Here is a 1,153,433-nt window from a genome sequence, read left to right as displayed (position 1 = left end):
CTGTTTCTTCAGTTTCTACAGTAACCTATTTTCCTAATGATGTCCCTGAGGCCCTGCAACACCCTGGAACGCCTTCTGAATCATTGAGGAGTATGCGGTTGTGTTCAGTCTAGTTTCAATGTGAAGGGATTCTTACTGTGTTTTTCCAAAGCACGAAATAAATGGCAACTTATTGGAACTACTCAAATGCTCTAGAGAAACAAAAGACACCTGTCTATGGAATGACAGTATGGACCAGTCATTTCAGCCACTCTGGATGTCCTGACATCCATGCTAATCCACATGTACCTGCATTTGGTGAATCCATGTGTATCTACCTCAGCTCTGGTTCTATCTATGATGTTTTGTGTTTGTTATCTGGGGTTTGAGGACATGCATTTTTTGCTTATCCTGCTTTGCTTTTTGACTGCAAGCTCCTCAAGAGTATGAAACATCCCTCATTGGTTCTCTGTCTTCCAAACATGCTTCACTGCTGATGGTGGTCACCCAGGTACTAAGTGCATGGAGCTGCTAAGCTCACTACAGGGCCATCTGTAGCCAGAAAACTGCCAGTTCCCTCTAGACAAGTGTCATCTGCAGAAAAATAAACCTATCTCCCAAAAGTGATCAATCCTTGGGTCTGAATTTCCCAAGTACTTTGGCTCTTTTTCCTGGAAGTCAATCTGCCAGCAGATCTCCAAGGAGAGCTATCCACGCCCACAGTTTCTGCCTGCTGTCTTCACATACTGCCTTAATTACATTATTGCCTCCAGGGACAGGAGGTGGTGAACTGAATGGGGGAAACAGCAGGCAGGGCAGAGGCAATAAGGAAACCTTGGCAATGATATGATAGGGGGCACAGATGTGGCCTTGCATTCTTTCTATGAAGTGACCTCTATAACTCAAGAGGACAAGAACCTTATGTGTCCAGTTCCCCTTTATATTCTTAGCACTAACGTGAGTGCTCAGTTTATGTTCAATAAATATTTGCTGAAGGAATGACACTTGGGCTTCCAAGCCAGTTCAGCCCTTCATGAACTCTCCGGGTCTTTTGCTTTTCCTCATCTCTAAACTGAGAGGGCTGCTACTGTAGTTCATTTATACTGCTGTATTATATTCTACTGCATAGATCTCAGACATATCATGTTGAGTGGGAAAGAAAAGTAAATATTAGATAATGACATGCAATATTAATTACCATCTTTCAAAGCTAAAAAAAAAAAGCAAAAGTAAACAATATGCTGTTCAGGGATACATAGTATATCAGTCAGTTATTGCCACAATAATGCTGCCTAACAAATGACTCCAAAACTCAGTGGCTGACAACATTCATGTATTCTTACCCAGGTGTTTGTGGATTGGCTGGGAGTTGGTTAATCTAGGCTGGGCTCAGTTGGGCTTAGTTCTAACTTCAGATTGGGTCCAGGTCTTCTCCATAGGTCTCTCATGCTCCTTGGAGTAGCAGGTGACCTGAAGCATGTTTTTCTCATGGCAGAGGCAGAAATACAAGAGGGGAACGTGGAAACAGGTGATTCCTCTTAAGGCCTGGGCTCAGAATTTTCACCCTGTCACAGCCTGCAACATTCTACTGACCAAAGCAAATCTAACATCTTGGGCAGAGAAATGTATTTCACTTCCAATGGGAGGAATTGCCAAATTATATGTCAAAGGAAGGATATTTAAAGAACTCAGAGCAATAATGCAATCTACCATGCTAACATATTTGACAAAACTATAAAAATCATTGGGGGGGGCTATAAACATAAAATCCAGGATAGTGGTTATTTCTGTTGGGGAATTAGGAGGGACATCAATTGTAATGGTCTGGTTCTAAGGTTGAGTGGTGGGTTCACAGGTTTTATTATTATGCTTTATAATTTGCATACATATTATCCTGCACATATCAAATGTTACATAATTAAAACAGTACACTTAAATAAATAGGTAAAGGGTGTGATCCAACTATATGAGAGGTTATTTTCAGTGGAAACATTATATGTTCTACAGTTCTAAGGTAAGCAGGAACTAGGAGCTCACCTCTGGAGATGGAAAGCTCCTGAACGTTCAGCAGGAATCCTGGCCACCCAGCACCCAGGCTCAGACAGAGGCCTTTCTTAGTGGGGAAGGCAAGAAGATGTATACCTTGCCTAGAGAGCTATGAGAAGTCTCTAGGAAACAATTCAATTCAGATGTGAGATAGCACAGAGAGCCCTTGTTTCAACTGCTGGCTGACTTGGCTGCATATCACAACGGATACTCTGGCCTTGGGAGAGTTAGGTTAGCCTCCCACTCTGTTTCCCCGTTCATAGGAGAGGTCGCTATGCCATATCTTGGAGGATGGCTATCAATCTTAGAATGAGGGAGTTTCTATTTGATTTCTGATGTTGAGCAGACAGGCTGTGAGGCATAGTGTGTTGCAAAGTTGAATACCTGTGTCTGAATCTGACTGTGCTGCTGGTGAGATGGGGATGGGTCCTCAGGCAGTAAGTTAACTTTTCCAGTTCTCCTTTGCCTTCTGTAATGTAATGGCATATGTTCTGTGGTTGAAATGAATACTATGTGTTATGTACCTGACACACAGAGGGGAGGGCTCCATAAATGTTAATCCCTTTCCCCTCCCACTTCCATCCTGTACACAGCTTCTTTCCATCGATGGCACAAAGATGGTGGGGGAAAGCGGTCAAGTTCATGACCAGGTGTCTTCAGGAGGAGAGACGGTGTGGATGTTGAATCCAGGCTCCTTGGTTGAAAGGGTAAGTGTCTCAGGTGTGGGTACTGGGAGGGGGGTTGGGCCTAGGGAAGGATTATGTTTTCCATTATTCAAACATCTCCAATTTCAGTCTCCAATTTGGGGAAGCAAAATAATTTTGGCCCCCCAAGCAGTATCTGTCTCTGGAACTCATTATCTGCTTTGTTAAGTTCAGAGGCATTCTGATAAGGGTAATTGAATTAGGCTTCTCAGGACTCCTACAAGCAGGCTGGCTGCCACAGTAGGGGGTCTTGCTGTCCAGGCTTCTTGACACGCAGGCTCTCCCTCCACTGCTATGCTTTGGAGTGGGCCCTCCTGGGGGTCGCAGTGCCTTGGGCTTGGCCTTTGAAGATCTTTGCATTGCAGGGAAGCCTCTCTACACTCCAGAGGCTCATCATGCTTCCCAGTGTCCTGCTTTAAATCTCTTCCCAGCCCACTTTGGAGGCCTCTGGAAATGAGGGAGGCAAGAAGTCTTCCCTTGAGGTGGAGGAATTTCTGGAGGTCAAGGAAATGTCCACCCGGGGACAAAGAGCAAGAGGTCAAGGTTCAAATGATGTTGACCTAAATTTTTCCCAATTCCAGAGGGTTTTTTGTTTTTTTTTTCCCCCTCAGGGAAACTTGCTTCCACCCTTCTGACAGATTTGGCAGGACTCTGACACCTGAAATGACAGAGGCCTGGTCATTTGGAGATATTATTATGACAGCAGCCACTCAAGTTTTCAAACATCTGCAATAAGAGTTACATGACCCCTGTCAGAATGTGTGCAGACCAGGCCCCTATTTCTCACACCTTGGCCATGGTCTCCATACTCCCACCCATTCTTCCTCTTCTTGTGACCTGGCACTAAAAAAATTCATCAGGCCTGTTTGCCGCACACCTCTTAGGAGTTGTTTTTATTTCCTCCCATCGAACCAGGGTCTTATGGAAACTCAGCATAAAGGGAATAGTAACTATGCAGTGTGCCCTTCAAGGTCAGAGCAAGGCCTTTCAGTTCCATGAATCTGTTAGTCCTGCCTCATTTCTCCAACCTCTGCCCACCAGGCAGCCCTACGTTTCCATCCCCTGATGAGCCCACTGAGCTCCCATCAGTATTATAAGCAAAAGTAATGTATTTCAGAGACCACTAGAACAGATCTGGATTCAAACCCCAACTCTAGAATTTACTACCAGTGGGATGTTTGGTAACCTGAGAGGATTAGCATTACACAAAGGCTTCCAAACTTTCTCAGTTCATAGTGTCTTTAGCATCTCAGTAATTTTTCACAGAATCTCTAGGCCTTAAGAAAAATGTGTTTCATTTATCAGGAAGTTAGAACCAAACTACATAATAGGAATTTATGTCCTGACAAAGTAATTACATATAAATTGAAAGAAAAAAGTAATAGTTTGATTTTATTCTTTTTTTTTTTTTTTTTTTTGAGAAGGAGTCTCACACTGTCACCCAGGCTGGAGTGCAGTGGTGCGATCTTGGCTCACTGCAACCTCTGCCTTCTGGGTTCAAGTGATTCTCCTGCCTCAACGTCCTGAGTAGCTGGGATTATAGGCATGCACCACCACACCCGGCTAATTTTTGTATTTTTAGTAGAGATGGGGTTTCACCATGTTGGCCAGGCTGGTCTTGAACCCCTGACCTCAAGTGATCTGCCCACCTTGGCCTCCCAAATTGCTACAATTACAGGCGTGAGCCGCTGCACCTGGCTGATTTTATTCTTAAGTAGCAATGATTGCTTATTAATGGTATGCAGACACCTATTGGGCACTGTACAACTTCTCAGACCTTGGAATCTGACTGAACATTGCTTCCCTCATCTCCTGTTACATATTGACTTTCATAGCTCCACAAAGATGTGACATCATCAAAAGGAATGCAGTATGATCTAACGTTGAAACTGTGAACTACCTTGAGCTAGTAGTTTGCACAGTGTCTAACAGACATTAAGCATCATGATATTACCCTCAAAAATTTAAAATAACCCACGGTCTCCCTACAAATTTGCTTTGGCATCCAGAGTGGGAACTGTAGCAGTAGTGTTTGAAAAGTACCTAACATACTGTAGACATTTAAAAAATGGCAGCTATTATGACTTCTCTTTGAACTTTTAAAGTCACATTTGGTTGCCCTATGACTGAATTGCCATGCCACCAGGCTAGACTTACAGTATCCCTGAAGGTTGACTTATCTAGGTATCCCCTATGAATGGAACAGAGTGTGTGTTGGGTAAATGTTTCTTTAATGGTGGATGGATAGATGGCTTTTGGACCACTCATCTCTTGGTTCATCTGTATTTACAAGCATGTGTGCATCTATCCATTATTGCATCTATGCATCCTATAAGCAGCGGAAACTTGACTTCTTTGTCAGCTGGAGCTGCCTCTCAACCCCTGTCCCATTCTAATGGATGGTGTTGGCTCCTCTTCCCCTTTCTGTCTACCTCATGTTGCCTTGAAGAATCATCATCCTTTGGGCATCAGCTCTAGGATTATCTTTCATGCCTGTAGCTTGTTTTCTCAAAGTCTCTTCAAATTCCTGTAGGATAGAAGCAGGCCTAACTCGCCCATGAATTCCTGCGTTTTCTGGTGTGGAATGTTGCTTACAGGGCTGACTGTAGACTAGGTGCTCAGTAAATACTTGCTAAATGAATGACTTGATTTATGTTGTGGTTTTATGCAGAAACCAATGTCAACATTTTGATAAACTTGTCTAGTGACTCATTAATTACAAAATATGCAGCAAGTGAGAAGCCAGTACAGCCTCATGGCTCAGTGAAGGAAAGAAGAGTCAGGACAACTTCAGCAGTCAGCGAGGGCTTCACTGAGGAGGGGGCCGCAACTGGATGTTGAATGGTGGGCAGGATTCAGAGGAGCCAAAGGAAGGAGGCAGGCATTCAGGACTGGGATGATAGGGCACAGCAAGAAAAATGGCTTGGAGGAAGAAATGGGCTGGGTGTGTGAGGGCCCTGAGAAGCAAAGGGCTTACTTGTATATAGAGAGACTGAGATGGAATTCCAAGGAGTAATGTTGGCTAAGAAAATCCTAAGATCTTGAAAGCTAGGAAGAAGCAGTTTAAAATGTGAACATTAGCAGTTAACTGGAAGGTATACCACAGAGTTGGCTGCATAAAGGTGGTTCCACCATACTGAATCACTTTACCTAGGGAAAGGGGACAAGGGGTGGAGGGAAAATTAAAATAATATGCCCAGTTACAGGAGAAGTCCAAATGAAAACATTTTGCTTGGGTTTAACTGGCCATAGGTCTGATGGTTTTCTATCCACCACACAAGTAAATAGCTCAAAGGCAGGCTGCCCGCCAGCATAAGCCTTTGTGTGGAAAATACTGCCAGTGTGGCCATGGAAAATGCCCTCTTGCTGACCATAATTATACAGAATGTGTGCAAATAAAAGCTGAAAGAAAACCCTTTTGCAGAAGCACGGTTTTTTCTGTTCTTATTTTGACAGAGTTGAAGATAAATTCACAGACCATTTTCTCATTCTCCCCGTTGGGGCAGAATGAGCTCATGCTGCATGGCTGGGCTGGGGGTTGGGTTTCAGTGAGAGGCCTAAAAACTGGTTTCTCCACAGAGGCCTACATTTATGGGTCTTTCAGTCCTGAGATGGCTTGGTGTGGGGATGACGGTCATTGAGGAGAAGGCCGCAGAGGCCGTTTCTTTGTTTAGCTCTGATTAATCAGAAAGGTTTGATCTTCTTCAGCCAAAGGGAGATGGGAGAAGTTGCGGGTGTTTAAAGCATGAAATCTACTTTTTAAGGTGAACTTCAGCGGAAGGTAATTCTTCTGTGTCCCCAACTCTTTCGTGTGGTTCCCATCAGGGACAATTTCTGACTCTGAAGAAGCCCAGAGCATAACAAATGCCTCCTAGAGAGAGTCCTCTTTAAGCAACAGGATAACAGATTTTGTTCCTTCAAGTTTTACATCTGCCCTTCCAGAAAACTGCCCTTCCTCTTCTTCTCTTGGATATTTTTAGGAACACTTGAGTGAAAAACACTTAGATGAAGAGTTGGTATTTGCCAGCCTGGCAGTGATGCATGCCTGGATTACCTGGTCCCATCAAGACTGGGCTCCAAAGTGCAAAGAGGCAAAGGATCGACAGCTGCTTTGGTCCAGCTCTGAGCTGCAAGGAGAAGAGAGATACACTCAGGGTCCCTGCAATTGTAGAAGATTTGTTGCAGGGCACACATGCAGTGGAGCTGGAAATGGTCTAGGAACTAGAAAAGTAGAAGAATCCAAGGTAGCCCTGGAGACCAGTCCTCTTCCCAACATCTCTTGGTCTGTCTGCCTGTCTGGCTTATTCTCTCTGCTTACTCATGGATTCTTTACTTCACCTTGCCTAGGGCCCATCACGACTGCCAGCTTCCTTCACTTCAGCAACTCTCTGTACAACTTTTGGCCTCTATCCCCAATGTTATCTGGCTGTTTCTCAGTTTCTTTCTTTCTTTCTTTCTTTTTTTTTAAAGACAGAGTCTTGTTCCGTCACCCAGGCTGGAGTGCAGTGGAACAACCTCAGCTCACTGGAACCTCTGCCTCCCAGGTTCAAGCGATTCTCCTGCCTCAGCCTCCCAAGCAGCTGTGACTACAGGCACTTGCCCAGCCTCAGTTTCTTAAGAGAAATATAAAGGGCTCAACTAGCCTTGATCATTTGGAGGGGGCAGGGTCTAATGGTCTGGTCAGCTCATGGTTTGGTTGCCCTTGTGTTGAGCACCCACCCAGAGCGCAGTTCATGGAGGGGTGGACAACATAAGGAGCAGAGATTACGAGTTGGGGTGTGGACAAAGCAAGGACCACTTGCCATATCTATTACAATAATCATTCTGAACAGCACTGATAGGGAAGGCTGTGGTGAGACTACACACATCGTTTTGATCAGTTTAGCTAACATTTATTTCAAATGTAAAAAAAATATTTTTTTGGCCAGGTGCAGTAGCTCACACCTGTAATCCCAGCACTCTGGGAGGCTGAGGCGGGTGGATCACTTGATGTCAGGAGTTCGAGACCCGCCTGGCCAACATGGTGAAACCCTGTCTCTACAAAAAAATACAAAAATTAGCCAGGTGTGGTGGCATATGCCTGTAGTCCCAGCTACTCAGGAGGCTGAGGCAGGAGAATCGCTGGAACCCAGGAGGTGGAGGTTGCAGCGAGCCAAGATCATGCCACTGCACTCCAGCCTGGGTGACAAAGTGAGACCCTGTCTCAAAGGAAAAAAATTATTTTTATGAGAAGAAAGAACCTGATAATGAATACCAAGGGACTGCGACATAGTCTAAGACACACAGGTATATTTGTACCCAATAATACCCAAAGCCTGGTAAATAATCTACACTTCTCACTTCAACTCTTTAGTGTCATGTTGGAGAAAAAACCTCATATTCCATCAAAAACAAAGCAAACCTTATTCAACTGGCTGTTTGCATTTTTAAAATATGTTTTGTGTTTTAAACATATCATCCATTCAAAGGAGATGAGAGGAATTATAATGTTTAGGTTACAACCCCCATTTCTTTTTAAACTTAACTTCTTGGGAAGACAACCCTACTTTGTCATAACCAATGCCTCAGGATATGTAAATGCAACCGTGACCTGCCAACATGTATTTAGCATATTCTGGACTCTGTGACAGGTCCCCTTAGTTACAGTAGATGTTGTACTCAGGCATGGCAGAGGGACATGGGAAAGTTTGGGTATAGAATTTAGGATTACATTTTGCTACTAGTAACACATATCCAAATAGTACTAGATTAGACAAAGAAGTTCATTTTTCTCCCGAGTCAAAGTTTACAACAACCCATGGCTTTGCTGTGTTCATTCCAGCCTTGGGAACTCCAATTCTCAGGGGTGGTCCTCCTTCTCCTGTGGTTCAAGACAGAGCTCCACCTGTTGAAACAGCTCTCTGTTTCAAGCAGCAGGAAGGAGGAAGAGGGAAAGAAGTAGCACAGGGCATGTGCTAGCTTTGTCTTAAGGAAGGTCCTGGCCAAGCAGAACTTCGGGAGGCCGAGGAGAGAGGATAGCTTGGGGCCAGGAGTTTGAGGCCAGCCTGGGCAACATCATGAGACCCTGTGGCTACAAAAAATAAAAAATTAGCTGGGCATGGTGGTGCATGCCTGTAGTCCCAGATACTCGGGAGGCTAAGGCGAGAAGATCACTTGAGCCTAGGAGTTTGAGGATGCAGTGAGACATGTTTGTGCCACTGCACTGCAGCCTGGGTGACAGAGCAAGACCCTGTCTTAAACAAACAAACAAACAAACAAAACTACAAAAAAGGTCCTTAGACTGTGCCACATGGACTTCTGCTTACACTCCATTGGTCAAAGCTTAGTCATATGCCACACCTAACTATAAGAGACAGAAATGTAGTCTTTATTCCAGAAAGCCACTTGCCAGCTAAAATGACTATGCGTATGAATCAGGGTTCTCTAGAGAAACAGAATCAATAGTTTGTGCAAGTCTATGGAAAGAGACTTATTATATGGAACTGATTTACATGATTATGGAGGCAAGCAAGTCTAAAATCCACAGGTGGGCTGGCAGGCTGGAGAATTCTCTCTTGCTCAGGGGAGGCAGGTCTTTTGGTTCTGTTTAGGCCTTCAACAGATAGGATGAGGCCCACCCACATTATGGAGGGCAATCTGTTTTATTCAGATTCCACTGATTTAAATGTTCTTCCTCTCATCCAAAAATACCCTCACAGAAACAGCCAGAATGACATTTGACCAAATATCAGAGCACCCCAAGGCCCAACCAAGTTGACACATAAGATTAACCATCACACATACAAGAAAGGAATTAACCTTTACATTATAGAAGAAGTGGAGTCGGATATTGGGGACAATAGCAGTCTCTATCACACTGGGAACCAGCAACCTCTTTTTTTTTTTTTTTTTTTTTTTTGAGACAGAGTCTCCCTCTGTCACTCAGGCTGGAGTGCAGTGGCGCGATCTCGGCTCACTGCAACCTCCGCCTCCAGGTTCAAGTGATTCTCCTGCCTCAGCCTCCTAAGTAGCTAGAATTACAGATGCCTGCCACCATGCCTGGCTAATTTTTGTATTTTTAGTAGAGACGGGGTTTCACCACATTGGTCAGGCTGGTCTCGAACTCCTGACCTCGTGATACACCGGCCTCAGCCTCCCAAAGTGCTGGGATTACAGGCATGTGCCACCACGCCCAGCAAGCAACCTCTTTTATAAGCAAGAATGTAAAATATATGAGGGCAATGATTGTTGCCATCATAATCGCAATTTTCATGATACTTTGCACAATAATGGTAACCAACAAATATTTGTTGTGTTAATAAAGAACATATTCAGTGTGCAGAGATGATTAAAATGAGCTGGAACCACAGATGAGAACAAACTCAGCAAACTTTTTCTAACAAGGCTCAGAAGCACATATTTTCAACTTTGTGGGCCATGTGGTCTCTGGCCCAGCTCTCCAACTCTGCACTTGTAGATGAAAGCAGCCACAAGATAATATATAAATGAATGGATGTGGCCAGATGTGACCCAAGGGCAGCAGTGTGCCAAACCCTGGACAAGACTATCAAACTGGGAAGGATCTAGCCTCTCATTTTATAGGAAACTGGAGCAAATTGTCTTGCTCAAGGTTACACCTTGGTCAGTGGCAGCAGAACCAGGACTAGATCATAGGTCTCCTAACTCCTTGTTCAGTACTTAAGACTTATCACTCATAAATTAATTTTTGAGGGTTAACAATGTGTAATGGACAGCTCTTTTTCCTCACTCAATTTCACAGACCTTGGAATAATAGATGTGATGTGATATGTGTGTGTGTGTGTGCTTGTGTATGTGCGTTAACAGCCATGGGGAAGGATCATTGTCCTGCCATGGGCCTGAGAGGGCACTGATGTTTCATGACAACATCACATCTACCTCCATGGATTCCTTGTCAGAGGAGACAGAGCATAGTATGCCAATCCCACACCCACCACCTCCTGAAGTCATTCGTGCCTTAATGGGGGGCATAGACTGAGACCTGGTCCTATCTGTCAGCTGTCAAACTGGACAGGATACCATATGAAAAGAGGATGCCAGGACAGGTGCATGCTGGGAAAAAGAAAGCCGGGCCCACTTTGCAGAGCCTGAGATGCTATCCATATAAAGCAACTTCTGCCACTGTGGCGGCCATCACTACGCTATGGCTGTGCTGTCCAATGTGGTAGTGTGTGTAGCTATTGGGTACTTGAAATGTGGCTAGTGTGACTGAAGAAGTGAATTTCAAATGTATTTCATGTTAGTTCATTTAAATTTAAATGTAAAAACCTAATACTTGATGAAGTCATTTGAAAACTTTTAAGTCTGTGTGGAACAACTTGCATATGTGAATCTACTTTTTCAATGGGATATTTTACGAAATCTACATATGGATCAAGTTTTTCTGATGCAAATTTAGCATATGAGTAGAGATTTTAAATACACAACAGGATCTCACAGTGTTAATGAAAAATAAACAAATTTAAAATATCTCAATAGTTTTGTATTTTAGTTACATGTTGAAATGATAGTTTGTGCCTCAGAAGAAGGAGAAAAAAAAAAAAAAAAGGCTGGGTGCAGTGGCTCATGCCTGTACTCCCAGCACTTTGGGAGGCCAAGGCAGGAGGATTACTTGAGCCCAGGAATTCAAGATCAGCCTGGGCAATATGGCAAGACTCTGTGTCTTTTTAAAAACAAAATTTTTAAAAAGGAAATGATACTTTGGATATTTTGTGTTAAATTATATTATTAAAATTAATTTCAACTTTTTAAAAAACTTTTTTGTGGTGTGGCTACTAGAAAATGTAAAATGACTTAAGTAAATCATGTTATATTACTAAGGGACAGTGCTCTTGTGGGGACACTAGCCTCTCATCCTTAGGAATGACCTGGTTTGCTCCCTGGCCCGCAATTTCCCTCTTAACACCTATAGCAAATTTTGTCTAAACCAGGATTCCACAATATCTCTGCCTGGTCTCTAATTGTTTCATAAAATCATCTTTCTCTCCTTCCTTGTTGAAAGTGGAAGGAGAGAAGAGACTTGTCATCCTCAACAGAGTAGGGTCACACTAAGGATGTAATTGGAATGACTCTTGAGCTGGGGATCTGAAAACTAGGACTTTGCACCAATTTCATGGCAATCATGAGACATGCCAGTTAGTACACATGACAGTTAACACATGAGAAAGCTGCTTTACCTCTCTGGATTTCAGATTCTCCATCTACCAAGTGAAAGTAAGATTTCTTGCCCTCTTCTTAGGGCTATTTTAAACATAAGAATTAATATCTGTGGAGAGCTTGAAAAAATGAAAGTGCTATTCTAATGTGAAATAATTTGCATTCACAAAGTGGAGGGATTCTGCACCCTCCTTCTCTCCTTCTATCCATTTAGCAAATGCTAAACTTCCTGTGGGCCAGGGCTGCACTTGGCTTCCCTGTGCATCACAGAGCATCTTCCTTACCTGGCCCCATCCTATCCTCTTCCTGCCAGGAGAATCCTGGTTGTCTAAATGGCTCACTCCTCACCTTCTGTAATCACCTCCCATTTGCGAACACAGCCTTGGGGCCAACAGTGGTTTATCCAATTTCATCTTCATCATGAACCCTCCACGAATCTCTGAGGAAGAAATCAGCTCACACACTGTGTTTCAGGCCCACCATTACTCTCTGCATGATGAAATGTACACAGAGACTCTCAAAATTGGTGTTAAAAGCACATAAAACTCTCGGGTTGTTGAGATTCTTGCCCAAGTAGGGAGAATGTGTAATATCACTAAAAGCAGGTATGATGGATAAAAATGAATGATGGCCCCTTCTAAACGTAAACGGAGCTGCTCATCCTTCAGGGCTGTTTATAAATAGAGGAGAGTCCATTTGTTTGGGATCCCGAGGACAGGCCGGCACTCCATTTAGATAACGACCACATTTCGTGCCCAGCCGCCACTCTCTGGCTTGTAAGGTGGCGATTAATCAAACAGTGTTTTGGTTTCTCCCGATACACATCTAGTCCTTCCGGTTGAGAGTGAGCTGAAGATGGCTTCCACAGTTTACAGAACAGCTGGGGCCTGTACATTAGAAAGCAGCCAGGACAAGGGCCTATCAGGCTGGACATTCCAGTTGGAATTTTTGGTTGGGAGCAGCTGCATAGATGGGAATTCCAGAAGTTTAATCTAGTGTCAGCCTGGCCTTCTGGGACATCATTGACTTGTGCTCAGTCCGAGTGAGGGAATAACCCTTCTCATTAAGATAGAGACCTTGAGGTGAAGGAACACCAGAACTGGAATAATTGGAAGACATACCGTTTTTCTGATAAGGTCATTTGTCAGACATAGACCAAGGATAACAGAGTCTCTCCCCTGGCCTCCCTGCCTCCATCAGCAGGAGTAAAGAGGGGGCCCCAGTGTTCTGGGTGCTCATGCAAGACACCTCCACCCCAACATGCCCAGGCTTATGACCACAGTCTGCCTTGCAGGCCATCAAAGCTTATTTCATCAAGCCCCTTATTCTGCTTATGTCCATCATGCCAAGAAGCCCAGGGCTCCCAGAACATCCTTTACCCCCAAACTCTCACCTCCAGACAACTCCATGAGGACCCTAGTCTTCATCTCATGATCCATGGTCCATCTCATGGTCCATCAGAGGTAGAATGCTTCCATCCACCGCCTCCTCTGAATGCTCCCTCTGCCTTCTTGCTGTAACTGGATGCTGGCTTTCCAGCAAGGACACTGCTTCCTCTATAGCCCTTTCAAGTCTGAGGCTGGGGTAGGGTCTTCTCTGATACCTCAGTGCTGCTTGGGGACCATTGCCCATCCACCCTCTGCAAAAAGCCTGCTTTGAAGCACGTGCCATAAGTCTACAATCCTGCAATAGCCTCCCTTACAGTTATCTACTGAACCCTGGCTCACTGCACTGCTTTCCATGCCCTTCTGTTATATTTCTTGGTGGCTTCAGTATTCATGATGACAATGCTTCCAACATTTGTATTCTGTTTCTTGATCCATCTCTCCTCCAGTGACCTTGTCCTCCCAGCTATCACAGACACTCACACCTTACAACCATCCATGATCAATGACTGCAACACTCTCACAATGTTAATTTCATCTTCCCACTCTAAAATCACCCCTGCTGTCTTAGAGCTCAACCCTCTAGTACCTGGCCTAAAGAGTTCTTTGACCCAGGTTGTCATGAACAGTTGTGCATTTTGTGTATTGCACAAAAGTCATTGGCCAAGGGACAAGTGGGCCCTGAAACCCAACTCAAGTTCTAGGAATGACACTGCGTTCTCTGCCTGGCTCATGGCTTCATCCACCTAAAGGAAGAGGCAGCTTTTTCTTTGCACAACTGCAGGACTGCGTCACCTAGAGGGGAAGCATTTATCTATTTCACTCAAGACACTCTGTGGACTAGTGCCAGCTCTGACTTGGCCCCACTGGGACCTATGATTCATTGCTTTCATTACCATTCCAATCTCCTCATCCCCCTCATCCCCTTTTCTCCTTTTCCAGCTGACATTTAGTGTTCCATGATTAGAATCTCTCCTTTGCATACAGTTTCAAACTCCCTGGCTCCTTCCTCCCTTCTTTGGCAAAATTGTTGTTCCTTTTAAAATGTAACATTCTCTCTACTTCATGCCTGCACCCATGCAGTGGAATACAGCTGGAGTAAAACAGACACGTTTTACATTCCCATTCATGGCAGCTAACTTTAAGTGGACCCTTACTTCTGCCTGGTAAGCCTTGTCTAGCTACTCTTTTGCTCTCTCAGAGCAAAAGAGTTGGGTATCCCACCAATCTGTTGGGACACCCAGTGAGAGCCCACTTCTTATTTATCTGAGAGAATATAAGCAGTCAGAAGAGAACTTCCACATTCTCCCAGCACCATCGTCACCCATGTATCTGCACCTGTACCTCACATGCTGCCTTCCCCCCATTACTGTAGATGAACTGTCCCTGCTCTTATCCAAAACCAACCCCTCCACTTACATATTAGATATCATCCCTTTTTCCTATGCAAGGCCTTTGCTGCACTAATAATCTCTCCTCTCTCTTGCATCATCATCACTTTTTCCTCTCTCTACTGGATCGTTTAGATCAACATATCAACAAGTTGTAATATCTCTTCTATTTTGAAAAATTCTTTCTTGACTCTATGACCCCTCCAGCTACTACACCATTTATCTGCTCCATTTTATAGCAAATCTCCTCTCAAGAATGGGTTATCCCTGCTGCCTGTTCTCCCATCCCCTCCTGAACTCACTCCAGCCAGGCTATTGTCCTCATCACTCCACCAAAACTTTTCTTGTCAAGGTTATCAATGAATCTCATGTTGCTAAATCCATTGGTCAATTTTCAGTCCTCATCTTACTTGACCCAGCAGCTTTTGACACAGCTGATCACTCCATCCTTCTTTACTTGGCTTCTAGGACTCCACTTGGTTTCCTTTTACTATGTTGGTCACGCTCTCGCAGACCCTGTGCTGATTTTTCTATGTCTCCTCAAACTCTGAGCTGTGACACAGCCCTGGAAAGTTCTTGGACCTCTTCTCTATCCACACTCATCCCCTCTCATGGCTTTATCATCTGTATAATGATGACTCCCAGAACTCTAGACTCACATATCCAACTGCAAACACAGTGTCTCCATTTGGATATGAATGGGACTCAAACCTAGTGTGTCCAAAGAAGAGCTCCTGATTCCACCATCCTTGCCAAGCTATGCATCCTCCATCCTTCCCTAACTTAGTCAATGGCAACTCCATCCTTCCAGCATCTAGGCCAAAAACCCTGGAGTCATCCTTTATCTCTCAATCTCTCTCTGTCTCTTTCTTCACTTATGAATTATCAGCAAAGTCTGTCAGTTCTGCCTTTAAAATTGATCCAGAATCCAATCACTTTATACCATCTCCGTTACTATCACCAACATCCAAGTCACCACTATCTCTCATCTTTGTTTCCTGTAGTAGCCTTGACTGGGGACCTCAGCTGGGGCTGTGATCAGAACACCAACATGTAGCCTCTTCACAGTGGCCTGAGCTTTCTCACAACATTATGGCTGGTCTATGGGCAAGTTTTTTTGTTTTTGTTTTTTCTCTCCAAGGCTGGAGTGGAGTGGCATGATCATAGCTCACTGCAACCTCAAACTCCTGCCCTCAAGTGACCCTCCTGGCTCAGCTTCATGAGTAGCTGGGGACTACAGGTGCCTTTTCTGACCTAGAACTACTAAGTGACAGATACTACATTAAGCACTGAGGACATAAAGATGAGTAAGAAATAGTTCTTGGGTTCAAGGAGTTTACAGACTTGAAGGGGAGATGGACAAGGGAACTCCATGTGTCAGAACTTAACATTCTAAATGCTGTTACAGAATTAAGCAGAGAGTGCCTTGGGAAATGAGGTGAAGGCAGATAAATCGGCGGGGATTTGAATTGGAATTACACTCTGGAGGAGGAGGAAGGGGCTTCTGCATGATGAGAGCTTCACTTGTGCTAGGCAAAAAGGTTAAAGAGGCAGCTATGAGGTTAACAATGGACAGATCATGGGATGAATCAGAACAAATTCAAATCCTCCCTCTTATACTTCCTATTTAAACATGGGGAAATTATGTAATCTCTCTGATCCTGTTTTCTCATTTATAGATTGAGAATTACTCTTCAGACTTGAGAAAATTATCACAGTATTTAACACTTCATAGGCATCCAATAAATGATGATTTTATAAAAATTAGTTGATTCAAATTGTCTGATGTAGGTTTTTTTTGCAGTTTTTTTTTTCTTTCATGAGCCCTATTCCAATAGGTCCAAACAATCCCCAGAGTTTTCATTTAAGAAATGAAAGAAGACATTTTGGGGGCAGAGAAGCAGAAAGATTACTTTTCTCCAGCTTTATAACTTTTCTTCATCTTCATCATCAAAGCTGCACAGCCTGATTTGCAATATCTTCTTGCCCTTATTTCCAGTGCAAAAACTCTTTGCAGCAGGCCTTGTATTTGATTCTGGGGGCTAATCTGGGAATGTTTTCCCAGGATATGGACTGGCAGATGCGGCAATTTCCAGGTCATGTTACCTTCTGTGTTAGCTGGGGCAGATAGGCAGAGGAGAGGAAAAAAAGTGGAAATAAAAGGTTTCTTTTAAATTCAATTTTGAAAGTCTATGCTGTCGAGAATAAAGCACATAACATCTGGTCCCTGCCTTAAGATTCTTATATTAAAGCGGGAGACTGAAACCTAATAATCTTGTGTCCGGAGTTGGTTCCTTCTGGTGGGTTCGTGGTCTGGCTGACTTCAGGAATGCAGCCACGGACCTTTGCAGTGACTGTTACAGCTCTTAAAGATGGCACAGACCCAAAGAGTGAGCAGCAGCAAGATTTATTGTGAAGAGCGAAAGAACACAGCTTCCACAACCTGGCAGGGGACCTGAGCGGGTTGCCCGGGCGGACTGGGGCGGCCTAGCTTTTATTCCCTTATTTGTCCCAGCCCATGTCCTGCTGATTGGTCCATTTTACAGAGTGCTGATTCGTCCATTTTACAGAGCACTGACTGCTCTGTTTCACAGAGTGCCGATTGGTCCAGTTTATAATCCTCTAGCTAGCTACAGAGCGCTATTTGGTGCATTTTACAAACCTCTAGCTAGCTACAGAGTGCAGATTGGTGCATTTCTACAGAGCACTGATTGATGCATTTTACAATCCTCTTGTAAGACAGAAAAGTTCTCCAAGTCCCCACTCGACCCAGGAAGTCCAGCTGGCTTCACTTCTCAATCTTAGTTAGAATCATAGGATATAATCAAGTGCTTCAAATGTCAGAATGGAAGATAGAGACACAGAGGCAGGGTGAAGGTGGGAGGCCCCTATCCCCGCTGCAGTGGCAGAGGAGCCCCTAGCCCGTTTTACCAAGTCTGGCACTGCCGAGGCAGATGTGCCTCTGTACAATCACCTACTTTTTTCTCAGCTGTTCATTCCAAGACTGCAACTTTCTAGAAAGGAAGACTCAGCTGGACCCTAAAGCCATTAGGCCAGATCCACCAGAAGGCCTGCCCCACAGGCTTTGAGGATTAGCATTGGTCTTATTTAACGATCTAATTAATGTTTTGATAATTTAACAATTTTGTGTGCTTTTTGGAGGGCTTTCGAGAGGAGCGACCTTGGCAGACAAAGCCACATTTTCTTTCGTTCTTAGACAGATGCCTTTTCTAATCCTATTAATGAGAAACACCCTTCCTGTCTGTGCTTGGCCAAGTAAGAAGAGGCTTTCCTGCAGTTGGGAGGGGGTGGAGGATCCCCAGCAGCTGAGCCAGTGAGGGGTGGGGAGGTGGGACCACAGGAGAGCAGCAGCCGTGTCCTTAGCCCCATCACACCAGGGCCATGCAGGTTTCCAGCTGTAGCTCCACCAGGCAGTATGGTGCTGAAAAAGGTGCTTCAGGCACTGCATGCCGACACCAATTTCCTGAGTTGCCTTGGACTAGACTCTTCCTTTCCCTGACACTCAATTTCTTCCTATTTCACATGGTCATGGCAGTCCTTATCTTACCTGCCTTCATGACTGATGAGTTAACCCATTCATCGGCAGCATACAAGGGATTCCTAAATCATTGGGGAAAGGGAAGGAAGTTAAAATTAGACCTAATTTGAAGATTTCATGTAACCTAAGGACAAGTAATGTAAGAAGCTGCAAAAGCCCCTTTGCATGATGAGGTGTGCTTTCCAGGGAAAGACACAACTACCTTTCTCCTTCCAAATCCAGACCCAGTGGAGTGGCGGTCAGAAGTGCAGGCTCCTAGATTGGGTAAATGGAGTTTGAAGTTTTGCTCCATCACTGCCTGGCTGTGTGCCCCTGGGTGCCAGTTAATTGGCCTCCCTAAGCCTCTTGATCTATAAATGGGTACAATAATAGCAATATCTTCATTCTTTGTAAAGTTACCAAGAGAATTAAATGAGATAAAAAAGCAGGCAGTCCCCCTTGGCATAGTTCAAATAAGTGTGCATTTCAGTTATCACGGTTTAGTTCAATAACCCTGGTCCTCAACAACATACTTCAAATTTCAGTAACCATGTGCATTACCTGTGAGTAAACACATAAGAATACAAACTTCTCTGCTAGCTCTCCAATCCACAAATCTCTGTGTAGACAACACTGGCATATCATTATCAGTGACCAATTATATCACTTACTGTGCATCTGCTATTCAGTAAATGCACAGACAGCAAAGCATATAGCTGTGTTGCCTCATGTGTCCCAATAATGAACTCACATGATATTTTACAGAAAAGGATACTCAAAAGAGAGAATTGGCCAAGAAAGATGAAAGTGCAGCAAAGAAAAAAAAATGATAATAATGGAAGTAAAATTTTAATCCAACATTGAAGGAGTTTATAGAATAAATGACCATGGGAATATTGACTTTGCCATTATTTGAAAGACTCTGTATGCAGCTGAAGAAATTCAGTGAAGGTGAATTTAGTGACATAAATGAGAGTGGTTGTGATGAAAAGGATGATGATGTCTGTCTTAGTCCATTTTGTGTTGCTATAATGGAATATCTGAAGCTGGGTAATTTATAAAGAGGTTTGTTTGGCTCATCGTTCTGCAGGCTCTACAAGAAACTTGGCACCAGCATCTGCTTCTGGTAAGGGCCTCTGGCTGCTTCCATTCATGGTGGAAGATGAAGGGAGCCAGATGTGTATGAAGATCAGTTGGCAAGAGAGAGGAAGCAAGAGAGAGACAGAGAGGGGAAGTGCCAGGCTCTTTTTAACAACCAGCTCTCCTGGGAACTAATGGAGGAAGAACTCACTCATTACCTTGAGGACAGCAGCAAGCCATTCATGAGGGACCCACCCCCATGACCAAAACACTTCCCATTTGGCCCCACCTCCCACAATGGGGATCAAATTTCAACATGAGATGTGGTGGGGTCAAACAAACCAAACTATATCCATGTCCCAGAGGAAGTGAGACCAGCAAAAATCTTCCCATGAAAGGAAATCTCAGAGATTCTTTACAATATTGAAAGCACAAATAAGAAAATGTTGGAAGCTGATCCAAACTTAGAGAATATATGACAGTTTGCAAGGCATATAAAAGGGGCTTACTCTGTATCATAAGTTCTACAATGAGAAGCCAGCAAGCACTGTTTACACTTACTAGGTTTTTTTTAAACAAGGAAACAAAACATTTTAATTTTCACGCTTTTAATGTTTTAAATTATAGTGTATTGAGTAAATATTGGTTTTACTATAGTTTTCAGTTCACTGTACTTTTATAACTGAGGGTAAGAGTGTTTTTAATGTTTGACAAAATTTTTAAAGGTCACAGAACAATTATAATTCTCCCCTATGATTGTTAAGTTTGCCTTGCAGGGTTTCAGCTTATACTTCATTTTTACAGTCCCCTACTTCCGTGCTGTCTGCATCTAAAGTTAGATACTGCTAAACGGTTGCTGCCTTCATGATTATATTGGCTCAGGAAGTCCAGAGAGAGAGCAAGAGAGAGGAAGTGACTGAGAGCGGGGAGGTGCGAGGCTCTTCTTAACAACCAGCTCTGACGGGAACTAATTGAGCGAGAAGCACCAAGCCATTCATTAGGGATCTGTTGACTCTCCCATTGCTCTTTCTCCTCAACCATCAGATGAGAACCTGGCTGAAGAAAGTCTGAGACAATAAGAAGTTGTAAACATTGAGAGAAGGGAACGTCCTGAGCTGGCTGGCCTTACCCAAAGAACATTCTAAACATTCTACCTGGAGCAAATAAATCTGCAAACCACAGGCAACATGGCTGGTGGAAATTTGCAAATGCTTTCCTAGCATCTTCAAATGCTTGGCATTTGGTGGAATCTTTCAAATCCCACATTGAACTTGACTGACAATAGAAGAGACAGAAAGTTTCTGGGCAGGTTCAAGATCCTAAAACAAACCCCACCCTCATCTTACTCTCAAAAGAAGATGTCTGCAGAGGGTGGTCAAAGGCTTAAAGTACAGACTGGTTCTGAATTTCCAACTGTCTCTCATTTCTCAGGTGAACCAGTCAATCTAAAGCATTTATTTTATGCACAACCTGGGCAAAATGGAGGTGTGTGAGTTAGGGGGAAGCTTCCTAGCTGAATGGTTTATTGTGTTCTGGTTTATTATGTATTATGTTTATTATGTAGCGTTGCAGTATAATTTGAAGTCAGATGATGTGACAGCGGGGCTGCAAATAGCTTAGCAGGCAAGCTCTGTGTCAAACTGCTACCTTGAATCTGAGTGACCCTGGTTACTATCCAGAGTTACTGTCCTCCTTATACCTCAGTTGTCTCATTTGTAAAATAAAGATAATAATATCTACTTACACAGTTGTGAGGGCCCACAAGTCATAAGCTATATAAAACCCTTTGCAAGTCTCTGGCATATAGTGACTGCTCTATAAATGTTTGTTATTAGAAAACAATTAGTGGGGGGAGGAGGGGAAGTATTCACATTCATGCAGAAAGTTCCAGAGAATCAGATTTTCGCCGCTCTCTAAATAAATGAATTCAATCATAAATTGTGCAGTCCAGAGAATTTGTGTTGGTTGCCAGCACAAAGAATTGAACATCAAAGCCATTATTGGTCAGCAGACCTCTATGCCCAGTGGACACTTTAGAGGACCACCTATCTGTGGGCTCCCACTTCCTCCTCACCAAAATTAATTGTTCTCATCTTAATGAGACACCAATGAGTTAATTATTTGTAATAACAAGGAGCTTCCCTTCATCTCTCTTCGCCAACAGGGGGTACATTGGTGGCTATTTTATTTATAGGGATGGAGGCATTCAGATCCTCTCCCAACCCTCCTCACCCTTCCTTTTTTTTTTTTTTTTTTTTTTTTTATCAGGAAAGTCCTTTTGTAAGAGGGCTGGCTAGGGTTAAGGGATGATCTGTGGGGGGAGATGGAGAGCACGGCCTTGTCTGTGAAGTTCTGATTGCTCCAGCCCACACTGAGCTCTTCCTTGCCTGGTTTCTTGACCACCTACCACTAGCCCTTGTTGGCACTCAGTATGTAACATGACTTTGCCTGCCAACCCTTGTCCACATAGGCAGATGTTCCCTTCCATGAGGGTACAGCACCATACTTTCCTGTCTTACTGCTCACTCAGTGGGCTCCCCATAGCTGTAAGCAGAAAGAACCTGCTGGATGATTGAGAGGAGGGACCTCTTAGGGAGGTGGGATTGAAGCTCTTGGGCTGGGAATAGCCCAGAGGTGAGGGTGCAGCTTGCATACACAGAGCCTACACCTAACTCATCTTTATCCCTGTAACTGGCAGTCTGGACAGAATTTGCCACTTCCCATAGGGTCTGCCTGGAGATGTGTCTTGGGTGACTTCAAGGTTCTGTGAAAATGAGAGTTGGAAATTGGGGGGGAGGGGTTGTGTGCTTTTTTGAGACAGTGGGAGGAAAGAGCCTAACCTCTTTTTTTTAAAGTTTTGTTTTATGTTCAGGAGTACATGTGCAGGATGTACAGTTTGTGACATAGGCAAACATGTGTCATGGGGGTTTGTTATACAGATTATTTCATCACCCAGGTATTAAGCCTAGTACCCATTCACTATTTTTTCCTGAACCTCTCCCTTCTCCCACATTCTACCCTCTGAGAGGCCCCAGTGAGTGTTGTTTCCCTCTACATGTCCGTGTGTTCTCATCATTTAGCTCCCACTTATAAGTGAGAACATGTGGTGTTTGGTTTTCTGTTCCTGGATTCGTTTGCTGAGAATAATGGCCTCCAGCTCCATCCATGTCCTTGCAAAGCACATAATCTCATTCCTTTCTATGGCTGCATAGTATTCCATGGTGTATATGTACCACATTTTCTTTGTCCAGTCTATGATTGATGGACATTTAGGTTGATTCCATGTCTTGGTATTGTGAATAGTCCTGTAATGAACATACACATGCATGTGTCTTTATAATAAAACTATTTATATTCCCTTGGGTATATACCCAATAATGGGATTGCTGGGTCGAATGGTATTTCTGTCTTTAGGTCTTTGAGGAATCGCCACACTGTCTTCCACAATAGTTGGACTAATTTACACTCCCACCAACAATGTATAAGCATTCCTTTTTCTCCACAACCTTGCCAGTATCCGTTAGTTATTGACTTTTTAAATAGTAGCCATTGTAAGTGGTATGATATGATATCTCATAGTGGTTTTGATTTCCATTTCTCTAATGACCAGTGATGTTGAGCTTTCTTTCATATGATTGTTGGTCACATGTATGTCTGTGTTTTTTGCCCACTTTTGAATGGGGTTGTTTGTTTTTTCTTTCTTGTAAATTTGTTTAAGTTCCTTATAGATGCTGGATATTAGACCTTTGTCAGATGCATCGTTTGCAAAAATTTTCTCCCATTCTGTAGATTGTTTACTCTGATGATAGTTTCTTTTGCTGTGCAGATGCTCTTTAGTTTAATTAGATCCCATTTGTCAGTTTTTGCTTTTGTTGCAATTGCTTTAGGTGTCTTCGTCATGAAATCTTTGCCCATGCCTATGTCCTAAATGGTATTGCTTAGGTTGTCTTCTGGGGTTTTAATAATTTTGCATTTTACATTTAAGTCTTTAATCCATCTTGTGTTAATTGGCATAAGGAAGGGATCCAATTTCAATTTTCTGCATATGAGCCCTACCTCTTTAAGGACCAACCACACAGCAAATCAGGCCAGCTGCATAATCTGTGGCACCTGGTGCAAAATGAAACTGTGAGGCTCTTTGACCAAAAATTGTTCAGAAATTTAAGATGGTGACTGTAGAGCATTAAGCCAAGTGCAGGCCCATCTGAGGGTGGGGCCTTGTACTGCCCAGGCTTCATGTCCATGAAGCGGGCCCTGCAAGAAATCCAGGAGCTCCTCCTAACTTGGACATGACACATCAACTCACCACTCATACATCTGAACTCCTCAGTGCACCTGGGACTCAGGGACAGGAGAGGAAGGGAGTCATCAGGCTAACAGCAGCGTGGGAAGAAGGCTTGCTGGCAGGACCTGTGTATGTGCCGTCAGGGGAAGCCCACCACCCCCGGATGGAAATGTTCAACACAGTCTGTGTTTATCCCACCCCATCGTCACGGAGCGTGACTAAGACCTGCCTGCAACTCTACACTGGGTGTGCGCAGGAGGAATCAGCCTCGCCATGACAATATTTACTTCACTGTTGCCCCAGGGAGCTCTACATTCTGAGAATGGCAGGGATTTTCTTTTCTCAATCTTTACCCTCAGGGGCAGCTTCTTTTGCCCGCTGAGAGTGTTCTGGTTTGAAACAAGAATGGGGTGCACCCCGATGGGAGAATACCCTGGAAGACCCAAGACCTTCAAACTTTTACTGTGTCCAAGAACGGGGAGGGGAAGAGGATACTTATGCTCAGTTCCATTTGCCCAAGAGCATTGAGCTTGTGAGTGTTTTGTGTGTCTCCTCCGAGCTCTCTGAGATGAGAGCAGGGTCCACACCTTGTCTTTCATCTCTGCCCCTCAGCCTCTGGGCCATATGAAGGTGCTCAGTTTACAGAACAGAAGAGGAAGGGAGGAAGGGAGGCCAGGAGGTCACTCTCTTATGCTAAGTACTTTGGGCCTTACAAGTTGGACTGGAGGGTGGTGAGTGACCAGGGCCTGGGAAAATCTGCTCTTCCTGAGACCCATTCATCCTTAGCTCCTCGAGGCAGACCCTGCTGGCTGGAACTCAGGTGTTGACTTTTGCCAAATACTTTAAGAGGAATAAACACTTAACAGCTTTGTGAAGTTCCCCACAGAGGCACCAAAGTTTTCCTAAGGATTTAGTCTGTCCTGAGTGCATAACACCTAAGAAAACTCTGCTTTTGAGGGTGATGTCCCAGAAAAGCCAGATAAGACAGGGAGATGAGCCTCCTGTTTGCAGGAGCCTAGAAACATAATGTCCTTTTGCTGTATGTAGATACTTCTGTTCCCTTCTCATTCTATTCCCTTCTATTCCGTTTGTGGCAATACATATTTCCTGATGTGATTTCTGTATGTCAAACCCATCAACCTACATTATTGGAATTATTGTACAGGTATTACTTTGATAACATAAACTGATATATCTAACTTACATAAAGGAGGCATAACAAAGAAAGTAATTTGTTATAAATTGAAATACTATTTTATTCTATGTAATACATATGTGATATATTGTTATACATGTCATGTGTTAAATGTCAATGTTGTATATCTTATATATTAATAATATATTTCACGTATATACCACATATATTTCACATGTGTACCATATATGTGAAATATATTAATAGATATGATAGTATTTCATTGATTTAAGTTACTTAGAGATAATTAGATTTCCTTTTTCCAGAGTTTCAAATACCTTCTGTCCTGATCAGTGCCTTGATGTCACAGGCACCCACTGAAGAAGAGAGGTTTAGTTTTTCTGCTGGTGGCTTCATCAGATCACTAGCCGTACTATCCCATTTTAATGTGACACAATTACATAACAGCATATGTCAACAAATTATCATTTGCTCTTTATCTTTGCAAATAGCTTACCAGTACTCATTTCATCTGTAAGGAAGATTAGCTGCAAAGTACTTCATGTCTTTACGGACGGGGCAGGTAATGGAATACATATGCACAGCAGCCAGTGTCTCAGGGGTGACCACGACAATCGCAGCCGTCTCCACGGTTTTAGCCAATTTACGGAACTGAGTAGTGAACAGAACTTGCTACAAGACCAACTTGATACTTTACTACTTTCTTTCTTTCTTTTTTTTTTTTCTCAGACAGGGTCTAACTCTGTCACCCAGGCTGGAGTGCAGTGGCACAATCTTGGTTCACTGCAACCTCCACCTCCCAGGCTCAAGTAATCCTCCCACCTCAGCCTCCTGAGTAGCTGGGACTACAGACCCGCACCATCATGCCCGGCTAATTTTTGTATTTTTAGTAGAGATAGGGTTTTGCCACGTTGGCCAGGCTGTTCTCGAACTCCTGACCTCAAGTGATTCTCCCATCTCGGCCTCCCAGAATGCTGGGATTACAGGCGTGAGCCACCATGCACCACGCCCAGCCAGTACTCTACTACTTTCTGTCATGAGTTTACTTACAAGTTTTCAGGCTTGGAGGAGTTGGGGGATTTTCTTCAGACAAGGCACTCAGTATCCATAATTCCCAACCTATACCCCACCTCCACCCACCCCACTACTTCTGAACTTTGTTTTCTCCACTGTTAACACTCATCTCAAATTAGAGATATTCTCCACATACAGAAAAAGGAGCAGACTCTCGGTGGCCTCTCCAGTATCACCCCCTCCATTGCTTCTTGGTGAATAGTGCCCACCTCCCATCATGAAGGTTCCATGCAGCAGTCTGGGCTTGGACATGTGACCCAGTCCTGGTCAATGGGACCTGGGGGGAAGTAGCCTTGGGGCTTCTGGGAAAGATTTCCCTCTTCAAAAGAACAGCAAGGGGAAACGACAATTCCTGCACTTGGATGTGGAGCATGGTGACTAAGAAAATGCACACACTGAGGATGATACAGCAGGGAAATGGCAAGAGCCTGGGTCTTTAATGTTGTACCAAGTCTCTGCAGTGCCCACTCCTGCTCTTGCCCTGCCCCTCTGTTTCTTGCCACGTGAGCTCCTAAATGCCCATGTCGTTCAAGATGCCTTTGGCTTTGCATTTTGTTTTTTTTGTTTGTTTGGCTTTGTTTGAGATGGAGTCTCACTCTGTCGCGCAGGTTGGAGTGCAGTGGCATAATCTTGGCTCACTGCAACCTCCGCCTCCCAGGTTCAAGTGATTCTTGTGCCTTAGCCTCCTGAGTAGCTGGGATTACAGGCACGTGCCACCATGCCCGGCTAATTTTTGTATTTTTAGTAGAGATGGGGTTTCGCCATGTTGCCCAAGCTGGTCTCAAACTCCTGACCTCAGGTGATCCACCCACCTTGGCCTCACAGAGTGCTGGGATTACAGGCGTAGCCACCGCACCTGGCCTTGCATTTTGTTTTGAGAGCATCCCTCCCAACGAAGAGCATCCACTAATTAACAACATACAGAGTAGATGAAGGACCTTGTATCAGGTACTAACAGGGGGATTAAAAGGAAACAGAAAACATTTATCTCTTTCAATGAGATCATAATCTATTGAGATAAATAAAATGTACCTACAAGTGCAACATGAGAATGACTGCCCAGTGTCACATGTTCATGTGTGAAGTGCCACAGTGTAGGCTAAATAGCAATGGCAAAAATATTTGCAGTATTGACTTAGGTTATCCGTTTTCATCAGAATGTTTTCACACTATCAACACTATTAAGAGAGCACCAAAGAAAAATTAAATATAAAATGCACTACCTGTTCTTGCGTGAATCTGCTTGAAAGTTGACATTGCTATCTTTTAAATCACCTACTCTGATATTGTTTCAGGAAGTGCTGGGACATAAAATAGTTCTCAGAAATAGAAATTCACCCATAAAGCCTGCTGAACACATACACTGTTGCTGATATCAGATTTGCAAGCACTTTCTCTATTTAAGAATTTATTGCCATCAGATTCATTATCTCCACCTGACATGTAGGGAGCACATCATAGGCACCTTCATGGTTTTTTAAACTTGATCTGTGGCTGAGTGGTTAGTCAATGTTAGCATAAATGCAAATTTGATGGTCAAAACTAATAATTTCATAGATTTCTGTTTTCCTGGAGGCCACTTCTATTAGGTGTGCTGTGGAAATGGTAACAGAGTATAGTTTCAGGTTGGTGTTACACAGCAGCAATTATGGTGACAGCTTTGGCTCAAACTTTCAAAGTTTGGCAAAATAAGTCTCATTTGACCTTACCATCTTCCCAGAAATACCATGAAATAGTACTGTGACCTAAATTCCCCTAGAGGAGTTGCAAGGAGACTGGCTGCTGGAGGGCAGCTCTACACCAAAGAGCATCAGGACTTGACCGGACCCCTGTCTGGTGGAGGAGGAAGTGAGAATGACAGGAGGTGTTTTATAGATGCTGGTATTTACACTGTGGGCACACAGCCTAGGAGGGGACTCAACTGTAGAACACAAGACCTACATGAACTCCAGAACCTTCCACCGATCCCTTCTTCTGCCTCAATTTCAAGCCCCTCACCCCAGCTTTCTGTCTGCCCCACCTTTAATCCCATTTATCTCTCTCACTCATCCTCTGGAGGGGGGCATGTTCATTCCTGCTTACCTGCCTGTGCTCATGGGATGCCCCCTGTCTGGAATGTCCTCCCTCATCCCATTTTCCTTCTTTTATTTATTTATTTATGTATGTATTTATTTATTTATTTTGAGACAGGATCTCACTATGTCACCCAGGCTGGAGTGTAGTGATGCAAATACAGCTCACTGTAGCCTCAATCTCCTAGGCTCAAGCAATCCTCCCCTCTCAGCCTTCTGAGTAGTCATGACTACAGGCATGCACCACCACACCCAGGTAATCTGTTGATTTTTTGTAGAGATGAGGTCTCACTGTGTTGCCCAGGCTGGCCTTGAACTCCTGACCTCAAGCAATCCTCCTGCCTCCCAAAGTGTTGGGATTTCAGGGGTGAGCCACCATACCTGGCCCCATTTTCCTTCCGCATCTCTACTCTTTGCCTTTTCTTCACTGCCTAGTTGAAGCCCTGTCACTTACAGAACTATCCTGGCTCTCATTGAACTCTCACTTCTCATAATAATAGTAATTACCATGTATTGAGCATGAAGGATATGCCTGGCAATTTACACACACAATTGATTGATCATCCTTGCAGTGCCCTTTGCAGGTAAGTAATCTGAAGAAGTTGAGGTCATGAGAAGTTTTACGTGACTTGCAAGAAACCATGCAGGTCAAAAGTGGCTAAGCCCAGATTCCCAGCAGGTCTCTCTGGCTCTAGCTGTTCCCATTCCTCTATCCTGCCTCACTGCACAAGCTTCAGGGCTAATATGCAAACAGCTTTGCCTGCATGGAGAGAGAAGAAATAGAAGTTTAGCCTCACAGAGTGCTAGATGCTCCTAAGTCATCGGCATACATTGTGCTGTAGTAGACAGCACGAGTGTGGGGGTGGGTTCTGGAAATGAAAGTCCATTGTGATGGGGTTTTTCTACTCTCCATACGCTGCTTCCATTCCTCCTTGGAACCTGGTACACACTGTGGAAAGGGCCCTTGGTAATGCAACTCAAGGAAGAGGACAATTAGAGCTCTTTAGCGAAATGATGCTCAGGTTGTCTTGCAGGTGTCCCACCTCTAGGAGCTAAAGGCCCCAACCCACTCAGAAAAGAATGAGATGGAAGTGAAAGGCTGACAACATTTATCAGAGCTGGGGAGAGGCTGTTGGACGCAAGGATTAGGAGACAAAGGATTAAAGTGAAGAGACTCCATAGATAGTAATGACTTGGTTCCTCAGGATAGACAGAGGGATAGCCCATGGGGCTACCCAAAGAGCCATGATCAAAGAAAGAATCTGCTGATCTTCCACGCATTCTCAACAGAGGCTGAATAGGCAGGGGAGCTACTCCTGAATTCTCACTCTAGTCCAGGCTGTGGGTGAAAGCTCTACTTGAAAAAGAAGAGTTGTTTGTTTGAACTGTTGTATATTTAGTTTAAGTGTCAGGAAAAATTGTCCTAGACTTGAAAATGGGCAAAAGAGATGACTGGGTGTCCTTCGAGTGGGCACTGCATGTAACTGAGTGGACCATCTAGGGATTCTCTGACCCAATAGGGGAATGCTCCTTTGATTGTCTGTTGACTCAAATTAACAGTTCTGTAGAGGCAGAAGTTAAGTGGTAGAAAATTTTTAGATGCCAATGATTTGAATCTATAGAAGTCAAATAAAATTTTTCCAATAACAATTATTCCCTCCTCGATTGATAAAATGATCTCCAACATAATTACACTTTGTTGTGTTACAGGATAATAACCAGTTTTGCAAATATTTAGCAAATTTGGCTCAGATGGCTGTGTATAACAATACATACACAGGACGCGCGCCTGAGGGGTTGGTGCAGCTGCTGGACCCGTGCAGAAAAGAGAAACGCCAAAAGAGGCAAACTGAGATGAAGACAAACGATCATCTGTATGCTGATCATTTTGATAAGACCAAAACCTGTCAAAAAATACTACCCTGAAAACTTCATAAATACTATGGTGTGAAGAACCCTCTGTTTATCTTCAGTTTATCATCAGACATCTTAGGGAGGTTTGACAAAGAACAGCAGGAGACCAAAGCGATCGTCATGGCAGACGGGAGGCAGGACTAGATTGCAGCTCTAACTCAGAGGCACAGAGCAGCATGCAGCGGCTTGCATCATGAATTTTAGCTCCAGAACTACCGCAGGAATAGACCAGGAAACCCAAGAGGACCCACAGACCCTCTGAAGGAAGCAGACTGCTCCTGCAGGACCCAGGAGACACCCCAAAGATTGTGAGTGCCCAAACTGCGAAAGTGGGAAAGGGAGATCCTCTGCCCCTGAACACACACCCCGACTAGGGAAACTGAAGGTCTAGTTTGCAGAAGATTCTGACCTTACCTCGAGCTGAGTCAATTTAGAGAGCCGAGTGAAATGCAGGGGCAGAGGAAGCAGCTGGAAAGGCCCTGGGAGCTTGCTGGGTACCCAAACAGACCATTCCTGCCCAGCATCACAGGATCCTTTGGGAGGGCAGCCAGAGGCACAGGGAAGACACCACAGGGAGAAGGAAATCTCCAGCTGAACTTTGTAACAATTTGAACCGAGGTGGAGAAGCCTCCTGGCCAGAACTTGGGAGAGGGCATGAATCTGGCTTACAGACTCTACAGGTGGGAGAAGAACTAAAGCCCTTCTCTTTTGCAGCTGGGAGGCAGGTAGCCTGGGGCAAGTTCTCAGCACTGCTCGCCTACTGCCTGGAAACAGACTCGGTGCTGTTAGGGGTGGCACAGTGGGAGTGAGACCGACCCTCCGGATTGTGTGGGAGCTGGGTGAGACCTATGACTGCCTGTTTTCTCCCACTTCCCTGACAACCTGCATGACTAAGCAAAGGCAACCATAATCCTCCTAGCCACAGCTCCACTGACCTGGGAACCTTACCCCCATCCCCCACAGTAGCCACAGCAAGACCCACCCAAGGAGAGTCTGAGCTCAGACATACCCAGCCCTGCCCCCACCTGATGGTCCTTCCCTACCCACCCTGGTAGCTGAAGGCAAAGGGCATATACTCTTGGGAGGTCTAGGGCCCCGCCCACCACCAGTTCCTCTCCATATTACTACAGTTGATGCTCTCTGGAAAGCGCCACCTCCCAGCAGGAGGCCAACTGGCACAGAAATAGAGCATTAAACCACCAAGGCTAAGAACCCTCACAGAGTCCATTTCACCCCCCACCGCCTACACCAGAACAGGTGCTGGTATCCTTGGCTGAGAGACCCATAGACAGTTCACATCACAGGACTCTGTGTGCAGACAATCCCCAGTACCAGCCCAGAGCCTGGTAGACTTGCTGGGTGGCTAGACCCAGAACAGAGATAACAGTCACTACAGCTCACATAGAATATACACATTCTATTCAACAGCACATGGAACTTTCTTCAAGATAGACGACATAATAGGCCACAAAAGGAGCCTCAATAAATTTAAGAAAATTGAAATTATATCAAGCACTCTCTCTGACCACAGTGGAATAAAACTGGAAATCAACTCCAAAAGGAACCTTCAAAACCATGCAAATACATAGAAATTAAATAACCTGCGTCTAGATGATCATTGGGTCAAAACTGAAATCAAGATGGAAATTAAAAAATTTTTCATACTGAATGACAGTAGTGACAAAACCTATCAAAACCTCTGGGATACGACACAGGCAGTGCTAAGAGGAAAGTTCATAGCCCTAAACGCCTACATCAAAAAGACTGAAAAAGCACAAACTGACATTCTAAGGTCACATCTCAAGGAACAAGAGAAACAAGAACAAACCAAAACCAAACCCAGCAGAAGAAAGGAAATAACCAAGATCAGAGCAGAACTAAATGAAATTGAAACAATTTGATAAGTTGAAAAATTTGTCAAATGAAAAAAAATACAAAAGATAAATGAAAGAAAAAGCTGGTTCTTTGAAAAGATAAATAAAACTTACAGACCATAAGCAAGATTACAAACAAGAAAAGAAAAAAAGAAAAGAAGAGAGAAAAGTCCAAATAACATCAATAAGAAATGAAATGGGAGATGTTACAACTGACACCACAGAGCTACAAAATATCATTCAAGACTACTATGAACACCTTTACATACATAAACTAGAAAACCTAGAAGAGATGGATAAATTCCTGGGAAAATACAACCCTCCTAGCTTAAATCAGGAAGAATTAGATATCCTGAACAGACCAATAACAAGCAGCGAGATTGAAATGGTAATTTAAAAATTACTAACAAAAGAAGTCCAGGACTAGACGTATTCACGGCAGAATTCTACCAGACATTCAAAGAAGAATTGGTACCAATCCTTTTGACACTATTCTACAAGATAGAGAAAGAGGGAACCCTCCCTAATTCATTCTATGAGCCAGCATCACCCTAATACCAAAACCAGGAAAGGACACAACCAAAAAAGAAAACCACAGACTGATATTCCTGATGAACATAAATGCTAAAATCATTAACAAAATACTAGCTAACTGAATCCGACAACATATCAAAACGATAATCCACCATGATCAAGCAGGTTTCATACCAGGGATGCAGGGATGGCTTAACATATGCAAGTCAATAAATGTGATACACCACATAAACAGAATTAAAAACAAAAATCACATGATCATCTCAATAGATGCAGAAAAAGCATTTGAGAAAATCCAGCATTGCTTTATGATTAAAACTCTCAGCAAAATTGGCATACAAGTGACATAAGGCAATGTAATAAAAGCCATCTATAACAAACCCACAGCTAACATAATACTTAATGGGGAAAAGTTAAAAGCATTCCCTCTGAGAAGTGGAACAAGACAAGAATGCCCACTCTCACCACTGCTTTTCAACATAGTACTGGAAGTCCTAGCCAGAGCAATCAGACAAGAGAAAGAGAGAAAGGGCATCCAAATCGGTAAAGAGAAAGTCAAACTGTCACTGTTTGCTGATAATATGATCGTTTACCTTGAAAACCCTAAAGCCTTCTCCAGAAAGCTCCTAAAACTGATAAAAGAATTCAGCAAAGTTTCCAGATACAACATTAATGTACACACACCAGTAGCTCTTCTATACACCAACAGCAACCAAGCAGAGAATCAAATCAAGAACTCAACCCCTTTTACAATAGCTGCCAAAAAAAAATAATAAAATACTTAGGAATATACCTATCGAAGTATTCGAAAGACCTCTACAAGGAAAACTACAAAACACTGCTGAAAGAAATCATAGATGACACAAACAAATGGAAACACATCCCATGTTCATAGATGGGTAGAATCAATATTGTGAAAATGACCATACTGCCAAAAGCAATCTACAAATTCAATCCAATTCCCATCAAAATACCACCATCATTCTTCACAGAATTAGAAAAAACAATTCTAAAATTCATGTGGAACAAAATAAGAGCCCACATAGCCAAAACAAGACTAAGCAAAACAAATCTGGAGGCATCACACTACCTGATTTCAAACTATACTATAAGGCCATAGTCACCAAAACAGCATGGCACTGCTATAAAAATAGGCACATAGACCAATGGAGCAGAATATAGAACCCAGAAATAAACCTGAATACTTACAGCCAACTGATCTTTGACAAAGCAAACAAAAACATAAAATGTGGAAAGGACACCCTTTTCAACAAATGGTGCTGGTATAATTGGCTAGCCACATGTAGGAGAATGAAACTGGATCCTCATCTCTCACCTTATACAAAAATCAACTCAAGATGGATTGAGAACTTAAATCTAAGACTAGAAACTATAAAAATTCTAGAAAATAACATTGGAAAAACCCTTCTAGACATTGGCTTAGGTAAAGATTTTATGACCAATAACTCAAAAGCAAATGCAGCAAGAACAAAGATAAATAGCTGGGACTTAATTAAACTAAAGAGCTTTTGCATGGCAAAAGGAACAGTCACCAGAATAAACAGACAACCCACAGAGTGAGAGAAAAATCTTCACAATCTATACATCTGACAAAGGACTAATATCCAGAATCTACAACAAACTCAAACAAATCAGCAAGAAAAAAACAAACAATCCTATCAAAAAGTGGGCTAAGGACATGAATAGACAATTCTCAAAAGAAGATATACAGATGGTCAACAAACATATGAAAAAATGCTCAACATCACTAATGAGCAGGGAAAGGGAAATGGAAATCAAAACCACAATGAGATACCACCTTACTCCTGCAAGAATGGCCATAATCAAAAAATCAAGAAAACAGTAGATGTTGGCATGGATGCGGTGATCAGGTATACTTCTGCACTGCTGGTAGGAATGTAAACTAGTATAGCCACTATGGAAAACAGTGTGGAGATTCCTTAAAGAACTAAAAGTAGAACTATCGTTTCATCCAGCGATCCCACTACTTGGTATCTATCTACCCAGAGGAAAAGAAGTCATTATACGAAAAAGGTACTTGCACACGCATATTTATAGCATCATAATTCACAATTGCAAAATCATGGAAGCAATCCACACATCCATCAATCAATGAATGGATAAAGAAACTGTGGTATATACATATGATGGACTGCTACTCAGCCATTAAAAGGAATGCATTACTGGCATTTGCAGTGACCTGGATGAGATTGGAGACTATTATTCTAAGTGAAGTAACTCAGGAATGCAAAACCAAACATTGTATGTTCTCACTCATGTGTGGGAGCTAAGCTATGAGGACACAAAGACATAAGAATGATACAGTGGACTTTGGGGACTTGGGGGGAATTGTGGGAGGGGGCAATGGACAAAAGACTACAAATAGGGTTCAGTGTGTACTGCTTGGGTGATGGGTGCACCAAAATCTCACAAATCACCACTAAAGAACTTACTCATGTAACCAAACATCACCTGTACCCCAATAACCTATAGAAAAATAAAAAATACTTTTAAAAATATACACACACACCTGTTCTTTACATCCTCCTTTGAATCTGTTTTCACATCTTACTAGCTCTTTAATTTAATGTGTTAAACAAAATATTTAACACATGCTCATTTTGTTTCTGTATGAGGCTCAGTGTGTTTGGCTAGCTGAGTTCATCTAGTGATGACTTCTGCTTCACTTTCTGCCCATGGTGATGGGATAATCCTGAGCTCACAAATGGCAGTGGATGCAGGGCTTCTTATTTTTCTCTTTCAGCTGTCATACCTCAATATCTATGGAAAACATCAAGAAATCTTTATATTTGGAGTACCTTCCCAATGCATTTTTAGCCCTTTTCTCCCTCTCAAACTATCTGTGATAAAGAACCAGAATTTTTATCCCCAATCCACTGCAGAATAACATTTTTGTCAAATACAATAAAAGTGAATTACTAGAAAAATAACCATGTGCTGAGATGTTACAACAATGTCAAATTGTTATAGAAGTTGTTAAATGCTAGCCCTGAATTTGTATACTTATCTCATGGTTACAGACAGTTTTAGTGCTGACACCAGTCTGCAGTCCACATTTTGAGGAGTACTGCTTTATTAAAAGTGCAGAAAAGGCTTTAATTCCCTGGACCAACTTGTCCTATAAAATCCCACCAGACCAAAAAGGCCCAGGTCTATGCAGTTCTTTCCTGAGGTCGGGCAGCTTTCATTGAGTAGTACAGAGTATGGGAGAGGCAAGGGCTGAATCTCCGAATGTCTCAATCTCTTCCTTGTTGTGAATCAATGGCCCTTCCAGGCTTAGACTTTTGCAAGGAGGGTCCCCCATGAACATTCTCACTCTTCCAACTTTTCTCCTCCAAATCCAGTTTCTTGTCTTTTATTCCTCTTATTCTCCATATTAAGTAGAAAACAGGTCTAGCTCCAGTAATAAAGACCAAAATAAGAATGGCTTAAATAAGATAGGAGTGTTTCTCTCTTTAACAGTCTGAGCATGAACAGTTTGTGTCTATCAGACATCTTGGCAGTGTGTGAACCCTGACTCCTGTCTTGCAGCTCTGCAGTCCTCAGCACACAGCTCCCTTTTTGTGATCTAGGAGCCATTCCAGCTTCCCTGTCATCATGTCTACAGTCCAGTAGGGGGAAGGAGGATGAAGGGAGAAGAGGAGACTGTGCTCCTCTTTCTAGGGACATGACCCAGAAGTTGCACATATTAGTCACTGACAGACAAGGCAGCTGGAAAATGTCGCCTTTCATCTGGGCACCCACGTGCCCAGCTGAAACTCCGGGATCTGTTACTAAAGCAAAAAAGAGATGGATATTGGGAGGCAACTAGCGATCTCTGCCACCATCTTCTTAAATTTCCAGATGTTCTCCCTTCAGTAGCACCCTCTCCCAACAAAAAGAGGAGAAGCTGCCCCTTAGCACCTTGTTCCTTGCAGAACTTGGATCAGATGCTCATGAGGCTTTCTTTTGCTTTGTCACACACACTCCAAAGGGGTGGATTGTGCTCTGCTCTTATCAGGGTGAATGTGGAGTCTCCAATTCCAGTTCAATTTCTTTCCTAAAAAGAAAGACTGGCTATTTTACTTACCAGAAGAACTGAAGACATCACACCAAGGCAACTCTTTAAAATGGAAAGGCAGCCCAGCATACTCTCACGTGGTGGGAGGACTATTTCTCACTTAGCACGCTTTGGCTCTGGAACAATAGACCTTGTTATTCCTGTTAAGGAGAACTGGATTCTTCCTTGTTCTGCCTGAGCCTGCTCATATTACTCTCCTTTTGCCATCCAGGAAGGAGGACACCAATTCCTCTGAAATGGTTTGGGTCTGTGTCAGCACCCAAATCTCATGCTCAATTATAATCCCCAGTGTTGGAGCTGGGGCATGGCAGGAGGTGATTGGATCATGGGGGCGGCTTCCTCACGATGGTTTAGCACCATCCTGTTGGTACTGTTCTCACGATGGTGAGTGAGTTCTCATGAGATCTGGTTATTTAAAAGTGTGCAGCACCTCCCTGCTCACTCTCTTTTGCTCCTGCTCCCACCTGTGGAAGCTTCACTCTCCCTTCACCTTTTACCATGATTAGAAGCTTCCTGAGGCCTCCTCAGAGGTAGAAGCTGCTGTACTTCCTATACAGCCTGCAGAACCATGAGCCAATTAAACCTCTTTTCTTTATAAATTAACCCAGTCTCAGGTATTTCTTTATAGCAGCGCGAGAACAACAAATACAACCCCATTCCATTATTTTTTAATTTCAAGAACAAGTTGATCGTCATGATGATAATAGACAACGATAATAATAACTAAACTTGATTGAGATTTACCAAGCACCAGGTGCTCCTTTCAGCGCTTTGCTTGCTTTACTTTATTTAATCCTACAAGAACCCTTTGATGTTAGCAGGATTACTGTTGTTTTTCCACTTATGAAAACAAACAAAAGTTAAAAAGGGTTAAGTAAGCTGCCCAAGACCATACAGAACTAAACTCCCTGGTTTAGATTTTTTTAAAAATTTGTATTTTGTTTTATTTTTAAATGAATAGTTACTGGGAATTTTTCTAATGATCAATTTTCACTGCACAAAACAGTATGAAAAAAAATCACCCACGCTATCATTTTCACAAAGCTAGCCACTCTTAAACATATTGCTGCCACTGTGTTCCAATTTGGGTACATTTTGTGACTGTTCCAATTTCGGTACATTTTGCTAGACTTCTGGGGCACGAAAAATATTCCCAGGAGGCCAAAGAAAACAAGATGAAGCACTTTCAAGGTCTCTTTTCTCTGTGAAAAAAATCTATCATGCATTATTTAATGCTCATTCTTCTCTCTGAGCTCTTTTTAACATTTATTGACTGTTAGCAAAAGATGCCTTCTTGTGTCAGTCATCTTCTGAGTGCATTGGTGGCCTGTCCTCAGCACTCAGTGGTGCATTCATGGTGGCCTTGCTTTTTGTCCTCAGCATCACCCTCATAACCAAGCAAGGTATTCCAAGCACAGGGGCTGCTCAAAAGATTATTTTATTTATTTCTGTACGCAATTGTAGAGGAAGAATTCCTGCATCTAGATATTGCAAAGAACTCTCTAGACTGACTTCTGGGTGCCCTCTATTCCCCATTTAATTCATTCAATCCTCACAATTCACTGTGAGGGTCCATTTGCCCCTTTAAGAAGGAGGAAGCTGAAACTCAGATAAAGTGATTTGCCCAAGGTCCCTCAGAGACCAAATGGCAAAACCAGGGCTGGCAGCGAGGTTTTCTGACCCCAAGCCTGGCCTTCATGTCCTGATATGACAGCTGTTCACTCTCTGCCACAATTACCGGGCTGTGGGAAAACCCTGGCATTGTGGGGAGGGGGCAGAAGGAGCACATCAACGGCTTGAGTCTGCATTGCTTGGTCCACTAGCTCACCGTGCGAGGCCCGGATGGGGCTCCATGGCGCACTCTTGGCAGCCTCCGGCTCCTCGTTTTTCTAGGGAGATTCTTTCATTCCTTTCTCCCTGCCCCCTCACCTCCCTACTGAATATAGAAACGACCCCAGGAATAAAATGCAAGGGCTCCAGCAACATAAAGCAAAGGTTAGAAATTGAACGCCACCCCTCCCAAAGCCAGGAAATTCCAGAGACGTGGTTCTCATGGCAAGGGGACTTCAAGTTACATATTTTGCAGTCTGGCTAACGGGTTGTACTTTTCAGCGTGAGGCTTAAGACAGGGTCTGCTTGTGCCACAAGGGTGCCTCTTGGCTCTCAGACCCATATTAGATTGCACGCAGGCTGTACTGTGGATTAGCTGTGAGATTTGCAAATGTATAGTTTACAATGTGGTAAGAACCTGGCGGCCAGGGAGCGTGAGTGAACTCTGAGAGCGTTTACTGTGGTTGTTCATGTTTGGGGAGACATGTTCAACCCTCGAGGCTGCATTAGCATAGTTGGGGCCTATACAAATCAGTCTAAAGTTAATTTACAGTGAGTTTCAGGAGTTCTCCCTCCTCCCCAAGGAACTGGCTGTGCTTCCCTGGGTAAAACTGTGAATGCCTCAGAAGTCTAGATAACCTGGGATGCCCAAGACTTTAACAGACTGTTTTATGCCTGTTGTTTGACATACATTGTGCTCTTGATCCTCTCAACAGCTCAATTGTTGTCTCTTTTTACAGAAGAAGAAAATGAGTGGTCTTTATTAGAAGTGGTTTCTTAATCAGCTGTGAGCTAAATCTGGGGGTTCTGTGGCTCACCTCATCCTGGTCTCTAGGTTCCCAGTGAGTGGGCAAAGCGCCGGTTCCCAATGTGTAAGGCTGACCGCCAACCACCTGCCCACTGCTCCTCTCCCACCAAAGCAATACCTGGAGAGTTCTCCAACCCATTGCAAGGAGCAAGACAGACCCTCACCCCAGCCCGGAGAATGGAGAACCCCAAGAGTTTCTCTACAAGTCACCCTAGAGTGGAAGCCTGAGGTTCCCGTGACTTCCTTTCTCTGCTCCCTGAGTTGTTTCACAGGGCAGGCCCCAGGCCTCTGCTTATCACTTCTGGATCTTCAATGGTCTGTGTTTCAGCAACGGAAGCCAAGCCCAAGGGTGTCATGTGACTCCCCAGATCAGCACTTTGATTTGGGGATCTTTCTCACTTCTTTTCTACATCCCCTTTTCCCCTCTATTCCTCCTCTATTTCCCTGTGGCTTCCTGTGCCTTCTATATCCCAGCAGCCCTTGCAGGCCAGCCTGCCTTGGACCACACTCTCATGGGGGAGGCCTCACCTTCCTTTCCTCCATCCCTCCTCCCCAGGCCTCCTGCCAGACTTCCTCCCAACCAGCTGTCACTCAAAGAATGATCTGATAAAATCAATTAATAATGACGGCCACTATAACCAAACTGCTCTATAACAGAAAAAATGTATTTAACAAACATTCTCTCTGAACTCTCACATCAGCCTGCAATATTATTCTCCTCGTTTCACCAGTAATGAAGGAAATAAATATCCATCTCTCCAAGAGGTTAAGTGACCTGTCCCAGATCATGCAACTAAGAAGTGTTAAGATTTGAATCCAAGTTGTCTTATTCCAAATACCTGGCTCGCTCTTTTTCTTTCTTTCTTTCTTTCTCTTTCTTTCTTTCTTTTTTTTCTTTCTTTCTTTCTTTCTTTTTTCTTTCTACTTTCTTTCTCTTTTTTCTTTCTTCTTTCTTGTCTTTCTTTTCTTTCTCTCTCTCTTCCTCTCTCTTTTTCTTCTCTTTCTCTCACTCTCTCTTCCTTTCTCTCTCTTCCTTTCTCTCCCTTCCTTTCTCTCTTCCTTTCTCTCCCTTTCTTTCTTTCTTTCTTTCTTTCTTTCTTTCTTTCTTTTTCTTTCTTTCCTTTTCTTTCTCTCGCTCTCTCTTCCTTTCTCTCTCTGTTCCTTTCTCTCCCTTTCTTTCTTTCTTTTCTTTTCTTTTCTTTCTTTCTTTCTTTCTTTTTCTTTCTTTCTTTCTTTCCTTCTCTTTCTTTTCTCTTTCTTCTTTCCTTCTCTCTTTTTCTTTTTACCAGCTGCTGCTTCCTCACCACTGCCCTGCTGAGGGTCAATGCCTGCATAGGACCTAGTCTGGTTCTTTTCCCAGCGGAGTTTGATCCAGTGCTTGGACCAGGAGAGTAAGCCAGCATTAGAGAGAGGCTGAGGGGCGAGCCTGGAAGGGTCTTTCCAACTCCCTTCCAAGCAGCCTCAGAGCAGAGGGCTCCCGCTTGACCTGCTCAAGAGAGAAGTGGTCATGCTCATGCAGAGCTTCTGAGGGCTCTTTTCTGCCAAATTCTAGAAGGCAAAGCAAGGGAAGGAAGACTTTGCTTGCTGTACCATTCCGAATGGCAAGCTGTCATTATGGAGCCTATAGGCTCTTCTTCTCTTCCTCTTCTCTTGATTTCTGGAAGTTAATTCTTCACTGTGAGGCAGAGAGACCTCTCTCAGAGACTCTGGCTGTGGTTGCAAAGCAGGTCCTGCTGCCCAGGAGGCTCAATCTGAAGTGTGAATAAAGCTAGTAATACCTGCCCCCTACCCACATTCTGCCAGAAAGCCCCCCCCACCCCTTATTAAGTATTTGTTGCATGAATAAATGAATGCTGCTCTACCTCTCTGTTCATGGAGCTAAGTCACCCAGTCAACTCATTCTTACAGATGGGGCCTTAAGAGCTTAAGAGGTCACTTTTTGCTGGAGCAATGCTCAATTTAAAAAAAAAAGATTACTAATGTGAAATTTAAAGGCCCCATATCTCTTGGCTGTAGAAGCTAATTTTATCAGAAGTCATTTTAGTTTACAAGCAAATCTCATATGCAGATGAACATTGATGCAGACTGCCCTTAACATAATTGAACTAGATGGTTGGCCATTTGGTGTAACTGGAGAAGGGCTGGAATATCTCCTCTACCCTGAATGTCACTCACACTGTTCTGTCTCATTGCCTGGGATCCTGCCATTGGAGGTGCACTACCTTGTCATCTTAAGAGCCTTTGAGATAAACGTTGTCAACAATTCAACATGTGGTTGGCATGACACTAAATATTCAGATACATGCATCTCCATTACTGGGGTTGTGTAAAGATAGTATCACTATCCTAACCAAATTAAAGAAAACCTACCCAAGATGAGATTCACATGCTTCTTATTTTCTGAAACTGAAGGTACCTCATGTCTCCAGAAGTGCCATGAATTCCAGGCCCCAAGCCTAGAAAAGGAAGGAAGAGTGTAGAAAGAAAAAATGGCTTTGAAATTAGAGTGGGAAACAAGAAACAAGCAAGGAGTAGGAAAGAAGGAGGAAAAGGAGATGCTGGCAGTGAAGACAGCAAAGAGAACTATGGTGCCCATTTCTACAGGGAAGCAATCATTTGTTCTTATGAGCCATGAATCCTTTCTCCCTGGACTCACCTTATTCCAGTTTGTCTCAAGGCTTGGAATCCCAGCTTTAGGGATGAGCTCCTTTGCAGACTTAACAGCCTTTTAGCAAACAGTCACTGTTTAGCCTGGGGCTGGTTCCGTGCAATTGCCAGTCTGCAGGCATCTTCTGCTTCTCTGACTGAAAGTCACATCAGGTGAGGCTGGGCTGTGTACACCTAGTCACTTGTGTAGATGTTTCGTTCACATCTTCACAGCTGCGACAAAAAAGTTTTAGGAAAAACTAAATGTGTGGCTTAGATCTAATCAAGTTGCTCAGTGAGATTATTTACCCCAAATGCAGGGAGCTGGAGTTAAAGACAGGGGGTTCATTCAGCAATGATAAAGCAATGCATTTCCTCATTTGTAGCATCTGGCTTCCAAGCCTCTGTTTTCCCAGTTTTCATTCAGAGCCAAGGATTAACTGCTCCAGAGAATCAGGACGATAAGCAGATGTTGCTTTGCCTGTGTTCTTTTCTGAATCAAATCTGTTTGTAGATATTGGGTATATGAAGATCAGCCCTGACCCAACACTCTCAGATGTCAGGGCCATGCACTTGTCCACCAGAGCAGTGTTTTCTAAAGCATTGGCTCTCCAGCACAAAAGAGAGCTTCAGTCTCCTTAGCAAATGGCTATTGCCATAATCTGCAATGGGCACAGCATGTCTCACCCTTAAGCTTCTGCCAGGGCTTCTGGACTGCAGGGGTAGGAGAGAACAGAACATGCAGCTTGACTCTAACTTTCAAAGCATTCTTCATGGTTCCAGGATGCTCTCTCCTCTTAACCCTGAAGAATCTCATTTCACCTCCTTTAGATCTCTGAAAATGCTCCCCAAAACTCAGGAAGAAGACTTTCATCTTTAGCGTCCAAATTTTTTTTCTCTCAGTTGCGACACACTAGAGCAGCAATTTTCAAACTCTTTGGTTTCAGGACTCCTTCTCATGCTCTAACAATTACTGAGGATTCCAATAAGCGTTTGCTTATATGAATTATATCTATCAATAATTTCCATATTAGCAATTAAGACTGAGAAAAACTGAACATTTATTACCTCATTAAAATTTGAACATTTATTACTTCATTAAAAATAACAATAATAAACCCATTATGTATTAACACAACTAACACTTTTATGAAAAATAACTACATATTCAGAAATAGCAGCAAAACCTAGTGAGAAGCCTGGCATGGACTTCAGTTTTTGAAAATCTTTTAAATGTCTGATTTATTAGAAGCCAGCTTGATTCTCACGTATGCTTCTGCATCCAGGGTGTTGTGATATAACACATCATATGAGCTGTGGAAAATGCCAGTGTACACTCATGAGAGAACGAGAATGAAAAAGGCAAATCATGCCTTAGTATTGTTATGAAGATAGTTTTGACTCATGGACCACTTTGGGAACCACTGCTTTATAGTGTTAGAGTTGTTAGGCTTCCCAATGACAACCACTTCACCCATGTGCGTGAACACACACACATGTGCACACTTTCATGTGCTTGCCTACTATTTTTGTTTTGGCAATATCATCATGTTCTTGGGATAACTGAAAACTGCACTGAGAATCGGCATTCTGCTCTGCTAACTAGTATCAGAAGAGAAGTTATGGACCTCATTTTAGAGCCTCATAGTCCTGGATTTGGATCCTGTCTCTGTCACTACTAAACTCTGTGGCCTGGGGGAAAATTACATAATCTCTTTAAAGCCTCATTTTCTTCTTCTGTAAAATAGAGACAACAATAGAGCTGTTGGGAGGATCAAGAGCACAATGTATGTCAAACAACAGGCATAATATCTGGTAGAGAAAGAATAGGTGCTTAATACATAGTAGATATGATTATCATCATTGTTATTATTATTACTCAGTAACAGTGTAAGCTCCATGAGTGTGGGGGTTTTGTTTGTTCACTGCTATAACTAAACTCTACACCTTTAGTTAGTGCTCAAGAAATATGAATGCACGGACTTTTATACAAATTCAGCTTCCTTCAGAACCTACTATCCTGACTCGGGGTAAATTTAGTCATATAAGAGAAGAACAGGTGGCCCCTGCCCTGTGAGCTTTTGGACTAATTAGGGGGAGGAAAGACTGATACTTAAGAAACAGAGCAGTAACAAAGGTGTAGGGTGAAGAGTTGAAATGAGCAGAATCAGCAGCATTTATTGCCATTGCTCACAGATGGGAAATTCCAACACCTGGCATGGGGATTGGTGTTGGCTTTGAGGTCTATTTGCCCGCTGTTGTTTGAATTATTCTAGCAACTTGCATGAACAACCATGCAGTGGGAGGAGACAGAGTAGACAGTCCTCAAAGATGGTTACCATCAGGATCACTTGAGGCCAGGAGTCTGAGACCAGCCTGGCCAACATGGTGAAACACTGTCTCTACAAGAAAATACAAAAATTAGCTGGGCATGGTGGCACATACCTGTAATCCCAGCTACTTGGGAGGCTGAGGCAGGAGAATTGCTTGAACCCAGGAGGCGGAGGTTGCAGTGAGCCGAGATTGCACCACTGCACTCCAGCCTGGGCGACAGAGCAAGACTGTCACACACACACACACACACACACACACACACACACACACACACACACACACACACAACTATATATATATAGTTACCATCAATTCTTCCTGGCATGCTTGTCCTCCCATCAAGATCTCTATTTGATCTGGGCTGGCCTTGTGACTTGATTTAACAATAGAATGCCGTGGAAATGACATTCTGGAACTCCCAAACACAGTTTCTTTCTTTTTTATTTTTATTTTTCTTTTTTCTTCTTTATCTTCTTTTTTTTTTTTTTTTTTTTTGACAAAGTCTTCCTTTATTGCCCAGGCTGGAGTGCAATAGCATGATCTCAGCTCACTGCAACCTCTGCCTTCTGGATTCAAGAGATTCTCCCTCCTCAGCCTCCCGAGCAGCTGGGATTGTAAGTGCACACAACCATACCCAGCTAATTTTTGTATTTTTAGTAGAGACAGGGGTTTCACCATATTGGCCAGGCTGGTCTCGAACTCCTGACCTCAGGTGATCCACCCACCTCAGCCTCCCAAAGTGCTGGGATTACAAGCGTGAGCCGCCGCACTCAGCCACCGTTGTTTCTTAAGACAGCTTTTGCTTCCTCTCTCTTGGACGTCAGCAGCCGAGTAAGAAGTCTGACCACCCTAATAGAGCCACATGTGGGGAGAAAGCCCAGCAGAAGGAAGGGCCACATGGAGAAGCACCAAGGCACCACACATTGCAAGAAGCCTGCCTCGGCCTTCCAGCCCGGCCCATCTAGCAGCTGACTGTAGTCAAGGAGTGACCCCACTTATATTTAATACTAAGTGGAGGAGAACTGCCTGACTGAACCCTGACACACTACTGCAGAATCATGAGAGATAACGAATTGTTGCCTTAAGCCCTTGTGTGTTGGGGGGCATTGCTTATGCCACTACAGAAAACTGCAACAGGAGGACAGGGGCTGGGTATGAAGAGGGAAAGGTAGCAGAGCTGTGGCACTCATAAACCTCAGGGTCTGGTAGATAGCAGCCTTCCCCTCCAACTTCTGGCACAGAGAACATAGACTCAACACCCTTTTACGAAGGTATGTCTGGATTTAAAATTATATCTTTAAAGAAAATCTTATAAGCAATTGTCAAATTGGAAGAATGTTAGGTGACAGATAACAGAGCTGCCAGGATAGACATGTCCAAGTTCAACATCACTAAATGAGCATACCCGTCCTGGTGTAATTGTACCCACTATGGTTCCTCTCGAATATTTTTGCTTTGCAGGCCACTTTCATGGGGCCAACTAATTCCTGCTGCCAGGCCTTTGCTCATGTTTCCCCCACCCTCTAGACCATCCTTTCTTTTTTTCTCTTTCAATCTAATTCTACCCTGCTTCAAGATTCTGCTTGGCCCATGGTCTCCATCGCAGGGTTTTTCTAACTCCAGCTCACACTGGTTACACCCTCCCCTGAAGGTCCACATCCTCAGCCTGTGTGGTATGTGGCATACAATTTGCCACTGAGCATTCAAGCATCAGTATCACAGATGGTTAGATGTGACCAGACTTCAGAGATGGTGTCTAAGACAGGAAACTGGAGCTCAGGGAAAGTGACTTGTCTAGGCAAGTCACTAACTACTTGACAACTACTTGTCTTGTAGTTAGTTAGTGGAATACAGAACATCAACAGTGCAACTCTATAGTTTTGGTAATCCAAATTTACCAAGTACCTGAATTAAAAATAGAATCAGGACAGGGCCCATTGGGAACTAGCAATTGCAAAATGGGCTTATACCTGCTGTAAAACAAAGAGAAGACACTCAGAGGGGGAAGTTACAAAGTTGACTTCTATCAGACTATATGTTTGGCAAGGGAAGATACTCAGAACAAGCAAATCTGGGGGAAAAGATTAAGATCATAACCATAAAAACATATCTGTTGGCCAGGTGCGGTAGCTCACACCTGTAATCCCAGGACTTTGGGAGGCCAAGGAGGGAGGATCACAGGAGTTCGAGACCGGCCTGGCCAACACAGTGAAAACCCATCTCTACTAAAAATACAAAAATTAGCCAGGCATGGTGGAGCATGCTCGTAATCCCAGCTACTTGGGAGGCTGAGGCAGGAAAATTGCTTGAACTCAGGAGGTGGAGGTTGCAGTGAGCCAAGATCGTGCCACTGAACTCCTACCTGGGCAACAGAGCAAGATTGCATTTCAAAATAAATAAATAAATAAATGTGTTTGGCCAGAGCCTATGTTTTGAATAGTTCTGCTGTAATGAACAAAGTCTCTGTGTCACAAGGTGCCCAGCCTGTGTGACACTGCCCTTGAGCCACAGCATTTTGGAGAGCATACTCCAGTCCCTTGTCCCCATCCTGAATTAAGACCATCCACCTGTATTTGCAACATTAGCTCAGCTGAAAAGGTAGTTACAGCTCATCAGGATAGTTGAGTAGAAATCATACCCAACTCGACAAAAAAAGACCTGAATAAAAACAAAGAAAAAGAAGAATCACATTTAAGTGTGTGGTGTTAGCCCTTTTGTAACAGACTGTGTAAGTAAACTGATGAGTTTTGCAATCATCAAATTATTGTCGATTTATTTGTTAAGGCATTTAAAACAATTAGGGGAATTTGATATATTAGAATTGTGAAGACTTGAATTGCTTATGTGTGCACAAAATGTTTACTTGTTAGGGACAATCTAGTTCAGTTGATGTTTTTGGTAATTAATTACTCAGTAGTGTGCAAATATTTTCAAAATCTTAATTGCTTAAAGATTAGTAAATTGCACATTAAAGTAGGTAGGAGTTGTTGTGAACACTTCTTTCCATCTCCCAAAGTTGCTGGGACATAACAAGCTTTGGCTTCTCCCAGGGGAGTTCCCCACTTCAGGGCTGGTCATCCTAACACCTCCTTTGATCACATTCATTTTCCACTGTGGGAGCAGAGATTCAGCATCCTCTCTTTTTTATCCTTCACTGCTAAGAGCAACCCCAAATTATCTTTACATTTTAAATTAATTGCATTTAACATAATTGAAGGAGACTTTTAATCCAATGATAGCAAGAGGCCAGGTTGTATAAAGAACTGAATTAGGCGCAGCTCTTGTCAAGAAACATCCCTGAGGACGTGACACAAAAGGGAAGGTATTTCCATTGCCATAGAAGGAAGAGTCTCAACACACTCACCTGGAAAGTACTGTGCTTTTGGATGGTGCCGGTGGGTAGGTGTCCCAGGAGAGATTCCGAGGGAGGTGGTTACCGCAGGCTCCAGAACTGTTTTAATAGATCATTATAAGGAGGAAGTCAGGACAAACCAAGGGACGCCAGGAGTCATGGCTCCAGCCTGTCCTTCCTCACTCCCTGAAGCCCCCCACCCCTTCACTCAGGACCAGACAAGTATACCTTTCCTCAGGTATGAAGAAAGCCTGAGAAGGGAGACAGAGCAAGGCCAAGGGTACAGTGAGCTTGGTTTGAGGAGAAAGCCTGAGGGAGAAACTTGGGAAAGTCTGGTTTTGAAAGAAGAGCTCCCAGGATGGCCAAGGCTTACAACCCTAAAGGTGACAACTAGGATTTTGTTTGGAAGCCAGTTGGTTACAGAGGCTGGTGATGCAGGAAGGTGCATATCGCCAAGAGAGAAGGAAAGAGGAGTAGCTTGGACCATGGGGAGAAAGCTGCTGAGTCAGGGGAGGGGAATGCACATTATCTTGAAGAGCAAAAGGCAGCCCCAGAAGACGTGGGAAAGAAAAGAGCCCCAGGAGAAGGCCGCATCCAAGGGGTAAGAAGGGAGAATCCTGGAGAAAAGTCACAGGGGTCCTTTGGCCATTAGGCAGTTCAGAAGCAGGGATGACTAAGAGACTGTGGGACTAGATTGAGGTGAAAATCTGATGTGAGAAAAAGCATTTGAGTTGTGTGAATAAGGCCAGTGAAAACTGCAAGAAATCAAGTTTTCCAGAATAGTGACATTTGGGACCAAATGTCAGCCTTGGTGCCAAGAAGGGTTTCTACATCCATTGCAAAACCTTTGAAAGTTAATCCTATTGTGGTGGGGAAAGCTGTCCCTTTATTTGTACAGTCTGTTATTTTGCACTTTGGGGAAAACACAGTGATGTGAATTACCCTGTGACTTCCATCTCTGGTGAAGAAGGTTGTGTTTGGGAGAGCTGGTAGACATGAAAGCCATGAACATTCAAAAAACAGCTTATGAAAGTATTTCAGAACAAATTCATTTTCATCCAAATAGAATCAGTAGATATTGACCACAGCAGGACTGGCTGATGTGGGATGGATGGGCAACGGCAGAAATATGAACACTGATCATCACTGACTGCACCGAGCACCATGTACACGCTCAGTGTTGCTTTAAGCACTCTGCATACACCGTGTCACTTAATCCTCCTGATAGTCTGTTTTTGAGACAGTTCTATCACTCATGAGTGAGGGACCTAGGGTGCAGAGTAGTGTGATAACTTGCCCTATAGCCCAGCACTGCTGGGGGTGTAATGCAGGTTGGTCTGAACCCCAATACACAGCTGAGGATGGGGTGATGGGGAAGCAATAGTGACAGGCAGCACTGAGATCTGAGAGGGGACCACATACAGAGACGGCTTAAACCAAGAGCCAGTGTTGGCTTAAACCAAAAACAAGTTTTGATGTGTTTCACATGGGGAAGGATGGACAATCTGCATGTTTGTAGCTGTACCACTTATTGGCTGCCTGAGACTTCTTGCTTTTCCGTATGTGTATTTTCAGGTATTCATGTTTTGTTCCCTCAACTAGACCAACAGCTCCTGAAGACCGGGTCTGTGCTGTGGGTCTCTTGCCTCCTGCTCGGTACCTATGACTAAGCTCAAAAACCCTTCAGTGGAAATGGAGCTGATTAACTTTTTCAGTCTCTTGTTCTACCCTCTTTGTAAATGAAGGACGGTCAAACCCTAAACATTAAAAAAATGTGGTAAGCAAATTTTGTAAACAACACGATTGGAGATTTTCTAAATGCTCTACCAATAGAATGAATTTAATGATGCCCCAAATTTTAATGAAACTTTTTTCATGCTGTCATAGGGCTGATGTTTAATTTAAAAGGTTATACTAGACTTTTGGTCAATTCCTCTTTTGTATTTGTCATTCTACTGAAGTGTTTAAAAATTTATATTCTGCCTATAAAAACACAATCTTGGGGCTATCTGACTATCCTAAGAGTTATTTTTTGCTTTAAGACAAAGAGGTTCTAGAGTTATCCTTTAGAATTTCTGTTGGAATAACATGTTGAATAAATGCTGAATAAAATGCTGAAAATATGGTCAAAAAAGAGAGAGAGAGAGAGAAAAGAACACACATACAGGATAATGCTAATCCCTCCCTGATGTGCACCTGGGAGCAGAGAACTGACCCTACCAGGTCTGGAATGGTTGAAACGCTGACAACATGTTGACAACTTTCTGATCAGATTCCATTTGGTACTCTTTCCCAGTCCCGAAATGGATCAAGGACAGCAAGTTGTCCTAGCTTTAGCAATAACCAGACAGAATATCTTTCCAGTTAATGGGAAATTCTTTCCCCAGTGTGATGCCAGCTTGGGAGACGCAGAGCTGCAAATGCCCCTCCGCTCATTAGAGCAGGAGTTAGTCTCGGCATTGTATAGTCTCTGAGGGGGATTAAAAAAAAAAAGGGTTTCCTGAGGGAGGCCTGGGCAGTAGTGGTGAATCAACTATTGTCGTAGCTGACTTCAGGGAAGTCCAGTATTAAGAAGGCCTCCGTTTTGTGCAAACTGATCAAATGCAGATGTTTTCAGGGAGTTGACCTTATTGACCGAGACTTCACTGGAGATTGAATGGCGGACAGCCGGTCAAGAGTAGGGTGAAGGCATGTTTTGGCGGGAGAGTGTAAATGTATACATACAGTACACAGGATGTGGATGATGCTGGGCAAACATCTGTTTTATTGATAAATACATGCTTTACTTCCAAAAGTTTGATACCAGAGAGATGTAGTGAAAAATAAATTTAGTTTCAGGCTTTGTTAGGTGTCTCATGTGCACGTCAAATGCTGAAAGAGATGAAGGGCAAACAAATATTAAAAATGGGTTCAACCTTCCATCTTCCTGAAATATCAGATTTCATATAAAACTCATCAGCTGAACTAAGTATTAGGCTTGATCAATGGCAGGAAACTAGGGGATCAAATGCTAATAAATCAGAAACAGATATCCCGTCTCGAGAAGAAAATATATCACAAAACTGAAAATGAGAAAATCATCTGATGATTTTTTAATGCACGTGCATGGAGAAAGTAAGCTTTTTTTGTTTTTGATTTTTAGGATCAGGGAGTGCTGCATCTTAAACACAGACAAAGAATAAGATTCTTAAACACCTTAATCAGACTTTGACTTTAACACATGCAAAAGTAACAAGAAAGATCCCTATATTTGGTGAAGAATGAATACTGAGTAGTATTCTGTTTGTGGGTGGGTAGATATTAAAATGGCAAAGTGAACACATTCAAACCTTGCTAATAATATTTTGCCAGATATTTTCATGTGTTTTTTTCTCTTTGGGAATTATATCCTCAGCCCTCAGCTCCAACCTCTCTGCCTTTTAAAAATATATTGGCTCACAATTCCATGCATTTACTTCTTAGTATTTTTTCCCTTATTAATTTTCATTTTGTAAAGTATGCGTTTTATTCAAATAAAACATATATACAGAAAAAATGCATGTCTTAAGTTCACAAATGTGTAAGCTCAATGAGTTTTCATAAGGCAAACACACCTTGTATGTAACAGAACATTATCAGTGCCCCAGAAACTTGTCACTGACTACTCCTCTGAGGGTAACCACTACCCTCACTATAGTGGGGCTAGCGTAACACTAGGGATTAGTGCCTGTTTTTGAGCTTTCTATAAATGGAAGCATAAAGTACGTATTCTTGCATCTGGCTTCTTTTGCTCGGTATTATGTGTATGCGATTCATCCATGGTGGTTAGTTCTGTATTTATTGATATTTAAATGGTATTGTTTTTAATAATACAGATATATACATTTCTTTAATGCAGTCTTGTAGGTACAGAAACATGTCGATTTATTTCAGCATATTTACCAGTCTCGGCACTCAGAAAAGAGTTCAACAAAGTAAGCAACCACCAGCGGAAATCACAAAGAATCCACTGAGCTGTGACAGAATTCTCAAACTGACATGTCTAATCAAAGGCGTGTTATCATGAACACTTTTGAAACCTTCATATTTGGTTTCCGTGTCTTTTTCTTAAAAACGCACATGCAAATAACTTTTTTTTTCTTTGACCCGCCTTAAACAAGAACCCAGAGAGTGTGGTCCTGCTCTCTGAATGGAGACTGTTTGCTTCTGTGAAAACAGAGAGCTAAATTAAATTAGAAAATCCTGGTATTCAGGAGGACCGAATTTCCCTTCCTTCCTACTTTCCCATTCCACAATCTATCACCTAGAGTAATTAAGAACAGGGAGGTATCATCTTCACTGGATTAACCTTAACTAAATTGTGCTCATTCAACATGTGCCCTTTTGATTAGTCCGAGCAGGGCCTGCTGTCTCGGATACACCCACCTTGTAATTCTACACACTTAATTAATTTCAGATGAATAGAGAGGGGGGATAAGCTAAATTCTCCAATTAATAAACTATAAGTCCTTATAAGTGTCAGAGTAGCTCAAGATTTTCATTCTTCCTTTATTTCTTTACTCTGCAAAGGCTAAATGGAGATTGAAATGGAAAAAAAAAAAAAAGCACACAACACATACACACAGCTGCAATTGTTCGAGGCTGGTGAGGGGGTGCCTGGGCAGTTTCATCATTGTAAAGGGCAGACCTTAAGAACTGTTGGTAAAATAGATTATTTTTCTGCCAAGCATAATTTTTAATGTCCTTCTCCACAGGGACCTCGATATTTAGTTTTTATTTGCACATATTTCCTGTTCTATGCACAGATTCTTGGTTATGAAAATTCAATATTAATGCCACTAATTTTATGTTTTTAAATGCATTTCTCAGAAGTAAAATATTATTAATAGTCTGAGAACTCTTCTGAGAAGTGGTTTGGAGTTATTCGTTTAATCATCAAATTTAACAGCTCTCAATAATATAATAAAAATTTGCCCTCATGGGCATCCGTGACAGCAAAGAAAATAATTTCCTTATAATAAAACTGATCCCAAGGATGTTTATATGCTATAATTTATCCCATACTAAAAGATGGCTAGAAAATTATGTAAGATAGATTTACAGTCACTCCTTCAACTCAGAAAATTTATGTCTAGTTATTAGTGACTTAAAAACTTCTACTTATCTGCATAATTATATATAAAGAGATTCCCCAGTAGCTTTTATGTCCTATGATTCAACATAATGAGATCAATTATATTCAGGGAATTTAAATTACTGATACTTAGGGAATAAAGCCAACATCACTTTTAGTTTCTTATGATGGTATACAAGAAATTCTACTTACCTAAGACAAAATAACCATCTTAATGCAGCCCATTTTATGTGTTTTAGCAGAGATTTTAAAAGGCCACTAAGAGTTTTTGTCATTTAAGGAACCATATACTCAGTTCCCTAGATGTCTTCAGATGTTAAGTCTGTTCTGATATTGTTTCCTAAAGTTAGTCTTTTGTACCAAAATGATTTTAAAAAAAAATCCTTGAGTAATTTTGTTAGTATTTTCCACTAGTCTAGAAAAATTAACTGAAATTCTTGCACTCCATTTTTAACCACACCAATTCCCTATTAAATACACCTACAAATTAAATAAGGATACTGCTGCTCAATAATTTACCATTAAATGAGTGTAGAATATTTGACTGATTATTTTACTAATTTCTTATGTGTGAAAATTCTTAAAATGGTGGAGTCATTTGACTAATTGAATGCAAATAGTAAATAATTTTTTTATTGATGACATGCATGCTGATAGGCACATCATTTGATGCATCAGCTAATGCCTTGTCAGGTTTTTATTCTCTTTTTTATCTAAGGCTGGGCACATGGGCATTTTAACTCAGGAAGTCTTACTTTCTCTGCCTTCCCTAAAATCAGTGCCTACATTTGACCCTGTGGAAAAACACAAAAGCGAGTAATTTAAATCAGCCCACACCTGCACCATCAACCAGGCTATCCTTACAGAAACGCTTCAAACATCTCATTCCGGAGCACCTCAGGCGGCTGAAAAGAACAATTTCTTCCCCGCTAAAGAACAAGATACTGACATTGAGTTTGTCTTCTTTGGGGTCGGAGGAAAGTTGAGATACTATTCATGAAAAGGCAGCTATGTTTGGCCCTGTGGTGATTTAGATTTTCTATACAAACCAACAACTATTTTTGAATGATGGAATTAAGTATTTACACAAGGAGACTTAGCTTTTTAGCTTGGTTATGTCCTGCTGTTTATATTACACGATCAGAAACCTTGTGAGTGCTGTTTTAGGTGATACATCACCAAGAATTCTTACATTAGGAAAGTAACCATATTATCTGAGATCGTTTGCTGTAGGGAAACCTGCAGCAAATTTTGCAGTAGCTAAATTTGTTTAGCTAAATTTTGCACTTTACAAAATAATAGAAAAATTCATTCGACTGTCCCCTCAATGTATAGCATGGTCGTCTCATCACCTTGCAGTTTGTCTCATATGCGTGTGTTGGGCTCTTTTAACAGGACCTCCACCAATAAATTCAAGTTTTTATTCTTGTTTATAACCGGCACTTCCAGGTCCGGCCAGGTCCGGCCAGGTCCAAAAAAAAAAAAAAAAAAAAGGAATTGAGGGTTTGCATCGTTTTCCAGTATAACTGGAAGCTGTTTTATCACTTTGTATTTTGAGAACCGCTCCCTTTCCCGCACACGCATTGCTGCCGCCTCTCGGGCTTGGTAAATGAGTCTGTGCGCCAAGCCAGGTCGCTCCGGGCAGTTCGCGCTTCCGCGCCTCGGCACTCGGATGACCGTGTCCTCTTCGTCTCTTTCGTGAATGTCGCTGAAAAAAATAAAAGTTTGTTCTAAGCCCGTGGCATTTCCGCGCGCAGATGGAAAGGCAAGTGGGAGAGGAGGGTGCAGGTGCGGGGCGGGCGCGGCGGCCCCTTCCGGCGCCGGGGGCTGGGCTGCCCCGGGCCGGGAGCCGCTCCGCTCCGCGCACGTGGCTGTGGGCGCTGCGGACGGAGGACGGCAGGCGGGGAGTGGGGAGCGGGGAATGGAGGGTGCAGCGCCCGCAGGTGCCGACGGCTTCCGCCCAGAGCCCTTCGCGCCGCGTCCTGCCTGGCTGGTGGCGCGGGGAAACGATGGCAGCACTGCGGCTCCGGCGGGCGGGCTGGCTCTGCGCGGGGCCTCACCGAGCTTCCCGGGAGCCTCTCCCGCAGCCGATGGGCGTCTAGGGGCGCAGAACTAAGAGTGGGCGCCGAAACGGGTGTCGGCGCTGGAGGCCGACGGGGAGGCCTGGGGCGGTCGGGCTTCTCGGTAGAGAGGGCCGTGCACCTCGCGGCCTGCAGGCTAAGGCGGGGAGCCGCTCCTGCGGCGGCCGAGAACGCGGACTGGAGGGAGGGAAGTGCCACGGACCGGGGAACCGGGGGGACGGGGAGACGGGGGTGCTGGTGGGGTGGGGTCGGCGGGCAGCAGCCAAGTGGTCTGCAGCTCCGAACCCCGCCACCCTCTGGGCGAACTGAATGGCACCAGCGGAGACAGGCGGGGACGGGCGAAAGCGGGTTTGCTCGGACCCGAAGCCGAGCCCGGGTTGGAGGGCAAGACCGTAGGCGAGGATGGCCGAGCGGGCTGGGAGACCCGGGCCAGGATGGGGTGAGTGGAGTCGCCCGAGGTAGGGTAGTTGGGGTGGTGGTTGTGAAGACAGTCGGAGTCTGGCTCCGGGGAGACGAAACACCGGGGCGCGCCAGGGTCCGTTTCCTCCTCTCTGCTTTCCCACCAGCCCTGTAGATACGGAGCTAGCAGTCGGGCTAGAGCGGAGGCTGAAGGTCGCGGTTCCAAGGGCGGTCTCTCGCCCCGGGTCAGGCCCCACCCCGCGGTGGCGGTCGCGTGGCGCTGTCCTGGAGTTGAGCTGTCCCCGCGCCGCGGCCCGCATGCCCAGGACCGCACACCGCCGCCCGCAGGCAGAGACGCCTGCAACCTCGCCCTCTCTCCCGGCGCCCAGCTCGGGGCTGGGAACCGGAAAGGTGCATTTCCGTGTGGGGTGGGGGCGATTCCCGGCTGTCGGCGGTGGGGCTAGGCCTTGCGGCGGAAGAGCCAGGCCTTCCCGGCTTTCCAGCCAGCCGGGTTCGGGATTTCCCCACGGTCGGACGGGTGGAGGCGAGGATGGGCGGCTATCCCCCAGCCTCTTCAGGAAGAAGCCGTAGGGCCAAGGAAGGGATAGGTGACAGCGCTCACACCATTCCAGCGCTGCCCTCGAACTCGCGGGCCTCCCTTCCCTTTGCAGTCACTTGGTGTGCGCCCCAGTCCCGGGCGACATTACTGCCCGCGGGCGCCCTGTGTGCATGGCTGCTGCCCGCGGCGCACCGGCCTGAGACTGGAGGGAGGTGCGGGGCGGGAGAGGCGGCCCTCCCTGGGTCTCCCCTGCCTGTCACATCTGCACTTATTTAAAGCTCGGCTGGTGGTCCGCGCTCTCTGGAATGCCAGTTGCGGGCCTGGCCTCCTACGGCATTTGCACTGATTAGCTAGCGGGTCATGGGGGAGATGAGGGGCTTAGGGGGGGAAGACTGGAGGTTCACAATATTCCGCCTGCCTCTGTCCTGCGAGCTAATCGGAGCCCAGTGATTCCCGCTGCACCAATGGCTGAGTGTGTCAGGGAGCAGAGAACCGAACTTCAAGGATGTTCGATGCGTCTGGGAACCGGCCATTGCCACTTAGTAGTATGTTGTGGGCCGGCGCGCACACACGACCCTAAATCTCTGCAGGCTCTAGCGCTGAAGCGGGCGCAGAAGGGGAACAAGTGCTGTGACCCCAAGTCCTAAAAGTTTGTACGCAGTGTCTGGGATATGCAGTATCCTTGATGGGAAACTCTTAAATGTTTGCTGGTGCAAGTCCATACAAAACGAGGTTGGCCTGCCTCGCTTAAAATACTGTACACAAAGCGTAAAAAAGGCACGGGCAATCCGCATCGAGGACGCCACCTCAAGCGGAAGAGGCCCGGTGCAAATTCATCGCCGAAAAACAAGCTGGGTTCTAATTTACTGTGACTCCCACGGGCGCAGGGGTTGGGAGGAGAAGCAAAGGGGGACCTTTTTTATTTTTGAAGCCTCAAAAAGTTCGGTCTGATTTTGCATTTGCCTTTGGACTTGGTATAATTAAGGGTGAAAATAAGGCCCCTCTGTATTTCTATTCCCCTTTGCTTTTCCGCGAAGCTTTTACCTCAGAGGAAAGTTGTTTTAGTAATCTGGGAAAGAGAAACCATGTGCTGAGTCAGCAAAAACGCGGCACCAGGCCAGTTCAGCTCAATTATACTGCTGTGTGTAATGTACACACTCTATATGCCTTTGTGGAATAATGAAAAATATATTAGAATTCTCATGGCATAGCAATGCCCACGAAGCCTGTTGGCAGTTGAGAGCCAGATTTCTGTGTCTTCTAATACAAGGAAACAGGTTCTGAACATGTCTTCTAACAAGCCTTAGATCCAAGGCCACTTAATGTGAGAGGGCAAGAAAAAAGCAGTTCTCAAAACAACACAAAATATTTTACTTTTTTTCAAATGGTCGTGTTACAGAATGCTTAAATACTCCTTTCTGCCTGTGTTCTTGTGACAAGTGTTCAAGGTGGCTCCAATAGGTGGAATCTTAGATTTTTATTTTGCATCATTAAATGCATTTCTCAAAACTGATTCTTGAAAAGTCTCCTTGCAAGTCCCGTTAGAACCTTGATCATGTATTCTCATTTCTGTGGAAGGAATAAATGTTTTCAGAGTCACTTGGAATGAAACTCTCTTAAACTACTAAGCAATTATTTTTCAGAATAATTGCTTTTAACTGTCCAAGTGTTACCTGAATTTGCAGTATGTGAACATTTCAGCTGTTAAACAACAGTCTAAATTGTGCTTTTAATGACAGACATTCAGTATTTCTGGGGATATTTCTTCATAGTTACTTTAATTCTAAGAGTTTAGTTGCAGAAAGTGACTTTTGAAAAACAAAAATAGCATATTACATAAAGAACTAACCAGAAGTTTGCCTCAGTTTCATTTATCTTTTCTACCTCAAAATGTGAAATTAGTACATCTTTTATGCTTTTACTGTTTAAATTCTTAAAAATATATAGTTGTGTTTCAGTATAATGCAGAAATATCTGGATGTGAAAAATTCAGTCTGTCACCCAACTTCCAGATGTTTGGTACTACGCAGACAAAACATCAGAATGAATGACCAAATTTTTTTCTCTACAATCCAGATGGCTTAGTGCCTCTTGCTTCTATAAGGAAGCATATTTTCCTTTCTCTAAACATCACATCCTACTGTAGCCCACATAAGGCATGATTTACACTCCTTCAGCTACAAAATGTTAGGCCATTTGGAGTGCAGCAAAGCAATCAGTTAATGAAACTATATGTTTTGGTGAATGTAGTCCAAGTCCAAGTGTTAGTGTGTACTTAGGAGGGAGTGGTGGTAGTAGAGTCAGAAATGGGAAGGTAAGAGAGTGAGCGCCTTGTTCAATGGGAGAATGACTTGGTTAAAAGGACACAGCCTTCCAAAAATCCATCTATGGCATCCATAATCTTAATAGGTAAAGTGGAATATTTAGCAGCAGCTTCAACAGGGCTGCCTTTTGCCTGAGATGCAGCTGGACTGAAATGTCCATCGTGTACTCTGAAGCTTTCTTTCCCTACTGTTCCTTCTTGGAGCCTTATAAAATGGAACAGATAATGTAATGTAACATTAAAACATTAGGACTCATGAACATTATACAGGTGGAAAAATTCTGTGTTTTAAAAGTGAAAAGGCAAGTAAGTGATTTAAATATTCATATTGTTATATGGTGAATAAGTCACTCAAAAATGTAGTGATGATGAATGGATTTCTCTTCCTATGACATGTCACCGCATTTTACAGTTGTTAAACTTGGGGCTGAAGACAGCAACATTTTTTCCTTCCCCAAAGTCAAAGAGATTTAAGGTCATGAACAGAGAGCCAGAGATTCTCTGCTTAAACATGTTGAGAAAGAAGGAACAGATATAAAGAGCCTTCCACTAGAATCAGCAGATGAAATCAAACCCAGAATGAATTCCATTCTACTTATTAACCTCACACTCCCTGGATTATAGAACAGTGTTTAGATAATGAATGGCAATGAATGTTAAAACATCATAAAACCTGACCACTTAACAATCGCTGCAAGAAAAACATACCATTTTAAATAGACCTTCTTACAACTCAGAATCTGGGCCTTGGATAATAAGACAGGATTTTATACTGGCCCAAGGTCAGTTTTAAAGAATAGTTTATGGGAATCTAGTAGAACTTTGGGGTACATATACTGAGTAAAGAGACTCAAAAGTTAAGTGGGAATCTTTAACACCATATAAAACAGAATCACAGTTATTTTTCTTGATTGGATGTTTTCACGACTTTTTGGTAATTCATTTATTAGAATAATAAAATGACAGAGCTGGAATGGACTTAGAGCTCATCCGGGTCTCTGTCTTTATAGATGAGGAAATGGAACCAAAATGAAAGGACCTATCCAAGGCCACACAGTCATTACAAGAAGGGTCAGAACTAGAATCACGGAGTTCTAATTGTGAGTCACAGAGTCCAGCCCTGTCTCCAGGACAGCTTGCCTTTGAATCATTATGACGCGGCTCAGCGTTACAGATTTCCTAGTGGTGTCCAAGAAACTGACACCCATCACTGCAGGCTGGAAATGGCTCAACATCATTCATTTGCATTACACATCTAAGAGCTATAAAACAAACCCAGTGTGAAGGCAAAGTTTCCCCATTTGTCTCCAGAATAAGACAGACTATTGCAAAAACAGAGCTAATAAAACTCTGTCAACTTCAACAACTTGGTTAGAGGTCCTGATAACAAGTGACAGCCTTAGCTTTTTACAGAGAACTTATAGTGCCTTGGAAGCATGTCATGTGCAGAATCCGCTACAGTTTCTTTGAAAATAACACAGTCAAACATTCAAAATTTAAGTGACGTTAATGGGGAAGAGAGGAGGAGGTGGTGGTTATAGCCATGTCTACACTACTCTTTACAGAAGACATAGATGTCAGTGGTCCTTCACTCATCTCAGAAAACAACTCACGATTCCAGCAGCTTTCATGATGAAATGGAAGGTTAGGATGCAAGGGGAAGGTGAAGGGTGGAAGATGGGGTTGGTGGGTCATATTAGATAGCAATATGAAGCATACTTTTCCCCAGTTTTGAGGAACTGGGGATCTCTCTAGTTCTTCATGATATGAGCCAAGGAAATAGATTCTTATGTGATGTTATCAAAGCTTTTCTGTTTAATGTTTTATTCAACATCAAATGAGAACATAGAAGCATTGCTTCTAGGAAGGGAAGACAACCCCTGACTCCTTCATGAGTATTCTGCTCCAGGAATTGCCAGGAAGTTTAAGGATTAGGAGAGATGGGGGTAGAAGGAATGGGTGAAGTCAGGACTCAGTATGGTTGGCCTCTATATCTGTGGGTTCCGCATCTGTGGATTCAACCAACCTTGGATGGAAACTATTCAGAAAAAAAAAAAAAAAGGATGATTTCATCTGTACTGAACGCATCATAGGCTTTTCTTTCTTGTCATTATTCCCTAAGCAATACAGTATAACAACTATTTACAGAGCATTTACATTGTATTAGGTATTATAAGTAATCTAGAGATGACTTAAAGTACAGTACATAAGAGGATATGCATAGGTTATATGCAAATACCATATCATTTTATATAAGGGACTTGAACATCTGTGGATTTTGGTATTCTTGTGAGGTTCTGGAACCCATCCCCAGTGGATACCAAGGGACTGTATTTGGAGTTGTGAGAAAAGAATGGTCATGTTTTGATTATCTTGTAGAGAAAGGAGATCCTGGTAAGGCCTTCCCTCCAAGCTAATTCAAAGTTAGTGCTCCCTGAGAAGGAGGATCTGGCCAGAATTTGGGAGAGGGGGATGCTGGGAGAAGAGGTCTATATTTTTGAAAAATGCTTAGGGGAGCAACTAAACCAGCAAAAGTTAAACCAAATAAAACCAGCATGCCCACTTACCTCTTTAATTTACTCTCCCAAACAGATCATCATTTGAGCTATTCCACTGAAGTCAAGCATGAAATCTGTTTAGCTGGATAGCTACCCATTTCCTGTGACCTGCAAAAGAGATGTCCTATTCTTTCAGGATCCTTGGAATGCCACATGCCCAGGCCCACTGGAAAACTGGGAAGGAAAACTGGAGCCACATGCCTGGGCCCACTGAGATTCACCACCCTTCCCCCACAACCCTGTGTCAAGGAAACACAAAGATAGAGTGGATTTCAGCACCACCCAACCCAGACGCATGGCTGCTAGTTTATCAGCATAGGTCAATGAATGGTTTTAAGTTGCTATGGGTTTAAGAGGATCTCTTAGTTGATGGGAATTTTTAAATCTTTTTTTAGCGTGGGACCCTTTGGCAGTTTTGTAAAATGTAGACTATTTCTCAGAATGTTTCTAAACGTGTAAGTTGTATTAAAATTGGCCAGGCACGGTGGTTCATGCCTGTAATCCCAGCACTTTGGGAGGCCGAGGTGGGCGGATCACTTGAGGTCAGGAGTTTGAGACCAACCTGGCCAACATGGTGAAACCCCATCTCTACTAAAAAAATACAAAAGTTAGCCAGGCATGGTGGTGTGTGCCTGTAATCTCAGCTACTTGGGAGGCTGAGGCAAGGAGAATTGCGTAAACCTGGGATGCGGAGGTTGCAGTGAGCCAAGATTGTGCCATTGCACTCCAGCCTGGGGGACAGAGCGAGACTCTGTCTCAGAAAAAAAACAAAAACAAAAATATATATATATAGAAATAAAATTATCAAGATATTTTTAAGAAACAAGTTTGTGATATATTTGTTTCTTTGTTAGCACATCAAATGCAAGATCTAGTGGTGAGTCTAATAACTTCTGTGATATTGAAACAATGATAAGCGTTAATGAAAAATTCAAAATACCCTCAACAACTATAATGTGATATGAAGGTATCTGTGATTTCTATTGGTGAGAAAGTCACAGGTGTTGCTAATGCATCTGTAGCTTGTTGTCTACATTCATAATGAAAAGAAATGCTAATTTTTAAATAATGATTGGTAGAAATGAAAATGTAAGTTTTTCATCTAAGTTTATGGACTTCTGCTTTTCCTTGATTGCATTTGCAAATCTCCTTACTTCCTCTTGAAGAACCCCTTAGAAGGAGGGAGAGGGGGCAGTTCTAATAGTACCTTAGAGATATGAAATGAGATGGTCACAGCCATATGAGTAGATTTTGATTGGATTACACCAGGCCCAAGTTTGGAGTGTCAACATTAAACCTGTGATATAAGATCTTGTTCCTAAGATGAAAAGTAACTTTATATTGTAATCCTGTAGAGTTGAGATCTTGAGAAGCATTCCCTTGATAAGAGGACACTGGAGGAAGTGTCAAAATCACCTGTCAAAATAGAAGAGTGGTAACCAGAGCCAGGAAGGACTTGATAAGGATGAGTGAATCACCTCTGCTTGGTGAATGAGCCCGGGGTGGAGCTCAGCCTCCATCCAGGGAGCTTCAGTCTCCATCCAGGGAGTCTTCGTCAAGCGAACAGAGCAATTCCCCAGAGAGGAGGGGATCTGCAGTAAGGGTGGGAGAGGCACATGCAGATCAGGGCAGAACAGCCTGTAGCCTGGCAGTAGAGAGCAGAGAGAGAGCCCAAGCAGGAGTGTCTTCCTGAAGAGTAGACAAAATAATGATTGATCATTTAAACTTAATTCAAATAAGAACTTTCACTTATCAATAGACATTATTGAAGAAAATGGAAAGGCAAACCACATACTGGGAGGAAAATATTCAAGGCATATATCTGATAGAAGATTCATATCCACCATATCCACAATATATAAAGAGCTCTTATGAGTCAAAAACAAATACAACCCAAAGATCACAAATGTACAAAAGACTCAACAGACACTTCACAAAGAGAATATCCAAATGGCCAGTAAGCATTTGAAAAGGTGCTCAATGTCATTAGTCATCAGGAAATGCAAAGTAAGCCTTCACTCAAATACACACATTGCAGAAGCACTGAAAAAGTAGAAATTCATGATGTCAAGTGCTGGAGAGGATATGGAGCAACTGAAACTCACACACTGTGGGTGGGAATGTACACTAGTATAACCACTTTGGAAAGCTTTTAGTATCTACTAAAACAAAGCACAAATTCATGCCCAAGACCCAGTAACTCCATTCTTAGTTATAGGCCCAAGATTGGATTTGTCTACCAAAAGACAGGTACAAGAATGTAGCTTTATGTATTTTATATATTTATAAATATAAATATTCATTTATATAAATATTTATCAACTTTATTCACTATAGCATCAACCTGGAAAGAACCCAAATTGCAGTATATTTACACATAGGAATATCATATAGCAATGAAAAAGAACAATCACTATACACAAAGTGGGTGAATCGTATAGTCATCATGTAGAGCAAAAGGAGCCAGATGTAAAAGAGTATACACTGTATGATTCCATTTATGTGAAAGATGAGAACAGGCAAAACAAATCTATGGTGATAAAGGTCAGGATAGAATTTACTTTTGCAGGATGGGGAATTGATTGGGAGAGGACACAAGGGCACCTTCTGTGGTGCTGAATTATAAATATTATTGACTTTCTGAAAAGTGATTTGGAAATGCAGTCAAGTAAAAGCAGACTGCCATACTGTAGATTCACTCCTTCTGACTCTGGTTTTATATTACAAACGGATTTCACTTGGGCCATATGAGCACGAAGAGAGTGCAAGGGCAAGCTACAAACTGGCAAAAGATTCTTGCAATAGATGTATCTGATGAAGGGCTTGCATCCAGTTAAAAAATGTGCAAAAGACTCAAACTTTATAAAAGAAGATAACCAAATGGCTAATAAGTGTAGGGAAAGTTGCTCAATATCTTTATTCGTCAGGGAAATGCAAATTAAAACCACAATCCCACAAAATAATACACGCCCACGAAATGACTGAAATACCAAAGGTGGGCAAGCATTGAGCAATGGAACTCTCCCACACTGCTGATGGGAATGAAAAATGGCATAGTCATAGTGGAAACCAGCTGTATCTACGAACGCTAAGCATGTGCCTATAAGGCAAGAGCCCTTCATTACTGGTCCAGGAGCCCAGTTAAATAAGAACAGGGAGAAGGACCAGAAATCTTGTCTAATGAAGTCTGCCAGGCTTAGGAAACTCTATTTCAAATGTTTGGGGTTTTTTTCCTTAGATTTCTAGCAAAGTTCTTTTTTTTTTTTTTTTTTTTTTTTTGCAAAATCCCAGCATTATCTTGGTTATCTTGGTTTAATTAAAGGAGAAGGGGAATTGTCTGCTTCGTTTAGAATAGTAAGGGAAATGAGAAGTCCAGTCTGCTGGTGGAAATTACTGAGTCAGCAAGAATACCCGGGAACACTGTGGAGCCCTGGAGTGAGTTGGCAAGTCAGGATGGTTCAAGGTTTCTCTCGTGGGGCCCCAGGGGAAAACACTGAGAAAGCTACTCACCTCCTTCTACCACTGTCCAGGAAATGGCCTATCCCTTCTTAGAGCTCTGGCTGCCCATGGGTGGCACAAACAACATGTGTGCCTTGCACAGAGGTTTCTGCAGCCCTCATTTCTGTACTGGTAAGCCAGTGCTGCAGGAACTGGCATGGGAGCTTGGCAACAGAGTTGAGAATCCAGCTCGGGAGGGGAGGATGAAGGTGATGGGGGTGAGGACTTGGGGTAAGGGGAGCAAAGTGGCCAAAGAATTAAGACGACCAGAGCCAATAGAAGGCCCCCCTTCCAGCTCTCCTCTTGTGAGCCCATCCATCAGCATGGCCTTCTGGCCCCACATTGATGCTTCCCATGAAAATTGGTGCCGGGATGGACAAGCTCCAGGGTGACTCATAACAGACAGCAAACAGCACAAGGATGGCTGGGGATTTGACATCTGTTCCATGTCCCATAATGAAAACTTATTTCTCCTAAACACTGAGGATGGCAGCTATAAATACCAACCTTTGTGGCTCACTGTCAGCATATTTTTTCCTGGTTTGAGAATTTTCTCAGGAGATGCAACCAATGATGCACCCCAGACTCCCCAAGTCACATGTCAAAGTTCCAAGTTATGGCAACTCAGTCCTTGAACAAAATGCGAAGTACAAGATACTAGCCCTCTTGTGATAGAAAGGGGTTTTTTTGTTCGTTTGGTTTTTTTTTTTAGGTTTCTATTAAACTTAGACCCCATTCACATGTCTTGTTCTGTTCATTTGACTTTGAGATTTGGAAGACTGAATTTTCAACCTCATATTCATTGTTGTCATCATCCACTGACATGTATTAGGCACTTACTGTGTGTAGAATGCTGTGTTTATCACAGAAGCGTTGTATATAAACTCATACAAGGTATCCATAGGATGACCAAGGTCTTGTTATTAAATCCCAAGATACCATTCATTCATTCATTCACTCAGAGAATTATTTTGTGAGCCTCTACCATGTGCCCAGCACCATGTGGCTGTTGGTGACACAACAGAAAGCAGCAGAACAGAAAGAGTCTCTGCCCCAACAGTGCTCATGGTCCAGTAAGGGAGGAAGATTTTAACTTTTATTTTTAAATTTTATTTATTATTTTTTTGAGATGGAGTGTCGCTCTATTGCCCAGGCTGGAGTGCCGTGGTGCGATCTCGGCTCACTGCAACCTCCACCTTCCAGGTTCAAGCAATTCTCATGCCTCAGCCTCCCAGGTAGCTGGGACTACAGGCATACACCACCATGCCCAGCTAATTTTTGTATATTTAGTAGAGACGGGGTTTCGCCATGTTGGACAGGCTGGTCTTGAACTCCTGACCTCAAGTGATCCACCCGCCTCGGCCTCCCGAAGTGCTGGGATTACAGGTGTGAGTCACCACGCCCGGCCAGGATTTCGACTTTTAGAAATCACTCCTGTCTGCACATTTCACATTCCCCAATCCTAAACTACCAAAAGAAGGTAGTTGTTAAGTTTAGAATCATCAGGGGTACACAGTGGGATAGAAACTCACTGCACTTTGAGAGGGTGAGATTTATACAGATTGGCAGGGAGAAATAACCAAACAGGCTGAGGAGGCTGTGACTGGTAGTTGCATCATACATTGCAGGGGGTTTGGGGCTATTTGAAGGAAGGCAGCTGTGGCATCCTGCAAACTAAGAGACGTGGCCGTGGAGGAAGAACTGCAGGGCTGTTCTCATTTGGTTGTGTGAGGTCTGTTACCCACCATGTGGTTGAGAATCCCTAAAGCTGATTTCAGAGAGTAGGTGGAATCTGGGGTGAGGGGGTGGGAGGTGGGGTTCAGGGCAGGTGGAGACCCAGACTGAAGGGAAGGAGAATGTTGTTGTAGGCATCCCTCTGACTGGGTCTCCACAGACAAAGAAGAATGAAGGAAGAGAATTCAACAATATTACTACCCACTCATAGGAAGCGAGAGGATGAGGTATTTGCAGCTGCTGTTCACTTTACAAACACCTTCACACATATGGTCGCACTTGTTTCTCTAAATAGCTTTTGAAGTAGGCAAGGTGGGCCATTTCACAGAGGAGAGAACCGAGGCGTCTTTCTAATTGAGGTTAAGGGATTTGCTCAATACCACACCACTTATTAAGTGGCAGAGGGGGGACTTGAACCTGCTTCCTCTGTTAGTCCTGTCTTCTTTCCATAGGCATAAATATTATTATATAAATTTGCAGAGACCCCCATCCAGGAGCCCAGAACCTCCCAAGGTGAAGGTTTGCTCCTGAAATTGGCAAATAACATTGACAATTCTTCCAGGAAGGAATCTTGCATTTGTCAGAACACTTCCCAGAAGGGCTGCCTCTGTGTGCTGAAGAGAAAACAGATGTCAGGGACTAGTTCTCAGCCTGCAACATTCAGTCCACTATATTTTCTTCCAGAGGCAGAATGAGACAGAGGGATTCCTCCCTGCCTGACAGGGCCAGTTTTATGCACATGGAATATAAATAACTGTCTCTACCACATGATTCTAGGACTGGTGTCAGTAAACTTTCTATAAAGGTCCAGATAGTAAATGTTTTAGGTTTTTTAGGCCACATGCAATTTCTGTTACAACTACTTAACTCTGCCATTGAGGCGTGAAAGCCACCATAGACCATGTATACATGGTGGGGATGGCTGTGTTCCAGTAAAACTTTATGGACACTGAAATGTGCATTTCATATAATTTTCACATGTCACAAAATGGTATTCTTCTATTGACTTTTTTTCAACTATTTAAAAGTATAAACACCATTCTTAGCTTGTGGATTATACAAAACAGGTGTTGGGCAAGGTTCGGCCCACAGGTTTAGAAGACCAAAGAGCTCTCTCTGTCCCAAATATTGTCCCCATAGAGACCTGGATTTCCAACTTCCACCATCAGCTTCACCATCAGTACTCCATTCCTCTTTCTTTGTCTCTTTTTTCTTTCTTTCTCTTTCTTTCTTTTCCTTTCTTCTTTCTTTCTTCTTTTTTTTTTTTTGAGACAGGTCTTGCCCTGTTGCCCTCTGTTGCCCTCTGTTGCCCTGGCTGGAGTGCAGTGGCACAATCATAGCTCACCATAGCCTTGAACACCTTGACTCAAGTGATTCTCCTGCCTCAGCCTCCTGAGTAGCTGGGACTACAGGCACACTCCACCACACCTGAGTGGTACTCATTCCTTTTCGGTTTCACTGTACTTCTTCAGACTCTTCTTTTTAAGAAGCAGGCATCCAGGGAGGAGGATGATTAGAAAGAAGCCTCAGTTCTTGGCTGGGCGCAGTGGCTCACGCCTGTAATCCCAGCACTTTGGGAGGCCGAGGTGGGTGGATCACAAGGTCAGGAGTTCCAGACCAGCCTGGCCAACATGGTGAAACCCCATCTCTACTAAGAAAAATACCAAAAACAATTAGCCAGGCATGGTGGCGTGCACTTGTAATCCCAGCTACTCGGGAGGCTGAGGGGGAGCATTGCTTGAACCCAGGAGGCGGAGGTTGCAGTGAGCCGAGATTGCGCCACTGCACTCCAGCCTGGGTGACAGAGCAAGACTTCATCTCAAAAAAAAAAAGAAAGAAAGAAAAAAGAAGCCTCAGTTCTCTCCTCCATGAAATGCCTTGCCTACTTCAAAGGCTATTAAGAGAAACAAGTGCAATCATACGTGTGAAGGTGAAAAGTGAACAGTAGCTGCAAATACATCACCCCAACTTCATTTTAGAATTTTATTAGATGTGTTAGAATGTAAGTGCCGTGAGGGCAGGGCCTTTGTCTGTTTGGTTCACTGTTAAGTTCACTATTAAGTGCCTAAGACAAGGAACTGAGTTGCATAAATACTCTGTATAAATACTAGTTGAGTGGATGAATGACTTTCCCCTCTAATTTGAAAGATCGGAGCCACCATAAGAGATGGTTGGGGCACTGAAGGCAAGGGGTGTTGGGTGAGTGGGCAGAGGTGACAAAGATAAAGCAATCGCTTAACTGATGTTCCTGCAAGCCCTGGCCTGGGAGGTGCTGAAGTCTGCTGATGCTCTCGGAAATCAGTGGGCTTGGAAGAGGCAGGGCACAGGGTATGCCAGTGCCCATGGAGCCTGGGAAGGGAGTCAGGAAAGACCCAGCAGTTGCACATGGCACCCGGAGAAGCAGCACCGGGGCCTGATGGACTCACCCAATCCATTTCCGTGGAGTGTTGCAGTCTCTGCCAAGAAAAACTTTAGGACTTGACAAGATTTGGCAAGTCCCTGAAACATGAATTTGTGCAGTGTAAAGTTACAAGGGCCTTTTGGCAGATGGGGCAAATCCAAGAGACAGTGAAAAAATGTGCATGGGATGTCAAAACTCACTCTTTCTGCAGGAAAGTGCCAAGGAAAGGGAAGGCTAAAAGAGGGCAGAGAATGAGGACACACCGTTCCCATCCCCCTAAACTGGCCACACATTTTTCTGGGTCAGACACATCATAAAATGCTATAGGACTGAATGAATGCAATGAATGTGGCATATGTTATTAAAAATAACCAGGGTTCCTCACTGCAACCACAGTGAAAAATACCAACCAGGATGCTTACTGAATGGAAAAGTTCTTGCAGATAAACTGTCCCAGTAAAGGACTCCAGCCTTAATTTCTCACCCTGAGTTTTCCTTATGTCCTTATGCAGAACAAGAATCAAAACCAGCCATCCCCCTGGCTGCCCACAAATCTGATCCTCATCTCTGCATTTATTTATTTATTTTTGAGATAAAGTCTGCCCAGGCTAGGGTGCAGTGGCATGATATCAGCTTACTGCAAACTCCACCTCCTGGACTAAAGCAATCCTCCCACCTCGGCCTCCCAACATGTTGGGATTATAGGCATGAGCTACCACACCTGGCCGCTTATTGATTGAAATCTGACTTGGTAATTTCCCAAATTTATACAAGGATAGACCAGACCAGCCACTCTTTTTCTGGTAGATAAGTCAAGCGGGGGCCCAGCAAGACCTTCCAGATGTTGCTAGGGGGCTGAGGTCCAGGATCCTGATCCAGGATCCCCTGCATGGGGAGGAACCACTAGGGCAAACTGAGCTCTCCATATGACCTAGAGTCTGGACCTGCAACAGAAGAGGTCAACATTTGGGGCCAACATAAAAATAACAAAACTTTAGGGAATGCCTGTGATGCATTGTGGAGACATAAGCTTCAGGTCTCTTCCTTGATATACCCACAGCAGCATGGCAGAGAAGCTAAGAGTCCATTAGACTCAGGATCATATCCTGGACCTTGATCTTACTAGCTGTTGAACTTGGGGACATTACATTGCCTCACCGTGGCTTGATTTCATCAGCTGTAGAGTGGGAGTGATATTTACCTCATTGACTTATGAGAGTTGATTGAAATAAAATGTGTAATGCAACTAGTACAGTACCTGGCATAAGGAGGTATGTGATAAATAGTATTTGCTGTTATTTTTAACTGCAATTTAATAAAACAATTTCCTTTTGCTCTCAATTAGCAAGGCTTCAACTCCCCATTGCCCAGCCTCTAGGAAGAGCAAGAGGCCCTCCTATGCCTCCTGACATCACATTCCCTACTCCCCAAACTCATCTGCTAAAGTTCTCTCATGGAGAGGATAGCAAGCAGGTGCCCAGTTGAGTATGGCTCAAAGTGGCCCTCCAGTCTCATGAAATTGTTTTGAAGTCTCAGCTTTAATTTAAATATGCTTGTCAACTTTGCATTTTACTCCATAAAATCTTTTGATATATTCAATCTTATCAGTTTGTTCTCCCAGAATTTTTGAGTAACTTCAAGATTCTGTGAAGACAAATGTTCCCCTTAAACACATATCCCTGTTGGAGAATCTCACACTAACATCACCTCTGCCAGTGGAAGGTCAGCAGGTTCGAGGAGGGAGGCTTCAAGTTACACCAGCAAGGATGACTTCATGGAAATGGTGAGGCCTGGGCTGGCCTAGTAGGATATGGACTCATGGGAAGAAGGAATAAATGTCTTGAGCAGAGGTCTGGAGGTGGAGAACACAAATGAAACTCCCAAAGAACCATGAAGAAACTCGGTTCTGGAAACCAAGAACTAGGATTCCTTCTCAGCTGAAAGTCACTAATCTTTGTGTCTCATTCCAGTAAAACCCAATCCCACAGGAGTCAGAGTTGCATTCCAAGGCCATCAGTCACCTTCAGCAGCCACACAGTCCCATCTCTCTCCTTACTCACTCCGTACATGTTTTTCACCTGGACAGGGGCCCCTGCACAAGTGTGGCTGGCGCCAGGCATTGCTCTCCAGCCTCCCTCAGGACTTATGGTCATTAAGACATTTCTCATAATGAACACATAAGCTCCAACACACCCAGCCCTCCCTGCCCATCTCAGCAGCCAGCCTTCAAGTTTTTCCCTCTGCCATCCCAGGCCAGGCACCCTCTCACTGTGGGAATTGTCCTTGCTTTCCTCCCTCTCCCCTTCCTTCCTCTGTGAAGCTTCCTTCCTGGAAGTTTTAAGGAGAGGCCAGAGCCACGGGGAGGCTGGATTCTGATGCTCCATAAATTGAAGCTGAGTTCTCCTACATAAGACTGCCTCAGCATGCTCAGCAAACTTGCTTCTCTTCACCAGACCACTTCCGTTTTGCTCTTCCCATTTTAGCTGTCTTCCTCCAGGATCCAGTGGAGCCATCCAGGAAGCACAGCAAGGGGCAGTCAGTTGGAAGACCTAACAGTGCCTTCTGCCCCTGGCACATTCACCAAAGAAGAAGACTACTCTGGGACTCACCAGTATGGGATGGTGCTATGGCAACAGTCTCCTTGGAGCTCACTGGATCCTTAGAATTATTTTGTGATGCTTGTTCTGCATCTTGAAATGACAACCTGTGCCTCTGGGACTCGGCTGCAAGGAAGACAAGTGGGAGGCAAGTGGACATGTTTTTCTGTGTATCCCAAAACAGGTAGCAGTGTCCTTGCAGGTGAGAGCCCTCTTTCCACTTGCTCCCTACAGTGCTGAGCATTTATAGGTCTTAATAATACTTGATGAAAGATGTAGTGGTTTCCAGCCAACATGTTTAGATGTCTATCCCTCTTCTCCACATACATCGACATGGAGTATCGATTCTTTAATTTGGAAAGACAGAAGTTGCAATAGGGCAACATATAATGGTATTACAGGCTAGGCAATCAGATGAAACATGGAGAACAAACTTAGGTAGTCCAGATATTATAGCGTAACTCTCCATCTGTAAAATGGAGATGAAACTACCTAAATAATAGGCACGTGGTGAAACAATTTAGCAAAAGTGAACATTTAGCAAGGGGTTTAGAACATCATAGATTCCTAGTAGTAGTCATTTACTTCTTTCTCACTTTGGTTTGTCATCAAATTCAAGTTGGTAAAAGTAAAATGGCTCCGTTGGAAGCTAGGAGAGAAAGATATATCCACTTAAGATAGTAGGAAGTCAATTTATGAAATTAACTCTTCCTAGATGTGGCCCTGATGGAAAAATATGAAGAGCTCACAGGAGTATTTGGCCATACCGTGATAGCGGTTTCTCTGAATGTTCAGTCCATGCTCTGCCTTCTGGGGTTGTGGAGATGGCTCCTCATAGTCCCATCCCCAAGCCACACCTGAGTGTCTCAGCAGTCGTGAATTCTAGGCTGGACAGACCCCGGGGCTGCTGACGCCAGGGAGGCCTTTCTTGGGCTCTGGCCTTCTTTGCCCCACTCTGGCTGGCTAACAGCCAGCACCCAAGCCTTAAGTTAATAGGAGACAAAGAGTGGCTTCAAAAGTCTCCTTAGGCCTTTGGGGAGGAACTTGGAGATGCTTGAAAGGGGTACAGGAAGAACAGATCCCATGCATCACTGCCTTTTGTCAGTAAGGTGGGTCACAGTGGATGGCACCCATGGTACAGTCCTTTCTCCACTCTGGCAGAGGCTAAGATGCTGCCTCTTGATCAGAGAATAAGCACTTAAGGCAATCATAACCAGTGCCAGCATTCTCCATCCACATGGAGTGTGCAGACCTGACCACGGCTGACAGCATTTAATTTCCCAAACTAAACTGGGTAGAATTTGTTTAATATCTGTTTAGCTTCAACAACTCCATTGAACATCAAGAACAAGTCAAAAGACCAGTGAGGTTTCGACTAAACTGGATTTGTTTGTTTTTGTTTTGTTTTACTGCTGTAAGGAGAGGGCAAACACTACAGAATTCAGTAGAATGAAACCACTTTCTTAGTGAAATTGCCTTAATTTAAGCAGCAATTTCTTTCCAGAAAGTTAGTAAATCAGCAGAATGTGGCCCAGAGGCAGGCAGATAGGAGGAATAGGTAAAAAGTTTAAGTCATCTGCTTGGATCACAAAGCACAAGAAAGCCAAAGGAAAGAAGAAAAACAACTTCTTCTACAACAGGAATTTGTTCTCATTCCTCGTTCACAATTCTTTCTGGGAGTGTGTATATATATATATACACACATACATATAAAATATATATACACACATATATATAAAATATATATACACACATATATAAAATATATATACACACATATATATAAAATATATATACACACATATATATAAAATATATATACATATAAAAAATATATGTATATATATATATTTTTTGAGACGGAGTCTCGCTTTGTTGCCCAGGCTGGAGTGCAGTGGCGCAATCTTGGCTCACTGCAAGCTCTGCCTCCCGAGTTCACACCATTCTCCTGCCTCAGCCTCCTGAGTAGCTGGGACTACAGGCGCCTGCCACCACACCTAGCTAATTTTTTGTATTTTTAGTAGAGACAGGGTTTCACTGTATTAGTCAGGATGGTCTTGATCTCCTGACCTCGTGATCCTCCTGCCTCGGCCTCCCAAAGTGCTGGGATTACAGGTGTGAGCCACCATGCCTGGCCAGTATATATTTTTTATGTAAAACTTTTTCACATTTGGTCTCCAAATTTAACCCAAGACAAGGCTGTACCGGTCTTGGAGGTGAAGGTCACCCATATCAACAAAAAGGCTTCCTGCTGTAAAATTCTCTCTGATCATCCTCTAAGGTCCTGTGTCTCTGGCTGTCCACTGCAGCTGCAGTGCTGTCCATAGCTGGAGCATTCCCGCCACTAGGTTCTTTGCTTCTGCTTCTGCTTCCAGACTGCCCAGAAAGGGTGGAGCAAATGTCATGACCGTGCAGACGAGGATGTTGCAGAGCCGGGCTTCCATCTTCAGCTTCTCAATGCCCTATTATTCATTCCTGCCTGACTTTCTATTCCGTGTCCTCCCTGCCTCAAATTTCCAAGCCACTTCTCTCTTCCCATCACCTTCATCCCTACCCCTCACTCTCAGTATAGGATCTCATTGTTTCCTTCCCTGGGAGGCTGCCTGCACCCTTGCTCCCCCTTGTCTTTACTTTAACTGTTCTCTGGTCTATCGCACCTTCTTCCTGCTGCTTTGCAAGCCCACCTGCTCCACCCCTTCCTGCCCCTCCCATGATCCTGCTCCATCAGAGTCCCCTGTTGGGTGCCTTTCAGTCTCTCCCTCCTTATTATTTATGCTTGAATATTGCTCAAGGGCCTATCAGCCAAAGAAAACTTTCCATGCAGTCATCACAGTGAAACTTCTTTAAAGCCAGGTGCAAAATCTTTCTGCCTCTACTTCCCACACCCTGCTCAACTTCTTTATTGCCCAACCCAACTGCCTCACCATCTCCCTTTCTTGGGTCTCCTTGAAGCATCAGAAATACCTTCCAGCCTTTCTTCTTGGAACTTCCCTTCCTTATGGCCCGTCTCCTACTAACCCTGCCGTTCCGTGTTGTCTGTTGCACTGGCTCCCTTAGATGTGGGCATTCCTCAGAGTTCTGCCTTCCTCCTGTTTTGTTCCATTTATCTGTTTACTCTTCCCTGGATAGTCCTTCATGACAGTAACCACCAACAACTCCAACTCCATGTATCCAGTTGTAACTAGTGTTTTCTTTTCTCTTTCCCCAAATCCACTTCTCTCTCAGAGTTCCCAGTCTCTGTCCTGCCCATGGTCACCTTCTCAGGCACCCTGAAGAGAGCACTTCCCTTCCTCCCACCACACCTGACTGGCTGCCCCTGACCTCTGCAGGGTCCCCAGCATCTATCCCCTCACTCCAGGAACACTGCCTCTGCCTTGCCAGTCCTCCTCCTCTCTGACCTGGGCTACTGAAATAGCCTCTGGTCCTCCTGCCTCTAATATCATCCCTTCTCAGCTTGTCCTTTTTATGGTTTACAGGGTCAATTATGAATATATAGGTTGGGTTGCATCACCACTCACTCCATCCACAAGTCTCCAACACCTTTAAGGGTTATCTGCGGTTTGCAAAACAAAGCATCTCAAAACTCCTAATTCCACTTTCCGCCCCCACCAACACACTCACACAAACACATACACACCCCACACACACCCCACAGGTGCTTAACTTTCTCGTCCATTCATTTGGGACCACTCATCATTCCCCAGATACAATTTTTACTTTTATTCCTCGGTGTTTTGCTGGTTCCTTGCCTCGGAACATTATCCTCCCCTTTTGAAATCCTACTTGGCTTGTAAGGCTCACCTCTTCCATGAAGCTTTCTCCTGTTTCCCCTGGCACAGCACACTTCTTCCTCCTGTGAAGTCAGGTAGAATTTTTCTTGTCTCTCCATCACAGGACTTATTTCATCCTTGTCTTTGTTACGCCTGTATCCTGAAAGAGCCCAGCAACATGGCTGTTATTATTATTTGATAGTGGCAACTTATTATTTGCTGACTGACTGAATGAATGAATGTGAGAAATGAAATTATTTGCTGAATGAATGAATGAATGTGAGAAGTGAGATTATTATTTGCTGAATGAATGAATGAAGTACTCCACTGTTTCATGGGTGTAGTAACTATGATAACTTTCGTGGTATGCTGAGTGGCAGATCACTGCACTTTCACATATTAATAGCTCAGTTTTATCAGGAGCACAGTCAAGACCCTGCCAAGGCCCACAGAGCAGCCCCCAGCTTCCCTTCCCCACTGCTGTCCATGCTTTCTCCTGGGGCATAGACCTCTCTGCCCCTTTACTCTGGATAAGATTAAGTCTCGATTTTCATTAATCTGCATTCGTTTAAAAGAGGAACTTTGCACCCTTCACAGGGCTGCTGTGAAGTCGTCTGTTAGCCCTAACACTTGCTCCCCCACTTTTTTGCCCTATGCCCTGGCCAAGATTTCCCCTCCTATCGTTCAGATACTAGCTGAAATGGTTTGGATCTGTGTCCCCACCAAATCTCATGTTGAATTGTAGTCCCTAGTGTTGGAGGTGGGGCCTGGCGGGAGGTGATGGATCATGGGGGTGGCTTCCTCACGATGGTTTAGCACCGTCCTCTTGATGCTGTTCTCATGACAGTGAGTGAGTTCTCACAAGAGCTGGCTGTTTAAAAGTGTGCAGCACTTCCCTGCTCACTTTCTCTTGCTCCTGCTTTCACTATGTAGAAGCCTCACTCCCCTTTCACCTTTTGCCATGATTGGAAGCTTCCTGAGGCCTCCCCAGAGGCAGAAGCTGCTCTGCTTCCTGTACAGCCTGTGGAACCATGAGTCAATTAAACCTCTTTTCTCTATAAATTACCCAGTCTCAGGTTTTTCTTTATAGCAGTGCAAGAACAGCTAACCCAAGTTCTTTTTCTTTCTCCCTCTCATGATGGGCTTTGCCTTGCCCTTTACGTACACCTAAGTGGAGACCTCAGTCCCTATGTCTGCTTCCCAAGGACTTCTGCATCCAAGCTTCTTTTCGAATGATAAAATGAAAGGCATCGTCCCCTAGGAAAGGCAATTCAGGACTTAGGAAATGGGCAGGGGAGTTCTGAGGGGCTGAGATCCTTCCTCCTGCTCCTTGAATGCCATAAGCAACTGTCTCTCTCCTCTATCTTGCCCTGCAATAAATTCAGGGAGGCCGGGACCACACAGAAGCCCTTCCCCCAAATACCGCCCTAAAAGCAGCAAGAGGGAGCCATGCGGAGAGGAGGACAGCCTGTGATTCTGGCCCGTCCCACGGGTGAGTCAGCACTCATGTGGTCAGCCCTCTGGCTCTTCTCCCCCAGCCTAGGAGAAAATGCTGAGTCGCACACCTTGTGGGCAGCCATGGAACCAGGGGCTCCCCTGTTGCTCTCCATCTCTCCATGCCCCAGTCAGCTCCAGGCCTCGTATCCCCCTCTTGGCCTTTGATGAAGGGGCCTCGCAGGCTCCAGACAGCCGCCACCCTGGGAAGCCATCCCTCTAGCGGTCAGATGAAACGCAGGCTTCCAGGGAAGGGGCAGAGAAAGAGCCAAGAGTCTTGTGTCCCTGGTCTGTACCTGTGCAGGCCTGAGCAGGAGACACAGGGCCCCCTTCCTGGGCTGCGGGCAGAAGTGGAGCGGCCAAGACCACAACCCATCCATCCAGGTTTCCATTCATGAACCTTCTACAGGCTCAAGGCTGGAAGGCCGCCTCCTTTGCTGTGGCTTGAAGTGGTTTGCGCAGACCGGGTCCAGATATGTAATAGCTGTTCACTATTTTCTATGAGAAGATTTATTCAAAAATAAATTTAGCTAAGGGGGGAGGAAAGTTAAAAAAAAAAAAGGGAAAACAGAAGGACAGATTTTCTTATCGACTCGCTCTCAGGGATTGAAACATGGAGGCAGGCCTTCCTTTTGGGGAAGAGAGACAGCTGCAACATTTCACGGTGTAAAGTCAGCGAATTTCCACAGGCCTGCCAGCCAGGGACCACAAAATGGTTTCAAACAACGGCTCGCTTCATGCTATTTGTGTGTGTGCGCGCATGTGTGCGTGAGTGTGTGTGTTTAGAAAAAGGCAAGGGTGGGGGGTGGGCAAAGGGGAAGCTAAAAAGTGTCCTCGCCCGGCCAGAGTGGGCAGGGGCGGAGTGAGCAGATTAATGAAAACGTTTCGCTGGCGTGAGGGGTTTGATTGCCCCACTGCAAAATTGCTTGCAGATTCGAAAACAGCATGTTTCATTTCAAACTCATTCTCTTGCCATACATTAGCACTTGTCAATGTAACCATTAAGCACAGGCAGTGCAGAAATTTAATTACAAAACCATTTATTTTATTGAAAGAAAAATAAACCCAAGCTACCTCAAATGCATTAGGTAGGTTCAAAACATGTTCAGCTGATAACACCCAAGGGTAGGGAGGCTGCTGCAGGAATAAATGCGTCTTTCATGTGCGGTGGGGACTCGATATTAGAAACAGCTGCCTCTAGGTCCTCTTTATTTAAGTTCAATTAGGAATTAAAAAACAACCGAATTAATGAAGGGACTTTTTATATCTGCAGTCACTCGGCTGTATTCATTCTTCTCTTCCCAATTCGCCTCCCCTTTTAAGTATTTGGATTAAAAATGCTAATTACTCAAAGTGAACTTTTTATGGAATGGATCCCCCTCTCCACCCACTCTCCATCCCATCTCAGGCTTGTCTTTTGTTCTCCTAATAGGAGATTATGCAAGACCTATCGTATTAAAGGAAATCACAAAAATGTGCTAAACGCATCAAAAAGTCTCCAGTCTGTATCTTATTTATGCCTTCTTCCCTCTCCCCCACGTACGTCTTCCACACAGTTGGAAAGCCAGCAGCGTTAGGCTCTCTGGTGAAATACTAGATTTGGGTCGAGCCGCGGGCTGATGTCATGCTGGAGACCGCCTCTCCTGAGCACTAATGGGCTGCCAATAACAAGTCTGTTTTACTGTTTTTCTGGAAAGGAAAAAAAAAAGAAGAGTTATAACCTTCGTGGTTTGGACTGATTTGTCAATTTAAAGTGCACTTTTTTTTTCTGTCTGAGATATCTACCCACAATTTCTTACAGACATCTCCTCATGCAGTCCACTCAGAGGAGGAATCTGGAAAGGGAAGATTGGTTATTTTTTCTAATTTTCCTAGCAAGAATACAAACCTCTAAAATTTCAGAGAGGCGTCTGTATTAGTTCGTTCTCATGCTGCTGATAAAGACTACCCAAGACTGGGCAATTTAAGAGGTTTAATGAACTTACAGTTTCATGTGGCTGGGGCGGGTCTCACAATCATGGCGGAAGGTGAAAGTCATGCCTCACATGGTGGCAGACAAGAGAAGAGAGCTTGTGTAGGGAAACTTCCTTTTTAAAACCATCAGATCTTGTGAGACTTATTCACTAACATGAGAACAGCACAGGAAAGACCTGCCCCCATGATTCATTTATCTCCCATCGGGTCCCTCCCACAACACATGGGAATTATGGGAGCGACAAGATGGGATTTGAGAGGGGACACAGAACCAAACTGAATCAGCATCATTGGATTATTTGCCTGGTGGGAGGTGGGGAGTGGGAGGCAGATAGGCAGGGAGGGGGCTCTTCTCCTGCAAGTTCATTTTTAGGTCTTGTAACTACACTGATGTGCAGCAGCAGACCTTTGTGACATTGACTCAGTGATGGTTCTGCCTCTGTCACTACTGTCCAGTGTGAGACCTAAGGAGGACTTCCTGGCCTGTTTCAGATGGGCCTCCAGAGCTCTGTTGCCCCTTGCAAAACCACGGCCAATGTTTTCTGGGGCTACCCACATTGTCTAAACTGCTCTGAGACCCACCAGGCACAAAGCCAGGCAGCTTGGAAATTGGCTGGATGGGCACGGCTCCCTCTGACCCAGCTGCCTTGATCTGCCCTTGACACGTACTCTTCATGCCAAAGATCCAGGGAACCCGAGGCAGGGAGAACACATTCAGAAAGAGAAATTCACCATCCCAGGGAGTAACCCTTTACCAATAGATTGTAGATAAGCACTTGCTTGGAGAAGAGAAAGGAAGGCAGAAGGAAGCAGGAGGGAGGAGTGGGTCATATTTTAATATTCTAAGAGACTTGGCATCTAACTTGAGCCCTGCAAACCAAGGAGGCAGCAGGGTAGAGTGGGCCTCCGTGGTGTTACCGTAAGTGCATCCAGCAGAGAAAATAACAAAATACTGCAAACATTCTCTGAGGGGTTCAAAAAGGTGATACCCTACCCTGACCCAGCCCTGGAGAGATGCTCTTCTAAAACCATGTATATGAAAGAGGAAAGGGTCCGGGGGCCGGGGGTGGGAGGGAGGCGGTAGGGTGCGGGTGTGTGGGAAGAGAGGGCTGGATTGTTTAATGCACTGTTACTAAAGGAATTTCCAATTGGGTACGTATGTGCTGTAGACTTTCTGAACATCACATATCACTCAATAAAAGTGCACGCCAACACCACGTGCTCTGTTTATGTCTCTCCCTATCCAGTGCACTGGATGGATGGATGAAGGCACTCTCCCAGGCTTCCAGGCTTCCAACCCTTGGTAAGTGTGCATTTTCTAATTACATTTCTCAGCCTAGGCTTCAGACGGGAGAGCTCAAAAAATGTATTCCAGTTTTACAAATAGCAATGGTTTTTTAAAGAAAGCAACTCAGTGATTCAAGAATGACTTCTTTTCTCTTATTCTTGTCTTCAAGAGTAAGAAGTAAACTCCCAGGAAACAGAATTGGTTTCTTCTCCTAGGAGTTGGGTTGTAGATGGAGCATGCAAGTTCTTCAAAATGATCCCATGGCTTAGAAGCAAGAAGAGGGGAAGGTAGAATGAGCTTGCATCCAAGGGGCCTTCTAGAGAGTGTGGAATCCTGAATTGTGCATAACAGAATGTGCCTGGGAAACAGGAGAGCTGGATGTCATACCCAAATCATCATTTTCACAGGCAAAGCTGCTCCTTCTCCCTAAGGAGCTACAAAACCCACAGCAAGATCATGTGGCAACTAGGGCCACCTGCCTCAAATAGGGTTTTCTCTCCCTGTTTTGATCCTTTACCCCCACTCATTTCCCTGCTCTGTGACACACAGAGTAGATAACACCACCTTAGCATTGAGTTTTAACCATTTATGCACATATGTTTGTTGAGTACTATATTCTGGGCATTATACTAGGCATTGGGGATTTAATGAAGAACAAGACAGACAAAGTTCTTGCCATTGTCATTTAAATCCCAGTAAGGGAGGTAGACATGAATCGGGTAAACAAGTAAATGAAAGGGCCACAAATTGTTAATGCTTTGAATGGAATAAATTGAGCATTAGAGTGGGCTTTAATGGGAATGTTTGTCTGAGGAGGAGAGTTATGCTAGATCTAAAGGCAGAGAAGGAGCCAGCCCCATGGAGAGCTGGGAGGAAAGTGCCAACAGTGACAGATGCAACAGGCAACACAAAGCTGTAACACCCATGAGAGTGTGGCCTGACTGGGATCAGCCAGAAGGCTGTTGTGACTAAGTGTGATGGGTGAGGTTGGGCAGTAGCATGGACACAGAACATTCTACATGTAGTGAGAAGCCACTGAATGGATTTTTAACAATGGATGAGCATATTCTGATTTATATCTTAAGAAGGTGATTTTCTGCAAATATGGAAATGAACTGGAGGTGGGCAAAGGTAATAACAGGGAGATCCTTCGGAGGGTATTGCAGCTGAAGTGAGAGATGGTGGCCAGAATTGAAATGGTGGTGAGTGTTCTGCCTCTTTTTGTTTCACGTAGGTTGATTTGTTTTTTTAGACAGTTTGAGAGTTCTTTGAGAGCAAAGAGCTTATTTTATTCTTCACAGGATAAAGGAGGAGCCCCACTCCTCACCACCAGTAAGTTCATATGATGCAACAAGAACATACTTCTTCTCTGCTTGGTCTTCAGTGCAGGGCAGCCTGACACACGCTATTCTTCTGACCTCCTATGCCATTACTGCCCTTTTGGGGGGACATGATGCTCATGTCCCCTAAATACTTCCCTTTTTCCCCTCTTCCCAAACTATGACAGGACTTTCCCAGAGCGCTTCTACTTAGAATGTTCTTCTTTCTTTTTGGCAAAGCCTGGCTTTTCTTGCTATCTAAATTGTCTAATAAAATACCAACTCTCTGAAGTCTTTTCCTGATTCCTGGGGTAGTGGCAGCAATGTGCACCTCTGTGCTCCCATGGTGCCTTGTTCACGTCTGGAGTTTTGCACCTGCTCACACCATGTTGTACACTCTCTGCTTGAGTGTCTGTCTCCTAACCAGATCCCTAGCTCCTAGTTACAAACTCATTGCCATATCTCAGCATTTCCTTTAAAGAGAAGTCAAGGTGAGGATAGATTTTGAATCATGTTATATTTGAAATCATGGTATTACATGGTTAATAATAATAAATCTTATCATTATAAACTTCCATTGTACTTTACACTTCTATTAAACTCTTAAATAGTTTTAAAAGTTTAACTTCTATTAAACTCTTAACTTGAAACTTTTAACTTCTATTAAACTCTTGAATCTTATCATGATAAACTTCTATTGTTTTTTAACACCTAAGCTGTGGCCTCAAATTTAAACAGAAAACAGGCCTGGTAGAATGTAAATCCACTCTCCTAATGAATGGCTGAATGTGTGAGCTAGAAGATTGATCAATAGAAATTATCTAATCTAAAGACAAGAGGAAGAAAAAGGTTGAAAAAATGAACAAGCTTCAGGGACATGTGGGACAATATCCAAATGTTCCATATGCAGTTAATTACAGTCCCAGGTGCAGATAACAAAGATAATGGGGCAGAAAATATATCTGAGAACATACTGGCTGAAAAACTTCGGAATTTGTTGAAAGACATAAATTGTAGATCCAAAAGCACGGTGAACTCCAAACAGGATAATTTTGAATAAAATCCTATCTAGGCACATCATAATTAAATTCCTGAAAACCAAAGATAAGGAGAAAATCTTGCAAGTACCCAGACAAAAATGACCCATCACTTACAGGGCCATGACTCAAATGACTATGGACTATCAGTGGTGGTGAGGGAGTGGAATATGGACTTACACTGTTTCAAGGTTTCTACGTTTTATGTAAAGAAATGCAATATTAACTAAATATACTGTGAAAATAGAAGGATGTTTGTGTGATAATCAGATCAGCCATTTAAAAATGAATCCAATGTGATGTATCTAAAAATCTAACAAATAAAAAAGTTAAAACAAAATTATAAAATGTATTCAATTTAAAAAGGTAGGAAGGGAGAACAGAGGAACTAAAAACAAAGTGGACAACAAAAAAGAAATACAGTCTTAATACAATCATATTAATAACTACGTTAAATGGTAGTGGACAAAATATTCCAATTAAAGGGCAGAGATTACCAGAATAGACTGTTCCTTAAAAAGCAAGATCCAACTATATGCTGACCAGAGGAGATGAGCTTTAAAAACAAAGAGTCAACTAATAAGGAAGACATAATCATAAATGTATATGTGCCTAAGAATAGATCCTCAATTTACATAAAGCAAAACTTGACAGAATAAAAGAAGAAATAGAACATTTTACAATTATTGTGGGATATTTGAATACTCTCTCTGCAATTGGTAGAATTCAGGACAAAAATTCAGTAAAGTCGTAGAGAATCTGAGCCGCCATATCAACACCCTAGCCTAATTGATGTTTATAGAACACTATACCCAGCAACTGGAGAATACACATTTTTTCCAGCTGTACATATTCACCAACAAGGACCATATCCCAGGCTATAAGACAAATCCTAAAATAAATTATAGGATTGAAATAATAGTAGGATAGATCCTCTGATCACAATGTAATTAAATTAGGAATCAATTAAAATAAGTTATCTAGAACAAATCCAAATAATCAATTAAAACAAGTTATCTAGGACAAATCCAAATAAATATATTGCACTTCTAAATAATCCATAGATGAAAGAAGAAACCACAGAGAAATGATAAAATATTTAAAACTTAATGATAGGGAAACTACAACATAAACTAAAACAGTGATTAGAGGGAGTTTTATGGCTTTGAATTCTTACATTAGAAAAGAAGAAAGGTTTAAATTCAGTGATTTAAAATTCCACCTCAAATCCAAAGTAAACCAAAGTAAGTAAAACAAAGAAAATAATAAAGAGCAGAAGTCAATGTAATAAGAAACAGATAAGCAATTTAAAAAATGAGTAAACCCTAAAGTTAGTTCTTTGTAAAGAATACAAAAACTGATAAATTTTGTCAGACTTTGTAAGAAAAATGGAGAACAAAAATTACTAATATCAGGAATGAAAGAGGACTTATCACCACAGAAATCACAGACATTAAAATGTTAAAAAGAGAATATAAGAACAGTATAAGGAACTTTATACCAATAATTTCTGCAAAATAGTTGAAATGGACAAATTTATATAAATATAAATCATCAAAATTTACACAAGATGAAATAGAGAATCTGAATGATAGGCCCGGGTAATTTCACTGTAAATTTTATCAAACATTTAAAGAAGAGATAACATCAAACTTACACAAACTCTTAAAAATTAGAGGAGGACAGGGTACACCTCCCAATTTGGTTTATGGTATCAGCAAAACTCTAATACCAAAGCATGACAAAGACATTGCAAAAGGGAACACTACAGGCCAACATCCCTCATGAACATAGATGCTAAAATTTATAACAAAATATCAGCAGATTAAATCCAACAATATATAAAAAGGAATAAAACATCATGAGCAAGGGAGATTTATCCTGGGAATACAAGGTTGGTTTAATATTCAAAAAATTAATCAATATAATATACCACATTAAGAGACTAAGTAGAAAAACCATAGAATAATTTCAATGGATGCAGAAAAAGTATTTGACAACATTTCATATATGTTCATAATAAAAACTCTCAGCAATCTAGCACAGAAAAGAACTTCTTCAACCTGATAAAGGGCATCTTTAATGATGAAATATGGAACAGTTTCCCAGCAAGTTTGGAAATAAGGCAAGGATGCCCACACTTATGACTTCTATGCAACATTGTACCATCAGTCCTAACCATACACTAAGGCAAGAAAAAGAAATAAAGCTTTTAAAGATCAGAAAGACAGAAGTAAAATTGTGTCTATTTGCAGGTGATTTTTTTTTGTATAAACAGTTCTAAAGAATCTACACAACTACAATTAGAACTAACAAATGAATTTAGCAAGGTCACATGTTACACGGTGAATATATAAAAATTGATTTTATATTTTATTAATTTGCAGCAAAAAATTAGAAAATGAAATTGAAAACCATTAATTTACAGAATGACAAAAATATTTAGGAATAAATTTAACAAAAGATGTGCAAGACCTATACACTGAAAATGACAAAATATTGCTGAAATAAATCGAAGAAGACATAAATATATGGAGAAATATACTGTGTTCATGGATTACAAGACTCCATGTTGTCAAGATGTCAGTTCTCCCCAAATTTGTCTATAGATTCAATGTGAAATTTTAGTTGGCTCTCTTTGTACCAATTAATAAGTCCATTATAAAATGTACATGAAAGTTCAAATGACCTAGGATTACCAATATATTTTTTATAAAGGAAGACAAAGTTGATAGTCTTCTTGACCAAAGAACAGATGTGTAGATCAGTAGAACAGAATAGAGGGTCCTAAAATAGATCCATAAATATACTATTGATTGGCTTTCAACAAAGGTGCAGGGACAATTCAATGAAGAAAGAATGTTCTTTTCAATAAATGGTACTGGAACAATTACATGTTCATATACTCAAAAAAAGAAAGAAAGAAAGATGAAAGGAAGAAAAAAGACAAAAAGAGAGAGAAGGAACCTCTTTCTACCCTCCTTACCTTGTAGCATATTCAAAACTAAAAATAGATCATAGACCTAAATATAAACCTTAGACTATACAATGTCTAGAAGGAAATGTAGGATAAATTGTTTGTGACCTTGTGTTATGGTTTTAATGTGTATTCTCTTCAAAACTCAGATTGAAATTTTATTGCCAATGTAATGGTATTGGGATGTAGGCCTTTAAGAGGTGATTGGGCCATCAGGGCTCCACCTTCACAGATGGGTTTAATGTCTCTGGAAAAGGGCCTTTGCGGGTAGGTTCTCTCCCTTTGCTTTTCCACTCTTCTGCCATGTGAGGAAAAATGTTCCTTTCTCTGGAGGATGCAGTGTTCAAGGCACCATCTTGGAAGTGGAAACCAGGCCTTCACCAGACACCAAACCTGTTGTTGCCTTGATCTTGGACTTAAGAACTATAAGAAGTAAATTTCTCTTCTTTATAAATTACTCAATCTCATGTATTCTGTTACAGCAACACAAATTGGACTAAGACATCTTGGGCCATATTTCTTGGATACAAAACCAAAAACACAATTTACAAAAGAAAATAAGATAAATTGGACTTCTTCCAATTTAAGCAGGAAGCAAAGTATTACTTTATTAATAGCTTAAAAACAGGCTTGCCCAGATCCCATAGCCAGCAAATGGCAGAGTCTAGAAATGAACTCAGGGCAGTCTGACTCCAGCAGCTACAATTTTATGCACAGTATTCTCATACAACTCTACTTGTAAGTTACAGTGTAGGGAGCATAGACTTCAACAGCACAGCTGTGCCTCTGAGCTAATTGGCCAAGAACTGCCTGCCTGATCCCCACCCTAATCCTCCGCTTGGACCTGAGGGATGCCTGAGTGCTTTAGCGTTAGCAACACTGAGCTTTCAACAAACCCAGCGATGCTTCATCACCAAAGAAAAATGTTATGACAGAAGTTAGGACCAGGCTGTCTTCCCTGAAGATTTGCTAGCTCAATCTTGATAACTCATTCTTGCTGAAAACAAGGGCTGTCCATGTGACTGGTATCACTCTGGGGGCTATGCTACAGTGAATGCAGTTAGGCAAGACCTTACACCTCAGTGAGAGCTTGCACAGGGAGGGATGAGCAGGGTGTAGGGCTGAAATCCACAGTGTGGGCCCTTTCCTGCCATTCCTGCCTCTGCTTTTTTCCTTCCTACAGTGCTTCCCTTGGGACTAGGCACATAGTGGGTTTCAATAAAGACTCATTGCAGGCCTCAAGGCCAGTATATGGAGCTGCCTGGAATCCATGCAGTGTGGCATTGCTCCAGAGAGGGAGCTTCTGTTGGGTGAATTCATATACCCCTAAGACCAAACAGCTGCAGCACAACACCATTTTGAGAGCCCAGCCCCCATCAGACTGCATCCTGTCCTGGGGTCCAACAGCTCCTGTGTCTTCACATCCCTAGAGCCTCACTGACATCCTCCTTCATCCACCCAGAGGACTGCAGTGGCATGATGCCAGCTGGACCCAGCAATATGACAGGGGCACCAACACTCTAGCACACCCAGTGTCCTGCACTTTGCAGCACACTGGGGAGGCTACCCCAGGACAAAGGGAGCTGAATGTCATACTCTCCAGCACCTGACAGTCACCTGCCTGGGGGCACTGCCTCTGATAGCAACCCCAACCCCCAGCAGCAGGGCTGCAGCACACTTACACATACCCTGAGGACAGGCTCCCTCTACTCACTGCCACCATTGCTGCCACCATCCAGGCACTTTGCCTAGGGTGTGATGGGCATTTGCAGGCTGTGATGGGCATTTCTCCACCCTGCGCATCACAGCTGCACCCATGCAGGCCTGGGGACAGGCCCATCCCACTTGGCACCACCCGTCTCAGTGCCCAAGCATGCTTCCTGGGGATCTGGGAATCACCTCGCCCCATCCACCACTGCAGGGATCTGTGCATTCCTCCTAGGGCCTGAGGATGGGCCCATCCAGCCTGCCACCACGGCTGGCACCAACTCACACATGCTACCTGGGGCCCTAGAGACTGGCCGACCCAGCCCATCACTGCCACTACTAACACCAGCACCTTCCACCTGGGAATGTCAGGATTGTTCCACCACCATTATTGCCATCGCATGCTGCCCAGGGGACGGAGGACCTTCCCATCTGTCTGGCTCACCACTGCCACTAATGGCAACTGAATATGCTGTCTGAAAGCCCAAGAATCAGCCCACTTGGGCCCACTAACAGTAGTGTCCATGTATACCACCTGGGAGCTCAAGGACAGGCACATTTGGCCCACTACTGTCACTACTGGGGCCTGAGAGCTGGCCTACCTGGCACCTCAGTCTCCAGCAAAGCCTCACCATGGCCTCTGCTAACAACCACAGCTGAAGCCACTGAGGAAATCACAGACATCACTGACACTGCTTACAGCCAAAGAAATCATACAGAGAATACACACCTGCATGCACCCAGAACCAAAGCTAATGTACTCTATCCAACCAACACCAGAGATACATCTATAAGAAAGAGTCTTCCCCATGAGAGCCAATTCAAAAAACTGGAAGAAATTATTATTACGCCAGATGCACGGATATCAATGTAATGGCACAGGAAACAGAAACAGCAAGGAAATATGACACTTCCAAAGGAACACAATAATTCTCCAGCAACAGATTCCAGTGAAAAAGAAATGTATAAAATGCCTAGAAAAGAATTCAAAATAATGACATTAGAGAAGCTCAGTGAGATACAAGAAAACAGATAAATAGTACAAAGAAAGCAGAAAAACAACTCAAGATATGAATAAGAAATTCACCAAAGAGATAGGTATAGAAAAGAACCAAATAGAAATCCTAGAATTCAATGAATGAAATAAAAAATACAATCAAGAGCTTCAAAAATAGACTAGATCAAGCCGAAGAAAGAATTTCTGATCTTGAAGAGAGGTCTTTTGAAATAATCCAATCAGACCCCTCCCCTGCCAAATAAAAAAGTAGGGGGAGAATAAAAGAGAATGAAGAAAGAGTATTGATATATGAAGCAACACTATAAAGTGATCAAATATTCATGTGTGGGGATTTTCTCAGGGAGAAGAGATGGACAAAGGCTCAGAAAACCTATTTAACAAAACAATACCTGAAAACTTTCTAAGTCTATCAAGAAATTTAGACATCCAGATACAGGAAGCTCATGGAATCCCAAATAGATACAACCCCAAAAGGTCTTCTCCAAAGCACATATAGTCAATTGTCAAAAGTCAAAGACAAAGGAAGAATTCTAAAAACAGCAAAAGAAGAGCATCTAGTCATATATAAGAATGCAATGCTCAGTAAAAGCCTAGGAGAGAATGGGATGATATATTCAAAGTGCTGAAGGAAAACCATTAGTAGCTAAGAACACTATACTCAGCAAAGTTTCTCTTCAAAAATAAAGGAGAAATAACATGTTTTCCAGACAAGCAAAACTGAGGGAAATCATAGACCAGCCCTACAAGAAATATTCAAGGGAGCCCATCACCTGGAAGCAGAAGAACAATATCTACCATCATGAAAGCACACAGTGTATGAAACTCACTGGTAGAGCAAACATACAAATGAGGAAGAGAAAGAATTCAAATGTTACCACTACAAAAAATACACCAAACCATATTGATAAACAATGAGGGAAAGGAACAATGTTTATACAAAACAGCCAGAAAACAACAAAATGACAGAAATAAGTCCTCAAATGTCAACAATAACCTTGAATGTAAAAGCATAAAACATTCTACCAAAAAGATATAGACTGGCTGAATGGATTAAAATTTTAAAAGGCATGAGCCAACTATATGTTACAAGAAACTTACTTCACCTGTAAAGACACATATAGTCTGAAAGTGAAAGGAGAGAAAATGATATTTCATGCAAATAGAAACCAAAACCAGGCAGGTATAGCTATACTTACATCAGATAAAACAGACTTTAAGTCAGAAATAGTAAAAAGAAATAAAGAAGGTCATTTATATAATGATAAATAGATTAATTCAGCAAGAGGATTTAATAATCCTAAATATATATGCACCCAATACCAGAGCACCCAGATATAGAAAGCAAATCTTATCAGATCTAAAGGGGGAGATAGATTCTAATACAATAACAGTTGGGGACTTCAACACCCCACTCTCAGCATTAGACAGATGATCTCGACAGAAAATCAACCAAGAAACACTAGATTTAAACTACTTTAAACCAAATGGACCTAACAGACATCTACAGAACAATTTATTCAACAGTTGCAGAATACACATTCTTCTCATCAGCACATGGAACAGTCTCCAGGATAGACCATATGTTATGCCAGAAAATTAGTCTAAAAAATTCTCCTAAACATCAAAGTCATATCTAGTGTTTTTTCAGACGACAGTAGAACAAAACTAGAAATCAATAACAAAGTGGAACCTTGGAACCTGTACAAATACATGGAAATTAAACAACATGCTCCTGAATAACCAATGGGTCAAGGAAGAAATTATAAAGAAAATAAAAAAATTCTTTAAATAAATGAAAATGGAAACATAACATATCAAAACCTGTGAGATACAGCAAGCAGGGCTAAGAGGGAAGTTTATAGAAATAAATGCCTACATAAAAAAATAGAAAGATGTCAAACAAATAACCCAATGATGCATGTCAAAGAACTAGAAGAGCAAGAACAAACCAAACCCTAAATTTGTGTGAAGAAAGAAATAATAAAGATTAGAGCAGAACTAAATGAAACAGAGACTAAAAAAAGGACCAACAAAACAAAAGTTGTTTTTTGAAAAGATGAACAAAATTAATAAACTGAACTATACTAACCAAGAAAAAAGAAGACTCAAAAAAATAAAATAAAATAAACCAGAAATGAATAAGGTGACATTACAACTGATACTGCAGAATGCAAAAAACCCTCAAAGACTATTATGAACAACTACAAGATAACAAACTGGAAAATCTAGAGCAAATGGAAAAATTCCTGGACACATGCAACTTACCAAGATGGACTCTGGAAGTAACAGAAAACCTGAACAAACCAATAAGGAGTAATGAAAAAGTCTCCCAACAAAGAAAAGTCCAGGACTGGATAGCTTCATTGCTTTATTCTACCAAACTTATAAAGAGGAACTAACACCAATTCTCCTCAAACTATTCCAAAAAAATTGAAGAGGAATGAATTCTCCCTAACTCATTCTACAAGGCTAGCATTATCCTCATACCAAAACCAGACACAGACACAACAACAAAAAAAGAAAACTGCAGGCCAATATCCTGATGAAGATAGATGCACAAGTTCTCAACAAAACACTTGGAAACCAAATCCAACAGCACATCAAAAAATAATACGTAATGATTAAGTGGAATTTATCCCAGGGATGCTAGGCTCATTCAACATATACAAGTCAATAAATGTGATACATCACATCCACAGAATTAAGGACAAAAACCACCATCTCAGTGGATGCAGAAAAATGACTTCATAAAATTCAACATCCCTTCATGATAAAAACTAATAACGAATTAGGCATAGAAGGAAAATACCTCAACATAATAAAGACCATGTGTGACAAACACATAGCTAACATCATACTGAATGGGGAAAAGCCTTTCCTCTAAGAACTAGAACAAGACAATGATGCCCACTTTCACTGCTCCTATTCCACATAACCATACACCAAATATGCTCATGCATTGATGTTGAACTTCCCGGCCTCCAGAACTGTGAGAAATAAATTTCTTCTGTTTATAAACTACCCAGTTTATGGTATTTTGTTATAGCAGCTAAAACAGACTAAAGACAATGCTCTTCAAACAAATCTGGGCACATGCATTTAAAGGTCATGCTGAGCTTTGCCTGGTGAAGGGAAAGAGTAGCCAAGTCTTCATTCTGTCTTCTTGACCAGTTTGGCTCTGGGCGAAACTTGCCAACCCCTCAGGAAAAGACGTGTTGCAACTATCTATAGGGAGTCCTTGAGCATCTCTTGCAGCCACACTTTGCTTCTCATGAGATAGATCAGAGTTTACTGCTTCCCCTTCACAGTCTCTGGGAAGAATCCAGTAAATATGTTTTCCATCGTGTGTGTGTGTGTGTGTGTGTGTGTGTATGTGTGTGTGTGTATTAGATCAACATCCTGGGGAAAGGCCTTGGCTGACCCATCTTTTAATTGGTATAATTATATTTTATGCACCTACACTATATACTAGCCCAATGCTGACAAAACATGCTCTTTGCCTTCAGCAAGCTTTCCATCTTCATAGGGAAAGGAGTCTCACTGGTAAGCATCAAGAACGTTCAGCCAAGTCCTGGGTCATACTGTACATGGTCTGTCTCTTGTAGGAGCAGAGACAAGCCACTGTGGCCTGGAAGAGCTTGTGGAAGCCTTCACAGAAAGGGCTGGGAAGGGCTTGAGGGACAAGAACATAATGTGAAACCAGAAAGCATGAACTAAAGCCAGGGAGGAAAAATTGCTGTCTGGACAGATGCACACATGACCAAGCCCGCTGGTGGTCAGTAGCCAGTTCCTCTGGGTTTTTGGGGCTTCTCTAGCCACATGCTCCTCTTGGCAGGGCCAGGCCAAAATTTCCACAAACATTTCTCTCCTGAATTCAGCCAGGTTGGGATATTTCATTCTACCAAAAAGAGGAGCCAGAAGCTTTGACCTGAATGCATAAAACTAAGGTAGAAAAACAATGTTTGAAATTTTTCTTCAGAAAAAGAAAGCCCCACCAATAATCTGGAAATTCTTTGTAGAGCAGCAATTCAAACCAGCAGCTTAAACTCCTTGACAGAGGGGAAAAACTCTGTGAAGCGCCTTCCCGAATTTCGATCATGATCCTGTTGTTCCTGGGAGAAAGAGAGCCTGAGACATGGCCTTGCTGCCTTGGGTCTTTAAGAATTTGGGTCTGCCTCCAGTATCTGATGCTACAGCCAAGCCCTGGCCCTTCTCTTCCAACGCACCCGCAGTAACACTGATCCCAGTGCATTCCTCCCATTCTTCTGCCTCACAGCAAGCTTCAGGTCAGAGCAGTTGCAAGATCAGATTTGTTTGTGGAATAAAATGCTTTAACAGTTCAGCAGAGGGTGGAGGGAAAGATGAAACCAAGATGGCTGAAGCACTTATACCTGATGGAATGCTGTTTGCAAGATCACGGGAGAATGGTTGGGCAGTAGGATAGAGGGAGGCCTAGGGCCCCTTACGGTCAGCCCTCAACTCTAGGCAGCTGCCCAAAACCTATAGTTGGTAAGGTCCCCTTGGAAGGGCAACTGAGCAATAAGGAAGTCCCTGAGTTTACAGTAACTGCAATGTCAGAGCCACAGTATAGGCGAGCTGCCTGTCGGGTGGAAAAGGATCCCAGACCCCTTCTGCTTGGAGCTCTGCTCCAGAGATCTTTGAGCACCTTGGCTTCCTGGGTGTTCAGATTAGCAGAAGGAGAGACAATGGCAAGGACAACATTGTAGTACCCTCCCATAGATTCCCGTGGCTTATGGGACATATTACAAGCCCATAATAACCAGGAAATCAAGGCCTTTAAATTTGGCCCTAATCCATCTGCCCAACCTAGGTGCACCCTTGTACGTTCCCTGTGCTTCAGCGAGGCCAATGTTCTCAGTTCCTCCCTGTTCCTCCCTCTGGGCATAACCTTTCCTCATTTCTCCCCTTTCTTAATCCCACTGTCTTCGAGGTCCACGAAGCATTCTGACTTGATGGGTCCACAGTAAGCTCTTCTTTCTTCAGGGCTGGATTACACTAACTGAAGATCACCCTAGAGTTTGCACCAGCAAAGCATGAGCAACTACAAGTATTGTTTGGCAAGAATTTGTTCTCAGAAATTTTCTTTTAAAAGTACTGAAATAATCATAATGGGAAAGACACGAACTTTCTTGGACTTCTTTACTATAATTTTGTTGCTTATAGTATCACTTATTTTTAATAATGGGGAAGGGCACCCTATAATTTTTTTCAGAGTTTCTAAGTCCCCTAGATCTGAACCCAGACTGTCCCTCTCTGACCACTTTGCCAAGTGGCAGCCTGTCTTGCACATAGGGGCCCTTAATCACACGTGCCTTCCATATGGTTATGTAACTGTTTCCGGTGTCACTTCCCAATTAGATAAGAATCTCCTTCAAGGCCAGCAAGAAGTGTTCCGCATAGTAAAGAGGTGTGCTGCGTGGATGGCTGCTAGGACAGTCCCTGGCACAGTCAAACCTCAATACATTAGATATTTCTGTTATTATTATTTTACTTCTTTGTATCACCCCAGAGATTTTTATTTTCTTCAAAGATTGAACATGGCAACTGACAGGAGCTTAATGGATACTCGTTACATTTTATTGCAGTGATATAGTACCTACTAAATTAAATGGTGGACCAGAGAGCCAGTGTGGCATGATGAAAAGCAGAGTCTCCGGAGATGTGTTACTTGGGTCCAAATGCTGGCACCATCACTTGAGGCAGATGACCTGGTCTCGGGGGTCTCTGTTTCCTTGTCTGTAATGCCTACTTTGTAGTTTTGTTATGAGAATGAAGTGGATTAATACTTCCGTGGTGCTTCACACTGTGCCTGGAACATAGTAAGCCTGACGTAGGTGTCTTAAATAGAGATATTACCAAATAGAGTTGGGGAGAAGTTTACCTAGGGAAAAAGTTTTCAAAGTCGTACCAAGAAGACTGGTGCTATTTTACTGATTTGAGAGACCAAGTCCCCCTTTTTGGTAATACCATTTGCATATAAGCATCTAGTATGCTAATTCCATCGACCCTCACCTCTTTTTCGAAACAGATGCAGCAGGATCTCTGGCAGGATTTGACTAATGACTGACCTTAAAGTACATACCTTTAAGTAAAATACAAATATTTTTAATTCAAACCCTCCTCTCCTTTAGGGCTGTGGATGCTGTGATATATCACCCTGACCTCTCTTTAGGACTTTTGGGAGTCCTGCCACCTGTCAGCGCTCTCCAGAAATCTGCCCTCAGCTGGAGAGAGCTCTTGGGGCAACCAAATCCAGTGACTGGTTGACATGGAGAATGGAGGCCCGTCTGCCTCACCCCAACTTGGGGCAGCTCTGCAGGTCATCCGGGCCCAGAGTTCCCCATGGGGTCAGCTAAGGCCTTTGATGAGACTGCAGGACATTCCAGCATCTCCTTTTGCCCAATTCTGTTTTTTCTCCGTTCTGTTCCACAGATGTTGATCCTGGGTGCACTCTCTAGTTAGTAACCTGCACACTCATCTCTATCTCAGAGTCCACTCCAGGGAGCTCTGCCTGCACCGCCAGTTGCAGCAACACCAGCAAATTCACTCATTTTTACTAATTCTGATTTGACCTCTAATTTACAATTACCTGGATTGCATCCATAACTAAGATGACCATACAGACTGGTTTGCCTGGGACAATCCATTTGTGACTTTCATTACCAAGAGATTTAATTATTATTGATAGCAATGCTTTTTACTTTTAAAATATCCATAGTTTGAACAATAAATTATATAGCCACCCTACCTATATAAACAGCCCTAATGTTCCCAGGCCTCACTGCCAGCATGAAAAAATAGTACATTGACGTAGTGTAAATTTCCTGAGCTTAGAGCTCCCACTAAATATAACTTCAGAACCTCAGCCCCCTTGCAAGGGCTCTCCACACTGACCCTACCCTGCTTCCTCCCCAGAATACCTGAGTGACCATCAGGAGCCCACACATTCTCAACAGATCACACTGCTGCTTGTCCACTGCTCTCCACCCTCTTCTGAGGCTGCTGCTTATACCACAGTGTTGATGGCCTCCTCTCTGCTCCCCAGAGCAGATGCTCCCACCAGCACTGCTGCTCTTGGGCATCAGATAGGCTCTGCGAGCTTCACCATTGTCAGAAGGCCCAGATGGCTCTGGGAGGTCCCATGGATGCTCAGCCCAAACCAGGTTTTGAGTCTTTATTTCGGTTGTAGCTTGATATATCTATATGCCCCACCTCCATACAGTAAATGAAAAAAATCATCCCTTTGCATAGACATTCTTCTCTCTGGATCCCACAGCAGAGTGGTGGGCTCTATATGAGTGCAGTTGGTCTCATTTTATCTACAAAGCTCTTTTCCACTCAGGGCCACACATAGGCCATCAAGGTGGCTGGATCAGGTTAGGGTTTAATAGCCTCCAAACTGTACCTGGAATCCCTATTCCTGCCTAACCCTATGGTTCAGATTCTTTTTTCCAGGAGTTTTCTCACACTCCATGCAAGTGAGTTGGCGCACATAGACATGGGGAAATTGGAATCTAACTCCACATAAACCAGTTATGTATACAGGAAGTCCTTATTTTGCATAGTAATGCAAGACCATAAAAATGACTGTGTAAGCTGAAACCCCGCAAAGCAATCTTAATCGATGGGAAGAATTACAGTTGTTCTGTGACCTTTAAACATTTTTGTCAAAACATTAAACATTCTCTTACTGTTGTTTATAAATGCATAGGGAAATGAAAAATTAACAAAACTAATATTTATTTATTACATTGTAATTTAAAACATTAGAAACATTGAGAATTAAGGTGTTTTATGTCTTTGTAAAAAACATATCAAAAGTAGTTTGCACAGTTCTTGCCTTTCTCCCCTTACTGTATAGCTCATGATACAGCTGGAGCAACTTTTCTATGCCTTGGTGAATTGTCGTACTTTGTTGTAAGCGTAGTCTAGTTCTAAGTCAGCTCCTGATGTTTTATCCTTTGCTCTTGCAATGTCACAAAATATCTATAAGAATTCCTTGAAGGTGAAGTTTTTTGCCAGTGCCACTTCCACTGGGACATCTTCATTTTCTTGGAATCTGGATGCAGATTTCCCAGCTGCATCCTTACCTGTGCTAGCAGCTTCATCACTAGCTTGACATCAATCAATTCTTGCTAAATTCCGGAATGAGGAAACAAGCCTTTACTGGCAGTAAAAGATTATTCTTCAGTATCCTTGTAATTACCATTTTCTTTCAATGTGGCAACTAAGATCAATGCTTTGGCCAGGAGGCAAGCCAAACTACTTCGGATTTTGAAATATTAGAGTCTTCAATCCAAAGTAGAAAACTCTCCAAGCATAAGCAGCTTTCTGTTCCTATTGCAATTTAAACTAAGAGACGAAGCAACATTACCTTGTTTTTAATACACATTGGATTTTTCCAGTGCAGTTTGTTCCATAGCTCCATGCAGGCCATGGTGCATCCGATCTTTGCTCTGCTCTTGCCAATTTCAAATCTTCAGTCTAATCACATCCAGTTTACTGCCAGCATTTTCACTTTTTGTTTCTTTGTTGCATTTTTATTTTTGTTAGCTTACCCTCTATCAGTGATCCATTTTTTGTAAAATTTTCATCACATGGATTTATCACTGGAAGACAAGGAGGCAACACAACTTCACATTTTGCTGTCTGGGCGTGAATTGAGTAACAGATATGCAATGACTAATCATGGACAGGCTTTGAAAGAAGTGATGTGATTGGTTCATCATGATGTGCATCTGTTGTTTATATCATGATTTGTGGACTGGCAAGCAGGCAGTGAAGTTTGTACTTTATGCAATTATAGTTAATACATACTGTGGTGACTGAAATTTGAACTAGTTGTTGGGAACTGGTATTATTTCATTAAACTGAAACTTGTGCACATCAGTGCTATAAAAAGCAAGGACTGCTTTATTAATGTATACCAACCAAATACTTTTGAGCACATTTACAGCACAGCACTTCCTCCTCCTTGTGGTTGGACGGTTCCACTTGACCAGTCTAGCCAATGGATTGTGAGCAGAAGTTACATGTGTCAGTTCCATGCTGAACCATTTGATGGACAGTCAGTCCTGTCCTAGCCCCTGAGGATATCGGAGGAGGTGGCTGCTCTGTTAGCCTAAGTCTCTGAGCAATAAAGGTGAGCAGAGGCCCCCTGCTGAGATATGATGGACATGTAGCATAAGCAAGAAGTAAACCTTTGTTTTAAGCCACTGAGATCTTGGGGTTATTTGTTTCTGTAGCATAACAACTCGTTATGATTGATATAAAATATAATCAGGAGGTAATCTAGGAAAAGGAGGATAGGGAGCTGGGCAGAATTTAGAACTCAGAAATTGGCAGCTGATAGTCAAAAGGGCTCCAAATTTGTAGGGGTAGGAGTAGGGGAAGAATCAGGGGCATGTACTTAAACAAAAAATCTTTATATGATAAAAAAAATTATCACAGACACAGAAAATAAATATATAGCTTAATAAATTATTAAAAAGTGAAGGTTATCAATTTATGGATTAATAGATTAATGGACTATCATGGGAGTGGGACTGGTGGTTTATAAGAGGAAGAGAGACCTGAGCTAGCACTCAGCCCCCTTGCCATGCGATGCTCTGTACCAGTTTAGGACTCTGCAGAAAGTGCCTACCATCAAGAATGTCTCTCGCCAGACATGGTGCCTTGACCTTGAACTTCTCAGCCTCCATAACTGTAGGAAATAAATTCCTTTTCTTTATAAATTACCCAGTTTCAGGTATTCTGTTATAAGCAATAGAAAATGAGACTGTTTCCTCATCCCTCCCTTTTTGCCCTCAAGAGGTGACCACTTACTTGCCTTTTATGGAAACACCCTACTTCCTTTCCTCATGCCATTATCAGTCCACATGTGCATCCTTCAACATTGTGGTTTAGTTTTACTTTTTAAATATTTTAAAGTCTCTTTTAATGTACAGACTTCCCCTTTACCACACTCCTTTCCCCTTGTGAATGTATGTGTTACAAGAACTAGATCATTGGTAGAGTTTCTCACAGCATAGATTTTGCCACTTGTGCCCCCACGGTGTCGTTGATGTGTTCCTCTGGCCCCTATATTTCCTGTAAATTGCTAGTTGGATCTATAGGCTTGATCCAATGTGGGTTTGATTATTTTTGGTAAGACAACATCATAGGTGGTAGTGCCTTTGTTCTCCAGAAAGTGTAATCATCTTTAAAATAATTATTATTTTAATAATAACCATAGATGTTCATTTATTTGGGGTTACAGAATGGCAAAATTCCAATTTGAAATGTCTCCTGTTCTACTCTGGTTACCAATGATGCAGTTCAAATGGGACCATCAGGGTAAATGCTTGATTTTTTTGTTTGTTTGTTTCTTCAGAATTCAAAGCTTTATCACATCCAGGTACCAGTCGCTAAGATCTGAATGTGACAAAACTGTTGTAAAGGTCAACCTGGCCTCCATTGGCCCAGCCTTCTCTCCCCAGGTCCTTTGACCCCCTGAGAGATCACCCCAGGCCCTATGAATCTCAGTTTTTCTTCCCATCTCCCCACCCCATCAGAGCCTACCTTCAAGGAGGGAAGGTCCTCATGCTCGCTCACCTGAAGAGGTAAATTGTGGGCATTGTCCACTCTAGGGAATGTGGATTTTAAGGCCTCTCTCTCAAATATTGTCTCACTTAGTCCTTGTGGAGTTCAAAACAGGTAGCTTCAAGCCCAAATTCACCTTGCAGTTGTTTTGTTTTGGCCTTCACAGAGTGTTTTCACTTGTTGGTTTGTTTTGCTTTTAAGTGGAGCAAGACTGCATTTAGGCAGGGGCATATTCTCTGCAGTTAGATCAGAGCCCACCACCTCCCCTTGCATTGTACCCGCCCTGTGTTCTCAGTCCCTTTGTGTTGCAGAACCTTGTAGGTAGGTGTTATTAGCCCATTTTTCAGGTGAATGGACAAGAACTGGAGAATTGATGTGGGGAACCTAGGTGAGGCACAAATGGAAATGGAACAGCCACTGAGTGCTCTGGGAAGGAGACCACAAGCCAAAGGAGAGAGTCCACAATGGGAAAACCCAGCTACAGGGCCCTCTCCATCCAGCCTGGTGCAAACTAAAACCCACATTCTTTTTTTCTTCCTTTTACAGAAACAGCTCAAGGAAGCATGATAAAATGAGGCCTAAGATAATATTTGAGGGGAAAGTTTATTTTTTTATGGTCTGTTTGCATTACACCATCGGGTGAAGAGAGGAGGAGAAAGACTTGTCCCAAATGGCAGAGCTGGAGAAGCACACACAAATCCAATGTCAATAGTTGGAAATACAAGTGTTTGGTTTCATTAGACTTCTTTTTTTAAAAAAACTTTATTCTTCCTTTTCCTGAGGCAGTCCAAGGGAAGGGGACACAGAGGTGGAAAGCGACAGGGAGAGAAGAGGGAGGGAGCGAGCCAGGGCCAGCGAAGAGGGCTTGTCTTAAGGAACCTGCTCCCCCTGTGAGTGTCCTCAGCCAGCCCAGGAGGCTGGCAGGCCTGATCAGAAGCAGCCAGCTAGAGCCTTTCCCTGATTCCAATGACGGCTGCTAAGCAGGGGCAGGCAAGTCAGAGTTTCGGCATTTGTCCAACAGCTTTTTTTGAAAGGATTTTTTTTTTGTTGTTTTTGAAAACCTGAGTGAAAATGAACAGATAATCAAATCCAGGTCACCCTGAGGAAAATGATTTGACTTCTGTGTTCTCCTGTGGCCCCATTTGGCCATAGCTGGCCCCTTCTCCTTCCCCCTACTATCACGCAGGCCCTTGGCTGCCCCAGGGCAGAGACCGTGTCTACAGGGGCAGGAGAGGTAGGTTAAGAATGCAGGCTCTAGTCAGACAGCCTGGGGGTTCAAGTTAAAATATTAGCTCTGGCACTTATTAAATAGGCCACCTTGGACATCTTCTTTGTGCCTCAGTTTCCCCATTTTAAAATGGAGATGTGATAATACCTCATGGTCTGTTGAAAGAATTCAATGGAAAAAATGCTTACTACAGTGTCTAGCATGTAGTGTTCAGCAAATATTTGCTGTTATTCTATTATTTTTAGAGACTTTTCTGTCTCCCTTCCTTTGTCTTTCCATTACATGCCACTCCTTAGCAGTCCCACTGGATTTGTCCAAATGGATAAACTCACTCAAAGAAATAAAAATAGGTGTTATCTTGCAAGGTATTTTGCACACTGTCCACTCAGACCTTCTCTCTCAAGCAGTTTCTGCACAGCTCTGTGGATACCACATCCTTCCCTCATCAACATGCCCTAGTTCTTGTGGCACAATCTGCATGGATTGCCCTCTCTATTCATTTCCATCCACCCAAATCTAGTTCAAGGCCCACTTTGCAACAGAATGTTGGGTCAATCTGGGAATGGCTTGATTCAGGGTCTTGCCTAAAGTCACTAGGATCTGGTTTTATCTCTTGGTTTTGCTTTCTCCATGTTGGCTCCACTCATAGACTCTACACACCTGGTGGCAAGAGGTTTGCAGGCAAAATGGGCTGCAGATTCAAGCCCAGTGAGAAAGATAACTTGCCTCTTTGCTAATAGGCCCAGCAGATATACCAGGTGTTCCTTGGCTATGATTGGGTTACAGATCCATCCCTGGACCAATCTTATGGTTGGGGGATAGGGAAGGAGTGTCGTGCTTCCACCTGCAGTTCATGGGCTGATGAGGAGGAAGGAGTGCTTCCTAGAAAGAAATCAGGATAGTTTCCAAAATAAGGAAGAATGGGGAGCCAAATGGAAACAAATGTTCACCACACACACAGCCTTTCCTATATCGATCTCCAACGATTCCAGCCTGTTCTCTTCTCTGGATTCCTGACCTGATACATCATGATGTCATTCATCTTGGCAATGTCTTTTCTACCCATTTGTTGAGAGTAAGTCTCACTATATCCCCTACTTTGCGAAGTGCTTTTATCTAAAGATTGTTCCTGTGTCCTTCACTTGGCAATGAAGCATGCCTTGCCTTCTTGAATGGCACTGTCGTCTCTCTTACTGATATGGTATTTCCCATATATACATGTCTTACCTTTCTTACGTATTGTAAATTCCTCCTGGGCAAGAAACAAGAATACTTCTTGCCTAGTACCTTGTATATAAGTGCTTGGTTATATGTTGTTGATTTACTAAGAATTTAATATTTCTTTTCTTATACCTTCCCTTGGTTAAATGCCTAGTAGGTACTAAATAATATTTTTGGAACTATAAAATCTAGAAGGAGCACTGAATTTGGACAGGCTCTTATAATCTAATGCAGCTCCCTCTTTTATCGGGGTTAAAACAGCCTAGAGTAATGAAGTGAGTATATAAGCAAGTTAGAAATACTAAAAACCAAGGTCCTTTGGATCATAGTTAGCACTTTGTATTTGTTGATTGCCTAATTGTTAATTCAGTGCCTTTTCCACTGAACCTCTTTGTAAGATCAGGAACAAGGCAGGGATGCCTACTGCTGCCACTTCAATTCAACATAGTACTGGAAATCCTAGCCAGAGCATTAGACAAGAAAAAGAAATAAAAAGCATCCAAATTGTAAAGAAGTAAAATTATCTTTGTTCACAGGTGTCATGGTCTTACATGTGGAAAACCCTAAAGATTCTGCACAAAAAAAACGTGTTAAGATTAATAAACAAATTCAGCAAAGTTGCAGGACATAAAATGAGTATACAAAAATTAGTTGCATTTTAATGCACTAACAACAAACAATCCAAAAGTAAATTAAGAAAACAATCTCATCTACAATTGCCTCAAAAAGAATAAAATACTTAGGGATAAGCTTAAAGATTTGTACAGTGAAAAGTATAAAATATTCCTGAAAGAAATTAAAGAGACACAAATAAATGCAAAGACATCTTTCATAGGTTAAAAGAGTGGTCCCCAACCTTTTTGGCACAAGGGACCGGTTTTGTGGAGGACAGTTTTTCCAAGGACTGAGGTGGGGGTGTGGAGATGGTCTCAGGATGAAATGGTTCCACCTCAGATCATCAGGCATTAGATTCTTGTAAGGAGCATGCAACCTAGATCTCTTCCATGTACAGTTCACAATAGGGTTCACGCTTCTATAAGAATCTAATGTCACCGCTGATCTGACAGGAGGCGGAGCTCAGGCAGTAATATTTGCTCGCCTGCCACTCACCTCCTACAGATCTCTAGATCTCACTCACTCTCTAGACCCACTCACCTCCTACAGATCTCTAGATCTGTGTGGACAGGTTCCAAACAGACCAAGAACCAGTACTGGTCCACAGCCCAGGGATTGGGAACCCTTGAGTTAAAAGACTTAATATTGTTAAAATGTGCATATAATCCAAAATGATCTACAGATTTGATGTAATCCTTATTAAAATCCAAATGCCATTTTTTGCAGATATAGCAAAAACAATCCTAAAATTTATGGAACTAAAAAGGACCCTGAATAGCTAAAACAATCTTGAGGAAGAAGAACAAACCTGGAAGCCTCACACTTCTTGACTTCAAAACATATTCCAAGCTACAGTAATTAAAACAGTATGGTGGTGGCATAAGGCCAGACATGTATAGACCAATGGAACAGAATAGAGAGCCTCAAAGTATACCTATGCATAGACAGTCAAATGATCTTTACCTAAAGTACCAAGACTACGCATTGGAGAAAGGATAGTCTTCTCAATAAATGGTGCTGGGAAAACTGGATAACCACATGCAAAAGAATGAAATTGGACCTTTATCTTACACCATACACAAAATTAACTCAAAATAGATTAAAGATCTAAACATAAGTTATGTGAAACTATAAAACTCCTAGAAGAAAACATAAGGGAAAACCTTCATGGCATTAGATTTGGCAATGATTTCTTGGCTATGACACCAAAAACAGACAACAAAAGCAAAAATAGACAAGTGGACCAACATCAAATGAAAAAGTTTCTGCACAGCAAAGGTAACAATCAATAGAGTGAAAAGGCAACCTATGGAATGAGAGAAAATATTTTCAAACCATATAACTGATAACGGCTTAATAAGCAAAATATATTTTTTAAAAACTCCTACAACTCAATAAGCACACAATAAAAGTAAAAATAACCTGATTAAAAAGGAGGCAAAGGACTTCAATAGAGTTTTCTCCAAAGAAGATATACAAATGGCCAATAAGTATATGAAAAGATGTCAACATCACTAATCACTGGGGAAATGCAAATCAAAACCACAATGAGTATTGTACCTGTTAGGATGGCCATTGTCAAAAAACAACAACAAAAAATAACAAGTGCTGGTGAGAATATGGAGAAATTAGAACCCTTGTGCACTGTTAGTGGGGATGTAAAATGGTGCAGTGGCTGTGGAAAATAGTATGAAGGTTCCTCAAAAAATTAAAAATAGAATTATCACATGATGCAACTGATATAGTTTGGATCTGTGTCTTCACCCAAATCCCATGCTGAACTATGATCTTCAGTGTTGGTGGAGGGGTCTGGTGGGAGGTGAATGGATCGTGGGGTTGGTATCTAATGCTTTAGCAGCATCCCCCTAGTGCTGTCTTGTGATAGACTTCTCATGAGACCTGGTTGTTTAAAGGTGTGTAGTGCTTCTCTCCCTTCACTGTCTTCCTCCTGTTGCCATGTGAAGTTGTGCTTGCTTCTCCTTTGTCTTCTGCCATGATTGTAAGTTTCCTGAGGCATCCCCAGCCATGCCTCCTGTACAGCCTGCAGAACTGCGAGTCAATTAAACCTCTTTTCTTTTCTTTTCTTTTTTTTTTTTGAGACAGAGTCTCGCTCTGCTGCCCAGGCTGGAATGCAGTGGCGTGATCTCGGCTCACTGTAACCTCCACCTCCAGGGTTCAAGCAATTCTCCTGCTTCAGGCTCCTGAGTAGCTGGGATTACAGGTGCATGCTAATTTTTTGTATTTTTAGTAGAGATGGAGTTTCACCATGTTGGTCAGGCTGGTCTCGATCTCCTGACCTCATGATCTGCCCACCTCAGCCTCCCAAAGTGCTGGGATTATAGGCATGAGCCACCATGCCTGGCCTAAACCTCTTTTCTTTATTAACTACCCAGTCTCAGGTAGTTCTTTAGAGTAGTGTGAGAATGAACTAATACAGCAGCAATCCTCGTTCTGGGTATTTATCCAAAAGAACTGAAATCATAATCTCAAAGAGATATTTGTACTCCCATGTTCATTGCAGCATTATTCCCAGTAGCCAAAGATTCCTGCTCCCATGAGAACCTAATGCTGCTGCTGGTCTGACAGGAGGCAGAGCTCAAGCAGTAATGCTTGCTCACCTGCTGCTCACCTCCTACTGCGCAACCTGGTTCCTAACAGGCCACAGACAGTACTGGTTCGCAGCCCAGGGACAACCTAAATGTCCATTAACAGATGAATGGATAAAGAAAATGTGGTCATACAAGCAATGGAATAGTATTCTGTCTTAAAAAAGGAAGGAAATCCTGTCATATGCTACAACATGAATGAAGCTTGAGGACATTATGCTAAGTGAAATCAGCTAGTTGCCAAATGGCAAATACTTCATGATTCCACTTGTATGAGGAATCTGAAGGACTCAAACTCTTGGAAACAGAAAGTAGCTGTCAGGGGTTGGAGAGGGGAAAAGCGGGGAGTTGCTGTTCAGTGGCTACAAAGTTTAAGTCATGCAGGATGAAAAAGTTCTAGAGATCTGTATTGCTGTATAACGTGTGCATTTCGTTAACAATACTGCACTTAAAAATTTAAGAAGGTAGATTTCATGTTATATATTTTTGTACCACAATAAACAAGTTACTAATGGCCTAAAAAAAGTTGATTGAAGAAGGGACCTTACATCTACTGGTGTCATTTAGGGTCCTCAGGCATGTGGAGTCAGGAATATTTTGGGTCAAGGAATTGATCCCAAGCTCTCCTAATCACACATGGACTAAAGAGTGGGCTTCATATTCTAACAGCTGAAATGATTTTGCATCTGGGTCCAAACATCACTAGAACTCCAGTCTGCCAGCCGGGGGCCTGTGGGCTGGGGGCCTAGAGTGCAGACCAGCTGAGCCCAGCACAGGAGACAAGTACAGCCCTTAAACAAACAAAACAAACAAAGGAAACCCCTATCCAGACATTCATTCTTCAGGTAACAGAGATTAAGGCAGGGCAGGTTCTTAACAGGTGAATGAAATAAACCCACAAAATAAGAGGCATACCAAGAAGGTGTTAAACCAGTTAGGACACTTCATCCAGAGCCTTTGCCACTACCTGCGATGACAGCCCAGCAGGGCTCCTTTATCCACAGGTAGCTCCATACCAGGCCAAAGACTCCTCTTTGGGACCTGGCCAGGTGCTTGGTCCCAGTCTAATCCACACTGAGCTCGGAGAGAGCTCCAAGGTGAGACCTGCCTAAACTGGTTCCCAGGCTGGCCAGAGGGCCCTCAGGGCACTGCTCAGCCCTCACCCCAGGGAGAGGGGGACCTATACGTCTCTCCAGTTCTCCTCAGTCCTCTTTACAGTGAACCAGATGGAGGTAAAGACCAGATGGAGGGGAAACCGAGGAGCCAGAGCCAGGGCAGGGGCTGGCGATCAGTCAACACGGCCCCTCTCTCCCAGGAAATCTCCAACAGACACCTGCCACTCACCACCCCTGCCTTCCACTGTGGGGCCTTTGGCTTATGGGGGCCAGCAGGGACAAAAAAAATATATGGAACAGTTGACAGGATACTGTCAGGAGACCTTGGATCTGATCCTCGCTTTGCCATTTTCTAGCTGCATGACCCCAGGCAACCTCTGCAGGCCCAGCTGCCCTAACCTTAGGAGGGTGTCAGGTTGGACAAGATTCCCCTCCTGTTCCAAGTGAGTTGATGGTTGACTCTGATGCCATGCTATCACCTGTGCCAACTAAACATCCACAGATTACATCTCTAGGACATTCGGGTTCCTTGGCGCATGATGCAGGCCAAATCTCCTCCCTGGCTTGTGCTATGGAGACACAGGGCAGTGCCTCCCAACACTCTGAAGGGCACCGCTCTGGAGCCAAACTGCTATATTCTTATCCCAGCGCTGCCCCCTTTCCATGCCTCAGTCTCCCCATCTGAAAAATGGAGATAAACCCCATCTCATAGGGCTGTTATGAGGATTCAATGAGATGAGTTAGACAAAAACTCTCCACAGTGCTGGCACTTGGGAAGTGCACTGTAAGGGTGGGCTGTTACTACCGTTAGTGTAGTGGCTCCTGAGGATTTCACCTCCAGGAAAGTTGAGCCTCGCAGGGACCTGGGGCTGGGAAAAGGTGGCCTTGGAAGTTCTCCCTCACTCTGGCAGGACAGAATTGGCCTCGTGGCCTGGAGATTGGATCTCCCTCCCACCTCTGGCTCCAGGGGGTGGTTGGGAGCATGCTGTTGACACTGACCGGCCACACCCCACGTCTGCATGGTGCAGTCTGGCAGGCCGAATGTAGCCTCCTTTCCTAGAGGGCTCGAGCCGGACGCGGCTCGATTACCGTGGAGTGCATTTCAGGCATTGTCGCTATTATCAACTTCTCACTTTCAGCTGCTGGATCAGGGGCAGGAGCCTTCCCTTCCTCCCTCTGCCCCATTGCTGGGTGTTTGTTTTCACCGCAGGTGCAGACATGAGCGTCTCCCGTCCTGGAGGAGAGCCTGCTCAGACCCACCCCAGACATTGCCCCACATCTTCTAAATTGGAATCCAACTCTCACCTCCCAGTTCCAATCCAGAATGAATTTGTCCTGAGTGAGAGCTGAGAGGTGAGGAAGGGGCTTGGTCACAACTGTCCAGTCCTTGCTACCAGCAGATTGAGGTCTCTGAAGAAAAGAGTCTTTGCTGTGCTGATGACTAACACACCAGGAAAGATAAAAGAGAGGGAGAGGAAAATGACAGAGAAGGAAAAAACAAAGATTTCTGCTAAAGCTATAAACATTAGCTTTCCCAAATTTGCCATTGTTGTCCTACTCCTTTACTCATGCAGCACCCCCCCGCCTTTCCCCATCCTCCCCAAAGCACCCTCCCCTGATGGACTGTAAATTCTCTCCCTACCACACCCAGGTTAGTAAAACTTCCTTATGTCAGATTAATTCCTTAGAGGATGTGGGGGTGCATGGGTGCATAGAATTTTGGCTTTGAACAAACAAACAAACAAACAAACAATTCTTTCATCAAAGTTCTCCAAGGAGAAGTTCTTCCAGGGAAAGGGGACAGTTTGACAGATGGTCCTGTATCTTCCCCAGGTTTCTGTCTCCATTGGCACTGCCCTGTTGTTCTCACTGCCACCAAGTCACCTTGTCTGCCTTGTTCTCTTGCCCAGGTGTGGGCTGTGCCCACCAGCCCCCTTTGTGGAGCTCAGACAGGCTGGAATTCTCCAAGAATAACCTCACAGGAAATCAACAAAATGAACAAAGAGAATACAAACAGCTGAACAACAGATGTGCTTACTGAATGCAGGTAACTAATCCTAAAACAACCAAAGTCTCGCCACCATGGCTGGCCAGGTCTGGGTTCCTCCCTGCCTGCTCCCAGACCCCGCCAGAAAAGACCCTCCCAAGTAAAGCTTTTTGATATCCCCCACCCACTGCAGCCCCCAGCCTAGAAGAAGTTGGTAAAAGAAAGGATAGGTGGTGTGCAGAGCGCAACAAACAGCTGGCGTTGGGTCTGAGCCAAGGTCCAAGGGTGGGTGGGGAGCGGAACCCTGCTCCTGGGAATCCTCCCCCTGCCAAAACTTGGGAGTTTTACTAACCTGGGTATGGTAGTGGGGAAGCTGCCCCCACCCCCCCAACTTGGTGTGATTTTTGGAGAAGGGAACCTAGCGAGGGGATGGGGGTGGTGAAGCCAGGCTTGGACCTGAAGCTGAGGTCTAAAGGTTGGGGGCAGGTGCCTGCCTCCAGTTCTGCCTCTGTCACTCTGGCCCCCCTTCTCTGGGCCTCAGTTTCCCCATTGGTAAAAGGAGGAAGTTTGAGTAGTGATCTTTGAAGTCTTTTTCACCTCTAGCATTTTCCAGTTTTTCAATTCTGTCTCTTTGACCACCAGTTCCTACAAGTTAGAAAACTCCAGTCCACCCAGATAGGTCTCAGTAAAGATGTCAACTCCCAACACAAGAGTGACAGCTAACCTTCCTGCATGTTGACCAGATGCCAGAAACCACTATAGCTACTTTACCTGTGTTGGCTCATTGCCTCCTCACAGGAGCCCTAAGCCTCGGATCCCCATTTCACAGATGAGAAACTGTAGCAGAAAGAGGTTAAGACATGTACCAACATCCCAGGTGGTAAGAGAAGGGATGGGGCCTCAGGCAGTGTGCTCCAGAGGCTGTGCTCTGACCCCCCAACCCAGACTAAACTTCTTCTTCATAGATGAGTGACTATAACACCTCTGATAGACACAACAAGCCGAAGGTGCAAACAACCCAGATGTCCATCAACAGACAAATGGCTAAACAAAACATTCAGTGGAATATTATTCAGCCTTAAAAAGGAATGAAATTCTGATCCATGCTACAACATGGGTGAACCTTGAAAACATTATAACTTTATACGCTTTTAACATTATAAGCTTTAAAATATTATAAGGCTAAGTTAAACATGGCCAGCCATAAAGGACCAACACTGTATGATTCTACTTATATGAAATATCTAAAATAGACCAATTTACACAGACAGAGAATAGATTACAGGTTATCAGGTGCAGGGGAGAAGGAGGGATGGGGGAGTAACTGGGAAGAGAGTTGCTGTTTGGGATGATGAAAAAGGTCTAGAAATGGATGGTGGTGATGGCAGTACAACAGTACGAATGTACTTAATGCCACTGAATTGTATACTTAAAAATGGTTGAAATGGTAAATGCTGTGTTACGTTAAAAACAAATTTTGGCCGGGCACAGTGGCTCAAAAGTTGTAATCCCAACACTTTGGGAGGCCAAAGTGGGTGGATCATCTGAGGTTGGGAGTTCGAGACCAGCATGACCAACATGGTGAAACCCTGTCTCTACTAAAAAAATACAAAATTAGCCTGGCGTGGTGGCACATGCCTGTAATCCCAGCTACTTGGGAGGCTGAGACAGGAGAATCGCTTGAACCTGGGAGGTGGAGGTTGCGGTGAGCTATTAAAGGAGTTTATAGCTGGAAAAAATAATAATTCCATATTGGAAAACTGATGATTTGTAAAATTCACCCGAGTCTAGCATTCAATGTAAAAATGGGTAGAATAGTGAGTGAAGCAGGAGTTCAAAGGGTCAGAGGACTGAGTGGCTAGGGCAGACTTTACAGAGAAGGTGGAACTTGACCCTGCTCTGTGTCTCTGACAGGAAGGCCTGTCTTCCTTCCCGTCTGCCCCCAGGCATGGAAGGACCAAGCCAGGGTCAAGGAGTGGAAGAAGCAGCTTATCCTCCAGAAGCCTAGAGGTGAGGCTCTAAGTGGGAACTTTCTCCTGGCCAATCTTTTTCAGTGCTGTTTGTTTGGCAAGGGAACAGATTTTCCTGTTACAACAGCCAAAAAAACAGAAAATAAATCAAGGAAAGAGTGGCAAGGACCAGCCTGGAAATGAAGTTAAAATATCTAGGCTTGCTGAAGACACCACAAAATGGTTTTCTCCTCAAAGTGGCTGCACAGCTTAGAGGGACGGCAGATCAGACTGCTCTAATGGATCTAGGGACATATTCCTCTCCCTGACAACTCCACCCACACCTCTTCCCACCCTATTTCCTCCAAAAGCCTTTTGCAGATGGTGCCTCTCAGTTCCCAGAACCAGTCTGGAGCAGTGATTAAAGGACCAAAATTCCAGGAACCATTTTTTTTCTTGTTGTACAGTTTGGCAAATGCTTCAGCTATGCTAAGACACAGTGAATCACTTAAGAGTGACAATCAAGATGCTGGAGGGAAATTAAGGATTCCACTGAGCATGGGGCCAGTCTTCAAAAAAGTGGTTGTTAGTGAAAAGATAGGATTGTGTGAACACTCTATTTGGGCACCCTTCATCCCCATAGGCACTCAGGCCACACTTTTGCCTCCTTGGATCCCTCCTTCCTTTCCCTATTCCTATGGATAAGAATCATTTCCATTACTACCAGGTCTCTACATATTCCAGATTTATGATATAACCATGAAAAAATAAATAATGAAAGTCTCAGGACCTTGTCGGATCAGATAACCACATATAGTTCTCTATACCAGGGGTTCCCAACCCCTGGGCTGCAGACCAGTACCAGTCCGTGTCCTGCTAGGAATCAGGCTGCACAGCAGGAGGTGAGCCGCTGGCCAGGGAGCCTTACCACCTGAGCTCCGCCTCCTGTTAGATCAGCAGCAGGATTAGATTCTCACAGGAGCACAAACCCTATTGTGAACTGTGCAAGCGAGTGATCTAGGTTGCACACTCCTTAGGATAATCTAATGCCCAGTGATCTGAGGTGGAACAATTTCATCCCAAAACCACTCCTCCCTCACCTTCTGTGGAAAAATTGTCTTCCATGAAACTGGTCCCTGGTACCTAAAAGTTGGGGACTGCTGCTCTATACAACACCCAACATTCCGTTGAAAAGACACCAGGTCATCTTTTGCCCATCTCAGTCTTTCACAACGTTTCCTGACATTGGAGAAGCTCTCTCAGAATGCAGAGATAAAGAACAAACATATCAAAACAATTAGAGAGAATATAAAGATAAAAGACAGAAAATAGAAATCATACTTGTGAATTCTAGGTGATTTAAAGAAGAAATGAGGACAATAAAATACTGACCTAAAAAGGTTTCTAAATTGAAGAGACTCCTTCATCCAGACCGAATTAGTCAGCTAGGGCTGCTGTAACAAACTGGGTGTGTTAAAACAACCGAAATTTATTCTGTCATGGTTCTGGAGGCTGGAAGCCCAAAAGCAACATGTCAGCAGGGCCATGCTTTCTCCAAAGGCTCTAGGGAGGAATACTTCCTTGCCTCTTCCAGCTTCTGGAAGCTTCCTTGCCTCTTCCAGCTTCTTGGCTTGTGGCAGAATCACTCCAATCTCTGCCTCCATCCTCACTTGGACTCCCCTGTGTGTCTCTTGATGCATTCTCTCTTTAGAAGGACACAGTCATTGGATTTAGGGACCGTCATGAAACCAGTATGATTTCTTCTTGAGATCTTCTAACAACTTCCATCTGCAAAAAACTTATTTTCAAATAAGGTCGTATTCTGAGGTTCTGGTGGACATGAATTTTGAGGGACATTACTCAATCTGCTATACAGAACAAATCAGTTAAGATACCGGTAGGTAGACATATCCTGGCAAGATTCTGGAAATAGAGGGATTAAAAAAATTACACAAGCAGTAAAAGGTAGTTTTAGCTACGCGGAGTCAGCTTGCCTTTAAACATCTCTACATTATGGCAAAAATCAATTACACAACATCTCCAAGGTCTTAAGGGAAAGACATTTTTAACTTGGCCAGATGATGATTTTACCATTCACATATGAATGTTTCAAAAAAAAATTATTAGATATTCTCAGGTGTAGCTTTTCTGAGAAAATTGCTCTAAGATCCACTCCAGCCAATGGAGAGGTAAAGTAAAATGAGCTACAGAGTGAGCAAGTCACAATGTAAAGGAGTGTTGGCAGGTGGTGAAGTTATTTAATCATAGCAATAAGTTTAAATAAATATTGTAAATATAGTTTCAAGCCAGTGTAAATAGCAATTAATTTCTGAGAGAGAATATGAGTCATGTAAAATGTTTGTAATTTAATAGTAATGAATTGTGTCCTCACATCTCAATCACACTACACACACACATCCAGAATAAATAGATGGGAAGAGGTAGAAGGAAGTACAGTCAGCCCTCCATATCTGTGGATTCTGCATCCTTGAATTCAATCAATTGGGGATCAAAAATTGTTGGAAGAAATAAAAATTAAAAATAATACAACAATAAAATGATGCAAATTTTAAAATATAGCATAACAACTATTTACATAGCATCTACATTGTATTAGGTATTGTGAATAAATAGTCTAGAGGTGATTTAAAGTAGATGAGAAGATGTACCTAGGTTATACGCAAATACTGCACTATTTTATATAAAGAACTTTGGACTTCAGTATTTGGTAGGGGGAGGGATGTCCTAGAACCAATCCTCCACAGTTACTGGGGAAGGACTATAAAAGAACATTAATTTCTTCTTCTTACATGTGGCTTTTCAGGATTTTTTTAAACTCTCAGCACTGGTATTTAGAAGAAATATGGATTCACATATGTCTACTTTTTGTTTTTATAAATGACAAAATGAACTGTGTAACAGAATGAACTGTATGTGTGTGTGAGAGAGACAGAGAGAGACAGGGAGTGGGCACACAAAAGAGAGAGTAGCTAGCTCCCTTCCCCTTTACTTGACAGAGGGTCATTTCTAAAGAACCTGTCCTGGCCGCATTGTTAGCTCTAGTCTTTTTCATGTTTTCATCTTCCCCGAGCCCATTGGGCTCCAATTGTGGTTTTGCTTGCCTTTGTGTCCAGCCTATGCACATTCTTGTTGGCAAAGGGAAGTGGAGAGAGGTGGAGGAGGACAGGAGTGTCAATAGATGCACAGCTTTTCTCCATACATTTTTTCCTCTCGTGTCTCAGGGTCTACAATGATGCAGCTGAGCAGGGATTGATGAGGATAGGTGTGTCAGGGGAGGTACAGGCTACCTGGATACTTCCCAGACTTTTAGGGCAATGTATGCTATTTCTAATTTTTTATTATCAACAACATAGTAGTGAACGCTTTTACACATATTTTCTTTGAAACATTTATAATTTCTGTCACTGTGTATAGAGTGAGACTTTTCCTCTTAACTCATAGAGCAACCAGGACACAAAACTGAGAACAAAGAAACTTCAAGTATTTTTAAGATGGCTCCCAATGATCTCTGCCTCTCGGTATTCATGCCCTTATGTAATCTCCTCCTCTTAAGTGTGAGCAGGACCTAGTGACTTGCTTCCAACAAATAGACCCTTATAGGGGTGTGTTTTAGTCTGTTTAGGCTGCTATAACAAGATGCCATAAGCTGGGTAACTCATAAACAACAGAAATGTATTTCTCACAGTTCTGGAGGATGGGAAGTCCAAGATCAAGGCATGGGTAGATTGCTGCATCTGGGGAGGGCAACTTCTCACTGTGTCCTCACATTGCGGTAGAGTAAGGCATCTGTCTGAGGCCTTTTTCAAAATGGCACTATTCTCATTCATGAGGGGTCTGCCCCCATGATCTAGCCACCTTCCAAAGACCCCACCTCCTAATATCATCACATTTATGCTTAGGTTTTCAACATCTGAATGTTGAGGGAACACAAACATTTAGACCATAGCAGGGAGGGAAGACCTTCTTCACTCTCCAAGGTTCAATAACTGGGTCTGTAAAATAAACTGATGACAGGCAGGTCAAAAGAACAAAGGTATACAAATTCATTAATTTGTAACACTACATGCAGGGGGTCATCACAGGTGAAAAAAGTGAATACCCAAAAAATGATGACATTTGAGAGTTTGTATACCATCAATAGGGGAAGGAGAGGGAGGACATAGGCCACTCTGGAGAGAGTAAATGATTTTTAAGAGATGCATGGGCCCTTAGAATAATGGATGGTAGATATGTTAGGTTAGGGCAGTTCATCTGGGTGTGGTGTTGACTTCTAGTCTCTGCTCCTGTGATAAGGGTAAATCTTCCTCAGTTAATGAAACCCATGCAGAGGGATTTAGGATACTTGAGTTCTTTTTGGGGCATCTGTCTTCAGGCAGATTAAGGGAGTTCAGAGAAAGCATCTCCCTGTGTGTACAGCTTTTCAAGAGCCTTCAGCTCAAGATAAGCAATGGACATATTTTGAGCATATTACTGAACTCCTTCAACTCCTTGTAGGAAGTGTGATAGAGCATACTTTTCCCCAAAGGATCCAGCCTGTGCCTGGCTCTCAATCAATGTTTGGTGAATGGCATTATATGCGGAAAGTGAGAGGCAATGTGGTCTTCTTACAGATCTGGCCATACTGTCACTCTTGGGGTTAGGCTAATGGTCTTCAAACCAAGGCATGATGCCTGGCCAGGGGTAACCCAAGACTTCCCAAAAGATATATAAAGACAGGTCATTTTAAGGGAATCTAATTCTAGATATTCGACTTCTATGACTATTTTTCCTAAGAATGTCTCATGGTCAGGGCTTCTATGGGTTTTCCTTTCCCACTTCCCTTTTGCAGTTCTACTTTACAAAAGAAAGAGATCCTCCTAAACTGTCCTGAGCCTTAATTAGTATAGTGCATTGTTCCCAGGAGACTAAAACCTCCAGAGTATCAAATGAAGGAACACATTAAGATATGCAAGAGGGCTTCAAAAAATTTGTGGAAAAAATAAAATTAAAGGCTAAAAATAAAAAATATAAGCTTTATTTCTCAAGACAAGCTCCGTCAAGTTCAAGATACTTTTGTAAGCAATGATACCAGCCATTGAGTCCATCCCTAAAGAATTGAGATCCTGGGAGTTTAACCATGCCAATGCAGTCTCTTACATTTGTAACTGAAGAAAAATGAATGCCCTTTAAATATTTGTTAAGATTAGGAAACAAAAAGAAGTCAGAGGAAGCCAAATCAGGAATGTAAGGTGGTTGCGTAATGATTTCCCATCAAAACTCTCAAAAAATTGCCTTTGTTTGCTGAGAAGAATGAGCAGGAGCATTGTTATGGTGGAGAAGGAGTCTCTGGTGAATATTTCCCAGGCAGTTTTTTGCTAAAGCTTTGGCTAACTTTCTCAAAACATGCTTATAATAAGCAGATATTGTCATTTTTTCACCATCCAGAAAGTCAACAAGCAAAATGCCTTGAGCATCCCAAAAAACTGTTGCCATGACCTTTGCTCTTGACCAGTCTGTTTTGCTTTGATTAGGCCACTTCATCTTTTGGTAGTCATTGCTTTCATTGTGCCATGTCTTCAGGATGGTACTGTTAAAGCCATATTGCTCTGATAGGGGCTACAATTATTTGAAGAAATTCTTCAGGATCTGGATTGCATTTATTTAAATTTCCACTGAAGCTCTGCTCTTTTCTGCAGTTGATCTGGGTGCAATGGTTTTGGCACTCATCAAATGGAAAATTTGCTCAGCTTTAATTTTTCAATCAGAATTGTGGAAGCTGAACCAATTGAGATATCTGTGGTGTTGGCTATCGTTTCTGTTAATTGTTGGTCCTGTTCGATTAGGGCACAAACAAGATTAATTTTTTCCTTGAAAATTGATGTGGATGGTCTGCCACGGTGGGCTTCATCTTCAACATCATCTCATCTCTTCTTAAAATGAGTTAGTCATTCGTAAATAGCTAAATTCTTTGGGGCATTGTCCCTCTAAACATTTCATAAAGCATCAGTGATTTCACCATTCTTCCACCTAAGCTTTAGCATAAATTTGATGGTTTCTTTTGCTTCAGTTTTATCAGAATTCATGTTTCTCTGATAGGGGCTCTTTTCAAACTGATGTTTTATCCCTCTTAGCGCCTCAAACTAGATCCTGTGTAGTTATATATAACCCATTATAACAAGTTAGCATGGGTTTATTTTGGTGCAAAAAAAAATCAGAAATCCATGCGTAGTTACCTTATATTACACATTTCCATGAACTTTTTGAAGACTCCTCATATTTCATTTAACAATTGAAGAGTCCATTCCCTTACTAGTATTGTCAAAGAACGGTTCTTTCTGTGGGAGAGCAAAGCACACCAAAGAGAGAGTTGGAAGAAACACTAAAGGTGGCAGCACCTACTTCCTGCAGGTGACAAACTCATGGCAAGTCTCCATACCTTATCTTTCACTCCACCAGAAAGAAAATTCATAAGTGATGAATGTTGATTCCAGGATGCCTGTTGACATGTTTGATTGAATTTTAAAATGCAGCAAAATCAGGCTTTTTCTTACTGAGAGTCAGTTTGATTGATGGTGAGTTTGGCTTTACTAATTAAGTTAAATGGTGGACAAAATTTATAAGAGAATGAGCTAAATCTGCAGCTCCAGGTGTGTGTGTGTGTGTGTGTATAAACTTATTTTTTAAAAATTATACTAGTAAGATATTTCAAAATTAATAATATCTTGATTATTCTAACCCTTTCAGAGTATATCAGATTAAATGAGGCACTTCTTGTGGAAAAGTGACACAATATAATTGCCATGGAAGAGATTTTTAAATATACTTTCTAGAAATTAAGAATATGAATGAGTGCAATGACCAAAAATAAATGTTCACAATTAGTTGATTCTCCATTCTTCAAAGAAGTTCAAATTGATGGAACACCTAATTGAATTGTCAGCTGATAGATCATTAAAAATAATTTTTGATGATAGATGACCATATAATTTGGGTATATAACTGGGAAGGAGTTAAAAGAATTGATTATCTTTGATATAACAAAACTTTTTCTATTTCAATCATATTTTGTGAACATGTTTTCTCAGCATGTACATATATAAGAAAGAAAAAATAGAAGTAGAATTGAAGCTAAGCACTGCCTCATTTTAACAATAAGTAATATTCATCCATATATAGAGAAGAAGGCTGAAAAAAGAAAGCCATCCCATGTCATTAAGAGATGCATTTCCAATAACATTGCATTTTTGTTATTTATTAAAATTCATATTATATTGACTGGGCACGGTGGCTCACGCCTATAATCCCAGCACTTTCGGAGGCTGAAGCAGGCCAATCACGAGGTCAACAGATCGAGACCAACCTGGCCAACGTGGTGAAATCCCGTCTCTACCAAAAATACACACATTAGCTGGGCCTGGTGGTGTGCGCCTGCAGTCCCAGCTACTTGGGAGGCTGAGGCAGGAGAATCGCTTGAACCTGGGAGGCAGAGGTTGTAGTGAGCCAAGATCGTGCCACTGCACTCCAGCCTGGCAACACAGCAAGACTCTGTCTCGAAAAAAAATTCATATTATGATATTTTGATCAATAAAATTGTTTTAATGAATAATATAGAAATTGTTTTTTAACACTTAGAGCTAATGATCACAGGAGGTTTTCAGTTAATTTCAATACTTACACAGTTTTATTACAGTGACTATAATAAGCATGAAGACATATTAGAATAAAATTCCATGGAGGAAGTGGGATGGAAATGCAGATTTGAGGAGAAATAAGAACCATATAAAAGTTCTGATGGCCAAAGACCTGGTTGGCATAATTTTTAAACAAATGATGGTGGCTAACACATTGTTATAGTACATATGTTTCATTGGACACATTAAGGAGTATTATTACAATTTTATAGCTGTCAAATTTTCAGTATGCCAGAAATTGTACTTTTTGTGATTACTATTTAAATTCGTGATTTAAAAAAATGTAGTCAATGTGCTCATGCTGCCTCAGCCTCGGCTTAGCCCTCCCCTCGCTGGAATACTCTTCCCCTCCTGGCCAGGGCAGTGTGTGCATGGAGGCCCTGGAACTGGTGTGGCCCAGCCGTGTACAGAACCCAGGAGGGGGCAAGTGGTAGGGGTAGGGGCACCCAGGACTTAATGTCTGCATCACAGCTTTGCCGGAGTTGTCCTGACCACACCATTCTCCAACAGCTGAGCAGAGGGAAGTTTCATACCTTCCCTCAGGGATTATGTCCTCCATGTAAGCTGAGGACAGCAACAGGTGGCATTCCTGTTGGGACAAAGAGTCTCCAGGACTTTCAGCCTACAGACCCTTGCAATGTCCTCTACCTTAACCAGTGATGCTTGGATTCCTACAAGAAAGTGTACTAAGAGGCCTGGGCTCACACACATACATGCATACACACACACACACACACACACGTGTATACACACCCACATACCATCTACCCCATCCACTGCACAGACTACCCTTCCCCCTAGCAAGCCCTGGATATGCACTCCAGGGAGAAAGGGAGGGAAGACTTAAGCATACAGGCTAATGGAGAAGACAATCCCCACACAAAGGCTGAGAGAGGGCATCAGAATGCCTACCCCCTCTATCCCCAGTCTAAATGAGGGACAGAATTTGTTTTCTTAAAAAAAATGATGGTTTAAAGGGTCCAGAGCCTGAAATATTTACAATGCTTCTTTAGGACCAGCTGCAACAGAAGAGAACCACTTATATAAATAGAAAGGCCATCATAAAGAAAGCAAAGTCTTAGGGAAGGGCAATCCATGAAGGACGCCTGGAGGAAAAGAGATATTTAAATTAGTTTTTGAAGGAGGTTTGAATCTCACAGAGGCTACTAAGCAACAATTCCGATTTTTATTGTCCCCTAGAATGTTCCCTCTGTGGTGAAGACATAACATTGAAAATACTAGAGATCGGCTGGAGACAGATAAGCTGAAATTTGGGGAAGGGAAGTGAGAGGGGTGCAGTGGGATGAGAGAAGAAAAGTCCTGTCTCAAGTCTAGTAACACTGCCCTACTTCATTTCACTACCAGAGATGAACGGGCCTTATAAATGATGACATTATAAACCTAAACATGAGCCCCTGGGAAAAGCATCTCAGCTGCCTCAGTAATTATAGATCTGCTTCCTGCCTGCCTTCAAGAGTGATCTATGTGAGCACTGGGAACTGACGGGCAGGAGAACTTTCCTCCGAGACCAGTGAGGTTTTAGCTGTAAAGAGCATAACCTGGCACAGTGCTGAGCCTTGTTGGGTTGTCCTGGCTTTGGGCCTTGGTCAGTGAACCCACAGGATGTGGGGCCAGCGGGTCCCTGGACCCAGTGGCACAGCCACGGGGGACCACCAGGCCCGTTGCTCAGTCCTCTTCTCCTTGGGTGGAGTGAGCACACAGCAGTGGGTGGTCACCCACTTTGCAGCCCAGTTTGGTCCCTCTCTTCTAGGCACTCTTGGTTCTAGCCCAGCCAGGGGGCTTGCTCTAGCCCAGAACCTCCCTGCCCCTGTGTTGTCATGCTAAAGCCACTTCCCTCCCAGAAATGCCCTTTGTCTGCACACCCCCATGTCTACCTTCTACCATTCCGTCAAGCCTTATCTCTAAAGTTCCCCACCTATGCCCCCATAAAGACTTCTCCGAGTCCCCATCCACCCACCCAGCCCTTGAGCTGAAGTCAGCTATCCTCTGAGCTGCAGCCCCTGAGTTCCTGACCTGTAATTCTCTCATGGTTATTTATGTGGTCTGATTTCCCCTCCTAGCCTGGGGCAGGGATTATCAGCTCCTCTTTACTTCAACTCTATGAACATGAGCTGAGCACCTTCAGGGCACCAGGAACTGTGCAGGGTACATTAGTGAGGGCGGGAGATGTGGCCTTACAGCCAGGACCTAATATCTCCTTAGGAGAACTGAGGCTTAAACAGCCTGGCCAAGGTTGCCAAACAGCCCAGCGCACCACCCTCCATGGCCAAGCTCCACGCTCTCCCTACAGCTGTAGCCCAGAATGTGGTTTAGTACCAGATGACTGATTTTTCTTTCGCTGTATGCAGACCAACTGTTGACGAGGTGATGGTCCGGGAAGCTGTGGTTGGAAGGAGGTACAGCAAATATTGCTCAGTGCTTAGTCACTGGGCATGGGCCTCCCAGGAATGACAGCTGCACCCTCTGTCATAAGATTTTATCTATCTGGAGGCCCAGGAGGGACTCTGGGAGCCAAGATTCCTATTGGCCCCAGCAGAGTACATGGAGAACATTCAGTTCACAACCAGCAGGTGGTTCCTAACTTTCTGAGAAGGTAATGAAAGTTCTGGATGTTCTCCCCAGAAATGCGCAAAAACATATGCACATATTGTTTTCGCACACAGCTTCAGGGAATCACCCAGCCTCAGAAGCCTATCCATGGAGCCCTGCACTAGTACCTTGACCTAAACTATGGGTCCTTTAGTGTGGGTGCTGAGAAACAATGGGCAAAACATATATATTCTGGGGAATGGGTGCTCAGAAAATGTTAATGAATGACCTTGACTTTGACCAGGCCAAGATCCCTAATTGTGGTCACTGATGGGTATTTCTTATACTCTCTGCTAGAGCCTGTGTGAGCCCTCAGCTGGAGCTCTCCCAGGGTTCAGGTAGAATAAGCAGCCCACTGCATGGGGGAATCTATGGGGTTCAGGGAAGGCCCTGCTTCTCAAAAGCCCCTTCCTCAAACAATCTGCCTTTGGACTCACCATCCCCGGAACTCCGCCATTAGCATAACATCCTTTTGAAGGATCCTTTTGAGTTTACGGAGCCCCTTTGCCCTTCCCAGAAAGAGCTCAGGGGTGAAGGACAGATGTGTACAGAAGAGAAAGGATCTCAGCGAATGAAGGTAGAGAGCAAAGAGACTTCCCAATCTGGATTCAGCCTTCCCTGAGGATGATATTCAGACCAGGAGCCTGCAGTCTTTAGAAAGTTTGGATTTATCCAAGCTGGAAAGGTTTTCCCAAAAGGGGTGTAGAGGGATGAGGATGCAGATTTATTGGGTTTCTATTATGTGCCAGATGATTTCCACATTTTATCTCATTTAATCCTCACAGTGTCAGGAAGAGCAAGTATCATTTCCCGCATTTACAAGTGAGGAAACTGAGGCAAATGTGCCCAAAGTTACACAGCTAGTATGTTGCAGAACCCATAAGCTTTCCTGCCATACAATAAATTGAGGGAGTTTTGCTTTGTTTTGTTTTAGGACAGAACACAGATTGAGCCTGTGGTCACTTCAGCTGAGAATCAGGGATAATCTGGGGAGACTAAAGTTGCCTTGAATTACCTCAACTTTAGAAATTGGCAAATAAGCAAAAACCCTATTTCCCATGGAACCAGCACTAGTTTGCATAGTGATCTTGAGAACTAATCATTTTTATTTTTCAGTAGACATACCCTGCAGCTCTTAGGATGCTTATAAAAATCTGGCTGGGCTCAATGGCTCATGCCTGTAATCCCAGCACTTTGCGGGGCCAAGGCGGGTGGATCACTTGAGGTCAGGAGTTCAAGACCAGCCTGGCCAACATGGTGAAACCCCATCTCTACTAAAAATACAAAAACTAGCTGGGCATGGTGGCGGATGCCTGTAATCCTAGCTACTCGGGAGGCTGAGGCAGGAGAATCGCTTGAATCTGGGAGAAGGAGATTGCACTGAGCCAAGATTACGCCACTGCACTCCAGCCTGGGCAACAGAGTGACACTCCATCACAAAAAAAAAAAAAAAGAAAAAAAAATATATATGTATATGAAAGTGGAAAGATTTTCCCTAAAGACCTAGGGCCACGTCTTCCAGAAGCTGGGGATGATGCTGTCACACACACCTCTGCAAGGATGCCGTGTTTGGGAGCCCAGGGGAACCCAGAAGCCAGGCCCCTGCGAATGTGACCAGGGACTCAACTGTCCATACACTTTATAGTACAAGAAAATCACCAGCCTTGGAAAATATTCACTTCCAACACATTCGTTATTTCAGTATTTTTTTTTGGAAAGTATTCTTATTTACTTTGCCTCTTTGGCTTCTCCTGTTATTTTCAAAAACAAGCATACTCCCATAAATGTGATAGTCATCATGGACATAGCAGCTAACATCCAGGAATCTACTGCAGACTAAAAAGCACTTTCCTTTAAAAGAAAAATTATGATTACGGAACATCATCAAGGCTTTATAAGACAGTCAGTGTTCACATGGACACAGGGAGGGGAACATCACACACCGGGGCCTGTTGGGGGGTAGGGGGCAAGGGGAGGGAGAGCATTAGGACAAATACCTAATGCATGAGGGGCTTAAAACCTAGATGATGGGTTGATGGGTGTGGCAAACCACCATGGCACATGTATACCTATGTAACAAACCTGCACATTCTGCACATGTATACCAGAACTTAAAGTAAAAAAAAAAAAAGTCAGTGTTGAAATAAAGATTTTTTTTTTTTGTAATAAGCAACTTTTAGTATGTATATTTCCTCCTGTTTCTCTTATGGATAAATTTATTTTTAACTAGATGTTTTAAAATAAATCACTCTCCTAGTGACCTCATTAGACAGGAAAATAGGGAACAACCAGGGCATCTACATGCAAATAAATATTTTTGCACACTAATATTTGCAAACTAATGACTTTTGAGGTCAGTTAGAGAGGTTTCTCAGGCAAGAGCATCTGGATAATCTTTCCAAAAAACAAAACCTTTTCCTACTTAATAGAAGGTTCTGCAGAAGACATTCTTGGCACCTCAAGTTGTCTTGTTGCTAATCAGCTATTATTATAGGGGTTCACTGCAGAACAATGTCCTAAAAGCTCTTTATCTCAGTTACATAAGCAGAATGGCATTTCAAAATCTCATTTTTAAAAGGCATTAGTCACCAGTATAACAAAACACATGCTCTGTACCAATAAAATTTAATGTTCAATAAAAAATGCTTGTTTACATGCATTTTTATATGCCTCTATATAAAAGAAACCATGTTTTCATGAGATGAAGTATTTTCCTTAGGTCAGTGGACACTCCCTCCCATTTCTCTGTCAAAACCCATCCCATCTCATTGTCATCTTCCCTGGAAAGAAAGCAGAAATTCAAGAGAGGAGGAGGAGCAGATTCGGGAGTTATGACTTTGTGATTTGAAGCTAAACGGTAGCTCTGCCTCCCTGCTCACCTGACCCAGTCTGATATGAGTAACTACTGCAGACAGATAGTTAGAACAAGCTTTATCACATCTCTGCACTCAAACCCACCAGGTTGTGAACCTGCAAGAGTGTCCCCTTCCTCTATGCCAGCAGTAAAGAGAGAACCAGAGCATGCATGAGGACAAGAACAATGATAAAGGGTGGCTTATTTTATTTTTTTTTACATTCCCTTTGTTATTCTTAAGTCCAGAGGAATCCATCAAAACAACTGCTTGTTAAATTAAACATTTGCTCCATCCAAAATACTTGACTTGTATGAGGTAGGATAATAGTTCACTTTAAGCCACTATAGTTCTATTTGATATCTTTAGGCTAAAATTTCTCCTTCAGTCTAATTTAAACTTCCTAATTGAAGTTTACGGACTAGCAGTATCTAATTTTTGCCTGTGTTACTAGGTTTGATGTATTTCTTACACGCATTCAGAATTCACGTAGCACAGCATTGTAAAGATAATACTAGGTCATTCACGGACTTGTCTTATGTGCTTAGCAACCACGGGAAAGGGTAGTCAGACTTAAGGGTAGGATTTCTTATAGGTAACATTTTTCTTTTTGGTACTACAAACAAAAATGTGTTGTATTAAGTAATATTTAATTCTAAGAGCTTAAAATTTTATTCAATAGCAGGTTAAATGATTCATTCGTCTTGTTCATTAGATACCAAAACCCTAACAAATAAAAACATTTTAAAATTAAGCTTCATAGTAACAGAGTGGAATCATGAGGACAGAGAAATATGTCCTGGAAACTATTTTTTGTGTGGGCAAACAAGTCCAGCTACCACTAACTCTTCCTTTTCCTTACCTGAAAGCCTTTTCAAATTCTAGACAAACTACTTCTCTGTCAGAGTTCAGAAAGAGAATGGAAAAACAAAACTAAGCTGGCACCATTTTTTGCCCATGATGTCATTTTCTGTCTTCCAAAGCCTGTGGGTCTGATTTTGATGTCAGGGTGCATAACTCCACAGTGACAGCCCCAAATGTATTTGGAGAGGGAAATAGCCTTTCAGCTCCGCGGCATTTTCCCCACCAAGACAAATATAGCCCAGGCTGAAATCACTTAGTGTCAATCAAGGTAACCAGATCAGCTCAGCATTAATAATGAATTTGGTCACGTGCCCCCACAGAGAGCAGAGTGTGAGATAGCTGAGCACTTGTTCCATGTGACACCCACTGGCTTCTATGTCAGGCCACAGTTCTCCCAGCCCAGCTAGGAAGCAACAGGGTAATTTAATCTGCCACCCACTCTAATTACCAAACTCAGAGAATTATCAGGGCTGCCAGGAAAGGGCTTTCAGAGGACTGGGTCTAGGCTTGGTGGCTGGTATGCAAGTCATGCCTGGGGTTGTCATTAGGGTTGCAGGTTTTGTGGGGTCCAAGGTTTATATAACTTGAGGTCTCTTTTTAAGGAAAAGAATACAAAACTACAAATACAAAATTAGGAGCACGGCCTGGGAAGGGGACAGTGGAAGTGAGAGGCCAAGAAGCTTGTTTCATTAGCATCATGGTAAAGCCACCTCTGGTTGTCATGGAAACCTAAAGATCATTAGCCTTTTGTCTGTGTCCTGGATTCTGGATTGACTCCATGTTGGTCCATCCTCTCTACTTTTCTGTAATCTTTTGTAGTTTTCCATGTTTCTTCACATGAAGATGAACTATACAGTACTATCATGGATCAGCCCTCTTCAAATAAATATAGGATTAAGTGTCTGACAGGCACCAATCACCAGTTGGTATGCTTTGGTTGTTCTCTATGATGTCACCTTTTAAAAGTCAAGGATATAAGGGGCTGGGCACGGTGGCTCACTCCTGTAATCCCAGCACTTCAAGAGGCCAAGGTGGGTGGATCACCTGAGGTCAGGGGTTTGAGAGCAGCCTGGCCAACATGGTGAAACCCCGCCTCTACTAAAAATACAAAAATTAGCTGTGCGTGGTGGCAGGCGCCTGTAATCCCAGCTACTTGGGAGGCTGAGGCAGGAGAATCACTTGAACCCGGGAAGTGAAGGCTGCAGTGAGCCGAGATCGTGCCATTGCACTCCAGCCTGGGTGACAAGAGCAAAACTCCGTCTCAAAAAAAAAAAAAGGGTTAAGGATATAAGAGAACAGGAGAGGCTGTTCAGTGGGTACAAAGTTACAGTTGGAAAGAATAAGTTCTGGTGTTCTGTTACACAGTAGGGTGACTGCAGCAAATAACAATGTAGTGGATATTTCAAGATAGCTATAAGAGATTTGGAATGTTATCATTACAAAGAAATGATAAGTGTTTAATGTGATGGATATGGTAATGACTCTGATTTGATCATTATGCAATCTATACATGCATTGAAACATGGCACTGGACCCCATAAATACATACTTTTATTACCATTATTGTGTCAATTATAAATTAAAAAATCAATTTTTTAAAAGTTAGGGATATGTTCCAAATATCTTTAGTTTCACCTAAGTAATCTGCAATAAAATCCTTGGATGAGAATGACCACAGACTCAATTACCAGAAGCAAAAATAATAGAACAACAGAGTCAGGGAGGCCCTTAAAGAGTCAGTTTTCAAGACAACAAAAGATTGCCTGTCCTATTTAAGTACCTATAAACAAATTAAAAGCATTATTACCACAAATGGGAAAAATCAAATAGAGTTTATTCTCTAAAATGCGATGTTGGCTCCACGTTTCAAAATGTGTTAAATTAATAGACTAAAAGAGAAAAAGTATATGATCATTTGAAAAAAGGCAGAGCAATTATCTCACGAACCATAACACCCATTTCCAATAACTCTTACCAAATGGAAATAGAAGGAAATTTTCTTTTCTTGATAAAGAATGTTGGCTAGAAACTTGAGCAAGTGTCATATATAAGAAGGAAATAAGAAAATTCTTCCTATTGATGTTACGAATAAAATGAAGATCCTGTCATTATTATTCCACATTGACCTGAAAGTCTTAGATTTTTAAATGATAAGAAAAAGAAATAAGATATACAAATTTAAAAGGAAGAAACAACTGTCAGTATTGACAGACAACATCACTGTATACCTAGAAAATCTAAGAGAACTCTCTGAAGTAAATGATCAGAATTTACAGATTTCATTAAGTTAGGAGGCCAAGCACAATATTAACATATAAAAACTATGGCTTGCCTCCATTCTATAGTAACTATTACAAAATGTTATGAAAAATATCCTATTTGCAAAAGCCACACAACTACAAAATACCTAAGAATAAACTAAAAATGTGTAAGAGCTAAAGAAAGAAAAATGACAAAACTTTACTAAAGGACATACAAGAAAACCCAAGTAGAGATAATGTTAATGTTATCTGGTTGAAAAATCCTGGCACTGTGAAGATGCTTATTCTCCCCCAGATTATTCTATAATTTCAGTGGAATCACAGTTAAGTTCCCAGTGAGATTTTTCAAATACGTTACACACTGATGATACAATCCTTCTAGAGGAGAAAATGTGAAAGAAAAATCCAAGAAAATTTTGAAAAACAAGTTCTAAAAGAGAGAACATGCTGTTCTAAGTTTCTGAAGTAGCCCAGAAGAGCCTGGCTTGCAGATGAGTAAGAAGGAACTCTCAGACACATAGAGTATACAAATCGCATGTCATTGCCATGACCTTCAAGGATATGAGGTTGTAACAAGCAGGAGAGCTTGATGAGCACAGCTTCTTGGGTTTTCTCTAATTCCACTATGACAGACAGGCCTGAGTGCTGGCCATAGCCAGCCTGCCAGGAGAAACTGCCAGGTGGTAAGTTCTAAACACTGCTTTTTTTTTTTGGAGCTCAGAGATTCTCACCCATAACATCTGAAAACTCCAGAAGGGTTTTACAAAACCACTCTTGGCAAGCCACATTTTCTAGATCTATTATCAGGTTCAGTTTCTTGCCATATTGCTATAATGTCATATTGCTGCCTTAAACACAAATTAAATTATAATAACTAGGCATCACACACGTCTAGTTACACTAAGACAATACAACAGGCCATCTGTGATGCCCGGTTATCATCACTATTCCTCCTCAAACCGTCCTCTGATAGACTACATCAGAGTGTAGGAGAGCATATTTTCTCTTTTAGAACTCTCTTTTCAAAATTTTAGGCAGGTATGTCATTCATCTACTGGAAGGAGCTGACCAAGATAGGCCTGGCCATTGCCTTTTATGATATCAAAACATAATATAAATCTATGAGAAATAAAACATTGTGCTATTGGTATAAGGTTTAAAAAATAGCTCAATAGAACAGAAAAGGGAATCTAGAAGTAGAGTCATGGATATATGGGGAATGTATTATATAACAAATGTGGCACTTCAAATAAATGGGGAAAAGATAGACTGTCCAGTCGGGAAAAATTAATTTACATCACTACTTTTAACTATTGAAAAATATAAGTTTCAGAAGGTTTAAAGACCAAAACAAAATGCAACACTATAAAATATTAAAGAAAATATTAGGGATGCCACATAGGGTAAGCGTATGCAAAAACTATAGAAGAAAAAGGGGTTAAATTTCACTTTGTCAATAAAATTCTATCAATGAAAGTGGCCATAAATATACTACAAGAAAAGTAACAAATTAGGAAAAGATATTTGCTGATATACAACAAAGGGTTGATATTCAAAACATATAAGGAACTCATTGAAGAAAAAGATAAATAGCTCAATAGAAAAATGGGTGAAAGATATGAATTGGTAATTCATATAAGACAAAGTACATATCCAGAATCTACAAGGAACTTAAACAAATTTACAAGAAAAAAATCCCCATAAAAAAGTGGGCAAAAGATATGAACAGACACTTCTCAAAAAAAAAACACAAAAGACATTTACGTGGCCAACAAACATATGAAAAAAAGCTCCTTATCACTGGTCATTAGACAAAGGCAAATCAAAACCCAGTGAGATACCATCATACACCAGTTAGAATGGCGATTATTAAAAAGTCAGTAAACAACAGATGCTGGCAAGGCTATGGAAAAACAGGAACGCTTTTACACTATTGGTGGGTATGTAAATTAGTTCACCCATTGTGAAAAACAGTATGGCAATTCCTCAAGGATCTAGAACCAGAAATACCATTTGACCCAGCAATCCCATTACTGGGTATATAGCCAAAGGATTATAAATCATTCTACTCTAAAGACGCATGCACATGTATGTTTATTGCAGCACTATTCACAATAGCAAACACTTGGAACCAACCCAAATGCCCATCAATGATAGACTGAATAAAGAAAATGCAGCACATATACACCATGGAATACTATGCTGCCATAAAAAAGAATGAGTTCATGTCCTTTGCAGGGACACAGATGAAGCTGGAAGCCATCTTTCTCAGCAAACTAACACAGGAACAAAAAATGAAACACTGCATGTCCTCACTCATAAGTGGGAGTTGAATAATGAGAACACATGGACACAGGGAGGGGAACATCACACACCAGGGCCTGTCGGCGGGTGGGGAGCAACGGGAGGGGTAGCATTAGGAGAAATACCCAATGCATAGGGGTCTTAAAACCTAGATGATGGGTTGATAGGTGCAGTAAACCACCATGGCACATGTATACCTATGTAAGAAATGTTCTGCACATGTATCCAGAACTTAAAGTAAAATTTAAAAAAAAAGACAAAGTTAATATTACACATTAAAAAAAATACCCTCACTGCTCACTAGTAATAGATTAAATAATAGTGAGATTTTTTTTTCTTTTTTTACTGTGGTCAACAAGTCTATTGTTTGTCTGAGCAAGCCTTTAATTTTTCCTTATTTCTGAAAAATATTTTCATGGGGTATAAAATTCTGGTTTGACAGTCTATTCTTTCCCCCTCCCCTCCCCCCAGCACTTTAAAGATGTCACTCCATCATCTTCTGGATTACAGAGTTTCTGGCAAGAAGTCTGCTATAATCTTTGTTCCTCTATATAATGTCATTTTTTTCCCCCACTGCCTTCAGGCTTTTCTCTTTATCTTTGGTTTTCAACAGTTTGAATATGATAACCCTAGATTATTTTGTTTTGTTTTATTTCTGTATTTATTCTAATTGGTGTTCTCTAAGCTTCTTAGATCCATGGTAGAGTGTTTGCAATTAACTTTAGAAAATTCTCAAGCACTGTTTCCTTAACTATTCTGTCTTGTTCCTCTCATCTCCTTCTACGGTTGTAATTTACATGTATGTCAGACTATTTGATATTGTCTCATAGATTTTGCACTCTCTGTTCTGTTTTTCTTTCTTTTCACCACTCTTTTTTCTTTTTGTGCTTCTGTCTGGGTAATTTCTACTGATCAATCTTCATTTTCACTGATCCTTTCCTTGGCTGTACAAGTCTACTAATGAGCCTGCTGAAATCATTCTTCATCTCTGTTTCTGTGTCTTTCGTCTCTAGCATTTCTATTTGATTCTTCCTTATTATTTCATCTTTCTACTATAATAATCCACCAGCTACTACACATTGTCCATCTTTTCCATTAGCACCTTTAACACATAAACCATAGTTATTTTAAATTCTCGGGCTGATCATTCCATGTGTCATATCGGAGTCTTACTATGTCGATTGCCCTGTCTCTTGACAGTATATTTTTTTCCTTGTTTTTTGTATGTTTCATAATTTTTTGTTGAAAGCCAGAGACATATATAATAGAAATTAAGGAAAATAGTTTTTATGACTGGAAATGAACATACCTTTCCCTCTTCTAGGCCTTTGGGATGGGGGTTTGAGTCAATCTATTTAGGACATGAGTTGTGGCAGACACTGTTGGTTGTCTCCTCAGCAATCATCTCTCCTCTCTTCCTTGCTAAAAACTCCAATTGTTCCAGTATTGGGTGATGATGCTTTTCAGAAAGATAGGGGCTTCTTCCAGTTTCAGAAGATGAATCATGTTTGGTTCAAGCTAATCATGGAAATCTGATTCCCCTTTTCAGTGTTTAGTTTAAAAGTCGACATGTGACTTATTCACACTAATGATATGTAGAATGAAGACTGCAGGAATGAGTCTGCAAAAGGTTCTCCCACATGAAAAAAAAAAAAGAGGTATATAAAAGAGACCTTCACCTGCTTCCACCCTCTCTACCTTCCTGCCATGTGAGGATATGATGTTTGAAGCTGTGGAAGCCAAACTGTGAACATGAAGGAAAAACCAAAGGAACTTTGGAGAAGTTGACCCAAAGCCTTGACATGACTGAATTGTTGATTAAATCAACCCTGGAATCACCTATCTCTGGAGTTCATACATGAATCATCTATCTGGTATGAAATCCGGAGGTAGGTGGTTCCAGGGTTATTGGTCCTGTTTCTTAGAGGGGAAGCTATCCTAAAGAATATAATGCTTAAAAAGCATCCACTGACAAAATGAACACAAGGCTCAGGGCTGGGCCTCTATTCACTTCCAACAGTGTTCTCATTGCTTCACCCCACCCACTCTGTGCCCAGGCATCCTGACCTTTGACTTCTTCTAGTGCTCCATGACTTACCCATGTGTAAGTCCTCTCCAACACCTTTGCCTAGCTAATTCCCATCCATTCTTCATGGGGCATTTTTTTTTGGAGGCCTCTCTGGCCACGAGCACAGTTAAGTGGTCCTCCTATGTTCTCCCATAGCACTCAGGACTGTCCCCTAAATAGTACTTGTCACATGGAATGGTTACTGTCCTTTGCTAGATTGTAAGCTCTATAGGGCAGGGACCACGTCTGTCACACTCACTACAGTGTTCCTGCATAGGGCTTAGGCCTTCATATGTACTTGGTCCACAATAAATATTTGCTGCTGAATAAATGAATGAAATCTCACCATCTAGAAAGAAAAAAAAAGGTACACACGAAAGGTAGAAATAAACCTAAAAGTCAGTATATAGGCTAAGTATCAAATAATTCCCACTAAAGTTCAAGGGAGTTGGATGGAGTAACTGAGGAAAGTGTTCCAGAGGAGGTAGGAGTGAGCTGGACCTTTTGGGAGTTGTACCAGAGGGAGGAGGACATTTCTGGCAGGATGAACATCAGTGTGCCAGAAATGGGAACAGGCAGGAATACAACATGAAGGCTGGATCCAAGGTTTCACATTAGGTGAGTGTGAGAGATAAAGTTGAACCAGTTTGCAGAGTCTTGAAGACCAGGGAAGGGGTTTGAGCTTCATTTGGTTAGAAAAGGAGAATCTCTGAATGACTCTGAGTGGGGCAGTGGCATATGCAGATCCCCGCTATGACAATTAAATCTGAGACCACACGGGATGAATGGGAGCAGGTGGGATGGAGCCATGGTGACCAATGAGGCAGCCACTGTGACACTCTAATGTGTGTGCGAGGAGATGGGAGCATTTGCTTGAGTAATGATCTCTCTACCATTGTAAGCCCATGATTGTGGAATAAAAACTGTGATTAGGCCTAGGTGTGGTGGTTCACGCCTGTATTCCCAGCACTTTGGGAGGCCTAGGCAGGTGGATCACCTGAGGTCAGGAGTTCAAGATCAGCCTGGCCAATATTGTGAAACTCCGTCTCTATCAAAAAATACAAAAAAAAAAAAAAAATTAGCTGGGCATGGTGGCACACGCCTCTAGTCCCAGCTACTTGGGAGGCCAAGGCAGGAGAATTGCTTGAACCAGTGAGGCAGAGGTTGCAGTGGGCTGAGATCGCACCACCTCACTCCAGCCTGGGTGACAAGAGTGAAACTCTGTCTCAAAAAAAAAAAACCTGTGATTAGTATAAAAAGCAAATACAAAAGATAATTTTCTCAAGACCAGTGAAAGTCTAGAAAAATTAAAAAGTTTTGAAGATAATTTTTAAAAGACCAATAGAGAGAACAAGTCAGGCAAAGAGGACTTCCCACCATGACCTACAGACATGATATCCAGACCAGGAAAAGGAGAGAAGGTCCCCAGACAACTCCTTTGGCGACAAGACTGAGTTCTCTATAGAAGTCATCTGTTTCTGCTGAGGCTGTGAGGAGAAACTTGGTTCATTTTTGCAAATTCCAATGTCACTCACAGTTTCTAGTGTTTTTAACTGCAAAACAATTTTCCTGCTGTCACTAAAAGTGAAACTTTTCTTAAAACTACAAAGTTAAGGTCAAAACAATACCAAAATGGATGAGTGTTTGTTTTCTCCAGAAATGCCTTTTAAAAGGGGGTGGGAGGAGAGATATTCAAGTAAGATTTTTTTTTCATCCCACAGTCCTTTAATTATGGTAACAGTTTCAACATTCCTCACACCTTTCATGTGAGGTGATCAAAAGCAATTTTAATCGCACTCATGGTTTTATTTATATGCAGAAAATCTCTTTGGATTTCAGTACAGAGGTGAGATTTATTATATATTTGCATCAAAGCTACCAACTCATATACCTGACAGCAAGTTCTATTTTACCAAAAATTGAAGCCTTAAAATTTTACCGTCCTGAGGTTTCCAGTCCCCTCATTGTGTTTTAGCATTCCTGCCAAACTTACCCAGAGAGAAGGCACCTTGAACTCTCCTGACCCTGCTGTGTCAAACACGTCTCTCCTGCACGCCATACTCTGTCTCAGTGCTTCTTGACAGTCAGGTCTGAGGTTTAAGAAATTCTCCACAGGAAAAAAACCTCAAACCACAGAGCATACCTTCCCCTCACATCTGGAGCCATATATCAAAAACTGCCCTCACAGATCAGCTGCCGGCTTTTCCTGACAGAAAGGAAAGGATGTCCATCTCCAGACTTAGGAGCTGGCTCTGCTGTGTGCCTGTCCTTATCTTCTTTCCCCCAGTCGGAATTCTCATTTTCCCTTTGGGAACACCCCTTTTCCTTCTGGTGTTCAGAGTCTTTGGATGGTCTGCCCGTGATATTCTAAGAACCCTCAAAATAATTCCTCAACCAAACTGGTCTCTGTAGCAAGGTTCAGCCACTTGTGATCTGTGCCTTCAGGCCCCAACCTGTGAAGTCACATGTCTTCACTACTAAAGAATGTATGTATTTTAAAATACTGAGGCCCAATTGAGTCTGAATCTCTGGGGGTGAGGCCCAGGCATCATTTCCATTTTTAAAGCAGCCCAGGTAATTTTAATCTGCAGCCAGGATTCAGGCCATTGGGTGAGATGATCTCTGAAGTTCCATCATCTTTTACATTCCACGATTCTAGGGCCTGCTAATGTATAACTAGGGTATACCAACCTCCTTCTTCTTTCATTGACAGACACTGGGAACATGATGGTTAATCCTAGAATGGCAAGGACCTCTGTCAGTGGCTTAGTAGTGGTTGTCTAGAGATCTGTGGTGAGGTTTAAGGCAGTATCAGGCTGAATGGGAAACAGAGCTGTGATCAACTAGCAGTGACTGCCGTGAACAATGGGGAGAGACAGGCACTCAAGAATGTCCCCAGCCCATCCTGATCCAAAGAGGAGACCACACAGGAAGAGCTCTCAGACACTAGTGTAGATCAGTACTATCCCTTTTTCAGGTATGCCTTGCCATATGACAAAATGTTCCAGATCGTACTGGCTCAAAACAACAACCAGTTACTCATGATGGTGAAATGTGAAAAGGGTATGTGAGAGACAGGTCATCTCTTTCCAAGTGTTGTTAAGGAGAGATCATGATTGGGACTGGAGGATCCAAGACAGCTTCATACTCCCATGTCTGGTGCCTTGGCTAGGAAGGCTGGAATGGCAGGGGGTTGACCAGGCCCCCTCTCCAGCAAGGTGGTCCGACTTCCTCACTTGGTGTCTCAAGGCTCTAAGAGAGTGAAAGTGGGAGCTGTCATGCTTCTTTAAGGGTCTCTTACAAGCAGAATTCTCCTGGCCTAAGCAAATCACGAAGCCAGCCAGTTTCAAGGAGAGGAGAGATATACTCCGCTTCTTAAGAGAAGGCCCAACATGCACATCTGGAAAGGGGAGGAATTGTTGGCAACCATCTTTGCAGACAGTTTACCATACCATTTACTAGCCCATCAGATGGCTCCTATCATGTCTATTGGCCTGAAAATCATGTTATAAAATAGGCGAAGGGAGTGTGTTGACATGCTTGATTATCCATCCCTAATTTAAATTGTTTAAATATAAATATCACCTTATGCATATACAATATAATATGCATATACATATTATATTCATAAATACATATCTTTACATCATTGCCTTAGCCAATATCTAGATATTGTCAAATGTGATTATTTGTTAGATTATTATCTTCACCAGTGACTATTGGTAAGAGAATGTGGTTGAAATTAGCTCTACAATCCCTTGGCGAAATTGTCTTTTCTTGTATTTCAGAAAATAATTGGAGACAGAAAATTAAGAATATAATAGGAAAAGAAAGAATATAATTATATATAAGAATATAATTCTTAATAGGAAAATTAAGAAAATAATAGTTGTTTACCCCATAGTACTCTCACCCTAAACCCAAATTGGCAGATGGACAGTGTGCTAGGTGTCAGTTTCAGGATATTGTGCCCAGCAATTAGGTTAAGAGCAGAAGTGGAACCAGCGGCTTAAAACCCACTTCTTCTAGGAAATCATAACCCCAACTCCACTGTGACCTCACCCTCACGCTGCATCTGCTTAGCTTGTCTGTCCCCTTCTGGGGGCCGTGTCCACTTGTCTAAGCCCTTTGTTGTACTGAATCACACCATATGATCCCAGCAACTTGGCGGGATCTTCTTTTTTAAAAATTACTCTTCAAACAGAACCCAGCCCTGACTCTATTCTTGAAACCATGTCAAGAACAGTGTAACTGGGACCACTACTCCAAGTGGTAATTTATTGCCAAATGAGTTTCACTTGTTTTCACATTATAGTTCTACTGTTTAAAATTCCAGGACAACTTTCTTTTGTTATTTATTTAAACAAAATGCCTCGAGTGTTTTTTAAATCACACAATGATTCATATGAAGCCACAGAGGTAATAGACTGTTTGTCCCACGAAATTTACTGGGAAAAAGTTGACATGAATGATGTCATACACGTGACCATGTACACTGTACCCAATTATTTATCCAACAAACATTTATTGAGCACCTAATATGTTCCTGACATGATGTTAAGCACTAAGAAAACAGAAAAATAAGACTCCCGTCTGGCTCTATTAGTCTAAGTAGGGAAGGCAGATATGTGATTATATTATATTGCATAAGATATATTAAGTACTCTAATAATAATAACAGAAAATACTTAAATAGCACATGTCATGAATCAGGCATTGTTCTAAATGCTTTAACTTATACTATTCACTCTTCAGAATAACCTTATGATATAGATTCTTTTATTATCCCCATTTTATCAGTGAGGAAGCTGAGGGACAGAGAGACTAAATGACCTGCCCAAGGCAAACCCCTAGTAAGTGGCAGAGTTGGGACTTCAACCCACATGGTCTAGCTCTAGAGTTCATTCTCTCCACCACCACACAGAGGAGATGGCAACTAATTTGTCCTGGGAAGTGGGAAATAGTTCTAGTGAAGCAGGAATGCTAACATATTAAAGGAAAGGAGGAGTTCCCCCAAGAAAAGAAGACAAATTTCCAGGTGTAAGGATGAACTTGAAGGCGGGGAGTACCTGAGGACTGCTGAGAAAGCTGGCGAGGCTGTCAAGCTGGGGGTGTGATAGAAAGTGGGGAGTGAGCGGGAGAAGAAGCCCTGTGTAGATGACCATGAAGGCCAGGGTCCCATGTCGGGCCCATTTGAGGACAGCTGGCTTTCTCACATCTCCTGGTCCAAGACCTCACCCCTAATTAAGAGCCATGCCCTCACAAATACCACGTTGGAATCTGGGAAAGAGAGATGGAAAATAACGGTCATAAAATCTGCATGTGTAGTTTCAGTTTTCAGAGTTCCTTAGCACACATTCTCTTAACTATACTTGATGTTTTACAGTTGAAAAAATAGACGAAAAAATAAATGTTACCCAGGAAATAAGTGCAGAGCCAGGCCTCGGACCCAGGTCTTCAGATTCCTTAGCTAATGTCCCTTCCACTGTGACCAACAGAGTCCATCTCCATCACTGCACCCCAAAAATCTCCAAGTGTCCATTCTGCTAGTTCTGGGCCCAGGAGACCATAGTCACATAGATAGGAAAGGACACTTAGAACACTGAGACTCCAGAGGAGGCAAATGTACCCATGGTGAAAATGACTTTGGAGTGGGAACCAGGAAACTTAAACTTCAGTCTCATCATTATCACAAAATCACAATGTGACCCACAGGACTTGGTGTCCTCACCTGTAAAAAAAGAATGGTCAAGATTATTTCCAAAGGGCCTGTCTCGGCCTATCTTTCCGCCTCTGTCACTGTCTACATGCAACTTAATTAGTTTAGTCAAGTGCTGTTTTTAGCCATCACTGAGTGTTCAGTTCCACTCAAAACAGAGCTGAGTTGACAGAATGTGCCATCAGAGCTGGAAGCTCAACGTCCGGGACACAGCATCAGAGATGTCTGTATTCTAACCAAGTTCCTCTCTTCAGTTTAAGCTAACCTCGAAGGGCCTAGCATTTCCATGCCCCACTGCGGGGTCTGCTTTGTAGCCTGAAATGAGATACGTGTCTCCCTATTAATATCCTCACACTGTCTGAATGCATTTTAAAAGCTCACCCAGTTCGGCAACCTGTGGGCCTGTCTTTGTTATTGTTGGTTGGAGTCTTGCATACTTGACTTAAAAGTTAGCACCAAATGCAGCTTTATCTGATCAGGAAGGCATGAAATAGAAGGAATGGGTAAATTTCCTTTGCAAAGCAGACACCCCTGGATGTGTTTTTCATGCTAGAGATATGAATAAATGGCAGACTCTGGTTCTCACCAGGCAAAGTGAGTGCCAATGAGGTCACAGGGAAAGCAGTGAGCATGCGAAGATGACAACACAGACTCCATCTACCTGACCCAAGGGAGGGGACAGAGGAGACCTAGGAGGTAACCAGGGCATAAGTAATTATCTCCAGTGACAGAAAGCCGGGGTTTGGTGAATGGTCAAGGTAAAATGCAAAGGCAGGCCTTGAATTCAGGTCTCCTAACCCCTGGTCCTGTACCCCTTTCCTCTGCACATGCTGCTGCGAACACTTAGATCCAAACTTGAACTTCATAAGGGCAGAGAATAGTCTGCTTATTAATGTGTGTGCTCAGGGCTTGGCATACAAATTCAAGAAATACTTGTTGAATTTCTTGAACTCTAGCTTGACTAAGGGGAGAGGCTGATCTTTATTAATTTGCTGAAGTAGGAACAGAAAAAAGTTAAAATCCTTCTAGTGCCTGCAATGCCATATGTGAATCTGGCCCCTGTGATATCTCTGACCTCACCTCCTTGTACTTCCCTCATTACTCACTTCCCTCTAGCCACTCCAGCTGTCTTGTTCCTTAAACATGCCAGACATACTCCTGCCTTGGGGCCTTTGCACTGGCTGTTCCCTCTACCTGGAATACCCTTTCCTGGATACCCTCATGGCTAATTTCCTCTTCTCCCTCAGGTTTATGTTCAAACCTTACCTTCTGTATAAGGCCTACTCCAAACACCCTCCTTGAACATGTAACCCACCCCCGACTTCAGTATTTTCAGTCACTCTTACCCTGCTCTGTTTTTTCGATGGCATTTTTTTGCTTTCTGTATACAGTTTTTATTTTTTATGATTGCTATTTATTATCTGTTCATAGCTATTGGAATGTAAGCTCTATGAGGGCAGGGATTTTTAATTCATTGATGTATCCTACAGCCCTAGAATAGTGTCTGATGTGTAGTAGACTCTCAATAAACATTACTGAATGAATGGTCTGCAAAGTTACAACATAATTTTATTTCATATAGAAGTTCTCTTTCTGGTCTATCCAAGTGCGAATAAGTTAAACTGTGATAGAACCGAGACTCTCTTTGGTGCTATGGGGTTGTCAGGGAGCAGGGACTCTGTTGCCTTTGTCCAGGGCAGAAGGAACAGCTGTGGCCTGAGTCACTGATCTAGTATCTTTTCCCCCTGGGCCTGGGCCCTTTAACTGTAGATAAGGCTCTTGCAAAATAGAGAGGCAGATGGAAAAAAAAAAAAAAAGAAAAAGAATCATCCAACATGGTTAGATGTTCAGGGCGGCTCTCACATCTCAGGAGCAGTAAGGAATAGCACTGAGCATTCTATACACAGCAATTCCAGATACTAAGGAAGGGACATGATGTAGCACCAGGTCTACAAATGCAGCCAGGACGGGGCCTCAGGAGCAGTCTGATGCAACAGATACTCAGTTCACTGGTCATGGCTTCTTCTAGACCTAGGCCAAGTGGACTCTGCGCAGTGGGATAGGGATGGGGGGTGGTGGTGGGGGAAGAGAGGGTTGCCCAGAAGTTGTGGAATCTCAGCAAGGATGCCAAGCCAGAGGCTGGCTTCAAGCAGCCAGACGTCTGAATGGAGCAAGCTGGAGTCTTGGCCATTGTGGGGCTGAGGCCCTAGGCTGGCCAGTGGGGGCAGGACCCAGCGGGAACAGGAGATGCAGCTCAGGAACCGGGATAGCACTGTGCTCAGTTACCTGATGAGTGGGACAGGCAGCTCAGGAGACCAAGTCTGGAGACCCTCAGCATCCCCAACTGCAGCTCAGGCCTAGGCTGGGAAATGGGGACAAGCAAAGCCACAGCAGGAGAGGAGCCTGGAGCAGCTCCCGCTGTGGAAGCGGGAGGAACATGGAGCAGGACAGCTGGGCTGGGCCAGGCCAACCCAGGTGCTGAAAGGCTTCTTCCCCAGAGGAATGTCTGGGTCCAGTCCCTCTCTCCGTTTACCAAGGCACTGTGGGGAGAGGCGGCACGGGCTTTCAGAGTCAGGATCGAACTCCAGCCTCACCACAGAGCTGGGCAAGTTCTTACTATGCCAGGGCTTCCTCACTCTTTCCTCGCAGGAGTGCTGAAATAACTGAAGGAGAGCAGCTCCCAAAGCCTCCCCGGTGTCCTGGGGCTCCTTCCCCAGTGCTCTCTGGATGACCAGGTCTCTGACCTCCTCCTGCCTGACCCAACCACAGCCCAGCCTAGGCAGCCTGGAGGACAGGGGACCACAGCAGGCCTGGACCTGACAGCTGAGCTCCCTCCCCTCCCCCTTGCCTAGCCAGAGCTGGTTTATTTGAACTAAGAATTTAAATGTAAATATGCAACATCCCTTCCCCTCTCCCTCCGCTCAGCAGGAGGGAGCGTGTGTCCACCTCTGTCAGCTGCAGCAAGAGTGCCCTGTGCGCCCAGATCCTATCTACTTTGAAAAGAGCAGAAATATTAGACACAGCTAAATAAGAAAACACAGATTATTGCTGGAGACCCCTAAGGCCTACTTTGTCTGTGCAATAGTTTGTTTTACTTTTCACAGAATTTATTTTGGCTGCAGCCAGACTGATGGTGATTATATCTGAAATCCCTCCCACATATCTGTCACATAAACACTTCGTTTAATTCAGGTTTGTAAAACTCTATGGGACAACGGGGAGCCAGTTTTTGGATTAATTAGCAGATGCTAATGCTGGGCATCTTGTCACATGGTCCAGCGGCTCAAAGGCTGAGGGCACAAGAGGGGCCAAGCAGGCGGCCCTGGCCCATGTCTCAGGAGTTTGATCCTTTAGGCTGGTAAAGGAAAACCAAGGAAGACGTGGAAGAGGAAGAAGGCCGCTCACTGTCTGGCCAGGCTGGGGAAACGGATTCTGGCCTGCAGAGTGGGCCAAAGTCTCCCATCCGGATCCAGCCAGAGGGGAGATATTCATATGCGTTTTGAAGTCTATACAAAATAAACCCCCAGCTTCCTCGGAGTTTCTGTTGATAGCATCACTGGATCCGACACCTCCTGGGAAGGGGAAGGGCCTTAGGGGCTAGAGCTGGGGAGGGAAGCCCTGCTCAAGTCGCCGGGAATGAATGCAGGGTCCAAAGCCTTGGCAGCGGTGGCTCTGATTCCCGAGACCCCTGGACCGCCCACTCCCCAGTGGTTGCCCGGGCCCTGCCAGCGCTGGGCAGGATTTCCTTCTGTGTGATGGGAGCATGCCCCTAACAGGCTGCATATGCCCACCAGCTGTTGCTCTCTTTTGCCACTGCAGGCCAAGACAAGAAAAGCATTATTTCCTTCCTCCTTCTAATCTCCAGGCCTCACTAACTTCACAGGCCTGCTTTGGGCACTGTTCACTGGGAGTTTCTCTGGGGCGAGTTCCCCTTTGCACAGAAAAGGCCCTTTTATTCCCCCCATTCCATTTACCTTTCCCTTTGATATGGAGTTCTTCCACTAAGGGACAGTATGGAGAGCGTATAGGACTTCAATGGGGATGCTGGATTTGGCTTTCAGAGGTTAATTACATCCTTACTGCTCCAGAAGCTGCTGTTCCATCTGCAGGAATGGTCCCAAGCCTGAGAGAACTCCTGTTAGCCAGAGAATGAACATTTTGCTGAATGCCTAAGCCTCCAGTCTTTAGATGAACTGTCTCATTTAATTAAAAAAAAAAAAAATACCTAGCCTAAGAGGTATTTTTGAACCCATTTTCACACATGAAGATTCTGAATGGAGAGGTACATTCTGAATGGATTTGCAGGGGGTAAGCCAGCCAAGAAGTGGCTGAAACAGCACTGAGTCTGTGGCTACCTGAGTCCATGTTCTAATACAACCCACGAGGACTGGAAGTGAGGCTTCCTCACGCTTGTCTTTACTATGCCACTAACCAGGATGGCCCAGATCAATTCCCCGGCCTTCACCAGACCTCTGTTTCCTTCTGTGTAAAGAGGGTGCGGGCAGCACCTCCCCAGGCCCTGGCTTCCAGGGCCTCCTGCTTGATTCTACGTCCAAATAACCACAAGAACTGGACCATCCCCAGCTCCTCAACCTGCAGAGGGACCGGAGGCCAAAACCCAGCTCCAGCCAGATCCAGTTACTAACCAAACACTTGTCTGTCGCTTAGGGCTCTTGACCAAGAATGCTCGTTTTTAACCCTTTCACTGCAGCTATGTTTTCTGCAGTGCATAAAACACAAGGCACCAATTTGTCAGACATGACTCAGCTCAGACCTCACCTGGGGATACCCTTTGAAAAGAGAGACCTGCAGGAGCCCAAGAGGGGCACAAAATTTTTGGCTTAGCTTGTCCTAATTTTTCACTCCTGTTCCCTTTTGTAAATGGCACTTTGGAAGTGTCATTATTTCACCCTCCTTTTTAAAATAAGGGTGCCATTGTTTAGAGGACAGGAAAGGAGAGGCTAGTTTGGAGAGGAGAAGCGGTCTGGGACAGGAATCAGGATCGGGGGTCATGTCTTGGTACAGGCATGTATGTTCCCCAAGGGGAAGGTGGGCTCCCTGACAAGACCGGGGTAAGAATTTTGTTCTTCTGTACTAATTTTTATAGGCTTCCAAGATTTTTAAAACTCCACCCCAGCACCAAAAACAAACAAACAAAAAAGCAGCCTCTGGGGACAGTACTGTGGAAACAATGAGAATCCAAATTCCCAAACTCTTGAGTTCACCCCAGAATTAAGGACGTGATAGTCAAAGCCAGGAAGCAGTGGAGCCTGAGCGCTGGCCGCTGGGCTCAGAGGCCTAATTGTCAGACTGTGTTTCCAGATGCAAGCTTTCTGCCTTTGGCACGGACTTTTTCTATAACAAACTCACTTTGGGGTCATTCGTCAGTGCATAAATGCACACCTGGGAGGTGGGGGGACAAGCTCCCATTTTTCTGGCTTTATAAATACGGAACTCACATTTCTCCAATTGACATTTGCAGAGGCATGATAGATTAGAGCGCCTTCCACCGCAGAGCAATTTCAAATAAACGCAAGTCTGCTGGTGCAGGCTGCAGCCATACATACCCTGCAGAGGAAATAAGCCTTCCCTTCCAGCCTCTTCCTTTCAGGTGAGCAAAAGCAAAGAAACAAGCATGCGGAGGAGTTCCAGTTTCAAGCTTCCCACCCAACAAGGTCGGGGGAGGAAGGTGCAAACTCTCAGTTCCATTTGCTACTCAGCAAATGCGGTAAACTGAAGTCCAAAACACGGAACACTAAGGTCCCCAAGACCACCTGGATACCAAAACAGTAGAGTCCCCAGTGTCATTAGCAGTAGGAACCAAGGGCAACCTATATATGTTGGCCAAGTCGGTGGTTGTGCAAATGGAGGTTTAAAGCACTAGCGATGCTGCCTGACCCCAAATATTGTCTGCACCTGATACCTGGAATGACACCTTTGGAGATGTATTTCTTTGTGTTAGCCATTCTCTTACTTAGGTTTCTCTTAGATTTCTCTTCCTTGAGCAAATGTGCCAAGTGGGAAAATACATTTGGTGCCCTAACTTCTCAGAGTGAATAAGTTCATCAAATCCCTTTCAAAAGAGGACCAGAAGGAGCCCTGACATTCCTTCCTTCATTAAACAAAAATTGAGCATCTACTTTGCACCAGCACTTTGCTAAATGCGCTAGGAAAACAAGGGTAAACAAAAGCAGACACAAGGGCCCAGTGCTGTGGTATGCACCTGTAGTCCCAACTACTTGGGTGGTCAAGGCAAGAGGATTGCTTGAGCCCAGGAGTTTGAGGTTACAATAAGCCATGATCACACAACTGCACTCTAGCCTGGGCAACAGAGTGAGACTGTATCTTTAAAAAAAAAAAAGAAAATAAAAGCGGACATGGCTTTTGCCTCTATGAGCCTACAGTCTACTTCGGAAGACAGTCACACAATCATCTAAAGAATAGGAAACTATGACCGTGACAGGACGAAGAAGACACCCTGAGAGCCCATGATGGGGGTCAGGAAAGCTGTCCTGCCCTGGCAGGGTGATGGATGAACTTCTGAAGGATAACTCCTGGCTCCTCAAGCTGACTCCTGAAGGGTGAACAAGGAGAGGGAAGGCACTCCTAGCAGAGAACAGCACAGGCGAAGGCCCATGAGCATCCCAAGAACATTGAAAGGGATTGGGGTGGGGATGGGGCAGTGTTGACAGACACCTGCCTGGGTGGGAAGGAGCACCAAAAACAGAGGGGAGAGACAGAGGCAAGCATTGCCTATTTCATCTCCCTCCTCTGGCTGCAAAAGCCCCTCCTAGCTGCACCACATTCAAGGGGCAAATGTGATGGTGACCTGCAGGCAACGCTCCTGCAAAGGGGCTGAGACAGTGAAACAATGTAAGTGCTAACCACTATTAGTGACCAGGAGGCTGAGCTTGGATGGAGCAGAGGCCAAGGCCAGCTGCTCTGTTCAGCTGAAGCTTCAGGGGCTGGCCTGTGCTGGTGGGTAGCTGGCAACCTCACCTGCTGAAGGCTCCCGGCTTGGAGCCTTTGCTTACTTCATTTATGATTCTCAGGAACTGACAGAGAAGCGCATACCTGGAATTTCTGTGCTGATGGCAGGCCTGATGCTCCCATCCCTACTCCCCCACCCCCCACCTTGGGTGAGCCAGAAGCACACTTAGAATTTGACAGGTTGTCGTGGCCTCCCACTTAATTATATTGTCACACAAGCTTTCAGGGATTCCAAGGAGAGAACCCTCTTCAGGGAACTTGATTCTCCTTCTGAAGCATGCGCTGGCTCTGTATAGCCCTCCCCTTACCACGCTGGGCTTTCCCTCTGAAAGCTCCAGAGACAGTTCAGCAAGTGCTCAGCAAGTGCCAGATTGGTATTGGAAGGGTGTCACAGGAAGTGGGTGGTGAGGGGGAGGCTCCTTCAGCTGTGTTCCCTCACACTCTTCTCTCCCAGTCATTCAAAGCTCAAGTCTTCATTTTCTGGGGCCTGTCAATGATGGAGGTGGAGAAGCCACCATTACTGAAGTTCTAGAGAGAGCCCAAGAAGTGCTGGAGGTTCAGAGAGGTGAAGAGCCCCCTGCAGCTGGCCAGCGAGGCTTAGGTCTGTCCTATCCACTGACTGCAGCATCCTGCTGTTAATAATAATGAGGACCTAAAACTCTTCCATCCATATGGCTCCCTGCTGTTTGGAAGGTATTTTCACATATGGCATATTATGGAAACTGCTCAAGAAGGCTACAGGTCTCCCAAAAAGTCTTCTTAGTTAGCAATAGGGTTCGTTTTCTCACCTTTTCTTAAATCTCAAATTGTGAAAAAAGAAGGCTCCACATAACTGTCTCCGTTTCATGACTTGCACATCTCCTTCTACATTGAGTGGAGCTGCTTTCAGTACAATGACCAGTGATGTTGCGGTTCTAATCCTGGGACCCTTCCTGAGTCCTCACTGGCTCTACTGTATTTGTTCCTGTCACCCACCAGCTTCCAATTCACCTCCACCTACTCCTAGGCCATCTTTTCCTAGTCCACCTCCTCCCAGTTTACCCCCTCCCAATCCACCATCTCCTCCTCCCAGTCCACCTCCACCTCCTCTCAGTCCACCTCTGCCTCCTCCCAGCTCATCTTTTCCTCCTCCCAGCTCACCTTCTCCTCCTCCCAATCCATCTCCTCCTCCTCCCAGTCCACCCTCACCTCTTCCGAGTCCACATTTTCCTCCTCCTACTCTACCTCCTCCCAATTCACCTCCTCTCAATCCACCTTCTCCTCCCAATCCACCTCAACCTCCTCCCCGTCCATCTTCTCCTCCCAGTCTACCTCCCACTCTGCCTCATCTTCCTGATCCACCACACCATACAGCTGTTTCAACCTAACTCAGGGCTCCAACCTGAACCCACCTTCGATTTGAAAACATTGCTGAATAACTGCAGGGGCCCCTTAAACAAATGTCATTATCCACAGACAACAGACAACAGCATACCTATGTAGAGATAAACATATGTGTGTTCTGTCTCCAAATCATTTTCAATAAATGTTGCCACAACACAGCTCAGCTATGTAGATGGTTTTTCAATCAATATTGCCTCAGGCTAGCAAATAAAGAAGGAAATCACTGGGAAATGCATTATTCATGAGCTCACCAGAGCGCTGATGACTGGCAGTGATAAAGGTCCCCGTGTGAGCAAGCAGCAGTCTGATAGCTCTGTATCAAGTCAATCTATCCAGCCTGCTTCCTGTTTTCAGGAGCAGGAGTGGGGAGATCAGTTCTCAACACTTTTCTCTTCCCTTTCATTTAGGAGGGTGGGCCCGTGCACCTGTGGGAACTGAACTTGTCTTTTGCTGAGGTCATGACACGTGGGGAACAAGATGGAGCAGAGCAAGGAGAGGACTGAATTCCCTCGGGGGACACCCTGATGAGAATTAATTAGAGGTCTGTCCTTGGTAGCTCTTCACCTCATACCTTCTAGTGAGCAAGAAGGAATCTCTCTCCACTTTTGAGAATTCTAATTGGCAAAGGGAAGTAATCACTGGACATTCATCCATATAGAGCCTTTTCCTGGTGGAAATCCTGAGCATAGAGCAAGTTAGGGATGCCCTGCACCCCTTATCAATTAGTTTTCCTAGCAGAGACATGAATGAGGAAGGGGAGAGGGAGGGCCTCTGGGGCAGGGAATCCTGGGCTTACCCATGGATCCTCCACCGGCTCATTAAGTTACCTCGGACAAGGTGCTCCCCTGTACCTGGATTTCTGAGTGCTCCCCTCCCCTTTTAAGTGAAAAGTCAGGAGCCCACAGCATCCAGAAAAGAGACCCAAATTTCTTTTGAAGTGTTGCATGAGCTAGAGCAGGAGAGAAAGGGAAAACTGAGGGGTAAGAAAAAATTGTCATGTTCAAATTAAATTTCAAATCATTAACAATACACGCTCATGCATAACTCATATGCACCTGAGAAATGCATTGTATAAATGAACTCAAAGTTCCAAAGAACACCAGTTCACACACTACCACATATGCAGGGGTTGTGAAACCCAGGGCTGTACCCATAGAAGACATGAAGATTACAGAAAGAATGGTACCATGGGGTCACTTCCAGCCCTGCTAAAACAGCTATGGCCATAAGTTGTTGAGCTTCCAGAGGAAGGTAAGAGCCAGTTGTCTGATGTTATTTGTTGCAAGCCCCCACTCCACTGTCTGCTGGACTCCAGGCGGGTTGTGTGGCTGATATATCTGGATAGCAGGGCCCAAGTCAGAGATCAAGGGATGCAGTTCCAAAGGAAGGCGGTTGGGCAGAACAACATCCAAGAGTCCAGTCCCCCACTTCCCAGGTGGAAGGGAGCCAAGGTAATATCACCTCTCAGTCCTGGCCAGACAGGGGTCTGTGAAAAGGAAAATAAAATCTCGGGACCCTAAACTCACTATGCCAAAGGGAAGAGTTAAACTTGGGAACTGGGTCATGCAAAAACTGCCTTCCTTGTGTTCCCAAACAGATAGCTGTAATCTCACATGCTACCTTATCGCATGTAAAATGTAGATGCACTGAGCCAGAGAGGAATGCATAATCGACTTCCCCCACTCCCTTCTTTTCATGTGTAAAATGTAGATTCACTGAGTGCTGATCAGCACCTCACAGGAATGTGACCACTTGCCTCATTGCCTACTCACTCTCCTTTTTTGTTGTCTTTTTTCTTCCCCTTCCGCTTGCTCTGTCCCCTTTATATATTGAGGTTCACAAAACCCTCTTTGGAAGAAGCACAGGACACAGATACTACTGTGACTTGTGTTTCTTTTTCTTAGGCATGTCCCTAACCTTGGTAAAATAAACCTCTAAATCCACTGAGATCTGCCTCAGTCACTTTGTGGTTGACAGGTCACAGATGAGTGTGCAGGGTGAGTCAGAAGGTTCATGAGACAGAGCATGGGACAGCAATGCTTGGTTGTCATTCGGCCAAGAGATAGTGAATCTGCACAACCAACAAAGCCCCTCTTCCTTAAGTCGCACCACTTCTGTGAAAAGTCTGAGTTACAGATGTCTTTCTTTTTCATATTGCTTTGATATTTTTATATACACACAGGGCTTTGAATGAGGTTAACAAAGATTGACAAGTAGAAATCTTGTGGTTCCACTTCCCAAACAGAAAAGATCATTGCTTATCATTGGCATAGTGGATACATTCAAGCACGTGTTTCTCAAGTGTGTGACAATTGTTCTTTTAATTGAGCTACCTTTCCTACTGCAATCTTATTCACATGATGGCAGTTGCCTGAAGGAAAGGCTTGCAGCAATCTCAAGCACACAGAACTACGTTAATACCCACTGGGCAGTGACAAGAACAGCTGGGGATGAATACAACTGGCCTGCTGTATCTGGGATTCCACAACCATGGATTCAACCAACCTCGGATAGAAAATGTTTGAAAGACAAAAAGGATGCTTGTGTCTGTACTAAACATGGACAGGCTTTTTCTCTTACAATTATTCTCTAAACACCACAGTATAACAACTAGTCACATGGCATTCACATTGTATTAGGTATTGTAAGTAACCTAGAGATGATTTAAAGTTTACAGGAAGATGCGTGCAGGTTACATGTAAATATTACCCCATATTATATCAGGAACTTCAGTATCTGTGGATTTTGGTATCTGAAGGGGGTCTTGGAAGCAATCACCCATGGATACTAAGGGACAACTGTAACTTTTTTTTTTTTTTTTTTGAGACAGAATCTCACTCTGTCACCCAGGCTGGAGTGCAGTGGTGTGATCTTGGCTCACTGCAACCTCCATCTCCCAGGTTCAAGAGATTCTCCTGCCTCTGCTCCAAAGTAGCTGGGATTACAGGTGCCCACCATCACTTCCTGCTGATTTTTGTGTTTTTAGTGGAGACGGGGTTTCACCATGTTGGCCGGGCCGGTCTCTAACTCCTCACCTCAAGTGATCCGCCGGCCTCGGCCTCCCAAAGTGTTGGGATTACAGGCGTGAGCCACTGCAGGCAACTGTAACGTTTACAAAGCTTGTACACTGTACTCTTTGGAAGCCCTTTAGCTTCCTGCACAGATGCCACATCTAAAAGCCAGAGCCAGGCAGCGAGAAGGACTGGCAGCAGTAATACATTGCCAGCTGGCCAAGAAAGTGCTATGGAAGCAGTTCTGCTATCTGTTTTCTTTCTGGGTCATGAATTTGGGTCCATTTAGCATGGGGTGGAAAACAACAATAACACAACAACAATAAAAACCCTCTCCTTCCCTGAATCGTCCCAGGGTGTGTCCTATGTCACAAGAGTACCTTAAAAATCATCTGGTCTAGTGCTTCCCAAACTGGGGTTTCCCAGAACACTTTTTCTAAGACAGGTTAATAGGTAGGCTGTTCTCATGGTTAAACTAGTTTGGGAAACATGCAGTCTACCTCCCATATATTCATAATGCTTATTGTAATATTGAACATACTGAGAGGTATTGCAGTCGATTAACCTTAACTTTGATTTATTCAGCATCTAACAAATTTATCCATTTTCTCCTTTTAGCACAGTCAATAAAATACTGTAGAATGAAGTTATTTTGGTTAAATCCATATCTGCTCCTTCCCATCCTCCCTCTTCCCCTAACTGTGTTGTTCCCACCCACACATAACTTTACCAAGATTTTTTTTTTTTGAGACAGAGTCTCGCTCTGTCACCCAGTCTGGAGTGCAGTGGTGCAATCTCAGTTCACTGCAACCTCTGCCTCCCGGGTTCAAGCGATTCTTGTGGCTCAAAGGTGTGTGCGGTCATGCCCGGCTATTTTTTGTATTTTTAGTTGAGACGGGTTTTCTCCATGTTGGCCAGGCTGGTCTGGAACTCCTGGCCTCAAGTGATCCACCTGCCTCGGCCTCCCAAAGTGCTGGGATTACAGGCATGAGCTACCACGCCTGGCCACTTTACCAAGATCTTAAAAAGTTTAGGCGAATGTCCAGATGAAGCTCTCAGAACACCTGCTTGAAGAAGGCAGCTTGCTGGATGTGGCTGATGGCTTTACTGGCCCTAATCCTTCTCTCTTCCCCATGTCCACGCCCTTTACTGTATAATTTTGCAGTTCCTTTTCCCACACCTTTGACACTGAGTTTGGTCATGTGACTTGGTTTGACCAATAGAAATGATAGTGCACCAGTTCCCAGTAAGGGTCTTAAGGGGCCTCTGTGATTCCTCCTGCTCTCCTCCGCCTGTGCTATTGTTGTGAGAACATGCCCAGTTAGCCTGCTGAAGGATGAGAGACACGTGGAGCAGATCCGAGCCATGCCCATCACCCCAGACAAGGCCAGCCCAGATCAGCCATGGCCAGCCAACCACCAGACACGTGAGTGAGTCCAGCCAAGCCAAAGTGCCTGGCCAACTCCCCACTGACCCCAGAGGCATGAGCAGTAAACCTTGATTGTTGCATGCCCTTCAGGTTTTGTGTTTGCTTTTCATGCATCATGCGGCATTATTGAGGCAGTAGATCATTGGTAAGAGAAAGAACATGGGCTTTGCAGTTGGTTATGTTAGATTCAAATCCTAGCTCCACTCTCTGTCAGCTGTGTGTACCTGAGCAAGTGATGCAACTTCTCTTAGCTTTAGCTTCCTCATCTTGAACAAAGATAACCTTAGAGCATGATTATCGGGATTAACAGAGATCATGTAGGAAAGCTCCTAAAATAGTGCCTGGCACGTGGCAGGTAATCAGTGAATGTTACTTCTTTTGTGTGGAATCCTTTAACTGAGTGCACAGAATTTTTAACTAAGGCTAAGTACTTTGGCATCTTCATTCATAGATTTGAATGGTCTGGAGTCAGAGCGCACCAGGATGTCCCAGGCATAGGGGCCATCCTGATGTACACACTATTTAGCAGCCTGCTTATATCACTTAGTGATACTGCACAAACTTCTTTCCACAGTTCCAATTTCTGTATCAACAGTCTCCTACCTCATTTCCAAAGGCCACAGAGTAGCCCTTGGAGGAAACGCGCTATCATTTATTTTACCATTTGGGATGTTTCCATCAATTTTTTTCCCAGCCAGATAAGGAGTAAATATATATGAAACACCAAGATAGATAAAACGATATAATTGTAAAATAGCATGTAATGAACAAAAGAAGAGCAGAGAAAGACATTCAAAAGAATGTGTAATCAGTGAACATTTGTCTCTGCAACAATTCTTTCAAAGAGGCACAAGTAATTTATTTTTTTCAAACTGTCTCTTCTGAATGAATAAAATAAAAGCTTTGTTGTCTAAAGGAAAAAGCATCAGTGTTCTGAGAAATTTTACTTCTGAGGTGCATCAAAGCCAAATAATTCAAATTTGCCTGCAAGCTCTTAAAAAAGAGAGGACAAAGATAAAGCCCAAAATTTCCAGACATCAAGGGTTCGAATTCGTGAGATTGATGGTCATAATCCCCAACCCTCTGAACCTAGTTCTATTTCTGGTCCTCTCGATGTATAAGACAAACAACTGGGAACTTTCCATGCTGGACTCCAAAGGAAAGTATCTGCCTTTCTCCAAAGCCCTATGTGAGCTCACAGTCCCCTCAAAATGCCATTATCCCCATTTCAGGTCCTTCCAGTGGAAAAAGTGGGTAAGTCTGACACAGCCACTGCCAGCTAGTCCTCGGGGCAGCCATACACCATTAGCAGATCCCTCGCTCCTGGAGGAAGTCATGCCGGCCTACAGCGGAACTCCATTTCCAGTTATTACTGCTAGACAAATGGCTTTTAAATTACATCCTAAAAGGCTCACAGGCCATTTGTCTTTGTAAGTAATGGCACAGAAATGCTGCATTACTGCCATCCTCACCCTGCAAAGGGGGTCTGCCTTACTAGGGGGATTGTAGGAAGGTGGATAAGAAAGAGACCCAGGAGGCAGAAATATCCAAGGTAGGGGCAGAAACACCCAAGATCTGATGCAGAAAATTGCCAACTTTTCTGGAGCTGATGGGAGCATGCACACTGGTGAGACCTCTGATAAGACAATAGAGGTGGCTTTTCTTGGAAGCTGCCTACATCAACAGAGAGAACTGGGGTGGAACTTCCTGGGTGGGAAAGGGGAGCAGGTATAGAGCAGCACCAGAGTGTTATCCAGAGATAAAGCTGGATGGTGGCCATGACCCAGCCTTGACCACTAGGCTAGAGAGTCTGGATTTCACCCTCGAAGATGGAACCTTGTGAGCAATTGGACTTCCCAAGGAAGTGGCCAGATGCCTGGCCCATGGCCAGAGACTGACTCTGACTCTGAGCTCAGCCCCTGGAGCTCCAGGACTCTCTCCTCACCTTCCTTGGGAGATCTTAAAAGCCAGGAGCTGCTACTTCTATGGGGCTAGGCGTTAGCTCTGTGACATGTTATGAATAGAAAGACATTAAAGAAAAAATTCCAGCATTCCTCCTCCATGCTCTAAAGCCTTTGTTTACCTTATTAGTAGAGGCCTGTCAGTTCTCCCGAGAGCTGACAGGTCTGGAGGGTGAAGGAAGCTGTCACCGCATGGTTTCCACGCTGACAGTCTGTCTGGACTCCGTTTCAGCACACAGCCAGCCTCGAGGCACCAAGTCACGCTACATCTTTCAGATCTGTGGCCTCCCTAAGGCATGGTGGGACCAGAGCCCCCAGTCTGGAGCCCAGAGAGTCATAGAGAGGGGCCTCTAAGTCTGCCGAAAACAAAAAGCTGCCAACATTCAGGGATGAAGTTATCATCATCTTGCATTGCTGGCCGTGTCTCCTTCCCAGAAGGAGGTGCTGCTTATGTGTAACCTTCCCCTCCTGCTTCCTATAAGAGATCTGAAGTCCTGTCCTTCATGGAAACAGTCCTCAGCCTGGCTATTTAAGATACTCCATATACTAACTTCACATCCCTCAAACTGGAGTTGCTCACAGACATACACACCATGCAGTGCACAGGCATCGTTTACATCCAGGAGAGTTGATTTTATAAAGATAAAGGGCTTAAAGGGAAACCACTATTTTGATATTAGAACAAACACAGATCTATTAAAAAATAGAATGCAAAAACGTCTTGCATTTTTTAAGATAACACAAATGCCCAAGGTGTCTGTCACGATGTGGAACTAAGCCCCTAGATTCCTTGGGTTTATGTTTCTGCTCTTCTCTGATATTAGAAATACTCTGGTGAAAAGTTTAAGAATCACTTTACTAACATGACAAGTTACAAAATAGTTCCCAGTATCCAGTTTCCAGCAAACCTACAGAATAGGGTTGGTGTTTCAAGTTCTTCATTTATAGCAATAATAAAAAGATATTTATTCACCAGGTGCATCCTAAGCACTTTATATGCATCATCTTCTTTAAACATGGCTTCTGTCCAGTGAAACAAGGATTTTTATTATCACTGTGCAAAGAGTATAAGTGACAAGCCCAAGGTCACACAGCTACAAAGCAGTGGCACCAACATTTAAACCCAGTAAATATGGCGCCAGACCCTTCTTTCTTACCCGTTCATCTACACTGACTGTAAAATGAAAGGGGCTGGATCGAATGACTTCAAAACTCTTGAGCCATGTACTCCCTGGGCAAAGGCACATGGAATGTGATCAGATAAGCAGAATTCCTTTCTTATAAAGACAAATCAGAGATGGTCAGGTCATCCTTAGTTCATTCTCCTCCAGTTTTTGGTAGATAAGAATTTTGAGCTGGGTTTCTGATTAGTGTCAAGTTGAGCAAAATTGAATCCAGGAAGGATTCCTAGAGAAAAACCCTTGGAGTGGGCTCAGAGAACATGGATCCCAGGGGATTTCCAAAGCTTCCAGAGTGCTGTGGTAGGATGGGAGTGGCTTCTTAATAGCCACAACCACCTGGAAAGTGAATAGAGAAGATGACAATCAGGAGACAAACATGTGATTTGAAAAGAGGCAGCACAGCTAAGTAGTGGACCCACTTAGCTGTCCACTACTTAGCCTGTCTCCCTGTCGGCTGCTTAGGGGCTCTTGGCAAAGTGGCTCCAAAGGACAGGGGCATCTGATACCTGGAATAGGACCTGGCTAGTGAGGTTGTTGGTTGTGCCAAAATTCTTGCCTGAACATATTGGATTATAAAATATGTGGATATGACAAGCATATCTGTTTCCGCTTCCAAAAGCTACTTCTTGGTCTAGGATACTGGCCCCAAGACCCAGCCCTCTGGGCCTATTTTTATTCAAAGCACAATCAAGGCAGGTTTGAGCCACAGAATCAAGGCAGGGAGCAGACAACCATGCAGGGAATCCAGGGGAAGAGAGCAAAGGGGAGGGGGTGTGACACAAGATCACGTGGTCTCGGTAAAGAGACATGTGCACAGGAGGAGAGACCCCACAGATCCCATGGTCCCTCAGCTGCCGTTGCTGGTGGCAGGAGGGGAACAGAGCCACAGGCTGAGAACATGGGGCCTTTAAAAAAAATCATTGACTTGAAGCCTTTCTCCAGTCACTTCTACCAGAAGTCAGCAAGCTTTAGCCACCTCCTCTCTGCAGCAGCACAGGATTCCCCAAAATGCACGACTCAAGATAATGCCCCCAAAGTACATGGCACCACTTGGCCAAGGATGTGATGCTGGGAAGATCTTTAAAATATTTAACAATTGGTATGACTTGGGCACCAACCCATAAGAACAGCTTTCTCACCAAAGGCATCTTCATGTTGGGTCCCTTCTGCCTTTTCATTTTAACCTTCAGTAATGTCCTCCCATGCAGGGCAGGCAGTCACTCTTACGCCTATCTGCTGAGAATTTTCTCTGTTGGCAGCATCAGCCTCTCTGTGCCAAATCCCTCCTTGTGTAACACACTTTCCCCAATGCCTAAGCTTTCTCCTTCAAAGGCCACCAAAGCATGTGACACAGGCATCCCTCATTCCAACCTCCAGTTGTCACTTGAGCTTTTTCCTTGAAGTGCCTGCTCCTCTCCTTTGCTGGCCACATCTCCCCATCCTGAGCTCTGCCTTTGACTTCCTGACTCCAATAATACTTCCCATGTTGTTGGCATCTCTTCCAGGACACTGTAGTCTGGATTTGGCACTTGATGTTATGAAACTCAGCCCCTGACTAGACAGTGCCCTGTGGTGTTATTTTGACTGCTTCATCTATCAGTTCTGCCACCCCGCCGAGGCTGTGCACACCTGAGGGCAGGGAGCAAGCTTCAGGTTCTTCTTGTAATCCCCATTGTGTCCCAGGCAGGACTGGGCACTCTGCAGGGGTTCAATGACCATGAAGCAACCAAGTTGACTCATGCCTGGATACGATTCCTGGTGTAGACACTGATACTCACCTCCATCTTGGGGCTTCAGTGTCCTCATCTGTAAAATTAAAGGTAGTACTGTGGTCCTCAACCCTAGCATCACATTAGAATCACCTGGAAACTTAGAAGCATTCTCACTAGCCAGCGCCTATTCCAGGGATTCTGTTTGACTAGTGTTGGGTAGGACTGGACATCAGTTTTTGTCCTTTTTTTAAGTACTGCAGGTGATTCCAATGCACAGCCAAGACTGAGCACACCTGGATTAGATCATCAAACAGTCCCATGCAACTCTGTGATTCCATGAGCTGAACTGAATGGGATGGTGTTCCAAGTGAGCTCATTTGTAACAGAGGGTTTGGTTTAAAGGTCATCCTGATGCACAGGCTGCGGAGAGGCCACAGGTGGGGGCTGTGGCAATAGCCACTGTCCGAGCTCAAGCCTTGTCATCATCTGTGCCTGTGGCAGGTCCTCCCCTGGGCACTGCTCTTAGGCGATGCATATTTCCAAAGGACTCCCAGACACTGAATGAAAGGGTTAAGGCCTCCCCAAAACCCACCTCCCCCCAGCATATTACGTGCTCTTTAAAATGTCAGGAAAAGTTCAGAATTGCTGTTGGCAGGTCGTGCCAAAATTCTTGCCTGAACATATTGGATTATAAAATATGTGGATATGACAAGCCTATCTGACAGATCAGTTTACCTTATACTAAGATGATGTTTAAAAGAAAGACATGGTTTTTTTCCCTGTTGTGGTTTAGGGTTTTGTGGTTGTTTTGTGTGTTTCCTCAGTGTTTTCTTTCTTTTCTCCTTCTTAAAATATGGTCCTGACTTTGAGTTTTGACATCAATTAAAAACTCAGCTAATGAGAAAGCTAAACCCTTGGGAACACATTAAAGACCACTTAGGAAAGTTGATTCCGGCTCCTTTTTCAAAGCCAAATCTTAGACACCAAACTAAGTTCAATTACAGACGTTCATTATTCCTTGGGTATAAAAGTCCTTTTGTAACCCTCCCTCATTGTAGGGCTGCATAAATGGAGCATATTCATATTTTCCCTCTCTCTCTTTCTCTTTCTTCCCTTTCCTTCTCTCTCTCCCTCCCTCCCTCCCTCTCTCACTTGTTGAAACAAGCACAGTAATTGCATTACCAGATTTCTAGGATTAACTTTTGGTTCAAGGAAAAGTGCTGAGTTTGAGAGTGTATCTGTAATTAGAGGTGGTAGGGAATTAGCTGCACACAGCTAGACGGTCTACAAGGGGCCTAGAAGACAGGTCTATTTGTTCTGTTTCATCACACGATTTAATCAAACAGTGAGTGCCTTGCTCACAGGCCTCACAGAACAAATATTTGCTGATTGATTGGTTCATCAAACAACTGGTCAATTCAGTTAAACCAGCTCTTTGCTGTCCAGTAAGCCAGGGAAAGAAAAATAATTGACCTAAGTCTTTCACTTTCCAAATGGCTGCTTTGCTGCCTTACAGAAACAACTGCAGAACAGCGCATGGTGGAGGTGTTGAAATCCACTCCTTTCTTTCCTTTTAATGGCTTTCCAAAATAAATAGCATTAAAAATCAATCGGCTACAAAATGAAGCTCAAAATGAAAATCTACAAAAGATATTCATCACTTTGTCTACATGAAGGCCTGCTCTCAAGCAGCCTGTCTCCTTGGGTTCAAGGTATGTCCCATCACTGAGAGATGTTTAAGTCAGTGTATCCCAGGAGCAGAGCTATGTTAACGTAGGGAGGCACCCTCTCCACCACCAGCTCTCCGGAAGCAAATGCGAAGATGCAGTCAAATCTCTGGGTATTTTGATGTGGACATGATCACATCTAGATGCAAAGGAGACATGAAGGCCAGATGCTGGTGTCCTGCCAGCTTCCCAGAGAAACCTTTGCTTTCTATGCTACCTGTTCATTAGCAGGCTGCAAAAAACTGGCTGGAAGCCCCACTCTGCTCATTGGTAGAAATCCCCAGTGGGGAGTGCCTATGAGCAAGGCATTCACTTTATTTTCCATTCTGGAGCTGCTGATCAGAGGATATTTGTCTCTGTTGGGCCCAGAAGAAAGAAGTTCGCCCCATAGTAAGGCAGGGTTCCAGCTGTGCACAGAAATGCCTGCCCGGAGGCTCTCTGCTGAGGCTGAAGAATGGCAGGGAGGCAGCTTTCCATGAAAAGCAATTTAAAGTGACATGATGTTAAAGGCCAGCAGTCCAAAAAAAAAAGGCAAACATCCCATCACCTGTGAGTGATCCCCTGAGCCCGGGGAACATTTTTTAAAAATCCGTCTCACAATCACCTAGTGTTTAACTTGAAGTCCATTTGTTAATTTAGTAAACACAGACATGATATTGACAATATGCCTCTAATCCAGGCAGGAAGGAAGTATCCGGTGTCAGGCAACTCCAGGCCCTCTCTAGTGCCCCTCACCTGAAGGGCTGCATGATGCGGGACAGCTCAGACAGCAGGTGGAAGGGCAGTGGGGTCAGGGGTTCCTTAACCCTCTGAGGGCCAGGACACTCTCCCTTGGGAGTGGGGGAGGAATCTGTAAAGATCCTCTCTTCCCACCACCCTTAGCAGTACAAAGTGGTTTACAATTTACAAAACACCCTTCATATTTTCTGACTAAATCTTTCAGGCCTGTCCTGTGAGACAAGTTGTGATAGTTAATTTCTTATGTCAATTTGGCTGTGCTATAGTGCCCAGATATTTGGTCAAACATCATTCTATATATTTCTGTGAAAGTATTTTTTAGATGAGATTAACATTTAAATCAAGTTAAATGGGCTTTGAGGAAAGCAGATTACACTCCATAATGTGGGTGGGCTTCATCTAAACAGCTGAAGGCCTTAACAGAACAAAGAGTTGCCTCCCAGAGCAAGAAGCAATGCTGCCGGCAACCTGCCTTTGGACTCAGCCCATGACTTGCCCCTGAGTCTTCAGCCTCATGGTCTACCCTGCAGATTTTGGACTTGAACCTCTACAATCATGTGAGCCAATTATTTAAATCTTTTTCTCTGTCTTCCCTCTCTTGCTCTCTGTCTACTATCTCTCTCTCTCTCACACACACACACACACACAAACACACCCCTTGTTGGTTCTGTTTCTCTGGAGAACTCTGAATAATACACTGAAAGTGTTTTCAGTCCTGTTTTATGATGAGGAAATGGGCTTAGTGAGACTAGGAACTAACATTGGGCTACTGTGGTATAAACTGGTCACTCAGAATCAGTGCACTGGGGCAGGTTCACACACGATGACTTCATCATTCAGAAATGTAAAAGTCCAGGGCTGGTAAAGAACCCAACAGGACAGGGCTGTGGCCCCTGATGTCAGACAAATATATGTCTTGATCATGTCACTTCTGTTCTTGAAGATTTCTGGAGCTTGTGCCCCCGCCTCCTACCCCCTTCACCCATTGCTTCTTTCCCTGCTGCTGATTAAATCTACCTTCTTTCTTAATTTAAGCCCATTTTTTTTGGTGGTGTCATCCACACAAGGAAACATGCCTGATTGTAAAGTTTCTAGCAGGAGCCTTCTCCTTTAAATGACAATTTTAAATAGCATATACACAATGCTCAGAGCATAGCAGATACACAGCATGAGCAGTCATGTTAGTGGCATCCTACGAATGTAACCTGGGCTTTGTAAACCATAAGGCATTCAACAAAGGTAAGGAGTCATCATCATTATTGTTCTAGGTTGCAGGACTGAGTGAGGTTGAGAGAACACACAATTCTTAGGTATAAGAAGCAGCTCATAAAAGCTTCAAGTCCAAGGTTGAGACTACTCCATGCTGAAATTTTGTTTAAGTGAGATGGTATGAGACAAAAGACCCTGAACTTAAGTAAGTAAATTCTGAACCCCTGATTCAATCACCTTTCTTTTCCAAACCCTCTCACTTCTTTATGGTAAAATAAATAGGGTCCTCTTCTTTATTAAGGAGAATTGCTTTGATTGCAAGAAACAGAAACCAACTCAAGCCAACTTCAACATGCAAGTGCAGTTCTCACAGAACCCAAGGGCCAGAACAGCTGAGCCTAAGGCAGGCTCTGGAATCAGAAAATGGAAGGCCATGGGGGAACCCAGGAGACTCTTTTTCTTCCTCCTCCAATGACTTCTTTCTTGTCCCTCTGTTAACTCAGTCCACATAGTGGAAAGAAACCTACTCACTGGTCCTAAATTTGTATTTTTCCTTTGTTCAAAAGTTTAGTCAAGAATGGAATCTTGGCTGGACACAGTGGCTCATGCCTCTAATCCTAGCACTCTGGGAGGTTAAGGTGGGAGGATCACTTGAGTCCAGAAGTTTGAGACCAGCCTGGGCAACATCACACCAGACTAATTTTTAAATTTATTGTAGAGATGGGGGTCTCTACAAAAAAATTAAAAATTAGCCTGGTGTGATGGCACATTTCTGTTATCCCAGCTACTAGGGAGGCTGAGGTGGGAGAATCACTCAAGCCTGGGAGGTAGAGGTGTTATCAGTCCTGTTTTATGGATGAGGACACTTTTTTAAAAAGAGAAAAAAGAAGAGGAGGAAGAGGAGGAGGAGAACATGAAATATAATGTCTTGTTCCTTATTCCAGATTTTAGGCTAAGAAATTCTGACGGCCAGCGTTTAAGCTAGATGTCCGCTCCTCGTCCAGGTAGCTAGTGGGGGATGGTATCAGTTCCACCACCATGGCTGGCAGAGGCCTATTCTCATGACTCATGGCTGTAGAATGTGGACCATGGCCCCCAAATTGGCAACCATACCAGCATTTCTCAGACCTGTCTCTGCATCAGAATCATCTGGAAAACTTGGGGAAAAAATACAGATTCCCTAAGCCTATCTGGCACAGAGACCTTGGACTAGTGGCTGCAAGCAGTCTTGTCTACTTTTCCTAGAACATTCTAGGAATAGAACAGAATAATCAGTACATTTAGCAGTACTGATTAGTACAGTCCTCCCTGCTCTTCCATCCCTACTTCCTCTTACCCCATCCTAATGATTCTATGCAACTATTTGAAGACCTGTTCTGGGGAAACCACTGTAAAATATCATCAGACAATGCAGAATAAGAGATGCAGAATAATAAGCTAATGACCTTGTACACACTTTTCACTGTGTATCAGGAGCTTTCCCACTTACCAAGTTCTTCATGCCCAGCTGGGCATTGTGCTAGGCTGTTTAATATGTATCATCTCATTGCATCCTCACAACCCCATAAGGTACATGCTTTTCATTTTCATTTGACAGACAAAGAAAACAAAGCTCAGAGACGTTAAGTGACTTGCGCAAGCCTTCTTAGTAAGCGACAAAACCACTTACTTATATATCTGTCTCCTTTGGTTGACCCTTTAGTGCCACAAGGTCACTGGTCAGAGCCTGCTTTTGCCCATCCCAGGATCCCCAACACTAAGCGTGATGCCTGACATAGGAGAGGTGCTCAATAATGTCTGTGGGTGAATGTCAAGTAAATGAATGGCAGCCTGATGGTCTTTAGGCTGAGCCACTCCACGTATCCCAGGGAGAGCTTACCAACCAGCTGGCTGTGGCACCTTCCCAAGTCCTGTGGGCTTCTAGGTGGACTGAGCTCCATATCCTTTCAGCGGCTGGGGCAGCCAGAGCCCTCAGACATGGAACGTCCTCTGGCTGTTAGCACCTCATCTACTTTCCCTAGAATGTCAAACTATTATGTTCTGCATGTGTTATGATTTGGGAAAGTGGGAAGTATAGCACAATCTCATTTAAAGAGTAAAGATTCGTCCTGCTCATCAAAGATTTGTAAGGTGGGCTGTACCCCCAACACAGCTCTTTCTGGTTATCCAAAAGCCATTCTGAGATCTTCAGAAAATTGTTCTGTATTCCCCATCATGGGAGAGTAACTGAATGACAGTCCTCCTGAGCCAGCAGCCACCTCCCTTCCAGCTAGAGCACCCCAAGGCTTCCTTCACCTGGTCCCAGACTTAAACTCAGACCCTAGTGACAGGGTGTGGACAGGGACAGAGATGTTGACCGAGGCCAAGGCTGACAGCATCTGGCATTCCTCATATGAAACCCAGAATCTCTAAGGCCGATGCCAGGACTCCAAAATGCCTTTCCTGCCAGGGGATTATGTTCATTTGCACAGGATCTGAGATAGAAATTCCAAAGAGATGATACTGGAAACCAAAGGCCTATATCATATTAATAATACAGACAGAAAGGCTCCCTCAGCAGCTGGTAGCAAACATATATTAAATAAAGAAAGGGACCTGGCCCCAGCCCAAACCCCAGCAATCCAGCCAGGTCATTTCAGATTACAAATAGAAACAATTAAACCATATTATAGACCTTGTCTCTTGTTGGCTATTAGGTTTCTGCACTTACATGCTAATTTCTGAGTCAAGGAATCAGAGATCTCCCCAGATTAGGTATCTACCACCGCTCAGCAGGCTACAAATTCAAGCTGTATTTGCACTTCACTTGGATCCTCTGTGTCCACGATGGCTGCAGAGAGAGCTGGAAGCCAAAGTCAGCTGAGAGCTGCATTACAAGGCATCAGCTCTGCCTTCAGAGGGCTTGGGCCAGAGGCCTGGCTTGGCCACTCACCAGCTGAGTGACTGTGGGAGAGGCAGAACCCATATTTGAACACTTCTAACTTCAGTCTGCCCAAGCACCCGAGCCCTTACCTTCTCAAAACCCCAATTCTAGTTCCCACCACTTCTTCAGCCGGAGAGCAGCTAGCTGGCTAAGCTGATGTCAAGAGTGGACAATGACATCTTTAAATAGTATGGGTTCAAATGTAGATGAATAAAACTTCAGCCTTCTTATCTATAAAATGAAAATAATAATAACCCCTGCCTGGATTCTGGACCATCTGGGTTCATATTCTTGCTCAGGTCACAAGTTGTATAACTTTAATTACTTAAATTCTTGGGGTCTCAATTTCCTCATCCATAAAATGGGAACTGGCTTCTAGAAAAAGGTAATGAGATTGTTGTATTTCTTCTTCTGCAAACTGCTAATTCTTGTCATTTGTCCATTTTTCTTTTGGGACATACCTTTTATTGATTTTTAAAGCTCTTTCTATGTGATAAACTTTAACCTTCATAGATGCCATATTTTTTTCTTAGTTTGTCATTTGTTTACGGTATATAAAATGCTTAGCATGGTGACTAACACATTGGCAGCAATTTTGTTATTGAGAAGTGGTTTGTAAGTGGGAAAGTTCCATACAAAAAATGAGCTATCATTATTTTAATATTACCAACAAGAACACAGCTGGACCCAAAGAAGAGGAGCTCCACCTTCCTGGAAAACTGAAAGAAATGAGAACTGTCTGGAAGGAGACAGTGGTGTGAAGACAGACATGGCTGGCTGTGGCTTTTCCAGAGGCCAGGAGTCCTCAGGTGAGAAAGACAAATGCTGAGAGGAACTAAGGCCTTGAAAATGAAGGACTCTCCTTGAACAAGAATATATCCCACCCCATCTATGTCGCCGTCCCTCCCTCCCTTCCTCTCTTACACACACACACACACACACACACACACGCTTGAGAGAGCAATAGAAAGGCTCACATTCAAGACTATTCTATATCACACTGTTGGAGAAAACCTAACAGAACAGCTTCCCTAAAGAGTCGGCACCGACTAGCATAGAAACCAGTCCACGAAAGGGCAGATACATTTGTGTGAACAAAGGTCATGACTGGTTATTAAAAGGAGGCCTCTGAAAACAAGAGGAATATGTTAACATGAGCGCCTATACTTTTACATCCACTCTCTCATTTGATCCTCAAAGCAGACCCTCAGAGGTGTCCAGGACAGATTTCCCAGGCCATTTCACAGAAGCTGAAACTGAGGCTCAGGAGTTCCACGTTTAGTTGGTAAATGACAGAACCAGGACTAGGATCTGAGTCTCTTGATTCCTATTCAAAGTTATTCATTCAACAAATATTTATTGAGAACCTACCTTGCTCCTGGCTCTGCATTGTGGGTTTGTTCTAACTCCTGGTTACAGATGTTTCCAGGATTGCTCAAGCCACTCTATGCTGGCCGCGTGCACTCTGGGATTCCCACAATCAGAGTCTCAGGCTGGACGGACTCTTCGAAAGGACCCTGGCCAGATAGCACGTCTCAAGGTTTTGCGAATGTTCCTCCATCATAGGCCTAAGAAAACAGAACTTGTTCTGTGGGCAACTCTTTGCCGAACAGCTGGACGATGGCACCTGTAATAACGATGGAGCTTGTGCACCAAGAAGAATCTTCCAATTTATTTGATAGCATAAGAGGTTTACGAGCCTAGGAAATACCTTTGGTTTCACTGCCCCAGTTGAAATCCCTTTTACGTTTTAGTTCCTGCTAAATCAGCAAGATGAACATGGCTTGGGTTAGGGCTGGTGGGGAAGAAGATACCTCTGGTTCCTAAACCCAGTTCACTGCCAAGCCCAAACAGCCCCCAATGGGCTCCATCTCATTTCACTCCTACAGTACACAACCTGCCCCTGCCTCCCCCGACAACCACCACCACCGCCAGGAGGGATCTGCATAGTAGTGAAGCCGCGGAGACCCAAAGCACGCCCAGAACCCAGCTGCCACACGGGGCTCACAGCTCTCTCGCCCCGCTCCCTCCTTCCCGGCATCCTCTCCCTCGAGAACCTCTCTCCTTTCAGGAAAGGCGAATCAGCCAGCGACCAGAGCCGTGGTAACGGAGCTCAGACACGGGATCGGGTGTCCGGAGGGCCCCGCTATAAACTGCGGGTCACATCCTTCAACTTGATTCCTCGCTCCATCTTACACTTTGTGTGTTTCTGGGGGACGTGGCGGCTGATGGTGAGAGAGACAAGTCCCTGGCATGGGGCTGTGGCATGAGGGATTGTTCTAAAATGGAAAAATTACTTCAGGTCCAAAGTGGAGCGACTGATTTAAGACCGTGGAGGAGAGGTGAGGGAGTGCCACTCTGGGGGGCTCTATCACAAGTCTCCATTTCCCCCTGTGAGCCCCAGGAAGAGGACCCAGCCCTTCTCTCTGCTCGTGCTCCAGGAAGCCTCCTCAGAACTGTGTCTGGAGGTTCTGGGCTCCCTGTTTTCTCAAGTATAACATGGAAATCTCTGAGAAAATGAGATAACATAACAGTGCACGTCAGTCTTGGGAGGAAGAATCCTTGAAATGCGCAGGAAGGTTATTTTCCATTCTGGTGACCATGTAACTGCAGAGAAAACGCTGCCTTTCATTCCCTAGCAGTGACGATGTTGAACGGGAATGATGGTGGCACCTGAGGACTTTTCACCAACGACGCATATGGTGGGTATCTAAGGAGACAAAGTCCCCCACAGAGCTGCCATAAACCTCACTCCTGTTTTCATGGGAGGAGTTGGAGGGGTCTCTCGCCCTAACCCAGGGCCCCCAGCCCCTAGACACCAGGAACAAAGGGGCAAGCCTGCCCAGGCCCACCCATCTCCATCTGCTCACACCCTCAGGAATCAGAGAGGAGGCCCATTCTCCTAGCAGAGGCCTCCCCTCTAGGGCTGCTCTGTGCCCCAGCGCACCAATTGTGGGTCACACTTGAGTCTGGGCTTTTCGGTTGAACAAATCTCTCTCCCCCACAACAGTCCTGGCCTGACAGGCTGATGGTGGGACTGCTGCACGACAATATTTAGACACACTGCTAACTATTTCCAGCTGCCTGGAGGACCCCGGTACTAGATGAGGTGAGACTCTTCAAGGTTTCATTGCAGAGGCGAGGACAGCCCGAGGGCATTCCCTAAACTTTTTTCTACTGTCCTCCATTTGATGAAAGACTTGTGGTTAAACCTTTATCTTCCATAAACATTTAAAATGTGGTTACCTTGATTTCCATGTCTCATTTTTGTTTTATTAAAAAAATGGGTTCCTTGCAGTAAAACATCTGATACTGTGGATGTTCTGCAGAAAACAGATGTTTCTCCATGTAATAGACGTCGGCAGGCCTCTGTGCGCCTACCAGGCCTCACTTGCACTCACACACACGCACGCACACGTGTGTCTCATGAAAGGCCAGGGCAGCGCTGGCCCTGTGAGGAACGCTGAGGCTGAACAGCCACTAGGACACAGGGCTTGAGTCCCTGTGGACTCAAGCCACGAGACCTTTGGGCCAAGAGGCCAGAGGACACGCAAATGCACCACCGAGAGAGGTAACAAGGCCTAGAACCGTAATTGGGGGGTTTCATCACTTCTGAGGTCTCACTGTAAACACTTCCCTCCATAGTTCCCTGTTTTCACTCTCTAGGGCCTCCTCACACTCTGCCCACAGCGGGGATAAGGGCAGAGTTAAAACCCAGCAGGTACAATCTTTCTCGAGGGTGCACAGAAACACCTGAGGACCCTGCCAGGTCAGCCTCTGGCAAAGCTATAGGTAGTCCTTTTTTCCATCTTCCTTCTCCTCTTTCCACATCCCAGTCCTAGGCTGAAGGGAGGCCCATAGGGGCCCAGGGCCTTAGGAAAAGCCACTGTTTTTGCCTCCTCCACCCAGGACACACACGCAACTTTGCCAGCCTTATGCCTCAACCATTGGGACAGCCTGGCTCACTCATTTTCCCAGGAAGTTTGCTTCCCATCCCTCCTGGGGATTCCGCTGGAGCTACCTGAGACACTTGAGGCCTGCTCCCTGCCCAGAGACATTTGGATTTTTGTGGAGACCCTGAAAAATGAAGAGTTATCAAGACCCAAACGAATTAATCCCTGGCTGTTGAATGCCTCCAGTGCTAAGGGAGCTGTTTCTGGGCAGGAGGGGATTCTGCCGTGCTGAAGATGGCCCCTGGCCACTCACACTGCCCAGCCCAGAGGGCAGCATTACAAAACACATCCTGCCTCAGGATAGCCGGATGCCCTCTTAGCCTGCCTCCCTCTGTTCCGGGAACCCAGGAGCACCATTTCCCCTGTCGATACTTCAGGATCACTTGAGGAGGGCTGGCTTTTGCTCAAAGTCCTGTAGTTCCTACAAGCTGAAACTTAGAGGCAGCAATTTTGTGAAATTATTTCCCTAGAATTATCTTTATTCATGTCCATTTCACCTCATTCCAAAAAGGATTTGTGAAGCTTTTAGAAACACAAATAATGTTTTTTGTAAAAGGTGGTATTATAGCAAATGACTGAAAAACGAGGGGAGAAACATAAGATGAATTTCAGTGGCTACAGAACATGTTTGCTAAGAAGAACTGCGAATTTGGCTCTGGGCTTCCCAGATGCTACAGCAGAGAGGATATATGATCAGTTACAAGAATCACAGTGTCACTAAGGTGAAAGCAAACCATCACTCACAAGAATCACAGATACTCCTGTGAGTGAGACTTAAAGCAGTTTCTTACATGGGCTCACAAAGGGAATGTTCAGGTATGTAGTAAACCATTTGTTTTCATCTTGAAAAACAAACTTTAAAAACTGGATAAATCTTTTTCAAATTGAATTTCATAAAAAATGTAAAGAAATTTCAATACACAGAAGAATTGCTCTGGCTGCAGGGGACAAGGGCTCCATGTTGTGTTCAGGATGCCAAAGTATCCCATAACTTCACTCCCAAAACAGCTCAGTCAGACTGACTTGGCACTGCATGAGTCACTGTTTCCAAACCTGCCAGAGGATATAAGTCCCCTGGAGGGCTTGTTAAGCACAGGGAGCCCAAGGCCCCACAGCAAACTGACTGCATCAGAATCTTGGGGAGGGGGAATGGGCATGGTCTGTAGCCCCAGGTGATCTTATACCCAAGGCCAGCTTTGGGAAACCTGCCACAGACAAATATCTCAATCATCTGGCTGAACTAGATGGTAAAAATTCATTGAAATTACCAAACCCCGTGCTGGGTATGTGGCATTCATCATAAGGTAGGGCTCCTGAGGAGATCTCTGCCAAGAGAAACACTCTGGGAAAGATGGCACTGAGTAAGCTCTGAGGGCCATGGGCGGGCTGCAGTGATTCAGGAGAGGGGTAGAGAATTTTCCTGCCCCCTCCCTGGCAGCATCTCCCCCGCCTCCACACCAGCTACCCCTTCCCATCCTGCCTTCCCTGTTCCCACGGCGAAGCAGCTCTTGCTGTCCTTTCCTCTGAAACATGCAAATACCACCAGGCATGGTGAGTAACAGGTCTCCCCCTCCATGTGGCAGAGGTGGGAGAAAGACAACACCTTGGGTGAACTGACTGCTCTGGGCGTTGCTCTGTCTCCTTAGTCTAGCTCACCCCTCACACACAAGCCAGGGCAGGCTTCTGCAAACCCTGTGGTCATCAGGTTACTTCCAGTTTGAAAAGTCCTTCAATGACTTCCCACTGGCCATGACTTTTGTCTAATCATATTATGGTTAAGAGCTTGGGTTCTGGAGCCATATGTGGGTTCAGACCCTGGTGTTCCCACTTAGGCTCTGTGTGTCCTTGGCAAGATTTTAACCTATTCAGAGCCCTAATTTCCTCATCTATAAAATAATGATTCTGCCTATTCACTAGGCAGAATATGCTAGGTTTTGCTTCGATAACAAACAACCCTGAAATCTCAGTGGATTACAACAACAAAGGTGTATTTCTTATTCAAGCAAAGTTGGCTGGAGGTTGAGGGACCTCCCCAAGGTTATTGTCCTCTACATGGAAGCTCAGAGATCCAGGTTGTTTCAACTATGTGTCACCCCTGTCTACCATGTGCTTCCAGGATACTGGAGGGCCTCATGGAGACTATTAAGTGCTTTAGCCTAAAAAAGATATCCATCACTCCCATTCACCAGTCACTGGTCAAGCTTCCCAAATGGTCTTGCCTCCAACAAGGATGTGGGAAAGATAAATTATCCTGTGTCTAGAAGAGTCCCAGATATAAGGGAGCACTGAACACAGGTGATAATGTTTAATGTTTAATGGGGTGCTGGTGGTAATGAAAGGAAATAATCCATGTAAGCCTTCAGCACGGTTTCTGCCATATAGGAAAGGTTTAAAAAATTTTCATCTTTTGCCTTCTCTGCCATTCTGGTTCTGACCAGTTTTCTGAAAAGCAGTTGCCCATTTCCTAGCTTGTGATTTTACCCTCCAGGCTCGGGTCTTTGTAGCCTCTCATTTCCCTTAAGCCCAGTGTTCATCATGAGATTTGCATCAGCCATTGTGAGAACCCTTGATGCTGCAGTGGCAAGAGGCCATGGTTGATTTCTCATTTAATATTCAATCACGCACACTACACACTTACATGTGTTAAAGAGTGCATATTCCAGAGGTCATGAATTAATGTTTCATCAGCGCTGTCGTCATCAGCGAATAAGCTGATCCAAGGTCCAGGAACAGGAGGGGCCACTAAACAGAGGAGAGAGCATTCCTGGGAAAGGAGTGAAGACTCGCCAGAGTCCACATCTGTAAAATGGAGCTGATGCTCCTGCCAAGCTCACTGAGTTGTTGATAAGACTTGACAAGAGCAGGAAGCCTGGTCCCCTATGACAAGCCATCAAATGCAGAGCAGTATTCTCCGACAGGTGCCAAATATTATGGAATTTTTCCCGGAGAAAATGCGTCAGTAGAATCCTTTGAAGATCTCCAGTGCTTCTCTTCTGTCCCTAGGGGTTTCTCTCCTCAGAGGTCTCTGCTCCCACCCCCACAATCTAATTCTTCTCCCCTGATAACTGACTCACCATACAATTGCATAGCCCAGTATCTCCTCTCTGCAGCCTCACTGGGAGGGGGCGGTCAGATTGCACTGGAGAGAGTGTGCAGCTTTTCCAGAGCTTTGCCCAGTAGAGCCCCAAGCTCTGGGGAAGAGCTTACTGCTACCCTAATCATAACAAGGCTCACACCACCATTACACAACTTTAATACCAGCTTTTATGCGGGCATCTGGGGATGTGTGAGCTTATGAGCAATTTGTAATGAGAAAAAGACCGACCTGCAGCAGGCTGGGAGGGGAGGGACCCAGAGCACCAGGAAAGACAGGCTCCATCACAGGGGCCGCCCCAGGCTCTGGGGACAGGGCTGCTGCCCTGAGATGTTTAAGGCACTATTTGATCTCTTGTTAAGTCCCACATGGCTTCAATTTCCATGTGCTCTGAAAGAGAATGGAATTAGAGTCAACAGATCCATCATGCCTTTCATAAAGATGTGCTCTTACTCAAGAAGAAGAAAAAGAAGAAATGAAAACTCACATTCACGGAAGACCTACTATGTGACAGGACCATGCCAAGAGCTTTATTTTCATGCATTATTTTATATGAGCCTCACAATAACCCAATGGGGTAGATTTGTACTGTTTTTTGTGGTAGACTGAAAAAAAATAGCTACAATATTTTGCACCTCATCCCATCGAGAAGTAGAGTCCGTTCCCCCATCCTCTCAATTCTGTGTTGACCATCCTGCTTTGGCCAGTGGGCCATTAACAAACACAACGTAAGGGGCTTGAAAAGTGCTTTTGCGCCAAGGCTTTCCCTCTCTCAGCTTTGAACCCTTTTGCCACCCTGTGAACAAGCACAGGCTAGCTTCCTGGATGATGAGATACCATGTGGAGCAAGGCACCCACCTCTCCAGCCATCCCAGCTGAGGCCACAGGCATAGGAGTGAGGCTATTCTTGACCATCCAGCCCCAGCCGAGGCTACCCACACCTGAAGAACTGCCCAGCCAACTTACATAATCGTGAGAAATATTCAGTGCTTGTTACCTTAAGCCACTATGTTTTCAGAAATTTGTTATTCAGCAAAAGCTACCTGATACATCCCTTTTTTATAGAGGAAGAGCCCAAGGTTCCGAAAGCTCAAGTCATTTTGCCAAGAATCCTCAACTGAAAATTGGCAGAACAAGGATTTGAACCCCAGGCTTATATTTAGTGCCCTGAATTACCTGCTTTCCCCTGCAACATGCTAGCATGTAGAGAGAGATACCTGAGAGAAAATTTCCTTAAGAAATGCTAACTCCCCCATAGAGCCGTCATCACCCATTCCATTTTGAGGAAAGCTGAAAACTCTCCAGTCCTCTAGAGAATTTCTGCTTGGATAGGCACTGCACAGACCTGAAAGTGTTTCTCTAGATGGCATTTTCGTAAGTGGAAGCTCACTTTTCCATTGCCTCTTGTTTATGAACTGCTGCATCCTTACCTCTGAAGATTCTTCTAAGGGCACAGGCAACTGTTGCTGGGGTCTTGGTCCCTCTGGCTAAGAGACCCTCAGCACTGGTCGGGTGATCAATGTACCTTCAAGTACAACTGGAAATCTCCTTGGTCAGCAGTTGTACTAAGAAGAATCACTTTGGATGTGTGAATTTAAACTACCTTTTTTTTTTTTTTCCACCCGGGCTGGAGTGCAGTGGCATGATGATGGCTTACTGTAACCTTGAGTTCCTGGGCTCAGGCGATCCTCCCCTCCCTCCTCAGTCTCCCAAGTAGCTGGGAATACAGGCACGTGCCACCACACCAGGTTAATTTTAAATATTTTGTAGAGATGGAGTCTCACTATGTTGCCCAGGCAGCAACCCTCCTGCCTCAGCCTCCCAAAGTGCTGGAATTACAGGCATGAGCTACCAAACCCGGCTGAAACTACCTTCTTATCCTGACATTATATTTCAAGAAAGGCCTGCCTGAATATGGTCATACCAGGCTCAGGGAGGCCTAGTGAGAGTTTCATGTCCCAGCAATCAGTTCATGAGAACAAATCTCCCTGGCAAAGCCCTGTGGTGCTTGCTGGTATACTCTCAGGCCAGTCTATTCCCATGACATAGGCAAAAGGGAGCTTATGAGTTCTGGGTCCTGGACACAGCGTGCCCTCTGTCTTGATGCAGGATTCGCTTTAAGCAGACTTTTGAAATAATCACTGTTATATTCTAGCACTTCCGCACTCTTTTTCAGGCCCCTGGCTTCTCTGCTTCTCCATTTTGGAATGAACCCTAACCCTCCACTCACCTCCCCTGCCACCAAAGCACTCCATGCTTTAGAATTATTTCTCCTCTCCCTTCTATCTCCCTTGACTCTTCTGCTCTCCTTACCACCTAGATGGGCTGGACCTACATAGTGGCTTTCCTTTCGCTGTCCTCAGTTTGTTTCTTTTTTTTCTTTTTCTTTTCTTTTTGTTGTTGTTTTTGTTTTTGTTTTAGACAGAGTCTTGCTCTATCACCCAGGCTAGAATGCAGTGGCATGATCTCAGCTCACTGCAACCTCCGCTTCATGGGTTCAAGCAAGTCTCATGTTTCAGCCTCCCAGGTAGCTGGGATTACAGGTGTGCACGACCACACCTGGCTAATTTTTTTATTTTTAGTGGAGACAAGGTTTCACCATGTTGGCCAGGCTGGTCTTGAACTCCTGGCTTCAAGTGATCTGCCCGCCTCATTCTCCCAAAGTGCTGGGATTACAGGCATGAGCCACTGCACTTGGCCAGTTTGTTTCATTGTAACTACTTTTCATCCTCCATTTAGAATCGATGCATTACTTAGAAGCACCAAATATTTTTCACCTCTCTGTCACCTGGAAATGACAGCAGTGAGTCTGCTGGTAGCAGCCCTGACTCATCCATCAAAAATATTAAATTGGATTTTAATCACATCTGGAACTTCGGATATAAACTTTCACACATATGGTGAGGAGGGAGTTTGTACTTCAGTATCCTTCCATTCTTAAAGGTAAAAATCTGAGTCTGTTTAAGAATAAAATGCCTAAGAAGAAAGAAATCTTCTGATATGATTTATGGGATACCATATGGAACCTGGAATTTATTCTTGAAAGCAATTGTGTGCAAAGAAATTAGCAGATACTAATTGCTTTTGGGAGAAAATTGCCTCTCATTACAAACTATTGGATTTTTAAAAATGAGCTCCTTCCCAGCAGTATGAACATCTGGATTCCCAGGGGCCATAGGCAATGCCAGAGCCCCCTTTCAAGCCCAAGACAGAAGACAGGTATTGCAGACTGCTGAAGAGCTTTGCATGAGGAAGGTGGCAGGATGTGGACATATCAAATGCTGCTTTTTGGCTCACAAGGTCAATCAGTATGGGGCCATCAGAAGCACTCGACTGTTTAAAATCTCAGCTTCAAGGTTGAACTCAGCTTGGCATTCAAGGCTCTCTAAAATCTGGGCCTTGCCAGCTCCTTTTCCCTCTACCTTTTCTCTCCTCTATCCCCCAAAACCTATGCCCAGTCCACAAAGACCTCCTCCACCCTGGAACAATGGTCTCCCCTCTGTTCATGAATCCAAACCCCTAGTCTTCAAGGCCCATTGCAAAGCAACTTCCTCCCCACTCCCTGGAGCAGGCCAGGCCTCTCCCCAGTACCACAGTGGAAGAGCTCCGCTCCAGCCTGCCTCCTGCCGACTCAATTTCTAATAGAGGGGAGAAGGAGAGGCTGGAAGTCTCCTACCCACAAGGTCCTTCTCAGGGCTCATGCTCCAGATCCTTACTGTTTAGACCCCTTTCCTCCCACACAGTGCCATGTTTTTGGGGTGAACAGTCAGGAAACTTTGTGCCCCAATCTATAATGATCAATAAACTGAGCAGTACTGTATCAAGATGAGAAAACTGCATTCCCAGAACTGCCCCCAGGGCTCTTTGGCTGGAAGGAATACTTTGATAGTAGAAGGGAGTGAGGCAGGAGCCTCCAGGGATCATTCTCAAGTAACTGTAGAGGGTCTCTAAACTGCACTTAAGGGCCCAGTTAACTCTATGGCTTGGGGCTCACTGAGAGGGGAACATAAGTTGGAGCCAGAGCAGAATTAATTGCTCAAGACCAGAGGAGAAGCTGCAGCTACAATGGAAGGTCCTCCTTCTGTGTGCCCTCCCCACACAGCACTCCACCTTCCCTCAAAATAAAAAGGGAACATACAGTTAAAAAGAACCCATTGGAAAGGCCCAAGGGAGCTTGTTCAGGCCTTCCACCATGGGAGGAAAAAATGGGAAGGCATCATCTATGAACCAGAAAGCTGGTCTTTGGGAGACACCAGACCTACTGGCATTTTGATCTTGGACTTCCCAGTCTCCAGAACTGTGAGAAATACATTTCTGATATTTATAAGCTACCCAGTTTGTGATATTTTGTTATAGCACTTGTAGTGGAGTAAGACAGGTATATATGTGTACAAATAATGAAATTCAGCTTTAAAAAGGAAAGAAATCCCGACACATACCACAACATGTGTGAACCTTGAGCACATTATGTCAAGTCAAAAAAGCCAGTCACAAAAGGACAAATGTGTGATTTCACTTGAGATACCTAGAGGAGTAGATCCCTAGAGTAGGAAAGAGATACCTAGAGTAGCAAAATTCACAGAAATAGAAAGTGGAATGGTCGTTTCCAGGGGCTGCCCACAGGGGGAATGGGGAGTTGCTGTTTAATGGGTACAGTGTTTCAGTTTTTCAAGATGAAAGAGTTCTGGAGATTGGATGCACAATAATGTGAATATACTTAACACTACTGAACTGTGTATTTCAAAATGGGGCCAGGCATGGTGGCTTATGCCTGTAATCCCAGCACTTTGGGAGGCCAAGGTGGGCAGATCACTTGAGGGCAGGAGTTTCAGACCAGCCTGGCCAACATGGTGAAACCGCATCTCTACAAAAAATACAAATTAGCCAGGCATGGTGGCACGCATCTGTAATTCCAGCTACATGGGAGGCTGAGGCACGAGAATTGCTTAAACCCAGGAGGTGGAGGTTGCAGTGAGCCAAGATTGTGCCACTGCACTGCAGCCTGGGTGACGGAGTGAGACTCTGTCTCAAAAATAATAATAATAAAGGCCGGGCACTATGGCTCACGCCTGTAATCCTAACACTTTGGGAGGCCGAGGCAGGTGGATCACGTGGTCAGGAGTTTGAGACCAGCCTGGCCAACCCCTGTCTCTATTAAAAATACAAAAGTTAGCTTGGCATGGTGATGGGTGCCTGTAATCCCAGCTACTCAGGAGACTGAGGCAGGAGAACCGTTTGAACCCAGAAGGCAGAGGTTGCAGTGAGCCAAGATCGTACCATTGCACTCCAGCCTGGGCAACAGGGCAAGACTCCTTATCAAATAATAATAATAATAATAATAATAATAATAATAATAATTTAAAAATGGCTAAGATGGTAAAATGTATGTTACGTATATTTTATCACATACACACACCAAAAAAAAAAAAAAAACTCTTTGGATTTGAGCATTCACAGAGCAGCTTCCTGACTCTCAGCACTGCAGAGAAGAAAGATGCTTGTCCAAGGCTGCACAACCTGTGTTACCACTGCCAGGAATGAAAATGTAAGATTGGCCCATTAAGTCATCACCAGGCACTGTGATGTGCCCACAGGCCCCAAGATGTGCTCACAGCACACCAGCAACTAGTTATCAAGGCACTGTACCTGTGAACATCTCAGCACAGCACCAAAGTGTTTTCTAGCAACTAGTAAAATAGCCAAAGCATGATCACGACCCATCTGAGACTTAGTACCTTAGGATCCCAGGCTCCACTTCAACCTGGAAATTCCCAGTTTATGGGTGATTTGACACACACTTTTGTTTTTAGTTGGCTGTTTCACTGAAGATGGAAGACCACTTACTGTGGATATTGTGGGGAGCAATGGTTTTCCCAAACTGTTTTAGCCATGGAACTCTTTCTTCAAATTGAAATCTCATGTGGAAGCCAAATACTTAAAACCTCAGGCCCATAGAATAGGCCCCTTCCTTTTTGATCCCTTAGGGTTTTGTCTTTAGCTCCATCTTGGAATGAAAGTGATGAGCTCTGTCTTACTGTTTCTGCAAACAGATACTCCACATGACCTGCCAGATGAGAGAGAGAGGGTCCTCCATGCACATGCCATGGAAAAATGAGCTGCCGCCAACCCACGCCGGAACCCCCTCACCTCCTTTCCCCTGGCTGACTCCACAGTGACTCTTTTGAAAATTTAAAGCTGTTCTTTTTCCTGATGAAATCGGGTAATTGTTCCAAAGTTCTAAAACGATAGGCAATGCAGCAGGTGTTGGGGTGGCAATTCGTACAATTTTGAGCACCATGTTTTGTACTTGGCTTCTCTGCGTTGCACAAGGGACTACACCTCGCTGACTAGGCCTCCAGAAAAAGAGTGATAAGAATGCTTTCTTGGCCAAGCATGGTCACTCACACCTGTAATCCTAGCACTTTGGGAGGCCAAGGCAGGTAGATCACTTGAGCCAGGAGCTCAAGACCAGTCTGGGCAACATAGCAAAACCCCATCTCTATAAAAATAAATAAATAAATAAATAAATAAATAAAGTTAAAAAATGCATTATCATTCCCTAACTCTCCCCTTCTCCCCTCGCTTCCCTTTAACCCTTTCATCCCTGGTGGGGTGGGGACCCTAACCATCTCCACACTTTCTCCTGGAGGCTCTCCCTCTCTTCACTGAAGTATCAATTCCTAACTCCTGAGGTCCCTCCCCATCCCCTGCAAATGGGATAGACTCCAGCAGCCTCCTGTGAATGTCCTGGGGCCTCTTTCGAGCCTGGGATAGACTCCAGCAGCCTCCTATGAATGTCCTGGGGCCTCTTTCGAGCCTGGCATCTGCTGCTTTAGGAAGCGAGGGAGGGTGCACCCTGGTCTCAAGGTCTTTGGACAACTTGAGGGCAGGGATAGAGAGAAGAAGTGTCCCTTTCTGAATACAGTTGTCTTTTTCTCAACCTTAACTCACCATCATGAGAATCCATCCCTTAAAACAACATTAACAGAATTCCTTGGCTGGTCATCAGAAGAGATTTATATTCCTCCCTTAACGTGGCTTTGACCTATCTGATACTGGGGGAAATGAGTAACCCTCGTTCATGAATGGTACTATGTCCAAATCTCTTCTCTATAATACCGTCTAGGATTCTTCCTCGGTCAGTGATACAGTTTGGCTGTATCCCCACCCAAATCTCAACTTGAATTGTATCTCCCAGAATTCCCACATGTTGTGGGAGGCACCCAGGGTAGGTAATTGAATCATGGGGGCCAGTCTTTCCTGTGCTAGTCTCATTATAGTGAATAAATTTCACAAAATCTGATGGGTTTATCAAGCGTTTCCGGTTTTGCTTCTCCCTAATTTTTCTCTTGTCGCTGCCAAGTAAGAAGTGCCTTTCGCCTCCTGCCATAATTCTGAGGCCTCCCCAGCCATGTGGAGCTGTGAGTCCAATTAAATCTCTTTTTCTTCCCAGTTTCAGGTATGTCTTTATCAGCAGCATGAAAATGGACTAACACAGTAAATTGGTACCAGTAGAGTGGGGCATTGCTGAAAAGATACCCAAAAATGTGGAAGCAACTTTGGAACTGGGTAACGGGCAGAGATTGGAATAGTTTGGAGGGCTCAGAAGAAGACAGACCTACCCTTAATCTGGTGGGCACAATCTAATCAGCTTCCAGTTAATATAAAGCAGGCAAAAAAATGTGAAAAGGTGAGATGGGCCTAGGCTCCCAGCCTACATCTTTCTCCTGTGATAGTTGCCTCCTGCCCTCAAACATCGGACTCCAAGTTCTTCAGTTTTGAGACTCCAGCTGGCTCTCCTTGCTCCTCAAGCTTGCAGACAGCCTATTGTGGGACCTTGAGTTCATGTAAGTTAATACTTAATAAACTCCCATATATATATATGTTCATATATATGTGTATATGTTCATATGTATGTGCATATATATACACATATATATGTTCTATTAGTTCTGTCCCTCTAGGAAACCCTGACTGATACAATCAGAGACCATGAAAGGGAAGGGATTTGTTTTGTTTGTTAGTTTTGTCTTAACTACCACTGTGAGATAAAAGTAGAGCTGGTCTCATTAAAATGGTGGGTGGGTAGTGGAATTCCCTGCCCTCTGAGCCCTCCACTCTGCTCCTGGCAAACCCCCTGAATAGGGTTGCTACATTTTGCAAATAAAAACACAGGACATCCAGTTAAATTGGAATTTAGGTAAACAATGAATAATATTTTAGTATACAGTAATTATGTCCCAAATATTGCATGAGACACCCCTACCCCTGAGACACCCCTGGGAACACCAGGACTCCACAAAGCACTAATTGAACCCACTGTTGCAGGCAATGTTGGTATCAATGAAGTAGGGGCTCAGGGTAGCTGACATCTAAGGTTCCTTCATCTCAAGGATTCTGTGATGCCTTATGTACCAATGCACTGAGGGAGGACACAGAACATGGGTCAAGTCATCGTCCCTCCTGGAAAGGGGCCCCCTCCTTCTCAAACCTCAGCTCCTGACTAAGCCCCTGACTGTGGCTGTGGGTGTGGTATTCTCTACTTTGGCTCAGGAGCCTCAAACCCTGACCCTTGCTCCTTCCTCATTCCCAACATGGCCTCCTGGCAGCACTTCCAGATGACCACCAATACTTGATAGTGGGCTCTGCCTCCAGCATCTCCATTACCTGCCCTCCAGTCTGGGACCCCTCCCTAGTTTTCAAGAGCCACCACCTGGCACCTCTAGTGAGTAGTGTGTAGCTAGGGCTTTGTGAGGACATCAGGTGCCCCCAGAGCAACACAGACCAACCCTGCCTTGCAACAGGAAGCCTCTGGCTCCCAGAATGAAAGTCCATGTCAGGAAAGTAAATGAAGGTTTCCCTTCCTAAAAGCAATCAGCCAAGATCACCACATGAGAGAGAGAACAGTTTAGTTTGGGCAAAGTCAGGTCTAACAGAGAGTGTATGTGATAAGCATCTCCTGGCTCAGTGAGGGATACAGGCCAAGGAGGAGGGAGGAGCCGGGCAGGGAACCCATGTAACCAGAAGACAACGAATGAGAGGAAATACAGCCTGAAACACAGGAATGTTTTCTAGCCTTGGTTCACCGGATGTGTTGAAGCAGGCTTGCAGTTAAAAAGATAAAGATGCTGACAAGAATGCTAGAGTCATCCTCCAACCTCATCTTTCTCTCAAACCTAAACACACAAAAAACAAGAAAAGAAATAGAAACATCAAAATTAACCTCTCCATTTCTGCCTCCTCTTAAAATACAAAAGGATCACATCTGGTTAATATCAGCACCAGGCACAGAGCATGGACGTAGATTAAGTAACTAGCAAATCACAGAGTAAATGGACAAATAAATGAAGGTAGCTCACCTGTTAGAACTCCTTCTACACTTAGAACCAGAATATCTGAGTTCAAATCCCAGCTCAGCTTCTATTGATGCTATGCCCTCGAGCAAGCGTTTGATCTCCCCAAAGCCTCAGGTTCCTTATCTATAAAATGGTGTTCACAACTGTGTCAACTTCACCAGACAGCAGTAAGGACAGAATGACATGATATAGCAGAAAGGGCATTTAAACTCTAAAGCTCTTTCTAAGTATTAAATATCACAAAATTCAACCCCTACCTTTAAGCAGCTTTCAATCTGGATCTGTGCTGTCCACTATGGGAGCCACCAGCCACATGTGCCTATTGAGCACTTGAAATATGGCTGATGCAAATTGACACACACTGTAAGTATAAAATGCACACTAGGGAGTATGTGTATTTTAACATTTAAAAATGTAAAACTATATTGTTAATATGTTTTATATGGAACACATGGTGAAATGATAATATTTTGATATATTGGGTCAAATAAAATACACTATTAAAGTATCTCCTGTTTCTTTTTACTTTTTTAGTGTGGCTACTAGAAAATTTAAAATTGCATTTGTGGCTCATATTATATTTCTATTGGACAGTGTGGGTCTAGATGGACCACAAGACATGGGCACACATGAAGTCAATGATAATACAGCAACCAAACAATAAGATGTCGAGAAGCACAGGTCAAGAGAGGTTCTCAACACTATCAGTGCTCAATGATTGGCTGACGATGGCAGTAATTTATTGATACACAAATACTGGCCAATCAGTGTGCCTTGAAATGCAAACTGATTATGTGTGTGTGTCTTTCAGTCTCCACAGGTCGGAAGAGCAAATATAAACATTTTGAACTTAAGCAGGCTTCAGGATCATCCAATCTAACATCTCATTTTTTTAAATGAGTAACCTCAGGTCCAGAGAAGACTGGGACTTAACCAAGATCACACAGCCCACAAATGACCCAGAGTATTTTCCATTAGACCACAGTGGGGTTTTTAGAGTTTTTCAAAGCTTTTTTATGAAGATTGTCAAAATAATATCTCATGATAATTCTGAGACATAACAACCATGTCCATGTTTGGCAGGTGAGGAAACTGAGGCTCTCAATGAGTAACCACATACAATCAGTTGCCTCTTTGAAGCCAGAGCCTTAACCCTTCACCCCATGCTCTGCCTCCCACCCCAGGCTTCCTCTCCAGATCCAGAGGATGGTCCGATAACACATAGCATCCCCCTTCCCTGATACCCCCACCGCCTCTTGCTCAGTACACGCCTCTGAGCATTCTTTAGCCTAATTAAATAATGGAACCACACTGATCCTTCCCTCCAAGTTCTGGGGGCACTGTTTCCTCTCCACTCCAGTTCTGCTTGGGAATGTTGACTTTGGAAAACGGCACTAAAAAAACTCCGGCTGCAATTTCCAAATCAGAAACAGCCTCTAAATCCTTATTCAGCAAAGGGTCAGAGACATTGGCAGGGTTGAGCCCATTTAGGCCATAGGAGCCTAGAACCTCTTCTCCCTATGAAGCCTCCAGAGACAAAAGAGTTATCAAAAGTCAGCTCAAATCTGGAAATAGGAATCCACTGGGTGTCCCAGGATTTGGAAACGAATCAAATAAAAGTCTCACCTTCTAGTCATTCCTGGTCCAATAGAGGAGATTTCCACAAGCAGTTGATGGGAATATGAAACAGAAGGACATAGGTATCACACTACGGGGGCCCAGAATAAGGAGCCTCAAATCCAGATGGGCTTCCTGGAGGAGTGGGGTCTGTCCAAGGTCTTAGAGGATGGGAAGGACATCGTAGGCAAAGAAAGGAGGGATAGACCCTCCAGGCACAGAGAACAGAGATCCAAGGAAACCTCAGTCTTTGTGGACATGTGACAATGGCTTAGCTGCTCCTTTCTGGTGCTCTCCAAAGTCTTGCTGGGCCAAGTTTTTCAGCAGCAACACTAATTACTATTACTTTTTTTTTTTTTTTTTTTTTTTTTTTTTTTAGACAGAGTCTCGCTCCATCACCCAGACTGGAGTGCAGTGGCTCACTGCAACCTCTGCTTCCCAGGTTCAAGCAATTCTCCTGTCTCAGCCTCCCAAGTAGCTGGGACTACAAGAGCCTGCCACCATGCCCAGCTGATTTTTGTATTTTTAGTAGAGACAGGGTTTTACCTTGTTGGTCAGGCTGGTCTCAAACGCCTGACCTCAGGTGATCTACCCACCTCGGCCTCCCAAAGTCCTGGGATTACAGGGGTGAGCCACCACGCCCAGCCTACTATTACTATTAATTACTCCTTACCTCTCGGTAAGACTTCATTCCCATGCCCAATCTCATTGGATCCTCACAGGCACCCTGGGAGATAGGCTGGGCAAATGTCATTCTCTGGATCAGGAAAAAGAAACTGAGGCAAGCTAGTGCCGTGACTGGTATCACACAGCCATATTAAGGAGCACAGCCCAGGCATCACCAAGGGTTTCTTGCCCTTCCACCTCTGCCCTTTCCTTTCCATACAGTTCAGCAGCTGGGAATTCCAAGGCTCCATGGCTTTCCCTCTCCTCTCTTGTCTTAATGGAAACTCAGTCACTGCCAAGTACTGCCTATGGGGCATTTGCACATGGGGCTTTTCCCTATGGCTGTTTTCTCAAAGTCTCTATCTTATCTCTTAAGGTGCTTCTTTTATCTCTCACAACACCTAGAACAGTGCTGGGCACACAATAGGTATGAGTGGGCTTGTGGGTTCATTGATAGGTACACCCAGTGCAGAAGCAGTGTCACTAGGGAAAGGATAGGCTAGAAAAGGATTTTGGGTATGATCGTCACCACCTCAATTCATAGATACTTGCTTTGGAGGTCTTTAAGGAACAGGACTAGCTCCTGTCATCTCCTCACTTATGCCCTTAACCTGCCTACAGACATCTTCCTACTGTCTATCCATGTCTTTTATTATACTCGACCCACTTGCCTCCCAGATACTTTTCTTTTTCTTTCTTTTTTCTTTGAGATGGAGTCTTACTCTGTCGCCCAGGCTGGAGTGCAGTGGCATGATCTTGGCTCACTGCAACCTCCAACTCTTTGGTTCAAGCGATTCTCCTGCCTCAGCCTCCTGAGTAGCTGGGGATACAACTGCCGGCCACCACGCCGGCTATTTTTTGTATTTTAAGTAGAGACAGGGTTTCACCACGTTGGCCAGGCTGGTCTCAAACTCCTGACCTCAAGTGATCTGCCCGCCTCGGCCTCCCAAAGTGCTGGGATTACAGGCGTGAGCCACCATGCTGCCCCCAGATATTTTGACTTTTGGGCTAGTGCAAAAACACCAGTCCATTTATCATCTATATGTTGGGCACTGGGGCACAGGAGATGTGTGTGCATGGAAGCTGTGGGTGTGTTGTGACAGGGACATGCACTGTCCACTAAGGCACAGGTGGCTACTGAGCTCTTGGATCATGGTAGTCTGAACTGGGATGTGAGGTAAGGGTAAAATACACACTGGATTTCAAAGACTTAGTTCAGAGAAAACAAAAAGAATGTAAAATAGCTGGTTAAAATTGAAGGCATGTTGAAATGATAATGTTTTAGACATACTGTGTAAAATAAAACATATTATTAAAATTAATTGCACGTGTTTCTTTTTACTTTTGTTAATGTGGCTACTAGAAAACATGAATACACACATGTGGCTCACATTATATTTCTATTAGACAGTGCTGACCCATAGAGGGGTCTAACCTGGAAAGCAGACAGACTCAGGGACAACTCATTCAAGTGGACCTGGAGTGGCAGGGGTGGTATCCCCCTCTAAGCCTTAGTCTCATGTGTCTTTCTCCATTGTCTCTACATTTGGTCCCTTAATCTGTCCAATCCAATAATGAACTATTTCTATCTCTCCTCTGCCAACCAATACAAATCCACTCATTTCAGAATGCAACTCAAGGGCACCCTTCCCCACACCTTCCTGTCCATGCATGCCCCTGAGTCTCTCTTCTGCTCACTGCTTATTTTGCTCAATTTCTGCCTTATTAGCCACAGCACAAAGCACCTGCCATAGGTCCCTCAACAATGACATGAGTAAATTGGTTGCAAAAAAGTGGGCAAATGAATGAGTAAAAAGTGTATGATGCAGATACAACCCCCCACCCCAGAGAGAGAGAGAGAGAGGGAGAGTCCTGTTTGCCTATTTTGTGTTTCTTTTTCATAGATACATGTCTTGTGTGTTTAACCAGTTATAAGACTTCTGCCTTACTACTTTAGTTAAGCCCTGGCCACACGGTTTTTATGTCAAATGCACAATACATTCTTGCAAGCTGATTAATTCCCTCTTTTTTCAAGGTCAAACCAGAGTCTCACCTTCTTCATAAAGTTTTTGTTGTCTCATTCCACACAGCTCTTCCTCCTAACTCCCATGGCTGGCAAGTCCTATGCTGTGTGACAAGTATGTCTTGGGTTTTGTTTTTAGTTGTTTCATGGGTGCGAATCCTGCGCTTCCTTTGACCCTGCTCCCACCCACATCCCTCGTGGACTGTAAACTTCTTTGAGGCCTGAAACTATCTTCACTTCAAGCTCTAGCACAGAGCCTAGCACACAGTCATTGTTCATTAAAGACCTGCTGGTTGGTTGTTTGGAGGACTGAGGGATCTACCCATAAGTGTCTTCAAAAGAGACGTTTTGGGGAAATTTGCTGCCTGGATTTCTGGCCCCTTCTTTCCAACTTCAACATTCAACTACGTCTCGTTAAACATAAAAATCAGCCAAATAAAAATAACTTCAAAGGGTGGCCCACCGGGGCTCCATGCACTGCCTGGCAATGGATTTCTCCCCAAGAATGAATCAATTGGTCTGCACAGTGAGGCCCTTCAGTCTGGGGCTTCAGAAAGGAGACTCTGGCCAGGAATTTCAGCAGAAGCAGGCACTGATTTAGACCTCCCTAATCTATATCAGCTCTTACACTAATAAGAATGGCTGTGAGAGGGCCCAGCAAGGGCTGGGGAGCCAGGCGGGTCTCAGGTGGTGCACTCCCAAACTCAAGCAAAACAAGACAAAGAGGTTAGGAAACTTCAGAACAATCACAGCACCTCTCTCTCTACCTACACAGAGCTCCACTAGGAAGAGCCCATAAATGCCAAAGGTTTGGTCCTTCTTGTCCACCAAGCCATCAGGCCAAAGCATAACCTCAGAGGACTCTACCTCCTGGGCCCTGCCCTCTGGCTTCCCAGAGGAGCCTCCTAGAGCTAGAGAGCCTCGGTGGCAGTCAACACCAAGAACACTGGGTGTGGGCTGCTTGGAAGGGGAGGAGAGATTTTTTTCTTTTGCAGTTGTGTCTGGTTTATTCACCCTCCTTACCACAAGACCATCCTGTTGAACATTCTTGAGGCAGAAACAAGAGACCACCTTGATATTTTGACTCTCTTAAATTTCCATAGGGCTATGGGTACCTTGCCCACAGCATCACAGCCCCAGGCATTGACAAAAATGTATATTTCATATAGGCAAATCCTAGGTGAGAGACCTAGAATTTGACCCACAGGTGCTCCCTGGACCTTCAGTGACCATTGTTGGAAACTGTTCAGTGAAGCTGGCCACAGCCCTGAAATCAAGCCTAATATCCTCTGACCTTCCCTGAGGGAGCATTAGGTCCCCTGCCCCTGGTCACAGATCCTACAAGGCCTGGCCTGGACCCCAAGGACCCTACAGAGTAGTTCTTATTCCAAGCTAAGCACCCCTTGTCTCTAGGACACCTCTCTCTTCGCCCAAGTAATCTCTTCCAGCCAGAACCTAAATAACCAGTTTGTTTCGCCAAATGTCACTGGGATAAGCCTTAGCAGCTGTCTCTAAGAGTTCTCTGTAGCGCAGCCTCTGAAGCGATTTTTGAGGGCTCATCCCTGACTCATTTTTCATTTTACCCAGGCCCTTAGAAGACTGCACAGCGTAAGTACCCACCTCCTCACCAGTTTGGAAACTCAAAGGCCGTGGCAGCCTCCAGACTTTGCCAGCATGTGGAGGTGGTGCTGTGGCTGTCCTAGCAGCCACCATAGCAGCCAGGTACCTGCAACTGACACATTCTGCCTGACAGTCCGCTCACCATTCTCACTCCCCTCCCCTCCGTGCCATCAGGGATCTGAGTCCTTGAGATTCCCCAGGAAGGCCAAGGTCCCAAAGCTGCTGGGACATTGGGATCCTTAGCCTTTCGTAGGGGTCATCGCTCTTCACTGTTGCCAGGGTCTTAGAAAGCCCTGGCGTGTGAGAGAAGGCCCTGCACTCAGAGAAAGGAACCTGGGGCTTTCATGTTGAGCTGAGCCCCATTCCTAGGAGCTAAGCAGAGGAAAGCGAGAGAACGAGCATCTCCCATGCTCCAGGAACCCTGCTTGGTGACTACACCTGTTATACTCTTGGCAGCACACAAGAGCTATCTGTCCTCTCTGTAAAGCCCTTGCTTTCAGATACCCCACTGGCTTTCTGGCAACATCTGTGGGTGTGCTGTGTACACAGTGTGTAAGCTGTAGTGGAAGAGGCAGGTTTGAGCTTACAGCCTCCATTCAAAGGGCTGCCAGCCTTCCCAGTTTGGCAAGACTCCAAATGGACTTCTGAACGGTTTCTGAGGCAACTAAGGTTAAGGAATTATTCATGCACCCTGAAAACTTGATTGACCTGGAAAGTTTCTGACTTCACTTGACCTTGCTCAGGCCTTTGCTCAGTGTCTAGGCACTATGGAGCTTCAGAGTTTCTTACCAAGAGCTCTGTGCTTTAGTTCCTCTTGGAGCTAAAGCGAGGCTTAGATCCCAGGAATGGCACATGACTGGTGGGTACATGCATCTGCTATGAACATCATCTGCCACATGCAAAAGCTGAGCATCATTAGGCTTGACTGCACATCATGCTTTAGAGCAGGAGTGTGTCTGCAAGTCTTGTATCCACCATCCTTTATACAGCCAGGGATACTGTAAGTGCTTACAAAGGACCTGCTGATTGATAACATATCAGCCTCTAAATGAATTTAGAGGTACAAGGGCACCCAATACAGCCCCTGTTGGCCATGAGATGTGCTGCACTGGGGCCCCCAGATGCTCATGGGGGCCAAGCCAATAGGCAGCGTGGGCAACAAGGCTTCCCATGTAGGTGTCAGGAGAGCAAGAATGAGGGCTGTCAGGAGGTCCAGATGCAGGCATCCAGCATGACCTGGAAGGCTGCTGAGCCCCGGAGCAGATCCAGGCAGCTATGGATCCAGCATCAGAAAGGCCTGTCTGACAAAACAGGCATGTAAACTCACCCAAGAGTGCTGCACTGATCCCAGGGACCACTACATAGCGAGTCCGAGGCTCCAGATGAATCAGGTTCTCCATGAGGGGAGCAGGGCAGAGACTGAAGCTCAGCAGATCATCCAGGCTCAAGTACTGAGCAGAATCTTGGAAGAGATGGCCTGATGCTGAAGGGCTTGTCCAGAGCCTCTAAGCTGCAGCAGCTGAGTCCAAGCATCTAGGTAGAGCTGAGCTCAAGGCATCGTTCACGGCCACAACAGGAAAGTGACAGGAACACGGTGTCAGGGCCTCAGCTTATCACCGCAACAGCCAAGTAGAAGCCACAGAACAATGTCTAACTGTAAGGGAGGCAAGAAACTAAATGCATCACCCATGATGTGCCTTCATTGATAACCCCGAGAAAGACAAGCCCAGGCCAGCCATCCCACTAACAGCCTTACTTTCTAATGCATGCAAAAGCCCTGCGTGCCTACAGCCTGAACCTCCTCAAGCCCAATTTCTTGAATGCGCAGACCACTTCAGCCCATGCCATTTGCCTGTGTGTGCTCACCTACTTCAAGCATCAGGAGGTGTGTGTTTACATTCCCTATTGTCCTCATAGGCATTTCTATTGAAGTTATATTTTTCTAAAATTTTATTGCCGGTGAAAGAAAGGCATAAATGTGCAGAGTGGAATTACTGACACATTCAGGATATACGAGGGACATTAAAGGCACTATTAGGATTTGATGACAGCTGCCAAGAATCTTTTCTATAATCATAAATGCGATAAGCACGAAGCAATGAAGACAACATGAAAAAACCTGGCACCAGCCAGGGGCAGGTGTTTCCCCTGCTGCAGTTAATGACCCTGTGGGAGCCTGCTGCAGACTGGAAACACGTGCAGGCGCCCCCGAGGCCCAGGGTTCAGGGGGCTGGGGAACCGAGGGGTAGCTCACTCATTCTCCACGTCCATTCTTACCTACACACATTTTCCTGGCTGACCCCCCGGGCATGGAGAGCATCCCCTCCTGTGCTTTCATCTCCCGGAATCCCTGCCAGCCTTCCCAGCATCAGCTGGAGCCCTCTTGCTCCCAAGCGACTGACTTAACTTCTCCACTCCAAGTCTGCACTTGGCTCACCTTGCCTCCGGCTGCACTCACAGTCTCGGTGGGTCTTGAGTGCTTGGATAGCTGGGGCATTCCCTGGCCCTGAGGTGGGGCGTACTCTGCTCATTCAGGAAAATATTTTACTAGGCTCTTATGAGCTGCACATGGGAGATCACTCGGTGAGCAAGACAGGCCACACTACCTCTACTGTGGTCTATCTTCCAGCTACCTGTCCTTTCCTTCCAAAAGTATTCCATTTCAAAACCTTCAAGCAAATTCTCATTAATGACACACCCTGCTCTGTTATTCTCTCAGTGGAGACACTCAAGGGAGCAGCCTGGGGCTAAGACATCTCCATCTTCCTCTCCAGACAGCTTGCAGCTCTGCAGAGGGGACTCTAGCTTCATGGCACTCATGAACATGCGGATCAATCCAAGAGTCAGGAGAAATGACACCCCAAGTTTTAAGCCTCTTGTTTTACTGTGGATTCTTGAGCTGGAGTTTTCCCCCAAGCTCGGAAATAAACATGGTGGAGATCCACAGGCACCAATATTTGGGAGGGAGGGGCTTAATGTGGAAGTCCTTGGGCAACCTAATACCCAGGGGCATTCTGGGAAATCAGTGGGAGGCAGGAAAACCTCCTTGGGGTTTTCCGTCAGCTGATGTTACCTGCACTCACCCCAGGACTGCTCTCCTGCTGCCATCATACCAGGCTCAACCCTTCCCACCTGCCCGGATGATTCCTGGTTAACCTCAACCCAACACAATCTTATCTACGGCACTCATTTGCTGCCTCGTCTCTAAAAGCTGTAGCCTCTCTATGCCTCCATTTCCTCAACTCTGAAATGGAGATAACAGCAGTGCTTGCTTTTGGACGGTTGTGAGGATTAAATGATCTGAGCTAGTCCATGTGAAGCTTCTGGATCAGTGACTGACACAGAGCAAGTGCCCATTGGACGTCAGCTGTTGCAGTTGGTATTATTATCAGCATCGTTATGCTCCTGCCTGAGAGAGTTCAGGATTTTCTGTGGTCAGTTACCTTTTATGTGCAATCTAGGGTCCTTGCGGGCCCATGGGGAGGGAGAGGGAGCTGGGACCACACAGAGCCCTATGTATTGGTACCACTGCTGCTGGCTCCCTTACAGGAGCACACACTGTGTGCCAGGGATGTCATCTATACAGGATTTCTCAAACTTTAGTGCATCTAAGAACCTGCCGGAGATCTGGCAAAAGCGCAGAACACTGGGCCACACCCTCAGACTTTCTGATTCAGTTTGCAATTCTCCCAGGTTCCCAGGCAATGCTGCTGCTGATGGTCCAGAGACCACACTTTGCAAACCACTGCTATAGGATGATGCAGGCATGAACTTTTCCACTTTGTCACAGCTGTATCCTCAGCACCCAGCACAGTGCCTGCACAAAGTAGGTCTCCAATAACCACTTGATGATGATTTGTGTGTGCCTCGCTTATTCTGTGATCGTCCGGCATGCTGCCTCCTGGCTCCAGGTAGTCACACCCTAGCTTGACAGGCATGCCATCTGACCTACCCCAGCCTCTGGGGGAAACCACCCCACCCCTGAACCACCTTAACATGCATCCAGCAGAGCTAGAGGGCAGTCCACACCTGGCCTGAGTGATGCTTCCAACTTTGCCATGCCCAGCCCAGGCTCTGCACAGCTGCCTGTCATGATTAACCCCTGACATTTCCAACACTGTTATTGGCCCCAAGACTGGAAGAAGCCAGAGGTGAAAAACAAGTGGAGAGGTTGGGCATGATGGAGCAGTCTGACCACAGAGATAGCCGCTTTTTGCCTTTCAACAACCCACAGACTCTTTCAGCTTCTTGTTTATTCCTCTTTACCCTTCCTTCCTTCCTTCTTTCCTTCCTTCCTTTCTCTTTTTCTTTCCTTCTTTCCTTTCTTTACTTCCTTTCTCTCTCTCCCTCTTTTTCTTTCTTTCTTTCTTTACTTCCTTTCTTTCTCTCCTTCTTTTCTTTTTTCTTTCTTTCTTTTTTTCTTTCTTTCCTTCTTCCTCTTTTCTTCTATCCTTTTGCTTGGCTTCCAGGCATTTTCTTTGTTTTTATCTTCTAAAATGTCTTTAACCATGACGAAGCACTCTCCCAAAACCAGTGATAAGCTTCAGAAGTTCCTGAGTGAAGGATATGTAGAACTCTCTTCACTATCATATTATTCTAACGTAAAGTTTAAAAAATATTTGGTAGAACTTCCTTGGGGCTGGCTGCCTAATCTGCCTAAATCACTCTTCTTTTCTCTCCCCACTTTCTTTCCCAAGAAAAGAAGATGTGACATAATTCTTTGCTGCTGAAGCAGCATTTCTCCAGGGGACTTGCTCCAACAAAAAGGGTGGTGTAGATCCCGCCCCACCCCCACCCAAAGAGAGAGCACCTCACGAAAATGTGATGAGTCTGTGGGGGGTGCTGTGTGTGGAAGTCCACAGGGGCCTAATTTGGGGTGCAGGATGGAGCCACGTTTCAAAGGGAGATTGGGAATCTTCTTCCCAGGGCAGGTGCAATGGAGGCTGCAGGCTGGTTCCACACTCCTTTGGAGCTACATCCTCCTAGGGTGTGCTGGGCCTTTAATTCAAGCAGAGAGGAACCCATGTAGCTGGGTATGTTTGTCAAAACTAAGAAATTAACACTAGTACATTACAATGAATTAAACTTTGTGTTTTATTTGGATTGCGCCAGTTTTTCCACGAAGGTCATTTTTTCTGTTTCAGGATCAGCTTGGCAAAATGGATGGTTTCAGTAATTCAGCAAGTTTGTTTGGAGAACTTGAGGTGCTTAAAATCATCATTAAGGAATCATGTCTTTAAAAAGCAAATGCTTTTTGATCTTAAGAAGTCTCAAACATACCACACTTCTGGGATGGGTGATGCCATGAATGTACCATCAAGCAAGAGGATTCCATTTTCTGTCATTTATGGAAATTTGAAGATCACAAGCAGCTATATTGGTGACACAGCATGACAAGAGTCTGTGACCTGCAAGGGAGGCTGGCAGACAGCTGGCACAGTGGGTGGAGGCGTAGCCCAGACAGACTCTTGTGTTCCCAGGCACACACGGCATTGCTGTACACTGGAGCACCTGAGGACCTGTGTCCTCATCCTGGCAGTGTCCCTCTCCAGGTAAGGGACTTAGAACTTCAGTGCCCCCTCTCTGCTCCTCAGTATCTTTGCCTGCACGATAAGGGGGTGGGCTGGGTGGTCTCCAGGCTCCCACCTGCTGCCTACTGCTTGCCATGCAGAATGGCCCAGAATCTGACAGACAAGGAGCAAGAACAGACATAGCCTAGGCGATCCCCGGGATGCCAGAAGGTGACTTCTTCAAACCTCATCTCCTGGGCCCCTACCAAGAGGTCTAGTATCAGAAGTCAAGTTCAGAGACAGGAAGCATGAGGACAATTCCACAATTAGGAGTTTTAAAGACACCTAGCTCCCTGTAGCCAGTATGACTTCCCTGCCTCCCTTTCCCCAAGCCCTTCCTCAGGTTATACCCAAGGCCACCAACAGCCACCACAGGTTGGCTTTTCTGTGGGCATGGGGAGGAAAAGTGGTTGGGGTAGGGGCATGTCTCAACACACAAGGCTGCCTGCTCTCTGCCTGTTAGGAGGATGTACCTCATGTGCCCATCTCCCTCATACCTCTAGACCTGGCAGAGGATGAAGCAGCAGCTTCCCCTGAGGGCTGGAGAGTTGCAAGGCAGAGCCCGGGGTGTGGCTGGAGCGGAACTATTGTGGGAGGCACCTCCAATGAACTTCTGCAGTGTTCCGTGGGTGTGAGTATGAGGCCCAAGGGGCAGGAACTACATAAAGGGTGCATGGCCCAAAATTCTACCACCAGAATGAACCAAGAGGACAGGCCTGCACTGGGCTAAGAGCCCATTCACGATGGGATGTGTTAGTCCCTTCTCTCTTAATTCTGGGGCTGGGCTCCTGGGCCTCCACAGGGAAAAGGCTCTTCTAGAGAAGTACATGGAGCATCCTGGGAATGAGCAGAAGGTCATCCAAGGGTAAGCTTTGAAGGACAACACCATGAGAATTTGTGAGTTCTAATGTTTTTTGTTGTTGTTATTTTTCTTTTCTTAAACATAGTACATACAGCCCAACTGCCTGCTGCATTTCTCTGATTTTTGTTACCATAATTTAAAAGGCTTGGGGCTTCCTGGGTATATAGGAAAAGCAAACAGTTTTTCTCTATATTCTCAATATTTCTGACACCAAATATGTAAGTGATTTCCCACACCAAACACTTCTCCAATTCTCTGCAGACAACAAATGGGTGTCCCACAGTTCCATTCAGCTCTAACACTATCTACTTGGAGTTAGTGAGGGATCCACAAGTTAAGAACTCATAAGATGCCCCCACTTCAGATGCCAACTGCAAGCCCCAACTTGCCACCTGTACTTCTGACCCACGACTGGCTATAAACTGGGGTTCCCACAACCCCTTTTGCTTGATAATTTCTTACAACAGCTCACAGAACACAGGGGAACACATTTACCAGTTTATTCTATCCTAGAGGATAGATAAAAACACAGATGAGCTGCCAGAAGGGGAGATGCATAGGGCAAGGGCTGGAGGGTCCCCAGCATAGGAGCTTCTGTTCCAGTGGAGTTGGGGGGCACCACCCTCCTGGTTCATGGATGTGTTCACCTGCACAGAATCCCTCCACACCCTGTGCTTTAGGGATTTTTATGGAGGCTTCATCACAAAGGTATAATCAATTATTAATTTAATATCCAACTCCTCTCCCCTCCCTGGGGATGGGGGTGGGGCCGAATGTTCCGAGCCTCTGATCATGTGTGGTCTTTCTAGTGACCAACCCCCATCCAGGGGCCCACCAAGAGTCACCTCATTAGAACAAAAGATGCACCTATTATCCAGGAAATTCCAAGGGATTTAGGAGCTCTGTGTCAGGAACCAAGGTCAAAGACTAAATATTAGAACAAAAGATGCTCCTAGCACCACTATCACTTAGGAAATTACAAGGGTTTTAGGAGGTCGGTGCCAGGAACTAGGGGCAGAGACCAAAGGTTTATTCTTTATTATATCACACAGGGCCACACTGACTCCTGTGGTTAACAAGAACCACAGGTGTATATTTATCAGCTTGTGTGGAAATCTTCTGTGGGCTATTTCATTCTTCTTTTGCATCTCCCCACTATACTTCCCATCGTGTATTTGAATGAATGGTGCTCACCAATTTACTCCTGTGGGTTCCAATGACAGCAGTGGAGAATGAGAGGTTAAGTCCCAGAAAGAAGAGGCTGAAACTCAGAGCTGTTGGGCACCACCACAGCACCATAGGCATCTGTTCTATGGGTAAGATTTGTCAGGGTATGCTGAACTGAAAGCAGGACAATCAACTCAGTGACTTGACAGTGCTCTTTTAGATCAAGAAAAAGCATTCGCGTGTGTGTGTGTGTGTGTGTGCGCGCGCACACGTGTGCACCTGTGGCCTGTGCCTGTGTGTGTTTTCTAATCCTCCTTCAAGGAAAATGAGAAAGAGAAGAAAAAAAGGAAAAAACAAAAACAAAAAAACTCCAACGTTCTCTTAAGCTTGAGAGTGGCCAACTGCATTCCTCAACCGCAAGTGTATGAAATGTTTCTGTTTGGGTGGTTTCCTTGAGGAGAAAAGAAGAAACAGCTTCTCTCCATCTATTTATAGTGTCTCTGAGATTGTCCACAATCATGGGACCCTTGACATTAATCCACTCTTGTCCCTGGCTCCTAGCAGGAAGAGCCTCAGCCTGAAATCACTGCAGGTTTCAGACAATATGCTCCTGGAAGTCTGCACCCACACAGCATCAACTTTTGCATCAAACATCCCCAAAACGAGTAGGAAGAGTCCTGCAAGCTGGCAGTAGAGGCAGAGAAAACCTAGGGCTGAAACCAATTGGGATCCCGGGAGTCCTTGGCCAAGATGGAACATGATTCACTAGGGACAATTCTCAAAGGGTGCAAGCCCAGGCCCCACTACCATGGTTCCTTTTGATAGGACCCAAGGCATCTGCACTTTACAGAAATGTCTCAGTGATTCCAGTGTGTTACCAGCGTCACCATACACAACTGAACAGTACTAGGCAGCCTCATGGCCCTCTCTAGTTAGAACCACTGGTTTTGACCCAGCAAGGCAAGTAGCTTCTATGCAGAAACGTATTTGTATAGGATGGATAAGGGTATGATGACCATTTACCAGCAATGGGAATAGTCATTGTCATTTCTATCTAAGGTCATGGAGAGGGTGGTAAGGAGAGCTTGGGGGCGGGTATGTGCAGGCCACACCACCCAGGAACAGCTCAAAATATTAACCTGTGGCATATCAACCAGTCAGCAGGGTTCTGCCCAGGATTGACGGACCCAGAGAATCTGAGGCTCTTGAACTCTTTAGAGGAGTGTCAGATTTTCTTTTCTCTCTCTTTTTTCCCCTAAGTACAAGCCTCAAAATATAATCTACCGAAATTTAGGAGGAATGATCGAGAAGACATACTGCTTATTATCAATAACCAGCTAAACTCTTCAGCCAACTAGACAAATTGGTGATTAAGAGTGTGGATGCTGGGCCAGGCGCAGTGGCTCATGCCTGTAATCCCAGCACTTTGGGAGGCCGAGGCGGATGGATCACGAGGTCAGGAGATCGAGACCATCCTGGCTAACATGTTGAAACCCCATCTCTACTAAAAATACAAAAAAAAAAAATTAGCCAGGCGTGGTGGCAGGTGCCTGTAGTCCCAGCTACTCGGGAGGCTGAGGCAGGAGAATGGCGTGAGCCCTGGAGGCAGAGCTTGCAGTGAGCCAAGATCGCACCACTGCACTCCAGCCTAGGTGACAAAGCGAGACTCCATCTCAAAAAAAAAAGAAAGAAAGAAAGAAAGAAAGAGTGTGGATGCTGGTACCAGACTGCCTGGTTCAAATCCCAGCACAACAACTTACTGTCATCTTGCACAAGTTAATCTCTCTGAGCCTCAGTTTCCCTATTTATAAAAAAGAGATAAAAGTAGTACCTACCTCAGAAGGTTGTTGTTGTGAAGAGTCACTTAGATAATGTATGCACAAAGTGCTTAGAACAGTGCCTGGCCCAGAGTGCTGAAAACAATGTTAATTATTGTTATTACTGGGGGCACAGTTCTCAAAATTTCTGTCAGTCATTCTCAGGCATCAAGCCCTGAAAAATCAGGATCCAAGGGGACTCTCCCAGGACCCCTGATGGCGGTAGCAAAGTAAAGATGCTCCCTCTTCCAGCCCTTTGGAGGGCCTTAGAAAGAGATTGGGTTAAGAAGCTTCTGGATGGGGCTGGTTGAGAAAATTATGATACATTAAAATGATGCAATGTGATGTGGTTATGAAAAATAATGGTGAGCATATATGAATATACATGGAAGCTGTCACTCTCCAGTGACTCCAGGCTGTTTATCAGATGGGTGCTCAGGTGTTCATGGGCGGTCACCTGGGGACAGTCATTCTCCTCAAGTCTCCTTTCCCCTCTTCAGGTGAAGACCTTTCCCCTCTGCCAGGACAGGTCGAGGTTACCTGCAACTAGGGGCTCACCAGCCACCATTCCTGGCCAGGGCTGGGGCAGGGTCTTGTCCCCTCTCCCAGCTGTCAAAGACAGGTACATCTGACATAATGTGCAACTTTGGGAACCAGGATTTTCCTGAGAGACACCTCTTTCTTCTTCCTCTAACAAAGCTCTTCCAGGTGACCCACGCTTAAAATCCAGGTACGGAACTTGCACCAGCTAATAGCATGGGAAAAGGCTTGGCTGCATGTACACATGTGTGCAGGGGGTGACTCCAACTGAGTGTCTGCTCAAATGTGGTTATCTCTGATAGAGGAGTGGAGAGACTATTCATGAGTCTCCTCAGTTCATCCTTCCCAGAGCGTCCTCAGTGCATCCTCCCCCGAGTATCCTCAATCCATCCTCTCCGAGTCCCCTCAGTCCATCCTTCCGTGAGTCCTCTCAGTCCATCCTCTCCGAGTATCCTCAGTCCATCCTCCCCCGAGTCTTCTCAGTCCGTCCTCCGCAAGTCCCCTCAGTCCATCCTTCCCCGAGTCTTCTCAGTCCATCCTCCGCGAGTATCCTCAGTCCATCCTTCCCTGAGTCTTCTCAGTCCATCCTCCGCGAGTATCCTCAGTCCATCCTCCCCCGAGTCCCCTCAGTCCATCCTCCCCCGAGTCCGCTCAGTCCATCCTCTCCCGAGTATCCTCAGTCCATCCTCCGTGAGTATCCTCAGTCCATCCTCCGTGAATATCCTCAGTCCATTTTCCCCAGAGTCCCCTCAGTCCATCCTCCCCCGAGTCCCCTCAGTCCATCCTCTCCGAGTATCCTCAGTCCATCCTCCCCCGAGTATCCTCAGTCCATCCTCCCCCGAGTCCGCTCAGTCCATCCCCCCACGAGTCCCCTCAGTCCATCCTTCCCCGAGTCCCCTCAGTCCATCCTCCCCCGAGTCCCCTCAGTCCATCCTCCCCCGAGTCCGCTCAGTCCATCCTCCCCCGAGTATCCTCAGTCCATCCTCCGCGAGTATCCTCAGTCCATCCTCCGCGAATATCCTCAGTCCATTTTCCCCAGAGTCCCCTCAGTCCATCCTCCCCCGAGTCCCTTCAGTCTATCTTCTCCGAGTATCCTGAGTCCATCCTCCCCCGAGTCCCCTCAGTGCATCCTCCCCCGAGTTTCCTCAGTCCATCCTCCCCCAAGTCCGTTCAGCCCATTCTCCCTCAAGCTCCCTCAGTCCATTCTTCACCTGAACCGCCTCAGTCCTTTCTTCTTGGATGCCCCTCAGCTGACCCCTCTCTTTGTCCCCTCTGTACCTCCTGCCCTGAGATGCAGCAGTACCTCCAGAAGTGTTTTTATGTGTCACCACCTCCTCCGCCTCACAATCCTTCATTGGGCGACAAAACAAAGAGGATAAGCAAGAGGATCTGAGCCTTGCTCAATCTGCCCTGCCCTGGGCAGGAGACATGGTTTACTTGTTTTGGTGAGCTGGCCAGCTGTGAGCTGTTTGTTTGTGGGCTGTGGGATTAGGACTGGACTGTTTTCCTTACTGAGTTGGTGGAGTGGGTTGAGCGGAAGGATTCCAGGCTTAGGATGCCCAGGGCCTCGCCTTTGCTGTCACCTCTCACTGCTGCTTGGGGTCTTAGCTCCAATGAGAAATGTTGGGGATGCTGTTTTTCAGGGCAGGGCAGCTCTCTGGACACAGGTAACTAGGTATCCCCCCTGCCCAAGGGCCTAAAACACTCGTAGTCTCTGGGGCTTTTCCCAGGAGTGGGAGTCTTGGAAAACTCAGAGGAAACAGGAAGGAGAACAGCTCCTGTCTCAGCCTTGGGCTCCCAGTTTAGGCTGCTCCTCCCCAAGGCCTGTCAAAAGCCATTTTCCTTCACCTCCCAGCAGATTCTCAGCATCCCCAGGACATGCAGTAAGTGGGGTCCTCAAAGGCTCTTTGATCTCCAATCCACGGGAGTGCCAGGCCATAAATATTATGTTACTACCCCCATCACTAGCCCTCCAGTGAGACAGTGTCTATGCTTTTAATTCGGACTTAGATTAACAATGGTTACATTCTTTTTAATGATTCCTCTGTCTGGGCTTTTCCTCTTAACTTGATTGAAAGTTCTTTTAGGATAGACACCATTTTCCCACAGGCAAAAACATAGGTTGAAAATTAACCATGTGTCCAAACACACTTGTTGAATGACTAGGCTGGCTGGATGGACGGACAAATAGACAGATGAATGAATGAACAGATGGCTGGCTGGATGGCAGACATCCTTCGCTGAGGTCTTCCCATAGCAGAAATAGTTTTTCTGTGCAATAATCTAACACATATTTACTTATTATTGCCAGCCACTGTTATGCATCCTTGAGATTCATCACAGTGAACAAAAACAAAACAAAACAAAATCCCTCCTTTTTGGAACTAATATTCCATTAAGAGAAAACTGTAAACAATAAATGTTTAAAATAAGTACACTGTAGGCCAGGTGCGGTGGCTCATGCCTGTAATCCCAGCACTTTGGGAGGCCAAGGCAGGCAGATCATTTGAGGTCAGCAGTTCGAGACCAGCCTGGCCAACATGGTGAAACCCCTGTCTCTACTAAAAAAAAATATATATATATATAATATATATTATATATACACACACACACACACACACACACACAAATTAGCCAGGTGTGGTGGCAGACACCTGTAATCCCAGCTACTCGGGAGGCTGAGGCAGGAGAATTTCTTGAACCCAGGAGGTGGAGGTTGCAGTGAGCTGAGATCGTGCCATCGTACTCCAGCCTGGGGGACAAGAGCGAGACTTCGTCTCAAAAATAAATAAATAAATAAGTACATTATGTAGACTGTCAGCAAGGGATAACTACCAAGGAAACAACAATAAATAGTAGAACAGGATAAGAAGGGTTAGGATTTGGGAGGAGGCAGTTTGTAGCTTATAGAGGAGTCAGAGTGGATCTCACTGAGATGGTAACATCTGAGCAGATTGGAGGGAAGGGAGATGGGGGATCATATGGCTGTTTGGGGAAGGAGTGCTCCAGGGAGTGAACAGGCAGTGAAAAGTTTTTAAAGTAGAGCTTGCCTGGTGTGTTTGAGGAACTGACTGCAGTGAGGTTAGTAGGCAGGAGCAGAGTAAACAAGGAGGGGAGAGTAGAAGGGGATGAGTTCTGAGAGGTAGGGCTGGGATGGGCTGGCAGATCCCACAAGGCCTTAGGGAAATAGAAAGCCACGGAAAGGTTTTGAGAAGAGGAGTAATACGATCTGATTTAAATTTTAAAAGCCTCCCTCTAGCTGCTTTGCAGAGGGACAAAGACGGAAGCAGTTAGGAGGGTACTGCATTAATCCAGGTGAGAAAGGATGGAAGTTCCAACCAGGATGGGAGCCAGGGAGGTGGAGAACTCAAGCTATTGAAAGGAGTTGCCAGCAAGTGAGATGGAGATGGCTATGAATGAAGGAGCTTCACTAGGTGGCAGTGGGCGTGGGGCAGATCAAGAGCTTAAGGTACCATCCAAGTAGGCATCCAAGTTGAGATCGAAGCCCAGATACATCAATTTAAATTGGTTGTCCGTGGTGTTTAATACACAAGGCCACGGGATTGAGTGAGATCACCAAAAGAATCAATATAAATAAAGAAGAGAAGAGGACTAAGGACTGAGCCCTAGGGAATATCAACCCTAAATGATCAAGGAGATGAGGAGGAACCAGCAAAGGAGACCAAGAAGGAGCAGCTTGTGAGACAGGAGGGAAACAAAGAGAGCCATGCTGTTCTGGAAGTCAAGTGAAGAATACACATCCTGGAGGAAAAAGGATCAACTGTGTCAAACAAAGCTGTTAGATCAACTAAGTTGAAGACTGAGACCTGACCCCCAGACCCAGCAATGTAAGGGTTGACAAGAGCAGGCTGTGGAGTATAGGCGCAAAAGGCTGGTTAGAGTAGGTCTAAGAGGCCAGGCACAGTGGCTCACGCTATAATTCCAGAACTTAGAAGCCAAGATTATGCCGTTGCACTCCAGCCTGGGCAACAAGAGCAAAACTCTGTTTCAAAACTAAATAAATGAATAAACAAACAGTGGGTCTAGGAGAAAATAGGAGGAAACAAACTGCAAGAATGAGCCCAGACAACTTTCTGGAGAAGTTTTGCAGCAAGTAAAAATCAAACAAAAAGTTGAAGGAGAAAATTTTGAAGGAAAGGTTCTTTTAAAATGGGAGAAGTAATCACATGCTTGTATGCTGGTGGGAATGATTCAGGAGAGAATGAACAATGAAGACGTGGGAGAGAAGCAGGCAATACTGTTGGAGCAATATCCTTGAGTAGGTGAGAAGGGATGAAATCCAGTGTGCAGGTGGAGAGGTTTGCTCTAGAGAGGGGCATGGAAAGTTCATCCCTGTTAGAGTCAAGGAAACAGAAGATACAAGGTCAGATGCTGGCCGGCGGGGAGTTGCGGTCTGAAGAGGGAAGGAGGTCATCTGCCAGGAGTGATATGGGGGGAAGGTGTTAGGGGTGTGAAGAGAGAAGGGATGGTGAGAAGTTGTCATCTAGGAGAATGGATGGACTCCGGGACAGAGTGTACGATGACCTGGCAGCAACTACAGGCCTCCTTGAAAATTGTGGGCCTGAATTTAAAGTGAGATCAGTCACAGGGTTGTATTTTTTTTCCACCAACAAGCATGGAGTAAATGGAGAGTTGGCTCTAACCATAGTTATGGTTTTGCCAAAACAGTACAACGAAATGAGAGGGAAAAGGGCGTCAAAGGGATACACAAGGGAGTGATTATGATAATTGACCATGGAATTTAAGTTGCATTCTAGTAAGAAGGGTTTCCATTTTAGTAAGTGGGAAAATGTGAGGTGTTTTACTTTGCCAAGAATGAACTGTAGATGGAAAAAGTCTGAGACTCACTGCCTGGAGCCATCATTAACTCGGTGACTCCCTGATGATTTAACGGAGGTGACCTGCCTCCCAAACTTGCTCTCATAATTGGCTGGCGAAGAGATATGATGTAGTAGATAAGTCAGCGGTGGAACAGGGAGATTACGAGCTGTCCTGTTTTACCAAACTTGCTGTTACGCTGCCCATGGAGCACGCCATTCGCCCAAAGACACAGTCCTCCCTGCCTCATCAGCAAGCCTGGCCTCACCGGGAGTAGCTCTAGCAATGTGTCTCAGCCAGGCCTTCAAACTCCTCCAACCTGGGCTGAAGGAGCTCTGCCAGGCAGCTGCCTGTCCCTATCCTCTGGCCTCCCTTCATATGGTTGGCCTTTCCCCACCCAGTCTGTTAGTCCTGTGATGGCAGCATCCACTCAGTTCACAGCCTTTGATTCCCAGAGATTTCTGATTCTCTTCTTCTGGCTTATAGGACCAAGTCCTTGGCTGCTCTGCCCTGCTACTCTTCCCCATTACTATCCCCCATGTAACATCCAAGCGGGGCCTCACCAGCCAGCCTCATTCCTACATATTCAGCCCTGGGATTGCCGACTCAGCCTTCCCCTACCACTGGCAGAGAGTCACCTCTAGGCCTGTGTCCAGAATCATGATGATAATAATAATAACAGTAGTAACTACCACAATGTAACCACTGAGATGAACCAGATCTACTTTGCTTCCTGCTACGCTCATGTTTCCAGAATGCAGCACAGAACCTTACACATTGTAGGTATTCAGTAAATGTCTGAGGAATAAAGGAATAGATAAGTACCATCTATCAAGTGTTTACTAAGCCCCAGAAAGGGCACCTAAGTCTTGTTCTCACATTACCTAATTTAATCCTCTAAACAAACTTTAGCAAGGGATAATACTGTCCTAATATTATGGGTGAGGAAATTGAGATGCTAAGGAACCATATAGCCAATAAATAACAGAAACAGATGTAAAACCCAGTTTTAGATGTCTTTCAAACCTACTACCATATACAAATCTAGCCTGTGAGTCCCCAAGGTCAGTCTGGCCCCACTAAGAACAGAACAAGAGATTACAAATCAGAGCCCCCTGGGCCAAAGCCCTAACCAGTCAAGCTACATCTCATGATGTGTTACATAGAAATGGCAAGCCGCTGGCTCCCAGAAATGTTTTGGTTCCCCCTCAGCTCTGGGAAGCCAGGCTCCAATGCATGACTGCCCAGTCCCCTCAGATAGCTCTGGACAGGGGGTACAAGCTGACCATCCAGAGCTTTGGCCAAGAACTCTAGAAATTCCTCCCACTGGTGACCACCTTCAGCCCCTCCCTTCCACAGCTGGACCACTGTGCATTCCAGGCAGATGTCTCAGACATGAGGTGGGATTTCAGTGATTTGGCAGGCTGAGTATCTGAAACAGATGAAAAGACTACTAGTCGTCCCCAAACATTCATTCTCTCTTTAATAATAGAACTTCCAATTTTAGATGGGTAAGTTCTGGGAAATAGAATGACACCAGAAGTCATGTGTACTTTTTCTAGATCCATGGTCCTTAACTAGGGGTGATTTTGCCTCCCAGAAGATATTTTACAATGTCTAGATATATTTGTCATTGTCACCACTGGTATCTAGTGGATAGAGGCCAGAGATGCTGCTAAACACTGACAGTGCACACTAAAGAGAGTTATCTGGCACAAAATGCCAGCAGCGTCGAGGCTGAGAAATTCAATTCTAGATCATATCCTTAAAAGGAATGCACACGGCCTCCTCTGGTTTTCTCCTCCTCTCCTCCAGGCTACAAGTTGAGGAAAGCTGGAGCAATCTCCTTGGACTTAGAAAATGGAAACTAGGCCAGGCGTGGTGGCTCACGCCTGTAATCCCAGCACTTTGGGAGGCCAAGGCGGGTGGATCACGAGGTTAGGAGATTGAGACCAACCTGACCAACATAGTGAAACCCCATCTCTACTAAAATACAAAAAATGAGCTTGGCGTGGTGACACGCACTTGTAGTCCCAGCTACTCAGGAGGCTGAGGCAGGGGAATCCCTTGAACTCAGGAGGCAGAGGTTGCAGTGAGCCGAGATCGTGCCACCGTACTCCAGTCTGGGTGACAACAGCAAAACTCTGTTTAAAAAAAAAAAAAAAGAAAAGGAAAAAAGAAAATGGAAACTACCTGCTTGGGGATGTCAGAACCATAATAACAGCCTTGGATGACCTACCTCTACTATTACCATGAAAGATAAATAATCTGCCTTGTATTTTGGGGTCCTTTTGTTATAGTAGCTTAGCCCATACCCCGATACAAGGGATTTTATGAGGCTAAATAGGATTTCAATTTAGCATAATTTAGTGTAATTCCTTTTTTTCTATCCCCTTTCTCTCTTACCCTTGCTTTTGGTAACACCCTGTGATGGGCAGAATAATGGCCCCCTAAAATGCCTCTGTCTTAATCTCTGGAACCTGTGAATATGTTAGGTTACATGGCAAGGGAGAATTAAGGTTACAGATGCAATTAAGGTTGCTAATCAGCTGATCTTAAACTAAGGAGGGTATCCCGATTACCTGAATTGCCCACTGCAATCACAAACATCCTTATAAGTGAAAGGGGGAGGCAAGAGAGGCAGAATCAAAGTGACGCAGCATGAGAAGGACTCAACTGGCCATTGCTGGCTTTGAAGATGAAAGGGAGCCACAAGCCAAGGAATGTAGGGAGCTGGAAAAGGCAAGAAAACGGCTTCTCCCCTGGAGCCTCCAGAAGGAACCAGCCCTGCAGTCACCTTGACTTTAGCCCAAAGAGACCCCTTTAGGACTTCTAACCTTCAGAACTGAAGGATAATCAAGTTATGTCATTTTAAGCACCAAGCAGTGTGGTGATTTGTTACAGCAGCCAGAGAAAGAGAATATTCATCGCCTTCTTTCTTTCTCCTTCCTCTTTCCTCTATACCTCTTTTCAGTCTAGCTTCTGGGGATCTATTCATTTTCTATGAAAGTCTGAGCCACTGTGTAGGAGAGGCCAAAGCCGTAGTTTGCCTATGTCTGGAGTCTCCTGGAAAGCCCTCACCAGCAGGATAGCCTGTGCACCTGCACATGGAAACAGCAGCCATGCTAGTCTGGAGCATGAGTTCTGTCCAGCAACTCATGAATTTGACTCTAATTTCTTTCATGATATGTTTTCAGAAACACAGATTTCATCAACATCCAAGATCCTGCAGTAAGGAGCCCAGGCTGCTCTTTATGAAACCCAGGTCATCACCACGTGGTCCGCTTTCCCAAAGGTGCTCTGCCCAAAGCCAAAGGGACCAGTAGGCAACAGCCATGCTAACTGTAGGCGGAATTAGCCAGCCCTGTAATTCCAAAGTGTTTAGCTTTGGAGCACAAAAAGTTAAACACCTTCTTGCAACACATTGTAAACATGTCAGTGTGTTTAACATGTTAACCATGCTCTGTTCTCCTGCCCATGTGTTTAGAAAAGAAACAGGTTATGATGTTTAACTAGTGAATAGATGTACGCGCTCATAGCGGCTAACACTTTCTAAACACTTGTGGATGCTTAAAATTATGATGTGTTTAAGATTCGAACACATTTGCTTTTCTACACTCTTAATCCAATGAGTGCTGGCTGCATTTTTTTTTCTAATTGCAAGGTTTTGTCCACCTTGCAAAGGCCAGTCTGCCATGATGAGTTCTAAGAGCTGTCAATTGCCCTTTTTAAAAAATTAGCATTTTCTTTGATACACGAATCCCCTTCTTGAGGAAAGTAATAACTAGGAGAGTATAAATAATAGTCATTCTTTAGAGGATGTTGAGAGTCCTATTCTGTTAGAAAATTTAAAGGGTTTTACTGGCATCAGCTGTGAGGTTTTACCAATTTCACCATATGGTTCAGAAAATGAAAACCAAAGAGGCTCCAAATCCTGCAAAGGCCACACAGAAGTGTATGGAGGAACTGGGGATAATACCAGGCCTCCAGGTGCTGCCCAGGCCTCTGCTTACTTGTCCTCTCTACCCAGTCTCCTCAAACCAGCAGCTGGAAAAGGCATTAAACACTGCCTTCCCCTTCCAAGCGTGGGCTCACCATTTGCAGTCATCCAGAGGGTTGTTTGGGGGTGGCTGTCCATCCAATCCTCTCTGTCCTGCTGTAACCTTTCTACCCTACACCTCCATACTCTTTTGCCTGATGATGCCAGTAATATTCTCTCCAATCTCCTTTATCTACTCTGTGTCTGCCCACTTCTCCATGCCCCCTTCTGACCACAGCCCCTCCTGTAAGTGGCCTCGAAATGGCCTCTCTCTCTGCCATCAGACACCCTCTCTAACCAACCTTATTTCTTGCCAATGTCTCCTTTCCCCTGTAGGTTCCAGCCACCCTGACCTTCTTTTAAGCTATTTCCTGCCTCAGGGCATTTCAATACGCTGTGAGAAAACCAATCTTTCCTCGGTTCTTGTCAACTAGCTGTTTTAAACAGCAATGCCTCCGGAAAGCTTTGCCTGACTATCCCACAACCCCCTCCAGCCCAGGTCATATCCCCCTTTTCTATCCCGACACTTTTTGCTTCTCCCCTTAGAGCTCTTAATTACCATTTATTTAGGTTTGCCTTCCCCCACTAGGCTAAATTTCCAATGAGGGCAGGGTCTAAGGCAGTCTTGTTCACTGTTGTATCCTGGGCACCCAATGCCTGACACGTAGTTAGCACCTAATGAATGTTTGTTGAATGGCCAATGGGACTTCCGGCTATCCAGTCAATCTTGGGGTAGTGGAAAGAAAGATTGCATTATGAGTTGAGGGCTGTGAGTGTGGTTTCCCACCTGGTGCAAGCTGTTTAATTTCTCTGACTCTCGATCTGTCTGCATGCCAGATGGGGAACTGGCTCAACTCAGCAAATGTTTATCAAGCTGGCCCCATGTATAAGGATGCTGATAGGCTCTCTCAGTGCCTGCAGAGATGAAAAACACAGTCCTGGCCATCAAGGGGCTTGTCGTTTAGTGTGTAAGATTAAGGGGCCAGGCGTGGTGGCTCACACCTGTAATCCCAGCACTTCAAGAGGCCGAGGTGGGCGGATCACAAGGTCAGGAGATCGAGACCATCCTGGCTAACGCAGTGAAACCCTGTCTCTACTAAAAATACAAAAATTAGCCAGGCGTGGCAGCGGGTGCCTGTAATCCCACCTATTCGGGAGGCTGAGGCAGGAGAATGGCGTGAACCCAGGAGGCGGAGCTTGCAGTGAGCGGAGATTGCGCCACTGCACTCCAGCCTGAGTGACAGAGCAAGACTCTGACTCAAAAAAAAAAAAGAAAAAAGATTAAGACTTCAACAAAAGTAACCACAATACAAGGCAAATTTGTTTTTTGTTTTTAGTTTATGTCTTCATTTATTTCATTATGCCATTAATTATCTCCCTGCAATATTTTGTAGTTTTTAGTGTACAGATTTTTTACATCTTTTTCAGCTGTATTCCTAAGTATTTTATATTTTCTAATGATATTTTAAATTGCACTATTCATAATTCTAATGTCCAATGATTCATTGTAAATACATAAACATACAATTAATTTGTATATGTTGATCTTGCATCCTGCAACCTTGTTAAACTTAGTGATTAGTTGTAGAATTTCTTTCTTTTAACTTTTAGGTTCAAGGGTACACGTGCAGGTTTGTTACGTAGGTAAGCTTGTGTCACAGGGGTTTGTCATACAGATTATTTCATCACCCTGGTATTAAGCCCAGTACCCATGAGTTATTTTTCCTGATCCTCTCCCTCCTCCCCACCACAGGACAAATTTGATAATGCTCTAAGATAATTTGAAAGGACTAGGGAATCCATAGAAGAAAGAACCTACCTCCAAGTGACACACTGAGAAGGCATAGGGGGAGGGACACCTGGGCAAACTTAGAACAGGCAGGACTTCAGCAAGCCAAAATGAGAGGGAATCCTTTCACTAATGCAGTAACATTAAAGACACAGAGATGGAGAAGCCTGAGAGAGGCTTGAGGAGCACCTAGGATCCAATGTAGCTGCCATGTAGGTTACAGAGGAGGAGATGAAACTGGAAAGGTTGATTGGAGACACATCAGGAGGTTTTGAAATGCCACTCAGGAGTTTGGAATAAACTATGCTGTAGGTGCTACTGGAGGACTGCGGGCAGGAGAGTAACCAATGAGAGCTACGCTTTAGGGTGGTTAATCCAATTTCCAGTACAAGAGGGATGATGTGTTAAGAGGCACGTGCAGCTATTCCGGAGAGAAGGGAGAAGGCAGATGGCAGTGAGAAAAGCAGCAAGAAGGGGAAGCTGAGCTCAAGGAGCTATCAAAGACAGAAGCAGCAGGACTGAGGAGCTGGCCAGATGAGCAGGCCAAGGGGAAGAGTGAAGCCCAGCGAGGATGCCAAGGGTGCAAGCTTGGACCATCAGGAACAAGATGGGATAACAAACAAAAACACAGGCCACCAGAGTAAGAGAAGCGGGTGGGGAACACATAGCATATTTCAGACACACTTACTGCAAGGCCCTGGTGAAGCCGTCAGTTGAAAACACTTGTAGGCAATGGGAAATGCAGGTCTTAAAACCAGAATGTGGATTAACACTTCCCAGCCTGGCCACAGGGCTACTGGGAAAATCAAAGGAGATGGTGAAGCAGAAGGTACGTTGGGATTTACAAGTCACCATGTACAGGTAAGGCATGACAATTTGTATTTTTATTACTGCTCCAAAATACATCTTAAATATCTCAGAAGCTGGGGATTGGTCTCTCTCAAATCTCTAATCTTAGAGATTAGAAACCTGAAATTATTCCCCGAGTGTTAAAACCAACCCATAAAGGAGCAGAATGGACGTCCTTGTAAGACAGAATGGCTTCAGGGCCAGCAGATAGTGGCAAAGACGCTGAACCATCCCTGTGGACACGGGAAAGGGAGAAACGTGGGGCATGACTGATGCTCACCCGAGTACTGTCTAGGGGCACAGAGGCAGGGGCACTTCCCTCTCTGGAATACCTACCCCTGTCACCACACAGGTCCTCATACCTAGGTGCAGAGACACACGTACATACATATTCCCAGTGCCTGGATTCTACCCCCAGAGATGCAGGCTGGCCTTCTGGTTTACACAGCAGCCCGTGCCTGTGAGAGTTTGGTTAATGTGAGTTATGTCATTCATGGCAAGCAAGGCTGAGCACTAGACGTTACACCAATGATTTGCCAAGTGAATGCCACTTGGTGGGCCCTTAAGGCACTTTAAGGAGACAAATGATCCTGGGCTTTCAAAACAATATTTTTTAAATACTTAACACCTATTTAGAGAAATAAAGGAGAAACTTATTTTTCAACAGTAATGAACATTCAACATATTTTCTTTAACAAAAATAATTCTAATTAATATAAAATAGAATTCCAGACACTGTATGTGCCATTAGCACTTCAGTGCATTTGGAACTGTCATTTTCCAGTTTTGGCATCACTCATAAATGGATAGCATTAGTCCCCTGCACTCACTGAAGTCTGAGGTAACATCCATGGATAATGTTACAAGGTCATATTGAAAATATGATTTATGATTTTTGTTCCTGGCTTTCCATTTTTCTGTAATTCCTTTGGAATCAGGTGGGTGGACGATTGGTTTCCTGAAGGCAGCCTCCCAGAGAGGGAGTTGGCCTTCTGCTGAGTTCCATGGCTCCTCTGCAGTTTTCTGAACCAGGTATCTTCTTGGGAGGTATATTAAAACGTTTAAATTTTAGATTATGAAATAAATCACTCATTTCCTGAGAACAGCATTACTCCATGCGTAATCCACTTTCAGAATTTCAGCTGGCTATGCCTGCTAGCTCTGGGCAACAGTCAGCTGGCTAGTCTCAGGACAGGTGAGGACACCCACAATTCATACCGTGCAACTCACAAATGTGAGTTACCTAAGCACTTGACGGATACAGGGTCAGTATAGTAGAGACTGTTTCCCATGACTGTTGAGTGCACTGTCTGTGAGGTCACAGTAGGCTTTGTTGTCCTCCTGGCACAGGAAGCCTGTACTTCTCAAGCCCCTTGGAGCAGGGCAGAGCCATATGCTGGGCTCTGGCCACAGGCTGAGAGAGGAAGTGACTCCAAGGCTGAGGCACTGATGAGCCCATGCACGGCTTTTTCTCTCCTTTCCTGTGCCTCATTGATTAAGAAGGTCATGTATTTTAGAAATACAGCTCTCATGGGTCCCTGAGTTGTTAAATGGAGGACCTTTGCTTTGGAGAGTTGCCAGAACTGGTGTAAGAAGTAAACCTGTGTGTAAGAACTTGGTATTTGAAGATTGTATATGGAAATGTGACCCCATGCCAGATTTTTCACTTATTTGGTGACATTTCTGCTCTTAGAATTGATTGGTGACTATATTAATTCTCTATTGCTGCTGTAACAAATTACCACAAACTTTGTGGCTTAAAACAATACAAATTTATTATTTTACAGTTGTGGAAGTCAGAAGCCCAAAATCAATCTCAATGGACTAAAGTCAAGGTGTTGGCAGGGCTAGTTCCCTCTGGAGGCCCTACGGGAGAATCCACTTTCTTGCCTTTTCTAACTTCTAGAGGTTGTCCACATTCCTTGGCTTGTGGCCCCTCCTCCATCTTCAAAGTCGCTAATGTAGCATCGTCAAATCTCTCTGGCTTCTGTTTCTGTAATCACATCCCCCTCTGTAACTTGGACTCTGTTGCCTCTCTCTTCTAAGGACCATTGTGATTATATTGGGCCCAGCCAGATAACCCAGGAAATCTCACCTGAAAATCCTTAACTGAATCACATCTGCAAAATCCTATTTGCTATGTAGGGAACATATTTACAAGTTCAGGGGATTCCATTGTGGATATCTTTGAGGGGCTACTATTCAGCCTTCCACAGTGACCCATGCATTTGCTTATCCAATTGATCTTTAATTCCATTCTGGTGAGATTTAGCCAGTAGCCAGATGGCCTTTCCCAAGTAATATTCCTCCATATTGCCTATAGCCATATAGCTTTTCTTTTGAAACACATCATTTCCACATATGAGAGCTGATTATGGGGAAATAATCCAAATGAAGATAAGCTTTATGCACAAAGATGGTTATGAAGGATTATGGATTTTGTTATAAGAAAAAAATTGGAAACATCTAAATGTGCAATGGTATAAGGAAATGTGCAAAGAAATTCTAGAACACCCCATGTGCAAATATTATGCAGCCATTATATTTATAACAAATGTTTATAACTCTGAAATGTTCTTTATACTAATTTTTAAAGCAAGTTACACATTTATATGATCTCAACACTGACAAAAACATATGTAGAGGAGAAAATTCTGCACATGTATACACCAAAATATCAATAGTGAGGTTGTTTTTTTTCTGGAGGGTATATATAACTTTAGTTTTCTTTTTCATACATCCGTTTTCTTAAATATCCACAAAAAACAAGGATGACTTTTGTAATCAGAAATCTCTGTTGATGATAATAGCAGGTCACCAAGGTAGATAGGAGTGATCTGGAAGTGCTGGATAATTCTGTTTATTAGGAAAGGTGCTGTATCCTCCATCTGTAAGCACCTAAGGACTGGGTGCTGAATGATTCCCCTTCTATGTGTGCTGGGACCCTAGGGCATCCCTTCTTTCAGGGCATTTGCCCTGAAGGAGCATCTAGGATTTCTCCAGAAGATACAGGAACCCACCACCCATTGGGCCATACTGGACAATGAGGTACAAAGTTGGAAACATCACATGGATGGTTCTCCTCAGCCTTCTGTTCAGTTCAGCAAGAAGATAATCGAAGAAAGGTCTTCAGTGTGAATATGAAAAAGTATACCATCCTCCAGGGTGGCCAGAGCCAAGGTTAAAAAAAAAAGAAAAAGAAAAAGAAAATATTGGGCCATAGCTCTTCACTGCAGAGAAGCAGTGCTGGTCTCAGACCACATCATCCCCAAGGTGAAAATGAGTGGCAGCCGGTGTGGTAGGAGTGGGAAAATGGGGACATTCAAAGACTGCCAGGGGAGGTGCAAACTAGTAAAAACAAAACATCCCTGTGGAGGGTAGCAGGGTCTGAATCAAATCAAATCACAAAAATGTCAGTTCCTGTGGCCCTGTATTTCCACTTGAAGAAATGTATCCTAAAATAAGAAAACTAAAAATCTAAATTCTCAGCTTTATGAGAGCCACACAGTAGATTATGCAACCATTAAAAATCATGCCCGAGTAGAATATTTAATAAAAAGAGATATTTATAATATATTGCTAAGTTTAAAAAGCAGAATATAAAATAGCAAATATAGCATAATCAACTTTCATAGCAAATAAATATGTAAATAGATGTTCCTAGCAAAAAGCCTGCTTATACTAAAATCATCAAATGTGATAGAATAACAGGTAATTTGCAGGGTTTTAGGGGAGCTTGGTGTGGGGAGGTATAGATCTCAGTTCTCTAAGTTTTCGGCATGAAGTGTGTATACCCTTAACATAGGGCTTTTGCTTCCAAAATAATCAGCCTAAAGTTCCTTCCATTGTTGGAACTCCTGTTCTGCTCCCTGGCAGAAACACCTTCATGTCCATTGTCCTCCTGGGCCACATCTGAGTGGCCACTGGAGAATATGAACTTTGAAGAACTACCTGGCTTTTGCAGGCCCTGTCCTGCTGTTGCAGGACTGGGTACCCAGGAATGGTTTTAAGGATTGAACAAGCTTTTTTAGGCCAAGATTATGGTTCTTTTGATAACATCATTTCTTCAAATACATTTGAAATACTTTTGTTTCTGGTCATTCCATATGTAAAAAGCTACCACTAAAGCTCTTGCCTATTCACAATGTTTAAACCTATAAACCGTTCTTTCACATACCGCCTGCTGAGCTCTGCCAGTGCTCATAGTTTTATGGTAACTATGTTGAGACCATCTGAAAGCATAGGTCTGGGTGGAAAGCAGCCCCCCTTAAGCCCACCTAGACCAGCAGGCTCCCTATCGCTGTATGGCAGAACACTAATTTTATCCTCTGCTAAGTCTATGACTTCTCAAATACCACTTACTCTTTGCTTCAGTTTCAGGTAGAGAAACAATTGGCTTTTTCAACCCAGCAAGGCTCCAAATTACTGAACTCTCGGTCAATTTAGACTCCAGGCTGCAGGCAAGAGAGCAGCACAAAGTCCCGTTCCTGCCCATCTGCTCTTGCAAACTAGCTCATGCTACCCTAACTTCACCGCATTCTTACCAGACTTCGTAAAAGCAACAAGATGCAATCCAACACACACCAAGAATCTGAATCTCTGTCATCATTTCCCTATTGCCACAAACCTCAGGCAGCATATGATCTCTCTTCAATGTCGGGCACAGTTTGATCAAATGTTTTGCTACACACAACAAGGGTCACTAAGCAATATCTGAGTCCTTGCTGACTGGCACCTCAAATTCTTTTTGGAACAAGACAGAGTATGTAGCAAAATATGCACATCCCAATGCATGATGACCGCTTCGAGAGTATCAACCTTCATTTGGCTGTGTGCATTCTGTAAACTTCGTTTTTAAATTGCCAGCCTCGGTTTCATATTAGTCACACTTAATAATTTCCTGCTCAATGTCCTTGGAAGGAGATCTTCTCCACATTTAAAAGCCTTTCTCAACAATTAGCAAAAAGTGAACATGGGTTTAGCTTGATTCATCATGTCATGTATTAAGGTGTCTGCACATAGCATGTAGGTGCAGCAATTCCTCATCAGATTCCAGTGAGATGTCTAAGGCTGATTTGATGACAGATATGGAAGCTCAACACTCAGGATAAAGTAATGTCTCCCAATCCCCAATATAGTTTGGATATTTTTTCCCTCCAAGCCTCATGTTGACATGTGATCCCCAATGTTGGAGGGGGTGGCTGGTGGGAGATGTTGGATCATGGGGGCAGATCTCTCATGAATAGCTTGGCACAATCCTCTTGGTAATGAGTGAGTTCTCATTCTATTAGTTCATGAAAGAGCTGGTTGTTTAAAGGAGCCTGGCAGCTCTCTTGCTCTCTCTCTCTTGCCATGTGACATGTCCGCTCCCCCTGTACCATATGCCATGACTAAAAGTTTCCTGAGGGCTCACCAGAAGCTGAACAGGTGCTGGTCCCATTCTTGCACAGCTTGCAGAACCGTAAGCCCCCCCCCCCGCCCAAAAAAAAAGCCTCTATTCTTCATTACTCTGTCTCAGGTATTCCCTTAGGGCAACATAAAACAGACAAATACATCCCCATTTCCCCAGTGCCTGACCAGAATGATGGTGTTTTTCCCCGTGGTTCTAGACAGGACATGGTGAGTTGGGCCCACCAACCCTGGTGAGTGAGACAACAGCTCTCTTTATGTGTCTGACCTGAGTCTACCAGCCCTTCTTCAATCAGCCCTTTTCTTAGTGATATGGCTGCAGGGAAGAGTCTGCTTTTTCCAAGACAAACAATCATACTAGTGACAACAGCTTTGCAAGTTTGGAGGAGTCAACCTGATTTAGTACTGTCATCTCCCTGGTGAGAACAGTTCTTCATAAAAGACCAATGTGGGGGGTGAGGTGGGTGAGGAGGAGGGGAAAATGAGCAGGCTGCCTTTGGAGTGTGACCTGTGTGTGCAGGTACATCACCAAAGCTCACTGCTCACAAGTCTCTCGTACCCCCTGCAGACTCCATAGTCCCCCATCAAGGTTCCTGTTCCATCACTGGAAACTTTAACCAGGTTACTCTTATAAGTGTCTCTGCCCAAATGGGACAGCTGGTTATGATGCAGGTGAACCCCAACATTGGGGCTTAGCCCAAGACGGTTCTTGGCTTCGCTCAGGAAATAATTCAAGCATGAGCCAACAGTGAAAGGAAGCAAGTTGATTTGAGCAACAGCATACAGCAAAATGGCTACTCCATAGACAGGGCAGGGCTATCCCACAGGCAGAGTAGCATTGGTGGATTGCTGGCTAGGTATATTTACCCCTACTCCTAATTACATGCTAAATAAGAGGTGGGTAATTCATGAACTTTCTGGAAAAGGGACGAGCAGTTCCCAGAAGCATATGAAGTCATTTCTGGGCATTGCCATGGCATTTATAAACTGTCACTGTGCTGGTGGGAGTATCTTGTAACATGCAAATGTGTTATAATTCCTAGTCCTTGCTGGTTGTGGACAGTTTCCTTGCTACATCAGCAGGGTCAGGAAAACAAGCCCTGCTGATCTCCTGGCTCAGTTAGGTTAGGGTCTAGGGGAGTGCTGTAGTGAAGACCCCAGGCACTAACCCATCCCCAGAACCTCCTCCTCCAGGCTCATTCCCTACTCATTCATTTGCCCATCTCCTGTGTTTGTTTGGTATCTATTTCAGCTCCTCTTCCTGGTTACAACATCCAGATAATGGCTCTCCCCACTCAGCTCAATCCCTGGGGCTCCTGCTGTTCACCATCCTTGAAGGGAGCAAACCCACCCATCACCAAATGCCTCAGAAGAGCTGCATCAACAGCTGCTTCCCAAGAGGCAGGGAGCGAGTGCTCAGAGAAAATTCTGGGTAGGGGTGAGGATGATGCCAAAGGTTAGCTCTGTTCCCACTGTGCTCATGACTCTCTGGGCAGTCATGATGCTTTGCCAGGTTCTCTTGGCATCAAACCCCTTTCTTCAGGTCCTGATCCAAAGCCCAGCCTTGAGGATGCTGCCTGTCTCAGATCCTGAGCTCCTTAGAAGGAGAAATGGGGCCATGCCCAGCACTGGGGCAGATGTAAAGAGCAGTTTAAAGACTATGGGGAAAAGGAGGAAGTAGAGGACAAGGGAAAGGGAGAAAGAAGAGGGGGACGAGGGAGAACGACAGTGCCTCCTCTATTCCAGCCTCCATGCCTTTGCTCATACTGAAACCTAAAGGGCCACCATGTACGATCTCCTCCCCACAAGCATTCCCATCCTCATTGCTCTCCCCTGCTGCTGGTCTCACATCTGTCACACAGCCTTGCCTCGCCTGTGCCCTCCCAACCCAGCCTGGGCTCACAGCCTGCAGCACTGTAGCTGTTTGCTGCATGTGTTTCAGGCTTGGGTCCACACTGCAAGCTGCTCCTCTCGCTCCCCTGTGGTGACTCACGGGCCCTCGCTGAAGCCTTGATTGATTGGGTGACAGGGTAGCCAGGGTCTGAGGCACCCTAGTGGCTCTTTGCAGAAGAAAAAGGAGTCCAGGGCACATTCCAAGCCCTGTCAACACTGGCTTAGCCTCTTAGTGGTGTAAAATCTCACGCCTGGGGTCCTGTAAGCTCCTGGTGCCAGCTGCAATTTTATTGGTGGTCTGACTTCAAAGGCCTCTCCTCCTGCATGGCTGAGCCAGGCAGGCTGCAGAGCAGAAGGCCTGTGCCCAGGGCACCAGGGAATTCCCCCAGGACCTGGACCCAGCCTCCTCTCCAACCTACACTGCCTCTTTCTTTTATAGTCACAAAAATCACTTTCCCAGCTCCCTTGGCAGCCAGAGCAGATGGAACTGCAGGCGAGGAACTGGCTTTCCTGGCTCAGTTTCTTAGGATACCGCTTTTCTTGATCTGTTTGTCCCAGATTTGCAGGTGAGACACTTCTAACCAAACATCTCTTCAATGTCCCAACTGGATAAGATACTTTTTTTTCCTCTAGAAAGCCCCAGCAGTGGAAAGACAGGAGGCTGGGGTGTGGTCTGGGTCATCCTGAGTACCCACTTGACATCTGTCTGCCTCATCTATCAAGGAGGGTGACACTGAGGCCTGGCCACTGCCTCACAGCTCTTTGGAGGTTAGAAGAGGTCAAGTCTTGGAAAACAGGCAGTGAAGCTCTCAAAGAGAAGGCACTGCTCAGTCCACACTGCTGGTGCCCCTCGCTGGCCGTCTTGACCCTCAATGAAGTGTTTAAGACACAGTGTCTGAATCTCAACTCTGACATTTCCCAGCTGCATGCCTTTGGGAGAATTACCCAACTCCTCTGGGCCTCCATGCACTCATGGGGATTAACTCATATTGGTGAAACACTTGAACAGACCCTGACACCTGGTAGGTGCTATAGAAATGTTTGCTATTGGTTTTTTTTGTTTGGTTTGGTTTTGAGACAGAGTCTCACTCTGTCGCCCAGGCTGGAGTGCAGCGGCATGATCTCGGCTCACTGCAACCTCCACCTCCAGGGTTCAAGCGATTCTCATGCCTCACCTCCCGAGTAGCTTAGGTTACAGGCGTGTAACATCCAGCTAATATTTTTTTGTATTTTTAGTAGAAACGGGCTTTTACCATGTCAGCCAGGCTGGTCTCAAACCCCTGACCTCAAGTGATCTGCCAGCCTCAGCCTCCCCAAGTGTTGGGATTACAGCTGTGAGCCACTGCACCCAGCCAGAAATGTTTGCTTTTGTTATTATTGCCACACATATGCCTCATCTTGCTCATTTATTCCACATGAATAGGATTTGTGTGCCAATGAGATGACAAGCTTCCTGTATCCTTTCCTCCCCAACACACACAGACACCCAGTCCAGCCTGGTGTGCTCAAGCAAGAGCAGCTCAGACCCTGCTCAGCCTTTTGCTTGTGAAGTAAGCTTGGGCAAATTATTAAACCCTTGCAATCCTGCATGCTCATTTATAAAAGGGAGCTAAGAATAACCTGCTTCACAGAGTGGCATAGAATTTACATGAAATTTAGATAAAGCTACTAGTAAATACCAGCAAAGCTCAGTGCCTGGCCTACTACAGGCACTTAATGAACGTATTAATGAATATTTGTAGTAGGCATTGAATGAATGTTTGTTCTCCCCGGTACTGGGCAAACAACAGCTCAGTAAACACTTGGCGGCTTCAGGTCAGTTCTGAAGAGCATGCGTTAAAGGTGGTGGTGGCATCAAGTGACCAGCCCCACCCTCCACTGCTGGCCACACCTTCCATAGTGACCACACTGAGAAAACACTTAGATGGACCGATGGGTGTGAATCCCTTGAGAACAAGGCTGCATCTTCTCTCTTGCACTTGCCAGCATCTGGCACAGCTGCGTATTAACCACACAAGACACAACTCCGGCAGTGGTGGCCCTGGATGTCTGAAATCCTGTCCAGAACATTGAGAGAAAGCCAAAGAAGGAAAGCTGCCCTCAAACATGCCCAGGATCTTGCTGGAGATGGAAACTAACAAGGATGGAAACATGACAGCAGAAAAATACAGACCAGTTTGAAGTCTGCCCACCTGGGAGTCAAGCCACATTGAAAATCAATAAGGCATCAAGGCCAGGAGCTCGGAGAGCCGACTGGATACCTGCGTGGGCCTCCTTTAAAGAGGGGAAAGCTTTGAAGTTGCAGATGACCAATAAAAATACAGCTGGCATTTACAGCTTCAACTCCTCCTGCTTTTGCTTTTCACCGTGTTGCTAAAGCTGCCTACAAAGCTGCTCCAGGCTGGAATCTTGGCCCAGGTCGACAGAGCCCATTCCCGTTCCATGGACAAGAACAGGGGCTCTTGGTGTCCTCTGGACAGGAATTGGTGATCAACTTTAGGCATGCTGGCAATTTCCCAGGACAACCCCGTCTTAGGTTCTGAACATCAGAGGCAATGGCTAAGGTCCCCCAAAGCACTTTGGTAAGTTCAGTTAGAAGCAGGCTAAGTGGTGGCCAGGATAAGCCTCAGAGAAGCTCATGCTCTTCTGGGATACCTTCGCTCTATTTAGTGTGTTTTCAGGTCTCCTGCCCATTCAGTGTTCCCTTTTCAATGCCTGTAACACCAGGAGGAGGAAGGGCCTTCTGGAATGAGCCCTTCCCCTCAAAGATGGAGCAATCCAGGTACAACAGGTTAGTCTAAAAGGGAAATGATAGTTACAGTGAGAGGGAGCTGGACCCTGATTCCCAGCCCAATGCCTAGGATTTAAGATGCTGAAGCTGGAGGCTCTTCTTTCTTCTCTCACTTCTCTATTTAGCACTCACAGGAAGCTCCAGGACCTTCCTCTTTCTTCAGTAAGCATAGAAAGGGTTCTCAGAACTAGGGGCTCCTGGCCCAGTCAGGGAGACAAGACTTAAAGCATAAAACATCCAGGCAAAAAGCTAAAAAGCAGACTCAGAATGAATGGAAGGTGTTATGCTATGCAACATATATGGGCAATGTCAGGCTTAATGACCAAGCTGAGCTAATGTCAATAAACAGAGAACTATTAGGAAATTCATTAATCAAGGTCTTGTTTATACTCCTATTTGTCAACCAAATTATTTGTTTGACTTGTGGCCTCCTTGGTTTATTATGGCCATTTCTGTCATCAGCAGAGCTGGGCTGCTGGAATTTCACACATAGGTAGTCCTGCCTCTGTCTTCAGCATGCTCCTGGTCAGCCTTCTCCCAGAATCACACCTCTCAGCAGGGGCCAAGGTCTGTCTTCAGTTAACAAATAACCATTCTTTATTATCCAGTGGTTTACCGGGCCTTAATTAATTGATTTGCTAATCGCTGTTTCCTGTTTCCAGGAATGAGCCCAGGAAGTTGACCTTTGAAGCACTCTCCTGCTCTTGGGGGCATGTCATCAGGAAGAAACTCCAGGCTGAAAACACAACTGCAAGGCCAACAGGCAGGGGAGCAGCTTTCTCAGGACACCTGAGGTCCTGCCCCACCTAGTCTTTACACACCATCTCTCACTGTCCTCCAGCCCCAACTGCACTTTGCCTTCCTCCTTCCTGAGCTCATGCTTGCCCCTCCTTCAGCATCTCCCTAGCCCCAGCCTGAAGGCCAACCTCCTCCAGAAAGCCTCTCCCTCACCACGAGGCCAGAAAGAGTCTGTCCTGTCTCTAGCTTCTGAGTTTCTTAGTCCCAATGACTGTCCCTGCTCCACTGACACCTTCCATACACAGCTTTGTGAGCTGTGCGTGTCTGTGGGTACCAGAGGGTAAGTTCAAGGGCCAGCTGACATCTACTGTCTCTACTGTCTCACAGATCTGCATCGGGTTTCCTTGGCCCCACTCCCCCACAGACACACATACAGGTACACACTCACACTTACACACACAACAATGGACCAATAGAGAGAACTTTATCAGTAAAATGTAACTATTTCATGACACCAGAAGCTATCTGTGTTTAAAGCCCTACCCCCAAAGCAAGTAGAGAATGACAATTATCTTGGTAAGGAACAAGGGACTTCCCACTTCCATCCCCCAAATTACACTAATTTCTGGAGTTTCCACCTTCTCTGAGCCAGTGCTTCCATTTGGGAAATAAATATGAAATGATTTCTCCATTCGAAGTGACACATCACAGGTTTCTAGGTAGCAGGCAGGGGAACCTGTCTCACAAAGGTAGACATCCTTTATGACTTTGAAGGGAAAAGGGCGAAGGGCCTTGTGGGGAGGTGGGAGTGAGGATCAGATTTCTCCAGAATCACTCGGAGTAATATCTATCCTCAGCAGCTGCCCTGTGGATTCTGACACATCTCAAAAAAGCAGGGGTCTGGAAAAAGCAGTCAGCATCTCTTACCTTCTGCAAAAAGCTACTGTGCAGACTGTTCCTTTGTAGTTTGGGCTTAAAGAAAAAAAATCAAACCATCTTGGAAAAATCAGAAAGCAGATGCGCCCATAATTGAACTTGGCAAGAGCAATAGAAACCTCGTTATGGGTGTTACAGGCACTCACACCTCAATTAACCTAGGGGGCGTGGGGCTGTTGGTTTCTCTGCACAGATGTCAGGGTGAGAGACCCTCATGGGCAGAAGACTTAGATACCCTGAGACTCCTTCTGAAACCAAGGACCTGGGATCCCCACCCAACCCTGGCCTAGGATCCTTCTCAGAGCTTCGGAGCCTCATGTCCAGGGTAGTCCGTGGACACGGGGCCACCTCTGGTGCACCCTGGGCTGCCTAGGCCAAGCCCACCCTGGAGTGGCAGGAGCCCAGCCTGTGACCAGCTCTGCACCCACAGCCACGACCTGGTGCCGAATTTTACTATCTGCCATTTACCATTCTGACGGGGAAAACAAATTTAAAACACCTGGAAATTTATGTCTCTGATGGGTCAGGTTGCACTGTTCCATTATATTAAATAATCCAGGCTGTGCGCTTCAAAGGCCGCCGGCCTCGGGAGGCCGCCAGGGCGCGGGGCCTTTGTTAGCGGTGGGGATGCGGGCAGCCCATGGCCCACCTGCGCCTGGGAGCGCCCCAGGGTGCTTGGGCCTGAAGGCCGGGGGTGGGGAAGAGGGTGGCCTTCAGAATCAGCCCCAGGCACTGGCATGTGCTCTTTCGGAGGCTTGCTTTCCCTTTCCCTGGACTGGGTATGACTCTCATCTGCACCGGCCTGGGTTCAGAAGGTGGAGGTTTCCTTTCTCACCTGGTCACTCACAGGCTCAGTGACGTGGGGCCCCAGTCTCCTCCTCTGTGTAACAGGACCTTAGTGGCAGGCAGCTCTGTTCGCGTGGCTGACGCCCCTCCCCAGCCCCATTCTGTGCCCTAGACTTACCAGGGGGGCTCAATTGACTCTGTTCAAACTGTCAGAAGCTCTGAAGGTCAAGGTGAGCACGAAGGGTTGAGAAGATTGGAATTTGGAGGAATGATCAAACTGCTTAGACTTGGGTGGCTAGTGGGGTCAGTAGCAGAAGCTGGGAGAACGCTCAGGAGGCTCTCGCTAAGCAAAGCTCTCAAGGCCAGGCTGGTCAAGAGCAACACTGATTTGGGGGAAGAAGGAGTTCCGCACCCTGGGACCATCCGGCGAGTGACCCTCACCCAGCACTGACACTGCAGGGGAGGTGGGAGGGCCAAGGGGCAGGGGTGAGGACTTGTGTCCCAGAAGCTGGGCAGGAAGGATAGGTGAGTTGTGCCTGGAGTCTGAAACCAACAGACTGGTTTAAGAACTCACATGAGGTCTTGGAAACTTCTAGAAAATGCTAGAAGATGGGATGGGAGCAGGCTCTGAGATGTTATCACCCTATGGTGAGGCCTGTGAAGCTTCTCAACATTTGTGCTACATCTATAAGATGGAGATGAAGCTTCCTGCTCCCTCTGCCTCACCGCACTGCTGCAAGGACCAGAGCGCACGTCTTCTGGAAGCACCTTGTAAACCTAAGATTCTGTAAATGAAGTCTTATTTTTGCAGTTGGGAAAAGGAAGTCTGGAGGAGGCTGGGAACATGGCAAACCCACAGCAGAAAGAGAAGACAGAGCTGGGTGTTCTCACTCCCAGCTCTGTGCTGCCCAGCTCCCGGTCCTGCCAGTCATCAAGGCTCCTGCCCCCTCCCCATGTCTCCTCTAATCCTCTAAGTGTATCATGGATCCTTCCCCAGGTCACTGGTGACACCCTGCTCAGCCACAGCACCAGAGAGGAGAGAAAACACCACAACAGTCTTCATAGAACTAAAAGACTTCCTAGAGCGCGCTTGCCCTTTGTTTTTATAGCTGCTGCTATGCGGATAAGAGTCACTAGTTCAGCTCATACTCAGGACCAACAGAACACTTCCAAAGGTGGCCCACCTCAGAGACTGGGACTCCAGAGGTCCGAGTGCCTCCGTCTAGCTGTGCTTTCTAGTGAACACGTTACTTCACCTCCCCTGGGCTCAGTCTTGTCACTTTGGCAATGAGGGCATTTGGCGGCATTCTCTGAAGCCACCCTACCCCCTTCAATGGTCTGGAACCTAAGCAGCACGTTTGAATCATCTGAGGAGCTTTTTAAAAATACCATGGCCTGGGCTCTGCCCCCAGAGGTTCTGATCTCATTGGTCTGGGATAGAACCTCAGGTGGTTCTCATGTGCGGGCAAGCTCGAGGACCCCTACACTAGTTGCTATGAGGATTTTATTCAGCAAACATCAAACCCCACACGGAGTGGTCCAGGGACCAGAACCTAGACATTCAGCAGGGAGCTCCTGTGAGTTTAACTTCCTCTCCTGGAATAAAAATTTTAAGAACTCAAAAAGCACAAAAGTTGATTTTTTTGGGGGGTCTCTTTTCAAATTATGACACTAAAGTTAGGCCACCATCAGTCATATATAGGTCAGAAGGGGGCCCAGTCCTGGCCTGGATGTTAGATAAGTTTATTGGCCACAGAGAGACTAAATCTTAAAGGACCCCCTTAGCAGAAGGAATCAGCAGCCAGCGTGGCCACTCGACTGCCTGACCCAGCCCCCCAAGGTGAAGAGGCCCTTTGAGCCTCCATGCAGCAGCCCTGCCAGGAGGCATCACAGACAGTGGTCTGTGATGTATCACCGTGGTCAACCATCCCTCCAAGCCTCAGGGCAGCCTTTGAACTGGGTTGCCCTGCCCACAGTGTGAAGCCAGTTCTCTGAACAGGCATGTCGGAGAATACTGCCAGAAAGTCACTCCTCGGGACCAAGTAGGGAAGGGCCTTAACGAGCAGCAAAAAGTTATCCATCAATGTGTTTAAAAGAAATCCTATGTTAACCCTTTTAAGGATACTAAATGGCAGATGTTGGTGCTTGAAGAGGCCTGGCCCAAACCGTCCCCACAGGCAGAATAGGTTCTCTTATCCCTATGTTACCTCTACAGTCAAAACCCAGAGGAAGAGCTGATCATGCGCTGCCCACCTAGTCTACTCCAGTGAAACAGGATCATTTCTAATTAGCCAGACTCTAAACAAATGGGTGCAATTGACATGCTGCGAATATTTTCCTTTCTTAAGTGATAATGATAATATTTTCCCTTTATTACGTGCTTGACTCCGATATGTTGCACAGGATGGCATTTCATAACCCCTTGAGAAAGTGAGGCAGGTATTCATGTCACTATTTTACAGATTAGGCGCCCAGCATAAGTTAATGCCAGGGCAAGAGCGTTTGTAAGCCAGGTCTCCTGGCTTATCCCCTCCTCACTTTACTATTAATTCTCTCCCCAGCTGCAATGAAGCTTACATAATCTGTGTGCTCAGCAATTTTGTTTTTAATTTAAAGGCATATGTTGTGTTCCCAATTATAATTAAAAAATGTAAAAGTATATTACGTTTAAAGTATGAACCCAAGTCTGAAAAAGTGTAAGTTATACTCATATAGAATAAAATTACCAAAATAAAATACATCAAAATATTAACCATGGTTATCTATGGATGTTGAGAATGTGGTTGACTTTCACTGTCTTTATTCTACCTTTCTATATATTTTGAGAGCTTTAAAATGAGCATGTGTTAACTTGGAATTTCAAAACAAGATGTTTCAAAAATTGAGTTTTGGTTCAGCAGACTGTGCAAGAATAAGCTTCTGTTGGCCCCATCTGCGTCATCATGAGTTTCAAAATGGCACTGATCCAGTTGGGAATGGCAATTACCAAGGGAGAGCCTGTAGTTTAGCACCCCAAGCAAAGCCCAAAATTAATGGCTGTTAGCCATCACAATGGCCAATTTATCAGGGATCACTCCAATTAGGATCGTCTCCATGACTTACAACACTAGCCCTCTGACTTCAGACAAGGCGCATCTGCAGCACAGCTGGAGCAGCTGGGTTGGAAAATCAATCACTGCCCAACAACTGTGCAACTGATGGCCCATCAATCAGAAACATAAGGCATTCACTCCATTTGTAAAACACATACATTTGCTTGCAAATCTGCAAATGCAATAAGCAGCCCAAGCAGCTCCAGCCCTGGAAAAATGGCAGCACCAGTCAATTTTGCCTGTAGAGAGTCACAGACTGTCAACCCCAATGAAGCACTCCCATTGCAAGAGTCCACAAAGACCCCTGGCCCCACACTCACTGGCCCTTAAAGCCCCTACAACCCACAGGACAGAGTTCTCCAGACATATTCAAGACCTGACAACAGTCATGCTTTAACTCCATGAGAATCCATCAGTGCTTGAATAATTTCTTTGAGATCTTCTAATTGTTCCTTCCTTCCTTCCTTCCTTCCTTCCTTCCTCCTCCTCATCCCTTTCTCCCTTTCTCCCTTCCTTCCTCTCTTCCTTTCTTTCTTCTAAAATTCAAACATCAAAGGAGAAATGTCTTTTCCCTAGGTCATGGTCAGAGGAAGACCTAGTTTGTAGAACTTAAATGCACACCTGCACACAAACCAATTTCTGGGGCAAATTTACTTTCTCGGTATCTAAAAACTTTGTTGCAAGGTCCACAGACAACATCACTCCATGCAGCATTTTAGATGCCCTCAGTAAATGTATTCAGAATAAATATATGAACAGAACATTTTATAGCCATAGCCGCCTCTGTTCCCTCCAGGACATCCTAACACTGCCTCACGATGTCTCCCTCATTTGCCTGTGGAGTAAGATGAACAGTCCTTGGCCTTTGGCCTGGCACCAGGGTGGAAAGATAGCCCAGCCAATATTCCTGATCCCTACCAAGACCGCTTAATATGTTCCTCTCCGAATAATACTAATGGTAAGTATAAGCATCATATATCACTTTGTGATTTATAGATAATCTCACTTGATCCTGAAAATCCTGCCAAATAAGCGTTATCATCGCCAAGACAGATGAGAAAACTGAAAGGGAACTAAGGGAGAAGAATATTTAATAAGGATCTATCAGTGATGTGTAGCACTGTGCTAAGTAGTTTTCCAATGTGAGATCATCCATTCTTTAGGAAACCCCTGAAGAAGGTAGCATGTAGATATTATTAGACCCAATTTATAGATGAGGAATTAAGACTCAAAAAGGAAGAAGAATCAGAGAGGTTGTAAGACATACCAAGGTCACATGGTAAGTGATGGAATGAACTTGGATTTAAACCTGAGACTTCTGACTCCAAATTCTCAAAACTTTCTGACTATAGTTTTGTGAATCCAAGTATGTTAGTGGCATAGTTCTTAAAGTCACATGAGCTTTCCTGGTTGGCTGATAACCTGAAGCTCAGGATTCCTTTTCTGGAGCAGAAGACTGGACCAGGAAAACCCCCAAACAGCCCAACCTGAAGTCCAAACTCAATCTTGGGGATAGCCCTCCATGACCCACCCTAGCCCAACTCAGCCCTGAGGCTAGAGCTCAGGGTTCTGGAGGCACCACTACATGAATCGCAAGTCCAGTGTCAGGCCAACTCCCCCATCCCTGTCCTCTCAGCCCGGAACTGCAGGCTCTGTTTGCTCCTGAGGGAATGCTTCCTGAAGCTCCAGGATCCTCCACCTGCACTGGTTTGGGAAAAGAAAGACCGAGCTGCCTCTGCCTATGTCTTTCAGAGCCTTTCCCTCTGTGAGCAGGGAGTGCATGCCATTGTGGGGGCAGGAGGGAGTGCTGCAATGGGCTCCACTCCTGTTCTGAGAAACTTGATAGTGGTGTTACTAATGCATCAGAAAACTCCAGGCAGCAGAACTAGACTGCCAAACCATATCGTGCTTGGGGGTGAGCTGCAAAATGAAGAGGCAAGCGGTACACAGGGAGCTTGGGTTCATGGGGCTCAGAAATCATACTCGTAGACAGCAGTTATTGAGCATTATTTACTTGTGCCAGGTGGAAGAGCAATCGAGCTTTTCCATATGGTTCCAAGGAAGGACCACAGGGAAGAAGCTAAAGGGAGACCCACCTCAGGTTGTAAAGGGAAGAACAAGGCTATGTAGAGATACAAAGGCTGTCTTGGTGGGTAGTGCATTTCTTGTCACTGGAGGTATTCAGACATGGTGTGGAAAAGCCCTTGCTGTGAGGCTATAGATAGAATCATGGATTAGGGCAGATGGTAAGATCTGAAGATCTTCAATATGCCTTTCAACAATGAGGTTTCTGTGATTCTACTTTGGTGCCGCAGCCTGGTAGCTCCTCTCTTCCATCCTTCAAACCAGGCATTTGCTGAACAAGGAGCAAGGTTGGCCCCCCCATACCAGGAAGGAGAGGAGCTGCGGAGCTGCTCGGCTGCTCAAGGCTGCTGTGCCACCCTTGGAGTCCAGGCACAGTGCACAGGGAAGTGGCTAGGGTGGGTTATGCAGAGCTAGCTATCCCCAAGACTGAGTTTGGACTTTAAGGAAAGCTACATCTATCAGGCCCTTCCTGCATTCCCTAATCTCACAAGCTGTTTGTAAAAACTCTCAGAGCCATGGTAGCTCTTTTTGGCATTTGCAATGAACACAGAATCCAAAACTACTTTCTGTTACTGAAATAAACCCTGATTCCCAAAGAAACAGGTCTTTTGGAAGGCATCGGATTCCTTCCCTTGCTATTGCCAATTGCTGTTTTTCTTTACTTTGTAACTTTCAGATTTCCCACAGTTTGCCACTGGAAAAAATGTGGAAACAGGGCTGTCACATGTTTGAGATGGAGAGCAAACTCCTGCTGGAAAAAATGAAATCTCCAACCTGGAGCCCCAAGCCTGAGTCAAACTTTCCACTGAATCAAGATCTCTACTTACAATTTGAGAGGCAAAATTAAGTTGTAATATTCCAGCAAATAGCTGCAGCCATTCAGAATGCTACTCCTGGCTTCTTGGCTGGATCACAAACCAATGCAGAGGCAAATTTAATTACCTGTCAGGAACTAAATAAAAGGTTTGCTTCATCTAATATTCCCAGTGTGCGGGACAGCTATGAAAACAGTCTGACGCTCAATCGATTTGTTGTTTACAGAGGCCCAAAGAGGCTCTGAGACACACAAGTGGGCTACTTGAAGCTTGCGCTAGTTTAAATATTCTTTAGTGTATTTGCCAACTGCTCCCTATTCCTGAGCTACACTCAAAGCCACTGCCTATCCCCAAGGGCTCTTCCATCTGTTCCTTAAAAATATTCCATGCTCTTTCCTTTCAGATGTCAAAAATGGCTGGTAAGGCAAGTCCCACTCCATTAGATTACCCACAGCAGAATGCTCATCTCCCGCAGAGAGAATCTGGCTTTCTGAGGTCCACTGCCTACTCAGCAAGAGTCCAGGCTGCCTTTTACCTCTAGCAGCATCGGCCATCAGGGAGTCAGGGCAGAAAGGACATTTTTGCACCAGGAAACTTTGATTAACAAGGCTAAGTTCGTATCCATTGCTCTAAACCTCAGTTTCCCCAACTGCAACCTGGGGAAACCTGCCCTGCCCACTCACAGGGTTGTAGTGAGCCTAAGTGTGATGATGAGCCCGAAAGACCTGGGCTGATGTAAGGAGGTGTTACTGCTGATTGATACGTGCAATGGCATTTCCTTGTCTGGAGTTGGAGATCCCAAGGCTGGGGAAGGAGCAATTTCTATCTTCATGGAAGTTGGAAATGGCAGCTGTGAGCAGCACACGGAGAACACAGAGGAAGGGCAGGGCCTGACTGTGATGGGAGATGGGCAGGACACAGCCAGCTCCCAACAAAGCTTCTCCTCCAAGGTTTTGCAGAAAGCAAAGTCAGCCCACAGAGCTGCTTGAGAGAGCCCACCCAACTTGTTTAAGGTAAGACCCTGAAGATGCTACAAAAGAAGCAGTTTGTTGGAAATGAAGGGCAAAATCAAGACTGGAGGCAGGAGCTTTAATGTTTTAGAATTATTTCTTCCCTGTGCCTAAAGTCAGAAGTATGGGTTTTTAGAGCAAGGACTCCATGTTGCTGTATCACTTGGACACGTTACTTAACGTTACTTAACTTCTCTGAGCCTCAGTTTCCTTACCTATAAAATGGATTTTGAAAAAAGTAAATAATCGTATAAGTGAAAATCATTATGTAAACAATTCTTGTACCGTGCTGGCTTCTGCCAGTTTTCACCTAGACGCCTGGAGGACCTTGGTAAATAAACGGACTCATCTGTCCTCACTCTATCCTCAAGAAGGTTGTTCCAAAAAGGGCAGTGTATTAGTCTGTTCTCACACTGCTATAAAGAGCTGCCCAAGACTGGGTAATGTTTAAAGAAAAGAGGTGTAATTGACTGGCAGTTCCGCATGGCTGGGGAGGCCTCAGGAAACTTACAATCATGGCGGAAGGAGAACAGGCACATATTATATGGCAGCAGGTGAGAGTGAGTGTGTTAAGCCCAGGGGGGATCTGCCGTTTATAAAACTATCAGATCTCGTGAGAACTCCCTCACTATCACAAGAGCAGCATGGGGGAAACTGCCCCGTGATCCAGTCACCTTCCATGAGGTCCCTCCCTCAACATGTGGAGATTATGGGGATTACAATTTGAGATGAGATTTGGGTGGTGACACAGAGCCAAACCATATCAGTCAGCTTGGTGCCACCCAGGAGACACTGCAGACCTAGGTCAGTCTCCTCAACTCTGGGTCACTGGGCCAAGGAGACTTTTTCAACATAAAGGCCCTAAGCTCTTGGCATGTATGTCCTGGAATTATGAAGCATGGATTAAAGCATGGGATCTCCCCATCCAGCCCCAAACCCTGACATCCAGGCACTATCACCACACCCAGCAGGGCTCCCAGGACCAGAAAGGCCTCCTGCCCCTTTCTTCACACCCCTTAAAGACAGGTGCTGGAAGGTGCCTGACACAGCTGGGCTGGGACCAAAGTCTGTGGCTTAGTCGCCTCTGCTGGCCCTTCTGTCATTGTAAGAGTCACAAGGGGCTCTATCCATATCCCCACCTCCTTGTCTCCCACAGATCAGCTTAAAGTGTACTTTCTCTGGCCACACTCCCTAAGCCCTAGAGGGGACTGAGCACAATTTCACTCATCACCTGGCCAAACTCAGGGAGGGTCAAGTCACCCCAGCACTCCAGCAATAGCTAAGGATGAGCCAGATGAAAGCTTTTGGAGAGCCTCTGGCTTCTTTTTCTAAGAGTAGGGTAAAGAAAGATGCTCCCTGCAGCATCTTCAATGATCTAATTATCAGGAAGACACCACATTTTAAATTTCTCTCCATGGTGGCTTTTTTCCAAGGCAGTGCTAATAAAATCTCTAACCCACGTGGAGCCCCCCCACTGCTCATCAACTATTAGCTGCCCTCAGGCTGTACCAGTCTGTTTATATTATAAATAAAGGCTGAAATATGCAGCTTGCTCGGTGCAGGCTCCTTGGGGGCCGTGGGGAGTGGAGCCAGCCCCCTCCACTGCCTGCCCACCCCAGGTTGGGGAGGGATAGCCCAGCAGAGGTTTTGCCTGAAGCCAGCTCCTTTGGACATTAACAAACCACTACAAGGACCTGCGATCCGTCCCTGGAATCCTGCTTTAATTATTTAGGAGGAAGAGTGTTTTCGCTTCCCCCAAGCTCTGCAGCCCCCCAGAGCCCCCAGAATCATTGTTCAATGCTTATTACTGCCGCAGGCCCGGGCACAGTGTTGCAGAGACCTCATTTCAATATTTACCACTTAGATCACTTAAGGGCTGTCAGCTTTAATAACATTTTATCAATTGGATACTTATATTATTCACGGCTTCATAAAAATACAAGACCTGCCTTAGCATTTCAATCATACCCGGACTAATTTCAGTGACTGCTCAGGGATTTCGTTTTTATTAACATTTAGATCCGCTGCGACTGATTCTCTTCCTGGACGCATAGCACATGAGGTGGCCACCGGCAGGCTGTGGGGGCGCGTGCGGAGCAATCTGCCCTGGGCATGTGGTCAGGGAAGGCACGGAGTTGACACGCCAAGAGGCCAGGCTGAGATCCCGCCCCATTTGTGTGAGCGTTCATGGTGGGTGGCCTGGCTCAGGGCTCTGCTAGGGGAAAACTCTCCCCCTCTAGCCTTTGACAATCTGTTCCCAGCCTGGCCTCCTTCCTCCCAGTCCTGGGGCTTGCAGCCACAGTGACTATCTCCTGGGCTCTGAAAAGCAGCGCTGTACTCCACAAGGCTCCGCCTGGAAGGCCTCCTACCTGTCTTCCACCTGCAGATCCCTACTAAGCCTTCCGGGCCCACCTCCAAGGTCACAGCCATGAAGCCCTCTCCTGCTGCCCAGGAGCCAGCAGCATGGTCGGGGCTCAGGGTATGTCTGTGGAGGGAATGGCAACCTCCTGGTCCTTCTGGTCACTTCCTGCCCAGATTCTGATGTCCCTTTCTCCCCCAGGCACCAGAGTTCTGGCCTTTCCTGAAGCCACCATCACACGCCACTCTCCCTTCCCCATCCCTCAGGGGCATGGCTTCGGAGCCTACTAGTAACTGCGAGGCAACTCCAGGCCTTTTGTCCACTGTCCATCTTGGCAACACGCCTTGGAGATGCTGTCCTTCTAGAGGAAACACCGCCTCGCCCAGCAGCTGCCACATCTTCAGGAGTGGCTCGCTCTCTCCTTTGCTGCTCCCGGGCCCCAGGGTCTTCTTCAGCGCCCTGTGGCCCTAGGCATGCTGCTGCGGCAGCTTCCTGCCTCCCTGGCCTTACCTGCTCCTTTGCTCTCCAGTCATTCTCCTCACAAAGGCCAAGTTTCTTTTACGTCACTCTCCTCTGGGAAGCTTTCAAGCTTCTTCAATAAATTTTTATTGCTCTCAGAACCAAATCAAAAGTCCCCCTCTCCCAACCCCTTGCCCTGTGTGCCCGCACCCTCTGGCCTCACCATGAAGCCTTTCCCCCACTCACAGTTGGCTGGCCATCCTGGTCTTTCAGGTTCTCAGTCCACCAAGTCTGTTTCCCCCAGCACCTTTGCAATGACAGCCCTCCCAGGAAGCCCTTCCCACGGCTCCCCACATGGCTCACGCTAGCCCCTGCTTCCATGTCACCTAAGAGAGACATTCCCCGATGCCCTAATGTGGGTTTTCCCTCCAGCCCTGTCATTCTCTGTCTTGGTCCCATTTGCTACCTCCATGGGACTGATCACCACTTGCAATTTTTAAACTTCTTTGTTGATTTGTTCTGCTCCATGAACTCAGAGACTGTAACTGGTGCATAGTAGTTGCTCAATAAAAATGAATTGACTGAATGAATGAATTTATCCACTTCCTTAATCCTTTTCCCTTATGAGAATTCTCCCCATCAGCATCTTTCCTTCTCACATCATCTTGACTGTCTGTGCTGATAAAGGGAGTTTGACTCCTATAGGCCACTCATGTCACTGGTAAATGTTCAGACTAGTGTTCATGGTCCACAGACAGGAGCACAGTAGTTGAGGACAACCTCCCTTGTCAGCTGTGCCTCAGTCTGTTCATCTGTAACTTGGGATTAGTATTATAATATCTACTTCATAGGGTCATTATGAGGATTAAATGAGTTAATATATGTAAAGTGCTTAGAACAGTGCCTGGCACATAGTAAGTGCACGATAAATGCCAACTATTATTATAGTAAGTTTAGAATGGCCATCCCCATTTCCTACAGAGAAAATTGTCCCCCAACACACACACATACACACGCACTCTATTTATCACACTCTGTGGGTCGCAGGGAGGTGATTTAATGAAGCTGTGACTCCCTCACTTCCCTGCAGTTGCTGTGAATGGCCTTGGGGTGGGGATGGGGTGGAGGTTGGGTGAATGCTTCCTGCCAGCTCTCCAGGCAGATCTTCACATTGAGGGGGACAGGCTTTCTTGCAAGAAGGTACTTCTCATTCCTGCCTACCATCCCAAGGTAGACTCCCTGAATCTCCATAGAAAAAGCCTATTCTTTGCAATAGAGACTTAAGGAAAGTCAATGTCCAATAACTGCTCCCAGGAGAGGATTGCCACAGCTGCATGCCCCAGGGGAGCAACCAGTGCTGCTGCAGGAAAGTAGATGGGGAAGCCTGGGGCTGGCCAGATTCCAATGTCCTTTTCTCTCCAGGCACCACTGCTGTCCTGGCTGGAGTCCTCTAAACAGAGGCAGATATTCCAGAGCTGCCAGGCTCCATTTGTGCCCCATAATCGGTACGGATTCTGTCAGTAAATTTGTCTATTGCTTGAAGCTTCTATTTCTGTTAAAGAGATGTTAAATGCCTCCCAGGTGACTGGGCTGCAAGGTTTCCAGTCTCCCAGGGGCTGTGTGGGGTGTGTGTGTGTCTGTGTGTCTGTGTGTCTGTGGTGGGGGAGCTATGTGAAGTAAGACCTATCCATTTTGACACCCTGAGTTGCCTGGGTTCTGTCCTCCCAAGTGTTCTAAATTGCAGGAGAAATTGCCCTGACAGAACCTCCTGCTGACAGACAGTGTCTTTTGTTACAGACGGAGGTGTTGATCCTTCTCTAATCAACAGCTTAATTAGGTCTGCCAAGATGAAAGAGCCATTTTTACTTTGGGAACTAATATTTATAGACAACCTTCTCCCCAACCCCTGCACTGGAGGTGTTAACAACTTGAGGGCTAAATCAAATAAAAATTATAAAACTCATTTCTTCACTCTACAAAAACCACTGGCAAACTCAGAACTCTGCAGACTGTAAGCTGCCCCATCGAGCAGCTTCATTCACTACCATAGAGCCCAGCACAGATTTTGGCACACGGTGGGCACTCAGGAAGAATTTGTTGAATCTTGAAAGAGTGGAGAGTCAGTTTGGTGGCTTCCTTCTCTAGCAGAAAACACTATGGTGTTGTGGTTAAGAGCTTGGCTTGAGAATTAGACAGTCCTGGAATTAAATCCTAGCAGTCTCACCACTCAGCTGTATGACCTTGGGCTAGTTGTTTAACATCTCTAAGCCTCAGTTTCCGTGGCTGCAAAATGGGACAATAATAATACCTATATTTAGGGCTGTTGCCCTTAAAGCCTGTATGTAGCACAGTCTTTGGCACAGAGAAGTTCCTTTAGTATTGGCTACTTGGAGCAGAGGTGGTAGCAGTAGGGGTAGAAGTGACAAGTAAACCTCAGAGCCTCTATTGTTATAGGAAGGTCTCTGGGTGGCTTTTAAGTTATCTTGTTTTATAGACTGCTCAGTCCTGTTGAGAATGTATTAGGCTTCCTTATTTTGGAAATGAAAATTAAAACCACAGTGAGATACTACTTCATACCCACCAGGCCAGCTATAATAAAGAAAACTGGAAAATAACAATGTTGGAGAGGATGTTGAAAAATTGGAACTCTCATACATTGATGGTGGGTACAATCAATGATGCAGCCAGTGTGGAAAATGATTGGGTGATTCCTTAAAAAATTCAGCATATAATTACCATATATCCAGCAATTCCACTCCTAAGTATATGTCTTATTTTGTTCAGGATGCTATAACAAAAATACCTTAGAATGGGTAATTTATAAACAGTAGACATTTATTGCTCACAGTTCTAGAGGCTGGGAAGTCCAAGATTAAAGTGCCAGCAGATTCCGTATCTGACAAGGGCCTATTTCTCATAGATGGATCCTTCTATGTGTCCTCACATGGCAGAAGGAGCAAGGGAGCTCCCTCAAGCCTCTTTTATAAGGGCGACGATCCCATTCATGACTGTGGACCCCTCATAACCTAATCACTCCCTAAAAGCTCTACCTGTTAATACCACCACAGTGGAGATCAGGTTTCAATACGATTTTTGAGGGACATAAACATTCCGACCACAGCAGTGTATGCTCCAAAGAATCAAAAATAGAGGCTCAAACAGATTCTTGTTCACCCATGTTCATAGCAGCGTTATTCACAATAATCAAAAAGTAAAAACAACCCAAATGTCTGTCAGTTGGTGAATAGAAAACAAAATGAAGTATATTTACACAATGGAATATTATTCAGTCATGAAGAGGAATGCAATTCTAACACATGCTATAACATGGATGAACCTTAAAAACATTCTACTAAGTAAAAGAGGCCAGACACAAAAGACTATTTGCTGTATGATTCCATTTACATGAAATATCTGGAACAAGTCCACAGAGACAGAAAGTAGATTAGTGGTTGCTATGGCTGCCCATTCCTCCTTAAGCTGGGGAGATATAGGAGAATGGCCTTGGGACGGGGATACGGTGGAGGTCAGGTGAATGCTTGCTCCTGGCTTGCTTGATAATGGGTATGGGGTTTCTTTTGGGGGTGATGGAAATGGAATTAGATAGTGGTGATGGTTGCACAACATAGTTAATATACTAAAACCTACCAAATTTTACACCTTAAATTTTACATTATGTGAATTATACCTCAATTTTAAAAAAAGAAAAAAGAATGTGTTGGGCTCCCAGTGGTTGACACTCAGCTCTCATTCCCATGGCACCCATGTACCCACTCCTGCAGGCGGCCTTCTTCATCAACTTGCTCTCTGGGACATGAACCAACAACTGTAGTCACAGCCCATACAGTATAAAACTTTCTCTAACACTTCACAATTTGCAAATCATCTTCCTATTTGATCCTTACAATAGCCATGAAGGCAGGTATTATTATCACTATTCTACAGATGTGGAAACTAAAATCCACAAATATGAAGCAAGTGGGTGAAGATCACCCAGCTAACAAGTGAAAGAGTTGGAACTGGAACGCAAGACTTCAAACCCCAACACTCTCTATTTTCCCTACTGATGATACACAATTTGTTCAACGGTGCTTTCAAATCATCACAACAGTGAGCTACTTCTGAACACAGGCCTGAGTTATCTCTGATTTTAGCCCTCAGCCTCATCTACAAAGGCAGCATTCTCGACCCTGTGAGTTGAGGGCCTCCAGAGCTCATGTCCCACAAGAAAGAGAAAAAGCTTCACATTCTGCACCTACAAAACAAGTCACTCAATTCCTGTTTCACCCAGGCAAGGAGTTGGCCTGCAGTACAAGTCAGTATTCAGCTGCCAGGTACCCCTCTGTAAGTCCTGCTGATTTTGACAGTGACTAAACACCTCAAGCAAGGAGCAGTAAAGAAGTCCCAGTTTTCACTCATTTCTGTCACCTTCCATAGTCTGCTGCATTTGGAAGAAGGCTTCTCATGAAGTTCAGAGTCTTTTACTATCAAGATGAATCAGGTGTTGGGGTCATCTAACCATCTGTGTCAAGAAGAAAAGGCCAGGCCGGGCACAGTGGCTCACGCCTGTAATCCCAGCACTTTGGGAGGCCAAAGCGGGCAGATCACCTGAGGTCGGGAGTTCGAGACCAGCCTGACCAACATGAAGAAACCCCGTCTCTACCAAAAATACAAAATTAGCCGGGTGTGGTGGCACATGCCTGTAATCCCAGCTACTCAGGAGGCTGAGGCATGAGAGTCACTTGAACCTGGGAGGCAGAGGTTGCGATGAGCTGAGATCGTGCCACTGCACTCCAGCCTGGGCAACAAGAGCGAAACTCTGTCTCAAAAAAAAAAAAAAAAAAAAAAAGGAAAAGTCCAGTTGCAAAGAAGCTGAGAAGAGTGAGGAGGGCTTTCCATTCCAGATGTTAGAGGAGTGAGAGAAAGGGAGGCAGAGGAGAACCAAGGAATAGAGTGGAGAATATGCAGTGTGTGAAGGGGACCATAAGGAGCCCAGCCTTCCCGGAGCAAGAAAGGCAAAGATGAGGCTGAGAGAGCAGGTGGGAGCCAGATTTCAAAGGCCATGGACAGCAGGCTAAAAGGGAGGCCCTCTCTAGCAGGCAGTGGGAAGCCACTGGAACTTCTTGAGTAGGAAACTGATATGAGAGTTCATATTAGCCTCCAAGATATAAGTTATCGATGTGGAAAAGCCATTAAAAAGAAAAAAACACCTGCTTATTTATGGGCCTTAGATGTAGTTTCTGCGGGTGCCCAAGAAAGACTTTAATGAGCAACCAAGTTGGTGTTTGGTTGCCTCATGAGGAATGGAACTAGGGAGGTGTATATGGAAATATGTACCCAATTTTTTAACTATGAGATGTTGGGGAAAGGTCCTAAAATCCCAATGCTCTCTTCTTCATTTGACTCCCCGGTACTTTGTTGAAATAGAAGCTGACCCCTTCAGAACTGGTCAGATTCAACGGATGCAAAAATAATGGCCTTCTTAAGGCTGAAAATGACCTTGAAGTCATTGATGCCTCCATGTGAAGCCCACGTTCTGAAGTAACATCCTTGCCAAACTGTTGTCCAGCTTTTGCCTGAACGCCTGGCAGTGACAGGGTTGTCACTGTCTACGGGGGTAACCTTCTCTCTCTTTAGAAATGTCTGGCTTTTAGAAACTATTTCTTTAGATAAAGTCAAAACCTGACTTCCTGTGACCTCCATTCATCGGCCTCATTCCACCTCTTGGGGCTGCTCAGAAACACATTTGCTCATTCTTGCACATGGCAGCTCTTCCATATTTTAAGCCTGCTGTTCATCCTCCATGCCTACTCAGTGAGTCTTCTCTTTGTATTTCTAATATGACACTGATTTGAAGCTCTAAACTATCCTAGTCATTTTGGTCCTTTCTCTTTTCTAACGATTCACTTTTCAGAGAAGGAAAAGTTCATATTCTGCATTTCCTCTGAGATACGCTGAACTTCTCCTCCATGAGTTAGCACAGCATAGGAAAATTCAGTAAAGAGATGGTTTTTCTCCTCCTCATCTCCCAAATGTTCCGTCTGTCTGGATGACAGCAGGGATGGGGACCTGGAACTAGACGCATCAGCTGGGATGTAGCTGCTTCTGAGGGGATGTCAAGTGTAACAGCAGAATGTGACATGAGTTAGTTAATGGGCACGAATTAGCAGGTGTGACATGGGTTAATAGGCGTGAGCTAGCCTGACAATGAAGGTCTCAAGGAGGGTCTCCCCATAGATCCAAAGATCGGACATCCAGGAACAAGCAATACCCCAAGAATCAAGCAGACAGTGGCACCAGGAAAGCTGCACAGCAAGTGGCCACACCTCAGGCCCAGGGCCCTCATCTTAAGGAAACTGGTATTCTGTGAAGGCCAACAGTTACAAGGATGCAGGCACAGAAAATTGAGCCCCAGATCTGGGTCTGGATGAGGGACTTTTCTTGGCCAGGTTGCATACCGGTTCTGATTAGTTGGCAGTGAGTCCTGGGGCCTGAGGCTAAACAAGATTCTGGTTCTACCTGCTCTTGCAACCTCATCTCTGCCCTTTTTGCTCCAGGAAGACTGGGCTCCTCATGGTTTCCACCACACACTTTGTATATTCTCCACTCTATTCCTTGGCTCTCCTCTGCCTTCTTTTCTCCCACGCCTCATCTCAACATCTGGAATGGAAAGTCCTCCTCACTCTTCTCAGCTTCTTTACGTCTGGCCTTTTCTTCTTGACTCAGCTGGTTGGATGCCCCTAACACTTGATTCACCTAAGACTCTAGGAATCTAAGACAAGATTCTAAGACTGATTCCAGAAAAAGACTTTAATGATTGATTACAAATGTCATCCCAGGCATAGGAGGGAAGAGTAATGGCTTGAATGGTTGAATATTTCCAAACCAGCAACAAGGTTTGCCTGTAGAACTGGGGCCAGGGTCAGAATGGGAAGAGAATCAAATGGTACCTGAAGTTATTGAGTCCTGATGCGGGACCGGAGTTGCATCAATTCCTCCTGCCGGAGGACAGGACTCATCTGCATAGAAGTGTATACCAGAATTTTAAACTACGAGATGTTGGGGAAAGTGCCTAAAATCCCAATGCTCTCTTCTTCATTTGACTCACCGGTACTTCATTGAAATAGAAGCTGACCTCCTTCAGAACTCATCAGATTCAATGGATGCAAAGATAATGGGCTTGTCCTTTTTTTCTTGGGATATACTTCTATATGGGGCAGACGGCAACATACTGAACCTGTAGGGGGTATGGGGGGAGAGACTGCCAAGGCTGGAAGATCAGGCAGGGCTCAACAACCACAGTCTTCAGGCCAAAATGAGCTTCTGGTCATTTATAAGTCCTCCAAATTGGAGTGATGCTTGACTTTCCTCAGTTTAAGTGGCAAAGTTATGCAATTGGGAAGCATTCTGCAGAAGCAATTGTTGCAGTGAACAAAAAGAGAATTCCAATTGTTTCAGGTCAACAAAACAAAACAAACAAACAAAAAAACTTACAAAAACCAGGGGGCAGGGAAGGGAGATGAAAGGAGGATGGAAATGGTAATAAAGAGAGTCATTTCCATGATAAGTAACTGGCAAAATACTTGAAATTTATTTATGTATATTTAAAAGCTTCATATCACTACTTGGAAGGTTAGCCTGCAATGGGAAACCTGTGATAGAAACTGATCGCGTTTTCTCTGAATGACTTTATTGTAAAAAGAAAATGTACATTCTTAATGAGGCAAAGGAAGGTGGGAGGACGGAACACAGCAAGAAGGAGGGCAGAGCATCCTGAGGTGTTTGGAGCCTGTAAAGACATTTGAGTAGTATTTTATGCAAATCTAATCAGTTCACAAATCAAATCACAATTATTTAACCCATTATCACTGGCCTAGAGTAATGCCAGGCATATTATTCTTATCAACCCCTCACCCTGTCAAGACCAGGAAAAAATACGAGTGTTTACTTTTATTATTATGCATCCTGTTATGAGCGCCACAGTTGCTAAGTGCATGCAGCACCTTTAACTAAAGAAACTAATTGCAAGCCACTTTCAATATCTCTTGTTTTTTAATTTAATGTCCTCAGAGAGATATAATTGGGCTGGAGGGAAGAATTTTCACTGAAGTCATGAATTTACTATATAAATACAAACAAGAAAGAAAGCTAATACAGTAAGGGAATATGGGATTAATTTTGAAATTGTCTGATTAGTGGATTGCTGCCCATCAATAATTGCCTTATATTTTCCCAAGGCCTTCTCTTTATTGGAGTCTGGCACCGCATCTGCCCACAGTCTGTCAATCAGCCTGTGCAGCTGGGAGGGTCTGGGGAGACCACAATTGGAAGCCTGCTGGGGCACCTTGTTAGACAAAGCAATATATCCCAGACGTGAAAACACTCCCATCTCAACTCAGCTGCTAACATCTTTACACTCAATCCTTCTGCCTTGGAGCAGGACCTCAATGTGACTAAGTCTGATTTTTAAAAAGGAAAAGAAAAAGTCACAACTGCCTGTTTACATGTATTTTACAGGCCTGGGCTCTACTGGAATTGGAGGTCAGAAATACCTTCCCCCTCTCAGTCGCTAAGTTGCCTAGTAACATCCTTGAGAAGAGCTCTGCAACAGCTGGAATTTTTAAAGCAACATTGGCATCACGGGGGACACCTAAACACGCTTCAGACATTTAAAAATTAAGAAATATGATCAGAAGGGCTATGAGCAAGTGCGCAGATGGTGGGTTTCTAACTTAATCAATGCCTAAGATCTGGAATGTTCCTTAAGCTCCAAGAACATTTCCCATCTATCCTCTCCAGGCCTGGTGCTCCCAGGTCCTTAAAGACTTGATCACAGAGAAGAGAGGAGGGTCCGTTGACCGAACTCACCATAAACATCTTTTCAAACCACATGCACACGTGCACGCACATGCACACACACACACACACACAAAGTTGCCGCCCTGCTAATGATATGTTTATGCCATGCCCATTTCCAGAAATATTTACGTCTCTCTACCTTGCCAGCAATCAGTCAAAATACACAAAAATGGATTTGCATGTAAAGATGCTTCATTTAGAAGACCAAAAATATGATAATAGAACAAAGATGGCCCAGAGCATGCTTTTTGTTTTGTTTTGTTTTGTTTTCTTATCTTCTACTGTTTTCCTTTTCTGTTTGGTAAGCTGAGCATTTGTTTTAAATTGGGATTTTGTCCTTGTGAGGTAGGAAATAAAATGATCTGGAGCCAAGGTCCCTAAACATGAGTTTATTAGTGTCAACCAAAAAGTGACTGAGGCAGATGTCAATTGATTTAGAGGCTGATTTGGCCAAGGTTGAGGACGCACCCAGGAAAGAGATACACGGGTCCCAGTAGGATCTGTGTCCTGCGCTTTTTCCAAAAAGGGTTTTGAGTACTTCGATAGTTAAAGAGGAGAGAGAGAAGGAAGTGGAGGAGGAAAGGAAAAAAAGGGGAGAGGGCAGGCAATGAAGCAAGTGGTCACATTCTTGTGAGGCTCTGATCGGCACTCAGTGAAGCTACATTTTACATGTGAGAAGAACGGAGTGGTGGGGAAGTCAAGCATGCATTCCTATCTTGCTCAGGAGATCTACATTCTACATGAGATAAAGTGAACATGTAAAGCTACAGCTGTTTGGGAGCAGAAGGAAGGTAGCTTTTTGCATGACTTAGTTCCCAAGCTTAACTTTCCCTTTGACATAGTGAGTTTGGGATCCTGAGATTTTATTTTCCTTTCACATTAGTCATTGAAAGGCAATTTCCTTTCCTCGTCACGGGGGCAGAGGTCTGAAGGACAGAGATAGCTGCTATCCAGGCCTGCGTGGTAAGAAAGCCAGCTCCTGGTACACCGAACGGCTCACATCCATGTTCACCACAGAAACCTTAGGAATCATCCATTCCTTCCTTCTACTTTCCATTTGGTTTCCAGCCTTGAAGTTGGTCACACCTTCCTCCAGTGTGTCTTCCTCCTGTGTGACTAACAAGAGCAGGTGCTGGTGCTTGGAGCACTAAAATCACCCCTGGTGGGCCAGGCGCGGTGGCTAATGCCTGTAATCCCGGCACTTTGGGAGGCCGAGGCAGGTGGATCACGAGGTCAGGAGATCGGGACCATCCTGGCTAACACGGTAAAACCCCATCTCTACTAAAAATACAAAAAATTAACCCAGTGTGGTGGTGGGCGCCTGTAGTCCCAGCTACTTGGGAGGCTGAGGCAGGAGAATCACTTGAACCCAGGAGGCGAAGGTTGCAGTGAACCAAGATTGCGCCACTGCACTCCAGCCTGGACGATAGAGCGAGAGTCCATCTCAAAAATAAATAAATAAAATCACCTCAGGTGGACAGCTCAGTGCGCTGGGGTACACACTTACTGTGGCCTTGCCAATTAGCAGGCCTGGGGCCAGTCTGACATTGTACATCTCCTGTTGGGAGAGAACACGAATACTTAAATCACAGAGTTGTTGTGAAGCTTAAGAGATAGAAGGCAGGTGGAAACACATTTTCAGCTCTAGTCTAGAGCGTTCTGTCAAAGTAAGGTGATTTTTTTTATTACTAATTCTTTTCATGACTGGTCATGAGTGGTATCAAGGCAGCTGCCTTGGCTGTTTGCTTTGCTTTGGGTGAGTGGGCAGCCACCAGCTTAGGTCACAGGTCCATGGGACTTGTACTCACAATAGTGACCTTCCCAGGTGCTGGGCTTGTGGCCCCAGGATGGAGGAGTCTTCCCTGCCTCTGTTTCTCTTTTCAAATATGCTGCCCCTCTAAGGCCTGTCAGACATTGGGCCACTTCTCACTCTGGCTTAAAGGAAATCACAATTTCTTTTCCTTACGAATTCAAACCTCCAGAAGGGCAAAGCGGTGGCAGGCAAAGTCCTTCTCTCCAGGTACCAAGTTGGCTTTTGGGACCTCTGTAGTGTGTACCTGCTATCCCTGCAAGATGTCCTCATCTTTTTCACAAGCTGATCCCATCACCCTGAGGGGGGCTGAATCTTCTACTTTTTCACATTCTTTCCTCACTTGCAATGCTTCTCTTTTTCCTCTGGGGCCCAAGCCTGCCCTTCTTTAAAGCCACCCCTGACCTCATGGCTTCCAACTGCATCTCTCTCCACTTTCTCCAACCACACTAGCCCTTACTCATCTCCTCCTCCCTGAATCCTGCAGCATTCATGGTTGGTAAAGGTCACTGGACAATGATGAAGCTCTATGGGCTTGCTCCTTTCACATTTGTTGAAAATTCTCTATGTGCTAAGCACTGTGCCAGGGCAGATCCACGCAAGAATATATAAAGTTATGCTGTTCCTCATTTTAGGCTAGCAATTTTCAATTGTCTGGCCTTATTCTAAGCTCCTAGAGGGCAGGAACCACGTCTTACACTATATTTTGCAAGGTTCATAGTATCTGTCAATAAATATACAGTGAATGACTCAGCGACAACCAGTGTTTGGAGAGATCCAAGGAGTGAGCTTAAACCATAGAGAAAACGATCTTGAAAATCAAAATGTTGGTTCCCCAGTCAGGACAGCAATGTCCCTTGCCTCCTAGGTGGCCTGCCCCATATTACCAAACACATGGCATTGGGGAAAATCAAAGTGTCACAAAATAGTCATGTCTCCTGTCACAAAATAATCAACTCTGTGGTTCAGGTATAACATGGAAACAGTACTAGGACGGGAGTCATCAGTGTGTTCATTCTAGGTCCAGACACGGGCTCCCTGCTTGTGAAGAGAACCCAGGGCTTCTGACTAGAGCACAAGAAGGCCACCAGGACCTGGGCCAGGGACTAGATCCGTGAGATCTCCAAAGTCCCCATGGGCAGAAGCCTTAAGCCACCAAGATATAAGACTTGCTCCTGAATGGGGGGCCAGGAAACCAAGTGAAGATTCCCACAAAACCATGAGACCAGGAAGGGTGAGCTCAGGGGAGGCCTTCACTTCCAGGTTTGTAAGTGTTGGAGAGCCCTATGGCTGTCCTTGGACCTATCCTTTTCTCCACCTCCCTGAGTAACTCTGTCCAGTCCCAGGCCCTCATCTGATCAATGATGATGCCTATATTTACAGCTCCAGACCCAGACTCTTCCTGAGCTCCAGATACTTGGATGTCTGATAAGTATCCCAAAGTCAACACGTCCAAAACACATCTCATGATTCCTATCCCAAATCAGCTCCCTCTCCACATTTCCCTTTCTCAGGAAATAGCATTGCTGTTCAGCCATTCTGGCCAAAATCCTAGGAGTCATTTTTGAGTACTCACTTTTCTCTCCCACCCCACATGCAATCCTTCAGCAAGCTCTGTTGACTCCATCTTCAAAAGATACGCTGAATTTGATGGCTTCTCATGACCTCGACCACTATGGCAGTGTGTGAAGCCAGCCAACTCCACCTGCCTGGGCTACTGCTGCCGGTTTGTGGGTCTTCTTGCTTCCTTCTTTCTCCTCACTAGTCTGTTCTCCACACAGCAGTCATAGTGATGTTTGAAAACCATAAATCAAACCATGTCAGTCCACTACTCAAAATCCTCTCGTGGCTTTACTGTATGCCTAGAATAAGATCCCAAACCCCTCCTGTGGTCTACAACGCCCCACCCAGTGTGGCCTCATTTCCTGCCATGCCTTCCTTGCATACTGGGCTCTGGTCACTTTGACCTTCTTGCTCTTCCTTGAACCCTGTTTCTTGCCTCTGGACCTTTCTACCTCCTCAGTGTTCTTCTCCTGGGTCTTTGTATAGTTCCAACCTCATTTCACTCTCACATCCACCCAAATACCTTCCGAAGAGGATCTAGCCCATCTACTCTCCCTTCCCCACGTCCTCATCACTCTTCACCCCCTTTCCTTGTTTATTTTTCTTCATCGTCACTAACTGAAACTATCTATTTTGCTGTCGTTGTTGACATCTTCCCCATATCAGACCCATGAGGGTAGAAATTTTGTCTTTTTTGTTATTTGTTATATCCTTAGGGCTTGAATCGTGTTTGGCACATAAGAGGCACTCAAGGAATATTTGCTGAGTAAATTAGTGAATGGATAAATAACCTCTAAACTTAATGCTGTATTACTATACTTATGATCATGTACATAGTAACTCTCATGGAGTAATTTTTAAAACTAAAAGCCCTAGATTTGTAGGAAGGCCTTTCTTCCTGGGGGAAAAATGGTCCCCAAAAGAAAGGAAAACACTAGAGTTGCTGACAGGAAAGTGCAGACGATAGAGAGAATGACTAGTTGCCTTCATAAAGCAAAACTCAGATTTTGCAAGGTTGAGAAAGTGTGGCTGGGCCTTTCCTCCTCCCCCTCATTCTTGTCTCAAAGTTCCCCTGCCCCTGTCCCAAGACCTCTGAACTATTAACACTTGCACCCTAGTTCCAATTTCTTGCAGCAGAACTGAGACCACACTGGATCATTTCACCAAGACTTCACCAACTCATGGAAACCGAAAGAAATGCTTGGTATACAGTGAGCCGGGGGCTGTGAGAGGGCATACGGGAGGAGGAGGAGGAAAGAGCTCTGGCAATGTTCTTCCCTGAGGGCCGGGCTCACTGGCATTGCAGCACGGCCATTTTGGAGAAGACAATGTAAGGTTTGGGAGGTAGAAGGAGGACTTCGAAATGGAAATGGGAAGGTGCTTATACTTCCAATTGTTTATGTCCATCTTCCTCACCACTCATGAGAGATGAAAACTTGAATCCCAGTTTTTACAAGAAAACACCGTGCTTGGAGGCAGGAGTGGCAACAGGTCTGAGTGCCGCAAAGCTGGTGCTTTTTAATCGCCTTGGATCCCCGTCCCACGAGGACCCATGGAACCAAGGGCCACTTCTCCAGCTGGGGCTTGAGGAACACCGGAAGTGTCCACTTACAGTCTACGGCTTTAAAAAGTCTACAAACATGTGTGCTGGCTTGTTTTAAAATAAATGGTGTCACCCCTGGTTCCCCATGATTCTCACACCAAAGTGGGAGTGGGGGAGCCCGCAGGGGAAGGAAAGCTCTGAAGCAAAGCTGCTCCCTAACCATAAGGCCAGAACCAGGCTAGAAACATGACTGATGATGTGATAAGCGGGTGCCTGAACCACACGGAATGCAAAACAGGAATTCCAAGGTAACTGGCTGCATCTTAGGAACACAGTTTCCATTTACCCACTTGGAACAGAACAATCTGTAGCATAAAAGGAAAGTAAAATTTGGCAGGGCTCATTGTAAGCTGGTGAGGAGGCATGAGTGGAGAGAATTCCTAAAAGAGATCCTAACATAATCAATCACTTGAAGCAGGAGGCAAAAAGCTGCTTTCAGAAATAGATCAAAAGGGTTGGATTGGCCCAGGCATGCACACACCGTATCAATCTCTGGCCCAACCGTGCGAGGCTCCAGGCATCACCTCACAAGCGTGCACAGAGCAGCCTGGTTTTATTTGTAAATGCACAGGAACCACCTGAAACCCAACCCCAGGGTAAGGCTGATGGGGCAGGGGCCATGTGGAGTAGGAGTTAGGACCAAATGGAAATTCCCTTGGATTTATTTTCCTCCTGATTTCATGCCGGTGGAACACACACTAAATTCATCCCCAAACTGACAAATTAGTGGGGCCCCATCTAAGAGCTGGAAAAGGGCCTGAGGCAAGAAAGAAAGGCCAGGGCTGGCTGGTGCCAAGGACAGAAGACCTGCCTCCCTGGCCTCTACCTGCATAAACTCAACTCCCAGGAACTGAGGCCACTCCTGTCTCTCATCTCTGTGCTCAAGGCTTTGAGCCCAGTATCCAGCCTTAGTTCACCTAAACCTCTGCCCATGTAAGCGACTATATTAGTACCTTCTTTATTTACACAGAAGACATTAATTATATACTTTGTGGTCCATCTTGCTTTTCTCACTTTTATCTTTTCTCACTTTACAGTATCACTTGGAAATATTTCCATATTAACTTTGGTCCTATGAAAGAATTAAGCCCAAGCACTTTAAATCAGCAATGAATATCTGGAATTACGTTTTCTCCTATGCATTCAGAATGGCACTAGTCATGTACAATGCTTGGGAGAATTAAGAAAACAGTCACTCAAAACACTTTCTGTTTTCTGGGGTTTGGATGAGGACGTGGGTTAAGAAAGGCTGATGGAGTATGGTGAACTACAATTTAACCAGTCCTGTATTGATGGACATTTAAGTTGTCCCCTCACCCCTCTTATTTTCCTATTACAAACAATGGTGCAATGAATATCCTTGTAACCATAACTTGGAGAAGTTTGGTGGATATCTCTGTAGAGTCAATTCTTAGTGCAAAAATGCTCCACAGCTAGATTTTAAGCTCCTTCAGGATAGGAAAATGTTTTAATCATCTTTCTTGCTCCCTCACTTAGCACAGTCAATATATAGTAGGGACTCAATAAATACTCGTTGACATGGATTAGTGAAAAAGATACAATCCATACCCTGAAATAACAGAGCCATAAGCACAAAACAAACAACAAAAAATGGTTTATTATAAAGTGGTAAGAAAAGTGGTATGGACCTGGTAAAAAGTGCTGCAGGAACTCCAAATTGAAGGTGTTAGGTCTTTGATTTTTACACTTCTTCCTACATCTGAATTTTATATAACGTTGCTAATTAACATCTCGTTCCAAGAGACCAACAATGGATAGATCACTCCTGCCTTCTTACTCCTGGAAATAACAAGCAGGTGGAAGAAAAAGAACCTGGTCAGAGCTTATTCCTTTCATTGTAATTTTTGGGAGACATCTAGAACATCACAGACAGGCCTGATTTCAAAACACAATCTTCTACTAAATTGACTGGCTCAAGATGTTAGTAAAAATAAATATATATATGGGAAAATGCTAGAATTTGGAATTTCATATTTTCCTATCTAAAATAATTTGGATCAGGGCTACTTATGAACATATCCCACTGCAAACGAGCAGTTTCTAAATTCATACTGTACCACAGATAGGAGGATTCCAGGCTAGCTATGGGATTTGGGACAACTGTTGTTCACTTTGATACTAGCTGATATTTCATTAAGATGATGTCATCATTATCTTATTAGTAGCACAGCACAACACTGTGAGATTGTATCACCATTTTGCAAATTGGGAAACTGAGGCACAGAGAAATTGAGTACTTGACATCCCATAATTCCTAAATAGCAGAGCTGGCTTTGAATGTTATAAATGTTAAATATTAAAACCAGCTTTATAATACAATATTTTACAATATTCTTTCTTGATTTATTAATATTAGACATTACCTATTAATTTCTTATTTCAGTAGATAAAGCTCTCTTCAACCTACCCCCTTCCTTTCTTTCATCTTCTTTTTATAGTTATATTATAATTTTTTGGTTAAATCAATAGTCAGAGTTTACATTTTATATGATAGGGATACTACTTTTAAAAAAATTTAATTAATACTTTTATTTTTACCCTCAAATAGTTATTCCCCACAGAAAAGCATGCATATGTGTGTTCACCAGGAAGACAAATACAAGAATGTCCACAGCAGAATTAGTTATAATAACCTCCTACTAAAGCCAACCCAAATGCCCATCGACAGTCAAGTGTATAAATAAATTGTGCTATACTCATATAACTGAGTACTCTACATACATAATAATCAACGAGCTATTTTTATATGCAACAAAATGAAAGAATCTCAAAAACATAATATGGAGCAAAAGAAACCAGACACAACACAGTACATTAATCTAATTATATAACATACAAAAACAGACAAAACTAATACTTCAGTTAGACATAAGTACAGTGGATGCCCTTGAGGGAGGCATAATGACTGTAAAGAGGTGAGAGGGAGGCTCCTGTGTTCTGGTGATGTTCTAGTTCTCCATCTGGGTCCTTTATATATGAGTATATTCGTATGTTCACTTTGTGAAAATGTAACAATATGTATACTTAGAATTTCTGTATTTTTCTATATGTGTTTTACTTCCATAAAAAAGTTTTTTTAATCATTATAAAAAGATATTCACATCTTTATTATCTTTTGACCTCCCAGATTTTAAAGTTTTGTTGTACTTGTAACATCTGTGTTTTTACCTTCTCCTCCCAACTTTTATTACTTTAATGCTTTTTCACAATATCTTGGTTTATCTATGCTTATATTTATATTCTCTTCTGTTATCAAAAACCCTACATTTGTTTTAGTTTTAGTTCTTCAGTTAAATAGACTCAGGGCTCACCAACAGATTATTTTCCTGTAGTTTTCCAGTCTTCTCCTAGGTAATTAAAATGCATGCTCTTATTCATCAAAAAAGCTCAATGAAATAATATTCCCTCCACTATGTTCTCATATATTCAAAACGGTTTGTTGGTTACTTTAGTACAGTATTAGAATGGTAGTTCAAGAAAGTATGTTCTATTGTCTTTTAGTCACTCTGAGGCTTGTCTGTTAAAGCCCTATATTACCTCCTATAAGAAATCAATTTCTTTCCTTCTTTCTTTCTCTCTCTCTCCCTCTTTCTTTTCTTCTGTTCTTTTCTCTTTCTTTTTCTTTCTTTCTCTTCCTTCCTTCCTTTCTTTCTCCTCTCTTCTCAAAGGATTCTTTGATATGAAGTTCAGTAATTTTTTGAGGATATATCTCTAAGTTGACCATATGGGCTCATTTTTTTTTTCTGGCTGTGTCCTTTCCATATAAAGATTCATACCTCTCTTTCATTTCAGGAAAGTTTTTTTATCTTTAAATATTTGTTTAGTCCATTATTTCTGCCACCTTCTTTGAAGACCCTACATTGAACCCCTTGGCTTGTCTTCCATAACTATCATTTCTCTTCTAAGCCTTTCTACTCATTCACTTGCTTTCATTTCATTTCATTATTTTTCTCATTTCTATTCTGTACGCTAATAGTCTTAAATGAAGAATGCATACCCCTGGGCAAAGACTTTCCTAAGGGTATGTAAGCATAGATAGTTTTAAGAGCATCAATTTCCATGTTCTCAATTTCTTTACATATTCTTTCCAAAAATCAATCTGCCAGGAAATATATCTTAAGTCGAGATGTTTTATGAGTTATTTTTTTCCCAGCTCCTCTTCCCAAATCACTCACCATCACTGGTGTTGGTGAAGGCTCTTTTAATCAAGGCACCATAAACTCTCAGTAGGGCTTCATATCTTTCCTTCTCTCATATATATTTATAATAAGTTTGAAGGAAGACATTAAAAACTGAGAATTTTGCCTGTGTTGGCATGTTCTGAATTCATTGTAACATGGGGACACAAAAGAGATGACAAATTTTGTTTATTAATCTCACCTCTGCCAATCCTTAACTATTGTCAAAAAGAGCACTGCTGTTCAGGGAGAGACTTGTGAGGGCCCGCGGGGGACAAACTGATGACAAGCCCTGGCTCTTATCTATCTTATCTGCATATCCATTAATCTAAAATTTTGAGTATTAATATTTATTTTTAAATGATATCTCTACCACAACTTGTTCTTTCTGAATGTCCACCATTCTTGGTGATAGAGCTTAGAGAATTCTCTCATTCACCCATGCCCTGGTCCCTTCAGGGGTATATCCACATGACTTTGAGGAGGAGGAAGTGAACAGTTCCACACTCATTTCCAATGCTCTAGCAGGTTAGCGTCACATCTGGAAATGGAACAGATACCTAAGTTAGGGGTTTGTATTTCCTTGAACATTTATTCAGACTGGTGTGAGAAACCTTTTCATTAACTTTTGCCAATAGAGTATGCTATAAACTCCTGTTGATTTTTTATTTGAGCATACATCTCCTTCTCACTGCTACTAGTTAACCACTTGCTCCTCAATCACTCTGTTTTGCCATGCAGTTATTAGATTTATATTATATCAGGGATATGCTATAGATACCACTGTAAATAATGCCCACAGTAACATTTATTAATAAAGTTTTTATAAGTCCTCCACTTAACCAATGGCCCAATAATTTCCTTTTGCTGTTACTTTCCATAAAGTAGTTTAAATTGCATTCTTAAAAGTAGAACATCTACCTCTACCCATGTAGGATAAAATATTCCCCAAACGTATTACAGAACATGATATCCTGAACTTTACCAGTGCGACTTTATTTAATTAGAGATAATTCCTCCCCTTCAGATGTTGATTGTGCTTCTCTAGTCATATCAAACACATCACTATAAACATGCTCCTTTTCAACCATTAAGTAAATGACTAACTTATCTCTACATAACAACTGTCAAGGATACAACTCTCTTCATCTGTCTTGCCTTTTTAAGACATTTTAAGTTGTCCTAGAAAAGTCGAATTCACCATGATTATACTTTGTTCACAAAACATGGACAATTTCTAATTTTTTAAAGTGAAACTGTGAACTGAATTTCCAATTTTATGCTGTTCTTTTTTAAAATCTGTTTAATTTAAGCTACAAAAATGAGGATTCTCTAAAAATAACAAGAATAATAGCAATTTGATAAATCATGAAAAGACTTTTTCTGGGAAAATTGAGAAATCGAGAAATTGAATGGCTCTAAAGACTAGAAAACAAAATCTTTTGCAAGTTAAGTGGGTTCTAATTCCTGGGTTCCAACAAAATTGAGGGAAGATCTAATCAAGTTAGATCATTAAAAAGAATTTTTGATGATCACGGTATAATTTTGGCACATAACATGAAAGAATTTCCAAGTCTTTAGTTAAATTACAAAAAATTAGACTACTTTGACCTCCATCTACTTATTTATGTGATCAGCTCTATCTACAAAAACTGAAAAGAAGAACAGAATTGATGCTAAGCCTGTCAAATCCTGGAAATAAGTCATATTTATATATGTACCTATGGATATGTAAATTGAAAAATGCCTCATCCAATACCATTAAGTGGTAATTTTCTAATAAACTTTTATTTTATACATTTAATCATTATTTATCAAAATTTAGAACATTTATTTTGCTTAATTGTATACTACTAAAAATTATATGGTTTTGGTTGCAAAGAAAAATGATAAGGTAATCAATGAACATCTTTTAAATATAAAGATATTGTACTGGCATAAAATTATATGGAAGAAGTGGAAAGGAAATAGGAGTTAAAGGAAAAAAGAAATGATGTACAATATTGGACTACTAAAAAGCTCATGCATTTCGGTACATATCAAAGCATTGTGATATTTAGGTCTGAACAGATAATTTAAAAGATTTATGCAAACAGTTAAAAGTGGCTGTTGGGTTGTAGTTTGCTAACCTCTGGTCTAGACCTAAGAAAGTGATGGAAAAAAAATGTTAATAATGTAGATGAAACTTAAAAGTGTGTCATGTCTGTAGCCATTACATTGTGAATAGGAAAGAAAAGTATCTTTCCAAAATTCAAAAACTATTATCCAATTCAGCAAAGTCAGACACACCATTGACAACTGAACTAGTGAAATTCCAACATATGTCTTTATTGTTTCACTTGCATCTTACTTGTTAATGTAAACAAAAGCATCCATCAATGTGCATGTCAGAATCACACTTGGAGAGTCGGCTGCTAAGCATTTACCAGGAGCACACACCACTGGGCTTCCATGTGGGATTCCTCGTTTAGTTGAACTCCTTTTGCTTCTCAAAACCAATTTTCTTCTCAGGACGCTTATCCCACCAGCCTATGCATTTTCTTCTTGCCATCGTTCACAAAGGATTAGGTCTTATACTTTAGGATGTTTCCCTCAACTCTGAGAAAGATGTTTGCTAAGGCACTTCTGACATTTGCAGGATGAATCCTCTCTGCTGCTTTCTGCATGCTCTCCTGTTTGAGCTCCACAGCTTTTGTTTTTATCCAGGCTGTATTATCTCTGCCTTTTAATCAAAGTATTTGTACTTAAAGTAATTACTGATTTATTCAGATTTAAATCTTACTATTTATTTTTTATTTGTCCCATCTGTTCTGTGCTTTCACTCTTCTCTCTTGCATTTTAAATGAAAAATTAATCAAATTATTTTTTATCATTGCATTTCCCTTTTGATTAGCTTGTTAATTAAACATTATTGGCTGGGTGTGGTGGCTCATGCCTGTAATCCCAGCACTTTGGGAGGCCAAGGCGGTAGGATCGCTTGAGCCCAGGAGTTCAGAAACAGTCTGGGCAATATAGTGGGGCACCGTCTCTACAAAAAATAAAAATAAAAATATTAGCTGGTTGTAGCATGCACCTGTAGTCCCAGCCACTCGGGAGGCTGAGGTAGGAGGATTGCTTGAGCCCAGGAGGTTGAGGCTGCAGTGAGTGGTGACAGCACCGGTGCACTTCAGCCTGGGTGTGTATATATTTATACACACACACACACACACACAATTATTTTACTACCCTTTTTGTGGTTCCCCTAGAGATTATGACATGCATCTTAATTTGCTAGGATCAGATATAAATTTATATTTTTACCAATGCAGGGTCTATAGAATATTTTAGTTCCCTTTACTCTTTTCCTGTCTTTTGTGCTATTATTGTCATGAAGGTTTTTTTTTTTTACATATTTTAAACACCTCAAAATAATATAAGTGTTTTTATACAGTCAGTATTCATTATATATATATATCCACATACTTTTCTGGTTTTGGTATCAAGGTAATGCTGGTTTCATAGAATGAGTTGAGAAGTATTCCCTGCTTCAATATTCTAAAAGTGTTTGTGTAGAATTAGTATTTTTTTCTTAACTGTTTGGTAAAATTTCCCAGTGAAGCTATCTGGACCTGAAGTTTTCTTTGTAGTAAAGTTTTAAACTATAAATTCAACCTCTTTAATAGATACAGCACAATGCAAATTATCTATTTCTTTTTGATTGAGCTTTGGTAGTTTGCACTTTCATGAAATTTTTCCATTTTATCTAAGTGTTGAACTGATTGCCATAAAGTTGTTATTTTACTCTTTTTCTATCTTTTTTAATATGAATAGGCTTTGTGGTTATGTTAACTCTCTCATTCTTGACAATGAAAACTTGTGTTTTCTTTTTTTTTTTTTTTCTGATCAGCCTGGGTAGAAGTTTACCTCCTCCTTGAGCCCCCCAACCTCCCACCCACGGAAAGAATCAGTTTTTGGTTTCACTGATTTTTTTTCTATTTCATTGATTTTTACTCATGTATTATTTTCCTTCTTCTGCTTATTTTGGCTTCATTTGCTCTTTTTTTTTCTTTCTTTTTTTTTTTTTTTTGAGACGGAGTCTTGCTCTGTCGCCCAGTCTGGAGTGCAATGGCATGATCTCAGCTCACTGCAACTTCCACTTCCCAGGTTCAAGTGATTCTCCTGCCTCAGCCTCCCGAGTAGTTGGGATTACAGGCACCTGCCACCACACCTGGCTAATTTTTGTATTTTTAGTAGAGACGGGTTTCACCATGTTGGCCAGGCTGGTCTCGAATTCCTGACCTCAAGTGATCCTCCCGCCTCAGCCTCCCAAAGTGCTAGGATTACAGGTGTGAGCCACTGCACCCAGCCTGCTCTTCTTTTTCTAGCTTCTTAAGGTAGAAGTCAAGATCACTGACAGGACTTGAGGGCAAGAATCCCAAATAGAAGGGTAGTACATTTTGCGTAAGTTTTCCTTTCAGTGAATCTGCTGATCTTAAAAGCTTATGCATAAGAGTTGAAGAAACAAAGCAAAGAGAAGCAGCTTAGAACCTGGGAATCCAGGTGGGTCTTCCAGCAATCTCTCAGGCTAGGTGACAGAAATTAGAGATCAGTTCCTACCAATGAGAGGCCCTGGTGTACCTTCTAGCCTTCCTGTTAAGATGCTGGAAGAGTAACAGCACAGGTATAAGTTGGAAATAGAACAGCATGCACAAAGGACTGAAACTCAGCTTCAAATGAGCTCATTCCAGACTAGATTAAAGTGATCTATTCCTACTCTGCCTACCTGCCAAATAGTAGTAAATCTTCTCTAGAAAATGAAAACATTGGTCAGAGACTCAAATTACACTTAAAATTTTCAAATATGGTATCTGGCATTCAATCAAGGAATTACCAGACATGCCAAAAGATAGGACCAGTTGAACAAAACCAAGGAATAAAACAGACTTGAGAACAGACTCACAGATGATACAGATATTAGAGTTATCAGGCATAACTTTAAAATAACTGTGATTAATTTGTTCAAGACAATACTGGGCAAAATGGAGAATTTCACTAGAGAAGAATTATCAACAATAAAAAGAATAAAATGTAAATTCTCCACCTGAAAAACACAAATTGTTGAAATTAAAATTTTGCTAAAATTAAAAACTGAATAGACAATGAAGAAAAGAGGATTAACTAAAGGACAGGTCATTAGAAGATATCCAGAGTGAGCAGAGACTTAAAAAGGCTGGTTTCACCAGTATATGAAAATGTTAAAACTAATCAAACGGCACACTTTCAACATATGCAATTTATTGTATATCAGTTATTCCTCAGGCACGTATTGTTGCCACAATGGAACAAGAATCATGGTGGCATCATATTTCTTTTCTGTAAAATCATTTTCTAGAAGACAACAGAGCAATAATTTGAAAATTCTCAAAAACTACTACTTTCATTCTAGAATTCTATGCTTAACTAAATTAGCAATTATGTGAGGACTATTTTTAAACATGCAAGTCGCAAAGTATTTACATCCTGGGCACATTTTTTGAAAAAATCTTAATAACGTATCATAAATAGAAAACGGAGTACAAGAAAAAAGACTGAAGCTTCAAGAAACAGTGACACTTACCTAAGAGTGTGACAAAAAGAAATCCCAGAATGACAGATAAGCAGTAGTTCCAATTGGACCACGGAAAAGCTATCTTACAGAAGACAGTGAATTTTATCAAAAGGTTGTATGGTGAAGAAGATGAATGTTTTAATGTTATGGTGAATGTATGTATTGTATATATTAAAATTAATGTGTATAATGTATATATTGAAAATAAAGAAGAAAGGTAATTAAAGGCCTAGGTGGGCACTGTACAAGAAATGTGAAGCAACTAAAATAAAGTACAATTTTCTCAGTGTATAAGAAAGATAATTAATTTAATGTGATGCCTGGAACATTCTCCTTCAAGAGGTAGTGACATAGGATTCTGTTTCCTTCTCTGAGGTTCCAATAACACTGTTTGACTTCACAATTCACCATATTTTCACAGTCCACTGTATATGTTCAGTGTATAATAATTTAATCAAATGCTATTTTTTTCTAGTTATAATTACAGAGAAGAATATAAATGCCTTAAATCTCAATGTTGTAAAAATAATGAAATACTAGCAGATGTTGCAGCGTAAAATTAGAGAAAGAAGGAAGAAGGAACTGTAAATATGCTTATTTTCTTACTTTACAAAGTGATATACATATATACCTATATTTTATATATATACATATATATTCTAGATTGGCAAAAATAGAGGTTTAAATATATTAGGTAAAATTTGAAAATAACGAAGAGAAGAACTAGACTATTAATACAATTATCCGTCTCTCATTTTAAGATGGAGAAATATATCTCTGACCCCATCTGCATTCTAAAAACCAATCAGAAAAAAAAACAAGAATAAAAATGGAATAAAAAACTCTGGCTAAGAGGAAATCAAGAAACACCTATGACCTGAACTTTAATATTTATAAAGAAGTGCTGCCAAGTGCAGTGAAGGTCAGACCAGGGTGAGAAAGGAAGCCAAGAGGCCATGCTTATGGCTGCAGATCCCACACAGAGTCAACAGAGCACATTTTTCCAAGTTAGTGATGTATCTGGAGGAGCAAAAGAAACAGTTCCTTGTTTGAAAAAGCCTAAGGTTTAAAACCTGGCTACAGAATTCTCTATGACACCCTTTTGAAACAATATACACATGACATTCCTGCAAGAGAACATTTTGAGAGAGTTCAGAAAGTAAATAGGTGGCCTCGAAGCTAGCAAGTCTTGTAAATTAAAATTTTGTGAAGTCTGAATTCACAACTACAATACACTCCACTGAACCTTACATATGTAAGGCCTCGTTGTAAGTTAGGAGGACTTCTTAGTCTAGACGTTGTCCAAAACCTCTGAAATCGCTGGGTGTGGTGGTTCACGCCTATAATCCTAGCATTTTAGGAGGCCTAGGCAGGAGGATCGCTTCAGCCCAGGAGTTTGAGGCCAGCCTGGGCAACATGACAAAAACCTACCTCTACAAAAAATTTAAAAATTAGCAGGGTGTGCTGATAGGCACCTGTGGTGCCAGCTGCTTGGGAGGCTGAGGTGAGAGGATCATCTGAGCCTAGGAGGTTGAGGCTGTGGTGTGCTATGATCGTGCCACTGTACTCTAGCTTGGACAACACAGTGAAAACCTGCCTCAAGCAAGCAAACAAACAAACACCTCTGATATCTCTCTCACATTTTCTTTCCCCAAAGAAAGTCCTACACAGAAGGAGTTTGTGTCCAAAAATGAGAATACCCAAGAAAAGGAACCAGGGGGTGGTTTCACGACTCTGTAAATATGCTAAAAAAAATTGAATTGTACACTTTAAGTAAGAGAAATATATTGTATGTGAATTATATTTCAATAAATCTTTTTTAAAAAAGAAGCCAGGAGACAAATTCATTACAGAAAAAAAGGCAAAAGAGATAAAACAAATTTGGCATTTGCCAGGAAAAAAATTTATTGTAGGATAGTTGAAAATTATCCCACATATTATAATTTCATATGGATTCAACGAACTTGGTGAAAAAGTGGCCATCGTGAAGGAAGAGTTCAAAGTGCAGATAAAAGAAGTGACAAAAGTAATGATAAGACAACATAAGAAGGTAAAATGAAGCCCAGGAAAAACGTAGAAGAGAAAAGTAATGACATCACAGACATAGAAATCACAGAAAAAACAACAGATATTGTTGAAAAGCTAAAGAAATGGAGGACAGGTTTAAGAAAACTGAGCACAAGAAAAAGAATTTTAAAGAATTATAGAAAAAATCATACACATGGGAGACAGCTGAGGGAGAGTTCACGTTCAATTATGGATTCTTCAGATGACAACAAGACAATCAAGCACACACAATTTTCAAACTGTAATCCAGGAAAATTCTTCTGAAATAAAAGACTTGAATCTATAAACAGGCATACCATCTTTCAGGAAGAAGTAACCAAGATGAATCAGTGTAGAACATACTCTGTAAAAGTTACTGGACTTCAAGGATATGATCTTTCAGACAAAAATCAAATTGCTTCAAGGGACGAGATAGAAATCAGGTTGGCTTCATACTTCCTTAAAGCAACAGTCTACATTGCAGAAATTCACTATCTTCAAACACCTCATGGAAAGTATGACTCAATAATTTTATTTCTAGCCAAAGTATACTTCAAGCATAAAGGCAACATGCGGATGATTTCAAATATACAAATATTCAAAGAACACAGTTCCTAGGGCTCTTTCTTCAAAAAAGCTACTAACAATTAGCTCTGTCAGTTAAAGACAAATGAGAATGAAAATAATTAAATGTCCAATACAATAAGTTACAAAAAGAATAACAAAGTAATCTTGAGAGCAAAAGAAGGGAAATATTAGTAAAGATAAGATCAACAATTAAAGAACTAGAAAAGAGAAGAACTGTAGGACAAACACCTCCTAGAGAATGTTCTTAAGGAAAAATAAAGGGTAAACTTTTACCTAAGCTAATCAAACAACATAAATAAAAAGGGAAGACATGAATAAATAATAAAAATGAGCATGAAGAAATAAGCATAGATATTGAGGAAATTAAATTTTGAGAGAATACATTGCTCAGCTTTATGCAAATAAATGTAATAGATAATTAGCTCGAGAAAAACGAATTATCAAAACTGATCCCAGAAAAGACAAATCAATTTCTAAAAAATTTTACAAGTTAATTATATCAAATATTTAAGGAACATAAAACCTTAATATTATCTAAATGCTTCCAAAGTATAGAAAGGAAAATTTCCAAAATCTTACCAGCTCAACATTAACATAGTCTAATCCTTAAACATTATAAATAAGGATATTAGCTGGTAGATTCTAGTCTATTATTAAGCAAATATATATCATGATCAAGAAAGACTCATACAAAAAAATGCAAAGGTGGGCCGGGCGCGGTGGCTCGTGCCTGTAATCCCAGCACTTTGGGAGGCCAAGGCTGGTGGATCACTTGAGGTCAGGAGTTCGAGACCAGCCTGGCCAACATGGTGAAACCCTGTCTCTACTAAAATACAAAAATTAGCTGGGCATGCTGGCACATGCCTGTAATGCCAACTACTTGTGAGGCTGAGGCAGGAGAATTGCTTGAACCTGGGAGATTGAGGTTGCAGTGATCTGAGATCATGCCACTGCACTCCAGCCTGGGCAAAGAAGTGAGACTCTGTCTCCAAAAAAAAAAAAAAAAAAGCAAAGGTGGTTTATTATTAAGAAATCTATTATTATAACTTACACATAGATCAAAGGAGAAATACTGCAGAAACATTTCTGGAGATGCTGCAATTCATCTAACAACATTTCATATCTCTGCTGAATTACAAAAAAAGTGTATTAATGCAATACTAATAGATGAGTAGTTCCTTAACATGAAGAATATATTATTTTATTTCAAAGGCCAGAAACTATACAGTGAGTCTCATTAAAATCAGAAACAAAATAAGGGTGTACAACATTATCACTATTACTTAACTTTGGGCAATACTAGCCAATGTCATTAGGGAGGAGAAAGAAAAAAAATTAAGATCAGAAAGGAAAACAAAGAAAACATTATTATTTGCAGATGAGATGATACTACGCCAGAAAGCCCAGAAAAATCAACTAAAAAAAAATCCCTATTTCCAAAAGTAAGAAAATTTAGCAAGGTGGTTGAGAACAAAATTAAAACACAAAAATCAACAGTTCTCTCGATATAAACAATAATCATCTAGAAAATATAATAGAAGTAAGTATCCAATTTATGTTACAAGAAATATAATAGAATCCTTAGGAATAAACCTAAGAAACATGTATTATTTAAATGAAGCAAACTTGAAAACATTATTTAAGGCCATTAAAAAAGACTTGAATAAATAATAAGATGTATCATATTCTTAGATAGGGATGATGGTAATGACGGCATCCTCTCCAAATAAATCTATAAATTAAACTTTCTAAATAAAAACATTGACACCATTATTTTTGGAATAAAGCAAGAAAAAAGCAATAAGGGATAATCAGCCCTACCCGGTACAGAAAAGCATTATAAAAATTACAGTAATTAAAGTAGTTTGGTACCAGCAGATGAATGGGAATATTTATGGAAAGGAATAGATATCCCAGAAACAGATGTAACTATGTATCGGGATTTTGTTTCTGACAAAGTTGGCATTTCAAATCAGTAAAATTGTGTATTGAATAAATGGTATTAGGATAAGAGGGTAGTGATTTGGAAAATATAAAATTCTTTTCTTTCACCTCTTACACCAAAATAAATTTTAGATAGATTAATGATTTAGATTAACTATTTAGATAAGAAAAAAAGTAAAAGAAATTATATATTTGACTTTATAAAAATTTTAATTTTCTTCATGGCAAAAATCCCAATTATATTTTTTATTTCCAAGCATTAATTTAGCCTGTTTTATCAGACCTCTATGGTCTTTTAAAAATATTATTTTTTCTCTTCATATAAATGATTTGAATATTCAATCCCTTCTTTCATTTAAACAGATTAAATTTACCTATTTTATAAGTCTTGCCTAATAATTCAATATGTGAAGGCTTTGTAAGTCTCATTCAGCTGTTTCTTTTCCGCTGGCACTTAACTTTGAGTGGCTTATTGCTTGTTTTGGTTTATTTGTTTGTTTTTAGATTCTTGACTGTACTATCACATTCCTTGGAACTTTTCTAAAAGAATTCTTCTTCAGGGGAGATTTGCATTCACTTCAGCAGTGGCCAGGGAGCACGGTCATTTTAAATGATATTCTTGGCTTGAGGATTTGTGGATCGCTGAGACAGTACAAAATCAGTGGTATTAGGTAGCGTTTCTGTTCATTTTGATAGGTGGTATTTTCTTCTTTTTAAAAAAGTTCTAAGTATTTTCTAATTTTCACTTTGATTTTTTCTTCGATTGATGGATTATTTCAAAGCTTCCAGACTTTTGTTATTGTTTTTTTTTTTTTGGCTACCCTCAATTACTTTTATGAGCATTCTGCAAGTGAACCTTCATCACTACTGTTTTATTCAGGCCTTGGATATCTCTTGCTTGTACTAGAATAACCACTGCACACTGTCTATGGCACCAATGTTGTCTCTCCACTCATGTTCTTTGTTTTTTGTTGCTGTTGTTGTTTTAACTGTATGTAATGGCATGTCTAATTGAGATCTTACAGAATTATTCCAGAGAAAAATTCACAGACAAAACCTCCTAGAGAGGACATCAGAGAGGAATTGAATCACCTGGGTTCACCCGAAACAATAGAGCCCATTGAATCAGGGCAGTCAAACATGTTTCCTCTGAGGACACAGTATTAATTTGTTTAATTCCTGAAAGGTCATCTGCCCTGAGGAAGGAAAGGGGAATTGTTCATTCCCTTCCATGGTCTGTAACCTCATCCGTAACAGCTGCAAGGACATGTGTATGGAGAAGAATCTCTCCTTCTCCTCATTCCCCCTCCTCCATTGCTATACAGACATAACTGCTTGAATTTACGTTCATCACCATGTCCTGAGATGGGCTTTATTTGCCAGACTTCATGTTTTCCATAGAGGCTTGCCATGGGAAAGCCTCTCCTTCTAAGCCCCTCAAATCAACAAATAAGGCATTATTCTCCCCTTGGATTCATCCTTGGATTATCTTCAGTTCACTAACAATTCCTAATCAGTATACCTATCCATGCCTGATTCTAAGTCAGTGTCTATTCACACTGACTTACATATTACCAGCTCCAGAAGGCAAAACACAAGCCAACAGAGTCAAAATCAAGCCAAGTCCAGGCCCCCGTTAACTTGTACCAACTGCAGCAACTACCTCCTGACTGATCTCCCTGATTTCTATTCCTCCCACCACCCACTACACGTCTGCCAGAGAAATTGTCCTCAAATAGTACATATTTAAATGCCCGCCAAGTGAAATCCTTTCCCCCACCAACAATCTTCAGTGGATCCTCTTTGCTTAAAAAAATAAGGTACAAATGAAGAGAACCAGAAATGGTAAATAACAAGGTTAATATAACATACTATATAAATATATGTAGTTAACCCCCTGTATTTGTGATTTTCACATCCATGAATTCACCCAACTGCAATGAAAAATATTCCTCCACCCAAAAGTGAATGGCTGAATCTGTACTGAACATGTATGGACTTTTTTTCCTGTCATTATCCCTATGTAATGGGTATTTACATAGTGTTTACATTGTATTAGGTATTGTAAGATATCTAGAAATGATTTAAAGTATATGGGAGGATGTGCGTAGGATATATGCAAATACTACACCATTTTATATATCAAGGACTTGAGCATCTGTGAATTGTGGTAGCTTTGGGAGGCCTGGAACCAATCTCCCATGGATACTGAGGGAAAACTGTACTTGCTTTCTTTTCTCAGCATCTTTAATAGACATAAAGATACATAAAGTAATAATTATACCAACATATTGTTGGGTTTGTAACATATATATATATATGTAACAACAACATAATATATAACATAACAGTAATAGTATAAGAAGGGAAGAGAGGGACTAGAGTTATAGGAGTAATATTTCTTTATCTCACTAAGTTAGTATAAATCTGAAGTAGGTTATACTAGGTTAATGTGTATATGGCAAGCCTAGAGAAACACTAAAAATATAACTCCAAAGACATCACAAATAAAGAGAGTGTGTTAGTCTGTCCTTGCACTGCTATAAAGAAATACCTGAGACTGGGTAATTTATAAAGAAAAGAGGTTTAATTTTACAGGCTTTATAGGAAGCATGATGCTGGCATCTGCTCAGCTTCTGGGTGGGGGAGCCTCAGGAAGCTTACAATCAAGATGGAAGGTGAAGGGGGAGCAGGCATGTCACATGGTGAGAATGAAAGCAACAGTGTGAGAGAGTGGGGGGAGGGGAGGTGCCACATACTTTTAAATGACCAGATCTCATGTGAACTCAGAGTGAGAGCTCACTTATCACCAAGAGGATGGCCCAAGCCATTCATGAGGGATCTGTCCCTGTGGCCCAAACACCTCCCACCATGCTCTGTCTCCAACATTGGGGATTACACTTCAACATGAGATTTGGGTGAGGACAAATATCCAGACTACATCAGAGAAGTACAGACCAATACCTGTTATGCATGCAGATACAAAAACCCTCAGCAAAACACTAGCAAATCAAATCCAGTAATATATACAAAAGATTATACATTATATATAAGTTTTCCAGGGCTGCCATAATGAAGTTCCACAAACTTCATTGGTTTGTGGGTGGTTTAAACAACAAAACTTATTGTCTCACTGTTCTGGAAGCTGTAAGTCCAAGATCAATGTGTTGGGAGGGTTGGTTGGTTCCTTTTGAGGGCACTAGGGAACGATCTGTTCTAGGCCTCTCTTCTACCTTCTGGTAGTTTCTTGGTTTGTGGCAGCGTAACTCCAATCTTCACATGACATTTCCCCTGTGTATGTGTCTGTATCCAAATTTCCCCTTTTTATAAGGACAACAGTTATATTGGACTAGGGCCCACTTTAATCCTATATGATCTCATTTTAACTAATGACATCCACAATGAGCCTATTTGCAAATACAGTCATATTCTGAGGTACTGGGGATTAGGACGTCAACATATGAATTTTTGGAGGTCACAATTCAACTCATAACATACCCCTCGACCAAGCAGAATTTATCCCAGGAATGCAAGATTGGTTTAACATTTGAAAAAACATACCATATTAACAGAATAAAAGACAAACCCTGCAAGATCATCTCAATAGATGCAGAAAAAGAATTTGAAACAATTCCATACCCCTTTACGATAAAAATACTAAAAAAAAAAAAAAGGAATAGAAAGGACATTTTGCAACTTGATAAAGGGTACATACAAAACCCCCCACATAGCTAACATCATACTTCATGAGGAAAGACTGAATGCTTTCCCCTGAAGATCAGGAACAAGACAACAATGTCCACTCTCACTATTTCTATTCAACATTGTACTGGAGGTTCCAGTCAGATAAATTAGGCAGGAAAATTAAATGTAAGAAATTCAGATTAGAAAGACAGAGATAAAACTCCATTCACAAATGGTATGATCTTATAATACAGAAAATCCAGAAAAATCTGCTAAAAAATTATTAGAACTAATAAAATGAGTTCAGCAAGGTTGCAGGATACAAGATCAATATAAAAAATAAATTGTCTTTCTATACAGTTGCAGTGAACATTCAGAAAAGAAATATAAGAAATCAATCTCACTTATAACTGCATTAAAAATTAAAATACTTAGGAACAGATGTAACAAAAGAAGTGTAAAACTTATACGCTGCAAACAACAAAACATTGTTGAAAGAAATTAAGGACTGCCTAGATAAATGGAAAGACAGCCCATGTTCAAGGATTGGAAGACAATACAGGTGTGCCTGGATATCCATAGGGGATTGGTTCCAGAATCCCCCTTGAACACCAAAATCCACAGATGCTCAAGTCCCTTATATAAAATGGTATAGTATTTGCATACAACCTACACACATTGCCTCATACACTGTGCTTTAAGTCATCTCTAGATTACTTATAATACCTAATACAATGTAAATGCTATGTAAATAATTGTTATACTGTACGGTTTAGGGAAAAACGAAAAAAAAAAAACCTCTGTATACATTCAGTTACAGATGCAGCTATCCATTTTTTTTCCCAAATATTTTTGATCTGCAGTTGGTTGAATCCACAGATGCAAAACCCATGAATATGGAGGGCTGACTGTTCTATTAAGAGGCTATATCCCCCCAAACTGACCCACAGATTCAACACAATCCCTATTAAGATCTCAGCTGACTTCTTTGCAGAAATTGACAAGTTGGTCCTAAAATCTACACGAAAATGCAAGGAACCCAGAATAGCCAAAACAACCTTGAGAATGAAAAACCAGGTGCGGTGGCTTACACCTGTAATCCCAGCACTTTGAGAGGTCGAGGAGTGGATCACGAGGTCAGGAGTTCAAGACCAGCCTGCAAAAGATGGTGAAACCCCGCCTCTACTAAAAATACAAAAACTAGCTGGGTCTGGTGGTGGGCACCTGTAATCCCAGCTACTCGGGAGGCTGAGGCAGGAGAATCACTTGAACCTGGAAAGTGGAGGTTGTAGTGAGCTGAGATCGTGCCACTGCACTCCAGCCTGGGCGACAGAGCAAGACTCCATCTCAAAAAAAAAAAAAAAAAAAAAAAAATATATTGTCAGAGTCTGAGTAGACATTTCTTCAAAGATATGCAAATGACCAATAAGCATATGAAAAGATGCTCAATGTTATTATTCATGAGGGAAATGCAAATTAAAACCACAGTGTGAAACCACTTCACACCCACTAGGATGGCTATAATAAAAAATACAAACAATAACAAGTGTTGATGAGGATATAGAAAAATTGTAACCTTCATACATTGCTGGTGAGAATGTAAAGTGGTACAGCCACTTTGGCAAGCAATCTTTTGAAGAACTCCTCAAAAGATTAAACATAAAGTTACCATTTAAAGACTCAGTAATTTCACCACTAGATGTACACCCAAGAGAAATGAAAACATATGTTTACACAAAAACTTGTGTTTGAATGTTCATGGCAGAATAATTCATAATAGCCAAAACATGGAAACAACCCAATGTCTATCAACTCATGAATGGATAAGTAACATGTTGTATATTCATATAGGAGAATATTATTCAGCAATAAAAAGAAATAGACTATTACTATATGCCACAACAGGAATGAACCTTGAAAACATTACACTAAGTGAGAGAAGCCAGTTGCAAAAGACCATGTATTGTATGACTGCATTTATATGAAATGTCCAGAATAGGCAAATCCATAGAGACAAAGTAGTTGTCTGCTAATGGGGGTACAGGACCTCTTGATGGGGTGATGAAAATGATAATATGTATTGGAATGGTTGCAGAACTCTTTGAATATATTCAAAACCATTGATTGGTACCCTTTAAATATGTGAATTGTATGATATGTGAATTATATCTCAGTAAAACTGTTAGAAAGCAAAAGAGCAAGAGTGTGCAAGGGAAAGTTTCTAGACACAAAATTTTTGATTGCAGACTATTTTCTTTGGTTCTGGCCCTATTCACTCGGGCCAGCAAACTGTATTAGGGAAGAGTTGGCCAAAGCCCAAAGGAACTCTCTTGATCTGTGCTTTTCCCTGAGCAATTTATTTTTAAATAACCCTTTGTCAAATTAGACATACACAGTCTAGTTTTGCATATCCTCTCCTAGGGTTTTTGATGTTTTTATCTTAGGAGGACAGGGGCATGGAGGGTATGTTTTCTTGTTTGAAAGATGTGATGGGTTAAGGGCCAATTGTGTTTTAGTTTTCTTGGCCCCTGACTCATCCATTTGCAACTCCAACAGCTTCCAGTATCAATCACACAGGAGCCAAACTCTCCATGAGACAGAGAAATCTCCCCACTGCCCAGAATTTCTAATTTTCTTTCTTTAATGGATATGCAACCGCTGCTCAGTGCTCTTGGAGATCTAGGTGGGAGGGAAATGATCCAAGGGAACCTTGTAAACGATGAAGAAATAAGAGAAGTTTTGGCGCCTTGGTCACCTGGTGCTGCAACAAATTGTGAGGCCAGGGATAAGGTTCTGGGACTGGATTGCCTTGGAGCTGGTTGGGTTGCATGGGTTAGAGTTGAGTTCCACAAGTAGAGAACAGGAGCAAAAAACAATTGGGGTGGAAGGGTGGGGGGCAGTTCAGGTAAGCTAAGTTAGTTTGAAAGACTCAATTCTAATGCTCTGGAAGCTGTACTGGACTGGTTTATGAAGCTCACTCAAAGCCCCATAATCCACTCAGATTTACTCAGTCTTGCCTGTATCCCTCCCACCCCTGTCCTCAGCCAGTGGCTCCATGGGAAGCCTGTTTGCCACTGCAGTCATGGTGCATGCTGTCTCACCTTAGCTGGGGGTGGTAAGGACCAGACTTCAGTGTGGTCTCCTCACCTGCTGCTGTGGGATCCAAAGTAGCTCAAGCACAAGGTCTGACCCAACTGGTTCCACTTCTTTAGCAGCTGTCCACAGAAGCCAAGTAATAAAACCTTGAAGTATGGAGGAATCAATGCCTGGTAAGGTGAACATTAACCAGTAAGAAAGAAACAGGAGTCAGGAGGGAGACAGCCAATGAATTCTCTTCCCTACCTTCCTTCTACCCTTCCACTGTTCTGTGCCACCATCATACCACAGAGCTTCTTCCATGACAACCGGGTGACTAAGAAACTGGCAATGTTTTCTTATGAGTCTATGACTAGCTAAGTAACACAGCACTTTGTATTTGCTTTCTCTGCTTCCTGGCTCACTTCCTTTTTTCCCTTCTTCCTGCTCTGGGATTATAACCCCCAATAAAGTATGAGTACATATGCCTTTTTCATGCTCTGTTTTCTCAAAAAAATGAGCGAAGAGCTAAGACAGAGCCCAAGGCCAAACACTGTATCTAGTGGAATCAAAGTAAAAAGATGGAAGACTCAGGTCTGATGAAGATGGGGGCAAAATCAGAGAAGGAATGAATAAAGGGGGTGGTGAGTTTCCTGATTATCACAAATAGTGGCAGATATTAAAGGTTGCTGTCCTCAGAGAGTCCTCAGAGGAAGACATTAATTACATGCTGTTATCATGTACATAAATGTATATGTGCAGGAAGTGAAGGAAAATCATGTGGTATAAGGAGAGCCTGTAATAGTGAACTTGATTTAGTCTGGGAGAAAACGCCCTCTGAGGTAAGATCCAATACTGGGCACTGATAAACGGGTGGAAGTGAGAGGGACAGGAGGCCATTTCAGGCAAAAGGAATGACATCTACAAAGGCTCTGTAGTCTGAGGTACCATGCTGAACAGGGGAACAGCAAGAGTTCTTCCCATAGACAAAAGTGTTTCCCAGTTTTGACTGTCATTTTTTAAAACTTCAATCCACAATAGACTATATTTTACATTTTAACCCAGTAACAATACACATATATGTGCTCATACAATTGAAACAAAAAGTCATGAAAAAATATTTAACCTTACTGTATTGGTGGTGGTGGTAGGGGGTTCACAATAGCTATTGACCTTTAAATGTGCATATTCTTTGACAGAGCGGTACCACCAGGACAATGTACGATGGTGTTCACCGCAGCACTGTTTGCAATTGTTTATACACACACAATGAAACATATTAAAGTAGATATGTAGGTACTGACATGGGAACACGTACATGCCCAATTACAAAGAGAAAGGGAACAGTGTACATATGATGCCAGTTTGTTAAAAGTCTTTAGGAAGGAACACATGCATAGAAAAAGGGACAGGGATGTACGTAAACTATAGAAGGTGACTACTTAGCAGAGGAGATTTTTATTTTCCAACTTTCGTATTTCATTATTCCTGCCTTTTAGACTACACATATTACTTTTTCAATCAGGAAAAATCATAAAAATACGGTTATAACAAATGGTCCAAAATAACTTGATGTTTCTTGTGGGTGATAATACAGGTAAACTGACAGTGTGCTTCGCTGGAAATTCAATTATTTTGGTAATTGAAGTAGCAAATTACATCAAATTTGACTAAACTGGGCATTTTGAGTTTTAGCTTCATAAAATCACCTTAACCCTGTGAAACAAAGAATATGAGTATATCTTAGTTTTGACTTTCACTGGTGTTGCCTTCTCTTTCATTGCTAAGAGACTTAAACCTGGGAAGCAGGTGGGCAAATGTCAAATGATCAAAGAACCAATCGTTAGGACTGGAGAGAGACATCCAAAAGCATGCTCCCTTGGGGGAAATTCCCCTAGTTATCGTGGGCCTGGCTATAAGAAGGTGGAAAGTTTTGTAAGAAGTGAAAAGCTTTCAGTAGCACTCTTTCATTCGTCTTACTTGATTGCTTTTGCAAAATACTGCAATAAATCTAGAGAGTTATATTTGACCTAATTGCTTGGATAAAACTGAACTCTTAAAACTTCGTACCCCACCAACTTGAAGCTATTAAATTGGTCTCTCCCCTTTCCTCCCTCTGTTACCCCATGTCTCCCTTCACCATTGTATCTTTAACTTTAGATTTTTCTGGTACAATTGGGCTACATAACATTTCAAGCCGCCATATTAGATGGGCCATACAGTTAGGATAAACTCTCTGCTATCTCAGAAGTTTCCCTGAAGCATTTAGAGTAATAATTTACTTCCTTTCTTCAGGATGAGAGTTTCTTCTTTAAAATATTTAAGGGGGGGCTATATAATCCTTAGATTCTTGATATGAGGCAAGAGAACAACAAATCTTTCTGGGGGTGGTTTTTAAATTAATTTCTAAAAAGGTAATGTTTAGTGCTGAAAGGACCAGAGTCTGCTTATCCCACTCTCTCCCTAAATAAGAAACATAGCCTTCATGCACAGAATCATCCTCACCATATAAAATGAGTGAGTGAGAAGAAACCTAATCTTTCTTCCTGTGGAACAGACTGCTTTGGCAATGAGCCCAGTCATTCAGGAGTTCTCCATGATCTGTTATTTAAATCCAACTCATTATGACTGATTTGAGGCAGGAAGCCAAAATGAAAAGATGAACTAAATACATTTTTGGTTTTTCCATCCTGTCCCTTCTCGCCATCTCCAATTTTAACACAAGTGCTAACTCTGAGGTCAGGGTTAGATATATAGACACCCCAACATGAGCACTCCATTAATCCAAAGCTAAGCTTTCCAAAAGGTCCTGTGGTTTCAGATAAGATGGGATGCCACCATATTCTCAAGTAGACAGCAGCCAGCTGAATTCCAAAATTCTCATGATATTGAACTTAAAACACCCCTTACTGTAGCTTAAATTCCAACTCCTTCAGGCTGAAAACATCCTCACAAGATGTGCTATCTTTTTTATCCCTAGAACCTGGCACAGGGTCTCATGGGTATTCAGGAAATGTCTTCTGAATGAAACTCTTAGGTCTATAGGTCTGTGTTTCCCCTATTTCTCCTCACATTCCACAACTGTGGCTACTCAATCGCTTATCAAAGCCCTTCTAGTTTGCTCGTAACTAAAAACAATTTATGTATAATCCATCTGGAATGTATTTTTGTTTGTAGTGTGGCAATATAATTTTGCCCCAATCTGAAGTGCCATTTCTTTACATTATATTCCCATTGATTCTGAACTGTTTTTTTTCCCCCTCACTTCAATAAGCTGGTCTATGAATTGTTTTATTCCACTCTTCTTTTCCTGTGTTAGTGACATACTATTTAAATGATGGCAGCTTTAGAGTATACTTTAATAGCAGGGCAAAGTCTCCCAAACCATACATACAACTCAATTATTTATTTATTTATTTTTTTAATAGAGACAGGGTCTTGCTGTTGCCCAGGCTGGTCTCAAACTCCTGAGCTCAAGCAATCTGCCTGCCTCGGCCTCCCGAAATGCTGGAATTACAGGTATGAGCCACCACACCTGACCTCAATTATTCTTTTGAAGTATTGACTTGATTTTTCTCACATACTTTTCCAAATAAGTTTTAAGTTTAAATAAACATACAGACAAAAGCAAAGCCAATTGGAATGATGATTAAAATTGTGGAAGATATATATCATTTTTGGAGGACTGGTTTTTCTAGAATACTAATTATAGCCTTACAATTTAGGAAAATGGTATACCTTAATATTTTCTGCTTTTTAAATATTCATTAGTAATGCTTTATAATTTTTCTTCATATTCATCTTTTACATTGCTTGTCTAAATTTTTTTTTTTTTTTTTGAGAAGTCTCACTCTGTTGCCAGACTGGAGTGCAGTGGCGCAATCTCGGCTCACTGCAACCTCTGCCTCCTGGGTTCAAGTGATTCTCCTGCCTAGCCTCCCAAGAAGCTGGGACTACAGGTACACACCACCACGCCCAGTTAATTTTTGTATTTTTAGTAAAGAAGGGGTTTCACCATGTTGGCCAGGATGGTCTTGAGCTCTTGATCTCGTGATCTACCCGCCTTGGCCTCCCAAAGTGCTGGGATTTCAGGTGTAAGCCACCGTGCCCGACCGAGTCTAAATATTTTATAGTGTGTTGTAATGAATAGGGATCTTTACTCCATCATATTGTTTTAACATGATTTTTTAGATGTTTATTTTACATTGAACCATTTTATGGAATTCTTAGATGTTCATTTATTCACCCAATATTTATTGAGCAACTGTCACATGCTGGGCATTTTTCTAGATATAGGGGATAAAGTAGGGAACAACATAAACATGTATTAAGGAATACACTTAAGCCCCCACCCCACTCCCCTCAGCTTAAATGAATGAGGACTTTTGTTTTTTCTCACAAAATATGAAGTCCAGTGCAGGCAGTTTGGGGCTATTTTGGTTACTCCATAATGCCAAGATAAATTTGGAAATTTTCAGTCTTTCTGATGTAATGTCCAGCACCTTCAGCATTCTATCTGCATTCCAAGCAGGAAGGAGGGCAAGGGCAAAGGTTAAGAAAAGCATGATAGCTGAGCTGCCTGCGCTCCCCACCCTTTCTAACTTTCCTAGAATTCCATCCTATGACTTTTGTCTACACTTAATTGGTCATGTTCACATCCATTAGCCACGTCATTGCTCCTCTCCAGGCAGGATCTTCTTAGAAAGAAGGGGAGAAATCTGAACAAGCATCTAGCAGGCTGTGCCATGAGACAAAATTCTTGCTCTTATGAAGTTCAAAAATTTTATAGCTGAGGGTCTTGGATTTCAACAACCCAGCCCTTGGACCCCTTCTCTGCTTTATCTCCACTTATCCCACTGGTGGTCTCATTCAGCCTCACGGCTCTAAGCAGTTATGCTAGTAACTATCAAATTCACATTTCCAGTCCAGCCCACTCCCCTGAACTTCAAACTCACATAGTCAACTGCCTAACTTGACATCAGCACTTGGATGTCTAATGAGTATCTCAAATTTAACCTGTCTAAAATGAATTCCTTTACCAAAACTGTTCCCCTACTAGTCTTCTCATTTCAGTAGATAATTCTATACTCCTGATTGCTTAGGCCAAAAACCTTGGAGCCATCCTAGACTGTCTGTCTCACATCTTATGCCAGGAAATCCTGTTTGGCTCTACCTCCACCTAACTACATCCAGAATCCCACCACTTCTCACCATTTTTACCACTAACACTCTGATCCAAGCCACCGTTATTTTAGCCTGCATTACTGAGACAGCCTCCTAAAATCATTCTTCACATAGATAATCCTTCCTGAGCTCTCAGTTCTTTTTTTTGAGAGAGGGTCTCGCCCTGTCACCCAGGCTGGAGTGCAGTGGCACAATCACAGCTCACTGCAGTGTCAACCTTCTGCATAGCTGGGACACAGGTGTGTGGCACCATGCCTGGATAATCTAATTTTTATAGAGATGGGATCTCCCTATATTGCCTAGGCTGGTCTCGAACCCCTGGGCTCAAGAGATCCTCCTACCTTGGCCTCCCAAAGTCCTGGGATTATAGGCATGAGCCAGCACACCTGCTCAAATTCTGTTCTTGACAGACCAGAATTTCTTTTAATTGATCTTATCTTATCCTTTACTTCTGCTACTTATCCCACTATCATTCCCTATGCTGTCAGTACCAAAAACTGCAACTCCTCTGTAATCTCAAGGTTATGCACTCCCCTTTTGACAAGTATTCTTACCTAAACCCATTATTTCCTTTATTATTCCCACTCCAACATCCCTGCAACTTCATCAGGGTCTACAGTCCTTTAATCCCATACTTTCCCACTGCTCCTCACTGTCCCCTTATACTCTCATTTTTCTTCTTAACCTTAAATTCCATGGCCAATAGTTTCTTTGTTCACATGCCCTCAACTTCTTTGTCCTCTTCATCGTACTTGTTTGGCAAACCCCCAAACCTGATTAAATCACCTCTCCACCTAATCTGGGCCTGCATCCACACAGCTGATGGGCTGGAGAAAAAAATAAGCTGACTGATCCTAGATTCAATTAATGATCAATAACCTCAAGTGAAACATTTAACACTGCCTAGAAGTCATGCTGTTTCCCTAGGCTTTTCACTCTCATTCTCATCCGTTCCTCACACTTTCTCTTCAAACCTCCAATTCCCTTTCTCTTCAATGTTCAGTCTCATATGATGGTATTCCTTTCAATGAGAAAACTAGAAGAAATTCAGAGACTTTCCATGAGCTCCTACATTTGCCTACCTACATCTGTGCTCATATACTTAGTCCTTTCTCCCGCTGATATGAATAAACTCTTTGTATTCCTATCTTAGACCAACCCCTTGTGCACTAGATTCCATCTGATCTCATTCAGTCAAGGATATCTTTCCAGCAATTCTCCCCTCTGTTTCCTGTATCATGTTTTCCTGTTTTACTGGATCATTTCCATTTGTATACATTTCATCTTAAATTTTGACTCCATTTCCCCCTTCCAACCACTATGCTATTTCTCTTCTTCCTTTACAGCTAAACTCCCTGAAAGAACTGTCTAAATTTACTGTCTGCCATCTACCTCCTCCTACTCTCTTAAGCCCACTCCAATACAGCTCATTCTATTTATTGGGAAGAGTTATTATTAAAGGTGAGTAAAATTTGTCCTCGTTTTGGTCATCTTTCACATCTCAAATCCCACTGAATTACTCTGACTTTTCTAAGTCAACCCATTAATTAGACGCTGTCACCATTATATCACTTATCTGATTGTAATTTTACATTTTTATATGATTCTTTAATTATGCTTTCTTTCTCAATAGACTCTAAGCTCCATAAGGACAAGGATAATGACTATTTTTTTCTTTTTCTCTTCTTTTCATGCTCCCTACCCCTATCTATTTTTCTATCACAATTTCTGGTCAGTGACTAGCACAATGCCTGGCACACCAGGAGGCCACCAGTAAATGTATATGGGAATAAATGCTTTCTCATATGCCACTTTAAGTTTGGGAAAAGGAGGTCTGCAGAAGTAAAGATACCAGCTCAAAGGCACACTGTGGATTACTAATAGAATAGGGACTAGGAATAGAATATCATGGATCACCATGCACACTCTGCAGTTATAAATGAGATGTGGCCCCCCATTTTATAGCTTAGGCCTTCTACCAGCCTCCACCATGTTTGGGCTGGATGGGACAAACTACACAATCTAGTGCAATGTCAAGTCCTTGTTGTGTCCATGAAAGCTTAGCTGCCAGGTCAACAGAGCAGCTTTACACTGTCAACTTTTCTTGTTCCTATATCCGAAGTGACCAGGGAGACGGCCTCTTCCCCCAAAGCATTCGTGTCAACTTACATCTCGGGCTTCAGAGTAAGAGTCTTCAGGTACACATCATTCATTACTGATCTATAGATTATGAACCTGGAAGAATACTGGGAGGAGTGAGTAGGAAGATCAACTTAAAGTTATAACATTAAGATAGATCCATTGTCAGTTAAAGACCAGTAAGAAACAGAGGAAAAGTATTTCAGAAATGAAATTGCTAGGCAAATAGTTGTATATATCAAAAAAGTTGATATATGCAACTTTTAAGGAACCTACTGCATTAAAAAGATCTACGTACACTAGTTGGATATATATTTTGAAAACAGCAAACCACCGGGTAGAACTATCATGAAACATAGTCACAGTCACTACTTAGTGACTACTACTAGTTGACCATATGATTTATCATCCAAAATGGGGCACTCTGAGAATAAAGAGAGGCAATATTAAAAATTATACCAGGACAATGGGTGTTTCCTAGGCAAATGAACAAGACTGGTCGTCTTTAGTAACTATCCCCTACTTATCATGCATGGAGAAAACCAGACACTCATTCAGTCATACAAATATCTTCATCAGGCAAATCAACAGCAGCAGCAGTAGTCAGAATGAACAGGATACCAGTTCACTGTGGGCTTTATTTTGATCCTGAATGGTCATGCTAATCCTTGCCATCTCCACTAAATAAAAACAGAGTAAGAGTCACTTCCTTTATATACTTGTTTTTCTTGTCCCTTCACACCTGATCTATATTTGATCTTTAAAACTACCATTTCTATCCCCATTTGAAGTTTAATTCTGATTTAAGAGAGGACACACTCTTCTATGCTAAGTCAAACAAAACCATTCTTCAAATTTTCAAAGGCTTCCCTCTTCTCCAAAGGTTGCATGAACCATATATTCTTTCATCAAGACTGACTTCTAGGTCATTCACTGAATCAACATAGCAAAAAACAAGTCACTAGCCACAAACATTTATTGTTGGGGTCAATACATATATCTTTTTGAGAAATGTTTCGAGCCATTCATTTGATAACTACAAACACGTCAGAATCTGTTTTACTGTATATTTCTGGCTTGCATGACAAGGGAAAAGAGATTATTGCAAAATTATGAATGAAGTCCAAAAGGCCAGATTAAAAAAAAAAAAATCTATAAAATGGAAGGATTAAACACTGCCCAGCCCTACTGTGTCAACAAAGACTGTACAATTCAAATCAAGAAGACAATCCCATACAAGTCCAGCAAGGCAGATGTTGGCAAGTAGAAGTTAAGCAATCTGTTATACAAAAAGCAAAAGGAGTTATAGATAAATTACAAAAAATAAAAAACAAAATTTTAGTCAGAAAACTATTACTACATAAAGCCATGTAAGAATGTGTATTAGTTGTTTCCTTTAAGGGGAAAGGAAATCAAACTGTTGGTTTTCTATTTATTCAGAAGAAAAAATAAAGGAAAGTGTTTGGAAAATATTTCTGATATTAAGTGAATTATTTCTCATCTGCTACCTAGAGTTTACAAACAACTGACTTATCCTTGTCAATCTGTGGAAATGAGAAAATAAAATCAGTGTCTGGCCTTTGCGGGATACTCATAACACCCGAATAAGGTCCAGAGTAATCCTAGATCGGGGGATGTCAATGTTGAGTACTTGGACTTCCACTCTTTCTCCGGGGCCCAGTCCAAGGCTCCTTCTCTTCTTTGTTTTTGAAAGTTTTGCTTCAGTTACATTTCGTATGGGAATCAGCCCAGATTTCCCCACTCCTATATCCACGAAAATTCCAAAGAGAGTGGCATTCTCAACTTTGCCTGTAAGAACGGTCCCAACCTGCAGATCTTCCAGGCATACTATGCTTCTCTTAAAATCAGGTTTATCAAAATCTGTAAGAGAAAAAAAGTAAGTGTAAATAAGGCATTGTACTTCCTAGATACAACATAACTTTGTGAATAAGCACTTACTACATATTGATTATGTGCCCAGACCAATATTAAAGATTAAGGGGGGATTATAAAAGGAGCTGAAGACCAAGGCTTGCCTTCAGAGAACATGCATATCAGTTGGAGATAGCATTCATGCAGTAGAAACAATTCAAGAAAATTTACTTTCTTCTACAATGCTACACACTAGCATTATACATAAGGATTGAGAAGAAAGTCTTATTTTCCTCTTTGTGAAGAGGTGATGAGAATATATATTTGCTTAATAAATATACAAAGCTAAACCACAAACACAGAAAGTAAGACCTTTGGAAACAAGAGACTGGAGGCTTTTTTTGTTTTTCCCCCAGTGCCTGGATTAAATTGTTTAAAGATGGTAGAAAGTACATCAACTTTTTGTCAAATGTGGATGAAATTCAAATGTTCTTTCTTCCTCACTTCTTCCCACAAATTTGGAACTCAGAAAATCAATTCCCACCCATTTCAAATATATTTATCCAATCAACATTTATGGATTCTTGATTATCTATGGCTCAGAATCCCAGACCAGGTAGTACCTAATATTCTTTCTCTTCTTTCAATTAAATTCATCAAACATTTGTTAACTCTATTATCTCCTGGCCAGGCACTCTGCTGGGTGCTAGAGAAACAATGATGAAGATACAGATTTCTGTTTCCAAGTTCTTTATAGCCCTTTCTTCTTGCTCACCCCAGCATACATTTCTTTGTTCATTATTGTCCAAAAGGTAGGCATAAAGCATGCCAAGGAATCATTATGGTTCTAGTTAAAAACAAAGATTTTTATGAGGGAGACAGTTAGAACTAACAGTTTAAACGGGGCTGTGGATTATCTGTGGACTCCATTTATCCATGCTCCTCTTGAAGGCCCCCTTTCCTAGGATTAGTGAGTGTTGACTCTAATAACAAAGAACACATTCTATGCTTGGATCTCCTTTTACTAAGGCCTCATTTTCCCCTCCACCCATTCCAGTTCCTTTTCCTCCACAGCTGTTGGCTTTATCCTGATGACTTGTTAAAGCTATCCTTTACATTTGTATTAACAACTGGTCACCCCTTTCTTCCCTTCCCCCAGTCCAATCATACTGATACCAAGATGTTTTAAAAATTAAGCTTTTTCCTATAAAACAAAATAAAAACCTTCTTTAAACTCCAAATCTCACTATACCCATAAAAATGAGTACGCTAAAATTGGAATTGATTCTGTGGAATTTTACCTGATGCTAAAGCAGTTAATTCCAAAAGCAAGAAACCTACTGTAATGTAATATTACACTAGGCTAAGGCTGTGTCAAAGCAAAGTGGAACTAAGTCACTGATCAGGGGCAGAGGTAGGATGGTCTCCGAGACCCCACAGGCATTGTTTTTATGCTTGGAAATTCTTTCTCTATCTCTCTTTTCTTGCAGAGGTCCAGCTGCTGCAGATTCCCTAAGGGTTCCTGATCAGCTGTTTAGTTTAATCTTGCATGGAAAATCAGAGTCAGGAACTACTTAACATATTCCTGAAGACAGTCGGGGACACTGAGAAATCAGAAAATCCTCCGTGTACCATGCAAACTTTAACACTTTCATAACCAAGCGTTTTCAGCCTCTGTGTCTGGACTGCTTCTGATGAACCCAGTTAGGGAAATTAACTAGTCACCACAGTGTTAACACACATGAAATTAATTACACCATTGACAAAACAAAAGACATAATTATTATGAGTAAAGAATGAGGCATTAAGAAAGGAAATACTTTTGAGAAAATGGAGAAAAGAGATGTAACATAAAATATCATCACGTGGAAATGCCCAAAATGCTATCTGCCCCATCAAAAGTATAGTTTGTAAGCCTTCCTCACCTTGGGTGTGTGTTTAGTAGTAAGATGAAAGTTCTCGGACATTTTGAAAATTGTGACTTACATTAGAGCAAAGGTAGTTCCAAAGTTTGCTTAAAGAGACCTATTTAAAACTTCGCTTGCCACACTGATAGAACACTGCAGTAACTGGAAAGCTCAGTCCAGAGCCCAGATGCATCTGTCTTTTTGCTCAACAACTTGGTAGTTTAATTAGATCATATAATTTGAGTGTTGATCTTTGCTCTGAGTCTACAATGCAACTGGGATAATGGAACAATCGACACTATGACAGAAAAATGAAGATGGATGTGAAAAATCCAGTACAGGATACCTGCAGTTACAGCATTTTTTGCCAACCCTCTAATGCAAAGGATGTAGCCATATCACCTCCAAATCCAGTATTTTTGAGAACCAGTGCTCCACCTAGTACTCCTGCTAAAAAACAGCCAAGAAATTCCCATAAAAGGATACCGGGCCTCCAAATGCAGATGGATTTGTCTGCTGAAACATCCACACTGTGTGGAGGACTACTAGGAGGCTTCTACTCCCACATTTTTGGCATAGTTCTTACTGGGTGTCATTTTATTTTTCTTTAACTTAAAAAAAAAAAACCCTACAGAAGAAGGAATAGTACAATGAAACTGCTGGATGTATCTCAAAATTCCTTTAAACCTTTTCAAAGAAGTATGTCTAACCATCTCAATGCAGCCTAAACCATAATAAAAAGAGCCAAGCCCTAAACATGGTATCATCAAAACTGGTTATAAGACCAGTGAGCAGATTCATTTAAATCTCAGGGGTTCCTATTCAAACTTCCTTGGGAAGTAGGTCATTTGATACTGTAGTTCTTTTTCACTGGGTCACTGCTCTCAACAACTATGGTTGTTATACTTCCCTCACCATCTACCTGTGCTGAAAGCTGAGAGCACTTTTAATTAGAAGGAAAATCAACAAGAGATATTATCTGATTTGTTCAATGTGTTCATTGACAAAGAATCCAAGAACTTGGAAAGCTATAATTTAGGAAGAAGATTCACCTTTTAGCTTGTGAAGGGACTGCTTTACCTTGCACTTCTGGCTCCCAGGAGATAAAGACAGCTTACAAAAGGACCATAAAAAAATGTGTGCCTCCATGCATACAGCGGTACATGCATGATGCATTTCGTTTAGTAAATGGGAAATACACAGTGAACAAGGGGTCCAGGGAGACCACCTGGCTTCTAGCTTTGGCTCTGGATATTAATTATAATGACTTTGAAGGAAGATCACTATGCTTTAATTTTCTCATGTATAAAATGGGAGAATAATATCCATCTGCTTATGGCATAGGATTGCTGTGAGGATCAAAGGAGATAATGGGAGCTATGCAAATGCAAGGTGCTATAATTCAAGTTCAATTGTTTACCTGTTCGAAAGTCAAAGCTTTCAGGCTGGCTGAGACCATCTATGATGACCTGTAAGGTGTGTACTGTTGTTTGCAATCTTTCTGCAATTTTCTCCATTCCTTCCTTTTCAAGGAATGAATTTATTTTTTGTTGCATTTCAGGCTTTCCAATCTCATACAGTGTCCCTCCAATGGATGATAAAAACCTGCAGTGGAAAAAAATAAAAAGCCCAACACTTAACAATATTACTTCTTCTGCAATCTCCTCATACAGATCACCCTAAAATTCATTCATCTTAGACCCATAGGTCAATCAATCAGTCTTTATTGAGAATCTATTATGTGTCCTGTGCTGTAAACTGTCTTGAAAAAGAAAAGGCTGAGGGAGAGGGAAAAAGTGGATTAAAGATTTTTGTGCTATTTATCAAATGAAGCACCTGCTCAGAGTCAGCACCAAAAACATTTTTCTGTTGTTGTTGAGACAGTCTCGCACTGTCACCTAGGCTGCAGTGCAGTGACAAGATCTCAGCTCACTGCAAGCTCCGCCTCCCGGGTTCATGCCATTCTCCTGCCTCAGCCTCCCGAGTAGCTGGGACTACAGGCACCCTCCACCACGCCCAGCTAATTTTTTGTATTTTTAGTAGAGACAGGGTTTCACTGTGTTAGCCAGGATGGTCTCGATCTCCTGACCTCATGATCCGCCTGCCTTGGCCTCCCAAAGTGCTGGGATTACAGGCATAAGCCACCGTGTCCAGCCAAAAATATTTTACAGTATAATGTTCATTATAAGTTTAGTGTCACATATATTTCAAAAATGAGGCTATCTATATTTATCTGTTCCCTACAATTTCAATTAGGAAAACATTTTATTTAAATTAGCTAATAGGCAAATGATGAAATGATACCAAACTCTAACAAAATATGCATTAAATATTGCCAGCTTTTGAAAAATGAATTACTCTATTCATGTGTCCTATCACTGCTTTTTACTTCTGTATACCCTTGATGGCAGTATTACCTGTGTAGCATACCATCAGCTTAATAACTCTCAAATTCCATCAACAGTTGGGCCTCATATAAACTAAATTATATCAAGTATATTCAGTATTCAGAGTCAACAGAAAAAATATATGAGGGGATATCAAAAAGAAAAAGTAACTTTCTTCCAAAATGGAAGCAGGTAAAACTTCCATTATACTATCTAAAGATGAATATTATCTTTATATTCTTTATACATCATGTAACTGTAATATTTGCAAAATAAAAACATCTGCCTTTTATAATTTTCTTTTACTATGTTTACCATTACCTTTGATTGCAAAGCTACCTCTCAATTACTTTCCTTTATAATTCAGTAAGAAGAAAAAAAGAATTAAAGGGTTAAGATGCATTTCCCTTTAATTTCATGTGAATACTGGGCTGTAGCTTACTTTCTTGACATTCCTTGGCTGGGTATTTTTCTACACCATTAAGTTCCATTTCCTATGATTAATGGCACTTTAAAAATGTCAACACAGTAATCAGGCAGATAGTGATACTAATGCCCTCAAATCCTTTCCTCTAGGGATACCTCTGGAATACAAAAAGAGAAAAAGAGAATTGCTGGAGGTTTGTCTATAATCAGAAAGGGGATATATCCCATTTGGCAGGTTGCTGCACTATCAAAAAAAGAATGCTTGTGATTTTAAGTCTTTTTTGCATTGTTGTGTTCAACCAGAAAGGTCTCTTCACAGTGATACTCAAATCTGGCATCTAGTGGAGAAAGTTCTCCCATCTCTCACTTAAGTAGGGCATCCCTTTGGATTCAAATGTGCAACACTCCTACATTATTACAGCCACATATATGGCCAAAAATAGACACACTTTATGGCATCAGACTAATTCTCTTGAGAATGTATTTTGGTTAATGGTCTAATAAAATACCAAAATGTTGGTGTTTGGTCTCCCTCTTTGAAAATGAGCTTTCATCCAAACTGGTGGCCAGTGAGATAACACTGTAAGTCTGTGTGTCCGTGGCCTCCCCAGCATGGTGGAAAGGCAGCCAGTATCTCTTAGTGCTGATGGATGGACAGTAGCATACAAGGGTCCTGGTGACAGGGAACAGCTGCTGGAGCTCTGACTGATGGGGCAGACGACACATGACAACCTCTGCCCAAATCCAACTTCCTTATACAACTTTCTAAATAATGCGTGCCCTGCTGAGCAGGCTTCCCTGGTATTCACCTTCTTGGTTTTACTGGTCTGCAACTGGCTACTTAGCGGAGTATCTTTCAAATCCTCAAGATTCTGGCTTCTAACCATCTGTTAAAAATGACAAAATGTATACTCATGTGCTGTAAGTCTAGAACCTTGAATAGCATTTTATAATTAATAAAAGTAACTAAATGGCAGAAACTTCCCAAAGCACTGTATGAGTCTATCCTAAGGTTGCTTGCACATGTGTATGTGTGTGTGTGAGACAGAGAGAGAGGGAGAGAGGAACTAACTGCTACCAAAGTCACTTCCAAATAAAGAATTCTGCCTATAGTGGTTGCAGATGTAACAAGAACATTGGTCTGTTTAACCTGGGTGCATATTTCATATATAATTTTCATTCTTACACACATAAGCCTGAGGGCATTAGTAACTGAAATCAATAAAAAAGCACCAACTTGTACTCCTAGCTAATGCTTCATATTGATCAACTCTATTTTTAAATTACTACAAAGTCAAGTGCTTTTTTATTTTGAAAACTTTCTTAAAGTTAACAAGGTCACACACACACACACACACACACACACACAAAGAGCCAACAACAAAGAGAGGAACTGTAAAACGAACTTGGAATAGCATTTAGACTGACCTCTACCTTAATGAATTTTAAATATAGTCAACTGTACATGATAGGAAGCAATGTTTTACGCTTAGTAGCCATTCAATAAACATATGTTCCTTAAATATCCTAAGAAAAATTTATTCTACGTATTCTAAATTTCACTTCAGAATTAAGTGTGATAAGTAATATACAATACAAAGTTTCACTTTAGAATTGAGTGTGGTAATACTCAATACAAAGTACTTTCTAGCTCAAAAGTACCAAATAAAAACACACTGCTTTATGAAGCTTGGCATACAGAAGTGAATAGGTAGTGATAAATATCTGTCAGACATTGTTCTAAATAGATTTTTCTCGTTTCATCATGACAATGATCCTAAAAGACAGGTATCATGTCATACAGAAAAAAAAAAATGAGGGTCAGGGAGTTTAAATAACTTGCCCAAGGCCATGAAGTTATTCTAACTGGAGTTTTATGCCACACACAATATATATGTCTGTGTATAACAAGATACGTAAAATTTAAAGTCCTATATTTGGTTAAGATAGAAAATAATACTTTTAGTAATATTTTACAAATAATTTACTGGCAGATTACTTTTAACATTAAAAACACTGAGTAAACCTGCAAAGAAATTACATACATGCTTTTAAATAGACAATTCTTTCAAAAGTCAATGAATTATTAAAGTCATATTCTCATTTTCTCCACTGTTTTTGGAAGGCTTTTTCAGGTTGGTAAGGACTGCTGTTTTTATTTAATATGTAATTTCATCCATCTTACTTAAAGTAAGAAAGTAGCATAAATGCAACAAATAAGCACATCATGTTCTTTAAGCACACATCTGCACAAAGTTAAAATACAGACCTTGCAGCAGAGTTAATGCTTATTTTTCAAACAGAATGCTATATAACTTAAAATGGCTAATATTTTCAACAGAAACTTGTTATAAGTGCAGGGCTTTTCCCCTCAAAGAATAAGAAAAGTCTTGTAAGCCTTTTCCCAAAGAATAAGAAATTCTCAAGATTCATGACTTCAGACATGGCCATTCAGTTTTATGTAATCATTTCCAGCATGGAGATTTAGGAGCTGAGGACTTGGTTCATTACATTAAAGCAACATGATACCCCACAGAGCATAGAAGAACCATGGTGATGCAACACAATCACTTTAAAAACAACTTAATATTAGCATGTGCTTTGTGGGCAAAACACATATGATTTACAACTCCACCAAGAACCATGCTATAAGGGCAAAGTACATCTAGTAGTCTACCCACTCTCAACACTTTCAAGAGACTTTTCTACTTGTTTATTTTTACCCATTAGCTTTACTCAGTTTTAATACAGTAACGCAACAAGCACAAAATTAAATGCAAGAACACATCATTTTAGAAATGAATAGGTACAGGTAGATAGAGCAGGTCTTAATTTGTAATACAGGTTAAATATTCAATAATTTAAAAAGAAAGCTTATACTCTAAGAAAATCTGGCCTAAAAAACTATGTAAACTGTGGGACATAAATGCAAGTTCAGTAGTAATTTGTTACTCTAAAAATCTGTTACTGTTTCTATATTTTCTCTCTATATAACATATATATGTTACTCTATGTATACATTTCTTTAAAATTTATTACTCTCTATTTTCAAATTTACTGCTCTTAATATTAAAAATTGAATATAAATTCAAGTGTGGCAAATGAGGAAAACCTGCTGCTCCTTTAGGCTATCTACAGAGGAGCTGAATTTACACAGCTGAGAATATCACAGTACCTATTTAGCTTAGCTTACAAAAGGAGTGCTGGCTTCACCATAGGGGCTGTTCTAGCAGTCAAATCAAAGGGACAGCAATGCAAACTGCATTTTAATCATCATTGATGAATCTTTTCAAACTTTTTTTTAAGACAGGGTCTTGCTCTTTCACCCAGGGGCTGGCTGTAGCAGTGGTGCAATCACAGCTCACTGTAGCCTTGGTCTTCCAGGCTCAAGCGATCCTCCTCCCTTGGCCTCCCAAGTAGCCGGAACCATAAGCCCAGCTAATTTTTATTTTTTAAAAATGTTTTGTAGAGGTGAGGTCTCAATATGTTGCCCAGGCTGGTTTCAAACTTCTGGGCTCAAGAGATCCATCCACCTTGGCCTCTAAAGTGTTGGGATAACAGGCGTGAGCCACTGCACCTGGCATTTTCAAATGTCTTACCTCCTTGTTAAACCAAGATACTGAAATAGGCCAGAATCCTTAACAATCTATGCTGGTGCAAAATATACAAGTAATTATAAATTCAAGTATCATTCATTTATAGAGAGGCCCACAGAACTACCTATTGTACTACAGAAGCTAACAGATATCTAGTGAAAATAATATTTAAATGGCATTTCTTAGCATAATAATCAACCACAAAAAGGGCAAAGAATTATCCAGTAGAACTTACAGCTGAGACCGTTTTTTTACAGTAAATTAACATACTAAGATAAACATTTTAAAAATGTAACCCCTTCAGAAAGTCACGAAGTTGTTCTGAAAGCTCTTCCAGACTCTGATGAGAGAATATAGTTTTAAAATGCATGCAGCTATCTGGGCATGGGTGGGGGCATTTTAAATGTTATTTCTTGGTACCATTTGGAGCACCTCCTGCATATATGAGTAGGAGAAAAAAAAAAAGAAATGAAAAGAGAAAGATTTCCTGTCATACATGAAGGAATGTAGTTTGTCTTCCAAAGGACTCTGTATTATAAGCATCAGACTGTTACCTGCTTCTAACTTCTGAAGAACTTACTAAATGTTTCCTGCTTTTTCAAAGATCTGTTATACATGTACAGAAACTGGATACTCACTGCATGTTGCATTCATTGTATGTAGGAGAACATATCCTTAGAAAGCTGTTTTATTTTAAAATTTCTATTACTTAGCAATTTAGCATTACTGAATAAGAGTAAACATTTTTTAAAGTGCCATTTAAAAAGTCCTGAGACAGAAATCTTCTAAAAGATTTAGGATGATCATCTTTTCAGAAGTAGTTGAACAGTGCTCATATAGTTACCTCAAAGTATCTAAGATCAGTGAAATAATAACCAATGCCATACACAACCACAGTGATTATGTAGCTTTTCCTATTTCAGAACCACTTGCTTTATACTGTGTAATTATCATATAATTTAAACAAATGTACGTATACCTCTAAATGAGTATGAGTATATAAAAATAGGAAAGGTGTCGTGTACTGAAATGTTGCTATTATTGCTCCAAAGACATCTAAACTGTTGTAGGAACTGTCTTAGAAATAAATTTACAAGTGACATTGAAAAATCAGTCTTCTCACATTTTGAAAAATAACAAACCATTACCCTCCCAAAAGAGAACCAGAAAAAAAAAAAAAAATCAACAACCCAGTATTATGCAGCCTGATCACCCTCTTTCCTGTGAGTCTGGTTGTCTCACACACCCTGCCATTCCCCTGCCCAAATGATAAAGATTTGCTAAAATCAAGGCTCTTCAAAGGAACATGACAAAATGCTGAAACCAACAAAAAATAATTTAGAAAAGCATACTCAGCTTTATTCAATAAACGTTTATTTACTGTGGAGGAAGGCTCTATGAAAGACAATAGAGCCTTTGCCTTGAATGAGCTTACAATCTAATTTTAAGTAATGACAGTATAAAAAAAGTCTTCCGCTTATATCTGCTCTTTTAGAGGTAGGACTTTATGTGCAGACAAACAGATACTTTGAAAGTGCCCAGAACAGATTATTTCATTTAATTCTCTCAAATATTTATTGTGAATGTAGATTTGCTGATAGGAAAACAAAATCTCAGAGAGATTAAGAGACTTGCCCACACCTGACATCATAAGGCAGTAGTAGTGAAGGTAAAAGTTATAACAGATTACATCTTCATTAGCATGCCTACCCTTTTACTTTGGGAGATTTTCATGCAGACAAAAGATTTAGATCTCTGATAAACCTTGGCACCCAGGACCACTGCCTGGGAGCAATTTCTTACTATTTTTTAAACCAAATTCAAAAGGAAAAAGCTTTGGCTCTTTTTGAATTTCTGAATAAGAGTTGGACAAAATTAAGTTAGTGATTTCAAAGGCTACAGACTCTCTACAGCTCAAAAACACTGTGTTTAGAATTAATATAATTTAATTTACTGCCTGTAAAGCCATAATGTGGATTAGTGTCTGTGAATGTTTGAAAGAAGAGGGCAGATTAAAAAAGTAGTATTTAAAAACATACAGGCTCATGGTGGAAAAGCTGAAATTAAACAGACCTTGTACCACTAGGGAATAAAGCCTATGTATCAGAGGTAGAGGACTCTTCCTTGGGAAACAGCCTTTTTACTATAAATGCCATACTGTCAAGGAATCCTCCTACCAAAAAATTTGAAAATGCTTAACATCTGCCATTTCAATAAATCCCTAGTTGTCCTCTGAATGGGCAAAAACATTGTTATTCCATTTAAAGAGTATACAACTGAGGTCAAAGTAACTCGCTTATGGTGACACTGAGAATCAAAAGACAGGCTAAGATTAAAATCCATAGTTAGGCTGGGAGCAGGAAGGGCAGGAGGAAGATAATGGGAAACTAAATCAATAACCTACTGAGTTTCAGGCTCCAGACTGAGTGGTCTAAACTTGATGAAAAGAAAAAAAGGAGAAGGACAGGCAAATATTTTGAAGATGGAAGAGGCTGAAGCAAGCACAATTTTGACTGGCCGGCAACTCCCTCACACTCCTCCTTCATTGGGTACTAATAGGTTACTCAAGAAACACAGGAGAGAAACCAGCATTTTCTCCAGTCTCAAAACCCAATATTAATATTCATTAACAATGTTAAATGTCTCAAATTACATCCAGATCACAGGAAAAAACAACTTTTTTCCTTGGGGACCAACCATTGTAACTCTCCCCCACTCCCTCCAACTACCCCCATTTCTTTTATGGCTTAGCTTAGCCCCTCCTCAATCACAACAAAAATAACAGCAATAATAATCATATTAACACTAGCTTACTCTGTCCAGGTGCTAAGTATTCTACATATATTAATTAATATAACCCCATGAGATATGGTACTATTATTACGCACATTTAACAGACAAGAAAACCGAGGTATAGAGAGGTTAAATAACATTCCCAGTTCAAACAGCCATGATTTGAATCCAGGCAGTCTGACATTTCACTGCCTCCAGACTGAGCTAGGGGAAAGTTATATCAAGTCTCAGGTTCTTGATCTTCCTAGTTTCCTCTACCAGCTTTGCCAGAAACCTCATGTGGGCTGTGTTTTGGAACAGTGTGTAAGACATTGGATATGACAATCAATCCATAGCCTGATCATCTAATTCTCAAGTGGGTGAATTTTTTTCACTTTTCTCATTTGTAAGGGCACTTTTGAAAATACGAATGTTACCTCTTGGGAACTATAGTAAGATGTTTAGGTTTTAACTACTAACAACAACAACAACAACACACAAAACTGGGCCCAGTGGCACACACATGTAGTCCCAGCCACTAGGGAGGGTGAGGAGTAGGGTCATTAAGCCCGGGAGTTTGAGTACAGCCTGGGCAACATAGACTGCTGCATCTTTAAAAACAAAATTCACTTTTAGCAATCTGTCCACTTAACATTTTTATATTTAGGTTTGGCCTCTCTTTTATAATGCTATGTCTTTTTATAAGGCAATCTAATATTGTCTAGCCATAGCTCTATTAGAAATTAATGTAGGATAACTAATTGACACACATCTTACATTATCATTTAGCAAAAGCCAGGAACGAGTCTTTATGCCCTGCTGCCAATTCTTAAAAGGCAAGTCCAAGTTCAGAAAAATTTGGGCTTTTTCAAATTTGCAAATAATCTCTTAGGTCTGTTTACCTAATCATCATTTATTATACAGCATTTGCAGTTGGATTTCTTTTCAGGCAAGTTTCCCACAAAGGAACATGTTTTTATCATTGCAGGAGTTAGCTGGCATGCCAATGCAGAATGAAGCTGTGGTGAATTTTAGATGTGGGGAGGTGTGTTAGACATATTCAGTAGGCTAATGACTCACCTGTCAGAAAAATTGCAAATTACGAGTCATGGGTCTTCTGGTTGCTCATAGTGAAAACTCTGAATATCAAATCTGTGAAGAGTCAACGGTTGCTGTTTGTTTTTTAAATAAAACCAATGTAAACTCTTTGCATTACAGTCAGTTATTAGTTAGAAGACTTCTTTGCTGGGCAGTAAGCTCGGGTTGGAGGGAAGGCAATGAAGACTCTGAAGGCAATTCTCAAGGAGCAGTTCAGAGATGCTAAATCCTTGAACAGGAATGGGAAAGAGACAGAGACTGAGATATGCCCACTCATTAAGGGTCTTCAGTAGAGGCCATTCTTCACTATCTGGCTTGACTTATTTTAGCTCCACGGCAGGGAGCTAGGCAGAACCTTTAAGGGCCCTCCCCCAATCTCAACTACTTTTTAGCTCAGGGCACCAGTTAGGATCCTTTATATTCATTTATCTCATGACGGAATCCTTGTGTATCTGTTGGGTTAATCTACTTTTGGTTCTAAAAACCTGACACAAGTTTTTAGTAAATTAAAGAAAAACATTTTTTGGCTTTTGTACAGAAGTTTCTTCCCTCCCCAAATAAATATTCTGCTATGTGATTATTCCTGTCCCAGACCTGAATTTTACATTCACGGCTGTCTACTCTCTGATACTTTTCAACACTGTTTGTAAGGGTCACAAATAAGCACATCAGCAGAAACAAAGGAAATCCTATAGTACAAATATCTCAAACAGGTATTGATACAAATCATTCCTTGATATACATTTACCTGGTCCATTCCAATGCTACTGCATGTGATATTCCTGCTACACAGGCTGTTAACCACTTATAGAAACTAGTATTAGAATTCCTCCCTAATGGGAAAAAATTGAAATAACAAATACTAGCTAATGCTTTATCAAAATGAGTGCCAAGTAACAGTCTTGACATTAAATTTCCTGATATTTTTCAAGTTAAATCAAGAGCACAACCACTTTCAAGCTTAACTATCTGGAGTGAATCAAATTCTTAATGCAGCAGATTCTCTGGGAGAGTGCCAGGTCTCACTGTGGCACATACAAATCAGCATCATCTGCAGCACCAAGCACTACTCCTGGCACCTTATTCAAGAAAAAGAGGAAATCGGATACCTGCCTTAGCTCTCTGCATCAACCCAAATGGTAGGACAAAAACAGAGGGGGTAGTAGTGGGGAGAATAACCCCTAAATAGGCTGTTTCTGGGTCTCATTCTACTAATATAGCAGCAATTTTACTTATGGTTTATGGTACACAACACAACGAACTCACACACACAGACATGACAGTTTCTGGATGACGACAGAAAATGGTAAGAAATCCTCTTTCACGGTCTCTAGACTTTTAGTCTGCAAAATCTAGGAGGGCCTTGGCCCTGGATACAATGCTCTGTGAAGGCAAATGGGATTCAGTTGGGGAGGTCTTGAAATTTTTTCAATCCACAAGAGATTCTGGAAGAAGTACTTACACAATATGTAGGAAAGGCAACGTTAGGAAAGGATGATCTATGTGTTCTACCAACAATTTTGTTGATACAACCGCATTGACCACAGCCAGTTTAGATTATGTGAGAAAAAATACATGAATTAAAGTAAACCTAAACATTTCATTTTGTTCTCCTGAAGTTATCAGTTCCTGAGTAGTTCCCTTCCTCAGTGTTCTTTTATGTAGTCATCTTTCATTATTAATTTCTATCATTTATTTTTTCTTCAAACATTGCCATATCAGTATTTGTCAGGTGCTAGGGATAGAGAGGTAAAACAGGCTCTTATGATCCACGTCCTATTGGAGCTTACAGCCAATAATTATAAACTAACCTGAAATTTAATTGTCACTAGCTTAGCAAATCTGGTGCCAAACTTTCAGATGCATTATTTATTTTGCAGAGACAAGGACAACTGAAGAAGCTCATGGCTTTACTATGATATTCTACTATGTTATACTCCTTTTTGACCATCTGAGCCTATTATGAGTAAGTGGGGTATGGTGGAGTAACCAAGGGGTACATCAAAAGCAGCTTTTTAATGAAAAAAATTAACATTATTTTTCTTGCTTTTATGCAAGATGTGTCTTAAGATTCCTGATCTCTAAGATCAGTTCAGTGTTCCCCATATTCTTCATATTCTTATTTTAATATTTACTCTGAATTTTGTTGATGATTTTATGCATCATTTAGAACGTGCAGAGCACTGTGGCAGGGGCTGAAGAATATAAAAATGAATAGAGGTGGTTTATGCCCTCCAGGAGCCTCCCAAAGTAGGAAGGATATAACTTATACTCACAGACACCATAACAGAGGTAAGAAATTAGTAAATGCCCTTAGTGAAGCATAAATGTTGTTCAAGGAGAAAGATCTCATTTCCAGCTAAGGATATCTCGTCAGATCAAAGATGATTTCAAGGCTCTAACTGAGAAACTGAAAGGATGAACTGAAATAATCTGAGATGAAAAAGATTGTAGTTGAAGATTTTGGGGAGAGAGGGGTTCAGATTTAAGCATGTTAGGTTTGAGATCTTAAGTAGGCAGATACAGTTTGGAAGAGTGGTTTGGGCTAAGAATATAAATTTGGGAGTCATGTGCTTATAATAGTCCTTGGAGCCATAGGACCAGATGAGATCACTATGGGAGTGATCGCTGTTTAGTTCTTTAACTTTTCCCTTTTCCACTCCCCTCCAATACAGTGAGTTTCCACTTCATCCTCCACAGTGTCTCTAGTATTCATATTATTTTTGCCGTTTGTAACCAGTTACTAATTTTCATATCCTTCATCCAATCTTTCAGTAAATCCTATTGACTCTACTTTTAAAGTATATCCAGAATCTGAACACTTCTCACCATGTCTTCTGCTGTATCATCTGGGTCTCAGTCATCATCTTTCTCTTGGATTACAGCAATTAGTTTAACTGGTCTCCCTGCTTCTACCACTGCTCCTTACAGTGGACTTAAAACAGCAGACAAGGGGATCCTTTTAACATATAAATCAGATCATATCACTCTTTCAGAACTACAGTCAAGCCCCTATAGTAGCCTCCCAGTGCCCTTTTGACTCAATCTCCTATTTTTCTCTCCCTTGCTCACTCTGCTCTGGCCACATTGGCTGCCTTGTTATTCCTTGAACATGTCATGCCTGCTCCCACATTCGAACCTTCACACTCTCTGGCTCCTCTTCCTGGAACTGTTTCTCCAGATATCTGCACAGCTAACTCTTTCCTCCGTCAAGACTTTTCTTAAATGTCACCAAGTCAATGAGGCCTATGATGACTACCCTACTTAAATTTTCAAACCCTTACCCACAATCTTGGCAATCCCTATTCCATTACTCTGCTCTTTCCCTGTTTCCCACAACATTTTATCACACTGTATAATTTATTTATTATGCTGGTTGTATACTGTGTCTCTTTGAGAGCAGGGATCTTTGAATGTATTCCAAGATTGCATAACAGTACTTGGAATATGGCAATCATTCAAAAGACTTTTTTAAATGAAAGATTCTGTCAGTTCTAGCCTAAGTTAATGGAAAGAGATTCATGCCATTAACCATTCATTACTGAGCCTTTTTTGTTTGTCTTGTTTTTGTGTGGGGCTAGTAAGGACTGATGATAAGAGAAGATGGAGTTGTAAAAGGAGGGACAAAGGGGGGTGGTACAAGTTTCAATTTTAGATACATAGAGTTTCCATTGCTAAGATACTCATGAGAAAATCTCTCACAGACAAATGGAAAGGTTGGGCTAGAGCTTAGAAAGGCCTGAACTAGGGATGTTAAGACATAGGATTTGAATTATATAGTCAGGTAAGAGATACAGATGGTCACGTGTATGAGTAGAATCATCCAAGGGAGCAAGTAGAACAAGTAGAAAAGATGATGAAGGTCAAAAGCTTGAAGAATATATACATCTACAGGGCCAGAGGAGAAAGAGAAACCAGAGACAACATAAAAGTCATGGTAGAAGGTCAGTAAGCTGATAGTATCAAATGTGGCAGAACGGGTAAAAGAGTTAAGAATGGAAAGAGGTGACTGGTCATTAGTTGAGAGAATAATTTCAGAAGAGGGGTAAGGATAGAAGCCAATCGTAAGGGACTGGGAGAAAGCAGGCAGAAAGAATTAGAGGCAGATAGTTCTGAGAGGGTCAGCAATGAAAAGAAGGAGTGATGAGTTAGAAGGTCTAAGGGAAAGTAAGATAAAAGGTGGCCACAGCTTCTAGCTTTTCGGAAGTGAGGAATAGGGAGACCCCAGCAATAATACCTCTCTGACCAAAAATGATGAGAAGAAGTGAAGACATTAAAGATATGAGACGGTTATAAAGCTTTATAAAGCTATTATAAAAAATCTTATTCATTTGGCTGCCAGTCCCCCACCCCTCACATTTAGAGGTGAGGCAATTAAGACACAGAAATCAATACAATGGGCAAGGTCAGGAGTCCTCAGCAGCAACCTGGCAGAAGTCAGGGTGGGGAAGGAAAGAGAATCAAGACATGGAGGAGCAGTGTAGGGAAGGATGGGGCAGAAGGAGTAAAAATACAGAGACAATCTGAAGACAGGATTGTAAGGTAGTTTTGAGTTTTTTCAGTGAGGTAAGAAGCGTCACCAGGTGAATGTTAGAAGACAATGAAACAAGTAAAAGGAATTTAGAATAGAATGGCTTCAAAGAACTATTGAGGGAAAATCTATCTGTGGCAACAGTGTAGAGCAATACTCTAAATCCCATGTTCCCCTTATATCTTCTATAACATAGGTTCTCTTGCCATATTTAATTGACATTCTACCTCCATCCTCTTGCTGAAAACCCTGCTCTGGCTCTAGGATGAACATGCTACTCCTGCTCTGTACCATACTCCTCTCCTAAAATAAGACGGCAAACACATGCCTCATATAAAAAACATGATGGAAGCGAATTATTTTTAGTGGAATATTCTTCAGGAAATAGCATATCTGCAGCAGAACAGCATAAAATTCTACATACTCTAGAGAAGAATCCATTTCCTACATACCCCTTAATAAAATAAATCGGCAAAGTTTCATTTATTGGACGGGGTAATGTTTCCTTGAGAGAAAAGGCAGTGTCAAATTTCAGCCACGTGATGATAGAGTAACACTCAAAGACAGCGTATTCCAGATACTCTTTTTTTTTTTTTTTTTTTTTCTTAAGAAGCACATGTAACACAAGCCCTGTTACTTTTCTGTGCAGAATAATACATAGAGTCTTTAGGGTACAAATACCTTTAATTGGAAAGACCATTATGATTTCATTAAAATCTGGCCGCAAGCTAGCTTTTTCATTGTAGCCTAGTTAAGAGCTCAAGCTTTAAAGTGACATAGATCCAGTTCAAATCTTGGTTCTACTAGCTAAGTTAGCTTAGGCAATTTACTTACCTATCAAAGACTCTGTATACCTGAAGAAGTGGGAATAATAATAGTACCAACCTCACAGGGTTGCTGTGTGAGGTTTAAATATGATGATGCTTCTAACATGCTTGGTAATGAGGAAGTAGTCAATGAAGGTTGTTTATACTGGACCATTAACTATTCCAAAGCTAGCCTGAGCTATATATTTCTGTCTCCAATCTTCTAAATGCCTCTTTCTACAGAATGAAAGTTTTAAAAACCTAGCCTAAATGTAACCTTCTGCATAAAACTTTACAAGATTCCCCTATCTGGAAATGAGTTATTTTTCCTGGGAACAATCTTTGTGCTTCACAAAGGGTACTTTCTAATTGTTCAGCACTATTGTGATATCTGTGAATGTAAGTTTTATCCTCCCCAAGGAATTATTAGGCTCCTTGAGAGCATAATCACCTCTATTCATTTTTATATACTTCAGCCCCTACCACAGTGTTCTGTACATTCTAAGTGATGAATAAAGTCATCACCAACAAAATTCAGAGTAATTATTAAAGTAAAGAACACAAAGAATACGGGGAACACGGAATTCATCTTAGAGATGAGGGATCTTAAGACACAACTTGCATAAAAACCAAAAAAAGTTTTAGTTCATAACAATTAAACATTCATACTTCAAAAACATAACGTTATAAGCAGATATAAAAGGTAAACAAGTAGAAAAAAATGCCAGTCCATATAACAAAGGGCTTTAATATTCAAAGAACTCATACATAAATAAGGCCTTTAAAAAATTATATAAATAATAAATAAGAACAAAAAAGTTGACTTTCTTTAAACCACTAAATAACTCAGGCTATAAAATATAATCTCGATTTTCCTAAAAACAAATATGAGACAGACTATCATAAACACGAAAAGAAAGACATAATCATGTTACATTTTGATGTATTTATGTGGGTGATATTATGGAAGGGTGACATTAAAGCCATTTAATTTCCAATAGTTTTCTGATACAACTAAAACATGAAATGTACTGCAACAAAAATTCTTTTAATAGAACTGAAATCAAACCAATGATGACCTAATCACATCTTAAATGGGCCTTTTTCTTCCCTGGGAAGACACTTGTGTGAGAATATATAGAGTATGAACTACCTATGCTGAGTGATGTTTAAACTAAGCGTACTTGACAGACAGAAATTGCTATCACAGTTCCAAACTGGATAATGGGGATGGCAAGATAAATTGCTAATTTCATCTCTAGATTTTACACTTGATCTTAGCCAAAAGGCTGAAAAGCGATCATCTCTAGGTTTTAAAGGTCAGGAGTTGGACTGCAACAGAAGAAATTTCCCACTAAACAGTTCACAAATACCCTCCTCCTGAGAGACAAGCTTAGTCCCAAAGGAAACAGACAGAAAGGTGAAGTCACTAGCAGGGCATTTATATTTCACATGCAGAAACTGGACCACATCAAAGTTGAATAAAAAAGTCCTGTTTACAGGAGAAATTCAAGATTTTTCAGGTTTGAACATTGCTGATGGCATTATAAATCAGTGTGTTACTTGGGGATGTATTTCAAGAGCCACAAAGACTTTTAAGCCCTTTGGTAGAGTAATTCTACTTCTAGGAATCCATCATAACGAACCACTATTAGCACTACTATCACTAAAATAAGTTACAGTTCAATCAGTTGATGAAACATTATCTAGCTTTTAATGAGAGGGGTATGTAGAAACAAAAAAAAAAATGTGTTTACAATAGAAAGCAAATTAACAAAAATTGAAAAACTTCCAAACCATATTATAACTAGATTATGGAAACAAACAAAAACATACATTATAACAGATACTGGCCGGGTGCAGTGGCTCACGCCTGTAATCCCAGCACTTTGGGAGGCCGAGTAGGACTGCCTGAGTGCAGGAGTTCAAGACCAGCCTGGACAACATGGTGAAGCCCCGTTTCTACTAAAAATACAAAAATTAGCCGGGCATGGTGGCACAGCACATGCCTGTAGTCCCAGCTACTTGGGGCTGAGGTGGGAGGATTGCTTGAGCTCAGGAGGTTGAGGCTGCACTGAGCCAAGATCACACTACTGCACTCCTGCCTGGGTGACAAAGTGAGACCCTGTCCACATCCCCTCCGATTGATTCTCCCCCTCCCCCCAAAAAAAGATAGTGATTTGCACAGAACAAAATGATAATTTAGTCTCCATGTACACCTCAGAATTACTGCAAGAAGTCTATGAATCCCTGTGCACATATGCACCTTCTCTTCAAACACTAAAAATACAATTATGGAACCACAATATTTTTTTATATTAAAAAAAATCAGAACCATGGCTCAAAGTTGAGAACAAGACAAGGATATCTACTCTCACCATTCCTATTCAACACTGTACTGAAGGTCCCGGCCATTGCAATAGGCAAAAAAAAAAAAAAAAAAGAATAAAGAAAAGAAAAAAAAGAAGCATGAAGATTAAAATGGAGGAAGTAAAGTTTAATATAGTTACTGATGACATAACTACTTATATAGGAGAACTTAAGGAATGTACAAATACCTAGTAGAACTAGTAAGTTAATTTAACAAGTCTGCAGGATATAAGGTTATTATACAAAACTCGTATTTTTATATATTAGCAACAAACAAGTAGCAGCAAATTTTAAAAACTCCATTTACAATAGTGTTGAAAAACATATAACACATTTAATAAAACACATGTAAAACCTGTACACCGAAAACTACAAGACATTGCTTAGAGAAATAAAAGAAGACCTAAATAAATGCTGACATAATAAGTTCATGGACCAAAACACTTGATAAATATTATTAAGACAGCAATATGACATTTTTTTGTCTCTAAAAAAATAGAGGTAAACCACAAACTGGGAAAAATATTCATGAATCATATATTTGACAAATTACATTTTTATATATGCAGAATATATTAAAACCCCCAAAACTCAATAATAAAAGGGCAAATAATTCAATTAGAAAATGGCCAAATAATATGAACAAATATTTCACAAAGAAGATATAAAAATGGCTATTAAGCACATTAGAAAGTGTTCAGTGTTGCCAGGGAAATGCAAATTAAAACCAGATAGATCTTTCCACACACATTAGAATGGCTAAGAACAACCATCACCACCTAACGTCATATGACAAAAATGAAAGGTAACCAGAATTCTCACGGTGAAAGTGTAAAATGTGAAATGGTATGACCAGAGGAGTTCTAAGAAAACTGAACTTTCATCTACCTCATGACTTATTAATTCCTCTCCTACGTATTTTTCTAAGATAAATGAAAACAAAGGTCAAAGGCAACAAAAAAACTGTGCAAGAATATTCACAGCAGTTTTACTCAGAATGGCCAAAAACTGGAAATAAGCAAGGTTCATGTCATATTGGGAAATACATATCGGGCTTTCCTCCTGTTTCCCTGCAAAAAGCTCCTAAAACCTTTGGAATCTCCAGAGTGATAGATAAGAGTGTCTTTTGTATGACACGACTGGTAGCTGGGGTCCCCTAGATAGCTTCAGGATAGGGGATGGTCACCAGAAAAACCAAACAAGTGACTAGAGGAGTTGTCACTTTCAGCTCCAGACCCCCAACCTCCAGAAGGGGAGAAGGGCTGAAGGTTGAGTTGATCACTAATGGCCAATGATCCAATCATACCTATGTAATGAACCCTACTAAAAACCCAAAAGGCCTGGATTCCAATGAGCTTCTAGATAGCTCAACACCTGGAGGTTCCTAGAGGGTAGTATGCCCACGTAGAAGTTCCATATCCTTTCTCCCATATACCTTCCTCCTATACCTTTCCCTATACATCTTCTTCATCTGGGTGTTCATCTGTATCTTTTGTAATATCCTTTATAATAAGTGGATGAACATTAAGTAGATGTTTCCCTGAGTTCTGTAAACTGGCAAATTAATTGAACTCCAGGGTCATAGGAATCCTGAAGTTATAGGTCACAACCAGGCCTCTCAAGTTGGGAGCAATCTTGTAGTACTGAGCCCTCAACCTGTGGGATCGGACACTATCTCCAGGTAGATAGTGTCAGAAATTAACTAAATTAGAGGACACCCAGGTGATGTCTGCTGGATAATCTACTGCAGAACTGACTGGTTGGAGGGGAGAAATCCCTACATATTTTGGTGACCAGAGGCTACGAAAGTGTTCTATGTTGTACTGAGAGTAGACAGTATAAAAAAAGTTTGGTATTTCCTGTATCTCTTAGATTTCATTAACAGGAAAATAGATAAGCTGTGGCATATTCACAAAATGGAATATTACTGAGCAATAAAAAAGAAGCTACTGGTACTTGTTACAACATGGATAAATCTCTAAATATGATGCTGAAAGAAGCCTCACACAGATGAGTACAATTGTACGGTAGAGGGAGAAAACTAATCTTTGGCAGAAAAAAATCAAAACAAGTAGTTACCTCTGGGAGGTTGGGGCAGTAACTGATTGGAAGAGGTATAAGGGAACGTTTTCAGATAATAGAAATGTTCCTGATCTCAACAGTAGTTTGGTTACACAGAAGTAGGTATTTGTCAAAATTCAGCTAATATAAACTTAAAATTTAATTGTTATGTAAATGTGACCTCGAAAGAAAAAAATTGTAAAGAATTATCAAATTGTAGTTAATTACATGAATGCTCAAGTATTTAGTGCAAAGTGTACCAATGTCTGCAACCTTCTTTGGAATGCATCAAAAACATAAGATGGGCCAGGTGCAGTGGCTCACACCTGTAATCCCAGCTCTTTGGGAGGCCAAGGTGGGTGGATCACTTGAGTCCAGGAGTTTGAAACCAGCCTGGACAACATAGCGAAACTCCATCTCTACTAAAAATACAAAAAATTAGCCAAACCGTGGTGCCGCACACCTGTAACCCCAGCTACTTAGGAGGTTGATGCGCAAGAATCACTTGAACCCAGGAGGCAGAGGTTGCCGAGATCACACCACTGCACTCCAGTCCGGGTGACAGAGAGACCTTGTCTCAAAAACAAAACAAAACAAGACAAAAAAAAGTAAGATGGATGGATAAGTAGATGGATATGTGGAAAAACAGAATAAAATGTTAATGATAAAATCTAGGTGTGGCTATATAAGAATTCACTGTAAAAAATTTTTTTCCAATTTTTCTGTATGGCTAAATTTTTTCATCATAAAACTGTTGGGGGAAACCAGGAACTAGTTGGATGTTGACAGAATATTATTTTTTACTTCTTTTTTCTAAGTTTTCTATAATATACTATAGTCTTTTTAAATATTTTTAAAAGAAAGCAAATTAATGACATTTACTAAAATAATCAAATATAAGTGATTTTAAAACAAAAATCTCATTTTAGATTCAATAAAAGTTAAAATATTCTCTATATTTATTATACTGTCATATAATTCAGTAAGAATCTTTAAAAAATGTCATTATGTAGCAAGTCACTGTTTTTGAACTAATTAAAAAAATTTAAAGCTAATTAAAATGCTATTAAAAAGTTTTTTCTTTTCATGCCTTAAACTTCCCTTTTACTCAAAAACATCCCCCGTGTCATTCTGTTAATGTATACTCACTAAAAGTACATCATTTCTTAGATTTTAAGATTTTAATAACCAATAAAGATAATATTACTTAAGAAAGCTGAGTTGGCTGTTTACTTTCAAAAGGGTTTTATCTTTAGAAAAGCACAAGTTTTATGCCAGGTGCTAGTCAATTGTGTCTTGTTAATTTCCAAAACAAACAGAGGGGAGTGCCATGCAATTTCCATTACATACACTTCACCATTAGTATCAGGGTTTATTAGCTTGACAATGCTCCAGGAATAATGGTTTCATTCCTCACTGAAATAAAATAATGTGCCACATAACTCAGCAATGCAGAACTTCTGAAAAATGTTGTCACATTAAACACGGTCATATTTTTCAGTTTCCATTATGCCAAAACAAAGGCCATTTGCTGTAAAGAACTCACTCTGGATATGGAGAATTCCCACTTGGGCCTCAGACTTACCTCATTGCTATGTCATATGATTCTGGATGAATACAAGTTTTGTCCAAAGGATTTGGCTTCAGTAAAACATTCGCTACAGTTTTGCTCTTCTTTTTGCCCTGCTTCTCATTTGTGACCTCAACATCTGCTGAAGATGTCACAGCAACTCCTTGAATTTGGCCTGAAGTTTCAGTTTGCTGACTATATAAAACCAGAAAAAACCACATTTACAAAAAGGGGAAGGTTGGGCAGAAAAGTCTTCAAATTAAAATGTGCTTACTTCTCTGTCATACAAATATGCAAAAACAGCAACCAGATTTTGACCTTTCACTTCATAGAAACTACCACTTATCTGTTTAAATCACTGGGAAAAGGGCTTTCTGTTACTTAAAGCCAAAAACATTCTTAACTGGTTGTCTGTATAATTGCCATTCTAAGAGAGAAAAGAGGAAAATGTAGGGAAACAAAATAATAATATTTCTCAGAGCTAAGAAAAACAAGCTCTCAAAAGAATCTATTGAGTGTTAGAACAGGATGAATAGAAAAAGACTCATACTTGGCTTAGTGCAGTGGCTCACGCCTGTAATCCCAACACTTTGGGAGGCCGAGGCAGGCAGATCACCTGAGGTCAGGAGTTCCAGACCAGCCTGGCCAACATGATGAAACCCTGTCTCTACTAAAAATAAAAAAAAAATAGCTGGGTGTGGTGGTGCATGCCTGCCTGTAGTCCCAGCTACTTGGGAGGCTGAGGCAGGAGAATCGCTTAAACCTGGGAGGCGGCGGTTGCAGCGAGCTGAGATCCTGCCACTGCACTCCAGTTTGGGCAACAGAGGCAGAGACTGTCTCAAAAAAAAAAAAAAAAAAAAAAGGAAAGAAAAGAAAAGAAAAAAAAAAGACTCATACTTGACATATCATGGATAAACTTTACAATATAAATAATCTTTAAAATTCTAAAAGGCTTTCAAGAGAGAAAATTAAAACATTAAAAGGATCTGGAATCAGACTAGCATCAGATTTCTCACTGGCAAACATCACTTGTCAGAACATAGTGGAACAATATCTTAAAGGTTCTGAGAGAAAATGATTTTGAATTTAGAATTGCATACCTAGTCGAATTAGCATTCAAGTAGGAGGGCAAATTGAAATCATTTGCAGGTATGTAAGGACTTAAGTATAACCCATGCCAAGCTCTAAAAGAATTTCTTAAGGATTAATTCTAGCAAAAACCAATAAATCAAAGAAAAATGATAATATGAACTACAAGAAACAATGTGGAAAAAACTGATTAAATTAAATAAGTGCTCATGAATGATGTAAATATATATACATTATGTGTATATATACATATATATACATATACACTATATAGTATATATGTAGTATGTATAGTGTGTATATAGTATGTATATACACACACACACAGTGTGTATATGTATATATATACACATTTAAAAAACAAAAATATACATCTATAAAGATATATTTTATATATATGGAGTGTGTATATATAGTGTGTATGTGTATATGTATATACACACGTTTATACACACGCATATAGTGTGTATATGTATATATAGGTTAAAAAACAAAAATATACATAAAAATATTTTTATATATGTATAAAATATATAGAGAGAGTGAGAGAAGGGGAGGGGAGGGGAGGGGTGGGGAGGGGAGGGGAGGGGAGGGGAGGGGAGGAGTCTGAAACTAAAATCCCAGATCGTCTTATCATGGGAGGTAGAGAGAGTTGAAGAGAGAAATATTGGGAAGGATCCTGTTTCTAGTCTTCTCTAAGAGGCCAGAGACACCTATTAACTCCAGAGGTCAGTCCAAAACCAATTTAAGGATGATCATAAGAATAGAAGATGTACAACTTTGAAATCACTAAGGAGAGATAAAGATGAGATGGGAAAACAAGGAGAGAAACAGAAAACTTATTAACTGATAAATCTAATAGCGTAAAAGGAAAAGAAGAATCAGAAAGCATGATGGAGGCAAAATACATAGGAAGAATAAGCCCAAACATATAAATAAATACAACAAATATGAATGTATTAATAACAGATTGAGTAAAACCACAAAATCTAGCTATGTGTTTCTAAGAGCCGTATCAAAAATTAAATGTCACAGAAAGTATAAAAATTAAAAAAAAAAACAGGCATATACAGTAACATTGCTAGCAAATAAATTTCAAAGCAAAAAGCATTAAATGTGGTAGCAATATTCCATTCTGAATAAACCTATGAACTATTCAGGAGATGTAACAGTCACAAATCTTCAAGTACCTAATTATCAGCTGGAAAAGTACAAGGCTTTAAAACAAGCTGAATGTTCATCAATAAGACACTGATTAGACTAAATTATAGCCCATCCATACAATTAAATATTATGCAGACAATATAAAGAATAAAAAATTAGAAATCTATATGTAATAATTTGGAAAGAGATCCAGAAAACTGAAACAAATAAAGCAAGTTTCAAGTAGTTGCAGAGCCTGATCCCTTGTGCATACATTTTTAAAATAATAAACATATACATACAAGGTGACATAACTGTAAATTTACTTTCTGGAAGCAACATATAAGAAACTTTTTCAAGTGAGACTTGAGAGGCATCTTTTACTTTTTGTTCTTTTTTTATACTGTGAGTTTTTTGGTGTTTTTTTGGTTTGTTTGTTTTTGAGATAGATAGGATCTTGCTCTGTCGCCCAGGCTGGAGTGCAGCGGCATGATCTCGGCTCACTGCAACCTCCACCTCCTGGGTTCAAGCAATTCTCCTTTCTTAGCCTCCTGCGTAGCTGGGATTACAGGTGAGCACCATCATGCTCAGCTAATTTTTGTATTTTAAGTAGAGACGGGGTTTCACCACATTAGCCAGGCTGGTCACAAACTCCTGACCTCAGGTGAACGACCACTCCTGGCCTATGCTGTGAGTTTTCTAATCAAGTGTTCAAAGAACATATAAACTAACAAAAACAGAATCATTTTATCTTCAATTTTTTTCAATTGTGACTTCTAGGTTTCGTGATCTATTTAGAAAGAATTTCCATCACTCTAATGCTCTGCAAGATTTCCCCATGTTTTCTTCTGGTGCTTTTACAGTTTTACTTTTTTTGACATTTAAGTCTATGATAAATCTGTAATTTATCTGGGTATAGGAGTGAGAAATGGGACTATAGCTTCCTTCACACATATTGAATTACTGGCAGTTGTCATAATATCATTTGTTAGATAATTAATCAATTTTACCCTACCATTTGAAATGCCACCTTTACTACAAACTAAATTCTAACTATGTTTTGGTGGATTTCAGACCTTATTCTGTGCTATTCCTACATCAAAAGCGAACTGTTTAATTTCCACAGCTTTATAATATATTCTAGTGAGGCTTAATCAGTGTTTTCCAGAATAAAAGTTATCTTCCATATGACCTCTATTATAATTTTGTCAAAAGAAAAAAGTCCATATGAATTAACCAGGTAGTCCCAAAGTAGTAGATATGTAAATGTTCTTCTTTCATGATTATATCATGCTAAGAAGTTCATCTAACAAGCTTTTGTGCTTTCAGGATTAGAAAATAAAGAAATTTAGCTCTTGATCCACACAACTGATAATCAATGCTTTGGTCCATTTTCAGTGAGGAGGGAGTGGGGAAACACATCTATGCTTAGGGAACAGCTATGTCAATATAAATGGTCATTTTGAAGTCACCATTGTCACCTCATCTTGTACCAGTCCTTCCCATTTGCTGTGCCCTAATTGTGTGGGCCTTTGCCTCATTTCCTGAATACACCAAAGTTGGTCCTGCCTTAGGACTGTGCACACTTAGTGTTCACTTTGCCTGGAATGCTCTCTTTCTGATCCTTGGATGGCATTTCATTCAAAACTCTGCTCAAATAAGTTTTCAAAAAATAACGAATCTAAAGTAGTTGTATTACTCCCCTAGGACAGTGTCACATATCCCTGCTTTAATTTTTATAGCACTTCTTGCCATCTGAAACTACTAATTTTACTAGTTTGCTTATCGTCTGTATCACATGTTAAAATATAACTCCATGAGAATCCGGAATTTGCTGACTTGCTCACTGCTGTATTCCCAATGCCTACCAAAGGACAGTCACTCAACACTTACTGAATGAAGGCATGAACAACAGACACTTAGAATTTTACACTAATCAGTGGTAGGATAGTTAACAGTAACAAGAGAGGAGGTTGACAATAGAATCAAAGTGTATACTTATAATCACCTGCAAAATGTTTGGATATAATCCTGGTTGATTCTAATGAAGCCAGCACACTGTTGGAAGGATTTTGGGCCCAGCCCTTTCACTTTCTTCAGCTGTTCTCGGTTGATAAAGGGTCCATTTTTCTCTCGCCATTCAATAATATTTTTGGCCCTGTTGGCATTGAGTCCTGCAATATGCCTAGAAAAAAAAAAATAAGCAAACTGAAAAAAAGATCTCATCTGAAAAGACAATGACATAAAACATTTGGATCATAAAAACGACTGCAATGACATACCCTCATACGTCTAAATTAAGTTAATCCAAAAGGGAGTTAAAAAAAAAAAAAAAAACGGAGAAAAAAAGAGTTGTGCAAGAGGAAAGAAGGAAAACAGAATACAAAAATAATGACAAAACCAATAGCTGTCATAAAGATGCTGGTAAGAAGGCTAACACTGATGCAAGAAAAAAAATGTTCCTCAGTTTTTCTATACTATTCACATTCCTTATGTTTCTGGATAAAGTAATAATTTTGCCTATTTTTTTCAGCATACATACAAAGTGAGTTAGAAGTTATAATAGCTACGACTGTATTGTACTACCTTTTTTGTGTGTTAGCCTGTTCTCAGTAATATAGAGCTGAACTACAGAAAGGCCCTTATCTATAATTGTCATGGTTAGTATAAATTATATATAAAGGCTATATCATTAGGTAGTTTGCTTGGTGTTAAAAGATTATTTCAGAGAATCTCAACTCTATTATGAAATTCCATATATGAAATCATGAAATGTTTGTAGATGTGTTAGAAAATCAACAACTTAAAATGTAAGGGATAGTTTCTGCTATACCTGTTTCAGTGAAAAAGGTCCAGATCAGGGAATTTCATGCTGCATTAGCAGACTTGTGTAATAAATGCAAAACTGTGAACAAAAAAGCAGCTCTTCTAAAACCACAGGGGAAAAGAAGATTATATAGCATGTGATTATACTATGATAACAATTTTGACAGGTTTCTTGTGGAATCAGGGTAAAAATATGGTAACCATACCTTGAACGCTCAGAATTTATCTTTTGGTTACTGCCAGGTTTGACAGATGCATGCAAGAGGCTTAACTAGTGAAAAATCTCTACTCTCATGTGGTGGGAAACAGCTCTTTTCCATGTTAACCTTATTTAAATTCTATTAGCAACACTAATGCACTCAATGGTTACCATATGCTCTTCACTTTAGACCTGCAATATTAAAAATGATAATGTGAATTGTTATAATTCTTTTCTTAAATGATGTCTTCCCCTCTGATTACTTAAAGCAATGTATAAACCCATAGATGTTCTATACTTGACAACTTTATACATGTGTTCCCTTCTTCTAGCCGAGTTTGGACTGGATAGCCAGTTAAACTCAAGATTCTGTGATCTTCAGCCACATATTTATCTCACCTTAACAAAACTTCTGAACAGATGTTAATATCCACTCCCACAAAGCTGACACATTCTTCTACAACACTGTCCAGTGTTGCCTTGAGTAAAGTCTGGGATACGTCATGCTGAAAAGACAAAGATCAAATATCAAAAGTGAAGGAGATGTAGTTCTTGGACTATTCCATTACTCTGCCTATATTACTGGTAGTTAGCTAACACACACCATGGTAAATTTCTTCATTCCTCTTAAACACACTGTTAGCAGAATTAAGCTGAAGTCAAGGCATCTGCGGCTTCTTACTCTTTAAGCTATGCATATATACCTAATTTGAATATAACAGTACCAGTATTTTTCCCTTGCCTGAAATTGTGCCCAGAGCAGTGGTTCTCAAACTTAAGCTTGCATTAAAATCACCAGTATGGCTTGGTAACACACCCACATCCAGATTCCTGATTCAGTAGGTCTAGGATGGGGTCTAAGAATTTGCATTCTAACAAGTTCCCGGATAATACTGTGGCTGCTAGATCACAATGAGACATGGTCTCTATCATTCATGCACGGCTTTATAGTGTTATGGAGAAGAAAACATGTTATAATAGGAAGCAGTAAAATAATAGTAAGACAGTAAATCAAACTCTTTCATCAAATTGAAGACAGTACTGTTTATATGAAGCACCATTTTATATAACACTAAGGAAGAAAATAGTCAATTAAACCATGACACGTGCTTTCTTTTTGCTTAAATTATTTATTTATTTTTTAAATATTGAAAGAGCTCTTTAGGCTTATTTAGAAACTGTAAGAACCGTATATCATGTACAAATAAGAAAAATATAAGCAATCTAAACTGGCTAAGCTATTCCTAAAATTTCTTCACATTCAGTGTTCAACTCTTCTGATCACTTTTATATTCAAAATCATAGGTGTCAAGGTTTTCCATGCAGTATTGTTTTTTATACTATCATGATCCTTGATAACGTAGCATTTCTTAAAAGAGCAATCCTCTGTTGTCTCTGGGACTTTCTTTCAAGCTTCAGATGCTCATTCTTACAAGTTTTGAAGATAGTAGCACTATCTTAATCTTTTTATTTTATTTTCTTCTTCTTCTTATTCTCCTTTAAGTTCTAGGGTACATGTGCACAACGTGCAGGTTTGTTACATGTGTATACGTGTGCCATGTTGGTGGCAGCACTATCGGAATCTTAACAGAGGGTATTAACAGCGACAAAACTCCTATTCTTTTCTGAAAGGTCCTTAAATGGTTTATTATTCAATGGTTTGTTAACTAAAACAGTGAAAGGTGTGCAGTTCAGTCATGTCTCTAGGATTAGCAACCAAGTTCATGTGGAAACTACACCATGATTTACCACAGGGACAACAGCAACTGTAGGACACCATTAAATGTAAGCTGCATTCTGATTTCAGAGGTATTAAAATGTCAGAAAATGGCTGGGTGCGGTGGCTCACGCCTGTAATCCCAGCACTTTGGGAGGCCGAGGCGGGCGGATCACGAGGTCAGGAGATCGACACCATCCTGGCTAACACGGTGAAACCCCGTCTCTACTAAAAATACAAAAAATTAGCCGTGCACCGTGGCGGGCGCCTGTAGTCCCAGCTACTCCGGAGGCTGAGGCAGGAGAATGGCATGAACCCGGGAGGCAGAGCTTGCAGTGAGCGTAGATCGTGCCACTGCACTCCAGCCTGGGCGACAGTGCGAGACTCCGTCTCAAAAAAAAAAAAAAAGTCAGAAAATGAGCATCTTACAATTGGTGAAATGCAATATTTTAAAGTATTTGTTGACTAACTGAAGCTAGGTTACAACAATGAATACATTTGATGTTACTCATAATTCTAAAATTAATGATCTGTGGGACAGGAGACTTCTCTTTACCCAACCAACATCAAGGAAAACAAGGAATATAATCTAGTAGAGTCCTCAAGTATTGTCATTACATTATTACCATTTAATAACAGCAGAAGCTTTTGTTCTGGAAGACTGAAGGTACAGGAACACTTCTGTATTTCAGAGATAACTTACTGGTAACTAGCCAGGCTGCAGCTAAAAATTTTGGATGTCATTTAAAAAATCTAATAAGCAAATATCACCATGAAAAAGATCATAAAGTAAAACCTTAGATCTTACCGAGAACTTGGTTACTCTTGAGCCACAGCTTTTAAGAAGCTAGTCTTTTGTCTAAGCAGATGAAAAGCAGCAAAACGAAAAGGGAACTTTTTAAAATGGGAGGGTAGGAGATAGTATGACAATGTAAAGGCAAGCACAATGATAGCAACAAGAAAAAATATCTGAGGAACACAAAACTACAAACAAACCGGAAAAAGGAAGAATAACCATTGAGAGCCATTAGAATAAGGGAAACAAGTTGATACAGTACTTCCTAGCACATCAGATGCTCAGGACAGCTAAATAAGTAAGCTACAGTCTCTGCAGCAGATTATTTTGGTTGCCTATCCCAACCTCTGGTTGTCAACCCCTTCTCCTCCTTTCAAAGAGAAGCCTGACCGTGTGTCTAGCATTTATCCCATTTCTGCAAGGCCATATGCTTTGGAAAAGCTGGTCCCACCTCCCACAGACAATGGTGACTGGTTAAAACCCATGTTTTTCAAACTGAGGGTTATGATCAATTAGTGGATCATAAAATTAAATCAGTGACTTGCCACCGGCATAAAAAAATAAAGGAATAGAATAAACCACATAGAGCATATTGCCTATACCCTTAACATCGAATGAACAATAGAATGAACAATGCAGCCAATTGAGACTATCATGTGAGAGGAATACAACATAAATTGGTCAGGAATAGGTATTCGGTTCACTGATATCTCATTTGATCTTCTGACATGGATGGTCAATTTGACGATAATGAAAAGGTTAAAGAGTAACTGCAGAGTTACAAGCAAAGCATGTGAGACGTTTATCTATTGGCAAAGTGCTGATTCTTTCAACCAAGTTTAGTTACAAACTTTCAGTGTATTTTTCAGAAAGAATGTTATTGAGTATAAAATTTTTCAAATTCTCAGCAACTGTAATATTTTAACTGATTTAATATAAGCAGTCCTTAAAATGAATCACTCTATACTCAGAAGAAAAAAAGATAGTGAAGTAAAACCTACAGAGGCAAGCCCAACTACCAGATTTGGAAGTGTTGATAGTGACAAAATTGAGAGAAAATGTTGACTCCAATCAGTAATCTTTGACTTGACTTGAGCCACGTTTTATATAGAAAATAATAACCATAAGACTTTAAAATAAGCTTGATTTAAAACATGGTTTTATAAATGTGCAAAACAATAAAAATGACGGACCCCAGATGTATTGTTGGTAATGATATTCTTGTAGATGACAGTGTTAAAATAAAACTTCAAACTTAAAAAACAAAATCACTTGGAACACCCCTACCACAGGGCTAAAATGAAAACAATGGAAAATACCAAATATTGATGTGAATGTGAAGCAAATGGAATGCTCAAATGATAAGTGCATTTTAGGTTAGATATGCAAGGCAAGGCAGTTTAATGGAGGATTTATTTTATATGGTTTAAATGTAACTTCACATAAAATTAAATCAGATATGTTTACACAATGCAAAAATGCATTATTGTTCCATATACATTAAACCAGATACATGGTAAGAGAATAAAAAATGGACAAATTACTAAGAACACCAAAATTGCCAAAACTGACTCAAGAAGAAATATAAAATCTGAACAAACCTATAAGTACAGTCAATAAGTAATCAAAACTCTCCCAACAAAAAAAAGTTCAGAACCATATAGTTTCATTGGTGAATTCTACCAAACATTTCAAGAACACCAATCCTTCTCAAACTCTTTAAAAAAATAGAAGACGAGCCAATACTTCTTACCTATTCTATGAGGCCAGCATTACCCTGATACCAAAGCCAAAGATACCTCAAGAAGAAAGAAACCTACAAACTAATATTTCCTATGAATATCAGTTCAAAAATCCTCAACAAAATACTAATCCAACATTCCAACAGCCTATTAAAACATACACAACATACATATAATGTATTCAGTATGTATGAACTTAAGAACCAGACTCACATTGTTTTCATTTTAAAACAATCTCTCTTGACATTTTAAAATTTTAACTTTGAAATAATTTCAAATTTAGAAAAGGCATGCAAGAATAGTATGAAAACTTTATTACCCTTCACATAAATACTTCAGCGTATAGTTCCAAATAACAAAACATTGACTTACATACCCATAATACAATTATTAAAATTAGAAAACATACTGATGTAATAATATCACCTAACATTCAACCCATGCTCAAATCATCAATTTTCTCAATTTTTCTTTACAGCATTTTCTTCCCAATCCATAATTCAACCCAGGATGACATACTGCATTTAGTTGGCTCATACTTTGTGCTAGGCAGCTTCCAAGACGGTTCCCAATGATCCTCAAATCCTGGTATTGATACACTTGTGTAATCCCCTCCCACTAAGTACAGAACTCATTGATGAATCTCATCTGAATAAATTATTATTAAGATTGTTTTACTACTCACAATGACCTGTTTGTGTAAAAAGGTATTTTTAATCTTGACTCAAAATTTGAAAAAAACGGCTCAACCATGTACTATATATGCTCATAGCATTGTCCTCATGTATTCCAGACTGAAAAAAATTCATGAACAGCCCATATCTATACATAAAGTTAAATCTGTTCTAAATTTTTGTATTTAGGTATCAAAAACCTATTTAAACATAAGTAAAATAGCATTTAACTTACAATCAGTAGTAAAGGTAAGCATTATTTTGAGAAACTTATTTTGAATTACATTTAATTGTATAAGAGAGACATACATATACCCAAACAGAAGTGATGTGTGATAAGTGTCCTTGTCATGACGAAGTAAAACTTATTTCCTAGTGTGTCAAAATCAAAAGGTATGAAAAACAATGGTCTAAGCTATTCATGGTGGTCCCATTCTATTTATTCTATAATGGCAAATGAAATGTGAGGGTAAATCTGCTAGGTACTTCAGAAAAAGACTTCACTGCCCTTAAATAGAGTGAGAGAGAACTAGCCTTTTCTTCTTTTGATTCAAGTATGACTCTCAGTAAGCACCGTATCATGTGATGGGACTAGCTTGAAGAAAAGCTAACTTAGCGAGAATGGCAGGTAACATACATTGAAAGACTGGTTCTTCATTGATACTCTTGAGCTTCTGTATTAACTAGTTCTGTACTCAGTCCCCCTGAGCATCCTGTAATAAAATTTCTTTATCATTTAATCAAGAAGCAGAAATTTCCTTATTGTTCAGGCCACTTTGAGTAAGGGTCTCTGATGTTTTTCTAAATGAAGCAGTCACTTTATTTAGGGGCTCAAAGTCAAACCAGCAAGACTGACAATGAAAACAATCACCATACTATCAAAACCCCTTGAGATTTTACTGTCAGGCATTGTTGTAAAGCTTTATAATAGCACGTAACTGAATCCTCACAACAATTCTAAAAAATGTACATATGACTTTATGCAGTATCTTCATATATAAGATTTTTTCTAAGGAAATAGCAAGACACTTGAGCAAAGGGGTGTGTATATGTGTACAATCTAAATATCCACATAGAGGTGACTTGTACAAATAAATTATGGAACAGCCCCACAATGAACTATTCTGATGCCATTAAAAAACACACAGTAGGGGGTGGCTGGCAAGATGGCCGAATAGGAACAACTCCAGTCTGCAGCTTCCAGCGAGATCAATGCAGAAGACAGGTGATTCTGCATTTCCAACTGAGGTACCTGGCTCATCCCATTGGGACTGGTTAGACAGTGGGTACAGCCCACGGAGGGCAAGCAGAAGCAGGCTGGAAAGCGCAAGGAGTCAGGGGACTCACCCGGAAAGCACAAGGAGTCAGGGAACTCCCTCCCTCCCCTAGCCAAGGGAAGCTGTGAGGGACCGTGCTGTGAGGGACTGTGCCGTGAGGAATGGTACACTCTGGCCCAAGTACTACACTTTTCCCACAGTCTTCGCAACCCGCAGACCAGGAGATTCCCTTGGATGCCTACACCACCAGGGCCCTGGGTTTCAAGCACAAAACTGGGCAGCCATTTGGGCAACACTGAGCTAGCTGCAGAAGTTTTTTTTTTCATACCTCAGTGGTGTCTGGAATGCCAGCGAGACAGAACCATTCACTCTCCTGGAAAGGGGGCTGAAGCCAGGAAGCCAAGTGGTCTAGCTCAGCAGATCCCAACCCCATGGAGCTCAGCAAGCTAAGATCCACTGGATTGAAATTCTCACAGCCAGCACAGCAGTCTGAAGTCAACCTGGGATGCTAGAGCTTGGTGGGGGGCGGGGCACCCATCATTACTGAGGCTTGAGTAGGCGGTTTTCCCTTCACAGTGTAAACAAAGCTGCAGGGAAGTTTGAACTAGGTGGGGCCAAAGCAGCTCTGCAAAGCCACTGTAGCCAGACTGCCTCTCTAGATTCCTCCCCTCTGGGCAGGGCATCTCTGAAAGAAAGGCAGCTGGCCCAGTCAGGGGCTTATAGACAAAACTCCCATCTCCCTGGGACAGAGCACCTGGGGGAAGAAGGTGCAGCTGTGGGCGCAGCTTCAGCAGACTTAAACGTTTTTGCCTGCTGGCTCTGAAGAAAGCAGTGGATCTCCCAGCACAGCGCTCTCTACTAGGGAACAGACTGCCTCCTCAAGTGGGTTCCTGACCCCCATGCCTGCTGACTGGGAGACACCTCCCAGCAGGAGTCGACAGACACCTCATACAGGAGAGCTCCAGCTGGCATCTGGTGGGTGCCCCTCTGGGACAAAGCTTCCAGAGGAAGGAAAAGGCAGCAATCTTTGCTGTTCTGCAGCCTCAACTGGTGATACCCAGGCAAACAGGGTCTGGAGTGGACCCCCAGCAAACTCCAGAAGACCTGCAGCAGAGCGGCCTATTAGAAGGAAAACTAACAAACAGAAAGGAATAGCATCAACATCAACAAAAAGGACGTCCACACAAAATCTCCATCCGAAGGTCACCAACATCAAAGACCAAAGGTAGATAAATCCACAAAGATGAGGAAAAACCAGCACAAAAAGGCTGAAAATTCCAAAAACCAGAATGCCTCTTCTCCTCTAAAGGATCACAACTCCTCGCCAGCAAGGGAATAAAACTGCATGGAGAATTAATTTGATGAAATTGACAGAAGTAGGCTTCAGAAGGTGGGTAATAACAAACTACTCCGAGCTAAAAAGGCATGTTCTAACCCAATACAAGGAAACTAAGAACCCTGAAAAAAGGTTCGAGGAATTGCTAACTAAAGGAAAAATAAGCAGGGGTTGCAATCCTAGTCTCTAACCAGTTTAGAGAAGAACATAAATGTCCTGATGAAGCTGAAAAACATAGCACGAGAACTTCATGAAGTATACACAGTATCAATAGCCAAATCGATCAAGTGGAAGAAAGGATATTAACCTTAAATGTAAACGTGCTAAATGCCCCAATTAAAAGACACAGACTGGCAAATTGGATAGAGTCAAGACCCATCACTGTGCTGTATTCAGGATACCCATATCACATGCAAAGACACACACAGGCTCAAAATAAAGGGATGGAGGAATATTTATCAAGCAAATGGAAAGGAAAAATAAGCAGGGGTTGCAATCTTGGTCTCTAATAAAACAGACTTTAAGCCAACAAAGATAAAAAAAGACAAAGAAGGGAATTACATAATGGTAAAGGGATCACTGCAACAAGAAGAGCTAACTATCCTAAATAGAGGGACTCCTCCCTAACTCATTTAATGAGGCCAGCATCATCCTGATACCAAAACCTGGCAGAAACACAACAAAAAAAGAAAATTTCAGGCCAATATCCCTGATGAACATCAATGCGAAAACCCTGAATAAAATACTGGTAAACCGATTCCAGCAATACATCAAAAAGATTATCCACCGAGATCAAGTTGGCTTCATCTCTGGGATGCAAGCCTGGTTCAACATACACAATACCCAATACAGCTGCACCCAGATTCATAAAGCAAGTTCTTAGAGACCTACAAAGAAACTTAGACTCCCACACAATAATAGCGGAAGACTTTAAAATCCCACTGTCAATATCAGACAGATGAATGAGACAGAAAATTAACAAGGATATTCAGGACGTGAACTCAGCTCTGGACCAAGCAGACCTAATAGACATCTACAGAACTCTCCACCCCAAATCAACAGAATATACATTCTTCTCAGCACCACATCACACTTATTCTAAAGTTGACCACATAATTGGAAGTAAAACACTCCTCAGCAAATACTAAAGAACAGAAATCATAACAGTCTCTCAGACTACAGTGCAATAAAATTAGAACTCAGGATTAAGAAACTCACTCAAAACCACACAACTACATGGAAACTGAACAACCTGCTCCTGAATGACTACTGGATAAATAACGAAATTAAGGCAGAAATAAACTCACGCCTGTAATCCCAGCACTTTGGGAGGCCAAGGAGGGTGGATCACGAGGTCAGGAGATCGAGACCATCCTGGCTAACACAGTGAAACCCCATCTCTACTAAAAATACAAAAAAATTAGCCGGGCATGGTGGTGGCGGGCACCTGTAGTCCCAGCTACTCGGGAGGCTGAGGCAGGAGAATGGCGTGAACCTGGGAGGTGGAGCTTGCAGTGAGCCAAGATTGCACCACTGCACCTCCAGCCTGGGCGACAGAAAGAGACTCCGTCTCAAAAAAAAAAAGAAAGAAATAAGTTCTTTGAAACCAATGAGAACAAAGACACAATGTACCAGAATCTCTGGGACACAGCTAAAGCAGCGTTTAAAGGGAAATTTACAGCACTAAATGCCCACAGGAGAAAGTGGGAAAGATCTAAAATTGACACCCTAATATCACAATTAAAAGAACTAGAGAAGCAAGAGCAAACAAATTCAAAAGACAAGAAATAACTTAAGATCAGACCAGAACTGAAAGAGATACAGACACAAAAAACTCTAAAAAAAAGAATCCAGGAGCTGGTTTTCTGAAAAGATTAACAAAATAGACTGCTAATAAAGAAGAACAGAGAGAAGAATCAAACAGACAATAAAAAATGATAAAGGGGATATCACCAATGATCCCACAGAAATACAAACTATTATCAGAGAATACTATAAACACCTTTACGCAAATAAACTAGAAAATCCAGAAGAAATGGATAAATTCCTGGACACATATACCCACCAAAGACTACACCAGGAAAAAGTCGAATCCCTGAATAGACCAATAACAAGTTCTGAAATTGAGCTAGTAATTAATAGCCTACCAACCAAAAAAAGCCCAGGACCTGAAGAATTCACAGTTGAATTCTACCAGAGGTACAAAGAGGAGCCAGTACCATTTCTTCTGAAACCATTCCAAACAACAGAAAAAGAGGGACTCCTCCCTCACTCGTTTAATGAGGCCAGCATCATCCTGATACCAAAATCTGGCAGAAACAACAAAAAAAGAAAATTTCAGGCCAATATTCCTGATGATCATTGATGCAAAAATCCTGAATAAAATACTGGCAAACCGATTCCAGCAGTACATCAAAAAGCTTATCCACCGAGATCAAGTTGGCTTCATCTCTGGGATGCAAGGCTGATTCAACATACACAAATTACTAAACGTAATCCATCACATAAACAGAACCAATAACAAAAACTACATGATTATCTCAATAGATGCAGAAAAGGCCTTTGATAAAATTCAACACCCCTTCATGCTAAAAACTCTCAATAAACTAGGTATTGATGCAACATATCTCAAAATAATAAGAGGTATTTATGACACACAGCCAATATCATACTGAATGGGCAAAAGCTGGAAACATTCCCTTTGGAAACCAGCACAAGACAAGGATGCCCTCTCTCACCACTCCTATTCAACATAGTATTGGAAGTTCTGGCCAGGGCAATCAGGCAAGAGAAAGAAATAAAGGGTATTCAAATAGGAAGAGAGGAAGTCAAATTGTCTCTGTTTGCAGATGACATGATTGTATATTTAGAACACCCCATCGTCTCAGCCCAAAATCTCCTTAAGCTGATAAGCAACTTCAGCAAAGTCTCAGGATACAAAATCAATGTGCAAAAATCACAGGCACTCCTATACACCAATAATAGACAGAGAGCCAAATCATGAGTGAACTCCCATTCACAATTGCTACAAAGAGATTAAAATACCTAGGAATCCAACTTACAAGGGATGTGAAGGACCTCTTCAAGGAGAACTACAAACACTGCTCAAGGAAATAAGAGAGGACACAAACAAACAGAAAAAACATTCCATGCTCATGGATAGGCGGAATCAATATTGTGAAAATGGCCATACTGCCCAAAGTAATTTATAGATCCAATGCTATCCCCATCAAGCTACCACTGACTTTCTTCACAAAATTAGAAAAAAACTACTTTAAATTTCATATGGAACCAAAAAAGAGCCCGTATAGCCAAAACAATCCTAAGCAAAAAGAAAAAAGCTGGAGGCATCATGCTACCTGACTTCAAACTATACTACAAGACTATAGTAACCAAAACAGCATGGTACTGGTACCAAAACAAATATATAGACCAATGGAACAAAACAGAACCCTTAGCAATAAAGTCACACATCTACAACCATCTGATCTTTGACAAATCTGACAAAAACAATCAATGGGGAGAGGATTTCCTATTTAATAAATGGTGTTGGGAAAACTGGCTGGCCATATGCAGAAAACTGAAACTGGACCCCTTCCTTACATCTTATACAAAAATTAACTCAAGATGGATTAAAGACTTAAACATAAGACCTAAAACCATAAGAACCCTAGAAGAAAACCTAGGCAATACCATTCAGGACATAGGCATGGGCAAAGACTTCATGACTAAAACACCAAAAGCAATGGCAACAAAAGCAAAAACTGGCAAATGGGATCCAACTAAACTAAAGAGCTTCTGCACAGGAAGAGAAACTATCATTAGACTTAACAGGCAACCTATAGAATGGGAGAAAAATTTTGCAATCTATCCATCTGACAAAGGGCTAATATCCAGAATCTACAACGAACTTAAACAAATTTACAAGAAAAAAACCACCCCACCAAAAAGTGGGTGAAGGATATGAACAGACACTTCTCAAAAGAAGACATTTATGCAGCCAACAAACATGAAAAAAAGCTCATCATCACTGGTCATTAGAGAAACACAATCAAAACCACAATGAGATACAATCTCACGCTAGTTAGAATGGCAATCATTAAAAAGTCAGGAAACAACAGATGCTGGAGAGGATGTGGAGAAATTGGAACACTTTAACGCTGTTGGTGGGAGTGTAAATTAGTTCAACCATTGTGGAAGACAGTGTGCTGACTCCTCAAGGATCTAGAACCAGAAATACCATTTGACCCAGCAATCCCATTACTGGGTATATACTCAGAGACTACTATAAAGACACATGCACACGTATGTTTATTGCAGCACTATTCACAATAGCAAAGACTTGGAACCAACCCAAATGCCCATCAATGATAGACTGGATAAAGAAAATGTGGCACCATGGAATATTATGCTGCCATAAAAAAGAATGAGTTCATGTCCTTTGCAGGGATATGAAGCTGGAAGCCATCATTCTCAGCAAACTAACAAAGGAACAGAAAACCAAACACCACATGTTCTCACTCATAAATGGGAGTTGAACAATGAGAACACATGGACAAAGGGAGGGGAACATCACACACACTGGGGCCTGTCAGGGGGTGGAAGGCTAGGGGAGGGATAGCCTTAGGAGAAATACCTAATGTGGATGACGGGTTGATGGGTGCAGCAAACCACTATGGCACGTGTATACCTATGTATCAAACCTCCATGTGCCGTACATGTATCCCAGAACTTAAAGTATAATAGAAAAAAAAACCAAACAAACCAGTAGACCAGTTATTTCACCAAAACATCCTGCAAGAAAAAAGGTCCAAGTTAACACACTGAATTTAGAAGTTTTAAAAACTCCTCTAGCAGCTATTTATGTAATAGAAACTTCTGTAAACACTGCCATCAGGTCGGCTGTAAATATAAATTTTGCCTACATTCTTCCCCAATTCTTTGCTTAGGAAAGTACTAAAGAGTTAAAAGTATTTATTTATTTATTTAATTAATTAATTTATTTATTTATTGAGATGGTGTCTCACCCTGTTGCCCAGGCTGGAGTGCAATGGTGCGATCTTGGCTCACCACAACCTCTGCCTCCCAGGTTCAAGCGATTCTCCTGCCTCAGCCTCCTGAGTAGCTGGGATTACAGGTATGTGCCACCACGCCCAGCTAATGTTGTATTTTTAGCAGAGACGGGGTTTCAAGTATAGAAAAAATCATATGTATTCCATGTCTTTAAGAAACTCCATTTAGATTTGCTGAAAGCTGAGTTGTGACACATCACTCTACTGGCAGTAACTGGTACAAGAAGCAAGAGGGCCTGAGGACTAACAGTGCCAATAATCCCTAAGGACTTCATGCCAGGAAAAATGGACTGTTCCATTTTTATATAGAAGTTACCTAACTCTGAATTTTTGTGCAAGTTACTTGAATTGTATAAACAGTCTCTCTTTCGAATTCAAGGAAATCCTGGGACATTATATTTTTATTAAAATTTATGAGATTTTTACAAAGGAATATAAGTGATCATTTATGCTAGTCAGCTTTTGTTCTAAGGTCAGAATTCTCAAAAAATAAAACTTTATTATTCTACCACAAACTTCTGAAAAACCTGCTCAAACTGCTGTGTTTTATTTTGCCCTGAAGGACGAAAAGTATCTAACAACTATTATTTTTTTAAAGTCCTTCCAGATGAAACACTGTGGACTACAGTTTCTAGAGCAACAAAATTTCACTTTACATTCCCCATACTAAACTTGAAGTTTTTCCCAAAGTGGTTTCCTAGCGCAATATTCTTAAGTCTTTATTTTACTCAGCGATCATCATCCACTCATGTCTCTTCCTGCCCCTTAGTACTGCCAAAATACAAAATGTAGCTAGAAAACCAAAGATGCAAAAAAGCTTTACAGGTACAGGGTCACTAGGGTAAATGAGGATATACTGAATTCTTTAAAAATACAAAGAGAGTGGATGCTGAGTGCGCCCATTACAAAAATAACTGTGTGAGGTAATACATTTGTTAATTAGCAAGAGTTAACCATTTCACAATGTATATGCACCTCAAAACGTCATGCTGTATGTGACAAACATATACAATGTTATTTGTCAAACTTAAAAAAATAAATTTAAGCTTAAACCAGGGGAAAAAAAAGCTTTACAGGGACAGTCTATTCAATTTCAAATAAAGCAAGTTTACTTCTTCATTTTGCATCTCCTTTTCTTTGATTGACATGTGACAGTTTTTAAAAGAGTCATCCAAACGAGTGTGTGCTGAATGACCCATGATAGACAGAACTGACAGGAGGCTGGGAAACATTTGAGAAAACAGTGTGTGCTTAAGAAAGCTCCTCCTCCAATTAATCAAATCCGGTAAACAAGAGGTCTTTATATACTCCCTTTAAAGACAATGTTCAGCACCAAAGAAATGCTTTAGTTAACTGTTTAAAAACCTGTGTTCTAGCTCCTGATCACAGACAAGTACATAGAACAAATAATATTGGAAGAAGATCTTGAAAAAGATATTTTCATAAGCACATTCTTTTAAAAATACATACTTCAAACATCAGAAGATTTTTATTTTGTAAATGCATAAACTTGTACAATAAACAACTCATTGTGCCTATAAGGCTCTGGGATTAAGATGGCAAAGGGCATCAGCACTGGAAGGATTTTTTCCAGAGCTGGAAACATAGATTGAAGCATGGTCAGTGGTCATAAGAGGGAAAAAAATAAACAAGAAGACATTCTCTTTGCAAATCCTCCTCCTCTGATAAAGCATATGGAAGGTATGCTGAAGATTCCTTTACTGCTAACTCAGTATTTAAGCATCAGATTTGCATGAACCTATTATCAATTATTCAAGCCAACTTGACAGAAGGATCCTTGGGACAATGATTGTCTTATTTGTTCTGCACAAGACAAATGGAAACTAATTTTTAAAACCCAACATTCCAGGGCTTCAACAGCCTTACTCAAGACATGGACCTTCTCGGGTATCAAATGAGTGCCCATGTTGTTCAGTGAGGTCTCCCCACTCTGGATGGCCTCAATTCTTATGTTCCCAAGACACTGTGTAACCCCTGGAATCTCCACTCACCTCACAAATCTTTAGCAGCTTTTCTGTCCCAGCCCTCATTGGATCTTGGCTTACATATGTGCACCTTAATATTTGGCAAACAATTTTTTTTTCAGAGAAATAAAGTCAGTTTATTCTGTCAAGGATCTCCTACCTCTAAAAACATAATAATTTCATAAATTTTTAAAGGGTCAATGTTCTCAGATTTCCTATACAATCAATTATGTGTTAGAATCAATTTAATCAATCACCTCCTTTGTAGGGCTAACTCTCAGTTAGAATGTCAAGGGTCTCCAGTTGACTTAAACTTTTGGCCCAGAGGTGTTTATGTCAGCAAGATCTGAAATCTGATATGTTCCAGAATCAAGCCTTTCTTGCCTATTTGCATTTTTTCTTTCTCTTTTTTTTAAATTATACTTTAAGTTCTTGGGCACATGTGCACAATGTGCAGGTTTGTTACACATGTATACATGTGTCATGTTGGTTTGCTGCACCCATTCACTCGTCATTTACATTAGGTATTTCTCCTAATGCTATCCCTCCCCGCTCCCCCCACCCCACAACAGGCCCCGGTGTGTGATGTTCACTGCCCTGTGTCCACGTTCTCACTGTTCAATTCCCACCTATGAGTGAGAACATGTGCAGTGTTTGGTTTTCTGTCCTTGCGATAGGTTTGCTCAGAATGATGGTTTCCAGCTTCATCCATGTCCCTACAAAGGACATGAACTCATCCTTTTTTATGGCCGCATAGTATTCCATGGTGTATATGTGCCACATTTTCTTTATCCAGTCTATCACTGATGGACATCTGGGTTGGTTCCAAGTCTTTGCTATTGTGAATAGTGAATATATGGCAACCAATTTTAGACAGCTGCAGGACTATGATCCCAGGGAGAGGGAAACTACATAGAATGAGCCTCACAATTGCCCCAGCTTTCTGTCTGAGAACACTTTCCCAGGGAGAGGGAAACTACATAGAATGAGCCTCACAATTGCCCCAGCTTTCTGTCTGAGAACACTTTCTAGACTGTGGCACCAGGAGGTAACCCAAGCAGGACATAGTAATCTTACTGAGCTGGAGAAACAGACTGGAGGTCGAGATTCCTGAAGGTTTTAAGAGTATGATATCAGAAAGAATGAAGCTCTGAAGAGCAGTACTCCAGTTACTCATATAAGTGACATCTTAAGCATTTAGCTAAATACTAAGCTGCACATACCCAGGGCACCAAGACAAGACAATACAAGGGCAGGGGGGAAAAAAAAACCAGCTGCCTGTGAGTTGGCAGCTACCCAGAGATTCCTGAGATTACACAGAGCTGGGAGACATAGGACGTCCTACCAATCATAGTGAAGAGACCTCGCTGAACACCCCGGATACTCTGCTGATACCCAGAAAGGGGTAGAAGTGAGCTATTCTAGTCCCAGAGAAAGGATTACTCTACCCCTACCCTAACAAAATTTTAAAAAATAATCCTTACCCAGATGGATTCACTGATGAATTCTATCAAACATTTAAGGAAGAAATTATACCAATTCTCTATAATCTCTTCCAGAAAATAGAAGCAGAGGGAATACTTCCTAAATAATTCTATGAAACCAGCATAACCTTAATACCAAAACCAGACAAAGACATTACAAGAAAATGACAGACCAATTTCTCATGAACACAGATGCAAAAATTCTCAAAAAAACTAGGAAATCAAGTCTAACAATCTATATGACGAATTACACACCATAGCCAAATATAATATATCTCAGGTATGCAAGTCTGGTTCAACATGCAAAAAATCAATTAATGGAATCTATCACACCAACAAGCTAAAAAAGAAAAAAAAAATCACATAGTCCTAGCTGCAGAAAAAGCACTTGACAAAATCTAACTAACACTCATTCATGATAAAAATTCTCAATCAACTAAGGACAGACAGGAAACATCCTCAAGGTGATTAAAAACATCTACAAAAACCCTACAGCTAACATAATATTTAATGGTAAGAAACCAGAATATCTCCCACTAAGATCAGAAACAAGACAAGGATGTCCCTTCTTACCACCACTCAACATCATACTGGAAGTACCACCTAATGCAGTAAGAAAAGAAAAGTTGTATAAGATTGTGAGGTGTATTAGTCCATTTTCACACTGCTATCAAGAACTTCCCGTGACTGGGTAATTTATAAAGGAAAGAGGTTTAACTGACTCACAGTTCCACATGGCTGGGGAGGCCTCAGGAAACTTACAATCATGATAGAAGGGGAAGCAGGCATGACTTACATGGTGGCAGGTGAGAGAGAGTGTGTGTCTAAGTGCAGGAAAAACTACCATTTATAAAACCATCAGATCTTGTTAGAATTTACTCACTATCACGAGAACAGCCTAGCGGGAGCCACCCCCATGATCCAATCACCTCTCACCAGGTCTCTCCCTCAACATCTGATGATTACAATTCATGATGAGATTTGGGTGGGGACACAAGCCCTAACCTTATCATGAGGAAAGAAAGAAAACAGTCTTTGTTCACAGATAATATGATCATCTATGTAGAAAATTCAAAAGAACTGATTAAAAAACTCCTGGAACTAATACGTGATCACAGCAAGGTTGTAGGACACAAGGTTAATATACAAAAGTAAACTGTTTTCCTATATGCCAGCAATAAATAAGTGGTATTTAAAATTAAAAACACAGTACATTTACATTAGCACCCTCCAAAAGCTTAAAGTATAAATCTAATAAGATATGTATAAGATCTATAAGAAGAAAACTACAATACTCTATTGATAGAAATCAAAGAACTAAGAGGAGAGATATTTCATGTATGTGGACAGGATGACTCAATACTGTCAAGATGTCAGTTCTTCCCATCTATAGATTCAACACAATCCCAATCAAAATTCTAAAGTTTACATAGAGAGCTAATTAGACCCAGAACAGCCAAGACAGTATTAAAGGAGAATGAAGTCAAAGAACTGACACTATCTAACTTTTAAGACATACTACACTAAGCATAGTAATCAAGACAGTGCAGTATTGGTAAAGAAAAAAAAAAAAGGCAAATAGATCAATGGAATAGAAAGCACCAAAAGACCCATATACATATAGTCAACTGATCTTTGACAAAAGAGCAAAGGCAATACAATGGAGAAAAGGTATCTTTGCAACAGATGGTGCTGGAACAACTGAACATCAACATGCAAAATAATGAATGTAGACACAAATCTTACACCCTTCACAAAAGTAAATCAAAATGAACTGTAAGCCAGACATGGTGGTGCATGTCGATATTCCCAGCTACTCAGGAGGCTGAGATGGGAAGATCACCCGAGCCCAGGAGGCGGAGGTTGCAGTGAGCCAAGATTGTGCCATTGCACTACAATCTGGGCAATAGAGTAAGACCCTGTCTCAAAAACAAAGACAAAAAATGAAACAAAGTCACATCAAAATGAATCATAGACCTAAATGTAAAACATGAAACCATAAAACTAGGCAATAACATAGGAGAAAATCTAACTAAACTTGGATATGGCAATGACTTTTTTAGATACAACAATAAAGGCACAATTCATAATAGAAATAACTGATATGGACTTTGTTAAAATTAGTGTCTTTATGATACTATAAATAGTGAATATAGGTTATTATCTGTTTGTCCAAACCCATAATGTGTAACATTACACCATAATGTAAACTATGAACTTTGACTGATAATGATATGCATTCATCAATTGTAACAAATGTGCCATTCTGGTGCAGAATGTTGAGAGTGGAGGGGGCTGTGCATATGTGGCAGGAAGATTTATATGGTAACTCTCTGTAGTTTTTGCTCTGTTGCGAACCTAAAACTGCTTTAAAAATAAGTCTTGAAAAAAATCCCTATATGATTCATTCTGATCTGATAGTCTGATCTGAGAGTTAATTATCTGATTACCAGAAGAAAATTCAATACTCTTTAAAGGAAGACAAAAAAATTTGTATTTTCAACAACACAGAGCATCCACAATATCCACCATGTAATAAAACTAGCTAGACATACAAAAATGCAGGCACATGTGACCAATAACAGAATAATGGGTCAACTTATCCAGCAGAAACCAAACTAGGATGACCCAGATGTTGGAAATAGCAGACAAGAACTTTAAAGTAGCTCCAGGACTTAAAGGAAAATATGGTCCCAAATCAATGAATAGATGGTAAACAGCAGTAAAGGAATTAAAGCTTTAATAAACAAAGAATAAAGAAATACAGCATCTGAAATAAAATTATTGAATGGGCTTAACAGCTGATTGGAGTAGAAAAATAAATAAATCAGTGAACACGAAGAGAGATATGCAGAAATTATCCTATCTGAAGACCAGAAATAAAAAAAGAAGGAGAGATAAGGATGGGGGGGTATAAAAGAACCTTAATGAACTGTGGGAAAAGATCACAATGCACAAATATATGTAACTGGAGTCCCGAGAGGGAAAGAGAGAATAGGGCAGATAAATATTTGAAGTAGTAACAAAACTTTCCCCAATTTTTTCAAAAACATAACATAATGTAAAGATCCAAGAAGCTCAGTGAACCCTAAGAAGGATAAAAACAAAGAAAACTATACCTAGAAACTTTATGGTCAAACTGCTGGAAAACAAAGAAGAAGAGAAAACTGTCAAAGTAGCCAGAGAGAATGTACATGTTATATATGGAGGAACAACAATATGAGTAATGGTTAACTTTTTATCAGAAACAACAGAGGCCAGGAGACAATGAAACGGTATCTTTAAAGTGCTGCACACACACACACACACACACACACACACACACACACAACCACTTGTCAACCTCAAATTCTATATCTTTAAAGATAACGGAAAAGGGATTTTTAGATAAATGAGATCTCATTGCCAGCAGACCTACACTACAAAAAAATTTTAAAGGGAATTTTGCAGACTAAAGGAAATTGACACCAGCTGGAAAATATATGGGTAAATATAAAATTGTGTGTGTTTATTCTAATTTTACTTGAAAGACATATAACCAGAAAGCAAAAAGTAAAACATGGTATTCTAGGACATATATATATGTAACAATTGATGAATGCATATATATATATAGCACAAAGGAGGAGGTGAGGTGGTAAAATATTAACCACTGTTGACTGTGAGAAGATATGAATGTGTATTATAATCCCTAGAGTAACCACTTTAAAAAAAATGCAAAGAAATATAGCTGAAAAGTCAATAGAATTAAAATGAAAACCTAAAAATGATTTGATTTTCTGCCAAAATAAGGCAGAAAAGGAATAAGAAAGGATCAAAAAGCAGATGGGACAAACAGAAAGCAAACAGCAAAACTGTAGACCTTAATTCAATTATATTAATACTTATATTAAATGTTAGTAAAAACTCCAACTAAAAAGCAAAAATTGTCAATAAAGACTGTATCACTTAAAATCTTTGCATTTTTTCTGCAGGTAGATCATACCAAAAAAAAAAAAAAGACCCGTAGTAAAAAATACAACCTAAGTTTCTAAGTTTCTAACCAGGTAGGCCAGATAATCAGTTTAGAAGACAACAGCAGTGCCCTTAACATCTGTCCCTCGGGTTTCATAGCTAGTGGCTGGGGTGCAAAATATAGAACATTTCTGGTTTTTGTCCACTGGAATCTGATAGCAGATGTCCTCCCCAGATGTCTCACCTCTTGACTCTAAAAGGTAATCCTTTTCTATACAAAGTATTTTGTAAAGCCAGAATCATTCTCAGCATAGCTTCTGTAGACCACATGGGTACTCAGTTAATGACACAAGCTTGCTAGTTAGCTGCTTGTTTGGTTCTCATTCCATAAATAGACATTAAGATACTGATCCTGCCTTTAAAAGTTTCTGGTGATGATTAAAATTCAAAAAAAATGTATAACTTCTTTATGAATCATGAAACTAAAAAAATGAGTCTTTTTGTATGTTATCTAAGAGTCCTGTGTTTAAATTTTAATGTAGACAGACTTTCATTCTTTCCTCCAGTAGGTGCTCTTATGTCCCCTAGTGGATATAGGTCGATATGGTGGAGGAATGATAGAGCAATACTGGCTAAGTAAAGGTTCATAAATCCTAAATGTCTGCCTTGCCCACATATTTTTCCAAACCAGTACCTTGCACTATTCTAATTTACCATAAACAAAGAAAACATTAGTATATCTGAACTGGACCACACCCATCTGCCCCCATGTGTGGTCACTGGGCTAAAACATAGTTCTGGCTCAGGACATATGCATGAACAAATGCACACCAATTAGCTACACATTTTGACCTGACATAATACAAAGGAGTTGATATTTCCACTGTAAATCTCTATTTTTAGAGATTTATAGCTTAGTCATAAAAGTGGACTTTAGAAAAATCAAGAGTGCAAACTTTTAGCCATAAGAAATAATTTTTCCTTTCTAATAAATTAAAACAGTGTGTAGAAAATCTAATCTGAAACTATGGTTGTGTGTGAGAGAGACAGAAAGAGAGACAGAAATAGAGGGAAGGAGGGAGGGAAGGCAGGGAGGCATCCTCCTGGTGTTCAGAAATTTTGACAGCCATGTTTAAATTATTTGCCTGAGGAGACAGAGGTTGGAGAAAAAAAGAATATTAATGCATAATAATAAAAAAAAAGGCTTTTCTTCTCCAAATGTAGAAAAAAGGCTCTTTGCTAATGTTTCCAGTAGTAAGTTCTAAAGATACATTTTCTCTTCCCAAATACACATACATGTATGTGGCCACACATGTAGTCAGATATGAACTGGCTTCCAGCCCATTATTATTATAGACAGTAAACTTTCCAAATTAGACCTGAGGCTGACACTGCCAGGACAGGATCCACATTAATGTGGAGTCAGAGATTTAATATGGAAAGGAAAGGTTTCCTTTCGCTTCCATGTCCCATCTCTACATAACCATGGCAACAGAGCCCAGGCACTCCATGTGATCTGCAATGATCCTCCACACCTAGCCTCCTGCACTGGTGGCAGTGAAGACCAGGCTGCAAAACTCTGCCTCCTATACTGTTCCTATCCCCATTTCCTATTTTATCCATAGTATTTATTATCACCTGATGCACACAGGTGTGTATGTGTGTAAGTAAATAAATATGATTTGTTTGTTATTGTATCCTGGTACATAGTACGTACTCATTCTAACTGCTGCTTTAATTTGTATTTCCTTAAGTACTGGTTTAGTTGAAGATCTCTTTGTGCATTTGCTGGCCATTTAGACTTTTCTTTGTATTCCCACTTCTTAACACCATGCTTCTTAGTACATAGTAGCTACTCAATAAATTGGGTAAAGGAAGGAAAAACCAGGGACAAATTTCTAACAGTTCAGCTTTTGGATTCTTCTTGCTGAAGTTGGGAATTTGGTTTAAGAAAAAGAATTGCTCTAAAATAGGAGATACTGGTGACGTGGCATTGCTTGAGGGCATTACAGCAGCACAATCTCAATTCCTATTATAGAAACTCTTTCTTAGCAGGCATCAATCAACAGCAAACTCAGAAATTTTAAAGTGAAATTTCAGATGTCCTAACATGTTAAGACTGACCATAGCCACAGGCCCTCCCACTCCAAGCTGCCAAATTCTCATGCAAATAGTTTCTGGGTAGGTTTTTAGGTCAATAAAGAGTTCCTGTTAACTCACACCCTAGTCAGACTAATCTCTGATGCTTTAATTAGAAATGCTTAAGTCTTTCTTTTCCTGGGAACTCAAAACTTAAGCTTCTGTCGCTTCAAACATGAACTAAAGTACAGCACCTTGTCATACAATAAAAAGATAGCAAAGAAGCTGGGAGATTTAGAACCGGTATGCAAAGACACACTAGGAAATCCTGACATGCCAGCTCCCAGGTCAAGCCTTATGAAACTCATTTATGGGATGCCATTTACCACAGACAGATTCTCTATCTTATAACTGACATGGTCAGAAACCAATTAAGCACCTCTAACAGAAAGGTCCAACAGCATACGTTGGTACAGACACATACCTTGATGCAATTAATAGATTTGGGAAAAAATTTATATGAAAATGTTGCCTTTAGACAAAATCTTTTCTTTAATGTTCAATGTAGTAGGACTCATTTTCCTGCAACGTCTCAGGTTCTGGGAGAATTAGGTGAAACCACACCCATTTGACCCACAGACTAACCGTGCCATGGACAAGGGCTAGGTCACAGAGTTAAAGAAAATACAAATTGAAGAATTCTGGAATTTAGAAAAGAGATATGGATATTACTAACTCCTCTTTACCAGGGAGAGAATCCTAGGGTATAGGAACCAAATGTTGGTCCTTAAGGAAAGAAACAGCTATATGAGCAAGATCAGGACTCAGATAATTTCTTATTCATTCTCAACCCATCAAGGGAATATTCTATTGGAGTAAACCTCAGCTTAGAACTGACAGTTTATTTTAAATAAGTTTGGGTTTTAAAGTGAATCAGCAACTTATTTCCATTTCAGTTTGACAGTTTTCTGACACTGAGAAGAAATGGATATAAGGCAGTCTAGCTACCTTTACCTGCCACCCTTTTATAATATTCTAACAAAATTTCTTTCCTTCTCTTGAGGCAGTAGTGTCTGGTCCCTAAAAGTAAGTTTGTAATAAATATCTATTGTTTTGAATGGCCACACGTAGTAACAAGCTACAATGTTGAAACTGAGAGGAGGGCAACGTGGCTGAGACATAACCAAAAAAAGGGGAAAGTACTAAGAAATAAGGCTGGAGAGCAGACAAGCTCTTGTAAGTCTCCATGGCAAGGAGTTTGAATTTTATTCCAAAGACAACGGGAACAGAGATGGGATCTGACATACTTTTTAAAAATTATGCTGTAGAAAATGGATTTTAAAAAGACAAAAGTGAAAACAGGAAGTCCTGGTAAGAGACTTTCTCAGTATATCAAGAGGGAGATGATGGCTGCCTAGAGTCAGGTAAGCTGGAGGAAAAAGAGGGAAAGAAGCAGATGGAGTTAATAGTAGAGAATGATGAAGCAAAAGGAAGAATAAAGAATCTTAATAACAAGAAGTTTTTAATGACAACAGGTTTGCAGTTTTACTAATTGGGCAGATGATGATGCCATTAATAGATATGGGGAAGGATAAGACAGTATTGTGGTTTTAATTTTAAAATTTCGGTGGGGGGGATTAGTGGAGGGACGTCAACAGTTTTTTTCTAGACATGTTAAGTTTGAGAAGCCTATTAGACTTCCAAATTGAAAGGTCAAGATGGCAGGTGGATATATGGAGTTTGGAGTTCAGGGAAGAGATCAATGGTGAAGTATTTAAGGTAGAAACTGTCTAGCATGCAGATGGGAAGAACACTGTAAACATCTAAAACTTTGGCAGAGAGGCAGGGTGTGGTAGGGAGAAGAACCAGTAACATCAAAGAATAAAGGGGAAATGTGTATATTGTAAGCAGCTAAGTAAACAAAGAAAAACAAAACAACTCTTTTGCAGTGGTTATATGCAAATAATTTTGAAATTATTTTGGAAAAAAAAAAGAGGAGGTGATAACTACCCACTAGTTTTACAAAGAGTGTTGCTTCCAGAATTTTTCTTACGCATATCTAGTAATTTTCATCAGACCAGGGGCTTAATCTTTAATGACAGGTACTCCATAAATGTCTATTACAAGGCTGAATTTCCAGAGAAATATTCATAATCTGGTGCAGCTGTTTTTTATTTTAAGGGGCAAAATACAAAATGTTACAGAGAATCTACAGGAAGTTTTAAAGTTCTTCAATAGCTCTACATAAGAAAATCCATTTTACAGTACTAACACTGTAATACTAAAAGAACATATTAATACTTATACTGGCCAGGAGCAGTGGCTCACACCTATAATACCATAACTTTGGAAGGCCAAGGCATGAGGATCTCTTGAGGTCAGGAGCTTGAGACCAGCCTGGGCAACACAGTGAGACCCTAACTTTACAAAAAAATTAAAAATTACCTGGGTGTGGTGGTGCACCTGTAGTCCTAGCTACTCAGGAGGCTGAGGTGGGAGAGTCGCTTAAGCCTAGAAGTTAGAGATAACAACAAGCTTATCATTTCTTTACCAAAATATCCACATAACTTTAGTAAAGAAATAAGCTTGTTAATATCTAAAGTCATGGAAACCTCCTGTATACACTTGGGTGAAGGTGGGACAGTGGTAATATTTTTAAATCTTTTTTCCTTCTTTTCCCAAAGAACCACTTTTAACTTTTCAGGGAAAGTTTAAAATAGCTTTGCTTTGAATGAATCCTTTTTGTTCATTACTTAAAAATCAAAATATGCAAATAAATAGACAAAGGACCACACTATAGTGGTTCAAAGTTCTTTATCCTTCTTCTTTAGTTAAAAATAATCACATACATATGTTAGTTATACATATCATAATTGGGATAATTTCAATAATCTTTTTCTCTAAATTTCCTCTGAATGTACTTCTCAATTGCTCAAATACTAATGCTCTTCTGCACTGGCATCAGAAGCCACTCAAGTTGGGGAACTCCTTTGGTATCAGTAAGAGAAAAAGCCTCTGGCCCTGCGACCACTCAGTGTTCAGCAAAGGCAATCTTCTGGCATGAAAGTAAGGCTTCAGAAGTCAGTCAGAAAGAATGATGCAAAATTTCTTGAAAACTTTGCCAGATGATGAACATAAAAAGTAGAGGGCAAAATAAGATTGTCAAATTTGCTCTCCATTTTAGGAACTCAAGGCAAGACAAAAGTCATCCTGACCACAGTAGACAATGTTTCTATTGCTTTTAACTAATCCAGTAGAAAAAAGCATCTAAAGTTTCAGGCATTTAAGAGTGACAATTGTCTTTCAGACAGTTGGAAAGGATGTGAAAAAACACTTGTTGGAATAAACGGAATGTGCCTTGGCTTCTGTGGTCAAAATTTCTGGGACTCAGCTGAAACAAGGTTCTGGCTTAAGACTTACATGGTTTTCATCACCCCATAAATATTAACATTATTGATGCAGATCTGTCACTTGAAATATTTTACCCATATCCTCCACTGCAAGGAATTTTCTTTTTACCCATTCATCTCTAGTGACAAATTTGTGGCATTTACAAATTTAAAAGGCTGTCAAAATCTAATAATGAAATCTTGGGGGGAGTCACATGGGGCACAGATCAGAAGGAACCAAAATTAATTTTAGAGGATTTACTACATAGGTTAGGGGTCACAAGGAGGCAAGTTTCTCTCTACAGTGTGAAATGCACAGAAGCAATATCTTCCCAGAGGTAAAAAAAAAAAAAAAAGAAAAGTAGAAAAGGAATTAGTGTTAGTCAAGCCATGGAGCAAAGTTAGAAACATATTAAAGAAATCTATGTTTAGACAGCATAGAAAAACCACATGTTGTCAGTGACTTAAACCATGCCAGCGTCCATCATTGTTTTAATAATAGCTATTACTAAGAGTCATATATATTTTTCAACTACTGATAACTCACCTATGAAACGTTTTCATCTCAACAGAGATTAAATTTAAAGGCTCAAGTTCTACAATTTTTCCCCAGTAAAGTTCAACAAAAATGGAAACATGGTTTAAAAAGTAAAGGCCAGGGTGTTTTCCCTTGCCAAATCCTCTATGATGTACCTGCTACTAGAGAAAGTTCAATGGCTAGGAACAGACATTTGCCTCAAAACTTCAGTATTAGGTGTCTTGAGTAAGAAAAGTCAGAAGGAAGAAGTTGTAGGCTGACACATACATGATGGGGACACAGTTAAGTGGCTCCTGTCAGGCAGACCCTCTAGAGAGGTCTGACTTGGGATATGTCAGAGACCATATTGGACAGGATCTAGGGCATTAACTCAAAGTCAGAATATAAAACAGTTGCCTCCTAAGAACGAACTTATATGCCAAAGACTGATTCCCAGCAGGTTGGCTTCACACAGATGTTGGCCTTCTGCACCGTATGCCATGGGAACGATAGCATAAGCTAATCAATCCTGATAGAAAGCTGAGGTGCTGAATCAGGTCCCTGCTTCATAATGTCTTTAATGCTGGAACTGCAAGTCTTGAGACCCTAAGTCCCCATTATCATGCCTAGGGGAGAGCAGGGAGTCCCCTAACCATGTATACTGAGGTAGGAGAACAAAAGGCAAAAATTCTGCCATACCCTACCACAATTGAATCTCCTTAATCCTTAAGGATCCTCCCAAATCATTAATTCTCACATCTTAAGGATTGGAGATCCTTTTCCCAAGTCTGAGTTTTCAAGTGTGAAGTCTGGTCCTAACAGTCCAATATTGAATAAGAAATCAAATATATAGCAAAAGATAATTTCCCAGAAGTGAAGGACATCTTTAGATTACAAAAGGTACAAGAAGTGTCCAATCCAATTAATAAAAAGACATGAGCATCTAGGCATATAAAGATGGAAAAAAAACCCCACAGAACACCTACAAAAAACAAAAACACCCCAAACTTCCAGAAATTAAAAACATAGGTCGCCCTCAAAGGAATGAGCATCAGACTGCCATCAATACCACTGGGTGGTAGAAGGCAAAAGAATGGATGCAAAAAAATCACTAAGGAAAAAATATTTGCAACCTAAAATTCTACATCCACTGAAACTATTATTCAAGCAGGAGGGCAAAATACCTTTTTCGACATGCGTGAACTTAGAACATATACTTCCTATACACCCCCAAAGAGTCATCCATCAGTGGCAGGGTTTTACGTCCTTATTCTTTTCTAATTTTCTATGTACTACTAGTGTAATAAATGTTTTGTATCTGCATAATGAATACTTTCTCCTTAAAGAGTTTAAAGCAGAAATTACTTCTGTGACTTTCTTCCTTTTCCCATCACTTGTAAAAAATTACCTTTAAAATGGCATGTCGAGGCCGGACGCAGTGGCTCATGCCTGTAATCCCAGCACTTTGGGAGGCTGAGACAGGTGGATCACAAGGTCTACAGATCAAGATCATCCTGGCCAACATGGTGAAACCCCGTCTCTACTAAGAATACAAAAATTCTAGGCGTGGTGGCGGGCGCCTGTAGTCCCAGCTACTTGGGAGGCTGAGGCAGGAGAATTGCTTGAACCCAGGGAAGCGGAGGTTGCAGTGAGCCGAGATTGTGCCACTGCACTCCAGCCTGGCAACAGAGCGAGACTCCATCTCAAAAATGAAAAAAACAAAAGGCATGTCACATTTCCTAAATAGGTCAGATACAAAGAGTTAAGTGATTTAACCCTCATGAGAGTATTAAAAATTCTGGAACACATTATTTTCTGTTCCATATAGAAGCCAATTTTCTCCCTCTAATCAGAATCTCCCAAATTCGTTTCTTTTGCCAAAACAGAACCAAAAGGCAAACCAAAACATATATTTGAAGAATAGGCATTAGGCATATAAAACCATGAAAGTTGAGTATCAAATTATTTAACAGACAGCTTTCTTTTTATACACTTAGGTAGTTATTGTAGGGGTTATATTCCTGAATATGTTATGTAACAAAAGCTGAGTATATCAGAATTACACACTTTAAGCTAATATAATTTTATATAAGTGTACTATTCCTTGGGGCAGAGAATATTTATATCAAGTTTCCATAGTAAACAGTATTTGCTCTCCATATCTTAACATACAACATACAACTACCTTACATTTAAAATGACATGGTTTATTGTTTAATAAGAGTATTAAAGGATGCATTTTTAATAATTTGTTGTTTAATGATTTGTTGTTTAATTAAATAATACCACGTCGTTTATGATATACAGAAACAGGAAAAGCAATTGTTACTGAGTCCTCTCTTCAATAAGATAAGATTATTACTGGTTAAAGACTTCCAGAGATGCTAAAATATAATCATTCTGTATATAACTTAGTTATCAATATTAAGAGCACAGATTTTGAATCCAGGTAGACTTAGCTTCAAATCTTGCCTCTCCTATTAACAGATTCTTAATCTCTTTGTGCTTCAAGTTGTTTTATCTATGAAATGGGCAAAATAACAGCACCTAGCCATACAGAATTATTAGAACTAGACAGAATAATATATTTTATTACAAACTGGGTACTACAAAAGGGCTCAACAAAAAAATATTATGATCACCATGACCATTACCATATGCTGAGTAAGGAAAAAAACCCAAAATCCCAAACTTGGAGTGGACCATTCTACTATTACGACAAACGTGTTCAGTATTAGGCACAGAGCTGGAAAAATACAACATTTGCATCTCAGAGGCCTGGGAGGTTACACAAGTGTCAAAATCACACAGGTACAAGAGAAAGATGTCACGGCTTAGGGTAAACTGGAAAGGCTTGTGCCCTAATGACCTTCAAATTTACATTATTTAAAAATTTTAGTGCTAGACAAGCAAAAATACTCTGCTAGTGGAACAGACCTGCAGATAACTATTTTTCACCTCTTGAACTAGGGCCATTATTCAAGAACTGAAGCTACCCTGAAAGAAATTAGAAAACAGGATTCCTACATTCTAATGTGTCATTATTTTTTTTCTGGATTTCTCATTTAATAAATCCTTTTTTCTCCTTAGGGAAAAAAAAAAGTTACATGTTCTAATTACAGCAAATTAGAGCAGTGCACAAATGCATAAAGAGAAGAAGAAAATAATACACACAATCTTATCACCTGGGGAAACTCATCTTAATTTTTAGGGATTTTTCCTTCAGGTTTTCCTAGGCATATTTTTCTTCTGTAATACAAATGTGAACCCAGCTTTTAAGTATTTGAACATTTTATTTTCACATTTTATTAAAAATTGTTTGGAAGCTTAATTTTAAATGACTGCAGATTATTCAATTATATGAACAAATTTTAATGTCTTTTTTATTGAACATTTTGTTTGCTTTTCCAGTTTTCAATAATTATAGGTAACACTATAAAAACATGTCTATGCATAACAATTTACTTGCTTAAGACATAATGCTCAAAAGAGAACTGGTCAAAACAAAGCAGGACATTTTGAGGACCTTGATACACACTGTCAGTCTGCACACCGAAACAGTTATATCAGTTTACATTCCCTCAGAAGGACAGAGGAATGCCCTTTTGGCTACCTGTTTACCGACTGTGGGTCCATGGATATTCCTAATAAATGTCATATTAAGATTCTCAAATTGGGAGGAGCCAAGATGGCGGAATAGGAACAGCTCTGGTCTACAGCTCCCAGCGTGAGCGATGCAGAAGATGGGTGATTTCTGCATTTCCATCTGAGGTACCGTGTCCATCTCACTAGGGAGTGCCAGACAGTGGGCGCAGGTCAGTGGGTGAGCACACCGTGCCCCAGCTGAAGCAGGGGCGAGGCACTGCCTCACTCGGGAAGCACAAGGGGTCAGGAAGTTCCCTTTCCAGGGGTGACAGACAGCACCTGGAAAATCGGGCCACTCCCACCCGAATACTGTGCTTTTCCAACGGACTTAGGAAACGGTGCCCCAGGAGATTATAGCCCGCACCTGGCTCAGAGGGTTCTACGCCCACGGAGTCTCGCTGATTGCTAGCACAGCACTCTGAGATCAAACAGCAAGGCGGCAGGGAGGCTGTGGGAGGGGCGCCTGCCATTGCCCAGGCTTGCTTAGGTAAACAAAGCAGCCGGGAAGCCCGAAATGGGTGGAGCCCACCACAGTTCAAGGAGGCCTGCCTGCCTCTGTAGGCTCCACCTCTGGGGGCAGGGCACAGACAAACAAAAAGACAGCAGTAACCTCTGCAGACTTAAATGTCCCTGTCTGACAGCTTTGAGGAGAGCAGTGGTTCTCCCAGCACGCAGCTGGAGATCTGAGAACCGGCAGACTGCCTCAAGTGGATCCCTGACTCCTGACCCCCAAGCAGCCTAACTGGGAGGCACCCCCCAGCAGGGGCAGACTGACACCTCACACGGCCGGCTGGGTACTCCAACAGACCTGCAGCTAAGGGTCCTGTCTGTTAGAAGGAAAACTAACAAACAGAAAGGACATCCACACCAAAACCCATCTGTACATCACCATCATCAAAGACCAAAAGTAGATAAAACCACAAAGATGGGGAAAAAACAGAGCAGAAAAACTGGAAACTCTAAAAAGCAGAGTGCCTCTCCTCCTCCAAAGGAACGCAGTTCCTCACCAGCAACGGAACACAGCTGGACGGAGAATGACTTTGACGAGCTGAGAGAAGAAGGCTTCAGACGATCAAATTACTCCGAGCTACGGGAGGATATTCAAACCAAAGGCAAAGAAGTTGAAAACTTTGAAAAAAATTTAGAAGAATGTATAACTAGAATAACCAATACAGAGAAGTGCTTAAAGGAGCTGATGGAGCTGAAAACCAAGGCTCGAGAACTACGTGAAGAATGCAGAAGCCTCAGGAGCCGATGCGATCAAATGGAAGAAAGGGTATCAGCGATGGAAGATGAAATGAATGAAATGAAGCGAGAAGGGAAGTTTAGAGAAAAAAGAATAAAAAGAAACAAGCAAAGCCTCCAAGAAATGTGGGACTATGTGAAAAGACCAAATCTACGTCTGATTGGTGTACCTGAAAGTGATGGGGAGAATGGAACCAAGTTGGAAAACACTCTGCAGGATATTATCCAGGAGAACTTCCCCAATCTAGCAAGGCAGGCCAACATTCAGATTCAGGACATACAGAGAACACCACAAAGATACTCCTTGAGAAGAGCAACTCCAAGACACATAATTGTCAGATTCACCAAAGTTGAAATGAAGGAAAAAATGTTAAGGGCAGCCAGAGAGAAAGGTCGGGTTACCCTCAAAGGGAAGCCCATCAGACTAACAGCGGATCTCTCAGCAGAAACCCTACAAGCCAGAAGAGAGTGGGGGCCAATATTCAACATTCTTAAAGGAAAGAATTTTCAACCCAGAATTTCATATCCAGCCAAACTAAGCTTCATAAGTGAAGGAGAAATAAAATACTTTACAGACAAGCAAATGCTGAGAGATTTTGTCACCACCAGGCCTGCCCTAAAAGAGCTCCTGAAGGAAGCGCTAAACATGGAAAGGCACAACCGGTACCAGCCGCTGCAAAATCATGCCAAAATGTAAAGACCATCGAGACTAGGAAGAGACTGCATCAACTAACGAGCAAAATAACCAGCTAACATCACATAATGACGGGATCAAATTCACACATAACAATATTAACTTTAAATGTAAATGGACTAAATGCTCCAATTAAAAGACACAGACTGGCAAACTGGATAAAGACTCAAGACCCATCAGTGTGCTGTATTCAGGAAACCCATCTCACGTGCAGAGACACACATAGGCTCAAAACAAAAGGATGGAGGAAGATCTACCAAGCCAATGGAAAACAAAAAAAGGCAGGGGTTGCAATCCTAGTCTCTGATAAAACAGACTTTAAACCAACAAAGATCAAAAGAGACAAAGAAGGCCATTACATAATGGTAAAGGGATCAATTCAACAAGAAGAGCTAACTATCCTAAATATGTATGCACCCAATACAGGAGCACCCAGATTCATAAAGCAAGTCCTGAGTGACCTACAAAGAGACTTAGACTCCCACACATTAATAATGGGAGACTTTAACACCCCACTGTCAACATTAGACAGATCAATGAGACAGAAAGTCAACAAGGATACCCAGGAATTGAACTCAGCTCTGCACCAAGCAGACCTAATAGACACCTACAGAACTCTCCACCCCAAGTCAACAGAATGTACATTTTTTTCAGCACCACACCACACCTATTCCAAAATTGACCACATACTTGGAAGTAAAGCTCTCCTCAGTAAATGTAAAAGAACAGAAATTATAACAAACTATCTCTCAGATCACAGTGCAATCAAGCTAGAACTCAGGATTAAGAATCTCACTCAAAACCACTCAACTACATGGAAACTGAACAACCTGCTCCTGAGTGACTACTGGGTACATAACGAAATGAAGGCAGAAATAAAGATGTTCTTTGAAACCAACGAGAACCAAGACACAACATACCAGAATCTCTGGGATGCATTCAAAGCAGTGTGTAGAGGGAAATTTATAGCACTAAATGCCCATAAGAGAAAGCAGGAAAGATCCAAAATTGACACCCTAACATCACAATTAAAAGAACTAGAAAAGCAAGAGCAAACACATTCAAAAGCTAGCAGAAGGCAAGAAATAACTAAAATCAGAGCAGAACTGAAGGAAATAGAGACACAAAAAACCCTTCAAAAAATTAATGAATCCAGGAGCTGGTTTTTTGAAAGGATCAACAAAATTGATAGACCGCTAGCAAGATTAATAAAGAAAAAAAGAGAGAAGAATCAAATAGATGCAATAAAAAATGATAAAGGGGATATCACCACTGATCCCACAGAAATACAAACTACCATCAGAGAATACTACAAACACCTCTATGCAAATAAACTAGAAAATCTAGAAGAAATGGATAAGTTCCTCAACACATACACCCTCCCAAGACTAAACCAGGAAGAAGTTGAATCTCTGAATAGACCAATAACAGGAGCTGAAATTGTGGCAATAATCAATAGCTTACCAACCAAAAAAAGTCCAGGACCAGATGGATTCACAGCCGAATTCTACCAGAGGTACAAGGAGGAACTGGTACCATTCCTTCTGAAACTATTCCAATCAATAGAAAAAGAGGAAATCCTCCCTAACTCATTTTATGAGGCCAGGATCATCCTGATACCAAAGCCGGGCAGAGACACAACCAAAAAAGAGAATTTTAGACCAATGTCCTTGATGAACATTGATGCAAAAATCCTCAATAAAATACTGGCAAACAGAATCCAGCAGCACATCAAAAAGCTTATCCACCATGATCAAGTGGGCTTCATCCCTGGGATGCAAGGCTGGTTCAATATACGCAAATCAATAAATGTAATCCAGCATATAAACAAAACCAAAGACAAAAACCACGTGATTATCTCAATAGATGCAGAAAAGGCCTTTGACAAAATTCAACAACGCTTCATGCTAAGAACTCTCAATAAATTAGGTATTGATGGGACGTATCTCAAAACAATAAGAGCTATCTATGACAAACCCACAGCCAATATCATACTGAATGGGCAAAAACTGGAAGCATTCCCTTTGAAAACTGGCACAAGACAGGGAGGCCCTCTCTGACCGCTTCTATTCAACACAGTGTTGGAAGTTCTGGCCAGGGCAATTAGGCAGGAGAAGGAAATAAAGGGTATTCAATTAGGAAAACAGGAAGTCAAATTGTCCCTGTTTGCAGACGACATGATTGTATATCTAGAAAACCCCACTGTCTCAGCCCAAAATCTCCTTAAGCTGATAAGCAACTTCAGCAAAGTCTCAGGATACAAAATCAATGTACGAAAATCACAAGCATTCTTATACATCAATAACAGACAGAGAGCCAAATCATGAGTGAACTCCCATTCACAATTGCTTCAAAGAGAATAAAATACCTAGGAATCCAACTTACAAGGGATGTGAAGGACCTCTTCAAGGAGAACTACAAACCACTGCTCAAGGAAATAAAAGAGGATACAAACAAATGGAAGAACATTCCATGCTCCTGGGTAGGAAGAATCAATATCGTGAAAATGGCCATCCTTCCCAAGGTAATTTACAGATTCAATGCCATCCCCATCAAGCTACCAATGACTTTCTTCATAGAATTGGAAAAAACTACTTTAAAGTTCATATGGAACCAAAAAAGAGCCCGCATCGCCAAGTCAAGCCTAAGCCAAAAGAACAAAGCTGGAGGCATCACGCTACCTGACTTCAAACTATACTACAAGGCTACAGTAACCAAAACAGCATGGTACTGGTACCAAAACAGAGATATAGATCAATGGAACAGAACAGAGCCCTCGGAAATAACACCACGTATCTACAACTATCTGATCTTTGACAAACCTGACAAAAACAAGCAATGGGGAAAGGATTCCCTATTTAATAAATGGTGCTGGGAAAACTGGCTAGCCATATGGAGAAAGCTGAAACTGAATCTCTTCCTTACACCTTATACAAAAATCAATTCAAGATGGATTAAAGACTTAAACGTTAGACCTAAAACCATAAAAACCCTAGGAGAAAACCTAGGCATTACCATTCAGGACATAGGCATGGGCAAGGACTTCATGTCGAAAACACCAAATGCAATGGCAACAAAAGCCAAAATTGACAAATGGGATCTAATTAAACTAAAGAGCTTCTGCACAGCAAAAGAAACTACCATCAGAGTGAACAGGCAACCTACAAAATGGGAGAAAATTTTCGCAACCTACTCATCTGACAAAGGGCTAATATCCAGAATCTACAATGAACTCCAACAAATTTACAAGAAAAAAACAAACAACCCCATCAAAAAGTGGGCGAAGGACATGAACAGACACTTCTCAAAAGAAGACATTTATGCAGCCAAAAAACACATGAAAAAATGATCACCATCACTGGCCATCAGAGAAATGCAAATCAAAACCACAATGAGATACCATCTCATACCAGTTAGAATGGCAATCATTAAAAAGTCAGGAAACAACAGGTGCTGGAGAGGATGTGGAGAAATAGGAACACTTTTACACTGTTGGTGGGACTGTAAACTAGTTCAACCCTTGTGGAAGTCAGTGTGGCGATTCCTCAGGGATCTAGAACTAGAAATTCCATGTGACCCAGCCATCCCATTACTGGGTATATACCCAAAGGACTATAAATCATGCTGCTATAAAGACACATGCACACGTATGTTTATTGCGGCATTATTCACAATAGCAAAGATTGGAACCAACCCAAATGTCCAACAATGATAGACTGGATTAAGAAAATGTGGCACATATACACTATGGAATACTATGCAGCTATAAAAAATGATGAGTTCATGTCCTTTGTAGGGACATGGATGAAATTGGAAATCATCATTCTCAGTAAACTATCGCAAGAACAAAAAACCAAACACCGCATATTCTCACTCATAGGTGGGAAGTGAACAATGAGAACACATGGACACAGGAAGGGGAACATCACACTCTGGGGACTGTTGTGGGGTGGGGGGACGGGGGAGGGATAGCATTGGGAGATATACCTAATGCTAGATGACGAGTTAGTGGGTGCAGTGCACCAGCATGGCACATGTATACATATGTAACTAACCTGCACATTGCACACATGTACCATAAAACCTAAAGTATAATAATAATAATAATAATAAATTTATTTCTATCATTTGCTGCCAAAGCAGCTTTAATGAATTAAAAAAAATTCCAGGTTAAAAAAAAAAAAAAAAGATACTAAAATTGCTCCATAAAATAAAAAAGTGATTTTAAACTCTTATTTAAAAGTAATTTTGATTCTGAAATCGCCATGACTTCAAAGTTATATTACTTTTACTAACAGTGCATTGTAAAGTTTTACCGATCCTCTGAAATCCTGAATATGTATGGTTTTATTTCAAGTATCTAAGCTGTATGATAACAAGGGTGTGATATTAAAATCCAGGGATAATATTAGGACTATAATTTTGGCCAATATTTCAACCACTTCAACCCTGAAGTTTTTTCAGAGCTATACAAATTAAAACACTGTATTTTTACACCAACATTCTCAGAGGGCATACTATGTAGCAGTAGCTTGTGCTCTTATGGAGATGCTATGGAAATTAGCTACCTAAGAGTAAAGCCGCAGCAATAAGCGAGCCACAGTTAACACGAACTAGAGTCATCTTGAGTCAACTACTTCAATTCAACTTCAGGTGTGTGAGCTGAGAAGGCCAAGATCAGTGCTTCATAAGGGTGATCAGGGCTTCATAAGGGTGATCCGAGTCTATAGTCATTGTATGTCACAGCCCTTTCTCTTAAGACAGGTGAAACCAGGTATCACATACAGCTATTCAGGGTTAATGGCTCCATCTAACACCAATAATGCCCAAACACTTGGAAGTGAAACCAGGTTTTTAACCTTTCTTAATAGATGACATGAGACCACAAAAAGACTAAATTTTCCCATTCATCTCATGAGAGTGTTATATGGAAATCAAATACAAGAACAGTTGGCTATTTGAAAAATTGAAGATTATCACTAAATAATTTTATAAATTGGCACACTTGGAAGCATTAATTCTCTGTTAAGTATAACGAGAAGATATCGAATTCAAAGTTCCTTAAGGGCAGGGATCATGTACTTTGTGATTTGTGGGGTTTATAGCACATTTCCCTTGAAATTGTAGGTATAATTGAGTAAATGAATGAAAAATGTTAATAAACTATATATTTGTATAGTACCAAATGCAAACTATTTTTCACATAATGAATCTACAGCTTTAGTAGTAACATGTTTCCAAAAATTTTAGATCTTCTATACTGGAAGAGTTACAATATTCTTAAATTTTCTGTGCTCTGTAACATTAGTTATAAATTAAGAAGTTCTTCTCAATTAGCATTATATCTTAAAGCACTGTCCTAGTCCATTAGACGTTCAAGGGAGGGAACAAGAGAATGACTATATATGTCAATTAAAGCAATTACAGAACAGAAAGATGTTGGGATGAATACTCATCAAGTTAGTTTTAGAACATATAAGAAGCATCAGAGTTTTGAAGGGAAAAAAGGCAAAAGTGCCCTATCTTGGCTGAGTAGCACTATTAAATTCAGATGCAGGGTTCTATTTAGTTTGGACAGGTCCCAGCCACAGAACAAAGTCAGTCTGTCTTAGTACCATAACTGAATTCTACAAGTTAACAGCTTTTCATGAAAAGCTGCCATTTCAAAATGTCAATCAAATCTGAGCATAAGTGGGAACTCCTGCAGAAATAACCAGCTGCAGGTTTGAAAAACATTTTTTCACTGAAAGTGGAAACACAAAAGATGTTTGAACGGGATCTCTTTTCATTCCTGTAACAGGAGACGGCCATTTTCACAACATCAAGGACTGAAAACAAAGGACAAAATTGCAAATAATGCCTTGAAAGGGCTATTTGCAGGGTGATGACTGATTCAAGCTACAAATGACAGAATTATTGGCAAATGGGAACTCATTAATATGAAATTGTTTGTTTCTCATTAAGTGATCACAGTCTTGGACTATTTTTTTTAATTGCACTTGAATGGATTATGCCATACAGAATGAAATGGAGCCTCAAGTTTTGGCATTTATTCTCACCGTCTTTACAGACATTGATGATGGTATCCCCTAACTTTATGGGGGTGAAATTATTGAACATATGAAAAACATTATTTCGCTTTTCAGAATACCAAAGATAATAAAAATACTGTGCATTAATATTGCACCTTTCTTCCAAGAAAAAGTCCCTTATTGGCAATTATACAATAAAGTGATATTAAATGACAGAGTACTAGGTATGACATACTATCAGAGATTTTGTGGAAGAGAGATAGCCTTCATTGAGATACACATCACTTTTCTTTCAGAAAATACTCTGCAGAAGATCTGCCGGCATACAATATCTTCAGAGACACACAACAGCAAAAAGATAATCGGAAAATATAATTTTAAAATTGTTCCACAACTTAGAAAGTGGTAAAGCACAAATATCCTCCAAACTTTTTTTTTTTTTTTTTAACATTACATACTTCAACAAGTCTTTTCTTTTTCTTCCATTTGCTGGCAGCAACGAAGAGACTTTAAGTTCATATAAATGATGGCTCCTCTCAACACCAATGCAATTGTCTGTCTGGGCAGTAGAGATATCAATTTTGATTTTCTTTTATATAAATGAGAGGTAAAAATAAAAATTGATTTTCTTTTATATAAATGAGAGGTAAAAATAAAAATGAGATGTAAAAATAAAAATTGTGGTTAAAAAATGTTAATGTTTCATTAAAATTTTGGGGGATCCCACAGTTAACCAATTTTTATTTGCTTGAAGACTAAGTTTTGTTTACATATTTATTATACCCCATATTGTTACTTAAATATAAAAACAAAAAGGTATTTAGAAATTAGACTCCCACCCCCAAATAAATGATACAAACTGTTTAAACCAAAAACTGCTTTCATATGTTAAGGAGTAATTCAGGGACATTAGAATCTGTCTTTAAAATTTTTATTTTACAGTTCAATTTCTCATTTTCAGAAATTTGGGCTTTCACTGTTTTGATAAAAATTTGCCACATCTAACTTAACTGCAGATTTATTTAATTGCAGCAGGATAGTTTAATTAACCTCCTTATCTCTAAGCCAAATTGTGATTCCCTGGTTTCACACGCCTACCTTTATCTGAGAATTTCTCTCAGGCTTATAATCAGCAGCAGCAGTGCCCTCAAGTAAGCATCTAATAATATCCGTAATATTTGTATATAAAATTAATTATGCAGAGATATAATCAATCTCAGTACATGTCTTCAACCTTTCTCAAAGAGCTATAACTCATGTTTAGCTAAATACCAATCACATTCTCCATTACAAAGAAAAATACTCTTCATCCTAATTTGAATAAATGAATTTGGTTTTAATACATTTATATGTGTTTCCAAATATAAGATAGCTAAGTCTTGGCATACTGGTGTCTTTTGCTTTAAGAACTTTTCACCTAGTACTATAGCATTCATAGATCTTCCTATGAGAATATCCAATATTTGGTTCTGAATGTTTTTAATTCTTGTGTTCAAACAGCTGTATGGGGTTGTAGAGCTTGTTAAAAAAATTGGTTGTGGTGGTTGGGGCCTAAGTTGGTTACCAGTTGTCACCCAAAAATAACAGTTTCTTTTATTAGGGTATTACCAATGCAAATGGTTAATGTGGAATAAACTGTATACTAGGTTTTAGTTAGAATGTCTAAAGCTATCACACAAGGCATTCATCTGCATTCCCTGTTTATGGGGATGATATATGTAATCATTTGAAGTCCACAATATGTATACTGTGTTTGTAATAACTGCAGATTTTACAAGCACATTATTCTTTCCATTAGGATTAAAACCTCACCGAATAGCAATTTGTGAAAGAATTCTAGCAGGGCCCAGAGCCCAGAACTCTGACCTCTGATGAGATGCTTGGCAGCAACAAACTCTAGGTCTAGGCAAAACATCTGGTTTGAGTTAGACTTCCTGAAAAAATAGCCCCTGTACTGGGGAAACTGGTATTCACCGAGCTTTGTATATATACTTTGACTGACTTCAACACTGCTTTAAGGAAAAAAAAAAAAAAAAAAAAGAAAAAGGAAAGAAAGACTCCACTAGAATGCTTGTCAATCATGACAGACTGCTTGGTGGCCCCTCCAGAGTTAAGCACTTTTATTAGCTATAACAGTCTATTTCTCTCCATTCCTTAAGTACTTTTTTCCACATTATAGTATACAGAATATACAATAACATCAAAATAAATTTGTTTGTTATTAACAAACAAATTACATTACTTTCAATCACTCCAGGGAAGAAATCACTAAATTTAACTTCATTCTGTTTACATACATGGAGAGAAAAAAGGTAAAACATGTTGAGAGTTCCTATAAATTTGGTAAATATTAAAACTCAAAAAAATTAGCTTCTAACTAGTGTCCCTTTCTTCTAAAAATTACAAACTTAAATGTGGTAGTGATGTTTATTGCAAAGAGGTTCTTTCTGTTTTTGTTTTTAATCTTCATTGCAAATCTGATGAAAAACAAAACTCAGAAATTACTCCTCTAATATATATAGAGACTAGAGAAAAAAAAGTTCTGGGTTAACATGCAAATATAAAATAAACTGGAGACAAAACATTCTTTTTAAAGATTCTTCTGCTCATTTTCCTCTTCTGATAAGCAACTTTAGTAGGACAAATGTGGCAATTCGTCCACTGCAATTAACATAAATCTCCAGTTCATTTTAAACCTATCAAAATGTGAGTATTAAATTATTCCAATATTCTTATATACACAGTCTTTTGAAGCAGAGTTCTTATATGTCAGATTGAAGACAGCCTCAAACTATGAATGGTGCTACAAAAGGAAAAAGCATTATCTAGCAGGATCTATTAGCCAAAGACTAATGTACAGCCCTAACAGAAGCATAAAAGCAGGATATTACAATGTGGTATTCCCTATCTTGCCTATGATTTTATTTGAATTTCTAGTAAAAGCAAAAATATAATCCAATTTACCCCATTGTCAATGTGTAAGATTGTGGTACTGTGGGATAATGACTGGGAGCATGATTCACTTTGAAAGACCTGGGAGAGTTTTGTCAATCTCAGGTGGTGGTAAATTGCCATTTTATCTTTCTATATATCACCTTAATTTAATTATTCCCTTTGTGGGTAGAAGTGTAAACTTATTTAAATTTAGTGTTTTGAAAGAACAGTGTAGAATATAATACAAATTAATAGTTGTACATTTCTTTAGGTACAAATTTACTTTTCCACCCAACGGCATTGCGAAGGACTCCACTGAATAGTAACATGTTATAAAACATCAATCTAATTCTCCAACAAATATCAGCAGTCTGCAAACCCCACTTTTACCATACTTTAGGGAGCAATTTAGGAATATTTATGATTACTTACACTCTGCTTGCAAGTAAAAAAAAAAAAGTCTTATTGACCAAACTCAAGCGATAATCTGCTCAAAGTTCCTCAGAGTTCTTACAATGCACGAACATTTGTTTGTCTACTTCTCACAAACAGCACGGTTTTTCATGTGTCACAATCATTCAGCAAATTATGAACTTTGTTATATCTTAACATTATAAATTTTTAAAAAGCACATTCATATTTCTACCACAAAATCTTGTTTCTATTCTAATTTGAATCAACACAATAATCACGGAAAGTAAGAAGTAAAAAATTTTACTTCTCCAAGCTTTGTTTCTTGAATCCATAATTTTTATATATTTTAACAAAGTTTTCCTTTGCCAGTTTTGGGTAAATATTATGTAGCTCAAATTTAGCATCTCTTTTCTCCACACTCTTACAATCTCCCTGTGTACACCCACCACACACACAATTCCTCTATACTTCTTAGTTTGCTATAAAATGTTTTCCTAAGATACTCATTTTGACACAAAAGTTAATGAAGGACATGACAAACTCTTTTCATTTAAATTTAATTAAGAGAATATATTCTGAAATTAAATGCAGATTAATATTAGTAAATTTCTATAAGGGTGAATTTACTTTTCCACTTCAAAACCAGAATAAAGTAAACCAGTTCATTTCAGAAAGAAGGCAGAAGCATTTTTTAAAAACTCTGTAAGAATGTATGCAGTATTATCATACGTATTTATATGTAATCGTATTGCAGGTATATGATAGTAGATTTAGGAATAGAGTTTTTAGAATAATCATCGCCTGGGCTGCCTAAATTATTTTTGAAAGACTGCTTTCCCTTAAACCTGACTGTACAACAATCTATATTTAGGTCAGAGCAAAAACATAAATGTGCGTAACTTGACATGTGTAATCTTTTCATTTTGTCTGATGATGATAAAGAGGAAAGCCATTATCCTAACTCTGAAGGCCACTCAGAGGGAAACTGTCTGAAGCATAGGGAAAGGGACTACCCTGTCATACCCCTTCTGATAGGGATAACAAGCAAACATTTTCTCCCTGACACAACTTTGCAATGTATGTAGTTAGTTAAATCCTGCGAGTACATATTTTTTTAAAGTTGACTTTAACAATAAATAGTAACCAAAAAATAAAAAATAAAAAAAATAACAGTGGTGATTTTGTATTCTAGTAGTACTTTTACCCTGGAATTAAACAGCAAATTTTCTTTCCAAAAGAGCATGTCACTGCTAACCCTGTGCATTTTTGAAAGCTATTGCCACAAAGACACATTTATAAAATAAGCCCCACTTGTTAAAACTGTAACATTGCCACCATCACTAGAATTTCACCTTAGTGACTTAAATAAATATACATAAAGTAATAAACACTATATGTTTTATAGAGTTCTGTGAACCAGAAAAAAAAAATCACCTTACTAAATAACCTCCTGGCAAATGCAAAAGAAAAGCTAAATTTGGTTTGCTCATATTTTCTGAGTCCCCAGAATATAAAAAGCAGTGGGGGAAACCTTATTTAACTGAAAGACTTTTGCTTATTTCATTTTCCACACTGGCCTTTCTGGAAAGTAAGAGGAAAAAAAGTATTAAACAGGAAGGAATGAAAGAATTAGAAAACGGCAATCAATATATTCTATGTTTTAAGATGACCTTGACAGAAATTTTTCTACTGACCAAGGTGAGAGACTGAAAATAAGCTCTGTAAGAATCAGACAGGATGGCCTGCTATCCCAGGTGGTCAAATGTCCAGCAAGTAAGTTAACCCTTTTGTTTTCTTGACGGTTAAGTGATGGTAAAAAAAACTTTCCATGCTACTGCTGTTAGATGCCTGTCATGTCAAATGTTTATTCAGAATTGAGGGATAGAAAATATTAATGGCTACTGTCATATAACCAATGTTAAAAAATATATTGTTTCAGACTTGCTAATATATAATGGGCATTTTGTAAAGTTTGAGTATAATTTTCGAGTCATCACCTGGATGCTATCAATAACAACAACACTTATTTTAAATAGCCCCAAATTACATACAGTTGAGTAAATTTTAATTTGTTTTCATTTAAGGTCTTCCAAAGTTGAGGCCAGCATGCTGAAGAAAAATATTAAACTATCTATAACCCTGTGTCAACATATGATGCTACTGGGAATGGTAAGTGAATTAATTTTCCAAGGAAAATTAATTACTTATGACTTACAGTTGTAAAAGCAAACAACGTAACTCTGGATTAGGGCACGTTTAATTTCTGTTTGTAGTAGCGACTAAATTAATTTCATTTAATTCGTGGTATGTAATGGAAAGCAGAACAAAAATGAAATTCTAGACAATGGCTGACATAGAAAATGTATATATTTATGAAGCCGGGGAAAAGGTCATGGATATTAATCACTGGATAACAGACCTGTATTTTTAATGGCCCTATAATAATGGGTTTTTATAGCATCATTTTTGAAAAAGTATTATCAAATAGAAAAGTCTAACACAGAGAAACAAAATATAAAACTGCAACAATATCCTGTAACATTGCCTAATACTCTTCCCTGTCACCCCAAAGAAGGCCACTGGAATAAGGATTTGCACATCTTTTATTTATAACTGAATTTTTGTCCACACAGATTTGGGCAGCTAAAATTAAAAATACCATTTACATGATTTGCGGATGAAGTTCTTAAAATTACAACTTTTTTCCCTTGATACCCAACTACTAAGGTGCTTTGAAAATGGATCATCTGTGATTCATTTGACTGAATTATGCACCTGAGCACTACTAGGACAACAGATTTTGGCCAAAAGAGCCCTAAGAATACATGCACAGCTGTGCATATGAAAATATTCACCTTTTATATGACATCACTTCCTACCTGCTGCAATTAAGCTAGAAGTAATCTTTTTATTTCAAATCTCAACTTCATGGTATAGCTAATATTTTAAGATAAAGAAATAAATCTTGCCTTGATACTAACTGCAATTAAATAGTTTAAAGTAATATAAGAAATGTCATTCTCATGGTGTATGTTAAAAAAAAACCCAACAAACACTTCATGTTCTGGTAACAGCCTAAATATTAACTGTCACTAGCCACCTGGCGAAATCACTGACAGTCTAACTCAGCTAACATTTGGGAGCTTTTGACTTCAAGAGACCAAGAAATTTGACACATGCATTTAAACTAAAATATTTTCAATGACTTATGTTTTTAGAAAAAAATGTAGGTGTGAACTTCAGATGAAAAACAGTACAAACACAATGCAAATGAGAATAGAAACTATACTCATACAAAATATGCTTTTCAAAATTTGACTTTTTACAAATTTTAAACTAAATTATTCCCTTTCCTAGTCACAGCTCATATCTCAAAAAGCACTTACTATTCACATATTCTCTTTTAAAATAAAAATTAATTTATGTAATATCTTTGAGATCAAAGAGAAAATAACATATTCTAAAATCCATTATAATTTTAAACCTATCAAACCAAGGAGAACTTGCGATGTCACTTTGGAGTTTATGAAAATAAAAAATTTTGGCATTGTAGTTTTTAAGGGGATTTTTCTGAACTATCTCTGCAATGTCAAAAGATTAATTGAAGAGAGAAACTTTTCCATTCCGAGAGAAGCTGTGACCTGAGCGTGATTAGAAAACATTTGTTTTATTTTGAAGGGTAAAACTAAATGAAACAACAGAAGCCTCACCTTTCTGGCTTATTTTCCTAAAACACAGGATTACCTTTATTTCAAAATGGGCTTCACTCAGCATAAGCCAGACTGAAAGCAGTCTGTTTACAAAATGGCCTAAATTAAGTCTCTTTAGAGTAGGAGGTACATTCAGCTATTTTTCTGCTTCTAAAGCTACCCAGAAGACTGAAACATCATCTTGGACTGTCCGACAACTTTATTTCCTTTCACGCTTGGCTTCAATATTAGAACAGTGTTTTAAGAAAAAAGACAAAGACAGAAACAAGCAACTATATCCTTCTTCATCAGAACAAAATCTGTCCTGTTATCCACATCAGTGCTGCCTTACTACATTTTTGAAAACAGAATGCTTTTCAGATTGGCAGTGGAGTCTACAAGAGAGGGAAGAGTTACACCAATACTTCCTTTTTAGAACACACACAAAACACCCTCTACATTCTCTTAAGTCTGAAATGAACTTCAGAAGTCTCTTCAGGTATTTTATTACAACTCACATTCATATTTCAGTAGAATGACTACAGGGGAATCACTAATTTTTTATGTTAACTATGACGTTTTGGCAAATACTATATGACCAACTATAAATCCACAAGTCTCAAATACTAAAGAGTTGGTAATTACATGATGAGAAACAGCTTGATTAGGGGAGAGGAAAGGCAGGCTGTCAACAAACAAACAGCTGTTTCTTATTGCCAACTGATAACCAGATCGTGCATCCCAACAAACTAAATTAGAGTTTGTTTCTGTTGTTGCTGCTGTGTTTGTTTTTAAGCATTCTACCCTCTTCCACTCCCACCTCCAAAATACTGAGTCAATTTAGAAGTGAACCACAACAGAAGAATCAGATACACAAGGATAACAAGTAAAACACTATAGACTTACAAAAAATTCTGTAGGTAATAACTAACAGAAGTTTAAAGTGTACTTTCCAATTCAACTTCAAATGCCTATCTTTCCCTGTGCAACACGTCCTGTCATTACTATTTATAAGAGGCAGGCAATGGGCCTTCACTTCCTCATTCCTGGATTATGACCACAGCAATGCTGCCACTCTCTCTGATCCTTTGTTTTGGAAGCTTTCCCCATTGGCTGCTTCTGTCCTTCCTTTCAGCAGAAAGGAATGAACATGCTTATACCTGCCAGGTGTGAACTAAATGACCTTGAGGGTCCCTTGTAACCTGAAATTAAATGATTCAGCAAATATTTGATAAGGTTAGCATATGAATAAACAACAGGAATAAATAGGACCTTAACATCAAAGGTTTAAACAAAGAACTACTAAAGTGAATGAAATTTTTTTGATTTCACTTCATGAAATCACTTTCACATATGCACCTTCAGGCACTTCCATGTCTAATTTTTTTCTCTTTAACACTCCTTCAGAAAACATATGGGTATCCTTATCTTATTTTCCAAGAAGGTAAAATTACTTTCCCAAGGTGACATGACACATGAGTAGCTAAACCAAGGTCCATAGCTCACTTTGGTGTCCAGGGCTCTGTGTTCTTTCCACTAAACCACACTGAACAAGGATGGTGCCAGTGAAAATGTTTCTGAAATTTTAGTTTAAAGCAGGCTCCTGTCTACGTAAGATCTTTATCTCTCAGGGAAATTTTCACTAAACACACCCTGAATAACCCAACTGCAAGGATGGGCATAGGTCAATGAGCAAAGTTATGTGCCCAAAGTGTGACTAACCAAGTATTCTAATCTAGAGTCCAAATTTCCTTTTACAAACTTAATGATAAACACGGGATTTATCCACAAGAAAACACGTCCTGGCTCACTGCCAACTTCCATGGTCCATTTTATTCACAATCATGCCCTGACCATCTAGCTGACTGGGCTGGATGTCTTCTGCATTCTGCTGCCATCACTGGGTCAGTGTTCAGTTAATGCTAATTCTGGTAGCATGCCCGTAAATTTGTTATTTTGAAAAACTAAAAAAAGTTGCTTAAATTTGTCAACACATATCCGAGTAGGTTTCAAATCGTAAACGAGGTTTGGATCACTTTTTTAAAAGCCTGGTTGTATTTCACACCATATGAGGGGGGCTCTGAATGAGGAACTAGGGAACAAACCACCTCTTCAAAAGGCAGCTCACAGGAGGTTGGAAAGGAGTCGAGGAAACAGGCACATAGCAAGCAGGCACAGAAGGAAATGCCAAGGAAGGCAGGGAAGAGCAAGGATACACTTGAAATTATGGCTTCTCTATTATCTATGTTTTAAAAATAACTTATGTTCTGCATTGGTTTGTGGTGGGCATTTAGAAGGGAGAAAGGAAGAGTAACAGACTTTTCAAAACCAACACCCAAGAATAACTTCTTAAATCTCAACGTTATAAAAAGTAGCAAAACCATTATGAACACAAATCCTCTTTTAAAAATTTAAATGCTGGCTTACATAGTATCAAACATAACTCTCTTGAAATGTCCAGGACATAGTTTAATTCTACTAGTGAAGACACCTGAAAGTTTGAGAGGCCCAACCAATGCCATTAAAACGAAGTTTTGCCTACAATCCAATTTTAAAATGAAATTTCTACCTCAATGTGGGACTGTCCATGATCATTACTAATCACCACGATGGAAGCAGTTTTAAAGTAGATACAAAGTCACCAGGAATGACTGGTCATGATGACCGAATAACAACCTAACCAGGCATGCCAGCGCTCCCTCCCGGTCTACCCTGTTTACAGAAACCACAGGCGTGGACCTCTCTCCTCCATAGCCTGTCTTTAAACTACACAAATAATGTTTCTCCTGGACTTTGTCAACTCTCCTGGGGAAGTGTTATGAAGGAATGACATAATTTTTAGAGTAAATGTAGGGATCTGAAGAGAAATGTGGTGTGCCACTCCAAAGAAGCAGAGATAAAATATAAAACTGATTATTATCCTTCCTTTCATGGAGACTTGTAATGTTCCAGATATAAAATACCTTAATTGTTGGCAGTTAAATGGCTTACTGATTTCCAAGTTTTCCTGTCTGTTAATGGTTGGTACTTGGCACATGTGGAAAATGACGGAGTCTTTCAAAAATATTGCTGGGAAGATGACCTGTTTTCACTCTCTCTCTAGGCAGGTTCACATCACCAGATGATGCTGGATATGGCTCCACTCCAAGGAAAGCAACCTTTTCTTGGTCTTTCAATGGCTGTTTATGAGTATACAACAAGTGCTTTCTATACACTGCAAACTTGTTAGACAGACAAGTCCCTCCGTCAATCCCACTCTACAGTGCGTGTGCTTCTGTGTGGTACACATCCCCACCTTCTCCCATAACTGACGCCCCCCCTACTTTTAAACCTCAGAGATTTAACCGCCTCCCCCAACTTTTAAATCTCAGAGATTCTCTTACAAGATATTAATTTTCTTTCCCACTATGGATCTGCTTAAAAATGCATCCTACAAGAGGGAAGAACAGGTGCCTCATTTTCCTTGACTCTTATTTGACTTCAGATAGTTATTGTCATTCATTGAGAGCTTAGAATATTGACTTATTCTGTGGAGTCCTCTTCTGAGATAGATGTGGGAGATACTCGGAAGCTAAAAAGATGCTACTCACTTCCCTAATGCCCTAACGTGTCGTTCCTCCTCCCTTTTTTCTCTTCAGTTTGCTGACGAGAGCTGTTTAGTTCATTTACTAAGCTTTTATTTTCCCACAATAAAATGAAGAAAAGAAATAGAGATTAAAAATTGTACAAAAACATTACAGAAAAAAAAGGAATCATTTTGCAGATAAACTTCATGTTGTGGCATTGAAAGTTAAGGTCCACAAATCAAAATGCAGTCATTTCTACAGAGCTAGGCTTTTTCACTGCACTCCCAGTGAATCACGCTGTGGTTAGTTGAAAGTGCTGTTCACATAATAAATTAACCACCTCATTTCCTTCATCACCAAAATATACACAGCGCCCTCATACAGATTTGTTTTAATAAAAGTAATAAAGCAAGCCCAGAGGTTATGGCTGTTATGACATAATCACACCTCTGAGATTTAAAAACACTCACTTGCACATCATGCCTCAAAAAGTCTTTGCAAGTCCCCTTCCAACAAAACCGAACTGCATTCATACCCTCTGGCCCCATGTATTCCAAATAAATAATGAAACAAAAGCCTTGTATATGTCAGAAAATTCTCCCTTTCAATTATGCATTTGAAAAGAATATATACTTTTTAATAATACAGTACAATAAACAGCTTGGGTGCCCTGATCTAGATTATTAAAGACAACACATCAGCAGAGTTAAAAGTACAGTAAGAGGAGATCGAAACCATCCTGGCCAACACTGTGAAACCCCGTCTCTACTAAAAAAAAAATACAAAAAAAAAAAAATTAGCCGGGCGTGGTGTCGGGCACCTGTAGTCCCAGCTACTTGGGAGGCTGAGGCAGGAGAATGGCATGAACCCGGGAGGCGGAGCTTGCAGTAAGCTGAGATCATGCCACTGCACTCCAGCCTGGGCAACAGAGCGAGACTCAGTCTCAAAAAAAAAAAAAAAAAAAAAAAAAAAAGTACACTAAGAAGGCTGCCAACTTGCCTACTGTCCCACCCAAAAATAGATTTTTTAAGGTTAGTTGTTCAAAATGACAAAACATGCATTTCTGTGGACTGAAAAACAATTTTCATTCTACACGAATCCAGGATAAGTAACTTTTCTTACATGGTAATGATATTTAATTGTTGAGAATAACCTGGGGGCAGGGGGAAATATCTCTTGTCAATATAATTTTCCCTCACTACAGACTTTTATCATTAGAATTCCTTTCCATGATCACCAGAAAGAAAGACACTGTAACACAACTGTCTATAGCATAAGATAGACTGGGCGGAGAACTTTGCCATGAGTGAACCCATATCATAATTCAACGAAGCCACCCTTCCTGTCTCTGTACCACATTATAAAATCACTTTGCAGGCAGGGTTTATTTCCCACTTCAACTCTTATACCTTAGGCCTTCCTGCAGGATTATGCATTTAATGCATACTGTCCCTATAATAATGATGATGTCTTCCCCTTAAATTTAAAACGTAAGATAATCTTACAAGTAATTACATTTGCCTGTGCTATTCTTAAAGATCATGATCAACTCACACTCCAACACACATATATAAGGGAATGAGTTAATCAACATTCCTGAAAAATAGCAAGTATCAGATATTCAGGATACAGTTTTGAAATTCTCATAAGTGGCCCCCCATAGTACTAATACATTTTATTTCTCTTCTCAATTGCTATAATCACCTAGCACAATCTTATATTTGGGTTCTCAACATTTATTCTAATGTGAACATTATTATATTACATGGTTTTTTCCACGAGTAAAGTTAAACATTACATCCAAGATTCTTAGTGTGCCAAATGGTTATCCATATATAATTATATCCCAAAATTCAGCAAAGCAGTAATACCTTTATGAAGGATTAAACATTTTTGGAGTAATCTTATTCCACTATTTTTAGTCTACAAACTATGTATCCACACACAACCAATGCATCCACACATAACCAGTATACTAAAAACTCCCTTAGGAGTATCTGTATCAAACAAAGATAAAATTACTAAGAACTTTCATAACTTACATTTTGATGAATAAGTTCACTTTAAAGGAAAAATTCTATTCCAATGAATCCCACCGCAACAAAGATTTTTCTTGGATAAAGATATTACACTTTATATTGTAAGTCCTAATTACTGATTTAGTCATAATCAAAGAACATTCCTCTATAAGTGCTACCTCTGATCTGTCCTGGTAAGGATTATTTCCACCGAGAACAGAATATGCATTGCAGAGGGGGTAAAGAAATGGAGATGTATGCTAAATTAAAGAACTCTAGTTCTTTCATCCATAGCACTCCTTCTTCACTTTCCTTAGCCATTCTCACTTCAACTACATGGCTGTTCTAATGCTCTCTGGCCCTAAATTATCAAACACCTTTCAAGCAGGTGCTCACATACAGAACTCCCACAGAAAGATCCAAGTCAAAAGAGAACAGAAAGGAGATGAGGTATGCAAGATAGCTCTCTCCTATCCTATTAGGGTTCAAGAAACTTTTGCTTGCCAATTCACAGAAAAACGATGTTCTAGGGTACCTTTTGAAAAGACATTTCATGTCCTCAGATCATTGGTTAAATGGCAAATACAATAAAAAAAAAAACAGCCCTCGTAAAGGTCAATTAATAAAGAGCTGTTAAGTGTCACCTCCATACACTCAATTACACAAAACATTCTATCACAAAAAAAGGGAAAGAATGTGGCATTGGTTATTCTGGTCACTACCTCAGCTTTGAGAGAGATTACATTTTGAATATGTTAACAATGCCTTCACAAGTCCAGCAATTCACTATCAACTAAACCCAAGGGCTTGAAATTCACACACGGAAAAAACACTGAGACACAAAATTGGAGACTGGATCAGTGTTCCAGATCACAGAATGTGTAAATGAGACAGAATATTTTCAGGTAACTGAAGTCTGAACATTAAAGCTCTAAAAATGTATACAAAAGTATAAAAAGTAAGTTGTATGCCAAATACAACCTAATAAAATAAGAAAAAAAGGCTATTTATGAAATAATACAGTGGTTTTACCGACATCTTTAAACATTTGTCATAACTATTCTCAATTAATTGAGTACCAATACTCTGTTAAAAAGAAACTGTCATGGTCGAGATTGTACACACACACACACGAGATTGTACACACACACACACACACACACACACACACACACACTCATCCCCTGGTATGGGGGATTTTTTTCTAGGACTCCCTGCAGATACCCAAATCCATAGGTACTCAAGGCCCTGATATAAAACGGTGTAGTATTTGCATTTAACCTATGCTGCACAACCTCCTGTGTACTTTAAATCATCTCTAGATTACTTACAATACCTAATACAGTGTAAAGGCTATTTAAATAGTTGTTAAACTGTATGGTTTAGGCAACAATGACAAGGAAAAAAAGTCTGTACATGTTCAGTACAGATGCAGCTATCCTTTTTTTCCCCTCAATATTTTCAATCTATAATTAGTTGAATTTGGAAGCCCCGGATATGGAGGGCTGACTATATACACACGTATACATATATGTGTGTATATATATATACATGCACACACAGACACACGAATGTGACAGTCAAAATTCTGATGGGAAACGATCCAGACTGCAAGAATACACCACGGTCCCTGTCTGGACAAAAAACTGAAGAAATTCTTACCTTGAACATAAAGAACTTAACACTCTTAATGATCAAAGTATAAGACTGGAAGAAAACTAGAAAGGAAAACAATGATTTTCAACATATTTTCTTCAAAGCAGTTTCATTTAAAAAATATTATTTAACAGTTCAGGTTTAAAATTTTAAGTGAACGCCTACACTTTTTAATGTAAACTTGATTTTTACCAGATTTCCAGGTGTACTGAATGCACGTTACAGTGCATTACATTACAGTGCATTCAAAACACCTGGATCTAAGAAGCATTTGTGACCAGGCTACATTTTCTTGATTTTAAATGAACAAGAATTGTTTTAAAATTAAACACAAAAGACACATTTTCAGTTCTGATCCCACTTCAACAAAAATTTGGAGAGGCTACAAAATTTTATGGTGTGTTTATAATAAAGTTTAAAAAATACAATAAATGGTCAACTATACCAATAATCTACCATGTATTCATTCAGAAATACTTACTGAATATCTACCATGTGCCAGGTCCTGGGAGCTGAAGATACAAGAGGTGGAAACACCCTGCCCTCATGTAAGGGCTTTTATTGCATTAGAAGAGAAATACAGTAAGCAAATAAATACTGTGATTTCAGACACTTAACACTAGCTGTTCTTTTGTGTGTGTTGAGGGAGCAGTTAGCAGGGAGTAGGTTCCTGCTTCACAGAGAAGATAAGAAATGTAGGGGAACAACTCCTCACAGTCCTGCTATCTTCCATCTCTTCCAGGCACCTACTACCCCACAGGAGTCTCTCTGGAGCTCCTCTCCATTTTCTTCCTTAGGCTATTCCTGGAGGCATCCTGTGGATGCCATCTCCTCAGGCAACCAGCTGCCTCCCTCTTCAGCATATTCAACTTCTCACTCTCCACTTCTCCCTCCTCCCAGTGACATTCAACACGTTCAAATCCTGACCTCCTTAAATAACTCTCTTCCTTAAACATTTGTATACACTTGTCTCTCAAATGCTTACCCTTCATTCAGTCCTAGATTTAATTCTTTCAGACTTCTGCCTCCACCACTCCAGTGAAATTATTTTTATGGTCATCATCAACATTTTAAATGGGTAAGTTCACTTTAAAGGAAAATTTCTTTAAAGGAAACATTTAAAATTAAACACAAAAGACACATTTTCAGTTCTGTTCCTATTTCATCTTGGTAGTGTTTTACAATACTGATTTTTTGCTTCTTCAAACTCTCACCCTTAGAAACTGGCATGTCCTAATTTTCCTCCTACATTACATACACTGCAATGTGCACTCAAAACACCTAGAAATCTTGTTAAAATCAGATTCTGATTCAACAGGCCTGAGGTAGGGCCCAGGAGAATTTCAGCAGGGTCTCTTGTTAATCAAAACAGACCAGCAGCACAGTTATCACCTGAGTGCTTACTAGCAACACAGACTGTCATTGCTCACTCCAGGTTAACTGAATCAGAATTTGCATCTTTAACAAAGGGATTTTATATGCATAGTCAAGTTTGAGAAGCATTAGAGACCAGTGGTTCTCAAACCTAAGCCAATAAAACATTACAGGGTCCAATCCCCCAGAATTTCTGATCCTACAGGTCTGGGAAGCAAGTGAAAGAATGTGCATTTCTAGCATATTGTCAGATGATATTGATGCTGCTAGTCTAGTGACTATATTTTCAGAACTAGTGATTCTCTGCCCTGGTTGTACATTTGAACCACATGTGAATTTTAAGAAGCTTGTTGGCATGTGGGGCCCACCCCCAGACCAATTAAACTACAATCTCTGGAGATGTAGCCTAGGTATTTTTAAAAACTCCCCTGCATAAGCTTAAGGTTTCTCATTTAAATAATTTAAGAGTGAGGGAAGCAGGTAGTGGCAAAAAGAAAATAGTATATGATAAATGCTAGTTAAATGACAGTACCATTACTGTAACATATGATACCATAATTCCTTAAACATCTGCTCTACCCAGCTCTGCCCTGTATATAAGCACTAGAAATTTGGCAGTCTACAGGTTTGTCATAGGCCACAACTGTCTAAAATGACCATGGGGGAAAAATAGTTATTTAATTCTTAAAATTCACAGAAGAAAAACCTACATTTATGAGATAAGATATTTTTTATGATAGTGTCAAAACTGTCCCTTACAAAGCATTTGACTTCGTGCAACATTAGGGGCTTGACAACGATTTCTAAGAATATTATGAAGGGAAAGGTAACGTATAATATTAAATGTATATTTAAATTTTCACTAACAATGAAAATAGCTTACTTTTCTGATTATAAGTAAATTCTCATTGTAAAATACACATGTACACACACATACATCAATATATAAGGAAGACACTAAAACCAACTGAAAGCCAAAGTTCCCGAGTTACAGCATCTGTAGCATTTGACCAAGCTTTCCGGCATCTTTTAAAAAAATTATGAAATATTTAACAGAAGTTACAGAGTATAAGCGACACCAACCAGTTTAAGAAATAAGATATTATAAATATGATTGAAACTCCTGGCGTACCTCTCCCAGTTCCCATTTTTCTCTCGTTCCATGCCCCATCCAAACTACCATCTTAAATTCTGTGCTTATTTTTATAATCTTACTATATATAGGTATTCATAAATACTATATATTTCTTATTTTTAAATTTTATATCAGCCCCACAATACCGTACATATTCTGCAACTCACTCTCTCTTAACATTACATCTTATGAGGTTTCTCCATATTAATCTAGCAGCTCTGAGTCATTTTCACTGCTCTATCTGTTCTTTCACAGTCTTGACTTTACTAGTATATCTTTCCAGTTTCCACACGATGAGCACAGTATTTCCAAATTTTCACTACTAAAAATATTGCTTCAGTGAACTTTTTTTTTTTTTTTTTGTTTGACACAGGGTCTCACTCTGTTGCCCTGGCTGGAGTGCAGTGGCGTAATCTCAACTCACTGCAGACTTTATCTTCCGGGCCCAAGTGATCCTTTCACCTCAGCCTCCCCAATAGCTGGGACTACAGGTGTGCACCAGCACGCTCAGCTAATTGTTTTATTTTTTTTGTAGAGATGAGGTCTCACTATGTCACTCAGGCTGTCTCAAACTCCTGGGCTCAAGCAATCCTCCTACCTCGGCCTCCCAAAGTGTTGGGATTACAGGTGTGAGCCACCATGCCCAGTCTCAATGACTTTATTGTGCATGTCTTCTTAGGTTCATTTTAGAGAATTTTTCTAGGCTATATACATTCTGCAACAGAATTGTTGAGTTGAAGAGAATTCTCATCTCCAACTTTGTTAACTTCCAGTGCTCTCCAAAGTGGTGGTACCAATTTATACTGCTACAAATAATGTACAAGATTCCAAGTGTTCCACATGCTTGCTAACATCTGAATTATCAGACTAATTTTTGACAGCCTGAAGGGTTTATGGCTTTAGCATGCATTTCCTCCATTCATGGTAAGAGAGAGAGAATTTTTTTCATATCTTTATTATTCTTTTGTATCTCCTCTTCTGTGAATTGCCTGTTCATAGCCTTTGCCTGTTTTTCTCTGGAATTGTTATTTTCATGTCTTGATTTGCAAGAGACCTTTACATATTCTGTATCATTTATAGTTTATGTGTTGTAAATATAATACCTTCTCCCTGTCTATGGATGGTCTATATATTGTTTTCTGACTGAGAGATGTTTTAGATTCTAATGTAGTAGAATTTACTAATCTTTTCTTTTATGATAGTATTTTTAATGTCATATAATTTTTAAAATGATCATATAATTATTAAACACTGAAAGTACCTTAAAATTTTAGAAATTGTAACAGTGATTTCTGTGCTAACATGAAAACTAGAAGGTGAACTTGAAACTGAAATGGATCTAGTTTCACTGCCAAGGTCAATGACATACACAGAGTAAGCAAACAAAAGATAAAGGAAATTAGATATGTCATTTTAATAATTTAAGGCATTATTGGTAAAAGGTTCTCCAAATCATGCTATCATTTCACATTTCTTTTAAAGATAAGTAATGGTGTTACACTAGGTTATGTGTGTGTATATATGGCTTATTACATTGTTGGTGATTTCTAGGAACTTGAGAAAACTAAAGCTAGTATTTCAACATAGGAAGCATAATTCACCCTGAAGAGAAAAATACTCAGAAAAGAAATTTTAAAACTTGAAATTTAAGGAGTAAATAGCAAATTCTAACACATGAGTTGGGTTCATACACCTAGTCAAGGTCAATTACTTGTTTTCCTTCAGTTAGGTCTCTGCTTTGTCACAAGTGAATGAAATATCTGAATTGCAAGGCTAAGTCTGAATTTCACTCATAATACCCTGTAAAGCAAAGATTCAGTACAGCCCATATCCTGGGCCTTAGAGTCGAGGGACAACATTGCAAAACCATTTTGGCAGAGAATTCACCTGTGTAAATAATGCCTCAGTTTTAGAACAATTTCCTCTGTTTCACCTTTGTGTTTTCTCTATTTCAAAATACTGCTTTTGTGTATGGGGCAAAAATCCAGACAAAAGTCACCTAGGTGACCCGGCATAGGACAGACTCTTTTCTGTATCCCACTTTACAATGATAATTAAGGAATTAAAATGTTTTAAAAGATTTGAGCAAACACTGTAGAACAGGCAAGAAACCTTACTTTATTTAGACCTAAACTAAAACTCCATTTAATAATCTCTACATGTTGACTATAAAACAGTTTAAGTTGTTTTTTATTTTTTTGATTTGTTTTTACATGGAATTGATCCCACAGAGCAGGAGTGAAAGAAAATGCAAATTCCCACCTTTGAGGTTTTACCGTGAAAAATTTCCTTGGGAAGATGATTTTCCTTTTACAGTAACTATTCGTTATCCACAATAATGAAGAATAAAGATGGCCTGGATATAGAATCCAATAAGAGTTCCAAAAACTTATTTTGGCCAACCATTTCATTCTCTATCATCATCAAATGATCTAACAGAGAGGCACAAAAGGAGGAAAGAGCACTGTTCTGAGTCTTTCCTACTTTACTGTGTGTGTTCATTACCAAATGGAGGTGTTAATGAGCATGAAAGTATCGAAAACACAGTCCGAAAAAGAAAAAATTATCAAGTAAATCGAATGTATTTAAGCTGTGCTTTCAGGATATGACAAGGCCAAGCTAAACCACCATTCCCCACGTCCCAGAGAACTCAACAGAGCCAAACCTGCATCATCCTGCTCTCACTCTGGAGTGTTTTCTTGGGAGTGACACCAAGCCACTTTCCAGCAAAGTCTTTAGGGGTCAGTTAGGGATATGTTGTCATTTGACCACACTGGCTGCCTCTCTCTCCAGAAATAATGACAGGCATGTGTTTTTAAAATCACCTCTCCCCATTTTCTAAGACAAGGATTGGAACGCTGCCTTTAGCATTTTAGCTGTTATTAAACCAAAAGTATTTTAGTTTCTATTGAAATAATATTATAGCTTCTATTATTTCATCTATTTAACATTCTCTCTGAACAGCTTTCGTTTTTTAAATCAGCAATGTTTGTCCATCTACTCATATCTTAAATCAAAACGAAAATAAGTATTAAGTTTATACTGAAAGCACTTAGAAGTCCAGACTAAAAATAAATTCAGTCCCACTCTGATTGTAAGGGAAATCTATTAATGGCTATACATTTTACAACAAATTTTTCCTAATACATATTCACTATAGGAAGTTTGAAAATCAAAAAGTGAAAAAAAATCACATCAACCAAAGAAAAAATATCAGTCACCTGCTTAGTTTTTCTCTTCAATGTAAACACATGCCTACATTTTTAAAACACAAATTGTTTTTATTCTAGATCAACAACTGTTCAAATTTAAAAATACTACAAGAGCAATTTCTCACGTTATTAAACCTTCCTTGAAAGCCTGTTTAAATAGTTGTATATTTCAACTCATACTATAATTTTAAAAACTATTTTGCTATTGTAGTTGCTTCTAATATTTTGCTATTACAGCAAACTTGTGTATGAATCTTAACAGCAGTTCTTATTGTCTTAGAACTAGCTAAAGGGAGAACTAAAATAAATGCATTTTTACAAGTGCATTTTAATAGGTATTAACTATTTGCTAGAAATAGTAATTTAGACTTCTACCAGCAGTGTATATAAATGTTCACCTCACTGTATCCTTCTGACTTGCACAGATTTTTTCATCTTATTACAACTTTACTTAATTGTTAGGTTGAAATAATAACACCTTTTAAAATCTGGGTTTCTTTGATAGAGAGAAATTTGTATTTCTTCCAAAATAAATGGTATGTAGTGGCTCTTTACATATTTTATGTAAATGTTTTATATAAACCAACTATAAATGTATATAAATCAAGAATAAAACAAAACCTTAATAATATGTAGTTATCACATATACATATACATTTGTGGCAAATAATTTTCCTAATTCATGACATGGCTTTAAAATTATGTGTTAATAAATGACCCAACAAATCCATTCTGAGGTATACATCCAAGAAAAATGAAAACATACATAAAAGCTTGAACAAAAATGTTCACAGCAGCATTATTTATAATACTTGAAAGGTAGAAATAATCCAAAAGCCTACCAACTGATGAATGAACAAAATAGCTCACACACACACACCCACACATATACACACAATGGAATACTACTTAGCCATAAAAAAGAATGAAGTACTGATACATGCTGCAATGCAGACCACCTCTGAAAACATTATAAGTGAAAGAGGTCAATCATAAAAACCCACATATTGTATGATTCCATGTATATGAAGTATCTAGAGGAAAATAGATTAGTGTTGTCTAGGGCTGGTAAAGAAAGGACAATGGAGAATGACTGCTAATGAATGAGTTTCTTTTTGGGGTGATAAAAATGTTCTATTTTCACAACTCTATGACTATACTAAAAAAATCATTGACTTGTACATTTTAAATCAATGAATTGTATGATGTGCAATTATATATCAATAAAGCTGGGTTTATTTGTCTTTTTAAGAGATGGGGGGTCTCACTATGTCATCCAGGCTGGAGTGCAGTGGCTATGCACAGGCATGATCATTGCTCACTATAGCCTTAAACTCCTGGGCTCAAATGATCTCCTGCCTCAGTGTTCTGAGTAGCTGAGGCCAGGTGTGTGTCACCATGCCTAGCTTCAAGCTGTTTTTAAAATGTATATATTAATATGGTATGGTCTACTAAGACTCCTGCAAAAACAGTGAATTTGTCTCATCTAATTTTTAGAAAAGTTTGTAATATGCATAGTTCTTGAAGCTATGCTGTTAGGTAACAGATTGCTCAGGGCAATCATATTTTCTTGGAAGACTGTTATTAACATGAAATATCTTTCTTTTTCCTATTTAATGATTTTGCCTTAAGTTCTATTTTGTCTAAGGTCAACATTACTATGGCTGTCTTTTTCATTTATGTGGAATATTTTAATCCAAATCTTTAATATCAAGGTGGCTTTTTTTTTTCTTTAGGAGTGTCTCTTGCACATATATAAGTTAGAGCTGTACTTTATTTTTTAAAGTCTGAAGTTCTACTAATAGGGGAAGTTAGCCCATTCACTTTTAAATACCTATTACTTATTCCTATCTCCTTATATTTTGTTGTTTATTTCCTATACTTTCTTATTTTCTTTTCTCTACCTTTGGATGAAATTATACTTTTTACATTTTACTCTCATGATTTATATTAAATATCTTATTTGTGGTTGTTCTTCATATGTTTCAGGTTATATTTTTAATCAAATTCTAGAGTTAATTTATATCTGAAACTTTTTCCTGAAAAAGAATCTTAATACTTTTTATCATTTCTTTTTCTTCTACTCACCCATGTTGAACTGATCTGATCCAGACTTAAATATTTAAAGATTAACATTATAGATTTTAAAAACCATCAGGCTCAACTACACATTTTACTCTGTGTACATGTTTCCCATGTTATGTCTTTCCCTTCTTTGGACACTCCCCTGCTTTTTGGAAGGGAGTACTTCTATAAATTCTTTCAAAGAAGGTGTGAAACAATCAGAGAAGGTTCAAAATTGTTTTTATTTTCCACTCACACTGAATTGATGGTTTACCTGATTTAGAATTATGAGTTCAAAATGTTTTTCCCACAACTTTACAACTACTGCATTCTATCTTCTATCATTTATTTTTTATCAATAATAGGACTGATGTCAATCTCATTCTTTCCTTTGCAGATAAACTGTTTGCTCTCTGAATACTTTTAGTCAGTTCCTCTTTATCACGTATTCTGAAATTTCATAAGCAGGCATTTAGTGTAGGCCTTTTGTTATTCTTTACTTCTGCATTCATAAGGTGTTTTCAGAAGACTTGTCTGTCTTCAGTTCGGGAAAATTTCCTTCTATTACTTCTGTGATTATAACTCCATATTATTTCAATTTTACATCAGATGAACGCTGAAGGTTTAGAATGTCCTCTGTATCATGTGACTTTTTGTTCACGCTTTCCACCTTTTTCAGTTCAAAACTGCGTTCTGAAGGAACTCAACCTTCCAATTCATTAATTTGCTTTTAACTGTGTCCACTCTATTTAGTCCAATTACGCATTTTAATCCTGATAATTACATTCTTAAATTCTAAGATATTTGATTGGTTTGAATTCATTTTAATACATATTTCTTTATAAATGCAATAATCTCTCTTTTCTCTCTGTGAATCTTACTTTTACTTATTTCAAAGTCTCTGTTACCTATTCATTGTCCCACTGGGTATTACTTTTTGTTTATTAAGTTTGGTGCCTCATTTGTCTACCATAGGTTTTCCTTAAATGTTCAATCATTCTTGGTAGTGAGATCATTTCAGAGTCCCTAACTGTCTGTCTGTGTATGCTGTTTCTGTTTACTATTCCCCACCTCTGGTGATAATGTGGGATATGTGGAACATCATGCCAGGTGTCATGTACATGGCAGGAATTTATCTTCTCAGGATGAGGCTCCTTGAGCTTCCTGACATTCGAAGGTCTCTTGAGGTATCTCCCAGCTTCTCTGGCCTATGTTAAGGTTAGTGCTTTAGCTTGAATTCAGAGTATATTGGGGGAGGAGGTTAGTACAGGCCTAGCTTTGCTATATGTATCTCCTTATCTAATACTTCAGACCCTCTCCCTACTATTTGAATCTGACTAGTTTGGCTCTACCTGAACTGCACCTACCTCAAGAACACAATGATACACAATGATCTGTATATGTTTTGAACTGACTCCACCAGGTTTTATTTCTCCATGGGTGTGATTCCCCATGCTTAGTATCTGTCAGGAATTCCTGAGATTTCCATCCACTAATGGGAGGGACCCTTTCTTGTTTTCCCATGCTGTTATCAATTTATTCAAATAAATATGTATTTATATAGGTACACATGTACACCTTTTCTGTCAACTCATGGAATTAGGAGTTGTGACTATGCAGCTGATGATGGTAGTGTAATTAAAGAATATCATTAATTCAGCCTACCATCTTGATCACATTCTTAGTTTCATTATTTGCTGAACAGTGAGTAGTCCAATGTTAATATGGCTATTTTTTTAAATCTCAGACTCGTATATCCAACTCCTACTTGACACCTTTCCTTGGATTTCTTACAGGCATCTCAAGCTTAACATGTCTAAAACTGAATTACTGATCTTAACCCACCAAACCTGCTCTACTCAAGCATCATCCACATATCAGAACCCCTGGAGCAAACTCTTCATAATTCCTTTTCCCTCACTTATCACCACACAGACCCTACAAAATAGACTTGACTTCTTTCCATCTTTACTGCCATTAACTTTGTCCAAGCACTATTATTTCTCACCTGGGCTAGTACAAGAGCCTCCTAGTTGTTCTATTGCTTCTCTTCTTCCTAAGTCACTCCTCCCAGATCAGCCAGAGCCAATGCTTAAAAATATAAATCAGACTGTGTCACCCCCCCTTGCTTAAAACTCTTCTATTATTACTTCTCACTGTTGTTAAAATGAATTCCAAAGTCTTTCACATTAAATGTTATCTCTGAATCCTAATCTGGAGGTTAGGTCTCTACTATTTACTTAAAGATCTCTTTGAAGTCAATAGCTTATTAGCCTGCCCAGGTTTCATAAATTTGGAATCTTCTCTTTATTCCACTACGTTGCCAAGATGCTCCATAACTTTATCTTGAATGAATATAATTCCTCTTCACTATAACGCCTATATCACAAAACTGTTATAGTTGTACTTTTTCTTTCTCGAGATGGAGTCTCGCTCTGTTACCCAGGCTAGAGTGCAGTGGCACAATCTTGGCTCACTGCAATCTCTGCCTCCTGGGTTCAAGCGATTCTCCTGCCTCAGCCTTCCGCGTAGTTGGGACTACAGGTGCATACCACCATACCCGGCTAATTTTTGTATTTTTAGTAGAGACAGAGTTTTGTCATGTTGGCCAGGCTGGTCTCAAACTCTTGACCTCAAGTGATCCACCTGCCTTGGCCTCTCAAAGTGCTGGGATTACAGGCATGAGCCACTGCACCTAGCCAGTTGTACTCTTTAGATACCAGTCATTTCTATCTACTTGTAGCTAGATCAGTCCCTTTAGCAACTATCTTTCTGAAATGAGTAAGTCCAGTTAAAGGTCTGAATGCCTTAGTCCAACTTGCTATAAAATGGAAATATTCCCAGTTGAATCTCAATATGACAGGTTAATCCAAGCTTTGCTACCATGAGATCTTGGGTAAATGTCTTAAGTACTCCAGGACACAGCCTCTTTTTCTATCAAATGAGGGGGGTAGGGTTACACGAATTCTAAGGTGTCCATATCTAGCAGTCACAGATTCCATGACATAATATATTTCTTTAGAAAAAGTGTAGTATAGTACCTATCATTCAAATCCCATAAAAACTATACGGAAGGAAATACTCTATTTCACATTTAACAGCTTTCGACAAGGAGGAAAATAATTTGACCCAAGCCTTCTGGAGACAACTTCCCCACATACCATTTTGCTATCACCATAAATTCACTCTGCCAAGGTTTAGTGCTGTCTTGAATTGCCCAATGAACACATACAACCTCAAGAATTAAAAATACAGTAACAACAAAAACGAATACTACTATTACCTACCACTTCTCTAATCACACATAAGATCTACTTATCTACTGTGAACATCAAGTTCAATGCATGATATCACTATTGTAATTATTTTAGAATGCCATGAACTGCACCCATGTAAGGTAACAAACTTAATCAATTGAATGGTTTTAGACTATTTTGGGTAACGACCAAAAACGAACTGTAATAATCAAGTAGGAATGAGAAATACAGGAAAAAAACAAGACACGGAAGGTACAAAAAACATTTCCTTGAAAGGTCAATAAAGATCAATAGTTCATACTGGTTTACACAAAGAGCCAACATGTCCCCATAGCACCTCCATTTTAATAATAATATTAAAAGAAGAGGCTCTCTCTCCAAATTAGTTATTAGTTTCATCTAGTGTTTTCATAGTCATTAAATCTGACCACAGTCAATTCTAAGTCTTAATCAAAATCATTAACACCAGAACAACAATGACAAAAATAATTCCCTCCTTCCCTGATGACTTAAAATTCCTACTTCCCACAAACTGTATAACCTTGAAAATGGGAATCTACTCCCACAGACACTTAATTACTATCCCAGGTTTGAGTACAGCTCCTTGTATTGATGGATTTCATAAATTAAATGATCCACATTGCTTTACCTGATACATTCCAACTCCAATGTGCTTCGGCTCAATTTTCACTAGCTCAGCTAATGGATCTTGTACACGCCTTGCTATGGAAACTGAAAGAATCAGAAAACAAGTATGACTTAATGTGAAAAGCAGTACCTAATAATCACTCACATTAGTTCCTCATAATGTAAGTACTTAATCCTGTCCCTCCTCATCATTCCTCTAAAACAGGCCAACAATTTAAGTTTCAAAGTTCTCTTTTTTCCCCACACAAAAAGTAAATGCAAAATTTCATGATGAATTATGTCATCAGAACTCCTAGGCATTCTTGAACACAAGTAGTTTGATAGGATTATAGATTTGGAAAAACAAATAAAACGTTTATTCTCTATACTTACAAGATTACCTATTCATTCTTTATATAAAGCATAATAGGATACCTCATGCTTCACAGAGCAAGGAAAACCTTGTTTTAAATAATTCTGCATTATTACAAATATGATATATTTATATGTCAAATATGCTTATTAGAACTAGATCCCCCAACTAATGAACAAGTGACAGAATTACCTCCTTTTTTAAAGTTCCTTTTTTTTAGAGATAGGGTCTCACTCTGTTACCCTGGATAGAGTGCAGTGGTGCCATCTCAGTTCACTGCAGCTTTGAACTCCCGGGCTCAAGCAATCCTCTTGCCTCACCCCTCCAAAATGTTGGGATTAGAGGCATGAGCTACTGCGTGCAGAAGAATCATATCTTAATGCAACCAGAGATCAAGTTACTTGGCTAATGAATATACTCATGTGGCCTTGAATATGACTGCAAGATTGCCCTGGCAAGTGATCTCCTTCTGTCCCAACTGCTTGTCTCTTAACACACCATAGTTCTAATTACATCGCTTTCTTGACCATTACAATCCATGCTCAAGAAACTCTAGAGTTAATTTCAAACATTCCTTTAACTGTGTCACGATTTTACTTGATCGTCATTTATTGTCATTTTTTTTTACCAAATATCAATAAAAAATTCACATCTAATTTCATTTATAAGATAGATTTAGCTAGAAAAAAAAGATAACTATTATGACTCTTATGAATAGTTCTAAAGGCAGCCTCCCTCTCCAGTAGCATATTTACACTGAGTCTTTATATATGAACTGCTTCCATTTTCAAAACACATGGAAGCTAATCAGTGTCACCTTCTCATACAGGTTGGATGAAATATAAATTCATTAAGTGAAAATATTAAGACCATTAAAGAAAATCCTATGCCTGTTTCCATGTTAAGCTGTTCAAGGTCTGGAAACAAAAGCCATCTCTTGCAAGTGACTCTCAGATTCTCCAGTCACTGATTTGTACCACTTCTCTAATCAGACATAAGATCTACTTATCTACTGTGAACATCAAGTTCAACGCATGATCATTCAAGTCTTTTTCATATCCTTTATTACTACATCTAATATATAGTGACAATAGCTCCTTGCAAAGCAAGCTTAGAGAACATTGAGCTGGTGTTATACAATCTATTTTTCTCCCAGAAGAGATGGGGATTCCAAGGCCTTCACATACACCTTTATTATTTAAATAAATCAATCACAAAAGGTTAGTTAGTGCAAGCATTGCAGGTGATAGGAGAAATGCTTTCTTCTAATAACCACATTCATAATTACAGATTTAAAGTAGAGATATACTTGAATTTCTCTAAAGCAAATATTATTTCTTTAGCCTAACATTTAAATGTATAATGCAATAAGAATGATTTTCAACACATATACATTACCAAAATACTCTGAGTAAAAACAACAGAAGCCCCCACAACAGTAAACCAAGTCAAGAATTTAAGAATATAGGGATACCTCATTGTATTGCATTTTGTTTTATTGTGCTTCTCAGACACCACATTTCTTACAAATTGAAAATCTGTGGCAACCCTGAGTTGGGCAAGTCTATTGGTGCCATTTTTCCAACAGCACGGGCACACTTCTGGTCACTGTGTTACATTTTGGTAACTCTCAGAAATATTTCAAAATTTAATTATATTTGTTATGATAATCTGTGACCAATGATCTTTGATATCAGTATTGTAATTGCTTTAGAACACCATGAACCACACCTATAAGGTAACAAACTTAATCGATAAATGATGTCTGTGTCCTGACTGCTCCACCAACTGGCTATTCCCCTATCTCCCTCTCCTGGGGCCTCCCTATTCCCCGAGACACAACGGGATTGAAATCAGGCCAATAAATAACCCTACAATGGCCTCTAAGTGTTCAAGTAAAAGGAAGAATCACATGTCTCTTACTTTAAATCAAAAGCTAGAAATAATGAAGCTTATTGAAAAGACATGTTGAAAGCCAAGAAAGCCTGAAAGGTAGGCCTCTTGGGCCAGTTAGCCAAGTTGTGAATGCAAAGGAAGAGTTCTTGAAGGAAATTAAAAGTGTGACTCCAGTGAACACACAAATGATAAGAAAGCAAAACAGCTTTTTGCTGATACGGAGAAAGTCTGAGTGATTAAACCGGCCACAACATTCCCTTAAGCCAAAGTGTAATCCTAAGCAAGGTCCTAACTCTCTTTAATTCCATGAAAGCTGAGAGGTGAGGAAACTGAAGAAGAAAAGTTTGAAGATAGCAAAGGCTGGTTTGTGAGGGTTAAGGAAAGAAGCCATCTTCCTAACATAAAAATACAAGGAAAAACAGCAATTGCTGATGTAGAAGCTGTATCAAGTTGTCCAGAAGATCTAGTTAAGATCATAATGAAGGTGGCTACAAAACCCAGCAGATTGTCAATATAAACAAAATAGCCTTCTCTTGGAAGAAGATGCTATTTAGGACTTTCATAGCTAGAGAGGAGAAGTCAATGCCTGGCTTCAAAGATTCAAAGGACAGCCTGACTCATTTTATTAGAGGGGAATGCAGCTAGTGACTTTAAGTTGAAGTCAAGGCTCATTTGCCATTCTGAAAATCCTTGGGTTCTTAAGAATTATGCTATCTACTCTGCCTGTGCTCTATCAATGAAACAACAAAGCCTGCACGATGGCAAATATGTTTACAGCATGGTTTACTGAATATTTTAAGCTCACCGTGGAGACCTACTGCTCAGAAAAAAAGATTCCCTTCAAAATATTAGTGTTCATTGACAATGCACCCGTCATCCAAGAGCTCTGACGGAGATGTACAAGATTAATACTGTTTTCATGCCTACTAACACAACATCCACTCTGTATACCATGTGTCATGGAGTAATTTTGACTTTCAAGTCTTATTTTTTAAGAAATACATTTTATAAGGCTATAGCTGCCATAGATGATGATTTCTCTGAGGATCTGGGCAAAGTACGTTGAAAATCTTTGGAAAAGGATTTACCATTCTAGATGCTATTAATAACATCCATAATTCATGGGAGGAGGGCAAATGTCAACATTAGCCAGAGTTTGGAGGACAGTGATTTTAACTCTCATGGATGCCTTTGAGGGATTCAATATTTTGGTGGAGAAAGTCACTTCAGATGTGGTGGAAATAGCAAGAAAACTAGAATTAGAAGTGGAGCCTGAAGATGTGACTGAATTGCTGCAATCTCATGATCAAACTTGACATAATGAAGAGCTGCTTTCTTAGGGACAAGCAAAGAATGTGTCTTCTTGAGGTGGAATCTACTCCTGGTGAAGATGCTATGAACGCTGTGGAAATGACAAAAGATATCAAATATTACATAAACTTTGTTGATAAAGCAGCAGCAGCAGGAATGGATAATATGGACTTCAATTTTAAATAAAGTTCTACTGAATGTAAAAGGCTACCAAACAGCATCACATGCTACAGAGAAAACTTTTGTGAGAGGAGAGTTCATTGATGCAGCAGACTACTTCATTGTTGTCTTATTTTAAGAAACTGCCACCACATCTCAGCCTTTAGTAACCACCACTCTGGTCAGCAACCATCAACATCAAGGTGAGACCCTCCACCAGCAAAAACACTGTGAACTGCTGAAGGCTCAGATGATCATTAGCATTTTAAACAATATTTTCTAAGTAAGATGTGTACATATTTTTTGAGATATAATGCCATTAGATTCTTAACACACTATAGTATAAACGTAACTTTTGTATGCACTGAGAAAACAAAAATGTCATGCGACATTTTTATAACTCCTATGTCCAGGCTTTAGAGAGAGATGGTGCTACTTTCCTGCCAGCAAGATAATCAAGAATGCGTTATTTAGTAGACAGTAATAATGCAGAGCTCTAGGTTGAGAATGATCAGGCTGACAATAGATTCTTGAAAGTAAGAGGGAGGTAGCTCAGGAAAAGGGAGTCTAATGAATTGCTGATAAAGAGAATTAAGAGAGAGGAAAAGTTATGGCCCAAAACTTAGGGAATGTCTACATTTTGAGACAGAGAAGAAAAGGAGGAAGTAATGAAAGAGGCAGAGAATAAATGATGAGGACAGAAAAGTAATAGAAGTCAAAAAGATTTCTGGAAAATGTTAAACACCCCAATTTTTATTCTCAGGCATACACTCAAGAGAAATGGAAACATATGTCCATATAAAATCTTATTCATGAATTTTCATAGCAGCCTTATTCATAATAGCCAAAAATGTTAAAAAAAAAAATCCATCAACTGATGACTAAACAAAATGTTGTATACCCATACAATAGAATGTTATTTGGCAATAAAAAGACATGAAGTGCTGATACATGCTACAGCATGGTTGAATCTTGAAAACATTATGCTTAAGTGAAAGAAGCCAGTCACAAAGACCACATATTGTATGATTTCATGTATATGAACTGTCCAGAACAGGAAAATCCATACAGAGAGAAAGTAGATTCATGTTTGCCAGGAGTCTGGGTGGTAAGTGAAGACAGTAAAGGAAGCGATTGCTAATGGGTATGGGTTTCTTTTTGGGATGAAGTTATAAAACTAGATGATAGTTGTGCAACTCTGACTATACTAGAAAACACTGACTTGTACACTTTATAAAATAAAATAAAATAAAATAAAAGGGTAAATTTTATGTTATGTAAATTATATCTCAATGAAGCTATTATTTTTTAAAATGTAGTATGTCCAAATGTATGTCGAATACTATTTTGCCCACATATAATGACAACAGTTTGCTGTATCACTACTATTCACCATTGTTCAGAAAACTCTAGTTAATGCAACTTGACAAAAAGGGAAGATATAAATATTGAAATGACATTATTTACATATGATGATTGTCTACCTAGAAAACCTAAGCAAGTCAAATGAAAAAATATCAAAACTAATAAGATTCCAATTAGTTGGGTAGTTTCAAGACACACAAACAAAAATTGATGCTTCTACCATATGCTATCAAACCAATAACACAGGAGTTGGGGAGTAGAGAGAATGGGGAGATGCTGGTGAAAGGGTACATACTTGTAGTTATGTTAATAAATTACAGAGATCTTATGTACAGTATGGTGAAATTAAAACGTAATAAAAACAATAAAAACATCGAATCATGGAGGAAAACCTATTCACAGCATTAAACACACACACACACACACACACACACACACACACACACATAAAAACAACCCATGAATAATAAAAATAAAACATGCAGAACAGGGATGAAAGTGGAAATTTTACAGAATTTCACTCTATATACTATAGACTTTAAAAAAGTACAGTCATCCTGTATCCTTGGGTCATTGGTTCCAGGACCCCTGCAGACACCAAAATCTGTGGATGCTCAAGTCCTTTATATAAAATGGAGTACCATTTGCATAGAACCGATAAATACCCTGCCATTTACTTTAAATCACCTATAGGTTACATTTAATACCTAATACAATGTAAATGCTATGTAAATAATTGTTACATTATATTTTCAAATCTATATTATTTTTATTGTTGTATTTTTTTAAAAATATTTTCAATCCACTGTTGAATCTGTGGGCACGTGCACAGGGTCAACTGTATTTACTAAAAGGCTTTAAAGTTCATTTGCAAAAAAAAAAAAGAAATGCTATGAAAAATGCAATTTTAAAAAATTAAAGCAAGGCATATTATAAGCCAGAGAAATTGAGAGAGTTGCATTGTGGTAGGCTAGACAGACCAATGAAATGAGAACATAAAGTACATATAGGGATTTTAGGTTTTTTTTTATAAATGCTAATTTATTAAATGGTAACATAGCTCAATGTATAGAGAAAGACAATTAATATGGGATATTAATACAAAAAGTTAAGCATTAGAGAAAAAAATTACATTTGATACACCAAAAGTTGGGAAGGGATCCCAGACTGAGTAAAGACTACCATCCTAAAAGATATGCAACCAGAGCTACTTCCTATGGTAAAGTGGTTGAGTATACAACTTACATGCCCACATGCAGTAGCCTTGAAAGCAACATTTCTCCTCACTCATAATATGTCTTATATCCAAAGAATAAAAAGAATGTCATGGGTTTTGTCCTTTCAGTTCTATGAAATATCTAGAATTCTAAAGCTTCTGGAGCAAATCAGTTTATTTGCTTAAAAGACTATACTGAACTGTACTCTCTTTAAAATTTGTCTCATCCTGTTATCTAGCAATATTAGATATCTGTATTTTTAAAGTCCAATATTCATCTCATTTTATCCTTCCCCTTGACGTCAGACAGGAACAGAGGAAAATAAGTAAAATTCCCCCATGTTGTCTTTTTCAGTCAACAACTCCAAATTAGAATTTTTTCACTATAATGCTTATTAAAATGAAGTTTTAGTAGTCTTGATGCAAATCTACTGTAATCCTGACCCTCTAAGTAATAATCACATTTTTGAACAAGAAGCTGAGAAGTATGTTGAACTGAAAAAAATTTTCTGTATCCTGACTGTAATGGAGGTAGACTGAAGGTTACCTCCTTCAGTCAACTAGTATAAACTTTTCAAAATTCATACATGATGTACCTAAAAAGGGTGACTTTTACTTTATGTAAATATATCTCCAAATAAATAATTTTTTTTATTTCTCTGAGAATGTTAAACTTTTTCTTCTGTCTTCATCATCTCAATTTCCTCCAAGTAGCTTTTTTTCTTCCCTAGTGTATTCTGGCATCTGTTTTTAGTATTAATAGTAGAAGTTTTCATTACATGTTAGGTGACCTCTGACTGTCCACCAGGGGCAGGATGCTAAAACAATGACTTTAAGTGTTTTGACCAGTGGTAAGGCTTGTCAACTATGGCTTACTTTGGGTGCTCTGGCCATTTCTTTGTGGTACCTCTAATCTCAAGTTTCTTCAATGTTGTCTCTTGTATTGGCAGAATCCTCTTATCTGCACAGGTTTATTCCTCTCTAAGATCTCTACAACAGCACGTAAATATTTACTCAACTCCCCTTTACTTCAGTAGCATCCCCACTCTCATTTGTAAGCTGTGCCCTCTATTGTAGAAACCTTCTGTTTAACCCTTTCCAGAGAACAAATCCCCAGTCTTCTGCAAAGGTAGTAAAATGACAGTTCCTCAATTGTGTGGAAGGGGATGTTAATTGTTGTTGTTATTTTATTGAGGTGAAATCCTCGTAATATATAATTAACTATTTTAAAGTACAGAAGTCAGTGCTACTTAGCATACTTGCAATATTGTGCCCCACCATCTCTTATCAAGTTCCAAAACATTTTCATTACGCCAAAAGAAAACCCTGTACCCATTAAGCAGTCACTGTCCATTCCTGTCTCTCCCCAGTCCCTGACAACCTACAGTCAGTTTTCAATCTCTACAGATTCGTCTATTCTGCGCATTTCATATAACCATACAATATGTGGTCTTTTGGGATTGGCTTCTTTTACTTATGTTGGCATGACGTTTTTTGAGGTTCATATGGTGTTGTAGCATGTACCAGTACTTCATTCTTTTTATGGCTGAATGATAGTCTATTGTATGGCTGTACCACATTTTCTTTATTCTTTCATCACGTGAGTTGTTTCCAACTTTTAGCTATTATAAATAATGATGCTATAAGTACTTGTGTACAAGTATTTTGGTTGAGTACCTGTTTTCAATTTTTCTGGGGACACGCCTAGGAGTGAAATTGCTGGGCCTATGTTTAATTTGGTCTCGTTGCTTTTTAAACAGACTTTCAACCAATACTTTCATTTTCAACCTAGCCTCAACCCTCTCAGCATACTTCCAAAGTACTTGGCACCATTTCCTGAACCTATAGGGGTTGCGTGATCCATCCCAGGTTAGTTCTGTATTTTCTACAATGCTGCCTTAGAATTCAATGTTGTCAAGTTGACTAGATGACTTATTGCTCATCTATCTGCTTTAAACTTCAAACCTTGTTGTTGTTGTTGCTATCTCCTCTCCCATTCCTTTTATCTTAGTAGGTTTATGCTTTCATTCTATCATGTCATTTTAATCAATTTCAGAAGGAGAGAAGGAATAAAACATACACTCAATCTTCCACTTTAAATCCATAATAAATAGTTTAATATCATCCATCTACTATATCCATCCAATTTAAAGGCCATGTACAATGCACTGTGGGGAATATAAGCATATATATAGAAGACAACTTCTGTTTTCAATAAGCTGATAAACTGGCCAATGAGATGTAGTAATGAGGGTTATTTTCTTACACATGCTTAATACACATATGAATGTTGAAGTTCTGTTATATTCTTATACAGTAAACCTTTAGAGGACTTAAAGGTAAAAAAATCTACACTTGTAGGTAAAAAAATCTCACATAAAGTAAAAAGTCACCCCTGGCATCAATCACCAGGAAAAAGAAAAACTCCCAATGAGAAACAGGAATTGAAAAGAAAGTGGACTCTGGAAAATCAAGAGTAGAGACTCCAAGCTCTTTGAATATTTGACTCCAGGACCAGATTTTAAAGACTCAAAGTGTCTAGGTATATATTAAACATGGTCATTGCCACAGAGAATAGAGCTAAGACACAGAAGAAAGACACAGATACTTAAAATGAATCACACACTGATGACACAGCTAGACTTTGAAATTAGAGTAATTAGAACCATAGAATGATTCTCCATTTTATTATCTTATATTTTCATAGAGTCTTGTTGGAATGTTGTAATTCTGTCTCACCTATAATACTGTGACAATTATTTACACACATAGGCCAGTGGTTAAGAAGAAACAGCAGTCTCTTCAGCAGCGGGAGGCCTGAGGGATTGTTATCTCTCAGAAAATACGGTCTAAATATTTTTTCCAACACACTATTGGGAGATACCTTCTCAATGCCAACTTGAGAAATGCTGGATTTTATTTTTTTATAAATGAAAGTACCCTTTTATCATACAAATTAGGTACACAAATATTATGTGCACATTTACTGGCTTTGTGGCCTCTTTAAGCCACAGTTTCCTATTTTAAAAGTGGGGATAGGCTGGGTGCGGTGGCTCACACCTGTAATCCCAGCACTGTGGGAGGCCGAGGTGGATGGATCATGAGGTCAGGAGATCGAGACCATCCTGGCTAACACGGTGAAACCTCGTCTCTACTAAAAAATAAATTAGCCGGGCATGGTGGCAGGCGCCTGTAGTCCCAGCTACTTGGGAGGCTGAGGCAGGAGAACGGCATGAAACTGGGAGGCAGAGCTTGCAGTGAGCCGAGTTCGCGCCACTGTACCCCAGCCTGGGCAACAGAGCGAGACCCCATCTCAAAAAAAAAATAATAATAATAATAAATAAATAAAAATAAATTTTAAAAAGTGGGGATAATAATAAATATCTTGCCTTCTGCTAGCTTTTGAATGTGTTTGCTCTTGCTTTTCTAGTTCTTTTAATTGTGATGTTAGGGTGTCAATTTTGGATCCTTCCTGCTTTCTCTTGTGGGCATTTAGTGCTATAAATTTCCCTCTACACACTGCTTTGAATGCGTCCCAGAGATTCTGGTATGTTGTGTCTTGGTTCTCATTGGTTTCAAAGAACATCTTTATTTCTGCCTTCATTTCGATACGTACCCAGTAGTCATTCAGGAGCAGGTTGTTCAGTTTCCATGTAGTTGAGCGGTTTTGAGTGAGTTTCTCCTGAGTTCTAGTTTGATTGCACTGTGGTCTGAGAGACAGTTTGTTATAATTTCTGTTCTTTTACATTTGCTGAGGAGAGCTTTACTTCCAACTATGTGGTCAATTTTGGAATAGGTGTGGTGTGGTGCTGAAAAAAATGTATATTCTGTTGATTTGGGGTGGACAGTTCTGTAGATGTCTATTAGGTCCGCTTGGTGCAGAGCTGAGTTCAATTCCTGGGTATCCTTGTTAACTTTCTGTCTCGTTGATCTGTCTAATGTTGACAGTGGGGTGTTAAAGTCTCCCAATATTATTGTGTGGGAGTCTAAGTCTCTTTGTAGGTCACTCAGGACTTACTTTATGAATCTGGGTGCTCCTGTATTGGGTGCATATATATTTAGGATAGTTAGCTCTTCTTGTTGAATTGAAAAGCTAGCAGAAGGCAAGAAATGTAACTAAAATCAGAGCAGAACTGAAGGAAATAGAGACACAAAAAACCCTTCAAAAAATTAATGAATCCAGGAGCTGGTTTCTTGAAAGGATCAACAAAATTGATAGACCACTAGCAAGACTAATAAAGAAGAAAAGAGAGAAGAATCAAATAGACGCAATAAAAAATGATAAAGGGGATATCACCACCGATCCCACAGAAATACAAACTACCATCAGAGAATACTACAAACACCTCTACGCAAATAAACTAAAAAATCCAGAAGAAATGGATAAATTCCTCGACACATACACCCTCCCAAGACTAAACCAGGAAGAAGTTGAATCTCTGAATAGACCAATAACAGGCTCTGAAATTGTGGCAATAATCAATAGCTTACCAATCAAAAAGAGTCCAAGACCAGATGGATTCACAGCTGAATTCTACCAGAGGTACAAGGAGGAACTGGTACCATTCCTTCTGAAACTATTCCGATCAATAGAAAAAGAGGGAATCCTCCCTAACTCATTTTATGAGGCCAGCATCATCCTGATACCAAAGCTGGGCAGAGACACAACCAAAAAAGAGAATTTTAGACCAATATCCTTGATGAACATTGAAGCAAAAATCCTCAATAAAATACTGGCAATCTGAATCCAGCAGCACATCAAAAAGCTTATCCACCATGATCAAGTGGGCTTCATCCCTGGGATGCAAGGCTGGTTCAATATATGCAAATCAATAAATGTAATCCAGCATATAAACAGAACCAAAGACAAAAACCACATGATTATCTCAATAGATGCAGAAAAGGCCTTTGACAAAACTCAACAACGCTTCATGCTAAAAACTCTCAATAAATTAGGTATTGATGGGACATATCTCAAAATAATAAGAGCTATCTATGACAAACCCACAGTCAATATCATACCGAATGGGCAAAAGCTGGAAGCATTCCCTTTGAAAACTGGCACAAGACAGGGAGGCCCTCTCTCACCACTCCTATTCAACATAGTGTTGGAAGTTCTGGCCAGGGCAATTAGGCAGGAGAAGGAAATAAAGGGTATTCAATTAGGAAAAGAGGAAGTCAAACTGTCCCTGTTTGCAGATGACATGATTGTATATCTAGAAAACCCCACTGTCTCAGCCCAAAATCTCCTTAAGCTGATAAGCAACTTCAGCAAAGTCTCAGGATACAAAATCAATGTACAAAAATCACAAGCATTCTTATACACCAATAACAGACAAACAGAGAGCCAAATCATGAGTGAACTCCCATTCACAATTGCTTCAAAGAGAATAAAATACCTAGGAATCCAACTTACAAGGGAAGTGAAGGACCTCTTCAAGGAGAACTACAAACCACTGCTCAAGGAAATAAAAGAGGATACAAACAAATGGAAGAACATTCCATGCTCATGGGTAGGAAGAATCAATATCGTGAAAATGGCCATACTGCCCAAGGTAATTTATACATTCAATGCCATCCCCATCAAGCTACCAATGACTTTCTTCACAGAATTGGAAAAAACTACTTTAAAGTTCATATGGAACCAAAAAAGAGCCCGCATCGCCAAGTCAATCCTAAGCCAAAAGAACAAAGCTGGAGGCATCACGCTACCTGACTTCAAACTATACTAGAAGGCTGCAGTAACAAAAACAGCGTGGTACTGGTACCAAAACAGAGATATAGATCAATGGAACAGAACAGAGCCCTCAGAAATAACGCCGCATATCTACAACTATCTGATCTTTGACAAACCTGAGAAAAACAAGCAGTGGGGAAAGGATTCCCTATTTAATAAATGGTGCTGGGAAAACTGGCTAGCCATATGGAGAAAGCTGAAACTGGATCCCTTCCTTATACCTTATACAAAAATTAATTCAAGATGGATTAAAGACTTAAACGTTGGACCTAAAACCATAAAAACCCTAGAAGAAAACCTAGGCATTACCATTCAGGACATAGGCATGGGCAAGGACTTCATGTCAAAAACACCAAAAGCAATGGCAACAAAAGCCAAACTTGACAAATGGGATCTAATTAAACTAAAGAGCTTCTGCACAGCAAAAGAAACTACCATCAGAGTGAACAGGCAACCTACAAAATGGGAGAAAATTTTCGCAACCTACTCATCTGACAAAGGGCTAATATCCAGAATCTACAATGAACTCCAACAAATTTACAAGAAAAAAACAAACAACCCCATCAAAAAGTGGGCGAAGGACATGAACAGACACTTCTCAAAAGAAGACATTTATACAGCCAAAAAACACATGAAAAAATGATCACCAGCACTGGCCATCAGAGAAATGCAAATCAAAACCACAACGAGATACCATCTCACACCAGTTAGAATGGTAATCATTAAAAAGTCAGGAAACAACAGGTGCTGGAGAGAATGTGGAGAAATAGGAACACTTTTACACTGTTGGTGGGACTGTAAACTAGTTCAACCCTTGTGGAAGTCAGTGTGGCGATTCCTCAGGGATCTAGAACTAGAAACACCATTTGACCCAGCCATCCCACTACTGGGTATATACCCAAAGGACTATAAATCATGCTGCTATAAAGACACATGCACACGTATGTTTATTGCAGCACTATTCACAATAGCAAAGACTTGGAACCAACTCAAATGTCCAACAATGATAGACTGGATTAAGAAAATGTGGCACATATACACCATGGAATACTATGCAGCCATAAAAAACGATGAGTTCATGTCCTTTGTAGGGACATGGATGAAATTAGAAACCATCATTCTCAGTAAACTATCGCAAGGATAAAAAACCAAACACCGCATGTTCTCACTCATAGATGGGAATTGAACAATGAGAACACATGGACACAGGAAGGGGAACATCACACTCTGGGGACTGTTGTGGAGTGGGGGGAGGGGGAAGGGATAGCATTAGGAGAGATACCTAATGCTAAATGACGAGTTAATGGGTGCAGCACACCAGCATGGCACATGTATACATATGTAACTAACCTGCACATTGTGCACATGTACCCTAAAACTTAAAGTATAATAATAATAAAATAAAAAAAAGAAAAAAGAAAAGAAAGCTTATACTCAGTAAGAAAGAAACACACAACTCAATATAAAAATAAACAATATAAAAAGCAAAAAATAATAATAATAAATATCTCACAGGGCAATAGAAAGGATAAAATAATCTTGGTAACATACTTACCACAATGTTTCACATATACTAAGTGCTTAAAAAATTACTATTAGCAGCTCCCAGTATGACTACTGTTTCTATTCCTTCTGCCATTATTATTATAAGGCAACCACCAAAAGAGTACATGGTAAGGAGATAGAGATCACGCTGAGCTGCTGTGCTAAGAAGCAGCTTCCCAGGAGAAGCAAGATTTTTAGCTCAGATTTAAGAAGATGATCATTTTAGAGAGGGAATTATGTCATGAAACAACTAAAGGGAAACTACAAGCTCTTTTGGATGTAAGAACGCTTTTAGCTTTAGATTACTGTAAAAATTTCATATATATCTCTCCAGGTATAGATTTCAAGAACAGCCGATGAAATCTGATGAGAATATTTAAGGAAAAAATTAAATAAAAGATCCATTACTAACCAAGTAGTCTAAATATTCACCTATTATACAGAAAAATGCACTGACCTGATCTAACATATTGCTTATGATACCAACTGCTTTCATGAGATGCATCAAAGTATCTTAATTTCTTCACACACAAGATTTTGACTCTTCCACATTATAGAAATCAAAGCAATCAAATACAACTAAAATCAAAGCATGCTGTTTTAAGCAAAACATGATCAAATGACAACTCTATTCACAAGATGAGAGACTAGTCATTTGACAAATATTTGGCAATAAACTGAAAGTCTGTGTACATTCATAAATTTGTATTACAAATATTTTTATGTTACTGTATTACTTTTTGCCAACAAAAAGCTTTAATAATATTTTGTAACAATAATAAAAGATCTTAGGATCTTTTATTATTAATATTATTATTACTATTATTATTATTTGAGACAGAGTCTCGCTCTGTCGCCCAGGCTGGCATGCAGTGACACAATCTTGGCTCACTGCAACCTCTGCCTCCTGGGTTCAAGCAATTCCCTGTCTCAGCCTCCCAAGTAGCTGGGATTACAGGCACCTGCCACCATGCCCCCACTAATTTTTGTATTTTTAGTAGAGACGGAGTTTCACCATCCTGGCCAGGCTGGACTTGAACTCCTGACCTCGTGATCCACCCGTCTCGGCCTCCCAAAGTGCTGGGATCACAGGTTTGAGCCACCGCACCCAGCCTATTATTTGTATTACTGAACTCTCTAGCATTTAATTTTGCTAAAGACTTTGTGCGTCAGCTTTCCACTATAGAACAGTAGTGTTCTTTAAAAAAGTACAATAGTCTTCCTCTTCTTTTCCATAATTTCAATTATTCGTCCAATTAACCACTTTCTTTCTAATATGCCAATTCTTATGCATGTAGTACAACTTTTAAATTTTCTTTGATATTTAGAATATTTAGCATGCCACACATGCTGTCCAAAATATCAAAATCACATGTTTTTGTGATGGTCCATAGTTTCTTACCTGCACTTCTCAAATTAGGGTCCAGCCCTGGCATCTCTTTGTTAGCTTCAGGGCTGACACTGTAGATTGATGCTCCTGCTTCACTGACGATACTGAGAAGACAGAAAAAGGGGAATATCACTTTCCAAACTTCCTGCCTGGTCAAAGAAAATAAATGAATGAAACCAGGCATTACAAGAAAATAAAAATAACAGGGCAAACTGTTCTCTTCGTATCTCAATGATACTGACAGCATCTAATATTTCATTAATATAAAATGATTATTCAGTGTTTGTTTTTTTCACATATGAAATACACAGACTTAAATCCATAATGAATTCAATCAGAGAAATCAGTTGCTTTCTCTGTCACTGGTAACAACAGATGGTTTATAGATTAATACAATGAATACTCTCCCATGATGCCAACTTCAAAATATTCAGAATGCACTTAGCCTCTCCTGTGTTTATAATTCATTATTGACTGACATTTATGATTCTTATCTGAATGAATCATTCTAAGGCATCTTGGAAAGCATATGGACATATGTGTGGATATGCGCACATGCAGACATACAAAAAAGCCACCATCGTAAGCACTGTTATTGTTATTACCTGGTTATAATTAACAACCACAACATGAAAAAAAAAAGGGATCAGACAGGATGTCATCCGACTTCTTTTCAGGAGGGTCTGAAAATCATCCTTTCAGTGAACTTAAAGCCTTCCACTCAGGCAGGTGTTAATTCATTTCATCATTTATTTAATCAAATAGTCACACAAATCATTCTCTTTCATTCTCTTCCTTTCTTCTTTGGCTCCAAATACCATACAAACCGCAATGAGAATACTGTCTTACAGCTGACATTTGTATGGGGATTGCCATTTTGTACAGCTTATGAAAAATTTTTACATTAGAGTTCTCCTTTATGACATGACAGGCAAAGAAACATCATCTACTCTAAGTATACACAATACATGTGGCTCTATACCATGTGACCATGTAGGTGTCAATATTCAAAACCAGAAACATGTTAGGGCTCACTTTTTAATCCACTCTTAGCAACCTCTCCCTTTCTCTGCTCCTCAGTATTTACTTCAATTGTATGAGGCAAATTTAATGGATGACATGTAACATACTGCCCCACTGTAACAACTGAACATTGAGAAGTAAAATGTGGAAAAGTTAGTTTGCTATCCCCATCTTTGGAGAATTCTTGCATAAATTTTTATGACAAATGTAAGCCACCACAACTTGGGAAGATTATTCTGGGGAATGTGAGAACTTCTCTTTCTGCAACCAAGATCTACTATCTTAAATTTAAATAGAAAAAAATGAACACTACAACTGAAAAGCAAGGCTGCTCATCCTGTTTTTCATCATCACCATCATCATGATACAATAACAGCTAACTGAGTGCATATTATACACAAAGCAAAAAAACACCTTACAGATATTATCTCATTTAATGGAGTAGGTTCCATTTTCGGGATAAGTAGTATGCCCAAGATCATATAGCTGGAAAGGAACTGAGTTAGATTGGGACCCCAACCTGCTTGATTTCCAAGTCTGAACCCTTAACCAGCACAACCAGGTAACACTTAGTTTCTCAAACTCTCAATAAAATGAGAACTAATATTTTTGTGCCAAACAACAAACGCAACATATTTTTCTAAGGAAGAGCTACTTTCTTAAACAAAAGATCTAGAAGAACTCCTATCTCTCTTCCTTTGCTTTTATCTTTGATCAAAAGGTAAAGTGAATTGTTTACTTATCTAAAGCAGAACTTAAGGACATATAGGAGTCAAATACGTTCCATAACTTCAGAGACCAGCTTTACAATTAAAAGGTAATACTGCATTTTCTCCAAAATAAGATTTAGATTATGCTTATCTTCTAATAATATAATGATCAAGGAGAAAATGTAATGTTAAATAAAGCTTGTAGTGAAGAAAATGTAGTGTGACATAATAATGTGATGTTGAAACTAAATTAAGAAGTGATTTTTTTCAGTTCCATTATAGTGGCATTTCCTAACCAGGGGCCCTTGGACTACTGAGCAGGAAGAGGCAGGATTAATCAGAACTGCATGTGAAATGTTTGTGTTTATATAAATTTTCCCCCAAGGAAAATGGGTTCTAGTATTCATTGATTACTTAAATTCGTGACCCCCAAAAAGGTTAAGAAATGCTACTACAGGATAAGAATATTTAGCCACCACCTATGGAAAATTCAGTTTTAAATACAAATCAACATTGACTCTAACAAAGTCTTTTCTAAAAAGACAGAGTATCCATGAAGTACAGGCTAGACCTATTATTAAGAGAAAAGAATATTTTTTTAAATCTCACCACAGATTTATTTTCTATCATTTCCAGAAGCCTCTCAAGTTACAACTATTTAAATAAAAGGAACTTAAATGGTAAATAAAAATTCCAATTAACTGTGGTTTTTAGCAGCTGGCTACCTGAGAATTTGCTGGGCTCTTGGAGGTTATAATTTTCAATAGACTGAGGGAAACTATTGCAAAGAAAAACACTCAGATAATAAATATTCCTCCAAATACCATACTGCCATTTCTTTTAAACAGAGGAATACAAAACAGATGTGACACATTGCACCCAAAGATTTTGGATTAACATTAATATTAAATCAATACAAAATGTAGTAACTTTCATATGCTTTAGTTATTGAATAGTATGTGTCTAATACACAGTTCAGTGCTCAGCATAGATCAGAAATCTTAAATAACCTAAATGTACAGAAAAACCTCAACATTGATTACTTCAATATAAAACATGTAAGGACCAAAGAAGTATATATGACAAGAATTAATGAAACAAATCAAACTGGGAGTGATGACTTTTTTCCAGACGTTGCTAAGAACAAAAGTTATAATACCCTCCCTTTTTCATTCCTATTTAAGAGTTCAAGAATAGACACTTGCCTAAAGTATACTAGATTTACGAAAACACTTTCTGTTTGATGGGAAATTTTCCAATAAACTATTGGGAAATTATTCCAATTATCTCTAATATATTTTGAAGAAAGCAAAAATGAACTTTATATAAAATTCATATATCTAATGATTTAATATTACATTTCACAAAACAAATTTCTCAGCAGTACGAACAAATTAGCCTCAAAATCCTAGCAATTTGATTATTTTATGTATTTTGCCATGAAGCAGATAAGACTGAGCAGAATTTATTATATGGGGGGATTTTAACTGCCACAGTTGTAATTCAACTAATTATTTACAGATTATTACAGTACTCAGAAGGCCCTTCAAATTGCTATAGTTTAGACCTTCACCTAAACCAGTACATTAGTATTTCAAGATTTAGATTTAAGAAAGTACACTTCAGAAGCTACCATTGAATTTACATTTTACCAGATCTATAAGTTAATATGCCAATTCTCTATAATTAAATTGATAATTTAAAAGAGATTTTATTTAAGCACTATTTTTAGGATTTTTATTTTAAGGAAACAAACCACACACTTATAAACTAAAAAGCAAGTAAAGTACCTACAATATCAATGCATTCACTTTCAAATTTTTTGACAAAAACCCTATTGAGTTAAAAATGCTGTTTTATTTAATTAATTTATTTTTTTGAGACAGAGTCTCACTCTGTCGCCCAGGCTGGAATGCAATGGTGCGATCTCGGCTCACTACTACCTCCGCCTCCCAGGTTCAAGAGAGTCTCCTGCCTCAGCCTCCTGAGTAGCTAGGATTATAGGTGCCCACCACCATGCCCGGCTAAATTTTGTATTTTTAGTAGAGACAGGGTTTCGCTGTGTTGGTCAGGCTGATCAGAACTCCCAACCTCAGGTGATCCACCTGCCTCAGCCTCCCAAAGGGCTGGGATCATAGGCGTGAGCCACTGGGCCCAGCACAAAAATGCTAAGTTTTATCTTAGGTAAAATTCAATGGTGTTACTTACATAAAGCTAATCATTAATCAATATAATTTGTTTTCTTTATAAAAGATATATGTTTAAATAACAGGATTGATATCTCTACAGTTTACAAGTCTTTTCTACCATGACAGATTGCATGTTGATGAATCTTTTAAAACTAGGTTTCCAAAAACTTTTCTTACAGTGACTATTCATTCTGACAGTAAGGAATGTTATTATCATTATTATATTTTGCCAAATTGAGATGGGAAGGTGAGATTATTTTCATGAGAAAGAAAAACTAGGTTTTTGTTGTTGTTGTTGTTTTGAGACAGAGTCTCGTTCTGTCGCCCAGGCTGGAGCGCAGTGGCGCGATCTCGGATCACTGCAATGTGCGTGAATCACTGCAATGGCGGGTTCACGCCATTCTCCTGCCTCAGCCTCCCAAGTAGCTGAGACTACAGGCGCCCGCCACCATACCTGGCTAATTTTTCGTATTTTTTAGTAGAGACGGGGTTTCACCATGTTAGCCAGGATGGTCTCGATCTCCTGACCTCGTGATCCACCTGCCTCGGCCTCCCAAAGTGCTGGGATTACAGGCGTGAGCCACTGCGCCCGGACAAAACTATTTTTTTTTTAAGTTATTGGGCTAACAGTTTTCACATTCATTTACAAGATTTCATGAAGACTCTGCATGAATCTCTTTTCTTCCCATTTCTCAAATATGAAAATAACTTGGTTTTTCTGATTTTAAAATAAATTACATGCTTTTCTATGTTAACAGAAGAACTTCATTTAAAAGTAATTTGCTTAAATAAAAATGCAGTTATTTAGTAAGATACCAAAAATCAACTGGGGTATAATTGCTCAACACTGACCGATATGTTTTTAATTCTTTGCAAAAGTACATTAGAATTCTTCAAGCTCTACAAATATCTAGCATCTTCCTCTTTTCCTTCCTTCTGCCTATCAAAAACGAAGTATTAAAAAGCTACTATGCCAAATGCCTAGCTTATCTCAAAGTTTTAAAAATAATTTATCCAAAAAACATTCTTCCAACTTGTCAGACTGAGAAACATATCGTGAGAGGTTAAATGACTTGCACTAGGTTTCTCAACGAGTAACAGAAAGCACTAAAAACATGAACCAACATAAATCTTAATTATTTGCATATGAGATAACCTGTTCTGAAGTATCAAAAGAATAGCTGTTTGTATTTTAGGGATAGGAGACAAGGCCAAAAACTAAACTACCAAAAACAGTAATGGCTCTGAGATTTAATGATTAAAGGGTACAGCTTACTTCTAAGAAAATATCAAAGCAATTTTAAATCATTTTATGTAATGATGAATTATCATTTCAGGGATTCTCAAATAAGCAATATCTAGTCATCTTAAAAACTTAGGTAGGGCCGGGCACGGTAGCACACACCTGTAATCCCAGCACTTTGGGAGGCCCAGGTGGGTGGATCACCTGAGGTCAGGAGTTCAAGACCAGTCTGACTAACATGGTGAATCCCAGTCTCTACTAAATACGAAAAAAAATCAGCCAAGTGTGGTGGTACATGCCTGTAATCCCAGCTACTCAGGAGGCTGAGGCAGGAGAATCGTTTGAATCTGGGAGGTGAAGGTTGCAGTGAGCCAAGATCGCGCCATTGCACTCCATCCTGGGCAACAAGAATGAAACTCCATCTCAAAAAAAAAAAAAAAAACTTAGATAATCTAGTGATGAAGAGGACATAGGGAAACAAGCAGAATCATGTCTTGTCAAAGACTTTCAAGCTGTAGAACTCTTTTGATGGTAAATTGAAAATCAGATCAAAAATCACAAAAATGTACATTCTCTCTGAACTAGCTATTATATTTTTAGCAATATATGCGAACGAAATGTAAAAATTCAAAAAAATTAAACTGCACTATTTATGATAGCATAACTGACTGAAGCAAAGTGAAAAAAATGCCTATCATTACAGCGTTCACTTAATTAAGCTTTCATTAAAAATTATTATTGTAAAATATTTTTATCTCATGTAAAATATTTATGATAAATTATTAAAACTGGGTAAAAGAAAAAGCAGAAGGCTTATGTAATATAATGTTAATAGTATTTAAACATGTATTATTACTTTAATTGTATTCGTGTTTAAGTTTTTCTGCAATAACCGTGTAATACTCATATGTAATCAGAAAAGGTTTAAAAATGTAAGAACAATTATTAATTGGTCAGTGAATCGTATCAGATAATGGCCAACTTTTTTTTTTTTAATTTACCAAGCTTTCTTTTAAAGTTATTAAAGTTATTGTGAACTTAAATCTGGGTAAATACATCATTTGTTTGTAGAAGATCTCAAGCAATGACATTTTATGATATCATTATGATAACATAAAAGAAAGATAGCTAAGCAGAAAAGTCAAGAATAAGTTCTCAACTTTTATACACAGGCCATATAAGAAGCAAACGAATGATTAAAAAAATCTTATAAGAAAATACATATTACACATCTTTAAATTTCACTTGGTCCTTGCCCTCTTGAATTTTACTTGGCCTCCCAAGTTATCCTTCATGATCACTAAGGCATAACCAGCTCACTATCTACAATACAAAATATGTGAAGTGATGCAGCAGTATGCCGGGAAAGTAGCATGTATGAAAAAGTACTAAGGGCAAAATATGGTTAGGCAGAAAAAGAGAAAGAAAATACACAACTTCCTTATTTCAATACCAAAGGAGTTTACCTTTAGATACGTAATGCTAGCACCATCTGGTGGAAGACAAGTTAGAAGCAATTCCTCAATTACCAGCGTTTTGTTTTTGTTTTTTTAAGTTTGTTATGTTTCAAAAAAGATGACCATTTTCCACAGAGAACAACTCTAGCAGTGGTACAGTTATCACAAAAAGGAGCCATACCAAGCCTGGGAGAATATAAAAAGTCTACCAACCAGAGGATCTAAGTATACTCCCGGATGGACATCCTATCAAATCTTAGCTACAGAGCAGTCTTTCAAAAGAACAGAATTCTCTTGACTACTTCTCTTTCGATGCCCCATACCACAGTGGATGAGAAGAACACTTTCCAACCACAAAAGAAATCTAAAATGGACAGACCCGAATTACCAACTACAAAGCAGAGCTTTAATTTGGATTTTGGGGTTCCAAACTTCACAGAGATGACAAACTCAATGGTACCTTCAAATGTCATCATGGGGAAAAGCAAATCAACAAACTGAAGGACAAAAAAGATGGAAAGTTTGTCTCCTATTTGTAGATTAAGTCTCTCTACTGAGGCAGAAGAAATTTCAACAAAGAATGGCATGAACAGAAATTGTTGTTTCCCATTACCTTCCACAGTAAGCATCTCACTCTCTCTCTCTCTTCCCTCCCTCCCCGCATTCTGCTTTTCTCTTTCAAAATCCCTCTTTTATCTTTTTTCTCTACCTGTATCTGATACCAACATAAAGTTGTTATAAGTACTGCATGGTACCACTAAGGAAACCAAAGAAAAAAATTGCCACAGGACCAAACACAAGACCTGGTGCGTAAGTGGCATTAGACTAGGCAAGAGGCAAGGGCCTGGTTGATTCTGGGACAGGAAAAGCAGGCTCATAGAGAGGAAGGAACACTAACTGTGGAAGAAACCGTTGTTTGCAACAGTACTATAAACATTCCAGGTTCACTGCTAAGAAGATACAAAACCTAAGGGGGCAGGAATAAACACTGTTCTAATTTTATAATTAAAATGTTCTTTGGTCAACATTTTGAAATGTATTGGCTTAAAAAACATGGTATGTCAACCCACCTGCCATCCCCACAAAGCACCCAAAAGTTGCTTCTCCTGATTCTTGGCACTTAACTCCAAAATTATCTATTTCTTATGTACTCAAATTTGTATTTACTCATATAATACCAGATTATCTGTATTTGTTTATACTTTTCAAGTGCACCTTCATTCAGATACAAATCTGAGAGCTGCAGAGAATTGTGAAGTTAAAGGGAAAAGTTTGCTTCATTTACTCTTCTACTGCTCCTATGTTTTGTTCTGTTTTTATTTTTAGCTTAAATGCATCTGTGGGAGTTTGTCCAGTAATAAATATGAGAAGTTCAGATTGCCATGGCATAGATTTTTAGAATAAAACATATTGCAAATTATTCTACTCCATCATTATCTAATAACATGATAGAATTAGCCAACTTTGAGAATATTCTAATATTTTACTATATTTTCCCAATAATACTATTAAAAGCATTAAAAAAGAATGACAACAAAAAAGAAAACCCCAAATAAACAGAAAAAAAGCAAAAGGAAAGAACAGTAAAAAGTAAAATAATAATAATAATTAAAAAGAGAAAGAAGCGGAGATATACTTTGCCGGCAACAAACAGCCCAGTTCTTTTTTACCTATAGCTGAATAAAGTTTTGGAAATAACAATGGTTTCTGCTACATTCACTAATATGCTTCTATACTGTACTGTTAACAATCTCAGCGAACTCCACTAACAAATGACATACATTCATGATGCCATTCCTCACTCCTCCCTTTCTCCCTTCTCTTACATTTTTTTCTCTCTCTCCCCACAACCTCTGCTTTCCTCTGAACTTATACCTCAGCAGGAGTCACCACTATCCAGTCAAAGGAGACCCTATCTACAAACTTCATCTAACATACTCACCACCCAGTAGCCTCCAGTTTGGATCTTGAAGCTCTATTCTGGAGCAGCCTCAACCTTTAAAATTTCTGTTGGCCACCCAGCTAATGCTGAAAAAAAAATCCTGAAAACACATGCCACGTACAGATCAGCCTCTTTTCTAATCATGGTTTTTAAAGTACACTGAACAGATGGAGGGAAAGAATGAGTTGCTCAGTTCAGCCGGCTGCTCCATTTACTTCTTTATCTAGAGTCAGATCTTTACTTTTTTGGGATCACTGCACATTTCTGACTCTGCTATATTACACTGTGTAAATATTTAGGAGACATAATTCCTTTCAAGGATCTAAACTTCTACTGTCGTTATGGCAAATGAACCTGTTTATGCTATGTTCATTAACGGCAAGCCTAAAAGAACACAGGAATTTACTAACATGTGGTACACAAACATCACAATCATAAAGCTTCTCATGGGGACATATCAAGAACATGAAAGGCCAGTTTATTTTTACTCTCATTGCCCTATAATTTCCTTTAATTCTACTAGAACAGTCCTTAATTCAAACCTTTCCTGCAGTTACAGGAACAGGGTAGACTGAATGTACATAAACAGTACCAAAAACAACCCACATTTCCGTTTAACTTTCCTTGAATCTAGAGCAGTAATTCTCAAACTGGAGCCTACATCAGAATTAGCTGGAGGGTTTCATAAAACAGATTGCTGAGCCACACTCCCACAGTTTCTACTTCACTGTGGCTGAGAATTTGCATTTCTAAGAAGTTCACTGGTGAATCAGATACTTCTGGTCCCGGGCCCACACTTTTTAAGGTTTGTTGAGGTATGATTTACATTGCATAAAATTCACCCACGTTAAGTGTATACAATTCAATGACTTTTAGTAAATGTTGCACAACCATCACCAAAATTCAATTTCATATAATTTTTTTTTTTTTTTTTAAGAAACTGCCAGCCGGCGTGGTGGCTCACGCCTGTAATCTCAGCACTTTGGGAGGCTGAGGCGGGCAGATCACGAGGTCAGGAGTTCAAGACCAGCCTGACCAACATGGTGAAACCCTGTCTCTACTAAAAATACAAATATCAGCCAGGCATGGTGACATGCACCTGTAATCCCAGCTACTCAGGAGGCTGAGGCAGGAGAATCGCTTGAGATCGCACCACAGCACCCCAGCCTGGGCGACAGAGTGAGATTCCATTTCAAAAAAGAAAACTGCCTAGGTGCAATGAATGAAGGCTCCAGTTTGTTCACATCCTTGACAATACTTACTATTTGTCTATCTTTTTACTGTATCTATTTTAGTGGTTATGAAGTGGTATCTACTTAAAATTTTATTTATATTTCTTTTATCATTAATGATGCAAATCATTTACTCAATGTACTTATTGGCCTTTTCTAACCTTCTTTAGTGAAATATCTATTCTGCCCATTTTTAATTGGTTTGTCTCCTTAATACTGAGTCATAAGTGTTCTTTATGTATTCTAACTACAAGTCTTTTATCAGATACAATATTTGCAATTATTTTCTCCCAATTTTGGCTTATCTTGTCATTCTCTTAATGGTTTTCTGAAACACAAAGTTGTGTGTGCTCATTTTGATTTTTGAAAATTACTTGATATACAACTGTAATACATATTTTTGGGGTACAATGATAATTTGATATCTGTATATAATCTGTAAAGATCAAATCAGGGTATAAGTGGGATATCCATCACCTCAAACATCTATTTTTCTTCATGTTGAGAACATTACAATTCTCTTCTATTTAAAAGTATATAATAAATTACTGCTAATTATAATTTCCCCACTGTACTACTGAATACTAGAACTTATTCCTTCTATATAACTTCTTCATGCCCCCCAACTCTGGTAACTACCATTCTACTCTCTATCTCCATGAGGTCAACTTTTTTGTCTCCCACATATGAATGAGAACATGCAATATTTGTCTTTCCATACCTGGCTTATTTCAGTTAGCATAATGGCCTTCAGTTCCATCCATGTTGCCGCAAATGACAGGGTTTCATTCTTTTTTATGGTTAAATAATATCCCATTGTGTATACATACCACATTTTCCTTATCCATTCATCAGCTGACAGACACTTAGACTGACTCCATAGCTTGGCTAATGTGAACAGTGTTGCAATAAACATGGGAGTACGATACCTCTTCAATATACTGAGTTCCTTTCTTTTGGATATATACTCAGCAGTGGGATTGCTGACTTATATGGCAGTTCTATTTTTAGTTTTTTTAGGGAACCCACATAGAATTTTCCACAATGGCTATACTACCTTACCTTCCCACCAACAGTGTATGAGTGTTCACATTTCTCCACATCCGCACCAGCATTTGTTATTTTTTACCTTTTTGATAACAGTCATTCTAACTGTGGTGAAATGACATCTCATAGTGGTTTTAATTTGCATTTCTTTGATGATTAGTGATGCTTAGCATTTCTTTAATATATCTAGTGGTTATTTGTATGTCTTCTTTTGAGAAATGTTTGTACAGGTCTTTTGACTATTTCTTAATCACAGTATTTGTGGGTTTTCTTTTACTACTGAGCTGTTTAACTTCCTTATATGTTCTAGTTATTAATCCCTTTGTGATAGTTTGCAAATAATTTCTCCCATTCAGTAGGTTGCTTCTTCACTTTGTTGACTGTTTCCTTTGTTGTGCAGAAGCTTTTTAGCTTGATGTAATCCCATTTGTCTGTTTTTGCTTTGTCTGCGCTTTTGAGGTCTTACCCCAAAAATCTTTGCCCAGACCACTGATCTGCAGCATTTCCCCCAGTGTTTTCTTTTAGCAGTTTTATAGTTTCAGGTCTTATATTTAAGTCTTTAATCCATTTTTAGTTAATTTTTATATAGGGTAAAAAATGGGGATCTAGTTTCATTCCTCTGCAAATGGATATCCAGTTTTCCCAGCATCATTTATTAAAGAGGCTGTCCTTTCCCCAATGTGTGTTCTTGGCACCACTGTCAAAATGAGTTGGCTCCACGTGTACAGATCTATTTCTGGGTTCTCTCTTCTGTTCCATTGGTCTATGTGTTTGTTTTTATGTCAGTATCATGCTGTTTTGGTTATAACAGCTTTGTAGTATACTTTGAAATCAGGTAGTGTGATGCCTCCAGCTTTGTTCATTTCGCTAAGGATTGCATTAGCTATTTGGGGTCTTTTGTTGTTTCATTTGAATTTTTAGTATTTTTTTTCTACTTCTATGAAGAATGTCATTGGTATTTTGATAGGTATTGCACTGAATCTGTAGATCACTTTGGGTAGTAAAGACATTTTAACAATATTAATCCTCCCAATCTATGAGCATGGAATATTATTCCAACTTTCCGTCCTCTTTAATTTCTTTCACCAGTATTTTATAGTTTTCTTTGGAAAAATCTTTGACTTCTTTGATTAAATTTATTCTGTGTGTGTGTGTCTCTCTGTGTATGTGTGTGTGTGTGTGTGTCTGTGTGTGTGTGTTTGTGTGTGTGTTTGGTTAAATTTATTCTGTGCATGTCTCTGTGTGTGTGTGTGTTTGGTTAAATTTATTCTGTGTGTGTGGTGTGTGGTGTGTATATGTGTGTGTGTAGCTATTATAAATGAGACTGCTTTCTTGATTTCTTTTCCAGATTGCTGCTAGTATATATAAACAATATTGATTTTTTTTTAAGACAAGGTCTGGCTCTGTTGCCCAGGATGGAGTGCAGTGGCACAATCACAGCTCACTACAACCTCCACCTCCCACACTCAAGCCATCCTCCCACCTCAGCCTCCCAAGTAGCTGGGACTATAAGCACATGCCATCACGCCCAGCTAATTTTTTTTGTAGAGACAGGGTTTCACCATGTTGCCCAGGCTGGTCTTGAACTCATGAGCTCAAGCGATCTGCCTGTTTCGGCCTCCCAAAGTGCTGGGTTTACAGGTGTGAGCCACCACAGCCAGCCAACAATATTGATTTTCATATGCTGATTTTGTATTCTGCAACTTTACTGAATTCATTTATCACTTCTAAGAGATTTTTGGTGGAGTCTTTAGGTTTTTAAAATATAAGATCATGTTGTCTGCAAACAACGATAATATGACTTCTTCCTTTCTAATTTGGATGCTCTTTATATACTTCTCTTGCCTAACTGCTCCAGCTAGGTCTATGTTGAATAGAAGTGGGAAAGTGGGCATACTTGTCTTGTTCTGCATCTTAGTAGAAAGGCTTTCAGTTTTTCCCCATTCAGTATATTAGCTGTGGGTTTGTCATATATGGACTTCATAGTGTTGAGGTATGTTCCTTCTCCACCCAATTTGTTGAGAGTTTTCATCATGAAGAGAAATTGGATTTTACTGAATGCTTTTTCAGCATCTATTGAAATGATCATATGGTTTTTGTCCTTGATTCTGTTGATGTGATGTATCACATTTACTGATTTGCATACGTTGAACCATCCTTGCATACTTGGGATGAATCTCACTTGAAACACAAAACTTTTTAATTTTAAAAAAATTTTTTGATTTTTAATTTAAAATAATTTTTAGACAAGATATCACTCTGGAGGGGAGGCGGTTCCAAGATGGCCAAATAGGAACAGCTCCAGTCTACAGCTCCCTGCGTGAGCGACGCAGAACGCGGGTGATTTCTGCATTTCCAACTGAGGTACTGGGTTCATCTCACTGGGGCTTGTTGGACAGTGGGTGCAGCCCACCGAGCGTGAGCTGAAGCAGGGCAAGGCATCGCCTCATCCAGGAAGCGCAAGGGGTCAAGGAATTCCCTTTCCTAGCCAAGGGAAGCTGTGACAGATGGCACCTGGAAAATGAGGTCACTCCCACCCTAATACTGCGCTTTTCCAATGGTCTTAGCAAACGGCACACCAGGAGATTATATCCCACTCCTGGCTCGGAGGGTCCCACGCCCACAGAGCCTCGCTCATTGCTAGCACAGCAGTCTGAGATCGAACTGCAAGGCGGCAGCAAGGCTGGGGGAGGGGCGCCCACCATTGCTGAGGCTGGAGTAGGTAAACAAAGCAGCCTGGAAGCTCAAACTGGGTGGAGCCCACCGAAGCTCAAGGAGGCCTGCCTGCCTCTGTCAACTCCACCTCTGGGAGCAGGGCATAGCCGAACAAAAGACAGCAGAAACCTCTGCAGACTTAAATGTCCCGGTCTGACAGCTTTGAAGAGAGCAGTGGTTCTCCCAGCACGGAGTTGGAGATCTGAGAACGGACAGACTGCCTCCTCAAGTGGGTCCCTGACCTCCGAGTAGCCTAACTGGGAGGCAACCCCCAGTAGGGGCAGACTGACACCTCACATGGCCGGGTACCCCTCCGAGACGAAGCTTCCAGAGGAACAATCAGGCAGCAACATTTGCTGTTGAGCAATATTGGCTGTTCTGCAGACTCCACTGCTGATACCCAGGCAAACAGGGTCTGGAGTGGACCTCCAGCAAACTCCAACAGACCTGCAGCTAAGGGTCCTGACTGTTAAAAGGAAAACTAACAAAAAGTGTGGCGATTCCTCAAGGATCTAGAAGTAGAAATACCATTTGACCCAGCCATCCCATTACTGTGTAGATACCCAAAGGATTATAAATCATGCTGCTATAAAGACACATGCACACATATGTTTAATGCGGCACTATTCACAATAGCAAAGACTTGGAACCAACCCAAATGTCCATCAATGATAGACTGGATTAAGAAAATATGGCACATATACACCATGGAATACTATGCAGCCATAAAAAAGGATCAGTTCATGTCCTTTGTAGGGACATGGATGAAGCTGGAAACCATCATTCTCAGCAAACTATCACAGGGACAAAAAACCATACACCGCATGTTCTCACCCATAGGTGGGAATTGAACAATGAGAACACTTGGACACGGGAAGGAGAACATCACACACTGGGGCCTGTCGTGGGGTGGGGGGAAGGGGGAGGGATAGCATTAGGATATACCTAATGTAAATGACTAGTTAATGGGTGCAACACACCAACATGGCACATGTATGCATATGTAACAAACCTGCACATTGTTCACATGTACCCTAGAACTTAAAGTATAACAAATTAAAAAAAAAAAAAGATATCACTCTGTCACCCATGCTGGAGTACAGTGGCATGATCACAGCTCACTGCAGCCCCAAACTCCTGGGCTCGAGCAATATTCTTGCCTTGGCCTCCCAAAGTGCTGGGATTACAGGCACAAGCCACTGCGCCCAGCAAAAGTTTTTAATTTTGATGAAGTCTAGGACCACACTCTGAGAATCAAGAGAATCACTGTTCTAAAGCCTCAAAAACTCAAAAGAAATACCAAGTCCTTGAAAAATGTGAAAGCTTAAGAGTTTTCCATCTGCACAATACACAAATGTCTCTCATAGCATCTACTTTTCTGTTTTGTTTTAGCAAAGCCTATCATAACCAGCATCCTAAACATATTAATTAGCCCTTTCTATGAAGAAAAGAAAACTTGCAACTGACTTTAATATATTATGGAATAAATAAATTTATTTTCATTTATTTCAGCTTCAAATGGGCCTGAGCTATCACCTAGGAAGACTGGATGGAGTGTTCATACCAAAGAATATGGATTGCTGCACCAGTGTTTTCAGAATCATTGGTCAGTCCTATGGCTTTTGACATCCTACTTATGAAAAATATAAGAAATATGTCTACTTTACAAATTAATAAGAAAGATAAATGGTGCACCATGGTAAAGATTACAGAGAACAAGCATATTATCTTAAAAATACATTTGATTTATCTTGGCATTTTTGTCTAATTTTATTAGTCATTTTCACTTTAGAGCCATTTAAAATAATTCACATACCAATTCAGCCCTTTCTTTGTTGAAAATCTATTGTACTTCAAATTAAGAGGAACCAAAGATGGCAGCTAAAGTTCAAATCTTGTCTAATACCATAATTAGCAACTGTATGAAACACACTTCAACAAATGTAAAACATGTTTGATTCAGGTCAAAGTAATATCAAGGTTATTCATTTCCAAGGTGAAATCCAAAATAATGCATGGTTTTTCCTTAGTGATTACCCACTTCCAAAAAGCAAATCCAAAGAGGAGGAGGCTTATATGAATGCTATTTCTATAACCTAAGACATATATTCTGTGATTCTATGGGAAAACTGTTATAATAGGAAGACTCCAGTTAAAATATAGAGAAAGTTTAAATTTGCAACAAGAATCCTTCTTTATATAACTCAAGTCAGTCTAGCTAGCCCTAAGCAAGAAGCTTTCTTTACTGAAGAACTACCAAGCTTCTACTATAAAATATTTTTAAATATTTATGTTCCAATTCATGGATCTTATTGATAACATAAAAGCCATTAGTCCTCATTGCCTTCTAATTGCTCAAGATGGATTTTACATATCTACTAGTCTTCACAAATTATCTACTAGTCTTCACAAGTTACACTATAAGGAACAAGCCTGTTGGGCAATCTTCATTCTCCCTTTTCCATGTGCCACTTAAAGCCACTTGAGAAAAAGCTTTCCAAAGTGATGCCAGAGGATGTAGCTTCATATCTGACCCACAATCTTTCAACACAGTCTGGTTCCCAAAAAAATGACTTTTAGGGCATTTTTTTCATCCAAACTCTTCATGTTTTTTTGCAATTCAAAAAGATTAGAGTCATTGGAGCTTCTTTCCTAAATTACACCAAATTAGACTATCACTATCTCTGTGATGTAATCAGACCAGAGATTCAAAATAAAGATCAACATATGAGAAATAGAGGAAACAGTTTACTCAAAGCATACAGCCAATTATAATTTAACCATAATATTAAAAGGTAATAATATGCAAAATAATAATAGTTTTTTTAAGCCTTCCTTTTTTACCAGAGTTCAATTTCCTTCCTTAAACAGGCAGCTATCAATTACTAGAAGGAAAAAACTTATCACTTATCAAGTAAACACTTCTCCTGTCCTTCATTATTAATCAATCCTCTAGACTTAGGACATTTAAATGGCTCAAGGGGGAAAAAGGGAAGAGGAAGCAGCAAAGACCTTAAACAGGAGGTCTTACGCCTGGCCATTTTAGATTTGATGGTCACCAGTGTGTACATATGTATGACATATGATCGTAACAGAAGCCCATTCTCAAAAATCTGCAATTTCCTCGTGAAGTTTTTAATAAAAATGAGGAGTAAGGATGGGAACACCCCGCCAACCCTCATTATTATCTAGTGAAGTCCAGAAAATAATCACTAAAACCTTTACTTCTATTCTACAAAGATCAAATTAGTATCACACCAAATCGATGCAAAGGAGAATAAGGACACATAAACACAACCGAGTCTTCTACACAAAACCTGTGGTGCACTCTCAAAAATAAATGAACTGTACCACTTCAGCAATTCATCCATCTATGAACAAATGCCCTCAGCCTCTTCCTGAGAAAGGAAAAAATCAGTTATATCTGTCTTCATCTTGTCTGAAAATCTTGACATTTTTCAGCAAGTAAAGGTTCCAAATGGCAGGTGTCAGAATGTCTTAGCCTCACATGTGGAGCTAGAAGGCAGAAAAAGCAGCAGCAGCATGTGGTCATGTCAGAGCCACAAAGAAGCTGCCTAGAGAGTACATTCTGAAAAGAGCAAACCTCAGGCTCAGTTAAATCAATCTAGTGCCAGATGCCACTATCAGAACAAAGCTGTGGTGCCAAGGATTAGCTGCCCAGAGAAACATTCAACTCATGGCTCTCACATAAGGGAAAATAGCTGAGCACAATGGCACTTGTCCATATCCTGTGTGTATAATTTGGTCAAACTGGCTCCTTCTATGCAGAGAAGAAAATGGCCACCAAATTCTTTGTTAAGTCTACAAATGAGTATAATTTTCTCAAGGTCCTTTTCAGTTATTCCAAAGTAAATAAGATGAATCTCCTGCATTTGCACAATACTTAAGAGCTTCCTGAAAGTGTTTTAGGATCTGCTAACTCAAACCCATTTTAATATTTATAGCTTTATCAGGAAGTCAGGATCATAAGTAAGCTCCTCATATTTGGAGTAAGAGAGACCCAAAGAGTCAAATAATCAGACCAAAATAATCTAAAACCACAACTTAGGAAAAACCTGATCTCTGGACTGTTAGGTCAGACTTCTTTCTATTTAGATATCCTCTGCCTAATCCGCTCCTCCCAGTCATCTTTTCACTGGTTTTCCCAATAATAAGAAAGTTTTGGAGGCTTTTAAAAGTTGTTTGTGACTGTCAGTCAATTATCATTTTTGTCTCCAGAGATTAACATAATTGGCATGATAGTATACTCTGTTGCTCCTCAGACCTGAGACTAAGAAAGAGTAATAATGTTTAAGGAATACTCAAAGCAGGAGACGCTGGAGAAGCATACAAATCAGTGATTTGTTTAGGGAGGAGTATCTACTGTCAAGCCATCTGGTTAGACACATCAGAAATCAAACAAACTAGGATTCACTCAGATGAGCAGTATATGATTAATAATACAATTCATCCATGGAAAGAGCAAATTTGTTCTCATTTAGGTTTTTATTCTCTATCGGAATACACAAAGGGATCACTGGGACGAAGATTCATACTTCAAAACCACCTCAGTTCCTCTCTCATGGCACAAGATAAAGCACAAGCAGGAGCCAGGACTTTACTTGTATCTAACTTAGTGATACTTTAACATAAAACAGTGCCAACAGAAAGGCCTTTGGAAGCATCTAAAACAGGTATGATCTTCTAATTCTCTCACAGAGAAGCTGGGGTTTCCTCTATAATATTTTTTACTCCCTAATGACATTTTTTGTTCCCCACTGACATTTATTTATTTGCCATACACTTGTGCCTATTTCACACTAAAACAGCCCAGGGGAGCCTACATTATCTTGCCTTGTCATCAGCTAGCAAGTACTATTCTTAAACTCTATGCTCAAGTAATTTCTCATCTTCGTATTTTCATATCTTCTTCTAAGACCAATTAAAATATACAGCATGAAAAGGATAAAAACACCTATTAATAGAAACCCATAGTCATTTGAAGACCAAGTGTACTCTCACATATATGTTCTACAGTTTAAATATCAAATGTAAATTAAATAGTGCATATTAAATAGTGTTTTCTAAATTAATTTCTTATTCACCATTTAGTCTGCAGGTTTCCAGTTCTTTAAAACAAGTCATTTTGATATGATTTCCATGTCTGCTGTCTTTTTTCCCCACACACTTGGCTGACTTAATTGATTCCAGACTTCCTAGCATCTCATGTATCTGTGTTATAGACTGAAATAGAGGGTTTTGTTTTTCATTAATATGGATAAAAACCAATTTGTGCCCATGTTTGGCGTACAGTAAAGAATGAGTGTTGGTAAAAACGAGGTCTGATGCTGTTGTCAAGAAATGTTTATTGCTTAAGATCATGAAAATGGTAAACAGACACATGAAATGGAAAAGCTCTGCATTATCAGACTTGGTATGTATGTCAACTGAAATACAAGCAGGACTAACCAGACACACATAATTTCCAGTGTCACTGTACAATCATATTAACAGTGGTCAGTTTTTTCAATCCACAGAAAAGCAAGCAGACAAAACCAAGACACTTAAATGTCACTTGGCTAATGACACTCATTTCAACCTCTTTGATTAAGCCAAATCACAAAAGACTATGCTTATCAAAATCACAGAACATTCTCTGAAACTTAAAAATAATCCGTATTAGGCTGGGCGCGGTGGCTCACGCCTGTAATCCTTGCACTTTAGGAGGCTGAGGTGGGTGTGGATCACCTGAGGTCAGGAGTTGGAGACCAGCCTGGCCAACATGATGAAACCCCGTTTCTACTAAAAATACAAAAAATTAGCCCGGTGTGGTGGCGGGCACCTATAATCCCAGCTACTCAAGAGGCTGAGGCAGGAGAATTGCTTGAACTCGAGAGGTGGAGGTTACAGTGAGCTGAGATTGTGCCACTGTACTCCAACCTGGGCAACAAGAACAAAACTCCGTCTCAAAAAAAAAACAAAACCAAAAAAAAAAAAAACAAAATAATAATAATAATCCATATTCAGTCAATTCTCCCTTAAAGCCATGAAAATCGTCTAAAATCTCTTTTGATATCCCTGGCAATTTTCAAACTTAATTGTTGGGCCTAATTTTTGGCAAATACATTTTATCTTAACAATTCTCAATGCTCAGATGAAATCATAAGTGGTAGAAAAAAAGAACCAAAATAAATAAATAAATAAATGAACATAACCTGGTCTAATCTTACCTAAAAGGAATGACATTTTTCCTATCCCTTCTTACTGTTCCCTGCCCCAAGTTCTTAAAGCCTGACCAATAGATATTTACATAATTTTTAAAACACAATATGCTAAACAAATTTAGAAGGTTGTTCAGCTATTCAGTCACACTATAATTTAAATGTATATATTCTTGAAAATTGTTTTTAAATATAAAAAATAACACAAATTAGAAGAAAGCTAAAGCTGTGTTCTCGAAATTCCCAAAGGTAAAAGAGGAAAAGAAAAGTTATAGCTGTCACTTAATACACACTGAACACCACGTGTAAAGAAAATTGGCAATATAATCTCATCCTGAAGAATTTAAACTACCGACTTCCTGATTTTCCAGTGCTGGAAATTACCTCTAACAGAAACTATACACAATGGCTGAAGAAACTTTTAAAATTATTTTATTTCCCCTAAGTTTATTTTAAGTATAAAGCCTCCATTCCAAAATAAATTTTAAAGGACTTGATGTTGTCCTAAAAATACAGTCTTTTATATGACAGGACTCTAGTGAATTTTTCCTGTTAAGTTTTCTAACTCAAAATTAGGACAACTACAAGTGAAATCAGTATCTCTAATATTATTGTAGTATATCACACACATGGAGTCATATTCCAACATTATTTTCAGTTAAAAGTTAAAAAAAAAAAACAAAAGTATGTTAGAATATAAACTCAATGTGTGATATGCTATGTTGACTTAACTTTGACTTTTTTATTCTTAGAACTTTTTTTTCCTTAGAGGAAAATAGAACAGTGATATTTCTTCTTTATGAGCAATTTTACCCAGTGAATTGCTAAAGGTAATAAATGATTTTTACTAACATAAATGTAAAAATGATTTAAGTCATAAGTCTTCATGAAACGAATTATTTACAGTCACATGCGTTCTTAGACAATGGCATGAAAAATGCCATTTTCCCTATGTATAAATGCAAGAAAAGAAAAAAGGAAGAGAAAGAAAAGCAGACAGAAAAATGTTTGCAGGGCACGGTGAGTGGGGAGGTGGGGGCAGCGAGGTGCAGAGAGAGAGAACACATGCTAGTACACAAATTTACATGACCACCAAATCCATTAAAATTTTTTCTTTCACTACTTAGGATATAAACTAATAATGGCTTGTTCTGAAGCAACAGAATATAACTAATTGATACCAAGCAACCTACTTCTCCAAATCATCTACCCACCCTAATCTCCGAGGGATATATTGGTAATAAAATCAATGCATTTTTCTCATCTGGAATAAGTCACTATTATGAGCAAATTTGAGAGTATCAGTTTCTAACCTTATCTAGTAAAGAACAAAATTTTACGTATTAGAAACACACACACATGGCCGGGCACGGTGGCTCACGCCTGTAATCCCAGCACTTTGAGAGGCCGAGGCGGATGGATCATGAGGTCAGGAGATCAAGACCATCCTGCCTAACACAGTGAAACCCTATCTCTACTAAAAATACAAAAAATGAGCCGTGAGTGGTGGCGGGTGCCTGCAGTCCCAGCTATGCGGGAGGCTGAGGCAGGAGAATGGCGTGAACCCAGGAGGCGGAGCTGGCAGTGAGCCGAGATCACGCCACTGCACTCCAGCCTGGCGGACACAGCAAGACTCTGTCTCAAAACACACACACACACACACGCGCGCGCAAAGAAGAAATTAAAGGTCACATTTTCCCTTTCTTCCAATCTACTCCCCAGGCTTAGAAATCAGGTTTGTCTCCAGATATTTTTCTTTTTCCTTTTTCTTTTTTAAGAAAGGGTCTCACTCTGCTGCCCAGGCTGGAGTGCAGTGGCGCAATCTCAGCTCACTACAGCCTTGTATTCTTGGGCTCAAGTGATCCTCCCATCTCAGCCTCCTGAGTAGCTGGGATTACAGGCATGTGCCACCATGTCCATCTAATTTTAAAATATTCAGTAGACACAGGTCTCACTATGTTGCCCAGACTGGACTCAAATTCCCGAGCTCAAGTGATCCTCTCACCTTGGCCTCCCAAAATGTTGGGATTACAGATGTGAGCCACCATGCCCAGCTAGATATTTTTTCAAACACCTATTTCATTTCAGTTTGGCTATTTAAATATTCCCCCAAATACCTGGAGAAACAGATTTCTAAGATAATTTTTCAGAAACAAATCAGCATGCATGCTTATGTGTGTATATACTTGTTTAAAGCTTTAACTTCATTATTTAAAAATGTAAGTTTTCCATTATATAGAGATATACACACAAACACACAAAGAACCTGTAACTAAAATTAGTCTTATTCTACCATTTCCAAGTGTGGGAGGGGATATTTTTAAAACAAAGAGTACTTTTTGAGTTAGAAAGATGTAGACTGTAATACAATTAAAGGATAAAGGAGCATAAAATTCACACATTTTACACCTAAATTTATTGTCCTTCTGGAAAGCTATGTTTTTCTCACAAAGATTAGAATTTACTGCATTACCCTCTAAAATACAGAAAAATCTTTCCACTGTGTTAGACTATTTTAGGTGAGGCTCCTATGAAAAAAACAGCCAAGCAGCTTGAACTATCACATTAAATGGATCACAGGGTTTATAAAGTGCTGCTTCAAAGGCATTCCCCACACTAAGTATCACAAACAGCAAGAGAAGACTCCACTTCAGGCCCAAGATTAAATCATTTCCCTGAATTGTTTCTTGTCAAATTAAAATGTCAAAAATTATTCTATCAAATTCTGTCCCTAAGGATTCTAGCTCAATCCAAACAGTAGCTACCAATTAGTAAAGTCAGGCCTTTTAACAGTACAAGAAATTTTTTTTCTACTGATATGTGAAATTAGCAGGTTCCAAAAAGAAAAGTTTCATTTCACCAGTTAGGGTAAGTGCTACTGATAGCTATAATCACATGCAGGCTGCAATTCCTTTTTGAAAGGCTTTTCAAATGAACAAATACAAAGAAAAAAGAGAAACACAAGTGTTTTCATAGTGAATGACTGCCTAGGATTACAGTTATAAAAAGCCAAGGTTAGAGATCCAGATATCCGTAAGTATTGCAAACTAACAAACAAACCAAAGTCAAACGAAATCCTTGCTCCCTCTTTTGACAAGGTCAGCGCACCCATCCCTTAGCACAATAACCGATTGAACTGCAGGCTGTACAAGGTGCTCCAAGAAAATAAAATCTACCACCAATCATTTAACGTTTTTCTATTGCTTTGGATGAGCAAATAAAATCCTCTAAGAAAAACATTTCCTTTTCACTTTGTTGTCTCCCCAAAGCTGCATATCTTCAGAAACTGACTTGTTAGAAGTATCCATTCATTAGCAGCATAAATATGCAGATGTAATAAGATGTTCTTGGCAGCCAATCATACTGTATCTTTTTCACTTGCCACTCCAGATGAATTTTTATAGTACATTTATAATTTATCCACAGAAGTTGAGAGTCATGTTCATCTACCAGAAAGACCTATGAGTGTTCATGAACTTCCCCCAAAAAGTTCTAAAAACTTTATGTCAAGGAATAGAAATACAAGTAACAGGAAAAACATGCTCACGTATAAGACCGTTTACATGAGGCATGTACTTAAGTTGCCTAAGTTTACGGTTTGGCAAAAATCATTAAATGACCTGTGGCTACTAGAGTGATCAAAGTTTCGATTTTAACTGTGGCGAGAAACAATGTTATCGGCAAAAATTCAATGGTATATATTCCCATGCACATATTCCTTCTGCACTTTTCATAAGGAGCCTCTTAGACTTGAATTATCAAATACTTCCCAGTGTTGACGCTTTTTAAAGTCTCCATTCCCAGATACCAAGCTTTTTGGCATTGTGGCTAAGCAATGACAAACAGATCATTTCCTATTGATTCTACTTACCTCATCAAGACTGCTAGAATCCAGTTATGTAAAGAATTATTTTCAACAGCCACCTTCAATTACAAATGTTTGACATGATCACAGACTTCCAATGCTAATCTCCTTTCAAGTTGAAATACCCACACAAGAGCCCTTTGAGACACACAGCATGGCTATTTGATTTGCTTTGCTTTATGCTGCAAAGAGGCTGAAATACACTGGAATCTTCTCTTCTCCACAGTTAATGCAATACATCTTTTATGCAAAGTGGTATGCAGACCAACATGCTTTTGTCAAGATATGAGTCTTGCCAAAGGGATTTTCTTGGTTAAAACACTATTTCTCTAACGTGAGCTTCTAAATCTGAAGGCTGCTTAAAGAAAAGGAAAGAAAATCTTCATGTAATTGACTATCATTTCTCCAAGTGTTTTACCTATAGACCATACTTCCTTAGTTTACATACATTTGCATGACTTGAATACTACATCTGTAACTTCAGAGTCCTATTGCTAACCACAATTCTGGACTTAGAAACTTTCAGCCTAGTTTACTGAGAATACGCATCACTTACCCAATGAAAAGAAAAACTGAATCTATGAAGGATAATCCTATCAACATACTAAATTGTACTTATCTGTTGAAGAGATACTTTTAAATTCCAAAAAATAACAATTTTCTGGCACACTAAATTCAGGCATTTACACCAAGGGCAAATATCGAACTCTACTATTTCCATGTGACAACCAACTAGGGCTTTGAACAGAAAGACAATCATTATGCTTTACGTGTAGGAGGATTCATGAAAATCTGCTCTTAAACTGAATTTTTATAAGTCAAAATCCATTTTAAATGCAACAAACAGCTTTCTACAAAGTTAAATTTTTACATTGCCAAGGATTCACTGGTAAAGTGCTGATTATCCCTATTTTATGAACTTTTAACTTATGATTGTATGTTTGGAATTTGTGTAAGTGAATATTTTTCTTTATGCCTGTATTATTCCTAGGCTAGTCATGGAAATATGGACTTCCAAATTCTGTTAGAGAAAAGAAAGTTCTGTCCCCCTTAACCTACTAAGGGAAGTAGAAAGATACACAAATCTCACGCTGAGAAGGACCAAGCAAGCACACAATAAACACACAAATTACCCCCAGAACACATGCCCCTCTGGCAACAGAAAGCAAAATCAAAAAGCAAGAAATCAAGCTCTACTTTGCTGTCAAATGCTCTACCCCTGAGCTATATACCCCCATGGCCTCAAACTCAACTTTGAAACTCTTTCCTTCCTGGCCCTAACACTATTCTTCTATAACTTTTATCCCGTGGCTCCGACAAGAACATATCCATAGGATAGCATGCCAGAGAGCTGGACAGATCTTTCCCCACATTCTTCATCATACGAAACTGTGTTAGCCCAAATGTAATCCCTAACGATTTCTTGCCATCTGCTGAGATTTCAGGCTCAAAAAAAATGTCCAGGTATAATGAGAATATATGGTATGTAGTCTAGTTATGCAACAAGGGCTAGATTACAACCTGAAAGTTCCTTTTCTCCAGAATGCTCCCTTAAGGGGGGGAAAAAAAAAAAAAACCTGACCAGTTAATAAAATACTTCGTTTCAGCCTAGCACTGAGACAAATTCTGTTCATGCTGAATTCTAAAGTGTATAAAAGTTGAAGAAGATGAAAAATTCGAAAGGTGTTATATTTCACAACCTTAATAAAAACTATTTGGCAGAGTTTAGGACCTATAAAGAACAAACTCTGGCTGGTTTGATCATTGAGCCCTCAGGTCCCTTCAAGAAAATGAAGAGTTAGAGCAGATCTTTGAGGGTATTCTGACTCAAATACCGTATAATGTATAATTTACGGAAATTCCTTAATGCTGAAAAAAAGATGAAAATTCATTAATCTGAATATAAATTCGGTCTTGTTCAAAAGTGTTTTTTTTTGTTTGTTTTTTTTTTTTTTTTTTTTTGCTATTGTCTCCTCAACCAAAGATAAAAGGTAAAATTAAAGGGTGCTAAAGACAAGTTTATTCTCTCAATCCAAACTTTCTGGTAATAGCTACCATATTAAAACAATGGAGAGGTGGAAAGGCAGCATGGTGTGCTAGGACTTTGAGATTTAGAATCAGATGACTTGGACTTAAGTCCAAACTCTTTAATCCATATTAGTTTATCAGTTTTCAGTTCAGTTTCCTCACCTATCAACTGTGAACAACACTTACAACCAGGGGGTTAAAGTAAGAAATAAATAAGAATAGGTATAAAAATACTTGATAAATAGCAGTAAAGCCATGGGATATGATTACGAGAAGTCTGAATTAAAGAATTTACTAAAATCTAGTTTTATTCATCTCTAAAAAAAGTACATTTGAAATTCTTACTAATTAAAAGTATTATTTCCTATAACCTGATTTTTCACAAATTTTCAGTTCATGAAATCACATTCTATGAAGTGGTGAAATAGTAACAAAGCAAATAAGTAGGGACCATTTGTTGTGAAGAAGTAACATCTAGGATAACCACCAGTTCTAAATAATGCAAATATAGTTTCACAAGTATATGAGTATGAACCTAAAAAAAAAATGAAAAATAAAATTTGTGACAACTTACCTACGAAAAGGGAAAAAAAACGACTGCTTTACCACTACGTTTAACTCCTAAAGTGCTACTGAGCGCATTCCAACACAAGTCATTTAGCTAACATTTAAACTAAAATTTGGCAGAAAAATAATTTTCTTAAATGCCTACATAATACGTGGCTAGAATGAAAACAAACATGTGTCACATTTCTGGATCCTTCTCAGCCAGAATCATATGGGATGGCACGGGGGGAGGGTACTGAAACTGTCTGAGTTCTTCTGGCTCTATCATTACAGAACTCAATGAACAGGCTCAGTCAGGATTTCCAGAGGAAACACCTATTTTCATCCCAGTCTCTCTGGAATAAATACTTTCGAAAATGTTCCAATTTTCACTTAAATCACTTTTAAAATTACTAACAACTTCCTTATACCTTACAAATTTAATAGCACTAACAATTTTCAAAGCATTTTCAAACAAAAACTCCAAGTCTATCTTAGACTATGAACAGCTATAACAGACCATATTCTTGATCAAATATTCTTATTCAGTCTTTTAATCACTGGATGTCACTTTTTAATTTTAAAAGGAATTTCTGTATTTCATAAGAAAACATAACACTGAGCAATATGACTACGACACTTGGAAATTAATACTGTTTCAAGCTCAAGAACAGCAAATTCCATGAGAACATGGGAACAAGAGAGAGTAGAAGAAATTATATCCTACATACATGTGGAACCATTTCAGAATTAAAGGAGATTTATTATTAGCTACTGAGTGTTAACATTTGCAGTTTCTATGGTCAGACACTGTTATCCTACATGTGTACTAATTTCTTTAACTATCACAGCAAACCTATTATTATCCCATATAGTAGCTGAAGAAACTAAGGTAGAGAGGTTGGGTAATTTGTTAAAGGTTATACAACTAGTAGGTGGCAGAGCTGGGATCTAAGCACAGACAGTCTTACTCAAGAACCCATATTCTTAACCCATATTGTGAGCTACATACTATACTCAGTACAGTGTAGATATCTTATTTAATTCACATATTCCTGAGATGTGGGTATTTTAGAAAACTGAAGCTCAGAAAGATTCAAAAACTTGCCCAAAGTCAGCCAGCTAGCAAGAAGCAGAGCTGAGGTTCAAACCCAAGACCGTATAACTCTGGAGTCTACGCTCCTTGACTTGGCACTATATTACCTCCTAAGGAGGCAGTGACTCCACCACCACGACAACCCCTAACCGATCACTGTGCTGTTTCTCTTCCTCTATCTCACCTGATTATTGTCTTAATAGAGAAGGTATGAAAACAAAAATAGATTATATGAAGAAAGAAAATCAGCAGCCAAGAAAGACCTGAAAGATGATTTAAGTACAATGTTGTAACATTTCTAAGTTATCTCTATACAGAAAGACCACTGTCGACAATTTCTATCATCAGTAGGCAGGTCATAAATTCACCTTTTCATAATCACTGGGCATGGTGGCTGATTCACTCCATGACAAGTCCCACAGACACACTCTAAAGGGAATCCCTAGATATAACTACTTCAGCAGCCCCTGCCTTGCCCTCTGTGTTACCTATGTTTTTCTTTCACTCTCAAAACACTCCTAGTCAAGTATTCAGCCTTGACTTTAAACACAGAGAAAAGAAAAGGACAGATCTAACGAGCACATTTCAAAGTGCCAGGAACTGTGTTTAATTAAAAAACAAAATTTTATATATAATACTAAATATATGAATTGCATCAAGGGCTAAAATGAGAATCTTTTGCTCTTAAAAAGGAGACAAAATAGACACTCCAAACATGTAAACAAAAATATATGACAGTACACTATTACTTTTCAAAAATAAATATTAGGGATAAGCAGCAGTTGGAGCTGTTTTGAAAGGTGAGATCTGTGTGCTTAATAGTACCCCTGCCCCGACAAAAATCCATATTCTGAAAAAGTACCATAAAATATGCACATGCAATAAGATACTATTCAGCCATCCTTAAAAATGATGAGAGGCCTTTAAAATGGTACTTGTCTGTAACACATTAATGAGTGAAGGAAAAAACAGGTATCACTGTTAAATTATGTAACACACACACACATAACAGATATATCTGGAATAGTGTTCACCAATACAATAATGATTGTTACCCCTTGATGGAAGTAGAGATAATTCTTTACATTGCTCTTTGGATTATTCTGTACTGTTAAAAGTGCTTACAGGAGTAGATATTTCCACAAAAACAATAAAAATATTCTTAATTTGTAAGTGTAGAGGTATAAAAAGATACATTCTGATTTCATCAAAAAAGTATTGCTATTTAAAAAAAGCTAAGTACCCTCACCATATAGATGCTGTAAGGAATTTTAACGTGGTTCTGTAGGAAAGGCATTTTGTTAATATAAATAAAAGATATATTAGAATCCTAGGTTCTGCTTAACAGAGAATATATTAATTGAGTCACTCAATGTATGAGTACCATATGCTAGGCACACTCTTATGTCTGGGGATACATCAGTAAATAAATACCCAAACATGTCCTGCACCCATGGAGCTTACATGTTAGCCAATATTTACTAATCCTTAAATTTTAAAAAGTATGCAGCCCAATAGCTAAAAACATACATAGCAATGTTATAGCAAAAAGTTAAAATATACCAAAAAATTAGCTCTTCAGAAGGGTTGTACTAATTCATACACAGTAATGAGGGTATCTAAAGCACCATACAATCATCATAATTAAATATCATTTAAACAGTTTAAAATTCAGTTCAAATGTTATCAGGCCATGTTCTCTTCCTATTGTTTTCTATGTGTGTTTTATCTTTTAAATGGTTAGCTCTGCTTTGGCATTTTCTGTTGTTTTTATTGCTCTCTGTTCCTATTTTTACGACTATTACATTGCTTTGTAATATGTTTGATTTCAATTAGAACTCAACTTTTATATAAGTGAGTTTATTATAATATATTGTGGTAACAAAGAAGCCTAAAAAACAAGTAGGTTACAGCAGACCAACTAAAAGCAGAAAAAACTGTGAAATCCTTTGGATTAGGTGAAAGCAATTTCACGGCAATGAAAGGCTGATGTGACAAGTTTTGACCAAGTCTGTATACAGCTAAGTCATCAAGCATTAATCAGAAATTTCCTGTTGATCTTAAGTAAAAGTTAACTCTCAACTCAGTCTTGGAATATGAGTTTCAGAAATAACTTGGTCAATTTTATTCAGTTTATATATTTTTTTGTATGTACAAGAGTAACTTATGATAATAATTTATGTCTAGATAATTCAAGGCTGGGCGTGGTGGCTCACACCTATAATCCCAGCACTTTAGAAGGCCAAGACGGGGGGATAGTTTGAGCCCAGAGGTGTCAGACCAGCCTGGGCAACATAGCAAGATCTTGTCTGTACCAAAAACATTTTTTTTTTAAATTAGCTGGATCTGGCAGCACGTGCCTGTACTCCCAGCTACTCTGGGGGGTGAGGTTGGAGGATCCCTTGAGCCTGGGAGGTTGAGACTGCAATGAGCCACAACTGCAACACTGCACCGCAGCCTGGGTGACAGAGAGCCTATCTCAAAAAATAACGATGATGATGATAATTCAAAAGCTCTCTTTATTTGATGAGAAAGTGTAATATCATAATAGGCAGGCTTTTTTTTTCTTAAAGTTACTCTTAAAAAGGTGTGTCTTAAAATGGATAACATCCTAGATTAATTGAAATACAATAATATATTTAGCCTCCACAATAATCCTGTATTATCATCATCATTTTTACAGGTAGAAAAACTGAAAGTAAATAATTCACCCAAGAGCATAAAACTAGCAAAATATCCAAATTTATGTGGAAACCAGAAATCTGGCTCTGCTGTGCGATACTGCCCCTTCCAAAAGTCTACTGAATATTTAAGTAATTATCCACTATAACTACCTTCTAATTTACTTGAGCACTGCTATATGAGATTATTTTGAGCAGAATGAATGACAGAATAGTATTATAATTTCCAAACTAGGCTGGCAGCACTTGTCAATCCAGTTGTTTGCTGAGTGGAGTGGAAGAGAGAAAAAGAATTTAGAGGCTGGTAGAGGCCTCATGGCCCCATGTCATGCCTCTCATTACCTTAATCTACAGCACCTTGTTACATGGAAACCATGGCTAAGGACAAGTAGGTAATAATCTTCCAATTTACATTTATACAACATGTTTGGTGCCTTTGTAAGAATCAACCAAGGAAACATCTTTTTTAAGTTTTGGACAGACTATAAAGGGATGGTCTGAAAAAGCACAGATCATAAAACAACAACCTATAAATTTTCTATATAAAGGATACAGCTGTATTGCAGCAAATAAATCTCTTCAAACACAAATATCTAATTTGACTTGTTTTGTTTACATTAATGAGGCAACAATTTACAAACTGCCAAAACATGTACTGTTTTGGTTTGTACAAGTAAAAAAAATTATTTAAATCTCATTTTGCCCAGAGAGAAATGACAGATTTGAGCTTTCTCAGGGTGAGCTCCTAAGAATGAATAAGGCTAAAAAAAAAAAAAAAAAAAGATAGAAATCTCACCATTTTTCTCTAGCAGAATTTCTAGCAAAGTATATTGAGAAAGCCTAGAAAATTGGTAGGTAAGACAAAAAGCTGTAACAAAAACTTAAAGCTATTCTAGGAGTGACTATAAGCTATAATTTTTTAATCAAATAATATTTATAGCTCTAAAAAGGTTAAATAAGATAGCTCCTGAAGGAGGGCACTGAAAAAGAAAACAAAAGTTTAGTTTTTATAGGTAAGTAAAAATTTCAGTTATTCCCAGAAAAGACAAAGGGTACAACTTTATAACCCTCGTCGTACTCCTATACTCAGGGGTCCTAAACTATACAACATGGGGACCCCACTGGCCTCACTACCACCTCACTTCAGACCTACACATTTCAAACTAAACCTTAGCCGCCATTGGTCCAGGGAAAGGAAAGCCTTAACTAAAGTAAGGAAACAGAAAGTTCATCTGGCCTGTTAATGCTTACAAGGACCCAGGTGCTGGCCACTTAAGTAGTTTACAAGAGTATCTTTGATTAAGCATGATTTTCATTGTGTCTCCTGTGTCCTCCAAAGGTGATTAATCCATTCATACTCTTTCATTTCCTTAAATATATTCAACATTCTTACATTATATTCTTTACTCAGTAATTCCGACAACTGCAGCGTTTAGTGGTTCAAAAGAACATTTTGTCCCTTCTTCTGACTCAGGCACATACATTATGTGATTTTTAAAAAATTTTTATTTATTTTTCCTGGAATTTTAGTTTCAAGAAATCTTTGATGCTTGTTAAATGTGTTGACTTTCAAAGAAGGTGGCACGTGTCTCTGCTATACAGTAATGGAGCCTTCTTCTAAGTACTTGCATATGTTAACTCATTTAATCCTTGCAACAACCTTATAAGGTTACTATTTATTATTATTCCCATTTTACATATGAGGAAAACAAGGCACAGAAGGGTTAAGTAACCAAACCAAGACCAAAAAGCTAATAAGTATTGGAATTAGGATTCAAACTCAGGCAGATCAGAGAGAAAAGTGATGATCTTAACCACTCCCCTGTACAAGTTCTTTATGCTTAGAAAAAATACATTTAAAGCAAGAGATACCAACAGGACAAAAGTAAAAAAATAGAAAATTACATCCCAGGCGATTATAATACTACTTAAAAAGACAGATGTTCCAGATGTCAGCCAAATACAGTCCAACACAGCAGCAGGGTACCTGGCCTCAATGGTACTTTTGTGCTGTTACTGGGTCAAGTCAGGCCCATGTCTGCAGGAGCACATATGCTAAAGCTATCAATCTGGTTCTACTGAAGATGATCCAGAAGACACCCTCCTCCAAAGCCCCATGGCCAGTCCAGGCAGTAGTGTGAGAATATGGATTAGCACCTGTTGACACTGCCACAGGCTGTTTGCTTTAGGCATTTCTGGTGACAGTTACAAGATCCCTGAATTTGCTCCAGACAGGAGACAGGGAAATACTAGGGAGAAGAGGACAGTTCCCCGGCAAAGGCCCCACCCTCAAACCTGGATATCCATGGCCCTAGTGAGATACAGGCATTCTTGTTTTCGCACCCAAAAAGTTGCCTTTTGGCCCACCATGCCCTCCTATCCTGAACCCATAAAAACCCTGAACCCCAGGCTCCAGGAGCAGATGAAGAGACAAGCAAATGGCAGAATGGCGCAGCAGAGAAAGAGGAGAGAAGGAGCATCTGAACACCGAGATGAGTTTGGCTGGGGGTGGTCGGAGAGAAGAATCAGCCACCGTACAGCCAAACTCCAGGGGAAGATCATCTTCCCACTATATCCCCTGTCCAGCTCCCATCCATCTGGCTGAAAGCCACCTCCACCACTCAATAAAACCCCCACATTCACACTCTTCAAGTCCATGTGTAACCCAATTCTTCTAGGATGTTGGACAAGAGCTTGGGATACAGAAAGCTATTACAATGGCCCTCTGCCCTTGCAAAAAGGCAGAGGGTCCTCTAAGCTGGTTAACACTTAAGCCGTCCATGGACGTCAAGGCTAAAAGAACACACTGTAACATATGTCCACTTGGGCTCCCGCACCTGTCTGTCCGCATGCTCCCCCTCCCATAAGAGGTTTGAACAGTGGCAGCAACTAAACAGACAACCCACACCCCTGGCGCACGTCCTGCAAGGGGAGTCAGGGAAGTCTCCCGTTCCAAATCCACTGCCTAAATGCCACCCAATGACTGCAGGGAGCTAGAAACACAGAGGGGGAAAGTGCCGGTTCCACAATATATAAGAACTCCTACATCTCAACAACAAAAAGAAAAACACACACACACGAACCCAACTCGAAAATAGGCAGAGGAGTTGAATAGACATTTCTCCAATTAAGAGACACAAATAGCCAATAAGCACATAAAAAGATGTTCAACATCTTAGTCACTAGGGAAATGTAAGTCAAAACCAAAATGAGATATCACTGCACCCCTACTAGATGTCTATAATTTTAAAAAGAGAAAATAATAAGTGCTGACAAAGATGTGAAGAAATTGGACCCCTCACGCCTTGCTGGTAGGAATATAAAATGGTGCAGCCATTATGATAACTCAAGATTTGATAGTTCTCAAAAATCAGAATATACAATTTGATTGTATATTTACACTCCTACATATATATCACCAGCAATTACACTCCTAGGTATATATCCAAAAGGACTGAAAGCAGGAATTCAAATCCCAGCACTTTAGGCGGCCAAAGTGGGAGGATCACTTGAGCTCAGGAGTTCTACACCAGCCTGGGCAACATGGTGAAACCCTGTCTATACAAAACAATTTAAAAATTAGCCAGGCATGGTGGCACGTGCCTGTAGTCCCAGCTACTCAGAAGGCTCAGGTGGGAGGATCGCTTGAGCCTGGGAGACTGAGGCTGTAGTGAGCCATGATCATGCCACAGCACTCTAGACTGGATGACAGAGCAACATCCTATCTCCAAAAATAAGAAAGAAAGAAAGAAAAAAAAAAAAAGGAGGAGAAAGCAGAGATTCAAACAGATGATGTATACCAATGTTCATAGCAGCACTATACACAACAGCCAGAAGGTGAAAATCACCCAAGTGTACATCAACAGACAAATGGATAAACAAAATATAGTATAGATTGAGCATCCCAAATCCAAAAATCTAAAATAAAAAATGCTCCAAAATCTGCTACTTTTTTTTTTTTTTTTTTTTGACAGAGGGCCTCATTCTGTTGCCCAGGCTAGAGCAGTGGCATGCACTGCAACCTCGACCTCCCAGGGTCAAGTGATCCTCCCAGCTCAGCCTCCCAAGTAGCTGTAGCTGGGACTCTAGGTATGCACCACCACACCAGGCTAATTTTTTTATTTTTAGTAGAGATGGAGTTTACCATATTGCGAGAGCTAATCTAGAGCTCCTGGGCTCAAGCGATCCTCCTGTCTCAGCCTTCCAAAGTGCTGCGATTATGGGCACGAGCCATGCATGGTGCCTGGCCCAAAATCTGAGCATAAACATGATACTCAAAGGAATGCTCACTGGAGCATTTTGGATTAGGGATGCTCAACTGTTAAGTACATAATGCAAATACAGTTGACCCTTGAACAACATGGGTTTGAATCATGCTAAAATTTTCCTCCATTTCTGCCATCCCTGAGATACCAAGACCAAGTCCTCCTCTTCCTTTTTCTCTTCTGCCTACTCAAATAAAGATAAGGATGAAGACCTTTATGATGATCCACTTCCACTCAATCAATAATAAGTATATTTTCTCTTTCTTACAATTTTCTTAACATTTTGTTTTCTCTGGCTTACTTTATTGTGACAATATCGAATACAAGACATATAACATACAGAACATGTGTTAATCAACTGTTTATGTTATCAATAACGCTTCCAGTTAACAGTAAGCTATTACTAGTTTTAGGGAGTCAAAAGTTATACACAAATTTCTGACTACACAGAGGGGGTCAACATCCCAACCTCCACATTGTTCAAGAGTCAGATGTATTCTAAAATCTGAAATCTTAAAAAAACTTCTGGTCCCAAGCATGTGATATAAAGGATACTCAACATGTGTATAAAACAGAATAATTAATGAGTCAAAAAAGAAATGAAAAAGGACATTAGAAAATATACTTTGAGATAAATAAAAATGAAAACACAACATACCAAAACTTATGAAATAAAACTAAAGGATATAGCTAAAATTATAGTTATAAATGCCCATATTAAAAAAAGAAGAAACATCTTAAATCAATAACCCAACCTTCCACCCAAAACGCTGGAAAAAAAAAAAAAAAAGGAAACTAAACCTAAAGTAGGCAGAAGGAAGGAAGTAATAAAGATTACAGCAGAACTTAATAAAATAAAGAAGAGAAAAATCATAAAGAAATAAACTCCAAAGTTGAACTCAAAAGTTGGTTCTTAGAACATATTAACAAAATTGACAAACCATTAGCTAGATTGACCAAGAAAAAGAAAGCAAGACTTAAATTACTAAAACTAGAAATGAAAAGTGGACATTATTACTGATCTTAGAGAATTAAAAATTATTATAAGAACAACTATATGCCAATATATTAGATAACACAGATGAAATTGACAAATTCCTGGAAAGACACAAACTACCAAAAATGACTCAAAAAGAAATAGACAATCTGAATAGACCAATAACAAATAAGGATACTGAATTTGTAATTTAAAAAAAAAAAAAAAAAAACTACCCACAAAGAAAAGTCCTGATCCAGGTGGTTTTAAAACTGAATTCTACCAAACATTTAAAAGAAGAATTAATATCAATTCACAAACTCTTCCAAAAAAAAGGAGGGGAGAACACTTCCTAACTCATTCTAAAAAGCCAACATTACCCTAACATCAAAATCAAAAAAAGACACCACAGGAAAAATACCAAATAATATCTCTTATGAATATGAATGCAAAAATTCTTAACAAAATACTAGCAAACCAAATCCAACAACACCATCACCAAGTGGGATTTATCCCAAAAATGCAAGATTGATTCAACATCCAAAAATCAATTAATACAGTACATAAAATCATATCAACAAAATAAAAAACAAAATTCATATGATCACAGAAACAAAAGGAGTTTGACAGAAGGCAGTATCTTTTCATGATAGAAATACTCAACAAACTAGAATTAGAAGGCAAATTCCTCGATCAGGTAAAAAGCATGTAGGAAAAACCCACAGTCAACAACACAATTAATGATGAAAGACTGGATGTTTCCCCTAAAATAGGAACAAGATGAGAATGTCTGCTCTTGCCACTTCTATTCAACACTGCATTGAAGCTTCTAGCCATGGTAATTAGGCAAGAAAAAGAAATAAAATACAAATACCCATAGTAGAAAGGAAGAAGTAAGATGATCTCTATTCACAGATAACATTATTTGCATATGGAAAATCCTAAGAAATCCACTAAAAACTGTTAGCTCTAATAAACATGTTCAACAAGTTTGCAAGATGAAATATCAATTATAAAAACCGACTGTATTTCTACATCCTTGCAAGAAACAATTAAAAAAATGAAATAAGAAAATTCCATTTACAATAGCATCAAGAACAACAAAATATTTAGGAATAAAGTTAACAAAAGAAGTATCGAACTTATACTCTGAAAGCTACAGAACATTGTTGAAAGAAATTAAGGAAGATCTAAATAAGTGGAAAGACATCAAATGCTTATGGATTTAAAGACTTAAGACTGTAAAAAGGACAATAATCCCCAAACTGATCTACTCATTCATTGCAAAGGCCATCAGATTTCCAGTTGATTTCTTTGGAGAAATTGACAAGCTGATTCTAAAATTCAAGTGGAATTGAAGGGGATGCTGAATAACCAAAACAATCTGGGAAAAAACAAAGTAGAAGACTCATATTTTCCAATTTCAAAACTGACTATGAAACAATAAAAATCAAGACAGTGTGGTTATAGCACAAGGATAGACTTACAGATCAATGAAAGAGGACTGAGAGTTTACAAATAAACACACATGTCTACGGTCAACTGATTAGGACAGGATTCTAAGATAATTCAACGGGTAAAGAACAGTCTTTTCAACAAATGTTGGTAGGACTACTGGATAGCCACAGGCAAAAAAAATGAATTTGAACCCTTACTTTATACCATGTACAAAAATTAACTCAAAATTTGTCAATAACTAAATGGATGTAGGCACTAAAACTATTAAACTCTTAGAAGAAAACATAGGAGTTCATCTTCATGACCTTGGATTTGGCAAAGTGTTCTTATATATGGCACCAAAAATCTGAACAACAAAGGAAAAAATAGAAAAGCTGGACTTCAAAATTTAAAACTTTTGTGATTCAAATGTAATCAACAAAAATGTAAAACGACAACCTACAGAATGGGAGAAAATATTTGCAAATCATACACTTGGATAAGGGACTTGTATCCAGAACTGTAAAGAACTCTTACAACTCAATAATGAAAAGACAAATTATCTAAATAAAAAATAGTAACAGTTTTAGTTATAGGAAGAATAAGTTTAAGCGATCTACTGTACAACATGGTGACTATAGTTAATAACAATATATTGTATTCTTAAAAAATGCTGAGAGTGCATATAAAGTGTTCTTACTACAAAAATATGTGGGGTAATGCAGATAGATGTTAATTAGCTCCATTTAGTCACTACACAATGTATATGTACTTCAAAACATCATGTTGTACATGATACCTACGATTTTTACTATCAATTTAAAGAAAATATTAACATTTTTTAAAGAATTAAAACCACCAATTAAACATACTATCATGCGTTTTATTAGGTTCTAAAAATAAATGAGCAAAGAATCTGAATAGACATTGAACCAAGAAATACATACAAATTGCCAATAAGCATATGAAGAAGTGCTCAACATCATTAGTCATCAGGAAAATCCAAATAAAAAACCACAATGATATACTACTTCATACCCATTAAGATGGTTAAACCCAAAAAGTCAGGTAACCGTGGCAGGTTGTAGATAAATCAGAACCCTCATACACTGCTGGTGGGAATGCAGAAGAGTACCACCACTTTGGAAAACAGACTGCAGTTCCCTAAACAATCACAGAGTTACCATACTACTTCTACTTTTAGGTGTATACCTAAGAGAAATAAGCCCATATGTCCACACCAAAACTTGTACACGAATGTTTACAGCAGCATTATTCATAACAGCCAAAGAGTGGAAATAACTCAATGTCAATCAACTAACAAATGGATAAATAAAACGTTGTATATCCATACAATGGAATATTATTCGGCCATAAAAAGGAATGAAGTTCTGATACATGCTATGACATGAATGAACCTCGAAAACATTATGCTAACTGAAAGACGTGAATTACAAAACACCACATAATATGACTCCATTCATAAGAAACATTCAGGACAGGGAAATCTATCTATAGAGACAAAGTAGATTAGTGGTTGCTTAGGGCTGGAGTAGGGAAGGTGAGAACAGGGTGATGGGAGAGAAGTGAGTGAGAGCTAAAGTGTACAGGTTTTTTAGATGAAAAAGTTTTAAAATTAGTAGTGATAGCTGCACATCTGTGAATATACTAAAAATCGCTGAATTATATACTTCAAATAGGTAAATTATATGGTGTGTGAATAATATCTCAGTAAAACTGATAAACAAAATAAATGAATCGAGACTTCCAAAAACAATAAACAAAATCAGAAACAACCCAAATGTCAATCAACTCAAAAATAGAAAAATATTGTATAATTACATAATGCACCACTGAAAATGAATCACAGTTAAATATATCAAAATGAAAGAATATAAAATAATCTTCAGGAAGAAAAATCAAGTTACAGAAGAGTAGGATTCATATAAAGGAAACATGCAAAATAGCAATGGAATTATTAACACAAAACTCAAGAGCATGAATAGCTATGGAGGGGAAGACAAGAGATGTGAAAAAGAAGGGACAGCCGGGGACTTCAAACGTACTGATAATGTTGTATGTCTTAAGCTGAGTGCGATCTGGGAACACAGATCATTTAATCATTTTAAGTTGTTTCTATAGTTTTTAGAAACGTTTTTTAAAATGTAGCTTTAATCTGAAAAGCATACCTTTTATTTTTTATATCTTCCATAGTCCTTATGGGAGTGCCTTATTCACAGAAGGCTCTTACATATAAATATGAATATATATACATACTCTCCACATACATTATGTGCGGCGGGAGGGGAGCCAGCAAGTTTTAAATCAATTCAAATTTCTGAGTGCCAACATGGGCAAATCAGTGAACTATCTTCCAAAGGGATGAACAATGATGATTCTTCCTACCCCAGTCATAAATGAATTTCCAAAAAAAAGTTACATAAATCGGTACAGTACAAAGGTGGCTATATATTAAATGTTATGGAAGTACACAGAAAATTTTAGGAGAGCACAGACGAGGGTGAGATTAATTCTAACCTGAGATAAATTAGAGAATTTCATGGAGAATGTATCTGAGTCAGGCCCTGAAGGATAGGTAAGATTTTGATAGGCAGAGGACGAGGAAAGGGTATACCAAGGGAAGAAAACAGGATGAGCAAAAATAATAATGATTATTACACATTTTGAAGTTATAATAAAAATAACTGCTAATATTTACTGACTGTATACTATGTGCCAAGCCCTATTTTAAGTATTTTCTAATGTACTATTCAATTTAATCTTCAAGAAAACCCTACGAAGTAGATACTATTATTATCCTCACTTCAGAGACGAAGAGACACAGGGAGATTAAGTAACTTAAGCACAGTCACCATGGTAGTAAAGGATGAAGCTGTAATTTGAACCTGGTTCCATAGCCTACGCTCTTAACTACCAAAGGGTAGAAAACTTCCACCTAACACGTTCAAAGAACTAAATTCCAACTTACCTTGTATATCGGAATCATTGGTGTCTGAGAATACATGGTATGAAAGGAAATGGCACTTAAATGGAAGCCACTGAAAACAGGAGCCAAAATTTCATTGTAAATAATAGGAGCAGATCAGGAGAGATTTAGCTGAGGCAATTTTGAATAATAAAACAATGTTGAAAATGGATTTATTTTAGCTTATATATTTAATAAAATATAGGATGTAATTGTAACTCTGGCCTAATTCTTATAATGAATAAACTGTTGATTATATAATTCTTTAAACTGTATGATTCCTTAATGAATGGCATAATGTAAAAATAAATATGGAGACCCAGCTTATAAATGCTTGAATGATGAACACCATGTCTTGGGTTAAGAAGTGAGTATCAAGAGACTATATATGAAAAGTAGGTTGAGGCCAGCTCATGAAAGCCTTAACATCTCAAAAGAAGAATGGTAAACAAGAGGCACTGGAAGGAAGAAATAGGAGACACATTTCAGAGACAGAATCAACAGGACTTCATGGTAGTTTGAATGGGGTATATGACAGAATAAGAAATCAAAGAGTACAAACGTTGTGCCCAAGAGAATTAACATCAGTAAAGGAGGGACTTATAAAAGAATAAAAAAACACATAAAAATAGGTTTGGGAGCCAAAGCAATAAGCTAAATTTGGTTGAAACTGAGGTACTAGAGGGGTACTCTAGAGACTAGCATAAGCCATTGAATCTGAGTCCATGTCTCTGGTGAGAACTTGAAACAATGTAGACTTAGAACCCACAAGAGGCAAAAGGTGAAGCTCCAGAAGTGGATGAAGAGATTATCAAGGAAAAGAAGATATACAGAGAAGACAAAGCAGGTGAGGAAAATATCTGGAGTGTTGTCTAAGTTTAAGAGTGGGGAAGAGGTACAAGAATGCCTAGAAAAAACGATTAACAGGCTTAGAAGTACAATTACCAAAAGCAGGAGGGAAAAACAGCAGTGTACGAAACTGAAAAGGAATCTAGATAAGCTAGAGCTTAGAAGAGGCTGCTGGGTTAAACATAAAATGGTCAGTGGATATGCTTTTACAAAACTTTGACTCTACCATGCCAAGCACTGTACAGATAAAAGTGCTCAGAAAATGTGTTGAGTGAATGAGTAAATAAATTTTGATAGTCAAAGGGAAAGAATTATCCAATATAACCAAAACATTCCTAAATATGTTAGTGAAAATGTCAATAATTAATAGTACTATAGTAAGATCTCAGGCTTAACTGTAGAGAGGATTTTAAAAGAAGTATTTCCCTTCTATATAATGACAAAAAAGGATTCTGTGCATGCACTAGATTTTGGAGACAAATATCCCCCAAGATATTAAATTCAATAAGACAGATACATTTTACATTTTCCCAAGAAGCAGAAACCTGTCACTTCTCACTAAGGAAATGTAGTCAGAAGGAAGATGAGGAAAAAGCAGTAAAAAAATGAAGAGTAGAAACAAATCAAACCTGAAAGAACTAAGATATTTCAAAGGCCCAATATGTTACTGACATGTTCTTAGGTCTGCTTTCTTTATCCACTTCTTATACTTCCCTACCAAAAACCTTGAATGAGAAAAATGTCAAGTCCAAAATCCGAAAATTTGAACAGGGGTCCCTAACACCCTTCCAGTCTTTCTGCACCCAATAAAAATTTTATTAAAATAGAAAAAAAAGCTGATTTCATGGTAGAAATTTTAATTATTACTTTTCTCACCAAAGTCTAAACCATCTAAAAGCAGTATTTCCTATTTAGAACCAGATACAGAGTCTCCCAAATGGGTTGAGTTAGGGATTCTCCAAATAGGAGAGAAGATAAGAAAGAAAATAGGTATCTGGGTTCCTCTTGTATAATCAGTGAATTTTAACTCAAATTAAGCCTAGAACCTTGAAGACAAGGAAATCATTGAATGCTAGAAATTACAGCATACAACAATAGAAAGACTTCCTCAAAGCATTTCTCCTTATGAAAGACAGTACAGAGGCTTCTTTGCATCTATATCCCTCAAATTTTTGGTGATACTAAAATCTGAATTCTGAGCCAGAAATATTCCTAATATATTGCTGGACATAACTTAAAATAGGAAGTAGAATATGACAATGGCAATGATGGCAGCAGCATGGTTTAAACAATGGAACTATCTAAATTCAAACCAGGAATTAGAAGGGTGGCCTACCAAACTTCTTATGTAGTCCTAGATTGAGGAAAACCATTATGTTGAAAGGAAAAAGAAAAATGCTTCAAAAGGTAGTGAGAATTTTAGGTAAATGGACTAACTGAGTAAACACAAGAATCAGTCAAAAATATACCCATCAACTGCTAACCTGATGACTCATTTGCAAGCTCAAGTTGCTTATCACTAAGTAATATCTTACGATCCTTGACTAGGTGGACTCTTATTAATCAAGTTTTAGACTAGCCAGTAATTAATATATTTGAATGACAACACAACACTAGGGCCAATTCATGTGCTATAACAATGCTGATCCTAAATTAGGTAGGATACACAAAACCTCAGAATATTTAAAAAAGAAAAAAGCAGCAGCAGCAGCAGCAGCATGAATCAAAAGTCAATCAAAGGACTCCACAACTGTCCACCTCAGGAAAGTTAAAGTGCTTACAAAATAAGATCTTAACTTTCTAAGCAATATCATGCTTCACTGTCTCCTAACTGTCTATGACTATGATGGGTCATATCAAATTACTAAAGACACACATCCTATATATGAAAGAAGATGCTATTAACTGTGAAGAGGAGCAGGACAGAGGTTGAAGGGAAATGTGGTATGAATAGAAAGGTATAGCACTTCCAACCTTTTTTCTACTACCCAGTTCCTAGTATCAGTCTCTAAAGCCCAGAGGTCACTCTTCCAAACACAGGGGCTGAACCATATATGGTACATGGCAATGACAGCAAGATGTTCTACTTTGCCTATGTCAACAAAGGGGCAAGCTGGACATGGTGGAGCACATCTATAATCCCAGATACTCATGAAAGGCTGAGCCTAGGAGTTCGAGATCAGCCTGGGCAACACAGTGAGACTCTGTCTCAAAAACAAAAACAAAACAAAGAGAAATGGGCAAGATGTACCTCTCCACCCACTTTCTTCAACACAGAATCAATTGTCAAATAATTTGCATATACTGCTCCCTACACACACATACTAGGCTATCTCCCTTCATAAAACCCCAAGAAACCTCAGTAGCTCATTCTATACTGATGGTTACAGTCTGTCTCAAATATCTGCTTTCCTTGAAAAGAAAAGGTCACTACCAAACTCCTCTGTGTCAGTTGTTGTGTTGGTTTCTTATCCTTTACAGGCCAAAGTCTTTAATTCAACTAACTGCCAAGTCCAGGTCTGGATTGAAATTTATTTTCATGCTCACCGTATATAAATAAAAAGATAAGCAGCTAAGTGAAAACAATATTACAGAATGTCAAGAGAATATATGACTTTAAAGCATTTCAATACATAAAAACGCACGTTAAAAATACTATTTACAAAAAAGTTTTTATTACAATAGATTTTTAAAGATCTCCACAGGTCAAGGTTACATTAGTAAATTGAAAATAAAGTACATATTTGAAGGCAAGTAAATATTTTACAAAACATTCCATAATTTCTATTTTCCACTATTCAGATTAAGAAAGTTCTATAGTAAAGACGATAGGAATAGATCCAAAGACAATCATGGTGATAATCCAAAAAATAAAATGCTTTTAAATATTTTTTCTTAAGTAGGGAGAAACAGCCAACTAATATTTGTGAAACAAAGAAGTAACCAGGGTTTCAAAACTTAGCTGTAAGTTCTACCCCCATATATTCAGCCTAGAACAGACAACAGCCTCTAAAACATGTTTACAGGAAAATAAATATTCCATAATACACATGGCAAGCCTTCTCTGAGTCCTGTTTCCTTTGTTCTTTCTTCAGACTCAGTTTCTCACTTTACAGCTTCTTCTCATATGACTCAATAAAGAATAAACAGGCTGGAAGTTAAACTGGTTGAACAATCTCTGAATAAGATACTGACACTGCCTTTTATTCTTTCTTTCACAAAAGTTTGATGACTTTTCTTTGGCCACCCTCTTCAGTCTTCTGATAACCAAGATGAGTGCCTCCTCCTCTTAATCATAATCATAAGCACTGTATTAAAGACTCCCCAACCCAAAGAAAAACACAAAAACCATCTTGGGAGGGGCACAGCTGAAAAAGAACATGTTCTTAACTTCTCATTTACTCTCTTCTCTGGCTAACTTTTGCCATGCCGCTGCCATCACCACCATCAGCAGCATCAGCACCATCACGACCACCCTCCCCACCACAACCCCAAGACTTAAAACAACTGCTTTAAATTTCTTTTAGTGCAGCAAGCAATAGCTTGTAAAAGGATGCAAACCAGCTGAAACATTTGACAGACAGTGTTAAATACCAGGGAATTCCTATCAACCAATTTACTTTAAAAGGTGCTTTGATGTTGGCTATCTTTCACGTACCTCTTTCATGGCACATTAATAAAGAAAACGGAGCTGAAGTAAATCAAGACCCAAGGTCATGTCTAGAATTACAGCACTTTAGGTACCTGATGAAATAGGGATTAATGCTGCATGAGTAGAGAATAAATAAAAGCACCTCTACCCACCAATCAGGCAAGTTTTAAAAGTGCTTCTGAACTTTATTCTGCAACTAGACCTGAGATATCTTTAATCCCCCATGTCCTTGAAACCTAATTATCATAATGTGAACCCAAATGTTAGGGTTCCTTCAAAATGCAAGTGCTATGAAGCGGAAAAGTAATGGGAATTAAACTGGGCGTAACCTTAGAAATGTACGGATGTGGGGAACTTAAAAGAGGTATTTCATTAAGTTAGGAGAGCATAATACAAAGATTTAGCCACATAAAATACACTAGAATCGAAAGGTATACCGACCCCCCACCCCAGCCAAAAAATATATAAAACACAAATAAGGTGAACTCAAGAACTACTGTTTTCAACTATCAATTTCTGGCCCCCGAATCTCCAAGTTCTATACAACCAAAAGAAAAGGATCTCAACAAAGGATTTCAGTAATTTTGAATTCAACTAATGCAACTAAAATCAGAGAGAGAACCAAAATAATTCTTCACAACCCAGTTTAAGAAAAAACCTAGATATTCCCTCAATAAGAAACTGAATACATTTTTTAAAACGTGTTGGCCAAAGGTGAGGCAAAACAGTAAGCTGTTTAATCCCAAAGAAAAGAAGGAAATATGGGTAAGAATAGGCCAAAGAGTCAACAATCTTAAACTAAAAATGGTTCCAGTGGTAACCATTCATATATCCCTCACACATCTAATTTACCCTAGAAACTATGATGGAAAAAAAGAGCTAACACTGCTTAATAGAAATACATTCTTCTTGAATTCACTACATTACCTGTTGTTCACCAAAACACAGAATTCAGCAGAAGTTAAGACTGCACTGGACCCTATCTACAGAGATGGTTACTAAAAGTCCTAAAGGATGGACACTACAACCCTAATACGGTTCCTAACTTCACCAAGAACACCATTAATAAGAGGGTCTATGTATAATTATTTCATCTACCTATTTACAAGTATTAAAGTCTTAGAAACTATCCTTTTCTACTCAACTGAAGTCTCTAACAGAAAATACTGTTCATCTGATGTATGCTCTTTAAGAACAAAATTGTATACAGGAAATTGGTGAATTCCACTCTATTTTCAAAATGGCAGTAAAATGTCAGTTTGGAGGAGTATCTAGGAGTGTAAAACTGTACATATGCAAACTGAGATTAGACAGAGAAAAAAAAGTAAGGCATTGTTTCCTCCACTTCTAAAGGTTACCAAAAACACTGATACAATCCCAAAGTTCATCAATTGTTACATTAATGCTGAACATGTTTAATTTACATTTTAGGTTCTGTTAGAGCCTAAATATACTTGTCTAAACAGGACATCTGTTTTGGTTATAATACATTGTATCTTTGGCAAGAACTTATAATAAAACTAACAAAAACAATCAAGAATCTTTATTGCATCTGGCAACAAAAGCAGATTTGTAACCAAAAATCTTAAGACAAGAAATGACCATCACTGGGCTTTAGGCCAATTCTAATCTAAGGCAATAAACAAAGATCTGCAAGAGGGGCTACAGTGAGGGGGTGGGGTAACTCCTGCAGATATTTAAATTGGACTTACGAACACAAAAACACATGGGTTACAAAACTGGTAAAACATTTTATTTTGATCAAAAACAGTCAAACTGAATTCAAATCCAAATAGTATTTTAAAACCACACACACATGTACATACACACACACCCAAATTATTCATTCCTTATGTCTCCTTTCCCAACATACTTCACTGAAATGGTCTATTTAAAATATGTATTTTTAAAAACATTCTGCCTTTCAACAAAATGAACATAAATTGTACTGATTATAAAACATAGTTTTATTTTTTAATTTACCTTATATCACAAACATCCTAGAAAGGAAACCCTATAAACAAGAGCCTAGTGTTTATAATAGTCACAGAAATGGAGATGAATATCAATAGAGAAAAGGCAACAAAATTCTAGAATGTCACAGTACATCATCTCAAGCCATCACTGTAGAAAGAAATGAGAAATTTAAATAACACAGCACCTTAACTTGTCATTAGGCATGATAATCTGGATATTAGTTTTAATATCCAGAAAACAATTTAGGCTATCCCAAGTTCCAAGGATGATTTATGGTTTTTATCATTCCTAGAAAACTGCATATAGAGACAGGATATTTAAATACAAAAATCCTGATTTCAAATTCCACTTGTGAAACGGAAAATACCGCACTAGTGAGAAATTAACAACACCAACCACATCTTTTCCTCCATATAAAACAGTATCAACTTCATAACATTATGAACTTATATAGCTAGATAGATTTTAAGTTATATAGCTAAGCTTACTGATTTTTTGGAAAGTAAGTTTCTTTAAACCAAAGCAAAAGAAAAAGGTCCAGGTGGTTCAGGACAGGAGAGATCTGCTGCACATTATTCTGATAAAGTCACCCACAGAGTAAAAAGAAACCCTAGAAATCGTCCAAAAATCTCTACCAAAAATTCCCCCTACCATCACAAAATTAATGTATCCTTGTTAAAATTCATATTGTTAGATTAGGTCCAAAAACTCAAGTCTTTCAAAAACTTTTTTGGTCCTGATTCTAACACACCTCAATGTCCACAAATTTGAAAAGCATGTCTCCAACTCTTGACTGAATTATTGACTAAAATATTAACTAATAGGATGTTTGTGGCACAACACTAGAGACCTCAAATCAGACACCAACACATTAGCTAATCAACATCTTTTTGGGAGCCACATAACCAAATCTCCACTTTGTCCATAAGGGTATTAAGAGACTATCAATAGCTGTGCTGAGGTCCAGATGTTTCTACCAGTCTAATTTTCCTAATAGAAAATGAAATAGGTTAAGACCAAAATGTTTTAATTGTAAGAAACGCATGGTGATGTCCAGTGGTTATTTTTCTACTGTCCCTTCCTACCTAACTGCTCATCAACCATTCTTTTATAATTTAATAATAATCTTACCTGTTCAAGATTACACTCAGTCATCTATATAATCTATTTTATTTTCCCTCTGGAACATCAAAATAACTTCGGTTCATCTCCAAGCTTCCACAATTTCTCAACAATTACCAACACTGGTATCAAAATTTTATGTACAAGTCCACCCAGAACTCCAGAAAATGTTTCATCTGGGCCAGAAGATAAAATAAGAAACAGAAGATCTCTTAATATCTTCTTATTTTAATTATATTTTACTTTCTTTTATTGATACTTACTCATCTTTTCAGCCCCCCAAATCATCCTATCTCACAAATCAAAAGAGAAGTTGAACAAGTCTACTCTTTTATCCACTGATTAGGATTATGATATTATCTAGAAGCAATGAGATTTCTTTTCTAACTCTCTTTACCCAAAGATAATCATTAAAAGACTTTTATGCTATACATGGGGGGAAGCAGGAAAAGGAGGGATTCAGTTCTTAAGTTTTGGTCTTCCAGAACTATTTTTAACAGATCAGTAACTTACCTCTTACACACATTCTTGGTTACTTACACTTCTTTCAGCTTTGTATATGTCCTTGTAAAATCCACACCTGGCAGGGAGTATGCAGTCAATACATACAAATTAATTTATTTTTAGTTCCTAATCTTTTTCTGGTGGCAAAGCCCCTGGAAGTCAATGTGCTCTATTGAGAACACAGTAGAATATTTGCATATTACATAATATAATTAAACATATAAGAGCTAAATGAGATACTAGTTACTAGTAGACATCAACAAATTAAGAAAAATACATAAATGTAAAATAAATTGTTCCAAACTTGGTTTGGCAAAGAAACTTTCTTGTATGAATGACGTAATTCATACAAGAAAGGTTCCTTTCTTTTTTTTCTTCTAGGGGAAAAAAACATACTTGATAGAATACTTAAGCAATTTTCTGACATACTCTAATAGGTAGAAGACTTGTTCTAGCAAACCAATCACCCAAACATTTTTGTGTTTTTCTCTACTGGAATTATGTTCTCTTTTCCATAAAATTTTGTTACAAAGAGTGCATCCCTGAATTGGCCTATTAAAAGCCTTCTGCCTTGAAATAAGATTATAATAAAGTTTTACCATGTGTTAATAACTAAAGTATTTGTAAAGTTTTCTTTGACATGAGGAATTTTAATTGAGATTGGGAAAATTCTATCCATTAATTTAACTTTTTTCCAAGGAATATGGTAAGGATCATGGCTCATTATTTTACTGCAAGAGCACACTTGTCCAGCTTACATATCCCAATGTGTTCTGAGAACCATTCCTCCATTTACTTTCCTTCAGAGGATCTTTTGCAATTGTATAAGGTAGTCTGAATTGTATTTCTAAAAGCTTTCTAACTTCTCAGTAAAGACTCTCGCGGGCCAATCTTCTCTCTCAACTTTGCATTTTTAAAGGCTGAAAACTGTAATTTCATAGAGCAATGCTCCTCAAACTTTTATGATCAACCATAAGAAATACATCACAACCCAGTACACATACATACATGTAACCAAAACAAATATTCATGAGGCAATACTTAGCTTACTACATGAAATGCCCTCCATTTCCTATTCTTTTCTATTTAATTTTTAAAATGCTGGTTGAGACACACTAAATGGACTTCACATTTCACCAACGGGTTACAAGTTACAATCTGAAAAACATAGGCTCATACGACACAGAAAAATGAGGATAAAGAGAACATGAATCTGGATAGTATGGATAAAGGAGGACACAAATTCATCACACTTTACTTCAGCACTGGAGGCTTCTTAAAATGTGTCTCATATACCAAGAATATCGGTTATACCTATACTTATCTAAAAATTGTACTTCTTGTCACTATCACCTTACCTTGCTTTTAATTCTGATACAGAATTTTTCACCAACTGACATATATAAAAATACACACACACTTATTTTTTTGTCTGTCTTCTCCACTGGAATGCAAACTTCAAGAGGGGTAGGGACTTTGCCTGTACTGCTTTCGCTCCCAGCACACAATACTGTACCTGTCACATAGTCTTGGTTCTGAGGGATACTCTGCTGACTGGATGACTGAAACAGGAGTAATGGGATGTTTTTGTTCTAGCTAAAGCATCAAAGGCCTGTTTTGCCAACAATAGCAATCATCCATCTGTGTCCTATAAAATGGGTGTGTTTTGGGAGGAGGGACAAGAGTTAGAGTCGAGAGAAAAAATTTCTTTGGGAAGATGATTGGGATGCTATGCCATTTTTCCTGCTCTCTCAACATTTCACATAGAAGATTATCTTATCCATCACATGCCAAGTGGAAGGTGCTTTACTGGGAACACTTCATGAGCTTCACATATGCTCCCAGAGTATGGAGTGCTAAACATGCCTTAGAAAAATGAAAAGGAAGAGCTACCTCTGAGGGCACAGAAAAGTACAAGAGGAAGGCAAGGATGGGTAAGAAAGAGAATAGGTGCAAGCCTAAGGTATGAGAGAGAAAATTTAAAAGGGAGACAGCTGTGCTAAGGATAAGCTGTTGATACCCATTGGAGAGCAGGCAAGGAGGTATGAGCCAAATGGGCCTGCAGGAGGAAGTGTATGGTAGGCTTTCAACAGATTCTGTCCAAGAGGACTGAGCAGCGAAGTAACGCAGATGAGAATGGCTGGTCTGAAGCCCAGGGCTAGAGAAGGAAAGCCATAAACAGTCAACCAAAGAAGATATCAGCTACATCACAGCTTCCTTGCAGGGGAAATCTCAGAAAACAAAAATAGAAAAATTCTTCATAACACCCCATGAAAGGAAGCATCAGCAATTGTATTTGGGCCACCCAGAGGGCCTTACCCAGAATGCAACTGGTCCTACTTCCTAAGACCATGCTCTTTTTTCCCATGCTACTCCACTCTGAGGACTAAACTTAGAGGGATCAGAAAATTCAGCTAGTGAGTTAGGGAAAATAAGAATAACAAAGAGGAAAAGAGACAGGACACTAACTACAAATCCCGATAAACTAACCTGCAAATCCCGATAGTGAAATAGCATCTTCCGGAGTGAAAGAGGCCTGACATTTAATTGAACTTATCTCAAGTTTGGATCTCTGATTATTGCACTAGAGAAGATATTTCAACTGCTGAAATGAGACTATGCTAATAACTAAGAGGGACTGAAAAGGCTATGAGACCTGTCCATTATTTCAGCCAGGAATGAACATGAGTTCATTCAAACATGAGTTGAATAAAGAGAGGAGGTAGTAAAGAAAAAGTTGTTCTCTTCTTGTACCTTACTGAGTCTATCTCATTCAATCTGACATTTATAGGTGATAAATATTTGTTGAATAAATGAATGCATAATAACTACAAGAAAATATATAAAAACATTCATAGGATTCTCTGAGTAGTGACAGTACCAATAATTTTTATTTTCCTCTTGGTATTTTTCTGGACTTCTCAAGATCTCCCTCTTAAGCATCCTTTAAAAAAAAAAGAATATTAAATTGCCAGAGAATGAAGGCTATATTATATACACGTTTCCACAGGCATAGATATCCTGAGGAAAGAACTAAAAGAAACAAGTAATTCTTAACTCAAAAGTGTAAATTTAGATGATTAAAAAGATCATTATCTATTTTTTTTTTATGGTCTGTTTTTGGTGTCTGAAAATAGCAAATTTTACATTTAAAGAAAATTTAAAATACAAAACCAATGTGAGAAATTAGCTACCTGGATTCACCTTTTACTGAAAACAACTAAAATACTAGACCTATCTTCTTAAAGAGATCTGTGAGTTGGCAAGCAAGAAATTTTTTTGCTAAAAAAAAAAAATGAAGTATATGTGGGAACCTTGATTTCTGAAGCTGACCTTCAGCTGAGGGCATCTGCTGAACCAAGTGCGTTTTATTTTCAAGTTTCATGGCCTTACAGAGCTTCACAGAACCAGAAGAATAAAATACAAAACCCAGGATCCATCTAAGATATAGATGTTAACAAAAGATCCCCCAGCTACTCTCACATATGTAAAGCTAGGACTCCAGAGTTACGTTAAACCCTCAGTATAAGAATAAAACAGAAATACAACTCACTATACTCTACCCCCAGGAGATCACAATGAAAATGGACTATCTCAAACTCAGTCACAGGCTGATGTAGGGGGGAACTACTGATGAGAATACGGAACCATAAGCCATCTGTCTGGTCTGCAGCCTAAATTCACACTACCTGGGTGGTCAGAAAAAAACTCAGGCTGAGAATTTAATTTAAGTGATCCCAAACTGGTAGTATCTAAGGGAGTGTAGCAGAAGCAAATGCAAATCCTCTTTGAAGCAACTTACCATCAGTCCAGGCCTAAATGAATTCCCACAAAGTTCCACCAAAATAAAAAGCTTACCATAAAAACTGAACAAAAAAGGAAAGAAAGCATCACAAAGCAGAACCAGCAATTACAGCATATAGCAGAAATAAACTTGCAAGGATTCTAGAATTATCACACAGATTGTAAAATGCAAGATTTAACATGGTTTTAAAAAAGACAGGCTTGAAAATATAGCCAGGAAAAAAGTGTTAGAATCATCAAGCAGATTTGAAAAACACAGAACTTCTAGATGAAAAATAAAACTGAAATTAAAAATTGAATGGGCCAGGCGTGGTGGCTCACGCCTGTAATCCCAGCACTTTGGGAGGCCATGGCAGGCGGATCATGAGGTCAGGAGTTCAAGACCAGCCCGACCAACATAGTGGAAACCCTGTCTCTACTAAAAATACAAAAATTAACTGGGCATGGTGGCAGGCGCCTGTAATCCCAGCTACTCAGAAGGCTGAGACAGGAGAATCACTTGAACCCAGGAGGTAGAGGCTGCAGTGAGCTGAGATTGTGCTGCTGCACTCCAGCCTGGGCAACAGAGAGACAGTCTGTCTTAAAAAAAATAAATAAATAAAAATAAATGAATAGATGTCAATTCTCCAAAAATTAAATTACAGACTTAATGAGTTAAAACTATAAAACTTCTAGTACAAAACAGAAGAAAATCACAGTAACCTTGATTTTGCCAAAATTTCTTAAATAGAAAACAAAAAGCAAAAACTATACCAAAAAATTGATAAATTGGACTTTCTCAAAACTAAAATTTTTGCTATTCAAAAGATCCTGTTTAAAAAAAAGTGAAAAGCCACAGACTGGGAAAAAATGTTTACGAAACATATACCTGACAAAGGGCTTAATTCAGAATAAATGAAAATACTCTTATTCAATAATCACAAGGAAAACAACCCAGTTTTTTAAATGCAAAGATTTGAACAGATACCTCACCAAAGAAGATACATGGATGGCAAATAAGCAAATGAAGATGCTCATGATCATTAATCACTAGGAAAATGCAGATTAAAACCACAATGAGATATCACTACATATCCACTAGGGCAGCTAAATTTAAAAGGCTGACCATACCAAGCACTGACCATAACTTCATAATTCCATTGAGGATATGGAGAAACTAGTGTTATGGAATCCTTAGGGTGTCACTTTTCCAGCCAGACACCTCTGTGGCCAGTGGTGCCTTTGTTCGAGTTTTGCTCAGGCCCCCTGGGCTTGTTCCACTCACTCAAGCTGGCAGGCTGTGCTTGGCTGGTGCTATACTGGCCCAGATCTCACCCTGCCAAGGGTGAGCCAGGTGTAGTGCGGTGAGCGGTGTGTGAGTGAGCACAGGGTCCGCCCACTGTGCACAGCTAGGCGTGCCAGCTGTGGCAGGGCAGGTGGTGCCATGCAAGGCTGTGGCTGGACCAGATATATCACATGCAACTACCACTGCAGACACCCACATCTGGACGAGGGGAACGCAGTGGTGCCTGGAAGGTGGGAGATGCCAGGAACCACAGAGTCCCAAAGAGGGTGTCATAGCCCTGGCTTAGGGAGCACCTAGGTCTGGGCTCCCCAAAGGGCTGCAGCTCTTTTCTGCTTCTCAAGGTCTGCAGCATGGCAGGCAGGAGGGCATGTTTCAGCCCTGTTTGTGTTACAGCTCATTCAGATCCACCATTTCGTGGAACCAGAGTTCTTGTCCCACGTCCAAGAAAAATAAGGTATGTGGACAACTGGAGGGTAAGCAAGGCAGAGAGGAACTTCATTGAGTGACAGAACAGCTCTCAGAAGACCCGAAGTGGGCAGCTCCTTTTCGCAGGCAGGTTGTCCCAATGAGTGTCTAGCTCTCAGCAGAGAGGAGACCCACAATGGGTAGCCCCTTTCTGCAGGCAGGTTATCCCAATGAGTGTCCAGCTCTCAGTGGAGAGGAGACAGGCAGTGGGTAGCCCCATTCTGCAGACAGGTCTCCTGACAAGTGTCCAGCTCTCAGCAGAAAGCAGACCCAAAGTGGGTAGCTCCTTCCCATAGCTGGTAGTCCCAACATCTGTGTCAGTCTGGCTGAGTCCAGGGTTTTTATGGGCTCAGAAGGGAGGAAATGCATGCTGATTGGTCCATGGGCGGCCATGGGCAGGTCTGGAAAAAGTACCATAAGTTCTCACTCCCGGCCACAGACTCCACCCAGAACTGGCAACCTGGCCTCCAGACTTCACGTAGGCCCTGGCTTGGAGGTGGGGGTTTCACTGAGACCTGCCCCTTGCTGCCCAGGAATGTCTGCCTCCCACCATCAACATGCATCCATGGTGCGTGGGCTGTTTGTGCCAGGGGACACCGGTAGGCCTGTGCCAAGCTGCCCTTAGCCATCACCCCACCCCAGCCTCAGTCCTGTGTTTGTTGGTGCCCAAAATCCTGAACAGGCTGAGGCAGCAGGGGCTGGTGTCAGCACTGCCCCAAGTGCATGCACACCTGTCCAGGTCACAACAGTGCCTAGGCTCGGCCACAACTTTGCTCTGTTCTGGAGCGGGTGCTGGGAGCAGGAAGAGGACAGGGAGCTGGAGCAGGCACTTCCGAGCCTGCAGGGGAAGGGGCATCGCAGGCCCCTGAGAGCGCAGGGATGCCCAGGTCCAGAGCTGCAGCTGGGCAGCTGCAACTGTGCCCAGGAGCATGGGGCTCCTGCCCCACTAACCTGGTAGGAGGTGGGGCTCCTGTCACCTGTGGAGCATGCAACCCCAGCCACAACTCCCCTTCTGCAGCCGGTGTCTTCCCAGCAGCTGCTCCAGATGGGCTGCCACTGCCACCACTAGAATTCTGATACATTGCTGGTGGGAAAGTAAGATGGTACAACCATCTTGGGAAAAAGCTCGACAGTTTCTTAAGTTAAACATATACCATATACCATATACCATATACCACGCAACACAGACTTTCCACACCTAGTTATTTACCTAAGAGAAATGACAGCATATATCCATACAGACTTGTAAACAAATGCTCATGCTGCTTTATTGGTAGTAGCAAAAAACTAGCAACAACTCGAATATCCATCAAACAGGTGATTGAATAAACTAATCGTGATACAGCCAAACAATGAATACTGTTCAGTAATAAAAAGAACCACTGGTTTCTGCAACAAGGATGAAATCTCAAAATAATCATGCTCTATGAAAGAAGCCAATAAAAGATTATACACTGTATGATTTCATTATGTATAAATCTAAAAAACACAAACTAATGTACAACTACAAAAGCAAAATGAGTGCCTATCATATGTCAAAAGATTGAAAATTGCAAACCATTCTAGCATATACTTTAAACAAATGACCTATAAAACTGTAGAATTTTTCATGAACATTTTCAACTTTCATTTTTTCATGAACATTTCAACTTCAACTATCACAACTCAGTATGTGATAACTGAGACTTAGCATAGTTACATTCTGCAACTTAACTCCAGTTTAACTTTTTGCTCCTTTGGTAATTAGAATTTGCAGCTTTGGATGACTTGCCCCATAATATGTGTAAGTATCATGATTTGTAAGGTATTTTAAGGGTAGGGAGAGAAATGAATGAGAGAAAAGATAGATGAATGGGTCAGGTTTCATGGGGTTTATGAATCAGGATGGCGTTGGTTAACCTATGGCAGCATGTCAAGGCAAAGAGTGTTGGAAGGAACAGATAAGAGGAAATGTGCTGGTAGACATGGCTGGAAAAGGTTTTTCAGGATGAGTGGCTGACAAGATTATAGAAATACCTATCAGATTATCTGTTTGGAAGGTATTAAAAATGGCTGCCAGAGAAACCCTGGAGATTTCAATTTCAATGTAACTTCACAGTGTAAGATGAGAAAACATGGTTTTCTCAAATAGGCACTTTGAATTGGCAAAATGATAATAAAATGAAATTAAACAGCTGATTTTTCTAAAGCACTTGCTATAAATTCCAATTAGATATTTGCATCATTTAAAAACTTCAAAAGCACATAATATTAGCAAACAAATGCAAAAAGTACGTTAAAAGACTAATACACTGTAAGTAGAGTTAAATCAGAACTGCAAAAATGGTTCAACTGTAGAAAATAGCTACTATAATTAACCACACGGGTAGATTTTGAAACCGCACATAATTATAGCAGAAAGGAGAAAATAGACTATAGGAGAAAGACTACCATCCAAAGCAAGTCTTAAATTGCAACAAAATGGGGCTCTTCTGAAAGAAAATGCCTAATAGAGACTATATTCATAAAAGTACAAAGAAGGCACCGAAGATCCTGGCTAACACAGTGAAAACCCGTCTCTACTAAAAAATTAGCCAGGTGTGGTGGCGGGCACCTGTAGTCCCAGCTACTAGGGAGGTTGAGGCAGGAGAATGGCGTGAACCCAGGAGGTGGAGCTTGCAGCAAGCTGAGATCGTGCCACTGCACTCCCGCCTGGGTGACAAAGCGAGACTCCGTCTCAAAAAAAAAAAAAAAAAATTTTTTTTATATTAATGGGGTCTCCCTAAACTCAAAGATTAGCCCACACGTAACATATTTACTACAAATAGCCTTAAAAATAGGAGATACATAACACATTCCATTTTAAATCTTCACAGTGGTCAATGGTGCTAACAGGTAAGTAACATTTCCACAGATGAAGATGCTAAAGCTAAAAGAGGATTAAAAATAGATGGCTAATCAGAGGCAGTAGGTGGCAGGCCTGAACCTAGGTCGTCTCTATAGCCCACATACTTCACTTCATACCACAGCACCTATGGTGAGGCTCAACTAAAATGGCATCTAATTCATATCCATTAATAAGACTGAACATCTCATGATACCATGACACACAGATTTATTATTTACACAAGTACAATAGACATTATTACTATCCAAAGTGATAGATTTTACTATCATCCCTATTGCATCAAGGTGAAAATGAACTTCATGTAGGTTTATTAATTCGCATAAGAAAATACTGTCTCTAATTTCACAGCACTTTTAAAGACATATAATTTATATTTATAATAAAAGTACGCATATAAACAAATACAAACACACTCATAAAAAACACAGTTTATTAAAGCCTTACTGTTTTGTTGTAATTTATGTTATCTCACTTTTAATACTGTTAAAAAATCTGTAAGGTAGATATTCTTTTCCCCATTTTAAAAATGAAGGAAAGTGAAGCTAAGAAAGGCTAAGTAACTCTTCAAAACCTACATAACTAGTAAATGATTAAAACAAAAGATGAGGCTGGGCACAGTGGCTCACGCCTGTAATCCCAGCACTTTGGGAGGCTGAGGCAGGCGGATCACGAGGTTAGGAGATCAAGATCATCCCGGCTAACACAGTGAAACTCCATCTCTACTAAAAATACAAAAAATTAGCCGGGCACGGTGGCGGGTGCCTGCAGTTCCAGCTACTCGGGAGGCTGAGGCAGGAGAGTGGCATGAACCCGGGACGCAGAGCTTGCAGTGAGCCGAGATTGTGCCACTGCACTCCAGCCTGGGTGACAGAGCGAGACTCTGTCTCAATTTAAAAAAAAAAAAAAAAAAAAAAAAAGATGAACCCAGATTTGTGAGACCCCACAGTTCATCCTTTCCTTTCTAATAGTACATACTGCCTGAAGTTCAATAAAGGGATATTCTATAAGCAAATGCAGAAAAAACTGAAGACATCTTCACTACTTAATATTTTTTATGATTTGAAAGTTGTACTTGTAACCACTACAAATGTATGCAAGATATTTACATGAAATTAATGTGAACAAGTTAAAAAAAAAATCAGAGAAGGTACCTGAAATAAACTGAACCAGCTACATCAGCGCTTGTATTAGTTTCTCAAAAGGACTGGGTGCACATTTGCAGTTCTCAGAATAGGGAAGATCCATAGTATTTCCCAGACCAACTTAAATTACAACAACAGAAAGAGGGAAAAATTCTGCAGTGGATGTTTCAATCTGTTTCCTTCTTGAATCATGATCCCATGGCACCTATCAGTTTGTTCCCCACCGTCTCTTACTCCCCTTATTACCCTGAGTTTGTTTTTCTGACTGACTCTGACTACACTCTTCGCACTCTTGACTATACTAACTGCCTGGCCCTTACCTTTTGGCCTACCTACACAAATCCTAGAATTCTTCCTGTGTTAGGTTTTACTTTCTGTTACTTTGTTGATCCTGTCAGTCACCTACTCATCAGTCGACTATTCTTTTAGTTATTAGTTTTCTCACTAGCAGTGGGAGACAGCTCTTGATCACTTTCTGTTAAATATCAGTCATTATAACTACCCTCTCTCCTAGAATTAAATCCTTTAGGACTTAATATTCTACTATAGTTTGGAAAAGGTAGACATGACTATTGAGATCCAAAGAGGAAGTAGGGAAACAATGGTGAAAGAAAGCAGAACTACTACAGATGCACGGGCAAGACTAGAGAAATTGGGTCTTTCTAATCCAAAGCTATTCACAAGTTATCTTTATGCCTATATGAAATAAAAGTTTGTGACCAAGGGATAAATGAGGAAAGAATACTGGAAATACGTTTAAATTCATAATACTTACCTTGGCTCTCAGTTCTGAAGGGTAATGATTCATAGGCTTCAAAGCTTTGGGAGAAGAAGGCTAAGTTATTCACAGTCTACTAGCTGCTAGCCTGGTACATCATTCTACTTATTCAATAGTTAACTAGAACCCTCACACAATGTATAGCCTAGAAAATCCGATGAAACTGAGCCCTAACGTGCTGCTTCTGTAAGAGGTTTCTGGACTCTGTCCTGCTCTAATCACTCCTGTCTCAAATTTCTCCAAGAGTCAGACACTTTACATTATCCTGCAAAGTTCTCATGAACACCAAGAGGTGGTCTGGAGGGCAAAGAAGATGTACGTCTTAAAAAGAGAAAGGAGGATTCATCACAAAAGGAACTTTAAAGTTCCCATGCTTCTCCAAGAAAAGAGACATAAGTAACAGCCTTACCAGTAAACAACATCCAGTGGTGCAAAATAATTCTTCATTATCAGGTCAGCAAAGTAAGCTTCTGTTTCCCGGCAGGCAGTTCCATTTCCAATCACTACTGTGCTGCAGCTTCAAGGCAGAAACAGAATGACAAACTGAATTTCAAGGTATGCTTTTAAATCAACTGGAGAAAATGTACAGAATGCACAAATACTATTATATGATTCTCTTATTCTCTCATATATACAAGCAACCTGTCCACTGTTGCATAAGGAAAACACAGACTTATATAGAATAAAAGACACTGCCCTGCATTTGGTATAGGAGGCAGCAGAGAAGTATTTTACTGTCACACTCTCTCAAAAAAGTCAGCTTTCTTCCCATCGAGAAGGAACCAAAATCAGACATGAGTAAGTCAACTCTGGAGCATTCTAAGCCACAATAAAGATATTATGATTACATTATATCACATATTGTCAATTTCTGAAACTTCTAACTATAACCACATCTATTCCTCAGATGGAAAGAAGGGAGGGAGAGAGGGAGAAAATTGGAACAGAAGAATGAACTGCTCACATCTGCCCATATTATCTCCTTTATTTGTGAAGGTGGCAAAGGAAGGCAGCAGCATTTCTCAAGTCTCCACATGCAGAGTTCTCCAGCAATTTGCCCCAGAACTGTTTCATATGGTTTCTTCTCTCCTACAAAGGCACCTCCCTTAATCCCTCCCTCCAAATTAGGGGCTTCAAAGGTATCTCTGGTTGGTTGAGCCACTGAAATATTCAAAAGATTACTTATTTTCATACTTGAAATTCAGCAAAAGCATCTTTATTTTCTCCGCCTCTCGGAAGCCTTGTCCACAATGCAAGTAAACCACATCAGTATGAAGTATCTGACCTTTAAAAAATGAAAAGAATAAGCCATTTTGCAAGAAATTACAAAGTGAAATACATGAATGATTTTATTAAGCAAATTGTAACAGAAAAGGAGACTGGCTTGTTTTTTAAAATGAAGTCTGAACTATCCATATTCACTAAATCAGATTCTTCCTAAACTCTCTGAAGTATTGCTCCTTTCAATTTCACAGGATTCTGTTTCCTACACAAAACTACTATTAATTGGAGAATATGCTAGGATATCTAAAAGAAAAATGGTTTTCACTAACATCTAACATTAATAGTAGTAAAAGCAAACATTAACTGAACTGTTAGTATATGTCAGACACTGTTGTGAGACTACCCTATTTCTTTTTTTCTGGTTGTAGATACATGACTTTATTTACCTTGTGCATATTTAACACTTATGAGCTTTTCTATATTGCATTATACAGAAAAATATTTTATTTTTTATTGAAAATATTTTTTAACAATTAAATTTAAAATAATTAAAATTATTTTGATTAAAAGTATTTTTTAAAATTTGAAGATAACTACCTAAAGAATAAAACTGAGCTAAGAGACTAACTTAGAAGTTAGGAAAAGAACAGCAAAATAACCCAAAGAAACCAGAAGGTAGAAAATGTTGAAGTTAAAAGCAAAAATTAACAGAAAAAAATACAACAGAAAAGATCAAGAAAGTTTAGTTACAAATCACTTAAGAGAAAAACATACTTTTAGCAATACCAATCAAGTAAAAGAAAGGACAGAAGATACAAATACAGTAATTATATTAGGAATAAAAAGAAGATATAACTAGAGATTGAGCACAGGTTTAAAATATCTACCATTATAAACAACTTTATATTAAATTATGAAAACAGATAATTAGAAATATCTTACCAAAACAGCTTAAGAATATAGATGTGTTTGTGACATTTTTAAAACAATTATCCTATAAGCAATACAATAACTGAAAACTGATCTAACAACATACCCAAAAGAATCATAATCAAGTTCCATTAATCTAAGGAAAGTGTGACTTGACATTTTAAAAAAATCTAGTAATATAATTCATCACAGCAACATAGTAAAGGACAAAAGCCATATGATATTTTAACAGATGCAAAAAAAAAAAAAAACACTGATAAAATATATTTCCCACTGGCTGTAAAATGAACAGCATAAAAAGACAACTAGGATAACAAAAACAAAAAGTCATGACTATATCTAGAACACAGATAAAATATCCCCACAAACCCTCCCCCCCCGCAAAAAGCAGGTGGGAACAATGTACTGACAAGACAGCTATGCATCAGCATCTGCATGGAAGGAAGCAGAAAGAAACAATGGAATATATGATGGAACTGAGAACAGGAGAATCCCAAAAATGTCAAAGGCTACTTCCCTGGAAATCACAACAGGCAGTTTGAGAACAGGAGCTGAAACTGAGAGAGATTCAGCACAAAGGGGGCCCAGTACTTCTGAAAGGATTGGAAAACACTGATCCCTATGAACTCTTGAAACTAACTAGTAGAAGATACCTTTAAAGACAAAAATTCCACACTGAGGAGAAACAATTGGTAATCACATCCAAACTGAGCAAAGTAAAGACAGTAAGAGCAAAGGAAAAAGAAAGCCCAGATAAAATAAAGGAAAGCAACAGAGAAGCAGATTCCAGAAACTATAAACTATCTCTCAATCCACACAGTTTTTTTTTTAATGATTTGGAAAAAACAGAAGAGAAAGTTCTAGAGATATACAGTGAGAACAACTTGCCTGACCCAGCTTCTACTAAAAGTTCAGTCAAATTAAACTAAACAAAAGAAATGCATGATAGTCAAATTCTATATAGAATGATTTTTTTTTAAACAAAAAAATTTTTTAAAGACTAATATAATGTCCTTACAGAAAGATGTGCCTAATGTATGAGAACAAGCTTCTTAAAAAGAAACATTACAGAAAATAAGAGTAATGTTAAGTCTGGCTCATGCCGGTAATCTCAGCACTTTGGAAGGCCAAGGCAGGCACACAGCTTGAGCTCAGGATTTCAAGACCAGCCTGGGCAACATGACGAAACTCTGTCTCTACTAAAAATACAAAAAAAAAAAAAAAAAAAGCCAGGCATGGTGGTGCGTGCCTATGGTCCCAGCTACTCGGGAGGCTGAGGTGGGAGGATAGCTTGAGCACAGGAAGCAGAGGTTGCAGTGAGCTGAGATCGCACCACTGTGCTCCAGCCTGGGTAACAGAGCAAGACCCTGACTCAGTAAAAATTAAATAAATAAAAGAATAACATAAGTCAAAATTAGAAAATCTCAGGAATTAGATGAGATAAACTGGGAATGAATTAGAGATGAAAGAAAAAATTATTTCAGAAATGAAAATCTAAACTAAAAAAATAAAAATAGTAAATGCTAATAGAAAATAAAACAAGAAGTTAAAAGATCAAAAACATTAGAAATAAAGTTCATAGGGAGCTGTAACCCTATTTTTCAAAGTATCAAATAGAAATTCTAAAACTGAAAAACCAATCACTTGAACTCCGTAGATGGTTTTAGTAACAAATTAGACACATAGCAGGATAGAGGATTAATTAACTTAGATGATCAACAGAAAATAAGCAAAAAAGGAGAGAAGAAACTGAAAGGTATAATATGTATGTAATTGGAGTTCCAGAAAGAGATGCTAGAAGCTCCACAAACCCTAAGTGGAATTCATGCAAAAAAGAAAAGACAAGAAAACCCACACATACACACCCACTGAAGCACATCATAAGAAAACTGAAAAACACAAAGAGAAAATCTTAGCAGCCAGAGGAAAAGGACATATTACCTTCAAAGGAACAATAACAAATAACAACAGTTTGGCTGACTTCTCAACAAAAATTGTAGTAGCCAAAAAAAAAAAAAAGAATGACATCTTTAAAGTACTGAAAGTAACTGCCAATCTTGAATTCTACACCAAACAAAGAATATTCTTCAAAAATGAAGGCAAAACAGAGATGTTTTCAGACAAACTAAAACTAAGACAATGTGTCTCATTAAAAGTAACAGCATAGAATTCTTCAGGCAGAAAGAAAATGATCTCAAATGGAAGCACGGAAATGCAAAAGAAATGAAGAATATCAGTGTAAATGTAAGTAAATAGGAAAAAAATATTGGCTGAGCAAAACAATAAAAATGTCTTTTGGTATTTAAAATATAAGCAGAATTAAAGTGCAACATATATAAATGCATCACAATAATACAATCTGATAGGGAATTAATAGAGTTCAAGTCTGAGCCTAATTAATCCTCAATATCTCTACTGAGACACAGGAAGCATATAAATGATAGTTGTATATTGAGGAGTTTGATAACAAATGAGAGAAGAATGAAGTTTGATTATCTAGTTCCCAACACCCCGTATGTGAGAAAACCACTTTTTAAGCCTTAAAAATTAACATTATTTCCAAATCCTCATGAAATGTATGAAGTGAAACTTATAACCAACCAAACAACTTTTACATGGAAAATTGCAAGACAACTTACTAGTAGGAGAAATTATAGCTAATTTGCAACCATGTTTATAACCAGGATCCACTCCCATTAAGGTGCGCCCTGGAACAGGGCTTGTTAAAAGGAGCTGACGAAGGTTCCGTCCAAACATCATTACTGATTCCTTCTCTGCATCTGATGTTAGTTTGGCTCTTTAGAAATAGAAGAAAAGAAAAAGTTTTTCATTCACCCAAATTTTCTTTCCAGAAAAGGAGCAGAATTCATTTTGTACAATTATTTCTCAACGGATAATTTATTATAACAATATAACTTAAGAGAAAAATATACAAAAATTATATTGAGTCTATTTTCACTAATCACAGTAATATGATACCACAAGCAATTCTGAAGCAAGTCTTATAAGTTTATCATACCTACATTACCTCTCTATCTGCTCTCTACTGTATATAAAACCCATATTTATAAATATGTATATATGTGAGAAAGACAGAGAGTGTACAAACATTTGAATGTCACATGGGATGCAAACAAAAGTAGGCATAGTGGGCAGGGAGAAAATACCCCGGACAATGGAAACAGCATATGTAAAGGCTCATGGCTCATTATAAACAGCAAGTAATTTCGTATGCTAAAGTAAAAAGAAACAGCGAGACAGAAGTAGAGGCAAGAAAAAAACAGATCACAAAGGGTCATGCATGTTCTTCTCAAGAGCTTGGATTCTATCCTGGAGACAAACAAGATCAGCTGAAAGAAGTATACAAGCATGAAATTGTGAGATGAGAATTTTGAAAGGGCAATTTGTAATATGCACTGGAAAAGACAAGACAGAAGACCAAGATCATCTACGACGTTAGTTCAGTAATCCAGACAAAAAATGATGATGTCCTGAATTAAGACAGTCACCACGGAGATAAAGGGGAGGAAAAATTCAAGTTATAATAAAAGATGGCAAAATGGATAGCACTTTGTAACTGACAATGTAGAACTGATGACAGAGATAGATGTGAAAAATGACACATGGATGAATGATCACGACAGTCACGGGAATAAGATATGCAAAAGTAGGCTATGCATAGTATACAGTCAACCAAATTAAGTGACTGCAAAATAAAATAGTCTAAAAAACAAACCAAGTGGGAGTGTCCTCCTCTTTAATTGCTATTCAGGTAAGTATTCCTATCAGGAGGCGTATCTGTAGATAATATCTGCAAACTACCTTATAAACTGAAATAAGTTATATTATTTTAACCATGGGCATTTTAGAAAAAGAAAGAGAAAGTACTCTTGCTTATCTACTGCTAATGGAATTCAGAAAAGGTTTATACATTAAATGATCCCACATCAAACTGTTTACATTAAACCTTAATGAAATTATTCCACATGCAGTGAAGCTACTCAAATCAAAAATATATGCAAAAAATGTCAAAAGTGCCACTAGACATAAGCAACATGAGAAAACAATAAAAAGAAAAACATACAAAAAGAAATAGAAATTTTAAATAACATAATTTTTTCCTTCAGGAAGAACCAAATTCTTAATTTTTAAAGTGTATGCCCTAGCTCTCAAAAGCAAGCGATGTTAGACAGCTTGAAATGAAATACAATTCTAAAAGGAACAATATTTTTAGGCTACATCTAGGCTAAAATGGATATAATAAGAGATTAAATGACTTTGGTAAAAAGAAATTGGACAACAGGACTATGTGTCTTTTTTAATAGTACCTGCTCACTCCCTGCTCTGAACCCATCTTAATTCAATGGTCAAGTCCAGCAAAAGAGAAACAAGCCCTACATAGGCTGCTAAAAATTCTAGAGAGGTTGAAGAGATGGCTACAAAACTACAGTTTTCAAGTAGCCCTTGCTGAAACCTACAAATAAATGAGAATGAAGATAATCTATAATACTTTGGAAGGAATGTATTAGGGAATGTCTAGTTTCTAAAGATTGGGTGCAAAAACAAGGGCTACAGAGAAGCAAGAGAGAGGAGTTTTGCCTCCCTACATTTCTTTTCTTTCCATCTTCTGTCCTGAAAACAATTCTGCACCTCACCTCTTTTCAGTTTTCATCTATATTACTTAGTCCATTAGTCCGTTCACATTGCCATTTTAATAATCTCCTAATATTTATCATTGCTGATAATTTTTCATCCAAGTAACTCCCATTTGGAGTTAAAAACAGAGTAATTGATTCATCATGTACCCTACTGATTTCCTTATGCTGTCTTTGGCTCTCTTACCTCTAAAAACTGCCTCCAACTGCAAGACTAGTATTGCAGGATTTCAAGGGGTGCACATTAAGTAGTCAAGATTTGAAAAACATATCGTAATTAAGAACTATTTTTATGATCTATGCATGTGAATGCATCTACAGATTGAAATCAAGCCTTAACTTTAACACTTTGTGATGCTGACTAAATTGTTTCGATTGTTAATCAATCAACAAACATTTGCTACACACTGTAATGGTATTAGTACCATATAACAATAATCAGTACACAAAATTAAACGAGACAAGATATATACCTGAATTCTCTACAGAGAAGAGGATAAATAAGGCGTTTAAAGGAATCATTCAGTGAATTACGTAAGATCTTCATTAATTCTGGCCTTGCAAAGCTACGTGGTCTCCACCTGCAAAACAGAAAAGCCCACACTGAAACTGATGCAACAACAAATAAGGCCATAAAAAGGCTCCCAAAAGAAGGGAGGTGGAATACAGAAGGGGGGAAAACCTTTATTGAAGTCAAAGTAACATAATCTACGAGGAAAGGCTGTGGTATCTGAAAATTATTACTATGACATCTGGAGTTTTTATTTTAAAAATCCTAGTAACTATCTATGGTCAGATATAAAACAAGGAAAAAATTTCCTCTTCAGTAAAGGGTCTCCAAAGCATTATTAATAATGGCCAAAATCTTAAGATACAAGAAAGTCACCAAAATATTATTACACCACTGCTACAGACTGAATTGTGTCCCTCCCCAAATCCATACCTTGAAGATGGGGCCTTTGGGGAATAATCAGGTTTAGATGAAGTCATAAGGGTGGGGCTCTCATGATGGAATTAGTGCCCTGATAAGAAGAGATAACAGAGAGCTTGCTCTTTCTCTCTCTTTCTCAACCACGTGAGGACACAGGAAGAATGCAGCTGTCTACAAGCCAGGAGGGCAGCCCTCACCAGAAAATGAATCTGCTGGCATTTTGATCTTGGACTTCTCAGCCTCCAGAACGATGAGAAAATAAATTTCTCTTGTTGAAGCCGCATAGTCTGTGGTATTTTGTTATGTTAGTCCAAGTTAAGACAGCCACTGTATCCTTTTTTTCCCCCTTTCTTTATCTCTTTCTGAGAGTTAAAGTAGACTGAGCAAAGCAGAAACTCTGTTTCAACCCTTGCCTCTTGCCATTTCTGAGAACTTACCCTATTGCTCAGGCCACAATGCTCTACCAGGCAGCATCTGCATATGTAATGAGGAGTATAAATGCCACAGAACCAATTGTTAATGAACACTGGAGAAAGAATAGAAGAGAAAAGCACAAGCTAAAAGGACAAATGTAGCCTCACTGAAACTGTCCCTATAAACCTTATAAAATTAATCAGGAACGAAGGGAGGGCTAGAAATGAAAATAAACCAAGCTGGCAGCACATTCAGCATTAATCATGAGGTCAGCTCACTCTCTGACCTGCTTCCTCATAGTTGTTTGGTGCCTACTGTCCTAGAATCACGCAGACCCTGTTACTGGATTATAGCTCCCCTTAACTGCTCTATAGGTAACAACCTGAACATTATGAAATGTTAAGTTTTCCATTTGAATACTCTTTCAGGTCCTGTGTACCAACGAAACTACTGACATCAGCTAGTATGAAAAACCCCGACCAAGAAGCTGACTCACCAAAGAGTAGTTTCCATATCCTGATGATTTTATCCCCCTTACCCCAACCAATCAACAACCACAAATTTCCAGCTCCTTTCCCTCCATGATCCCCTTAAAAATCCTAGCCCAGGCTGGGCACAGTAACTCACATCTGTAATCCCAGAATATGGCCTTCCAGAGGCCAAAGTGGGAGGATCACTTGGAGTTCAAGACCAGTCTGAGCAACATAGCCAGACCCTGGCTCTACAAAAAATAAAAATTTAGCTGGATGTGGTGGTGTGTGTCTGTAGTCCCAGCTACTTAGAAGGCTGAAGCAGGAGGATCGCTTGAGCCTAGGAGGTTGAGGCTGTAGTAAGCCATGATTGCATCACTGCACTAAAGCTGAGCAAGAGACCCTTTCTTAAAAACGAAAACAAAACAAACAAAAAAAACCCTAGCCCAGAACTTTTTGGGGAAATGGATTTCAAGGCCTCCTCCTATCTCCTCACTCAGTGCCCTGCAATCATTAAACCCTTTTTTTTTTTTGAGATGGAGTCCTGCTCTGTCGCCCACGCTGGAGTGCAGTGGCGCGATCCCGGCTCACTGCAACCTCCACCTCCCGGGTTCACGCCATTCTCCTGCCTCAGCCTCCTGAGTAGCTGGGACTACAGGCGCCTGCCACCATACCTGGCTAATTTTTTGTTGTTGTATTTTTAGTAGAGATGGGGTTTCACCATATTAGCCAGGATGGTCTCGATCTCCTGACCTCGGGATCCGCCCATGTCAGCCTCCCAAAGTGCTGGGATTGCAGGCATGAGCTACCTCGCCAGGCCCATTAAACTCTTTTCTCTGCTACAAACCCTGCTGTCTTGGTGTATTAGTCTGTTACTGCACAGTGGGGATATAAACCTGCTGGTCCTATGATACTATCCATTCTGTGTTTTCATCCATCTACAGCATCTCTGCCCTTGCCCTCTTGAATGAAAACCATTAACAAAATATTAATTAATATTACCTTAAGGGTACTCTCATCCCCTTTACTTATCTTAGGCTAGGAAATGAACTACATTTCACTGAACAAACATTTAAGCACTTACAACGTTTTATTCCAAAGATTACATAATAGCAACTAACTGAATCTCTTCCATAGAAAGTGTCATATAGTTTTTAAATTTTAGTGGAAGTGCTTTTAGGCAGGATATACATCCTTCCTTCCACCTAAATCCCTGCTGCTCCCTACTGTAACATTTGCCTGAAGGAATTAGGGATACAGAGGAGTAGCATTTCTGTACTCCATTGAAAAAAGGCATGAATTCAACAAACACACCTTTTTTCAACAAATATCTAAACAAATGTATGGCACAATAAATGTAAAAATAGAAATAAATGTTAAAGATATGAAGAGCTGAAAAGCAGAAGTGACAGCAAACAGCAGTATAATATACTAGTTAAAAGTATGACCTGTTCTGCCCTATGCTCTATTACTTTTTTTTTTTTTTTTTTTGAGACAGTCTCATCTCATTCTGTCACCCAGGCTGGAGTGCAGAGGCACCATCTTGGCTCATTGCAACCTCCACCTCCCAGGTTCAAGCCATTCTCCTGCCTCAGCCTCCCGAGTAGCTGGGACTACAGCTAATTTTTGTATTTTTAGTAGAGACAGGGTTTCACCATTTTGTCCAGGCCAGTCTCGAGCTGCTGACCTCAAGTGATCTACCTGCTTTGGCCTCCCAAAGTGCTGGGATTATAGGCGTGACCCACCATGTCTGGCCATGCTCTACGTTCATGGTGGATTTACTTACGTATATCTGTGCTACTATTTCTTCATCAGTAAAATGGGAGTAATAATAGTCTACTTCATTGAATTGTTGTGAGTTAACATAAGCAAGGGACTTATAATGGTGCCTGATACATTCTATGTAAGTTTTTGCTGCTGCTGCTGTTATTATTATTAATTTGGGGAATCCAATGTCAAGAAAGACTTCCCAAAAGAAACATCTGAGATGGGTTTTTTTAATGAATTGTAGTTTACCAAGCAAGACAAAAGAATAAGGGCATTCTGGGAAGAAATCATAGCATATGTAAAAGCTCAGAGGCATGAAAAAGCACGGTAAACTGAAGTAACTATAAGGTTAGAGCTTCTCTAGGAAATAAAGTGGCAAGATCAACAGGAGGAAAGATGAAGGTAGAAAATGTGGCAGTGGCTGGATCATAAAGGGTCTTATACACAAAGCTATGGAACTTGACCAGGTAGGAGAGAGAACATAGTCCTGAATCATAGAACAATATGCTAGACAGATAGTCCTTAGAGGTAGGAAGACCCTAATGGAGTGATTTTTTGTTTTAATGTATGTATCTGATTTGTCTCCTAAGGTGATTCCCTTTAAGCCACTGCTTGCAGGAAAAAGCTAGAAATCTTAAATATCACCTACCCATACCCTCTCAAATCCCCAGTAGTCTTCTTCAAGTCTCAAGATCCTCCCTTGGCTTGGACTGCTCTCTTCCCCTTCCTGGAACAGAGAGCTATGGGTCTATTTAATACTTGAGGATGCCTCAATTATACCCATTCAGTTGAACTTTAGACCACCAGATCCAGCCCTGAAAGAGAACAGCTATATTCATTTCCTACATTATAGAAACTCCTTTTTGCTCCTTACACCAAAACAATTCCTGCTCTTCATCAGCTTCCTGGGATTTATTGAAGGAACTTAGCATACTAAGGGACCTGAAATAGTATAGTAAATTCACAAACCCTGTTACTTAAATCTTTAAACTTAAAGAAAATATGACGGGTTTGCCCTACAGGAAGTCGTCTCAAAACTTGATTCTTCCTCTAATTCAACAGTTAAATACATCTGAATAAAACTAAGGAGGACTCACTTAAACCAAATATACATTGCAAAACACACGCTATGTATGTTGCATACAATGAAGCACAAAACTGAGGTGAGGGACCACAAACTCCTCCAAAGAAATATTCTCCACTTTGGCAAAGAAATATGCTCTCCCAACTTCATATATGTAAGATAGAGACAGGCTCTCTCCACTGGGCTTTCTTTTTTCCACATTTAAAAGAGAGACAGTTTCCCTTAAATCTACTACATGAAAAACAGCAGCACAATTTTAGGGAGAATAAAAATTAACTTAACAAGTCAAAGACAAAAATCTGCAAACTCAAAAGACAAGTTCTGAAGCCAGGTGTGGTGGTGCATGCCTGCAGTCCCAGCTAATCTGAAGGCTGAGGCAGACAGATTGCTTAAACCCAGGAGTTTGAGACCAGCCTGAGCAACATAGTGAGATAAGGTCTCTAAAAAGAAGTTTTCTTAACTTTTTTAAAAAAATTTCCTTAGATATGTTTTTATTCAAAGAGCAAATGCAGGAACTTAAATTACTGAGGTTCTCACAAACACAGCAAGTATTTCAGCACCTAAAAAGCTTAGAAATCCTCTTCATACTTATCTTGTACTAGTAACATACAATTCCAAATGAGGAATTGTTCAGTTGCTGAATTTGGACCTAAATATTAGTTTTAATACTAATACATTAGCATTAAATTCTTCCTTGTTATGCTAATTAACTTATGTAATGACAAGATTGCCATTTAAATCATTATTTGCCCTATTACATAGTTCTTAATATATTTATAGTGTGATAGTAACTATATCATCTACCTTATTGTTCAAGCCATACAATTTTTTTTTTTTTTTTTTTTTTGAGATGGAGTTTCACTTTTGTCGCCCAGGCTGGAGTGCAATGGCGCAATCTCGGCTCACTGCAACCTCCACCTCCCTGGTTCAAGCAATTCTCTTGCCTCAGCCTCCCAAATAGCTGGGGTTACACGCATGTACCACCATGCCTGGTTAATTTTTGTATTTTGTGTAAAGACAGGGTTTCACACCATGTTGGTCAGGTTGGTCTCGAAGTCTTGAACTCCTGATCTCAGGTGATCCTCTCACCTCGGTCTCCCAAAGTGCTGGGATTACAGGCGTGAGCCACCATGCCCAGCTGCCACACAAATTTTATGCTTCACTTCACCTGTCCCTAACCAATCCACCCACCATTTAATCAGATACCTTGTCCTGCCCCTGTCTACCTCCTAAATATTGCCCAAATCTATCTACTTATTCCCTATTGCTACCACCCTAGTCTAAGCTACCATAATCTCTTGTCCCATATCTACTCTTGATTCCTTCCAAATAATTATCTACACTGTGGCCTGAGTGATCGTAAAATGCAATCTGATCATCACATTCCTGTATTTAAAATCTTTATTGGCTTCCCACCATCCTTAAAAGAAAAAAATCTTTAGCATACCTGAAAGCTATGTATGATCTAACCTGTGTCAACATCTCAATCTTCATTCCATGTCACTTCTCTTCTCCTTCTATCTCTCCAACCTACCTAGCTGTCAAGTCCACACTACTCAGGGCTCTGTTACAAGCACTTTTCTTCTTCTTCTTACTGCACTTTTCCTTCATAATCTCAACATACTCTTAATGATTTTCTCAGTGTTGTTCTCATTAAACTACATTGTCATCATGGACAAGCAGTATATCTGTCTAATTTACAGGTGAATCTCCAAAATCTAGCACATAACCTGAATGGATGAGTATGTACAGAAGAGGGTGGAAGAAATAGGGAAAAAGAGAGTAAAAAAAGCAACAAGAAGATTCATCAAGTAAGCATTTCTAGTCATTCACATGTGTTTAAAGGAAAAAAAAAAAGTTCTTTTGAGAATAATTCTTTAGGTCCTAGAAAAGTGTTTCAGCTCTTGGAATTATCTAAATGAAGAAAAAGTTTCAGGCCGGGCATGGTGGCTCATGCCTGTACTCCCAGTACTCTGAGAGGCAGAAGTTGGTGGATCACTTGAGCTCAGGAGTTTGAGACCAGCCTGGGAAATACGGCAAAACCCCTGTCTCTACAAAAAAGAAAAATTTAGCTGGGTGTGGTGGTGCGCACCTGTAGTACCAGCTACTCAGGAGGCTCAGTTGAGAGGACAGCTTGAAACTGGGAAGTCGAGGCTGCAGTGAGCCAAGATCATGCCACTGCACTCCAGCATGAGGGACAGAGTGACACCTTGTCTCAAAAAAGAAAAAAAAAAGAAAAAGAAAAACTTCCAAACCTGATTGAAAATTATATTACTATGCCATAATGATGTAACATGTTACATTGTAGGCTAAATAATATTAGAAATTTTTCAATTGGAGAACTAAATAAAATATAAATAAGCCATGGAAAAATAAATCACTGTAAAAAAATTCCTTGACATTTACTTAGTCTAAAGATAACAAATAGGTTAAAAGCATATTTTTTCTTTAACTATTGAGGACTGACTCTGATACTGAGTATTATGAATATTTACAGAAAAATAAGCCAGAAATTGTCTTCAACTTACTGTGATTTACTAAAACATTTCTAAAAAGAATTAGCACAATAATCCCACTACTTTGTAATAACAGATACCATCAAAGGCCTGTTCTTCACCAGACGTTGTGCTACAGTTACGTAGATTATCATTTAATTCTCTCAAATCTACAAGTAAAGTATTACCATTTTAAGGATAGACAAAACTGAGAAAGAAATTAAGTAACATGCCCATAGGTACAGAGGTAGAAAGTAATATAACTGGAATTCAAACTCAAATATATCTACTTCTTAGGAGTTTCCTCTATGAAACTATCTTAGAGTTTTGTCATATCTTAAAATTATCTAATTTCCTAATTTTTTAAATCCAGCATTTCTTTTAGGCATACATTTCCTCTTTCATTTCATTGGAATTTATTTGCTTATTTATAAAGGAAATAAGCATTCATAAAAAATGACAATTAGCCAGGCATGGTGGGTCATGCCTGTCACGCCAGCATTTTGGGAGGCTCAGATAGAAGGACCGCTTGAGCCTAGGAGTTCAAGACCAGCCTGGGCAACATGGCAAGACCTCATCTCTTAAAAAAAAAAAAAGTTTAGCCAGTGGTGCACACCTATGGTCCCAGCTACACAGGAGACTAAAGTGGAGAATCACTGGAGTCTGGGAGACTGAGGCTGTAGTGAGCTATGATAGCACCTGTGTGCTGCAGCCTAGGCAACAGAGTGAGACCCTGTCTCTCAAAAAAAGAAAAATAAAAAGAAAAAAGAAAAGACAACTATATAGAAAAATATATACAGTAATATAAAGACATGTATTTGCCACTAGTGAAATCATACTATAAATAAATGCTAATTGTAAATTGTCTTTTTAACTTAGTAAGACATGTTCATACTTCAACTTCAGCTCTATTTCCACTTTTTCAAAACGGCTGCACAGAATTCCACCATATGGATATAACATAATTGGCTTAAGCAATTTACCTATTGATTAACATTTAGACTGTTGTTTTACTTAATGGTTGCATAGTTAGTAGTATTTGGTTGTTAAGCAAGTTGATCCTTCATAGCTTTTAATGAATTAACAAAACAGTTATGTTGAATGAGATAACTGATTTCCAAAATCCACGATACTTATTTTCAAAAAACAAGTCATCTAACTTTTTAAGTATCATTTCTAGCAATCTCTTTATCCTAAAGTTACACAGAGCTAGCTGGTGATGAACTTTATCAAAATTTACATCTCCTAGCTGCTAGGAAGCCACTTTACTTACCTCTTTGTATCAGTTTTCTCACTGGCTAAATGGTGGCTACAAAATCTGCTCTACCAACTAAATAGATTTTTGTGAGGATCAATTACACTCTGAAAAATTAAAACTAAAAGTAAAAAGTATTATACAAACATGTTGCTATTTTAAAAGACTCCCTTAACAAATAAAATGGGTAATAAAAAATTACATAAGCTTAGACATTTCCTTAAAATATCTAATAAATTTAATGTTTCTTTCAATCATCCTTAACACGCAACATTTATCCCCACATACAGAATGCTTATTTACATTGTAATATCCAATAAGTTAATTTTTGTTTCCATCATCCTTAAAGAGCTAAACACTTCAGATACGATACATAGAGTATATTTTTGTTAGTTTATTTTTGCAAGGGAAAAGATAATCTTACAAAAGTTTCAAATAGTACAGAAAAGTAACGAAGTAAAAAAGTTCTTCTCCACAGAGATAATCACTATCAAAAATTCCTCACACACCCTCCTGGATATTCTCTATTTAAACATGCAGACACACATACTTATTTTATTATTATTTTTTAATGCAAAAGGGACACTATATACCTTGTCTGTCATTGGTGGGTTTTTTGTTTGTTTGTTTGTTTGTTTTCTTGAGATGGAGTCTTGCTCTGTCACCCAGGCTGGAGTGCAGTGGAGCGATCTCGGCTCACTGCAACCTCAGCCTCCTGGGTTCAAGCAATTCTCTGCCTCAGCCTCCTAAGTAGCTGGGATTACAGGCGTGCACCACCACGCCCAGCTAGTTTTTTGTTTTTGTATTTTTAGTAGAGACAGGGTTTCACCATCTTGGCCAGGCTGATATTGAACTCCTGACCTCGTGATCCACTCCCCTCAGCCTCCAAAAGTGCTGGGATTACAGGCGTGAGCCACCGCGCCCGGCCTGTCACTGGCTTTTTAAAAATGTTCACGTAATAGACATCTTTACATATCAGTACATATAGATATCAGTATCATATTTTAGAAAAGAAAGAAAGAAAATTCTGTAAATATCTGTAAACAGACCTGTTTTGGATGCACCACCTACAGAATTCATCCTTCACTCCATCAGAAATATTGACCTTAACCGTCAGTACCTTCAAATTTTCTCCACGGTTAATTGCCAGAATCTGAGTGCAAACATAAGGCAAAGACTAATAATCCACAAAATATATGAAACAAATCAGGCAACTATGTAGCTGACAGCTATATGAATTTTTTACTCGTTTCTTTACCAAGAATACATTTTAAGATGATGATTTACTTACACTTTTTTCAAGTAACATACCCCCCACATAAGGAAAACCCTAACATGCTCTTAGAAAATAAAATGCAGATACAAAGCCTATCTATCACATTTACAAGAAGAGACTTTGATGATCTAAAAATCTCATTTCAGATTCTACTAATTGAAAATTTTTGATCATCTGGAGTTGGAAGGGTATATTTTTTATAATTTGAAAAGATAACCGGTGTTAAGATAAATACAAACATGTAAAATCCTAGGTGCAATATTTAGTAGCTACAAATTAGTAGTTACCATCCATTGAGCACTACTAATTGTAGAGCCTATCTAAGCACCTTAAATATATTATCTCGAGTAATCCTTAGAGTCACCAGTAATGTGTGTATTATCTTCACTTTATATAATAATTTTTCTGAAACTAACTTGTTCCAAATCACAAAGCTAGCAAGTAGCAAAAAAAGAATTTAAACTCAGATCAATCTGTCCATGCTCTTAATTAAAATATTAAAAGAACGACTGTCTTAAAACACATTAAAAACACTCCTTAAAGTACAAACAAAACCAAAACAAGCAGAAGAAAATAATAAATAATAGCGTAAAAATAAAATAGAGAATAGAAAAGCAATAAATATCAACAAAACCGTCTTTGAAGATATCAACAAAATTAACAGACCTTTCGCTAGACTAATCAAGGAAAACAACAGGAAACACTCAAATACCAAAATTGGGAACAAAAGAGAGGCCACTACTAAGGACCTTATAGAAATAAAAAAGATTATAAGAGATACCATGAGCAACTGTATGACAAATTAGACAACTAAGATAAAATGGACAAATTCATAAAAGATACAAACTACCAAAAACAAACCAAAAAGAAACAGCAAATCTGAACAGACCTATAAAAAGTATGGACACTGAATTAGTAATGTGAAAATTTCCCACAAATAAATGTCCAGGCCCAGATGGCACCACCATTGAATTCTACCAAACATTTTAAAAAGAATCAATATCCATTCTTCACAAACTTTCCAAAAGATATTAGAGAAGGAAAAACTTCACAAATACTTCTATGGGGCCAGTATTACTCTGATACAAAAACCAGACAAGACTTCACAAGAAAACTACAAATCAATATCTCTTATGAATATAGATGTAAAAATCCTCAATAAAGTACTAGCAAATCACATCCAGAAGTACATAAGAAGGATTATACACCAAGATCAACTAGAATCTATTCCAGGAATGCCCGGCTGATTTAACATCTAAAAAATCAATTAACCTAACACATTATATCAATAGAATAAATAACAAAAATCCTATGATCATCTCAATAGATGCGGAAAAACATCTGACAAAATCAGGTAGCCCTTCATGATAAAAAACACTCAAAAAACTTGGAAATATAAGGAAAGTTCTTTAATATGAGAAAGGGCATGTGAACAGAAATCTCACAGCTAACATCATATTTACTGGTCAAAGACCAGGAACAAGACAAGTGTGTCCACTCTCACAACATTGTACTGAAGGTTCTAGCCAGGGAAAAGAAGGGAGGCCATCTATATTGGAAAGGAAGATGTAAAACTTTCTCTATTTGCAGCTAACATGATCTTACATATAGAAAATTCTAAGCAATCCACTACAAAACTATTAGAACTAATAAAGAGTTCAGCAAAGTTGCAGAACACAAGCTCAACATATAAAATTAATTTCTACATACTAGCAATAAACATTCTGAAAATAATTTTTTTAAAATTCCATTTATGATACCACCAAAAGGAATAAAATATTTAGGAATAAATTTAACAAAAAAAGTTCAAAAGTTACACGGTTGACCTTTGAACAATACAGGTTTGAACTGCATGTGTTGACTTACATGCGGATTTTTTTCAACCAAACAGGGATTGAAAATACAGTAATTGCAGGATCTGAAACTCACGTATAAGGAGAGCTGATTTTTCATATACATGGGTTCTGCAGGGCCAACTCTGGGACTTGCATATACATAGATTTGGGTATATGCAGGGATCCTGGAATCAATCTCCTGTATATACCAAGGAACAACTGTACTATGAAAACTACAAAACATTGTTGAAAGAAATTAAAGAAGATCTAAATAAATAGACATCCCATGTTCATGGATCAGAAAGCCTAATATTGCTAAGATGGCAACACTCTCCAAGTTGATTTACAAATTCAGTGAAATCCCTATCAAATCCCAATTGGCATCTTTTGCGGAAATTGGTGAACTAATTTTAAAACACATATAGTAATTCAAAGTACTGAGAATAGCCAAGTCAATTTTTAAAAATAAAAATAAACTTGGAAGATTCCCACTTCCCAATTTCAAAACTTACTACAAAGCCACAGTAATCAAGACAGTGGGGACTGGCATAAGGATAGACATACAATGGAATAGAATTGGAGTCCAGAAATAAACTTACACATATAGTGTCAACTGATTTTCAACAAGGGTACCAAGATAATTCAATGAAGAAAACCCAATCTTTTCAATAAATCTTGAATAACTAGAACTAACCACATGCAAAAGAACAAAAGTGGACGGACCCCTACTTCATGCTATACATAAAAATTAACTCAAAATTGATCTTAGACCTTAATACAAGAACTAAAACTATAAAATTTCCATTAAAAAAGGAGAAAATTTTTATGACCTCAAGTCATAAAGCCTTCTTAGATATAACACCAAAAGTGTAATCATAACAAAAAACTAGATTGAACTTCAACAAATTTTAGTTTTTGTGCCTCGAAAAATGGTATCAAGAAAGTGAAAAGAAAATGCACAGTATGGGATAAAAATTTTTGCAAATCATATGTCACATAAGGGTATCTAGAATATATTTAAAACTCTTAAAGCTCAACAATAAGAAGACAAAACCCAATTTATTTATTTATTTATTTTCTTAAGAGATGGGGTTTCACCATGTTGGCCAGGCTGGTCTCGAACTCCTGACCTCAGACGATCCGCCTGCCTCAACCTCCCAAAGTGCTAGGATTACAGGTGTGAGCCATCGCGCCTGGCCACAACCCAATTTAAAATGTACAAAAGATCTGAAGAGGTATTTGTTCAAAAATTATATACAAATGACTGTTAAGTACATGAATAGACACCCAACATCATTAGAGAAATGCAAATCAAAACACAAAAAGATGGACAATAAATGTTGGGGGGGATGTACAGAAATCGGAACCTTCACAAACTGCTGGTGAGAATGTAAAAATGGCATAGCCACTCTGGAAAATATGGCAGTTCCTCAAAAGGTTAAATGTAAAGCTACCATATAACCCAGCAATTATACTCCTAGGTATATATCCAAGAGAAATAAAAACATATGTCCACACAAAAACTTACACACGAATGTTCATAGCATTATTCATAATATCCAAAAAGTAGAAAAAACCAAAGTATTCACTGACTGACGAATGGATAAATAAAATGTGGAGAATCCATGTAATGTAATATTACATAGCAATAAAAAGGAAAGGCATACTAATACGTACCATAACAGACAAACTCTGAAACCACTATGCTAAGTGAAAGAAACCAGCGGCAAAAGTCTGCATATTGTATGATTTCTTTATATGAAATGACCAGAACAGACAAATCTATAGAGATAGAAAAGTGGTTGCCTAGAGCTTGATGCAAGGAAATATTTGGGAGAAAAATGTCCTAAAATTGCTTGTGGTAATGGTTACACAACTGAGTGAATTTACAAAAAACTATTGAACTTATAAAGTTCTAATGGTTGCATTAAATGCAATACGAATTTTGCTTCGATAAACCTATTAGAAACTTAAAACACGCTTTTCTTAAAGCACTCTTTAATACCAATTATTAAGATGATAAATCGTAACACAAATTAACCAAATAATTTAATCAAGTTAGCAGCCTCCCTTAAATATTTGCTAGTCTGTAACTATATATTTATGTATATTATATATTAAAAATTAAAGAAACAACATCACTTCAATATATATTCAGATTTTTCACTAATTCTTAATGGCTTTCTTCCAATTACTCTTAATGAATGGGGTTTTAATAAACTAAGTTCTCCCTTTACAGGACACAAACTGATATTTTAACAATTTTAGCACATTTCCATGAGGATCTCTAACAAAAACTTAGACTTCCTATCTGTGGTGAAACAAGCTTAGAAATATTCAACTTAATATTACCACAAAATAATTCTACTATGAAAATTTCTCAATTTGTGCTTCATGTTGAAAAGAATGTCAAGATAAAAAGCATATTTTTTTGTAACTTTAATTTAAATTTTAAAAATATTGAGTAAAATTTTAAATATCAAACAAATTGTCAGAGTTTTAAAAAAATTATATAGGGGACTTTTTTCTTATATACTTGAGAAATTTCTAAAGTAAACATCAGCAGAAATAAAACAATCACTTAGAAATAAATGCTTCGGCTGAGTATGGTGGCTCATGCTCATAATCCCAGCACTTTGAGAGGCCGAGGCAGGAGGACTGGTTGAGCTCAGGAGTTCAAGACGAGCCTGGGCAACACGGCGAAACCCCAACTCTACAAAAAATACAAAAATCAGCCAGGTGTGCTTGTGCACGCCCATAGTCCCAGCTCCTCAGGAGGCTGAAGTGGGAGAATGCCTTCAGCCCGCAAGGCGAAAGTTGCAGTGAGGTGGGATTCTGCCACTGCACTCCAGCCTGGGTGAAAGAGCAAGATACTGTCTAAGGAAAAAAAAAAAAAAGTAAGCTTACATAAAACAATATATTCAATAATACTGCATAGAACTATCTATACAGAAATAAATTGTGAATACAAAATAAACTTCAGTTTGAGCTCAGCAGAGACTTCCGTATTTGCTACAGGTTGTGCCAGCTTAGTAAACAGAAGTTCTTCATACAAGAAATTATCTCTAATAAATTAAGTAGAGTACAACAATATAGAGGAGAGTTATTTAATTCCGATTTACATAAGTATACCATAATATGACAATACATTATTGGAGGTTTTTTGCTCTTTTTCACCATACCTAGTAATGTAATACGTCAAACTTACAAAAAATCCTGACACACAGGAAGACCCATGGGTGGAGAAGGGAGTAAGGTAACAGAAATAATAAAGCTTGGGACAGAAACTGAAATTGAAAGTGAGTAGTGGGTTAAAGCAGCATTATTGCAAATGGTGACATTGAACAGGAAATAGGTAGTTAAGACACAGGAAATTGCGTGTCTGTAAAAAGACACACCAATAAAGATAAGGAACAGAAAGTCCCATGAGAGAATGTGAAGACTGAGTTACAAATTCATGTGGTAGAAAAGATCACACTAAGGACCAATTTGAAAAAGAAAGAAAAAAAAGATGCAGCTGGAAGAATTTACTAAGCAGCTATTAACGGCTATTCCCACAGTACTTGGAGAGAATTCCACAGTAATTTTCCTTCACCACACTGTCTTTCATCATTTGCATTCATTTCTGTATTCTGTGATACTGTGCTGGGGTTATCTACACAAAGGCTGAAAAGTAAGGTTCAGAGTTAGGACATGAGGTCTCAGCACTACAAGGAATTGGGAAGCTGTTTTTGTAACCTAGCATATCATCACTCCGGCCTGTAAATGATAAACTAAAAAGTTCGTAAAACGGCAGTGCTGTTTTTCAAAACTGACATTTCCAAAATGGTCTGCTTTCCCAGGCCTGAATACTGTCACACCCAGAAGCCTGTGTCAATCATAATCTTAAATTCAGTCACTAACTCAGAATGCCACATGTGCTAAACACACTAGTTAAAATGCAGAGCCCAATAAAATATTTTCAAGCAGAAATTAGAAGGCTAGGTTTTAACAGAATAAAAGCATTCATGTTTTTCCAAAGTTGCAATGAAATTAAATCAACATAAAAGGTGGACAAAATAGAAAAACTACTTCTGCAAAAGGAATGTTAGTATACTTAGTCACTGGTACTGTTAAAAATTATTTTTCATTATGTTATACCTGTGTCAGTAGACTATAATAACTAGGTATGTAAAATTTCACCGTACTTTCTCTCAAATTATTGAAAGTATGTACTTCACCTGATGTGGTAAATACAGTGTACACAAAAGTAAAACTGACAACTTTAGATATGATAGTGAAACATTTCAAATCTTTAAAAGGGCAAGGGCCATGTCACCTCTACACCACACCCTAAACAGCACCCAACATAAAATAACCTTTCAGGAAATACTTGTGGGATAATTCAACACTCTTCATGCCTTGTTACAACAAAACAAAAATTTTTCACATCTGTGTCATCTTAAATGAAAAACAATTACTTTTTTATTTTTTTAAGAGGCAGGGTCCCACTGTCACCCAGGCTGGAATGCAGTGGCTATTCACAGGAGCAATCCCACTACTGATCAGCACAGGAGTTTTGACCTGCTCCTTTTCTGACCTGGGGGGCCAGTTCACCGCTCCTTAGGCAACCTGGTGGTCTCCCGTTCCTGTGGGGTCACCATATTGATACTGAAATTAACGTGAACACCCAGTCGGCATAGTGCACTTCAGCCCAGAAATCCTAGACTCAAGCAATCCTCCTGCCTCAGGGTCCTGAGTAGCTGGGACTACAGGCATATGCCACCATGCAAAACAATTACATTCTTAATGATGAAAATTAATTATTACATGAAAGGTTAGGAAGACTAGTTTTTTTCTATTATTCTCTCTTTATAGCAGTAAAATGCAGATAGGAAGAAAAATAAATTTTAAAATTATTTATTGAGAAATTCCAGGTTTGAAAAACACTGGCAGATTCCTAATTTCAAATCTCCCCCTCCCTTTCTCAAAAAACTATAAAACCAATAAAGAAAATAAATAAAACACAACATAGGACCCACCTCTTTGCATTTCTAGGAGACAGAGAATTATACTGGCATCAGATTTCTCAAATATAACATACAAAGGAAGCCAACAGCAGAGCAACATATTCAAGAAACTTAAGGAAAGAAAATGCAAACAAAAGTGATTATACCATGGCAAGCTATCCTTCAAGTGTTAAGGCCATAGAAAACAATTTTGAATGTGTAAGAACTCAGAGAATATTGTACACATATAACCTTCTTCAGATATTCACTAGAACGGAAGTTAGCAAACTATGGTCCATGGGTCAAATCCAGCCTGCCATCTGTTTTTGTGAATAAAATTTTATTGAAACACAACCATGCTCATTCATTATGCATTGTCTATGACTGCTTTTGTGTTACACAGCAGTTGCATAGTTGCAACAAAAGCCACCTGGCTCACAAAACCTTAAATATTTGTTCACTGGACCTTTACAGAAAAAGTTTACCAACTGTATATTAGACTACAGAATAAGTTTCATTCACTCTAAAGACTTTGGAAAGCTCTGGCAAAAGGACCAAGAGCAAGCATTTAATATAATTGTAGGGCTGAGATTAAAACAAGAGTGGGGTCAATTTGCTTTAAGAAAGCACAGGTTGCAAGGCAATTCTAATACCAAAGCAGACTTCAGGATAAAAAGCATTAAACAAGGTAATAAAGAAAACTTTATATAATGTTAAAAGCCACACTCCAGCTCTGGAATATAACGAGGAGCGTACGATACTGTACTTTAAAGATGTTGTTAGGAGTGACATCACTGAAAATTGTGGAGTAGGGAACTCTAAATTCCATCCCTCCACAAAGGTAACTGGTAAGGTAGCAAAAACTGTCAGAATTAACTTTTTCACAACTATGGAATCTAATAAAAATTTTATAACAATGAAAGAAACACAGAAAGAAGTTGCAGAATTTCTATAAGAGAGAACTTTTAACGTACCCCAGTCTCCAGCTCAGCAGTGGCCTCTGAAGATGACAGCCCACATTCCTAGGGCAGGTTGCTCTTATCAGAAGGAGCAATATGGACCTTATTCTCAAATAACTATGGTTGTGTGTTTTGATGTCTGGTGGGTCCCTGAGGAACTGACTCAAGGGCTTGTCTTCATTTCACATGCCTTGGAGCTTACTCAGGACAGAAGAAGCCTCCCAGGTGGCCTTTGTCAAAAGTACTTAAAGGCAAATATATTAGCCCCAGCCATGAGGGGTAAAGGATAACACGGGAGGGGTAAGGGATAACTAACACAGAGACCAAAAAACCTGTGAAAAAATAAGCTTGGAAATGAGATATTTGAGGGAAAAGGGGCTTTTTAAAATTCCTGGGCATGCTGAGGGCTAGGTGCATGCTCTGAAAAGATCTGAGGGAACCTTAAGCTTTCACCTCTAAATGAACTTTGGGCTCCACACAAACAGGAAGAAAAGGCTACGGCAGAGCTGTTAATGGCCTCACTAAGTGTTGAAGGAGTGCCCCAACAAAGCACCAATCTGCAAAGTCTGGGAGAGTTTGGGTTTTTTTCTTTTAGGGGATTTTTTCTTTTAGGGTTTATTTTGTTTTTGTTTTTTGGCTCCAGGCATTTAGGGGAATCTCTGTTAAATAACTAGATGTTTACTAAGCTAACAAGGGAGACCTCAGTGGCCACACATAACAAAGAACAAAATTTACAAAAATAGTTTAGAGAAGTCACTAGAACAAACCACCCCCAAAACAAGCAGCAACAACAAACACTAGGGAGGGGAGAGAATCTGATTTCCACAGTTACCAAGTTATAATATACAACATATCCAGACTTTATCAAAAAAAAAAAAAAACAAAACAAAAAAACTGTCCATGAGGAAGCTTAGACATTGACCTTACAAAACAAAGATTTTAAATTAACTCTATTCAGTATGCTGAATTCAAGAAAATCATGAACAGAGACCTAAAGAAAGCCAGGAGAATGATCTTTCAACCATATAGAAAAGTAAGAGTTAGAAATCATAAAAAAGAACCAAATAGGAATTACGGAGCTGAAAAGTACAATGACTGAAATAAAAATGTGCTGGGGTTCAACAGCAAATCTGAACAAAAAGAATAAATCAACAAGCCTGAAGATAGGTCAAATGGGAATATACAGTCAGAGAAAAAAGAAAAAAATAAAGAAAAGAAAGCAACAGAGGCTGAGACCTGTGAGACACTATCAATCATACCCTCTACATATAATGGGAGACCCACGAGAGGAGAGAAAGGCGCAGAAAGGATATTTTTTAAAATTATTATGAAGAATTTCTTAAGTTTGATGAAAAACATTAATCTACACATCTAAGAATCACAATAAACTCCAAGTAGGATAAACTCAGAAAGACCCACGACAAGACACATTATAATCAAACTGTCAAAAGATAAAGACAGAGAATCCTGAATGCAGCAAGAGAGAAGAGACTTGTCATGAATAAGGCATCGTAAGATTAACAGCTGATTCCTCATAAAAAACCATGCAGGCCACACCATAAGAGTAGATAGTATATTTAGTATTAAAAGGGAAAAATTAAAAACCATCAACCAAGAATTCTATATTTTAAAAAACTCTCTGTAAAAAAATGAAGGAAATGTTTAACGGGCATAGAGTTTCAGTTTTGCATGATAAAAAATTTCTGGAGATTGGTGGCACAACAATATGACTATGCTTCCCATTACTGAACTGTATGCTTAAAAATGGTTATGATGGTACATTTTATGTTATGTGCATTTTACCACAATTAAACATAAATTTTTTAAAAAAGGAGAAATTAAGATTTTCCAGAAAAACAAAAACTAGGAAGTTTGTCACTAGTAGACCTGCCTTACATGAAATATTACAGGAAGTACTTCAGACTGGAATGAAAGGGCACTAGATAGTAACTTGAAGCCATACAAAGAAATAAAGAACACTGATAAACGTCATTACATATGTAAATATAAATGCCAGTATTACTGTATTTTTGATTTTTATCTCCTTTTTTCCCTATATAATTTAAAAGCCACATTCCACAATGTAGATATAGCCTATGACTACACTTAGGAAAAAAAATTAGTAAACTTAAAAATGAAATTAAAACACTGAGGTACAATGACTATGATTTATATAACTAAATGAGACCTCGCACACTTTATTCTAAATCAGATATCTCATATTTGTATTTCACATGGAAGAGATCCAGAATTGAGCTAAAATATAAGGATACTGGGAAGCAGAGTCTAACAAAAAGATCACCAGCCAAAAAGTCAAGATACCTAAAATGTTATATTGTCAGCTCTGCTAATAATTCTCAATGTCACTTATTAACTTCTCTGGGTCATTAGTTCCCAATTTGTGAAGCGGCAATGATATGACAATATTATAAGAATTTATATAAAGAAAAAAGAAAACAGTTGACATAAAATTATTTAAATTCTTAGTAAAATAGCAGGCAAATCCAAAATATTATCATTATTACTATATCAGCAAGCACATGCAGTTTCTTTATTTACCTGATGATGGTGAATGTTTCTTATGTTGCAGGAAAAATGCTGGTAGAGCAGAAACTTATCAACATCTTTCTCATTTACCTTTTTTGAGGACACTTTTGCCAGAGATGACTGGATACAAACGTGTCTGTTCTGGCACCTGTTCAGATACACAAGTGTTCAAAAAACAAGCAGTTATTAATTTGTGCTTTAGTAAAGAATACATAGAAATAAGGATAGCAAAAAAAGTTAAGCCATTACCAAGTGAGTTTTTTTAATGATGCCCAGCTATGAAATTGACATTACTGTCCCATCAAAAGGACTCTTTGCCTATTCATACTAGCATAGTCCTCCAGATCTATTTATGTATCTACTCAATCTCCCCATAAAATGCCTAAATGAATTCAGAAACCATCTGCAATTATGCAAAAGATCAAAACTATCTATAGAAATCAAACCAATAGCTCTGATCTAAATATCAGACTTTTCTAATCACTAAGTTAGACAGTCACAGGCAATTAAAAACTAAAAAAAGAGAAACAAAAGGATGTGTCAGGACAGCTTCCAATAACAATTTATAATACTGAACCAAATTTAAGCAGCATAATTACTTATAAAAACACATTTTAAAACCTGAGCAATTATTTTGCTTCAATTCATTCCTGCTGGAGCCACTGAGAAAATACAAAAGTTCTCTCTAGCAACAGTAGTCAACTAGGTCATCTCCTCCTTTCCTCTCCTCTGCACAGCTCAAACAGCTAGATATGTGGAGGGAGAGAGAGGAAGAACAAACCTCTAGCAGAAACCTGTCTTCTCTTCTGATACACAGCAGAAAAAGAACAAAATAATATAAAAATAGGGTTTTAAATTAATGTGTTTTTTTAATGATGCATAAAACCCATAAGCCCAAGAAGGCTCTAGGTCAAAGATCTTTAATGTCTTATAAATTGGGACTGTGATGCCATAGATAAGCTGCTCTCCTCAACAGCTAAAAATCATCTGGAGGTCAGTACTTTTATTCATATCTGATATTACACATTCTCAAGTTAAGCCAATCACTGGTAAACACCAGAAACGAGATACTATAAAATAAGCATACATCACAATCAACATGTTTAAAAAGCAATGCCACTCTAAAGGACATGAATCTCTCTTCATATATATTGTGTAAGGCAATGGTTTTTAAACTCATCAGGCCCCTCCACTGAGATGCCTTAGTGTAAGGAGGGTGAGTAGGCAGAGTTCCAGGCTCCCTGCCCAGAATTCAATTAAAACAACTTTACTTTTATCTGTTTTATATATTTGGGTTCTGTTGTTTGAACAAAGAGTTCTGTTACTTAAAAAAAAAGTCTGAAAGCAAAGTTTTTAATGAACATTGGTATTAACACTAACCGTGTGACCCTTAACAGCACGAGTCCATAAAGCAGAAAACTCCATAAAAGAGATACTCACAAGTTCCGAATGAAGTCAAGTGTGTCTTTGTCTTTAGCAATCATGTCTGCTAAAATATGCTGCACTCCTATTTCAATATCCTGAAGCGTTGAAAGCCCTTTAGGAGAAGCGTAAAAAGGAAAACAAAAACAAAAAGTATAAGATTGGTTTTAAATTCTATAACTAAATCACAGTAAATTAATTCCAGTCAAAATAAAACCTTAAGTTGACAGCCTTAAGACAGAAAGATATTGTAGCAGTATACTAGTTTCCCTTTGTAACAAAAACAAGTCTCCAAAAGCAATAATACAGACATAATACATAATATATTGCCCAGTGGTAAAAATGCATCTCTGGAGCCAGCTGCCTTGTCGAATCCTGGTTCTACCATTTGCCAGTTGTGAGACACTGGGCAACCTACTTGACTTCTCTGTACCTCAGTTTCCTATAAAAATGGAATCATAACAATACCTCCTTTATGAAGTGATTACAACTATTAAAGATGTTATGGGAAATATATATTAATAGAGTCAAAACCCAAGGGACACTACTCCAATTGTTTAAAAAATTATCCTTTAGAAGCAATTTCTATTTTGGATTATGGGGCATTTTTTCACATTTTCAACAACCCATTTGAATTTCACAAATCTCAAAAGCACAAAACAAGAGTTTTCATGCAGTTATTCCTCTTCACAGTTAAATTGTCTACAGATGAGCATTAAGTTCTCTTTAAGCATTTCTAATTTGCTAATTTATAGCAATGAATCTTGTAAATCAAGGTCTTTCTGATATCAACTTACACTGAGAGAGATCATTTGCACTGTTTTGTTTCTTTTGTCTTTATCATTCTATTTGCATGAAACGTTTTTTGCACTAAACTTGAATTACACAAGCATGCATATCATATGTATGTTTTCCTGTAAGTAAAGTTTTAATGACTAATAAGGTACAAAAGCCAAAGAGGACAGAAGGATATTTATTATGGCATAATTAATAAATAGAAAATATCTAGTTTGGTTGTGTTAGGATAGCTATGTTACCTACTGAAGTAATTATGTTTACAGCTGACCTTTAAACAACATGGTACAGGTCCACTTCTTTTTTTTTTTGAGATGGAGTCTCACTGTATTCCAGGTTGGAATGCAGTGGTGCGATCTTGGCTCAGTGCAACCTCTGCCTCCTGGGTTCAAGTGATTCTCCTGCCTCAGCCTCCCAAGTAACAGGGATTACAGGCGCACACCACCACACCCAGCTAATTTTTGTATTTTTAGTAGAGATGGGGTTTCACTGTGTTGGCCAGGCTGGTCTCAAACTCGTGACCTCAAGTGATCTGCCCACCTCAGCCTCCCAAAGTGTTGGGATTACAGGCGTGAGCCACTGCACCGGTCTGTACTTCTACATGGATTAATTACAATAAAAGTTGGAACAAGGGTGCCTGCCTCTCGTCACCCCTTCCACCTCCTCCACCTCTTCTGCTTTTGCTATTCCTGAGACAGAAAGAACTCCTCCTTCTCCTCCTTTTTCTCGTCAGCCTATTCAATGTGATGATGAGGATGAAGACCTTTATGATAATCCACTTCCATTTAATAAACAGTAAATACATTTTTTCTTCCTTACAATTTTCTTAATAACATTTTCTTTTTTCTAGCTTACCTTATTGTAAGAATATAGTATATAACACATATAACACACAAAATGTGTGTTAATCAGCTTTATGTCATCAGTAAGGCTTCAGGTCAACAGTGGGCTATTAATAATTAAGTTTTTATAAAGTCAAAAGTTATACCTAAATTTTCAATTTTGAAGAGGAAGTTGGGGGGGTGGGGGTTGTTCCCCTAATCTCTGTATTATGCAAGGGTCAACTACATTTTAAAGAAATTTAAAGAAAGAAATTTGGCTAATGAAACTAATAGGAATTCTATTTACATTTTAAGAAAACTTTCCTATGAGGGAATTTTCAGTAACAAATTACCTTTACAAGATGGAAGACTGTATATCTAATGGACTTAAAACAACTATAGCACATAGAGCACTCAATAAACATTTGCTCTTATGTTAGCTCTCTCAGTCTTCATCTAGGAAAACCATTCACAAGAACTAATTCCTGGAGTTCCAAGTATCCCAGAGCATCATCACATGAAGTTTAATGACAACACCAGGGTCATAAGTCAATAGTAAAGATGGAACCTACAGGGAGAACCATTAATGGAAGCAGAGAACAGAAGAAATTATAGACTTTGCAATAAGAAAGGGCCTTTGAAAATCCCCCATCATAAGAGGGGAATATAATTTGAAACCTTATGTAATTAATGAATCTAATTAAAATTGTGCTAGAGCTCTAGAGAAATGTTGTAAAGTGTAGTCTAAGGACCCAAAAAGAAAATCATACCAGGTACTTGTTAAAACTATGAATTGCTAGACTGTGGAACTGAAGTATTTCACAGAGTGTCCCAGATAATTCTGATACTCATTCAACTTTAAAAAACTGCCACTAGGGAAATGCCTTGAGCTACTTCTAGAGCAGTGGTTCTCAATGGGAGGTAGAAATTATCAGAATCATTTGGGACACTCTTTCAAATTACATTCCCCTTCTCAGTCCAACCAGGGAGAAAAATAATTTAAAAGGAAAGTCTTCTGTGTTTTGAAAAAGCTCCTTTCCCAATCAAAGAGAATAGATCTTGTGGGTTTAATACAGCCAAGATAACAGATGTTCCAAAAGTTTAGCACCTCAGTGAAATCAGGAGGAAATACGGTCCACAGAACCAGAAAATCATATCCTTTGCCTTACAATGAAATCTTTCCAGCTACAGAATCTTCAAACCTCCACACCTGTAAACAAAAACCGAAAGGCCAACATTTCTTTTCACTTTCTCTGCACTTAAGCTACCTCTTCTTACATATGACACAACTTCCTCTTGGACACGAAAGTAGTATTTTGGATCTCCCAGGACATAGTCCATTTGTGGCACAGTATAGCTTTATGATTCAGACCAAATGCTTACTGGTCTGTGGCAAGCAAGCAAGAAGTGTCTTCTACTGGAGGAAAAAAACTGAACTACCTGGTTTCTTAAATATTTCTTTCAGGAATGGTAGGAATTATGAAACTTCTTTCAAAAAACAAGTAAAATTAAGGATGATCATGATTGTGTGTAACATAAAGGAGGAGGAGACAAAGAGAAGGAGAAAACATTCCTATCAAACTTAAAAAAAAAAAGCAGTACCTAGCTTATATAGACTTACTAATAATAATTCTGCATTTTTGATCAGGGTAAAAGAGGGAGTAAAGCAAACAAAAGTCCTGGCACGTCTGCTAGTACAGTACTACTGTAACTGTGCTAGACCCTGAACTATCCACATTATAAGAAGTATCACCAAGTGTCCATTGTCATATATTCCAGCAGCATCACCATGTATGACAATCCAAAGAGATATGGTTATCAAAAACCTACCCAGTAGGAACTCAGTGTATGAGAGAACTCAAGAGATCTTGGTACCAAAGGTAGTGAGAAGTAGAAGGAAAGAAAATCAACCACAAGGAGAAAAATAAAAATAAAAACAGTCAATAATCCTTTGTGCATCTAACATTCTGAAAGTTTCAACATTCCATTTTAATAAAACATACAATGACTGGGCACAGACAGTTTCCCACTGTGGTTAACCTTAATGCTTAGCTATAGTCTTAGCTATTATTAAAATATTAAGTGTTGCAACCATTTGGAAATCTAACTATAAATACACATTAAAAATTAAACAAACTTGAATTTTACTCATTTCAACCCATCTCTAAATTCACATAATCCTATTTCACTTTTTCATTATTGCCCTTCTCCAAACATTAAGATAAGTGTGTTTGGGTATGAACAGATACCTGGATTTTACAGACACACCTACTCAGTTTTTTAAATCACAAATTCACATTTGCTGGGTTATTTAAAATAAAAACAGGCTATGGTATGCTATAATTTTCTACAGGTTAGAACATACTGTGGATTTTGTTATCAGAGACTGCCCTCTACAGACATTTACATGTCCCAGCCTATGGGATCCACAGAAGGACAAAAGAAACTGGAGGTCGGGGCGGGGTGGAAAGATGTAGGTCAAAGGGTACAAAGTTGTAGCTACATAGGCTGAAAAAGACTAGAGTTCTAACATACAGCACGGGGGCTGCAGTTAATAATATCATAATGTATACTGTAAATTTGCTAAGACAGATTTTAGGTGCTCTTAACACAAAAGAAGGTAACTATGTGAGATGATGAATATCTTAATTTGCTTATCATGTATAGAATAGTTTGACTATAGTACTCACTTCACTATGTATTAATATATGTATATCAAAACATCATGTTGCACATGTTAACTATATAATTTTTTAATGTTAAAAAATAATTTTTTGAGAGTAGAGACCACCAGAACATTAATTTCCCCACTCAATCCTAACAATGAATTTCTGAGAAAAAGCCACTCTTAACCAAAGTTTTTACTCCAAGACTCATTTTTACAATAAAACCAATGCACCTTGACATTTACCAACTGTCATTTCCCTTGAGTTTTTCTTAGAAATATGTCTCCCTTACTTCTTCCCTCTCTTATTCTCTGTTGTGCATGCACACACACAAAACAGGAAGATACACTTGGAGGGAAATTTCAGAAAAATACACTTTACTTCTACAGTAGAAGTGTGAGAGTGGAGCTTCACTTTACACTTCCTGGATGTCAAAACTGTTGACATTTTTAAAGAGTATTTATGACTTTTACAAGTAAACAAATTTTTAGAAATAAAAGCTTTAATAGACAATATAGGAGAATCTTTATAAACTTGGGATATGAAGGAATTTCTTTAAAAAGAAAATACAGCTATTATCTTAAAAGATGATTACAATAAAACTCAACTAATACCTATTTATCAAGAGATGCCATAAAGAAAGTGAAAAGACAAGTTACAAACTTGGGAAAAAAGATTTGCAACACATATAAATGACAAAAATTATTATTTTTTCATTAGTTTTCTATTGTATAGAAAAACGGGCAAAAGACTAGAACAGGCACTTCATCAAAAGAGAAAAGCTGAATGGCTACTCAATAGGTATGTCAGGATTTATTTCAATTATTCTACATACGATGTAATATTCTTTTGCATAATCATTACTTAACAGAACAGTTTTTTAACATACATTTTTAAACCTAAAAAAAAAAAAAAGAAACAAAGTTGATCTCTGTAAATAAAGCCAGTACCTTTAACATCAGGCCTAATGTATGATAGCAGACTGAGCTCCCCTGGTTTCTCAAGCAATGCCCTGGCTGCTCCTTCTAAGCCCAACTGTCTTGCTCTCTGGGCTTTAGTCCCTTTGCTCCCAGTTTTATATGGAGCAGACTAGAAAATAAAGGCAGAAAACATACGATTCAGTTTCAAAAAAACAAAAGTTAAAACTAGGATACAAAATTAGAGGACATGCTGAAAATGCTAAAGAAATCCTTTTCTCAATCTTTTCCTCTTCCTTCAGAGATGAATTAAAACTAATTTGAAAATGCTTACTGTATGAAGATGGTATGTGCTTTATCTTCTTTGTATTTTTCCACATGCTAAATTAGTTGCTTGGTTTCACTCATCTTAAAAACTCATTGCTTGGACTGCAAAGTCCTCAACTCAAGCAAGCGCCTTTAAAAGTGTTCTACACATAATTCTTCTACTTCTTTGTTTTTTCTTTCTTTTTTTTGAGATGGAGTCTCGCTCTGTCACCAGGCTGGAGTGCAGTGGCGCGATCTCTGCTCACTGCAATCTCTGCCTCCCAGGTTCAAGCGATTCTCTTGCCTCAGTCTCCCAAGTAGCTGGGACTACAGGCACGCACCACTACGTCCAGCTATGTTTTTTGTTTTGTTTTGTTTTTTGCATTTTTAGTAAAGACGGGGTTTCACCATGTTGGCCAGGATGATCTCGATCTCTTGGCCTCGTGATCTGCCTGCCTTGGCCTCCCAAAGTGCTGGGATTACAGGCGTGAGCCACCGCACCTGGCCGGTCAATTCTTCTACTTCTTTCTTTTTTTTTTTTTGAGATGGAGTCTTGTCCCGTAGCCCAGGCTGGAGTGCAGTGGCGTGATCTCAGCTCACCGCAACCTCCGACTCCCAGGTTCAAGCAATTCTCTGCCTCAGCCTCCTGAGTAGCTGGGATTACAGGCACCTGCCACCACGCCCAGCTAATTTTTGTATTTTTAGTAGAGACAGGGTTTCACCATCTTGGCCAGGCTGGTCTTGAACTCCTGACATCGTGATCAGCCCACCTCAGCCTCCCAAAGTGCTGGGATTACAGGCGTGAGCCACTGCGCCCAGCCAATTCTTCTACTTCTTAATCCACTCACTCTCCAACCCACCATCATCTGGCTTCTCTTCTCACATACCTTGCAGGAAATGATATCACAAAAATCCACGATGATCTCCTAATTACCAAATATATATATTTTTTTCCATCTTTATTCTGCCAAACTTCTCTGCTACACATAACCACTGATCATGACCTCCATCTAAAACTCTCTTCCCTGCTGTTCCAGGGCACCATCATCTCCTGATTCTCCTCATACTTCTCTATTTTTTTCCTACCTCCTTACGCTCTCCCATCCTCCATCACACTTCAAAAGGTGGTATCCTCCAGTGGTCAATCACGACCTGCTGACAAACCCTTCTTGAGTGAGTTCTTCCATTCTGATGGTTTCATGTACCAACTACAGGCTGAAGACATCCACATCTGGATCTCTAGTTCAGCCCTCTCTGATAAGCTTCACGTTTGTATCATCTACTGTCCTTCCCTACTTGACTGGAAATTCCTTGAGACAAAGACTATGTATTTATTCATCTCTGTAAACGCAAGTGCCTAGCACAAAAAAAACACTCTATAAATATTTATTGAACAAAGAATAAATATTTTGTTGCATTAAATAATGGTGGCTAATGACATTGGCTTTTTATTTCTTGGTGTTCTTTAATCATAAGAAGACCCAAATTGTAATATATTCAGGTATTACGCTAAAAGATAAAAAGGATTCCTTACCACGTGTTCTAGTTCCTCAAAAGTTTTACAATTCAGCATGGCTTTTAACAAGCACTCAGACATCTTCCCTTCCTTCTTAATTTTCTGGATTGTACTATGAACTTTCTTTGCAACAGCCCTGAAAATAGAAACTTTTGTAATATACAAAAACTGTATGTCAAAACTTTCTTTTCAAAGCTACCTCAAACTTACAGAAAACTTGCAGGTAAAGTAAAACGAACTTTATTGTCTCTGAACTGTTTGAGAATAAGTTAACATCCCTGCATTCCAACACTTTAGTGTGATTTCCTACAAATACAAATCTTCTACATAACCACAAAATAACCATCATTATCAGGTAATTAATATATTACTACCATCTAATGCAGACCTCATTCAGGTTTTACCAACCGTCCCAATAATATCCTTTATAGTGGATTCAGTTAAGAATTATGGGTTACATGTAGTTGGCATGCATCTACAGTCTCCTTCAAGCTAAAACAATATTTCAGTCTCTCCTTGATTTTCTTCTCCTTGATAAGGCCTTGATGTTTTTGAACGCTACTGGACAGTTATTTTGTAGAATGTCCTGCAGCTTGGGTTTCTCTGATGTTTCCTCACAATTAAATACAGATGGAGCATCTTTAGCAGAAATATCATAGAAGTCATACTGTGTTCTTACTACACGTTATTAGGTGGCAAATGATTTTGATTTGTCTCATTACTGATTAACTTTGATCATTTGATTAAGGTAGTATCTGTGGGTTTCTCCAAGATACAGGTATGCTTTATTCCTCTTGTAATTATAAGTATTTTGTGGAGAGGTACTTTGAGACTATATAATTATCCCATTCCTCATTAAACTTCGAATTTATTCACTGATTTATTTATATCACTATAGATTTAATGGTTTTTTATTTTACTTAGTGCTTACAATCCATTGCTATCATTTATCTTAACGTTCAAATTGTTCCAGATTTGGCCAGAAGTAACCCCTTCAAGCTAGCTTCTGTGTCCTTTTGATATGTCTCTGTCATTCTGCGAGCACTTCCTTATTCTCTGGCATATGATATTTCAGGCTTATCTTCTAGTTTCCCTGCCCCAGCTCTGGAATCAGAAGAATGATACCAAGGTATAGGTACTAGGAATGCTCATTGCTACTGGAGTATCACTGCTCAGGATGGGCACTCCTAGCACCCACAATTGGTTTCCAAATACCATTCCCCACTAAAAAGAACCAGGATTCCATGTAGAAAAGCTGATTCCAGGAATCAATTTACAGGGATCACTAAACAACTAGTGACAAAAGGAAGGGTGGGCACAGTAGTTCCTCCACTTTACAACAGGTTTTCACTGTGAATATACAATTCTGTTGTTACAGTTAATGCTTCTCATCCTATTGTATTACCTCCTATTTACAGAATCTGCCTAATAATGGTATTGCTAAAATGATGGGCAAAAGTTAGAGATGATAATATGATTTATTCAAAATGATCGATGGAAAAGAAAATTAAATCTACTTGTAAATTAAAAAAAAAAAACTAAAGGCAGAAGACTATAAATTAAAGAGAAGAATATAAACTAAAAAGAAGAATATGCAGTACTTAGATTACAACCTGTATGTCTTCTATAGTCATGGTAGCCCAAGACAGTTTTCAAGGGCTAAAGCCTACCAGGTCATTTTAACAAAAAGCCAATTCCTTTTGTCCTATTAGCCTGCATATAAGGAAGAAGAGAATTATCTTTAGAGAAAAATACAGAAAACTTTTCTTACTATCCAGAAGCATACTCTTTAATTCACTTTTCAACAGTGAATTTAAAAATGTTTTACCTTGCAACCCAGTATACATACACATACATGCTACATAATTGAAACATTTCATGAAACAATATTTGCCTTTACCACATAAATGTACTCTTGTATTTTCTATTCACTATTTCATTTTTTTAAGTGGTATGACTTATTAAATTGGTTTTACTTCTCATGTAGGGGTAGCAATTAACAAATTGAAAACCAATGCTCTAGTTATAGAAAATGCTGAGCTTAAGAAAAAATAAAGATCATATCTCATTACCAAAAAGAAATCTCTGTATTATAGAAAAAGATCTCTTAAGTTCCAGTCAATGCCCCCACTTACTTCAAGGAATATTCACTCCTCTACTAATATTCAATGTATTCCCCTATTCATAGAAACCCAGAGAATGGAATTCTTTTGCAGTAGAAGTGTTTTTTAAAGAAAAAGAAAATAATAATATCCTTGATATACAGCTCCTATTTGTCTCCCATACAACCAAATATTGTTAGACTACCCTTTAATTTTTTAAGCAAGCTTTTCTTGCTTGTTTGTGATGCTTTCTCCAATTTCAGATCCAAAACCCTCAGACTTTCTTAATTACCTTGCCTTCAACCAAACAGAAAGCTTACTTCAGAATTTGCAAACTGCTGGCCTTCTAGGTGTGGTCGAGAGTGGTTTTGTTTGGCCTAGAAATTTCTTATGTAAAAAACCCAAATTACCAGCTTCTTTTCAGAAACAGGAAGAACCAGCAAACTGGACAGACAACCCTGCATGATGGTAATATACTGGAGACGAGCAGGGGTTGCCCCTCTTAGACAGGGTTTGTAATCTCCAATTCTTATCCCCCATGCTTGATTATCCTAGCCTGGCTCTGGAAGATTTGCATCTGAGACTATTTGATTTAGTCATTTATATTTTTACATTGGCAAATTGATTCTGCCTCTCAATGAAGTATAACTTTCCACATGTTAGCATTTTAATTCTCCTGACACTTAAAGAACATCAACAAAAGAGGTAGAAAAGTTAGTGAGATGCAAGTTCCCCCAAAATAACAGAAAGCTTGTCAAGCTTGTTATAAAAATTACCCTTAATACTTTTAAAATGGCTTCATAGTAGAATGATAATCCAATTTTAATCAGATCTTTTTTGTACACTTGAAGAATGTACACCTTAACACAGTGCCCATAGGAGACATGCAATAAATGCATAAGCAGTGAAGCGTTTTAATAAACTCTATCGAATAATATGGTCAGTCTTGTAGTCTTTGTACACATATTTCTCAGTTATTAACAGTGAGTCCAGAGGCATAATTTTTTTAAAAAGGTACTTTCCATTCTGTAACTATACAAAACTTACAATCCACTATTGTTAAATTACCATAACCATTAAAAGTATGGGAAAAAGGCTGGGCATGGTGGCTCAAGCCTATAATCCCAGCACTTTGGGAGGCCAAGGCAGGTGGATGACTCAAGGCCAAGAGTTCAAAACCAGGCTGGCCAACATGGCAAAACCCCGCCTCTACTAAAAATACAAAATTAGTGGGGAGTGGTGGCGCATTCCTGTAATCTCAGCTACTTAGGAGGCTGAGGCAGGAGAGCCACCTGAGCCTGGGATACAGAGATTGTAGTGAGCTGAGATTGCACCACTGCACTTCAGCCCAGGCGACAGAGCAAGACTCTGTCTCCAAAAAAAAAAAAAAAAAAAAGATGGGAAAAGGAAATATACATATTTCCTACCAAACTCTATACTGCCAAAGAACTCTCCACTTAGAAACTTTATGAAATTAAAAGGACAGATTTATGTGAGTGGTTAAAAGAATTAGAATAAAATGTACTTTCTGAGTTTCCTGATGGCAGTCCTAATTTTGCCATTATGCCCAAACTTTTCTATGAAAGAAGATGACAAACTCTGAGGCACACACTTTTACTGCAAATGACCTTTTTGCTAATACATGCTCAAGCTATGCATAAACACACCAGCAGAGGGACTCCATATACCCCCTAAATAAGTAAAATAGAGCTGACTTCCTCTGTCAGAAGAGTACTATATCCAGATTACAATAATTCAAGGAGACAAAATGCTGAAATTGTCAAATATACCGTCATTCACTTTCTCACTGTTCCTCATTGGCCTTTTCCCCTTACACTAGGCTTATTCTTTTTTAGGTTTCTTACCGTAGCTCTTCTAGGGTCTGCTGAACTTCTCTCAAGGAATCAGCATCAAGGTTATTAATGAGCTCTTTTCGATAACGTATAATGAAGGGAATTGTGTTATCATCATTAAAGAGACGAATGGTGTTGGCACAAACCCAAGGTTCAATATTAGTTCTTTCAGATAAGACCTGCAAATTAAAGATACTTAGTGATTTAAAATGCTGAAAATTAAACATCTAGATCATGTATAATTTAAAACATAGTATCAAATAATGTTCTCCAGTGACTTAGAAACTACTTGCTATAGTTTTTTAAAAAAAGAAAGCCATATAAAATACATGTATCCATTGACAATCATAATGGTAAAATAGTCATTTCACAAATTCAATAAAATCTAATCTAAACCACTGTATCATTCAAATTCCAGTGTTCAATGAGGGCACTTTTTGATGATGCAATGATATACTTTTCATCTCTCATATTGGTAGCAAAGCAAGGAGTTGGTAACTCACTTTGTCAGCATGAGAGCAAAGGAAAGCCATTTTTAGTCATTGCTAGTGAGTAATTTGGCAATATCTATGAAAATTTACAATGCATAAATAAACTTTGGCCCAGCAGCAATTCTACTACTGGAAATTTATCATAACATATACATGCCTCTAGAAAATATTATTTATAATAATTTTTTTTGAAGAACTGTTCCTAGCAGAATAAAGGTGAGCAAAAACCTAAGTTTACAATGGAGGAACTGGAAAACATGTTATGCCCACACTAAATACCATGCAACCATTTAAGAATCTGAGGCAGCTCTATATGAACTAATATAAAATGATTCACAAGATCTGGAAATAAAAAGGTAATTGGTTGGGTGAGGGTTAGAGTTGGAAGACCCTTCTATATCTTTTGAATTTTGTATCACGCACAAATATAACATCTTCAAACTAATTAATTACTTTTTAATTTTTTTATTTTTTTGAGACAGTGTCTCGCTCTTTCACCCAGGCTGGAGTGCAGTGGCACGACTGTGATTCAACGCAACCTTGAACTCGCAGGCTCAAGTGATCCTCCAGCCTCAGCCTCCAAATAGCTGGGACTACAGGCCACGCCATCACACCTAGCTAATTTTTTTTTTTTATTAGTGGCAATTAGGTCTTAATATGTTGCCCAAGCTGATCTCAAATACCCGGGCTCAAGCAATCCTCCCGTCTCAGCCTCCGAAAGTTCTGGGATTACTGGCATGAACCACCACATCAGGCAATTAATAATTTTTAAAAATATTTGTTTAAAAATATTATTTAAAATCATTGGTATTTTAAATATTTAATTATTTTAAAATATTAAAATATGTAAAATTATTTTAAATACATATTAAAATTGATGTTAATTATAATATTAAAATACTAATATTATTTACAATAATATTAAAAGATGATTTATTAATTATTTAAATATTTAATTATTTTTAAGTCTATAGGTTTTAGCAAAATGTACAGTTAAACAGAAAAGTTTACAAAAGTCAGCCTGGAAAAGAGAAAGAATAAAATCCAATTTTAGTAGCTTCCCAAACCCTAAGCAGCTCTTTCAAAGTAAAGAACAAAAGGAGTACGTTTTATTATTATTTCAACCCTGAATGCCCAAAATCTGACAGAAACTGGGGTAAAAAACAGGGAAAATTTATTAAAGAATTATCGTAATCAACTGATCATCAAAATCAAGTCCAGATACATAACAGACTGAATTTCAAGACTATATATGAAATAAATGGCTAAACTCCAGAGACTATAGAGGATATCTCATTCTCGGGGCATATTAAATCCTGAAGTCTACATCTTATCACCCATTCTGATGGATTAATGCCAATTCTGATAAGAACGCCAATTTCACATTTCTATCCCTGACTCTCTTCCACATGAGCTCCGGATTCATTTAGCTAACTATTTTGACATATTCTCTTGGAAATCTAATGGGCATCTCAAACCTTGCATTTCCAAAGTTATCTTCTTCTCAAACTTATTTCTCCTCTACTTTTACCCATATTATGCTATTCAAATGGCAATTCAACCCAGAAAACTAAGAGTCTAACTCTTCCAACTCCTTCAACTCTTAAATCCAATCCATCTTAAGAACCAGTCAACTTGAACTGCAAAATATTTCCTTACTCTGTCACTGTTCTTCATTTCTTCTGCCCCACACCCCAGTCTAGTTCTAGCCTGAACTAATGAAATAGCTTTTACCTGTTCTCCCTGCATCCACTCTAAGTCTCATCTATTCCAGTATACACAAAGCAACAAGAATGTTATTTTCAAAATGTATACCGGATGTTGACCTGTCACTGATTTCCCATTGCATTTGGAATCCAAACTCCTTACCATGACCCAAAAGACAGCAGCCTCTCTCCAACCTCATCTTATCCAGTCTTTCCCTAGATCATTAGATGCCAGCCCAATAGCCTTCTCCCAGTTCCTAGAACAAGCCCAGTTACTTTGCTCTTAAGAGGCCTTCATGAGGCTCCTCCCTCTTTAGAAATACTCCTGTTGTTGTTATCTTCCCTGACCCTCACAAAATCAACTCATTTATATTTTCTCCCTCAAACCTGTACCTGTTCCTGTTTCCTGTTCCAGTCCACATCATGTCATCTACCACAGAAACCTTAAGGGATACTGTGGTTATCTCCCATAATATTGTGGCCACCTCTCTCCATTATATAGCAGCTATGTGGCTTGACAGCACTTGACCCTAACTCCAGCTCCACAGCATGTGGCTCAAGTAACCAGCTGTTTTCAGAATTAACAGCCTGAGCGCTGCATTGCCCTGGCCAGAGAGATTAGCCCAATCAGCATGAAGTTAAGATTTGGGCTGGAACTTCCTCTGAAGACATACAGTTTGTAGAGGTAGAAATTCAAAGTTGTAGCCATTTTATTGTTATGAGGATGGTGGTGCTAAGAGAATAGTAGATTGTTTCAGTGAACTGACCGAAATTTTCCTGTTACATAGGTCAATAAATCTCCTTTATTGCTTAAACTAGTTGTAGACAGTTTTCTTTTATTGTAATCAAAAGCATTCTAATCAATGGCCTAAGCATCACTGTATATTCTCTATCACATCCATCTACTCTGTCACCAAGGAGGCAAACAGAACTTCTAAAATGTCTGTTCCCTCCCCCCTCAAGCTCTGTTTCCACTAATAGCATCTTTTATCTGAACCCATAGTGGGTATTTATTGTTGTCTATGCCTCCCACCCATCCCATCTGCATTACTACAGATATTTCTAAAATACAAATAAAATCAAGCCCCTTATTTTCTTCTTTCGTTTGAACTTAAGCTCCAATGACTCTTAGCTACCTACAGGTAAAGGTCTAACCACTTCCCTCTTGAGAGGCCTTCATGAGGCTGCTCATGAAGAAGTTAGCAATCTAGAAGGGAAGATAAAATATTAATGCAAATAAGTAAAAATAAAACAGCATGTGCCAGGCAATAAGTGGTACCATGTTTTTAAAGAAAAGATCTCCCTGAGGTAACCAAGGGAGGCCTGCTGAAGGAAGAGCATTTTGGTTGACCCCTGAAAGATAGGCAAGATTCTGAAAGACAGAGATGACAGGTGGAAACGACAGGAATGCTCATCATTTTGGAACTGTGTGATTGTTAGAGCAACCCATGGGCTCCCACTACCCAATAGCTCAGCTATTGTTGAATAAAAGAAACCTAAGACAGCTAAGACTCCAGACCCTGGGTGGTAATAGGTCCTAACAAATCCATATGGCGTCATGTATGGTATGGGAGTGTACAGAGCTGCTTATGCAAATTTGATCCTTGAAATTAAGGCTAACAAAACCACATACAAGCAGTCATCATTTTGGGGACTCCAAATCACCAAATGTTTTCTATATTGATTCAGCTGAACATTTATTTTAGCTCATATTATATCCCAATAACCATACTAAGCCAATGATAATCAAGATGTAAAAAAAATCAAGTGCCTCTTCTCAAGGAGCTAACAAGCTAACAAAAGCAGACAGACATGTAAACAGTCAACATACAGTATGGTTCATACTCTGACAGAAGTGTATATACATTGTTTTAAGACCACAGGAAAGGTGGAAACATCGAATTCTGCAGCAATGGAAAAGCAACAAGAGAATGAAGGTATTTCCAGGCAGCTAAATGGGGAGGCAGGAATTCCAGGAACAGAGAATAACATCAAAAGCCTCTGATAAGAAACCACTGCACATTTTTTAAATTGCTAAAAGTTCAGTAATGCTGAAATGTATAAAACTGCCTTTGCAAAAATCATAACTGAGAAAATTATTACAGCGAAAGAGATCTGACCTAACCAATTCCATCTTGTTCCTAACCTCCAAGATGTCCTTGTCCATTCCTAGGTGTAGGCTGAACTAACTTTGGGAGGAACTTAGTTTACAGTTTAGCTTTGAAACAAAGACAATAACAGCATTTTTGCAAAACAAACCCCCTTCCTGCCTGGGGACTAGACTGCCTTTGTAGGACTAACAAATTGGCCACAAGAGTAAAAATTATGGTTCAGGAGTTGATATGGTTTGGTTCTGTGTCCCCACCCAAATCTCACCTTGAATTATAATCCCCATAATCCCCATGTGTCAAGGGCAGAACCTGGTGGAGGTAATTGAATCACGTGGGTGGTTTGCTGTTCTTGTGATAATGAGAGAGTCTTACAAGATATAATGGTTTTCTAAGTGTCTGGCATTTCCCCTACTTGCACTTCTTTTCCCTGCCACCATGTGAAGAAGGATGTGTTTGCTTCCCCCTCCGCCATGATTGTAAATCTCCTGAGGTCTCCCCAGCCATGCGGTACTGTAAGTCAATTAAACCTCTTCCCTGGCCAGGTGTAGTGGCTCACGCCTGTAATCCCAGCACTCTGGGAGGCCGAGGCGTGCGGATCACCTGAGGTCAGGAGTTCGAGACTGGCCTGACAAATATGATGAAACCCTGTCTCTACTAAAAATACAAAAATTAGCTGGGCATGGTGGTATGTGCCTGTAATCCCAGCTACTTGGGAGGCTAAGACAGGAGAATCACTTGAACCCGGGAGGCAGAGGTTGCAGTGAGCCGAGATTGCAACACTGCACTCCAGCCTGGGCAACAAGAGTGAAACTCTCAAAAAAAAAAACACAAAACCCTCTTTCCTTTATAAATTACCCAGTCTCAGGTATGTCTTCACAGCACTGTGAAAATGGACAAATACAGGAGTCATGCAGCTGGAGGCTTCAGGATTTTAAAAATCCCCAAATTGCTCCTGGGGATAACATTCCCATTGTAAAACCTAAGATCAGTGCTTGAGATATTTTACAGACCCTGCGCTACATGGATCAGCTGGCAACATCCAGATTGATAACCTAGTTCATCTGGTCTTATGGCCCCCACCCAGGAACTGACTCAGCAGAAGAGAACAGCTTTGACTCCCTATGATTTCATCTCTGACCTGACCAATCAGCACTCCTGACTCACTGGCCCCCCCTACCCACCAAATTATCTTAAAAACTCCAATTCCCGAGTTTTCAGGGAGACTGATTTGAGTAATACTAAAACTCCGGTTTTCCACACAGCTGGGTCTGTGGGAATTACTCTTCCTCAACTGCAATTCCCTTGTCTTGATAAATAGGCTCTGTGTAAGCAGTGGGCAAAGTGAACCCATTGGACAGTTACATGTACAAGGAGTGTGAAGATCAGGTGAGAAATGGAAAGGTGGATGAGGCTACATGGTGAATTATATAGAGTTTGAACTTGATATCCTATACTCAATATGAAGCTGTTACAGGTAGTTAGACAGGCATGAGCATGGCAGGAGAGCCCCCCTCCCCAACTAGGAATGTTGGGTGATGGTTCAGCAATTATCACATTGCCTCTCTAAAAGTGATAAATTGGCAGCCAGCCCCAGGAAGAGGCCATTTCCTGATGGTCCATACTTATTACACTGAAGTGTTAACTAAATGCAGACACCAGGGAGAAGCAACTTCCTGGACATGCACATTGAGAGACAAAATGGTGGAGTATGACCTTCCAGCGTGATATGGTTTGGCTGTGTCCCCACCCAAATCTCAACTTGAATTGTATCTCCCAGAATTCCCACGTGTTGTAGGAGGGACCCAGTGGGAGGTAACTGAATCATTGGGGCCAGTCTCTCCTGTGCTATTCTTGTGATAGTGAATAAGTCTCATCAGATCTGATGGGTTTATCAGGGGTTTCCACTTTTGCTTCTTCCTCATTTTTTCTTGCTGCTGCCATGAAAGAAGTGCCTTTTGCCTCCCACCATGATTCTGAGGCCTCCCCAGCCATATGGAACTGTAAGTCCAATTAAACCACTTTTTCTTCCCAGTCTTGGGTATGTCTTTGTCAGCAGCATGAAAACAAACTAATACACAGGGACACACCACCAGAGAAGCAAAGAAAGCCTCAGATGGGCTATGTACAACTTCCTAAACACACACCACGTACTCACCTCCCAAGCATAAGGAGGGCACTGCACACGCGGGCAGCCCACTCTAAGGGAAGAATCACAGGAAAGGGGCCGGCCTATAAAGTCCTAGGATCAAAGTTAAACACCACACTTGACCTCAGTGCCTGCTTGGATCTCTTCCGAGCACACTTTCCTTTCCTTTCTTTCCTGTTCTAAAGCCTTTTAAACAAACTTCCACTCCTACTCTGAAGTTTGCCTTGGTCTCTCTTGCCTTATGCCCCTCAGTCGAATTCTTCGGAGGAGGAGGCAAAAACTGAGGTTGCTGCAGACCCTTACAGATTTGACATCAGTAACTCGGATACCTTCCACTGGTAACAAAGCCATTCAACAACAGATCCACTCATTGTTTGGTCTCACCTGTTGAGTCAACCCCCTTTTCAAGAGTTGATGAGATCTATGAACTACAGCAGTGGTTTACAATGTGTGGTCCCCAAACCAGCAGCATAAGCATCATCTGAGAACTTGTTAAAAATGCAAATTCTTGGGTCCCACCCAAAAGCCACTCAATCAGAAACTCTGGGGTGGGAGTTTAACAATGTGCGTTTTAGAAAAATTAGGCAAACAACAAAGAAACAACTAAAAGAGCTAAAAACAGAGAACAAGTCTTAGAGTTGGGAAGGGGTAGGGCAAACAACTACTATAGTTTTCACTTATAAGCGATTCACATTTATTACTTTTATATTTTTAAAAAATTAACTGGCAGATAGGAATGAGAGTATGGGGGAAAAAAGGCACTCTCGAAAATTTTTTGTACCTCTAAGACAGAGGCACTTATTTTGACTGTTGTTTTAGGCTAATTCCTCTATAGAGTCTATTATGTTCCAAACACTTTTACACAGTCAATATAAACACATTTAAACTATATGAGAAAGGTACTTTATTGTCCCCACTTTACAAATGCAAAAACTGAGGGCCAAAAAAGTAAACTGCCCAAAATTCCACAAGCTATATAACCTCTTCAAAAATTCAATTTATATGCCAAGCAAGATAATTCCTCGGGCATAATCCTCACGTATCAAGGGCACAACCAAGTGGAAGCAATGAATTATGGGGGGCAGTTTCCCCTATGCTGATCTCAGGATAATGAGTCTCATGAGATCTCATGGCTTAAACTGCCCTCTCTCTAAAACCTCCAAGAAAATGCTTTTTCCCAAAGTGTCCTGAGATTTACTCCTCCAAAAGGAAATTCCTATTTCCTCAGTTAAAAAGAAAACATCTTGGCATCAAGCAAATAAACTATAGCCTTAATCATCCAGGCAGCATCTGCATTTTAAAAGAATATCTAAGTTAAATGACTCTCTAATGAGTGGAACTGAGAGAATTTTCTATTCTAAATCACTCCCAAACCAGCAACTAGCCACCTCCCCTCTGAAAAGCTGTTGATTTCTGCTGTTCTCCTTACCCTTACCTAGTTATTTCACTGTATCACTTATTCTACTACACACACAAGTTTCCTTACAGATTGCAAAAGGAAAAACCAATCTATGCTGTTAGAAATCAGAAGAGTGGTTGTATGAGAGAGAAGGAGGAATTGGAAAATAGTATAAAGGGGGATTTTGAGATGTTGGTAATGTTCTGGAAGCTTGTTGCTGGTTACACTTTTGAACATCTCTGAGCTGTACATTTATGTACAATATTCTGTATGTTATACTTCAAAAAAAAAGTTGTTTTTTAAAAAAGACCATAACAAATACTACCAACTAAATTATATTAACAAAAAGTAGCAATATAATTTCTCTTATTTAATTTCTCCTGGACAAATAGGTTAAACCTAATAAGTGGTTCCGCATTTATACACAGAATTGCACTGAGATACACAACTCAGAAATGTTGACTGCTTTTTGTCTCACTTCTTTCCCCAATTTTGTCACCCGTGGCTTTTTTCACCCACATAATCCCACACAATCTATCCCACACAATCTCTTGCAACAAAGGGAAAATAGCTAATAAAAAAGGTTTTGTTTGCCTTTTCTCCCTGTGTAGCAAACTTTACTAAGATATTACACATGGCTGCTCAACTCCCCTACACTCACCACTCCCAAAAGAAACTGAACAACCACCACCTTTGGAGCAGTTTAATTTTCCCAAAAATTGTCTGTAGCTGGTCACTTCTTCAAATTCTTATAGTTCATGGTATCCATAACATATTTGCAAAATAACTTTAACAAAAACTAGTTTCTGGTCACAATCATACATTTGCAGTTCGGGAGAAAGGGCTGAAAAGGAGTAGGTTGCTTCTGTCAAAAGACCTGGTGATCCCCAACACCGGATCAGGAAATAGAAACAAAATACATTCATGTATAATGTCTGTTAAAACATTATAGGAGGCCATTGTTTTGGACGAAGCTCCTGCAGTAGGCCCCGATAGACCCTATGTTCCATAGACTAAAAATCAAAATGGACTCACTCTGGCTAAAGTTTAAGTCATCAAACTAAAACAAAGTTGTTATCTGACCTTCCAAGAAATCTAAAGAATGATAACAGCCAATTTATCAAACACGCCAGTTTCAATCTTCAATAGGCATGATAATAAAGTTCCCTCTACGTTAATCCTTATACAAAAAGACTGAAGTAACTTCATTTTATCTGTTATTTTTCTATTTTTCTGTCTCCCTCTCTCCACCTTACAAGGAAAGTAATCCACTTTCTGTTGTTTCTGCTTTCATTAGTCCTATCTATGAAACCATCTCCCCTGTTCAATTCATTAGAACACTTATCCTATTTTATGAAATGAAGTGTTGCTTGATTCTAGAATCATAAACCCAATAGAGATCTTTAAACTAAACTTGTAATTTTGTCTTTTTGACAAGCCTAAAACTAAATCAAGTGTTGACTACATAGTTCTGCCTCTCCAAACAAGACAGTGATGTTCCTGAAAAAATCTGTAGTTTTCAGAGTTGAGAAATACACCTTGAACGGAAAAAAACAGAGGACAAAGTTATCACTGTGGCCAAGGCCATGGGGAACAGTACACAAAATGAAGGAAATATAAATGACATTTCCTCATATTCAACTAGTAATACTTAATAATTTCTATACAATTAAGTTTCATTAACCATTCCTTGCTAACTAGATAACTATTCAGGATTTCCCCAAAGAATTTGGACATACATTTTGTGGCAGATAATATGCATGTTACAGGTATTTCGTTGAGTCTGATCCTTATCCAAATGTTCAAGACTTTTCTGATTTTCTGGTTTGGTATTACTTGACTCTCATTCTTGTCAGTTCCCTCTTTTTCCAACATGTACCCCTGTTCTCAACCATGTTTACAAGCAGGAATACAGTTTTGAGACAAAATTACTTTCTCTCCCACAAAGTTTCTCCTGTTTATGGAGAAATTTTAAAAGTATAGGAAAGGAAATCCACATATACCACAAGAACTGTCTGTAAAATTCAAGTTAAAATTAAGGAAGGATAATTGCAACTGGTTAAATAAAAAAAACCCAAACATGTAAATTCACACGTAATAGTTTCCCAGGCAATTTCCCTGAACCCACCAGGAAAATGCTGAGCTTAATAATTGCCATCGGATTGCTCAGCAAAGGTGGCAGCGTCCCAAAAACGACTTCCCAACTCACAGGCAAGGAGTGCCCAGATTCTCAGAGAATAGGCTTTCAGCTGTCAAAATTCACTTCAAAAAAGGAAGAGGAAAAAAAAATTGCTTGGAATTAAAAGGAAAATCTAGTATGCCTATAATTTTCAAAATATTTTCTAAGAGGGCAAAAGGCCATAAAATAGTTCTTGTGCCTTTAAATGAGACAACTTGCTTCCAAGTCACTGTTCCCACAACACAACAAAGGACATTACTGCTACTAGCTTACAAATAAAACTTTTCTTTCTTTGCTTTTCATTTGTCACTCACCTTCTGGCAGCTGGGCACCTATCGTTCATCATACACTTGTCCCTCCTCATTCTACTCAGCAAGTAATCTTGCCCTTCTCTTGTAATGTATTTTCCAAAAGGCTTTGTTTAGCTGCTATTTTAGTGACATTACAGAACTCATTAGTGAACCCAGATATTCATCCCTAACAAAACATTAAAAGTCTAGGTTAACGAATTGCAGAACAAATTTTCTTCTCTCAAAGCTCTGAAATCAACTTTAGTTATACCTATTAGAGAAATGACGCAAACTAGAAACTAAATTCTACAAATACTTTGAGTCAATTCTCAGTAATTTCCCAGTAAGTTTTAACTTTAAGATGGTTTTTCTGAACAAACAAACCTGTTTTCTGTCTATTCTACTCCTATCCATAAAGGATTCTTTGATGGTTAACCCATTGTATCTACTAATCCATCATGATAATGTATTAAACAAATGTAAAGTGCCTAGTACAGAGCCGAGCTCCTAACAAGTCATCTATAAATAAATGGTAAGTATTATGATCTATAAACCAATACCTTAAGGTATTATGATAAAAGAAACCTAAGTAAATCTTTGTCAACAGTGGCTAATCATCACCTAGATTTATAAATTTACATTCTAAAGCTGAACTCTGAAGTAGACATCTTCTGGCCCAGAAATGCCCTCCTTTTCTCAGAGAACACCCCCCCACAACCCTAACACACACACACACACACACACACACACACACACACACACACACACACACACACACACACACACACACACACACACACACACACACACACACACACACACACACACACACACACACACACACACACACACACGTGGAGCCCTGGCAGCCATATTTCTAAAACACAGTGAGGCCTCAGCACCCCAGGCACTGGACCAGAGATGGATACCTGCACCCCCCCACAACCCTAACACACACACACACACACACACACACACACACACACACACACACACAGAGGTGGAGCCCTGAGATGGATACCTGCACCCCCCCACAACCCTAACACACACACACACACACACACACACAGAGGTGGAGCCCTGGCAGCCATATTTCTAAAATACAGTGAGGCCTCAGCACCCCAAGCACTGGGCCAGAGATGGATACCTGACCCAAATTCAGCCAATCAGACTTTCTTCTTAAAATTTGGAACTGGAGGCCGGGTGCGGTGGCTTACACCTGTAATCCCTGCACTTTGGAAGAACGAGGTGGGCAGATCACCAGGTCAGAAGACGGAGACCATTCTGGCTAACATGGTGAAACCCCGTCTCTACTAAAAATACAAAAAATTAGCCAGGCGTGGTGGCACATGCCTGTGGTTCCAGCTACTCAAGAGGCTGAGGCAGGGGAATCGCTTGAACCTGGGAGGCAGAGGTTGCAGTGAGCCAAGATCGCGCCACTGTACTTCAGCCTGGGTGACAGAGTGAGACTGTCTCACAAAAAAAAAAAAAAAAAAAAATTGGAACTGGAATACAGAAGTAACTAGTCAGTCTACGTAACTAATAAAACTAATGGCAAATAAACTAGGGAGCTGTCATTTTCTATCCTCTGTAAAGAAGCAAGAAAATCTCATCTGCTGAGAAAATAATAACTCAAACAGAGAAGCAGCAGAAATTGGTGATTATAAGACACCAGATAGAGAGAAAACTAACAGCATCTTCTCTGAGTCCTCACAGTTTCCAATTTCTGGTTCAAGTCCTTTGGGAGACTTGACCACATTCTGTCCCTTTTGTTCTTTGAAAGGTCCCTTATGTCCTTGGTGAAAAACTCTTTTCTACTTAAGCTCATTACAAAGAGCTTATATACTTGTAACCTAGAGACAAAAGGTTAAGGCAGGGCCATTTTCTACATCTCTTTCCCTGTAACACAGGGTGGGAAGCAGAGTCATAGAATAAGTAGCTCTTTACTATGAATAACTTATTACCAAATCTCAAAGACCAGAGACTTCACAGTCTAAAACTTCTTAACTTCCTCCTGCACACTGTCAACTACCAGAGGTGGATCTACATCAACAATGGAAATAAGCTTCAAAAGTGTTAGAAAAGGAAAAGAGAAGGGAAGTGGTACATGTCCACCTGCCTCTGTAGGACTGGTCTGGAACCAAGAACTTTAAGAACAGCTTCAGGGTGAATCTGATGCAGGTAGTCCATGGACCACACTTTAAAAACGCTGCCTTCTAGGTCTAAATTAACAAAGAAAAAGAAGGCATAGAAAGGAGCCTAATTATACTCTGTTTTTCCAAGATACCTTGGACTATTCATTCAGGAACAAGGGTAAGAGGAAAAGCTGTAAAGCAACATTCTATTCCTTAGTGCACCAGAGGGAAGAAAAATCATGATTAAAAATTACCAGTGACAGGCCACGCGTAGTGGCTCATGCCTGTAATCCCAGCACTTTGGGAGGCCGAGGCGGGCAGATCACAAGGCAGGCAGATCGAGACCATCCTGGCTAACACGGTGAAACCCCGTCTCTACTAAAAATACAAAAAATTAACCAGGCGTGGTGGCGGGTGCCTGTAGTCCCAGCTACTCAGGAGGCTGAGGCAGGAGAATGGCGTGAACCCGGGAGGCGGAGCTGACAGTGAGCACCACTGCATTCTAGCCTGGGCAACAGAGCAAGACTCCGTCTCAAAAAAAAAAAAAAAAAAATTACATTTTACTAATAGGTAATAGAAAAGGCAGCATGGGTACAAAGACATTTGTGACACACAGGCAGTCCTAGATTGAGAAGTGGAATCAGCATCCAGCAGAGGCCCTCAGCTCTACAGCCACAATCACAGCAAGGGAAAGAGTACACAACAGAATCACTGGGACAGATAACAGGGAGGGAAGTCACTCCCATCTACCCTGAGAGGCACTACCATAATTAAGTCTAAAATGGTCCCAGAATGTGCTGGGACAGACAAAAGCTCACTAGCTACTCTTCGGGTCTCCAACACTGTCCCCAAAGCCAGCCAAAAAAACTGGGAGAAATCTGATTTCCCCTGTAGTAAGACATATAATTCTGGCATCTCAAGTTGGAATTATTATAGAATTTCCTTTCAAAAATCGCTAGGCCTTGTTGTAGTACATTACGACATTATACTAAGGGTTAAACCGATGTATGAACAGCCAGTGACCTAATCACCTACACTGCTTTTATAGGAAAATACAGTCCAAGTTCAAAGCAAAAACTTAACAATGAACCTGTGGGAGCCCAACCAGTTGGTACAATCTGTCTACATAGTGTATGTTCACTAAAACACCATGGCAAAAGGCCAAGAGAGGCCATGCATCTTAGCAGAACTGATGATTAGCTACAACACAAAACAGTGTACCCAAGAAAGTAACAAGTAGGAAAGCCTCCAGAAACCACTGGCAAAACTGAAGAGGGAATTGAAAACCCCCAGCCCTTCCCTTAGACAGTACAACCCCTGTGCTAGTCAAAAAGAAAGCACTCAAAACAACTAAAGTGACAGAAAAAGGCCACACATACCTGTACTATGTCCCAATTCATTTCCACCTCCTCTTTAATATGATTGGCATTTGCCGGAAACTTGACAGGCTGCCCCTGAGGACACGTTTCAGTCTTGATTTTCTTTAAAGGGGACTGACCAAATGTAAACTCATCGTCATTCTTTTCCTTCTTGCATGTACCTCCCCACACAGTGCTTGTGGATGGTGTCTCTGAACTATTACTCTCACCCTCTAAGTAGCTGGCTTTGCTGGTTTCTTCATCAACTTTCAGCTTTTTAGTCCTTCGAACTGCATGTGGCTGCGCTGCACATTTCCGTTTTGTCTTGGCTGTTTTCAGAGTCTGTACAGTATTCAATTTATTTTTTCTGTCTTCCAAAGCAGTATCAGCAATAGCCACAGAGCTATTCTATCAAACCACAAAGAGAACATATGAGAATTAGAAGATAAAAAGCAATTTCCTGGGAATATTACTCACAAATAAAAGTGAACAAATTATTGACACACACAATAACTTGGAAGAATCTCAAGGAAATTACGTTGAGTGGGAAAAAAAGCCAATCTCAAACTTACATACTATATGAATACATTTATGTAACATTCCTGAACAGATTAGAGGTTGGCAAGGGTCAGAGATGATGGGGGGAGGTGGGTGTGGCTATAAAAGGGCAACACTAGGCATCTTTGTGGTGATGGAACTGTTCTGTCATGGTAGATACACAAACCTACATGTGTGATAAAATTGCACAGAACCAAGTACATACATATACATACACATGAATGAATACAAGTAAAACTGGAGAAATCTAAATAAGATCAGTGGATTTTATCAATGTCAGTATCTTGGTTGTGACATCTTACTATAGATTTGCAAGATGCTATACCATTTGGGAAAAAATGGATAAAGAGTACATGGAATTCCTCTATTATTTCTTGCCATTGCATGTCAACTATTTAGAAATAAGCAGTTTAATTTTTAAAAATGAGTAAAGGATAGGTCTACACATGCCAGAAAACCAAGATTAAAACTTGCTATCAAAGTCAACCACCTAGCAGACAGAAAAGTAACACATTGACTCATACAACTCAACAGGCTACACATGCCACCAATTTCTGCTGAAGAGTAGAGGATAGAACACAGAATGACAGCAGGCTAATGTCAGGAATTTTTCTTTAACAAGAGTCGGCACAGCAGCCCACACAGGTATCTAGGGACTACACTCTGCACTGCCACTGACCCCCAATCCAAGTGACAGCTCAAGTGTGAAGAAATGAGACTTGGCACCCATCTTGGCACTGGGGATAGTGTAAATAAGATAAAGACCCTACCCCTAAGCTGATCTGTTCTCCATTACCTAAATGATGCAGATGGCACAAACATGAACAATTCCCAAACTAAATTTTAGTCAAAATTCTATCTTCTCTTTTATCAAGTATTTTTTCCAGAACCACTATTAAAAATACTTAGAACTACAATAAAGAGCACCTCCACCCCAATGCCAACCTACCACCACCACCATCTGAACTTGAAAATAATGAACATTAGAGAGCCCTCTGAGTATTAAATTTTTTGCCCAAAACAGAACGGATCAGAGCAGAGATATAAAGATAAAATAACTCCCAGGCCTAAAAGAGTTGATAACCTAATCAAATGAATTGACATATCTAAAGAAAGTATCAATCATAAAGGGTGTTGTCAGCCACTGTCTTAGCTTCAAGCTATTAAAACATTCAATTGTCATTGTGACAAGCATAGTGCCTAGACCACAGTGGACATTCAATAAACTCAAATAAATGGATTTATCTTATCATCCTATTCTGAGTCCATGCTCATCAAGTAAATTTCTGATTACTACTTAATTCCCTATTCAGATTAGCCTCCAAGGAGAACAAAAGGCTGGCCATAAGAATTTCAAGTCCTTAAGATTATTATTTTAAATTATTAAATATTAAACCAGCACTCTGGTTGTATTTATCTCTCTTGTGAACACAACTGATGTAAAAACACCCAAGAGAGATATATCTGTTCCCAAAATGTTGACAAAATCATGTTCCTAACTTAGAAACCCAGTTCCATCACTTACTATCTGTACACCATGAGCAAGTCACTTAACATCTTTCTTCAGCTTTCTCATCTATAAAATCAGCATAAAAGCACTTGCCTCAATGGTTGTTATAAAGATTAAGTAAGATCATTTAAATGAAATGTTGAGCGCATTGCCTGGCTAATGGTAAGCACTCAACTATTTGCTAATGCTACCATCATTACCAGCACTACCACACCCAGACCAACTCCTAGGAGAAGGAAAAGGGACTAGACAAAGAAACACAGTACAGACCCAAAAATTAAGACCCATGGTAGGGGATGCCATTGCTGGCAGTTTTTGTCATTTACATGCCTTGTCCTACTCTGTAGAATAAGAAAGTAACATCACCAATCAGGAAGACACTACAGAGTTCCCTCTATCCAGCTATAGCACCTACCAGCTCCTCCTTAACAACAACGACTTCTGAGCCATCACTGATCTGTGGGGCATTCTTCTTCACCTGAGGCATCCTCTTTGGTTTGGATTCCTTGGGAGGGGGCTGTTTACGGCTTCTGGGAACTTTCTTTTGGGGCTCCCAGGCACTATCTTCCTTGTCATCTTCTTCAGAGGCAGATGATCTAGAAGTAAATCAACAGAATAATCTCCAGGAAAAATAAAAGCAAATGTCAAAGGTAAAAAAGAGATGCATGATTCTTGAAAAAATGATAAAGTAGGAGGTGTTTAATATAAAATGGAGTGATTGAGTACAGGCTGTGAACAGTTATTGCTGAGAATTGAACCAACAGAGTTGATGATGGGCCAGTATAAAAATACCCCAGTATGCTGTAAATCACAGCTCTGTCTCTCCATTCTCTTCTCACCTAACTGACAAACACATACACACATTCATTCAAGACACAGAAAATAATTTATTACCTTAAGTAATTTACTGGGTCATGTCAAACTATAGTCAATGTGAGCTTTTCAATTTTAACAGTGAAAAGCACTTAAATAAGTTCCCAACTACTAATCAAATTCATTTAAATTGTATTAAGTTATTCAAATCAACGAAAGGATTGAGAAATGGCTCTAGGAAACACCCTAAATTACATTAAAAGCCAGCACCAAGACCCTTCCAACTGCTTTAATTAACCCTTTTTTCCTTTCACAGAATGGATTTCTTTCCTGATTAGATTGGATCAGGTGCGACTACAGTACTTTTCCAACAACAAAGAATCAAACTCACAGCAAGAGCAGAGAAAAAGCAGCCATGGGAACTCTGTTAAAGGACCATCATGCTCCTGCCAACCCAGTTAATTCCATTTCTACTCTAATGTAAAAGGTCAATATTAGTGAGACTTCCTTTACTGAGATGAGTGAATAGGGAAGTCTGGGTTTTTTAATGTTAAGTTCTTCATGGGGGCAAAAACCTGACTGGATGACTTCTTAGCTAAATTATGCTCTAGAAGAGAATAATTATGATAGGTCAAACTACTGGTGTTCTCTTCAGAGATGCCATTAAGCCTGGTAAGCAAAAACAAACAATCAAACAAAAAACAGGAATAATCAGAATAACATAACAGCAGTGGAACTGAAAGAAACTATAATTAGAAAACCAATGAAATAGAAAACTAGGGTTCCACTCCTCATACTATCACCAAACTGAGCAGCATGACTTCTTCCCTCCTTAGTCTCATCACCTATCAACCAGGATTACTGACTAACCCTATTTCACAAAGGAATATCACCAAGACTAAAGGCCCTTTAGTTATTATGAACAAAACACAAGCACAGATACTGTTGTGTTATACATGAAATAGTTCTAAGGCAGCTAGTCAACTCTCTTTCCCAATCCCTTCAGCTCTCAGGAGCATCTGGCACTCACCCCTTAGAGCATATCCCTTATATACAGGAACCCCACCCCTTGGTTTTCATACTACTTCTTGGCAGCTTCTCTTTAGCCCCTTTGACTCCTCTTCTCCCTAACCTCTAAATGTTGGAATCCCTCAAGGCTTAGTCCTCAGTCCTCTCCTCCCTCTATGCTCTCTTGCCAGGTAATCTTATATTTTCTCAATAAAGGAATCTATATTTTATTTTTATATATTTATTTATTTAGAGACAGTCTCCCTCTGTCGCCCAGGCTGGAGTGCAGAGACATGATCTCGGTTCACTGCAACCTCCACCTCCTGGGCTCAAGTGATTCTCATGTCTCAGTCCCCCAAGTAGCTGGGATTATAGACACGTGCCACCATGCCTGGCTAATTTTTGTATTTTTAGTAGAGATGGGTTTCACTATGATGGCCAGGCTAGTCTCAAACTCCTGGCCTCAAATGATCAGCCCGACGTGGCCTCCCAAAGCACTGGGATTACAGGTGTGAGCCACCACACCCAGCTGGGAATCTCAATTTTATATAGTATCTCCAACTTGACCTTCCCCCCTTGAGCTCAAGACTTGTATATCCACTTTCACCTGAATGTCCAGCAATCACATCAAACTTACCAAGTACAAAACTGAATTCCTGATTCCACCACTCTCACACCTGTTCCTCTTCCAGTCTTTCTAAAATGTCTGTCATTCTTTCATACCCCAAATCCAATCCACCACCATGTCCTGTCCACTCTACCTTCAAAATATATCCCAAAGTAGACCATTTCTCATCACTTTCACATCTAGAATCCTATGCTTCTAAAATAATCTCCTTAACTCATTTCCCCTACTTCCAGTTTTGCCCCCTGTAGTCTATTCTCCACCAAGAAACCAGAATATTTTACAAATATAAACCAGGTCATGTAACATCCCAACCCAAAACCCTCCAGTGGCCTCCCAACCCACTTCAAATAAAATTCCAGGGAAGATCAAGTTGGAGATACTGTATAAAATTGAGATTTTTATATTGAGCCATAAGACAAGATCAGCTACCAACGGGGAGGGGAGAGGGGGGAGGGCTTAGAATTAAGCCTTGAGGGATTCCAACATTTAGAGGTTGGTGAGAAGAGAAGTCAAAGGGACTAAGGAGAAGGATCTAAGCCTATTAGATCCAGATCCTACTCATTACAATCTCATTTCTTACTACTCTCTGCCTCATGTCTCCAGACTGGCCACACTGGTCTTCTTGCTGTTCCCTGAACACACCAAACTTATTTCTGCCTCAGGGTCTTTGCACTTGCTGCTTTCTCTATTTGGAACACCCATCCCCAAGATCTTTGCAAGCTGCACCCCCAAATCTCATCTAGATCTCTTGCCACATCTTCCGAAACAACCTTCTGACTACTCTATCCAAAACGCCCCCCGACTGCAACCACTCACTATGCTCTCTATCCCCTGCCCTGTTTTTTCTTTATAGTACTTATTACCATAAATATTATCAGTCATTTACTTAACAAATATCTTCAGAGCACCTAATATGACTCTAAAGCAGAGATTCTCAACTGGGGATATCTAGCAATGTCTGGAGACATTTTTAATTGTTATAACTTAGCAGGAAGCTATTGGCATCCAGTGGGCAGAGGCCAAGGATGCTGCTAAAAATCCTACAAGAAAAAAGACAGCCCCCACAACAAAGAATTATCTTGCACACAATGTCAGTAGTGCAGAGGTTGAAAAATCCTGCTCTAAAGCAATATATAAAACGCTGTGCTCTCATGGAGCTTACATTCTAGTGTAAATATTATGTTATATATTTAGTTGGTTACTTTCTCTCTCCTTTCGATACTTTATTAGCAACACTAGACAGAACCTGGAACACAGCATGAGTTCAACAAATATTTGTTGCATGAATGAATAAAAAAAGTTTTTTCTACCCACATCACTCAAGGAGTTAGAAAGTGACAGAATGCATTACTCCTTACTAAAATATTCATCATTCCCCTACCCACATATTAAACCAGTATGCTTACAACTCAGAGAATGAAGAAAATTCATCTTTTAGTACCACGCCCTGGACCTGTACTTTCGCTCTTCTTGGCAATGATGACATCTAGAAGAAACAGAACATAAAATCAGCAACACTTGAATATTCCAATCACTTTATTTGGCTACAAGTAATGGGTCATTCAAAACTAACATTTCATAGGAAAAAAACAAAAACAATGATGTTTATTCACAAGCCCAAACACCAGTTTCCCCTGCTATGTAGCTGCCAGTTAAAAGAGTAGCTGGCTGGGCACCATGGCTCATGCCTGTAATCCCAGCACTTTGGGAGGCCATGGAGGGTGGATCACCTGAAGTCAGGAGTTCAAGACCAGCCTGGCCAACATGGTGAAACTCAGTCTCTACTAAAAATAGAAAAATGAGCCAGATGTGGTGGTGGGTGCCTGAAATCCCAGCTACTGGGGAGGCTGAGGCAGAAGAATCACTTGAACCCAGGAGGTGGAGGTTGCAGTGAGCAGAGATTGCATAACTGCACTCCAGCCTGGGCAACAGAGTGAGACTCGGTCTCAAAAAATAAAAGAGTAGCTAACAGCCTTCCAGTGGTTTAAAACTCTTAAGAGTATGGGCCATCATTTGAAAAATATAAACTCCTACAGGGTGACACCTGTAGGAAAATTGTGTGCTTCATTTTTTAAGAATTGTGTGCTTAAGTATTCTGTGTTATTTTACGGTAATAATATCAGGCAGCCACTTATAAAGTCCTTTAATAAACTGTATCTCAAAGACAGAAACATTTTTTTCCTATTCTTTGTTTTTTTTTTTTGAGACAGAGTTTCACTCTTGCTGCCCAAGCTGGAGTGCAATGGCACGATCTTGGCTCACCACAACCTCCGCCTCCTGGGTTCAAGCGATTCTCCTGCCTCAGCTGGGATTACAGGCATGCGCCACGACACCCGGCTAATTTTGTATTTTTTAGTAGAGACAGCATTTCTCCATGTTGGTTAGGCTGGTCTTGAACTCCTGACCTCAGGTGATCCGCCCACCTCAGCCTCCCAAAGTACTGGGATTACAGGCATGAGTCACTGTGCCCGGCCTATTCTATATATTCTTAATGAAAAAAGTAGAGGTCTCTCTACAAAGTTGGCAATAAAATAAATGATGCTGATTGACTGAGTAAGCAGCCAGGTTATTCTTAAAACAAGATAATCATTCCCTTATAATAAAAGCTCATTAAACTTAAATAAAATGATTAATCACTATGTGACTAAAAACTATTTACCAAATTTAAAGGCCAAGCTGTAAAAAAAAGTTAAGACAAATAACCAGAGACATCACACAATACAGGAAAGTAAATAAAATTACTTTAGCTGTTAAGATTAATTATCTGTTAAAATTAATTAATAAAGGACTTTATAAGTGGCTGCCTGATATTATTACCATAAAACCATCAAACCATAAGGACTGCACTAGACTCTGACATGTTTAGAACCCTTCAAACAAGTTTCTGACCCAGTCATTATGTTATAATGCCTCTGGTTCTAACATCCACTTAGAAGAGGAAATAATCGCTCATGGAAATACTAAAGGGGTTGTCACAAAAGTGAATATGTTCTCCCAGCAGCTATAGCTCAACTCAGTCCAGTAAGTGCACAATGATTGGGCAAAATAGTGCTCAGAGGGAACCAACAGAACAACAGGAAAGCAGTCTGCAGGAAGTAGACAGGATAATCTTCCATCTTTCCCTTCACTCTCTTTTTGGCATATTAAGTTATAAAGATTATCCTTTCTCAAATTAGTATTTTTTAGACATTGATCATGAAAGAACAGGTAATTGTGATTTGTATGTTATGTGTATCTTACCACAACAAAACAAGAATGGAGGAAGTTAGTGTATCACAAGGGTGGCATTTCAAATCAGGGCAGGGCAAAAATGGATTATTCAATAAATGGTATTGAGACAACTAGCTATTCCTCTAGAAGAAAAAAAGGAGTTTAATTCCTACCTCCACACCATTAACAAAAATTTATTCCCCAATAACTAATAGTTTAAAATGTACAAAATAAAACTACAAAAGAACTAAGAAATAAAGGTGATTCTTTTCATACTCTTGAGTGGAGATGGGGAAACGGAGGTTTTCCTAAACATGACTCCTCAAAATTCCAAAACCAAAAAGACTAACAGATTGCAACACATAAAAATTAAAATCCCAAGCCAGTAGTGGGAGCATTTGAGAACCAAACCAATTTACCCTGCAGTATTCTAAAAAAAAAAATTCACATGAAACAGTAGCTGATACCTTTGGAATTAAAGGTGAAAGGGGTTAGGGCTGTGTATAAACTGACAAAGGAATATCTCTAGGTGTCCTACTTCACTTCATGCTATTAGGCAACTGCCCCAGGAAAAAGTCTATAAGTTTATTCTCTGGAGAAGGTATTAATGAAACAGTCTAGACTGTGGGCATGGGAACCATACAGACTGAATGCTAAAGGCAGAGAACCCTAGTCTTCTGCCACTAAGTTCCCAAAATACTGCCCTCTAGGGAGGAGAATGGGAAGGCTTTTCTCTGGAGAATCCAAGAGTAAAAACTTGAAGGTGCTAAGCTTCCCATCAAACAACCCACCCAGATCACCTTACAATCACTCCTACCACCACATTCTACAATATGCCTGAATTCAGAACATTCCCACACAGACTACCATATACCAATTCTATCTCCACACTTCAGCCTTAACAGAAATGTGTTTAAAATAGGGACCGGCAAACCCTTGGCAGGCTTATGTTTTTGCTTAACCATTATCCTTAAAGAAGGCTCCCCTAAATCAAATATTTCCAACTGCCTCTTTATTAGGCACCCTGAAAGCAATATACCATGGAAAGATGAGTAAGTTGTAATATTTCTTTTCACAAATGTTAAAAATATGAATGTAAAAGTAAAGGTGGGAAAGCAGAATCTGCATGGACACACAAGCCAATTTCAAGCAGATCAGATCTAGAAAGAATATATACAAAAGCTGAAGACCTGGAAATTATGTCTTTAAAACTACCTACGACAGGTACACCCCCAGGAGTATGTATTCTCCAGTTTAAACACCAATATTCTTGAGGCCTGTTTCTCCATCTGCACTACTCCCATGTCCTCTTACTTTGTGTCATAAAACCTGTTAGATTAACCAAAACCTCATCCATCTCCACGGTTTTACATACCGATGTCACCTACTTATTAACAATCCTAATCCCTCCATCCCAAACCTTGCCTTTAACATTCAGATTTCCATAATAAACTGCCTGTCTCTGAAACTATTTAGATGTCTCACAGTTAACTTAACACATACACAATGGAACTCTTGATGACCATTTCTTGCTCTAAAACCTGTTCCTATTCCAGTCCTTCCCATCTCAATAAGTGGCACCCACCTATTTGCTAAGCCAGAACCTTGAAAAAAAAAATTTTTTTTTTTTTTTTTTGAGACAGTCTCACTCTGTCACCCAGCCTGGAGTGATCTCAGCTCACTGCAACCTCCACCTCCCAGGTTCAAGCAATTCTCCTGCCTTAGCCTCCTGAGTAACTGGGATTACAGGCGTGCACCACCACACCCAGCTAATTTTTGTATTTTTGGTAGAGACGGGGTTCGTCACGTTGGCTAGGCTGGTCTTGAACTCCTGACCTCAGGTGATCTGCCTGCCTCAGCCTCCCGAAGTGCTGGGATTACAAGTGTGAGCCACGGCGCCTGGCCAGAAAATTCTTTAACAGCTTCACTGACATATAATTGACATGCAATACACTGCACATGTTTAAAGTGTACAAATTTGATAAGTTTTGACATATGTATACACATCACTACAATCAAGAAAATGAGCATATTATCATCCTCCAAAGTTCCATTTGCTAACTCAAAATGTTGCAAATCTTTTTTTCTTTCATCTCCCATATCCAGACTATTAGTAAGTCACATAAGATCTTCCTCCAAAATGTCTTGGATCTCCGCAATCTTCAGTGAGCCTTTAGTCCTCAACCTCCCTCACTTGAACTACTACACTCACCTCTTAACTGCCCTCCCTACTTCCATTCTTGCCCCTGCAACTCATTCTCCACTTATCAACTCAAGATCATTTAGAATATACTTTGGAAACAATGAATTACTTCCCACCCCATCCTTCACTTAGAATCAAGCCACATTTTTATGAGGCCTTTGAAAAGGCCCTGTCGGACTGAGCTCTGCTCACCTTTCTAACCACCTTTACTACTTGCTGGAGCTCCTCAGCTCTTGTCACAACATTCTTTCCCACCTCAGGTTCTCTCTGCCTGGAGTATTCTTCCCCCTGCTTGTCAATTGACTGGCTCCTTGCATCCCTTAGATCTTAACATTTCAAGCCTAAAATAGGTTTCTCAATTATATTTTAAAAGAAGACTATTTACTTCCTGTATACAGTAGGTTATAACATAATCTGTAATTATTCATTTTACTTGTTTATTGCTTGCACTGCTGTCAAGAGAGTAAATACCATGAAAGAAGGAAATACATGTGCCTTATTCACTTCCGTATCATAGGGCCTAGCACTTAACAGATGCCCTACAACTATTAAATGAACACAATATGTACAAATATGGTCTCTAAAGAGGAATATACATTTATTTTCCACCACTCTTAGGCAATGCCACACATTGCACTCATCTCTTTCTGAAGAAGTGATGGCACATAAGAATATTCCTATACTTCAGTGACTTGGGATTTTTCCCTCCTTTCAAACTATCTTAATCACTGTGGGCACATGAGCATATTCCAAGTCAATAATTTGGAGGTTGCTATGATGTTACTAAGGGAAGAGCCACTAAACTAGGACGACTGAAAATCAGGAGAAAGGGGCAAAAGGACGTGCACACTAACAAATACTAAATTAAAATTGGAAAAAAAAATTTAAATTCAAGAAGGCGAACAAAGGAGGACAATTTCTTAAGAGGCACCTAAACAAGTTTCCATGAAGGACCAACAGAGTGCTTGAATACTAGCAGATTCCCAAGTCACAAAAACAAAATACTAGAGCTGAAAGAACCTGAGATCAGATAGTCCCGCTATATTCAGAAATCTGAGACCCAATAAGGTGAAACAGTTTACTCAAAGGGGAAAGATATGTGGCAAAGGACTATAGCCCAGTGCCTGGAACACCAAGACTAGTCTGGTTTCCCATTCCACACACAATATGTTAATGACATGTCACGTGAGGGGTTCGAAGAAAGTTGCCTAGAGAGTTCCCAATTCATTCCTTTCCTCCGGTGACTGAGCGCCTCCTAGATGCCAGGCGCACTACAGAAGGTGCAGTTGATTCAGACAGGGCCACCATGACCGTGAAAAGGGTGCTTCCTCTCCCACCTCCGATAATTTTAGGTATAAAAACAATCCAGGTAAATTAGCCGGGCGTGGTGGCAGGCGCCTGGAGCCCCAGCTACTCGAGAGGCTGAGGCAGGAGAATGGCGTGAATCCGGGAGGCGGAGCTTGCAGTGAGCCGAGATCGCTCCATGCACTCCAGCCTGGGCGACAGAGGGAGACTCCGTCTCAAAAGAAAAAAAAAAAAAAAAACAGGTTTGCCCAGGCTTTTCTATGTCTGTTATGCGCTAAGAGCTGCAGCAATTTGGCTGAAAAGAGGTGTCACGAGGTAGCTAGGAGGGGTTTTCGGGTGGTCGGTTGTGAGAGACCGCTGACAGTAAAATGTAATGAACTTCTCACTTTTAAAAAAGGGGTGTTATTGCCCAAATGAGCGCTCAGAACTTTTTTAATGGCCCCAAAGATCCCAGAGCCCGGGCGCTGGGCTCTTGAGAACCCGCAAGACGACCGCCAAGGCGCACGCACAGCTCACCTTCCCGCCCAGCACGTCAGAAGACCCGAGATTCTGTGTGTGCCACCGCACCTTCCGGTTCCCGCCGGAAGTTTTTCAAACGCCGGAAGGTCCGCCTCGCTTCTTCCGGACCAAGTTAGCCACGGACCTCCAAGGCGCGGCGCTACCAGGACGGGGCGGAGCCAGGTTGGACGGAGGCGGGTCTAGAGCGAGGATCCCGAGAGAGCGCCGGGGTGGGGCTGGTTCGTAGAAATGAAAAATGACTTTTTTTTTTTACGTGTTTTTTACCAAGCACACTAAACTCTTAAGCCCACAGATACAGCCAAATAAATTAGATTATAAAAGTAGGGAAATAAGGCTGCTGTTGTCTACATTCGAATTTAGCAGATCAAAACCCCATGGATTTGTTTTAGAAAATTCTAAAAAGCAGCTTTCCACTGCTAATGACTTATTTCCAGGGACTCTGAGTACTGAAGAGCCTAGCAAGTTATTGAAATGACCTGTGAACGTGTCTTGTTGCAGATCTACCCGAAGTGAGCATAGATTTTACTGGATAATTTTTGTGATTGGGAAAAAAAAAAACCAGGACTCTTTCTAAATTTAGTAAATCTAATCTTCTATATCTGAGATTGTTGGCCAGGAAAGATCAGTTTCTGAGATTGTTTAGGGATTTTTTTTCCTTTTAATTAGCACAGTAGTATGTTGCCTTTCGTGATGGTTCCAGAAGGCCTAGAATTGTCTACTACTATCACAGTCTCCTTCACAATTTATGGTCCTGAAAAAATACTAGAGAACACCTTACCGTTCAGGATTGTGGGAAGAGAAACCAGATCATAGAAATCAACAACAATAATGTACTGTTTACTATTCACCTACTTTTGATTTTGCATTTGCTACACAGGTTTATGGTAAGGGGTTGTCTTGGTCAATTTTCTGCTGCTATAACCAAATACCATGGACTGATAGATTTATAAAGAAAGAGATTTGTTTGGCTTGTAGTTCTGAAGGCTGGGAAGTCCAAGACAGAGGACATTATTGTTGTCTCAAAATATGATGGAGGGCATCACACTGGGGTAGGGGTGGGGGAGTCATGTGAGCCCAATTGACTCCCAAAATAACTAACCCTCCTGTGATAATGGAATTAACTCATTCATGACCTAATCATTTCCTAAAGTTCCCACCTCTTCATACTATTACAATGACAAGTTTCAACTTGAATTTTGAAGGGGACATTCAAATCATTGCAGAGGTAGTAAGGGTAAAGGTGAACTAATATACTGCAAAGTCTTTTGACATAATTCCTGCCCTGGAGGAATTTACGACCAAGAGTAGGAACCAGATACAGCCAGAAGAAACGGAGACCCAAGCAAAACAGTCTAGATTCAGGGGTTGGGTATGCAGGTAGTAGCCTCACTACAGTGAGGAGGAGAGTAAGAGTGGGCCAGCAAAGCATTGAACCTTGACTTTCCTCTCCCCACAAGGGATTTTTGCCTTACAGCTGGGGAAGAAAAAAAAATCACAAAAATAAATAGCCTGTTAAGATTTTAGGCATCAGACATCTGGGGAAAATAAAATCTGAAGCAGGTTCTCTAAAATTAAAGTATGTAGGTAGTGGCCTACTCTAAAGGCAAATAAGGACTGTCCAGAGAATATTTCCCTTGGAATTCCACAAGAGAGCCACTCCCACTACAGGCTGTCAAGGAAAATTTGTAATCACTTAAGTATAAAACAGGCCCTGCCACAAAAACTGCCTTTTCTGTCTAGGACATTGCCCAATCTATTGTTTACTTTTGGATCTCAACTGCTGAATTCCAAGAAGTTCATGGGTTTAGTCTGAGAGCCTGGAATAATCCGGACACCCACTTGAGACTATGCAATAGGGTTTGGGAGTAACGAAAACATGTTTTGGATTTGATGGAGGTTGTTTTATCACTCCAAAGTATGTAGTTCTTGCCATGATATTCACTGATATATTATCATTTGTATGTTATTATCTGTTTTCAAGTCCTGCCCCTATGGGTTCTAGCTCCCCAGGGCAAATGTAATAATAGCAGTAATAACTTACCTTTATTGATTACCTATCTGTGCCAGGCACTAAGCTAATGCTTTTAGATGTATTGATGTATATAATTCACATATTACCCCAATGCAATATTGCTATTAAACCATTTTTATAAATGAGAATACCAGGTATAGAGAAGTTAAATAATTCATCCAAGGTCACATCAGCTAATAAATTGTAGATCTGAGATTCAAATCCAATAATCTGCTTTACTCCAAAGCAAGTACTCTTAAAGGCATCCACATACAATTTGCTGTCTATCCACAGGGGATTGGTCTGAGGACCCCCCACAGATACCAAAATTTACAGATACTCAACCAATCAGTGATAGGAAAAGTTGGCCCACCGTATCTGCAGGTTCCATATCCACGAATGCAGATATAGATGGCCAGCTGTACCACAAACTCAAAGCAAAGACCTTTTCTCGTTCCACTATGGTGGCCAGTGATACTCCCAATGTTTAAGGTGCTCCAGAACTGTGGAATCTCTAAATACTCTGAATAAAGTACTATCTAACCACCTAAAACATAACAAAGCTATTCTCTCTATTGGCCTCAAACTAAGTTTCATAAGAACAAAAGTTCTTAATATATTAATAGATGCAACTGTTTCACCTACTAATAGATATTTGGATCTAGGAACTAAGTCTTGGTAATTTTTTATCTCCCCCTCTCCAACTTCTCCCTCCACCCACACAGTGCCTAATAATGCTTAACATATAATAGGTACTCAATAAGATAGTAGACTAACTCCTGGACCCAAAAACATGTCTAAAGTAAAAACAAATTTTCCTCCCCTCTCCACCTTCTCCCTCCACCCACACAGTGCCTAATAATGCTTGACATATAATAGGTACTCATTAAAAATAGTAGACTAACTCCTGGACCCAATAATATGTCTAGAGTATAAACAAATTTCTCTTATGAGAAAAGTAAGTTAAAGCTCTTGACACAGAAGGTGGGATGCCATTTTCAAAATCAAGTGTACTTATGAAAATTCAAACATTTTATCTCTGAGAGTCAATCAGTGTGATGGTTAATTTTGGGTGTCATCTTGACTGGATTAAGGGATGCCCAGACAGCTAATAAAGCATACTTCTGTGTGTGTCTGTGAGAGTATTTCCAGAAGAGACTGACATTTGGATCAGGAGACTGAGTAAGGAAGATCTGCCCTCACCCAATTTCGGTGGACACTGTCCAATTGGCTGAGGCCCAGATAGAACAAAGAGGAAAGGAATATTTTCTTTTTCTCTCTTTTGGAGCTGGGACACACTTTTTCTCCTGCCTTTAAGCATTAGAACTGCACGTTCCTTTGGACTCCAGGACTTAAATCAGTGTACCCTCTCAGCCCCATGTTCTCAGGCTTTTGGCCATGCAGTGAGAGTTACACCATTGGCTTCTCTGGTTCTGAGACCTTCAGACTTGGACTGAGCCCTACTGCCAGCTTCCCTGGCCCTCCAGCTTGCAGATGGCCAATCATTGGACTTCTCAGCCTCTATAATTTTGTGAGCTAATTCCCTAAAAACTATTCTCATATATCTTTATGCTGTATTTATTACACACACACACACACACACACACACACACACACACACACACCCCCTACTGGTTCTGTTTCTCTGGAGAACTCTAATACAACTAGCAAAGGCAAAAATGATAATAATAATGGCTGTTTCAGATTAAAGAATGCACAAACAAACTGAGCCCTGGTTCAAAAATTTACATATTTAATTAGCCAGGCATGGTAGTGGGAGCCTGTAGTCCCAGCTACTCTGGAGGCTGAGGCAGGAGAATCGCTTGAGCCCAGGAGGTGGATGTTGCAGTGAGCCAAGATTGCGCCACTACACTCTGTGCTCCAGCCTGGGTGACAGAGTGAGACTCTATCTCAAAAAAAAAATAAAAATAAAAATAAAAGTACTCATTAGCTCCTATCTCCCCTCTTTTCGCACTGTCAGACATTCTTATTCCTAAACACTAAAGCTCTTTGCTTCAATGAGCTTCTCTGACTAATTCAGCCAGAAATCTGGAGATTTACTGCAAAATCAAAGAGACTAGTAAACAGAGAGGGGCCTACTTCTGTTTCCCAAATGAAAAAGTAGTTTCTTATTAGTGAGGCTGACCAGGCTGGCAGGTGGGTTCTCAAACTTGGCCTGTCCTATTAACTCTTTCGATCTGGCTGGGAACAGCAGCATGATTCCAAAGTGCTAGACTAGTGCTGATGCCATTGTTCTAGCCAGAGTAACTTTGTCAGTCTTTCTTATGAAAGAGTAAAGATTCAAGAGATTAAAACCTGAGTCTTTATTAAATATTGAATGGATCTGGAGGAAGCATCAGTTAAGGCTGAGGAAATTAATTGTACAGATTTGTCAAGGAATTGGAATCAAAGGGATTATATACATCAAATTTATCTCACACAAAGTAAAATTATAGAAACTGCATATTGAAATACAATATAATTTGTATCTTTAGGTGAAAATTAAAATGTTCAGTGCTTTAGCCTGCTTATTTTTTACAAATTCCTAAGGTATTTTGTAATGAATGCAGTTATAAATAGGATTAAGACCCATAAAAAACATAAATAATAGATGAAATACCGTATCTATTGCATGGTCCACTCTTCCACTCATCACTTACCTTGCAAAGTCACTGGCTAAGAGGCATTCAGTTGGTTGCAATCATGAGTAAACATATTGAAATTTTTGCTCCTGGTGAGTTTCTCATCATCAGTAGTGCTCAAGGACCATCTCAAAGGCCTAAAATAGCTATTAAACAGTCTTGAGATCCAAGTATGGAAACCCCAGAGGGCTCATTAAGATCCTGATGATGCCATGGCTGGCTGGGTTTCAAGGAAGGGATAAATGGCAGCATAATGGGGCCAGATTTATGTTAGTCAAATCTGGACTAACCACAGGTAGCCATGTCTGGATACTGTAATTCAGTATCTTACACCTTAATAAATTGAAACTATCCTGCAAAGTGCTCGCTTGAAACATTCATCTAGGAATGCATATTGTCAGAATTTTAGTTCTAGAGCCTTCACACACTGGAATTCAAATTCAGAAAAGCATGGTGTGTCAGATCAGTCTATATCCAAATTTGTATGTACTATTTTTTTAGTCAGGTTTATTGAAGTATAATTTACGTAGAGTAAAAGTCAGCTTTTTTATTCTTGCAAACACATATAGTTGTGTAACCATCACCACAATCAAGATATAGAACACTTTAATCATTCAAAAAAAGCCCTTTTATAGTCAATCTTTTCCCCCTCCACCAGCCCCTGGCAAACCACTGATCTGTTTTCTGTTCCAATAATTTTACCTTTTCCAGAATGTCTTTATTAGTCCATTCTCACGCTGCTATGAAGAAATACTTGAGACTGGGTAATTTACAAAGGAAAGGCTTAATTGACTCACAGTTCCGCATTGCTGGGGAGGCCTCAGGAAGCTTATAATCATGGCAGAAGGCAAAGGAGAAGCAGGCACCTCCTTCACAGGGTGGCAGGACAGAGTAAGTGTCAGCAGGGGAAATGCCAGACACTTGTAAAACCATCAGATCTCATGAGACTCATTCACTGTCATGAGGACAGCAAGGAGGGAACCACCCCCATGATCCAATTACCTCCACCTGGTCCCACTCTTGAAACGTGGGGATTATGGAGATTTGGGGGATTACAATTCAAGATGAGATTTTGGGTGGGGACACAGCCAAACCATATCAATATTATATAAATGGAATCACATGGCATGTAACCATTTGAGTCTCGTTTCTTTCACTTATTATAATACATTTGAGATTAATCCACATCATTGCATGCATCAGTAGTTTGTTTATTTTTATTGCCAGTTAGCATTCCATTGTGTGGGTATACCACAGTTTGTTTATCCATTCATCAGTTGATAGACTTCAGTTGTTTCCACTTTTTGGCTGTTATGAATAATGCTGCTATGAACATCCATGTACAAGTTTTTGTATGGACATACATTTTCATTTCTTTTGGGTAAATAAACACCTAGGAACAGAATTGCTGAGTCATAAGTGTGTCTTTAGTTTTTCAAAGTAGCTGTATCATTCTGCATCCCCACCAGAAATGCGTGAGAGTCCCAGTTGTACCACATTTTTGCCAGAACTTGATGCTGTCAGGTTTTTAAATTTTTTGGCATCTTAATGTGTGTATTTCATTTCCCTTATGACTAACAATTTTTATTAGTAATGCATTTATTTGCCATCCACATATCTTCTTTGGTGAAGTGTCTGTTCAAATCTTTTATTTTTAATTTGACTTTTTGTTTATTGAATTACAACAGTTATTTATATATTGTGGATGCCAGTCCTTTGTCAAATATGACACCTGGCTTTAAGAGTTGTATGTTATTACAGGCAACTGCCGACATAGTAGCACAAAGAAAAATGATTCCTTCATTGACCACAAAGAAAACTTTACTGTGGCCAAACATCCTTCAAGAAGCTAGCTGACAGGTGAAATCAAAACCACCAACATTTTTACCATATGGGAACTTTCCTAACACCAACATCAATGCAGATAGAACACATTCTTTGCAGAAAAATGACCTAATTTCACATTGAAAGATGATAAAATTATGAGCTTAAAGTACATGAATTTATCATACTAAAAGAATGTTTTAAAATTGGGAAAGTGGCACTTACAAGCTTTAGCAGATAATGTGGAAAGTTAGCTAAGTCATAATGTTCATACAGTATAACTGGGTATTTTGTTTAGATTGGACCATAATCTGAACATAAGAAAATTCAGATTGTTTACCAAGAAACTCCTGTGGCATCCTGGAATATAGAGTTTAGCAGAAGTAGGTATTGCGTATACAAGGGCCTCTCATGACTTCCTACCGTAACTTTTTGTCAGTCAGAACATCCCAGGTCTATAATTCCTGTAACTTTCAGGCCTGTTACTAGTAATCATGTAGCTAGACGTGTCAAATTTTAATTCACCTAAGAATCACCAGGAGAGCTTTTTAAAATCCCAATGTCCAACTTTAATTTGGGATCTTGACCCCAAGATCCCAAATTAATGGGTCTAAGGTAGTATCTACATGTCTCTGATGACACCAGGTGATTCTGATGGGGTGTTCTATGCACTACAGAAAGACTGCCCTAATTCTTAGTGTGCACTTGACTTAGAAAGCTAGAGAACTGAGCTACAGCAGTAGGTTTTGAAATGCTGTATAACATTTTATGGGGCTTACCCTTAAACATGCCCTTCCAAAAGGCAGACCAGATATTCACAGTTCCTGCTAGCCACATTGACTACTATTGTGTAGTTTATTAATCAAAAATAATAAAAATAGCTAACCCTTATAGATTGCCTTAATATTTTCAAGATATTGTAATAAACACTGTATATACTTATTTTAGGGCTTTCACATTTTTGTTTCATTTTGTTTTTTAGTTTTTAAAATAGTCGTTTGAGGCAGATAAGTGATATACTTATCCCCATTTTAAGAGGATGAAATTGAAGTTTAGGGACTTTAAGTATTTTGCTCAAAGATACAGAGCATAATTTATCTATCAAAACCTCAAGAACTAAAAAATAATAATTATATGCAGTACCTACTTCAACTAAATCTGCATTTGTTAGTGATCTATTGCTGCAAATACATTACCCCAAAATGTTTTTTAATGTTGTAAGTATTTTCAATAATCCACTGGCTCTCCTGGCAAACAATCTGCATGAGTTGAAGTCCAGAGAGCCAGAGTCAGAATAAGGAAGAGTGCATATTCAAAGATATATTAAAATAATCAATATGCCAGATTATTTCAAAATATAAGAAACAGAATTTTGGTTTTTTTTTATTTGAAAGCAGTATACTTCATTTAGTAGACAAATAATGCTGTTAAAGTCTTTACTGGTAATATACAAGAAAATCATACTATATTGATGGTGTCAACTCAATTTTTTTCTGTTACCCAGGCTGGAGTGAAGTGATATGATCATGGCTCACTGCAGTCTCAACTTCCCAGGCTCAGGTGATCCTCCCACCTCAGGCTCCCAAGTAGCTGGGACTAAAAGCATGTGCCACCATGCCTGGCTAATTTTTTGTATTTTTAGTAGAGATGGGGTTTCATTATGTTGCCCAGACTGGCCTCAAACTCCTGGGCTCAAGCAATCTGCCTGCCTCGGCCTCCCAAAGTGCTGGAATTATAGGTATGAGCCACCCTGCCTGGTCAGTGTCAGCTCAATTGAAGGGCCAAAAGAATGCTATGCCTGAATAGTGCGCAGTTCAAATGAACACAAGAATAAGTCTGAATTAATAGAAGAAGAAGAGAAAGAGAAAAAAAGAAGAAGGAGGAGGAGGAAGAAGAGGAGGGGAGAAGAGGAGAAACCTCACTCAAATGTATTCCTCTTTGAATGTTTTAAGAAGTCACACAGAATTTGGACCTGAGCAAAGCCTACTTGTTCTCTGTGACCATATGTCATACTTATTTCCTACAGAAACAGAAATCCTCATGAAGTTCACATCAAAAGTCTATGGGTTTGGTGGGGGATGAAATGATTCTGGCCATAAGCTGTCATTCTAATTCTATCAAAACTTCCTTAGTCTACATGACCTTGGAGAATCATTTCAGAGAGTTTATTGGGTTGAGTCAGCAGGTGTCAATGCAGGTGGGGCCATGGCGTAAATGTCTGAAAAGCAGAAAAAGTTTTGACATAATTTAGGTCACCAAATAAATATCCTGTGACTTTTTAAGAGGATGTTTGAAATAGCAAGGTTGATGTTAATAGAAATACATATTTTAGGCTGGGCGCAATGGCTCACGCCTGTAATCCCAATGCTTTGGGAGGCCGAGGCGGGCAGATCATGAGGTCAGGAGTTCGAGACCAGCCTGACCAACATGGTAAAACTGGTCTCTACTGAAAATACAAAAATTAGCCGGTGTGATGGTGAGCACCTGTAATCCCAGCTACTCAGGAGGCTGAGGCAGGAGAATTGCTTGAACCCGGGAGGCAGAGGTTGCAGTAAGCCAAGATCATGCCATTGCATGCCAGCATAGGCGACAGAGCAAGACTCCACCTCAAAAAAAAAAAAAAAAAGAAAGAAAGGAAGGAAGAAATATGTATTTTTATTTCAGGGATATAACTATCCCTGAAGTGCTGAGAAACTGATTTACCCACATGCTCTTCATTTTGAACTTGGACTACTTCTGCCACCTACTCTGTTTCCCCTTCCAATTTTTGAGTCATAGGAAACTATTTCATTGCTTTTATTTTCACCAGGGATGGGCAGGGGAAGGAAACTGAAGCATATTAAATATGCTACTTGTTAGGTGCTTTGTGGGAAGACAATTGAGATTTTGTTTGCTTGGCTGTTTTTTAAGACTGAAGTGGGACTTCCAGCCTTGGTAGGGTGAAGAGGTCAGTAAATCCTCTCTCTCCTCCCCATCCAAGAAACTGGAAAACTGGAGAATATTGTCCAAAAGTACCACTTCAAGGCTCTTTGATATGTATTGCAAATATTTTTTCTCAGTTTATCATTTGTCTCTTAATTTTACTTATAATGATTTTTCCATCAGAAAATTTTCAAGTTTATATGGTTGACCTCTGAGATTTATGCCATACTTGTAAGGAAGTTTCTCACCCTGAGAAAGGTCTCATAGTCACTGGGAAACCAATTCACACTAGTCATTATCTTGCATTAATTTTCTTGGTTTTATTTTTGGTTTCTTGATGAGATTTGGAAAGCAATCTAGAGTCCTAGTGGGAGATTGAGATAATGCTCTAGTTTCCTGATAAGATTTGAAAAAGCCTTAGCTTCATTAGCAGCATATTTTTAAAACATCATCTGTTCTGTGACAAGTTCTCCCATTTTGCTGTGTCTAGATATCACCTAGAAAACTTGTTTAAAATACTGATATCCCAGTCTGACTTCCAGAGAGAGAGTTGGGTGAGGTCTGAGAAATCTGCCTTTTTAATCAAGTTCCAAATGACAGTGATGTGGATCATCTACCAGCTGCACTCTTTAATACCCTGGTTCAGGGGGCATTTTATTGCATTTGATCAAATTTAGGCTAGGTCTTCCATAGGGGAGTATATCAATCAGGATCCCAGTAGGAGACAAATGTTGCATTCCAATTAAGATATACTGTTTGCGAGGGTGTGGGCAAGGAAGAGGGGACCACAGGGGGAAATAAGAGAATGCTGCTGTAGGCCGGGCACAGTGGCTCACGCCTGTAATCCCAGCACTTTGGGAGGCCGAGGCAGGTGGATCACGAGGTCAGGTGATCGAGACCATCTTGGTTAACATGGTGAAACCCCGTCTCTACTAAAAATACAAAAATTAGCTGGGCGTGGTGGCAGGCGCCTGTAGTCCCAGCTACTCGGGAGGCTGAGACAGGAGAATGATATGAACCCAGGGAGGCGGAGCTTGCAGTGAGCTGAGTTCGTGCCACTGCACTCCAGCCTGGGCAACAGAGCAAGACTCCATCTCAAAAAAAAAAAAAAAAAAAAAAAAAAAAGAGAATGCTGCTATAACCCCTGGACCTGAAGGCATGATGAGAGGGAATGGTTACTACAGCTGGAGAGAGTCCTATATGGTTGGCCCCCTTGAGAGGAGCAGTAAATATGGTTGATCTCTTTGGTCGAGGGACACAGCCAAACTGAGTTGGCAAAAGTGGAGAATACATACCCTGACTTCATCTCCCGTGACCCTCCACCGCCAAACCCTATTTCCTGCTAGAGGTCCCCATAAGCCGTGGGTGTGAGCCCTTGAGGTTGCCCATAGAGGTCAGCCTCCTGAGGCAGAAAATAGGGTGGAGAAAGGTGGCAAATAGATCTGAGGAACAAGGAAAGGATATCTGGCACAGGACCTGTGGAAGAATTACATCACAGAGTACAAAATGTGTGACAGAGAAAGAAAAGCCACAGGGAAACAGGCAAGCCAGTGATTCTTAAAGGGAAATCATAGGAAAGAAGATTTGGGAGTAAAACTTATCATCTGGTATTTAAATAAGAAAACCGTATCTTCTGTACCATAGATTGGAACAAATAGTCTGTGCTTTGCTTTGAAAAGTTATTACAGGTAATGTTTTATGTTAGTTGCACATTGAATTATCAATCTTATTGAAAAGTAAATTTATATTAAATTATTAAATTAAGTCTGGCCTAATTCTAGAAAATGTCATTATTGTATCCATACCCCAAATAAACAAGCCACAAAAAAATTGTTCATTTTACTGCTGAGTTTTAAGTTGACTTCACCCTGTACCAACTTGCTGATAAGAGTGAACCACAAATGCCAACAAAAATTGATAGTAATCACCCTAGAGCCTGCCCTTTCCACACCCAACCAGCACTGGCTTGGATTCTGTCTATGTCAAACTTGAAAGCTCTGGCCCTGAAAACTGTATCTCTATTCTGCATTAACCTTTCTGACTTATTTTTGGAATAGACCTGGTATCATAGATCTTCACGGGTTATCAGTTATTCTTTGCCACGCAGGATTGCTAGGATTGATTTTGCTTACCTCAAATTTAGTGTGGCTTTTTTGTGCATATAATAGTCAGCATGGTCTGGGAAGTGGCTATTTGCATTTCTAAATATCCTCATCAACAGGAAGGAATCAACAGTGATCTTTTTAGTGACATGCACAACTGCCAGCATCTTACAGTCATTTCCAGAATCTCCTGGTTCATTTAGCAAATACCACATATGAGCCATCATAGTAACTCAATTGTCAAGCGCGTTGGTGCCAATTAAACTGTTTTTCTTTTCTTCTCAAGATGTTTCTCTCATTTCCCTACAGGCTGTTCTATGGTTCTGTTGGAAGTCAAAATCTAGTAAGAGCAGAGCATCTGATATATTTGTGTCGTTCCTTATAGAGCAATTTCATCAACAGGAAGGTAAAGAAAGCAATGAGGAAAACAGTTATGTTGAACTTAATTTTAACCAACAAAGATCTGGTTAATGATTTAAACATGACCAAAACCTTGGGAGAAAGGAATGATATCATTTAAAGTTAGTCCCTGACCAGGTGCCATGTTGGACCCTGCATTAAGAGGGAAGCATGCAGTGGTAAAGCCCTACCTTCACAGTGCTCATTGCTCATTGGCCATCTCTAGGAACAAACACAGAACTCCATGCAAATCTCTATGAAGTCATGGTGTTGCAAGGGCTCATGTCCAGTTGTACTTTTTAAATTGGAATCTATTGTCCTAATGTTTTATTTGTTGAAATGTGTGATGTGATTCAAAATGTGAAAGATACAAAAGGAAATGCAGTAGAAATTCTGTCACTCTGTTTCTTAGCTACCTAGTTCTCCTCCCTATGAGCAGTTCATTTTACCAGTTTCTTGAGATTCCTTTCAAACAAAATACTTTGCATATGTAAACAAATGCAAATAATATATTTTATCAAACCTAAGATGCCATGGTTTGCAAGATGTGCCATTGTTGCGTATACTACTACAAAAGAAAAATTTTCAAAGCCCTGCCAATTAAACTATGAATGGTATCTATTATACAATGCATTCTAATTTCAGAGACAACAAATGTGAAAATGTATGCATCTTAGAATGAATGAGACTAACTGTGGTGGCTCACTCCTGTAATCCCAGCACTTTGGAAGGCCAAGGGAGGATCACTTGAGCCCAGGACTTTGATACCAGCCTGGGCAACATAGCAAGACCCCCGTCTCTACAAAAAAAAAAAGTAGCTGGAAATGGTGGTGCATGCCTGTAGCCCCCGCTACTCAGGAGGCTGAGGCAGGAGGATCACTTGAGCCCAGGATTTTGATGGGCAACATAGTAAGACTCCAACTCTTTTTTAAAAATTGTTTTAAAAGAGGAACTTTTTTTCTTTTATGTCTGACATAAAAGAAAACACAAAGTATGATGAAATCTAGATCTTTTACAAAAGTTACAACCTCTGAGCCTGAACAAATACAAACCACAGCACTAAAACACACAGGTGTGACAATTAGTGTTGTGGACTTTTGTGAAATAATGAAGAAAAGAATAGGGGACTTTAGAAGAGGTAAAAGATTATTACTGGCCAGGCACGGTGGCTCATGCCTGTAATTCCAGCACTTTGGGAGGCTGAGGCAGGCAGATCACGAGGTCAGGAGTTCGAGACCAGCCTGGCCAATATGGTGAAACCCCGTCTCTACTAAAAAATACAAAAATTAGCCAAGCATGGTGGCGCACGCCTGTAGTCCCAGCTACTCAGGAGGCTGAGTCAGGAGAATCACTTGAACCCGGGAGGCTGAGGTTGCAGTGAGCCAAGATGGTGCCACTGCACTCCAGCCTGGGTGACAAAGTAAGGCTCCGTCTCAAAAAAAAAAAAAAAAAAAAAGATTATTACAAATGTGGAAACTGTAGATTAGAAAAAACACAGAGTAGTAACATTTTCCATCCACAACAAGGTTGAGAATACATTATTAAACAGATGGTTTGTTAGATTTAAAGAGTAAAAATGGCATACATTTTTAATTTTTAAAAAAGGAGATGATTAGAAAGAACCAGGAATATACACAGGAATATTATGCCACAGCTGGGTTGTGGCTGTGATATGGGGAAAGAACCAAGGAGACACTTGCTTTGGCGGGCCCTTAAATGAGTATACCCTATATAGAATTTCCTTTCTCTGATGCTGTGAGTGACACACTGCAGAGAGCAACAGGTATAACGGTGAAGAATGGAACTAGTTCAAGTTCTGTTTCAGACAATAACTAGTGAGCATGGGCAAGTCATTTCATTTTGTTTTTCCTTCTCTAAAATAAGGAGATTGCATCTATTAATTCCTAAATTCCTTTCCACTAATTCCATTGTACTGATAATCTGATAGGTCAGGAAAATCTGGAAGAGCTAGAGTTATTTGATGTAAGCAAAATGTCTGATGTTATCTGTGATATATTGGTGGAAGTGATGAAGAAATCTGGATTAGGTTCCCATCGAATTCCAATCAGTCTGACATCTGGAACCTCATGAGAGGCCTGGAGCAGAGCCACTCAGCTAAGCCACTTCTGGATTCCTGACTGAGTCGGTGTAAGACAATATATGCTTGTAGCTTTAAATCACTAGGTTTTAGGGTAATTTGTTTCACAGCAGTATAGGAGTAGGACTGATATGCACACTTGAAGAGACACTGACAAACCTAAGTATGTCCCAAGAAGGACAGCCAGGAGGGTACTAGGTTTGAAGTCCTGTCACATGTGGAATACACTTGAGGTGGTAAGTAGGGCGGGTCTAATGAGGACCTGATGGCTGTGTACAAGTATCTTCCAGCCTATGAAGGAGTGGGCAAACCTTCTCTATGTGATTCCAGGAGGCAAAATAATGGTGAAAGTAGCTTTGGGTTCTTATTTAGAAATCACTTTCTAACAGTTATAACGGACCCACGTGAGAAAGGGGCCCAGAAAGAGATTTAACAGAAGGGTCTCAGCTGAGGCTTGATGATGCTGTCAGAAATGTTGCTGCAGAGGTCCCTACATGGGAAGAAAAGATGTCTCCTTAGGGATCTCATGGTTTGGGATTCTGTTTTAGGATGGATACTCTGTCTGCAATTCAGAATGAATCACAGCTAAGCTCTTAGCTTAAATGGATATAAAGAGATGTTCCTTCTGCATGAAACTACAAGGTATTGGAGTTCAGGATCTCTTCCCAGTGCTGAAGACTGAACAAAAACGTGACAGCTTACCCACCCACCTTGTGGGGCGAGGGTTTTCACAATTATGTTATTTTACAGCTTCACCAACCTCTAACATTTTCTGTGTGTTTTCACATACCTTCTCTGGTTTGAGACCAACACTGTGAGTAGGTGGCAGGAATGACTTGCCTCTTTTGTACAGAATAGGACACTGAGACTCAGAGCCATTAAGTGATTCTCTTGGAATCATACAGCTGGTAACTAACTAGTTAGGCAGGGACTTGGTGCCTGGATCCCGTTCATGTTCTAGGAGAAATGTCACAGGAAAGCTGAACTTCAGGTGAATAGATCTTGCTTGGAAGATGACCAGAAGAGTCTTTGGGAATTTAAGCCTAATTAGAGCAAATGAACCAGTGAAGAAGAGACTTGTCTCAATCTGTATTTCCAGCATGCCTTTCCAGAGATAGTCTTCCACCTGCCTTTTCTGAACCAAACTTGCTAATTGAAGGAATAAGTGTGTGGTTGCTTGATTTGAAAATCAGACACTTAGACAGTTTCCTTTACTAGAAAAAAAAAACAAAAACAACCAGTTATCTTCTAAGGAAGATAAGGGGCAGTGAGAAGGAAGTGTGATTTTCTGAAACTGTGGGGATGCAAGAGAAAAATTGGTGATAATAACCAGGAAAGTGGGTATTTAAAGCTTTATATTCCCTTTGGTAAGCTGAACCTTTTTCTCTTAAAAGCTTAGCTTCTGCTCACTGTGTAATTTCTTATAAATATTTGGAGGGAAAGGGAGACTCTGGCTTTGTTCCTAGTTATGCCACCCCTGAAAGCTAATGGCCCAGTTCAAACAGGATGAGTATACCTTTTCCAGGATAATGTGTCCTACAGGCTGAGGGAGGGTAGACTGGGGGAACGGGGGAACTAGAATAGGAAAAGTAAATAGAGCAGCCTCCTTTTTCAAATAAACTTTTGGCTCACACCGGCACTGGTCACCAGGCCTGGGTAGAAACAAGCCCAAAAGCCCGAGATAGGCAAATACTCTTGCTATCTGTTCATCTCTGAGTGATCAGTGGTCCCAAGGTAACCTAGGAGCCCAGGTCTCCAGCGAGCCATGTGAAAGCTCTGTGTCATTTCATACACAGAGTGGTATTTCTTTCATAAACAATCAGTCCAGACTCATTTCATCAGCGTTAGTTCCTCCTTTCCAGGGACTCTGAAGATATTTTTCTGCTGTCTATGGGGAAAGAATGATGGGGAAGCTTGAACCCAAAGGTTCCCTCATTCATCCTTTGCCTTCAACCTTAAACCTTTTCTAATGAGGCAGAAATTTCTAGTGTGAAAAACATGGGATTTGGAACCCAATAGAGCACCTGGAATCCTATTTCCATCACTTAGAAGATGTGTGAATATGGGCGCATTATGTCCTTCTGGGGCCAGTTTTCACATATATAAAACAGAATACTACGACTACTTACTTCATGAGATTCTTGTAAGGATTGGATGAGATTGTATATGTAAAACATCTAACATGGGTCCAGGGTCATGACACTTGCACAACAAATATTATTTCCTTTGCTTCCACCTTCTACTCCTAGCTCTGCCAGAATCTCCAACTATGTCAGTTACCTGAGCAGATTCACCTAGAGGAGTGAATCTACCAAATGTCCCGTTCTTATGGAAGCCTAAAAGCTCATAGACATTCCTGAGTTTTACTCCCAGGAAGGAGAAATGTTTGTATTGAACAATCCACTGTACTGTTTATCTGGCTTTTGTGTTTCCAAGGGCATGCATTTGAAGACAATTGACCAAGATGAGGGGCACTATCTCTAGCTAGGATCAGGATAAAATATGTAGTGAGGAGAACTTATGAATTTGTCTTTAGCTATGGAGCAAGGCACAGGCTAACTGGCCCTCTTACAGTCAAAGTTGGGATGCTAAAGAAAGGCTCCAAGCAAACTTGCAGAGTCCACGAGCTCCTCTTTCTGACCCCCAGACTCCCCTTTTTGGATCTTTATTTCTTTTAAGCCCTCAGCAAGCCCATGCCCTCTGAATTAGCTTCCCATGGCTGCTGCAACAAATTAACACACAATGGGAGGTTTCAAGAAACAGAAATTTGTTCTCTCACAATTCTAGAGCCCAGAAGTCCAAAGTCAAGGTGTCAGCTGGGCCTTTCTCCTTCCAGAGGCTGCAGGGGAGAATCCTTCCTTGCCTCTTCCAGCTTCTGGCAGCTGTCTGCATTCTCTAGCTTCCGTGGCTTGTGACCTCATCACTCCATTCTCTGCCTCTGTCTTCACTTTCTCTTCTGTGTCTGCATCAATCTCTATTTTACTCTTATAAGGATACTTGCCACTCAATTTAGGGCCTACCTGGATAATCCAGGATGATTTCTTCATCTCAAGATCTTTAACTTAATTATATTTGTAAAGATTCTTTTTCCAAATAACAGTCACAGTTCCAAGGATTAGGTTCCAGAGATTAAGACATGGACATATCTTTTTGGAGGCACTATGCAAGCCACTATACCACCTAAACCTTTTTATCTTTTATTTATTTATTTATTTTTTGAGACAAGATCTTGCTTTGTTGCCCAGGCTGGAGTGCAGTGGTACAATCACAGCTCACTGCAGCCTCAACCTTCTGGGCTCAAACGATCCTCCCACCCCAGCCTCCCAAGTAGCTGGGACTACAGGTATGCACCACCATGCCTGACTAATTTTTTTATTTTTTGTAGAGGCAAGGTCTCACTGTGTTACCCAGGCTGGTCTCAAACTCCTGGCCTCAAGCGATCCTCCTGCTCAGCTTTCCAAAGTTCTGGGATTACAGGTGTCAGCCACCACACCTGGCCTAACCCCTGTTAGGGAGCTGACCAACTAATTCAGGCAATGTGAGTCCACGTGTTACTCTTCCCAGGGGTATTTGCACTACAAATATCACATTAACCTAAAAGAAAGGGCAATTATTCATTCAAAAGGAAAAATAATCACCAATAGTGCCATTTTAGGTACTAGCAAGGAACTGTTTCTTTTTATCATTTTCTTCTCATCAGTGATAAAACTTTTCCTGGAAAGCTGTCTCCGGAAAACTCTCCAACTCTCACTTCTCACTGTATAGTTTTGTATCATATGCTCATTCCTAAACTACTCTTAGGCAAGGGGGATGCATTATACCTCCTATGACTGGCTTAGAGCCTTAAACTGACCAGGAATTCACTCCAGCAGCTGAAGAAGTAGGGAGGACCCAACCTCCAAGAAACATATAACTTCCCATCAATAATAAAACAAAACAAGGGAGTAGAGATTGATGAGTGGTTTTTGGAAGGCAATCACCAGTGTCTGCACTCCATGTAAGTTATTTCCTTTCCCACTGGCCATTGGGTTGATCCTGCTATGTAGGTTGCTTCACCACGTGGAATATACCTTGTTGGGAGCACTTGGCTGAAAGGCATAAAAAAATTGGACATTTCTGATGTGCAATCCTGATTCCTCTGAAATGCAAGAGTCTGTGGGAGAAGGCATTTTTCAATATTCTTTCAAAAGACGCCTACCTAATCATCAGAGAAATAGCCAAGGATGTCCACTCATTATTTTTAAACTACTGAGGTTTTAGGCCAGGCACAGTGGCTCATGCCTGTAATCGAGCACTTTGGAAGGCCGAAGTGGAAGGATGGCTTGAGCTCAGGAGTTTGGGGCTATAGTGAGCTATGATTGTGTCACTGCACTCCAGTCTGGGCAACAGAGTGAGACCCCAGTCTCTAACAAACAAACATACAAAACCGAGGTTTCAAAGCACCAGGAAGAAAGTTCTTTTCAAAACTCAGAATGTCTCCTAGAAAAATGTTTGCCTATTCAAATATCGCCTGAAGATGGGTTCGCAAAAATTTAGAGGAAAAAGTGTCAAGATATCTGGATTTAAATCAGCCTGGAGACTATATAGGGAAATTAGCCATATCTAACTCAGCCTGATTCTGAACCTGTGAGCTGCAGGTAAAGGCTGAACCTTTTCCCTGCGGAGAAAATGTGAAAGCAGCAGTTTTCTTTGGGCAGCCCCTGCCTTTGAGTTAGCCGGGAACCCACCTCTCACTGGCATTACACTCATGGGGCTTACATGTGCATTTCATACTCTACCAGTTTTACCCTATGAGATACTGCCCCAGATTATTCTTTTCTTGTTATTACTCTTGTCTTTCAAGTCTACCTCAGATTTCTTCAAAGCACAAAGTAAGGCTCTGGACATCTTACCCACAGAGCAGCACTGATCAGAGTATAGGTTTGGGCATTGGAGCATTGGGAGAAAAACTATTGCTTCATTATGCAGTTGTACTGCCATAAGATGTATCTTATCTTACTCACGCCGTTATACCAGAGACCTGCAACTGGCTGGCAACCTACCAGCCATGTCTGGCCTGCAATAATTTTTAACTTTTAAATTAGTTGCATTCAATAGATACTGGGGACTATTAGAGCAGAGCAAGGGTTGAAAAACTAACTATTGGCTACTATGCTCACTACCTAGGTGATGGGATCAATCATACCCCAAACCTTAACATCATGCAATATACCCATGCAACAAACCTGCACATGTACTCCCTGAATCTAAAATAAAAGTTGAAATTATGTTTTTTAAAAATAAAAAAATTTGTTGCATATTAAACATTTAAAAATTTTAAAACAAAAAGAGGAAGGTTTGGATTTGAATATTTGTCCGATCCTTCCCATTCTCTCCTCTCCTTCCAGGACTCCAGTTACTTATTAGGATGCTTAAGTTGTTCCACAGCTCACTGATGACCTTTTTATTGAAATCTTTTTTTCTCTCTGTGTTTCATTTTGGATCATCTCTATTGCTGTATTCAAATTCATTGAATCTTTTATTCTGTAATGTCTATGCCATTAATCTCATCCAATGTGTTTTTCTTCTCAGATATTGTAGTGAATATCTCTAGATTTTTTACTTAGGTCTTTTAAATATATTTTGTCTCTATTTAGCCTTTTGAACATTTGTAATTCAGTTATAATAACTTTTAATGCCCTTGTCTGCTAATTCTAACATCTGTGCCAGTTCTAGGTCAGTTTCAGTTGATTGATCTTTCTCCTCATTATGGGACATATTTTCTTGCTTCTTTGCATAATGTTAATTTTTGGTTGGATGCTGACATTGTGAATTTTAACTTGCAACACAATGGACATTTTTGTATTCCCTTGAATATTCATGAGCCTTATTCTGGGTCATGGTTAAATTACTTGGAAATAGTTTGGTCCTTTTAGGTCTAGTTTTTTAAATTGTTAGGTAGAGCTAGATCAGTGCTCAGTCTAGAGCTGATTATTCCCCACCACGAATGCAAGACCTTTCTAAATATTCTAATCAATGCCTGTGAATCCTGAAGTTTCCTATTCTGGCTGGTGGAAAGAGATACTATTCTTGGCCCTGTGGGAGCAGCATACACTATTCTCTCTAGTCCTGTCCCGTAGTTCTTTCCCAGGCTTCAGGTAGTCCCCCCAACTCCAACCCCCCCATCCCATGCACTAATCCATACACAGATGAATACTTGAGGGAACCCTCTTCACTGATACAGAGGAGCCCCTCTATGTGCTTCTCACCTCTCTAGTGCTATGTCATGAAGGCTCTAGCATTGTGGTCTCCCCAGACTGTCAGCTCCAACTCCTCAACTCAGCAATCTCCCAGGCTCTGCCTGGAGTCCCCCTCACTGCATGATAGCCTAGAAACCCTCTCAGTGCATTAAGATGAGTCACAGGACTTACCTTGTTTTCCATCTCTTCACTGTTGCCTGATATTAGCATCTAGAAAAATCATTGTTTCACATATTTTGCCTTTTTTATGTTTGTTTCAGAGAGTAAACCCTGTCTCTGTTAGTCTATCTTATTTGGAAGTGAAAGTTTTTCTCATTCTTTTAAAATTTCATTTTAATTTTTATTTTGCATGTAAAATAAATAGTACAAGTACAATAGTACATGTAAAAAAAGTTACTAAAAATTAAATCTACATAGGCTGGGGGCATCCAGTTCTGGAATATGGAGTAAACAGCTAGGAACCTAAACAGAATGCTTAAAGAAGCCATCCAAAGGCTCTGAAAAGTAAATGATAACAGACATACAAGGGAAAGAAACCAAAATTTGAAGTACTAATGAGTTGGTGGCGATTTTTATTTTTTTCTCTTCCATGTCTCCCAGCCTGGACTCAAACAGAGACCAAGAACTGTGGGCCCTGAGAAAAGCTTTTCTTTCTGCTCTGAAGAGCAGGAAGAGGGCCCCTGTGGGATACAGAGATTTGGGGAGAATCTCCTCCCTCATTTTAACTTTCTCTCCCATCTCAGCCCCAGGTGAGCCCCAGATACAAAGTCACAATCATGTGATGGCAGTGGCTGCCAACAGACACATAAAACCCAGAGAGAGAGGCATGCTTCTCTCTAATCATTGGAACTGTGATCCTAAAAATATAGAGCGAATCCCAGGTGCTTTTTTTCTCTATTTATCTTCCTGCTGCTTTTCCCCAGAGGTAGACTCAGCTGTAGGAAACAAATTGGAGAGCAAAGAGACTAAAGCCCTAGATTTCCATCAGAAGACCAGGAAGGGAGATGTGTTTAATATATATTTAAGATAACTGAAATAATACCAGGTTTACCAAATAATACCAAATGGAATTAAAGTAGAGCTCAACAACAGAAAGACATCTGAAAAATCCCCCAAAACTTAGACATCTAAATAATGCTTATAAATAACCAATAGATCAAAGAGGAAATATCAAGGGAAATTATAAAGTAATTTGAACTAAATGAAAATGATGTAACTAAAGCAATGCTTAGAGGGAAAGTTTTAGCACTAAATGCTTCAATGAGAAAATAAGAATAGAAAGAAAACTATAGACTGATAGTCTGTCATGAGTATAGATGCAAAAATTCTTTTAAAAATGTAGCAAATCTGGCCAGGCGCAGTGGCTCATACCTGTAATCCCAGCACTTTGGGAGGCCAGCGTGGGTGGATCACTTGAGCTCAGGAGTTCGAGAGCAGCCTGGGGAACATGGTGAAACACCATCTCTACAAAAAATTATCTGGGCCTGGTGGTGCACACCTGTAGTCCTAGCTACCCAGAAGGCTGAGGTGGGAGGATCACCTAAGCCCAGGAGTTCAAGGCTGCAATGAGCCATGATCATGCCACTGCACTCTAGCCTAGATGAACAGAGTAAGACCCTGAAAAAAAAAAAAAAGAAAAGAAAGAAAGAAAAATTAGCAAGTCAAATACAGCAATATATAAAAACAATAATATGTCACAACCAAGTGGAATTTATTTTTGGAAGACAAGGCTTGTTCAACATTTTAAAATCAGTCACTGTAATCCACCATATTAATGTCTGAAGAAAAAAATGTTTGTACCAAAAGATACAGAGAAAGCATTTGACAAATTTCAACATACATTCATGACAATAGTTTTTTTGGTATAATTATGTCTCATGGAATGTTTTGGACATAATTATGCTAAAAATTATTCCTTGTTTATCTGAAATTCAAATTTAGCTGGATAGCATGTATATTGTCTGGGAACCATATAAGATCCAAAATGATTTTATAGACTTGATGAATAAGAGTCAAAATATTAGCAGGATTTTTTAAAACATAAGCAAGTTGATTCTAAAATATATATGAAAAGGCAAAGGACATAGAATAAACAAAACAATTTGAAAAAGACGAATGGAGTTAGCTCACCCTAACCAATTTTAAAACTTAATCTGAAGTGAAGTATAATAATTTTAAGACACTGTGGTATTGATGAAACTATACACACTGATCAACGGAACAAAATAGGCAATCCAGGAATAGATCCACAAAAATATGATCAATTGATTTTTAAAGATAGATTTTTTTATTGAGATAAAATTGACATAACATGAAATACATCATTTTAACCATTTTAAAGTACTAAATTGACAATTTTTGAAAAAGGTATTAAAGCAATTCAATGGATAAAGGATAATCTTTTCAACAAATGGAACAACTGAACATATGCAAAAAAATGAACCTTAAGCTATATATCAGAGTATAATCTGTAGAAAAATTAACCTCAAATGGATCATAGATCTAAATGCAAAACCAGAAACTAACATGTTTATTTTAAAACATATGTTTTTGATAATGTTTAGATATGACATCAAAATCCAATTCATAAAAGCAAAAAAAGATAAATTAGACTTAATCAAAATTAAATTTTTTTGGTCTAAAAACATTGTTAAATATTTAAGAATTAAAAGAACAAGCTGTAAACTGGGATCAAATATTAGCAAATTGCATATCCAACACAGGATTTGTATCCAGAATATGTAAATAACTTTCAAAATTCAATAGCAAGAAAACAACAATACAATTTTAAAAATAGGCAAAATATGTGAATGAACATTTCAACAAAGAAGTTACGCAGATGGCAGATAAAGACATGAAAAGTTGCTCAAAATCATTAGCCATTAGGGAAATGAAAATTCAGACCACAATAAGGTACTACTCCCCACCTATTAGAATGACTATAATTAAAACACCACCCTCACCACCAACACCAAACGAGAATACCAAGTACTAGTGAGGAAGCAGAGCAGCTGGAAGAAATTCTCCCACATTGCTGGTGGAAATGCAAAATGGCAGACACTCTGAAATCTGTGTGGCAGATTCTTATAAAGTTTAACATGTACTTACAATATAACCCTGCCATCCTACTCCTAGATGTTGGCCCTGGAGAAATGAAAACTTGATGCTTACAGAAAAACTGGTACATGAACGTCTATAGCAGCTTTATTAGCTTTATTCATAATCACCCAAAACTGGAAATGCATTAAATGCCCCTCAATGAGTGAATGGTGAAGTAAATTGTAATGCATTCATTCAATGAATCACACTCAGCAATAAAAAGGAACTAAATATTGATATGATCAATGACATGGATGAAGCTCAAAGACATTTTACTAAGTTTACAGTCTCAAAGGTTTCTGAAAGAAACAAGTCTCAAAGGTTACCTATGGTACAATTCCATTTATAAGATATTCTGGAAAAGGTAATACTACAGAGAAGATGAACTAATCAGTGGTTGCCCGAGGTTAGGTGCTGGAGACAGAGTTTCACTACAAACTGGTAACATGAGAGAATTTGGGGAGGAGGTAATGGAACTGTTCTGTATTGATTGGTGCTTGCACAGGTCTATATATATTAAAGCTCAGAGAACTGTACACACACAAAAATTAAGTTTACTCTTTGTAAATAAAAGAAAAAGATGATGCAAAAAATGTTTGGTCTTTGGATGCCTTTGGTAACAAAAAGAAAAAAGAGAAAAACAAAGTTTGGAACTGGGACAGGCTCCTTATTTTACAGTTGGAGAAACCTCATCCAAAGGATGAAAGTAACTTAATCAAGGTCAAAAGAACTAACAAGCAACTACAGGAGTAGATTTTCTTTCTGGAAATATTTCTCATCCCTGTCCCTGACCCAGGCCCATTCTGGCAAGTTTAACTTAGCATCTATTTTTCTTTAGGGAATATTCTAAGTTCAGAGTTTCTGTGGAAGACAGAACAGAATCATGTGCAAATTAAAACAAAAGAAATATAAATGCTATATATATATAAATATACTCATATGCATATAAAAGTGATATGGTTTGGCTGTGTCCCCATGGAATCTCATTTTGGATTCCCATGTGTTGTGGGAGGGACCCAGTGGGAGGTAATTGAATCATGGGGGCAGGTCTTTCCCATGCTGTTCTCATGATAGTGAATAAGTCTCACAAGATCTGATGGTTATAAAAAGGGGAGTTTCAGCCAGGCACGGTGGCTCATGCCTGTAATCCCAGCACTTTGGGAGGCCGAAGCGGGCAGATCACTTGATGTCGGGAGTTTGAGACCAGCCTGATCAACATAGAGAAACCCTGTCTCTACTAAAAAATACAAAATTAGCCAGGCATGGTGGCACATGCCTGTAATCCCAGCTACTTGAGAGGCTGGGGCAGGTGAATCGCTTGAACCCAGGAGGCAGAGGTTGCGGTGAGCCAAGATTGTGCCATTGCACTCTAGCCTGGGCAATAAGAGCAAAACTCTGTCTCAAAAAAAAAAAAAGAAGGGTGGGGGCAGTTTCATTGCACAAATGCTCCTCTCTTTGCCTGCTGCCCATCCATGTAAGATGTGACTTGCTCCTCCTTGCCTTTTGCCATGATGGTGAGGCTTCCCCAGCCACATGGAACTGTAAGTCCAATTAAACCTCTTTCTTTTGTAAATTTCCCAGTCTCGGGTATGTCTTTATCAGCAGTGTGAAAATGGACTAATACAAAAAGATATATGTGTATCTCCTGTTTTGCAGATTGTGAAGTTGGCATGAGCCCAGCTCCTGATGGATAGACCTATGGCTGACTATGAGAAAAGATATCTGAAGGATGGCCCAGACAGCAAAACAAATAAACCAGTAAGCAAACAAATGGGGGAGCCCTGGAGTTGGGCCAACTGTCTATAAATCCAGGCTCTGCTACCTACTCGATGTGGGATGATCCTGTGGATATTGCCTAGCTTTTTACCACCTTGCTGGCTTCATTTATAAAAGGTATCCTAATATAATGTACTACAAGAGAGTAAAACAAAAAACTCACCAGCAACTATAGTAGTATGCCAGTACTTTCTCATCATGGATTACATAAGATGCTAGTATGTGACAAAAATGTGCATCTTAGAATTGGAGAAATATGGTAATATATATTTCATTTGGCTATTCTGATGATTAAAGAGTTGTTAAGGCCAGGTGCAGTGGCTTGCACCTGTGATCCCGGCACCTCGGGAGGCCGAGGTGGGAAGATAGCTTGAGCCCAGGAGTTCAAGACCAGCCTGGGAAACATAGTGAGAGCCTGTCTCTATCAAAAAAAAAAATTATTATTTTTTAATTAACCAGGCGTGGTGGTGTTGGTTCCACCTACTCAGGAGGCTGAAGTGGGAGGATCACTTAAACATGGGAGGTCGAGGCTGCAGTGAGCTGTGATTGCACTACTGCCCTCCAGTCTGGGTGACAGAATGAGATTCTGTTTCCAAAAAAAAAAATTGTTAAGGCCGGGTGTGGTGGTTCATGCCTGTAATCCCAGCACTCTCGGAGACCAAGGCAGGTGGATCACCTGAGGTCAGGAGTTTGAGACCAGCCCGGCCAACATGGCAAAACCCCGTCTCTACTAAAAAAACAAAAATTAGCTGGGCGTGGCGGCTTACACCTGTAATCCCAGCACTTTGGGAGACCGAGGTGGGTGGATCAGCTGAGGTCAGGAGTTTGAGACTAGCCTGGCCAACATGGTGAAACCCCATCTCTACTAAAAATACAAAAATTCGCCAGGTGTGGTGGCATACACCTGTAATCCCAGCTACACGGGAGGTTAAGACAGGAGAATCACTTGAACCTGGGAGGCGGAGGTTGCAGTGAGCTGAGACCTCACCATTGCACTCCAGCCTGGGCAAAAAGAGTGAAACTTTGTCTCAAAAAAAAAAAAAAAGTTAAATATTGATTTCTGGCACATAGTTCTCAACCAATAGTTGTTAGCTTTTATCACTGTGGTTACTACTACTGCTATTTTAAGAAATGAATAGCAAAACTTGTAATAAGTTGTAAAATGCTCCTCACACTCTGCCCTCCTATTGCATATCTTACCCACTTTGCTGTTGAATTTTCAAGCCCTGGTTCCTGCAAACATGAATGTATGGATGTCACCAGAAAAAAAAAAAAAAAAAAGAGAACATTGACCACTTCTCAGTTCTTGTTAGAGGAAAACTGCAATGACACATTAAATGTTGTGGCAGCAGGGTCCGATCTGGCATGCACATGCTGTTTCTCACAGGATGAGTGAATCGGGGCAGGAACTGAGCGATGTTTGCATCAATCCTTCACTGAAGGACAGGGGACGAGGGCCACGTCCAGGGTGATAAGAATATGGACGTACGCTGCGGCTCTGGGTCTGCCACTTGCCAGCCCTGGCACTTCAGGCATGTGGCTCAAGGTCATTTCGGTCTCACTTTCTTCTCTGTGGAAACAGAGAAAAATAACTACTCCCTTACCGCACTGAGAGATACATACCTTAGGGTTCCAGTGGGTCAAATGGCTGGAAAACCATGGCTGAAAACGGAAAGGCACTTAACCACATTGTTTCCCTATATTTCATTTATATTATCATTCAAGTTCTTTGACTCTTTCCATGCAGTTCTACATCTCGCTGTCAGAAGGAACAGTGTATAGGGGGATACCAGATCTGGTCCTGGAGCCAAACTTAGTGGGACGCTGGGCACAGGGCAAATCCCTTTGCGTGCCCTGACTCTTCACACCAAAACCCCATTATCCAGGAACCACCTTGGGGGAAAGGGGAAGCTGTAGGTCCTAGAGCTAAAAGAATTAAGAATGAAATGTTCCATAGGGACAGTGTATATAACAGAAACTATTATTTCCTGAGAAGCAGTTGTGCCAGCTACTGTACTTACCAGTAATTAGTGGTTACAACCCCCTATTGCATTTGAATAAATGGAGGCCCATTGAGAGGCAGGTGATTTTCCTAAGATCCTAGAGCTTCCGAGATGGATGCCTCCTGCACACTACACTGTGCTGTAGGGACGGGCATCCCATGTCAGCCATCCGGATTGCACAGGTGACAGTGCTGGGGAGTCTTCATGAGAACCACTGGGCAGCCAAGCACTAGCTAAGAATTCTTTCTTCCTTTCTCTTTTATTTAACAAATGTTTACTGGAGCCTAGGAAGACCTCCACACCCTAAAAATACTCCATGGAATCTGAAGCACAGTCCTTGATTCAGGAAGTTTGCACAGTAGTGGGAAAGGCCATGAGTGAACCTGGGTTTCATGGGACCTGAAGCTTAAGCAATTTGGAGAGCGCTCTTTCGGAAAAAGAACACCAAATTAGAAAGTGGGGCTTGGGGGGAGCACAGCAAATGAAGGGCCCTAAAGCTTAAGCCTTATAAGCACCACTGTAATTCTGCTTTTTGGGAAACAAGCAAGTAGAACAGTGATGACAATAAAATGTAGTGTGGGCTGATGAGAGATCAGGAGAGTCACTTAGAAGAAATGCCTTCTAAAGTGAGGCCCATGGGCCAGGGAGTCCTGGGAGAGGGAATAATAGGGGCAGGATGCAGGCAAGGAAGAGGAGCTGGTGTGGTTTTCAGGGAGTGAGGACAGCATCGTTTTCTCCTTCCTTTCCTAGATCACGAAGCACCTGGGATGGTCCCAAAGTGCAGAGCCTTGAGCTGCCACACCCTAGAGGTTAATAGGACCCTTTCATCGGTAGGGCTGTCACCTTTTCTCCAAGCTCCCTGGGACACCTCAGGCCCTAGGAGAAGGCTTCCATACTTGGTTCTCACGCTCCAGGAAGAACACCAACCTGCTTTGAGGTCCATGGCCTTCTTTCCTGGTTAGCTTACATTTGCATTTGCTAGAACAAAATGAGCCAGAAAAGCTTCCTTTGTCAGAAGTTAACCCTGAGGTCTAACAGGCTCAGAGAAAGGGAATACAGGGGAGAGGCAGAGGGAGACAGATATTGGGAAAAGACTAACCATAAATAGGAAATCCTTCAGTGAGGCAAAAGCTTGAGCGACATCTACCCTAACACAAAGGTGGGGTAAAATTTGTGCCCCTCTGAAAGCATTCAGCAAGGTGTCCGAGGGGCTGTTAAGGCCCCTTAGGGGGCAATACGGGCTTTGTTTCCCCTTGTGCAGCACAGTGGCTTGCCTGTTGAATCCTGATGCCAATGCACTCACCTCTTCGCCTCCCCAGCCCCCAGGCCAGGTCAGCAGCTAAGAGTGGATGGAAGGTCCTGGTGTCTGAGCCTGGATCTCTGTGCAGCCCTTTACCTCCCCAGCCCCCAGGCCAGGTCAGCAGCTAAGACTGGATGGAAGGTCCTGATGTCTGAGCCTGGGCCTCTGTGCAGTGCACCAGCTGGAGCAGCAGCCTTTGCCTGGCGGGGTGTGGGGGCTTCCTTGGAGATTCAGATTCCAGGGAATTATAAAACACACTCACCAGCTCATTTCACACATAAAGTGGGCAAGGTTGGTCATAGGAGGGAAGCCTTGTCTAGGGATCTGGAGAACCAGGCTCTCCTCTTGGATCTGAGGCACTTAAGTCCTTTACTTTCTCTGAGTTCTAGTAGCCCCGTCTTTAAAATGGGAATAATACTTGCCCTGCACTGTGGTTGAGAAGAGGGGAAAAAGGAGGGATGGGTATAAAAGCTCCCTAAAAAGTCCAAAGTACAGATCATCATTACATCTGAAGCCTGTGCCAGGTGACTTGCTCATCAGCCTTCACTGCATTGCAGCAACTCTAAGGTCACCTGCACGGAGGACATTGATCACGTTTCATTTGTGGGTTGGGAATGGACCTCCTCCCACCCCCAGGAAAGAGTCGGGGATGGCTCCCACCATGCCACAACTCACACCAGAGATGAGGGCAACTTGGCATTTTAATGGGCAGAAGGAGATAAGCTGGAAGAGAATGTCCTCTCTAGACACACCTAGCCCAGTGCATGGCCTCCTTTTCATCACACCTCATCGTCCTTATCTTGGCCCACACCTGCACCTGTGTCTCTTTCACTTGCACCACAGAGTCCTCATAGCCTTTTTTATAAGGAATAAGATGGGGAAAGGGAGAGGAAAATGGAGAGGGGTTCAATTCTGCACTGAGGGTTAACCCAAACAGATCGTCCTTATCTCCAGCAAAGGATGAAAGGACCAATGGGAGATGTTGCTCACTGCTCACCAAAAAGCCAGGCTCTCCTTTTCTTCCTGGGCACACTACAGGGCTGTGCTTCCCTGCCTCCCTGGCAATTATATGTGACAATGTGACTAAGTCCTAGCCAATGGGATGCGAGTGACCTGGCCCATAACACCCTCCCAGACTTGCTCCCCAGTAATCTGTTCTCTTTCTGGATGGCTCCACTGGTGACAACCTTCAGGGTGACTGTGGAAGCCTGAGGACAGGGCCACCCCTTTGATTTGTTGACCTACCCAATACTGTTACATGAGCATGAAGTAAATGACTACTGTGTTTGAGCTTTTATGCATTTGGGGATCTATGTGTTAGAGCAGTCAGCCTACCCTAATTCCTACAGATCATGATAGCCCGTGGGTTTTGCCACTTCCAGGAAGCCCATGTGACCTCTGCCTTCTTTCTATCGTCTTTATCTCTACCAAATGCTACCTTATAGTGCTATTTAATCATTTCATGGGAATAGTAACTAAAATTTAAACAAGGGGCTCTCATCTTTCTTTTCCATTTTATGCCATGCCTAGCAAAGTGCTGGCCCCAAAGAGATGTTTAATAATCATCGGATTAAATCTTTAGGTTCACCCCCTCTGTGTATTTAGTAGGAAGTTCCTCCAGCAGGAATGTCCATTCTTTTTCTCTACCTCTGAACTTCTAGCACCTTGTCTATGCCCATTGTCCACCTCTCTTCTTCCACAGGGACTTTCCTTACCACTTTAGGCCTCAGTGATCTATCTTTCCTTCCTTCAAAGTCACAGCACCTTATGGTCACTCACCTGATGATTCATCAAGATAACTTTTACATTATTGTCTTAACAGTGTAACTATAACATAACTAATATATAACATATATGTAAATATAACATAACTTACATATAACATAATTTACATATTACGTAACACTAGCTGTGTTATATGTAAATATAACATAACTAATTCTGCAGTGTAACTATAACATAATGATGCATTTAAAAGATGGGCAGAGGAAGAGGAGAACAAAAGAAACTGGCAAGGAGACGTCAAGCAAGTAGGAAGAAAACTTGGAGAGTTCAGATGTCCTTGAAACTAGGAGAAGGGCTGGGCAGGTGACTCACGCTTGTAATCCCAGAACTTTGGGAGGCCGAGGTGGGCGGATCATGAGGTCAGGAGATCGAGACCATCTTGGCCAACATGGTGAAACCCCGTCTCTACTAAAAATACAAAAATTAGCCGGGCATGGTGGCACTCACCTGTAGTCCCAGCTACTCTGGAGGCTGAGGCAGGAGAATCGCTTGAACCCAGGAGATGGAGGTTGCAGTGAGCTGAGATGGTGCCACTGCACTCCAGCCTGGGCAACAGAGCAAGACTCTGTCTCAAAACAAAACAAAACAAAACAAAACAAAAAAAAAAGAAAGAAACTAGAAGAAGGGAGCATTTCAAGGCGAGGGGGAGACAGCATCATTTGCAGCAAAGAAAGTGGTCAAATAAGGTACAGATCACAAAAATGAGTTTTAGCAGCATGGAAATGAGAGACATTTCAATGAGCCCAATGATATGGGCTGAAGAGGGAGTGGGTAGTAAGAAAAGAAAATGGAGACTGAAAAGTAACACTTAACAAGGGACAGAGAGGAGAGGGTTAGGTGGTAGCTGGGCAGAAATGTGAGATGAGGAAGGGTTACAATTTTTTTTTTTTAAAAGGGCTGAGACTTACTGAAGGAAAATAACTGGTAGAGGGAATGAGGGTGGAGAAGAGAAGTGAGGGATGATCCACAGAGCAGAGCCCCTGGGAAGCAGGGCTGGGTGGTGCGGCCAGGAGACAGGTGGAGGCCTGAGCCCAGCCACCTGCTTCCATGATACCTGGTGGGATGGAGGAATGACATTCTTTCTTCCTTCCTAAGCTGTTGTCAGGTTTGGGGGCAAACCCAGCTGATGGCTTCTGTGTTTTTCAGAAAAGCAAGCCCAGCTATGTGCTGGGATGAAGAGAAGCAGCCTCTGAGCAGATCCTGACCTGCTCCCATGCCCAGCACCTCCCATCCTGGAGGCGATGCCTGCAGTGGGATTGTACGGCCACTTCCCACAACCCTCACTTCGGCTTCAGGAGCTGACCTGCAGCCTCGGGTTTGGGAAAATGCAGGGGTGGTCTCTGGTCTGTCTGAAGGCCCTTAGAATACCGTTACCTTCAAATTCTAGCTTCTTACAAACCTAGACCACAAATCCTTTACCTGTATTTTTCCTGACCCCACCTTGGATTTAACTGTCAAATAGATGGCCTGTGGCTCTAATGCAGCGATAAGAACAGAATTCTTCACTTTGAGAAGCCAAGTTGCTTAACAAAAAGTTGGGGGGCACAGTTTTGGCGTACAGCGAGTGACTGCATTTGTCCTCCACCTGCGTGGGGCACGTGGATAACGGCAGTGGTCCCATGCCGTGTGGTCTTCCTCTTGGGTTATCCCCCTAGCTCGCTGTTGTCCTAGTGGCCATGTACTATGTGCAGGACACTTTCATAGTCCGTTCATCCACAGAGCAGTCCTAGCCTCTTCTAATCTCCACTTAAGAGCCAATGAAGCTTCCAGAGCGCAGGTAACTTAAGTCACACAGCTTGAATTAGACTGGACGATGAGCCACCTTTCCACCGTGGCTGCACTGTGACCCTGGGTCAAACGGCCTCATGACCAGCCCCCTCCAGGCCTGTCCCCTTCTTCCCCGGGTCTGCCGCCTTTTCTGCTCCGGGGCCTTAGGATTTCTCCTGGGACTGTGGCTCCCCTCTTACTCCCCTCCCTCCCAGTTGCTTTCTGTTCTGCTGTTCTTGTGGGTCTCTGTTCTCCTGGCTCCGGTCCAGGCCGCCCCCTCCAACCTTGGCCTTGAGAAGTCTCTTGGGGCGGAGAAGAGAGGGGCTGCCGCCTGGCCCCCACCCTGCGACCCTTCGTCCCCCGCTAAGCCGGGATGGCAGGCGGACTCGCCAGACCCCTTTTTAGACCCAAGGCTCTCTTCGCCTCTCCATCCGGCGCCGGCCGGGGTGGGGCGACCTGAGGGACCCGGTAGCCGACGACAGAGAAGCAGGGTCGCTTCCCCCAGGTTGGTCCAGGGCTTGAGCCGGGCACCGCAGGGAGCGGGGACAGCGGAGGCGGTGAGAGCCTCGGGAGCCACTGGGGCGAGCGCGCCAGTGTCCACCAGAGGGCGCTGTCGGCTCGCGGAGCGGGGCGCGGGAGGCCGGAGCCCCGCGGTGCGGCCCAGAATCAGAGCGCGCAGCGACTTTGTCACTGCAAGCTTGCGGGGTGGGTTGCAGAAGAGAGAAGAGACCCACTCATCCTCAAGGCACTCATTTGGGCAAGGAGGGAAGAGACCCACAAGAAGACTATTTGACACTCTTCTCATTTCAAATATGTATGGAGCACAAAGTTGCATTTACCATGTCCAAGATACCGAGGAGTACCGAGATGAGTCATTCTGGGTCTCCAAATTTAAAGACCTTTAGGGAAGTGGCAGGATCAAAGACAGGTACCAAAGAACTATACTACAGTATAGTAGGGAGAGGCAGGAACTCCAACGAGACGTGAGGAAGAAGCGGTAGGAGGGTTGAGGGAGGAGTTACAGCTTCAGTTAGGGGATGAGGCCGGGGGCATGGACAGATTCGCAGCTTTCCAACACGTGTTGCAACAGAACCCGTGGATTTAAGCAGTTCTGGTTACACATTCTGTTACACATAAATGCTTATCAGTGACAAAAGGCAATATTCCTGGCCCTTTAGCCCCAGCTTGTTGATCCTGAAAGGTAAATTAGAAATAAAAATGGATTCACCAAATACCCAGAATGTGCTAGAGATGTATAACCTAGTCTGAACAATCAGATCAGTCATTCTGCTAATTGGTAAAATATCCACAGGGGAGCCTGGGAGACAGCTGTTAAACTTGGTTACAGGTAGCATCAAACCATCCGCCAAAAATACCTCAATACTTCTTTTGGTGTTGGGAGAGGAGACACAAAAATATAGAAGTTGAAGAACAACAAAGTCTTTCAGTCTTTTTGTTTTAAAGACTCTTATTACCAAACAACTTAAGGGAGAACTCTATCAACATCATAGTTCCCTTGAGAATTATATTATTATAGTATAGATTATTATTGAAAGAATTATTATATTGCACTGTGCTAAGGCTAGTTTAATTTGGAGCCAATAAATTAAAACAAATCTAGACCTTAGGTTTATAAAAATGTTGTTTCCGAGGAATTAAAATGTAATTGACATGATTATCATTAAATAGTGCTGCCTTGGTTCCAGCATGGCAATGTAGAAAGAACAGTCAATGTATAAGGTGTAAGATTTGGGTCTAGACCTCTAGGTAGTGTTTTGGGTTTTTTTTTTTCTGTTTTTTTTTTTTTTTTGGCAAGTCAGTTAACTTCTCTAGGTATCAGTTTCCCCATTTAATAGAGGAACTTAATAACAATAAAGAATATAGTCTGGGCGCAGTGTCTCATGCCTGTAATCCCAGCACTTTGGGAGGCCAAGGCAGGTGGATCACTTGAGGTCAGGAGTTTGAGACCAGACTGGCCAATATGGTGAAACCCTGTCTGTACTAAAAAAATACAAAAATTAGCTGGGCATGGTGGTGTGTGCCTATAATCTCAGTTACTTAGGAGGCTAAGGTAGGAGAATTGCTTGAATCTGGGAGGTTGAGTTTGCAGCAGTGAGACGAGATTGTGTGCCACTGCACTCCAGCCTGGGTGACAAAGCAAGACTCCATTTAAAAAATTAATTAATTAATTAATTAATTAATTAAACAAACCAAGTGATCCCTCAAATCCCACAGAGTATAACAAGTAAGTCTTCCCAGTTCTGTTGGGCCCAAATGCCTCCTTTGTGCTGCCGTGGTTCTAAAGTGGCTTTGAGGAACTGCACATCCCATGAGGTGTTAAGCATATAAGGGGGAGGGGAAAGGAGCTTGGATGGCTGCTGGTTCTGATATTAGGCAGCATTCTCCACGTCATCTGGAGTCTTCTGTATGCAGTGGCCCAGAGCAAAAGGGAAGGAGGATGGTCAAACAGTCTGACTCTTACTGTGATTATTGCTACTCTAAGTTCCTACAGTGCTTTCTGAGTGGGCTGATTATTTGTCATTTATTGTGTGCCACCTTGAATTACCTTTCTGCACCTGTCATTTGAGAATAGTGTCTATGGCAGTCTTCAGTACTATTCACCAAACATTCCATGCTCCTTGACGGTACAGATGGTAGAACTTCCCAGACCCTGTGGTTGGGGAAGACAGGATCCGAGACTGGTTCTAGCTAACAATTAGTGAGCAGAAATGATGTTTAGCACTTCCGGATGGATTTTTTTGGGTGGGGGGCAGGTGGGGGACAGGGTCTGGCTCTGTTGCCTAAGCTGAAGTGCAGTGGCACAATCTTGGCTCATTGCAGCCTCCTCAAGCAATTCTCCCACCTCAGCCTCCCAGGTAGCAGGGATTACAGGCACCCGTCACCACACTCAGCTATGTTTTTTTAATTTAATTTAATTTTATTTTATTTTGTAGAGATGAGGTTTTGCTACCCAGGGCCTCCCAAAATGCTGTGATTACAGGCATGAGCCACCAGGTGGACTATTTAATTGCCTGTGTTAGACCCTCCAGACATCCTTTTTCTCTCTGCCCATGACCAGCCATGTTCCAGATGGTAACTTTTTAGCCAGCCTGGATCCAGAAGTGAGAGTGACGCTAATGGGAAGCAGAGCTCCCAACCAAGCTGCCATGGACTTAGAGCATGCATGAGAAGAAAGCTTTGTTCTTTTAAGGTGTTGGGACCTGGGGAGTGCTTATTACAGCAGCATGACCTAGCCAATCCTGACTAATAAAGGGCCATTTTGTGTTGTCATTTTTTGTTTCCCCAGTGCTCCAAATTACATGACACTTACTACTGACTGTTAAATAAAGGACTGACTGAAATTGATCTACTCATCTCCCCAGGTAGAGTAGGGATTATCCATATAGCTATTTATCCTCCCTGGAGCACCTGCCCTAGTATCCTATATATAGCAAGTACTTAGTAAAGACCCTTGGATTGACATATGATCTTAAAAGTCCAAGACAGGGGCCGGGCGCGGTGGCTCACACTTGTAATCCCAGCACTTGGGGAGGCTGATGCAGGAGGATCACTAGAGTCCAGGAGTTCAAGACCAGCTTGAGCAACATAGTGAGACCCCATCTCTACAAAAACAATCAAAAAACTTTAGCTGGGCATGGTGGCACATGCCTGTAGTACCAGCCCCTCAGGAGGCTGAGGTGGGAGAATTGCTCAAGTCCGGGAGGTCAAGGCTGCAGTGAATTGTGATTGTGTCACTGTACTCCAGCCTGGGCAACAGAGTGAGACTCTGTCTCTTATAAAAAAAAAAGTCCCAAGACACAACCCAACATCTGACCCACAGAAGATGAAGAATGTTATGCTATTCTCCAAATGGCATCCTAATGAGTAGGGCTCATAGTCACAGGCCCTGAGGAAGAGGGGCACCAGGCCATCTCCTTCTGCATCCATCAGCAAGCTCGATAGGGCTGCCTCTGATCCCTCCACCTCTTTGCAGGTATTAAGTGAAGCTTGGCCTGAGTCACTGCAACAGAATATAGAGCAGAGATGGGGCCAGAATTTGGACCTGAGATGGGGCCAAAATAAGAAGACATGGCAGGGCAGACAAAAGCCCACCATAGGAGCATAGGTGTGGGGCAAAGTTTGAAGTGGGGCTCAGGGTCTGGTGGGGGCTAGGCTGGGGCAGGGCCAGCAGAGCTCTAGAAGGTTTCTGTGTCATTATACTGCTGTGCGTTCCATCCCATGGCCCAGGTGGTTGGATTCTGTTCAGCGGAGCATGTGTGGAATGTATGATAGACCCTGACCAGGCAGACCTTTGCAGAAGCCCATTAACATTCTATAAATGGCAACAACCAGCACAGCAACAGGGACATGAATATTAACGCGCTAGTCTACGGTTCTGGCTCCGCCTTCCCCGCTTCCTCCAGCTGATCTAAACAGTATCCACAGACAGTTTCAATTTTGATTATACGGAGTGTAAATCATCTTCAGACTTGGATCTTCTCTTTGTCTAATACCCGGTTTTGAGGTGAGCCTTCTGGAGGAAAATTACAGAAGAGAAAAATATTTATCCATCACAAAATCGCCTTTATAAAGTATTAACTCTAGTTATGCTGCTTGCCTGCTGGAATGTTTGGTGTCTCTCCAGGAAAAAGTTGAGACCCATCTGCAGGCCCTCTGAGGTCTTAACTATCAGGTTCCTACTTACTTCATCTCCTGTTACTACCTGCCACAAGTGGGGCACACCTGGCCGCTTACCTGAAGAGTCATGGCTTTCCTACCTGTACACATTATACTTTTTGCAGCCAGTACCCTTCCCTTTCCTCTTTGCTGCTGGAAGAACTCCTATTGGAAAACCTAGACTCGGCTCAAAGGATTCTGCTGGTTGATGCCTTCCCAGGCTCCCCAGGCAAAGGGGTGATCCTTCTTCTGTGCCACTCCCATCCATAGCCCTATTGCAATGCTGATCTCCCTGTCCTGGGCATATCTGTTGTTCTATTCTTTTCTCATAAGCCTTAATTCTGAAAGGAGAAAGACTCCATTTTGGTCATCTTTGTTAAATTATTGTATCATTTTCTTCCTTCTCAGAAAGATTATGAAATAACTAGGCCATAGTTGGAATCCAAAGGTCATTTTACTCAATGTATATGCTAACCACTGTCTTATCCTTTGGGATTGGAGACAGGGGCTGAGGGAAAGATGAAGCTGGCAATAATTTCCTATTGGAATTTTACCTTCTAAGCCCCCTCCTTGGGATTTTCTTTTCACATGAAACCTGGAGCAGGGGGTTATTTTGGACCTGCCTCTCCTTCAGGAAAACTTAGACAAGCTCACATCTGGCATCTCCATGATGTCCCTGGGGACTACATCTTTTCATTTGGCTAAGTTTGAGAGTAGGAAGGCGAGAGATTTATTTAGAAATAAGGAGGTAATAAGGGCAGGAAACTAGCAGTGTTTGCATGCAGCCTACCAGCATTGTCCCTTTTTATGTAAATATTAATCCAATACAAAACACGTATTTTGCTTGACAAAGTCTTTTATTACCCTTGCTCCAAAAGAGTTGCTGTAATGGAAAGGAGACAAGCATTGGTCGCCCTTGAGAATTGCAGTCTGGTGATTTACATGGAGTAACAGTCTGCTGAGCCAGGATGCTAGGAAATGGTGCTGGAAGTTTGTAGGTTGTTTTAAGATAGTCACTGAGATGGTAACAGACCCTATTTAATATATTTGGGGGCTGGGCATGGTGGCTCCTGCCTGTACAAGACTTACCCAAAGCAAGTAATGAGAACGTATGAAGCACCAATTAGTCAAGGATCCCTAACTCCATGAAATCCTTGACTTTCCAGACTTCCCAACAGGATCAGGACTAGGGTGAGATGAGTGACGCACTCGGCTCAGGTACAAAATTTAACAGATGCCAATAAACTCAGTAGTATAAATATTTTAGTGCAATATTTAAAATTATTTAAAATGTGGATATTGTGTCCATTCTGGATTCTCACATTTTTATTTTTAAAAAATTGTATTAAATCTTTATCTTGATTACGTTTATTGGTACCCTTTACATTTTGCCTCTGAAAAGTATCTCACTCATCTCACTTTGGTGCTGGCTCTGCTTCCCAAATGCATTTTCAGAAGATCAAGCCATATTTGCCACTGCCTTCCATCACATGCCCTGGAAAGGGGGAAAGAGGCTTCATGAGAATAGCAGAGTGGAAGGAAGAAGCAAAAGGGAAAAAAGTAATAATCAAAGAAATAAAAATTAAACAGCAGTGAGATACCCCTGCTTGTGCTTTGTCAAACGGACATATTTTAAGACATCGTATCTCCAGCTGGGGGAGTGACAGGGTAAGACAACCATTGAAATCCTGGCTCTTTACATCGGAGCTACCTAGATCATATGGAAGACTGAATCTTAGCACCATCTCTACCCAGCTGCCCCGTTCAACAGGGCAGGCTGCGAGAAATTACTGTATTAGGAAGCTCCAGAGCGGTTGCAGGCAAAGGCTTTGCCTGTTCTTAGGAGATGGCCCTGGGACTTTTCTGATCATTTTTGGGACCTGTTTGCTGCACTTGATATCCTGTTTTTCCAGGGGACTGCCTCCTTCCTCGCCTTTAAGCCTTTTTAGGCTTTTAAGCCGCAGGCAATGATAACCTTTACCCACTGAGGAAAAAGTGATGGGGAGGCGCGTTTTAAATTTTGGTTTACACTAACCAGACCCGCCAGATGAACACTCAGCTTACCACAATACCTACAAATTCCCAGACTTGACTTGGCAGACGGGCGAGGGCGGAGGTTTTCTTTCCCCACTTGCATAATCCCCAGGTCCCCGGCTGCGAAGCCGACCTCTTCGCCGCCGTCTTCGCGGGTGTCCCAGCTGGGCCGCGCCCCGGGGCCCCGCGCTCCGGCCCTGCCCTCCCAGGTTCCCAGTCTCGGGCGCGGGGCAGTCCCTCGCCGGCCGCCGGCCCCGTCCCGGCTCCCAGGCGAGGAAATTTTTCCCCAGCAGCCCAGGGCTCGCCTCACGTGACCAGCCGCGGCGGCGGCTTCCAGCGAGAGTTTAAAGGTTACGGAGGAAATTAGCATGGATACAGCCACTCGCCCCCCGGAGGGCGCGCCCCATTTTCCCGCAGCCCGGACGGCGGCTGTCAGCGCGCTGATCAGTGCCGAAGTCCCCCAGAGGGGCACCGATAAGGACCAGCGCAAATAGGAACAGTCACTTTGCAAAAAATAACCAGACCACAAACCAAGCCGGGGCTCTACCGAGCTTTCACTTGTCAACAAGTTCTCGCAGCCTGCGAAGTCCAGGACAGATCCCAAAGGGGAGAATATCCCCAAAGAAAGGCAAGACAGAAGAATAGAGTTTAAAACTTCCCCCGAGCCATGCTTGTTCCTCCCCCTTCCCCCTCCCCCACTGCTGTGGATCACAGCGTCCCGGGACAGAGTGACAGATGGGCCAGAACTCCGCAGGCTGCTCCTGCCCGCCGCGGCCCGAGTGGGGGTGGGCAGGGGGAGGGTCCCGAGGCCTCTGGGGCAACAGGGCCTCCTCCACTTCCCCCATCCCCGGCTTTAAAAGACAGTGTTGGCCGCAGGGTCCCCGAGAGATACGCTGCCCGGCGGGGCCCATCCATGGCCATCCATGGCCCACGGCACGCGCATCCAGCCCCGCGCCGCCCCTCCCCGGGGTCCCGCGCGGGGTCCCCGCCCCCCGGCTGCCCCGCCCGCCGCTGCGACCCCGGGCAGCCTCGACCGCTCTCTACCGTTCTCTGCTCGGCTCACTTTTTCCGTATTGCTCCCCCAACCGGCAAAACTTTCTATTTCCCCAAACACTGCCGTGCGCGCGCGCGCGTGCACACACACACACTCACACACACACACTCTCACACACACTGACGTCTTTTGCGCATTTCCTGCATTAGAGGGAGGGAGACTCGTTCGCACACCGACAGAGGGAGAGGAGACCGCGGGGGAGCGCGGGCTGGCGGGCGGCGAGCAAGCGGCAGCCGAGAGCGGGGACGCGGGGAGCGCGGCGGGCGGGCGCCGGCGCCCAGGAGGTGGGGCCGCGCTGAGTCGCAGTCCCTGCCCCGCCGCCGCGCTGCGCACCGCCCGGTGCTGGCCTGCGCCCCCGAGCTGGATCGGCGGCCGCCCGGACTCCGAGCCCGCGCGGATGTGAGATTCCGGGCTCCTGGCGTCTCCCGATCGCCGGCTCCGGCGCGGCGCTGCTTCGCCCAGGAGGCGGCGGCCCCGGCTGGCCGTGGGGCTTGTGGATTTTTAAAAATTTGGCTCCGAGGAGGACCATTTCCTCTCGACATGCATCCCTCCGGATAGACTGAACATCCCTCCGTCCACCCCCCCCGCCCCGCGCGGTCAGAGGCAGGCGCTGAGTGTGCGAAGAGGATCCGGGTTGAAATCTGCGCCCCCGGTTCTCGTCCCCGCCCCGTCCCACCGCCCCATCCCCCTCCGGGAGTCGAAATTTCCCGGGATTATGTTTCGGAAAGGTAGGTAAGCGCCGGGCGCGGCGCCCGCTTTCCCGCAGCCCGGAGCCGGAGAGCCAGCGAGGCGACGAGGCAGCCCCCGCGGCTTGCAGCGGAGCCGACAGCTCGTCTTCTCTTCTGGAGGTGCAGCTGGTGGTCGGGGGGAGAGACTTGCTCCAAACACGGACATCCCCCAGCTCTCCCCCCTCCCTGTTTTCCGTTAGGAACCCGGCGAGGAAATACATGCATTGGCTGAGAATCGCCCGCGCCAGGGCACAACGCCACAAGGTGTAGGGAGTGTGTGGGGTGGGGCGAAAAGGGACCCAAGAGTCCCTGTGGCTCGGAGTGCCGGGCCGTCGGTTCTTCATTCCTGCCCTCGGGGCAGACGGAGTGACCCCGGCCCCCACTCCCCGCCCCGACCATGGTAGTGTTCAATGGCCTTCTTAAGATCAAAATCTGCGAGGCCGTGAGCTTGAAGCCCACAGCCTGGTCGCTGCGCCATGCGGTGGGACCCCGGCCGCAGACTTTCCTTCTCGACCCCTACATTGCCCTCAATGTGGACGACTCGCGCATCGGCCAAACGGCCACCAAGCAGAAGACCAACAGCCCGGCCTGGCACGACGAGTTCGTCACCGATGTGTGCAACGGGCGCAAGATCGAGCTGGCTGTCTTTCACGATGCCCCCATAGGCTACGACGACTTCGTGGCCAACTGCACCATCCAGTTTGAGGAGCTGCTGCAGAACGGGAGCCGCCACTTCGAGGACTGGGTGAGTGCGGCTCCTCCCCGTCGTTCCGGGAACCCGGTTGTGGGGTCCCGGGGAAAGACTTGCTGGTCTTGATCGTAGGGCTCCGGGACTTATTGACGACTGGGATGTGTGTGTGTGCCTGTAAGTCTCAGTTTCCTTGGGGAGGTACACTTCACTTCATAGTTGGGGAGAAACAGGCATTGGCGAGGAAGATGAGACTTGGAAAGAGGATGTGGCCCTCTGCTCCCTCTGTGCCCTCCAGATGGTGGGTGCTGCGGGAGGTTTGCAAACTGGGAGAGCCTGGGCCGCTGGTGCTGAAGGTTGGCCGAGGACCCGGCTTTCTTCCGCAGGCGCGTGGTGGGCTGGCTGTGTGTGATTGTGTGTGGGTGGGTCCCTCCGTCCTTGGAAAGGCACGTGGAGCCTTTGACTGAAGGCTTCTTGCACGTCCTGGCTTTGTCCTGCTTAGCCGAGCGAGGAGTTGCTTTATTTTTCCCTCCGAGAGGAAGCTGGCTTGTTTCTATTCTCTTGCATGGTGGTTAGCTCATCTTCTGACTTACAAGTAGAAAAAATGTGTTCTCCTCCAGGATGTCTCCTCTACGGTCCCAGAAACATCAGTCGAGCTTGTTTTGTCCAATTCATTGCCCATCCATGCAGAATGAATGTTGCATTTTAAGAACGGTTCTGCTTGTGGGTAATTGGAAGTCATTGCTTTGAATCTTATTTAAAGTTATATTGTTTCTCTGTTTTGATTGTCAAGATACTGTGCAATAAAAGACGATTTCTAAGTATGAGATTGAGTTGTTAATTGATTCCATTATTAAACTATTAAGGATTTGGAAAGAGGTCTTGTCTCAATCTACTATAAACCAAATGCATCCAACCTTGGCACTTGGACAAGCGGAGAGAAGCAAACCTTCATTTTGCTTTTTGTATTTGTTTTTGGGTTTTTTTTTTTTTTTTTGGTCTTCTTGGAAGGAAGGTGTTAATTTAGGATGTGGATTTTTGTGTTTTCAGGTTTGTTACATGTTTCCACCAAGAGCAAGTGCAAGCGTTCCTCTGGAGGTATATATTTTCAGGGTTCTTTGGTCTACACAACAAGTGAGAGAGCTATCTAAGCCTCAAAAGTGGTGTAGAGCAATTGCTTTCTATTGAAAATCAGATAACTTTATGAATGTCCTAGAGGTCAGAGGTTGCACATGGATCACCTTGGCATATCACCTTACATATTTTTTTCAAGGACACGGAGTTTTAGGGAAAAATAGGAAAGAGCCTGTTGTTTTTATGCTCATGGCTGTGATGTAGTCTGCTTGAAACCATGGTTACGGTTTCACAGGGAAGCTCCAACAAGCCACATGCGTAGAACTCTAGATTTGTGGTTTGCACTTTGGAAAGCAGGCAAACCTTTATGGAATCCCAGAGAACTCCATGCTATTCTATTCTACTTCACAGATGTCCCTCATCTCTGCTTCCCTCAGCCCCCACAACAGAGCTCCCACTCATTCCCCATTTCTTTTCCATGCATGGCCTTTGGGCCCTTTCCTCATGGAGGCAGTGCATATGAGAGGGGGAGTGGAAGGGATAACTAATTTCAGAGGTAGACCTTGACACTGAAAACCTGTGATTTTGGAGTTGTTGTTTTTGGACAGGAAGGGGATGGAAAAAACTTGACGCTGGTAGTTAGGAGATGGGGACATTTTGCAGTGTATGCAGATGAGGGGCTTGGACAGTGGGGCAGAGAACAGAGATGAGGAGCAGCAGGTCTGCATTTATCCATAGAACAGATGTCGGTTGGAGGGAGAGTGCCTTTGTATCTCTGGTGATGCTTCGCTGGGGCACACCCCAAACTCTGGGAGCTTCAGGACACTGTCCCCACTTTCATCCCTCCTAGTGAACCATGCAGTGGGAACTTGTTTGGTTATCATCCGCTAAGGTTCTCAAACTCATGTTGGATTTGGCCCTAGGCCAGATCATCTAGTGCACAGGCAAGTTTTACAGATGAGGACATTGAGTTCCAGAGAAGCTAGTTGGGGACCAAGAGTCACATGACAAGCAAAGGTGGGTTGGAAGTAGGGCCCTCACCGCCTGTTGCCCATGGCTTGCCTAATGGGGAGCCGAGCCTGCCCATCTGGCCTCCCAGCCTATTCTCCCTGCAGATCCATGTGCTGTGTTCCTGACATTTTTATTGTACTTGATAACTTCATCTCTTCTGCCTTATAACAAGTGTGAATTAGGTATGGCAGGTATTGGACAAACTAAAAAACTTGAGATAGAGAAGCCCAAAGTCTCAAAGATGAGTCAAGTGGTGGAGCAGGTTCAGAATGCCCATCTGTTTTCACCAGAGGATGCTGTAGCCACTCTGGTTCCTCCAGGCTGAAGGTGGGGACTCATTGGCAGGGGTGACTGGCCCTTGGAAATGGAGACAAGTTGCAATTGGGCTAAGTTCACCTTTCCCAGTCTTAACATTCAGGGTAAACCCATGGTTTCATAGCTTTGGGTAGAATTCCCTGGGCTCAGGTCTCTGCACTCCTTACCTGGCAGGAATGAAGAGACACACCCTTCTCAGGTGTGGCTAAGAGGTCTGGCCTGAAGTAAGGGGACGTGGATAGCATAAAGCAGCCGCTTCTCTCATTGCTGCAGAACACCGAATTCTGCTGTACTTTGAATTCACTTGTATTCCTGGAGTTCCTGTTTTGTGCTCATGTCTAACCAGGGAAGTTTCACACTGTGGGCCATCCAGAGGAAAATGAGGCCCTGGGTTACTCTCAGGGGGCTTCCATTTCACTAAGGAATTGACACCAAGTACCCACATATACATCAAGCTTGTCTAACCCATGGCCCGTGGGCCACATGTGGCCCAGGATGGCTTTGAATGCATCCCAACACAAATTTGTACACTTTCTTAAAACCTTATAAGGTTTTTTGCATTTTTTTTTTTTTAGCTTATCAGCTGTCATTAGTGTTAGTGTATTTTATGTGTGGCCCAAGACAATTCTTCTTCCAGTGTGGCCCAGGGAAGCCAAAAGGTTGGACACCCCTGATTTAGACACTTAACTAGCAATTAGGTTCCACACAGGTGTTACCATTAGTATGTTAAGAGTTTAAAAAGGGAGTGTGGGCTAGGCACTGTGGCTCACGCCTGCAGTCAGTCCCAACTACTTGGGAGGCTGAGCTGGGAGGACTGTTTGAGCCCAGGAGTTCAAGATCAGCCTGGGCAACATAGTAAGACTCCATAACTACAAAAAACTTAAAAATTAGCCAAATCTGGACCTGCGGTGTGCTGTGTGCCTGTAGTCCCAGCTACTCAGGATGCCAAGGTGGGAGGATTACTTGAGTCCAGGAGTTCAAGGCTGCAGTGTGCTATGATCGGACCATCAGGCCACGGCATTCCAGCCTGGGTGACAGAGTGATACCCTGTCTCTTAAAAAAAAAAAAAAAAAAAAGGTAGGGAGAACTGGAAGAATCCAGGAGGGTTTTTGGAAGGAGGCATGAGCTGGGTGTGAAACAGTAGGTTATATTTAAAGAGGTATCTACAAGAAGGAGCAGTGTTCCTGGCATGGCCACCGCAGGAATAAAGGCAGACAATCCTGTGGTCAGGGTTGGAGAACAGATGAGCAGGACAGAAACTTAGTGTACCTGTCAGAAAGGAGTGGGCAGGACAAGGTTTCCCAAATTTAAGACTTTTTTCTGAGTACTGCCTGTGCTTTCATTTACTTAATATTTAAAAAATTGATTCTTTTATTTTCCACTTAGTCTTTTCTTAAGCCCCACTATTCATGAAATCACAGGTTTGGAGCATGTAGTTATAACTTTTCTTTGTTCACATTAAAATAAACAGGGCTCTACAATACGGAAACGAAGTTCATTCCAGGTGCCTCTGAACATCATTAGCGATGTGGGGCCCACACTTCTGAAACATTGGAGTAGGAGAAAGTTTAGAAAACTGAGGTGAATTCTAGAATGTGTAAAAGCCAAGCTGAGATAATTATTCTCCAGATAATGAGAGATGTTTCAGTTGTGATGACAAAGGAGGTTGCTTTAGAGAAAGCTCATTACAAAGAGAAGGAAAGATTTTGCTGATGCTTTGAAGTAAAATCTATTATAACACTATTGCTATAGCTGGGTTTTCCAAGAACCAGTTAATAACACTACTCAGACTTTCATGTACATAAGAATCAGTAAGGGAGGACATATAAAAATATAGATCTATACAGATTTATATAGATCCATACAGATAAAAATACAGATCCTCTGGCCCAACCTTGAGAGCTTTTGATGCTACAATTTGGAATAAGCTGGGAATCTACATTTTTAACCAGCTCTCCCAGAGATTCAGTCCAGACCCAGGCTTGCTTTGAGAAACATTGGGCTAGAATAGAAATTGCAGGCCAGAGAGGGCTCCAGATAATTAATGGATCAAGCATTTTTACATAGATATGTCCTGAAATGTGACTGTATAACTTTATAATTTTTAAAGAAAGATTTAGAATAATAATTGTGTGAACTAGAAGTATTGGGATTCATGTTAGAAGCAGAGGCTGAATGAATGCTGGATGGATTGGCATTGCATTTAGCACAGGGGTGGGAGGCAGGCGGAGCAAGGATTAGGGCTTGAAGGGCTGCGTGCAGGTGACAGCTGGCTGGCTCGTTCACATTTTGGATTTTTCTCTATCATTGCTTCAGTAGTCTACATACTGAGCTCAGTTTCCTCTTTGTTCTACTGCCCTGCCTCTGAAGACATCTTTGGTGAGTGTCACTCCCTTGCTGTATTCTGTAGAAGAGGCAGGCACTCAGAATTCAGAGGTACAGAAAGCCATCATTTGAGAGGTGATTCCCCGGAGCAGCGAAGTCTGGAGTCACACTGCTTGGACTTGAATCCCACTTCTACCATCTCCCACTTTCATGACCTTTACAACCTTCCGTATTTCCATTCCTTCCCCTGTACAAAGTGGGTGATAATAAATATACCTCCCTATAATGAAATGGGTTGATTGTGGGGATTAAAATGAGTTAATACATGTACAATGCATATACCAATGCCTGGTCCCTAGTAGCTGCTCAATGCATATCTACTATAATTATTATTATTATAGCCCCCAAAATGAGCATGGGGCTGGCCTAGAGAGAGTTTTTGACTGAATTGATTATTATATAGGCCACGAGAAAGCTAGGTTTTCATATTCTCCAAAGTAGCTCTCTTCAGTCTGGCCATCTCATTTGGCAAAGAATGGGACACTAGAAGTGTCATTTCTGGTTTGTATTTCCCAAGTAGCCCATCGGCAAAGCTTTTCAAAATGATGGCACCCCTGCTGACTCTGGGAGATAGGCTTATACCCTGTTTGGACTCTGGGAGATAGGCCTGTACACCATTTGGAGAGGTTAGGCTCTGAGGCCGTTCTCCCTTGGCCTACCAGAATCACTTGGGGGAGATTCATGCAACACAGATGCCAGAGCACAGCCTCTAGCAGTGCTGATTCTGATGCCCTGAATGGAGCCTGAGTTAAACAGGCCCCCTGCTGAATCTCCTACAATGGCAGCCTGACTGCACTTTGATATATATTACTCTAGAGCACATCTCTGTCTTCAGGACATTTGTAGGAAAAAAATTTTTAAAAGGATTTCTGAAACCTCCATTGTCAATTAAACACAGTGGGGTGGGAAGGGACTACTAAGGGGGTAAGGAGGTAGGGAAGGGCTGGCAATTGTCCATACCTCCTTCGTGTGCGCCTATACCCTGAATTATTTCCCCAGCAGCCAAGGGTCCCTGGATCTCCCTTTCCCCTACTCCTATAATACCATGTAATCCAATATTGCTCTCGTTGGTCCATAGCTGGTTGTTTAACAACTACCTGAAGGATTCATTCTTGGCCCAGTGCTATCACAGACAACCTCTTGGCATTGGGTCCCTAGAGTTAAGGACCTGAGTTAGCCTTCAACTTCATGGACAGTCAAGGGTTGTTTGTCCTGTTTCTTCTTCTTAGTGTCTTTGACCAGCAGCAGATTTAGTGAATATTTGAGACCCTGAACTCCCTGGCTCCTCAATGGATCCCTCTCCCTGGAATCAGTGAGTTCTAGCTGGAAGGCATCTCCACCACTCACTAGTTGTGTGACTTTGAGCATGTGACTTAGGTTTTTTAAGCCCGTTTCTTCATCCGTAAAATGGAAATGTCATAGGTCTTGACTTTCAGGGTTGCTATGAGAATTAAATAAGGAACTATAAAGCTTGTAGCAAGTGGTCTGGCTATAATACATTTCAGCAATTTTATTAATATTTGAAGAGTCATCTGTGTGTGTTCATAGTTTTAGAATCTTAAATCAGAACATATGGTCCAGTGAAAGATATTTTTCTCCTTGATTTGTGAATGTATTTATACGAAAAGTCTTACATACTCTAAAAATAAATTTGATTTAGTTATACTTAACAAATTGCCCTTTTGAAAATAATAGAATTACTTGAAATGAGATTGTTTTGGAAAGTCTAGAAGCTGCGGTCATTGTAGACAAAGGTTAATTATTTATTGAAGAGTATGGTTAATTGGAAATGAGGATATTTGGGAGCTGGTGTTTTGGTTTTACTGTGCCAATGTCATCTAGTTTCATGGATTTAAATACATTTTCAGTGCTGTTGACACTAAATTCCTAATTCCAGCTCATGCCTGACCCTGAACTCTAGACTTTATATATGGGATTGACTTCAGGTCATCAGCTTTCATTGTGTAAAGGGCATCTTAAACTCCGTATGCCTAATATTGTATACCTATTTTCCCCTCTCCCCAATCTAAGCCCTTCTTCCTCAGCTTAAGAAATGGCAACTCCATCCTTCCAATTACCCAGCCAAAAACCTTGAGGGGCCATCCTTGACGCCTCTCATTCTCAGGTGCCCCATATCTTATCCATCAACAACATCTGCTGTTTCTGCCTTCAAAATATATCCCAAATCACATCCTTTCCATACCTTTGCTGACCTCACTTGGGGCCAAGTCACTATTGTCTCACACCTGGATTATTTCAACAGCCTCTGAATTGGTTCCACCTATCCTGGCTTCTCAGCTCCTGTCTCTGCTCACAGATCTCTCTGGTAAGATTATCCCTTACCATAATTTACAAGACCAACAAAGTCAGGCCTTCTGCTGTGACCTCTCTGACCCTATCACCTGCTACTCTTCTCCCTGTTCATTCCTCTCTAGCTGTCCTGACCCACTTTACACCCCTTAAATGCACTTACCATGCTCTCGCCTCAGTCTTTACCCTTGCCATCCCATCTTTTTAGAATGCTCTTTTCCCAGATATCCACATGGCTCAAGTCTTCACTCAGATGTTATGTTCTCAGTAAGGCCTTTTCTGGCAATCCTATCTAAAAGTTCACCCTCTTATTTTTATACTTCATATGCTCCTTTCCTGCTTTTTTTTTTTACTCTTTTATCTCTATCTTATACACTATTTAGTTTTCTTATTTATCTTTGTTGTTTATCTCTAATACCAGATGCTCTCTAAATGTAGAGCTTTTTGTTCACCGCTTTATTTTGGCACCCAAAACAGTGCCTGGCACTTTGTTGAATGAATGAATAAATTGTTGAATGAATGAATGAATTTCTTGGCACATTGTTGAATGAATGAATGTACACAAAACAAGTGTGTATTTCTATAGTACCTACTATGGTCTAGCACTATTGGTAGATATGGGGTTTGGTAACACAAAAGTTGTGTATGTGTAGTTCCTGCCTCTGAGGAGCATGGCATCTCGATAGAAACCAGTTGAATGAATTTCTTAAACAACGCTTCTGTACAGTTGAAAGAAGTGAGGAGGAGGAGGAAGGAGAAAAGGTTATTTTATTTTATAAAAATCTGTGAGATCCCTGAAGATGTTCTTATGAGAGAATGCTATATTATTTCCAGGTAGCGATTTGCATCAAGCTGAAGAATCTCCGTCAAGTCTGAAGTTCCCAAAAGTAGGAATTTTCTACCCTCTGAGTGCCCAGGGCCCATTCCAGGTGCCATGGTGAGGGAAGAAGAAAAAGGCCCACTTGTCCTCCATTTGCAGAGTTTAAATGAAGTTCAGATTCTCATCAGGGCTTTAGATACAAAACCCTTTGTAGTTGGCAGCAACAAGAAAGGAAATTTCAAATTCCGGCGCCTGAACTCATAGAGCTATTGAAGCATGTTCAGACAAAGCTTCCAGGGGTTTCACTTAGGCTAAAAGAACTCCAGAGCAGGCCTGCAGTATTTTACATAAATAAAAGCTACACTTGGCAAAACATTATATTTCTCTCCAAGTTCCTCTGGGTATATATGGGCTTGTTAAGTAATTACAATCTATTATAATGCTAATCAGCAGGGTTGCACCTGTTTGAAATTTAGTTTTCTGTCAGAAACCATGTGAAGTGGCCAAAAGTCTGTATTGTGCTGGGAGAACCGGGAGGACAGGAACATACAGTTCATCATAACTCACTGACATCTAAACAAAATTGAAACTCCAGAGGAAATATAACTGAAATCTGTAATACTGTGCTGGGGAAGAGGAGGAAAAACAGAAGCCTATCATTAAACCCAGATGCTGAAATGAGGATCTCCTCTCTCCTCATCCCTGACCTCTACCCCACCTTGAAGTCTCAAAGAGGTAGTTTTACGCTAGTGAAAAGTCACCTGTATTTGCCAGCAAGGAGTAGACTCACTGAGCTCCTGACCCCAAGGGGTAGATAAGACTAAAAATGTAATCAAGCTCAAGAAGAGTTTTTTAAAATTTGAGTTGGAGTCTTGCTCTGTTGCCCAGGCTGGAGTACAGTGGCACGATCTCAGATCACTGCAACCTCTGCCTCCCGGGTTCAAGCGATTCTCCTGCCTCAGCCTCCCAAGCAGCTGGTATTACAAGCATTAGCCACCACACCCGACTAATTTCTGTATTTTTAGTAGAAACAGGGTTTCACCATGTTGGCCAGGGTGGTCTTAAACTCCTGACCTTAAGTGATCCACCTGCCTCAGCCTCCCAAGGTGCTGGGATTATATAAGAGAAGTGAGCCACTGCGCCTGGCTTCAAGAAGAGTTTTTTTTTGTTTGTTTCGTGTTTTTTGTTTTTTAGAAAGAGTCTCGCTCTGTCGCCCAGGCTGGAGTGCAATGGTGCCATCTCTACTCACTGCAAGCTCCGCCTTCCAGGTTCACACCATTCTCCTGCCTCAGCCTCCCGAGTAGCTGGGACTACAGGTGCCCGCCACCACGCCCAGCTAATTTTTTTTTTTTTTTTTGTATTTTTAGTAGGGAAGGGGTTTCACCATGTTAGCTAGGATGGTCTCAATCTCCTGACCTCATGATCCACCCGCCTTGGCCTCCCAAAGTGCTGGAATTACAGGCATAAGCCACCGTGCCCGGCCTAGAAGAGTTTTAAAAAATCATGATGAGTGAATCTAGAACTAATTATTGAGGAGAAAAATAGTCTTTGATTTTGCTTATATCCTTTTTGAATAGATTTATTTTTTCAGACTATGGCATCTTTTGTTGCCAGTCTTCTTTCCCCAGGCAGATATAAGCATCTCGTGAGCAGGAAGTGTCCCCGTCTACCCCCCTTTAGCTCTCTGGGATCTGTTTTATAGAAGCTCAAATACGCAGTATTCTTTAATCAGACTGACTGAGTTTGTGCTCTTAGAAGTTCATCATTTGGTGCAGTGCTGAAAAAGAAAGAATTCACAAAAGATTCAAAGCAGTGGACAGAGTAGTGTATTCATTCATTGTTCTGGCCATCCTTTCATTCACTGAGCAAATATTTATTGAATATGCCAGGTGCTGTGCCCACTATGTCAAGAGCTGGTCGTTGCTCTCAGAGAGCATACACTCTACTAGGAGACACGACATTAATCAAAGAATAACATAAATATATGATCTGTAAAATTACAACTGAGAAGCACAGCTTACCACAATCCTTTCAGCGCCTGGGGAAACCTAGACCTCACCTCTTCAAGACTGGATTGGCTAATATTTTTTTCTCTCTCTATGAAATGTATTGAATAGGGGAGTCAGGTGACTCCTATTAATTCCCCAGCTGTGAAATCAGGAGTTAGGATAGTCTAGATGCTCTGTAAAGGCACCTGTTAACAATTATCCTGACTCAGCTCTCTGGACCCTACATTCTGGGCCTTGGCTATGGTTAACCTTCGCACTTGATAATAGTTTGTCTTTATTATTCTCCATGAAGTTTAGCCTTGTCTCCCCTGCAAAAGGGCCAGCTCCTGCTTTTTTTTTCCCTCCTTGCCTTTCTTCTTTGTTGTGATCGAAATTACAAAGCTATTTTTGATAGCTTGCTTCTTTACCTACTTTTGTGCAAGGCCCACAAAAAATAAATTTAATTCTTAAATGGAGCCCTCTCTCTGTATCATTAAGGCACTCAAAGAGTACTCTGAAAACAAACAAACAAGGAAGCAAGCAAGCAGAATTCCTAGAATGTAAGGTGTATGAACCTATCTCCCTGCCTTCTGCACTGATGATTATCTCAACCAGTTTAGGTAGCTGAGAGAATCATCAATCAGCCATTAAAGATGGAGCATATAATTGACCAGCATTTGCCAGATTGATTTTCAAGGAGTGGGAGCCTTATGATATTTACAGGTCTCTGTGATCAAAGAGGTTGGGAAATGTTACAGAGTCAAATACACATTAGTGTACTAAAGACTCAAGATGGTCTATCGCAAAGCGAGTTGTACACCTCTGTTTAACCAGATATGTCCCCAAAATATTTCATTATAGAATGCTCTTATTTGGGAAACATTAAGAACTCATGTTTTGTGGACATATTTTGAAAAACATTATAATTAGAAAAAAGAAATGGATATTCTCAAGTGGGCCTTTCGGAAAATCAAGATTAACACCCTTTTATAAAACACTGAATTTGAAGAACTGGGAATTCAAAGGAGAGGGGAGTTAATGTGGGTTCTGCTAGTTGGCAGAGGCTTCTTGGTAATATTTTGAGCCAGGCCTTGAGGAAAATGGGATCTAAATAGACAGGGAAGGGAGCCCCTCTAAACTGGAAGAAGAACAGAGAAAATGTTGGACAGCTCACACCTGTAATCCCAGCACTTTGGGAGGCCGAGGTGGGTGGATCACGAGGTCAGGAGATCGAGACCATCCTGGCTAACACAGTGAAACCCCATCTCTACTAAAAATACAAAAAATTAGCCAGGCGTGGTGGTGGGCACCTGTAGTCTCAGCTACTCGGGAGGCTGAGGCAGGAGAATGGCATGAACCCGGGAGGCGGAGGTTGCAGTGAGCCGAGATTGCGCCACTGCGTGCTCAAGCCTGGGCGACAGAGCGAGACTCCGTCTCAAAAAAAAAAAAGGAAATGTTGGACAGGCAGTTTTTAGCATTTTGGGTTATGAGGGCAGTCAGGAGACCAGTTAAGATTAAAGTAGGAATGCAATCCAAAAAAATTGCTTGATTAAAAAAAAACCAACAAAATAAACTATCCAAAGAATGGGAACAGTAGCTAGAATGGATGTTCTTTCATTAATCTATCCATTCATCTAGCCAGCCAGCCATTCAACAAATATATATTGAGTACTTTCTATGTTCTAGGAACTTTGCTTGGAGCAAAGTGTTGAACAAAATCACTAGTGATATATTGAAGTTTTAATTATCCAGGAAATCTATGCTGACAATCTCACATGCTGCATTTCCAATTAATTTTCTTTTGTTTGTTTATTGATAGGTCTGATAGGGATGGAGAATAACTTTGTAGCATCCTTCATGTCATTGGATAGTGGTTTGTCCAAGTTCACCGATCTAAAACTAGTAGAATGGGCTTTGGAGTTAGTCCTGGGTTTGAATTCTAGTTTTATCAGTTTTGGCTGCATATTGGACAAATCATTTGGCCTATCTGTACCAGTCTTCTCATCCATAAAATGGGAATAATAGCTACCTTATAGCAAGTTTGCAGTCAATGGTAACTACTTATTATTGGTAATTATCTGTGATTAATGTTTATTATTAGATGCAGGTAAAATTGTGCTTCTGTTTGGGGATTTTATTAGTAATAACCAACTGAAAGGTTGCCAGTAAAACCTTTTCCAGTCCTTATGTCCCTCCCTCTTGGAAATGAATGAGCAACAGGAGATGGGTTTGCTGAATTCCAAGTGTGCAGAACTAGAATTTCACACTTAGTTCTTTTTAAACAGCTCCTAGGGTGGGAGGTGAGGGGAACATGGATTACCTTCCCTTGGACTGGCTTCGGTCTCAGTGAATGGGCGCATCTGTCTCATTGCTCCCTCTTGTGTATTTGAAAAGCTGAGACACTGTTGCATTTTGACCTGAACATCCTCTGCATTAGCTTGTGGGCCTAGTGTGGTAACTGAGGCTTGAAGCTTTTTTAACATCCCATTTTCTGCGGTCCAGGTGTATATCCCATTTCTCTGGGTCAAAGCATCTGACTTCATTTTCCCACCATGTGAGTCTTATTATATGCCCAACCTCTAATGCAATGCACACTGATTGTTCAGTTGTCTGGGCCAAATTTGGGCAGTGCACAAAGGTGCTGCCTTTAGAGAGCAAAGCTTTGCTTTTGACCACGATGTTGGAATTGCTAAGGAGTAACAAGAGTTGAAGCATAGCCAGCCTTCTGAAAAGATTACTGTACTCTCGGCGAGGAATTATGCATTTACTTGTAATTGTTTGTTAAGCGCCTTGATCTTTAAGCTCAGATTTCATTTTACATAATTTACATTTAAGTAACAAAAATATATGTAGCAAGTAGTTCACCTACTCTTCATTGAGGATCACTTCTCAGAAATTGCTTTTTCTTCTTTGCAACCATAGAAATCCTTTTCTTCCTTTAAAACATTCAGAATTCACCCAGGAGCAGGAGGTCTTGTTCTTCTGCTTTGTAGCTTTGTGACTTTGAGAAAATTCACTTAACCTCCTCAAACTTCTGTTTTCTAATTTTAAAAAAGGGTTAACAACAGTCATCTTTTGCAGCTTGTCGAGTTGCTGTGAGGATTCAATAAGATAGATGTAGGTGAAATGTTTGGGCATTTAAGCATCAACTCTCTGCCCCAGTTGATGAGCAACTGTGAGCTTCTGCAGAGTCACCATGTCTTGAAGTAGAAAAAAAAGTTTCTCTTTGGTACCCGTGCTCCTTTGTCTTCTTTGCTTCTTCATGACACCATCCTATTTCTCTTGCAGGTGCACTGAGCCCAGAGTTGCCAGAGGAAATACAGGATGCTCAGTTAAATTTGAATTGCAGGTAAACAATGAATACTTTTTTTTTCTATAGATATGTCCTAGGTATTGCATGGGACATTCTTATACTACAAAAGTATTTGTTGTTTATCTGCAATTCAAATTTAGCTTGGCCTTCGATTTTTCTTTGCAAAGCTGGCAACCTAGGCTTCTGCTTCCCACTACCCCAATAATGAAACATGCCCAGGAATGGATCTGCTTGTCCTCTTGTCCCTGTGAGGGCAGAGGAGGGAAATGTAGCCTCTTGTTAAAATAATTCCAGCCTTGGTGTAAGTAGGTAACATATTTTTGATGAGGGACCCCTTTCTAGGGCTTCTAGAGTCATGGAGAAGGCCTCCTACCTTAACGTTTGAAGTTCATTCCCTGCCATTAGCCTGCTACAGGACCACTTCCTTCTCCTCCCCTGATGGTGAATATCAGGGCTCTGTTCATAGAAGGTGCACAATTCCTGGCCATGACTACCTAGCTGGCTTTAAAAAATATTTCCTTCGTTTTAGAAAAGAATATCCCATTTAAGCTCCAGGCGCCTGAGTACTAATTCATGGAGACAGCTATAGGAGGGGTTTTTGTATCTTTATTAGTCTGGTTCCCTGGAATCCAGGGGATTTGTGTATGAGTTTTGTGGGGATCATGGCACTAAATACCCTTCCGGGTGCTCAGAACCCACCATTGTCTCCTGCCAGCCCCAGTTGCCTACATAGTGAAGTCTGCTCATCCCTCCAGACATCCAGGGCCCTGTGTGGTTTGCACCTCCCCCGCTTCCATTTTCTGCCAGGTGGATCTCTTATCCTCTGGGGTAGGAACCTTCTGCTTGAGGGCTTGTTTCTGACTTTCATACCCAAACTCTTTCTATCCCTTCTTTGTGCTCTGCTCTCCCATATCCCCATCCCTGGGATACTCTAACCAGCCATCCAAATCCCCTTCTCTTTGGGCAATCATTCCCAGAATTCTCCAGGCTACAGCTCTTTTGGCTCTTGGAATTGCGGTAACATTTACTGTTTGTGCCCTCCGTTTAAAATTATTGATGCCTAGTGTTGATGCTTTCTCTCTGTTCTTTAGCAGACACAGAAGAGGTCTGTTCCTGAGGGTAAAACTGCTGCCTTTTTGTGCTAATGCTTGGCATATTGCCCCACACATAACAGATGCTTGATTGGTTAAATTTAAAAACAAATTTATTTAAGTGGGGGTCTTCCTGTGTCACCCAGGCTAGAATGCAATGGTGTGATCATAGCTCACTGCAACCTTGAACTCATGGGGTCAAGGGATCCTCTTGCCTCAGCCTCGCAAGTAGCTGGGATTATAGGCACACACTACCATGCCTAGCTAATTTTTTAAAGTTTTTTGTAGAGGCTGGGTGCAGTGGCTCACGCCTGTAATCCCAGCACTTTGGGAGGCCGGGGTGGGCGAATCACCTGAGGTCAGGAGTTCAAGACCAGCCTGGCCAACATGGTGAAACCCCGTCTCTACTAAAAGTACAAAAATTAGCCGGATGTGGTGGCACACACCTGTAATCCCAGCTACGTGGGAGGCTGAGGCACAAGAATAGCTTGAACCCTGGAGGTGGAGGTTGTGGTGAGCCGAGATCACACCACTGCACTCCAGCCTGGGTAACAGGTCGAGACTCTGTCTCAAAAAAAATTTTTTTTTTTATCGAGATGGAGTCTCACTGTGTTGCCCAGGCTGATCTCAAACTCCTGGCATCAAGTGATCCTCTCACTTTGGCCTCCCAAAGTGCTGGGATTACAGGCATGAGTCACCATGCCCAGCCTGGTTAAGTAAAACTTTAACATGAATTTATAATATTGATCTAAATAATAGACTTCCTTTGGGTATTTGCACTAGGGTATTCTCCCTTCTTCCACGACTGAGGAGAGTGTAGTGTTGTAAAAAAAATTACATGCATGCACACACCTGTATGCACTTTAAAAAGGAAAAGGCCAACACATGAGGAGGATTTTTATCTTTTACTTCAGCATTATTGTTAAAAATTAGTTATGTTTAATTTTTAGAGCAGTTTTAGGTTTATAGAAAAATAGGGCAGAAAGTACTGAGTTCCCATATACCCCCCCCCACCTCCACACCTAGTTTTCCTTGTTATTATGTATGTTTTAACTTCAAAAAAAAAAAAGTAAAAAAGGATGCAGCACAACCACCAGATATGGAACCAGGTGGCACCATGGTTAAGTAGAAGGGCTTTATATGACAGTGAGATGGATTCTAATCCTGGTCCCACCACTGAACCAGTCGTGTGACCTTTTGACAAGTTGTGTAACCTCTCTGAGGTTTCTTCATCTGTAAAACAAAGTCAGTACTATCTATCTAATTGTGTTTGAAATAAATAATATAATGCATAGAAAGTGCATAGAAAAGTTCTTGTCACGGCTGGGCACAGTGGCTTATGCCTAGAATCCCAGCACTTTGAGAGGCCGAGGCAGGTGTATCGCTTGACGTCGGGAGTTCGAGACCAGCCCGGCCAACATGGAGAAACCCCGTCTGTACTGAAAATACAGAAATTAGCTGGGCATGGTGGTGAGCGCCTGTAATCTCAGCTACTCAGGAGGCTGAGGCAGGAGAATCGCTTGAACCTGGGAGGTGGAAGTTGCAGTGACTGAGATGGCACCAATGCACTCCAGCCTGGGTAAGAAAAGTCCTTGTCATGTGATAGAGCACACAAAAATGTTTGCTATTGTTATTATAATATTATTGTAAAATATAAATTGTGGATGTCGTGGTTTGGGACTGATGATATTGTCGAAGAATCCATTTGGTTTATAATTCTTTATATCTGAGAGTCACTTGGGGCCAGGGGTTGCTTTTCATGGCAGGAGTGTGTCCTAGACAGATGGTCTTTCTCCTTATAATGAGTTACATAGGAAATGGCTGTGGTTTGCCAAATGTGTATTTGCTGCCCACTGTCAAGCATTTATTGGCTAGCATATATTCATAAAGTACTACATTCACAGTTTGCCAGTTCACTTTTCACCATCTCGGTGCTAATGAGCTGTGTGACCTTGATGAAGCTGAAACCTCTCTGAGCTTCAGCTGCCTCAGCTGTAAAATGGGAATAGTCACATTAGTCCTGCTTATCTCACTGGGTTGTGAGACTCATTTAATATGCATCTGAAAAGAAAAACATGTCACACACATGTAAGTAATAGTGATGAACCACTTTGGGATTCAGGGAGGGGGACGGCCCTTTCGTATATAGTTTACAAATGGACAAACCGAGGATAAAGGGTGCCTCTTGGTAGGGACTAGAATGGGACTCAGACCTTATTTCCCCAAGTCCCTGATCACACTAAGCAACATTTGGGTTTCTTAGCCAAATAGTTTGCTTCACTCTTTCACATTGTTGGGGCTGAAGATTTAAAATTAATCTGTGGGTTTTGTTTCTAGGAAACTTGTGTCTTAGAAGCCCACCCCCTCACACAAGGGAACATGTCTCTTTCTCTTTGCTTCCTTATCCCTACTTGGCTCTTTAAAAATTTTTCTTTATCACTGCTTATCATATGACTGTGCACAGACAACCGTAAAGCCAACTATTTTAAGGGGAAAAGGGGAGGAAGACAGATAAGACAGTGATTCAGAAACAAGCAGGAAAATGGAGTCATGTGGTTGTCCCCTTGTGGGTGGGATTTACAGCAGTGTTTTAGACTGAGAAAGCCTCCTTTTCGCCTGGAGAATAAATTAGGCCCATCAGGAATGTGTTTTAGAACCCGGAGGGAGCACTCCTTCACAAGTCGCTCATGTGGCCAGCCTCAGTGCTGGGCTGCGTTCTCCTGCCGCACAGCGTGGCTGAAGCCTCTGCTCTGTGCCTGGGACTGGACTGAGCTTGATACAGTGGGGGCTCCAATAGAGAGGTCCTGGTGCTTGTCCCCAAGGTATAAAAAAGGGAGAAATGGCCACTTGAAAGACTGATCTGATCACATCAGTTTCAGGGAGAGCAGGAAGAAACTAGGCCTTGTCCTACTCTGTTGGTAGAAATATAAGTTAGCGGCACCTTTTTTGGAAAGCAAAAAGGTACTATCTGTGAAAATTAAAATGTATATCGGCTGGGCATGGTGGCTCATGCCTGTAATTCCAGAACTTGGGGAGGCCTAGGTGGGCGTATCACTTGATGTCAGGAGTTCGAGACCAGCCTGGCCAACATGGTGAAACCCCGTCTCTACTAAAAGTACAAAAATTAGCCAGGCATGGAGGCAGGTGCCAGTAATCCCAGCTATTTGGGGAGCTGAGGCACGAGAATCACTTGAACCAGGGAGGCAGAGGTTGCAGTGAGCCGAGATTGCACCACTGCACTCCAGCCTGGGCGACAGAGTGAGACTCAGTCTCAAAATAAAATAAAATAAAATACAATTTATATAATCAAGATGATCAAGTCTGTTATTAGTTATCAGTCATATATAGATGTGTGACACACTAATATTATTTAAATAGCTTGTCTCTGCTAGCTGAAGAGGTGGCTCTATGGACACCCTCACCCAGTAAGTCAGCCATGTGCCTTCTCTAATGGGATTTGAATTTTAGGAAAGTGAGGCATCATCTGACTCTTTCCAAATTTAAATCTGTTAAGAACCTTTAGGGTTTAATATGCTTTTTGTACAGGCTCCATTTTTCTTTTTGAAGGAGAAAGATGTGAGAAAAAGAGAATAAAGGCATATCCTGTCTAGGCTATTGGTTTTCAAACTCTGGGTCAGGACCCCTCAATAAAGATGATGAAATCAATTGTGTGGATCTCTACAACAATTTTAAATATGAAAATTGAACAATATACACATTATCAGAATGCTTTGCATGCAATATGAATAAATATTGCCTTATAAAACTCCTATTTCAGTTTTATTTATGTGAGTACGTATGATCTTAATGCTTACTGTGAGTCCCAGTTTAAAAAAACATTGAGAAATATTGCCCCAGAACACAGTTTCTCATTCAATCTAATTTTAATGAGTACCAGTAACATGGAGAAAAGAAAGTAAAGAGGATAGGGTTCCCTGCATGCAATAAACTTACATTTTACTGACCCAAACAATTCCATAAAAGCAAATACGTTATCATTCCCCAGGGAAAGACTGATGAGGGATTTGTAGAGGAGGTGGCTTTTGACCTAGGCCTTGAAGGATGGATCGGATAGACTGGTTCTGAGAAACCTGCCTGACTACTCCTTAGTAAACAAGTCTCTGACGACAAATAATGCTGCAGTGCCCTGATGAACGGAAATACCTTCTGTGGCCTGAAAGCCCCCATCTCTTGAAACCCCTGCAAGTGGCATTCAACATCAGATAGTGGTGCTTCAGGGTTCCTGGGTTGAATTGTTGGAAATTCAAGGTCAGAGAGCTTAGTTCATGCCCTATAATACACGGCCGGTTTCCTCAGCTGTAGCCATACTTCAACTGGCACTGGAGAGTTTTGTACCTTCTGATCAGGAATGCAGCATCTTTGGAAGATAAGGTGTTTGCGGCCTTACCCCTCAGGAGACTGCACAATGGGGATACATTTATTCAACAATTTTTACTGTTTTTTTTTTGATTCTCCCATGAAACTTGTACGGTAGTGAATATATTCAAAGCGGGAATTAAGATATTCCTCTTAATATGACATTTCAGCACAAGACCCAAGGAAGTTAAATGATGAATTGGTGGCCAAGGCAGATGAATGAGCGCCTGGGTGTCTTGCTTTTTAGGACAGAGGTTTTTTTACTGCACATGCACAGGTATATAGTCTCCCAAACACACTAGGTGCAGGAGGCCTAGGGCCTGGCCTAGAAGGTATTGATATCAGTACCATTACACATTTAATACCGTTATCCATTTATACATTTAAGCTCTATTTAAAAAGGCAATCAAATGAATCAAACTTTCTTCTTTTGTTCTTTCCTTCCTACCTTCTTCTTTCCCTTCCATTCCCCTCTGCCTCCCCTCACCAGCTTTCTCTCACTTTCTTTCTCTTAGAGAAGATTAGGTAGGGGAAAGTTTCGTAGACCATTTTACCTCCAATTGAAAAAATGTAAATCTGCTATCTAATAACAGATATTCATTAAATCTTCATTTCTACATAAAAATATAAGAGTTCAGAAGTTTAGTGATTTGATCAAAGTAAAAAAAAAAATCCAGTAGAGGACAGGTATGGTGGTTCACACCTGTAATCCAAGCACTTTGGGAGGCCGAGGCAGGGGGATTGCTTGAGGTCAAGACCAGCCTGGCCAACATGGCAAGACACTGTCTCTACAAAAACATTTTAAAAATTGTCTAGGCATGATGGCATGCACCTGTGGCCCCAGCTTTTTGGGAGGCTGAGGCAGGAGGATCACTTGAGCCTAAAAGGTCAAGGTACAATGAGCCATGATTATGCCACTGTACTCTAGCTTGGGTGGCAGAGTGAGACCCCCGTCTCAAAAAAAAGAGAAAAAGAAAAAATCCAATAGAGACAGAAAAAGTATGTGTGAACAGGTTTCCTGATTCCTAGTAAGGTACTTACATTGCTATATCATGCTGCATTCAGTCACCATTCATCCGTCATGCATCCATCATTCATCCATCTCCACATCCACCCATCTGTCTATGCATCCATCCATCCATCCATCCATCCATCCACCCACCCATCCATTCATCCATCTCTCCATTCATCCATTTATTCATCCATCTCTCCATCCATCCATCCGTCCATTCACCCATCCACCTCTCCATCCATCCATCCATCCATTCATCTATCTCTCCATCCATCCATCCATCCATCCCTGAATCCATCCATCCATCCATCCATCCATGCCTGAATCCACCCATCCATCCATCCATCCATGCCTGAATCCACCCATCCCTGAATCCATCCATCCATCCATCCGTCCAGCCAGCCAGCTGGACAGCCAGGCAGCCAGACAGCCTGTCAGTTTATTGGTCATATAGTTAATGCTAATGCCATGTGTCTAAAATTTTTAGTAAGGGAGTCTGATTTATTATTATCATTATTATTTTCAATTTGCTTTTCAGCTATTGACTGAGGTTGCGGCAATTGACCAGACTACCCTCTGGGCTGATAAAACCTGAAACTTGTCTATTTGGTTGAGATTATCATTTGTCTGTCCCTCGGTGGTTGGTCTTTCCATGTCAAGAAGATGGTAAAAACTGCCATAAGGGACTGAACACAGTGGCTCACGCCTGCAATCCCAGCACTGTGAGAGGCTGAGGTGGGAGGATAGCTTGAGCCAGGAATTTGAGACCAGCCTGGGCAACGTAGTAAGACCCAGTCTCTAAAAAAAATTTTAAAAATTAGCTGGGTATGGTGGCATGCATTTGTAGTCTCAGCTGCTCCAGGAGGCTGAGGCAGGAGGACTTCATGAGCCCAGGAGTTTGAGGCTGTGGTGAGCTATGATGGCACCACTCTACTCCAGCCTGGGCAGCAGAGCAACAGAGCAAGTCCCTGTCTCTAATAAAAACAAACAAACAAACCAAAAACCACAGTGAGAGATTTTTTTTTAAAGACTCCTCTGCTCCTTTTTTTGGGTTACATTGTTTTTGTTCCCCCTACTTTCTGAACTCTCTGGAGTGTCAGGATACTTTGACTTTTGTGATTCAATCAGCCTACTGCAATGGTAGATTCTTCCTTTTGAGTTGTAACTCTTTCCTTGGAGCAGGGTTTCCCAAAATGTGTTCCAAACAATATAAGAAGTGAATAGGTCATTCACGCTCAAAAACGAATGCCATAATCAAGTGAATTTGGAAAACCATAGAGTAAATGAAGCTAAACATTTATTGCAGGACTTTTTTTACAGCCTTCAATAGGCTATTTTCCATCAGTTTTCTGGATGGCAATTGAGCGAGCAGTGTTTCCAACTTGATTTGATTGTTCAACACACATTTAAGGACAGTACTTACATCTCTTGATGTCATTTGGGAAACACCGTCTTAGAATCTGGCCCCTACTATTTAAAGTTAATACTACATATTTAGGGCTGCTGGCCAAGAGAAACTAACATGGTGAGGAGGAAATAATCATTATCCCTTTATGTTAATATTTTTATCATAAAGACTAAAACTTTGTTTTTTAAACTAGGATCCGAAGTGTTGTTTATAGACACTTGACTAAAGAAGAGAGAAAAGCTTAGGTTGAACAAATGTTTGTAGAGTATATGAAAATAGAAGCGCAAACAAGGCCCCTATTAGGCAGATTTTCTGAATGATATTCTAGGAGTTCATCCTTGTTCTGTCTTTAGTGAGTGACATTTATAAAGCAGTAGCAAAGCCAATGTTATGGTTCTAGGGATCGTTCCTATGGAATTACATTGGCCGAGGACAGAGACCCACTCTTCCTCCTCTTTCCTGAATCAGGTCAGGGTAAATATTATCCAAGTGCAATTGAACTCTTGCTCCTTCTGTTCACAAATCAATTGTTGCTTGATTGGACCCAGAATGTTTGCTGGTCATCAACTCTGTTTTGAAGGTGTATCTCAATATTTCATTTCCTTGTGTTTATTGGAAAATATTTTTTAAAAGCTACTTCCAAAGATGTAAGCGTGATCATTGGGGTTGACTTGCGGCAAAAATGTGAAGGAGTCAAAGACTGATTTCAGGTTTTGTGCATGCTCCTTCCACTTCTGAGCCCCTCCAAGCCTGGGGCCCAGCCAGGATTCCTCAGTTCCTCTTGGCTGAGTATAAACTCATTTACACTGAGGTAGATGGCCATAATGAGATATATAAGACTGGTGCTTTAGAAGAGTGCTGTGGAGGAGGCCTTCCTTTATCTGGAGGGTGACATGGCAACATCTGGAATTTTCAGATACCAGTGACAGGAAAAGATGGACTTTTGGGTCAAGAGAACTCTTTCAAACCAGGTACTCACTGGAGACGAGGCTGTTTCTGAGATCATACTCTGTGTCAAGGTCTAGGGATCTTTACATGAGCCTTCAACTGTAAGTCAGGGCCTGACTCACTGTGGTCAGTGTGTATATTTCTAGATTACCTCACATTGGAAATGCTTGTCTCCCCACTCTCTGAGGGATTAGTGCTTTTCCACTTTAAAGGAAAAACAGGTCATAAATTACTGAGGAATTTTATGGCACAGTCCAAAGCACAGATTGGAGGCCAAGGAAAAATAAAACTCCAGCTTCTTTATGAAAGTCGAATGGAAAAGAGAAGTTGCTTCCTGAAAAGACGTGGGCGCTGCTTGAGGGAGAGGAGGGAAAGGACTCTGAGTGAGCCTACAGGAACTCCTTTTGGTGTCCTTGAGGAGTTTATGAGAATTCTCAGCCTCATCTTGATAAACTTGAAGGCAAAGTGAAGCAGGCAGTTGAACTGTTTGTCTGGGAAATGGATGAGAGACATGATTATTTTTGGTAGCAAGATTTTCTGTGTTTGGATTCTGCATGTTATAAATCCAGTATCTTAATTTCCATTTGTCTTAGGTGATCCATATGCCTGATTTTAATTCAATGCTGATTAAATGTCAGAGAAGGAAAGGAAGGGATGAGGTGAGAGTTTCCAAGCCTGGCTGACCAGGAAGAAAGCAGGCGGATTCTGGAGACTGGACCTCATCAATTATAAAGAGAAAAATCCCCTGTAAGTTACAAAACAAAATAGCACAAGAAAACACTTTGTAGATGTACATTAAGCAGTCTCCTTTCCAGAAAACGTTTCCCCAGACCAGGAAGACCCAGCGTGCCCCTTAGTACCTTAACCCAGGCCTTCAGCTCTTCTCAGCTCACCTTTTCCTACAGTGAATAAACACGATGCTGTTTTTAAATCTTTGCTTCCTTGTTTCTAGCCCATGTTTTACTCCAGAGCAGTGAGGGCACTTGTGACCAGCTTTGGGGAGACGAATACACTGTCATTTATACATAAATGCACTGTCATTTATCATTTCAGAATTGGAGTGAATTCTAAATGAATCATAACAGTTGCATTTAATGAATTATTCTCCTGGGTATTGGCTAATTTTAAACCGGTCTGACGAGTTTTAAGGTCCATATGGTTTGAGGAAATTCAGTGGTGCATTTCCCGGTTTGGTCCTCCTCATTTCCCTCCAGCCCTGCTCCTTTTCAACATGCCAGGCTGCTTGGCTGGGTTATCTTTAATCACTGTAGGTGGGAGGAGGGGAGGCGGGGAGGTACTGGGCCCAAGGTCATGCCAGAAGAGTTCAGGCCTCTGCTTGTCATCTGGCACTGCTCGAAATTCCCAGGGGTCTCTGGGGAGCCAGCCCTCAGCTCACAGATGGGCCTGACCTTGGTGAGAGGTGGCCTTCCACCAGGAAGCCTCCAGCTGGCAGGATGGGTGGGTGGGGAGGGGTGAACTTTGGCCGTGGAAGCGTCTCAGCATTTTACTCCCCTTTCTCAACAGTTGCTGCCTCCACTCCAGGCTTTTATTCAAGCAGCACCGGTACCTGGCAGTAGCTCCTATAATGTTTTCTACATTGGCTCTAAAATCATGGCCCAGTAGACACCAATGCTTGACTTGTTTTTTTGTTTGTTTGTTTTGAGAAGTTGTTTACCATTGGAGTGATGGGATTTTCTTGGCCTTGTGAAGTACAGGGAGCCTCAGGATAGCTTCACTGGGGGTGTCATTACATGGTCATTATCAGTGGTAAGTTTCCCAGTCTCAAGATGGAACCCTCTGTTGCTTCTCTGCCACATGTTTGGCTCTGTTGACCTTCCATTGCTCACCTGTGTTTGTTCCCCCAGCAGCCTGTTTCTTGTAACTATTTGCCTCATAATGCAAGTATTCTAGTGATTGAAGTGTTGCTGTACAAAAGAGATCTTTTAAACTGAAACCGGTGCAACAAAACAATTTAAAACATTTTAATAATTTCTTAAAGGATACAGAGCCTTTTCCTTTCTTAATACATGCAGGTCAGAATGACGTCAATAAGGATTATATTTTTGCATTAACAGGAAAACTAAGTTTATAAGACTAGAGTATGGATAGAGAGGAAGATGGTTCTATTGCGATATAAACTCTGGTCCATACACGGAAGTGGCCCAGTCTGTACAAACACCATTGCCTGTTTCATTCTTGACTGGACACACATATTGCCCCATTGTGATGAAAGGTTGTGATAACGAAGAGAGTAATAGAAGGTTCAGCTCAGGTTCTAAGGAGGGAGCAAGTAAAGGCCCTGTAGGCCCATCCTTCTGTGGTCAGTCACTGCTGGTTGGGGAAGGAAGGAGGTATCAAGTGTCTCCATCCTTTCCTCTTTTCTTCATAGTTTCTAGATCACTTATTCAATAAATCATTAGGGAGCCCCTGCCATCAAGCTAGGTCTTGGGATATAGCCAGGAACATGCCTAGACAGGGACCCTAATCTCAGAGGGCTTATGCTCCATTTGGGGGACAGATACTCAAACAGGCAATTATGACATAGTTCATAAAGCCCTGTGATATATGCCACCAGAGTACCCAAAAGGGCCCCAAACTAGACATGGGGAGTTGGGGAAGGCTTTTGGGAGAAGGCGACATTTCAGCAGAGACCTGAAAGGAGAAACTGGAAACAGTTTAATGTGACTGCTGCGAAGTGCTGTGGGGGGTGGGAGTAGGTTGGGGGCATGGGGAAAAGTAAGCTGTTTTTTGTCAGCTGCCGTCTATCTTCCTCCCTCTCCTCCTCCCTCCCTGCTTCTGCCTTCTTTCCGATTTAACCCTGGAATCACGAGAGGCCACTTTAGGTGAACAGTAACTCTTGAATTTGGGCTTTATTTTGAGGGAGATGGAGGAGCCAGTGAAGGTTTTTTAAGCAGAGAAATAACCTGATCAGATTCAAATTGTATCACCTGTGGGATGGAGTAGACATGGATTAGAACATTAGGAAACTGCTTTAGGTATTTAGCCTGGTAAAGATACTCTGGCTTGTGGTCAGGTGTTATTTGCTGGGTGGGCTCTGGCTTAAAAGGCAATTGCTTTAGATCGCTGTGGAAAATTCTGTTTCAGAGACACAACCATTTCAGATGGACAGTGACAAGGACAATAGAAAGGCCAGGACACCACGGAAGTTCTGAAGAGGTAGTGGGAACTGGAAGGAGCACATCAGTAGCTTTCCCTGCCCTTTTCTCTGCCACTGTGATGTAAATATCAACTTGATTTTACATGGAGCTGAGGAACATTTTAGAACCCAATCGAAGAAGTTGGTGGTTCTACACTGAGCCAGGGGGAAAACTTTGCAGTCACAAGAGAATTTATACTCACTTGGTTTCTCTGCCTTTCTCACCAATTTCTTTTTGGTTTTCTTGAGAGCTGGTTGTGTGCATATGTGAACACATATTGCATATTGAAATTTTGGGTTTTCTTTTTTAAACCTTTAATGTTCTGCCCATTTCAAATGCATTCGGGATGTATGATGCTGTTTTTATGTAATGTAAACTATTCTTAAAATGTCTTATTTAATTAAAATAATAAAAGAAACCAAAGTTAAGATTTTAAATTTTATTTTGACATTTGTTACTGGTTGTGATATATAATTTTGGTAACATTAGTGAGGGATCAGGTTTAAAAAATTTCTCCAATGTTGTTGTCTTCTGCAGATTGCAAATGTCTTGCAACTGCTATTGGCAACTAAAAATGCTTTTGCTAGTTAAGGTAACCAGTCATTTCCGAACTTTTTTTCAGTTGTAAAGGCATAGAATGAACATGCACGCATGATTCAGTGTATTAAAACTAATATAATATAAGGACATTTTATAGATAAGAGGTTAGAAGGCAAACGACTCTATTTTGAGAAAAATTTGGAGAGAACCTTTATTTCAAGATAAATAAATTATTTACTGTCCAGAAGTTTATCATGTAATTATCTGAATTTTTTTTTTTCATTTCTCCGAGCTTTAGCTCAGCCTCAATGGACTCTGACTTCATAAATACATTACATTTTTCAATTTTAGAAGTCATGGGAAGAGGCACACAACTTTGGGAATTTGTGAAACTTAAAGCAAGTACTTAAAGCAAGAGATACATATTCATTTTGTTTGTGTTCTGTTTCCATTCCATTATCTTCTACTATCACCCAGGTTCATCCTTGGCGAGGCCTAGATGAGTGGAAAGTTTCTCATTTTGAAGTTAGTTGTTTTTTAATTGGTCACGCAAAAGAAAGGCTTACATTGATTTTGAAAGACAAAACATGTCATTGTTTTTTTCACTAATGCCCAACTTCTACATGGCTGACTGGATATTGTTCAAATTTTCCAAAAGAATAAAAAAGAGAGAGAAACACGCTTCTTTTGGATCTGAAGCCAGTCATGGAAAATTTCATCCTGAAAGGATAATTTTTCATAAATATGCAAGCAGCAGAATGGCAGTGTGGCTGCAATAGAATCTGCCCCAGGACTTCCACGCATAGTACTTTGCTGTAAACACGAAACTACAGGCACACATATACTCAAAAGAATACACAGTATTGGAAGCCTAATTATTTCCACTAAGATTGAGATTTTTCCCTCTAAGAGCTATACTGGAGAAAGCAATGTGTCTTACTTCACTTTATTCCACATCAATTCACAAATTTTTATAGCATATACACTCTGTGAAAGGTGGTACTGGGCTAAGGAAAATAATTCTGCCCTCACTTTGCAATCTAACAGGGAAAATAAAGTCCACATATATTAAAATCTAAGTCTGTTTGTAATAAGTGCCAAGTAGACAATATGGACAGGAAGTACTGTGGATCTAAGGAGGTCAAGCTCATGGGTGTACAGGTTGTAATAGTCATGAAGCCTTTTCAGTAGCAGTAGAACTTGAATGATGGGGTGGATCGGGATAATGCACAGAGTGGTTGCATGTGGAACACTTACAAGAAGAGGGGATATGGGGAGCTGATGACCACCAAGAACAGGGAGCCTGTAGTCTGCGGGTGTATGTGGGGCCCTGCTGTGTGGGTATTGATTGACCTCTGTAGGCACTTTGCCTTCCTTCTTCTGTGTTCCCTCCAGCTAGGGTGGAGAGGACTGGTTCAGCTTGGCTCTTCCGGGCCTGTCCAAAGGACCATGCAACATGAAGGTGAAGTCCTTGTAGAGCAAAGGGCATGAGAAGTCTCTCTTCTAAACCTAGGCTCTGCCCTGTCTCCATACTTTTATTTCATGCTGTTAGATCTGGGAAGAGATTTAGCATGTTTCTGTATTAGTAGAGCATTTGAGGGAGGTGATAACTATTAAACAAGAGAGGTAAAGAGAAACATTCAGAGATGAACAGGTTTATTGGGATAAAGGGTGAGGGTACAGATTCGAGGCTACCATTCACAGACCAGGGCTGGCTATTCTAGAAACAATAGATGTCATTAGACAAATAATGAAATGATGGTTTGGTATTGGTGTTATAAACCTCCAGAGGTTAATAACTTTGTTGGATTTCAGTGGTGGACACCAGCAATCTTAGGAGGACTAGCAGCAAGACTGGTTCTTGCCAAGTTAGGAGATGTTAGTTTGTTAGTGCTGATTGGATGGAATAAGCATACTACTGCTCTGTGTGCCCCCTTCTTTCCCCTTTGCAGGGTGTGAGGATGGAAAAAGAGAATTACACTCCTGATAACCCAAATATTCGCTAACCTGTGGTGGGGATGCTTATTCTGGCCTTTTAGGCACAAAGTTGTTTCTTTAACTGTTAGTTTTATGGTGCCCAGGGTTAAACTTTAAAGTTGGGTTGTTTACATGCTTGGGACATGGTGAACCAAATGGGGAAAGTAAGATAAAAACAGGCTTGATAAAGCCCAGCCGACTTCTGCCAGTAGGCTAAAACTCACACACTCTCAGATATATACATACATATATGGCCAAGATGTCTTGCTGTTAAATGGTCTTTAAGAGAGCAGAAAAGCCTTTTTAACAAATGCACATATTATAGAGTCTTTCCAATAGCCTATACCTTTCAACTTGTGAAGATAAATAAGAACATATGGTTTGTCTCAACATGCTTTTAACAAAAACCAGATGAACACATATAAAACAATTAGAGAGTTGTCTTAGGTACCCTGAAGTTCTTATACAGGATGTTTGTTCTTCATTCAACATTTATTGACGACCTACTGTGTTCTAGGCCACTAGGCCCTGTGTTAGAGGTTAGAGATTTAAAACTCTACTAACTTATGTATTATAATCTACACATGTCATTTAAAGACAGCATTTTCAGGCCAAGTGCGGTGGCTCACGCCTGTAATCCCAGCACTTTGGGAGGCCGAGGTGGGTGGAACATGAGATAAGGAGTTTAAGACCAGCCTGGCCAAGATGCTGAAACCCCGTCTCTACTAAAAATACAAAAATTAGCTGGATGTGGTGGCATGCGCCTGTAATCCCAGTTACTCGGGAAGCTGAGGCAGGAGAATCGCTTGAACCCAGGAGGCAGAGGTTGCAGTGAGCCGAGATCACCCCACTGCACTCCAGCCTGGGCAACAGAACAAGACTGCATCTCAAAAAAAAAAAAACCAAAAAAACATAGCATTTTCTTAATATATTTAGCCTCCTGGTTGGAAGTAATTGTGATTGAGTGTCTAGGGCAACGTAGTTATCCTAAACTTTAACCAGATGATTTTAAAATCGCCATTTGGAAAATGATCCCATTATATCTATTTGTAAACTGAGTCATGAAAGAAGTTTTCAGAGTACCCAGGTAGGCATTTATGACGTACCTAAGTAGAAGCCAGCCAGAACTGTTTTGGTTTTGGTGCTTCCACCTGTGATTAATGTCTCACTTGACTCCTTGAGCCATTTCATCTGAAATTATATTCCTGAAATTCATCTGGCTCTGCTGATTATCCCTACCTGGGCCTGTGGATGAGATCAGAGAGACCAGAGCTGGGGCTATTTCTTGGTAATGCAACTGCCATTCCCCATGCATGGACACAAATAGACAATGCCTGTGGGAATCCAAACCCTAAGGACTGTGAGAGGCACGCATGCCCTGTATTAAAGCAGCAGCCTGGCTTGCTGCTCGCTAAGTGCATGGTCAGCAGTCACTACTCCTGTGACATGTATTGTCTGAGTCACTCATTTGGCACTTATTACATCCTGTCTTGGGTTATTAGTAACCTTTGCATGCATTCGTTTCTCCTCCCCAGGTGCACCGCCCCAGTGGTGCAGACTCAGGGTTCTCCTCGTCATTCAAATTCTTCACCGGTGCTCTTTATGGGCAGTAAACTTGATTTTTATTTTAATTATGAAATGGTAGTGTTTAAGCTTATTAAAATATAAGTATTGTTTATCCAAACAATCATAAATGGACTTATTAAATTTTTTACAAACAGCTTTACTGAGACATCTCTGACATACAAACTGCCCATATTTAAAGTGTAGAATTTGATAAGTTTGAACTTCATAACATGATTTCTTATTCTTTTTTTCAGATAACATGATTTCTAACTCATTTTTTACAGATAACATGATTTCTTACTCATTTTCTTTTTCAAAATGATGTTTGATGAGCACTGATTTTATAGAGGGTGCCTATCTGAGAGTACGAGGTAGGAACTTTTGAAATAACACACTGGTGGTAAGGGGGTAATTTGGTTCCCAGATAACTTTGAGATTCTAGTATTTTGTTTTGTTTTGTTTTGTTTTTTTGAGACAGAGTCTTGCTCTGTTGACCAGGCTGGAGTGCAGTGGCACGATCTTGGCTCACTCCAACCTCCGCCTCCTGGGTTCAAGTGACTCTTGTGCCTCAGCCTCCCAAGTAACTGGGATTACAGTCACACATCACCTTGCCTGGCTAATTTTCTTTTTGAGATGGAGTTTCACTCTTGTTGCCCAGGGTGGAGTGCAATGGCACGATCTCCACTCACTGCAACCTCCACCTCCTGGATTCAAGAATTTCTTCTGCCTTAGCCTCACAAGTAGCTGGGATTACAGGCATGTGCCACCATGCCTGGCTATTTTTGGTATTTTTAGTAGAAACGGGGTTTCATCATGTTTCAACTCCTGACCTTAGGTGATTCACCCACCTCAGCCTCCCATAGTGTTGAGATTACAGGTGTGAGCCGCCGCGCCCAGCCAAGATTCTAGTTTTCTGCTACGGTAAATTGAGGTCTTTCTGACATATAGTAGGCATGAAATAAAGCCCGTTTATTGAAGGCTATGTGTACGTAGTTGTAAAGTCACCTCAGTGCTCTTTACAAAAAAAGAATATTGTACATCTTTTATTTATTTTTAGTGGGGGAATAGTTTGTGATGGCCTTAGTAACTTTGAGCATTTTATCCTCTTGACAAATCCAGCAGAGATTTTACTTCCTGAATGAAAGGATACTGGCTAGCCAAGGGTTGGTTGAAAGGTTCAGTGGGGAAAGTAAGTTGATATTCCTATCGCTGCAGAATCTCTTTGTCTCTGGATTTCCCTTTGATTTTCACGAGGACTGAGCAAGTCCTGCAGGTAATTCAGTGCCAGGGCAGGCTAGCTGAGTTTTAATTGATGCTAATTAGCACCCCCATAGACTGTGACAATTTTTTCCCCTCAAGCAGTCAGCCAAGTGGCATTAGGAAATGTGAGACATCTTTCTTTGGAATCGTCATAGGAGCAGAACTATTTTCAGGCCCAGTCTCCTTGGCAGGTCTTGCACTTCTCAGAAATAGTGAGGAAATGAGATAAGAAAAGTAATACCCCAAGGAGTAAGGTGCCAGGTAGTTCTAGACCCAACTGTGGGCTTAGGACAGCAGGGAGAGGATGCTGAAGGATTTTTGCTCTCAAGTACCTTTGCTTCTAGTTGGAAAGAATGAGAGATGGGATGGAATGAAGTCTGACTGCTGCATGGGAGCTGGAGAAATGCTTTGCGGGAGCAGTATTTATGGCAAGTTCAGAAGACTTCTTCTTACCTTGAACAAGTCATTAGAGCTGGAACTGTATATTGATGCCAAAAGAATAAAATATAACAAGATAAATGGTCCCAGACAGTCTTGTGTGCTCCATCCTCCCAGCTATTCTCCACTGGAGTCCAGTGTCTGCCTTTGGTGGTAGATGTTCCTGTTTCTCCATCCCTTGGCTAGATATATATTTTCCATTGATAGGCAGCGGAGTTTGCAGCCAATTCTCAATCATTTCTTGTGGTGGGGGACAGAAATAATGTGGGAAGCTAAATTCACCATCAACCCAGGAACTTATTAGCTAGAAGTTTCAATCTTCCTTGCCACTGAACACCATAAACAACTTCAGACCACAGCTGGCTTGGTGTTTGCAGGTAGGAGGGAGTGAGAAATTATGCCAGAGGTGGGAAAACTTGTCAAGGGGGTCTCTTTATTCTTCCCCTCTCCATTCAGAGAGGTGATGGTGTCTCTCTACCTCATTGAAACCTGCTCCCAGGAGCTTCTGAAGTTGGCCATTTAGAGCCCAGTGTGAATATAAGGCAGTGGGTTCCCTTTTTCAGGAAATTTGTATTTTGAATCTAGACCTCTTTGATTAACCAGAAGGCCTTGGATCCTGGTGAAGAAACCATGAGGAGATGGGGGGATAGGCAAGCATGATTCTGAAATGATGCTGGGGAGGATCAGGCCTATTTCATCTGTGCTCACATGAACACCACAGTCAAGCCTAAGGCTGGGTTTTCAGATATCTGACCTAGACTCGCTATAGGAAATATATTCTGCCTTGTGGCATAGCATGCACCATAAGGAGCAGTGGAACAGCACTTACCCTCACTACATTGAGAGGCATTTGATCTATGTTAATAACCTATTATTTTACTTAAAAAAAATGTTGGTTGAACCTACAACATTGATTTTACAACCCCCTAGTGGCATGTGACCCACAGGGCTAAGCTGAATTGCTCTTTCTGGTTTCCTGCATCTGGGCGCCTAGTCAGGGGGCAAGTTGGGACTGCACCTCGATTTTCATTTCTTTTGCCAAATGGGCACCCAGACTTGGGGCTGGGTCTGCCAGAGGTGGCAGTGCTTTTTATGATGTGTGTAAGGGGCAGTGTGTGCATCCAAGGAGGGAATGCATGGGACGTGTGTGTCCCCAGTCAACCCCATTTGTAATTTGCAAATAGGATCTGTGTGGCTGGCAGGGGGCTGGCAGTGTGCACCAGACAGAGGAAACAGAAGGTAGACTCCCAGGTGAGGAAGAGCTAGATTCAGAGGGAGAAACGACACCCGCCCCGGTTTTGGCACTGGTTAGAGAGTCTGTTCCTGGCTTTTTCCTCATGGCCCTTCTTTCACTTTGTGGTCTGAAAATTGGCCAAAAGATCAGGAAGGTGCTGAACCAAGACAAGAAGAAAAGGGCACTTGAAACCTAAACACTGGCCAATGACTCCTGGATAACCAAGATTGGGCTGAAGGGAAGAGCTAACATTCTATCTTCATGGAAAAGTAAAGGAAGATCAGTTCTCTGATGAAAATGAGAAATATTATTATTAAGTTGATCAATAGTTTGTTGAAAACTTTCTCTGTACCTGATACTAAGATACTCTGTTGTTTAAATAGCTTCTTATAGTCACTGTGGATTACAGTAATTTCTTTTTACAAAATATAAGATTTGCCCATCTGCATGAATACCCATATTTTAATTCTATGATTTGTCTTTACTTCTAGCTACTCACTAAACATACATTTCCTGAAAGCAGAAGAGATTCAACTGCTGTTATTCACATAATTACTATTGTGCCAGGAGGGAGTGTCAGGGAAGTTAACAAAACAGGCCAGGTGTGGTGGCTCACAACTGTAATCCCAGCACTTTGGGAGGCTGAGGTGGGCTAATTGCTTGAGGTCAGCAGTTTGAGATAAGCCTGAGCGACGTGGTGAGACCCCGGCTCCAAAAAAATACAAAAATTTGCCAGGCATCGTGGTATGTGCCTGTAGTCTCTTGACTGCAGGCAACTAGCAGTCTTTCCCCAGGTACGGGGGGCAGTGGTATAGGACAGCTTTTAGCAGGTAGAATGTGACTCAGGCTTTCGTGGACTGCGTAGTATTTGGATGAGCCTGGTGACAGTCTGCACACTATAGACTACAGCACTCTGCTGTGACAGGTATGCCTGAATAGAACTTACGAAGATCCTGCTCTGGCAATTTAGTCACTGCCTATCCACGGATAGAACCCTGACTACTCAGTAGTCACAACAGACAAATGATAGCTTGGCAGGTTTTGGTTATTATTACTATTTTAAAATTTAAGTATACGAGATTTTGCATCAATCATATAGAGAATCACATATGGAAGTTCTTAGAATGGGATCTTAGTACCTTATCTTGTATGTGTCCTGTATAAAACACACAGCTGATCCTATGAAGCCTGGCAAGTTTTAAAGGGAAGGAGTATGCAAGCAGAAACCCAGAGGGCTTTAGCAGGGTAAATGTAGTTGGAGAGGCCTAGAGAAAAACTTTTCCTTCTTTATAATTTTCCTGCTTCTATTCTGTTTCACCTAAATCCCAGAGCTGAAATCAGCAATTTAATTGCCTTCCTTTCTCTTCTTCCGTAAGAGTTTGCAGAATACAGAGCCAACAGGATTACATGGGGCTTTAGGGGGTCATGCTGCCAACAAGATAAGGAGGTCTACTACTACTGCCTTTATTCACCATTTTTCCGTGGGCACTAGCTGATGCACTTGGACAAAAGAGAAAAAGGTATACGTGCAGAAAGAGAGAAATTGACTTATCGTGCATATGATATGCTTATATGCTATACAATATGCTATTTATTACAAACAATAAGGTAATACAGTGAGGTGGCTTGACATAGAATTAATATACAAAAATAACCTTAGAGAAAAACAACAAGGTAGAAAATAGAATGGAAGCAAATGCTTCATTCATAGTCAGGATAAGTGAGAATAATAAAGATGAACTAGCTCTGCCAGATACTGAATATTTTAAACCATATTATGGTTTAAACTATATTTAATGTACTAAATATAGTTTAATATATTTAAATATACTAGTATATTAGTAGATGTGTAGTATATTAATATACTGAATATAGTTTAATATATTTAAACTATATTTAAGTAGTGTAGAATTGATACCGTATAGACTGAGAAATCAGTAGTACAGAATAGAAATTGAAAATTGGCATCCAGAGCCAGACACCAACATAGACTGAAAATTTGTCTTTGGTGGCATTTTATATCAATGAAGAATGGTAGATTATTCAATAGTTTGGGACAATTGGGTGGCCTTCTGGAAAAACAAAAATTGGGTCTATACCTAGTTTCTTCTGCCAACATAAATGCCAGATGAATCAAATATTAAATATTAAAAGCAATGGAAGAAAAAGGAGAAATTTAAAAAATCTTGTGGTGGTACAGTCTTCCTAGGTATAACACAACCATGGAAATCAAAAAGAGAGAGATTGATATATTAAATTTCCAAAAACAAAACAAAACAAACAGGTTTCATGGAGCCCAAGTCCCTGAAAGCTTCATGGACCAACATAAACAAAGTCAAAAGACAAACAATAAATTGAAAATCACACATAAAAACCAAAGGACTAATATCTTTAATTTATAAAGTGCTCTAATAAATTAGTAAGAAAAGATCAATAACATAATAAAAAAATGGAATAAAGATATAAACAGACAACTGACAGAAAAAGAAATATAGATGACTCTTAAATATACAGAAAGATATCCAACTTACAATAGGTTACCATTTTTATTAACTGTTAGAATGATAAACATAAAAACATTTATTGTTGAAGGTGGAGGGAGCCAGACATCCATGCATAATGGGAACATAAATTGGAATAACTTCCACAGTGGGTGTTTTGATAATCTTTATCCAAAAATGCACATACCCATGAAGTCAGTAATTCCACTTCCAGAAATGTTATCCCACAGAAATATTTATGTGTGAAGATATATTTGAGAATATTTCTTGCAACATCTGAATGTCTTTCATTACTCTATGTTTCATTTTGCTCATCTGTAAGGTGGCAATAGGGATTTTAGCTTCCTGACACTTGAAATGGCTGGTATAGGAGCACCTCAGAAACAAGCTAGGCTGCTAGAAAGAAAAAAGGTATTCTCTAAATTTAGAACATTATTCTGATATTTCAGAAAAAGGGAGAGTCCTAATTATAAGGTAGTTGCACTGTGCTTTGTAATGCCAGGGCAGAAACAGCCCAGGTACTAGGTTCTCGCTTGCTTTTGTGCTCTGTGTGGAAGCATGTTGGAGACCAGTGTGATGGGAGTGGCTGGTGGCCTTTGTGGTATGGGGTCCTCAGAGTTGGAGCGTTAGCACCCAGAAGATGTGCTCATCCTCACTAGGAATCTAGCTCTGGCCCTCTGGCAGTGTCTCAAGGGAGAAGTTTCTCTAGGGCCATTTTCTTGACGCCCAGCAAATAAGAATCCCTTGTATTTGACAACATTACGTTCACACCAAGATTAATTTGACTCAGATAATGATGCCACCTGTTACACAGTCCATCAGCATAATTATAGGTGAGGAAATTGCTAAGAGAGGTCCCTGAGCAGTTGGAGGCCAGAAGGAAATATTTTCAATTAATTAATGGCTGGGCAGGTAAATTTTTTTAATATTAAAAAAATTAAGAATTCCCTAGTGTAAGACGTCATGGCTGCCAACTGTCTAGAAAGGGGTACATATCAGAAGAGGGTAAGCTGAGATTCATGGATGTTCAAACTTTGGTTGTAAGCTCTTTTCTTCTTTAAAATATTATTTTAAAGACACTGTGTTAGGTTTTCTTCTTTTTTTCCCCCTTAACCCCAAAACAAACTCTAATAAAATAACCATTCTGTGAGTTTATAAGTTGCAGAGGCTAGAATTTAGCAAAATGAAAATAATTTAACTTGGATGAATATATTATGCATAAGGAATTGAGCATCAGTCTGGGCTTTGTTAATGGCGAATGCCTAAACCACCAAATGATTCTGTTGTTTTTGTGGGTTTCTTGAAAGAGACCAAGTATTTAGACTCTCCCTGACTTATGTAACACTTCAGCTATTGCATTGGTAAGTCAAGAAAAATAAGGAACAGAGAACAGAATTTGAAATAAAGCTTCCTATCTGGGTTGCAAGGATACACTTTCTAATTATTTGTTATGATAATTTTATCAATTGCACCTACTGCAAGTGCTCCTTGTCCTTGGATCAATGTGCATTAGCCAGAGACTCTCTTATCAGTAAGCTTCTGAATTGCCTGTATGAGGCACAAATCATTGGTTGCTTATCCACAACATAAGAGACTTGATGTTGGCCTTTTGGGAGCTCATGTTTCAAATCAGATTAGAGATAATGTGGCCAGAACTAAGAACACAAGGAAAAATGAACAAAATGTTGTAGGTATGAATGTGCTATGGGGTGTGCTTTGTTTAAAGCAAACCTCATAAAAGAAGAGCAGGGTTAAAGAAGCCTATTAAGTTAGGGATCACTTATTTGCTTTACAAGAAGGGAGTGACTTAAGCACAGCTCTTGTGGCACATTCGGAATAGAATTTGACTTACAAAAAAATCTAGATCACAGATTCCGAGTTGAAAGCATGTCATACAAGTGAGATAAAGAACAGTGATGCCTCATTTAACTGGGGAACAGATTTCAGGTAACCTTGGGCAACCAGAATATGATCATGAATCAGAAAGTGCTGTGGAAGAATAGAAAGAATGGAACTGAACTGAATGGCCAGGGGTCTGGCCTCCCACGACTCCCAATCCCATTCTCTAGACCTTGTTTCCTATTGGTGAAAAGAAGGTATTAGACAGTTTCAAAGTCTCTCCCCTTGTTAAAAATTGATAATGTAATCTATCCTTTATTTGTTTTTATATATTTTATATATTTATATATTTGCAATATTTAAGAAAAGATTTAATTTAATAAATATACATAGCAAAGCATTCAAACAGTGAAAAGGCAAATACTTAAAAGTTTGTTTTCCAGCCAGGTGCGGTGGCTCACTTCTGTAATTCCAGTGTTTTGGGAGGCCGAGGGAGGTCAGGCATTTGAGACCAGCGTGGGCAACATGGTAAAACCCTGTCTCTACTTAAAATACAAAAATTAGCCAGGCATGTTGGTGTGTGACTGTAGTCCCAGTTACTTGGGAGGTGGAGGCAGGAGAATCACTTGAACCTGGGAGGTGGAGGTTGCAGTGAGCAGAAGTCACACCACTGCACTGGTGTGACAGGCTGGGTGACAGAGCAAGACTCCATCTCAAAAAAAAAAAAAAAAAGAAAAAAAAAGCTTGTCTTCCCCTTATCACAGACTCCCACTTCCCTCTCTAGAGACTAGTTCCTTGGATATCCTTCCAGAAATATTCTGTGCATTCTGTAAACTTATGCGTATGTCTTTTGGAAACAAACAGGAAAATCATCATGCACACTGTCCTGCTTCTTGCTTTTGTTACTTACCAATTTTGGAAATTGTTATGATAGGCTCATATTGATCTGCTGTCTTCTTCTGAAAGACTCTACAGTGTAGTAATCCATAGTTCAATACTTAGTTGAACTAGAATCTTGGTAAATATTTCATTTATTTCATAAATCTTCTCTTCAGTTCCCTGCAGCTCTAAATTTCTATGACTGTAACATCTAAGTTAAAAAGATGTCTGAGATGTCTGAGTAAGAAAAAAAATAGTTGTTGCAAATCACATGTGCTGCTTCTCTTGGGGGATAAAGGCCCATTTGTTCTTGGTCCCTGACCACTGACATGTATGGTGCAAAGCAAGGGCTGAAAACACTGGTCCATATGTCAGCAGGGGCAGGGGGCGAAGGAAGCACATTTATTCACAGTGGGGACAGGCCTCTTGCATTGTCAATTTTACCCGTGTGAGAACTGTTGTTCCTGTTGGTGACTGGGTCACTGATAGAAGGTTAAATCAGATTGGAGACAAAAACTGCACTGCCTTTTAAAGCAATATATACATGTAAGAGGTTTTTCATGTTTAAATGTTAAAAAGTCATTTGGGGTTACAGATGAACCTCTTAAAGAGAGGGCTGTGTATATCGTGTGGGAGCCGGAAGAAAGGGAGTTGTAGAATTTGGGAGGTAGAAGGTTTGAGTGAGTTTCCCTCTCCGTATAATGATCTGAAGTGAAGAGATCAATGTACTTTTTTAGGGCTGGACTGGGGCACAAGTGGAAAGGCAATCATAGACCATCCAGGTGCTCCCAGAGTTCCCAGAGTTTAGGGACAACTTGGCATGGGCCGTGCTGGCTCACTCTGAAGCAGATACAGCACATGCCTTAGGGTGCCAGCAAAGTTGGGGCACTGCAAATTTATTTTGGAAATAGTTTTATGTTTAGTATTTACCAAAAAGCTTCAAAATAGCCATCATGGGAAAAGCCTGAACTTCGCTGGATTTCTTTCTCTTATGGCTTAGGATTAGATTTATTTAAAATTACATACATGGGGAGCATTAAGTTTCAGGACTAAGGTTCTAAAAGCTGTACCCAGGCCAGAGTGGGGCCTTTGGAAACCAGTGAGCTGTGTCCGTCAGTGGGCTGGGCGGTTCTCCATTACAATCTGTGAAGGGAAGAATGAGCTGTTTGCATTTCCGTGGCAGGAATAGTCATTTTGCCACCCTCAGATTTGATTTCCTCAGAGGAACAGGCTGGGTGCACCTGTTGCTGGTCTGCAGTGTCTCCAGAGAGACTGTGGATTTTCACTGTGACTCATGAGAATTATTTATGGCCACCAAGCTGGTGGACACCAGCAGACTGAGTGACGCAGGCTCAGAGAGTGTTTCCCCTCTGTCCATCAAAGGTTTTTCTGGAATGCCTTCAATATATTGGTTTTTAGCATTTGTGCAAGAAAGAGAAAAGAGAATAACTAACTGTCTGGCACATTCAGTAGTGTTCTTCCCAGTCCATTCATTCCTAAAAGGCTTTCAGTTCAGGCATCCGCTTTGTTGAATTGAAAGTGCCTCAGTATCAGTATTGGCATCTTATCATTATACTCCACTTCGTGTTTGAAGAGAGACAGTTTTTATCAGCCTTCCCTCCCCACGCCCCCTTTAATGAATCTAATTTCTGCTGCTGGTATTTGGTATTTGAGGTCATTAGCTCAGTGGAACAAAGCCCTGTGCTAATGAGTACAAGGTCACAGCTTTGCATGGAGGCGGCACTCTTTCCTGTAGCGGACACCTGCAGGCCCAGCCAACTGCTTTGCCAGCATTTCCATGAGGCATGGGAAGCCCGGTGAAGAGGGTACAGGTGGCTTAGAACTCAGCCCATCTCTGTCCTTCTCTGGACACAACACACTGCCCTGAGGTTCTACTGACTATGTGTCCGTTGTTCTATCTTAGGAAAATGATAGTTTCAGTGTTAATAATAACAGTCAAGCCTCAGAGGTTGTTTTTTTAAAAAATCTTTACTCATGGAAAAAGTTTCTTGGTGTGGATGGTTCATTTTTGTTCATGAATTCACCAAGAAGTTAATGAGTTTTAAGGACTCTATGGACAGTGAGGAGTCTACAAAGGTAAATAAGATGCAGTTCCCACCTGTCTTAGTTTCTCAGGACTGCCATAACAAAGCACTACAAACTGGGTGGATTACAAGCACAGAAATTTATTACTCTTACTTCTGGAAACTAGAAGTCCTAAATCAAGGTGTTGGCAGGACCATGTGCCCTCTGAAACATGTCAGGGAGTTTTCTCTTGTCATTTCCACCTTCTGGTAGCCCCAGGCACTCCTGGGCTTGTGTTAGCACCGCTCTGCTCCCTGCTCTGCCTTTACAGGGCCCTTTTCCTCTCCCTGTCTTCTTCTCTTCTTATAAGGACACTCATTGAATTAGGGCCCACCCTAATGACCTCATCTGAACTTGATTACTCTGCAAAGGCCATATTTCCAAATCAGGTCACATTCATCAGTACTGAGGGCTAAGACTTCTACATACATTTTTAGGGGACACAATTCAACCCATAAAACCATTTGTCCTCAAGATGCTTCCAATTCAGTGAGGGAGACTGATGGAAAAGATGATGGAATCAGTGCTACAAGGGGCCCAAGCACTGTGCTGAAGAGTCCAAGGGAGGACACACACACACACACACCCACCCATGCACACACACCCCACACACACCCCACTCCACCCCACACTAAACACACATCTATCATATGATGTAGAATCGGTCCATTCTAAATGCTCTGTGGGTGAGTTTGCCCTGGCATGTGGGCTTGAGGGATGAGTGGAATTTTAGTTGTAGAGAAGTGAGTGGTGCAGGGTGTTTCAAGCTGAACATGAGCAATGTCATGAATGAACTTTTGGTCTGGCCTGGGAAAGAAGATGCTTCTGGTAACAATGTAAGGGAAGGATTGGACGCTGGAGACTTGAGGCTGACTGAGAGATTCTGCAGGGGGCCAAGGTGGCTCAGGAGGCCTGAACTTGGAAGTGGTGATGGGATGAGAAGTCAGGAACAGATCCTGAGGAGTGCAGGGTAGGGGAGTAAAGTAGGTGGGAGGTGGCAATGGATGGGTGGGTGGGAGAAGGTCGGAGGTGACTGTCAGATTTCCTGAAAGGGCCGATTGGGAGAATGGTGAAGACTTTAGGCAAGATAGGGGGTTCAGGCGGAGAGTAAACTTGAAAGGAAGATAAGTTTGCTCGTAAAGATGTTGAATCTGAGATCATTAAAGCTCCAGTGTAGGTGCCCAGCACCAAGTGAGAAACTCGAGATTAGCATTCTGGAGGAGAGGCCAGGGCTGGACGTGAGAATGCCAGTGTGATGGTTGGAACCATGGGGGTGGCTGAGGTGACCTGGAGAGAAAGTGGACAGAAGAGAAGCAGGGCAAGGCCCAGGTTTGGGGAATGCCCTGAGGCATGGGTAGGAGATGGTACAGGCCGGAAGGGCAGGGAGGAAAGTCGAGAGGAGACAGTCACCCAGCAGGGCTGGGTCCTGCCTTGAACTAGCTGAAAAGAATGGAAAATGAGGAGGCTGTCAGATCTGAGAGCTGATGTTCTGTCTGAGGGGCTGGTCTCAAGAAAACTCTCCACAAAGTGACTGGGGCAGAATCCAAATTGCAAGAGGTTAAGGAGAGGTGGAATAAGGCAGTCGAGGTGGACCGTCGCCCCTGAGAGGTTTGGCAAGGAGAAGTGAGAAGGCATGGACATCTGAAGAAGCCAGGTAAAGAGAAGGAATTTTTAGTTAGGGAGGAAGATAGAGAGGACAGTACATTGATAGGGCAAGTTCTGGAAAAGATGGCGGGTCCTAGGATCCATAGCAGGGAGAGAAGTTTGACTGAGACTTAAGGGAAGTTAGGGAACATATAGGGAGTCGCGGTGTGAAAGAAGTCCGACTCGTGTGGAAATGTTTAATCCATGAGGGTCACTCTTCCAGCCACCTGAATCCTGGGGGATGGAATTTTTGACCCATGGACACAGATTTTTTGGTTATTTATCTCTGCTATATCCTAATGATATGAGGATGAGAGGCTTACACCTCAGCTCCAAGAGCTTCCCATAGCTTCTTGTGACCATTTCCAGAACTAAGGGGGAGCTCTGGCATTCTAGATAGGCTTTCTCTAGCCCCAAGTATTAAAGCCAGGTAAAATGTCTCATCTAGGAAACAAAAGTAGGAGCCTGAGCTGGAAATAGCAATTATTTTCCCTTCATCACCATCCAGGTGAAGAACTATGCTTTCCCCTCTCCCCTGCCTCTCTCTAGATCTGAATTTTTGGATCTGGATATGGACAATGGACAGAAAAGTAAGGATGGGTTCAGGGAGCATGGAGTGTATGACTTCAACCCCATGCCACACTTATTGGGTGCCAAAGACTTCACTCCAGGCCTTCCCCATCTAAGTGCTAACAGACACAAGAGGAACGGGTTTCCTGTCTTCATGGGACTTATATGGGACTAACAGCCTGTCCTATGCCAGTGGGCAAGACAAGAATTCCCTGCGAAATGAATATGAATGAGTTGTGTGGTTGAGGAAGGAGAGGCAAAGTCAACGTTGCTTAGAGTGGCTGAGAAAGGTTCAGGGAGGACATAATTGAGACTTTGAATGGTGGGTGGATTGGATAGATGGATAAGACATGGAATAGCATCTTGGGTGGATGGCCAATATGCTGGAAGCAATGTGGTGTGTCCACGAGACAGTAAGACCGGCAGACTACAGGGGAGTGTATCTGGGGGTGAACGGTGATCAGGTAGGACAAACCTGAAATGTGGAGGGTTTTAAATATCAGGCTGAGTAGTGTGGGCTTTTTCCTGAGAATGGCTGAGAGCTACTAGAAGTTAAAGAGAAGGAATCACATGAGGAGATCAGTGTTTTGGAAAGAGACCTGCCTCTCCCTTCTCCTTCAGTTTGGCTATAAAGAGCGAACTGCCTCATGTAAGATGCACTGGCCCTGCCCCCTGCCCCTGTGAGACACATACAAGGTGGCAGTTCCTTCTCCCTGTTTTTCCTGAGTCAGGAAACTTTCTCCCAGCAGCTTGGATGTATCCCTTCAAACTGTACAGAACGAAGGTTATTGTAAAGTTTGAGGGGAAAAATCTGTTTTTCAGTGTTTCTCCTTTTCTCTCTTCTTCTTGACTTTGGTCTCTTCTCCTTAGCGTCTAAGGATCTTGGTAACATTCCTTTTTGGATTTTCCCTGTTCCCACGATGATTTTAATGAAACCATCACCACCCACAGAAAAGAACCCAGAGTCAGGCTGGAGGTAGAGAGGTCAACTGCATTACAGTCTTTCTTTCCTTTTCTGCAGGGAGATGGTGTATGCGTTAGATAAATGTACCACCACTTTACAAAATAACTACGCATCGCAGAGATCCTTGAAGAAATCCTAAAATAACAATAATAGAATATGTATAATAGGCTGGGCGCGGTCGCTCATGCCTATAATCCCAGCACTTTGGGAGGCTGAGGCGGGTGGATCATTTGAGGTCAGGAGTTCGAAACCAGCCTGGCCAACATGGTGAAACCTTATTGCAGCTAAAAATATAAAAATTAGCCGGGTGTGGTGGTATGTGCCTGTAATCCCAGCTACTCAGGAGGCTGAGGCAGGAGAATTCTTGAACCCAGAGGCGGAGGTTGCTGTGAGCTGAGATCACGCCACTGAACTCCAGCCTGGGCAATGGAGTGAGACTCTGTCTCAAAAACAAAACAAAACAAAACAAAAACCAATAGTAGAATATATACCATGCTTGTAGGATGCAAGATCTCATGGGGAAGAGGGTGGAGAGCAGAAAAAAGAAACAGATTTTAACGTCAGGCTGACAAGAGTTTATTGTACACATCAGTGGTTAGAATAATTACTTAAAATTTTTCTTTTTAGAATTTTTTTTTTTTGTAGAACAGGGGTCTCACTGTGTTGCCCAGGCTGGTCTTGAACTCCTGGCCTCAAGTGATCCATTCACCTAAGCCTCCCAAAGCAATGGGACTATAGGTGTGAGCCACCACACCTGGCCAAAATAACTACTTTTTTAAATTATAAAAAAAGGCTTTATTCCTATTGAATACATACTTACAGTCTTTACATATTTACATATTTAACAGGAATAAAGCCTTTTTTATAATTAAATAAATTATATTGCCAGGCCCCAAAAGAGCCACCTTGTTTTTCCAGGTCCCTGGGGCAGTTGGCAGGAGGCAGTGGAAGTGCACCCATCTCCTGGCCTGCTCACTTCGAGTTTCCCTTGAGGAGTTTTGTGTGTCTTTGCCCTGATCTCTCCATTTTACATTTTGGGTTTGGTGTTGGCCTCCCCACAGGGCTGTGTGGTGGGTGAAGCTGCTACTCAGCTTCATCTTTTCACTGGGTTCGAAACAGGCTTTTCTGAATAAGCAAAATGCATGACGGGTAGCTTTGGAGTCTGTGGGGGTAAGTGGAGGCCCAGAAACCTGATTCTCAGTTTTCCCACCCAGCTAGAATCTTCTCATGGGAAGTTGAGAATGCTGATTGTCACATTGTTCCACAGAGTGAAATCTGGCCACCATGTGGCCTCTCATCCTGATATCAAGTCTTTCATTAGACTTTCAGACTCACTGCAGAGCTCAGAGGCTTTGAAGCCCTGGTGAGGACCTAGAAGTGACTGCTGGGGACTCTGTTGATCATGGGACTGGTCTCATGACCAGGGGCCCCGGTCACAGACCTGCTTTCCTCCCAGGGCCCCACACCCCACTTCCTTTTTATTCCAGGTCTCCTTTCCCCCTTGGCTTTTGTACTTGCCACCAAGGCCCATGTTTGGTGCAGAGCTGAAAGCAAACCTTTTTGTGACTACATTAATGTCCATGGTAATATTAAAGATTATCCCCTGATTGGAAAAGGTGGATATTGTTCTAATACTTAGGAACATGCCTCCAAATAACATGAAATGCTCTGGTGTAGCTGCCAGTGACTGCATTGTCCTTTCAAAGAGTCCATGCTCTACCTGGGAGGGCCTGCGTAGGTGAAGAGGGGGTGCACCCCACTGGCTGGCCTGGCCCTCCTGGCTGCCCACATTCTGCTTGGCTCTGGTCCGGAGGTTTATGGGGGATCTGGAGAGCTCTGGTCTGGCTGACGCTGTTGCTCTCTCTGCCTCTTAATGGCGCTATGACCTTCTATTGTTCTTGGCCAAAATATGAGTGAAAATCCATTTCATTTATTTAGCCAGGACAGATAAGGACTAATAAACAAAACCAAACCAGAGTGGAAATGGCAACCTGAGCCTCCCCAGCAAAAGCAAATAATTAGAGGGACAGAGAACAGGCTCTGCTCTTCACTCAGGGTGGACTGGTTGGCATCTCTATGTGGGTGGCATCTCTAGCTCTTTCTTTTGTTCCCGTCCTGATTACCTCCCTCCCTAGGTGACATCCCTGCAGGTGCCATCTTCACCTGAAGGCCCTTGGCTCCCACCTGCCTCTGTTCTTAGGAGCTTTCTGGAAGTTACTTCCTGTTTCACAGCCCCTCTCTTACTTTGAGGTTCCCATTTCCAGACTGAAAGGACAGACTAGCTCTGCTGACCACCCCAATTTCCAGCAAGCTTTTTAAAACGGATTAGCACCTAGGGATTCTTGCGGGCAGGTGGAATTTATCCCCAGATTCTTTAATTGGATGTGTTTTTTTTTCACATTGGAAGAAATTGAGAATATTAAAACTCTTGCACACATCTTCCTAGACAGGGTGAATGGAAAGCAGCCCTTTGACAGAAGAAAGACAGAGACCAGTTTCCAGTGAGCTCCCGAGGGTATGTCAACTCCATGTAGATTTATTTTCAATTTCCAAGCAGCTAAGATTCTAGTGGACGTCAGTTTGTGCTGGCTTTATTTTCACAAATGCGCCATTGGGTGCCACATGCAAATGTGGCTGTTGGCCGCAGGTTAGGCGGCACAGACTCATTTTGTGGGCAAGTTCTGGAAAAGTGGTTAGAATAGGGTTTTGTAATGTAGTGATCTACTTTATAGATTTATATGTAAGTACCCAGATTGGTGGTAGGTGAATTTGGTGGAATCATTTTCTACCAGCATCCTAAAATCATATTTAGAATTGTATTTTAGCAAAATGAATGTAGTCTGGCTAGATATAAAACAAAAATCTCCAGTTGGGGGTGAAAGTGAAGGGAAGGGCTATTTAGAGGGAGTGTCCCCAGCCAGTGGGGACCTGGCTCCCTGGGGGTTGGGGATGGGGGTAAGAGGCTCGATTTTGCCCATCTCTGCTAATGATGCGGAGCTCCAGTAAACAGCAAGTTAATGGACTTCCCAGATATGTGAATTTCAACAGCTGTTACAAACAGCAGTGAGCACAGAAAAAATATATATAAAGGAAGAGAGAAAGGAAGAGGAAAGAGAGGAAGAGAGGGGGAGGGAGGTCAGCAATGGAAGTAGGAAACAACAAGGATGAGGTCCAGTTTTTAAAATCCAGATTCTTGTATCTGGGCCTGATTGCAAATGCCATGTATCCTAGGAAGCCATCTGGAAAAACAGCCAATCTGAGAATGCCCTGAGAGTGGCCAAGGACAGCCTTGTGGAGGGAGTTGTCTGGGTTTCCTAGGGCTTGGTGTGCCTGTAGAGGGGAGTAGAACAGACATTTGATATAGAAAGTATATGTGGTTACCCTCCCTTTTGAGAGAATTAACATCCATGGACTTAGAAATTCGCCATCAGTAGTAGGTTAAAATTTATGTATTGCCAAGGAGTGGTAAGAGATTACATCCTGTCATCTTGTTTTAAGACTCTTTATAAACTAGCCCCCAGTTTTTATCTTTTCTAGCTTTGTCTATTTCTATTTTTAATAGACGCCTTATACCTCAGGCAGCTGGGGTGGTTTGCTGTTCCCATAATATATTTTTTTCCTTCTGCTTGGAAGCTCTGCCTTGTGCCCCCAACTCCCTCCTGTCCTCCTCCCTGTCTGCTGTCCGTCCTTAGCAGGCAAAGGAGGGGCTTCCCCTAATCCCCAGAGGTGTCACCCCCTGCAGGGCCTAGCAGCCTTTTTCACAGACCTCTACTGGGACACTGACCCCACTGCCTTCTTGTTATGTGCTTCTTTGTCTGTAGCTTCTCAGAATTAAGATGCTGAAATATTGCAGTGAAATAGGCCTTTTCTTTCTCTGTCTCTCAAGTGACTCCAATTATTTCACTGACTTGATCAGAGCTCAGTAAAGGTTGGCTGAGTTGGAGTGAATGAGTTAACCATGAGTTACAAAGTGATGGAATAGCCAGATTGCTTCCTCTGTGACACCACACAGAGCCCCTCTGTGTGGTTGAGGGTCCACTGGTGAAGGATGAGGGGCACCAGCCCCCATGCTGGGTGGGTCACTGTAGACATGGCTTTGCTGTCATCTGTACACAGGCCAAACTTGTTTAAGCCTTAATAACTGTTTAAAGCTGACCCCAAGGAAACCAGTCTTGTTTTTCTTATGGTCCTGGAGGATTTCAGAAGCAGATCTGGAGATGTGTGTGCACAGGGTAAGGTGGTAAAGGTATACAGTTGGGTCCTTAGAGAGCAGTGGCTTAGAGGAGATTGTGCTGTTGCTGTGGGCTGATGCAGGAGGTGTGATTCTTTTGGAATCCTGGAAGGCACCACTGTGGATGCCGCCGCTTGTGTCTGATAAGTGGAGAAACGGACGCTCGTTTTGCACACTGATGAGATCGAGATCCCAGAAGGCGCCAGTGTGGATGCTGCACTTGTGTCTGATGAGTGGAGAAATGGACGCTCGTTTTGCACACTGATGAGATCGAGGAAGTGTGGGGAGCTGAGAGGTGCAGGGGGTAGCAGGTGGGGTGATTGCTCTCTGGTTTTCCTGTGATTTCTAGGTGTAAATTGGGCTGTTGAGGGGCGGCAGTGGCCAGGCCCAGCCCACCAGTGGAAGGCAGAAGGCATGAGACACAATATGAATGGGGGCAGTTAACTAACCAGGCCGCCTGGGGCTGAGGATGAAATGGATACCTGAGTTTTCCTTTTAAGTAGCAGAGGGCTAACATCTGAGGCCCTGCTGGGAGCCAGGGTCTCTGTGGAGCGGTGAGAACACACCTGGGAGCAATATAGAGAGGTCTTTTTTCTTTGCAGCACTCGAAGTCTGATGGCAAAGAGAGACATCTATGAAGTAACCCCCAAAGAAATGGAAGACTAAGGGTGGTGAGGAGGGCAATGAGGGAGACATAGATGGTAAGCAGAGGTCCTGGGTAGGGGTTTTTGAGCTGGTCTGGGAGGTCAGAGAAGGCTCCTTGGTCTGGGAGGTCAGAGAAGGCCTCCTTGCTTGAGCTGAGAGGCCAAGGAGGACAGGATTGGCTCGGTGAAGAAGGGAGAGAAGTCAGAAGCAGAAGGAACAGTAGAAGCAGCCGGCACTGTCATTCTTTGATGTAATAAATTTCCTCCAGATATTCAGGTCTGTGCTTCTGCCTGACTGAGGATCATCTAGGAAATGAAACTAAACTTGGCTTTGACCTAGACCTTGTGTGACCTTGAGGTCATCATCCTCTCACAGGTGGGTGCTATGAGTTGAAGTGTATCCCAGCAGAAAAAGACATTGAAATCTTAATCCCCCCGTACTTCAGAATGTGACCTTATTTGGAAGTAGGGTCTTTGCAGATGTAATCAAGTTAAGATGAGGTCACTGGGGTAGGCTCTAATCCAATATGACTGGTGTCCTTATAAGAAGGGGAAATACAGATGCAGAGGCAGATGCAGGGAAAAGGTGGCCCCGTGAGGACAGACACAGAGATAGGAGCTGTGCTGCCATAAACCAAGGAATGCCTGGGGCTCCCAGAAGCTGGGGGAAGCAAGGAAGGTCCTCCTTTAGATGCCTTGGAGGGAGTGTGGCCCTGCTAACACCTTGATTTTGGACTTCTGACCTTAACAACTTGGAAGGAAGGCATTTCTATTGTTTTAAGCCACCTGGTTAGTGGTTCCTTTTTGTGGCAGCCCTAGGAAACTAAGACAGTAGAGGAAGGAAGGACAAAGAAGGATTGTGTAGAAGATTAAGTAGAATATATTTATACCTAGAACAAGGCCAGGAACATAATAGGTGCTCAATGAACAGTATCTACTCTTGTCTCATTGGGTAGAAAATGGGCACATTTTATTTTTGTATGTGTGTGATGGGGTAGGGTTTGTTTTTTGTTTGTTTTTGGAAAAATTGGAAGTACTCAAAGGTTAAAGTGGGCTGCTACCTATCTATCTATCAATTGATCCACCTATCTGTCTATCAAATTTGCAGTCACCCTAGAGAATCCTTTACTTACCTATGCTGAAAAAAATGCTCCCATCAGTTACCCTATGATTAGGTCTCCAGCCCTTTCATCAGAAGACAGAGCTTTAAAATGCAGGTGGGTAACAGTGACCTGAAGACATACTAACAGGTAAATGATAGATCTCCAGATTCTTCTTTGAGGGCAGTTTTGATTTTGATACCAAGGTGGGAGAGCACAGAGCTTACCAAGGCAATAAAGGCCTGAAGTACAGAGGAGGGCACCCCAGATGAGATAATGCAGTGAAGAAAACTCGTTTTGCCCGCCTCCTATGTTCACCCAGGCACGGCCCCAGATGGAGACAGAATTTTTCCTGGTGCTCCAGGCTGCTTCCCATTCCCATGTAAATTCTAGGCTGATAAAGCCTCACCTTTTACACAGGTGTTTTAGAAAACATCTGGATTCTTAGAGACATCGACGAGTGTAGATTATTTTTTTCCTTCTTCTCTTAGTATCTGAAATTTAGGACTCACCGTCACAACACAAATACAAAGATGGGCCAGGCGCGGTGGCTCACACCTGTAATCTCAGAATTTTAGGAGGCTGAGGCGGATCACCTGAGGTCAGGAGTTTGAGACCAGCCTGACCAACATGGTGAAACCTCATCTCTACTCAAAATACAAAAATTAGCCGGGCTTGGTGGCACGCATCTGCAATCCTAGCTACTCAGGAGGCTGAGGCAGGAGAATCACTTGAACCTGGGAGGCAGAGGTTGCAGTGAGCTGAGATAGCACCACTGCACTCCAGCCTGAGTGACAGAGCGAGACTCTGTCTCAAAAAACAACAATGACAACAACAAAAAAACAAATACAAAGATGACTTATGTACTTAAAAACGGGAGTCCTCCGCTCAGATACAGATGTGGAAATCTACCTGGTTTTAGTGGCTGGTAAGGAGGCTTTGGTGTTGGGCAGCCTGGGATACTAGTCCCAGCTCTTGGGCCAGCTATTAGCCTTTCTGCACCTGTGAAATGGGGATGATAATGCCTACCCACTGCAATCAGTTTTCATAGTGATGATCAGCTGAGAGAGCATCTGTAAACTGTCTAGTCTAGTGTGTGTGTTATAGAAGGAGCTTGGTCAACATGGTCAGTTTTACTTGCATGTGTGTATCCTGAGCAGTGGATTTTATGCCCCCTGAAGGCTGATTGTTGGGATTACTTCAAGCACCCAGTTCTGTACCTGGTTCCATAAACATTTGTTGAATAACTATTGATTGAGATTTAGTCACTGTTTTACAATAGTGATATCTAAATCGCTATTATATAGTAGAACCCTTCTTTTTTTATTCCCCAAAATAAAGCTCTAGGGGTACCCCAGCATATAAAGTGACTCTAAGAAGAGCTTCTGCTATTGCAAGCAGGACACGAACCACCTCTCTTTTCCATTTCTTTCCTTCACTGTTCCTCGGACATACCCTACAAGGAGCCATTTGAACACCTTACTCTGGGAGTAGAAGGGCTAAAAAGCTCTACTAGAACTGAAGTTTGAAAAGAGTCGTTCCACGGAAAGACTTCTGGGCTTAGTGTTCCTGAGATCAGCTACTAAGGCCATAGCTAACAGCCTCGGCAGATAAGAGCCTCTCCTATTATCAAGTTTTCTTGAGAAAGCACTTTTTTTTTTTTTTTTTTTTTTTTTGCCCTCAGGAAGTCAGTCCTTATTCCTAACTGAAAATTGTAAAATTTAGCTATCCTTAGTAAAGGTGGAACACATGGTCCTCAGCTTCTGTTTTATTTTTTTTTTGTATTTCTGATGGCTATTGTTATGTCACTCCTACCTGAATTAGAGGCCACAGTGCTGTTTGCTTTCCTCCTATATTTTATTCTCTAGCCCTTAAAGGAATAATCAGAACTCCTTGGGCTGGGTGTGGTGGCTCACATCTGTATTCCTAGCACTTTGGGAGCCTGAGGCAGGAGGATCACTTGAGGCCAGGAGTTCAAGACCAGACTGGTCAACATAGTAAGACCCCGTCTCTAAAATTAATTTGAAAAATGTAGCCAGACATGGTGGCATGCACTTGTAGTCCCAGCTACTCGGGAGGCCAAAGTAGGAGGATTGTTTGAACCCCTAAGTTTGAGGCTGCAGTGAGCTGTGATCACAACACTGCACTCTAGCCTGGGTGACAGAGTGAGACCCTGTCTCTAAAAAAAAAGAATAAAGAAAAGAAAAGGAAAAAAAAAAAGAAGCTCATTGAAGGTAGAGGCACCTTTTTTTGGAGTCTCCAGAGAAGCTTCCACTTGAAGGACAAACATGGGCTTTCTGCATGGAACTGATTCTTCTTTGGATTTTCCTTTATTGTCCTAAATAGACATCATCATTTGTTCTTGTGAAAGTTCTTTCCTAGAACATTTCTTTTGTTTTGGTTTTTAAAAGACAATAATTGGGCTTCTGTCACATTCTTTGGAAAACTATCTTTAACTATGCAGCCTGTTGACTCATAACAAAAAAATTCCTATTCTCTCATCCATATGCTCACAGAAGATAAAGCTAAAATAGCTTGTTTTATATTACTGGTATTAAAATGACAAATATGTCTCCAAATAGCAAATGGGTAGAGTAATGCAGATTTAAATTTCACCTGGGTTAGGAGGCATTATTTCTGACAACATTGTTATTTCACCCGTTCATCTATCCATTAACCAAACATTCATTGAGCATTTACTTAGTGCCAGGCCCAGAGACACATGGGCGATGCATAGCTGAATAGAAAAGGGTCAAGGAAGGCATGGCAGGGAGCAGCGTACAGTGGAATTATCAGCATTTTACCTCCATTTACTACTTTCATTGTTTTTAGGATTAAACATAGGAAAAAGAATCTATATGTGCTTCTTCAAGGTAGTATATCTCAGGGAAACTATTGGCTTAGTATGTTGGGGTTGGTTTTTCTGGTTTGTAGATTGTTCATTTTTCACTCCTTCTCTCGTCCCTTGAATATTCTGTACCTTCTGTGTCCCTCTCTCTATGTCCCTGTCCAGGGACTGGGCAATCAGAGAGGGACAGAGAAAGGGGTGAACCCGTAGTTTGGCTTTTTGTTAGCTACTCCAGGTAAAGACTAGTTCAGAACTCAAATCCTAAAGTGACTTTCCTGTATGAAATGTGACTTGGGAGTGTTGGGGGTTTCCTTAGCCCAGTGTTAAAGTGTCGTGACATGGCCTTTGTTAGCAGAGTCACTGGATTCCTAATATTAACTCTGCCAGTTACTCTCTGGGTCCCTCCTCTACCTCATCTGAAAAGTGAGCATCGCCACGCCAGTCTTTTAGTATTGTGAGGATGAAATGCCTATATGCTGCTGGCATGTGTGGATGCCCAGCAAATGTCCATCTCTTCCTTCCCCCTCTAGTATTTCAAGGTAACAGGCAGCAGTTTTCACCTAAATGTTATGCCTAAGAAATGATAATAACACCGTTCACTGCCATATTTTAAGTTTAACTCCTGTACTTATTAAAGGGCTATCAAATTTGGTTGAGGAAGACCAGGGGTCATGAGAATAGTCTTGACCTTGCCAACTACTGTATAGTGTGACCTTAAGTAATTCTCAGCCCCTTTGTCCCTCCCATCTTACCATCTATCAGGAGGGGAGCCTGAATGGTCCCTTCTTCCTTGCAGGGGAGCTGTGGGGCACAGATGAGATAAAGCGGGTGGAGTACTTCAAGAAGTTTAAAACTTACAAATGCCAGAGACTTACTATCATCAGTGTTTGGACATGGAATAATTCACTTTCAATTCCTTATTCAGTATCATTTTTGTGGGCATGTCTTTTACCACCATATTTCATGCATACGTGTGCCCAGTTCTGTGGAGCTTGGCTCCGAGCAGTGCTAGGGGCCTGAACTATTGTTGCCCTCTTAGGACATAATTTTATGTGGGGAGAAGCAGCAGGCTTTATTTCACCTGCTTAAAACTCTAGTTGCTGAGAAATTTGGCTCAGACTTTCCAAAATAAACTCACCTTTGGGCTGAATCCAGGAGTGGAAAATTTTAGCTGAAAATGATGGCTTGTCAGAAAACACAGGAGTGACTGCCAGTTGGCGGTATATGTACTCCAGAGGAGGCTGGGTGTAAACCCAGCTGTACCATTCCCTGCACGGCATGCTCCAACCAGACCAACCCAGCCCTCTGTGAGTAGAGGTTACAGGCTTATTGGAAGGAGGGAGGCATGACATATCTTAAGGATTGTCTGTTTTTTTTCCACTGTCAGATAAACCTCCACACTTTGGCTTCTAGAGTGATGGGTGGGCTTGCTTTCCTTTTGTGGGCTTGATGGCATTTGACTGTATAATTATTCTTCTCAGCTGAATATCCCTGAGTGTCCTTTGACATGATGGTGGTATAGGTAGCTTTACCAGGCATAATTCCTATAATCCATAGAGTGTCAAGAAGGTACTTATTTTCCTATCAAATACTGCTGACCTGATTAAGTCTTCTGCCTGGCTTTGTAGCTGAAGATAATGAGTTTGTCCAGTGCAGTGGCTGTTGGGACCTGGGGGCTTTCTGAAGATGACTGTAACCTGGGTGTTGAGTAGGGCCTTTTGTCAGTTGCTTTAAGCTAAATATCTGCTTCGGAGCTCTGTGTCTGGCTCTGTTCCCCAGGTCATAGTAGCCAACAAAGGGACCTGGTCCCCTGCAGTTGGCCCTTGAATTTTTTCTATTGTTTGAGAACTAGAAACTATTTCTGCCAGAGATTTCACCTGAGCAGAATACATCCAGGTGAGTGCTTGAGGGTAGGGTAGGATGAGAAGCAGTAGAAGCCCTGGGGGAAAAGAATTCTGAGTTGATGCTGGGGTAGGAATGCCACAGGACTCGCCAGGAGAATAGTTTCACAACTGCTGTTGTAGTTGGCAAGAGAAAGAGGCTATGAAGTGAAATATTACACAGGATTGCCCTAGACACTCAATGGAAAACTTTTTTCCCCTTTCCACCAGAGGAAATGAATGCATGCTGATGGTAATGAGAAAATGAGGCTCTGAAAGTGCCTGCTTTTCCTTCATTTTCATCTTTCCCTTCTTTTCTCTGAATCCTCCCTGCCCTTGTGTCAAGCTTCATTCCTGGTTCTCCTAGGTTGGAGGAACTTGAAGCAGTGTCTGTCAACCAGTCTTGACTGAGAGGTGTCTGAGAAGACTGGGCTCTACCCTTGCAGGAGTCAGATTGGATTCCTGAATGATCTTTGCTCTTGTTTCTGCTTTGAATGAATGAATAGTTTGCACATGTCTCAATCTCTGGCATCACATCCCAGCAGTATCTTCTCTCCGTTCATCCTGAGGCAGGATTTTGTATTGGCCACCTGATAGTTTGGCCCCCCACAATGAATTAAATTTCAGGAGCAGGAAAATGGGAACCCCTGTCTTCTGTGTGTAAGAGAATCTAAGAATACTGCAGGTGACTCATGGTAAGAGATTTGATCATCAATAGCAAGAAATACCTTTCATTTGAACTGTGTCTTTTAGTTACCAGAGTCCTTTCTCATTCCTTATTCCTGTGAGAAGGAAACTGGGGCAGAGGGTGGTTAAGTGATTTGCTCAAGATCCCAAACTGAATAAGCGATGATAGACATGAACTGGTTTTGCTTTTCACAGGTCAGTGGAAATTGAGTCGATTTTTCACTTTCACTGGGGAACTAGCTCTTTCCCCAAGGATGGGGGTCTTGGCCAACTCTGGAATTCTGTGATTTTATGACTATTATATTCCTCAGTCTAACAAATATCACATCTGAGTCTGCAAGAGCTGGTGTTTGATGAGTGCAGTGGAAGTCCCTTGTGGATCGCAATTCATTACTTCACAGGCAGATATTCCTCAGTTGGAGCATGTGTCCCAGAACTTACCAGGTCTGCTTGCAGCCCAGGCCTGTGCATCAGTCCCCGTCTCTTAAATGTGGAGGCTGCTGCCTTTCTTCTACTCATCAAGAGTGAGTCCTAGCCAAGATTGTAATTGTTACCAAACATCTGAATTCATTGGAGAGGCAGGAAGGGTGAGTGGATAATAACACCTTATATTCCCATAGAAAGCTTTATACTTCCCAGAGCCATTTAAACATTGATTATCTCATTCTAACTTCAGAACAGCCTTTATTATCTTCATTTGACAGATGGGGAAGAAATGGAGGCACAGAGCATTTGTCACTTGGCCAAGGTCACAAAGCAGACTCATAGCTGGTCCTGTGACTTGCTCTTGCCCCTGTGCTGGTCCTTTTGGGAGAGGCTTTATCTGTTCATGGAAGTCAAGGGTGTTTCCTTCAAATATTTTCCCCTGAGCCCCTGCTTTTGAGGATCTGCACTGGGGGAGGGAGAACATTTCTTCTGTGGCTTCTCATGTCTGTGGGACACACAGTTCGTGACGAATATGAAATAAAATGGAAATAGCTCCTGCATCCTCCCACACAGACGAGCTGAGAGTCTGCCTCTGATGTGAGAGCCAGCATGGAAGGAACGGTGGCTCTGACTGTCCCCTTCTCCTTAGTTCCCAACTGCCAAGCCAGGAAGCAGACCTGGGAGTGCAGGCATGAAGCCCCGGTTAGGCAGGCCCCAGCCTTCCTGCAGCATGACTTATGTCTGGTACCCCTGCGGATTGCATTCCTGCTGCTTCTCATAAGGTAGACACAAATTGGAGGCCTCCTCGATGGCAGGCAGTGCATGAGGAATGCTGGGATGCTGCAGGGCGCTGCACATGTTATTGCCTTCAGTGAGCTCCTGATAAACTACCAAAGTCCGTCTCTGTCACTCTTCCCTGCACATCATAGGTTGGACTCGAGAGCCTGCAGATTTCCTTTAATATCTTCCTGGGCAGAGCAAGTTGCTGGTTTAAGCTGGGGCTCCAGTCCGGGATCATCAAGTGCCACAGAACAAAGCTGTGAGGTCAGTTGTAGCAGAGATGGCTTATGTGTCCACCAAAGCCTACATCGTGGGAAAACAGCTAGACTACACCTCTCATTCCCTTATGACCAGGTGATATGGCTTGGCTGTGTCCCTACACAAATCTCATCTTGAATTCCCACATGTTGTGGGAAGAACCTGGTGGGAGGTAATTGAATCATGGGGGCAGGTCTTTCCCATGCTGTTCTCATGATAGTGAATAAGTCTCATGAGATCTGATGGTTTTATAAGGGGGAGTTTCCCTGCACAAGCTCTCTCTCTTTGACTGCTGCCATCCATGTAAGATGTGACTTGCTCCTCCTTGCCTTCCACCATGATGGTGAGGCCTCCCCAGCCACGTGGAACTCTAAGTCCATTAAACCTCTTTCTTTTGTTAATTGCCCAGCCTCGGGTATATCTTTTTCAGTAGTGTGAAAACGGACTAATACACCAGGTGTGGCCAGGTGTGGTCATGTGGCTCAATTCTGGCCAGTGGAATGTGCGTGAAAGGAGTAAGTGCTTCTTCTAGGCCAGCCCACAAAAACCTCCTGGGTCAGTGTGCCAGGTGCGTTCTCCCTCTGTTGGCTTGGAGGAGCCAGTCATAGTGGTCTTGGGGGCCATGCGTTGAAGGTGGCAGAGTCAGAAGAGGGAAGGAGCCTGATTCTCCAAATCCCTGCTTGGAAGAGAGCCACTCCTGTGTGGATAGTAGCACACAGTTTCACCTTGAATGGCAGTGAGCCACTATTTGGTGATTTACCTGTTACTCTAATATACCAGTTTCAGGGACAAAGACAATGACTTGAGTCAGGATCATGGATTCAGTCTGGATGAGACAAGCGGGATTTGTGGAACTTACTGGCACTGCTGCCTCTGGAATAATGTCCTGGCCTGGAGCTGCCTCTGGGTGTGAAAGAGTAGGAGGTGAGGACCCCCATTTCCCTTCTGGAAGAGGTTAGTAGGGCCTGCCAGAGCTTGGTGGCAGGTGCTGGTCAGGAGCACCCTGGGCTGGGGCCAGCACACTGGGCAGACCCAGCCAGGCCAGGGTGGCAGCTGCTCCAACCAGGCCAAGACCCATGCACTGGGCTCTCAGCCTTCCTGGGTCAAGGCCAGAGGGCTGATGTGATGGAAGATGCCCCAGTTCTAACAGATCTTGGCTTTTGCTTCATGCCCTACATCAGCCAGCTATGTGACCTTGGACAAGGCCCTTCTCTGGCCCTCGGCATGATTCCTTTCCTTTGCAGCAGCTGGGTGTGGACTAGATGATCTTGGATGTCTATGAATGTGAATTTTGAAAGCTTTAGTACAGACTATGCTCTAGGAGTTTTTACAGTTCCTGGGCCACCCCACCCCCATTCTGGATTCTAAGGCTGTTGTTCTGCCTTAGTGTGATTGCTGCAGCATGTTGTCAAACAGCACTTTGACTTTCCCTGTGACCCTAAGTCAGGGACTTCCAGATCTAAACTCTTTCAAACTCTTTTGAATGAAATGGAAGGCATCTCATCTCCAGTCCCCATCTCTATTCACCTGGATATTGTGACATCTCCCACTGGGAGAGATGTCTCCTGTCTTCCTGTGACCATTTGTCTTTTTTTTTGTTTGAGACAGTCTCACTGTGTCACCCAGGCTGGAGTGCATTGGCGTGATCTCAGCTCACTGCAACCTCTACCTCCCAGGTTCAAGTGATTCTCATGCCTCAGCCTCTCGGGTAGCTGGGATTACAGGCACACGCCACCACGCCTGGCTAATTTTTGTATTATTTAGTAGAGATGGGGTTTCACCATGTTGGCCAGGCTGGTCTCGAACCCCTGACCTCAAGTGATCCGGAAAGTTCTGGGATTACAGGCTTAAACCACTGCGCCTGGCCCATTTATCTTATTTAATTAACACGTCCATAGCACTGGCTAGGTGCTGGGCACCGTTCTTGGAGTTTTCTGTATATTAACTCACTTAACCCCTGTAACAATCTGATGATGTAGGTACTATCATTATCCTCATATGACAGGTAAGAACACTGAGGCCCAGCCTGAGAGATTAAGGAACATGCCCCCAGTTTTTCAGCAGTTAAACAAGAGGCCAAGCTGGGATTTGAACCCAAATAGTCTGGCTTCAAAGTCCATACCCTTGCCCACTGAGGTACACAGCCTCTCGAAAGTACTCCTTGAAAGTCCATACGTCCTCCAGAATCTCTAACATGTCCTCCTGAGAGCTTTGCTCTCCTGCTTCCGAATCTCAATCCTAGATGGTCTGGTCTCAGTGGAACTCTGGTGTGTTTTTTAGCTCTATTTTCTTCTGTATATTTTCCTGCATGTTTTTCTCTTTATGAAGCCTGTCCATAGATTAATGATTCCATTGCCAGGCCCCAGGCCAGGATTCCAAGTCCCAGGAAGTGGCAGGAGAAGGCTCTGGACATTGCGGCTCCAGCATGGCCCAGAGTATGCCCAGGGCCTGGGGACTGGCTGTCACAGGGATTTACAGCTGTTACTAACTGACATCTTGTTTTTGCCAGGGCCAATCAGAGACGCCCAGGCCTGACTGAGATACCATTGTTTGCCATCCTGCTGTTCTTGGAGCTGAGGCCTGCAGACCCTCACCCCTAAAGGATCGGGTGTTTTACTGCCTGGCAGGCCAGATGACACAACCTGACTTGTCTAGAGGCTGAACCAGGGGTGCTGGGAGAGAGGGGGGACCTTGCCTTGTCTCGCTTAACATGGGGTGGGAAAAATCCAGCCAGGCAAAAACATATTCCATCTGATCTCTCACTATTCTAAGTGTTCAGTCTTTTTTCAGGTTGCTGCTCCCTCCCTGTCCCCTGTCCTCCTCCCTGTGGTTTTCGTGCTTTTAGATTGAAGGAAGTGTAGCTCAGAGCATGAACTTTGCAGTCCCAAAGATTAATGTGCAACTCAACCACTTACTTAGTCTATGTGCAACCATGGGCAAGGTACTTATCCCCTTTGTGCCTCAGTTTCCTTAGCTATAAAGCAGGGAGAAAAAAGAGTGCCTACCTCACAGAATTATTGTGAGGACCAGAGTAATAGACAAGAGCTGCAAGGTACTTTCCACAGTGCTGGGCATATAACAAACAAGAGACCATGGACATCATGACCAAGAGCGAGGACTCAGGCCAGACTGCCTGGCTGCAAATCACAGCTCTACTACTTATGACCTGGGTGACCTGGAGTAAGTTACTTGATGTCTCTGTGTCTCAATTGCCTCATCTGTAAAATGGGGATAATGAAAGTCCTTATTTCACAAGATCATTGCAATGATTAAATGAATTAGCATTTGTAAAGCACTTAGCATGCCTGGTGCCTAGCAAATATTCAGTATTTGTTAAATTAACTATATAAGTGTTCAAGACATGTTGACTATTACTTCTATTATGTTTCCATTATTGTTATTATTTATGTAATTTTTTGAGACAGAGTCTTGCTCTGTCACCAGGCTGGAGTGCAATGGCATGATCTTGGCTCACTGCAACCTCTGCCTCTCTGGTTCAAGCGATTCTCCTGCCTCAGCCTCCCAACTAGCTGGGATTACAGGCACGCACTACCATGCCCAGCTAATTTTTGTATTTTTAGTAGAGATGGGGTTTCATTATGTTGGCCAGGATGGTCTTGATCTCCTGACCTCATGGTCTGCCCGTCTTGGCCTCCCAAAGTGCTGGGATTACAGGCATGAGCCACTGCGCCCGGCCTCCATTATTATTAATAACTTTATATTATGTACTATAAAGGAGGCGGGAAAAATACTGTTATTTCCCTCTGCATATGAAAGGTTATGTGACAGGGGCAGATCCTCATTTTAGCCCCCACTGTTACTTGAGTAAAGAATTACATCTTCTCCACACTGTCTGTGTGCCCTCAGGTGTTCCTGTTGACTGTTGACCTCTTGCCACTCTACGGCCTGGTCCTTTTTTTTTTTGAGACAGAGTTTTGCTCTTGTTGCCCAGGCTGGAGCTCAGTGGTGCGATCTCGGCTTACTGCAACCTCCACCTCCTAGGTTCAACAGATTCTCCTGCCTCATCCTCCCGAGTAGCTGGGATTACAGGCACACGCCACCACGCCCAGCTACAGCTAATTTTTTTGTATTTTTAGTAGAGATGAGGTTTCACCATATTGGCCAGGCTGGTCTCGAACTTCTGACCTCAAGTGATTTACCCCCCTTGGCCTTCCAAAGTGCTGGGATTACAGGCATGAGCCACTGTGCCTGGCCTGTCCTGTTTTTTTGACACCCAAATCTGATCATGCTATTCCCCCTGCTTAAAGCCCCTGATGGGAAGCCTATACTGTTGGTGGCCTCCAGGAACGTCTCTCCTCCTGGGCAAGGCCCATGAAGCTCTGGGCCAATTGGCCCTGGCTGGTCCCACTGACAGTTGCATTCCCTCTATGATCTACTACACCTCAGGGGCCTGGACATGCCATTCCCTTTGCCTGGAAGGGCCTTTTGCCTCTTCTCCATCCAGTTCAAGTGTCAGCTCCTCCCTGTACCTACAGGCAGAGTCTGGCTCCCTCCTCTGGGCTTCCATCTGCTTGGCTCCAGTGTTCTATTGTGTGGTCCTCATTTGTTTAGGAGATGTTCAACTCCTCCAGCACACTTCCCTGTCCTTGGAGGGCAGGGACCATGTGTCATTTATCTTCGTATTCGCCCCATACTTCTACCTCTTTGAGGCTGAAAGTATACCTGGCATATGTTAAATGCTCAGAGATTGTGACTAGATGAATAATAATGATAATTACAACACTGTCGCCTTGCATCTGTAATGTGCATCATGTTTCAAAAGCTCTCACACCTTTGTGTTTTCATCTTGGTCCCAGTCTGGTGCTGACTTGCAGTGCTGTCCTCCATAAGCTAGCTTATCTCCCTGGGCCTCAGTTTCTCTCCCTGTAAATGATCTGTAGTCGCTGTCACCTCGAGGCTCTTATAAAGGTGAAGTGGATGCTTATTTAAGAATGTGTTTGGAATTAAGTTCTAGACATACAGAAGCTGTCATTGTTTTTGCTCATCTTGCCCTTGGACTCCGCAGCTGATCACCTTGCCAGATGGGAAGAGCCACAGGAGAGCGTAAGCCTGAGGGTGGCTAATAATGTGTATTTTTGTTTGCCGTACATATTTGTGTGACGCCTGATGGTAATGGATAGCCGTAAAGACTCATTATGTCCTGTGTAGCTGCAGGGGTATGCATCTTCCTTCTGTGTTACTGATTGGGAGGCTGAGCCCACAGAGAACCATCCAGGGCACACAGGCAAACCCTGCTGTAAGAAACTCAGTATATGAACATCCGGACCAACAAAACAGTGGATGGTATTAAAGCAATTTTAAAAAATCGTTCTTCATTTGAAGAAGGGATCCACTGGCATTTCTTTAAATAGGAACCCATGGCTGTTTTTAGGTTGAGGAGTTAAAACCTACCTAATAATGAATGTGATGGGCCAAGAAGGGGGAGGGCAGAAAAGCCTGAAGATGTGGTATTAGTTTCCACTGATGGTAAATGAGAAGTGAAGATAAAACACCCCTGAAAAAGTGCGTCTCTCTAGAAATAGATCTGGATTTGCAGGCATTCCATTTATGGGCACCTGTTTCAGAAGTAGGTCTGTGGTTATAACAGAGAGATCCCCATAACAATCTTCATTTACACAAAGGACTTTTATTCTATAAAGCATTGGTTTGCAAACTTTTGTATTTCTTGAGACAGTAAAATGTCTCTTCCTTCAACCCCCACACCTCCAAAAGGGAAGGGCATTGACACAAAGTTATGTTCTTTTAATTTTACCAAGTATGAATTTGAGCAATACATTTACTATCATAATCATTTCATGAACAGAGCATTTTACTTCAATAATTAAATAAGCATTTTTTTGAGATCCAGTAGCCCCAAACACTGTGCTAAGTAGAGGCTGTTTAATGGCAGACACAATAGGCATGGTCCCTGCTCTGATGGGACTTAGAGTTGGATGGAGGAGAGGCATGAAACAAGCCAATACATAAGGACACATAGAAAGGGGACTCTGAAGGGAGACACGGAGCTAAGATCAAGGTGAGGGGAGATGGCTTGCCTTTTGGTGGCATGGTCAGGGAAGGACTCTCCTACAAAGATGCAATAAACAGGGACAATGACATTGAGACGCAAAGGGAGAGAAGGAGCTGAATAAGGAAAGGGAAATAAGTGTTCCAGGAAGAGGAAACTGCACTTGCAGAGGCCATGAGGTGGGAAAAGAACTTGATGTGCTCAAGGTCAAAAAGCAGGACAGACACATCTCAGAATACAGAATGGCTCTTTAAATGAAACACATTCAGCTTTATGAAAACTTGTGACAGTGAGTGTCTTTCTGTCTTGATTTCTGCTTTCCTCCTTCCTTATTTGGCTGTGGCCTCATGAAAGGTCTTCTTGGCCCAGCACTACAATCCTGTTAAAGAGGTCATGTGTGGGGAGTATAGACCGTGTGCTGATTGGAATGGGGAGCTGGAGGTGTAACTCGCTGGGTGTCTTCCCTGACTCAGGGGATGATGAGCCTTGAGCCTGTCCAGCCTGTCCTGGCATCTCCTTAGCATTCTTGGAGTCTAATGTCTGCATCCCTCGGAACCAAGGTGGACCTGAGGCATTGGCCTGAGAGTATTCGTCACTTTCATGAATGTGGGTAAGCTGGTTGCAGCCTCATGGTTTGGGTTTTTGGACAAGCAGACAACCACAAGGTGTTTCACCTCTTGGCCTTCAGGTTTCCGGCATCTGCAGGTTCCTCCTTAGGATTTGTTGTTTTCCCTGAAACAGGCTGGAATTGTTCCCTGGCGGAAAATAAGACTGGGCTGCACAAAGCTTTTCCACAGGCAGGCAGGCAACTCGGAGCTGTGGGTTGAATGCATAACTCATTCACTCACTTACCAAATATTTCTTGAGTGCCAACTGTGTGCGACTGTGTGCATGACGCTGTGCAGGCACCGCAGGAAGCAGAGGAGTGCCCACCACCAGATGCTCCTGGTCCATACGACGACATCTTTTGCCTCGAACTCTCCCTATGTATATTGATCTTGTCACCTCTGCCAGGCTTAAGCTCCTCGTGGGAGGAAGCTTCTTGTCTCCTTCTGTTTTGACCCCTTGACCCCCCTGATAGGTGCTAGTGAATCTTGAATTATGTCTCTGACTTTTGCAGTCTCAGGGAACTCAGAGTCCTTAAAGATATGGTTGGGTTTTTTTCTTTGACCAATTTTGGCTTCTCCTGTTGGAGGAAATCCCTCCCTTTTTCCATCTATCCAGTGTCCTTCATTGTCACAGGGTTTCTAAGGAGCAAGAGACTCCTGCTCATCTCTCCCAAAGACTTGACTTCTTCTGGAATTTTCTACAAGAGTCAGTCTACAGGGTAGTCTATTCTAAGGTGTCAAGTCCCTTTTAAAAACAAAATCTGCATGGTAACATATAAAGAAGAGATGAGCAGGTAAAGGGGGGATTATCTGTGGGTGGATTCTGAGAGCCCTCTGTCTTCTTTGCACTACACGAACTGCCTTTCTTTGGTGACTCAATTATTTTTGGAGGTGAGGATGGGGTCTGATGGTTTGGGACAGGTTGAGCAGTGTTGGCTGAAGGCAAACCGAAGTCCACAAAACCGGTCTTGATTGCTCTTCTTCCCTTTTCTGCACTCCCCCCATGATGCCTCTCATCTCAAAGCACCCCTGAACTCTCCCTCCTGGATGGAGGCCTAAAAGTCTCTGCTCCCAGTGCTGGGCCCACATTCTCGGCTGAATCTTTCCTATTAAAATCCTGCTTCAGTTTTAGCTTCTAAGGTGCTTTTGAAACCTACAAGCCCCTCCTTTTCTCTCCCTTGTCTTTCTGTACTTGTGTCTTACTCACCTTCAATTGAATAGGGGTCCAGGCAGAAATGGAATCCCTGGGAGGGTTGTTTCTCCAGCTTTCAAATGTCAAGGCTGGTGCCATGATGTATTACTTCGTTCTCATGCTGCTATAAAGAACTGCCCTGGGGCCAGGCACAGTGGCCCATGCCTGTAATCCCAGCCCTTTGGGAGGCCAAGGTGGGCAGATCACTTGAGGTCAGGAGTTCAAGACTAGCCTGGCCAACATGGTGAAACCCTCTCTCTACCAAAAATACAAAAATTAGCCAGGCATGGTGTCGCATGCTTGTAGTCCTAGCTACTTGGGAGGCTGAGGCATGAGAATCACTTGAACTCAGGAAGCAGAAGTTTCAGTGAGACAACTTCTGGAGTTCCACTGCACTCCAGACTGGGGAACAGAGCAAGACTCTGAGAGAAAGAAAGAAGGAAAGAAAGAAAGAAAGAAGGAAGGAAGGGAAAAAAGAACTTCCCGAGACTGCATAATTTATAAAGAAAAGAGGTTTAATTGACTCACAGTTCAGCATGGCTGGGGAGACCTCAGGAAACTTACAATCATGGCAGAAGAGGAAGCAAACACATCCTTCTTCACGTGGCAGCAGAAAGGAGAAGAATGAGAGCAGAGCGAAGGGAGAAGCCCCTTATAAAATCATCAGATCTTGCGAGAACTCACTATCATGAGAATAGCATGGGAGAACTGCTCCCATGACTCAATTACCTCCTACTGGGTCCCTCCCACCACATGTGGGGATTATGGGTCCTACAAGATGAGATTTGGGTGGGGACACAGCCAAACCATGTCACATGGTGATGTCTCTGCTATCCTGAACCTGTCCAAGGTCCCTAAGTGAAAGGATGAGGATCCCATTGTTTGCCTCCCACAACAGGCTAGGCCGAGATGAGGATGATAGAATTACTATGAAGGAGGAGGAGCCCAGTTCTTCCATTTGCCACCCACAGTACAGCTTCTGTAGCATCCAGGTTTGTGTGTCTGTCAAGTCTGTTTGGACCTATGGGTTAAAGAGCAGCACTTAGATAACAACTGGTTTGTTCTGTCTGTCTGTCTTCTTACCCCCTCTCTCTCAATCAATCATCTATCTCCCTACCCATCACCTATATTTTTCCATCTATTTATCTATACATGGGCACATGCATGTAAACATAGACAAGTATGTATTTTGGAAAGTTTTACTTGCAAAGGAATCCTTCATTGGGCTCCCCCTAAAGCATATGGCATGCCTTGTGCATATCTGCATGTCCCCTGGAGCAAAATACGTTCCTTCTAAGTTCTGTAATCTGTCTTGACTGCAAGAAGAGGATCCTGAGGCTTTTTTCCTAATAGTTTTTGTATTTAATGGTGATGATGATATTTAATTTAGCCCGCCATAGTAGTCTGCAAGGGATGTCCAGACTTTTTCTTCTGCCCCTGTTTTGGGGACTCCTGGGGGTCCCTTACCCACTGGTCTCGCTACTTCCACAAACCGGTCATTAATTTTTGGGCAAATGAGAGTCAAACTGCATAATTGGCCTCATGTGGCTGTTAGCTATGGGTAGAGGACAGGGTAGAGGATGCTCCAGTATCACGGGTCTACTCTCTGGGTAACTGGCATTTGTGCCCCAGCCCCATATTGTACCTTTTGTGGACATTAAAGGAAAGACTCCTTTTATATGTGAGTAAAGATGGGCCCCCTCAAGAAACTGGTGGCTGGTTCTATAAGAATCCTTGTAGATACATTGTTTTGGTGAATTTACCAAGATTCTCAGCTTTGCAGATCAAGGCCATGGGTTTATAGCACTCAGCACTATTGACATTTGGGCCAGATAACTTTTCACTGGAGGAGGCTATCTTACGCATTTTAGGGTGTTTAGTTGCATCCCTGGCCTCTGCCCACTAAATGTCAATAGCACTTTCCTCTCAGTTGTGACAACCACAAATGTCTTTAGACATTACCAAATGTCCCCTGCAGGGCAAAATTGCCCCCAGTTGAGAATCACTAGGTTAGCACATGAGGGAGGCTCCAGCAATTTGGGGAGAGCTAATAATTACCAAATGCTTACAATTTTTTTTTGAGACAGAGTCTTGCTCTGTCGCCAGGCTGGAGTACAGTGGCGTGATCTCGGCTCACTGCAATCTCCACCTCCCAGGTTCAAGCGAATCTCCTGCCTCAGCCTCCCGAGTAGCTGGGATGACAGGCACACGCCACCACACCCAGCTAATTTTTGTATTTTTAGTAGAGATGGGTTCTCACCATGTTGGCCAAGATGGTCTTGATCTCCTTACCTAGTGATCTGCCCGCCTCAGCCTCCCAAAGTGCTGGGATTATAGGCGTGAGCCACTGCACCCAGCCAAGAACTTACAATTGTTATATAAAGTTGATATACTAGTTCAAGTCAGGAAAATTGTGTGTTATGTCACCTGGGATTCTAGGATAAATTTGCTAACCTGTTATAGCTCTGGAGGCAACTTCTGCAGAAAACCCAACTCTATGCAGGAACCAGAGTCACAAAAATAAATTTAGTAATTTCATGGTTTAATCTGGAGCTCCAAGGAACACTAGTTTTGGAGTTATTAATGGTAGTTCCATATAGAAAGAGTTCTTATGGTCAAATGAATTGGGGAAATATTTAATTAAAAACAAACAGATTTCTTTATTTCAGAATTTATCAGAGCCTTTAATATGCTAATATGGGCTAAAAGTCTCCTAAAGAATTGATATTCAGTGTTGGCCAAATTTATTAAAACTTGTGGAGTAATTCTTGAGACTATACTTCACAATGTAAAGTGTGGAAAAGTGGTTTATTAGCAGCAGGTTGAGAAGGCTCGAGGCATCTGTCCTTGCCATCTGTGGGTGGTGCTAGGATGGGCACTGTCATCCTATGCTTGGGGACTTCCCTCTTCCTTGGCACTCTTGGCTGGTCCTGGCTACTCCCCAGCCCTACCCCAGCCTCCAGCTTCTTGGAGATGATGTTAATGTGTTTCATCTGATTGACATCTAATCTAAAGTGATGGATTTTGCTTATCTCTGCACTGATTCATCATTGGATTAATCTTACAGTTTTATTCTGAGAGAGCAAACTATGTTTCTTAACTTTTTTTATTCCCCCAATGGGAATATCAGTGGAGGCCCATGTGCTGACATCCTTTGGTTTATATTCCCAGGGTGTCCTGTGGACCACGGGAAGGACTGTTTGGGGCTCCTTCCCTCACTAGGGAAAGCAATGGCGGGCAGTTGGCACTTGGGAAATAGGTACTGAGTGACTGGATGGATAGTGGGTCACATCTGAAAGACAGGACCAGGATTTTATCTAATATGTATTTCGAGGTATGGCACATCTGAAATCTATGCACATAACACATGCTATGTAGCCGTGAAACACACATGGCATTTGGATATGGCTTGGAAGAAGTTTTCTCTCCCCCTTTTACAATCTAGATCAAACAAAATCATAACCCTCCTCCCCACAAAAACAATTAAAATGCCCAGACTGGCCAGGTGCCGTGGCTTTTTCCTGTAATCCTAGCACTTTGGGAGGCCAAGGCAGGAGGATCACTTGAGCCCGGGAGTTCGAGGTTACAGTGAGCTATGATCTAGCCACTGCACCTAGTCTGGGTGAGAGAAAAAGACCCTGCCTCCTAAAAACAACAACAATGACAACAACAACAAAATAACAACAGCAACAAAACTCTCAGACTGTTACTAGGGAGTTCACAGATGGCTTGTTTGCTAGATTCCCTTCCCAGGGATCACGGTCCAAGCAGCAGAATCTAGATTCACACAGAAACAGCATTCCCTGGCTGCGTCCTTCTTCTCTGATGGAGTTATGGGCTGCTTGCCAGGGACAGAGAGGGAGGGAGACGGGCTGGAGGGGTAAGAGGAACTGTAGCAAGGTGTGGTAGGTGAGGGAAACAAGACTTCAAAGCTGGGAGCAGCCACTATCCCACCCTTCTGGGGAGTTACCATAAAGTGGAGGAGTTGAGATAAAGTGAAGTGAGTGCGCTATCATTTCCACCTATTGGTTGGTAAGAGAACTACCTGGGAGGTTGGCGGGGGTGGTGGGGGTGCCTGGCATTGCTCCTAGGGATTTGAGGGCTCCCCAGTACCTCTCAGGGGTAGCTTAGGAAGTTTTCTGTGAGCGAGTGAGAGGAACAACATGTGGCCTCACAATACTGAAATCATAAAGTTCATGTCTGAGATGGAAATCTGTGACATTTGGGTAGGGAGTCTTAGATATGTCCCTGCCCACCAATGCCAGTAATTCATGGTCACTAAAAGCCAGTATCCCTCTTTGCCCACATTCACTTCCAAATGTTCCCCTGGGAGAGCAGTACTGTCCTCTGGTGAGACCCAAACTTGATGTATTGATGCAGGCATCGTTCAGCCATTCACCTAATTATTCATGCAGGTGATAGTTAAGGTCATTTCTGCCTGTCATGGCTGTGAATTTGGAAAGAAGATTGGTCTGCTTCTAATATGCCAGCACTGTGCTTGGGGCTCAAGAGCATTACTACTTTTAGTTCTCAGAAAAATCCTGAGCTGGCCAGGCACAGTGGCTCACACCTGTAATCCCAGCATTTTGGGAGGCTGAGATGGGCAGATCACAAGGTCAGGAGTTCGAGACCAGCCTGGCCAATATGGTGAAACCCCGTCTCTACTAAAAGTGCAAAAATTAGCCGTGTGTGGTGGTTTGCACCTGTAGTTCCAGCTACTTGGGAGGCTGAGGCAAAAGAATCGCTTGAACCTGGGAGGCAGAGGTTGCAGTGAGCTGAGATTGTGCCACTGTACTCCAGCCTGGGCGACAGAGCGAGACTCCATCTCAAAAAACAAAACAAAACAAAAAATCCTGAGCTAGGTGCTGTTGGAAGAGCAGGTAATTGCCTGGGTTTCACAGGAAGTCTGCCTGGTCTGCATTTTATAAACAAGGAAACTGAGGCTCTGTAACCTGCCCAAGGTCAGCCTGCTAGTTAAGAGGCAGAGCTGGGATTCAGACCCATTTTCACAGTTCCACATTGCCTTGGGGAAGCAAGACACACCCATGGGGAGAGTTAAATAACAACACAAGTTACATAACCCAGGACAACAGTGCAGGGGATGTCACCAGGCAGTGTGTGATGAAATGCTAGGTGGCATAGAAAAACTAGTTGTCAGGGGAGTGCAGAAGGTAGAATTCTCAGACGGATGGGGCTAGGTCAAGATTTGGTGGAAGACATGGGGGTGGTACCAGATCCTGAATGATAGATAGGGTCTGAGGGACAGAAAAGCAACATAGTCCCAATTTAGTTTCTCAAAACACATAGATGGGAATTGGACATGGTGGCTCATGCCTGTAATCCCAGTGACTCTGGAGGCTGAGGCTGAGGCAGAAGGATCGCTTGAGACCAGTAGTTAGAGACCACCTGGGCAACAAGCTAAACCCCATCTCCACAAAAAAATTTAAAAATTAGCCAGGCATGGAGGTGTGCACCTGCAGTTCTAGCTACTTGGGAGGTTGAGGCAGGAGGCTTGTTTGAGCCTAGAAGTTCAAAGCTGCAGTGAGCTATGATCATGCCAGTGTGCTGCAGCTGGGGTGATGGAGAGAGACCCCGACTCTTAAAAAAAAAAAAAAAAGAAACAAATGGGATTTGAACATCTTTCTTTCTTATGAACTACTGTTTTTCAAACTTTTGGGTCTCAAGATCAAAATTTAAATTATTTAAATTTAAATATTTTAAAATTATTAAAGATTCCAGAGAGTTTCTGTTTATTTGGGCTACACCTATCCATATTTATCACATTAAAATTGAAACAGATACATTTTTAAATTACTTAATTAAAAAATAAGCCCATTGCATGTTAACACAAAGGGCATATTTTAATGAAATAAATGACACTTTCCAAAACAAAAGTCTTGGAGACATTGCACTGTTGTATATTTTTTGCGAATCTCTTTTTAATTTTTTAATTTAATTTTACTTTTATTATACTTTAAGTTCTAGGGTACATGTGCATCTCTGTGATGCCTGGCTTCATAGGAGTCAGCTGGATTCTTTTATTTGCTTCTGCATTCAGGCTATTGTCTTATCACATGTCATGTAGCCTCTGGACACTCCTGAGAGTAAGAGAGTGAAAGTGACAAAAAAAAGTGTTAGTATTATTGTAAGACTAATTATGACGTTGCATACCAACCGAAAAGGCCGCAAGAACCCCCAGAGGTTCCCAGACCACACTTTGAGAATCACTGCTTACATTTAAACCTACGCAGAAGAGGGTGCTGAACTTGGGCAGAAACTCAGGTCTTGGATCTCCCTTCAGAAACGGGAAGATGAGGAAAAGCAGATAGGTCTCCATCCTTTTACTTCCTGGAGCCATTGTGTGGCCCGTCTCTGCGTCTGAGTGTACTTAGCAGGTGTGATTCAGGAGTGGTGACAGATTTGGCCTGTTTCCACTTGGAGTCCTAATCTCACCTTGTGTATGTAACAAAAGCACCTCATGGCTTTCTTCATAGAAACTTAGGAATGCATTGTAGTCAGTTAAAAGATAAGTTAACAAGGCTGGGCGTGGTGGCTCACGCCTGTAATCCCAGCACTTTGGGAGGCTGAGGTGGGCAGATAACTTGAGGTCAGGAGTTTGAGACCAGCCTGGCCAACATAGTGAAATCCTGTCTCTACTAAAAATACAAAAATTAGCCGGGTGTGGTGGGGGGCACCTTAATCCCAGCTACTTGGGAGGCTGAGGAAGGAGGATCACTTGAACCCAGGAGGCAGACGTTGCAGTGAGCTGAGATCACACCATTGCACTCCAGCCTGGGTAGCAGAATGAGACTGTCTCAAAACAACAACAACAACAACAACAACAACAAAAAGATAAGTTAACAGTGTATTTGTTCTCTGTTTGCTAACTGTGGAAAATAGAATACGGGAGGCCACTTCTGCCCTCTCGGGACTTTCAGTCCACATGGTTTACACATGTGGTTATTCTTCCCCTAGAGATTCTTGTAGAAAATGCCGTGACTCCTCCCTGTTAAAATATGCAAGGGAGGAGGAGAGGCCCCTATGAGCCAGTATCCAGTTCACATGTGTTTCCAAGGTAGTCATTAGAGGGTGCCTGTAATGAGCCTCAGGAGGCTTCCAGGGCCTGAGGTTGAAGTGTTAATTTTCAACACAGATGTGCTTCTAGGCTTCTGGACATTAGGTTAAGAGTGTCCTGCTTGGAGCTGATCTGGGACGGTGTTGCCCTTTTTTCTAACCCGTTTGCCCTGTTAACAGTCACGATTTACCATTCCTTCTGCCCAGTGTGGATTCTCTGCTACTCAGGACAGCTCACTGGTTTAACATTCCAATACATGTTCTTTTGTTTTGTTTTGCTTTTTGAGATGGAGTTTCACTCTTTTACCCAGGCTGGAGTGCAGTGGCGTGATCTCGGCTCACTGCAACCTCCGCCTTCCGGTTTCGAGCGATTCTCCTGCCTCAGCCTCCTGAATAGCTGGGATTACAGGCGCCCGCCACCACACCTGGCTAAGTTGTGTATTTTTAGTAGAGATCGGGTTTCACCATGTTGTCCAGGCTGGTCTCAAACTCCTGACCTCATGATCTGCCTGCCTTGGCCTCCCAAAGTGCTGGGATTACAAAGGTGAGCCACCGCGCCCGGCCCAATACATGTTCTTTTAATTTGTTCATTCTGTGATGACATAGTCTGTTCTTACATTCTTTGAGGAGACCCTGCTTTCAGCTCTCATTTTGAGCAGCCAGCAGTCTAGAACCTCCACTTATCACTTCCTGGCTTCAGACTCTGGGCAGTGTGCTGGCGTCTTGCTATATGCAGGCACACCTTGTTTTATTGCACTTCGCAGATGTTGTGCTTTTTACAAATTGGAAGTTCGTGGCAAGCCTGTGTCAATCAAGCCTAGGGAACCATTTTTCTAATAGCATATGTTCACTTCATGTCTCTGTGTCACGTTTTGGTAATTTTTGCAATATTTCAAACTTTTTGGTACAATTACATTTGTTTGATGTTACTATTATAACTGTTTTGGAGTGGCATGAATTGCCCCCATATAAGATGGCGAACTTAATTGATAAATGTTGTGTGTGTCCTTACTTCTCCTCCAACTAGCCATTTCCCTGTCTCTCTCCCTCTCCTTCAGTCTCTCTAATTCTCTGAGACACAATGATATTGAAATCAGGCCAATTAATAACCCTACAATGGCCTCTAAGTGTTCCAGTGAAAGGAAGTCTCAGAGCTCTCACTTGAAATCAAAACTAGAAATGATGAAGCTTAGTGAGGAAGGCATGTTGAAAGCTGAGACAGCTGAAAGCTAGGCCTCTTACACCAGATGGCCAAGTTGTGAATGCAAAGGAAAAGTTCTTGAAGGAAATTAAAAGTATTTTCCAGTAAATACATGAATAAGAAATGAAACAGCCTTATTGCCGATACAGAGAAAGTCTGAGTGGTCTGGATAGAAGATCAAACCAGCCACAACATTCCCTTAAGCCAAAGCCTACTCCAGAGCAAAGCCCTAACTCTCTTTAATTCTATGAAGGTTGACAGGTAAGGAAGCTGCAGAAGAAAAATTGTAAGCTAGCAGAGGCTAGTTTATGATGTTTAAGGAAAGAAGCCATCTCCATAACATAAAAGTGCAAGGTGAAGCAGCAAGTGCTGATAGAGAAGCTGCAGCAGGTTACCCAGAAGAGCTAGCTAAGACCGCTGATGAAAGTGGCTACAATAAACAACAGATTTTCAATGTAGATTAGAAGTTGCTATCTAAGACTTTCATAGCTAAAGAGAAATCAATACCTGGCTTCAAAGCTTCAAAGGCCAGCCTGTCTCCCTTATTAGGGGCTAACACAGCTGGTGACTTTAAGTTGAAGCCAGTGCTCATTTACCATTCTTTACATTCTTAAGAATTATGCTGATTCTATTCTGCTCATGCTCTGTCAATGGAATAACAAAGCCTGGATGATAGCACATCTGTTTACAGCATGGTTTACTGAATATTTTAGCCCACCATTGAGACCTGCTCAGAAAAAGATTTCTTTCAAAATGTTACTGTTCATTGACAGTGCACCTAGTCAACCAGGAGCTCTGATGGAGATATACAAGGAGATTAATGTTGTTTTCATGCCTGCTAATACAACATCTATTCTACAGCCTATGGATCAAGGAGTAATTTTGACTTTCAAGTCTTATTGTTTAAGAAATACATTTCATAAGGCTTTAGCTGCCATAGATATTGATTTCTCTGATGGATTGGGTCAAAGTCAATTGAAAACCGTCTGGAAAGGATTCACCATTCTAGATGCCATTAAGAACACTCACATCTGTAATCCCAGCACTTTGGGAGGCCGAGGCGGGCAGATCACGAGGTCGAGAGATCGAGACCATCCTGGCCAACATGGTGAAATTCCATCTCCACTAAAAATATAAAAATTAGCTGGGTGTGGTGGCACGCAGCTGTAGTCCCAGCTACTTGGGAGGCTGAGGCAGGATGATCACTTGAACTTGGGAGGCGGAGGTTGCAGTGAACCCAGATCACATCACTGTACTCTAGCCTGGTGACAGAGCGAGACTGCATCTCAAAAAAAAAACAAAAAAACAAAAAAAAACCCGCCACCAACAACAAAAAAACCCACATTTATGATGCATGGGAGGAGGTGAAAATTTCAACATTATCAAAAATTTGGAAGAAGTTAATTCCAACTCCGTGGATGACTTTGCGGGATTCAGTACTTCAGCTGGGAAAGTCACTGCAGATGTGGTAGAAATAGCAAGAGAACTAGAATTAGAAATGGAGCCTGGCGATGTGACTGGATTGCTGCAGTCTCATGACCAGACTTGAACGGATGAGGAGCTGCTTCTTAGGGAAAAACAAAGAAAGTGGTTTCTTGAGATGATAGAATCTATTCCTGGTGAAGATTCTGTGAATAATGTTGAAATGACAACAAAGGATTTAGAATATTACATACACTGATAAAGCAGCAGCAAGGTTTGAGAGGACTGACTCCTATTTTGACAGAAAATGCCATCAAACAGTGTCACATGCTACAGAGAAATCTTTTGTGAAAGGAAGAGTCCATTATGTGGCAAACTTCATTGTTGTCTTATTTTAAGAAATTGGCATAGCAATTTCTTGCTGTGGGGTTGCCACAGCCACACTGACCTTCAGCAATCACTACCCTGATCAGTCAGCAGCCGTCAACATCGAGGCACAATTCCCCAGCAGCAAAAAGATTACAACGTGTGCTGAAGGCTCAGATGGTCATTAGCATTTTTCTTAGCAATAAAGCACTTTTCAATCAAAGTATGTACATTTTTAGACATAATTACATTGCACACACAATAGACTACATATAGTGTAAACATAAATTTTACATGCACTGGGAAACAAAATATTTTTATGACTTGCTTTATTATGGTTATCTGGAACTGAACCTTCAATATCTCTGATGTATACCTGTACTTTTGATTCTCGGGATACATTCTTCTAAAAAATATTGCTGATTTAAGGGGTCAGATATGTCCTGGGAGCCTGTGGCTACTGATCCTATTGCCTCGATCATCAGCCCTCCTGTTTTCCTAGGTGACATAGAGGGCTTCTAGGGTGGCTGTAGGGTGGTGGAAAAAGAGGCAGAACTGAATTCCAAGGCTGACTTTGCTGCTTGTTAGCTGGGTGACCTTGGGAAAACCACTTAACCTTTCTGGCCCTTACTTTCCTCATGGGAAATAAGATTAAAAATGTATGCGAAGGCTTAATATTGACAAGCTCTATTGAGTTTGAGATTTGACCTTAGAGTTTTTATTAATAGACCTGCCATTTGCTAAGCAAATTTTCTAGGTAAAGATGTATACCTGGATGCATGTCATAGTACAGTCCCTGTTTGCCCAAGGTGAAGTTAATTTTATGTGATGGGGAATAGTTAATCCTTGTTAGGCAAATGATGCAGTCTTCTCCGGAGTAGAAAACTGTGTAGACAAGAACAGCTTACCTACCTCTTAAGGCCATAGTTATTTATTTAGCATAAACCAAATACACGGTGATAAGGGAGATACAGCAAGATCTTTTGGAAGTCTTTTCATGGAAACTGATGTGTACTGAAGGTAGAAGACAAGCCATGGCGGAATGTTGTGTATGTCCAACCAGTGCACAAAAGTGGGAGTGGGTACCTCTAATGGGAGAGATCAGTGGGGGCTTCCCGGAGGACGGGGTTCAAACTCTGCCTAAAGGATAAGGATAAGAGGATTTGGACTAGGAGGGAGGGCATTCCAGGTAGCTTAGAGGATTTGACCAAGCTTTTGTACAACATCTGTCATTCCACCCAGATGTGCTGCTGGCCATCATTTGCTCCCTGATGCCTTTAGTTTCTTGCCATTGCATTGGTTGGACTCTGCTTCTTGACTTCACATTGGGGCATGTATTTTATTTTATTTTGTTTTTGAGATGGAGTCTCGCTCTGTCACCCAGGCTAGAGTGCAGTGGTGTGATCTCGGCTCACTGTAACCGCTGGCTCCTGGGTTCAAGCGATTCTCCTGCCTCAGCCTCCTGAGTAGCTGGGATTACAGGCACCTGCCACTACACCCAGCTAATTTTTGTATTTTTAGTAGAGACGGGGTTTCACCATGTTGGTCAGGCTGGTCTCAAACTCCTGACCTTGTGATCTGCCTGCCTCGGCCTCCCAAAGTGCTGGGATTACAGACGTGAGCCACCGTGCCCAGCCAGGGCATGTATTTTTACAGTAAACGCTGGGAAGCCAAGATGGAAAATAAAGCCCTTACTGGCTTAAACCAGGCTGAGGGAGATGGTCTCTTGAGTAAACACCATGCCTCGCTTTCTGTTTAAGTGTATCTTTTTTTTCAAGCCTGCTCCTTCTGTATAAGTGTATTTTTCAAAGTGTGACTCCACATCCTTTCAGAAAGTCCTTCGTATCCCATCAAGGGAGTAAGATGATGGGTGAGAAGCTACTCTAAATAAATTAAGGGTAGTATCTGTTTTGGCTTCGAAGGGCAAAGGGTCAAGGTTAGGGCAAGTAGAAATTTCTCCCTCTTGATTTTAAGTGAAATTTTTTATTTTTATTTTTATAAGATCCTAATTGCCTGCTTCATACCTAGAAGGCCAGAAACATTCCTGGAGGCTGGACTAGCAAGCCAGAGAACAATCTAAGCAATGCCATTTCACTGGCCCCTTCTTCACCAGACCGTGCCCCCAATACTCCCGTGCCCAAACACACGCACTCTTCACAGTATCCTCTTGTGCACGCTGCTTGCTTTGAGGGTGGTGCGTGTGCTATTGGGTGTCATTTTATATTACAGTTGTAATGCCCACATGCCACTGGAATCTTTGTATCTTAGTCACAGACTTCTAGAGTGTCTGAGCTGGAAGGAACCTTCATTCTCAGCCCCTTGTTTTACAAATGGGGAACTGAAAGCCCAGGTTGCCTGACTGTAAGTTGAGGTCTGTCTTCACCAGTTCATGGTTTGTTTTCAGTATCTGAGCAATAACAGCTGCTAATTATTGAGGCCCTGTGCTGAGTGCTTTTCATGCATCATGTCACTTATTTTTCATAACAACTGTATGAGGAAGGTATGACTATCATCTCTCCTTTAAGGTTAGAGAGGTTGAGTAATGTGTTTAGAGTTGGGTGTTGGAGTTGGGTGTTAGCAAAGATTTGAACTCAGTACATGGTGGCACTGGGGCACTGGCTCCTAACTGGTAGGCTGTGCTGCACTGTGTTTGCCAAGTGAGGCTGCCTCTGTTCCCACTTCTTCCCTCACTTCCCATCCTCTTTCTCTTTCACTGCCCCACCAGGGATCTTGCTCTCAACTTGCCAAGGTAGGATTCTGACCATGGCTACCATGATGACTTGAAAGCCTGGACTCCAAAGGAAGGAGCTCCAAAGCCTTGATCAATGGAACAGAGGCATTGTCCTTGGGACCTGAAGGAGCTGATACCACATCACGTATACAAGGATTCTTGCTGGTTAATTCAGATAGGGCAGTGGAGGACACAGTGCAGTCTCTGTTTGCACTGGCTTATGGGAGACTGAGCAAGATAGAGTAGAGAGAAAGTAGATGAAAGGTGCCATGAAAGCCATCCTCAGCTCAAGCCTGTGTCCTCTTAGCAGGGGTCATTGCATCCTCTTTATTATCAAAGGGTGTGATCCTAATACTCTTATGAGACAGCCAGTGTAGATGTGATATCAAGCCAGCTTGGCCCTCCCTGGAGCCTCCATCATACACATCTGTGTGTCCCCCTTCATTACTTTCCTGATTCCTTTTCCCCCTCCTACAGCAATAGCCTGAAGGATATTTTTCAGGCCCCCGTGAGGCTGTGATTGCTGACCCTTGGCTTATGAGAATTTTTACACCATTTTGAAGGGATGTGCATACTCAGGAATACAGCTATTTTTGAATCGGTACTAGAGATTCTAGGCTGTATCCTCCATGGGGGCTTATTTTTTAAGTTTGAGCAGAAAATATTCCAAGGGACATTGGTAGTGTAATGGATGATGAGCCTGTATGCTGATGCTGATTAGGCCAGAGTGGGGCCAGACTGCTCTGGCCATCCTTGACCAGAGGAAGAACTAGTACGTCCACCTTGCCTCAAGGGAGCAGATTTGTCAATGGCTCAAAGCCTGGAGTGCAGGTCCTACTAGCTCCACCTGGAGTCTTAAAAGAGGAACAGATCAGTATGGAGGAGATCTTCGGGTCCTGGGCATTTTGCATTTTTTAAGGGTATAGAGTCATAATTTTATAGTTCAACAACATTGACGAGAATGGATGTTTTGAGTCCCTTGGTTAACCTTGGATTCGAAAAGAGGAAGAAAAACAGAAACCACACATTAGCAGGGCGGCACTGAGGTTACAGTCATGTTACCAAAGACGCCAGGCTTGAAGAGCCGTTTGGGGATAACAGAGCACAACATTGGAAAAAAAAAATTTTTAGAGACAGGGTTCCGCTCTGTCACCCAGACTTGAGTGCAGTGGTGCTCACTGTAACCTTAAGTTTTTGGGCTCAAACAATCCTCCCATCTCAGCCTCCTGGGTAGCTAGGACTACAGGTGTGGGCCACCATACCCAGCTAATTTTTATTTTATTTTATTTTTGTAGAGATGGAGTCTTGCTGTGTTGCCCAGGCTGGTCTCAAACGCCTGGCCTCAAGTGATCCTCCTACCTTGGCCTTCCAAAGCTCTGGGATTACAGCTGTGAGCCACCATACCCAGCCAGTGCAATTTTTTTTTTTTTTTCCAAGACAGAGTCTCACTCTGTTGCCCAGGCTGGAGTGCAGTGACACAATCTCGGCTCACTGCGACTTCTGCCTCCTGGGTTCAGGCAATTCTTGTGCCTCAGCCACCTTAGTATGTGGGATTACAGGTGTGCACCACCACACCTGGCTAATTTTTGTATTTTTAGTAGAGATGAGGTTTCACCCCATTGGCCAGGCTGGTCTCAAACTCCTCAAGCTATCTACCCGCCTCAGCCTCCCAAATTGCTAGGATTACAGGTGTGAGTTACCATGCCTGGCAAGCACAACATTTTTAATTTTCAAGAGCTACCAGTTTCTTTTCTGTCTCTGAAGAGACACTTCTCCCAAGGAAATTTCCATTAAAAAATTAATTTTGTGTGTCTGCCCGACAGATCACGGGAGACAGAGTGCTGTTATTTGTAAAACATTTTTAAAAATACATTTTTACAAATACATTTTTACATTTATGGAACAATGATATTCCTGGATTTATCTAAAAGGAAAATCCGACTGGTGTGGAAGAACAAGTGGAAGCTGTTAATGAAAATTTTGAAGTGAAGGAAATAGGAATGTGGGAATAGTGGGACCCTGGGTGTTTTCTAACCAGGGAGAACTCTCAGGCAGAAGGTGGCTACTGTGGACAGTTTAGAGACTGGTGAGTTTTAGGGCCAGTTGATTTCTGTTATTAGTTAGCACTGGCCTTTGTGTTTAGAGAGGAAGATGGTTATTACAGCTAGTGTCAGGAGAGCAAGGGGTGTCTTAATGGAGTAATGCACAGTTTTTGCCTATGACAGCTCAGCCTCTTGGGCTCAGAGCATTCACTTAGAAAGAGCAGCTCCATTCCTTGTGGTTTTCTGGTCAGTATTTTAGGACCATCAGTTCTGTGACTCATGCAGGTGTGATGTATAAATGTCTGGCCTGGGAGAGATGCCAAAAAAGAAGTGGGGAGATGGAGTAAAAATCATTTGTCTGGAGGTTTTTCATTTACTGAGTCTCTTCAGGAAACTGGGAGAAGTTGAGTTTCCTTCCTTAATTCTCAAGTTCATTTTAGACATGAGAGAAAGAGACTCAGAGACATTAAGTGTCTTGGATTTTGTACTTACTAATGGGGAGACCTAAGCCTGAAAATCAAGAATTTTCTGAATTCCTGGAATTTTTTTTTTTTTTTTTTTTTTTTGAGGCAGGGTCTCACTCTGTTGCCCAGGAGGAAGTGCAGTGGCGTAAACATTGCTCCCTGCAGCCTTGACCTCCTAGGCTCAAGTGATCCTCCTACCTCAGCCTCCCAAGTAGCTGGGACTATGGGTGTGTGCCACCACACCTGGCTAGAATTTTTTGTACAGACAGGGTCTCACCATGTTACCCAGGCTGGTCTTGAACTCCTGGGCTCAAGGTATCCTCCCAAAGTGCTAGGTTTACAGGCATGAACCAGTGTACCTGGCCAATTCCTGGAGCTTTTTAACTGCTGCAGACTGCCATGTGATTCAAATTAGGCTTTCAGAATGACCTCCTACTCCACAGAACTCCATTTTCACTGTCAGCCACAGTCCTAGAAATTCCACCCTTAGAAAGTCTTTCCTGTAAGTTAAACCTTGTTATGAAGAGTTAAAATACAGATGTCCTAGAGAAGGGCCATACCATCTTATCAGTCATGTGAACCTCAGTATAAATGAAATTTATGAGAGATTTTTTTGGAACAGACTGTCATTGGAGAGGGAGGAAAGAATATGGGGGCCCTGGACATCCTAGGGCAGGCAAAGGGCTCCATGTCGGGAGGCTAAGGACAGACATGTCTCAGGGACTCAGGTTTTTCTATAGGTGGGCCCTGAGTGCCATTTTAAGTACATTCTACCCAGGTTGTTAGTGTTAAAATATTTGGATATGTTGAGGTTCTTCATATGTTAGTATCAACTCACAGGGCAGATTTATGTTTCAGAGTACCTATCATATAACCAGGAGATTACTAAATAATGAAATACAGTATTGTTGGTCATTATCTGTATTAAATAGGTTTATTCATCCATTGATATCCACCTTTTTGAAAAAAGGTTTGAAGTCAGTCTATAATATATTGTTGCATGTTTTACTTATAGCTTACTTTGGGCAGTAGTAGTAGTGGTAACAATAATCATTATAATATCTTAGATGCTGCTTCCTCCAGGAAGTCTTCCCGGATCCCCCAAATCCAGCTACACGTAGCTTTCTATGTGCATCCGTAGTGTGTTGCCTGCACCTTCCTCAGCCAGCACCTAACACACTATTTGGTATTTTCCTATTTGTTTTTCTGTCTCTTTCACTATCTTTCTCAAATAAGATTCCTCATCTGGACCACAGAACAACAACAACAACAAAAAACCGACACAAGTGAACTGTTTTCTCAGTTCTCCTAAAGATGGTACATGATTGGTAATTTTAGATAAACAGGAGAGAAGTTAAATTGTTATAATTAATGGATGTCCTAGATCAAGGGTCAACAACTTTCTTTAAAGGATCAGAGAGTAAATATTTTTAGCTTTGCGGGCCACACAGTCTCTGCGAAAACAACTTGGCTCTACCATTGTAGTGTGAAAGCAGCCATAGACAATACAAATAAATGAATTTATTTTTAAACAAAGGTAGTGACTGAGATTTGGCCCTGGGGCTGCGGTTTACTGGTGATCCCTGTGGCTTAGGGCTTGAGAGTTTACTCCTCTCTCAGAAGCTGGCTGAGGAGGTATCAGACTGACTGAATGTGAGCTTGATGCAGGCAGAGATTCTGACTTGCTTCCCACCTTTCCCCTGGTGGCTGGCCCTGTCCTGGTGCACAGTAACTGCTCAACAAATATTAGCTCTTATTCATTCATTCAGTCAACAAGAATTTGTTGAGTGCCTGTTGTGATCCAGGCATGATTAGAGGAGCTTGTGATATGTGAGCACAGAAAACAGATAAGGTCTCTGTCCTCATGGAGCTCACATTTTAGCAAGGGAAGACAAATAATACACAAGAAACAGTAAATCATAAATGATGGGGTATGTGATAAGATGATAAAGGCCACGGAAAAAGAGAAATTACTAAGCAAGGTAAGGGGTATTGGAATTCCCTGGGGAGGTGCGGGGTGGCCAGGTTGGGGTGTTATGTAGGCTGGTCAGCACTGGCCTCGTTGAGAGGGTGAGGTTTGAGCAAAGACTTGAAGGAGGTCACGGAGTCAGCCTAGTGGCTAGCTTGAAATACCCTCTCTCCTCTCTCTCACCACCTCCATTCTCAGCCTTCTTTCTATGCAGCTAAGAGTCTCTCTTCCCCCAAAGTCGTGTAGTAGGAAGCGCTCGGGGCTTCAAGGGACCTGGATTCCAGGCATGGCTCTGCTGGTGACCTCGGTGGGCTCTTTCTGCTCTGCAAGTCATAAGGCCACTTGGGGCCTCCTGGCCACTGCCTTCTCAGAACAATGATTTTGCTTCGAGCCTGTGCACATGGCATTCATTGTGTAGCAGCTTCATGGTGTGGTCTTAGCTTCAAGGAAAACCTCCTTGAAGGCAGGGGCCATCCCATACTTTTTATATCTGCCGTATAGCAGGTGGCACCATGTGGGTTGCGCAGTTGAGGTTGGGTAATTATGAAGTGCAATCCAGTGGAAAACATTAAACCCTGGGCTGGGTGCGGTGGCTCACGCCTGTAATCCCAGCACTTTAGGAGTCCGAGGCAGGTGGATCAGGAGGTCAATAGATTGAGACCATCCTGGCCAACATGGTGAAACCCCATCTCTACTAAAAATACAAAAATTAGCTGGGCGTTGTGGCATGCACCTGTAGTCCCAGCTACTTGGGAGGCTGAGGCAGGAGAATCGCTTGAACCCAGGAGGCAGAGGTTGCAGTGAACCGAGATGACGCTACTGCACTCCATCCTGGCAATAGAGCAAGACTCCATCTCAAAAAAAAAAAAAATAATTAAACTCTGAAATTCAGTTCCATGTCTATAGTTGAGCCTGATTTTACGTAATGCTTGCAGTCCTGAAAGACAGTATATTCATCCGTGTAAACGGGGTGGGGGCGGGGGGTTGTCTGCGTTAAGTGGTATGAGCATTGGAAATTAGCAAATGCCAGTGAGAGAAGAAGCAGCTTGATAGTATGACTGGGAATCCGACAAACACAAAAGGAGATGAGGTTACACAGGTCCGTGTGTTCTCCGCCTTCCTGGAGCAACAGGACTTTTGGCCTGGGCCTCTGTTGTGTGTTAAGAGAACCCTGAGCCTGAGTGTAGGGGTGGATTTTTTGATGCGCAGATCCCCCCTGCAGGCCTGAAGTACTCACTCCCCAACTGCTGGGAGTGTGGGCTGCTGACAGCTTGCAGCTGCGCCCTCCTCCCCAGAACTATTGCCTCAGCAGAAGAGAAGCCCCTTCCTGAGGGCAGCCCTCATGGAAAGACTGATTTATGGGAATGGTCTAGCCTCCTTTCCCCAAATTGAGACAGTTCTCCAAGCCCATCCTCGCTGTAGAGCTCCCCTTGGGATTGCCTGGGACTTTTGTTATAGCTGCATCACAGCCCACCTGTTCCCTCTGCCCAGTCCTGCTTCTATCACCCCTTCCACCTAGATTGTTTCTGAGAACAGTCTTCAATAAACCTCCTACATGCTAATCTCCTTCTCAGAGTCAGTGGGCCAGGCCAGCATCTGGTGGAAACAGTGGCCTGTGATGTGGGCAGGTCCCTTGGAGCCCTGGGCACATGATGTGATTGCAACACTGCATGTGGTCCATCACCCCTGCAGGCTGGTTTGGTTCCACGCATGGCAAGTCTGCCATATCTCCCACCACTAGAGGTTTCCATCTTGAGGTAGACATCGTCCTCCTGATGTAGGCTCTCCTTTGGCTCATAGAGTCCTCAGAGACTATCACTTCCATATGAACAAATATCTCAGAACTCTTTAGTTGCAAAAAAGAACAATTAAAGCAGCTGTAAGACAGCTTGTAGTACAGTTTGGGGTCAAGACCATAGACTTTGGGTTTGAATTTTGCCTCCTCCATGGATTAGCTTTGGTCACCACAGGCAAGTCATTTGACTTTTCTGTACCAGGCATCATCACCTGTAAAACGGTGGCAATGATAGCATTCACCTCATAGCATTGTTTTGCAGATTAAGTGAAGTAGTGCCTAGGTGCCTGGCACATGCCTGTGTGAGTGTTGGCTCTTGGCAGATTTGTAGGAAGGGAAAGGAGCTCAGGGAGATGGGAAGTGGCAGGAAAGCAAAGTGTTGGAGGAACCAAAGAGAAAATAACTCTTAGAACATGAACATTTTGTGCATTTGTCTGAAGGTGCACATGGGAATGAATGAGGAAGGCATGCCGGATCCTTATTTTGGGGAGCGTAGATGCCAGGCGGGAGGTAAGGATGAGAGGATAAAGGCCAAGGCTTTCATTCTTGAGTTGCAGAGGGTTGGGGAGAAAGGAAATTAATGCTAATTTGACAACTACTATGTGCTAGGCACTGTGCCAAGTCTTCTTATATATTGTCCCATGTATTTCTTACCATCTGACATACACGTTTTCTTTTTCTTTTTCTTTTTTTGAGACAGAGTCTCACCATCGCCCAGGCTGGAGTACAGTGGTGGGATCTTGGCTCACTGCAACCTCCGCCTCCTGGGTTTAAGCAATCCTCCCACCTCAGCCACCAGAGTACCTGGGATTACAGGTGTGTGCCACCACACTCAGCTGATTTTTGTATTTTTAGTAGAGACAGGTTTTCACCATGTTGGCTGGGCTGGTCTTGAACTCCTGGCTTCAAGTGATCTGCCCACCTCTGCCTCCCAAAGTTTTGGGATTACAGGTGTGAGCCACTGTGCCTGGCCGACATACACATTTTTATTCTTATTTCTGAGATGGCAGACTGAGGCTGTGAAAGATTAAGTCACTTGCCCAAGGTCACAGAGATATTACATAATAGGCGGGAGTTGGAAGGCTGCTCTGGGTGACAGCAGGGCCGGTGTTCCTGTGACTAGATCATACTGCCTAAAGCATTTTTCTTCACTACTGTTGTGTGCCAGGGCTTGAAGGGCAGTTGCTTACAGAAAAATCAGTTTATTAGGCTAATTAGACATGGAGAAGTCACCTCTTCCAGGAAGGCTTCCCTAAGTTCCCCTGCCCTGGAGTCTATTCCTCGCTCTGACTTCCTGACACTGCCTACCTCTCCATCAACTTTAAAACTCCTCTCACTTTCTACCATGTGTTGTGGTTCGCAGTGGGGCTGTCCTCATTCCTCTTACAGTCAAGTTTCTGGAGAACAGGAAGGGCTGAACCTCTTTCCTCTCATTGTCCTGCATGTGCGCCTTCCTCGAGCATCCTCCAGTAGGTGTGAAGGACGTTTTGTGGGAAGAATTTATGGATAGGAACACTAGGCAGTGATGGTAAGGGACTGTGGATTCCGCATCCTCAGAGGCCTCAGAAGTCTGATGGAGGTAAGGATCATTTTGGTTTAAGGTGATCAGGGGAGACTTCACTGAGTGGATAAAGCCCAAATCCCGGTCCCAGAAAATGGGAACGACTGGGGGGCTGGTTGAGCAGATGGAAGAGGGGCCTGGCCATGCTGAAAGGGAGCTGCCGCCTTCAGGAGATGGACGGTCGTTGGGCATAGTGCATCTCTTTGCCTGTGTGCTGTCAGGCCCCACACCTGGCCACCAGCATCTCTCCTGCAGCATGGGGTTGGGGGCTGGACGACTCTCTCCAAGGAAGTGTGGTTATGCTAGCCTTGCCAACTTGAGACCAAATGTTTCTCCCACGCAGCTGTCTTCAAAATGAAATCCTGAGAAGGAGGTGGGTGAGCGAGCGAGCAAGCATGAATTACCCTTGGCCCACGTCTTGGCTCGCTTACAGATTCCTCTCATCTTCTGGATAAATCAGGAACTCCCAAACACTCTTCAAGGAGTCATCGCTCACTCCCTACCCTGCCTGAAGCCAGGCGGAATCAGGCCTGCCAGTCCTGGAACACGGTGTGCTCTTCTTCAGAGCACTTAGACATCCACTACTTGTCCAGCCTTTGTGCGGGTGGGAACAGTGTCCCCATTCACGTAGCGGGAGACCCAGACTGGGGCTGATTTGCCCACGGCCCGGGGCTCCTCCTCGCAACTGCCCAGCGGAGGACCTCTCGGCTCCTTTTCTGCCTCTTTCCAGGTGTCTCCTCTCGCCTGTGATGTGTAGATGTTCCCCAAGCGTCTGCCCTGCCTGACCCCCTTCTCCCCTGGAGCCTTAAGACACAGAATGTCAGGGTGGAGTCAGGTCCAATCACGTGCTCTCTGCATCTCCCCCTGCCCTCAGGCGTGCTCTCCTTGCTCTGTCTGCAGAGCTTGTTTTGCCCGTGGCCCTCACTCACCTCCACCTGGGGCCTGAGACTCACCCCCTCTGCTGACTTGTGTACATTGCCAAGTGCTTCTTGGACATTTCAACCTGGACATCGCCCCAAGTTCAACAAAACCAGGAATAAATTTACATCCCTCCCCCAACCTTAGCGCCCCTTCCTGATTATACAGCACCTCCATTCTTCCGTCTCCCTGGCTTGAACCCTTTGTTTCATTCCTTTTCGCCATGTGCTCAACACCTCCTGGCAGGTCCTGTCAGCCTCCTATGCCAGCGTCCTCCTCTCCACAGTCCTGCTGCAGGCGACGCAAACCTTTTGTCTGGGCTCTTGGAATTTTCTCCTAACTGGCCTCCCTGCTGCCAATCTCTCCCACCTCTAGCTTCATCCTGCAACTATTACCAGATTTACAGTTTTAATTATGTTAATTAAAATCATTAATTAACATAGTTTTAATGATGTTATGTTTCAGGGTTTTCTCTTTGCTTTAGCATTAAGCAATGACTTCTTGCATAGCAACTAGAGCCTTTTATGGCATTTACCCATTCTTTCTGACATAATTTCTTTACACCTGTAGATAAAGTACACTTCAGCCAGAAGAGTTGATTTGCTGTTTTCTTCTTAAGCTGTGTATTTCCTTCCTCTCTGCCTTTGCTCATGCCTTGCCTTCCCCGAAATGCCCTTCCTTCTCTCCTCCACTGTTTGAAATCCCACTGTTTTCAGATAACCTGTCTTCAAGGGTCTTTTTCGATTTTTGCAACCAGACGTGTTTTCTCTTTCTTTTGGATTGCCTTTATGATGGAGATTATATCTTGTCATTCTTTATATAACCACAGATCTTAGCCTTGGACGTTGTTCTCAGTATTGGCTGAATTGTACTGAATTTGAGCATCTTGGGAAGGATCAGTGTGAGTTTCTATGAGGGCCTAAGGTGTGAATAACTCTGAGATGTTTGATTGTCATATGTGGCCTAAGTGTTTTGCTTTTAACCTTACAGTTATTGGGCATTAAGATATGATAGCTCTTAAAAGTACAGGATTGGAAATCATGTTTCTAGAGACTGAAATAGATGAATTTTAATATCCAACAGCTATGTAGTTTTTACATGGCTCGATCACAGCTGTTATTTCGTGATCTTCGCCACACTTCAAAGTAATAGGTAGTTCATGCATTATTTTTATTAAGCAAATTAAGGGGCAGTATTGGTTCATGTACCAGTCCAAGGATAGATGGAAGCAAAGTGGGATGACAGTGCTCATATGATACCATCATATTGCTGTCATTGTCCCTCCAGGCTGCTGTCTTCTTGCTGGCTGTATTCTCAGACAAGATCTTCCCAAGGGGTGGCACAAATGGCCACCAGCCTCTCCAGGATTAAACTCAACTATTAGTATTTTAGGAACCTACAGAATGATACGAGAGGGTATCTTTCCTGGTAGCTTCAGCAGAAGTCACTGGGAAGGCCCGTCTTTGGTCCACTGCTGTGGCCAGGGACACATGGTGCTCTGATTGGCTGGGTCTGGACATCACTGGACAGAGGAGAAAATTATGAGCCTTGGAAAAATTAAGTGGCTTTTTTAAGATCACACAGAAGACTGAAGTGCCTGTCTTGTGACCAAGAGTGTCTCTGTGTGAGCCCTTTTTTGAGTTTAGGGGCAGCTGTTGGCTCAGTCACAAAGGGAACAGATTGTATATTTGGGGTTTCAACTTTCCTTTTTCTGTACCCTTTTACAGCCTGCAGAGGACCCAGCTAATTCTGAAGACTCATCTAATGTCCAGTCTCTTAAATTCTGTTTCTTCCCATCCTTTTTAAAAATCTGACGTTTATATAAAAAAAATTATGTTAAGTGAAAGAAGCCAGACTGAAAAGGCTATATACTGCATTATCTCATGTATGTGGCTCTCTGGAAAAGACAAAACTCTAGGGTTAGGAAATAGATCAATGGCTGCCAGGAGTGGGGTGGGGGTACGAGATTGAGTACAAAGGGGCCCAGGGAATTTTTTGAGGCATGAACTGTTTTAGATCTTGATGGTAGTGGTGGTTACAAGACTGTATATATTTGTCAAAATCCACAGAACTCTACACTAAAAAGGGAAAATTTCACAGTATGTAAATTATACTTGAATAAAAACAACAAAAAACCTTAAATCCTCTTTAGGCCTGTTTGACAATGGGATTTGCATCTTAATGAGCATCAATACTGTAGCTGTGATGAACTAAGTAGCTTTGCGATACACCATAATCTAATATCAAGAACAAGAAACCACAAAGTATTAGATTCATTCAAGAATAATTGACTGTCAGCCAGGCATGGTGGCTTGTGCCTGTAGCCCCAGCTACTTGGGAGGCTGAGGCTGGGGGATCACTTGAGCCCAGGAGTTTAAGACCAGCCTGGGCAACATGAGACCCCTTCTCAAAAAAAAAAAAGAGGACTTATTCACTAGAAAGTGAACAAGTTGTCCCTGAACTGAGTAAACCAGTGGTCCTTATGCTGCTGCCACTATCTGACTGGAGCAGTGAAGCTGTGCCCCTAACTCTCCTTCCTTGGGCTCAGTCAGGAGTCCCTAGGGAATGTGGGAATCTGGGATGGAGGCAGAGGACTTAGGGCAATATTCAGGAGGCAGCATCATTATCTCCACTCCAATTCTGTAGCAAGAATGATCCTTCCTAGCCAGTTGATAGGCTGGAAGGGGAGAGGAGAAGTCTGGCATTCATGGTTCAGCATTATTTCTCCTTGACGCTCCTTCCCCCTCACTCCTCTCCCTCCCCAACCACCTGACACATTCTTTAGGCCCCACTTGGATGCACCCTTCCCCCTGCCCATTGCAAGCCCTCCTCAAACAGAGCATCCTCAGCTCCAGGAATCTCCCCCAGGGGCCTGACTTTTCAGTCTTTTCCATGCCAGTTTTTTTTTTTTATATATATTCCCCATTCTCTCAAACTCCTCCCTAGTCACTTCTAGCTCATCTCATTACAATCTGAGCATTTTCCTTTTTCATTCATGTCTGTTTATTCACTTCCAGCACTACACTCCCAAATGTTTCAGTCTCTCCCTGCCTCATTCTGATTCTACCTGGGTTCATCTCAGACCACAGTTGTTTGAAAGTGCAGTATTACAAGGAGATACTGTATAACATGCAAATTACATAGTGGTTTGTGAAGTTTTAGTAGCCTTCTGCTCAGCGAAAGTCTTTACTGACATGGAGGTAATAAATACTTTCCATTGTAGACATTACATTTTCTGATATAACACATCAGATTAAAAAATCTCTCTATATAAGATGCAAACACTTTTATTTTTTCTGAAATGATCTTTTTGTGAAAAAATAAAAAACGTTGCTCACCAGTTGCTAAAATTAAATGCGGAAAGTTCCGTAGTGGAATTGATACATTTGAATGCTGGTTTCAGGGATCCCAAATGTGATTGCTTCTATCGGTGCCTGTAAAGGAATCTTTAATTATGGAAGCAGTCTTAGGCTGTAGGTAAGATCTGGAGCCAGGGTGGACCTTTGTATGTTCAGCAATGAGGGGATATTTTTGATGAGCTGGAATATCCGATTGAACAGCTGCAACAAAGCTTCTGAGAAACTTTTCCTTACGGTTGTTTATAGTTTGCTTCCAGCACACCCAGATCTGATACTCTCTGGCCTTAAAGTTGCATAAAACACCCTGTCAGTTGTAGGGAGTAAGACAGGGTTTTGAGCCGACTAGGGACAAATATCAGAATCTTCCTGGGGCCAGTAGCACCAGAAGAATGGGGCCTGGCGGACAAAGAGCCAAGGTTCCTCTGGGAGAAACCAGCAATGCTCTGGTGGAACGAGGTCTGTTCTCCACCTCTGACACGGTCCCCAGCCAGTTTCTACCAATCAGATTGGAGTCTTTGCCGGCTCAGCCTGGCAGATGGGCATGTGCACATTTTGGGCCTGTGCCCAGGCTGTACGGTATTGCTGACAGGCTGCGGGCTGCGGTCTTGGAAGGGAAGGTTCAGGGGGTGGTGCAAGGCTAATACAGCCTGTGCTGGATTACCCAGGAAAGCTGCCAGCATGACCACTGGGTGACCAGAGAAGCTCAACAGGTCTTCTCTGTTCCAGCACAGTCCTCTCAGTGGGCATGTAGAGAGCTACCAGAAGGCCATGGGATGCCCAGGGTCTCACCTTTAAAGAGGGCAGAAGTCCCCTGTAATGCTTGTTACCTGGTCAGCCTGAGGGCACTTGACTGTGTGTCCTGTGCTGCAAGGGATGTAGAAAGGCAGGCTGTGGTTAGAGTGTGGGCTTTCTGTGTTCTTGCTTCCAGGTGTTCTCCATCTCCTTCTTGGGAATTTCTTGGATATCACGCGAAAAGCACAGGCAACAAAAGCAAAAATAACAAGTGGGACTATGTCAAACTAAAAAGCTTCTGCACGGCAAGGAAAACAATCAACAAAACGAAAAGGAAACCCACAGAATGGGAGAAAATATTTGCAAACCATATATCCAATAAGGGTAACTATCTAAAATATATAAGGAACTTACATAACTCAATAGAAAAAAAAAAACACCACAAAACTGGATTAAAACCTGTGCAAAAGGTGGCTTGCACCTATAATTCCAGCTACTTGGGAGGCTGAGGCAGGAGGATTGCTTGAGCCCAGGATTTCAAGGCTGCGATGAGCTATGATCATACCACTGTACTCCAGCCTGGGTGACAGAGACCCTATCTCTAAAAAGAAAAAAAAAAAAAACTAGGCAAAAGTCTTGAATGTACATTTTTCCAAAGAAGACATATAGCTTTCCAAAGAAGACATATACCAACAGGTATATGAAAGGGTGCTCCACATCACTAATCATCAGAGAAATGCAAATCAAAGCCACAGTGAGCTATCACCTCACACCTGTAAGAATCAGTATTATCAAAAAGTCAGAAGATAACATGTTGGTGAGGATGTGGAGAAAAAGGAATCCCTTTACGTTGTTGGTGATAATGTAAGTTGGTACAACCATTACGAAAGACAGTATGGAGGTTCCTTTAAAAATCAGAGAATGACCCTATGATCCAGCAATCCCACTTCTGGGTGTGTATCCAAAGGAAATAAAAGAGATTTCTTTTTTATTTCTCCAAAGAGAAATCTGCACTTCCATGTTCACTGCAGCATTATTTACAATAGCCAAGATACGGAAATAACCTAAGTGTCTGTGGACAGATGGAAGGATTTTAAAAATGGAATATTATTCAGCCTTAAAGCAGAAGCAAATCCTGCCATTTGCAACAACATGGCTGAACTCTGAGGATATTAGGCTAAATGAAATAAGCCAGTCATAGAAAAATAAATATTGCATGATCTCATTTATATGTGGAATCAAAACAAGTCAGACTTAGAAACAGAGTAGAATGGTGGTTGCCAGGGGCTGGGTGGGGAGTGAGGGTAATGGGGAGATGTTGGTCAAAGGGCACAAACTTTCAATTATAAGATGAATAAGTTCTGGAAACCTAATGTAATGGGGAGATGTTGGTCAAAGGCACAAACTTTCAATTATAAGATGAATAAGTTCTGGAAACCTAACGTACAGCATAATGACTGCAGTTAATAATAATGTATTGCATTCTTGAAATTTGCCAAGAGCGTGGATCTTAACTATACTCACCATACAAAAAAGTAGGTGAGGTGAATATGATAATTAGCTTGATTGTGGTAATTACTTCACAACGTGCACATATATCAAAACATCACGGTGTACACCTTGAATGTAAACAATTTTTATTTGTCAATTATACCTCAATAAAGTTGATAAAAAATATCCAGGAGCCACCTGATGGAAGTCTTTCTCTCCTGCTATTTCCTACCCCTCACCGACAGAGGCCCAGGAGCTTTCGAGGGTAGACTTGATGCTTTTTTGCCTTTGAAGTTGGTCCGGAGAAAGGAACCAGGGGGAGCTGATGTAGGAAGTTATCTCATCCCTTCCCACTGAGCCAACTCTGGTTTATCTTTCAGATCCCGCCCTGCCTGGCCACATCTGTGTACATTTACTTATTCCTCACATCCGTATTGTGGGCGTGGGTATCTTTTCTCCTGACTGCTTCTTTCAAAACCTTGCCCTAAGCGGGAGGTTTTTAAGACTGTGTTTAGTCCAAATACTTTGAGCCAACACATCCACATTAGCAGACTCCACAGAGAGCTTGATTCCGGCTCTGGTTCCTACAGATGTTCTGTTGGCTCTTGGGCCCTAGAAATAGGAAACTGGCCTGGTCGGAGATGGCCCAAGCGCCAGCATGACCTCATCCCCAGGCCTGGTGAAGGGCGAACAGACCTGAGTGTACAGGAAGGAGCTTGCCTCCTGGGAGCTAAGTAGATTGTAGATTTGGCCATTTTTTTTTTGTCCCAGATAATGCATCTAATAAAAATGATGTATGGAAGAAAGGCAGAGAGTCCTGGGTTCAAATCCTGGACCATCACCAGCTGAGTAACTTTGGCTTTCTTGCTTTATGTTTCTGAGCTTAGTGTCCTTGTCAAATGGGAATAATAACACCAACCCTGTTGTTTGTCATGAGACATAATAGATACAATATGCGTAATAGTTGTAGCTCAGGCACAGGAAGCCAGGAAGCTCTCAATCAATGGTAGTGGTTGTTATTAGGACTATCAAGTAGAGTGTGTGTAGGTATTGTTTTCCAAAAAATTTCCTAGAGAAGGCAATGTTTTTTTCCCAATTCTGGCCACACATCAGAATCACATAAAGTAACTTTAAAAACCCAGTTGACTGGTCTTTTTCTTTCTTTCTCTTTCTTTCTTTCTTTCTTTCTTTCTTTCTTTCTTTCTTTCTTTCTTTCTTTCTTTCTTTTTTTCTTCCTTCCTTCCTTCCTTCCTTTCTTTCTTTCCTCCTTCCTTCCTTCCTTTCTTTTTTTTTTTTCTTTTTGAGACAGAGTCTCGCTGTGTCACCCAGGCTGGAGTGCAGTGGCGCCATCTCCGACTCACTGCAACTTCTGCCTCCAGGGCTCAAGCGATTCTCCTTCCTCAGCCTCCCAGATAGCTGGGACCACAGGTGTGCACCACCATGCCCAGCTAATTTTTGTATTTTGAATAGAGAAAGGGTTTCACCATGTTGCCCAGGCTGGTCTCAAACTCCTGGCCTCAAGTGATCCACCTGCCTCGGCCTCCCAAAGTTCTGGGATTATAGGCGTGAGCCACGGCACCCAGCCATTTGCCTGGTTTTTCAATCCTGGCGATTCAGATTTGTGAGTCTCTTGTGGTGCTCTGAAATCTGTATTTTTCCAAGTGCTCCAGATGATTCTGAATGCCCTCTGCTTTAACCCAAAGGAATGAACATCCCTAAGTAGAATTTTAGGCAATTGCTTTGGGTGCTATGGGGAGGCAGGGAGCGAGGGGAGTTTCAAGGGACAGGGAAGGCTGTTTTCTGGGGACTCTGAGATCAATTCCATCTTACAATTGTCCCTGTCTGTCATGGGGGTCCTGCAAACCATTGAATTCTGTGTATTCCCCTCCTTCCTGCAGCGACTGAGACAGATGGTGGTGGAGACCAAGTGCCTGGTGGGGAGAGGAGGCCTGGGACACAGATGCCTTGGTCTCACTGCCCTGACAGGCCCACCCCACCTTTCCCTGCAGTGCCTCCGGAACTTTGCCTGGAACTTAGTCACCCTGCGGAGCCTTCTTTCCCTATCTGCTCTGTTGTGCTTCGCTTTCTCATCCCTGTTCTCAACAACATTTCGTCCCCTCTGCCCCACACACATCACTCGCTCTGCCCTTGGGAGACCTGATCTCTACGTGTATGTCATTCCAGGAAGCTTTCTTGTTGAAATGAAAGCATGTGGAGGTTTTGCTTCTCTGTGTTTATGGTCTGCATAGATAACCACCCCCAAATGGAGCTGGGTATGGTGTTAAAAAAATTATAATCTTACTTTTAATCCCAGTTAATTTGGCATCTGGCGGCTAATGAGATGCCTGGGAGGTGGAGAGTTGGGCCCTGACTAGCCTTCTAAGGGAGACCACTGATATGGATAACACATGTGGACCAGCCCCTGAGCGTGTCCTCAGTATCTGAACAGTGGTGAGGTGGGGAAAACAGACAATATCAGCATTCCAGTTTCTGTATTTCAGTTTGTTCAGCATCAAATTTCTTTTCCACCATAGTTGAATTCTTTCTAGCCCTGGGTCACTGCACTAATTTAAACGGATGCCCTAATAGGTCATTATAGATGTCGTCACAAGCCTCTGGACTTTTACCATGCTAAGATGTTTTTTCTTTTTTTGTAAATTAGCTTGTTAATTATCCCATGCCCACAAGTGATAGCCAAAAGAAATCAGACAGTGGAACTGAAGGAAGTTAGGCAGCAATCCTAAGTATCTATCTCTGCTTTCTGAGATGTTCCTTCCCCTTCTTTTCCCTGCCCCTTCCCTCCTTCTTTGTTTTGCTTTCTTTCAGTTTTCATTTGTATTTGTAGGGAAAGCTATCAGCTATATTCAGTCCCATAGCTTTAAATGATTCCTATATATTGATAATTATAGAATTTTCACTTCTGTCCAAATCACTCCTCTAAACCTCAGAGGTATATCCAACTCTCTGGGTATCTAATAGGCTTCTCACACCTCAGATGTCCAAAACCAAACTCGGTTTTCCTTCCCAAATCTGCTCCTCCTGCAGCCTTTCCGGTCCTCACTGTTGAGGAGGGCACCTGGCACATAGTGGGTGCTCAAAAAATATTTACAGAATGAATGAAGACTAAGAAATGGAAACGTTTATACCTTCATGCTTGGAGTTGGGAGTGGATACATTCCCTATTCTGTAGCTGATCAGCTGTGTGTCACCAGATGACTTGCTTTCTTTGTCTTCCTCAGTTTCTACCTCCCTGAAATGTGGATAGTGCTACTTATTCATTGATGGTTTGTGCCAGGACAAGGTATTATATCATTGCCCATAATATTCTCCGTATTTTCAGTGTCCCGCCTTTCCTACAGCATCCCATGGACATTATACAAGACTTTTGTGGCTGGCTTGTTTTACTTAGCATAGTTTTACCCAGCTTTCATTCAAGACTGCTTGACACATCTCTATCCTGCCTACCCAAATGACCTCCCAGTGTGCTTCTTCTCTCCAGGGACGCAGACTTCCTTATCATCTCAGGAACATGTCATTGCATTCCTGCCCTTCAGTCTCCTCTCCTTGTCCCAGGCCTGGATGCCCTCCTTTGTCCTCATACCTGCTTAGCCTCTTGCTACCTTTCAAGCCTCAGTCCCCGCCACCTCTGCAGTGTCCCACCACGGTGCAGCTGCACTGATGACATGCTTATCTGATTGCTCCACTACTGAGCCACATTGGATTTTACCCTGCCTCCTTTTGCGTGCGCTCATCTCATTTTCTCAGAGATTATAACCTCTTGAGGCCAAGGCATTTGTTTCTCATTCTCTTGCATCTCCACAGTATGTAATACGAAACAACTGGGTATTTTTTTTGCAAATTAAAAAAAATTGTGGTGAAATACACATGACACATGGCATAAAATTTATCATTGTAACCATTGCTAAGTGTATAGTTCAGTGGCATCAAGTGAGTTTGCATTTTTGTACGTGCACTCTCCAGAACTCTTTTATCTTGCAAATCTGAAACTCAGTAACTATTAAACACTAACTTCCCATTTTCCCCTGCCCACATCCCCTGGAAGCCACTCTTCTACTTTCTGTCTCTATGAAGTTTACTACTCTAGCTACCTCACATAAGTGGGATTATACAGTATTTGTCCTTTTGTGATTGGCTTGTTTTACTTAGCATAATGTCCTCAGGGTTCATCTATGTTGTAGCATATGTCAGAACTGCCCTCCTTTTTTAAGGCTGAGTAATATTCCATTGTATGGACATACCACATTTGGTTTTTCTAATCCATTGATGGATGCTTGGACTGTTTTCCCCTTTTGGCTATTGAATAATGATGTGATGAACATGGGTATACAGCTCTGTCTTTGAGACCCTGCTTCAGTTCTTTTGGGTATACACTAGAAGCAGAATTGCTAGGTGATATGGTAATTCTATTTTTAATTTTTTAAGAAACACTCTTACTGTTTTTCATAGCAGCTGCACCATTTTACATTCCCACTGACAATGCACAAGGGTTCTAATTTCTCCACATCCTCACCAACACTTAGTCTTCTTTTTTTTTTCCTTTTTGGATAGTAACCACCATTTTCATTTCTCTAATGAGCAATGTTGAGCATCTTTTCAGTGCTTACTGGCCACCTGTGTATCTTCTTTGGAGAAATGTCTGTTCAAGTCCTTTGCCCATACTTACATCGGGTTTTGCTGTTGTTATTAAGTTATAGGGCTTCTTTGTATATTCTAGATATTAACTCCTTATCACGTATATGATGTGCAACAATTAGGTGTTTTGGGAGGGAACACATTGACAACCATTGGTTATTATAGGAGTCCACATCTGAAGGCAGGCATGTGAAAGAATTTAAAAAAATCCATGGATATATGCCAGGCATCATCTCATGCAAAGCTCACAACCACCCTGTAAGATATGTGGCATCATTTTCATTTTGCAGGTGAGGAAATTGAGGCTCAGGGAAGTCCAATAATTTACTCAGCATTCCCCAGTCTAGTAAGAGTGGCAGAAGCAGGATATGACGTCAAGCCTGCCTGACTCCCCACGTTGCCTCCTGCACCTTCAGGCTGCGTGAGAGAGCGCAAGCAAGCTTCACACATGTGTTGCTCATCACTCTTCTTCTCTGGATTTCATTAAAGAAATGCCTGTGCCTGGCAAGCAGGCCGCTGCCAGCATCCCTGACTCTGCAAAATGTGATCCTTCTGCACGTTTGGATCTTGGTATGACTCAAATACCTAATGTCCCTTTACCCAGCCTTCAATGGGAGGGCAGATACTCTGGCTTTTTGGATCTCTTATCTCTACCCTCCAGTCTCTAGTTTGGGTCTTCTCAGAGTTGCTCACACACATCAGTCACTTCAACAGGAAGCTTTGGACAGGCAAGGCTTTGTGTTGGATTCAGGGGGAAAGGGATGATCCTCCTGCCCTGAAGGAGTAGCCTCTACAGGTGCTAGACTAGGTGACGAATGCACCTGAGAGCAATGAGAGATGTTGTGCCTTTGAAAACCAAGTAAACAGTACAGTGCAGGCTATCAGGACTTCAAAAACAGAGAGGGAACAGGATTTTTTTTTGTTTTTCTCAGACTGAGTCTTGCTGCGTAGCGCAGGCTGGAGTACGGTGGTGCAATCTTGGCTCACTGCAACCTCTGCCTCTTGGGTTCAAGCGATTCTCCTGCCTCAGCCTCCTAAGTAGCTGGGATTATAGGCGTGCGCCACCATGCCCAGCTAATTTTTGTATTTTTAGTAGAGACGGGGTTTCACCATATTGACCAGGCTGGTCTAGAACTCCCGGCTTCAAGTGATCTGCTTGCCTCAGCTTCTCAAAGTGCTGGGATTACAAGCGTGAGCCGAGTCCCTGACCTGGGAACAGGATTTTAATGGGTTCTTGAACCATCTTCCCTGATCCACCATGGGTATGTGCTCAGACAAGCCAATCTATTTAATATTAGGCTGAGCAAAACCTATTTAGGAAGAATAAATGCTATAAGCAAAATCTGTGGTGCAGCCCACAGCTGAGAGATGTGATCTTCAGCTCATACCTTATTCTAGCTCCTGGGCCTCAGTTTACTTGGGCATTGAAAGAGCATCATTGGCATGTGGTTTGCAGCTCATGGGTGCAGTTCTGCTACAGGACACAGCCCAGTCTCTTGGATGGATGAATGTCTGACATAAACTAAGAGAAGTTATTGTAAGAGGGCTTCGCTAGCCTCAAACGGAGAATTCATAGTACTAAATATGAAATGACAATCATACAATGTGGATTGCATGATTTTAATGTTATAGCACACATAATGAAAATTAGTGATAAGCATGTTATGAACAGTGTCTCATTTAATTTTTGAAAGAATACTATGAAGTGTAGGTACTATGGTTAGTGAGGCAAAGTGAATTCTCCAGAGTTTCACAGCTGGTAGATGATGGAACCAGATTTGAACATGAATCTGCTTGGTTTCTAAAGTCTTTGCTCTCAAATGCTGCACTAAACCCCCTGTTCCTTACAGCTGCTACAGGAAGACAGGACATAGGTTGATAAAAGAAAGTATAAATGCCACTTACCCTGGCTCACACATAGCATTCTTCCAGAGGTATTTAGAGGAGTCAAGAACTGCACAAAAGGATAAGGCCTTTTGTGGGGAGAACATATATTCTGTATTAAAGAAATCTTCACTTGTCTGCAGCCTGTGTTCTTTCTTCATGGTTGATTTTTCTAGGCTCTTAAGCACAAGTGGTGAATAATGTATCATCTTCATCTCCTTTGTTCTACACCCAAAGGGTTGGTGCATCCTGTTAGGGTTTTTAAAAAAAATTATGGTGAAGTACATGTAACATAAAATGTACCATTAGTGAAAATATCGCTAATGTACAGTCACAGTGTTGGGCAACCATCACTACTATCTATTGCCAGAATATTTTTATCACCCCAAAAGGAAACCCTGTACTCATTGAGCAGTCACTCTCTGTTCCTCCCTCCCCCAGCCCCTGAGAAAAATTATTCCGCTTTCTCTCTCTAAGGATTTTCTGGCTCTGGGTATTTTATATAGATGGAATAATACAAGATGTGGCCTTGTGTGTGTGTCCTGTTAATTTCACCACTTATAGTTCCTCCTTCCCATACCGAAATTTGCAGTCCCATTGCCTTGGTGTAGAGCTGTGCCCCTGCATAGGGAACTGAGTCCCAAGGTGGGTATCGGTTTGGGATCAGAGAGACTGCGCCAGGCTAGTGCTCAGACAAGTTATGTGACTTTTCTGAGTCTGTCAAGGTTGTTGGAAGGATTAAGTGAAATGATGTCAAGTTCCTTGTTTTTGAACTTGGGCAAATGATTTAATACTTCTATGCCTCAGTTTTCTTCCCACATGAAATGGGACTGTAATCATACCTATATCATGGGTCATTCTGAGAATTAAATGAGTAATACATGGAAGTATATAAAACAGTGTCTGAATGTGGGAGGTGCCTGATATGCATTAGTATTGCATGCTTGGTAAGTGTGTGGTGGCATGATTTTGACCAGGCCCCACACCATTCAGTGGAGCAATCATGGAGGCCCCTTCAGTGGTCTTTCTCCTTCCTGTCTACCCTTGCAGCCAGAATATTATCACCAGAGTGTCACTGATCATGCACTCTTCATCTCAAGACCCTTCTGTTAGCTTTGTGTTTAAGGCCTCTGCATCTCACTTGCTTTCTTTTCTGGTTTCTCTTCCCATCCTATTCCCCAGGAACCCATTCCCTGCTACCGCTCTGGACCACCTTTGGTTCCCCCAAGCCCCCTGGGCCTTTCAGCCTCTGTGCCTTTGCTTATACTCTTCCCTTTTTTGGGAATGACCTTCTACTCACCATCACTGGCAAAGCTCTGCTCATGTCTTTCACTCAGTTTTTCATCTGCCATAATGGTGTGTACATCATAGGGTTGTGCTGAGGATTGACTGACATGATACATGACCGAGATGATACACTGTACATAATAATATGAACTGAGATAATAAAGCCTGTATATGTGGGTACCATCTGGTAATTGTTCAATATGTTATCACATCATTATATAATTATATTAGGACTATTTATACACTCCTGCTTTCCTAACTAGGCTGCAAATTCCTTGAGAACAGGGCCATGTCTTGTTAATCTCTGATCCCTATTTATATCAAGCATAGTACCCTGCATAAAGTTTCTGTATTGTTTATTTGGTTTCTCAACAGTTCCTATGTATAACTCTTGTTTCTCTAATCCGGTCAAAAAAGTCAAGCCTCTGAAGGAGGGCCTGTGGTTTCTCCTTTTCTCAAATCCTCCGCAGCTTTTAGCACCAGGTTGTGCAGACAGAATATGATTAATATATACCCAATAGATGTCAGAATGTAATTGACTTTAAAAAATGACCCAAGCAACATTTTTCAAAACACATTTTTGAAAGTACAGAAAATAAAATGAAAATTCCCCATAACCCCACCCCCAGTGCTGTTCTAACTCCAGCCTCCAAAGCTAACCACTATTAGCAAGAAAACAAGTGAACATCACATGGAATAACTGATATGCGTTGAATACTTGTTATGTGCTAAATATTCATCTGATTCCACTCATATTTAATTTTATTCCTGCTATGAAGCAGATATTATCATTATCCCCATTTTACAGAACAGGAAACTGAGACACAAAGAAGTTAATTTATTCATAGCCACAAGACTTTTAAGTAGAGGAGTTGAGTTTTAAACCCCAGCAATCTGGCTTCAGGGTCTGTACCCTCAACCCTGTGCTGAACTGCTTGCCTTCCTCCCTCCTACATCTACTGAGATATCGCCCTCCCTCCCCTCCCCACTGTTTAATGGAACAAATTCAGCACTGAGACTCAGAGAAGCTGGGCTTTCTTTCTCCTGTGCATTCATTGGGTGTATGACGTTAGGGTGATCACTTCACCTCTCTGAGCCTGTTTCCTCATCTATAAATCTGAGAGCCGGTCTGGGTGATCTCCCTTGCTCAGCCAGAACATTCTGTGATTTCGTGAATTAGACACTGAAGCAGGGCCTTGGTTTTCCAGCGTATGCTGCCCTCCTCTCATCTGTGCCTGCAGGCGTATTATCTTTTGTACCATGCAGGCAGGCAGTCAGGTCACCCTGACCTAGGTACCTACCTCCACCTCACTGTGCCTGGAGAAGCTGCCAGCCAGCCACAGCCAGAGACAGAGTACTCCGTGGGGTTTGCTGAGTACTGGGACTTAGTGGGTTATATAAGTTTTTTACGACCCATTTTAATAGAGTTTGCATCCTTTGAACTACAGTGGGGCACCGGCTGTTAATGGGGCTTTCTGGAGCATAGACTTAGGAGGAGGGTCCTTGGGGTTTATGGAGCTTTCCTGCGGCACACACATTTCATGGAGACTGTATTGTTTTGTTTCTTCTCCCCATCAACTTTCCTGGTCAGGGCACAGGGTGTAGGGCAGAGTTTATCTGAGTAGGGTGTATGCATGTATATACCGCTGTCATGTGTTTAACAGGCTCAGGGTAATAGCTGAGTTACCTAGCACCCCAGGGCAGTAAGCCTCAGAACTACCTGAAGCCTAGTTAAAAATGCACTAATTCCACCCCACCCCACCCTCCTCCCCACATTTCTGATTGAGGAGGGCTTGGGCAGCACCTGGGCCTCACAATGTGCATTTCTAACAAGTTCCCAGGTGATGCTGCACCTGCTGGGCCAGGAGCCACACTTCGACAACCACTGTGTCAGAGAAGTTTTACGGAGAACTTTACATCTTTTTAAGTACTAGACTAAAACTAAACTAAAACATTTCTATCCATGTTTTTAGGTAAAAATTATTTACTTGTATTCCAATATACCAAAAAAGTAATATCGTATCTTCTTGATCTGTAGTCATAATATGACCATTCATTATTGTGGCCGGCTGTAATTCCAGGGTGTGCTGAGCCCTCCTTGAGACTGAACCAGGTTGTTTGAGTTGTTGGTTTGCATTCTGTATTTGCAGACTGGCTGCTGTGCCCATAGCATTCTTCCCTTCCTGGAGCTTTAAAAAAAACCTTTCTTATTAAAATGTTCACACCTATAAAAATAGAGAGAATAGTATGACCCACTCCCACGTCCCCATCATCTAGATTTTTAACATTTTTGCTTCATCTTTTTCTTGAGGAAGGATTCTAAAGCCAATCCCAGACATCCTAACATTCCCCTCCCAAATATTTCTGACTGCATCTCCAAAAAAATAAAGACATTTTCTTGCATAACCACAAAACCACGATCACAACAAGTCCAGCAATTATTCCTAAGTATCCTCTAATACTCAAACCGTATTCAGATTTCCCTAGTTGCTCAAAAAGGTCTTTGCAGTTGAATGAGGAGACAAACAAGGCCTATATTCACATTGTCTTTGATTGCTAGCTACCTTTCCCTTGGAATTTGCTTTTGTGGGCGTAGGGGGATCTGCAGTGAGCTGGGGCTAGCTAGTTGCAGCGAGTGACCCAGAGCTGTTGAAATGCATCTGAGGTGGGGAAAGCAGGTTTGAGGTAGGGTCTGTGAGTAGAGTGCAGTACTGATTCTGAGGCCTGGAGACAGCTCTGTGCTGCTGAGATGCTTTCACTTTATTCTATTTTCTTTGATCTGAAGAGGCAAGGAGGCCAGGCATGTGACTTCTAGATCAGTGAGTTGCTTTCATGTGTGAAGATGTAACTGTTAGAATATGTTTACAGAACAGATATGTTGCCTGGGGTAAGAAGAGGAGTTCTTGGCCGGGAAGAATCTTGGCTGTGGCTGTTCTAGAGTGTTCGGGGCATGCACTTTATTTGTTTTCCGTGGGGTTTCTTTCTCTTTCTGCTAATAATCCAGCCTTCACTGCAGCTCTATGGAGGGAAAATATTCCTTCGAACTCCAGGCTCTGAGAGCTCCTCCACACACCTAGTCCACTTGGGTGGCCTGGTTTCATGCCAGAAGTATGATAAATAATTATTGATATGCTGTGCCCGCCCCCTTGAGGGCCTGCCCCTGGGTTCATCCCTCATGTAGGTGTTTTGAACATGTTACAGGCTTCTAATTTAGCTTCCCCATCCAAATCAAAGGTCCCTCGCTGCAATTTAAATGCCATGGTGTACCCGTGACTGGGCTGACGTGCATTGGAAGGCAAAGCTGTCCTGCGTCACACAGCATCAGCTGGATCGCCATATGGACCACAGTGCGGTGCTAGGAGAGGCTGCCAGCGTCAAGCTGGCTAAGGATTGAGGTGCGAGGCTGCCAGGAGAGAAGGACTTTTCTGGACAGAGACCTGATTGTCAGGGGCTTCAGGGGGCTTTCTACCTCTGGTTCAAGGTTGGGGAGCAGCAAGACTACGCCGTAGATACTGCAAGTAATGTAGCCTGCAAGTAATGTGGCTGGGCCTTGGCAAGGAGGGCCTGGAGGCAAGGGGAGTGTGCATTGCCGAATTCCTCATTTCGGCACAGAGCAGTCCTCTCTGCTGCTTCCTGACCCAAGGGGGATGGTTCTGATGATAGTCACCCTTGCACCTCTTTTGTGGCCACTCCACATTGTATAAGGTCGCCAACCACGTTGTATAATAATGGGCTGGTGCGTAGTTCTTACTGTTCTCTGGACTGGAAGATCCTCAGGGGCAGTGGACTATTTTGCTATTTGGTATACAGTGGCGCTCAATAAATGTGCAGCAAATATGTTTTTGCAGCCCAGAAAAGGGAGGGAAGTGCTTAGGTTAAGTGCTTAGGTTAAGCCTATGATACAGAAATAAATCTGAGGTGGTCCTGAGTGTCGTAGCAAATCTAACCTGCCCGAGACACGGTCCTTCATTCTCCAGTGACCCTCATTGTACGGTGACTGCTAATGGCTGCTGTTTCGCTGAGAAACGCTTATTGACTTCCTGCGCCTCACATTTTCCTGCCTGGCAAATGCCAAACCTCCACTATATTTAGCTCAAATTTCTTATGGCAATTACCAGGTCATTTAGAAATATTTCAGTTGTAATCATGTCTTATTCTTGATCTGGATTTTGTGTTGCGTGAGGGCAGCGATTCCACTTGATTTCTCTTTCTATCCTCCTAGGGACCGGCTCTGTGGCTTGTGTATATTATTGTATATATTACCTGTGACTCAAAACTAGTTGCCCAGTGAAATGCAAGGCTGCTGGGCTTAGTGAGTCCTGAAGAACTGGCTCAGACAGGGGCTGTCAAGTTCAGAGGAAGGAAAGCTCCTTGGGGCTGGAGTCATCAGAAGAAACTTCCTTAAAGATAGCTGGAACTGGTTGGCACTCGGAGAATTGGAGAAGGTGGAAGGGAGGAGGATGGAGAGCGGATTTCATGTTGGGAAGATCAGAGGAGACTTTGCATCCCCACTGCTGGGTATACTAAGGAGGTGCAGCTAATTCGCTGGGAACCACTGGCTTCTGGGCGTTTACTAGACACACAATGAACTGCCAAGGACTATAGAGGCTGACCGCAGGGAAGGGTGGCTACAGAATTCTTAAAACGTGATGCTGACTCCAGTATTTGGTGAGACTGATGGGGATGAGTCAGGTTAAGACAGGGATAAACATTTGCTTATCAGATGAAGATCCATCCTATTTTCTAGGATCCTGGACTTCTTTGAAAAAGCATGTCTCCAAATACCAGATGATAGGGCAGAGAGGAAGAAGAGGATTAAGGGTATCCTGCTCCCAGGCTCTAGGGGTTGTGCTGGAAAGGAAATAGTGGGGTGGATTAGAGAGGATGGGAAAGTACAAAGCTTTAGATGTAGAAAAAGGCTGATCGTATAGTCTCTCTGGAAGACATTTTGCAAGTTTCTTAAAAAGTTAAACATAAACCTACCATGTGATCCAGTCATTTCACTATAGGCCTTAATTCAAGATAAATGAAAGCATTTTTCCATTCAAAATCTGTCATGAATGTTCATAGCAGCTTCACTTGTAATAGTCTTAAACTGGAAACAACCCAATCTTTCATCAAGAGAGAATGGATAAACAAATTGTGGTATATCTATACAATGGATACTATTAGTAATAAAAAGGAATGGATGGATTAATCTCAAAATAATTATGCTGAGTGAAAAAAAACAGACAATTTGGAATGCACATTATGTGATTCCATTCATATAACATTTTGGAAAATGCAAGCTAATCTTTAAGATAGGAAGTAAAACAGTGGTTGCCTCAGGATGGAGGTTGTGTGGGAGGGGCAGGAGCAAGAGATTATAAACTCTGTGAGGAAACTTTGTGGGCTGAAGGATATGCTCATAATCTTGATTATGTGATGGTTTCACAGGGGTATATGTGTGTCAAAACTTATCAAGGTTTACTCTTATTTAAAGAGTATTCAGCTGGGCGTGGTGGCTCATGCCTGTAATCCCAGCACTTTGGGAGGCCGAGGCGGGTGGATCATTTGAGGTCAGGAGTTCGAGATCAGTCTGGCCAACATGGTGAAACCCCATCTCTACTCCAAATACAAAAATTAGCCAGGCTAATTTAGAGACAGGTGAGACACCTGTATCAGGCTAATTTAGAAACACCTATAGAGACAGGTGGCGCATGCCTATAATCCCAGCGACTTGGGAGGCTGAGGCAGGAGAATCACTTGAACCCAGGAGGCAGAGTTGCAGTGTGTTGAGATTGCACCACTGCACTCCAGCTTGGGCAACAGAGTGAGACTGTCTCCAAAAAAAAAAAAAAAAGAGTGTTCAATTGATTGTGGGTAAACTATCCATTAATAAAGCTATTATAAAGAGCTGGGCATCATAGTTCATGCCTGTAATCCCAATGCTTTTGGAGGCCAAGGCAGGAGAATTGCATGAGGACAGGAGTTTAAAACCAGTCTGAGCAACATAGTGAGACCATGTCTCTACAAAAAATAATAAAATTAGCTGGATGTGGTGGCATGCACCTGTAGTCCCAGTTACTTGGAAGGCTGAGGCAGGAGGATCGTTTGAGCCCAGGAGTTAGAGGTTACAGTGGCCATGATCACAACACTGCACTCCAGCCTGGGTGACAGAGCAAAATCCTGTCTCTATTAAAAAATAAAAAATAATGAATAATAAATAAAAGTGATAATTTAGAGATTCAATGCAAGTCAGTTAAACAAGCCATTATTGCGAACTCCTTACATTCCCATTCCCCACATGGAATTCATTCATTTCATTGGAAATGAGAGGAGAAAAAGTAGCCTCAGGGTGCTTAGGATGGCAGGGGAGGAGGAACACTATCAAAACTGAATGTACATAAGGCAGGTCTTGACGGAGGTTGATGCTGGCAAAAAAAAAAGGAACTGCCTTTGAGGACTAGTCAAGGGAAGCTCTGGGGCAGATGTGGGATCCAAGTGACTTCAGTGACTGGGGACAATGTTAAAGGCAGTGAGGTACAAAATGAACACGGCCTAAAAGACAGAATCAACAGGCTGTGTTGAAGAACCAGGGGAGACCAGTACAGAGAAGGCTGAGGGTGCAAGGGGCTACTTTCAAGAATGAAAGCTAGGTGGGCTGAGACAGATTGCCTCGCTATGCATCCTGGCTGCACCACTTAAAAACTGGGCAACCTTTGGGTAAATGACCTAAGTTCTCTGTGCCTTGGTTTTTCCATCTGTAAAATGGGAATAGTAATACATACCTCATGAGGTTACACTGAACATTAAATGAATTAATGTATGAAAAGTATTTAGAACCATGCCTGGCATATACTAAGTGCTTAATAAATGTTATTGCTACTGTAATTAGCATACATTCTAATTATGTAGAATTCTCTCTTGGGGAGAATTAGCATACATTCTAATTATGTAGAATTCTCTCTTGGGGAGAATCTTGAATGCTAGGGTTATTACAAAACAAGCAATAGGTACAGCAGTGAGAACCCCTAAACAAAAGTTTGAGAAACTGCTTCTAGCTTGCCCCTACCTCAGAGTCTTTGCACTTGCTGAGACAACTATGCCTGGAACACTTTTCCTTGAGATGAACTTCTGCCTCACTCCCTCACATATTTTGATCTGTGCCCGAATGTTACCCCTTCAGAGAGGCCTTCGCCAGCCACTATACTGAAAATTGCAGGCCCTTCCTCCCCTACTGCCTAACATAGGTATGTATCTTTATTTGCTTATTTTTCCTTCCTCCCACTAGAATGGAAGTTCTGTAAGCTCTTTAAGAATACGGACTTTATTTTCTCTACAGTTATGTCCCCTGAGCCTAGGACACTGCTTGGAATGTAGTGGATGCTCAATAAGTTTTTGTTGACTAAAAGTTTTATTAGGCTGTGTCTTAGGGGTGAATCACCTAGCGTCTTCAGGCCTCAGCCTCCTCACCTGTAAATTGCAGAGGGTGCGTCCCTGATAGTTTCTTCCAGCCTGAAGGTGATGTGAATTTGTGGGGAGTCAGGCTTGATGTCTTGGACAAGGGAGTGATATGGTGAAGGGACTGTGGGAGAGTATCAGCACTCATGAGATAGCAGGAGAGTTTCCGGGTCATGCCTCCCACAGGGTGATTGAATTTACAAAGTGAATTTAGTTATTTATAGATGATTTTGAAGATGACTTTCCAAACTCTCCCCTCACTGTGCTGTCCCCTGCCCCTGCCCTCCATTGAGAACCCCTTTTCTAGACACATACAGGGACAGAATATCCCAGAACAAGGCAGTATTGATAAAATGACAAGTGACAAGTAAGTGGTATGTGAGCTCATGGTTTTACTATGTCATGAGCTGCTCTGTTTTGAAGGACAGCTGACTCCAGGTTCTGGGCATAAGGAGCACATTAGGCTGAGGCGGCCTGGAGGCTGGAGAGGAGCTGACACACGTGTGAGAGGGGGAGCCAGCCAGATGGCTCCGATTTATCCATGTCGGTGCAGGGCTGGAGAAAGAGCTCGGCCCAGCTGGCACGCTGCTGCTGTGAGGCTTCCTGTGCATCTCAGCCCTTGAGAGACCGAGCCTCTCTTCTCACACCTGAGCTCCTGCAGGAAGCAAGGGCTGCGGTGGCTGGGAGATGCCTGTTGTTCCTCACATTCAGCAATTAGCGCCATCTCCTTAAGGGCAGACCTCCACGTAGCTGTAATCTGAAATGTCAGTTATTACACTCTTTGATTTAAGTATAGAAGTGCCTCGGTTATGATCTCAGGAGTAAGACAGAAATAGCTAGTCAGTGTGGTGAGTAATCTGCTAAAAGCATTCACAGGGATCATCCTCGCCATGGCATTATGTGCTGTTTAAAATCTGAGTAAATGCTTAGGAGTCCGGCATTCAGAGATGCAGGGAGGGGCGGTGGAATCTCTTGGAGGAATCCTGGCTTAAGCCTCCTCACTGCTTCTGTTGCAGGTGATTGATCATGCCTATGCTATTCTTTGAGTTTCTAACGTGTAGTTAGATTTTACGGGGGATACTGAAGGGCATGGGAGGAGCCCTTGAGCCTTAGCTTAGGTCCCAGTTAGGAGGGACAGTACCTATGCACGCAAAAGCAGATGCATTTGAAAGTGCTGCAGGAAAGGGCTGTAACAGCTGCTGGAATTACAGGAGGGAGCAATCTCTGTGGAGTGAGGTGATCAGGGAAGGTTACTTGGAGGAGGCAGGCTGTGAAAAGGTGAAGAGATTAGGGGTAGAATGTATTGCCTTTACTTGGTTCCTGACCTGCCTCTTTCTTCTCAGGATGGAGGCATCTTCTTGCAAACCACCTTATCCAATAAAATTAACACACAAATAGAAAATCAAGGCCACAGAAAGAAAGAAAGTGGCCAGTATGTTGCTCCAGTTGAGCACTGGATTTGATTTGGCACTTCTTGGCAGCCAGGACATAATGAAAACCAGGTGAATTGCACAGCTTTATTCATCAGAAAGGGGAAGTCTACCAGCTCCTCAGGGGAGGCAAAATTCTTCCTGGCACATTTTTCTAAAATCATTTTCTCATGTGGGAGTTTACATAAAAGACACAGTGGCATAATAAACATAGGGCCATCAACAACCAAAGCCTTCATAAGTGTGGAGGATTGAACACCAAGGCGTGACACGATGAAGGTAATTTGGCCAGTGGCTAAGCTGGCAAGGTCCGGTTATGTGGCTTTTAGGGGCCCTGGCTTGATGTAAAATTAACTTAGAATCATTTTCTTGAAGAGGAGACTGAAGACAAATTCCCAAAGGAGACTTTGTAGTGGACATTCAGAGGGGAAAGCTCATTGGCCTTAGTGAGATTATACCCGGTGAAAGGATGTGGGTGCCCTCCTGCCCCTGGGTTCCCACTTTCCATCATATAATTACCCTGTCTGGGTATCGGATTTGGTGCTGAGTGTCCTGGTGTCCAGAGGCATAAAGGGAAACACACGTCTGATTCCAGAGTCCAGAGCTGACCTTGTCTCTTTACCAAAACCCTTGGTACACTACTTCCTGGTTTATCTTAACTGGGGCATTAGAGCACCTGCTCTTGACCTTGACATGTTCTCAAGGAGTTTGAAGTCTAGACAGGGTGATTTTACTGAAAAAAAATTTAAGGCTGGGCACGGTGGCTCACGCCTGTAATCCCAGAACTTTGGGAGGCCAAGGTGGGCGGATCATGAGGTCAGGAGACTGAGACCATCCTGGCTAACACGGTGAAACCCTGTCTCTACTAAAAATACAAAAAATTAGCCGAGTGTGGTGGTGGACGCCTGTGGTCCCAGCTACTCGGGAGGCTGAGGCAGGAGAATGGCGTGAACCCGGGAGGCAGAGCTTGCAGTAAGCCGAGATCATGCCACTGCACTCCAGCCTGGGCGACAGAGCAAGACTCCATCTCCAAAAAAAAAAAAAAAAAAAATCTAAGTACAGAAAGGAATACATGCCAGTAGGTTGGCTTTGCCTCAATTCCTCCTATCAATAGCTGCCATGTGTTGAGTATTTGCTCCGTCCCAAGCGCTTTACCTACAACATTATGTCATCTTCACAATGACGTCCAGAAGTATACGCTTTTATTGTCTCCATTTTATCAGAAAGAACAGGGCTTGCGGAGATTTTGATATTCTCTCAAGCCCCCAGCCCGAGGAAGATTCCAATTGGCCTCACTTTTGGGTCTAGTGGATCTGGACTTGGGCCCCAGTCTAATCTCTGGCCTGGGTCTCTCCTTCTCCGCTTTTGCACCCTCCTCTCTGGCCACAGTCTTCTGTTCTAAGCTTGCCCTGGCTTCCTGCAAGTTTCTGGCCTCTTGTATGAGATAAGCACTTCCCTATCTGATTTCAAGGTTTTCTACTGAGCCCATACTGCCATATTCTGACCGCTGAGCCACCCCCCTTTCTCACCCTTTCTGCTTGAGCCAGGGCTGTCTGCAACCCAACAGTCCCTTCCAAGAATCATAAAAGCAGAGTCCAGGTCTCCTTGTTTTTAAAGCCTCCTTGCCCTTCAGGACCACCCAGCAAGTTCCTGCTTCCCATCAGGGAGTTACTGCAGATCAGACATTGATGAGGGGTCCCTCCCAACCTGGGTTTCCATCCCACCCTCTCACATCGGTTCCCTTGGTTGGCGTGCGCCATTCAGCCACTCTCTAGGGGAGTAGCTGCTGTACACCACCACCATTTTATCGTATCAAAAATATGTTTAAAATACATTGAGACTTTCACTCTCATCAATGGAAGAGAAGGAGAAGCATGGCATTTTGTCAAGCTCTCTTACTTCTGAAGGATTTAGGACTCTTGCTGCCTTTGGCCACCAGGATCAGTAAGCATTCATTTCTATTGGAAGAGATTGTGTATCTGGGGATGTTGCCCAGTGGGTCTCACTATGCTGGGAAAACTGGTGACCAACTGAGTAATACTCAAATTTATGCCAAAATTCCTGCCTTTTTCCCTGATCAGTCTTCTCTTTTGCTCCCTGCTGAACTTTGTCACTTGGGAATGGGATGGGATGAGCTGGGTGGCCTCAAACTCACATCCTCTGAGGCTCAGAGGAAAGTCCCTTTTGGTACACCAAGGCTCTTTTTTATCCTTTGAAGCTTTTGAAGGATATTTTCAGTGGATCAACATGGTGTCTTGTGCCTGGCTCTATCTGGAAGAGCTTGCCTGGGAAGGCAAGGAAGATGTTGTCTAAAAGATACATGGAGAGTGACTCTCCCCAGACCAGCACATCTAGAGTTGCATGGATAGCTTCATTTCTCCATCAACATAATACCTATTATTTATTGAGTGCTTATTTTATGCTAGGTCCAGTGCTAATGCATTTGCTTATGTAATCTACCCAGCAACCTAACAGAAACCCGATAGCCCATTTTATAGATAAGAAAGTGTCAAGCCTAGGATAAAAAGCTTCTGTGCTGTTGGGGGCCCTCAGGCTGTAACACACAGAGTGGTCAAAGAGCAAGCTACAGGTAGGTGCTGGGAGAAAGCTGTGTCTCTTGAGGTGTTCTTTCTTTTCTTTTCTTCTTTTTTTCTTTTTGAGATGGAGTCCTGCTCTGTCACCCAGGCTGGAGTTCAGTGGCGTGATCTTGGCTCACTGCAAGCTCTGCCTCCTGGGTTCACACCATTCTCCTGCCTCAGCCTCCTGAGTAGCTGGGACTACAGGTGCCTGCCACCACACCTGGCTAATTTTTTGTATTTTTACTAGAGATGGGGTTTCACCATGTTAGCCAGGATGGTCTTTATCTCCTGACCTCATGATCCTCCCTCCTCGGCCTCCCAAAGTTCTGGGATTACAGGCGTGAGCCACCACTCCTGGCCTTGAGGTGTTCTTTCTTTGGCGAATCTACATCTTGGGTGTGCTTTGCTTTGGGCCTGTGAATGGAAGGGGCATTTCTTTATTAGACAAGGAAGCTTTCAGTAAAAAACAGCAGAGACCTGTCTAGTGGATGATTAAGTCTAAGCTTATGCTAAAGGGCAGGGGCTGAAATGATTTCATAACATTTTTCATCCTCACCATCTGAACTTAGACCTAATGCTGTGCAGCCTAGTACAGGAATTGTTAAGGCTTTGCTCACATCCCACCCCCTCCCTAGTCTCCAAAGGACCTCAGCCCTCATTGATTTTCCCTCTTCTAGGACAGTTTTCAGCATTTAAGTTCAGTAATACTCAGTGTAGGGCTTGATTCTGCAATCTCCCTTGGTATAACCCGCCATGCTGCTGCTAGTCTCAGGCTCCCTCCGCTGTCTTTTGCTGCCCTTCTGCCCAGACTCAGTGAGCCCTAAAGTCAGGAAGGGCCCAAGGGATCATGTAGTTTAACCCACTCATTTTATCAGTCTGGGAGAGAGAAGGCCAGCTCTAGCCTGTCTCTCACGGTGGAGGGAAAAGTTACACACACCTTGTTAAAAGAATCCCAAGCCGAATTGAACAGATTGGGAGCTTTGGTGTTTGTTTTGGTGGACTCTTTCTTGTATGCCTGCAGTTTCTCCACTTAGATCTGACATCCTTTTACCTAATTAAATTCCCTTCCCGGGTCCTCTGCCTTCTTGCTTATGTTTTAGGTTGGTTCTGATTTTTAGTATCAACCACAGAATCTCAAAACTAGAAGGATCCTTTGATGTCCTGAACTGCGATCCCTTGGGTTGAGGCCAGTGCTTCAATTACAATGCCCCAGGAGTTCTTGTTATCAGTGTGTCTTAAGAGGAACCAAAAAGAGTCCTCCCACAATAAGAAGAATTGTTTTTATCTGTTCTTAAAATGCCAATTTCCTTGAGTTTCTTAAAGCAAAGCCCACCTGTATGAATGTCCGTAGTTGAAAATATTGGCCCATTTAAGTTACACTTCTGCAACACAAGAGGGGTAAAATTCTAGCCCACCTGAGGAAATTCAAACGTGTTTTAAGAGCTTATAAATGAAGGCAGAAAGAAATGGTTCAAAGAAAGAAATGGTTATGGCTATAAAAGCCAAAATGGGATCTTAATTCAGGATTAATTGATTAAATACTTAACTAATTAATCTTCTAACTGGTTTCTGTTGCAATCAGGTTTCAGTTTTTAGACATGACCCCTGCATGTGAAAGTGAATATCTGCAGCTCGAATGTGTGCAGTGGGACAGGGATGGCCCCGAAACCAGACAGGGCAATTCAGATCTGAGGCTAAATGAAAGAGGTAGGTGACAGCAGGTTTCAGCTTCCCAAATTTCTTTTCATCCATTTCTTTTGTATGATAAATTTGAGAAAAAAAATTGATCTGTTCATTTAGTAAGCCCATTTAGAAATAAGCTCAAATTATTACTTCCATGCCAGAAACTTGAGGCTGGGGTTACTATTATTTTTGAGCTTGGAAATTGCCATTAATTCTGCTGGAAATGAATTAGACTATATATATATATTTTTTTTAAAAAACCATTAAAATCAACATATATTAAAAATATTCCTAACTCCTATCTTTATTCTTGCTCTTATGTCTCGCACAATGGTCCTACTTGAATGCCTTAGAGACAGTGGAGTCTCTGGCATCTCTCAGGTCTCTCCTTGACATCAAGAGCAGAGCAAACATGCTGAAGGACGTGGACCCCATGTGAACCATAGCCTTCCTCCCTGTGGCTTTGGCCTGGTTCAGTCCGAAATGCCAGCCCCTCAAAAACCCACCCACTCACACGGGCCTTGTTTTCAGCAAATCTTCAAGTCTGGATGGAGGAAACGCTTTACCCTTAATATGTTCTTAAGCCATGCATAACTCTAAGCCTGTTTTAACCATGTGCTTCTAATTAATTTTTACTTAATTCTTCAGTGTTTCCTTTATTTTTGTTTTTTATAAGAAGCAGCCACATGATGAGTAAGCCTGGAGATTAAGCTTTCTGAAGAGGTTTTCTTGACAATAAAAACAATATGTTTATTGAAAGGTGAAACTAATGGCCAAGGCCAATGGAGTCTCCGGGTTGGGTTGTAAGGTGTGAACTGTAGGTAGAGTGCTGAGGAGATGCTGCATTTGGGCTCCCTGGTGCCTTGAAGCTGTAGAGTAACCATCTCCGTTTGGCCTCATTCTCAAATTCTACTCCCTCCCTACAGGGCTGTTGTGCTGTGTGTAGCAATACCTTTTGTGGTTTGCTTCCAAAGTTCTTCATTCAATACCTCATCTTTCCCTCTGCAGTGGTGTCATTCTTTTTCACTTCTTTCTTGCTCTTCCCCTTTTTCCTTTTCATTTGGGGGAAAGCATTTATGAAAAGAGGTCAAGTAACTTGGCCAAAGTTCTGATGGTGCTGGAAATAGAACTCTGGACTGTTGACCCCCACATCCTAAGCCCAAAGATGAGACCACCCAGTGGGATCCTGGGCTGTTTCCAGAGCGGCTTCCCAGAACTGGGCTCTTGGCAGAGTTTGCCTTTTAGAATACAGAGAATTAATGCACAGAAGGGGATTTCCCTTTCTTCCTGCCACCCTCCCTCCTCCCACTTCCAACCAAGAGAAGAGCCTGTCCAAGTGTAAGAAAGGGAATTATATTGGGTAACTGTGGGTAGCAGAAAGAACTAAGAACCTTATTGCAATGAAGTTGCAAGTCCAGACGTTGGTTCCAACCTGATCCCCTCCCCCACCTCCAGGCAAAAGAAAAGTTAAAAGAAATACTGGAGATAGGGGAGATTATTTTAGGACTCTGGCAAGCACAGCAGTTCCCTTGCATTGCTGGCAGGTACCCAAATTTATCTGTGTTTATGGGGATCTGCAGTGTTGATCTGTGGTGCATGGAAGCATGCAGGTCTGCAGACTCCATAGTCAATTACGTTTCCTGCTCATCCAAAAATTTCAGGACAAGGTAATCAACTGGGAGAAGGAAAGGAGGGGGCTTTTGATTAATCTGAAGGACTTGAACGAATGTTCTATTACCTTTTTTTGGTCCTGGGTGCTGTGCAGACCTCTGTCAATTCTGAAGGAAGACTTCAGTGAGGCCTAGTACTTTCTCAATCCAGTAAGAGAAAAAGCCCTGTGGCCACTTGAGGGTTGGTTCTACTCTCTTCTTTTTCCCCAGTCTGCAGACCTTCTATTTCCCTTTGGGTTAGATCAGAGAGATTCCTAGAGAATTAATGGGGACATGGAGACAGAGAGAGATAGTTGAGGGAAGCATGATAAACAAATCACAGTAAGACAAAGGAAGAACCTGGGGTGTTTCTAACCAGTGAGAAATCTTCAAGGTGGAATTTCAGACCTTAGGATGGCCTAATAGACAGGGTACATGTTGGTTAGGGTGACTAGCGTATCTTGGGCCTCTTGAATCATGCTTCATAGGTGCCTCTTCCACTCACATTCAAATTCCTAATTGTGGGACAAAAGAAAAAGTCTGGGCGGGGCACGGAGGCTCATGCCTGTAATCCTAGCACTTTGGGAGGCCAAGGTGGGAGGATTGCCTAAGCTCAGGAGTTCAAGACCAGCCTGGGCAACACGGTGAAACCCCATCTCTACTAAAATACAAAAAGTTAGCCAGGCGTGGTGGCGTGCACCTGTAGTCCCAGCTACTCGGGAGGCTGAGGCAAGAGAATCACTTGAACCCGGGAGGTGGAGGTTGCAGTGAGCTGAGATCATGCCACTGTACTCCAGCCTGGGCAACAGAGTGAAACTCAGTCTAAAAAAAAAAAATAAGTAACTTCCTATGGGCAAATTTGGAAAAATGGCACGGTCATGTTCTACTTTGGTCTTTGCATTTGCTTCCCGTAGAAATGTACTTTTTCTAATTATCAAATAATTATCTCAAATATAGATGGAGGCAACAGTTTTCTCAAATACCTCTGCTTCTGGAAGGAGGGTAGAGAGGAATTAGCCCAACCTTCTAACTTAATACATTGATGTTCTCTGAAACTTTTTAAAAAAAGGAACAAGAAAGTAAAAAATCTGCACAGCAATGGCTCCTTTTAACCAACCTCTTAATGGGCAATTTTAAATACTTTCAGAATTTGGAAGAATGTTTATGTCAGAAATGTGTATCATCTCAGCATCTTGGTTATGCTTATCCAAAAGTCTTGGCCTTCCTGCCTCTTCCTCTTGTAAGGGAATTTATGTAGAAAGAGGGTATGTAATCAACCATGTTCACACTGCAGAGAGAGTTTATACAGGAAGGCACTGGTTTGGGCTTTGTAATACTGAAGGCTTTACACTCAGAAGAATTTTGTAATCTAGCACACTCAATCTCCAGGGGCATAAGTTTTCTCCAATTATTGCCTTGAAGTTTTATTAAGGATCAAAGGAACGGCCTTACAAAGAATGTGCCTTCGCTCTCAGCAGTGCTTCTGTGGACTTGCTGCTTTCTCTAGCATGCATGTCCATTGGAAAGACCCATGTGTTGGATTCCTTATTGGATGGTTTTACTGGAGGAAGATTTAGGGCTTTATTTTAGGAATTTGAAGACTTCCACCACCCTTCACAGTATCACAGGTTTTTGCCTCCTAGAGCATTGTAAACTAGAAACACCAAAGGATAGAAAACATTTGTGGGAATAATGGATCCATGCAAAAATACCTCAAAGAGCAAAATTTGGCTTGATACCAAGCAGAGGAGTGACAACTCCAAGTGCTGAGCTTCCAGAAGCTTCCTGGAGAGGAGCTATTCCTTGGCAGTGGTGCCAGTGCCTTGGTGAGAAGCAAAATTGTTGGCCAGGGCTTGTGAGTGGTTACCCAAACCTAGATGCCAGAGATCATGGAGAAGAAACTCTAAGATGGCCAAGCTTTTCCCACTCTTCTCCTCCAGATGTTTCCCAGTGGGTAGATGTGATCTCTTAGGAAATTTGACCATTTTCGTAGTGGAAAGAAATCAAAACAAATGAAAGAACCTCGAAAAGCTGTTACAGTGCTAAATGTACATTATGGGAATGCTTTTCTCCTCGGCCTAATCCTGGCCTGGCTCTAATTATCTACAGAGACATCTGATTAACTCCAAATGACATCGTCTATGTGTGAGTCTCATGGGGATGGCTTCTGGAAGGAACAGTTCAGGGACCATATCACATTTCATTAGTTGGGTTCCCCCTTTCATGATTTCTCATTTTGGTTGAGAAATGAAGGACATTTTAGCTTTCCCTTCCCTCGTTTCCTTCTGTAAAAACTTAAGTCTCTGACAGTTGGCCAGGGGGCTCGATGGGTAGGGGAGAGTTAGGAGGGGACAGTGAGGGCTGGGAGATGATGCTAGGTGCTCTTTTCCTTCTCATCTGAGCTCTACCTGAACAATGGGCCAGACAGAGAGTGGATATTGAGCAATTATGCTGTTTTCTTTCTCTGTTTATCCAAATGCTCTTTCACATGTGAGATGAAGGAAAACCCATTTCTACTACTGATTTTCTCTCCCTTATCTGAATATGTGTAGGAATTATAGTCTTTACCATGCAGCTCAACACACATTTTACATCTATCTGTTGGCTAATGCTTAATTATATCCAAATGTTGTGTCTCCACCTTGCAGTAGGCTACTGGAGGCCCAGAACTCATTGGACAACTTCATATCTCCACGTTGCCAGGACAGGGCTTAGCCACAGATATTTATGGATCACCTGATTGTTCTGCTACTGGCACGTTCACCTCATCAAAACCTGGTTCCAAAGCTTGGCAAATTCCGGGCCATTTTGGCAGCAGAACTGTGGGACAAGATTTAAATTGTCTGTTGCCATTTATTGGTGAACTGGACAATCAATCCAAATTTAAAATTCTCTAATCAGATTAGTTTATTTTTAATCATCTGGAGTCTGGCTGGGTTTGTTCTGTGTGGGAGCCAGTGAGACCCAACTGTTTCATTGATTTCCTTTGTATACTCTTGACAAAAGTCTTTTCATCCTCGCCCACCTTATGCCTTCAAAACTGTGAGTCAAGCTGCATTTCACAGAGCTTTTTTCTCCTTCCTCCCCATGGATACATCTTACTTGCCATTTTTTCTTACACCCCTTTTGTTAGGTGTTAGGGCTTCAGTCATGCTGCCTCCCTTTGGCAGGGCTGGGAGAGGTGTGTGTGTATGTACATATCTGCATCTGTGTGTGTGTGGCTTTTTGCACGCGTATCTGATGGTTGTGTGTACACTCATTCATGCACAATCGCTGGTGAGTAGTTTGAGTAACATGGCATCCGGCAAGGATCTTGGGCCCTGGAAACTGAAAAACTAACCATTTTTCATCCAGAGACTAGTTTATTTCTCACTGATATTAAGTTTAACCTGTGATACAGAATTGTGAACGGATTCTATTTCATGAGTTTGTAAGTTCTTTTCTTTTCTATGGGTTTTAGCCAGTTTGTCTTTAATATGAAATTTGTATTCTGTGCTCACATATTTTGATATGTTTTGCTTCCTGGGGTCATACTTAGGGTACAGAATCAACCCGATACAGATTAACCTGTGGATGTTTAGCCTTTGCTAAGTGCATCCTTGTCTCTAAATTCTTAAATTCCAGCACCCTGGTTAAAACAGTAGGAGGTGTGAGGAGGAACCCTTCTGAGAACAGATAGGCAGAAACATGTACACGGCACCAATCTCCCGTGGTTCCTTGCTCTTGCTAGGGTGCAGCAGGCACACGTGCACCCCATACTGTCACTCATAGACACATGCCTGAATGCCCAGGTGCACACTCACAGAGCCATCACACAGGATTTGCAGTTCTGCAAGAGGTGGGGCTGTGAAACGCTCTCCTTCTCTATGCGCATGTCTTTTATCCCCTCTCTTGGGTGGCTCCTGCAGTAGCGGGTGCTATTGGAGTAGTGTGTGCTCCAGCCCTCTCTCAGACTGCAGCCCTGGGGGACACTGTTCTGCTCCCCTCCTGTCCAGGGAGTTGCTGCTCTGCCCTAGGGTCAAATGCAGACCGGTCAGGGACAATCTGGAAATACTATAGGGATGCATGGGGAAGGTAAAAACCATGCTTCCTCTGTCTGGAAACAACACTGACTGTGGCTTTTTTATTTTAGGGACATGATGTTGCTCTTCTATTTCAAAAGTATGCATATTGCCTAAGGTTCTCACATTCACGTAGATTGTAATTTTTGAGATAGGCTGTGAGACACTAGATATATGGCGTCCCTTTGGCCACTTTTGTTTCTGGAGCTCGCAGAAGGATGGTTTACTGTTTCCACAGAAGTCTGAATGTTGGTTGAGCGTCCTACCTTCACAGGAGGACCAGGCAGGGCACAGCCATGGTACCGCCCCCCGCAACCACAAAAACACCCTATGATTTAGGCAAGAGGCAGTTATGGGCATCTTTACTTCATAGGTGGATGATGAAATTGAGACAGCGAGAAGCCCAGGGGCTGGGATGCCAGCTCTCTAACTGCACCCTCTCTCTCGACCAGGTCACCAGTACTGGCCCCATCCGCAGCGGATTATTTCTTCCTTCCTAAAAATCCAGGCTGCTTCTTGCCATGCAGAGACAATGAGCTCCTTAACCAAGGGTGAAAAAGACTCACCAAGTCAAAACAAACAAGGGCTTTTTTTTTTTTAACACTTTTCTTAGGAAGTCATTAAGGGATTATTGAGCTGATTAATGTGAGTGGAAAATATTTAAGTTTGGTCATTGTTTAGGCTGGCCAGTTTGATTGCATTAGCAATTGACTTACAAAGCCACTGTAGTGTTCCCTCCAAGCGTACTCTCATCCCCGGGGTGACTAATCAGTGGATCCCTGAGCTCAGTGATGACAAGGGTCCCACAGTGTTTAGAGAGGCAGCACTGGGGAGTAGAGAGTGCAGGGGTGGGAAGAGGTGGGTCAATGCAGACCACTCCTCCCAGGCTGAGATTCACTTTTGTCCTTTGTTGGCAAAGATGGTGATGCTAGGGAATTTGGAAGCTGAAGGGAAAACAAAGGATGGGGCTCAGGCAGAAGGCAAAGTAAAAAGGAGCGAGCAGCATCTGTTTATATAGGGCTCCAAGAGGCTCACGTTAGGCAGATCCTTTTTCTGGCAGTGCTGTGAGCAGCCTGCGGAGGAAGAGCTTCTCAGACAGCTAATGACAGGTTCCTTCTCCCTGGCGCGGCCACCTCCCCTCTCCAGCGGGTGGAGATGGAGAACCTGTCGGCCGGCCTCAGGGTGACCTCTCTCTCCACAGTCCCCTGCACCGGCCCCATCTCCGCTGACAGCAGGCACAACACAGCACACACTCTATGGCCCAGGGTTTTCCTCCCTCTGAGAGCCGCCCATTGTGACGTGGACTAAATCCTGGCCATCTTCCTCTTCCTCCCCCTTTGTCTTTTCTTAGAACTTCTGTTCCGGTTTTGTACTTGCCTAAGATACAGGGGACGTGGAGTGACTCTATAGAGTGGGGTGTGTGTGTGTGTGTGGGGGTGTGTGTGTGTGTGTGTGTGTGTTGGGGGCTGGCTAACACCAGTGGCAGGCAGGCTGTGCCCCTTCCTCCCCAGAGCCCTCTAGCCCATTTCTGCCCCTGCTATTTCCCTGGGGTCCCAAGTCTTCCAAAGGTTGCTTTGGGCAGGGATGGTGGAGCTGGATCTGCATGTGTCATTCCAGCTTCCCAGTTGGCATGCTCAGTCATTGCCACGAGGCCCAAACCACAGCCCCCAACTCTCTGAACACACACTGCCGACCATGGGAGGGAAGGGCAACCCCTTCTCATATCATTTCATACTCTCAGTGGATCTTGGAGATGTGATTGTCCCCATTTGACAGCAGGGGAAACCGAGGTCAGAGAGACTGAGTAGATTGTTCAACCTGGTTAAGTAGGTAGTTTGAGTAGCAGCCAGAATTAGCACCCCGACATGCTGGTGCCTAATTTTGTGTTTCTTCTTCATAAAGCTGGATAGCAGGGAGACTAAGGTAGAAGGATCCCTTGAGCCCAGGAGTTCAAGACCAGCCTGGGCAGCATAGCAAGACCCCATCTCAAAAAAAAAAAAAAAAAAAAAAAAAGCCAGACAGCAAGGAAAAGATAGGGAGTGACAGTAACCTAAGGAGAAAGAGAAACAGACAGCAATGGGAAAGAGAAAAGGGAGGTGGTAGAAGTAAGGAGGGATTTAGGAACCTGGGAGGGACACTCTCCTATCTCCAAGGGTCACAATCAGAAAGAAATGCAATAAATACTGTATATCTCCTAGGAAATGCAGATTTTGTCAGCTTGCCCTGATATTCATTAATCACTTTCACTATTCAGTTGATCATCTCCTGGGTACTCTGCCTGATCTTAGGCTCTTTGGGGACCCTTGAGACTGAGGAGAGATAGGCTCTTCCCACAGTGAGCTTGCTGCCTTCACTGGACATCCATGCTTGGAGAAGTTAAGTGACAGCTGCTTACTGAAGAAATGTGAGTTGAGCATCTGCCACATGCTCAGCATCATTTAGGGTGAAGTTGTAGGTTCTAAGGAGCAAGCTCTGCACGGAGAAGGTGGTCAGGGAGTGTATCTCAGGGAAGAAGAGCAGGCGCTGAAGAGGACAAAGTGTCCTCCTCCCATTCTTAGCATGGAAAGGCATGCTGCATGAACCCTGAGACTGTGTGCTGTACCCGTGACACCCTAGTGAGCCCCTGTTTGTCATTGTTTAGGTGTTTAGGCTGGCCTGAATGGAGTGGTGATAGCAGGTGGCTGGGCTGTGTATGACTGGGAAGGCTTTCTGGGAGAAGTGCACCGTCCTGCCCTGGAAGGCAAGAGCCCTACCTAATGACTTCCTTCTGGCTGCTCTGCCCCTTCCCCTTCAGGATTCCTTAGGCACTGGCTGCATAGCCCCTCTGAGGGGCTTTTGAGCAGGACCTCTCAGGGTGGGTCTTTGAAGGTCATAAACCCAAGAAGATCCATGTTGGCTCCTGGGACCCACAGTCTTCCAACTCTGCTCTCTGATGTCACTGTCCCCAGGAGAAGGGTCACCCAGGCTACAGGAGGGTGAGGGCTTTTGGGAGTGGTGGCTGAGGAGACCTGGATTCAGGCTTGTTTCTGGCCAGCTGTGTGACATTGGGTGGAGATGATGATGGCCGAGGTAGTGACAGACACTATTCATTGAGCCTGGCCCTGTGCTAAGCACTTGGCAGATATCAACTCATCTGCTATTCACAGCAGCTCTGTAAGGGAGGTGCTGTCATCCTTCTTGTGCAGAAGAAGAAACCAAAGCTTATGGAACTCCTGGGCACCAAGAGGTAAGGTTGGGATTCACACCTGCTCTTGCTGACTCCAAAGGCTTTGTGCTAATGATTAGGCCACACTGCCTCCCCAGTTATTACTCCTGGGCCTCCCTTCTCACTGTATGATTGAGACTTCAATTAACTGTTTGGGAGCATTCTAGAATTCCAGTGAGGGGTGTCCCCAAGTAGGCCTTGGCCTGGGGAAAGATGGTGCTTCAGAAATGGCAGGGAGGAACAGACTCAAGATACAGAGCCCCTGTTTGCCCCACAGCAGCCTGCAGGCTGCTTCTCACCTCCTTCCTCCCCTGGCCGTCTCCAGTGGCCTGCCCTGCTAGAAGCCCATGAGGTATACCCCAGGGCTTCTGTACCTGGAGCTGACAGGCCTCTGGTAAGGTGCTCTGGGCGGCTGCCCGAGGCTGCCCTCCTCGCAGAGTGGGCCTTCAGCACACATCCCTGTTGAGCGATGCTCTTGCTAGGTGCTGTCTGCTGCTGTCATCCCATGGCTGCTGCTGTCTGCCACATCAGGTTAGAAGTAGAAATTTCCTTCTGGGCCCCAGAGTCCTCCCCTCCCCCGCTGCTGCTGCTTATCTTGGGGGACCCACCTTTGTTGGTAGGACCTCCCTTGGAGAGATGGGGGCTGGAGGAAGCCAGGGACTTGTCATCCTGGGAGTTCCAGGGCTGGGCTTGGCTGGGACATGTTGGGCTGACCACCCCTGCGGTCAGGGTCTGCAACTGGTGAGGTTCTAAGGCCTCCCCTCTCTCAGCAGCTGCTTCACAGCCTCACGGGAGGTGATCGGACACCAGCCTGGCAGGGCAGCCTCATCTCACCTACTGTAGCTCCCAGCCTTCCACTGTGGAGGTGCTCCCTAAATAGGTGTTGAATGGAGTTGTGAACCCAGGACGAGGCAGAGTCCCGTCAGAGGCCTGTACAGGCAAACTCAGCATGGCTTTAGAGACCGAATGCCCACCTTTTCTCTCTTTTGGATAAATTCCCTTCCCTCCCTGTCTCTCCTGTGTCCTTTCCATCATGCCAAAGCACCCCATACCTTGGGGAAAGCTGAATGCCAGGAATCAGGTGGCTTTTGGTGTGACCATACAGAGCAGGCAGCCTATGGGGTAGGGTTGCACTGAGAGTGGTATTCTGAAGCCACAGGCCCAGGGAGACAGACAGGCTGTGGTCTCTGAGACCACCTGATTTCCCACCTTGCCTTCTGATAAATGAATCAAGCCGGGACGCCCAGTCACCCTGACTTTGACTCTTTCCTGGAGGGACCCACCCAAGCTGCACATTCCCAGGGCCAGTGCACCCTTTCCCATGTGCCTGGGAGTCTCAGTCCTGCTCCTCCCATTCCTGAGTTCGTCTCCAAGTCCAGGGTATCACTGTGACCTGAAGAACCCAGTGACACGGTCCCAGCAGGGTGTGGTGAGGGAAGTTGTTTTTCTTAATGGTAAACAGGATAGTAAAATGACAATAGCAGCGTAGACACTTCTCAGTTATTTACAAGTGGATTCCTCTGCCTTCTGGATGATCTCCTCCCCACGGTGGGATTGGTTCCCAAGGGGGGCCTTGAGGAAGGAACAAAGATTACTGAGACTGTATTACATGTCAGGTGTTGTGGCAGGCACTTTACGTAATTGCCCCTCAAGCCCCATTGTCCATGTTTATATCTCATTTGCTCATAAGGAACTAAGGCTCTTGGACTTTATTAAATAAGTTTCCTGTGGTCATTCGGTTAAAAAGTGCCCTCACCAGGCCATCTCACTCCGTGAGTTACTGTCTTCCTGCTCCGTGAGTGTGCCCTGTGTGCATGTACACACGTGTGTATGTGGAAAGGGCACGTGGGAAGGTGGACTCCACGCAGTCTGCCCGTTCTCATGCTTCATGCAGTGCTCACAGAATTTGAGGCTCATGAAATTCTCCCACCAGCAAGAGCTTATTCATACTGCCTTTGAATTTCTGGGGCCATTTTAAATCAAAGAGCCCCCAAACATTTCCATAGAGTTGTTTTCAACTTATTTTCATACCTCCCTGGAAGATGGAAAGTGGGGGCTGAAACTATTGCAAACTAGGAAACTTAGGGCCAAAGAAGAGAGTAAATCCAGAATCTGACCCCTTCTGTTCATTTCCACTACCCTGGTCTGAGCCTCTGCTGTCTCCTACCAGGGAACGTGCAGTCACCTCCTAATGGGTCTCTCGGCTTCCACCCTTGAGCTCCCTGCTGCCTCAGCCAGCGTGGTCCTCGGGTTATGTTATTCTTCTGCTCAGAATCCCACAGTGGGCTCTCATCATGGGTGAAAGTCCTTAAAACAACCTACAAGGCCACACATGGTCTGTACCCCACCCCTGCTTCTCCAGCCTCATTGTGCATTTTTCTCTCCCAACTCCTCCCACTGGCCTCCTTGCATCCCTGAGACTTACTAGGCATCCCCTTGTTGTCTTGGCCATTCCCTCTGCCTGGATCACTTTTGATCACTGAAACCTCCACTTCAAATCTTTGTTGTAATGTGCCCACAATAAGGTATACCCTGAATACTCTACTTAAAACCACAACGCCCTTCCCCCATCCTGATCTCCTTACCCCATGCTATTTATTCTGTAGTGCAGAGTATGTACATATCACATTCTGAAAGATCATATAATTTACTTATGGAGTTGAACAGATTTAGAATTCTGCCTTTCAGTAAAATTAGACAATGAATTCTGTGCATAACATGGGTTGAATAGCAAAGCTTCTGAGAAAAGGCGACCTGATGGACACCCTCCTTAAACTCTCCTCACTTTCTGAGCCATCCCTTTGGCATTTTCCTTGAGGTCAGGGATCAGACATCATTACTTGAATCCCCTACGAGTTTCGGCTTTTCTGCTGGTACACACTCAGTAGGCGTTGGTGGACTTGAGAGGAACTGAAATTGCCATTGCTCCTGAAGAGAACAAATAACCAGGAACTTGCAGATTAAAGGATGAAGGGAGACTTTTTTAGGGTGTCCTAATAAACGGACCAAGCCCAGAATCTCACCCATATGATCTTGCAGGCTTTTGCTCAAGGGACTTTGAGCTTAAGCTCAGTATTTTCCAGTAGGTGGTCTGCTTGCAAACTTATTTGCTTTTAATCAAGACCTGCCTGTGAGAACTATTAATTCAGATGATCTAATCAAAACCACACAGGAGGCTTTAATGATGCTACTCTGCCCCTGCTTCTCCTCCTCCCTCCACCATGACACTCTGATTCCATTTAAAGAAGCCCAAATGTGGTTTCAGGGCCTTGGAGAAAACTGCTGGAGGAAGGCCAGCCTCACGGCCTTTTGTCATGTATGCCTCTGGTTCTTTTCTGACTAGAACTCTCCAAGCAAACTTATTCGAAGAGTCCACAGACCATTCTTCCTTCTGATCTGTGTGTCTTGTCTCAAGGAATGACCCCAGCCTTAATATGAAAGTTATCATTTTTTTTTGATATAACTAAAAACCCCTTAGGAGCAGTGTGGCCTAGTGAGAGGAGTGCAGGGTCTCATGGCTTGCTGACTGACAGGCTGTGTGGGTCTTGGGAGAATAACATGAGCTCCCAGCACCTCAATTTGCTCATCTGCAAAATGGGGATTACAGTCCACAATTAATAATGCACTCGACATTTGGAATATGTATTATAAGGGAAAGCATAGGGTGTTATGAAAGCATGAAACAGTGGGATCTAACCTAGTTGAAACAGGCAGAATGGGACTGGGGGTTGTCAGGGACAACTTTCTTGAGAAGGTAAGTTTGAGATGGGTGTTGATAGAGGGCAAGTTTTAAGTAGGCCGAGTCAGCACCTGGGTTCCTCTTCCTTTATATTCATGTACCAGCTTGATCTCCTGGGGAAATGTGAGAAATGTTCTGGAGAAGCATGGAGGTTTAGAGCCACCGTGGACCTCAGAGCACATTACATAACCCACCCTGTCTGCCCTCACTCTTCTCAGTATTGCCAATGAAGGCAGTGGCGCCCAAGAGCTAATGTGACTTCCTCATACCCCTCAGCTGATGAGCAACAGAACTGGGACTATAAGACATAGCCACCTTTGTCCCTATTATGTGCCAGACATACGTCTAGCACCCTGCATACTTGATATTGAATCTGCACTAGCAACTCTATGCAGTACGTATTATTATTACTTCTTGTTTACAGATGAGGAAACAGAGGCCCCGGGAGGCTAGGCACCCCTGTAAAGGTCATACGGTTCAGGAAAGAGTCAGGATTTGGATTCAGTCTGACTGCACAGCCCCCACACTCCTAATCACTATGCTGTCCTTCCCCCTGCCAGAACCTTGGTTTGCAGTATTTCTACTGAAATGTGACATTTTACCTGCCCTCATGGAGTTATGATCTTTTTGGAGAGAAAAGATAGCAACAACAATTCAACACAGACACCACACCAAAGGTTCTTGAGATGGAACAGAATGCAGGCCCCAGGGACTCAAAGTCATTTTTCAGCATGGGAAGACTTGGCACCGAGTCTGTATCACAGGATGAGCAGTGCTGTGCAGAGAAAACCCAGAGGACCGGAGGGTGGGCTTTGGGAGCAGCAAGTCAGTTTATCTCTTGGGCTTCATTTTCCTCATCGGGAGCATTGAAGAAGAGTAAGGGTGGGAGGGGTGGGTTAGCAAATGTTTTCCCAAGTCCCTGGGGTTGGTGGGTGGAGTTTAAGCCAATTGCTGATGGCTTTGCCACCAGGTGGCAAAGTTTAGACTTTGTCTAGAAGAAGTGGGGAGCCATGAGGGGTTTTGAGCAGTGGGACATGAAAGTATTGCTTTGGGAAGTTGGAATCCAGGAGGCTTTTATCTTCCAGTCTTGCTTCTCTGGAGACTGATGTCCCAAGAGAACACGCCTGGCTGCTTGGCTCCGTGGAGTTTATGCTCTGGAAGACCCTGATGGGGAGATCCTCATTTCGCACTGCTCACATTAATACTACTTTTCAAGTGTGAAACGTTGAGTCAAGGTTTGGACTTCCTGCAGGTTCTCTCCTCTGGCTGGTGTTCCCCCTTTGAGATGGTCCCACTACTTTCACTCAGCGTCCCTACCCCACACACATCTTCCCCTCTACACAGACACTAAGGGCTCCTCATGGGGTTTCATCATTGGTTTTTACAGGATGTTCCTCTAAGTCGGTGCATTTCCTCAGGCCAACTTCTATTCCACTATCATGGGGAAATTAATATAGAAATTTCCTCCTTTGTATCATCAGTTTCAGATGATGTATGTTCCCGGCTGATGGCCCTCCCCTCTATTTGCATAACAGCAGGTAAACAATACTGCCACCTAGTGGGAGCCCAAGGTGTGACCTTCGGAGCTCCTCCTCCTGACCCCGGGACATTATTTCTATTAGTGTTAATATTTAAACTAATGGGCAGTTCTGAGCTCAGTGCTCTTCCCAGTGGGTGGATCCATGTGGATTTTCACATCTCCTTTCCATTCTCTTAAAACTTGCAGTTACAAGTGTCAGAGAAGCTGTTTTGTGTACGCAGAACGATTGAAACAGGTGCAGGGAGCTTTACCTACTTTACTTTGACTTTTGCTCACAGCAGTCCAGGTAGGTACCTGGATTCCCGTTTTATACGCGAGGAAACCCAGGCTCAGTAAGATTAAGTAACTTGGAACTTTATTGAGCACCTAACGTGCCCATCTACGTCCTGGACTACCTAGGTAGTATGGGGATTGTGGCCTGTTTTCCTCTAAGAATGCACTGTCCAAACACGGTGGCAAGGCGTAGTTAGCTCCTGGCCAACTTGCAGAGGAGAGGAGTGACCCTTGCACGCTGCAGTAGTGCAGCAAGACTGCTTGGATGGAAGAAGTGGGTCTGGAGCTGGGATTCGAAAGGTGGCATGGGAAGAGAATGTTTGGCGGATGAAGGCACAGAGGCGGTGCTAGTGCTAGGGATGTCCGGGGGCGAGGAAAGACTTGCTGGTCTTGGGCTGTGCCAGGTGTCGTGGGTTGAGGGGTCTGGAATACCGAGCCTGCGAGAGCTAGGTTGAGAGCTTCAGGGAGCCACTGCGACTACTTTCTTGCTCCATTTGTGAACTGAGAAGTAAGACTCGTTTGATGGACGAAATTTAAATAATGTAGAAATATATTAAAGTAAAAAAAAAAGAGAAAATCTCCTACCAGGCCTATTCTCCCCCAGAAAACATGATTAATAGTTAAATGTTTGGGGTACATGCTTTCAGATTTTCTTTGCCTGTAAAACTATATAGATATATATGTCTATTCAAGTATATAAAAATTAATACATGCATATGTAGTGTGATTTATTTTAATAGGATTATGTTTTAACTACTACTATTTTATAATTTCCTTGTCATCAAAAATTCAAAAATATATCACAGTCATCTTTTAACTTAAACCTTTTACTATGGAAAATTTTAAACATATGCAAACCTAGAACAGTATAATAAATCTCCCTCAACTTCAACATTTATCAATACATAATCAATTTTGTTTTCTCCCTACCTCTCTCCATAGGTTCTCCTGAACTTGATTATTTTAAATAAAGCTCCAGACATCATACATTGCATCTGTAAATATATCTGTATCGATCTCAAAAGAAAAGGACACTTTTAAAACATATAACCACAATGCCATTATCACATTAAAGAAGCATGTATTCTTTCATATCATCAAATAGCTAATTAGTGTTCAAATTTTTCCACTTGCCTCATAAACTTTGGACAGCTGATGTGCTTGAATGATGATTCAAATTGAGGTCTATACGTTGCATTTGATTGCTGTTTTTTATGTCTCATTCCATTCATAGATTTCTACTCCCTCCTTTTTCTTTTTTTGTTTTTGCCATTTCTTTTCTGTTGAAGAAACTAGTCATTGTCCTGTAAATTTCCCACATTTTGGATTTTGCTGATTGTATTCCCATGGTGTCTTTTAACCTGTTCCTCTGGCCCTATATTCCTTGTAAACTGGTAATGAGTTCTAGGTGCTTGAGCAGAATTAGATTTGATTTCTTGGCATAAAGACGGGATCTTCTTAGGCGGGAGAATGAGGCGACCAAGAGCCAGAGTGGTGGAACTGAAGAAAGAAGGAGACATCTCACTGGCCTCCCCAAGCAATCCCTTTCACTTGTCTTTCGAGGCACATGTGAGAGACAAAGGGGGCATCCCAAACCTCTGTAGGGTTGGTTTCGGGGATGCTCAGTTTCCAGGGGGTCACATCTCAGAGCCTTCCATGGGTGGCCCACCCAATCCCACCATCTGGTCAGCCAGGGCTGCTCAGTAACTTGTTCTCATGATGAGTGGAAGTCATAGCTTCCTCCTCTCATTGTGGTTTCACATTTGCTTTCTTCCCTTCTTATAACATGTTTCTATTTTCTAAAATATCACAAAAATACTGTCTTTCCAATTCTCAGCTAGCTCATCCAGTTGACACTGCTGAGCCACTGAGGGCAGCTTAACTGTCTCAGCTCAGAGCCAGGAAAAATTTGGACAGTGTTTGCAGAAATTGTCAGGGCTCGTGAAATGCTTTACATATTGTATCAGAAGCTCCTGAGGAAGAATCACTTAATTTAGAAATCAGATGACTAGGCCGGGCATAGTGGCTCAAGGCTGTAATCCCAGCACTTTGGGAGGCTGAGGCGGGAGGATCACTTGAGCCCAGGAGTTCAAGACCAGCCTGGGCAACATAGGGAGACCACACCTCTACAAAATTAAAAAAAAAAAAAGCCTGGTGTGGAGTATGTCTGTGATCCCAGCCACTTGGGAGGTTGAGGTGGGAGGATTGCTTGAGCCCATGAGGTTGAGGCTGCATGAGCCGTGATCGCACCATTGCGCTCCGGCATGGGTGACAGAGCAAGACCTTGTCTCAAAACCAAAAAGAAATCAAATTACTACCTCTGACTCCTGCTTACCACCCTATCGCAGGGAGTCCAACCTCAGCCCTGTTTTTCTTAAATGATCATATTCAGTTCTTCAGTATCTTTGATTAGTCTCCCCTCCCCCTACCTTAATGACAATTTGTTTGTTATTTTCTATTAATCAAAATTTGCAGTTGCAAGTGTCAGAGGGGCTGTTCTGCACACAGGCAGAACCTTTGAAACAGGTGCAGGGAGCTTTACTCGGAACAAGAGATGCTCATCACCAGCAGCTGATGCAGGGCCTCCACCCCCCCCCCCCACCCCCCCCACCCCGCCCCCGCCGACATGATATTGGAACAGCTACACCTGATAATCTAGTTCGCTGTGTGGTCTGATCTCTGTGAAATATTTGCTTTTCTTTAGGCTTTCAGAAATATTCAAAATAGCTTCTCATTATCACTTTCCTAAACTCTTGTGGTGTCTGGTACACCACAGTGCGGGGTTACTTCTGTTAGTTATTAGAATCATCAATTTCATTGCTAGAGGGGACCACAGAAGCCACCCTGGTCCAGGGTCCTGCCTCATCCATCCCTCTTCAGTCTACTCACTTGAAAAACAAATTACCTGAATCCTAGACAGGTTACCTCCTTTCTCAGGATCAATAGATAATAAATGGAGGTGAGGTTTGAGCCTCGTTTTTGGTTGTGAGTTTTATCAAAATTATTTTATTTTAAAATAATTCATCTACAGAGAGAAGAAAGCTCACATTAAGGGCCAGCCTTCATAGATGCAGTCTGTGAAAGTGTTTCTCCTTAAGTCTGCCTTGTAAACTCTTCGGAGCTGAGCTAAGAAAGGGATACTTTCTCAACTCTAAGCTATCGGTACTTTACCAAGCCTCCTCTTGTCCAGGCCCATCTTCCGACTTGACTCCAGCAAGTGCCCATTTCCTGGGAATGAATGTTGATTTTAGAGACTGTCCTTTGGTTCTTTCAGGGAGGCAGTGTGGTGTCACAACACAAACCCCAGACAGACTTGGGTTCTAATCCCAAGTCCCCACTTGGTTAGCAAGGTGGTGTTGGGCAAGTCACTTCAATTCTGATCCTCCATTTCCTTATCTTTAAAATAGGCCGAGAGTCCCCATCCCAGGTTATTCCCGACTATGCATCTCCAGCCGGTGACATATCCCACACGCGTCATAAATGGTTGCTATTGTTCCTGTGGGAAGGCAGAGTTGAATCTAGCCTCTAGGGAAAAGAGGATGGGCAAGACCTAAGATAGAAAGCCAGTGTTTCCAAGATAATGTACGCTTGTGTTTGACCCTCAGATTTGGGAAAGATGGTTGTTTTTTATGAACTGTCCACTTTTCTTCCTCACCAGCTAGAAACTGAGTTGAGATAATCAACTCTCTGTCAAACAATCTATACACACACACAACTATATATATATAAACACACACACACACACTCACACACACACACCCAGAAAAGGGGAAAAATACTCAGCAAAGCTCTATCCACACGTTGGCATGTGATTTCTGGAACTTTGTCAGCCAGTTTTCTCATGTCTGAATCCAGAAAGCAAACTGGGTTGGAGACAGTTCACGAGAAACATCCCCTCAGATGACCTACTCAGGTACTTCCTCTATATTATTTCATTACTTTTTTGTCCCGATGAATTTTGCTCTTACAGTTTCAAGATAATCAATTTATTTTCATGCGCATTCCCCGTCCAAATTGGATTATGAATATAAATAGCCATGTGCTGGCCCCAGCGGCCAGTGTGCGCTCCCAGGCTGGTGCTTGGCAGACTGGGTCCTGGGGAAGGCTTGGGCTGTTTGTTTATTTTCAATTGAAGCTCTAAGTGCTGGAATGACTTCCAGCTCCTTTACGCACAGCCATCTCAAAACTCCCTTTGTTCCCTGGTTGCAGAGGCCAAATACTCAGGGTTTTCATTAGCTACGGTAAGAATGCCGGTGCTCTGGGCATCATCCTGCTGGTGGCTGTCCTGTGGTAAGCCTTTTTATATAAAAATCACTGTGTGCACTTGTGCACACATAGACCCCCACCCACCCAAGGCTGCACCCTGTTGGTTTTCTTTCCAGGAACAGGAAAAGCACCACTGGGTAATGTCATAAGGGAAATAGGACGGAGTCTCAGGTCAGGAACTGCAGTCATCTCCTTTGCTGGGTTTCAGCATTTCCCTCCTTGGGAATCTATTTCTATCTGCAGGTTTTTTATACCTCATGTTCACCTTTGGTTGTATGGAAGTGGTTCTCTTACTGTTTAATCCAACCTCCAGTGACAGAAGTAGAATTAACTAAAACACAAGTTAGGCTCCATGCTAGCCAAGAACTCAGTTTTCCTTGGTCTGCAGATGAGGGGATGTTCAGTATCCTAACCTGTTCTCTGGTCACAGGATGGTGTTTCTCTGGGTGTGGCTCATGAGCCTCCCATGTTAGAATCTTCTAGGAGCTGGGAAGTGTGCAAGCTCTAGAGCCCTACTCCGGACTTGTTGAATCTGAATGTCTAGTGCTGGGGCTCAGCACCTGTGATAGGAAAGTCACAGAAAGCATAGATCTGTCTGAAGAAACTGCTGCAGCCTCCATTCATTTCTTTCTTCATCTTCCAGGCCATGACTTCGAACTTTGTTAGGATCCAACCTGCAGGGAGATTTCATGTCAGTTCAGTCACACACACATTTACCCACTAGCATCGCTGTATCCTATATCTTCTCTGGATGTCAGGAGAGCTCTGTGCTGGCCCTCAAGGACCTCAGGGTCTAGTTGAAGGAATGAAGTGTGCTCATATTAAAAGAAAAGTAGCCATGCAAAGCAAAGAAGGCCAAGTGCAAATGTGCAGTGTAAACTTGATTTTAAGGGAGGGGAGAGGCTTTGGCCTTGGCCAGGATCCCAAGGAAGGACCTGAAGACATGGAGTTGGAGGCAGTGAGAAAGGTGGTCTTTGCAGAGGGAGCAGTGTGGACAAGGCCCCTGTGGGCGTGAGGGCCACTTGCGGGTGAGGTGTGGAACTGAACCTGCCAAAAAAGGAAGAATTGGGCTGGCTGTGAATCTAGGAGAAGACTTACATTTGGAGAGCTTAAAAGATAATCAGATTAGTTGGGATTTGCCGGAGAAACTTTGGCAAATCAGTGCTATAATCAGCTTCGTGTTGGGATTTGCAAAGTCGGAATCCAATTTCCTAATTTGATGTCTTCCCAGTTCATGGTGCCCCAAATTGTAGATCTCATCCCATTAGAGGGTTAGAGGGTCTAGAGAAGATTTTAGATAAAGTAAGAACAGGGCATCTCCTAGCTTTTTGTTTTTTTTAAACAAACCTTTTTATTATGAAAAATTTCAAACACTTACAAGAGTATAACATGAGCAGAACTTTAACAGTGATGAAGCTATGCCTGTGAGCCAATAATATGAAATTCAAAAATAGAAAAAAATGAACCTATGGGGATAGAAAGGAAAATGGTGGTTGCCTTTGGTTGGGTACTTGACTGTGAAGGAGAAGGGGAGAACTTTCTGGAATAATGATAATGTTTTTTGTCTTTATTGGAGTATATGTGTATTTGTGAAACTCAGCAAACTGTACACTTAAGATCTGGTACTATATCTCAAAAAAATAAAGGTATTTCTTATCCTTTTCCTCTAATTTTCTTTCAGTCCTTCTCATCAAATCAAAGAGAAACTCTCAGCTTAGGGCTAGAGTGTCATTACCATCTCTCTAATACTTATCACCCTCTGCACACAGAAGCAGAGGCCCTTAGCATGATATTATTTCATTTTCATTGCATTAAAAAAATGCTATGGCCAGTGATTCTAATTTTCTTAAGTTGTATTATAGCGTTTTTCTTTTAAAAGAAAATTATTTAAGAAAAAAAGAGGCCAGGCACGGTGGCGCACGCCTGTAATTCCAGCACTTTGGGAGGCTGAGGCGGGCAGATCACTTGAGGTCAGGAGTTCGAGACCAGCCTGTCCAACATGGCGAAACCCTGTCTCTACTAAAAATACAAAAATTAGCTGGGTGTGGTGGTGCACACCTGTAGTCCCACCTACTCAGGAGGCTGAGGCAGGAGAATTGCTTGAACCTGGGAGGCGGAGGTTGCAGTGAGCCAAGATCATGCCACTGCACTCCAGCCTGGGTGACAGATGAGACTCCCTCTAAAAAAAAAAAAAAAAAAAGAAATGTAAGTGGTAAACATACATGGTGAAAGCTGGAGGCAGTGCATGACTGGCAGAGGTTTGAGAAACACTGTAGAAGGGGAGCTACTACTTCAGGTGCACCTGTGGGATGGATGAGGACTCTTGCTGAACACGATCTGTTCTTCTTACTGGGCATCACTCAGGCATCCTATGTAGCACCTGATTTTGTTTTCCAAACTTATGGTGACCACTATTACCCTCAGACCCAGTGGCACTGAGAGATGCTGGTCAGGGTCAGGGGATCTGTGGTGAACTGGAGACCACTCAACCCAGGCCGAGGAAGCACAACAGATGCGAGTGCTCATATGACACCAGGAGGCCAAACTCGAACCTCTGCCTCACGTGCAGCACCGGGCAGACTGAGCTGTTGGAGTAAGATGGAGACAGCAGGGATGGCTCGTTGCCTTGAAACCTCTCCCTTAGGCACCTGCTGCCGAGACCCAGAACCTTCTAGGGTTCTGCTGCAGTCATGCTGCCTCAGTGCTGCTGAGGGGTCTAGAGTCTCACAGCCCCGCTGGGTCATCGTGGGGGTGAATAGATACCTGCTTCTCTCCAGGGACCTATGGCCTTCCATAGACACCTGCTGGGGATCTTTATTTGAAATGAGCAATGTATTATTAGCAAGGGGCATTGACTGCAGTCTGCCAGTGACTTATTTATCCCCCGTGCTGCTCCTTGCTCTCCGGTTTCCAGAGAGTGCTGGGCTTTCCAGGTTGCCTGTCCAGCGTCTCTGTGTCTCCCTGGCCTGGCCACATAGTAGAATTCATCCCAAGTTTCCAGGAGGAGTTACAATGAAGAGACAGTTCAAGTGACAGTTGCTGTTTAACCGCCTCATCTGTGGGGTTCCAAGAAAACTGTGACATCAGTGAAGTTTGTATTCCCTACCGCAACTTCCGTTTCTGTACCCACCCACTCCCTCTCTTTCTGGCTGCTCCTAGTATCTGCTTTCAGCCATTTTATCTTTAGTTTCCATCTGCACACTACCTAATTCACTTCAACAAGACCTGAAGCAGACAGGCCCCACTCCCAGGAACAGGACAGGCCTTAGGGGCCTTCAGACCTTGGCACTGGAGGTTCAACTGGGAAGGCAGAGTATTTTGTGTGAGATTCAGAGGTGGGAGTGAGGGGGCAAGGGTCTAAGTTCATTATCAACGAACACCAGCAAACCTTCCTGGGGGTTCACCGTATGCCAAGCAGGCTCTGAGTGCTGTGTACAGCCTCTTGGCCACCTAATCCTCCAACAGTTCAGTGAGGTAACCACTACCCTCACCCCTGTTTTACAGAGGTGGAAACCGAGGGTTTAGACAGCTTAAGTCTAAAATCACATGGCAATAGTAGACATGCGATTCAAACCCTAGGGAATACGATTCCAGAACCTCACTGTTAACCAGGAAGCTGGTGTTTCTCAAACTCGCCTGGTGAATCACTTGAGGCTTTGGTTCAAGTCGGGATTTCCCAGGTGTTTCCCCTGGATCCGATGATCCTGTGGGTTTGGGAATCTGCACATTGAATAGAGACCCTGAGTGAATCTTATCTGCTGGTGGGTGTAGGAAAATCTACACTTGGCCATTTGGAAGTGAGGTGTGCCCCCAAGCTGGAAGGAGCGTGGCTGTAGCTGGCAGCCCTGCTGGGGGAGCTGAGCTTCCCGACAGGAGCTGGTGATAGCTGGAGCAGAGCGCAGGCTTGGAAGCTTGACCAAAATGGGATTCCAGGCACAGGAACTCAATGATCACACCTAGATAGTTTTGGGGGTGGATTTGGAGAACAAATAGAAAGCCTAGTAGGATAAAATGTGATGAGGGAGAGACAGAGACAGAGAGAAAGAGACAAAGTCAGAGACATCTGAGCTGAATAGCAGCTGAGAGGCCCCTGACCAGTCATCACCTCTGGGCAATGCTGGCCACAGAACAGGACTGAGCCTGCAGGTGGGTCTGGGGAGGGGAAGTTCAGTTGTAGGCAATGGAGCCAGGCAGGTCTTTTCCAGATGGTTTCCTAACCAGGTGTTTCATGGGACCTGATGAGAGGGAGGGGTGACAAGACTCGTGCTATGGAAAGCCCTTCAACCAGGGGTATCCCATTTTCTCTTTATAATATATTTGGGTTCCATATAAGATTTCATCTGGAAAGGGGAAAGATATTGAAAACAACAAGGCTTACCGTATCAACAAGAGACCTGACAACTTGGCTCAGGGTTCGCGATACAGGTATTAACCATCCCATGGATTTTTGCATCTAAAGAAAGTGTCTGGGTAGTGGGATGTATGACCTCGAGGGATGAAGTTCTCAGCAAGGAATTGCAGGCCTGGAGATCCCGTGCAGGGGAGTGATATGTAACCAGCGACCCACCCAGAGCATTGCGATCCTGCCAGCCACAGAGGCTTCTCACTGCTCTCCCTTTGTCTTAGCTGTCTCTCATGTTAGGTTTTCAATGCAAGCTTGGAGTACCCTGTGTGTGCCTAGAAACCCTGAAGGTCAGGCTCGTTCAATAGTATTCTCCCCCATTTCAGGCCTCACCATGTTCTGACTCTGAGAGGGACAGTATTTCTTCCTGGTCAAGCCGAAACTTTTCCTGCCAAAGTGTCTCCTACTGAAGTCTGTGGCTACTTGGGATTCTCAGGGCGTGAGTTCTAGGTGACTGCAATTTCCAAATAGCTAAAGGTGTATTCCTTAAATTACACTTACTTTTTATTATTACTATTTTGGATGGAAGTCATCACCCCTATTTCAGCTTTCATAAAATGGTTATCATGAACATAATTTAACTCATCCTTGGTGACTCTGGGCTTTTCTTAGGAGTATCGGTAATGTTGCTATGCAGTGGCGCGTTGACGTTCACAGAGCCATTCTGGATACATCAAGGTATTTGTCCCTTCATTAAAGAATCCTGACTCCAGTGTTTTTACGTGCAGTGTCTACTTACTTCAGTTTTTCTGTCTCTTCTCTATTAGCACTCGCTTCTCACTGCAATCTGGGGACCTGCTTCTAATAGCCTCTCTCATCCTTTCTACCTACCCCTACATTGCCTCTAATTTACTTGATTCTGATCAGCTGTTGGTTTTGAAACCAGATAAGTGATCTTGTTTCAACAGTGCATAAAATGAAACAAGCTTTTCATGAGGACCAGAGGGACACTCCGTCTGAAAGGGATATATGTGGACATTATAACATCAAATCTAATTCTCTATTCAGATGCCTTTATTACTTACTTTCTGTCTAAAGTAGGCAAAGTAGTGCTATTCTCGGGATTTTTAGGTCTGAAGAAATATATGAAGATACATTTCCTGATTCTTTAGCTTCATGTGTTTAAGGATAGGTCAATCAGAGAAGGGCATTGACATACACCAGTGGTCCCCAACTCTGGCTGAATATTCAAATAATATTCAAATACCAGAACCTAGTCCTACCGCAGACCAATTAAATGAGAATCTTTGGAGATGTGTCCCATGCATTGATATTTTAATAACTCTCCTTGGGATTCTAATGTGCCAGCAAGGTGGAGAACCACTCATTTAGACTCTCGCAAAACCACCACACTGAAGACTTGTGTCTTTTAAGACAGATGACAGGTTCTTGGTGGGGGAAGGTGGCTCATGCCTATAATCCCAGCACTTTGGGATGCTGAAGCAGGAGGATTGCTTGAGGACAGGAGTTCAAGACCAGCCTGGACAACATAGCAAGATCCCATGTCTACAAAAGAAAAGGTGCCTCTGGATTTTATATAAATATGTGATAACTCAGAAATATGTGTACAGACCATAAGATTGACCATATTATTCAATACATTTATTAAAACACTGTTCACAGTTCATGCATTTATTGCATGTCTTCTTTCACTGTGCTAATGTGTATGTTTGACAAAAGCCTAGGACCATAGTGAGACCTTGCCTCTACAAAAATTTTTTTAAATCATATGGGCATGTAACTCATCACTGTAACTCCAGCGGAGCATAGCTCCTGCCTGTGGTCCTAGCTACTAGGGAAGCTGAGGCAGGAGGATTGTTTGAGCCTAGTCGTTCAAAGCTGCAGTGAGCTAATGATCATGCCACTGCACTCCAGCCTGGGCAGCAGAGTGAGACTCTGTCTCTCTGGTTGGGGGTGGGGGGAAAGACAGGGATTCTCAACCCTCAGCCCTGGCTGTCCTTAAGAACCATCTGGAAGAGCTAGGAATCATTTGAAAATACCCCTGCCACCCATTTTTAATGAGCAGTCAGTGCCGAGAATCACAACTCTAAGATATTTTGCCTGTAATTAATATTTATATTTTAAATCTACATTTTCTGAGACGCTCGGAATTTTAAAAAATGTATTAGTATCTTTCTGAAGATAATGAAAACTTGTGTCTTTAGATTAGCTTTGCATATCTAACACCTAAATGGTAGCATTCATTCATATTGATATGATAATGAAGGAAAGAAGAGCTTTGATCAAACGCCCGGGACACCAAAGATTTGCCTCTGGTCCCGAGAGTGGAAATCTCGAGAGTGGCCCTGAATTACAGAGCTGGCAGGAGCTCACAAGTGGTTTGTGGAAGGATCAGCTCTTTTGTGATGGCTCTTGGGACAGACAGTTCCTGTGTAACCAGCTCTTCATTATTGTCTACTGTGCATTTTGTAGTTGCAAAAATGCACATATGCATAAATGAGAGCATCCTTCAGCCTTTGGATGAAATGTGCAGCTGAATGAGGAATGCTGAAGAGATCATCAATGCCACCAAATCCTCCAGTGTTGTATGAAAGCGTCAGTTTCAACCGAGATTCAGGGGGAAAGATAATATGAAAATGTGTCGAGGGTGGCAGCACGTGGGAAAACTTGCAGGATGCGCTGAGAAAAACACACACGTGTGTTCCAGTCTCACTGATTTGGAGCCTCAAATCTGCTAATAGGGCCTGTGCTATTTTTAGCCTTGTTATCAGAGCGTAGAGCAAGTTTTCAAGGCTTGTAGGATGTATCTATTAAAATAACCTATGTGACTGAGTGGCTGCTCTCTATAACATTTTTGTTCCACTGAAATACAATGAGAGGAAATGGGGCTGCAGGAAATGGCCATTCTATCAGAGGACCCAAAGCACACAGGGCCAGTCCAGTATTTACACACATTCTGGCCATTGTGCTTGCAACCTTGGGTAACCCTTCACGTTTTTCTGCTCCTTTTTCATCTTCTGCAGACTTCGAAGGTTATTGGGCTTGAGAAGGGATGTCCTAAGCTCTGGGAAACTGATTTGTGAATACACTTTGTATCTCTTTCTGCACAATCCTTGGAAGTTTTCAAGGCTGTTGATTCTCTAACAAGCAGCTGACAGTATGAACTTGTGGTCCTGATGATGGTGGTAGTGGTGGTGAGCGGGGAATGTGGTGGCACAGCTGTCAGACACCTGAAGCCCGTACCTGATTAAGGACCTCTAAAAAGGCATGTAGGCCTCCTACAGAGGCCAGGCCAGCGTCTCCAGACCTTTGAAAAGGGAACAGAGTAGGCATGTGTTCCAGCCCCTCCACCTCCGCACAAACGTCTGCAGTCTATAGCCAGCTCACTTTGGTGAAGAAGGGAAGGTTTTGTATAGAGGTCTCTGAATTGGCTGGTAGAGGTGCCTCTGACTGGTCACGGGGCTTGGGGACTAGGGATAGTTCCTATGCCCTGCTGAACCTCCTCATTCCCACCTAATCAGCCCCTTTAAGTCCTTTTTTACATATTGAGCTTTCTGGTAAAGAAGTTCCTGCTTTTCCAGAGGTTCCAAAGATTGAAACCAACTAAGAATAACAGAACGCGAGAGACGGAAAAGACTGTAAGGCAAGCTCTCTGGCTTTCAGTGGGGAAAGCTATAGTGAGCAGGTGGGGGTCCTGGTCCAGAGTCCCTTTTCCCATGGAGCCCCAAGAGCAGGCCCTACACCTGCTGGGCCTTGCCCCCTTCTAGTTTCAGGCTACCCTGTGGGCCAGCAGGCTCAGCATTACACTGTATTTGTATAATTCCCTATGTCCTTTCCTTCCATATCCTCTTTCTTTTAGTTCTTTCTTGAAGAATGGGGTCAATTGATTGATCTTGAGTAAGAGAATAGAAGCCTGAGTGAATACCTGCAGAATTAAATTCTGATAGCTTATTTCACTCTAGAATCTTTATGGGTAGCTGCACAAAGTGGTGTCCTTTCCTTAAAGACAGCCTTTCCTTGATGCTGGGTTAATGTGCTCCTCCCTGCCCTTGCTGGTTCTAAAGGGTCACTGAGGCTCAGATGCTCACTGCCAGCTGTAACTCCAGTGGAGTATAATGTTCAGGAGCACAGGCTTTGACCCCAGCTGTCTCAATGAGAATCCTGGTTCAAGTACATTTGATCCACAGGACCTCTCTGGGTCTCAGTTTTCTTATCCCTGGAATGAGGATAATGGCACCTGTTCCACAGAGTATTTGTAAATGACCACATGCCTGTAGTGCTTAGTTGACACACAGTGTTTTAGTCCATTTAGTGTTACTCTAACAGAATACCTAAGGCTGGATAATTTATAAGGAAAAGAGCCTTGCTTAGCTCATGGTTCTGCAGGATGGCAAGCTCCAGAAGCCTGGTGCTGGCATCTGCTCGGCATCTGGTGAGGGCTTTCATGATGTGTCACAACATGGCGGCAGGGCAAAGGGGAAGTGGTGCAAAGAGGCCAAACCTGAGGGGTGTCCTGGCTTTTAACAACCCAGTCTCACCAGAAGTAATCCAGTCTCCCCAGAGCAAGAACTCACTACCACGAGAATGGCACCAAGCCATTCATGAGAGATCCATCCCCATAACCTAGACACCTCTCACGAGGCCCCACCTCCCAACACCACCACACTCGGGATCACATTTCAACATGAGTTTTGGTGGGGACAACGAAAATCATAGCATACGATGAGTGCTCAGTAAATGCTAAGCTATTGTCAGTGGTCACTTCCCATCCCTACCCCAAAAACAAAGCTAGAGAAACTACCCTTCCCACCCTTTTCCTTCTATCAGCTTGTTCTGGTGGCTCTAACACGCAGGAGAGATGCCGGCTGAGGGTGGCTTCTGCTGCCTGGTGCTCAAGTTCATGTCCCACTTTTACTACTCACTAACTGCGTGACTCTGGATAATCTACTTAGCCTCTCTGTGCCTGGGTTTCCTGCCTTGAAAGATGGGGTTAAGGAGAGTTTCTTTCTTCAAGGACTGGTTGTAGGATTAAATGAGATAATGCTTATTGTAAAAGTGCATCCATTTTGTCGTGAGCACTGATAAATGGTAGGTGGTATAATTAATTAATTTTTTTTTGTTGAGACAGAGTCTTGCTCCGTCACCCAGGCTGGAGTACAGTGGCACGATCTTGGCTCACTGCAACCTCTGTCTCCCGGGTTCAAGAATTCTCCTGCCTTAGCCTCCTGAGTAGCTGGGATTACAGGCACCTGCCACCACTCCTGGCTAATTTTTGTATTTTTAATAGAGACGGGGTTTCACCATGTTGGCCAGGATGGTCTTGAACTCCAGACCTCAGGTGATCTGCCCGCCTCGGCCTCCCAAAGAGCTGGGATTACAGGCGTGAGCCACCCCACCTGGCCTAATTAATTTATTTACCCTTCCTTTTTCCAGAATAGATTTAAGCAGGGCAGAGAAGAGGTGTTGAGTAAACAAAATGTCCTGGAAAGCTCTTTGCTGACAGAGAGAGAGCTGCAGAGGAGCCTTCCTATTTGTTGAATTTGGGCGAATGGGGAAAATGCAAAGCTCCCAATCCCCCAATTTCTCCATCTGTTTCCTGGGCTGCTGCTCTTCTTTCTCGCTTGTTCTCTTTCTTCTTCTGCTCTTGTGTGTTCCATGTTTGGTTAGACACTTCGGGGGAGGGAGGCAAGCTGAGAGGGGAGGAAAGAAGAAAAAATTATACCCAGACTTCCCCAAATCCTGCTCTTTGGAAACCCTGAGAGCTGACAGGTGTTCTATCTCGTTTGTCTGCAATGAGGATTGCAGATGAATCCAAGCTGCAGGTTGTTTTTCTCTAGCAGTGGTAAGGTATGTGTCCAAAAGCAACTCCAGACGGTGGCCTCAGCTTACTGATTTTCTCTCTGATGCTCTGGCCTTTGAGTTCTGTATGAGCATATGTTGGGCAGTTAGCCAATTCCAGGTGTGGAGTTTTGTTTTAACAGCCATGATCAAGGCCAACCACCATACTTTGATCGAGGCCATCAGGAACCATCAAAAACAGCAACAATTGTTTAAATTTCCCCCTAGATATGTTTGGAACTGGGATCCGGGCTAAACCTGTGCTGGTGCTTGTCAAGGACAAGGACAGGGTCTCACACTGACTGGTGGACAGCCCTGTTAAATAGCCAGGAACAAAGGACTCTGAGTCATGAGTGTTCACATTTTTTTTTTCTTGCTTGGTTCAGATTGGTTCCAGTCATTGGGATATTAATAGAAATGAAAAGGTTTCGATAAAATCCACAGCAATCCCACATCTCCATGCCTGAATCCGGGAGAGTATGATTCGGATTAGCCCTAAAACCTTGCCTTATTATCGTGGGGCAGCCGCCCTGGGATCCCAGCTAGAGAAGCAGGGAGACGCAGATGTTTCAGCTTGTTTCAAATGGAATCGTTGACCAGTCAATGCAGAACTCTTCCTCAGGAGTGTGGCATCATTGATTTATGAATTATGGCCCTTTTAAACTCTCTGCTTGCCTTCTCGGATATCGATGTTTTAAAAAGCGATTTCTCATGTGGATCCTTTTCAGAAACACATACACATGGCCCGAGATGAGCTCTTATGTCAGAATAAATGGAGTGGTGCACTCTGGGCTGGCGTTTCCTTCGAATAATGAATTATTCAGGGAGGGATTTTTGTTTTTGAAAATGGCAAATGCATTGCCTGGGCAGACAGGAAGGAATTACACTCTGGGCTGAGTACCTTCTTATCTTTCAGGGAGGGGTTAACCAGCCTGGATGAAGCAGGGTGCCAATTCGTTCTCATTCCTGCGGTATTCTAGCACAGACCCTGATGCACGGCTTTCTGTTTCAAGCGCCTGGGGAGGAACCTGGGCAAGGCTGTGGCAAGGAATCTCAGGAAGGGCATGGATCTCGCCTGACAGCCCCGTCTCTGGAGGGAGATGTGTGACAGTCTCTGACCACTCACTGCTTTTTCATTTTCCTTCTGAGCATCTCTGACTTCCTTTCTTCCTCTCCCACTGCCAATGTTGGACTGTTCAAATACAAGCCTCCTCCATTTCTAATTATTTGAAGTATTCATCATAACGATAGACATCCTTTATTATCACCTATAGAATCCTATGGGGGAGGGACAATTATTGCCCTACCCCCCCTCCACCATTTCTTTTTTTCTTAACAGGAGAAGAAACTGAACCTCAAACAAGTAGAAATGTCAAGATCACAGAGCTAATGAGAGCCGAGTGATTCAGACTCCGCTTCTGCTGTTGTTGGTTTGTTGCTGTTGTTTTCCATACTCTTTCCTTTCATCTTTGTGCCACCCAGCCCTGTCTGTTCGAGGTACATGATCCCACCTTCCGAGGAGGTGAGGCAAGCACCTCTTCTCCTTCTTGAGGTCCCCCACTGGGGTTTCCAGAGACTGCAGCATCCGTGCTGATGAGCCAGCCAGGGCCCCAGCCTCACAGTTTCTGGTCTTCCTTGGCATGGGTGTGTCGTGGAGTGACCAGACCTTCCACCTAGAGCTTTGACCCTGCCCTCAACCTCTCCCACCAGCCCCCACCACCACATCCATGCTCTGCTCTCCCTCAAACCTGAACCACTTGAACATTATTATTATTATTTTTTTTGAGATGGAGTGTTGCTCTTGTCACCCAGGCTGGAGTGCAGTGGCATGATCTCAGCTCACTGCAACCTCCGCCTCCCGGGTTCAAGTGATTCTCCTGCCTCAGCCTCCAAAGTAGCTGAGATTACAGGTGCCCACCACCACGCCCGGCTAATTTTGTATTTTTTTAGTAGAGATGGGGTTTCATCATGTTGGCCAGGCTGGTCTCGAACTCCTGACCTCAGGTGATCCACCCACTTCAGCCTTCCAAAATGCTAGGATTACAGACGTGAGCCACTGCGCCCAGCCTGAACATTTTTAATTGCGCAGTCTACTCTGCTGCTGTCCATACTGGATTCTCCACCTGGCCTGAAGGTCATAGTCAGCTTCTTCAAACCACACACACTGGCTCTGTGGGCCCTGGTTCCCTCAGCAGGGTGCTTCCTGGGATTGGCCACTATGTTCTTTGCCCCTTCTCATGTCACTGTCTGCTGGTCCTGCTCAGGTGGCCAGGAGCAGAGCAGAGCTAGGCAACGCCGTGAGACCCCCCGCAGAGTTGTCTTCTGCAGGTTTGCACAGCTTTTAGCATGACCTCCACGCCACCCAGGCTTGACAGTGCTTTTTCAAATTTCAAGCATTCAGAAAAGTTGAAAAGAATAGAAAATAAACACAGCTCATTATTTCTAAGCAATACTCCCATCATCCATCTCCCTTCTCTCTAAGCTTTGCGTTTTTTTGAAAGCAGTTGTTCTTCACACCTCTGTGCCTTTGCTCATGCTGTTCCTTCAGTGTAGAATGCCCTTCCCTGCTCTGCTTGCTGAACTCCAGCTAATTCTTTGATGTCTTCTCCAGGTTCTCCATTCCCATGCCTGCCCCAGTTAGTTGTCCTATTCTAGGCTGACAAAATGTCCAGGTGTCATTTGTATAACATAGTAATTGATGATAGACTCTAGAGCCAGGCTGTCTGGCTTCAAACCCCAGCTCTCTCACTAGCTGTAAGAAACCTTGGACTGTTACTGAACCCTTTATGCATTAATTTTCTCATGTGTCAACAGAAGATAATAATAATTTCTACTTCTTAGGGATGTAATGAGCACTAAATGAATTAATATATGTTATGAGAACAATGCTTGGTGTATGGGTGCCACATAATACAAGCATTGGCTGCTATTATATCTCTTATGATAATTTTGCTGAAATTATCACCAAAGTTGAACTTCTTGAGAGGCGGCACTGTCTTATCTTGATTTGGGCAATCTACTTCCAGGCCAATTAACTTAACCTCTCTGACTTCACCTTTCTCCACCTGCAAAATGGGGTTGATATGATATACTGGGTACCTGGGAGGATGAAATGAGTAAATACAGGTATGTCATTGTGGTCAAACAAGGGTGAGCCATCATTCTTAGCTATTGTGCATTTTTCCCAGAGCCCAGGTCAAGACTTGCAGAGCTAGAAAAGACTTCACAGGTCATGAGGTTTTACTTTTTGTTTTGTAGAGATGGGGGTCTCACTATGTTACCCAGACTGGTCACGAACTCCTGGCCTCAAGTGATCCTCTCACCTCAGCCTCCCAAAGTGCTAGGATTACAGGCACGAACCACCATGTCCAGCCATCTTGAGGATTTTTGTTTTTTAATGTTATAGATAAAGAGCTCAGAGCAGTTAAGGAATCATTGAGGCTTACATAGCTCCATTTACTATTTATTTGAGACACAATGGTACAAGAGGGTGAATCCCTAGGAGTGTCAGTGTTTCAGACAAAGCAGCCTTGGGAAGAGGGAGAATAATGCTTGCTGTCTAGTGTTTGATGTTTTCACAGACTGCCTGTGACCGCCTGTATGTAACAGGTATAGTATCATTAGCTTGTTGTCCATGTGGGGAGACTGCACCCAAACCCATTCTGGTGACATCACATAGTTGGCAGGCCACTTTACTCATTCTGCCTCACAGCTTAGCCTTCATAGAACAACACCCCTACCAGAAATAAGCTGCAGGGTGAAGGGGAGGGAGGGAGCCACAGACCTCCTTGTCCTTACTAGGGTTTCTCAGCTCTCCACGACTGCAGTAACCACACACCCTGGTTTGCCCAGAACAATCTCAGTTTACACCTGTGGACCCAGTTCAATGGTGCACCACATACCTGTTCACTTGCAGAAGTGTCTTTTCCAGAGCCGGGGAACCACGTCTTATGTTTTGCTTTTTTAACCTGCCAGCAGTCTTCTTGCACGCACCAGGCTGAGGCCGTTGTTCTCCTTAATTAATTCGCTCTGCAAGACAGCCAACCCCACTGAAGCTCTAGGAGAAGGACAAGGAGCATTTAAACTGGCCTGTCTTGGGTGGGGGGGGCGGCGGTCTCCGCTGTTGGGGCAACAGCACTACGCAAAGGATGGCTGGAGTCCACACACTCAGGAAGGACTGCATTGCACTTCATAGTTTTGTTTTCTTCCCAGCCCCATCTTTTTCAGTTGGGACTACCGTGGTACCTTTGGTGCTTTCAGCATAGGTACTGCTATTCTTACAAGTGCTCTACCTCAGTAAAGGTTGAGGGGATCCAGGCCTTCTCATGGAACTCTGGTATTTAGCTGGATTGTAGCTGGAAGGAGAATGCACATTGCCAACATAACAGAACAGGCACTGGGCTTACTGAGTTCCTTCGCCAAAACCCAGGAATGTAGACTTGTTCTCATTTCCTCATTTTATACTCCTGTGAGGAATTCATGGGGCTGCATAAAGTGATTAACCCAGGAGCCAGCTCCTTGGCATGTCGGGTAGAGAGGCCAGGCTTAATGAGTGTACTTTCTCCTGCCTTGATCTCAAGGAGCTCAGCAAAGTCGTTTATGCAAATAAAGTATACAGTGGAAACCACTGTTTACTCCATTGGATTAGGCTAAACGAGATTGTAAAAGGCAGATGGGAAAAATAAAAAATAAATAGTTCTAAAATAAAAAAGGAATTTATAAATGTGGAGCATATAATATAAGCTAGGTTTTCTTATGTCTATTTTAGAGATATAGAAACTGAGGATCCCAAGAGTTAAGAGTAGCAGAGCTGTGGTTTGGATTTGGAAGCCCAAGCTCTCCCCACCAAAACACATTGCCTCCTCCTTTGTCTCACATACATGTCTGCCCCCAACTTTTGTGGGACATCCTGTAGGCGCTAAGGGAGAGCCATATACAATGTGTCCAAATATTGAAACATTAGACATCAAACATAAAGACTGGTAAGTTGTGTTCCAGCCTCCTAGCTTGACAAATATACCTTCAGAATGATAAAATTTAAAAAGTGTAAAGCCAGAGTTTTATATGATTGAAAGTTAGCAAAATATCAAGTTCAAGTTGCATATTTAATGGGAATATTTTTCTTGCTAATTTTCATTGTTTTGATCAGTAATTGTTTCTTAAGTCTTTATTAAATCGAGAATTTGTAATATTGTTTCAAATTGTATATGGGCCATGCTCAACAGAAGTGGCTTTTTTTTACCTATGTTTTCAGTGTTTTTAAAATTTAAAAAACTATATTTTATATTTTATTTTTTATTATTATGGGCACATAATCAGTGTTTTCTGTTTTTTAAAATGTGAGCATTGGCCGAGCATGGTGGCTCACACCTGTAATCCCAGCATTTTGGGAGGCTGAAGTGGGCAGATCACGAGGTCAGGAGATCGAGACCATCCTGGCTAACATGGTGAAACCCCATCTCTACTAAAAATACAAAAAATTAGCCAGGCATGGTGGTGGGCTCCTGTAGTCCCAGCTACTTAGGAGGCTGAGGCAGGAGAATGGCGTGAACTGGGGAGGCAGAGCTTGCAGTGAACTGAGATCGTGCCACTGCACTCCAGCCTGGGCGACAGAGTGAGACTCCGTCTCAAAAAAAAAAAAAAAGAAAGTGAGCATTTTCATTCATTATTGATGTTCTATTATTTATTCTTTTCAGCTCCCTTTTTCTGAGCTCCACTTTTCTGTTTCAATCATAATCCCAATTTATACTCATTTTCAGTAATCTAAAGAATTACACAAGGAAATTTAATTATATTCAAAGTATATAAAAATTGAGTATATATTTAGTAAATAGATAAATTGTAGTAAATGTAAAAATTAAAATATTTGGTCAGATGTGGTGGCATGTGCCTGTAGTCCCAGCTACTCTGGAGGCTGAGTGGGGAAGATTGCTTAAGCCCAGGAGTTGGAGGCTGTTGTGCACGATGATCGTGACTGTGAATAACCACTGCACTCTAGCCTGGGCAACATAGCAAGACCCTGTCTCTAAAAAAAAGAATATTTTTTTAAAAATTAAAATCATTTCAATGTTTTCAAAAAAGGTTGTCTTCCAAATATTCAAAATTAAAAGACACATGTCAGTATAATCAGTGCATACTCAAAATCTGATATGTTTTAAAGCATGAGGCTCAGGGCAGGTTCCCATTGTCCGTAGTCTGCGGATGACACTGCTCACACATTTAGTTTGTACAAGGAGCAGATTCCATTTCTTCTTGCTGAGATGATGTCAGAAGTAGTCACCAGAATCAGGACCCAGTCTAGGGCCAGGGTTTTCTAGCAGAGGCAGGATCAGGAATTGGAGTCATGTCACCAGGCTGCAGCTTAATGAGGTGTAGGTTAAGCTCCTAGCATCTGAATGTCTGGACTTCTTGTCCACAAGACAAAGAAAGCCTAGATTTGAGACTGTTTCCATGGTGGGTCCTGGGGAGGAGGAAGTCCGACATGTGGGTAGTCACCTCCAGGCTGGTCAAGTGGGGAGAGATTTTCCCCGTAGTTCTCTAGTTTGTCTAATGCCGGGTAGATGAAAATATAGTTGCAGGGTAGGGTAGTGGTGGCGCAGGGGTGCCCAGCAGCTGGATACTTGATAGTGTGTTAAAGCAAAGGCATGGAGCAGTACGCTAAACTCCACACAGTCAGGCTACAAGGTTGCTGGGTCAGGTGGGGGTCAGGGTGTTTTCACAAAATAAGAAAGGACTGAACAGGAAAGGGTGTTCAGTATAAGTCACCCTTGAGAGCATGGGGAGTCACACTGCCCAGGCAGCAGCCCTTCCTTAAAGCCCCATGCTGGGGGGTCTGACTCGAGAGAGCAATCAGGTTTCTTATGTCATTGGGCAGGCTTCTGGGCCAGGGCTGGAGTGGCTGGAGCCCAGGCAGACCTGTGGCACCTGGCAGGTGCCAAGGGCAGTTTTAATCGGCAGTTGGCTACAGGCTCTTGCCAACGGGCAATGAGAGGCCTGTCTAGACTGGGGTTTGAGGGCAGCCTTCACTCCTTACTCCTAGAAGGAGTAAGTTCTGGAGAGAAGGACAAGGGAGAGCCACAGTCTTGGCAGAACTGGGCTGCTGGGCAAGGGGTCAAGTCCATGCCTTAAGCCCCATGGGGAGTTTCAACCTATGGGGTTCAAGGCAGAAGAACAAAATAAAACTTCTGCCATTAAAATTGGAGAAGGAATTTGGGGGTAGAACTAACAGTAGAGCTGGCTTCTTTTGGCCTGTAAATCTTCACTAATTATCTCCTATGCACCATGCACTGTGCTAGGCACTGACATACATGTATGCATGAGCCATGGTTCCAGGTCCTCCCAGAGCAGGGGATTATAATCCACTATATGAGAGAGGCAGAAGAGCAGATCATTACAATACCTTGAAACTAACGCAGTCATAGAGAAATGCAGCAGTTGCCTGGGAAAGATTCCTCGACAAGTCTCAGAAGATAGGTAAGAATTAGTGAGGGGAAGGGCATTCCAGGCAGGGGAAACAGCATAAGTGAAAGCAGAGAGGTGGGTGGCAGCACTGGAGTGTTCTTGGGTGTATAGGCAGTTGAGTGGGCCAAGTTTTCAGCAGGGTGGTGAGAGATGTGTTGAGAAGAGTCAGCCACATGTGGGGGACTGATGGCTATGCTCAGGAGATCTTCCTTTGATCTCATGGGGTAACATAGAACAGAGTTAAGCTGACCAGTGGCCAGGAAAATTTGAATTTTAGGAAGACATTTGGTATTTTTAGTGCCTTATTAGAGATTGGATTTAAAAATGAATTTTCAGGGATGAATGTGAAGAGGAGAAGGCCAGAGGAGAGAATCCATTTAGATTGCTGTTCTGGAATTCAGGCCAAGGGTTGCAAAAATGGGGACTGGGGCTATGCTCGTTGGAACAGGAAGGGGAGCACTGGAGAAGGGGGTAAACCCCACAGGACTCAGTCATCAATGAGTGCTGAGGGTGAGGGAGAGGGAGAGGGAGGCAAGAATGCTGCCCCGGTTTCCAGCTCAGGTGATGTGCCCTAAACTCTGCACAGTCAGGCTTCAAGATGCTGGGAATTTAGGATGAGGTGCTGGGAGGGAAGATGTGGAGTGCAGTTTGGGAGCCAGGTAGAGAGGAGGCTGAGGAAGGCCATTGGGCAGAGCCAGGGTGGGAAACTGTGGGAAAGGAAATGCAGCCCCAGAAAGGACGTTCTTCCCTGGTGTGTCCTGGCTGTCCATGGGACAGGTTGCCAAACCTGAAGGAGGCTGCTGTGGGTGTGGCCTGAGGTGCTCCAGAGACCCAAGTCAGAAGTTTCAATGTTGTGCTGATCCTAGCCTTGCTGCTGGTGTCAATTTTGCACTTCTCCTTTCCTTTTCTACAAAATGGGGATAATAATACTTACCATCTAGGCTGCGGTTTAAAAGCAATACTAGGCCAGGCCCAGTGGCTCATGCCTGTAATTCTAGCACTTTAGGAAGGCCAAGGCGAGAGGATCACTTGAGACCAGGAGTTCAAGAACAATCTGGGCAACATAACAAGATCCTATCTTAAAAAAACAAAACAAAACAAAACAAAACCCAAAAACTTAGCAGGGTGTAGGCATGGTGGTACATGCCTGTAGTCTCAGCTACTTGGAAGGGTGAGGCAGGAGTTGAAGCTCAGGAGTTGAAGGCTGCAGTGAGCTATGATCACACTCCAGCCTGGGTGACAGAGTGAGACCCTATCATTCCTTCATACATGAGTAAATAAATAAGCAAATAAATAAAGTATGCATTTGGTTAAATCTTACATTTTTCCAACTTCCAATTTCTAAGAATTCCAAATACATCTGGCAAAGGTAGGCTGTTATATTTTATATTGGTCCCATTTTTTTCTTTATTAATAATGCATAAAGGTCCATCTTAAAGTGATAGTATCTTAGATAAGATGACCTACTGTAATTAATGTGAATGTGTTTTGAAAACCTCAACAGAGTAGACTATTATAAAGCCTTTCACACCCTGCCTCACAGTGATGAGGCTCTGTCTTCTGGTGTAATCTTCACAACAACAAATAATTAAAATGCATTAAAGTACACTTACTTCTAAAAGCAAATGGAGTAAGCCCTCCAGGGAAGTCAGTCACTTTAGAATGCTCCACTCCGCCCCACTTCACAGCCGGGGATTTGACAGATCTCTGAAAGCAGAAAGGCTGGAATACACATGAGCTTTTCTTTTGTTCTTTCCATGGGGATCCAGTTCAGTGGCTCTCAAACTTGACTGTGAATTAAGATCAGTGGACATAGACGTATAAACATGCACAGTATATGCACTATATCATATCGGTGCTTTAAGATTTTTCTAGGACCATCTTGATTATTATTCAATGTTTTTAGTCACCAACTGGAGAACACAACTCGTTTCTGCATACGATGCAATGTCACCTGTTTACCAAGGAAGGCCCAAGTGTTATGTGAATAAGCAACTTAGACTGGAACCAGTTGGCTCACAGTATGAAAGGTATAGACACGTATTGTTTTAAGCAATAAGGTATGGCTTGAAAGGTGGCACTTGATTTCTAAACAACATTCCAAAGCAATCTTAAAGAGAAATTCAAAATTTAACATGTCTCAGACCATGGTGGATCTTAGAGGAATCATTAATAAACATTATGAGCTTTGAAGAAAAAGGAGAATGTTTAGATACAAGGGAACAAGATTTGGTCTATACCTAGGTGTTTGAATTGTACAAGATGATCTGGTCTCTTAGCCGTGACCATTTCACACCACAAAATAATACATTGAAGTTAAGTCCCAGAATAAAGATTTTGGGTAAGTGCTTGGGAATCTGTTGAGCATCATAGGAGCTGGTGCTAGCCTTGAACACAGTGAAGTCTCTAGTGTTTATTCCCCTCTGGAATTTTGCCATATGGACAGTTTCCACTCCCTTTAGGCAAGGATTAGAAGATAGCTTGTGGCTACGCTTTTCCCACTGGCATTATCAGAGACAGTGGGAAGGGTTTGCTAGAATCCCTCTGCCCTGCTTGTCACATTTGAGTTAGGAGAGTGCTCACGAGGATGCTTTTAAATGTAATCCCTCTTTGGTCCCCAGCTGTAGGTTGGCCTTTAATATTTATTGCTGGTTTGGATTTGGACAGTCAAGGACTTCTTACCATCCTCAGCGGTAATGAGTACTGGCTCAGTCACTGTGGGTTATGCTCAATTTAGGTCAATGGAATAAATGTTTAGTAAATTGTTTCTGAAATGTTTTAATAACAGAGTGCTTCCCTCCAAAATATTGTATACACTGTAAATTCAGTTAATTTACATAATGTATTATGTTTTGCAGGGTGAGTGGGGGCTCCATGAAATATCTGTCTAAAGTTGCAGAGATTCTGTAGACAGGATGTTGCTTAATGGGCAAAGCTGGAAGTCAGGATCCTCAAGTCCTTATCCCTGCCCCATCCAGGAGAGGGAACTTTAGTCTCACATTTGAGCCAATCTCAGATTCACCATCTTGCAGGAATCTGTTTCTCCCTTACTAGACAGGGGGTCCTGGGTTGCCTGGGCTATCTGTGGCTGGTGCATCACCACCTCTACAGCACCAGTTGAGTGTCTTGCCTGCCAGGAGTGCTTAATGCCATGACTCTAGTGGGTGCTTTATGATGATGCCACAGCCAGTAGGAGCAAACCCAATGCTGTGTAGCCAAAGCCAAGGGCTCCAGTAGGAGCAAACCCAATGCTGTGTAGCCAAAGCCAAGGGCTGTTAGGAAAGAAAATGGAATGTGTTTCAACCCTGACTAAACATCAGCATTATGTGGAGGAGCTTTAAAAACCACCAGTATGCAGGCCCCACCCCAGCCCTACCAACCTGAATCCCATTGAGAGGACCTGGGCATGCCGAGTCGAGGTGGCCGCAGGTTATTCTAATGGCCTTCCAGGGTCGAGAGCTCCTGGCCTGGTTGAGCAAGGCAGATCAGGAAAGGCTTGCTTTGGTTAGCAATGACTTCTCCTATACTGAGGTGCTGAAGTATGTGGGTAGCAGAAGGAACAAGCTCTGGGAAAATCTCTACAGGCTGTTCTAGAAAGCACTCTGCTGCCTGGGTTTTGGAGTTGGCCAGCGACTTGTAGAGGCTAACTTCATGGGGGAAGGAACATGGTTCCACTCAGAAAACAATTCAACTATAATTGAGAAAGAGGAGAGGTTGCTGTTCTTTCGCCCCAGTCACCCAGTAAATTTGGAGGCTGAGGGACTTACGTTACTGGCAGTCAGCTTGGCAGTGTTGATGTCTGGATGTTGGAAATCAGAGATTAAGGCAAATTAGTATAGGAAGGCCAACCAGGAATCAAATTTGATTGTTTCAAGAGCCTTTCCTATTTGTTTCTTTGGGACAGGATTTTGTTTTAAGCCTTTTAAGGACTTTGTTCAGCTAAACTCATCAACTTTTTTTTTTTTTTTTTGCGTTTGCTCTATGTTCTGTTTTATGCTAGAAGAGATGACTGTTCTAGAAAAGCTTTCTAGAATGAGGCTGGATATATGGAAGCAAAGGAGAAGAAAACATAAAAGACAAGTCAAAGATTCAATAATTAGAATAGCTGAGCCATAACTGTCTTCTTCTTTTTAGATACTGTTCTGAGCACTAATTTATCTAATCTTTACAGAAACCCTGTGGGTTAGATGCTATTACTACGATTCCTATCTTACAGATGAGAAAACAGAGCCATAGAGAGGGTAAATAACTTGCCCAAGATTGTATAGCTGGACTCAAACCCAGTTGGACAGCATGATTTTGTGCTCATAGCCACTACACATAAGACCTTTTAAGTTTGGAGCCTGGTGAGGGGTCGTCACACAATTATAGATGAGTCCTGCCTGATTGGTTTGGTTCAGTGTTCCTTCTCAGCATTGGACGCTGTGATATTGTTTACTTGTGCCACTCTTTACTTGTGTGACTCTCTAGGCCATGACTCCCAGAGGACAGGTGTGGGTCCTACAGTGCAGACCCTGGGAATTAAAGATTTTTGAAGAAAATTCATGTATTGAAGCTTATGCTAAGTATTTACACACATTACCTTCCTTTTTTTTTTTGTTAGACAGAGTTTCATTCTTGTTGCCCAGGCTGGAGTGCAGTGGTGTGGTCTTGGCCCACTGCAACTTCCACCTCCTGGGTTAAAGTGATTGTCTTGCCTCAGCCACCCAAGTAGCTGGGATTACAGGCACCTGCCACCATGCCCGGCTAATTCTTTTGTATTTTTAGTAGAGACAGGGTTTCACCATGTTGGCCAGGCTGGTCTTGAACTCCTGACCTCAAGTGATCCTCCCACCTTGACCTCCCAAAGTGCTGGGATTACAGGCGTGAGCCACTGCACCCAGCCTACATTACTTTCTTTATCCTATCACAACTCTCCTGTTTTACACAGAAAGAAATGACCTTCATAGAGGTCAAGGAACTTGCCCAAGGTCTCACAGCCATCTACTGTTTCTGTGTCCATGCTCTTGAGCTCCCCACTGTCTGACTCAATACATGTTTGCTGAATGAGCTCCAGGGTTTTGATGCAGGGTTTTAGTTGCCTGGGATATTGGAGGAGGGGAGACTGGGGCACTCATCCCAACCTTCAAGCGGAAAGTTCTTAATCTACATCTACATCCTTGAGAATGAAGATTAGAAGATTATAGAAGTAATTTGCTTCGGGAATCCTGGCTGGCACATGAACCAAAGGGTCGCATGTGTGCAAGAAGGCTTGTGAGCAGGAGATGTGATTTATAGCTTTGCTGGTCCATGATTTGCATGTCAATGGTGCTGCCCTTAACCCACCCACTCCCCAAGCAGGGACTCAGAGATTGACTTCTCTTCTTTCACTTGATTCATTTATTCATTCGTTTAATTAGTTTATTTTAGAAGTTGTGGCAAAATACACATAAAATTGAACATCTTACTCATTTTTAAGTGCATGGATCAGCGGCATTAAGTCCGTTCACATTGTTTTGCAGCCATCACCACCATCCATCCACAAAACTCTTTTCATCTTGTAGAAACATAACTGTCTCTTTAAACAACAATCCCCATTCCCCTCTCCTCACAACCCCAGGCAACCACCCTTCTACTTTCTGTCTCTATGAATGTGACTACTGTAGGACCTCATGTAAGTGGATCATACAGTACATGTCCTTTTGTGATCAGCTTACTTCACTTAGGTCGCCGGATTCTTTACTCTTAATTGTTCTCAGGATGAGTACAAATGAGGGAGGACCCAGGGGTGGGTGAGGAAATGAGCGTGCAAGAAGATACCATGTATGTCAGGGACTAAGGAGGGGAAGGCTGGGGAAGCTCTGAGATCCCATGGGCCTGGGAAGGTAGGGTGCGCGTTTGCTGCTTAGAGCTTCTGTGAGGCTTCTTTAAATAGTTGGGCCCCTGAAGATGTTTTGCCTAGAGAGCCACTGTGGGTAGACCTCATGAGGCTGATGAGACTATGCTGAAGCTGCTTCCAAGAGCTTTCTGCAGGTCTGGATAGATAGAACAGGACAGGCTGTTGGATGCAGGGCTGGCACGGGCTGGGGAGCAGATAGGCCTTGGTGTTGAATACTGCCTCTGCCTTTTGTTAGAGGTGTGATCTTGAGCAAGCCATGTAACTGGTCTCAGCCTCAGTTTTTTCATCTGTAAAATGGGGATAATAATCACTATCTTGCAATGTTGCTGTAAAGAGGTAATATACATAAAGTGTGAAGCATAGTGCCTAGCACATGGCAGATGCTCACACATAATAACAGTGGAATGATCAAAGATGGGCTTCTCATACTTGGCATTTTTAAAGAAGATGAAATCTCCAACTGGACAGCGTCTTCTGGTCTTTGCTGATGGCCCAGAATCATGGCTGCTAACTTCTCTCAAAATGCAATGTGTTTCACACAGAAATGAGAAGTGGGGGTATGAATAGATGTGGTAGCTAGTGGTTGGTGTCTCCTAATCCCATTTACCCAGGTTGGTGTCTCCTAATCCCATTTACCCAAAACTAGAAAGCAGCAAAGGGTACAGAAAAGCCATTTGTAGAAATGGAGACTAGCAGAGTGCAAATCATTCCTCCAGACAAATCATGACTTCCACTCCATTTCCATTTACTCGAGAAAAGGTCTCCCAGAGCTCCCAACTGCCCAACATTCATGGCTAACAGTCTAGCTGGGTGGTCCTCAAAGTCAGAACTCTGCACCAGCAGCATCAGCCTCACCTGGAAACTTGTTTGAAATGCAGATTCTGAGACCCCCATCTCAGACCTCCTGAGTCAGGAGCTGCGAATGGAGCCCAGCAATCTCTGCTTTAACAAGCCCTCCAGGTGATCCTGATATGAGCTCAAGTTTGATAGCTCCAGCCCCTGCCCCACTCCATTTCTACTTTCTCTCCCCCGCTGCTTGACACACATTTCCTGCTTCAGCCAGACTGGTCTCCCTTTTGAAAATACAAAGGGTATTTCTACCCTCCCTCCATTGCTGTGCCACCCCCTGCCCCTGGACTATCACTGGAAGCCCACTCATCCTCTAAGGCTGCCCACAGATTTCAGCGCTCCCAGACTGCTGCTGGTCATGGTAGCACATAGGGGTCATTCCCTCTCTGACCATCTGTAACCCTCACCACCTGAGCCTCACACTGCCACTTTTATTGGCAGTTAACTGGTCTTTTACCCTAAGCCAGAGTTATAAGTGTCTGGTTGGCAAGAACCAACCAGTTCTTTGCTTCCCCTTTAACATTCAATGTGTATTTTACCATTATGAGCACTGGAGTAGGGCACATGGTAGACACTCAGTATATACCTAGGCGATGAATTGACATTTGTAGGTTTGGAGGTTGGAGAAAAAGAACTGTGGAAAATTGCCCAGGGAATACTGTTCCTGTCATTTTTGATGGTACATCATGATCAACACTAACAACCATAAAAAAGTGTTATTCCCTAGATGCCCAACTTTTCACATCATTAGGAGAAACTCAACAGGTGTTGCTGGAGTGCTGATTAAACAATTATCACTCCTCCCCAGCTTCCTGTTTGTGTACGGTCTGGAGAATGCCAAAGTCACTGATGGTGCCAGACTTTCCCATTGTCACTTGAGCTATCTGCCAGGGAGCTGCCAGGATCGGAGCCCCCTACCCTCTGGCACTGGGTTGGGTGGTGGGAGGGCTGTCTCTGCACGTGACCCTGCTGAGCTGAAGATGCTCTCAAGGCTGCTGAGATTGTTTTGTTCTAGAAGTATATAATCTTAGGACTGGAAATTGGTTAGTCCAGTCTCAGATGGGGAATCTGAGGCCCAGTGAGGGAGAGTGCCTTGCTCAGGGAGAGTGCCTTGCTCAGGGAGACTGCCAGTTAGCGGGAGGGGATGCTGGTTCCTCTTATTCCTAGCTTAGTGCTTGTTCTCCAACAATACCTGGGATGGGCATGAACAGAGCTATAGTTTGGGGGATCTCCTCATATATCCTGCCCCCTCCTATTGCCCTCTTCCTAAATTACTACTGTACCCGGCTCTAATCTGCCCAGAATCCTGAACCTGAGAGTCCTCGTCTACCCTGGTGGTGTGTCTTTTCTGTGATTTCTGTGGGTATGGGCCTGTGAGGAAGCTCACTGAAGGGAAGGGCCTTGGGCTTGATGCATGCTAGCCTGATGGGACTGGTCATCTAGACTAAGGCCCCCTTCTAGTCCTGAAACTCTATAGGCATTCATACAGGTCCCTATAATTTGCTGCCCTAAATCCTACCAGGAACAAGAGGGGTATAAATAAATAAGTTTGCATTAGAACCTGGACAACTGAGAAACTTGTGCTGATTTGTTATCCTGTAGCAGGAATGGTAATTAAGTGTCATTCATAACTCTTTTTGATACTAATGGCCACCTAGAATGTGACCTTGAGAAGCATTTTGAGTAGGGGCTCTGGGGGAAAAAAGCTTGATGACTGATTAATGATGTCTGCCAAGAACAGTAAAAAGGAGAATTTGCAGCTGTGCAAAGATGAAATCACTACATATTCTATCAGTAAAAATTTCTCTTGAAGTCATTTCATTGTTAGATTTGACTGTAACAGAAAGCCTCCAATAATAGCGACTTAAAGAAGATAAATGTGTTTTTTTCTCACACATAAAAGTCTGGGTACGGTCGGGCATGGTGGCTCATGCCTGTAATCCCACCTCAGGTGATCCACCTGCCTCGGCCTCCCAAAGTGCTGGGATTACACGCGTGAGCCACCGCGCCCAGCCAAAGGATAACTTTTTAAAAAGATGAACTCTTGACTATGAAACAAATATTATCTTTGCACATGGCAAAGATTTTATTTAACTAATTAATTAATGAGGGAACCAGTAAGATGTTATAGCTGGTTCAAAGAAGAACTAAACATATATACACATAGAGGCCACGAAGAATGCTGAGGTGAACCTATAATTAGCTGCACAATGAATGAATATTCCACTGCAATGTTAACTTCATCTCCATTGGACATCATTTGCAATGTTTTGGGGAGGACAGGGTCTCAACCCTGTTGCCCAGGCTGGAGTGCAGCAGCAGAATCTCGGCTCATTGCAGCCTCCACTTCCCAGGCTCAAGTGATCCTACTGCCTCAGCCTCCTGAGTAGCTGGGACTACAGGCATGCACCATCATGCTTAGCTAATATTTTTTATTATTTTGTAGAGACAAAATCTCACTTTGTTGCCTAGGCTTGCAATTTTATGATAGGGCACATTCGTATTATTAACAGTATTTGTTCGCTCACAGAATGATAAAATGGCTCAAAGACAATGAAAATCTGAGATAGCACAGAAGTGTGCTCTAGACACGATACCCAATCATCATTTTTGTCCATTTCAAAGTCTTTCACAATTTTTCCTGACAAGGTGATAATGGAGAGTGTTAAGGGAGTATATTTGCTTTCTCTTAAGGAAAGTTCCTGAAAATTGTCACATATACATTTGTTTGTATCCTATGGCGAGATTTAGTCACACGGTCACACCTAGTTACAAGGGAGGTTGGGGAATGTGTTCTTTATAAAATTCTGTTGTACAGGAGAATAGGATCACAGATATTGCCAGGAACTAGCAGCCTCAGCCTCAGCCATCATCTCTAGTTCCTGCTGTAGCATTGCTCTTAATAGCAAGCAATGAGAGGCCACTAAGGGTCCACCAGATAATCTGTGGTATGTCCATACAATGGAACATTACGTAGCCACTCAAAGAAGGAGGCAGCTGCCTAAGTACTGATAGAATGGTCTCCAAGATACAGCATTCAGTGAAAATAAGCATGCAGGAGAGTGTGTATAACAGAGTACTGTTTGAGCTGGAAAAAAATTATGAATATGTTTGTGAATCCATAGATTCTTATTAAAGGAAAATAGAAAGGACGAATGGTCTCTGGATGACTAGGGGCCAGAAAGGGAGGTTGGCTCACTCTGCATTGTAATTTTTCTTATTCTTTTTGAATTTCTACCATGTTCATGTTATCTATTATCAATAGAATAAAATAAAAGTCACCATCTATGTATGGCTCTAAAAAACACTGAAGTTGATCTGAGGCTGGGAAGAAGGTAAGGTTTATAAATTGTTTCAAGATGTTCCCCAATTATGGGGAGAAGTGGGAACCTTGGAGAAGCTGGAACCCTAGAATAAGAACGGATGATAGGGAGTCATCCCACTGCATATCTTTCTGGGATTCTTGAATTTCAAACCACTTGGATTTAATATTAAAGCCTTAAAATATTTTTAATATTAAATAAAAATTGTAAAATTATGCTAGCTATTATAGATGTTTATACCTCCATGCATACACACACACACACACCCCTCCCATGTATTTATTTACTCATTCATCCATTCATTCATTCTTGCTAGGGGATTCCACCGCAGGGGAATACTCTTGGCACTGTCTGTAGTCATCTCTTCTTAAATGGGAAGAAGAGGGAACCAAGAATTAAGAAGCCTGGGTTTTAGCCTCAGCCTCGACCCTGATGAGCAGTATGACTTTGGGTGAGTCACCCCACCTCTCTGAGTAAAGATCTGCATCTGTGAAACAGGCTTCACTACACTCGTTCTACTTACCTAACAGGATCATTTTCAAGATTTATGTTTGGAGGGGAGGTAATTTGTCAGCACTTGTGAAAAATGTAAAGCATTGCTCAACTGTAAGGGATTATTATGGCCCACGGAGAGAGAAGCCACAGATCTTGTACGGGAAATTCTATCCTAGGCAGCAGAAAGGCTGTTTGAAACATGAAGCCTAAGGAGGGAACTGTTGAACTGTTACCCAGCAAAACAGGTACTTCCGGAGCATTGGTGTGAGTCAAGCCCTGTGTGGGGGATCCCATAGAAGGCAGCAGAATGTGATGGTGAAGACAAGAAACTCCAGGAGTGCTGGCTTCCCATCTTGCATTCTGTGTGACCTTGGGCCCTTCTGTGCCTCAGTGACCTCCTCTGTGCAGTGGGAGTAATATTAGCATCCACTTCACAAGCTTGTGATGAGGATTAAATGAGCTAACAGATGTAAAACACTTATTACGCCCGTGCCTGGCCCATAGTATTAGTAAATGCTGTGAAATGGTAACAGTGGTATCTACTTTAGTAGGTTAGGACCCTTAAATGTGCTGTTGATTTTAAAGCCCCCAGCAGGGACTGGATCCCATAGCGGTAGTGGTGGTGGTAAGAATAGAAATAGAATTGATAGCATTGTTCTCTGCTCTTGCATGACTTAAAATCTAGTTGAGGAAAGACTCATGTGAAACAACACACATTAGCAAAAATAATAGTCTGCCAGGAAAATGTTTATATATGGAGTGGACATATTTGAATTTTTTAAAGCCTTGACAGGTTAAGAAGTACCTTAAAGTTTTTAGTTTGGCTGCGAAAAACACAAAAGACACGAATTGGAAGAAAATGGCTATTGAAAATTCTATCTCTGGGGTTTCCTGGCCCCGCTAGCGGCCCAGGAATGAGCTTTGTTTGGGATGGAGAGAATACGCTTTTGGCATCTAGTTCCAGGAGGCAAAACTTCAGGGAATTCTGCATGATCTCATCCAGTGTGCTAATCGCCAGCCAGGAAGCCATTACACCTTCCTGAGGCACTTATCTAACTGGATTCAGAAGTGCAGCTGTCTCTAAGGGCCTGGGATGGGCTCCTTGGCTTCATTCTGCCGAGACCTTGCTGGCCATGGGTCATTTTCAGAAGAAGGGCCTTGAAATGACTCCCTGACTGCATTAGCAGGAAAGGGCATGCTGGGGTTAATGGCTAGAGGCAGATCACTCTTCCTCAGTGACTCAGTGTGAAGCAGATGCAGTGCTAAGGAAGGGGCTTATTCCTGAGCAGAGAGGAGACAGGAGTACAGCCAGGGGCTGTAGTTTGTTATCCCCTTTCTTTCCGGCCACGTGCCCAGCTCCCTGGCAGACACCATGTGGGATATGAGAGTTGAGAGCTGGAAGGAACCTTGGGAGACAACCCTCGTCTTTCACAAAAGAGAAAATTGAGGTCCAGAGAGGAGCAAGGAGGTCACCCAGAGACTTGAATCAAGCCACTTCCAGCGTACAGGACTACAGAGCCCAGGCCCTGGAGGCCAGGAAGTACAGCAAGAAAAAAGAACACAGACAGACAGAACAGGGTCTAAATTGTGGCCTGTTGCAAATTCTCCTCTGTGAAATGGAAATGACCCAGTGGAGCATTTGTCAGGAATCATTGAGCTGATGTAAAGTGCCCAACACAGCCCACAGGGCACGTGTTCCAGATTGCATCCGTTCTCTTCTGTTACGGTATAAATACAGCTGAGATTAGCTGAATACTTATGAAATCTAAACCTCCAAGACACGTGCAGTAAATTCATAACTGAGTATTGTCAGTGTATAATCAACATGAATCTCACAAATTGACCTTACCAAGGTGGGCAGTACATCAGAGAAGCCCCCACCTCCCGGCCCCCCCTCCCCCTCCCGCACAGAGGGGAATGATGCTGAGAAAAGGAGGGATTTAGCTAGGTGAGTTTCAAGTTGGAATAGTGAAGAGGGTGACTACTCTCCTGCCATTGTGATGAGTCTCGACATGACTGGGACCCAACTGTGACTTTTGTGCCAGGTTGAGAAAAATCTTGAAGCCAGAGCTATAGATTGGAAATGGCAAACTTGACGGATTTGATCAGCGCAGCCCATCAAGAATGATACAGAGCCATTTTCCTAGAGAATCGCAGACCTGAGTAATTGGATCCCCCCATACCCTTGCCTCGCAGCCAAGGGCCGTTGCAGGCTCTGCAGAAGTGCTCCCTGCCTGGAAGGCAGTGGCTTGCTGATTGCAGCTGGAGGTCAGAGCCTTGCCTCTGTCCTGATCTCTGGTTTCATTCCTGGCAGCACTGCTGGGGGCTGAGTTCACTCCTCCTCCAGAGGGATTTTAGAAATCTTTTATGCTGAAAACCAGGAAGGCAAATAAAACTCATGGACAAAATATGTACTTGTACATGGAAAAGGAGGGATGGGATACTCCCTCATCACCACCGATTTGGAAGAAAACGAGGAGCACCAATTCTCCTGGGGTCTGTGCTATTTGGGGGTGTGAGCCAGGCATCTTGATTCTTTTAGACCTCAGGCACATTCAGGTTGGGTGCCAAGAATATTTGGTGCAACAGAGTTGCTGACATGTCCTAGCTCTGGACAGTGTCTTGTAGAGTACTTCATCCTCTCTGGAGGGAGGCGGGAGGGGAGTTTTCATAGCACCTTAGCCACAGGCTGCAGTTGTCCTGATGAGCCCTTATTAGGAGAAGAGACCCAAGAAGGGTCCCTTCTTTGGAGGCTGTGGCAATGTGACTTCTCCAAAAACAAACAAGATGTTGGTTTGGGTGTTCTCTAAGTTCCTTTCTGCTCCAAAGCTCCATGTTCCTGGTTGGAGATGGCTTCAGCTCACTCATTTAGAGCAGATCAGAGGTCTGTGTTCCCACCCTGTGTGATAGAATTAAGCATCCTCCCCATAGGAGAATTACCCTGTGGCATAATTTAGTCCCCAAGCCAGAACCTCATTACCATTTAAGAAGGCACTAATCTCATAAGAGGATTATGCAGGAAATTTGATACACCAGTTACCCCCCCTTCTTTGGTCTCTCTTCGGTGGTTCAGGGTCAAGAAAATAATTTTTTTTTCAATGTTTATCCAGAAATACATTTGACAAAGTGTTAGTTCTAGAACCTAAAGAAAGCAGTATGTTCTTTGAGCTGCAAGTGTAGCAGGCAGTGATGCCAGAGGATTCTGCATCTTTTGTTCTCCTCAGAAGCTGAAGGGGTGCATTCCCAGACTGCCCCAGCCTACACCATTCTCTCCCCGATTGTGTCCTACATTCCCCTATTCTTAGTTTGCAATTGGTTGTCTCCTATCAGGTTCCAATCCCCAGGTGCTTTGTCTTTTTCTTCCTGGGTCGCCTCCATTAGATTTCAGTAAAGAAGTGCCCAAGAAGCACTTCCTGACCAGTCCCTTTGCAGTGGAAGACAGCCTAAGTACAAATCCCTCAGGCAAATGTAAACAACCAGGTGTTGGCAGCTAGAGACTCCACGCAGGGAGATGTTTTATTGATAGAACATCTCAGCAACTATACTACTTTCTATATCTTATTTGTAAGGAATAACTAGGAAGGTTGTTGAGGAATGACATGGATCTAGAGTGGAAAATCACTACTTCTAGTACCTCCTACTTTTAGAACTAGTAGATTCTAGTTCTGCCTCAGCTGCCTTCCAGTTAGGTGACCTTGGGTATCATCCTCAAGTCCAAGTTTCTCACCTATTAAGTGGGAGCACTGGTATCCACTCCACAAATCCCATGCCAGCCCTGGGCTGAAGAGTGTGAATGCCAAGAGCTACAAATGAGAAGCCAAGAGTGTTGATGTTACCTTTATGGAGATTAATGCAAAACACATCCCAAGTACATTTGGGGCTCTCATTTAACCATTTTCTCTTGGCCTGTAAAGAGTACTGGAAAGGCACAACTTTACTTATGCTTGTATTTATTTATCTGTTTGCTTTTTATCACAGCTACCAAAATCCCTACAGCTATCAAGGCCTGGCACTGCGTCATACAGAAGTTTCATGTGTGGACTTTCCCAGTGAGAGTGATTTCAGTATCTGCTTGAGAGGCTTTATTTACCTCTTTGCTGGGCTCAGGCCTGCTATGAATGTAGAAGGAGAATTCATCCTAGATGACCAGGCTGAATGATATTTGTTCACTACCCCCTGGAGTGTCACGAGGTTTAAAGTTTTTGGGGTGTCCTGGTGCTACGGAGCTGGGAAAGCCATCAGTGATTGTTTTCCCTGGGGATGAGACCGCGTGGGCTTTATCCCTACAGCACAGGGGTGGATAACTTGGCACCTCACTGTCCCTAACACCCAGAGGTGCCTTTTTGTGTCAACTAAGGAGCTGGCAGTCTAGCACTGGCCAGACTCCAGACTTTTTGTGAAACTCCTGGATTTTGTTTGTTTTGTTTTCTTTCCTTAGCCTTAGATTCATGCCATATTTTTATGATAATTATGCCAGGCCTTTGTCTTTGTAGCAATCTTCCTTTCCTCTGTGTACTCTCTTACACAGCCTATTCCTGTACCAGGGTATCCCCAGCGCTACCCTGCATGGCCCCAGCCCCATGCATCAGATGGCCCCTTCCCAGCCTTCTCACTGCCCTGTTACCTCCTCGATATTTCTGTCCATCCTCCCTCCCCCTAATAGTTAGAGGTGAGCTGGCCCTAGGTGTGAACAAGGGAATCGGCTTAATTCCTTTTGGTACAGCTCTTTTAAAGAGAGCCGCTACTCGGGGTTTTTGTGAGGATGAAATGATTAAAAACATGTTTTCTATAATTACCATTGTGAACTTATAATAACAGTAGGTGTTACTAAACATCCACAGAGACACAGAACGTTGGGGACAAAGAGATCGTTGTGTAAAGAAATGACTCAAATTATATACTGTAAGTAGAGAGTGTTTGTGGATGTGTGTGTGTGTGTGTTGTGGGTAGGGACATGCCCCAGGGGGAGTGACCTCTTTTGGGCAACCCTTTGCAGCCCTGCCTGCAACCCTAGGCCTTGTCATGACAGCAGCAGCTCATTTCTTATTGAGCTTTGCAGTTGATGTGTAATCAGGCTTCACAGTTTATCAAGTACCAACTTTCAAATATCTTACTTATTTTTACTTTATCTATATTTTTAAAAGTTTAAATCAGGGTAGTCCTGTTTAATTATACAAACTCACCATCAGCTTCAAAGTTAAGTCTCATCATGAATCAAATACTTTCTTTAAAAAAACTTTCCAGCTGGGCACGGTGGCTCACGCTTGTAATCCCAGCACTCTGGGAGGCCGAGGCAGGTGAATCACGAGGTCAGGAGATCGAGACCATCCTGGCTAACATGGTGAAACCGTGTCTCTAATAAAAATACAAAAAATCAGCCGGGCATGATGGTGGGCACCTGTAGTCCCAGCTACTCAGGAGGCTGAGGCAGGAGAATGGCATGAACCCCGGAGGTGGAGCTTGCAGTGAGCCAAGATCGCGCCACTGCACTCCAGCCTGGGCAACAGAGCGAGACTCCGGAGGTGGAGCTTGCAGTGAGCCAAGATCGCGCCACTGCACTCCAGCCTGGGCAACAGAGCGAGACTCCGTCTCAAAAAAAAAAAAAAAAAAACAAACAAACAAACAAAAAAAAAACTTTCCAATCCTGAGACTCTGCTGACATCAAGGCTTTTCTAGGTTCAGTGGCCTGTCTGCAGTCACCCTATGGACAGGGGTAACAATGAAGCTGGGAGTGGAATCCTGCCCTTTAAGGCAAATCTGGCGCTCTCTCTGCCTGCCCTCTGAAGGTGAGAAGAGCCAGGTGGGCATCTCACTGCCTGCTCTCAAGGTGTCTGGGCAAGCTACAGGCCAAGTTTCCTCCAGCTTCAGTAACCATCAGACCAGGCTCAGTCTCCCTTGAGTTTGTCCTTCTCAGCCCCGGAGCTGAGCAGAGTTTAAATCACTTTGATCTTAGAGTTTGACCGGAGACGAGAGGGTAGCACATTTGTGATTCTGTGACTTTTTCTCTTTCATGGGATAGGCAATGGGAATTTCATAATCATTTTACACAATCAATTGGTCCATAAGGTAAAATGTATTATGTGCCACATAGAAATTTAAGTTCTGTTTTTGTTTTTACTTTTTGGCATTCACAAGACATGTTTTGGTACATCAAAGGGTTCATTCCAAATATTTGGGACTGAAGATGTAAACAAAAAATCAATCTTGTGACTTGTAGATTTCTATCTTTTTTGGCTTCAGAAGATGGATGAACTGGCTGCCCCACACCCCTCTGGATTTGAAACTTGACTTTCATCTGAGCCATAAGGATAACATTTATGAGATCAATACCCCACCGGAAGTTTTAGCAAAGGAAGAATAAACTACCCTGGGTCTCAGTCATCCTAACAGATGTTTGCTTAGGAAGGACGGGACTTGGGTGGGCAAGTCTCTCAGAAACTGTGCTATTAAATGAGAACATCTAAAAGGTTCAACTTACACTTTGAGATTCAACCCTTCTACCCTCCTTTCATCCTCAGTTTTTCCCATCTGCCTTATCTCCTTCCTAGGCCAGCCCTTTGAGCTGGCAGTTTGAATTCAGAAGAACAGAAAACTCAAAGGAGCCTCTGGCTTCTGGGAAGAGTGACCACAGCAGTTTTAACACGAGGAGGTGGAGACCTGTTTTTGATTGTTTTAATACCTTGTTTTCTCCTTTGCCCTGCCACAGCACTCACCATGGCTGTTTCCAAAACATGCATAATGATGAAAACCTATGTAAACACTCTTGCATTTGCCACCAAGTGTATCTAGTAGCTTGCAAGAATCCAGGGTGTTTGCTGAGGGAAGAAAGGAAGTACAGCTCAGTATGAAGGCTTTGAATGCTCGGATGGAGATGTGATGTTTGAAGTGTTAGAGGCACTAAAAGGAGGTAGGGAGGAAAAAGGATTTGGGGCGTGGAGCCTCCTGAGATAGGAAGCTCGGTATTGAGAGTGAGGCATTTGCTCTTCTCCCTAAACAAAGCAGAGAGGAGTAGGTATATTAATAACCAGGGAGATGCTGCTGATGATGCTGATGATAAATATTTACTCTGTCAGGCATAGTTTCTATGCATTTTATATAAATTAACTCATCAGATCCTCACAACAATTCTGTGAGGGAGGTACTTTTCCCCACTTTGCAGATCAAGAGTGAGGCACACAAGGAATAATGGGTTTGCCCAAGGTCACACAGCTGCTAAGTGATGCCTGAGCCCAGGCAGTCTGGCTCCCAATCCCATGTGGTACCCATCTTGCTCTTGTCTTGAGAACCCATCTGGCTCAGAATGCTGCCTTTCCTCTGGGGCTGTCAGGGAGAACACCACGTTTATAAGTCAAGGTCCATAGCATGCATCCAAGAGGACGCATTGTTCTCAGTTGCAGCTGAGTGGCCGTTCTGTCCCTCCAAGGCTGGTGGTTTCAGGGATGGTTCTCTTCCACCTTGCTCCCTGCCAAACTGACTGGTTGTTACTTCTGGTTTTTCATGTTCCTGGGCCTGGGGACAGTCCAGGTGATTGGACGGAAGCACACACATACTACAGATGGGATGTGGGAGGTGAAAGGACTGAGGCCAGCCTGGATGACACTGTATAGCAAGCTGTGGTGTGAAACTGTTCAACTCAAAGCCTTGAGAGCCATTGACTAGAGCTTTGAAACCCATGGTGATGCTCTGGGAAGTGTGGAATGTAAAGCAATCGTATTCATTTTTCATATAAAGCTTCAGACAAAGCTGTCTGGGTAAATGAAGAACAATGGTAAGACTACAGTGAAGCAACAATACAGGGAAACAATTGCATCAAGCTGGTTTTGGGCTGTGTCATTGCACAGCCCACTGTATTCCTAATGTATGGATCTGGGATGGCTGTTTCTTTGAAAAGCAACAGTGAGTATAAGGGGTGTTGGGAGTAATCACTGCTGTGGGGATTGCAGTACTTTTACAGGACTGAGATGAGCTCAGAGCAAAATAAAGGAGGATGTTTTAAGTGGGTTGGACTGAAGGGGCGAATCTTCAATGGGATTTTCCAGCTGAAGGTAATGGAAACATCACGGTGCATCAGTTTTTCTTGGTATTACCTCATTTAACCAACAAGAGTTTATTAAGCACCTTTTAAGTGCCCAGAAATGTTCCATGTGCTCCTGGAACACATAGAACATTGCCAGGCACTTGAGAAACATGTGGGGAGAGGGTAATATCCAGGGACCAGCAAGAGGGATACGGGTGTGGACCTGCCTGGTGGGGAACTCCAGGATCAAGAGGGTAATAGATTCGAGGTGGAAGTAGGCCTGAAAATGTAGGTAGATTTTATTTGGAGGGGGAGAGGGGGAGTTTGGGAGGAATGAACTGTGCTAAGGAAGGGCAGAATGAGAAAGGCCTGGCATAGTAGGAGGGCAATATGGCTAAGGCATAAAGGGGTGGGAGACAGTTGGGAATTTCAGGGCTGGGTTTTGAAGGATGTTAAATGTCAGCAAGAGAAATGACTCGTGACAGCAGGAATCACAGAGCTGAAGATTTTTTAACTTTGCTATTTGGAAGTGAGGTCCTTAGGAGGCCTTTTGTCCTTGAGTCTTGTTTCAATACACAAATGCCATTGAAGTTTTCAAACTGAAAGCTTCTCTCTCTTCATTTGTTGTTCTCGATCATTCCCAACTTTCTGTTTGGTGCATGGTTGTTGCAGATTTTTGCATTGTCCCTGCAAGAGTTTACAGTTGAGGCTCCGAGAGATTGTCCTGGGTCATGTTGACCTTAGTGGCAGAAGCAAGGCAAGATACCTGGCCTTCTGTCTCCCCACCCCCTTCCCACCCCCCAGCATGGCAACAAACTGCAATCTTATGAGGTTCTAGCTGTAGCTCCCTCACATCCAGAAAACTTGTTTAGGTCTGGTGACAAATCACCTTATACAAGAGATCACACAGCCAGCATCTTTGAGCCCCAAGGGTCAGGGGAGCCAAGCCTGGGGTAGGGAGGTGGAGGAGGCTCTTGGTTCAGAACTTCCAAGGCTAGTCTGGGATAATTCACCCCTTCAAGCCTCTTGTACCCTATCTCACATGCTGTGGGCATACTTCCTTTTTGTAATATTTAGAAGTTGGTGATTGATGGGAAGGAGGGACAGCATTTAAAAATATTATTTATGTCTAGAGTTACTTTACTCAACATTGAATATTTACAAGTGGAAGTAATTATCTCCCCTAAGTTAGAGTTTCTAAAGGAAGAGACAGATCACCATAGCCTGGAGTGGACACAAGCAACAAATGTTAATTGAACAGCCCCTAAATGCGGGACCCTTTGCTGGGCCCAGGAGGATGGTGGGGGTGGAGGTATAGAACAGGCCACACCTCTGAAGGGCTACCTGTGGAACCTACCTGGGGACTAGTAGTACAGGTGAGAAGAGAGTTCCCGACAACCCAGTTGACCCTCAATGCCAAAAGGGTGGCTCAGAGGGAGACTGCTGGAGGAGGGAGTGAGGAGTCAGGATGTGCCCTAGGAAAGAAGGTATTTGGAGCCCAGCGTGAGGCTGATTTGGGGACTGGCATGTGTCGGGGGACTTGGGCAGGACGGTGGCCAGGGGAGCCTGGCCTGAGCACTGGGTACTGGTGGTGGTAAATAAGGTATGACTGGAATGCAGGCCACAGTGCAGAAGTGGGTTGCAGTGTTGTGGAACTGAATGTCCCCCTGGGGACAGAGGGAAGTCTTGGGCAAGAAGTGTCCTGATGGCAGCTGTATTGTAGATCGGCTAGTTGAGATTCTACCTGCTGGGTGGATTCATGCTGAGGAGAGTAAGGGAAGATCTAGGAGCTGTCAGGCTAGAGGCTGAGGATTGGCACCAGGGAGGAGAATGGAACCAAAGGGTGAGCACAGCAGCTTACAATGAAGGGCTTGAGGGGGCTTAGTGACTGAGGAGCTCTGAGGGGCGGGGCGTGGGAGGACCCGTAGCTGGCTTCGGATGAAGGGCCTGGGAGAGCAAGCTGCAGAATGTTCTGGCACCTGTCCAGGGTACTCTCTTTCTGAGTCATTTGTGTATACCTTTTCAGAAATGGTTGTGTAATGTCCACACATATCAGTTTTTGTAGATATCAAATTTGTGTGTGTACAAAGGCACATGGAGACAGGGAAGCTAAATGTTCCTGTCACCTCCAAAAGGGAAAATGGTAATTTTGTATTTTGTAGTTTAGGGAAGGCCCCATGGTATTTTAACAGCAGCCGATTTATAGAGGATGAAACTTGAGCCAGCCCTGGAGAAAAGTGCTGTGGGCTCTTGGGAGAAATTAGAAAGCAGCCCACATTATGCACCCACAAGCAACCCCAGCAGATGAGGTCAGGGCCTGGGGGTGTAAACCCTCTGGGGTGGCCCAGGTCCTGCCTGCAGGGTCGTGGCTGTCTGCAGATGTGTCTGTTGTTGGACGTGGACACAGGGGTAACTGCCAGCCATCCCCAACTCTGCACAGTCGCTCTCTTCCTTATGCCTGGGCTGGGGTGCCCTATAATGACTCTGGGCATAGAGAGCTTTGTGCCATGGGATTTGCACTTTCCACCTGGGTAACTAAGAACAGCTTGGCAATTTAAGTGGTGGTTGGGGTACCTTTGGAGGTGCTGTGGGGCAAGACATCTGAATCCGTGTCACTCACTGAGTGAGTTCCATCATTGCTAAGACTTTTCCATAGACTGAATTCTCTTTTCTGCCTTAGTTAGGAGTGCTTGCTTTTTAACCTTCTGTCTCTGTAAGGAGAGTTGCTTCTTAACTTTTTATTTCAGTAATGATTCCCTTAGGCAAAACTCTCATTAGTAATTACCCGTCTCTCCCACTAAAGGGTATACAATTGGTATGGGATGGCCAAAATATAATCACAGATAAGTGATGGATCTATTTCATTTTCTGATTGGGTTCTGTTAGTCACTCCCTTGTCATTAATTCCTGTTAAACCCCCACTCCCACCCCAATTGACCAGGTGCCATGCTAGGCCCAGGGGAAACAAAGACCTATGGACCCTGTCTCCAAGGAGCCTGGGCTCCTACTGAAGTTGTTTCTTGCTGTCAAGCCGTGTGCTCCAGAAAACTTGTCAAGGAATGAAATGGACTCCACTAGGGCTTTGAATATTGGGATAGATTCCCAGACCTGGGATTCTTAAGGCTTGAGAAGTTTGTCCTCGAGGACTACAGCCTTCCTACTGCTTCAAACGACACACCTGGATCTATGAGAGTTATCAGCAGTAACGTGAGCCTCTGCTCTTTCTGGATGAAAAGGAACTGGAATTGGTTGGAAACTATTTCACCCCTAGTAACTGAGCTGTTGAATTACTTTCTCAGACAGGCTATTGAAACTTTTGGATTTCATTAAATCAGGAAACCTGCCATTCACTGACAGATTAATGAATTAAAGAATCAGAGAGTAACTTGACTTTCGAGGAGAGTAAGTGGTGGATTTTCTTCTACTTGACTAATTGGATACCAGGGGATGTGTTACCCTCCAGATAGTCACTCCACAGCAAGAAAGTCGGGGGTAGGGAGCAGAAAGGAAGCCAGGAGTAGGCCATGGTGTCAGGCAATCCCAGTTTCTTGGTTTGAATGCCACCAGTAGGCATCCTAGGAGAGAGCAGCTTCCATCTGCCTGGGACAGAGAGCTTCCAGTGTTCCATACCTGTGCCTCTGGCTGATTTCCCAGGTTGTTCCCTGGGCGCAGTTCCACCTCTGAGGGCATGTCCAGCTTTGCTGCTGGCAGCCACAGAGGCATCTGAGAGGCATGTGCTCTGGACAACTGGGTCTGTTCCGTGCTGGCAGAGCTTTCGCAGAGGCCTGCCCAGAGGCTCGCAGCTCCTGGGAGGAGCAAGGATATGGCGTCTGGCTCAGTTGAGATGGACTGGGCATTGCACTCACAGGATGTGCTCACTGGCTCACTTGCTTTCCTTGGCACTGCAGGGAGGTTGGCAGGCTTATGTCACACACCCTGCGGGCTGCTGCAGCTCCATCCTGTGTAGTGCTGACTGCACTCCCAGCTTTCTATGAGGGCACAGCCCAGCATGGCTGTATGCAAGTTTACTATGTTTGTTGGTGGAGAGGTGATCTTGAGGCAGTCGAAGAGAATCAGGGATAATTTGCAGGCTTCAGCAGGACTGTTCTGTTAACACAATTAGTTCCATTAATCCTCTCCAATCATCTAAGGTAAACAGACAGCCTTTGAAGTCAGGGCAAATATCTTTATGAAGAAAGGAAAGGATGAAGTGATCAACTCCTTTCTTTCCAAAGCCCTTACCATTGTGAATCCTGAACAAAACATTAAAAGCACCACCACCTGCTATATCCACACAGGAGGACCAGGGAAGCGGCTTGGGGAGTCTCTTAAGCAGGGCGTGTTGTGTCCCCAGCAGGGCATTGGGTTGGACTGGTGGGGAGGACTACCTTCCCCAATTGAGGTATTCAAGAAAGCCTAGAATTAGCCTTTGGATAACAGTCCAGTTGGGCTACTTAAGTTGACCATTTCCTCCCTCCCTCCCTCCCTCATTTCCTCCCACCCTCCCTCCCTCATTTCCTCGCTTCTTTTTCTCCTCCTTTTCTTTTCATTTTATTATGGAAAATTTCAAACATATTCAGAAATAGAGCGTAATAATGGACCCTCATGCCTCTACCACCCAGTTTCAATAGTTATCACGACCCATGAGCAATTTTCCAGTTGGTATTTAATGATCACCACCCCTCCCTTTATGTGAGTTTTCTGATTTGTTGTGTGTTGTTTATGAATGAAGGGGGAAATTCTAATGGAGATTTCCTGTCTCTTCTTTCTCTTCTCCCTTAGAAGTTGAAGGGGCCAACAATTTTGGTTGATGTGGAGGTTTTCTGGGCCAAGAAAGCTGCAGTCAGGGCAGGAGAAGGGGTTGGAGAGGTTGGGTGGTGGGAACCTGGAAAAGGTTCTGCTGAACATGGGTTTGCCTGGTGGGGTACATGGATTGAGAAATGAGACTGCCTTTTTGTTTAGATTTCAGCAAATTTGCCAACTCCACATTACTGTTATTCCCTGGGGATGAATGTAGAACTAGTAGCCTTCATAACAACAGCTATGCCAGTGTCATCTTTGCCTGGTCTTGGTTCTAATCCTCTTACTCCCTTTTCTGTGTCTCACCTTAAAACAGGAGCTGCACCTTGTGGGGAACTTGTGGCTCTGCAGCCTAAGTAAGAGAGCACCTTGGACAAGGGGTTTAGGCACTAGCCACGGTTTTCCTGCAACAGGCCTGGGACTTGGGGGGCCCTGCTACAGCCCCCCACCAGTGTATCTTGACAGAATTTCGGAGCTAAGGTGTTTAGTGGTGAGGGGTGGGACACCCAACTGTGTTAGAGCAATAGCAGCAGGCAGATAGGTTTCTTAGCAACAGGAAATGCCATTATGCCAACTTGAAACATTAGTTCAGTTTTCCTACTTTTTTTTTCCCCACCACACAAACCTCACTTTGCAAAAAGTGCAGACAGTTAGTTCAGTGGTGCGTGAAATCAATGTTACAACTGATTTAATACAAACTACAGTATGCAGCTGGGCCCAGTAGCTTGCTCCTATAATCCCAGCTCTTTGGGAGGCCAAGACAGGAGGATTGCTTGAAGCCAGGAGTTCGAGACCAGCCTGGGTAACATAGCGAGACCCTATCGCTACAAAATATGTTAAAAAAAAATTAGCCAGGCACGGTGGCATGCACCTGTAGTCCCAGCTACTTGGGAGGCTGAGGCAGGAAGATCACTTGAGCCCAGGAGTTAGAAGCTGCAGTGAGGTATGATCATACCACTGCTTTCCAGCCTGGGCAACAGAGCAAGATCCTATTTCAAAAACAAAAGCATACACTACAGTGTGTGTTTGGCAGGGAGGTAGGGGATGGGGGGGATGATAGACTTAGTTTTTTTTTGCCATCTCTTTAGAAGATATACAGAAAGTTAAAAAAAGCAAGGCTTTTGTAAGCCGTGTGTCTGTGAAGAGGGTGCATGTTTGGTGGTGAAGATTTGGAAGGAGAGAAGTCAAAGTAGACCCCACCCAGGGCAGTAGAAGTCAGGCCTCTGCATTTTCAGACATGTGAGCAGATCCTCCTCACCCTCCTGGTCTCAATGTGTTGGAGAGCTCCAGGGTCAGTCCTCATTCCTCTAGTTTCATGGCTCAAACTACAGATCCATATCTTTTATCCAAAATGCTTAGGGCTAGATTTGTTTAGAAATAAAGAATTTGGGGGAATTTTAGAAGGTTAACATAGTAAATATTCTGTATATTACATAACATTCCCACTAGGTTCTGGGGCAGCTCTTTATGATCAAATAGTATTTCTATATCACAAATGTACAAATATTCACATGAAGTAGAATAAACATAGACAGCAAATAGCCTTATGTCATTTTGGGTTAGGTTTTATTGCTGAATAATTTTGACCCAAACTTCAATAAAACTTTTAGTTTTTAGAGCCTTGTGGCTGTCAGGATTGTGGGTCACGGATTGTGGGTCGGTGCCATCTATCGGCTGCTGACTACCAAATTCAGGTCTTAAGCTTGGACCTTCCCCCCGAACTTCAGATCCGTAGATGCAGCTGTCCCCAGCTATCACACAGATGTCTCCGACATGGCCAGTGCAAACCTGCTCCTGTTCGCCCCACCCACCCTGTTGTGATCACCATCTTCTGTTCAGCCAAGGGCAGCTCCATGTTTAGCTCAGGCCAGAAGTCTCCGTGCAATCCCTGCCTCCCCTCCTTATCTCACACACTATGTGCAATCCCACAGCAAATCCTTTTGGCTCTATCTTCAAATTACATTCAGAATCTGACCAATTCCCATCACCTCCACTACCACCACCCCTTCCCAGCCACCATCATCACTTGTCTGGACTATTGCCATAGGCTCCTAAGTTGCCCTTCTGCATCCTCATGGGTGCCTAAGGTTTATTCTCCATGCGGCCACCATTTAAAGTGTGAGTCACAGCATCTCACTGCTCTGCAGTCTCTCCTCTGGCTTCCCATCTCACTCATGGCCAAAGCCAAAGCACGTGCCAGGCCCTGGCTCTCTGACCTCATCTCCAACTGCTCCCCACACTCTGCTCCAGTCACACCCATCTGCTTCAACTACTGGCAAAGACCAAGTCTTCCCCCACCTCCATGCCTTTGCATCTGCTCCTCTCTCTGCGCCCAGTCGGGCTGGCTTTTTCGATGATCAGGGCTTTCCTGGATCAAAGATGATACAATTCTTATGTGTGTTTGACCAAAATATCATATGGAAATGTAATATCTAGGATAGAAGATCATAAATGAAGGACCTATTCTGACATTCAAAGCTTGAACAGTTTTCAGATCCTTTTTGCTATGTGCTTCAGGAAATATCTTCCCTTGTTGTTCAAATCATGGTGTGGGCTTCAGCATATGTGAGTCTCATTTGTTGTCCAGCTGTATGAGCCGGAATTGTTCATTTTTAAAGGCCTGGACTTCATAAATCATGTAGAAAACAAGCACAGATGTATAAGGAGAGTTGCCCATTTTCAGAGAATAGATAGTCCCTGCTTCCATACATAATTTGTACTTCAAAACTTATGTATTACTTAGTTACAGAAAAAAAGCCAGTTAGACAGTTTAGTGCATGCATTAGATTACATATTAAGGCAGGTTCTATCCCAGAAAACAAAAAATCATGCCCTACTTCTTATTTACGTCTTGTTCATTGTTTTGATATAAAATCTAAAAGTCTTAAAATTTTTATTTATTCCTTCAAAATTCAACCCAGAGTCAACTGATGAATATTGGATTAAAGGGAAATGTCACTGATTTTGACATACCTAATAAATTCTGTTTTACTTTATGTTATATAAATTTGAGACTTATGCTTGGTTTCCTTAGAGCACCAGCATTTTTCTTTTTTTCTTTTTTCCTGTCTTATAAAGAATTCGAGACAAATAGGAAAATATATTCCAGTGGATTCCTGTACACACAAAGATAGTGACTCTGAATAACTGGATGATAGGCACTGTATGGTCATATCATAGCAGAAATGTTTGCCCATTCCTGATCAATGAAGTCTGCTGTTATGACAGTTTGTTACATGAAAGGTAGTTAAAAGGTAACATTGTCTAGAATATAAAAAATTTGGACTGCCTCACCTCACAAAAGTGGAGGAACACCATCATATAGAGGAGATTCGATCAAAGCAAAGGATTTTTCAATTAGATTAAAAATCTGTTGAAAACTCTATTGATAATCCCAACTACTCGGGAAGCTGAGGCAGGAGAATTGCTTGAACCCAGGAGGCGGAGGTTGCAGTGAGCCAAGGTAGCACCAGTGCTCTCCAGTCTGGGCAACAGAGTGAGACTCCATCTCAAAAAAAAAAAAAAAAAATCAATTGAGCTATTGAAGCATTTCCTTAATATGTTCAAACTGTATCCAACAAAGAAATACACTTGACTACTTACCACTCAGAATTGGTGATCATGATTGAGTAGTGCTATAATTATTTGACCAGGAAATTATACTTTTCAAGATATATGAAAATTTAAAATAATTTGTCTCATTTTTAATTTGTACCTTAAAGAACTGAAAATCAGGATAACTGTGTTTCTTTTCTTTTTTTTTCAGCTGTAGGCAATTTACTCAGGTACTTTAATGGATTGTTTAACCTCATTATGCCTCAATTTCCTTACCTGTGAAGGAGAAGAGTGAACCACATAATGTTCTTAAAGCAAAAAATTACTTATTTTTAACAAAAAAGCTATAGTAGAAAGTAGAAGAAAAGTAGAAAGTTGAGAAACTATAGATACTTAAAAAGAAAAAAAATTATTCCACTATTCCACAAACACCTTTTTTCTTTAGCATATGTACCTACCACATACATATGTTAGTTTTACAAAATTGGATCATAGAATACATGTTCCTTTATAATCTCATTTTCTCCCATTGAATACAATATTGTGACTATCTTTGCATGTTATTACATATAATTCAACAAGGTTTTTTTCATGATGGCATGGTATCTAATGGTTTGAATATGCTACAATTTATTTAATAATTTTATTATTATTGAACAATTAGTTTCTCATATTACACTCTTAAAAATTCTGTAATGATTATTCTTATAGTTAAATCTTTTCACCTATGTGTGATTTGAGATAAATTCCCAGAACTGGAACTGCAAGATTAAAGGATTTTTGTCATGTAAGGCCAAAACACTCTTTACAAATTTTGTATCAATTTACATTTGATCAGCAGTGTATAATAGTGTTTGTTTCTTCCCCATTCTCATAAGTACTGCATAATAGTACTTCAGATGACATATTTTGGAGTTTCTATTCAAGGTGGTCCTGGAGAAAATGAGTTTTGGGGTTTTTGTTTTGGTTTGGTTTTGCCTACTCAAGACCCCATATAAATTATAGAAAAGGAGAAAAGGGGGAAGTCTGTATTAACCGAGTGGGCAGAAAGAGGTCATCATCAAACTATTTCAGAGAATTTCTGGGAGATGAAAGTAGAAGGTGGGGTGGCAGCTAATGGAGCAGAATAGAGGACTCTGGAGCTAGAGCCCAGAACATGTGCAGAGGGCACAGGAACCTAGCATAGAGCAGCTTCTCTGCAGGACACTAAAGGGCTCCAGGCTTGGACACTGTACTTACCCCAGGTAAAAACAAGTGACCATTGGAAAATCTGTATGTGGAACCATATGCTCCCCACTGTCACTATGGAAGGGCCTAACTTTCACATAAAAAATTGGAAGGTTCTTTGAAAAAGAAATAGTATAATGGTTTGGGGAGAACTAGCAAAGTATTGTGGGTATTACTCTCCAGAAGAAACCAATTTCTCATTCAGGGACCCATGCTCTAATGGCCAGATCCCACCATCTAACCTTATGGCAAATGGGGCCGCAATTCTTAGAAATATGCTTCATTCATAAACAAAAACAAATGAGAGAGAGAGAGAGAGAGAGAAATGAGAAAACAGGAAGGCACTGCCTGTACATGAGAAAGGCATTATGAATAAATAGGAAGGCATTTCTGGAAACTCAAGATATTGTCAGAAAATTTCAGAGGAAGAATTATTAAGTCAAGGAAATCTCCTAGACTATGGAATAAAAAGATAAAAGAAATGGATATATATATGTATCACATAGTAAGAGACATAAGGATCATTCCTACTGGTCCAACAACTGAATAATAGGAGTTTCAGAAAGAAAATGAAGAAAAGGCCAATGACAAAGAACAAATAGAAGAGTATCTCCCACAAATTCAGTTTCATTTAGGACAATGAATCCCAAAAGACACCCTGAGACATATCACTGAGGCATTTTAGAATACTGAGGATAAAGAAGACCCAAAAACTTCCACAAAGTGAAAACAATGTCACCTATTAAGCAACAGTAATCAGGCTGACATCAGAGTCCATTGACAATATTGATGTTAGAAGAAAGTTCTGATAGATTATGATTTTTTTAAAACCTAGAATTCTATATCCAGCTAAACTATCAATTATGTGTGAGAACAGGCATGAAAGGTTTTGGTAAGCTGGCTTTCTGATTACTATTTCAATCAGAATGTACTGTCCTAGCAAAAACAAGGGAATAACTCAGAATAAGGAAGATAATGGATTTCCAAGACAGTGGCTGCACCCAGCAGAACAGTGAGGAGATATGCAGTGCTGCAGTTGTGCAGCAGACCAGAGAGCGTCAGCTCAGATCAGGGAGAACAGGACAGTGGGGTGTCCTGATAGGTACACCCTGTGAGAAAAGAACCCTGGGAAGACTCAAAGATCTGAGAAAGGCAATTGGTAGACTGTAAGATGAAGAATCCATTTGAATTAGATGCTAGGTATATTAGCCATTGAGTGGCATGTGAATTGTTACATTGGGCCCATGGGAAAAAAGGTGTATGTAACACCATTTACAAAGTCATAATAAGGAAAGACGATTAGTTTTCAGATTTTAGAACTAATGTATACACAAAACATGGAAATTAACTATGGTTAGAGAACAGAATGTCAGTGTTGTCAACCTTGATAGGTTAAGAGTAAAGACAAAAATTTCAGAGGTGGCTGGGATGCAGAGTGGCAGGCAGAGGATGGGGAATGCTGGAAGCACTAATGTCCTCTGGGTACAATATGGAGGGTCAAGGGATATATTCTTTAGTTGATGGCATAAGAAATTGACATTTTAGGTGTGTGGGTTTTTTTGTAGTTGTAGAGAACAGAGAATAAACAGAATTTGTGATGTATAACTTTTTGTGGAGGGGCAAAGGGGAGGGAAGTGGTAAGTAAACTGAATCCTCTTCTATCATAGCAGCAAGGTAAGAGAATGTCTAAAATAAGAAATCAGGAAATTGAGGCATACACATTTTATTTAGGGATGCAGCAGTGACCACCAGAAAAACCCATATAAAAATTATTAAAATTGGTCCCTCTGAGGAGTGACAGGGCAGAGAACTGTTGCTCCTCATGACAAGCAGACATGTAGCTTTTGGTTTCTTAAAACTGAACACATCACAGTACTTACTTTTGGCTATATTTTAATAAATAAATAACACAAAAATATATAACCCAAATGAAACTTTGACTAATTTGATAAGCAAAAGAAAAGAAAAAAGACCTTATCCTTTATTTTATTTTTGTATGTATATGTAAACTAAATAATTTTTAAGTCATTTCTGACTCTTAAATTTCATGCTTCTATAGTTTTTTATAAAACTGTTCTTTTTCTCACAGGATATGGTTCCAACTAAACAATGAAAAGCAATGGCAAATAAGACTGGTATACAGAGTATTGTGATACAGGAATATTCCCCAGAGAGCAATTATTCCCCAAAGTTGGGCATCCTGGGTCACATTTGTATGTCATTGTCTGAGCCTCTCAGCTGTTTTGCTGTGGGTTTAGTGTACCTTACAACTATGAGCTCCAGGAGGGCAATGAAGGAACATTACTCTCATTACTCTTGTGGCCAAGGAGCAACTTTTTATTTTTTTAATTTTTTTATTTTTTTATTTTTTTGAGAAAGAGTCTCGCTCTGTCGCCCAGGCTGGAGTGCAGGGGGGCAATTTTGGCTCACTGCAACCTCCGCCTCTTGGGTTCAAGAGATTCTTCTGCCTCAGCCTCCCTAGTAGCTGGGACTACAGGTGCACTCCACCATGCCTGGCTAATTTTTGTATTTTTAGTAGAGACTGGGTTTCACCATATTGGCCAGGCTGGTCTTGAACTCCTGACCTCATGATCCGCCCACCTCAGCCTCCCAAAGTGCTGGGATTACAGGCGTGAGCCACCGCGCCCGTCCAAGAAGCAACTTTTTCATCATTCATGCAGTATGGGCTCCATGACAGCTCACAATGTGTTCTTTCTACAGATCTCCCAGAGCTCAGGCTGTCTGTGGGGCAGCCTGCCAGGCCTCAAGGTACCGGAAGCATTGGGTCTCCAGTTGGAGAACCCAGCTTTAATGCACACTCCTCTTCTGCAAATTGTGAGGATGCATGCAAGTTATTTAAATTCCTAAGCCTCAGTTTTGTCACCCATCAAATGGTTAAGAACAACAATATTGCCTTCTTCACATAGGTAACACATGTAGAGTATACAATAAAGGGTGCTTATTAGAGTTGTGATTATTAGTATTCATAACATAGTCTCTCTTTTGAAGAACTCAGAAAGATGGAAACAAATGATCATGTCTTGGCTTTTAAAGGGAGTCAAGAACTGAATATCAGCCCGGTGTGGTGGCTCATGCCTGTAATCCCAGCACTTTGAGAGGCCGAGGTGGAAGGATCACTTGAGGGCAGGAGTTCAAGACCAGCCTGGGCAACATGGCAAAAAAAAAAAAAAAAAAAGAAAAGAAAGAAAAAATAACTGAATATTTTTTGTGAGCAGCCATTGATAAAAGTTCTATTAGGTTGTGATACTACAGAGACAGAAAATTTCCTGATATGAAGATAATTTTTCTGGTTACAAATTCCGGAGTTCCTGAGCGAGCTTGCCTCTGTTTCACATGGATTCATTCAGTTCCACTTAGAGTCTTTATTGACTACCTATCTCAATCCCAGCCCTGAATCAAGAGCTGCGGAATCCTCAAAAGAAGGACATGGCTTAGCAGGAGAGGTGCTCGCAGTCTAGGTTGGAAATAGCAATCATAATGACCTGGCAGCTAATATTTACAGGAAGTTGTGTACCAGACAGTTTCAAGTGCTCCACCATCTCCTCGAATCCTCCCAACACTCTGAAGCAGGTCCTGCTGACATTCAACTTGTAAGATGAGGAAATCAAAATAAGCGCCACAGAGCTTTAAACAGGCAGAACTGGGATTGGAACCCAGGTAGGCTAGCTTCAAAACCTTTACTTTCAATCTCTGAGATATATTGACTTAGTGTAAGAAATAGGAAATGTAAGATAAAACACATACATTCAAATATACCTAGTGATAGGGACTATTGCAAATCAAAATGCAAAATGTGAAATGCAAAGTGCAGATTGGCAGTGGATTATCTGCTTCAGAATGCTTGGGTAGGCGGCTACATTTCCTGCTATTAATGCTCACCTACCTCTTCTTAGGATATACAGTCATGTACCGCCATTTCTCTCAAAGTAGACAGGCAGACTGTGCTGTGACCAGATGATGCTGTGTACACTTACACACTCTCCACATTAGTTTAGGCACTTTTGGATGTTTTCTCGCCCAATAAAGCATTTATGTACACATAGAGTTATTCGTTTTTAGCTGCCTCTGTCATCAGAGGGAGCCAGCTCTCTGGGGCCATTTCTGAGCCTGCTAAAAAGAGGAAGTAGGTGCTAACTTGAGCCTACTCCATTTGTGGTGTGTTGAGAGCTAAGATCTGTAACGTGGGCCTCCAGTCCAGCCAGCAAGAGTTTCACAAGAAGATAATGGCTGCTGCTAACTTGGTTCCCAGTGACCTGGCTACGGGTGATGAGAAAGCAATGTTTCAGCCAGTTTTGAGGGATGTTTATTTAAGGTGTGTCTGGCAACTGCAGCAAGCTGTAGTCTGGGGGATTGGAGATTATAAACAGCCAGTGCAGTAAAAAGGGACATTTTATTTTTTTAAATGGGTAGTAACTTAAATTTTTAACAAGCTAGCTCAGAACACAATTTTTTAAACGGGCGTAGAGTAAAGAATAAGGCATCCTTTCCTGATTTCTGGTTTGCTCCTCCTGTCATGTCAATCTCTTGAGTCAGCTCTTGCCTTTCGCTGATTAAGACGTCTTCTGGAGATAAGGACATATGTGCAGAACACATGTGCGCATGTGTGTGTGTATACACCCACATGCTCCCCCATTGTATTCACACAGCAACACAGCATCATGAACTTACGGTGTGTTGCTTTATCCCCCCTCCACTTAATGTATCACAGAGCTAGTTCCCTATCAGTTGGTACATTTAGATCTTTTTCAGTCTTTTTTAGGACTTGCATGGTAATCTACCATATGACGTACCATAATTTATTTAAGCAGTCTCCTATTCATGGACATTTAGGTCATTAAGTTCATTAAAAGGCTTTCTAGAGCATTTGGTCTAATTATCTTGTTTTATATATGAGGAAATTCAGATCCACAAACACACAGACAGATTTAAATAATTCAGCAGACTCTCAAACCTACATTTTGGATGTGTTTATCTTGCTATTATTGTATTTTGATCACAGGAGACAGGAGAAGGTGGCTCAGCTGTGTGCCTGTGAGTGTGTTTGCACATGTGGGTGGGTGTGTGAATGTGCGCGCCTACACAGGTAGGTGTACATTATGTTGTGTGACAGATGTGCTCTTGAAAAACTCTGAATGAGTCCTTTTATTTTTAAAAATGGAATATGAAATTTTAAATGCTCCGAGGGTGGGAATAGGATTTGTTATTTAAAGGAAACTTGTGGAGGAATCCTTATGCGAAATAAATCGTTTTTTTCCATTTTTAAAAACTGCTTCATTGAGGTATAATTTACATACAATTAAGTGCATTCATTTTAAGTGTAGGCTTGATTTGTCCCGCCAAATGTCTACATTCATGGAGCTGCCACCACAATCAGGATAGAGAAAACTCCTGTCACCCAGGACATTCCCCTGTGTCTCCTGGCATTCACTGGCCACTTCCAGCTCCAGGGAATCACAGATGTGCTTTTTGTTATTGTAGGTTTGTTTTGCCTGTTCTAGAACATTGTAGAAGTGGAATCCTACAGTATATACTCTTTCATGTTTGGCTTCTTTCACATAGCATCAATGTTGTTGCATGTATCAGCAGTATATTTGTTTTGTTTTGTTTTTTAAGAGACAGGATCTCACCTAGGCTGGAGTGCAGTTGTGCAATCATTGCTCACTGCAGCCTCAAACTCCCAGGTTCAAGCCATCCTCCTGCCTCAGCCTTCCAAGTACCTGGGACTGTGGGCATGCACCACCATGCTCAGCCAATTTTTTTTTATTTTTTGTAGAGACAAGGTCTCAGTATGTTGTACAGGCTGGTCTTGAACTCCTGGCTTCAAGCGATCCTCCTGCCTCAGCTTCCCAAAGTGTTGGGATTACAGGGGTGAGCCACTGTGCCTGGTCCTCATTCTTTTTTATTGCTAAGTAACATTCCATTACATGGATGTAGCATGGTTTGCTTATTCATTTACCTGTTGTTGGACGTTTGGGACATTTCCAGTTTTGGGCTGTTAGGAATGAAGCTGCTGTGAACATTTCTGTATAGTAGATGGCTTCCCAAGTAAATTTTCTCCACAACTCAGTGTACAGATCCAGTTTTTTAATATATTGAAGTAGTATAAGCTAAGGCCATCCATTCAATAAGCCACCTTGTAGAAATCTGTATTGAATCCCTCCCATGTGCTGGATAGACAGGGTCCTGCCTTGCAGGGATGTACACTGAAGCCTGTATGTCTTTGCACTGCAATGGAAGCTGTTTGAGAAAAACAATCTGCCCCTCCCCTTATTTTATGAAAGTAAGTGCTATTATAAGCCCATTAACAGAATAGAATCTTGAACATATTTGATTACATGTGTACTCTCTGCTTTTTGACCAGTCACTGCACACTACCAATAGAGCTAGTAGCAAATTTTACCCCAAATGAAGAGTCTTTAATTAGCTGCTAACTTCAAAATCAGCACCCTGCAGCTGCTGATGAGTTGCTCATTGTATTGCCTCAATGCTTTCTGCTTTCCAAATGCAGAGCTGGGAGGACACCTGCTGCCTGAATGTCCCCTGCTCTGTCCAGCTGGCCTCTCCCATGCCAGGTGGGTCTGGGGACGGTAGTGTGCGTGCAGTGCCTCCAGGGGAGAGTGGCCATCAGTGAAGGGGTACAGGACTTGGACAGTGGGCCCCCTGCTTTGGGAACCAGTCCCCCAGTCTTCTCTCCTGATGGTTCCCCGTCTGCCTCCTCCTCTCTCACTCTCCACCCTCCTCCAAGTAAAAAAGAAAAAGACGCAGCAGTAGATTATCTAGTACCTTACTGGTGGAATAAGGGCAGTGCAAGCCTTCCCTTGTCCTTCTCGTCCTTTCTGGATTCATCTTTTTCAGACCCTTTCCCTCCACGCCTTTGTGCCTGACAGCAGATGGGAAGGGAAGTGAAACTCAGATTGGGCCTGTGTGACCTTTGTGGGCTCTCCCGAGGAAAGGTTTGCTTAGACATCTCGGGCAAAAGTTGAACCTATGGTTAGGAAGCTTGACTTTGTATATTAGACCTCCCTTCCCTTGAACTCAATAACCCCCAACATGTAGGTGTACAGATACCTGTGGATCACTGGGGGCTGACAGCAGCACATCAGCCAGCAGCCTGGAGATCAGCATAGGTGGAGTCCTTTTGATTTTGCTGTTGTGGTTGTCAGAGCTCCTGCTGGGCAGGTGTGGTGTCGAGGAAGGAACATGAGACTGAGAAACAGGAGTTGAGGGAGCAAGTTCTTTTTTTTTTTTTTTTAAGATGGAGTCTTGCTCTGTTGCCTAGGCTGGAGTGCAGTGGTGCGATCTTGCCTCACTGCAGTCTCCGCCTCCCAGGTTCAAGTGATTCTCCTGCCTCAGTCTTCAGAGTAGCTGGGACTACAGGTGCATGCCTCCACACCCAGCTAATTTTTGTATTTTTAGTAGAGACGGAGTTTCACCATATTGGCCAGGGTGGTGTCAAACTCCTGACCTCAAGTGGTCCACCTGCCTCGGTCTACTAAAGTGCTGGGGTTATAGGCGTGCGCCACCACGCCTGGTCTAGGGAGCAAGTTCTGATTCTGCCAGTCCTGCTTCAGGGGTCTCATGCACAGACATAGGTGTGAATGGCACCCCCTGGGGTTGTGCAGCTGGTGTAATCTCACTAGCACACCGCATGATATAATGGCCACCTATCTTCCTTAACCCCAGCTTTCTCAGATGTTCAACAGCACTAATAATACTTGTTACCACGCTTGTAATCCCAGCACTTTGTGAGGCTGAGGTGGGAGGAAGGTTTGGGCCCAGGAGTTTCAGGCTGCAGCCATGACGGCACCACTTCACTCCAGCCTGGGGCACAGAGCGAGACTCTGTCTCAAAAATTTTTTTTTGAAAATAACAGAACTCGCTACCTTACAGATTAATTGTGAGAAATGAATAAATGAATGCATATGAGGGGCTTTGTAAATGGCTGAGCACCACCCCAAAAAAGTCCCTAACTTTTTGCTTTTCTAAGATTGCCTTTTCAGGGCTTGCTGTGGGTTGGGCTCTTCCCCATTGCCAAGTTCCTAATTCACGTGAGAGGCACTCTTGTTGCCGCCCAGACCTCCCCTCAGAGCACAGTGGGGTGGTCAAGGTGTCTGAGGTATTGCTCTGCCTTCCAGGTCTGCCTGGGGAAGACAGCGGCACCTGAAAAGGGGAATGAGCCCACTCTGGGGATGGGAGGGTTGAAGGAAGGAGAATGCACCTCGGACTGGATTGTCAGAGGAGGCTCAATCGGCCAGGCAGGGCTGGGGGTTGTGAGCATGACTTGCAAGCTCTGTCGACCTCTCCTCTGTTCCCCAGGCTGACCTGGGTGAGAATTCTGGCTGAAAGCTCTCTAAGCCTGTTTTTTCATCAGAAAAGTAGAGAATATTGCTGTCTCACAGGAGATTAGATGAACTAATGCAGGTAAGGTGCCAACATGGTGTCAGAGGCACAGTAGGTGTCATTGCCCTTCTTTTATGAGTACCACAGGTCCTCCCGATGCCCTGGAATACCCTGGGTATAGCCCTTCCTGCCCCGGGTTTCCCCCAGAAAGGGTGCATACAATACTCTTACCTTGGATTTTAAAGTACAATACTCTTACCTTAGTTTAAAAAAATGTTTTTAGAGACAGGATCTCACTTGTCACCCAGACTGGAGTGCAGTGGTGCATTGCAGCCTCGATCTCCTGGGCTCAAGCAATCCTTCTGCCTCTGCCTCCCAAGTAGCTGGGACTACAGCTGCCTGCCACCACACCTGACCTTTAGTTCTTTATTTGATATTCACAACAACACTGTAAAGTCATCAAATGTCCTGGAATTACATGTAATAATACCAACTTTGTTGAGGAAAGTTTGTTATAGTAGAAATAACATTGGACGAAGAAGCAGAAGACTTGCCTTTTTCATGATAACTGCACCAATGATGACTATTTTATGCCTGGTGCCTTTGCTAAGCACTGTTCATAGAATATCTCATTTAACCTCACAGCAGCCCCATTTCACTGACAAGCAGGCTGAGGCATAGAGAGGGTACCTGCTTGCTTCAGGCCACATGGCCACTAAATTTGCTCTTACCCACCACATGCGGAGTGTCTCCTGGGTGCTTAGTTAAAATTTTTTTTTTTTTTAACTAAGGTAAGGTGCCAAGTGCTTTGCATGTATGTTTCATGGAATTTTCATGACAACCCATTTCACAGATGAAGAGGCTGAGAGGCTCAGGAAGAGTAAATAATTGCCTGAGGTCACTCAACTGATAAAGGACAAAATGGATTCTGCCCTGATTTGACACCAAAGTCTGTGTTTGTCTCCCCCAGTTTGACTGCGTTGCTTCTGGCCCGTGCTGGAGGGGTAGCCAAGGCACTGTAGTGTGAAAGAGAATCATGGTCAAAGAAAATAGAAATAGTAGCTGGGAAGATGTGTTAAGTTGGGGTATGAGGTCCAAGGAGGTTTGGTAAATTGGGTTGCATCTGGGAGAACTGGGAGGAGCCTGATGCAAAGAAGAGGCTCAGAACTAACCCCGGGAATGGCAAGCCTGGTTTTGTGTCACGCCAGCTGCCTGGTACCAATGCAGACTGACAGCTTGCAGGGTTGTGCAGGGCTGGGCACCTACATTACATCATTATCTGGACCATGTAATCGTGAGCAGAATTTTTGATTAAACTAATTCAGCGGTGAAGTTGTGCCACACTCTTCACCATCTTTTATACTTGGTGACCCCTGCAGTCATTGAAGACCCACCACCTTGGATGGATTCTCAGAGCTTCCTCACTTGGCTAACTGGGGCTTGGCTGGCGATCTGCGGCCATCTGCTCATGCTGCAAAGCTCTTTGTTGCTTTTGGCATGTTTAATAGCTTAATTTCTATTTTTCTGTTTGGAAATGCAGTTCACCAGCACGGAGGCTGCAGTGGGTGCTAAAATGGTTTTTGATTGCTATCTTGAATGTTAATATCCGAATACATTTTATCATGAATGACCTGTCCTCCCTGCCACGAGTTCTCACTCCCCTTTTGCAAAGATGGGCATGGTGCCTGCCTTTGGATAGGCCCCGAAGCCCATCTCATTCCTTTGCTCTCTCCCTCTCTGCTTTACACAGATAGCATTGTACTTTGCCAATAAAGTCCACAGTTGTGGGAAATCTTTGAGTTGGAGGATATGAGAAAGAGTTTCATTTTGCCGGCAGGGTTTAATAGGGATGATCTAATCTCTAAAAGGCATACATTATTTAAATTCCATGCTTTTAGGCAAGAGGGCCCCTGATATTTTTGAACTTTGGCAGGGAGAAGATTCTGGTTTGGCTCTATTCAGTAGAGCCGACTGTTGGTTTTCCTGTTTGTCATTCGCTGCAGGGGCTGGTGAGGGTCAGCACTAGTGGTGAGAATTCTGGAGAACATTTTCTTTACCCAGAAACTTAAAATCATGGACTCTTGGGGAGAAAGGAATGAGAAAAGGCAGCATGCGGAATTACCAGTTTGTTATTTGGTTCCCATCTGGATTTAAAACCGAAGATCCCAAACTCAGGTGAGCAGCTCCCCCGGGGTGCCCAGGGGGCAACGCAAGCCTGCTCATGGCACTCCCTCACTCCTGTGCCGACGGAGCACCTCAGCTATCACCAGTGGTCTCTCCCATGAGGCACCGAAGAGTCTTGTGGATGAAAATGAAATTTTGAGGGAAAACTTAAGCTCTCTCAACCATTAGAGGCTGAGTCAGGAAACAAGATGGGGCTCAGGAGTGACTCTGGGAGCCTCCTGGATTGTGTGTGGGGTGAGATGTTGGGTGAGTTTAGAGAACACCACTCCAGCTAGTCGCTTTGTCTCATGGGGACATGTGGTGCTCATGGTATAGCCGCCTCATCTTTCCTCTACCCTTGTTCAAATGTCATTTTAGTAGAGATCACATGCCTGCCTTCCTTCCTGGGGACAGAGCCTTGGGAGGGTGAATGTTCCCAGAATAGACTCTGGAAGTTCTGAACACAGAGCCTTTTCCCACCTCCACGAGTGTGTGCTGGGTGTTTCCTAAGAGACAGTGAGCTAAGAACTAGGGATGCAATTCTGGTTATCATACTTTCTGTCTATCAGGACAGAGAGGTAGATGGACAATGTATTACAACTTAATAGGAGCTGTATTAGTCAGTGTTCTCTAGAGGGACAGAATTAATAGGATATATGTATATATGAAGGGGAGTTTATTAGGAGAATTGACTCACACGATCACAAGGTGAAGTCCCACAGTAGGCCGTCTGCACGCTGAGGAGCAAGGAAGCCAGTCCGTGTCCGAAAACCTCAAAAGTAAGGAAGCCGACAGGGCAGGCTTCAGTCTGTGGCTGAAGGCCCAAGAGCCCCTGGCAAACCACTGGTGTAAGTCCAAGAGTCCAAAAGCTGAAAAACTTGGGGTCTAATGTTTGAGGGCAGAAAGCATCCAGCATAGGAGAAAGATGAAGGCCGGAAAACTCAGCGAGCCTAGTCTTTCAAACTTCTTCTGCCTACTTTATTCTAGCCACGCTGGCAGCTGATTAGATGGTGCTCACCCAGATTGAGAATGGATCTGCCTCTCCCAGTCCACTGGCTCAAATATTAATCTCCTTTGGCAGCACCCTCACAGACACACCCAGGAAGAATGCTTTGCATCCTTCAGTCCAATCAAGTTGACACTCAATATTAACCATCGCAGGAGCCATGAGTAAGATGTGCCTGGTGTATTGTGGGAACACAGAACACAGATGAGGGGCTAATTAATTCTGACTGGGCATATCTGGATAGATTTCAGAGAGGAGGTGATAATTGACCTTGACTTTGAAGGAGGAGGAGATATCCACTAGATTGACTGGTCTGAAGTAATTCTTGCTAAATGCGTGCCTGCTCTTCGCTGGGGACAGTGAAAAAGGAAAAGGAGGGGGATAGCGGTTCCTGCCCTCAAGATATTCACAGCTTGTTGGGGAGAGAGCCTGGCACTATGAACCAATGAAAGCTCTGTGTAGACAGATGGGATTGTGGAGGCGGAGAGGCTAGCAGGGGGACTTGGTGATCCAGGGTTTCCAGAGTTACTACTCTCTCTTATAGAGAGAACACAGTTTCTGTAAGGATAGTTCAGTCCTTGCAAAGATGTCTTTAACTACAAGAGGCCCAGCCCTCTGGTTTTGTCTCACCCAATTATTTCACCATCTTGTCTCTGTATATTATAAGTAGTTAGCTGGATTTGAGGTGGGGAGGGAGGAAGTGAGGGTGCCTGTGCTCTTTCTTACGCCTTGCATACCTTCCCTTCCCTCTTCCCTTCTCTCTTCCCTTCTCTCTTCCCTTCTCTCTTCTACACTGATCTCAGGTTCATCAGATACTTTATCAGTTGTTCTCTGTCCTTCGTCATTAAGCTGGATTCAGCATTGTTCTCTATTTTTTAACTCCACAATGAGATGATAAACACCGTAAAAGCAGGAGTAGTGTCTTCCTGCTTCTCTTATTTCCCCTGGGAGCAGTTTGTGTGGTATAAAGATCATGGGTTTCTCGAGACAGGCTTGGCATTGAATCTCAGCATTACCACTTACCTTGGAATTTGGGCACAATTTCCATATCTGTAAAATGGGATAACATAGGGCTTTCTCAAACTCAACATCATTGATGACATTTGGGGCTGAATGATTCTTTGTTGTGAGCGGTCGTCCTGTGCACTGTAGAATGTTTAATGGTATCTCTGGCCTCCACCCACTAGCTGCCAGGAGCAGCACTCTCTCTCTCCAAACGTGACAAAACTGCCTCCAGATGTTTGCCAAGCATCCCCTGTGGAGCAAAATTGCCCCCAGTTGAGAACCACTGGGATGGTGCTACCTATGGGGTATGCATCAGTCCTCCCAGGTCTGCCTCTCACCTAGCACTCAACACATTGTAGGTTGGTGAATTACATGGAGCTGTGTCTCTAGGTTTTAGCAGTTTGGGGTAGAAATGTGGTGGAACTCTCAGGTTGCCCACACAATGCACTAACAGAGTCACTGTCATTTTCTTAATTGCAGATTGATCTGGAGCCAGAAGGAAGAGTGTATGTGATCATCGATCTCTCAGGGTCGTCGGGTGAAGGTAGGAGAGTGTGACTTCTCATCCCTGTTTTCTTCCATTGGCCCTTTGCCTTCTGGGTCTCTTCTTTCCGTCCTTGGCCAGAACACATTATAGTGACATTTAATTAATTGGCATCCTTTAAAGGAAAAGGTTATTTTGAAGATGCTTACGCCTGTGTACCAAAAGGGACCAGCCATCTGTTAACTTTGGTGGAGCAGAGGGAAGATTTTGGACTTACCACGTGAGGCCAATAAAATGGGCGTTTTTGCATGCTGTGTGCAAGGCAGGCTTCAGTGGTGGGGCAGTCTCTCCCAGGAGGCTTGCGTGGGGTTTGTGTGTGTGTGGTGGGAAGGAAGTAAAACCAGTTGGTCTAACGGCATCCAGAAATGAAATAAATAAGGTGACAAACTTCAGAATCTTCTTTAGAGCTTTGATAGAAGTGAGACTTCTTTTACCAGTTCTTTACACAGACAAAAGCTCTGCTCTTAAAGAGAAATAACGGGGTGAGGGAACATCTGCTCCCCACTGACTGATTAGATGGCGTATTACACCCTCTTCCTCTTACACCCTCTTCTTTCAATCCTTTCTTTGCTCACTTATATACTTAAGACCTTTGAAGGGTTTGCTGGGTGTTGAGGACTGAGCAGTCAAGGGAAGAAGGGAAGCCTAGAAAATAAAACCTTATCCAAACCAGAACAAAGAGATAGCAACCGACTTAAGCTCTAAGAAAGATTTGGAATTCGGACTGAAATGTAGTTATTGTGGCCATCTTTTCTCTCCTACTCCTCCATCTGTGGGCAGGGGGACAGAACAGTTGGCTTTAATGCCATGGCAGGGATTTTGGAAGACCATGTGTAGTTCCTCTTGGCAGTGAGAAACAAACAGTGTTTGGGGACTGTGTCCCAAAGGGAAAAATGGACACTCAGCTCTCTCAGCTCTCCTGCCTGGAACACTTGGGCCTTTCAAAACATCTCCCCAGAATACTGGGGATCACAAGCTCAAAGTCACAATCCCAAACACAGTCTCTAGTTTAAGGCTCAGTGATAGAAGGAAGGATTACATATTCAGTTAGTCAAATGATGTGCTTGACAGTGGTGCCTGATGATTTCCATTCAGCTAATTTATCACCCAATCTCAACAGGTATTCGGAAGAATTCAATAATTGTGTGTATATGGGGATTATAATAGAATTAGGCCCTCTTTGAATAGATCCCAATTATTTGGCATAGGTTTAAAACTTTAAACAGCCTTCCAAAATTGGTGGCTTACATTTCCTGCTCTTTATTGCAATTACATTTTGGCATTTCCAACTTCCCTTCTCTGCACTCAGCTCTGAACTGCCCAGAATAGAACCTGTTGTAGAAGATTTGAGGATTTAACAATATTTCATATGAAATATTTAAGACCTACAAAAGGGCTTAAAGACAAATTAAATGAGCACCAGTGTGCCCACCACCCCAATTAAGAATTAGAGCAAGCAGTGAGGTGAAGCCTTGTCCTTGCTTTTAACATAGCAAGTGATCCAAATTCACCAGACTTGACTTAAGGTTTTGCAGTGTGGCCTCCTGATTCTAGACACTGGTGAAACATTTGATGGGCAAAATCAATCCCCTTTTTTCCTTACATAATCTGTGTGCAATATGATAATTAATTAAATATGTATTTCCTGTGCCAGGATGCTGAGCAACCAATGGGAGGCTGGGACTATTTTCTCTTTCTTTGAAAAGATAAATGACTTGCAAAATTATAGAAGACATCCTTTTTTACATTAGAGGGAAAGGAGATGGACAAATGAATGAATAAATAAATCAGAAGCAATTGATTTTTTTCTGCTTGCTTCTACAGCTTATTGCATGTGAATAGCCAAAGCAATTTTCACTGGGCTAAATTCTGAGTCTATTTTTTAAATCTCTTTCATCTGAAGAAAATAGAGTTTACTTCAGAAATGCTGACACACACCAGAGTCTGTAAAGTGCTAGCATGTGTTGCTCTGAAGAAGACATTTTTCTACTCTTTTTTTTTTTTAATTGCTGTTCTTGGACTTGGGATCCTTTCTTTCGATGGTGGGTAGGACTTTCAGTAATCCGTTCTGAGAAGCTGCTCTTGTTGTTTGTGTTATACACGTCTGTTCTCCCAGTCCCGTTGCTGGGACGGTGAGGGTTCCTAGCCTGGAGGGGGTTTTGGAAGAGTTAGGAGGTCAAGGGGAGGCCCTAGAGAATGAGAAACCACAACATTTCATACCTAAACCACGTGAGATGGGTCTGGGGTGAAGCAAGTTGTCACAGCCACCCTCCTGGATTTACAGACTGTGGACTAAGTATTTTTTTTTTTTTTTAGTGAAAATACCTAACTCTGCATTCTGTGAAAGGGAGAGAGTTGAAATGAGGCACAGCTGAAGTTTCACCACTCCATTATTCTGCCATCAAGCATCCCTTCAGCTCCCATCTCTCAAATGCTGCAGCCCCATCAATGGAAAAAAATACATTCATGGGAATTGCACAAAGTTTACAACACATGCAAATTCCAAGGAGCTCAGAGAGAGGTGTGGGGGTGAGATGGTGTGACTACACCCACTTCTTCTAGGATGCGCCGAAGGATTCTTTTCCTTGCTCATATGCTGTTAGAAAGCATGGGCGTTTACGTCTGCTAGAGCTGGAGCTAATGTGATTTCTAACTGTCTAATAAAATTCCACTGCTTGCATGTCCTGTGCAGTTCACTATAATGGAATCTGGCCAGTGTGTGTTTTGGCTAAACCAGGCATCCTAACCCCAGATGTGAGGGGGTCAGGCTGGATGACAGTTAAGGTCATTTCCGGCCATGTGATTTTATCCTTTGGTACAATTTGAATAGACATCTGTCAGAGCTCGTGGCTGAGGGCTGGCTAATATGTACAGAAAAAAGGAGTTGCAAAAAATGAACTCGTTTTGACAGGTATGGTTCTAGGCACTTTACCTACATTATACCAAGTAGCAAACCTGCTCAAAATGCTCTTATGGGAAGCTCCAGTCTCAGTCCATGTTTTACTTACATCATAAGTAATAATCACAGGGCTTCTGGTAAGTGTGGCTCTCCAGGCTCTTCAGATGCTTAAATCAAAGCATAATTAGCCCAGGTAACAGAAGCGTAAACAGCAATGTAATTCTCACCTGTGCAAATGATGGTTTCCTGCTGTGCCCATTTGTTAGTATTTCTTCCTCTGATATGATGTAATTTGCATATTATTTCTTATTCTTTCTAATAATGTGGCAATGCCCCATGATTCACAGGCTTACCAGTGAGAGACGGTCGGGGCCTGACCTGGGGACTGATAGGTTCTTCTTCCCATGCGTTGCACCTAGGTGTCATGCTCACCTGAGAGAGTTCTTCAGCATCTAAACCAACAATAGCAATAACAAGTAGGCCTCATTGGTATGTTTGGGTCACCAAACTGTTTCTCCAACAAAACACAGAGGATACAAAGGAATAGGAATGATTTTTGCAACACATACCTCACAAATCATGCAGATAAGTCAAGTTCTGGAGGGATTGCATATTGTGGAAGCAGAAGAGCAGGGAACAGGAGGCACCCTGTTTCTTTCTGCAGCCACAGGCTGAAAGGGGTCAGTCTTCTCTGTGGGACTCAACTGATAGAGGAGAAAGAGCACAGCGTTAGGAGTCCTTCAGACCTGGATTGAAATCCTGGCTCTAGTGTTTAGTAGCTTACAGCCTCAGATTTCTCACCCACAACATGGGGATAATGGTACCTATGGTAGGTGCTAGGCCAGGATTGTCATAAGAACAGTGCTTTGGTACAGTGCCCTCACATGTAAGAGATGATCAGTAAATATCATTAAGCCTTGGAGACCTGAGGGCAGAGAGGTTGGCATAGCTCTACCCAGTGCCCATGAAGGAGCATCAGGCAGGGTATTCAGGGAAACTGTTCAAGGACAGGTTTCTGACGCTGGGGTGGGACATGTTCACAAGGGCCAAGAACAGAGCCAGGTACCAAAGAGGTGACTTAACAGAGTAATCTATCTGGCAGGGACTGTGAGATTGCTTTCTGCAAAGTTCAGGCCTTGCCTCGGTTTTGCCTATTGTCACTCTATTTATTCCTTATCCTCTCCCAAGTAAAGTAATTCCTGGAAGGACATTCTCTAGCATCCCTGAGCCACTCATTTGCATTCCATGGCCCTTAATGCTAGAGGCTTCTGCTTGTCAGAGCCTGGGCTTGTCCCATCCCTGCTCAGTGTGGACCAGAACATGTGGTCCCCATCCTCTCACCAGCCCTTGGGTAAAAGGCCTTTAAATATTTGAAGACAGTTATTCAATACCTCTTTTTTCAGGTTGAGTCAATCAAATCCCTTAACCTTTCAGAAGGGATATTTTAGAAATCTTAACTCATCTTTGCAAGCTCTTCTGGACTTTTTTCAAGTTGCACAGACAGACGTGATCAAACCAGCTTTGCTTGGTTCTGAAATAATAACGTGTGTAGAGCTCTTAGCTTTACCAAGTGCCCAGCGGTATTACCTCCATGTGGGAGATGGTGAAATTAAGAGGTCAGATGATGTGCTCCAGGCCAAAAGGTTGATTATGAGACCCTTCTGGGTCCAGACCCCAGGCCACAATCCAGGTCCTGCTACCAATCATGGCCCCAGTAATGAGTTTGCCACATGGCAGTGATTCCCCACCCCACCCCTTGTTCGATCTTTTTATTTTAGTTCTTTTCTTCAGAAAGCTTTTTATAGAAATATAAAGCCAAAGTTCTTCCTTTGAATCCAAAGGTGACCAGAGAGTCTCTTTCATAAATAAGCAGATCCCTTTTCCACTGTGTTAGAAATAAAAGCTCTTTTGGTCAGAGCTCAAGGTTGGATCCTTCTCAGGTTGTCTGTAATGTGGATCCATAGCTAAGTCTTGGTCTGAAACTAGACCTGACTCAAATCCCAGCAGGTTAGTAATTTTTCCTATTGACCTGCCCTCCTTGCTAGAGATGTTAGTTTTGTACTCGAAGACTCTGAGTCCATAGCAGGCATTAGAGCAGTACCTCCACGGCTGAAATCAAAGTGAAAGGGGTTTTTCTCTTGAAACTCTGTCTTAGCCAGTGGGCAGGATACATATCGACAGGTTTTCTCAGATTCGAGCCCCACTGGAGCTTCAATTCATAAGAATTTTACCTCTTTTCTTCTAAATTCTACGTTAATAATCCAATGTCTTCTAGTTAGTAGAAAATTAAAAAGAATCATTCATTCAAATGACCAATAGTTACCAATTCATTTTTTTTTTCTTTTTTTGAGATGGAGTCTTGCTCTGTCACCCAGGCTGGAGTGTGGCAGCAGGATCTTGGCTTACTGTAACCTTTGCCTCCTGGGTTCAAGTGATTATCCTGCCTCAGCCTCCTGAGTAGCTAGGACTATAGGCATGCACCACCATGCCTGGTTAATTTTTGTATTTTTAGTAGAGACAGGGTTTTGCCATGTTGGCCAGGCTGGTCTCGAACTCCTGACTTCATGTGACCCACCCACCTCGGCCTCCCAAAGTGCTGGGATTACAGGTGTGAGTCACCACGTCCAGCCTACCAATGCATTTCACCAAATGTGCCCAGCTTTGTGTCTGTGCTGGGTTTGGGGAATGGAGAGTGGAGAAGGAAGTAGAAAATGGGAGATGGCATTCACAAAAAGTGTAAAACCCTTTGCCTTCAAGGAGCTTGCAATTCAATTAGGCACCCTAGACTTGCAGGATGAAAGCATTAGAGAACAATGCAAGGCATTGTGTGTTTGAGGAGGTGTTACCAAGAGTTCTCCAAGTAGGAATAAGTTGGGACCAGAATAACCCAGGAAAACTTCAAGAAAGAGGCAAGGCTTGGGATGGAGAGGAAAGGATAGGCAGGCTGGATTGGCAGGGAAGAAGTGGAGAGACCATTGTGAGTGGAGGGAATCGTGTCATCATTATCAAAGACAGCTTTGAAGCTCTTATTTTTGGGGATGGCTGGATAGACAGGATAAGTTAAATAGATGCAGTGTGAGCTCTCTAGGAGCATCCAAACAAAGGCAGTTGTCAGTGTTGCAGGCAGAAATTTTCATGCTATGCAAACAAGAAAATGAAATGCCTTAAATGTTTAAACTGTCTGAAGATTGAAGGCAGGTCCTTCTGGGTGTGACTTCTGGGTCCAGTCTCTCTCCCACCATGACCTACAATGAGAAGGAGTGTTCTAGGTCAAGTTTGGTCAAGTCTGGGACACTGGGCAGAGCACATTTTACAACTATGACACTGAGGCATTTAGAAGATCAAGCCCAGGTACAGGCATCCCTACATGGTCTTTGTGGTCTCTTTTCTTGTTTAGCAACCTCATAGAGTCCCATAGTAATCCCTCTACCATCCTCAGCATTTTCTTCCTCTCCAGCCTTTTGAAAGTGCCTCACAATCAAGCCCAGATACTCCCACGCTTTCTCTTTTCAAATTCTGTTCAGTCTTTAATAAGAAATGTCACTTGAGAGGTTAAGGAGAGCCTCCAGCTTCCCAAACAGGGGACCTCAAAGCCAGACACCAGCTCCAAGGTGCTGATCAGGCTCCCTCACATATTGTGCCTTATGCAATGAGATCCTGATCCTGTTCACCACACAGACTCCCTAGACATGCATGGACATGTCAGATCCCCTGGCAGTGCATGGAGTCCAGAAAACAACAAAATAACAAAATCCAGATGTTCAACAACATTGATCTTACAATATGCACCCCACGTTACCACACCCCACCGCGGCATAACTTCTTCCTGTGACTGATTCTCAGACCAGGGAGCAAGCCTCTGTGTCTGGGGATTTTTGGCTCTATTTTTGGTCCTGATGGAATAAATTCTTGTTCCTAGAAGTGACTATATGCACCAGATGAGACCAAGGAGATCAGCTGGAAAACAGTGAGCACCAAGCCCCCATCAAGGAGTTTATAATGTCACAAAGAGACATCGCTAAGATGCTTGATGAGACATAAGCCAAGAAACCCTCATTTCCTTCCAAATAGCCTCTAGATGCACAGCAGTTCCTCTGAAATGAATCATCCATGGTTAACAACACCAAATGCCAACCATTAGCAGATGAGAAACAGAACTGAATCTTGAGTGTTTGGAGAGCAAAGCTCTTTTGATCACAACTAGAGCCTCCTTCCCCTCTGCCATTACAGGAGCATAGATATATATTTCCTTTTGACTGGTGTGCCTGTCTTACTAATAAAATAATTGAAGGAAGAATAGTTACAGTGAAGAAATAAGCTTATTGGAAAGGTGGATTTCTAATAGATCCTTGGTCAAGAAGTGGGTCCCACATGGCCTCTAGTTCTATCTCCATTGTCTTGCTGTGTATCATTTCTGTGTCCTATAAAGAAGATTCTTTCTGGAAATTCCTGTTTGCAGCTGAGACCATACTGGCTCAAAATGGGTTCTAATTTAATCATTTATTGTTGTTGATGTCTTCATGATTTGGCTTAAAATAAAGGGTATTTCCATTCATTTAACCTAATTTAGAGTTGTTTGTCTTTCAGGACCAATTACTTTATTCTTTTATCCAGTTGAAAATGGCCAGTGCTAACAGTTTTATTGATTTTCCTTATTACCTAGCTTTGTTGAAACATGCACGTTTTCACAAGCAAGTGCATTCACCATTTTTAATCGAGCTGTTGACACTGGGGCTTTTATCTTCCTTCTTTATTTAAACCTTTGGTGTGAGCTTATAGGGGCCAGCGTAGGGGTGTACATGTGCCCATGTGCACACAGGTGAGAATGAATGTCTCTGAATCACCTATTCTGTCGCCCCCTCATCCTCCGTTTCCTCGGTTGGAAGCATCATTTATTTGCTTATCTAATATATACGAGGCCCTGGGGATGTAGAGCTAATGAACACAGTGCCTGCTGTCAGGAAGCTCATGCTCTGCTAGAAGGAGGCAAGCAATAGACCAGTAAGCATCATCATGTGTTTTAGCTGTTGGGTAGCTACTGGTAGGGCAGGATGCTGTGGGACCACCAAGGAGCCTCCCTTCTGTTTGCAGGCTCTGCTGTGAGTAGGCAGTCAGTAAATGACAGCCACAAACACTTCCACGTGATCACTGATCCACATGGCAACCCTGAAATGCAGGTACCAACAGTTATCCTCTTCCCTTGGTTGAGGAAATAGTGCCACCGCCCACTGAAGATTCATTTGAAGAGGAGATAAAATAAAGAGGGACTAGGACTTGATTGACCAGAATTTGAACTTTTCAGGAAGACATGTGATGTATACATTGACTCATTCAACATATGGCTGTTGGGCACTTTCTGTATGCTAGTTACTCTTCTCAGAACTGGGGGCACAGAAGTGAATAATAGAAACAGAAATTCCTGCCCTCATGGGGCTTACATTCAAGTGGATATGCTTGTGTGTGTTTTGGAGGGGTATGCGTGTGTGTTTGTAGGCTGTCTATGTAAGGATACACAGCAGATTGAGAACAGTGGCTGTCTCTGGGGAAAGGAAAGGGAAAATTTGGAAAGGAGGAGACATTTCTTGTCAAGTTTATTATTTTGTTTTTCTTTCCCATGTATGTGCATGAGCTATTAATTTTTTTATTACTTAGAAATTTTGAAAAAAAATTGAATTATATAGAAACGTGACCATTCCCATTCACACAGTGACTTGCCCATGGCCAGAGGCTACAAGAGGCTCCAGCAAACCCTGCCAGAGAGGAGTGACTCACTGAATCCACAGAACACCACGTCTAATGACAGGGAACTCCACAAAGAATGCTCTCCATTCATTTATTGCTTGATAGACACCTCTAATGTATAAAGGGCTATGTTGAAATTCGGGATTCCCTCGGGCTATGCCTGTCACTGAGGACTGAATGCTCCTGCCATGGAGAGGCAGGTGGGCCAGGTGGCCTAGGCTCCCGCAAAGTGGGTGATGCAAGACTCCCTCAGAGCAGTAACTCCAGGAACCACTTGCCTCCACCTGCCAGCCCTGCCTGCACCTCTCTGGACAGACAATCCCACTGTGGCGTTTCTGATGGCAGCATTTTCCAGCATTTAGCCTCCGCTGGTGCTTGTCCCAAACTTGGTCATCTCCCCAGACAGAGTGCTTTCATTAGCTCTGCCCTTCTACCCAGCTAAGTAGGGCAAGTCAGCTGCCAATGGATCATACCTACTTTCCAGGTATTCAAGTTTGTGTGTTTCCTGATATTGAAAATAGTAGTGATGTTTAGTTCAAACGGAGAAATGTTCTCTGCAACAAAAACCCATGACCTCTACTATTAGCCAAGTGTGAATTTGTTTTAAACTGTTTAAAAAAGTTAACTCAAGGGAAGTTAAATTTGCTTTCAGGTGTATCCATCTGTTATTGGGTTCTGCATTGTAGTTCCTGCTCCATAATTAATTACGTGATTGACCGATTCATTCAACAGATGTATACTGAGAGTCTATTGCCTGCCGAGGCACCATACTAAGAGCTGAACAAACAAAGATGAAAAAGACATAGGTCCTGCCCTCTAGGAGCTCTCAAGCCAGGAGATGTCCAGCAACAAGTCATTTACTCTACTTGGGTCCCACTGGCCTGCTCTGTACAGAGAGGGGTGGCACTCAGGGCTTCTTCTAGCTCTATAGTTCTGAGTCAAAACCAAGAGAGGTTTGCATACAGCTGGGCACCTGAAGGGGGAAGTGGGAGATAATAAAAATGTTCAAGCCAGATCTCAATGCAGAAATTATTTAAGTCTAAATGGATCTGCCAGGTAGGCTTTATCATCCCTCTTTTACATATTGGAAAAATGAGGCTTAAAGAGCTTAAGAATGTGAATTGCCTGGAGAACCTGTAAAAATGGAGATTCTGACTCAGGCAGCCCAGGATGGGTGCTGAGATTCTGCATTGCTAACCAGCTCCCAGGAGATGCCTGTGCTGCTGGTCCCTGAACCACACTTGGAGTAGCAGGAGACTGGAAGCCTTGAGAAGTTCTGCCTCTGAACCATGCTGAGCAGGCACCAGTTCCTACTTGATGGAAAACTAAGAGGGAAATGTGCAGATTTTTCTTTCTCGAGTCCCGATCACTTAGTCCTTCTCAAAATCAATGCCTTTGAATCCTTTTCTGTTTGGAATCTTCTCCCTCCCCATTCTCCTTTCTTATGGGGAAAGGAGTTGAGAAGGCATCAGTGTTGTTAGAGAGCTGGGAAATGCCCAGGCCTTGGTTTTTTCATTCTGGCTTTCCTAGTTTGCAGTTTCCATTTTGAGAAGGTCAAAATGGACAACATCAGTGTTCTTCCAAGATGAGAACAAGAAGCAATTATACCAGGAAAACAAAGCGCTAAGTAACCCTTTTAAAAGCAACCAGTCAGGATATTGAATTTTTTGTTTTTGTGTTTGTTTTTCTATAAATATCCTGAAGTATTGAGTGGTGCCTGAATTTGATCCCACTGTGCTAATTTTTTCCTGGTTCCTGGGGCTTTAATTAAAATAACTCACCCAGGGACCTTGCTAGAACTTACCTCTATGTGATCTCCCCTGAGGTAGGCAGGTCGCACCTGCTTTTTATGGAAGGGGAAATGCAGAGTTCTGGATTAGGTGCTGTGTACACAGTAGGGGCATAATTTTTACTTGCTGGATGAATGAATGCATGACTAAATGAAAATAACAGGAAAAACTGTCACTTTTAAAGGAAACTACTGAGATAAACAAAGTGTTTGGACTGACTTTGCTTTGGATAATCGGTTGTTTCATATTCCACTGTACAATCAATTTCATGAGTGGGCATGGATCTGAATGTTTAAGCTTACTGTACCAGATACTTACTAGGGACTTTCCAATGCCACTCAGGGCCCGCATGCACACCAAGTCCCCAGTTATAAAACCCGGTCCTCTCCCTGTTTATTTAGCTACTTCTTTATTCTCAAGTTTGCCACCTCTTGGGAGCCTTCCCACACACGGGCCAATCCCACTAACATTCCCCTGGTTCATGACACTGGATATGCCCCCATACTCCTCTGTGTCTTTCTATACAACCATGTACTCACATATTTGTATTGTACCTATAATTGGAGTCCAGGTTTTGCCCTGCTTGCCCCATCTAAGGGCACAAGTCATTCAAGGGCAGAGGTTCCTGTACTGGTCCAGAACTGAGACCTGGCCCGGTGCAGTGTGGCTCCCTGCTGGCCTCGCAATGTGGCATTGCTGAGCCGGGAGCACCATCCTACCATTCTGACTACATAAAACAAGTATGGGGACAAGGACTGTCCCTGTACTTGGGGCCTCTCGATCCAGTGGGGAACCAGACCTAGAGACAGACCACCAAAACCCAATGTGAAACAGGTTACCACAGAGAGGCATGGATTACGTTTATGGGGGTCTTGCTTATTCCAGGGCCTCAATAGCACTGGGCACAAGACCCCCAACTGGCTACGCTGAATTAGCATTAGGTGGCTTCATGATGAGGTATAGCGGGAGGAATCCTTGTATTAAAATAAGAAGCTTGGATTCTGTTCCTAGCTGCTACTAACCAGCCTATTGAAGGTAAACAAATCGTTGGGTATTTCTGACCTTCAACAGGATTGCAAGGAAAGCATTAACATGCAATGGTTCAGCCAGCGCTCAGGATTTTGAATTCTCAGATTGAAGACTTTCCGAATACAGGCGTGAGTCCATGAGAAAGTTTCCTAATCTCTCCTTACACTTACCACCAGGGAGCCAGACCCAATTATTCTTGGCCAAAGAACAGGAGCCTTAATATTAATAGTAGATGAGACCTGGTAGGTGTCTTAGAAACTTAAAGTGTGGCCAAGTGGAATAGAGAGAGAACTTATTCTGTGGCTCCTCTCGCAGCTTTGGGATGACAAGGGTTACAAGGAGTTATAGGGAGGCAGATTTCAGCTTAGTTTAATGTATGGAAAAAGTCTCCAATACGCAGAGCTCACCAGCGGTTAAATACACTCAAACAGTAAGTAGGGAGCTCTCCATCTCTGGAGGTATTCAAGGAGACACCAAATGAGCATTTTGAAATATCGTAGAACAAATTTATATATTATCTAGAGGGCTGTATTGGATAATTGCAGTTCTTTTTTCTGGTTTTGATGAACTAGTGTTTCCATTTGTTCTATTAAAAGACTGTTCTTCTAATGATCTTTTGTAAGATCTGGATGTAACAAATAACTTCCATAAATATATACAAGTGGAAGCTGATAAGGCAGTGTTTATTTTAGTTTTTAAAAATCCAAGGCTTACACTGTAAGAAGGTAGAGAAAAAGAGTATATGAAATAAAGGAAAAGGGAAAAAGCTGGATCTTAGCAGGTATTTACAGAATAGTTAAAAATCTTGCGATAGTTGTTGTGGGTTGGGGGAGGGGGGAGGGATAACATTGGGAGATATACCTAATGCTAGATGACGAGTTGGTGGGTGCGGTGCACCAGCATGGCACATGTATACATATGTAACTTACTGCACATTGGGCACATGTACCATAAAACCTAAAGTATAATAATAATAATAATAATAATAATTACAATAAAAGAAAAAAAAAATCTTACAAATTTAGGCAAAAACGGAAATGTTAAAATTTGAACCTTGTTCCCAAAGAACTAGGGAAGCTCCCTATTTGAATGAACCCCCAATTGTGTGAACCCTTCCTAAGAAGAGTTTTTAGAAGTGAAAAAGTCTGTAACATCAGGATTTGCTCCTTAATGTCTCTCTCGTGTAGCTGCACATGTGAAGTTTGTTAAAACGCAGTGCATTGGTGTGTGTCTGGGAACAGGTCCATCTGGGAGAAAGGGAAATGGCAACACAAGCCCTTGACTTTAGGGGAAACATCCTTTCATTGTGCTTGCTTGTGTATCCTGTGAAGTAAGGATTTTCTCCTCAAACTTAGGAGTTTTGTCTGGAAGCCACAGGAGTAGAAAGACTGAGGTTTCTTTGAGAAGAATTTAGCTTCTTAATTTGAGAAGGGGTTTTGTTTTGGGTAGAAAGCTTCTCACTACAGTGGGTGATGTATTGCCATAAATGGGCTGAACAATGTTTTGCCCCTGTGAGGTGGGGCACAATAAGGCTGTTGACTGCTGCCCCTAACACTGACCTACCTTCTGTCTTTGCTTGAGATTTTGCCTTCAGGGCTTTCATGATGATGATGGTTTAAAGTCTCCGTGTGCATTAAAAGGCCAACCCTCTCTTCCCTCAACAAACAAAAACAAAACCCTTATAGAAAGATGGAATCCTAAGCCTTTCTTTCTTTTTAAAAATTTTTTTTAAAAAAAATTATAATTGATATATAGTAATTGCATATATTTCTGGGATACAATGTATTGTGTATATTTCTGGGGTTTCAATGCATGTGTACATAGTACGGTGATCAACTCAAGGTAATTACTGTATCCCCCTCTCTAAACATTTATCATTTGTTTGTTTGTTTCTTTCTTTCTTTTTTTGAAATAAGGTCTTACTCTGTCACCCAGGCTGGAGTGCAGTGGCACAGTCTCCGCTCACTGCAGCCTCTGCCTCTCGGGTTCGAGTGATTCTCATGCCTCAGCCTCCCAAGTAGCTGGGATTACAGGCATCCGCCACCACGCCCAGTTAACTTTTATATTTTTGGTAGAGACGGATTTTCACCATGTTGGTCAGGCTAGTCTCGAACTCCTGACCTCAAGTGAGCCACCCACCTCGGCCTCCCAAAGTTTTTGGATTACAGGCATGAGCCACGTGCCTGGCCCATTTATGATTTCTTCCTGTTAATAGCATTCAGGGTTCTCTCTTTAGCTCTCTTGATACATATGACACATTGTTATTTGCTGTAGTCATGCTACTGTATAATAGAACAGGAAAACTTATTCTTCCTGTCTAACTGTAACTTTGTACCCATCGACCAACTTCCCTTCATCCCCCCTGCCTTCTATTTTCCCCAGCCTCTGGTAGCCACTATTTTACTCTCTACTTCTATGAGATCAACTTTTTAAGATTCCAGCTATGAGTAAGATCGTGCAGTGTTTGTCTTTCTGTGCCTGGCTTATTTCACTTAACATAATGTGCTCCAGGTACATCATGTTGCTGCAAGTGACAGGATTTCATTATGTTTTATGGCTGAATAATATTCCATTGTGCTGATGTACCACATTTTCTTTGTCCATTCATCATTAGATGGGAATTTAGGTTGATTCCATATCTTGGCTGTTGTGAATAGTGCTGCAGTAAATGTGAGTGTGCAGATGTCTCTTTGACATTTGATTTCATTTCTTTTGGATATATACCCACTAGTGGGATTGCTGGATCATATGGTAGTTCTATTTTAATTTTGTGAAGAAGTTTTGTACTGCTTTCCATAGTGGCTGTACTAATAAAGGACCAACAGCTAGGTTTGTAGGCAGCTGGTTCCCTAAGTTGCACGTGATGCTTTCTAAAAACGCTTCTGGAAGTCAAAGGAGTGAAAGTTGAATAATTCAGTTGAACATTATCATGGAGGATTCCATTACCAGAAAACTAAAATGCATTATAAAATCCCCTCACTATGTCTCATTGTTCAGAAACAATTTCTGGTAATATTTCCAGCAGTTTGTTCTTTAAAAGACTTTTTAAAAAATGTTCACGTGATCATCTGGGCAGCCTGTCAACCTGCTTAAGTTCTGGAAGGGCCCAGCTGAGGCTAAAGCTTTGATGATGTGCCCTATTAACCTCTATACTCTGAAGTAGATCTATCGCTCTCATCACAAGGGCCAACATTTTAATTTTTTTCTAATTCATTGTTTCAATGGATTGATTTGTTTGTTTATTTATTTTAGAGATGAGGTCTTGCTATGTTGTCCATACTGGTCTCGAACTCCTGAGCTCAAGCGATCTGCCTGCCTTGGCCTCCCAAAGTGCTGGGATTACAGGCATGAGCCACTGCACCCAGCATTTTGATTTTTTTTTTTTAAAGGGTAGGAGGCAATAAAGTATTCAAATAATTGTACAAACTCTTTAGGATCTAAGCTCTATCAGGGCAGGGACTGTGTTTATTTTCATCTCTGCTGTACCTTCATGACCTAAAGCAGTGCCAGGATACAGTAGCCCTTAGGAAATATTTGTTAAATGATTAAGGAATGGCTGTTGTAAATAGTGCCAGGTAAAAATGGCAAAGCTGCGGAGGTGGCTGAGTTGCTTGGCTGGCAGAAAGCATCCTGTGACATGTGACCGCCAGCTGACGGCTGAGCGTCCACGTGTGGCCTGTGTGCTGTTTGAAGGCTGAAGGGATGAAAATCAATAACTGCCTGTAATAGGTGGGTTGGGTCACCAGGGTCATTGGCAGAGTGGCTGGAGCTTGGAAGACAGACTTCACCTGCTTAATTACAGATGTTGCTCAGGCCACTCAACCTCTCCCTGCCTGTAATGATGGCCTTTCTAGCCGCGACACTACCAGGCCAACTAGAAACACCTGGCTCTGCCTGGAGAAGAACCTATTTTGCTTTTATTTTTAATTTTTTTAAACATAAATCAAACCAGCGTCTTTTGGATTTAACATTCACTTCCTGTACTGCATGAGGCCTTCGTCAGGCTTCTTTGTCTTAGAAAAGAAATGATGGGGTTTTTTTTTGACTTAAGAAAAAAATATCCTCTGTGATTTGTTTCCCTTGAATCAATCTGTCTTTTGGACTTAATTTAAATCAGACTTACCCTCCCTCCCTTCCACTATTTTTATGCTGAACTTATATTGTTTATCATGGGTCATATGTCCCTATGATCCAGCTTTAAAATAAGTGTATCGCCAGTGCCTTTGCAGCCCCTGAGCACCCTTCACTGACTTTGTCTTTGCCATTTTTTTCCCCCAATGGGGGAAAAATTTTGTAAATATCTTTAATTTTGTATTATTTTCTTGCATTTCTTTATGATTTTAGCACCTAAATGTATGTTTTCCCAAGTAATATATTGTTTTGTTTTACCTGCTTTTGAGCTTTACTTAAATAGTATCAGGCCAGGTGCAGTGGCTCATACCTGTAATCCCAGCACTTTGGGAGGCCAAGGCGGGCAGATCACTTGAGGTCAGGAGTTTGAGACCAGCCTGGCCAACATGGTGAAACCCCACCTCTACTAAAAATACAAAAATTAGCCGGGCGTGGTGGTGGGTGCCTGTAATCTCGGCTACTTGGGAGGCTGAGGCAGGAGAATCACTTGAACCCAGGAGGCAGAGGTTACAGTGAGCCAAGGTCAGGACGTTGTATTCCAGCCTGGGCAACAGAGCAAGACTCCATCTCTAAATAAATAAATAAATAAATAAATAAAATAGTATCATCCTATAGAAATTCTTTGTGTTTCATTCAACATTCTACTTTTGAGATTCATCCATATTGATGTGTGTGTGGCTGCAGTTCATTTTTTATTGCTGTACATTATTCCATTATATTAATATATCAAAATTAATTTATCCATTCTTCTATTCCTAGACATTGGGATTACTTTCAAGTTTTTTCTATTAAGGACAATAGTATATTTTGGGGGTGTACTTGTATCTATCTATAGTTTCTCTAGGTTATTTACCCAGGCATGGTAAATGATGGTTCAACAGATATGTGCACATTCGGCTTTGCTAGGTAATACGTTGCTTTCCAAAGTGATTTTACCAGTTGATGCCACCACCAGACATGTTTGCAATATCCAATTGCTTTTTATCTTCATGAATATTTGGTATTATCAGACTTTTAAATTTCTACCAGTATGGTGGGTGATACACCATTATAGTTTTAATTTATATTTATCTGATTATTCATGATGTTTAGAATCCTTTTATGGTTTTTGACCTTTCCTCAAAAATGTCTGTTCACTCCCTTAGTGCATTTTTCTGTTGTTTTTGTCTATTTCTTAGTGCTTCAGAGGCAGTCATGTATTGCAATATCTTCCCCTCATTTGTAGATAATCTTTTCATTCTACGGTTGTCTGATACATAGATATCCAAAGAATGAAACTTGGTGGATCTTGAACAAATCAAGTCACATATCTGGGCTTCCAAATATGTTTCTGCTTGGGCCAATGAGCATACTGACGCATTCTCACCCTGCTAACTCAATAGGTGGCAGTGGCAAAATGAGCTGATGTGCATGAAAGCTCATTTTGAAAGTAAAGCACCACACACTTGTATAATGTAGAAAGTCTAGTTTTCTTTCTATCATCCTACTGCCTCCATTTTTATACATAATATACTTCCTGGAAATCTTTTTTGTTACTGGAGCTGCTTTTATTTCATTGTACTTTTAGTGCCTTATTAAACTAGTATTTGTTTACTTATTATCCATTTGCCCCTCTAGATTGTAAGCTCCCGAGGACAAGAATCTTATCTAAGTTGTTTATCATTGTATCCCTAGCAACCTGGAATAGTGCCTGGCATATAGTACCTGCTCAATAAGTATTTGTTTAATGAATGACTGAATAAGAGGTGTTAATAGTAGCCATGTTATCATTGCCACGTAATCACCCAAATGCTGTGTTTAGGGGTTGCTCCTTGTTCAGATAACTTGCAAACTTATATAGTGTACTGATCCATGTAACTCTGGCCTTCTCCTTTTCAGAGAGGATGGGTGGAGTCAGAGGAAGGGAATTGTGCCTTTGGGAGCTGAGGTTTTAGACTTGTAGCTGGGGCCCCCTGATGGGCTGGCACTCCTCTGAAGGCAGATTTCTAGGGTGAGAACAGAATTTCCCAGGCTATTTTTTTTGCCCTTCTGTATGGTTGCTGTCAAGTTTACTGCTTTTTCAAACACTGTTAGCTTTTGCTTTGTTACTATAGGAACCAGAGCTGGTAGTTTGGGGGAAATATATGTGCATGCGAGTGCTGGGGAGGGGGTGTAGTGGCTGTGGTGGCTGTGGACTGAAGGGAGTGAGGACAGTGGAAGATGGTCACCGCTGAAGTCTCTCTGGGGGCCCTGTCCACTTTTGCCAGCACTCTCTTCAGAGAGTTTTTGACTTTGCATGGTACACTCTTGGGGAACAGGCATCCCTTTGTAGATCTGCAGCACTCTCCTGGCGCCCATCCAGTCCTTCAGTGGAACATCTGGAAAGCCTCGGCCCCTCCCCATGCCAAAGCCACTGAGCCCTGGAGACAGAGATCAATGACCTCTTCTTGGCTGCTCCTTAACCCGTGTCCCAGACAAGTGTTTTTCTGGGAACCAGTGAATAACGCAGATCTTTGATGCCAGCACTTGTGTGCTGTTGCAGTAACACTTTCACTTTTGATGATAGGGTGGGGGCAGAGGAAGGGCCTCAGTAGGGAGAGCAATGACAATTTGGCTTTTCAGGAAATCAGAACTCAAGTGGGGAGGCTTGCTTCCTACTCACTGGTTTTCTGGCTGGGAAAACAGCATGCTGAGCCATTGCCTGATGTGAATGCTCCTTCGTGCTGGGGCTGGTATTAGGGATAGGGGTGGGCTTGAGGCTAGAGACTAATTTGGTTCTAACCTCCACAGGCAATCCTTGTAACTCCTGGGAGATAATGCTGAAAAAGTGCATGGTGATTTTTCATGCATGTAATTTATAACACACTGAGTTATGCTGAAGACAGTGAAAAGAACTTATGATATATAATAGATTGGGGGTAAATATGCTATGTAATTACCTGTTCTGCAGTAATGTTTTACAACCCATGTATTAGGTTGCACATTTAATAGTTATCAAAAATATATACATTATATATATATATACACAATAGCAAAAAAAATATAGAGTAGAAACGCCCTTAGCCCATTCTTCGATAAATACCTTTTCACATGAGGCTTCAGGTCCCCAAGACTGGCTTATTTTCAGTGTTACTAAAATAAATTTTCTTTTATTCTCCCTTCTCTCTTGCACATTGTAGGTACTCACCAAATGCCATTTGAACTGTTGGCAAGAATGAAACTAGAGTTTTCCTTGACCCAGAAACTGCTGTAGGTTTACTTCACTGATGAACCTGCCTAGGTAATGCATAAAGTGCCAGTTCGAAACAGCAGAATATTGGAGGCGAGGCAAATATTTACAGCTGAAGGGCGTTGGTAACTCCTATAATGGAGTCATTAACAACCATTAGAAGGTTTTAGGTTTATTTTTATATATTAATGAAGAGAGGTGTTGAAAATAAATGGTTAAGTAAAAAAAGTAAGTTGGAATAGTAGCTATACTGTGATCCCATTTGTGTGAAAATGTGGAAAGAAACACAAAAACACATGCCAGCATAGTGTACACACACACACAAATTTACCTCTGAAAAGTGGAAACGGGGACCGAGGGACTTATGCTCCCCATGTAGCCTTTTAACTCATTGACATTTTTGCTGTGAGCTTATATGTATGTAAAACAATAACTGCCCTGGAGAATGGTCTTAGGTACTACCCCGCAACCCTAGTGTAACCTTTCTCCTTGTGTGTGTGTGTGTGTGTATATATATAGTATTTCAAATCTGTTACTCTGAATTCTTCATTGTGTTCCCTCCTGGTTTACCATGACTACTTCCATTTTCCTCCAACAATCTGCCTCCTCCTCATCCATCCAGGTCTCACCACCTCCAAGTCACCTCCTGGATCCCTCTCCAGTGGAGCTTAGCCTTCTTTGAAGAGCCACAGAACTTCCTGGTCATACCACCTAGTGGTGCGTTAGGCCCGAGATTGTTCCATCTTTTTTCTCGGTGTCAGCTCCTCCAACCAGACTGTCAGAAGTGAGCATGGTACTGCGTACAAGAAGGCATCAGGCATTGCCTACCTGTGCAGTCGGAGGGGTAGGGGATTCTTTGGCTGGATCTTCTGGTTTTCTGTGTCCCTGGAGCTGGACTCAGTCACTAACTTCTGCACTTCTGGGAAACCAATTGCCAAGTTACCCTACAGATCATAGGAACCAGGTTGCAATGCACAGGGCTTTGGGGATTGCTAGGACTCAGCGCAGGCAGCTTATTACCAAAAGTCAGCTCTATTCTGCTCCCCAAGGCTGTGTATGTTTATATGTGTGTGGTGTGTGTACATACATGCATGCAAATGTGTGCACACATGCAGCCATAATCACCTGTGCAGGGTGCCCCTAGGCTCAAAGCTTGGTGGGGCTGTATTCACATTGAAAACTTAAGGACCCTGTGCCCCAGATCAGGGCCTTCTGGCTGAGATCCATTTTGAAAAACAGCCTTACTCACTCTCTAATCTACTCCCTGGTGTCTCCACCCCCTCTACTTGCTGTGGCCCCACTGCTGGAGGAGAAGAGAGCAGTTGGGGACAATATGTGTGGTTTGAAGGACTGGGGGGTTGTGGGAGAAGGAAGCTGAACCCACAGTTTGTCCTGTTCATGTGTGTTTGGGGTTCCTGTTAGTGTGTGTTGGGTATGCAGAGTTAGGCTACTGATTTCCTGACAGCTCATAGCCTCCAGTCTAGACCCTACTGTCTAGGGTCTAGGATACTTTGTTAGGAAGATCTTGACTCTTCAGGAAAATGGAAGGTCTCAGGGCCACCCACTGTGTTGTCTATATAATGTAGCCCTTGGTATTTCCTACATAAAGGTAGGAAAACTCTTTTGTACCCTCAAAGGGCTTAAAATTTAGTCCTAGTGACAGGCTTGTCTGCAAACACAATACCAGGGTAAAATAGCATTTGCAAAGTCCCAAAGGCTGCTGCATGATGAATCAGGACCCCAAACAGCTCTACCTGCAAGGGCCAGAGTGGTGCCTGCCTTCCCTCCCTCCCTTCTTCTTGCCCTCCCTTCCTTGTTTGTTAGGTGCTCACAGGCTAACCCTGGGGATGCAAAGATGAGTCACAGGCAGTCCCTACTCTCAAGGAGTCCGTGTTTTAGTAGCAGGAATAGGCGTTTAAGCAGAGTAAGTGCAATCCAGTGCCACAGATTTAGGAGCTCATTCTGTTCAGGATTCATTGAGGCTTAACAGATGACCTGGCCAGCTCTTCCTGGCTTGGAATATGGCTTGCAAGCAGAGATGGCTCTTTTTTGCTAGGGAGAGGACAAGTGGTCATGATAGCAGGCTTCATCTGGATGTGTAGAAGATGAGCTCTTAGGGTGGGAAGGGCTAAGCTAGACAGTAGGGACAGGAATGGTGTGCCTGGCTGCACTGGAGAGTCTAAAAGGCGGCATTGCATCCTGCTGGGCAGCAGATGGCCCAATTCAAAGGCCATAGAGGTTGCAAGTCTGACCCTGCCATTGGTGTCCTAGACTAGCTCTCACTTTTCCAGGTTTCAATTTCCTTATTTGTAGAATGGCAATAGTAAAACTGCCCTTCCTACAGCTACTTTTTTGTAGAGGAGGAATCGGAGGCTCTGGTTTAACTGGTTAGAGAGAATGCCAGGATTCAGCCTGGGTGTGAATCCTTCTACCCCTCAAAGAGCCTCATTGTGCTCTCTCTGGCTGCTCCCCACAGCAGAATGGATACCCTCAACATCAGTCCCATTGGCCTAGGGGGACTGAATCTTCTGATATTGCATGCAAAATTTTCTGTACATTCTGGGAATGCATTTTAAGGGAAGAAGGTTCATGGCTTTGCTCCAGCTCTCAGAAGAAGGCAAGACTTCAGAAAGCCTAACAATAACTGCCCTGGAGAATGGTCTTAAGTCCTACCACACCACCCTCGTGTAACCTTTCTTCTTATCCTTCCACATTTTTAGGAACAATAGACTGTCCTAAGTAGTTATTTTTCACTTGAAAGAAACATAAAACATTGTAATAGAAATATTTTTTTAAATGTAAACATAATTGCCTTCTTAATGTACTGAGAATGAACTGAATTAACACAACTTAAGGGCTTAATGTTTTACACATTTTTATGAACATCAGTTATTGGTTTGTGCTCTTCTAAAGAGTATGGGGAGCATAGGATTTATTCCCATATCAAGGGACCCCAGGTTGCTTGCTTTCTTCTTTAATTCCTCCCCAACCGTTCCTATGGATTATAAAGAGATATTTCATGTACAATTGTTTGCGTGGGAGCCCGAGGATGACTTCAGCTTCTCTTTTGAAGTAGAGTACTTGCTTTCATAATCATCTCTTGCTGCTTGGAGCTCTGGATTCATAACAATATGGAGCTGTGTTTCAGGCTTCAGAGTAGTGGGCCTCAACTTGAGAATACATCAACATCACCTACAGGGCCAGTTACAGCTTGCTGGGCTCCACCTTCAGAATTTCTGATTCTGGAGTTCTGGGGTGAAGCCGAAAATTTACATTCCTAAGTTCTCAGGTAACCTGAGACCTCTGGTCGTAGGACCAAGTTTTGAGAACCTCTGTTTTAGAGTAGGACATCTCAAACTTTACTGTGCATATAAGTTACCTGGGGAACTTGTTAAAATGCGGATTCTGAATCAGAAAATCTGGGGTGGTGCCTGAGATTCTGCTTTTCTAACCAGCTACTAGGCGGTGCCAGTTCTGCTAGTCTGTGGAACAGGCTTTATGTAGAAACACTTGAAAGCAGTGATTCTCAACCCTCTTTAATCAATTGGAATTCTCAACCTATTTTAATCACTTGAGGAGCTTGTGGCAAAAGGAGGAGGAGGAGGAGAAAAAAAGAGTCATACCCCCAAATAGATGATAAATCAGAATCTCAGAGGTTGGGGCTTGGGCATAGGTATAGCTCCCCAGGTGATTTGAATGTGTACTCAAGGTTGAGAATATCTCTGTCAAGGTTGTGTGGCTGCTGGAAAGTCTGTCCTCTAAATAAATGGAGGATCGTAGTCTTGAATAGTGCTATGTGTTGAATATGTCCCCTCCAAAATTCAGATGTTGTGCATGTGATAGTATTAAGCGCTAGGGTTTTGAAGAGATTATTAAGCCGTGAGAGAGATTCCCTTGTGAGTGAAAAGAAGGACCTTGTAACAGAAGCTCCATCAGCATTCAGCCTGCTTGCCTTTCCACTATGTGAGGCTGCTGTGCTTCTCCCCTGTGGAGTCTCACAATGTTGGAGGCAGAGAGCAGCCCTCATCACACTACTGAACCTGCCAGTGCCTTGATCTTGGACTTCTCAGCCTCCAGAACTCTGAGGTAATAAGTTTCTTCTTCTTCTTCTTCTTCTTCTTCTTCTTCTTCTTCTTCTTCTTCTTCTTCTTCTTCTTCTTCTTCTTCTTCTTCTTTTTTTGAGACAAGATCTCACTCTGTCATCCAGGCGGGAGTGCAGTGATACAATTAAAACTCACTGCAGCCTCAACCTCACAGGCTCAAGCAATCCTACTGCCTCAGCCTCCCAAGTAGCTGAGACCACAGGTGCATGCCACCACACCCAGCTGATTTATCTTCATATTTTATAGAGACACAGTTTCCCTGTGTTGCCCAGGCTGGTCTCGAACTTCTGGGGTTGAGAGACACTCTCTCCTCAACCTCCCAAAGTGCTAGGATTACAGGCATGAGCCACCGTGCCCAGCAGTTTGTTTTCTTTATAAATTACCCAGTCCCAGATATTTTGTTACAGCAGCACAAATGGGCTAAAACAGCAGTTCATTGCTTTCCAACTGGGGTTTTACATTTGAATCATCTGGAAGGCTTTAAAAGATATGGATGAGATAATATGTCTGGGATTTTCTTTTTATTTATTTATTTATGTATTTATTTATATTTATTTATTTTGAGATGGAATCTTGCTCTGTTACCCAGGCTGGAATGCAGTGGCACGATCTCGGCTCACCGCAAGCTCCCGCTCCCGGGTTCACGCCATTCTCCTGCCTCAGCCTCCCGAGTAGCTGGGACTACAGGCACCTGCCACCACGCCCAGCTAATTTTTTGTATTTTTAGTAGAGATGGGGTTTCACCATGTTAGCCAGGATGGTCTCGATCTCCTGAACTCGTCGTCCACCCGCCTCGGCCTCCCAAAGTGCTGGAATTACAGGCATGAGCCACCACGCCCTGCCTGGGATTTTCTTCAGACTAACAATGGCGGGGAAGCAGGCGACAGTGTTGATCTGCGTTGTTCAGTATGTGCCACTAGCCACCTGTGGCTATTTAAGTTAATTAAAACTTAAAAAAATTAAATTCAGTTCCCCTGTGACACCAGCCACATTTCAAGTGCTCAATAGTCAACATGTGTCTAGGGGCTGCCATACTGCACAGTGCAGATATAGAACATTTACATCATTATGGAAAATTCTATTGGCCAGCACCGGTACATGAAATAACATTGGCTATGTGTTAATAAATGTTGAAGCTGAGTGATTGGAGCTCTTGGGGTTCATTATCCTTTATTGTCTACCTTCATATGTCTTTAACTTTTTCCATGATAGACTGTTTAAAAAAGATGCCCAGGTCCCACTCCAGACCAGTTAAATCAGAATCCTTAGGGGTGGGGTCCAGGCCTCTGTTTCTTTGGCAGCTCCCCAAGGTGCCTCTAACATGTAGCCAGGGTTGAGCCTCACTGGGCTGAATAGATGTGCTGAAGAATGATTGTCCTGCTTGCATCTCAGACGTGTAGCAAAATCCAGAGAGAAAAAGAGTAGAAAAGACATTGGAAAGTGTCAAGCACCAAATGCACCTAAGAGGTTTGTTGCTTTTTCTTGTTCTGAGCCTTGCTAGTGAGGTCTTGGAATAGGGTCGCCGGGATTAGCAAACAAAAACCTGGGAGGCACAATTAAATTCAAACTTAAGACAAACCGAATAATTTTTAAACTTTTAAAGTATAAGTATATTCCATGCAAGATTTGGGATGTAAGTAAATATACTACAAGGTTATTTGTATTTTACCTGGCAACCCTATGTTGGAGCCTCCTTCCCTGCTGCAGCCAACAGGGGTAGAGGACCGAGCTGCTTATTTATAACTGAAAGTCCATGGGACTGCTTTTATTTGGGGGAATTTTTCTGTTAACTGTCATTATGAAAGTGATCAGGACGAGAGAGTCAGATTTATTTTTAAAATTCGGTGGAGGAATGTCTCCTCATTGATTTAGATCTTGATTTTTTTCATCAGAGGTTTAGTTTTCCTGCTATAGATTTTGTACATCTTTTGTTAGATTTACACCTGAGGGTTTTGTCTTTTTGGAGTGTGTGTGTGTGCACGTGTGTGCTAATGTGTTTTTAAGTTCAAATTCATTGCTGGCATAGAGCAATTGACTTTTGTATATTATCCTTGTGAAAGGAGCAAAAGACCTGATGGAGCCGTTGTTTGGGGGCCTTTCATCCTACCTCATCACTTCTGCAGGACAGCCCCTTGGGAAGCCCCCAGGTCACTTGTTTTGGGGCTCCTGAATGTCTCCCTAGTTGGCCACAGGAAGTCCACTTGAAGTTTTTAAAAAGAGGGCATATCATTGTTTTGATGCCTCATTCCCGCCAGGTTTTTCTATGGCCCCACATGGTCACAGCTTTTGAACTGCTTTTTGCTTTTTGGCTGCATTGTTCTCCATGAGTGGTGGGTTCAGTCCTGGCTTCATACTGAAATATCTGCAAAGCTTCAAAAACAAACAAACAAACAAACAAAAAACAAACAAAAACACCCATGCCTGGTCTGGTTGGGGGGTGTAACGGGGCTTTTTTGTTGTTGTTGTTCTCCAGGTGATTCTACAGCCCAGCTTGGGTTAAGAACATCTGCCCTAAAGTCTCAAACACCAAAATCCCCTTTCTTGTCCAAAAAAAAGAAACTTTTTAGGGCAGTTAGTCCATCTTAGGTAAGGAAGGAAGGAAAACTGATTAAATGAATGTACACTAAGGTATAAGTAGTTGCTAGCCCAACTCTCCTGAGCCCCTTTTTCCCTCCCGCCACAGGCACCTGCCACCACGCCTGGCTAATTTTTGTATTTTTAGTAGAGACGGAGTTTCCCCATGTTGGCCAGGCTGGTCTTGAACTCCTGACCTCAGGTGATCTGCCCGCCTCAGCCTCCCAAAATACTGGGATTATAGGCATGAGCCACCATGCCTGGCTGACTTTTGCCTTTTAAATAGCTGGTAGGGCTGGGCACGGTGGCTCATGCCTGTAATTCCAGCACTTTGGGAGGCCGAGGTGGGCGGATCATCTGAGGTCAGGAGTTCAAGACCAGCCTGGCCAACATGGGGAAACCCCATCTCTACTAAAAATACAAAAAATAAAATAAAATAAAAATAACCAGGCATGGTGGTGCATGCCTGTAATCCCAGCTACTTGGGAGGCTGAGACAGAAGAATCTCTTGAATCTGGGAGGCAGAGGTTGCAGTGAGCCAAGATCGTGCCACTGCACTCCAGCCTGAGTGACAGAGCAACAGCCTGTCTCAAAAAAAAAAAAAAAAATAAATAAATAAATAAATAAATAAATAGCTGGTAGAATTTCCAGCTGTGTAGTTTAAGCTGCGTGGTCAGGCGAAGAAAAAACGTTCATTTGGTGCATGGGTTTTCTTGACTTTCTAGGTTCTTTGTGATAGGTGATCTACTTTTTAGTTGAATTTAGGAGCTGATAGAAATATTTGAGAAACAATCTGTAAAATATTTGGCTAAATACTTCAAATGTAAAAATCATTAACTTGATATTAATGACTGAAGATTCATGAATAGCTTTAGAAGAATGCAGCTTGTACTAAATGTTAGCCACTATTGTTATTGTCCTTATGACTAAGATACTGTCCATTCCAGCCATATCTTCAGGGAAAAGAGGATTACATGAGGGAATCCATTCTCTGTCCTAGTTAAAACTGTTTGTAATACTGCTAGTAATCGCTCATAACAATGAAAGTCACAAAATATTGCTAACGATGGTAACAAACACAAAATCTACCATTTATTTAGCACCTATTATACTCCAGGCACTGTGCTGAGCCTTTCACACATGCTACCTGTTTTTTCTCCTCATAGCAACCCTATGTGAGGTAGGGACAACTCTTCTTCCCATTGTCCTGAGCATAGAGAGGTTGAGCTCACTAAGGGAGCATACCTAGTAAGCTGGCTTCAAATCCTCCTGGGCTGTCTGGCTCCAAGGTCCATTACATTTTTGTTTTTGTTTTTGTTTTTGTTTTTGTTTCTCTCTTCTTTTTTTTTTTTTTCTTTTTTCTTTTTTTGAGTTGGAGTCTCACTCTGTCACCCAGGCTGGAGTGCAGTGGCATGATCTAGGCTCACTGCAACCTCCGCCTCCTGGGTTCAAGCAATTCTCCTGGCTCAGCCTCCCGAGTAGCTGGGACTACAGGTGCACACCATCAAGCCCAGCTAATTGCTGTATTTTTAGTAGAGACAGGGTTTCACCATATTGGCCAGGCTGGTCTTGAACTCCTGACCTCCTGATCTGTCCACCTCGGCCTCCCAAAGTGCTGGGATTACAGGCGAGAGCCACTGTGCCTGGCCTCATTACATTTTTCTATGGAGGAGCTCGGTGACCGAGGATAAACTGCTCTCCTTCCTGGCCTGCAGTGTCCTTCCCTGCAAGCCAGGTCATTTGGATTTGCCTTCCCATCAGGCCCATTGCAGCTGCCTCTGAAGGGCTCCTCACATCTGAGTCCTTTCTTTTAAACAGCCCTCAAGTATTACTTTACTCACTCTGGGGAGGAAAGTCAGGAGGACTGCTGGTTGACTAGGTTGCTAGAAATGCAGAACCCAAGACACAGAGTGCAATTCATGGAGTACTTGGGGTAAGGGGATCCTAGGAAAGGGGTCTGACCAGCCTTAAGGAGAAAGAGCCTGTGTAGACTCAGCTATTAGCAGCACGCTCCAGTGTTTGTGTGCATGTTCGAGATGCTAACCTGTTTTCAAGGTATAATTGCGGGGAGAACCTCTTTATATTCAGTCATTGTATTTTAACATTGGCTATTGATTTGGGCATTTAAGTGATGTTCTTTAATGAAAGAATTCACATTCAGGGGTTTTGTTGTTGTTATCTCTATTTCTCTTGCTCTCTCATCAGACATGCAGAGCAGAATTTCAGCCCATTTCTCTTGAGCACCATGGAATCAGTTTTGAAAGTAGGGAGATGTGTGAGGGAGTCAAGGGGGAAGAGCCTCGTGGTCAAGGGTGTAGTTTTTGGAGCCAGACACACTTTGTTCAAATCCAGTTTCTATCGGTTACCTTAAGTCATGTCACCTTGGGCAGACTTCTTTAATTGTTCTAAATCTGGATTTCCTCACTTGTGAGTGGGGATGCTAATTCTCTCTCCTTCACTTGTAGTGGCCAAACGAGGTGAGTAACATACTGGGCACATAGTGAGCGCTTGGTGATGACAAAGACACTAGATGTTTGGAGGGAGTAATCCCCAGTGGGACCAATGGCACTCGGGAGGAACGGGCTCCCCAGAAGATGGTGAGTGAATGCCCGGTCCCCACCTGTGCCCAGAAGTTTTGGGGCAAACAGCAGGGCCTGGTTGTCAGGGATGTAGTGGAAGAGACCTCTCAAAGTAGTGGTTGCTCCAGGGACCCTGCAAATGCTTGTCTTCCAAAGTTCCAGGGTGTCCCAGTCCTTTCAGGACTGTGGTTGCGTGTGGGGACTGAGACAGCAAGCACATCTGTTAACCACAGAGATGGAAGCCCCCTTCCTCAGTGGCTGGCCTGGTCTGTTAGTCCCACCCTGTCAAGGAGAGTCTCATTTATGTATGGCTCTGGCTTGAGAGCATTTCATGCTCTCCCTGGTAAGAACAAACGGAAGGTCATGCAGGTTCACACATGCAGTTGCAGTTGGGGTCCAGGATCTTCATCCAGAGGAAGATTTAAATGAATAAAATGCTTTACCTGTTGAGGATTATGTGCTCCAGGGAACCTGTGGTTAGATAATCTGGGGTCAGGGGTGAAGGGGGCTATAAATAGTTGCTCTGTGGCTTTGCTTTCTCTTGATGGAAATTCAAACTTGTTTTCTCAGCAGCAAGAGCAATAAAAACATCTCCAGAAGAGCTGTCTCTTTTCTTTTTCCCTGACTTCTTGAGAGCAGATGATTTAGAGGTATCCCTATAGGAGATTAAATGGGATTCAGGTAAACAGCTGAAGGGTTTACATGGGATTAAGTTTTACAAACCCCATCCTGAGGGTATTTTTCTTTGCAGAGATGAGGGTGCAAAGCAGCAGCTTTAGAAGCCAGAAGCCAGGTCAGTGGTAAGGATTTAAGGGAGGAGGAGTGAACTTCTCCACAGTTCCCTCCTGAGACTGCCCCAGAGAGGAGAGACAGTCTTCTTTCCCCCCTGCCAGAATCTTCCCCTTACACACTGAGGTGTTTGATGTCTGGGTCTGGTGACGAAGTAGAGAAGGGAGGCAACCTGAGGACCTTGGAGCAGCTAGAGCAGAACTCCTGTCCCCATTCCACAAGTATAATGAGGATGGAGTTAGTGTGACAGTACCCTATGCCATGCACCATGGGAGGCACTGGGGAGATAATGTGAACAACAGACAAAAAGCTCTGCCCTCATGGAACTTATATTCTGGTTGAGGAGACAGATTGCAGATACTTGAAAAGTCCTAGTTGTTAATAATTATAACTGCTAAGGAGGGAAAAATTAAGGAAGAAAGGGTGATATGAACTGTAGGGGGTGGGGATGCTGGGATGTTAGGGGAACAGGGAGCCCTTTGGGTAACTCTGGAAGGAAACAAAGTCAGCCATGCAGGAATGAAAGAACATCACGTTGGGCAGAGAAAACAGCAAGTGCAAAGACCCTGCAAGCAAAGAAGTAGCGTGACTGGAACAGAGCATGAGGAGGCAAAGGGTGGAAATGAGGTCAGAGCGGCAGCAAAGAGCCAGATCAAGCAGGGCTTTGCAGATCAGTTAGGACTCTGGCCTTGGCTCTGAATTAAAGCGGGAGCCGTAGGAGGGCTCTGTGCAGAAGAGTGGCCTGACCTGAGATTTAACAGCATCATTCTGGCTGCTGTGTAAGAATGGGCAGCAAGGCAGAACCAGAGGTCAATTAAGAGCCACTGCCATGATCCAGGCCAGTGATGACAGTGGCCTGAATCAGCGTGGTGGGGATAAGGAGTAGTTAGGTTTTGGATATATTTGAGCAGGGAGAGTGGAATCTTATTGACGTGCCAGAAGTGGATTGTGAGATAGAGAAGTCAAGGATGGCTCCAAGGTATTTGGTCTGAGCAACTGGAAGGACAGAGTTGGTGTTAATTGATATGGGCCAGACCTCAAGGGGCAGGGGCCATTTCAAATTTGAGATGTCTAGGAGATATCCAGATGTCTGGATAAATGGCTCTGGTGTTGGGGTGGGCATGGAGGGGCAGGGGCAGACTGCAGATGTAAATTGAGTCATGGGCATGCAGGTTGTCTCTGGAGCTGTGTGCCCGAGGAGACCATGACACGTGGGAGCTGGAAGGGTCCTTAGTGGCTGCCTGGCACAAATCCAGCATCTTCTGAAACAAAGGGTTATACATTGAGTCAGTTGGAAAGTCTGAACTAGAGCCCAGGTCTGCTAAGGGCCTACCCAGATATACTTCTTTAGAGTGTTTTAAACTGGAGCGATGGCTCTCACATATACACACTAGACTGTCTTAATATTGGATGGCCACTTCCTAGTCTTCCAGCCTAATTCCTGGAGTGAAGCTTAAGAATGGTACAGTCCATGAACTGTCTGCCACTGGTCAGTAGAAAGGTAAAGCAGGAAGACCAGAAACTGAGCAAAAGCATTTAGAAATTCTCATGACAACTCCTAACTGCCACAACATCCTAAGGCAACATCAGTAGACTTGTCTTGTTGAGCAGAGAATGGAAAAGTCTGGGTGTTGTTGATGTCACATGGTGGCTTGTTTGTGGTACAAGCTGCATACGAGTCAGGCATACCAAGACCACATAGATAGTAGATTGCCAAAAAAAAAACAAAAAAAAAAACAAACAAACCTGAGTCCTTCACCACAGATAGGTTGAGAGGTATGGCCCCAGTATGGTGCCTTCTGAGATGAACCTTCAGCAAACACTTGTTAGACGTAAGTGTAGAATCCTGTATTCCTTTTTCTGTTTAAGATGCAGGTACTCCCCTTTGCCAAATGAAGTCAGCAGTTTACCTTTGCTCCTTTGGGCATCCCAGCTGCCTCTTCACTCCTCCTGGAGACCTGTGTCTCCACTCTCCCGTGTTCTAGGAGACAGCTTGTCTCTTGCCTCAGTGTCAGCGTGTTCCCTGAGAGCAGTCCTCCCTGTGAGCCTCAACCTGTCTTAAAGTGTGAGCCCAGCAGTGTTTACCAGAGGATGCCTATAACCACCCACTCTGCCCTAAAAAAACCAACTGAGTCTCTTGTCTTGGCATTTCAGGCCAACGAGGAGAGATATTTTGGTTTCACTTAGGCACTGAGCTATTTTAGAAAGAACAGGAGTTCTGGCAGGAGACAGATCTTGGACAGATGCCATTTACCTTTTTGAACATTTTCTCTGTAAAATGGGGCAGTGTTCCCCACCTCATAGCAATGTGAGGAGGGTTAGATGATATAGTGGTATAAGGTGCCCACAAGGGCTGGTGCTGAAGAGATTGTCAACACAAGTTCTATGAAGTCACACCATGTAGGTAACTTTCTGCTTGTGAATCCAGACTTACCCCAAACTTCCATCTCTCACACACTCAATCAGAGGCCTATGTGGGAGTCCCTTTTCTCCTGGTTCCTCCCTTCATGGCCTTGTCTGCCTGCAGGAATATTTAGTCAACATGATGGATCCCAAATTGTTGAACCAGCTGCTGGTGAAGAAAGGAAGTGGCTGCAGGGGCTTCGTGATTACGCGGGTCTGCCCTGAACTTGTGCCTGTCCTCTGGCCTCCTGTCCGGCCATCCTCAGGCTGAGGGAGGAAGGAGGCTGCTGAGCCTAGAGTGAGCTGCCAGCTACCAAGAAGTCCCTCCCACATTTGGGCAGTGGCTCTCCCAACTTGGCAACTGTCTTAGAGGCAAGTGACAGCCTTCCCAGGCTCCCTGCCTCCTTCCTGTCTCACTCTCTGGCTTGGGTCTTTAGAAGAGTCACATTGGGAGGGTGTGGCCATGGGGTGTGTCAAATATCCAGCTCAGGTGCACCACCTGTTTTATTTCATGATAGTGCCGTCTTCATCCTAGCCTTCAGGTTCTTAATTCCTGGTGATAGAAAAGCAGCTGGTGGCTTAGGAGACCAACAAGATGCAGCCCACTGTTTCCAGAGAGGATTCTTGCTTACTGCTTCCTGCTTGCTGCTGGCACTTGATCTCAGATTTCAGAATATGCCACCAAACAGATAGCAGCGGGGATATTTTGGAATGAAGTGCCTTATTCTGTTGCCTAGTTCTGGCCTATTTTTATTTGGGGGTATAGCTTACGTCTATTTGGCCTACATTCCAATTAGGTAAGAATATCCTGTTTTTCTCATTGCACTAAGGGGAAATGTAGATGTCGACATACTAAATATGAAGAGTGGGTATGTGTGGATATACACATACCCACATTACACACATGCATGCAGAACCCCACCAGGTGCCTCCAGTCTCCACAGGTACCCTCAGATGCTACAGGATAGAGGTTGTGAATGGCATGGGCATGAGTGACCCCTTTTAGGCAGTTCCAGGTGAGACTCGGAGTGAAAATATTGCAGTGCAGTCTGGGAGAAGACAGCCAAATGAATATTTCCTTGTAAATTAGTAGAGAAAATTATACACTTGAACCCAAGGTTCAACCAGCAATGTTAATGGTAAAACTCCCACAGCATATCTGATCTGTCTTAGCATTTTCATCTATTGCGCATCACAATTTAAAGCCTGCTAATGCAATGTCCACAACCATACTGAAGACTCTTCAAGTTGGGACCTGTTCTGGTGTCACATGCTAAAGAGGATGTTGAAACATCAGAGTCCAGCTCTGGAGGGACCAGGAAGAGGGGTCTGGAGGCTTTGACAGAGGAGAGTCTGTGGCAGAGACAACTTGCATGTATCAAGCCCTCCGGGCAGTGATTTACACGTATAGGAATGGAGGCTTGTATAGAAGAGGGATTGAGTTTTTTTTTTTGTTCTGCCTTGATCAGAAAGACAGTAAAGACCAGCTGGGGGTAAAATGTAAGCTCAAGATATTTTCCCACTACTAAACTGGCTGCTTTGTTGGGGTGGTGAGCTCCCATCCCTGGAAGTATTCACACAAATGTCAACTAATCCTTCACCTAAAAGGGGCTCCAGCAGTGCCTGGGTGGTTGGACTAAATGAATTCGTAAACTCATCACAGACGTTTTAGAAAACAAATGATGGATCTCCTCCTACTTTAAGGTTCTGAGCACTTTTCCTAAAGTGCTAGGCAGATGTCCAGTCCTCAGAAAATGCTAAATAACTTTATTAATAGTACAGATGACAGGTTTTAGAATTTCAAAGTTAAGCTGATTTCTAAAGAGGTTTAGCAGCAGTGGGAATAACCTTCTATGGGGGCTAAAAATCTACATCAGCTTCCCAGATTTTGGTCTCTCCATCTTGGGAGTGGAGAATAAGAATTCTCATTTCTTTGTACATTACTGAGTACCTGTATTTAAGATAATAAAATATTACAGTGGCTCTGGTCTCCCTGCTTCCATCTCCCCTTATTTCATTTTCTAAACAATCTTGCCTAAGTGGTTTTAAATGAAAATCTTGCCAAATCACTTCCTAGCTTAAAATCCTTCAGCATTTCCCCATCTGCAAAGTATAAATCACAATGCATTTATCAGAACACAAACCCTCTGTCATCTGGCCTCTCTGGTTCTTTCCAAGTCAACTCCAGCTTATCTTTGCCTTGCATTTCACACTCCAGCCACATCACTTCCCAATGATCCCAAATGTTCTTTATTATTTGTACTTAAAAGCACTAGCCCTTTGTATTTGTGTTTAAATTTGTAGTATTGCAACTTGTGGTTATAGACGTTGTCTCCTGTGCCTTCTCCAATACTTTTCAACCATTTGGGGGTAAATCCCACTTTTTAATTTTTGCCTAACCCTGTATAGACTGGTCCAGCCTACCCTGCAGGCTTGATTTGGGCTATATTTCCCTTTAATCTTTACCCCTCACCACACTGATCTCCTGTCAGTTCAGCTTCCCCACTGCTGCACCTTTGCAGTCACTCTGTCTTATGCCTGGATAGCTATCTTGGCCAGATTGACAACTTCTCATTCTTTATATTTTACCTCATCTCTTCTAAACAGCATACTGTTAGATTTAAAATCCAGTCTGACAATCTTTGTCTTTTAACTAGAGTATCTAGTCTATTTATATTTAATGTAATTACTGATATATTTGGGTGTGTAGCCTAATCTGGCTTTTTTTCTTTCCTTTCTTGACTTCTTTTGAATTGAATTTAAATTGGTTTCTTCATTTACTAGTTTGAAACATGAAGAGGTCCTTCACATCCCTTGTAAGTTGGATTCCTAGGTATTTTATTCTCTTTGAAGCAATTGTGAATGGGAGTTCACTCATGCTTTGGCTCTCTGTTTGTCTGTTATTGATGTATAAGAATGCTTGTGATTTTTGTACATTGATTTTGTATCCTGAGACTTTGCTGAAGTTGCTTATCAGCTTAAGGAGATTTTGGGCTGAGACAATGGGGTTTTCTAGATATACTATCATGTCATCTGCAAACAGGGACAATTTGACTTCCTCTTTTCCTAATTGAATACCCTTGATTTCCTTCTCTTGCCTAATTGCCCTGGCCAGAACTTCCAACACTATGTTGAATAGAAGTGGTGAGAGAGGACATCCCTGTCTTGTGCCAGTTTTCAAAGGGAATGCTTCCAGTTTTTGCCCATTCAGTATGATATTGGCTGTGGGTTTGTCATAAATAGCTCTTATTATTTTGAGATACGACCCATCAATACCTAATTTATTGAGAGTTTTTAGCATGAAGGTTGTTGAATTTTGTCAAAGGCCTTTTCTGCATCTATTGAGATAATCATGTGGTTTTTGACTTTGGTTCTGTTTATATGCTGGATTACATTTATTGATTTGCGTATATTGAACCAGCCTTGCATCCCAGGGATGAAGCCCACTTGATCATGGTGGATAAGCTTTTTGATGTGCTGCTGGATTCTGTTTGCCAGTATTTTATTGAGGATTTTTGCATCAATGTTCATCAAGGATATTGGTCTAAAATTCTCTTTTTTTGTTGTGTCTCTGCCAGGCTTTGGTATCAGGATGATTCTGGCCTCATAAAATGAGTTAGGGAGGATTCCCTCTTTTTCTATTGATTGGAATAGTTTCAGAAGGAATGGTACGTCCTTTGTAGGGACATGGATGAAATTGGAAATCATCATTCTCAGTAAACTATCGCAAGAACAAAAAACCAAACACCGCATATTCTCACTCATAGGTGGGAATTGAACAATGAGAACACATGGACACAGGAAGGGGAACATCACACTTCGGGGACTGTTGTGGGGTGGGGGGAGGGGGGGAGGGATAGCATTAGGAGATATACCTAATGCTAGATGACGAGTTGGTGGGTGCAGCGCACCAGCATGGCACATGTATACATATGTAACTTACCTGCACGTTGCGCACATGTACCATAGAGCCTAAAGTATAATAATAATAATAATAATAAAAAGAAAAAAAAAAAGAAACATGAGCATTCTTGTTATTCTTAGTGACTACTTTGGAAATTACCACTTAAGTATTTATACCTACTTATAAAATTAAAGTTAACCAAAACTTTTACCTTGTTTCTGGATAATATAACCACCTTTTATTCTTGCATGGTTTTATTTGTTTGTTTGTTTGTTGCTAGTATAGGATTCTAAGTAGGGAGTTATTTCCTTTGAGCACATTAAAGGTAACATTCCACTGTCTAGTATGGTTGCTGTTGAGAAGTTAGCTGTCAGTCTGTTACTCTTTTAAAGATAAGGTCCCCTCACCCCATCTCTTTAAGATTTTTATTCTTGTTTTTTTTTTTATTTTAATAATAACATATTTAGGTATGGCTTCTTATTTTTTCTTAGAGTTCAGTGGACTTTTAAACTCACATATTATCTTTCAAAAGTTCATTATCTCTTCTCTCTCTGGGATCCTGATTAAATATACTCCATCCTCTTACTCTTTCTTCTACGTTTTCTATCCTCTCCTGTATTTTCCATCTTTTTCTTTCCACGGTTTATTCTGAATAACTTCTGACTGATTAAGTCTCTTTCTGTACCTAGTGTGATATTAAACTGTTACATCGAGTTTTTAAATTACGGTACTTTTAGTTTTTAGAAGTTCTATTTGGTTCTCTATAAAATATTCTAGGTCACTATGTTTCCTGTTTCTAATACATTTCTAAACTTTAAAAATAAATTCTTTAATATAAGGGTGGCTGTTTCATAGTCTGATAATGCCAACACCTGAAGTCTTTGGTTGTTCTTATGGTTTTCAGCTGGTTCTTGCTCATGGTCCCTTTGAAACTGATCCAATAGCCCCATAGACTGTTCTTTTTGATAAACATAATTATTCACCCTTCTGGTCTTAAAGCTTGAAACTTACATTTGTTTTATCTGAGTTCCTTCCTCAGGAAAGGACCTTCACGCCTCTCAAAATATCAAAGAACAGAAACTTCACCAAATCACCACATCCAGACAATGAGATGCTGGACTCCTCATTCATCATGATTGCATCCTTGCCCTTCCTCAGTTCCTGTTTCTTGCACATTGTTGTTTTTCTTCCTTGCTATTATAAACCCTCAGTTTTGGTTGGTCAGGGAGATGGATTTGAGACTGAACTTGCATCTCCTTGGCTGCAGCACCTGATTAAAGCCTATCTTCCCTGGCAATGCTCATCACCTCAGTCATCGGCTTGCCATGTGGCGAGCAGCAGAACCTAGACCAAACCCCTGGTGTTTCAGTAACACCTTGTTTCCTTGTAGACTTGGTTGTCTTTGGACTGGTTCATTGTGCTTGGGAATCTTATCTGGACCTGTTATGAAGGCATCCTCCTCTAGTGTTTGCATCTGCTAGGTGCCTGGTAGTCCAGAGCCACCTTATAACAAGTTTAGGGCTTGAATATCCCAAGTTACAAATCTACACAAAGGTTTATTTCCAGTCTACTCTTATCCGGAGTCTGGGCCTAGTATACTCAGGGGGGATGATCTTTCACTTGCGCCTCATCTTTGAGCAGGCTCTGATCTTTTTTATCTGTCTTCCTAATCTTAAAAAATCTTCCAAACTTTAGGGCAAAAGTGATTCCCTGGGTTTTCACTGTTCTTCAATTTCCCTAGTTCTTCACTACTATCTTGCCTGTATTTTACTGCGTTAAAGAAGAATTTTAACAGTTTTTTCTAGCATTTTTGGGGGTTGTTATTTTTAGTGGTATAGTTGACTCAAATAACCTACTCTGCCATTGCCAGAGCTAGAGTTCTCACTTTTTTAAAACAGCAGAATAAAAAGCTTTAATACCAAAGATATAATAAAGAACAATCAATGAAATATGTTTAGCTTTAAAAGATGCACTTATTTTTCTGTCTGTTTCATTAGCGTTTGCTCCATTTCTCCTCATGCTGGCAATTGAAAGCGAAGTTTGCTCTTGCTTTTTTAAAATCAACTTTCTCTCTGTGGATTTGCCTGTTGTAGACATCTTTTTAAAATGACATAAAATAATTATGATAGGGACAGGAGGCAGAGAAATTCTAGACAGAAAAGGGCTGGGTCCCTGATGAGGGCCCCACCCTCAAGCCTGGAACTACGGCTAAAAGTGAGAATTTACATCCTCGTTTTCCCACTCGAATGTTACCTTTTCCAAAGCAACCTGGCCCACCCTGCCTCTGCATCCTACACATAAAAACCCCAAGCTCCACTGGCAGAGAGCAGAGAAGGGGGAAAGAGAAGAAGCAGCTGAATGTCAGAGAGAAGCAGCTTTACTTCAGAGGGACGGCTTAATGGCGGGACTTTGAAGAAGAGTCCAGCCGAGGATGGCCAGACTTCAGGGGAAGAATACCTTCCTACTCCATCCCCTTTCCCGCTCCCCTTCCTGCTGAGAGCCACTTCCATTGGCAGTATAATCCCCCACATTTACTATCCTTCAATTCATTCATGTGACCTGATTTTTTCCTGGACACTGGACAAGAGCTCACAGGATACAGAAAGCTGTCACACTGACCCTCTGCCCTTGCAAAAAGGCAGAGGGTCCGCTGAGCTGTTAAACACTTAAGCTGTCCCCAGATGGCAAAGCTAAAAGAGCACTGCCTGTAACACATGCCCTCTGGGGCTTCAGGGGTTGCAGGTACTCTCCACTAGATGCTGCCACAGGGCCTGCGTGGAGTTTTGCTCCTGCTGGCACTCAAAAGCACTTGCTCTGGCTCATGAACCCTCTCACCTGCCTGCTCCCCCTCCCACGAGGGGTTGAGAGCTTTGGGCTGAGTAAGCGAGGCACTCCTGTCACGAGGCCATGAAAGGTTCGAGGGAAATTTCCTGTTTCAATTATACATATTCATAGGGTACTGGTGATGTTTTGATACATCTATTGCACAGCGATCAGATCAGGATAATTAGCATATCCACAATCTCAAACACTTATTTCTTTGTGTTGGGAATGTTAAATATCCTCCTCCTACCTATTTGAAATTATATATTAACTATATTAATTCTACAGTGGTATAGAATACTAGAATTTACTCCTCTAACCTAGCTGTGATTTCGTATCCTTTAACAAATCTCTTCCAATACCCTCTTCCCCTTCCCCTTCCCAGTATCTAGCATCTTCTTTTCTACTTTTTACCTCTAGGAGATCAGCTTCTTTTAGCTTCCACATGAGTGAGAGCATGCAGTGTTTAACTTTTCTGCTCCTGGCTTATTTCACTTAGTGTCCTCCAGTTCCATCTACGTTGCTCTGCAAATGACAAGATTGCATTCTTTTTTATGGCTGAAGAGTGTTCCGTTATGTGTATGTACCACATTTTGTTTGTCCATTAATCTGTTATCAGACACCTTGGTTGATTCCATATCTTGGCCATTGTGTCTACTGCTGCAGTAAACCTGGGGAAGGGGATACAGATGTCTCTTTGATATAATGGTTTTCTTTCCTTTGGATAAATGCCCAGTAGTAGCATTGCTGGATTATACGGTAGCTCTATTTGTAGTGTGCGGAATGGAGGACCCACTTTGAATGTCACCTCTTACAAAGAGACTTGGCTGAGCCCAATCTTAACTAGGTCTCCTTGTTTTACACTTTTATAACCCTGTTTTTTTCTGCTTGGCATTAACCTCAATTTGTAATTTTATGTATATTTTTGATTAAGACAGTCTGTTTACTCCCTGGACAGCAGTGTAAAAGCAGGGAGTATATGGATACCAATGCCTCAGACAGTGGCTAGTTCATAGTAGATGCACAACAAATATCCGGCCTCTAGGAAAGAATGAAGCAGAGTATTTGCATGGGGATTGGTCAGATACGAAAGACTACTGTGGTTTGAATACAGTCTTATTAAGAAACACTACTTGTCACTTTCATTATCATAGATCAGTAAGTCAGAACTAGATATTAAGGACTCAGAACAGTTCTTTCAAGATTTCAGGGTGTATTTGCCTTCAGGGCCTGCAGCTGGTATCTTAATGAGCCCACCTTCTCCTGCTCTGTAGTATCTGTCTGGAGAAGCAGAGCCATGAAATTAAGGCAATCCATATATAGAACATGCTGTGTCTAATTTAGTCTTCTACAGGCTGGAAAACAAAGGATGAGACAAATGTTGCAATCCAGGTGGACACATTTTAAAACACTTAGATGGACACATTTTAAATAGAATTTCTAGGCCTCATTACTATTTTTGGATATAATGGTAATATTTAAGTACCCAAGTCAGAAATTTATAAATATAGTGATTGCAGTTAAAAGATTTTGTATTCAAAGTGCTTCATAGGTCTTTAATATGCACTAAATCATATAAAAGCCAACTCTTACATAGTGCTTACTATCCCCCAAGAAGGATTTTAACTATGTAATGTTTGTTCTCTTAATTATCTCAGCATCATTATGTGGTAGGTGCTATAGTCATCCCTATTCTTACAGATGAGGAAACTAAGACCCAGCACGATGGAATGACTTGCCTAAGTCACACAATATGAGGTAGAGCCAAGTTGCAAACTCAGCCCTTCTGGCTCTGTGTCCTTAATCTTACTCTTTACTATTGAGGGAACGAGACTGAATTTTAACTAGCTGCCCAAGGCTATCCAGGGCTCTGTGTAGTTGTGCAGGTTAACTAGAAACTAGAAGCTCAGTGGTAGCTCAAAGACCCCTGGAACATGTGGAGCTCTGTGTGTTGTCATGACAATAGCCTAAGGAGACATTTCCTTGCCTTCCATTGGGTTTATGAGCTTTCCAAAGCACTGATATGTCAGGTCTGACTGGCCAGGGGGGAAAGGTGTTTCTGTAGAAAGGCATAAACTAAGCATGAGTTAATATTTTAAAAGTTTAGAAATGAGATTAAGGTGTTATAATTGTTTTTTCTGCTTTGGTGACTTGTCTTACCTACATGTTTTCCTTTCGCTATCATGATGTCATAGCTAATATGTGGCGACTGGGTTTTGAGTTTCAGGTTGAGGATGCCATGGTGATATACCTCCATGTAGAAGCTGTGAAGTTACAGCACCTTTGTTTTCACGTCAGTTGTCTTTTGATGCTGTCCTCCAAGACAGCTGCCGTATCTCTTGTAGCCATGTAGTTCTGTATGTGGGTTGCTATTAATATTTGTACACAAGCATCACACATGGGTTAATGCAACATCCTCGCTCTGATGTCTGCAGTCTCATAGTAGTCTGAAGCCTCATTGGATGAGTTACTCTGCGGTATGGGTCCTCCTCCATTGCTGGGATTGACAAATTCAAAGATGTCTTGGGGACATGAGTTCAACTACTCCAAAGAAAAATGATGTTTGGAAAATCATCACTGAAGAATAAACAGTCGTTGACTAGCTTTCTACTAGATGCTTTTCTTTATGGTGATATTTGAGTGTTTTTCTTTCCTGAGCTATTCAGAAAATTGGCTTATTCTCAATTACTCCTTGACCCTGGAGGCCCATCCACCAATGGAAGAGAAAGACGGAGAAGACAGTGAACAGAAAGGAGCCTGCCTTAAGAGCTGGAATCTGATTCCACTTGCCCCTTTGGGCCTGCACTCAACGTTTCATAAATGTTCACGTGTTACCTCCGAGTCTGCTGATTCCAGGGAAGCTCTGGCTTCTGTCATCACCTCTGGCAGGACAAGCAAGCAGGCTCCCTGCAAAAGGACTTGGAAGCTAATAAAGCTGGCCGCTGCTTCGGAAATGCAAAGTCTTGACACGTGTTCATCTGGCAAAGCTGGACTGAAACCACACTCCCCGCAGCAATGAGTGGCGACGGCCAGTCGCTACTCAAATACTTGGCACTCTGGGCTTAAATTTTAGTTGGGTAAAAAATGGGAAAAAAGCCTTCTATCTTCAAATTCACATTGTAGTACTTCTTTGAGGTACTACTCTCATTCCTGCAGCCAGCCATTCTGTATATTCATTCTGTGTGTTCACTGCATATCGATGCTGCCATTTGGGGACTCCCCTAAACAGATTGCTCCTGAATAGAGCCAAGTATGGATTTGGATTTTGTGGAGATTAACTGGTCACTGAGCTTGCATTGTCAGAAAGTGGTAGTGTTGCAGCACAATCCAGAGAGGACTCTGAGGCACCCCGCAGGGATGACCCTTGGCTGGCCCGTAGTGTGGGTGAAGATCCGAGGGAAGCCCATTACAGCCCCTACTGCTGACTCAGCTGTGGCCAGTGTCTAATGGCCTTCGGGAGCCAGACACAGAGTCTGGAAGGCTCCTAGAGGTGAGTTCACCATCGTGCTGGGGGCACAGGCAGAGCAGAGCTACCCTTCTCCGCATGTGCCAGCCTAACAGGTCCCTCCCTCTTGCTCATCTGTGTGGATTTTGCCTTTTTGGGGTGGGAGGCATTAAATGTATACTGTAGTTCTTACACATTTACAGTTTTTATCATGCCTGTGTGGAGAGTGAGTCTGCACAACTACCATGCCACGCTACACTCCCTATATGATGTCAGTCAGTTCCTTAGGAAGAGGTTGTTGTCCTCCCTGCCTGTCATGCTGGAAGGAAGGACAAATGGGGCTGGCATACTCTATCTGCACAGCCACTGTGGGAACAGGGTATGGGTCACACACAGGCAGGAGAGTGTGTGGGAAACTCCCTTCTCTCTGCCTGGGGAGGGGCTTGGGCTTTGGGGAGAAGTCCTGGGAATCCTTGGAGCTTGCTTCCCACATTGTCAATGCTTTGCAGAGCTGAGGTTTTTCCCTTACTGCAGAGTCGCTCAGAATCTTTGAGACTGCCCAAGGCCTTCTGGGGCACAGAGCTGGGTTTTTGGCAACTGCCTTGAGAGTGGGTGGCGTTGTGGACTGCCATCCAGCCCCTCCCTGTTACAGTTTTTAGAATACTTGTTTTTGCAAACAACCAGGACTGTTGTGAACATCTGGATCCTGAAACCAACACTGTTTCAGGTGGAGGGGAAATTCTGGAGAGGCCTGGCATCTCAGCCAGAGGTGGGGCGAGAGGGTTCTGAGTTCAGGTTCTGCCACTGGGCAAGTTATTCAACCTCTGAGTTCAGTTTCCTCCTTGATGAAATAGAAATGCTACTGTTGACTCACTTGTTGAAAGGATGCCTATGATAAAGTCTCCCTTTTATTGCTGGGTAAACCAAAACCAGAAGTGACCTGTCCAGGGTTCACAGTATGACGACAGGGTGGTGGTGAGGAAGGAGGCCTGGGTTCAAGACCAGATCTCCCTGTTCTGCAATCCCTGTGGTCTTAGGCAAGTCCTCCAATCTCTAAAGTCTCCGTTTCTATGGAGGTAAAATGGGAGCAGTAACTGTGGCAGGAAGTGTCTTGTCTCGACACCTACGACAATGTTATAGGAATAAAAGGAGGTAGCGCATGCCTTGTAAACTGCAAGGAATTTTGCAGCTGCAAAACGTTTCCACCTCTACAGCTTGTTGGTGACTGAGCCAGTCAACAATGAGCTCTTTAGAGTTCCTGGCCTGTGGGCTCTTAAAGTGATTTTTAAAAAATGTTTTCATGGCTAGTTTTTCTTATGAAAGTAATACTTGCTCATTGTGAAAAATTCAACCAGCACAGAGGGATGAAGAGCAAAAGACACCCTTTCTCCAACCAGTTCTATTCCCCAGAGGTGACTTCTGCTTACTTCTGTCTCCTTCTAGAAATTGTCTGCACCGCACCCGTGCATATACACACGGACACAGACACATGTCTGATTGTATAAGCTGTGTGTGATCTGTTATATGTGATCCATATATATATATATATATATTTTTTTTTTACGAAGAGCTCAAGTGAAAATCCAGGTAGTTTTCAGTATTTTGATTACTAGAAACAATGCCACAGTGAGCAGAGGTATGCTTTCTTATAACTTGGTCTCTCTAGATTTAAAACAAATGTTGAAAGCAGCTAGTGGCTCAGAGCTTTCAGAATTATCTTTTGCACTTGGCAGAATGAATCCTTCCCCAGAAAGAATTATGTTGTTAATACTGTGGTTTTCCACTGCTCCACCCAGTTAAATTTAATCACACCATGTGACTTCCAAATAAAATGATGTGTGTGTCTGGAGGGAAGGGACCTGACAAAGCTTCCTTTTTTTTTATCGACCCTAGGGAACAGAGCAAAGCTCTCTTCAGAAGGCCTTGCTTTCAGAGACCTTCTGCCTGGGACATTTATATTCGCAGCCCATTCTCCAGTGTCCTTGGGGGAAGCTGCTGCTATTAATTGGGTTGGAGAGAGAGCGTGGCTATGTGTATTTTGATACATGTCTTCCTACACACAACAAGCCTGGCCCACTTCATTTAAAAAAGTTAATCTACATGAATTAATATATCTGTCTGATTGCCTCTGGCCTGGATGGCTATTTGGGCAGTGCATAATCGTAGCCCAGCCAAATTTCTCTGACTGTTGTTGACAACAAATAGGATTTAGTTCTCTAGCCAAAGCAAACACTTCATCCTAAAGTGAATATTTGGGGGTTAGGGCAACTCCTATGATTTCATATTGCAGTGTAAAATGGTTTCTCTTATGGTTAAAAACAAATCCACAAATTTGTGGGTTTTGGGTGCTTTGATTTTTGTTATTTTCCCAAAATGTTGTGTGTAGGATAATTTAAAAAGCAAAATCTTATTTTAAATGCACGAGGGAGCCTTGGAGAAATCCCATGGAGTTGCTTTTTAACGAAGGCTCTTTTGACAATGTAAATCCAAGAATCAGGTGTGTAAAGAATGTTAGACCTACACCTCCCCAGAACATGAATCTTTCCCACTGAACTCCCTGGTCAGTGTGGCCTCCTGCTCCTCCTCTTCCTCCTCAAGAGGCCTACCTGGGCCGTCTTGCCACTGACCCCATGTTTGCTGGCAGGTGGAACCCTTACCTGTCCTGGCCATGGGCTCTGGGCTTGCTTCACATGCTGGACAATTTCTGTTCTTGTCCTTAGAATGCATGGTGAACTGCTTGCAGAACTGTCCTCAGCCCAGGGAGCTCTGACTCCAGGTGACTCTCATTTCCTCTCTGTCAATTGTCCCAATTCCTAACCCACTCCCACTCTGAGCTCCTTAGCCTGGCTAAGTCTGCTGGCTGCTGTCTGCTTTCCTGCCTGTTCTGTCTCTTCCTGAGAACCCCTGCCCATGGCTGTCTGGCTATCTTAGAGCACACTTTGAGATTGTGTGAAGAGGATTGGCTTAGAGGGGACTTGGCATTTTAATGCTAGCAGTAAAACAAACCTGCCATGGTGACTTCTATTGCATTAAAAAGCGAAGCAACAGGCTTGCTTAAACATAAACAGGAACAATAAAAACCCAGAACTACCTAACTACACGGGCACAGGAGATAGTCCAGCCATCTTGGAGAATAGCACAAAAATACAGCTGACACGATAACAGTAACCCTGCAATGAGTCTTGACAATACTGAAGTCAAATGACTTTTTCAAACCTTCCCAACGCTTGGCTATAATCTAAAGGAAGCATTGCACTTTGAGTGCTGATTTTTTATGAAGCTCGTAAACCTTTTTCTTTAAATGCCAATGTGCTGAAAAGTTATGAGTATTAAAGACTTAGCAAGTGCCTTTAAAAGTGTGGGAAAAGGTCCCTCTCTTCTTGGTTATGATTCTTGAATGCTAGTAATGATAGTAGTAGTAATAAATGTCATTCTTTACTAGAATAGTTTTTTCCAAAGACCTTTTGGGTCTACTCTCAAGTTCCTTCCTATCTTTGTGTGAGGTGGACGATGTCACTAGCCTCACGTGGCAGAACGGGGTCAGAAGCTCAGAGTTTAAGTAACATGGGCTGGAATTAGAACCCAGGAGTATTGCTCCTTCTCGTAAACTCTGATGCCTGGGTTTTTACGTGGTGTCTGTCTGTGGTGGCTTATAACAGAGTTGCTCCTCCAGAAGTTTTAGCCTCATTCCTGCTTGATAGGCAGGGCCTCCCATTGGGCCTGACCCAGGATACATGCTTGGTTGCAGAAAGCCAGCTTTGCAGGTTATATTCTCAGCATTTTGGCCACAATCAACCACGCAGAAGGCTTCCTACCTGGATGGACAATAGATAGTGATCTGTGTCTGAAATTCCACAGCCATCAAGGTGAGACTGAGAAGCTAGATCATCCTTGCTGGAACACAGATTGAGTTAGGTCGAGGTTCAGTTGTAGAAAGCAGAATATATTACAGCAAACAAGAGGAAGGGATTTATTATAAGGAATTAAATGGCTTATAGAACTATGAAGAGTTCTGAAGACAAAGGTCTCTAGGTGGCGGTTTCAGGAATAAGTACCCCGGAACCACACTACAGAACTAGACCACCAAGAAAGCTGTTGCCACTTCTACAGATGAAGCCACTTCTCCAGAACCACATTGCAACAGCCATGATTGAGAGGGTCCTACAATCAGGAAGCCATGACTTTTATGGTTCTAGAACTATGCCACATCGGCTATGATCAGCATCTGCACATGATGTCCTGGTCCTGCCTCCTGGAACCCACAAAGTTGGTACCTGGATGCTGCAACATTGGCTAAAACTGTCATAGAAGAACCAGGTGCCTCTTGGACTTTGCTTGCTGAGCAAATGGCAGCTGCTGCCAAAATGTGGTCTCTGCCTCACTTTGGCGTTCTAAATTTCACAAAAGCACATCTAACTGGCCCAACCTAAATCATATCTGGAACTGTAGCTGCAGGGACTTTGAGAGTTGGCTTTAGCTTCCCATCCTCTGCCCACCTAGGAGAGGTGGGCACACTAGAAGGATAGAATGTATGCTGGAAACCAATCTACTGTTATCTCCCGTGATCTGTGATCATTAGAAATGGACCTAGATTTCCAGAGTCAGCAGATGAAAACAGAACTGAGGTTATAGCCACAACATGGAATGGTTGTGAATATTTTGGGGAATGTATGTGTGGATGATCCCAGATATAACAGATGGCAAAGCATTAAAAGTGGCAAAAGGCCCTGGGCTTGTCCTCTAGCTCCTGCTTAGCTGCTTTGAAACTGTTGTTAAGCTGTAGTTGCAACAGCCCAAGGAGTTCTGGAGAACTCTAGTCTCACTGTGTATTATTTGGGGAAACAATATGTTAAGAAGCTGTCTTAATTGCCAAGCCTTTACTATGCTAATATTTGTTGTGAATCTCTAGATGTGGATACAGCATGCAAGGGTTCCCCAAACATTTGGCCACTGGAAAGCCTCATGCCTCATCTTTAAAAAATGCAGAAGTAGTATTTCCCAACAGTCTTTTTTTTTTTTTTTTTTTTGAGCTGGAGTTTCATTCTTGTCACCGAGGCTGGAGTGCAATGGCGTGATCTCCTGGGTTCAAGCAATTCTCCTGCCTCAGCCTCCCCAGTAGCTGGAATTACAGGTGCCCGCCACCATGCCTAGCTAATTTTTGTAATTTTAGTAGAGATGGGGGTTTCACCATGTTGGCCAGGCTGGTCTCAAACTCCTGGCCTCTGGTGATCCACCCACTTTGGCCTCCCTAAGTGCTAGGATTATAAGTGTGAGCCACCGCACCTGGCCAGAAATACTCTTCCAAAGAGGAAGCCAGGGAATACTGTGGAGAAAAGGCTTGTTTGATTTCCAGGGAGTTAACCTTTTCAATAGCCTCCATCAGGAACGTTTACTGTCAAGATGATAAGATTTCCTCAAGTACAGATGGTGCTCTGCCCTTCAAGGAGAATCAAAAGTGGGGAGACCTTGACCAGCAAAACCAGCCTGTGTGGGGTTCGCTTAGGAATTCAGACGGCCTGAGACTTATCCTGAGATACCCCCAAAGAGGTAACCTGTGATCATAATTAGAAATTACAACAAAATACTAATTATCTGTAGACCACATAGCATTTGGGTTGCTCTGTTATAGAAGCAGATGGTGTTACAGAGAAGGAACTGCATTTAGCTTAAGGAAAATAGGGGCAGCTGGGGCAGGAGCTCAGTGACTAAGAGTATACCGAGTTGGGGGAGGGGAACACGCTGTGGGGTGTGAGTGCAGGAGAGCTGACAGCTGCAGTGGTACCACGTGAAATGTATGGAGGGCGGGAGAAAGCCGACTCCACCTTATAAGGACTTGCAGCCAGCACAGCAAAGCCCCAGGGACAGTGATGAGAACTGCACCAGGCATAAATAGTCCATAAGCGCCCGCCAAAAACTGGATGATGCAGAAGAGGGTGAGAGAAGACACCTTCAAAGATGAACTTGTGTCTTATAGCAAATCTCTCATTGATTTTGATTTTCTACATTAATACTTAACAGAGTTTGTCTGTGGCATGTGTGTGTCATTCTCAGGCAAATCCTTTTTGAAGTTTCTGCTTAAGTATTTAAACGCAGTACTGGCTGTTGGTGGGGTCGGGGAGCCCTCAAATCTGAGTGTACACCTCTGCTTCTTAACACTAGGTGTGTTCCCATAGGAAGTCAGGCATACCTTAAATAGACTTCCAGGAATGGGAAATGGCAGCTGCAGAATTACAGAAGTTGTATCTGCAGAATTATGAGCGTGCTTGTGGCTGCCTCCATTTTTATGTGTTCTGATTTACTGAACTTGATATTCTGGGACTGATACCAGCTTCATATGTACACGAAGGTCACGCACTCCTCCTCCAGTTAACCACAAAGATTAACATGTGGGCTGGAACTGCATGAGCCATGCAGAGGATAGAGTCACTACCCCTTCGCTCTTCTGTGCTCTTTAGGCTCAAATCCTCAGTGTTCAGTCCCTTATTGAAGTGCCTTTTTTTCCCTGAAAGCACTCTAGTAAATGGAGGTTTAGCATTATTACTGAATCCCAGCTTTTTCTAATACATGGAGCTCAGTGCTTACTGTCTGTTCCAGAGCAATTACTTATCACCATTACCGGAGATTTGAGTCCTCTCCCTTGGTGATTAGACTCTGAAGGATAGTCGTTTTAATTTTGGTAGTTATGATTTAATCTTTTAAAGCTTTTATTATGGACAATTTCAATATCAAAAGCAGAGAGAATAATGTAGTTCCCATGGACCTATTCCTAGCTTAGTTAGTACCCATGGCCAGTCTTGCTTCATCTGTACTTGTACCCATTTCCTCTTCCCCTCGGATTATTTTGAAACTGTCATAGAAATACTTCAGTATGTAGTACTCTCTGTTCCTTCTGTTTCTCAGTATCTTTTCTAAACTTTTGTGTGTGTGTGAGACAGAGTCTCACTCTGTCTCCCAGGCTGGATTGCAGTGGTATGATCTCAGCTCACTGCAACCTCCACCTCCCAGGTTCAAGCAATTCTCGTGCCTCAGCCTCCTGAGTAGCTGGGATTACAGGCACCCACCACCACACCTGGCTAATTTTTATATTTTTAGTAGAGATGGGATTTTCACCATGGTGGCCAGGCTGGTCTCGAACTCCTGGCCTAAAGTGATCTGCCTGCCTCAGCCTTCCAAAGTGCTGGGATTACAGGTGTGAGCCACCACACCTGGTCTTTTCAAAACTTTCTAAACATCATAGCAATATGTACTTAACTCATGAGAGGCTTTTCAGATTTTTGCCTAGAATGAATAAATTCAGATAGCTCTATAAGTATATGGAATGCCTACCCTGCACAAGGCACTACGCTGGTTGAGGGATGGGTTAAGGTCAGATTTTGTTGGATAGAGTGGAATTATGCAACGGAAGTGGATTTGGAAGATGTTAGGCTCCTGTCCTGACAGCACGCATGGTCTAGTTGGACCTTGGAATGTTGGCTAACAGAAATGAACATAAGTTAGGTGCTCAATGAAGTCGCTTGCTTTGTCTGCTCAGCAGAGCTGGAGGCTGTGTAGTCTGGGTATTTGAAGATGAGGGCTTTTAGGAGGGGCATAGATATTGGGTTGGATTTGATATTGTTGTTAGTCAGTTGTCAGCCAGCAGTGGAAAGCGAAAGTGGCATGTGCTTGAGCAAAGTTGGCCTAATGGGATATGGATTTACCCGACACACACTGATAGCAAATAGATTGTCCGTACAGCATTTACCAATATAGAACTTTGATATGTACCATTCTGTTTGCAGAAAGAGCGACCAGAAATGTGCAGCAGTCAGTAATGTACCCCCTGGGGTTGCTGTTCATTCTGACTCCAGGAACTTTTTGGAAGCCCATTGCATAACTAAAAAAGAAATGGGCAGGCTGGTGTATTGTTGGCAAAGCACACTCTGCCATGCCACAGGAAACTCGGCCCAAGTTGTACCACAAAAGCTGCCACCGTTGCTCCCATCCTGATGCTGGCTATCACTACTGAATGCCTTCTCTGGGATTGAATCCTAAACTGTCCCTGTGTCCTTTTCACCCCATCAAGTTTCCAAGTCCCAGGTAGGACTATGTGATCAAGGTAGGCCACACACCTGAACAGTGGGAGGAAAATTGTGTTGGACTCCTTCGGCTTCTGTAGAAGACCTGGGGCTCTGCCTTCCATCAACAATCATGCAATGGGGATCTTCCGCACGTAGAGTGGGGGTTTCAGTGCTAAGCCTCCAAATGTCTGCTAGGCATATCACTGTTACCTTGGGCTGCTTCCTCTCCCTTGTTCTCAGTCACAAGGCCTTGGCCCTCCTTAAAAATGCCATGTGCACCTGTTGCTCCTGCTTTTCTATTCCCATGGCAACCACGCTAGCCCAGGTGCTCCTCACTGTCAGGTGCCTCAGAATCTCTTGCACAGACTTGCTGCTTTCAGTGGCTCCCGTCCCCACGTCTTCCTACACAGTGCTGCCGCAGCATTCCTGTTAAGCAAAACAACACGGTGGCTCAAATCTAATATCTTCCTGTTGGAAGGCAAAGGCCACCTGCTTACCTTGGCCCTGCTCTCCATAGTTGACACCTGGCTTCTGTTTCCAGCTTCTCTCCATGTAAGCAGGTCCCCAAACGCCCTGTACCTTACCATCTCCACGATTGCTTTTCAATGGGTCTGTTTTCCAGAAGGCTTGCCCGTCTCTTTGCCCAATAAAATCTGTTCCACTCAGGTTCTGCTGACCTCCCCAGAGAGAGGTGACAGCTTTTTGAGCTCCCATGGCCCAAGTGTGCATTGCTCAGTAAGCCCTTTCATGTCCCATGCCTGTCCACTTAGATGGATGAAGCCACTGGACAGCATTCAGCTGTTCTTTGTATTTCTCTTATTGCTTAACACAGTGCTGGATGAACGGGGGCTCACTAGGTATTTGATACTTTCTTTTTTTTTCATAAGAGAGCAGAGGAAAAAAATGACTAGGAACAGGAAAAGTGAGGGGTATAAATCATAGGTTGAGTGTTGACAAGCTGAGGACTTGAGGACTCAGGCAAGCTGGAGTGAGGGAGGAGGGGGACAAGTGCCTTTGGAAAGGCAGTGTGGTTAAGTTTGTGCTCTGTTTGTGTTACAGACCAAATGGAGTTGCTTTGGTTGTATGCTTCCCAGGTGTACTGAGTGCCCACCTGGTTTTAAAGGCTGCCCTGGCGGTGGCCCAGAAGCAAATGTAGCATCATTTGCCAGAGACTCAAGAATGTGTCTGTATAAATAAAAGTGAAAGTGGCATGTGCTTGAGCAAAATTGGCCTAATGGGATATGGATTTACCCGACACACACTGATAGCAAATAGATTGTCCTTACAGGCTGCACCAATACAGAACTTTGATATGTACCATTCTGTTTGCAGAAAGAGCGACCAGAAATGTGCAGCAGTCAGTAATGTACCCCCCGGGGTTGCTGTTGATTGATGACTTCTCAAGGGCAGCATCTCCACGGGGCTCAGGGAATTCACCGTGAAAGTCAGCCTGGGCCTCCTGCGCACTTTCCCATTGCCTCATTCCGCTGCACAGAGAAGTGTTGAAAGGGGCTCTCCAAGATGGGCTGACTGTTTGCGGCCCTCACAGAACCCCGCAGGCCATATTCACAGCAAAGTTCACATGCAGAAGAATGAGAAGGGAAAGTTGGGAAGGGTCAGAACACATGCGGCGCTCAGCTGAGTAGTTTGATGGAAAGAAGTGGCCTGTTCCTTCAGAGAACTTGGGGAGATTTGGTGAAAATGGCTGCAGTCCGGCAGGGTCAATGTGATGGACTCACAGGGAGAGGCTGCTCCTCAGGATCATCTCCCACAGCACAGCCTGGCTCATGTCTTTTCTTTTTTTTTTTTTTTTTGAGACGGAGTCTCACCGTCTTGACCTCTCTCCCTCTCGCCCAAGCTGGAGTGCAGTGGCGCAATCTCGGCTCACTGCAACCTCCGCCTCCTGGGTTCAGGCAATTCTCCTGCCTCAGCCTCGCGAGTAGCTGGGATTACAGGCGCCCGCCACTGCACCCAGCTAATTTTTGTATTTTTAGTAGAGAGAGTTTCACTGTGTTGGCCAGGCTGGTCTCCTGACCTCAGGTAATCCGCCCACCTCAGCGCCTCCCAAAGTGCCGGGATTACAGGCATGAGCCACCATGCCCAGCCTGGCTCATGTCTTTCTGCTTGGGGCCTCCCCCGGTGCCCCGCTTTTCCCACCTCATGGGCCACTCTTATTTGCCCACTCATTGATCCCCCTGCAAATACTCACTTGAACTGCAGAGTTTTCTTAATGAACAGCCAGGCTTCCCAATTATGCGGTGAGCTCCTAAGGACCGGGTTTGGTCTGTTCTTTGTATGCTGGAGGGCTCTTTGCACTGTGCCAGGCAGCATATAGGAGGCTTCCTGGAGAGGCTGGGGCTCTATGGCCACAATCCTAGCCTCTCTGTTTCCAGGCAAGGGACTTCTAACTTAGGTCTCAGTTTGCCCATTTGCAAAATGGATATAAATGTACCCCAGATTAAAGAGGTAATGTGTAATGCCCCGGGCATAGGAGGCACCCAAACACTGTCCTGATCCCTTCCACACCCTGCAGCCCATACACATTGTCGCACAGGGTTGGCACACATTAGGTGTTCAATAGTGCATGTCTGTTGACTAGTGGTAATGAGAGTTGTTGTGGTATCAGTTTTTGAAGGTCTCTTTTAGAGCTGATTTTAGCCAGCAAGCACTCAGTAGCAGAATCACTGGGGGTGGGTTGGGGATAGGGAGTGATTAAGGAAACAGGTTGTTTAATGAAGGAGGATTGAGGAAACTGATTACTTTGAGCAATGAACACCTGGTGTTAATGCCAGGTAGTGACATCTTAAGGGAAAGGAAGTTGAGTCCAGTAAAGAAGCCAATAAAAATCAACAGGATAAACTTAAGATAGAGGGCAAACTAGATGGAATGCTCTGGGGAGTAGCGTCATTTAGTTAACACTGAAGAATCTCTTAAGATGACACATCCTTGCAGGGTGTGAAGGAAGGTGGCCTTGCGCAAGTTACTTGGCTTACCTGAAATGTGGTTCTCTTCACTCTAGGATGAGGGTTGGTGATACATTTCCTGGAGTGGACGTGAGGATGTGTTGACGGTGCATGTGAAACATTCTCCATGATGCCTGGCACACACACAGTGGTTCCCTTCCACTTCCTCTAAAGTAGAAGAAAGTTGTGTGTTTTGCCTTTTGTGTTTTTCGTTTGTTTGTTTGTTTGCGATGGAGTCTCACCATGTCGGCAAGGCTGGAGTGCAATGGCACGATCTCGGCTCACTGCAACCTCCGTCTCCTGGATTCAAGCAGTTCTCCTGCCCCAGCCTCCCAAGTAGCTGGGATTACAGGTGCCCACCACTGCGCCTAGCTAATTTTTGTATTTTTAGTAGAGACAGGGTTTTGCCATGTTGGCCAGGCTGGTCTCAAACTCCTGACCTCAGGTGATCTGTCTGTCTCAGCCTCCCAAAGTGCTGGGATTACAGGCATGAGCCCCTGTGCCCGCCTGTTTGTTTGTTTTGAGTGAGCACATAAATGTCATCAATGATTCCGTCTCTACCTGGGTAAACTTCAGAACTTAAGCATTAGTTGTGAGCGTTTGGCCATGTGGCAGGGAGAATGAAAAGGCGCCCAGGTGTCTCTTGAGAAAGGAAGGAAGTTTTTTTCAGGTGGAGTGGGATGGATGAGGCTCATGTTTCTAGACTGCTCTCCATTTTATTTTCTCACTTCTGGCCACTATCAGTTGTAGATGTGCCCCTTCAGCACATGCACAGCTATGGTAATAGTACCTCTCCATCCACAGTGAGTTATATGGACTTAAGGGAGTTTCGGTCGGGGAAGAAAGTGGGACTTTTTCATTAAAACAAGACTCTGCTATACAATGAGGGGAGGCCTAACTGTGTCTCCTCACCCCGATATTATCTGGCTGGTCCCTGGATGGTGGGGATACATGGTACAGCTACCCAAGGCATGGCAGCCATGTGGTGATTTAAAAAGGAATAACTGTTAGGACACCAGAAAGTGCTCAATTAATTCTTCTTCAATTTGGTTAGAGGAAAAAAATGCTTTTCTGAGTTTATGTAAAATGATCATGTTTTATTCATTTGGTAGAAGTCACTCTAATGGCATGCAGGGTAGATGATGTCAGCTTTTCCATCTCAGCTGAATCAAATTGTCCTGAGCCCTTAATCTCTGCTAGGGGCTGGGGCAATCCAGTGGAAAAGGATGGTCCCAATCTCAGTGTATTAGGAAAGCAGGAATCAGCTCAGTGAGGCGCGATCCACGCAGGTACGCAGGTGTAGAGGAAGCGCTGTAGGGCCGCAGGGGGTGGGGCTGTGATAGAGAAGGGTGGAGGATGCAGGCAAGCGGCTCCCAGAGGAGTTGGTGTCTGGGCTGTGGCTGAAGTTCACCGTGTGACGCTGTCCACGAGGAAGGCCTCAGATGGAGGAGGGCACTTCAAGTAGAGCGTGAGCACTGCACAATGGTTGTCCTGGATGCGCAGGAGTGGGGTGGTCATCCACAAATGAGTGTTGCTAACCTAGATGTTGCCCCTTTGAGGTGTAAGCGTATCTGGGTCTTGGTCCTTCAACCTGGGTGTGTTGCCTTGTCCGAGTCAGTTAACCTCGCTCTCTGTAGGTTGATTAAATCGCCAGTTATCCCTGCCATGCCTAGAGTGGTCTGTGTAGGATCTAAGGGATGAAATTTGAAAGGCATGGACTCTTTGCTAAATTTTAGAGGTTGGGGTCTTGCTATGTTGCTTAGTCTGGCCTCGAACTCTGGAGCTCAGGCGACCTTCCACCTCCTGACTAGCAGAGCCTACGTGCTTGTGCCATTGCACCTAGATGAAAGTCATGGACTTTACGTGGCTGTGGCTGGGAGGGAGTTCAAAGAGTTTTTGCTCCATTCTGTCTCCTTGGAAATACTGTTCCCAAAGGACGTTGCGACCACCCACATGCCTGTTGCCTGTCCTTCCCACTTTTGCTTTTTTTCTGAACTTCTCTTTTCTGACTTTTATATACTAGGTTTACATATTCGAATCAAGAAACTGGCTTTTCTGGGAAATGTGCGTGAATACTTACAAGACAAAAGGCAATTTTGAGTCACTATACCTCTTATCAAAGTAGCGCAGTGCACATATACTTTTATTGGAGTAGATTGCAGAGAAAACATATGCAGTTGGCAAACAATCTTGAGATTGAATATGCTCTCCTGAGTAACCAACAGTGACTTAGATGTGCCCTAGAGCTTCATGTGTAGCCTTTGAAGCAAGGACATATGAGAAAATGACTGAGGGCACCGTGGCTCATGCCTGTAATCTCAACACTTTGGGAGGCTGAGATGGGAGAATTGCTTGAGGCCAGAAGTTCAAGGCCAGCCTGGGGAACATAGCGAGACCCCGTCTCAATAAAAAATTAAGAAGTTAGCTGAATGTTTATGCCTGTAGTCCTAGCTACTTGGGAGGCTGAGGTGAAAGTATCTCTTGAGCCTGTGAGTTTGAGGCTGCAGTGAGCCATGAGTGTGCCACCACACTCCAGCATGGGTGACAGAACAAGACCTTATCTCTTAAAAAAAGAAAATTACTATTAATAACTGCATTGGTAGTATTAAATATAACATAATTTGAAATATCTAAAACTGTATCACACATATACTCAAATTATCTAGAAAACTTCACTCTTTAGTTCAGTAAGTATAGGCATGAATATATTTCATTCATCAGTCCATCTATCGGCCCATCCATTCTTGTAATCTTGGCCAGCATTCCCAGACTGCATCTCCTGGAAGGTGATGTAATATCTGTAGACCTGCTGACACTGGTCTTCCTCAGGACACAGCCTGGTAATCACTGTGAGAGACAGCATCATTGCTAACTTGGAAATCAGGGCCCCTTTTTTGGTCAGGTTGCCCATCTTGTTTTGTGCGAAAAGACATACATCATCTTTATTTTTTGTTTTTATTTTTAAAATTTGAAGAAAGTTTATGTAGGTCAAAGGGATGAAAGAATAGTTAGTGTTACAGAACAGAATGCAATTGAGTATCTTTAGTGGGGTAAAAGGCACTTTGCCCATGATAATTGCCAGATGTTTAGAGGTGCAAGAGGAGATGGCACCCCATTTTTTATGGCTACATTTCAGTGGCTTTCATGACAGAGATTATTTGTTTTCTGCCTTGGTTGCAGCCCAGCTGAAGTAAGAGGAGTCAAGGTCAGTGTGGGGGGTACTGAGATGGAGAAAACAGCAATATGGTTTATGATTTGAGAGGAAATGTTTTCTTAGCCACTCACATATCTTTCCATGGTTCTTCCTGAAACTCCATCACAAGAAATTAAATTATTTGAGTTAAGAAGTGGCTTTTAATAATCACTGCTGACCAGGGCATGATGAGACACCTGGATAAACTGCTGGTGGGATACCAATTTGCCCAACCTTTGGTGTGATTTGGGCGATCTCTGTGATAGTCATTTCAGAAGTATATACCTCTTCTTGCCCAGCAGTTTCATCTCAATCAATAAGGACGCAATTGGGCAAGCGCACACCAGGCACAGGCGTGGTTCCCTTTTGCAGGCCCGTCGTGATAGAGATGACTGGTAATAGTCTAATTCCCAAAAACAAAAAGCAAAGATGAAGCCACATGGCTTTTATGACCTAGTCTCTAAAATCACAACTCATCGCTTCACCTTATTTATTCATTAGAGGCGAGTTATTAAGTCCAGCCCACACTAGGAGGGAGGGGAGTTAAGCTTCACCTCTGAAGGGAGGAGTAAGAGAGAATTTGTGGGCATAGTTTAAAACAGCCACAAACACATGAAATTATGTTCAGTCTGAGCATGTTAGTGTGATTATGATCTACCTGCTGGAAGCTGTCTGTCTTCTCAGTGGGTAACAGAGAGCAGCAGCAACGGGTGGGGCATTTGACTTTCACACTAGGAGCTACTTGGATAACACTTAAGGAACAGAAAGCTACTCAAAAAGGACTGGGTCGTTGCAGTCTGGAAGCTTGGTCCCAACACACATTGCTCGAGGACTCTGAGTAAGTCAGATGTCCCCTGGGCTTTCCTTCTGGTTATGCTGAGGATCTAATAAACCAGTGCAATTGAAAGCACTATATAAAACATGAAGCTGGCTGTTACTATCATTACCACTACTGTTACTGTGGGAAGAGAGTACCAGTGTGGGAGGTGGAGAGGGGTGGGACATAGAAATAGAGGAGTAGAGAGAGGGATTTGAATACTATTGTAACCAGATCAGGGTTTCCTAGGGTGGCTCTGAGGAGGGAGTGGAGAAGGCCTGCCTTGGCTGAACTCTCATGAGGCCATGCCATGATGATCACAGGGACTTCTGTGAAGGACCCCTGTCTTGGGTCTGCCAGAACTCTAAGGCCTGGTCCATGAAAAAGGCATCAGTCAGGGTGGAATGTCCCAGGAAGAAAGCAGTCCCCAATCTTCTTAGCTAGGCCATACACCCAACTCATTGTTTCAGGACTTACATATTCATTCCCGGCTTTGCGCCAAGCCCTGTGCTAGAGGCTGGGGAGACTGTCCAATAGGCCATAGCGCCTTCTCTTTAGGATCCAAGTCCTGAAGGACAGGAAGACTACGGCCGTTTTGAGTGAAAGGAGACTGAGCTTTGGCTGGTGGCCTCATTCCCTAAGCCTCGATTTGACCTTCAGGAAATGTTTTCTCAGATGGCCTTGTTCTCTCAGAGGTCACATAGCTCTGAAAACTTTGTCTTTGGAAATTAAACTTTTTCCCCCTTTTGATATTTATAGGCTTCTCCAGTGTTGGGCAAAGATAAAGCCAGGCCATTGCATTCAGATGATTATAATTGCCACTCCTCCTTCCTTCCAAGTCTTTTTTTAAATTTTTTTTTTTTTTTTTTTTTTTTTTTTTTTTTTTTTTTTTAGATAGAGTCTCACTCTGTCGCCCGGGCTAGAGTGCAGTGGCACAATCACGGCTCACTGCAGCCTCAATCTCCCCAGGCTCAGATGATCTTCCCACCTCAGCCTCCCAAGTGACTGGGACCACAGGCGAGCCCCACCATGTCTGGCTAATTTTTGCATTTTTTTGTAGAGACGGGGCTTCGCCATGTTGCCCAGGCTGGTCTTGAACTCCTGGGCTCATGCAATCTGCCTGCCTCAGCCTCCCAAAGTGCTGAGATTACAGGCATGAGCTACTGTGCCTAGCCCCTTCCAAGTTTTAGCGGCCAACACCATAGTTCCCGAAGGCCCTGCATTCTCTCTCAGAAGCAGCTGGGCCTGTAGGTAGTGCTATGCAGAGCATTCCTGCATGAAGTTCCACTTGCTGTTGACCAGGACAATGTGGAGAAAAGCCTGACACCACTTGGGGAGAAAGCTATGCAGCAATTGGGTCTCTTTTCATTTCTTGGTTATATTTCTAGCGTGAAGGGGCTCTAAATATCCAGAAATAAATCTTTCTTCTACTAGCCCAGGCTCAACTATGAAAGGTAAGTTACTTTTACTTAGCTGTTTGTGACCTCTGACTATATATTGCACAGTAAACCAAGTTAGTTCAGTGTCTTACTAGATCAGCTAATCTATAACAGATTTAAGTGGGAACTGTTGCTTTGGATAAAATGCAGTTGGAAAAAACCCAGAAAATAACAAGCATTGATGAAGACGTGGGAAAATGGAAACGGTTGTTTGTTGCTAGTGCACATGTAACGTGGTGCAGCCCCTGTGGAAAATGGCATGACATTTTCTCAGAAAATTGAATTACCATATGATCCAGCAATTCCACCACTAGGTATACATCCCAAAGAACTGGAAGCAGGAACTGATCAGATGGATATTTATACACCAGTGTTTATAACAGCATTATTCACAATAGCCAAAAAGTGGAAACAACTCGAATGTCCATCAGTAGATGAATGGATAAACAAAATGTGGTCTATACATGCAGTGGAATATTATTCACCCCCAAAAGGAGGGGAATTCTGGTACATGCTACACCATGCACAAACTTTGAAGACATTATGCTATGTAAAATAAGCCAGTCACAAAAGCACACATATTCTATGATTCCACTTACATGAGGCCCTAGAATAGTCAAGTTCATAGAGGTAGAAAGTAGAATGGTGGTTGCCAGGGGCTAGAGGGAGGAGAGAATAGAGGATTATTGTTCAATGGTAGAGATTTTCAGTTTGGGAAGATGAAAAAGTTCTGGAGATGGATAGTGGTAATGGTTTCACAACAATGTGAATGTACTTAATGCTAATGAATTATATACTTAAAATTTACTATTTTAACCATGTTTGTGTAATTTACCACTGCAAAAATCTTTTTAAATGTAATTGATTCCTAAATTTATGCTGCCAGGCATAGGATTTTGGGATACAGGATTGAACCAGACAGAAGGCCTTACTGCAAGGAGATCTAGATTGCTTTCTGCTGAGGAGAGATGAACAATACACACTTAACAGATGAGTAAGGCAATACAGGTACTATAAGGACTTTGGGAAAGAAATTGGGTAATTAACATGGTACAGAACCATGCCTCACATATGTGGGGTGGAGATGCTTTCGCTGGGGTGGCTGGGGAAAGATTCTGATGAATTGACATTTGGGCTGAGTCCTGATGAGCAGAAATGATTTGATATCATAAACTCTACTGTGTATATAGATGTTTGAAATCCATTTTACTAGAAATCTCATTGAGATTTGAGATGCAGAAAAATTGCTACAAAATCCAGAACTTAGTACAAATTGTGCTTACAGAACCGTCTGTGTTGAGTATTCCTAATCGGTCACTTGAGGATTGAGTTGGGGACAAGCAAGGCATTAGTGTTTCAGAATGTTAAAATGTTTCTTACTTAAAGCCAAACGCTCAGACCTAGTAATATTTTCATCTAGGTAAGGTATTAGCCTGTTCACATATTTCTCATGTAATATTTTTAGGAACTAGATCCAATAAAGTTTGCCCTGGGCCTTCTTGGAAAGACTTGTGCGTTTTAGAATAGAACCGATTTACAAAATCAACGTATGGCTGATAGATTTTTAACTTGTTATCATTTAGAAGATCAGGCTATTTCACCTTGGAAACTAAGGCTATTTAAAGCTCTGAGTGTAGAGTTTGAAGGATTTTTTTATAATTCACTTGAGATGGAAAGAAATATGCTGCTGGGACGATGAACTGTGTGCACAGCTGATTCGTGCAATGTGTTTACATTTCCCATTATGCATCTTAGAGACCCTCCTGTTGTTGCTCAGATTTTTCTTTTTAAGTCAGTGTTGGGGTACAAGATTAAAGTTCCCTGAAGAATATGGAAATGCAGTTGAATTCTTGGAAGTCTGTACCGTACTGGCCTTGGTTTGTGATGAAGCTCACACACGATGTCTGTAAAACCCTGAAGTCCAGCCAGGTGCGTTAAAAGAGTACGGTGACTTCAGAGTTTAAGAGTAGGTCATTTTGCAATAACTTTTTATAAGAGTACATGGCCATCTTTGCCTTAGGATAGTGAAGTGGTATTTTCCAGGACAAAAGAACTGAAATCATCTGAATTTCTAGGTTGTAGATCCCATAGTCCTTGGGAATTTTGACTTACAAACTAGGAAATTATTTCACCCCCATGAAAATCTCCAACCCTCTCAGGTCTTTCCCACTTCCACTTGGGTTAGAATTGGAGTGTTTGCCCAGGTATGGTGATGATTAGAAGGTGTAGCAATATGGGCCCAGAAGGTGACTTTGAGATTCATCTCTCATCTCTCATAGTGCATGAGAGAAGCCAGCTCACGACTCTCTTAGAAAACATCCATTATTCTTGAAACCTGCAGTAATTGGAACATGAGTGTAATACATACAATAAACAGAATTCTGCCTATAAGCTCTTACCAAAAGCCTGCCGATGCCCAGCCCGTCTTGAACTAAGGGGCTGTGGTCCAACAGGAGGGTATTGCCCACAGGTAGCTCCAAGTCTGCCTGAGGACTAAGATAGAAATGACGTAATCAGAAAATACTAGCAAAAGTCAAATTGGGATATTTGGATTAACATCCTGAGGACATGGGATGTGTGAAAAGCTGTGCTGGGGAAAAGTCAGAAATGAGGAAGTGGCTGGAGTGGGCAGGAGAGGCCAGGAGGGTCAGGGAAGTTCTTGGAGCTGGAACTTGGGTAGGGTCTTCAAGAAAGACTGTGACTGCACTGGTCTGGGAGCTTGGCTAGGAAGACTTCTGAAGAACCCAGCCCCCAGACTTAAAGTAGGGGGTAGAAAGAAACAGTAACTTAAGGGTTAGTTACGTTTCAAAAACATTTACATTTCTGATATCCAAAGTGTTCTCTGTAGGGTTAATAGCTATTAGAAGGGAACTGGAGTTCAGTGGGCTCTGTGGCCAAATAAGTTTGGATAGTGCCTGAGTAAGCACTGGGAGTTTCTGGACTGCAAGACTACTCAAGCCTTTGTATGCTGATGTACAGTGACTTTCCCAGATGGGCATATATAGCATACAGCTTCCTGCTTATTTGATTATGGAATTATGTATTTTTCCCCCAGGAGGATCCTACATGAATATAGTTTAGTTCCAAATAATATAATTGAGTTGAGGAAATGCTAGTCTAAATGATTTCACTTCAGTATGTGTTTTAGTGTGAGTCACTATCAATAGTCATGTTTTCAGTGGTCTCAGTGCCCAAGGGAGTTGATTGGAAGGAAGTCAGAGGGACTTCATTAAATAAGTCAGTGAATGAGGAGTCCTCCAAGGGATCCCCGCCTGGCAAGAAATACCCTCAGGCCATCTTGGTTCAGAAGTTATTCCTCCATACACTAACAGGCACATAACACAGGCTTTAAAAAAATACTAATTTTGTGAATATTATGGCTACTCCATAGACAGAGCATCCCCTTTTCTTCACTTGAGATACAGTGAAGGATTTTGTGTCAATGGTATGGCATCACCATCCCCCTGGGACAGGGTTTCAGCAGCTGGGGCTGTGAGGGAAGATGAGGCTGAAAGACCCGGCAAGATTAGGGTTGCAGATAAGATACAGGACACTGTTAAATTTGAACTTCAGATCAACTCTGTGTAATATTTTGGTGAAACTATGTTCCAAATATTGCATGTCACATAGTTATAAAGAATTATTTTTTCTGGAATTGAAACTTAAACAGTCATCTTGTATTTTTATCTTCTGTCTGGTGACCCCATGTAAGATGTTCAGGGAAGCCTAGACACACAGACCAGAAAGTGATGTAGAATGTACAAGGCAAGGCAGTGAGGAATGATTTCAAGTTTTAGAGAGCCCAGGTCCTCCTTCTTGGAAATGGGTTAATACATCCTCAAACCCTCTTCCCACCTCATCACTTTCATCATATCCCCCTCGGTTTGGGAGCATTTGTATATGAGAGGTTGTAGCCTGGCAGGTTTTTGTTTTGTTTGTTTTTTTTTTTTGGCAGAGTCTCACTCTGTTGCCCAGGCTGGAGTGCAGTGGCATGATCCCTGCTCACAGCAACCTCCCACTGCTGGGTTCAAGTGATTCTCGTGCCTCACCCTTCGGAATAGCTGGGATTACAGGCACGCACTACCACACCCAGGTAATTTTTGTATTTTTAGTAGAGACAGGGTTTTGCTATGTTGGCCAGGCTGGTCTCGAACTCTGGATCTCAAGTGATCTGCCCACCTCGGCCTCCCAATATGCTGGGATTAAATCAAGTGCAAGATCCAAAATGTTACTAAAAAAGCTTTTCAGCTTTTTAGATTCTCTTAAAAATGCAAATAAACAAACAAAACAGTTTCTTAGAAAGAAGCCGGTTGCGTGTGAATCGAGAAGTCTTGAAACCAAAAGAACTCCAAGTTCCTTCCCTGCCTGTGCTGAACACTATGGGGGTGGCACGTGCCCATCCAGGGCAAATCACAGGGGGAGAAGATGAGGTTTCTTAACAGTGCCACCTCTGACTTTTGGTATTTGTAATGGAGGACACAGAATTATATCACATGTGAAAATGAAACAATGGTTTAAAAAGTCATGTCTGTGTGCTCGCTCTGGATGAGATGAGCCTTTTGAGAAGGCAGAGGCGTGCTTGGTGGGTTGGGCTCTGGGCATTTCTTCCCCTGCCAAGAAGCGAAATGCCTTAGCTCCACGTGCAGTGATGATTACTAACTGGCCAGGGCTTACTGTAAGTGGGCTGTGCTCAGGGATCTCACCAGGAAGAAAAAGAATCAAACTAATCCCTTTCTGGAAACCGTCTCCCCAGGTTGCCTGGGCCACCTGTTCCAGATGCGCTCCTCTTTCCCAAGACTCTTCCTGCCTCCCCGCTGCGCAGAAGGCTGCCTTTTCTCCAGCCCTGCATGGGACGTTCTGCTGATGGCAGGGACCCATGAGAGGGGGGCTGGGTGAGCCTATGTGCCGTGAACGTGTTGGTGAGCCCTGGGGGGAGGAGTCAGGGGAAGCTGGGGAGCTGGGGGTCCACGTGTGAGATCCCGGTCGTGGACCATGGAGAGCCGGTAGCCTTTGTTGACCATTGTACAGACAGCGACAGGGGCTCCACATCACTTCAGCAGGCACGGTGACACAGAGGACTCACTGGATGCTATGGTGTTAATCACACCACTGGTGCTTGCTGTATCCTATGGCAACAGCAGCTCCTTGTTAATTCAGAGTAATGTTGGGGCAGGCAGTAGTATAGGCCATCTCACACTGGCTGGGGCAAACCCTGGCTCAAGAGCATCCTTGATTTATGGCCAAGCCCCAGGAACCTCTTGGCTGGCTCTCCAACATAGCCCACCCTAACCCAGTTTTGGAATCTGGTAGTGGGAAAACAGGGAAGCTCCAAAAAAAGTAACTCAGAGGTCAAGGTGAACCCTGAATGAGTCCATTAGATTCCACAATCAATATCCAGCTTCTAAACATTATACATATTGATGAGCTGATTGCTAGGAGACTAGTGCTGAGAGAGCTGAAACCTATTTTGCTGAGGCCAAATTGGCTGTTGATGGGCCATAGTAGACTATGGCTTTAATAATCAGGTAAAAACACCCTGCCATCTAGTAAAACACAGCTTAAGCACGTTGGAGTCCTGTGAGCTTTCCTAAAAGCTGGGCAAAGCAGGGCTTTCACTGGGCTCTGTATATCCTGGCCCTGCAGGTCCTTCCTAAGGGGCTGAGGGCTGGCCGGGGCCCTAGCTGGGGAACCTCTGTTGCTGGGAGGGTGGATGCCAGGTGGTGGAACACTGCAACTGTGATCTACAAAGATAGGATGTTTACTGAAGGGTAAATGGAGACCAGCCCGTGCTCTTTATAGTCCCTGAACACACGTGTTGACCTGAACTGCTTACTCAACTCTGTACTCAGTTACAAATTGGGTGAGATGTGGCTCCCACAGTGGGAATAATTTCCTTGAAGGTCTTTAGTCCAAGAGGTTCCCTGGGAGGAGGGATGTGCCTGTGCGGGGTATGGTGTCTGCACACATGAAGGGCCTGGGTGGGCAAGCTATCTTCAGTGGTGATGCGCTTTCAACCCTCCTCCCTTACCCACGTGACCCGGGTATGGAGCATGGCTTGGTATCGTGATAGCATGCTGGAATCTAACATGAATTATCCTAACTCGCTAGACCCAAATGCAGTGGCTTTCCTGCTCCCCCCAACTCTGCCTGACACATTGCTGGAGCTAGGGAGGGAAAGCCACTAGCTGATTGCTAAGGCCTAGGTGAAGAATCTCAACCACCTGGCCGACTGGGCATCTCCTGGTCATTTGGATCACCGCGAGGTGTGCTGGTGCTGAGTCCAGGAGGCTGCACTGCTCACAGGGCATAGGCAGCTCTGCTTGGGGCAAGACATTGCAAAGGTGCAGAGAAAAGGTTTCTGGAGGCAGGAAGTGAAAGGCAATTGGGTTAATTAAACCCCTGTGGATCTTCAGCTGCAGAATTGCTGTGAGGTACTCTGAAGACTTAAAGTTGTACATTTACTAAAGCAAAAACAGAACACCCACAGTTAAACCAAGACAAGTCCTTTCTACCTGTGATGCTATGCATGGCTGTAATTCAAGGGCAGGGAAGAGGGGGATGGGTTTCCAGTGTCTCCCCAAACACCTTTCCTCTGGTTTTGAGCATGGGCCTGTCTGATGGGATTCCAGGGCCGTCCTTTGATCTTACCTCTGCTGGGTTAGGTTGGGGGAAGCTGTCTCTGCCTTGACAGGGTGATGCTCCCCTCTACTCATGTGCTCTGTATGGGAGGCAGCAGGAGCCAAGGTCTTGATCTGTTGCTGCTGGCCCACCCTCCATCAGGGGGCAGCTCTGGGCATCAAGGTGCTGGCAGCTTCTGAGGTGCCTGCTGTGTGTGCCCGCCCTGCAGAGGCCTGGGGCCAGCACTGATGGGAACTTCTGTTTGATTCTCGGAACATCTTCAGAGATGGGTCACACCCTGCGCTTGGCTGGGACAGTGTTTCGTGGGCTTCTCCTGCCACCCTTCTTTAAGGGGCTGCATTGTGAGTGTGGGCCCAGAGAACACAGTAGGAGAGAAATGCAGTGTCTCCTCATAATCCCCTGCAGGGACCAGGCTGCATGGGGCCCCAATTGCTCCAAAATTAGGCATCAGAGGTCTAAGTGGTATAGATGGAAGGAAGGTGGTCAGAGGGGACACGCTCCATGTTAAATTTCTGAGGAGCAAAGGTAAAATGCCAGGATTGCTGACATGATCAGGCCAGTGATGGAAAGAAAGCCTGAGAAAAGAGAAAAAATGAAGCCTTAACTATCACAGCATCTGACTGAGAACAAAAAGGTTTTAAGTGGACTGGCAGTTGGCAAAGGAAAAAATAAATCAGCCCCCTATTGAGCGACTTTCAGGAATGAGAGGCAAGCAGATTGGATATTGAGGAAATATCTGAATGCACTGGATTGTGTCTGGGTTCAAAAGCCAAGAACATCTGCGAGTCCCGCATTGCATTTGCTGAATAGCTGTTGGGGTAACACTCCTGTGAACAAAACCAAGACGAGTTTTGACCCTGCCACAGAGGTAACAATGGATGAAGCACACTTCTGAGGGCGTCATCGCAGGCCCTGTTCATCTCTCCGTGCAGTGGCATGTCAGGCAGTGAGCGTGTGCCCAAGCCTGCTTCCCATGTCACGTGTGTCATTTTCCCAGTGCCAGTCATCGTGGTCCTCATTCTATGGACTGTTCTGTCCAGGGAGAAGGAGCATGAGCCCACATCTGCCGTGGCCACCTCTCCAAGGCCAAGTGGAGCACAGCACCACTGCGCGGCTGTACTACCTGAGGGCGTGACTGAGCCAATGGCCACCTCTGGGTCTCTGCTGCCTCCTTCTGAAGTGGGTGTCATAGCAGTCCCTACTTCATAGCCTCACCGTGCCTGTCCTCTGAGCTAGTAATACTTGCTGAGTGCTGAGAACAGTGCCTGGTATCTATGTTAAACAAAACACCTTGTCCAGAATGATCTCCCATGCTTCTCCCAGTTTTCACCTTCTAGGATTCTGTCCGACTTCATCCTTTTCAAATCTCTGAAATGGGGAGGGTGATTATCACCCCATTTTTGAGATGGGGGAAGCAGAAGACCTTTGAGGCATTTTCCAGAATGTGAGTGGCTGGTTAATGGATGGGCAGGGATGGAACCAAGACTCCAGGCCCTTGATCATACCACTGGCCAAAGGGAAGGAATTATATCTCAGTCATGTGGCCCCTCATTGTGCCTCTGTTTACCCTTTACCTCCCTCAGTTTCCCAGTCTCATCATTGACCCTGTGGATCTACTTCTCAGGCACAGGTTGAAGGGAAAAAGCAGATGATAAAATAACTCCTAGGCACTGGGAAGAAGCAAGTGCTGAAGAGGCAGCTGCAGACATTGCAGGCCAGGCAATACACAGCCTGAAACGGACCAGGAGCAAGGACCCTAGAGTTTAGAGACTTGAAGACCCAGTCTGCTCCCAAACGCTAAGTAAGTGTGACTGGAAGCGACCACTCCACTCTCTCTCGTCCGTTGGACAAAGGCTTAGCCAACGGGAAAGGTGCATTGTGTTAGGATGCAGATTCTGACTCAGTGGGTGACCATGTGGCTGTGGCTTCTGCATTTCAAACCAGCTCCCATTCTTGCCGATGCTGCTGTTTGTGGACCTCATCTGAGGGGCAAGGGTCCTGAGGATGCATTGGTATAGCCTGGATATCTTTCCCATCAAAAGCCATGACTCATTGTGAATGAGTCCTGTGTTCTTCTCACACAGGTTTCTCAACACTAGCCGGATGGGAAAGACTGGAAAAGGCTGATGAGGTCCCACTGGGGCAATGTGGAGGATCTCTCCAGGAGAACGTTGCCACAGTTTCCCTGTGTGAGAAGGATTATCCTCCAGGGTGGGCAAAACCACAGAGATAGGGGCAGGCAGGTTGTACAGTGGGCAGATTCATACACCTCTCCTTCCTCTGAGCCCCGCAGTCCTCTATTCAGGCAGCTTTCTACTTAGCTGATTTCTATGTCCAATCGATTGGCCACTCTTTGCACCACATAAAAATGCATGACTGAGCCTTGACCTTGAAGCCAGCCAGTCATGGAGACTTCTTTCACCATCTGTTTTTGAACTTAGAAAAGATTGGCAGAGAAAAACACCAAAACAGTTTTGCTAAAATAATGTCATTAATAATGCAATTTCTTTGCATTAAATCCTGCATTTATTAGTAATAGTACCACTTCCTTCCATTTGCAGATTATATTATGTCTTACAAAGCACTTTCATGGTCATTATCTTGATATTCAAAATGCCATTATAAGACGAATGAAGATTATTGTCCCCAAGAAAAGAAGGCTCCAATTGGTTTATGAGTTTACCAAGTATTACGAGGTGATAGGCACCAGAAGGGGGATGTGGATGTTCATTTTCTTATTAGAGCTGATATTAACAATTCAACAGACTTGCCAGTACTGTGCCTCATAATCTTCCCCATTCCAAACATTATGATTCCATTCCAAGGGAAATTCTTAAGGTGTGGCCAGCCTATAGCTAAGCTAGGACTGTTCCTGAAATGATATTGGTCGTATTGTTCCTAAAGGGCATAGTTGAGAATGCTCTGAAATTTAGAAAGTTGTTAAAATAGCAAATAAACAAGGCTAACAAAAATCAGCAAAAATAAAACCTTAGGGAATAAGCTAGCAAGTGTGTTCTAAATTATTCTTCCTCATCCCCTACCCCCATTCTGTGCTTAGTTTTCCTGGTGAGGCTACCATTTCACAGTGAGGCATTTAGAAAAGCCATCCAGGCAGGAGTCAGTGAGTCAGTGCTTGCTGGACTTGTTCCTAGAACATCCCTTCCAGGTCATCATACCTGTCTCTTTCCTTCAGGCAGGTATTCCAAGCCACTGCCCATGACAAGGTGGGGCAGACACGTGGCCAACAACTTAATTTTCCCCAAACCTTATTTAGGCTCTAGTTCCACATGCTGCTTGGGGTTGCCATGGAGACAGTCTACTGCCTTCTCCCTCAAATAGAACCGGAATCACACTTCTGCTTATGTGCAAGGTAGAAGTGACAGAGTGGCATTTCTGTAAATGGCCCTTTCCAGTAAACTCACCCCCCCAGCCAAGTGCCCAGGAATGTGTGACCAGGATACCTCAACTCATGCTACAAGGTACTTAATGCAAAATAAGACACCTAATAACAATGACGTGTAGTTCCATTTGTAGTTAATGATTCTAAAAATGCCACTGCTAAATTGCTGTTAAGAAAAACATCCCACATAACTAGAGCCTCACCTTAAGTGTCTCTGAAGGCCATCATCACTGTGAACTGGTTGTTCTTGAGTCCCAACGGCTGTGTGCAGAGTTCCAGACTACGAGTAACTGGGAAGTGGAAGGAGGAGGTGGTTAGGAATCTAAAGGGTGCTAAGACGGGAAGCCCACCCTGAGAGCACTTGCCATCCAGTGGGGAGACATCCGTGTCCACAATCATGCTTTCTCTAGCCTAGTACTACTTTGGGTGTGTGAGTTGCACGATAGAAAGGATAACCTGGGAGCACCTTCCATGGGAGTAGGATAGGGTTCAAACCCTAACTCCTCTGGTTATTAGCTCAGAGTCTTTGGGTGAGTTTCTTGGTATCTCCAAGCCTTGGCTACTTCACACTTCCTAAACAAGTTTGTTATAATCATTAAATGAAGTGTTATCTGTTGGATAGCCCAGCTCTGTCTCACAGCAGGGGCTCAGTAAACACTAGATTCTTTCCTTAACTACTTCCTACCTATTGGAGGTAGGCGGACCCATGGTGAACAGGGAGGAAAGATGGTTCCAAGGGTGGGAGAGAACCTAGCCAAGGTTAGGGGGCTAGAGATGCAGGCCTGGCAGGGGGCGGTGAGCAGTCCCGGATGTGCTGGACAGAGTCCCACGCTGGTCCTGCTGTCCAGCAAACCGTACAACTTGAAGGCCTGGCAAGCAGAGTGTGCCGTGGCAAGTTTGCTGAGTGTCATGGGTGTGTAGGAGGAGAATGGGAGACTGGGGAATGGGAAACAGGGCAAGAAGGGATGCCGATCACAAAGTGAAAAATGGGAACCACTACTCACGGGCTTTTTCAATGGAGAGGTGGACTCCATCGAGCAGCTGCCATGTGCGGGCCTTTGTTTCAAACCCTAGCAAAGGCTTGAGTATTCTGCATTTACCCAGGAGATCCTGACCACTGGCATTTTCAGCCTAAAGGGGTTTTCTTTACAAATTTCCAGGGAAAATGCTTACAATCAACATTAGGAAGAGGTGGGTTTATTTTTAAGTTGTTTTTTCCCACTGACACCTGTCTAGCCCCACTGTTGCACAACCTTCTCTACCATTCTTCTCAGGAAAAGGAATCACTGAGAATACAAACCAGGGCTAGATAGCACTGGACGGGAGTGTTTCACCTGCTCAGAAATGCTGCATTATGCATGCAGAGCATTGCAGAGTCTCTTGGGGGTCAAAAAATCCCAGATGTGGCTTGAAGCAGCTGTGAATATTTCCAGGAGGCCATGCCTCTGGGCTAAACATGGTCCCTTTCCCCTGAACCCTAGAGACCAGATGAGAAATTGCTTTGAAAGAATATTCTTTTTTTTTTTTTTTTTTTTTTTTTTTGAGACGGAGTCTCGCTATCGCCCAGGCTGGAGTGCAGTGGCGCGATCTCGGCTCACTGCAGGCTCCGCCCCCTGGGGTTCACGCCATTCTCCTGCCTCAGCCTCCCGAGTAGCTGGGACTACAGGCGCCCGCCACCTCGCCAGGCTAATTTAATATTCTTTGTTGGCCCTGGCTGTAGGCAGAGGGATGGGCTGATTGTATGACTCCTCAGTCTCTGTCAGTCCATTTTCTATGACTTTAGGAATCCCCCAGACCTGAAGATAACTGACTTGGTCATGTTACCTGGCTTCAAGGAAGCTGGAAGGATTGCCCCACAATGGTCACAGGTGACAAAGGTGAGCTGGGCCTGCGTTTAGTTCTATACTGCCACTTGCTAGCCTTGTTGTTTTACCTTCTCTAGGCTTTCATTTTTTATTTGATAAGGGCAGATAACTTGTGATTTCTGTACCTACCTGGTAGGATTGTTATGAGAATTAATGGCGATAGTGTGTGTCCTGGTCTCTGGTAAGTCTTAACAGGTGCTGGTATGTCAGCCACTGCTGCTTGTTGTGGTGGTGGTATTTTATTGTGTTGTTGTTGTCTTTATTTAGAATGAAAAGCTAGAAAAAAGTTTTCATTTTTCCAGGGAGTTGGGAGAATGTTTCCCAAGCATTCTGGTAGTGGAGTTTCAGGGTCTTTCTCTTTCCCCAGTTCTTCTAGTGTAGCAGTCATAGCTACGCCCCTCTCATAGAACTGGGGAGAGAAGAGCAATACAGGAATGATGGCAACCATTTGTTTTTCAAAGTACTTTGATAATCCCTGGAGTCTCTACAACACTCTGAAGATAGGCAGGGAAGGTGTTATCCCATGACAGAGTTGAGATAAGGGATCAATGTCCAGCCTGGAGCTAAATGGCTAATCAGTAATAGATAGAGGGCCCCAGGATTCACATCTCTGCAGCTGCAGGGCCTGGGCACTGCCCTGGGGGTGAGCTCCAGGTACAAGGAGGGTGAGAGAGGAAGAAAAGCACACGTCGCCATCATCCCGGGCCTGCTTAGCCTTCACTTGGTGGAGGAGGAGTGCTTTGCCTTGGGAGTCGGTGGGGGCTGGGGTTCTGCCACACACTGCAGGGCCTTGACTGGGGAAGGCTGAGGCTCACAGCTTGAGCCTTCATCAGAGGAGAAGGCTTCTGACAGCTCCTGGCAGTTGAAATAATTCAGGAGGCTGGAAGGAGCCTCCCTGGGGACCATGAGAGACAGGTTCTGCAGGTGGCATGGAGTGGCCTTAGGAATGCACCTTAGAAGCACATCTCACCAAAAATCTGCACTGGAGCAGCCAGGTAGAACTTGGAGGCTTCTAACACAGTAGATTACAAAGGAAAAGCTTTCGAGAGAAGGGTCTCTCATTTGGAAATGAGAAAATAGACCTAGTTCCATGGTCTGGGGCTACATGTACATTTGCAGTCAGCTGCCTAGGAGCCTCCTGGGGGCCACCATCCAACCCACGCCAGAGCCCAGAATGAAGTCCTGACGGAGTTCAAGCCCATACCTTATGGGGCCATTCTGAGGACACGGTGGTTCCATAGTGACGTTGTCGAAAATATCTGGAACTGGTGGTCAGGAGTCACTCAGTGAGGGAGCTAAACAAGTACCACCATCAAGTATATCTTCTCTAAGCCCCAGACTTATGGAAAAGTAAGGTGGTGTCTTGAATACTTTGTATGAGAAGGTGCTGTCAGACAGCAGGAGATTCTCCTCAGAGTGTTTTGACTAGACAAGCTCTTTTCTTTTGAGACAGGGTCTCACTTTGTTACCCAGGCTGGAGTGCAGTGGTGCGATCTCATTTAACTGCAGCCTCAAACTCCCTGGGCTCAGGTGATCCTCCCACCTCAGCCTTCTGAGTAGCTGGGACCACAGGTGAGCACCATCACGCCAGACTAATTTTTGTATCTTTTTTGTAGAGACAAGGTTTTGCCATGTTGTCCAGGCTGGTCTTGAACTCCTGGGCTCAAGCGATCCCCCAATCTTGGCCTCCCAGAGTGCTTGGATTATAGGCGTGAGCCACCACGCCCGGACAGCAAGAGCGCTTGGCTCCTGGTACACACTCCCTGCTCAGTGGAGCTCTGGGTTCTGGTGTTCCTTGGATTAAATGACTCTTAGTTCTGGTATCTGGAAAAGGGACCTCATGTACCTTTGAGAGCTGCTTCAAGTCTTGTGGCCTGGCCTGATCTCTCCAACCCTAGTTTTTGGGGCTTCTGGCTGAAAGACCTTCTTCAGCATTAGTAAACCAGTTTTTCTGTCCATCCATATATTCACTCACTCACTTGAACAAATAATAAATTGAGTGCATTCCAAGACTTCTGGGAATATAACCTGCAGACATTGTCCCTGCCATCCAGGTGTCTAACGTGTAGTCAGGGAGAGGAGCCAGTGTATAAACAGAGACATTACAGCCCAACGCAGTGTGACCTCTCATCCACAATGATTCTAGGACTTCCCTGATAACGAATCCCGCCCAGACTTGAGCGTCTGTTCTTCAAGTCTTAGAAAAACAAGAATTTGCACCCTCCTTTCTTTTTATCCCTGATGCAGAATTTACTGAGCTTTTATTTGTGGCCTACAAACTTAATGGAGCCTAGTACTTTTCTTCCTGGATTGAAACCATTAATAATGTCAAGAGCTCTTAACAGATACAGCTCTACATGTGTAGCAAAGTGTGATTCACATTCTAGTCTTCACATAACTTACTGATGACTTAAATTACATAGAAGCATACAATATCATGCTAGGTGCTATGAAGGCATTAAGGAGTTTATAATTAGGAAAATAAATTCATATGTGAATTCAAAAAATAACAATGCAAGCCAGGTGTAAGGTAAATGCTGGAGTGTCTAGAATAGCTAATAAGATGGGTGGATGATAGATCCAGTGACTGAATATGGAACACCAGAGGCAGTGATGAGCAAGCTCTGTTTGGACATGTGGAGTTGGATGTGTCTCAACGATGTGTGGTCCAGAGGGCTGGTGGCTTCCTAGGTCTGGAGCTCAGGAGTGTTCTGTGCTGTAGATCTAGATTTAGGAATTGTGGCATGTAGGTAGCCATGGTGGTCCAGGAAGTGTGCGAGACTGGTAACTATTTCTTTGCTCTTTGGTTTGGGAACCAGTCCCTACCTCCATGTTTTCTCTCACTCCTCCAGGCTGGTCGTCCCCCATCTGCTTCGTAGGTTCTTCTTCCTCTCCCTGGACCATGCATTTAGAGCTTCCTCAGCAGGTTCTTTCTACACATGTTAAAGTCAATGAACCATAATCTTGATTAGAAATTTTAAAGAGTCCATAAAGTCTTTCATTGATGGCAAGTTAATCAAGTGTTGCTTTTATTGGTTTGGCATACATAGGAAGTAATGAATGCCATGTATAGCTATGTAGGAGCACTCAGCTGTTGGGGAGTCATCCATGCATACGTAATAGGGAGCTCTTTCTTGGTTTTCCCACAAAACCCCACTTTCTCTTACTATCAGCTGCTGAAAAAAAATATCCTTTTGCTAGTACTTTCCATATTGTTTTGTTTGTTTGTTTGAGACAAGAGTCTCTGTCACCTAGGCTGGAGTGCAGTGGCATGACCTCAGCTCACTGCAACCTCCACCTTCTGGGTTCAAGCGAGCACCTCCAGCTAATCTTTGTATTTTTAGTATAGCTGGGGTTTCACTATGTTGGCCAGGCTGCTCTCGAACTCCTTACCTCAAGTGATCTGCCCACCTTGGCCTCCCAAAGTGCTGGGATTACAGGCGTGAGCCACTGTACCCAGACTCCATATTGTATTTTAGACTGAGATTTTTGTTCTTTCCACCTGATAATTTTTTGTAAAATAATATAATGAAGGAGTAAGGCATGCTGTTCTTTCAGCCCAATGAGTCTCTATTTTTTGTTTCATTTTTTAGTAATTAATAGATTTAAGTGTTTAATGCATCTGTTCTTAGCTTCTAAGCACATCTTTAAGATCTATGGCATGAACTTCCAAGAACAAAGGGTTTAAATATTAATAAGATTGGGAATCAGCTATTTTGTATGAGTATTTTAGAATTTCCCAAAACTCCAGTGAACCCTAAAGAGTTCAGCCTCCTTATCTTTAGAGATTTAGGTTATTTTGGGTCTTTCCAGGAGCAAGTTGTTTCTACCTGAGGAGTAGACAAAGGACAAATGAAAGGTCCTGAGGCCTCCTAGAGGCCGATGTAGATTTTCAAGTATCTCAAAGTTTTATCAAATTCGTATGATCTTTTTCTCATTTGCCTTTAGCTCAGCAGAGGGTGGTGCTGGTGGAGCTCAGTTGCGGCCTTGTTTTGGTGCTGGTTGATTCACATGTGCCCTTGGTCTCATGTACAGACATGGCCTGACTAGAGGTCACTCAGTAACTGGCTGGGCCAGGGTGAGAGAAGCCAGTTCTTAGATCCCAAGCATCCTCCGCTCCCACTGTCCCACAGGTGAAACACACCTGTAGTCATGGGTGGATTTAAGGAACCTGAGCGAGAAATCGGGGTATCTCTCCCACTGTGGTGAATTATGCAGCATCTCCATCCCCTCAACACAGACTTGTAATCAGGGAGAAAAATTTGTCTGGGTGGGGAGCCTTGAAAATTGGTGGTAGAACTTGGAGAGTTTAGGATGGCTCTAGGGCTCAAGAGAGAGATGGTTGTATTAGGAAGGAACTCTAAGAACATTGAGAAGGGTGTGGTATCTGATGGATTTCATATTAGTCTTTTCTATCTCTACTTTTCCTTTAAAGTTTTCTAAAATGTAGTATCTTTATGACAGGAGAGAGAACTAGTTCTTCTATATTCTTCTATATGCACTGAGAATTTTTTTTTTATTTTATTTATTTTTTTTTAGACAGGGTCTAGATCTATCATGCAGGCTGGAGTGTAGTGGTGTGAACATGGCTCACTGCAGTCCCGATCTCCTGATCTTAAGCAATCATCCCATCTCAGCGTCTCAAGTAGCTGGGACTAGAGATGTGTACCACCACATCTGGCTAATTAAAAAAAAAATTCATGTGTGGAGATGGGGGTCTCACTGTTGCCCAGGATGGTCTTTAACTCCTGAGCTCAAGTGATCCTCCTGCTTTGATCTTTCAAAGTGCTGTGATTATAGGTGTGAGCCACTGTACCCAGCCCGGGAAATTTCTTATTTGGCAAAGTCTGCAGATCATGTTTTATTTGAGCAATTTTGACATCCTCTCAAATTGAGTATTTCTTTAGCCAATTGGGAATCTTGGGTGTTCTGATCTCTTAGATTACAGTACATTTAAAAGAGCATACAATCTAAATACAATAAAGCCCCATTACAGAGTGTCTTGTTCATACATTTACTTCCTACTACAGGTAAAATCTCATGTGCTGGCTGTGGAAGGGGCCAATGGGGCCTTTCCTTCCCCAGCAAGGGTGGGGACTATGTAATGTGGGCTTTAGCTTTCTCTTGTCTAGTGTATGGCACAGCTTTAACTTTTTTTTCCAAAATTGTAACTCATTTATTTTTAGTTAAACTCTGGTCATTGTACCAAACAATTTTATCAACAATACATATTTAAGATTCAGCCTCTATTCAACTAGCATTTTGCAAGGACTGTGGAGGAGAACAGGGCCAGAATAGAAAAGGGTTCGGACAATAAATGCAATTGGAGGAGGAAAAAATAATCACCACATAAACCATTTTTCGGTTTCTATAGTTACTTTAAAACCAGATGATTCAAATTCAACCCAAATCTCTGAAGCTTTATGGTTGTATATAGTAAACCAATCTGTCCACCAGCTGGAAACTAAAGGCACACGTAGGAATGACTTTTCATGGGCCAGAGTCCTCTGCGGTGGGCCTGGAGCTGAGGCACCGCAGGGCTGAGGTTGACGGGGGGCGGGGAATGGGAAGGGAAGGGAGAAGTGCAGGTCTTCAGAGCATGTCCTACTAGTTTGTATTTTGCAGAAGCCCAAAGGACAGGCCGTATTATTGAATGTTGCAGAGGTTGGAGGGTCTCACAGCTCCTTTCACCATCTAAGTTGTGTTCATTCCCCTTTGCTGTCACACACCCCTCCTCTTCAGGGAGAGCTGGCATGATATGGCAGTGGCCAGGGTATGCCAGCTGGGATGGACAGCCACCTGGAGAGGGTGTCAGAACAGTTAGGCTGGAGGCCAGCCCACGTGGGCTGGATAAGCTGCATGTAAATCAAGGTTGTTATGTGGAAACAGCTGGTTCCACTTGAATTTAATTGAAAACAAGACATCAGGGGTAGGGAGATGAGGAGGGGTTGTGGGGTGGACAGAGGGGAAAAGAGCTGATGAATTGGGCTCTTGAGCTGATGCCGTACGGACAACCTGTCAAGGGAAAGAACACTGCCAGTGAGTCAAGATCACTGTGGAGCTTGGAAACCAGGTGTGGGAAGGCTGGGCTGGGCTGTGGACTCTGCAGGCTTGGAGTTGGACACCTGCTTCCTTTCCAAAACATGTGATCTCTAAATTACTTGGCTAGAGGAACCACAGGAAAGCCAGCGTAGGCAGCAGTATTTGCCTTCTGCCCTCTGGTCTCTCTTATTTGCTGCCTTTCCACTGAAGTGTGTTTATGCCTTGTCTTGGAGTTGAATTTGGGGAACTTCCTCCTGCACCCCTCTTCCAGTGTGAACTGGCCTCCAAGGGAGGGCCACGGCACATTCTGTGCTGTTTGGCTCACATTTAGAGAACACCAATAGGATCAGGGGCAGGGAAGGCTACCAGGAGACAAAGGCCTCTGAAGAGGACATCCCAACAGATCGCAGCTCATTGTCATGAAGTCCCCCCAACCTTTTCTTGGAAAATCTAGGCCTTCTTTGGCTCTAGGGCTGTGGCTAGAGGAAAACACAGGAAACAACCTACAGGTGTGAACCATGGCATGTGTGGAGTCCCTTCTGCTGAGTGAAAGCAGAAGGAAATAAACATCAGAACCTCCCCAAAGGGGAAAATACATGTGCAGGACATCCTCATGGCTCAGGCAAACACTAGTGCCAGTGTTCATTAGGTGTGGAAAAGGGTGCGTGAGTGGGTGAAGGCAGACACTGGGACAGTGGGAGAGGAGGAGGCTTGAGACCTGAGAACTGGCTTCTCTCAGCCTGGCCCTGCTGGTTACTGAGTAACCGCTACTCAGGCCATGTCTGTACATGTATTTGTGGCCCCAGCCGGTTCAGACACACCCATCACCCTAGATCTCCAGAACCAGTAGCCCCACTGATAGGAACAACTCTTCAATGTTTAGGCAGAGTCTGAATAATCTGTCGATCAAACTCCTGTTTGATAAGAGAAAAATGTATCTTAAGGTCTAATGGAGGAAAACAAAGTGACATCACCTTGAGGATAAACTTTGGAGGATGATGGAGTGCACACTGAGGCCTCAGCTTGGGGCTTTCTAACTGCCCACTCAATAACCCAATACAGGAATATAATATGGTGCAGATGCTTTGGAAGATTCTCTGGCAGTTCTTCAAATGATTAAACGTGGTTGCCATATAACCCAGCAGTTCCACTCCTAGGTATGATCCCAATAGGAATGAAAACACAGAGACCTGTGCATGCATATTCATAGCAGTGTTATTCATAATAGCCAAAAAGCAGAAGCAACCCGAATGCTGTCAACTGCTGAATGGATAAATGTGAAATATCCATGGTTGAGCCATGAAAAGGAATGAAGCACTGACATGGATGACCCTTGATGATATTATGCTAAGTCACCGATGTCAGATTCAAAAGACCACAGATTGTATGATTGTACTCATATGAAATGTCCAGAACAGGGAAATCCATGGAGACAGAAAGTAGACTTGTGGTTGCATAGGGCTGGGGGTGGGGAATTGAAGAACAGGGGGTGATCGATAAAGAGTAAGGAGTTTCTTTTTGAGGTGATGAAAATGTTCTAAAACTGATGGTTTAGTACATATCTCTGAATATACTAAAACAATTGAGTTGTACACTTTACATGGGTGAATTTATGGTGTGGGATTTATCTCAAAGCTGTTTTTAAAGAAAGTCAACCAAATAATTGTTGTCCTACCCCCATACACATGCCTGTTGCTCCCTCATTTTCATAAAGCAAGCAGGCTCTCAGCTCATCCCTACATCGGTGAGCTGAAGCCATCAGAAGAGAGAGTAGCTCCCTCTGAGGACTCAAGGAAGTCTAGAAATGTCTCCTGCCCTAAAATGTTTATGAAATATTTTCACAAAATCGAAATAAACTGCTTAGGCACTGGTCTTCAATGAACTGAAGGAGATTGAAGAATAAAGTTCACATAAAGGTATCAGGGAGGTAGTCTTTTACACAGCCAAGCCCCTCATAGAATTCCTAAAGTTCTTGGGAAGAGGAGACTTGTCCAGAGAAAAAGGCGTGTGGAGTTGGAACTGCCAGAATTCCTATAGCCTTTGAGGGAGATGGTGGCCAAAGATGATAGGAAATATAAATTGTTGGAAAAAAATACATATATATATAGTTAGCAGAGCCCTGTTAAAAGATGGGAGAAAATAACAGTAGTTTACCTTTCATGAGCACTTGCGTACCAGCTACTCTTTCTTAAGTTTTGCATGTATTAGCTTATTTGTTCCTCATGATGACCCAATGAGTTATGTACTATTATTGGCCCCATTTTCTAGATTAGAAAGCTCAGTTACAGCGTCATTGGGTCACTTGTTCAAGGTCCTAGCTGGTAAGTGGTAGAGCTGGGTAAACTGACAGGGTGACCAGAGCTTCAAGTCACTCCTTTCGGGCTGTGAGTGGCTGCCTCTGGTTGCTCCAGTGTTCTGATCTACCATGAGTTTTCCATGTGCCATCATACAACAAAGGCAGGGGAGGCTGGGTTGCGGCCCTTCTGTGAGACCTTTGAGGGGAGGAGTGTCATTTTGCTATTTCTTCCTGGTGTGATGCCTGCTGTCATACAGAAAGGACTCAATGCATGTTTACTGCTTTAGAATGAATTAAGTTGGACGGATAATAAATGGAGGCAGTCAACTGATTTCTATATTGTTTTTGATATTTGGTTTAGTAGTGGAGATAGGATTATAATTATCAATATATATCACATGTTGCCTCATATAGGGAAAATGAATTAAGGCTCAAATGAGATTACACATGGGCAGGCACTCTGAGATCACAAAAACAAGCCCTTTGTGCATAGGGGAATTCTTCCTCCATGGGACTATTTTCTTAAGGGCACCACTTGGTGTGAATGTGGTTCCTAATGAGCTGATACTCCTCTGGGAGGTCAAGTTGAAAGATAGCATGAGAGTGTCTCTATTGACATTAGTTTGAGGTTATCTCTGACGCTGGGGGATTGCTGTAGCCTGAGCTTTGTAAAATTCCATTAAATGGTAGTTTTACAAATTGCCATTAGCTTTCCTATCATATGTAGTGTGGCTTAATGGAAAAGAGCTGGACTAGAGGCCCCAAAACTCTTCATACTGGCTGAGCTGCTAACCCACCAAGTGTTGTCTCCAAAATCAAGCCCCCTTACACCCTCAGGGGGCAAAACAACTAGAGTGGGGGACACAGGAGTAAGAAGTAACTGCTTCAGAGTTTCCATGGAGGGGGTCAACTGCCCTCCCTGGAATTGTAACCTGTGCCTCATTTTGAATCCTTCCTTTAACTTTTGGATGACCCCGCTACCTGCTCTCTTCCTACTATCTTCATTAAACCCTTGCCCCCGAGCTGTCCCCACCCTAAGCCCATGCGGGCCCAGTCTCTGCCCAGCAGCAACTGCCTGAGGTTCCTTCAGCTCAAGATGCACTTACCATGAGGCAAGAGCAGCTCTTTAATAGAGACGTGTGAGCTGATCCTCTGGCTTGTGTTGCTAAGCAGCTGGCTTTTGGTTGCCTGGAGATTATCATGGAGTTGAGACCACACAGTGCAAACGTGTATATCATCCAGTGCTGGGATGTGCTTAAACGCCTAAGAACCATCACACCTTTCTCTTGCAGCTCTGATTTTATGTTAAATCCCTGTAACTTGAGGGTACATCCTTCACATATTAGTCGTTGGAAATAATAAGTGCGCAAAAGATCATGTTTCGATATCCCTGGCTTTACAGGGCTTGACGATTATTTCCTCAAGATATAAGGGGAGAAAATACCATACACCTTCTGTAGAGCCAAATAAAGGAAAGAAACAGATACTGAACCCTTGTGCTTATAACAGAGGGGAGGAAGACAGCACTTCTGAATTTTCCTTGGCATGACTGTGTATCTGCATGGGGAGAAATAGAGGAGTAGGCCTTGCTGAGTGGAGAGCATTTCAGAAAGTTCTGATGGGAGGGACTATGGCACTAAAAATCTTCTAGAAAATACAGAAATTGTAAGTCCCTGGGTCCCTGGTATTGTGACACATATACCTCTTCTTGAGTTTTGACAGCTTTCAGATAGGAGATGGGAGTGTGGAGTATGTAACCAGGCATTCTGCTAACAAGCATTTGTGTGCCCAGAGCAGTGCCCATCATGAGAAGGGCACTTCCCATCAGATAGGAGATGGGAGTGTGGAGTATGTAAGCAGGCATTCTGCTAACAAGCATTTGTGTGCCCAGAGCAGTGCCCAGCATGAGAAGCCATCAGCCAACTCCCTGAGGCTCACAGGTTAGGGTCTGAATTTCTTCCTACAAGGAAGAAATGCCAAGTGGGGTCAATAGGATGTATGACTTTGGCCTGAAATTGCGATTTGGAGACCAGCTTTGGAGGTAGAGCAGAGCCCAGGGACATCTCTAGTTTTTGTCAACCAGCCAGGTGTGTTTATCACCTCAGCTGTGCCCTCAGCCCTGTCTTAGGTGCTTCGGTGGATACAGAAGTCTAAGATGCAAAGACACCCGTGAAGCAATGTGTGCGGGTTTGTGATTAAGTGCTGACTTGTGCAGCACAGACTTTGTGGTGTAGGAGGGCAGAGCAGGGAACCATCCCTCAAGTTCAGGGGGTTGGGAAGGCTCCCTGGGAAGGGGGCTGGGCTCACCTTGGAGGGTGGCTTTCTAGGAGCAGAGGGAAGGCGGGAGGAAACTCAAGCCAGGGAGAGCCTGGAAAGCAAAGGTGAGGTGGTTGGAGTGAGCTTGGCGTGTAACAGGAATGTGGAGAAACCACACTGGCCAGAGTGGAATGTTCTTGGGTGCAGCAGGAAGAAAGGTTGTTATTGGAAGTTTTGAGGAGAGAGGTGTACATTAATAGACATTTAACATGAGTCTGTTGTGTCCCTGGGCTCCTTGGAGATATTGAGAGATGGAGGGGAGAAAAGAGCACTCCCTCCACAGGCCTTGATTTGCAATCAGCAAATGGACCCAACCCACCGAGCCACCTTCTGCCATCTCCTCCTGTGCCTTAAACCGTCAGGGACTTTAATGGGAACCTTTCCTTATGGGTGGGGAATGAGAAATGGAATTGGCTGTTCATTCCTGTCCTGGCCATTTAGTTGCTGAGTAATTTGTTTTTTGATCTTTATAAGAATGGGAAAGAGATGCATTTTTGTTTGGGGAGAGGTATAACACATATGTCCACTGCCAGGGAAATAAGTCCTTGCGCCAATTTTGAGGCTTTCTTTACTGGGTAGGCCAGTTGTTTTTGAATAGGAAGATGAAGGATGGAGGCGGAGGAGACGTTAAGGAAACAATGATTGTTGGGATGGGTGGAAAGGAAGCATTCTTCATTGTATGTTTGCGTTCTGTGGAGGCAGGATAACAGAGAGGCTGGGAGTGCGGGCTCCCATGCCAGACTAAATCCAGACTCTGCCACTCCTAGCAGTGGACCTTTAGGCTGGTTGTTTAACTCACCAGGAAAAATGATAGGACCCACTTCCCTACCCCATCAGGTTTTGTGATGGTTAAAAGGGGGTTAACACACATAAAATGTATGAAAAATCACTTGGCAAATAATCTTCTTTCAGTAAGTGTTAGAGATGCTGCTGTTACATTACTGGCCTACACAGTGCTGAGAAAAAATATGTCTTTTCGTCTATACTTAGTGGCAGCAAAGAGTTGCATGGAAATTAATTCATGGCAGAAGTGAGGCTGAATGCAGGACTTGGATTGAGGGCAGAAACAATGGAGGGCATAGGTCAGTTACCAAAGCCAGGCCTGGGCTTGCAGGAAACAGCAGAGCTCTGAGTTCCTTGGTGCTCATCAGTGAGCAGGGACATGGACAGCTCTGAGGGCAGGGGACCAGCCTGCAGACATCCAGGGCTGCACAGCCAGAGTTCTTGGTAGGTTCAGTGAGGGGAAACTGAGGTACACGGAGCTGGGCAGGGTGTTTTAAAGGTATCCACTGTGGACACGGGTAGGCTTGCTAAGGTCTTAAAGTAGAAACAGAACTATCTGAAGCTTGATACTGGGCAGCCAGGACATGAGAACTGTTCTTTAGGATGTCCAGTTTCTCATTTCCAAGACTTGTACTAAGGGAGAGGGTGTTCCCCTTTCCTTTCCTAGAGGCCCTGTGAACAAGCATATTGTCCTGATAACTCATTTCACCTTTTCTCTCTAGGCATGCTGTATTTTTTATTTATTTATTTATTTTTGAGACAGAGTCTCGCTCTTGTCGCCCAGGCTGGATTGCAATGGCATGATCTTGGCTCCCTGCAACCTCCACCTCCCAGGTTCAAGCAATTCTCCTGTCTCAGCCTCCAGAGTAGCTAGGATTACAGGCACCACCACCATGCCCAGCTAACTTTTGTATTTTTAGTGGAGACAGGGTTTCACCATGTTGGCCAGGGTGGTCTCGAACTCCTGACCTCAGGTGATCCACCCGCCTCGGCCTCCCAAAGTGCTAGGATTATAGGTGTGAACCACCGCGCCTGGCCAAGCATGCTGCATTTTTATCATCAATTAGCATCAGTAAGCATTTACTGTGTACCTAAGATACATCCATCCAAGTAGTGAACCCAAGGGAGAATTCTAGAGCATAAGCTTGGGGAGCTCACAGGCTGGCCAAGGATCACCTAGACTGAGCTGACTTCTATTAGGACTCTTCTAAGACCTGTGATGTTGATGACAGAAGGCTGCTTTCAATCATCGTGGGCTGGGCAAACTCTGGCAGGCTTCCAGCAACAGTGGGACTTGAGCTAGGACTTAAAGGTTTTGCATAAGCAGATAAAATATTGGGGTAGTCATTCCTGGCCCAGGCAGGGATACCCTGAGGGTGGGATTCAGTGGGGGAGGCAAGTTTAACTTCAGTGGGTGGAATCAGGTTGGGAGAATTCAGTGGGGCTGAATATTCGAAGCCTCAGTGCCACCCACTTTGGCTTGGGAATTTCTAGAATATTGTGCCAGTTTTTTCTACATCCCAGGAAATGGGGGACTTGCATCTCACAGACTTGTGAAGTATAAATAACTCAAATGTTGAGAAATGACAAAGTTGGCAAGCATGAATTTTCGGTCTGCTGCTCAGCGGCTGACTGCTGGGGCCTGCAATGATATGCAAGGGAACTTGGCTGGCTAATTTTGAATTTTCCTTTCTCCAGGGCCATGGCAAGAGGAATATGGGCAGAGGGGGGAATCAGTGCTTTGTTTCAGGGCAACTGCCATACATAACCACTGTCTTCAAATAAAAGCCTTTCACAAGTAGGTTTCCATTACACAGCAAGTTGAGGAGGAGCTGGTGAAATTAGTGAGTTAGGTGAGTCCCCCCATCCTCAGGATCTTTTGTTATGGTGGTGGTGGTAATGGCGGTGATGGTGGTGATAAAGAGGAGGGGATGTTGCCCTTAACATAGTACTGGCATATTACATAGCTCTTCCATACAGGTCATCTTATTTGATCCTAAAGCAAAACTGTGAGGTAGGCAGAGTATTCTCTCCAGTTGTTGAAAGTCGAGAGTATTCTCTCCAGTTGAAAGTCGGAGGCTGAGAAGGATTTGTAAGCCAGTGCTTTCTTTTTTTTTTCTTTTTTTTGTACATGACTAAACTACTATGTTTCTTATTAACGAACATTTTGTGACATGGACAGCCATGGCTAGAAGCATTCAGACAGAGGGGCTCCTATGGGCCAGAGGCACCAAAAACGATTTCTGGAAATAGAATTTGAGCTTAGAGGTTTGGGCTGAAAAGTAGGACACAGGATAGTAGAAGTATAGAATGTGTGGTATGTGCATATGTGAGTGTGCACAAAACACAGGATGGTGAGAAGTATAGAATGTGTATATGTGCACGTGTGAGTGTGGATAGGACACAGGATGGTGAGAAGTATAGAATGTGTATATGTGCACGTGTGAGTGTGGATAGGACACAGGATGGTGAGAAGTATAGAATGTGTATATGTGCACGTGTGAGCATGCATGGGACAAGGATGGTGAGAAGTATAGAATGTGTATATGTGCATGCATGAGTGTGCACGGGACACAGGATGGTAAGAAATATAGAATGTGTATAGTCCATGTGTGAGTGTGCCTGGGGTGGGGGGGTTGTCAGAGAAAAGGGAGGTGAAATTGTAAAGATATAATTGGTGAATTAACAAATGTAGTTGGATTTTTCTGGGATCGGAACCTAGAGAAGGGAAGGAAACGAGTATTCATTGACATCCCTCAATGTGCCAGGCTCTGTGCTAAGCACTTTTATGTATATCATCTAATTTAATCATCGCAGTCTTCCTATGAAGCAGGTATTATCTCCATTTTTCACAGCTGATAACTGATGCATAAACAGAAGAGGTACCTCCCTCAAGGTCTCATAGTAAAGCCACAGGCATCCAGGTCTGCCTGAGTCCAAGGGCCTTAACTGCCTACCATGCCCCAGGACCAAACCTCTGGGCCAGTCTGTACTGCTGATCCAGAGATTATGCAGCCTGGCATATTATTTGATTCTGCAGCCCAGGCTAAGGAGCATTAGAGAAAGGGAGGATTTCATCTCCAGAACTGTAAATCAGCAGGAAGTAAAATCTCTCTCATAGAGGCTGATACTCTCTCCTGCAGTGGATTTGAATATTTGTTTTCCCATTAAATAGATAAACACATAATTGCTAGCTGCTGATGTGTGCTGAGAAAAAAAAAATACACCTTTATTTTTCCTTAGCTCTAGAAGCACTTTTCCACAGTGATTTCAAATAGTCTTTGAGATACCCAAGGCTTCATGTAGATGTGTGCCTTCCTAAGTGACTGTAGCCTTCACTCATGGAGGCAGGAGAGGGTGGGAGGGCCTGGGTGGTACTGGAGGACCCCAATGTACATAGACTTATCTTTGATGAGCCCAGGGCTGAGGAAGAGTATCTGGTTTGTTCTTTTGGGCTCTAAGATAGTACCCCTAGCACTAAACTCCTTGGCTTCCAGGATTCCCTTTCACCTCCCTCCAAGCTTTCCTAGGCTCTAGTTCTGTAAGAAACTGGTTCCAGAAGAACTTGTTCTGTGTTGTGATCTATGGGAAGAGGTGGCTGAGTCCCAGTGACCTCTACAAATTTTGCTTGTGGTATGTGACCATGGGTACAGTTCAGACTCAAAGCTATAATGCTTTACATTTGAATATAACTTTATACTTCTTTTTGAGATAGAATCTCCCTCTGTTACCCAGGCTGGAGTGCAGTGGTGCCATCTCAACTCACTGCAACCTCCACCTCCCAGGTTCAAGCAATTCTCATGCCTCAGCTTCCCGAGTAGCTGGGATTACAGGCGCACACCACCATGCCCAGCTAATTTTTTGTATTTTTAGTAGAGACGGGGTTTCGTCATGTTGCCCAAACTGGTCTCCAACTCCTGAGCTCAGGCAATTCTGCCTGCCTCAGCTTCCCAAAGTGCTAGGATTACAGGCTTGAGCCACTGTGCCCGGCCCATAACTTTACACTTCTCTGGACATACTGTTTCATTTTAGTCCTTCCACAACAATGTGTATAGAAGTAATGGTAGATATTTTTAACAGAAGGATGCCGAAGCGTCTTTGCTAGAATGGCAAGAATTGAAACAGAGATGAGGCTAAGGCAAGCCTTCGTCAGTCCTTCTTCATGCTTTTTCCTGCTCCCCACTAATGGTGTGGATGGACTTTTTTTTTCCTAGAAAGGTCCGAAGCTCATGCACATAATGCATGCACATAATCCATGCACAACCAGAATTAGACTATTCTGCAGCTGATGGAGCACCTGGAGCCTTTTGTGCCCCGAGGCTGGGAGTCTGGGGGCCCCTCTGTCAGCACTGAGCTCCACCTGTCTGAGTTGTGCTTATTGTAGGCGGGAGCAGCCTTTTCCTATTAGCTGTGCCACAGTTCAATTTGGAATTGTGCGTTCTTTCTACTTTCCCCTTTTAGAAGGGATGGATTTAGCCTTGGCATGCCAAATACAAACCCTCACTTCATCTCGAGAGCTCTCTTCCCATCCACCCCTCCTCTGGCAGGCTATTTACAGACTTGTCATGATCTGCTCGTCATCCTACCACGCGGGTCAATCTACCAGTGAAATGAAAGGAAAGAAAGGCCCCAAGCCAACGGATTTGGGCAGATGAGCCTTATATAACACGTGCTAAAAATATGCAGCTAATTGGAATGGAAAAGGGAAAAATGAGTTGTGCTTTAGTCTTAATCTGAGACACCAAAGAGCGATAGCGCAGCCATTCCTCCCGGCGGAAGATGCCCATATATAAATAATTTTACTCTTGTGCGTACTCTCCATTTTGTGGCTTTTTAACCGTGTTTAATTCCCATTTATCCCCCCATGGGACTGAGTTCAGGCAGCAGAAACCGAGACTAAGGGAGCATGAAAGAAAAGATGCAGGAAACTGTTGCCCCTTCAGGGTAGAAGGAGGCAGTGTCTAGGTGGGTGGCTGGTGTTAAGATGCTAATTAAGCTCCCACCCTTGATTTCTTCCAAAGCTAAAAACTTAGAAAACTCATATTATCAAAGGTTCTTATTGCCCTGGAAATTGGTTACCATTGGGAATTTTTGTAAGCATTGCAGGGATACTGTCTTCTTCCTGTTCCATCCCCATCTTCCCCCAGCCCCCAGGACCTCACATCATATAATTGTCTCTAATCCTTCTCTTGCATCTTTCATGTGTTTCTCGTGTCTTCTTCCTCTACCTATGATATGCTCAATCCTCCCTTTTAGTGCCATACTGTGGGTGATTCATGTTTAGTGCCTGCATTTCCTGTAGAACATGAGCACCTCGAGGGCAGGGCCTTGGCCTAACCCACTGTCAAATTTCTCTAATGCCCAGCATAGTGCCTGGGCCAAGATGGCACCAAATATATTCTTATTGAGTACATGAATCATTCAATGAATCAATGAATGGACAAACCAAAGGTCGTATATCATGGTTTTTGAAAAATATAGTGTGAGAAATGAACCCTGCTCTTATTATTCAAGTCTGATGTTGGTTTCCTTTGGCAGTCAGATGACGCCTCCATCCAGCTCAGTCACCTGATTACTGTTCTGTGCGACACCCCACAAATGAGGACATGAGGATTCTAAAGATAGCAGAAGAAGATGTCACAGAGTGAATTAGAAATAGAGGAAGGCTAACTTTGGTGTTTGGAAAGCACGTGGATTAGAGTATCACAGGTTGATAAGAAATTAAGAGATAGTCTGGTACTACTTACCAGTTTAAAAATGAAGAGGGCCTAGGGAGTTCAGAAAACTTGACCAAAATTATATGATTAGCTAGTGGCAGATCCAGGAAAGCGCCTGGTGGCTCATGTTGGATGCTTAATAAGTCTTACAAACATAAGGCATGTCTCCAGAATCTAGCCCTCCCCAGTCACCACCGTGCCTCCCACTGGTGGGGAAGGAAGCGTTGCACATACACAGGCAACTCCAAGGAGGGCTGTGGGTGTCCACTTTCCAGTTGGAATGCCTGTCCTTTGTCTGTGGAGGGCATGGCAGCTGCAGTTACTCATCATGAACTCTGCTGCCTCATGACTGGGAACAGAGCACCATCACTTGCATGATTTATTGCACCTAGAATCCACTTAATGCCTCTGTTGTTTGTTTGACATTGCAGCCATACATTTGAGTCAGACTAAAGGGATTCCAGGTGTCAGATCAGAAAGGCTTGATGTGCAGTCCCCCTAAGAGTTGGCTTTAGGAAGGTTCGAGGAGATAAGAAGCAGTCAGATTCTTCCTTGCTCAGGGTCAGATTGTATGCCGGGTTTAGGAGAAGGCAACTTACCCTACTGGCACGGTGCTGTTGGGCACATAATTGTGTCCCTGATCCCTCATTTCCTCCTGTAATTTATTTCATCCTTATACCAACTCTATAAGGTCACTACTGTCCCCATTTTCAGGTTGCAAAGCAGAGGCCAACAACATTACGTGACTTGCCAAGGATTCATCATGTTTCAAAGTCTAAGCTCTTTGTTTAAGATTGCCTCTGGATTGATATTTTAGTATTTCTGTTAAGTCCTTGCACTCTGATAACACATTTAATTTATTGTTATGTAATTCTAGTATTATGATGTATTGCTATTAAACAAATGGTTTCATGATTTATGACATGCCTGGCTTTGTGCTCAATGCTGTGATTTATGCTAGAGAAACCATCCCAGAGTCCCTGCTTTCAGGGAGCTTATAGTTAAGGTGAACATTCCTCAGACATTTAAATAACAAAACAAGGCTCGATGTGATTAGATGCCAGAATGAATGACATAGGTGGTAAATGCTCTAACAACACTTTCTAGTGTCATCAGCTCATTGACCTAAATTTTCCCCACTCCCTAAACAACCCCCTGATGGTAAATTACTCTAGTTGGAGGCACATGCATTCTTTTGCTTCACCATTCCATTGGGGCTTAACTTCCCACCACTGCTGGTGTTCCAAATGTTCTATAATTGAATACTTTGTATGCAATGCTGCGTATGACTGATTCTGCCAACTTTTTCATTAAAGTAACATAGACACACAGAAAAATGCATGGCTAGTGAGTATACAGCTGACTGAATTTTTTTTTTTTTTTTTTTTTTTTTTTGAGACAGAGTCTTGCTCTGTCACCCAGGCTGGAGTGCAGTGGCGCGATTTCGGCTCACTGTAGCCTTCGCCTCCTGGGTTCCAGCGATTCTCTTGCCTCAGCCTCCTGAATAGCTGGGACTGCAGGCACCCGCTGCCACACTCAGCTAATTTTTGTATTTTTAGTAGAGACAGGGTCTTACCATGAGACTGGCCAGGCCAGTCTCAAACTCCTGACCTCTGACCTCAGGTGACCCACCTGCCTCAGCCTCCCAAAGTGCTGGGATTACAGGCGTGAGCCACCACACCCGGCCACATACTGAATTTTTAAGATGCTGGGTGACCAGCATCCAGATGGAGAAAGAGAACATGACCAGCCCCCTCCATCCTCTCTTCTGCTCACAACTTCTTGACTCTCAAGAACGTGGAATAGTTTTACTTGGTTTTGAACTCTACATGGATTCATACAGTGTATACTCTTGTGTCTGGTTTTTCATTCAACATTAGGTTTCTGAGATTCATCCATGTTTTTGCATGTAGTTTATTCATTTTCATTGCTGTAGACTAGTCCATTGTGGGAATATATCCATTTTACAACTGATGGACATGCACTTGTTTCCAGTTTAGGGGTAGTACGAATAGTGCAACTATGAACATTTTAGTTCATGTCTTCTGGTGAACAAATGTACACACTGGCATTGAGTGCATACCTAGGAGTAGCATTGCTGAGTCATGGGTTGCAGCTGCTCAGCCTCAGTAGATACTGTCGGTGTTCCAGAATGACTGTACAAATTTACACTCCCACCAACAGTCTGAGAGTTCCAGTTGCTTCACAACCCTGCCAAAACTTGGGATTATTCATCTCTTTTCCATATTTAGCTGTTCTGGTAGGTGTGTTTTATTGTATCTTTTTTTGTGGTAAAATATACAAAACATTAAATTTACCATTTTCAGTGTATTGTTCAGTGGCATTTAGTGTGTTTACATTACTGGACAACCGTGACCACTATCCATCTCCAAAACTTTTTTCGTCTTTCCAAGTTGAAATTCCATACCCATGAAACACTAACTCTGTACTCCCCCCAGCCCCTGGCAATCGTCATGCTACTTTGTCTCCATGAATTTGACTACTCTGCATACTTCATGTAAGTGGAATCAGGCAGTATTTCTTTTTGTGACTGGCTTATTTCACCTAGCTCAATGTCTTCAAGGCTCATCCCATGTTGTAGCACGTGTTAGAATTTCTTCTTAAGTCTGAATAGTATTCCATTATATCTATAATATATACCACATTCTGTTTATCCACCATTCTTTGATTTTATTCTGATTTTAATTTGCATTTCCCTGATGTCTTTGCATTGCTCTTGAGTGCCTTTTTATATGTGTATCATCTATTTGGATATCCTCTCTTAGAAGTGCCTACTCAAGTCTTTTGCCCATTTTTCTATTGGGTTGTCTGCTTTAAAAAAGATGATTTTTAGAAGGTCTTCATAGATTTTGGATATGAGTCTCTGTTGAGTATATGAATTGCAAGTACCTTCTTGTCTGTGGCTTACCTTGTAGTTCCTTAAGAGGATCTTTTGATGAACAGAAGTCCCTGAGGAATGTATCAATTTATCAATTATTTTCTTTATGGTTTGACCTTTTTGTATTCCATTCAAGAACATGCTGCCTACCTGAATGTCTTAAGGATGTTCACCTATGACTTCTTCCAAAAGTTTTGTTTTACCTTTCACCTCATATGCCAGCCATTTTTTTTTTTTTTTTTTTTTGAGACGGATTCTCGCTCTGTCGCCCAGGCTGGAGTGCAGTGGTGTGATCTCGGCTCACTGCAAGCTCCGCCTCCCGGGTTCACGCCATTCTCCTGCCTCAGCCTCCTGAGTAGCTGGGACTACAGGCGCCCGCCACCACACCCAGCTAATTTTTTTTGTATTTTTAGTGGAGACGGGGTTTCACCGTGTTAGCCAGGATGGTCTCGATCTCCTGACCTCGTGATCCGCCCACCTCAGCCTCCCAAAGTGCTGGGATTACAGGCGTGAGCCACTGCGCCCTGCATGCCTGCCTTTTTGACTGGGAGTAGTTATTTTGACCCTAGGGGAACTGGGCTGCTTATAGCACAATCATAAGATTTGGGCAGCACTGTAGTAAAATCATGTTAACTTGGTAACAGGGTCAGGGGACTGGTGGAAGCAAACATAAGTGCAGGTACTCCTGGCTTCAGGCATCATGTTTTTCTAAAGAGTTGCGTGTGAATTTTATCCAGTGAATTTGTCCATATTATAAACACTGAGTCTGTGACTTTTCAGAGATTTCCACCAAAGTTCCAGAGGTAGTCTCCTAACTGACCTCTGCTGTCACCGACTTGCCAAATTAACTCTGTCTCCCATTCTCTCTGACACACACTCAGGCCACACTTGGAAGCTCACAGCCATAGTGGAGCAGCTCACACTGTACTCCCACTGTGCATTTCTGTCCCCACCAGTAGTTGTGTGTTTATCAAAAGCCACTTGTATTTGTTCTTATTGTAATAAATAATTGTAATTAAATCTTATTTAAACTGAGATGAGTGTGAAAAAAAGTTTCTATTAAGACTAAGTTGAATGTGATGGAAAAAGTCAAAGATAAATTTCCTATAAAATTACTGTTGGCCGGGCATGGTGACTCATGCCTGTAATCCCAGCACTTTGGGAGGCTGAGGCGAGCAGGTCACTTGAGGTCAGAAGTTTGAGACCAGCCTGGTCAACATAGTAAAACCCCATCTCTACTAAAAATACAAAAATTAGCCAGACGTAGTGGTACGTGCCTGTAATTCCAGCTACTTGGGCTGAGGAGGGAAAATCACTTGAACCCACGAGGCGGAGGCTGCAGTGAGCCGAGATCACACCACTGCAATCCAGCCTGGGTGATAAAGTGAGACTCTGTCTCAAAAAAAAAAAAAAAATTACTGTTAAATTATGTGTGAGGAAAATAATAAAGCTCTAAAAAGATTCCAAATTCACATTACTTCACAAGTATCTTTAAGTTTTTGCTCCACTAGAAAGAAACTGCAATTGGGCTGGACATGGTGGCTCACACTTATAACCTGAATACTTTGGGAGGTTGAAGCAGTAGGATTGCTTGAGCCCAGGAGTTCCAGACCAGCGTGGGCAACATGGAGAGACCATGTCTCTACAGAAAAAAAAAAAAAATTTTTTTGAATTAGCCAGGCATGGTGGCATGTGCCTGTAGTCCCAGCTACTTGTGAGGCTGAGGCAGGAGCATTGCTTGAGCCTGGGAGGTTGAGGCTGCAGTGAGCCATGATCATGCTACTGCACTCCAGCATGGGCAGCAAAGTGAGACTCTCTCTCTCTCTGTCTCTCTCTCACACACACACACACACAAACACACACATACACACACACAAATAGAAAATGGAAATGGAAATCATAGATAATATTTGTCTGTAAGAGATGATGAAGGGGACCCTACCTTAAAGAACTTGGCCTTCTGTTATTGGGAAGTGAGTACACATATTTGTTTTTCAGTGTTTTCAGTTTGAATATTGTTAGTTAAAATACTTAAAGTACATACATCTTTTCTTTGCATGATTCTCTGCTTTACTGACTTTTTATTAAACAGACATTCTTCCATTCACCAAAGATAAGTGGGGCAGAAGAAAATGAACCCCCTCCTCTCAGAGCCGGCCCCATGCTAAGAACTTTTGAAGTACTGTTTTAGCTAAAAAATATTAATACTTTAAAATTTGCATACTATACCATATTTATAAACAAAAGTGTTTTTCTTTTCCAAGGTCTTCATATAAAATTGCAGCTTAAGATTGGGCATGGTGGCTCACGCCTGTAATCCCAGCACTTTGGGAGGCCAAGGCAGGTGGATCACTTGAGGCCAGGAGTTCCAGACTAGCTTGTCCATCATGGTGAAACCCCATCTCTACTAAAAATACAAAAATTAGCTGGGCATGGTGACGTGTACCTGTAATCTCAGCTATTCAGGATGCTGAGGCAGAAGAATTGATTGAACCCAGGAGGCAGAGGTTGCAGTGAGCCAAGATCATGCCACCACACTCCAGCCCACATGACAAAGTGAGACTGTCTCAAAAAAAAAAAAAAAAAATTGCAGCTTAGCTGAATTCTTGATAGAAGGTGGTAACTTAGATGCCTTCTCTTCTGGTTTGTCTGCTGTGTCTGTGTGCATGTGGACCCATTGTGCTCTGGAAAGCAGGCACACTGGAGTCCTGGAGTGCAGGCTGGCTGGTGCCTTGCAGTGCCTGGTGATGGCTGGGGTTTGGTCCCTGGTCTGTCCCCTGGGGTTCTCATGTCTATTGGTGAGGCAGCGGTGTGTGCTCATAGGAGACCCTCTGTCAAGAGGCTCTGTCAGGAGCCAGCCTGCTGCCCTGCCTTTGAGGCTGATCCTTCACCCTTGGAGGGCAGGCACTGAGGGCCAGCACTCTGGTCACGCCAAGGACGCTATGGCGACCCACTGAAGAACAAGCTATTACCCTGCACACCCCTGCCTGCTGTGCCCCCAAGCACCCCTTGGGGGTTACTCACTTGCCTTCCTGGTATCGGGTTAAGAGGTTATTAGACCTTCCATTTATTCACTCAATTCTTCTCCCTGCTCTCCCGAGTAATAACTCAGGAACCCGTGCCCCAGCCATGCTGGGAACATGCTTAGAAAGTAAGGGGAAACCTTTGGGCCAGCACCCACGTGGTTTTGAATCACTCAAGGACAATCCGCCTGAGTCACTGGCTTGGTGGCCGTGGGCCAAGCAAGGAATCATCCAGTAGCGCCTCTGCCCTCACTGTCCTCCTCCTCCAGGTTTCTGTACCGAAAGGAAGCCAGCGGAAGGCTCCACATCCAAAACATTGACTAGTGTGCCCCCGTGTGGCTCTGGTGGAAGGGTTCAGAAAATGCAGCCAGGTTTTCCTAACCTTACCCACCAAGGCCAGAGGATGCCCTAAGGACAGCCTGCAGCCCCTGCACCCTTCTTTTTGCATAATCTTTGATTTTTCTTGTTATTATTTCTTAACAGTTAAGCGCCTTAAGGCCTCATTTAACTTGAGTTAAAGAAGTGTGATTTTGGAGGACCCAAAGATTTTCCATTGGTGTAGGGAATGTCTCCTCCGGCTCTGAGAGACTTCCTCCAATCCACAACCTACTGCAGGTATGTGTTCTTATTAAAAGGGGAAGGGACAAAAGCTCTGCCTGTCCCTCTTGTACTTTCAGACTATAATCAATCAGCAGGCAGTCACCTGTTCAGACTGTGACATTGAATATCCAGGATCAAGACCACAGCCTGGTAGAGACACAAGCCTTCCAGTACTTGTATTTTAAGTTCCATAGATGCTTGGACCTTTTGTGGGCTCCTTGGAAAGTGATCATGAAAGAAGAGTGCTCCCAGGGGATGAGCAAGATGATCCCCTTTGGCTGGGAAGAAAAGATTCCATGTCCATCTGGTTTTTTTTACTCCTCTAAAAATGTTCCCTTTATAGTTTTATAATTGTACTTAAATAAAAATAATTGCACTTAAATAAAAAAATATTTGGGAGGTTATAGCAGAAGCTGTTGGTGTCCCGGCCATAGCTGTGTCCCTTGGTCTGCCACAGAGGTCATTCCCAGATACACTTAGGACTCCCTGTGTCTCCTTCTGAGGGTGACCTGAGACACGATGTTATGGGATGGAGGCTAACACCTGGTAGGCCCCACATTTTTGACAATTTGGTTTTAAGAAAACTCGTAGGTATGGCCAGGCGTGGTGGCTCACGCCTATAATCTCAGCATTTTGGGAGGCTGAGGCGGGCAGATCACGAGGTCAGGAGATCAAGATCATCCTGGCTAATAAGGTGAAACCCGGTCTCCACTAAAAATACAAAAAAAAATTAGCCAGGCCTGGTGGCGGGTGCCTGTAGTCCCAGCTACTCGGGAGGCTGAGACAGGAGAATGGTGTGAACCTGGGAGATGGAGCTTGCAGTGAGCCGAGATCACACCACTGCACTCCAGCCTGGGCGACAGAGCGAGACTCCGTCTCAAAGAAAAAAAAAAAAAGAAAACTCGTAGGTATATATCATCATTCCAATAACAGCTGCCATTATCAAACGCCTACTGTGTACCTGGTACTTGATAATGATTACATTTTGTCACACCAACTCTGGAAGGTAGATATTATCCTCCCCCACCCCACCTTTCTTTAAAGAGGTGAGGAAACTGAGGCTCAGCAATGACTGTGGGGATCTGGGAGCAGACTGCAGGTCTTGCTGGACCCAAGGCCCACTCGCCCTCCTTGCTGCCACGCTGGCTTCTCTACAGTGAGAGCAGCCTTTACGTTATGCACCACTAATGTCACTCAGAGGGTCCCATCCCTTCCCCTTCAGCCTCTTCTTGTTCTCCTCCCTCTGTTCCTCTTGGATTCTCAGGCACCAGTGTTACCCCAGAAATGAAGAATTAAAGACTGTTCACACCCACATAGAACCATCTGCTCTCTTAGCCTCAGGGCAGGGCTGATGAGGGTGGTATTTAGCCCCTTGGAGAGGTGGTGCAAACATAGAAGCTGGTGTAGATGGCTTGGCTGGAGGGGGGCTATCTGGCAATTCAATGCATCTTGTGAGTTTTGGAGAACTAGGGTGACTATATCATTTATCCTCCAAGAAAGGACACAGTTGAGAATGATAAGTGGCACTATACATAATAACTCTAAGAAAACAGGCAAAATCTAGGACTATCCTTAGTGACTTGGAACCTACATCCTCCATACCCACTCTATAAATATCCCTGCATTTTCCACCTTGTGTCTGTGATTGACCTGTTGGGTCCCTTTCAACATTTCAGTGCCCACCCCTCAAACCCCCATCAAGCCTTGCAGCAGCTATTTATTCAGTTAGCAAACTTTTCCTGGCCTCCAATTTGCATTCTTTCCTAACTTATGGGTCCCTTCTCTTTTGCCTAAATGTTGCCTTTCCCTGGCTCTTTGACCATAAACTCATGGTATCATGCCTTATTCAGCAACTCTCAGAACAAAGTAAACAAATGTGCAAGTTTGCTTAAATTGAGAAAGCTTATATTTACAAAGTCGTGCCAGTTTTCTTTCTCACTTGTCTACAATTCTCTCAAACATTGGCCCTATTCCTGATGTATTAGATTGTAAACCCCTGAGGGCAGAGGCTGGGTGTTCTCACCCAGTTACACATGGTGGGCACCTCATTCGTAACTCTAGCACATTCAGCGCTCTGCCCTCTGGAGTCTTGCGGCTGAGTCAACACTCAGGAATCCAGCGCAGTAGGCTAATTCCACGCTGGCTCTGACCTCATCCAACCCTGCTGTCCCAGTGAAATCCAGCCCACAGCACCCTGCCAGGGTGGAGGAGGTGCCGGGCTATAACTCTCCCCGTTGTTTCTTCTCCCGGAAAATATAAAACCAAAACCAAACATTATACATTATGCCCTCACTCACAGGGTCACTTGAAGGCTTCAATAAGACAAGGGATATGGGTGTGTTTTGGGAAAGAAATTTGATACAAGGGCCAAGTGCTGTTATTGAAGGCCTTAAGCATTTATTTTGGTAGTACCCCAATAGTGACAAGAGACGGGCTTGTCTAATGCCAGCACTGCCACCTTCCTCTGTGTTCGCCACTTCATTCCCTGATGTCTTACTGTCAGGCAGTTGGGCCTTGGAGCTGCCCTTCCTTCCGCATGTTACTATTTCATCATTTCATACGGTATTCTCCTGTAGAGTAACATCTGGGTACCTTCCTTTGTCGAGGTTACTAAGACTTTCAAAGAGACATTTCAACCCCAAGTCACTAAGAGAAAATGTAATGCAGCAAGTGATTCCAATGGCAATTAGCTAATGCACTTTTTTCTTTTCTTTTTTTTGAGAAGGAGTCTCACTCTATCACTAGGCTGGAGTGCAGTGGCGCAATCTCAGCTCACTGCAACCTCCGCCTCCTGGGTTCAAGTGATTCTCCTGCCTCAGCCTCCTAAGTAGCTGGGACTACAGGCACGTGCCACCAGGCCCAGCTAATTTTTGTATTTTTAGTAGAGACGGGGTTTCATCATGTTGACCAGGATGGTCTCGATCTCTTGACCTCATGTTCTGCCTGCCTTGGCCTCCCAAAGTGCTGGGATTACAGGCGTGAGCCACTGTCCTGGCCCGCTAATGCACTTTTAAGGCATGCTTGCTGTAAATTGTTTTGGGAGTCTGCTGTCATTTCTGAGATGTGGGTATAACCCAGCCCCTCACCATACTGGGCTGGCAGTGAATTGCCAGCAAGTGCATTCAGAAATATGAACATTCTCCCCTGCTTCCAGTACAGCCTCGAAGAGTCTCCTTGCTTAGTTGACCTGATGTTTTAGAACTTGTCTCTGTGTCTTCCTGCCTTCTTCTTTTTTGCGCTCACTTACTGGTTCCTGAAATTGGCATCAGCAATGCAAATTGGAAGCTTCCCTCAGACCTCATTTGCAGTTCATCACCTGACATTTGCTTCAGGTAATCTGGCACCAGTCCTCAGCAAGATGTGTGTCTAGGAGTCTGGTGAGAGGCCAGATTAGGGGCAGCTGTGGCTTCAAGGAGTAGCCTGCAAAGTGGAATTTGGACACAGTGCCCAGAGTAGGCAAGATGAGCTACTGGGATTTGGGAAACAGACCTTCCATCTGTATTCATTTTCTTTCCTATGAAGCAAGAACATGATTTAGCTTTAATATTTGATGTATGGATGGCCAGAGTATGTGTTTATAATTTATATGAAAACATTTCAAAATGTTGTTGCTGGCATATGTAGTCAAAAATATTTGGAGACCTCTGGCTTCGTAGACCCAAGTAAGTCAAAGAAATGGAAGAAGCAGAGAACACGTTAATTGGAGCAAGAAGAATATGGTGACTTGTATCCAGGGCCAGGTACATACACTGGTCCACACATAAACTCTGTTCACACAGCACACACTCTTGCGCTCACAAGTGTTCACTCTCATTTACCCTATGCATGTCACACATACTTTCACTTCCACACACACTCTCAAACACATACATATACCTTTTGCTTAATAACTTACAAGAATTAAAAAGTTGATAGGTACCTGGCCGGGTGTGGTGGCTCATGCCTGTAATCCTAGTACTTTGGGAGGCCGAAGCAGGCAGATCACTTGAGGTCAGGAGTTCAAAACCAGCCTGGCCAACATGGTGAAACCCCATCTCTACTAACAATACAAAAAAAAATTAGCCAGGCATGGTGACAGGTGCCTCTAATCCCAGCTACTTGGGAGGCTGAGGCAGGAGACTCACTTGAACCCGGGAGGTGGAGGTTGCAGTGAGCCAAGATCATGCCACTGCACTCCAGCCTGGGTGACAGAGTAGACTTCATCTTAAAAAAAAAAAAAAGTTGATAGGCACCTATTCCCTACTGAACAAATGACTTATATACTAACTGTAAGAGGGCCACATGCTCCTGGGAACTGAAAGCAATGCAGTAGCCTAGTTAATCCCTTGAAGAAGCACTCATGTGGCCACTTGCTCATGGATTTAACCCATTCTAGTGGCTGAGATCAGACCCAGACCTCAAGAAGCCAGCATGTGGTGCATGCACAGTGACCAGAGCTTAGTGATCTGGGCATTTTCTGCATGTTCAACAAATATTGGGTGGACATCATTGGTATATTCATCTATAGATTAAGTGATCTGAGGGCAGGTTAGAGGAAAAGACATGGCCTCCAGCCTTAAGAAACTTACTACTATTTGGAATGGGAGATCATACAGACCTACATCAAACCAGGCACGGACGGATGTTTATAAAGTGTTAGACTCTGCAGCTCAGAGGAAGGGGGGCCGTGAAGGGGTGTGTTAGTGGGAGGGCTTTGAGGAAGACACAGAACTTCAACTGAACCTTAAAGAATGGGCAGTTGAATTAACAAAGGGGAGGGGAGATTCAGTCAGCACAATTGCATCTGTTGAGGGACTGAGGACCTGCTGAGCTAAAGATGCTTTTTGTGAATTGAGTGGTGCCTGGGTCACTGAGCAATTCAAGGATGCACTGGAAGAGCCTGGGAGGGACTTGAAGTTAGGGCCTAGATAACCTATATGGTCCACTGGAGCCCCGGAGTGGTCTGATTATGTGACAGCCTTCCCTGGCTGGTTCTGTCTAGAAGGTCATAGATTCACTAATTATGGGGGAAGGGGAGGTTCTTTACTGGGATAAAATACACTAGCTGGAGGAGAGTTTTACCTCTTCTACCCTGATTAAAACAGGAGAATCAAGCAAGAGGCTGCTGCAGGTAGCTGAAGTTTTTTTCTGAGTTGGCTCCATCTTTCAAACAGCTGTCAAAGCACACGCTTAGAAACCAAACCTAAATGCTGTTATGAATTTGCTAGTTTGAAGCACAGCAGCTCTGGCGTAGTCCATGGAATGTGAACACTCTTGCTTAGAGATGTATGGGAGCCAGGCTTTCAAACATTTACGTCTCATGTTCATCTGAGGCAGTTGCTATAAGACATTGATTCTAGTTCTACCTGTTACATGTTGACAGGATGAATCGTTGTGCTAGTTAAGGTCCAAAAACACCAATTAGAGAAGCGTTTCTGGCCAAAGACAATGCTTATCTGGGTGCACCCTGAAATGCCTCAAAGTTTACATATGGGGTAGAAGAATGACATCATTTGGCCGATGACTTCCAAATTGTGCAAGTGAGAAAAAAATCATATAGGCAATATGTTCCTCCCTAAAATCCATTTAGAGGATATAAAAGAGCAAGTCTCTTGTAAATGTTATTATAATTAATATTGTCATATTATGTGTGACATGTCATATATGAGGAACATGCAGCCATTGTGAAGTAAAAGGTCCCTGTGGCTCTCATGAGGGGAACAGCAGGGGCTGGCGTAGGGTGTGCACTCAGTAAATTACTGTTGGTCTAATGACGAGGTCCCCGAAGGAAGGATTAGAACACGAATGGAATACAAATTCCTCTCTTTCCTGTGCTTTGTTGAGTAAGCACACTCTGTTTTATGATTCTGCGATTAACTCTTGAAAAAGTCACTTAATCTCCTTGAGACTCAGTTTTTTTAACAATAAAATGCATTATAATGCATTATGTTTATTATATTACACATGTAACTAAATGAGTATATATATCAAAATTTTCTGTAAACTTCATTTTTAATTAAACATCAGTGGAAATATGCTTACATTAAAACATTTAACAGTAATAGTGCTTTAAAAGTGTAAAAGAAAAGTTGTCCCCCCAACCTCTTATTCTCCACTCCCCAGAAGTTAGCTGCTGCTGTTCTTAATATACTTTAGAAGTGTTACACAAATACATGTGATCATAATTCCCACTTATTTCAGATAATATTTCTACTTTTATGGCATTTTGTAAATTGATGAATCATTTTAGCCAAAGAGAATGATTGCATCTCAGGGCTAGGATTCAGCTGTGAAGATTCAGGAGGTTTTAAGAGCTCATTTTAGGTAATTTTCTGCTTTTGAATATTGTAGAAAAGAAATTCCTTTGTTAAAGGACACAATTAAATATACTCTAAAGCAGACTAACATTCATTTATTCCTTTATTTAAAAAATGATTTGGCAGTCATCATGTGCAAAGCAGTTACCCAGTCTATGAAAGTTTAGGACCATGGCATCTAAGCCAGCTCATAGGAGTTGCACACGGGTACTATAGCTCAGAGTACATCTGCCAAAAGAGGGGTAGGGCAGAGGGCCATGGAACTCACTGTGAGCCCCTCTAGCCGGGGCTTAGGAAGGGCTGCCAAGGGGCGCTAACATTTGGACTTGACCTTGCAGGTTAGTTATAATTTAGTTTTACAAGATGAACTATTTTTCTCCCACAAAGACTCAAAATGGTTGAGGTTACACATGCCAGAAGCATGCCAGAATTCCTTCTTTCCAGAGCCTGTTTTTTTTTTTTTTTGTCTTAAATGTTTTCCAGTTCCACTGTCTCAGAGGCCTTTGAGGAGGACACAGAATATGAAGTTCTCACCAGACGCCAGGATATAACAAATGTCAGCTAAGTTACACGTCTTAGCAGAAACCAAGCCTCCTCTCCTGCTTTCTGGGTCCCCTTTGTCAGGAGAGTTCCCAGTTTGCAGAATACACCAGACAGCAGCAGGGGAGGCTGTATCTGTGTTAAGTAAACAAAGGTGAATTTGGAGTGACCACGCAGTGAAACTGCCCTGTCTAGATCATCAACGCATGATTGTTCGAGCTAGAAAAGGCATAGAGTGTTTGGTCCACTCATGTGGTTTTACAGTTTTGGAAACTGAGGCACTGAGCTGTGATGTGATTCATTCAAAGGCAGATAGATGGTGGGGGCGATGGCTGAGTCAGATGTGGAAAGAATATAGGTATTATGAATCTATTCCAGGACTCAACCACGTTGGCAACCCTGCAGGGCCATTCTATGCATATTCTTGCCTAGATTCATCAGTCCCAAAGCCTTTTAGGCCTGAATCACTTCGTTGGTGACTTATTTCTACCCTCCATTCTGCTTTGACTGCTGTCCATTTACTCCATTTGGACTTTTTGTTGCTCCTCTTGTTCCCCATATTGTGGGGTGCCTCGGGGTTCTAGGGCTGTAGGGAAAGCCTCAGCATCTCTCCAGCAGCAGGCATTCCTGATGCATGAGCTCTACAGGAAATGCTGTTGAGCCAGTATAGTATCTAAGGCACAGCTCAGATTGGAGTGATGGCTGTGCTGGTATACGTTTTTCAAAACTTACTGACTCGTAAACTTAAGATCTATACATTTTACTTTATGTAAATTCATCCTCAATTTATTTTTATGTATTTTTTTTTTAAGACAGGGTCTTGCTCTGTCGCCCAGGCTAGAGTACAGTGGTGTGATCTCAGCTCACTGCAACCTTAGCCTCCCAGGCTCGACTGACACTCCCGCCTCAGTCTCCCAAGTAGCCGGGACTAGAGGTGTGTGCCACCATGCCCGGCTAATTTTTTTGTTTTATTTTGTAGAGACAGGATTTTGCCATGTTGCCTAGGCTAGTCTTGAAGTCTTGGGCTCAAGCGATCCATCCACCTTGGCCTCACAAGGTGCTGGGACTACAGGCATGAGCTACCGTGCCAGGCAATCCTCAATTTAAAAACAAAAACACAAAAACCTCAAGTGACTTCACTTATAAATCTTTGGACATTTAGGTTGGCGGATTCCCTTTGAAACCATTTTGCAAATGGATACAGAGGTGGCCCTAGGTAAAGTGGGGACACCTGTCTTTGTGCCCTCAGCCTTCCCTATCCGTGCCCTTTTCCTTTTCAATAATGGTTCTTCCACTTCTTGTTCCTCTTTCAACTTCCCCCCTTCCTGAGCCTTCCGTTGCCAAAACTTTCTCCCATTAGGCAGGGAAACGATGGCCACACCAACGCGCTAAGAGTAAGATGCATTCTGTGAGGATTTCAGTTTTAGAGGAACACCTGGGGAAGGCTGCTGTGTGAGTCTGTTCTTGCCTTGCTATAAAGGAATTATTGAGGCTGGGTAATTTATAAAGAAAAGAGGTTTAATTGGCTCACAATTCTGCAGGCTGTACAAGCATGGCACCAACATCTGCTTGGCTTCTGGTGAGGGCCTCAGGAAGCTTACAATCATGGCACAAGGTGAAGGGGAAGCCAGCATGTCACATGGCGAGAGCTGAAGCAAGAGCGGGGAGGTGTCATACTCTTTTAAACAACTGGATCTCATGTGAACTCAGAGTAAGAACTCTTGTTATCAGGACAGCCCCAAGCCATTCATGAGGGATCCGCCCTGTGACCCAAACACCTCCTACCAGGTCCCACCTCCAACATTGGGGATTACATTTCAACATGAGATTTGGAGTCCAAACTGTATCAGCCAGGCTATACCACAACCACAGCTGTCACTGGTTGAGCACATGCTATGTACCAGGCACCATACTAAGTGCTTTCCATGAGCTATCACGTTCAATCCTCACAGTCCCCTGCAAGGCAGGTACTCTTATTACCCCTTCCTCAGAGAAGTTTTAAAGAGATGCTGCATAACTGTGCTCCACTGGTGGGGGGCCAGATTAGAGCACAAGCATCTGGCAAAGCCAGGGCTGTCTGTCTTTATACAACCCCTTGAGAGAAAAGAATGACTTGTTAATGGTGGAATGTCCTGTACTGATGGGGGAAGACCATTTGAAGGACTTCTCTATCTCCTTAAAAAGACACCACATGAATGGCCACTTATCCCTATGTGTGGTGTGAAGCCATGGTTGAATGTTAGTGATGATAAACCAAAAAATGGGGTGGATTCAGTGCAGTGCTCTGCATGTACCAGTTGTTTTGTGTTCATTAATGACTAGGGCTACTGTTAATAGCTCTGGACAGGATTGGTTATGAATGTGGCAGTTGCCCTCCCAGGGTGTAGGATGTTGGCCAGATACCAACCAAGGTGGCCAGAGTTTGCAGAACCACTTTGTAAAGGAATGAGGAGGAGCCCTGCATCCCTTAAATCCCTGCCCACAACTGGGTTCTGAGACCACAGGACTGTTGATAAGATTGTGGTGGTTTGTGAGTTATGCCCGGTCATCTATGACTAACAGTGCAATGAGGCCATTTGGCCTATTTGCTTTTCCATTTGTTTTCTGGCTCTCTTCACTTGAATCTATTTTCCATTTAAATTTTATGATACGGGTTATAAATGACCCAAGTCAGAACCTTGGAATGTGCTGGCTCAGCTCTTCCCAGGGCTTACAGGGGAAGCAGGTACAATGGAAACATCTGTCTATTTGAGGGGAGAGAATGCAAGGGCCTAGAAAACAGAGCTGTCTAATCCCAAAGACATCAGCCCTCCAGCTCTTGTTCAAACAAGGTCAGCAATGGTGAGAGTCCCCCTGCCAGCTCATTGCCTCTAATCTTGGTGAGATCCATGCTGGTGCTCTGGGAAATAGCCAGTTATAGGAAGTTTTTGGTGGAGTTCCATGGAGGAGGAGATGAATTAAAAGCCAGAGGAACCAGGTTGTGATAAAGGTACCAATATGACATGCTGGGTTAATAGCTCCCCTGCCTGCCCCATGGGATTTTGGTGGAAAGAAAGTATCAATAAACATGGGCGTGACCATGTTCTGGAACAGTCCAGGATGCTGCACCAGTGTAAGCCTTAGCTATCACTCCCTCTTAGAGGCGTCAACTCCTATTGACTATGCATATGTAAAGTCTCCTTGGGTTGGCTTGCCACAGCCAGGAGCTCCAAGAACTGCTGACTGATGTCAGCAAACCCAGTAGACCTAGACGTTATGAGATATTCAGCTCCTCATCTTTCAGCACCCCCTAAAGGAATTCATGTCAGAATAGGCTAGACAGAAAATTCTCTCAACCTCTCTCCATCACCTGGTGTGTTTATTATTATTGCAAAACAGTACCACATAAAGTGTGGTATATCTATGCAATCGAATGTTATTCAGAAATAAAAAAGAAATGAAGTACTGAGACATGCTACAATATGGATGAACCTTAATCACTATGCCGAGTGAAAGATGCCAGTCGCAAAAGACCACATATTGTATGATTCCACTTGTGATATGTCCAAAATAGGCAAATCCATAGAGACAAAGTAAATTAGTGATTGTCAGGGGGTAGGGGAGAGAGGCAGGTGTGAATGAGGGATGCCTGATAAAGGGTGTGGAACTTCTGTTTGAGGGGGATGAAAATGTTCTAAAATTGACTGTATGGATGATTATATGACAGAATATATACAAAACCAGTGATGGTATACTTTCAGCAGGTGAATTGTTTAGTAAGTGAATTATATCTCAAACTGTTACTTAAGACAAATTACACAAACTAAAATAACAATATTAAAAGAACATAATACTAAAATAACCTAATAACATAATACTAACACAGCTATTTAAACTTTTGCATATCATCATCTGATCTTTGGCAGCTTGGAGACATCCTTTTGTGTGCTTACAGTCACAGTGTGCTGTCTTCAGTTGTCTATAGTCCTTATAATTCCGTCAGTTTGATATTTTGCTTAATTATTTTCCAATTGATAGGCACTTAGGCTTCCAGACTTCTTGTGGTGATGGTTATTACTACAAACAGCATTGCTATAGAATTAAAATGTTTCTTTAGGATTTTATTTGAAGTGGGACTATCGAGTCAAAATTTCTTGCTCTAAAGTGTATATTTCTTTTATAACCTATTGTACTTAACAAAGTTTGGAGTTGTAAAAATGACAAGAAACAGAAGGAAGTTAGAGAACTATGTATATGTGAAGTCAGCAGTGTTGTCTTTATACGGTAATAAGACTCACCTGCCACCCCATCCTAGACCATGTTCAGGCATTGCTCACCTACGTGAATGTCTTATATCTAAGTGTTAGGCACTGGCTGATAACTGGAGAACAATTTGTGAATTGCATCTGTTTTAAAGTTGTACTGTGCAGAACAATCACTTATGAGTGTTCATATGTTACATCTTCAAATTCAATGCACTGAGGTTAAGTCTCCTTGCTATACCCGTAACATGGCACACGCAAAACAAATGCTCATTGGCACATAGACATACAGAGCCTTTAAAAACATTGGAAACATTTCCAATATAGATGAAAAAGCAAGAATGATTTAGTGACAATCTGATAAACCATAGTTAGCAAATATAAAAATTTTGTATTTGGGCTGCATGCAGTGGCTCATGCCTGTAATCCTAGCACTTTGGGAGGCCAAGGTGGGATGATCACTTGAGGACAGGAGTTCAAGAGCAGCCTGGGCAGCACACTGAGACCCTGTCTCTAAAAAATATTTAAAAATTAGCTGGCATGGTGGTGTATGCCTGTAGTCCCAGCTACTCAAGAGGCTGAGGTGGGAGGATTGCTTGAGCCCAGGAGCTCGAGGCTGCAGTGAGCTATGCCAGCAGCACTGCACTCTAGCCTGGGTGACAGAGTGAGACCTTGTCTCTTAAAGAAAAAAAAAATTTTTTCACTTGCTTTCTTGAAGAAATAAAACATCAGAATCAGTTCAAGTCTCCTTGTTGGGGGATTTCTGCTCTTTCTGTCTGCCCAGAGATAACCACTGGGCTGAAGTTGGTATTTAGCTCATTCATATGTGAACACCTAAAAAAATATATACAAGACTGCCAATAAATGTTTGTTTTGTGAATTTTATTTTATATAAATGGTATACTGTACACATTGTTTTGTAACTTGCTTTTTAAATAGAACATAATTTTATAGATTTATCTGTGATATAGATCTGGTTCATTCACCTTAATTCTCTATGCTATTCCTTGTATGACAATACAGTATCACAGTTTTTACCCATTCATTTGTTAGTGGACATTTAAGTTGTTTTCAGTTTTTTATGACCACAAACAGTGTTCTAGTGAACATCGTTGCATGTGTCTCCTTGGGTATAAGTGTGCAAATATCTCTAAGATATATGCATGTATACTGAGGAAGGACCTGCTGGGTTGTAGAATATGCACATCCTCAGCTTAGTTGACTATTGTGTGATTGCTTATCAACATGGTTACATTAGCTCACATCCCCACCGGCAGAATGCAAGAGTTGCTTTACATCCTTACTAACACTTTAATGTCAGATTTTAATTTTTGTCAACTCATAAATATGATGTGGCATCCCACTGTTTTAATTTGTATTGCCCTGATTACCTTTAAAATATTCTTTTAGGATTATTGGCCAATGAATTGTTCATTTATTTTGCTTATTTTTTTGACTGTTGTTTTTTTTTTCCTTGAGGGTAGGAGTTTTTAATATACATTGAACTAAATCTGAGTCTGCTACATGTTGCAAATATCTTTTCTCAGTATCTTTTTCTTGTCATTATTTATGGTGTCTTCTGTGCAGAAGTCTTACATTTTAATGATCGTAGTTGGTGTTTGCTTTTTGCATTCTATTTAATAAATCCTTCCCTATCTAAATGACACAAATGCTTTCCTGTTTATTTTTTAAATAAAAGTTTTTATGTTTTGCTTTTTGCACTGGGTCTAACAGTTTTTTCTCCCCCAGTTTGACAACCATGGACCTAGGATCATATTTATCGGTCCATGTTTTTCCTCTTGAACCTCCTGTTTCTGATCTCTGTTCTGTCCCTTTGGTCTGTCCCCCTGATACACAATGTTTTAATTGCTTTGACTGTAAAATTTTGATATTTGATAGCGAAGGCTTCATTCTTTGTTGTTTTTTTTTTAAAGGAAACTCAGTCCAAATATTCTTTATTCTTGTCAACTTTTTTGTTGCTTTTTTGGCCATTTTTCTTCTGTGAATTTTAGGATTAGCTTCTCAATTTCTGTGAGAAACCTAGTAGGATTTAAGTTGAAAATGCATTAATTTTTGAATTACTGATGAGAATGGTTATACATCTATTCAAGTTTTTAATTTCTTTTTAAGTATTATGAAACAGAACACTTGCCTAAAATGAATCCTTAGAAAATGTGTCTCTAATTGGCATCCTGGGAACATAACAAAATTGTTTTCTGCAAAAATGAAATTTTGACCAAAGGCTGAAGCCGTCTTCAGTGAAGTTGTTTTTACCCTTAGTGAGATCAATATATTTACCAAAAATGAATGTTTAGTTTTAACACTAGGAGTAAAAACAGATCACTGCTTTATACACCAGACCATTTATTACCCCATCATGGGACATCAGCCAGTCTCTGGTCTTTAGGAGAATGCATTTTATTCCCACTTCTTCTTATGAAAAGCTTTAAATGAAATTTTCTGGCAGAATTTCAGTTACAGTGAGTTAATTTATTTCTGCTTCTCACATTCTAATTTTGAGGATAGCAGATAAAGATGTCACAGCACATTTGCATGAGGAACTCTGGCTGGATGAGGAGAAAATAACTTTCAAGGTCATTACCAGGGTTTATTCTCCACTGTGCCCCAGTTTCCCCAGGGATTACAAGATGCCTGGTTTGATGATGCCCCAGGCCAAGTGTCTAATAAGCCATGGAGTGAAAAAGATTACTTCAAGCACGCAGAGGGCAAAGCGAGAGGTGGATATCAAGGGGCGGGGTGCAGATCTACCCTTGTGTCTGCCAAGTGTCTGTTGTTCACACTTCCATTGGCTCAAGGTGAGAAGTGCTTGGGGACAGCAACAGCAGCTGGTGGACAAGAGGGAGGACTGGTGTTCCTAGAGGACCAGCTTTCCTAGAGGACCTCTCAGAACTGGCTCCTCTAATTAAGTCCTGGAACTATCAGCCTCATTTCTTGGACTTATCTCTGCCCACTTGGTGGCTCCCTATCTGAGATCATGTTCACTTGGCCACCAAGACAAAAAGCTCCAAATAGTGTCCTTGTACATCCCCGGTCATGACTGTGAATTGCACTACAATCCTTCCCACAGCTTAATGCTCAGTGCCCAAACCATCACTGTAAAGCCAGTGTTCAAACACTATCACGTTGTCCGGTGCTGTTCTGGCTGCAAAAGATTTCCTGGGGAGTTGATTAAAGTTACAGATTTTCAAGCCTCACCCAGTGGAATTGGGGAGTGGCTCTGAAGTTTATGGCTTCACTAGCTTCCCAGGTGATTCTGGTAAGTAGCCCAGATTGGGAACCACTGCTTTAGACAACTTTAACCTAAGGCTCTAAGGAGGAACCCAGTCCTCTAGGAAACAGCTTCATAGAGACTGTCGAGGAAGTCGTGTTTCCAGTCACTGTCATCCCAGGTAGGTTCCTCTGTCTTGCAAGTCTTTGGGCTTTCATAATTCCTCCCTAACTCTGACTTCCTCACTGAGACTAGGCAGTATGTATGTGTCCATGGCCCCCACACCTGAGTCAAGGCTTCTCTGGGCCCAGAAAGACAGCCCTTTTGGCTTGGGGCCACACTTAGATGTTAACCACAAGATATGTGCTCTGCTTCCTTTAGGTTTAAAGATGCTGCTCTCCCTAGGACCAATGCAGCATCTCACAAAATGAGGGCCCCAGCTGAGCCAATGCAACTCTGTGCTGGAGGCAAATGTAGCAAAGGCTGAGCACTTTTGTACACAACCACATAGATTGAGTCTGGTTCTTCCACACCTCATCCTCTGAGTTTGTGCCAAGCTGGATCAAAGCACTAGTGAGTGGTTTAAGACTGTAAAATGTGACAAACTCAGTTGATCCAGACTCTCAGACTCTTTTTTTTTTTTTTTTTTGAAACAGAGTCTTGCTCTGTTGCCCAGGCTGGAGCACAGGGGCGCCATCTTGGCTCATTGCAACCTCTGCCTCCTGGGTTCAAGCTATTCTCATGCCTCAGTCTCCTGAGTAGCTGGGATAACAGGCGTGTGCCACCACACCCAGCTAACTTTTGTACTTTTAATAGAGACAGAGTTTCATCATGTTGGCCCAGCTGGTCTTAAACTCCTGGCCTCAAGTGATCCACCCACCTCGGCCTCCCAAAGTGCTGGGATCACAGGCATGAGCCACTGTGCCCAGTTGATTCAGACTCTTAAAAGAGCCTGACTCCTAGAATGTTAGAGCTATCACCTAGTCTGATTTTTCCATCACATAGATAAACAACTGAAGCCCAGAGAAGGAAAGGGACTCACCCAACTAGGTGGTGGTGGGCAAAAGAGCCCAGGCCCCCAAGTTATAATGATATGCACATTTCATTACACCATGCTGGCCCTGGGCCTCGCAAGCATACATAAGTCATCACTATGCTGTGCTGTTCTTGTTCCCTCTCTCTCTGTCTCTCTCTCTCTCTCTCTCATGGGCTTAACACACAGAAGCACCCTGAAGTTTAAACCAATAAAACACCCCTCCTTTTGCTGAAAGTATACATTCTAAAGGAACATGGACTACATGCAGAATTTATTATAAAATACTTCAGGCTTCCTTGGTAAGGGTTCAAATTAAAGGAACATAAAGCAACCCCTATTTTACATTGAAACTGCTATGTTAAAAGTTTAGATTTACCAAACAGTTGAATTAAAATGTAATTATTAGCATTTCCAAAAAATGTAGTCGCTCTTCAAAAGCACTCACCGCAGGATTCCCTTATATAGCACTTAATATACTTAACGTACTGTACATTTAAAATTGGTTTTGATTGGTGGGAGGGCCATTGACATGCAGTTTTCCAGGAACACAACTTTTTATAGAAAAAGTAGGAACACTGAATGTGCTTTGTTTAGGCCATTATGTGCCATGTCACAGTAAAATTCTGTTAGACAACCAGTGTCTCTTTTCAAAGAGCTTATAAATTAACAGCACAAAACACAGCAGCCAAATAGAACTATAGATCACAGTATGAGGATTTGTCTTACGCGGTAGGCTGAGTTCACCCTGACATCTCATTTTATGGACAGGGAGTTCAAGCCCATTGCCTTTCTTGACATTACGGAGCAGTGTTTGAGATAATGAAATTCTTAAATAGTAGTATTTCTGAAATAACTCTAGACCTGTTCTCAAGTTTTAGCACTTGCCCTGGATTACCTGGGAGGTGAACACAGTTCTGAACCCCCTTCCCCATGGCCAGGTGGTCCAGGCAAATGCGTCTGTAATGCCCCAGTAATTTTGATGGAACATACCTAGAGGATCTCAGAACCAGAAGGAACTTGAAAAACATGAACCATCCCATGTAATTTTATCTTGGGGAAGACGAGGCCAAGGCAAGAGAAACAACCTACCCATGGGTCACATATTTGGTTGTGACATATGTCAGAGCCAAGACGATTCCCCATTACTGGACTCCCTGCCCAGGGCACTTTTCATATGCTTTTCAATTTGGATAGAACATCCTCCTTCCTCTCTCTTTCCCTCCCTTCCCTCTCCCTGAACAGCCAGCTACCACTCCCTTTCCCCTCCTCTGGAACACCTCTCCTGGAATACCCAACTATGGGCTGTGCCCTAAACCAAAAAATGACATTGAACCCAAAACACTCATTCAGTGTCACAGCTGAGTCAGAAAGTCACCGGCTTGATCAGTGCGGTTGTCCCTCGATGCCTCTCCTACTTTTTAATTGCACCCCGACCCACTCTTGCTGTCACTGCTTCTAAACACTGGCTGCCCATTAGAATCCCCTTGTGAGCTTTAAGAAAAGTACCAGTGCCTGGGCTCCCCCCGAAGAGATTGTGATTCAGTTGTCTGTGGTGGGCCACAGGTGCTGGCTTTCTCAGCACTCTCCAGGTGAGTTTATCCTGCAGGCAGAGTTGAGAGCCCGTGTCGTGCAATATTAGTCCTAATTATTTTTGTGTACCTCCTGGACCTAATTTACCAGTTGATGTAGGCAAAGCACAGAGGAAGTCAAGTTTTCACGCAAGTGAATGGATTCACAAAAGCTGTCTATTTTCCTAAGACAACATAAGCTGCCCTCCCCTACTGCAATCTTATCTAGTGCTGGTGCCTTTGCCTATTAAAAAATTTAAAAAGACTTTCAAATGTCATTTTCTATAAATCTACTGGCCAGTTCTTGGAATAAAACAAATCTTCGTCCTGCTCCCACTTTGAAGGGGGCCTCAGGTGCGCAGGGACTTTGTGTGGCCCTAGTGAATCTTGGCAAAGAAAACAGTTCTCAAAATTGTTCACAAACATGTGCCTGTGTATTATTGAAATAAGTTTGTATACCCAAGCCAAATGACAGCTAATGGCTTCCTTATCACTAAATATTGGAGTCAAAACAATTTAGAGGCCAGGTAGAAAACTTCTGAAGAGCAGATAATTTTCTTGTGATCACGTTGTAAGTTCCTTATCAATAGTGCATCGTCCATTAACCCTTTATTGTAAAATAAGCAAAGAACATGTAAGGAAATGTGATATGAGACTCTGAATAGGATGACATCAGCCCAGCATGATGGTCTTGCATCACTGTTCTGCAGGATTAAAAGACTAATTAAATTGGCCTATCTAATTTAAACATAAGCATGCATGAAAATAGGAAACATTCATAGAGGGTACATATTAACTCAAGATGCTTGGCCAGACTTCTAGAAGAGAAAAGTAATGCATAGAATTTGTTTGATTAGTGTTTAAACAAAGGGGGAGAACCTCATTTCAATGTGCTATCATGAAAGGAATCTTATACAAGGAAACAATTACTGTCAAGAAATGCATGTACTTATTGCATGCTCTTGTAGGCCCTTTAGGGGTTGTTAAACTGTTTAGAACTGAGGATAGCTTTTATTTTGTGAAAAGACATTTTAATCATGTATGCAAGAAAAAACACACAGTGATTTTGAGCTGTTAAGTGGATGAATTACAGTGTGTTTGGTACCCCATTGCTTCTTCTACCTACTATTGTCAATACTTTAGTATTTCATTTAATTAATAGTGATGAGAACTAGGCAATGGGGGTATGGGGTGAGGTTGGGGAGAAGCATGCAAAATAAATCTTAAGGGCTACTTTTCCTAAAGTAACTAGCAATCTAGCTGAGGAAACAATATGAACGCTCCATCAAGCACTCAAAGTATATAATTAAATGTTTAATGGATGAATATCCAATTGAATAGTAAAGACTCCAAGTACTATGGTAGTTCAAAGAAGAAAAAGATCCCTGTGGACTGCCCTGATATCGAAAGGTTTCATGGAAGAATTAGATCTCAAAGGATAGGAAGGATTTAGATGACGAGAGGGCAGAAAGTCCTAGGAAGGAGAACTGGTATGATGAGAAGTTTGGAGGGAGGAATGAGCTTGGCCTCTGAGAGGGGTTGCCAGGAGACCAACCTGGTTGGTGTGATAAAAACATGGGAGGAAGAATGAAAGGCCCATAGCATAAAAGTAGAACCAGACAGTGCAGGGGACCTTGTTAATACCTGATGCCCCAGCTTTCTCTGAACTCTTATGTTTATAGTCTCTTCTGCTCAGCTGAATTCCTAGTTATAGGCTATTTACGTGCTCCAGGCATGCTGGGCTGGTGGTACTCACCTGCAGTCCCAGCTACTCCAGAGTTTGAGGCAGAAGGATCGCTTGAGCCCTGGAGTTTGAGGCCAGCCTGGGCAACATAGTGAGACCCTCATCTCAAAAACAACCCCCCACATAGATAAATAAATGCTTTAGGCAGATGTTCATTCTAAATTGTGCTCAGGGTTATTTTTTGTATCTTTAGTAGCTCCTGACACACGGCTGCAGGTGTAGTAGGTGTACCCTAGTTTTTCCCTCTATTTAAAAAAAAACAAGGTGTCATTTACATACAGTAAACTTCACCTTTTTAGCATATAGTTATTTGAGTTTTGACAATTACATAATGTGTCATATAACCATTATCACAATAAAATATAGAATAGTTCCATCACCTCCCAAATTCTCCCATTATCTTTCCCCTTTCATAGTCAAGCCCTTTGTTTACTCTCAGCCCTGGGTAACTACTGCGGTCTTTTCAGTGCCTATAACTGCTTTTTCCAGAATGTTGTTTAAATGGAATCATACAGTATATGTGTAGCCTTTTGAGTTTGGCTTTTTTCATTTAGCATGGTGCATTTGAGATTTATTTATGTCATTGCTTGTGTCTGTAATTCATTCATTTTTGTTGCAGAATAGAACTCCCCACTTTATAGCTACACACCAATTTGTTTGGTTGTCCTTTTCTCAATTGAGAGATGTTTGGATTGCGTCTAGTTTTTGGTGCTTATAAATAAAGCTGCTATAAATATTTTCATACAGGTTTTTATGTAAACATAACTTTTTATTTCATTTGAATAAATATCTGGAAGTAAGATTGCTTGATTATGTATGGTAAGTGTGTGTTTTATTTTATAAGAACCTGCAGGCTGGGTGCAGTGGCTCACGCCTATAATCCCAGCAGTTTGGGAGGTCAAGGTGGGTGGATCACCTGAGGTCAGGAGTTCAAGACCAGCCTGACCAATATGGTGAAACCCCATCTCTACTAACAAAAAAAAAAAAAAAAAAAATTAGCCAGGTGTGGTGGCATGCACCTGTAGTCCCAGCTACTCGGGAAGCTAAGACAGGAGAATTGCTTGAACCCGGGAGGCGGAGGTTGCAGTGAGCCAAGGTCGCACCACTGCACTCCAGCCTAGGCAACGGAGCGAGACTCAGTCTCACAAAAAAAAAAAAAAGAAAAAAGAAAAAGAAAAAAAAAGAACCTGCAAACTCTTTTCCAAAGTGGCAGGACCATTTTGTATTCTGACCAGCAATGCATGAAAGACACAATGGTGAAATTGTATGTTCACCAGCACTTCATATTTTCGGGTTTTATTTTATTATTTTTTAACATTAGCATTCTAATAGATATATAGTGGTATTTCACTGTCGTTTTAATTTGCCTTTTTCTAAAACTAATGTTGAGCATCTTTTCATGTGTTTAATTAGCAGATATCTTTTTTGGTAAGATGTTGTTCACATCTTTAGCTCATTTTTTATTCAACTGTTTTCTTAACGATTATTGAGTTCTGAGAGTTCTTTACATATTCTACATGTGTTTTACCAGATGTGTGATTTGCAAATATTTTTTCCCATTTGGATACTTGTCTTTTCATTCTCTTAACATCTTGCGAACAGCAGAGGTTATTAATTTTGACAAAGTCAAATTTGTCAATCTTTTCTTTTATGAATTATGCTTTCAATGTCATAGCTAATCTTTACCGAAACCCAACGTCACAAAGATTTTTTGTGTTTTCCTCCACTGTTTAGGTTTTACATTTTCGTCCATGATCTATGTTGAGTTCATTTTTGTAGAAGATACGGGTCTATGCTTATTTTTTATGTATGGACATTCAATTGTCCAAGCACCACTGGTTGAAAGACAGCCATTTCTCCATTCACTTGCCTTTGCACCTTTTTTGAAAATCAGTTGTATGTACATATGTAGACTAATTTCTGGACTCTATTCTGTTGATCTATTTGCTTATGTGTTTGTTTTTTGTTGTAATGATAGGAATGATGGTCTTTCCAGCTTTCTACATCTTAATCAAATTCAATTCAAAACTTACTTGAATAAGTAAGTTGGTCACTTTTAGACAATTCAGATAGGATAGATAATGAGGTCTAGATAGTTCTTAAATGTGGCAGCCAGGCATGGTGGCTCATGCCTGGAATTTGGAAGCACTTTGGGAGGCCAAGGTGGAAAGATTGCTTGAGGCCAGGAGTTCGAGACCAGCCTGGGCAATATAGCAAGACCCCATCTCTGTAAATAAAGACCCAGCCAGGCAGGGCATGGTGGCACACTCCTGTAGCCCCACCTACTTGGGAGGTTGAGGTGGAATGATCGTCTGAGTCCAGAGGTTCAAGGCTGCAGTGAGCTGTGATTATGCCACTGCGCTAGATCCAGCCTAGGCAACAGAGCGAGACTGTGTCTCTATTTTTTTTTTTTTTTTTTATGTAGTCCTGGTCACATCACCACTAAACTTGTTAGAAGTGGTTCTCAACCCCTTCCCAGAGCTGGCCTGCTGAATGAGCAATTCTAGAAGTGAAGTCCAGTGGTGTATGTTTGAGCATGTCTTCTGGGTAATTCTGATGCATGCCGAAGTTTCAGATTCACTGTTATTTTAAGCAGAGAGAACCTCAGAATTTAGTTCATTTAGAAGAAAATGGTGATGGAGTTATATTAATAGACCTAATCTATTAGGCCTGCAAAAAAAAAAAAAAAAAAAAAACAAATAGAAAATTGGGCCAGGCATGGTGGCTCACGCTTGTAATCCCAGCACTTTGGGAGGCCGAGGTGGGCAGATCATGAGGTCAGGGGTTCGAGACCAGCCTGGCTAACATGGTGAAACCCCGTCTCTACTAAAAATACAAAAAATTAGCCAGGCGTGGTGGCGGGCGCCTGTAGTCCCAGCTAGTCGGGAGGTTGAGGCAGGAGAATGGCGTGAACCTGGGAGGCAGAGCTTGCAGTGAGCTGAGATCGCACCACTGCACTCCAGCCTGGCTGACAGAGGGAGACTCCGTCTCAAAAAAAAAAAAAAAAAAGGGGGGAATCAAAACTCATAGAAACAACTCCCTTTCACACCACAATCCACCTGCCAGAGAGCACCCCCTTGAGATGCCCTGGCCTTTCACACACCCCCTGTGCTCCCTGGCATATATACTGTGGTGAGAGAGGGAGTAGTCTCTATGAGTTTTAATTTTCTATGAGTTTTAGGTTCTTCTGTGTGTTAATTCAGGTTTGTCAAGGGATTGTGGTTATTGTCTGAAAGAGAGAACCACCATTTTTCCCCTCCTCTGGTCTTTAAAACATATATATATATTTTTTTTATAGAATCCTTTAGCCATCACACTCCAACAGGAAATGTGTTTTCCCCCTAAGGAGCAGGAGGCAATTTCTGATCTCTAGAAAGTTCTTCAGGCTAGCTATCAACATCAGACAGAGCCACGTCAGTGGTCTAACAGGTGCACATTCCAGGCTGACAGGTTAAGAGTCAACCTGAAGTTCTTCTGGTTAATGACTAATTAAGTTGCGGGTATTTCTTAGCTAGAAATCAACTGGAGTTCTCATGAGCTGAAAATAGGGAGAATAATATCTTTTTAGCTTTTAAAATGCACCATGCTTCCTCAGGGCAAGAGGAAGGTGGTTGTCATGGTCTTGCCTGTTTGACAGTAGATGCAGGAAGATCTCTACTTTCAAGGAATTATTTGGGCCAGACTGCTAGCCAGAGAGGCCAGGGCATCTCTAGAATGAAGGAGTAATGCCTTTTTGAGCACTGCAATCTTTTTCTCAGGCAGGTGGTTTGGAAGAACAAAAGATATAATGTCATGTCTTCGTTTTAGTTCTCCTGCCTTAAACACATACATGCACACAGATGCATGAGAGTTTAACCTTTTACTTCAGATTTTCCATAATAGGTTTGATCTGGGCCTTTGCTAACTGCTGTGTTTGAAGAAAGAAGATCATGTTTATTTAAAAAACAGAAGCATTAATTTCAATCTTTGTGGCCTCAGTATTGAGGAGGGGACTGACCTGGAGAGAGAATAGACTTTTTCTTCATGGCTAGGTGTTCCTGCTGGGCACAGGATGGCTCAGATCAGATTTAGGGAACACTTTGATCTGAAACTTTCTTCCTTGCTTGGCTCAAGCAGGTACAAACTTTTTGTTCCCAGAGGTTAATGCCTGTATGATGATTATATTTGCTCTGGAATCACCTAACTTACCCTCTTACCTTTCAAAATTGTGCATGAAACAGCCAGGGTCCATACAAATGAGCTAAAGTGGGGCCTCTGGTCTTCTCTCTGTCACCTCCTTGTGTTCCCTGGCCATGTGTGTTGTGGTGTGAGAGGGAGTTGTCGCCATGAGTTTTAATTTTCTGGGGTTGGTTTGTTTGTTTGATTGCCAGCAGTCTGCTTTCAAAAAAACTTTCAGAACTTCTTGTCAGACCCCATACACATTTAAAAGAAATTGGCCTCTCCTCTTCCTATCTGCTAATCATTTTTCACATCATTTTTTCATTTACAGCATTTGGGAAGGAAAGTTCACTTAAAAAAATCTTTAAGCCACCCATTAGAGAAATACAAACAGAATGCTTGTTTTCTGGGATAAAGGGGGGAAAACCTCCATTTCATATTTTTTAATGTGTGTGGTATGGTGGAAAAGACATGAACTTTGGAACCAGACTGGCCTTGGGACCAAATCGAGCTCCACCACTTAATAACTATGTACACCTAGATGAGTCACTTGGATTTTCTTAGCGCCGGTTTCCTCATTGTGTGGTGGAGGTAGTGATACTAATCGTGTAGAATCCTTTCGAGAAATAGAGAAAATATGTTTTAATCACCTTCTATACCGTAAATCAGTGTTCCCCAACCTTTTGGTACCAGGGACTGGTTTCGTGGAAGACAGTTTTTCCACTGATGGGCAGGGAGCGGTGTGAGGGGCGGAAGGGGAAGGGCATTAGATTCTCATAAGAAGCCCCCAACCTAGATCCCTCATGTGTGCAGTTCACAATAGGGTTCCCGCTCCTATGAGAATCTAATGCTGCTGCTGGTCTGACAGGAGGTGGAGCTCAGGCAGTAATGCTTGCTCACCCACCAATCACCTCCTGCTGTGCAGCCGGGTTCCTAACAGGCCACAGACCAGTACTGTGGTCCCCTGGGGATTGGGGACCCCTGCTGTAAATGGTGCCTATTATTTCTAACATTCCATTTTCAATAGATTTTATCTTTTGCTTTAGAGATGCCAAGCACCCATCATCCTTTGACTGAAAAATTCCCCAAATTTAGCTCCTGCCTCACTCTCCTTGCAGTTCCTACAATCCTTTCTGCCCCACAGTTTTCCTACCTGCCCAGCACAACCTCTCCAAAAAGGATCTGAGATTCACCTATGTTGAACTTACAATGGCCCTCCCAGAGGCTTTCTGTTTCAACAGGGTTGAAAGCCTCGCACTAAGGAGTAAAGCGAACACAGAGGGGCTGGAAGCAAGCGGGATCACTTTATTTTTTAGAATATCAGGACTTCAGTGTCTCTGAATTCCCAGCTCTCAGGAGCTAGGTCAGCCTGACTCACTTTTACACAGGCCCTGGTTTCCATGTGATAGTGATTCTAATATAAGCTGACCTATCATAGCATTGATCCTTCCTCTGCTTCTCTGCATAGGCAGGAGTGTGTAACACCAAGTACAGTAGTCACGATACCTACCTCCTTTATCTCCCCATTTGGTTGAGCAATGAACAAGTCTCAGAGTTAAAAACATTTTTCCTTCCAATGTTTACCCTAATTTTCTCCTGCTGGTTTACCTATTACCTCTTGAATTAAGTATCTACTGCTATATAACAAGTTATCTCAAATTTAGCAGCTTACGATAGTAATCAAGATTTATTGTCTCATTCAGTTTCCGTGAGTCGGTTTCTGTAACCCCATAGCCTTTAGGGCTGCAGTGCCTATGGCACTAAAAGGCTTGTTATTTGTTTGAGGGGGGAATGTCCCATTTCACTTGGCACATTCACACCCTTTCCATGTTCACCAACTAGCACCTGGGGACAGGCAGAGACCCCATTTAGACTTTCAGTTCAGGAGCAGCTTTAGCTGAGGAGCCAGGCTTGTTAGCATTTCAGAGGTGTAGCAGCCTGCCTTGGTCAGGGCAGTGCTACTCCATTGCCAGGGATTCTTTTTTTTTTTTTTTTTTTTTTTTGAGATGGGATTCCACTTTTGTTGTCCGGGCTGGAGTGCAATGGTGTGATCTTGGCTCAACGCAACCTCTGCCTCCTGGGTTCAAGCGATTCTCCTGCCTCAGCCTCCTGAGTAGCTGGGATTACAGGCATGCACCACTCTGCCCAGCTAATTTTGTATTTTTAGTAGAGACGGGGTTTCTCCATGTTGGTCAGGCTGGTCTCGAACTCCCGACCTCAGGTGATCCACCTGCCTCGGCCTCCCAAAGTGCTGAGATTGCAGGCGTGAACCACCGCGCCCGGCTGCCAGGGATTCTTAAGACTGTAGTAGACCTCAACCCCAGCCTTGCCTTTGCTACCTATTCCCAGGTACTACTTAAACCAAAACCTACTGAAAAGGCAGGTGGGTGACTACCGTATGCAGGGCTTAGACTTTTGGATTAGGAAAGTGACACTTTCTTTAAGTAAAGACACAACTCTTGGGCTTTCCTGAGGTCAGCAAGGTGTAGGATGGAAGGTGAATTTTAGGAAAGAAGTTGGGTAATGTGGAACCATTCCTACTTTCCCCCCAGGGCCCTAAAGAATGTATACCTATAAGAAGTCTGGCTGAGATTTAAGGCAGGGCCTGTGGCCAGTAATATCTACCTTCTAGACAAAGATAACTCACTCATGTGAGGAATTTGGTCGCTACTTTTACTTCATTAGCACCAAGAACTGAGCTAAATGGATCTCCCTTAAGCATCTGTGGCCTCAGAATTTTTTCTCAGGTTCATTAAACTGAAAACGCCCACCACCCCTCGTCCTTTTTTGTTCCCCTCTTGGCAGTTTTCATTTTCTCCAAATGGAAGTTTATAGATATGCAGCTCAGCATTTAGCTGATGTTTCTCTTGGTTGCAGAGCTATTAGAAATAGACTTTTTTCCTCACACAGTGACTATTCTTTTCCCGACATTCTCATATCACTACAGAAGATAGCTCAGGGGGAGAGAGGAGTTGCCAAGCCTTACGGCCCGAATAACTGGGAATCTGGCGAATTTCCTGGACTATGATGTCCCCTGGCCTGGGAGAAGTGCCAGCAGCGGGGGTGTCAGGGAGAGGCACTGTGCTGTGTGCATGTGCGTGTCAGAACTCATGAGCCCTGAAGGAGCATGAGTTCGATTGTGGGATGCTTTCAGTTATTAAAAGCATTATTGCTTTTGAGCTTCTCATCCCTCTCTCCATGTGCAGAGTTTTGGTCAGTCTCAGTGGAACATAAAAACTGGTAAGAAAAAGTTTAATTGAAGCAGATTTTTGAAGCCAAAGGAAAAGATATAAGTTCCACAAGAGCTGTGGTCATTATAGCTGTTTCTGTGGAAAGACTTGGGGCTTGTTCACCTATATGAAGCTTCCTAAGGGAGGTCTATCTCCCAGTGCCCTGCCGTGGGGACTAGATGGGCCTGGGTCGATAGAAGGGAGGATGGAAGGAAGGCAAGCTCATTTCCTGATCAGTAGGAACCAAAAAACCAGGGAGAGTAGATTGTGTTATGTAAAATGAGTCCCTCTGCTTTCTGGGAACATGTGGGGTTCATTTAGGTAATTACCAGCTCAGACTGGGTGGCATAATAATCATCTTTACTTGTTTTTATTTATTTTTTTTTTAGACTGAGTCTTGCTCTATTGCTCAACGTGGGGTGTGGTGGCGTGATCTCGGCTCACTGCAACCTCTGCCTCCCTGGTTCAAGCAATTCTCCTGCCTCAGCCTCCCAAGTAGCTGGGATTACAGGTGTGTGCCACCATGCCCGGCTAATTTCTGTATTTTTATTAGAGACAGGGTTTCGCCATGTTGGCCATGCTGGTCTAGAACTCCTGACCTCAGGTGATCCGCCCACCTCGGCCTCCCAAAGTACTGAGATTACAGGCATGAGCTACTGCGCCCGGCCATCTTTACCTCTTTTATCCTCCGTCTTTCTCCATTTCCTTTGCCTTACCATTCTTTCATTGCCTTTTATCTCCATTTTATCTTCAGATTTCCTGAAATTCTTCCTTCCCAGGTCATCTAATCAGAATACCCACCTGGTCAGCATTCTGGGCGCCCTGCCGCGACTCCAGATCTCTTGGGAAAGACCATTATTTTTCTTTTTAATTCTGACTTTAAAATTAGCAAGTGCTCAAAACTGCCTTAGTAAAGAAGGAGTTTGAGGAACTAAAAAGTTGGCTCACTGGTAGTCTGGGAAATTGTGCAGGCAAGTACCTTTGAGAAGCTCTGTGGAGCCCAAGGTGAGGTAGCTGGGAGCCTTGTGACGTCGAAGGGTGTGAGCTTGAGTTCACTTTGCTTTACTCTCATGAATGTGGCCTGCCACTGACTGGGTGATGTGGAATGGCTGCTACAAACAACACTGAAAGGGTGTGGGTTTTTCAATAAATAACCCCATAGCCTTTAGGGCTGCAGTGCCTATGGCATTAAAAGGCTTGTTATTTGTTTGAGGGAGGAATGTCCCACTCTACTTGGCACATTCACACACTTTCCATGTTCACCAACCAGCACCTGGGGACAGACAGAGACCCTACTAAGACTTTTAATCCTGCTCCACAGGCCCGTTTTAATACAGCATTTTAGAAGCATGAACAGTGGCCAGAACCTGGCCTCATGGAACGTGAGCTCCATTGTGCTCAGGTGACCGAGAATGCAGCAATTGCTCAGTTTCCTGTGATTCATCTCAGATCATCACTGGCACCAACAGGGATTCTGGTCCCACCCTTGGCTGGTGCCCCACTTGGCAGATTTCCCAGGCTGGGAGCACTCTTTGAGCTTTCAGCAGGTCTGCCTGGAGGGTTTTTGCTCTGTGGTTTCCTCCTGGAAGTAGTAATTTTTCCTGGGTACCGGAAGCATGCAGTAAAGTTCCACCATGACTCTAATATGTAACTGTGAATGGATGGAGGAGGGAATGAATGAATGGGTGAATGAATGAATGAATATAGACTAGAGGCTAGCAGGCTTCCTGCTTAAGTGAAATCACTGCTCCTCGGTGCTTCTTTGTATTCTACACAGTGTGCTTGGCATCAGAAACCATGGGGCAGTGAGATTGGGGTTTGGCATCTTCTTTTCTCCCATTATCTGTCAATCACCATGTTTTGACTCAGTTTACTCTAGTGCTGCTGTGCCTACCATATCAAAGTCTGAGGTTTTCACTTTTTTTTTTCCTATATAGTGAACACTAGCTGCAGTTTTGTTTTGATACCTGGACAGAGAATAAATCCTGCCATGAACACAGCAAAGATCATTCAGAAAGCGGAGAGGAAGAAGAAACAACGGTTCATGTTAAACTTGAGATGCTAATCTTGAAATGCCACCCATTCTCTTCTGATTAGATTACATGCAGAATAAAACATGCAGGCATTCCCAAACCTCTCCTCTCAGACATTTCTGATTCTCATTGTGTGCCTCTCTGGGAAGATACAGATAGCATCGAATAATCTCTCTGAGGGAATTAGTTGCTGTTTCCTCTTTCCTGTTTTGAACAAATTTTCTTTAATGCATTGTGTGAGTACACATGTAGAACATATTCTTTGACATCGCATAAATATTTACACAATATTTAAAACTCACTGTCATGAAGTATTTATTTCACTTGCAAACATTATCATCTATTTTTCTATGGAAAATTACAAAATAAAAGGCAGAGCTGCTTTGATTTTTAGTACCTGGTTTTGTTTGTTTTGTTTTCTTTCTGTTGACCTTGCATATTTACCAGTGAATTTATAAAGTCAAAACGAGCATTATTGAAAGGGAAAATTAAGTAGACTCCCCAGAGACTGAGAGGTAAAGTTTGCATCCTAGCTTCTGTGAGGAGCACCTCCCAGTCATAGCCACTGTAATCTGGACTATCATGGCAATTCCTTGCTTTGTTAGCAGAGACCTGTCTATTAAGGACCAAATCCAGAATTTCTGAGAACAAAAATTGAGGGAGTAGCATGGGTTATCCCTTTGTGCCTAGAACATTGCTTGGAATCCAGTGTCCACATGATAAACATTTTTAGGATGAATAGCTTATTATATACCCTTGCAGAAATTTTCCATCCACAGTCTTGCTTCTATGTGTTTGAGTGTATTCTTTTTTTCTCATTTTATACAAATAAATACACACTATCGACGTGTTTCTTAGTTTTCTTTTTCTGCTTAGTTTCTTGGTGGGCTTAGCATAGCTGCTTTGTTAAACTGCTGCATTAAGTTCCATTATGTGGGTGTGCCATGACTTAATCAGTCCCCCTCAGCTTTCTTTTCTAAGTATCTAGGTGAGAGCAAGGGCAGATGTGTGGGGAGGTGGGTGATCAGCAGCTGACAGGAACCTTCTGCACACACAGTTGGGTACAAGTGGGACTAGGCTATTTCGCCATCCTTGGGAGGTGTGGATGGCTGGGCCAGGGTGGGAAATCCCAAACTGACATATACTGTTGGCTGCATGGCCTCTCACAAGACAGTTATTTAACCTCTTTGAGCCAAAAGTAATGCCTCGTGATATTAGAGGAAGTATGTAAGATGCTTACATATTGCATGAATATGTAATATTGATACTTCATAGATGTGTAACATGACCGCAGGTGCCTGTGATGCTCCCACACATGTGTGCATGAGATACTTTCTCATGCTCTGCGTGGTGTGTGATGCTCTGTCACACATGTGAGGTACTACCTTGCATGCATGCGGGATACTATCTCGTGTGTGTCAGATAGTAGTACCTCATACACTTAAGATGCTTGGAATCATGCTCAGCATCTGGCAGGGGTCCCATAAATGCTAGCTGGCATCTTTCAGCTTTTGAATATGCAGGGTTTGACAGTTATTTAGACCAAAATACCAGGATAGTTGAATTGTTTTCTTTGTGTTGTAAAATTACCTTGAAGACTATAATCACTCTTTACCTGGATTCCAAGAAAAGCCTCCTGATGAGCTGCCCCCCACCCCAACCCCAGGCTTTTCCTCAATCTAGTCCCATTTCTGCTTTTTTCTAGAGTTAAGTCCTTGTTCAGTGTTCCTTGCCCAGCCCAGTCTTCCTGACAGTTTTCCCAGTCTGGAGATGGAGTGAGTCCTAAAGCCTTGTGGGATGGGGTGTGGGGGAGATAAGGCAGGCACTCCCTCTTACAGTGGCAGGTAGGTAACATCTGGGGGTAGCTGAACCCCAGCAGGGTGGGGGCCACAAGGGAGCATCAGAGCACGTTCTGCAGGGTCAGGGATGAGGCTGTCACTCTTCCTCAGTGAGGCATTGTTGGCTCCAGGGAGATAGAGAGATGCAGGGTTTCTGGAAGTCGGTATTGGATTACTAAAGCCACAGCTTTGGTGGATACAGCCTGTTTTTGGAAAGATAAAAGAGAAAGAACCCGAACCATGGCTGTATATGTCTGATCTCCTCAGGGCCAGGGGTGTGCTGGTGGTAAATGTTTAACAACAACCTCCCCAAGAAAGTCCTGATTTGTAGCATTTGTTGATTTTCCTGTAAATACCCCCATGGTGGCCATTTCAGGCTACTGTGTGTAGTCCCCAGATGTGGAGCAGTGTGTACTACAGGATCCAGAGCTGGCTCCAAACCCCACTGCATGGTCATAGGAGGAGAAAACCCTCCCTTCAGCATGTGCTAGATGCTGGGTGAAATTCAACAATCACCATGTGAACCCATCACATTTTTGGCAGTATTTTTTCTCTGTCACTTCTGGTTCTTACACTATCGATTTTGGGGGCCATCCTGGAGTGTCCCCTGGGGTGAAGGAGGTCCTGGAGGCCTACCTACCACCCCACAGTAGACCAGCAGAGGGAGAGAAGGGCAAACAGGGGCCACCCTCCCACCACCCTTGCGAAGCCTGGTGTGCTTAGGAAGAAGAACTTCAAGTGGGCCTTTATGGGCCTTTATCAACCATTATAGTCAAGGTCAGGACTACGGTGCAAGCAGAATTTAGGGCTGCCCCAAGTCTCAGGAATCAAATAATATTGTAATGTAGTAGTTTAGAAAATCAGATTAATGAAAGAAATAACAAAATTTGAAGTAAAGATATAGTCAGGATGACTCATTTTTTTCTTTTTTTCCTTTTGCCTCAGAATCCAACATGGGTCTGTGCTGCTCCTCTCAGCTTGAGGTTTGTGTTGAGCCATGGAATTGCCCCTCTCCTGATAGATAAGATAGGAAAACCGTGGCTCAAAGATATTGAATGACTTGTTCGAGGATATTAGGCAGGTTTTGGAAAAGGACAAAATTTGTCCAGTCTCCTAATACCTCATTCACTCATACTGACAGAAAGGGGAGGTAGAAAGAGAGAGCTCAGAGAAAAGAAAGAAGACCCCACAGCACACCTGCCTGGGGAAAGATCCCTGTGTGCCCTGAACACAAAGGGTAGGGGACTGTCCTGCAGTGAGGAATGACAGTGGTGCCCCAAGATCATGCATGTTGGCAAGTCTGGCCCAGGCAAGGTTGACCCTTGTTCTTGGCTCCATATACTCTGGAAGGCGTTGCTGGCATCCAGGCATACATCTGTGTGTGTTAGAAATTCACTGTTAGCGATTCACAACTGCAAAGATATGGAATCAATCTAAGTGCTCATCAGCCAATGAGTGGATAAAGAAAATATTACACACACACACACACACCATGGAATACTACTCAGCCATAATAAAGAATGAAATAATGTCTTATGTAGCAGCTTGGATGGGCTTGGAGGACATTATTCTAAGTGAAGTAACTCAGGAATTGAAAACCAAAGACTGCATGTTCTCACTTAAAAGTAGGAGCTAAGCTAAGGGTATGCAAAGGCATACAAAGTGGTATAATGGACATTGGAGACTCAGAAGGAGAAGGATGGGAGGGAGGTGATGATGAAAAACTACCTATTGGGTACACTGTACACAACTCAGGTGACAGGTACACTAAAATCTTAGACTTCACCACCATATCATGCATCTGTGCAACCAAAAACCATTTGTATCCCAAAGCTATTGAAATAAAAATAAAGTTTTTTTTAAAAAAAGAAATTCTCTGCTTAATATTCCTAAAGTGAAAGGCAATCTAAGAATACTGAGGTTGTGGGTGCCCCTGACCCCACATGAGGAGGGTGTTCAGTTTTTCCAGCTTGCTTTTTGTGTGGGAGGAGACGTGGTGGGTAAGAGAAAGGACAGTAGAGCAGTGAAAACTTCAATGACCAGACTGGCCAAAAAATGTGGTCTAGGGTTTGGTGCCAGGGGCCATCTCTCCCTGAGTCCCTGAGTGTTCCTGTGGTGCAGACTGAGAAGTCTCAACCCCAAAGAAAAGGGGCCAGGTGAAGTTAGATAAACAGAAGAAGAACTGCACAGTACAGACCCCATTTTCGCTCTTCTTGCCACCTGCCTATAGCCTGTGAGAGATTATCCCGTGCATTGGGGCTGTAAAATATTCATTGATATAAAAGCTTCTGGAGTTTGAAGTTCATAGCCTAATTGAATCAAGGAGAAACCATCCCTGGAATGTTGTTGGAGGTTGGGGTTACTGTGAATCTTGAAGCTGCTTCAGAGGACGTCTCTGCTTAGCCTTATTTATGCCTTCGTGAATTCTTGTTACATCCGCACAGCCAAGTTCTCCATTTCCACAGAGAGTTTCCCAAAAGTTATCCAGCTTTGTCTTGGCCTTTCCTTGACTCAAGTTCACCCCTTCTGCAGTGAGGCAGATGCAGGCATAAAACAAGGGACCTCCAAAGAGCCAAAGGGGTCCTCTGGGAGGTCAGCCAACCTTGGTGTTGCCTCAGAGGTCACGGCAAATGAACTGTCATGCTGGCTGAGCATGGCTGAGTGCATCCAATGCCAGCAGCGAGCATCTTTTGGAGCGGTTCAGAGGTGAACAGGGATGGGTCCAGCAACTCTGGTGTGCAGCGGGCCCAGCGTTTACTCAGTCCAGAAGCACAGGCAGCTGGGAAGCTGGTGGTTTCCCTCTTCTCTCCCCTTCTCCATGGCAAGCTGCAGTTCCCTCACCTCCTGTTTGTGCCAAGCTGCCCCCCACTCCTGCAGCATGAAGGAGCACCTCATTACCTAATACTTTTTAGGCAAGTGAAAGCTTATAAAGTCATTAAAGAGCATTAGAGAACACTTTTTCAAATGTCAACCTATATAATCCCATCATCCTAGTGGAGCGCTGTTCTTATGTTATCTTCAGCCTGCGAATTTGCTTGACATAGGGGTGTATTATTGTTCATTCTTTTTTCACAATATTACATCACATTTCTCCAGGTTTCTGCGGTCTTTCCTCACCCTCTTAAAGTTGCTGTCGATGTAATGTAATTTATCAGACCGTTGGCCTAATAGTAGACAGTCAAGTCATTTCTGTTTGTTGACTAATATAGATATGCAAAGGGAAACATCTGTAAGGATATAGCTTTTAGTTTGTTTAATTATTGACTTAGAGTTAATTCCTAAGGAGTTGCCAAATCAAAGGATGTGAATCTCTTTGTGGCCTTCCCTGTGTGGTCTCTGTGTCTTGTGATACTGCTTTCTGAAAACATTATGTCAACTGGCATTGCCTCTAGCAGTGAATGAATAAGTCAGTTTTATAGTAGACTTGCCAATAACAGATAATAATTTTAAAACAAATTGGTTACTTTTTTAGGTATTAAATGGTATGTCAGTGGTATGCCAAAACTGTTTTGCTTTGCATTTGAAAATTTCTGATTATAGTCATTATCTTATGAAAATTTTATGTTTGTGTCATTTAAGCCATTATCTGTGGGGATCTTGATAAATATATTTCAATTTGTTGATACATAGGCCTTTGTGCTGGTCTTGCCATTTAATCAGAAACTAATTGGGAGGAAACTATCAGAGAAATTCAGATTGTGAAACATTCAATATGACAACATCCTGGATGCTACATAAATGTATCATAAAAAAGATACATTTATGTATCTAGAACAGTAAAGGAAACTGTTCTAGACTAAGATTAAGAAGATATGGCAACCCCATGAGCTCTGGGTAGCTCCTGGATGAAAATCAGAAACTACAAAGGAAACTTGGGAAACAATTGGGGAAATTCGAATATGAACTATATATTAGATAATGTCATATCAATGCTAAATTTCTTGACTCTTTTATTGTGATTATGTAGCTGAATGTCTTTGTTCTTAGGAGATAAAGACTGAAGTATTTAAGAGTGAAGTGTCACTACGTCTATAACCTTCAAATAGTTCAGCAAAACTATATATGTATATATCATACATACTATATATACTATACTATATTATGGATCAATATATAATATTATATAAATTATACATACTATATATACATACACATATACATACATTTATGTATCTATTATTTTATACATCAGACACATGCATATTACCTCTACTATGAGAGTTGCATTTTATTTATTTATTTTTTTGTGATAACGCTTAACATAAGATCTACCCTTTCAGCAAATTAAGTATACAATGCAGTATGTTAACTATAGGCACAAAATTGCTTGATAGATCTCTAGGACTTATTCATCTTGCGTAACTGGAACTTGCTGCCCTTTTACTAGTATCTCCCCGATTCCTCCTTTCTCCCAGCCCCTGGCCACCACCATTCTGCTCTCTTGCTTCTATGAGTTCAACCACGTTAGATACCTCATATAAGTGGTATCATGTAGTATTTGTCCTGCCATTGGCTTATTTCACTTAGCCAATATCCTCCCATGCGTGTTACCCCAAATGGCAGGATTTCCTTCTTTTCTGTGGCTGAGTAACATTCGATTGCATGAATACACCATATTTTCTTTTTTTTTTTCTTTTTTTTAGAAATTGGAACAAAGCATTTTATTTACGTCAAGGAAGAAAGCTATGCTAAGGACATAGAAATCTGCTTCAGCTTTCCTTTAGCCTCACACTTCATAAAAGTATCAAGTGGTTCTCTCTGGCTTTTACTTAGTCATCTGTGTAACTAGGGTTGAAGACAGTAGAACACTGAGTCTTAGTGTAAGTCATTCATTTGAGAAGACAATCTCTTTTGAATTACAGTTTTTCAATGTTTGTTGTATCATCTTTTTAAAAAGAGCCATAGAGATTCTTTTTAGAAAATACAAAGAAGCCCAAGGAGAAAAGTAAAAATCACCTGTAATTCCACCAGTGTCAACGAATGACCAATGTTAATGTTTTCTAAATATTTGGAACATACATTTCTGCCTTGTGTTTTCTTTTGTGTGTATGTGATGAATACACCATATTTTTTTTAACCATTCATCCATAGATGGACATTTAGGTTGCTTCCATGTCTTGGCTATTGTGAATGACGCTGCAGTGAATGTGGGAGTGCACAAGCATGAGGACTCTTCAAGGTCCTTATTTTCATTCCATTGGATGTGTAGAAGTGAAATTGCTGAATCAAATGGTAGTTCTATTTTTTGTTTCTTAAGGAACCTCCATACTGTTTCCTATAGTGGCTGTACAATTTTACATCCCCATGAGCAGTGAACAAGCGTTCGCTTTTCTCCACATCCTTGCTAACATTTATCATTCTTTTTTTTATAATAGCCATCTTAACAGGTATGAAGTGACATCTCATTGTAGCTTCAATTTGTATTTCCCTGATGATTAGTGATGTAGAACATCTTTTTAAATACCTGTATACCTGTTGGCCATTTGTATGTCTTCTTTAGAGAAAAGTCTACTCAGTTCTTTTGCCTGTTTTTAAATTGGATTATTTGTTTTTGCCATTGAATTGTGGGAGTTTCTTATGTATTTTGGATATTAACCCTTTCTCAAATATATGGTTTGCAAATGATTTTTTTTCCATTCTGCAGGTTGCCTTTTTATTCTGTCAATTGTTTCCTTTGCTGTGCAGAAGCTTTTTAGTTGGATGTAGTCCAACTTGTTTATTTTTGCTTTTGTTGCCTTTTTGGTGTCATATCTAAGAAATCATTGCCAAGACCAATGTCAAGAAAGTTTTCCGCTATGTTTTCTTCTAGGAGCTTTATGGTTTCAGTGTTAACATTTAAGTATTCAATCCACGTTTAGTTGATTTTTGTGTATGGTAAAAGATAAGGATCCAGTTTCATTCTTTTGCATGTGGATGTCCAGTTTTCCCAATATCATTTATTGAAGAGAATATCCTTTTTCCATTGTATATTCTTGGCACTCTTGTTGAAGTTCAGTTGATTCTTCTTGGCATGGAAGAATTAATATTTGTTAAAATGCCCATACAAGAATTAATGTTTTGTTAAAAGGAACTGCAAATTTAATATGGTTCCTATCAAATTCTCAAAGGCATTTTTCAATAAAGACAGAAAAAACAATCCTAAAAGTCATATGGAACCATGAAAGACTGAACAGCCAAAGCAATTTTGAGTTAAGAGAACAAAGATGGAAGCATCACATTTCCTGATTTCAAAATATATTACAAAAATTCAGCGATTAAAACAGTGTGGTACTGGCATAAAAACAGACATATAGACCAGTGGAACAAAATAGAGAGCCCAGAATTAAGTTCATACGTATGTGGGAGCTACATTTTGGAAGAGACCTTTCATAGCGGAGGGAAATGCTGAAGGGATCCATTTCTGGTGGTGGACTCCAGGCCCCAGTAGGGAGGTTCTTGGGGACTGAGGGACCTAGTAGCTCCCCTTTTCACATTGTATAGGCCACTTTCTTCTCCACCTGTGGGTGACAGAGCCGAGGATACTCTGGCCTGACCCATGGCTTTCCTGCCCAGAGGAATGTGGAATTGGGGTGTTTTCAGCAGCCACAGGCTCCAACCCCTTTCTCCTGTCACCTGCTTTGTAGCTTTGCACACAAGCCTCACTTGAAGCATGAAGTTTACCCGTGTTCTTTCCCTCCTGTGACCTTCTGGTTTTCCATATCTGACATCAAATCTGACTTAAAAGGCAGTGAAGATGCTCCTTTGGGGCAATAGTAATAGAAACCTTGGAGGAAGTTGAACTTAGAACTCTGACTTAAAGGAGTTATCCTTGGCTGTCTGCCTAGCCTGCGCCTGAGACTCCCCCTCCACACCCCCGCCAACTTTAAACAGCTTCCCTCCAGGTATCAGGGCACCCCGCTGAGACAGCTTTGAAATGAATAGAGTCAAATTAATTGGTTGCCATATTGCCCTATTGAATTGATGTCAACACAGTTTAGAATGATTGGTTTCATTGCTCGTCATTTCTGTAAAAAGTTGGGAAATGAGGCTCTTAGGAAGGACTGTAACCACCATCATAACAGCGTTCCTTTGAGAAAATTAGATTGGACCCATCACCATTTTAACTGAAAATAGTTTCCCAGGATGAAAACAACTAGTCAATTTGAGAGATTTGTAAATCAAATTGCATCTTAAATGCGTTAGGGGACGGGCTTACTGTTCAAATGTATTCCGTGGTAAATCCTGTGAAAGGACTTAAGGATGCTCTTTTACAAAAAGAACCTGCATCCTGTGTCCTGTGATGCCCAGGGATGATGTTTCTGGATTGGATTTTTGTAGGTAAGTTTGTAGCAAGTAAGGGCTACTGAATAGATTTGGTTTTTGGTTATCATATTTTTGTTCTTGCTTATAAAAATAGTAGAACATTCTACACATTGTGAAAGTATGAAGCGGAACAAAAACTTGCCTATGATGGCAGCACCGAATGGTGATTGCCATACTTCTGCAGCTGTGTGTGTTGCTGTCTCTGTACTAGAACAGACCTGGGTCCTCCCATGAGAATTTGGTCAGCAGGTCAAGACCCCTAGGTTGGAGCAGGGTAGGAGGTGGTGAGCTTTCTGTACCCAGAAGGTTGGCGACATCAGAGACTTTTTGAAACAATAAGCACCAATTGAAACCCAGATGGGCTAGGGGTCAAGAAGCAAGGGGGTCCACAAGCAGACCTCCACCTGGGTGGTCTGAGCCTGTGTTGAAGATGCAGTCTGGGAACGCCAAGGGCAGATTTCCAATAAACAGCTGCCTGTTTGCTCAGAGGCTGCTGCTTCCTTGAAAGCACACGCTGCACATTTGGTCCTGTTCTCACCTTTTACCTCCTTCAATTTTACCTTCCCTCTATCCTACCCTTCAATAACAAGACGCCCTTGGATTAATCCGTTGTTCGGGTCACACATATGACCTCCACTTCAGGGAATCTTACATTCAGAGAGGTCTAGGAGGGATCAATGCTTCTTCCCCTGAAGACTGGCCCTGTTATGGTGAAATGTCAGGCACTCGCTGATGCCTGGAGATATTTGGGGGCACAGAGCCTTCCAGTGCATTTTAAGCTGACCTGTGCAGGGGACCTTCTAGGAGACCTTCTAGAAGGTGTCAGAAACCTAGGAAGAAGCCCAAAGCCTGCCCACTGTGTTCTTGGGGAAGCCACAGACAGCTGGACTCTTTGGTGATGAGAGCCACTCAGATGAGAGCTTGGGGACTTTCTGTAAGGAGTGCAGGCTGTCCTTCAGAGCAGCGTGTGGGTGGAGGAACATTGGCCTCTTTCTCACTCTCTGGGTTAGAATATGGGCTTCCCCACTGAGTAGCTGTGTTAACAGGAGTAGGTTACTTAAACTCTCTATTCCTCACTTTGCATACCTGTAAAATGGGGCTAATAGCAGTACCCTTCAAGTGGAGTTGTTTTGAGGGTTCAGTGAGATGTATTGTATCACTAAGATATAACACAGTTAGCATAGCACTTGCCAGAGCGTAAGCCCATGATAAACATTTATCATGATCATCATTGTCTTAATCAGCTCAGGCTGCAATAACAAAATACCAAAGACTGGGTGTCTTAACCAACAGACATTCACTTCTCACAGTTTTGGAGGGTGGACGTCCAAGATCAGGGAGCCATATGGGTGGGCTCTGGTGAGGGCCCTCTTCCTTGCTCACATGGCAGAGAGCTCACTCACTCAGGTCTCTTCCTCCTCTTATAAGGACACTAATCCCATCGTGGAGGCTCAACTCTCACGACCTCATCTAAACCTAATTACCTCCCAAAGGTCCCATCTCCAAATAGCATCACTTTGGGGGTTAAGACTTCAATATATTAATTTTGAGGGGGCAAAAATATATAGCCCATAACAATTATCTTTATTATTTTTGTGATCATCTGTGAGTCCCCTTGCAAGGCATTCTCAGTTGGCGGGGCAGTCTCAGAAGTGGAGGGAAGAAAGGTATAGGGAAGATCTTTTTGACTCCAGTGGGATCTTTACAGCCCATGGTGGTAGTCTTGAGCCTTCGAGAAACTGCTTTCACTGTGTCATATTTCCCTCTCCTTTTGACCTCTGGGAAAATACTCTCGGTTGGCTTAGTCTAGGTAAGAGGAAGAAAGAAGAAGTCAGATTTATTAGGCAGCTACTTCTTGAGCCAGGAAGCTTAGGGTGTGGAGATTCATCTCATTGCGTCCTCTCAGCCACCCCGTGTGACTGGCACTGCCATTGACATTTACAAAGGGAGATGCGCTCAGATGCTCAGGGGGAGGAAACACCTCCTATCCAAGGTCACACTGCTCAGGAGTTGCACTAAGATGCGAACCTTGAGCCTTTTGACCCCCAAGCCCTTGAAACCAGCTGTAGCCTGTGTGGGGAGGAAAGGGGCAGCCAGCCCTGGAGCAGAATTTGGATTGGATGGAATCTGAGAATGTAGCAGGAATACGCACACTCTGGGCCTTTCCACCCTACATGTGCTCGCTCACTCCAGCTGCTCAGTGAGACTCCTCAGACCCCCAAGTCCCTCCACACACACAGGCTACCTCCCACCCACCCCAGCTCCACTCCCCCGGGGATGGAGTAGCTCTCCAGAGGGAGCTTATTTTGAAGGTGCACTAACCCAGACTCTGTTTTCTTCCCTGCTCTGTCCTTCCCCAGCCCCTAAAGACAATGAAGAGCGTGTGTTCAGGGAACGCATGCGGCCGAGGAAGCGGCAGGGGGCCGTCAGGCGCAGGGTCCATCAGGTCAACGGCCACAAGTTCATGGCCACCTATCTTCGGCAGCCCACCTACTGCTCCCATTGCAGAGACTTCATCTGGTAAGCCTTTCTCTTGGGAACCTCTAGTTACAACATCTCTGATGCAAGATGTCGGGAATGGGGTAGAGGAGACTATGCACCTCATTTAAAGAATGCTGGTGTGCCTCGTTTCTTCCTTATCTGAATGCAGGGGACTATTATGGAGGGCTAAGTGTGTGTTTGGTACATGGGGGGAAATACATGGAAAGAAGCAATGGTTTCTGGTGACTTTATACCTAGAATTTTATCAAAAGAGTTAAGATTTTATAACCAACAAGGATATTGTGAGTGTGTGTGTGTGTGTGTGTATATATGTGTGTGTATGTGTCTTGTTTTGAGACAGAGTCTAGCTCTGTTGCCCAGGCTGGAGTGTAGTGGCATGATCTCCACTCAGTGCAACCTCTGTCTCCCAGGTTCAAGTGATTCTCATGCCTCAGCCTCCCACGTAGCTGGGATTACAGGAGCACACCACCATGCCTGGCTAATTTTTGTATTTTTAGTAGAGGTGGGGTTTCGCCATGTTAGCCAGGCTGATCTAGAACTCCTGGCCTCAAGTGATCCACCCACCTCTGCCTCCCAAAGTGCTGGGATTATAGATGTGAACCATTGTACCTAGCTGATTGTGTGTTTTTAAAAACAATCCTTATCTTTTACAGACACACCTCAGGAATCCAAGGTGAGGATTCCGCTGAATAATAATCCACTGAAAAATAATCCACTGAATTATTTACAAGTGAAATTATCTGATGTCTAGGATTTGTTAGAAAATTGGGAAGGAGGCCAGGCTTGAGTGCGGTGGCTCTTGTCTATAATCCCAGCACTTTGGGAGGCCGAGGCAGGCAGATTGCTTGAGGTCAGGAGTTTGAGACCAGCCTGGTCAACATGGTGAAACTCTGTGTCTACTAAAAATACAAAAATTAGCTGGCCATGGTGGTGTGTGCCTGTAATCCCAGCTACTTGGGAGGCTGAAACATGAGAATCGCTTTAACCCTGGAGGTGGAGGCTGCAGTGAGCCGAGATCGCTACACTATACTCCAACCTGGGTGTGACAGAGTGAGACTGTGTCTTAAAAAAAAAAAAAAATCTGGAAGGAGGAGACGGGCTGGGATAAAGATGATTGAAGGCCAGCCCCATTCCACTAACAATACCAAGGCTCAGAAATGAAAATGAGACTGCCCTGATGTCCTCTAGCCAGGAAGTGTCAGAAGTATGATTCTACCCCTAGTAGTCTGACTTTTAATGCTGATACTTTTCCTTACATCCCATCAGCCTTTCTGGCAAGCTGTCTGAGCTCTTTGAAGCTGATGTAGAGGTTGCCTTCATGACCCCTTGGATCCAACTGGGGAGAGCGAGTGAGGCCAGAATGCAGTATGAACCCAGCCAGGGACATCTGCACTGGGCTCTGAGGACCCCTTGGATTCCAGGTGTCCAGGAGTCACTTGTCTTATCCTCACAATGTCACAAAGACAGTCATCCAGGTTGGCGTAGACACCTGAGAAGATATAGCTCAGAGCAAGCCCAGCCCAACTGAGGCAGAAATAATGCCCCATTCTAGCCACAGATACTTCCAATACCAGGGCAGACCCAGCTGTCTGACCTTCACTTGCTATATTTGGTCATGAACTGAGTGGTTGGTCTTACAGATCCAGGTCTCCTCTAGGCCCATAGGTGAAGGCCACTGAGCTGTAGGTTCCCTGGGGTGGAGCCTGAATAGCTTCTTGTTCCCACTGGGCTGGGAACTTCAGGGAGCTCCCTGACCAGCTGTAGTTAGTACACTAAGGACAGGGGTAAGGCCGGGTTTGTGTGATTGTTCTGTGTCCATGCTGACTTTCTGTCTTGCCCTGGGAACACCACTCTGGCCATGGCAGGAACCTCTAATGTTGACCTTCACCTAGACAACCTCTTGAATCTCCAGTTCGGGGCACAGACTGGCTTAGAACCATTGGTGGTCTTTGGACTGCCCAGGGAAATATACCTGCCAGCTGCAGCCCTCTTCCACAGTTAGAGGGCCCACAGAGCATGTCCTGGTGCTGGGAGAAGAGGAATATCCATTCTATCCACAAGGAAAGGTATGCTTCACTGCTCAATGCCTACCAGGAGCAAGCAGGGTCGTTTGTGGCTTTCCAGAACATTGCTGACCGCACAGGAATGGCTCTCTGTATAGGAAATCAAGCTCTGACGCTGACCAAAACTTGCACCCTCCCCAAGCACTGGGACTGCCCTCTGTGGGCTTCTGGAAGGAGACATTTAAGGCACCTTGCAAGTGGGAGAGAAATTACAATATTCTGCATACTCCATGTACTTGGTGCAATGTGGGTGGTGGCCCAAATTGGGTGGTTTTTCTGTTTGTTTTTTGACCTGGTAAGATGTCACTTTTTAAAAAAAAATTTTATTCTTCTTTTCAGGGGTGTCATAGGAAAGCAGGGATACCAGTGTCAAGGTAAGAGGCATTTATGAATTAAATCTTCACAGGCCAATGGTTAGTTAGATCCAGATCACTGGCACCCATAGGAGGCAGGTGCTCAGTCTGATGACATTTGGAGGCTCTCCACAGCTTGCATGCTTTCTTTGTTCCCACTTGGCCATTACTTTTTGCATATATGGGAATATATATGGGAGGTATCTTGCAGGTGCCACCTGTCTCCAGGTGTCCTTGTGATCTCAGCAGGTCCCCGATCCACCCAGCCTTTGTGTCCCAGCTGGAGCAGGTGGCACTTTCATCTTTCTGAATGAGACATACTGCTTCAGTTGGAGGCTCTTTGAAAGTCCCATTTTGTCCTGAACTGGGTCTGTGTATTCTGCCAGCTCCCTCCCTGTCTCCCTCCCTAAAGAAGCTTCCTCGCCTGCTCGTTGTACTTGGTATCTCACTGAAAGGTCCTTGTCAAATCCCTTTTTTTGGTCTTGGCTGTGTGATCATTAGCTCTTAAAAATGTAAAGCTCACTTGAAGGTATTGAAGATTATTCCTTTCCAGTTAATTGACTACAAATGCAAGTTTAAGTTGTACAAAACTGGAGGGTGGAAATGTGGCATGGTCATGCGGTGGTTTTGCTGAGGTTAGAGCAGGGAGGTTTTTCTACCTCCTCGCCAAGCACTGTTGGGTCTCACCCATGGGGTAGTGTCTGGTGGAAGTTGCTGTTCTTTGGGATAACATGCACACAAACAGTTACTTACCTCTTCAGCCACCTACTGCCCACAATGCTCCATGACACTAACAACACAGATATAGGCCACTTCTTGTGGAAATATTAAAGATGATGGGAATTTTAAAGTTTGGTATGTCAGGACACAACCAGATAAAAAAGCCTCAGAACCTCTGCACCGCCTGCTGCAGTTCCCCCTATCACATCAGCCACCCTGCATGGTCCTGAGTGGGGTGCGAGGCCACTACAACACCTTTAATAGGCAGTGCTCCATGGGAGGGCTGGGAGGAAGTTTTTCCTTGACCTTGGCATATTGAAGTGAGAAAATTGATCAGTACTCCCTGAACTGGAGAAAACTGCTGATGTCCTTTGAATATAAATGTTACCTTGCTCTCTGGAGCATTTAGGAAACTGATGGCTCTGATAGCACAGTGTTTTGAAATAGCTGCATAAAAGACTTTAGGGAGGGTATTAAATTAAGGCTCAGTGGCAGAAGGGGCCTGGCTCCCCTTGTCCCTCCACCAAGCCCTGAATAGATCCTGGGAGGGACACTCCCTTCCCCGAGTGTCATTCAGCCTTCCTGTCTTTTCTATTTGCAGTTTGCACCTGTGTGGTCCACAAGCGATGCCACGAGCTCATAATCACGAAGTGTGCTGGGTTAAAGAAGCAGGAGACCCCTGACCAGGTAAGTGTTTGTGACATGGAAATTCTGGGCTTCTTCACCGTTAGCCCCTCCCTTCACTGCCTCTTCTGTGGTTCCCAAGAAAACCTTCTTTGCCTGAGACCCTGCCATTTCATTTTGTTGATAAAAAACAAAGGGAGCTGTCCACAGTCTTCCGGCATGAGACATCATCCGCAGGATGAGCACAGGTCCGAGTCAGTTCTATCCCCTTGGATGTTATGCCAAGTGCAGTGTGATCCCAGCGCTCAAGCCCACAAGAAAAATATGAATTCTTTTATTTCATCATCTCATCAGAACTAAAGTGGCTAACCGATGTGTCACTAGCTCCTCACAGGTAATAAACAGTAATAGAAACACAAGCAGGAACATTATGTTTAATGAGCTGATGGGGGAATGGTGTGGAATGAACAAGCCCAAGCAATACTTACAAGGCGGCAATAACCACAGCAATAAAAAGAGTCAACATTCACTGGGCACTTACCATGCCCTGATTGAAGCACTTTAACATATATTATTTAATCACATAATAACCTTAATGAGGTAGATGTTATTATCTTCATTTTACAACAGAATAGAAGCACAGAGAGTGAAATTAACCTGCCCCAAATCACACAGCTAAGAGCCACATTCAAACCCAGGCAGTTTGTTCTAAAGCCTGAGCCCTTGACCACAGCACTACGTTGTCTCTTAATCTTAGAAACTAGCATCAGATTGCCTAGTTTGGTAGAGGTAAGGAAGCAGGAAAATGCAACAGTGAAGCTAGGTTCTCCTAACTGAGCAATTACGAGAATGATAGTCCCACTGATAGATTAAAAAACCTTTTCGAGGAAGATGACAGTTGTGAATATGGATGTAGGTATTATCAGAACACTTGATTTCAAGAGCATGCTCTTAATTCTAGGGGAAATAAATTCTATGTAGTCATAAGCTATTAGAATTGGGGGTTAGAGAGAAAGGCCCTCAGTAGGTTTATAATCAGCTGGTCTACAATTTGACTTCCAACAGGACTGACTTACAGAGACCTTCTACCTGCTTCTTAATAATTGAGTCAAATAGCATCCTAGCATCTAAGGCATTTCCCATCTTCTCTCTCCTTCTGCTTTCTTACTGTCTCTGGAAAGCAACAAAGGACAAGGCTTAGACTGAGCCTTCTGTGTCTGTGAAGGGTAGTCTGAGCCCAGAGCACCAACCTTGTTTGCAGGGGCTCTCTTGTGGTTAAAACTGCAAGCCAGCACCTGCACCTCCTGACTCCTGATCTAGGATCATGATCCCAGTACATCATTGTTGCTTTCACGAGGAAATGAAAGAAAGAGATGGCTTGCTTGCTCTCTGCCTTATTTCCTTCCTGTGGACATTCCATTGAACATTTATTGGGTATGTCCTGTATGACGGGCGCTATGCTGTGTCCCATGGAAGCAAAGAGGAGTACACTAGTCCCTCCCTCAAGGATCTCAGTCTCATCACCTGCAGGTCTCTGACTCTGCAGGACTCTGAAGCTCTTCTGCACTTTTTTGGAGGGAAAGGTCCCATAAGAGTCCATGCCATGCAGGTTAAAGGGTTGAGATTTGAAATGTTCAGAACCCAGCTTGATCTGTGACCCAGTTCTTCTGACTGTCTTTCCTGGCATATTGAGCAGTGACAAGAAGTCTCCAGTGAAGTGTGTTCCCAAACTTGGCATGTATCACCAAGGGACAAATTGCCAGGGACTGAGAGAGGGAAGCTCTGGGTTTCTTAGCTTGGTGGAGTTGACTCCCAGTCCTGGCTCTCCCCGCCACCATCTTGTGCTTCCAGAGGCCAGTCTCCCTTAGTGTCAGTGTATCTGGCCCCTCAGGGTCATGGGCGTACCCTCTGCCGGGTTACTGAACTGCTGGGGACCAAACTTTGAGTTCGTTCTTTTGTGTAACCACCTTTAGTGTGATGCCTGTGCATACACACATCATACACACATACACACCACAAACACGTGTAGCCCTAAACACCATGCTTTCAATGCCCTCCTTCCTATTAAAAGGTGCTCTGGTGATGGACTTCTTGGGTGTCCTGCACTGTGAACACTCGGCCGGTCCCCGCCGTCTCATGTCTGTGTGTCTTAGCATGTGGTGGACTCACACCCTGCCTGCACTTCCAGGTGTGGTAACCAAACAATGCTCCATCTCCACTGCTGTCACCTTTTTTTTCTTTAATCTCACGAGTCTTTCTGCCATTTTCTTCCTCTCCATATTCTCTTTGTGAGTCTCACTCACCCCACTGTATCTGTGCCCGCCTCAGCAAGCGCACATGTGACATGTCCCCCTGCATGCATGCCATCTGTGTGTTGGTCTCTCGGTCTGTCTGATGCTGTGGCGTGCTCTTGTGTGGACTCCTTCATCCTCCGCCTCTGTTCTCTGATACCTTAGAGTTTTTAGTGGTCCCAGCTGAGGGTCATGTAGCTCTTTCCACCCCCACACTGGATTTCTTGGTCACCTGGGACAACTTCCCCACTTTTTCACCTTAGCCTGTCATTCATACCCCTATGAGGTGATTCCTGAGAGACCAAGACTCTATTCTCAGTATAGGTCCACCATGCCTTTAGGGTTTGTGTCGGAATAGAGTGGGCACAGCGATCTCATGCTTCCTTAGCAGTAAGGGAGACCATGGCAGAGTCGACATGTCTACATTCACAAACAGGCACACCTAAGCTACGCATCTAAGAATGGGTGAGTATAGCTGTTTTCAGCAGAGCTGACATTCTTGTTCCCAGGCAAGACCTTAAGTGGTAGGCCATCCATTTCAGTAGGGATGAGTGAAATCTTGGTCCAATGGAAGAATCAGCCATTCCTTGGAACTGGGTGCTAGGGAACTTGTCTTCATGCTTGTGTTCAAGTCGAGCTCCCTTTCCAGCTCTCATTTCACCCCTCATTAGTCCCCCATGGGGGCCTGTTACTCATCAGTCAGCCAGGGAGCTGAGGCCCAGCTTTGCCACATGCCAGCCACTTCCTAATCCCTGGGGAAGCAAGAGTGATCTCCTCCCCAGCCCACGGATGTCTTGGGTGATGGTCTCCTGCCGATACTGAGAGGGGCTGGGGATGCAGCTGCTCCACTAAAGACATAGATGGAGGGTAGCGCTGTGGAGGGGCAGAGATGACTCAGAAATGTAGCCCAGCAGACCCTTGCTTCCATGAAATGTGTTATGCTTCTAGCCTCTTCCACCCCTGAGGTCTCATTGACCCCGCCATCCTGTGACACTGGGTGGGACAGGGTATGATCCTGCTGTGCCTTCATTTCTTCATCTGTGAAGTTAGGGTACCATGGACTGCCCTGTAGGGTGGTGGTGAGGTTTAACTGAGAGAATGGGGCCTGGTGTGTGGTCAGGGCTGAGACCTTAGCATTCTTAGTGCTCACCACTCTGTAGTAGCCATCTTCCTCCCAATTGTTGTCCGTCCTGACTGATCCACAGTTTCCACAACATTGTGCAGAGTTTACACGCTACTGCACAGAATCCTGTGTCCACCATTGAGCTTCCTAGAGACTTTTTGCCTAGGTGGGACTTCCAGGAGCACAGCAGTATTGAAGGTATAATTTTTTTTTTTTTTGAGACAGAGTCTTGCTCTGTCACCCAGGCTGGGGTGCAGTGGGATGATCTTGGCTCACTGCAACCTCTGCCTCCCAGGTTCAAGCAATTCTCCTGCCTCAGCCTTCCAAGTAGCTGGGATTTCAGGCTCGCACCACCATGCCCGTCTAATTTTTGTGTTTTTAGTAGAGACAGGGTTTCACCATGTTGGCCAGGCTGGTCTCGAACTCCTGACCTCAGGTGGTCCGCCTACCTCAGCCTCCCAAAGTGCTGGGATTACAGATATGATCCACTGCACCTGGCCTGAGGTACACATTGAGGACACTGTACTGTGATTGCTTAAAGTCCTGAAGTCCTAGAGAGGACCATGTTGGGGAGTAGGCCTTGCACAGTCAAATGGAGCAGCCAATAGTGAGTTAAGAGCATCAGGAGCCAAGGCCGGGGCAGGATGGAAGCTCTTTTCACCTCAGGGCAGCTTTTAGAGCCAAGCTAGGGCCTGCCACCTACAATGACACATGCTCTCTTGGAAAAAGTTCTGCAAGAGTTCCGTTGACAAGTCTTCTGGGGCACTGAGGAGTTCGGTGGTGACCCTGTGTCTTGCCATCCCTGCAGGTGGGCTCCCAGCGGTTCAGCGTCAACATGCCCCACAAGTTCGGTATCCACAACTACAAGGTCCCCACCTTCTGCGATCACTGTGGGTCCCTGCTCTGGGGACTCTTGCGGCAGGGTTTGCAGTGTAAAGGTAAGTTGCTTCTTGCCCTGCCCTCGGCCCCTGCATGTCCCCTTCCTCGCTGCCTGCCCCCATCCCTGCTTTATAAAAAACCCTTGTCTGATTCCAGATTTGGCCAAGAACTGAGCGCAAGCCTTTGTTAATCCTGCATTAGTAACTCTGTGCATTTGGTAGGCAGTCTCTGGGCAGAGACCATCCGGGACTGGGTGGAGGGAAACACCAAGGAAGGTGGGTGGACTCCATGCCTTAAGATCACTCACAATCTGGGGAGACAAAATGAGTCTACAAAAGCATAATAATTTAAGGAAAGATACATTAGAGCAGAAGGAAAGTAATATTTTTGGAGTTAGGCCATGAAGGAAGTGAGAGGTGTGAATTGAGGCTTTTCTCGCATGGTCCATGGCTCAGTGCTTACTCTTTGAAAGAGCCATGCTAGAACCTTGTCACATAAGACAGCTTGCTGACTCGTCACACGGCTTGGGACATAGGGGATATTATTCCCACGGCCCTGCTGAGGAAATGGAGGCTCAGAGACTAAGCAACTTGCTCACATCACACAATTTATTAGCAGAAGTAGGATTTGAACCTTGACTCTTGCGTCCTCAGTTCCTTCCTGTTTCCTGCCGTGCCGCCCGCAAACAGCGCGCTCAGATGATGATGCTAAGTGGCACGGGGAGCAGCATATAACACAGGGAGGTGGAAATGTATTCTGGTGGCCTGAGAAGCGTGTCCAGTTTTATAAGCTGGTCCAGCCTGCTTGCAGAGTTGGGCAACCGTGAACTACTAGGCAGGGATATTGCATGGACATTATTTTAAAATAGTGTTTTACTGTTTGTGTGCAATGTATTATTAATAAATTCCCATTGTAGAAAAATTAGAAGAATATAAGTAAAGCATAAGAAAATAAACCTAGGACATAACAAATTGGTCATTGAAGGGATCCCAATGAGAAACTATGAGAATTGGAAATAAGATCAGGCCTGCAGTGGGAATAAAGAGGAGAATGACTTTAACATATCAAGGAGGAATGATTTATTGGATGTAGTGACCAGAAGCAGCTGGGAGGGCAGTGATAGCATTCACTGAGGTGGGGATACAAGAGGGAGGACAAGGTTGGAGGTAGAAATGGAGCCTGAGTTGGGGACACCTTAACTAGAGGTGCCCGTGGCAAATTGACATGAAGCTGTCCACCTGTGGGACATTCTCATTGACACTTGGGGAATAGGTCTAGACTGAGCATTTAGATGTGGGTTTTGTCAGGATCTAAGCAATTAAAGCTATAAAGTCAATGTCATTCTCCAGGGTAAGTACATTGAGTATGAAGAGAAAAAAGTCAAAGATAACACCATGAGGGTGGGTACCAACATCCAAGGGTGGGCCTGCCAAGGCAGTGAGAGGGAAGCACTCACAGGTAGGAGGAAAAGTAGGAAAGAATGGCACCATGGAAGCCAAAAGAGTAGAGAATTTTTAACAATTTTAAAAAGAAGTGGTGCCAAATGCTTTCCAACAGGTTATTTAAGACACGAAACATGGGGTTGGATTTAACAACAAGGAGGTCACTAGGAACCTCAGCAGGAGCTGTCTTAATGGGACAGTGGGATGGAGCCCAAGAGCTGTAGGCTAAAGTGATAATAGAGGGAGATGTTTTTTCAGAATGTTTTAGTCAGGAAAAAGACAGTGGCAAAGGCGAGATGGATGAGGCAGAAGGGAGAGGGTACTGACTGTTGATAGAGCAGGGAAGGGGAGGCGAGCGGGGATGGGCCTTGGGGAGAATGATAGACACCGCTCTCCCCAGATGGAGGGCAAGCCTGGCTACCAGGCCTGGGCGCAGATGCATCGGGTGTCAGGGATAGAAATCCAGGAGGAGGTGAGTGGGCAAAGTCATCATTTAAGTTTTGAATCTGTTGAGGGCATTGCAAGGAGATTCCCCTTATTTTCTGAAAGAGGAAGTCTTTTTTGAAGTAGGAGGGAGAAGTGGGGGTGTGAGAGGCACGAGGAGGGTGGTGAGGGCTGGAAATAGCAATTGTGGGGACAGAACACAGTCCAGCCACTGGACACGAGGAGGTGCTGACTGTGGACACACCCGGCATCCTGTGAGCTTCCCGGCACCCCTGGAGATGGGGGCGGAGCCATTCCACTTCCCCGTTGGAGTATTCTTTCTAGCGTGTGACCCTGAACAAAATGGGGCCTGCCTGCAATCCTTTAGGTGAGATGAAGAGAGCAGAAGAGGAAGAAGGGAGGGGAGCAGGAGTCTCGAGTGTCTTCAGCAGAGGAGCGATGTGCTTTTGGAAAGATTAGTGTGGTTGCCGGGAAGCAGAGCCTGCTTTGGAGGGAACCCTGATGAGCTGATGTCTGTTTTTTTTGTAAATATATTAATTATTGATCTATCTAGTGAACCTAAATGAAGATACCATCATCATAAATATTGGTATTTTAAGAAAGCAGCCCAGACACCCAGACATCACTGTGAAGGCTGTGGGTCCCCAATGACCCTGGAAGAAGGAGGGGCAGGGACAATGTATTCAGCTCTTGTTGGGCAGGAAATGCTCTTGCCCCTGCTCAAGGAAAGAAGGGGCAGAATTAGGATGCCTGGAGCAAGGGTATCTGTCCATGGGAGCCCAGGAACCTGGAGGGAATCAGGCCGCACGAGGGCTGGAAGACGAAGTCTGAGACCTGAAGCTCCCCAGCCAAAGTGTGCAGACTTTTACCCTCCTGTAGCTCTGATGTTATTACTTGGCCTTTTTTTCCCCCTTGCTGCTGTTCTCCTGTGACCCTCTCCTTCTCCCTCTCCTTCTCTCTTTGTCTTTCTCTCTCTTTAATTAAGAGACCTTATTTTTTTAAGAGCATTTTTAGGTTCACAGCAAAATTGAGCAGAAAGTACAGAGAGTCCCTGTATTATGTGCCCCTCAACACACACAGCCTCCCACCACCAGCATCCCCACCACAGCAGCACCCGTGCACAGTGCGTGGAACCTGCACTGCACATCATTATCACTCACAGTCTGTGGTTTACCTTGGAATCCACTCATGGTGTTGAGCATTCTGTGGATTTGGACAAATGGACAGTGCTCGTTATCTACCATGATAGTATCATACAGAGTAGCTGGATGGCCCTGGAAAATTGCCTGCTTCCACTTATCTCTTTAGATCCTTTCTCCTCCTTAAGTCTTCTTGGCCCTGTAGACTCCTTACCCTGTGGAGAGGGGTCATGGCCAGAAGAGGCCAGCATGGGCCCAAGGCAGGGGCTGCTTGTGCCCAGGTCTAAGCCTGGTTCTGCTACTATGATTACTAAGAAAAAGAAATCAAGACTTAGTGACCTGCAAGCATCCCTGAGCAAGTCCCTATGAAGCTGGCTCTTGCACCCAGGCAGCCTGGCCCTATTCCTGGCTTTGGCAGGTGCTCTATGCCACCCTCTCCTGCTTAGGAAGACTCAGCCAGGCTTTCTCTCTTGCTGGACCATGCTAGCAGGGCCTCCTGGGCTGGAGCCCTGGTCCCCTGGTCCTGGCTGGAGATCATCTATTTGGCCTGCTGCCCTGTGGCTTCAGCTTTTTTGCCATTCCCATTCCCATTCCCGGAAATAGAGTCCAGTATTTTCAGCAAAACAGGTTTCTTCAGAGCTTGGGTCTACGAGGAAGGATCCATGAGACTGTCCTGGTCACTCTTTCTCCAGTCTAAAATTGTCTGAGCCACACAGGTTCAAGCATTGTGTATGTACCCTTCCGGGGACTGTCCCTTTGTCAGCCAGGTAGAGGGAGCATAATTATGTCTGCTTTTATGACAAGGAAATGGAAATCTGGAGAGAGTGGGTGCATGCAGGGCATACAACCAGGAACTGTGGGGCACTCAGCCCTTGTCCTTTTCCAGCCCACAGTCACAGAGGGTCCAGACCCTTGCAGGATGCTCACACGATCATTGGGTAACTGAGATCCTTAACCGAGGGCAGAAAAACACTGGCACAAAGTGAGCAGGCAAAATAGTTCATTTCTTTCTTTCATTTTGTGACTCAAGTGCCTGCCGCGTCTGAGTCTCTCCAGACTCATTCGTGGGTCTGTCCGAGCCCCTCAACCATTATTAAACAGTCCAGAAATCAGCTTCCCAGGTTCCAGGAGCAGCATCACTAGTCTCAGGCATTTGGAGCCTTTTCATTCTGCAATTTGTTGGAACGGTGCTGCCTTCTCCAATCTCAGGTTCACTGGCACCATGGGCCTCTCTGGGGCCCTTTTCCACCTGTTTTATTTTTCCATTGACGCATGGAGTCAGTGCCCCCTGGAGGCAGAGACGCCCAATACCCTTTGATTGCAGTTTCCTTCTCTAGAGAAGATCTAGTTCTCACCTGCCCCCGTCCCATCCCCCACACTCATGTCTCAGCACAGCTGCTCTGAAGTCATCGAGCACCAAGGCGCAACTTCACAGGGAAGCCAGACCTCCTGACGGAGCCTGCAGTTGGGCCTGCGGGGGCCTGTGGAAGCGGAAGCCCTGCTTTTTCTCATCCCCATCTGGGGTGAATGCTCTGCACCTGCTGTCCTCCAGGACAGGGGATGAGGCACAGGGAGGAAGGTGTACTCCACGAAGGCCTGGCCTGGAGATTCCTAAAGAATCTTCCTCGCTCCTGCCTCTCTCTGACACACATCTTAATAACTGCTCTGATCTGTGGCTGTTTTCGGGAGCCAAGGGGACAGGGTGTCCCCTCCTCTCCAGTAAGTAGTAAACAGGAGTGGTGGCCTGAAGAGATCACAGGCTAGCATTTGGAGGAGCTGTCCTGGTTTGGGTACTGCCTAGCTGGGAGACTGCAAGCAGGTCACCCTGGCTTAGTGCCCTTGGCTTTTAACCCCAACTGCCCTCCTCCCTTCTAAGGACAGTAATAAAAATAATGAAAATGGAGTGATCTTAGCCATATACCTTGGGGTGGCTGTGCAGAGCCATAAAGATGAAAGAAAGGCCTGCCTGTCTCCCTCCTTCCTTCCTTTCCTTGTTTAAAAAAAAAAAAAAGTATTTTGGATACTTAAAGACACTAAAAACATGCAGAATAATTTTTAATTTTCAACATTTCTGAAAATGTCAGTCCTTTACTATTTTTAACAGCTAGGCCCCTTGTTGTAACTTCAACTTGTATTTTTAGAATTATAAAGAGCACAATACATAAATACATTCTTACTGTTCTTACTGTCAAAGATCCAAGCAAGACTGAAGTTAGATATATATTAAAAATATTAAAGGCTTTCTTTATATTCTCTTTCCACTTTCATCCTCAGACTTCTAAAAATGTGCTATGGGTCCTCTTACTTCTAAAAATGTCCTCCTTTTGTGTGCCTTTGCTGCACAGATACTCACACATACTGCGTTAGAGTCTATTGCTACACAACAAATGACCCCAGGACATAGTGGTGTAAAACAACCAACACTTACTTTCTCAGAGTTTCCACTGGTCAGAAATCTGGATGGAGCTTAGCTGGGTGCATCTAACTCTCACGAGGTTTCAGTCAAGCTGAGAGCTGGGGCTGTTGTCTCATCTGAAAACCCAACTGGAAGAGGATCCACTTCCAAGCTCGCCCACATGGCCATTGACCGGAGACATCAGTTCTCTGCCATATGGGCCTCTCCACATGGTGACTGGCTTCCTTCAACGCAAACAAGAAAGTGAGAGAAGATGCCCCAGACACAAGCCAGTGGGACATCTTATCACTTTTGATGTTTTCTGTTCATTAGAAGAGAATCACTACATCTAGTCCTCTCCAAGGGAGGGAGTTACGTAAAACCATGAACACCAGGAGGCAGGGGCAATCAGGAGGCAGCTTAGGGGCTGCCTGGCACACCTGCACCTCCCCATCCACATCCCCTTCACCTCCTCACAAATGCAATAGTCTTGTCTATGGGGTCTACCCTGACCACTGGGTAGCTCTCAAGCTCTCCTCATCTCTCATCTCTTACTTCCTCTGATTTTTTTTCTAACATAGCACTTATCATCTTCTAATATTCTAAATTACTTTCTTTCTTTTTTTTTTTTTTTTTTTTGGAGATGGAGTCTCGCTCTGTTGCCCAGGCTCAACCAATTCTCCTGCCTCAGCAGGAGTAGCTGGGACTATAGGTGCATGCCACCACTCTAGGCTAGTTTTTGTATTTTTAGTACAGACAGGGTTTCACCATGTTGGCCAGGCTGGTCTCAAACTCCTGACCTCAAGTGATCCGTCCTCCTCAGCCTCCCAAAGTGCTGGGATTATAGGTGTGAGCCACCACACCCAGTCTAAATTACTTGTGTAATGTTAATTTCTTTCTTTCTTTCTTTCTTCTTTTCTTTTCTTTTCTGTTTTTTTTTTTTTTTTTGACAGAGTCTCACTTTGTCACCCAGGCTGGAGTGCAGTGGTGCAATCTCAGCTCACTGCAACCTCTGCCTCCTGGGTTCAAGCGATCTTCCTGCCTCAGCCTCTCAAGTAGCTGGGATTACAGGCACCTGCCACCATGCACAGCTAATTTTTACATTTTTAGTAGAAATGAGGTTTCATCATGTTGGCCAGGGTGGTCTTTAGCTCCCAACCTCAAGTGATCCACCTACCTCAGCCTCCCAAAGTGCTGGGATTACAGGCATGAGCAACCACGCCAGACCTTATAATGTTAATTTCTATCTCTCCCAATCCAAATACAAGGTCCATGAGGACAGAGATTTTTTTTTGTCTGTTTTATTCTCTGTTTACCCAGCATCTAGAACAGTGCCTGCACACTGACACCCAATAAATATTTGTTAATTCAATCCTCCGTGCATAGTTATATAATTTGCTTTTCTACAGTATGTCTTGGAGTATTTCCAAGGCAGTGTACAGACATCTACTTTACTTACTAGAAACAGTCCACATTGTGGATGTTCCATAGATTGTTTAAAATGTTGCCCTCTTGATGGATGTTTACTGGTTTGCGTGTTGTCGCCATTTTAATTTATGCTGTCACAGACATCCTCATACATACCTTTTCATGCATATGTGTGAATAATTATGAAAGAAAGGCGCATAGAAATCAAACAATCACTTTAAACCCTTGTCTTTTTGTGGTTGAATTATACAAGGAGGGAATTACATAAGGGCACTTTTACTTGTTGTTTGCTTTAAAGTGAAGCCATGTTAATGGACTGCTTTACCTTCTTTTTCATTGGCATTTAATTTGTGCGGCTTGCATAGTGAGCTTGGGATTCTAGTTCCCTGTTATCTGTTGGGTCTGGTCTGAGAGGTGTCATTTATGCCACTGCAGTACTACTACTTTCCGTAGAGTTAGAATAACTGAAAAGCATGGTGTCCTGATTTGTGCAAGGTGTCGTGGCGAACCTGGAGATAAAACATTACTTTAATTCTCTAGAAACTTGTACTGTGCTTGGTCATTGAACATAATAAGTGAAATCATAGGCAATAATTCAGGCAATGAGTCAGAAATAAGTGTGAGCAATTTACAGGCAAGAGAGGGCCTGGAAAGGGGTGTAGGGAGAAAGAATGCCACAGGAGTGCTTTGGTTGACTCAGAATCCTTTACAGTAGCATCCACAATGCCTGGGGACCATGAGAATGTCCCCTGTACATGTGGCAGATTGGCTGAAGATTCAGTCTGAGCTTTGATCTGAGGAATGCTGGGTAGCAGACAAGCGGCTGATCGTGGTCCCCAGAAAGCTCTGAGTCACGGTTCTGGTGTGATCAGGACTCCAAAATCTCTTTCTGGTGATGACATTTGGCCCAGCATGACCCCAGGGGGGCACCCCTCTTACCTCCTTTCTCCTCTTCTGCCTGAGACTTTGCGATCATTCGCTCTCACACCCCTGCCAACTTCCATTGCACAAGCACATGATTTTCCATTTGCAAATATTTGCTCTCTGTCTCTCAGCTTGGCATGACTGGAACCTGTTATGAAATCAAACCATTGCCCTGGCTCACCCTCAAGGGCCAAATTACCCCAACATAAAGAAATTCCTGCAGCACAGCATACATGGGCCTGGGCCCCTCCTTAGGAGTGGCTCTGTCGCCGTTCCCAGAAGGTTGTCTGCTTGCTTTGGAGGAATTCCCAGGAGCCTGGCCTGCCTTTTGCTTCAATCTCAGCTATGAAAAGGGTGGAAACATGGAAACCAAGTCTCTCCAGAGGACGGTAGGATGTGTAATAGAAGGTGAAAGTCAGAGTACCTGAACCCCAGTGTGTCTCCAGACAACGCTGCTGCTGCTGCACCACCCAGCACATAGTAGGTCCTCAACAAATGTGTGGTGAATAGCTGGGTAGTAGTAGAAGAGCGCTTCTCTTTTTGTAAGAGCCCCTGGCAAAGCAGATCTATTTCTTCCTGGTACAACTTTATCCAGAGGAAACCAGTGAAAATGAGCGCTGAGAGGCATTCTGGAAAGAGAAGCCTTAAAGGGCAGCCTAGGGCTGGGAGTGGATTGGCAGATGGGGCTCACGGCCTTTGGCCTTGGTGCTCCCCAGTAGTGTTGTGAGGGGTGGGGGTGGGTGGTTCATTTGGCCACATTAATGCAAATGCATCTCAGGTTTCTTTTGGTTCCAGCAGGGACGCCCACTGTCCTTTGCTGGTCTATGGCCTCCCAGTGACACCTGCAGCCTCCAGGAGCCCATCATGCTCCCGTTGTGGCTGCCTGGAGTAACTGGAGCTCCCCTTCCTCACCACTTTGCCCTCGCATTTCCAGACTTTTCAAAGCACTTTCAAAGTCACTATCTCACATCATGCATGCTAACTGATGTGTGATTGAGATTTTTTTTACATATTAAGATGACTACATAACTCAGGGGAAATAGCAGATTTTTTAAAAATAAAAGGTAAAGTCCTCAAAACCAAAACCAAAAAAAGATATCTCCTTTGCCGACCTGCCAGCCCAAGTTGTTTTGTCAGGACAGACAGGTCTGGCATTTCAACACCAGAGGGCGCTAGTGGTCAAGTTATGTAGACAAGTTCGTTGCCCTTGTCAAGAAATTCTCAATTTGGCTCTTTTATTCTCCTTTCCTTCACTTCACAGAGAGGCAGAAGACAGCTTTCATGGGTTTGGTGGGTGGAGCATGTGTGGTTAATGAGCATCAAAGGGCAGCTGATGCAATGAGGCAGGGTAGTGGGCACAAAATTCTGGGCACAGTGCTGTTGCCTGGTCTCTGATCAGCCCGCGGATCAGAGTTATTAGTGATAACTCCATTAGTCAAGTCGGTGCCATGGCCTGGCTGCGGTGGAGTTTTCTTGTTTGTTTTTATTCTGAGAAAGCCACCCTGTCACCACCTCACCCCACCCCCACCTTTAGCCCAATGGGCATCTGGGGTTCAGTAGCTCAGTTGAACACTCCAGGCTGGGTTGGGGGGCTCTCTCCAGACCGGTGACCAGATTATGTAGAGCATTACGGAGATCTGGCTGCTCATCCTGCCTGGCTTCACTCCAGGAACAGTTTTGGTTTTTAAACATTTTTAGTAGACTTTACTTTTTAGAGTAGTTTTAGGTTCACAGCAAAATAGGTCAAAGGTGTAAAGATTTTCCACAAACCTTCTGCCTCCACACATGCACAGCCTCCCTCACCATCAGCATTCTGCAACAGAGTGGTACATTTGTTAACGGTCAATGAACCTTCATTGACACATCATCATCAAAGTCCATAGTTTACATTAGGGCTCACTCTTGGTGGTGTACATTCCATGATTTTGGACAAATGTATAATGACGTGAATCTACCATTATAGTATCTTACAGAATAGTTTTACTACACTAAAAATCCTCTATGTTCTGCTTCTTCATCCCTCCCTCTCTCCTAACCCCTGGTAACCACTAATCTTTTTTACCATTTTCATAGTTTTACCTTTTCCAGAATGTCCTATAGTTGGAATGATACAGGGGATAGCCTTTTCAGATTGGCATCTTTCACTTAGCAATATGCATTTAATGTTCTGCTATGTCTTTTCACAGTTGATAATTCACTTCTTTTTAAGGCTGGATAATATTTCAGTGTCTGGATATACCATAGTTTATCCGTTCACCTACTAAAGGATATTTTGCTTGCTTTCAAAGTTTGGCAGTTATGAATACAACTGCTATAAACATCCATGTGCAGGTTTTTATATGAACATAACTCTGCCTCATTTGGGTAAATATCAGCAGTGTAATTGCTGGATCTTATGGTAATGGTATATTTAGTTTTGTAAGAAACTGCCAAACTGTCTCTCAAAGTGGGTGGACCACTATGCATTCCTACCAGCAATGAATAAAAAGTTTCTGTTGCTTCATATCCTGAATAGCATTGGGTGTTATCAGTGTTTTGTATTTTGGCCATTTTAATAGGTGTGTAGTGGTATCTCATTGTTTTAATTTGTAATTTCCTAATGACATATGAAGTGGAGCATCTTCTCCTATGCTTATTTACCATCTGAATATCTTCTTTGGTGAGGTGTATGCTCAAGTCTTTTGCCCATTGGGTTATTCATTTTGTTATTGTTAAGTTTAAGAGTTTGTTGCCTATATTGGATAATATAGGCATATATTATCATATATGTCTTTTGTAAATATTTTCTCCCAGTCTGTTACTTGTCTTTTTATTCTATTGGCAGTGTTTGGTTTGGTTTGTTTGTTTTTTTGGTTTGTTTTGGTTTGGGGAGATGGGGGACAGAGCAAAAGTTTTTATTTTAATGAAGTTCAGCTTATCAGCTCTTTTTTTCATGGATCATGTCCATGCATCGTGGTGTTGCATCAAGAAAGTTATCTATGTAGCCAAGGTTACCTATATTTTCTTCTATATTATCTTCAAGGAGTTTCATAGTTTTGCCTTTTACATTTAGGTCTACAGTCCATTTTGGATTCATTTTTGTGAAGATTGTAAGGTTTGTGTCTAGATTCACTGTTTTGCATGTCTAGTTTTTCTAGCACCATTTGTTGAAAACTGTCTTTGCTCCATTTTATTGCCTTTGCTCTTTTGTCAAAGATCAGTTGGCTGTATTTGTGCGGGTCTGCTCTGGGCTCTCTAGTCTGTTCCATTGATCTATTTGTCTGTTCCATTGATGTTTTGCCAATTCCACATTGTCTTGATTACTTCAGCTTTATAGTAAGTCTTGAAATTGGGTAGTGTCAGTCTTCTGACTTTGTTCTTTTTCTTCAATATTGTGTTAGCCTTTTGCTTGGGTCTTTTTCCTGGGTCTTTTGCCTCTCCATATAAACTTTAGAATAAGTTTGTCGATATCCATAAATAACTTGCTGGGATTTTGATTAAGGTTGCATTGAATATATAGATCGAGTTTGGAAAGACATCTTGACAAATACTGAGTCTTTCTGTCCATGAATATGCTGTATCTCTGTATGTATTTAGTTCTTGATTTCTTTCACAAGGGTTTTGTAGTTCTACTCATATAGATCTTGTACATATTTTGTTAGATTTATATGTAAATATTTCATTTGGGGGAATGATAACACAGATGGTATTGTTTTTATTTTTAAATTCCATTTGTTCATTGCTGGTGTATAGGAAAACAATTGACTTTTGTATATTAACTTTGTATTCTTTGATTTGGCTATAATCATTATTGGTTCCAGGAGTTTTTTGTTGATTCTTTTGGATTTTCTACATAGACAATCATATCATCTACAAACAAAGATAGTTTTATAGTTTTATTTCTTCCTTTCCAATCAGTATACTTTTTATTTCTTTTTCTTGTCTTACTGCATTAGTTAGAACTTCCAGCATAGTGTTGAAAAGGAGTGGTGAGAGGGAACATCCTTTTTGTGTTTCTGATCTTAGTATGAAATTGGCTGTAGGGTTTTTGTTGATGTTCTTTATTAAGTTGAGGAAATTCCCTTCTATTCCTTAGTTGCTGAGATATTTTATCATAAATAGGTTTGGATTTTGTCAAATGCTTTGTCTACATCTATTGTTAGAATTATTTGATTTTTTTCTCTCTTTAGTCTATTGATATAATTGATTACATTAGTTGATTTTTCAAATGTTGTACCAGCCTTGCTTGCCTGGGATAAATCCTACTTGGTCATGATGTATAATTCTCTTTATAAATTGTTGGATTCAATTTGTTGATTGTTGTTGAAGATTTTTGCATTCATATTCATAAAAGTTATTGATTGGTCTGTAGTTTTTTATAATATCTTTGCTTTGATATTATGGTAATGGTGGCCTCATGAAATGAGTTGGATGTATTCCATCTGTTTCTTTCTTCTAGAAGAGATTATAGAGAATTGATATAATTTCTTCCTTAAGTGTTTGGCAGAATTCACCATTTGGGCTTAGTACTTTCTGTTTTGGAAGGTTATTAATGATTGATTCTATTGCTTTACAAGATAAGCCTATTTGTATTGTGTATGTCTTCTTATGTAAGTTTTGGCAGATTGTGTATTTTAAGGAATTAGTCTCATTTTGTGTGGGTTATCAAATGTATAGGCATAATATTCTTTATAATACTCCTTTATTCTTTTAATGGCCATGGGATCCATAATGATGTCCTCTCTTTCATTTCTGATATTAATAATTTGTGTCTTCTCTCTCTCTCTCTCTCTCTCTCTCACTAGCATTACTAGAGGCTTATTGAGTCTATTGCTCTTTTCAAAGAACCAGCTTTTTGTTGTTGATTTTTCTGTATTGATTTTCTGTTTTTAATTCAATTGATTTTTGCTCTAATTCTTATTATTTCTTTTCTCCTGCTTAATTTGGATTTAAGTAAGCTACTTTGGTCTCCTTTTTCTAGTTTCCTAAGATAGAGGCTTAGATTATTGATTTTTAGAATGTTTTTCCTAATATATGCATTCAATGCTGTAAACTTCCCTTGAAGCACTGCTTTTGCTGTATCCCACTAATTTTGATGTTGTATTTTATTTTATTTCATTTTTTATTTTTATTTTATTTATTCATTTTTTTGAGACAGAGTCTCACTCTGTCACCCAGGCTGGAGTGCAGTGGTATGATCTCGGCTCACTACAACCTCTGCCTCCCAAATTCAAGCGATTCTCCTGCCTCAGCCTCCCAAATAGCTGGGATTGCAGGCATGCGCCACCACACCTGGCTAATTTTTGTATTTTTAGTAGAGATGGGGTTTTGCCATGTTGGCCAGGCTGGTCTCAAACTCCTGACCTCAAGTGATCCACCTGTTTTGGCCTCCCAAAATGCTGGGATTACAGGCATGAGCCTCCATACCCGGCCGGTAAGTTGTATTTTAATTAATTCAAAACATTTTAAAATTTATCTTGAGATTTCTTTTCTCACTCATATGCTATTTAGCAATGTGTTTAATCTCTAAGTATTTTGGAATTTTTGAGCTATCTTTCTGTTATTGATTTCCAGGTTAATTCCATTGTAGTCTAAAACCAACACTGTATGATTTCCATTCTTATAAATTTGTCAAGGTGTATTTTATGGCCCAGAATGTGGCTTTTCTTGGTGATTGCTTCGTATCTTGAGAAGAATGTGTATTCTTCTGTCACCGAATGAAGTTGTTGACAGATGTCAGTTATATTCAGTTGATTAATGTTGCTGTTGATTCAACTATGTTGTTACTGATTTTCTGCCTGCTAAATCTGTTTATTTTTTAATAAAGGAGTGCTGAAGTCTCCAACTGTAATAGCAGCATCATCTGTTTCTCCTTGTAGTACCATCAATTTTTGCCTCACTTATTTTGATGCTCTGTTTTTAGGTACATACACGTTAAAAATTACGTCTTTTTTGAGAATTGACCTTTTTATCCCTAATAACTTTCCTTGCTCTGAAGTCTGCTGGGTCTGAAATTAACTTAGCTCTTCTGCTTTTTTGGGTTTAGTGTTAGCATGGTATATCTTACTCTATGTCTTTACTTTTAATCTGTATGTGTCTTTAAGGTGGGTTTCTTCTGAACAACATATAGTTAGTTGGGTCTTGTTTTTTTTGATCCACTCTAACAATCTGTCTTTTAATTGGTATATTTAGACCATTGACATTTGAAGTCAATGATTATTGATTATTGACATAGTTGGGTTCATATCTACTATACTTGGTACTGTTTTCTATTTGTTGCCCTTATTCTTTGTTTCTATGTTTGTCTTCCACTCATTTTCTGCCTTTTGTGGTTTTAATTGAGCATTTAATATGATCCTATTCTGTTTCTCTCCTTTCTTAGCATATCATTTATACTTTTTTTTACTTATTTTAGTGCTTGCTGTAGAGTTTGCAGTATGCATTTACAACGAATCCAAATCTACTTTCAAATAATATTGTGCTGCTTCACGACAGTACAAGTACTTTATAATAACAAAATTATCCTAATTCCTCCCTGCCATCTTTGTCTCATTACTATCATTTATTTCACTTACACATGAGCATACCTAGCATGTATGTAAACACTATAATTACACATAATCAGCACATTATTAATATTATGATTTTGGGCAAACCATTAGCTGTTAAATTAATTAAGAATAAAAATAAAAGTTTTTATTTTACCTCCACTTATTTCTTCACCTTTCTTTACCTGCTCTCTTTTTCATGTAGATCCAAGTTTCTGAGCTGTGTCATTTGTCTTCTCTCTGAAGAACTACTTTTAACATTTCTTACAAGGCAGATCACTGCCCATAAATTCCTTCCATTTTTGTTTGTCTGAGGAAGTTTTAATTTCTCCTTCACTTTTGGAGGATAATATTGCAGGGTAGAGAATTCTAGGGTGGTGGGGTTTTTATCTCAACATTTTGAATATTTAACTTCTTCTTGCTAGCATGGTTTCTGAGGAGAGGTTGGATGTAATTCTTATTTTTCCTCCTTTATAGGTAAAACTTTTTTTTTTCCTTTGACTTCTTTCAGCATTTTTAAAATAGTTGATTTTCTGTAGTTTAGAAATTATATGCCTTGGTATGGTTTTTTGTTTGTTTGTTTGTTTGTTTGTTTTTGGCATTTATCCTGTGTGTTGTTCTTCAGGCTTCCTGGAGCTGTGGTTTGGTTTGGTGTCTGACATTAATTTTGGGAAATTCTCTGTCCTCATTGTATCAAATATTAATATTTTTTTCTGTTCCTTTCTCTTTCTTCTCATAGTGGTAGTCTCTTTTTGCATATGTTACACTTTTTGTAGTTATCACCCAATCCTTGGATATTTTTTCCAGTCTTTGTTCTCTTTATTTTTTCATTTTTGAAGCTGCTATGGATATATCCTGAAGCTCGGAGATTGTTTCTTCAGCCATGTCTAGACTACTAATAAGCCCATCAGAAGCTTTCTTCATTTCTGTTAGTGTTTTTGATCTCTAGCAGTTCTTCTGATTCTTTCTTAGCATTTCCATCTCCCTGCTTATATTGCCCATTTGTTCTTACATGCTGTGTACATTATACATTAGAACCCTTAGCATATTAATCATAGTTGTTTTAAATTCCCAGTCAGATAATTCCAGCATCCCTGCTATATCTGAGTCTAGTTCTGATGTTTGCCTTGTCACTTCAAACTGATTTTTTGGGGTTTTTTTGTTTTGTTTTGTTTTTGCCTTTTAGGATGCCTTACAATTTTTTCTTGCCAGACATTATGTACTGGGTAACAGGAACTGTCAATAAACAGGCTGTTAGTAATGTGAGTAAGATGTGGAGGGAGGGAAAGAATTATATAGACCTGTGATTAGGTCTTTTCATGAATTTGTGCCTTTGAGCTGTGAACCTCACAAGTGCTGTTCAGTCCTCCCCTGGCCTTAGATAGGACAGGATGGCTAGAGTGGGCTGGAGTTGGGGATTTCCTTGTCCCCAGATCAGTCGGGGTCTGATAAGACCTCAATCTCTGATAAAAATAAAAAATAAAAATAAAAAAACCCTCAACCTCTGATAAAATAGTTTCTCCTAAGAGAAGCCCTCGTTGAGAAGAGCAGAGTGCTCTGGCCTATTTTAAAAAATGGTTCTCTCCCCATGTTCCCCACCCCCAACCCCCACACTGAAATCATGAGATTTTCTCCATATTTACTATGAGAATCTAGTTGAGCTCCTGAAGAGCACAACTCTCAACTGAACGTACAAAAGTCTATCAACTCAGTGACTGGGTCCCCCTTAGAGTTTTTAACTCTCAGACTTGTCTGCTCTGAGTCCCCCATTTGTTGGTTACAGTTAACAGTTTTTCTACCCCAGCATTGTTCCTACAGAGGTTTCTGCTTCAGTAAGTTGTGATTCTCTGTATCCGCCTGGCTGGCTGGCTAATTCTGGGAGCAGCAGTTTCAGTTTGTCCTAGGACTTCACTTCACTTGGTGGATCTCGGAAGAGCTGTTGATTTTGTAGTTTGTTCAGCATTTTGCTTGTTAGAATGGAGTGCTGCTGACTTCTAAGCCCCTTAGGTGCCAGACTGAAAATGAGCAGGTTGTTTTCACCTGTGATGTCTTACACCAAGGACAGCTAAGTGAAGAGGGAAAAACAAAGGAATTCATTGAATTCAGACTGGAGATCTGAAAGGGGCCTTAGAAGCCCAACCACTGGTCATTCTTCTCTCAGTAATGTTCCAACATTTTAATAAAGTAATGGAGTAGATGGTATACACGTGACTTATTTGGGTCCATAATTCAAATTAGCTTTTTTCGGAGAAAGGAATTAAGTTCTTCTAGAGTCAGTGTCCACTCCCTGGAGGGAAATATAAATGTGATATTTACTTACTTATCTATATTTAATATACATAGAAAGGATGGCTGGAATGAAGTACTAGAAACAGTGGTTATCTCTGCAAGGTGGTTTAATGAATGATTTTGGTTTTGTATGATGGAAGACATATATATATATATTTCTATATTTTCCAAATTATATCTTAAACGAACATGTAATACTTCATGAACATATAATACAATCTCAAAGAAAAGAAGCAACATCTTAGGCCATGAATACTTATCTGTCTTTTCTCCATGTCTCCTTACAGTCTGCAAAATGAATGTTCACCGTCGATGTGAGACCAACGTGGCTCCCAACTGTGGAGTGGATGCCAGAGGAATCGCCAAAGTCCTGGCCGACCTGGGCGTTACCCCAGACAAAATCACCAACAGCGGCCAGAGGAGGAAAAAGGTAACTGGCTGTTTGGTGGTGTTTCTGGAGCCCTTTTCAGGCTAGCATTTCTGTGCTGGCTTCCAGAGGATGCTCTGGAGTGAGGTAATAAGATTCCTGGGATTGAGGTATTTTACTCAAAAGTGCAGTGCTTAAAGAAAAAAACAAAGATAGAAGCCAGGCAGGTAACATTAATGTCTTCTTGAGCTCCAAAAGTGGAGTGAAAACAAAGCAAGCCTCAAGGGTTACATTTGCCAGAGAAACATAAACTTTGAGATGAGGAATTTGAAATTCCTTCTAGAAAAAGCTTAACAACTCTATACAAGGAAATGGACTTATCTGCTTCCAGAACTGGCATGAAAGCAATGTCAGTGTCTGAACTTCACCCTTGGTATCATTATAATGAAGATAAATGGATGAAGAACTGGAACCACATTCTTTTCTAGGGAGGAAGCCAAGATGATTTGTGATCATACCAGCACTGAGCTGCCCGGGGAATATTGTTAATGTCTCGCGACATGAGACATCTGGGCCATTCTTTCGGGACCAAAACTGTCTCTATCTCTGTGACATTCTAAATATCAGTAAGAAGAGATCCATTTGCCAAAATGTTATTTTGGTAAGTCAGGGCCCACAGATATAAACAGAGGGAAAGGCATCCGTAGCATTTCATTTGTAGGCTCTTCTTTAGCCCTGGCTCCTAGCCTAGAAAATTTAAGAGGTCTTTCAAAATAAGTGATGAGAAAATTAGAACCATGTTAATGGGGCAGGAAATCCGGGTGAAGGGTGCAGTGGGGAGTGGCCCTCATTGCCCAGTGGCAAACATCCTCAAGCCCTCTACTAGGAAAGCAAATCTGACTCTAGGTACCTCTGCAATCTTGACGCCTAAATAGTCTCCCTAAATTTTGCCCTGAAATGTCTTCTAAAGTCATTTCCTACATTTCTGGGTCATCTTGTCATGTTAGAAGCTACCCGTGGCTCTTCCATGTTGCTTCTCTTGTATAGGAAAAGTTGAAGGGTTCTTGTTTTCTTAAACTTCTCCTTCTACCCTGTTTTCTCAATAAGCAAAGCTGTTTTGCAAGGGTTGCAGAAAAAATTCTCTTTTCCCTGGTTGAGATAACTGAGGCTTTGTGCTTTTGGTGGCTCTTCTCAGCTTTGTAAATCCCATTGGTGGAAACAAGACTTCAGTTGTTGACCCAATGCACTGGAATTGCAAGCAGAGTATCAGTACCCAAGAATGCTAGGGCCCTGCTGAAGAGGCAAGCTGAGCAAACACTCTGTCATGACAACATTATGCAAACACATTTAAAAGCTCTAGAGAGAGCCCTTTTCAGGAGACGTGGTTTTTATTCTTGTCTAGAAGTAAATTAAGACAGAATCTTTGTCATGAAACATTTGAAAGAAAACTCAGTACCTGCTCTCTTTGCGCTATATTTACATGGGCTATCATGCCAGCTGTGAGACATTGTCTGCCTTGTCTTGGATTTGGAAGAACCAACAGGTAAGAAGCCAACATGGAGAAATTCAAGAAGGGGCAGGGTAGAAGGCTGAGGGACTGTAGTCCTGATATTTTTATTGCTGGGATGCTTCTGATGCCAAAATTGGAAAAAGCCAAGTTGTAACTCAAGTCAACTATGAGAGGATGGGAGAGAAGTGCCCTTGGTCTGAAGCTCAAAGACTTCTTTGCAGGAATATCAGACTTTCTGGTGTTTTGGTAGCCCTCATGTTGCCCCTTGCAACTAGTCCATCATCCAGAAAGGATGTGTGTGCACAGCAGGTAGACCAAGAGTAAGTACTAAAAGGGAACAGAAGTGTTTGTGATCTTTGAGTCTAAACCACTGATGTTAATGGAGACTCAAAGTGGATATGCCAGCATGTATGTCAAGGAACAAACCTCACTGGAGGTGTTCTATTAAAATTTACCAACAAATATCAATATATCTGAAAATATTTATTGAGCATCTATTATGTTTCTTACTTTGTGTAAGTCACTAGGGGCAATAAAAGTGCCGGACAGAGTCTTACCTTTAAATATCCTATAGTCTACTTAGGTAGAGAACCCCTCACAATATACACATAAAGATACTAACTATAGAAAGCTGAATAAGATATAAATAAGTGCCAAACAGGTGTTAGAGACAAGTGTCACATTGCTTTACATGAGATAACTTGTATTGCTTGGATAGGTGGAGGGGGGCTTTATGGAAGACATGGGGTGAGCTTTGCTTAGAAAGGTCAGTTGTATTTGCATAGAATTAAAAGTGAATAAACTGAAGTCTCTTGTTTTCTTCCCTTAAATTGGCAAATGAAACCTTGAGTCTGTGCTTTCAGAATATCAATTCAGCAAGTACCACTGGGTGATAGGGACGCTCTCTTTTTTTTTTTTATTTTAGCAGTTTTTAATGAAAGTTATATATAAGATTTATTCCTGAATCCTCTCAATTGTTTTTTTCCTTGTATTTGCCCTTCTCCTTTCCTACTTGGTGAGATGTGGCTTTCCCTTCAAGGATCTCTTTGCAGTCTTTGTCCAGCTTTAGCCTGGTGATAACCACCTTGCTGGGGTAGATACGCACGTGGGTAGTTGAACATTAGCCTTTTCCTGCTATACCCGTTCAGTGTAGATGATGTATTTCTTCCTGTAAACCTGGACTACTTCTCCAGTTTCCTGACCTTTATGGTGTCCTTGCACAACCCGAACTACTTCATCCTTTTGGATGGGGTTGGATCAAACATTGTACCTCTGTCTCAGCTCTTTGGAATGAGGGGAAGATATCATCCTTCTGTGAATGTGGGGAAGGTGCATTGAAATTCCTTTTGTGGTTCTTGCTCTGGTCAGAAGTCACAGAGGGATTGAACTTCATTTTGGCTACTTTGGCGATTGCTGCAAGAGGACAGAGATCTACTGAATTCCCGCTGCTCTGGGAACTCTCACAGCTCTTATATGGCATCTTGATGCTTTTGACATCAGAAAACTCTCAACCCTCCCTTCTGATGCCTCTGTCCCTGCTTTCTCTCCTCTCTAGCTCATTGCTGGTGCCGAGTCCCCGCAGCCTGCTTCTGGAAGCTCACCATCTGAGGAAGATCGATCCAAGTCAGCACCCACCTCCCCTTGTGACCAGGGTGAGACCCTCAGATTTGCTTCCTGACCTCTGAGTTCTGCCATTGGATGGACCAAGGAGCTCTGAGGCCTCTTTAACCAAGAGTGAGCTTGTTAGCTGAAATAGCTAGCAGCCCTGGCGGGTTTTCACACACGCTTTGCCTGTTGATTTAATAGTTCTTTCATTCTCCAAGACCTTCTTGAGGGCTGGGCACTCCATGGCCATATCTGCCTTAATTTCCTTCCAGGCCAGGGTAAGAGGAGAGCGAGTGTATGATGTTATGGTTCTCTGTTTTCCCTTGCCTCTGTCCCTGGTTCCAAGTGTACTGGAGAGAGAAGGGTACAGCTCCCTCTCTTAAAGCTCTTGCCTGGCCCTAGACCTGTCAGCACCACTCCCTTGAGTTGAGTTTGACACTCCCTTCCCCATCATCATACCCAAAACCTGAGATCAGCTTGAGTTTGGGGCTGGGTGAGGGAGGATGTCTTCTATCCTGGCCTTTGGGTGGGTGGGGATAGAAAGATTAAGCTAGAGGAGAGACTGAGAAAAGAAGTGGGAAGGAGGCCAGTCCTAGGCCTGTTTCCCCTCTATAGCTCCAGATATCTCCTTCTGTCTGAATATGCTTCAGACAATAAGTTCTGCAGACATAGTTTGCATGGTAATAATTCTGCAGCCGTCTGAGAATGCTGAGGCTGAGGAGGGACTTACACTTGCAAAACCTCTTGCTCTCGTGACCATTACCAGACATGCCTGGTAAGGGACATATGCATCTGCAGAAGAGGAATAACCATCACAGCCTGACAATGGTGCCTTGGTTTTTCTATATCCCTTTTTGTATTCATTATCCTAATTTTATGCCCATACCCACTCTATGTTGGTGCTTCATTACTGTCCCCCAGGTTAGTGAGTGGGAAATGGAAGGTCAGAGTGTTGAAAAGTTCTGTCCCAAGGTTTGGAGACAAGCCAGTGGTAAGGGCAAGACTGTACCCATGCTGGCTGAGGGACCCACTCTTAGAAACCCTGCCATCAAACCTTCCTTGGAGGTCACCACCATGATCCAGACCTTCTTACCCAGGAGTAAATAAAAGAGCTTCGGGGGTCATGCACCAGCCCTGAGGCCACAAAATAATTGGTCCCAGTCCCTCTTCATGCTACTCCAATTAACTTTCTGTGTCTTTATGCTCTACCTCATTCCAAATGAGATTTGAAGCATTCATAAGTAGCCTGATGTACTCTGGGGCTGCAGAACTTGTAGCTATTTTCCTAGACCAGTTTGGGGGTTTTCACGTGTTCCTTTCTGAGGCTGAGATCCCCTTTGGGAGCTTCAGGGAGACAGGGTCATATAGGAAAGAGACCCCAGGTAAGAGTTCAGAGACCAGGGTTTGTAGGCCTGGCTCCTGCCCTGCATGCTCTCTGGCTCTGAGCTCTGCCATTGGATGGATACAGTGGCATGATACAGTGGCCCCAGGGCCTCTGCTCATCCCACTCGACACAGAGGCCAGGATTTCCCAGTAGTGATGTTAGCACAGATGTCCCTCTGAGCGACCTTATTACAGAACAGAAATAAGACATAGTTTCTTTTTCTTCCCTTGTAAAAACACATAGAAAAACCTTTCCTTCAAGCTTTGGTGTCCCCAAACAACTATGTTTTGCCTTCCAAAATTCATTTAATAACTGAGGCTTTTTTGCTCTATGGTGAGATTAAAAGTTACTTAGTCAAGCTAAGTGATAGGTGGATAACTGCTGAATTGGCAAGGGGAGTGTCTGCAGACTCAGCAGCTTTCCCCCTCTTCACCCTCCCCAACACATCTCAGAGGAGCCAAACTCCAGATCTAGGAAAGATCTCCGGATTCCTTGAGTGAGCCCTTATGGGAGTCAGTCCTTCTGAAAAGAAGCTGAAGATCTCTTTCTGTCACTCATGCCTAATTCTGATTCCCAAGGGTTAATAGGCTATGTTCCCCTTCCGTAATCCAAGTTATTCACAAGCATCATTTAAAATCGGATTATGCTCAAGATGCCCATTTCCACACAGAAGAGTGCGTGTCTTGATGAATGAGCTGTTAACAGTAAAGCTTCTTCAAATAGAAAAGGTCAGAGGATCATCCAGCATTATCTCCCTGAGGTAATACAGGTCATAAGCTCTAGAGGGGGGCACAAGACTGTCTCGTAGTTGAGAAATTGTACTGAGAAATTCCCGCCCCACTGGAGATAAGTTTGCAACATGTCACTTGGGAAAGGAATTCTTTTGTTAACAATAAGCCCATTGCTCATTTTGTTAGATAACCTTGTGTAAGATGGGTATTTAGAAGAAACCCGGCAACAAGGCTGAGTAAAGGCTTTTAGAAGGTATGAAGGTTTCCACCTTCAATGATCAGCCACCGTTCCGATGGCTCAGTTGTTGAAATAATTATATCACCAATGATTACTGTGATGACAGTTCTTGATTCGTTGTTCTCATCTTCAAAGGAAACTTGAAGGATACCTGTGACTCTGCAGAATTCCAAAGAGGGCCCAGATTTCTGTGCTTCACCTAGAACAATGGAATAGGCTACTAGCCAAAGGGGGCTTTCAGAGAGACGGCCAGGTCCAGTGTAATCTGGAGTTTACAAGGGCAGGGAAGGGACTGTGTCCTCTTCCACTTTGCACACCTGGGCTCTGCTGCACATTAGATGCCAATGAGAGTGTGGTGAACAGATGAAGGAACATACAAAGGGATGTCACACTGGATCTGTTGTTGTGAAGAACCAGAAAGAGGACTGAGAGCTTACAGGGGAAAGTCTGAGTGTTGAGTCCTAATGGAACGTGCTTAAGAGGTATGCACTAATGCAATTTCTTGTTCCCCTTGGCCCTAGAAATAAAAGAACTTGAGAACAACATTCGGAAAGCCTTGTCATTTGACAACCGAGGGGAGGAGCACCGGGCAGCATCGTCTCCTGATGGCCAGCTGATGAGCCCTGGTGAGAACGGCGAAGTCCGGCAAGGCCAGGCCAAGCGCCTGGGCCTGGATGAGTTCAACTTCATCAAGGTGTTAGGCAAAGGCAGCTTTGGCAAGGTCTGTGGCACACATGGGTGGAACTGCTGGTTTTGTTCTACTCCTTAGCATTGTTCCATCTGTTTGATCTAAGATTGAGAGGGGAACCTTTCAGCCTGATCTCATTAGGTTTTCTTTCCTTCCTTGTAAGTGCAAATGACCTGAGGCCAAGTAGATAGGAGCGCTGGTTCTGCTATTAATTGGCTATATGAGACTTTCAAGTAGTGATTTAATCTCTTTGGAATTCAATTTTTCTCATTTGTTGAATGGGGACAGGAATCAAGTGAGATGGTAGATGAGAAAGCACTTTGGAAAGTTTTAAATGCTCAGTGTTCCAAATCAATAGTAGTATCAATACATGTCTTCCCTCCTTCAGAGATCAGCTGAAATTCTGTTTTTAATTCATTATGAAGACTTTGAGAATGAATCTCTGCCCTCAGTAAACCTAGGGTTCAAAGCAAATTTAGCATGCGTTACTTTGGAAGGTAAATGTTATTTAACTGATCTTTCTGGCATGTAATAAATGTTTTGTTTATCCTTTACGTGTGGCAAGAAAATGGGAATAATCCTCTCATGCCTTGGATCAGGGTCCTCTGCCCTTGGTGCGGTTCTCCATATCCTGTTCCCACTGAGATGAACACAGTGGTGTGGGGTGTGGCCTTTAGTATGCTCAATAAAGCACTAAAGGTGATCAGCCACCATTCCGATGGCTGGGTGAGATGGAAAAATTAACTCCTGTTCATTTTAGAAAGAAGACGAAGGGGCAGGGAGCAGAGGAAGCTGTTTGCATTTCACCTGAGATCTCTGCTTGTTTCCTGGCTCTATTCAGAGCTGAGCCTGGGAGTCACCTTTCTGGGACCTCCTGAGAGGTTCTGGGAGGTCCTGCTCTGGGGACCAGGAAGCTCCTGGGATCACATGCCCTGGCATGTCCTGGACTCTTGAAAGCAGCAGCCTGTAGGTCAGTCAGCTGGCCCATCCCACCTGGTTCCCAGCCGTCTCACCTGCCCCTATCTCACCCTGATATCACTCTGGTGGGAAGGTAACTGGGGTTTACTTAAATGGCAAAAGCTGAAGCAATTACATTCTTTAGAGACTGACTAAATAAAAAGAGGTCCTCTGGTTAGGCATAACTCTGGGACGTGAACAGGATGTGGTCTAATTTTGAGCAAGACTCCGAGATTCTAGGTTTTCATACAGTGTAGGCAGAATGGGAACTTAGATGACTTTGGAGCATTTAGGTTATCTCTTAGGAAAAATCACAGCCAAAGTTTGAGCCAGTTTTAAAGAGTCTGTAAAATATGTGGGCGACAAAAAGTCTTCAGGTTAACATCATGAATTCCTTCCTTAAGTTTCTGATGGCTGCTTTTTAGCTTTGATGACTTACATTGGATTACTGTACTTAGGAGTTACTTATTTAAGAAGAGAAAGGCTTGTGACGTTTGTAGGTAAATGAGTGCAAAAATATCAAATGATAGGAACACTTTGAGAAAATAGAACTGTTAATTAGCTCTCTTGAAAAGGAATCACGTTTCCAGCTTCAGAGTTATAAAAGAAACCATAAAGGCAAACAAGGACAAATTCAACTACATAAAGATACATGATTCTTTTCAATAGAATAAAATAACAGAAAATTATAAAACAGGCTTAGAAAAACTTTTACAGAAAGTAAAGGGTTAGTATCTTTATATATCATATGCGTATAAATTTGTAAGAAATTAATATGATAGCGGCATAATTAGACAAAGGAGACGTGAATAGTTTACACGAAAAGAAATACAGTCAGAAAACAGTTAGTTTCATTTTAAGTAAAAATAGCATCAAGGTAACATTTCACACCTACTAAGTGAGCAAAAAAACTTTTTAAGTGAAACTACTCAATATTGGTAAGTCACCATGAAACTCCAACACTTCTACATTGCTAGTGGCACATTGTATCACACATCCTTTCTGAAAATAGGAAATGTGCAAAATGCTTCACTCTTTAATCTACTTATGAGAGTTTCCATCTTACAAACGTAATCCAAGAGAAATTGTTTTAATTGTGTACAAAAATACTCGGTGCAACTTATATGATACTTAATGATTAGAGATAAGTGCCTAATTTGAGGGAAATGATTAAATAAATTATATTTACTTGAATTGAGTATAAGCAACCGTGATAATAATGGAGACCATATGGAGAATGTCTGTAAGATAATGTTCAGTTAAAAATAGTTACAATATTTTACTGTACTGTAACGTAAAAATATTTGGTGTACTGTAAGTATGACAAACACATATAAACGTATGAATAACCGTTCAACAGATGTGCATTGAACTTCTCTTTTCTATGTCTGGGCATTGTGCCAGAGATCAAAAATAAATAAATTGTAGTAACTATTAGAATGTAGTAACTGTAGAATTGTAGTAACTGTAGAATAGGAAGTTTTCTTAAACATTATGTATACATCTTGAAAGGGGGTCTTGCTATGTTGCCCATGCTGATCTGTAACTCCTGGGCTCAAATGATCCTCCTACCTCAGCCTCCCAAGTATCTTGGGTGCATGCCACCACACCAGGCTTGTTATAATATTTAAAATTAAAGAAAAAACAGAATTCGTTTTTGAAGTATTTGGTATTAGCTTATGCTTCTTCTTTTTATTCCATACACGCATAGATTGATGGAGGCAATTGATTGATTGCAGGTCATGTTGGCAGAACTCAAGGGCAAAGATGAAGTATATGCTGTGAAGGTCTTAAAGAAGGACGTCATCCTTCAGGATGATGACGTGGACTGCACAATGACAGAGAAGAGAATTTTGGCTCTGGCACGGAAACACCCGTACCTTACCCAACTCTACTGCTGCTTCCAGACCAAGGTATGTTAGGAAGAAGCTGGCTGGCGCCATGTTGGGGCATCTTGACTATCAGATAAAATACCAATTTTAGACCCTCTACATTGTTCTCTCAAAGACTTGGTAAAGTGGGATGGGTTTTACCCTTGAAAAGATCAGGATATATTTGAACAGCATCTTCTTTTTTAGGGCACAGAATTTTCCATTCAAGGTTGTGCTTGTGAAGGGATGAGAGAGCTGTAGAATTCTTTGCAGCCAGAGTTGGACAAAGCCAAATGGCTAAACTCACTGTTTGCTCACTGGAAAAACCAACAAGTGTGGTTAGTCCTTGCTCTGCTCCTAACTTTCTATCACTAATCAAATCACTTAACTTTTAAGTTATTTTCATGTCATATGAAAAAGAGTAAAGGCCACCTTAATCTCTTCTAATCTGTGTAACATCATCTGAAATAAAGGATGTGAACAAATGCTTAAAATTTCATAGTGAAACAAAAATATAAGGCAGCATTTTTAATTTACCACATAGGTGTCTGGGAACCAGAAGGTGGCAGTAAAGAAACAACAATAATCCATAACTCCATGGTAGAGTCTGACTCGAGTATCATTAACTGATTTGTTAACCTGTTTTTAGTAAAGAAACACCAGTGTTCTTCATGAAGCTCTAATTTTGTTAGCCTTTTTGAGGGGTTGGGAGGAGTTAAAGTCTTTTAGGATCATTATGGATGTTTGTAGTATTTTGCTTCTTGAGAAGGCAAAGACAGACATCACCTGAAACTCCTAGCTGTGGCTTATGTGGAACCCAGACCCTGAGGGTGACATCACGGAGAGTTGATACCTTGCTTCTGGATGTATTCTCATCTCCAAGTCATTGTGAATGCCAGTTTTTCCACTTAAAATTCAACAGTTATTCATTGAGTCATTTGGCAAACTTTTCTTTTATTATATTTCGTTAAATCCTTCCCGTGTATCTGATGCCATGCCAGGTGCTGGAGATACAGTGGTGAACTAGACTAGTCCCTGACCTCATGGATTTTACATTATCTTTGGTACACTGTTTCCCAAAGAGGATTTCTCAGAACCCCAATCACTTGAGCAGCTGTAAGAAGAAAGGACTCTGTGACCCATTGTTGGAGTCACTGCAAACGTAACCTCTCTTAGTCTCAACACACATATGTTTATTAGCATCCTTGAGGAGACCTGCAATGAAAACAAAATTGCCTTTGTTTAATCTACTTTTCCCAACTTATTTGATCCCAGGGTCCCCCATCTCTCTCTTACACACACATACACATGCACCCACACACACACAATGCCCATTCCATACTGAGGAACCCTGATCCAGTGGAATTTTTCCTATCCTTCTGATCTCTCAGGAGAATAAGAAATATCATCTGAAAATCTGGAAATCATTCTGTTTATCTTTCAAGAAGGACACATATTTCTTTTTCTACAAAACTTTCCTCAGAGACCCCTATTTAATAAGAATCTATCCCTTTTTCTGAACAAGTATAAGAATTACTAGCTCTTCTCATTTTTGATGTGTGTTGTGTAATGCCTAGTATTTATGGGTTTGTATGTGTACAGAATCCTGCATAATAGAGACTCAGTGATGGAGTTAACTTTCTTCTTTTTTCCACTAGAGCATGATTTTAGATTCATGATAAATGTATCATATTTTGTATTTTCCATGGTGCCTATCACAGGGCCTCACACTTGACAGGTACCCACAGACAGAATCAAAGACTTGGAAGATTTTTTCAAAGTCACTTTATCTTTCTTTATCTCTCTCTCTTTTCTTTTCTTTTCTTTTCCTTTTTTTTTCTTTTCTTTCCTTTTGGTACCAGTGAGGAAATTGGTTTCAGAGAAGTAAAACTATTTTGCTCATAGGCACTCCATCTTGGCAGAGTCAGACCTGGCATCTCATCTAGTCTCTGGGACTCCCAAGGTAGTGGGGACTTGCTCTGATTCACATTGCTAGTTTCTTGTGCCTGACCCAGCACAGGGTCCCTTCTGTTGGAGGAACCCTCCCCCTTCCCCTGTCCCCAGCAGGTAGCCCTCTCTCTCACTATCTGAGGTGGCTTTCCAGGCAGGGAGCCACTCTGGCAAGTTTTCTTTACAACATTATCAAGAGGCCCAACATCCTAGGAGGGGTCCAGTTTAGTTGTGAGGGCTCTATGGAGCCCCTGTACATGGTGGATCATGGGAAGCCACAGTTGAAGGTCGGCTTGGTGAATGAGTGAGGGAGTGGGAATGGATGTCTTCAATGTCAGCAGTGTTCTCCTTTGTGCATTGTAGAATATCAAGGCTAAGGATTCCTCATCATATGGCAGCCTTTGGAGCACAAAATGGTGTTGAATGACACCAGGGATTTCTTTTATGGCAGAACAATGATCAAACTAACATAGATGTTGTCATGAATGGCTGTAGGGTGAGGATAGGCAGAGAAGGAGCTTCTTCTGTAGTTCAGATATTTACTATCTTTTCTCAGGCCACTGTCAGGCAGCCACAGTCACAGGAGCAGCTTTGCACCAACTCTCTCATGCCACCTCAATTTCATAGAATACTTTGCTTTATGTAACAGATGCATATTCACTGAATTTTTCTAAAGTGAATCATATTTTAACCTCATAGAAGGATCTTAACTTACTTATGAAAGGAACCTGATAAAGAATCAGCTTATAAACCTTCAACTTAACTTTTTAAAAATGTGACTTTCCCTATGACAAGCCAACAGTTTGTCATAGTTTTAAAGAGTAGCTCTTATTCACCTGACTCTGAGGTAGATGCTGGGGTTGTTAACACAAAGGAAGACAGTTCTCAAGTGGAAGCATTCACTGATAATAGATTGGGAGGTTATTCTAAATTCCACAAGCTAAGAGGGAGTAGCAAACAGCATTGAATAGTTATGTTCTAGATGGGAGTATTCAAACCAAGAAGACTCAGAGGAGGGGGTCTTCCCTAGGATCTAGTGGAAGAAGTGCGATCAAGCCAGGCTTTGAAAGGTAGGGAGGATTTGGACAGGATTTGGGAATAACAGCTGAATTTGGCAGCCACAGAATTCAGTCTTAACTGAGTTTCACTTTTCCTGAAAACAAAGGACAGTTCCTCTGAGCCACCTTAAACCTGGTTTCCACTAAGACTCTAATACACCATTCAGGAACACAAAGACCCGATTGCAATCCTATTAAGATTTCTTTCATACTTGTTTAATTAGGACACACAGAACAGCAATAATGTTAAGTCGAGTTTAATTATTTTTAGGTGAGCCTTTATTTTTCAATGTATCGGAAAAAAAATGGTCCTTTTGGAAACATTCCTTTGAGAACTTCTTCTGATAGATTACACATTGCTTCAGGCTGCACACTACATACAAGTTGCCTGGAAAGACTTAGAAGTGTGTAAAGTGATGTCACCGTATCTAATATGGTGACCAATGGCAATGGTCATGCGAACCCATTGGCATCAGCCATGATGACATAGTCAGGTTCGGGTCTGGTCAGTGCAGCCCACTGAAGGGCCAACTTACAGCTGAAGAGGGAGTAACCAATGGCAATGGTCATATGAACTCATTGGCATCAGTCATGATGACATAGTCAGGTTCGGGTCTGGTCAGTGCAGCCCAGTGAAGGGCCAACTTACAGCTGAAGAGGGATTTGGGTTTTTCTTTACTGAGCCCGCCTACCCTTGGCTCATGTGCTCCATCCCTCTCCATGGGGTCTAGAAAGGCAAAAAGCAAATAAAATGGCTCCCGCTTTCCAGGGCTAGTGAGAAAAAGCGACAGAACAACAAATTAAGCCAGTGGTTTTAATTTCAGTCAAATTCAAACCAGTGTGTCTTTGGGATGCAAGAGTAACCTGAACCATGTAGGGAATTCTACCAAACTTGATTTAATTCACTCTCAAAACATAAAGTACAGAAAGAGGAATAAAGGACTTCTAATTCCAGTCAAGATCAAGTAGCCACATTCATCCCAGGTCCTCCCTCTTACAACTAAAAAACCCTGGACATAATTATTTTATAAAGGTAGGGTGCTTACCAAAATTGGCATAGCCACAAAGAACTGTATCCGTTGATGTGAATGAAAGACCAAAATTTTTATATTTAAAAATTCTAGATGATTTTTAAGTGGGTAACATTGTCAGTAGTGTTTAATATTTTCTTGCATATGAGAAAAAAAATTTTTTTCTTATATACCCACAGTTGTTTCTTGCTTTAAAAAAATTATGGCCTATAATTGTTTCAATTACAAGTCTTTATTGTTAAGCATCTATGTGCTAGACACTGTGCTAGATTCTAGGGCTACAAAGCTAAAAGATACCAACTCTGAACTCATGCCAATTACTGTCTAGTAGAGAGATAGACATGCAAGGAGGCAGTCAGGAAGGCTTCCTGATGGAGGTAGAACCTACCCTGGACCTGGAAGCATAGGTGGCATTTGCAAGAGGGTAAGAGCAAAGACATGGCTGCTGAAACCTAAAAATTATTTCTAAATCTCATTTGTATTATTTTTCCAATGCTTGAACTCCCAACCAATGCTATCTCCTACTTCTTCCAAGGAAATGATAATGGCTGAACCAGAGCAAAGAAGGAAGAGGAGAAAGGGAGGGTATTTGGAAAATAAGGAGACAGATTCCTGCATCTATGAGATCAGATGCCCATCGGCAGAGGGGGGAGGTAATGCTGTGAGCCCTCCTTATTGGACTGCTAGGCTCTAAAACTTAGGGGCTTGGTCAGGGTTTAGGGGGGGAAGTGACTTTTGGAATTGCCTCTCCCAGTTCCCGGGTTCCCATTCAGGCATTGACTACAAGGGATAGGAGAACCACTGAGAGGTAGTTTTGTTTTTGCTTTTTTTTTTTCTGGAAGTTACAGGAAATGAAATTCCCAGATTTTTAGAGTCTGTGCATTTGTATTTATGACCCCCATTGTTGAAACCGTTCTCTCCAACAGGATCCCACAAAACCTGTCTTGAATAATTTCATGATTTTTCCTCTTTAAAAATTTCATCTGTACACAATTCTACCCATCCCCCACCCTTTGGCATTTCCTGCCAGGCCTGGGAAGCCAAATTGTAGAGGGCTTTGCTGCAAAGGAAACGAAGGGTGAACTAGAGAAGCTCCCTTAGCCAATCTCCCTTGCTGCCCTAGGGAAAATGCAGCATGGAAAAATCCTTAAAAAGCAACTGGAGACGTTTTTCAATCATCTGTGTGAGCATGGGGAGAAGTGAGAAAAGGAGTGTTAACAACGTAGGAGCAAAAGTGTCATTTCAAGGAACTCAACTCTGAAGAACAGAAACACTAAACCAAAAAGAAAAAAACAAAGTAAAAATTAGGCCATTGGTAGATTTTGTTCTAAAGAGACGGCTATGTCAGATTAAATCTAAACCAGCTGACAGAGCCCTTGAGGACGGGTCTCTTTCCCGCTAGACCACACTGTCTGCCTGAGGCAACACCACTACTACTCTGAAGGAGTTGGAGAGTGTGTGAGCAGGTTTGGTGAGTGCTTTTCGAGAAGAGATTGAGATGCTTGACACAATGAGTTGGTTTGTGGGTCAGGCAGCCACCTGGGAATCAATATGCTTGCCAATAACAGATTTCAAGCAGAGATAGCCTCAGTAATTTGCAATGGATTTTAGCAAAATGAGATCCGTGGTAGAGGTTACAGACTTAGTGTTGGCAGAATCAGTTATTAATAGAATCAGACTCCAGGGAACTCCATCTCTTTACTTCTGAAGACCATCTTTGCCTGATAGTGGGCTGGACAGCAATGCCATTTAGTCTGATCAGCCAATTAACACATCTTTAGTGAGGACCTATGGTGTGCAAATCTCTGCAAGATGTGACAAGACTTTTATGGCAGGGCCTTTGGTCAAACTAGTTGAGGGGTAAGCTCTACTCTCTTGTGAAGGAATGCAGGGGTGTATGCGTGTGGTGGTGTGTGTCTGCATAGATGAGCTGGCAGTTCTCTGGCCGGTCGGAGAAAGATCGTCACTGGTTTCCACAATCAAGCAAGGCTTCATGGAGCAAGACAACTTCACCCAGGTCTTGAAGCATAACAGGACTCATTCTGTGTGATAAAGGAAAAGTTGTGGAGTTTGTTAATGCTCATGTGTCCCAGGGGCAGAGAAGGATGTGTCGGCTCTTAATCTAACTGCTGTAGCTTCATGTAACCTCTTTGCATATAAGGAAACCTTACATTTGAATAGGACATTTGCTTTTAAAGGTGCCCTGACTGGCTAGGTGCAGTGACTCATGCCTGTAACCCCAGCACTTTGGGAGGCAGATCAGGTGGATCACCTGAGCTCAGGAATTTGAGACCAGCCTGACCAATTTGATGATATCCCATCTTTAATAAAAATACAAAAATTAGCCGGACATGGTGGCGGGCACCTGTAATCCCAGCTACTCAGGAGGCTGAGGCAGGAGAATCGCTTGAACCTGGGAGGCAGAGGTTGCAGTGAGCCGAGATCGCACCACTGCACTCCAGCCTGGGCAGTAGAGCTAGACTCTGTCTCAAAAAAAAAAAAAAAACCCTGACTTAGATCAGCCATTTTATATCTGCCTAATGATGTCTCTATGAGTTAATCTACCATACTCTATGGTTATTCACTCCCCCTTTTTTTTTTTCAGAATTTGTCATTGTGGTAAAATACACATAATATAAAACGTGCCATCTTAACCATTTTTAAGTGTACAGTTCAGTGGTATTAAATGCATTCATAATCTCCATCCATCACCCCTCTCCATCTCCATGCCTCTTTTCACCTTATAACCCTGAAACCCAATGCCCATTAAACAGTACCTTCCTATTCCCTCTCCCCACAGCCCTTGGCAACAGCCACTCTGTCAGTCTCCATAATGTTGACTACTCTAAGTACCTCTTATAAGTGGAATCATACAATAATGTCTTTCTGTGACTAGTATATTTCATTTAGCAGAATGTCCTCAAGGTCATCCATGATGTAATGTATGTCATAATTTCCTTCCTTTTAAAGGCCAAATACTATTCCATCATGTGTATAATACCACATTCCACTTATCATCTATGGATGGACATTTTGACTTCCACGTTTTGGCTACTATGAATAATGCTGCTGTGAACATGGTTGTCTGAATATTTCTTTGAGGTCTTACTTTCAATTCTTTTAGCTATATACCTAGAAGTGGGATTCCTGGATTGTATAGTAATTCTCTTTTTAATTTTTTGAGGAACCGCTATACTGTTTTCCATAATGACTGAACTATTTTACATTCCCATCAACAGTGCACCAGGGTTCTGATCTGATTTCTCTATTACTTTGCCCAACACTTATTACTTTCTTTATTTGATAGTAGCCATTCTGATGGGTGTGAGGTAGTATCTCATTATACTTTTAATCTGTATTTCCCTAGTGATTTGTGGTCACTCATTTTTACAGATAAGAAAACCAAGGCCCAGTCAAGTTTTATAATTTGTTTGCAACAGAACCCAGATTGGAATAAAGGTTTCCCAACAGCCTTTGTTGTTCACCGTGTATTTCTGTCTCCCTCTCTGTCCTCCTGTCCAAATTCTCCACTTCAAATAGCCTCACCTCCAAATCCCCTCTTCCCCAATTCCTGTCACGCACATGAAAAAGGGTCTGAAGGGGTGTCAGCTCTATTTTACATGAACTCAGTGAGGCTGGGATTAAAAAATATTAATGTCCCTTAAGCTGGCAAGAGGAGCAGGGTTGATCAGCCTGTTTCTGGAAATGTTTCTGTTTTCTGAAAGTGTAAGAGAGAAAGGAGGAAAAAGGGGGCATGGGCACAGGAACGATCCAAAATGGGCTGGAGTAGGATGAGGCCCTCACACTTGTCTGTTTAGCCATTGCTTCCTGAGCACCTGCTATGTGCCATGCCATGGGGCATCTTGGGGCACCATGCTGCCTGCTGAGGAACACAGGTGTGGGGAAAGGTAGGTAGGAGTCCCGGCTTTATGAACTTGAAGCCTCATGGGAGCATAAAACTGTTGGCCTCTACAGAGGTTACAGTGAGCTGAGATCCCGCCACTGCCCTCCAGCCTGGGCCACAGAGTGAAACTCCATCTCAAAAAAATAAAAAATAAAAAATAAAAGCCCCTCTGGCCTCTATACAGTGCCCAGAACTCAGTGCTTTATTTTCCTTCAGAAACTGTTGGCCTGATCTTCTTTTGTAAATTGTTTTTTAATCACAAAGATTATTTATTAATTGTAGAAAATTTGGAAAAGTCACAAGAGGACAAAAAAGAAAATAAGAACAATTCACATGACTACTACTAACATTTTGATGTGTATAATTCCAGTTTTAGAAAAGTACATGTCTGTTCATACATATATATTTATAACATCAGTATCATACTCTATGTAAACTGTTTCACTTAGTAATATAGTAGAGCTATTTTCCTTGTCACTAAATATTCTTCAGCCAAGTGATTTCTAGAGTTCTATAGTATCTGAGGGCGTCTTGTAGACATTCTGCATTGGGGGTTGCAGGTGGCTGGTAAGTGCCTGGCTTCCTCCCAGCTGATGTTAGCAGTGAATGGACCGCATGCTCTGCCCAGTGCTGGCCAGTGATGGTGCTGCCCTCTCTGCAGCAGAACTGCCTCCTTCTACTTTTATTTCTCTCTTTCTGTAACATCAACCTGAGTACAACTTGTAAATAACCTATTTGGCATTGACATAATGCAAACTAAGACTTAAATGTTTTTAACATTAAATATGTGTGTATACAGCAGGTCTTTGAATAACCTGATTTTGTTCAATGTCATTTCTTTATAATGTTAATGAGAAAAATATCAATTCCTGGCTAGGGCCACTGACTATGTGAAATTTGTACTTTCTTCCCATGCCTGTATGAGTTTTTTTCAGGGACTTCGGTTTGTTCCCAAATCCCAAAGCTATGCACATCGGGAGAACTGGTGTGTCTAAATGGTCCCCATCCGAGTGTGGGTGTGCGTGAGTGTGCCCTGCCATGGGATGGGGTCCTGTCCAAGGTGGTTCCCAGTTGGCACCCTGAGCTACCAGGAGAGGTTCCACCCACCCATAACCCTGAACTACAGCAAGTGGGTACATGATGCTCTTACTCGTTTTTCTTCATCTTTCTTAAACATATGTATAGCTCACATTTACTTCGGTGTTTAATATTAGAAGTGTTATTTCAGTTTTACTATTCAAAGTGTTCTAAATAATTTTTCTTAGAAGTTTGATGTTTTTGTAGCCAGAAATATACCTCAGGAACTTAACTCTTCTTTATACCAATTAGCCTATGGTAAAACTGGTTTCCTTACATGTCTTTTCACTTGAAGTTGCAGTTTCCAAGAACTTACCAATGGCATTGTGAGGACTTCCTGTATACTGTTTGGCTAGGAGGCATTTTTTTTTTTTTTTACCGCTAAGGAATATATTTACCCATTCTCCTAAACTATTTGCTTTTTCTTGTAAAGCTGTTGGTTTTCTCTTTTTTTTTTTTTTGAGATGGAGTCTTGCTCTGTCACCATGCTGGAGTGCAACAGCGCAATCTCGGCTCACTACAACCTCTGCCTCCCAGGCTCAAGCAATTCTCCTGCGTCAGCTTCCCAAATAGCTGGGATTACAGGCATGCACCACCAGGCCCAGCTAATTTTTGTATTTTTAGTAGAAATGGGGTTTTACCATGTTGGCCAGGCTGGTCTCGAACTCCTGACCTCAAGTGATCCGCCTGCCTCAGCCTTCCAAAATGCTAGGATTACAGGTGTGAGCCACTGTGTGGGGCCAAGCTGTTGGTTTTCAAATTACATTTTGTGGAGGTGCCTCTGTTGCTTCAGTGTGTGGTGGATGGGAGCTGGGCACACAGACCCAGTATGTGCTATTAGAGGAGGACCTACACGCGCCACCTACTCCACCTGGCTGCGCAGTTCCACGTCCGACTGTTTCACATGTTAGCATTCCAAGGAAGATAATGTTTGAAGAAAGGATTTCACTTTGAAAACAGTTTAAAACCACTACAGCTCCGACTGGGAGCTGGAGTGAGTCTTGATTTTTTTTTTTAACCTACCCATATTATAATTTAATGTATACAGGTGTCGTTTCCTGAAGGTCTCCATTACAAATGTCCTTTCATTATTAAAATGGGCACATTCCTGAGATTTGGGCAGAAATGGAATTTTGGAAGCAGATTCAAGATTCTGGTATTCTGTCTGAGTAACACATTTCATTGTTTAGATCACGCACAGAAGTGCCTGCTGATGTGTAAAAGTGTGTGTTTAAACCTTTGACTCACTGCTGACAGGTGTAGAGGCCTGTGATAGAATGTAACTGGGATGTGACACTACTTCATTGATCAGGAGAATTTGCATCAGAATCTTTTGAGGCACTGTTGGGAGATAACAGGGACTGGGAAGGAGAGATATGACAAGGCACAGCAAAGTAACTTAGAATAAAGGCAGTATGTGATAAAGAGGAAGGAGAGACATATTTATTGAGCACCTATTATGTGGCAAGCCTATCCAAGTTGTTTAAAAGCTGATTTCATAAATCTTACCCAAGTCCCGTGGGATGTAGGTATTGTTGCCAGTTCTTTGGGCAGGTAAGGAAACAGACTCAGGGAGGCTTAACCATTTGGTCAGGATCACACGGAGTTAAGTGATTAAGCTGGGATTCAGACTAAGAGTCCCCACCTTTGCCTCCTGAGGGTGAGAAGGGCGACTGTGGAACAGGGTGGATGCTGGGGCATTGTGGGGCAGGGCACAGTGAGTTTGGGGGCAGGAGGCATTTGCAGGAACAGACCCCTGATTTAGGGAGTGTAATGATGAGTCTTGCTGCTGTCGCAGGTTCACGCTAGGAAGCCGTGAGGAAGACAACCTTGTGAGGAGGTTCTGGCTAAGTTGCGGAGTTCTTACTATGCTAGGCAAGGAGTTTGCACTTATTCTGTAAGTAAAGGGGGATTCCTTGAAGATATTATGGGAAATGATGACTTAAATCACAGCCTGACAGCTCCTGACAGCCTCCTGCTTGTGAAGAAAGCATAGTCCTCCATTTAGCACTTAGAAACTGTCAATTGTGTAGCCCCTGACTGATTAGAAACAACTTAAGTTGCTGCTAATTGCAGCAGGTGACCTACACATTTCTAAGGTGTCATTTGGTCACAGTTCAATTGGCACATCATGATCCAATTTAAGTAAAAAGTTTCATCTTGAAATCTAAAACTAGAGGTCTAAGTTATCTAACCCGGTCACCAAACAAAGCCAGTTTCCTCATGGCTGACGTCAGATTCTCTCACCTCTCCCCAATGCCCGCCATCTATTGGATTTCAGAATTTACCTTTTTGTGTGTGTGTGTCCAGTTTAGATTCGTGTTGAATTTTGATAGTGGTCTGGTGGTGTTTTCTACAGGGAAAGTCATCTGGGGTCTTTCACAGGGAGCTTCTACATAGTCTATTGAGATGACTCCATTGAAGCAATGGGCTTTCCCTATATAACCCGAACTTTTTGTCCTAGTGGTCTCAAATATTTCAGACAACCCAGATGATTCCTAATGCTCTGATTTTGAAGACTTTTCTGGGTGGTAGGTGCAACCTATTCAGCTGTTTGAGTTCACGTATGCCCTGTTGACGTGTGGGAAACACAGGATGCAGTAAAGAAGGCACCACGAGTCAAGAAGCTACAGGTCTAGCTGTGACTTCTGCCACTGATGCTTGCTCTGAGACAGTTATCTGGGCACTGACTTTTCTCATTCATAATAAAAGATGTGGGGAGGACACAGAGAGGGGAGTTCCGACTACATGACCTATACGATCCCTCCAGAAATTGATTCTAAAGACCTGAGACAATGCAATTCATTGGGAAATATGCATGGTATCACTACAGCTTTACCTGTTACTAATGCATGAGTGAGACAAGGACAATGACAAAGTCAGTGAACAGTCCTTCTGTTTAGTGGTCTAGTGGTGTTTTCTACAGGGAAAGTCACATGGGGCCTTTTGTAGGGAGCTTCTACCTAGTCTATTGAAACAACTCCGTTGAAGCAATGGGCTTTACCCATATAACCCGAATTTTTCAAAGCTCAATTCAACAAATACTTCTACCTTGATCAAAGCCTCTATGTTCACAAGGCTGTTATTTTATATCAGGGTTCCAAACTCAACACATTTTCAATGACTAATGCTCCTACATCAGAAAATTTACCAGGAGGTTTTATAACTGTCTGTTTGAAGTACAGCATAGTTTCTAGCACACAGCAGGTTCAATAAATTCTGGCTTCTGTCTTATCCAGTTAACAGTTTCAGTATCATCTATATAGATAGATCCCAAGCTGACTTGAGAGCTTTGTCATTTTTCTCTTTGCCTAGAATGATGGCGTGTTCTGGCCAGTTGGCCAACTGTTTGTGAAACAGAATTGAGACTACCTGAGTCTATCGTTGTTGGTAGATTTGACCCCTGGCACACTCGTTTCATAAAGAGAAAATATGTATTAGCTATCCCCTAATCTGGGCCCACGTTGCCTGTAACAACAGCAATGGGCCAATCCTGTAACCTGTTTAGTCATCTCACAAGTGCCTGTTCAGGAGGGCATCAAGCAAGAAATGACTGACAGCCACCCCTTTTCCCAGAAGTTTATGCCAGCTAGAAGATGAATGCTTTGTGGTAGCACTTTTGTTTCTTAATTATGCAACCTGTTTATGAGTTTAGAACTACAGCTGGTTAATATGAGGATCACATCTTTGGCTGTGTCCTCAGGAGTTTGATAGCCCTTCCTTCTGACTGCTTGACCCATAGCTTGAACTAGGGCTAGCCACAAGATTCCTGTGAATTCCTACTGGGCCCTTTGTCTCCTTCTTGTCACTGAGGAGGAGGTCACAAATTGGGGCTGGCTCCCAAATGTGGGAAGAGGAGGTTACCAGTTCCAGTGAAGAATAACTTGGACAGAACTGTGCCCCCAACTGCCTGTGGTTTAACTTTGGAGGCCTCTGTTGTAGCCTGAAAGGAGAGAGGGGCCATCTGGGTGGGCCAGTCACCACCTTCAATTTCAGGGTCATCTTTGGCTCAATAACAAAAATGGCAGGAACTTCTATAGTGTTCATTACATGCCAGGTTGAACTTGGAGCATTCTACACGTATTAATTTAATCGTCACATCAACCCTAAGAGGTAGGACTGTTATTCCAAAGAGGGGTCATACAGCTAGAAGTGGCAGAGCCTGAATTCAAACCTGGTTAGCTAGCTTCTATTATAGAAATCTCATTTTGTCTGAATGCCCAGGGGAGATTAGGCTCCTGAGGATTGATAAACCAAGGTCCCAAGAGCCCAAGGAGTAAATAAAATGGCAATTGGTTGATTTATAGTGGGGTGACTGGACTACTTACGTGAGTTGCCCAGGGCACCCTGGAATAATTCTTTAAGGGTGGTATTCTAGGTAATCTGAGTTGTATTGGGAAAGCAACTGATGGAAAAACAGACCCTCTGCTTCCTGTTATGAGGACATTTTTTTTTTGCAGAAGCAATAGGAAGTTGAAGCCTCCACTTTTGACCTCATTGGAGCATTTTGTTTTTACCGTGACGTTCCAGGGAGAATGCCAGGAAGGATCATGGGCAAAAAGAATTCTCTCAGTCTGCCTCCTTAGTGTGGCAGGAGGTACAAATTAATTCCTTTGTTGGGTCAGTATGATATTCACCTGGGATTCATCAGCAGTATGTAATCCATTTTATCGGGAACACTTGTGTGTGGGTTGCTAGGAAGCTAAGCTTATTACCTGGCTCTGGCTCTTAGAGCTGAGCCTGCTGGTGCTAACAGATTTGGGCCTGAGAAGTTTGTGGCCTTCCCTGGACTTCAAAAGGAGGGTGGAAGGTCCAGTAAAGTGTCCAAGGATGAGAGTGAATGGGGAAAATGACTTTTGTTCTCAGTGTTTCTTTCACCATTTATCCAACCTATCCCCATGTGTTTTTGGTATTTTTTTTCTTTTTCAGGTAAGAGTTTAAATCTAACCTCCTTTATCAAGCCCCAGTTTATGAAAACTTTCTAGATTCACCAGTGTTAACACTAAAAACATGCCAACACAACCAAAGGAAACACATTGCCATGAATGGTGAAATACTTCTACCATCCAATTTGCCCAGAGTTTTATTCCCTTGGGAGAGCTTCTTAAAGATCTAGGAAGTATCTTTTGATGTACATAACTCAGAGATTAAACATACTTCACAAATATAAGTAGGCTCCACTGAAAGAAAGCTCGAAAATTTGACTGTAAAAAAACAAATGTAGGTGTGATTGTTGACCTTACAAAAGCTAACTCCTACTGTAAAATGTTTACAAAAGAATTCACGAGAGAACTCCCTGGGTTGGCAAGATCCATTTGGATTGCCAGACAGGGTGACTGAGGTGCAGCCGTGCTAGGCAGAGTAACTGAACCCTGAAGTGTTAAAGAATAGCTGTGCAGGAGCAGTACCAGGGAAGGTAAGACATCTGGAACACACACCACCAGCCAGGGACGAAGTGTTCTGCTTCAGTATACATTAGACAACCAGTATTTTTTTTTTTAATATCTGGTACGGTATGTCTTCAACTTAATATCAGGTATTCCAGGGATAGAAAAAGACACAATCCTTGTTCAAAGAACTGCTGGTCTACCTAGGGAGGTTAGGCTAATAGGTGAACCAGAGAATGAAAATCAGAGGAAGAGATGAGTGGGCTGACTAGTAGGTATACTCCTACAAACTGGAGGAAACTGAGGCACAAGCATTGAAGTGCCCCTTCCGGGTCACATACACACTCATGTGCTCCCTCTCTCTCCCTCGCTCTCACTCTCTCCCTCTGTCACTCTCTCGCTGTCTCATAAGGGACTTTGTCACAGGAGTAAGAACCCTGGGTTCCACCTACCCCACAGGAGCACAGTGGCGAGGTCCCATCTGATTCAAGGAAATTGGCTTTGTAGGGTAGTTATTGTGTGAAAAGGAGCAAGCCCTGTCCAAGGCAGACCTGGATGTTTGTGTAGTTCAGATCCATTTAGCTTCCTGGCCAGTGTTGATCTCTGCTGCTTTAAACCACATTAATCTCTGGGAGGACAAACTGATCCATCACTATGGGAACCAGAGTGAGCCTGTGTCCTGGGTACTAGGTAAACACTGGAAGTCAGTACCTGGTAGATGCCACAGGCAGAAGCAAACTGGGGCCTTCCAAAAGTTGAAAATAATTAATAGATGTGATTCTTGTGCATCCATATCCCAGGAAGGATGGATTCTGTTTAGCTCTTTGAGCTAATTGTTAATTTTCAAATCTCGAAGACACTATTTAGCATGAAATGCAGATATTCAAATACCCCTTTCTCCTTGGTAGGAAATGGTACTAACAGTCTGCAGGATTATGGGAGTAAAAAGCGCAGTCTAAGCACATAGGCATTTATGGGGACAGTATACGAAGTTAGAGGGTATAAAAGCTATGTGGATGGTTCAAAGATTAAGGTAAAGATGTAAAACCTAAAATCTCAATTCTCTAGAATGGGACATTTAGACTTCATGGGTAGGGGAAGACAAGAATCGGGAGTATGGGCAGTTAGACAAAATCAGAAAGAAGCGTAGAAGACTATGCAGAAACATTAAGAATGTAGTGGTGGAAATGTTACCTTTTTGGAAGATGGTATCATGCAGAAGGTTTGAATGCATTTCTCTGATCTTTAACTCTACCAAAAGTGTCACTCTGATGTAAGAAAATATTTGGGTTGAAAAGGTGAGGAACTGGCCACAGCTTACCTAAATGTGGCTGACAACTTGTATCCAAGAGAACAGAATGAATTGGTCGATTTGCTGTGTCGTGACATTTTAGGGATGTTTTTGGGATGTTTAAGGGATGTTTTTGAAGGGGATTTTTAAGAGAGAAAATGAGACCCCTTAAAAACAGAGATCTGAGGCATAAAAGCTGGTAATTTTAAAAGATCCACAGCTGACTATAGAAGGAAAGAAGCAAGTCCCAGAAATATATATGTAGCATGTTTCCATTTATATAAAACTCCCAAACAGGCGAGACTAAACAATATACTTAGGAGGAAACACATGGGTGATGAAACTGTAAAGAAAAGCAAGGGGCCGGGTGTGGTGGTTCATGTCTGTAGTCCCAACATTGGGAGGCTAACGCAGGAGGATTGCTTGAGCCCTGGGAACATAGTGAGACCCTGTCTCTACAAAAAAGTTTTTAAAATTAGCCTGGCTTGGTGATGTGTGCCTGTTGTCCCAGCTACTCTGGAGGCTAAGGTGGGAGGATCACTTGAGCCTAGGAAGTCAAGGCTGCAGTGAGCCATAATCATGCCACTGTACTCCAGCCTCAGCAACAGAGCAAGACCCTGTCTCAAAAATAAATAAAAAAATTAGCCGGGGATGGTGGAACACACCTGTAGTCCCAGCTGTTCAGGAGGCTGAGGTAGGAGGGTTGCTTGAGCCCAGGAGGTTGAGGCTGCAGTGAGCCATGATTGTACCACTTGTACTTCATCCTGGGCATCAGAGTGAGACCCTATCTCAAAAAAAAAAAAAAAAAAAAAAAGAAAAAGAAAAGAAAAACAAGATCATGATTACCCAGGGAAGTCCAAATAGGGACTGAATGAAGACGGGGAGAGGGGTTGCAATTAAAGAGAGTTAAAGGGGTTTCAAAGGCCAGCAACCATGTTCTATCTGTCAAGGTGGGTCACAGCTAAAAGTGAGTCTTATTTGATCTTTAAAATGCATACGCATATTTTACATATTCATTTGTATGTACATTTTATAATAAAGCAGGGAAGGGGAACAAGAACATGAAAGCATCCAAACTATCATAGACACTAGCATTTTAAATGATGACATGCCCTCCAAAAATTCTAACTTTAATAAAAACTGAGCTTGCGCACTACCTCTATATATCACTCTTTTGCCACTAAAGTTTTGATTTTCCTGTTCTTTTGGCAGTGTGGTCTGTCTCAAGGACAAGAAGTGTGGTGACTGGTCACATGGCCTATTTAGCTGGAAGAATGAAGCATAGTCCCTATGCTCTTTCCAAGACCAAGGCCAAGATGGGGCTCAAGACCAGGTGGTTATCCACAGAACTGCTGGCCCACTCTCCACCTTCCCTGGGGGTCCTCCCTCTTGAAGATTGGGATTCTTTTTTCTTGAGACGGAGTCGGGCTCTGTGGCTCAGACTGGAGTGCAGTGGCACGGAGTGCAACCTCCGCCTCCCGGGTTCACGTGATTCTCCTGCCTCAGCCTCCCGAGTAGCTGGGATTACAGGCTCCCGCCACTGCACCCGGCTGACTTTTGTATTTTTAGTAGAGATGGGGTTTTGCCATGTTGGCCAGGCTGGTCTCAAACTCTTGACCTCAAGTGATCCGCCCGTCTCAGCCTCCCAAAGTGCTGGAATTACAGGCGTGAGCCACCGTGTCCAGCCGAAGGTTGGGATTCTTAAAGAGTAACCTAGCCCAGCCTCACTCTTTCAGCAAGCAGCTCTGAGTAGGCGGGTAAACTTTCCTCACAGCCACAATATTGGTGTCTTGCAACATGTTTTTAAACCATGTTTTATAACTAAGAAGATGCCAAACATTTCATTTGGCAGTTTGTATTATGAAAACCATAGTTATCTTTCCATTTTCACCTATAAAGTGATGTTATAAATTGAACCTTTTAAACTGTAGATGTATGTGTTCTTTCTAGATTCTGGCATATTCTAGGGGGGGCATAGCCCTCGCTGCACTGCCCTCCCCACCTGCCATCACTGGTTGAAAATAACAGCTTTCCTTGCTGCCATCACATATATAAATGTAACTAACATTTATAGAGTGTTTTCTATAAGCCAAGAATGATAATAGCTGATGTTCTTTTTAAGAACTTTTAAGTTCAGGGTATATGTGCAGGTTTGTTACATAGGTAAACTTGTGTCATGGGGGCTTATTGTACAGATTATTTCATCACCCAGGTATTAAGCTTGGTACTCATTAGTTATTTTTGCTGATCCTCTCCCTCCTGCCCGCTCCAACAGGCCCCAGTTCATGTTGTTCCCCTCTATGTGTCCATGTGTACTCATCATTTAGCTCCCACTTACAAGTGAGAACATGTGGTATTTGGTTTTCTGTTCCTGTGTTAGTTTGCTAAGGATAATGGCCTCCAGCTCCATCCATGTCCCTGTAAAGGACATGATCTTGTTCTTTTTTATGGCTGCATATTATTCCATGGTGTGTATATACCACATTTTCTTTATCCAGTCTATCATTGATGGGCATTTAGGTTGATTCCACGTCTTTGTTATTGTGAACTTAGCTAATGTTCTTATGGCACTTACTATATACCTGTCATTTTTTAAAGTTCTTTACGTATGTTGATTAACTTAATCTTTGCAATAGCCCTGAGAGGTGGATATCCTGAGACACAGGGAGGTAGAATGACTTCTCCAACATCACATAGTTAAGAAGTGATAGAATTGGGATTTGAACCAGGGCAGTTTCTGTTCCATTGTCCTAGTGTTCATCATTCTACAGTGCTGTCTCAGATAATATGTTAAATTTACATTGTGGTTTCATCTTTTCCACAACTTTTTTATTTCCCCATTTTATGGATAAGCGCATTGAGGTTTGGAATTTCAGGTGACACAGAGGTGAACAGCAGGGGGAGCCACAAAAGTGGCTTGGAGGTGGGGCCAATGAAGATCCTGTTTGTTCACTGCCCCCACTACCACCACCCCTTGTGAAATGAAAAGGCCTCCCTGTATCCCTCAGTCCCAGGGTGAGTGGCTCCTGCGACAGGAAGAAGGAGCAGGTCCTAGACCAAGAGCGCAAGCAAGCCTGTTCATGTATCGCTAATTGCTTAAACATCAGGGAAAGGGGTTTGTCGTCGTATGGGGTTTTTTTTTTTTTTTTTGTGGGAAAGCTTTTCATACAATGCTGGCTGACTCCTGAGCCTTAAAGTAAACAACTACATCATCCTGTACAGAGGGAGGAAAAGGAAACTAAGAAAATATCAAACTCCTGCAGCTTTTTTTGAAATGTAAGTGGAGGAGGAAATGATGTTTGGAGGGCATTTGCTGGGGTCCTTGTACTAGAAGACTCCGTGAATAATGATCCTCTTCCCAAGCTGTGCATCTGAGTAAATGTTTCCCACAATGTCCTTTCTTCTAAATACCCTCTCTGTGACGCAAGGTGAAAAACCCACTCGCAAAACATGGCTAGAAGATTCTGTAAACCCGTTAGAAAGTTAAGCTATTTCCCACCAGGGAGTGATGAAAAGCCTCACTTGCAAATCTGCTGGGTGACTGAGCTGATCAATCCCTGAGGTCCCCACATCCTGGGAGGGCAGCATCCTCACTGCTGTCTCCATCGTCTAAGAACATGGACAATATTCTAGGCATCCGCCTTGAACATGGAGAAGACAGCACTGGAGAACCTTCCAGATATAGATACACTCAGAAAGACAGCAGACTTGTTGAAAAACAAGCTTATTTTCTCATCCATACAACAGACGTGAACCTCCTGTCTAATGCCCATGTCCTTTAAACCCACATGGGGCACTCTGGAGTGCTTTCCTGCTTCCCTAGCTAAGTTTAAGTCTTTCCTGTCCTCCCAGAATACCCCAAGTAGTGGGGCGGTCCCAAATACCAACTTGGTAGTGGGGGTTAGAGAGAGGGAGAGACTGAAAGGACAGAAGACAAAATTATGAAAATCATGTGGCTGTTCCACCATGCCCCCCTCCCTGGGGATTCTGAAGTCCTGTCCCTCCTCCCTCTTGTTGTTACTTCTGAACAGCTATTGCATCTTTCAGGTGTGATTTGGGGATGCATAAGATGTAAAGCTGCTACCTTCAGGGTCTCTGAAATTAATGTCTCTTAGGATTGCTGCTATCATAATACTTTCCTGTAACAACTTGTAATTATGTCCTAACCAAAAGGAATTATTTGCTTAAACGACTTCGCCTTTTTCCACCTCCTAACCCACCATTTGTTTCTCCTAGCCCTGTGTGATGTGGGATAGTCCCTGTATTCCTGCACCACAGACTCTAACATCCTTGCAGTCTTGGTCATCCACAGAATATTTCTTCTCCGTGAAGACAGTTTTCGTTACATGTTTCCTTTTATGACTGGTGGGAGCTTCTCTGGAGTGTCTTGCACAGTCCTGTATACATCATTTGTTACCTGGAGGGCATTCTATATTTAAACAACTCTCTTGTGAATGATGTACCATGCTATATGTGAGTAGGGATGAATATTTAAATGGATCTCCCTTAAATACTACTTTGGATAGTAACTGAAGCAATGGATGAGAGTGGGATAGCCAATTAGATTTTTATTTGAAATAAATCACTTGGGAAAGGAGTTTTACAAATAAACGAAAAGAACTTGCCCACTTTTGTGACCCTATTTTGAGACTTTGAGCACCACTCATGGACAGCAAAATAAAATGTCAATATCTCCTTGTTCCTTTATTGGCTCTCAGCCTGCCGTCTTCGATCTCACTGCCCACTTTCTGGAAACATTGGCATGTGAATTCCTGCCTTTTCCCTCTGCCTGGGATGCCCCAGCCATGCCCCTTGATTGTCCTGACCTCCCACTGCTCATCTCACATCCTGCCTCTTCCACAAACCCTTCAGTTCATCCAAACTCCTGCAGCATTTATTAATTTTCCTTCTTTCTTGGCAGCCAGCATACACACCACGACTAGCTATTTAGATTAGTATGCACGGAAGTCTTATCTCCCAAAATCACTGTCAGCACCCAAAGGCAGACACATAGTCTTCTACCCCTTTACATTCTGCTCGTGTGTGTGTGTGTGTGTGTGTGTGTGTAGAAAAACCCACTTACCCAGAGTAAAATGCTCATAAATGCTCATGCATCCTGTGGCAGTGACGGTAGTGAAAGCCAGTGTGATTACACCCAGCAGGAGTCATTTCTGGAACTAAAATCGGCTGATTTAGCAGCTACTGTCAAGTTGCTAGTCCATCATGCTCCTCCTCTCAGCCCATGGCTAGAGAATCCTGAATATCCCACGTGCTCCTCACAGCCCCTACCAACTGTTTGCAATTTGCATGGGAGAGAATCCAAACTTATTTTTGTAACCTCTTCCCACCCACACAAACTCATCTTGCAGCCTCTTAGCAATAGGGTATCTCATTTTGAACATTTAGTTTTCAGATACTTATTTGGTTTTTTAAACTTCCAGCAAATATTAACAATGCCAGTGAATCCTGGTGTTCTCCTTTGCAAAGTGGAAATAATACTTCCCTTAGAGGACTGCCGCAAGAATTTAGTTAAAACATGTATGACCTTTAGCACAGTGCCTGGCATGTAGCACACATACAACATTTAAATTGCTTTACAAAGTCCTTTGTCCATGATCTTACTTTATCTTCACGGTGCTTTTGCGACAGGCAAGGTCCTGGGATATCTTTCTTTGACAGATGAGGAAATAGGCACAAATGATGAGCTGGGACTGGAACTGAGATCTTTCCAGAACCACGCCTGTGCCCTTCCTGTTCCTGACAATGTTCATTTTAAGGAAGGGAGGACAGCATTTGTATATGGAATGAGCCCTGGCACCTAGCTTCCGCCTGGGAAAACCGCCATCCCACTCTTAAAATGGGCACGGGTTTGCTGGCAGGACTTGCCCTTAATTATGGTCAGGCCACCTCTTCACCCCAGCGTTCCGAAACCTTACTGCTGGTTGTCCCCAATTGTACAGTTTGTTAAAGTCTACCGTGTTTTTTTCTTGCATCTCGGTCATCTCCAAAAGTTCCAGGATGACTTGGGAGTTTTTATTGGCTAGGCTGAAAAAAATGCCCAGGCAACAATGGTGTGTTGATGCTTGGAGTCAGACTGGCTAGAGCAAGAAGTGATTTATGTAACTCTAGAAGGTCCTAATCAGGAAGCTGAGAGAAAGGGATGAAGCACATTAATCCTCTCCATAATTTTCTCTTAAGAATGACTTTAGTTAGTCATGGGTAAAGTTTATCTTCCAACGTGTGTGCTTCTGGGATATCAAAAGATTTCATGTTTCCCAGCTGAGACTTCCACATCTGCAGGCTGCCAGTGTTTTCAACTATGAGAAAAGAGCTCTTTCCCAAAAGTTCATCATGGACTGGAAACACAGAGGTATAAGTTGAAGTAGCCATCAGTGGTGCTTCTAAAGGTCAGGGTTTCATGTATAGAACTGGAGCCATCCAGTTGGAAGAGAAGCCTGTTCTCACCTATAATCAGATGAAAAATGTAGAAGCATGGGTTGGATGGCCTCCACTTATGATGCAATGACAAGAAATCAACATGTAGTATTTACAAAGATCAGTCATTTCTGGGAGGATTAGAGAGGAGAAAAGGTGAACCAAACATTACTTATGGACTTAGTCATATCATTTTCATTGATGGTGATGACAGCACGTCAACACATCATCATTTGGTGAGAGAGGTCTGGTAGCCATTGCTCATCATCTTCCTCACTGGGCGTGGTGGTGATAAGTCCCACCACAGTGGGTGGTTTCCTTGGCATTCATAGCAGAACCCCACACCCTGTCTTCTGATGGCTCTTGGACATGGATCTTGCTATCTCAGTTGACTATTGCATTGTCCCTCCTGGCAGGGTTCTTAAACATTAGTGTTTTTGGATCTCCCAGGGAGCTGGTTAATTGGCAAATTGTAGGTCCCACCCCTTGAGATACAGATTCAGTAGGGCTTGGGGATCTGCATTTTAAAATGCAAGGTGGTTATTGGCCACACTTTGAGAAATACTGCCTGATAGTGGCATAGACACCTACTGTTGGAGAGAGTTGACTTTAGAATCAATCAGCAAATGACTGCCCAAGGCACTGTCCTAAATCTGACTGGATTTGGAAAAGATCTGTAAGCTATGAGCCTTATCCTCAAAAGTGTATGTATGAAATGAGGTAAGCAGTGCAGGATTCGATAGAATCACATGCCCGGCTGCTGGAGGAGTTCCTAGAAGAATGGAGAGTCAGGGCGACTGGACATGGGAGGTGACATTTCACCTGAGCCTGGAGGACTGTAGGATTTGCACTGATGACTCAGAGGGGAAAGAGCATTTCTGATGAGAGGAACAAATTGAGGGGTCACCAGTGTGAGGACAACCTTGAGGTTGGGATTTCAGTCTGAAAGCCTATGTTTCAGTTTAGAGAAAGCCGTAGGCTTTCTAATGTACCTAAAACAGTCACCAAGTCTAGGCAGATGGCACCAGCCCACTGACAGTGGGTAAGGACATAGCCTTAAGCCATGCTGGAGATGACAACACTCTAGGCTTTTAGAAATTTGGCTCTGAAATAAAGGATGTCTTGGGGCATCCCAAGAGCCAAGACTGCAGTCTGTGAGAGTCCAAACCTCAGTACTTATACCTCAATGTTACTTATAAAGTAGTTACAGATTTTCCAAGCACTCACTTCCGTGTTATCCTTAGATAGGGGCTGTCACCTACCCCATAGGGTTGTAGGGAGGATTAAATGAAATAAATTGGGTAAAGCACTTACCCAACAGCACCAAGCCCATAGCAAGTATCTAATAAATGATGGTGGTGATTAGGGCTCTTCCCCCTACTTTCGTAAGGAGGGGGCTGTGTGCCCGTGTTTGCATATTTGGTATTGTATTCTTCCTTGGTCAGAGTATCTTCCATTCCAACTCCTAATTTTGAAAACATTGCATATAGATCTCTAGCCACCAATCCTTCAAACCTCAAGCAACACCAGAATTGCTGCTTCCTTCCGAAGGTCCTCCCTCCCACATCTAAGGACACCACAGTAACTCAGTCTGTCAGCTTCCCCTCCTGTAGCCTTGGGAGCACACCGAGGCCATGGGCTTAGGAGAGGCAGCCTAGCATGCTGGACAGAACCCAGGGCAGGGTTCCTGTCTGGGCTCTGCTGCCCAACCACAGGGAGTCCTTTGGCAAATTAACTGCTCTGACCTCCTTTGGAGGCTTGTTGGGAAGATTAGAGATATTATTTCTAGCATAGTGCCATGCATGTATCAGAGGCCAAACAGTAGCCAGATTCATTACTGATGGTATGTTCTGAGGTTTGCACCTTTGCAAACCCTTCTGAGACTGCTCGCTTGTTGGCATGCACTGCCTACACCTTAGAGTGATAGCCCTACTATGTGTGGTCTCTGTACATCTTGATTCTGGGAAGGGGCTACAAATCTGGATTAGACCCAAAGAGTCCCTTCTCCAAAGCAGCCTGTGACCACATGGGTTGCACCTCTGAAGCTGAAGGTCTCACCCTTCCTCTTCCTTCAGACAGGGTCTCCTTTGCTCTGGCTCAGCAAAATCAGGATGACCCTTGATGGTCAGGGCTTTCAAGCAGAGCACACTCCCAGCTTCCATCATCCAGGTGTCCCCACACACCACAGGCCTGCCCATAGCTCGTGACACCACACTTCAGGGTTTCTTTGATACCTTTAGAGAAACATCAGAATTTTTGAAGCTGGCCTGAAAGGCCAGAGCCTTCTCTGTAGCCCGAAGGATCTGAACTCCTTTCTCATAGAGAAAACAAGGTCCAGGTCTCCTGTGTGAGCAAGAAGCGCAAAAGGCCAGGGCTTTGCTTGACTAGACCATACCCCAGGGCAGGCTCCTTTGTGCAGACGCTGACTTGAAACAGGACCCTTTGTCCTTCCCAGTCCCTGCCTGCTCCATCCCCACCTCATAACTCCCCTCTTTAGTCCAGGGGGTGCCCTCCCAGACTTAGGGAAGGAGTGTGTGAAATGAAAAACCATTAGAGGTCTAAGCTCAAGGAGAGAATAATATTGTTGTTCATAAATATCTGTTGAACATTTATCATATATTTGGTATATGCCATATATGTGCATGTGTATGTGGTAGATGGTAAGGTAAATATAAACTACTATATATGGTGTATATGGCATATTATATATAGCAAGTGTATATACATACACATAGCTTAACACCATGGAGGCAAACAAGTTATAACAGATATGCATTAATTTAACATCTGTTTATCTTATACCTGCTACATGCAAGGCACAGTCCTAAGTCCTTGAGATCCAGCAGAGAACAAAAGAGCTGGAAACCTGTCCTCATAGAGCTTCAAGTAGTGGCAGAAAGGCTGTAACGGATTAAAAAAATTCCTGATGTCAGGTGGTGATAACAAATGAGACTGCAAAGCAGGGGAAGGTGGAAGTGCTAGGGAAAAGGTGTTTGTTTATTTTAATCTAGGGTGGTCTCTGATGAATTACAGTAACATTTAAGCAGAACATGAAAGAAGTGGAGGAGCCAGCCACTCACATGCCTGGGGGAGGAGTGTTCCTGGCAGAACGAGTGGCCCGTGCAAAAGTCCTGTGGCAGGAGTGTGTCTGGGACTTCTAAGGAGCAGTGATGCTCTGCTCATGGCTGGAGGCAGAGAGAGTTAAGGGGAAAGTGGAATGAGGTGGGATCAGAGCGAGAGCAGGCACTCACCTGACCATTCTAGAAAAGAAAGAATAACTAGGCTGGTGTGTGGTGGCTTATGCCTGTAATGCCAGCACTTTGGGAGGCTGAGGCAGGAGGATTGCATGAGGCCAGGAGTTCAAGAACACCCTAAGCCATATAGTGAGACCCCTATTTCCACACACACACAAAATTAATTTAAAAACATTAGCCAGGTTTGGTGGTACACACCTGTGGTCCCAGCTACTTCAGAGGCTGAGGTGGGAGGGTCACTAGAGCCCAGGAGGTGGGGACTACAGTGAGCCATGATTGCGCCACTGCACTCCAGCCTGGGCAACAGAGCAAGACCTTGTCTCAAAAATAAACTTGGGTATCTGGACAAGGCAGGACATGGCAAGCACACACTAAGGAGCACAGAGCATCCATCTCAAAACTCTCAGAGGGGAGGGAGTGTCCTCTCTGCCTGGGGTGGTCAAGGAAGGCCTCCTGCAAGAAGTAGGACCTGAGCCAAAGAGAAGGACGCTGCAAGCCCGGCAGACACTTGAGATGTTCCTGGTAGGAGAAAGGTGAACAAACCCCAGTGGAGAGTTTGTGTAGGGGCCTAGTGGAAGATAATGCAGAAGAGAGATGTCGGGGCTATGTGTAGAGGGCCTCGAGCGACAGAGAAAGTTGCAAAACCAGTGGAAGCCTGGCTGTCCCCCATCCTCTTCTCCCAGTCAGCTACCTTGGTCCAGGCCCTGGTAGATGCTGACTCTCAGAAGCTCCCAGCAGCTGCCAGGGTGGACCCTCCTCCTCGCCTGCCTTCCCACAGCTGGCGTCCAGGACACTTGGATTCACCCCTTCATTTGCTGACTCAGATTTTCCTGTACCCATTCCAGTGATGACTATCACTCTGCCAGGACCCCCTCCCAGCCACAGACACCCTCCCCAGACATAAATCTCTGTGGTCTGCAGGAATTCTCTTTCCGCCTTTCTGGAACCACTGGAATCCCACAGACTGGGGTGGACCGCTATTCTTATGAAAAGTGTGGCTCCATTTCTGGACTAAACAGGCGTACTAGCGCTGAAGATAAGGATGCCAAACTCCAAGTCAGGCCTATCTGCAAGCAAAGTCTCAGCCTCGCTCACCTCTTCCCTTCTTCCATCAGTCATTAGCCCTGTGTGAGAAAGCAGGGGGGCATTGTTACTATATGACATGGCAAAAAGGGATTACCTGCTAATGCCATTTGGTTTAGTGATGCCTTGTTACATAAACTACTCTGGAGGAGTTCAAATATCCCTCAGGCAAACGATTCCATCCCCAGGTTGGTAACACTATAGCTGAGTATTGTTTTATTTGCCATTTTTCAAAAGAGGGAGAAACATACCCAAGCCATTATCCAGTCTACCAATAATACATTTCAAGAAAACAAACGTAACTCCCAATCCTTTCTTCTGAGGGCAGGACGTTGTGGGGCTTTTGTTCCTTCTCAGGCCACTCTTCAACCCACAGAAACTGGTCTGGGCTACAGTCAGATTACAGGGGGTATCAGGAGACCTTTGAGAGTCAGGAAGAAAGTCTTACAGACAGAAGCCCAGCTCTAGCAAAGAGGGAAAGATCACTGCCTTTGAAGCTGGATACATATGTGGCCTTTAATTTGGGTGCTGGTTGGTTGACATTGGGCAAATGACTGAAACTCCTTGATGCTTATTTTCTTTATCTTAAAAACATAAAAAATAAATGAAGATAAGGTGATGATGACCATCATAGGGTTGTTTTAAGGCTGGGTTGCAGTGATGTGTGTGCAAGCTCCTGGCACGGCGACTTAATACCAGTCTCCTCTGTCCTGTCTTGCATCTGCTGAGGATGAAGAAGGAGAGCAGTTGAGTGTGGCCCTGCCTGGCTGGGGGCCCTTCCTCTATAGTTATCTTCTTTATAAGCCATTTATAGTCTTGGTATAATTTTAAGGAAAAAAATCAAGGCGCTATTTTGCATTTAAAATTCATTTTTGAAACATACTGGCAGCAAACGCCACACTATTAAAGTTAGGAAAGACAGGAGAGCAAATGTCAGGTCTTGGCAAAGTGGGGTGGGGAATTTTTTGAGTGTGACATTTGAATAAAGAAATCTAAACTAGGAAAAAAAAAGTTTTCCCCGATCTTATCATGGTACAATGAAGAGTTGTATAAAAACTGTTTGTCCCCGCTGCATGTTTACTTACCCATGGGCAGGATATCTCACGGGCCAAAAGTTCAAACTACTGCTAGCTCCCAAGCAATGTGTGAACTTAAAATGAACTGGCTTCAGAAGAGGCTCGAAAAATGATTCGATCCACAAAGGTTCTTACCTCCCAAATGTTCTACCAATACTTATCATGGTCTTTGGTGTGGTATTAAATATATACAACGATGTGATGAAGTCATGGTAACAACTTCACACACACACACACACACACACACACACACACACACACATACATTTTCCAGATATTTCCTTGCGAATGACCATCTTATTCCATTACATCAAGCATCTAGGCTTAGCCATGCTTAATAATGATAAAACAGAGCTCTTCTACCAACTCCAAACAGAGGAATGACAGAAATAGAAGATTTAGCATGTTTTTCTTAATGTTGATTGAGTTTTCCTACTTTTTGCTATAGCAACTAAGAACATCTTCAGGTTGGGAATCAGACCTTACCAATAAACATTTGAAGCGCCAATATAGTTGCTGGCTGAAAATGTCTTTTAGACATAATTTATCTAGTTCCTTAGGTATCTGAGATACTGTTACAATGCAATTTAGCATGGTAGTAAGAATTTGGCTTTAATGGCTAACATAGTTGAGACCCCACTTCTGCTCAAACTAGCTGGGCAATTTTGGTCAATCTACTTCTCTGTGTTTCAGATTCTTGATCTGCAAAATAAGATAATAGTAATGAATAGACTAATTTTCGGGATTAAATGAGTAGATGCAATGTGAAGTCCTTTACATGACACACATGATTTTCTATGCTTTTAATTATGATTCTCTTCAGGTTTACCATCTCTTGCTCACGTGCTTCCCACCCAGTTTCTCTGTCTCTCTCACACCTTCCTCCGGTGAGAGCAGTCGTTCCAGGGAGCTTGGAAGCCAGCTATCAGTTCTCTGCCATATTCTTTTCACAGTGGCATTTGACCCACTGGAGTTTCAGATCTCCATATGTATATTCCAAAACATTATTGCTCAGTGAGCCTCCACTGAGGCCTGTTCTTCTAACCCTACTGACCATGATTTTTTAGCTGTATTCATGGTTTTTTTTGTTTGCTTGTTTTTTTGTTTGTTTGTTTGTTTTAGTAGAGGGGGAGGGGAGAGGGAGGGGAAGAGGGAGTCTGGTTCATGTTATTAAAAAAAAATTAAATTTTGCTCCCAGGGTCTAAGTTAGATCTTTGGGTTGGCTCAGCCTTCCTCTTCTAGAAGCCTACTCTGGCTAATATCCTCTAAAGTGTTTTTCCTGTTGTTTATTCCAGAAATAGTTCAGGATGACGATATTGACATTTGGGCTAAGGCATATACGAGGCTCTTCAATTAGACACAGGCTCAGCCTCTCATTTGCTCAGTGGCTCATATTCTCCACTGATCCAGGACAGGGATATTTGGGTTCACACCACAGTCTGCCCTCAGTGGGGTTATTTGTGGGTCTGCACACCATCCTAGATTTATTTCTTTGCTACTGGGTTGGATTGTGGTTGTGCTTGTGGGCTGCCATGCTTGCAAGCCTGTGCTGTTTCTGGAGTTGCCATTTTTACCTACTGAGGGGAGGACATTTAATTTGAGTAAATATGTTAGAAAACTTGTTTCACAACCTGGCCAACACACCCGTTAAACATGGCTGTAAGTTTCCTGAAGGCAGGGCCTATATGCCTCTCTTAATACACACAGTGTTTAGACAAGGAACTGAACACAATGTCTGGCTCTCATGGTAGGTGCCTAGGGGATGTTAACTAAATTGAACTGAACTAGGCCTCAAAGGATGAGTAGGATTTTAGCTGGTAGAGCTGGAGAGCTAGGGGCATTCCGGGGAGAAGATCCACACAAAAGAGGAGACAAGTGGAAAGCAGGAATTGTGAAGGGTGAACAGCAATTAGACCGTAATCTGGTTACACTGGAGGGTACTTGGAGGACAGACAGATGGCCGAGCACCGTGAATACCTTAGGATAGTGTTGTCTACCTTGTCTTCAGCTTAGAACCACTTGGGTTCCTTTAAAAACATACTACCTCCTGGCTCACCCCAGTTCAATTGAAACTGAATCTGCACGGTGGGGCCTGGGGGAGCACTCTGGGGAAGGGTTGAGAGCCACTGTCTAGGACTTCCAGGGACACTTAACAGGATGTAGGGAGAGCCCCACACCAGGAGACCTCTTGTACTGTAGATTGCTAACAATCTTGAGAAAATGGCAAAATCTGCCTTTAAGTCTTCTAAGCTAGAGTTTGGAATTTTAGAGTAAACCTAGAAAGAATTGGGTAAAAATGATGGAAAGAGATTTGTTTATGACACAGAGTTAACAGTCAGGACTAGTAACAATCTGAGCAGGCAGTGCTAAAGACTTACTAAGATTCCACCTCCCCTACCTTTCCCTTAATTCTAACTAACGTTTGTACTCTGAAAATCACTGATTTCCCAAAAGCTGGCAAACTGACGAATCTCAGTTTCAAATGTAGTTTGGACTTTACCCTCTATCTAGGTCACAGCTAAAGCTGCCATATGTACCAGGAATGAGAACTTTGTAAGTTAATCATGGCACTGTTTATATTTCCAGGATTCAAAATAAATCATTCCATTTGCCTGTCATATTCTGACTTTTTGAAAATCATTTCTATCTGTGAGTAGGTGGCACGAGGTATTCATTTCATAAGTAGGTTTGGATTCTGCAGGTCTTCAAGTTCACAGCAGGGATGCAGTCTCCGGTTTTTCTCATATTTGTACCAGTTATTAAGCCATAGGTTTTAAACTAACAAATGATTACCCTTGATCTTAGAGTACTGGGTACACCCAAGTCCAAAGTCAGAATTTTAAAGCAATATTAAAACAAAACAAAATCCCTTTTCATGTAGGGATTGGCTCATTGGTTTTTCCTTCCATAAGTCAATATCTGATGCTTTGATTTTCTTAAGTCATGTATATTTATAGAGCCACATACACCTGTTAGGACACACATTGAGTTTTCAAGAGAGAAAAACACACTTGCATATGTTTCCCTGCCCTAACTCAGTTCACATCCAGATTGGCTTCTAGAAGAAAGGAAATTTACAGTGTGGAAAGTTGCAGCATTTGCAGGAACTATGGGAATCTCAGCACATAATCTTAGATAAACTTTACAAGTATTGGCCCAAGTAACCCACAAGGCAGTGATTTGGATTTGTTTGCCAAGTTAACTGCCAAGTCACAAATAATAGCTTTTTCCCTTAATTTGGAATGAACAACATAGTACGGAAGTGTTTCCTTGTGAATACCTCTCCATATGCATCATGACAAAATACTGTATAGATCAGTTTACATTAGATTGTTTAATTAAATTTAAAATTCTTTGAGCTGGAGGAATTTGCCCTAAAACTGTTCTGCATTGCCAACAATTTGATGTTGAAAAAACCAGCCTCCATGTTAACATGTCAGCTTGAATACTCTTATTTTCCACACTGGAAACTTACCATGAGCAGTTCTTTTCAGAGGTTAGCTTTTAGTTATCAAAATGGGCGATGTCTATATCAAAGATTGTAATATAATTTGAGGTGGCAGCCCCCCTTCCAGGAATCCCATTTTATGGTTTGGTTGTATTTCTCAATATATGATCTACAGCTGAACTCCAAATACTGACTACTGGGATTACCAGCCAAGTTAATATTAACATTATTGAAAAGAGTCGGTTAATGTGAAAAGGAAAAGCAAAGGCATTAAATTAGCAGTTTGTTTGTTAGGGATCAGTACTTGCTGGTCTTTAGAGTATGTGAATTTCATCAGTTCTTCTGGCTGAGACAGAGAGTAACGTCCACAGCTGACACATGGTCTGTCTGGGTGAGTTCTCCCCTCCTGTTCACTCTTTCCCCCAACATCCTAGTCTCAGAATGCTGCCACTTTTTATTCTTGTTGAACAGGTGAGGAAAATAGTTTCTCCTGTTTGTTTATTGCCTGGGTCAGTTGGAGTTTTTCACAAGGAGCATTGGTAAGAAAAGAAAACAAAAGTAAACAGGAGAGGTTAGAGTCCAAGATTCTGTTCCAGATTTAAATCAGGACTAGCCACAGGGTAAATTGGCCAGCAGGGCTTAAGAGGCACTTGAGCCAGCCTGCAGTTCTCTCTCTTTGCCTCTGGAAAAGCATGGCCAAGGCCTGCTTTTAAAGCCCATCAGATAAACCCCTCTTGGTCCTTCTACTTAATTTCAACTAATGGCATGAGCCCTGAGTGGTATTCTGTTAAGTAACTAACAGGAGAAGAAATGTCTCCATGGAGGCTTCTTTCATGTTACAAAACACCAGAGGCGAAGGGTGGGCGCACACTCTCAGAAGCTCAGCTAGAGACCCCCACCTAGTTCTTCCTGGCTAATCAGGAATGGTAACTCCAGCCTGACTGTGGGCTTCTTCCCAGCATCCTTGTTCACAGGCACTGCCCTGGTCAGGGTTTTGATCACCACGCAACGCTCTTGTTTGGTTTAGCATTTTTACTAGAAGAAGAAAGTTTCAGAAACCCCATTGGCCTCTGTGTAGCTCCTGTCTTTCTAAACCCTTCTAGAACTGTGGTAGTTTCCTGAGGGACCCTCTTCGTTTTGTTTTGTACCTTCGTTCTACACTCACAAGGCAACTTCCCATCCAAATTAAACATTTGAAGTGGGAAAACTTTGTAGGGCCTTCAGAAAAACAGTTTTTTTCAAGGTGTTCTGTAAATATGGGATTATTACTGATCCTTGTGCCAAAGTCATGTTAAATAAAACAGTTTCAGATATGTACTTCTGACCCAAAGCCCTCTTTCATCACAATTAGGTCCTTAATCTGTTCTAGGACTATTGCCATAATATTATCACTCTAATTACAGCCCCTAAAAATGTGAAATATGTTATATAACTCAGAGCTTGTTTGGACTTCTTATAGTCATGCTTATATGGCAAGACAAACAACTTTCAGTCCAGCAGTGAAGGGGAAGAGTCACACAGACAGTAACTATTCAATTTTTTTTAAGTAACGTAAGAAATACCCATTGATATCTTTTTAATATATTATGTTACAAATGTTTTAACTTACAAGAGTAGTATTATAGTATACCCCTAGAGATAAGGCCATTGTTGCCTATAAGGTATTATGGTAAGTAATAGAAACATCCACCAAGCTTCTTCATTAGCAGTAGAAATGAGTACTTTGTTGTGTGTATGGGCAGTGGGGCTGTGGTAGAGGTGGAAGGGGAGATGGGGCAGGGTTTTAGGCAACTGAGATGATGTATCAGAGAAAGTAAGGTGAAAAGGGGGTTTCTGTTACTTCTGATTTTTCCCCTAGATTTCCCTTATGGAACTCCAGATGCAAGGAATCAGAAAGGAGTTTCTCTTTGTCCATGAATCATTATAACATATCAATTTGTTCTGAAAACATGAGTGTTTTTGTGATTGAAGTAGTGGCTGGTTGTTTAGGAGTCTCCTATTTATTTTTGTGGCAACCATCTCAAAGTGGATGCCGAATTCTGAATGGGGAAGATCTTTCTGCATAGGAGAGTCATGAGTATCTGGCCCACAGGCTGGGGTGTCCTGAGCATAGCAATAATGAGTAACATCATGGTGTCTGTCCTTGTTAGGATTTCATGCCAGCCACCTTGGATGGGAGGCCAAGATACATTTCTAATCCTGGTCACCAACTATGCAAATTCAATTCAATTCTGTATTGTAAAAGTATGCACTGGGGACTCTGTTCAAACCCTGGTTTAGAGAACTAAGAAGATTATAAGAGAAGAGTAACTTGGTGCTTAGTGGGTACAGAATGTTTGTTGAATGAATGAATGAATGAATGAAAAAGTCTGGGTTTGGCCCTTACATTCTTATTTAGTAAGGAAGATCTAGCTATGTGAAATAATTAAAGGGTGCCTTAAGTCCCAGTGATTTGTTAGAGAAAGGAGAGATCAATATTGGCTTAGGGTAATCAGGCCAGGAATTAGTGAGAAGACCAGCAAAGGCCTTATGCTGAGCTCATCTGGTGCTTTGGGGGCTTTGATTCAAGTATGAGCACTTAATTTTTGGCTGGGGACATTCATGTGATAAATACGCTTGTATTTAACTGTGATGTGGTCCCATTTTTGCACTGTGCTCAGATTTCTCTCTTCACCTTCTAGCTCTTGAGTTGAGAGAGTTGCTAACTTAGCATGCTGTTATTAAATTTAGTGTTTATGTCTTTTAGCATTTTAAATGCAAAGTCCTGTAGAAACCTGGAATGCTCAATAGCTCCTAATAACAGTAGGAATGCTGTGAGGTCACCACCCACAAAGCTTTAATTTATGCTAATTTAATTAAAGGTAGTTGGCAAATAAATAAATTAGGAAAAGTGCACTGAGTTCCTCATAGCTCTGGATCAGCCCAGTATTGGAGCTGTGGACCCACTCTGTGCCCAGGGGCCCTCAGCTCCACTCTGCCTCTCCAAGCAGGAGAATCTGTCACGGGGAAGGCTTCACTCCACGTGGAGTGTGATTCTAGTGTATGTTACGTGTTTGTATCTTCCTATTCTATATACTTCGTTATGTATATTGTATGTTCTCATATTTTATTTTACAGAGCAGTATACATAAAACCACATATGCTATATTCTACAGGTGAGTTAAAGAGCATTTTTTTAAGCTCCAGGTTGTGTTCAATTAGAGGATCACAAAATTCATGTAGTGTCTCTCCATGGGCATTTTTACTTTAATGAAACAGAGTAGGGTAGACAATCTAGGGTATACCACATATAGCAAAAATAGGAATTCCATTGGGGAACATTTAATTTCAGTTACTTATGTGTATGTACACATATATAGTATATTACATACATACATGACTAAGTTGGCCATGTATGTGTCTACATGTTTATTTACTGGGTCATCAGTATTGCATGTTGTGGTTAAAAATAAAACACTGATTTAAGGGCTGTTAAAGCAATTTTGACCGTCCTCTTTGACATATACAGAATTTTGCCTTACTTATTTATCCCTCAGTCCTACCTAAGACAGGCTAGTGCCAGGTTCGTGGGTTGGTGGAGATGTTTAGGCTAGTTATATTGCAGGAGCTTCTCAGGCTCCAGTGAGTAGGATCTGCATGTTGTTTTGTTTCTTCTCTCTCCTCCCTCTGGTATCAAGGGATATCCACGTGCTATGGAAAATGAAGCATATGGCTGGGCATGGTCACTCTCACCTGTAATCCCAGCACTTTGGGAGGCTGAGGCGGGAGGATCACTTGAGGTCAGGAGTTCGCAACCAGCCTGGCCAACATGGTGAAACCCTGTCTTCACTAAAAATACAAAAATTAGCTGGGCATGGTGGCTCATGCCTGTAATCCCAGCTGCTTGGGAGGCTGAGGCAAAGAATCATTTCAGCCTGGAAGGCAGAAGTTGTTGCAGTGAGCTGAGATCATGCCACTCCACTCCAGCCTAGGTGACAGAGCAGGACTCTGTCTCAAAGGAAAAAAAAAAGAAGAAGAAGAAAGAGAATGAAATTGAAGCATGTTAGGCTGTAGGTCTTAACTTACAGTGTGGGGCCCTGGTAGAGGGAACTGAGTCAGCAGGTGAGAGATCAAAACAGCATCTCCTGGGGGACAAAGACAATGGCTGGAAGGAGGCCTGAGTCACAGACATCCTCAGCTGTCATGGGAAGATGGTATCTGATGGTAAATGAAATAACTCCCTTTCTTCCAGAGAGGCCAGTGCCACTGCTTACCCAGTAGGATGGCTGGGGTTCATTTCCGGTGGCAGTACTGGATGAGAACCATAAGAGCAGACCTGTTTCCTAACAGATCAGCTGCCATCCTTTGTTCAAAGTAAATCAGCTACTCCAAGTTGGCTGAGCAGCGGTCCTCCTGTCTCCACTGGACTCAGCATGCTCTAGCCGTTGGATATAGGCTCTGGGGCCTGCCCTACCTCTAGGGCTAGAGATCATTTCCCCCCAGCAATATGCAGTGACACCTAGGTCCACATGACAGTGTTTCTCAATGGCCCTCAGAACCATTGCTTCTCATCAAAATCACCTCCTGAAGTTGAATCTCTGGGCTGAGGCCCAGGTGACTTTAATAAACCTTGTAGGGGCTGCTTCTGCATGTTCAAGTTTGAGAGTCTCCGCTTTAGGGTTTCCTTGATGTACACGTCACATTGAAAAATGGAAAAATTTAAGCATGTAGCATTTTTCTAATTAAAAAACGTTAAGATGGCTTAATTTTGGGTTATTCGTGGTAAGAGTTTACATAGCTGGTTGAAACTTTAAAAGTCAGTGGGGGAGGTGGAGTATCAACTGTGTAGCTACAGCAGCAACATGATAGCACTGCCCTTAGGGTCTACACATGGGCAAGACCCCTTCAGGAATCCTCTTGAAAATACCATCTTATAAGCAAGAACTTAGAGCACTTTAATAGCCAGGGTTCCCTTGGATGGGATTCAAGAGGGCCTTCACATTCTCTGTTTATTTCCAATGTAGTCATTGAGTGATCATTGGTAGGACAGCCCTATTTCCACTTTCATCTACCAGTTCACAGGCAGCTCTTAAAATCTCATCATGCACAGGAGGACATTGGGCTTTCCTCAACTTAGCGGGGAAGGCCATGGTCAGCCTGCTCTGTGTCCCTTCTCCTGAAGTAAATTCTTTTTAGGTCAGGAGAGGTGTATCTGATATTCAAGAAATGATTGGGGCAGGAATCTAATGGCATCTTGTTCCTGGAAACCTAGCCTTCCTGGCCATTTTTATCCCTACTTAGAGAAGTTTTGAGGCACAGGATTAAGAGCAGGCTGGGCCAGGTGAGTCAAAGGCTTTCATTGAACTGCCCTCCTTGTCTGATACCTCCTTGCTAAACTCATTAGAAAAAGAGTACAGGAAATCTCATCTCCAGTTGGCCAAGGGAACCCCAGGAACTTGAATGGACAAGATCCCATTAAAGGCTGATAAACACAACTGATGCCTGGTGATGAAGGTCTTCTTTTATACAGCAGTGAAGACAGGTGGCTGGAACAAGAAACAGAAAAAACACGTCGTGGAAGACATTGTTCTGGGAGGCGACTGTACCCTCTGCCCTCCCAGCAGGCTGTGAGCTCACAGTGCTGTGTGGTCAGTGGAAGGAGGCCTTTAGTTGGAACATCCTGTGTAACTTGCGGAGCTGGAGATCACGATAAAACTCAAACCTATTAGTCACATGTTAGGTATTGAATGTTTGAGAAGCTGCATTTCAAAACACTGAATTTGATCAGGACACACTCTGGACAATATCATTTGTTGAAAGCTTCAAATCAAAGTGGTTCCCATTTCCCCTCCCCTTATTTACTTAACTCATTTATTTTTTAGTAAGAATGCTACATAACTCACAAGTGAAAACTTGGAAAAAATATTTTTTCAATAGGGAGGATATCTTGGCTTAAAATAAATACCATCAAAGCATTTCCACTGCTTACTAACCTTTGACTTGCATACAGGAAGTTTTCTGTCAAGTACCAGAAAATCCTGGAAAATTGAATTTGGTTTTAAAATGCAATTCTCCCTTGGCTTCAGAAGGACCAGCTGGGTAGCTCATTAAATGTAAAAAGTACTTTGAAAATTGGAAGACTAACTCACATATTAATTATCATCAATAGTTATCAAACCAGTGTATTTTAATTTAACTCACCTACTTCTACACAGTGGTTAAGGACTCCACAAATGGGCCTGCCTGCCACCCCTCCCGCCCCCCGCCCCTTCCATAGTAAGGTTTAGTGACTTGCTTATGGGCACTTAGGGGAAAAGGAGAACTAAGTTCTGTTTTCTGTTCTTTCTCTGACTAGCCATAGGACCTTAGGGCAGGTACATGATCTGTTTGAGCCTTATTTTCCTTATCTGTGACATGGAGACAGTACTCCCTCCCAGCTTCATTCTCAGAACTGTCCTGAGGCTTCAGCTACAGCCTATTGAAAAGTCTCCAGGGTATTAACAAAATGGAAATGTCCTATCTTCATGTTCTTTTTGTATTCCAGCCCCCATCAATTTCCCATGTCCAGAGATTTTTTACAGCCAACAGGGATCCATATGGGGTTCACTGGGCTCAATGTCCCACCAGAAACCCTCTGCCAGTGACTCCTACCAAACAGATGACTTTCTAAGCAAGGTGCTCGGGTCTTGTCACTGAGGGGTGGATGTGCCCATTGTCGGGGTCTATCCAGTTGTCCTTGATTCCCCTTTGTCCAAGCACTTGGCCTTTCTCCAGGGGGAGACGGATGATAGCTGGAAGTGATCTACTCTGCTTATGGGTTCTGGCCAGTTCTCTCTCTGTTTATGGGTGAGCCAGTGTCTGACAGGTGAATTTTCCTTAGGGTAGGAAATACATTGGCCTTTAAATGCAAAAGGGCACCAGGTCAGTGAGCTCAGAACCTTCAACAGCTCTGGAAATATTGTTCCTCTTGCAGGACTCAACTCAGTGTGACCCTTGCCCTCCTCCTTTCTCCTTCCCAGAGAGAATGCACTCTGCACTTTCCTATATCTCTGTATGGGGCACCAGTCATGTGTTGTAATAGTTGGCCTGGAGTGTAGAGACTCTCCAGTAATTCCTCCATCTGACCTACACAGGAGGAACTCCAAAAAACTTTTATAAGCAATTTAGTTAGGCTCTTCTCTGTAGTCTAGAGTCCCAGGGCCTTCCTTGGAGTCCCGTGATGTCTCTTACCTTCATAGTCAGAATTGGAAGGCAAGAAGGAGATATAAGGTCCTTCTTTCCCCTTCTTGACTGAGCTTGGGGCAAGATTGTCCAGGCCCATTTTTCCTAGACATTTCCTTAGCACAACCCTCACCCTATTTGATAGTCTCCAGGGACCTCAGGGTTTCTGCTTAGAAGCTTCCCAACTGTCAGTATTGCTGAGTGGGCTTAGAGCCTGATAGAAGCCCCTACCTCACTGGATTAGTGCTGCCCTGGTTTCTTCCCAGTCCTGACAATGCACATAGCCCAGCTCTCTCTCAGGCCCACAGATACTTTAAGCTTCTATTGACTTAAAGTGGCCTGAGATAGGGCAACAGGAGACGGGACAACCTATCCCAGTTGGTGCAAAGCCCTTTACACACACATCTTGCAATTAACTGTGAGCCTAGACCGGAGTCCAGCCCTTGGGCAGCCAAGGTAGTTTCTGCCTGAATTGTTCCTAAGCAGACTCTGGTCATGGGGGAAGCAGCTGCAGGTGTAATACCCGCTGCAGGAAATACCTTCTAGTATCCTTGTAGCTGTGGGAAAACATTCTCACTTGAGTTCATGAAGGTCACCAGAGGGGCTTCCCTCTGCTTTCCACTCTGCACTCTCATAAGTCCCACCTCTTCTAGAAAGCCTGCCTCGGTTTCCCATCATGCGTTTCCTTCTGCCCAGTTCCTCGTGTTACACATCAGCTTAGCTCTTCCTGATACACCATTTTGTGTTCTGCAGTTGATTTCATGTAATTTACATTTTCCCATCTTGACTAAGACCCTGAGGCAAACCCGAGGCAGGTCCTTCTGTCCATCAAATCCAACACAGTACTAGCCCTGGTGAGTCCTCTGAGAGGTGCCCCTAGCATGGTCATCATGGCCAGTGTAGAAGGCTGGGGGTAAAAGCTGAGCCCACCGACTGATGGGGAAACCTAAAGTTCTTGCAGAATTGGAGGCTTGGCACTCCCTCCACTGGCTTCCGTTGCCCGCCCTGCTGCCTGGTCCCCAAGGGTAGGGTGGCTTAGCTGAGCTCATGGCCTGTGATGCACATTCCCAGATCTTTGAAGTCATTTCCCTGAAATCACATTTACCATTCACAAGAAAAAGGCCAAAGCTGGACAAAGGCACTGCTGCCAAGACTCAAGCACTGGTAATTTCTTATGAGCCCTTTGTGATGGTAGAGTTTATGAAATGTAAGTAAACAGGCTTCCTTCTAATCCCTGAGCCGTGAGAAGCTGTCAGGGTTTATTTGCCGAGCCGTCCCTGCATGCCTGTGCATGGCACACCTAGGATCCAGTGTTCCGCTCGTTAAAAGGTGTCTAATTTCTGTAATCATCTTGGGGTTTAATGGGTTTAAGCCATGTAGGTTGCAGTGGAGAGAAAACATTATTTCTAGTCTTTTGGCTTCCTTTCCTGCCTTCCACACCTCTTCTCTCTCCTTGTCCCTCCCTTGTGAGCTGAATGGATTATAAAATATTAGCTGTGACCTTGTGGGGTGGGAAGGAAGAAAGGTTTCTGTTTCCCCCTCTGTCCTGCCTTCCCAGGCAGCACTGGCCCCTTAATGTGGTTCTAAAGGTAAAGGTGTCTGGGACAATTTCAGGACACTGCCACCTGTGGCCTGCAAAGAGCATGACTTGATGGATCTTTGATTTTTTTCCTCCCAGCCACGTCCTGGGAATAATTTAGGAGCAGGCCAACACATTTTGATGCATCTTCTCTCATCTCCTTCATTCTTGTCAAAGTCTCACTCTTTTCTAGAAAAGAAACCATGGTCTTTCTCAGTGCCCACAATGGGCAGAAACATCTCTGAAGCCATCACCTAAGGAGTCTTAGAAGGCCCAGTTCTTTGTGGTCCTCCCTTCCTTTCACTTCACCTCACTGTCATCACTTCCTTTATCTCTCCCACTCCCTCACCCCCAAATGAGAGAGGGAAAGGAAGAAGAAAGACAATATGTGCATCGTGTCAGGTGAGAGGAATTAGCCTCCTCCATGGATTCTGCTTTCATAGTCAAGCCACGAATAAGTACTGAGATGACTTCAGTTCCTCCCGCAAGAGTAAGCTGATATCAAATCCTCTTTCCCACTGCAAGTCTCAAAACTCCTTCAACTTTCAGCTCATGTTATTTAATGTTGAAATCTGACCTTTCCAGAGCACCACAAGTGGTAGCCTGGGTAGTGGGCCTCTGGGCTGGTGGTTTCTGGTGGCAGGAAGCTGTCCACATGCCTCAGTGCACCATACACATGCTGTCACCTTCTCTCTGATCTGTGACTGTGAAGGTGGGGAGCTGTGGGTAGGGCAAATGTCATTTTCTCACTTAAACAGATGAGGAAACTGAGGTTCAAAGAAGTTATATGGCACATGGCACAGCTGATCTCCCTAGTGCAAGACAGTGCCCTTGCCATTCTTTTCCCAAGCTGCTGATTTTAAGGTGGCTCTGCTCTCCTTTGGGGAACGTGGAATACATTTCCTGAATCTAGCACCCACTTTGAAGGCATGCTGCATCTCAGTTGCTCATGGGCCGTTTCCTGTTTTCTTTGGGGCTTTTCCACTTGCAGGTATTGTTTTCTCTACTTTATTCCCCCTGCTGTTTTTACCTTAGTGAAATAAAGTGAGAAACAAATCCTCAATGATGCTATACTAGTCTGTTCTCACACTGCTATAAAGAAGTACCTGAGACTGGGTAATTTATAAAGAAAAGAGGTTTAATTGACTCAAAGTTCCACGCGGCTGGGGACACTTCAGGAAAGTTACAATCATGGCGGAAGGCACCTCTTCAGAGGGCGGCAGAGAGAGAAGAAGTGCGCAAGAGCAGGGAAAACTGCCTTATGAAGCCATCAGATCTCGTGAGAAGTCACTGTCACAAGAACAGCACGGGGAAAACCGCCCCCATGATCCAGTCACCTCCCACCTGATTCCTCCATCAACACCTGGGGATTACAATTCCAGATGAGATCTGGGCAGGGACACAAAGCCTAACCATATCAGGTGCTTTTCAGTGCATGGGAAGGGAAGAGAAAAGCCACATAATCTAAGATTGTGTCACTGTCAACACAGTCCCTTCTTCCTTCCAGTAGTGGAGTCTACCTAAGATTTGAACCACTTTCAAAAGGTAGTGTGTGCAGAGAACACCATCTGATATGTAGAAAATACTAGTCAATACACATGCAAAAGAAGCTACTAGGACTAATAAAAAAGTAGAGCAAGGCCACAGGAGACAAGATCAATATACAAAATCAATTACAGTTCTTTATACTAGCAATGAAGAATCCAAAGGCCAAATTAAGAAAAGAGTTCCATTCACAAAGACATCAAAAAGACTTAAATGCTCAGGAATAAATTTGACAAAAGAAGCTGAAGACTTGTGTACTAAAAAGTACAAACCATTCCTGAGGGAAATTAAGGAAGATCTACATAAATGGAAAAAACAGTCCATGTTTGTGGAGAAGACACAGTATTATTAAAATGGCAGTTCTCCCCAAATTGATCTCTACATTCAGTGCAGTCCCTATTAAAATCCCCGCAGAGTTCTTGGCAAAAATTGACAAGCTGATCTTAAAATTCATATGAAATTGAATAAGATATGCAAAGGGCTCAGGATAGCCAATGCAACCTTGAAAAAGAACACAGTTGGAGGACTTAAATTCCTGGTTCTAAAACATACTGTAAAGCTACGTAATCACAGTAGTGTGGTACTGGAATAAGCACAGGACATATAGGTCAACAGAACAGAGTTGAGAGTTCAGAAATGAACACTTACCTTTATCATCAATTGATTTCCAAGAACAGTACCAAGACCATTCAATGGGAAAAGGATGGTTTTCCATAAGTGGCACTGAGACATTTAGTCCTTGCTCTCACACCATACACAAAAGTGAACTCAAAGTGGATTATAAACCTAAACGTAAGAGCCTGTCACACAACTGCCTGTGAACTTACGGATGAGAAAGCTGAAGGCCAAGGGCACCAGCAGCAGAAAGATGGGCAGGAAGATTATTGTATTGTCAAAGACTTCAGTAATTTCCAAGAAATCACTGAATGTGAGAGAGAAAACCACATAAACATGGGGAGAATCCCCACTCTGGGGAGAAAGCTGTTTGGATTCCACTAGACATTTGCAGCCTAGGAAATTTGGACCTGGAAATTTAAACCTAGAAAAATTCCAGGAAAGTGACCTTATTATGTTATAAGGGAGCTTACTTTTTAATAAAAAAAAAAGTTACTCCCCCCCAATTATTTATTGTGGTAAAATATACATAAAATTTACCATCTTAACTAGTTTTAAGTGTACGGTTCTGTGGCATTAAATACATTCATAAAGTTATGCATCCATCACCACTATCCATCTCCATAATGTGTTTCATCTTGTAAAATGAAAACTTTATGCCCATTAAGCAGTAAACTCCCTATTACCTACCTCCTTCAACCCCTGACAACCACCATGCCGCTGTTGAGCTCTATGAATTTGACCATTCTAGGTACCTCATGTGAGTTGAGTCATACAGTATTTATCTTTTTGTGTCTGGCCTATTTCACTTAGCATCACGTCCTCAAGGTTCACCCATGTTGTGGCATGTGTCATAATTTCCTTTCATTTTAAGGCTGAATAATACTCCATTGTATATACATACAACATTTTCTTCTCCATTTATCCTGTGGATGGACACGTGGGTTGCTTCTGCATTTTTGCAATTGCGAGTAATGCTGCTGTGAACATGGGCTTACAAATATCTCTTCAAGACCCTGTTTTCAATTCTTTCGGGTATATTCCCAGAAGCAGAATTGCTGACTCATATAGTAGTTCTCCTTTTAATTTTTTTAGGAGCTGCCATACTGTTTTCCACCGCAGCTGTACCATTTGACATTCCTACCAACAAAAACAGCTACTTCTTATTTCAGAGTAACCCTGTGCATAGCTCCTTATCGCTCTCTCACAATCTCTTAGTGAGATAAGAGAATTAGTTACCATTGTCCTCATGTAGGCTAACACTTATTTTGTGCTTTTTATATAGCAGGCTGTGTCCCTGGCACTTTAGAAATGATTAACTGATTGAATTCTCACAATAGCCCTAGGAGGCTGTTACTGTTATTACTTCTGTATTACAGATAAGAAAATGGAGGCAAAAAGTTATTTTGTCACTTGCAGCTAGTGAGATGGGCAGTGTGGCTATGGGAGTGACCTCACCATGCTGTGCACCACCACTTCCCACTTGCATTTGATGACTGAGGAAACTAACACACAGGACATTAAGTGATTCCTTCAAGGTTATTCAGGAAGTTAAGCATCAGAGCCAGGGTCTCTTGACACCTTTAGTGTTTTTTTTCTACTATGTCAGAATACTCCCTCAGCCTCTGCCCACTAGAAGGGCATCTCCACATATTTAAAGTGTTTGATAGAGAAGAATTACAGGAGAACAAAAAATCTTCCATTCTTAGGACAACTCATGTCCAAATTTAGAATATCTGCAACCCCAACCATACACACAGAATCTCAGGGCTTGAAGGTATCTCTCAGAAATCCTCTAGTTCTGATAGGGACAGGAGGCAGGGAAATTCGTGACAGAAGAGGGCAGATCCCCAGCAAGGGCCCTACCCTCAAGCCTAATACCATGGCCCAAAGTGAGAACAAACATCCCGGTTTTCCTACTCCAATGTTGCCTTTTCCAAAACCACCCGTGGCCTGCCCCACCCCCGATCCTGTGCCTATAAAAACCCCAGAACTCAGCCAGCAGAGAGAAGCAGCAGCTGTGCATCAGAGACTATGGTTGGACATTGGAGAGAAGCAGCTTGACTTCAGAGGGACAGCTTGACAGCGTAGCTTCGGAAAGGAGTCTGGCCATCCTGAGGAAGATCACTTCCCACTCCATCCCCTTTTCAGCTCCCCTTCCCACTCAGAGTCACTTTTACCCTCAATAAAATCACCCACATTTACCATCTCTAATTCGTTCGTGGACCACATTCCTCCTGGACGCTGGACAACTCAGATGCCAGGTGTGTAGGTGCAAAAGGCTGTCACACTGACCCTCCACTGAGCTGTTCATACTTAAATCACCATGGATGGCAAAACTAAAAGGACAAATGGCAAAGCTAAAAGGACACTGTAATACTGCTTCTGGGGCTTCAGGGATCACAGGCACCCCCTTAGATGCTGCCACGGGGCCCTCACAGAGATTTGCTCCTGCTGGCGCCCAAAAGTGCTCGCCATGGCTCCTGCACCTGCTCAGCTGTGCTTCCCATCCCACAAGGGTGGAACTCAGTGGGACCAGGTGAGTGGAGTCTGCCCCTGCCAACACCGAAGCGGCTGGCTAGTTCTAGCGCCCATGAACTCTAGTTCCCTCCCACAAAGGGGTCAGGGAAATACCCTGGTTCAATTCAATCTGTCAGTCAGAGCTGAAATTCATCAAAGCTAGTCATCTAGCTCATGTATTTTCTGCAATAGGATACCCTTTGTCTATAACTTTGATTCTTTTATACCCCTACCAGATAGAAAATTCTTCTTTTTGAGCCACCATTGCTTCCATTCTCAGTCCTGGATCTGCCCTTTGGAAAAATGCTAAGTCTAATTTTTTTTTTTGAGGCAGGGTCTTGCTCTGTTGCCCTGTTGGCTGGAATGCAGTGGCAAGATCACCACTCACTGTAGCCTCAACCTCCTGGGCTCAAGTGATGCTCCCACCTCAGCCTCCCTAGTAGCTGGGACCACAGGTGCACACCACCACGCATAGCTAGTTTGTATATTTTTGTTAGAGACGGGGTTTTGCCATGTTGCTTAAGCTGGTCTTGAACTCCTGGGCTCAAGCAATCTGCCTGCCTTGGCCTCCCAAAGTGCTGGGATTACAGGTGTGAGTCATAGCGCCCGGCCAGTGAGTCTAATTTTTGCATGCCAACCCATTGTGGATAAAAAATATAGGACTTCGGGAGTCCATTTTTCTGGGTTTGAATCCTGGCTCTACCACCAACATGCTCTATAACTTTAGGCCATAATTTTCTCGTCTGTAAAATGGAAGCAAGCTGTTTCGAGGACTGAATCAAGCATACCCAATGAGTAGGAGCTCCATCAGCTGTTCACTGTTGCCATTTGCATTTGATCTTGATCTTACTTCTTCACTGTTAATGTTCGTGGTTCTTGAAACTTTTTTTTTTTTTTTCATTTCATCTTTTGGCTTTCAGGCCCATCAGTTTCGGATCTCTCTCCTCCAGGTGTGCGTTGTCTTCAAATGTCTGTCCTCAAAGACAGAAACCAGAACCAAGCTGGGTATCTCTGGCCCGTTTGCCCCTGCTGTGAGCTAAGCATACACTAACTTATATGGGATTAAGTTTTCCTAACAGGGGCTTTCCGATAAGCTGTTGCTGTCCTATATGTTATTTGCAGTGACTGTACGGTACTTTCCCCAAATCTTTTCATCTTTTCTTTCTTAAAAGGTATTGTGTTGATTAAGACAAAAATTGTCAGCAATTAGTGAATTAAGATGTTTCCAGAATTTAGATCTTTTCCTCTTGAATGTCTTTTCATTACAAGCTTTACTCTGCCTCATGAGTAATTATTTTTCTATCTAAAAATATGTGTTGGATACTAGTCAAGCCTAGAGTTAGATTTTGTCATCATCATGTCATCCTTCCAGCAGGTGGTAGCAGGGCTGAAATTCCCTTCTCCTGTTCTTAAAGAGAGCCTTCAAACTTTTCTTTTTTTAAGTAGTGAATCATGGTTCTAATATTAATGAGAAAACTCAAGTATATAAAACAGATGGAAGCACTTCTGCTCTGACTGATAGGGGAAACTTGGACCTGTTTGGATCACTATTGCTACAAAGGAAATCACCCCAAAACTCAGAGGCTCAGCCGGTTGGTTCCGGCTCAGGGCCTCTTGTGTGGCTACAGAGGGTTTGAACAGTGGGGATGGAGGGGGTGGAAGCAACTGGGGGCTGGCTGGGCATCTCTCTCTCTCTTTATGGAGTCTCAGAGCTTCTCTATGTGGTCTCTGTGTATGGCCTGACTCGGGCTTCCTCATAGCATGGTGGCCTCAGGGCAGTCAAGCTGCTCATGTGGTGGCTGAAGTGTTCAGGAGAGAATATTCCAGTGAATGATGTGGAAGATCCACTGTCTTCCATGATGTACTCTCAGAAGTCACATAGCATTGCTTCTGCAAAAATAGTCCCACCTGGTGTCAAGGGGCGTGTGGAATGGGAAACATTCCTGTAACGATCTTGAGAAAATTTGTTCTTCTTCCCACCAATTCCCCCAGATTTAGGGCTGTTTAATACATAGTTGAAAGTTACTGGTATAAAGTATTGGAAACAGAGGGAGACAGGATAAGAAAAAAATATTCTCTTCAACTTTTTTTTTTTTTTTTTTTTGAGTCAGAGTTTTGCTCTGCCACCCAGACTGGAGTACATTGGCACAATCTCAGTTCACTGCAACCTCCACCTCCCAGGTTCAAGCAATTCTGCTTCAGCCTCCCGAGTAGCTGGGATTACAGGCGCCACCACCATGCCTGGCTGATTTTTGTATTTTTAGTAGACACGGGGTTTTGCCGTGTTGGCCAGGCTGGTCTTGAACTCCTGACCTCAGGTAATCCTCCCGGCTCAGCCTTCAAATTTTTTTTAATGTGCTGAATGCCTATATGACCTTGTATTTTTGTTTGTTTATTTGAGTTTCTATTTTTTCTCAAGCATTCAGGAGTCAGTTTGTCCCTTCACAAAAATGGAGATCGGGACATAGCCACCTGTCTCCCTCACCAAGCTGTTGTGAGGATCAGATGAGCAACAACTTGTGAAAAGATCTGAGTATAAATACCTCTGTTAGGGCCATCCACAGTGATTCTTTCTACACTAACTGAAAGGAAGGAAAGGCAAAAGCCACTTGCCAGCCACAAAGAGAATGCGAACCTTGGTCAGACCTCAGGAGTTACCTCCTAATTCAGTTTCCTTTCCTTTGCCCTCACTTTTCAATTTGCAACAGTGAAATAATGGGCAAATTCATGGTTTCCTCTGCACTTTGTAGCTAGAGCTGGAAGGAACCTCAAGGACCATCTAGTTCTGTTCCCATTAGGTAAAGTGGCCTGCATAGGTGCACACAGATGTTAAACAAGGCTGCATGGAGGACTGAGTTTTGCTGCCTCTGCAGACTTGAGGCTTCCCTCTTGGCAGGACCCAAACATCCAGGGCTTGGTGGCCCATGGCAGGTCAGGACAAGAGGAGGCTAACTGGTCACACCACCCATCCAGCCTCTGGAAAGCTGGGACAGGACTGGCTGGGATCCAGATGCTCACTGTGTGGGGATGAAATGTCATGTTCCCAAAGGAACTGGCTCATTGTTTAAACTGCTAGATATTTATTTAATCAACCAAACTCCAACTAAAGAAGCAAAAGGGTCTGAATTTTAAGTTCTATAAACCTGGCTTGGAGAAACAGGCAGTGGAGAAGGGGAGATGAGAGTCGTTTCAAATCAGAAAGTTGTGGTAAAGATGTGAATGCCAGACTCATTCTGCATATCACCTGGTGGGGGAGTGTTAGACTACTCACCATCAAGACAGGCCTCGACACTTCCAGTCTTCCAGATGTCCCAAATGCTGTGGTTTCACTCACATTGAATTGATTGATTGATTGACTGATTGAGACAGGGCCTTGCTCTGTCACCCAGGCTGGAGCACAGTGGCATGAAAACGGCTCACTGCAGCCTCAACCTCCTAGGTTCCAGTGATTCTCCCGGCTCAGCTTCTTAAGGAACTGGGACCACTGGCACGTGCCACCACACACCCAGCTAATTTTTAAAATTTTTGTTGCTTTGGGATCTTGCCATGTTGCCCAGGCTGCTCGCAAACTCCTAGGCTCAAGTGATCCTCTTGCCTTCACCTTGTGAAGTGCTTGGATTCAGGCATTAGCTACTATGCCCCACTAAAAGTGTCATTTTAAGTAATAGAATAAAAGATCATTCAGGCTGGTTGCAGTGGCTCATGCCTGTAACGTGGCAAGACCGTGTCTCTACAAAAAAATTTTAAAATTAGCTGAGCATTGTGGTGCTTGTTTTTGGTCCCAGCTACTTGGGAGGCTGAGCCATGAGGATCACTTGAGCCCAGGAGGTTAAGGCTACAGTGAGCCATGATCACACCATCGCACTCCAGCCTGGATGACAGAGTGAGACCTCGACCCCTGACCCTCCAAAAACCACTTTTAGATCAAATGAAATAGTATCAATGCCTATTTATTTGCACTTTGTTTTCCTTTAGCCAAAAAAATTATCTTCTGCGATCACTGTATACAGTGGCCTCAGCCCATAAGTCATTACATTAACCAGGGATGATTCTCGTCATTCCTTTAAGTAACCAGCAGCAGTGACTGGTCAGTCCTTATGGCACAAGTACTTCAATAGTCTCTTTCCATAATCTTATTCAGAAAAACTCAGGCCATTAGGATTTATCTCACATTTGCAGAGATTAGTTATTTTTCTAATATTTCTAAGCAGATTTGAGAGGCAGTTTATTATTTTAGTTATTCCCTACCATGCCTGCACTTCTCAACATTCTTAAAACCCAGAAGCCAGATGCCTAGAGTGTCAGCTACTTGGCAGGCTGAGGGGGATCACTTGAGCCCAGGAGTTCAAGGCTGTAATGAGCTATGAGTGAACCTGTGAATAGCCGCTACACTCCAGCCTGAGCAACATAGTGAGACCCCTGTCTCTTTAAAACAACAACAACAGTGCCTGGTTTGGGCCATTTGCTTACCACTTGTAATTTGCTTATTTCAGCATTTGAATTATTTTTGAAATAAACTTAACTTCAAAGGATATTGTACATTCTAGAGATTATCCGGGAGCACTTCTTACTACTAATTTGACATTTTCTCATTGCTTTGTGCTCAAGGTCATGTGTTTGCATTATTGCTACATATATGGGAAAAATTAAAACCAAATAAAATTAAAAGAACTTTAAAGGACTAAAGAAAAAATAGTAAATAAATTCAATGTGAATTATTCTGTATTTTATTAACCTCAGAGTATATCTTTGGCTTTGAATTGCTTACTAGTGGGAGAAGAGTCTTTTTGCCATATCTTTTCTCTAGGGAACATAACTATTTCAGTTTAGGGATGCATTTTCAGCCCCCCAAAGCTGAAATTAAGCAAATGCATGATTGAGGTAGCAAGTTCATGTCTAATCTCCATACGTCAGGTCAGACAGCCCTTCCCTCCTGGGCATTGCCCAGGCAGCCCAAGAACCTGCACCACAAGAGCGAAGACCCTGTCCATGGTTTTACAATACTTTCGTGATGACACTGGAGGCAGGCAAAGCAGTGAGGGTTAAGTGAGTTGTCTGGGAGCTCTCCTGCTCCTGGGCACCACATGCACTCATCAACACGGAGCTGTCATCCAGAAGGAGAGGGGAAAGACCAGAGAAGGAAAACAGTACCCACTCTCATTAGCTCCCAAAGCAGTCCTTCCCTCCAGGACCACTGAGTTCCAGTGGGAAAAGGGTCCCAGAAGAGTTCTGTGTGATTATAAGACACCCCTCCTCCCCTTCCCATTGCTGTATGCACCTGTGCATCCATCCCACTCACCCAAAGAAACTGTCTAGTTCTGTCAATCTTATAGTCAGATTTTCTTTCTTTCTTTCTTTCTTTCTTTCTTTTTTTTTTGTTTTTTGTTTTTTGTTTTTTGAGACAGAGTCTCACTGTGTCACCCAGGCTGGAGTGCAGTGGTACGATATCAGCTCACTGCAACCTCTGCCTCCTAGGTTCAAGTGATTCTCCTGCCTCAGCCTGCTGAGTAGCTGGGACCACAGGCGCACGCCACCATGCCTGGCTCATTTTTGTAATTTTAGTAGAGACAGGGTTTTGTCATGTTGGCCAGGCTGGTCTTGAACTCCCGACCTCAAGTGATCCGCCCACCTCCACCTCCCAAAGTGCTGGGATTACAGGAGTGAGCCACTGCGTCTGGCCAGATTTTTTATCTTTAGTGATTTTCTTTTCTTGAGACAGGGTCTTACTCCTATTACCCAGGCTGGAATGCAGTGGCATGATCAGGGCTCCCTGCAGCCTCAAATGCCCAGGCTCAGGTGATTATCCCACCTCAGACCCCCAAGTAGCTGGGACTACAGGTGTGCCCCACCACGCCAAGCTAATTTTTGTATTTTTGATAGAGATGGGGTTTTACCGTGTTGCTCAGGCTGGTCTCAAACTCCTGGGCTCAAGCAATCTGCCTGCCTCAGCCTCCCAAAGGGTTGGGATTACAGGCGTGAGCCATGGTGCCTGGCCTTTAACTATTTTTTATTCTTTTTATTCCCCCCCTATAATTTAGTTGTCGTTGTTTTCTCTGGGTCAGAGAAGAACCATTTCTCTCAAGTCCATTGTTACTGTGCTGGGGCCAATGACCTAGAGCAGTCATTTCTGGCTGTTTTAGTAATAGAATCCTTCCTTAATATGAATCCTGCAGAGAAGCTCAGTATATAAACTTATGAAAGAGGAATCCTCCCTTTACTGAAGTGAGCTGGGGGCCAACCCCCAAGGCACCTCCTTGGTATCTGTAAGGATTCCCAGAGTAGCATTTTAAATCCCCTAGTTCCTGGGAGAAATCAGGACTGGCAATCAAAGTACCCTGGAGATGAGCATGGTGTTTGCTTTCCTGAAGACCCTTTCAGCATCTCACTGTCACTCATGCATATGTTAAGTATTTCTTTTCTTTTCTTTTCTTTTCTTTTGCAACAGTCTCATTCTGTCGCCCAGGAGGAGTGCAGTGGCACAATCTCGGCTCACTACAACCTCTGCCTCCCGGGTTCAAGAGATCCTAGTGTGTCAGCCTCCCAAGTAGCTGGGATTACAGGCACGTGCCACCACGCCCGGCTAATTTTGTATTTTTAGTAGAGACAGGGTTTCGCCATGTTGGTCAGGCTGGTCTCGAACTCCTAACCTCAGGTGGTCCACCTGCCTCAGCCTCCCAAAGTGCTGGGATTACAGGCGTGAGCCACCACACCCAGCCTCATGCATACATTAAGTATTTCTTGCCCTCCTGCTGGGTATAAAGCCCTGTGTCAGATGCTGGGGGCATGGGAATGAATACGATAGACATGTCCCCTACTCTTTTGCTGAGAATAAGGTTTTAGCCTCTCAGAAACAAAATCTGGCCCAGTGCATGAGGTCGTTTGTGTGTTCTGGTGACAGGTCATCCCTGTGGGTGCTCCCTGGGCAGATATGTCCTACTCAAATTAGTCAGACTCTCTTTCAAAGTGTGTCCCTTAGGAAGCCATGAGAAGCCCAGTGTGCCAAGAACACTCTGTTGTGATTCTAAAATCCTCCCTGGGGATTAGGACTAGACACAAACTATAAAGACTAGGAGGTAAATAAGAGAGTTCGACAGAATGATACCTAAGGGGCTCTTTGCAATGCAGTAACAATCTACTTTCTGTGTTTATGCATTGACCAACCCTCCCCCACTTCACCGCCAATATTCTTTTAAGTAGGAGTTGAAGGGTATAAAAGCTCAGCCTTTTTTTTTTTTTTTTTTTTTTTGAGACAGGGTCTCGCTCAGTGGCCCAGGCTGGAGTGCAGTGGCACCATCTCAGCTCACTGCAACCTCCGCCTCCAGGGTTCAAGCGATTCTCCTGCCTCAGCCTCCTGAGTAGTTTTAGTGGAGACGTTGTTTCGCTATGTTGGCCAGGCCGGTCGCAAACTCCTGGGCTCAAGTGATCCTCCCACCTCAGCTTCCCAAAATGCTGGGATTACAGGCATGGGCCACTGCGCCCGGCCTCAGCTTATTAATGTAGGTTTTCCTACACTTAAATCAATTACATACAAATCTTCCAGTTTTCTCATTTTAAGTGCATTCTTAGAAATCACGAAAGCAAGCAGAGTGGGCAAGCTGATCATTTTATTCTCCATCTGCAGTCAAGTTGCTAAGTAGCTTGCAGTTAACAGCTTTTGCCACGAGAGGGCGATCATTGTTGGAAAGGCAGAGCTGAGCGGGCCAAGGTTGGACCCTGGGGATGTTGATGAAATAGCAACTGGTTATTATGTTCCGTTGATCCAGGGCCAGAAAGAGGAGACAAAGGACCTAAAATGCTTTAGGCTTAGATAGCTAGGTGATATTCTAGGAGGAGAAATTTTGGAACTGCTTCAGTTTCCAGCATTGTATTATACTTTTATGTGTAAGAGGCTGAAGTTCAACAGAAAAAAAAAAAAAAAAAAAGTCGGGCCGGAGCTGTCTTTTCTTTTAAAAATAGATGCATGGAAGCTTGTGTTTGTTTGTTCCTACTTGGTGTTTTTGTTTTACTTATAAAATGAAAACAGCTGAAATAATTTGTGGATTGTTCTGAACTTTTGAGCACAGACTCCCAGATGGTTTCTGCGGTCTGGACCCTCAAAAACCCACCTGATGGGGGATGGCGCCCATCTTTGGAAAAAGCTATTTGAGGCTCTGTGAAGCAGCTCGAGTTTGTTTGTTTTCCCTTGTATTTGAAAATGGAAGTCAAGCATGCTCCCAGGGCAGAGAATTCCGCAACTGTGACCGTCTTGCAAGGGGCAGGAAAGGATTTACAGTGTTTTGCTAGACTAATCGCCACTTCCTTCTGGGGTAAAAATCCTTACCAGCAACTCCTTACCAGCGACTCCTCTTCTGGCTAAATTGGAGTAGCATTTTCCTATCAAAGTCATTTAAGATACAAATTATTCAATAACCTGTGAGAAGGGTGGAGTATTCATTTCTAATGACTTCACAGAATTCCATTCCTCTCTGAGCCCCAAGAGTTGTTGACTATCATCAGGTGTTAGGCCTCACATCTTTCATTTGCTGACAGTGTTTTACTGTCTATGAAAATGGTTAACTGGTAGGGCACAGTGGCTCACACCTGTAATCCCAGCACTTTGGGAGGCCGAGGTGGGCGGATCACTTGAGGTCAGGAGTTCAAGACCAGCCTGGCCAACATGGTGAAACCCTGTATCTACTAAAAATACAAAAATTTGCCAGGCATGGTGACACGCGCCTGTAATCCCAGCTACTCGGGAGGCTGAGGCAGGAGAATCGCTTGAACCTGGGAGGCAGAGGTTGCAGTGAGCCGAGATCATACCACTGCATTCCACCTGGGTGACAGAGTGAGACTCTGTCTCAAAAACAAAAAAAAGAAAATTGTTAACTGCCCTTAAAAATATAGTCTTACTCCTTTGACACTCAAAAGTTCTCTATTTGCAAATGAAGTTCATATGAATTTCAGTTAATGATTCACTTCTCAGTAATTGGCAATCCCAAATTAATCAGATTTCCTTGCATTAATGGTTTCTTTAGTAAATGATATTAGATGATAATAGAAAGGGCAGTCTTGGCAATAATTGCTTAAATTATAGCATGAGGGATTTAGATTTTCATCAGCAGCTTGCACCAGAAGCAAAGTCTGACTGAATATTATCTCCTTTGTAGATTAGATAGAAGAAGAATTAGGGAGATACAAAGAAACATTTTCTAAGCGTAGTTAGACTCTGATTTTGGTGACAGTACATACTAGGGAAGTTGGAAAATGCCTCATTGGCCTAAAACTGGTAACATATTATAATAAACTAGGACCGGAGGCAAAATTACAGAATTTTACTCTTGGGCTCTTTCTGGGGGATTCTTAGTCTTATAGAATTTTGCTACTTGAGGCTCATCCATGGCCTGTGGAATTTATCGTCCTTTCATGTGGGTGTGGGGAGAAAAGGGCTGGGGCAGTGGGAAAGGGGAGGCCCCATTGTTGCTAACACCGAGCCCAAGCTTTCTGTATATGTGGCTCCTCATTTTCAACTAGAAGAAGGAGAAATTTTTCATGTTCTAGCTTGAGAGGCCACGCTCTTAAGTTATTTGACCCTGTACATCCTCGACCCCTCAAAATATTTAAATTATTCCACACTTCAGCGCTGGGATCACAGATTATATGATAATAATTTACCAAGCTTCTTTTCTGCAAACAGGTAAAGGAGGAGGAGACATGAGTGGTGGTAATGTAATTTCTGGATAGTTTAAACCTAAAAGCCTGCTATTAAGAGAAAAGGGGAAAATGACTGTTCAAGACCTGTATCTTGAAAGAATGCTGTTTATCTAGTATTCAGGGGCCAGGGAGTGTGTCTGTGGGTAAACTAAGCAATTCCTCCAAGAATTCTGACAGGAAACAGTTTTGGGGTTTGTCATAGTTTCTAATATTCTCTTAAAATAATCTGTTTCCCAACAAGTAAAAGCAGACGTCGTTTCACGTAAAGAATTTCTCTGACTCCACCAATAGCCCTTCCATCTTCTCATTTGTCCGGTTAAGCTTGAGTCAGAAAAAGAACACAACAATTTTGGTAAAAAATTTGTTGTTCTTCTCATCTGAATAGCCAAAAGTTATTGGTGTGTGAGGACCACAGTTCAGATAAGAGCTACTGTAACTAAATTTAGAGAAATTACTTTTCAGATCGACTTTCCTGTTCTAAAATTAGATACTTCTGGTTAGTCTTTGCTTTACCTTCCTAATCAAGATCTGAGGTCACTGGAGGTCAGAAACATATGGCAAAAAGGAATTTAAATATTTTCCAATTGAAAAATTATCCTAAAATATCTTTATTATATTTCCAAGCCATAAATGATCACAGGTGCTTTGAGCCATGTACTTATCCCAGGAAAGTGTTTGCAAAAGTTTAAAAAATAGAATGGATCAGTTGATTCATGCTTTAGCTGATGGCACTGTCTCTTGCGAAGCTAACCTACTCTTGCCTCTTGTCCATGGGGCCAGTGGAACACTGCTATTTAATTTGTCTTAACTACCTCTTCTGAGACTGTATTGGTCCCCGACCACCCATTTGCAAAGATCCAGCATCCCTCAAGACTATTTAACAGACATTCCAAAAAGCTGGATGCTGACAGTCCAACTGTCATATTAACCTTGGCATCTCCCATGACAGAGTGTGGAGCAGCAGGCTGTGACCTAGAGGAAAGACACAGAAGTGGTGAGGGGTTGCAGGGGCTGTGGCATGGTGAGATGGCCCTGTACAATATCAGGTGAAGGGGAAGCATTTATAAACTTGCTTTCCTTTGTTTTGATGTATCTGTTTTTCCCCCTATTTCTGCCTATACACCTACCTGAGCACTGGCTTGGCTAAAGTTACCCCCAAGAAAATGTTGAAGTAATGAGTCACCTACCTCACTTCATTTTTTTGAGACCTCACTTTCTTTCCCCCCAAATTTATGAATGAAAATAGATAGGCAGAGGTTGAATTGGCTAAGGCTGTCTGTTGCTTTTTGATTTTCCCATCTCCAGGGGAAGAGGGCAGGGAACGATCCACTCCAATTAGGAATCCTAGACTTATATTCATTTAACAACTTTATATTATCCAGAACATTTTGTACAAATACATTGTAAAAATAAGTTATTTCTAGTGCTTGGGGCATAGTCTGTGAACTGATTTGTCTGTATATCTCGTAAATTTTCCATTTAGATGATCAGAGCAGGACAGAAGTTTCTCGCTGTGCTCTTAGGCTACAGGCAACTGTTGTCACTGGCTGACCCTTGGTTATAAGTACGTGGGAACTATGTCCTGGGCTTCACAGACAGGAGGAGAAGAGTTAGTTCTGTGGTGAGCTGCGTCTTTGGGGTGGTGGGAAGTCAACCCCAAAGAATGATTCTTCTTTTATCATTGCTTCTTTTTTAACTAAGTTGGCAGAGTTTTATCTTCTCCATAGATACATGGTAAAGGAAACTCATTTGAGCAATTTGAACTGGTGGTTAATCTGAGTAATATGGAATATGTTCAAAGTGATGACATTGTATTACTTCCGTGCATAGACGGGAATTAGAACTGCTAATAAAATTGTTCTCAGGTAGAAGTTCTGAAGAGCCTAACATGATAAAAAGATAAGGATCATTTTAACCAGCACATTTGCTAAATACGTAGTTGTTACTGCTGTGCCAAAAATTTCTTTCTATTCTTAAATTATTTAAAACATTATCTACCTTTGCATTGGCTATTAATTGGCCAAGCAATGCATTTCTTTCTACAGATAAATGTTCAGCCTGGTCCTATACAAGATATCACCATATCCTATTTGAACAAGTGCCAAATGAATGACGTGCATTATATATACTGAGTCTTCATCCATCAAAATAATTTTATTTAAACAGTTTGGATTAACAGGAAAAGAATGGTACTTAAAGTAGTGGTTCAGAGTCACAATAAACAGCCTAAGGTGACATCTGAGAGGCAGTTTTGGCGCTACCTGGAAGGCAGAAGTGACAGGAGTACCTGTTAGCCGAAGGCAGTGAGTTTTATGCTGTGGCCTGGCCTTTGCTCCCTGCAGTCTTTCTCTTCTCTTCCACATGTTTGGTGTGTATTCAGGTTTGGGCCCAGCCTACGTGGTGCAAAATGAAACACCATGTGTAATTTCAAGGGTGGACACATCTTAGAGTTCTGAGCAAAAGAAGAATGAGCACTTTATGGGTTGCAGGAACGCTGCTTGCATCTAGTAGATGCTCACAACGTATCTGCTGAACATTGAATGGCATTCATGAAATTAACTCATAAAACTTCCAGTTAGTTTAAAGCAGAGCCTGGAGGTCTACAGTGGAGGGATTGCCCATCCTTATCAAGCTAGACAACTTGGTAATAATTACTTAGCTAACTCTCCTAACCCTACAGACCAAGAATATAACGCAAGGGAGGGGTACAGTAAAAGTCATGTGAATCTGGAATGCCGGTATTCCAGGCATTTGTTGTGGGTTTCCTGGCATTAGATTGTTCATGGATCAGTATTGCAAGAGAATGCACATTTTTTACATCATACTCTTGTTGAAGGCAGGGTTTCCTTACTGGCTTACTGATTATATCACTCGCTAAGGGATTAGTCAGAAGGCAATGGAAACATCTTTCGTTTTCATTGTTCATGAGAGAGACTGGTGGTTTGTCTGCACTTTTACATTATCGGTGGGTAGAATCTCCCTTTGGGATTCTTAAGAGAGGGTCATGAATTAGTATAAACCTTAGTTGGTCTGTATCCAGGATGAAAAAAATAATCTATTTTGGTGAGCCACTTGAGTCATAGGCTATCTAACTTAACGAGCATGCCTACTCTGTTAGGTCCAGTAAAGGATTCAGAAAGAGACTTCAGGAGCTGCCCTGGGAAACAAGACCATAAAACAGTGTTGAACTGGGTTTTCTAGAGTAATGGTGCTCACCCACATTGGTAGTTCAGACAATCATAGCAGAGCAGAACCAAAATGATATTAAATATATTAATTGATATATCTAATTAATCAGTCATTATTTATTGGTGTACTATTAGGTGCAAGGTATAATTCCTACTCATGAGGACTGAGAAAGACCAGTTGAAGAAGGGTAGAAAAATAATACCAACTTTAAAAAACTCTCTCTGATGTAACAATATAAGGCAATGGTAGAAGGTTGTCATATACAGAATAAGATAAATAATCAGATGTGTAGTTTAAGGATTGCTGTGAATTCAGAAGCAGAAGAATTCTCCAAGGGCTGTCTTCATTTGCAAAGGCATCACCAACGAGCAGGAGGTTAGGAAATGCCTGGCATGTAGACGGGAGAGATTTGGAGCAGTTGCCCAAATGCCTCAGAAGTAACCAAGAGCAAGAAGTAGTTGTGATATTAAAAGAAATCAGCTCAAGTAGGGAGTTGTGAGATACCAGATTGAAATTTAGATTACCACCAGACCAGAGGAGCTCTGGTCCTTGTGACTCCAAGGGTGATCCCTAGACTAGCAGCATTGCGTTACCTGGGAGCCTCTTAGAAATGCAGAATTTCCGGTCCCAACTTAGACCTGCAGAATCAGAATATTTGGGTGTGGAGCCCAGGAATTATGCTATAAAAACTGTCCAGTTGATTCTTCTGCATGCTCAAGTGTGGAAAGCACTGCTGCTTAGAACTGGGGCATGGTTCCAAATGACAATGGAGATGCTTTGAAGAATCATTGAAGACGCTTTGAAGAGGAGAAGTGGCATGTCTTCTAGTGAGCAGACAGACCAGGGCATTTCGGAGACTTTCTTTTACGTGGTAGCCTCTGCTGTATTCTCACTTACCTGTTGCTCACCACCTGGAAAGTGAAATATCTCCAAATTGCCAGTCACTAACTATTGAAGTTGAAATTATATAACTGTTCTCTGAAGTGGTTTCTCAAGGCTGTCAGTAGGCCTTTTCTGGATACTGATATGGTATGCATCTAAAATATGTTTCTGTAAGTAAGGATTTTTTAAAGTATATACCTTGCAAAAAAATACTCCAATCAACAATAAGAACAACTATAGGGTACTTAGAGTTTAGAACATAAAAGTCATTCATATGTTTTCTAACCATTTAAAAAATCAGTTTCCTGTATTTTGATTCCATTCATTTATCTAGCACTTATCAGGAAATTCAGGTTTCCATGTTACACAGTTAATATGGGCCCTTATAAATCAGTATACCACTTTGATGGAAAAAAATTCCAAACTAAATCATTGCATAATCATTCATAGCAATAGCATCACTGTTATAATAACATTAGCACAAATTTTAAAGTCTTGGTAAAAAGATTTTTGAATCTTATTTTAGTTTTTATTGGCAACTTTGGTGTAACAGTTGGCTATAAGAAGGGCTATAAGATGTTAGGATTGCTATTCCTGCTTTAAATAGTTCCAGATTGGCAATTTTGGGGCAATTCTAGCGGTCACCTATTCCCTTATTTCCTAAGCTGGGAAGAATGGAATTTTCTTAAGGAAATCCTAACCTGAACTTTACTGACAGAACCACAAAGTGGTACTTAGCTGACAGACTCACACATGGTGTTCACTTCTGCTGTTGAATAGCATGTGGGTCCTGGTGCTAGTGTTTCTTTTCCTGCTCAGAGGACCTCTTCTCTCTTACTGATTTACAGTGATGTCCAGATGGTGGAGTTTGCCACAAAGCAGCCCACTGTATGAAAGACATGACATTGTCTTCACCTGGACTCTAGGTTGACTCTAAAGAAGGCAAGGGTCCTTTGGTCACAGGGAGAACTGTTGTGTTCCTTCAAAAGGTAGCAGAGACTTTGTGTTCTAGAGACTTGAGATCACCTCTATAAATATAACCAGAGCACAGGCTTCCTGTGTGGACCCCAATACACATTTTTGAACCTTAGCCTCAAGCACCTTCATTTTTGATGTATAAAAAAATGGCATTTTATGGCTGGGCGTGGTGGCTCATGCCTGTAATCCCAGCACTTGTGGAGGCCAAGGAGGGTGGATCATGAGGTCAGGAGATCAAGACCATCCTATCCAACATGGTGAAATCCTGTCTCTACTAAAAATACAAAAAATTAGCCAGGTGTGGTGACATGCACCTGTAGTCACAGCTACTCAGGAGGCTGAGGCAGGAGAATCACTTGAAGCCTGGAGGTGGAGGTTGTAGTGAGCTGAGATCATGCCACTGCACTCCAGCCTTAGCGACAGAGCAAGACTCCGTCTCAAAAAAAAAAAGATGGCATTTTATTGACAGCTCTATTGAATGATGTTGAGGGTGACTCCTGGAGTAACAGAAAGAGCCCCTGGCTTTGGGACAGACATGGGCTCAAATTCTGGCTGTACTACTTACTAGTTCCATGGCCTTGGGCAAGTCAACTCCTCTGAGCCTCTGTATCTTTGTGTCAAATGTGGATGTTAACATTCGCTTTCAGAATTCTTGCATCAATGGAAAAGTAGCTTATATTTGACATATAGGAGGTGCTCAATAAATAATAGCCATGATTACTCTTTATTTGTTAATTATGTCCTCTCATTTGCCTTAGATTATCATTTTCTAAGCAAACAAAAAGGACAAGATGGAGATGGCTTGCTCCAAACAGCTAGGTCTCATCGCTGTTCTCTTAAGTAAACCAAATGCATAGAGATGCCCATGTCCTCATAGCTTTCCTGCACCCAGAAAACCCAAACCCTGCTCATTTTGACACCTTCCCCCTAAACCCCCACTCTTCTATGGAAACTTCCAAATAATAAAATACCATCGAATAATGTTAACGTATTTCACTGGAGTTTCTCATCTCTCCAACCAGATTGTAGCCTTTTTGAAGTCCTCTATAAATATGTACTAGTCAGCTGATTTGAAATTTGTTCATCATGGAGCCATAGGCAGCTACTGAATGAAGACTAGTGAATGAAAAGTCAGAACTAATATTTTCCTGAGCAGTTTTTAAGGGGTAGGCAGCTACAATAAAGACACCTTATTTTAGTTTTCCATGAAGTAGCTACTGTTGAATCTCAATATTACAAATAGGGAAACCAGCATTTCCTTTTGTCCAAGTTCATGCAGCTAGTTCACACAGCTGAGCTAGGATTTTAACCCAGGCAGTCAGGATTCCAAGGCCAAGTTTGGACCCCTATACCACACCAATGAGAATGAAGGATGAGGAAAGCTATAGGAAACTTTAAAAATGTCCATGGAAGGAGTGCCCAAACAGGGACTGACTACAGTCAAATCATGAACTGTTTCAGTTAGGTTCCCAAGCATTTGTGACATTAACCACTCTGTTTAGATAACAAATTTTTGTGTTTAGAGAGACCAGCCTCCTATCTGAATTGTCAGCCATCAGTCTAAATCAAAGCTTCCACCCAGTCCTGAATCTCTCCCTTACTTGGTCTAACCACCTTTCCAAGTACTTAGGAACAAAAGATTTGTGAACAGATTAAACACAAGCTGCTTTTGTTCCACTCCTACAGCTACCTATGCCTGCTTAATGCGGACTACAGGGTGTTGACTGGAGACTGTGCTCATGTATTTTAAACACATGCAGGAGTTCAGCACCTTCTTCCGACAGCACAACAATGGCTCAACAATTCTTCACAGAAGACCCCGCGCTATTATAGCAAATATTTATAAGTTTATCTCACCACACTGCTCAGTGTTCAGAGTAAATCTGAATGGAAATATGGAGATCAAAGAATTTAATAATAAAAAAACGCTTTCACGCTTTATCTGTCATCAAATGAAGGTATTAGTGAAGTGGTATGGAAATCCTCTTCAGCGTGCCTTCAGCCACCAGCTGTGCCACTTAAGATTTAAAACAATGTGATCAAGTGTTCAGAATCCACAGGACTGAGTTGTATGTTTACGTTAGTGTATTATTTCCAAGTTTCCAGTTTCCCCCGGATTAGCACATTTTAATTTCGGCTTTATGAAAGCAGTCAGAACATGAAAGGGGATTTAGCAGAGTGGAGATGTCAACCACGCTTTCTTGTCATCATGAAACGGTTTACTTGGTTCTGGGCAGCCATGCATATGAATCCAACAACATGTCTATAAGACTGAAAGTCAGCCAAGTGGGACAAGAAATGCAACTATGGAGTGAAACCACAGCTATCTAAACACGGTTGGGACATTCAGGTCCTCAATTTGATTTCATATGACCCTACAGTTATGAAAACCCAACACAGCATAGTATCAACTAAACAGTAAATGCTTTAAATGTTAGGCATTCCTGGAGTGGCTCACATAAGCCCAGTATGGTGTTAGGCATTGTAGAGACATGGTCAGATACAGGAGACATGGCCCTGGGAACTCCATAAGATACCTCTTGTAGGAAGTCATGGTTTTGATGGGGGTGCACTTTGTCCATCAGTGTGCTGGGATAGAAGACTAAAGGCCACTGGTCCAAGAAATGACTCTTTAGTTAGATTTACCAACACATGAAATTATCAGAGAAAAATGCAAAACAAAATGCAGTAGAATCACCAAATGTTCATATTAGAAGGCACCCCAGCAGTTGCCTAGTCTGCTGGTTCCCGAACCCCACTAATCAGTAGGAAGTACCTGGGGAATTCAAAAATAAATGCACATTCCCAGGGCCCACCCCAGAATCAGAAGCTCTGATTAGAGGTGCCTGGAAATCTGTATGCTTTAAAATGCTACCAAGGAGTTCTAAACATCCGCCAGCTCATCTGGTCCAGCCTCTCAGTGAACAAAGAGTATTTCTGTTCACAGCCTTGCTAAAGTGATCATCCAGCTGAGGCCAGCATCCCCCAGGTTGGAAGGAACTCATTGCAGAACAAGGCAGCAAGGGTCCGATGTTGCACAGAGGGTTGGAGTTACTAGAGGTTTTTCTTCTAGTGTAATCAAAGGGACCTTGCTATAACTTCTACCCACTGGACTTAGTTTGACCCTTTGCAGTAACACAGACCAAATCTCCTTCCAATGTGGAAATCCTTCAAATATTTTAAGAGTTTCTCTTCAGTTTGTCCTTTGTCTGATACTTATTTTATTTGCCCATTCATTCAGTTCAGACTGCCAGTCTCCTCTAACACTGGATTTACTGGGGCTGGCTGTTGCACTTCCCTCAGCTGCTTCTCGGAGGTCCTGGCTTCTTCTCGCCCTCCTGTTTGCCTTCCTCTGGATGAAGTCTACTCAGTCAGCATTCAGTGTAGTGCACAGTGTCTGACACCACACTGACCGTGTGGTCTGACCAGCAGAACCCAACAGGAGCAGCAGAAGCAGTTGCTTCCTGCATTCCAGGCTCTGTCCTGCTTCAACTGAAGACTGTTCTGAGACTAATCAGGGACCCAAACTGATGCAGACAGAAATCTCCGTGGCAGATCAGGAAGGGAAAATGTCAGTGTGGTTGAATTTACCAGGCATGAGTCACATCCTGGTAAATGAATACATTTGGGGATGGAAGAGAGACACTGTCCTTCCAGTATTCCAAGTGGAGAAATACTGTTTCTCTGGATACCTGAGTAACTGCTGCACAGACCACGCTATGCATGCATGATCAGGTCTGCAAGCTGAACAGATGCTCTCACGTGTCATCTCTTAGAGGTAGGATCAGTCCTGGCTGCTATACTCAACCAGGAAAGGTAAGAGGGGGCAGCTTTTTTTCCCTCTCTGTGTAGTGTGAGCAACCTAAATATTTCCATCTAAGCAGGTTATGGTTCCTTCCCACAATTGAAGGGAAATATTGATGTGCCTGTTTATTGGGGGGTCAGCTTCCTGGCCTGATTTGCTTATCTTTAAAACAGTCACAAGAACTTGGCATATTCTTAGGAAAGAAAAGGGTAAGAAAAGAATCATCGTGTCTTGACAGCTGGTTGTAAAGTGAAGGAGTCAGTAAACAGGTTGGTGGTTTTATATATACATGAGATTGAAAAAAGTAGCCTTGATTGTTTTTCCCTGAATCGGCTGGTCATTTTAATATCGATGTGGGCATGTTCTAATCCCCTGGTTAGTCAGCAGGATTTCTTTCTAAGTAGAATTAAACAAGCAAAGAAACAAACAACAACAACAACAACAACAACAAAAACCACAGAAGAAACAGCAGCAATAATAACAATAGCAGCAGGAGGAGCCACAATGAAATGGTTCAAGGATTGACCTACCCCAGGACTGCAGGTTTTATTTACTGCAGTATTCAGTACTGGAGTCTCCTGGAAATCAGAACTCCAGCATGACCTCTGTAGGTTTTGCTTTTTCTGTTGGTACAGGAACTGATACGGTGACTCTTGAGTTTCTGGAATCAGAGCGGCAGCCACGAGGGCTGCGTAGGTTCTGTGTGAGGCCCAGCTCCAGCATCAGTGGTTGGAGACCTGGGAGACTCTTTGAGTTCTTCTTTACTGAGTTGCACGTGCACTGAGCCTGGGCAGATGGGGATCTACAAGGGGTGTTTTGAGCACCAGCTGTTAGCCACTTATGTCCTGCCTGGAACACAGGAAGGTGTAAATGTGGGAAACAGGCAGAGTCTCATGCAGTCCCTACACCGGATCGTGGGGAATCGCCTGCGCTCACAGGAAGAGCATTGGTAGAGGGCAAGCCGTTATGTGGGCTTTGGCTGGGTTGGGGAAATTGGATTAGAACAAGAATACTTTTATTTCTATGCTCAAAAATCTTTTTCTTTTTTTTTTTTTTTTGAGACGGAGTCTCGCTCTGTCGCCCAGGCTAGAGTGCAGCGGCGTGATCTCGGCTCACTGCAAGCTCCGCCGCCTGGTTTCACGCCGTTCTCCTGCCTGAGCCTCCAGAGTAGCTGGGACTATAGGCACCCACCACCAGGCCCGGCTAACTTTTTGTATTTTTTAGTAGAGACAGGGTATCACCGTATTAGCCAGGATGGTCTTAATCTCCTCGTGATCCGCCCACCTCGGCCTCCCAAAGTGCTGGGATTACAGGCGTGAGCCGCCGTGCCCGGCCCGCTTAAAAATCTTATAAGAAATATTTCATAGGCCAAAGTCCTAAACTTTGGCCGCAAACAGCTGGCTACTGGTGGCAACAGGTGCCAGTGAGCAACCTGTTTTTTGATTTCTATTTAAGTTATTTCTTGGCTGGATGTGGTGGCTCACACCTGTAATCCCAGCATTTTGGGAGGCCAAGGTGGGCAGATTGCTTGAGTCTAGGAGTTTGAGACCAGCCTGGGCCTAGGCGACATAACGAAACCCTCTCTCTACAAAAAAATATGAAAAATTAGGCAGGCATGGTGACATCCACCTGTAGTCCCAGCTACTCAGGAGACTGAGGTGAGAGGATTGCTTGAGCCTGGGAGGCCAAGGCTGCAGTGAGCCAAAATCAAGCCACTGCACTCCAGCCTGGGCAACAGAGTGAGGCCCTGTCTCTAAATAAATAGATAAATTCTTGAAAGCATCAAAAAGGGATTTGGCTAAGGCATCCTCTTGGCCAGAATGGGCAGACTGGAGCGTGAAACTTCTGCAAGATGATCAGGACACAGCATTGAGTAGAGGCCTGAGACAAAGGTTCCTGAAGCCATCCAGCTTTTCTGAAGTCCAGGTGAACAGCCAGGGACAGAGAACAGTAGCCAGATGCCATGCCCCACGAATGGCAATTGATAGAGAAAGCAGCCAGTGGGGCGAAACCAGGAGGAAGCCAGCATACTGGGAAGTGATGATTCAGCCTGGACATTGATGCTGGTCATGCAATGGAGGAAAAGAAAGAGTCTCTGCAAAACAGTACCACTGTGCTTTCTATTGGCCAGGTTCCCCTTCTAAAACCCTCCTGATTCTGTCATTTTCAAAGAGGAAACTAACAACACACCATTCCTGCTTAACTTTAGATGCTGCTATTGTTCGTGGCAGGAGACCGCTCTGGTGGTCAGCATTAACGAGATGTAGCCTAGTTGGGGGCTGCTCCATTTGTGCTGTCATATCATGTGATAAAAACTTCTTTTTCCTAGGACGTTGATGACCCCTGGAAAAGGAAAGTGTTCTCTGATCTATTGGACCAAAACTTTTCTTCTTTCCCCTGGCTTTCACACACAGATGGAAGTGAGTGGGACAGGGTGGCGGTAATTTGAGGTCATTCCCTGGGATAAGTGCAACTCTAATTAGAGGCAGGAAATGTTTATTTGAGTTTTATTGGGTGAGTCAGTTTGGCGCAGCTTTAGGTCACTCTAAACTTGGGGTATCCTGTTTAAGTCAAATAATCATAGTTTTAAGCAACTGGAAACAAATATCAGATATATGTGAATGAAATTTTTACTTTCTCAACCAGCAGACTATAGAGTGGAGTTTTTACCATTTGGCCAATTGTAATTAAGGCTTTTCTCCAACAAAAAAGGCATCTCCCCTTTTACCAAAAGTGGGATGGACTCTACCCTCTCTGGCTTATAGACAATCGTTATAAGAAAGAACCATGTCTACAGACAATGGAATATTATTTAACCTTAAAAAAGAAAGAAATTTGGAACAATGTGAATGAAACAGGAGGATATTACGCCAAGTGAAATAACCCAGACACAGAAGGATAAATACTACTTGATACTACTCACCTGATGAATCTAAAATAGTCGAACTCATAGAAGCAGAGAGTAGAATAGGTTGGTGGATTCCAGAGGCTGGTGGAGGGGGAATCGGGGAGGTGTTCACCAAAAGGCACAAAGTTTCAGTTATGAAAGATGAAGGTAAGTCCTAGTGATTTGCTGGGCAGCATAATGCCAATTTCCCAATACTGTATTGTATACTTAAATATTTGCTAAGACTGCAGATTTTATGTTTTCTCTCTGTCTCTCTCTCTCTCGCGCACACACACACACACACACGCACACCAAAAATAATAATAATAATAAAAAGAATGGACAGGAACTTTGGGAGGTGATGGATGTGTTTATGGAATAGATTGTGGTGATGGTTTCATGGGTGTATACTCATCTCCAAGCTTATCAAGTTGTATACATGAAATATGTACAGCTTTCCGTATGTCAACCAGACCTCAAAAAGTAGTTTTAAAAAAAGAAAATAATAAAAATACAGCATTGCATTTAGAAAGAAAGAGAAAAAGAAAAGAACTAGTCATGTGAAAACCCATTTTATGTATCCCATCTTACAACTGGTGTGGATGGAATTGGCCTTTGCTATAGGTGTGGTTGTGATAACTCTGAATTTGGAGAAAGACCACAAGAAGGTTATTACATACTTGTGTATGGCTTTGAACGATGGGAGTTAGCAGGGGGTGAAGGCCTAGTAGAATAAGGGCTGAAAACATGTGAAAATGACTTTTTAAACATCATTAAGGTGGTTATTTTTTGTTATTATTACATAGGAACATTGACATCACTAAAAATAATTATTACTCAGATGAGACTCTTTCATTCTGTATGAATTGACAGGCAAGTCCCCAGTAAGAAAAAAAAATCCTTCTTTCTATTACCCACACTGACCTTCTAGAAATACAGAGTTGGAAGTTCTGGGACACTGACTAGACAAGGCTCTGCCTGTAGTTCACACATAGTCTGTCTACTTTAGAGCTGGAAAGTCCCACTCAACATTATTTACTGTTTTCATTTATTGTAATGATGGTTGTACTTTCTTTGTGGCTTAACATTCAGAAATGGGGAAATAAATTTGATTTGGTGAAGTTCTCCAAAGTGGCTGTATATTTATTTTGTTTCTACCAAGGAAGTGTAGTAGTGAGGAATGAGGATTGCTTGTTTGTCTTTTTCAAAGACAATAAAACATTTTGGACAATGGAAATGGGGAAGAGAGAATAACTTCAGGCTGCCTTCTTCCAATCCACCTTGAACTCTGCTTCCAGAAGAGTTTTCCTTAAAATCAACTTGATGCCATTTTGCAACTCCAGAAACTTCCAGGGGCCGGACGTGGTGTCTTACACCTGCAATCCCAGCACTATAAGAGGCTGAGGCAGGAGGATCACTTAAGGCCAGGAGTCACGAGTTCAAAACCAACCTGGGCGTCATAGCAAGACTCTGTCTCTAAAAAAAAAAAAAAAAAAAAAATTAGCTGGACATGGTGGCACATGCATGTAGTCTCAACTACTCAGAAGGCTGAAGTGGGAGGGTCATTTGAGCCCAGGAGTTCAAGGCTGCAGTGAGCTATGATCATGCCACTGCACTATAGCCTGGGTGACAGAGCAGGACCCTGTCTCAAAAAAAAATAAAATAAGATTTTAGGATTCTTTACTTCCCACCTATGTTCTCAGAAGCACTTTTCTGTCTCCTTCGTACCTATTTCCTGGATCTATGCACTGTTTCCTAAATGACAGTTTTTTTACTGAGCTCACACCTAGCTTCCTCATTCCCACATGTAATTTTCGTCTCTGCTTACCTCTGCCCTTCAAGGTTGTGCTTCTAATTTGCCAGGCCTTCTCCTCCTCCCACTCACATTGTTCAAGATTTTACTCAAGTGTAGTCTTTGCCCCAGTTCAGCTTTATCTCAAACAAATTCCTATAGCAGTGGTCAGTTTCATACACCAGTTGTACTGTAGAATATATAGGAGTTTCTGGCCGGGCACGGTCGATCACGCCTGTAATCCCGGCACTTTGGGAGGCCGAAGCAGGTGGATCACGAGGTCAGGAGATCAAAACCATCCTGGCCAACATGGTGAAACCCCGTCTCTACTAAAAATACAAAAATTAGCAAGGTGTGGCGGCGTGCGCCTGTACTCCCAGCTACCCGGGAGGCTGAGGCAGGAGAATTGCTTGAACCCGAAGGTGGAGGCTGCAGTGAGCTGAGATCATGCCACTGCACTCCAGCCTGAGTGACAGAGTAAGACTCTGTCTCAAAAAAAAAAAAAAAAGAAAAGAAAATATAGGACTTTCCATAGGACTGTTTTGTATAATGATCTTCTCTAAGTGATAAAGCCTGGATGAGAGATGATTATTCTCTAGGGGGTGCTAAGATACAATCCAGATACATAGGCTTCACAATCTGATTGGATACAGGAGAGTTTAGCACGTAATTATACAGCATTTTGTGTTGTTTTTCATGATTTCCTGTCTTCAGTTTCTAGCTCTTGAAAAACATAAGCCATGGCTTATATTATCTTCTATATCTATATCCCCCAGCCACCTACCCAAAAGCTGGGCCCCAAGGAAAGACCTGTTGAATTGATAGGTTAGATGATATAGACATGGAGGGGAGAAGATGTTTCAGAGTGTGAAGTTAGGACCCACAATTTCCTTATATGGTGCATTGGAGAAACTGCTCATGCTGTCACCAGCACATCAAGTATGGACTATTTCAAGCCTGGTCTTTAGTTGGTCATTTATGTGAAATTGATGTAAGAGCTATAAAATCTTTGCACTTATAAACAGCTGACAGGTAATGGAGAATCTGTGTGTCCAAAGAAACCTAACTGCTGCTGAGGGGAAGCCTCTGGCTATCTGTCACACCTTGAAAGGCAAACAGGGCAAACCTAGTTTTCTCTTCAAAGGCAGGAAAGGTTAGCGCTCTGGGAAAATGGAGCCCAATGGGAATTTCAAACACACGATGTGGTTCTTCCAGCTCGTAGGTCATTATTAACTATTCTTACCCTAAATGGCCGTGACACATAATCTCTTTCCTAATTTTATTATTTTACTTGCTATCACAAGACCGTAACTTTTTAGACATTCAGGTGAGATTAAGGGAGGAGGTGGTGGAATAAGGCTTTTAAAATCTTTGATTACCTCAGAAAACGTATTTGCTTACTTTACCAGGAAGTTGATGTTTTGTTTTGTTTTGTTTTCTACCCATGCCAAGAGGGGATTAATGAGTAGCTGCTGGGTTTGCCAGCTTTCTTTTGATTTCATTTATGTAATTAAGCAGTTCTCAGAATGACTTGAGGTTCTCACCCTGCATCAAAACATGCTTCTCAAATGTGTTAGATTTGGAGGCCAGAAACAATGCAGACTCAGTAGAGGGAGGAGAAATGAAAATTTTACCTTGCTTTAAAACACCCTTAATGTATAAAAAAAGAGTTGATCATGCTTTGGGGTCATGAACATGGAGCTTTGTTGAGTAGAAAACAAGTTAAAACTAAAGTTCAAAATGGGCTAAAGTTAGAATAGCTCAAGATGAGGTTTTACAATAGAAATGACGTGGGGAAACCAACTCTGGATTACCTTTGAGTTTCTAGCAATCTGAACCATGTGCATGGTGGGTGTTCAAGAACTCAGGCATTTGACGCAGACATAATAGGAACCCACTATATGCCTGGCTCAGTTCTAGTTGCTGGACTACAGTAAGGAACTAAAGCAACAAAAATTCCTCCTCTCATGGTGCTCCCTGGAGCGAAGGTTGGATGAGCAGATTTTGCTTGAGCGCCTCCTCAGGTATGGAGTTTGGAGCTAGTATTGCTTGGGATTGCTAGAAAGAATAAGTGTGTTCCTCAAGGAGCTGAACATCTCACTGGGAAGTGAAGACAACTATCCAAAGAACAAAAGAACCACTCAAGTCCAAAACCAAATACTGGGGTGTCGATATAGACAGACCCTCTGAAATGGTGAGAGTGGGCACCCAGCTCCAGGTTCTGCAGACACAGGCTCACGGCAGCAGGCTGACTTAACTAGCTAAGCAGTAAGAATTTGCAGTTATGCATACACACACACACACACACACACACACACACATTTTTAGAGGGAGGGTTTCACCGTGTTGCCCAGGCTGGAGCACAGTGATGCGATCACGGCTCACTGAAGCCTTCACCTCCTGGGCTCAAGCAACCCTCCCACCTCAGCCTCCCAAGTAGCTGGAACTACAGGCATGCACCACGATGCCTGGCTAACTTTTTAATTTTTTTGTATAGACAGGGTCTTGCTATGTTGTTTAGGCCTCAAGCCATCCTCCCACCTCAGCCTTCCAAAGTGCTGGGATCACAGGCATGAGCCATCACACCTGGCCTGCAGATATAAATATTTAGATCACTCTTTGCTTCTTATAGCCCCCTAAACTTTTTTGTTCTTCTATTCATATGGTGTTTGCTTTTAAAAGAGATTATAACAACTTCTCTTTCAGGTTAGTTCAATTCCCTTAAAAAACAGCAAGCCAGAGTTACCAACAGTTCCTGCCCTCATGAAGCACACAGACTACGGGGGGAGAAAGTTATAAATTAATTACACAAATAAAACCTCGGCTGTGCTGAATGCTACAACAGAGAGTGTAGCATGTCATAGGGGGATCTGACCTTGTCAGAGAAGTCAGGGGCAGCTTCCTGGAAGAAAAGATGGTTGTGCTGAGATCTGAAGGGTGAGGAGGGGAGAGGAGAAAACGTTCCAGGCAGAAAGAACAGCGTGAGTAAAGCCCTGGGGCAGAGGGAACAAGCGACAGCTGGAAAGGAGAAGACTGAGAAGATCACACAGACTTTGAGGCATATTAGAGAGTTTTCCGTTTATTCCTAGAGTAACAGGGAGACTTTAATAGAATCAAGCTATAGAGGCTGGGCATGGTGGCTCATGCCTGTAATCCCAGCATTTTGGGAGGCCAAGGCGAGTGGATCACTTGATGTCAGGAGTTTGAGACCAGCCTGGGCAGCATGGCAAAACCCCATCTCTACTAAAAATACAGAAAATAGCTGGGCATGGTGGCATTTGCCTTTACTCCCAGCTACTCGGGAGGCTGAGGCAGGAGAATCACTTGAACCTGGGAGGCGAGGTTGCAGCGAGTCAAGATCACACCATTCCACTCCAGCCTGGGTGACAGAGCAAAACTCTCAAAAAAACTAAGCAGTAGACTTAGAGGAGGAAGGGGGATGGGTTACAAGCAGATTTCTGTTTCGGCAGAGTCCCTCTACCTGGAGCGTGACCAGCATTTGGAGGGGAACTGGAGTAAATGTGGGGAGCATCAGCAGCAAGGCATCTGCAAGAATCTAGGCAAGGGATGATAGTTGCTTGGGCCATAATGATGGGCATGATGGTGGTAGAGAGAGAGAGAAATGGACAAGTATACAGGGAAAAAGGTACAAAATGCAAAGATACGATAAGTAAACATGACAGGACTTAGTGAGGGCTGAGGGAGAGAGAGGTATTAAATGACTAAGGTTTCTGAAGGGTGAAGCTTTGCCCCGAGACCTAGAGAACTAGTTCATTGGGGTAGATCGTGAAGTCAATTTTGGATGTGTTGGGCTTGAGTGCCTTTGGGGCATCTGGATGGAGATGTCAGAACCGCAGTTGGATGAGTGGTCCGGAGCTTATGAGTCATCTGCGTAGAGGTTCCTTGGAAACTGGGCGTGGAGGAGATCCTCAGCAAGCACTCAGTGAGGATGGGGAGCATCTGGAGCCCAGCCTCGTGGGATTCCAACACTTAACAGCTGGGAAGAGGTGAAGCCCATGAGAGAGGCAGAGAAAACCCTGCCAGAAATTTAGGGGGGAAGCCTGAAAGCCAAGGGAAACAAGTGTGTGTTGAAAGAGGATGTGGTCAGGGAAGAAAGCTGCAGAGAGGTCAAAGAAAATGAAGACTTATGATAATAACTGCTGGAATACCATCTATAGCAACAGTCATAGCCAGTCTTCATTTTGAGCCAGGCATTTTAACATATAATTTAACCTTCATGAGAATTCTGTAAGGCAGCTTCTATTACTCAATCATCCTGATTTTTTTTTTTGAGACGGAGTTTCTCTCTGTCACCCAGGCTGGAGTGCAGTGGCGCAATCTCAGCTCACTGCAACTTCCACCTCCCGAGCTCAAACGATTCCCTTTCATGCCTCAGCCTCCTGAGTAGCTGGGATTACAGGCATGAGCCACCATGCCCAGGTAATTTTGTATTTTTTGTATAGACAGGGTTTCGCCATGTTGGCCAGGTTGATCTCGATCTCCTGGCCTCAAGTGATCTGCCTACCTCGGTCTCCCAAAGTTCTGGGATTACAGGCATGAGCCACTACGCCAGGCCCATCCTCATTTTTACAGAACGGAAAACTGAGCACAGAGAGCCAAAGGCATTTGCCTGAGTCATTTGCAGCCAGTGAGTGATAAAACCGATATGGGAATGCCTCTTTCTCACCCCACAGCCCCTACTGTTAAAAACTGTGTCCAGTGTTGGTGGAATAAAAAGCAGCCAGCGAGGATGATGGGGAGGGTAGATTTTTCCCCTTTAGAGATTTGGATTCTCCTAAACACAGTCAAGGAAATACTCCATTGTTGCTTAAGTCCAAGTCCAGGGCTGGTGACTATGGAATGGGCACCTCAGTGGCTATTTCAGGTGGTGTGGTTCAGTGTTCAGTGAATGATCCAGCTGCACTTCTCATGTGAAAGGCTTATCCTGGTGCTCCAGGGCAGAGGCTGTCACAGTGTTGTCCCTGGCCTGCCAGCATTGCCAGGAAACTTATTAGAGGATTCAGATTTTCAGACTCCGCCCCAGATCTTCTGAACCAGATATCTGAGTAGGGGGCTCAGGAATCCATGTCCTAACAAGCTTACATGTGATTCTAATGCACAAGTTTAAGAGTCTTTGTTCTTGGAAGGAATCCTTGAAATGACAAAAAGGAGACCAAAATAATGTATAATCCTTATATTGCACAGATGCAAGATACCTAGGCAGAAACCAGATGGAGGAGAGTCAGTGCTTCTCAACCCTGGCCGCACATGGGAATCACCTGAGGAGCTTTCACAACTACTGAGACCAGGCCCCAACCCTCAGAAATTCTGATTCCAATGGTCTGGGGTTGGCCAGAGCATTTAATTTTTGAAATGAGGATTTGAATGGAGAATGGATGATTGAATAAACAGTCGGCAAGGTAGCCCATGTACTTCTGATAACAAAATTGTACTCTGAGGAGAAAAGGAGGTAGGCCTTGAAGGCGAAGGGCAAAGTAAATGGAAGAAAAGCTGGACTTAGGCCCTTTGTGAATACCGGTAAAGATGGAATAATTCTGGAGACTGCAGTGGGGGTGAAGGTAGTTTGAATTAGTAACAATTCTTAACTATGGACTTTATTTTCAAAGAGATGTCAATAGTAAGATAGATATGCTTCCTAAATAAAGAAGCTCATTGGTAAATGTTACTGAGACCTAATGGAAAATAATATGCTAACATCCTCCTGGAAGCTTCACTTAGACTATACCTATGTGTTAAAAATGTGAGCCGGGCGTGGTGGCTCATGCCTGTAATCCCAGCACTTTGGGAGGCCGAGGCGGGCGGATCACGAGGTCAGGAGATCAAGACCATCCTGGCCAACATGGTGAAACGCCATCTCTACTAAAAATACAAAAATTAACTGGGCATGGTGGTGCATGTCTGTAATCCCAGCTACTCAGGAGTCTGAGGCAGGAGAATCGCTTGAACCAGGGAGTCAGAAGTTGCAGTGAGCTGAGATCACACCACTGCACTCCAGCCTAGCAAGAGAGCAAGACTCCGTCTCAAAAAAAAAAAAAAAAAAAAGAATGTGCTCTGCGTCTCTGGCTTCTTAAACCTCACCATTTACTTCGCTAACCTTCCTCTACAACTGATCTGGTCAGTTTACTGGCCCCTAAACTTGCTCACTCCATTCCCATGTCCTGGCATTGGTTCCTGCCGCCCCCGACCTTCTTTTTCTCTCCAGGCCTAGCTGCACCTAAAATCCTCCATGGCCTCCCAAGTCAGAGAGCTCGTTTTTCTCTGAATCTTTTTAGCACCTGGTGTCTTTCATGCATTCGGCTCTTATTTTGTTTTTTTATCATTTTGTCCATTTCCCATCTCCACCCCTGGATTGTAAGCTCCCCAGGACAGCAATGGCTTATAATTATTTGCCCTCACCTAGCAGCTTAGCACCCTAGGATATAATAGTCAAGAAACGGTGCAAAGAGAATGTCAGTCCATCCTCTCCCCACATTATCATGGATTGCAGGTAAGAAGGGGCCACCTACAATAAGGTGTGACTGTGGTTTGGCCATTCTGAGGGCTGCCTTGCAGGAGGAAACCATAGGGGATCCTGGAAGGATTATCCTCCAAAGTAAAAAGTGGCCCTCACAGTGAATGGGGGTTCACAGTCTCATGATTCCACATTGCAATCTATTGGTCTCCTGGGACTGCCTCAACAAATTACTGCAAACTTGGTGGCTTAAAACAATAGAAATGTGTTCTGTCACAGTTCTGGAAGCCAAGAGTCTAGCATCACTGGGCCTACATGAAGGTGCTGGCTAGGCTGTTCTCCCTCCAGAGGTTCCGCTCCTTGCCTCTTCTAGCTTCTGGGGCTGTCTGCATCCTTTGGCTTGTGACTGCTTCACTCCAATCTCTGCCTCTGTGGCCACTTGGCCTCCTCCCTCCCTGACTCAGGTCTTCCTCCACCTGCCTCTTATAAGGACACTTATGATTGTATTTAAGACCCACGCTGGTGATCCAGGATAACCTCCCCATCTCAGGATCCTTCACTTAATTACATCTGCAAAATCCTTTTTTTTTTTTTAGCCATATGAGGTAACATTCACACATTCAAGGGTTAGGACCTGGATATCTTTTAGAGGAGGATTGTTCAACCTACCACACATATAAAGACAACTGGAGCCCCAAAAGGGCAGAGACTTGTGCAAGACCACACTTCCAGATGACAACAAAAATCAAAGATTCGGGTCTCCTTTCTGTCCATTTAGGCTTTTTCCACTAGACCGAGATGATGCCCACCGAAGGAAGACAGAGCAAAAGTAAAATTGCGCTTCATACCCTAATCTGTGTGCTTTATTCGTTTGTCTTCTTTCTGGATCAGGTTCTACCAGGATTCACCCACCTTTGAGGCTTCTTCCCCCTTGAGTCCTGGTAACCTTACACTGAGCTCACACTAAGCTGGCCTGTGTGGGCAGCTGCAATCAAATGACCCAAATGGCATTTTCTTCTCTCCTTTCAGGACCGCCTCTTTTTCGTCATGGAATATGTAAATGGTGGAGACCTCATGTTTCAGATTCAGCGCTCCCGAAAATTCGACGAGCCTCGTTCACGGTTCTATGCTGCAGAGGTCACATCAGCCCTCATGTTCCTCCACCAGCATGGAGTCATCTACAGGTAGCCTCTTCTCTCCTCCTCTTTCCTGAAAGTGAAGAAAATAAAGGATGCTTCAGACACTTGAACTGACTTCAGCTCCTGCCCACTCGTCTCTTAGCAACCTGCTTTAGATTAGTTGTTTGTTCTAATTTGCTTACAGAAGACTTTTTTGGGGGGCTGTTTATTCCTGTGAATGTTAGTATTTGAATGGCCCTGGGAGATTTGACCCACTGTTTGTGCCAGTTTTGATTTAAAGCTCAAGCATGACATTTTAAAGGCTTGGTGCCAGGTGACCTTGGTGCGACCTTCATTTCTCTCTCTCCTCCACCCTTTTCCGTGGACATCAGGGCATTCTCTTTACGTTTTTCTTCTGTGCCATGAACTTCCTCCCCTTCCCAGTCTTTTGCCACTTCCTGAGTTTGTTTGGCTTAGTTTTCTCCAGCAGATAGAATCAGGGAAGGAGGAGTTGCTTGAGGGACTGGAGGTTTATGATCTTGGGTTGGGAACAAAGAATGGGAACTAGACAATATCCAACAGGAAGTGACTTTTTGCAGATCTTCCAATCCTTTATTACTGCCCACTCCCCTTCCAAGAAACACACGCACGTCCACACACACATGCACGCGCACACTGATTTTCCATAAAGAGAACAAGAGTATACAGGCTCTTCTGTGAGGTCAGGAATTCTGGGAGGAGTGAATATTTATAATTAACAATGAGGACACTAAAGTTCCTTAAGGTTTTCTCAATGGCTGTTAATTTCTTCACTTGGTCTTTGCTTCCCCTTTTTTTATTTTATTTTATTTTATTCTATTTTATTTTTTTAATTGGGTAGAAGAGTAGCTGGCTTGGTTTCACCTAGAACTTGGTGAAACCAAGTATGGGCATCATCTTGGTCTAGTGTAAGAAGCCTAAATGGACAGAAAGGAGACCTGGATCTTTGATTTTTGTTGCCAACTGGAAGTGTGGCCTTGGACAAGTCTCTGCCCTTTTGGGGCTTCAGTTGCCTTTATATGTGTGGTAGGCACATATAAATGTGCCTCTGAAAGATATCCAGGTCCTAACCCTTGAATGTGTGAACGTTACTGACCTGCTCCTGGGAGCAGTGCCCTGGCCAGATGTTCTTCAAGGCATTCTGGTCAACCCCACTCCAGGCTTCCCTTCCTTCTGCCATCTCTTAGCTTCCTTAGTCAGTGATTTCCTAGAGCCCATGTAATAAAGCCCATACTTCCTAGCCTGCCATTCATGGCCCTCTGCCATGGGAATCCATGCATTTGTTTTCTATTGCTGCATATCCAATGACCACAAACATAATGGTGTCAAATAGCATCCATCCATTATCTCACAGTTTCCATTGGGTCAGGAGTCCAGGCATGACTTACCTACATGCCCTGGTCAGTGTATCACGAGGCCGTGATTGAGGAGTCAGCCGGGCTGCATTCTCTTCTGAAGTTTGGGCTCATCTTTCAAGCTCATGTGCTTGTGGGTAGAATTTTTTTCCTTGCAGCTTTAGTACTTATGTGGCTTGCTCCTTCAAGGCCAGCAGGAGAGCAAGTCTTTTCTGCCATAAGTCTCTAACTTCAGGGAAGGTCTGGGCCTTCCTTTCAATGGCCCTAATCAGGCTTACCCAAGATAATGTCCCTTTTGATTAACTCAAAGTCAGATGATTAGGATCCTTAATTATATCTGAAAAATCCCTTTGCCATATAATGTCGCATAACCCCAGTAGTGATATCACATCAGCTTTGCCATATTCTGTTGGTTAGAGGTAAGTCACAGGCTCCACCTTACTCAAGGGCAAAAGATTATGGGATTATACTAGAGCATAAGTTGGGGGTCACTTTAGGCTGTGTCTGCTACAGCTTCATATACCTTTCCGTCCTCACTTCCCACACCCCTTGTTTCGCACCCACAAAGGTTCTTAGCTTTTCTCAAACTCACCTGCCAATTTCCAACTTTGCTGTGCTTCTGCCCTCATTTGCACCTCCTCTTTCCAGCCCCAAAACCCCATGTAGCACTGCCTGCCTGGCCCCATCAGCCAGAGTGAGTCTCTCCGTCCCTCACACTTTCGTTTGTGAAGAAATTGCAATTTGAGACTTTCATTGCTGCACCTGCCACTGTTCACCTTGTGGTAGGATTAGACATCTATATGGATCCTTCACTAAGTTTCAAACTCAAAGGGCCATTTCTTCTTTTTATTAAACCTTCAATCTTCCTTTATTCTTATTCTACTTGCTCTTCTTGATTTGTGCATAATGAATATCAACCATTGACTTCAGTTAATGGTCTGAATGGCCTTAATCCCTATCCTCAAAGCAATTTACAAGCTACTTAGAGATGCAGGAGTTGGATACAATGCACTTACTTCAAGGCTGTGCATTGTTAGGTGCCAAGGACAAGAAGAAAAACGCCATTCCTTGAGATGTCTTCCCCATCTCTAATACGGTGAGTACAATCACCAACATTTTATTGCAGGGATACAGAGACTCAATTTAAGGAATGTGTCCAAAGCCATACTTGGTAAATGACAGACATAGGAGGTATAACTGACACCAACTCATGCTGCACACCATGACACTTGGTACCCTGCCTTTTCAAGTCCAACTCTAAACTCCTTCGCTAATCATTTTAGGTACTCCAAAACTTGACCTTCCCTTAGACATTTCTGCTTCCCTAAATGAATGCCTTCCTCTCACCAACCTGTGACCACTTTTGCCCTATTGGCTTCTATGAGCCATTCTCTTCTCCCCACTTCCCTTCCCATTGCCCTAACCATTCTTATCACCGTGGCTGGCTCCTTCATCCTCTAAATGCTGGTTTTCCCCAGGGCCTTCCTCCCTCCTCATTCTTATTCTACATACTGGGCAATTTCAACCTTCCCATGGCTTCAGACAACTTCTACATGCCAGTGACTCTTCACGTCTCTATATCCAGCATTCCTCTATATCTAGACCCCCATTATTTCCAGAGCCCCACACAAGATCTCTTCCATTAAACCTCTCCCCATCAATGTTGGACCTTCCCGGCCTTCTCCCTTCTTCCCTGGCTAGTTTGCAGTAGTTACTGTCTTCACTAGCTCACCGCCTCTTGGTTTTCTGCCCTCCAGTGTATCCATCCACCTCCCCTCCATTGCTGCCCACTATTCTTCTAAAACACAGACTGGTTGTTGCATGTTCCCCTTCTTAGCAGCCTTCAGCCCTTATAAGATAAAGTCCAAACCCCTTTGGGAAGCAGACCCCTTCACGCCCTGGCCCTGGGGCTGCTGTGCATAACTTTGTAGTTTGGGCCCAGCAGAAGTGAGGGGCACAGGCCATGGGTGGGGGAAGGCATCCAGCCCCTCTCCACTTGCATGGGGAGCTTCAGCCCTCAGCAAGGGATGCTTTTCTGCCCAGAGGAGATGGAGTTTTGTGCTTCTCACAAAGACACGTACTGTTAACAGGGCCCTGATGGCTACGATGACCTTTTGACCCTTATCCCCATTGCCACCCTTTAGGCACTCCAAATTACTTGCCATTATCCCCCAAATACCATTCCCTCTCACTTCTCTGAGACTTTGCCCCCATTGTCCCTAGGATTCCCTTGCTCCTAATCTGTGTCTGCATCAGTGGTTCCCGGTTCACATCCAAGATCTGACTGCCTCAGGGTCTCTGGTTTAAAAAAATACAGATCCTGTAATACTGGGGGAGGGGAAATAGGTAAGGGGATGGGTGAAAACAGAATGGTCATGAGTAGGTGATTGCTGGAGATGGATAGTGGGCACTTGGAGATCACTATTCTGTCTACTTTTATGTATGTTTTGCCATAATAATCATAAACACAGATTCCAGAGTAATACTCCTGGAGCTATTGATTCAATAGATCTGATATATGGAGTTCAGGAATTTGTGTTTTAAAAAAAGTGTTCTCTAGGTGATTGGGGGACAATAGCTCAAGAGAATTTCATCCTCAGGACCTCATCAAGCACTCCAGCTGTGAGCGGCCTCCCCTCACTCCCTCCTCTAGTGGGATCATGCCTCCCCTGAGCAACATGACAGTCTCTTTATTGTACATTTTGCTTATTCCCGCTGCCACCCTTGGGTTTTTACTTACGATACCTCTTCTGTGATTGAGAACTCCACCCGAGAGTGCTTACCTAGTTGATCTAAGACAGTACCCTACTGGCAGTAGATGATCAATAAATATTTGTTCTTCTAGTCTCTACTGCCCCAGAGTCTTCTAATCCAGTGGGTTGCTACCTCACAGGTATATATTTCTCCAGTCTTTGTTTGAAGCATTTCTAGTGTACAACATATTTTTTTCTGTGACCCTAAAAAACACCCCATTTCTTCTTATCTTTTATTTTATGGATTTGTGAGGACCCTGTGGTCTGTGTTTCCCATGCTGCCTTTGTATCAAGCTGCAAAAGGCTCTGTGAAGGGCTCTATGGGGAAGTCTATATGAGGTTGATGGAGAAGCTGTACGTATATGTTTCTGCCTGTTTGCTTCTGGCCATTCTGATCCAGGCAGAGACCATGTTTTGTGTGATACAGGGAATTTATGTGGGAGACAGGCAAGACCAAATTTAGGAGGACAAGTGTCATTCCTTAAGTTGAGATAGAATTTTCCAGCCTTCCTGCTGGAATTGATATACAAACTAATTAACAGCTAATTGGTCCATGTCCAAGAAGTAAGAGAAGTCATTTCTCTGGCTCACACTTGAAAGAGAGCCCAAGCAGATAGACACAATCTCCTTTTCCTCTGGTTTCTTTTCCCCCTAGACAGCAGAGGGCGCTGTCTCTGTGTCCCCTGCTGGACATGGGGTGGGGGAAGCGGGGGGAGGGGCGGGTGGGGGTTCCTGTCCCTTGTGCTGTAGTAGAAGAATGCATTAGATCACCTGTTTCCACTCTTCCTAATTATGGCATTTAACCACCTGCCTTCCCCATACACTTGCAGACACTGTGGGAGGTTTTTGAAGGGTGGGCCTTCCGTCCAAGGTTGATTCAGGGAAATTCCTCCTCCTCAACATGCTGCTCAGTGCTTATGCATGTTAGTCTCCGAGCTGCTCAACGGCAGCAGCTGACTTTCAGAGAATACTCCCTCTGCCCACATGTCATGAAGGAGAAATTTTGTGATGATGCCTCAGACAATGAGGGGAGTAGGGGGGCCTGGGAATGGAGCTGAAGGCTTGGCAGCCAGGAAGGTATCTTTTTATTCTTTTGTAATCCAGAAGACAGGAGCGCTGTGCAGCAGAGGGCGGAGAAAGACGTAGATTCCATAGCCCTGACCAAATGTCCCCCTGTTTTCTGCCTGCATCCTCATCAATAAAGTGGGGATGATAGTTATACCTAACTCACAAAGTCGTAGGGATTTCATGAGTGAATAGGTCTACATAATTTTAAATAAATACCGCCTGCCACACAGTAAGTTCTCAGTAAATGTTAGCCAGTCGTATTATATCTCGAATTTACATTACTAAGATACAGTGAAAGAACGTTAGAGATTTCTTATCCATCCCAGTCTCCAAAAGGGATGCCTGAAATCACTTTAGAGAAATGAATTATTTCTTGTCCTTTTTTCTTCATTCTTCCCTTCTGATAAAATTGAACTCTTTCTTTTTTGAAATGATAAAGTAGTAGTCATAGGAAAAATAAAAACCTAAGCAGTGAAGAAAGGTGTAAAGTCCGTTTTTCTTCATCAAACTCATAACTACCCAGGGGTAAACAGTTTAACAGTTTCCAGAGAACTTTCTGAGAAATCTTCTTGAGCAACTTACAAAACCTCTTTGTGACTGGTCTCCACTTGTGAAGTTCAGATAGTACCTGCCTTGTCTCTTTCAAAAGGTAGCTGAGAGTGATTGCTGGAAGTCAGACTGTGATAGAGGATATGAAAGCCAGTGGGAAATGACAGAGTGTCTTATTTATGTCACATATCATGAATAATTAACATTTGTCATTTTGAGCACTAAAATTTAGTCTTTATCCACCAGCAGAGAAAGATGTAAGTTATAAACTCTCCCTCCTTAGATTCCCCAAGCCTTTTGATCTCTAATGAGTCCTTATCATCATTCCCTGAGAGTCAGTCTTCTCTTAGTGCCTGTCATGTGCCTGATGCCAGAATTGGGCAGAGAGGAGAAAAGGAGAGAGGAGGTGCCTCTGCCTTGGCCAAGCCTAGATTCTTCTGTACTCAGGAGGTACTCAGAAAGGGCTTTCCTTGTTGACCATGATGTTTACAAAAAGTCAAATAAGAATTAAGAGCAAGGAACAAAAATTCCGTCAGAACCTCAGTGTACCTTATAAACCTGTCTTAACTATCTTGTTCTCTCCAGAGCCGGGGAACAAAGCCCAAAGGAGAGGCTTAGGAGGGGCTTTCCTAGAAGAAGCTAGGGTTGTACTGAGATCTCTAGCTGTGCCCTCCAAACCAGGCCTCCGTATGGAAAATGCATATGAAGTTGTGATGTAAATTTTAGTCCTGCCATCCTGCTAGTCAGAGGGGAAAGTGTGTGCCTTAATCTCTGGAATCATATCCTGCCATTGGCACACAGTTAGGGATTTCCTGACCTGAACGAAGGTCTTTAGTTAAATCTGAGTTAATAACTGGAAGGTCTAACGTGTAGTCTCATCCTCTTTTAATACATTATCAAGTTATTTAAAGCTCTAATACAAAGAAAGGGAGGAGAAGGTAGGGGCATCTCTTTTTGCCTTTGAGTCTTCTAGGACGTGACCTTTAGAAAGTCACTGAGGGTACTTGGGGATCGTTTTCCCCAGAGCACATCATTCTTAGCTGTCAGCGTTACCACACCCATTATAGAAATTGATATTTTGACATAAAACTCCTAAGGATCTAAGGGCTGAGTCTCTAATGGAAGGAAATCAGCTACCATGGCAGAAATGATGAGTGAATGTTAAATCAGGGAGAGCCTTGGAGGCTGCATAATCCATCTCCTTCGTTTTATAGATGCAGAACTTGGAGACCAAAATTGTGGAATAACTCACCCGAGTTTACAGAGTGAGATAGTATAAAGCTTAGATATTACTTCAATCAAAGATATACATATAGATGACTCAGTTCTACATGGTGTTTTGGTTAATAAAAAAGCAGTTTTTTTTGCCTTCCCTCCCCTCAATTTCCCCTTCCAAAGAAGCAACCACATTCAACTCATAGCTGGGTCTTTTGGTATGTACCTCTGTATTTAGAAATAACATTATCTTATTGTACTTTTCTTCTTTTTTTTTTTTTTTTTTTTGAGACAGGGTCTTGCTCTGTTGTCCAGGCTGCCATGCAGTGTTACAATGATAGCTCACTGCAACCTGGAACTCCTGGGTTCAAGCAATCCTCTCACCTCAGCCTCCCAAAGTGCTGGGTTTACACAGGCATGAACCACGGCACCTAGCCTTATTGTTATTTTAAAAACAATTATTTTAGACATTATCTAGTGACTTTCCACTGTGGAAGATGAGGATTTAGTTCTGTTTCTCACCCACTACCCACCTCCACAGCCCTATCACATACGCACACCCTTCCCAACCTCCCATCCTCTCAATATGGTTTACTGTAATTTTGGTTAAATGAATATATAGTATACATTATTATGACTGTGAAATACTACTTGGAAAAGTAACTATAGTTACTTTTCTTTTCCAATGCATTTTTTTTTGTTTATTTTCCCTGGAGTTAATAAATATCTCTTTGTTTTCTATGTAATTATTGTTGATTCAACCACAAACTCTCTACAAACTGTCCATATCTCATTTTAGGATGTTTAGGTATAATCAGTATTCTATCAATTGCATATTCTTGGATACATTCTTCGCCGAGCCTTGTAAACTATTCCAGTCTAAATGGTTACCTTCTGCCCTGTGTGCCTGCTGCAAAGCTGTCACCCTGGGATCCCACTTCACTTTCATCCTAGGCTTCCTTTTCCCATTATCCTGTGAAGTTCCTGGTTCCAGTATCCCCTGCCTTCCACTTTCTTTGTATACTGCATCAATTTGGTGAAGCACCTTTAGTAGATTTCTGAGAACAAATATATAGGAAGTGAAATATTGAGACTTTCCTTTTATATCTAAAATCATCTTTATTTTACTCTCAGACTTGATGAAGAGTTTGACTGGGCATAGAATTTTAGATAAAAAGAATCTTCAGATGAGATCATGTCCTTTGCAGGGACATGGGTGGAGCTGGAAGCCGTTATCCCCAGCAAACTAACACAGGAACAGAAAAGCAAACACTGCATGTTCTCACCTACAAATGGGAGCTAAACGATGAGAACACATGGACACATGGTGGGGAACTACACACAATGGGGTCTGTCGGGGATGGGGTTGGGAGGGTGGGGAGAGGGAGAGCATCAGAAAGAATAGCTAATGGATGTTGGGCTTAATACCTAGGTGATGGGATGATCTGTACAGCAGACCACCATGGCATGCATTTACCTGTATAACAAACATGCACATCCTGCATAAGAACTCAGAACTTAAAACAAAAGTTGAAGTTAAAAAAAAAAAAAAAAGCATTTTCACTCAATTTTAAGGTACCATTCCATTGTCTTCCAGCTCTCAGTGTTGCTGTGCAGGAGTCTGAACTCAATTGAATTCTCAATCATTTGTATGGATCTATTTCTCTTTTCCAGAAGTGTGTTAAAGCTTTGTCTCCATTATTCTAAAATTATTGAATGATGCGATATAGGTCTGTTTTCATCTACTGCACTCACCCGGGATAGATCTCTTCAATTTAGAAAATTAAGCCCTTCAGTTCTAGAAAATGTATTACTTATTTCTTTAATGATTCTTTCTCTTCTGTTTTCTCTTTCTGGAACTATCATTCAGATATTGGACTAGTCAACTTGGGGTTCACCGTAGACTAACCTGGGTGGCCCACTTAGTTGGGGAAGCTCAGACTATCACTATTTTTAGGCCTTTCCTCTTGGAGTGTTTCGATTACTCCCAGAGTACTGCCTAAAGGGAGACGGCCTGGTAGCCAGCACCGCAGGAACCAAGTGAAGCCAGATTAGAGGACCCAGCTTCCAGAATACACATGTTTATTTAATTCTCCTATGTTCAGTACTATACCCTCATGCCTACCTACCCTCACTCCATGCTTAGTCTAGAGATCCTGTTTCACTTCTCCAGAGAATAAACCTCTAGGGACAGGGAAGGGGCAGTGCCAAGAAGAAAAGAGAATCTGGATTTATAACTAGTTTTCAACGAAATCTCTCTTTGATCTCTCTCATCTCTCTCCACATCACCCTCATCTCCAGAGTAACTGTTACTACATATTTCCTGAGCTTTGGGGATAGGAAGATGGAAATTCTGCAGCAAAAATGTGATTGCTCTTGACCTTCCCCATTGCTGGTTCAGGATTCAGTTTTCTTGGATCTACTAATTCAGTTACCACTCATCCGTTTACTTTCAAGATTCCAACATTGTGTTGCATTATTTTCTTATTCTCTCCATCTTTGTGTGTAATTTTGGGAAGGAAAGTAAAATAGTGGTGAATATTCAAAATCTACAGTCTTTATCCAGAAACGAACAAGAATCATAATAACAGCAGCAACAACAATAATAGCAAAACACTTATTTAGCCTTTGTGTAGCCAGACACTATTCTAAACACTTTGCACATATTACTTATTTAGTCATCACACCAATCTTATGCAGTAGAAACTCTTATTGTCCACTGGATTTACAACCTTTCCAAAAAGGAGATGTTGCCACATCCCACCACCATCACTGGCACTGTCAGTTCACCCTGTCCTCTTTGCTGCCAGTCACAGTTTTACATGGGAAGCAACATTGTATGTTGGAGACAGCACAGAGTTTGAGGTCAGAATAATGAGGCTGAATCCTGGATCTGCCTCATTTTTGTTGTGTTTTCCTGGGTAGAATAATTAAACTGTTTGAAATGCAGTTTTCTCACTGTTCCATGGGAATTATAGTGCAAACCTCTCTGAACTGTTTTGAAAATTACATGAGAAAACATTTGCAGAAGTGCTGAGTGCAATCTTTGATACCTAGTAAGCTCCATTATTGGTTGGCTAAATGGAGAACACAGTTTTGGAGTCAGAAAGTGAATGGGCTGAATCATGCCCCCAACCCCCAGATTCTTATGTTGAAGCTCCAGTTCCCAGTACCTCAGAATGTGATGGCATTTGGAGATAGGGCCTTTAAAGAGGTAATGAAGGCAAAATGAGGTCATTGGGTGACCTAATCCAATATGACTGATGTTCTTATAAGAAGAGGAGATTAGGACACAGACAAGCACAAGGGAAGACCTTGTGAAGAAACTGGGAGAATACAGCCTTCTGCAAGCCAAGGAGAGAGACTCAAAAGAAACCAACCCTGCCAGCACCTTGGTCTTACAATTCTAGCCCTCACAACTGCAAGAAAATAGATTCCTGTTAAGTCACTCAATCTGTAGTTTTTTGTTATGACAGTTCTAACAAACTAATACTGAGGACCTCAGTTCAAGTCCTAGTATTGCCACTTACTAACTGTATAGTGCTGGGCAAATGACTTCATCTCTCTGAGCCACAGTTTTCTCATCTGTAAAATGGCACCACTCATGTATATTAAAATAAGAGGGCAAGGCCTGTGGACTTGGCATAAATTGTAATAGTTAAATAAGCTACTGGGCATAAAAATGTCTCTGGGGTTGTTTGGGGTCTCAGCCAGTGCCTGAGGAGTTACAGGTTCCCCCACGATGGTGGCAGTGCAGTAACACTGCAGTCTGGGAGGAGCAGGTTGGTGGATATGTGAGTCTGTGTCTCTTTTGCAGGCTAAGGGCCCAGATCTCACAACCAGGTGATATTTTATTCTTGTGGTCACTTTGGGACCCAGGGACAGGATATATAGATACTGATAAATGTACATGATGGTAACCAATGGGCTGGAAAGGCTGACAGATCTGCTTGCATTATAAAGCTGCAAAGTTGGCAGGGTGCAGTGGCTCACGCCGGTAATCCCAACACTTTGGGAGGCCGAGGCGGGCGGATCACAAGGTCAGGAGATCGAGACCATCCTGGCTAACGCAGTGAAACCCCGTCTCTACTAAATATACAAAAAAAATTAGCCAGGCGTGGTGGCGGGCATCTGTAGTCCCAGCTAAGCGGGAGGCTGAGGCAGAAGAATGGCGTGAACCTGGGAGGCACAGGTTGCAGTGAGCCAAGATCACACCACTGCACTCCAGCCTGGAAGACAGAGCGAGACTCCGTCTCAAAAAAAAAAAAAAGCTGCAAAGTCTGACTTTGGTGCCTTGACTTCCCTGTTGGGCTCCCTTTGCACGCAGCCACCTTCATGAGAACCTGGCCCCATGCCCTTGTCCCTATGTGACCTGCTTCAGCAAAGAAGCTGCCTTTGGAAATGTGCACTTTAGTTATAAGAGTCATTCTGTCCCTCTCTCATGTCATATAGATGAAGAGCTTGTCCCCTACTAAAGGAATGCCAAATACCAGCATGAGTTTTTCAGGAGTCATCACTTTTATATGGGTCCAAATCTACTTGAGGCTGAGACTATCTTTATCCCAAACTGATTCCATGCAGTGTTACCTGCCAATGACAGTTGGGGGGTGAAAGCATTGTGACCTAACAAAGGGGAAGGGAGGAGGAGAGAGGAGAGACCAAGCTGGCTGGGATGAAAGCCAAGTTTACATTCCATGGAGGAAGCCGCGTTATTGCTGACCAGCTTAGAAGTAGAATTCTGACTGCCATTGACATCAGAGGTTCAGAGCAAACAGGAAGTTTGGAACCAAAGGGAAATTCCTGATTAAATTTGTTTGAGTGTTTCAGCTAGTAATGTGTGTTCAGAGCAAAAATTATGAGGGACCCCGTCATCTCTTATTTTTGTGTCTTTGATGGTAGCTCGTATAGAACCGAGAACCCATTATAGTGTTTAAGGGCACAACTCTGGAACCCCTGGTCTCTAACCCTGCCTCTGCACTCATTAGATCTGTGATGTTGGGCAAAGAACTTAACTTCCCTAGACCTCAGTTTCTTCATCTGTTAAATGCGGTTATTACTCCCCCCACCTACACAGAAATATTATGAGAATCAAATGAGAGTTAGTATGAGTAAAGCAGTAACAGCTGGTTCTAGTACAGAGTAATTGCTCACTAAACATTAATTAATGTTATTATTATCATTGTTATTTTGCAAGTGGCTGAGTGCACAGTTCATAAGATTCACTTTGACCATCTCAAAAATGGGGATGAATGTATCCTGCTAGTTAGTAAACTGATGAAAACACTTTGTCTAGTTAGAGTCTTCCAAACAAGGGCTAATTTGAGGTGTTGGGACCTGTCCTATATAGGGGAATTTGACATCAATATATTTTATTTTATGACTATGCTGTGTTCTATAGAAAGTAGACGTTTTGGAACAATTATTGCTGCAATATATTCAACAGCCAGTACTGAAAGCTCCAAGGCTTAGTCATATGATTTTTGTTTCTTCAATGCCTTTGGCTAATGATTGAGCTACTAAAAATGGGAATTGTTTCAGCAAACAAGTGGCAGCTTTACCGTGGTAAGCAGAGTCCTGTGTGAATATTTGAAGTTGGTCTCTGTGGTCCCTCCCAGTTGGCCATGTTTGTTTCAAGATGACTCAGGCTGGAGGTGGGGTGAGGAGGAGAGGGGTAGGGGGTATCATAGTGAGCTGAGGCAGTGGAAACTACACTTAATTGGCTTTGCTTCCCTCTGGTCATGCAACAGCAAGCTAAGGATTCATAGTGCTCATTGTTGCCACCTTCTCTCTCCTTGCTTCTGGGTCTCTTCTTCCAACATTCTTGGCCAATTAATTCTGGTAAGCAAGGAGTTGGGTTGCTTTCTCGCTCAGAAGCCTGCCATGACTCCGTTATCCCCACTCTTCTGCCACTTACTCAAAGCCACCCATAAGCTGACCCTGCCCCTAGCTTCCTCTCTGGGGTTTGTATACTGGTCTCTTTCTGCCCCACAAGATGACCCCTTTCAATCTCCTCAACAGCTTCTCCAGCCAAGCTCCTCTTTGAGTCACTACTTGAGCCTAACAGAGGTGCTCATTGACAGGCCTTTGACACACCCATACACAATGTGCATTTATTACCAAGATCTTAAGCATCAACAGTCACAATACAACATGTTTCCACCACCCTGTACCTTTGCTTAGGAATACCATACCTTTTCCTGGAATAAGGTATGGTATTTTTTTTTTTTTTTTTTTTTGCGCTAACTTTTCATCCTTTGAGATTCAGCTTCAGATCATTTTTCCCGGCTGTTAGTTATTTCTTCCAGCGAAGTTAGTTATTTCTTCCTCCTGTTAACACTGCATCTGCTACATTATATTCTAGCACTTCTTATACTGCATTGCAACTACTTCTTGGTTGACTGACCCTACAGAGTTTCCATGGGTTATGATAAATGTATAGTTATACCCAGTGGCCCATGATTTTTTGACTAACCTATTTACATTTATCGAGAAAACTCCAGGGAGGTGAGGGAATTTTCTAAGCATATTTGGCTACAGGATATATTTTCTAATGGACTTCTCGCTGGACTGCTCTTCCCCTGGGCCTCCTTTCTGTGTGCATGGCCCCATTTCACCTGTCTTTTTAGTCTTCACAAGGTCTGGTTGTTGAGTTGCTGCAGTGGAAAGAATACAGAGTTAGGAATTAGGGACCAGAACTCCCATAAAGCTCAGTCTTAGTTGGGTGTCCTTGGGCAAATGACTTCTCCTTGCTGGGTCTCAGTTTTCCTACCCACAAAATATGATGGCCAGACTGTATAATCTAGCTCTATGATCCTAAGATTGTTTGGTCTTGGAATGCCTTGAACAGCATCTGAAAATGAGTTTCTGAAAATCTGTCTCAAAATTACCTCAGTGAGGCTCCAGAAGGTAACTGATCCCAAGTAACAAGAGTGCCCCTGAGGAACATTCAGAGATCCGGGCCCACAATTCCTGTCATTCCTTGGAAGGTGAGATTTCATTAGCCGGTGGTCCTGTGCTCTGCTCTCGGTATGTCAAATCACCATCTGGAGTATACAGTCTTCAGGACTAGTAATCAGAGACTCTCTTATGAAGATAAGAGAAAGCACTCCAGTGTGTTAACAGGCCTACACTGGGTTCCTTTACATCTCTGGTCTTGATTTCCTTACCTGTAGAATGAGGATAATGTCAAAGTTCAATAAATTTCAGATGTCTTTAAGATACACCATTATTTTTATTTAAATAAACTTTTTGTTTTAGAACAGCTTTAGATTTACAGAATAGTTGCAAAGATAGAATAGGGAGTTGCTACACACCCTACACCAGGTTCCCCTATTAATGAACTAATACTGAGACATTATTATTAACTAAGCCCATATTTTATTCCAATTTCCTAAGTTTTTACCTAATGCCTTCTTGTCGTTGTTCCAGGATCTCATCCAGAATATCATATTACATTTAGTCGTCATGTCTCCTTCGGCTCTTCTTGGCTGTGACATTTTCTCAGACTTTCCTTGTTTTATGACCTTCACAATTTGAGGAGTAGTGGTCAGGTATTTTGCAGAATATCTCCCAATTGGGATTTGTCTGGTGTTTTCCTCATAATTAAGACTCTGATTATGGATTAGACAGGAAGACCTCAGAGGTGAAGTCTTATTTTCATTACATCACATCAAAGGTCCATACTATCAACGTGACTTATCATTGATATTGACCTCGATAGTCAATATCAAATGTTTGCCAGGTTTCTCCACTGTAAAGTTTCTCTCCTTTTCCATGCCCTTTTCCATACTGTATTCTTTGGAAAGAAGTCATTATATAAAGCCCACACTTGAGGAGTGACAAATTATATTTCACCTCTGTGAGGGCAGAGTAGCAAAGTAATTTATTTAGAATTTTTCCACCCAGGTGCATTGTCTCCTCCACCATTATATATGTATTTGCTCATTTATTTATATCAATATGAACTCATAGATAGTTATTTTATATTTTGGGTTATAATTCAATACTACTTTATTTTGTTGCTCAAATTATTACAGATCTGCTTATTGGGAGCTCCTTTAGGTGGCTCCTGTGTCTCTTTGACATACCCCCATCATTGTGGAGTGGTTTGGTTTTCAGCACTTTCTTACTTTCTGGTATTACAAAATGTATATTTCTTGCCCCTGTCCTAGAATCAGCCATTTTTCCAAGGATCCCTGGCTTCTTTTATTGGAGAATGGAAATAGAAACCAAAATCTAGGTGTGAAGTGTGCTAGTTGCTACTGGGATGTCATTTCTTGTAGTCACTCTCAAAGGACAGAGCAAGGATTTGTGTGTGTTCTAACTCATGAATACACACATACACATAACTCATGTATAATACACATATTAAGTATTTCTATAGTTGATCCTTGAAAAACATGGGAGTGAGTGAGCAAATTGAAAAAACAGTTGAAAATCTGCGTATAACTTTTGAATCCCCCCAAACTTAACTACTGCTGCCCTACTGTTGCCCAGAAGCCTTACTGATAACATAAACAGATAATTGTCCCATATTTTGTATGTTACATGTATTGTATACTGTATTCTTAAAATGTAAGCTACAGAAAAGAAAATATTTATAGAAAATCATAAGGAAGAGAAAATATATTTATAATTCATTAAGTGGAAGTGGATCATCATAAAGGTCTTCATTCTTATCTCCACATTTGAGTAGGCTGAGGAGGAGGAAGAAGATGAGGGGTTGGCAGAGATGGAAAAGGTGGAGGAGGTGGAAGGGGAGTCAGGAGAGACTGGCATACTTGGTGTAACTTCACAGGAATACATCATAATTTCTGCCTGCCTCTTTTGCCTTTTCATTTCTCTAAAAATGTTTCTATACTATACCAATTCTTCTTCCACCATTTGCTTTATTTTCAGTGCCCATAAGATAAAAAGGTCCATGTTCTGAAAGAAGTCAAAAGCAACCTTGAATAATCAGAATCCTCTGCCAGATTGCCTAATGTCAGTTTTTATTCTGGCACTGCTGCTCTACGTCTTCTTCCTCATCATCTGGCATTGCTTTGGAAGCCTTCATCTCCATCAAGTAACCTTCTGATAATTCTTCTGATGTGATGTCTATTAGCTCTTGAATTACCCCAAGATCCCTATCTTGAAACCCTTCACCTTGTACTTTTTTTTTTTTTTTTTTTTTTTTTTTTTTGCTATATCCACAGTCTCATGATTTTCTTGATTGGTCTGTCATAAATCCTGTGAAGTCATGCACAACATCTCAACAGTTTTCTCCTACAGGTATTTATTGTTTCACACTTAATGGCTTTCATGGCTTTTTCTAGAACAAAGATGGCATCTTCAGTGGTGTAACCCTTCCAGACTTTCATGATGCTCTCTCTATTGGGGTTCTTTTCTTTAGCATTGGCAGTCCTTTCCATAGAGTACTATATATAATGAGCCTTAAAGGTCTTTCTGATCCCCTTATTAAGAGGCTAAATTTAGAGATATTGTGTTTGGGGGCAAGTAGACCACTTTGACATCTTTGATGTTCAACTTATGAGGTTCTGGATGGCCAGGGATATTGTTCGATATCAAAAGAACTTTAAAAGTTAGTCCTTTACTAGCAAGGTACTTCCTGACTTCAGGGACAATGAAACCAATTGTCCAATGAAACCAATCTAGAAAAAGTGTTCTTGTTGTCCAGGTCCTTTTGTACAACCGAAAGACTGGCGGCTGGGATTTGTCTTTTCCCTTCAAGGCTCTGGGTTTAGCAGCTTTATAGATAAGAGCAGTGTTGATTATAAACCTGACTGCATTTGCACAAAACAGTGGAGTTAGAATATCCCTTCCTGCCTTAAATTCTGGTGCTTGGTTCTCTTCCTTACTAATAAATGTCCTCTGTGACATCTTCCTTTTTTTTTTTTTTTTTCTAGAATAGAGCACTTTTGCCTGCATCAAAAACCTATTTGGGCAGATGTCTGTTCTTCTCAATGATTTTCTTAATGGTGTCTGAGAGTTTGTCTGCTGCCTCTTGGTAGACAGAAGCTGCTTCTCCTGTTATCTTGACATTTTTTAAGACAAATTTTTTTCTGAAATTATCAAACCATCCTTTGCTGGCATTATATTTTTCAGCTTTAGATCCTTCACCTTCCTTTTGCTTTATCATATAACTTCCCTTCTTGAATCATATTAGAGTCTATAGCTAGGGCTTTGTTATAGCAACCCTGCGCCCCTGTAAAAGCTGCCTTTCAATACAAAATTAAAAGGTATTTCACAAAAAGTGCAAGGTTTTCATGCCTGCTGGCATAGCTGCAACAACTTCACAAATTATCTTTATCTTTCCTTTTCTTTTTTTTTTTTTACAATAGTGCTTATGTTTGATTCATTTATCTTGAGATGTCAGGCAACCACAGATGCATACCTCAATCTGTGGCACATATCAAGAAATTCAACTTTTTCTTCTTATACCATGACTTTTGGGAACACTTCCAGCATCACTAGTGAATGGCACTACAGTATTATATTAACACAATGAAAAATACTCAAGAACCACCAGAGATCACTTTTTGCTGTGTGTAATACACAATTTGCTGGAGAGAGGAACTGCTCATATGGAGGTGGTTAGCATCACATGGCCTTTTAAGCAGATACTCACAACACTTGAGCTTACCACAATAGCAACAGGAGGTGGCTACAAAATTATTATACTAATACAGTATGCAGTACAGTTAATTTATGCAGTTATGACTTCATACTGCATCATTACATTCACTTACATTTTTCATGACTGCAAATGGCACCAGGTATGGTCGGTGTTTGCATAAGTTTTGATAAATTTTAACTTTTTATGTTAGATTTATGTATGTTTTATAGTAGTAAATGATAAAATAGACTACTAGCTACATATGTTTTATTATTCATGACATACCTAACTTGTGCTTAATTTTTTCAATATTTCTAGGCTATGTGGTTTGTCTGCAAGTTTTTTCAAGTTGTCATAAATCTCCAAACACTTTTCCAATATATTTATTGAAAAAAATCCATGTATTAGTGGACCTATGTAGTTGAAACTCATGTTGTTCAAGGGCCAATTGTATATGTAACCATCTGTGTCTATATGAAGCTATTTGAGCTCACACCGATGTCTAATTCTAATCTGTTACCATATGGATAATTCTAGCCTCTTCTCAATGCTTATCTGTGAACTCCCACTCTGACATTAAGAAACCTAGCTCCCACCACCTGCCACCCATTTACTTAAGTGTTCATTCCCAGTATATATGCATAGAATTGTTAACCCACACTGCTGTGGGAAAAACTTTATCAACTAGAGTACTGCAGTAGTTTGCTTGGGCTGCCATAACAAAATACCACAAACTGGGTGGCTTAAACAATAGAAATGTATTTTCTCATAGTTCTGGAGGCTGGATGTTCAAGATCAAGGTACCAACAAATTCCGAGGGCCATAACAGAAGGATCTGTTCCAAGTTTCTCTCTTTGGCTTGCAGAAGGCTGCTTTCTTGCTACCTCTTTGCATGGTCACCCCTCTGTGCACATGCACACCTGGTGTCTTTTCTGTGTGTCTGAATGTCCACTTCTTATCAGGACACCAGTCAGATTGGAGTAGGCCCATCCTACTGGCCTTATTTGAATTAAATGACCTCTTTAAAGGCCCTGTCTCCAAATACAGTCATTTTCTAAGGTATGGAGGGTTAGGGCTTCAACATACACATTTTTGCAGAACACAAATCAGTCCCATACCAAGTATTGTGCTTAGGCTTAGGTCAGGACCTTTCTTCCCCACCCTTCAATGAAGTTGTTTCATACGTTTATAATACAGATAAGTTATTTTGTCACATTTTGCACTCCATCTGGGATTTCTCAGCTTCCTAAATAATTTTTCAAATTTGAGTGTATTAAGTTTCACTCTTTGTGCTATAAAGTTTTATGGGTTTTAACAAATGCGTAGCATCATATATCACCATTACATTGTCATACAAAATAGTTACATTGGCTGAAAAACCCCCTGTGCTTTACCTGTCCAACTCTCCCCTCCTCCCTAAACCCCTGATAATCACTTACCTTTTTTTTTTACCAACATTGTAATTTTTGCCTTTTCAGAATGCCATTTAATTGGAATCGAACAGTGTGTAACCCTTTCAGACTGGCTTCTTTCACCTGGCAATATGCACTTAAGATTCATCTATGTCTTTTTGTTGCTTGGCAGCTCATTTCTTCTTATTTTTAAATAATATTCCAGCCGGGCACGGTGGCTCACGCCTGTAATCCCAGCACTTTGGGAGGCCGAGGCGGGCAGATATTCCACTCTATGGCTGTACCACACTTTGTTTATCCATTCCCTACTGAAGGACATCTTACTTCCAGTTTTGGTGATTATGAGTAAAGCTACTATAAACACTCACATGCAAATTCTGGTGTAAACATGTTTTCCAATCAGTTGAATAAATACCTAGGGGAGCAATTGCTGGATTATATGGAAGACTATGCTTAGCTTTGTAAGAAACTGCTAAACTGTCTTGCAAAGTGGCTGAAATCATTTTGCATTTCTATCAACAGTGAGTGAGAGTTCCTGTTGTTCCACATCCTCTCTAGTAATTAGTATTGTTAGTTCTTGGATTGTAGTCATTCTAATAGGTGGGTAGTGGTGTCTAATTGTTGTTGTAATTTGCAATTCACTAATGATAAATGATGTTACACATCTTTTCCTATCTTATTTGCCATCTGTATTTCTGTAAAGGTATCCTTACATATCTTTTGCCCATTTTTTAATTGAGTTTTCTTATTGTTGAGGGTTTTGTTTTTGTTTTTGTTTTCTTCTAAGACAGGGTCTCACTCTCACAAGACTGCAATACAGTGGTGTAATCCTAGCTCACTTAACCTTGAACTCCTGGGCTCAAGCTGTCCTCCTGCCTCAGTCACCCAAGTAGCTGGGACTACAGGTGTGTGCCATTGCGCCTGGCTAATTTTTTAGGTTTTTTTTGAGACAGGGTGTCACTCTGTTGCTCAGGCTGGTCTCTAACTCTTGGCCTCAAGCAACCGAAAGCTCTTGGATTATAGGTGTGAGCCTCCATGCCTGGCCTTATTGTTGAGTTTTAAGAGTTCTGTGTGTATTCTGAATACAAATCCTTTATCAGATAAGTGTTTTTCAAATATTTTCTCCCAGTCTGTGGCTTGACTTTTTATTATCTTAATAGTGTCTTTTAATGAAATCATGTCTTTTGCAGCAACACAGATAGAATTGGAGGCCATTGTCTTAAGTGAAACAACTCAGACACAGAACAACAAATATAGCATGTCTTCACTTGTAAGTGGGAGATAAATAAACTATGCGTGCACATGTGAGCAGAGTATGGAATGATGGACAGTGGAGACTCGGAGAGGTCAAGGGGAATGGGTGATAGGAGGCTGCTTGATGGGTACAATGTGCATTGCTCCAGTGATGGATGCACTGAAGACCCTGACATCACCACAATGCAGTATATCAATGTAGCAAAATTGCATTTCTACCCCATGCATATCTAGAAATAAAAAAGTGTGTTTTGTGGAGCATAATTTCTGAATTTTAATAAAGTCCAACTGATCAATTGTTTTACTTCATAGATTGTGTTTTTGGGTGTGTTGTATCTAAAACCTCATCACCAAACCCAAGGTCACCAAGATTGTCTCCTGTGTTTTACTCTAGAAGTTTTGTAGTTTAGTGTTTGATATTTAGATCTATGATCTATTTTGAGTTAATTTTTGTGGAAGGTGTAAAGTCTTTGTCTAGGTTCTTTTTTTTTTTTCAATACTGATGTCCAGTTGTTCAAGCACCATTTGTTGTCAAGACTGTTCTTTTTTCATTGCATTGCCTTTGCTCCATTGTCAAAACTCAGTTGGCTGTATTTGAATCTATTTTGAGGCTTTCTGTTCTGTTTCATTGATCTTTGTGTCTATTATTTCCCCAATACCCTGCTGTCTTGATTACTATAGCTTTATAGTAAGTCTCAAAATTGGGTAATGTGAGTCCCCCAACTTTCTTCTTCTTCAGTAATGTTTTGGCTCCCCTATGTCTTTTGCTTTTCCGTACACATTTTAGAATAAGCTGCTGATATCTGCAAATTAGCTTCCTGGGATTTGGATGGGTATTGTATTGAATCTGTAGATTAAGTTGGGGACAATTGACATCTTAACAATATTGAAGCTTCTAATCCATGAACATGAAATAACTCTTCATTTATTTAGATCTTCCTTGATTTCTTGTGTCAGTGGTCTATAGTTTTCTTAGTTTTCTGCATACAGATCCTACACATATTTTGTTAGATTTATACCTAAGCATGTAATTTTTTTGTGTGCTACTGAAAACGGTATTTTTTTTTAAATTTCAAGTCTTAATTGTTCATTGCAAATACATAGGACATCAGATGACTTTTGCACATTAACCTTGTATCCTGCAACCATTCTGTTTATTAATTACAGGAGTTTTTTGTCAATGATTTTGGATTTTCTACATAGACAATTATGTCATATGTGAATAAAGACAATTTTGTTAATTCCTTCCTAATCTGCACACCTTTTATTTTCTTTTCTTGTTTTATCACATTAACTAGAACTCCAGTACAATGTTGAATAGGAATGGGGGGAGAGGACCTTCTTGTCTGTTACAGATTTTAGTGGGAAAGGATCCAGCTACTCACCATTAAGTATGATATTAACAGTAATTTTTTTGTAGATGCTCCCTACCAAGTTCAGAAAATTCCCCTCTATTCCTAATCTGCTGAGAATTTTTATAATGAATGGGTATTGGGTTTTGTAAGATGCTTCATCTGCATTAATTGATATGATCAAATGATTTTTCTTCTCTAGGCTATTGATACGGCAGATTACATTGATTTTCAAATCTTGAACCAGTCTTGCATACTTGAATAAATCCCACTTGGTTGTGGTATATAATTCTTTTTATACATTGTTAGGTTTGCTAATTTTTTGAGAAATCTTTGCATCTATGATCATGAGAGATATTGGTCAGTAGTTATATTTTCTTGTAATATCTTTGTCTGGTTTTAGTGTTAGGGTAATGCTGACCTCATAGAATGAGTTAGGAAGTATTCATTTTGCTTCTGTGTTCTGGAACAGATTGTGGACAATTGGTGTCGTTTCTCCCTTAAGTGCTTGGTAGAATTCACCAGTGAAACTCTCTGGGTCTTATACTTTCTTTTTTGGGGGAGATTATTAATTACTGATTTGATTTCTTTAATAAGTAGAGGCCTATTCAGATTATCTAGTGAATCTTGGTAGTTTGTATCTTTCACAGAATTGGCCCATTTCATTTAGTTATCAAATTTGTGGGCATAAAGTTCTTTACAGTATTCATTTATTACTGTTTTCACGTTCCTGTGATCAACAGTGATGACACTGCTTACGTTTCTTATATTGGTTATTAATGTCTTCTCTCTTTTTCTGGGCTAGCCTGGCAATAGTCTTGTCAATATTATTGGTCTTTTTTTTAAAAAGCAGCTTTTGGTTTTATTAATTTTTCTCTATTGTTTTCCTGTTTTACATTTCATTAATTTACGCTCTAATTTCTATTATTTGTTTGTTTCTGCCTTAGGTTTAAATTGCTCTGCTTTTCTAGTTTCTTGGGGCAGAAGCTTAGTTTATTGATTTTTAAGTTTTTCTTGTTTTTTAATGTACACATTCAATGCTATAAAATTCTGTTTAAACACTGCTTTCACCATATTCCACTAATTTTGATAGGTTGTATTTTCATTTTCACTTAAAGTATTTTTAAATATTTCTTGAGAGTTCTTCTTTGACCCATGTGCTCTTTAAAAGTGTATTGTTTTATCTCCAAATAATTAGATATTATCCAGCTATTTTTCTCTTATTGATTTCTAGTTTAATTCCATTATGATCTGAAAGTTTTTTGTCAATTTTAATTCTTTTACATTTAAGGCAGTTTTTCTGGTCTGGATGTGATCTATCTTGATGACCATTCCATGAAAGCTTGAGAAGAATGTGAATTCTTATGTTATTGGATGGCTATTTTATAAATGTCAATTAGGTTAAGTTGATTGCTAATGCTGTTCAGGTCAACTATATCCTTATTGATTTTCTGCCTGCTTGATCCATCACTGAAATAGGGGATTTGTCTGTTTCTCCTTTCAGTTTAATCAGTTTTTTGGTAACAGCTTCATTGAGATATAATTCACATACAATATAATTCATGCATTTAGAGTATACAAATCAATGGTTTTAGTATATTCAAGCAGTTGTGCAATCATCACCACAATCAACTTTAGAAAATATTCATCACACCAAAAAGGAACTCTGTTCCTTTTAACGATCATCCTCTAGTCCTTCCATCCCCTTACCCTGAGCCTTAGGCATCCACCTATCTACTTTCCTTTTAGATTTGCCTGTTCTGGACATTTTGCATAAATGAGATCACACAATACATGGTTATTTGTTACTGGCTTCTTTTATTTAACATTAGGTTTCCAAGATCCACTTTGTAGCACGTATTAGAACTTCTTTTATCACTGAATAATATTTCATTGTTTGGATATATCACATTTTGTTTATTAACTCTCAGTTGATGGACACTTAGGTTGTTTCTACCTGCTGCTGTAAATATTAGTGTGCAAGTTTTTGAGAAGACTGATGTCTTCATTTCTCTTCGGTATATACCTAGGAGTGGACTTGTTGGGTCAAGCAGTGACTCTATGTTTAACTGAGAAACTCCCTGCATGTTTTCCAAAAATGGCTATACCATTTTACATTCCCACCCACAATGTATGAAGGCTCTAGTTTCTCCAAATCCTCACCAACACTTGTCATTATCTGTTTTTCTTATTATATACCCACCTGGATCATCACATCCCACAGTGGTTTTGAGTTCTATCATTTCTTGCCTCTGTCAGTTTTGACACCCTCTTGTTAGGTGTATACCTGTTTAGGATTTTTAGATCATCTTGAGGAACCAACATCTTTATCACTATGTAATGCCCTCTTTTTGCCTGATACTTTTCTTTGTTTTGAAGTCGTCTTTGTCTAAAGCTAATATAGGCACTCCAGCTTTCTTTTCATTAATGTTAGCATAGTAATTCTTTCTCTATCCCTTTACTTTGAACCTGTCTGAGCCTTTATATTTAAAGTGGTTTTCTTTTAGAAAACAGATAGTGGAGTATTGTGGATTTTTGGTTTGTTTTGGTTTGCTTGCTTGTTTTACTGATTTGTTTAATCCACTCCATCTCTGTCTTTTAATTGATGTATTTAGACCATTCACATTTAAAGTGATTATTGATACAGTTGGGTTAGTATCTACTCTCTTTATCCCTGTTTTTGTTTTTTTGGGGTTTTGTTTGTTTGTTTGTTTGTTTGTTTGTTCGTTTTTTGTTTTTGAGAGACAGAGTCTCACCCTGTCACCCAGGCTGGAGTGGTGCAATCGCACAATCTTGGCTCACTGCAGCCTCCACCACCGGGGTTCAGGCAATTCTCATGCCTCAGCCACCACGAGTAGCTGGGATTACAGGCACGTGCCACCATGCCTGGCTAATTTTTGTATTTTTAGTAGAGACAGAGTTTCACCATGTTGGCCAGGCTTTTCTTGAACTCCTGACCTCAAGTGATCCGCCCACCTCGGCCTCCCAAAGTGCTGGGGTTACAGGTGTGAACCACCACACCTGGCCTCTTTATCACTGTTTTCTATTTGTTATATTCATTTTTTGTTCCTTTCCCCCTATCTTTTTTGTAGCTTTTTTACTAAAAAGAAAAATTACCAGTTGTAGGTTGTATCTTAATTTCAGATTTGTTAAAATATGAAAAAAGTGTGTTCTAGAATCTATAACATATTGTCATAGTACCCTCCTCATAGAGAGATTGTGAGGCTTAAATAGGACAATGCTTCAATGTACTTAGCCAAGTATTTGGTTTGGCAGTGAGCACTAGATATTAACCATTACTATAATTGCTGTATTAGTGCTGCCCAACTACTTTATGGACCTCACAGCTGATTTAGACACCCCAATTCTATCCAATTCTATCATTGCATCAAGGTTGAGAATAATTATCCTAAATACATAGTTCTGGCTGCTTTTTTGTGGTCAGCTACTGTGAGTATGTTCTCTTTGCGTGTTTATTCTGTGGTCTGTAGTTAAATGCAGAACTCTAAAGTCAGACATCCATGTGTTTGAATCCCAGACTGTACTTACAGATATCTGAACTTAAAGAGGTTTCTTAATCTCTCTTAATCTCACTTTAGTCACCTGAAAATATTTATACTAATACCTTCCTCACATAATGTGGTCAGGACCTAGCAGGGGCCCAAATCATAGATATTATTATTGTCATCAGTTGTCCTCATATCTCTTCCTCTTAACAAGATGCTCCCTGTGGCTCAGTCTCCCTTTCTGAGCTGGAAACTCTGGGGAGAAGTACTTTGGACCTGACAAAGGCAGAGGTTGCGTATAAGAATTAAGCGTTAGCAGGGAGAATGTCTTGACCTATGGGAAGGGATCTCTGCAGGTAGAGTTTGCAGTCCCTGACTTGCGGTGGGAAGGGAGATGTGTTGCCTGCTCACCTGCCTCATGTAGGGGCTGCCACTTAGCCCTGGTTAGGGGTAGCTTTTGGGCAAAAAGAGATTTCTGAGGATGAAGGCAACAGGGGTGACATGACATGTGACCCCTTCTCATACCCGTCATGTCATAAAGCAGTGAGTCCTGAATGAGGACCAGCCACCTATTTGTCTCAGTCCTGGCTGTGGTGGGGACCTCAGACAGATGATTGGGCTTTGTCTCTACAGTTTTCTCTTCAAGACTATTCGAGATACTGCTAGTTATTCATCTTCCTTTGTTTCATTATTTTCCTCTTATATTTTTGTTATCTGACTCTGCAGTTTGGGTTTAATGGGAAGGAATCACTGCCTCTCTCTTCACTCCCCAGACACATTTTTAATGTCTGAACATCTACCAGGCTGGGCCTTCGGACCCAAATGAGCAGGGAGAAGCATATCTGCAGAAGAACCCTGTGGTTCTTGGCTCTGCTTCGCAGCAGTGGTGGGTATGTCGAGTGGCACAGAACTCAAGGTTCTGTATAGACCTCGAGGGTATAAACCTGTGCAGACCTCAGCCTGCCCTGAGAGGACATTTCTGTGTCTGTCTTAGTGTCCAGTGGATGGGGGAGCTTTGTGGATGATTTTTCTGAGTTAAGATTACAGTCTTCCCAGAGACTGGGCATTGCCTGACCAACAGGGCTGGAAATAATATTGCCCTCCCAGAGTCCAAGGCTTTTTTTTTTTTTCTTTTTGAGATGGAGTCTCGCTCTGTCACCCAGCCTGGAGTGCAGTGGCGTGATCTCGGCTCACTGCAAGCTCCACCTCCCAGGTTCACACCATTCTCCCGCCTCAGCCTCCCGAGTAGCTGGGATTGCAGGCACCCGCCACCACGCCCAGCTAATTTTTTGTATTTTTTTAGTAGAGACGGGGTTTTACCATGTTAGCCAGGATGGTCTCGATCTCCTGACCTCATGATCCGCCCACTTCAGCCTCCCAAAGTGTTGGGATTACAGGTGTGGGCCACCACGCCCAGCCCCAGAGTCCAAGGCTTTTAAGAGAATCTAAAACCCTTTCCCTCAAGAAAGCCCATTCACTGTGCCTTATGATTTAGTGAGAACTCTAATATACTGATGTGAGTTTAAAATATATGTATGTGTGGTTGATTAGAGCAATTGTCTGGATTACTTAAGCCAAGAAAAAGGCAAGATTTAGAGAAAAATATTTGAGACCTTTATAATATATGTTTAGGGATCTTTCTTATGATTATGTATTCTAGAAGGTCCCAGGAACTCCTGTGCCATTGACCTGGGCTGGTGAGGACATACTGGGACAGTCCCATGAAGGTGTCCAACCTCTCCCGAGTGGCCCTCAACATGAATCACGCTGCTAGAGAATTGTTCCATCTGATGTTCCTGCTTGATCACAGTGTAGCGCAACTGTCGGTTCTAGGCGCTGGCAGGTTCTCTTTGGATTAAGGTGGCAGGGAACTAGTATTTCACAAGTATCAACTATCCGAAGAAGAACAGAGGTGCTAAGCTCAGCATGTCATCTTGGCCTCTTGCCATCTTGTCTTCTGCACTTCCATAGGACAGACATTCCCAGACATTGCTGTCCATCGTGCCAGGTCCCTGTGAAGCAGGGGGAGTGATTTTGCTACTGGCAGGAATCTAAAAACCTAACATTTTTTTGCACAAAGAGATGCACATCTCATAAAACCCAAATCCGCAGTGAAAAATTTTCATCTAGTCTATCTTGCTCAGAGATTTGAGCCACCAAACACGTGGCTGGAAAAATAAGCTGAGGGGGGTGTAAGGAACCCAGAAGCCCCATTTCTCTTCAAGCTCCTCAGCATTCTCCAGTAGGGACCCCTTTATCGTCTAATCTCATGCCATGTATATATAACATGGTATCTAGCCATTGCTGCATGCAGCAGGCCAGATTTTGAAAAGATCTCTATGTGCATCAGTGCTTGCATCAAAGCTCCCAAGTTCTTCTTGTATATTTGTCTAAATTATAAATCAGTGTTTTAGATGGAAGCAAGATTCAGAGGTATACTTAAGCCAGCTTGGAACCAGACACAGGCTGCTTTCCCCCTTTGTAATTGGTACATCACGGAGGGTACCATGTACCCCGGGGAACTTGGCTGAGAGAGAGTGACCCCACCCTTTGCCTTCCCTTTTATCTTTGTATATGACTCTTCATCTTTGATTTTCTTTTTGATATAAGACATACAAATTTCCTTACTTTTAGAAGGTTGTGTCAACCAAGGGCCTAAAGTTACAGAGGAAAGGGCTTGCTTTAGAATGTTACAGGGCAGGAGGATTGGGGTGAGGTTTCTCCACAAGATGAATGATCATTTTCCCAGTGGCTTATGGGATTTTCGAGTGTGGGTACAGATGTAATGCTTGCTTAGTCTCGAAATGTTTCATTTTTATTAGTCTTGTCTCCCCAACCAAATTGCTAGCCCTTGGAGATCAGAGACCATGACCTCACCTTCTCTTGGATCCTCTAAGGTACCCAGCTTAGGGCTGTGTCCAAGGTAAGCCAACTTCAGAGAGATGACCACACTCCTCTATGATGGAGAATGTCACGTGAGAGTTGCTTTCTAGGACTTCCCAGGAAACAGTGTGCACAGGTGGGCATGAGCTGCCTTGACACTGCAATATACAGGATTCTAAAGTAAACATCCCTGTGACCAGTAATAAGCAATTTGGTAACTGTGACCTGGTTGCTTTCATCCTAGTTTCAAATAATAAGATGATTAAGAAAAATGTGAAAGGAGATTGGAGAACTGCTGAGGTCACTGTTGACACTTTGAATCAATTAGGAAATCAGAAGGCTGGGTTACCGTGAGTATGTGCTCCCCACCTCTGCTGTCTGCCCTTAACTGAAATCAAGTGGGTCCTTTGATTGATGGGATTTGGTCTGTGCAGCCTTCATTTGCTTGTTAGCCAAGTTCATGGTTTATACATCTGTCCCCACCCTCCTCTGTGGCTGGCCAGAGACGCTAATTCAGTCATCACACATGGTGCTGTTTCTGAGAAGGATGCCTATTCAGAGAAAAAAAAGCCCCTTGAAGGTCTGGCTAGAGAAGTAGGAGGAGTAAAAGCATCCTATACTGAAATGAGGGAAAGGAGAAAGAGTAGCACTGAGAGTGTACTGCAGCGGTTAGGTCTGGGAGGGGAAAAAAAGCCGGAGAGCAGGCATTTCACTTGGAGAATCTAAAGAATTGCAGGGTGGTTTCTCTTGCTATTGTTTGAAGGGAAGCCAGCAGTCAAGAAAATCATTGGTCAAATTTCACAGAAGAAGGAACATGACACGGAGGATTTTAGTTTTAAAAGCTCAGAATCAAATCTGATGTTTCAAGGAAAGTGAAGAGAACAATTGACTATCAAAAGTACTGGAGAATCTGCCACTGAGCTCTTCCCAAAAGCAAGTGAGGGCACCAGAGGGGTGGGAGTTTCTCTCCTTTGCCATAAGGAAATAGACTGACTTTTTTAAACCAACATACCAGAGTTTACACATTCAAATGAGTATTGTCCTCTCCTTTAACTGTCCTTTTGGGAGACTTCATTCTCAGTGCAAAAATACTGCTTTTACATTGAATACGTCTACGTTCCTCTCTAGGTTTTTATTTGACTACATAGTCTCTTTTGTGGCTAATAATCCTGCTTTGGGAGTAGATCTGATTTCTGAAAATCATTTTGTATCCAAAATAATGTAAGCCTATAAAGGAAAAACCTGATTTTTCTGAGTTGGCTTTGAAATGATAGATTCTGAAATTAATTCTACATGAGGTCCAGAAATCACATGGGCAGAGATTTCAGGGCTCCCCATGGTAACTTCTGGGGAGCCAGAAGTTCAGCCAAGCTGGGTGATTACTCACCTGTGAGTCAGACACTCCTGGGATGGGATCCTCCCTTCACATGTGGATCCTAAGCCAGTTCTTTTTACCTTCTGATCCTCAATTTTCTCACTTAAAAGCTGGAATAGTAATAGTATCTACCTCATGGGATTACTGTGAATATTAAATGAGGTGATACTTGGGAAAATACATAGGAAGGGCTTAGTAATTGCTTATTATTATTATTGATCCCTTACATTGCCATAATGTGGAGCCGGGTACATGGTAGGTAATCACTGAATCTTTGTCAATTAGTTGCAGGGTTGTTGCTAAGATGTCAGGTTTTGACTTGAAAGTACACCTGTATTTAAAGAGTGGAGTCATCTGAGGTAACTCCAAGACTAGAAAAACATTTCTAATCCTCAATCCTGTAAAACACTTCAAAATGGCATTTGTTCACCTCTAAGATCTACCCTAGCTCTAATAGTCCGTGAAATCATGATGCTGAATTACATAAAACAATGGGATTAATGTGAACAATACGAAAAAATGTTGATAAATAGCATGGATAATTGAAGAATAAATGGTCAGAACCAGGTAACTCTAGAGGAAAAGCTTAGAGGACAGTTTCATGGAATTATCAACTGGAGAGACTCCTTCGAGGTTGTTTAAAATGATGACATCATTGTTTAACTTGAGCATGGGAACCATCACCAGGAGGAAACCTACCTGAAATTCTACACTCAGAAGAGTTGGCACTTGGGTAGCTGTGGGACACGGTGGAGAAAGAAACTACCCAAAGTTGGCCAAAGAGCTTGTCATTGTTCTACAATGATCTCAAATTGGTAAAGGAGGTTTTCACAGCTTTTCCAAAGGTTTGAAAAAGAAAATAGCTACTGGTGGCTGTGAAAACACTGCACTGGCTGCAAAAATCAGTGTGATCTGGTATCAGAAGAAAGGTGTTAAATATTATCCAAAAAATGCAGACACAATATACTCTTGATGGAAAGCCTTGGACTAACAAAAGAGAAAAATGGAGATGAGGCTATTATATGATAATCACTGCCTAACAACTGGCTTCAATAAGGAGGCTCCCCATGCTGTTGTAACCGCAGAATACAGAGCACGAAGAAATGGACTTAAGTTACAGCCAAAGAGATGGAGGATGAGGCCTAAGGAAAAAGACTTTCTTACCCTTCTTGAAGATAAAGCATAAGAATGAAGATCCCTAGAGATGGATGGGAGTCGCCGTGGAATCTGGCAGTTTGGGCGTTGACCTGTCCGATAGCAAACCCAGAGCAATGACCCCAGGGAATCTGGGAGCCTCCAAAAAAGCAGAGACTTCACCCAAGAGTCTCATTCGAACAACCTGACTGAATCTCAGCCTGCAATAGATGGAGCAAAAGTTCCATCTTAGGATGCTGGAGACTAAATGGGTTAGGAGTAGAGGGGGAAGTGCACGAACTCGGCTCCAGGAGGAAGAGAGCAAATGGCCCATGGAAGTTTTCCTATCTCTGGCTCCTTGGAACCATGGAGTCAACACGATAAAATTAGCAGAGCTAAGTAGGCAGATTTGTGGGGTTGGAGGCATAATTGGTCCTGTTTTTCTCTAGTCTTGACCTAACTGAAGTTCACTGGGTATGTAATGGAAAAAAAACAACCAGCTTGATATAAAAATACAGGAAATGCCTGCAATCACTGCTGATTACAGTAGCAGCTTTCCTTCTGTTATTTTTGTGAAAGAGAAAAAAAAAGGGGGGGTTGTTAGGGTGCTTTTTTTTTCCCCTTTCCTAAACTTTAGAAACAACTTGGGCTATTAGTTCTTTTTAGGGCATTCTTTACTCTAGCTAAATGATGTCACTTAATCTTTATAAATAAAGTGGGTGGGGGGAGACATTCAAATTCTTATCATAAATAAAATTCCTGAGTATAAAATACATACAAATGGTTCTAAATATGGTTTATTGGCCCTAAGGGCTTGTGTTTTCCGAATTCTCCTAATTTCTAATCTCTCTAGGCTGAACAGGATAAATTTAGTTTTTAGCGTAGTGCCTCATTTTGCAGTATGGTTTGCATTAGTGCTAGGAGAGGAACATTGTTTCCAGCAATTTATCTCCCAGAAACCATCTCTGCTTAGCAAGTGAAGAAATATTTGCAAAGAGACTCTTTCAACCAGTGATTGAGAAACACGCATTGTTCCAGCAACAGAGAGACAGTACGTAGATTCTCACCAAAATGGAGCTTGTGAGGAACACTCCACCCAGTGTGTTAGTATCACTACTTATATCTTAATTGTGGCTTCAGGATTCTCAACTCCTGTTGCTAGAATTTAGATAGAACTGTTGAAGTCTGTAATGATAATGTGTCTTTTAAAATGTCACCTTGGAATTTCTTGGATTCTCCTGGCTTTTAGTTGGCAGGTACCCTGGGAGTTTGTAGCTGGGAGGCTCCTTGGGCACCTTCTGGAGATGCTGTGCTTTGTCTGTTAAGCCCTGGGGCTCCTTTGTTCATAAGTTTTCAAAAGATGCCATCATTCTGGGACTTAGAAAACTCTTCTCCCCAGCATGAAGCTCAGATAAAAAATAGAATTTGGTTCTTAAGCAGTAGCGTTGTTAGGAGGAAACGCACTGACCTCATGTTCAGACACTCATCAGCCATAGTCTCTTCACCTCCCCAATGAAAAGTGGTTATTGATGTTCCTCTAGCATAATGGTTCTCAACCACTAGTGGTTATTTTACCTCCAGGGGAGATTTGGCAATGTCTAGAGACATTTTTGGTTGCTGAAACTTGGGGATGGGGGCCAGGAGAGTGCTGCTGGCATCTAGTGGGTAGAGGCCAAGGATACTGCTAAACATTCTGCAAGGCACAGGACGGTCCTCACAACAAAGAATTATCCAGCCTAACACGTCAGTAGTGCCCAGGCTGGAAAACCCGCTCTAGATGCAAAGTTCTCTGCTTATGTGACTCTGAAGGTTTGGGTAGCTGTGAGCTAACAGGTCTCTTGTTTTGGCTAGTAAGATTTATACAGATTTTGCCATGGTGTTTAGGTAGAGTACAGCCATATTTTCAGGTTTTTCAGACTCTGGAGAAATCAGATGTAGATGATGTAGGCTTTTTGAACTCTTCTGAAGATAGGAGAAGGCATAAGGGAGAGATTTCCATTTGTCGTTTCACTTCCTTTCTCTACTCAACACGTTTTTGTAACTTCTCAGATTGTATTGAACTTTCTTTCAAAGGATGCCACCCATGTTTCAAAAACCAGAGGCTTGTTTTCTTTTCCTGTCAATGTTAAGTCAAGAAATATATTTAATCTATCCATACTGTAAAAACTAGAATAGTCTGAATAGAATCCTGTCTTCTTACTGATGTATTAATATCAGTTTTCCACCACTCACAGCTGTTACGTTTGTTCACCATGAATCTGTGGCACTTGACCTACATGATCAGGAAGATGATTTTTAAAAACCCAACTCAGTCAAAGCTGTAAAATTTATTGTCTAAGAAAGCATAGGAGCCTTTTGGACTACTTGGATTCGTTCCCAAAGTAAAACCCTTTCTTTTGAGATAATTGTGTTTCAAACAAACCAAACTTTTTAAAATGTCACTTTACCATCACAGCTCCATCTAACCAGAGTATCTTCACCCACCCTTTCAGCAATTTTTATGGGGATGTTTATGCCAATAATGCTTTGGTATTCTTGGGGTTAATAAGCTTAAGAATGCACAGGCAGACAATTTTCATTTCCACCTTGGTGCACCCATTGTAAAGTAGGCGTTGCATTGTTTACGGCCTCTTGGGGCCAGACTGCCTTGAATGTTTTATGGCATGACATCAGTCCCCATGATCTGAGGTGGGCCCCACCCTGCACACTGAGAGACGTCCCCTGGTTCTGTTCTCTCTGACACCAGGGTGCCTGGCACAGTCATTGCCTGTCTTTGACATACAGGTACCGGCAACTCCCTGCCTAGTATGTACAGCATTACACAGTGGACTCTGAGATATTATAGAGGTGCCCATAGGGAATTTACAGGACCTGGCATGGTGCTGAGCTTGTAAAAGATGGCTAAAAGATATTGACCAATTGGTGGATGGGAATTCTGGGTTGATGGTCAGGCTCACCAAATTCAATGCAAAGATCATAAACGCTAGGCTTTCAGCACATGTCAGTGAGCACATTTGGACTGACAACAGACAGGTGTGCCAGCCCTAAATGCATACCTGCAGGGCCTTGTACACCTAAACATGTACTAAACTGATGCTCATGAATGCTGTGGACAGGAGTCGAGATCTGATCATGGAGAAAAGACAGCACTGTTCTTTCTTGCCAGTCAGCTCACTCATTGAGATGGCTTCTCCTAAGCTGGGTTTGCAGGGAACTTAAAAGGAGTAAATCAGGCCAAGGGAAATCATTTACATTCACCAGTATTCTTCTCTTTTTTTCACCCTTTTTCCCTCCTTCCCTCCTTTCTTTTTTCCCATTGAGATATAATAGGCTTACAGTCGAGTGCACAGTTCTTAGATATTAATGAATTTTTACATGAATACACACCTGTGTAACCCAAATGAAGATGCAGCATATTCCCAGCACCAGGCAGGCTTCCTTAGGCTCCTTCCAGTCATTGCTCCTCACTGCCCGGAGAGGTAGCCACCATTCTGCCAATAGGTAAGTTTTGTATTTAGGTCTCTTTATTTGCGTTTTTTGTTTGTTTGTTTTTGTTTTGTTTTTTTGAGACGGAGTCTTGCTCTGTCATCCCGGGTGGAGTGTAGTGGCATGATCTCGGCTCACTGCAACCTCTGCCTTCTGGGTTCAAGTGATTCTCCTGCCTCAGCCTCCTGAGAGGCTGGGATTACAGGTGCATGCCACTATGCCCAGCTAATTTTTGTATTTTTAGTAGACGGGGTTTCGCCATGTTGGCCAGCTGGTCTCAAACTCCTGACCTCAAGTGATCCACCCGCCTTGGCCTCCCAAAGTGCTGGGATTACAGGCGTGAGTCACTGCACCCAGCCCACTTATAGGTCTCTTTAAAACTGACCTTAGTGATGAAATATGTAAATAGTCCTCACTGGGTGAGGTTACATCCCTCTGACCTTACCCAGGTTTGGGTTGATAGATGAAGTTCCTCACTTTTATAAAGAATAATAATTATTATTGAGGGGTTAAATTGGGCCTGACAGTAAGTGTTTTCTGTACATTCTTTCATTTAACCATGGGGAAGATAGCTGCAAGGTAGATAGCATTGTCCCCATTTTAGAGGTGAAGAAACTGAGGCTTCAAGTTTTAACATGAAGCAAAAAGGTCCAATGGCCAGGAAGTGGGGGTGCAGTGTTGAAACCTGGCTTTTTCTGGCACAACAGTCTGGGGTTTTTTTTTTTTTTTTTTAGCAGTACACCAACAAGCACTAGTCACCATTATAATCAGGAGAGTCCTGGTGAAGCCAAATTATTTTTTATGTAAAACTGAGTTATTTCCTCCCTGGTAAAATCTGAGGAAAGATCCTAGAAAGCTTTACTTGGTCATTGTGGCAATATTACTGCCCAGGGGCCATGGTTTCTGAAACCTGTCTCTGAAATGTGTGTTTAAACTTTAAGAGGAAAGTTGACTTAAGTTCACTAGCAACAAAAATGTGCAAGTACAAGGAAAGGAAAAGCTTTACAAAGGAAAACACTTGCCTTTTTTTTTTTTTTTTTGGTCTACACACAGCTTAAAGGAAACTCAGAGTAAAGAGATAAGCAAAGCACATGCTTTAATGTCTTAAACTATTCCCTGCAATTGTGGGGCAGTAGCTGACAAGTAGTGGGGCTGAAATGAGGATCATTTGGGGGAAATCAAATGCAAGGGATTACTTTTATTGAGGGGATGGATGATTTGTCCTGTTTACTCTTAGAATCCTTGAGATCACATAGAACAAAAGCAAACTTTATGGGTTTCTTTCTTTCCTTTTGAAGACAGAGTCTTGCTCTGTCGCCCAGGCTGCAGTGCAGTGGCATGATCTGAGCTCACTGCAACCTCCGCTTCCCAGGTTCAAGCAATTCTCATGCCCCAGCCTCCCAGGTAACTGGAACTACAGGCATGCACCACCATGCCCAAATAATTTTTGTATTTTTAGTAGAGATAGGGTTCTGCCATGTTGACCAGGCTGGTCTCAAACTCCTGAGTCCAATGACCCACCTGCTTCAGCCTCCCAAAGTGCTGGGATTATAGGCATGAGCCACTGTGCCCTGCCAAGTTTTATGTTGTATATATTTCTTCTTCAGCTCTCTCAGAAGTTTGGTGGTAAGGATTTGTACCATTCCAAATGCAAAGAAATAAAGTTGCCTACAATGAATGAAGAAGCAAATGTTTACAAGGCATGCACTGATTGACAGGGGTGCTAACTCAAGGCAGTGCTGAGCACCAGCAGTTGGCATGTGTCAAACAATTTCACCAAGCCATCCTGGGTTGAAAAGTGATTTTAAAATGTTTGCTTTTTAATAAAGAGATACAGCTGGGTATGGTGGCTCACACCTGTAATCTCAGCACTTTGGGAGGCCAAGGCGGGCGGATCACTGGAGGTCAGGAATTCAAGACCAGCCTGGCCAACATGGTGAAACCCCGTCTCTACTAAAAATACAAGAATTAGCCAGGTGTGGTGGTGCATGCCTGTAATCCCAGATACCTGGGAGGCTGAGGCAGGAGAATCACTTGAACCCAGGAGGCGTAGGTTGCAGTGATCCGAGATCGCACCACTGCACTCCAGCCTGGGCAACAGAGCGAGACTGCATCTCAAACAAAAAAGAAAGAGAGATACTAGTGTTGAGTGGCTGACACTATTCTTGTTTCTAATTTTAATGGTGTTGCTGCCTTCTGAGACGTAATAAGGAATATGAATAGATGGCAATCTATAGAGAATTTTCTCTTAATGAATGGTTCAATTTTATCCACTGATACTAATATAAATAAGAATCACCTCCTCTGTGAAAGCTCATTTCATCAGTTTCCTTGATACTGCCCTATCACTTTGTGTTCATTCCCCAGTTAGAGATCCCTGCTTCTGTTAAAAATGACCACATAATCCACGGCTCTGCATTTATGTTTACACTTGTGGGCAGAGGAAAGGGATCATGTTCTTTGTACCCAACACTTCACTCATCAATCTACGTGTGACAAACTACAAACTCTTTGAAGACTGGGCTCATTCCCAGTCTTCTATCTCTCTGATCTTCTAATATATCCAGCAAAGATCCTTAGTCACTCTGGGGAATGATAAGGATGATGGTGCTGTATGGTTATAAAATATCACGTGCCCCAAAACAACTAAAAATATTTCTCCACTAGCAACCTCCACTTAATTAATGAATATGGTAAGTCTTGAAAGGAACTTTTTAGACACAGTTAAATCTTAGCTGGAAAAAGGGACGTCTCACTTGGCCTATCTCAAAGTGGCACAAATAAAGAGACTTTGGTATTTATTTGCAATGGTGTCTTGCCTCGTTCAGCCACTGATTGCCCAGTGCTTTCTCCCTCTAGCCATTTCTCAAGTTGTTCTTTACTGCTGTGCTTAGTTATATGTCTGCATGTAAGCTTTAGAAAATTGGAATCTAATTGATTTACAGTTACACTTCTCTAAATATTAGTAGAAAGGTCTTTGGGAAGAGCATTTGGGAAAATGAATTGATGGTCAGTACTATAGTTCGTCCAGTCTGTAGAGCTCAGTAATACAAACTGATAGGAAGGGAAAATAGGCGTCATCCCCGGTGTGTGGTTGACAAGGAAGACTGTTTGGTTGCTGATGTACTGTGCCCCTCTAGAAACTCCTTTGTACCCAGCCAATTACAGTGACTTTGGGGGCACATTTTAGGTAACAATGACTGGATTTAAAATAAAAGTTTGAATTTATGGGAGTCAATTTATCTGAAAAAGAGAAATATTTTCTCAAGTCAGTATATTGGACAAGAGGTGGCTGTTACATGCAGGCCTTAAGAAGGGGCTGGGGGAGGATGGTCAGTTTCCTAGATATGGTTAACCATACATCATCAGGAGAGAAATGAACTAGTCATTGACTTCATCTAGCCAAATTCAATTGACTGATGGAATTTTTCCACTTTTCAGTGTCTTTGAATAATTTTCTTCTCTTAAATTCATGCATGCCAATAAATACAGGCATAACTATACCTTCACAGTAAATACAGACACTTAGTAGGTACATAAGTGAGAATTCTGAGAAAAATCAATGTTCTGCCTATGACAATGAGTCATTCTTAATTCACATTAGAATTAAATAAGCATGAAAATCAAAGTCCATTGCATACGTGATTACTGCCAGAGCAAAATGGAGTGTGAATCAAAATCCAGTTGTACGTGTCTTCGTTCTATCTGAGTGAAGTACCTGTTTAAAATGATTAAAAATGATTTAAGACAAGTTAATCTGCTCCAACAGCATGGCAGATGTAAGCAGCAGGCTTGGACCGCCAAGCCAGAGCCCTAATACCCCAACAGGTCCGTTCTTGCCGTGCGGGCTCAGGCAGTGTTGTTTTACCAGCCTGGCTTCCAAGCTCTGGCACAGGTAATGCTGTTTCCAGAAGAAAAGTACTTAATGGATGTTTCTTTGGTAAATACTCCAAAGTGCCTGTTGTCTTAGAAGCAGATTCCATTCAACCCACAGAGATCTCTCTGGGTCTCTTCTTAACCCCTCTGTTCATCTTAGCCATCATATATTTACTAAGGGCCTATTACACCTCAGGCACTGTGCAGCATGCTGGGGAGATACAGTGGTAAACCAGACTCAGTTCCTTTGTCCCCTCTTTGTAGACCTCGCTGCCTATTGGGGGCATTCACATTTATTTGTAATATATACTACACCAGAGGAGGTATAGTGCCTTGGACCCCTCAGGAGGGGCACTGAACCCCAACATGGACTCCCATGGGGGAGTCCATGAATGCTTCTTAGAGAAAGTGATGGGAGTTGGCCAGAGAAGGCACTGGGGGATGCTGTTACAGACAGAGGAAACAGTTTATGCAAAAGCCTGAAAGTGAACACTTAATAGGCATACCTTTTGATATGTACTCATAATTAAATATATATTTCCCATTTGAATATCAGATTAAAAGGCTTTTCCTGGTGGTAATTCTTTTTTAGCTTTCTTGTCTCTCCCCATAGGACCTAACACAGAACTGGGTCTATGGTAAGGGCTTGACAACTGTGAATTTCCTCCTCCCTTCCCTTGAGCAGTCCCATGGGAGGGTGAATGCTGCCGTCACAGCTTTTACTGGGAGCTGATGAGTGAGGGCTACAAAGAGCATGGAGCCAGTAGATGCTGGAGGCAGGACAAGCATGAGATGAGGAAAGGCTACAGACAGCAAAGACACACTTCAGCAGTTTACAGTTTTCTTAAGACCCAACGTTAACAGACTTGTCCTAGGTGAGCTCCTTTGAAATATGGGTGTTGTTGAGCTTAAAAATCTAGAGTCAGTGAGTGCTATTTTAAGGCTCCAGACCCTTGGCCTAGGAGTTCAGGGGCAAATACAGAAAAAGGAAAGCTTGAGAGCCAGAAAGCCTACAGATTTGGGCCTTCTCGGTTAGCTCTAGGGGAATTCTAGATGCTTCAGTGTCCATTCTATGTTTAGCTTCCAGATTTGTTCAGTTCAAAATTGTTGACCCTTGCCTTTAAACAATTTATCATTGATATTTTCTTCACGTCACTAAAATCCTGGATTCTTAGGATCTTTTTAATACAGTGTCCCACACAGTGAGTCCTCCAGGTTTTAGTAATATGTTTGATGTGTTCTTTTATTTTGAAGCTGGAGTAGAAACAGCTGTATAGACTTGTTTATATATATAAAAGAGAGAGCACGCCCTAAACCAGCATCTGATCCTAACCTCTCAGCTTCTAGATGTTCACAGTCATGGCAATATTCATCCAGTAGCTAATTTTTGCCCCAGCCTTCTCTTAAGGCATAGAAGCCCACTGCATTTGTAATGCTGGTCATATTGTGATTGATTACTTTTCACAGTATTGGTCTCTGCTATCAACGAGTGCTGTGCACTTGTGGGGAATGTATGATTCCCCACACTGACTTGGATCTTGAGATAGTTCTGAGTTGGTAAACCTTTGACAGTGAGTGGCTGTCATTGTGGGCAGCCTGTTACCATTGAGAATCAAGGGGTAGACTGTCCTGGAACTTGGGAGTTCGGTCAGAGTTCTCAGTAGTATGCATAGCTCTGCCTAACTTGCACGGATAAAGAATTTGCTGGAAAAACATGAGACAGCTCACAGATACAGTAGGCAAACTGGAAAATCAATGGGAAAACAGACAGGGACTAAGGAGGCTGGACCACAGCTGTGTTTCTCAGACATGGCCATGGGAAACCACAGTGGGTCAGCTCACAGCCGGTTTGCCTTCATGCCACTACCTCAAAAGTCACAGGAGTATCAGGAAGTCCAAGCCTTGGTGTTCCATGTGCATCCCAGTTCACACACTGAGGTACGCCCTTTGTGGCAGACAAAGTCTGCTACAGTGGGCAGTGAAGACAAAATGAAAGCAAGCAGGTACAGCTACCAGGTTACAATTCCTGGACAAATTATTCCAATGATATCCTCTTTCTATTCCTTACCTGGTTCCCCCTCTAGTTTTTGTTATTGTCATTTGCCATTGTGTTGTTCCCTTCCAGCATCACTTGTAATGTCATCAGTCAACAAAAAAAAGAGCAGATATTCGAATCTGTTTATGTGACAGTGATTTTTTTAGTATGTGAGAAAGGGGTAATGAACTCGTGGTTTAAATGGTCAAGTTTGGAAACTGCTCATGAAGGGCAATTGGAACTAACATTTGTTAAGCACCCACTCTGTGCCAGGAACTGGTATAAACCCTTTCCATATTACCTCATTTAGACATCACAGTAAGCCTTTGAAATGAGTACTGTTATCCCCATTTTATGGGTTAGGAACCTGAACCTAAGTGAGACTAAGACATTGTATTCACATATTATTAATACTAAATCAGAGTAATCTTCAAACTTAGGCCTGGGAGACGTCACTTTCTCCTGCTTAATCTCAGGCATCTCTGCCTTGCTATTCCTTAAGTAGCATCATAGGACCTCCCTCTTTTGGTAAATGTTCCCTAATCTTTATGTCTTTGATCTTTTAATCACTTTTCCAGTGGCCCCAAATATAGATCTGTGGTTGACCATTAAAAATAAAGTTGATAAGCCAATTAAATGTCATCATTGAGAAGTCAGGGCTGGATAACCACACACCTAAAGACCTTCTACACTGGAAATATTGGTGATCCTGGGGAGAGACCACCAGAGAGTGATCAGGCAGTCAGTATTTCTGGCCCTGCTCATGGGCACCTGACTCTGGAGCAGGTGCTATGCAGTTGAGGAAAATATGGATGCCATAGCAGATGTGGGTCCTTCTTGGAGGAGCTCAGGGCTTCTCAGGACCTCCTCCACCACCTAGCCTAGACACTGGGTGGTTAAGAGTTTGCCTGTGAGTTTCAAATCTTAGTTTCCCACCCCTATACAAGCTGTGGGCCCCTGAGCAAGACATGCACCCTTTCTAGGTCTCAGATTTGTCATCTTTAAAATGGGAGTGATGATAGTACCCATTTCAGAGTTTGGAGGAGAATTCGAGGAGCTCCTCCACATGAGACGCACTAGTAAAGGCTCATCAGCACCGTCAGTGAGCACAGTGTCTTCATGGTTCTCTCCTTGTTTTACATGTGGATGGCAGAAGCCAAGTCTCAGAATGATACCTCCCATCCAAAGAAGGTGGGGGCCCATGGCAGGTGCTCAGTACATAGCTGTTGATGAGTGGAAAAGAAACAAGGGCATGGACCAGAGTTAATCTCAGCATGTGTGTTCACAGCACTTTTACTCCTCAGCGTTTTTTTATTTATTTTTATATGTGTTGATTGTCTCTTTCCACACTAGGATATAAATGCCAAGAGGACAGGGAACATGTTTCCATAGTGCCAAGAACAGCGCATGTCGCGTGGCAGTCACTCCATGAATATTTGAATGCATGAGTGTATGGGTTTTTTTCTATGAAAAGGAACAAGCTGATGAGGAGCCTGTGGGCAGCCTCTGCCCTGGAACCTCCTGAGCCCTGGGCTGACTGTCTCATTCTTCCATCGGACACTCCAGGCAGCCTCGTGTTCATGCTGGCTGAAGGCTGCCCACAGGAAGCTGCCTGTGCCTGCTCCTTGCCCCAGCAAACTACAGGGCCCAGGGCAGAGCCTTGCAGACTGGAAGCTGTTGAGTTATGTTGTAAGACTCCCTGGGAAATGCTGCCATTCTGATTTATTATTTTAATTGTTTTATAGTTTATACTTATGCCCTGCAGTGATTTTCCATTAAATCACAACACTTATGTTTTCAAAAAAGAGCAGGTATGGTTGTGGGTATATATCTTAACAGCTAATCTCTGGCAATAAAAGCTGTTTGACAGTCATCATCAGATTAGGAAATTAGTATTTGTTTAATTAACCTCCCTTAGGGACTATTAGCACATGAAAATAGCGATTTTTTTTAACCTGATAAGATGACAGATTTTGCTCTTGTGTATTCTTAAGGTTTCAGGTATAATTGTTTTTGTGGTTGTTTTCATTTTTATTAGCATAAAGCATTGGGTTGGTAAAAATAATTACAAAATTGGAAAGAGACAAATAACACAAAGTATAATCTAATAAGTTACTTACAATTAAACTTTTATTGATTTTATGTCATATTTACACTATATGTATATATTATACCACATAAAATATAAATATGCATATATAAATATACTATTACATATATTAATCATACTATATACTTTATAATACATACTTTGTTATACATTATATATACTTTGTTATATATAATAAAGTATATAGTATGATTAATATAACATGACATAGATACATAGAAACATTGAGAGTTACATGTTGTCTGCGTACATTCTCACAACACATGTTAATTATCTTTTTAGTTTTCACTGAAGTTTCAATTTTTGTCATAGCACTTGCTAAAATAAATTTTTAAGTCATGATTTCTTTATTTCAGAATAGACTGCTTAAAGGATTTATTTGTCATAGATCTGAACCACCAACAAATTCTACATTCCTTTCTTCAGTTTGGTCAAAGCACTTGCTTTCTGGCTGAGAAATATTCCTTCCGCAAACCTCATTGCTCTGTTTCCACTTGGTCGGGCTCATTTGCTGGCCAGCTAACCTACCCACACATAGCTTCATTAGAAAACACATTAAGATATGTCCTGTACACAGGTAGAAAGTGCTGCTTGTTTTGGACCCTTAGAGTAGCTTGAGAAGAGTAAAACTACAAATGCTAAATGTTGGCGTGCTATACTTCGTGTGCGCACCCTTGTGCCATCGGGATACTTCCATGACCTGAATCATAATTGAGAGACTTTGCTTAAAAACTGGGGGTCACTTTTTCCCAAAGCAGAGATAGGTTATCCTTTTTAAGTACCTGTCTTCCTTGAATATAACTTACTAATATTTCATCCACATCTATGGCCAAACAACCTGCTCTAGTGTGAGGATAAATCCAGCTGGTGACCGCCAGCAAAGTCAGGGATTGAACAGCACTCTGAATTTTAGCTGAATGGCCTCAAGAAAATCCAAATCTTGCTCCAAGTAGAGTCTTTGGGTTAAAGAAGGTAAAAGGAAGCAGTTGGCTGGGGATGGAGTCAGAGGCAGGGGTGAGGCTGTGGCCTTCAGGAGGGCCCTGGAGAGGGAAATCTAGACTCTTCTTTCCAGGATTTGAGAAGTGGTCTTGAAGCTCTGCCCCATGCCTTATCACCTCTGCTGACTCTCCTGGATCTTCTGGTCCATCTCTGCAAATTCCCTGGGGGAAGTTACATTTCAAGCCATAAGGATCTACCTTAGCTCAATGACACTGAGCAGATTTGCAAGTAGTTCAGAAGGGATCACAGTTTAGGGAAGGGTGATTTTTAAAAAGGAGGAAGTAAAGAAATGTCCAGAATATGGGCACCCCTTATGATGGGCCTGGTGGAGTGGAAAGGAAAGAGAGGGCCCAGGAACACTGAGCTGATTTGGGCTGGGTCACCATTGCCCCAACTAACCTGCTCCTCAGGGACGGCCTAGGGTTGGCAAAGGAGAAGCTGCTGGATCCTTCTTGGTTGGAAGACTGGAAGGCTTGTGGAGAACACGGAACTCTGGTGGGTTTTCTCTGAATAGGGTTCTTCCCACATGCAGACTCTACTGCCTTGAAAAAGGGCATGTCTCCCAGTGTCACCCCAAGAGTTATTGCTTGCTTTCTTTTTTTTCCCCAAGTGGAATTCTGGAACTCTCCTTCTCTCCCATTGGCAGGTTTGAGGTTTACAGTTACATTCTTTACTAAAGCTATTCACTGGGCAGACCCTGATACACAACGCCTCTATTAGTCTAGAAAGTCTTTTCTCAAAAGATACAACCAATTATTATTTTTATTATTATTATTTATTATTTCTAAATCAGACTCTCAAAGCATAAAAAGAAAAAATAAATAAATATAAGTAAGGGCACGTGACTTTATCTGCCTGGGCCTCAGCTGGATAAAAAGACCTCTGAACCACCCAAGTTCAGAGCCCTTCACTGACTGACCACACTCTTTGTTTGAGATTCTCTCTCTTTTTGGGTTTCCTGAACACCAAAGTCCTCTATGGTTGCTCTGTCCCAAGTCCCAACCATCAAGCGTTTTGCTTGCTCACAGATCATTTCTAGCCCTCTTCTCTTGTCACACTATATGTGATCCTCTTCTCGAAAAATCTCACCCACATTCATTCTTTTCCTCCAGCCCAAACCTTCACATATCACACCTAGTCAGCATGTCTGGTGAGGTGGCTGCAAGGGACCACCAATGTTCAGCATGCACGAGCGGAACTGCTGCTATCCTCCTGCCTCCCTCCAAAACCTGGGCCTTCCTGTTATGTCATAAGTGCTCAGTAGATGTCCATCACATGGAGAAATGGAGGCTGTCTTTATTCCTAATCGCCTTTGATTTGTAAACTCTACCAGATTATGTCCTCCCTGATGAAGAGGAGGACTCTTCTTAACCTGCCTCATTCTCCTGAGCCTGTGCTGCCTCGTTGTCCATCAAACCACAGGTCTAGGCCCATAACAGGGCATAAGCACAGCCCTGTACCCCTTCTTATTGGCACATATGCATATACGCACACGTGCGCGCACAAACACATTTCTTAGCCGTTGGAAAGCACCGCATGGTCTTAAAGCAAATACCTTCCATGGCCAAATTAAACAAATACAAATGTAAGACTTCTTTTTTGGAAAAATAAAATCTGTTTTCTGTCCCTTCAGAGGTCAGTCCATTTTCAGCCTCCTAACCTTGAATGAGGCCTCTGATATCCTCCAAGTAACTTGGGTGACCCCCATTTTGCAGGAAGACGTGCCTTCCCTACATCCCCGTCAAATTGTGTGGAGTTACATTTGTGTTTCCTCAGCTCTTTATCTGGGCTGGAGTGACCTATAAGGGGCTAACCAATCTCCTAGCACGTGGCTCCTTATGTGGCTGGACATGGAAGACATACGCCTACTAGTTTTGGCAGCTTCTGGTCCTGAAAAAGGAGCTTGAAGTGTGGTTTTCTGTCCTTCCTGTCCGGGAATTCTGGACCCTGCATTGGGTTCTATGGTCCACTTCCGCCAGTCTCCAGGAACGCCCCCAGAAAGGTTACTCTTGGTCCTTTAGCTGGAGTGGCCCTTTCTGTGATGACAGAGTGCTGGCTGGACTTGGAGCTGCAAATCTCTGGGCCCAAAAGAGGTGAAACCAGCAATCCTTGCCTTCTAAGGCAGTGATGATGTCCTGTTTCTCCCTCTGGTTTTAGAACTTGCCATCCTAGTACTCTGGCCTCATGTCTATCTCTCCTTCTAGACCCTAGACCTCTCCTTGAAAACAGGGATTGTGTCTTTCTTCCCTCTCCCTATCCTGAAACAGACTCTAAGTGGAAACTCAATAACTATTATAGAATTATTACATAGTAGGGGCAAGTAGACAATGAATGTATCCGTAGTTGTAATCATGCCGCCAATTTGATGGATGCTAAAGTCGACTTCATAGAGACCCTGCTCATCATTTCGTTCTGACATTCAGTGAACATTGAATACTGGGTACTTCCCAGGGCCCTGAGGACCAATCTGTGAACACGAAGGCACCATCTCTGTTCTCCTAGAGTTCATGTGAGGAAACTAATAATGCCCAAGGCAATAAACAAAATAGTGACAAATTGTCATTGTTGTAAAGGAGCTGACCAAAGTGCTGTGACTGAGATTAAAGGAAGGGTTGGGGGTGGTAGTGAGGGGCTGCTTCAGGTAAAGTGGCCAAGAGAGGCATCTTTGGGATAAAGGCAGAGACCTCACAACAAGAGGGTGTTGCTTGGTTCTCTTCCTGAGTATAATAGGGAGAATGGATTGGAGAGTGCAAGAGAATGTTGGATTCAGCTGCCTCTGATGATTTTGGCCTTAGTTTTAATAATTTTCAATAAAAATGTTTTAGTCATTCCATACATTATCTGGAAATGTGTGTTCACATCATCTGGCTGCTTGGGGCCACGATCTGTGAATTCACTTTTCTGCTCTTATTCCTTCATCCATTTGACCAGTAGGTATTGAGACACTGGGATGCATCAGACACTGTGGGGACTTGGAGACCCTGCCCTCATGGAGTGGTCCCTTGGGAGGATAGACACTCATAGTGGGACAGGAGACAGGGACCATCCAAAGGTTCCTCTGGCCTTCTAGCCTTATCCATCATCATACACTCTTCTGATCCAAACTGGATGGATGAGGCCAGAAGGCCATGGGGGACCACAAAGGGCCTCTCACACCATGCTAACAACCCTGCTTCTGGGGTGCCATTGAAGAATGCAAGCAGCAGGGGAGCATCATCTGATTTACATTTCGTGTAAAAATGCCTGCTGGCAAAGGTTTGCTCCAAAGTGGAAAGGGGAAACATTTGGTGTGCAACAGCCAGGACTGCAAGTTCAAGCAAGTTCTTTCACGGGCTCCAGCTGCCTTCGCTTCCTGGATCTTAGACTGGAAAGGCCCTTGGGGATTAACTCATCCAGCCGTCTTATCTCATATTTGAGGACAGTAATGCTCAGAAAAGTGACTTGCTTGTGGTCACTCTGTCCTGGGCTCTGCCCAAACAGCTGTTTTGATGACCAAGTTGATTGGCCTGGAGAGAGATAGGGGAACTAGGTGTAAGTGTCACGATGGATCGTCAGGGTAGCTCACCCACATGCTGGAAATACAAGGCAATGCCTGTTTCCCCTCAGCAGGGATCAGGATTTTATCCATGAATATTAAGGATAAGAATGTACTTTCATTATTATGGGTTAAAAAAAAGTAATTGGATGATCATGCAATCAGATAAGCAATGCTGTAGTGATTCCAAGGCTTAATGCCCAGGTACAGCCACAGGCTATTTATTGTTATTTTTTCTATTGACAGGATCAACCAGGTACCAGGCTATTTATTTTGGCTTCAAACCGAGATGTTGTTTGATACCTCAGGCTTCCAGCTATAAGTGTAGTGGCTAAAAGTCTTCTCTCTCCAGTTGAGAGGACATCTATTTGATCAAAATAGCATTGTCTGGCTTATCTGTTACATCTTATAAGCATGTTTCCATGAGTTAGAAACAACCACCGCCCCAACAACTACAACTGTGTTCTCTGTCCCATGAAAGGGCAGGCGTGTGGACACAATGTATATTTTTTTCTCCTCAAACAACACAGTGAAGTGATTCAGAGCATGGAAGTGGGGTCAGGCAGGGTGGACTGTGTTGCTCACTCACCACCTGTGTGTCCTGGGCCAGTTAAATAACCCCTCAAACTCTTTCCTCATCTAGCAGGTAGGGATAATAATAGTCTTACCAGATTCACAGAGCACTTGTGGGATTAAATGAAGTAAGAGATAGAAAAGATTTGACACTGAGCTTGGGATACAAAAGCATTTGGAAGAAGAAAAGTAGTTAATTGTTTTGCTCCTAAATGATTGAATTTTCCTATGCAAAGACTTGGAGAAGATTTTCCCTGGAGATTGGCCCAGAATGAAATATTATCGTTGACTCTCGGTTATCAGCACTGCAATGGAGAACTTGAAAAAAATTTACCTTGGGCTCAGAAACAAATTACGCTTTTTTTTTTTTTTTTTTTTTTTTTTTTTTTTTATGAAGGGGCAATAGACGCACTTTGCTTGCCTTTGTGTTTGGCCTCTGGTGGTCTCTGAGGGACTTGCTTCCTGAGAGTGATGGGCGGTGCCTGTGTAGAGAATGTCAGGAAGAGGGTGCCTGCCAGTCACCAACATTTGCCACAATGTTGAGCTGGGAAAAACGTCTTTCTCTCAAGTGTATTGTTAAATTTATGAAGGTGCCTGGTAACATCTGCCAGAAGAGCCAATATTCCCGTCTGATTGACCACAGCCATTCACAAGTCTCCACTATTTGTCCCAAAACAAGCAGGATTTCTTCATAATCTCCCTCAAGGGCCTGCTCTAGGACATGAAGTAATTTTTCTAATCTCTTATCTTCAAGTAACTGGAGGAATTTGCTGTTATTTCTGCAGCACTCAGGCCTGAGCTTTGTGGAATTTGCATGCCAGGGAAGTGAGGGCATTGGAAAACGAGCGAGCGAAGAATAAAGGAGCATTACAGGGCTCTTCTGTGGTGAATTTTCAAGTCAAGCATAAAAGAATTGTTTCCTATTCTTTCTGATATGTTAAGGGCCTCATGCGTGCTAACTCTTTGCTAGATGCTGTATGGTTTACAGAAGGAGAGTTTTCTGGCTGTTATTCTTAGGGAATCTACCATCAATATAGAAAAATACAATTTTCCAAATGGGAAAGGATAAATTCAGATGAGATAGCTGAGGTGCAGGGTAAAGAAAACAGGATTCCACCAAACATCTACAGTTCAGGTCCCAGTCACCTCCCTAGCCTTGTTTACTCACCCCCACCCCACCTCAAGTTCTTTATCTGCAAACCTATGATGATACCCGCTGCCCAGGGCTGTTGTGGGAAGGAAAGGGATACTGTATGTGATAGCACACAGTGGCAGCCAGTCCTGAGAAGTTTAAGGGTCTGGAAGCTGTAGCATGAATCCTGTTGATCAACATCTGCACAGCCTCACCCCTACCTGTGAGCTCCACTGTCTTTGCTTTCTTCCCTGGGAACTTTGTGTTTCCATGCACAGTGTCATTCCCCAGTCCCGGGGAAAGGAATCTTGACTTTCTCACCGGGCTATGCTAAAAGTCTCAGTCAGTCTCATCTCTGTTCCACATCATTTGTCCCTTTCCCCTAAGTTACAGTTGCATATACTTCATATGTTTCATCCCACAGCATCTATCTCAGTGCTTTATACACATAAAAGACCTTAAGTATTTTTCAAAAATAAAAGGATTTTTAGGGATTTAGTGACTTGCACTGGCAGGGAATGTGTATTTTAAGAAATGAGTGTTAGAGACCCCTGGAGGAGGCAGAATTTCTGGGATATCATGGATCAGGCACTGTGCTAGAGCTTTCGCAGAGGTTACATCATTCCATCATGGCAATACTATTCCCAGTTAACAGATAAGAAAACTAAGTCTTAAAGATATGTTGGACCAGCCCAACCTTATCCAGCTGGTAAGTGGCAGAGTTGGGATACAGATTCAGAACTGCCTCACTTCTTGTCTGACATTGGGAAGAGAAAATCTGGGGACCCACCCAACATCTCAAATCACATGTAGGCACAAACAGCTTCTTATACATAAATTATTATACACAGAATTAGATACATGCATGGAGCCAAACCTGGGAGGCTATTCTTAGAAGCCAAAATATGTGTTTCAAATTATTCTAGACACATTGCTAGAGACATGAACAGTCAGTTTCTTTGCTGGGCACGGTGGCTCACTCCTGTAATCCCAGCACTTCGGGAGGCCAAGGCAGGTGGATCATTTGAGGTCAGGAGTTCGAGACCAGCCTGACCAACATGGTGAAACCCTGTCTCTACTAAAATTACAAAAAAAAAAAAAAATGATCTGGACAGTAGTGGTGCATGCCTGTAATCCCAGCAACTCAGGAGGCTGAGGCAGGAGAATCGCTTGATCCTGGGAGGCGGAGGTTGCACCGAGATAGTGCCACTGCACTCTAGTCTGGACAACAGAGTGAGACCCTGTCTCAAAAAAAAAAAAAAAAGTCAGTTTCTTGTCAAGTTAGAAGTAGAATTTGACCTACCACTGGTCTCATCCCATCTCCAGCATACCAGCATATGTCTTGATACGAGACCTCCTTTGCACGCCAGTTCTCCCTCAGTCTTAGACCATTTCTTCCCTGCCTTGCAGGAAAATCACATTAGGGATCTGTTTGTACTCACTGATGCTTTTCCATTTTCCTACCCTAATAAATTAGTTTGTATAGTTTGGTCTTAAAAGTCAAACTTTTTGTTTTTCCCCTGACACTATAACTGCTAGGTCTTATTTTTTTCCTGCTCAGATAGGTTTTATAGAATATTTTAAAAGTGCATTGTTTAGGGAATTTCCTTTCTTGTCATGTTGTGATTTTCTGGAAGAGATCTTCACTCCTACCCCAGGACAGCCTTCATTGTGCCATCCTGCCTTGAAGTGGGTCTGCTCTGGTAGTGTCTGTGATCCCTTGTGCTCCGTGTTCTCCTCACCACAAAGATTTCTTTTCCCAGCCCGGAGGAATTTGAGTCCAAGCATCAAATAGAGATTTCCAACTCATACGTCTCTCATTTTATCTAATAGGTGGTCACAGGCAGTTATGTAGGGTCAGCCCACGCTGCCTCTTACCAGCCATGTGACCTCAGACAAGTTACCTTTTCTGAGCCTTGGTTTCCTCATACATTTAAAAATGTGGGTTGAGGATGCCAAATATTAGCAGGGTTGGTAGAGTCAGGATTCCCATCTCCTAGGAATAAAATGGCAGAGGATGTGCCAGGCGAATGCACCCTTTCCTTATAGCCAGGGCATGCTTTCCAAACCTCTGTCTGGCTTAGTGATCCGGGCCAGGCCATGTTAGGGCCCTGATCACTGCTCAAGACTCAGATTAGAGCAGTGGTTGTCAACCAGAGGGCCTGCAAGGGACATTTAGCAATTTCTGGAGACACAGTTGGTTGTCACAACTGGAGAGGGGGTATACTAATAGCATCTAATGCATCTAATGCATAGCATCTCATAGCATCTAATGCATAGAGACCAGGGTGCTAGTAAACATCCTGCAGTACACAGGACAGCCCCCCACAACAAAGAATTATCCAGCCCCTAATGTCAATCTGGTCACAGCATGCCAAGGTTAAGACACACTGGACTCGAGGGAAGCTGAAGAGCCTGGTTCTTATCACCTTCCTATAGCCCACATCCCAGTTGGTTCTTGGCACTGGGGGAGGAAGTGGGGTTCTGTGGAAGTTCTCGTAAGTCTTCAGTTGAGTGGAGAGTAAAGTAGCCATCCATCCAGGTGTCAGGCAACAAGGGCTATCACAAAGGCATTCAGGCTGAGGGGGAAATGCTAGGAGTGGCCCTCCTAAAATCAGGGACCACCAAAGATGCTATCACCATGATTACTTAGCATTGTTTTTGAGGTTCCAGTCAACACAATCAGACACAAGAAATGAATTAGAAGTATAAATACTAAAAAGGAAGAGGTAAATTAATCACTAATAGCAGACAATTTGAAAAATCCAGGAGAATCAACTAGAAAACCGTTACAAAAATAGAGGGTTCGGTATAATGGCAGGGCACAGAATGATAAACAGAAATCAATACCTAGCCTATACGTGTGCGACCAGATAGAAGACATAATGAAAGAAAGCCCCCATTTACCAGAGGAATTTAAAATATAAAATAATAGCCTGGATTATTTTGAAGTGGATTCCATTGCAATTAACATATAAACCCAAAACAACTGTGCTCTAAATAAGATACAAGTTTTTTTTTTCATATGAAAGTTATCTGAAGGCTGATGGTCCAGTTACCATTCCTAGGACTTAGTCCTTGTCTTTATGGTTGTAGGTGGCTGCTACTACTTTAGGCGTTATATCCTCATTCATGCAATATACAGAATATATAGAGGAACATATATATATATGTGTATATATGTGTGTGTGTATATATACATATATACATATACATATACATATACATATATATACATATATATATAGAGAGAGAGAATATATAGAAGGAAAGAAAAAGAAGCGTAAGGCTCTTCCTTTTAAGGAGACTTCCACATATCTGATTGCCTAGAACCTAGTCACATAACTACACCCAGCTCCAAGGGCAGCTTTTAATTCTAGTTCATGGCTGCGTAGCTATGTGCCTGGCTTAAAAAATAGAAAGTAAACGTTCTCTTACAAAGGAAGAAAGTGAGAATAGATATTGGAACAACCAGCAATCTGCCATAAAATGTCTTAAGAAATTTACAAGATCTATATGAGAGAATTTTAAAATGCTCCTAAGGGACACAGATGACATGAAAATGGAAAGACACAAAGTATTATTGGATAAGAAGGGAAGACTCAACATCATAAAAATATCAACTCTCCCTAAGTTAATTTATAACTTTAAACATATTCACAATAAAGACATCACCAGGATTGTTTTTTAACTAGACAAATGATTCTAAAGCTCATATGGAAAAATAAACAGGAATGGCCAGGAAATTTTGAAAAATAATAATATGTAGACTGGTACTACCGAGTGTTGAAAGGCATTATAAACCTGCAATAATTAAAACAGAGTGGTATAGCGTGACGTTATAGAATAAAAGGTACAGGAAAAATCCAAGTGCACATGAGGATTTAGTACTAGTATTTGATAAAAGTGGTATTTCAATCAGTGAGGAAAAGATGACCTATTCAAGGCATGGGATTGGGACAACTTAACTAAGTTTCTGAAAACAAGTGAAGTTGGATATATATCACACATCTTTTATCAGAACAAGTCCCAAATATATCAAAGACTTACATTTATCCAATGAAAACATAAAAGTACTAGGAGAAACCTTGGGAGAATACTTTTATAACTTTGAAATGGGTAAAGCCTTTCAAATTAAGGCATAAAATCCAAACCCATGATATAAAACATCAATTCAATTACATAAAAATAAATAATATTGGCATGACAAAACCACCATAAGCAATGCCAAAAGTCAAACAAAAAACTGGGATAAGTATTTGTAATTCTTATCTTACTGTATGCCCTTTCATGCATGAAGTTTGTTTCCTAATATAGAACGAGCTCCTAAAAATCGATAAAAAACAAACACCACAAAAGAAAAATGGGCAACAATTCATGGAAAAAAATACAGATCTCTTTTGAATACATGAAAACATGCTCAAACTTACATAGAAACTTAATAATATAACGAGATACTGTTTTCACCTATCAAACTACCAAATCTTGATAATATACCATGTTGGCAAGGATATCGGAAGCAGGTACTGTCATATATTGCTGATGGACGTATAAATTGTTCTACCACCAAGAAGGGCATTTTGGCAACATCCATCAAAATTCACGTTCTTGTAGTACCTGATTCAGAAATTTCTTTTCTAGGAAATGTGTATAGTTACCTTCACATATGTGCAAAATGTCCTATGTAGATGGTTATCCACAGCAGCACTGTTTGTAATAGCATATATTAGAAGCATCCTAAATGTCCCCCAATAAATACAGTGGATTATTATATAGCCACAATAAAGAATTAGAAGGCTCTTTAAGTGCCAAGACAGAAAGAGCTTCAATATATTTTAAGTGAAAAAGATAAAGTCCCAAAGAATGTGTACAGTAAGCTCCCATTTAGTTAAATGAGGGGAAATGAATATATAATCATATTTTCTTATTTATATTTAAAGTATGATCAAGAGAATACACAGGGCATGAATAAAAAGAAATCGCCTGTAGAGACAGAAAAGGGTGACTAGGGAATGGATGCAGGAGGGAGAATTTTTACTGCATGCGCTTTCATACTTTTTGGTTTTTTGAATGCATGAATATATTACCTATTGAAGAAAAATTGAATGAAACTTTAAATAGGTAAATGAGTATAGGCTAGTCACATTGGCTCACATATTGGGAAAGAAATTTTGCTGGATTTTCCCCCCTCTATTAAAAAAAGACTCCCCTCCTTAAAAAATGTCCCATTCCTCAAAAGTACCCTGGCCTTGTATTTGAGGACCAAGTACACAGGGTCTAATATCCAGGCAGTTGTCCCTCTTTGCAAAGCCGTCAGTCTCCAGCAAGTTTGATGAGCACTTGCTACATGCCTGGCCATGTCCTGAACACTGAACACCATGGGAACTCTCAGGAGAATAGACAGCCTGCCCGGTTCTGCCCTGCCAGCAGGACCCCAAAGTAGGCAAGGCTGGGAAACCATTATTCCCGGTCCTCCTCCCCAGGAAGGTCTACAGGCCCCTAGCAAAGAGGCAGCACTGAAAACATACAGGCAGGAGACTCCTGGGGCAGGAATAAGGAGTGGAAATTCAGAGGTCCTGGGGTAGCAGTGCTGGTAAGAAAACCATGAAGGAATCTCTTAGGGAAGGACTAGCTCTTTCTCTTCTTACCACCTTCCACCTCCACTGCATCCTGCCCCTACACCCACCCCTGAGCCATCATGGCCCTGGGCTTCCCTGAGCTATCCCATCCACTGAAACCCTACTCGTGAACTGCTTGCCACTGAGAGCCCAGTGCCGGGCAAGTTTAGTCCCAGAGGTGTGAGCTCTTTTGTTTATAATGGAACCGAAGACCCCCAGAGAAATAGAAAGTCCTAACAATCGCCCTTCTGCCTCCCAGAAGTCTTTGAACCCACTCTAACTTTTTCTGTCATTAAGGAAAGGAACATAAGTCCCTAACTCTTCCTGGACTTGGTTTTATATGGACAGTTAGAGTTTTCAAGAAATACGGATCGGGAATTGGAGGAAGTGACCAGGGGCGGGCTCCAGGCCTCAGTGGCAAGACAGCAGGAAGAAGAATTTTGGCCAAGGCCTCCCCCAGTCATAGTCAAGGGCAGCTGCTGCATGCTGCCTGCAGACCATGCTTGGCTGTGGCAGCCACCCTGGACCACTTTTCCCCTGGGGAGAAGAAAGGGTAGAAAGCAAAGGGAGGGTGAGCATCTGGGGCCAGTGCAGGGGCAGGCAAAGAAGAGCAGGAGCTGGGGAGCAGTGAGGACTTCCTCCTTCTTTGCCCCGCCTGAGGCAACCCTGGGCAGAAGGAAAGGTGGAGCCTTGCAGCCTGAGTCAGAAAAGGGGCAAGGTTCAAGCTGGCTTGGAATCTTCTGAATCCATTCAATTTATACAAAATTAGAAGAAGTCCTTCCTCGGACATAACAAAGGCTTTAAAAAGAGTGCTTGGGGGTGGCATTTGGGGTATTTTATAAAGTTGGGCTTGGTGGCTGGCACTGGAGGAAGTCAACCAATGTGAAGGCAGGAGGGCAGAGGAGCACAGCACACAGGGACTAGGACGCTGGCTTGCAGAGCAGATCCACCAAGCCTTCACCACCTGTAATCACCTACCTTCTTCCAGCTTCCATTGACTTATTTCTGTAAGGGTAGTTGCCACGTGTGCTCCTCCTAACTCACAGAGCTATGCAATGGAACTGTTTAATGGAATTCACAGTGCTGAGCGTGGATCATGAACTGGGAGGTGCTTCCCACACATAAAGAAGCATCATTGTTGTTCCTTTTCCGATTAGTATCACCATTGTGCTGATCGTGTGTGTCATGGGGGTTGGCAGCACTGGATACTACACAATAGAGGGATAGAGGGGCATGTGACTCAGTGGGGCCCCAGCTGTCAGCTTCTCAAGGACTCAGACATTTGCAAGTGGGCAGACAGTTCACCCAGTTCCCTTGAACTTGGTTCCTTCATGAAGAAAGTGAGTGTGACAATGTTAAAGACCTTCTACTTTCACACACATCTCATTAGTCCTTCAAATAAGCCTACAAGCAGGAGCGTGTCATTCTTATTCACCAGATAAGGTCACAGACCAGCAAGGTGACTTTACCAGGACAAGGTTACAACCAGTGCTACAAACTCAGGTCCTGGGTCCTGGCCCAGTGTTTGTCTCACTGCTCCGTCACCCACAGCCAGAGCTGGGCCTTGACCACACACAGTGGCCAGGGTGCAGGTGGGAGAACCCTGTTCCCAGGGGCTCAGCTTGGTTGGGCTCACTGTTCTTTCTGTAGTTCATGAGCATTTGCTTAGAGCAGCACATTTTATATGCTCTTTTTTCTCAAGAAGTCCCAGCTGTGAGCAGAAACGAGGTCATGGGTACAATGCAGGCAGGTCCTAAAGTGCTTCCTGCCCCACCTTTGCACTCAGGCCTGGATCCCTGGCGATGGCCGGAGTTCACGTCTTGACGCCAGCAGACCCCTCCTGCTTTCTGTGTGCAGACGAATGGGCCTTCTTTGCAAGACCCTTCACGCTCCATCCCAGAATGGCTGTTGTGGGGAGCCCAGGGTGGAGACCACCACCCAGTCTGGGTTCTTCTACTGGGTCAGCCTGTGGGTTCCAGGCATCGTGGCAGGGAATACTTACCCAGAACCCCAAAGTGTAAAACAGGCCCCAAGGGAGCTGCACTGTTTGAGACTGGCATGCCCCCGTGGCTCTTGCTTGCTGCACAGAACCACATGGGCTCTGTGGGTCCAGGTAATTATAAGCAATGTGCCTTCCTTCCTGCCTCCAGACCTTTCCCCTACCTAGCCTGCTTGCCCCTAGGAAAGTGATCTTACAAATGCATTGTGCTCATGCAGGCAGGATGCTTATTGCTGTTAGCATGCATTTCAAATTCTTTTTCCTAGCATTCCAGGCTCTTTGAGCAAAACATTCCTGTCTTGCTTCACCATTCACTAGGGCCCAGTTCTCTGGCCTCCTCACTACCTTTTGCATCAGCTTTATTGGCCTTCTCCTCTCTCCCATCTTCTCTCCTCACAGTGTATCGAACCCTTACCTTCTAGCCAAGTTTCTCTTGAGGGGCGCTATTTCCTGGAAGCCCTCGCTGCCTGCACTAGCTGTTTGTGGTCTCCCGCTCTGACACACAATAGCTCACACGGTGCTCTATAAAGTAGCGCCTGACTCTTAGGTGGTTTTATCTGTTTCATTGATGTCCCTATGTGTCATGCTGGGACCCCCAGCTGATCCCCATGGTTAGTTCATGAGGGATAAGGGTAGATGCTTCTTTCATAGCAGGGACTGATTAATATGAATTTGGGTGCATAGCAGGGCTTCCATATATACCTACTGATTTAGATCTATTAAACCACAGCAGTCTTGATATATTCCTGGGGTTACAGAAGTTCCTCCCTCTTGCTGAAGAAAGCAGAGGTGCCGTTAGGGGCTGACTAACGTGAGAGAGAGCCCCTGGACTGAGATGGGTTTCAAGAAACGCAAGCTTCTTTCAGGACTTTTTTTCTGGAGATTTCCCTAAGATAGGCATATACCTCCAACTCAAGAAGACTATATTGGGGTGAGTGACGTGTTGACAATATGGTCCTGGCCTATCTTGCAGGGATTTGAAACTGGACAACATCCTTCTGGATGCAGAAGGTCACTGCAAGCTGGCTGACTTCGGGATGTGCAAGGAAGGGATTCTGAATGGTGTGACAACCACCACGTTCTGTGGGACTCCTGACTACATAGCTCCTGAGGTAAGACCTGTGTGCAAAGGTTCACCTCCTCCTGGTGCCAGGACCAAGGCAGGGGTCCAAACCCATGCACTGGGGTCATCTAGTGGTGCTGGGGGAAGGCTCTGGAAATCCAGGATGGATTCTAGGAAGGAGGGAGAAAAGGAAAGGTAAAAAGTTTGCTGATTGATGTCTGTGAAGAAATCCTAGTGCTGGGGAGATGATGAGTGAAATGAGAGTAACAGGCTATTTCCCAAACCCGGCCAAGTTCTCACTGAACATCTCTTTCCCATCCTAGTCCAGAACCACCAATAAATCTAGGACCAAGAAAAACGTGTTGACTTTTATTATTGTTTTCATGTCTTTAAAATCAGAACAGGGTGGGCACAGTGACTCACATCTGTAATCCCAGCACTTTGGGAGGCCAAGGCAGGCAGATCACTTGAGCCCAGGAGTTCAAGACCAGCCTGGGCAACATGGTGAAACCCTGGCTATACAAAAAATACAAAAATTAGCCAGGCATAGTGGTGCAAACCTGTAGTCCCAGCTACTTGGGAGGCTGAGTGAAAGGATCAATTGAGCCCAGAAGGTTGAGGCTATAGTGAGCCATAATTGCACCATTGCACTCCAGCCTGGGTGACAGAGCAAGACCCTGTCTCAATTAAAAAAAAAAAAAAAAAAAGTAAAAAATAAAATCAAAATAAAGGAGCATCATTGATCATGGCAGCACTTCGCTTTATCAGCTACAATTTGCTAACAGTAAAACCAGGAACTGTTTGCCATTTCCCGCATAGTGGCAGTTCTACGCTGTGAGTACACAGGATGGAACAGGAAGAGGAGAGTGACTGTGCCTCATTATATACAGATATCAGAGATGTTCACTGTGAACCACTCCAATAGGTTGCGTTTCGTGAAAGTTGTTTGGGATGTTTTGCTAGGCATGAAGTGTTTGTTTGCCTTATTCCTGCCCAAACTGAGAGATACCTAGGGTGATGTGATTCAGGTTTAAGACATGGCTTGTCATAGACAATCAAAATGATCTTCATGGTTCTGAGACATGTAAGATAAGAAAGAAGTACCAATCCCCACTCAACATCGCCCATGGCAGATAGGTATTAGCACATTCAGAGCTCATTTCTTTCATTGGGCATTGTTTGAGCACCTGCTAGGCACAAAGCAATGTGGAGATAAAGAACTGACTGAGACACTTGTCCCTATTCTAAAGAAGCTTTTGGTCTAAAGGGAGTGATAGATAAGTAAACAACTAATTAAGCAGAATAAATAGGCACATAACACAAGATGGTATCCTCAGGGATCAGGAAAGGCCTCTTGGAGCACCTGGTGGATGAATTGAGTTGTAAAGAATGAGGATTTCCTTTGACGGAAGGGGTGGGGAGGGTATTCCTGAAAACAACAGAATTGGAACAGGGGCAGGACAGGAAAGGAGGTTCAGTGTCCCTGGGCCCTGGATCCTTTGAGGGCAGGGTCTGTGTTTCTAATCTGGGTACTGCCAGGATCCGGCACACAAATCAGGATCTTAGAAAGGTTTGTTAAAAAATGAGAACTTATGACATTCCAACATGAGCAAAGGCCAAGGGACAAAAACATCTTGGTCTTTTCCAGGACAGTTAAAAAGTATAGCTAGATCATAGAGTTTCCTGGTGCTCATAGTAATGAATGAGATTGGGATAAAGACCCAAGGAATGTGGCTTTGATCCTGTAGGATCTGTGGACCCACTCGGGGTTCCAGTGGAGGAGAGTCCTAGTCAGATCCATCCCAGGAAGAAGGCAGGCCACAGCCATGCAGATCAGAAGGCAGGGAGTGAGGGACTGATGGTCAGGAGGCTTCACAGACTACACAAGACAGGGGAGGCCTGAGGAACATCTCGAAGCGAAGGTGATGAGTAATAGGTAGTTTCCCTTTAGAACCTTTATCTTCTAAGAGATCTGAAGAGTAGGGATTTCAGTCTTTCTGTGAGTGTATTCCCTTAGCAAGAACACTAGGAATTCAACCTTCAAGGAGCAATAAATGAAAGCCAGAGCTTTCAACAGGGAACTGCTTTTCTCGTCTTCTTCATTCATTCTTCATTGTCAGAATACTCAGTTCCAGTTCCTCTGTAAGTCGATGCCAGAGTCTAACAGTTGACAGCCCATGGTATAGTTAAGGACCCAACCCAAGACAGAACATTCACTTTACGATGAACAAAATAGCCACTCAGCTTTCATGAAAAGCAGTCCATTGGTGAGACTCACAATGAACAACTCTGATCTCTGTTCACAGTGAAGCAGACACTCTTCCTTCCTGCTCTGGCCTTTGTGCCCACCATGCAGAAACATCTCTGCACTGGCAATGACAATCCCTGGTCTTGCTGTAGGCAAATTACAGCTGATAAAGGTATTGCTGCCTTCGTCGAGGGCTACTGGGAAGATTAAATGAGATTATGCCTCTAAAGCATTAGCCCAGTGCCCAGCCCACAGGGAGTGCTGGCTAAATGGTGGCTTCACGGTTATCATCATTGTTGGGTTGTGTGATGGGATAGGAAACACAATCCTGAGAATTGAGTCTTGAGTCCAGACTTGACCACAAATGTACACATGTGCATTTGATGACTTGATGAAGTCACAAAATGTTTTTGAGTCTCAGGTTTCTCATCTTTCAGATGGGGGCCATAACTCCTGCCCAACTACCTCATCAAGCTGCTTTGAGAATCTAATGAGATTAGAGCATGGAAATGCTTGAGAAAGCAGAAGGCTCTATTCAAATGGGAGAGGTGATAAGGTGCTGAGCTAACCTCAAAACCAGAGACACCTTCGGAGGCATGAGGTCTGCCCCAAGGCTTATCTTCCTGCCACATGGTATGCCCCATGGCACCCCTTCTGCTTTCCCACTCCCAGCCCCTGCTTCCCAGGAAGTGGCCACCAGCCTTTGGTAATAGCATCATCAGGGCCAATGCCTTCTCCCTTCTCCTGAGCTCTGACGCACTTGAGGAGTTGGCTGCTACTCCAGGTGACTTCCCGTGACATGGAAGCCTTGCCCTTCTGCCCAGATCCACTGCTGACAGTTAATTAGGAAGCAGATAATTAGAGCCAAGCCTAAAAGGAATCTTACAAAAGATGCCACCCAAAATGAGAAGAAGGCTGTGGAAGGGGCCTGGAGCGGGGTGGCAGGGTGGCTCTGTGATTTCCACAGCACCATCCAGTCTCAGCACACACAAGCCACCTTCTCCCCACCCCCTGAAGGCACAGAACCCAGCTGCCTCCTTCCGAGAAGCTGGAGGGCGGCCACTGTAGCACCCAGTGTGCCCTGAGGCTAGAAGAGAAGGGAGCATGCCCAGTGGTTACACACAGTGGCCGTGCATGCTAGCCAGTCACAAGATGTTGACTGTCTCCTGGATGATAGAACAGGCTGGCCACAGCAGTGGGCTCAGTAGCATGTTACAGCTCCTACCCTCTGGTACTTTATAGTTGTGCTGGGGAGACTGTTGGCCATGAAAAAATAATAACGATGCACTGGTATGTGGAAAGTGAGAAAGTGCCTGCAACTCGTAGGAACAGGCACGGGTCTTAAGTTGGGTGCTGTGTCTTTTGAGGTTGAGGGAGGAGTTGGCATTGGCTTTGGAGCATAGCAGAATCACTGGCTCCTCAGGACAGTGGGGCCCATAGCTCTGACCTTACAGCTCAAGGAACACTAACCACTGGGCTTAGACCAAAGGTATTAGCTAAACAGATTACCAGCCCCAAGTAATGTAGAGTTGGCTGCATTTTCTCAAATTCCTTTTCATGCGAAATTCAGAAGATTCTAAACTGTGAGTGTTTTAACTGTTTCTAAATGCTTCTTCTATCCAAATCTTTCTAGTTCATCCTAAGCAATTTGTAACCTCTAGAAGTGTATTTTGAGTAGACCACAGAAAGTCCAGATACTTGAATTCAGCCTCCTCTTCCCTGGCCACCATGAAATCTGAGAACTAAATTGGAGCCTTGTCCCCAGCCTGAGACATTATCTGCCCAAGGTGTCCCATGGGCTGGAATGACTAGGCATGAACTTTGCCTTTTTTTTTCAGGGTCCTCAAAGTGTTCCCCCTTTCAGAACATGCACCCCAACCTTGTTTCTCCTTCACTTTTTAAAATTATTTATAGAATTATGGACCTGGATAGGTCATCTCATCCACCCGCCTGTTTCTGGGCAGAGCCATGCCTAATCCCACTCTAATAAGAAGAGAAAATAATTGTGGAATGGGAATGTCACCTCATGATCTCTTCCTTGTAGAGGGGACAGCTCAGCATTTATTTTTCCTCTGAGCCAAACACATCATTGACCTGCTACATATTTTATTTATATATGTTATATTTTAAAGGCATACTGTAAAATACAAAGCTCTATACAGCTGAAAGGTGATATTAAATTCTAGTATTTTCTATTGGATCTCATCTCCACATATATATATATATATGTATGTGTATATATATATGTATGAATATATATATATATCATTGACTTGCTACATATTTATATGTGCATGTGTGTGTATCATGTATTTATGACATATGTGTATGGAGAGCAGATCAAATAGAATAGCCAATCAGAAAAGATCCTTTTTTTTTTTGAGATAGGGTCTCACTCTGTTACCCAGGTTGAAGTGCGGTAGCATGATTATGACTCACTACAGCCTCAACCTCTCTGGCTCAAGTGATTTTTCCACCTCAGCCTTCTGAGAAGGTGAGACTACAGACACGTACCACCATTCCCAGCTAATTTTTTTTAAGAGACAGGGTCTTACCATGTTGCCCAGGCTGGTCTCGAACTCCTGGACTCAAGTGATCCTCCCACCTCAGCCTCCCAAAGTGCTAGGATTACAGGTGTGAGCCATTGCGCCCAGCCAGAAAAGATGTCTTGTATTCAGTAGCATCATGTCATACATGCATTTAATCTAAGTGAATTTGACTCTACACATTTGGCTACAGGAAAAAGAGAGACAGCATAGATAAGACAAGTGACCATTGTCAAAGACAAAATGCACCAGACAATCAAGGAGATGGTTCGATTCTGGCTATTGCAATAGGGGGTTCATTAGTGAAGGTGGCCCCAAAGGAAGGGGGCCTAGGGTTTCGTAGAGGCAGGCAAAGTGGGGGATTCCTCAGTGGATCTTATGGGAATCATGAGGAACAATAGAGATGGGTTTTTTCTTAGAATATGCAAGAGTATAGTGGTCCTTTATAGGTAGACCATTACAGGGTGGGGGAGACTTATTCATTGCAGTTTCCTCTCCAGGAGCACAGGGCTCAGGTAAATTGAGTGTTGCACCATTTAAAGAAGACCTCTGCTCACCTTTCCACTCAGGCAGTGAGCTGTGCCCTGGACTGTGTGAGATGGGAGACCTGACCTCGCTGCACTCTGAGTCACTTACAGCTCGCTTGTTCTCTCAGTCTGCATCGTGCTCCCCTGACCCTGATTTTAGTGTCAAAATATGCAGTTTTTTAAAATGTGGCCCTCATGCCAGTCAGGAACTTTATCTGGTGCTCAAAGAAATGGGAATTTGTTCCCACTGGAAGACAGACTGCCGATGTTGACTTTGGAAAGATGATAGCCGGCCCCCAGCATAGTGCCTCCAAACTCAACTGTCACTGAATTTGCTGATTTAGAACTTCTAGGACTAGGACTGAACTGTAGGGAGGAGCAAGTTGGAATCGAAGTCCTTCCCACGGGCGTTCATAGCACGGGTGTCATTGGGGTGGGAGCCTTTGATGGTGCCTGACATTGCCGGTTTCCTGAACAGATCCTGCAGGAGTTGGAGTACGGCCCCTCCGTGGACTGGTGGGCCCTGGGGGTGCTGATGTACGAGATGATGGCTGGACAGCCTCCCTTTGAGGCCGACAATGAGGACGACCTATTTGAGTCCATCCTCCATGACGACGTGCTCTACCCAGTCTGGCTCAGCAAGGAGGCTGTCAGCATCTTGAAAGCTGTGAGTCACTGCCCCTCACCCATGGCTGCGCTCTCCTGGGCTCCTCCCCCTACACACACACACACACACACACACTCCCTTCTCCCTTTCTCTGTCGAGCTTTCTCCCTCCCACCTCTGCTCATCACCACGGAATGGGAAGGATTAAGGGCAGTTGCCACTGAGAGAGTTCAGGCATAGTGCAGAGGGCTGCTGCCAAGAGAATGGGGCCTGAGATGACTTGCTCTTCTGGTGGGAAAAGGAGCGCATGTCTGTGCTTCCTGAGATGAGGCACTGTGTACATCTGTGTCCTCCAGCATTTCAGAGGGAACAGAAGCAACTCAACTGTGCTGACATCACCTCTGCCACTTCCATACCTTCCTTACCTGTGGCCTGTCTTCATCAGGGACCTGTGATAGAGAAGAGAGAGGAGGGGAGGGAGGGTGGGCACTGCCCACCTGTCCATGACAGCATCGCTGTGGCTCAAGAGCCAATCAGAAAAGATCTGGTACACTGGAAATTCATGCAGTCCTGCTGGATTTAGATACATAATACAGAGACTGACCCTGCCCTAGGAATCATCCCTCACATGGGAAAACCCGTTATGCTTTCTCAGCACAGCCGTCTCTACGATGTAACAATGCTTGTACTGTGTCAAGCAAGTGATGTTACCTGTCCCCTTTTGAAATCCGTGAAAGCTGAGGTACAGGGAAGTTAAGCAAGCAGTCTGCCCAAGGTCACCCCTCTGAGCTAAGACAGGACAAGGGTGACAGCCCAGGGACCATGACTTCTAGACTTGGCTTCTTCCACTCATCTGAATGCCCCAAAATTCAGTCGTTTGCACATCATAGTCACAAAATTTGCCATCTTCAAGTGTCTTCTGCACTATTATTTGCTTTTCTTGTTCTTTTAATCAACTTCCAATATTTACCTGATTATATGTATTTTACAAAGAAATTTTTTTTTTTTTTTTGAGACAGAGTCTCACTGCAATGGCCAGGCTGGAGTGCAATGGTGCTATCTTGGCTCACTGCAACCTCCTCCTCCCGGGTTCAAGTGATTCTCCTGCCTCAGCCTCCTGAGTAGCTGGGATTACAGGCACCCGCCATCATGCCTGGCTAATTTTTGTATTTTTAGTAGTGACAAGGTTTCACCATGTTGGCCAGGCTGGTCTTGAACTCCTGACCTCAGGTGATCCACCCACCTCAGCCTCCCAAAGTGCTGGGATTACAGACATGAGCCACTGCGCCCAGCCTGTATTTTACAAAGAAATTTTATACCATTATCATAGGTAGAAAATCAGTATCACTTGCCATAATGAATTAATGTAATTTTTTTTCAAGATGGAGTGTTGCTTTGTTACCCAGGCTGGAGTGCAGTGGTGTGATCTCGGGTCACTGCAACCTCCGCCTCCCGGGTTCAAGAGATTCTCCTGCCTCAGCCTCCCGAGTAGCTGGGATTACAGGCGCCCACCACCATGCCCAGCTAATTTTTGTATTTTTAGCAGGGATGGGGTTTCGCCATGTTGGCCAGGCTGGTTCCGAACTCCTGACCTCATGATCCACCCACCTCGGCTTCCCAAAGTGCTGGGATTACAGGTGTGAGCCACCATGCCCTGCCTAATGTAAATTATTGTATACAAATTTTTGAAAGATCTAAAACCATTTTGTAGATATCTGAGGGTGCATGTACCATGTTTTAGAAAATTCCACATCAGAACATGTTACCCTTTTCTGTAGTTTTTTTTTTTCTTCCTTCCTTTCCTCTTTCCTTCACCTCATTCCTTCTCTCCCCTCTGCCCTTACTCTCGTCCCTCTCTCTTTCATTCATTAATTCAATGAACTACTATCTATTGAGCACTTCCAACATGCCAGGCAAGGTGCTAGATGCTGAATAAGTATTGGTGAGGCCTGGTCTCTGCCTTGTGAAGTTTCCAATCCTGTGAGATTGTTTATTATTTTTAATAAATTAAAAATATATCAATAGGTAGCCACAATTGGGATAAGAGAAGTGAAGGAGGCAAATAGAGTATGTTCATTTATGCATTCATTTATTAAACAAATATTTATTGAGCATCTAGTAATGACTATTTATTCATTTATTCCATATTTATTGGCAGGCACTATGCCAGGCGCTGGTGATACAAAGAACACAGTCCCTGCTTACAGACTAGTGAATAAATGAACAGACAAATGACTGTATATTGTACTAAATGGTAACAAGTGCAAAAAGACACATGCAGCGGCTCAGGAAATGAGGAGTAACAGGCTGCATGGGGTGCTCTTGAGTCTGGAAACACCTGTCCCATGAGGGGACACTAAGGGGAGGTTTCAGTCAGGTGGCTACTGGGGGAAAGGGCGTCTGTTCAGAAGGAACAGCAAGTGCACAGGCCTTGGACTAGAAAACATCTGCCGGGTGGACAGTCCAAAAGGAGCTCAGGGAGGGTGACGGGATGGGATGACGGTGTCTGAGTATGCAGGGCTTCTTCTTCTTCTTCTTTTTTTTTTTTTTTTTGAGACCGAGTCTCGCTCTGTCACCCAGGCTGGAGTGCAGCGGTGCAATCTCTGCTCACTGCAACTTCCCCCTCACGGGTTCAAGCGATTCTCCTGCCTCAGCCTCCCGAGTAGCTGGGACTACAGGCACACACCACCATGCCTGGCTAATTTTTGTATTTTTGGTAGAGACGGGGTTTCACCATGTTAGCCAGGATGGTCTCGATCTCCTGACCTCGTGATCCACCCGCCTCAGCCTCCCAAAGTGCTGGGATTACAGGCATGAGCCTCCACGCCCAGCCTGGGTATGCAGGGCTTCTTATGCCACCATGAGAGCTTCCATTCGATTCCCAGTGCAGGGCTAACCCTTGGAGAACCAGACAGGGGAGTGACCTGGCTGGTATACCTAGAAGGTAGCTCTGGCTGCTGGGGAGAGCGTGGTTTGGAGGGTGCCTCTCCTGCCAGCCTCCAAAGTCCTCCGCCCTTATCCCAAGCCAGTGAGGAGGCCTCGGGGGTACTAGTCTTATTTAGGGGGACTAGTTTATCCAACTTTCCAAATTCAATGTTCTGGGCTGGGCCTCTCACTCCGAGCGTGGTTCTTGCTACTCGTGGAAATGACTTCTGTTGCACTTCTCTGCCTTGATGTCCTCACCCCCCGCCCCCATTTCTCCTTGGCCCCCTGTGGCTCTTTGAAGCTTTCAGGACCCCTGCCTTGGAGCCTTCCAGCCACATTCACTGGCTTAGCCAAGCCCCTCCATGTTAAAGTCCTCCTTGTCCTTGCCCTCTGGGACTGGGTCTCCTCTGGCATTGGGCGGCTGCTTCTCCATTTCCTTTGCTACCCCTTTCTCCTGCTGCCCTCTAAGTGCCAACGTTTTCATAGGTTGACTCAGTAGCATTTTCTCAGTGAGGCTTTTTTTTTTTTTTTCACAAAAAACTAAACTTTGTCCCCTTCCCTGTCCACCTTTATCCTGCTCAGTTGATCCCTGATAGCAGTTTCCACTTTCTAACCCACTATATATATTATGTATTATGTTTATTGTCTATTTCCTTCCACAAGACTGAGCTTCGTGAGGGCAGGAACGTTTTCCAGCTTATTTCTCAGATGCATCCCAAGGGCTGAGAACAGTGCCAAGCACATTGTAGGAGCTATGTAACTGTTTGGTGAAAAACAGAAACAGCTCTTAGCTCTCTGTTCTTTCCATTTTATCACATATTGCAAAGTTAAATGCCTGCAAGAGCCCAGCAGGAGCCGTGGAAGGTGAACAGGACTGGGTGGGGCAGGGTAAACGGAGACCCCTCATGATCCCCCAGCAGCAACGAGGACTTCACCTCACCAGATCTGGCTTTCCAAGAAAAGCATGAAATCCAGATTTTTATGTAAAATCTCGAAATGTTAAATGATTATAACTAGTTCTATTAAATGATTATAACTAGTTCAACTGAGAGCCAAGGAAAACTTCGACCTGGGTGCCCCTTGGGTGAGTCTGTGATGGACCCCGTCAAGGAGCTCTTCTCAAGCTCCTTGCTGGCGTCACTCGCGGGCCCCTGTTTGGCTCCTTCATGAATGGATTCTGATCACCGCCTCTCTTGTTCCTCAGGCCTGGGCCCTGGGTCCTCTGGGTACCCTGTGCTCTCCCCTGCACAGCACTCTCCCACTTCCCACCCTGCACTCAGGGAGGGGTATCCCCAGCCAGACCCATCTTCCAGCCTCCAGGCCTGTGTTTCCAGTTCCCTACTCCCTTTCTCCCCTCAGCTGGCCAGGGGTCTCTCACATTCAGGATACTCCCAAACAGCTCTGGATGGTCCCCCTCAAATCTGCTCACTCTCAAATTCCTTGGCTCAGTAAATGGCACCCTGTCTTCCTTTCTAAACAGACCAGAAATGGGGTACAATCCCTCTCTCCCCGTCACAGCTAGTCATCAAGTTCATTCCCCCTGCTAACCTTTTCGAGTTACCTTTCTCCCTCCTTCTCCCCACTACCCCCATTGGAGCCACCACCGCTTCTCCGTTGGTGAACTGCAGGACCTCCTAACCGGCGGCCCCTCTTGCCTCCTTCTCATCTCTGTATGTCCATCAGAGTGATCTCTTAAGAATGCAAATCTAGCCATTTCATGCCTCATCCCCTACTTAAAACTCATCACATTGTGATTAGATAAAGACCTTTATCTTCCACATAGCCTCCAGGGTCCTGCATCAGGCCCCGCCTCCCCCTCAGCCGTTCCCCGTCATCTGCTGGGCTCTGGCCATATTGGACTATGTCCAGGCCCTATAGAAGGCACTTGTCTTTAGTCTTCCTTCTCCCCAACCACTCTCCCCTGTGCCCTTTTTGCCTAGGTACATTCCTCCTTCAGGTCTCAGCCTAGGTGTTGCTTCTCAGGGAAAGCTTTGCCAAGTTCCTTGTCCATCACACTGTCAGAGCCTGCTGTGCTTCTCTCGGGGAGTTCATCACAGTCTCAGCTAATTGATTCTCTGGCAATTACGTGTTTCTTCTCAGCCTCCTTTACTCTTCTACATGCCCCGTGAGGGCAGGGACCGTGTCTCATCACTCACCACAGCACTTGGTACAGAATGGAAACTCATGTGTGTGCAAAGGAAGGAGAGAAGGGATTTTCATCGATGAGTACAGGGCACCTGCTAGGCCAGGCATTCAGCAAGACTCTCAGTATCCAAAAATGGCTCCCAGCCTTTTCCATTCTGACTTTCCTACAGGAAAGCACTTTAGGAAGGGCACGTCACCCAGCGGGAAGGAGCCTTGCTTAGACTCGATTGTCCAACTTTTCAAATTCTGTTTTGTTCAGTTTATATATTTAGGCCTTAAATATTTCATTATTTGCTTGCTTGTTTGATCACATGCTATTTTTTAAAAAACACATAGCATAAAATAGGATACAGTGAAAGGTCTCTGTCTCATCCTTGCTTCCATCTGCCCATTTCCCACACACGCTCTACTTATGTTTTGATGCTTTTATATATCCTTCTGGAATTTCTTTAGGTATATACAAGCAAATACAAATATAACTTCTTATTTCTTTTTCTGTATTCCTACAATGGTAGGAATGCTGTACATATATCTCATTTTCCTGTCAATGGTGTATCTTGCTTTTTCCGCTCAATGAGATCTTGCAACAGGTATATCTTCATTGGTTCTGCCTCCACTTACACTTTGGAGCTGCAACTCTGAATCACTGCAGAGGACTCTCTTGGGTAATTAACTTGGGGTGGACATGGGAGCTTTTGCCTCCTGATTCCCGGAGCCCCATCTCTTCCCAAGTCAGCTGAGTAACTAAAGGAAAACTTCGGCTGCACCCGAGTCCACCAGAACACCATGCCCAGCAGAGCTGGCCACCATCCCAGGCCCCAGCACCAGCCCATCACACCTCCCTGTGAGTCCCCTGCCAGCATACCAGCTGAGACCTTTTATTTTGGAGGCCTTAGTGCAGTGGCCTTTAACTAGGGGCAATTTTGTCCTGTTCCCTTAAACATTCAGTAATGTCTGGAGGTATTTTTGGTGCTGCTGGCATGTAGTAGGTAGAAGCCATGGAGGCTGCTAAACTGCCTGCAATGCACAGGACAGCTTCCCCCACCCACCCTGCAAAGAAGTATCCAGTCAAAAATGTTAATAGCATGAAGGCTGAGAAACCTTGACCTACAGAGATCCAGAAGTTAGAAGTCATGCCTAACCAGTTAACCAGTTCGTGAGGGTGAGACGTTCATGAGAAGAGCATCTTCCCACTGAGAAGAGCCTCCGGCTCAGGGGCAGCGTCCTGAGATGCCCAAACCTCTATGTGTATCCCTGACCCTGATACTTCCCCTCCCAGAAAATGGAGGACGGGAGGAGCTGAGGAAGTGAGGCGTCTACTACAGCCTTGGCCTCAAAACACTTCATTTCCTCACACTGTCACTTGACTGCAGGGCCAGACCAGGATTTCCATGACTCTAGCCACTGAGCTGTGTCTCCGAGGGCTACTGCCTACGTGAAGGTGATGCAGAACTTTAGAGAAGGCCATTTGTATCATAGAAGTATGCAGTGCACAACCTGTATAACAATAAGTGGCTGTGCCACAGTCTCCCTCCCTCAGCACTATGCCCTGAGGCCCAGCCTTCAGCCCCTCACTCCATCATCACAATTTACTGAGTGTACAATGGGAACCAGGCACTGAGCCAGGTTTGGGGCAGATAAGACAGATTCCTAAATCATAGAGCTCACCAAAGGGAAGAGATGTTTAGACAAATTATAATTTAAATAAACCAGAAGCATGGGGTCTAAGGTATCAACAGAGGAAGGAATCTGGGGAGGCTTCACAGAGGAGGTAGCATTTTGAGTAGTTCCTAGAGGAGGCCTAGGGACTAGAGAGGGACATTCAACCAGAGGGAAGAAAGAATGCAAAAGGACAGCAAGGTAGACAGGGTTCAGGCTGAGGAGCTCCTGTGTGCCAAACTAAGGAGTATGGACTTCATGGTGGGGCCATCCAAGGTGTTAAAGTGGGGGCCACCTTGCTGACTTATAGATGAGAAAGATGAGGTGCACTGGTACCATTCCTGACTCACACCTACTCTCCACCCCTTTCACTCTTTATCTGGGGCTGCCCCCTCCAATCGCATTGAACTCGAGGCCAGGTGCTTTGGTTCCAAGCGCATCAGGCAAGAAATAGTTAGAGGCTCTCTCCCTTGCTGATGAAGCCTGAAATTCTACCAAAGATGTATTCCTTTGGATTATAGTTTATTCTCTCAAGTTCCTCTGTTTAGATAGATATTCAACCTTCACACTATGAAATGTGACATTTTGTCTCTAACACACATACACATACAATACATACATGCTGTTATTTCGGGTAGCTATCAGAAATATTTCCACCTACTGGCACTTTTTTTCCCCAAGGTTTTATTGGTAAATGTGTGCTCAATTAAATTAATGTTTACCCTCAGGACTGACTCATTTAATAGGAATAACAAGTTCACCTGGGTGTGTAGGGATCACCAGACACCACCCAGAAAATATAAAACACATCAATGTGATTTTCACCTACAAGCATTGAAAAGGAATAAGACTTTCTTTTTCTTGTTTTTTATCTTTTGACCTTCATGGGCATTTTGTGTCAAGATTGCAAATTCAAACATAAAAACAGTGGAGAGGGGCTGGGTCCAGGAATAGGAAAGGAGCAGGAGGAGGTATTAATACATTTGATCATTTACCTGGTCCTTATTCCTTATCTCAAAAAGGACTGTTGACCTCTCCATGTAAATGAGTTTATCAGACCTCAGTCGCCCTGAGGAGAAGACCTGAGAATCTGAGGGGGATCAGAGAGTCAGTAAGAGCCAGAGTTCATAATCCCAGCTTGGTCCCTTGCTAGCTGGGTGACTTTGGCCAAATTAGCTGACCTCTGTGGGCTTCTAGTGCCTCGTTTATAATATAGAGACAATGATAGTACCTTGTAGGGCATTAGGATGAAATGAGTTGATATATGTACTATGTCTAGAATGGTGACTGGGACATAGTCAATTCTATGTAAGAGTTAAAGAAAACCCAACAGATGTGGCCCTTGAAAGTGCAAAGAACAGACTTGGGAGGCGATGCTGAAGATGCTGCCTTGGCTGACCTCCATCTGTCCCTCATAGCCTGTGCTGACCAGGCCTTTGTCACTAATTCCGACTCTGTCCTCATCCCTGCAGTTCATGACGAAGAATCCCCACAAGCGCCTGGGCTGCGTGGCATCACAGAACGGCGAGGACGCCATCAAGCAGCACCCATTCTTCAAAGAGATTGACTGGGTGCTCCTGGAGCAGAAGAAGATCAAGCCACCCTTCAAACCACGCATTGTAAGTTGGTCCCCGTGCACGTTCAGCACACTGGGTCGGGCTCAGGTACTTGCAGGGCAGGCTGCATGCACCCAGGAAGAGTGGTCAGGGAACGCATATTACAGCAAAAATGACAAAGATCAGAGGTGGCTGAGGCTGTCGTTAAGACAGTGTCTTTAGGCCCCCAAGTGTTTACTGTTGAAAATATGTAACCTACTACAGCAGCACCCAAGATGATGATTTATGTGGGCCACAGAACACCTTTTGTCTTAATAGAGATTCAATTTATTTATTTTGATTGAAAATGACAAATGATACTAGTTTTCCATGTATGGTAGAGACATGAAGTTTCTTTATGAAGAACTGGGTTTGTTTTCTAAATGGGTCAGTTTGAAGGAAAATATTAACTAAATAATAGCCATGGTCATTCTGTGGAACTAGTACAGAGCATGAAGCTGGGATTCACTGACTGGCAGCGGGAAGGATGGTCCTGTGGTGGAGCTTCTGGGAGACCCACTGCGTAAAAGCGCGTTTGTGTGAGATACACTCTCCCTTCCTCCTTCCAGATTCTCAGGCCTGCTGTGATGCCGGTTGGAGGGGGCATGTAACACAGGGCAGTTGAAGCTCAGAGCCTTCAATCTGGGCTTGACTCACGTATAAAGACCATGTCCTGGTAGTGGCCTTCTGCTGGAATGGGGCGAGGGTCATGTTGCACTCCTTAAAGTTACCATGTGTGTATCTTAGTTCTGTTGTGTTGTAGCCCATTGAAGCAATCAATCATTCAGACTGAAAATTGAGGTAGCCAGCTGGCAGGCTTGCTGGGAGGTGAAGGGGGTGTGCAATGTAAGAGTTTATTAGGCAGGAGCCCCAGTGCTGTGAAGCTATGGAACTGGGATCCCAGGCAGGGAAGACTTGCCATCAGGCAGTCAGCCCTCGGTCACCTGGCATACTGTCAGATGAGCCCCCACGCCCCTTCTCCAAGTGCAGAAAAGACATTCCTGTGCCTTGTGAACCATCAGAGAGGAATTCCATTCTATTCAAGGAGGTTTTCTGGGGAGCCGTTATTGACAATGTTGTGATTCTTAGAAATGTTCCACGGTGGGAGTGGGGGTGGGAGTGGGGGATAGTGTCAGTGGACAGGTGTGGTCCAGGCCTCAGCCAGACTTGAGCACGTGGGGTTGAACATCCCCGGATGCTTGGTCACGTCACCACTCCTCATTTGCTTCCTCCTTTGGTTTTCATGTTTTCGCTGGATAGCACAAGCTTAGGACAGCCCAGATTTAGGTTCACCTTCTTTCTTTGTAAATATCACTTCCTCTTCAGCCTATCTCCACCACAGCTCTGGGCCCACCATTCCAAGCCAGGAGGGCTTAGAGTCTAAGCTCCCCGGGCCAACTGTCCCCTGCTGCCACAGGGCTCCCTGTGCATGCCAGCCTGCCCAGTCGCTGGGGGCTGAGGGCCTCTGCAAGTCACGTTTAAGGACAGGATTAACTGTGCCCCTGGCAAAACAGGGGAAATAGGACCCCAGAGGCCTAAAAAAGGAGGAGGAGAAACTAAAGGCTCAGATGGTAGGGTGAATTTTAACTTCTATTTAATCTAAGTTAATCAACCCAAAGAAAAATGAGAAGTAGCGCTAAGTGAAGAATCAGGCCCAACTAACAGAAACACAGGATGAGACTGAAGCTGAGGGGATTATCAGTGCAGGGCTACAAGATGACTTAAACTCAAGTCTCCGGGTCTCAGCAAAACCACATTAAACAAGGCTTATGGAGCACCAGGCCCCAGCTGTACTGGCAGAGATGGAGGAGCCCCTTCCTGCTTGGGGAAGAGTGGGGAGAACAATGAAGCCCCAGGGGGAACCATCAGCAAGGGGTGTGAGGAGAGAGAGGGTCTGGGGTGGGGCAGAGGAAGCCAGGGGGTTTTTGTTGAGGGGCCACGGGGTGGGAAGGCAGTAGGAAGAACCTTAATCATAAAAGGCACAAAGGAAGTTTTAGAGTGTGGATTCGTGAAGAATCGTCTCTCCCTGAGGTATAGCAGATTCCAGAACACTGCCAAAGCCCTTCGTCACAGGAATTCCTCACTGGGGCTCCCAACTTTTAGTTTGAGACTTTGAGCCAATGAAAGTGGCTTCTGAGAGGCATCCCTCTTTGAGCAGCACATGGCAGGAAGGGTATGAAGAACGGGTGAGGTGAACAGGTGTTGGTCTGAGGGATGGGGAAAAACCCAGACAGAGAGGAGAGAGGAAGAGAGGGAAGGACAAACCAGGAGGGAGGCAGGCACATGACTTACTCCACTAACACGCAGGCATTGCCTTGCCTCAGACAGGCAGGGAGCCCCTTAAAGCTCTCCCTGGCCAGAAGTGAAGGTGTTCCTGTGGGCAGGGGTATGAGGGGGCCTGGGAGCCAGCAGGAGGAAATATATCCCTGGGTCAGGGGTCAAGCAGGAGTCCACCTCTGCCTGGATGTCTAGAGCACAAGGGACCTACGCTTTCTGTCGTTGGGCCTCTTGAGAGCTCCCCCTTGGGACTAAAGAGCCAGAAAGACCCTGTTTGCTTTCTTTTCCCTGGAGGGTCAAGGAAGCTTTCAGGGTCCTTATCACCCCCTGAGAGGATGGCAAAGAGAAAGGATGGGGCTGTCCAGGAGCTCCCACCAATTTCAAAACTGCCTCGGTCAGACTTCCTAAAGACTGACTTCATCATTGCCTTGAAGTGATCTCCTGCGCATGTTCCCACTCTCCCTGCCTCCCCAGACCTTCAGAGTTAACCTCAATGCTCAATGCTGTGGAGGGGGGCGGGGTCAGGGGAGAGGGTATTGGTTAGGTAGGTTTGAATTCAGTTGGGAGGACAGAATTGGAACATCTGGAAAAAGGAAGGCTAAAACAGAAAGCTGACGTTGTGTAAGAGGTGTTTCTGGCCACACTTTGAGCTGAGTAATGTTGATCCTTAGAGAGTTCTCAGCTGCAGGTCTTTAAAGACTTCCTCAAGTTATTTAAATGTCTGACATTTACAACCTTGGCACTAGAGATTTCTCTCAGGAGAAATACCAAAATTGGGGAAAAAAATAAAAGAGAGTAGTCCACATCTAGTTAGCAGGTTGGAAAAGTGACCCAAATCTGTCCCTAAGACAAAAGCTCTTTTCTGAAAAATGTCAATGGCACCAGCCCGAGTCATCCGTGGGCTTGTGTAGAAAGAGCAGAAATAAATTTTAAATAGGATTAAAGCCCAAGGATTAAAGCCCATGGCAGTGATGCACATACTGCATTTCTCATCTCAGAAAGCCTCAAAAGACTAATGGGAAAACTCACTTGAGGTTTTCATACGCCATCACACCCCTGTAACCAACTCAGGGTTGACCGCCGGGGATGGGGGTGCCTGCCTAGCACAGGTACCAGCAGTGAGGACAACTCTGTGCTGCACAAGCAGAGTCAGCCTTACCACAGGCAAAACAGATGGCCACCCACAGAGGCAACTGGAGAGCCACGGGGAAGCTGAGGTGCCACCCACAGAGGCCACTGAGAGACACAGGGAAGCTGAGGTGCACCCCACAGAGGCCACTGAGAGACACAGGGAAGCTGAGGCACATCCCCACAGAGGCCACCGAGAGACACAGGGAAGCTGAGGTGCACCCCACAGAGGCCACTGAGAGACACGGGGAAGCTGAGGTGCACCCCACAGAAGCCACGGGAAAGGTGAGGTGCACCCCACAGAGGCCACTAAGAGACACGGGGAAGCTGAGGCGCACCCCACAGAGGCCACCGAGAGACACGGGGAAGCTGAGACGTACCCCACAGAGGCCACCGAGAGACACAGGGAAGCTGAGGCGCACCCCACAGAGGCCACTGAGAGACACAGGGAAGCTGAGGCACATCCCCACAGAGGCCACCGAGAGACACAGGGAAGCTGAGATGCATCCCATAGAGGCCACTGAGAGACACAGGGAAGTTGAGCTTCATCCCCACAGAGGCCACTGAGAGACACAGGGAAGCTGAGGTGCACCCCACAGAAGCCACGGGAAAGGTGAGGTGCACCCCACAGAGGCCACTAAGAGACACGGGGAAGCTGAGGCGCACCCCACAGAGGCCACTGAGAGACACGGGGAAGCTGAGACGTACCCCACAGAGGCCACCGAGAGACACAGGGAAGCTGAGGTGCACCCCACAGAGGCCACTGAGAGATACGGGGAAGCTGAGGTGCACACCACAGAGGTTGTGGTGAGGTGGCTTCTATTCAGGGGGCAGATTGTCATCACAAGACAGGATTTCCTTGGGCTTAAGGTATCAAATAACTTGAAGACATGTGAGATGCCTTCCTAGCAGAGCTGGGAAAGAGATGGCTTTGACAGAGGGAAGAGGGAAAACTGGTTTAGATCCCGACATTGGGAAAAAGCCTCCAAGTCACCGGATCACAAGCAGCCAGGGACAGTGTGCAGTTGTTGGTCCTGGGTCTTTGACAGACTCCAGGTCAAAGGCAAGACACTGTGAGAAGGGAAAGGATCAAATCTGTGAGCAAACACCATCAGCCTTGCAACTTGATGGTGGCCTCCAGGAGACATTGGGCGTGTGTTTAAACAAGCAAGGAAGGCAGTTGTACAAGTGCCCTAATCTGGTAAAACTGAATACCTCCAGGGTGACTCAGTCAAGTGCCTGAAGCCCCTGAAGGAGCTCCAGGTTTCCTCTGTCTTGGGTTACCTCCACTTGCTTCCAAGCCATGCCCTTTTGGCATCATACTAGAATGCCACCAGTCTCCAGAAACCTGAATTACCCCACTCCTCAGCTGGCCATACTGAATCTGGTTGACCTGGGGGGTGCCCTGCCTGTCTGATACAAGGAGGACCTGGTTTTGTCAGGTGGTTGGTGCTGGAGGTGAGGCTGGGAGAGGTCATGTCACTTATAAGAGCCAGGATGCAGTGGCATATTTTTCCAGAGCTCCTAACCCTCTCCACTGTCACTACAAGGACAGAGCCCCTTCGTGGAAGAACCTGCCAGGCACAACAAGGCTGTACTCTGCCCAGGCTGGCTCGCTAGAGGCTGGGGGCCCCTGGGTCACCACCACAGAGGCCGAGGATGCAACAGCACAACAGCTTTCAGGCCTGACTTCCATTCCTGCACAGGAAGCCTCGCCCCTCTAAAGCTATCACCAAGGAGATTGTCCAGATTCATAGCTGGAATTTGGCCTCTGGTCAGGTTCCATCACATACCTCAATTGGCTTCTATTTCCCCCAGGCTTTTGCCTTCTTGAGATGTCTGCTAAGCTGAGATTTCTGCTCCCCTGGCTCCTAAGCCTCCCTTGTCTAACCCCTGCCCTGACTCACCAGCTGTCACTAGTCCAACTGGGTTTCCTGACTACAGGCCAACATCCCTTTGTACTAACCCCCACCCAGTGCAGTTTTCAGTGGCCTCTGCTTCAGCGTGGAGACTTTCCTGTCTTTCATTCTCTCAGCTCTCTTACGTACTCTCCCTCCTCCACTTTCCCTTTTGTATTCCTCTTGTTCACCCTCTGTCCACCCACATAATGAACTGAGTTTGTGCAAGTGATGTGCCATCAACACCAAACCAAAGACTTTGCACCATCATGTACTCAAGTCAATTTTCTGGGGGTGGCTTGCTTCAGAGCAAGGACACACAGTTGGGGGCTGTTTGGTGGCAAATACTCCAGCACTGAGGGGTTGGGGAGACAGGAAAGCCAGCAAGGCTGGAGCCAAAGCCTTTGATGCTGGAGAAAATCTCCAACCCTAGAATTCACTGGTCTATCCCATTGGGGATTTCATCCCAAGATGACGGCATTGTCTAATTGCCAATAACAGTAGCACATTTCGCTTTTGTGTTACTGATGGGCTTGCCTTCTTTGGGGACTGGAGGGGCAGAGCGATGTGTTTGGTGTGGTTGAAGGGCATCATCTGACCTTGCAGATCTTGGGGATGTTCTGCTCACTCCTGGCTTCTCTGCTGTGTACCCATTCCTTCCCCTCAAAAGCGTTCAGCTCTGAGACTCTGGCTCCCAGGGCTTCAGCACTGGAATGGGGGGAAGCCAGTGTAGGAGGGAGAGATTTGCCTCCCCAGAAACCTAGTTGTCCTCAGTGAAAGCCAGAGGCAATGAGGGAAATGCTGGCCAAGTAAACTTCTCTTTGTATACATGTTCTCTCTTTTCAAGTTTGCTTCAGTGTGAATGTCCCTCTTTAAGGTAAGGCCTCCAGAGTGGGGAGTCTCTCCAGGTAGGTGAGCCCTCAGGCCCGGTGACATAGAGGCCCCTCTCAACCTCATGATCCGTTTCCATCCAGCCATCCGCGCTGCATGGCGGGACCCCCGAGGGAGGCCTCTCCTGCATGCTCCTGCATGACTGGGCTGTGCTGAGAGAAAACCTGGGAAGTGGGCTCGAGACCCGCACACTTCACCAACTTAGCGACCTGAGGAGGAGCCCTGTTGAACAGGCAGCCCCTTCCCCTGAAGCCAGCCCACCTGCCTAGGGACCACCTGATAACATGGGTTGTGATGATGGAGGCCAGTCATGACACCGTCCTCATCCTCTGTCCTGGCAGAGCTGGGGCAGGAGCAAGGCTGGGTTCTGCAGCCCCTCACGAGGACATCCCCCTGGACCGTGTCCACCACATCCAAGAGGCTACAAGAGCCCTTACCATCCAGGAGGCTACAAGATCCCTCCAAGAGCCAGGGCTCTGATCCAGGGCTGGAGGGCATGGGAGAAGTCCAGAAACCTGTTTTTGGTGGTTGACCCAGCGGGTGGCATGGTACAGTGGACAGCATAACTGGCTTTGACTTCTGAGAGACTTGAGTTGGAACAAAATTGCTCTCACAGGAAAGCCATGTGACACTCAGAATTCACCTCACCCCTGGACCTCTGGCTTCCTTGAGCCTCCTTATCTGTAAAATTGGGATACTAGGAGAATTCTTTCCTCATGGAATTAATAACAGGAATAGCTGGGTACTGTGGTTCATACCTGTAATTCCAGCACTTTGGGAGGCCAAAGCAGGCAGATCACTTGCATTCAGGAGTTCGAGACAAGCCTGGGCAACACGGCAAAACCCTGTCTCTACAAAAAATGCAAAAAGTAGCCAGGCGTGGTGGCATGCACTTGTAGTCCCAGCTACTTGGGAGGCTGGGGTGGGAGGATCACTTGAGCCCAGGAGGTTGAGGCTGTAGTGAGCCATGTTCATGCCACTGCACTCCAGCCTGGGTGACAAAGAGAGATCCTGTCTCAAAAAGAATTATAAACAGGAATAGAATAAGTCTAAGCTGCTTTGTGCACTGTAGATTCTCAATGAATTTTAATTCCTGTCTCTCCATTCACCACCCCTACCCTGGCCTTTTAACTTCTTCTCATCCCCAAACTCCAAGAATCAAGAGTTAAGAATTGCAGGAGGTTGGTGTGATGTTTGGAGGCTGGGCTTTGGAATCAGATGCAACCAAGTTCTAATTTGGGCTGTGGGATATTGGGAAAGTCACCACTTCTCTCTGAGCCTCGGTCTGCTGATCATAGCATGGGGTTATAAATATCTATCTTCACAGGTTGCTGTGAAGAGTCAACAAACCTAATTACCTGAAATGAGTAGCACAGTGCCTGATACAGGTGAACACTTGGGTGGTGTTGATGCTGATGGTGAGGAGGACAACAGGAGCCTGAGGCCAAGGGAGGCTGGACTGGACAACACTCCTGTCCCAAAGGGGCTGAGGGACCAGGAGTTCAGATGAGGGAATGGCACCATCCAGCAAGGCACCCGCCATTACAGGGCAGACAGCATCTGAAGGCAGGGAAGGAGCACAGTTCAGAATGCTGAGGCGCCTGCGGGGGCGTCATTCCAGCACAGCCACTGGTATGAGCTGGGGAGTGCCAAGGGGAGGGAGGTACTGTAAGGGTGACTCACCACAGGTGCCAGCATTCCCAGCCCTTTTTGCCTCTTGGGATGGCACCCCAAGTTCTGCCACATTTTCAGCACCCCCCCCACCGCCCCCCGGTCCCCTGCTTTTACTCTGTGACCATGCTTACCACCTTGATGTTCCCTGCCTTCATTCTCAGTAGTGTTTTTGCTGGGTACAGCTGTACAGCTCTCAGCACCCCAGCCTTGAAGCGGTAGCAGTCACCAGTGAGACCCTGTTCCAGCACAGCAGGCTCCCAAATATTTCTAAGCGAAACAGCCTCAGTGGAGCATCTTTGACTCTGGACAAGTGATTTCGCCATTTGAGAATTCTGGTTGCAGGAATTTTGCCATTTGAGAATTCTGATGGCAGGAACGATGATTTCACCGTTAGAGAATTCCGATTGCAGGAACGTTCCTGTGGCCTGGGGTTGGGAGGGCCAACGAACACATCATTTTCATCTCCTACCCCCACTCCAGGGAAGAGTTTGAGGCCTGGGCTGGCCTGGGCTTGGCTGGGCACTTTTATAAGCTCCTAAGCTTTTCTTTATGTCTTAATGGCTGTTACTTTGGTATATGCCTTCCTGGGTTCATCAGACTAGTGTTTCTTGAACTTAATCTCCTCCCAGACCCACCTGCACTTGAAGTAACATGCATACAACTCACCTGGGAGCATGGGAGGACTTCCTAGGCCATGCCTGATCAAACCAGAGGACAGCAGGAGGAATCAGGGAATGCTTCCTAGAGGAGCTGGAACTTGACAGAAAGCTGGGAGGGGTCGGGAAGAAAGAACTATCTGCGAAAAGGCATAAAAGGAGAAAGGGAAAGGCAAGATTCAGATCAGTCATATTCAACAAGGGTTTGTTGAACATGTCCTTTGTGCCCTCTGTGAAGCCCTGAAGCCCTAGAGGGAGAAGCTGACAAAGGCAAGGAAAGAATCTTCTGCCATCACCCTAACACCGCCACCTTGAAAAGCTTCGATGGCAGAAGACTTGGTAATGCAAAATACTTAAGGGATAATAGGCAGTAGGGTAAAATCCAGCACCTGACTCCTAACAGGATGCTCATTTGGGAGAGGAATTTGGAGCTTTGCCTTTCAAGGTTTGAGGACAGAGAGAAGAGGGCCTCCCCAAACAGGCTGGGAGCCAGGGCTTCTGTGGGTCCTGAGAGCCTATGTCAGCCCCCTTCTCATCTTGGGTCTTGCAGAAGATCCTGTCCAAGTGGGGCTGCACTGCTGGATAAGCAATGCCCTCCTGCCCATCTCTGCGGAGAGGACTAAAGGATGGTCTGGCTGCCAGGAGGGACAGGGGTCAGAGCCTGGTTTGTGTGTATTGAAGTGAAGGCAGACAGAGCCTCAACCCTCCCTCACAGAGGGGCTCAGCCCTCCAGCCAACATTTGTTCCCTGAAGGGTATGGGCACCAAGGGGCACTTTGCAAGTTGACGGGGCAGGGGGGTGGGGGGATTGTTCTGCCCACATCAAGTGGAGGACCTTTGATCTCCAGAGGCATATATATCATGGAGAAGAGACACTCTGGGGAATCCAGTTTTCCACTTGGGGGATCAGTTCCCTCTTTACTTCCCATTGTTTGTGCTGGGGAGGGGGATGGTAACAGAATTAGTTTCGGCCTGAACTTAACATTCCATTGTTATTCTGGAATTCTGGGATTTGACTAATACACAGTAGGTTTGTGAAGGTTCATTAAGTTTCCACATCAACCTCAGTCTCCTCACTGTGAGAAGGCCTGGCCACATAGCAGCAGCCCTTCACCCTCCATGTTCCTCTGGCTACTCCTTTCTAGACCTATTCCACCTCAACAGCAGCTTTCTTGGAGCACAGAGCTTAGATATCAATGGAGTATTTCAGGTGTGAGAGCCCAGCTAGGTGTGGAAGAGGGTGGCGAATGGCTAGGCCAGGGTAATATGAAATATATTTGCCTTAAGTAAGGAGATGGAAAGATAAGCCCCCCAGAGTAGGGCTTATCAACTGAGATGACTTAGAAAATAAACCAGACCCTGGCCTCGGACTTTAGCCGCACTCCTTCCCCCCCCAGCGCAGCAGCTGACATCTCAGCTAGTGTTGGCAGTAACACGATTTGCAGTCTTCCTGGGAGGGGTGTGGCAGACTCAGACTATAGGGACCTGGGGTGTGGGTGTTCAACCAAATAATTGAGAAGACAGTCACCCCAAAATGTGGCACTTCAGAGTGAAGCACCCACCTTGTATCACAGGTAGTGAGCTAAGGGGAAGTGCTGGACAGAACTGGGTGCTGGTCCCCACTATCTGTGAGATGCTGAGAAATTCACTGAATCTCTCTGCTCCTTTCCTGGAAAATGAGGGACTTAAGTAATCCCTAAGATTTCTTCCAGCCCCAGCCATGTGAGAGCAGGGATTTGCAAGGTTTTTTAATCGATTGTATTGCAATAAAATTTACATAGAATGAATGCACCCATTTCGAGTCCACATTCTGATGCATTTGAAAAATGTATACACCCGTGTGACCACCAGCACAATAAGTATATAGAACACCTTCATCCTCCCAAGAAGTTTCCTACCCATAGCCCCAGGCAATCCTGGTCTGCTTTCTGTCACTGGAGATTAGATTCATCTTTTCTAGAGTTTCTTATAAATGGAGCCACATAGCACGTACTTTTTTTGTGTCTGCCTTCTTTCACTCAGCATCATGTTTTTGAGATTTGGGACTTATAATTTTAACTTTAGTATGGAAATTTCCAAACATATATAAAAGTAGAGCAAATCATTGAATGAGTCCCCATGTGTTCGTCACCCAGCGTCAACAATTAGCAATGCACAGTAATTAGCAATTAGTAATCAAGGGAGAGAGTTACATCTGTTTTGTTCACAAATGCATCCCCAGCAGTTAGAACAATTCCTGGCACATAGTAGGTACTCAATCTATATTTGTGGAATGAACAAATGAATTCCCCAGATCTACAGTGTTTTTTTCAGCTCTATCTCGAAATTCTCTTCTCACCTTTTATGGCTCAAGATCAGTTCCAGTATATGCCCGGGAATTTGGGGTCATAAGATCCTGCATTAGGAAACCTGAAATTATTGTTGAATGGTGAGAGAAGGTGGGTGACCTCGTCTTGACTTGAGAGGCACATATTAGAATGTTTACAGTTCCCATTTCACAGGCAGTGCAATAATAAATCCTGGGCCAAGAGAACCGATCTCTATCTAGAACATTTTCCTAAATAAGTGGGGGAGAGATTGGTAAGTGGAGGAACTGGGCCTTTGCCAGCCCCAGATTGGAAAGTTTCTTCTTTGGATACCAAAAATATCCCTGGAATGGTAAACCCAACAGCTGTCGGCAATAACACGGCTTTGAAAAGTAGATGATAAATGAAAAAGTTCCCCAGTTAGAAGCAGAATGAGTGCAAGTTGCCACTGTTTTCTTTCCAGCTGGAGACACAGGCTCCTGCTGCATCGCCAGGCTCGGGTCCTGCCACTGCACATCCCGCTGCGGGGGGCCAGCTCACTGCAGGGCCTGGCTCAGCAAGCTCAGGCCCCAGGCAAGCCAGAGCAGGCAGGGTACTGTCTCCTCCTAAGGCTCTTTATTCCCGGATAGCCACACAGCATTTTCTACATCATGTTCTGTCCCAGGCATCTCCTGGGGTGCCCCTAATGTCTACGAAATAACCCCAAAAGACTTGGTGGGGATGGTGGCCTCTTGCACTGTGAGGGGTACACGGCAGAATGCAGTTGTTTGTTTGATGTTAACACAGCAACACCGCTACTGACAGAAGCCATTGAACTGGCAGCTTGTGCTGGGCACAGTGCTGCGCATCTTTGTGCAGTGGCTTCATTGATGCCTCCCGGCAGTTCATCATGGGAGGCAGGATAGTACATGCCAGGGGCACAGCCTCGGGGTCAGAACAAGCTGATTCCAAGTCCTGACCCCACCTCTTGCCCAGCCTGCATGTTAGACAAGACGTCTATTGCCTCCGAGCCCATTTCCCCATCTTTACAATAGAGATGTGATCACAGCACTCTCCTCCCTGTGGAGTGGGTGTGACGTTACAAGAGCCGGTTGTTGAAGGCATCAAAGCACTGGCAAAGTCTCCATCTGTAGCTTTGTTGTGTTTTCCTCCTAAAGAAGCTAAGGCTGTCCCAGGCACTGAGCTGGTGCTAAAAACACAAGGCAGATGCCCATGTGGAGCTCCAGTCCAGTGGAAAAGACACCTCCGACTGAGTCATCATTTAGTTCCAGTTAAGAAGAGTACCAGGAAACAGAACCTCGGCACAAGGGTCAAGGTATATATAGGAGGGGACTAGCCTGGTTTGGGGATCATTCCCCCAGGAAGAGGCATTTCCTTTCCTGTACAGCAGCAGCAGACATATCCCTTCAGTGGCCTCAGGAATGGTTTCAGAGCTCACGTGCAGCATCCTCTCAGTTCGACTCTTGGAGGGCTAGTGGGCTCAACAGTGGAGAGAATGGCTGTGGCTCTCTGCTGTCCTCCAGAGACTCTGCAGGGTTCATTCCATTAGCTTGGAGCCTGCAAAGCCAGGCTGAGCTGGGCCCTGCTAGTGTCAGAAGCGCCAGGCCCTCTTTACCCCAGGCACTGCCAGTCTCTTGCGGGAGCCAAGACTCCTGGGGCACTTAGCGGCATATCCAGGCCATTTCTAAATCCCAGACTGGATGTCATCTGGGGCCAGTGTGCACTGGATGGATGATGTGGACTCATCCATAATCAGGTGGCCCCATGTGGCTGGAATGTATGCTTTATATTTTTGTTACCAAATTTCAGAATCAATGTGTCACAGCCAAAGGAGTATATAGGTGTGGGCCTGGGCAGGCCTGGGCGGGCCTGGGCAGCCCTGGGAGGGTTTGAGGAGCAGGAATAAGCGCCATCCCTCAGAACTGCCCAGAAATGCCTCCTTCACTAACAAGAATGGAGACATAATGTGTTTGGAGCTAACGCTTTGAGACTATTGACTTCACCTGCACTTAGAAGACACCTCTGGAAAGAGGCTTAGATACACAGTCTACATCCGGGGGAGTGTTCTCAGCCATTTTTGCATGAGACAGCCTTCCCCACAGAGCACTGTATAGTCACTAAGTCCAGAGGGGATGCCCCATGCTGGGGACCCCTGTGGTCTGAAAGACTTAAGCAAAAGGGGGCACTGCAGGTCCTGAAAATACTTCTCAGGGCTTTCTCCTTTATGTGGATTCCTCAGAGACAGTTATTTTACCACTTAGAAAGCCAGGCTTTTTATAAAGGAAATGTTTAAATCAGTGGTTCTTAACTTAGCAGTGGTATCACTACCCCCTTGGAGAATCTGATACAGTAAACTCTGTCTCCAGGAAAACCCCAAGGTGTCACAAACACAGTACACTGTTCTATATTCTACCAGGCTCATGGAAACCGTGAAGCCATCCTTTGAGGCAGGGGTCTGCAAACTGCAGCCCAGGGCCAAATCCAGCCTACCACCTGCTTTTGTGCAGCCCTAGAATAAGAATGGTTTCAACATTTTTTTAATGGCTGAAGAATACTATGTCATGACACATGAACACTGTATGAAATTCAAACATCAGTGCCCATAAAGTTTTATCGGAACACAGCCATGGTCATTCATTTACACAGGTTCATGCTGCTTTTGGGCTACAGTGGCAGAGTGGAGTGGTTATGACAGAGACCATATGGCTCACAACATCTAAAATATTTACTACCTGGCCTTTCACAGAAAAAAATGGCAACCCTTGCTCCAGGGGTGGGAAACCCATCTAAGATGCTTACTTTATTTTCCTTACTTTTGCTTAAAATGATTGAGCCATGGAATTTAGACATAGAAGCAGCATTGAAAGTCTCCTTGAAAAGCTTCTCACTTTACCAATGGCAGACGAGGAACATGTTCCCCAGTTTCACAGGAGCAAGAGCCACGAAGGGGCTCTGTCCTGGGCCCTCCCTTTCTTCTGTAGGTTTCTGAATTGGCACTGCCTTCCAAAGGAACCTTTGGGTAGTTGCCCTGAAGTTTTGTTTCAAAGCATCATAACACGTGTTAGTTTGGTGGCACCTTCTTTATAACAGGGACACCTGCTTGCCTCTGTGATGGCAATCCCTGAAAGCTGTGTCTATAGACCCCAGCTAATTCCCAGACAAACCATAGTTGGCTGAACTCCTTTGATCTCTATTTGCTAGGTGTAGGGGAGGAGGTTTGCTGTTAGCTAATACCTGAAGTAGAGTTTTCTTTTCTCCTAAAGTAAATTCTCAAATGGAATTTGTAAAAAAATATTTTTTTTATAGTTTAGCAAACAATAATGAGACTGGAGTGGGGAAATAGTTGAATTCCATCAAACAGCAGACCTGACAGAATTCAGCTGTGGTTGATTGTTCAGAATGCCGGGCGGTCTGAGAGAATTTGGTCCATTTAGAAAATAGATATGTGTGTCTACCGACTGCCTCCAAAGGAATGAAGCAACTTTCCCTCAGAAGTGTTTTAGCGAGGAAACCAATGAGATTGTGGGGAAGGGGCCTGTAAGGCCCGGCCTGAGGCTTGGGCAGCTTGTCCCTACGACTACAGGGGCCACCTAGCTGCCAGGACCCTTTCCGTTGGGCTGGGGAATGGTGGGCCAAGTGGCCTCCCATTTTAACTGCCATTTGTGCCATTGTGCTTAAAAAGCAAGTGGGTCTTCATTTTCTTCTCCCTTAAAAGGTGGAAGCAGCAATCTTTTCAATAATGTAAAGGTCACAAACTGGAGGATTGTAAGACCCATTCAGCCAGGAGATAACTTTTTTAAATCAAATTAGTAGGCAACATTTAAAAAGAGATGTAAGTGAAAATGTAGATTGGGGCATTTCGTGGCAACTCCAAAGACCTGGGACCCCTGGGTCTGTGTCCCCGACAGGTGGCATCAGCTGGTGAGGCATGCAGCCCTCAGCTTACTGGGCTCCTCAGTTCCCAGTGCGCCCAGGCTTCCCCATGCCACTGGGGTTTATGCACACTCACAACACACACAGACACCCAAAGACACACACATGCCCCACTCATTAGAGAGTAAAGGAGATATGATGCTTTTTAATTTTTTTGAGATAAGATCTGGCACTGTCACCCAGGCTGGAGTGCAGTGATATGATCTTGGCTCTCTTGCAACCTCTATCTCCTGGACTCAAGCCAACCTCACACCTCCACCTCCTGAGTAGCTGGGACTACAGGCACATGCCACCGTGTCTGGCTAATTTTTGTATTTTTTTGTAAAGACAGGGTCTTACTATGTGGCCCAGGCTGGTCTCAAACTCCTGGGCTCAAGCTATCCACCTACCTTGTCCACCAGAAGTGCTGGGATTACAGGCATGAACCACCATGCCCAGCTGAGATATGGTGTTACAGCCTGCAATTTTAGCCAGCAGTGCTAAAATTGCTTCCTTCCTTCCTTGTTTTTCTAAAATCCTTCCTTCCTTGTTTTTCCTTTCTTATTCCAGAAAGTTTAAAGATGGCCCACCAGTATATATAAAGTTTACTATGAATATAATGTCAGTGAAAAGAAAGAAAGAGAAAACAGCACAGGAAGGCAAAAAAGAATCAGAAATGTTATTTTGGGTGGGTCACATATTTGGCTATTTGCCTCCAGTGAAAACTAATTGGTTCTAGATTTCATGTGCGTGGGAGATAAATGCACACAGGTGGCCTAGGTGAAACAATGATTATTCCGTGAACTGAGACCAAATAGTTATCTCATGGATCATGCCAAAGACAATTCTGTTTGTTCTAACCATACAGTTGTGATCTTAGATATATTGAGGAAGGAACAATGCCAATAATTTACTCGATGTCACCTACTGTTCTCGCCACTTGATTGTATTCTTTCATTTAATCCTTACAACAAATATATGGGGAGGCCTACTAATGTCCCCATTTTATGGATGAGAAAATGGTGGCACAGAGATTACATAATTGACCCAAGGCCATAAAGTTAGTAACTGGAGAAGCAGGCATGGAATTCAGGCAGTCTGGCTGCAGAGCATGAAGGCTAAGCCACTAAGCTACCTCTCAGAGATCGGCATTTAAAGAAACCAGTCTGATTCCATGAGAGTTCTCAGATGTCCCGATTTTATAAATACCAATATAAAATAGACCAAGAAGTCATGAAGCTGAGAAGGAATGCTAGTATATAGCATGAACTTGCTATGTGTTGGAGGAGGCCAAATCTAGTATGGTCTTAGGCTCCTAAAAAGGCCTTTGGACAGCAACGAAAAGAGGCCTTTTGAAATTGTTAAAAGAAGAAAGAAAGAGACCCACGGCCTTTATATGGAGGGACTCCACCAGGCTGCCCACCAGAATCACTTACGGAGATTTAAAAACTCACCATCTGGAGATTCCAATTCATCATGTCTAGGACGACGTTCAGGTGTCTAAATAGCTGTGTTTGGTTTTTATGCACGGCCAGGATTGAGAACTACTGTGTTAAAAAATGGAAAAAAGCAGACCTGTTATTTTGTCTCCAACTTTTCCCCAAAGAGAAATAGCTCCAAAGTACAAAGGGTGAAAACCACTAAGAGGAAATTGAAACCCAAGAGAGGCAAATTACCTTTAATAAAGCTCACCTGGGGAGCCCTATTAGTCCATGCCCAGACCAGATCCCAAAGCAATTCAACAGAATCCCTAGAGTGGGACGAGCAGCTCGGTGGGTTGAAGCTCCCCCAGGTGACTCCTGTGTAGGCCCAGGTGAATTACATTCCAGGTTACGGAAGAATCTGCTCTGCCTACTGTTTGGTAAATTGGAAATGATGGGATAGAGTAATGATACCAAGTAACAGGAGAAAGGCAAACCATCTCCCAGTATTCAGAAACTGGGAAAATGTAGACTTAGGACACTTTGAAATTGATATTATTAAAGCAAGTTTCTAGAAATTCTTAATGAGAAGATAGTTTGTGGACGTTTATGGGGCAGTAGTAATCACTTGAAGCAATTAACTTCATTTCCAGCAGAGAAATGCTCAGCCATTTGTATCTTTATTCCAGCAAAGCAACTGAGCAAAATGAAAACAGTGACCAGCCACTGAGAAGCTGGTTGCTTCTCAATGAATTTCACAACCACACCCCAAAGAGTGCTGGTGGTACTTGATGTCACCTTTGTGAGAAGGCTGTTTCAGGGGCCAGGTCAAAGGGCTCTGGTCCTGATCTTGTGCTAAACAATATTTGCATAAGTGTCCCAATAGAGAGATTGGAGGCATGCCAATCAAATTTTAGGATGACATAAAGCTGGAGGATATAGCAGATAAGATGGATGATAGAATTAAAATGGCATTTGCGTTGTATTTTAGGGTTTATCTGAGCTTTACCTATAACCCTCAGAAAGCTAGGTATGTCTGTTATCTCTACTTCCTAGGTAGATACACTGAGATTCAGAGAGGTAAGCTGCAGAATCATGGTGATCTTGACAGGCTAGAAATATGTCCCAAAATAAGAAGAAATCAAGTGTAAAGAATTACGTTTGGATTTTAAAAACCAATTTCAGGCCGAGTATGGTGGCTCACACCTGTAATCCCAGCAGTTTGGAAGGCTGAGGTGGGAAGATCACTTGAGCCCAGGAATTCAAGACCAGCCAGGGCAACACAGCGAGATTTCATCTCTCTACTTTATATACTTAAAAAAAATTTTTTTAATCAGTTTCAGAAAAATAAGATTGGAGTTTGTATTAGTTGCCCAGGGCTACCGTAACAAAGTACCAAAACCTGGGTGGCTTAGAACAACAGAAATTTATGATCTCACGGTTTGTGGCTAGAAGTCTGAAATCAAGATGTTGGCAGGGTCCTGCTCCCTCTGAAACCTACAGAAGAATCTTTCCTTCCCTCTTTCAGCTTCTGGTAGCCACAGATGTTCATTGGCTCATGCGGCACAGCTTCAGTCTTCACACATGTGTCCCTGTGTCTCTTCCCTCTGTGCATGTCTGTCTCTGTGTCCAATTTCCCCTCTGATAAGGACACCAGTCATATTGGATCAGGGCCCACTGTAATGACCTCATCTTCATTTGATTACATCTGCAAAGAACTTTTTTCCAAATAAGACCACGTTCTGTGGTGCTGGGGGTTAAAACTTCACATATCTTTTTGGGGAGACACAATTCAACTCATAGCATGGTAAAATTGGATTGATACAATTAAGATAGTGTCAATGTTTTCTCATAGCTCTTAAGAAATGATAAAACATTGATACTATCTTAGACAATGTAATTTAAGGGTTCATGCCAAGTAGGAAGTAACACCACTGCACTTGGCACTGTTCAGACCGCAGAGGCAGGAACTGAGCAGTCACTTCTGGCCACCACCAAGGATATGGATTTTTAAAAAAATGGCTGGGCACGGTGGCTCACGCCTGTAATCCCAGCACTTTGGGAGGCCGAGGCAGGCGGGTCACCGGAGGTCAGGAGTTTGAGACCAGCCTGACTAACAGGGAGAAACCCCATCTCTACTAAAAATACAAAAGCTAGCCAGGCGTGGTGGCAGGCGCCTGTAATCCCAGCTACTCAGGAGGCTGAGGCAGAAGAATTGCTTGAACCCGGGAGGCAGAGGTTGCAGTGAGCCAAGATTGTGCTATTGCACTCCAGCCTGGGCAACAAGCGCGAAACTCCGTCTCAAAAAAAATAGAGCACTGCCATGGACTCCCAGTAGAAACTTCCATGGGCAGTCCAGTGCCAGATGACCCCTCTATATGTTTTGACCTGTTTACTGTAAAGAAAATCCAAAAGTATGAACATTTCTTGGCTAACAAAATTATAAAGAGGAAGAAGGGATGACAGATGATTATGTTTAGAGAAATTTTTAACTTGAGAGTTAGATTCTCATTTTTGCCAGGCAGGGCACTATGCAGTGATACCTTCCTTATTTCATTTAACTTCACACATCAGTATGTGTGTATAAACATATACACATATATTCTTTTAATTCGAATGTATGGCTATAAAGAATATATGCATCTATGTGAGGATCTAGTTAAAGTTGAGGAAGTGTTCTAATTGTTTAAATTCTTTTTCTTTTAGAATATTTAAAAGAGAAAAGTGGAGCATAGATAAGAATATGGACATTTCAAAGCTAGGACGGACTTGGGATTTGGCTGTTATAGTGACTAAAATTATTTCCAGCCAATGAACATTAAGTGTCTGCTGTGTGCCCTGCCTTGCAGTAGGTACCTTGAGGGGTATGATGGGGAATATCATGCACGTGAAATAGCAGAAGGGGCTAAATGCATGATCCAGACAGTGCCATAGGAGCTGGGAGGAGGGCAGAGTGGAATGAGACTGGAGTCACGGAAGTCATAAGAAGGAGCCTCACGTGGGACCTGGAAGGATGCTGGCATTTGGGAGACCATGTAGAGACAGCGTGTCTCAGTTCAGGTCACACCCCATGAGGCAGAGGACCTCTGGCTTGGGGTCACTATGCTACTTGTGCTGTTGCTGTCACGCCAAGCAGAGTTAAGGGAGAAGGCAGGGACCAACAAGGCAACCACATGAAAGCCAGCCCTATGCCCCAGCCTGTAAGATCAGGGAGTATTCTCAGTGCTTTAAAACAAAGTCATCTGTTGATCTCCTGGGAATCAGATGAAGACAGAAGCAGACACTGCTGGCTCCTCCAAAAGCTCAAGTTTATGACGTCAGCACAGTGAGGGCTGTTAGAGATTGTGCTGGCCAGACAGGAAGTAAGCATTGACATTGCCTGCCCACCTCTGCCCTGGGCTCCCAACACCACCACAGCTGCTGAGTCTCTAGGCCTCAGAGTTGCCTGAGCTCTGAGGCAGGCCCAGTCTCTCAGAGGGATCTGGAGTGACCTGAAACTCTTATTTCCTCCCTCCCTGACTACAGACACCAAAAATGTGCCCTTCACCCAGAGTCAGTCCTAGATTTCTCAAATCTAAGACCTTATTTCTGAAATGATGCCAGAGGGAATTGGAATGTTGTATTCCTTTAACGTCAACCACAGGGTTCAGGGACATACCCACAAAGTCCCTAAACATATCTGTCTTGATGGAATTTTCCCAAACCCTGGTCAAACCTGTTTGTTTCTATCTTGTGTCAGCAATTAGAAAACTCTAGTGCCCCAAGTCCTGGGAGAAGAAATTTCATTAATTGGGCCTAAGCCTACCTGTTTTGCAGACCCCGTGGGCCTAGTGATGGTCTGGGATGCCTGGCTCCAGGCCCTTCATGAATCAGACTACAGCCATCCCCCCCAACTCCCTGCCTCCACTTCCCAAAATCAAAACACCCCCTGACAGGACAGCAGCCCCTGGCCCTGAACCCAGATCACGTTACTGGCTCTAGATAAAGTAGCAGCAAGAGAGGTGCACTTATTAATTTTTTCTAGCAGATACCTATTGAGTTCGCAGTATGTGCCAGGCATTGTGCTAGGCTGGGGATAGAATGGTGAGTTCAGCCCAGTCTCTGCCTGCAAGAAGCTCATAGATTAGTTGAAAAGAAGAGGCCTCCTCAGTGTGGTGAGTGCTAAGTTAGGAGAGATGGTGAGGGCACCCACAAGAAGCTTTGCTCAAGCAGCCTTGGAGGGACAAGGAGGGTTCCTGAAGGAAGGGCATGTACATGGAGGTGGGGAAATTGCATGGATGTGGGGCAGAAGGCAGGGATAGGGGAGGGCATTCCAGGTAGAGGGCTAGCTGTGCAAGGTTGGAGGCAGGAGAAAGCAGGAGGAAGCCCCATGGTTGGGCAGTGCCAGGGAGATGAACCTGGGGGAGGAGGCAAGGACAAGCTCCTGAAGGGCTTCAGAAGCAGGTGAGTGAAAGAACTCAGGACTTTACCCCAAAAGCAGTGATGTGCAATGGAAGCATCTCAATTGCTGGAGGAAGCACTAGGATGTTCAGGCAGGCCCAGGCTCAGCCCTAGTTCAGGATTTGGAGGCACAGAAAGAGAGATAAGACTCAGCCCCTACCTTCAGGAAGCTCACAGATGGGCAGATACCATGCACTGTGTTGGGTAACAACCAAGCTATGCATGATGCATGCCCATGGCACACGAATGCTAAGATTTGAAGGCATGATGGGAGCTATCATTTATTGAGTGCCCTCTGTATGCCAGGTTCTGCAGAAGGAACCTAATATCACATCTCACTCAGTCCTCAAGGAAACCTATAGTGTGCCTGTTACCACCCCCATGTGACAGATGAAAAGACCACGGCTTAAAGAGGTTAACTTCACAGCATCAATAACCAGGAAAGGATGGCACCAGAATGAGCTCAGCCAATGATCTTTCTCCTACTCTATGCAGCCTTCCCTAAGTGTGGGCCAAAGGTTGTAGAAAAGGCTTCATGGATTAGGAAGGGACTGAAGAGTTAGAGTGTTGTTCCTTGTGTCCCACTGTCATCTCTCAGGCTCTGCAGTGGGGGCCAGGAGCCTGACATTTAGGCATTAGGGGAGGCAGGGATGACTGAGGATAAGGATAAACAAGTGTCTCTGAGAGCCTGCCCCTCAGAACCTTTGAGTCCTGTGCCTGCTCTGTGCGGGAGGTAGCAGCTTTTCAAAGAATAAAATCAGTGAGTAAAGAATATAATCTGCAGTTCTTTCCAAATTTGAGGATGCTGTGCTGCCTACATACCATTAATAGGGGATGGGTTTTCCCAGAAATGTTTGCTTTGGAAAACTCCCAAGCCTCTAATGTTAACAGTTAGAGATTGCACATAGTGGGGATGGTTATTTGAATTAGAAATGGGTAACTCACATGCACCTAAAATGTCTCCAAGGAAAGTAGGATAGGGGCCAAGTTGTGTAAGGAGGTGGGTGAGCCAAGTCTGTAATGATCATGAAGAATGGCATACTCTCTCAAATGCCACAGATGAATCTGGAACCTCAAGAATCTCAGAGCTGAGCTAAAATGGCTCTCCAAGATAACCCACTATGGAGCTAAGGTCCTCTGGGAATGACACCACTAGCAGTATTGACTGAGCCTGGTTCCCTGGTTCACAACAGCAAGTTGTGAAATTCAGACATCCTGTAGAATCTAGCTTTACCACTATGCTCAGCTGACCTCAAGAAATGAAACCAGCTTCCGTGATTAACAGACACTAATGACTAACAGGTGAAACACAATCAGGTAAATAGGGAGAGCCAGTGCCAGACAGCGTACAGATTTTCTGAAGTTCTTCATACACAGGTTCCCCTCGTTAGCAGCCATCTGGGAGGGAGCTGGGGATGATTCTGAAACCTGGAGAATCCCGGTCACTATATCACACATTAGTTGAAGAGAGGGAGCCTCCTCAGTGTGGTGAGTGCCAAGTTGGGAGAGATGGTGAAGGCATCTCCTGCCTACATGCCTTGTACAGCCAGCCCTCTGCCTGGATTATACTGGTCTACCACAGACCTGGGCAAGGCCCGTCCTTAGTGACGTTACAAATGGAATATTCTTCTTGCCCTATTCCTTGACTCCCTTTTTCTCCTTACTGCCACCCCTACTACTCCATTGTCCCCTTTGGCTCCAGCTCCCCCGGCGTGGATGCCCCTGGCTTGCCTTCTGGGATGATACCCAGGGCTTCCCCAATTGTTGCCACAGCCTACCCAGCCTGCTCCTCCCTCTGGACTCGCTTCACCAGGCACAGAGGGCCCATAGCCTGCAATCCTCCCCAGTCAGTGAATCCCTCCCCCTTCCATAGAGATCTTCAGAAGAGGTGTTGCCACACCCTTTGCCCAGATGCCACCCTCCCGCATCAATGTGCGTCACTGTGGGGATGGTCTTTGTTGTTTCCCTCTCAAGCAGGACCCTTCTTTTCCTCTTGTTCTGTACACACTGCAGAGGGAGAACAGATGGTCCTCCTGCCGGGGGCCAGCCCTCCTGGCAGAGGTGACCAAACCACCCAGCTTTCCCATCTCAGGGGCATCATGGACACCCCTCAGGTACAGGTTCTGTTTCTGGGGATCCCTTGGGTTTTCTGTGTGTCCCCCCCTTCCCCCTTCCAAGGTCTCTGAGACCTGCTGACCTGTGCAGCTCAAGCCCAGAGAGAAGACACCAGGCAGGACTGGTGGTGCTAAAAGATGGTAGAAATCAGTTTGTCCCTCCTCTGTGCTGTTTGTGATTCTGATTTCAACCTGGGACCATTTAAAAACAGTCCCCTGCGCAGCTCACCCAGCTCACGTTACCCACTATCTTCCCGGACTCACAGCTGTCTCCCACCATGCTTGCCTACTGGCAGGTCTTTCTGGCTTTATTTTGCCTAATGGTGTTACCTAAATGTCTCCTAGTTGAACTTGACTGTTGTTATATCTTCCAATTTCTCCTGTGTCCAGATTTCCAGACCTTACCCACTGTGGAAGGCGTGACACTGAAGCCAAGACATGAGTTCTGGCTCTGCTCTTACCCAGTCCGGTGACCCTGGGAAAGTCACCAAACCTCTCTGAGCCAGTTTCCTCATCTGTAGGATCAGGATGTTACCGGCCTGTTCTGAGGATCAAATGAGCGAATAAATGCAAAGATTCTTTGTAAACTGTAAACCAACATTCTCCAAACTGCATTCTGCAGACCCTGCTCTCAGGAGAGGGGTTCATAAACTATTTAGGAAAAAAAAAAAAGTTTTAGGTCAAGTTTGAGGAAGGCTAGCCTAAGCAAAGCAAAGCAGATTTCCTCACTCTAGAATTTCTCAGAGACTAACTTGCCAATGGGCATAGCAAATCTCCAAGAGCAGGGTAGAAAACATGGCTTTGTGTCAAAACCGCTTTTTTCATGGACTACTTATTAACTTCTTTAGGTTACTGGCTTCCACAGAGCATAGTGTATATTAATATTATTTCTCCTACAAATAATAATGTGAATCTTTCCACAAGATTTATTCCATCATCCAAGTCACTAATCCTGGGTAATACCAGTTAATCAGTGTCTGAAAAATGTATTGCTGGAGTCCCTGCCTTTAATCTTCCGGGCATTGTGCTCTGTGCTGTGGGGGAGAGGGGACCTGCTATTGAAGGCCTCTGCCATTGGACTCCAGCCCTAACTCCCACCATCCCCACGCCGCACTCTGCCCCTGCAGCTTGGTGAACCCGCTGCCCTGTGTATGCATCTTTTGTCTTCCTGTTCCCTGCCTTTGTTCCATCCTTCTCCCTGCCAAGGTGCCTCCCTCCCATTTCTACCAGTACAATTGTCGCCCATTCCTCAAGTCTTAGCCCAAACCCTGACTTCTCCATGGAAATTTTTCTAACTAAAGCGATGTGTTCTAGACAGGACTACTGACCCCATGAACTCAACTCTAAGCCCCTAAAGGCAGAGAGCATTACTTATACTTCCTGATTTTCTCCAAAAACCAGGATTCATTTGTGGGTTGATTGATTGCTCCCTTCCACCCCACCCCCCAGAACCATAAGGCACACAGTTGTACCTTGGGAACTTCAACCCAGAGGTATGGGTCCTTCAGAGCTGGGGAGTCAGTGGTGAGTTTACTTACTTCATTCAGTAGACACTTATTGCTGGGGAACTGCTGGGAACCCAAAGTTGAACAAGACAAGGTCTCTGCCTTTAAGAAGCTCTTGGTCTAGACAAAAGCATAAAAACGTCATGGCAAGTCAATGTGCTGAGTGTAATAATTGAAAAAATACTGGAGCACAAAATTGGGTTCGTGGTGAGAGTAAGTGGAAATCGAGGCAGGCTTGTAGAGAGGCTGTCACCTGGAGCAGATGTGGCCGGGTTATGGGGAAGAAGGACCTCTGGGAGGGGATTCAGATCTGTTCCCTGGGTCACAGGGAGGGAGGTTGTAATGGAGCCAGTAGGTTACAGCAGTTGCTGAAAGAGGGTGTGAGATGGGACCTTTGCATCATACACACACACACACACACACGTCTGTGGGAATCCCACTTCCCTGCTTTTCCATCATACCCTCTCACCCCTTCTTCCTTCTCACCTTGACTCATTCTTCCTCTCCTCGTCTCTCACTTCCGGGTCCTGGGGCCATCCATCGTTACCTCATCGGGACAGCCCCGTGTCTGCTGTCTGTTGGTAGCTAGAGGCCTGCTTTGGTGACAGGCTGGTCAGTGCGGTGCCCACTCCCCATGGGGGGCCCTCAGGAGGGCGAGCAGCCTCAACTCACCGCTTTCTCTTTTCTTCCCACAGAAAACCAAAAGAGACGTCAATAATTTTGACCAAGACTTTACACGGGAAGAGCCGGTACTCACCCTTGTGGACGAAGCAATTGTAAAGCAGATCAACCAGGAGGAATTCAAAGGTTTCTCCTACTTTGGTGAAGACCTGATGCCCTGAGAGCCCACTGCAGTTGGACTTTGCCGATGCTGCAAGAACGGGTGCAGAGAAGACTCCTGTGTTGGAGACACTCAGCAGGTCTTGAACTACTTCTCCTCCTCGGAGCCCCAGTCCCATGTCCACTGTCTATTTATTGCATTCCCTTGCCCCAGGCCACCTCCTCCCCCTCCCACCTGGTGACCAGAAGGCGCTCTCGGTTCTTGTCTCACCAGTAATGCAGATTCATTGGGTCAGCAGTTAGCTGTATACACTGCCGTGTTTGGACCATTGGCAAGCCTGGTTCCACTCCTCAGGGGCTCCTGGCAGTGAAGCAACTTCAGTTCTTTTACTGCAAAGAAAAGAAAAAAGAAAGAAAGCAAACAAGAAGACTCTGGCTCTGCTATTGGACACAGATCCTGACCCCTCTTGCTTCTTTTCCCTCCTGCACCCCAGCTTGCCATCCCTGCCCTTCTGTCCTGGAGAAGAGACTGGTGCTTCTCCACACACACGAGGGAGGGTGCCCTCGAGGCATGCCCTCTGAGGGAGGGAGACCAGAGATGCAGGGATTGGCCAGCTGGGTTGGTTTGCTCTGGAATGGCTAACTCTTGCCTGCTTTGGTTTTAGCTTTTCAGCATGCCAAAGTCATGTAAGTTTGTGTCTTGTGGAAGAAATCCTCTTTGTGGAAAAAGAAATGGGGTTTTGAACTCTATCAACGTTTGAAAAATATATTTTCAAATTCACTTTCTAATTGGCCAAAAGATATAAGTTCCAGTCTGAATACAGGTAGATATTAAAGGGCTAATACAAAATGAGAAACCGGTCGTCCAAGGTGAATGCTGTCAATGCCCGAGTGACACATGAGGGCTGTATGAATTGAGAGAAAAGGCAGCAAGTAGCATTCCTCATCATTCAAGTTCTACCTGGACACAAAGGCGAGGACCCTGGGGTTCCAACAAAGCTCAGCTCCCAGATTCTCTTTCCAGTTTCATCCTAAGTTCCTAGCATAAACACTATTTATTTTCTGCCGCAGTGTGTTATTTTTGCGCACTTATACAAAATGGTAGTACTACTGTGTTGTGGTTTTTAAACATTAAACATGTAAAGTTATATACGAAATATCTGCTTTTGGAATAAGCAGAATGAGGCTAAACATGGGTTATACAAATGGTATCTGGAGACTGAAGAGCAACTTGTTTGAAAACTGACAGTGTCGCAAGATGTACTCAGTTTTGTTTCTGTGTGACATGCAATGGCAACTCATGTGGACACTATTGAAGGGAAGTGACATTACCTCCTGTAGATATGCTAACAGTGTTATTCTTTCATTTCCAAGGGTTCTCTGTGGCTTTGTGTATATGTTTCCCAGAGGTCTTTTGATTACCTAATTTACTGAACTGATTTAGCAGGGAATGGAATCCATTCCAACTATTGCACATGGATTTCCCAGCTGCCCCTAAATATATATACTTGTGAGTGGCAAAGTGGCACTAATGAAGCTTTTGCCTTTTGTACATTTGAGATTTTTGTATATAGTGTTTGCTGCAAGGCCTGTGGAATTAATTCGTTGAATATAGAGGTATCAACTGCTGCATGTTCAGGCATATTATAAAACTTTAGTCTATGAAAGAATAATTATAATAATGTCCAGGTGCAATACTCTGTAAGTGTATTGGTTCAAGTTACCGAGAGATAGGTGTGTTCCTTTATGGGGGATGGGGGGGTGTGTTGGGGATTCTTTGTATTGTTTATTTCATTTTGGTTTATTTTAAAAGATGTAAACATATATTAAGCTATATTAAATCTCACATACAGTTCTCCTGTGCTCTATTATACCCTGATAGAGATGGGGGAGAGAAAGGGATGTTTTTGATGGTGGTTTCAAAGCTCAGACAGTAACTATCTTGAGCCCATAGAGAGTCTGTGTCCATATTTGCATCTGGCTGGTCATAGCCTTTGTTACTAATGATGACATTCAGTTCTCTTTGTTTTTATTTTTTAAAAACTCAGGTGTAATTATTATCTGTTCTTATAATTGCAAATATTAAATATTATGATATATCAATTCGTGTGTTTGGCATACCAGTGAATGATGAAGAACATTAGATTAATTTAATTTATCTTCGGTAACTTGACATTCTGGAGAGAGACTATCTTCTGGAGTTGAGTACAAGCACAGAAACATCTTTACGGTGGCATCATCTCATTTTTTAGGAAGACATGATAATACTGCCCATTATATTCATGTGTAACTACTGTTCTTTCTTCTGCTTTCTTCACCATCATAAACTTTGGACAACCAAGCAAGCTCTAACCGCAATACCAGATGGCCTTATCCAAGGGCCTGGTGGTTGCACGGCAGTGGGAACTGGGCCTTTCCTACAGGACAACTGGCAAGTTTGCTGGGAAGTCAAATAATACATTCCACCTGGCAGCTGAAGGCAGTCAGTCAGTCTGTCCCAGAAAGGGCCCTTTTCAGCACCCAAGGCTGGGCTGGCTGGGATGCCTCTGGCTGGTGAAGTTCTCACATAGGCTGATTTAAATCCAGCAAAGGTCTATAGAAAAAGGCTTGTGTGTTCCTTGAGTAATCATTGTTTCGTTTTCATTTTTACAAGAGTTTGAAAATAGACACACTGTTAACACTTCTGCCAGTTTTTTCTAATCTTTCCAGCCCCACCCCCTTTCTCTTTCTCTCTCTCTAAAAGAAAAAAAAAAAAAAGGGAGTGCAAAAAAAAAAAAAAGCCAAAAAATATATGAAGGATAGCTGTTCTTCTATGTTCTCTCATTATGGACTTTGTGAAGTAGAAACATAATTTTTTTTTCCTCCAAAGGTGAAAAAACAACTCATTCTTACTTTAAAAAAAAAAGAAGGCTAAAAAATTACCTCTTTTTAAATTATGTGCAAAATAATTCTGGCTAACTGTAAAATGTATTCAATTTTAGGACTTTTTTTTGTATTGTGATGCTTTATTTGTACATTTTTTCCTTTCTGGATGTAATTTTAATCTCTTGCCATTCATTAGTGTTATTTCATTGTAAACATTATTGTGCCAAATGTACTGTATTCAAAAGGATGTGAATGTGTATTGTTTCAGAACCTAATAAATACAATGACGTTAAGTCTTATTTTCAGTGCCAATAAGAATTTTTCATCTCTGTTATGAGTGGCAAAGTGGCACTAATGAAGCTTTTTGCCATTTATATATTAGAGATTCAAAAATTCCTAAACCTAAACGTGGTTTCAGCTTTCCTTTCTCCTTGGAAGATGCACAAAAGCTGCAAATGACCATATTTGCACATTCCCCCTGCCTTTGTGCTTCTGGGCTGTCAGAAGGAATAAGGGGGACCCGTGCTGACTGGACATGGCTCTCAGCTGCCTTGGCCTGTCTGCCTTGAGGTGCTGGGTGATAGGAAAGAAAGCAAGTGGCATCTGCATTTTTGTCTTTCCAGAGAAGCAAATGCTGGACCACCTTGCAAACGATGCCCACTTGAGCCTCCTCATGACTTGAGCCTGATGCTTGGAACTATAGGCCTTTGGGGTCCAGAGACTCCTCCTAGGGCAAGAGTTCCTTGCAGGCTGGCCTGGAGCACAGACTGGCCAGCGGGGCTCCATGCTTAGCTCTTGCCCGCCTCCCCCATGCAGCCCATGTCTGTGCCCATCCTGCCGACTCCTGGGCTCTCCAGGTTCCTCCTTCACTCTGGGACTCCTTTTCTGCCATTCCAAGCATGTTGCCCTGGTACTGCAAGACTCCTCCTCTTTCTCCAGCACAAACTTTTCAAGAATGTTTGAAACTCAAAAGCACCCTCTTGAGTACACCAGAAATTTCCATTGGCCAAAACTTCCTGTTCCTTAAAAGTTACAGAAATGGGGCCGGGCGCTGTGGCTCACGCCTGTAATCCCAGCACTTTGGGAGGCCGAGGTGGGTGGATCACCTGAGGTTGGAAGTTCGAGACCAGCCTGACCAACATGGAGAAACCCCATCTCTACTAAAAATACAAAATTAGCTGGGTGGGGAGGCGCAGGCCTATAATCCCAGCTACTCGGGAGGCTGAGGCAAGAGACTCGCTTGAACTCAGGAGGCGGAGGTTGCATTGAGCCGAGATCGCACCATTGCACTCCAGCCTGGGCAACAAGAGCAAAACTCCATCTCAAAAAAAAAAAAAAAAAGTTACAGAAATGATTGCAGTTCTACTATTTCTTATCCTAAGGTAAGGGGATGGCCTACCTTTTCACCCTCTCGACTTCCTCATAAGCCCTCCAGTGATTGGCATATCTGCCTGAAAGACCTCTTCTCTCACAGTTTTTCCTCTCTCAGCAACATCTCCTGCCCACCTGGAGATCTAAGCATGAATTTCCAGACCCACCCCAAGAAGGATGTGTTTAGCACATAGTTTTCTCCCTGATTCAGGCAGTTGTTTCTAGGTAAGTGACCACCCAAGGAGAAGCAACCTTCCTACCAGCTTGTCTGTCTTATCACGAACTTAAACAAAATTAGGAGAAACATCAAACCCATAGAGGCAGAGAGTACAATGGTGGTTGCCAGGGTCTGGGGTGGGGGTGGGAATGGGGAGATATTGGTCAAACTACAAAGTTTCAGTTAGGACAAATACATTCCGAAGCTCGATTGTAGAACATGGTGACTATGGTTAATAATAATGTATAATTGAAAGTTGCCGAGAGAAGATATTATGCGTTCTCACCACAAAAAAGAATGGGCCGGGGACAGGCACAGTGGCTCACACCTGTAATTCCAGCACTTTGGGAGGCCAAGGTGACGGGATCACTTGAGCCCAGGAACTCAAGACCAGCCTGGTCAATAAAGTGAGACCTCATCTCTACAAAAAAAAGAAAAAAAAAATTAGCCAGGCATGGTGGTGCACGCCTGTGGTCCAGCTACACAGGAGGCCATGGCAGGAGGATCGCTTAAGCCCAGAAGGTCGAGGCTGTAGTGAGCCATAATTGTGCCACTGCACTCCAGCCTGTGCAACAGAACAAGATCCTGTCTCAAAATAATAGTAATGAGGAGGAGGAGGAGGAGAAAGAATGTGAGGTGATGGATATATTAGGTTGGTGCAAAATTAATTGTGGTTTTTGCCATTTTTAAAAGTAATACTAACACTTTTACCTATGTAACAAACCTGCATATCCTGTACATGTACCCTGGAACTTAAAAATTAAAAGAAATACTATATACTATTTTAACAAATTTTAAAAAGTAATGGCAAAACTACAATTACTTTCGCACCAATCTAATATCAATTCGCTTGATTTAATCATTTCACAATGTATACCCCTATCAAAACATCACATATACCACAAATATACACAATTTTTTCTTGTCAATTATAACTTAATAAAGCTGAAAAACATTCGCAGAAACAAATTAAAAGGAGCTGTTGTAGGAAGGTCAGGAGACATCTGCAAGCACTTGACTGAATGAAATGTGACCAGCCTGCGCTTCCCTTTACGTAGCGCTCTGGAAGAGAACAGCTCCAAAGTCCTGGAGACAAGGAACTGGTCCTCTCAAATCTCTGTGCTCCACAAAGCACTAAGAAAGGTCTATTGCTGTCAGTATATCTGGTTTGGAGCCTCTCTTCCCACCCCCAACCACATTCTAGATGAGAAAGCCAGGCGCTGACCCACCTGTTCCGGGGGAGCACTGGGCAGGGTTCCTAGCAAGGTTCAGGTGGCTGCAGAGCTGCTTGAGGAGAGTATGTGTGGCTGTGCCCTGAACTAAGAAAAAGCCAGACTAATAGATTTCTTGACAAGGAAATCTATGGGGATATTGTCCCTTCTCTATTACCTTGTACCTAAGTGCAGACCATCACTCGGGCTACCAGAAGCCTGAAGATCCCCATGCAAGGCAATGTCAAAAGCACGAGGCGTGTGTTGTCCTAGTGTTTGCAGTGGCAGAGAGGAGGTGGAAATAAGGCTTGAAAGCCACATTGTGAAGTCTGTTTTCTACTTTAAAGTACTTTAGCCCAGACAGTGACATTACATATGTGGTATGTTAGTTTTAAGCTATACTTGAAGGGTGATCCTTCAAGTATAATCAGAAATACATTTTTCAGGGGTGGACAGCAGGTTGAATAAATAGTATTTATTCAGAAAGCTACTACAAGTGCTTAAGCCTTCTTTTACCTCCCAAAGCACCTGGGAGTTTTGTCATTAACATAAGGGATGCTAGAAAACTATTTTCTCAAGGAAAATGGTGGCTTGTTAATTAGCATAAAGAATGTTAGAAAGGTGACATTAGTGGTGTCTGAGATAAGTAGACTGGCAAAGATATCTCAAGATAAATCTCCACATTTTAAAACACAGGGTATAAAAACCTAGAGGACTTCAACTTTTCTAGTAATTGGAAAAATGCACATTTAAATCGAACTGTGATACCACTTTACCTCCACCCAAACGACTAACTCAAAAAGGCAGACATAAGATGTGGAACAATTGGAACGTTCAGTGTTTCTAGTCTGAGTAGAAAATGGTATAAGTACTTTGAAAAACATCGTCAATGTCTATGAAAGCCAAATTGTATACCTTTGACCCAGGAGAAAAATCTATCCACTATGGAAAGGAAAAATGAATTGTGAAATATTCCCACAATGGAACACTATATAATCGTAAGAATGAGTGATTTAGAGCTCCACACAACAACACAGAGGACTCTCCTAACATAATGTTGAGGAAAAGAAGCCAGGCCGAAGAGTACACACTGTGATTCTATTGATATGAAACACAATCTATGCTCTTGGAAATCAGGCTAGTGGTTAGCCTTATGGGGAGGCGAGGTCGTAACTAGGAGGGGGCACAAAAGGGCTTCTGGGAGTACTAGTTTTGTTTTCAGAATGAGGAGCCAGCAAACAGGTGGGTTCACGTTGTGACAATCCATTGAGCTGTATCCTTAAGATCTATGCACTTCTCTGTAGGTGTGTTATACTTAAATGAAAAAGAACCCCATGGCCGGGCGCGGTGGCTCGTGCCTGTAATTCCAGGACTTTGGGAGGCCAAGGTGGGCAGATCATAAGCCCAAGAGATCCAGACCATCCTGGCCAACATGGTGAAACCCTGTCTCTACCAAAAACACAAAAATTAGCTGGATGTGGTGGCACATGCCTGTAATCCCAGCTACTCGGGAGGCTGAGGCAGGAGAGTCGCTTGAACCCGGGAGGTGAAGTTTACAGTGAGCCGAGATTGCGCCACTGCCCTCCAGCCTGGTGGCAGAGCAAGACTCTGTCTCAAAAAACATAAAAAAGAAAATAAGTAAGTAAATAACCCCCTGCCGGGTGCAGTGGCTCACACCTGTGATCCTAGCACTTTGAGAGGCCAGTGTGGGCAGATAGCTTGCATCCAGGAATTCAAGACAAGCCTGGGCAACACGGCAAACCTTGTCTCTACAAAAAATTAGCCAGTCATAGTGGTGACGCCTGTAGCCCCAGCCACTTGGGAGACTGAGGTAATCACCTGAGCCCAGAGATTGAGGCCACAGTGAGCTGTGATGGCACCACTGCACTCTAGCCTGGGTGGCAAAATGAGACCCTGTCTCAAAAAAAAAAAAAAAAAAAAAAAAAACCCAAATCTGGAAATACCTTTGCCTATCGCCCTTGGAGACAGCAACCTAGGCTGAACCCCTAAATGGCCTGTGTTTCCTGCTGCCTTGCAGGTGTCCTGGTTGTCTAACTCCCACAGACAGCCTGATGCTATGGGGGAAAGGGGTCGCATTTGCCACGGGAAACCTTTCCTGGGAGGCACTATCAAAAACACCCAAAAGGACAGGGACCTGAGACTTGATGGAGCTTTCAGAATATCCGCAAGCCTCTCTGCCTACTTGCTAATAAATTGTCTGTATTTGTCTCGGTGGGTGGGCTGAGAACTTGTTATGGAGTAACTATGTCTCCCCTTCTTGCAGCCGTAGGAATCTACCAAAAAGAATGCAAGGATATGCACCAAAAATTGGCTTAGGGAGCTCGCTCACCTTTGGTAGGTAACTGTACCTTTCTAAACCTGTATCTATATTTATAAAATGGTGGTAATGAGACCTACAGCCTCAAGAACTGTTGTGAAACACCAGTGAGATCAAAAGTTCCAAGGCATAGTGTCTGGTTCTATTGCCATCATTTCTCCTCCCTGAGGCACTCACACCCCCACTTCTTGATCAGACTGCAGGCTGCACCATGGGAAAGACTAGCTTGGTGTAATGAGGGTAGCCTTTCTTTTCTGTTTTCTCTCATCTTTCAGATGTCCTGCTCCTCAGCACTCCTGGGGGCACCAGACACAACCCACCCCTCCAATGAGGGAACCTCACTGCAGGCAGAAAGGAGCATAAGTCTCCAAGGCAAGGTTCTGGCCCTCAGGGAACTGACAACCAGCATGAAACAAAACAGGCCCCATACAGGAGAGCAGGGGAAGGCAGGCAAGAGAGACAAAGAAAGCCCTGCAGACAATACCAGGGAAATCCAGAGAAGGGGGGTAGGTTTGCCTTATCGAGGCAGACTTCCTGGATGAGGCAGTGCTGAGAGGGCACTGAAGGGGGAAGAAGATGTGAGCAAAGAGCAGGGAAGGGCCTTGCAGGGAAGGGCCACTCAGCTTTGCATGGCATGGAACGGCTGGGAGCTTGGGGGGCTTGGGTTCCAGGATAGTCCTGCAGCAGTCTTCTTCATTTCTCAACATGAGAGTGTCAAGTCATGGGAATTGTTTATAAAGTGGTTTGATGGTTTTTGTAGGAGGCACAATCTTTGAGAGCTCAACCCACCCCTTCAATAAAGACACCCTTGTCTCTGTGTATGATGGCAGAGTTCATGTTTCACTGCTTACTTTCCCCACTTGGATCAGGTCAATGCTGCCGGAGGGTTGAGATCAGACCAAGCTTAGCTTTGGAACCCCCGTGCAAGGTGAACAATTATACATGCCACTGCCTCTCAGGTCTTATGTACATTGGAGCAGGAGGCCACCCATTGGCTGCTTTGGGAGGCTCTGAAAAGGCTGACTTCCAGGAAACCAAATGCAGAATCCACCATTCATGCTTCCTTCTTTAGGTTATTAATAACTTAAATAACCTTCTTTGTTTCAGACACTATACTAAGTATGTCACATAAATTAGCCTATTTAAACCTCACCAAAATCACATGAAGTAGATACTCTAATTAGCCCCCATTTTATAGATGAGGAAACTGAGTCTCAGAAATTATATAGCTTATTTAATCCTTACAACTTCATAAAGCTGTTGTTATTTGTATGTCAGTTCTACAGGCCAGATCTGGCTGAACCCCAGAGACCATACAAAAAGTACTTGCACACAGGATAGATGATATACAGAACTATTCATTCACTCATTCATTCATTCACTTATTCCACAAATTTTCATGGAGTTCCCACTAAATGTAAGCCACCCATCTAGACATCAGTGAACAAAGACAAAAATCCTTGCCCTTACGCAAGGCAAGGATGTTGGCAGATAATAAGAAACTGTAAACACGTCCATTAAGTAAATTACATAATGTGTTAGAAGGTCCAGGCTGCCCCTGACATTTAAGGAATAGTATAAATGGACCAAAGGGCTAAATATTTTTAAAGTTATAAATCAGGATGTTGTTAAGTAAAATACATCCTAGCTTTGTCCCTTGACAAATGCATTTTCGTAACAACCTGAAAGGCCCGTTTTGAATTTGGAATAGGGCTCCTTGGAGTCCTGGCTCCCAGGAACGCGGCTGCCTGGGGAAAGCTGGCCCTGCTTGTGGGCTTCTCCTTCTCTTCCCACTCCAAGCTGTGTCTCACACCAGTAGGACACCCCCAGTCATCATGTCCAGATTCCATCCACACTCCTTGGCCAAGGGTGCACGTGCTGGGGGTTGAGTCACCCTGGGAGGATGGGCCCAAGGACAAAGTCTGTGCAGACTCTGACAGCAAACTCTGGACCATGAGTTTGCTTGTGGCAGGGAATTCCACATCCTAGGTACCCAGAGGTAGTCTAGCAGCAGGGCTGCTGGCTGCAGCTGCTGGCTCCTTGGCCCTTGGAAAGGGGGAACAGCTAGAGAAGGGATCCCTCTAAATTGCAGGGCCTGGGCAGAGCCCCTCCTGCCTGGATCTAGGACTGTCCTGAGAAGGTGGCATATGCTATGGAGAAAAGAAAGAAAACAACGCCGAAGAGATCACAACGCGAGATGAAGTCGTTGTGATTTTCCCTAGGGCTGAACTATATTTATATGTAATTAAAAGAATGAATGAATGAATAAACCAATGAACAGTCATTCAGGGCTCCCAGAAGCATCCCAGAGAGAAGACTGTTAGGATGAGGGGTGGGAAACGGCCTGCTGAGATTCACTCAGCCTTCCTCTTCCTGCTGGGACCAAATCAAATAAATAGACCCTCCCAAGGACCCTTCTTTGGCATTTGATCCCATCTGGGTGGTGGTTTTTCCTGGAGCAGAACAATGTTGTGTATCATAGAATTATCGGCCACCCTCAGCTCTGAGTTCCCAGGGCTCCAGCAGAGCATGGTTTTCTGAGAGCACTTCCCCCAGGAATACATTCACCCAGGGCCAGCAGGCCTGGCTCTGCCTCCACCCCAGATCTTTACGTGTGCATGCACAGAGACATTTTCACATTATTGCCAGATTTCCTAAATCTACCTCACTCTTACTTTATTGTCCTGAGAAAGGCGGGAGGGCGAGGAGGAGAGAACAAGGAGAGACTCAGGAAGGAGGAGAAAGGCTACGTGGGCAGAGTCCGAGGCAGGCTCAGCTGTGTCCAGCTCTTCCCTGCTCATATGAGAGCGGGCCTCAGGCGGCCTCTGTTCTGGGTGGTTGTCAAGCCACTTGGTGCCTCCAGCAATTCAGCTGCTCCAAAGAGGCACCACTCCAAAGGGAAAGGTGAGGGCCCATCTTAATGGACACTGTCCACCCAGAGGCAATGGTGGTGACACAAAAGACAGCAGGCCAAGGGCCAGATGGAATCTGAGCAAGGCTGGACTGGCGGGCCCTCCCCACCCTCCCCTGCAGCCTTCCCGTCTAGGCCAGCTCCTTCACACCTGGACCCACCATGGGGATGGGACCCACCATGGGGATGGCCTCATCTGGCCAACGCCTTCTTAAAAATTGTGGTCCGTGTTAATGAGCTTCGTAAATGGCCTTACTTTCTACCCACTCTCTCCCAGCTGTGCAGTGGGCTGTTAATTTGCACTCTATGTTGATGCTGGGGGTTGGGGGTCCTAGGTGATCCCTGGCCGGGGCAGAGGAACTGACAGAGTCTAGCATGGTGGGGATAATGGGGACCAAAGGCAAAGCGGGTGGGGCCAAGCAGGAAATTCTGTCCTCCCCCAATCCTCTTTGCACTCACCACCCAAAGAGGCAATACAGGAGAGCCAGAGCTGGGCAAGTGAGGGGCTGGGGAGCAGCATGTGCCTGTAGGGTCGTAGAGAAGGCAGGAGAGAGGGCTTGGGGAGGGGCAGCAGCACCAGCCTGGAGCCTTCACTTTGGTGGAAGTGGAGCTGAGTGCCTTGTTTGGGGAACAGATGTGCCTCTGGACCCTTCTCCCCCTGCACTCAGTTGGAAGGAAGGAGACTGGCTTCCATTGGTGCCTGGGAGGGGGTTATTTGGACCCCATTCTAGAAATGAAGGCTCTGAGGTTCAGAGAGGCCAGGAATTTGTCCAAGCAACATACCCAGCCTCAGGGACAGATGAGCACTCAAGCCTGTGATTTGAATCTGGGTCTGGGCAGTGCCAAAGACCCGGCTCTTTCAACATGCTTCTGGTCACCATGCCAACATAGGTCCTACACACTTTTTGCTTTTCCTCTCCAGAGAACTTTCACCTCCATGTGAAACACACACAATTGTTTGAGGTATGATTATGCTGGTGTTGCTCCCTCTAAGGGCTCTGGATGTGAACACAAAGGCAAAGCCAGGAAACAGGCTGAGGTGTCCAGGGGTTCTTGCTCTCCTTTCCCACTCGTCTCCCTGGGCCATCTCCTACCAGAGCCCTGAGAGCTTGTCCTCAAGTCCAACAAAGCCTCCGCCCCCAGACACCCTGCCCACCATCAAAAAAAGAAACCATCCTTATGGACTGTTCTAAGCAGGAAGCTGAGTTTTCAGTTCACTGGAAAACAGGAAATGCCTCCAAGGGCCTGAAGTCTTTTTAGTGGCTGTGCCCTTCATGCAAGGGCTGTCTCCCAGGCCAGCTGCTGAGGACAGCCCTAGAACCAGGGCTATGCCAACTCCAGCCCGGAGAGCCAGTTCCTTGGTTTCACAACTGAGCCCCCTCTACCCCTGGAGAAGGACCTGACCCCTCCATCCTCTGCTCAGGACACTGGACCTTCTGTACTAAGGCAAGAAGGCTTGGGATGTTAGGGATGCTGCGTGACGCACCAGAGAGGTTGATTAGCATTGCAAGAAACAAACAGTGGCCATGGACTGACACCACCCCAACCTAAGGCTGGCCTCTTACTCCAGCCAGATTGACTTCTAAACCCCATCAGAGATAGGCTGACCCTCAGCAATGACTGACTTCCCCATCCTGGCTACAGGCCAACCCTCTAACCTTGACCTTGTCAGAAACCAACTTTTAATCACAGGAACTTAACCCTGGCCACAGACCAAACCTAAAAATTTGTCAGCCTCTTCATGCATTCTCAATCATTGATTGAGCTGCTGCTGAGCCCAGCACCACCCCCACAGCCCCTGCAGCCTCAGGTGGGGGTGGCAGGCCCCTCATGTGAAGCTCTAATCTGAGGCTGGTTGTGAGTGGGAATGGGGGAGGAGAGCAGAAGTCTTGTTTGAGACCCGATCTTATCTCTACCTTGCTACGTGACCTTGGGCTGGTCACATCATCTCCTGGGCTGGGCTCTCCATTTGTTCTTCCACAGTGGGGTGACAGGCCTAGATGGTCTCCAAGTCCCTATCCTCATGGCACATGTCAGTGGGGGAAAGCCAGGAGTGATCTAGAATGTGAGGTATCATGGTCAGGATTGATGTTACTCTTGGAAGTAGGAATATATACGAGATCAGGAACTTCTACTTTTGCATAGTAATTAATAGGGGTTAAAGGAATTCCTCCATTTGAATGTTGTTTTCCTGGTTCTACCACAGCCTCTGGAACCCTGACTGGATGCCATTGATTCTCCTTCCTGCCTCAGCTTTTCCATCTGTAAAAAGAGGTGTGACATCAGCAGTTCAGGAATTTGGAAAGATGGACAGATGGGCCTGTATGAACATGAACATCTGCAAATTCAGACAGAAGACTTCAACCGGAAGACAAAGTCAGATTCTGGCTATCTATGTTGCTCACCCCAAAGACAGGAGCAATAGGATAATTTGCAATGACGGCCCTCCAAGGCCCAGTGCACAAGTTGTAGGGTTGCAGTTTAATTCCCCAGACAGCACCAGGATGGGTGTGGGCAGGGTGTGGGTTGGCTGAGGAGGGGACAGACTCTACCTGGAACCTGCCATGATCTGCCATCATGTCCCCGATTAGCTGCACACTGCCTGAAATTCCACTCTCAGGGAGCAGCAATGCGATGTGCAGGCACCGTCCTGACCTGGGACTGGAAATGCACCCTATCACCTGTTACTGCTCACCTGCACAGGGCCTCATCCCTATACCAGTCGTCTTCCTCCTCTCAGCTGAGAGCAGGACAGTGAAAGAAGAGGCAGATACTGACTTGATAAAATTCATAAGAGCAGTTGAAGAGGGATAGTTCTAGAGTAGCAGTTCTCAAAGTGAGGTCTGGGGACTCCTAGGCATCCCTAAGACCCTCTCATGGGTATATTAGTTGTCCAGTGCTGTGGAAGAAATTACTCAAAAGCACAGCAGCTTAAAACAACAAACATTTATCTGCAAGTATCTCACAGGCAGTCAGGAATCTGGGCAGGCTTAACGGATGCCTCAAGGTCCCTCACAGGCTACAATCAAGGGTTCAGCTGAGGCTGCAGTCTCATCTGAAGGATCTACTAGGGGAAGATGTCCTTCCAAATGCATTGCCGTGGTTGTTGGCAGGATTCAGTTCCTTGCTGGATATGGGCCAGAGGTCTCCTTCAGTTCCAAAAAGCTAGTCTTATTGTAATGTAATCTTCAAAGTGATATCTCACCACTTTTGCCATATATATTCCTTAGAAGCAAATCACTAGGTCCAGCCCACATAGGAGGGGAGGGGTTTACACAAGGATATGAATGTTGGGGGGCAGGATCACTGGGAGACATCTTAGAGGCTGCCTAACACAGGATCCATGAGGTCCTCGCTTTTCCAACGGCATATCTCTGTTATGCTGGATTTTCTTCATATGCTTTGACCAAAGCATACCTTAAAGTATTTAATGCAAAAGCAGATATAAGAATCCAGCTGCCTTCTACTCAGCTGCACATTAAAGAGATTTATAAAAATATAAAACAATGCCGCTATGTTGATAGATACAGCTCAATAAATACAAGCTTTTTGGGGCCCTCATAATTTTTAAAAGTATAAGGTGGTCCTGAGGCCAGGTGTGGTGGCTCACGCCTGTAATCACAGCACTTTGGGAAACCAAGGCAGGCGGATCACCTGAGGTCAGGAGTTCGAGACCAACCTGGTCAACACGGTGAAACCCCCATGTCTACTAAAAATACAAAAATTAGCCAGTGTGGTGGCGGGTGCCTGTAATCCCAGCTACTAGGGAGGCTGAGGCAGGAGAATTGCTTGAACCCGGGAGGCGGAGGTTGCAGTGAGCCGAGATAGTTCCACTGCACTCCAGCATAGGTAACAGAGCAAGACTGTCTCAAAAAACAAACAAATAAACAAAGGGGTCCCGAGATCAAAAAGCTTGCGGACTGCATGTCCAGAAAAACAGAGCTAAGATACTGCCTAAGGAGGGCTGCCCTGGGTGGGCACGGGGGAAAAACCTGTAAGAAGCCTTCAAGCAGCCAGACATTACCAGAGGGGCGGGGGTCAAATACAGCAAGGTACAGCAAGGGAGAGGAAGGGCCTAGATTCCAGCTTTTGCTTTCTTTACACTTTTACACAGTGTCTCTATGTTTATCTTTTATACATTTGTGTGCATAGAGGTTCACTGTGCAGACACATTTCTTGGCATGAGCACATGTGCATGTACACACATGGGTGTATCTGGGCACCTGTCATGGTTGTCATGTGTGTGCATACATGTGTGTACATATGCCTGTACACACATGTGTACATGTGCCTCCAGCACAGTGTGCCTGGAGTCCCTGAGAATAAGCAGGTCCTGACCAGCAGGTCCAGGGTCATCCTGTGAAAGGAAGGGGCAGCAGAGGTTTGGGTGGCATGGGCCACTACCACCTCCACAGCTGTGTATCCCTGAAATCCCCCAGGCCTCAGCCCTCTGCTCTCAGCATGACTCAAATATTTTCATCTTCTATGGGAACTTCCTGTCCAACTTCCTGTTGTTCTTGGACTTTTCTTTTTTAGTTTTTTTTTAAAGGTTGTAATTCTTTAATCTGCCTTTTTATTTTGCCTAGAGAGGCACTGTGGTCTCCAGCCACCTCTGAGGAAGGGAGAAAAAAATCTTGCCAGAGCAGGCCAGGTCCTTGGCTGGAGTTAAAGGCTCCCAGGAATTGACCACAGGGACTGAACTCCTTTTTCCATCAAGATAAACGAAATAGTTTAAAAACCCCAATTTGTCTCATAGAAGATATTCAAGAGCTTCTGCCTGCTGTGCCCCAGAGTGAGGGGTAGTGGGAGAGAAAGAGGCCTCGGGACAGGTTTCTTGGGGGCTCAGAAAGGGCTGCCCTGAGGTTTAGAGGGCACAGGATCCCATCAGTTCTGCCCCTCCATTCTCCTTTCCTTCAGAACCTGCCAAAGGGAGACCAGCTAACAAAGAATCCAGAAGCACCTGCCAGCCAGAGCCCAGCCTCAGCTCAGCCCAACCAAGTCTCCAGCCTCATCCCTCTGATCTGTGCCCTCCCCACAAATGGCGGTTCCTCTGCAAAGTCTGGTGCCTGTTCCCTTGCTGTCCTTCTATGCCCTTCATTTTCCATCCAGCCTCTACTTCATCAGATTATTCTTTCCAGCTGTCATCAAATGGCCTCTGGGAAGCCTTCCCTGGCTCTCCCAGGCCAAGGAAAGTGCTTCATCCATAATGCTTCCTTGCCAGGCCCTCCCCAGGGCTCCATCAGCACTGGCATCCCTCCCTGGTATCCCTCAGCACTGCTCCTACTGCCGCCCCTGTAGCTGGTCCTGTGGTTAAGCCATCCTTGTCTTTGTATTCTGGACCCCCTGTGTGTCCCAGCAGACCCCAGATGCCTGCAAGCCTGCCGCAAGCCTACTTCTCCCAAGGTGAGCCGGGGTTCTGAACTCCATCCCCTTTTCTCCTCACTTCCTTCTAGGTGCTTTCAAAGGGCAGGCCCCCCGCTTTTCTCAACTAGTCTCCCCTGCCCAGGCTGGGACCTAGCACAGTTAGTCCTGAATAAGTATTTGCTACTTGTGTTGTTTCATCTCCAGCAGTGCATTGCTTTGATAAACTCACCCTGTTCAATTGTTAATAGCTGACGTGTCTTTCCCTCATCAAGCCCTCCCTCCTTCCCCAGCTGAGAAGTGTTTGCATTTTAGCTAGAGACAAACCTTAACTGAAAGAAACAAATGAATCAGCAACAGTGAGATTTTAGGGCACCCTGAAGAAGGTGGGGGTAGAGGGTGGAGGGGAGCACCCCTCAGGCCTTCAACAGTCTCTTTCACCCTTGCTTAGGGCTAGGCTCTTCCCAGCTGCAAGATGCCAAAGCTAGACCACTCCACTTCTCCGGGTCTGCCTAGAAGGCAAACCAGTCTCCTCTAGCAGGAACTTCCGTAAATATGTTCAAGTGAAAATGCGACTCTTGGGCTCCATCCTTTAACTCCTGAAGTCGGAATTGGAGGGTAGAGGGTTTCAAAGCTCATGTGTAGCTAGGGCTGTTGAACTCTGTCCTCACAGTGTCCTCAGTTTCTAGCTGAGTGACTGCCATGGTAGGTACCCCATAAATGTTTGAAGAACTGAATGAGAAGCAGGGAAATAGAGTGCAAGCAGCCTGGGTCTAAGGGATCTGCCATGTTCTATGGGATCTGGGGTGCATTCTGTGCACTGCTGAAGTAGAGACATTCTCCCCTGCCTTGCAGGATTGCTGGAGGGGCCCCTCAAAGGCCAGGACATACAGTTGTGCCCAAGGAGGGTGTGTACAGAGAAACTGCTCAGCCTTGTCTTCTGGAACTAAGGAAAACCAGCAGGAGCCATATCCTGGGGCTTTCCCTCCCCAGCCTTGGCCGGAGGGGCTCCTTGGAATCAATGTTTATGATACTGGGATTGTTCCTTGGGCCAAGCTCAAGCAAGTAGCATTCCTGGAATCTGTTGTTTATTAGCAGGGATGAGAGGACAGGACACCACTTGCTGGTTAAACCATCTCCTCTAGACCTTATCTCTGCCCAGCACCTTTAAACACAACTTTGCCCTGGGGCTGCAGCCCTCTGAAGCCACCGCAGCTAAATGAGGTGCATTTGGGTTTTGAGCCTGTTGATTCACACTTACCTCCAGAGAGTTCTCCTTCTTCCCCTAAAGCTCCCTTTAGAAACTTCCCTCAGGACCCAAGAGGAAACCTCTGCCAAACCAGCTCAACCTCCACCATCTAATTCCACTGATATGGATAAAGCTCACATCACCCCAGGCCTCAAAACTCACAAGACAAGGACTTCAGATGGTAGTTTAAAATGTTTCCCTTCTCCTAGCCCTGCCCAAGAGACTAATTCCCTGTTACTTCAGCCTTCACCAGAAGCCCAGAGTCCTCCAGGGTCTTACTGCTCTGATCCGTCCGGGCCTAGTTTTATCTAATCCCCTACCTATTCCCTCCTTGTCAAACCCTCCACTGGCCTCTGTCATGGACTGTTACTCTTAGCTCACTGTTTCTATCTCCTGACTTCATTCTATGAGGCTTTAACATCCACGTGGCCACCCCACCCAATACCTCGATCTCCCAGTTCCCTGCCCATCTTGCCTCCAACTTTTCTTCTACCCCAACTCAGCCACTTCCCTGCCCCCATGGTTGCCCCACTCCTATTCAACACCAGTGACTCCAGCACCTCTGAAACTCAACCACAAACCTCCCATCTTCTATCCACAACCTTCTAGCTTTCTAGGCAAAAGTGCATCGACTTTTGCATCCCATCAATGTGTTTTCAACTTCATTGAGACTTCCAATCCATTGATCCCATCACTTTTTCACTATCATCTTTCTTTTATCTTCAATTCTGTTTGTACAGCTTAAATTCTATAATTACTACTTTTCAAACACTCTCAGCATCCTTGGGATTTAGTGTTTCTTCTCTGGTAAAATCCTAAACTGGGTAAACCCAACAATTTCACCATACCTATCCCTGAGCAACTACATGTTGGTTGAGAAAATCACAAACTTTTTTTTTTTTTTTTTTTTGAGACAGAGTCTGTCTCTGTTGCCCAGGCTGGAGTGCAGTGGCGCCATCTCAGCTCACTGCAACCTCCGCCTCCCGGGTTCAAGCAATTCTTCTGCCTCAGCCTCTCGAGTAGCTGGGACTACAGGCACGTGCCACCATGCTCGGCTAATGTTTGTATTTTTAGTACAGATGGGTTTCACCTTGTTGATCAGGCTTATCTTGAACTCCTGGCCTCGTGATCCACTCACCTTGGCCTCCCGAAGTCCTGGGATTACAGGCATGAGCCACCACGCCCAGCCGAAAGTCACAAACTCTTACTCACAGGTCTCCTCTTCCATTCATGATCACCAAACACAGTGGACATTTAACTTTTTCTCACAATCCTTGGATGGTTCCCGAATAAGTTTGCTCTCCCACTCTGCAAGATGCTTAGTCAATACCTTCTCTTCTTACCAAACTTCTGACAGCTTCCCACCCACATTCAGCTGATAACCTTGCCTCATGCTTCATGGGGAAAATTAATGCCATCAAAGAATTCTTCATCCTCCTACCTCCCAATCTACCCAGGGAAGGACACAACCAGGACAATTTGAATAGAAACCATTATTATGGACATTCTTGATTTGCTCCTGGTTTTAATGGGAAATCTCCCATACTTCAATATTAACTATAATGATTGCTATAGGTTTTAGAAAGATGTCTCTTTTCATGTTACCTTCTAGTACCAGTTGGATATGAGGTCTGTTTTGTTTAACATGAGTGAGTGTTGAATTTTATTAAGCACATTTTCTATATTGATTGATATAACTACATGATTACAGAGATCCACAGACAATGGAGTGAGAAGTGTTGTAAGTTACTGAGATTTGGAGTTATTTGTTATATGACATGAGTGAAGCAAAGCCTAACTAATATATTTTGTAAAATAAATTGGATTTTTTTTCTTTTTATATTCTCTGAAATAATTTGTATATTTTTCTATTCTTTGAAATGAAGCTTTCATGTAAAACCATCTGTGCCTGGTGTCTTTTGGGAGAAGGATTTTGGTTACCAATTCATCTTCTTTCAGTCTCATTGGTTTTTTTTTTTAATTTGCTTTATGACTCAATCCTTATCATTTATATTGTTCTAGGAATACATTCATTTCATTCCAGTTTTCAAATGGTTTCACATTATCTTTATTTTTATATAAGTGAGGCATTCACAAGGCCCACAAATCAAAAGGTATAAAGAGCTTCTCACTATATAACTCTTTATATCTTTTGATTTGTGGGCCTTGTGTTATCAATGGAACTGTTATCAGTTCCATTTGATAACGATGGACTAGGTAACTCCAACCTACCCTGCTGCTGAGAATAAAGAAGATACAATATTTTTAAAAATCTTAGATGTATCAAAAAGCTTGCCGCAGGCTGAGAAATCTTTGGGAGACAAGGGAAACCTGGAGAGTTAAGCCTAGTGATTCCAAACTATGCTTGGCCCTGAGATAATTTACCTGGGTAAACAGCTGTGAAGCAGACCCTAACTCCTAGTTGGTTGCCTTATATAATTCACCGTATTAATAATTATAAGCCAAAACCCATATAATAGTTTCAATAGATTCAGAAAAATATTTGTTAAAAATAACGATTTATGATAAAGACACTTTAAAAATGAGGCAGACAAGAGGCTCATAGAACACTGCAAAGATGCAGATTTTTCTGGAGCTCTTAATGGGCAAGGCCATCATTCCTCCCCACTTCACCCAAAGCTCAGCTACACTATGAGGAATATCAAAGTCAAAATTCAAAATGAGGAAGGAAAGCAACCCTTCTAACCAACAGCTTCTGATTTTTGCTAGCAAGCTGCTCAGGGATGACCTTACTCTCCACACTGAAAATATCTAAAGAGAATTTATCTACCATGTATCTGGTGCTGTGTTTTGGGGGCATTATCACTGGGTCTTCCTCTGCCAGTCTACCCAGAGATATCACTGCAACAATTATCTATTGAAAATATTACACCTAGCTGAATACCTTGCTTCAACACAGAAAAAAAGTGCAGTCGTGCCAACAATTTATCCCCAAAGAAAGTCAAATAAAGGCCTTTTCCTCATTTGCCTGACAAAGGTGATCTCACTTCTGAGCTTAGTAAGACTGGGGTCTCAATAAAGCTCCCCTTTGGTTGACAGTAGTGATTAAACAACAAGAACTATAACCTCTTAGCAAATCAGGAAAAGAAGAGAATTCCGTAAATTTGGCAGCACATCTTACATTCGATAAGTAAAATGTTGAAAGTTCTCCCTTTGAAATTGTGAGGAAGACAGATACCTGCTGTCACTATGTAATCATTTCCTCTATTCAGCATTGTACCAGGATGTCCTAGCTTGTGCAACAAGGTAAAATAACTAACGAAACTAATACCAAGAAAAAAGAAACACTTGTAAAAGTAGGAAAACAAGAAACAAAAGTCATTTCCAAAACAGATAATTGTCTGTGAAGTAAGCCCAAAAGAATCTACAGCTAAATAATTTGAATTAATAAGAAAATTTTACAAAATATCTCTGTACACATTCACTGTGCAAAACCAAACTGTATTTCTATATATCAGCAATAAACAGGTAGAAAATGAAATTTCTAAAAAATACTATTTACAATAACACCAAAAAATATGAGCCACCTAGGAATACACAGCAAGTTGCATACAATACCAAGAAAACTACAGAATATTAAGAAACATTAAAGAATACTTTAAACAATGGAGAAACCTACTATGGTCAAAGATTAGAACATTTAATTTATACAATGTTGCTGTAGAAAAATCTGAGCCTACTTAGGTTTTTTCTCCCTTATAAGTGATTTAATCTTTTTTCACGGCTGGCCAAAAAGATTTTCTTTCTCTTGGTTCTCTTGACGTATATGTGATATGGTTTGGCTCTGCGTCCCCACCCAAATGTCATGTCAAATTATAATCCCCACATGTCAGGGGAGGGACCTGGTGGGAGGCGATTGGATCATGGGGGTGGATGTCCCCCTTGCTGTTCTTGGGATAGTGAATGAATTCTCATGAGATCTGATGGTTTAAAAGTGTGTGGCACTTCCTCCTTCACCCCAGCTCTCTCTCTCCTGGCACCATGTGAAGAAGGTCCTTGTTTCCACTTTGCTTTACTCCATGATTGTAAGTTTCCTGATGTCTCCCAGTTATGCTTCCTGTTAAGTCTACAGAACTGTGAGTCAATTAAACCTCTTTTCTTCGAAAACTACCAGTCTCAGGTAGTTTTTTGTAGCAATGTGAGAATGGACTAATACACTTTGTCTTCATATTGACCACTCTGTCAGTTTGCTATGGCATATGGTGTGCCCTTTCATTATGTAGACTCAAGCTGCCGTTTATTGCAAGGTTTCAAAATTTTCCTGAAATCTGCATTCTAACTTAAGATCATCTAAATATCTGTTCTACTCCATTTTTCTCTTTTTAATAAACAGTGACTCCAATTACACATATGTTAATCTCCTTCTCCTGTCTTCTATATATTTGCCCCTCTCATCCTTTGAAAACCTTTATTTCTGTTTCACTGTGGTCGCAGTTTCAAAAATTTCTGACAACCATGTAACTCACTTATGTTCTGCCGTGCCTAGTTTGTCTTATTCCCCTTTTAATTTCCTCTTTGTTTCCAGGATAGTTTTTCTCTCTTTCCTGAGTGCTACCAGCTCCTGTTTTATCCTCTCTATAATTTTACCATCAACTCTTGATTTCTTATCTCTTTCCTGAATTCTTATGTTTTTTTCTTTGTGGTTTTTTTTCCACAGAAACTATTGCTTTGTTAGGTTTTAATTTTTTAATTATAATAAACTGTTTTCATAGGATTTTTGTCTCTCCCTTGGCAATATTTTTCTGATGAGTGTTCTGCATCTAATAAATATTGCTGCCCTTTCCCAGATGATTTGTATTTTCCTGGCCCAACTATTTCTAAGAGACTGTTTCATGGAGTTATTTTTGCTGGTATTTTTCACAATCTGCTACCCTGAGGCTGTATTACCATTCTCTACATTTTCCTGTGCCTCATGCCCTATCCACCCCTGCCCGTGATTTCTGTCTCATTTCTGCCCTGTCCTTCTTGGATCTTGAAACATGTATTTAAAGATACACGATCATCACTATGGGGTGGGGTTCTTATCCACACGAGTAAGTTTTTAACAGAGTTCTCTCAGGCCTGCTGCACCTGGGCTGTCTGGTTATTGTCAACAGCCTATGGTACACTCTTCCAGATGTTCAGAACTTTGGGGTTTTAGAATGTGGATAAGGATTATGAATCTTTATTTATTTTTTTATGTCTACCTGTAACTGGTTTATTTTTGCCTATGTGTGTTCTATGTTACTAAAAGTCATTTTTTATTTTGTTTCTTGAATATCCTAAAATACTAATTTTTAAAACCATTTTAACTTTCATTTTAGATTCAGAGGGTTCATGTGCAGGTTTGTTACATGGGTATATGGTGGGTTGCTAAAGTTTTGAGTACAATTGATCCATCACCCGGGTACTAAGCAAAGTATCCCAAAATTAGTTTTTCAACACTTGTCCCCCTCCCACCCTCCCACCTGTAGTAGTCCACAGTGTTTATTGTTGTCAACTTTATGTTCATTTAGTACCCAATGTTTAGCTCCCATTTATAAGTGAGAACATGTGGTATTTGGTTTTCTGTTTCTGTATTATTTCATTTAGGATAATGGCCTCTGGCTGCATCCTTGTTGCCGCAAAGAACATGATTTTGTTCTTTTTTATGGCTGTGTAATATTCTGTGGTATATGACATTTTATTTAACCAATCTACTCTTGATGGGCAGTTAGGTTGTTTCTATGTCTTTGCTATTGTGTCTAATGCTGCAATTAACATATAAGTACATATGTCTTTTTGGTAGAACAATTTATCTTCTTTTGGATATTGACCCGATAATACTACTCCTGGGTTGAATGGTAGTTCTGTTTTAAGTTCTTTGAGAAATCTCCAAACTGTTTTCCACAGTGGCTAAACTAATTGACATTCTCACCAATAATGTATAAGCTTTCTCTTTTTTTTGCAGCCTCATCAGCATCTGTTTTTTTTGTTGTTGTTGTTGGTTTCTTTTTTTGACTTTTTAATAATAGCTGTGGTGTGAAATGGTACCTCATTGTGGTTTTGATTTGCATTTCTCTGATAACTAGTGATGTTGAGCATTTTTTCATATTTGCTGGTCACTTGCATGTCTTCTTTTGAGAAGTGTCTGTTCATGTCTTTTGCCCATTTTAAATAGGGTTTTTTTTTTCTTGTTGAATTGTTTACGTGCTTTATAGATTCTGAATATTAGACCATTGTCAAATTCATAGTTTACAAATATTTTCTCCCATTCTGTAAGTTGTCTGCTTACTCTTTGGAGAGTTTTGTTTTCTTTTGTTTTGTTGCTGTACAGAAGCTCATTAGTTCAATTAGATCCCACTTGTCAATGTCTGTTTTCATTGCAATTGCTTTTGAGGACTTAGTCATGAATTCTTTCCCAAGGCTGATGTCCAGAATGGCATTTCCTAGGTTTTCTTCTAGGATTCTTATAGTTTAAGGTCTTATGTTTAGATATTTAATACATCTTGAGTATATTTCTGTATACGCTGAAAGGTAGGGGTCCAGTTTCATTATTCTGCATTTGGCCATGGCCAGCCAGCTATCCCAGTACCATTTATTGAATAGAGAGTCCTTTCCCCATTTTTTATTTTTGTTGACTTTATTGAAGATCAGATGGCTGTAGGTGTGTGGCTTTATTTCTGAGTACTCTGTTCTGTTCCATTGGTCTATGTGTCTGTTTTTTGTACCAGTACCATGATATATTGATTACTGTAGCCTTATAGTAGAGTTTGAAGTCAGGTAATGTGATGCCTCCAGCTTTGTTCTTTTTGCTTAGGATTGCTTTGGTGATTTTGGTTATTTTTTGGTTCCATATGAATTTTAGAGTAGTTTTGCCTAGTTCTGTGAAAAATCACATTTGTAGCTTGATATGATAGTGTTGAATCTGTATGTGGCTTTGGGCAGTATGGCCATTTTAACAATATTGATTTTTCTGATCCATGAACATGGAATGTTTTTCCATTTGTTTGTGTCATCTTTGATTTCTTTCAGCAGTGTTTTGTAGTTCTCCTTGTAGGGATCTTTCACCTCCTTGGTTAGATGTATTCTTATATAATTTTTTGTAGCTATTGTAAATGGGATTGTGTTCTTGATTTGGCTCTCAGCTTGAACATTATTGGTGTATAGAAATGCTACTGATTTTTGTACATTGATTTTGTGTCTGGAAACTTTATTGAAGTCATTTATCAGTTCCAGGAGCCTTTGGCAAGGGTTTTCCAGGTATAGAATGATATCAGTGAAGAGAGATAGCTTGACTTATTTTCCTGTTTGGATACCTTTCATTTCTTTCTCTTGCTTTATTGCTCTGGTAAGAACGTCCCATACTATGTTGAATAGGAGTGGTAAGAATGGACTTCCTTGTTTTGTCTCAGTTTTCAAGGGAAATGCTTTCAGATTTTGCTCATTTGGTATGTTGTTGGCTGTGAGTTTGTCATAGATGGCTCTTATTATTTTGAGGTATGTTCCTTTAATACCTAGTTTCTTGGGGATTTTTATTATAAAAGGATGTTGGATTTTATTACAAATTTTTTATGTGTCTATTGAGATGATCATATGGTTTTTGTTTTTAATTCTGCTTATGTGATGAATCACATTTATTACTTTGCATATGTTGAACAAACCTTGCATCCCAGGAATAAAGCCTACTTGATCAAGGTGAATTAACTTTTCAGTATACTGTTGGATTCAGTTTACTAGTACTAAAATACTTATTTAAAGGGTTTATGTAGCTCAGAAAACAAACTGAAACAAGAAGTATTTGGGAGGGAAAAGAAAACCTCACAAAAGCAAGAAATGCTATTCTTAATATCCTTAAGAGAGAAGACATTTTTCAATTTTAAAACAAAAAAAGTATGTTTTTTTTAAAGAGAGTAAGGAATATTTGAAGAACAACAACAACAACAAAGCTCTCAGAAATATTTTTTAATGGTAGTAGGAAAAAAGTCCCAATAGAATGTTTGGAAAATTCTTGACTATTATTTCTTTAAATATTGCTTATTTTCCCATTCTAACTTTCCCTTCTTCTTCTTCTTCCAATGATATGTATGTTGGATAATGTTGGATATTTGCTACTGTGTCTCATATCTCTTTTATGCTCCTTTCTGATTTTTTCCCATTTCTTTTCTTTCTGTGTTTCAGTTTAGATATTTTTTTTCTTGTGTGTGTGTGGTTTTTTTTGTTTTGTTTTTGTTTTTTTTTTTTTTTTGAGACAGAGTTTTGCTCTTGTTGCCCAGGCTGGAGTGCAGTGGTGTGGTCTCGGCTCACTGCAACCTCTGCCTCCTGGGTTCAAATAACTCTTCTGCCTCAGCCTCCCAAGTAGCTGGGATTACAGGCATGTGCCACCACACCCAGCTAATTTTACATTTTTAGTAGAGATGGGGTTCCTCCATGTTGGTCAGGCTGGTCTCAAACTCCTGACCTCAGGTGATCCGCCTGCCTCAGCCTCCCAAAATGCTGGGATTACAGGCATGAGCCACCTCACCTGGCCTAGATATTTTTTTTTAATCTCTCCTTTAGTTCTCTAAATCTGTCTTCTCTGTGTCTAGTCTATTGTCCAACTTGAGAATAAAAATATTCCTATTTTCTTAAGGTAAGAATACACTCTCTAGCAATAACTAATCATCAAAAGTGGTTTTATATTCATTATTCATACTAATTGACCGATTACAACTTGTTTTAGTAACTATGCTTCTGAATGCCAGCAAATCAGCAACAACCTTCATTTGAGACTCTATGCTGCTATAGCTAATGATCAGCCATTTCCTGAATACATTTACTTCTGAAACTCTGCCAATCCTGAACTCCACACTTCCTCAAACTCTATACAAGAACAGCTTTAAGCTCTACTCAGAGAAAATGTGCCTTATAATAATAGCACAATACATTCAGCTTTTTATCATATAGTAAATGATGCTCTCTTACTTTGACGATCTAATCCAATGAGTTCTTTTTTTTTTTTTTTTTTTTAGAGTCTCATTCTGTCACTCTGTCACCCAGGCTAGAGTGCAGTGGCACAATCTCAGCTCACTGCAACTTCCACCTCTCAGGTACAAGCGATTCTCCTGCCTCAGCCTCCTGAGTAGCTGGGTTCTTTATTTTGTTCCATTGGGCTAAGTGTCTGTTTTTATACCAGACTATGCTGTTTTTGTTACCATGGTTGTGTAGTATAATTTGAAGTCAGGTGATGTGATTCCTTCAGTTTTGTTGTTTTTGCTCAGGATACCTTTGGCTATTCTGGGTTTTTTGTGATTCCATATAAATTTTAGGATTGTATTGTTCTATTTCTGTGAAGGATGTCATTGGTATTTTGATAGGGATTTCATTGGCTCTGTAGATTGCTTTGGGTAGTATGGATATTCAAACAATATTAATTATTTCAATCTATGAACATGGAATACTTTTTCATTTTTTGGTGTCCCCTTCAATTTCTTTCATCAGTGTTTCATAGTTTCCACTGTAGATTTCTTTTACTTCTTTGGTTAAGATAATTCCTAGGTATTTAATTTTATGTGTGGCTATTGTAAATGAGATTATTTTTTAAATTTATTTTTCACACTGTTCACTACTGGCATATCAAAATGGTTTTTGTATGTTGCTTTTGTATCCTGTACCTTTACTGAATTTGTTTATCAGTTCTGGTAGTTTTCCTGCACAGTCTTTAAGTTTTTCCGAATATAAGATTATGTCATCTGCAAACAAGGATAATTTGACTTCTTCCTTTCCAATTTGGATGTCCTTTCTTTTTTTGTCTGATTGCTCTAGCTAGGACTTCTAGTATTATGCTGAATAATAGTGGTAACAGTGGGAATCTTTGTTTTATTCCCGATCTTAGAGGAAAAGCTTTCAGTTTTTCCCCATTCAGTGTAATACTAGCTGTGGGTCTGTTGTATATGGCTTTTATTATGTTGAGGTATGTTCCTTCTATCTCCATTTTTTGAGGGCTTTTTTCATGAAGCGATGTTGAATTTTATCAAATGCTTTTCAGCATCAATTGAAATGATTATTTGGTTTTCATCTTCATTTTGTTGATATAATGTATGACATTGATTGATTTGCATATGTTGGACTATCCTGAATCTCAGGGATAAATCCCACTTGGTCATACTGAAAGATCTTTCTAATGTATTGTTGAATTTCATTTGCTAGTATTTTGCTGAAGATTTTTGCATCAATATCCATTAGAGATGTTGACCTGTGTGTTCTTTTTTTTTTTTTTTTTAATGTGTCTTTTTCGGGTTTTGGTGTCAAGGTAATATTGGCCTCATAGAATGACTTTGAAAGTATTTACTTCTCCTCTATTTTTGGAATAGTTTGAGTAGGATTGGTATTAATTCTCTTTAAATGTTTGGTAGAATTCAGCAGTGAAGCCATCAGGTCCTGGGCTTTTCTTTAGTGGGAGACTTTTTATTATGGTTTCAATTTTGTTACTAGTTATTGGTCTGTTCAGGTTTTGGATTTCTTTCCAGTTCAATCTTGGTAGGTTGTATGTATCTAGGAATTTGTCCATTTATTCTAGATTTCTAATTTATTGGCATATAGTTGCTCATATTAGCCACTAATTATCCTTTGAATTTCTGCAGTTTCAGTTGTAATGTCTCCTTTTTCATTTCTGATTTTCTTTATTTGAATCTTGTGTCTTTTATTCTTAGTCTGGGTAAAAATTTTTCACTTTTGCTTAACTTTTCAAACAATGAACTTTTTGTTTCATTGATCTTTTGTATCATTTCTTTCATTTCAATTTCATTTATTTCTGCTCTAGTCTTCAGTATTTCTTTTCTTCTTCTAATTTACATTTGGTTTGCTCTTGCTTTTCTAGTTATTTAAGAGGCATCATTAAATTGTTCATTTGAAGTTTTTTTCTCTTTTTTGATGTAGGTGCTAATAACTATAAACTTCCCTCTTAGTAGTGCTTTTGCTGTATCCCACGGATTTTGGTACACTGTGTTTCCATTATCATTTGCTTCAATAAATTTTTCAATTGCCTTCTTAATTCCTTTATTGACCCACTCAGGAGCATATTGTTTACTTTCCATGTATTAAAATCATTTCCAAAATTCCTCTTGTTGTTAATTTCTAGTTTTATTCCATTGTGGTCAGAGAAGATGGTTGATATAATTTTAGTTTTTTGAATGTTTTAAGACATGTTTTGTGACCTAGCATATGGTCTATCCTTGAGAATGATCCACGTGCTATGTAAAAGAATGTGTATTCTGCAACTCTTGGGTGAAATGTTCTATAACTATCTATTAGATCCATCTGGTCTATCATGCAGATTAAGTCTGATGTTTCTTTGGTAATTTTCTGTCTGCAACATCTGTTCAATGCTGAAAGTGGGGTGTTAAAGTCTCCAGCTATTACTGTATTGGGGCCTATCTTTCTCTAAATAATATTTATCTCTATCTCTCTCTAATAATATTTCCTTTATATGTCTGTGTGCTCCAGTGCTGGATGCATATATATATATTTAAAATTGTTACATCCTCTTGCTAAATTGACCCCTTTATTATTTTATAGTGACCTTATTTGTTTCTTCTTATAGTTTTTGTCTTGAAACTTATTTTTTTCTGATATAAGTATGGCAATTCTTGCTCTTTTTTGGCTTCCTTTAGCATGGAATTTTTTTTTCATCTCTTTATTTTCAGTCTATATGTGTCTTTATAGGTGAAGTGTGTTTCTTGTAGGCAACAGATCAATAGGTCTTGTTTTTTCATCCATTCAGCCAGTCCATATCTTTTAATTGGAGAGTTTAGTCCATTGACAGTCAATATTATTATTGATAAGTAGGACTTCCTCCTCCCATTTTGTTATTTGTTTTCTGATAATTTTTTGGTCTTCTTGTCCTTCTTTCTTTTCTTCCTGTCTTCCTCTAGGGAAGGTGATTTTATCTGATAATGTAATTATTTAGTTTCTTGCTTTTGTGTGTGTGTGTGTGTGTGTGTGTGTGTGTGTATCCATTGTATGATTTTTGGTTTGTGGTTACCATGAGACTTGCAAATACTATCTTATAACTCATTATTTTAACCAAAAACAACTTAACACTATTTGCATAAACAAACAAGCAAGCAAATAGAAAACTCTCCTTAACTTTGTCCCCCTGCTTTTTAACTTTTTGTTGTTTCTATTTATATTTATTGTACTATGTCTTGGCAAGTTGTTGTAAATATTTTTGATTGGTTAATCATTTAGTCTTTCTACTTAAGAGTAGTTTACACACCATAGTTACAATGTTATAATATTCTGTGTTTTTCTGTGTACTTACCATTGAGTTTTATACCTCCAGGTGATTATTTATTGTTTACTAATGCCCTTTTCTTTCTGATTGAAGTACTCCCTTTAGCATTTCTTGTAGGACAGGCCTGGCATTGATGAAATCCCTCAGCTTTTGTTTGTCTGGGGAAGCCTTTATTTCTCCTTTATGTTTAAAGGATATTTTTGCTGGATATACTATTCTAGAGTAAAAGGTTTTTCTTTTTCCCTCCAACACTTTAAATATGTCACTCTCTCCAGGCCTATAAGGTTTCCACTGAAAAGTCTGCTGTCAGACATATTGGGGCTCCATAGTATGTTATTTGTTTCTTTTCTCTTGCTGTTTTTAGGATCCTTTTTTAAAACTTGACCTTTGGGAGTTTAATTATTAAATTCCTTGAGGGAGTCTTCTCTAGGTTAAATCTGCTTGATGTTCTATAACCTTCTTGTACTTGGATATTGATATCTTTCTTTAGGTTTGGGATTTTTCTGTTATTATCCCTTTGAATAAACTGTCTACCCTTATCTCTTCCTCTATCTCCCCTTTAAGGCAAATAACTTTTAGATTTGTCCCTTTAAGGCTATTTTCTAGATCTTGTAGGCATACTTTTTTTTTATTCCTTTTTCTTTTGTCTCCTCTAACTGTATACTTTCAAATAGCCTGTCTTCAAGCCCACAAAATCTTTCTTCAGCTTGATCAGTTCTGCTATTAACGAACTCTGCATTCTTCAGTATGCCAATTCCATTTTTCAGTTCCAAAACTTCTGCTTGATTATTTGTAATTATTTCAATCTCTTTGTTAACTCCATTCAATATAATCCTGAATTTCTTCTGTATTATCTTGAATGTCTTTGAGTTTCCTCAACACAGCTATTTTTTTGAATTCTCTGTCGAAACATCACATATCTCCATTTCTCCAGGATTGGTTTCTGGTGCCTTATTTTGTTCTTTTGGTGAGGTCGTGTTTTCATGGATGGAGATGATGCTAATAGATGTTCTTTGCTGTCTGGACATTGAAAGTTTAGGTATTTATTGTAGTTTTCACTGTCTGGGCTTATTTGTAGCCATCATTCTTGGGAAGGCTTTCCAGATATTTGAAAGATCTTAGGTGTTGTGATCTAAGCTGTATCTGCTTTAGGGAACATTCCAAGCCCAGTAACACTGTGGTTCTTACAGACTGACTCATAGAGGTATCATCTTGATGGTCTTGGCCCAGATCTGGGAGAATTCTCTGGATTACCAGACAGAGACTCTTGTCCTCTTCTCTTACTTTCTCCCAAGCATACAGAATCTCTGTTCTGAGCCACCTAATGCTGGGAGTGGAGTGACACAAGCACCCCTGTGACCACCACTACTATGACTGTGCTATGTCAGACCTGAAGCCAGCACAGAACTGTGTCTTGCCCAAGGCCTACTGTAACCACTCCATGGATACTGGCTACATTTACTCAAGGCCCTGGGGCTCTATAATTAGCAGGTGGCAAAGCCAGCCAGTGTCCTTCATTTCGGGGCAGCAAGGTCCCCCAGGCCCTGGGTAAGGTCCAGAAGTGCTTTCCAGGAGTCAGGGACTAGAGTCAAAAACTTTAGAAGTCTACCTGGTATTCTATTGCACTGTTGCACTCAAACCACAAGGCACTGTCCTTCCCACTCTTCCCTCCCCTTTCCCAAGGCAGAGGAACCTCATCCTATAGCAACTGCCACCCCAGGCCATGAGGAGTACTGCCAGACTACCACTGATGTTCCCTTAAGGCCCATGGTCTCTTAAGTCAGCTTGTTGTGAATGTTGCCTGGCCCAGGACTCATCCTTTAGGGCAGTGGACTCCCCTCTGGCCCAGGGCATGTCTAGAAATGCCATCCAAGAGTCAAGTCTTGGAATCAGGGATCTCAAGAGCCTACTTGGTGCTCTTACCCCCTTTGGCTGTGCTGGTATCTAACATGCAAAACAAAGTCTCCTTTACTTTTCCCTCCACTTTTCTCAAGCAGAAGGAGTTTTGCTCCATAGCCACCATAACTGGTAATGTGCAGAGTCTCACCTGAAGCCAGCAAGTCTGAGGCTCACCAATGCCCTCGATGTAGTATGTGGGTGTCAGTGCTGGTTATTTAAGGCCCAAGGGCTCTTCAGTTAGCAGGTGATTAATGCTGCCAGGACTTGGTTCTTTCCTTCAAGGCAATAGGTTCCTTTCTGGCTCACAGTGTGTCTAGAAATGTCATGTGGTAGCTAGTGCCTGGAACAGGAGACTCATGACTCTGTGCTCTATCCTGATCTATCCTCTGGCTGAGCTGGTATCCTAGATGCAAGGCAAAGTCCTTTCCACTCTTCCCTCTCCTCTCCTCAAGCAGAAGGAAGGGGTCTCTTTTGGAGCCTCAAGCCTGGGGTTAGGGGAGGGGTAATGCCAGCACTCCCTTAGTTGCCCCAGCTAGTGTTTCAGTATGTTGTGTGTCCCCTCAGTCCACTGTCTTTGGGCCTAGCTCAGCACTAGGATTCACCTAAAAGTTGCAATCCTTATGGCCTAGACTGCCTTTCAAGTTTACTTGGAGACGCAGAGTGCTGTAGCCCTTGGTGGTGAGATTTGCAGGCACTCATGTTCTGACTGTTGAGATTGGTGATTTCCTTCTGGCTAGGGCTGGTTTAAATGCTGCCTCCATGGGCAGGCATCATCTGAGTTTGGTCTGGGTTTTCTTTCTGCTCTAACGGGACAGCACTGAATCCAATGCATCACAGTTGTTATGATCTCCCTCCCCCAGTGCCCAGAGATGCTCTCCGCACCATGCTGCTGCTGCTGCTGCCAGGGGTGGGGGTGGTGTCGCAATTTAGGACTGTTTTTTCTATTTCTTCAGTGCCTCTTTCAGTGATATGAAGTTAAAATCAGTTACTGTGAGTGCTTGCCTGATTTTGGGTTCTTATGAAGGTGGTTTTTTTTCTATGTAGATAGTTGTTAACTTATTGTCCTTGCTAGGGGTATGATCAGTGGAGCTTTCTATTCTGCCATCTTGCTCCCCCAGCTTTACCATCTTGCTCCCCCATCTGCTTCTTTGTTGAAACACACCATTATTCATCCATTTATCCATTGTCCCTATATATTTTTCTTCTACCAATTGTGGTTATTTAGAAATCCTTGTCTGCTAACTCAATGACTATTATCTTTTCTGTGTCTACTTATATTGACCCTTCTATCTCTTGATCAGTGCTTCCCATTTCCACTCCCCTCTCTTTTTTTGCTTGATTACGAAGTTTTTAATGCAAGCTGGATATTGTGGGTGACACATTTTAGAGCTCAGGATTATGTTATCTTTATCTAAAGCAGAGATATACAAACTACAGGCAAAACTGCTGCTTGCTTTTAAAATAAAGTCATATTGGAACACAGCCATGTCCATTTGTTTGCATAGTGTCTATGACTGCTTTCATATTACAGTGGCAGAGTTGAATAGCTGTAATAGAAATCTTCAAAATCCAAAATATTTACTCTCTGATTTTTCATAGAAATATTTGTCAACCTTTGGTCAAAAGAGTGTTGAGTTTTATTTGAGAAGACAGTTACTCATATAGTACTGTGAATCCCCTTGACCCAATTAAGGATTGATTTTTACTTTGTCAGGGCAGGTCTATTTTAGTTTTGCTTTCTTAAAGCATAGCTCTGGGCTGGGCGTGGTGGCTCACACCTGTAATCCCAGCACTTTGGGAGGCCGAGGTGGGTGGATCATGTGAGGTCAGGAGTTCAAGAACAGCTTGACCAACATGGTGAAACCATGTCTCTACAAAAATACAAAAATTAACCAGGCCTGATGGTGGGTGCCTGTAATTCCAGCTACTCAGTAGGCTGAGATGGGAGAATCGCTTGAACCCAGGAGGCAGAGGTTGCAGTGAGCCAAGATCACGCTATTGCACTACAGCCTGGGTGGCTGCGTGGGACTCCACCTCAAAAACAAAAACAAACAAACAAACAAAACACATAGCTTTTAATCCTAGGACATGGCTTTTTTGTGGTCTCTATCAAATGCCATGGATGCTCAGCAAAGTTTCTCCACTCTGACCAGAGAGAAACTCTAATGTCTCTCCAACTCTAGACAATCTCTAAAATCTCTATTCAATTTCTAGGGCACACTCCAACAGCTCTTTTGTTTAGGTTTTCTGGGGTCTCAATTTGTGCATGCACATCTGAGGATTAAGCTAAGGATTCAAGAAAACCCCTACACAGATTTTTGATATTCCCTCTATGTAGCTGTCTTGAGCATCATGCCCCTCCAAATTCCATCCATCACCCTACCATCCCCAGGCTCTGAAATCTGTTTCCTCCACCCACCAGACCTCCTCTCTCTGCTTGGGCTCTACTTCCTTGTACCATAGCTGTGAAATGCTTCCAGGAAGAAAGCCAGAGTAAATGTGGGGTTCACTTTGCATGCTTCCTTTTTCTTAAGTCTTGCAACCTTGCACTGTTAGGTATCCAGTGCTTACAAAAATTGGTTGTTACTACCAGTACCAGCCACTGCAAAAACATGCCAAATTGTAAAGACCATCAATGCTAGAAAGAAACTGCTTCAACTAACGAGCAAAATAAGCAGCTAACATCATAATGACAGGATCAGATTCACACATAACAATATTAACCTTAAATGTAAGTGGGCTAAATGCTCCAATTAAAAGACACAGAGTGGCAAATTGGATAAAGAGTCAAGACCTATCAGTGTCCTATCTTCAGGAGACCCATCTCATGTGCAGAGACACACATAGGCTCAAAATAAAGGATGGAGGAAGATCTATCAAGCAAATGGAAGACAAAAAAAAAAAAGCAAAGGTTGCAATCCTAGTCTCTGATAAAACAGACTTTAAACCAACAAAGATCAAAAGAGACAAACAAGGCCACTATATAATGGTAAAGGGATCAATTCAACAAGAAGAGCTAACTATCCTAAATATATATGCACCCAATACAGGAGCACCCAGATTCATAAGGCAAGTCCTTAGAGACCTACAAAGAGACTTAGACTCCCACACAATAATAATGGGAGACTTTAACACCTCACTGTCAACATTAGGTCAATAAGACAGAAAGTTAACAAGGATATCCAGGAATTAAACTCAGCTCTGCACGAAGCGGACCTAATAGACATCTACAGAACTCTCCACCCCAAATCAACAGAATATACATTCTTCTCAGCACCACATTGCACTTATTCCAAAATTGACCACGTAGTTGAAAGTAAAACACTCTTCAGCAAATGTAAAAGAAGAGAAATTATAACAAACTGTCTCTCAGACCACAGTGCGATCAAACTAGAACTCAGGATTAAGAAACTCACTCAAAACCGCTCAACTACATGGAAACTGAACAACCTGCTCCTGAATGACTACTGGGTACATAACAAAATGAAGGCAGAAATAAAGATGTTCTTTGAAACCAATGAGAACAAAGACACAACATACCAGAATCTCTGGGACACATTCAAAGCAGTGTGTAGAGGGAAATTTATAGCATTAAATGCCCACAAGAGAAAGCAGGAAAGATCTAAAACTGACACCCTAACATCACAATTAAAAGAACTAGAGAAGCAAGAGCAAACACATTCAAAAGCTAGCAGAAGGCAAGAAATAACTAAGATCAGAGCAGAACTGAAGGAGACAGAGACACAAAAAACCCTTAAAAAAATCAATGAATCCAGGAGCTGGTTTTTTGAAAAGATCAACAAAATTGATAGACTGCTAATAAGACTAGTAAAGAAGAAAAGAGAGAAGAATCAAATAGATGCAATAAAAAATGATAAAGGGGATATCACCACCAATCCCACAGAAATACACAATACCATCAGAGAATACTATAAACACCTCTACACAAATAAACTAGAAAATCTAGAAGAAATGGATAAATTCCTGGACACATACACCCTCCTAAGACTAAACCAGGAAGAAGTTGAATCCTTCTTCCTTTCAGAACCAATAACAGGCTCTGAAATTGAGGCAATAATTAATAGCCTACCAACCAAAAAAAGTCCAGGACCAGACGGATTCACAGCTGAATTCTACCAGAGGTACAAAGAGGAACTGCTACCATTCCTTCTGAAACTATTCCAATCAATAGAAAAAGAGGGAATCCTCCCTAACTCATTTTATGAGACCAGCATCATCCTGATACCAAAGCCTGGCAGAGACACAACAAAAAAGAATTTTAGACCAATATCCCTGATGAACATCAATGCAAAAATCCTCAATAAAATACTGGCAAACTGAATCCAGCAGCACATCAAAAAGCTTATCCCCAATGTTCAAGTTGGCTTCATCCCTGGGATGCAAGGCTAGTTCAACATATGCAAATCAATAAATGTAATCCATCATATAAACAGAACCAAAGACAAAAACCACATGATTATCTCAATAGATGCAGAAAAGGCCTTCGACAAAACTCAACAGCCCTTCATGCTAAAAACTGTCAATAAACTAGGTATTGATGGTACGTATCTCAAAATAATAAGAGCTATTTATGACAAACCCACAGCCAATATCATACTGAATGGGCAAAAGCTGGAAGCATTCCCTTTGAAAACTGGCACAAGACAGGGATGCCGTCTCTCACCACTCCTATTCAACATATTGTTGGAAGTTCTGGTCAGGGCAATCAGGCAGGAGAAAGAAATAAAGGGTATTCAATTAGGAAAAGAGGAAGTCAAATTGTCCCTGTTTGCAGATGACATGATTGTATATTTAGAAAACCCCATTGTCTCAGCCCAAAATCTCCTTAAGCTGATAAGCAACTTCAGCAAAGTCTCAGGATACAAAATCAATGTGCAAAAATCACAAGCATTCCTATACACCAACAACTGACAAAAACAGAGCCAAATCATGAGTGAACTCCCATTCAAAATTGCTTCAAAGAGAATAAAATACCTAGGAATCCAACTTACAAGGGATGGGAAGGACCTCTTCAAGGAGAACTACAAACCACTGCTCAGGGAAATAAGAGAGGACACAAACAAATGGAAGAACATTCCATGCTCATGGATAGGAAGAATCAATATCGTGAAAATGGCCATACTTCCCAAGGTAATTTATAGATTCAATGCCCTCCCCATCAAGCTACCAATGACTTTCTTCACAGAATTGGAAAAAACTACTTTAAAGTTTATATGGAACCAAAAAAGAACCCACATTGCCAAGACAACCCTAAGCCAAAAGAACAAAGCTGGAGGCATCACGCTACCTGACTTCAAACTATACTACAAGGCTACAGTAACTAAAACAGCATGGTACTGGCACCAAAACAGAGATATAGACCAATGGAACAGAACAGAGCCCTCAGAAATAATACCACACATCTACAACCATCTGATCTTTGACAAACCTGACAAACACAAGCAATGGGGAAAGGATTCCCTATTTAATAAATGGTGCTGGCAAAACTGGCTAGCCATATATAGAAAGTTGGAACTGGATCCCTTCCTTACACCTTATACAAAAATTAACTCAAGATGGATTAAAGACTTAAATATTAGACCTAAAACCATAAAAACCCTAGAAGAAAACCTAGGCAATACCATTCAGGACATAGGCATGGGCAAGGACTTCATGACTAAAACACAAAAAGCAATGGCAACAAAAGCCAAAATTGACAAATGGATCTAATTAATCTAAAGAGCTTCTGCACAGCAAAAGAAACTACCATCAGAGTGAATAGGCAACCTACAGAATGGGAGAAAATTTTTACAATCTACCCATCTGACAAAGGGCTAATATCCAGAATCCACAAAGAACTTAAACAAATTTACAAGAAAAAATCAAACAACCCCATGAAAAAGTGGTGAAGGATATGAACAGACACTTCTCAAAAGAAGACATTTATGCAGCCAATAGACACATGAAAAAATGCTCATCATCACTGGCCATCAGAGAAATGCAAATCAAAACCACAATGAGATACCATCTCACACCAGTTAGAATGGCGATCATTAAAAAGCCAGGAAATAACAGGTGCTGGAGAGGATGTGGAGAAATAGGAACACTTTTACACTGCTGGTGGGACTGTAAACTAGTTCAACCATTGTGGAAGACAGTGTGGCGATTCCTCAAGGATCTAGAACTAGAAATACCATTTGACGCAGCCATCCTATTACTGGGTATATACCCAAAGGATTATAAATCACGCTGCTATAAAGACCATAAAAGTTATGCGATTGTGGTCTCTTTCTCTCTCAAAATGCATAAAGTTTTCAGACTGTGGTTGACCATGGATAAGTAAAACTGCAGAAAGTGAAGGTATGGATAGGGTCTGGGGGAATACTGTGCAAAAAAGGCAACAGGAGGGATCCTTGTGGTGATGGAAATGTTCTGTATCTTGACTGTATGAATGTCAGTATTCTGGTTGTGATATTGTACTATATGTTTGTAAAATGTTACCACTGGGGAAACTACGCAAAGGGTATATGGGATCTCTCTGTATTACTTCTTGCAATGCATGTGATTCTACAATTATCTTAAAACAAAATGTTTAATTAAAAAAAAAAACACAAAACTTGACTGTTCCTCAAAACCTTCACTGAGTTAACCACTTCCTCTTTGAAACCACCTTATACCCTATACAACACTGATACTATAGTATTATTGCCCTTCATGTTCTTTCGTAATTAGTCTATCTCCCTTACCAAACTGTGAGCTCCAAGAGGAGGTTTTAAAGGCAAGATATGTTTTGTTCATCTATGTATGCCTAGCATCTAGTAGTGCCTGATACGTTGAAGATGTTTTGTAAATGCTTGTTGAATAAAATGATGTGACAGATGTAAAAGAAAAAAAAAAAAAGACACATGCACACGTGTTTATTGTGGCACTATTCACAATAGCAAAGACTTGGAACCAACCCAAATGTCCATCAATGATAGACTGGATTAAGAAAATGTGGCACATATACACCATGGAATACTATGCAGCCATAAAAAAGGATGAGTTCATGTCCTTTGTAGGGACATGGATGAAGCTGGAAACCATCATTCTCAGCAAACTATCACGACAGAAAACCAAACGCCGCATGTTCTCATTCATAGGTGGGAACTGAACAATGAAAACACCTGGACACAGGATGGGGAACGTCTCACACCAGGGCCTGTCATGGAGTGGGGGGAGTGGGGAGGGATAGGACATATACCTAATGTAAATGGCGAGTTAATAGGTGCAGCACACCAACATGGCACATGTATACATACATATGTAACAAACCTGCATGTTGTGCACATGTACCCTAGAACTTAAAGTATAATTAAAAAAAAAAAACAGCGATTTTCAGAAGAAAGTGATATTCCTGTGCTTTAATTAAAGATATGCATGTTTTCAGTTAAAAAAAAAAAAGTTGGTTGTTACCTTTTCTTAATATTTTAGTGTTTTTTCTGTGTTTGTGTGTGTGTTTGTGTGTGTGTGTGTGTGTGTGTGTAGCAAGCAGGTTATTCTGATGCTGACTACTTCACTATGATCTTAAATAGAAGGATTTAAAGATAAAGATGAGGAAACCTCCAGAAAAATTGAATGAAGAGACATTGAGATAATAAATAGGAGTAAAACAATTAGAAAATCAGAGATCTAGTTCAGGAGATCTAACACCCAATAATCAGAGGTTACAGAAAAAGAGTATATATTAATGATCTATTTGGGGTGACAAATTACCTCAAAACTTAGTGGCTTAAAAAATGATAAACATTTATATCTCTTTCAGTTCCTGTGGCCACGAGTTCAAGAGTGACTCAGCTGAATGGTCTGCCTCACGTTTTCTCATGAGGTTCATTTGGATATTGGCCAGGGCTGCAGTCTTCTTAAGACTGGCTGTAGCTGGAGAATTTGCTCCAAGGCAGCACACTCATGTGACTAGCAGGTTTATGTTCTTTCTCAATTTCTCACTATGTGAATCTCTCCACAGGGTCACTTGAGTATCTTCATGACATGACAGCTAGCTTTTCCCAGAGAGAGTAATCCAAGAGACTAAGAAAAAAGGTGAAAGGTCTTTTATGACTACCCATTGATGTCACCCATTGTCACTTTCACAATATCCTACTGGTCACACAGGTCCTCTCTTTTAATGTTGAAAGGGAGTACACAACAGCATGCATAGCAGGAGGCCGGGATCATTGTAAAGGGGCAAAAATAATCCAAAAACAATAGAAGAAAATTTCCTATATGAGAAGAGCATGAAGTTTCTACTGCAGTGGATTAAAATAGACTCTACTCCAACGAACAACACCATGAAATTTCAGAACACTGAAAGTCAAGAGAAAATTTCACAAGATTCTAGGAAGGAAAAAAAGGATGTCACATACAAATGTTTAGAATCAAAATGGCTTCATAGGAGTGGGTGCAGTGGTGTGCCCATGGAGTCCCAACTATTTGGGAGATTGAAGCAGAGGATCACTTGAGGCTAAGAGTTTGAGGCCAGCCTGGGCAACATAGAAAGAACCCATCTCTAAAAAGAAATGAAGAAAAAAATAGCTACATACTCCTCAAAGGCAACATTGTAAGACATAATATATAATGTCAAATAGAATAAATGAAGACATATCATAAAGCAATATATTTAAAATTCTGGGAAAAATTATTTCAAACCTATAATTTAATACCCAAGTCAAACTATCAATTAAGTTTTAGTGTAGAATAAAGACACTTTAAGATATGCAAGTTAAAAAAATTATCTACCACACACCCTTTCTCAGAAACCTTGGGAAAACAGAGGATTCAGGAAACAAGGGATTCAATACAAGGAAGAGGAGAAGGAAATCCCCAGAATGATGAAGAAAGGATTTCCCAAGACAACAGCTATGTGCCAAGTGCAGAGGGCAAACAGAACGGACTTTAAAAGGGCAGAAGATTCAGGAGATTGTTTCAAGGTTAAATTGATAGAACACCTAATGTGTTTAAACACACTGAGAGATTTACACAAGTGGGGAAGAGTTTAAAGTTGAACTACTTCAGATAGTGAACTTAGTGATAAATTCTTCAAAAAGGAAGGCAATGGAAAAATAAGCATTAATTCCAGACAAAACAATGAGCTGTGCAGGAGAGGTAACACAACCAAAGTTTACTATATATCTCTGCTGGAACTGGCATTCACAAAGTCATAAAAATGTGAACGCAGAATACTGATCTAGTGAAATCATAATATAATTATACTGAGAGGGCAGAGGAATGAAAAGTATGCATGTATGTGGTGGTGCAGGCCAGGGATTAAAAGACAGCTAAATCTTCATTTTCCATAGTGGAAAATCAATAGGTAATATTTTGAACTGAAAAATCAATAAATAGCAATATAAGCATGTTATTTAGAGATGTGGAAGTAAATACCAAATGAATCAACTATAGTTGCTGAAATTGGTTGCCTCTGGGGAGCAGGAATTAGTGAAGGGTGTGGCAAAATTTGTTCTAATTTTCTTAATAAACCTCATAAAACTGGCCTATTCTTTCAACTATGTTTTTATAAATTTTCATCAAAATAAACTAAAAACTATTAAACTTGAGAAAAATAACGGAAAAGCAGGGAGTAGCCAATTGTGTTGAACACTGATGAATACTCAAGAAGATAAGAACAGAGAATGATTCATTAAAGGTGACAAGATGCAGATCATTGGTAACCAGAGGAGTAGTCGGTGTGGAAACTCCCTTAATATTCAAAGAGAAAAATACACAAGGAATATAAATAGACATCACAGAAAATAGGTATATAATCATCCATAGACACATGAAAAAATACTCCATCTCATTCATAATAAAAGAAATGCCAATTAAAGTGATATCATGATATTTTGTAACATATTGGCATCAAATAAAAAAATGTACTCATCGTTGGTAATAGTGAGGACAGAATGGCAGCCTCATACACAGTATGTAAGAGTGTAAATTGGGAAAGACTTCACTGAAGTCTGATTTGGAATATCTTTGAAAATGTATAATGCACCTGCTCGTTGAGTAACCCCTCTTCTGGGGTTTTATCCTACGGATAAACTCATGGAAGTATGCAGTATGTTTGAAGATACTCAGTGGAAAATAATACAAATGTCTCTCAGTACAGAACTTGCTAAACAAATGATACGTTCTTCCCACAGAATACTAGGTGCATCATTAAGAGTGGCTGTTCTGCACGTGTTCATGTTGAAAAGGGGACAACATATCTTAATTTAGAAAAAAACATGTTAATAGTATTTGTAGTTATGAGTCTGTATGTGTGACAAATGAAGACAGGTCATTTGTAATGATCTGGCACCTACTTGATGGTCAATAGAAAGTTCTTAGCTACTGTTCCTAATGCAAGCTGTAAACTAAACAATGATTATGATTCCAAATAAAAATGCATTGGATAATAAAGCTCACTTGGCTGCAGAGGTCATGCACATTGAACTTTACATTTTTCTGTGTGATTTACAACAGCTTTTCTGTTCTCATTGATCAACTTAATCATGATTAAATGTAATAAATTTGAACTTACAAAATCATGTAACAGTCTGCTGTCATATGTTTTGTATGTTTCGCCTATTGGGCTTTTTTTCTGAACAAGCTTTCTTTAAAAGTTATATAATTCCTTGGCTTAAAGAAAAAACCTAGAAAATAATATTGTCCACTGGCCTGTACTTTCCTGACCCAGCAAGCCTTCGGCAGATTTGTCTTGGACTAGAATTCAAGACACCTGGGTGCCAGTCCTGGCTCGGCTACTCAGTAGCTGGGTGACCTTGAGCAAACCCTTCGGCCTCTCTTAGTTCTTCTTAGCTGTCATATGGGATACAGTACCTTTCCTATCTACCCTGTGGGACTACTGTGAAAAGCAAATGAGGCAACAGGTATATAAATTTGTAATCTGTGAAAGCGTGCACATGAAAGCACTTTTATTTTGATAGCTAGGAGGATCCTCTCGCAGGTTAAATATTTCTGGTCCAGTAGAGAGGCACGCCTGGGTATTTATTCAGTAAACCTTGAGTGCCTTTCTGGACCAAGCAGGGACTGGTGAGGCAGAATTGAATATGATGCAGTCCCCATTCTCAGAGAACTCACAGTTTGATAGGAGAGGCAATTACAGTAAAATGTGAGAAATACAATATAATGGTTATAGACAAAGACTGGTGGGACTCACAGGAGTCACAATCTCTGATTAGAGAAGGCATCACTGACAAGTGACACCTGGATTGAGTCTTCAAGAACATGTGAGAATTTACCAGGCAGAGAATTGATTGATTGCTGGGTGGAACCCAGGCAGTGCCCCAACTTTGGACCAATTTCTCACCCCTCTTTCTTTATCAAGTCTTACCTCTGCTGTGAGACAGCAGACCATCAGAAACTTGCTCTCAGGTACCTATCCTATTGGAAAATGTTGAAAAAGATGTTAATGACAGGTTAGGTGTGCTTCTCCAGAATAGATGCATTTGGGTCCAGAGGGTGAGATCGTTCTCTATACACAGAAATATCAATAATTTTAGCTAAATAGATTTACTTTTAGGGAAAGTACCTAAATATTTTTTTTTTTTTGAACCTCACTCTTTTACTCAAGTTAGAGTGCAGTGCTATGATCACAGCTCACTGCAGCCTTGACCTCCCGGGCTCAGGCAATCCTCACATCTCAGCCTCCAGAATAGGTGGAACCACAGGTGTGCCACCACACCTGGCTATTTTTTTTTTTTTTTTTAATAGAGACAGGGTCTCATCATGTTTCCCAGGCTGGTCTCAAACTCCTGGGCTCAAGTGATTCTCCTGCCTAGGCCTCCCAAAGTGCTGGGATTACAAGTGTTAGCCACCATGCCTGGCCAATACCTAAGTACTTCCTATGGCCAGCAACTGGTACCAGATCATTACAAACATTACTTTTCTTCATTATCACAACAACCTTGTTTGTTCTTATTATAGGTGGCAGAACGAAGGACCTCAATCACCACCCAGCCGGTTATACCAGAGCCAGGATTCAAACTCAAGCCATGATCTTGCATATCCATTGACAAACTGGTTCTCATAACCGCCCTGGGAAATTAGCAGGAAACGAATGTTATCCCCACTTAAGATGGGGAAGCCAGGCATGGAAAGCTCTGCTGGGGACTCCCCGCTGGGCTTCCTGACTCCTGCCCTGACTGAGGTTGTTACCTTGCAATGGAGGTCAGAGTCCTGACAGGCAGTGGGAAAGATATTTTGGGGTACGGCTGTCTCCCTGGTGCTTCTCAAATCTCATCTTGTGAAACAATTGGTTCAAGTTCACTGGGCCCGGGTGCGCAGCCTTCCCTGGCTGGAGCTGGGACCCTGCTGTTCTGAAAAGCTATTTGGAAGGAGATTTCTTTCCTTCTCTGATTATCCTCACCACGAGGTGGGATGGAAGCTGTCTACCAGAGTCTGCTGCAGGTTAACCCTTCCCCTGCCCTCATTCAAGGACATGACAGGGATGTTCCATGTAAATGTGCCCCCTTGGCTTGAGACAGCACTTGGGGTAATGGAATAGCTTCCTCTTCTATGGACTGCTTGTGTTAGTTCACTGAGAATGGACTCTCTGTGGGTTCATAGAGTGCAACAATTGAAGAACTTGAATAATGGTTAACCAGGATGAAGTCACATCCGAATACGCATCACCTCACCACCTCCTTTGCTGCAGTCCGAAAACCCCACTGAGTCTTTGTTCTTTTTCCATCCATCTGTCTCTCTTGGTATCTGTCTCTCTCTTTCTCATCACCCCTTAAGGGTATTGATGCTTATTGATACTGGATTTTCTTTCTCACTCCAGTTTTTCCTATCTCTATCCACCTGTCTTTCTCCCTCCAGCTCTCCCTCACTCTTTCTCCCTCCCCTTTTCCTCCCTTCTTGTTCCCCATTTTGCTGGTCTCATTGTAGACCTGCATTCATTTAGGATTCCTTATTCTTACTGAAGAGATCCTTTGATCTTGTCTGTTAAAAAGTAAGTGAGTTGCACTCTATACACCAAGAAAAAACAAAATCATCTTTATTTAACTTTTTTTCTGGCCATGGGCCTGTGGTTGGAGCAAAAATAGGTCTCCCTGTTTCTGGCACACACACCAGCCTCCCCAAGCTGCAAGCCAGCCCAGTGGGCAGACACAGCTGCAGGGCAGGAATCCTGTTACCCAACTCAGGGTGGTGCCAGAGCTCCGAGTGCCCAGGCAGGCCTCCCCGCCAAGGCAGGGATCGCTCTGAGGCCAGAGGAGGCCCAGGGGACACAGTCAAGGCTCCTGCTCACCTGGCCCTGGGGCTGTGGCTGGTGCTGGTTAGCCGTTTCCTCCCCTTCCCCAGCAGGGCAGCAGGAGGGTTCCACTGGAGCCCAGCCCCATCTCAGCTTGACCCCTATACCTGGTAACATCCCGCAGCCTGGGTCAAGCTGTCAGGTTAGCACACAGCCCAGTTAAATGCACTGAGCTAACATCTGGACTTAGAGTTATGTAATGTTTTTACCTCATAATATTGTAACCTAGTAGAGTACATTTTATAGAGTCTTTAGAGGTGACCAAACTGAGGCTCATGGAGGTTGAGTTATCCAGTTAGTCAGGGATGGAGCTGGTGCTCAGCACTCTGGAATCCCTTGCCCAGATGTTCCCAAACCAGGTTGCATGGGTTGCTCCCCCAGGCCTGTTTCCTAGGGTAAATGGTAACAAGCATCCCCATCATCTCCAGTTTGGAGGGCAGCCACGGGGCAGTAGTTTGCTGGGGGAGGGTGGAGCTTGGACATGTAAACTGGAGTGTCCACTGGCATGAGTGTGAGGTCCTCTGCAGGGCAGGATGTTGCTGGGGGCAGGAAGTAAAGGCGGGTGGGATGGAGGCTGGGGGCTGGGGACCTGCTCTTCCTGAACCACCACATTCAGGCGTGGAACTCCCAGGAACCGAATGTTCTGAATTTGAACCTGGCCTTCCAGGTCATGATGAATGTGTATTTGCAAAATTAGAAGAATAGAATGTGTTTTACTTAATGATTGTTAACTCAATAATTTTGAAATATTAAGATGTGAATTGGACTATCACTAGACTTAGGGGCTCTGAGCCTCACAGATATTAGAATTGGGCCTGTGAAGCACCTTTTCACCTGTTTATTGGCTGTTTGGTTTCCTCTTATGTGACACACCCCACAGCTGCTGTCCCAATTCCCCTTCAGATCCTCTCCTCTGGGGCCCGGGAGCTCCTCCTGACCACTGTGCTACCCCCAGCCTGGCTGTGCTCTATCTCCTTCTCCATTCTGCTGCCAGAGAGACATTCCTAAATGGCTCAGAAACTTTCCAAGTATCCCGCTAGCCATGAACTAGAACTCCAGCTCCCAGCCTGCCCTTCAAGGTGCTGGTTCCTTATGGAGCTAACTGTAAAGACCAAGTTGCTTTCTGCAGTGAGTTGGGGAGGCCAGGTGAGGATGCCCAGGGAAGTCAACCATGTGGCTAGACCTAGTCAACACTGTGGCTAGGCAAAGGCCAGGAAGTGCCGCCAACAAAGAGCAAGGAGAAGAGCAGGGTCAGGGCTTGTGAAGACTGGGGTACAGATTAGGGGCTCAGAGGTAGGGCCACCCTGTTACCTCCTCAGCTCTGTGCTCCACTCTCACAGAAAGACACACAGCCCTCTGCTGCTCTCTTTGCTTTTTTCCTTCTACTCTCAACAGCAGCCAGCTACCTGTCTTTTTCTATCTCTCTACTTATAATCCCCCAGGGGAAGGATCTATTGTTCCAACTAGTGCCAATATTCCTTTGGGCAGAATGTTCTTGCCTGGCCGCAAAGGGAAACAGAGGTACCCAGGCTGACCTAATCAACTGAGAGCTAGGAGGTGGGGTCACATGGTTTCTGAAGCTGGTCTTCTTGTTTTGGGGTGGATGGGCAGGTATTCCAAGGCCTGGCCTACCCCGTTCATCAGCCAGGCTCCAAGGCACCATCTCCAGAGGTCCAGCTGCTGAGCCCACACAGTCTTTGCTTATGCCATTCCCGTCACCAGCTACACTTAGCTTTCAAGCTCAGATAAATGCTGCCCCTCCTTCCCTTTCCCTCCCAGGAAGCCTTCCCTAAACCCCTCCAGCTAGAATGAATCCCTTACTCTGGGCCCGTGTTGCTAGTGCTTATAACCTTTTGTTAGCACTGATTTCCTTCTTTCTGTTATCATTATTATTATTGAGATGTAATCTCTCTCTGTTGCCCAGGCTGGAGTGCAGTGGCTCCATCTCAGCTCACTGCAACCTCCACCTCCCAGGTTCAGGTAATTCTCCTGCTTCAGCCTCCCAGGTAGCTGGGATAACAGATGCCCACCACCATGCCCGACTAATTTTTGAATTTTTAGTAGAGATGGGGTTTCACCATTTTGGTCAGGCTGGTCTCGAATTCCTGACCTCATGTGATCCACCTGCCTCAGCCTCCTGAAAGTGCTGGGATTACAGGCGCGAACCACTGCACAGGGCCCCTTCTTTCTGTTATTGTTGTGAGTTGTTACTGATCTATCTCCTTAATTGGGCTGTAAACATCATGGAAGTGGAGACTATTTTATGCATCTTTGTATAGAGAGTCCAAGTGCCTAATACAGAGCCCTGCATAATAGGCTTTCAGTTCAATATTTTGTTAGATAAATGAATAAATGATCTGGAAAAATCAGCACAACAGATGATCCCAAAATTAATTCTCTTTTTTCTTAGATGCATCTTTTAAATCTTTTAAACACTAAGAACAGAGTTTTAAATGCTGGGGGCTCAAATACTGCCCCTCCACCCCCATTTCACCCTGCACTAGCTCCTCCTCAGTCAGGTCTAGGGTCCTGCCTCTGTCCCAGTGGCCACCTGGCTGTGGGGGCAGGGTGGGCCACCTAGGAACCTGTGTGGTCAGGGCTCTGTGTGGAGGGTCTGCCAGGGCAGCCTGGGATGTGGCTGGGCTGCTGCTGTGGACTGGGTGGGGTGGGAGGCGTGGACAGCTCCAGCGTGCTCTCCCTCACGTCCTTGAAGTTTGCCCATCCTCTGACTCAGCTCCAGCATCTCAATTCATGGATGAATGCCCTGGTCCTAGACAGAGAGCCAATTCAGCCCAGCAGGGTTTCTGGAGGGCTCCCAGGAGGGGGAGTCCCGGAACATGGCCCAGGACAGTGAAGTTGGGGTGATGGCCAGTTCACTCCAGCTGCAGCCTAGGACACATTCCTCTCCATTCCCACCCCCACCTCACATTCTGCTGGAGCCCTCCATAGTGCCCAGCTCTACGGGTGAACAGGAGGCTCAGATATACCTTGGGGGCTCAGCTGCTAGTGTTCTGCAGCTCCTCTGCCCTGTCTCTCTGTTTCCCTCCATCTGGCTTTGTGTGTGGGCATATGTGTGCGCATATGTGTGCTTGTGTGTGTAAGGGTGTACACTCCTGATGGCAGATGAAGCCTCCACTCAGGGTTCCCACAAGCCCCCAGGACTGCCATACACAGAGCTGCAGAGGGAGTTCAGGAGTTAAGCCTCCTATTGAGCTGAAAAAGGCCCCAAAAGCAGGCTTAAACTATTTTTTTTTTTTTTTTTTTTTGAGATGGAGTCTCACTCTGTCACCCAGGCTGGAGTGCAGTGGCACGATCTCAGCTCACTGCAACCTCTGCCTCTCAGGTTCAAGCAATTCTCCTGCCTCAGCCTCCCAAGCAGCTGGGACTACAGGCTCCCACCACCATGCCAGGCTAATTTTTTTTTGTATTTTTAGTAGAGATGGGGTTTCACTATTTTGGCCAGGGTGGTCTTGAACTCCTGACCTTGTGATCCGCCCTCCTTGGCCTCCCAAAGTGCTGGGATTGCAACTTAAATTTTTTTTTTTTTTTGAGACAGGGTCTCACTCTGTCTCCCAGACGGGAAAGTGCAATCATGGCTTACTGCAGCCTCAACCCCCTGGGCTTAGGTGATCCCCTCACCTCAGCCTCTGAGTAGCTGGGACTACAGGCACACACCATCATGCCCAGATAATTTTTTGTATTTTTTGTAGACACAGGGTTTCGCCATGTTGTCCAGGCTGGTTTCAAACTCCTGAACTCAAGTGACCTGCCCACCTTGGCCTCCCAAAGTGCTGGGATTATAGGTGTGTGCCACTACATCTGGCCTATTTTTTCTATATAATTGATATTATATTAAAATGATATCATTTGATAAACATACAATAAAATGCACATATCAATTGATAATGTTTGACAATTTGGGTGCAACTACCATCCAAGTTATACAATAGTTCATCTCCCCGAAATGTCCCTCATACCCCTTTCTACTCAACCCTCTCCCTTTCCAATCACTATCTGATTTTTATATATTTTTATATATATATATACATATAGATATATATGTATACCTAAACCAGCATTAAAGTTTAAAATTTAAAAAAGATCTTCTTCAGACAAGACATCACATACTATGCCACTTAAGTATAGAGACAGCCACATGGTACCCAGTCCTCCTGAAGCTAAGGGGTCCTGACCTCCTCCCACCTTTCTTCCAGGTATCCCTACTCCAGGGCTGCACCAGGGACTGCATGACAAGACAGTGGCATTTATAAAAGGTCCAAGGAAAGAGCCCAGGACTTGAAGTCAGAGGCTGGGCAGGGGTCCTGGGTTTGCCCTGTGTGGTTGGGACAAGGCATGGGATCTTTCCAAGGCTCAGGTTCCTTAGCTATACACTGTGGAGGTGATGGTCACCCTCAAGGATGCTAGGAGGATTAAAGCCCATTTTGCAGCCAACTTTATTCTTCTGTAGATGGAGGCAAGGCATCAATCTATTAATTAAATAACACAAATAGCTAACATACACTGAACTCTCTTTGGGTGCCAGGTACTAGTCTACCAACTTCCTTTTAACCCCCAAGTAAGGGAATGGGGACTATTGTTTATCCCCATTCTACAAATGAGAAAATGGGCTCAGAGGAATTAAAAGACTTGCCTCAGGTCAAACAGCACACCATGGAGTTAGTGTTTAACCCTAGGGAGCCACTGCAAGCTCATGCTCTTGCATACTGTACCAGTCTTCCTCCCAGATGAATACGGTAATAGATAAAAATAAACTTTAGGCTGGGCATAGTGGCTCACACCTGTAATCCCAGCACTTTGAGAGGCTAAGGCAGGAGGATGGCTTGAGTCCAGGAGTTCAAGACCAGCCTGGGCAACATAGCGAGACCCTATCTCTACAAAAAAATTTAAAAATTAGCTGAATGTGGTGTTGCATGACTGTGGTCCCAGCTAGTTGGGAGGCTGAGGCAGGAGGATCACTTGGGCCTAGGGGCTCAAGGTTAGAGTGAGCTGTGATGGCACCACTGCACTCTAGCCTGGGCAACAGAGCAAGACCCCTATCTCAAAGAAAAAAAGAATGAACTATAGCTGATAGCAGTTTGGAAACAAGGATGTGCTGTGCAAATGCTACTTGTAACTATTTCTATCAAAAGGCTTTGAGACCCAGAGAAGTGGATGACACCCGCAGGTCCCACCCGCTGAGCTAGTCTGTCCTAGTACCTTTCAGAATCATGGCTGCTGCCTCCTGTTCTTGGATCCACGAAGTATTGCATCTCAGCTTCTGAGACAGAAAGTCCTTTATATCTAACTTCAGTCTCACCTGCAGTGGCATAGCCAACACCGAGCTCACTCCTGGCCTTACACAAACTGATGTGCATGGGTGCCAATCGGATTTTGTACCCCAGAATGCTCATATCTGAGAGAGGCTGGTCTCCATAGTGCCCCTCCCAATCCTAAGCATGCCAGTCTAGGGCTTCTAGGGGTCATTCTCTGGCAAGGAAGGAGTAGAAAGGGAGTAAGAGTGCAGAGAGGGTACCTGAGCTGCCTCATCTGCTCTTCTCAGCTCCCGTGGTGGCCACTGTGTCTGGCTCCTTTGTCTGCGAATTCTCCACCCACCATAGACTTAGCCCCCATGTCTTTGTGGTATTTCTGCAAGTCTTAGGGAGAAAGGGGTATGGGGAGAAAGGAGAGCAGGGAGCTGGGAGAAACGGCCTGCCTTTGAGAGAGAAGGCCTTCTAGCTTGTCACTTGACCTTGGTTGGCCAGGGCCTGTCTTCATCCCCTGCCAATGGAGATAATGAGATCTGCCTCCCAGAGTGAACACCTCTGAGCTCAGAGCCTCAGATAATACCAAAATGCGAGAAGGACTTGGCAAAAAAGAAAGACTTGAAATTCAGCCCCAGGGATTGCTTGAAGAACACCACGTAGCGGAGAAGGGCTCTGACTCACCTAAGGGAGCTCAGGGCCAAGGGCCTGCCTTGCTGACCACTGGTCTAGGCTTCTTATGGACACGTGCTGTGCCAAAGCATGAGGCAGAAGGACAGACAACCCACCCCAACCTCAAAGCAAGGGGCCACCTGCCATGTTGTGTGTGGGTTGGTCTGTGGACCTCTATATCTGCATACTAGTCTGTGCTATAGGGTGCAAGTGGAGGTCTCTCTGTGATTACAGGGGAGGCTCTGTTGAACCATGCAGCTCTCTGGGCATCTCTGTGTGTCTGCTGTGTGTCTGTGTGTCCCACTTCATGTCTCATGTGCATCTCTCTGTCTGTGTATGTTGAAACATCTGTTTTTTATAAAGCAGTCCAGGATCTATTGTCTGTTAAATGGAAATGAGGCATCTTAGTCTCTAAGCATCTGGAAGCATGGTGATTGTTTTGTGAATTGAGGGTGGGATGTTCACAAAGGCTTCAAAATCATTCCTCAATGCAAAAGTCTTAGCCTGGTATTCAAGGTTCTCTGTAGCCTGACACATACAGGTGTCCCCAGCACAGTTGTGCATTCTCACTGGGCACAGGCAGGAGAAGCTGCCACTTCCTGGCTGTGTGACTTGAGGCTTGTCATTTCTCCTCTGCCCCTTATTCTGTCAAATGTAAAATGAGCTATGAAAAGTTGATTGCAGAGTGTAAAGTGTAGTGTATACACAAAGGATGTTTCCTGGAGCCCCTCCTGGACTTTGGGGCCTCTATGCCTTTCCTCCTCTTGCTCCTGTGTCCTCCCTGCTTGAGCACCCTCCCCTGTTTCTCTGAATACTCAGGATCTGCCCAGCTTCGGCACTCAGCTCCCCTCTGCCTGCACTTCTCCTCCTCACCCCACACCTTTCCCCAGGTCCCCTCTGTCCTCATGATTTTATGAAGGTCCCCGTGTGTGTGTGTTTGTGTGTGTTGTGGGTATCTCTGTGTATGCATTTGGGTCTACCCTCTAGATATACCTTTAATTCATTCAGCAAATATTTCTTGAATACCTACCAGACATGGTGCTAACTGCTGGGAATTCAGTGTGAACAGGGCAGATGCAGGGTCATCACTAGCCCATTGGGCATCTGTGCAAATTAGAAACAGGTACTGTTGGGTAGATGCAGATCTGTGGCTGAATGGCTTGATAAGCAAATGATGCTTTTGCACAGAGAAAAAGAGTTTTTTCCTCCTAGCAGGCACAGCCCCAAATTAAGATACAAAGCTTGGGAAATAGAGGTGGGGGTGAACTTTATCCTCCATTCACCCCACCTGGCTAAGCCAGGCACCTTTGTGCATTGAACAAACATATATCTCAAAAAGCAGCCCAGAAAATCTCCTATCTACCCTTGGCAGGTAGACCTCCAGCTTGGGGTGTGTCTGTGCACCTGTGTGCTGACTGTGTCTATTTCAGCCTGTGTGAGCCTGTCAGGTCTGTTGCACCTCTGTGCACATGTCCCTCCCTCTTGTGCTCTTCTTTGGACCTGTGTCTGTGGGGGTGGGGACTTACATGTAGTATAAGCACATATGTGTGCACCTCTAGCACTGACAGCCATTTCCTCAGCAGCCTGCAAATCTCTTCTTGGATGGCCACCTCATCTTCCCTAGTTGTTCCATGTTCACCAGCTGAACCCCATGTTCTCTGAAATCTTTCTTGCTGTCTCCCACCAACCCACCACCACCACACACTCCGGAACTCATAAAGCAAAGGGGAGTCGAGCCACTGGTACAGCCAGACCAAAGCTGGGTCCCGCCCTCCTGCAAACTGTTTCCACTTCTTCATTCTTTCTAAGAAAAGACTGAACCCCTCATGGGGCAGCATGGAACAGGGAAAAGGACATAGCCATAACACAGAGGGCCTAGGTTCCTTCTGCCTCGGAGTCTCTGGGAGACCCTGGCTAGTTCCCTAACCTCTGCTGACCTCCTACCCATGTGGAACAGCATAAACTTCTTTGTTTTTGCTAAATGAGTTTTGCCCAGTCTTGCCTCTGCACCTTTGCTCAGGCTGTTACCCTTGGGGCATGCCTTTCCATCCATCAAGACTGAGGGCCACCTCTCCTACAAATAGCAGCAGCAGCCCCCTTCTATAAACTCTCACTGTGTGTTTCCAGGCATGTGTGGAAACATGGATTGCACATATTGCTGTACACATGCCTGTTATACACACAATCTCAATCCTCACAACGATGTCATGAAATGGGTATTATTATTATTGTCCTAGTTTTAGAGGCAAGGAAACCAAGGCCCAGAAATGTTCAAGCACTTGCCCAAGGTCACGGTGCCTCACTAGCCTTCAAGGTAGTTGGGATTGGACTCTGCCTGACCCTTGGGCTCCTGCACTCATATCCTTGGGTCAGCCCCTAACCCCGGGGCTCACAGTCAGCACTCCCACTCTGAACACCTGTAGCCCTCTGGGCATAGCTGTGATCTGAACTCATAACCCCAAGCCATTGTCTTAAAAATCTATACTAAAATGAAAATTTTGTAACATTGTAGCTACCTCCCTGATATGGCTTGGCTCTGTGTCCCCACCAAATCTCATCTCAAATTATAATCCCCAACTATTAAGGGAAGGACCTGGTGGGAGGTGATTGTATCATGGGGGTAGATTTCCCCCATGCTGATCTTGTGATTGTGAGTCCTCACAAGATCCGATGGTTTAAAAGTGCTTGGCAGTCCCCATCCACCCTGCCTCCTGCCACCATGTAAGACGTGCCTTGCTTCCACTTGGCCTTCTGCCATGATTGTAAGTTTCCTGAGGCCTCCTAAGCCATGTGGAACCGTGAGTCAATTAAACCTCTTTTCTTTATAAGCTTCCCAGTCTCAGGTAGTTATTTACAGCAGTATGAAAATGGACTAATACACTCCCTGGCTAAATTGTATGTTTCTGAAAGTAGATACTGTGTCTTTCAGCCATTTGTTTCTTCAGTTCCTTATGCCTAGAAGATGGTGGTGGTGATGATGGTGATATGGTAATGGTGGTGAGGATGATGATCATGATGGTAGTGATGGTGGTGATGATGATGGTGATGATGAATCATCCTTCTGCCCGAAGCTACTTCCCAGTCTGTCTCCTGGGCCACGAGGTCATGGTGTGACCTAGAAGAGCAGTGATTCCTGTAGAGAGTTTCCTGATTTGGGAGGAGGAACTGTGGGCAACTGTGGCCCTCTGGCCTGGCTATGCCAAAGAAGCTTCTGCACCCTTGAGGACAGAAGTAGAGAGGGCTGCTCCCTCCCTCCTCCTGAAGCCCCAGTTCTTGCCAGCCCTCCTACTCTGACTCCCCCAGGGCACTAGGCTTTGCAGGCCTGGGTGGATAGGAAGTAAGTAGGAGGAGGACTTCCTGCTTCTTCTGTGGCTAGAGTATAAAGCTTTGTGGTCCTTGCAGTATGTTCAGAAACCCAATTCCCACAGAGGCCTGGACCAGGTTGAGCTGACCTCCTGAGGGCAGCCTGGTTCGATGGTCTGGGCCTGGGAGCCACCTTAGAGGTGCCTGACAGGTGCCACAGGATGTGGGCTGTGATGCCTCAGCTCACCTGAAATCAGTTGCCCAAGTCCTAGCATGTGAAAGGCCCACTAGTAGCAGCTATGGGATCACAATTCTCTGCAATTTAACAAATAATCAAGGACATGGCAAGCACCAGACACTGAGTGGGAAGGCTTTGAGATGCATTTCCTGCCTTATGCATAGGTGAGCTAGATACACACAGTCTGCTCACACTGGAAATGGGTGATAAATTCAGAAAGCAGTGCTGGGTAGCAGCAGTGCTGTGTTAAGCTCAGGAGCGGAGGGCATGGTGAGCCAGAGGAGTCTGGGAAGGCAACACAGAGGAAGGGGCTGGCGGTTGACAGGGGAGAAGGCTCAGGGGATCTGAGAGGTTATCCTTGGGATAATGTGCCCACTATTTCATAACATGATGGTTTCCATCTCCCTCTACAGTGGATAGAGGCTGGGCCCTGGCATGGGCTCCTCATGAACATAGAGGTACCCTCTCAAGATAGACCTGACATCTAATGTTGACACTACTGACTTCTAGGTGTGTGAACTTGGGAATGTCATTTCACATCTTTGAGGCTCAGTTTCCTCATCAGCAAAACAAAGATAATGACTCTTACCTCTGACGCTTGTTTATTTTTGAGTCCATCATTCTCTGGAGTGAGATAGCACTCTCAGGAGAAACTTCTAATCTTTCCCTAATTTGAATGAGGTGGAGAATGGTACTGTTTGGATTCCTTGACTTCTATCTATCAAGAAGTATTTATTTTCTCACCAAAAGAACCCAAATATGTATGATCTCATTAATATGAGGTACTTAGAGTTGTCAAAATCATAGAGACAGGAAGTAGATGGGTGGCTTCCAGGGATTGGGGGAGGTGGGGGATGCAGTTTCATTTAATGGGTACAGGGTTTCTGTTTTATGGAAAAGTTATGGGATAGATATCGGTCATGATTAAACAACATTATGAACATCTTTAATATCACTAACCTGTACAATTAAAAATGGACAAGATAGTAATTTTATGTATATGTATTTTACCACAATAAAAAAAAATTGGGAAAAAAGATACTGAAGTCCATAATTTTGCCCTGTGTTGTGTGTCATGAGGGAAGCAGGGGATGGCCTTTGGAATCTTCAAGCCTCTTTTGAGACACAAGGTTGGTCTTGGTTATAAGACTGGCTCTGAAGAGACAAGATTGCGCCTTGCCACAGTCCAGGGCAGTGTAGACAAACTGCACAGGCCAGACAGCAAGGGCTGCAGTGGCTTATAAAAGGGGACAGCAATAAGGGCTGGAGAAGCCAGGATATACTGCTGTAGAGGCTGGTACTTGAATGTAACTTTTGACTTTGTTAAAATGTCCCAGCATGTTTTACGTGGATGATCTTCCTGCCTATCCTTTGAATAATTTTTATGTTAGCATATAAGTTACCTATTGCTGCCTAACAAATTATGCCAAAATATAGTGGCTTAAAACAACAAATATTTATTATCTCATAGTTCCTCAGGATTAAGAATTCTGGAATGGCTTAGCTGGGTGATTCTGACTTGGGATCTCTCATGGGATTGCACTCAAATGTCAGTAGGGGCTGCACTGTAATCTGAAGGCTTGACTGTGCTGGATAATTCATTTCTAAGTTCATGCCCATGACTATTGGCAGAAGGACTCCGTTCTGCACTGGCTGTTAGCTGAGACTGCGGTTCCTTACTATATGGGCTATTTGAGTGTCCTCACAACGCGGTAGTTGGCTTCTTTCAAAGTGAGTAATTCGAGAAGGACAGGGCAAGGAGGAAGCTACACTGCCTTTTATGACCTCATCTTTGAATTACACACCATCACTTCCACTCTTTCCTATTCATTAGCAGCCATCACTAAGTACAGCCCACACTCAAGGGCAGAAGGGAATCAGACTTCACCTGTGCAAGGGAGGCATATCACCAAATTTGTAAATGTATTTTGAGACCATCACAATTATGGATTTTTTTTTCTTTTCAACTGAAAAAATGTTAAACAAAGCATACAGAATAGGATAATGAACTCCCATGTACCCATCATCCAGCTTCCAATTATGAACACAGGCCAATATTTACCAGCTTTATGGAGGTATGCCTGGCACACAATAAACTGCAGATAATGAAGAGCACAATCTGTTAGTTTTGACATATGCTTACACCCATGGAATCATCACCACATTCAAGATAATGAGCATACCCAGACCATCAAAAGTTTCCTTGTGCACCTGTTTGCTTCTCATTCACTTTTCTGCCTACTTTGTTATACTGTTTTTAATACATAGACTGTAAAACTCCATTTGCTAAAGTCTATTGTGAGGAGAGCCACCAGCAAGAAGGATTCTTAAACTTTTTTCTCTATGAGTTTTTCTGTTGGTTTTGCTAGTTAATGGTGAAATACAGGACCCACCATTTTTGCAGATTCATCTGAAGCTTATGGCTGTATTCACATTTTCACATTGCTTTTTTTTTTGAAATGGAATCTCACTCTGTCACCCAGGCAGGGGTGCAGTGGTGTGATCTTGGCTCACTGCAACCTTCGCCTCCCCGGTTCATGCAATTCTCCTGCCTCAGCCTCCTGAGTAGCTGGGATTACAGTTGCCTGCCACTATGCCCAGCTAATTTTTTTTTTTTTTGCATTTTTATTAGAGATGGGGTTTCACCATGTTGGCCAGGCTGGTCTCGAACTCCTGATCCACCTGCCTCAGCCTCCCAAAGTGCTGGGATTACAGGCATGAGCTACTGTGCCCAGTCCACATTGCTCTTTTGAAGTAGCCCTGCTCCTCTCAAAATTGATCAGAATCTGAGCTTCAGTCTACAGGCAATGAGATCAACAGCCCATTTGGCTCTGCCTTTGAACAGCTTCCGGGAAGTATGATTTCTGAAGGGGTGTGCATTTCATGGATTTGCACATGCAGCTCTGTTTGTTAAAGTGCATTCTTCTTTCCAAAAATAAACAAGAGGAATCATCTTTATCCTCTTTAAGCAAGGCACTTAAAAAAATGAACTTTTTGGTTTCTCAGCAGATATTCTCAAATTGATTCGATCACTATTGATTTTAGCCTTCTGTTTACAAACATATATAGGGTTACAGGTGGAGGGAACCTTATAAAATTAAAGATGTGGCTTCTCTTGAAGCAAAAATCAGTTCAACAAATTCATACATAGATATATACACTTGGTTTACAATGCATAAGCATGTGGATATTTACACAGAGATTGAAGATATCCCCCTCAAAAAAAAACCCATTTAAAGTAATTTCCAGCCTAAACTCTCATTGTACATCTATATCAGAAAACTGTCTCCTGCTATCAGATTTGGTTTTAATTCATTCAAATTATTTCTGTACATTCTCTCCTGGCAGAATGTCAGTCCCAGCTTTGGAAGGAAGAATCCAGTTTAAGGAAGCCCTTTGTGCCCCTTAGTAATTCATTTTTTGCCTCCCACCCTACCTTCATCTCCAGGTGACCACTGATCTGCTTATAAAATAGTTCACATTCTCTAGAATATTATAGAAACAAAATCGTACAGCATGTACTCTTTTTGTTGGATTCTTTCACTCAGCTTAATTATTTTGAGATTCATCTATGGTGTTGTGTCTATCAATAGCATATTCTTTTTTATTGCTGAGTAGTATTCCACTGAAGGTATATATTACTCTTTGTCTATCCATTCATCTGTTGATGGGTATTTGCATTGTTTCTGGTTGTGGCCATTACAGACAAAGCTACTGTAAATATATGTGTACAAGTCTTTGGGTATACATATGATTTCATTGCTCTTGGGCAAGTGTCTAGCAGTGGAATGACTGGTTTATATGGTAGGGTATACTTAACTTTTTAGAAAACTACCAAACTATTTTGTAAAGTGGTTGCACCATTTTATATTCCCAGCAGCAGTGTACAGGAGTTAGCTCTTCCACCTCATCACCAACACCTGACATGATCAGTCTTTCTGATTTTAGACATACTAAAATTAGTAGTGGCATTTCATCGTGGTTTTAATTTACATTTCATGGTGGGGCATGGTGGCTCATGTCTGTAATCCCAACATTTTGGGAGGTCGAGGTGAGCAGATCACTTGAGGTCAGGAGTTCAAGACCAGCCTGGCCAACATGGAGAAACCCCGTCTCTACAAAAATTACAAAAAAAAATTAGCTGGGCACGGTGGCACATGCCTGTAATCCCAGCTATTTGGGAGGCTGAGGCATGAGAATCACTTGAATCCAGGAGGTGGAGGTAGCAGTGAGCTAAGATCACACCACTGCACTCCAGCCTGGGCGACAGAGTGAGACTCTGTCTCAAAACAAACAAACTAACAAAAAAAATTTACTACTGACTAATGAGGTTTAACTTCTTTTCATGTGCTTATTTGTCATCCTCTTACTGTCTTTGGTAAAGTGTCTGCTGACAGGTTTTGCTCATTTTTTATTGGGTTGTTTGCATACTTCCAGTAGAGGTTTTATTTTTCTTTTGAGGTAACACCCAGAACTATTTTTTAAAGCACTTTTTTGAGGTCTGATTGACATATAAAAAGCTGTACATATTTAATGCATGTAACTTGAAATCAGTATATGTTTGTGACATTATCACCACAATCTATGGCATAAATATGTCCAGCATCTCTAAATGTTTCCTACTACCCTCTTTACTTATTATTAGGCTATATTATTGTTATTATTATTGTTATTTTTACTGTTTTTATAAAGTTTTGAGAGGTCTTCCTATATTCTGGATAAAAGTCCTGTTTTAGAAATGTGATTTGCAAATATTTTTTCCCAGTTATGACTTCTCTTTTCATACTCTTAAATGTTTTTTAAAGAGAGGTTCTATTTTTTTAATTTTAATTTTAATTTTTTGAGATGGAGTTTCGTTCTTGTTGCCCAGGCTGGAGTGCAATGGCATGATCTCGGCTCACTGCAACCTCCACCTCCTGGTTTCATAGGAGTTTCTTTACTCATCCTCCCAAATAGCTAGGATTACAGGCATGTGCCACCCTGCCCAGCTAATTTTTTTTTTTTTTTTTTTTTTTTTTTGTAGAGTCGGGGTTTCACTATGTTGGTCAGGCTGGTGTCGAACTCCTGACCTCAGGTGATAAACCCACCTTGGCCTCCCAAAGTGCTGGGATTACAGGCGTGAACCACCGTGCCTGGCCTAAAGAGATGTTCTTAATTTTGATGAAGTCCAATTTATCCTTACTTCTTTGAAAATTTCTTTTTAAATAAAAGGGAACATGTTTTTTGGTGCTGTTTATAAGAATTCTTTGCCCAACCCTAGGTCATAAAGGTTTTCTGGTATGTTTTCCTCTAGAACTTTTATAATTTCAGGTTTTACATTGAGGTCTATGATCCATTTTGAGTTAAATTTTGTGTACGGTTCAAAGTATGTGTCAAAGGGTTTTTTTTTTTTTTTTTTGCATACATACATCCAGTTTTTCCAGAATTGTTTGTTGAAAAGACTATCCTTTCTTTACCTTTGCTGAAAATCAGTTGGCCATCTATCTGTGGATCTAATCCTGGACTCTATAGTTTTCTATTGATTTGTTTACCTATCTTTAAATCAAAACACACTTTATTAATTACTGTAGTTTTATAATAAGATTTTTCCTGTTTTTAAAACTGAGATATAATTCTTGTATCATAATATTCATCTTCCTAAGTACACAATTTAGTGGGGCTTATGTATGAACAAAGTTGTGCAGCCATCACGACTATTTAATTCCAGAACATTTTCATCACACTCCCAAAAAAACCTGTACCCATTAGCAGTCATTCCTTGTTCCCTTCTCTTTGCCCTTGGTGGCCACTAATCTACTTCGCCTCTATGAGTTTACGTGCAATGGTATGGTCACTTCTCACAACTAATCTTCCCTTCCTTCCCCACTTATTAGGTAATAATAATACTGAATCCTGCATCCTTCATTTCCTTGCACTCTTTTTTTCTTTTTTTAAACTTTCCAACTTTTAGGTTCAAGGGATACATGTGCAGGTTTGTTACATGGGTAAATTGCGTGTTGCAGGGGTTTGGTATACGGATAATTTTGTCACCCAAGTAATCAACGTAACACCCAACAGGTAACTCCCACTCTCCACCCTCAAGTAGGCCCTGGTGTCTGTTGTTCCCCTATTTGTGTCCATGTGTATTCAATGTTCAGCTTCCACTTATGAGAACATGCAGCATTTGGTTTTCTGTTCCTGTGTTAAGTTGCTTAGGATAATAGCCTCCAGCTCCATTCATGTTGTTGCAAAGGACATGATCTCATTCTTTTTATGGCTGCATAGTATTCCATGATGTATATGTACCACATTTTCTTTAGCCTGTCCACTGTTGATAGACATCTAGGTTGATTCCATGTGTTTGCTATTGTGAATAGCACTATTGTTGGAAATGCTTGTTCCCCAGTGCCATAAAGAAATAGCACTTGAACATAAATTTAATTTACTCAGCAAGGCCATTTTTACTTCCTGCAGAAAGAGTACACTTGTCAGCAGTTTTGCCACGAGAGTACACCGAACAAAGGAGACAGGGTCATTTATAACCTGATGCATCCACCTTACTGTTATCTGGTTTCCATTGGCTGGAACGGGACCTCACATTCTGTATTTGTCCTGATTGGCTAGCAACTTAGAACTTTTTTAAAGAGGCAAAGGCAGAGGAGAACAAAGGAAGGAGGAAGTAACTTGTGGAATGCTGAGAAAGGTAAAAAAACACCTTCAAATAAGGAAGAAGAACAGGCTATTACCTAATGCTTGCTTGGACCAGTATAAGCATGCCAGGGCAAATATTTAGGCTAAATTGTGGGAGCTAAGAACATAAAGTACATAGATTTCTTTATCATGGCTAGCAGATATTTAAGAATGTTAGCACAGGTCTTTGAATAAATTTTGCTTCTAAGAGAAGTTACTATTTATTCCTAATTAAATGGGGAGGAAAGTCTTTGAAGAGGAACCTCTACTTTACTTTTTACACTATGATGAACATACACATTCATGTGTCTTTATGGCAGAACAATTTCTATTCCTTTGGGTATACACCCAATAATGAAATTGCTGGGTGAAATGGTAGCTCTATGTTAAGTTCTTTGAGAAATCTCCAAACTGCTTTCCACTGTGGCCAAACTAATTTACATTCCTACCAGCAGTGTATATAGATAAGCATTCTTTTTTCTCCACAGCCTCACCAGCATCTGTCATTTTTTTACTTCTTCAATAATAGCCATTCTGACTGGTGTGAGATGGTATCTCATTATGGTTTTGATTTGCATTTCCCTAATGATTAGTGATTACATTGAGCTTTTTTTTGTATGCTTGTTGGCCACAATGATTGTTGTTATAAGTCTTCTTTTGAGAAGTGTCTGTTCAATGTCTTTTCCCATTTTTAAATGGGATTATTTGTTTGTTGCTTGTTGATTTGTTTAAGTTCCTTATATATTATGGATATTGGACCTTTGTCAGATTCATAGTTTGCAAATATTTTCTCCCACTCTGTAGGCTCTGTTTAATCTGCTGATAGTGTCTTTTGCTGTGCAGAAGCTCTTTAGTTTAATTAGGCTCCACGTGTCAATTTTTGGTTTTGTTGCAATTGCTTTTGAGAACTTAGTCATAAATTCTTTCCCAAGGCTGATGTCCAGAATGGTGTTTCCTAGGAATCTTATAGTTCGAGGTCTTATATTTAAATCTTTGATCCATCTTGAGGTAATTTTTGTATACGGTTAAAGTTAGGGGTACAGTTTCATTCTCCTGCATGTAGCCAGCCAGCTGCCAGCTATCCTAGTACCATTTATTGAATAGGGAGTCCTTTTCCCATTCCCTATTTTTGTAGACTTTGTTGAAAATCAGATTGTTGTAGGTGTGTGGCTTTATTTCTGGGTTTTCTGTTCTGTTCCATTGGTCTATGTATCTGTTTTTGTACCAATACCATACTGTTTTGGTTATTGTAGCCTTGTAGTATAGTTTGAAGTCAGGTAATGTGATACCTCCAGCTTTGTTCTTTTTGCTTAGGATTGCTTTGGCTATTTGGGCTCTTTTTTGCTTCCACATAAATTTTAGAGTAGTTTTTTCTAGTTCTGTGAAAAATGTCATTGGTAGCTTGATAAGAATAACATTAAATCTATAGTTTGCTTTGGGCAGTATGGTCATTTTAACAATATTGATTTTTCATATCCATGAGCATGGGATGTTTTTCCATTTGTTGGTGTCATCTATGATTTCTTTTGTTTTATCTCTCTGGTTAGCTGTTATTCTTAGGCATCTTATTTATTTTGCAGCTATTGTAAATGGGATTGTATTCTTGATTTGGCTCTCAGCTTGGATCTTATTGGTGTATAGAAATGCTCTTGTACTGTTTTTAATAGTATTGTTGTATCCATATAACTTCTTAAATGTAATTTTAAAATTTTTACCTAACTTTGTAAAAGTGATGTTATACTGCATGTAGTTTGGGGAAACTTACATTTTTCACTTGATATTATACTGCTTAGGTTTATTCATATTATTGTCTATCACTACAGTTTATTTATTTTAATCCCTATGTGAGAATATGCCAGAGTATGATCTTCCACTCTCTGGAGATAGACATTTGGATTGTTTCCAGACATTGGCTATTGTAAACAGCTCTGCTATGAATACTCTTACACGTGTTTCCTGAGTACACGTGAGTGAAAATCTGGGGCATAGATTATGTTTATTTTCAACTTTAGAAAATAATGCAAAGCTGTTTTATAGAAATGGTTTCACCAATTTATGCTCCCACTAGTAATGCACAAGAGACCCTGTAAATGTGGATTCACACATTCTAAAAACTTGATATTGTTTGACTTTTAAAATATTTCCCAACTGAATGGATGAAAAACAGTGTTTCATTATGATCTTGATTTGTGTTTCCTAATCACCAGTGATGTTGAACATCTTTTCATGTTTATTGGCCATATGGCTTCCTTTCTGTGAAATCTCTGTTCATATCTCTTGTCTATCCTTCTGTTGGGTTGAGTGGGTCTATCCTCTTATTTAAAATGGTTGTTATATATACGAAAATATTCTTGATACTAATCTTTGTCAGTTGCGTATATTGCAAATATCTTCTCCCAATGTATAATTTATCTTTTTTACTTTAAATTGTCTTTTGAAAAACAAAAATTCTTACTTTTAATATAATCAAATTAATTTATCATATATATATTTTTGTTGTTGTTGTTGTTGTTGTTGTTGTTTGAGACGGAGTCTCGCTCTGTCACCCAGGCTGGAGTGCAGTGGTGCAATCTCAGCTCACTGCAAGCTCCGCCTCCCGGGTTCACACCATTCTCCTGCCTCAGCCTCCCGAGTAGCTGGGACTACAGGTGCCCGCCACCACGTCTGGCTAATTTTTTGTATTTTTACTAGAGACGGGGTTTCACCGTGTTAGCCAGGATGGTCTCAATCTCCTGACCTCGTGATCTGCCTGCCTCAGCCTCCCAAAGTGCTGGGATTACAGGCGTGAGCCACCGCGCCCGGCCTTATCTTTTATATTTAGCCAATGTTTTTGTGTTTTAAGAAACCCTTTCCTACCCCCAGACATAAAAGATATTCACACATATTTTTTCCTAAGAATATTAAAGTTTTGTTCTTGACATTTATGTCTAATCTATTTGTAGCTGTAAAAGGATCTAATTTAATCTATTTTTCTTTGAGTAACCATTTTCTCCCAGTTTCATTTATTGACTAATCCCTTTTGTCCCCACTGGTTGAATGTATGACATCTATTATTTACCACAGTTTCATGCTATATGAATCTGCTTCTGAACGCTCTGTTTTTTTGTTTGTTTGTTTATGTTTTTGTTTTGAGACTGTGTGTTGCTCTGTCACCCATGCTGTAGCACAGTGGCGCCATCTCAGCTCACTGCAACCTCCACCTCCTGGTCTGAACTGTTTGTTCTATCACATTGATCAATTTGTCTATACCTACACCTCACAGGGATACCACATTGTTTTGACCACAATAGCTTAAAAATAAGTCTTGATGTGCAGTAAGGCAATTTCCTGCTCATCTTCAGAAGGGCCCTATCCTTGGCCCTTTGGTTTTTCAATTAAATTTTAGAATTGTTTTCTCATGTTCCATTTTTAAAAGCCTCCTAATGGAGTTTCAATGGTATTGCATTTAATTTATAGATCATATTGGGAAGAATTGACATCTTTATGATAATCAGGTTGTCAGTTCATAAATTTTTTCCATCCATTTATGTGTTTTAAATATATCTTAATAACATTCCCCTCTTCTTTAACATCACTTGTTAGATTTATGCCTGCATATTTTATATTCTTTAATGGACTACAGGCGCCCGCCACGACGCCCGGCTAATTTTTTGTATTTTTTTAGTAGAGACAGGGTTTCACCGTGTTCGCCAGGATGGTCTCGATCTCCTGAGCTTATGATCCATCCACCTCGGCCTCCCAAAGTGCTGGGATTACAGGCGTTAGCCACCGCACCCAACCAACTTTTGAATATTAATTTTATATCCAGGCACCCTGATGAATTCTCTAGGCTTTTAGAATATTTGTCCTTGATTGTCTTAAATTTCACTGCATTATAGATAGGTATGAGTCTTCCCTTTTTTCTCCTCTTTGGTGTTCTTATAGGTTCTTTCAATCTGAGGTTGCTCGGTTTTTCTTTTTTAATTTCAGGAAATACGTATCTATTATTTCATAAGGTATTTTATCTCTTTTTCTCTTTCTCCTAATTCCTATTAAACAGACATTAGCATTTCCACCTCTCAAATTCATATCCCCTAACTTCCCTTGCGTGTGTTCTAATTCTTTCCTTTTTCTCTTTGAGAGCTTTTTTCCATTTCATTTTTGGGCTTAGGAATTCATTTCTAGGTTGTAATCATCCTGCTATTTATCCATCTATTGTGTTCTTTGATAAGAGTACAAGCTCCTAACTAATGTTTCTACTTGGTTCTTGTATTACGAGCTTTTCAAATTGCCGGCCTATTTGGGCTGGGGGCTCATTTTCTCCTAAGGGTACTGGCTAATGTGTCAGGCAATAACTATGTGGGGAGGGCCAGATTCTAGTCTGTGAAGATTTCAGAAGACTCAAGAGATGGCAATGAATAAACCTGAGGGTGCAGAGAGCTTCCAGCGCCTGAAAACCACAGTCCCCACCCAGGCCCAGCTTATCTACCTGCTGCAGCACACACGGTGCCTAGGGTCCACAACATTTTTAAGTACCCACAAAAATGTTTTATTTCTAATTTATTTCACTATCTGAAGAAAGAAATGAGTATAATAATGATGAATATATAATAATGAATTAATTCAGACTGTTTTTTTTTTTTTTTTTTTGAGATGGAGTCTCGCTCTGTTGTGCCCAGGCTGCGGTGCAGTGGCACGATCTCGGCTCACTGCAACCTCCGCCTCCCGGGTTCAAGTGATTCTCCCATTTCATTATCCCAAGTAGCTGGGATTACAGGTGCCCACCACCACACCAGCTAATTTTTTGTGTTTTTAGTAGTGATGGGGTTTCACCATATTGGCCAGGCTGATCTTCAACTACCGATCTCAGGTGGTCCAACCGCCTTGGCCTCCCAAAGTGCTGGGATTACAGGTGTGAGCCACTGCGCCTGGCCCAGCCTGGATTATTTTCATCTTTATATCAATGCAGCTATAAAATATGATTTTTAATATATTTTATGAGGGAAAGGTACACAGGACTCACTAAAATCATAACACAGGTCTGTCCTCACTCCCATAAAACACAGTCAATCACTGCTCAATCTACAAAACAACTACCAGGCCAGTTCTGGTCTTTTCTCCTCCTCCTCCTATGCCTCAGACTGAGAAGTGCATTAGGAGGAGACACTCCCTAGGGTGTAATTTCCAAGCCCTCAGGACTGGAAGGAGATGGAGTAGGAAAGGAGGCCAGTTGGTCCCTACATATTTTTGTCACTTCCTTTTGAGTGCAGGGCTCCTGCTCTGCCTGATTTTAGTTCTGAAGCACCAGAGGTATGAGGACAGCACCTGTTTGACCCAGAGAAATGGTGGCGGAGAAGCAGGAGCAGAACTCCAGCAGTTCACTGCTCAGTTTAGCCTCCTAGGAAGTGCTAGAAGCCAGAACACATCTAGCTCCAGGCCAGTCACTTCCCACACCACAAATCAAAACAGTTTCTATCATGCTAGGGTGTCCTCGCAGTTTTCTATCTCACAGTTCTTCCTGGTTGATCTTGAGGGAAGAAAACCAGCAGTTGTACTCCTTAAAGATGCAAATCTTATCTTGCCACTTACCTGGCTGAATGGCCTTTGGTGTTTCCCTCTGGGCTTTCAGAGTCTTAATCTGATTCATTTAGGAGAAAGGAGAATTTATTATAACCTCCACTCCTATCCTATTCTAAGGTCCTCTCTGCTGCTTCTTCCCAACTCTCTCTCAAGAAGTATTAACTGGAAAGCTCAGCATTGAGAACTGCCGATTTGGTGCCATGGAGAAGTAGGTGGGCATGCCGTGCATTAATGAATCATGTGCATCCGTGTGTCTTTCTGCATCCAGCTGAGGAGCAAGTTGACTTAGTAAATGAGTCCATATTTTACTGTACAAACCTGGCTGTATTAATTCCCCTCTACCTCTGATTTCTGCCATGCAATCCCAGCCAGAAGATGGTGAGCTCACAAACTGGATTTGGGCCTGGGGGGAAGCAGGACGTCTTATTCAGCTTAGCGTCTAAGCCTCATGCTTCAGCCCAACCGAAGACCTGCACTTGTGCAGCAATTGAGTGCAATTTTGATTCCTATTTGGCTCCTGTTCCTTCCAATGGGAAATTTGTGGGGCTGAGAGAAAGGGAGAAGAAATAATCTGCAGGACAGGAATCTGATTTTCCAGGATTCCTGACCACATGCCATCAAATGCCAGCTGCACCTCTTCCCCTGTGATGGTGTAGCTTTTCCAGCCCCTCTGTGAACTGGCTCAGTCCCTATCGCTCCAGTCTTCTTGCCATTTCACCTCTGCCTGTGGCGTTTCTGACAGCTGGTCCTTCTTGTGTGTCCCCAGCATTTAACATGGTGTCTGGTACCTCCCATATATTTGTAGAATGGACATGTTAAATAGGCCTTGTCACCCCTATTTCCTGGATGTAACTCAGAGAAACTCAGTAATTTCCCCAAAGTCACACAGCTAGTAAGTGCTGGATCTGGAATCGACATCAGGCTGGCCTGGTTCCCAGTCCCTGCTCCTCTCCACAGGGCAAAGCAGAGAGCTGCTTTCCCTGGCACAGCCCCATTTGTATCCGGAGAGGGAAACTTCAGCTCACAGAGATTACATGCTCCGGTGCTGACAGCTTGTTCATCTCATCCACTTATCTGCTGTCTATCTTTCTTACTAGTTAAGGTACTAGGGCATAGTTCTTATTAAATTAAGCATAAGACGAAATCATTTATTTAAAGCCATTTACCTGTCCATTTCCCCAGGGCAGCTCTTTATTAAGTGATTTCTCACATTTTCCGGATGACTCAGTGTGATGGGTGCTATGCCAGGAGAAGAGAGAGGGAGGACAGCGACAGGGACAGAGAAAGCCAATAAAGCTGACTGAGTAGCTGGAAGGGAAAGCACAGCATCATGGCATAGAGGTAGAGAGAGTATTTGAAGCTTACTGTGAAGGCCGTCTGTCCCCACAGAGCTCTGGGAGCTACCCAAAATGTCCTCATGAGCAATTATGCCCTTCTGAGCCACTCCCTCTGAAGCACTGATTTCCCCCAGGAGGAAAAGCAGCTGCTGTTTGCCGAGTAAGGAGCCTCAGGGCAGAAGGCAGGTCTTGTGTTCCCAGAGGCCTGGGAAGCAAGGTGGAAAGGCCTAGAAAGGAGAGGGACTTGGGGGTAATGCCAGAAGCCAGACTTTATCCAGGGTAGGGTGTTGAGGGGGCTGGGCCCCTGTGAGAAAGAAAACCTCTCTAAGGTGAGAGTCGAGGCCTGAGAGTGACACGGCCCAAGGAACTGACACACGGCCGAGGTCTCATTGCCATCATTGTCAAGACTTTGAGAAATCCAGAGTAAACCAGTAAGGAGAATCTGTGAAAAGAAGTGGCAACTGTGCTGGGATCCAAGACACTAAATTGGGTGTCCGCCTGCTCTGAGGCTTGAAGGCCCTGCATGTGGAATGGAGTGTTAATCTGATGGTTCTCTCAGGCCCCTCATGTCTGAAGGGGGGATCTTCGGCCTGGGTCAGAGCTTCCTGATGGTGCTGTCTGGACCTGACCTTTAAAGGCACCTGCCATACCACCACGTGTGGAACATATGTGGGCTCATGAGGCTCAGACCCTGCCCTGAACCCCATTGTAGACAAAACGTTTCTGATACTCCACAGGGCTCAGAGCAGGCTGGATACCTAGGCAACCCGAAAAAATCCAGATCACTGGCCTTGGATCAGGATACCTGGACCCTAATATCAGCTTCCTGTGTGACCCTGGTCAAGTCTCTAAATTTTCTGGTCTCCAACTATAAAATGAGGAAAATAATGTTTACCCCTTCTACCCCATGGGAGCTTGGAGATCCAAATGGGATCTGTCTGTGAAGAAGCTTAGAAGAACACGAAGTTCTCCTGCAGAGGAAGGCAGATGACCAATACAAACGTGGCTACACAACTGTCAGCACAGATGCTCAGTGTTATCAACAAAGGTGGTTGTCTTTCTTGGAATTATTCTAGAAGTGGGTCATTTGCTTTAAAGAAAGAGATCATCATGGACTGGCCACACAGTCCATGACACAGCAGGTCAGAAAGCCTTCCTCCTACTGGGAAGTCTGGGTGGCTGCTGCACCCACATCCTGGGAGATTCCCATCTAGGGGGCCGTCAGGTTTGGGGATGTGACAGCCAGCGCTGGCCACAGCCAAAATGACACGGAGTAGTTATGGGCAACCCTAGGCTGGCAAGGTCGCAACTATGAGGTCTCTGACCCCAGGGCTGTGCCCCGCCAGATGCTGGCTGGGTGATCCATGACACACGGTCTTCCATTCCCCAATCCCTAACCCCAAAACTTTTCCATCACCTCACAACCCTGTAGAGCCTCATTCTTCTGCTCCACTGTATTTCAAAACTCCTTGAAAGAGTTGTCTGAACTCACAGTCTTCTGAAAGGAGGGGTTCCTCTCCTTTCCTTATTTCTTTTTCTTTTTTTTTTGAGACAGTCTCGCTCTGTCGCCCGGGCTGGAGTACAGTGGCGCAATCTCGGCTCACTGCAAGCTCTGCCTCCCGAGTTCACGCCATTCTCCTGCCTCAGCCTCCCGAGTAGCGGGGACTACAGGTGCCCGCCACCACACCCAGCTAATTTTTTTTTGTATTTTTAGTAGAGACGGGGTTTCACCATGTTAGCCAGGATGGTCTCAATCTCCTGACCTCGTGATCCGCCCGCCTCGGCCTCCCAAAGTGCTGTGATTACAGGCGTGAGCCACCGTGCCCGGCCTCTCCTTACCTTATTTCTTAAACTCATTCAGTTAGGTTTCTGCCCCATCACTCCACTCCCGTCAGGGCCACCAGTGGTTATCATGCTGCAAACTGATGCATGGCAGTCACTTCTCGGTGCTCATCCTCCTCTACCTCCCAGCAGCATTTGACGCAGTGGTCAGATCACTCCCTCTTCTCTGTGGCCTCTCTTCTTTTGATGTCCAAGACCACTGTCTCTTGGTTCTCAACTTCATGGGCTGCTTCTTGGCCTCATTTGCAGGATTCACTTCATTTTCTTGAATTTCTTGATTAAACCCTGGGATCCTCCAACATCCAAACAAAATGTCTTTATTTATTTATTTATTTATTTATTTATTGGATGTTGGAGGATCCCAGGGTTCAGGCCTCAGCTCTTTTTCTTCACCATCCATACTCACTCTTAGTTTAACCCATCCAGTCCATATTCAACAATGAATATGCTGATAATCCCCAACATATATTTCAGTCCAGACCTTTCCCCTGAACACCATGTATATATTCAATTCCCGTCCAAAGTGTCTACTTGGATGGCATCTCAGCTGAAATACATCCAAAGCCAAATTTCTGACTTTTCCCACCCCTCCTCTCCAATATTTCACTATCCTAGCAACTTTATTTTAGTTACTCCAGCCGAAAACCTTGCCATCACCCTTAATTCTGTCCCCGCTCCCTACCTGCCCCCTCCATGTAATCAATCAGCAATTCCTGTCGGCTCTACCTGACTGCCTCATTCCACCCCCATAACCACCACTCGGTCCCAAATCACCCACGTCACACCCAGAGACCTGAAGCAGCCTCTGCATCCTCTCCTTGCTCCATCCTCATCCCCATCCTTTCATCATAGCAGCAAGAGTGATCCTTCCTAACATAAAAGTAGATCATGCTATATATTTGCCACAACTCATAGGATATATGCAACTCAAATAGTGACCCCTACTATGAAGAATGGATTTGAGTAGATAATAACGTATCAGTATTGGTTCATCAATGATAAGAAATGTACCCCACTAATATAAGATGTAAATAGCAGGGGGACCTGAGGAGAGTTGGTGTGTAGGAACTTTCTGTGCCTTTCCACCAATTTTTCTATAAACCTAAAACTGCTCAAAAAAATTATCCTAATAGAAAAAAAGTAGATCACATCACTCCTCTGCTGTAAACCCTCCAGGGGCTTCCATCTCCTCGTAGGGGAGAGAGGAACAAATCCCCTACAGGAGCCCAGAACTCCTGCGGTGTTGGCCTCCTATGAGCTCTAGAGCCTCAGTCTCATCTGTCCACCTCTCCCTCTCCCCTTCACTGTGTTCCAGCCACACTGGCCTCTTTGCTCTCCCTCAAATACAGCAAGCACCCTTCCCTGCCTCCCCCAACCTAGGGCTTAGCATTTACTCTTCCCGTTGCTTGGAAGGTGCTCACCAGATGTCTCCTTGCTGTCTTCAGATCTCACTTTGAAGTTTAGCTTCAGAGAAGTCCTCCCTTACACTCCATGAAACATGGCACCTCCTCTCACTCTCTCTCCCTTTCTGACACTTTATCCTTCTTCTCTGCATGTAGCACAATGTGACCTTCAGCAAGATTATCACTGTATTTCCCCACACGTCACTTCCTCAAAATTAAAAGAACAAAAAAGTCTTGAAGTTTAGAATTGGATCACTTGGCCCTTTCTCCTCGTATCTCCTCCCAGTTCAAAGTGCTCGTATCTCTGAATAGCCAGCATCCTCTTGATCTGCAGTTGGGTGCGACATGTTCCAGCCTTGGCACTAAGCTCTTGGTGATGTTAGCCTTCCTCTGGAAAACTGGCTTTGTCTGCCCACCATTGCCACTCTCTTTCCCATCACAGCACTCTTTCTGTGGGCACTCAGGGAGTCCTTGCCCTTCTTATACCAGGCGGCTCTGTGAGGCTGATGTGTGCCACACTTCTTTTAGAAAGTTCTTCAGTTTCCAGGTACTTTGACATCTTGCAGTGAAGGTGTGTACACGGTGAAAATGGAAATCTGGCATCTGCCCTCTCTGCCTTGCCCTGCTGGAGCCTGTCACCTGATGTGTCTATGTAATTTTGTTGTCTTCCTCCACTAGAATGTAATCACCATGAGCACAGGAACTTTGTGCATTTTGTTTAATACTGTATCTTGAGGGACCTGCCCCCACGATCCAAACACCTCCCACCAGGCCTGATGGGATGCCTAAAAAAATCTGGGTACTGATTGATGTTTAATTAATATTTGTTGATGTAATGAATTACAAAAACAGAACAAATGAGAGTCCTTCCAGGCTGTCGGCCCTGGAAAGGCTCAGAAAGTCAGGAGTAGTAGGAGCTGCGTAGCCAGAGGATAAGAGTGGCTCAGTCGCCATAATGATGCAGTTTGACAGAAGGAACTTCAGCATCTGTTGCTAAGGGGATGGCTAAACACCCATGTCACTCCAGCTGTGTTGTTCCTAAACAATAACATATTTTCCAGCTGGTGATTCAGCCTCCCTGAGATCTGGCTTGTAGTGCACTTGAGGTTGTTTCTTGTTCATTACGCTCTGTACACTTTCAAAAAGCCCACATTAGCTGAACTAACCCAGCTACCTTTATTTGCAAACAGAAGGACTCAATTTATACAGAGAGGTAGAGAACTATCCTCATGCCCAGGTCTAAAAATTTACTATCAGTTTAACATTTTTTACCTGCTTGTATTCTTGTGGTTTGTTTTCGTTTCTTGACCAACTTCAATTTGTTCCAGGTTTTGAGGAATCAAAAACAACAGATGATAATGTTACCTCAAAATTTTTGATGTTATCAATAACAGCTTTGCAAACAAATCTTTCTTTGCATCTCTGATCATTTTCTTTGTTTCTCTTTCTAACAGAATAAAGCTATGAATCCTGATTATGCTCAAGTGTAAGGTAGGGTCTTTTTTTTCAATCCTAAATTATTCCTCAGAAAAGAAGAAATCATTTATTGTCACGTGCTTATGAATGCTTTTATTAGCGGCACTCTTTAAATTATAGTTCACCTTTGAATAATGCCCTCATGCAGTTGAAAATCCATGTCAAACTCTTGGCTCCCCGAAAACTTAATTAATAGTAGCCTACTGTTAACGTGGAAGCCTTACTGAGAACCTAAATAATTGATTAAAATATATTTTGTATATTATATGTACTATATAGTGTATTCTCACAATGAGGTAAGCTAGAGAAAAAGTGTTATTAAGCAAACCTTAAGGAAAATAAAATGTATTTATTAAGTAGAAGTGGATTATCACAAAGGTCTTCATCCTTGTTTCAGGCAGAGAGAAGGAGGAAGAGGAGGGCTTGGTTTTGCTGTGTTAGGGGTGGCTGAGGTGGAGGAAAATCTGTGTACAAGAAGACACCCGCAGTTCAAACCTGTGTTGTTCAAGGATCAATTGTGCTTTATCTTTTAACAGCAAAGTGCTGTTGGAAGAAGATACATAAATTTAATACTTCTCAACCCTGGCCGGAATGTTGGGGGTGGGGGAGTTTAAGAAAATACTGATGATCAGATCCCACCTGAGACCAAGAATATTAGAATCTCTGGGGTGGTACTGGGCATTGGTATATTTTTTTAAGCTTCCCAGCTGTTACCAATTCATATGGATTAGATATTTGTCTCCTCCAAATCTCATGTTGAAATGCAATCCCCAGTGTTGGAGGTGGGGCCTGGTGGGAGGTGTTTGGATCATGGGGGTGGGTCCCTCATGAAAGGCTTGGTGTCCTCCCCATGATAATGTGTTAAGTTTTGCTTTATTCATTCATGTGAAAACTGGCTTAAAAGAGCCTGGCACCTCTCTTGCTCCCTCTCACCATGTAACACGCCTGCTCCCCTTTGCCTTCCACCATGATGCAAGCTTCCTGAGCCCTCACCAGAAGCAGATGCTAGCACCATGCTTCATGTACAGCCTGCAGAACCATGAGCTAAGTAAACCTCTTTTCTTTATGAATTACCCAGCCTCGGTAAATGCAATGCAAAATGGACTAATACACCAGTGTAAAGCTAGGACAGACAGCCTCTGTCCCTAAATGACCTCAGTCCTTGCTAATTTTGTGTATTTATAGAAGCCACTTTTCAGAGTCAATGTCCAAGGAGCTAAAGAAATTTAACTTTGATTTTGTCATTATTCTTGGAGGTGTGGCTTCCTTCTCTTCTTATCAACCCATTCTCAGGAAACTGACAAGCTCAGTCACACTGAGGTGTTAATGACTGATAACACTTCATGTGTTAGTTTTTTAACAGAATATTCCTTGCCCTGAACAGGAGGAGCCATGGGGGCCTTCTACATCCACTGCTCCTTTTCCACCATTCTGTGGGTGACCAGCTGCTTCCTGTAAGGCCTGTCCAGATTCCTGAGAGAAGCTTTAGGGCTTCTGGCCATAAAAATAGGGCGTTCCAAGGACATAAGCAGGGCAGTGAGCAGGGCAGTGTCCCTTTAATTTGCTGCTGGAATTGGGCAGCATCTGAGATCAGGACCTTTGAAATATTTATCTGCTTGTTATTTATCTGGGCAGGGTGCAGGGGAGAGGAAAGGTCCTGGGAACTCTACCCAGAGTCAGGGAGAATACAGGGAAAACTTTACTAAATTTGTTTTAATAACTTTTACTGTACTTTTTTATTGTAAAAGTAACAAAGCTTACTAGAGAAATTTTGAAATATACAAAAAAGGGCAGAGAAGAAAGAAACCACCTATAATCCCACAACCCAGTGATAGCCAATGTTAACAGTTTGGTATATTTCCAGCTAGAGCTCTTTTTTAAGCACAGACAGATGCACTGTATAGAACTCTGTATAATGTTGCATCCTCTTCTTTTCCTTGAATGTTACAGCAGAAGCATATTCCTATGTCATTAAAATTTCTCTTAAAACATAATTTGGAATGGCTCCATAGTATTCCCTCATTTGTTGTCTCACAATTTATTTAACTAATTTCCTATTGTTGGATATTTAGGTTATTTCCAAGTTTTCATTTTATGAAGATAATGAGACTAGTAGCCGTTCACAAATCTGCTTGTATTTCTGCTTAATTTTTAGTTTAATCTTTGACCAGAAAGTCAACATGGTTTTGAGAAAAGTCTACCTTTTTTTTGTTTTGCTTATTGTTTTTTTTAAATGAAGGCAAATTTTATTTCACATAAAATTCACCATTTTAACTATTTTAAAGAGTGTTTTTTGTGGCTTTTAGTACATTCGCAATGTTGTGCAACCATCACCACCATCTAATTCCAGAACATTTCCGTCACCCCAAAAAGAAACCCTGTACCCATTAAGCAATCACTCCCCATTCCCCCTCCTCCCAGTCCCTGCTTTCTGCCTCTGTGAATTAAAGCACACTGTTCTTGTTCTCAGGAACACCAGGATTCAAATCCTGGTTCACCGGCTGGCTAGGCTTATGACTGTAGGAAGTTACTTAGCCCTCTTCTGCCTTAGAATCCTCATGTGTAAAAACTGAGCTCTTGACAATTTAAATGAGATATAATATGAGAAAACTCATGGCATGTAATAGATGCAAAATAATTTTGAAAATTAAAACATTACAGCTAAAATGGACTTTTAGAAATAATATCATGCCATCTACTTTACAGATGAGGAAACTGAGGCCCAGAAGGAGTAAATAAGTGGTGTCTTCCCAGTGTAACTATAATTGAGCTTATACCTGCATTACTTTGCATGCTGTCCAAAGTATGCTACTATAATCCAATGTGCCCAATATATATAGCTATAGTTCAGTGTAGCTGCACTTGAGCTACGTCTACACTAGTTTGTATACATGCTTTGGAGTGACACTGCTCTGCTTTTTATGAAAAATACAATCCTCACTTCAAATGATTATAAATAGCCCTTGGGCCCAGGAGCCAACAGCTTGCAGAGGCACTGGGGGTTCCAATGCAGCTGGTCTCAGATGAGCGTTTGGGAACCAGGCATCTGGTTACTGTTGTACCATTGTCTCATTTTATGTTCCCGAAACACCTACAAAGGTGCTAAATAAGCCAAAGGTAACAGTCTCTAAATGTCACTCCACAGATTGCTTATGAGTTAAAAAGGGAAAAGGGTCACTCTACAATGGATAAGGCCAGTGGAACCCACCTTAACAATGTGGACAAATTTGACATCACCAATAATGGGACAAACTGACATATTTGCCCCTGATATGATGTACTGAGAAGGACATGAAATCACCCATGTAATATTCTTCCCAAAAATGTCTGACCTTTGATCATGAGCATACATAATCAGGCAAATCCAGACTTAGTCTTCAAACAACTGGCCTGGGCTCTTCTAAACTGGCTGTGATATGAAAGACAAAGAGGGCAAGAGAACTCTTAAAGATAAGATTATACCAGAGGGGCTTGACATCTAAGTACAATGTGTGATTCTGGACTAGATTGTGGATTTTAAAAAGAAAAAGGAAAGTATTATGACAATTGGGGAAGTCTGAATAGGGACCATGCATTAGATAATATTGTACAATGTTTAGTTTCTCAAAACCAATTGTGTTATGATTATGTGGAACATGTCCTTGTTATTGGGAGATAGATGCTGGATTCTTTAGAAGTAGAGGATCATCATGTTTGTAATTTACTCTCAAATCATTGAGCCAAAAAAAAGTGTGTGTGTGTGTGTGTGTATGTTTTTGTGTGTGTATGAGTGTGTGTGTAGGAAGAAAAAGAGATAAATGAAACGTGTAAATGTGTAAAATGCTAACAGTATGTGAGAGTAAGGAATACAGATGTTCATCTTACTCGTCTTTAAACTTTCCTGGATTTGAAATTCAAAGTTTGAGGAAAAATAAAATGATATCTAGAAATGTACTGTTTGAGCTTTACAGTGTTTAAAATTTGGGGGACCAATATTTAAGCATCAAGGAATTTCACTTACAAATCTAATTTTCAACTTTTTAAGGAAAACTATCAAATCTGGCCACACAGCCCACATTTTTGGCAGGACAGCAACTGGTGCTGCTGAATGGTCTCTTTCTGCTTTAAAAGGCCCCCTGCCCCACTTCAATCCTAGGCTCTTACACCCGTGGTATAGGAGCAGCATTTGGACAGAAAAGCTTTGATGGTGGAGAATTTTACAGCAAGCTCTATACAGGGAAGGAGAAGGTTCTGGACCAAAAGCCCTCAGAAACCTATAGAGCAGGTTGGGTTGCCAAGGTGGCCAACCAAACCAGCATGACCTAACAGCTTGACAACATTCTTCCTTCCAGACAGATGGCTTGCTAGGATGGGGGCTGAGCCTCCTCCTTCTGACTGGGGACTACCCCAGAGTCTTATCCTTATCGGATGAGGGGCTTCCTGAGAGCAGAGACTGTAGACTTCTGGCCTTATTCCAGAAGAAGGTGTTTGTTAGGCACGCATCTTTGACAGCAGACACCCAAATAACATTTTAGGAATCTTGACCACACCAACATCCATAGAGTACTCCTAACAAAGTATTTCACTCAGAAGCCTGTGGGTTATTGGTGGCCAACCTGTCACCATGGTGTCCATCATGGTAGCCAACCAATCACAGATCAAAGCAGGCTGGGGCAAGAGCAACACCTCATGTCTTTGCAGAAAATTTTGATACTTAATTTGACACTTACTTGGCTAAGAACTCTGCAGAAAAATTTGATACTTAATTGGCTAAGATGACTCCAATTAGGAGACACATACACCTGACTCACATGACATCATTTTAATGGGATAATGTCCTTGTCATTGGTGGAGGAAAAAGAAAATGTCAATTCTGGTCTCCACCACTGACTCACTCTACAAGATTGAGTGAGGCACTTAACTCATCCAAGCCCTCAGATGCCTCACTGATCAATTGGAGCCAATTGTCTGTGCTGGCCCTTTTCACTGGGATGTTGTGATGAGGTAATAAGATATGTAGGAAGGACAATATGTTGAAAAGTATTTAAAAATACTGAAATGATATTAATGTACTATTTGGGGACCGTACTGTTATTTTTCCCCCCAGAGATATCTTCCTTACTTCAAGGTCATCTATTTTTTTTGTTTGTTTGTTTTGTTTTGTTTTGCTTGTTTGGTTTTTTTTTGTTTGTTTTTTGTCCGTTTGTTTAGTTTTGTTTTATCTCGCTTTACTTCAAACTTTCCCTTACCCTATCCTGGAGTTCTTAAAGCTCTCAGGAATGGCTTTTCTTGAAGACTCTGGCACCAAAACATACACAGATGCGGCCTGGACACTCAAGCCACAGGACTCCCACAGGAGCAAGAATGGGCCTTATCTATCTCTGTCACTTTTGACAGATATGAAGAGGCTCTGCCCTGGATCTGGTGTTAAATAGGAGCTCAGTTTGTGTTTGTTGAGTGAATAAGTGAGTGACTCAGGAATGTGGGATGGACCATACCTGAGGAGGGCTCAGTTGGGGAAGGGAGGAGGTGGGATGGGTACCAGCAGCCAAGTTTCTCTGCACAGCAGGATGGCCCAGGGAGCAGAGAGGAGGGGCCTAGGTTTGGGGCTAAAGGAGAGAGAGACCTGCTTGATTATATGGAGGAACTTCTGGCTTGGGCAACGTCCCCCCTCTGTCACACCCCAGTGATGTAGGAGCCAGGTGGGTAGTGTAAATGGATTAATAATGGTCTGTAGCCAGCAGGGCTGAGACTCCATGCCTCACCTGCCACCTGGCAGGACAGTCTCAAAAGCCACTGCGTTCTCAAATTCACCAGGTGAAAGGAAAACAACTTCACTTTAAAGCTGCTCAATGTCACTCTCTGGGTTTGTTTTACATTTCTTTGGTGCAGGAAGGCTTTGGTGTTCTGCCTAGGTATAAAAATCCAACTAACTGTATTCAGCTTTGAAAACAATAGACTAATGGCCAGGTGCAGTAGCTCATACCTGTAATCCCAGCACTTTGGGAGGCTGAGGCAGGAGGATCACTTGAGCCAGGAATTCAGGACCCTGTCTCTCTAAAAATAAAATAAAATAAAATAAAATAAAATTAGCTGTTCGTGGTAGAGTCTGTCTGAAGTCCTCGCTACTCAGGAGGCTGAGAGAGAAGGATCACTTAAGCCCAAGAGTTCAAAGTTACAGTAAGCTATGATCATGCCACTGAGCTGTAGAATAGGCTACAGAGAAAAATAAAAAAAAAAGAAGATGAAAAAAGAAAAGAAAACAGTAGATTAAGGAAGGTGAAGTGGCCCACTGCTCTGAAAGCAACCATTCTCAATCCTGTAAAACTGGGTGTTTTTGACATCCAGAAAATGCCAGGCACTGTGTTAGACTCTAGAGACAGAGATTTAAAAAGAAAAAAAAAAGACTTCCGTACCCTCAAAGCACTTCTAGTGGCAAGAAAAGAGGCAAAAAATGACAAGTGAATGAGTGGTCAGTGTGGAGCTTGGAGAAGCACCAGGCACTGCAGGATCCCGGTGGAGGTAGTCCTAACCCAGCCACCGGAGGACAGCTGGAGGCCTGTGGGAGCTGTGGAGGAGGGGAAAAGGGCATTAGACAGTGGTTGTTCAAAATCAGCCACTTTTTAAAAAGAATCATTTGTGTGCGTGTGTAGACATATATTCATGATAAAAATCATTACATAATACAATTGTTGCTTCTAATCCTAAACTCAAATGCTTCAAACACACAAGGAGTTGGAGAGATGTGATAGAAAGATGTGATTTGTGTAGGTATGCATGCGGAATTACAAAATAAGTCCTTTTCTCCTCAAATTGTTACAGCTCCCCTCCTCCATGAAGCCCTCTTTGACTCCCTCTAATGTGATCCCTTCTCTTCAGTAACCCTAGAGCACCCATTCTGCTCCTCACCTGTGACAAGAGGTGTTAGTCATTTTTATGTTCGTTATTTTTGTATTCATTATTTTTATCATTCAGCAAGTACTTTCTGAGAGCCTGCCACGTGCCAGGTTCTGTCTCTAGTGTCTAACACAGTGCCTGGCTTTTTCTGAATGTCAAAAACACCCAGTTTCACAGGATTGAGAATGGTTGCTTTCAGCGCCACTTGAGAAACAGTTTGGCAGTTTCATATAAAGTTAAACATGCACTTACCAGATGATCCAGCGATCCTACTTCAAGATATTTACTCCAGAGAAATGAAAACTTGTGTTCACACAAAAACCTGTGTATGGGTGCTTGTAGTAGCTTTATTTATAATTGCTAAACTAAACCCAGATGTCCTTCAACCAGAAAATGGACCGACAACAGTGGCATATCCATACAATGGATGAAATGCTACTCAGCCATAAAAAGGAACAAAGTATTGATTCAAACAACAACATGGCTGAATCTTAAATGTATTTAGTAAATGAAAGAAGCCAGAACCAAGAGGCTCCATATTGTATGATTCCATTTATACGACATTCTGGGAAAGGCAAAACTATAGGGGTGGTGAACAGATGAGTGGTTGTCAGAGGTCGGGAGGAGTTAATGACAAAGAGGCAGCATGAGGAATTTGGGGGTGATGGACCTGTTCTGTATCACGGCTGGTGGTGATACACTACTCTAAGCATTGGTCAAAACTCATAGAACTATACATTAAAAAGAATTAATTTTACAGTTTGTAAAATTTTAAAATCAGGGTGTGGAGTGAACTCAAATCAGGACACAAACTAACAAATGAACCTAACTATATTATAAATGAATAGCACTACCACACTGATGGGGGTGGTGAAGAAAAGAGCTAATCTAAGTAAGCAAGTGGTGTTTTGACTGGGAATTGCAAGGTTAAAGAAAAATGAGCTATGCACAAATAATGTAGTTAGTAAATTTGTTTCTTGTGAGGACATGTATAAGTAATTCTGAAAATGGATATACTTGGGTTGAACAATAAGTAAATATATTATGAATAAGAAGAGCCCAATTTCCCCCATCAGAGAAAGAAGTTACAAATAAAAACAAAAGGAAGGCTAGAATGAACTCTGTGTTACTGGATTGGATGCAAAAGCATCACCATGAACTCATGTTTGTTTATGGTAAAATACACACAACATAAGATTTACCTTTTTAACCTTTTAAACTGTACAATTCAATGACATTAACCACATTCACAATGTTGTGCAACCATCACCACCGTCCAATCTGGGAACTTTTTCATCATCCCAAACACAAACTCTGTAACCATGAAACAGTGATTCCCCATTCCTCGACCCTTCCCACCCCCAGTAATCTCTGTGAATATGCCTATTCTTGTACTTCAGATAAGTAGAATCTTACGCTATTTGTCATTCTGTGTCTTGCTGATTTTACTTAGCATACTTTCTGGGTTCATCCGTGTTGTAGCATATATCCGAATTTCCTTCCTTTCTGAGGCTGGATAATAGTTCATTGTACTAGATACCACATTTTGTTTATTTATTCATCTGTTTATGGACACTAATGGTCTTTTAATATATATATATACAGAGAAGTAGCTACAAAAATAAATATAGATACGTGTATATTCACATATTAGTGCACATATATAAAAATCCTGTCTCGGCTGGGCACAGTGGCTCATGTCTGTAATCCCAGCACTTTAGGAGGCCAAGGCAGGTGGATCGCTTGAGCTCAGGAGTTTAAGACCAGCCTGGGAAACATGGTGAAATGCTGTCTCTACAAAATATACAAAATTTAGCTGGGTGTGATGGTGCGCGCATGTAGTCCCAGCTACTAGGGGGCTGAGGCAGGAAGATCACTTGAGCCCAGAAGGTTGAGGCTGCAGTGAGCCATGTTCGTGCCACTGCACTCCAGCCTGAGCAACAAAGTGAGACCCTGTCTCCTGGAAAAAAAATTATATATATATATCCTATCTCTGTCTGCTGAAAGAGCCTAGAAGCAATAGCATCCCAGTGGCAATGAGCACACCACCTCTCACAGGTTTGTCTAAAATATCATTCTCCAATAAGATAAACCAGGGAGAAGTGGATGATTCCAGGTCAGGGGCAGGGAAAATGCAAGATGATCCTGAAACATCTTGTGGGACCAGAAAGATATGAGCCAACATAAAAGAGCTCCCAATAGCCAAGGCTGGAACAATGTGAGGAGTAAGATAAATAATGGTAATAATAATATTATTAGATTATAACCATATAAATATTCATAAGTTTATTCCTATATAAAGAAATAATTGGGGAAATAAATAAGTGGGAAGGAAAGGAATCTCTTCCTTTCAGAAGAATTTCAACTAGTAAACATGGAAGGAATGAAGGAAATAGAAAAATCACCATTAGAACACTACAGTAATAATACTGAAGGCAAGATCCACAAGAGATATTAAAATTAAGGGGCAACACTTTGGGAAGAAAGATATTTGCAAAGTATCTTTCTCCAAATACTTATTAATTACAAAGGTTAAAACTGTAGCTTGACAGTAGGGAAACCCAGCAGACACCACCTTAACCAATTATCAAAGTTAACGTCCTCAATAATAAAACATACAGACATCCTGTAGCCCCTGGTATGATAGACTCAGAAGAGCACATTGGCTCTATGCTATTCTTGCCAAAAATCTATAACCACAATATAAACGTCAGAAAACCTTATACAAACCCAAACTAAGGGACATTCTACAAAATGTTCCAGTCATGAAAAACAAGGAAAAATAGAAACTATCACAGACTGGGCCAAGAGACTAAAATGACAGGACAACTGAATACAATGTGGGATCCTGGCTTGGATCCCAGAACAGAAAAAGGATATTAGTGGGAAAACTAGCAGAAATCCAGATAAAGTCCATAGTTTGGTTGGTAGTATTGTGCCAATATTACTATCTTAGTTTTGATCATTGTCATATAATGATTATATAAGATATTAACATTAGGAGAAACTAGAAGAATGTATGAACACTATACTATTTTTGCAACTTTTCTATAAGTTTAAAATTATCTCAAAATAATACGTTTTAAAAAGAAGGAATAAATGCTTTGCTGCTCTCTGTATGTTTTTCAGATATACATCATATGTTAGTAAAGTGGTATAAATGTATTAATTTATAAAGTAATAACTATGACATACTGGTGGTATGTGTGCTAAGATATTTAACAGTGGAAGTTCATGGTTAAAAAGGTTTGGAGACCACTCTTCTTCAGCACGAGCAGGAAGTTCTAGAGATGCCTAGTGTAGTCAAGCTCACATACAACCAGAAAGTGAAATAGTGGCTCCAGTGGCTGAGGGAGGAGAGAATGGGGAAGTATTGTTCAAGGAGTAAAGAGTTTCAGTTTTGCAGGATGAAAAGAGTTCTGAGGATAGATTCTGGTGATGTTGTGCAACAATGTAAATATTCTTAATGTCACTGAATTATACACTTAGAATGGTTAAAATGGTAATTTTACAAGTACCCTGTCACAATTTTAAAAAGAAAAAAAGGACTGCAGAGTTTATCACTCAGCTCTGCACTATCTCACTTTTACATATTTCTTGCAGGTTAGATTTTTCTTCCCACAGGCTTCACGTGATCTGGGTCTGGAATACACCTTGTTCTGGAAGGCAGTGGCACCAGGCTGAGTATCAGTTTCTGCTTAGTCCATAGATAGAGATTGACAGGAGTTGGGAAAGGTCAGAGTGCAAAAAGGAAAACGTACCACTTGTGTCCATTTGGGGGAAACTATTAACAAGATTTCATTGAAGATTATCTCAATGTCCCAGAGACAAGACAAGCTTCCCTCAGGTCTTTGAAGCCTGGCAACTCCAGGCTCAGATGTAACCTGGGAGATGCATGCTCCTTCTCCATCCTCTTTGACCACCTTCCTGAGGGCACTCAGCCCAGGCTATAAGTGTTCCTTGGTTCTGTGATATTTTCCTGCCTGATTTATGTTTAACCAATTTGTATTTGTCATGAACCCATCTGTAGAGGCAAGGTTATGTCATGGTAATGAACAATCCCCAACATCAATGGTTTCAAACATCAGAGGTTTATTTCTTGCTCATTCTGCACATCTACCATAGGTTGGCTGGGGGTTCTCTGTGCTGTCATTCCTGTGGTTCCAGGATGATGCCACAGCCACTTTCCAGAATGTTGTGGTGACCGTGGGAGCTGGCTCTTGGAGCCTTTGCCTGGAAATGACCCAGGTTGTTTCTGTGCACATTTCATTGATTAAAGTGTGTTACAGCCAAGCATGATTTAAAGTAGATAAGAAATTATAATCCTCACGCAATCTATTATTGGTGAACAATAATACAGTCCACCACTCCTGTACTTTCCCCGAAACATTTCCCTACTCCCAAGGGGAATAAGTTTTGGGGCTGGAGAGAACGGCATCCCCACTCCCACCCACCCCCACCTCACACACCTACACCTACACCACTGAAAAAATCTTTAATGCCTCTGCCTCCTGGAGGTAAGGCCGCAAAGCCCAATTAAGATCATTTGTTTTGGGTTTAGAGGTCTCTGTTGCTGCCCTGGGAGCAACAGAAACCTCTAAACCCAAAACAAATTTAGGTTTATTCGCACACTCCAGGCTGAGTCCATCCAGATGGCTGTGAAGGTCCCACCCTACTCCTTCTGGGAGAGGACTCATGGCCATTGATGAAGAGTACTTGTGGGCTGCCCACCGTGGCCCCGTGTGACTCACTGGTTTCCCAGAAGCTAATCAGCCACTGGTGATTAGTGATTCTCCAGCCCATTTCCCCCTCTACCCCTACTGGGAATCCGTAGCTGAATCAGGAGCTGCAATCCCGGAAGATTAGGAGAATCCCTATCTGTTATTTACATTTTTAAAGGCAACAGCACTGGTGAATTTTTTCCCCTCGTTTTTCTTTTAAAATAATGTAATGTAATCCTTCTTTTAAGATTAAACCCTTAGCAAAAGAACACATGGGAGGGTGCAGTGGGTGCAATGTATTCGTGTGTATGCATAATTTCTGTGGTTTAGCTGGGTTTTACCTTACACTGATGTAACAAATTATTCACTTCCTATACAACTTCACTGCATTCTTAAAATAACCAATTCACATTGTGCACTTAAAATACTAAATTGTCTCATAAAAATCCAACTTACACCCAACTTTTTGGGAGCATTGTTCCTTCATAAAGCAAAACCTTACTTTGTTGATGTTTCTCAGCAAATTCCTAGAACTACAGACAATATGGAAA

At 42.4% G+C, this 1,153,433-nt stretch overlaps 2 protein-coding genes and 3 long non-coding RNA genes across 8 annotated transcripts; 2 read left to right on the top strand and 3 right to left on the bottom strand.

Annotated features, from left to right (window-relative positions):
- Positions 1–59,545: 59,545 nt before the first annotated feature.
- On the bottom strand, positions 59,546–60,550 carry LOC134737803 (uncharacterized). The gene is made up of 2 exons (XR_010123106.1): positions 60,321–60,550; positions 59,546–59,791 (listed from the first exon to the last, which is right to left on the bottom strand). It is a non-coding gene; the product is annotated as an uncharacterized LOC134737803 (long non-coding RNA).
- A 9,900-nt stretch (positions 60,551–70,450) lies between these two features.
- LOC134737802 (uncharacterized) lies at positions 70,451–109,270 on the top strand. The gene is made up of 4 exons (XR_010123104.1): positions 70,451–70,743; positions 79,027–79,082; positions 106,423–106,559; positions 108,414–109,270. It is a non-coding gene; the product is annotated as an uncharacterized LOC134737802 (long non-coding RNA).
- Positions 74,370–192,650, bottom strand: LOC129030431 (uncharacterized). 2 transcript variants are annotated; one of them, XR_008500652.1, is made up of 4 exons: positions 141,892–141,957; positions 138,792–138,952; positions 77,349–77,494; positions 74,370–74,471 (listed from the first exon to the last, which is right to left on the bottom strand). It is a non-coding gene; the product is annotated as an uncharacterized LOC129030431 (long non-coding RNA). The 2 variants fall into 2 exon arrangements; XR_010123105.1 differs by lacking the exons at positions 74,370–74,471; positions 138,792–138,952; positions 141,892–141,957 and adding exons at positions 182,738–183,064; positions 190,845–190,922; positions 192,578–192,650 and having other exon boundaries at positions 77,124–77,494.
- Positions 192,651–268,494: 75,844 nt separating this feature from the next.
- On the bottom strand, positions 268,495–499,789 carry SRBD1 (S1 RNA binding domain 1). 2 transcript variants are annotated; one of them, XM_063648752.1, is made up of 21 exons: positions 499,684–499,789; positions 493,856–493,935; positions 490,416–490,596; positions 487,954–488,340; positions 474,130–474,296; positions 470,181–470,298; positions 468,374–468,512; positions 463,160–463,256; positions 461,732–461,867; positions 451,164–451,267; positions 442,172–442,279; positions 439,683–439,840; positions 436,084–436,174; positions 435,299–435,406; positions 376,778–376,914; positions 361,796–361,878; positions 298,589–298,695; positions 297,173–297,349; positions 292,948–293,127; positions 272,736–272,920; positions 268,495–269,417 (listed from the first exon to the last, which is right to left on the bottom strand). In XM_063648752.1, exons 2-21 carry the CDS (start codon positions 493,933–493,935, stop codon positions 269,128–269,130), a joined length of 3,033 nt encoding a protein of 1,010 aa, XP_063504822.1. In that variant the 5' UTR covers positions 499,684–499,789; the 3' UTR covers positions 268,495–269,127. The 2 variants fall into 2 exon arrangements, with proteins under 2 accessions (XP_063504822.1, XP_054331188.1); XM_054475213.2 differs by having other exon boundaries at positions 376,778–376,869.
- A 40,216-nt stretch (positions 499,790–540,005) lies between these two features.
- Positions 540,006–1,071,731, top strand: PRKCE (protein kinase C epsilon). Of its 2 annotated transcripts, XM_054473224.2 has the most exons (16): positions 540,006–540,146; positions 540,347–540,891; positions 729,862–729,925; positions 862,969–863,128; positions 865,513–865,547; positions 866,848–866,933; positions 871,093–871,222; positions 888,039–888,181; positions 891,184–891,280; positions 894,108–894,307; positions 896,971–897,144; positions 972,280–972,434; positions 1,029,215–1,029,353; positions 1,035,104–1,035,292; positions 1,043,433–1,043,579; positions 1,068,472–1,071,731. In XM_054473224.2, exons 2-16 carry the CDS (start codon positions 540,544–540,546, stop codon positions 1,068,616–1,068,618), a joined length of 2,214 nt encoding a protein of 737 aa, XP_054329199.1. In that variant the 5' UTR covers positions 540,006–540,146; positions 540,347–540,543; the 3' UTR covers positions 1,068,619–1,071,731. The 2 variants fall into 2 exon arrangements, with proteins under 2 accessions (XP_054329199.1, XP_054329201.1); XM_054473226.2 differs by lacking the exons at positions 540,006–540,146; positions 1,068,472–1,071,731 and adding an exon at positions 1,049,706–1,049,769 and having other exon boundaries at positions 540,391–540,891.
- Positions 1,071,732–1,153,433: the final 81,702 nt, after the last annotated feature.

This window comes from Pongo pygmaeus, chromosome 12 (genome assembly GCF_028885625.2).
Source record: "Pongo pygmaeus isolate AG05252 chromosome 12, NHGRI_mPonPyg2-v2.0_pri, whole genome shotgun sequence".
Lineage (NCBI taxonomy): Eukaryota > Metazoa > Chordata > Mammalia > Primates > Hominidae > Pongo > Pongo pygmaeus.
The sequence above is the reverse complement of the archived record's forward strand: the minus strand, read 5'-3'. Positions and strand labels throughout refer to the sequence as shown.

What these genes read in the sequence shown, in the direction of transcription:
- PRKCE (XM_054473224.2), top strand. Translation starts at nt 540,544, where the DNA reads ATGGTAGTGTTCAATGGCCTTCTTAAGATCAAAATCTGCGAGGCCGTG. An exon ending in CATTGCAGAGACTTCATCTG is followed by an intron (nt 863,129 to 865,512) that starts GTAAGCCTTTCT and finishes TCTTCTTTTCAG; the next exon opens with GGGTGTCATAGGAAAGCAGG. An exon ending in GCAGGGTTTGCAGTGTAAAG is followed by an intron (nt 871,223 to 888,038) that starts GTAAGTTGCTTC and finishes GTCTCCTTACAG; the next exon opens with TCTGCAAAATGAATGTTCAC.
- SRBD1 (XM_063648752.1), bottom strand. Translation starts at nt 493,935, where the DNA reads ATGTCATCATTGCCAAGAAGAGCGAAAGTACAGGTCCAGGGCGTGGTA. An exon ending in CTTCTCTGTAGAGAATTCAG is followed by an intron (nt 439,841 to 442,171) that starts GTATATATCTTG and finishes CTATTTCTAAAG; the next exon opens with AGCCAAACTAACATCAGATG. An exon ending in TCATATGACATAGCAATGAG is followed by an intron (nt 272,921 to 292,947) that starts GTAAGTCTGAGG and finishes TTTCCACTGCAG; the next exon opens with GTTTTTATCATCCATTGGAG.